The sequence below is a fragment of the Cervus elaphus genome, chromosome X (genome assembly GCF_910594005.1).
Source record: "Cervus elaphus chromosome X, mCerEla1.1, whole genome shotgun sequence".
NCBI classification, from domain to species: domain Eukaryota; kingdom Metazoa; phylum Chordata; class Mammalia; order Artiodactyla; family Cervidae; genus Cervus; species Cervus elaphus.
In genome coordinates, this window is record NC_057848.1 from 127,117,900 (window position 1) to 128,243,602 (window position 1,125,703).

The window sequence follows — 1,125,703 nt, forward strand, 5'->3', positions numbered from 1 at the left end:
CACTGCAGACAGTGACTGCAGGCAAGAAATTAAAAGACACTTGATCCTTGAAAGAAAATCTATGACAAACCTAGACAGCATATTAAAAAGCAGAGATAGCTCTTTGTCAACAAAGGTCCATAGAATCAAAACTATGGTTTTTCCAGTAGTCATGTGAGAGTTGGGCCATATAGAAGTCTGACTGCCGAAGAATTAATTGTGGTCTTGGAGAAGAATCTTGAGAGTCCCTTGGACAGCAAGGAGACCAAACCACTCAATTCTAAAGGGAATAAATCCTGAATATTCATTGAAAGGACTGATGCTGAAGCTGAAGCTCCAGTAGTTTAACCACCTGATGAGAAGAGCTTAATTGGAAAAGACCCTGATTCTGGGAAAGATCGAGGAAAGTAGGTGAAGGGGGTGACAGAGGATGAGATGGTTGGATGGCATCACTGACTCAATGGACATGAGTTTGAGCAAACTCCGGGAGATAGTGGTGGACAGGGAAGCCTGTTATGCTACAGCCCACAAGGTCACAAAGAGTTGGACAGGACTTATTGACTAAACAACAGCAACTCCCCTGGAAGGTATCTGCAAAATAGCTTAAATATATTGTTGTGTGTATCTATTGATGGGGAAATAGGACCTGGCCCCAAGGCTGCTCTTGGCTGTTTCTCCTTTGTTTCACATACCCTCCCTTCCATAATTAACAGCTGCTTGAATCTGCCCATTGGAATTCAGGGGAGGTCATGGAGGCTTAATGAAGGCTATTTTCTATAATCAAAGAAATGGGGGTTACAGAAAGATTTTATGCTCAGGAGCCCCACAGGGCCCTCCACAGTATCAACATGTTTTCCCTTCACTGCATCCTTGCACATACTCACCTCAAACTCTCACATGCACTCTCACTCACATACTGATATACTCAAAGCATACATGATCTCCCATAGGCACATCTAGTCCACTCTTCAACACATATTCCCCCATAGTCTTGCTCCCAACACTTTGATACAAATGCTTTCTCTCAGACACCACAATCTCCATCCATTCACATGTATTCCACATACAAACATATCCACTACAGACTCCTATAATTTCACTAGCCTATGAAAAGTGGGTGAATGTTCTATATTGACTTCAATCTTTTCCTTATCATTTGATTTTTTCCAATGAACATGTATTTCTTCTATAATTAAAAATACATGGCATGGCCAAAGTAACTCAAAATAAGTTGAACTCCTAGAGTAGCATTTCAGGACCTGTAAGATATGGCACCCAGCTAGATTTAAAAATCTGTATACAAAAAACCCCAAGTCTATATCCTTCACATATATATATATATATATAATCTTACTTGATCCTAACAACACCTCCTGGAGATAGGCAGGGCAGGAATCACTTCCCCCAAGATCAATCTCAAACTCTCTGATCCTGGAGCTTCTCTGGTGTCTCAGTGGTAAGGAATCTAACTGCCAACGCAGGAGACACAGTTTCAGTCCCTGATCTGGTAGGATCCCACGTGCCATGGAGCAACTAGGCCCATGTGCCACAACTATTGAGCCTGTGCTCTAGAGCTCAGAAGGTGCAACTACTGAGCCCATGTACTGCAACTATTGAAGCCTGTGTGCCCTAGAGCGTGTGCTCCACAACAAGAGAAGCCACTGCAATGAGAAACCCATGCACCACAAATGGTTAGTAGCTCCTACTCATGGCAACTAGAGAAAAAGCCCATGCAAAAATGAAGACCTAATGCAGCCATAAATAAATAAATAAATAATCAAACTCCCTGATCATATTGAAACAGGAGGGAAGCAGGCAGGGCACAGCATTTAAAAGAATGATAATAGCCATTGGACATAACAAAGACTACTTAGAACCAACTGGGCCCAAGATGGCAGAAGATTTGACTTCCATTAGACCCTGAGCCTCATTATATGCTCAGTGTAATACATTAGTGGCTTCCCTGGTGGCTCAGACAGTAAAGAATCCACCTGCAATGCGGAAGTCCTGGGTCTGATCCCTGGATTGGGAAGATCTCCTGGAGGAGAGCATGGCAACCCTCTCCAGTATTCTTGCCTGGAGAATCCCCATGGACAGAGGAGCCTGGTGGGCTACAGTCCATGGGGTCGCAAAGGGTTGGACACGACTGAGCAACTAAGCACAGCACAATGCACTAGTACACTAAATGACACCCACCAGCACCTTGACAGCTCTGAGGCCAACCATAAAAAGCCAAAAATTGGGTGGTGGCACAACTCCTGGAAATTTTCGCCCCTTTCTCCAAAATAATTGGGATAAAAATAATAATCCTGTTCATTAGCCTATGAAATTTCTGCTGCTGCTAAGTCGCTTCAGTCATGTCCGACTCTGTGCGACCCCACAGATGGCAGCCCACCAGGCTCCCCCGTTCCTGGGATTCTCCAGGCAAGAACACTGGAGTGGGGTGCCATTGCCTTCTCTGAGCCTATGAAATTACTCAGCCCATAAAAACAAACTACACCATACTGAGAAGCCCTCCCTCTCTCTTTCTTTCTCTCTCATGTGCTCATGTACATATACCCTTCAGAGATACCCCACACTCTGTCTGTGGAGTGTGTTTCTCTTAAAATCTCTCTTGCCTTCTGAGAAGGCCCACACTCTCTCTGTGAAGTGTGCTGTTTTCTAAATAAATATACTTCTTACCTATCACTTCATCTCCAAATTATTTCCAGACTAAGCAAGTACCTTAAATTCACCTACAGCACTATGATTCCAATTCTTTATCCACTTCTCCTCCTTCACCATGCTTTCCCACTACTTATTCTTTAATTTGTGGAATTTAATTCTCAATTTTATCCATTATTTAAGGTCTACTTAAAATACCACTTCTTTCATGAAACCTCTGACTTTCAGTCACAAAACTGATCTTTCTGTTTTTTGGGTTTTTTTTTTTTTTTTTTTTTTTTTGGCATTCCTTTGGCCTCTTTTATGGCACTTATATTCTATCTTGAATTCTAATAATTGAATTCTAGTTATGTAGGAAGCAAGGCCCAGAAAGGTTAAATGACTTCCCAAGAACACATTGTTAATAAGAGGCAAAGGCTTAAGTGGAAAGGGTACTTATCTCATTGAGGGGCAGGGACAGGGATTCCATCTGATCTTTTTATTTTCTTAGTGCTCAGCTCAAAATTTGGCACATATAATACGCTCAGCATATGCTTTTTGACTGAATGAAAAAGAAAGAGAGAGAGGTTTAAGAGGATAGGAAAACTTATTTCTGGAATGAACTTGACATTAGGCCTTCTGTGCCTGTTTCTCTAGCATTATGTCAGGCTCCAGGGAGAGAACTGGCAGACAGAAGAACACTTGGCAAAGGATCATGAACCAGACCACATCAAGGCATCCCCGTTATAATAAAATTCAGCAAGTCAAAGAGAAGGAGGCAGTGAAGCAAAATGGAGGAGGTTCTGAAAGAAGTGGAAGGGCCCAGAAGGACCTGAGAATGATGGAAAAACAGAAAGAAACCTGAAGTGCAGACAGCCTGAAACAGGCCAGGATAGGGAAAGGGGGATCAAAAGTAGGGAAGGGCAAAGGCTCAGTTAGATTCACATTAGAGCTTAAGTGTTCCATGACAGGCTTGAAAAGGAGGGCACCAGGTGAGGCACCTTGCTGGCACTCAAGACAGTGCAGAAATCAACGTTTTCAGTTGCTCAAAGTGAGAGGAAAGAGAATCAGGGCAAGGACAAAAGAGTGAACTTCCCAGTGTCTTGGACCCTGGCTAGGTCAATGCAAACAACTCAGGCCTGTCTGGTACCCTGCAGCAGCTGGAGCCAAGAGGTAACTAGCAAGGACACAGAGGACATTTAGCCCAAATAGTGAAAGGCTTGAGACAGGCTCAGAGGACATGGTCAACTGTCAATTATTCTTGTTCTAACAATCAGTGGATTATTCCAGAAAGTTTTTTTGTTGTTTGCTTTTAATTCAAACCTAGTTTTAATCATTCTACACCCCATCTCCTTCCTCCTCCTATCATCTCTGCTAGGTAGCCAACATCCCTGGGGAGTCTAATTGTGACTCCTTCTGGGTCAGGGAGCCCTTGTCACATCTGAATTGGCACCAGGGTTCTCAGAGAAGAAGCCTTGGAGCACCTGACCCAAGGCCTGCATCATCTACTTATCAAGAATCTGACATGGAAATAAGATGAATGAGCCAGGTAATGGCTGGGACCTAAGGCTCTGAGTAGAGTAACCCTAGGTATGGGGTGGGATAAGAGCACAGAAAGAAAAGGGAAGGGAACGCTAAGTTATTGAGTTCCTATCAGATGCCACACATACATTTTCTATTTTCAAGTTTTCCTCACAAACCACCCTAAAATTCAGTGTGTGTTAACCACTTTTTACAGACAAAGAAACTGAGACTTAGAGGAGGAAGTGATTTCAGCCAAGGTAATATAGCATTTAAATGGGAAGTGAATTTTTTTTTTATTAGTTGGAGGCTAATTACAATATTGTAGTGCTATTTGCCATACATTGACATGAATCAGCCATGGATTTACATGTGTACTCCATCCTGAACCCCCCTCCCACCTCCCTCCCCATCCCATCCCTCTGGGTCATCCTAGTGCACCAGCCCTGAGCACTTATCTCATGCATCCAACCTGGACTGGCGATCTGTTTCACACTTGATAATATACATGTTTCGATGCTGTTCTCTCAGATCATCCCACCCTCGCCTTCTCCCATAGAGTCCAAAAGTCTGTTCTATACATCTGTGTCTCTTTGTCTGTCTTGCATATAGGGTTATCATTCCCATCTTTCTAAATTCCATATATATATGTGTGTGTGTGTGTGTGTGTGTGTGTGTGTGTGTGTGTGTGTTAGTATACTGTATTGATGTTTATCTTTCTGGCTTACTTCACTTTGTATAATGGGCTCTAGTTTCATCTATCTCATTAGAACTGATTCAAATGTATTCTTTTTAATGGGAAGTGAATTCTAAACCCAAGTTTCTCTGAGTTTCAAGTTAATGTTCTTGCCAGTATATTTGCTGTCTCTGAAAGGACTTTGAAATTACAGAGAAATCTCTCTTCAATCAATTCACCAGCCAATTTCTACTATTTCTTTTTTTTTTCTGCCTTTTCTTTTTTTCTCCTTATTTTCCCAACCTTTAAATTTTTCCATTTACTTTTTTCCCCCTTCTTGCCTGCCTTCCATATGTCTTCTTTCCTCTCTTATTTTACATTTACATTCATTTCTTACTATGGCCAAGCCTGCTATAAGAACTCTGGAGATCAAGCAGCTCATATACCCTGCTCTCCAGAAGTTCCTAGTGTAGTGCCCACAGATATATTTTCACATGTTCAAAGAATCACGTGAGATAGAAATATATATCAGTATAGCATAGTGAAAAGAGAATGTGAGATGGAAATCTGTGAACTGGGGTCTCTGTCCCTGCTTTATTATTTACATGATGACCTTGGGAAAATAACTTAACTCTCTTCAGCTTATCTAGAAATCCTTATCTAGAAAATAAAACAGTCTTTATGCTTCAGAAGGGGGCTGTAATATAACAGATGTCAAAGTCCTTTGTAATCCAAGTAGTTCCATCATGTTATAAGGTCTGGCTTTATATATATATATATATATGTATATGTATATGTATATATATATATATATATATGTCTTTCCTGCTCTTCCTTTCTTCCTAACCTCCCTTGAAACAAAAAGGACTTAGGACAGCCATTCACACAACACATTAAGTGGCCTTACTCAACATACAATACATATACAGAAATAAACGCATGCAGACATTGTGCACACAGTATTTATACACAAGTGTTAATACTCATATAAACATACATACCTACCTATATGTTCACCACTCCTGCTTATGTGTTCCACCTCTCACAATGTTAATAGATATTTGCATTTATTCTGCACATTCATTGCTATCCTGCACTCTACTTGACAAGTCACCTCCTGCCAAGCAGAGAACTTGATAATTGTATCATTCTACCTCAGTTTTTAATGAGCTGTCTCCACTAAGTGTTAAATTTTTTAAATTAATTAATTTATTTTAATTGGAAAATAATTACTTGACAATACTGTGATGGTTTTCTGCCATACATCAACATGAATCGGCCACAGGTATACATATGTGTCCCCTCCATCCTGAAACCCTTCCCACACCCTCCCGTACCCCATCCCTCTGGGTTGTCCCAGAACACCAGCTTTTGGTGTCCCATTTCACGCATTGAACTCACACTGGTCATCTATTTTATATATGGTAATGTACATGTTTCAGTGCTATTCTCTCAAATTGTCCCACCCTCGCTTTCTCCCATTGAGTACAACTAAGTGTTAAATTAAGTCTACATGTTTCCTTGAATCTCTTACTAGAATCCTAACACTAGATACTCCTCATTATCCTCTTGTTCCTCCCTACTCCAGGCACAAAGGAGAAAAGTACCACCTAGGGTTCATTAAGCCTATACTTGAGCATAGGACTGAAGTGTGAAAGAATTTCAATCTAAAATGGAACCAGAGGATATGAAATGGAGAATCTCATGCATGTGCTCTGAGAAGAACAGATTTAAGAATGAGGAGACCAATTCCCCATAAATGCATGATTTACAGAAAACTGATTCTAGTCTCCTGACCAGTGAACATCTATCAAGAATCTCTCACCATCCTCAAGCCAATGAATTTAACTGCTTCGACTCTGGCTGGACTTTTCTCTCTTTGCATTTCTTGCCCTTAAATGCAGCCCAGCCCAAACCCTCAATGGTCTCATGTGTAGCTTACTACAGCATGCATTTATCAAATTGATTCCTTTACTATTCCTGAGTAAATTCTATTTTAGGTAATTCAAGCTTGCCTCAGTTTACCCCTTTATTTGGGTTGACAGAAGCAACTTCTAGAATCTTTTCCATTTCTTCTTCTACCTCACTCACCATCAGAAAAGGCCTCAGAAACTTTCATAGTTGCATTTCCATGAAACTGGGCCTTGCAGAGCCTCAGTCATGGGGAATGGGATAATCTGTCTCTAACTCTGTGAGTGTATTCCACAAGCAGCCAGGGCAAAGCCCAAACTCTACAGGGCTCTGAATCTTAGAAAGAACTGGTCAGACTTTCACACAATCAACCTTTCTGAACCCTGCCTCATTTCTTTAATTATGTAGCAAGTTTTAATCAGTCATTCCTAACCAAGGTCAGGTCAGTTAGCTAATTAGAGAATTATTTTATTTGGAGAGATTGTTAGGTGGTTAGTCAACTAGCCAATGTTGATTGCTTGGTTTATGGGTGAATTAATTAGGCTAACAAATCAGATGTTAGCACCAGTCAGTTAATTGAACATTATATTCCAACTCGTTGAAGGGGAGCACTTTCAATACACCATCTCAAAATATGCCTGTTTGGCAATAAGAATTATTTTGAGAGAGGGTGGTCACAAGATTACAGAGGAATAGGATAGGGAGACCACTTTCTCCCCCACAAATTCATCAAAAGATCATTTGGATGCTGAGCAACTTCCACAAAACAATTTCTGAACGCTGGCAGAGGACAGAAAGGCAGCCCAACCTCTTCAAAAGGAGGTAGGACAAAATATAAAAAAGAAAAACAGTGATAAAAGATTTAGAGATGGAGACCTGTCCTGGGGAGGAAGTCGGGAAAGAGGAGAAGTTTCCACACAGTAGAAAACCCTCTCACAGGTGTGTCTGTGGGGAGTTTTGGAATCAAAGAGGGCAACATAGCCAGGAGGGAAGAAAAAAAAAAAAAACACAGAATATGCGTGTAACCACAAATACAAGCAGAGATAGAGAAATGGTCTAGACGCTGGCATCCACCACCAACGAGTGGGGGCTGGGCATGGAGGTAAGCACTGCATCATCAGTCCTTAGGCTAAGGATCAAGCCTGAATGCCCCGAGGACAATATGAGGGAACTAATGTGAGATGGCAACCCAAACCGTGACATTACCAGAGAGACAAAGAGGAAAAAAAATCCTTTCCTGCAAAAGGCTCCAAAGCCACACAGTGACCCCTGGTGCACTTACATAACAAAGAATTGAGGGAATACCAAAGGAGAGCAAGCCAGCTTCCTTATGGACCCTTCCTCTCCAGAGGCAGAAAGGCAGGTGTGCGACAGCCAGGGCTGGAAGGCAAGGGGCTGTTGCAATCTCGGCCCCAGAGATCGCATCTTTCACCAAACTGTGAGCAGGTTTCCAGTTGCTAACCAGGTCTTCCTGGGATTCTGGATGGTTGACATCTACCAGGAGTGTCACAGCCTGAGATTATCTCCCCAGAGGGGACACATGGTATACCTGGGACTGTGCTCTCACAGCGCACCCGTGAAACCGAGTGACCTGGACCAGGGAGGCTATTAAGATGCATGTCCCACCTTGGACGGTGAGCTTGCCAAGCACCTGGTTGCCTGAGCTGCTCAGAACTGGGAAGGGCACAAAATGCACAGCCCATTTGGGTCTGTGCCCTTGTGGAGCACCTGGGAACTTGAGTGGCTTAGACTTGAGAAGTGCACAAAAGGTAAGGTGCACTTGGAACAGTGCTCTTGCAGAGCAGTCTGTAGCCAGAGCAGTGTAGACCCGGGAAGGACACATCACCTTGGGCTGTGGCAAAACCAGTATGGCCCATCCACTGTAAGCACTCCCCACACACCCCAGAGGGATTTGTTTGCAGTGTTCATCCCCACCCCCACACAACACAAATGAACAAGTGAGCCCAAATCAGTGGCCACTACCGCCCCCTTATGTCAGGGCAGCAATTAGACACTGAAGAGACTTGCAAACAGAGGCAGCCAAAATAAACAAATAAGGGGGAACTGGTTTGGAAATTACAGGTGCAACGGATTAAAACCCTGCATTTAAGACTGGAGATTGTATTTGAGGGGCAACTATAGACCTTGAGAACAAGTATAAGCTGGAACAAGGGACTATCTGACACTGACCTGATCCCACACAGCCCACAACAGCTCCAGAGAAATCCCTAGATATATTTTTTACCATTATCATTTTTAAATGTTTTAAATAGTTCTTTATTACTACTTTAACTTTCTTTTTTAAATTTATTTTTTATTGAAGGATAATTGCCTTACAGAATTTTCTGTCAAACCTCAACATGAATCAGCCATAGGTATACATATATCCCTTCCCTTTCGAAACTCCCTCCCATCTCCCTCCCCATCCCACCCCTCTAGGTTGATACAAAGCCTGTGTTTGAGTTTCCTAAGCCATACAGCAAATTCCTATTGGCTATCTACTTAACATATGGTAATATAAGTTTCCATGTTACTCTGTCCATACATCTCACCCTCTCCTCCCCTCTCCCCATGTCCATAAGTATATTCCCTATGTCTGTTTCTCCACTGTTGCCCTGTAAATAAGTTCTTCAGTACCATTTTGCTATATTCCATATATGTGTTAGAATATGGTGTTTATCTTTCCCTTTCTCACTTCACTTTGTATAATAGGTTCTAGGTTCATCCACCTCATTAGAACTGACTCAAATGCATTCCTTTTAATGGCTGAGTAATATTCCATTGTGTATATATACCACAACTTCTTTATCCATTCAGCTGTCAGTGAACATCTATGTTGTTTCCACCTTCTAGCTATTGTAAATAGTGCTGTGATGAACAATGGGATACATGTGTCTCTTTCAATTTTGGTTTCCTCAGGGTATATGTCTAGTTGTGGGATTGCTGGGTCATATGGTGGTTTTATTCCTAGTTTTTAAAGGAATCTCAATACCGTCTTCCATAATGGCTGTATCAATTTACATTCCCACCAACAGTGCAGGAATGTTCCCTTTTCTTCACACCCTTTCCAGCATTTATTGTGTGTAGACTTTTTGATGAGGGCCATTCTGACCAGTGTGAGGTGATATCTCATTGTAGTTTTGATTTGCATTCCTCTAATAATGAGCGATATTGAGCATCTTTACATGTGTTTGTTAGCCATCTGTATGTCTTCTTTGGAGAAACATCTGCTTAGGTCTTTTCCCCACTTTTTGATTGGGTTGTTTGTTTTCCTGGTATTGAGTTGTATTAGGTGCTTGTATATTTTGGATATTAATCCTTTGTGAGCTGTTTCCATTGCTATTATTTTCTCCCATTCCGAGGGTTGTATTTTCACCTTGCTTATAGTTTCCTTTACTGTGCAAAAGCTTTTAAGCTTACTGTCTTACTCTCTTGTTTTTTTGATGATCCAGTGGAAGTTGGCAATTTGATCTCTGGTTCCTCTGCCTTTACTAAAACCAGTTTGAACATTGGAACATTCGTCTCCTTAGGTAAGTTTTGGTTGCAATAGTGAATGGGATTGATTCCTTAATTGCTCTTTCTGATTTTTCATGGTTAGTATATAGAAATGCAAGTGATTTCTGTGTATTGATTTTGTATCCTGCAACGTCACTAACTTCATTGATTAGTTGTAGCAATTTTCTGATATTATCTTTAGGGTTTTCTATGTATAGTATCAGGACTTCCCTTGTGGCTCAGATGGTAAAATATCTGCCTACAATGCGGGAGACCTGGGTTCGATCCCATGTCATCTGCAAACAGTGAGAGCTTTACTTCTTTTCTGATCTGGATTCCTTTTATTTCTTTTTCTTCTCTGATTGCTGTAGCTAGGACTTCCAGAACTATGTTGAAATATAGTGGCAAAAGTGGACAGCCTTGTCTTGTTCCTGATCTTAGGGGGAATGCTTTCAGTTTTTCACCATTGAGAATAATGTTTGCTGTAGGCTTGTCATATATGGCCTTCACAATGTTGAGGTAGGTTCCTTCTATGTCCATTTTTTGAAGAGTTTTAATGATAAATGGGTGCTGAATTTTGTCAGACTTTTTTTGCATCTGTTGAGATGATCATATGGTTTTTATCTTTCAATTTGTTAATATGGTGTATCACATTGATTGATTTCCATATATTGAAAAATTCTTGCATCCCTAGAATAAACCCAACTTGATCATGGTGTATGAGCTTTTTCATGTGTTGCTAAATTCTGTTTGCTAAAATTTTGTTGATGATTTTTTCATCTATGTTGATCAGTGATATCGGCCTGTAGTTTTCTTTTTTATGTTGTCTTTCTCTGGTTTTGGTATCAGGGTGATAGTAGCCTCGTAGAATGAGTTTGGAAGTGTCCCTTCCTCTGCAATTTTTTTAAAGAGTTTTAGAAGGATAGACACTAGCTATTCTCTAAATGTTGGATAGAATTCTGCTGTGAAGCCATCTGGTCCTGGGCTTTTGTTTTTTGGGGAGATTTTTATCACAGCTTCAATTTCAGTGCTTGTAATTGGGTTGTTCATAATTTCTATTTCTTCCTGGTTCAGTCTTGGAAGATTGAACTTTTCTAAGAATCTGTCCATTTCTTGGGTAATCCATTTTATTGCCATATAGTTGTTCATAATAGTCCCTTATAATCCATTGCAGTTTTGCATTGGCTGTTGCAACCTCTCCTTTTTCATTTCTAAATTTTTTGATTTTATTCTTCTCTCTTTTTCTGGATGAGTCTGGCTAAGGTTTTGTCGAGTTTGTTTATCTTCTCAAAGAACCAGCTTTTAGTTTTATTAATCATTGGTGTTGTTTCTTTCATTTCTTTTTCATTTATTTCTGCTTGGATCTTTATGATTTCTTTCTTTCTACTAATTTTGCATTTTTTTTCTTCTTTTTCTAGTTGCCTTAGGTGTGAAGTTAGGTTGTCTATTTGATGTTTTCCTTGTTTCTTGAGGTAGGATTGTATTGTTGTAAACTTCCCTATTATAACTGCTTTTGTTGCTTCCCATAGGCTTCATTGTCATTTGTTTCTAGAATTTTTTTATTTCCCTTTTTATTTCTTCAGTAACTTCTTGGTTATTTAGAAATGTGTCATTTAATCTGCATGTGTTTGCTTTTCTTACATTTTTTTTCCTTGTAATTGATATCTAGTCTCATAGTGTTGTGGTCAGAGAAGATGCTTGATACGATGTCAGTTTTCTTAAATTTACTTGGGTTTGATTTGTGACCCACAATGTGGTCTATCCTGGAGAATGTTCCATGTGCACTTGAGAAGAAGGTGTAGTGTTCTGCATTTGGATGAAATGTCCTAAAGTTATCCTTGAGATCCATCTCATCTAATGTATCATTTAAGACTTGTGTTTCCTTATTAATTTTCTGTTCTGATGATCTGTCTATTGATGTGAGTCAGGTGTTAAAGTCTCCTACTATGACTGTGTTACTGTCAATTTCTCCTTTTATGTCTGTTAGCCTTTGTCTTATGTATTGAGGTGCTGCTATGTTGGGTGCATAGATATTTACAATTGTTATGTCTTCCTCTTGGATTGATCCCTTGATCATTATGTAGTGTTCTTCCTTATCTTTTGCAATCTTCTTTATTTTAAGGTCAATTTTGTATGATATGAGGATTGCTACTCCAGCTTTCTTTTGCTTCCCATTTGCATGAAATATATTTTTACATCCTCTCCCTTTCAGTCTATATGTGTCTTGAGGTCTGAAGTGGGTTTCTTTTAGAGAGCATATATATGGGCCTTGTTTTTGTATCCATTCAGCAAGTCTGTGTCTTTTGGATGGAACATTTAATCCATTTACATTTAAAGTATTTTTTTTCATTTATTTTTATTAGTCAGAAGCTAATTACTTTACAATATTGTAGTGGTTTTTGCCATACATTGACATGAATCAGCCATGGATTTACATATGTTCCCCATCCTGAACCCCCCTCTCACCTCCCTCCCCATCCCATCCCTCTGGGTCATTCCAGTGCACCAGCCCTGAGCACTTGTCTCATGCATCCAACCTGGACTGGCGATCTGTTTCACACTTGATAATATACATGCTTCGATGCTGTTCTATCAGATCATCCCACCCTCACCTTCTCCCATAGAGTCCAAAAAGTCTGTTCTATACATGTGTGTCTCTTTTTCTGTCTTGCATATAGGGTTATTTATATTTATATATATGTTCCTTTGCCATTTTCTAATTGTTTTCTAATTGTTTTGTAGATCTTTTTTCTTCTTTTGTATTTCTTCACTATATAAGTCCGTTTAACATTTGTTGCAAAGCTGGTTTTGTGGTACTGAATTCTCTTAACTTTTGCTTGTCTGAAAAACTTTTTATTTCTCCATCAATTTTGAATGAGATCCTTGCTTGGTACAGTAATCTTAGTTGTAGATTTTTCCCTTTCAGTACTTTAAATATGTCCTGCCATTCCCTTCTGGCCTGCAGAGTTTTTGCTGAAAGATCAGCTGCTAAATGTTTGGAGTTTCCCCTGTATGTTACTTGTTGCTTCTCCCTTGCTGCTGATAATATTCTTTATTTGTGTTTAGTCTTTGTTAGTTTGTTTAATAAGTGTCTTGGCGTGTTTCTCTTTGGATTTACCCTGTATGGGACTCTGTGCTTCTTGGACTTGATTGGTTATTTCCTTTTCCATGTTGGGGAAATTTTCAACTATAAGCTCTTCAGAAATTTTCTCATACCCTTTCTTTTTCTCTTCTTCTTCTGGGACCCCTATAATTCGAATGTTGGTGCATTTGATATGGTTCTAGAAGTCTCTGAGACTGTTGAAAGGTTGTTGTTGAACCACAAAAGACACCGGAATTCTTGGCCTCTGGAGGAGAAGAATTCAATCTGGGGCCAGAGATGAGGCTTGATCGCTCAGAACTTTTGTGTAACAAAGTTATATTAAGGTATAAAGGAGATAGAGAAAGCATCTGACATAGGCATCAGAAGGGGGCAGAAGGAACACCCGCCTGCTAGTTTTTAGCTGGATGTTATACAGTTACTAGCAGTCTGTTAATGAAAGAAAGGAAAGTCTTAAAACTCAGAGAATGACACCAGGCCCCTCATCCATAAGATGTATTTGGGGATAATCTTGGCACCAGTCGAGTCATCCTGGGCCAATAAACGATTGATTTGAATCCTGTAGAAAGACATATTCAGGTAATCTGTCTTGCTATGAGATTATAATACAAATAGTTTTGTTTACATAGATTCAGGGAACAGTGTCTGACTATAACAAACGGGTTTGTCAAGTCGGTTCTGAGCCATTAGGCGGAACCGACTTGAAGGCAGAGTCTGGGGTGAATGCATAGTACATTAACGTAGCGTAAGACAAACATTTCCATAAGAAAAATGCATTGGTTAACTCAGTTCAGTTCATTTCAGTCACTCAGTCGTATCCGACTCTTTGTGAGCCCATGAACCACAGCACTCCAGGCCTCCCTGTCCATCACCAACTCCCAGAGTACACCCAAACCCATGTCCATAGAGTTGGTGATGCCATCCAACCATCCCATCCTCTGTTGTCCCCTTCTCCTTTGGCCCTCGATCTTTCCCAGAATCAGGGTCTTTTCAAATGAGTCAGCTCTTCGCATCAGGTGGCCAAAGTATTGGAGTTTCAGCTTCAACATCAGTCCCACCAATGAACACCCAGGACTGATCTCCTTTAGGATGGACTGGTTGGATCTCCTCGCACTCCAAGGGACTCTCAAGAGTCTTCTCCAACACCACAGTTCAAAAGTATAAATTCTTCGGCACTCAGTTTTCTTTATAGTCCAACTCTCACATCCATACATGACTACTGGAAAAACCATAGACTTGACTAGATGGACCTTTGTTGGCAAAGTAATATCTCTGCTTTTCAATATGCTGTCTAGGTTGGTCATAAATTTCCTTCCAAGGAGTAAGTGTCTTTTAATTTCATGGCTGCAATCACCATCTGCAGTGATTTTGGAGCCCAGAAAAATAAAGTCAGCCACTGTTTCCATGGTTTCCCCATCTATTTGTCATGAAGTGATAGGACCGGATGCCATGATCTTAGTTTTCTGAATGTTGAGCTTTAAGCCAACATTTTCACTCTCCTCTTTCACTTTCATCAAGAGGCTCTTTAGTTCTTCTTCACTTTCTGCCATAAGGGTGGTGTCATCTGCATATCTGAGCTTATTGATATTTTTCCCAGCAATCTTGATTCCAGCTTGTGCTTCCTCCAGCCCAGTGTTTCTCATGATGTACTCTGCATATAAGTTAAATAAGCAGGGTGACAATATACAACCTTGACGTGCTCCTTTTCCTATTTGGAACCAGTCTGTTGTTCCATGTCCAGTTCTAAGTGTTGCTTCCTGACCTGCATACAGGTTTCTCAAGAGGCAGGTCAGGTGGTCTGGTATTTTCATCTCTTTCAGAATTTTCCAGTTTATCATGATCCACACAGTCAAAGGCTTTGTCATAGTCAATAAAGTTAACTCAAGATTCGAGAAAAGTTAAGTTCAGCTGGAACCAGGTGTCATCATTGCAACACAGTATTTTAAGAGAAACCTCTTAAAATTTGTATAGAGAAGGGAAAAAAAGTCACTAGTTTGTTTCCTCCTGCTGCTTAAGAGAAAGATAAAAATGTCTGACACTTGCAGCCTATTTCCTCCATTTGGAGACCCCTGGCCTTCCTGCCTGTTACCCTCTCACTGTCCTCAGCTCTTTTCATTCTTTTTACTTTATTCCTCTCTTCAGAAGTTATTTCCAAAATTTTATCTTCCAGCTCACTGTTTCATTCATCTCCTTCAGATATTCTGGTATTGATTTCTTCTAGAGTGTTTTTAATTTCAGTAATTGTGTTGTTTGTCTCTTTATGCTTATTCTTTAATTCTTCTATGTCTTTGTTAATTGATTCTTGCATTTTCTCTATTTTGTTTTCAATGTTTTTGATCTTTACTATCATTTTTCTGAATTCTTTTTCAGGTAATTTTCCTATTTCTTTTTCATTTATTTGGACTTCTGTGTTTGTAGTTTATTCCTTCACTTGTGCAGTATTTCTCTGTCTTTTCATTTTTTTTAAAGTTGTTGTGTCTGAGGTCTCCTTTTCCCAGGCTTCAAGGCAAGTTGAATTCTTTCCCTGAAGAAGGTTTAATTATTTCTTACTTTTGTTTTCTGCCCTCCTAAGGATGGTTCAGTGGTTTGTGTAGGCTTTGTTTAGGGTGAGACTTGTGCTGAGTTTTTGTTTCTTTGTTTGTTTTTCCTCTGATTGGCACAGCTGAGTGAGGTGGTAATCTTGTCTGCTCATGATTGGGTTTGTATTTTTGTTTTGTTTGTTGTTTAGATGAGGCATCCTGCACAGGGTGCAACTAGTGGTTGGGTAATGCAGGGTGTTGTATTCAAGTGGTTTCCTTTGTGTGAGTTCTCAATATTTGATTCTGCCTAGGGTTAGTTCTCTGGTAGTCTAGGGTCTTGGAGTCAGTGTTCCCACTCCAAAGCTCAGGGTTTGATCTCTGTTCAGGAATGAAGATTCCACAAGTGGTTTGTTATGTCATTAAGGGAGAGTAAAACAAATATCCAAAAATGAGAAACCAAAGATGAACCACAGACAAATGGCAGTTACAAAATCAGGCAAATATTAATTAAAATAATGGAATATACACATATACATATACACCCATGAACAAAGTGAAAACAGTCCAACAAAAATAAAGTACAGTAGATTGATCTGGAGAACAAAAGAAATCAAAAATTATATTTACCACTTAAGAACAAAACTAATTTAAGCACAAACTGGGGGAAAAAAAAAAAACAACTAAAGCAGGTGCCAAGTGGGGAATAAAGCAATGAAAACAAATCTAACAAATACGTTGAGAGGAAAGTAAAGAAAATAAAGAAAGAATAGATATGCAAATTTAAATAGAGGTAGGTGAAGAAGATTTATACACATTAATGATTAACTGCAAGGGGAAAAGAATAGTAGGAAAGGCAAACGAAGGAATAGATGTAGAAAAATATAATAGGTTTGAAAAACTAAATATTAAAAAATACAAATTAAATATTAAAATTATAAAAAAGAGAAAAGAGAAAAAAAAAACTGAAGAAGAAAGAAAAAAGGGGAAAAAAAGGATAACTCCACAGAACTGCAAAAGTCCAATGTAGAGGCAGAGGTTTATAACAACAATAGAAAGTGTGACTGAATATACACATCTACATATACACCCATAAGCAAAATCAGAACAGTCCAATGAAAATTAAGTACAGTAGATTGACCCAGTGGACAAAGGAAACCAAAAATTATGTCTACCACAACAAAACTAATTAAAGCACAAACTGGAAAACAGAACTAAAGTAAGGTGCCAATTAGGGAATAAAGCAATGAAAATAAAACTAAAAATGTGTTGAGAGGAAAAGAGAGAAAGAAAAGAAAGAAGGAATAGATATGCAAAGTTAAATAGAGGTAGATAAAGAAGATTAACTTTACGTTAATACATAAAATACATTAAAGATTAACTGCAAGGGGAAAAGCACAATAGGAAATATAAGCAAAAGAATAAATGTAGAAAAATAATGATAGGTTTAAAAAATTAAAAAGAAAAAAAGAGAAAAGAAAAAAAAAGAGATGAAAACTCCACAGAACTGCAAAAACCGAATGTAGAGGCAGATGTTTATGACAACAATGAAAAATTTGACTGAGGAAAAAGAAAAAAAAAAGTTCAAAAGCTTAATTTGATTTCTTAGTGCCAATAAAATCGACAACTACAACAGAGTGGGGGAGGGGATCCAAAAGAATCTACAGAACAAGTAAGAACAAGTACAGAACAAGGGTGTGGAGAAAAGGGAACCCTCTTACACTGTTGGTGGGAATGCAAACTAGTACAGCCACTATGGAGAACAGTGTGGAGATTCCTTAAAAAACTGGAAATAGAACTGCCATATGACCTAGCAATCCCACTGCTGGGCATACACACCAAGGAAAACAGAATTGAAAGAGTCACATGTACCCCAATGTTCATTGCAGCACTGTTTACAATAGCTAGGACATGAAATCAACCTAGACGTCCATTGGCAGATGAGTGGATGTGGAAGTTGTGGCACATATCCACAATGGAATATTACTGAGCTATTAAAAAGAATACATTAGAGTCCATTCTAATGAGGTGAATGGAACTGGAGCCTATTATGCAGAGTAAAGTAAGTCAGAAAGAGAAACACCAATACAGTATATTAATGCATATATATGGAATTTAGAAAGATGGTAATAACGACCCTATAGGCAAGACAGCTAAAGAGACACAGATACAAATAACAGACTTTTGGACTATGTGGGAGAAAGTGAGGGTGGGACGGTATGAGAGAATAGCATTGAAACATGTCTATTAACATATGTAAAATAGATGACCAGTGCAAGTTCGATACATGAAGCAGGGCACTATAAGTTGGTGCTCTGGGACAACCCAGAGGGATGCGGTGGGAATGGAGTTGGGAGGGGGGTTCAGGATGAGGGGACACCTGTACACTGTGGCTGATTCATGTCGATGTATGGCAAAATTCACCACAATATTGTAAAGTAATTAGCCTCCAATTAAAATAAATTAATTAATTAAAAAAATAATTATTTTGAGAAAATGCAGATATAGGAGAAGTTCTGAAAACAGAATAGAAGGTACTCTTTTATTAGGATAACTTATATTAGAAAGAAGGGCTCAACTAGGAAGAACACTATTATCAGTGATAACTTTTTCATCTGAAAGACTTACATGGCAGGGCAACTTTTTTTTTTTTTTTTTTTTTTTTTTAGGGTACATGTAGTCTTCTCACCTTCCTGTGAATTGTTTTCCTCCCCTTTGATGCCTCAGACCCTATCCTTCTCAGTTTAGTATAAAATCCTCAGTTGCCTGGCTGCCTTTTGGGTCTTGTATTTTTGTGGGACCCTGTATGTATATAATTAATTTTTTTCCTGTTACACTGTATTATAGAAATTTATTAGATCAGCCACAGAACCTTAAAGGGGGAAGAAACGGGAAAAAAATGGAAAAAAATTCTCCTTTATATCATCAGTCTGTGCTATCAGTTGGTTTCAGTTAGTTTATTGTTCAGTTCCTAGTGAGGACTGCGTAGTTCAAATTAGTCCAAGCCAGACAATTGGAATGGTCAGTTTTGTTAGAGTTAGTTACTCAAGCCATCAAGATGAGGGGTTAGTTAGAGGGTCAATGCAAAGAGTTCTTCAAGTCAATAAGATGAGTTGTAAGTCAGTGAGATTGTGAGTCATTTATTCAGTTAGTCATCTCAGCTGGGGATTTCTCACCTGTGTATTGGGTGGTGTGATATTTGGTCTTCCTCTCCATTTCTAGCACAGAGCTACTAAAAGTCTTGGGATTTCCTAAGCAAAAAGTGATAAAGCTGTCCTGATATTCATGACAAATCCCTTTCAAATATACTTGAGTTTATTCTAATGAGGTGACTTCTGGAAAGTTCCTAAGGATGGAGCTGATTGCTAGAGGAACCAACCCTGTAATTAGAGGGCTGGAACTTTCAGTTCGACCCCCTTGACCTTCAGGATGGCGATGGACTCAATTGGCGAACAATCAATGATTTAATCAGCCATGCCTGTGTATTGAAACTTCCACGAAACCCCAAAAGGATGTAGTTTGGAGAGCTTCCAGGTACTTGAACATATGGAGATTATTTCAGGATAGTGATGCACTCTGAGAGCATCACACCTATTCCCACAAATCTTGCCCTATACATCTCTTCCACTTGGCTGTTCCTGAATTACTCTCTTTTACAATAAACCAGCAATATAGTAAAATGTTTCTCTGTGTTCAGCGAGCCACTTTAACAAATTTATTGAGCCTGAGGAGGGAGTCCTGGGAACCTCTGATCTAAAACTAATGGGTCAGAAGCACAGATGACAACCTGGATTTGCAATTGGCATTTGAAGTGGGGAGCAATGGCAGTCTTGTAGGACTGAACTCTTAGTCTGATCTGATGCTATCTGTAGGTAGATAGTGTCATAATTTAGTTGAATTGTAAAACATCCAGCTGGGGTTGAAGAATTGCTTGATGATATGGGAAAAAAGCACACATCATAGGTGGGTTTACACCCCAAACAATCTTGTTGCTCCAGGATCCATGATAGTGGCAGTGCAAGAAACCTCTGGAAATAGGAGGCCAGAAGACCTTGGTTTCAAGTCCCTGTTTTGCCACTTACTAGTTAGACAGTCTTGGGAAAGTCACTTTATTTCTCTGAGCTCTTACTGAACTCAGGTTCAGCTGATCATAACTCAAAAACCAATAATTGAGAGGCAAGTGTCAGTAGAAAGTAAAGATGCTTTAGTTATAAGAGCTGGCAATCTGAGGAGAAGGTGAACTCATGCCCCATGATCAACTCCAAAGATTCTGCTCAACTGACAGGTTTTAGAGGAAAAAGAGGAAAGAATCTCAGTGAATTATCAAGGCAGGTGGTTGGATTCTGCACCATTCTCCATTGAATGCTGACAGGTTGACTCTTTTTTTAGATGCTATCTTGCACATGTGATCTGCCTGCAGGATTGCTAAAAGGGCAATTGAGGGTGGAGAGCTAGTCATTACTTGACTATTTAATTATTTATTCTTCCTTCTTTTAATCTAGGGAAAGAATTAACAGGTTAGGCAAGGCATGGCATGCATTCAGAAGAGGTTAAATTACCTAGTGATCTCATTCCTATAATTAGGTTCTTTTAAGGTTGGAGAGGAACAGAAATGAGCAAATAGGAAAGGGACAAAAGAGCTGCTTTCAATTTCCTACTGTCAAACATCATTCCATTTCTATGGGATTAGGAGTAAAAGTCCATCTCTTGTAACTGCTTCATACTGAGATAGGATGTTGAAATCTTGGAGTGGAAGATGACATGGGTTTGAGGTGTTTATTCACTGATACTTTTAGTTGCCTGGTTACGTAGGGAAGAGCAAGCTACAGTTATTTTTGATGCTCTAAAGATATAGTTTATTATGATCAGTAATGTTAACCCCATTCTCTAGAGGCCAGTTCTTGAAATTGTGCTAGGCACAGACTCAGTACTGCTCAAGATGAAGTAGTTTATGTCATGGCTGCATGTCATAACTGCATCATGAAGTTAGCTTTTTTCCTCTGGTGGCAATTTAGTATCTGTAAAACAGCTCAGGAATGTGCATCAGACACTGAGTCTATGACTCTATTGCTTTAATCATTAACTGCTTCAGCCTGCTCTTTTATGACTCAGGGAGGCCAAAGAGACTTCAGCTTTTCTACAAACAAGTGGCAGGGGACATAGAGGAACTTTTGTACATAGAGGGGCTTTTGGGCAAAAGGGTTCTGCTTGGTTCCAGAGCCTCTGTCCCCTCCTTGTAAATTTGGTAGAATAACATCTTTATCCACTACTTCAAAATGTCATTGTGAAGGACAAATAACATAATGGATTGGAGCGTGATTTGTCCATGGCCATTTGCTATAAATCAGTAAGAGTAATCAGTATTATCACTGAAAAAGTATTGACCAGTTAAAAGAACAGGCCATAAATTCGTCCCTACTCCCTAACTGCAGCAAAATGCTTAATGGTTCCATACTCCTTTGGAACTCCCCTCTCTTTTCCAACCATTCAGTGATACTCCAGTTCTGACCATGGATGTCTAACCAAAATCATTCTTTACTTATCCACAAAAATTTCCCTATCCTCCTCCATACCTATTTTGGTGAATGCCATCACCAGCCACTAAATTAGTCAAAGGAGATGTTGCAAAATCACCTTCAGTATAAGATAATATTAAGGAATTATTGTTAAGTTTATTAAATGTAATTAAATGAATGACTGTTATGGAAATATTCATGTTAGAAACATAATGATATACTTACTGGTGAAATGACAAGACACTTGGGATTTTCTTTAAAATGTTCCTGCCCCCAAAAGAGAGAATAAATTATGTAAATGAGGCTGTCAAAATGTTGATAATTGTTAAAGTTGGGTGATGGGAACATGGGATTCATTATACTGTAGTTTTTAATTTGCTTGTGTGTGTGAACTTTTCAATAATAGAAAGTAAAAAAAAGTCATTCTCACCATCTTCCTTCCCTTCATTCCCACATCTAATTGGTTGTGGTAGGCTGAATATTTCCCCCTTCTCACAAAGATGTCCACGTCCCAATCCTTGGAAACTGTGTTGCAAAAGGAATTTTTTGGGGAGATTATTATTCTAGATTATCCAGGTGGCCTTAATGTAATCATAAGTGTTCTTATGAGAAGGATGCAGGAGGATAGAGTGAGGGAAAGATTGGAAGATTCTGCATGCTGGTTTTGAACATGGTGGAAGGATCCAGAAGACATGGAATCCAGGCAGCCTCTTGAAGCTGAAAAAGATAAGGAAACAAATTCTTCCCTGAATCATACTGAAGGAATGCAGTCATGGCAATATCTTGATTTCAGAATTTTGTTCTCCAGAACAGTAAAGGAATAAATTTGTGTTGTTTTGAACTGAAGGAGAGCAGAATAGGCCACCCCAAAATTTGCCACTTTGGCATGTGGGTTATTTTGAGCCAAAAGCAATCAAGGCTCTGCAGATTCAGGAAAAACTTTTTACATCCCCCTTAACTTTCTAAAATAATTTAGATATGGGGGACTGTATTAGGAAGTGAGCTATTATCAGAGATACCTTTTTGTATCTGATTTACCTGAATGCAGGGCAAACATCTGATTATCTAACATCTGCTCTTCTCATCCTCCTGTGAATTGCCTTCCTTCCCTTTGAAGCCCAGGTCCCTGTCTGTTCCTTAGCTCGGGATAGTAAATAAGTCTTAGGTGCCTGACTGCCTTTGAAGCTCATATTTTTGTGGGGTTCCCATACATAAGTAGGGAATTAAATTTGCTTTAATTTTGATAATCTTTTTATCACAAGGGAATTTTCAGCAAAGAACCTAGAAGGTTAGAAGGAAAACTATATTTCCTCCCATACAGAATCACTGTTTGCAGTAATTTAAACAGCAATAGGAAACTAATACATTGGTAGTTTTTTATGTTTTGCTTTCTGAATACTTTTCTGATCTTTCCAACTTCTCCCCTCCTCTCTGTCTCTACTGACAATGTACTGGGCCAGGCAGTTTTCACCTTCTGATCCATTTTTCTTCTTCCTCTCTTTCTAGTGCAGTTTCCTTTACTGCTATCAGACTTCATTTTGGGAAACCTTTTATTTGATCATGTAACAACTTTTGCTTAAAAACTATCAATGACTCCTCACTAGGAGGATGTCAAATTCACATCAGCCTAGCCTAGAATTACCTGACTAGTCTCATCTTCCACCACACCTGTCCTCTAGCTACCAGACATGAGACTTCAGCCACAATCAGGCACTCCACATTCACCAGGTACACATGCCACTCAGGCCTCAGAACGTTGACACCAGCTTTCCCCTCAGACTTGTTTTCCCATCCTTACACTTTCATCCACTGGGCCAACTTGTGCTCATCATTCTAGATCTGGTTCAAGTATCATTCCTCCTGAGAAACCATTGTAATCAGCCTTACTTCCACAACCATTGGAGTTCTTGGTCCTTTCTACTGCTTCCACAGGCCCCTGTATTTCCCATGATCACACCATTTAATCACATTGCAGTGAAGTTCCCTACTTGTTTACCTTACTATGACTGTGTCAACTCCCTGAAGTTAAGGATTGTTGTGTGATTCATTCCTGGTCCCCAGGTTCTGACATAGCACTTAATGCTTTTAAGTCTCAGTAAATGTTTGCTGAACAACCTTTAAATAAATAAATATTATTGCGTCTTCACAGTCCTGGTCTGGGATTATAAAACCTACTTACGAGGTACAGGGGACCTCTTCTATGTAAACAAGGCCATTAGAGTAATAAAGCTTGCTGATTCAGAGTGAGTCTATGTTAGGGTGAATGCACATTAGGCAGAAAATTGAGTCCTAGAGCAAGTAAACGTCTGCAATGCAGGAGACCTGAGTTCAATCCCTTGGTCAGAAGATTCTCTGGAGAAGGGAATAGCAACACACTCTAGTATTCTTGTCTAGAGAATTCCAGGTCAAACCCCAGGATTTCTGGCTGTTTAATCTCCTTCAAGCTAGAGGAATGGGAAGAGATAGAGTAGAGAAGGGAAATGGGGAAAAGAACAAGATACTCAGTGGCCATTCTGAAAGTAAAACATAGTGCAGGAGACGAGGTGGCCTGCCAGTGCTGAGAGGATGTCCTGGCAGTGTGAAGCCATGTGGCCATAGCAGAGGAGCAGGGTGCAGCCCTTCTGGGGCTCTGTGGGGACAGGCTCTAGTGAAGGGATCAATGCACACTCAGGCTTATGGCCATAGCGCTCGATATGCTGATGACAAGAGAGCCGGCACTCCCTCTCCTATTGCCCCTCCCCCTCCCCAATTTTTCCATAAACCTGTCCAGGGAGTGCTGTGGAGCTCACACCGAAAGGAAAGTTGGGTCACAAGTAAGAGTTAGCAAGTGAAAATTCAATTTCTATGAGTGCTTAGCAGACTTAACTTCCTCACACATGAAGAAGGTCAAGGATCTCAGACCTATATGTCTGTCTGTAAGAGGAGGCAGTTCACAGACACACGGAAACTGTGCATTTCCCAAGCATGTCTCAGAACTCACTACCTGCACAGGCATTTTTACCTTCTAAGTGAGAGCTATGACTGCACACCAAACTCTCTTTCCCTCATGAGCAGCAAGGAGGCCATTGCAAAGACTCTATTGGGATACAACTAGATGGTGGGTTGAGAGAACTCAAGCCTTTCCAATCCACAACTAACTTAATGGCAGCCCCCTTTGTGAACAGCCCCAGGACAGGCCTGAGTGAAGATGGGAGGTGGGGACTTGAGGGAGGACAGGGTCTTGTCCCCAGAACTCAGTCATCCACAAACACTCCTCTCCCTGGGAATAGCACATGCTATGGATCCACTTTGTTGTTCAGTCACAAAGTCATGTAACTCTTTCTATCCCATGCACTGCAGCATCCAGGCTTCCCTGTCCTTCACTATCTCCTGAATTTTGCTCAAACTCATGTCCATTGAGTTGGTGATACTATCCAACCATCTCATTCTCTGTCACTCCCTTCTCCTCGAGCTCTCAGTCCTTCCCAGCATCAGAGTCTTTTTCAGTGAATTGACTCGTCGCATCAGGTGGCCAAAGTATTGGCGCTTCAGCTTCAGCATCAGTTCTTCCAATGAATATTTAGAGTTGATTTCCTTTAGGATTGACTGATTTGATCTCCTTGCTGTCCAAGAAACTCTGAAGAGTCTTCTCCAGCACAATTCGAAAGCACAAATTCTTTGGCACTCAGACTTCTTTATGGTCCAACTCTCACATCCACACATGACTAATGGAAGAACCATAGCTTTGACTCTGCCTGCAAAGTGATGTCTCTGCTTTTTAATACACTGCCTAGGTTTTTCATAGCTTTTCTTCCAAGGAGCAAGTGTCTTTTAATTTCATGGCTGCCATCACTGTCCACAGTGATTTTGGAGACCAAGAAAATAAAATCTGTCACAATTCCACTTCATTCTCTTCTGTTTGCCATGAAGTGATGGGACCAGATGCCATGATCTTCATTTTTTGATTGAGTTATAAGCCAGCTTTTTCATTCTCCTCTTTTATCTTCATTAAGAGGTTTTTAGTTCCTCTTCATCTTCTGCCATTATAGTGGTATCATTTGCATACCTGAGGTTGCTGATATTTCTTCTGGCAATCTTGATTCCAGCAATCTTGATTCCAGCTTGTGATTCATCCATCCCTGCATTTGAATGATGTACTCTGCATATAAGTTAAATAGGCAGGATACAATATATAGCCTTGATATTACCTGATGTACTCCTTTCCCAATTTTGAGCCAATCCGTTGTTCCATGTCCAGTTCTAACTTCTGCTTCTTGATCTGCATACAGGCTTCTCAGGAAACAGGTAAGGTGGTCTGGTATTCCCATCTCTTTAAGAATTTTCCACAGTTTGTTGTGATCCACATAGTAAAGTGTGAATCCACTTAGGTCACCTTGTTTAGAATGTTGCTGCCAAATTCTTCTAGCAGAACACAGGCCAGATCCAGATATCAAGAAGCTGCCAGTCCTACAGTGTGGACAATGCCCTGGATGTTGAGCAGGAAAGGAACAAAATGAGAGCATGGGGAAGAGTTAACTTCTAGCTTTCTCTCCCTCCATGGCTCACACAGTGGAACAAGAGGCAACCAGCTTGTGTTTGGGACCCACGTATACCCAATGGTTTGACTTCAGGTAAATCATTTTGACTAGGAGCCTCTGTTTCCTCAGTTATAAAATAGGACCGAAGTTCCTTTGCCTAGGGCAGTTGTGAAATAAACTGGTATGTGAGAAAATGCTTTGTAAACAGCTAAAGTAGTGTGCATATATGAAAATTATGATTTACTTAAATATCCACAGGTTTATTGTTATTGTACAAGAGGACAAGTGAAGCTGTCTGAAGACCTGGCTATATGAAGCTGAACAGAGGGCTTTTTCATGGGAGTGAGGGACCTAGGTAGGGGAGGCTGTCTTTGCTAGAGGGTTAGGTCAGGAGGAGAGGAAGGAAGATTTGGTTAAACTATGTTTCTAGGATTGAAGAGACCTGGCTTGGGGGAAACTCCACACTGCAGTTGACAGGGAACCCTGACCCGCCTAGGCCCCTGTATACTGTGGGGTTCCTTAGTCTTGCCTTTTATTCTCCCAGGTCTTTAAAGGGGGCCAGGAGTGAATCCTCAGGAGACCTTTGCTCAGGAAGCAGTTCTTCCTCCTTCCCGGGCCTCCTGGACTCAGCCGCCTTCCCAAGGTTTCTTGCTTGAACCTGCCACTGATCCATTGTCTTTCTAGGTGACGTTGAAGTGCATAGCACAGGAGTTAAAAGAGTTGGCTCTGGAGTCAATCTGCTTGATTTGAAACCCATAACCCATAGCAAGTTGACACTTGCTAACTCTGTCATCTTGGGAATGCAGTCTGTCTTCTTTGAGCCTTGTTTCTTCCCATTTGTAAAATGGTTGTAAGTATAGTCCTTACCTCACAGAGTTGTTATAAGAAATAAATGGTGGTTTATATAGTAATACCTAACTTCTTAAGTGTCAGGCACTATGCTCGGCATTTCTTATTTTTCTCAAGTTACAAATTAAAGAAGTCAAAGCACAGAAAGATTGAGCCACTTGCCCAAGGTCACACAACTAACAAGTGGCAGAGCTGGATTCCAATCTAAACCATCTAGTTCCGGAGCCCAAGATCTTGCCTGCTCTGCTGATTTGGTGAATACCCAGTGTTAAATAAATGATGGTTATTACTATTGCTCTTAACAATCACAATTATTTCTGAAAGGACAGAATTTCAGAGGAAACAACAACAGTGACAAAATTTTCATGTCCATCAGAGATCTTGTGGAGCAATCCTTTCATTTTACAGAGGAGGAAATTGAGCACTAATGAAAGGTTGTTGCTGAGCTCTGAAAGACTCTGGGATTCTGGGCCTCTGGAGAAGAGGAATTCAATCCAGGGCCAGTGACAAGTCTTGATCACTCAGAGCTTTTGTATAATAAAATTTTATTAAAGTATAAAAGAGATAGAGAAAGCTTCTGACATAGGTATCAGAAGGGGGCAGAAAGAGTCCCTCCCCCACCCCCTGCTAGTCTTTAGCCAGATGTTATATAGCTACTAGCAGGCTGCTAACTAGACAAAGGAAATGTCTCAGAACTCAGAGACTGGCACAAGGCCCCTCACCCACAACATGCATTTTGAGATAAGATTGGCAAAATGCGAGTTGTCCCAGGCCATAAAATGATTGACATGAATATTGAAGAAAGGCAGGTTTCCAAACAAATACATAGTCTCATTAACATAGCTTGAGAACATTTGCATGAGTTAAGTTAGATTCAGTCACTCAGTGGTGTCCAAATCTTTGTGATCCCATGGACTGCAGCACGCCAGGCTTCCCTGTCCATCACCAACACCCAGAGCTTACTCACACTCATGTACATCGAGTTGGTTATGCCATCCACCCATCTCATCTTCTGTCGTGCTGAAGTATTGATGCTGAGTGCTGAAGAATTGACACTTTTGAACTGTGGTGTCGGAGAAGACTGTTGAGAGTCCCTTGGACTGAAAGGAGATCCAACCAGTCCATCCTAAAGGAGATCAGTCCTGGGTGTTCATTGGAAGGACTGATGCTGAAGCTGAAACTCCAATACTTTGGCCACCTCATGTGAAGAGTTGACTCATTGGAAAAGACCCTGACGCTGGGAGGGATTGGGGGCAGCAGGAGAAGGGGACGACAGAGGATGAGATGGCTGGATGGCACCACTGACTCGATGGACATGAGTTTGAGTGGACTCTGGGAGTTGGTGATGGACAGGGAGGCCTGGCGTTGCAATTCAGGGGGTCACAAAGAGTCGGGCATGACTGAGCAACTGAACTGACTAACTGTGGTCCATGTGATCATTTTGATTACTTTTCTGTGACTGTGGCTTTCATTCTGTTTGCCCCCTGATGGATAAGGATAAGAGGGTTAGGGAAGCTTCCTGATGGAGAGACTGGCTGAGGGGGAAACTGTGTCTTGTTCTGATGGGTGGGGCCATGTTCAGTAAATCTTTAATCCAGTTTTCTGTTGATGGGTGGGGCTGTGTTCCCTCCCAGTTGTTTGACCTGTAGTCAAACTATAGTGGAGGTAATGAAGATAATCGTGATCTCCTTCAAAATGTCACATGTATGCATTGCCACACTCAGTGACCCCAACACTGCACCAGGCCACCACTGATCCATGCCCCTGCCAGCGACCCCTGGACACTCACAGGCGAGTCTGGGTCAGTCTCTTGTAGGGTCACTGCTCCTTTCTTCTGGGTCCTGGTGTGCACAACATTTTGTTTGTGTCCTCCAAGAGTCTCTTTCCCCAGCCCTGTGTAAGCTCTGGTGGCTCTATGGTGGGGTTAATGGTGACTTCCACCAAGAGGGCTTATTCCATTCCCAGGTCTGCTGCACCCAGAGCCCCTGCCCCTGCGGCAGGCCACTGCTGACCCATACCTCCTCAAGAGACACTCAAACAGAGTTCTGGCTCAGTCTCTGTGGGGTCTCTGGGTCCTGGTATGCACAAGGTTTTGTTTGTGCCCTCCAAGAGTCTGTTTCCCCAGTCATGTGTAAATTCTAGCATTTCCATAAGAAAAATGCGTTGGTTAGTTCAAGGTTTGAGAAAAGTTAAGTTCAGTTGGAACCAGCTATTGTCATGGCAAGAGAGAATGTTAAAGGAAACCTTCTTTAATTTTGCATATAGAAGGGAAAAAATCTTGACACTTGTAGTTTGTTTCCTCCTGTTGCTTAAGAGAGAGATAAAAAAAAAATATCTGACACTTGCAGTCTGTCTCCTCCATTTGGAGAACCTTAGCCTTCCTGCTTGTTACCCTCTCACTGGTAAGGCAGAGTGCCCTAGTGATTCAGACGGTACAGAGCCTGCCTGCAATGCAGGAGACCCTGGGCTCGATCATTGGGTCAAGAAGATCCCCTGGAGAAGGGAATGGCAACCCACTCCAGTATTCTTGCGTGGAAAATCCAATGAATGGAGGAGCCTGGCAGGCCCCAATTTATGAGATTGCAAAGAGTTGCACGTGACTGAGCAACTAACACACTCACTCAAGGCAGAGTGCATATATCTTCCCCAAAGATATGCATCAACTGAGGGAAGAGCTAGGATCCATCCCTGTTCTGTTGACTCCAAAACCCAAGCTCTATGTACCCTCTCAGGTCTTTTCCTCCAACCCTCAAGCCCAGAAGCCACTGATAGAGCATAAAGAGGGGGGTGTAGATATGTTCCAAAAGGTACAGCAGAGGCTGGGGTCCCCCAGACCATCCCCCAGTACTCATTTCCCTCTGGAATGCCTATTGAGGACACATCTTCAGCAGGTGCTGATGTGCTCCTGTACTGGGTAGACATTATCTGACACACTCAGGGTAATTCCATAGCACATACAAAGGCTATCCTAAAAAGATACAAGAACTGTTACATGAGCCATGGGGGGTGAGGGAGAAGGAGAGAGGTGGGAGAGAAGGTGGGCAGGACAGGATACCAGCAGACATAGAGGGATTTCAAGGTTCCTAGAGACTTGTTGAATGAGTCACTCTACAAATAAGTTCCCACAACCAGCAAAATACCAGCCCTCTTTAGTTGTTCAGCCCAGTACCACACACAAAGACATCTTGTAGACAGGTACTACTCTGACTGAGGATGCACTGAATGCACAACACTAGTCTCAGTCCTCAGAGGAGATGCCCCAAAGATTTAAAAGCACAGCCACAGATCCAATTATGAGGGGGTCATGAAGAATCCCATGGGAAACACACTGAACCTAGTACCATAAGCCCATGCTTTGCTCGTCCATCCCTGACCTCTGCACCATGGACACACCTGGACCTAAGGCAAACTATCTAACCTATCTGGGTCATGGATACCTTATCTGTAAAAGAGGCTGATGATTATCTTCCTCCTAGGGCTAGTTCAGTTCAGTTCAGTTCAGTTGCTCAGTTGTGTCTGACTCTGCAACCCCATGGACTGCAGCACGTAAGGCTTCCCTGTCCATCACCAACTCCTGAAGCTTACTCAAACACATGTCCATCGAGTCAGTGATGCCATCCAACCATTTCATCCTCTGCCATCCCCTTCTCCCATCTTCAATCTTTCCCAGCATCAGGGTCATTTCCAATGAGTCAGTTCTTGGAATCAGGTGGCCAAAGTATTGGAGTTACAGCTTCAGCATCAGTCCTTCCAATGAATATTCAGGACTGATTTCCTTTAGGATGGACTGATTGGATCTCCTTGCTGTCCAAGGGACTCTCAAGAGTCTTCTCCAACACCGCAGTTCAAAAGCATCAATTCACTGGTGCTCAGCTTTCTTTATAGTCCAACTGTCACATCCATACATGACTACTGGATAAACCATAGCTTTGAATAGATGGACCTTTGTTGACAAAGTAATGTCTCTGCTTATTAATAAGCTGTCTAGGATGATCATAACTTTTCTTCCAGAAACAAGTGTCTTTTAAGTTCATGGCTGCAGTCATCATCTACAGTGATTTTGGAGGCCCTGAAAATAAAGTATCTCACTGTTTCCATGGTTTCCCCATCTATTTGTCATGAAGTGATGGGACTGGATGCCATGATATTAGTTTACTGAATGTTGAGTTTCAAGCCAACTTTTTCACTCTCCTCTTTCACTTTCATGAAGAGGTTCTTTAGATATTCTTCGCATTCTGCCATAAGGGGTGTGTCATCTGCATATTTGAGCTTATTAATATTTCTCCCGGCAATCTTGATTCCAACTTGTGCTTCATCCAGCCCAGTATTTCTCATGATGTACTCTGCATACAAGTTAAATAAGCAGGGTGACAATATACAGCCTTGACCTATTCCTTTCTCGATTTGGGACCAGTCTCTTGTTCCATGTCCAGTTCTAACTGTTGTTTCTTGACCTGCATACGGATTTCTCAGGAGGCAGGTCAGGTGGTCTGGTATTCCCATCTCTTGAGGAATTGTCCACAGTTTGTTGTGATCCACATAGTCAAAGGCTTTAGCATATTCAATAAAGCAGAAGTAGATGCTTTTCTGGAACTCTCTTGCTTTTTCTATGCTACAATGGATGTTGGCAATTTAATCTCTGGTTCCTCTGCCTTTTCTAAATCCATCTTGAACATCTGGACGTTCACAGTTCACGTACTGTTGAAGGCTGGCTTGGAGAATTTTGAGCATTTCTTTACTAGTGTGTGAGATGAGTGCAATTGTACAGTAGTTTGTGCATTCTTTGGCATTGCCTTTCTTTGGGATTGGAATAAAAACTGACCTTTTCCAGTCCTGTGGCCACTGCTAAGTTTTCCAAATTTGCTGACATATTGAGTGCAGCACTTTCACAGCATCATCTTTTAGGATTTGAAATAGCTCAACTGGAATTCCATCACATCCACTAGCTTTGTTCATAGTGATGCTTCCTAAAGGCCACTTGACTTCACATTCCAGGATGTCTGGCTCTAGGTGAGTGATCAAACCATGGTGGTTATCTGGGTCATGGAGATCTTTTTTGTATAGTTCTTCTGTGTCTTCTTGCCTAGAGCTGGAGGGAGGATTAAAACAGATAATACCTACAAAAACCTTTAAAAATTATAAAGTTATCTATAAATCCAAAGACAATGCTGGTGAAACATGGAAGTCTCAGGTTTTTTAAAAAAATGAAGTCTGTTTCCTAAAGAAGTAGTATCAACCTTGCCTCCAAGCTTGGACTTCCCAGTGGGAAGCAGGGTGGTAAAAAGCAAGCAATATGTGAACTAGCTGTTCTGGTCTGCCCAGAGGCAGCATTTTTAATGCTAAAACTGGGAAAATCCTGGGGAAACTAGGACAACCTGGTCACCTTATAAAGAACACTGGCCTGAAAGTCAGGAAGAAGAAAGGAATATTTGCATTCTTACTGTGTTCTGGGTACAGTTTAGGCTTTTTTTTTTTTTTTTTTTTTTGTATTCAAATGCCAGCCACTTACCTTGGACAAGTCTCTGGGCTTCAGGTATGATAAGGCCTCTGAAGTCCATCCCAATTTTAACATTCTGGGAATCCTTTCCTTCATCTAAGGCCTGAGGAGGTAAATGAGCAGACTAGAGCCAGATGAATATGGCTGTGACTCCCCAACCTCTACCCTGGATGCATCCCACTGTCTCTGCTGCCCTCCATTACACTTCTCTAGTAGAGCTGTATTCATACTTGAACTCCTGCTGGAATTCTGTTATCTGGATTTTCTCTGTGAACATCTACAGAGACATTTCATCAATCTGAGAAAGCATGCTTAGATTTCAGGAATCAAGGCAGGCTAAGGAGGGCCTCACAGGTGTGTAGGTCAGCTTCTTGCAGTAGAGAGTAGGGATGGAAGCTGGGGCTGACATATAGTGGGAAGGAAGCCGATTTGGAGTCCTGGCTTAGCTTAACTGGGAGCAGCTTCAAAGGCCCTGATTTTAGGGCGGAGATTAAAATGCCAGGACTGGGAAGCTAAGAGGAGAGGTGGAATAGAGTTTCAGTTATCTCAGGAACACAGACAGGCCTGCCCCAGGCACAGGAGACAGAGATAACCTGAAGCATCCCAGAATCCCTCCCCAATTTCCCAAAGGCTTTGGGGGAAGCTCTCTTTATCCCAAAGTTTACTGGTCCAGGACCAGCTAGCTGAACCTTCCCTGGAGTGAATCCCTCTCCTCAGGCTCTCCAAGGAAATGGCCTCAAGAACCTCTGGGCATTTTTTTTTTTATTATGCTCCCTGTGGGCTGGCAGATCTAAGGCCCTACCTGTCTCAGCTCCCTGTCCACCATCATCCCCACTCCCTAATCTAAGTTCCAAGGGTGAAGAGTAGAGTAAAGAGGGGGCATTGCTGGGCAATTTGCCTGGGAAATTTACACACTTAGGAGTAAGAATGAAAATTTAGGCTTTTTTCCCCCCATCAGGAACTGAACCCAGGGCTATAGCAATGAAAGAACCAAGTCCTAATTGCTGGACTGCCAGGGAACTCCTGCAATTTGAGCTTTCCAGGGGAGGGCTGGGCTTAGGGAGTGAGAGATAGGCAGTGAGCTAGAAACCCTGGGCCAGAGACTAGGTCCTGCCATTTGCTTATTGGCTGTGTAGACTTAGGCAAATCCCTTATACTTCTCTGAGTCTCAATTGCTTCCCCAGTAAAATAGGAGGAATGACAATCTATTAGCTTGACAATGATGTGAGCAACAAAGGTGTAGTAGACATGGATTTTGTAAACTATCAAGGTCGCTACATATGTTTGCCATTTATTTACTTCTCCCTTCTAAGTCAATGAAAGTGAAAGTCACTCAGTCCTGTCTGACTCTTTGTGACCCCATGGAATATACAGTACAGGGAGTTCTCCAGGTCAGAATACTGGAGTCGGTAGCCTTTTCCCTTCTCCAGTGGATCTTCCCACCCCAGGAAATGAACCAGGGTCTCCTTTGCATTGCAGGTGGATTCTTTACCAACTGAGCTATCAGGGAAGCCCCCTGGAGAAGGAAATGGCAACCCACTCCAGTATTCTTGCCTGGAAAATTCCATGAATGGAGGAGCCTTCTAAGCTACAGTCCATGAGGTCACCAAGAGTAGGACATGACTGAGCGACTTCACTTTCACTTTCTTAGTCAATTGAATAGAACACATTGATTGAGTGCCCACTAAGTGCCAGGCACTGTAGGAACTACAAAGATGAATAAAACAGAATCCCTTGAAGATACCCAAAGGCCAACATTCTGTTAAGGAGTGCAACTATGGTTATTTTCCCTTCTTTCTCCATTTTCTACATTTTTCCTATAATATGGTTATTTTAATAAATAAATGATAAGCTAATATTGGTTGAATATCTACTAGGTGCCAAGACTATGCTGGGCACATTCCATACATTATCTTAATTGATCCTTGTGGCAACTCAAATCCCTGATAAGATTGTACAAAGATTAAATAAGATTTCTATAAATCTCCTATATCATTTTACAAATACAGATACTGGGCTCAAGTGGTTAAGCCACTTGATACAGCCAATAAACAAGTGGTAGAGCCAGAGTCTGAAATCAGCCAGACCTACCAGATTCTAAAGCTGATCTTCCAAAGCCAAACTCACTCTCCAGGAGTAACCATTCTAACAGGGTAAGTGAAATATACAACACATTGTATTCTAAGACTGACTATGTTAACTGTGAGGGAAAAAAGGTACAAATTTTTGTGCTGACAAAGAGGAACAAGAAGCAAAGTCAAATGGGATGAGTGTGGCAAAAAAAAAAAAAATGGAAAAAGAAAAAACAATGAAAGGGGAAAAAAATTCAAAACAGCTTGGAATCAACCCTTTTACTAGAATCATCTAGGATTCTGAGCATCTGATGGTAGCCTCAGGATAGAGGTAGGTCCTTAACAACCAGAAAGAGCTTGAAGGATAAGTCATTGGTATCTGGTGGATCATTCAATTGTTAATGTATTTAAATACTCTCTAAGCACCTGCTCTGCTATGGGTTTAACACTGTTGTTGTTGTTCAGTCACTCAGTCAGGTCCAACTCTTTGTGACCCCCATGAACTGCAGCACATAAGGTTTCCCTGTCCTTTACTATCTCCCAGAGTTTACTCAAATTCACGTCCATTGAGTCAATGATGCCATTCAACATTCTCGTCCTCTGTGCCCGCTTCTCCTCCTGTCCCTGATCTTTCCCAGCATCAAGGTCTTTTCCAATCAGTTGGCTCTTTGCATCACGTGGCCAAAGTATAGGAGCTTCAGCTTCAGCGTCAGTCCTTCCAATGGATATTCAGGGTTGATTTCCTTTAGGATTGACTGGTTTGATCTCCTTGCAGTCCAAGGGATTCTCAACATTTTGAAAGCATCAGTTCTTCACCACCCAGCCTTCTTTATGCTCTAACTCTCACATCCATACACAACTACTGAAAAAACCATAGCTTTGACTATATGGACCTTTGTTGGCAAAGTGATGTCTCTGCTTTTTAATATGCTGTCTAGGTTTGTCAGAGCTTTTCTTCCAAGGAGCAAGCATCTTTTAATTTCATGGCTGCAGTCACCATCCCCAGGGACTTTGGAGCCCAAGGAAATAAAGTCTGTCACTGTTTCCATATTTTCCCCATCTATTTGCCATGAAGTGATGCAACCAGGTGCCATGATCTTAATTCTTTGAATGTTGAATTTTAAGCCAGCTTTTTCACTCTCCTCTTTCACCTTCATTAAGAGTCTCTTTGGTTCCTCTTCATTTTCTGCCATTAGGATAGTGCCATCTGAATATCTGTGGTTGTTGATATTTGTCCCAGCAGTCTTGATTCCAGCTTGTGATTCATCCATCCTGGCATTTCACATGATGTACTCTGCATAGAAGTTAAATAAGCAGGGTAATAATATACAGCTTAGGTGTATTCAGTTCCCAATTTTGAGCCAGTCCATTGTTCCATGTCTAGTTGTAACCATTGCTTCTTGACCTGCATGCAGGTTTCTTGGGAGGCAGGTAAGGTGGTCTGGTATTTCCATCTCTTTAAGATGTTTGGGAGTCCCTGAGGAGATAGGGGTCTGGAATTCTCAAGGAGGAGGAAAGGAAAAACTTTTTTCCTCTATATTCCTTAGTCTTAGCCACATAAAACATCTTTTTTCTCTCTCTCTTTAAGCCTGGAACTGATGATTACACAACAAAGAACTCAGTTTAAACTCTGTACTAGGGATTATATAGCAACAATATATCCTGCCTGAGGACAGTTTCTCATTCCTGAAAACATTCTGACTAATCCTGATATCTTAGAATGTATATTAGAATAGGTATGGGTATGGCACAAGACCTCTTAGAAGAGGTCACCATTAATCCCACCATAGAGCCACCAGAACTTACACAGGAATGAGAAATAGACTCTTGGAGGGCACAAACAGAAACTTGTGTGCACCAGGACCCAGGAGAAAGGAGCAGTGACCCCACAAGAGACTGACCCATATTTGCCTATGTGTCCAGTAGTCTCCAGTGAAAGTGTGGGTTGGTGGTGGCCTGCTGCAGGGTTGGGGACACTGAGTGCAGCAGTACATGCATGGAATCTTTAGAAGGAGGTCGCCATTATCTTCATTGCCTCCACCATAGTTTGACCCCAGGTAAATAGCAGGGAGGGAACATGGCTTCACCCATCAACAGAAAACTGGATTAAGATTTACTAAGCATGGCCCTACCCATCAGAACAAGACTGAGTTTCCCCCTCAGTCAGTCTCTCCCATCAGTAAGCTTACATAAGCCTCTTATCCTTCTCCATCAGAGGGCAGACAGACTGAAAACCACAATCACAGAAAACTAACCAATCTAATCACATGGACCACAGCCTTGTCTAATTCAATGAAACTATGAGCCATGCCATATAGGGCCACCCAAGACGGATGGGTCATGGTGGAGAGTTCCGATGAAATGTGGTCTGCTGGAGAAGGGAATGGCAAACCACTTCAGTATTCTTGCCTTAAGAACTCGATTAACAGTATGAAAAGGCAAAAAAAATAGGACACTGAAAGATGAACTCCCCAGGTAGGTAGGTGCTCAATATGCTACTGGACAAGAGTGGATAAATAACTCTAGAAAGAATGCAGAGACAGACCCAAAGCAAAAACAACACCCAACTGTGGATGTGACAGGTGATGGAAGCAAGGTCCGATGCTGTAAAGAGCAATATTGCATAGGAACCTGGAATGTTAGGTCCATGAATCAAGGCAAATTGGAAGTGGTCAAACAGGAGATGGCAAGAGTGAACATTGACATTTTAGGAATCAGTGAACTAAAATGGAGGGGAATGGGTGAATTTAACTCAGATGACCCTTATATCTACTACTGTGGGCAAGAATCCCTTAGAAGAAATGGATTAGCCATCATAGTAAACAAAAGAGTCTGAAATGCAGTACTTGGGTGAAATCTCAAAAATGACAGAATGATCTCTGTTCGTTTCCAAGGTAAGCCATTCAACATCATGGTAATCCAAGTCTATTCCCCAACCAGTAATGCTGAAGAAGGTGAAGTTGAACAGTTCTATGAAGATCTACAAGACCTTCAAGAACTAACACCCATAAAAGATGTCCTTTTCATTATAGGGTACTGGAATACAAAAGTAGGAAGTCAAGAAACACCTGGAATAACAGGTAAATTTGGCCTTGGGGTACAGAATGAACAAGGGCAATGACTAATAGAGTTTTGCAAAGAGAATGCACTGGTCATAGCAAACACCCTCCTCCAACAACACAAGACGCTACACACAGACATCACCAGGTGGTCAACACCAAAATCAGATCAATTATATTCTTTGCAGCCAAAGATGGAGAAGCTCTATACAGTCAACAAAATCAAGACTGGGAGCTGACTATGGCTCAGATCATGAACTCCTTATTGCCAAATTCAGACTGAAATTGAAGAAAGTAGGGAAACCACTAGACCATTCAGACATAACCTAAATCAAACCCCTTACAATTATATAGTGGAAGTGAGAAATAGATTTAAGGGACTAGATCAGATAGACAGACTGCTTGATGAACTGTGGATGGAGATTCATGACATTGCACAGGAGACAGGGATCAAGACCATCCCCAAGAAAAAGAAATCCAAAAAAGCAAAATGGCTGTCTGAGAAGGCCTTACAAATAGCTGTGAAAAGAAGAGAAGTGAAAAGCAAAGGAGAAAAGGAAAGATAAACCCATTTGAATGCAGAGTTCCAAAGAATAGTAAGGAGACATAAGAAAGCCTTTCTCGCAAGTGCTCGGGCCTGGTGCACTGGGAAGACCCAGAGGAATCGGGTGGAGAGGGAGGTGGGAGGGGGGATCGGGATGGGGAATACGTGTAAATCTATGGCTGATTCATATCAATGTATGACAAAACCCACTGAAATGTTGTGAAGTAATTAGCCTCCAACTAATAAAATAAATAAATAAATAAATGAAAATAAAATTAAATTAAAAAAAAAAAAAAAAGAAAGCCTTTCTCGGTGATCAGTGCAAAGAAATAGAGGAAAACAATAGAATGTGAAAGTCTAGAGATCTCTTCTAGAAAACTAGAGATACCAAGGGAATATTTCATGCAAAGATGGGCACAATAAAAGACAGAAACTGTGTGGACCTGACAGAAGCAGAAGACAAGAAGGGGTGGCAAGAATACACATAAAAACTGCACAAAAAAGATTTTCACGACCCAGATATTCACGATGGTGTGATCAGTTACCTGGAGCCAGACATCCTGGAATGTGAAGTCAGGTGGGCCTTAGGAAGCATCACTATGAACAAAGCTAGTGGAGGTGATGGAATTCCAGTTGAGCTATTTCAAATCCTGAAAGATGATGCTGTGAAAGTGCTGCACTCAATACGCCAGCAATTTGGAAAACTCAACAGTGGCCACAGGACTGGAAAAGGTCAGTTTTCATTCCAATCCCAAAGAAAGGCAATGCCAAAAAATGCTCTAATTACCACGCAATTGCACTCATCTCACATGCTAGTAAAGTAATGCTCAAAATATTCCAAGTCAACCTTCAACAATATGTGATCTGTGAACTTCCAGATGTTCAAGCTGAATTTAGAAAAGGCAGAGGAAGCAGAGATCAAATTGCCAACATCTGTTGGATCATTGAAAAAGCAAGAGAGTTCCAGAAAAACGTCTTTCTCTGCTTTATTGACTATGCTAAAGCCTTTGACTATGTGGATCACAAAAATCTGTGGAAAGTTCTTAAAGAGATGGGAATATCAGACCACCTGACTGCCCCTTGAGAAACCTTTATGCAAATAAGGAAGCAACAGTTAGAACTGGACATGGAACAACAGGCTGGTTCCAAATTGGGAAAGGAGTATGTCAAGGATGTATATTGCCACCCTGCTTATTTAACTTATATGCAGAGAACATCATGCGAAATTCTGGTCTGGATGAAGCACAAGCTGGAAGCAAGATTTCTTGGAGAAATGCCAATAAGCTCAGATACACAGATGACACCACCCTTATGGCAGAGAGTGAAGAAGAACTAAAGAGCCTCTTGATGAAAGTGAAAGAGGAGAATGAAAAAGTTGGCTTAAAGGTCAACATTCAGAAAACTAAGACCATGGTATCTGGTCCCATCACTTCATTGCAAATAGATGGGGAAACAGTAGCTGACTTTCTGTTTCTGGGCTCCAAAATCACTACAGGTGGTGACTGCAGCCATGGAATTCAAAGAAGCTTACTCCTTGGTAGAAAAGTTATGACCAAACTAGGCAGCATATTAAAAAGCAGAGACATTACTTTGCCAACAGAGGTCCATCTAGTCAAGGCTATGGTTTTTCCAGTATTCATGTATTGATGTCAGAGTTGTACTATAAAGAAAGCTGAGCACTGAAAAATTGATACTTTTAAACTGGAGTGTTGGAGAAGAGTCCCTTGGACAGCAAGGAGATCCAACCAGTCCATCCTAAAGGAAATCAGTCCTGAATATTCATTGGAAGGACTGATGATGAAGCTGTAACTCCAATACTTTGGCTACCTGATTCCAAGAACTGACTCATTGGAAAAGACGCTGATACTGGGAAAGATTGAAGGTAGGAGGAGAAGGGGATTACAATGGGTGAGATTGTTGGATGGCATCACTGACTCAATGGACAAGAGTTTGAGTAAGCTCCAGGAATTGGTGATGCACAGGGAGGCCTGGCATGCTGCAGACCATAGAGTTGCAAAGAGTTGGACATGACTGAGCGACTGAACTGCACTGAACTGAAGAATGTATATTATGGGAGTGGGTCTGGTAGGCTCTTTCTATTGTTAATTCTAATCCTGTTATCCTAAAATGTAAATTGTGGGAGTGGGTCTGGTAAAATTTTTACAACTTTGAGACATTCGTTTGATTTATTGTAATAACTAATTTAAAAAGTATATAATTCTCTTGCTATAGACTGACAAGTGGGGCACTCTCCATCCCGCTTCTGATGTCTATGTCAGAAGCTTTCTCTGTACCTTTTCATACTTTAATAAAACTCTGCTATACAAAAGCTCTTGAGTGATCAAGCCTGGCCCCTGGTCCCAAAGTTGAATCTTCTCCTTCAGAGATCACGAATTCGACATTGTTCACCATAAGCTATCATACGGGGGGCTCGTCCGGTATCTTTAGGACAGGGTATGAACACTCAGAGCTCCAGCTTCTCTGCTTTCACAGTATACACCTTTTCTGCTTTACTTTACTAACTCTTTAGTGTGCTTGTGTGAATGAATGACACGTCCTGTATGAAGTAAGTGATGAACCCTGCTCTGTGGCTTCACAGTGCCTCGTAATGACTGAAGGCAGCCCCCAAAAGGGGAGACTTTTCAGGGATTTATACCAACCTGCCAATGCCAAGAGACACCCAAGGTCCCTGTGAGGGGAGCAACCAGAAGTGGGAGAAGCATGTGGACCAAACTTTCCTTTCTCAGTCATCTTTTCCTGGTCTCTTTGACCATTTCATCATTGTGTGGGAAATTAGAATTACTAACCTAATCTGTCGGATCATAGACTTTAAATGGACTTGTAATTCATGCTGTTACTATGTACTTTTACTTAGACTCCAAGCTTGATAGTCTTGGGAACCTAGACTTGCTAGGAACGTGTTTAGGAACTAAGTGGAACTAGTGAGTCCTTGTTGTAGCTGTGCCTCCAAACTATATGGATGGAAGTGCTGCTAGTGAGCATGAGGTTTGTAAGAACGTAGGTCAGGAATCCCAGTTTGGGAGTACAGTGGGCTTCTTCCTTTTGTAGTACTAGCTCTTAGTGGACTAAATAAAGCTCTCTAATGGCTTACTTATGTGACAATGATCCATCACTTCTACTGTGGTCAGGACTGTACTCAGGAATGTGAATGGGCATATGGAAGACTGATGCTTCCCCTGGTAGTACTAGCTTGGGAAACATTCCAGGAAACTACTCTGGCAAATCAAACAAAGTTGTGGTGGTATGGAACTAGAAATCAATTCGGGATGCCATCAGGTCTACCCCTGGTGCATCTCCACCCTGCCTTGGTGGTAGAACCATGAAGGACAAGTAAGGTGTCTGTGTCAGTAAGGGACAGACTAAGTCCAGCCAGGGAAGGGAAGCTTTGGTGGAAAGTCTGTCTACACTCCCATCTAGAACAGGGAGGGATGCCTCCGATGGAAGGAAGCAAAGGTGCTGGTTACTGCTTTTTTTCTCTCTTACAGATGGGAGCTACTCAAAGTTCCAGACTCGCACACTTGGATTGTGTGTCCTGAAAAACTGGGATAAGCTTGACCCCTGGAGTTTAAAGAAGACACACCTGACTTTCTTTTGCAAATCTGCATGGCCACAATATCCACTGGAGGGTGGCAGACAATGGCTGGTTGAAGGGTCTCTTAATTACAATACTGTTTTACAACTAGACCAATTCTGTATAAGACAATGGAAATGGGTAGAAGCGCCATATGTGTTGCTCTTTTCTTTCTGCAGGATATGCCAGACTTACATCCTAAGGGTACGGATTTGGGTGTAAAGCCTTCAGCTCCTTCCTGTCCTCTTACTCTGCCTCTGTCTCTGAACCCAGAGATCACAACTGAGCAAGCTCAGGATCAAGGAATCCTTTCAGGAAGGGTTGCCTCAGTCTCAATAGAAGTTCAAACAACCCCAGTTCCAATGCAGCCTCAGACTACTTTGGTTTCAATAGGAACTCAGACAGTCAAAGTAGAGGAGGCACAGACAACCAAAACTAAGGATGAGACAGAGGACAAGAAAGAGGATGTGGATGAAAAAAAGCAGGTTTCTCTAATCTATCCCTGGGAACATATGTGAAGGATAGCTAGAGGGGCTGAGGAACAGCCACACAACTTACCGCCTCTTCAGGAGCCCCCCACTGGGAAAAAATAACCAATCCATAAAAATCCATAAGCCCTTCTCTTACCCAGAGGTACAACAGATAAAGAGAGATCTGGGAGACTATCTAGAAGATCCAGAAAAGTACATAGAAGCCTTTATGGGACTAACTTTACTTTATGAGCTTACTTGGAGAGATGTAATGCATGTCTTGGGACAGAGGCTGACTCCTGACTAGACAGCTTGAGTTTGGGGGGAAGCTACTGCTTTTGGAGATGAATGGTTTGAGTGTGAGGCAAGGGGAAAGAGGGAACATGAAATAGCTCTTCTCCCTATGGGGAGTCAAGTGGTTCCCATAGCAGAGCCAGATTGGGATTGTAACAAAGAGAAAGGGAAATGGGAGGAGACCCATTTCGTCAATTGCATTATTGAAGGGCTTAAGAAAGCTCAAACTAAGCCTCTAAATTATGCTAAGTTGGCTGACATAGAACAAGGAGAGAAGGAAAATCCTGGCAGATTCCTAGAGAGACTTCGGGAAGCCCTTCGAAAGTTCACTAATATTTCTCCTGAGAGTGCAGAGGGAGAGACGATCCTAAAAGATAAATTTTTCAGTCAGTCAGCTCCAGATATCTACCATAAGTTAGAAAAACAGGCGTTCAGACAGCATCAGTCTTTAGAAAAACAGTTTCAGTTGACTCAGATAGTATATTACAGTAGAGAATATGAGGAGGAAAATAAGAGGCAAGTAAGAACCAGGCAAAAGACTGAAGCCCCAACAATGGCTGTTAGACCTGCTCTGAAACAGCCTGAGGAAAAATGCCCAGAGGAACCCAGGTGAAAAGGGATGGACTTGCTACTACTGTGGAAAGGAGGGGCATCTCAAGTGCAGCTGCTCTCAGGCATCTAAGCTTCCCCTGGCTTCCTGTCCAGTTTGTAAAGGACCACATTGGAGGAGAGACTGCCCCAGAGGTGTGGGCCCTAGAGGTCGGGCTCTCAGGACAATCAGGACTGAAGGTGCCCAGGGGTCTCCACACAAGCTCCCATCCTAATAACACCTGAGGAACTCTGGGTATTAGGAGAGGTGGGGGCCCAAGCAGTCAATTTTCTTTTGGACACTGAGACAACTTTCTCTGTGCTCTCTGAAGCCCCTGCTCCATTTTCCTTCTGATCCACTACTGTAATAGGACTGTCAGGATGAGCTAAACACTATTATTTCAGTCATCCTTTAAGCTACAACTGGGACTCTGTGATGTTTTCTCATGAATTTCTGATTGTGCCAGAATCTCCCTCATCCCTCTGGGGATGGATATACTGAGGAAGCTCCAGGCCTCTGTTTTCCTGAATATGAAGCCTGCTCTTTCTCTCCCATTAATTGAACAAAATGTAAATCCTAAAGTGTGGGCTAATGGAAAAATGGTGGGTCAGCACAAAATGCTGTTCTTGTCATTATCAAGCTGAAAGACCCTCACCTATTTCCACATCAAAAGCAGTACCCACTAAAGCCTGAGGCTAATGAAGGGTTAAAACCCATCATTGAGAATTTAAAGGAGCAGGGGCTATTAATTCCCTGTAATAGGCCATGTGATACTTCTATTTTGGGTGTGAAAAGTCAAATGATGAATGGAGACTAGTTCAAGTTTTATAAATAATAAATGAGGCTGTGGTTCCTTTACACACCATGGTGCCTAATCCTTAAACTTTATTGTTTGAAATTCCTGCACGGGAAAAAATATTTCTCAGTAATTGATTTAAAAGATGCCTTCTATTTTGTACCTTTGGCAGAGGAAAGTCAGTTTCTATTTCCCTTTGAGGATCCTACTCAGCCAGCTTCTCAGTTAACCTGGACAGTTTTGCCACAGGGATTTCGTGACAGCTTCCGCCTATTTGGGCAAAGTTTGACACAGGATCTTCAAAATTTTAATAGCTCCGAGGCAGTGGTACTACAACACAATATGTAGATGATATTCTACTCTGTGCTGAGACAGAGGAAGCTTGCTCACAAGCCTCAGATTTCTTAAACTTTCTGGCAGGCTGCGGTTATAAAGCATCAAGGGAAAAGGCTCAGCTTTGTCAACAATCTGTTAAATATTTGGGCCTAATCATATCAGAAGGGACTAAGGTCATAGGCCCCAAGAGAATTAAGTCTGTACTAAATCATCCCCTAACTATGACTTTCAGACAATTGAGAGGATTTGGGGGAATCACAGGCTACTGCTGCTTTTGGATTCTGGGTTATGGGGAACTTGCCCGGCCTTTATATAAACTTATAACTGAACCTCAGCAGTCCCAAAGGCCAAAGGCTCAAAGGCTTTTATGTCTCTTCAGACTGCTCTCCTGCAAGCTCCTGCTTTGAGCTTGCCCACAGGGTCAGAATTTAATGTGTTTGTCATTGAAAGAAAAGGTATGGCCTTGAGAGATTCGATACAACCCCGAGGGCCTCACCAGAAAACTATAGCTTACCTGAGCAGAGAATTAGATGTAGTGTCACGTGGGTGGCCACATTGTCTAAGAGTGATTGCAGTGACTGCTTTATTAACACCTGAAGCCCTTAAAATAATTAATGGGCAAAATCTTACTGTACTGACTTCTCATGATGTGAGTGGAATCTTAAAATCTTAGGTTAATACTTGGATGACAACTTCTTAAATATCAGTCATTGGTGTTAGAAGGACTAAGCTTAAAAATTTGTGGAAACTTAAATACTGCCACTTTCCTTCCTGAAAAGGAAGATGAAACACCTGGTCATGATTGTTCCCAATTTCTAACTTTAAACTATGCAGCCAAGGAAGAGCCAATGAATACCCCATTAGACAATTCTGACATGGCTATCTTTACAGATGGCAGTTCTTTTGTTTGAGATGGGAAGCGGAAAGCAGGTTATGCTGTGGTTACATCTGAACAGGTTTTAGAGGTAAAGTCTCTCCCCCGCCCCACCCCGGTACAAGTGCCCAATTGCCAGAACTTGTTGTTTTGACCCGAGCCCTAGAGTTAAGCAAAGGGCAGTGAGTAAATATCTACACTGATTCTAAGTACACTGTTTGACTTTACATGCTCATGCTGCAATATGGAAAGAGAGACAATTTAAAACAGGAACAGGAGAACCTATTGAACATTTCAGAGATTGAGACTTTTAACTGCTGTATATTGTCCTAAAGAAGTAGCTGTTCTACATTGCAAAGGGCACAGCAGTAAAAAAGAGAAAAGTAGGAGAAAAGTAGCCAAGGGAAATCAGTTGGCTGATTCCCAAGCCAGAAAAAAACAGTGCTTCATGAACTCCCTCTCTTACAAACACCCTTAGTCTGGACAGCTCCTGCTAAACAGGAAAAAACACAATATGCTGAAGAATTAGAAAGATACGAGAAAAGAGGAGGAAAAATCACTGATAAAGATTGGTTACAGTCTGAAGATGGACAATTAATAATTCCTGAAAATGTTCAGTAGAAAATTCTTAAGGGTTTACACCAGAGTTTTCATTTATGTGTTGAGAGCACTTACCAGATGGGCCTGATAATCTATGCGGGCCTGCTTCTGCTGACCCCAAAAGTCCTGAGTCTGCCGTTTGACCCTGAAAACAATGCCTTCACGCCCTGGGCTCATTCTTACACTGCATTCCACAATTGGTCTAATTGCTGGGTCTTTGGAGCACTCCCCTCTTCACCAGTTGAAGGCTTCCCATGGCGGATTTCTCCATCTCAAGAAAAAGACTTTCTTCAACTCTGTGACATATATATCAGATATGAGTAGTAATGGTACTCAGTTTACTAAACACATGGACAAGATGATTCAGGCTATGGATTCTCCTGAAGCCTCAGTCACCTTACTTTGGGAAACGTTAACTAGCTCCCCATGGAGGAAAACTATCTTAATAATAATAATTCTAATTGTTCTGTTTTTACTGTTTGCTCCCTGCATCTGTAACTGTGTAACTGGATTTCTTTCTAACTGTCTGAAAGCTTTTAAGTTACAAATGGTTGTCCAGGCTCCTAAGAGTGCCAGACTCCTCCAAATATTATTTGGGGGCCCTAGATCAGAGACCCTTAGTATGAGGGTTAGGACAATATGTTGCCTCAACAATTTAGGGACGACACCCTTCAACAGCAGGAAGTAGTTATGGAATGAAAATAACTCCCCTTTTCCCTTGGCACCATAATTCTCCTAAAAGAAAGGGGGGTTTTGCATATAGGGTTATCATTACCATCTTTCTAAATTCCATATATATGTGTTAGTATACTGTATTTGGACTCCGTGGGAGAAGGCGAGGGTGCGATGTTTCGAGAGAACAGCATCAAAACATATATATTATCTAGGGTGAAACAGATCACCAGCCCAGGCTGGATGCATGAGACAAGTGCTCAGGCCTGGTGCACTGGGAAGACCCAGAGGGATCGGGTAGAGAGGGAGGTGGGAGGGGGGATCGGGATGGGGAATACATGTAAATCCATGGCTGATTCATGTCAATGTATGACAAAAACCACTACAATATTGTAAAGTAATTAGCCTCCAACTAATAAAAATAAATGGAAAAAAAAGGGGGGGGGGATGAGAGAATTCCTAGGCAGGCTGATAAGAAGCCCAGGAGTCCCCAAGGAAAGAGGGGTCTGGAATTCTCAAAGAGGAGGAAAGGACAAACTTTTAAAATTTTTTTCTCTACATTCCTTAGTCTTAGTCACATAAAACGTTGTTTGTTTGTTTGTTTGTTTCTTTAAGCCTGGAACTGATGATTACACAACAAACAACTCAATTTAAACTCTGTACTAGGGATTATTTAACAACAATGCATCCTGCTTGAGGACAGTTTCTCCTTCCTACAAACCTTCTGACTAATGCTGATATCTTAGAATGTATATTATGGGAGTGAGTCTGGTGAAGTGAAGTGAAGTGAAGTGAAGTGAAGTGAAGTCACTCAGTCGTGTCCGGCTCTTTGCGACCCTAAGGACTGTAGCCTACCAGGATGCTCTGTCCATGGGATTCTCCAGGCAAGAATACTGGATTGGGTTGCCATTTCCTTCTCCAGGGGATCTTCCCAACCCAGGGATCGAACCCAGGTCTCCCACATTGCGGGTCTCTAGGATCTTTCTATTGTTAAGTTCCAATCCTATTATACTAAAATGTAAATTGTGGGAGTGGTTCTGATAAAAGTTTTACAACCTTGAGACATTCTTTTGATTTATTGTAATAACTAATTTAAAAAGTATACAATTCCCTTGATAAAGACTAGTAAGTGGGGCACTCTCCATCCTCCTTCTGATGTCTATGTCAGAAGCTTTCTCTGTCCCTTTTCATACTTTAATAAAACTCTGCTATACAAAAGCTCTTGAGTGATCAAGCTTGGTCTGACATAATTCACCATAAGCTATCAAGATCCCACAAGCCATGTAGTGTGGCCAAAAAACAAAAACAAAAAACAGCAGTGCTAATAAATCCTGACCTTTGATCAAAATATATTCATGGAAAGAATTGAGCAGCTTAGATTCTACTGTAGGTACTAGGGGCAAATGCAAGTCTGTTTTCAAGTTGCTAAGGCTAGAGTGAGGATAGTTCTTTAGGACATCAAAGTGAAGGCAAGAAGAGTAGAAGAGACAGACAGCATACTTTCCAGCAATTAACAGAGAAAGCCCCAGACTTCCCAAAAGAAAATTCCCCATCCCAGAAAAGAAAGCTTTCTTCCAAAAGGCCTGGCAAGAGCTTATGATGTGAGACCATTAAGCAGACTTTTCCAGGGGCAGAACTTTATTTCGGTAGAAGTTTGGGTAGAGTGTTGAGGATTCCTGGGAAATGATGGTGCACTGAGGAAATGTAAGTCCTAGAATGGCACAGTGGATTTGCTATCTCTTTCCTCCTGTTACCCCATTCACCTCTCCTACCCCACCTCCTCCTACTCAAGGATAATGTCCCAAGAGAAGCCAAGACAGTCTTACAGATTCTTCTTCCTGCCCCACCTCCAATTCCTTATTATGATCTCTTTGCCTATGTAGATGATTTTCCTGATGAAGAGTATATCCTGAGGAGGTTCGTTCAAGTCCACTTCATGCTGAAGGTTTTGGGCTTGATATGTTCAGAATCATATGTCCAGACTCTCATGATCAAGTTCCTGACTGCATCTTGGGCCAAGCACTCAGAGATAATAGACCCCAGAGTGAAGTAGAAGGGAGTCTGGATCATCCCACTGGGTTTTTGGAAGTCCTGAAACCATTTCACCTCATTTGCCCAAATGCCTGTGTCTATCCCATCCTACTGTACTGAGTCTTGGTTACCTATCCAAGGAAATAAAGATATTACTTTTACAAAAACTATAATGAGCAGAAACCTCAAGTAAATGGAGTCAGGAGAACAGAAGAGGGAGTTCTCACACCCTATGACATAGCAGAGCCCAACAGGCAGAAGACTCTCTCTCCTTGCCCAGCAAGAGTTCAGCCAATGAGAGCCAGTCACAACCCAGCCAATGAATAATGATGGACTGCTTATTTACTACAGCCTTCCCAATTTCCTTTCTCCCTCTATAAAAGAGTTCTCACCATTTTTTTTGCTGTAGACTTGCATGTGGCTCACCATAGCTGTAGATCCCAAGTTGCAATTCTTTGCTGATCTGGAATAAACTTTTTTTTTTTTTTTTTTTTGCTGGAGAAATAACTGGCAGTCTATTTGTTTTGAATCGACATATTTGCCACAGGTCTGTTTGCCAGGACTGAGCAATATGTGCAAAGCACCCAACACAATGCCTGGCATAGTATATACTGGTGGTGACTTTTTAAACTAGAGTGACAATCTGATTTGCCCAAGACTTTTCTGGTTTTAGCACTCAAAGTCTCACATTGTGAGAAACTCCCTGAGTTCTGACAGTCTGCAATAGTTGGTCACCCTATTTTCAATCCTCTCTTCTCAACACTCCAAAGGAAAGTACAGTGTAACCATCAACATTTTCATATGTTTGACTCACAAACCAATCTACTTCTGTATTTCTCTAATCAAAATTCTAAAATTTTGTAAAAAAGAATACATAGATTGAACAATGTGCTTCTAATGTCCATTCCTCTTAATAACTCTGTGTTCTAGGACAGTGCTTCTCAACTAAGGTGATTTTACTCACAGGGGATATTTGACATGTCTTCAGACATTTCATGTTGTCACAACCTGAGAGGAGAAGAATGAAAAGTGACATCTAGTGGGTGAAGGCCAGAGATGCTGCTAAACACTCCACAATGCACAACTCCAACAATAAATTAAAAAGGATTCCCTGATAACTCCATTGGTAAAGAATTCGCCTGCAATGGAGGAGACCCCAGTTCTATTCCTGGGTCTGGAAAATCCACTGGAGAAGGGATAGGCTACACACTTCAGCATTCTTGGGCTTCCCTTGTGGCTCAGCTGGTAAAGAATCTGCCTGCAATGCGGGAGACCTGAGTTCGATCCCTCAGTTGGGAAGATCCCCTGGAGAAGGGAAAGACTACCCACTCCAGTATTCTGGCCTAGAGAATTTCATGGACTGTATAGTCCATGGGGTCACAAAGAGTCGGACACAACAAACAATAAATTATTTCAGTCAAAATGTTAATGGTGCTGAGGTTGAGAAACCCTGGTCTAGTGGACATTATTAACTCAATAGTACTATAAATGAAGTCTCTCAAGCTGAGTAAGAGAAGTAGCTCAAGGTCAAAATGTTGTGAACTGGTACATACAGTATCAAAACTCAGACTGGTTGACTCTGAATCCAGTTCTTTTGTTACAATATTGCAACACTTCTAAAAAATGTTTTGTTTCTCACCTCATTTGGGTTTATCACATTCCTGGCATGATAAGACACAACCCTTGTTAGAGATGAGAAGGCAGAGTCTCCAAAACTCAGATTGTTAGCTTTTCAATCAAGTTTAGCTTGTACCCTGAAGCCTGCCCCTTTCCTCCCTTCCTCCACCACCCCCCTACACGACATAGAATATGATGGATATAAAATATGTGAGAATTTGGTCACTGACTGGGGCCCTTGAGAGGCTTACTGCTGCTGCTGCTCCTGCCGTTTCAGTCATGTCCAACTCTGTGGGATCCCATAGACGGTAGCCCACCAGGCTCCCCCATCCCTGGAATTCTCCAGGCAAGAACACTGGAGTGGGTTGCTATTTCCTTCTCCAATGCACGAAAGTAAAAAGTGAAAGTGAAGTCCCTCAGTCATGTCCAACTCTCAGTGACCACATGGACTGCAGCCTACCAGGCTTCACCGTCCATGGGATTTTTCCAGGCAAGAGTACTGGAGTGGGTTTCCAGTTCCTTCTCCACTTGAGAGTTAACGCTGGTGACCAGGGTCGTGGTGCAGAGGGAAGACTGAAAAGTCCATCCTTGCCACAATAGTAATCAGTTATGGGGAAGCAGCAAACCCATCCCTCCAGCCTCTTAGCATGTTCAAGAATGCCTCCAGTCACTGATTCCAAAACCAGTTCTCAAGAAAGGTCACACCTTGCACTGCTGAGCTTATAGATGTGGCTTATTGATATAATCTAGCCCAAATCTCTCATTTTATAGAGAGAAAAAAATGAAGTCCTTAGAAAGGTCTGACTCACTATTTTGAAGGGGAAGAGGACAGGAATATTACGGTGCCCTGCCACCTAGTGCAGAGTTTATGTCACTACATTCTCTGGAATCAGGCTTGAAGGCAAGCAGGCCCTTCTACCCAATCAAAAAATGGGCCAAAGAACTAAACAGACATTTCTCCAAAGAAGACATACAGATGGCTAACAAACACATGAAAAGATGCTCAACATCACTCATTATTAGAGAAATGCAAATCAAAACCACAATGAGGTACCATTACACACCAGTCAGGATGGCTGCTATCCAAAAGTCTACAAGCAATAAATGCTGGAGAGGGTGTGGAGAAAAGGGAACCCTCTTACACTGTTGGTGGGAATGCAAACTAGTACAGCCGCTATGGAAAACAGTGTGGAGATTTCTTAAAAAACTGGAAATAGAACTGCCATATGACCCAGCAATCCCACTTCTGGGCATACACCCTGAGGAAACCAGATCTGAAAGAGACACGTGCACCCCAATGTTCATCGCAGCACTGTTTATAATAGCCAGGACATGGAAGCAACCTAGATGCCCATCAGCAGATGAATGGATAAGGAAGCTGTGGTACATATACACCATGGAATATTACTCAGCCATTAAAAAGAATTCCTTTGAATCAGTCCTAATGAGATGGATGAAACTGGAGCCCCTTATACAGAGTGAAGTAAGCCAGAAAGATAAAGAACATTACAGCATACTAACACATATATATGGAATTTAGAAAGATGGTAACGATAACCGTATATGCAAAACAGAAAAAGAGACACAGAAATACAGAACAGACTTTTGAACTCTGTGGGAGAATGTGAGGGTGGGATGTTTCAAAAGAACAGCATGTATACTATCTATGGTGAAACAGATCACCAGCCCAGGTGGGATGCATGAGACAAGTGCTCGGGCCTGGTGCACTGGGAAGACCCAGAGGAATCGGGTGGAGAGGGAGGTGGGAGGGGGGATCGGGATGGGGAATACGTGTAAATCTATGGCTGATTCATATCAATGTATGACCAAAATAAATAAATAAATAAATAAAAATAAAAAATAAAAATAAAAAAAAAAAGAAAAAGTGCTAAGTGTAAGTCAGTGTAATACCTCTCACCTTTGTGTCCTTAATTCTCACCCAGTAGGCTCTCTTAATAAACTGGAATTTGAGGATCCTGAGGTAGATGTTAGGGTGTAGAGATGGAGGAATACTAAAAATGAAGGGGGCTGTAGATCTTTCCCCTGCCCTTTTTGACATTTCTTTTACACTGTGGTCCTGGACTGCTGACTCTTTCATCTCAATCCTGTCTCCTGGCCTTACTACGTAGCTTTCATTCTCATGTTGCCCTTAACCTTGGTCAATTTGTCCTTTTTTAAAGCTTCTAAATATCAAAACAAAGGATTAACCTTAAATATAACATTTTCTACATTGTAGCTAGCCAGTACACATATGTCTATTACCTGCCAGGCCCCAACAAGCATCTGAATTTGGGACTTCACTCTACTCTGAGCCTTTATTCCCTAAGTTGCTCAGTCAAATTGAGTATCCCAGCCATGTATTTCTTTCTCACAGAGAAAACACCTAGTTTTCTCTATACTAGTATTTCCTGAAAGATAGTCTCTAAATCAACAAAGTCACCACTATCTGAGATTAGTTAGAAGTGAAAAAAAAGGGCCCTACCCCAGATCTATAGAATCAGTCTCTGAAGTTGAAGCCCAATAATCTTGGTTTTAATCAGCAGCCCAAATAATTATGCTATGTGCTGAACTATGAGAATTTTTACCCAGTACCCCTAAGTTAGTCTTACAAAGCAGCAGAATGGGATCATTTTAGGGGTACAAAGAAGTATGGCCACTGAGATCAGTTAAGCTTTGTACAACTCCAGAGGCTACCCATTATGTAGATGTGAATGGTGCCATACAGAGTTGTACGGTGCAGACCTGATAGTAAGGATACTATTCCTCTTCCTGCCACTGAAAGAAGTTAACAAATGAAAAGCCAAGAACAGAACACCACATCTATTAGTCCTCAGAGTGATGTTCTAAAGCTAGTTCATAGAGGCTAGAGCCAATTGTGTACATCTCTTTCCAGTTCTGCACTTAGTGACCTTACATTGGTAGCTTGAAATAGGCTATGATGAAAGTATTTAAATCACAGAAATCAGCAAACAGCAAAATTCAGGGTTAAACATTTTTGTTTGTTTGTTTGTTTTTTACTTTTTTATTTTTATTTTTTTCCATTTATTTTTATTAGTTGGAGGCTAATTATTTTACAATATTGTAGTGGTTTTTGCCATACATTGACATGAATCAGCCATGGATTTACATGTGATAAAGATCATCTTTACCTCTCCTAGCAGGGTCTCCAGGTATAGCCATGTGAGTTTTGTACCACAATGCCACCTCTGCAGCAAATCTATACAAGAATATTGCTGTGTTATAATTTTTAGCTGCAAAATGTTGGTAACAAAGTGAATGCCCAGATATAGGGAATGGTTGAAGAAATTACAGTCCATTCCCAACAGAGATTATTATGCAATTAAAAAGACATATTTGTAGCTGTACCAGATGACTTGAGGAGGCTTTAATGAGGTATTGTTGAAGGTAATATGAAGAAAAGTCTTTATGACATAGTCCTATTTTGGAAAACAAATGATATTTGATTTTGTGCAGGGAAAGACATATAATAGCATATCAACATGGATTATGGGAATGATAGGAAGGAGAATTCTCATGAAAAAGATTGTTCCAACAAGTGCTCGGGCCTGGTGCACTGGGAAGACCCAGAGGAATCGGGTGGAGAGGGAGGTGGGAGGGGGGATTGGGATGGGGAATACGTGTAAATCTATGGCTGATTCATATCAATGTATGACAAAACCCACTGAAATGTTGTGAAGTAACTAGCCTCCAACTAATAAAAAAATAAATAAAAAAAAAAGAAAAAGATTGTTCCAAATATCTCCAATATGTATATGCTCAGATTTACATAGCTAATGACAGTTTATATATTCCATAAATATAAACATATTTAGAAGAATATAATTAAAACAATATAAAACTGGGAGGTGGTGAGGTGATAGTGGGGCTTTCCAGGTGGCTCTAGTGGTAAAGAATCCATCTGCTAATGCAGGAGACATAAGAGATCTGGTTCGATCCCTGGGTTGGGAAGATCCCTTGGAGAAGGGCATGACAACCCACTCCAGTATTCTTGCATGGAAAATCCCATGGACAGAGTAGTTTGGCAGACTACAGTCCATAGGGTTGCAAAGAGTTGGGACATGATTGAAGTGACGTAGCATGCATGCAGGAGGTGATACCAGGCAGGGCATAGTGTAAAGAATCCATCTGGTGTCACATTCCCCTAAATGGAGCAGTCACCTAACCCTGGTCAGTAGAGGATCAGGATTTGACAATTCTTGTGCCTGATGACCAACAACTAAGGTCTGGTTTTCCAACCTAATATATAGTTCAACTGCTGAGCAACATACAGAACAGATGGGTCATTTAACAGATGTAAAATGAGACAAAGTGATCAACTAGAAACCAGCTATGATATTTTGACTCTAACAGCACAAGCCCAGCCCAAACAGGTGCTTTACTCACTTCACTCACTCCTCATACTTCTTCTATGCCCTTAGGATGTCAGAAATTCTTCCACCAGGGTAACTAAAGAAACTTGTGTCTGGAGCTTTGGAGCAACTTTCATTATATTCTCCCTACAGTAACTGTGCAGCCGTGTTTCAGACCCTTAGAATAGGCTCTTTTTATCATATCTGTGTGGTAAAATTCATTTTAAAATTATTTAAGAAATTTGCAAAGACAGACAAAAGTAACAATAATTATCAACGTATAATCAATCTTGTTGCATCTATATCCTCAACTCTTACTCACCTCTTTTATAATTTTTCACAGCTTTATTGGGGTATAATTTTCATAGAATAAATTGCAAATATTTAAATTGCAAAATTTGATGAGTTTTGGTATATGTATACACTCATGAAACCATGGCCACAATAAATATAATGAACATGTTAATGAGCCCCAAAATTAGATTAGTGGTTTTTTAACTGCAGGTTGCAACCCAATAGTCATTAGTGGAATCACTTCTGGGATGATCGATGAGAGACAATTCTGGATAGCACTGGGTCCTCATTTCCTTTCCTTTTATCAGTAGCTTAGCTGAGAGCTGGCTGTGCTGTACTGAGCCAGTTGCAGAAGACAAGGCCTTTGTTAATGTCAGCATTCCTGACACACTAGGCTTTTCTGAAGGGGTTCTCAGTATGCTGACCTTGATCCTGGGCATGTACACTCCCTAGGATTGTTCCCAATCTGGGAGATGGTTGATACATTTCTTGTTACTTAGAGAAACTAGGTGTCACCTTAGCTCCCCTTCCCAGTGTGGAGGCAGAGCTTGTGTTCTTTGGGACTGCCCACAGTGACACATTCAACATACAGTTCAAGCAGATCCTTCTTTGCTGGAACTTCAGCCTTGGGGTACACACAACATCCGTGACTAGCCTGTGCCATGGAACGAGGAGAGTTTGGGAGACTGTGTGTGCTCTACTACTTCTTGGCTTGCTTGTAAGTTTTTCCCCAATAAACCCCTTGTTGGTCTGTATCCTACAGCATATGGAAAGCTAGTCCCCCAAATATTACCTATACAACCTATTGATAAGACCAAATTGAGTTTATTTCTTACTGGGATGAAGGAGGACCCCGATTCTGCAAAGTTTCAGTGGAGGTGTCTCAGAGGGAAGGAAGGCAAGGTTAGAACTAAAGAACTGAAAGTTTAGTTTGAGGTAGGTCTTTCAATACAGAGATTTGATTAGAATTAGGTAAGGTTTATAATATAATAACCAAAGATTGGTAGAAATAGCAAGAAAAGGATTTTTGAGGTGAAGGGTTTAAAGAATCTTAGGGCATTTCAAAATCTGTTGTATTCCATTAGGGACTTCATTGTTGGGATTTTCAGGATGTTCCTGTAATGAACCATTTGCCGAGGCAGAGGGGAGTCCTGGAAAATAAAGTTATGCTAATGAAGACAGCAGACTAGCAAGATCATGTATAGACAGTAAGCTGTGGTTTTAGTTCTCAATGTTGACAGGCTAAGTATGGAAATAAAAGGTTTTGGTTCTCAGGTATTTGTGGTATATGCTTATGACCCCTTTATATGACAGTGATGACCAGCATTTTTCAAAACATGAGGCTCAATAAACTACAGTTGAATTGTATCTAGTAAGGATGAGAACTGCTTTGCAGAAATTTGGTATCAGTTATACATGTGTATGTGTGAAATGAGTCATGAAATGAAATGTGTCTCTTACAATAGGTCTGGGTCCAGAAATATTAGAAAGCTACTGCCTTAGAGAAATTCCTGAACGGGATGATCCCCTCTGTCAGCCAGTTTGCATTGCTCCCATTTAACTTTTCATGCTAATAGTAGAAGAGCATCTATTTTTACTAGGGAGAAATACATCATCTAAAAATTGGAACAGAGGCCCTGTCCAGGCAGATTAAATGTTGAGTAGGAAATTTGAATCTATAAGGCTGTCCACCATTTTGGCAGAGAGCTGAAAGAAGTCAAGTTGCTACTGCAGTACAAAGATGGAGGCTAGACACAAATAAGAGCTTCCTATGAGAACTGTTGCTTCCCAGGTGGTGACAGTGGTAAAGAACCCTCCTACCAATGCAGGAGACATAAGAGATGTGGGTTCAATCCCTGAGTTAGGAAGATTCCCTGGAGGAGGGCATGGCAACCCATTCCAGTATTCTTGCCTAGAGAATCCCAATGGATAGAGGAGCCTGGTGGGCTACAGTCCATAGGGTCACAGAGTCAGACACGACTGAAGCGACTTAGCACTGTGAGAATTATTACGATTTAAAACCAATCCTTAAGCAGGTATAGGCTCCCATCTGACTGAGATACAATCTATATAATCAGGTGACTGGATAAGATAAACTATGGGGGTTCCCTTCAGTAGGAAGATATTATGATTCTAGAGAGAGCCTTACAATAGAAGCAGGCAGTTAACCTGAGATGTTTTCTCTGATTGTTACTTCCCAACACCCAATTCTGAGTATTATTGGATACAACAGTAAATGTAACACAGTTAGTCTGTGTTACTGAAGGGCTGCCATTCTCAAGTGAGTTATCTACTTCTCTGAGGAAATTCTACTACTTTATGGCTTTAAAAGACTGGAAATTTTGGAAAGGACATTAGCCCCCCTCACACCCCGCCCTGAAATTCATCAGAAGTTTCCAATCCATTGGATAAGGCACTATTATTTCCATTTAAAAGGCATATTCTTTGTGTCAGAAGTTTAACCTTTCAATTTGTTTGTCCGACTTTTCAAAAAAAGGCTTGGGTTAAAAACAACATTTGAGAAAAACTACAATACTACCTTAGTAGCAGTTGATGTGGTTTATTCAGGAATTCATTCAGCAAACAAGGATTAAGCTGATTGGAGTCCTGGATTTCCCCACTTCTGAAGCTTTCATGGTCTGAAGCAGATCTGTAAACAGGTACATTATAGCCCATGTCTGATTTTATGGGAAGCCTGGGCTTCAGAGCCATATATACCTGGGAAGGAATTGCATTCTCTACTTTCTTTTTAATTTTTTTTTTTAAATTGAAGAATAATTGCTTTACAGAATTTTGTTGTTTTCTGCCAAATATCAGCATGAATCAGTCATAGGTCTACATATGCACCCTCCCTCTTGAACCTCCCTCCCATTTCCCTCCCTATCCCACCCCTCTAGGTTGTTACAGAATCCCTGTTTAGGTTCCCTGAGGCATATATATAGCAAATTCCCATTGGTTATCTATTTCACATATAGTGAAGTTTCCATGTTACTCTCTTCATACATCTCACCCTCTCCTTCCTCCCCCTCCCCCACCCTGGGTCCTTAACTTACATTCTTTTAAAAAAAATATTTATCTTTTAATTTAAGGATAAGTGCTTTACAGAATTTGGTTGTTTTCTGTCAAGCCTCAACATGAATCAGCCATAGGTTTACATATCCGCTCCCTTTTGAACCTCTCTCCCATCTCCCTCCCCCTCTAGGTTGATACAGAGCCCCTGTTTGAGTTTCCTGAGACATACAGCAAGTTCCCATTGGCTATCTATTTTATATATGGTAATGCAAGTTTCCATGTTACTCTCTCCATACATCTTACTCTCTCCTTCCTCCCCTCCCCACCCCATGTCCATAACCTACTTTCTTAATGGTACCACCTTAGGCCATGCAGCTGAGTTTTGGTTTTCTTATCTGCAAACTGATTAGAATAAAACCAACTTCATAGAATTGTGAGGACTATGTGAAAGATAAAAAGAAAATGACAATTAAGGAGATGATTTTATTCAGGCTATATAGACATAAGAAGGCTTAAAGAAAAGAAAGTAAATTTAGAGTTTTATAGAGGCAAGTAAAAAAAGGAGTCACTACAAGTCTATGAGACCATGAGAAAGTATGAAGAGGGTCTGATCTCAGAATATGCCAGGTCACTGTGTTACAATTATCATCTTTTTTTAGAACAAGAAAGAGCAAGCTTTTCTCAACTGTGGCTGCTTTCTTGGAGCTCAGGGATCAGATAAAGTTTAATGTTATCAAGCACTTAGCATAGGGCCTGGCCCATGGTAAGCATCCACAAGCATTTCTTTGCTTTTTTTCCTCCACTAGAAGAATGTACAAAGTAGTGTGGTGGTTCAAAGATGGGCTTAATGGATTTGCTTGCTTCAGAGAACTAGATTTGACGAAGTATGTTGAATTTTAAAGAATAAATAGTGGTTTGCCAAAAAGATGGAAGAAAGAAAAATATTCTAGATAGTGTAGTGCTAATGCAATAGACAAAGGCATAGAGGCTTACAGGAGCTTTGCCTATTCAGAGACCAGTTATTTCTTCAATGTGGTATAAGGAGTAACTGGATATAAGGTAGGTTAGAATCAAATTGTAAAAACCCTTCAAAAGTCATTTAATGCTCACTGTTTCGGGAAAATAGTCCAGGAATTTATAATTATAACAAGATTAAGTTCCAGTTTATGAGAACCCCTTCCCTGCTGTGTAAGGGATGGAGGCAGGGAGACCAGTTATGAAGGTAGTACTTGACCCAGAGAGGATCAAGGCCTGAACTAGAGCAATGACCATGAGGATGTCTAGGAGAGGACTGAATTTAAAAAATAGTAGGGAAGATTCCTTGAAGCAGGGCATGCAACCCACTCCAGTCTTCTTGCCTGGTGGGCTACAGTTCATGGGGTTGCAAAGAATCAGATGCAACTGAAGCGATTTAGCATGCATGCACACAAGTGAAATTTACTGAACAGATTATGTAATTGTGGGGAAGGTCAGCATGGAGATGAGGAAGTGTAATAGTGGAGAATGATACTGTTAAAAGCAGTATAAGCTAAAATGCCAAGTGTTTACAATGTGCTGAGCACAATTCTAAGGGCTTTACACATCTCTTTTAATCCACATAAGCATCCTATGAAGTAAGTGTTCTTTTTCCCTCCATTTTTAAATGAAGAAAATGAGGCATATAGAAGTTAAATAACTTGCTCAAGCAAGAATTCAAGCCAAAGTTGTTTAAGGCAGAGATTTAAGTTTGGATGGCTGTGTGAATACTGTCACCATATAGGATTGAAGAATAGTGGATGGGGAAAGACATATAGGGAAAATATTTTAGTTTTGGAGTGGTTGATATTGAGTGCAATGATTAAATGGGTCTGGAGCTCCAGAGAAAGATTAGGATCAGAGCTGGAAACATAAAGGGCATCAACCTATAGGTAGGTGCTCAGTAGGGGACTTAGGACTTCCTTCTGTGAGTGGGATACACAAAAGTGAAGGTAGGTAGAGGAAGGGAAATGGTGAAACATATAAGGGGAAGCAGTAGCTTCAAGACGAATTGGATCCACTTTAAGATTTTTACAATGACTTAGACTTGGACAGTGCTCATTAAAGTCCACTGGTACAGTTAGAGGTGTCCTGCAGCATCAAATGTCTAGGGATTTTTAGGATTCTTTTTTAAAATTTATTCATTTAATTGGATAATAATTACTTTAAAATATTGTGATGGCTTTTTGCCACACATCAATATGAATCAGCCATAGGCATGCATGTGTCCTCTCCATCCTGAATGGGTTTCCCTTTGGCTCAGCTGGTAAAGAATCTGCCTGCAGTACAGGAGACCTGGGTTCAATCCCTGGGTTGGGAAGATCCCCTGGAGAAGGGAAAGGCTACCCACTCCAGTATTCTGGCCTGGAAAATTCCACGGACTATACAGTCCATGGGGTTGCAAAGAGTTGGACATGACTGAGACACTTTCACTTCACTTCACTTTCTATCCTGAATATCCCTCCCACCTTCCACCCCAGGCCATTCCTCCAGGTTGTCACAGAGTACCAGTTTTGAGTGCCCTGTGTCATACATTAAAGTTGCACTGGTTATCTATTTTACATATAGTAAATGTATATGTTTCAACGTTATTCTCTTAAATCATCCCACCCTCTCCTTTCACTGAGTCCAAAAATTTGTTCTTTATGTCTATGTCTCCTTTGCTGCCCTGCATGTAGGATAGTTGGTACCATCTTTATAGATTTGTATATGCTTTAATATGTGATATTTGTCTTTCTCTTTCTGACTTACTTCACTATGTATAATAGGCTGGCCATCATAAAAAAAAAAAAAATCTACAAACAATAAATGCTAGAGAGGGTGTGGAGAAAAGGGAACCCTCTTACACTGTTGGTGGGAATGGAAACTGATACAACCACTATGGAGAACAGTATGGAAATTACTTAAAAAACTAGGAATAAGACTACCATATGACCCAACAATCCCACTACTGGGCATATATCCTGAAGAAACCAGAATTGAACAAGAAAAAACATGTACCCCAGTGTTCATTGCAGCACTATTTACAATAGCTAGTAAAAGGTTGTTGCTGACCCACAAAAAGATGCTTGGGATTCTTGGCCTCCAGAAGAGAAGAATCCAATCTGGGGCCAGAGACAAGGCTTGATCACTCAGAGCTTTTGTGCAACAGAGTTTTAGAGAAAGCTTCTGACATAGACATCAGAAGGGGGCAGAAAGAGTACCCCCTTGCTAGTGTTAGCAATGGAGTTATATACGTTTTAATTAGTTATTACAATGAATCAAAAGAATGTCTCAAGTTTGTGAAAATTTTACCAGACCTACTTCCACAATTTACATTTTAGGATAACAAGATTAGAATTTAACAACAGAAAGATCCTCCAGACCCACTCCCATAATATACATTCTAAAATATCAGGATTAGTCAGAAGGTTTTCAAGAAGGAGAAACTGTACTCCAGCCAGATACATTGTTGTATAATCCCTAGTACAGAGTTTAAACTGAGTTGTGTAATTGACTAAGACTAAGAAATGCAGAGGAAAAAAACGTTTGTCCTTTTCTCCCCCTTGAGAATTCCAGACCCCCAATCTCCACTTTGAGAGCCCCAGACCCCTTTCTCCTCCTTGGGGGTCCTGAACTTATCAAGCTGCCTAGGAATTGACTCACTCATTCCCCCCTTTTCTTTTAGGAGAATTATGTTGCCTAGGGAAAAGGGCATCGTTCTCATTCCATAACTTTTTCAGAGCTGATAAGGGGCATTGTCCGTAAATTGGTGAGGCAACATATCCTCCTAATCCTCAAATTGATGGTTTCTGATCCAGGAGCCCAAAGTAATAGTTGGAGGAGGCTGTGGTACTCCTAGAAGCTTAGAGAACCATTTGTAACTTAAAAGCCTTCATGCGACTAGAAACCAATCCAATTACACAGTTACAGATGCAGGGAGCAAATAGCAAAAAGAGAACAATCAGAATTATTGTAATTAAGATAGTTTTTCACCATGGGGAACTAGTTAATGTATCCCAAAGTGAGGCAATTGAGGCTTCAGGAGTATCCATAGCCTCAATCATCTTGTTCATATGTTTAGTAAAATGAGTAATATTAGTGCTCATTATCAGGTATATATGTACAGCATTGGGTATGAATAATGGCACAAGTTCCTCCTTGTGCAGCTGTCAGAATATCTAAAGCCAATCTGTTTTGTAAAACCACCTTTCTAATTTGTATTTGTTCAGCATTAAGAGCTGAAACAGCTTTTTGAGAATCTTGTAATGCTTGTTGAGTAAAATTAGCAAAGTATCCACTTGTAGCATAACATCTATAGTTCCCAGAGAGGGAACAAACACTGCAGCAAAATAATCATACCAGTGAAATATAGACCTTACCCACCGAGTTTTAAGGTGGGGCAAATTAGCAGGCTTTTTTGGAAGCTCTGAAAATATAAAGCTGTGAGTAAAAGCAAGACCTAGGGTGCATCTCCCTATCTAACCAGGGAGAAACCATGTCCATAGGTAAGAGCCATATATCCAATAGTTCCTGTTTGGAGCAAGCCAGCGTGACTGAGATATCCAGTCCCAATCAGTGTCTGGTCAGGCAAAGGGAGGACCTGAATTGGGGTTGGAAAACATGGGAATGATTACATTGCATATTGCCTGAGGCAAAAATCCCAACCATTTCCAACCATTATAATTAAGTTGTTGGATAACTTCTGGGGATGGCTCTATTTGTTCCCAGCATATAGGGGCAGTAGATATTAGATGTCCTTTTTCAGGGGTTAGCCATATAACCTCATCCCATATTTGATAAACGTCAGGTAAAAAAAAAAAAAAATAGATCTAAACCCACTTACCTTATGTGTAGTGAAATAGTCATGAAACTGAGACAACGTATAATCAAAATTAAAAGTCATGCTATGTCCATAGTTAAAGTACAAAGTGTTGCACCAGTCTATCTTAGGGTTGTTAGATGTCATCAGTTTAAAAAGAGGCATCACATACGATTGCTGTTGAAGGTATTCGTAGACTTGGAGAAAGTCTTTTCCTTGAAGTGGAGATGTCCACCACAGGAAGCCTTCCACTGGTGAAGAGGGGAGCGCTCCGCAGACCCAGCAGTTAGACCGATTGTGGAATGCAGTGTAGGAGTGAGCCCAGGACAGGAAGGCATTGTCTTGAGGATCAAATGGCAGACTCAGGATTTTTGGAGTCAGCAGAAGTAGGCTCACATAGATTATCAGACCCATCTGAAAAGTACAAAGTCAGAGCAAAGAAAGTAAAGACATATAATGAAGCCACTTAGTTCTGATCAGGGTGCCACCTCTTAACCCGAGAGTGATGTACCCACAAACCAATTCCTGGCACTTCGATAGCTGTGGGAGAAGAAAGAATAACCTGGTAATGGCCTTCCCAGAGGGGTTCAAGGGGTTGGTCCCCAGATCCCAATGTCTTTATGAGGACCTCAGTTCCTGGCTCAAGTAGAGGCTTGCTTGACTCAGAGGCTGGGTCAGGAGTCGTCTCCTGGAGTTCAGTTAATGCCTGTTGATAAGCTGAGAGCTGAGTTTCATAATTAGCTAACTCCAAGGCTTCAGGGTCTATAACAGTGTCTGTGCATAAGAAAGGCCTTCCATAAATACATTCAAAGGGGGACAGTCCCTCCTTTTCGGGGGCAGTCCGAGCCCTCATTAAAGCTATGGGTAGAACTTGTCTTGAGTCTCTTGAGTTAAATTGCACAGATGTCTTTTGTTAATGTCATTAGCCTTTTCAACCTTTCCTGAGGACTGGGGTCTCCAGGAACACTGTAACTGATATTCTATTCCTAGAGCTTTAGATATCCCCTGAGTTACAGCAGCTTTAAAGGCGCAGCCATTGTCACTCTGAAGGCTCTGCGGCAGCCCAAACCTGGGGATAATTTCATGGATTAAAATCTTTATAACCTCCTCAGCCTGTTCACCATGACAGGGAAAAGCCTCAATCTATCTAGTAAAAGTATCCACCCAAACTTGTAAGCAAGAATATCCATTAGCTTTTGACATATGAGTAACATCAATTTCACAGTCCTCTTCAGGATACTTTCCACTTCATTGTAATCCAGATTTTGTTAGCTTTTCAGTCTTTAGGTTATTTTTCTGATAAACCTCACATCTTTTTATAATGTTTTTTAAAGTTTTTATTACATTTTTACCTTCAAACAAATGAGAAGCCATCTGGTAAGTACTTTCTACACCTAAATGAAAACTCTGGTGTAAACCCTTAAGAATTTTCCATTGAGCATTTTCAGGAATTATTAATTGCCCATCCTCGGACTGTAACCATCCTTTATCAGTAATCTTTGCTCCTCTTTTCTCATATCTTTCTAATTCTTCCTCAGTATATTGTGGTTTTTCCTGTTCCACAGGACCTGTGCAGATCAAAGGCATCGGTAGTGAGGAGGTTTCATAAAGTGCCACCTTTCTGGCTTGACAGCCAGCCAGCTGATTACCTTCAGCTACTTTACTCCTATCCCTGTTGTGCCCTTTGCAATACATAACAGCTACTTCTTTAGGATAATATATAGCAGTTAAAAGTCTCTCAATCTCTGAAATGCTTAATAGGTTCTCCTGTTGCTGTTTTAAACTGTCTTTCTTTTCATATTTCAGCATGAACATGTAAAGTCAAATAAGCATGCTTAGAATCAGTGTAGATATTTACTCGCTGCCCGTTGCTTAACTCTAGTGCTTGGGTGAGAGCCACAAGCTCTGCTAACTGAGCATTGGTTCCCTGGGGGAGAGATTTTGCTTCCAAAACCTGTTCAGCATTCACCAAGGCATAACCTGCTTTACACTTTCCATCTTGAACAAAAGAACTGCCATCTGTAAATATTTCCATGTCAGGATTATCTAATGGGGTATCCATTAGATCTTCCCGAGCTGCATAGTTTAAAGTTAGAAACTGGGAACAATCGTGATCAGGTGTTTCATTTTCCTTCTCAGGAAGGAAAGTGGCAGGATTTAAATTTCCAGAAACTTTAAGCTTAGTTATTGGTCCTTCTAAGAACAATGACTGATATTTAAGAAGCCTACTGTCTGTCATCTAAGTATTAACCATAGACTTTGAGATTCCACTCACATCATGAGAAGTTGGTACAGTAAGATTTCATCCATTAATTATTTTTAAAGCTTCAGGTGTTAATAAAGCCATTGCCCCAATTACTCTTAGACAGTGGGGCCACCTGTGTGAAATTACATCTAATTCTCTGTTTAGATAAGCAATAGGTTGCTGGTGAGGCCCTCAGGGTTGTGTCAAAACTCCCAAGGCCATATCCTTTCTTTCAGTGACAAACAAATTGAATTCTGACACTGTGGGCAAGTTCAAAGCGGGATCTTGTAGGAAAGCAGCCTGAAGAACCTTAAAAGCCTTTTGAGTATCTGGAGACCAAACCAGTTGGTCAGTTTGGGCCTGCTGAGTCTCAGTTATAAGTTTATATAAAGGTCGGGCAAGTTCCCCATTACCCAGAATCCAAATGTGACAGTAGCCTGTGATTCCCCAAAATTCTCTTAATTGTCTTAAAGTCATAGTTAGGGGATGATTTAGTATAGGCTTAATTATCTACAGGCCTATGGCCCTAGTCCCTTCTGTTATGATTAGGCCCAGATATCTAACAGATTGTTGACAAAGCTGAGCCTTTTCTCTTGATGCTTTATAACCGCATCTTGCCAGAAAGTTTAAGAAATCTTCTGAAGCTCATGAACAAGCTTCCTCTGTCTCAGCACAGAGCTGAATATCATCTACATATTGTAGTACCACTGCTTCAGAGCTATTAAAGTTTTGTAGATCCCGTGACAAACCTTGTCCAAATAAGTGAGGGCTGTCACAAAATCTCTGGGGCAAAACTGTCCAGGTTAACTGAGAAGCTGGCTGCATAGGGTCTTCAAAGGCAAATAGAAATTGACTTTCCTCTGCCAAAGGCACTGAATAGAAGACATCTTTTAAATCAATTACTGAGAAATATTTGGCTCATTCAGGAATTTCAGACAATAAAGTATAAGGATTAGGCACTGGGGTGTAAAGGAACTACAGCCTTATTTATTATTCATAAATCTTGAACTAGTCTCCATTTACCATTTGATTTCTTTATACTCAAAATAGGAGTGTTGCATGGACTTTTACAGGGAATTAACAGCCCCTGCTCCTTTAAATTCTCAATGATGGGTTTTAACCCTTCCTTAACCTCAGGTTTCAGTGGATACTGCTTCTTATGTGGAAATAAGTGTGGGCCTTTGAGCTTGACAACTAAAGGAATAACATTTTGTGTTCAACCCACAGATTTTCCATCAGCCCATACTCTAGGATTTACATTTTGTTCAATTAAAGGGAGAGAAAGGTAAGGCTCCATATTCATGAAAACAGAGGCATGGGCCTTGATCAGTATATCCCTCCCCAAAGGGGTGAGGGAGACTCTGGCACGATTAGAAAGTCGTGTGAAAATAGCACAGAATCTCAGTTACAACTTAAAGAATAAATGAAATAATACCTTTTGGCTCATTCAGACAGTCCCATTACAGAAGCGGATGAGGAAGAAAGTGGGCCAGGGGCTTCAGTAAGCACAGAGAAAGTCACCCCAGTGTATAAAATGAAATCGACAGATTGCCACCCCCCTCAGTTATTAATACCCGGGGTTCCTCAGGTGTAATTAGGATGGGAGCTTGTGTGTGGACCCTCAGGCACCTTCAGTCCTGATTGTCTTGAGAGTCTGACCCCTGAAACCTACACCTCTGGGGGCAGTCTCTCCTCCAGTGTGGTCCCTTGCAGACCGGACATGGAGCTGGGGGCGGCCTAGAGACCTGACGGCAATCCTGCTTGAGGTGCCCTTCCTTTCCACAGTAATAGCAAGCCCATCCCTTTTCAGCTGGGTCCCTCTGGGCATTTTTCTCAGGCTGTTTCAGAATGGTTCTTACAGCCATTATGAGGGCTTCCACCTGTTCCTTTGTCCTTTTTTGCCTTTCTTTCTTTTACCCATATTCCCTAATATAATACACTGTCTGAGCCGGTTGTAACAGATTATCTAAGGACTGATTTGGTCCATATGCCCGTTTTAATAACTTATGGCAGGTATCTGGAGCCGACCGAGTGAGAAATCTATCTTTTAAGATCACTCTTCCCTCTTCACTTTCAGGGTCAATCTCAGTGAATCTGCAAAGGGCTTCTCTCGGTCTATCTAGGAATTTACCAGGAGCTTCCTTCTCCTCCTGTTCTATGTTTGCCAATTTGGCATAGTTTTAAAGGCTTAGCACACGCTTGCCTGAGTACTTAAAGAATACATCTGACAAAATGACTCTGATGCCATCTTCCTTTAGCTGTGTTATAGTCCCAGTCTGGTTTCCTGTCCTCCATCTCATCTTGTATTTCACCCTTAGTTTGTGCTGTCTGAGCTTCTCTTACTTCGATGGTCTGAGTTTCTACTGAAACCAGAGTAGTCTGAGGTTGTACTGAGACAGGAGTTGTTTGGACCTCTACTTGGGCAGTTTGAATCTCAGTTTGAGTTTTTATTGAGACCAAGGCAACCCTTCTTGTGGGGGTTCTCTGACTTTCAGTTTGCTCAGTTTGGAGCCCCGGGTACGGGGGCAAAGTAGGACTGGAGGGAGCTGAAGGTTTCACACCCAAATCTATACCCTTAGGACATAAGTCTGGCGTATTTCACAGAGAGAAAAAGGGTAACACATATGCTACTTCTACCCATTTCCCTTGTTTTCTACAGAACTGGTTTAATTGTAAAACAGTATTGTAATTAAGAGACCCTCCAACCGGCCACTGTTCACCGTCCTCCAATGGGTACTGCGGCCATGTAGTATCACTTAGGAAGACCAGGTGTGTCTTCTTTAAGCCCTGGGGATCAAATATATCCCAATTTTTCAGGATACAGTTCAAAGGAGTGAGGCTGAAATTGTTAGCTCCCATCTGTAAGAGAAAAAAAAAACGACCAGCTCCATCTTTCTACCGGAGGCGTCCCTCCCTGGTCTAGATGGGGGTGTAGACAGACTTTACACCAAAGCTTTCCTTCCCTGGTCAGACTTAGTCTGTCCCTTACTGATGCAGGTGCCATACTCGTCCCTCCCGGTTCTACCACCGAGACAGGGTGGAGAGGCACCAGGGGTATACCTGATGGCATCCCAGACTGATATCCAGCTCCTCACCATTAAAACCTTGCTTGCCTCTGATGCCACCCAGGGTGCAACCAGAGTAACCTTCCAGAATGCCTCCCAAGCTAAGACCACTGGGGGAAACATTCATCACCAGAGTGCCTGTGCATGACCCTGAGTATATTCCTGACCATGATAAGACTGTTAGGAACATAAAACTGAGATGTTCCTTCCAAGCATCAGCACACCAGTATAAGCGATAGCAAAAGAGATGGTGAAGGGCTCGCCAGTGAAGAAAAATTGATAGGGCCAGTCCTTCCAGTTCATTCCCACAGATTCCATAGAAAGACTATCTAAGGAGTTTGGGACCAAAGCCATTGGAAAGCCTCCTCTGGTCCACGGAGAGCCAGCATTACCAAAGGGGAAAAAAAAAAGACCCATTGCAGTTCAAATCTGAGTAACCTTTAACCTCAGAGATGCTCTTGGAGCTTGAGCTCCATCTAACTTCTAACTTTGGATTCCTAGCAAGGCTAGATGTTTCCTAACTACCAATCCAAGTTTGGGACCTAAGTAAGAGTACACAGTAACAGCATAGATCACAAGTCCCTTGAAAGCCTATGATCCAACAGATTAGGTTAGTAGTAATTGAAGAAAGTAGGGGAAACCACTAGACCATTCAGGTATGACCTAAATCAATTCCCTTATGACTATACAGTGGAAGTGAGAAATAGAATTAAGGGACTAGATCTGATAGACAGAGTCTCTGATGAACTATGGACAGAGGTTTGTGACATTGTACAGGAGATAGGGATAAAGACCATCCCCATGGAAAAGAAATGCAAAAAGGCAAATAGTTGTCTGAGGAGGCCTTATAAATAGCCGTGAAAAGAAGACAAGAGAAAAGCAAAGGAGAAAAGGAAAAATATTCCCATTTGAATGCTGCGTTCCAAAGAATAGCAAGGAGAGATAAGAAAGCCTTCCTCAGCAATCACTGCAAAGAAATAGAGGAAAACAACAGAATGGGAAAGACGAGATCTCTTCAAGAAAATTAGAGATATCAAGGGAACATTTCATGCAAAGATGGGTTTGATAAAGGACAGAAATGGTATGGACCTAACAAAAGCAGAAGATAGTAAGAAGAGGTGAAAAGAATACACAGAAGGACTGTACAAAAAAGATCTTCACGACCCAGATAATTACGATGGTGTGATCACTCACCTAGAGCCAGACATCCTGGAATGTGAAGTCAGGTGGGCCTTAGAAAGCATCACTACGAACAAAGCCAGTGGAGGTGATGGAATTCCAGTTGAGCTATTTCAAATCCTAAAAGATGATGCTGTGAAAGTGTTGCACTCAATATGTCAGCAAATTTGGAAAACTCAGGAGTGGCCACAGGACTGAAAAAAGTCAGTTTTCATTCCAATCCCAAAGAAAGGCGATGCCAAAGAATGCTCAAACTACCGCACAATTGCACTCATCTCACACGCTAGTTAAGTAATGCTCACAATTATCCAAGCCAGGCTTCAGCAATACATGAACCGAGAACTTCCAGATGTTCAAGCTGGTTTTAGAAAAGGCAGAGGAACCAGAGATCAAATGGCCAACATCTGATGGATCATCAAAAAAGCAAGAGAGTTCCAGAAAAACATCTATTTCTGCTTTATTGACTATGCCAAAGCCTCTGACTGTGTGGATCACAATAAACTGTGGAAAATTCTGAAGGAGATGGGAATACCAGACCACCTGACATGCCTCTTGAGAAACCTGTATGCAGGTCAGGAAGCAACACTTAGAACTGGACATGGAGCAACAGACTGGTTCCAAATAGGAAAAGGAGTACGTCAAGGCTGTATATTGTCACCTGGCTTATTTAACTTCTATGCAGAGTACATCATGAGAAATGCTGGGCTGGAAGAAGCACAAGCTGGAATCAAGATTGCTGGGAGAAATATCAATAAGCTTAGATATGCAGATGACATCACCCTTATGGCAGAAAGTGAAGAGGAACTAAAAAGCCTCTTGATGAAAGTGAAAGAGGAGAGTGAAAAAGTTGGCTTAAATTTCAACATTCAGGAAACTAAGATTGTGGCATCTAGTCCCATCACTTCATGGGAAATAGATGAGGAAACAGTGAAAGCAGTGTCAGACTTTTTTTTTGGGGGGCTCCAAAATCACTGCAGATGGTGACTGCAGCCATGAAATTAAAAGACGCTTACTCCTTGGAAGGAAAGTTATGACCAACCTAGATAGCATATTAAAAAGCAGAGACATTACATTGTCAACAAAGGTCCATCTACTCAAGGCTATGGTTTTTCCAGTGGTCAAGTATGGATGTGAGAGTTGGACTGTGAAGAAAGCTGAGTGCCAGAAAATTGATGCTTTTGAACTGTGGTGTTGGAGAAGACTCTTGAGTCCCTTGGAGTGCGAGAAGATCCAACCAGTCCATCCTAAAGGAGATCAGTCCTGGGTGTTCATTGGAAGGACTGACGTTGAAGCTGAAACTCCAACACTTTGGCCACCTCATGCGAAGAGTTGACTCATTGGAAAATATCCTGATGATGGGAGGGATTGGGGGCAGGAGGAGAAGGGGACAACAGAAGATGAGATGGCTGGATGGCATTACTGACTTGACGGACATGAGTTTGAGTAAACTCCGGAAGTTGGTGATGGACAGGGAGGCCTGGCATGCTGCGATTCATGGGGTCACAAAGAATCAGACACGACGGAGTGACTGAACTAAACTGAACTGGCTGAATTCCCAAGAAGTTATGAAATGGTCAAAGAGACCAGAAACTTTGAACAAGAAAGGACAGTTTGGTCCGCACGTTTTGCCCATTTTCTGGTCAGTCCCTGAAGGAGATATTGGCTTTGGCAGGTCTGTATAAACCCCTGACAGGTTTCTGCCATAAGCCGTATGAGGTCACCGTGGAACCACAGAGCAGGGCATTTCACTTTTTTCGCACAGGGCACATCATTCATTCACACAAGTGCACCATAGAGTTAGTAAAGTACAGCAGAAATCATGTTCACTAGAACAAAGAACTGGAGCTCCAAGCATCCATACCTTGTCCTGAAGAATCTCAGACGGGCCCCCAATATGAAAGGTTGTTGTTGACCCATGAAAAGATGCTGAAATTCTTGGCCTCTGGAAGATAAGAATTCAATCTGGGGCCAGAGATGAGGCTTGATCGCTCAGAGCTTTTTTACAATAGTGTTTTATTAAAGTATAAAAGGCATAGAGAAAGCTTCTGACATAGACATTGGAAGGGGGCAAAAAGAATACCCCCTTGCTAGTGTTGGCAATGGAGTTATATAAATTTTAATTAGTTATTACAATGAATCAAGAGTGTCTCAAGTTTGTGAAAATTTTACCAGATCTACTCCCAAAATTTACATTTTAGGATAACAAGATCGTAATTTAACAACAGAAATATCCTCCAGACCCACTCCCATAAAATACATTCTAAGATGTTAGGATTAGTCAGAAGGTTTTCAGGAAGGAGAAACTGTCCTTCAGGCAGATACATTGTTGTTGTATAATCCCTAGTATAGAGTTTAAACTGAGTTGTGTAATTGACTAAGACTAAGGAATGCAGAGTAAAAAAAGTTTGTCCTTTTCTCCCCCTTGAGAATTCCAGACCCTCAATCTCTACTTCGAGAGCCCCAGACCCCTTTCTCCTCCTTGGGGGCCCTGAACTTCTTATTAATCTGCCTAGGAATTGACTCTGTCTCTAGGACATGGAAGCAACCTAGATGTCCATCAGCAGATGAATGGATAAGAAAGTTGTGGGACATATACACAATGGAATATTACTCAGCTATAAAAAAGAACACATTTGAGTCAGCTCTAATGAGGTGAATGAACCTATATTCTTAGGATTATTGAGCCAGGATAGATTCCATAGTGCTTGTGGTAGGCTGAATCCCCTCCCCCACCCAAAGAAATCCACCTCCTAATCCCGGATACCTGTGAATATTACTTTATATGGTAAAATAAATGAAAGAATGCTATTTTACATAGTAAAATAAAACTTAAAAATAAATTTAATTGCAGATATAATTAAAGATCTTAAAATGGGGATATTACCCTGGATTATCCAGATGGGCCCTAAATTTAATCAGATGCAGTAGAGCGAAGTAGAGAGAGATCTTACACACATCGAGAAAAGGTCAAGTGAAGACAAAGCAGAGACATTTGAAGATGCTTCTCTTGAAGACTGAAGTGATGTGGCTATAAAGCCCAGGAATGCCAGCAGCCTCCAGAAGCTGGAAAACACAGGCATGGATTTTCCCACAGAGCAGCCAGTGGGACTATCATCCTCCCAGCATCTTCATTTCAGCCAAGTAATATCGACTTCTGACTTCCAGAACTGTGAGATAATTTCTGTTGTTTTAAGCCACCAAGTTTGTGGAAGATTGTTATAGCAGTCACAGGAAACTAATACAGTGCCTCCTCAAAGCTATCACTACTTAACAGACTTAATCCAGTAATTTCTAGTTCTCAATAGGTCTCAGGCCTCATTTTCCATATACTAGACACGGTGCTCGTCTTAAGTTCTTTGGCCAAGTTTTCTTGGAACACATCGTTTTTCAGGTTCATGGAGAAGGAATGGGGAATGATAGGGCCCTTTACCTGAAACATACTATAGAGTACCCCATGAACTATACAGTAAATAGAATTCTCCAGGCCAGAATACTAGAGTGGGTAGCCTTGCCCTTCTCCAGGGCATCTTCCAAACCCAGGGATCAAACCCAGGTCTCCCACATTGTAGGCAAACTCTTTACCAGCTGAGCCACCAGAGAAGCCCTACCTGAAAAGCACTATCCAAAAATTACGTCTCAACTACCAAAATGTTCATGAATGAGTTCTGCAGACCTGGCAGCTCTTCTGACTGGATTAGATCTTAAGGAGTCATATAAGCCATCTACCCATCTTTGCCTGCACACAGCTAAGATCCTGAACATGGCAAAGGTATCTGGTTTCTGGAAGATGCTTGGGCTGCTCAGAACAGAGTAATTATCATTCAAGAACTATGGGCAGACTAGATCTTAGGAGAAGCTGGCTGGAGAAAGAAGCACATAGAAAATGGATTGGAATTTATTGCTATAAAGTGAAAAATAATTATTCCCAGCAATGCTGCTGGTATGTTAGCAACAGTTCTCTCTCAAGTGTTAGATTAGGAAATAAGTTCTGTGAAAAAAGATTAGAACAGAGTCTTGAACACATTTTAACCATCCTGTAAAATTCAACCCTGAATATTCATTGGAAGGACTGTTGCTGAAGCTCCAAAACTTTGGCCACCTAATGGGAAGAGCCAATTCATTGGAAAACACCCTGATGCTGGAAAGATAGAAGGCCAAAGGAGAAGAGGGCAGCATAGGATGAGACAGTTCGTTACACTGCATAACAGGACTCAATGGACATGAATTTGAGCAAAATCTGGGAGATAGTGGAGAACAGAGAAGACTGGTATGCTACAGTCCATGGGGTTACAGAGTTGGACACGACTCAGTGACTGAACAACAACAACAAAATTAGAAGGGCTTCATAATATTGCTTTCCCCTCCAGAATGCCGGAATCCCAAGGAACTGTGCAGAAAAACTAAGTATACCTTTGTGGATGTGGTAACCAACACAGCAGTGGAATGCTGGCAGAGTAAATCCAATTTTTGGCTACAGAAAAGAAACTAGAAATTACCCAGTCTAAACTCCTCAGTATACAGATGTGAAAACCCAACAGATTTTTAACCCAATTTTAGATATTTAGATACTAGATGCTATTTGCTGTGCAGTCTTGCTTTACTGTCCACAGTGTTTTACTGGGTCAGGTGCTGATTCATGGCAATAAAAACAGAAGTGCATTTCCAATACACTGAACGACCATAATCCCGCCGCCGCCCGCCAAGGAGCTCAAACTAAAATTCCTCCTGCCGTCCAGACACGTCTCGCCGCCGCCCGCCAAGGAGCTCAAACTAAAATTCCTCCTGCCGTCCAGACACGTCCTGCAGCCGCCCGCCAAGGAGCTCAAACTAAAATTCCTCCGGCCGTCCAGACACGTCCCGCAGCCGCCCGCCAAGGAGCTCAAACTAAAATTCCTCCGGCCGTCCAGACGCGTCCCGCTGGGTATGGGACAGAAGCCTGTTAGCAACCAGGAAATAAGCGGAACGTTGAGGCTGAACGTTTGCTGTTAGGACGTTTACTACGACGAAAGAACACTTCCGGTTGCCTTTCCCTCAGCTTGTGGTTTGGGCAGCCTTTAGCTCTCGCGTTTTGATTTGCTACGCTAACGCTGGGAGGCGGGCTTACGTCGGGGTCACGCTCTCCCATTGGCTGCTGGTACGGCGGCGGTTTGGAGTGAGGGTAGCACGTTGAGATGGAGGCTGATCAAGAGATGGAGGCTGATCTTCAGTGCGGCGGCACAGGGCCTGAGGCCGATGTTGAGCCCGTTGAGCCCGATGTTGAGCCCGATGTCCGGTCGGAATCCGAGATTGAGCCAGGTCTGGGTCCCCGGGGAATGGATCTTGTGTGGAGTGCGTGGTGCGGGAAGTGCGTCAAAGAGAAAGGGTCGTCGCCACTCTGGGCCCAGCGCATCGTGGTCGCCTGGCTCAGCAGGGCCGAGTGGGATCAGGTGATGGTGTATCTGTTCAGTGACGACTATAAATTGCAGCGGTACGCGCTGAACCGCATCACGGTGTGGAGGAGCAGGTAAGGCGGTTGGCTTAGCCCTCCTGCCTGCGTGCTTGTGGCACTTCACTTCTTCCTCTATAGGGTTTCTTAAGGCCTTACTATCTAGTCTTCTCCTAAATGCTTAATGGTTCCCCCACGCGTGGTTTGGGCATTGCTTGTCTCAGTGTGCCTGGGGGAAAAGTCGCAGCAAAGCTCTTGCACTAATCCCATTTGCGGAAAGAAACGGGTGTGCCTCAACAGCCCTTTTGTCAAATCTGAGCTTTAACCCTTACCTTCTCTCATCTTGGGCTGGGTACTGAAGGAACTGCTGTAGCTGAGCCAGGCAGGGCTTAAGGAGTAGCACTCTAGGGTGGATTTCTATTCAAATTAGGGTGGTGGGAGCTTGCCTGAAAAATCCATGTTTGAATGGGGTGCTTCAGTCTAGTTGGTAAGATTTAGTTGGGAGCAGACAAGGGACTAGTGTCTCCAGAATAAGGTGTTTTTTTTTTCCCCCTAGCTGAATGAGTTGAGGGTGAAAGGGGTGTGTCCACACTTAACTGTTGATTGGTTGTGTAGCAGTTAGGCATCCTGTATACTGTTGGATCCCAGGGACATTACCTACCCACCCCACCCCCATCTTCCCAGCTTCTTGATTTGTGTCTGTTAACACACTCTTTAGCCAGTAAATGATAACCTACAGAAAGCTAGATTCTGAGGTGGAGGGTGGGCCAGTGTAAAGGACCTTTATGATGGTGCTGGACTGTGGCCCTTTAGGTTAGGCAACGAACTCCCCCTGGCAGTGGCTTCTACTGCTGACCTGGTACGCTGTAAGCTCATGGATGTAACTGGTGGCTTGGGCACTGATGAACTTAGACTGCTCTATGGCATGGCATTGGTCAGGTAAGACCTACATGGGTAGGGGTGTGTGGGGGGTGGTTTTGAGGGTGGGGGGCATGGGGCTTGCACGATAAGCCAAGTTTGGCTTTGGGTGCTCCCTGAAGCAAAATGCCTTGTGTGTCCTTGTGTATGGGTCACCCTGTGATTGCTTAACTTGACAGCTTTTGGTAACCCCCTGTTAACACACATTCCTCTTTTTTCCTGAGAGCCTTCTCTCCTCCATTTTTCTTCCCCTCTCTTTGGAATATAGGGTGAGGGTGATTTAGACCAAATGGTCTCTTTGGGTCTCTTCCAGCCTTTACAGTTCGATTTATTTTCTCCCTTTTACTCTTACCTAGAGGAACCTTTCTGAATGCTTCGATGTTCTTGACCATAATTTAATGTGGTTTTTCTAATCCTACCCTTGTCTACACCTTTATCCCATTCTGTTCATGAACACTGAAAGGTTGCTGAGTTGTGGAAACCAAGATGTGGGCCAGGAGTTCCTGATTTACAGAGTGGCTCAGAGTGGGTCTAGCTGCCTCATGTACATCAAGAAAAAGGTTGCCTCTGAGTTTTCATCTGTCACAATTTTTGCTTAGCTCATACTGTTTCCCTTGTTTGCCTTAAGGTCGTCCTTAGCTCTTCTTACCTTATCCATTGTTTAACTGTGCTCCCCATATCGTTTGATGTAGTCATTTGTTCTAGCATTTATAACATATTATGTTCTAGCATAATATGTTATATTATGTCATGGTTATTTATCCTAGACTGAACTCTTCAAGGCCAGAGCAGTGTCTTATTCATCTGTATGGCTTCAGTATAGGGCAGACTCTCAGTAATGTTGGACTGGATGGTACCATTCCTGCTCTGGCTGACACCAACCATAAGAACAGGACAGAACAGTCATTGGAAAGGTTGTGGAAATGCAAGGTGTCAGAAACTCAGCAAGGTGTTTTGAAGCCCCACTGGTTTGAATAAAGCAGTTACTTGGGCTCTGCCACTTATTTCTCCCCCAAACTCAGGTTTGTGAACCTTATCTCGGAGAGGAAGACAAAGTTTGCCAAGCTCCCTCTCAAATTCCTGGCTCAGGAGGTGTGTATGATAAAGTGGCCTTGCTCAATTCTCTCTCCTCAGAAGGGCTCACTAAATGGGGCATTTAGTGGGTACAGTCAGACTAGCTTATCCCACCACTGTCAGCCAAGCCCAGCAAGAACCCCAGAGCCTCAGTTTTTAGCTTGAAAGAAGCAGACTTGCTTCCTTGCTCATGGCTGCTGTCTTCAGTGGGCTTGGTCTGCCCAGCTTGCTGGGAATGGCCCAGGTGAAGTTGAGGCACCCCAGTACACCACTGGGTGGGGACAGGAAAGAGGTGGCAGTTAAAGTGCCTGCCCTCTGGCTGTTGACAGTCTGAAGGAGGAGACAAATCCAGCGAAGCAGTGTGAAATTGTAAGACATTCCTGCTTTGAGTGAGTATATGAGGTGTGTAGAGACCCAGATGGCAGACAGGTTCTCAACCATCAAGAGAAGCTTCCTGGAGGAAGTCTGGGAGGGAAGGAGGAAGGAAAGGAGAAAGAGAAGGGTAAAGGGTACCCTGGGAGAGGAACTGGTACTGGCAGGGCAAAAGGAGGCTGAAGAAGGTGATTATTAATGCTCATTCACAGGAATCTTCTTCATTGGAGGAGGGTAGTTGGTGGTTGGGGGAGGCAAGTATCTTCTGATTTTCAGGATCACCTCCACAGAGGCTAAAGAGAATCAGGAGATCTGGTTTCTAATTTTGGCTTTGCCACTAAGACCAGAACCTCCTCTTAGGACCTCCGTTTCTCTATCTGTAAAATGGGGAGAAGCCAGGCTAATTCATCTCTGTGGCCCTTTCTGCTTTAATATTTTCTAATTTCTGCGCGCACACCCTCCTCCACAATCAGGTGAACATTCCGGATTGGATTGTTGAACTTCGCCATGAGTTAACCCACAAGAAAATGCCCCATATAAATGACTGCCGTAGGGGTGAGTCCCCAGGGAGTATACATATCACAGTTAAGCCCAGAAGCCTGGGCTGGGTGGCACTGTGGGGAGAAAGAGAGGGAGGAGGGTCTTCACCTGGGGTCAGAGCTGAGACTAGGGTGAGGCAAGTGAAGCATTCACCTTGGACACAAACTTTAAGGGGATGTCAAAAGCTTAGTCAGTAATCAAGTAACATTTTAATATAGAAAAACTTACGATGATCATAATATCAAACATGAATAAAGATAGGATTAATAATACTGATTTCTTCTTTTGCTTTAAGCTCCAATATAGTGTAGCAAGGCACTCTTCTGATCCTGTTTTGTTGTCTCAATTACTGAGTTTTTTGGCATCCTGTTAAGTTTTGTGCCTGAGGAGGGGAATGGGGAGTGGGTTGAGAGGTGTGAGCCATCAAATATCATGAGTCCAGGAGTTCTTTGGACACCCCGTTCCAACTAAGAACCCCTGATTCAGCCTAACCCCTTCATGTTGGGGAAACAGATCTAGAAAAGGGAAGAGACCTGATTGGCTAAGGCTTTGTAACTAGCTAGTGGGGCTGGGTCTCTATTCTTCCACTTGCTAGCCCCATTCCATTTTTGGCGTCCCATCTTCAAGTCTGGTATTAGTTTTTTTCTAGGAAATGTGCTGGTGAGTGGGAGGAAGCAAACAACAGGGGGATAACCCAGAGCAAGAGGGGCTGTTTCTGGATATGTGAGATTTGTGTCTTCTTGGAGCCAAGCCTCTTTCCCTGGGGCTTTCCCATAATGTTTGCAAGATGAGACTGGGGGCCTGCTGAGGAGCTGCTTGCCTGTGACTGTTACTATGGCACTACTTTCCTTCCTCCCCTCCTTTAGGCTGTTACTTTGTCCTGGATTGGCTCCAGAACACCTATTGGTGCCGCCAAATGGAGAATAGCCTGAGAGAGACCTGGGAGTTGGAGGAGGAGAGGGAAGAGACAGATGAAGAAGACCAAAAGGAAGATAAGAAAATTGTTGTTGATGACATCAAAGAACAGAATCCAGAGCCTAAGGATGAGGAGAAAGGTGTAGAGCTGAATGTCAAGGCTGATGGAGACCGCGAAGGCAACAAAGACAGCAAAGAGGTTGATCTGCTTTTACAAAAGGCTCAGAGACATAAACAGTTGTATGGTAGGTGTCTGGTGCAGAAAGGGGCTCGTGAGCTTGGAAGACTCAGGCTTATGATTGACTCTGGTTATTTCGCTGGCTTGGTATTTCCTTTGGGGTTGTGGTGAGGCTTAGCTTAAAAAAAAATTACTGTCAAAAAGCATCTTCATTGAGCCCTGTGAAGCAAGAGAGCCAAGAATTCTCGTTCGCATTTTACAACTCAGGAAATGAGGTGAGGGGGCTCAAAATTCCATCAGGAGTAGAACACAGGGTTGGCTGCTCTATCTGTTACCCTATTCTGTTTTCAGAAAGAGCCCGAGAACTGCTGGTATCCTATGAAGAGGAGCAGTTTAAGGTAAGAACGTGCCCTTGACTTGGCCTGTTTTCACCTTCCCTAGCCATTTCTTCCTTCTTGCCAGCTACTTGAGAGAAGTCCTGAGAAGGAAATTGAAACAAAAGTGGCAAAGCTTGAGGGAACTTCTTAGAAGTGGGGAGGCGGGGAGTAGGAACCAGACAAGAGGAGCAGAGTCCGGTTGGCTGATCTTCCACATCAATAGAAGGGAGCAGATGATGGAAGTTTGTGGATAATTGGCCCTACTGGGTGGTAGGGAACAACCAGGTGTATGTGGTTGCACAGACCTACTGTATTGCAGCTGATCAGCAAATGGCATCCAAGAGCCTTCCTAGATCAGGTGAGCTTATGGGTGCTATTTTAGCAGGAAGGGAGGTAGCTTACAAACCATTCAGCTCAACCCTTCCTTTTCACAGATGAAGAAATTGAAGCCATGGATGAGTGAAGGGACTGGCCCAAGGTCACATATACAGTTAGTGATAAAACCAGGACAAGAACCTGGGTCTCCTGATTCACTTTCTTCCATAACTCATTGCTTCCTCTCACCCCTTAGTCCAAGGTTCTCTGCCCAACTCCCAACGAAATGCCCCCATTGGATATCTGTATATTGGATTATCTGGTTATTGGGAGCTGCAGGGAATTTGGGGGGTGGGGAGGGAGGAAGAGGAAGAAGAGAAAATCTGGAGCTTGAGGGTCAGGATATTTTTAGTTGCAGAGCCAATAGGGACATTGTGAGCTCACCCTGGCATACTCTGCTATATTCCGCGAAGGGAAGTGCTGAGAGGTCCTATGAGAAGGAATCCTGGAGGGATGGGGGAGGGTTACCTGGTTGAACTAGCCTTCTGATGGGACCCTCTTTGCTGGCAGGTGCTGGAGAAATATAGGCATTTACCTCAGGCCATTAAAGCGTGGAATAACCTGTCCCCACCTGTAGAATGCATCCTGGCAGAGCTCAAGGGCATTACATTCGAGAACAGGTGTGTAACTAGGTAATCAGGGGCTGCTACTCTTCTAGGGTAGAGTGTAGCAGCCTTCCTGAAATTGATTTTCATATTCCAGCTTGCTAGCCTCTGCTGTAGGAAATTCTGGGGTAATCCTGATCCCCCACGGGTGACCCTGTATTTCGCATGATCCACTTTCGCAAGCCCTGCAAGCTACCAGGTGTGGTTTGCCTACTCTGAGTCACTGGACTGGCTACAGGCAGTAATGTTTACTGTCGTGCATCCCCTGGCCAGCTTTGTTTCTCTGTGTCCAGTGGTACATGAAACTCTTGGCAACTAGGAAGAGCCCTGAATCTTTTGCTTTTTCACTGCCTATCTCTTAATCTGAGTTTGAGGTAAAAGATATATGGTAGGCACTGCTGATCTCTTAAACTGCTATGAGAGGATATCAGCATCCCTTGGATAGTTGTGGTTGAGGGGACAGAGGAGGGGCCTTCCCAAGGCCTGGATCCTTGAAAGATTACGTTCCCACTGACCCACCCATTATGGCCATGAGCCTTATTTCCCCCCCAAAGTAGTACTCAGTTCAACCAGAGCAGACAGTGTCTATCCATTCTTCTCCTCCCTGGTTACCTAAATTCAGCTGGAAAGGGCTTTGGGAAGAGGTTGGAAAGAATCTGGGATGAAGCTGACAGTATAGGAAGGTGGTGTAGGTGACAGAGTGGGCCTGGGTAGCAGGCAGTACCTGCAGTGCAGATTAGGGTTGTTCCTGATGTACTTTATTCCTAGGACACTAATAGTTCAGATGGTGTTTTTATCAGTGTCTGCCTAGCCTAGGCTTCTTAGCTGTACCCATCAGGAAAGAGGTGAGTGGTGACTACCTCAGTAGCTGGGAAAACTATCATTGTGCTATACAGTAGTGTCTGCCTGATCATGCTGAGGAGGCAACTGGTTGACTGTTTTAAGTGCTATTCCTGGATATTGACCTGAGGAGACAGGAGATGTATAGGACAACTCTTTCCTCCTTGAGCCTGAGCATGACAGCCGTCTAGACGTTGAGACATCTTGAGAGCTCTTGTTCCCCTTCGGCCCAGTCAGCTAGGAGAGACTCCCTTAGGGAACTTCTAGCTTCGGAGGAGACAGCTGACACTGATTTTGGTTTGAGCTAGATGGGAATGAGAGATTACCCCTATTGCTTAGGCTTTAACCTCTGTAACTTAGTTCTGGGTTCTTGCAGGCTATAGGAATGAGAATAATATTTGATCCATCAATGGAGTCCCTAAAGTTTCTGCTTCTAAGATTTGAATGAAGGCAACCAGGGAGAAAGGGAGGGGTAGGAGACTGGACAACTGTAAAGAGAAAAGACTGAGCAGGACCTTGACCCTATGACCACAGGCATTTAACTCCTTTGTGGGCCTGGGACTTTCCTTCATCTGTGCTTTCGGGCTTGTTCAGCTACTGTTGCCCTTGTTATGGGCCTCAGATTAGTATGTGCTTGGTAGATGCTTGTTCAAAACCCTCTGATCCCAGTTTTTGGCTCAGCCCTTGACCCAAGAGGCAGGGGCCTGAAAGCCAACTGTCAGCTGCCTTCCTTTTTTCCCATGCTGGTTTGGCCTTTGAGTCGAGGCATTGGCAGCCTTGGGAGTGGGTAGGGGAGTAGAAGGGGCTCTTCTGCCTGCTTCAGTTTACTTAATTTAGTGTCCTCTTGCTCCAGGGAGGCTGTGCTAGATGCTTTTCTGGATGACGGCTTTCTCATCCCCACATTTGAACAGTTGGCAGCTTTGCAGATAGAATATGAAGGTAGGGTCCTGGAGACTCCCTACAGCCTTAGGGTATGGGTATCCTGGACAAGAACACCAGGGGTGGGCTGGGTGGCCCTGGAAGGGGGGTAAGGGCTGTTTCCTGCCATTCCACAGCTACTGGAAGCCCCTCCTGGCAGAGCAGAATGTAGCCCCACTGAAAAGTACTTGTTGGTTTGGGCTATTCTTAGGTGGCCTGGAATTGGGTGGGGTGAGATAGGGTGGATTGGGATTGGGGTGGGGGTCTTAATGCCATTATTTTGCTATATTAATTGTGATTTAGCCACTTGATAGAGAGCTAGAACAACAGAACTGGAAGGGCCTTGTAAGGTCATGTAGTGCAACATCCTCATGTTACAGATGGGCAGACTGAGGTCCAGAGAGGGGAAGGTACTGATCCAAAGTCACACAGTGAGTTATTGACAGAGCTGAAGCTAGAACCAGAGCTGTCTTTCTTTTGTACTCTGTTTTGAGTCAGTTGTTGTTTGCCAGATACTAACTGGTTTCTCTCCCTGCTGTTCTGCTCTCATGTTTCTTTTTGCTCTGCGGTGGCAACTCTGTTATTATTGGTGGGGCCCCCTCTTCTTCTCCCTCTCTCTGCTTGATTTCTTCCCTTCCTTCTCTCTCTCCCTGTTCTCTCCTTCTTCTTCTTTCCTCCCTTCTTCCCTCTCTGCTTCCCCCTTTCCTGTCAATGGATGTTTCTCACAAACCAGAAAACGTGGACTTGGATGACGTCCTGGTGCCAAAGCCGTTCTCTCAATTCTGGCAGCCCCTGCTTAGGGGCCTGCACTCCCAGACCTTCACGCAGGCCCTGTTGGAGAGGATGTTCTCTGAGCTGCCAGCCTTGGGGAACACTGGGATTCGGCCCACCTACATCCTCAGATGGACCACTGAACTGATTGTGGCTAACACCAAAACTGGTGAGGAAGACTAGTCCTAGCCCCAGGGCTTAATGCAGCCCAGGCAAGAGCATCTGCTACTGTTCTCATACTGAATAGCACCGGGCAGATACATCCCGTGTTAAAGGCTAAACCTTTAAGGTCAGCCCAAGAGGGCCCTGCAGCAGCAGGGACAAATCTCCCTTCACCTTTTTCTTCTCAGAGCCAAGTAAACTGGGCTGGGGCCAAGGGTTCTGAATGCTTTGAGCAATGGGGAGGTTTAGAATGTCCTCATTGAAGGAATGTTGAAGTCTGGGGGGACAGAGAGGGACAGCTAAACTTTTTAGATGCAAGATTGGGTGGGGGGCTTTCTCTTTCCTTCTTCTCAGGCCTTGTCTTCTTTCTCAGGACGGAATGCCCGCCGGTTTTCTGCCAGCCAGTGGGAAGCAAGAAAGAACTGGAGGCTCTTCAACTGCTCTGCCTCCCTTGACTGGCCCCAGGTGGTTGAGTCCTGTTTGGGCTCACCTTGCTGGGCCAGCCCCCAACTCCTTCAGCTGTAAGTCTTTTGAATACCATCCAGTAAGAGGGTGAGACGCTGCAGGCCTCAGGGCCACAGGCCTAGAATGGTAGAGTTGGTTGAGCCCTTACAAAGACCCCCCTCCTTGCAAAGATCTACCCTCCAGATGAGAGAGTTATTCTGAGTCCCAGAGAGGGAAGGGGTAGGATATATTCTTGCTTAAGATCACAGAGATTAAGAAGTGGCTGAACTGAGTCCAGTATGAAAGTGGATAAGACACCCCCCTACAGTGCTTAGCACAGTGGCCTGTACAGAGTAAGTGCACAATAAATGGTAGCTGCTGTTGATTATTGAACCCATTTTGCTGACTCTATGCCCAGTGGTGTCTCTATTATCTTCCCAAAATGTACCTCTCATAGGTGCTTAACAACCTTCAGTGGCTTGTTATTGCTTTCCTAATGAAGACTAGGTTTCTTAGCCTGACATTCAAAGATCTCTCTGCTTCTGCCCCAATCTATTGTGATAATCATACCTCCTTGACTCCCCTTTGCCCAGTCCGCTCTGAGTGCTATGATCAAAATGAATATTGCACTGGTTCTGTAGATATCTGTGGTTGTCTCCCTTTCCTTTTTTCTGTCATTTCCTGACCCCACACCACTCCCCTCATACTCATGGAAGGCTTTAGGACCCAATTCTCTTCCTGCTTTTTGGAGCAGTATTTGTTTCATTTGAGTGATCCATCTGACACTGCAGTTCCTCAACTTCAGTGACCTTCATCCTCCACTACACTGAGCAACTCATTTCCATTACTCAAAGCTGTTCCACCTCTGAAAGCTTACATCCCAGCATCCCACTTTGTGACTACCACCTCTTGTCTACCACCTCTTGTCCTACCAGTTCTCACCCTTGCACCCCATAGCATCTGTTCTTTGCCTGCATCCAGACCTCTATCCCTCCATTTCTTACCTGCCTCAATCTTGCTTCTCTTCAGTCCTGTCTTTGGTTGATCACTTCAGTCACCCATCATCAGCACCCTCCACTCTGTCCATCCTTTGGCATATCTGACTTACAAACTGCCAAGGAAGGAATTGATCCTTCCCAGTCTGCTTCTCCCACTCCTCAGCCCAGGTAGCTGAGCTCTGCTGGAGAAAACCACATAGCCCTGCGGATTGCTGCCACTGCAGAGGTATGATTTTTGATCTCAGGCCAGGTCTCAGTTTGGCTTGTCTGAGCTTTTACTTGTTTCCTGCCCACTTTCTCTCCTGTTTCCTGACTGTTCTAAACCCTTACTAGTCACCTCAAACCCCTCCCCCATTTTACCCTAGCTCCCTTGAGCACATGGAGGCCTCTGGCAGAGCCCCCATGACCTGAGGTCCAGACCTTATGAGCTGATCTCTGGCTATGCTCAGCATTGTCGCCAGTCTCAAGGTGAGGTGGCCTTACCCAACCTCAAAGCCTACTCCTCCACCTGTTCTTTGGAGCTACCTCTGCCAGCATCACTGGGGCCTCACCCCAGCCTCTCCCTTGCTCTACTGGCTCTTGCTAACTGTGAACAGTGTCTGAATTTTTCTTATCTTAAAACAGCAATCATAACAACACAAACGAAATCTCCTTTGACACTGCATCCCTCTATTGGGTTATCAGCAACTTAATCACTCCTTTCTCTCCTGTCAAAACATCCCAGAAAAGTAGTGTGTATTCAGCAGTCTCAATTTCCTCACTACTTTCTTATGCCTCAACCTGCTGCAATCTGGCATTCACCCCTAGAGCTGCTTTGACCTAATTACCAAATCCAGTGGGCCCTTGTCCATTGCCTGTCTGCCGCATTGATACTGTTTGCTACTCCTTCCTTGAAATGCCTGTGCTTTTTTTTTTTAAAAAGAAAAACTATTTCCTGTGAAGTACCAAGGCTCAAATCTCTTTATCTAACTCAGGCCTTTCCCCAGAAATTCAACCTTCTGTATTTGACTGCATGCCAGATATTTCCCTTTGGATGGCCTCTAAGTACCTTACTGTGACTGAAAGAGCATTAGTTGTCTTACTCCCCACTCCAGCCCCAAAGTGATCTTCCTCCTCTGCTCCCTAGCTCACTTGGTGGCAGCACTATCTACCCTGTCATTTTGATTCTCTCAGGTGTTTTCAAATCTGAGATTTTTCTCTTGTCATGTCTATTTCTCCTAGTGTCTCCTTCCCTCTATCAGACTAAGCTTTTCAAGGGCAAGGGCTCTGCATTAGCCACCTGTGCCCCAGCACACTTGCAAGTCCAGTCTCCAAACAAACCTCAGCAAATATTGTTGAACTAAATTATACTCTGCTATCATTGCCAACAGTGCTCTCTTTGGTGGGAGTTGAGGAATAAATGAAGTGGGAGTCTGGACGCTTAGACCGTTTTAGCCCTCCTTATCCTCTCCCCATGGAGTCATAAAGTCTTTCTTGAATCCTAATGCCATTTGTGTCACAGTTGTATCTTATAAGTAACTTAAAAGAGAAAAAAGTAGCCTTGTTGACAGAGTCATTGAGGGCAAGACCTCCAGGAGATGGAACTGAACCAAACAGCTAAATCTCCAGATTTGTCTGCTATAGACTGAAAATGATACAAGTGGGTGGGAAACTGGGAGGAGAACCAGAAACTCCTAGAGACATTTGAGTAATTCTAGCAAGAGAAAAAATAAAGGAAATTTCAAAGTTCTGAAGGAATATGGCATGTGTATGTAATGGGAGCGGGAATGAAAAGAGCGGCATGGAGAGGTTTGGATAGATGGCCTTTAAAGTACTTTCCAGTCCTAAGTGCCTGCAGAGTGGAAGCTGCTGGTCTTGGAGAAGTCTGCACCACAGAGATCTTCTCCCAACCCAAGCATACCAGAGGGATGCGACACATGCCAAGCAGTAATAGCGGCTCACTTGGGTATGGTTTCTTGTACACAGATCCTGCCTTACCTAGATAATCAGTGAGTTGAGTCCTAATCACACCATTACACAGGTTGGGAAATGGGATTTCCTCAGATATTATGCTGCAAGTCAGTAGTAAGTCTTCAGGCCAGATCTGGGACCAGAATCCAGATATACTGTCCTTCCTCCTATGTTCTATATACAGTGTTCCATTAGATTGCACATATAGAACATGACTTTTGTTTTCCCCATAGGAAAAATAAAATATACCATTGGCAGTTAAGTGTCAGACAAGTATGCTGTGTTTGTAGGAGCTTTTTCATTTGACACAGCAATCTTTTGGAGTCAGAGATATTGCAGACACTGAATTTAATAGATAAGAAAGACACTGAGGCTCTAAGTAGAGTGAAGTGACTTATCTAAAAGTCATACAATTTGTTGATGGTGGGACAAGGATTTGGGCCCAGGTCTTATGAGTCCAGAGTTCACCTTATTTCCACCAGTGTGATCTGTGACCTTCTCAGTCCCTAGATGTGACCAGGCAAACCTGAGGAAGGAGATGGATTTTAAGATTATTATCACCCCTATACCTCAGTGGTCAGACTAGACAGCTTAAGAGGGTAATAATAAACAGTAGTTATATGGTGTCTTGCCAAGATCAAGTGCCTAAGAATATTTATTATTAATCGCACTAATGGACTGCAATGAGAGGGAAGAAAATTTCTCTCTGGCTCTGCTTCTTAGTAAGGCTGGAAGCTTTTTAGAGAGCTTCCCCCACCAGCCAGCCAATATCAATTCAATTTGAGCCAGTGCCATCTTAGAATATGAAATTACCCCTGCAGAGAGGGTCTCCCAGTCTCCCAGTGGAGTCACTAGCTCCCAGCCCTGTCCCCAGCAGCCAGTGACCAGCAACCACACCTATGTGGCCAGTCTGCCTATGGGCTCCAGAGAGAAAACAGTCCACTGAGCACATGGCCCTTCCTTCCATGAACAACCTGCAATTCAAACTCGATACACTTAGAAGGAAACTATCCATCTGCATTTTTCCCATGCCTCCAGCAGTGATCAGGTGTGTGCTGGGTGCCTGGTTCTCTGTGAGGCTCTGCAAGGGATACTCACCCTGTACCTCCCCAGGAACTCTCCTTCCCAGTGGCTTTGTATCTGTTGGTAGTTTAGTTGTTAGCACTGTCCTTTGTGTGCACGATGTCATCATCTTTAACTTTCCTTTGCCTGCCCCCTACCATTTGGTTACCAAGCCCTGCTGTCTGTCTGTTCTGCACAGCTTCTCTCTCTCTCTGTCTCCACTGCCAGTGCCCTGTGTCAGTCCTCACTGACTCCCTGGTCTCCCTGACTTCAGGCTGCCCCACCCAGGCCATCCTCCACACGGTCACCCTGGCGATCTTCAGAAAAGCGGCCTTCACCTGTGCTCAGAAACATCCAATGACCCCCTCTACCCAACATACACACACCCTAACCTTTGCAGGCTTCTGTTGCTCCCACAGCTCCTCAGCAAAGCTCTACTCCTTGAGCCAGGCTAGTCTCACTGCATACACACAGCCCTGTGTGCTTGCTCTTGTCTCTGCACAAAGCCCTCCCTTGATCTCTCCTGCCCACCTTGTGCTCTCTGCCTCCCCCCAGCTCTTGTAGTGCCTGAGTCTGCAGTGCTCATCTGGCCTCCCTCCCACACCCTGCTTTGTCTTGTCAGCTGCCGCTTTTCTTCCATTCCAGGCTGGGCTGTAGTTGTTCCCAGAAAGGAATCACACTTTGTTTTCCATGAGGAAGGAGCACCACATACTTCCAGTGTATCTTTGGAGCTCAGGATAGATTGCCTAGCTAAAGAAAGGGATCTACCGTTTTCATGTCCAGCCCTGCAGGCATGTTGGCTCATTTCTATATTTATATAGCATTTTAGTATTATTAATAGCTATCATTTATTGCTTGCTCACTTTGGGCCAGGCACTCTATGTGAGCTATGCTATTTACTTCATTCAACAACCCTTTAAGTTAGGTACCATTATTGTCCTCATTTTACTGAGAATGGAAGTGAACCACAGAGATGAATTATAGAGCTTGTTTAGGGTCCATGGTCCTGTGTTCTGTTTGCTCTTCTGAACTGCCTTTCAGGAGAGGTCTGGAAGCTCCGAGACCAAATTCAAACTGGAATTTGGTATGAAGTGACTTGAGATTCTGAATCTTTCTTACTCCATTCCTCCCTTTTCTTAGCATCTTCAAAGCCATGGGGCAGTTCCTGCCAGACGAGGAGCAGGAGAAGCTGCTACGCATCTGTTCCATTTATACCCAGAGTGGAGAAAACCCGGTGCAGGAAGGTTCAGAGGCTTCCCCCATTGGGAAGTCTCCATACACAGTGGACAACCTGTATTTGATCCTCAAACCAGGAGGCTCAAGCTCTGGGCCTGAAGGAGAAGCCCAGCCACAGGAGGAGCAGGGCAGCCTGAATGATGTCAAGGAAAATGAGAAGGAGAACAAAGAAGCCGTGGAAGACCAGGTAGAAGAGGATGAAGAAGAGGAAGATGAAAATCATCACCAGAAGTGGGAAGAAGAGGAGGAAGATGATGGTGACGATGACAACAATGACGCTGATGAAGATGAGGAGGAAGACAGAATGGAGGTGGTACCTCTCTCTACAGAGGAAGAGTCCCCCACTGCCGAGAATGCCAGGCTCCTAGCCCAGAAAAGAGGAGCTTTGCAGGATTCTGCATGGCAAGTTAGCTCAGGTAAGAAGCCTGTTAACCACTTCTCCCCACATCTATCTTCCCTCTCTGGCTGGCTCTTGAAGCTTCCCTTCATCCTCAAGAAAGGATGGAAAGTAGCAGGAAGTAGCCAGCATGAGGCAGCCTGGTATGTGGATGACAGCTGGTTTCCCTCCCCCTTAGGATGGAACATGTGAGCATCAGGGACCTTAGCACTGTCATGTTGCCGGCTGCCGCATGCAGAGAGCGCATTCAGAGGAGTTGGTGTAGATGTAGGCACTGGGCAGCAAAGCAGAAAGTGACAAGTTGGGGGTGGATATACGTGTGATTCTGTGTGTGTGTTTTGCATGCAGTGATTAGGTGCAGGGAGCCGAAGTATAGTGCTGTCTGTGTATAAGTGAATGTATATGGACATGTGGAGGCTGAGTGGTGATAGGACAGGATTTTGCTGTATGTATGAGAAAGAAGGAACCCAGAGGTATTCAGTTAGACGAAGTGGAAATGAGATCAGAAAGGGGAGAATAAGGAACAGGTCAGATTTTTGGTGAGCATACAAGTTAGTGAGACAAAGCCAGTGGGGAGCAGGGGACTTGGATGATAGGTAGGGGGAACATGAATCTGCTCCTGAGGGTGGTGAATGTCCTCGTTTGGGTTGGGGAGCAGGGACCTTAAGGCAGGGGGATGCCAAAGGAATGAAAAGTCTGAGGTGTGCACATAGGCATGTGTGTATGTGTATACACTTGAGGCAGGGATAAATGTTAGGCATAGCCTGTGTGATGGAGCCTGGGGGAGGGAGGGAAGGAAAACAGCTGGGATTGGGTGTGGTGTGGGGTAGACATGGTAGATTATAGAGGGAGAGAGGGAGGCAGTGAAGAAACTTAGGGTAAAAATGAAGTCTTTGCTGTTACATGGAGGGAAGGGCTGGGGCCCTGAGTGCTAGGGACCAGGGAACATGTTTATGTTTGCATGTATGCACATGGGTATGTGCCTGCATGTGCTGGACACACCAAGGCACAGTGACAGAGAACTGTCTTAGGATAGGGAGGACTGTGCTTGAAAATATCTAAAGGGAAGGGCAGTGACTGAGGAGAGTGTGTGTGTGTGTGTGTGTGTGTGTGAGAGAGAGAGAGAGAGAGCACGAAGTAGGGGGAGGGAGGGAGAGAGAGTAAGGGTTGTAAAAAGAGAAGTTGTGAAGTGGGCTGTAGGTGCATCTGTGCATACATGGTCATATATGTTTTTGTAAAAGGAGACAGGGTTGCCAAGACCCATGGGGACTAGGAGGCATATGTATGTGGGAGAGAAATGGAAGCAATAAGGGGGAGAGTGATATGGAAAGGCCTGAGAACAGGCAGTGAGACAGCATCCATAGATGGCCTGTGTGGTCTGTGCTATCACTGGGGGGACATGTACAAGAATATAAGGCTAGAGGGGCAGGGGCAATGATGTAGACAGAATTGGGAGCATTAGTGATGGGGAGGGAAGGAGGATGGTCAGGTCAGTGACAGACATGGAGGGAGTGGTCCCTGTGTACAGAGGTATCTTTGTATCCATAGGGCAGTGTAGTCACAAATTCCTTCTTGTAGGAGAACCAGGGGTTAGGGGATGGGCAGGCAGAGGTACATCCCTTCCTGAGGGAGTTTTTGAGTAACATAAAAGTTTGTAGTCCTGGGTTGATACTTTCCAGAATGCCAGGGGAGAATTCTTTGGGTACCAGGGAGATGCAAGAGGCCAGAAACTGGATCTGTTTGGAAGAGCTCACCAGTGAAGGCTTTGCTTGCAAACATTGAATGCACTAGTGTAAGGATGGGGAAGGGATTTTTTTTTAGGGGGGATTTAATATAATACTGTGTGGAAGGTACTTAAAATGATAGGACGTAATAGGTGGAGAGTGCCTGACATCATCCATTCCTAAGTGTGGGGGGCTGGGTCAGTGGCTGGTGGTGGTGGTGTTGTGAACGGGGAAAGGCTAGGACTTTGAAATCTTTCCCTCTCCCCCTCACTGTTGCTTCCTCTGTATGTGTATATACATATGTGGGGATGCAGGGACATTAAGATTTCTGGTTTGTGTATGAGAGGCAGAGAGTAAAACTGGAAACATTGAGTGGAGGGTTAGGCTGTGTGCTTATGTATGTATATTTAGGCGTCTATAGGGCGTGGGATATGCAGTGAAACAGCCCTTCCTTAGAGAAGGGATGTTCTTTGTGTATGCATCTGGGGGCAATAGGACCTTGCAGTGGGGAGGGAGAGCATTACACCTCTGAGAGAATATTCACCTTGAGGTAGTATGTGGGCCTGTATATGTATCTTACATGTGTCTCTCAAGGCAAGGCCACTAAGAAATGGTGTGGCTCTCAGACATACTGAGGGGACATATGTATGTAGGCTCTCTAAGTTATTCAGATATACAGAGATATCTGGTTTTGAGGAGGAGATGCAGTGGGAATTCTGTTTGTGTAGGGACATGTTTGGGGAAATGGAAGAAGAGCAGAGAGGAACAAAAATGTCTATAATTGTGTACATGGTATGCAGGGGGTGGGCTGTGGTGAGGGTGCTGCTTGTGAACGCACAGAACAGCCATGAAGAGTGTATGGGGTACTGTGGAAGAGATAGGAAGCACTAAGGTGGAGAAAAGTTCATGAGAAATGATGCGTAAAGGAGTGGGGTTGGAGTTACACACAGAACCTGTGCTATGTGGGGAAGTAAAGTGGGTAGATGGACAGGATAGGTGGGCTTGTGCACCCATTGGAGAACTAGCTCATCAGCCCTTTCCTGCCTCCTCCTTTTGCTCCACAGAAGATGTGCGATGGGGCACTTTCCCCTTAGGTCGAATGCCAGGTCAGACCGAGGACCCAGCAGAGCTTATGCTGGAGAATTATGACACCATGTATCTTTTGGACCAGCCTGTGTTAGAGCAGCGGCTGGAACCCCCAGCATGCAAGACTGGGTGAGTGCCCATGGCAGCAGGATTTCTCACCCCTTTCTTTGCCTCCTGCAGGAGGGAGGAAGGGAGGGAGGATAGAATATAGAATGGGGTGGATGGGGGAGGTAACTGTCCCCAGTCAGCGTCTAAATGAATGAAATATAAGCTCCAGTCCCTGGCTGGGCCCTTGCCAAGACTCCCAGCCCCTAGTGTGGAGGGCCAGTGAGGCAGCTCCACATAAAACTGGCTTGGCATCCCTCTCAGAAGTGTCTGGTTTGTGTGTGCATACGTGTATGTGTGTGTGTGTTTGTATGTATGTGTGTGTCTGTATTTTGGGAAGGGTCCATAGCTTTCAACAGATTCTCTAAAGGGATCCACTACTCCTAAAAAGTCAAGAACACCCGGGTGCTCTAATTCAACTCTTCATGTTCCTCAGGTGAAAACTGAGGCGCAGAAAAGGGTAGGGATTTGAGCAAAGGTGCACAGAGTAATCAGTAGGCCTCCCTGCACTGTCCAGGCATCTTTGTAGCAAGGCCTATGCAGGGCTCCATGCTGTCCCTCGAAACTCACCTCTGGATCACAAGTGTAGGAGCCCTTGGGTCATCAGGGAGCCAGGAACCAAGCAACCCTTGCTGAGGGGTTCTGCTGGTAACACAAAGAAGCCCATCAAGAGGGCCTGTACATTCTGGAATGCGGGGCTTTTGTGACCAGGACAATCCTGTGAGTACAAGACAGAGACCTCTGTGGGCCCCTGAAACAATCTGTCCCTGTGCCACCTGCCCACTTCATAGATGAACCCCTCTTCCTCTAGACATTCAGAGAGTGGGCTATGGAACCCAGGGACCCCAGCAGCATGCCAGGCCCAAGGCAGTGTTGTGGACTCTGTTGTAGGTCGGGGCAGCAGGCCTCTTGGAGAGTAGAGGAAGCAGCTGGGGAAGCCAGGTGGTCTGTAGTTGGGAGTGGGTCCCATATGTCTTGCGAGAGAGACCTCCTCTCCTTTGGGTAAGGCTGTCTTGATGAACATCAAGTTATCAAGGGTGAAGTGTAGGTAGGTAGAACTATTAAATCCAGGAGGCCCAGTCCTACATCCCTTGTAGTAGGGAGAATTCTTTAGCTGGGGCTGGCATGCCCACTCCTGCTCCTTGTCTCAGCTCTACTCTGACTTATCTGTGTGATCTTGAACAAGTCCCTTCTCATCTCTGAGCCTCAGTTCCCTTGTCTGTGAGATGGTGAGTGATGGGAGGGGATGAGGCTAGATCATCTCTAAGGGTTTTTCAGCTACATTAGTGTAACCATGGATCTGCCTGAGAGGAAGGATGATGGCTTTGTTCTTAACTTTCACCCTCATCTACCTGAAATGACTTGACCTGCAGGAAGAAGGGGAAGCAAAGAGTATTCTGAGCAGGGTCAGGGAAGGGGAAAGCAGTCTTCTCCTTAGGGTAACTTTGCAATCCTAGGATGGGAGCTGGGCCAAGCCCTGCAGCCTATACCTGGCCATGGGCCCCTTAATGAGCTATTGGAGTGGGAGGGACCCAGCCCACTGTCCTCTGAGCCCCCAAGATCTAGCACCTTAGAAGAAAGCCTTTTAAGGCAGCCACTTTCAATACCTCCCTGGGAGTAAGGTGGTGTGGTCTCCCTTTCCTACTTCAACCCAAATAGCTCTACTTTAATCTGATTTATGTACTGGGGTTCTAGATAAAGTTTCATTTGAAAAGTTCTATTCCTTTCCCTCTTCCTTCAGCTGAGGGGAAGGCAGAGCCACCCCTGGGGCCCATCTTGAAGTGGTTTCTCAGATATATTCCAGTTCCTTTGTAAAGCCAGGCAAGAGGGGAGGTCCTTCCCATAGACACACACATCAAGCACCCTTAACCCCTCCAGAGCCTAAAACTGCCTCCTTCCCTGACTGACCACTCTTCTCCCCTCTCTCTGTAGCACCCTAGGCCTGAGCTGCAGCAGTGGCAGCAATGACAGTGGCAACTTGAACCAACTTCTCTGGAGCCAGGATGAGCTTCATATGCTCAAAGCTGGCGTACAGCTCTTCTGATGACTGCCCTGGTATAGGTGTTCATTAAGTGTTAGTGGGGCAATAGCCTACCCTCCTTTGCCTCCCCCAGTGTACCTACCTAATGCTCCAGAAAACAACCTGGGAGATAGCCTGCATCAACCATATCAGCTCAGCTTTCCATCATAGTAGAATTTTGAAAATATGTTGTTTTGTTTTATTTTGAAAAACAATAAACAGGCCACTGTTGTTTTGATGTTTGTGAGATCCAGGGTTGTGTGCTTCTCCCTTTATTCTGGGGGATCCTGAGAAGATGGGATCATAACAGCAGAAGTGGGTCTACTGCCCTTTTTAAGCCTTTTTTCTGACTCAAACCATTTTTACTCCCTTCACTCAAATGTAATGTGGGGCCAGCTCACTTAGAAGCATCAGACCTCGGAAGAGACAGTGGTCATAAATCCCAGCCAGCATCAGGGGAATCAGCTCAGAACCTCCCTGACAGCTGGAAGATCCAGGTCTTCCTGTTGCTACCCAGCATGCTTCTGACCCATTTCCCTGCCTTCCCTCACTGGGCACCAAACATTTGAAAGCCAAAGAGAAATCTTCCTTTGTCACTTTTCTGCTCCTTTTGCCTTGAAAAGATAAAATGGACCTCCCTGTGGTGGACACTGGAGCAGAGAAATGTCCTAGAGACTGACCCAGAACTTTTCTGTGGTCACCCAGTTCTTTCAGACCCTCAGTGCCTACCCTGTCAGCCCTGAGCAGTCAAAAGACAGGGATGAATAAATTATGTTCTCACCCCTCAGAGCCCTCTGCCCAGTGAAAAAGAACAAAATCCACCAATTATGATAACCTGATACCTTTGTTAAGTGTCTTAAGAAAGCCCTGATGTACACGAGTTCTTTGTTTTTCTTGGGTGATATTTCCAGGGTGTGGTTGGCTGAAGGTAAGATTGACTATAATATCCCCCACCCCTACTCAGGAGAGTGATAGCTGGCTGAAAGAGTGGGCACCTGTGGGGCCAGGTTGGGCCTACACAGGCAAAACAAGGGACAGAACCAGGACGTATTCCAGCCAAGATGCTCTCTCTGTAAATGACTGAGCCAAGGAATGATGAAGAGGAGAAGGCATATGCTATAAAATGCTAAGCAGGAATTGAATGGAAGTGTCCTGTCAGAGACCAGTCAAGGTTTTAAACTTGAGTTAAGATACTAGGGAGTTCACTAGAGGATATCCTGAATATCTTTGTGGGTATGTGTATGTAATCATTTTTCTAGAGCTAGTTCACAGATTTAATCAGATTATTGAAGGGATCCGTGAGCCCAACAGCCCCGAATCCAGGTTAAGATTTCCTGTGCTGTGTGACCCAACCATCAGGCATGGGCAGAGCAGTCTGCATGGGTTAATGCATGGATAAGTTTCCTCCAGCTCTTCCCTCTCCTGTGAAATGCTGTCTTAGCAGCCAAAAATGTCAGAAGAGAGCCCTCAAGGAGCATCTAGGCCACATCTTGTCAAGGGATTTGCAAATATATATTCTGGAACACAGCCTCAGCATCTGCTCTGTGGGAAGATGGCTGCTGCAAACCCTTGGTTCCTCTCCAGAGCTCTAAAGCACCCTGGATTTTTATTGTGTATGTATTGGTATCATATATAAAATTTCTATTTTTTCAAAATGGGCTTTGATATTAAACAAAAGTTTGGAAATCTAGTCCCCTAATTTAATACATTGAGACATTAATTCAGAGAAAAAGGATAGGGGTTTGCCCAAGGACACAGGTTAACAGTTTGGTGTAGATCCGAGTTTTTGGTAATACCAGTACCACCTGGGTAATTGTTGTTTAGTTACTAAGTTGTGTCTGACTGTGACCCCCTGGACTGCTGCACACCAGGCTTCTGTATCTCCCAGCGTTTGCTCAAACTCATGTCCATTGGGTTGGTAATGCCATCCAACAATCTCATCCTCTGTTGGCCCCTTCTGCCTTCAGTCTTTCCCAGCATCAAGGTCTTTTCCAATGAGTTGGCTTTCTGCATCAGGTGGTCAAAGTATTGGAGCTTCAGTTTCAGCATCAGTCCTTCCAATGAATATTCAGGATTGATTTCCTTAATGATTGACTGGCTTGATCTCCTTTCTGTCCAAGGGACTCTCAAGAGTCTTCTCCAATAACACAGTTCAAAATCATCAATTCTTCGGTGCTCAGCCTTCTTTATGGTCCAGCTCATATCCAAATATGATGGCTGGAAAAATCATAGCTTTGACTATAAAGACCTTTATCAACAGGGTGATGTCTCTGCTTTTTTAAAATGCTGTTTATGTTTGTCATAGCTTTTCTTCCAAGGAGCAAGCCTCTTTTAATGTAATGGCCGCATTCATTGTCCCCAGTGATTTTGGAACCCAAGAAAATACTCTGTCACTGTTTCCATAGTTTGCCCATCTATTTACCATGAAGTAATGGGATCAGATGCCATGATCTTTGTTTTTTGAATGTTGAGTTTTAAGCCAGTTTTATCACTCTCCTCTTTCACATTCATCAAGAGGCTCTTTAGTTCCTCCTCACTTTCTGCCATAAGGGTGGTGTCATCTGCATATCTGAGGTTGTTGATATTCCTCCTGGTAGTCATGAATCCAGCTTGTGATTGATTCATCCAGCCTGGCATTTCGCATGATGTACTCTGCATAGAAGTTAAACAAGTAGGGTGACAATAGATAGCCGTGATGTACTTCTTTCCCAATTTGGAACAATTCCGTTGTTCCATGTCTAGTTCTAACTGTTGCTTCTTGGCCTACATATAGGTTTCTCAGGAGACAGGTTAGGTGGTCTAGTATTCCCATCTCTTTAAGAATTGTCCACCGTTTGTTGTCATCCACACAGTCAAAGGGTTTAGTATAGTCAATGAAGCAGATGTTTTTCTGGAATTCTCTTGCTTTTTCTATGATCCAACAGATGTGGGCAATTTGATCTCTGGTTGCTCTACCTTTTCTAAATGCAGCTTCATGTACTGTTCTCAGTTCTCAGTTCATGTACTGTTAAAGTCTAGCTTGAAGGATTTTGAGCATTACCTTGCTAGCATGTGAAATGAGCTCAATTGAACAGTAGTTTGAACATTCTTTGGCATTGCCCTTCTTTGAGATTGGAATGAAAGCTGACCTTTTACAGTCCTGTGGCCACTGCTGAGTTTTCCACATTTGCTGAAATACTGAGTGTAGCACTTTAACAACATTATCTTTTAGGGTTTGAAATAGCTCATCTGGAATTCCATCACCTCCACTAGCTTTGTTTATAGTAATGCTTCCTAAGGCCCACTTGACTTCACACTCCAGGATGTCTAGCTCTTGGTGAGTTGACCACACCATCAAGGTTATCCAGGTCATTAAGATCTTTTTTTTGTACAGTTCTTATGTGTATTCTTGCCACCTCTTCTTAATGTCTTCTGCTTCTGTTAGGTCCTTGCCATTTCTCTCCTATATTGTGCCCATCTTTGCATGAAACATTTCTTTGGTATCTCCAATTTTCTTGAAGTCTCTAATCTTCCCCATTTTATTGTTTTCCTCTATTTCTTTGCATTGTTCATTTAAGAAGCCTTTCTTATCTCTCCTTGCTGTTCTTTGGAGTTCTACATTCAGTTGGATATATCTTTCTCTTTCTCCTTTGCCTTTTGAGTCTCTTCTTTTCTCAGTTATTTGTAAGGCCTCCTCAGACAGCCATTTTGCCTTCTTGCATTTCTCTTTCTTTGAGATGGTTTTGTTCACCACCTCCTGTACAATGTTACAAACCTCCCTCCGTAGTTCTTCAGGCACTCTATCAGATCTAATCCCTTGAATCTATTTGTCACTTCCATTGTATAATCGTAAGGGATTTGATTTAGGTCATACCTGAATGGTCTATTGGTTTTCTGTACTTTCTTCAATCTACATCTGAATTTTGCAATAAGAAGTTCATAATCTGAGCCATAATTGGCTCCACATCTCGTTTTTTCTGACTATATAGAGCTTCTTCATCTTCAGCTGCAAAGAACAGAATCAATCTGATTTCAGTATTGACCATCTGGTGATGTCCATGTGTATAGTCATCTCTTGTGTTGTTGGAAGAGGGTGTTTGCTATGACCAGTGTGTTCTCTTGACAAAACTCTGTTAGCCTTTGCCCTGCTTCATTTTGTGCTCCAAGGCCAAACTTGCCTGTTATTACAGGTATCTCTTGTCTTCCTACTTTGTATTCCAATCCCCTGTGATGAAAAGGACATCTTTTTTTGGTGTTAGTACTTGTTAGACATAGAAATTACTGAACCTCACTCCAGATCTACATCTGAATGGTTGACAGTGGCCAGCAATCTGGTTTAACAAGCCCTTCAGATATTTCTGAAGCACACTAAAGTCTGAGTTGCTCTGGTGTAGAGGAAGAAGCTACCCAAAAATATAGGTTCCAGGCATTGGAAGAAAAGAGCTGTGATGAACCTAGACAGTGAATTAAAAAGCAGAGACATTGCTTTGCTGACAAAGGTCCATATAGTCGAAGTTATGGTTTTTCAAGTAGTCATCTATAGATGTGAGAGTTGGACCATAAAGAAGACTGAGCACTGAAGAATTGCTGCCAACCCTGAATATTCTTTGGAAGGACTGATGCTGAAGTTGAAGCTCCAATACTTCGGCCATCTGTTGCAAAGAGCCAACTCATTGGAAAAAACCCTGATGCTAGGAACAATTGAGGGCTGGATGAGAAGGTGGTGACAGAGGATGAGATTGTTGGATGGCATCACCAACTCGATGGACATGAATTTGAGCAAACTCTGGGAGATAGTGAAGTACAAGGAAACCAGGTGTGCTGTAGTCCATGGGGTTGCAGAGTTGGACACATCTGCGTGACTGAACAACACACTCTACCACTTAATGAGAACAACCCTGGGCAAATCATGCCACAGTTTCTTCATTTGTCAAAGGAAGATATTTGCCTCATGGGGTTGTAAAGATCAAAAAGATCATAGATATGAAGTTTCTCTTCAAGCTTTGTATGTGTGATTTCTGTGGATTCATGCCAGGGTTGGTAGCCTTGAACTCAGGACTCAAGTCTTCATATAACCCAGGAAAAAGTGCTCTTCCGTAGCCCTCAAAGACTGACCTAAAGACGAGAAGTAGGTTATTGAAGCCCATTTCTGATCCAGGTCCATGGAGAGTAAGAACTAAGGGTCATTTTTGGTTGGAGTCCTCCTGAAACCTGAGATTTCTGAAGCCAGGTTCATGGAAGAGCAGACACCACTGTGATAAAGGGCTCACTGGCTTGAGAGCAGTGAGGCCTGGGGTTCCAGTTTTGGCCCTTTTCAGCCTCAATCAAATCTCTTCAGTTCTTGGTGCCTCAGTTCTCATACCTGTACCCTGATGGAGTCCATGCAGCTGAACACTCCCCACAGTCCCCATGTGACTTCTCTATGAACTATAGGGTTATCTAGGCTGCTTCTGGTTCTGATATTCTGGCTAAGGTTCAGCAGATGATGTCTTTGTGGACCTGAGGCTATTCAGTGGGGAAACAGTAGGTGTTTTAGAGAAATAAGCCTGAGCCCTTATCCCTCCACCAAGTTCTAACCCACCAATTTGAGGCCTGGTCCAGCCCAGCCCTGTTGGAAAAGCCAATTGATTTGCACTTATAGCTGTGTTAGTATTAAAAAAAAAAAAAATAGAGGGCATATATTTACTGTGAGGACTTCCCTGGTGGCTCAGTGGTAAAAAATCTGCTTGCCAATGCAGGAGACGCAGGTTCACCCCCTGGGTCGGGAAGATCCCCTGGAGAAGGAAATGGCAACGCATTCCAGTATTGTTGCCTGGAGAATCCCATGGACAGAGGAGCCTGGCAGGCTACAGTCCATGGGGTCGCAAAAGAGTCAGATATGACTTAGTGACTAAACAAAGACAATGTTTACTGTGACAGAAGTCAGATGAACTCATTTGGGGAGATCCCTCCTCTTATTCCTTATCTCAAGATGCAAATCCAAGGACAGAAATCTAAATTTTTAGGAGCTGAGTGTATTTGTAGGTGTGGTATGGCTTTTGTTAGTGATATTTGTAAAGAAACAGAGCCATTAGTGGTTAGTAAACAAAAAGTTTATGCAGTAATTAAATGTAGTTACAGTTCATTGTTGTCAAGGATACAGCATTTTCCATCATGATTATAAGTGAAACAAATTAAAATCTCATGAAGTAGTCAGCACATTCATGCTAGTGAGAACATATTGCAAAGCATTGCACATGCATTTCAGGTGTAGACAAAACTGGGAACAGGATATATTTTCACTCACCTCTGGTTAGCTTTGTGCACTTTGTCATTAAGACTTACATTATGTTTGGGTCAAACAAAGAACCCAAAGATATTTTATAAAAGCTTACAGCCATTATACAGTATCACTTAATCCCACAAATGGGTAAAGCAAACTTCTATAGCTCAATGATACACAAACCAGTACTAAAAGTAGTCAATCTGCCTATGTATATAGCTAGCTACACTATGATAGATATGGAATATGCTGAGTCTTTTGGCATCAACTATTTAGACAAGCAAGTTCCCAAAATATACTGGTTTGATTTCCAATGAGAACTAAGTGTAGTGCCATTTTAGCTGCAGATTATGCACACCTCAGTGTCAGGCCTGAGGAGAAACCAACTAGGGGAAGGTAGAGAAGGGTTGGAAGGACACCTGAGCAGGGCTCTTTGGACAACTTGACATTACTTTCCCTGTGCAGCTCCAGACCTGGTTCCCAGAGTTAAACAAAGTGTATTGAAATTGTTGGCCCTCAAAAAGGGTGTTTTATACAAAGTCCCATACTTAAAGCATACATAAAACAGTAACTGAGTGCCTCTCAAAATGAGCTCTTCTATATAAGAAGAAAACCTAGTGCCAAGAGTTAATGGATGTAAGTGTTTGAATTACTGTATAAAGATAATTTATTCTAAAATAGAAAAAATGGATTTAGAAGTATTCTCCTGGAAACTAGGAGAGAGAGAGTATATATATATATATTTCATTACTTAGAAGAAAAGTTTTGTATACCATTTCCATAAGGCATGTGTCACCCCCCCCCTTCCATTTCTTGCACCTTAAGAGAGCATGCAATGGCTGTATGTTACCTTTGAAAAGGCTCCTTTTCCTTTGAGCCATCTTACAGAAATGGTGCCCTGGATTGACTGTGCCACTCCAGAGTCACACTTCTTCAGGTTGAAATAAAAATAACAATAAAACAAACAACAAAGTCACCAAAAGAAAAAAAAAATCTCAAAATCTACAAAATCTAAGGCCTGAACAAGCACAGACTTGCTATGAGTCCAGAAACTCAGTGAAATAATTAAAATTACAAAGCACCTCTTGCAAAATATACTTCTTGAAAACCACACAAAACACTGTGCAGTAACCCCTACTTAGTACTTGGAGGTAAGTATCCTGAAGAACACACACTTATCCCCAGGATGGAAGCTTGATTTCATTATCAAGGAAGCCAAAGGGGTTTCGATGTTTCTTTGTATTTGCTGTTTTATAATTGCAGACAAAATGGAACAGTCAAGAAGTGTGCAGACCTCAATATAAACAAGCTCAATTTATGCATTCATAGTTGTACAGCTCCATTTATAGGTTCTTACAGATGAACAACTCACACTGACAATTTTGTACACAAAATTTCTTTTGCAAGGACATATTAAATTTAATCGGCTAAAGAGAAACTTATGCCATATAGTGCTTGAAACTATGCACAATATCTTGCACATAGTAATCAAGAGGCCTTGAAAAATTGTCTTTGTCTATAAACTACTGCCCTTTGTAAATAAAAGCTCCCTCATGATCCTGGGCTACTCCCTTGTGACACACAGTGCCACAAACATCATAATGAAAAGTCAGTACCAAACCTAGTTTAAGATGAGTTTTGTACATTTGTTTCTATACAGTCAGGAGAAAAAGAGATACAATTTGTATCAACAGAAGGTCATTTCTGGTTATTTGAGGCATTGCTCCTAGCTGCTTTGATTCATACACATTTTATGAGAAGAATGACAATTGTTTTTAGGAAATAAATACATATGCTGCCTTAAAAAAAATTTCCTGTATTGGGAGGAGCTTAGAATTTTTTTTGAGTGCTGAACATAAACATGTTCCAGATGAACTGCAGCTGAGAAGATTAATCTTGTGCTTCCCTGTACAGTGTGCAGCTAGTGGATACTGTGGTACCATTGATGGTTTTTGTAGGAAGTTGAACTAACTGGCACAAAGGCAGTAGAGTCATCTAAGATTGTCACGTACCCTGACTTAGACATGGGACAGATTTAGAAGGTCCAAGAAGTTGAAGATATGAAATGGTGTTTGTGTGAAACAGCAAGCACTTCACTCTATGGACCTACCTGGGAGAAAATACTTTTACTCCTCAGTATGCTGGGAGATAGAAAGATCAAAGGGTAGGAGATGAATGTGAACTATGGTAAACTGAAGAGAAACACCAAGAGGAAGTTTTGATCAACCAGGACAGAGACAGAAAGCCAGAAAGCAGCATGCAAGCCGTTATCAAACCACCAGAAATAACCCTGACTACAGTCTCACATTCGGAGTGTTTCACAGTAAGAAACATTTATAGGCAGTGTCACACCTTCTCATGAAGAAACAAAAGGCCAAGACCAGGCCTTCTCAACTTTCATGAAAAAAACTACCATAGAAATTAGCAAGTTCCAGCTCAAGAAATAGTGAGCTGGTCATGGTTCAAAATGTTGCAATATACAATGGATTCAAAAAGGGGTTTATTTAGTGCAGCTGTTTAAAAAAACAAAAACAATAAACGCCTCTTCTAGAGGCATTTAGCTACAAAGGTTCCCACCCTGAGCGAGATACAAGTTGCCCATATAGTGCTGTCAACCCAAAGTCGTGCCTTCCTTAGTAATCCATTTAAGAATTACCTAACGTCAAGTGCACCCTCTGCATGCATTTGAAGTATGTAACTGAGCCAGTTATTAGCAAAGATGTAGTATCCCCTTTTGGAAGCTTTTTCCACCTAGAAAATCCCCTGATTGTGTTTCCTAAAGTTCTGCTCCACCAATGATCAACCTTATTGCCCAAAGGTTAGATGGCAGGAGAAAGTGGATTACATGACGGTGCACTGTCCTTCAATGCATTTCATCCTGTGATGCTGAATACTGCATAGGTCAGAAGTCCAAAGAGCATCCATTGGACCCCCCCTTGAATGCAGTTTTTTATGTTCATCATTTAATGCCGAATGAGTTTGGCCATCTCTCCTGGGATTAAGGGAAGCAAATTCTGGTAGTAAATCCCTTGGTCCTGGTCCAACTCTTCTGTGCTTGTCTAGCACACGCAACTACTATGCTTGGAACTTGAGAGTATCAACTTGGAACTATCCATCACCTCTTCTGCAGAAGAAGGCTTCAATCTGATCCCTAATTTACTAAGGTGAAGAGACTTAAAAGTGAAGAACTCTCAATAAATGTTGAGAAGTAAAAAGTGCAAAGGAAATAGAACCAGTTTGCTCTGGTGCCTAAGAAAGCAATATTCAAATATTGGGATGTAGTTTCACTTTCAAAACTAGTTGAAACTATGAAATATGATGTAAAATCATCAAGTCAGATTTGTGATCTATACAGCTGTAGACTAAGGACTGTGCAAAGTCTGTCTTTTTATCACCACTATACAAAAGGTTATATAGAGATACACATACACACACACCTCAAACTAAATACATACAGTCATACATGCAATATAATTGCTAACAATAAGTTTGAAATGTAGCTCTAGAAACTTCAATGTGACCCTACATCTCAGTTAATAAATGTATTGAATGGTCAGATATCCATGCAATAAAGTATATGTTTACTTTTAAATAGGTTTACATATTCTTATTAAAAATCCTAAATGGTTAATTCAACATATGGATTGATCCTGATACTCTTGCTCTCTGAATTAGGTATGTCATTAATACTTCATAATATAGAATGTGTGACTAAGAAAACAGTTGGTAATGGTATCCCTTGGGTTCTCTTGCATTTAGGCCTTTCCCCTGGGTTTTGTCCTCCATTACCTGCATGGTGCAGTGCAAAAGGGTATAGGACTTGGAGTCAGAGGACTTGGGTGTGAGTCTTGACTTGGTCACTTGCTATCAGTGTGACTTCAGCAAGTTACTTTTAAACTCACTGAGCTTCAGTTTCCTTGTCTAGAGAACAAGACATTAGTAAGACTTTCCTCACAGGGTTGTTATGCACTTCAATAACATAAACAGTCTGTAACTTGTAAAGTGTAACACAAAACTATTAGTTACTGTTATCATAGTATTAGTGCATTATTAGTATTCATATTTATATAAAGAAATAAGTCCTATGTCATGTCAACGTGCAGCCCTAAGCTTAGAAACAATCAAGGCTGCTAGTTGCTGGGCATCTGCTGTGTGGGGATTCTTCTCCATCACTGCAAGAACAATGTTTGAAGGGAAAATATTGCAGAGGTTCTTGTAGGTCTGATACTGGTGCTCTGGGATCATTTGCTCCCTGGAATCATTGCACATTCCAACCCAAGGATTCATCCAAAGCTGCTCCATCTTTTCAGGTACACTCCGTACCATGACTGGCTCATAGCATGGTTGCATGAGGCTGTTACTCAGGGGATAGGAGTGGTAGCCATAAGAGTCAGTTGCACAGGGCAGTGGGTCCCAGCTGGCATGCTGTTCCCGACACAGAGGAGGACGTCTTTGCCTCATGGGATTGTTCTCATATAGGCGAGAATCAGAAATGCTGTCCATCCGAGTCATCACCAGGGCACGTCCTGGCTGGGGGGTTGCCCCAGGATGGATATTGGGAGGCATGGGATAGTCTCCAGGACAGCTGGAGCGTGCTCCAGTTGTTGGGTGCTGGGCATGCAGAACTAAGTGGGAGACTGATTGCTTGTGGGGGGCCTGCTTAGAGTCTTCTGGGCCATAGCTCTGCACTCGCGTTAAGGCTTCGTGGTAACCATGAGGAAAAGGCTGAAGATGGTTCTGAGATGCTGAGCGATGCAGCTTCAAACTGCCTTCAGGATGAGTATCAGCTACAGCCAAGTACAGGTTGTTGTAAGAGGAATAGTTGTCGTTCCTGGTATGGCTCATACGATTGTCAGGACAGAGGTTGGGATTCCGGGCATACAACCCCCGGTCTGCTTCAGCCATGTAGTACTCTCGATTATGCATGCTGTTGATGTTCAGTTTGGAGAAGTCGCCTAACACTGAATAGTAGCTGTGGTCCCCTAAGGGCTCAAACTTTGGGTATTGCTCAGCATAGCTAATAGGGGTCCCATGGCTATTGGTAACCAGGATGGGTGGATACTGCATGCTGGTCATGTGCTCCAATGAGGACTTCTGGTGGGAGAAATGAGAGGATCCTGGCACTGGGCTGCTGGCTGAACGGGTGTTGAGGGCACCCACTGCATGGCTTTTGGGGGGTGGGATTGTGGGGACACTTAAAGCAGTCACAAGTGAGGGGACAGAGCTGGCCTCAGGCTTACGGGCAATGGACAGCCATTCCTCAGGCTCCACAGCCACGGACCGGATGCTGGGATCCGATTGACGCTTGGGGGTCACGCGTTTGACTTCTGAGGTTATGTCACCTTTGGCACTAGACAGCCCTGTGCCACACTTGGCCAGGGTGCCTTCACTCATGGTTTTTACTGTGGACAGTTTGGCACTGATGCGGAGCTCATCAGCCACCGAACGCTGCGGTTGGTTGGCCCGCTCCGGATGGTAGTATTTGCACTTGTGGCCGTAGGTGCATTTTTTGCCTGAAAAATAATGCCCTGGGGTAAGACTCTCTCATAGTGGTGCAGCTCTCTGTGCCAGAGGCTGTTTTAACAATCTGGTCACTCAGGTTAGAGTTTTACTTTTGGGATATAGGACAGAAAATTAACTGTTCTTAAAGACGGGAGACAGACAACACCATGGTGGCATCACACACTGTGAGCAGAGAGGGAAGAAGTGGAAACCTAGGAAGGAAACTGCAGTGTGAAAGGTAAGAGTTGTCACTGAACAGCCTTCATTTTCCTGAAGTTCACAACTTTGTCTAGGCATAGCCTGCATGCTGAGGCAGTGTAGAGCAGTAGCAGGCAGGGTGGTTCAGTGCAAAGAGCAGTGGCCTGGAGGCTGGTCAGATCTGAGCTTTAATTCCAGCTATGTCAGTTACTAGCCATGTGACCTTGCTAAGTGATTTTTATTTTCTGTGCCTCATTTTCCTATTCTGTAAACAAGGTTTATAATAATGCCTTTATTATAAGGTCATTGTGAGGATTAAATGAAGATAGTAAACATGAAATACTCTATGATATGAATAAATGATAGTTGAGAACAAACACCTAGATGTCTTATAAATAAATGATTATTCAAAAACAGTGAACATTCACATTTGCCTCAGACAAGGCAGCATATGTCTTACTGTTAGGCTCACAAACTTTGTGTCACAGGGACTTGGGTAAGATCATGAAAGCACTCTAGAAAACTATATTTATTTATTTATTTTATTTTAAATCAATTTATTTATTTTAATTGGAGACTAATTACTTTACAATATTGTAGTGGTTTTTGCCATACATTGACATGAATCAGTCATGGGTATAGAAAACTATATTTAAAATAGGAAATGAAGATAAAGTTTGGAAGCAAAATGGAAAATGCAGATTGGAAGAAAAGGGTAATATTGACAGAGGGCGCAGTCACCTGCCTGAAAGACACATCCTTCTTGGGGCCAAACGCAGTTTATCATTGCCCTTTCTTCTTCCACAGATCAAGTAAGTTTCTGCACTTCCCTGCCCCCAACAACACTGCTCAGGACAGAGACAGTTAGAACACATGAATCATTTTAACTAGTGACAATTATTTTTTCCTTCAATTCTTGTTACCTCTTTCTCAAGAAATTTCTAGGATGGTTCTTTAAATGCCTAATTGAAAATATATGAAGACACAGACTTTAACTTACAGAGAGTGGACAAACCAGGATTTTCCCTTTGAAAGGGAAACCTTGAAGAGAAAAATATTCAGACTTCTTCAGTTTTGCACATAGGTACTCACCATAAGGACATGGTTGCTTCTTGTGTTCAGGAACAACAGGTCTCTTTCTTAAGAAGTTTTCAAGGCTTGGTCCATGACGTCCTAAAGGATCATCTGGAGGCATAAATCTGAAAGCAAGCAAGCGAGAGGTAAACTATCCCTTATCAGGAGTTCAGGCCTTCATTACATGTTGCTTATACTATTGCCATAGCCTTCTAATAGCCCTTTCTGCTGCAAGTCTATCTTCTGCTAAGTCAGCAGTTCTTCCCTCTGTTTCCACTTGAACACAAGAAAGGAATGATTTTTCCCATACATCATTCTTCTGTGGATTATAAGTTTCAACCACACTGACATGTCTGCCAGTTCCCCCAACGTGCAACCCATTTTCACATCTTTATAGCTTTATTCATGATGTTCTCTTCAACTATAATGCCCAGAAGCCCTCTTTCCTCTGTCTGTAAACTTCATCTCAAATGTTATTTCCTCTGTGAGACTTTTTCATATCATTTCACATAGACAAAGCAATTAAAAAATGCTAACCATAGAGTTTATCCCAACACATTGTGGAAATCTCTTTTCTAAGTACACTTTGAGCTTCTTAAGGGTGAGTCTTGTTACTTATTCAGCCTTTTATTCCCATGGCAACCAGCATAATGCACAATATACAGTGAGTGTTCAGTAAATGTTTATTGAAATGAAATTAAATCTATCCTTAGTGGTAATTTGGATTTAGGCTATTCAGACCCTATAGGAAAGAAACGTACTTGTCATTCACAAAAGAATACATCAGCAAACGCTCTTCTATAAACTTCTTCCATTCTGGCTTTTCAACTTGAAGATCTCGGTAGTTATCATTGGATACAATGATGCCATCAGAATCAAAAGCCAGTTTGACTATGAACCGGTCATCATAGCAAACAACTCTCCTGCCCTGGACCCTTCGGGAAGGTGTGAAGACAAGAATCTTTTCCTTCTCCAGTTTACGTAGGATATCTTGATCTGTTGAAATATGGATTATATGCCACAGAATAGAAATCGTCTTTGGAAATTAACAGCGTTATTCCCATATTAAAAAATATAAAAGTTGGTACTAGATTAATATATTATTTGCTCTTAGAGAGAATGTGGCCACTATTCCTGGCTATGGCACCAATTTGGACTGTGATTTTAGCCAAGTTGCTTTCCGCTTTCCACTCCAGTTTTCTTTCTGATAAAATAAAGGAAATAGATTAAATGACATCTAAGTTTTTAAAAACCAGCATGAAGAGTAAGAAATAACATTGATATCCTAACATTTTTGAGGTTTATTTTGCCCTTTGGCTGCAGCACCAAGTTTGGTTGCTGAAGAAACCAGGGAAGTATGATGAGGATGTGTCTGCCAGGACGAGAATAATGTATCTTTCTTAGGGACTAACATTTTTGCCTTCTGCCTGAAGGAAAGCCACAACTAAGGAAAAATATTAAGTGGTAGCATATGAGTACTAACCCCCTTTCCTTTTAGCCTCTTTATTAATGAAGAAAGAAGTTTGAGTAGGGCCAGGATCCACTCTCAAGACTGAGGCTGAGAGCCTGTTCAGCAGTTGGCAGACAACCCCATGACACTGAACCTTCAGTCATTCACTGAACCTTCTCATTTTGTACATAAGGCAAGACCTGATACTCAGAGAATTGGGGTATTGATGCTCTCAAATGCCGTTAAGAGCTAGCTTTATATACTATTATAAGTGAATGTAGTGATCCTCCTGCCAATAGGGCCACATCATAACTTTTGTGGACTTTAGGCACTTTTGCCTTCATGGGTCTTTTCTTCTGTAAAGAAATGTTAAGTTTATACTTTACAATTATGTTGGTATAAATATAAATAATCCAGTTAGGTACATTATTATATATTTATTGTTATATTCAATTTTACCCTCTGATGTTGAAAAGCTTATAAAATTAAACGATTTACATGGGATCCTAAAAGTATATATTATGAACCCTAGGCACTCGGCCTACTGTGCTTCATGGATAAATTAGCTCTGAATGCCATGGGACTTTTCTCTTTTTCTATTCTAACCCCTAATTTGCAAATCCCACAATAACTTATCTGCTACAGGATGAGATCCATTGTCTATGGTGGTTTCTTTAGTATTTTGGAAAACTCAGTCATGTTCGTAACCAGATTCATCTCCCTTTTTGTCTGAAGCTTATGGTCAAATAGAAACAAACACTCTTTTTTTCAACTGTGTGCTTTATTTTTTGCTTGAAATTGAAATCTCTATTTAACTGCTCTGTGCCACAGCACAAAAGATTATTTGGATAAGGAAAAATCTGCTTTAAAATACACTTAATAAAAAACATTTTAAGTGTACTTAATAGATTTAGAAAAGTACTTATCTAATTTAGGAGCATTGGGCTCTCCCCAAACTATCTTGCCAGCTTTGCTTCTGGATGAGAAGAAATGTTTTAATTTAATTAGTACCTGTAATTGGTGCATCAGGGCGGGATTGCTCCTTTCTCCATGCAGGCACAAATACAGTAATATCTTTATGGCCTTTATCTAGGAACCAATCCACAGCAAGTTGTATTCCTCTGCAGGAGAACTCTTCTTTATTCCCATGGCTTCAGGAAGATAGGGAATGAGAGTAGAGAGGATTGATAACAAGTAACAAAGAAATACTCCAAATAGGCTTTTTCTTAGTGTGAAGACATTAACAACAGATATATTACTTTTTGAAGATGCCAAAAATGTATTTTTTTTAGAGAATAAATAAAATTATTTTAAAAATTCCAGTATTACAAATATTGCCGTTATCATTACACATTCATTCAAGGCCACAGATGGTTAATAACAACTCTCACATTATAGCAGCCCTAGTGGCTATTTCCTATCATTATTTCCATTTTCTCTCATCTCTTTCTGTTTCTATTACCATCTCCTTTTCAAAGACTCTGATAGTTATCAGATGATAAAAGAGGTGTCACCAGAGGTTTGGATAAAGTTTATAGATAATTAGTTGTAAGTGAATTTTAAATACATATAATAAACTTAAAAAAATAACATTTATAGCAAAAAAGATACACTGAAATGTTGACTGAAAATAGTTATCATAATTAATTAAATATGATTTGCCAATAAAAATTACAGTCTTGAAAATTTTAAGATGTGGGAAATGCTCACAATATAATGCTAAAAGAGAAAAGAAAGGATTTGGACAACATATAATGTAATCCAAATTTTATAGAAGAAAGTCTATGTATGGTATTTTCCCCTCATTTGGTTTCATGATGCACATTTTCATTTAATAACTGTTCAAAGACATTAAATGGAAAACTCCAGAAATAAGCAATTCATAAGTTTTAAATTATGCACCATTCTGAGTAGAGTAATGAAATCTGGTGCCATCCCATTCCATCCTGCCTGAGGTGAATCATCCCTTTGTCCAGCATACCCCACCCATAAGTCACTTATCTCTTGTTATCAGGTTGACTGTTTCAGTATCACAGGGCTTGAGTTCAAGTAACTCATTTTATTTAATAATGGTTCCAAAGCACAAAAATAGTGGTGCTGGCAATTTGGATATGCTGAAAAAACTGTAAAGTGAAAAGGTGAAAGTTCTTAATTAAGGAAAGAAAAAAAAGCTCGTATGCTGAGGTTGCTAGGATCTACTGTAAGAATGAATCTTCACGAAATTGTGAAGAAAGAGAAAGATGCTGTAAAGAACAATATGGCATAGGAACCTGGAATGTTAAGTCCATGAATCAAAGTAAACTGGAAGTGGTCAAACAGGAGAAGGCAAGAGGCACCATAACTGCCTCCTAGGAAACCTGTATGAAGCAACAGTTAGAACCGGACATGGAACAATGGACTGGTCCAAATTGGGAAAGGAGTACATCAAGGCTGTATATTTTCACACTCCTTATTTAACTTACATGCAGAGTACATCATGAAAATTGCCTGGCTTGATAAAGCTCAAGCTGGAATCAAGATTGCCAGGAGAAATATCAGTAACCTCAGATATGCAGATGATACCACCCTAATGGCAGAAAGTGCAGAGGAACTAAAGAGCCTCTTGATGAAGGTGAAAGAGGAGAGTGAAAAGGCTGGCTTAAAACTCAACATTCAAAAAACTAATATCACGTTATCCAGTCCCATCACTAGCATTGCAAATAGATGGGGGAAAATGGCAACAATGACAGACTATTTTCTTGGTCTCCAAAATTACTGTGAATAAGGACTGCAGCCATAAAATTAAAAGATGCTTGCTCCTTGGAAAAAAAAGCAGTGACAAACCTAGACAGTGTATTGAAAAGCAGAGGCATCTCTTTGCAAAAAAAAGCCCATATGGTGAAAGCTATGTTTTTTCTATTGATCATGTATGAGATAGACAGTTGGACCATAAAGAAGCTTGAGCACCAAAGAATTGATGCTTTCAAACTGTGGTGCTGGAGAAGACTCTTGAGAGTCCCTTGGGCAGCATTGAGACCAAACCAGTCAATTCTAAAGGAAATCAACCTTGAATATTCACTGTAAGGACTGATGCTGAAGCTGAAGCTCCAGTACTTTGACCACCTGATGTTAAGAGTCGACTCATTGGACAAGACCCTGATGCTTGGAAAGATTCAAGGCAGGAAGAGAAGGAGACAACAGAAGATTAGATAGTTGGATGGCATCATCAATTCAATGAACACGAATTTGATCAAGTTCCAGGAGATAGTGAAGGGTAGGGAAGCCTGGGGATGCTGCAGTCCATTGGGTTGTAAAGAGTTGGATATGACTGAGGGACTGAGCAACAACAATGACGACAACAACAACAAGAAATTGAAGCTATAATCAGAACTAAAAAAGGCTGCTAGCACTGACTCTGCCTCTCCCTCTACTCTTTCCATATATCCTCTTCTATTTGAACTGCCTAGATCAGACACTTTTTTCTCTTCCAACCCTTCTCCCTCCTGCTGCTTCCCTTTTCCCAGAAAAGGAAGATAAAAAAATCAGAAATGATTATAGCTCCCTTAAGGAGAAATCTATTACAGGGAGAAATGAATCGTCCTTGTTGCTTTCCTATACATCCAGGATGCAAACAGAACTTCGAGCCTTAGCCAAGAAATTTCCCAGTCCAACTCAGAATGCATTGGGATTTGCTGAAAATTTTGAATTAACCATCTGGACTTAAAAGTCCAGGTTTTCAGATCCATATTAGCTAATACAGCTGTTAGTTTCTGAAAGCAAAGCAAGGGGATGAATAGAAAAAGCAGGATGGAAATGACCCTTAATGGAATTTTGGTCGCATAGTCAAGAGGCTTGTACTGAAGGAATTAACTTAGAAATTACTCAAACCTATCCCAGAACTTTCTCCAAAAACCATAAATTGGACAAAGGTTCAACAATGCTAGTGAAGATCGAATGAATCAATCCAGACTATTATGGGAGACTGGGAAAGAAACTTTTGAGCAATATTTGGACTTGACACCTGAATCATTCTCTAATCACCAAAATGATCCTTTGCTTAACTCTGCTTTACAAATCAAACAATTCTAAATACAAGAGAAATTAACCTAAATGTATTTCAGGTTCACATGAACTGGGAACTATTCAGTATTAAATACTTGGTATTAATATTTGTTTGTTCATCTAATTAATGTAGACATGTCTGAGTCATTAATATTAAGCATAGCATTTTCATTGTGCCTAGGTTTAATATAAGTTATATCTGTTACAAGTTTGTCAGCAAGGAAATTAACTTGAGTGAAGAAACTTTTAAGGAAAGAACATGTAAATGAGATAGGAGCTTTTAGATAAATTCTATTAAGAATAAAATATACTTTAGGAATGTCTGTCTAAAATAGTCTTTCCAGATTTGGGTAACTTTAATTTCTAGGTTTGTGCTAAACTAAGTGATGGAAGTTTATTGAATAGCTAGGTCATTTCCAAATAATATAAGATCCCATAACATTAATTACAGAACACCACCTTCCTCTTACAGAGAAACTAAAGAGATTTTGGACTATTAATGAATAATGTTTGGTGTCATCTTGAGATATTCTCTATAAGAAAGTAAATGTTTTTAGAAATTATCATTGGTATTTACATTCACCAATCTACAGAATGCTAATACAAAGGACAGTTCATGGTTGCTTAAGGAAAGTAGGATGAGTGTTTACAGTAAAGAAGTGTGAGGAATGAAATTGCATTTTGTTAAGGGAAAAGGAAGTAGGTCTGACAGGTGTCTATTTCTGAATGGGAAAATAAAATTATGAATACAGAAAGTGTAACAAGGTTTGTGGAAAGTGGACCATGAGAAATGAGTTTTGTGTATGGTCAAGACTGACTCAGTTTAAAATCAATTTAATTAAGTAAATAAATTTAAAAGTAAGTTTCTGTAAAACTTGAATTTGACTTTTCTCTTGGCTAAGAGGACAAGCTTTCTTCAGATATTGAACTGCCTTTGATAAAAGATTTTTAACTGTCTTTACCTCATAAATGATCTGTTCTGTATTTGCCTTTGAAATCTTTTATTGTTACTTTGGCTAAGTGAATAACTATTGTTTCATAGTGACCTATGATCCTATCTGAGTATTTTAAACCCTTTTGATATTTATTGAGAAAGCTTCCTAAATAAAATTCTAATGAAACAATTTTGACCTCTAGCTAACTTTGGGATGCTTCAAGGGCCCCTGAAACATCCCAAGGAGAGATATTCAGCTAATTAGGTCCATTTGATATGTTGGATTACATGGGACAGATTGTCTGATGAGTAATAAATCTCCTCAGGTTATGTTGTGTGGTAAATATTACTAATATGGATATCCTATAAATTATATGGAGTTCCTAAAATTCTGATATGTCCTGGGAAAATGTTATCAGCCATAATTCTAGATACTATCTTAAAGTGTCATCACAGCAGTAACCAAATTTCTTTGTTAATGCATTGTAATAAGATTTTAAGCATTCCTTCTTAAATCTTTTGTCATTGTAGACAGTTATGGTTTTATTTTCCTGCTTTTGCAAAAATGTTTCCTCTTCAAGAAGATTTATAGAAAAGACTTTTGGGTTTCTGACTTTTCAACCATAATTCTAAACTGGGAAGGAAATTAAAAGATTCTATTGGGAAACCTGACTGCTTCCTAAAAGATTAACAAAGTGACTGAATGAATGAGTGAATATGCTTGTAACTTTTATGGTTTCTAGCTGAAAAATGACTGATTTGAATCTGTATTTTCCATGTGTAAGGAATCCCTTCCCCTCTAGTTATGATTTAGAGTAATTTAGTGAAATTATAGTTTCATAAGCAAAATTGAAACATTCGCCTTTTCTATTAGATTCCCCCCCAGAGATTGGAAACTCTTAGGTTTCCAGTAGCTTTATCAGATAAACCAGGAAGGCTGTCTCACTAACAGGTACAGAAATCTCAGGGAATTTTGGAGACTTTGAGAAGGGAGAAATTCACCTAGATCTGTTAGGCAAAATCTGTGATGTGCCTTTAGTGTGACTTTCCTAACCCTGAGATGTTTTTTAGAAGTTCAGTTTGAGACTCTTTATAAAAGTTTCAGCAAAACAAAAAAGTCTATGATGTTTATATAAGTCATCAAGCCAAATTTATTGAAACCAGACTTATTTTTCAAGCAAACTAGTTTAGTTTGGTTATATTTGGTAAAAATGAGGGTAATTTTAAGGAGAAAAAGATGTTTCAGTGAATGCTAAATGCATTTGTTAATGGAGGGCTGTATCTACTAACACTCACTTCCTGGATAGTTCTTTGCTGTTATGCTACATAAATGTAAAATTTAATTGAATTGTTAAAGGACACTCTAAGTTTTTTTTTTTTTTTTTTTCTGAAGCTTAGCTCAGTAATCTTTGGATGAAGATCAGATGCCCCATGATCTGAAACAAGGAAATTGTGTATTATATACTAGAAAAGACATAATTTAAATGGCTGTCTCCAACCTGGATGGAAGGACATTTTTATCAAGTACTCTTAACTAGCTCAAGCTCAGGGAAATTGAAGGGAAATTGACTCTTGGATCAATTTCCAGTTTCAAAGGGCCCTACACTGAGAAGACAGCTGATTTCAAACTCACTTTACAATGACACTCAAATAGAGGAGGAGCTACACTCACACCAGGACAAGAAGAAGATGACATCAGAAGTAGACAGCATGCCAAAGATGCTGGACCTGAGTCGTATGATCACTTATAACATTTTCTTGACTTCTTGGACTTTTGCATATAAATCAAATGTTTTCTATCATGGACACGATCCTATGCTAATTTTAAAAATCAGTCCAATTGTTGGGTTTGTGGCCATTTATCCGTGTCTAATACCTCTAGATTATCTTAATGTATTTCTCCACTCCAAGGCTCTAATTGGATGACCCTGAGGAAGTTTATTTTAGAAGAAGGAGAATTCAGTCCTGTTCTGCCTACTCATGATACTGCTAGATGGACCTGGCCAATTAATAATACCTGCTTTGACCCTGGCCATAGATTTAAATTTTCTTTTAGGGTCACTCAAGCTCAATCAGAATGATGAGCTAAGTCTCAATCAAAAACTGTAAACTCTCATCTATTAAAAGGAAAGCTCCCACCATTATGGGGTGAATCTATATGGTTAACATTAGGCTATAGTCATTTAAGTTTAAGAGTTCATTTATGTTGGGAACAATTAAATCATACTAAGGATGGTCAAACTAGTAACATTAGGAAGCTAGGCTGGATGCCTTATGAACAATGCCTATGTATTAGTCCCATTAGCATGGAATGATTAGCATGGAACTGACTGGATCAGACCAGAGATTCACTGGGTTGTACCTAATGGAACTCAGTGGATTTGTAGTACTAATTTCTGGCCTTGGCTTCCACCCAGATGGATAAGAAAGTGTATCCTGGGATTCCCATGGACTCAAGGTCACATATGTAACAAATTAGAGGTGACCCCAGCTAATCTACAATTGGTGTGAGCGCAATGGGTCAAGAGATCTCTATTCCACTTGTATGATTATTGGCAGCTATTTTTGTGCTTTCAATAGGATTGGAGGATATAATTGGCCATATCGAAGTCTTAACAACTTTCACTCAACAAACTAAATGATAGTAACCAGGCTATTAACCTATTGAATTCTGAGGTCTCTATGATGGAAAAAGCAGTGCTATAAAACTGCATGACATCCTTATAGTATCTCAGGGAGGTGCCTGTGCCATAATTCAAGCTGAATGCTATGTTTTCATACCTAATGATTCCTCTAATATAAAACATTTGAGAAACCATATGAAAAACCAGATTTCTGTCTTAAGTGACCCATTCCCTAGTCTTGGCAATGTTTTCAAAAACTGGTTTGGTGTGGAAAGCTCTTGTCTGAAATATTTACTTATAACTCCATTAATGTTACAATTTGTATTTTGCCTATTTTACAGGATTGTTTTTCCTTGCAATTACCAACTATGGAACAAAAATAATGACTAGGTGGCTTGCAGCAGTTGATCAAATATATAGTTCTGTATGTTATCAATGATTGTAAGAGTGTAACTCTAGATATCAAAAGATGCAATAAAAAGGAACATTTTCCTGGACCATAACTAGAAGACAGGTGTCCAGAGATCTTTGGCAATTAAGACATAGTCCAGTAATACCACACTGAGTGGCCTATTAACCAAATCTTCTCCATAACTAAGAATGAGCCTTAGCACTGTGGGATGAAATGGTCATGAAATGCCTCCCAAAGTATGGTCGAATTTATTACCATGAGCAGAGCCTGTCAACTACAAATTGGCACTTGCCAAGGGCATTTGCAATCTGCCTTTACAGAAATTGAATCCTGTGCTGCTGCAGCTGTTGACCTTTGACACACACACTGAAGGGAGTTTAGGGTGGAGAATGAGGTACTTTGTGGTCCAGGGAGACTTTTGGAACAAGTCTTTAGATAGATAGATATTTTCAGGAATTGATTTCATGATCCCAACCCTTGCATCTCTTCATATCTAGAAAGCACTAAATCCCTTCATGGTGACATCAGCTCCTCATAATTAGCAGAAAAACTTTTGTAAAATCAGTGTTTGATTGCACTGAAATTCACCAAAATCATATATATTGACCACCAAAATCATATATATTGACCTTCCCCCACTACTTCTTTGGAGCAACTTCTCAGAGCTATCTGAGGTGCCATCTCCTTGGCTGAAATCCTCAATTTGCCCCAAATAAAACTTAACTCGTGATTCTCACATTGTGCATCATTTTTTTTTTTTTTTTTAGTTGGCAGGAAAATGTATTTAACTGCCAAACAACTATGAGGTAGCCTTAGAAACAGCTACCCCAATTTCTTCTAAAAAAAATGAACAAAGAGTAAATCGGGGAAGCCCAAGGCTCCTAAAGGGTTATTATTGGATGAATCCCATATAAAACAGACATGTAGGGAAGATACTCAGCTGTGATTTTTCCCACTGCTATAATGTTAATAAGTATAACATGAACTCAGGAAAGTCATCAGAATTGCCATTACAGGAGAGATTTTGAGGAAGGGAATGGGATTTCATTTCACTTGACTCTGCAGTGTTACAAACAGTCTAAGACCAGAAATAAATGCAAGAATAACCATATCTGTTGGATACCCAATAGCTATTATATTTTATCCTATCAAATTCTTTGTTTAAAAGATCCTTTCATTACTATAAAACTAATACATACTTATAAAACATAGAAAATGCAAAAAATATAAAGGAAAGAACTCTTGCATAATCCAACCATTTTACTACTACCGAGAGACAAACACTGTTGATGTTTTAATGCATCTATATTATAATACTATTTTTAATTCATATTTTAATTAAAAGATAGTTGATTTACAGAATTTTGTTGTTTTCTGTTAAACCTCAAATGAATCAGTCATAGGTATACATATGTCCCCTCCCTTTTGAACCTCCCTCGCATCTCCCTCCCTATCCCACTCCCCTAGGTTGATACAGAGCCCCTGTTTGAGTTTCCTGAGACATACAGCAAATTCCCATTGGCTATCTATTTTACATATGGTAATATATATTTCCATGTTACTCTCGATATACATTTCACCCTCTCCTCACCTTTTCCTGTCTCCATAAGTCTGTTCTCTATGTCTGTATCTACACTGCTGCCCTGAAAATAAATTCTTCAGTACTCTCTTTCTAGATTCCATATATATGTGTTTGTATACAATATTTATCTTTCTCTTTCTGACTTACTTCACTCTGTATAGTAGGATCTAGGTTAATTCACCTCATTAGAACTGACTCAAATGTGTTTCTTTTTATGGCTGAGTAATATTCCATTGTGTATATGTACCACAACTTCTTTATCCATTCATCTGTCAATGGACATTTAGGTTGCTTCCATGTTCTAGCTATTGTAAATAGTGCTGCAGTGAACACTGGGGTACAGGTGTTTTTTTCAGTTGATTTCCTCAGGGTATTTGCCTAGGGGTGGAATAGCTGGGTAATATAGTGGTTTGATTCCTAGTTTTTCAAGGAATCTCCATACCATCTTCCATAGTGGCTATATTAATTTACATTCCCACCAACAGAGCAAGAGGGTTCCCTTTCTACACACCCTCTCCAGCATTTATTGCTTGTAGGTTTTTTGATGATGGCCATTCTGACCAGTGTGAGATGATATCTCATTGTAGTTTTGATTTGCATTTCTCTAACAATAAGTGATGTTGAGCATCTTATCATGTTTTTGCTAGCCATCTGTATGTCTTCTTTGGAGAAACGTCTGCTTAGGTCTTTCCCCCACTTTTTGACTGGATTATTTGTTTTTCTGGTATTGAGCTGTATGAACTGCTTGTATATTTTAGAAATTAATCCTTTGTCAGTTGTTTCACTTGCTATTATTTTCTCCCATTCTGAGGGTTGTCTTTTCACTTTGATTATAGTTATCTTTGCTGTGCAAAAGCTTTTAAGTTTAATTAGGTCCCACTTGTTTACTTTTTAAAAAAATTTCCATTACTCTAGAAGGTGGGTTATAGAGTATCTTGCTTTGATTTATGCCATCGAGTGCTCTGCCAATGTTTTCCTACAATAGTTTTATAGTTTCTGGACTTACATTTAGGTATTTAATCCATTTTGAGTTTATCTTTATGTATGGTGTCAGGAAGTGTTCTAATTTCATTCTTTTACATGTAGCTGTCCAGTTTTCCCAGCACCATTTATTGAACAGGCTGTCTTTGCCCCATTGTATATTCTTGCCTCCTTTGTCAAAAATAAGGTGCCCATACGTGCATGGGATTATTTTGGGCTTTCAATCTTGTTCAATTTGTCTATATTTCTGTCTTTATGCCAGTACCATACTGTTTTGATGACTGTAGCTTTGTAGTATAATCTGAAGTCAGGAAGGTTGATTCCTCCAGCTCCATTCTTCTTTCTCAAGACTGCTTTGGCTATTTGGGGTCTTTGAGTTTCCATATGAATTGTGAATTTTTTTGTTCTAGTGTTGTGAAAAATAACATTTGTAATTTGATGGGGATTGCGTTGAATCTCTAGATTGTATTTGGTACTATAGTCATTTTCACAACATTGATTCTTCCTACCCAAGAACATGGAATATCTTTCCATCTGTTTATGTCACCTTGGTTTCTTTCATTAGTGTCATAATTTTCTGTATACAGTTATTTTGTCTACTTAGGTAGGTTTATTCCTAGATATTTGTTTCTTTTTGTTGCAATGGTGAATGGAATTGATTCCTTACTTGTTTTTCTAATTTTGCATTGTTAGTATATAGGAATGCAAGTGATTTCTGTGTATTGATTTTGCATCCTGTAACTTTGCTAAATTCACTGATTAGCTCTAGTTCTTCTGATAGTACCTTCAGAGTTTTCTTTGTATAGTATCATGTGATCTGCAAACAGTGAGAGCTTTACTTCTTTTCTGATCTGGATTCCTTTTATTTCTTTTTCTACTCTGATTGCTGTATCTAGGAATTCCAAAACTATTTTGAATAATAGCAGTGAGAGTTGACACTCTTATCTTGTTCCTGATCTTAGGGGGGATGCTTTCAGTTTTTCACCATTGAGACTAATGTTTGCTGTGGTCTTATCATATATGGACTTAACTATGTTGAGGTAGTTTCCTTCTATGCCCATTTTTGGAAGAGTTTTAATCATAAATGGGTGCTGAATTTTGTCAAAGGCATTTTCTGCATCTATTATGATTATCATATGGTTTTTATCTTACAATTTGTTAATACGGTTTATCACATTGATTGGCTTGCATATATTGAAGAATCCTTGCATCCCTGGAATAAACCCAACTTGATAATGATGTATGAGCTTTTGATAGTGTTGTTGAATTCTACTTGGTACAATTTTGTTGAGGATTTTCGCATCTATGTTCATCAGTGATATTGGCCTGTAGTTTTGTTTTTTATTTATTTATTTTTGTGTTTTTCTGGTTTTGGTAAACAGGTGATGGTGGCCTCATAGAATGAATTTGGAAGTGTTCCTTCCTCTGAAGTTCCTTGAAAGAGTTTTAGAAGGATAGGCATTAGCTCTTCTCTAAATGTTGGATAGAATTCTCCTTTGAAGCTATCTGGTCCTGGGCTTTTGCTTTTGGGATATTTTTGATCACATTTTCAATATCAGTGCTTGTGATTGGGTTGTTCATAATTTCTATTTCTTCCTGGCTCACTCTTGGAAGATTGAACTTTTCTAAGAATCTGTCCATTTTTTCCAGGTTATCCATTTTATTGCTATATAGTCATTCATAATTGTCTCATAACCCTTTGCATTTATGCACTGTCTATTGTAACGTCTCCTTTTCATTTCTAATTTTGTTGATTTGATTCTTTTCTCTTTTTTTTCTTCATGAGACTGACTAAGGGTTTGTCAATTTTGTTTATCTTCACAAAGATCCAGCTTTTAGTTTTATTAATCTGTACTATTTTTTTTCATTTCTTTTTTATTTATTTCTGCTTGGATTTTTATGATTTCTTTCCTTCTGCTAATTTTTTTTTGGTTCTTGTTCCAGTTGTTTTAGGTGTAAAGTTAGGTGTTCTATTCAATGTTTTTCTTGTTTCTTGAGGTAGGATTGTATTACTGTAAACTTCTCTCTTAGAATTGCCTTTGCTGCATCCCATAGATTTTGAGTTGTCATGTTTTCATTGTCATTTGTTTTTAAAATATTTTTATTTCCCTTTTGATTTCTTCAGTAACCTGTTTGTTATTTAGAAACATGTTGCTTAATCTCCATGTGCTTGTGCTTTTTACAGTTTTTTTTCTTGTAATTGATATCTAGTCTCACAGTGTTGTGCTCAGAAAAGATGCTGATAACAATTTCAATTTTCTTAAATTTACCGAGAAATTTCTTAAATTAAATTTACAATTTTCTTAAATTTTCAATTTTCTTATATTTACTTAAATTTACATAAATTTCTTAAATTTGCTGTAGTTTGATTTATGACCCAAGATGTGGTCTATCCTGGAGAATGTTCCATGTGCACTTGAGAAAGGTGTATTCTTCTGTATTTGGATGGAATGTCCTGAAGATATCAATGAGATCCATCTCATCTGATGCATCATTTAAGACTTGTGTTTCATTACAGATTTTCTGTTTTGATGATCTGTTCATTGGTGTAAGTGGGGTGGTAAAGTCTCCTACTATTATTGTTTTACTGTCAATTTCTCCTTTTATGTCTGTTAGTGTTTGTCTGATTATATATTGAGGCACCCCTATTTTGAGTGCTTAGATATTAACATTTGTTATATCTTCCTCTTGGATTGATCCCTTGATCATTATGTAGTGTTCTTCCTTATCTCTTGTAACATTCTCTATTTTAATGTCTACTTTGTTTGATATGAGGGTTGCTACTCCAACTTTCTTTTGCTTTCCATTTGCATGGAATATATTTTTCCATCCTCTCACTTCCAATCTATATGTGTCTTTAAGTCTGAAGTGGGTTTTTTTGTAGAAAGCATATATATGGATCTTGTTTTTGTATCTATTCAGCCAGTCTGTGTCTTTTGCTTGGAGCATTTAATGCATTTACATTTAAAGTAATCATATATATATATATATATATATATATATATATATATATATATAACTCTATATCTATATCTATATCTATCTATCTATATCTATGTTCCTATTGCCATTTTCTTAATTGTTTGGGGTTGATTTCATAGATCTTTTCCTTCTCTTGTATTTCTTGACTATATAAGTCCCCTTAACATTTGTTGTAAAGCTGGTTTGGTGGTACTGAAGTCTCTTAACTTTTGCTTGTCTGAAAAGCTTTTTGTTTCTCCATTAATTCTGAATGAGATCCTTGCCAGGTAGAGTAATCTTGGTTGTTGACTTTTCCCTTTCAGTACTTTAAATATATCCTGCCATTCCCTTCTGGCCTGCAGTATTTCTGCTGAAAGATCCACTGTTAAGTGTATGGGGCTTCCCCTGTATGTTACTTGTTGCTTTTCTCTTGCTGATTTTAATATTCTTTCTTTGTATTTAATCTTAATTAGTTGTATTAGTATGTGTCTTAGCATGTTTCTCTTTGGGCTTATTCTGTATGGGACTCTTTGCACCTCTTGGACTTGATTGACTATTTCCTTTTCCATGTTGGGAGGATTTTCAAGTATAGTCTCTTCAAAAATTTTCTCATACCTGTTCTTTTTTCTCTTCTTCTTCTGGGACCCCTATAATTCATATGTTGGTCTGTGTAATATTGTTGCAGAGGTCTCTGAGACTATCCTCAGTTCCTTCCATTCTTTTTACTTTATTCTTCTCTTAAGTAGTTATTTCCACCATTTTATCTTCCAGCTCACAGATATTCTGCTATTGATTCATTCTAGAGTATTTTCAGTTTCAGTAATTGTGTTGTTTGTCTCTGTATGCTTATTCTTTAATTCTTGCATTTTCTCCATTCTGTTTTCAAGGCTTTTGTTCAGCTTCACTATCATTATTCTGAATTATTTTCCAGGTAGTTTGTCTATTTCCTCTTCATTTATTTGGACTTGTGTATATAGTTTGTTCCTTCATTTGTGCAGTATTTCTCTGCCTTTTCATTATTTTTTTTTAACTTATTGTGTTTGAAGTCTCCTTTTCCCAGGCTTCAAAGCTGAATTCTTTCTTCCTTTTTTTTTTTTTTTTTGTTAATCTGGAAATATCATTTTGACTTTATTTCTGAAAGGCAGTTTTATAGGACAGAAGATTGTTAATTGACAATTTTTTATCATCTTTCTGACCCCCACTGTTTCTCATGAGAAGGCAGCTATTAATTTTATTGGGATTCCAGTCTAAGTGACTGGTTGTTTCTTCTTTTTGCTGCTTTTATAATAGATTTTCTCTTTGTTTTTCTGCATTTTATAATGATGTGCCTGAGTATGAACCTTTTTGTTCATACAAAAAGATATCCATATCCTTGTTGGAGTTCATCAAGCTCTTTGGATGTATAGATTAATGTTTCTTATCAAATTTGGGATATTTTCAGCTATTATTTATTCCATTTTTTTCCTTGCTCTTTTCTCTTTCTTCTCTCCTTCTAGTACTCCCATTACACCTATGTCAGTAGCCCTAGTGGTACCATTCTCTGAGGTGCTGTCCATTTTTCTTCATTTTTTTATTCTTTTTTTTTTCTGTATTGCATGGCCTCCTGTCAATCCATCTTTGAGTTCATTAGTTTCTTTAGCCAGTGCAAACCAACTGCTGAGCCCCTCTAATGAATTTTTTTCATTTTGGTTACTGTAGTTTTTATTGTACTTTAGAATTTCTATTTGGCTCTCTTTTACAGGTTCCAAATTGATAATTTCTTTATTCTCTCAATGTGATGAGAAGCTGTCACCATGGCTTCCTTTACTTCATTAAGCATAGTTTCCTTTGGTTATTTGAACATCTTTACAACAGCTGCTTTGAGGTTTTTTCTGTTAAATTCAACACCTGAGTCCTCTCACAAGCAGTTTCTGTTACCAGTGACCTGCACCCCTACCTACCCCCACTTAAGGCGTCTGCCTAGGTTTTGGGCTTACAGAATTGCTGACTCACTGCTCTATTGTCGCAAACAATGCTACCGGGCATAAATTGTTTCATAGTCTGATGCAGTTCAGTGTGGGCAGTGGCAGTTTTTTCAGCTAGTCTTTGAGGTTTGTTCTGACTTCAGGAAGGCTTTTCTTAGCTCTTTCCTAGGTTCTCTTTTGTGAAACTGGCCTATGGTTTAACATTTTGCTTACTAAAAGGGTCTACCAGCCTTCTTTCATTTGCTTACTTTAAAGATTTCCATTGTTTTTGAGTATCCTGAAACTTGAACTTCCCCACACTCTGTTTCAAATAAAATCAGTTCCTGTGGAAAGAGCTTTGAAGCTCTCTGTTCTTATGGACTGTCTCTTCGCCTAGGCAAAATCTCTGAGCCACTGCTCCAAGGGCTGAGGGCAGGCAGTAGCTCTGGTCTCCTTGGCCTGCCTCTCCCAGTGTGGAACTTCTGACCAGCAAGCAAGAGCGAGTGAGGGCACCTGGGGCCCTAGTGTTCTAGGCCTGCACCCCTGCAGTGGCGTTTTCATTCTGTCAGTAGGAGCTGGGTGAAGGAAGGGAGCTCCTGACCTCTTGGCTGCACTTACCAGGAATCCAGCCTCTGTAACTTGACAATGGAGGGGGTGAGAAATGCTGGCAGCCTACCCTCCTGGTCAAACATGGTATCCTTTCATGGGAGATGAAAGAAGAGGAAGTCTGTCTTCTTGGCCACACCAGTTGAGAGTAGAGATATTGTAATGCTGAGTTGAGGGCATCAGGGTAGGAGTAGGTCATGACTCGGCTGCCATGTTGGTTGTTTTTACCATGTGTGAGCAGATTTTCTTGAATAAATCTTTCTTCATTTGGTACATACCTTCTCCGGCTGGAGTCCCCAGCTGGGGGCAGAGTGAGGTAGTCTTGAGGAGGGCGGAGCACCAGGCAGGTATTCCAGGAGGAGCCACACAGGCACTCAGTTTCGCAACTGCGCCGCCCCCGCAGGCCGCCCCGCGGGGCCGGCTGGGGCGCTGGGGACGCGGCGGCGGCCGGAGCCTAGCGGCCGCCCAGCGCCGGTCCCCGGCCGCGCAGCCCCGCGCGCCCCGCACCGGCGGGAGGCCCCGGCTTCGCGGCGCTCCCTCTCCGCGCACCTCCGGCCCGGCGCTAGGTGAGCGCGGACGCCCCGGGCGGGGGTGCCGGGCTGTGCCAGCGCTCGGGCAGCCGCGGCGCCGCCGGCGGGAGCTGCTCCCAGCGCCGCGCAGATGGCCGCGAGCGGGCGGGCCGGTGAGGATCGGCGAGCTGCTGGGCGCCGGGCGCGGAGCGGGGCGCCGGACGAGCGCGGGCGGCGGACTCCTCTTTCTTCCTTTTGATTTCTGCCCCCATAAAGGTTGGTTCAGTGGTTTCTGTAAGCTTCACGTAAGGTGAGACTTGTGCTGAGTTTTTTTTTTTTTTTCCCCCTATGATAGGCTGAGTGAGGTGGTAATCCTGTCTGCTGATGATTTGGTTTGTATTTTTGTCTTGTTTTTTTGTTTTGATGAGGCGTCCTGCACAGGGTGCTCCTGCCAGTTGGATAATGACAGGTCTTGTATAAAAGTGGTTGCCTTTGTGGGAGTTCTCACTATTTGATACTTCCTAGGGTTAGGTGTCCTCTTGTAGTCTAGGGTGTTGGAGTCAGCGCTCCCATTGCAACGTCTAAGGACTTCATCTCTGGCCAGGAACAGGGATCCCACAGATGGTTTATTATGGCATTAGATGGGGTTAATACAAGTACCCAGAAATGAGAAAACCAAAGATGAACTCCAGACAAATTGCAGTTGCAAAATTAGGTAAATAATCATTAAAATAATGGAATATACACACATATATACATAAAACCCATAAGCAAATTCAAACAGTCCAACAAAAATAAATATTGACATGGCGAACAAAGGAAATCAAAAATTATATCCACAAGTTAAGAACAAAACTAACTAAAGCACAAATTAGAAAACAAAATTAAAGCAAGGTGCCAACTGGGGAATAAAACAATGAAAACAAAAGCAATAAATATGGTGAGAAAAAGATAAGAAAGAATAGAAATGCAAAATTAAATAGAGGTAGACAAAGAAGACATATATGATAAAGATTAGCTTCAATGCAAAAAAAAAAAAAAAAGCAGGAAAAGCGAACAAAGGAATAAATGTAGAAAAAATAATAAGTTTAAAAATTTAGCATTTAAAATTAAAAAAAAAAAAGAGAAGGAAAAAAAAAAAACAGGAAGAAAAAAAGAAGAAAAAAAAAAAAGAAAAGGAAAGGAAAACTCCACAGAACTGCAAAAAGTCACCCTAGAGGCAGAGGTAGAGAGGGAGGTGGGAGGGGGGATCGGGATGGGAAATACATGTAAATCCATGGCTGATTCATGTCAATGTATGACAAAAACCACTACAATATTGTAAAGTAATTAGCCTCCAACAAATAAAAATTAATGGGAAAAAACTTAAAAGCATAATTAGATTTCATAGTGCTATTAAAATTGACAACTACAACAGAGGATACAAAAGTGAAAAAAAAAAAAAAAAAAGAAAGAAAAAATCCAAAAGAAACTACAGAGCAAGTCAACATATACGAACAACACATGTTTCTCTTGAGTCTCTGCTGTCAGCGTCCTTTCCCTCACTGGGAATCACAGTCCACCTCGCCTCCCTAGGATGCCCTCCATCACTGCCCTGGTCTCTGGACCTGCTGTGGGGTCCAGACTCAAATCTGGTCCTACTCCTGTGTGTTCTTATCTCCAATATCCACACGTATCAGAACAAGTGCTTTTTCTTTTGTGGGAGCTCTCAAGGTCCTTTTATATATTCTTTAGACACAGAGTCTGCCTATTTGATCGTGTGGATTTAATATGCAGCTTGTACAGCCAGTGGGAAGATTTTGGGTCTTCTTCCTTAGCCACACTGCCCCTGGGTTTCAATTGTGGTTTTATTTCCACCTCTGCAAAAGGTTCACCCACTGGGATTTGCTCCTGAGGCTGGCTGGAGGACTTGAGTCTGCCCTAGTGAGGGCCAGGAGTGGAGGTGGTGCAACTCCTTTGGTTGCAGGGCTCTGGTGGCACCAGGTACTCAGGGGAGTTTGTGGCTAGAGCAGCAGAAAATACAGTGCTCTAGAAGGGTATGGCAACCCATTCCAGTATTCTTGCCTGGAGAACCCTACTGACAAAGAAGCTTGGCAGTCCACAGGGTTGGGCATGACCGAAGTGACTTTGCGTGCACAGATGCAAGACTTTTTTTTTTTTTTTTTATGGTCTGTGGCAACTCTGCCCTAGTGAGTGTTGAGCATGAAGGTGGTGCAACTGTTTGGGTTACAGGTACCCTGAAGTCTTCAAGTGTGCAGGGTCACAGACTGCTTCAGCTACAGGAGTTATGTCCCTATCAGAGTCTTTTTTCGAGCCTCTGGTATCTGGTGATCAGAAGGCCTTTTTGGCTAGTCTTTCTCCATAGCTCTGCTTATTCAGGCACTTTGAGGGCTCCCTTGCCTGAGGTTCTTCTCTGTTGTTTGGCACGTCAGGCACATAGAGGGCCCGCCACACCCTCCCCCCCACCCCTGGGTGGGGTCCTACTCTGTAGATCGTCCATCAGGCACTTAAAGCGGCACCCTAGGTGGGGTCCTACTCTGTTGTTCCACGTACCAGGCACTTGATGGGCCAGACTTTATATTGTTCAGCTGAGGATGCTGGCATGTGGGGAGAGAGAGGCTATGGTGATGGCTCCAACACTGTGCATGACTCAGCAGGACTGCCTTGCTTCCATGGCTGCCTGACTTTCCTCCGCAGGCATTTCCCACCACAGTCTCCTCCCTCACATCCCCTCGATCCATCTCTCCACAGTCAACAGCAGCCCTTCTTCTGGGATTGCTCCACAATACCTGTGCTCCAGCTCCCAGCCACTAAAGCTTCTAGGGGACCTGCATCCCTGTCCCGGGTACCTATGGCTGTGGCAAGGACTGTCTGATTCTCATTCCATTTAGGCTGCCACAGATCAGCTGCTTCACTCTCAGCCTTAAATGTTTCTCCTCTGATCCAGAAATTGTCCTGATATGGGAATCAGACCCCTAGTTCAGTTGCCCCACTCACCAAGGGCAGGTCTAGACCTACTAACACTCTTGTTTTCCCCCCTACTTCCTTCATCCTACAGAGATTTGCATGGTTCTCTTCCACTGGTCAGGTACTCCTGTTTTCTCTCAGCTGGTGTTCTGCCTATAATACTAATTTTTTTTTTAACATAGCGAGAATAGTTGTGTTAAGAAAAAGTGTAAAACACCTATAATATTCCATTGAGAATATATTAAAATCACACCATTGGAGTATCCCATGTTGTTGTTTATTGGCTAAGTCGTGTCTAACTCTTTTGTGACCCCTTGGATTGTAGCCCACCAGACTCCTCTGTTCATGAGATTTCCCAGAAAAGTATACTGGAGTGGGTTACCATTTCTTTCTCCTGGAGCATCCCACAAATCACACCAAATGCCCAATAGATGTTTCAAGGTGGCAATGCAGTCCTACAAAAGGGCCTAGTATGCATAGTTCAGGGCTCAGTGAATCTTTAAGGAATAAATAAATGAAAAATGGTAACTTTGTTAGTCAGACAAGGGAAGAGATGCTAACAAGGACACAGTTGGCAATTAGAAAAAAAAATCATGTGACCCATTATGCACTATTTTAACATGTTCCTAAAAATAAGGTTGAGTGCTGATTTGTTTGCTTTATTTAAATTAAGGTGAGGTAGCTTTAATGTAGCAAATCAGCTACTACAAATTGCAAAATTTCATCCTCTGGGACTTCCCTGATAGTCCAGTGGTTAAGACTTCGCTTTCCAATGCGGGGGGTGTGGACTCAATCCTTGGTAGGCAAGTTAAGATCTTACAAGCCTCATGGCCAAATAATCAGAACATAAACAATAGAAGTAATATTGTAATAAATTCAATAACGACTTTAAAAAATAGTCCACATTAAAAAAAAATCTTTAAAAAAAGAAGTTCATCTTCCTATCAGCATGACAGTTTAGTACCAGCACTGACTAGATGTGTTGAAACTAATTACCTTGGTAATTAATCTCTTCATTATTCCTTACAAAGCAAAATACCCATAAAGTATCCTTTATAATCAGTAATCCTTTAACATAACTCCAAAGACAAGGCAGATCTTATATCACCATGAAGTCAAAGTTCTCAAAGAAGTTATGGGATCTTCTCATCCTCACCTCCAAAGCACAGAACACTTAAAGTTAAGGGAAGATCTTGGAAAATAGGTCCAATCTAAAGTATTTTGGGTCGTCTGATCTGGTAAAAAACTGATTTTAGCAGATTCATACCTCTTCCTCTCCAAGAATTACTCCAGTTTATGCCTAATGAGGGGGGAAGCAAAGATACCTTTGGTCCTTTGAACACAGAAATCACCCTCTGCTTTTCACTGCCCACTGCATTATTCTGATTACCAGAATATTGTGCAAAGATTATTAAACTTTCTTGTTACTATGCTTCTAGTTTTCCCTCATTAAACAGGGGGCAACATCTAGCCTTCTTTATACAATGTATTATGATGTTATAATTTTTAAATATATCTGAAAATGGGAGAAGCAAGATGGAAAAGAGGACATTGAGCCCCCCCCCCCCCCAAACAGAGTAAAAATACATCTACTTGTGGTGTTACTCTCACTGAAAACTGGAGGTTGGAGAAGTTCTGGGATATTCTCATCCTCACCTCCAAAGCACAAAGCAGAAAGTCTCTTCTACAACCAAGGCTGTCAAGAAAGATCCACAAGGAGTCAAGTAAGGAGGAGAAATGATCATGTTGGGACATACACCACTAGCAGGGGATACAGAAGAGGAGGGGGATGTCATAAGCTTGGAGATACTCCCTATGGAGTGAGAGATTCTAGCCACATGTTTGGCACCACAGGCCTGGGATCTGACACTGGGAAGATGAGTTCCCTCATCTGGTTTGAAAATCAGTGGGATCTACTATAGGGGCTATGAGAAACTGAAACTTTATCATGAAGAGTATTCACACACCCTTCTTTACCCCCAGGAACATGGCAAAGAAAGCATATTAAAAACAGCCTGGGACTCTGGTATATTTCTCACAACTGCCCTAGGGTGCACTCCAGCTCTCAAAGGGCTACTGTTCCAGCTCCACTTGCTCTGGTTCTGCTCTCCACTAGGGTGGAGGTGCTGTTGCTAGGGGACAATGCACACTTAGAGGGAATGGTACCAGCTTGAACCAATCTTTAGGGCTTCTATTCCAGCACCCTGGACCTCAGACCCATGTCCAATAAGGTGGTGACCACCATTAAGCATAGGAGAAGGCCCAGCTCATGTCTGCCTCTGTCTCTAGCCTCTCCATATTCAACCTTACCTCCAACTAAGGTGGTAACTGTCAGAACACCCAGGGGAAGATGTGACCTGTGCTCATTTCAGATCCAGCTCTTCCACCAAAGCCACTGGGCATACACAGACTGCATAGGGACACTCCCACACAAGGACAGCTCTTCAAAATCAGAGTACTAACAATTTCACTTAATTCTGTAGAAAGAAATTTAAACAAAATGAAAAGATAAAGTAATATGTTTCAAATGAAAGACAAGAACCCTGCCCTCCCCCCAAATCCTAACAAAACAAAGATAAATAACTTGCCAGATAAAAAGTACAAAGCATTAGTAATAAGAATGCTAAATGAACTTGGAAAAAGAATAGATAAGCTCAGTGAAAATTTTAACAAAGAATTAGAAAATATAAAAAAGAACTGTAGCTTTGTAGTATTGTCTGATGTCTGGGAAGGTTATGTTTCTTACTTAGTTTTTGTTTTTGTTTTTATGGTTCCATTATTTTGCAAAAGTTTTACTTCTGTTTTAAGTTTGAAGAATTCTTTAACAAAATAAACTGCTTTTTACACACAATTTCAATTTTTAATAGAAAATGATTTGACTTAATCTCAATATTAAGTCTGTCTTTGGTATCAGGATGCTGGTGGCTTCATAGAATGTTTTTGGAACTGTTCCCTTCTCTTCAATTTTTGGAAGAGATTGAGAAGAATCTATATAAGTTCTTCTGGGTGTGTTAGATAGAATTTGACTCTGAGGCCCTCTGGTCCTGAATCTTTGTTTGAAGAAAGTTTTGTTTCATTAAATATTTTGCTTCACATCTAGTGATCAGTGTGTTCAAATTATATATTTTTTATTCATTTTGAGGAGGTGTATGTTTCTACACCTAACATTCCAGGTTCCTATGCAATATTGCTGTTTACAGCATCGGACCTTGCATCTATCACCAGTCCCATCCACAACTGGGTACTGTTTTTGCTTTGGCTCCATCCCGTCATTCTTTCTGCAGTTATTTCTCCACTCATCTCCAGTAGCATATTGGGCACCTACTAACCTGGGGAGATTCTCTTTCAGTATCCTATCATGTTGCATGGACCTAACATTCACAAATAGCTGTGAAACAAAGAGAAGCTAAAAGCAAAGGAGAAAAGGAAAGATATTCCCATTTGAATGCAGAGTTCCAAAGAATAGCCAGGAGAGATAAGAAAGCCTTCCTCAGCAGTCAGTGCAAAGAAATAGAGGGAAACAACAGAATGGGAAAGACTAGAGATCTCTTCAAGAAAGTTAGAGATATCAAGGGAACATTTCATGCAAAAATGGGCTCAATAAAGGACAGAAATGGTATGGACCTAACAGAAACAGAAGATATTAAGAATAGGTGGCAAGAATACACAGAAGAACTGTACAAAAAAGTTCTTCATGACCCAGATAATCACAATGGTGTGATCACTCACCTAGAGCCAGACATCCTGGAATGGGAAGTCAAATGGGCCTTAGGAAGCATCACTACAAAGCTAGTGGAGGTGATGGAATTCCAGTTGAGCTATTTCAAATCCTGAAAGATGATGCTGTGAAAGTGCTGCACTCAATATGCCAGCACATTTGGAAAACTCAGCGGCGGCCACAGGACTGGAAAAGGCCCGTTTTCATTCCAATCCCTAAGAAAGGCAATCCCAAAGAATGCTCAAACTACTGCACAATTGCACTCATCTCACATGCTACTAAAGTAATGCTCAAAATTATCCAAGCCAGGCTTCAGCAATACATGAACCGAGAACTTCCAGATGTTCAAGCTGGTTTTAGAAAAGGCAGAGGAACCAGAGATCAAATTGCCAACATCTGACGGATCCTCGAAAAAGCAAGAGAGTTCCAGAAAAACATCTATTTCTGCTTTATTGACTATGCCAAGCCTTCGACTGTGTGGATCACAATAAACTGTGGAAAATTCTGAAGGAGATGGGAATACCAGACCACCTGACATGCCTCTTGAGAAACCTGTATGCAGGTCAGGAAGCAACACTTAGAACTGGACATGGAGCAACAGACTGGTTCCAAATAGGAAAAGGGGTATGTCAATGCTGTATACTGTTACCCTGCTTATTTAACTTATATGCAGGATACATCATGAGAAATGCTGGGCTGGAAGAAGCACAAGCTGGAATCAAGATTGCCGGGAGAAATGTCAATAACCTCAGATATGCTGATGACACCACCCTTATGGCAGAGAGTGAAGAGGAACTAAAAAGCCTCTTGATGAAAGTGAAAAAGGAGAGTGAAAAAATTGGCTTAAAGCTCAACATTCAGAAAACTAAGATCATGGCATCTGGTCTCATCACTTCATGGGAAATAGATGGGGAGACAGTGGAAACAATGTCAGACTTTATTTTTTTGGTCTCCAAAATCACTGCAGATGGTGACTGCAGCCATGAAATTAAAAGACGCTTACTCCTTGGAGGGAAAGTTATGACCAACCTAGATAGCATATTAAAAAGCAGAGACATTACTTTGCCAACAAAGGTCCGTCTGGTCAAGGCTATGGTTTTTCCAGTTGTCATGTATGGATGTGAGAGTTGGACTGTGAAGAAAGCTGAGCGCTGAAAAATTGATGCTTTTGAACTGTGGTGTTGGAAAAGACTCGTGAGTGTGCCTTGGACTGCAGGGAGATCCAGCCAGTCAATCCTAAAGGAAATCAGTCCTGAATATTCATTGGAAGGACTGATGCTGAAGCTGAAGACCCTGATGCTGGGAGGGATTGTGGGCAGGAGGAGAAGGGGACGACAGAGGATAAGATGGCTGGATGGCATCATCGACACGATGGACATGAGTTTGAGTAAACTCCGGGAGTTTGTGATGCACAGGGAAGCCTGGTGTGCTGCGATTCATGGGGTCGCAAAGAATTGGACACGACCGAGTGACTGAACTGAATTGATGTTTCTACACTGGGAGCTGACTGTGGCTCAAATCATGAACTCCTTATTGCAAAATTCAGACTTAAATTGAAGAAAGTAGGGAAAACCACTAGACCATTCAGGTATAACCTAAATCGAATCCCTTACAGATTATACAGTGGAAGTGACAAATAGATTCAAGGGATAAGATTTGATAGACAGAGTACCTGAAGAACTATAGACAGAGGTTTATGACATGGTACAGGAGGCAGTGATCAAGAGCATCCCCAAGAAAAAGAAATGCAAAAATGCAAAATGGTTGCTGAGGAGGCCTTACAAATAGCTGAGTAAATAAGAGGAAACTAAAGGCAAAGGAGAAAAGGAAAGATATAACCATTTGAATGCAGAGTTCCAAAGAATAGCAAGGAGAGATTATGAAAGCCTTCCTAAGTGATCAAGGCAAAGAAATAGAGAAAAACAATAGAATGGGAAACACCAGAGATCTCTTCAAGAAAATTAGAGATACCAAGGGAATATTTCATGCAAAGATAGGCACAATAAAGGACAGAAATGATATGGACCTAATAGAAGCAGGAGAAATTAAGAAGCAGTGTCAAGAAAACACAGAAGAACTACACACAAAAAGATCTTAATGACCCAGATAACCACGATAGTGTGATCACTCAACTAGAGCCAGACATTCTGGAGTATGAAGTGAAGTGGGCCTTAGGAAGCATCACTACGAACAAAGCTAGTGGAGGTGATGGAATTCCAGCTGAATTATTTCAACTCCTAAAAGATGATGTTGTGAAAGTGCTGCACTCAATATGTCAGCAAATTTGGAAAACTTAGCAGTGGCCACAGGACTGGAAAAGGTCAATTTTCATTCCAATCCCAAAGAAAGGCAATGCCAAAGAATGTTCAAACTATTACATAATCGCACTCATCTCACATGCTAGCAAAGTGATTCTCAAAATTCTCCAAGGTAGACTTCAACAGTACATTAACTGAGAACTTCCAGATGATCTAGCTGGATTTAGAGAAGACAGAGGAACCAGAGATTACAAAGCTACAGTAATCGAAACAGGTGGTATTGGTACAAAAACAGGCATACAGATCAATGGATCTGAATCAAAAGCCCAGAAATAAACCCACACAGTATGGTCAATTAATCTTAGACAAAGGAGGCAAGAATATAAAATGGAAAAAGTCAGATTCTTCAGCAAGTGGTGCTTGAAAAGTTGGGCAGCTGCATGTAAGTCAATGAATTTAGAACACACACTCACCGTGCACAAAAACAAACTCAAAATGGATTAAAGACCAAAACATAGACATGACACCTTAAAACTCCTAGGAGAGAGCACAGAGAAAACATTGTCTGACATGAATCACATCAAAGTTTTCTTATGTCCGTCTCCCAAGGCAATAGAAATAAAAACAAAAATAAACAAGTAGGACCTAATCAAGCTTACAAGGTTTTGCAGAGCAAACCATAAAAAATCTTAAAAGGCAATCTGTGGAATGGCAGATAATATTTGCAAATGATGCCACAGACAAGAGCTTAATCTCTAAAATATATAAACAACTCATGCAATTCAACGGCAAAACCCCAAACAATCTAGTTGAAAAAATGGGCAGAAGACTTTAATAGACATTTCTCCAAAGAAGACACACAGATGGCCAATAGGCACATGAAACTATACTTAATATTATTAATTATTAGAGAAATGCAATCAAAACTACAATAAGGTACCACATCACACAAGTCAGAATGGCTATCATTAAAATTCTACAAATAACAATTTCTGAAGAAGGTGTGGAGAAAAGGGAACACTCCTACACTGTTGGTGGGAACATAAGTTGGTACAGCCACTGTGGAAAACAGTATGGAGGTTCCTCAGAAAGGTAAAAACAGAATTACCATATGATTCAGCAATCCCACTCCTGGAAATATACCAAGACAAATCTATAATTCAAAAAGACACATGTGAATACCAGCACTATTCACAATAGCCAAAACATGGAAATAACCTACATGTCCATTGACAGATGAATGGATAAAGACATGGTACATATATACAATGGAACAGTACTCAGTCATAAAAACAATGAAATAATGCCATTTTCAGCAACATGGATGCGAGTAGAGATTATCATACTAAATAAGTCATAAAAAGAAAGATAAATACCATGTGATATCACTTACATGTGGAATCCAAAATGTAGCACAAATGAACCCATCTACAAAAACAGAAACAGACTCATAGACATAGAGAACAGACTTGTGGTTTCCAAGGGGAAAATGGGGAGGGAGAGGGATGGACTGGGAGTTTGGGATTGATAGCTGCAAATTATATTTAGAATGGATGAACAAGAAGGTCCTAGTGTATAGCACAAGGAACTATAATCACTATCCTGAGATAAACCATGATGGGTAAGAATATAAAACCACAATGCACATATGTGTGTAACTGAATCACTGCTGTACAGCAGAGATTGGCACAACATTGTAAATAAACTATATTTCAAAAAGATTTCTTAAAGATAAACTATTTTTGCATTTTGGAGAGAACATCTACATGATTGTACTTTTTCCCTTTAATTCCTTGCTTGGTTCAATTAATATAATTTGAATTAAGATTTTTAATAAGAAAAAAGAACTGGTCAGAGCTGAAGAATACAATAACTGAAATGAAAAACACACTAGAAGGAACTAACAGCAGACTAAGTGATACAAACAAATGCATAAGTGAGCTAGAAGATAGAATAATAGAAACCTCCCAATCAGAACAGTAAAAAGAAAAAAAAAATTAAAAATGAGAATAGTTAAAGTGGTCTATGAGACAACATCAACCATAGTAGCATTCACATAAGTGTCCCGGAAGGAGAAGAGAGAAAGAAGTAGAGAATGTAGTTGATGAAGTTATGGTTGAAAAATTCCAGAAGAGATTTCCTGGTACAGGAAGAATAGTAATCGCAAACATGAACTCAAAGAGGCACATTATGATTAAAATGACAAAAGTTAAAAACAAAGAAAAAAATTTAAAGGCAGCTAGAGAAAAACAAGAATCACATATAATAGAACTCCTGCGAAGCTATCAATTGATGTTTCTACAGAAATTTTGCTGGTCATAACGGACTGACATGATATATTTAAAGTGCTGAAAGGAGAAAACCTACAACTTATGATACTATACCCAGAAAATTTATTCAGAATTGAAGGAGAGGAAAAGCACTTCTCAGACAAAAGCTGAAAGAGTTCATCAATTCTCAACTGACCCTACAGGAAGTATTAGAAGGTATTCTCTAAGTAGAAAAGAAAATGTTACCAGAAGTAAGAATTTATAGGAAAGAAAAAAATCCCACTAGCAAAAGCTAATATATAGTAGATGTGGTGGATCAACCACTTACACGAACAAATATGAGATTAAAAGACACTAAAATAAATCACTAAATAAATTAAAATCACCAAAATAAACAGTTAAGGGGTAGACATGAAGATATAAAATAAGACATAAAAACACAAAACGTGGGGGAAGAGTGTATAAAATGTTGTTTCTTAAGCATGTATTTGAACTTAAGTGACTATCAGTTTAGAATAAGTACAGGAAGGAGAGGGTGGAATGAAATGAGAGAGTAGCATTGACATATCTGGTGGCTCAGAGAGTAAAGAATCTGACTCCAATGCAGGAGACCTAGGTTCGATTCCTGGGTTGGGAAGATCCTCTGGAGAAGGAAATGGCAACCCACTCCAGTACTCTTGCCTGGAAAATCCTGTGGATAGAGAAGCCTGGCGGGCTACAGTACATGGGGTTGCAAAGATTCGGACGTGACTGAGTGACTAACATACACATATATGCTACCATGCAGTATATATAAAATAGATAGCAGATTGGCAGCTGCTGTATAGCACAAGGAGCTCATCTGAGTGTTCTGTGATGACCTAGAGGAGTGGAATGGGGAGAGGTGGGAGGGAGGCTCAAGACCCAGGGGATGTATATATACATAGAGCTGTTTCACATTGCTGTACATCAGAAACTAACACAACATTGTAAAACAATTATACTCTATTTAAAAAATGATAATGGGATGGGGAGGGTGGTCCTAAGATGGTGGAGGAATAGGATGGGGGGGGATCACCTTCTCCCCCACAAATTCATCAAAAGATCATTTGAATGCTGAGCAACTTCCAGAAAACAACTTCTGAATGCTGGCGGAGGACACCAGGGACCCAAAAAGGCAGGCCATTCTCTTCAAAAGGAGGTAAGACCAAATATAAAAGGTAAAAAGAGAAGCAAGAGTTAGGAATGGAGACCCATCCCTGGAAGTGAGTCGTGGAAGAGGAGAAATTTCCAAATACCAGGAAACCCTCTCACTGGCACGTCTGTGGGGAGTTTTGGAATCTCAGAGGGCAACATAACCAGGAGGGGGGGATTATGCGCCTAACAGCACCTCCCAGTGGGGAAGTAGCCCAGATGCTCATGTCCCCCAACAGTGAGCAGGGGCTGAACAGGGAGGTGCAGGCTGCATGCTTAGGGTAAGGACCAGGCCTGAATGCCCTGAGGACAATCTGAGGGAGCTAACATGAGATTGGAACACAAACTGTGGGACAGCCAGAGAAAGAGAAGAGAGAGAGAGAGAGAACTTTCCCGTGAAAAAAAAACTCTAACCTAAGGCACTGCCAGGCCTTCTCACAAAGGATTGAGAGAATACCAGAGGAGAGCTAGCCAGCTGCAGACTGGCCCATCCCCTGCTGGAGGCAGAGAGGCAGGTTGGTGGCAGCCAGAGACAGAAGGCGAGGGGCAATCTCATTCCCAGAGATGGCATCCTCCATCAAACCATGAGCAGGCTCCCAGTTGCTAAATGAGTCTTCCTGGGATCCTGGACGGTTGACATCTGCCAGGACAGTTGTAGTCAGAGATTAGCTCCCCAGAGGAGACACACGGCACACCTGAGATGATACTCTTGCTGCACACCCAGGAAACCGAGGGGCTGGGACCGTGGAGGTGATGAGATGCACCGCCTTCCTGGGAGAGTGTGCTCACCAAGAACCTGGTTGCCTGAGCTGCTCAGACTAGGAAAAGGCAAAAAACACAGACCCAACCGAGTCTGTGTCTTTGTGGAGTACATGAGAACCTGAACCTGAGCAGCTTAGACCTGGGAAGTGCATGCAACCCAGGGCCTGCTTTAGACAGTTCTACTGCAGAGCAACCTGGAGCCTGAGCAGTGTAGACCAGGAAAGCACACACACCATGAGCAGGGGCAAACCCAGTGTGGCCCAGACACTGCGAGGACTCCCCACACATGCCAGGGGTATTTGTTTGCAGTTTCCTCCCTCCACACAACACAAATGAAAAAGTAAGCCTAAATAAGTGATCACCTTTGTCCCCTTGCATCAGGGCAGAAATTAGACACTGAAGAGACTTGCAAGCAGAGGAAGCCAAAATAAACAAAGAAGAGGCAACAACTTTGGAAGTGACATGGGCAACAGATTAAAACCCTGTAGTTAGCATTGACTACATTGGAAGGGGCCTACAGACCTTGAAAAGAAGTATAAGCTGGAACAAGGAACTATCTGAATCTGAACTTATCCCACATTGCCCTCAACAGCTCCAGAGAAATTCCTAGATATATTTTATTATTATCATTTTTTAATTTTTAACTTTTTAATTTTTAAGTTCTTTATTATGCCTTTAATTTTCATTTTTATAACCTACTATTAACTTGCAAAAAAGGCCTTATTTTTAAAGCAAATTTCATATATATATATATATATGAAATTTTATATATATATATATATATATAATTTTTGTGATTTTGCTTTGTTTTTTTTAATATTGTATTTTTGAGAGTCTCACCTCTACTCTAGATTTTTATTCTTTGCATTTTAATATTTGTTATCAATTTTGAACCTTTAAGAATCCAATCTTCAGTACCCATTTCATTACCTCTCTGAATGTTCCAGACGGTGGAGAGTACATAGGGAATGGATTACTGGCTAGATTGCTCTCTCCCCTTTTGATTCCCCCTCTTCTCCTCCTGGTCATCTCTATCTCATTCCTCCCACTTCTCTTCTCCATGTAACTCTGTGAACCTCTCTGGGTGTCCCTCACTGTGGAGAATCATTTTACCATTAACCTAGATGTTTTATCATCAGTGCTGTATGGATGGAGACCTCTTGAGGCTACTCTAAGAATAAGACTGAAAGCCAGAGGCAGGAGGCTTAAATCCAAAACGTGAGAACACCAGAAAACTCCCAACTCCAGAGAACATTAATCAAAAAGAGCTTATCCAAAAGCCTCCACACCTACACTGAAACCAAGCTCCACCCAAGAGCCAACAATTTCAGAGAAAGATATACCATGCTAACTCTCCAATAATGCAGGAACATAATCCTGAGCATTAAAATACAGATGGCCAAAAGTCACGCCAACCCCACAGACACTTCTAAACTCACTACTGGACACTTAATTGCACTTCAGAGAGATGATATCCAGCTCCAGAACACCAACGCAAGCTTGCCTAACAAGGAAACCTTGACAAGCCATTCGTCTGACCCCACCTACAGGGAGGAACCTCCACAATAAAGAGGAACCACAAACTTCCAGCTTACAGAAATGCCACCCCAAACAGAGCTATCTAAACAAGATGAAAAGGCAGAGAAATATTCAGCAGATAAAGGAACAAGATAAATGCCCTCCAAACCAAACAAAAAAAGGAGGAGATGGAGAGTCTACCTGAAAAAAAAAATCAGAATAATGATAATAAAAATGATCCAAAATCTTGAAAACAAAATGGAGTTGCAGATAAATAGCCTGGAGACAAGGATTGAGAAGATGCAAGAAATGTTTAACCAGGATCAAGAAGAAACAAAAAAAGAGTCAATCAATTATGAATAATGCAATAACTGAGATCAAAAGTGCTCTGGAGGGACCCAAGAGTAGAATAATTGAGACAGAAGATAGGATAAGTGAAGTGGAAGATACAATGGTGGAAATAAATGAAGCAGAGAGGAAAAAAGAAAAAAGAAAAAAGACTTTAAAGAAATGAGGATAAACCCAGAGACCTCTGGGACAATGTTAAATGCCCTAACATTCGAATCATAGGAGTCCCAGAAGAAGAAGAAGACAACATTTAAGGCCACGAGAAAATACTTGAGGAGATAGTAGTGGAAAACTTCCCTAAAATGGGGAAGGAAATAGCAACTCAAGTCCAAAAAGCCCAGAGAGTCCCAAACGGGATAAACCCAAGGCAAAACACCCCAAGACACATATTAATCAAATTAAAAACAAAGAACATATATTAAAAGCAGCAAGCTAAATGCAACAAATAACACATCAGGGGATTCTCATAAGGATAACAGTTGATGTTTCAATAGAAACTATTCAGGCCAGAAGGGAATGGCAGGCCATACTTAAATTGATGAAAGAGAAAAACCTACAACCCAGATTACTGTACCCAGCAAAGATCTCATTCAAATATGAAGGAGAAATCAAAAGCTTTACAGACAAGCAAAAGCCGAGAGAATTCAGCACCACCAAACCAGCTCTTCAACAAATGCTAAAAGATTTTCTCTAGACAGGAAATACAGGAAAGGTGTAGAAACTCGAACCAAAAACAACAAAGTAAATGGCAATGGGGTCATACTTATCAATAATTACCTGAAATGTAAATGGGTTGAATGCCCCAACCAAAAGACAAAGACTGACTGAATGGATACAAAAACAAGACGCCTATACATGCTGTCTACAAGGGACCCACTTCAAAACAAGTGACACATACAGACTGAAAGTGATGGGCTGGAAAAATAGATTTCACGCAAAAGGAGATCAAAAGAAAGCAGGAGTGGCAATACTCATATCAGATAAAATAGACTTTGAAATAAAGGACATGAAAACAGACAAAAAAGACATTACACAATGATCAAAGAATCAATCTAAGAAAATATAACAATTATAAGTTTATATGCACCCAACATAGGAGCACTGTAATATGTAAGGCAAATGCTAACAAGTATGAAAGAGGAAATTAACAGTAACAAAATAATAGTGGGACACTTTAATACACCACTCACACCTATGGATAGAGCAACTAAACAAAATTAGCAAGGAAACACAAACCTTAAATGGTACAATGGACCAGTTTGACCTAATTGATATCTATAGGACATTTAACCCTCAAAGAATGAATTTCACCTTTATCTCAAGTGCACACGGAACCTTCTCCAGGATATATCATATCCTGGGCCATAAATCAAACCTTGGTAAATTCAAAAAATCAAAATCATTTCAGTCCTCTCTTCTGATTACAATGCGGTAAGATTAGATGCCAACTACAGGAAAAAAAAAAAAAAACTATTAAAAATGCAAAGATATGGAGGCTAAACAACATGCTTCTCAGTAACCAACAAATCACAGAAGAAATAAAAAAAGATCAAAATATGCATAGAAATGAATGAAAATGAAAACATAAAACCCCAAAACTTACAGTATTCAGTAAAAGCAGTGCTAAGGGGAAGGTTCATAGCAATAAAAGATTACTTCAAGAAACAAGAGACAATCAAATAAATAACCTAACTCTATACCAAAAGCAACTAAAAAAGGAAGAAATGAAGAACTCCAGGGTTAGTAGAAGGAAAGAAATCCTAAAAATTAGGGCAGAAATAAATGAAAAAGAAACAAAGGCAACCACAGCAAAAACCAACAAAGCTAAAAGCTGGTTCTTTGAGAAGATAAATAGACAAATCATTAGCCAGACTCATCAAGAATAAAGGAAGAAGAATCAAACCAAGAAAATTAGAAATGAAAATGGAGAAATCACATCAGACAACACAGAAATACAAAGGATCAAAAGAGAGTACTATCTGCAACTATATGCCAATAAAATGGACAACTTGGAAAGAATGGACAAATTCTTAGAAAAGTATAACTTTCCAAAACTGAACCAGGAAGAAATAGAAAATCTTAACAGACACATCACAAGCACAGAAATTGAAACCGTAGTCAGAAATCTTTCAACAAACAAAAGCTCAGGACCAGATGGCTTCACAGCTAAATTCTACCAAAAATTTAGAGAAGAGCTAACACCTATCCTATTCAAACTTTTCCAGAAAATTTCAGAGGAAGGTAAACGTCCAAACTCATTCTATGAGGCCACCATCACCCTAATACCAAAACCAGACAAAGATGCCATAAAAAAAGAAAACTAAAGGCCAATATTGCTGATGAACATAGATGCAAAAATCCTTAATAAAATTCTAGCAAACAGAATCCAACAACATATTAAAAAAATCATATACCATGACCAAGTGGGCTTTATCCCAGGAATGCAAGGATTCTTCAATATCTGCAAATCAATCAATGTAATGCACCACATTAACAAATTGAAAGGTAAAAACCATATGATTATCTCAATAGATGCAGAAAAAGCCTTTGGCAAATTTCAACATCCATTTATGATAAAAACCCTCCAGAAAGCAGGCACAGAGGGAACATACCTCAACATAATAAAAACCATATATGAAAAAAAAAAAATACGTGATTAACTCAGAGCAGACAATATCCTCAATGGTGAAAAATTGAAACCATTTCCCCTAAAGTCAGGAACAAGACAAGGAAGCCCACTCTCACCACTACTATTCAACATAGTTTTGGAAGTTTTAGCCACAGCAATCAGAGAAGAAAAAGAAATAAAAGGAGTCCAGATTGGAAAGGAAGAAGTAAAACTCTCACTGTTTGCGGATGACATGATCCTCTATATAGAAAATCCTAAGACATCACCAGAAAACTACTAGAGCTAATCAATGAATATAGTAAAGTTGCAGGATATAAAATCAATACACAGGAATCCCTTGCAATCCTATACACTAACAATGAGAAAACAGAAAGAGAAATGAAGGAAACAATACCATTCACCATTGCAACGCAAATAATAAAATACTTAGGATTAAGCCTACCTAAAGAAACAAAAGACCTATATACAGAAAACTATAAAACACTGATGAAAGATATCAAAGATGACACAAATGGATGGAGAAATATGCCTTGTTCATGGATCAGAAGGATCACTATAGTGAAAATTATCACACTACCCAAAGCAACCTATAGATTCAATGCAATCCCTATCAAGCTACCAATGGTATTTTTCAGAGAACTAGAACAAATAATTTCACAATTTGTATGGAAACACAAAAAACCTCAAAAAGCCAAAGCAATCTTGAGAAAGGAGAATGTAACTGCAGGAATCAACCTGCCTGACTTAAGACCACAGTACAAAGCTACAATTATCAAGGCAGCATGCTAGGCACAAAGACAGAAATATAGATCAACTGAACAATATAGAAAGTCCAGAGATAAATCCATGCACCTATGGACACCTTATCTTTGACAAAGGAGGTAAGAATATACAATGGATAAAAGACAATCTCTTTTAACAATGGTGCTGGGAAAGCTGGCCAACCACTTGTAAAATAATGAAATTAGAACACTTTCTAACACCAAACACAAAAATAAACTCAAAACAGATTAAAGATTTAAACGTAAGACCAGAAATTATAAATCTCCTAGAGGAAAACCTAGACAAAACACTCTCTTACATAAATGACAGCAGGGTCCTCTATGACCTACCACACAGAGTAATGGAAATAAAAGCAAAAATAAACAAATGAGACCTAATTAAATGTAAAAGCTTTTGCACAATGAAGGAAACTATAAGCAAGGTGAAAAGCAGCCTTCAGAATGGGAGAAAATAATAGCAAATGAAGCAACAGACAAATAATTAATCTCAAAAATATACAAGCAGTACATGTAGCTCAATTCCAGAAAAATAAAAGACCCAATCAAAAAATGGGCCAAAGAACTAAACAGATATTTCTTCAAAGAAGACATATAGCTGGCAAACATATGAAAAGATGCTCAACATCACTCATTATCAGAAAAATGCAAATCAAACCCACAATGAGGTACCATCTCAAGCCGGCCAGAATGGCTGGAGGGTGTGGAGAAAAGGGAACCCTCTTACACTGTTGGTGGGAATGCAAACTTGTATAGCCACTATGGAAAACAGTGTGGAGATTCCTTAAAAATCTGGAAATAGAACTGCTGTATGACCCAGAAATTCCACTGGTGGGCTCACACACTGAGGAAACCAGAATTGAAAGAGACAAGTGAACCCCAATATTCACTGTAGCACTGTTTACAATAGCCAGAACATGGAAGCAAACTAGATGTCCATTGGCAGATGAATGGAAAAGAAAGCTGTGGTACATATGCACAATGGCATATTACTCAGCCATTAAAAAGAATGCATTTGAATCAATTCTAATGAGGTGGATGAAGCTGAAGTCTATTATACAGAGTGAAATAAGTCAGAAAGAAAAACACCAATACAGTATACTAACACATATATATAGTATTTAGAAAGATGGTAATGATGACTCTATATGCGAGACAGCAAAAGAGATACAGATGTAAAGAAGAGACTTTTGGACTCCGTTGGAGAAGGTAAGGGTGGGAAGATTTCAGAGAATAACACTGAAACAAGTATATTATCACATGTGAAATAGAGTGCCAGTCCAGGTTTGATGCATGAGACAGGGTTCTCAGGGCTGGTGCACTGGGATGACCCTGAGGGATGGGATGGGGAGGGAGGTGGGAAGGGAGTTCAGGATGGTGAACAGATGTACATGCATGGCTGATTCATATCAGTGCATGGCAAAAATCATTGTAAAATTATTTTAAAGTAATTGTAAAGTAATTAGCCTCCAATTAAAATAAATAAATTATTTTAAAGTAAAAAAGTGATTATAAAAATAATATTAAAAATATAATTATGTATAAAAGCAAGTACATATAGTTACAGGTCAATATATACAAACCCCATGGTAACTTCAAAGCAAAAGTTTACAATAGATACACAAAAATCTAGAAAGGAACCCAAGGATACAACTAAAAAATCATTAAACTACAAGAAGACAGGAATAGAGAAGAACTATAGAAATAACCAGAAAACAAGTAACAATATGGCAATAAGTACATACCTATGTATAATCACTTTAAATGTCAATGGATTAATGCTCTAAATCAAAAGATACTATATGTACAAAACATTAAATTCTCTAGAAAACAAAATACTAGAACTAATAAATATATACAATAATGTTACAGGATACAAATATTAATATAAAAAATCTGTTGAATTTCTAAACACTAGCAATGAACCTAGAGAAAGTGAAATTAAGAAAACAATCTCACTCACCATCTCATCAAAAAGAATAAAATAGAGATAAGGCTACTTAAATCCACCAGATAAAGCTACCAGGTATAACCTAGATCAAATCCCTTATGACTATACAGTGGAAGTGAGAAATAGATTTAAGGGACCAGATCTGATACACAGAGTGTCTGATGAACTATGGAAGTAGGTTCATGACATTGTACAGCAGACAGGCATCAAGACCATCCCCAAGAAAAAGAAATGAAAAAACACAAAATGACTGTCTGAGGAGGCCTTACAAATAGCTGTAAAAAGAAGGGAAGCAAAAAGCACAGGAGAAAAGAAAGATATACCCATTTGAATACAGAGTTCCAAAGAATAGCAAGAAGAGATGAGAAAGACTTCCTCAGAGATCAATGCAAAGAAAAAGAGGAAAACAATAGAATGGGAAAGACTAGAGATCTCTTCAAGAAAATCAGAGATACCAAGGGAATATTTCGTGCAAAGATGGGCTCAATAAAGGACAGAAAAGGTATGAACCTAACAGAAGCAGAAGATATTAAGAATAGGTGGCAAAATACACAGAAGAACCATACAAAAAAAAAGATCTTCATGACCCAGATAATCATGATTGTGTGATCACTCACACTCACCTAGAGCAAGACATCCTGGAATGTGAAGTCAAGTGGGCCTCAGGAAGCATCACTACGAACAAAGCTAGTGGAGGTGATGGAATTCCAGTTGAGCTATTTCAAATCCTGAAAGATGATGCTGTGAAAGTGCTGCACTCAATATGCCAGCACATTGGGAAAACGGAGTAGTGGACACAGGACTGGAAAATGTGAGTTTTCATTCCAATCCCAAAGAAAGGCAATCTCAAAGAATGCTCAAACTACCACACAAGTGCACTCATCTCACACGCTACTAAAGTAATGCTCAAAATTCTCCAAGCCAGGCTTCAGCAATACGTGATCCGTGAACTTCCAGATGTTCAAGCTGGTTTTAGAAGAGGCAGAGGAACCAGAGATCAAATTGCCAACATCTGACGGATCCTCGAAAAAACAAGAGAGTTCCAGAAAAACATCTATTTCTGCTTTATTGACTATGCCAAAGCCTTTGACTGTCTGGATCACAATAAACTGTGGAAAATTCTGAAAGAGATGGGCATACCAGACCACCTGACCTGCCTCTTGAGAAACCTGTATGCAGGTCAGGAAGCAACAGTTAGAACTGGACATGGAAAAACAGACTGGTTCCAAATAGGAAAAGGAGTACGTCAAGGCTGTGTATTGTCCCCCTGCTTATTTAACTTCCCTGGGTCAGGAAGATCCCTGGGTTGAGAATACTCTCAAATATTGAGAAAACTCTGGTATTTTTGCCTGAAAAACCAAGATATTGGCAAGGCTGTGTTCTTTCTGCAGGCTGCAGAGAAGAATACATCCCTTAACTTCTTCAGTTTCTAGAGGCTGCTCACATTCCTTGGCTCACGGTCTCTTTCTCACACCTCTCCAACTTCTTGTTTCTGTCATCAAATCACCTACTATTCATTCTGATCCTGTTGCCTCCCTCCCTCTTGTAAGGCCCCTCGAGGTTACATTGAGCCCACCATAAAATACAGGATAATTTCCCCCATCCCAAGGTCACTAGCTTAATCATATTTGCAAAGTTCCTTTTTATCATGTAAGAAAATATATTATCAGATTCCAAGGATTAGGATGTGGACATCATTAGGGGACTATTATTCAGTTTACCATGTTACTTCAGCTCAGAGACAATCATTGGGATGAGAAAAGTCAGAATGGTACTTGCGATTGTAATACAACTTGAAGGGTATAGAGATAAGGAGGTGATCACCCCTAGACTGGAAAATGACATAAACCCATGTAGTGGGGGTAGGAATCATCACAATTTACATGGAGATTGTTAAAGAGAGTAATATAAATTCAGTACGCATGAGATACAATCAAGTGGGAGGAGGAAAAGATCAAATCACAAAGTCAAGCAAAAGGATCCACATTTGAGATAGGCTTGAAAATTTTGAATTACTGAAAGTTCCCAAGTAAACTCCCAAGTGACATTATAAAAGTACTATTTTCAGGATGATTTGTTTAGCCAAGTAGAGGTGGGAGAGGGGACCTCAAGAGGAACAAATGCTGATTGGTTATATCTCCTCTGAAGTATCACTGGTGTCTAAGGTGCTTTCAGAACACCTGAAAACAAGAAGGCAACAATTTCAAAGGCAATATAAAAGGCCAGTCAGGATCATTTTAACATCTGTCCATCAAGAGGAGCACAAATCACAGACAACTAAGGGCCTCCCATATTGTAAAGGAAGCTAATTTCTATGAGGTCAAGGCAGTTTTAAAGAAAGAGAAAGAAAATATACCAGTCTTACCTCATTGCCACATTACTTCCATCTATGACAATTGGCCTCAAATTGTCACTGTTGTCTATTTCATCTTCAAGAGACAGCTCAGGGCTTGTGATCTCTCTGGAGCTGGGCCCCCGAGGCCCTAACAGACTCAAGTTGACTTGCCCTTCCAAATCACCTTTGTTCCCAAGTCTGACAAGCTCTGCCAATACATCATTAATAAGCGATTCTGGACCCAGTTTATTCAGCACTGATTGAATCTGTTCCTCTGCGTAACCCAACTTTAAAGCAAAATCCATCTTGGTTTGGTATTCTTTTTCCAAGTCAAGCTTCCCATCATGTAGAATGCTGCTCTGGGAGAAGCTTGGATGATCTAGGCAGGGTGATCTACATAGCTGGCGGTGTGGCTTAGAAAGGATCTCCTTTTTATTCAATTGAACATCTCCCAGTTGGCAACTATTGTCATTGTTGCTGTTTTTAAGGCTCATTTGCTCAGGATCACTCTCAGAGCCCAGCCACTCTTCAGAATCAGCATTGCCCTGCTCTGTATTCTCTTGCTTAGACTGCTGCTTCTCTTCCCTGGAGGCACTCTTCTTCATTTTTGGTGTTTCCACTGCAGCGGTGGCTGTCATCCCGTTCAGTAGGCAGTCTAAGGTCTAATCAGCTTTTTTTTTTCTTTTTAGCCTGCTTGGAATTCATGTACATTGGCATTCCTTTGCATAAAATGTGGTGGCAGTGGTGGCACACGAGTTTGCCTGTTTGGTTTGTTATGTTTAGATGTTACCAGTTCCTACAAATAAACACACATATCATAATCATGTTTAGTAAACTTATGGAAAATTATTTTAGAATATGGTGCTTTCTTCCTAAGAAACTACAGACTGTCTGATATATTTTTCTGCTTAAAATGATTGGACTCAAAATAATATCAAATGTTTTTTCAGATCACAACAATATGAGACTATAAAATCAACTACAAGAAAAACAACTAAAAGAAGAAAACAAATATGTGGAGTCTAAACAGCATGCTACTAAACAACCAATGGGTCATTGAATAAATCAAAGATAAAATTTTAAAAAAGTATCTTGGGATAAAAATGTAAACACAATGACACAGAAATCTATTGGGCTGCAGGAAAGTAGTTCTAAGAGGGAAGTTTATAGTGATTCAAGCCTACCTCAGGAAACAAGAAAAGTCTCAAATAAACCAACCTAAGTTAAAGGAACTAGAAAAAGAAAAACAAACAAAACCCAGAGTTAGTAGAAGGAAATAAATAATAAAGATTAAAGCAGAAATAAATGAAATATAGACTAAAAAGCAAGAGAAAAGATTAATGAAAGTTAAGAGCTGGTTTTTTGAAAAGATATACAAAATTGAAAAACTGTTAGCCAGAACTAATCAAACAGAGGGTTTCCCCGGTGGCTCAGATGGTAAAGAATCTGCCTACAATGTGGAAGACCCAGGTTCGATTCCTGGGTCAGCAAGATCCCCTGGCAAAGGAACTAGCTACCCACTCAGTATTCTCACCTAGAGAATCACATGGACAGAGGAGCCTGTTGGGCTAGAGTACATGGGGTCTCAAAGAGCTGGACACGACTGAGTGACTAACAGACACATCAAAAAGAGAGAGGGCCTAGATAAATAAAATCAGAAATGGAAAGAAAAATTTACAACTGACAGCCCAGAAATACAAAGAATTATAAGAAAATTACTATAAAAAACTATATACTCCAAAAATGGACAGCCTAAAAGAAATGGATATTCTTAGAAATACGGTCTCCCAAGACTAATCAGGAAGAAATAGATAAAAATACAAACAAACCAATTGCCAGGAATGAAACTGAATCTGTAATTTAAAACTTCCCAACAAACAAAAGTCTAACACCAGATGGCTTCACAGATAAATTCTACCAAACATTTTAAAAAGAGCTACTGCCTCTCCTCCTCAGACTATTCCAAAAATTGAAGAGAAGAAAATGCTTTCAATGCTGCTTTCAAGCCAGTATTACCCTGATTAAAAAAAAAATTAGACAAAGATAATCTAAAAAATAAAATTGCAGGCAAACATCACTGATAAACATAAATGCAAAAACACTCAACAAAGTATTACCAAACTAAATTCAACAGTAAGTTAGAAGGTTCACATACCATGATTCAGTAGTATTTATCAAAGGATGCAAAGATCTTTCAATATCTGCAAATCATTGTGATTCACCACATTAACAAATTGAATAAAATCATATGGTCACTTCAATTGATGCAGAAAAAGCTTTTGACAAAATTTAGCATCTGTTTATAATAAAGCCTCTCCAGAAAGTGGGAATAGAAGTAACATGCCTAAACATAATAAAGGCCTTATATGCCCCTACAACCAACAATATACTTAACTGTGAAATGCAGAAAACACTTTGTCTAAGATCAGGAACAAGATAAATTTCCCCACTCTCACTGCCTTTATTCAACAGAGTATTCAAAGTTCTAATCACAACAATTATACAAGAAAAAGAAATGAAAGTAATCCAAATTATAAAGAAAGAAGTCAAACTTCTTGCAGATGACATGATACTATATACAGAAACCCTAAAGACTCCACCAAAACAAACAAACAAAAAACAACTATTATATCTAATAAATGAATTCACTAAAGTTATAGGATACAAAATTAATATACAGAAATCTGTAGTTTTTCTATTCAATAAAAAACATACATCAGAAAGAAAAATTAACAATCCCACTTATAATTGCATCAAACAGAATCAAATACCTAGGTATAAATTTAACTGGGGTGGTGAAAAGCCTGTACTCTAAACAGGATAAGTCATTGACAAAAGAAATTGAAGAATACACAAACAAATGGAAGATACACCTTGCTCATGGATTAGAATAATTAATATTGTTAAAACATCCATATTACACAAAGTGATCTACAGATTCAATGCAATCTCCATCAAAGCATCAATGACAGTTTTCACAGGACTAGAACAAATAATTCTAAAGTTTATATAGAACCATGAAAGGCACTGGATAGCCAAAGCAATTTTGAGTAAAAAAAATGCTGGAGGTATCACACTCCTTTACTTAAAACTTTACTACAAAGCTATAGTAATTAAACCAGCATGTAACTTGGTACAAAAAGACACATAAATCAATGGGAGAGAGCCCCCAAGTAAGCCAATGCCTATAGGATCAATTAATTTATGACTAAGGAGGCAAGAATATACAATGGAGAAAAGAGAGCTTCTTCAGTAAATGGTGTTGGGGAGGAGAGAGTGGGATGAATTGAGAAGGCAGCACTGACATATATACAATACTAAGTGCAAAATAGATAGCAAGTGGGAAGCAGTTGTATAGCACAGGGAACTCAGCTCAGTGCTTTGTGATGACCTAGAGGGCTGGGATTGGGGCAAGGCAGAGGGAGGCTCAAGAGGGAGGAGATATAGGTATACTTATAGCTGATTCATATTGTTGTGTAGGAGAAACCAACACAACATGGTAAAGCAACTATACTCCAATTAAAAATAAATTTAAAAAATGGTGTTGGGAAAAATTGAATACCTGTATGTAAAAGAATCAAGCTGGACTAAATTCTTATACTACATATAAAAATAAATTCAAAATGGATTAAAGATAAAAGTGTAAGACCTGAAACCATAGAACACTTAAAAGAAAACATAGGCAGTATGTTCTTTGCCATCAATCTTAGCAACATTTTTTGTGTGTGTCCTTACAATCCTGCAACAAAAGGACAAAAAATAAACAAATGAGACTACATCAGACTAAAAGGTGCTTATATAGTAAAGGAAATTATCAACGAAAGAAAAGCAACCTACTAAATAGGATAAGATATTTGAAAATAAAGTGTTCGATAAAGGTTTAGTATCCAAAATATATAAATAACTCATACAACTCAATAACAAAAAAAATCCCAAACTTTCTGATCAAATAATGATCAGAGGACCTGAGTAGACATTTCTCCAAAGAAGACATACAGATGGCCAATCTCTGATACATGAAAAGATGCTTAACTTCATTAATCATCAGCAAAATGCATCAAAACAATATAACTTCCCACTTGTCAGAATGGCTATCATTGAACAGACAACACATAACAAGTGTTGGTGAGGATGTGGAGAAAAGGTAACCCTCCTGCACTATTGGTGTGGATGTAAATTGTTACAGGCAATATGGAAAATAGCATGCAGGTTCTTCAAAAAATTAAAAATAAAACTACCAGTATTCCCACATGTGGATATAAAGTAAGCAAAAACACAAACTCAAAAAGATATATGCACTCCTATGTTCATTTCAGCATTATTTACAGTAACCAAGATATGAAATAAATTTAAGTATCCATCAATAGATGAATTGATAAAAATATCTGGGAAATATATATATACACACACATAAACAATGGAATATTATTCAGCTACAAAAAAGAAAGAAATCTTGCCTTTTGAGACAACATGAATGGACCGAGAAGGTATTAGGTTTTGTTTGTTTTGCCTTGCAGTGCAGCCTGTGGGATCTTAGTTCCCCAACCAGGAATCAAACCTGGGCCCTTGGCAGTGAAAACACAGAATTATAACTACTGTACCTCCAGGGAATTCCCTAGAGGGTATTAAGTGAAATAAGTCAGACAGAGAAAGACAAATACTGTAAATTTCACTTATATGTGGAATCTAAAAAACAAATTAATAAACATAATAAAACAGAAACAGAATTATAGATCAGAGAGCAAACTGGTGTTTGCTGCTTGGGGTGGGGTTGTGGGAGTGAGGGGTTAGGTGAAATAGGTGAAGTAGATTAAGAATTATTATTTGTTATCATTTATTGGATTTATTATTCCAACAATAAAATAAATAAATCACAGAGATCTAATATACAGCATAAGGAATATAACTAATAATAATGTAATAATTTTGTATGGTGTCAAATGGTTACTAGGCTTTTTAGGGTGATCATTTTGTAATGTATTTAGATATCAGATCAGTATGCTGTAAACCTGAAACTAATAATATTGCACATCACCTATATTTCAATAAAAAAATGTTTCCACTCACCTTATGTAAAAAAATATAGCCTCTAGAAATCCAAAGTGCTATCCATTGTGCTACAGAGACTCCTAAGAATCTCTATTTCTCTTCTAATTCTAGACACAAAGTTTTCAATGATGGTCATAGTGCTTTAATTCCTCCCCTCTCCAACAAAAATCATAGCCAAATTTAACTGCTTATCACAAAAACTAGAAGGAAGAGAAACATGGCATTTCAACAGGGTAGAGAAATATATACATCTTTCAAAAAACTTTTTCTTCCTTTATGTCAGGTAGTGTTAGCTGCTCAGTCATATCTGACTCTGCGACCCCATGGACTGTAGCTTGACAGGCTCCTCTGTCCATGGGATTCTCCAAGCAAGAGTTCTGGAGTGGACTGCCATTCCCTTCTCACGAGGATCTTCCTGACCCAGGAATCGAGCTCGGGTTTCCTGCATTGCCTCTTTACTGTTTGAGCTACAGGGAAGTCCGTGTCAGGTAAAATTTCCAAATATCACACGATATTCTTCTTGTTGGGCTTCCCTGGTAGCTCAGACAGTAAAGAATCTGCCTGCAATGCAGGAGATCTGGGTTCCATCCCTGGGTCTGGAAGATCCCCTAGAGAAGGGAATGGAAACCCCCTCCAATATTCCTGCCTGGAGAATTCTGTGACAGAAGAGCCTGGTGGGCTACAGTCCATGGGGTCACAAAGAGTTGGACATGACTGACTAACACACACACACACACACACACATTCTTACTAAACCTGAGCTTCACTCCTCAACAGGACAACTTCTCTAGCATTACATTTTTTTTTTTTTTTTTTTTTTGCAAAATATCAGGGTCCCTATCTACTGGAAACAATAGAAAATCACTAAAATTGTTTTCAAGCAATTGAAGCTGGTTATGAGGGTCACAAATAGAGATGTGTGCTCCAGTTAAGGAAAAAGTTGTGTGCATACTCATGAATTGTATCTGTACCCTCTTTTATCTATTGCAATTGTGTTTATTATATTGTAAAAAATATAACTAAGTTGATAAAATCAACTCAGTTTGCATGAGAAACTAAAATATCTTAAAATATCATTAATTATAGATTAAGGTCAAGGGACAATTTTATTTCTAAACTTCTTTCAGCTACATCATCTGTGCCCTCAGGTTTGAGTTGTAACCTGGTCAAGGTGTTTCACTTTCCTCGAGCCTCAGTTTCTTCAAATATGAATTGAGGATATGGATAGTTACTTCACAGAACAAGGATTGCATCAAATGAGTAAGGAAAGTGCTTAGAAAAGTGAACATAACATAGTAGGTTCTCAGTATATGTAAAGAGCCAACAGACACCACCAGGAGTTTGGTTTTAAAAAAGGAAAGAAGATACTGACAGTGAGGCAAGACTATATAGACCTGTGAGCACTGAAAAGCTCTTCAGATAGTAGCTGTGCTCACTAATTTAAATCAGACTATCTGTAACTGGTGTACTAGGATTTTCCAGTAACATCTCAATACTGCTCATATAAACAAGAAGAAAAAGTCACCAGCAGCTTTATCTAAGAATAATATGGATAACTGCATACCTTAGTAGAGTCACATTTGGAAACAACATATGCACACAGAATTGGCATCTCAGAACTGACATTTAGGCAGCATATAGTGACTTCTCTAAAGATTATATTACCACTCATTTCTTCTAATTTTTTGCTTAGTATAGATGCATAGACATCCATTTCACTGTTACATCTCCATTCATCTACTGTTATGAATTTTAAAGCTTATTTGCTTTATAAGTTCCATGTTTGCTACTGACTTACTCTCTTGAAAATAATTTCTAGTGCACATGGGTAACTGAAAAAATTTCCCCTGAATTTATTCAAAGATCCAAAGAAATTTAAAAGCAACAGTTTATACAACTAAATGTATATTTTTCCTGGCCAATGAAAGGTATCTGTAAAAGATAAATTAGACTGCTGTTAGCTAGCAGATCAAATGTCTAGTTTTTATTGTGAGTTTCCTACTCAATAATCTAAGGTAGAAGAGAAATAAATGATGTGGTAGACATAAACTTTGATTACCTTTTAAAACCTGAAGCAACTTTTTAAGAGAAATACTGGTTATCTGTCCTAAAACCCATGTAGGTATATAAGTGTCATGTGATTTCTGTGTTTATTTTGTCTTACAATGCAAACTTCTTAAGGCAAAGTTGACAGGCACTGTGATAAGCCACAGGTCTAGAAGGAGAGATCAGAACTGATCCTGCCCTCAAAGAACTCTTAAACTAATTTTAAAAATAGCTGTAAGTGGCTCTAGGAAATGCTGAAACACAATTCTATAGAGGGAGATCATCTCAAATATAGTCCAGGTTGGGACACTTTTGAGAATGAAGAAGCATCCCTGATAATTATTTCCGGACAATAGGCATGAACTGAAGATGTCCCAGGCAAACAGAGATGTATTTTGGTCCTTCAAGTTACTTGAAAATTTTCACTGATATACAGAAGAAGGAATGTTCAATTTTATCAGTAGGATGGGAGATAGGGATGGTGGTTAAAGGGATAATGAAGAATTCAAGAAAGATATAATACTTGGAGTAATTTTCAGACTAATTAATTAACTAGCATCTATTTTAGTGTTGACTATGTGCCAGGAGGCATGTTACCTGCTGGGGTGTAAAGACAGACAAGAATTCTGATTTTATGATGCTTATAGTGGTGCTGGTGGGAGTGGAGATAGACAATAATTGGATAATTACATAGTTCATAATTACAAACTGTAACAAGTGATTAACTGTTAAAAAGTATAGGGGAACATGAGTTTTAAAGGAAAGTGTGACAATTTACTGAGCAGGGAAAAACTTTTACTTGTGTCTCCTGCATTGCAGGCAGACTCTTTACCACTGAGCCACCAGTGGGGTGGGGGAGAAACTTAAACTTATAAACATATGAAGATTAATGTGATAATATGCCTTAATTAATGGCTCGTGCTTAACATTACTGGTGAAGATGGCTAAAGGAAAATAGTTACTTTTGTTGAAAAAGCGAGGTGATGGGGGAGAAAGAGGATGTTCCAGCTGCTATTTACAACAGGTTTTTAAATGAGTTTTTATCTTTCATTATTATTTATGGAAAAATATCACAGATACTGACATTGGAAAAATCACATTAATCAGAAGAAATTACAGGACTGGATGTAATTTGTTTTAAAAAGTTAAGAGCTTTTAATAAACAAATGATTGCAAAGTTGCATTTGAATCTAAAAAAGGAGAGAAACAAATGCAGGCAAAAACTTTCAAGGTTGACGAGGGATTTCTACCAAGGGAAAAAATCTCAACCTTACCATTCAGCCGGCTCACTCCATTTCTTCGTACATTACTCCCCCAGCCTTTTATTATGAAATACAATTCATTCATTTTGCATTTGCAACAGAGTAAATTTCCAATATCAATGAGGTTCCGATATAAACTCCACTTCATCTTTTACAAAATATGCCAAACAATACCCTGTATGGAGACAGAAATATCTGGCCATGTCTACTGAGCCAAAATCATTGGAAATGTTCAAAAAAGTCCAATAGTCATGTAAAACAGAGTCATCAAGCAGTACCCAAGTCAAGAAGAGAAGAGTAAATTCTCAATTATCTATATGTGCCTAAGCACCTTTATTATTTGTGGAGTTGTTAAATCTCAAGTTGTGATCTGAGAAGATGTGGTTTGAGAGGAACTTAGGAATACCTAATGAGAGTGTTAGTAGCCTTGGTAGGGAGCTCCAGAGGTCCCAAAGCAGCAGGAGGAAATAAAACTGCAAGGGACAGACTTTTTCTTTTTTCCATTTTCTTTTAAAATTCTTTGTTGTCTGGTTCCACCTGGACTTAACTTTATCTAAAACCTTGGGCTAACCAATGCTTTTTCTCATGGAAATGTCTTCCTTAAGCTATGTTAATGAACTATGTATTTGCTTGGAAATCTGCCTTCCTTCAAGATTCATGTGAATTATTTTAGTTCCTGAGATGACTCACCTTATGCCAATGCTATCTCAAAATGCATATTTTGGGTGAGGGACCTGGTGCAACTCTCTGTTTTGAGACATTTCCTTTCTCTTATTAGCAACTTTCTAAAAAGTATATAACTCCCTGGTAAAAACTAGCAAGGGGGCGCTCTTTCTGTCTCCTTCTGATGTCTATGTCATAAGCTTTCTCTGTTTCTTTTATACTTTAATAAAACTTTATTTTACACAAAAAGCTCTGAGTGATCAAGCTTCATCACTAGCCCCAGATCGAACTCTCTTCTGAAGACCAAGAATCCTGACATTGTTTATGGCTCGTAGCAGCAACCTTTCATCTTGGGGGTCTCATCCAGGATTCTTCAAGACAAGGTAAAGATGCTCAGAGCTCTAGTTCTTTGTTCTCCTAGTAAACACGTTTTTTTGCTTTACTAACTCTACAGTGTGCCTGTGTGTGTGATTGATTGAAAGAGATGCACAACAAGTGTGAAGCAAGAGTTGTGTCCTAATCTGTGGTTCTGCGTTGACGTCATATGGCTTATGGCAAAAACCCTGTCAGGGGATGATACCAACATGGTAATGTCAAGAGGCACCCAACATCTCCTCTGGGGGAGTGGCCAGAGATGGACAAAGGGTGTGGACTAAACTCTCCTTTCTCATTCAAATTTTCTGGTCTCTTTGACCATTTCACAACTGCCTGGGAATTAGAACTACTAACCTAATCTGTCAGATGGTAGACTTTCAAGGGACTTGCAATCCATGCTGCTACTATGTACTTTTACTTAGACTCCAAGTATGGAAGCACCTAGCCTTGTTGGAGCCAAAAATTATAAGAGTATGATCAGAAATGAGGAGGAACTCTAGCTCCAAGAACATCTTTAGGGCTAGAGGTCTTTCTCTTGATTGCCTGCCTCAGGGGCCAATGACGTGAAAGTGAGTCATTATCATGGCTGTGCCTCTGATCTATGTGGATAGAAGCACTGCTGGTGACCATGAGGTTTTTGAGGACACGGATTATGAATTCCAGGATCTAGTCAGATTTAAGTGCAATGGGCTTCTTCTTTTGGTAGCACTAGCTCTTACTGGACCAGAGGAAACTCTCTGGTGACTTTTGTCTCAACTCCTTAGATATTATTTCTGTGGAATCTGAGGCAATGAATTGGACGGATTTGCCTTAATAGTTTGAGGACAAAAATCACATTTCTAACTGGCCAGCCCTTCATGACCCCTTTTGCTACACTCAGAAGGGACATCTTGGTCGTTGTTCATCCCTTTATGACTCACCACTTCTACTGTGGTCAGGACTGTACTCATGAATGTGCACAGCACACGGAAGATGGATACTTCCCCTAGTAGTGAAAGGTTGTTGCTGAACTACAAAAGACAATGGGATTCTTGGCCTCTGGAGCAGAAGAATTAAACCTGGGTTCAGTGACAAGGCTTGATCATTCAGAGCTTTTGTATAATAAAGTTTTATTAAAGTATAAGAGAGATAGAGAAAGCTTATGACATAGACATCAGAAGGGGGCAGAAAGAGTACCCCTCTGCTAGTCTTTAGCTGGATGTTATATAGCTACTAGCAGTCTACTAATTAAAGAAAGAAAATATCTCAAAACTCAGAGAATGGCATCAGGCCCCTCACCCACAACATGCATTTTGAGATAACATTGGCACCAGGTGAGTCATCCTGGGCCATAAAACGATTGACATCCATCTTGAAGAAAGACAGATTTCCATACAAATATATAGTTTCATTAGCATAGATTAGGAGAACAATGAATGAGTATGACATACCGTTTTGTCAAGTCAGTTTTGAGCCTTTAGGTGGAACTGACTCTAAGACAGAGTCTAGGGTAAATGCAGAGTACATTAACATAGTTTAAGGCAAACATTTCCATAAGAAAAATGCATTGGTTAGCTCAAGGTTTGAGAAAAGTTCGGTTCAGGTGGAGCCAGGTGTCATTATGGCAATATAGAATTTTAAGAGAAACCTCTTTTTAAATTTGTGTAGAGAAGGGGAAAAATATAACACTATTTTGTTTCCTCCTGCCGCTTAAGAGAGAGAAAAACTGTCTGATACTTGCAGTCTATTTCCCTCGTTTGGAGACCCCTGGCCTTCCTGCCTATTACTCTCTCAGTAGTCCTAGCTTGGGATGCATTTAGGAAGGCTACTCTGTTGCACTCCGGGTGGCATCAGAGGAAGAGCAGAAATCAGACAAAGGTCTTAATGGTGAGGAACTGGACGTCAGTCTGGGATGCTATCAGGTCTACCCATGCTGCATCTCCACCCTGCCTTGGTGGTAGAACCGGGAGGGATGTGTAAGACACCTGTGTCAGTAAGGGACAGACTAAGTCCAACCAGGGAAGGAAAGCTTTGGTGGAAAGTCTGTCTCCACTTCCATCTAGAGCAGGGAGGGACGCCTCTGGTAGAAAAAAGCCACAGCTGAAGATGCTGCTTTTTTCTCCTTTAAAAATGGGAGCTAACAGTTCCAGAACCACCCCCTTTAAAGTGTATTTTTAAAAAAAAAAATCTGGGACAAGTTTGATCCCCAGAGTTTAAAAAAGACATGCTGGATCTTCTGTGAATGGCCAAAGTGTTCTTTGGAAGACGGAGAATGCTGGCTTGTTGAAGGGTCTCTTAATTATAATATTGTTTCACAGTTATACTGGTTCTATGGAAAACAGGAAAAATGGGTAGAAGTACCATATGTGTTGCTCTTTGTCTCTCTGCAAGACATGCCAGACTTATGTCCTAAGGGTACAGATTTGGGTGTGAAACCTTCAGCTCCCTCCTGTCCTCTTACTTTGCCCTGGTATCCAGGGCTCCCAACTGAACAGGCTGAGAGTCATTACGCCCTTCCAGGAGGGGTTGCCTCAGTCTCAGTAGAAATTCAAATAGTTCCAATTATGGTCGAGACTATATATATGGAAGCCTTTGTGGGACAAACTTTACTTTATGACCTTACTTGACGAGATGTAATGTATGTCTTAGGACAGATGCTAATTCCTGACTCAAAAACTTGAGTTTTGGGTAAAAGCTGTTGCCTATGGAGATGAATGGCTTGGTAATGAATCAGCAGAAAAGGGAGAGGGTGAGATAGCTGTCTTCCCTACTGGAAATCAGACAGTCCCCACAACAGAGTCAGACAGGGACTATAACAGGGCTAAAGGAAGATGGGGACCGGAATCACTTTGTCAGATGTGTTCTTGAGGGACTCAAGCACTCGCTTAGTGCACACTCGTGCACTAAGACTTTAAACTATGCCAAGTTGGCAAACAGAACAAGAGAGAAGGATACTCCTGGTAAATTATGGGAAGCTCTCTACAAATTACTGATGTTGATCCCTAAAAGGCAGAGGGAGGAATGATCTTAAAAGGTAGATTTCTCACTTATTCAACTCCAGATATCTGCTGTAAGCTAGTAAAACAGGTGTACAGACCAAATCAGTCTTAGATAACCTGTGCAACTGACTCAGTTTATTATGGCAGGGAGGAGGAGGAGAAGAGGCAGAAAAAGACCGGGAAAGACTGAAACTCTAACAATGCCTTTCAGATCTGCTCTGAAACAGCTAGGGAAAAACTCCCAGAGGACCCACGTGAAAGCAGATGGACTTGCTGTTACTGTGGAAATAAGGGGCACCCCAAGCAGGATTACTCTCAGGTGTCTAAGCTGCCACTAGTTCCATGTCCAGTCTGCAAAGGACCACATTAGAGAGGAGGCTGTCCTCCAAGGTATAGGCCTCAGGGGTCTGACTCTCAAGACAATCAGAACTGAAGGTGCCCAGGGGTCCCCACTCAAGCTCCCATCCTAATTACACCTGAGGAACCCTGGGTATTGATAATTGTGGGGGCCGATCAGTCAATTTCTTTTTAGACATCAGGACAACTTACTCTATTCTTACTGAAGCCCCTGGCCCACTTTCTCCCCGACCCGTTTCTGTAATGGGACTGTCTGGATGAGCCAAACGTTATTATTTCAGTTACCCTCTAAGCTGCAACTGAGACTCTGCTATTTTCACATGAGTTTCTCATTGTGCCAGAGTCTCCCTCACCCGTATGGGGAGGGATATACTGAACAAGGTCCATGCCTCTGTTTTCATGAATAAGGATTCCATTCTGTCTCTCCCATTAATTGAAAAAAATGTAAAACCTAGAGTGTGGGCTGATGGAAAAACTGTGGGTTAAGCACAAAATACTATTCTTGTCACTATCAAACTCAAAGACCCTCACCTGCTTCCACATCAAAAACAGTATCCACTGAAACTGAGGTTAAGGGAGGGTTAAAACCCACCATTGAGAATTTAAAGAATCAGAGGCAACTAATTCCCTGTAACACTCCATGCAACACTCTTATTTTGGGTATAAAAAAAGTCAAATGATAAATGGAGACTACTTCAAGCTTTGTGAATAATAAATCAGGCTGTGGTTCCTTTACACCCCATGGTGCCTAATCTTTATACTCCGTTTTCTGAAATTCTTGAACTAGCCAAATATTTTTCAGTCATTGATTTGAAAAATGCTTTCTTTTCTAGAAGGGACGAGGTCCATAGGCGTCAAGAGAATTAAACCTATAATAAATCATCCCCTACCTATGACTTTAAGACAATTGAGATTTTGAGGCATCACAGGCTATTGTCACATTTAGATTATGGGTTATGGGGAACTTGCCTGGAACCTTTATAGAAACTTATAACTGAAACTCAACAAGCCCAAACCGAAAAGCTGGTTTGGTCTCCAGAGACTCAAAAGGCTTTTAAGGCTCTTCAAACTGCTCTCTTGCAGGCTCCAGCTTTGAGCTTGCCCACAGGATCAGAGTTTAGTTTCTTTGTTACTGGGAAAAGGAAAAAAAGTCTATGGCCACATTGCTTAAGGGTAATTGCTATTATTGTTTTGGTAATGCCTAAAGCTCTTAAGATTACTAATGGGCAATATCTTATTGTACTGACTTCTCATGATGTGAGTGAAATCTTAAACTGTAAAGTTAATGTTTGGATGACAGATAGTTGGCTTCTGAAGTCATTGCTGTCAGAAGGATTGATAACTAAGCTTAAATTTTGTGGAAACTTAAATCCTGCCACTTTCCTTCCTGAGAAAGAAAATGAAATACCCTATTACAACTGTTTCCAATTTCTAAATTTAAACTATGCAGCTCAGGAAGATTTAATGGATGCCCCATTAGACAATTCTGACATGGAAATATTTACGGATGGCAATTCCTTTGTTCAGGATGGGAAATGGAGGAAAGGTTATGCCATGGTGACAACTAGACAGGTTTCAGAAACAGGCTCTCCCCATGGGAATGAGTGTTCAACTAATGGAGTTTGTGATTCTGACCCAAATTCTAGAGATAAGCAAAAGGCATTGAGCAAATACACTGATTCTAAGTACGCTTATTTGACTTTACATGATCATGCTACACTATGAAAAGAAAGACAGTTTAAAACAGCAACAGGAGAACCTATTAAGCATTTCAAAATTTCAGAAAGATTGAAAGACTTTTGAAGGCTGTATATTTCCCTTAAGAAATGGCTGTTATATATTGCAAAGGGCACAGGAGGGCCAGGAGTAAAGCAGCCGAGGGTAATCAGCTGAATGACTGCCAAGTCAGAAAAGAGGCACTTTACTAAAAACTCCCTTCACTACAGATGCCCTTGGTCTGGACAGTTCCTGTTCAACAGGAAAAACCACAATATACTGAGGAAAATGAAAGCAATATTTAAAAAAGGAGCAAAGATTACTGATAAAGGGTGATTACAGTCTGAGAAGAGTTATTTAATAATTCCTGAAAATGCTCAATCAACGAAAAATTCTTTAAGGCTTACACGAGTTTTCCTAAAGCCGTGGAATTAACTATGTAACTCAACTTTTAGCTTTTCAGTGGGTACCTTACAAGAACTCAGGGCGGTAACTCCTGACCCAGCCTCTGAGTCAAACAAACTGCTGTTTGACCCAGGAATCAAGATCCTGATAAAGACACTGTGATCTGTGGGACAATATCTCGAGCCCCTCTGGGAAATCCCTCACCAGGATATTCTTTCTTCTCCCATAGCTGTCAACGTGCCAGAAATTGATTTGTGAGTACATCCTGATCTAAACTAAGTGATGCCATTTTATGTCTTTATTCTCTATGCTTTTACTTTTTCAATTTTCAGATGGGCCTGATAATCTATGAAGGCCTTCTGCTGACTCCAAAAATCCTAAGTCTGCTATTTGACTCTCAAGACAATGCTTTCCTGTCCTGGGCCCATTCCCAAGCCACATTCCACAATTAGGTCTAATTGCTGGGTCTGCAGAGTGCTCCCCTTCTTCATCAATGGAAGGCTTCCCATGGTGCGCATCTCCACTTCAGGAAAAGGACATTCTCCCAGTCTGTGACTACCTTCACCAACAACAATCATATGTGATGCATCTTATGGATCTGATGGCATCTAACAATCACCCTTATGGCAGAAAGTGAAGAGGAACTAAAAATCCTCTTGATTAAAGTGAGAGAGGAGAGTGAAAAAGTTGGCTTAAAGCTCAACATTCAGAAAACTAAGATCATGGCATCTGGTCCCATCACCTCATGGGAAATAGATGGGGAGACAGTGGAAACAGTGTCAGACTTTATTTTTGGGGGCTCCAAAATCACTGCAGATGGTGACTGCAGCCATGAAATTAAAAGACGCTTACTCTTTGGAAGGAAAGTTATGACCAACCTAGATAGCATATTAAAAAGCAGAGACATTACTTTGCCAACAAAGGTCCATCTAGTCAAGGCTATGTTTTTTCCAGTTGTCAGGTATGGATGTGAGAGTTGGACTGTGAAGAAAGCTGAGCACCAAAAAATTGATGCTTTTGAACTGTGGTGTTGGAGAAGACTCTTGAGAGTCCCTTGGACTAGAAGGAGATCCAACCAGTCCATCCTGAAGGAGATAAGTCCTGGGTGTTCGTTGGAAGGACTGATGCTGAAGCTGAAACTCCAGTACTTTGGCCACCTCATGAGAAGAGTTTACTCATTGGAAAAGACCCTGATGCTGGGAGGGATTGGGGACAAGAGGAGAAGGGGACAACAGAGGATGAGATGGCTGGATGGCATCACTGACTCAATGGGCATGCGTTTGAGTAAACTCCGGGAGTTTGTGATGGACAGGGAGGCCTGGCGTGCTGCGATTCATGGGGTTGCAAAGAGGCGGACACAACTGAGTGACTGAACTGAACTGAACTGAACTGAACAATCCTAAGATGGACTGGTGTAACACTTTCTACCTTAACTATCAACATAATGTGACTTTTAACTTTGCTGATTTTTCTGTTCTTGCTGTTTGCTCCCTACATCTGTAACTGTGTAGCTGGATTTGTTTCTAACTACATGAAGGCTTTTAAGTTACAAACGTTGTTCAGGCTCCTACAAGTGCATGGCCTCTTCCAAATACTACTTGGGGCCCATTAATAGAGACCCTCAATATGAGGGCTAGGGGAATATGTTGCCTCAACAATTTAAGGACGACACCCCTTACCATCTCAGAAGCAGTCATGGAATGAGAATGTCACCCCTTTCCCTTGGCAACATAATTCTAAAAGAAAATGGAGGAATAAGAGTGTTAATAGCCTTGGTAGGGAGGCCAGAGGTCCCCAAGAAGCAGTAGGAAATAAAGCTGCAAGGGACAGACTTTTTTTTTAATTTTAAAATAGTGTGTTGTCATGATGACACCTGGTTCTGCCTGAACTTAGCTTTATCTCAAACCTTTGACTAACTAATGTTTTTTTTTTTTTTTTCCTCATGGAAATGTCTTCCTTAAGCTATGTCAATGAAGTATGCATTTGCTTGGAAATCTGCCTTTCTTCAAGATTCATGTGAATTGTTTTATGGCCTGAGATGACTCACCTTATGCCAATGCTATTTCAAAATGCATCTTGTGGGTGAGGGGCCTGGTGCAACTCTCTCAGTTTTGAGGCATTTCCTTTTGAGAGAGCAACAGGCAGAAAGGACAGGGGTCTCCAAAAGGAGGAAATAGACTGCAAGTGTCAGACATTTTTATCTCTTTGTTAAGTGGCAGGAGGAAACAAACTAGTGTTATATTTTGTCCCCTTCTCTATACAAATCTAAAAAGAGATTTCTCTTAAAATACTGTGTTGCAATGATGACACCTGGTTCCACCTGAACTTAACTTTTCTCAAACTTTGAGTTAACCAATGCAATTTTCTTATGGAAATGTTTGTCTTAAACTATGTTAGTGTACTATGCATTTATCCCAAACTCTGTCTTCAGGTCGGTTCTGCTTAAAGGCTCAGAAATGACTTGACAAACCAGGATGTTATACTCAAACATTGTTCCCCTAATCTATGTAAACAAAACTGTTTGGTAATCTGCCTTTCTACAAGATTCAAGTCGATCATTTTATGGCCCGGGATGACTCGCCTGGTGCCAAGATTATCCCAAAATACATTTTGTGGGTGAGGGGCCTGGTGCCATTATCTGAGTTTTGAGACATTCCTTTCTTTCATTAACAGACTGCTAGTAACTATATAACATCCAGCTAAAAACTAGCAGGCGGGTATTCTTTCTGCCCCCTTCTGATGTCTATGTCAGAAGTTTTCGCTATGTCCTTTATACTTTAGCAAAACTTTATTACACAAAAGCTCTGAGCGATCAAGTCTCATCTCTGACCCCAGATTGAATTCTTCTCCTCTGGAGGCCAAGAATCCCAGTGTGTTTCATGGTTCAGCAACAAACTTTCACTTTCTCTTATTAGCAGCTTGCTAATAGATATATAACTCCTTGGTAAAAACTAGCAAGAGGAGCACTCTTTCCGTCCCCTTCTGATGTCTATGTCATAAGTTTTTTTGTTTGTTTGTTTGTTTCTTTTATAATTTAATAAAACCTTATTACACAAAAAACTCTGAGTGATCAAGCTTCATCACTAGCCCCAGATCGAATCCCTCTCTCCTGGAGACCAAGAATCCCAGCATTGTTCATGGCTCATAGCAGCAACCTTTCATCTTGGAGTCCCATCCAGGATTCGTCAAGACAAGGTTAAGATGCTCAGAGAAGAGTATGGCAATTCCTTAAAAAACAAAACAAAACAAACAAACAACAACAAAAAAAAAAAACTATGAATAAAACTAATGTGTGTGAGTGTTCAATCACTCAGTTGTATCTGTCTCTTCATTAACCTATAGACTGTAGCCCTCCAGGCTCCTCTGTCCATGTGATTTCCTAGGCAAGAATACTGGAGTGGGCTGCCATTTCCTTCTCAAGGAGATCTTTCCAACCCAGGGATCAAGCCCACATCTCCTGCTTTGGCAGGCTGATTCTTTACCACTGAAGCACCAGAGAAGCCCCAAAATGGAATATTTTGCTAAGTTGCTTCAGTTGTGTCTGACTCTTTCTGACCCTATGAACCGCAGCCCACCAGGGTCCTCTCTCCATAGGATTCTCCAGACAAGAATACTAGAGTGCATTGCCATTCCCTTCTCCAGGGGATTTTCCTGACCCAGGGATAGAACCGAATCCCTTACAACTGCACTGAAGGCAGATTCTTTACCACTGGGCTACCAGGGAAGCCCCAAAATAGAATATTACTCAGCCACAAAAAGAACTAATGTGAGTCAGTTGAACTGAGGTGGATGAACTCAAGCCTGTTTACAGATTAAGTAAGTCAGAATGAGAAAAACAAATCATATTAACTCATGTATCTGGGATATAGAAAAATGGTACTGGTGAACTTATTGGCAGGGCAAGAATCAAGATGCAGGTGTAGAGAATGTACTTATGGACACAGTGGGGAAGGAGGGTGTGGGATGAGTTCAGAGAATAGCACTGACATATATACACTACCATGTGTAAAATAGATAGCTAGTGGGAAGCTTCTGTATAACATAGGGAGCCCAGCTCCCTGCTCTGTGGAATATGGAGGTGGGAGGGGGGCTCAAGAGCGAGGGCTGTTATGTATATCTATATGTGTGTGTATAGATAGATAGATATAGTTATGAATACACACACACACACACACACATATAGTTGTGACTGATTTGCATTGTCCAGCACATTGTAAAGCTATTATCTCCAATTTAAAGCAATAAATAATTTTTTAAAAGTACCTAGGAATAAATCTTTCTGACAGTAGGGGGTGGTCCCAAGATGGCAGAGGAATAGGATGGGGAAACCACTTTCTCCCCCACAAATTAATCAAAAGATCATTTCAGTGTTGAGCAACTTCCACAAACAACTTCTGAACACTGGCGGAGGACACCAGGCACCCAGAAAGGTGCCCAATCTCTTCAAGAGGAGGTAGGGCAAATTATAAAAGACAAAAAACTGAGACAAAAGTTTAGGGATGGAAACCTGTCCTGGGGAGGGAGTCAGGAAGGAAGAGAAGTCTCCACACAGTAGGAAACTCTCCCACAGACATGTCTGTGGGGAGTTTTGGAGTCTCAGAGGGCAACATAACCAGGAGGAAAGAAAACAAGACAAAGAACACAGAATCAATGCCTAACTGCAACTGCCAGTGGAGAAGTGGCCCAGATGTTCATGTCCACCACCAGCAAGTGAGGCTTGGCAGAGAGGCATGGGTTACATCATAGGTCCTTAAGGTACGGACTGGGCTGAATGCCCTGAGGACAATCTGAGGGAGCTAATATGAGAGAGCCACCCAAACCGTGGCATCGCCAGAGAGACATAAAAAGACGTCTCCCAAGAGAGGCTCTATCGCCAAATGGTGACCCCTGGTGTGCTCACAGAACAAGGGATTGAGCAAATACCAAAGGAGAGCCCTCCCTCCCCAGAGGCAGAGAGGCAGGCATGTGACAGCCAGAGCCAGAAGACAAAGGGCTGCTGCAATCTTGGCCCCAGAGACTGCATCTTACACCAAACTGTTAGTAGGGTCCCAGTTGCTAACCTCCTCTTTCTGAGCACCTTGACGGTTGACATCGGCCAGGATTGTCACAACCTGAGATCAGCTCCCAAGAGGAGACACAGGGCACACTTGGGATTCTGCTCTCTCAGTACACCTGGGAAACCAAGCGGTGGGGACTGGGCAGGTGAATAGACACATGGCTCACCTGGGAGAGTGTGCTCACAAAGCATCTGGTTGCCTGGGCTGCTCAGATCTGGGAAGGGTGCAAAAGGCACAGCCCATCTGGGTCTGTGTCCCTGTGGAGCACCCAAGAACCTGGGTGGCATAGACCTGGGAAGTGCATGAAATGCAGGGCCCACTTGGAACAGTGCCCTTGCAGGGCACCCTGGAGACTAAGCAGTGTAGATCTGGGAAGAACACACTGTCTTGGGCTATGGCAAACCCAGTGTGGTCCATCCACTGTGAGCACTCTCCCCACACATGCCAGCAGTATTTGCTTGCAGTGTACCTCCCTCCCCACCACACAACTGAACAAGTGAGCCTAAACAAGTGGTCACCTTTGCTCCATTGTATCAGGGCAGAAATTAGACACTGAAGAGACTTGCAAACAGAGGAAGCCAAAATAAACAAATAAGGGGGAAGCATTGGAGTAACAGGTGCAACAGATTAAAACCTTGCATTTAATACTGGAGACATTTGAGGGCACCTATAGACCTTGAGAACAAGCACATGCTGGAACAGGGACTATCTGACACTGAAATAACTCCCACACTGCCCACAACAGCACCAGAGAAATTCCCAGATATATTTTTACTATTATCATTTTAAAATATTTTTTAATTTAGTTTTTTATTGTTCCTTTAACTTTCATTTTTATAGCCTACTATTACCTTTCCATAAAACCCTATTTTCTTAAAAAAAAAACAAAAACAAAAACAAAAAACAACTAAATACCATATATTTTTTTTAAATTTATTTATTTATTTATTTTTTTAATACCATATATTTTTAAAATTATTGTGATTGATTATGCTTTGTATTTATTATAATGTTTTTTGAGAGTCTAACTTCTATTCTACGTGTCTAACATTTGCTTTTTGATATTTGTTATCAATTTTGTACCTCTAAGAATCTAATATTCAGTATTCATTATCACTTAGGGATTAGAGTACTGGCTAGATTGTGCTCTCCCCTTTTGACTCTCCCTCTTCTCTTCCAGGTAACGTCTATCTATTTCCTCCTTCTTCTCTATGTAACTCTGTGAATCTCTCTGGGTGTTTCAGGCTGTGGAGAGCACTTAGGGATTTTATTACTGGCTAGGTTGCTCTCTCCCCTTTTGACTTACCTTTTTATCCTCCTGGTCACTTCTATCTCCCTTCTCCCTCTTCTTTTATCTATATAATTCTGTGAAGCTCTCTGGGTGTCCTTGGCTGTGGAGAATTGTTTCACAAATAAACCTAGGGCTTTTATCTTCTATGCTGTATGGATGGAGAAGTATTGAGGCTACTATAAGAGAAGGACCAAAAGCCAGAGTGAGGAAGCTTAACACCAGGACTCAGAACATCAAAGAACTCTGGACTCCAGGGAACATTAAAAGATAAGAGCTCATCCAAAAGTTGCCATACCTACACTGAAACCAAGCTCAACCCAAAGAGTCAACAAGATCCAGTGCAAGACACACCACAATAATTCTCTAGCAAAACAGGAACACAACCCTGAACATAAAAAAGACAGGCTGCCCAACACCATGATAAACCCACAGACACCCCAAGACTCACTACTGGGCACTTCATTGCACTCCAGAGAGAAGAGATCCAGTTCCACACACCAGAACACAGACACAAGCTCCTGAAACCAGGAAACCTTGACAAGCCATTAGTCCAAACCCCACCCAAAGGGAGCAGACTCCACAATTAAGAGGAACCATGAACTTCCTGTATGCAGAAAGGGCACCCCAAACACGGGAATCTAAACAAAATGAAAAAGCATAGAACTATTCAGCTGATGAAGGAATATAATAAAAGCTCACCAAACCAAACCAAAGATAGGGAGTCTACCTGAAAAAGAATTCAGAATGATGATAGTAAAGATGATTCAAAATCTTGAAAACAAAATGGAGTTACAGATAAATAAACTAGAGACAAGGATTGAGAAGATGCAACAAATGTTTAACAAGGACCTATATGAAATAAAGAAGAGTCAATCAATAGTGAACAATGCAATAACTGAGATGAAAAGCACTCTGGAGGGAGCAAACAGTAGAATAACTGAGGCAGAAGAGAGGATAAGTGAGTTGGAAGATGAAATTGTGGAAATAAATGAAGTAGAAAGGAGAAAAGAAAAAAGAATGGAATGAAATGAGGACAGCCTCAGAGACTTCTGGGACAATGCCATCAATTCATGGCAAATAGATGGTAAACTATGAAAACAGTGACAGACTTTATTTTCTTGGGCTCCAAAATAAGTAGATGGTGACTGCTGCCATAAAATTAAAAGAAACTTGCTCCTTGGAAGAAAAGCTATGACAAACCTAGACAGTATATAAAAAACAGAGACTTGGAGGCAGAAGAAGATGGTGAAGGGGTAAGATGGGGAGATCACCAGCCTTCCCACAAATATATCAAAAACTCATCAAACTCCTGCAAAGCAACCTCTAGGTGACAACAGAAGACCCCCAGCCTCCAGGGGGACAGACTAAGCTCCCTAAAATGAGGTAGGAGAGATGATGGATACATACAAAAGGAAAAGATGATGAACTTCTGGGCAGGAGCATGTGCACCAAGGAAGGGAAGGAGTTCTTAAACAGGGGGAGTTCTGGTGCACAGGGAAGCTCCCTCACAGGCGGGCCCAAGGGGGCGCTGTGGAGTCTCAGCAAACCGGACAAAAGAGGGACTTAGTTCAGTCGCTCAGTCGTGTCCAAATCTTTGCAACCCCATGAATCACAGCACACCAGGCCTCCCTGTCCATCACCAACTCCCAGAGTTTACTCAAACTCATGTCCATGGAGTTGGTGATGCCATCCAACCATCTCATTCTCTGTCGTCCCCTTCTCCTCCTGCCCCCAATCCCTCCCAGCATCATAGGCTTTTCCAATGAGTCAGTTCTTCGCTCAGGTATCCAAAGTATTGGAGCTTCAGTTTTAGCATCAGTCCTTCCAATGAACACCCAGGACTGATCTCCTTTAGGATGGAGTGGTTGGGTCTCCTTGCAGTCCAAGGAACTCTCAAGAGTCTTCTCCAACACCACAGTTCAAAAGCATCAATTCTTTGGCGCTCAGCTTCCTTCACAGTCCAACTCTCACATCCATACATGACAACTGGAAAAACCATAGCCTTGACTAGATGGATCTTTGTTGGAAAAGGAATGTCTCTGTTTTTCAATATGCTATCTAGGTTGGTCAAAGAAGGCAGAAAGCAGAGAAAGCTGCACTTCTCAGCACATTAACAGCTCTCAGACTGTGGCCCCAACCAGACAGCAGCCTAGGGGAACCAAGAATGAGTAGGCATACAATCCTAGCCAGCACACACAACACTTGCAGTACAGAGGGCGGGTCCATGTGGCCTTGTGTGGCATGGAATACAAACCCCAGGAACACACACAACCCTTGTGGCACAAAGTGGGGCCTGGGGTGCTGAGAGTGGGGAGGCGTACAAACTTGAGTAGTGCACACAACCTTCGTGGCACAGCTGAAAGTAGAACACATAAGCCCTGCGACAAAGAGGGCAGGCAGTGAGACGAAACAAGTGCACACAAACCCCTTGATACAAAGGGTGAGCTCAGGTGGCTGAGAAAAGCCCACACAAGTCTCTGCAATGCAGAGGACACAGAAAAGATCCACCAAAGCCCCTACCTAGCAAGCTTTGGCCAGCAGTGCAGGTTAGGACAGGGTAACAGAAACAGTGGCAATTATCAGAGAAACAAGTAGGGGGCTGGCAGCAGTGAAGATATGCTGAGAGGGCCACTTTGAAGTGGCTGCGGAAATAGATGCATCTAACACTGCCAAACCCAAAGGACTGCCCAAAGGCATACTGAACCCATAGGCACACCAAAACCTACTACTGGACGCTGCACTGCCCTTCAGAAAGATGAGATCCAGCTCCATCAACCAGAACACAGGCACAAGCTTCCCCAACCAGGAAAATATCACAGAACACTAACCAACCCAAGTGACAGGGGCAGCCTCCATCCACAACCAAGAAGTATGACCTGGAGAACCTTTTTTTTTTTTTTTTCCTTACAAATCACACTGTTTATTTCCCCTACATATTTTCACTTTCACATTAGACTTTTGTGGTGCTATGGAGTTTTCCTCTCTGTTTTGCTTGTTAAAAAAATCATTTTAAGATTGTTTTTTTCTTTTTTTCTTATAAATCACACTGTTTATTCCCCCTACATATTTCTACCTTCACATTAGCCTTGTGTGGTGCTATGGAGTTTTCCTCTTCATTTTGCTTGTTTAAAAAATCATTTTAAGATTTTTTATTTTTTTTTCTTATAAATCACACTGTTTGTTCCCCCTACATATTTCCACCTTCCTATTAGGCTTTTGTGGTGCTGTGGAGTTTTCCTTTGTATTTCTTTTGGTTTCCCTTGTTCATCAAGCCAATCTCCTGTACCCTTTTCTTTTGAACACTTTGGTTATAACTGTATGTGTGGAAGTGTGTGTATATGTCCCATTATTTCTGTAATTACTTCTTGATTTCCTTGATTTCCTCCCACTAGAACACAGGAAAAATCACCCTTAACAAAAAATCAACATGAACCACCCAATCATTTCCTTCCAAGGTCAAAAACCAAAAGGAAGAAGGAATACAACCATAAAGTCTGGGAAAAGGAGACCTCAAGTGGAGCAAGTTAGAAAAAAAATGATGAAAAGACAGAGAAATAGAGCACAAATGAAAGAGTGAGGTAGAAACTTGCCAGACCAAATAAATGAAGAGGAAATAAACAATCTACCTGAAAGAGAATTCAGAATAGTGATAGTAAGGGTGCTCCAAAGAATTGAAAATAGAATGGAGAAAATGTAAGAAACATTTAACTCAGTAGTACAGTCACCAAGGACATAGAAGAAATAAATAACAACCAAACAGAGATGAATAACATAATTACTGAAGTTAAAAATACTCTAGAAGGAACCAATAGCAAAATAACTAAGGGAGAGGAAAAGATAAGTGAGCTGGAGGAAAGGATGGTGGAAATAACTGCTGAAGAGCAGAATAAAGGGAAAGGAATGAAAAGAACTGAGGATAGTCTTAGGCCTTTGGGACAAAATTAAACACACCAACATTCGAGTTATAGGGGTCCCAAAGGAAAAAAAAGAAAGGCACTGAGACAATATTTGAAGAAATTATAGTTGAAAACTCCCTTAACATGGAAAAGGAAATAGTCAATCAAGTCCAAGAAGCACAGAGAGTCCTTTGCAGGATAAACCCAAGGAGAAACACATTGAGACACATATTAATCAAGCTAACAGAGATAAAACACAAAGAAAGAATACTAAAAACAGCAAGGGAAAAGCAACAAGTAACATACAAGGGAAAACCCATAACGATTAACAATGGATCTTTCAGCAGAAATTCTGCAGGCCAGAAGAGAATTGCAGGATATATTTAAAGTACTGAAAAAGAAAAAATCTACAACCAAGATTACTAGACCTGTCAAAAATCTCATTTAAAATTGATAGAGAAATCAAAAGCTTTACAGACAAGCAGAAGATAATTCAGCACCACCAAACCAGCCTTGCAACTAATACTAAAGGAACTTAAATAACCAGTAAACACAAGAGAAAGGAAAGACCTACACAACAAACCCAGATAATCAAGAAAATACCAACAGGAACATACATATCAATAATTACCTTAAATGTAAATTGATTAAATGTACCAACCAAAAGATACAGACTGACTGAATGGATACAAATGTGACTGATAGTCACATTAAGAAGTGCTAAGGATTAGGACTTGCAACCTATGAATTTTGGGGAACAATGTAACTCTTAACAAATGGCTAGTTTGAGATACTTTTTTCTGTTCAATTCTGTTCAATTTTCTGTTTTTCTGTTCAATTCAATGTCTGATTGCTCTTACTGGCAGTTTATGTTTCTTGATTTTTTAGGGGAGTGTGTGGATCATATTTTTCTTTGTACGCCTCATAATCTTTTTTGGCATCTGGGCATTTCAGATAATATAATATAGCAATTCTGGATAATGATTCCTTCTCCAGGAGCTTTCATTATTTCCTTGTTTATTGACTGGCTGGATTATTTTAGTGAAGTCTATCCACACCCCATTCCCAGTATCAAGCCTCCGATATTATTCTTCAGGTAGGCACATCTTTGGTACATCTATAGTCATCCTGGGATGCCAGTGGTACTGGCAGGGTTCTCTTCTCCTCTTTCCCTGACAACATACCCAGTGGTTAGACTCCATTAGTTGCTGGCTGATTGTCCTATTGTTTTCAACAGTGCACTGAGGTATAAACTATTTTATAAAATAAGCCAATCAAATTGTAGCTCATTTGATCTAGCAGTGTCTGAGGTCAGTGTTCGACATTTGTTCTCAAGCTAGCAGGTCTCATTATAGCTGTCTTACTCCCTGTTTTCCTCCTATGAGGTTTCTGGCCTACAATTCGGCCTAATTTTTCATTAGATCTACACATTTCCTTCCAGTTGATTTTCACCAGCTTCTACTTTTGTTGAGGTTACCCTCAGGATTAAACTTCTCATTCTGTTGCAAATATAATTAGCTCTTTCAGGAAAAGATTGCAAGCTATTTATGTTATGACCAATCTCTTTGCCAGGGCTGTGGAACTGGAGATGGGAAAAAAGGGCAAATGTCTTTATGAATGGCATTCTTACTCTAGTAGCTGAGTGCTCAGTGGTGGTGAGGCAGGAGACTGAGGTCTTTTTGGCTTGCTTCGAATGGCTATGAGAACCCCAATATTATTAGTGCCCTGTGTCCAATGAAAAACTTCTCTTCCATGAGTGGAATAGGGCAGAAGAAGGGAGCTCCTTTCTTTTTTATTGTACTTGCTTAAGACTTAACCTCAACAATGAGTAGCTGAGGGAAGTGTGGGAAGCAGAGCTCCTGCTTTGTCTATGAGGAGAGCCCTCTGGCTGGAAACTGGGGGAGAGGGCGTCCTGTGTTCTTGGTTGCAGCAATTTGGAGTAATCTCTGCTTCAATGAGCTGGGAGAAGAAAGGGAGAGAGGAGTCTTGAATGAAATACCACAGAAACTCTCGTGTTTCTTAATATATTTTAACAGATTTTCTTGAATAAATATTTCTTGATTTGCTGCTTGCACTTAGGACCATTTCCAGAAGCTTTAAATGGTTGTTTTCAAAATGTTTTTACCAGTTTCACTGAGAAGGTGAACAGAGCTGCTCATGCTATTAGGCTGGGGCTTATTTCCTTAATATTCAATCTTGTTTCCCATTTATTAAAGTGGTTATTTTCTTATATATCTTGAGACTATGCTAAAGTGTCTAGTAGAACTCCTTCATCATCTATCCTTTTACACCTTAACAACAAAATACATCTGATGAACTTGCTTTATAATGAAAAATTATGCATTTCAACTGCAAGAGATAACTTTTGAAACAAAACACTTGGACTTAATATTGATTACATTTTCCTTGTGAGTGTTAGGAGCTGTCCTCCTTATTTTTAATTAATTTATTTTAATTGAATGATAATTAATTACAATATTGTAATGGTTTTTGCCATACAAATACATGAATTGGCCATAGCTAAACATGTGTCCCCACCATCCTGAATCCCCATCCTGACTCCCTCCCTACCCTATCCCTCTATGTTGTTACAGAACACCGGCTTTGTGTGCCCTGTTTCATGCAACAAACTCTCACTGATCATCCATTTTACATATGATAATGTATATGTTTCAATGCTATTATGTCAAATTATCCCACTCTATCCCTCATCCAAGGTAAGGAGCAGCAGCTGTGCTTTGCTGGAGCAGCTGTGAAGAGATGCCCCACGTCCAAGGTAAGAGAAACCCAAGTAATATGGTAGGTGTTGCAAGAGGTCATCAGAGAGCAGACACACTAAAACCATGATCACAGAAAACTAACCAATCTGATCACAGGACCACAGTCTTGTCTAACTCAATGAAACTAAGCCATGCCATGTGGGGCCACCCAAGACGGTCAGGTCTGGTGGGCAGGTCTGACAGAATGTGGTTCACTGGAGAAGGGAATGGCAAACCACTTCAGAATTCTTGCCTTGAGAACCCCATGAACAGTAGGAAAAGGCAAATTGATAGGATACTGAAAGAGGAACTCCCCAGGTCAGTAGGTGCCCAATAAGCTACTGGAGATCAGTGGAGAAATAACTCCAGAAAGAATGAAGGGATGGAGCCAAAGCAAAAACAATACCCAGTTGTGGATGGGACTGGTGATAGAAGCAAGGTCTGATACTGTAAAGAGCAATATTGCATAGGAACCTGGAATGTTAGGTCCATGAATCAAGGCAAATTGGAAGTGGTCAAACAGGAGATGGCAAGAGTGAATGTTGACATTCTAGGAATCAGCGAACTAAGATGGACCGGAATGCGTGAATTTAACTCAGATGACCATTATATCTACTACTGTGGGCAGGAATCCCTTAGAAGAAATGGAGTAGCCATCATACTCAACAAAAGAGTCAGAAATGCAGCACTTGGATGCAATCTCAAAAACGACAGAATGATCTCTGTTCGTTTCCAAGGCAAACCATTCAATATCACGGTAATCCAAGCTTGTGCCCCAACCGGTAATGCTGAAGAAGCTGAGGTTGAACGGTTCTATGAAGACCTATAAGACCTTTTATAGCTAACACCCAAAAAAGATGTCCTTCTCATTATAGGGGACTGGAATGCAAAAGTAGGAATTCAAGAAACACCTGGAGTAACAGGCAAATTTGGCCTTGGAGTATGGAATGAAGCAGGGCAAAGGCTAATAGAGTTTTGCCAAGAGAATGCACTGGTCATACCAAACACCCTCTTCCAACAACACATGAGAAGATTCTACATATGGACCTCACCAGATGGCCAACACCAAAATCAGATTGATTATATTATTTGCAGCCAAAGATCGAGAAGCTCTATACAGTTAGCAAAAACAAGACCTGGAGGTGACTGTGGCTCAGATCATGAACTCCTTATTGCCAAATTCAGACTTAAACTGAAGAAAGTAGGGATAACCACTAGACCATTCAGGTATAACCTAAGTCAAATCCCTTATGACTATATAGTGGAATTGAGAAATAGATTTAAGGGACTAGATCTGATAGACAGAGAGCCTGATGAACTATGGATGGAGGTTCGTGACATTGTACAGGAGACAGGGATCAAGACCATCCCCATGGAATAGAAATGCAAAAAGGCAAAATGGTTGTCTGAGGAGGCCTTACAAATAGCTGTGAAATGAAGAGAAGCGAAAAGCAAAGGAGAAAAGGAAAGATATTCCCATTTGAATGCAAAGTTTCAAAGAATAGGTAAGAGAGATAAGACAGCCTTCCTCAGTGATCAATGCAAAGAAATAGAGGAAAACAACAGAATGGGAAAGACTAGAGATCTCTTCAAGAAAATTAGAGATACCAAGGGAACATTTCAGGCAAAGACGAGTTTGATAAAGGGCAGAAATGGTATGGACCTAAGAGAAGCAGAAGATATTAAGAAGAGATGGCAAGAATACACAGAAGAACTATACAAAAAAAGATCTTCACGACCCAGATAATCACAATGGTGTGATCACTTACCTAGAGCCAGACATCCTGGAATGTGAAGTCAGGTGGGCCTTAGAAAGCATCACTACAAACAAAGCTAGTGGAGGTGATGGAATTCCAGTTGAGCTATTTCAAATCTTGAAAGATGATGCTGTGAAAGTGCTGCACTCAATATGCCAGCACATTTGGAAAACTCAGCAGTGGCCACAGGACTAGAAAAGGTCCGTTTTCATTCCAATCCCTAAGAAAGGCAATCCCAAAGAATGCTCAAACTACCGCACCATTACACTCATCTCACATGCTAGTAAAGTAATGCTCAAAATTATCCAAGCCAGGCTTCAGCAATATGTGAACCGTGAACTTCCAGATGTTTAAGTTGGTTTTAGAAAAAGCAGAGGAACCAGAGATCAAATTGCCAATATCCGCTGGATCATTGAAAAAGCAAGAGAGTTCCAGAAAAACATCTATTTCTGCTTTATTGACTATGCAAAAGCTTTTGACTGTGTGGATCACAATAAACTGTGGAAAATTCTGAATGAGATGGGAATACCAGACCACCTGACCTGCCTCTTGAGAAACCTGTATGCAGGTCAGGAAGCAACACTTAGAACTGGACATGGAACAACAGACTGGTTCCACATAGGAAAAGGAGTACGTCAAGGCTGTATATTGTCACCCTGCTTATTTAACTTCTATGCAGAGTACATCATGAGAAACACTGGGCTGGAAGAAGCACAAGCTGGAATCAAGATGGCTGGGAGAAATATCAATAACCTCAGTTATGCAGATGACACCACCCTTATGGCAGAAAGTGAAGAGGAATTAAAAAGCCTCTTGATGAAAGTGAAAGAGGAGAGTGAAAAAGCTGGCTTAAAGTTCGACATTCAGAAAACTAAGATCATGGCATCTGGTCCCATCACTTCATGGGAAATAGATGGGGAAACAGTGGAAACAATGTCAGACTTTATTTTTGGGGGGCTCCAAAATTACTGCAGATGGTGATTTTAGCCATGAAATTAAAAGACGCTTACTCCTTGGAAGGAAAGCTGTGATCAACTTTGATAGCATATTAAAAAGCAGAGACATTACTTTGCCAACAAAGGTCTGTCTGGTCAAGGCTATGGTTTTTCCAGTGGACATGTATGGATGTGAGAGTTTGACTGTGAGGAAAGCTGAGCATTGAAAAATCGATGGTTTTGAACTGTGGTGTTGGAGAAGACTCTTGAGAGTCCCTTGGACTGCAAGGAGATCCAAACAGTCCATCCTAAAGGAGATCAGTCCTGGGTGTTCACTGGAAGGACTAATGCCGAAGCTGAAACTCCAGTACTTTGGCCACCTCATGCGGAGTGTTGACTCATTGGAAAAAACCCTGATGCTTGGAGGGATTGAGGGCAGGAGGAGAAGGGGACGACAGAGGATAAGATGGCTGGATGACATCACCGACTCTATAGGCATGGGTTTGAGTAAACTCTGGGAGCTGGTGATGGACAGGGAAGCCTGGCGTGCTGCGATTCATGGGGTCTCAAAGAGTTGGAAACGACTGAGTGACTGAACTGAACTGAACTGAACCTCTCTTCCCGTGAGTCTAAATTTCTGTTCCTTATGTCTGGGCCTCCTTTGCTGCCCTGTACATAGGATCATTGGTACCATAATTATAGATACCATATATATGCATTAATATGAATTATTTGTCTTTCTCTTTCTGACTTAGTTCACTCTGTATAATAGGCTCCAGGTTCGTCCACCACATTAGAACTGACTCAAATGCTTCCTTCTTATAGCTGACTAATATTCCACTGTGTACATGTTTCATAACTTCCTTATCCGTTCATCGACCAGTATACATCTAGGTTGTTTCCATGTACTAGTTATTGAAAATAGTGCTACATGAACATTGGGATACATGTGTCTCTTTCAATTCTGGCTTCCTTGGGGAATATACCCAGCAGTGGGATTGGTAGGTCTTATGGCAGTTCTATTCCCAGATTTTTAGGGAATCTCCACAATGTTCGCCACTCTGGCTGTACCAGTTTGCATTCCCACCAACAGTGTAAGAGAGTTCCCTTTTCTCCACACCCTTTCCAGCATTTATTGCTTGTAGACTTTTTCATGATGGCCATTTTGACTGGTGTGAGATGATACCTCATTGTGGTTTTGATTTGTAATTTTCTAATAATGTGTGATGTTGAACATCTTTTCATGTGTTTATTAGCCATCTGTATATACTCTTTGGAGAACTATTGTTTAGGCTTTTTTGTCTATTTTTTGATTGGTTTGTTCATTTTTCTGGTTTTGAGCTGCATGGGCTATTTGTATATTTTGGAGATTAATTCTTTGTCAGTTATTTGCTATCATTTTCTCAAATTCTGAGGGTTTTTCACTTTGATTATAGTTTGCTTTGTTGTGCAAAACTTTTAAGTTTAATTAGGTCTCATTTGTTTATTTTTGTTTTTATTTCCATTATGCTGGGAAGTGAGTCATAAAGGATCTTCCTGTGATTTATGTGCTCTGCCTATGATTATTTCTAAGAGTTTTATAGTTTTTGGTCTTGCATTAAGGTCTTTCAACCATTTTGAGTTTATTTTTGTGTATGGTGTTAAAAAGTGTTCTTATTTCATTCTTTTACATGTAGTTGACCAGTTTTCCCAGCATCACTTGTTGAAGAGACTGTCTTCTCCAGTGTATATTTCTGCCTCCTTTGTCAAAGATAAGGTGTCTGTAGGTGTGCGGATTTACCTCTGGACTTGCTCATAGTTGTCTTTTATGATCTTTTGTATTTCTGTGTTGTCTGTTAATATTTTTCCATCTTCATTTTTAAATTTATTGATTTGAGACTTCTTCCTTTTTTACCTTATGTGTCAAGCATGGTTTGTCTATCTTGTTTATCTTCTCAAAGAACCAGCTTTTAGTTTTAGTGACCTTTGCTGTTTTCACCCTTATTCTTTTTTCATTTATTTCTGCTCTTATTTTTATGATTTTTTTCCTCCTGCTAACTTTGGAGATTTTTGTTCTTGTTGTTGTTGTTATTCTTTTTCTAGTTGATTTAGGTGTAAAGTTCTTTATTTGATATTTCTCTTGTTTCTTGAGGTAGGCTTATATCACTATGAACTTTCCTCTTAGCCCTGCTTTTATGGAATCCTATAGATTTTGGGTTGTTATGCTTTCATTATCATTTGTTTCTATGCATATTTTGATTCCTTTTTTGATTTCTTCATTTATGTATTGGTTATTCAGAAGTATGTTGTTTAGCCTCCATGAGTTTATGGTTTTTAAATTTTTTTCCTGTTCAGTTCAGTCTCTCAGTCATGTCCAGCTCTTTGCAACCCCATGTACTGCAGCACGTCAGGCTTCCCTGTCAATCACTAACTACAGGAGCTTGCTCAAACCCATGTCCATTCAGTCAGTGATGCTATCCAACCATCTCATCTTCTCCTCCTGCCTTCAGTCTTTTCCAGCATCAGGATCTTTTCTAATGAGTCAGTTCTTCATATCAAGTGGACAAATTATTGGAGCTTCAGCTTCAACATCAGTCCTTCCAATGAATATTCAGGACTGATTTCCTTTAGGATGGACTGGATTGATCTCCTTGCAGTCCAAGGGACTCTCAAGAGTCTTCTCCAGGACCACAGTTCAAAAGCATCAATTCTTCAGTGCTCAGCTTTCTTTATAGTCCAACTATCACATCCATACATGACTACTGGAAAAACCATAGCTTTTACTAGACAGACCTTTGTTGGCAAAGTAATGTCTCTGCTTTTTAATATGCTGTCTAGGTTGGTCGTAGCTTTTCCTCCAAGGACCAAGCCTCTTTTAATTTCATGGCTGCAGTCACCATCTGTAGTGATTTTGAAACCCAAGAAAAGAAAGTCTCTCACTATTTCATTTGCTGATCTATTTGTTATGAAGTTATGGGACCAGACCATGATAAAAGTTTTTTGAATGTTGAGCTTTAAGCTAGCTTTTTCACTCTTCTCTTTCACTTTCATTAAGTGGTTCTTTAGTTCCTCTTTACTTTCTGCCGTAAGAGTGGTGTCATCTGCATATCTGAGGTTATTGGTGTTTCTCCCAACAATCTCGATTCTAGCTTGTGCTTCATCCAGCCCAGCATTCACATGAGGTACTCTGCCCAAAATTTAAATTAGCAGGGTGACAATATGCAGCCTTGACGTTGTCCTTTCTCAATTTGGAACCAATGCAGTGTCCATGTACATTTCTAACTGTTCTTTTTTAGCCTGCATATAGATTTCTCAGGAGGCAGGTAAGGTGGTCTGGTATTCCCATCTCTTTAAGAGTTCTCCACAGTTTGTTGTGATCCACACAGTCAAAGGCTTTGGTGTAGTCAGTAAAGCAGAAGTAGATATATTTCTGGAATTCTCTTGCTTAGTTGATATCTAATTTTGCAACATTTTTTCCTGTAGTTAATATCTAATCTTATTGTGATCATAAAAGATGCTGAAATGATTTCATTTTTTAAAATTTACTAAGGGTTTCTTGATTTATTGTTCAGGGTGTGATCTGTCCTAGAGAATGTTCCATGTCCACTTGAGAGAAAAGGTGAAATCCATTGCTTTTGGGTGAAATGCCCTGTAGATATCAATTAGGTCCAATTGGTCTAAGGTATCATTTAAAGCTCTTTTCTCCTTGTTAATTTTCTGTCTGTATGATCTGTCCATTGGTGTTAGTGGCATATTAATGTCCCCCACTTTTATTATGTTACTGTCAATTTCCCCTTTAATAGCTGTTAGCAATTGCCTTACATATTCATGTGATCCTATGTTGCATGCATATATATATTTAATTGTTGTGCCTTGAATTGATTCCTTGATCGTTATGCAGTGTCCTTCTTTGTCTTTTATAATGGTCTTTATTTTAAAGTTTATTTTATCTGATATAAATATCGCTATTCCCACTTTTTTTTTGGTCTCCATTTGCATGAAATATCTTTATCCAGTCCCTGTCTTTCTGTCTGTATGTGTCCCTAGGTTGAAGGTTGGTCTCTTATAGACAGCATATATGGGTCTTGATTTTGTATCCATTTGGTCAGTCTTTGTCTTTTGGTTGGAGCATTTAACTCACTTACATTGAAGGTGATTATTGATAAGGATGACCCTGTTACCATTTACTTTATTGTTTGGGGTTGTTTTTATAAACCTTTTCTGTGTTTCCTTTCTAGAGAAGTTCCTTTAGCATTTATTGAAGAGCTGGTTTGGTGGTGCTGAATTTTATTAGATTTTGCTTGTCTGTAAAGCTTTTGATTTGTCCTTCCAATCTGAATGAGATCCTTGGTGAGTCACCTAATCTTGGTTGTAGACTTTTCCCTTTCATCACTTTAAGTGTACCCTGCCATTCCCTTCTAGCCTGCAGAATTTCTGTTGAATGATCAGCTGTAATCCTTATGGGGATCCTCTTGTATTTTATTTGTTGCTTTCCTCTTGCTGTTTTTGATGTTTGCTTTTTGTGCTTAATTTTTGTTAGTTTGATTAACGTCTCATGGTGTGTTTCTCCTTGTGTTTATCTTCTATGGACACTCTTGACTTCTTGGAACTGTGTGGCTATTTCCTTCCCCGTTTTAGGGAAGGTTTTCTCTATTATCTCCTCAAATATTTTCTCACGCCTTTGCTTTTGCCTTCTGATATGTCTATGATTTGAATGTTGGGGTGGTTAACATTGTCCCAGATGTCTCTGAGGCTGTCCTCATTTCTTGTTATTCTCTTTTCTTTATTCTGCTCTGCTTCTTTTATTTCCACCATTCTATCTACCAGCTCATTTATCCATTCTTCTGCCTCAGTTCCTCATTGTTAGTTACCTCCAGAGTATTTTTAATCTCAGTTATTGCATTGTTCATTGCTGATTGACTGTGGGTGGAGTTGGACTGTTGGCTTGTGAAGGTTTCCTGGTTGGAGGAACTTGTTTTGTGTTCTGGTGGATGGAGCTCGATCTCATCTCTCTGGATGGTAGTGAAGTGTTCAGTAGTGAGTTTTGGGGTGTCTGTGGGTCTGTTATGGTTTTGAGTAGACTCTCTGTTAATGGCAGGATTGTGTTCCAGTTTTTCTGAGGTATTAGCATAGGGTATCTTGCACTGGAGCTTTCTGGCTCTTGGGTGGTGCTTGATCTCAGTGTAGGTATGGAGGCTTTTGAGTGGGTTCTCGTATATTAATGTTCCCTGGGATCAGGAGTTCTATGATGGTCCAACATTCAGAAGTTGAGCCTCCTGCCTCTGGGTTTTGGTCCTGATTTCTTATAGTATTGGTAAGGCTTCCCTGTCCAAACAGCACAGAGGACAGAACCCCTAGATTACTGGTGAAACAACTCTCCAGAACCAGGAACACCCAAAGAGATCCACAGACTTATATAGAGAAAAGAAGAGGGAGAAAGGAAAAAGAGATTACCAGGAGGAAAAAAAGGAGAGTCAAAAGGGAAAAGAACAATCAAGCTAATACTAAAATCCCTAAGTGAAAATGGATACTCAAAATTAGACTCTTAAAGATACAAAATAAATAACACAAGATCAAGAAACAAAAACTTAAAAAACTGGAATAAAAATTAGACTCTCAAAATTGCAATATAAAAAATAAAATTTAACACAAAATTTAAAATATGGAATTTATTTTAAAGATACATTTTTTAAAGAAAGGCAAAAGTAGGCAATAAAAAATAAAAGTTAAAGGAGTAATAAAGAACTGTATTAGAGCAGTATGATGGAAAAAAGGAAAAGCAGAGGGGGGAAAAGGAAAAAAAAGAGAAAGAAAAAATGATAATAAAAATTAAAACAAATTAATAATAATAATTTTTGTATAAACTAAAAAATATTTTTTTATAGTAGGTATGGGGCTATATACAGTGGTAGTGAGATGAATGCTCTTATAATTCTTCTGTTTTCCTGATCCAGTTGAGTTTCCTATTCAGAAGGTCCTCCAATATATCTAGCAATGTCTCTGGAGCTGTTGTGGGCAGTGTAGAATCAGTTCAGTGTCAGAGATCCCCTTGTTCAAGTTTGTACTTGTTCTCAATGTCTGCAGTTGCCCCTCAAATGCACAGTCTCAGTTTAACTGCAGGATTTTACCCTATTGAACCTGCCACTTCTGGGGTGGCTGCCCCTTCTTTTCTTTGCTTAGGTTCACCTCCTCTGCTTGCAAGTCTCTCTTCAGTGTCTGATTTACACCCTGACAGGAGGGGAATGAAAGTAGCCACTTATTTGTTCTCATTTGCTCAGTTGTGGTGTTGAGAGGGAGGGACACTGAATACAAATTTTGTTGGTGTGTGTGGGGAGCTTGCACAGTAGATCTGGACCACAAGAGGGTTGCCATAGCCCAAGGTGGTTTGCACATCTCAGGTCCTAGCCACTTGGGTTCCTGGGTGTGACATGAGATCACAGTTCCAGGTGGGCTGTGTGTCTCCTCAGGGGAGCTGGTCTCAATCTGTGACACTCCCAGCAGATCTGAGGCATCCAGGATCCCAGGAAGATGTAGGTAGTGACTGGCAGCCTACTCACCGCTTGGCAGGAGGGTGCAGTCTCTGGGGCCAAGATTTCAACAGCCCCTTACTTTCCACCTCTGGCTGTTGCATACCTGCCTCTCTGCTTCCAGGGAGGGCCATAAACGGCAGCCAGTTTGTCCTCCCGTGATGTTTGCTAGGGCAAGATCCTTTGTTCTGTGAGTGAGCCAGGGGTCAGAGTGTGGCATTAGACCCTTCCCACATGAATGGTTCTTTGTTTCTCTTTGTTTCTCTGGTGATCCAATGGTTTGGACTTGCTCTGTCTGTGCTATGTCAAATTAGTCTCCTCAGAGTGTCCTCATGAGATTCAACCCTGGTCCTTTCCCTAAGGACTGATGACACAGCCTGCACCTCTGCACCTAACCCTGACTGGCTGTAGGCAGGGATGAGTAGGTGAGCAGCTTCTTGGCTGATAATTGCTGTTCAGCACCATTTCTGTGGGGCATTTTTTCAGTTATGCTCCCCTCTTATGTTCCTAAGTTCCCCACTGACCTAACCTATGAGAGGATTTCCTATTGTGTGGAAACTTCTCCTTCACGACCCCCTCCTCAGGATGGATTTCTGTCCCAAAATCCTTTTTCTCCCTTTTCATCTTTATCCTTTGTCCTACCTCATTTCAAAGAGACTGGTTTGCCTTTTCAAGTATCTGGAGTCCTCCATCAGTGTTCAGAAATTGTTTTGTGGATGTTGCTCCACATGCAGATGATCTTTTGATGTATTTGTGGGGGAGAAAGTGGTCTCCCTGTCCTATTCCTTTGCCATCTTGGGAGCGTCCCCACCCCATCCTCATTTTTAATAACAAAAATATCAATAGAATTGTAGAAAGCTTCAAAGCAGGCTTTGCCCTTAAGGATTATCTAGTTAGGATCAGTAGAAGATTAGAATCCAGATTTTTAGATGCTTAGCCTTGTGCTCTTTGTGGGTAAACATAATATATTTCAAACAACAGTGTAGAAATTGTGCACACTTCAAAATTTATTAAACATTTGTATCTATGCTATGTGATCTTCACAATGACCCAGGAATGGGATCTAGGCAGTATACTATTATTTTCATTTCACAGATGAGGAAACTGTAATTTAAATCTCCAATCAGTTCAGTTCAGTCAGTCATGTCCGACTCTTTGCAACCCCATGGACTGCAGCACGCCAGCCCTCCCTGTCCACACCACCAACTCCTAGAGTTTACACAAACTCATGTCCATTGAGTCACTGATGCCATCCAACCATCTCATCCTCTGTCATCCCCTTCTCCTCCTGCCTTCACTCTTTCCCAGCATCAGGGTCTTTTCAAATGAGTCAGTTCTTCACATCAGGTGGCCAAAGTATTAGAGTTTCAGCTCCAGCATCAGTCCTTACAAAGAATATTCAGGACTGATTTTCTTTAAGATGGACTGGTTTGATCTTGCAGTCCAAGGGACTCTCAAGAGTCTTTTCCAACACCACAGTTCAAAATCATCAGTTCTTCAACGCTCAGCTTTCTTTGTTGTCCAACTCTCACATCCATACATGACTACTGGAAAAACCATATCTTTGACTAGATGGACTTTTGTTGGCAAAATAATGTCTCTGCTTTTTAATATGCTGTCTAGGTTGGTCATAACTTTCCTTCCAATACAGAGGTAAAGTAAGTTACATGGTTATATGACTCAAATATCCTGTTGTTTCCATCATACCAGGCTTCAAATGAGGTGCCCAAATTGGAACAAAAGCCCTCAACCTTGAGACTAAGAGTCTTACATTTCTATTACTAGTATTGACACTAAATCAGAGCCATGAACTAAACTCGGAAATTTGACACTTGGGACAAGATTTTTTGACCATGTTCTCACCAAGACCCTGCCACTTATGACCTGATGCTTACCTCTTCTTTTTTCCATCCCTCCTCCAATTGACATTCCATATTTTTCTATGTCTCTTTTGTTACATAAAAGTAGAGTCATTGAGGTAGTTCCATTCTTGGGAGATTTGTATCAAGTCATAAAGCATACACTTGGTTTCTTGGTGATTCCCTACTGGAGCCACCTCACTGGTGCCCAAGACCTTTGTCTGCTTAGAGAACCAAAATATTAAAATATGCCATCTTGGAACTCAACGTGTTTTCTTGGAAACAGATTAAAACAACTATGTAAATATACTGCAAAGGAAGAAAGTAGTTTGACTTTAATATGTTCAGTATGTTTCTTACTGTTATCACATCTTGCTATAGAAGCAAATCCTAATGCACAGTTTCTTGAAATGCTTTAAAAAACAACTGAAAATGCTGGATAAAAAATAACTTAGCTTTTCACATATACATGAATCTTTTTCTTTCCTTAACTCAATATTTGCATTATTTTGATTCATATAAACCCTGATTCAAATTTTGAATCTGACACTTGCTACCTGTGTGACCTGTAGCTTTAGGCTCCTCATCTGCAAATGGGAATAATAAAACTTACATGAGTGTTCTTATGAGAAGAAAATGAGATTTCTATGAAGGAATTAGCACTTTGACTAGAACACTATAGACATTCAGTAGATGTTCTTTTTCTTCCTTTTTACATAATCATAGTGAAGCAATTAGGAAGCCTGAAGCTAAGAACAATTCTATCTACTTTATAGTATTAATTTTATGTAGGAAACATTCAGAAAAGACAGATCAGTGAGAAGATTTCAGTGATCAGGGAAGTCTTCCTGAGGACAGTGAAATTTGAAAATCTCTTTAATGGATAGCCCAGTGTATCTCAAAATCTTCCATTAGAGCACTGAGATTCTGAACAATGGGCCAGGGTGCTCCACTATTTAGCCAAAATAATAGTAATAATTTCTCAATTTTCAAAACAGTTAATATTCTCTCAATTTGAAATTTCCCTTCTGCACATTTCCTTACTTCTTTGACACTTGCTACAGCTTTTCTAAATTAAATACAGAATAGGATAGTAATGAGTTTAGCAGAATCATATAGTTAGCTATTTTATGTTTAATAAAGCTATTTTGTGATATTCTATAGAGATAATTATGATTTAAAGGTGCTCTGCTGTCTGAAGACATTTGAGATTCACTCTGATGGGTGAAAAAGATGAAGCAATGGGGAATAATGTAAAGACAGCAAAAAAAAAAAAAAAAAAAAGTGTTCCATGGTACAGTAAGCAGACCCACCTGAGTGGACAGTATGTGTTCTGGATTAATAGAAAATAATAGGCAACAATAAGAGATAGTAATATCCTGAGTATAGTAATTTACAATTTGCAGTTAGCACATATCTGAACTTACCGTCATTAAAAATTTGTGAAATAAAGAGGGCAGGTAATAATGTTACCATCAGTAATGATGGTCTCTAATAATTGAGCTCTTGCTGTTTACCAGACATCATTGTTAAATGCTTTGCATATATCATCCCTAATGTTCACAATAACCCTGTGATATAGGTGCTATTATCTAATTTCACAGTTGAGTAAACTAAGGCTCAGAAAGTGTAAATAATTTGCCAAGATCATATACTTAGAAAAGAACATATGCTTAAATTGGAATCTTAGGTCTGATTCCAGCTCCACTAGACTATCATAATAGTATGAAAATAAGAGAGGAAAAAAGTAAAAAGGCAGAGTGTGGTAACAAGTGGAAGATATTATAGTTTATGTACAACCACCCTAAAGTTGGATTGTCCAGAAACTAAAATAATTTTTGAAGTCCATTTTATAAAAATAACTTCAGCTCTGTCAATCATGAATATCAAAAGACTCTTTTTTGGGGGGACCCAACTGCCAGACTAAAGTATTTTGGGGGCACCAGCTTCACATCAGAACTCAAGATTTGGAGTCATCTATATTGTAGCTCAGTTGGTAAAGAATCTGCCTGCAGTGCAGGAGACCTGGGTTCGATCCCTGGGTTGGGAAGATCCTTTGGAGAAGGAAATGGTGATCAACTTCAGTAACCTTGCCTGGAAAATCTCATGGACAGAGGAGCCTGGTGGGCTACAGTCCATGGGGTCACAAAGAGACGGGCACGACTGAGTGAATAACACTTACAACACTAACATATATAACTCCAAGGTAGCTCAACTGGTAAAGAATCTGCCTGCAAGGCAGGAGACCCCGGTTTGATTCCTGGGTTGGGAATATCCCCTGGAGAAGGGATAGGCTACCGACTCCAGATTTCTTGGGCTTCCCGGGTGGCTCAGATGGTAAAGAATCCTCCTGCAATGCGGGAGACCCGGGTTTGGTCTCTGGGTTGGGAAGATCCCCTGGAGGAGGGCATGGAAACCCACTCCAGTACTCTTCCCTGGAGAGTTTCCCAAGGACAGAGGAGCCTGGTGGACTACAGTTCATGGAGTCTCAGAGTCGGACACAACTGAGCAACTAAGCTTAGCATAGCATCCAATTCCAAATGAGAAGCAAAAATCTAGATTAACATCCTTTACCATTTATTTACTTTTCCTCCTTGTGGAAATGCCTGCAACTAACACAAGCTCCCTTTGTGGGAACATTTAAAGTAATCCACAAAGTGAAGCATAAGGAGTTTCCATAACTGGCTCTTTACCAAGGCACTTTCCTTACACAAGGAGAGGTTCAAAGATTGCCAAAACCAGGGATCAGCACAAGAGCCTGCCTCAGAGGCTCACTCTCTCTTGAAAGGATGAAACATTCAAGATGCTCATTCAAAATGAATGATTGGTTTCACTTGTGGGAGAAGGCTTGGGTTGCCAATCAATACTCTTCAGTGAGGAGACAAATGCTGACACTAGAGCTGAGACTAGAGAAAGGGCAGCATCTGTTTTAGCCCCAAAGAGGATGATGTGATCTGTCATCGAATTTTGACCTTCATGGCAGGGAAGCTTTGCCACCCCTTTCCTCCTGAAGGTATACTTAAAACACAGAAGGATAGAGTAAAATCTCTCTGAGAAGCCGGCAAAGATGACACTGAGTCTAGAAATGAAAACTCGTAGAATTTTATTCATAGGAGAGTTCCTCCATTCTGTACTTAAAACCAACTAGCTCATATTGTATAATTAAAACAAATCATTTATTAAATTTATAAATAAGCATACTTGAAAAACGTTTTAAAGAAAATTGTATCTTTTGCCTTTTTATACTGTTCAAGGGGTTCTCGTGGAAAGAATATTGGATTGATTTGCCTTTCCTTCTCCAGTGGACCACGTTTTTGTCAGAACTCTCCACTATGCCCCATCTGTCTTGGGTGGCCCCGGCACGGCATGGCTTATAGCTCCATTGAGTTATGCAAGCCCCTGTAGCATATGTAGTCAAAGCTATTGTTTTTCTGGGAGTCATGTATGGATGTGAGAGTTGGACCGACCATGAAGAAAACTGAGCGCCCAAGAATTGATGCTTTTGAATTGCGGTGTTGGAGAAGACTCTTGAGAGTCCCTTGGACTGAAGGAAGATCAAATCAAATCAGTCAATCCTAAAGGAAATCAACCCTGAATATTCATTGGAAGGACTGTTGCCAAAGCTGAAGTTCCAAAACTTTGGCCACCAATGCAAATAGCCAACTCATTAGAAAAAACCCTGATGCTGGGAAAAACAGAAGGCAAAAGGAGAAGGGGACAGCAGAGGATGAAATGGTTAGATAGCATCAACAACTCAATGGACATGAATTTAAGCAAATTCTAGGAGACAGTGAAGGACAGGGATGCCTGGCATGTTACAGTCCATGGGGTCGCAAAGAGTCAGACATGACTTAGCAACTGAACAACAACAAAATATCTTTTGCAAAAACAAGCAAGACATAGTATTTTTATTTATAGAAAAATTCTAGGTTAAAGTATTCAGAAACAAAGTAAAATAAGAGCACTTATAAAGCACCTAGTAGATAAGGTTCTAGGGCCTTACTACTCAAACGTGGCCTATCAGTCAACAGTATAGGTTTCACCTGGGAGCTCATTAAAATTCTGAACCCTAGACCTATTAAATCAGAATATGCATTTTAAGAAAATCCCGAAGGTTGAGAAGTACTGGCTTAGGATAGGGAAATATTTGTCTAAGTGTGTCTTTTGATTATTTTCATCAGAATAATCTATGTTATTGGTTAAAATATTAAGGCTCTTGGGCTATACCTCAGACCTCCTAAAGCATATGTCTCAAAGTGGGACCTGGAGTGTGCATTATTAACAAGTGTAGTAGGGCAGTAAATCTTAAACTTAATTACTTGGAAGGCCTGTTAAAAAGCAGATTGCTTTTTCTGTTTTGCATATAGGGTTATCGTTATCAAGGGTGAAACAGATCACCAGCCCAGGTTGGATGCATGAGACAAGTGCTCAGGGCTGGTGCACTGGGAAGACCCAGAGGGATTGGGTGGAGAGGGAGGTGGGGAGGGGTGGATCGGGATGGGGAATACATGTAAATCCATGGCTGATTCATGTCAATGTATGGCAAAAACCACTACAATATTGTAAAGTAATTAGCCTCCAACTAATAAAAATAAATGGAAAAAAACAAAAAACAGATTGCTGCAATCTATCCCAGAGTTGTCTGATTCACTAAGTCTAGAGTGGGTCCAGAGAGTTTTTATTTCTAACTTGTTTCTCAGTGATGCTGATGCTACTGGTCCAAGGACCACAATGGGAGAACCACTGCTTGAACATAATTTTAACAAGTTTAGTTATCTGGCCTTCCCATCTAGATTAGCAGGAACAATTACAAGGGGAGTAGTCAGAGGTATTATACCCACAGCGACAAAAAGCAGCATCTGACAGGTTGAGAATGAGGGGAAAATAGTAACTGTAAAAAAGAGATATAAGAAATAAACAAACATATTTTTCTAAGTGTTAATGCCAAAAACTTTATGTGTCTCACTCCCATCCCTCTTCCATGACTACCAGTATCCTGTTTCTGGAGGTTATTACATCTTATATAATAGCAATATAAGATGTTCATTAATAATGACCCTTAGTTATTGAGAAGATGCTTAATTCTGTTTGGTTTATCATGTAAGCAGATATAGAATTATATAATATGTTTTAGAAATATTTCCATCTAGGATCAACTTTTAAACACTAATGCTTAAATTGTCTAATAAGTTTACTTCTGAAAACCACTCTAAAATAATGCAAGATAAATGAGGATTATATAACACTGGAGTTCAGGCAATCCCAAGGCAATAATGACAATATCTAACATTTAAAAAGCAAATTAATTTTCTTCATGTAATACTCACAATGTTGAGGAACATTATCATCATTTCTTAGAGGATGACTATCTAAACTAAGATTCAGTTATGTGAATCAAATTGTCAAGATCATACAGATAGTTAACTGGTTAAGTTCAGTCACTCTGTCATGTCCAACTCTTTGTGACCCCATGGAGTGTCGCATGACAGGTTTCTCTGTCCATCACCAACTCCAGTTAACTGGTTATGGGACTACATTTCAACTATGTCTATCTGGTTATTTCTCTATGATATTCTGTTTTATAGGGGAAAAAGGCTCAGACTGAGAAACTGGATATGTAAACAGTTCTCTTGGGTTTCTACAGGCCATATTTCTCATAGAGCTTCCTGTAAGAGAGGTATTCAAACTTTATTAGCATTCACAGTTTCTTTCATTTACACAAACCACAAGAACTCCCTTAATGCTTTTGTGTGCCATAACTTAAAACATTCTGTTTCTTTCTCCTTTACCACTTTACTGGAGCCACTTCTACCTCTTCTTACACTTAATATTTCTTGCCCCAGGTTCCACTTCTTCTGTGAAATCACAGAGGGTCTACTGGGAGATAAGAGAGACAATCAGGGACAGAGAGAAAGAAAGCCTTTATGGCCTGTGTAGCTATTCCCCTGTTTATCCAGTGCTTGGGCTGATCTTCAAACTTCTCACAGCCTTGCCATGCTCCAGTGGTAAGTGTCTCAAATGCTGAGGCTGGTCCTCTGGAATGCAAATGTTCATTTATTTTTCCAAGAATTCATGCCCCGCTATTCACACATATGTACACATTCAGTTGTCCTGAGAAGGTTAAGTGAATGGAATGCTTTAGAGTAGCATTAAGGGAGTTCTTTTGCTTTAAAGTAGCAGCTCTTTTATTTTCTGTTTCTTGTAGTTGTTGGAAGTTGGTATTTTTTAAAACCCCCGAAAGAAAAGTGTGCTTGCTTCATTCAGGGTGGGCAACTGAGAAGAAGGATTATTTTCTTCCATAGTGAGTATCAAAAGAAAGAAACTGGGAAAAATAAGAGGAACAGAGGTTTTATGTGCACCAGACCTAGACAATATTCTTACCACTGCTACTTATAGATGCCTTATGGCTTAGAACACATAGAATTTCTTCTATCTAATTTATAAGATGGAGTAATAACCTCTATCAATCTCACCTCACAGAATGGTTTTGACAGTCTGATGGGATAATAAATATGAAAGTACTCTGGAAAATATAAAACACTGTATGGATACAAATGTTGCTTGCTAAACAATTCTGCATTACTGGCATTTCACATGTTTGTATGTAATTGCTGTTATTACTAATAGTTGGGTTTTATAGTACTATTCATTTATTCAAAATGCTTTTATTGAACACTTGCTTTATTATAGGTATTATACTAGGAACTGGAAGTACAGAAATAGACCAGATACAAATATTATCCTGGGGATGTGGATCTAGGGAGGTATATTTATGGTTTATTAGATTTTGGTGGTGGGAGGGTAGTGACTACTCTGGGAACTCAACCACCACTTTTTGCCAATAATTTAGAAATTACCTTTATTATTATGTATATATGTGGAGTCATATCAGAAAAATTGCTGAAGTAGGCAGCTCCAAACTCCTATTCCCCTATAGGAACACTGAAAAATAGGTAGTAACAGTCCCAACTTTGTCAGAACTCTGGAAAATAGTCAAATGTTTTCAGCAACCAAGAAAATGTGGAATAAAGAAAAGAATCAAGTTAAAAATTGAAGAAAAGATTTATAATGTTTTTATTCACCTTTCTCCACCCACTCCCAGATCAGCTGTGGTCTTGAAGATGACAACCTATACTCCCAGTGTGGGGCCCTGGTCCCTGACTGCAGAAAGAGCAGACAAAATCTCATTCACAAATTATTGTGTTAGACTGATCTAACTTGCCTGAAGTTTACCTGAAAGAGTAATTTGAAACTCAGAGAGGAAAAGTGGCAGGCATAATTTGAAAATGTTCTAAGAATGGATGAAAAATATGCAGTCGTCAAAGTCAAAATATTAGAGGCCAGCCCATCTAGCATCCACTTCCACTACCATACAAGTGCAGGTGGAAGACCATCTCTCCCAGAAATGGGCACACCTTCCCAAAACCTGGCCAGACCTGTGTGGTGCACTACATGGGGATACTTGAAGTTGGGAAGCAATTCAATTCCTCTTGGGACAGAAACAAGACCTTCAAGTTTGTGCTGTGCAAGGAAGAGGTGATCCCAGGCTGGGAAGAAGAGATTTTCCAGATGAACGTGGGTCAGAGAGCCAAGCTGACTATATTCCCAGACCATGCCTATGGTGCCACTGTGCACCTAGGCATCATGCCACCAGATGCCACTCTTGTCTAAAACTGGAATGACAGGAATGATCTTCTCCCTGAGCTCACCATTCTTAGATGTGCAATGGAAGGATCTGGCACCTCTAGATGTGCACAACAAGTCTGTATGGAGCTTTCTGATGTTCCACTACACTCTTTGTATAAACACCTTCCCTGACTGAATGTGTCCTGTCACCAGCTTTGCTCTTTCCCTTTCTCCTTGTATGCGTGTTGACACAAACTATATGCCATAAGCCTCAAGTTACTAACTTTAGTTGGTTTTTGTTTTGGGGTGAAGATAGAGTTTCAGTCCTTTGGATCTAGGTTTCCAGTTAAGTGTTAGTTAAGTATTAACAGCACAAGTAATGAGTTAAAATTAGAATAGGAATTGTTGAGGGTGTGTGCAAGAATATATTATTTTATTTTGGATTAAAGTTTTATTTATTAAAAATTCTTGCTGCCATGCCACAAAGCCATAGTAGATTTGAGGTGCTTTTGAGGGCTGAATTATTCTCTAAGTTGAGTGATGTCCTCAGGTTGAATTAAAAGCTGTATTCAAAACTAAGTGAGAAAAGGGAGAATATTTGTCTAGACTGTCCCACCCCACACTCCCCTTAAACCCTCTGCCTTTTGAAAGCAGATCACTTTCACTGAGATGTTGGACACCACAGGTTTGATTCACTTATAAGTGTCAATGGAGGTGCTCTCAGAGAATGGAGGCTAGTGGATATAATCCTAATGCTCTCCCTCTGCCTCACTTACTGGTATCTTCCAGAAAGGAAATTATACCCTAGTCCAGTGCCCTAATTTTCTAGGTTGCTGCCAGGAGACACCTCTACATCACTTGTTTCTGGTGCCTATGGGGCTTACAACTGAGGTTCTCACAGGATTGTAACCAAATTTGAAAATATTCTTAAAAAGCAAGCTCAGTCTTATTGTGAAAGAGGCCTATTAGTTTACCATCATAGCTGCAGCCCAAGGGCCAGTTTTCTAATTAAACACACATGTAAAGGCTGAATGTAAACCTTTCCTGAGACTTTGAAAGGAGGAACTGTCTTCATGCCATCTCTCTTCCTTAATCCTGATGGTGGTCGTGGGATCTTGGTTTCCTAGGTCCCACTGGACTGTAACGATCAAAGAGACAATCATGAGCAGGCTACCACACCCAGGCAACTGCACATACAGCCTCAAGAGAAGCCACCACAATGAGAAACCCAAGTACTGCAACTAGAGAGTAGCTGCTACTTTCCACAACTGGAGAAAGCCCATGCACATCAATGAAGATCCAACACTAAAAAAACCTCCTCAAAACCTCCCAAAATATGTATAAAGGAGAGAACACTTCCAAACTCATCTTTTTTGAGGCCAGCATCACCCTGAAACAAAACCAGATGATAACATCACAGAAAAAAGTTACAGGCCAATATCCCTGATAAACAGAATAAATTCCTCAACAAAATACTACCAAACTGATATCATCAGTACATTAAAAGTATAATACACCACGATCAAGTGGGATTTAGCTCAGGAATGCTAGGAGAGTTCAACCTATGTGAACCATCAAATCAAGCAATGTGATATACCACATTAACAAATTGAAGAAGAAAAAGCATATGACCATCTCAGCAGATGCAGAAAAAACTTTCTACAAAATTTGGCATCCATTTATAATTAAAAAAAATTAAACAAAGTGGGTGTTGAGGGGCGAACTTCAGCATAATAAAGGCCATATATGTCATACGACTCAACAGTGAAAAACTGAAAGCTTTTCCTCTTAGAAATATGACACAGATGTTTCTCTTGCCTCTTTTATTCAGTGTAGTATTTGAAGTACTAGTCAGGGCAATTAGGAAAGAAACGATATAAAAGATATACAAATTGGAAATTAAAAAGAAAAATTATCAATACTTATAGATGACATCATAATATTTATATACAGAAAAACTAAAACCAGCACAAAATCCTGCCATAATTTGTACATGAATTCACTGAAGTTGTGAGATACAAAATCAATATTCAAAACCCTGTTATGTTAACAAAAAGGTGTGTGGTTTCATCTCTGGGCTTTCTATCTTGCTCCATTGGTCTATATTTCTGTTTTTGTGCCAGGAGCATGCTGTCTTGATGACTGTAGTTTTGTAGTATAGCATGAAGTCAAGAAGGTTGATTCCTCCAATTCCATTTCTTTTCAATACTGCTTTGGCTATTTGGGATCTTTTCTGTTTACATACACATTATGAAATTTGTTCTAGTTTTGTGAAAAATACTATTTTAGTATAATAGGGATCACATTGAATCTATAGATTGCTTTGGGTAATATAGTAATCTTTACTATATTGGTTATTCCAATCCAAGAAGACAGTATATCTTTCCATCTGTTTATGTCATCTTTAATTTCTTTCATCAGTGTCTTATACTTTCCTGTGTACAGGTTTATTGTCTCTCATATTAGTTGCTCAGCTGAGGCTGACTCTTTGCGACCTCATGGACTATAGCCCATTGGGCTCCTCTGTCCATGAATTTTACAGACAAGAATACTGGGGTGGGTTGCCATTCCCTTCTCCAGGGGATCTTCCTGACCCAGGATCAAACCCAGGTCTCTCACATTGCAGGCAGATTCTTTACCATCTGAGCCAACAGGGAAGCCACTTTATGTAAATTTATTCCTAAATATTTTAATCTTTTTCTTGCAATGGTGAATGGAATTGCTTCCTTAATTCACTTTCTGATTTTTCATTGTTAATGTATAAGAATGCGAAAGGATTTTGTGTATTAATTTTATATTCTTCAACTTTACTGTATTCATTAAGTAGCTCTAGTAATTTTCTGATGGCATCTTTAGGGTTGTCTATCTAAAGAAACATGCCATCTGCAAAAAGTGAGAGGTTCACTTCTTCTTTTCCAATTTGAATTCCTTTTATTTCTTTATCTTCTCATTGCTGTGGGTAGGACTTCTAAAACTGTGGAACAAGGTAGAAAGCTCAGAGATAAATCCACACACCTATAGGCACCTTATCTTTGACAAAGGAAGCAAAAATATACAACGGAGAAATACAGTCTCTTGAACAAGTGGTGCTGGAAAAACTGGTCAACTAAAAGTAAACAAAAAAATGAAGTTAGAGCACTTCCTAACACCATACAAAAAATAAACTCAAAAAGGATTAAAAACCTAAATGCAAGACCAGAAACTATAAAACTCTTAGAGAAAAACATAGGCAGAATACTCTGTGACATAAATTACAGCAAGATCATCTATGACCCAATTCTTAGGATAATGGGAAAAAATTAATTTAAAAAAAGGGACCTAATTAAATGTAAAAGCTTTTGAACAATGAAGGAAACTATAAGCAAGCTGAAACCCTCAAAGACAACCCTCAAAATGGAAGAAAATCAAAGAATTAATCTCCAAAATATACAAGTAACTCAGCAGCTCAATACCAGAAAAATCAAACAACCCAATCTCAAACTGGGAAGAAGACCTAAACAGACATTTCTCAAAGAAAGCATATGGATGGCTAATAAACACAAGAAAAGATGCTCAGCATTGCTCATTATTAGAGAAATGCAAATCTAAACCGCAATGAGGCATCATCTCACACCAGTCAGAATGGCTATCCTCAAAAAATCTACAAACAATAAATGCTGGAGAGGGTGTGGAGAAAGGGGAACATTGTTGGTGGGAATGCAAATTGATACAATCACTACGGAGAACAGTAAGGGGATTCCTTAAAAAAAAAAAACAAACAAACAACTAGGAATAAAACTACCATATGACCCAGTAATCCCACTACTGGGCATATTACCCCGAGGAAATCAGAATTGAAAAAAACACATGTACCCCATTATTCATTGCAGCACTATTTACAGTAGCTAGGACATGGAAACAACCTAGATGTCCATCAACAGATGAATGGATAAGGAAGTTGTGGTACACATACACAATGGGATATTGTTCAGCTATAAAAAGGAACACATTTGAGTCAGTTCTAATAAGGTGGTTGAATGTATAGCCTATTATACAGAGTGAAGTAAGTCAGAAAGAGAAAGTCTAACATCATATATTAGCACATATATATGGAATCTAGAAAGATAGTACTAGCAATCCTACATTCAGAGCAGCAAATGAGAAAAGAATAGACCTTGGGACACAGTGGTAGAAGGAGAGAGTGGGGTGATTTGAGGCAACAGTGTTGAAACATATATATTACCATATGTAAAATGGATAACCAGTGGGAATCTGATGTATGATGCAGAGATCCTGAAGCCAGTACTCTGAAAACCTGGAAGGATGGGTTGGGGATAGAGGTGGGTGGAAGTTCAATATGGAGAGGACACATGTATGCCCATGGCCAATTCATGTTGATGTATATCAGAGGCCATCACAATAGTATAAAGCGATTATCCTCCAATTAAAATAAATAGATAAATTTAAAAAAACTGTCATGTTTCCATATACTCATAAAAAATTGAGTAATTCTATTTATAATTACATCAAGAAGAATAAAGTACTGAGGAATAAATTTTACCAACAAGTTGAGAAACATACACACGAAAACTTCAAGACATTGATAAAAGAAATTGAACAAAACATAAGTAAATGGAATAATATAACATGGGTGGATTCAAGAGTTAGTATGGACATGCTTCTAAAATGTCCATACTACCCAAAGCAATCTACAGATTCAACAAAATTTGTATCAAATTTCCAAAATTCTACTTGGTAGAAGTAGATCAAGCAATCCTAAAATTTGTATGGAACCTCAAAGACCCTGAATAACAAAAGTAATTTTGAGAAAGAAGGATAAAGATGGAGGGATCACATTTCTTGATTTTAAATTATATTACAAAATTACAATAATCAAAATAGTGTAGTATTAGTACAAAAACAGACATATAGATAAATGGAACAAAATCGAGAGCTGAGAAACAAACACATATAAGGTCTATTAACCTGTTTCAAAGGAGCCAAGAATATACAATGGGGAATGAGTTTCTTTAATAAACTGTGCTGAGGATACTGGACAGCCATATGCAAAAGTATGAAATTGGGTCACTATCTTACTATCTTATACCATTCATGAAAATTAACTCAAAGTAGGTTAACAATTTGAATGTAAGTCCTGAAGTCACAAAACTTCTAGAAGAAAAAATAGGCTGCAAATTCCTTGAAACCAGTCGTGAGAATCATCTTTGGATTTGACATCAAAAACAAAGGCAATAAAAACAAAAATAATCAAGTGGTACTAAACCAAACTTAAACCTTTCTGCACAGCAAAGAAAATCATCAACAAAATTTAAGAGCAACCTAGGGAAAATATTTGCAAATTGTATAACTGATAATGGGATAATACAAATCAATAGCAAACCCCACAACAATCTGACTGAAAAATTGGCAAGGATCTGAATAGACCTTTTTTTTTTTTTTTTTTTTAAATACAAGGAAGACATAGAAAAGATCAATGGGTATATGAAAAGATACTCAACATTATTATCATCAGAGGAATGCAAATCAAAACCACAATGAGAAATCACCTCACATCTTTTGGAATTTTTTATTGTTATTGTTTGCTCAGTCATGTCCAATTCTTTGCAACCTCATGGACTGCAGCATTCCAGGCCTCTCTATCCTTCACTACCTCTGAGAAGTTGCTCAAACTCATGTCCATTGAGTCGATGATGCCATCCAAACATATCATCCTCTGTGCCCCTCTTCTCTTCGTGCTGTCAATCTTCACTGGCATCAGGGACTTTCACAGTGAGTCAGGTCTTCGCAGTATTGGAGCTTCAACTTAGCATCAGTCCATCCAATGGATATTCAGGGTTAGTTTCCTTTAGGATTGACTGGCTTGATCTCCTTGCAGTCCAAGAGATTCTCAAGAGTCTTTTCCAGCGCCACAATTTAAAAGCGTCAATTCTTCCATGCTCAGCCTTCTTTATGGTCCAATTCTCACATTCATACATGACTGCTGAGAAAAGCCTAGCTTTGATTACACAGGCCTTTGTTGGTAAAGTGATGTCTCTGCTTTTATTTATTTTTTTTTTAATTTTTTTATTAGTTGGAGGCTAATTACTTCACAACATTTCAGTGGGTTTTGTCATACATTGATATGAATCAGCCATAGATTTACACTTATTCCCCATCCCGATCCCCCCTCCCACCTCCCTCTCCACCCGATTCCTCTGGGTCTTCCCAGTGTACCAGGCTCGAGCACTTGTCTCATGTATCCCACCTGGGCTGGTGATCTGTTTCACCATAGATAGTATACATGCTGTTCTTTTGAAATATCCCACCCTCACCTTCTCCCACAGAGTTCAAAAGTCTGTTCTGTACTTCTGTGTCTCTTTTTCTGTTTTGCATATAGGGTTATCGTCACCATCTTTCTAAATTCCATATATATGCGTTAGTATGCTGTAATGTTCTTTATCTTTCTGGCTTACTTCACTCTGTATAAGGGGCTCCAGTTTCATCCATCTCATTAGGACTGCTTCAAATGAATTCTTTTTGACGGCTGAGTAATATTCCACGGTGTATGTGTACCACAGCTTCCTTATCCATTCATCTGCTGATGGGCATCTAGGTTGCTTCCATGTCCTGGCTATTATAAACAGTGCTGCGATGAACATTGGGGTGCACGTGTCTCTTTCAGATCTGGTTTCCTCAGTGTGTATGCCCAGAAGTGGGATTGCTGGGTCATATGGCAGTTCTATTTCCAGTTTTTTAAGGAATCTCCACACTGTTTTCCATAGTGGCTGTACTAGTTTGCATTCCCACCAACAGTGTAAGAGGGTTCCCTTTTCTCCACAGCCTCTCCAGCATTTATTGCTTGTAGACTTTTGGATAGCAGCCATCCTGACTGGTGTGTAATGGTACCTCATTGTGGTTTTGATTTGCATTTCTCTAATAATGAGTGATGTTGAGCACCTTTTCATGTGTTTGTTAGCCATCTGTATGTCTTCTTTGGAGAAATGTCTGTTTAGTTCTCTGGCCCATTTTTTGATTGGGTCATTTATTTTTCTGGAATTGAGCTGCAGGAGTTGCTTGTATATTTTTGAGATTAATCCTTAGTCTGTTTCTTCATTTGCTATTATTTTCTCCCAATCTGACGGCTGTCTTTTCACCTTACTTATAGTTTCCTTTGTAGTGCAAAAGCTTTTAAGTTTCATTAGATCCCATTTGTTTAGTTTTGCTTTTATTTCCAATATTCTGGGAGGTGGGTCATAGAGGATCTTGCTGTGATTTATGTCGGAGAGTGTTTTGCCTCAAGCTACCAACGGTATTTTTCACAGAACTAGACCAAAGAATTTCACAATTTGTATGGAAATACAAAAAACCTCGAATAGCCAAAGTAATCTTGAGAAAGAAGAATGGAACTGGAGGAATCAACCTGCCTGACTTCAGACTCTACTACAAAGCCACAGTCATTAAGACAGTGTGGTACTGGCACAAAGACAGAAATATAGACCAATGGAACAGAATAGAAAGCCCAGAGATAAATCCACGAACCTATGGACACCTTATCTTTGACAAAGGAGGCAAGGATATACAATGGAAAAAAGACAACCTCTTTAACAAGTGGTGCTGGGAAAACTGGTCAACCACTTGCAAAAGAATGAAACTAGAACACTTTCTAACACCATACACAAAAATAAACTCAAAATGGATTAAAGATCTAAATGTAAGACCAGAAACTATAAAACTCCTAGAGGAGAACATAGATGTCTCTGCTTTTAAATTAGATGTCTAGGTTTGTCATAGCTTTCCCTACAAGGATTAATCGTCTTTCAATTTCATGGCTGAAGTCACTGTCTACAGTGATTTTGGAGCCCAAGAAAATAAAGTCTGTCACTGTTTCCTTTGTTTCCCCATCTATTTTCCATGAAGTTATGGGACTGGATGCTATGATCTTAGCTTTTTGAATATTGAGTTTTAAGCCAGTTTCTTCACTATCCTTTTCACCATCATAAAGAGGCTCTTTATTTCCTCTTCACTTTCTGCCATTAGAATGTTGTCATCTGCATATCTGAGGTTATTGATATTTTTCCCAGCAATCTTGATTCCAGCTTGTGCTTCACCCAGCTTGACATTTTGCAGATCTACTCTGCATAGAAATTAAATAAACATATAACCTTGATGTACTCCTTTTGCAATTTTGAACCTGTCCATTCTTCCATGTCTGGTTCTAACTGTTGCTTCTTGACCTGCATACAGGTTTCTCAGGAGGCAGATAAGGTGGTATGGTATTCCCATCTCTTGAAGAATTTTCCACATTTTGTTGTGATTCACTCAGTCAAAGGCTTTAACATAGTCAATGAAGCAGAAGTAGATGTTTTTATGGAATTCTCTTGCTTTTTCTATGGTCTAACGGATGTTGGCAATTCGATCTCTGGTTCCTCTGCATTTTCTAAATCCAGCTTGTACATCTGCAAATTCTCAGTTCATGTACTGTTGAAGCCTGGCCTGAAGGATTTTGAGCATTACCTTGCTAGCATGTGAAATGAGTGCAATTGCACAGTACTTTGAACATTCTTTGGCATTGGACTTTGGGATTGGAATGAAAACTGACAGTTTCCTGTCCTGTGGCCACTCTGAGCATTTCACTTTTGCTGGGATATTGAAAGAAATACTTTATCAGCATCATCTTTTGGGATGTTGAAAATAGCTCAGCTGGAATTCCATCACCTCCATTAGCTTTGTTCACAGTGATGCTTTCTAAAGCCCACTTGAATTCATGCTCTAAGATGTCTGGCACTAAGTGAGTGATCATGCCAATGTGGTCATCTGGGTCATTGTGATCTTTTTGTATAATTCTTCTGTGTATTCTTGCCACCTCTTCTTAATATCTTCTGCTTCTGTTAGGTCCATACCTTTTCTGTCCTTTATTATGCCCATCTTTGCATGATGTGTTCCCTTGGTATCTCTAATTTTCTTGACGAGATACCTAGTCTTTCCCATTCTGTTGTGTCCCTCTATTTCTTTGCATTGTTCACTAAGCAGGTCTCTCTGGTAGCTCAGATGGTAAAGAATCTGTCTGCAATGCAGGAGACCCAGGTTTGATTCCAGGGTTGGGAAGATTGCCTGGAGAAGGGCATAGCAACCCACTCCACTATTCTAGCCTGGAGAAATCTATGACAGAGGAGCCTGGGGGTCTACAGTCTATGGGGTCACAAAGTGTTGGACACGACTGAGTGATAACACTGTCACTGTTCACTTAATAAGGTTTTCTTATCTCTTCTTGTTATTCTTTGGAATTCTTTGGAATTGGAATCAATTCAGATTGGTATATATTTATTTTTCTGCTTTGCCTTTTGCCTCTCTTCTTTTCTCAGCTATTTGAAATGCCTAATCAGACAACTATTTTGCCTTTTTGAATTTCTTTTCTTGGGGATAGTTTTGATCACCGCATGCTGTACAGTGTTATGAACCTCCATCCATAGTTCTTCAGGCAATCTGCCTATCAGATCTAGCCCCTTGACTCTATTTGTTGCTTCCACTGTAAGGGATTTGATTTAGATCATACCTGAATGGTCTAGTGGTTTTCCCTACTTTCTTCAACTTAAGTATGAATTTTACAATGAGAAAATCATGATCTGACCAGAGTCAGCTCCTGGTCTTGTTTTTGCTGACTGTATGGAGCTTCTCCATCTTCAGCTACAAATAATAAAATCAATCTGATTTTGGTATTGACAATCTGGTGATGTACATATGTAGAATCATCTCTTGTGTTGTTAGGAGAGGGTGGTTGTTATGACCAGTGCATTCTCTTGGCAAAACTCTGTTAGTCTTTGCCCTGCTTCATTTTGTACTCTAAGGTCAAACCTGCCTGTTACTCCAGGTATCTTTTGACTTCCTATTTTTGTATTCGAATCCCCTATGGTTAAAAGGATATCTTTTATTTGTTGTTGTTAACTTTAGAAGGTCTTGTAGTTCTTCATAGAAGAATTCAACTTCAGTTTCTTTGGCATTAGTGGTTTGGGCATCGACTTGGATTACTGTGATATTAAATGGTTTGCCTTGAAAACAAGCAGAGATCATTCTGTTGTTTTTGAGATTTCACCCAAGTACTGCATTTTGGACTCTTGTTGACTATGAGGGTTACTCTATTTTCTAAGGGATTCTTGCCCACAGTAGTAGATATAATGGTCATTTGAATTAAATTTGCCCATTCTGGTCCAGTTTACTTTTCTGAATCCTGGAACATTCTCCAGGATTGACCACATGCTGGGCCACAGGGGAAGCCGTGTCAAATTTAGACAATCAAAATCATCAGTTCGGTTCAGTCGCTCAGTCATGTCCAACTCTTTGTGACCCTATGGGCTGCAGCACACGAGGCTTCCCTGTCCATCACCAACTCTCGGAGCTTGCTCAAAGTCATGTCCATCGAGTTGGTGATGTCATTCAACCATCTCATACCCTGTCATCCCCTTCTCCTCCTGCCTTCAATCTTTCCCAGCATCAGGGATTTTTCGAATGAATCAGTTCTTTGCATCAGGTGGCCAAAACATTGTTTGCAGCTTCAGCATCAGTCCTTCCAATGGATATTCAGGACTGATATCCTTTAGGATGGACTGGTTTGATCTTCTTGCAGTCCAAGTGACTCTCAATTGTCTTCTCCAACACCACAGTTCAAAAGCATCGATTCTTCAGCACTCAGCTTTCTTTATGGTCTAACTCTCACATCCATACGTGACTACTGGAAAAACCATAGCTTTGACTAGAAATGAACCATTGTTGGCAAAGTAATATCTCTGCATTTTAATATGCTGTCTAGGTTGGTCATAGATTTTCTTCCAAGGAGCAAGTATCTTTTAAATTCATGACTGCAGGCACCGTCTGAAGTGACTTTGGAGCCCAAGAAAATAGTCTGTCACTGTTTCTATTGTTTCCCCATCTATTTGCCATGTAGTGATGGTACCCAATGCCATAATCTTAGCATCACATTAAAATCATATTAAGCATTTTTTCTGACCACAACACTATGAGATCAGAAACATACTCTAAGAAAAATCTCTGAAAAATGAAAAAACCTGGTGGCTAAACAGTATGCTACTAAACAGCCAATGGATCACTGAAGAGATCAGAGGAAATTAAAAAAAAAAAAAACCTAGATACAATAAAAATGAAAGCACAATAGTCCAAAACTGATGGTATGCAGCAAAAGCAGTTCTAAGAGGGAAGTTTATAGTAACACAATCCTTCCTCAAGAAACAAAACTCTCTCAAATAAACAACCTAAGCTTGCATCTAAAGGAACTAGCAAAAGAAGAGCAAAGAAAACCTAAAGTTAGTAGAGGGAAAGAAATAATAAATACCAGAGCAAAATAAATGAAATAGAGACAAAGAAAATAATTTCAATATCAATGAAAGTAAAAATAGCTTCTTTGAAAAGATAAACAAAATTGATAAACCTTTTAACAGACTTATCATGAAATAATAGGGAGAGGATCCAATTCAATACAGTTAGAAATGTAAAAAGAGAAGTTACAACTAACTTCACAGAAATACTGAGGATAATAAGAGACTCCTATGAACAACTGTGTGGCAATGAAAGGGACAACCTAGAAGAAATGGACAAATTCTTAGAAAGGTTCAGTCTGAACCAAGAAGAAAGGGAAAATATACACAGATCAAGCACAAGCACTGAAATTAAAACTGTGATTAAAAGCCTCTCAACAAACAAAAGTCCAGACCCTAATGGCTTCACAGGTGAGTTTTTTAAAAAACATTTAGAAAAGAGTTAACACCAGTCTTTATGAAACCATTCCCAAGAATTGCATAGGAAGGATAACTTCCAAACTCACTTTATAATGCCACCATCACCATGATACCAAAACCAGACAAAGATACCACAAAAATAAAATTATAGGCCAATATCACTGATGAACTTAGATGTAAAAATCCTCAACAAAATACAAGCAATCCATATCCAATAATACATTCAGAAGTTCATACACCATGATTATGTGAGGTTCATTTCAGGGATGCAAGGATTTTCAACATCTACAAATCAGTCAGTATGATATAGCACACCAACAGATTCAAGAATTTAAAAAAAGCATGATTATCTCATTAGATGCAGAAAATGCTTTTGACAAAATTCAGCACCCATTTATGATAAAAACTCGGATTCATGTTTGATGTTTGGAAGAAACCAACACAATTCTTTAAAGCAATTATCCTTCAGTTAAAAAACAAACAAACAAACAACTCTCCAGAGTCTGGGCATAGAGTGTACCTACCTCACCATAGTAAAGGCCATATATGATAAACCTACTGCTAGCATCATACTCAATGGTGAAAGACTGAAAGCATTCCTTCTAAGATCAGGAATAATAAATGAATCTTCATTATCTGCACCCTCACTCAATGTAGTTTTTGAAGCCCTAGCCACAGCAATCAGAGAAGAAAATGGAATAAAGGGAATCCAAATGGAAAAGAAGTTAAACTGTCACTTTTTGGAGATGCCATGATACTATGCATAGAAAATCCTAAAGATGCTAACAGAAAACTACTAGAACTCATCCGTGAATTTAGTAAGATTTCACATTACAAAATTAATACACAGAAATCTGTTGCATTTCTATGCACTAACAATGAAAAAGCCAAAAGAGAAATTCAAGAAACAGTTCCAATTACCATCACATCAAAATGAATGAAATACCTAGGAATAAACCTCCCTAAGGAGACAAAATACCTGTACTCTGAAAACCATAAGATTTTGTTGAAAGAAATTTATAAGGCATAAATAGATGGAAAGACATATCATGTTCACGGATTGGAAGAATCAGTATTATCAAAATGACTATATTACCTAAGACAATCTACAGATTAACTGCAATCCCTATCAAATTACCAACGACATTCTTCACATAACTGGAACAAAAAAACTCACAATTTGTATAGAGATACAAAAGACCCTGAACTGCCAAAGCAATCTTGAGAAAAAACGGACCTGGACGAATCAGGCTCCCTGAGTTCAGACTATACTACAAAGCTACAGTCATCAAAATAGTATGGTCCTGGCACAAAAATAGAAATATACATCAATGAAACAGAATAGAAAATCTGGAAATAAGCCCATGAGCCTATGGTCAATTAATATATGACAAAGCAGGCAAGGCTACACAATGTTGGAAGGACAGTTTATTCAGTAAATGGGGCTGTAAGAATAAGATAGCTATATGTAAAAAATGAAAGTAGATCATGCTTTAACTCCATACAGAAAAAATAAGCTAAAAATGGATTAATGACCTAAATGTGAGACTGGACACTGTAAAACTCCTAGAGCAAAACATAAGCAGAACACTCTGTGACATAAATCAGAGCAATGTTTTATTTTTCTTTTTTGATCCCTCTCACAGAATAATGGAATAAAAATAAAAATAAACAATTGAGACCTACTTAAACTCAAAAGCTTTTGCATAGCAAATGAAAGAAACAAAATGAAAAGACAATCCACAGATTGGGAGAAAATATTTACAAATAATGTGACTGACAAGGGATTACAAAGAGCTTGTGACACTTAATCACACCAAAACAAACAACCCACTCAAAAAAATGTACAGAAGAAATAGACATTTCTTCAAAGGAGACATGCAGATGGCCATTAGGTACATGAAATGATGTTCAACATAGTTAATTACTGGAAAAATGTGAATCAAACCAACAATGAGATATCACCTCACACCAGTCAAAATGGCTATCATAAAAAAAAAAAAAATCCACAAACAATAAATGCTGGATAGGGTGTGGAGAGAACAGAACTCTCTTACACTGTTGACATGTATGTAAATTAGTACAACCATTATGGAGAACAGTATCAGGGTCCCTATAAAAATAAAAAATAGAGCTACCATATGACTCTTCAATCCCACTCTTGGGCATATATCCAGAGAAAAACATGATCTGAAAGGATACATGCACCCCAATGTTCATTGCAGCACTGATTACAATAGCCAAGAGATGCAAGCAACCTAAATTTCCACTGACAGAGGAATTGGTAAAGGTTCGAGTCCAGGTCCACAGCAAGATCCCACATGCTGTGGAGCCACTAGGCCTGTGCTACACAACAAAGAGAACCCACCAGTGAGAAGCCTGCGCACCACAACTAGAGAGTAGCCCTTTCTCCCTGCAACCAAAGAAAGCCTGCACACAGCAAAGAACACCCAGCACAGCCAAAAATAAATAATAAATAAAATTATTAAAAAAAATAAAGGCATCAGCTCCAAAAAATGTACATATATACAATGGAAAATTGCTCAGGCATTAAAAAAAAATGTGATAGTTCCATTTATAGCAACAGAGACAGACCTAGGGAATGTTATACTGAGTGAAGTAAGTTGGACAGAAAAAGAGAAATATCATATGACATTCCTTATATGTGGAATCTAAAAAGAAATGATACAAATGAACTAACTTACATAACAGAAAGAGACTCACAGACTTATAAAATGAAATTATGCTTGCTTTGAGGAAGGAATAATTAGAGAGTTTGGGATGGTAATGTACACACTGCAATATATTTAAAATGGATAACCAATAAAGATTTATTGTATAACACATGGAACTCTACTCAATGTTACGTGGCAGTGTGGATGGGAGGAGGGTTTGAGGGAGAATGGATACATGGCTGAATCCCTTCGTTGTTCATTTGAAACTATCACAACATTGTTAATCCAATATATCCCAATACAAAGAGAAAATTCAAAAGAAAAAATCAAAAAAGAATGAAGAAGAAGGAACACCCCCAAAGATAGGCTATGAAGCTAATGTCACCCTGATACCAAAACAGACAAATACATCCCCCTAAAAGCAAATTGCAATGGCTGATTCATATCAATGTATGACAAAACCCACTGGAAAAAAAATATATAAATAAAAAAAAATTAAAAAAAAAAAAAAAAAAGCAAATTGCAGGCCAATATCTTTGACATATATTGATGCATAAATTCTCAACAAAATATTAACAAACCAAATCCAAGAACACATAAAACAGATCATACACATGACCAAGTGGGATTCATCCCAAGTTTACAAGGATAGTACAACATATGCAAATCAATTACCACATGAACAAAAGACAAAAAACACATGATCATCTTAACAGATGCAGAAAAATTATTTTGCAAAATTAAACATCTGTTTATGATGAAAACTCTTATCAAAGTGGGTATAGAGGAAACATATCTCAACATAATGAGAAGCTATATGTGATAAACCCACAGACAATATAATTCTCAATGGGGAAAAGTTCAAATTCTTTCTGCTAAAATCTGAAAAAAGACATAGATGTTCACTCACACCACTTCTATTCAATATAGTATTGGAACTCCTAGATACAGCAATCAGAAAAGAAAAATTAAATAAAAGGTATCCAAACTGGAAAGGAAGAGGTAAAATTGTCATTATACAGAGATGACATGATACTACATGCAAAAATTCCTATAGACACCACACAAAAACTACTATAACTGAGAAGTGAGTTCAGCAAAGTAGCCAAATACAAGATTAACATAGAAATCTGTTTCATTTATTTGAAATAACAATAAAATATCAGAAAGATAATGTAAAAAATACCTTTTAAAATCATAAATTCAGAAAGATGGTAACAATAACCCTATATGCAAGACAGCAAAAGAGACAGATATGTAGAACAGTTTTCTGGACTCTGTGGGAGAAGGCAAGGGTGGGAAGATCTGAGAGAATAGCATTGAAACATGTATATTATCATATATGAAACAGATCGCCAGTCCAGGTTTGATGCATGAGACAGAGTGCTCAGGACTGGTGCACTGGGATGATCCAGAGGGATGGAATGGGGAGGGAGGTGGGAGGGGTGTTCAGGATGGGGAACACATGTAAAACCTTGGCTGATTCATATCAATGTATGGCAAAAACCACTACAATATTGTAAAGTAATTAGCCTCCAACTAAAATAAATAAATTAAAAATTTAAAAAAAAATCTTTAGAATTAAACCCGACTAGGAAGTGAACGACTTATATGGTGATAACTATAAAACATTATTAATAAAGGAAATTAAAGATGATTTAAAGAAATGGAAAATATCCCACACTTTTGCACTGGAAGAATTAATATTGTCAAAATGACCATAAAACCCAAAGCAATATATAGATTTAACACAATCCTTACCAAATTCCCCATGATATTTTTCACAGAAGTAAAACAAATAATCTTAAATTTTATATGGAATCATAAAATATCCAGAATTGCCAAAGCAATCCTAAGGGGAAAAAGTAGGAGGCACAACCCTCCCAGACTTCAGATAATACTACAAAGCTACAGTAATCAAAATGGCATGGTATTGGAACAAAAACAGGCATATGGATCAATGGGAAAGAATAAAGGGCCCACATCTCTGAAGCTGCTTGGAGAAAGAATCCTTGGTATCCAGGTGCAGCAGGCTGAGCACTGTTTAGTTCAGGATGAGCAGTGATGAGACTATAAGTCTTGGTGAAGAAGGAGTGGGAAAGCCTCGCCCGAGACAGGCAGCCTAGGCCTGGGTGGCCCCCGATGCTGGCAGTGAGGATGCCTAGCTGGAGCCCCAACTTGTCTATCTCTGTCTCCTTTATACTTTAATAAAGCTTTATTACACAAAAGTTCTGAGTGATCAAGCCTCGTCTCTGGCCCCGGATTGAATTCTTCTTCTGAGGCCAAGAATCCTGGCGTCTTTTCATGATTCAGCAACAACCTTTCATCTTGGGGGCTCATCTGGGATTCTTCAGGACAAGGTAAGGATGCTTGGAGCTCTAGTTCTTTGCTCTCCTAGTGAACACATTTTCTGCTGTACTTTACTAACTCTACAGTGTGCTTGTGTGAATGAATGACACACCCTGTGTGAAGCAAGTGAGGAGACTTGCTCTGCGGCTCTGTGGTGACCTCATACGGCTTATGGCAGAAACCTGTCAGGGGTTTATACTGACCTGCTAATGCCAAGAGGCACCCAATGTCTCCTTTGGGGACTGACCAGAAATGGGCAAAGAATGTGGACCAAATTATCCTTTTTCTGTCAAACTTTTCAGTCTCTTTGACCATTTCATAATTCCTTGGGAATTAGAAGTACTAACCTAATCTGTCAGATCATAGACTTTCAAGGAACTTGTGATCTATGCTGTTACTGTGTACTGTACTCAGGTCCCAAACTTGGATTGGTAGTCAAGAAGTGCTTAGCCTCACTAGGAATTGAAAGTTCAGAAACTAGATGGAGGTCTAGCTCCAAGAGCACCTCTGAAGTTAAAGGTTACTCAGATTGGCACTGCAATGGTTTTTTTTTTTTTCCTTTGGCAACGCTAGCTCTTAGTGGACCAAAGGAGGCTTTTATACTGGTGTGGTGATGCTTGGAAGGAACCTCTCAGTTTTATGTTCATATCGGTCTTATTGTGGTCAGGACTTTACTCAGGGTCATGCACAGGCACTTAGGTGACGAATGTTTCCTCCAGCGGTCTTAGCTTAAGAGACATTACAGAAGGTTACTCTAATTGCACCCTGGGTGGCATCAGAGACAAGCAAGGTTTTAATGGTGAAGAGCTGGACATCAGCCAGGGATGCCATCAGGTCTACCCCTGGTGCATCCCCACCCCATCTCCATGGTAGAACTGGGAGGGACAAGTATGGCACCTGTGCTGGTAAGGGACAGACTAAGTCTCACCAGGAAAGAAAAGCTTTGGTGTAAAATCTGTCCACACCCCCATCTAAAGCAGGGGGGGATGCCATAGAAAGATGGCGCTGGTCACTTTTTTTTTCTCTCTTACAGATGGGAGCTAACAATTCCAGCCTCACTCCTTTGAACTGTATCCTGAAAAACTGGGATAGATTTGATCCCCAGAGCTTAAAGAAGACACACCTTGTCTTCCTGTGTGATACTGCATGGCCACAGTATGCATTGGAGTACAGCAAACAGTGGCCGGTTGGAGGGTCTCTTAATTATAACACTGTTTTACAATTAGACCGGTTCTGTAGAAAACAAGGGAAATGGGTAGAAGTAGCATACGTGTTGCCCTTTTTCTCTCTGTGAAATATGCCAGACTTATGTCCTAAGGGTATAGATTTGAGTGTGAGACCTTCAGGTCCCTCCTGTCCTACTTTGCCCCTGTACCCAGGGCTTCAAACTGAGCAAACTGGAAATCAGAGACCCCCCCCACCCCCCAAGAAGGGTTGCTTTTGTCTCAGTAGAAACCCAAACTGAGATTCAAACTGCCCAAGTAGAGGTCCAAACAACACGACCTCAGACTACTCTGGTTTCAATAGAATGTCAGACCATCAAAGTAAGAGATGAGATGGAGGACAGGAGAAAAAGAGATAAGGAAAAGTAGGTTTCTCCAATCTATCCCTGGGATCATATGTGCAGAGCAGCCAGAGAGGTTGAGGAACAGTTACACAAGCTGTTGCCTCTTCATGAAGCACCCACCAGGAGAAATAATCAGTCTATGAGAATTAATAAGCCCTTTTCTTATCAAGAAATACAAAGAATCAAGGAGGATCTGGGAGACTATTTAAAGGACCCAGAAAAATATATTAGAGCTTTTAAAGGTGTTACTCTGCTTTATGACCTTACTAGGAAGGATGTGATGTATATCTTGGGACAAGCGCTGACTCCTGACTCAAAAAATTGAGTTTTGGGAAAAGCGATTGCTTATGGAGATGAATGGCTTGGTAATGAATCAGTAGGGAAGAGGGAGGATGAGATAGCTGCCCTCCCCACTGGGAATCAGCCTACCCCAACTATAGAACCAGACAGGGACTATAACACAGCTAAAGGAAGATGGGATCAGAGTCATTTTGTCAAATGCATTCTTGAAGGGCTCAGGCAAGCACATGCTAAGACTTTAAACTATGCCAAATTGGCAGACATAGAACTGGAAAAGGAAGCTCCTGATAAATTCCTAGATAGACTGAGAGAAGCCCTTCACAGATTCACTGAGATTGATCCCAACAGTGAAGAGGGAATAGTGATCTTAAAAGATAGATTTCTCATTCAGTCGGTTCCAGATATCTGCCGTAAGCTATTAAAATGGGCATATGGACCAAATCAGCCTTTAGATAATCTGTTACAACTGGCTCAGACAGTCTATTATGGTATGGAATATGAGGAAAAGAAAGAAAGGCAGAAAAAGACAAAGGAACAGGCAGAAGCCCTCGCAATGTCTGTAAGAACCATTATTAAACAGCCTGAGAATAATGCCTAGAGGGACCCAGGTAAAAAAGGATGGGCTTGCTATTATTGTGGAAAGCGGGGGGGGGGGGGGGGGGGGAGGGGCACGTCAAGTGGGATTGCCCTCAGGCATCTAAGCTGCCCCCGGCTCCATGTCCGGTCTGCAAGGAACCGCACTGGAGGAGAGACTGCCCCCAGAGGCATAGGTTTCAGGGCTCAGACTCTCAAGACAATGAGGCTGAAGGTGCCCGAGGGTCCCTACACAAGCTCCCATCCAAATTACACCTGAGGAACCCCGGGTATTAATAACTGTGGGGGGCCAAACCATTGATTTCCTTTTAGATACTGAGGCAACTTACTCTGGGCTTACTGAAGCCCCTGGCCCACTTTCTTCCTGATCCACTTCTGTAATGGGACTGTCTGGACTAGCAAAAAAGGTATTACTTCAATTCTTCTGTAAGTTGTAACTGGGACTCTGTCATATTTTTCACACAAGTTTCTGATCATGCCAGAGTCTCCCTCACCCCTTTTGGGGAGGGATATACTGAGCATGGTCCATGCCTCTGTTTTCATGAATATGGAGCCCTCTCTTTCTCTCCCTGTAATTGAACAAAATGTAAATCCTAGAGTGAGGGCTGATGGAAAATCTGGGTTGAGCACAAAATGCTATTCCTGTACTTGTCAAGCTCAAAGGCCTGCACTTATTTCCACATAAGAAGCAGTATCCATTGAAACCTGAGGTTAAGGAAGGGTTAAAACCCATCATCGATAATTTAAAGGAGCAGGGGCTATTAATTCCCTGTTACAGTCCATACATATATTTTAGGTATACATATATACATACATACCTATTTTAGGTATAAAGAAATCAAATGGTAAATGGAGATTAGTTCAAGATTTACAAATAATAAATGAGGCTGTAGTTCCTTTACACTCTGTGGTGCCTAATCCTTATCCTCTATTATCTGAAATTCCTGAACGAGCAAAATATTTCTCAGTAATTGATTTGAAAGATGCCTTCTATTCAGTGCCTTTGGCAGGGGAAAGTCAATTTCTATTTGCCTTTCAGGACCCTATGCAGCCAGCTTCTCAGTTAATGTGGACAGTTTTGTCCCAGGGATTTCATGAGAGTCCTCACTTATTTGGACACATTTTGTCACAGGATCTACAAAACTTTAATAGCTCTGAAGCAGTGGTACTACAATATGTAGATGATATTCTGCTCTGTGCTGAGACAGAGGAAACTTGTTCACGGGCTTCAGAAGATTTCTTAAACTTTCTGGCAGGATGCCATTACAAAGCATCAAGAGAAAAGGCTCAGCTTTGTCAACAATCTGTTAGATATCTGGGCCTAATCATATCAGAAGGAACTAGGGCCATAGGCCCTTAAATAATTAAACCTATAGCAAATCATCTCCTACCTATGACTTTAGGGCAATTGAGAGGATTTGGGGGAAATCACAGGCTACTGTCACATTTGGATTTTGGGTTATGGGGAACTTGCCTGGCCTTTATATAAACTTATAGCAGAGACTCAGCAGGCCCAAACAGACAAAATGGTTTGGTCTCCAGATACTCAAAAGGCTTTTAAGGTTCTTCAGGCTGCTCTCCTGTAAGGACCCGCTTTGAGCTTACCCACAGCTCACTTTGTTTGTCACTGAAAGAAAAAGATATGGCCTTGGGAGTTTTGACACAACCCCGAGGGCCTCACCATGTAATTTCACGTGGGTGGCCCCACTGCCTAAGAGTAATTGGGGCAGTGGCTTTATTAACACTTGAAGCTTTAAAAATAATTAATGGATGAAATCTTACTGTATTGACTTCTCATGATGTCAGTGGAATCTTAAATTCTAAGGTTAATACTTAGATGACAGACAGTAGGCCTCTTAAATATCAGTCATTGTTGTTAGAAGGACCAGTAACTCAGCTTAAAGTTTGTGGAAATTTAAATCCTGCCACTTTCCTTCCTGAGAAGGAAAATGAAACACCTGACCATGATTGTTCCCAATTTCTAACTTTAAGCTATACAGCTCGGGAAGATCTAATGGATACCCCAGTAAACAATCTTGACATGGAAATATTTACAGATGGCAGTTGTTTTGTTCAGGATGGAAAGTGTGAAGCAGGTTATGCCATGGTGAATGCTGAACAGGTTTTGGAAGCAAAATCTCTCCCCCAGGGAACCAGTGCTCAGTTAGCAGAGCTTGTGGCTCTGACCCGAGCTCTATAGTTAAACAAAGGGCAGTGAATAAATATCTACACTGATTCTAAGTATGCTGATTTGACTTTACATGCTCATGCTGCAATATGGAAAAAAAGACAGTTCAAAACAGCAACAGAAGACCCTGAAGCCTTGGAATTAACTAATTACGTAACTCACCTCTCAGTTTTTCAACAGACATTAATGGAACTCCAGGAGACGACTCCTGACCCAGCCTCTGAGTAAAGCAAGCCTCTATTTGAGCCAGGGACCGAGGTCCTCATAAAAACACTGGGATCTGGGGCCCAATCCCTCGAGCCCCTCTGGGAAGGCCCTTACCAGTTTATTCTTTTTTCTCCCACAGCTGTCAAAATGCCAGGAATTGATTCGTGGGTACATCACACTCGAGTTAAGAGGTGGCCCACTGACCAGAACTAAGTGGCGTCATTTTATGTCTTTACTTTCTATGCTCTGACTTTATACTTTTCAGATGGGCCTGATAATCTTTATGAGCCTACATCTGCTGACTCCAAAAATCCTGAGTCTGCCATTTGATCCTCAAGACAATGCTTTCGTGTCCTGGGCTCCACTCCACAATTGTTCTAACTGCTGGGTCTGTGGAGCACTCCCCTCTTCATCAGTGGAAGTCTTCCATGGTGGAAATCTCCACTTCAAGGAAAAGACTTTCTCCAAGTCTGTGAATACTTTCAACAACAATCGTATGTGATGACTCTTCTTAAACTGATGACATCTAACAACCCTAACATGGCCTGAGGCAACACTTTGTAGTTTAACTGTGGACATAACATGACTTTTAATTTTGATTATACATTGTCTCAGTTTAATGACTATTTCACTACACATAAGGTAAATGGGTCTAGATCTAATGGTGTTTTACCTGACATTTATCAAATATGGGATGGGGTTATATGGTTAACTCCTGAAAAAAGTGCATCTAATATCTACTGCCCCTATATGCTGGGAACAAATAGAGCCATCCCCAGAAGTTATCCAACAACTTAATTATAATGATTGGAAACAATTGGGATTTTTGCCTCAGGAAATATGCAATGTAATCATTCCCGTGTTTTCCAACCCCAATTCAAGTCCTCCCTTTCCTGGCCAGGCACTGATTGGGACTGGATATCTCAGTCACACTGGCTTGCTCCAAACAGGATCTATTGGATATGTGGCTCTTACCAGTGGGCATGGCTTCCCCCTGGTTGGATAGGGAGATGCACCCTAGGTCTAGCTTTTACTCATGGCTTTATATTTTCAGAGCTTCCAAAAAAGCCTGCTAATTTACCACACCATAAAACTCGGTGGGCAAGGTCCTTATTTCACTGGTATGATTATTTAGCTGCAGTGTTTGTTCCCTCTCTGGGAACTAGAGATGTTACGCTATGAGTGGATGCTTTGACTAATTTTACTAAACAGGCATTATAAGATTCTCAAAAAGCTAGCTCTTAATGCCGAACAAGCACAAATTAGAAAAGTGGTCTTACAAAACAGATTGGCTTCAGATATTCTGACAGCTGCACAAGGAGGAACTTGTGCCATTATTCATACCCAATGCTGTACATATATACCTGATATGAGCACTAACGTTACTCATTTTACTAAGCATATGAATAAGATGTTTGAGGCTATGGATACTCCTGAAGCCTCAGTTGCTCACTTTGGGATATGTTAACTAGATCGCCATGGTGGAAATCTATCTTAATTAAGCTATCTGATTGTTCTCTTTTTACTGTTTGCTCCCTGCATCTGTAACTGTAAATGGATTTGTTTCTAGTCGCATGAAAGCTTTTAAGTTACAAAAGGTTGTCCAAGCTCCTACAAGTGCCACAGCCTCCTCCAACTATTACTTGGGGCCTGTGGATCAGAAACCCTCAATATGAGGGTTAGGAGAATATGTTGTCTCACCAATTAAGGGACAATGCTCCTTATCACCTCAGAAGGAGTTATGGAATAAGAATGATGCCCTTTTCCCTAGGCAAAGTAATTCTCCTAAAAGAAAAGGGGTCAATGAGAGAGCCAAGTCCTAGGCAGATTGATAAGTTCAGAGTCCCCAAGGAGGAGAAAGGGGTCTGGGAGATTGGGAGTCTGGAATTCTCAAGGAGGAGAAAAGGACAAACGTTTTTTTTTCCCTCTGCATTCCTTCAGTTCAGTCGCTCAGTCGTGTCCGACTCTTTGCGACCCCATGAGTCGCAGCACGCCAGGCCTCCCTGTCCATCACAAACTCCCGGAGTTTACTCAAACTCATGCCCATCGAGTCAGTGATGCCATCCAGCCATCTCATCCTCTGTCGTCCCCTTCTCCTCCTGCCCCCAGTCCCTCCCAGCATCAGGGTCTTTTCCAACTCTTCACATGAGGTGGCCAAAGTATTGGAGTTTCAGCTTCAACATCAATCCTTCCAATGAACACCCAGGACTTATCTCCTTTAGGATGGACTGGTTGGATCTCCTTGCAGTCCAAGGGACTCTCAAGAGTCTTCTCCAACACCACAGTTCAAAAGCATTGATTTTTCGGCACTCAGCTTTCTTCACAGTCCAACTCTCACATCCATACATGACCACTGGAAAAACCATAGCCTTGACCAGACAGACCTTTGTTGGCAAAGTAATATCTCTGCTTTTTAATAAGCTATCTAGGTTGGTCATAACTTTCCTTCCAAGGAGTAAGCATCTTTTAATTTCTTGGCTACAGTCACGATCTGCAGTGATTTTGGAGCCCCCAAAAATAAAGTCTGATACTGTTTCCACTGTCTCCCCATCTATTTCCCATGAGGTGATGGAACCAGATGCCATGATCTTAGTTTTCTGAATGTTGAGCTTTAAGCCAACTTTTTCACTCTTCTCTTTCACTTTCATCAAGAGGCTTTTTAGTTCCTCTTCACTTTCTGCCATAAGGGTGGTGTCATCTGCATATCTCAAGTTATTGATATTTCTCCCGGCTGTCTTAGTTCCAGCTTGTGTTTCTTCCAACCCAGCGTTTCTCATGATGTACTCTGCATAGAAGTTAAATAAGCAGGGTGACAATACACAGCCTTGGCGTACTCCTTTTCCTATTTGGAACCAGTCTGTTGTTCCATGTCCAGTTCTAGCTGTTGCTTCCTGACCTGCATACAGGTTTCTCAAGAGGCAGGTCAGGTGGTCTGGTATTCCAATCTCATTCAGAATTTTCCAGTTTATTGTGATCCACACAGTCAAAGGCTTTGGCATGGTCAATAAAGCAGAAATAGATGTTTTTCTGGAACTATCTTGTTTTTTCGGTGATCCAGTGGATATTGGCAATTTAATCTCTGGTTCCTCTGCCTTTTCTAAGACCAGCTTGAACATCTGGAAGTTCTCAATTCACATATTGCAGAAGCCTGACTTGGAGAATTTTGAACATTACTAGCGTGTGAGATGAGTGCAATTGTGCGGTAGTTAGCATTCTTTGGGATTGCCTTTCTTAGGGATTGGAATGAAAACGGACATTTTCCAGTCCTGTGGCCACTGCTGATTTTTCCAAATTTACTGGCATATTGAGTGCAGCACTTTCACAGCATCATTTTTCAGGATTTGAAATAGCTCAACTGGAATTCCATCACCTCCACTAGCTTTGTTCGTAGTGATGCCTTCTAATGCACACTTGAATTCACATTCCAGGATGTCTGGCTCTAGGTGAGTGATCACACCATTGTGATTATCTGGGTCATGAAGATCTTTTTTGTGCAGTTCTTCTGTGTATTCTTGCCACCTCTTCTTAATATCTTCTGCTTCTGTTAGGTCCATACAATTTCTATCTTTTATTGAGCCTACCTTTGCGTGAAATGTTCCCTTGGTATCTCTAATTTTCTTGAATAGATCTCTAGTCTTTCCCATTCTGTTGTTTTCCTCTATTTCTTTGCATTGATCGCTGAGGAAGTTCTTCTTATCTCTCCTGGCTATTCTCTGGAACTCTGCATTCAAATGGGAATATCTTTCCTTTTCTCCTTTGCTTTTCACTTCTCTTCATTTCACAGCGATTTGTAAGCCCTCCTCAGACAACCATTTTGCCTTTTTGCATTTCTTTTCCATGGAGATGGAAATGATCCCTGTCTCCTGTACAATGTCACAAACCTCTGTCCATAGTTCATCAGGCTCTCTATCAGATCTAGTCCCTTAAATCTATTTCTCATTTCCACTGTATAGTCATAAGGGATTTGATTTAGGTTGTACCTGAATGGTCTAGTGGTTATCCCTACTCTCTTCAGTTTAAGTCTGAAATTGGCAATAAGGAGTTCATGATCTGAGCCACAGTCAGCTCCTGTCTTGTTTTTGCTGACTGTATAGAGCTTCTCCATCTTTGGCTGCAAAGAATATAATCAATCTGATTTCGGTGTTGACCATCTGGTGATGTCCATGTGTAGAGTCTTCTCTTGTGTTGTTGGAAGAGGGTGTTTGGTATGACCAGTGCATTCTCTTGGCAAAACTCTATTAGCCTTTGCCTTGCTTCATTCCATACTCCAAGGCCAAATTTGCCTGTTACTCCAGGTGTTTCTTGACTTCCTACTTTTGCATTCCAGTCCCCTATAATGAAAGGGACATCTTTCTTTTTGGGTGTTAGTTCTAAAAAGTCTTGTAGGTCTTCATAGAACCGTACAACTTCAGCTTCTTCAGCATTACTGATTGGGCATAGGCTTGGATTACCGTGATATTGAATGGTTTGCCTTGGAAATGAACAGAGATCATTCTGTCGTTTTTCAGATTGCATCCAGTACTGCATTTCGGACTCTTTTGTTGACTATGATGGCTACTCCATTTCTTCTAAAGGATTCCTGCCCACAGTAGTAGCTATAATGGTCATCTGAGTTAAATTCACGCATTCCGGTCCATTTTAGTTCGCTGATTCCTAGAATGTCGACTTTCACTCTTGCCATCATTCCTTAGTCTTAGTCAATTACACAACTCTGTTTAAACTCTGTACTAGGGACTATACAACAATGCATCCAGCTGGAGGATGGTTTCTGCTTCCTGAAAACCTTCTAACTAATCCTGATATCTTAGAATGCATATTATGGGAGTGGGTCTGGAGGATCTTTCTATTGTTAAATTCTAATCTTGTTATCCTAAAATGTAAATTGCAGGAGTAGGTCTGGTAAAGTTTTCACAAACTTGAGACATTCTTTGACTCATTGTTATAACTAATTAAAGATATATAACTCCATTGCTAACACTAGCAATGGGGTACTCTTTCTGCCCCTTTCTGATGTCTATGTCAGAAGTTTTCTCTACCCCTTTTATACTTTAATAAAACTCTATTGCACAAAAGCTCTGAGTGATCAAGCCTTGTCACTGACCCTGGATTTAATTCTTCTCTTCCAGAGGCCAAGCATTCTGGCGTCTTTTCGTGGGTTAGCAAAAACCTTTCACTTGCCAAGTTTAAACTCCAGGTCAGTGCCTATCGCCAGAGAGGGGAGATGGAGGTGGCTAAGGCTGCCCAGCATCGTTATCCTCTGGAGACAGGCACCCTCTCCTCCATTCCCTGACTTCAATGGACATGCTGACCACAGGCATCCTGCAGTGTTCTCTGTCTTGCCAAGGTGTGGGGGTGCTTTCTGAGAACAGGAGCAGATGGTTGCACTGAGTAGGGCGTGTGATGCTCCAGGCTTCACTGAGTCCCCAACAGCCTTAGAAAAAAGCCTGAACCTATTGAGGATATCATGTAACATAAATGTATGGTTATATTTGGAAAAAAAATATAGAGGACCAAGAAATAAACCCATGCACCTATGGTCAGTTAATCTTTGACAAAGGAGCCAAGAATATTAAATGTGAAAAAGACAGTCTCTTAAGCAAGTCATGTTGGAAAAATTGGACAGCTACATGTAAATCAGTGAAGTTAGAACACATTCTCACAGCATACACAAAGATACGCTGGAAGTTAGAAAAGGAGCACAGAGGTAAATATGACAAGACACTATAAAGCTTGCAGAAGGGAACATAGGCAAAACATTCTCTGACATAAATCATACCAATGTTTTCTTAGGTCAGTCTCTAAAGGCAATAGAAATAAAAGCAAAAAAAAAAAAAATGGGGAAGCAACAGTTAGAACTGGACATGGAACAACAGACTGGTTCCAAATATGAAAAGGAGTACATCAAGGCTGTATATTGTAATGCTGCTTATTTAACTTATATGCAGAGTACATCATGAGAAATGCTGGGCTGGAAGAAGCACAAGCTGGAATCAAGATTGCCTGGAAAAGTATCAGTAACCTCAGATATGCAGATGACACCACCCTTATGGCAGAAAGTGAAAAAGAACTAAAGAGCCTCTTGGTGAAAGTGAAAGAGGAGAGTTAAAAAGTTGGCTTAAAGCTCAACATTCAGAAAATCAAGGTCATGGCATCCAGTCCCATCACTTCATGCCAAATAGATGGGGAAACAGTGGAAACAGTGGCTGACTTTATTTTTCTGGGCTCCAAAATCACTGCAGATGGTGATTGTAGCCATGAAATGAAAAGATGCTTACTCCTTGGAAGGAAAGTTATGACCAACCTAGTTAGCATATTAAAAAGCAGAGACATTACTTTGCCAACAAAGGTCCGTCTAGTCAAGGCTATGGTTTTTCCAGTGGTCATGTATGGATGTGAGAGTTGGACTATAAAGAAAGCTGAGTGCTGAAGAATTGATGCTTTTGAACTGTGATGTTAGAGAAGACTCTTGAGAGTTCCTTGGACTGCAAGGAGATCCAACCAGTCCATCCTAAAGGAGATAAGTCCTGGGTGTTCATTGGAAGGATTGATGTTGAAGCTGAAACTCCAATACTTTGGCCACCTGATGCAAAGAGCTGACTCATTGGAAAAGACCCTGATGCTGGGAGGGATTGGGGGCAGGAGGAGAAGGGGACGACAGAGGATGAGATGGTTGGATGGCATCACTGACTTGATGAACATGGGTTTGGGTAGACTCTGGGAGTTGGTGATGGACAGGGAGGTCTGGCGTGCTGTGGTTCATGGGGTCACAAAGAATTGGACACGACTGAGCAACTGAACTGAACTGGACTGAATCAAGGTTACAAGCTTTTTTACAGCAAAGAAAACCATAAAACGAAAAGCCAAACTATGGAGTGGGTGCAAATCTTTGCAAATGATGTGACTGACAAACGTTTAATTTCCAAAATATACAAACAGCTCATACAACTCAATAGCGATAACAGAAGAACAACCCAATCAAAAAATGGGCAGAAGACATAAATAAACATTTCTCCAAAGAAGACCTACAGATGGTCAAAATGCACATGAAAAGATACTCAACACTACTTATTATTGCTGCTGCTACTGCTACTGCTAAGTCACTTCAATCGTGTCCGACTCTGTGCGACCCCATAGATGGCAGCCCACCAGGCTCCCCGTCCTTGGGATTCTCCAGGCAAGAACACTGGAGTAGGTTGCCATGTCCTTCTCCAGTGCATGAAAGTGAAAAGTCAAAGTGAAGTCGCTCAGTCGTGTCTGACTCTTAGTGATCCCATGAACTGCAGCCCACCAGGCTCCTCTGTCCATGGGATTTTCCAGGCAAGAGTACTGGAGTGGGGTGCCATTGCCTTCTCCGTACTTATTATTAGAGAAATGCAAATAAAATCGACAGTGAGGTACCATCCCACACCAGTCAGAATGCTCATAATTAAAGTCTACAAATGATAAATGCTGGAGAGGGGGTGGAGAAAATTGAATCCTCCTACACTGTTGGTGGGGTTGTAAGTTAATGCAGACACTATGGAAAATAGTATGGAGATTCCTAAGAAAACTAAAACTAGAATGAGCAATACAATACAATCCATCAATTCTACTCTTGGGCATGTATCTGGGCAAAGCTATAATTCGAAAAAGACAGATGCACTCTTATGTTCATAGCAACACTACTCACAATAGTCAAGACATGGAAATGCACTAAATGTCCATCTGCAGATGAATAGAAAAAGTTGCGGTAGATATATAAAATGGAATAGTACTCAGCCACAAAAAGAATGAAATAATGTCATTTGCAGCAACACAAATGCAACTAGAGAGTATCACACTAAGTGAAGGAAGTCAGAAAGAGGAAGATATCATATGTTGTCACTAATATATGGAATATAAACCACAAAACAAATTAATCTATCTATGAAGCAGAAATAGAATCACAGACATAGAGAACAGACTTGTGTTTGCCATGGGGAAGGAGAGTGAGAGGAGTCAGACTAGGAGTTTTGGGTTAGTAGGTGCAAACTATCACATATAGAAAGAATGGAAACCAAGATCCTACTGTATAGCACAGGGAACTATATTCAATACCCTGAAATAAACCATAATGGAGAAGAATATAACATATATGCATATAAACATGTGTGTGTATAACTGAGTCACTTTGCTATACAGCAGAAATAAATACCACATTGTAAATCAATTTTTAAAAAGTAATCTTAATAATTCAGGGAAACACTTAGACAACATAAATTATTGAATAATTATATTTACTGTCCATATTCACCCAATCCTCTTAATATTAATTTTAAGAAGGAAATGAAAAGAAAATATATGGTAGTCCACCTTCTGCAATAAAAATGTGAAATGAGAAAAAATTGTTTCTATTTTATTACATCAATTTCATCTCAATAAATCATTAAAATATACACACATTATATGCTTGCTATAGAAAAAGTTGAAAAAAGAAAAGCATGTAAAGGAGAAAATAAATGCCACTTGTGTTTTCCCCTTTTAAACATAATTGCTTTGAATGTTTTGGTTCACTATCATTATAATTTTCTTTTCCCTTGGAAACTATGTTTAGAGTTATAAAAGCAATAACTAGCATTACCTTGGTAATTAACCCATGTATACCGAAGACTGCCTTGAAATAATTACCTAGTATAAAATCCAACCTGATTTGAATTAGTGGTACAGTTTTCTCTGAGATGAATTAGCATCCAAGTAGAGATTCACATCCATATTAAATGAGCTGAAGGATGAACTGTACAGTCTTCTCTCTCTTATCTGTGCTTCAGGATAGAATATCTACCCCCAAGAAATCGTTTTTTTTTTTTTTTTTAATTTATGAATTAAAATACCGTGGACACTACTTTTAGGGGCACAATTAATAAACAGTTTTTGGAACTAAAGAGACTGCCTTCCTATCTTCCAGTTTCCATATTTTTGGAAGGTGGTAATTATAAAAATAAGGAAGCCTGTGCATTGTAATACATACAAAACTTCTATTGCAAACAAACTTATTAAAATCTTTAAAAGTAAAAGAAAAGGTGAATTCAAGTAAACATCATATTGATGAAAAGATCTGTAATGCTATTGCTTAACATTAATAGAATTTGGGAGGAAAATGATTATACCAAGATATAGATAAGACCATTTAAGAGACTCCAGATCTTTTTCTTTTTGTTCTTTCCAGGCTTCTTTTTTTAACACAAGGTCTGATGACCTTTGAGGTTCCTCCAAGTTCCAAGATTTTATAATTCTCTAAGTTGGTAAATAGGGAGTTGTCCATCCTTAAAACGCTGTTCTCTCTGTCAGCTCTATCCACACACATCACGTGAATTTCCACTTTCATACTTTAGCAAGCAACAATAATATTTTGCATTGCTTATTGCTCTGTAATTTGCTAAATTCTCTTCATATGCTATCTTATTCAACCTTAGCAATGATACTATGGGGTAGGTGGCATCATCCCTGTTTTAGAAAGAAGGAAATAGACCCAGAGAGAGTTACCCATTCTGTTTTCTCTACTTAGACTATCTATAAGGTCCACCTTTGATATATAACTTTTGTGCAGAAAACACAAGCTGATTAAGATCTAACTTGAATTCACATTATACTTCTCTAAATTCCTATTGTGGTTAAAGTATGTTCTATATATTTTTTTTACTGTAGTGTTACTTGTCTATCTTATCTTGTGTGTTTTGCAAAGAAATGTACAAATTTTGCAATCAGTGGGCTTGAATCTTGACTTTGCCACATTCTAGTTGCATGACTTTGAGCAAATTGCCTAAGTTCTCTGAACCTGAGTCCCTCTATCTGTAAGATGAGAAAAACAATCCTTACCTCACAAGATAGTTTTGCTTATCATATAAGATAATGGATTTAAAAGTATATTTCCATGTCCCCCATGAGGCTATAAGCCCCAGAACAGAAGTACTTTATCTTAAACCTCTGTAGCTTCCCCAACAGAATTGAGTTAATAGTAAATATTTGAAATCTACCTCTCCATGGACTAGAAAGGCTTGGTGTGCATGTGTGGGAAACAGGTGGCTACTTCATAATGCATATAGCTCACATTCCAGTGTCTTTGAGTCTAATTACCAAAAATTCTTTTGACAGATTTGACTAAACTTTTAATATGCTAATTAGTAGATTAATAGCTTCCACATTTACAAACCATCATCAGATAAGTGGAATCTCTTTAATTTTAATGCATTGGCTCCAGGGAAACTACAAATTTTCTGAAATCATTCTTAGCAACGACTTTAGATACTGAAGGGGAGCAGAATACATGACCCTAAGTTATGCTAGGTTTGCATGCGGATTATTTTTTTATTTTTTTTTTATTATTTTTTTTAATTTTTTATTAGTTGGAGGCTAATTACTTCACAACATTTCAGTGGGTTTTGTCATACATTGATACGAATCAGCCACAGATTTACATGTATTCCCCATCCCGATCCCCCCTCCCACCTCCCTCTCCACCCGATTCCTCTGGGTCTTCCCAGTGCACCAGGCCCAAGCACTTGTCTCATGCATCCCACTTGGGCTGGTGACCTGTTTCACCATAGATAGTATACATGCTGTTCTTTTGAAATATCCCACCCTCACATTCTCCCACAAAGTTCAAAAGTCTGTTCTATATTTCTGTGTCTCTTTTTCTGTTTTGCATATAGGATTATCGTTACCATCTTTCTAAATTCCATATATATGTGTTAGTATGCTGTAATGTTTTTTATCTTTCTGGCTTACTTCACTCTGTATAAGGGGCTCCAGTTTCATCCATCTCATTAGAACTGGTTCAAATGAATTCTTTTTAACGGCTGAGTAATATTCCATGGTGTATATGTACCACAGCTTCCTTATCCATTCATCTGCTGATGGGCATCTAGGTTGCTTCCATGTCCTGGCTATTATAAACAGTGCTGCGATGAACATTGGGGTGCACGTGTCTCTTTCAGATCTGGTTTCCTCAGTGTGTATGCCCAGAAGTGGGATTGCTGGGTCATATGGCAGTTCTATTTCCAGTTTTTTAAGAAATCTCCACACTGTTCTCCATAGCGGCTGTACTAGTTTGCATTCCCACCAACAGTGTAAGAGGGTTCCTTTTTCTCCACACCCTCTCCAGCATTTATTGCTTGTAGACTTTTGGATAGCAGCCATCCTGACTGGCGTGTAATGGTACCTCATTGTGGTTTTGATTTGCATTTCTCTAATAATGAGTGATGTTGAGCATCTTTTCATGTGTTTGTTAGCCATCTGTATGTCTTCTTTGGAGAAATGTCTGTTTAGTTCTTTGGCCCATTTTTTCATTGGGTCATTTATTTTTCTGGAATTGAGCTTCAGGAGTTGCTTGTATATTTTTGAGATTAGTCCTTTGTCTGTTTCTTCATTTGCTATTATTTTCTCCCAATCTGAGGGCTGTCTTTTCACCTTACTTATAGTTTCTTTTGTAGTGCAAAAGCTTTTAAGTTTCATTAGGTCCCATTTGTTTAGTTTTGCTTTTATTTCCAATATTCTGGGAGGTGGGTCATAGAGGGTCCTGCTGTGACTTATGTCGGAGAGTGTTTTGCCTATGTTCTCCTCTAGGAGTTTTATAGTTTCTGGTCTTACATTTAGATCTTTAATCCATTTTGAGTTTATTTTTGCGTATGGTGTTATAAAGTGTTCTAGTTTCATCCTTTTACAAGTGGTTGACCAGTTTTCCCAGCACCACTTGTTAAAGAGGTTGTCTTTTTTCCATTGTATATCCTTGCCTCCTTTGTCAAAGATAAGGTGTCCATAGGTTCGTGGATTTATCTCTGGGCTTTCTATTCTGTTCCATTGATCTATATTTCTGTCTTTGTGCCAGTACCATACTGTCTTGATGACTGTGGCTTTGTAGTAGAGTCTGAAGTCAGGCAGGTTGATTCCTCCAGTTCCATTCTTCTTTCTCAGGATTACTTTGGCTATTCGAGGTTTTTTGTATTTCCATACAAATTGTGAAATTATTTGTTCTAGTTCTGTGAAAAATACCGTTGGTAGCTTGATAGGGATTGCATTGAATCTATAGATTGCTTTGGGTAGAATAGCCATTTTGACAATATTGATTCTTCCAATCCATGAACACGGTATGTTTCTCCATCTGTTTGTGTCCTCTTTGATTTCTTTCATCAGTGTTTTATAGTTTTCTATGTATAGGTCTTTTGTTTCTTTAGGTAGATATACTCCTAAGTATTTTATTCTTTTTGTTGCAATGGTGAATGGTATTGTTTCCTTAATTTCTCTTTCTGTTTTTTCAATGTTAGTATATAGGAATGCAAGGGATTTCTGTGTGTTAATTTTATATCCTGCAACTTTACTATATTCATTGATTAGCTCTAGTAATTTTCTGGTAGAGTCTTTAGGGTTTTCTATGTAGAGGATCATGTCATCTGCAAACAGTGAGAGTTTCACTTCTTCTTTTCCTATCTGGATTCCTTTTACTTCTTTTTCTGCTCTGATTGCTGTGGCCAAAACTTCCAAAACTATGTTGAATAATAGTGGTGAGAGTGGGCACCCTTGTCCTGTTCCTGATTTCAGGGGAAATGCTTTCAATTTTTCACCATTGAGGGTGATGCTTGCTGTGGGTTTGTCATATATAGCTTTTATTATGTTGAGGTATGTTCCTTCTATTCCTGCTTTCTGGAGAGTTTTAATCATAAATGAGTGTTGAATTTTGTCAAAGGCTTTCTCTGCATCTATTGAGATAATCATATAGTTTTTATCTTTCAATTTGTTAATGTGGTGTATTACATTGATTGGTTTGCGGATATTGAAGAATCCTTGCATTCCTGGGATAAAGCCCACTTGGTCGTGGTGTATGATTTTTTTAATATGTTGTTGGATTCTGTTTGCTAGAATTTTGTTAAGGATTTTTGCATCTATGTTCATCAGTGATATTGGTCTGTAGTTTTCTTTTTTTGTGGCATCTTTGTGTGGTTTTGGAATTAGGGTGATGGTGGCCTCATAGAATGAGTTTGGAAGCTTACCTTCATCTGCAATTTTCTGGAAGAGTTTGAGTAAGATAGGTGTTAGCTCTTCTCTAAATTTTTGGTAGAATTCAGCTGTGAAGCCATCTGGTCCTGGGCTTTTGTTTGCTGGAAGATTTTTGATTACAGTTTCAATTTCCTTGCTTGTGATGGGTCTGTTAAGATCTTCTATTTCTTCCTGGTTCAGTTTTGGAAAGTTATACTTTTCTAAGAATTTGTCCATTTTTTCCAAGTTGTACATTTTATTGGCATAGAGCTGCTGGTAGTAGTCTCTTATGATCCTTTGGATTTCAGTGTTGTCTGTTGTGATCTCTCCATTTTCATTTCTAATTTTGTTAATTTTGTTCTTCTCTCTTTGCTTCTTAATGAGTCTTGCTATTGGTTTGTCAATTTTGTTTATTTTTTCAAAAAACCAGCTTTTAGCTTTGTTGATTTTTGCTATGGTCTCTTTAGTTTGTTTTGCATTTATTTCTGCCATGATTTTTAAGATTTCTTTCCTTCTGCTAACCCTGGGGTTCTTCATTTCTTCCTTCTCTAATTGCTTTAGGTGTAGAGTTAGGTTATTTATTTGTTTTTTTTCTTGTTTCTTGATATAAGCCTGTAATGCTATGAACCTTCCCCTAAGCACTGCTTTTACAGTGTCCCATAGGTTTTGGGTTGTTGTGTTTTCATTTTCATTCATTTCTATACATATTTTGATTTCTTTTTTAATTTCTTCTATGATTCGTTGGTTATTCAGAAGCGTGTTATTTAGCCTCCATATGTTTGAATTTTTAACATTTTTTTTTCCTGTAATTGAGATCTAATCTTACTGCACTGTGGTCAGAAAAGATGACTGGAATGATTTCAATTTTTTTGAATTTTCCAAGACCAGATTTATGGCCCAGGATGTGATCTATTCTGGAGAAGGTTCCGTGTGCACTTGAGAAAAAGGTGAAGTTGATTGTTTTGGGGTGAAATGTCCTATAGATATCAATTAGGTCTAGCTGGTCCATTGTGTCATTTAAGGTTTGTGTTTCCTTGTTAATTTTCTGTTTAGTTGATCTATCCATAGTTGTGAGTGGGGTATTAAAGTCTCCCACTATTATTGTGTTACTATGCATGTGGATTATTTTGAACTGAAGGCTATCAAGATCCAGCTGACTTAAGAAAAGCTTTTCAGTTCAGTTCAGTCATGTCCAACTCTTTGCGACCTTGTGGACTGCAGCATGCCAGGCTTTCCTGTCCATCACCAGCTCCAGGAACTTACTCAAATTCATGTCCATTGAGTCCGTGATGGCATCCAACCATCTCATTCTCCATCATCACCTTCTCCTCCTGCCTTCAATCTTTCCTAGCATCAGGATCTTTTCCAGTTAGTCAGTTCTTCTTATCAGGGGACCAAAACATTGGAATTTCAGCTTCAGCATCAGTCCTTCCAATGAATATTCAGGACTGATTTCATTTAGGATGAACTGATTGGATCTCCTTGCAGTCCAAGGGACTCTCAAGAGTCTTCTCCATCACCACCATTCAAAAGCATCAATCCTTTGGTGCTCAGCTTTCTTTATAGTCCAACTCTCATATCCATACATGACTACTGGAAAAGCCATAGCTTTGACTACATGGACCTTCGTTGGTAAAGTAATGTCTCTGCTTTTTAACATGCTGTCTAGATTGGTCATAGCTTTTCTTCCAAGGAGCAAGTGTCCTTTAATTTCATGGCCATAGTCACCACCTGCAGTGATTTTGGAGCTCCCAAAATTAAAGTCTCTCACTGTTTCCATTGTTTACCCATCTATTTGCTATGAAGTGATGAAAAGCTTTTACTTGTTCCTTAACTACCTAAAATAATTTAATTAAGAGGCTGTCTCAAAGAAAGAGCTATTGCAAGAGGTAAGTTTTGTTTGTATGTGTAGACAAGTATTGAATTATCAAACATTTATTTTTCTTACTGTCCTGTGAATTACCCTCTTCCCCTTTGAAGCTCTAGGCCCCTGACCCATTCCTTAACTCTGGATGGTATATAAGCCTCAACAGACACACTTCCTTTTGGGTTCTATGTTTTTATGGGACCCTCATGCATATATAACTAAATTTGTTTTTCTCTTGTTAATATGTCTTATATCAATTTAATTACTAGGCCAGTCAATAGAATCAAGAAGTTTATAGGAAATATTCTCCCTGCCCTACAACATAAACTCTCTATTGGTGGCTCTTGTTGTTGCTGTGACATCAATAATAAAGAGTCACTCTACTCATTAACAGAGATAACTTGCTTTAAACTCCTTAAAGCCTGCAATTATATTTATTGTGGGGGAAACTGATGAAAGAAGCATGTAAAAGTTAAAGTAAGGAGTACAATAGTTGCCACAAATGTCTATACTAATGGAGTGAATGTGATAGATGATCCTTAAATAAATGGATATTTTCTTGTATACCATTCTTTATTCTTTCTCTCCCTGTTGCACACCTGAGAGCAAGAGCTCTAAATATTATATTTAAATACCCATTTTGTCTAGTGATCATAAAGTCATTGAATGTGGTTAGCAAATTCAGTTTCAAATGTTAATATTTTTAAAAATATATAAAATGTATAAAATATTTTAATTTTACTATATATAAAACAGTAACCATTTCTTTAAATTAATTGTCTAGATGAGTTTCACTTATTTGAAGCCTAGATAAGATCATCTAGACAGTTTGGGAAGAAAGTACACAAAACCACTAGACCATTCAGACCTAAATCAAATCCCTTAAGATTATACAGTGGAAGTGACAAATAAATTCAAGGGATTATATCTGATAGACAAAGTGCCTGAAGAACTATGCGTGGAGGTTCATGACATTGTACAGGAGACAGTGATCAAGACCATCCAAAAGAAAAATAAATGAAAAAAGGTCAAATGGTTGTCTGAGGAGGCCTTACAAATAGCTGTGAAAAGAAGAGAAGCTAAAGGCAATGAAGAAAAGGAAAGACATACCTATCTGAATGCAGAGTTCCAAAGATTAGGAAGGAGAGATAAGAAAGTTTTCCTCAGGGGCCAATGAAAAGAAATGCAGGGAAACAATAGAATGGGAAAGACTAGAGATTGCTTCAAGAAAATTAGAGATACCAAGGGAACATTTCATCCAAAATGGGCACATTAAAGAACAGAATTGATATGGACCTAACAGAAGTAGAAGATACTAAGAAGTGGTTGCAAGAATACACAGAACTGTACAAAAAAGATCTTCATGGCCCAGATAACCATGATGGGTTGATCACTCACATACAGCCAAAACATCCTGGAATGCAAAGTCAAGTGGGGCTTAGGAAGCACCACTATGAAGAAAGCTAGTGGAGGTGATGTGAATCCAATTGAGCGATTTCAAATCCTAAAAGCTGAGGCGCTGGACTCAACATGCCAGCAAATTTGGAAAACTCAGCAGTGGCCACAGGACTGGAAGAGGTCAGTTTTCATTCCAATCCCAAAGAAAGGCAATGCCAAAGAATCTTCAAACTACCCTACAATTGCATTCATCTCACATGTTAGCAAAGTAATGCTCAAAATTCTCCAAGCCAGGCTTCAACAGTACATAAGCAATGAATCTCCAGATGTTCAAGCTGGTTTTAGAAAAGGCAGAGGAACCAGAGATCAAACTGCCAACATCCATTGGATCATCAAAAAAGCAAGAGAATTCCAGAAAAACATCTACTTCTGCTTTATTGACTATGCCAAAGCCTTTGTGTGGATCACAACAAACTTTGAAAAATTCTTAGAGATGGGAATTGCAGACCACCTTACCTGCCTCCTAAGAAATCTGTATGCAGGTTAAGAAGCAACAGTTAGAACCGGACATGGAACAACAGACTGGTTCCAAATAGGGAAAGGGGTATGTCAAGGATGTATTTGTCACCCTGCTTATTTAACTTATATGCAGAGTACATCAAGCAAAATGCCGGGCTGGATGAAGCACAAGCTGGAATCAAGATTGCTGGGAGAAATATCAGTACCCTCAGATATGCAGGTAACACCACCCTTATGGCAGAAGGCGAAGAAGAACTCAAGAACCTCTTGATAAAAGTGAAAGAAGAGAATGAAAATGCTCACTTAAAGCTCAGCATTAAAAAAGCTAAGACCATGGCATCTGGTCCCATCACGTCATGGCAAACAAATAGCGAAACAAAGGAAAAAGTGACAGACTATTTTTGGGGGGCTCAAAAATCACTGCAGATGGTGCCTGCAGCCATGAAATTAAAAGAAGTTTGCTCCTTGGAAGAAAAGATATGACCAACCTAGACATCAGATTAAAAAGAAGAGACATTACTTTGCTGACAAAGGTCCATGTAGTCAAAGCTGTGGTTTTTCCAGTAGTCATGTAAGGATATGAGAGTTGGACTATAAAGAAAACTGAGTGCCAAAGAATTGATGCTTTTGAACTATGGTGTTGGAGAAGACTCTAGAGAGTCCTTTGGACTGCAAGGAGATCAAACCACTCAATTTTGAGTGAAATCAGTCCTGGATATTCATTGGAAGGACTGATGCTGAAGCTACCCTCCAATACTTTGGTCACCTGATGGGAAGAACTGACTCATTTGAAAAGATCCTGATGCTAGGAATGATTGAAGGCAGGAGGAGAAAGGGATGATGGAGGATGAGATGGCTGGATGGCATCATCACCTCGATGGACATGAGTTTGAGAAAGCTCTGGGAATTGTTGATGGACAGGGAAGTCTGGTGTGCAGCATTCCACGCGATCACAGAGAGTTGGGCATGACTGAGCAACTGAACTGAACTGAGACAGCTTGGTGTAGTGAAAAAAAAAGATTTGACTTAGAGACAGACAGACCAGAGTTGGATTTCTAGATCTATCATATAATAGCTATATGTGTGCTGTGCTCATTTGTTCATTCGTGTTCAGTTCTTTGCAACCCCAGCCTCCTCTGTCCATGGGATCTCCAGACAAGCATATTTGGGTGGGTTGCCATGCCCTCCTCTAATAGCTATCTGATTTTGTGCAAACTTCTGAGACTCATTTTCTGGATTTATTATGTGAGAATAAATCATGAAATGCCATTATTTTGAGGCTCAAAAGTGATGTTATATCTTAAGATACTTTTAAAATGTAAAAGTTTGCATTAATTATACCCCAATAAATCTACTAATGTAATTCAATGTTTATTATAACAATGCAGAAACAGTTTGTGCAATTGTTCTTTTCCTTTTGAGGTATAAAATGGCATCCTAAAATCTATACAATTTCAATATTTTTATCCTAATTAAAAATAGTATCACAGAATGTCAGTGATGAAATAAATTTTAGAGCTAATCTGTTTTGTCACTGTGTAGAGAGGAGCTTTGAATCCATGATGGAAAGGGACTTGCCTTAGGTTATGAAATTAATAGTGAAACCAAAATTGGAATTCTGGTCCCTTTCTTCCAGGCTTTCTACTCGACTAAAATTCATTGCAATGGTGTTTAAGCTTTGTTATGAAACTATTGTCCATCCTCAAATTTCCCTTTATTTCCCTGAATCAAGGTATTTATATGCATTGTTATGCAGGATTCTCCTTGAGGAACGATCACTTTACATGAAGAAGATAACCTAGGAGGCAATTCTTCCATACATCTTTAAACTCTTCCTGCTAGTATATTGGCAACTACCGCATAGATCCCGGACCAATAGGAAGGAAAGTCAAGAAATGTTATCCAGCTGAGGGGCAAGCTATTCTTTCTCAGGGATATTCAAATCTTGGCCTTTTGGGGAGCAACAAAGAGAAAATGTTGCCAACTAGCACAGTGATAAGTGTTCCTTTAGTGTTCATCTGATTCCTTTCCCCCTGGCACTGCCATAGAATTTTATTATCTACAAAGTAGGTTTACATTTATTACATCAAATTATTCTCACAACTACATGAGGTAGTGATTATTATTCCCATATTACAGATGAGAAAATTGAAACTCAGATAGATTAAATGAATTACTCAAAGTTACATGGTAAATAAGAGGCAGAACTTTCAATTCAAATTTTGTCTTCAAATCAAAATATCTTGCCCATATACCATAGTTGTCTATGACTTTGGCATACTTAATGAATTCTGAAAATATTATTAAAGATGCAATTAAAAGTTAATGAATACATGTGGAAAAAGTTCTAAAAGGCTGTAATTTAAAATAGACAAATATTTCCACCTCTCTGAAACTACATAAACTTTTATAAATTATAAAAATAAAAGAGCTTTAAATTCATTAGACTGATCAAGTGTCCAAAAGTATGTGACACAAATCTAGATTCAGTCAGAACGAACTGCACTGTTGCTGTAGCTAAATAAAAATATCTCAGAATGGAAGTCTTAATTTCCACACATAACAGGACATATTTACTCTGGAAAATTTGGTTTCTATTTACATAATCTATGGAAAAAATTTAGAAGAAAAAAGGAAAAAGTCATAGTCACAGCTTTTTCACTACTGAGAATGATTGCTTCTTTCTGTAGTGTTAATTTTCCTTTGGTTGCATATACTTGAATTGCTGAGGCACTTTTTGAACATACTATGTGAAAAACTTTCCTGGAAAACTAAAATTGAGTAGAGATACAATTCTTCATGAGCAAACCATTAAATGATAAAGGCATAGTTTTCTCTTAGATATTTATTCCTATTTAAATTCAGTGTTACATGTCACAAAGACCTGGATCTAAAACACAACCCAGAATTTAATAATTACATGACCTTAGGCAAGTCAAGTAATCTGTTCAAGACTATTTTCTATGTGTAAAGTAGAGATGGTCATAGTATGTACACTGTTAGATTGTTATGAGGATTAAATGAGATAGCATATGTAAAGCTCTTGGTACTTGATAAAGCTCAATAAATGATAGTCCCTTTACTCTTGCTGTGGTCCTGTGATCAAGTTGGCTAGTTTTTTGTGATTATGGTTTTAGTGTGTCTGCCCTCTGATGCCTTCTCCCAACACTTATGGTCTTACTTGAGTTTCTCTTACCTTGGATGTGGGGTATATCTTCACGGCTGCTCCAGCAAAGTGCAGCTGCTGCTCCTTACCTTGGACGAGGGATATCTTCCCACGGTCTTGTCTAACTCAATGAAACTAAACCATGCCATGTGGGGCCACCCAAGACGGTCGGGTCATGGTGGAGAAGTCTGACAGAATGTGGTCCACTGGAGAAGGGAATGGCAAACCACCTCAGTATTCTTGCCTTGAGAACCCCATGAACAGTATGAGAAGGCAAAAAGAAAGGATTCTGAAAGAGAAACTCCCCAGGTCGGTAGGTGCCCAATATGCTACTGGAGATCAGTGGAGAAATAACTCCAGAAAGAATGAAGGGATGGAGCCAAAGCAAAAACAATACCCAGTTGTGGATGGGACTGGTGATAGAAGTAAGGTCTGATGCTGTAAAGAGCAATATTGCATAGGAACCTGGAATGTTAGGTCCATGAATCAAGGCAAATTGGAAGTGGTCAAACAGGAGATGGCAAGAGTGAAAGTCGACATTCTAAGAATCAACCAACTAAAATGGACTGGAATGGGTGAATTTAACTCAGATGACCATTATAGCTACTACTGTGGGCAGGAATCCCTTAGAAGAAATGGAGTAGCCATCATAGTCAACAAAAGAGTCTAAAATGCAGTACTTGGATGCAATCTCAAAAACGACAGAATGATCTCTGTTCATTTCCAAGGCAAACCATTCAATATCACGGTAATCCAAGCCTATGCCCCAACCAGTAATGCTGAAGAGGCCAAAGTTGAATGGTTCTATAAAGACCTACAAGACCTTTTAGAACTAACACCCCAAAAAAGATGTCCTTTTCATTATAGGGGACTGGAATGCAAAAGTAGGAAGTCAAGAAACACCTGGAGTAACAGGCAAATTTGGCCTTGGAGTATGGAATGAAGCAGGGAAAAGTCTAATAGAGTTTTGCCAAGAGAATGCACTGGTCATAGCAAACACCCTCTTCCAACAACACAAGAGAAGACTCTACACATGGATATCACCAGAAGGCCAACACTAAAATCAGATTTGATTATATTCTTTGCAGCTAAAGATGGAGAAGCTCTACACAGTCAGCAAAAACAAGGCCTGGAGCTGACTGTGGCTCAGATCATGAACTCCTTATTGCCAAATTCAGACTTAAACTGAAGAGAGTAGGGATAACCACTAGACCATTCAGGTATAACCTAAATCAAATCCCAAATATATATATATACACACACAGTGGAAGTGAGAAGTAGATTTAAGGGACTAGATCTGATAGACAGAGAGCCTGATGAACTATGGATGGAGGTTCGTGACACTGTACAGGAGACAGGGATCAAGACCATCCCCATGGAATAGAAATGCAAAAAGGCAAAATGGTTGTCTGAGGAGGCCTTACAAATAGCTGTGAAACGAAGAGAAGCAAAAAGCAAGGGAGAAAAGGAAAGATATTCCCATTTGAATGCAGAGTTCCAGAGAACAGCCAGGAGAGATAAGACAGCCTTCCTAAGCGATTAATGCAAAGAAATAGAGGAAAACGACAGAATGGGAAAGACTAGAGATCTTTTCAAGAAAATTAGAGATACCAAGGGAACATTTCATGCAAAGATGGGCTCAATAAAGGACAGAAATGGTATGGACCTAACAGGATCAGAAGATATTAAGAAGAGGTGGCAAGAATACACAGAAGAACTATACCAAAAGATCTTCATGACCCAGATATTCACAATTGTGTGATCACTCACCTAGAGCCAGACATCCTGGAATGTGAAGTCAAGTGGGCCTTAGAAGGCATCACTATGAACAAAGCTAGTGGATGTGATGGAATTCTAGTTGAGCTATTTCAAATCCTGAAAAATGATGCTGTGAAAGTGCTGCACTTTGGAAAGTGCTGCAAATTTGGAAAACTCAGCAGTGGCCAGAGGACTGGAAAATGTCCGTTTTCATTCCAATCCCTAAGAAAGGCAATCCCAAAGAATGCTAACTACCACACAATTGCACTCATCTCACACATTAGTAAAGTAATGCTAAAATTTCTCCAAGCCAGGCATCAGCAATACGTGAGCCGAGAACTTCCAGATGTTCAAGCTGGTTTTAGAAAAGGCAGAGGAACCAGAGATCAAATTGCCAATATCTGCTGGATCATTGAAAAAGCAAGAGAGGCCCAGAAAAACATCTATTTCTGCTTTATTGACCACACCAAAGCCTTCGACTGTGTGGATCACAATAAACTGTGGAGAATTCTGAAGGAGATGGGAATACCAGACCACCTGACTTGCCTCTTGAGAAACCTGTATGCAGATCAGGAAGCAATAGTTAGAACTAGACATGGAACAACAGACTGGTTCAAAATAGGAAAAGGACTACGTCAAGGCTGTGTATTGTCACCCTGCTTATTTAACTTCTATGCAGAGTACATCATAAGAAACGTTGGTTTGGAAGAAGCACAAGCTGGAATCAAGATGGCCGGGAGAAATATCCATAACCTCAGTTATGCAGATGACACTACCCTTATGGCAGAAAGTGAAGAGGAACTAAAGAAAGCTGAGCACCGAGAAATTGATGCTTTTGAACTATCGTGTTGGAGAAGACTCTTGAGAGTCCCTTGGACTGCAAGGAGATCCAACCAGTCCATCCTGAAGGAGATCAGTCCTGGGCGTTCTTTGGAAGTACTGATGCTGAAGCTGAAACTCCAATACTTTGGCCACCTCATGAGAAGAGTTGACTCATTAGAAAAGACCCTGATGCTTGGAGGGATTGGGGGCAGGAGGAGAAGGGGACGACAGAGGATGAGATAGCTGGATGGCATCACCGACTCGATGGGCATGCGTTTGAGTAAACTCCGGGAATTTGTGATGGACAGGGAGGCCTGGTGTGCTGCGATTCATGGGGTCGCAAAGAGTCGGACATGGCTGAGCGACTGAACTGACTGACTAACTGCCTTACTCTCACTCTCTCCTCTTGCTCCCTCCTATGGTGATTTCCTATTGCAAAAGTCTACTTTCTTCAAGCTAAGAAGATAATCCTTTTAGCTGTGTTCTTCAAGTTTTCACTATTGTTTTGATGGCTCAACATTTCCGAAAGGTTAACTTTCTTATAAAATTCATTTCAGCTTCTTATACAGAGCATGATAATATTCTCACTATATTTTTTCCAACACACACACACATACACTCACCCCAACAACAATAAGCACCAAAGTACTCACCTCTTAACATCTTAGACATTTACAATATCTGACACAGATTCTCAGCAAGCTCAATTCTTCTTTGGAAGCATGTAGTCCACATCTGTATTTCTTACTTGTGTGGCTTATCCATTACACCATGGCTTTTATCCTCTGTTGTTGAGGCAGGAATGTCGAGTTCAAAGCCTTAGGAAAGGGAGATTCCAATAGACTTGCATGAGCAGAAGGCAAATCTATGCTGGGAACTCAATAAGTTATCCTCTGAAGCACATTTTACCCTTTTAAATTTCAGTACTATAGTCAGAGCAGCAAGAGATTTGGATCTCAAAGGTTTATAGTTCTTTTCAATAATTGTGCTACTCTGAGGTATAGCACTCTTTTACTCTCATATATATCGACACTCGGAATTTAACACAGGTCTACAGAACTTATCTCATGACTGTGGATAAAGCTCAATCTTTAAAAAAAAAAAAGTAGCTGAATTATATACACACATGTGCACACACATATATTTAAAAAGGAAAATCAGAGCTGAATATTGATTTAAAAAAAAGCTACTTTATCTAGACTTTTCATTGAATAACAGAATGTTTCCAGATAGATCCTATGTACAATTTGCAGGTTAGGTATGACTATATCCTCTTGTTATTAATCCCCAGAAAACAAAATAAGATAATAAATCTTAGAGGATCACAATTTAGAATAAACATTAATTTCCTAATGACTCGACGTATATCAAATTTCTACCTTGAAGAGCTTTCCTATCTTTCAGTTGGCTCACAGTCCAATTAGCACAAAGACACAGATGCAATTTATAAAGTTGACAAAAATAAGAAAAAACACTTGGATAAGGCTAGTTTTGAAACTTCTACCTATTTCCTTCTACCTCACCTCAAAAGAAATGAATAAATAATCTTTTTGGAAAATTTTAAATGCCAAATCATTACACTAATAGCAAATTTAATGTGAAGTGAAAGTTTTAGTTGCTTAGTCATGTCTGACTCTTTGCAACCCCATGGACTATAGCTTGCCAGGCTCCTCTGTCCATGGAATTCTCCAGGCAAGAATACTGGAGTGGGTAGCCATTCCTTTCTCTAGGGGATCTTCCCAACCCAGGGTTCAAACCCAGGTCTCCTGAATTACAGACAGATTCCTTACCATCTGAGCCACCACTTTCTAATTTCAAGTAGGGGCTCCCCTGGTGACTCAGCAGTAAAGAATCCACCTGCCACTGCAGTAGACATGGCTTCTATTCCTGGGTAGGGAAGATCTCCTGGAGAGGGAAATGGCAACCCATTTCAGTATTCTTGCCTAGTAAATCCCAGGGACAGAGGAGCCTGGTGGGCTACAGTCCATGGAGTCACAAAGAGTCAGATACGACTTAGCAACTAAAACAACAAAACAATTTTAAGTAGTTCAAAACATGTTTCCCATCTAAGAGTTAGATCATTAAACCAGGAGCCAAGTATGGTCTGACAAAGTTTTGTGGATATTCTTATCATTATTCTCACTTCCTAACTTTGGGTATTTTCCCATCTCCTGAATATGAGCAGTGTGTGTGTGTGACTATATTTTTCAAACTCCAATTCAGGCCATAAAATGTGATAAATGATGTTTTTGTGTTACTTCTAGGTGCCAGATGCAATCCAGGAGATGTAACTTTGATTTGAAAAACTGAGACTTCCTGGGACACTGTCATGGTTTGGAAGGCTACTAGGAAATAAGCTTTGAAATTTAGAATGTCTTGGAAATTTTGGTTACTGTATGAATAGTCATGAAGTCGTTAGTCATTGACTCAGGCATCTAATAGGTAAAAACAAAATCAATTTAAAGTCAAGATATGAGAAACTGGTAATAATATTTAACCACAAACCATTAGAGAATATATTTAACATTTAATTTGGGCATATATGAATTTCAAGAAAATGGCATGCATTGTAGATTTATTCAAATAGGCCCCAAAACTTCATAAGATATGAAATATGTTCAAGAGTGAGACACTGTTTTTGGATTGCTAACTCTTGTGTGTATTTTCAGGATCTTAGGGTTACTGCAGGCGGTAACCTGATATCACCTATTTGTGGGAAAAAAAATATATATATATATATATATTCTCGTGAGTTGCTGGTGTTTGAGCTGGCCATACCAGCAAATATGTTGTTAGGTGTAGCTCCTTGTTGCCACAGTTATGATGATGAAAGGATCAACCTTGTTTACCCACATTTGCCCCTTCTGATTTTACAGTTTTAATGATTTAGAGATTTAATAATACTACACTTGTGGGTAGCCAAAAAAAAAAAAAAAAGCTCACAGTCTGCCTCTGGAATCTAGAAGGACACTTAGAAGCTTTCATTCTCCTATGCTATTTCCTGAAGACAGGGTGATTTTTATTCATCTCTAAGTCCCCTATCTATTGCCCCATATTGTGGGCAATAGATGCCCCAAAAATATCTGCTAAATAGCTCACAAAATCCCCAAGGAAGAAAGCATTTTCCCCACATTCCAAGCTTTTCTGTTTCTCTTCATCACTGAATAGTAGCTAGATCCTTGAAGTGACTGTCATCTTTTAGGCAACTGAGATAGGAAGCAATGTTTTGAGACACAAGTAATCGTTATTCACACAAAAGTGCAAATGTGGATATGTGTCTTAGAGGAGCTGTTACTCGTCTACTTTCCTGTGTGCCCAGGATGAACAAGATATAAAGCATACTTCCAAGTGCCATCTGTGAAACTCAAGGTCCTTAAAAGAAGCAGTAGTATATTGCAACTTGGCTATTTAAGCTAATTCCTTGTAGTGGGCTAAGAAGCACAACTGGTGACGATTAACTACATATCCCCCTCAGAGTGAAATCTCTCCAGAGTACAGAAGGTGGTAAAGAAGGTTCAGAAAGCATGTCAGTCTTTGCTAGCTTTCCAGAAATCTAATCTTCACAATGGTCTGACTGAAGAGAGAGAGAGAGGCATTGGGAGGGAGACAAAAAGAAAATCAAATCAAAATAAACATGATCAAACAATAGCAAAGAATAAATACATAAACAATAGAATCACAAGAATTTTCCAAGTTCCATGAGTAAGCTAAAGGGCTACATATTAGAACAGATGACCCCCACAAAAAGAAATAAGTCTCTATCAGAAAAAGCAGTCAAATTGTAGACTTGTCTCCTATTTCTTAACCATTTGGAAAGAAGAATCATTTCCCTTTGTACAGCTGATGAGTCAGAAACCAATTTTTTTCCCTTGATGGGGGAAAAAAAACCTTTCCTTTGCTCAAATATATATTTTTACATATGCACGTGTGCTCAGTTGCTTCAGTCATGTTTGACTCTTTGCAACCCTATGGATTGCAGCCCACCAGGCTGCTCTGTCCATGAGATTCTCCAAGCAAGAATACTAGAGTGGGTTGCCATGGCCTTCTCCCAGGGATCTTTCCAACCCAGGGGTTGAACCCATGTCTCATATGTCTCCTGCATTGCAGATGGATTATTTACCATTGGGGAAGTCCTATATACATACATATAGATAGATAGATAGATAGATAGATAGATATCAACATATATTGAGGAACATATCACTGTAATAGACAGTCCATATATAGTAAACCATTAATTTAGGTTAAGCCAGTAAGAGCCAAACAGACCTCTCTAATAAGAGACTGTTAAGTAGTCCAGTGATTGACTTACTTTTGTGTTTTTTCTTAATCTGGAATTATATTTGTGCAGTTTGTTATATGTTCTTACACAAATATTGCTAAACAAAACACAAAGATGAAATATGCACAATTTTGGAGCCCAACTTGCATGAATAAGTAGTAATTATGTTTTCTCCTAAAAATATATATATATGATCCAATTGGAAGACTTTGAGTTTGGCCATGTGAGTGTAACAAATGGACTGGATATTTCAGTGCCTCAAATCTCTTAAGTCCAAAAGTCAAGCAATAGGATTCAAAGACTGAGCATAAATATTGTTGACGTGCTAAAAGTAAACTGTTCTGATGATATAATCACCACCTCTTATCAAACACATATCACTTTCCAAGAATGTCAAAATATCAATTGTTACTTAGCACTTAAAGAGGCTCTCAGGCTATAGCTTTCTTTAATATGCAAAACATTAGAGAAAATAATTTAAATTTTCAGAAAATATATTTTCATAGACTCAATGACAAAAAGAAGTTAAAAAGTGAATAAAAATAAAACACTAAAATTCCAAATATTTTTCACTTGAGTTTTAGATCCAACATATTAAATTTAAAAAGGTAAATATTATTTTCCCCATTACATAAGTTTTTTCCCCATCTATCTGTCATGAAGTGATGGGACCAGATGCCATGATCTTAGTTTTTTGAATGTTGAGTTTTAAGCCAGATTTTTCACTCCCTTCTTTCACCTTCATCAAGAGGCACTTCAGTTCTTCTTTGCTTTCTGCCATTAGGGTGGTGTCATCTGCATATCTGAGGTTATTGATATTTCTCCAGGAAATCTGGATTTCAGCTTGTGGTTCACCAGCCTGATACTTCGCATAATGCTCTCTACATATAAGTTAAATAAGCAGAGTGACAATGTACATCCTTGACGTACTCCTTCCTCAATTTGGAACCAGTCCATTGTTTCATCTCTGGTTCTGACTGTTGCATCTTGATCTGCATACAGATTTCTCAGGAGGTAGGTAAGGTGATCTGGTATTTCCATCTCTTTAAGAATTTTCCACAGTTTGTTGTGATCCACACAGTAAAAGGCTTTAGCATAGTCAATGAAGCAGAACTAGTTTGTTTTCTGAAATTCTTTTCCTTTTCTATGATCCAACGAATGTTGGCAAATTTGATCTCTAGTTCCTCTTCATTTTCTAAATTCAACATATGTGCCAGTTCACATAGTGTTGAAGTCTAGCTTGAAGGATTTTGAGCATTACTTTGGTAGCATGTGAAATGAGTGTAATTTGCATGGTTAGGTTTTCTTTAAAAAAAAAATCATTCTAATTGATATGTAGTAATATTTCATTGTGGTTTTAACTTGAATTTCTCTAATGATTAATGATATTGAACATCTATTCCTTTGCTTATTTGAAACTGCTATTTCTTTTATGGTAAAGTGTCTTTTCATATATTTTACCCTTTTTAAAAATTATTTTTTTAAGTCAAGAATAGATCATACTTTAGTTCAAAGATTTTACAAACCAGTGGTGGGGGGAACTATAAATCTAAAACTATTACTATAGAAAATGGGAGCTCTGTAATACCATCTCAATTTATACATGATGAAATCAAATGATAATAATAATAATAATGAAAGCAAACCAAAGATCCTCAAAAAACCAAAATGGAAAGTACATGAGCAAAGCAACATTTGGTTTGTGCCTAAAAATAGATACACTCCAAAAGATATTCGTAAGTGTTAGGATAAAGGGCACAGTTTGAAATAATTGGAGTTCACTTAGAAATATACCCTTCCTACTACACAATCAGTATATAATCTGAAAGAACTTATTTTTGCTGGTGGACAAAATAAACAATTTTATAAAAATGTAAAACTACACTCAACTCAGAAACATCTAGCTTTTTTCTTAAGGTAGTACATTCTAAAAAATTTAAATACTACTTTGCCTTCATTTATAATTAACTTTTCTCTAATTGACAAAATATTCATTTTATACTTGGATAGTAATATATTTAATTCTTTTAAAGAAAATTCAGCATTTACAAGTAGAAAGCACTCTGTCAGACAACCTTGCACATTATTTCACTTAAAATTCCCAAATCCTGCAAGTAACTCAGTCATTTTTAGTTTAATTACATTTAAACATTCTTTTCACTTTGTCTTGTTTTGATTTCATTTTCATTTTTATAAATTTTAATAATTATTTACCATTTACAGTTATTATAAAACATTGCATATATCCCTCATGCTGAACAGTACTATATTTTCATTGAAAGTATATGCCAATGGTTTATATCAGGCTGATAAATGTATTTAACATTTATATATTATAAAAATTTATATTTATTTACATTTGACATGACAAAACATTCTTACATGTGAACTATATCCAACATTTAGTTTCATAGTTTTTTAAATGATGATTTATTAGCAATAAGAAAATACTGCTATATATACTAAAAAAGTGAAAGTGACAGTGTTAGTCATTCAGTCGTGTCTGACTCTTCGCGACCCCTTTGGCTGCAGTCCACCAGGCTCCTCTGTCCACGGAATTTTCCAGGCAAGAATACTGGAGTGGCTAGCATTCCTTTCTCCAGGGGATCTTCAAAACCCAGAGATCGAATCTGATTCTTCTGCATTGCAGGCAGATTCTTTACCATCTGAACCACCAGGGAAATGAATGTGAAATAAATATGGAATTACAGAGCTTTTAAGGAACAGTTTATTGAGAAATCATTCACACACCATACAATTCATCCATTTAAAGTATAAAATTCAGTGAATTTTAGTATATATTACATAGCTGGGCAACCATTACCACTGTCTAATTTCAAAAAGATTTCAAGAAGAAACCCAATATTCATTAACTGATATTCCCTTTATGATTAAGTTGTGATAATTCCTTATATATTTCATGCCTAAGTTCTTCATAATTTATTTGTGAATATTTTCAGTCAATCTGTGGCTTGTCTTTTCATTCTCATCATAGTGTCTTTTGAAGAGCAGAAGTTCTTAAGTTTAACAAAGCTCAGTTTATCAGTTTTTCTTTTATAGTTGAGCTTTTGCTGGTACTACTTAGAAATCTTTCCTTAGCCCAAAGATTTTATCAAAAGATTTCTCCTTCCTGAAGTCTTATGGTTTTAGAATTTACATTTTCATTTATGGTATAACCAAAAGAGTCAGGGTTCTTTTCTTTAGTTTTTTGTTTTGTTTTGCATATAGATGTTCAATTATTTCAGCAACTTGTGTTGAGGTTTTTTTTCTTTTTTTCCTTAAATATACTTTGCATCTTTATAGAAAAAATCAATAGGAGGGTCTGTTTCTGTACTCTTTAATCTATCCTATTGATTTACTTTCACCATTGATTTACTTTCACTATATTCCTTACTGAAGCTTTATAGTAAGTGTTAAAGTCAGGTAGTAAGTCTCCAGGTTTTTTCAAAAAAGTATTCTTTATGTTTTTATTTACTTATATTTTATTTTTATGTTGTATTTTATTTATACACATGTGTATTTATACACATGAATGTGTATACATATATATATATATAAATATGTATATTTGCATGTATACACATACATATACACATATACGCACACATGCAGCATCTCTTTATTCATCTATTTACGGACATGCAGGTTACTTCTATATCATGGCTGTTGTAAATAATGCTGCAATGAACATAGGAGTATGAGCTTTCAATTTTTTAAAAAATATTTAAATTTTAATTTTTGGCTATACCACTTGGAATGTGGGATCCCAATTCCTTGACCAGGGATTGAGCCCATGCCCCTTGCACTGGAAGTTTGGAGTCTCAACCACTGAACCACCAGGGAATTCCTCACATAATTTTTTTTGAATAGGTGTTTCTTTGAGTATATATTCAGAAGTGAAATTGCTGGATGGTAGTTCTAGCCTTTATTTTTTCAATAAACCATAATGTTTTCTTGCACAAATTTTCATTCCCACCAAGAGGACCCCAGATTTCTTTATTTTCATTTATACATGCATGTGATAGCTTTCTGCATTCCCTCACTTTCAGTCTGTGTATGCCATTAGATGTGGTGAGTCTCTTGTAGGTAGCTTATCTATGGGTCTATGTTTAACTTATTCAGCCTTTCTATGCCTTTTGTATGAAGCATTTAGTCCATTTATATTTAATTATTGATAGGGGATACTTATGCAATTTTCTTAAATCTTTATTGGTTATTTTTGTTGTTCTCTATTCATTTTCTTTTAGTTTCTTTGTTTGTGGTTTGAAAATTTTCTTTGTTAACAAAGTATAGTTAATTTAAAATCTGTTAGTTTCAAGGGTACAGCAAAGAGATTCATATATATGAGAACATAATATATAATGTACTCTCTCTCTATATATATATATGCGCATATATATATATATATATATATATATATATATACATATTCCTTTTCAGATTCCAATATAGGTTATTATAAGATATTGAGTATAGTTCCCTAAGCTACACAGTTCAGCTCAGTTCAGTTGCTCAGTCATGTCCGACTCTTTGCGACTCCATGGACTGCAGCACATTAAGCCTCCCTGTCCATCAACAACTCCCGGGGTTTATTCAAGCTCATGTCCATTGAGTCGATGATGCCATCCAACCATCTCATCCTCTGTCATCGACTTCTCCTGCCTTCAATCTTTCCCAGCATCAGGGTCTTTTCAAATGAGTCAGTTCTTCGCTCAGGTGGGCAAAGTATTGGAGCTCCAACATCAGTCCTTCCAATGAATATTCAGGACTGATTTTCTTTAGGATGGACTGGTTGGATCTCCTTGCAGTCCAAGGGACTCTAAAGAGTCTTTTCCAATAACACAGTTCAAAAGCATCAATTCTTCTATGCTCAGCTTTCTTTATAGTCCAACTCTCACATCCATATATGACTACTGGAAAAACCATAGCCTTGACTAGATGGACCTTTGTTGGCAAAGGAATGTCTCTGTTTTTTAATAAACTGTGTAGGTTGGTCATAACTTTTCTTCCAACTAGCAAGTGTCTTTTAATTTCATGGCTGCAGTCACCATCTGCAGTGATTTTGGAGCCCCCCAAAGTAAAATCTGCCACTATTTTCAGTTTTCCATCTATTTGCCATGAAGTGGTGGGACCAGATGCCATGTTCGTAATTTCCTGAATATTGAGCTTTAACCCAACTTTTTCACTCTCCTCTTTCACTTTCATCAAGAGGCTCTTTAGTTCTTCTTCACTTTCTGCCATAAGGGTGCTGTCATCTGCATATCTACGATTATCGATATTTCTCCCGGCAATCTTGATTCTAGTTTGTGCTTCAACCAGCCCAGCGTTTCTCATGATGTACTTTGCATTTAAGATAAATAAGCAGGGTGATAGTATACAGCCTTGATGTACATCTTTTCCTATTGGGAATCTGTCTGTTGTTCCATGTCCAGTTCTAATTGTTGTTTCTTGACCTGCATACAGATTTCTCAAGAAGCAGGTCAGGTGGTCTGGTATTCCCATCTCTTTCAAAATTTTCCACAGTTTGTGGTGATCCATATAGTCAAAGGCTTTGACATAGACAATAAAGCAGAAATAGATGTTTTTCTGGAACTCTCCTGCTTTTTAGATGATCCAGCGGATGTTGGCAATTTGATCTCTGGTTCCTCTGCCTTTTCCAAAACCAGATTGTACATCTGGAAGTTCATGGCTCACATGTTGATGAAGCCTGGTTGGGAGAATTTTGAGCGTTACTTTACTAGCGTGTGAGATGAGTGCAATTTTGTGGTAGCTTGCACAATCTTTGGCATTGTCTTCCCTTGGGATTGGAATGAAAACTGACATTTTCCAGTCCTATGGTCACTGCTGAGTTTTCCAAATGTGCTGGCATATTGAGTGCAGCACTTTCACAGCATCATCTTTTAGTATTTGAAATAGCTCAACTGGAATTCCATCACTTCCACTGGCTTTATTCGTAGAGATGCTTCCTAGGGCCCACTTGACTTCGCATTCCAGGATGTCTGGCTCTAGGTGAGTGATCACACCATCATGATTATCTGAGTTGTGAAGATCTTTTATTTTTTGTATATTTCTGTGTATTCTTGTTACCTCTTCTTAATATCTTCTGCTTCTGTTAAGTACATACAATTTCTGTCCTTTATTGAGCCCATCTTTGCATGAAATGTTCCCTTGGTATCTCTAGTTTTCTTGAAGAAATGTCTAGTCTTTCCTATTCTATTGTTTTCCTCTATTTCTTTGCACTGATCACTGAAGAAGGCTTTCTTATCTCTCTTTGCTATTCTTTGGAACTCTGTACTCAAATGGGAATATCTTTCCTTTTCTCCTTTGCTTTCTCTTCTCTTCTTTTCACAGCTATTTGTAAGGCTTCCTCAGAGAGCCATTTTGCTTTTTTGCATTTCTTTTTCTTGGGGATGGTCTTGACCCCTGTCTCCTGTACAGTGTCAGGAACCTCTGTCCATAGTTCATTAGGCACTCAGGCTATCAGTTCTAGTCCTTTGAATCTATTCCTCATGTCCACTGTATAATCATAAGGAATTTGATTTAGGTCATACCTGAATGGTCTAGTGGTTTTCCCCACTTCCTTCAATTCAATCTCAATTTGGCAATAAGGATTTAGTAATCTGAGCCACAGTCAGCTCCCAGTCTTATTTTTGCTGACTGACTTGTTTTTTTTTTTTTTTTGCACTTTTGACTCCAAAGAATATAATCAATCTGGTTTCAGTGTTGACCATCTGGTGATGTCCATGTGTAGAGTCTTCTCTTGTGTTGTTGGAAGAAGGTGTTTGCTATGACCAGTGAATTCTCTTGACAAAACTCTATTAGTCGTTGCCCTGCTTCATTTTGTACTCCAAAGCCAAATTTGCCTGTTACTCCAGGTGTTTCTTGACTTCCAACTTTTGCATTCCAGTCCCTTATAATGAAAAGGACATCTTTTTTGGGTGTTAGTTTTATAAGGTCTTGTGGATCTTCATAGAACCGTTCAACTTCAGCTTCTTCAGCATTATTGGTCAGGGCATAGGCTTGGATTACTGTAATACTGAATGGTTTGCCTTGGAAACTAACAGATCATTTTGCTGTTTTTGAGATTGCATCCAAGTACTGCATTTAGGACTCTTCTGTTTACTATGATGGCTACTCCATTTCTTCTAAGGGATCCTTGCACACAGTAGTAGACATAATGGTCATCTGAGTTAAGTTCACCCATTCCAGTCCATTTTAGTTCACTGATTCCTAAAATATTGACCTTCACTCTTGCCATCTCCTGTTCGACCACTTCCAATTTGCCTTGATTCATGGACCTAACATTCCAGGTTCCTATGCAATATTGCTCTTTACAGCATCAGACCTTGGTTCCATCACCAGTCACATCCACAACTGGGTGTTGGTTTTGCTTTGGTTCTGTCTCTTCATTCTTTCTGGAGTTATTTCTCCTCTGATCTCCAGTAGCATATTGGGCACCCACCGACCTGGGGAGTTCATCTTTCAGGGTCATATCTTTTTGCCTTTTCATACTATTCATGCTGTTATCAAGGCAAGAATACTGAAGTGGTTTGCCATTCTCTTCTCCAGTGGACCACATTTTGACCTGTCCGTCTTGGGGGAGCTACACAGTAGGTCCTATTTTATATATGGCAGTGTGTATTTGTATACATATTCAAAACTCCCAACTTATCTCCCCGCTGTTATCTCCTTTGATAACATTAAGCTTTTTTCTATGTCTTTGAATCTATTTCTATTTTATAAATACATTCACTTGTGTCATTTAGATTCCACATATGAGATATCATATAACATTTGTCTTTGTGTGACTTTATTCTGTATGATGATCTCTAGGTCTATCCATGTTGTATCAAATGGCATTATTTCATTCTTTTTTATGGCTGAGTAATATTCCATGTGCATATACATTCTCTTTATCCATTCATCTGTTGATAAATATTTAGGTTGTTTTTATGTAATGGCTATTGTAAATAATGCTGCTGGAGTGCATGTATCTTTTTGAATTATGGTTTTATCTGGATATATGCCCAGGAATGGGATTCTAGGATCTTAAGGTAGCTATATTTTTAGTTTTTTAAGGAACCACCTTACTGTTCGCCATAGTGGATGCACAAATTTATGCTCCCCACAAGAGTGTAGGAGGGTTCCTTTTTCTTCACACCCTATCCAGTATCTATTATTTGTAGACATTTTAATAATGGCCATTCTGACTGGTGTGAGGTGATACTTAATTGTCTTTTTGATTTACATTTCTTTAATACTTTTCTTTATGTCTTGCTTGTGTTCCTCTCTTTCTGGTTTTTGTGTATCTATTGTCACTTTATGATTTGTAGTTACAATGGGGTTCATGCATAACAAGTAAAAATATACATGGCAGAGTTTATTTTTTAAGTTAAAATGCACTCTAACAACTCTGCACTTTTACTCCCCCTTATGTTTTCTGTTTTTGAAATCATATTTTACATGTTTTTTGTTTTGTGCATCCCTCAACTAATTATTATATATACTGTTTAGTCACTAAGTCACGTCTGACTCTTGTGACCCTGTGGACTGTAGCCCACCATTCTCCTCTGTCCATAGAATTTTCCAGGCAAGAATACTGGAGTGGGTTGCCATTTCTTTCTCCAGATTATGTATATAGATGACTTCAATACTTTTGTCTTTTAATCTTCCTACCAGATTTATATGTGACTGATCTACTACATTTACAAATGAGATTTTGCCTTTAATAATTTTTATATTTCTAGTTGTGATCTTTTCTTTTTTTCCCCTTACTTCTGAACTGCCTCCCCACACCCCATGCACACACCATTTTCCCTTTTGGTAACCATGAATTGCTTTTCTGTGCCTGTGAGTCTGTATCTGTTATTGTAAATAAGTTCATTTGTATCATTTATTTAGATTCTATGTAAGTGATGTTATATAGAATTTGTCTTTCTCTAACTTAGTATGATAAACTCTAGGCCCAACCATAGTGTTGCAAATACCAATATTCCATTCTTTTTCATGACTAGTATTTCATTGTATATTCACATCACATCTTCTTTATCCATTCATCTGTTGATGGACACAGGTTGCTTCCATGTCTTGGCTATTTTGTGTAGTGTTGCTATAAATATTGTGGTTCATATATCGTTTTGAATTAGAGTTTTTATCTTTCTCAGATATGCGTCCAAGAGTGGGATTGATTGCTGGGTCATATGGTAACCCTATTTTTAGCTTTTTAAGGAACTCCTCCATACTCTTCTCCATACTGGCTATACCAATTTACATTCCCATCACAGTGCATGGAGGGTTCCCTTTTCTGCACACCCTCTCTAGTACTGATTAAATGTAGACTTTTTAATGATGGCCATTCTGACTGGTGTGAGGTGACAACTCACTGTAGGTTTGATTTGAATTTTTCTAACAATTGGTGACATTGAGCATATTTTCATGTGCCTGTTGGCCATCTGTATACCTTCTTGAAGGGATGCCTAATTAGGTCTTCTGCCTGTTTTGTGATTGGGTTGTGTTTGTTTGTTTTATATTGAACTGTATATATTGTTTGTATGTTTGGAAATTAACCTCTTGTTGGTTGTATCATTTGCAAATATTTTCTTCCAGTTTGTAAGTTGTCTTTTCATTTTGTTTATGGTTTCCTTTGCTGTTTTAAAGCTTGTAAGTTTGATTAGGCCACATTTGTTTAATTTTGCTTTCATTTCTTTTGCCTTGGAAGATTGATATAAGAAAATATTCTTATGATTTATATCAGAGAATATTTACCTATGTCCTCTTCTAGAAGTTTTACGGTGTTATGTCTTATATTTAGTTCATTAGTTTTTTAGATTTTCTAACAGCATGTTGTTGAGTCTACATATAATCATTTTTTCTTGTTTTACTCTATGTAGTTGATTTCTAGTTTCAAACTGTAATGATCAGAAAATATGCTTGAAGTAATTTTTATTACCTTAAATTTGTTGATGCTTTTTTGTTTGTTTGTTTCCTAGTATGTGGTCTATCCTAAATAATTTTCTATGTGAGCTTGAAAAAAGTATATATTCTGGGTTTTTTTGGATGTAGTGTCTCGTAGATATCAAGTAAGTCCAAACTGTTCTATTGTGTTATTTATAATCTTTGTTGCTTTATTGATTTTCTGTCCAGAAGAACTGTTCATTGATGTCAGTGGGGTATTAAAGTCTCCTACTTCCTTTGTATTCCCGTCAATTTTTCCCTTTATGTCTCTTAGAATTGTTTTATGTTTTAAGAGTTCTTATATTGGGTGCATATATGTTAAGGAGTGTAATATCTTATTTTTGTATCAATACCTTTATTATTATATAATGCCTCTTCTTATTCCTGCAAGAATTCCAAGGGATTGAGGTAAGCATGCATGTATATTATCAAACAAGAATCAAAGTGGGAAAATATGAGTCCTCATGGCAAAACCAAATAGATTCTTTTTCTATAATAATACAGGATAGAAGGCAACTAATACTTATTGAGTGCCTACTATTAGGCACTAAGCTAGCCACTTTCCTACATACTATATCTTCTCAAGAATCCTTTGAGATAAGTATTTTTAGCTTCAATTTCAGACGGAGATATATGAGTATTTTAAGTAAGCTAATAATAAAACATATCTTCAAACTGACTTTTAAACACTTGTTCAGTACTTATTTATAGGTGAGACTGAATGCTGTATGGGGAAAAGAAAAGAACTGCTGGCAGCATGTACTTATTTATTTATGTAAATAGATATTGAGTACCTACTAAGTACAGTCCCTGTTTTTATGTAGGATACATACATAGATTAAATTCTGGAACTAAATTACAGTTAACACTTGAACAACATAGATTTGATTATGTGGGTACACTTATACTCTTTTTTATTTTCAAAAATGCATAATATAGAATTAAATGATCCATGGTTGTTTGATGTGGAACCAAGGAAATGGTGGGCCAATAGTTATGTTATATGCTTATTATTATTATTATTTTTTTTTTTTACTGTATTGAAGTTAAGCAACCCTACCTCCCACGTATTACAAGGATCAACTGTACTTTTAATGTTACAGGCACTTCAGATCTGATACCCAAGCTATCAGAACTCCCTTCTCCCTTTACCATACAAACCTGTCCTTTGCAACCCACCACCACCATCAACTAACTTATTAAAGTATTGTTTCCACCTTCTCACACAATGCTCTCTCTGAGAAGAAAATTCCAACAACACAATTGTTTCTGCCTCATTATATTTCTAGTGATTTAGAATGTAATGTTTTTACCATATTTAGCCAATAACTAGTCCAAACATCATTAATTCTCTTCATTTCATAGGTGAAAAAGCTGAGCCTCATAAGGTTAAATAACTTGCCCTTGCTACATAGCTAAATTTTTAAAGCTGAATTAACTGTCTTTGGAAAATAAGTCCTGGGCTCTGTCCAGTACAGCAGAGTTGCTTTTCAATATAAAGTTGCTTTTCAGATATGCTTCTATTCTGTTTAATATGAATATTGCTACCCCTGCTTTCTTATTTCTCTTAGCATGAAATATCTTTTTCAGCCCACTTACTTTCAATTTGTGTTGGTCTTTCACCTTAAAGTCCATCTTTTGTCAGCAACATACTACAGGTTCTCATTTTTTAAAAGAATTTAATCCAATCTGCCTTTATACATATTCCAATAGAGCATCTACTCCATTGATATTTAAAGTAATTATTGATAAGTATATATTTATTACCATTTTAAACCTTATTTTCCAGTTGATTTTGTAGTTCTTCTTTGATCTTTTCATTTTGTTTTTCATTTGTGGTTTGATAGTTTTCTTTCACTTTATGCTTGATTTCCTTTCTTTTTATTTTTATTTTTTGAGTTTGTTATACGTTTTTGATTTATGGTTACCCTGGTTTCAAATATGCTGACCCATGACTGTATCTACTTGCTTTAATCTGATAGTCATAAGTTCAGACACATTCTAAAAGATCTGTATTTTTTCTCCCCTCCTCCACATTTAGTGATTTTGATGTTTTATTTTACATTTCCATGTTTATTCTTTTCCTATTAATTATAGTTTTCATTGCTTTTATAAAAATTTTAATGTTTTTAATCTATGTACTGGCTTACATGATATATTCAAACCTTTTATATATTTGCCTTTCCTTTTGTGTTTTTTTCCTTTTCTATAGATTCTTGTTTCTTTTTATTTAGAGAAAGATTTTCAGTATTTCTTAGATTAAGTTTAGTATTAGTGTATTCTTTTAGTTTTTTCATGTCTGAGAACTTTTTTAAATCTCTTTTTGTATTCTAAATTATAATCTTACTGGGTAGATTGTCCTAGGTTGCAGATTTTTCCCTTTCAGGACTTTGAATATATCATGTCACTCTCTTCTAGTCTGCAAAGTTTTTGCAGAGAAATCAGCTGATACCCTTATGGAGGGGGTTCCATTGTAATTGACTGTTTGTATTTCTATTACTGTCTTTAGAATTTTCTCTTTAAATTTAATATTTTAATTATAATATGTTTTGCTGTGATTTTATTTGGATTCATTTTATTTGGGAACTTCTGTGCTTCCTGTTTCTGAATATCTGTTTTCTTCTTTGGGTTTGGGAGGTTTTTGGCCATAATTTCTTTTTTTTTTTTTTCTTTTTTTTCATAATTTCTTCAAATACATTTTGATATCATTTTCTCTTTCTTTTCTAGCTGGGGACACTATTATATGTAGGTTGGCACAGTTTATACTATCCCATAGATCTCATATGTTGCTTTCATGTTTTTTTCACTTGTCTTTCTGTTTGCTGTTCTAATTGGGTGATTTCCATTATTCTGTCTTCTGGACCACTTATTCCTTCTTCTGCATTATTTTCTGCTCTTTATTGCCTTTTTGTTGTTGTTTAATTGCTAAGTTGTGTCTGACTCTTTTGTGACCCCATGGCCTGTAGCTTGCCAGGTTCCTTTGCCCATGGGATTTTCCAGGCAAGAATGCTAGAGTGGTTTGCCGTTTCCTTCTCCAGGGGATCTTCCCAGCCCAGGGATCAAAGCCACATCCCCTGAATTGGCAGAGGGATTCTTTACCACTGAGCCACCTAGGAAGCCCCTTTATTGCTCTTAGTTTGCTTTTTATCTCAGCAATTGAGTTGTCTAATTTTGATTTGTTCCTCTTTATTGTTTCTACTTCCTTGTTACAGTGATCTGCATTTCTATTGATTGTTGTTGTTCAGTCGCTCAGCCATGTCCAGCTCTTTGTGATCCCATGGACTGCAGCACACCAGGCTTCCCTGTCCTTCACCATCTCCCATAGTTTGCTCAAACTCATTTCCATTGAGTCAGTGATGCCATCCAACCATTTCATCCTCTGCCATCCCCTTCTCCTTCTGCCTTCAATCTTTCCCAGAATCAGGGTCTTTTTCAATGAGTCAGCTCTTCACTTCAGGTAGTCAAAGTATTGGAGTTTCAGCTTCAGCATCAGTCCTGCTGATGAATATTCAGGGTTGACTTCCTTTGGGATTAACTGGTTTCATCTCCTTGCAGTCCAAGGGACTCTCAAGTGTCCCCTCCAGTACCACAAATGTCCGTATAGTAAAAGTATTTCTATTGATAATCTTTCTTAATTCTTTTAGCATTTAGAAGAAAATATTTTATCCCATCATTCCTTCAATGATTTTGGGGGTCTTTCTGAAAACTCAAACTCTCAGTCTCCCCAGACCCAGGGAAGTTGCATGAATTTGTACCAATTTTAAAGCAAGCTTTGACTAATTTCATAGGTTATTTGTTTCACATGTTATCATTAATGCATGTATAGGGATTAGTAAGAATATGAGTCCCACATTTTTATTTGCTATGACTACTTTTTCTAGTCCTAATAACAGGATTCTTTTCCAGAACTATAACTCCTGATAGTCAGCAACAAGTTACAAATAACCTTGAACCTAATTTGCTCAGAAGGAACAGAGGCCAGGAAAAACTGAGTCATCTCTTTATGAAAAGTGCCAATATAATTATTTTTTACTTGCAAAACCCATCAGAAAGGAGCAGGAAACATCATGAACTCAAACCAAGATCAAATGACTATATCCCTAGTTCATTAAACATAAACTCAATCCCCAGCTCCCTGGGAAGTACTTGCAAAGCCTTTCAGGTTAACCACACAGAATCTGGGCTTTTGGTTTGAAAATGACTAGCTTGCAGGACTATAAAGAACAGCTGATGTGAATGATTAAGAAGACAACATTTTAAGGATAGACAACTCATTTTATAAAACTTTATTTTATAAAACTCATTTTATAAAACTCATTTTATAAAACTTTATTTTATAAAACTCATTTTATAAAACTCATTTTATAAAACTTTATTTTATAAAACTCATTTTATAAATCTTAAACATATGAAAGTTTTATGAAATAATAAAGAAACTTCCCTTATACTTAAGTTTAGAAGTATCTGTAATTTTTCTAAATTGCTTTTGAGAAGCTTAAATAACTTTTAGTTAGCTAGTAAGCTAATTCAGGAAAACATATAGACATATTTGAAAAAACAGACTCTAAATTGTATTGTTTATTTCACCTGTAATAAACATGCCTACATTCTATCTTTAGTGGGGAAGAACTTATTAACTGACTGAGAGATATAGTTTATAATATATTTATCATAGATCTTCCATAGGTTTGTATACTTGTACTCAATTGCTGTTCTGAACTAAGAAAATATTTTAGATTGGTAACATACAACTAGATTTGCTGTGGTACATGGTGCTTATTTCCATGTATTCTTTGGTGCAGTGAAATGCTGCAGTTGAAACAGAAAACAGTATCAAAAATGGTATAAATACACTAAGATTTCATTAGATTCAGCTTTGCTAATAAGTACTATTGATAAAAATAATAGAGCTTTCCTCTACTTATTAGTTGGGGGAACAGAAAGAAGATCTTTTAATAAAGAGAAAGCACTATTGTATTCACCAAGGGAGAACAATTAATTTGTTAGGTAACTGTCGGTTAGAAAACTGGGATATAAAAGACAATCCAAGAGGATATGGAAAAATTTATAGTAGAACTTTTTATATTTTTATTTTATTTCATTCTTTGAACAACTCTATCTTTCATGTTTTATGATAACCATGATATACTAGTATGGTAATGCATGTCTACAACTTTTACATAAATAAACATACATATATACATATATAAACATGTATGTGTATTTATAAATATGTATTAGTATTTATATATATACATAAAAGTAAATATTAAGATACATGTTAAACATTTTTTAGAATTTTTATTTAAACTACTCTATTAAAATATCTATGATATATAGAACTGTTCATATTTGTTCCACTATTTGGGGCTTTCCAGGTGGTGCTAGTTGTAAGGAATCTGCCTGCAATGCCAGAGATCTGAATTAATTCCCTGAGTCAGGAAGATTCCCTGGAGGAGGGCATGGCAACCCACTTCAGTACCCTTTCCTGGAGAATCTCCCCGGACAGAGTCTGATGGGCTACAGTTCATAGAGTCTCAAAGAGTCGGACATGATTGAAGTGACTGAGTACACATGCACACATCATACTGTTTGTGGCAACATGGATGAATCTGGAGGACATAATGATGAATGAAATAATCCAGACAGAAAGACAAATGCTGAATGATCTCACTTATATGTGTCCATCTCTCCATTTTTCATTTAGAAAACTGCACATCCTTCAAGTTCCAGTTCAAATGTTCTTTTTTTATCACTCTTTACTCAACTCTATCCAGACAGAGTTAATAACTCCTTCCTCTGTTTTCTCACAGTAATTTTTCCTGTATCTTCTAGACCATATACTATGTTGGGCTGAATGGTCTAGTTGGGATGAATGAATCCAGATATAAAAAGCTGAAAAGAACACTGACCCCACAGAACCTGGACCTTTCCTTCATGCATGCTTGACTGCTAAGTCGCTTCAGTCATGTCCAATTCTTTGCAACCCTATGGACTGTAGCCCGCCAGGCTCCTCTGTCCATGGAGTTCTCCAGGCAAGACTACTTGAGTGGGTTTCCATGCTGTCCTCCAGGAGATCTTCCCAACCCAGGGATCAAAACCCATGTCTCTTGGACCACCTACATTGGAAGGCAGGTTCTTACCACTAGCCCCACCTGGGAAGACTGGCCCTGGTATTAGGAGTGTTTCACTGCAAAACCTTGAGGGAGGCATCAGTAGCAATTATGCTCAACTAACAGGGACCTTGGTTTTTCCCACGCTGTAATGGCCCTACTTTCTGGTTCATAATTATCCTAAGTATTTGAGGACTCTATATTGGTAAATTTACCTGTTGTTGTTCAGTCACTAAGTCATGTCCAAATCTTTGTGACCCCATGGATTGTAGCACAACAGGCTCCTCTGCCTTCCACTATCTCCTGGAGTTAGCTCAAATTCATGTCTATTGAGTTGGTGACACAAATTAACTATCTCATTCTCTGCCACCCCTTTCTCCTTTTGTCTTCAAACTTTGCCAGCATTAGGATCTTGTCCAATGAGTTGGCTCTTTGGATCAAGTGGCCAAAGTATTCCACTTCAGCAACAGTTTTTCCAACAAATATTCAGGGTTGATTTCCTTTAGGATTGACAGGTTTGATCTCCTTGCAGTCTAAGGGATGCTCAAGAGTCTTCTACAATAATGCTGTTTGAAAGCATCAATTCTAAGTGTCTCAGCCTTCTTTATCTTTCAACTCTCACATCCATATATCAGTTTAGTACTGTTCAGTTACTCAGTCGTGTCTGACTGTTTGCAACCCTATGGATTGCAGCAGGCCAGGTTTTCCTGTCCATCATCAACTCCTGGAGCTTGCTCAAACTCATGTCCATCGAGTTGCCATCTCATGATGCCATCCAACCATCTTATCATCTGTCATCCCCTTCTCCTCCTGCTTTTAATCTTACGTTGTATCAAGGTCTTTTCCAAGGAGTCAGTTCGTCACATCAAGTGGCCAAAGAATTGGAACTATAGCCTCACCATCAGTCCTTCCAATAAATATTCAAGACTGATTTCCTTTAGGATTCACTAGTTGGATCTCCTTGTAGTCTAAGGGACTCTCAAGAGTCTTCTTCAGCACCACAGTTCAAAAGCATCAAATTTTTGGCACTCAGGTTTCTTTATAGTCCAACTCTCATATCCGTACATGACTATTGGAAAAAACATAGCTTTGACTAGATGGACCTTTGTCAGCAAAGTAATGTTTCTGCTTTTTAATATGCTGTCTAGATTGGTTAAAGCTTTTCTTCCAAGGAGCAAGTGTCTTTTAAATTCATGACTGCAGTCACCATCTGCAGTGATTCTGCAGCCAAAGAAAATAAAGTCTGTCACAGTTTCCATTGTTTCCCCATCTATTTGCCATGAAGTGATGGGACTGGATGCCATGATTTACGTTTTCAGAATGTTTAGTTTTAAGTCAGCTTTTTCATTCTCCTCTTTCACCTTCATCAAGAGGCTCTTTAGTTCCTCTTCACTGTCTGACATAAGGGTAGTGTCATCTGCATATCTGAGGTTATTTATATTTCTCCTGGAAATCTTGATTCCAACTTGTGCTTTATCCAGTCTGGTATTTCATATGATGTACTCTGCATATAAGTTAAATAAGCAGGGTGACAATATATAGCCTTAACATACTCCTTTCCCAATTTGGAAGCAGTCTGTTGCCCATGCCCAGTTCTAACTGTTGCTTCTTGACCTGCATACAGATTTCTCAGAAGGCAGGTAAAGTGGTCTGGTATTCCCATCTCTTGAAGAATTTTCCAGTTTGTTGGGATCCACACAGTCAAAAGCTTTAGCATAATCAATGAAGCAGAAATAGATGTTTTTCTGGAATTCTCTTGCTTTTTCTGTGATCCAGCAGATGTTGGAAATTTGATCCCTGGTTCCTCTGCCTTTTTTAAAATCCAGTTTGAACATCTGGAAGTTCTCAGTTCACATACTGTTGAAGCCTGGCTTGGAGAATTTTGAGCTTTACTTTGGTAGCATGTGAGAGGAGTGCAATTGTGCAGTAGTTTGAGCATTCTTTGGCATTGCCTTTCTTTGGGATTGGAATGAAAACTGACCTTTTCCAGTCCTGTGGCCACTGCTAATTTTTCCAAATTTGCTGGCATATTGAGTGCAGCACTTTCACAGCATCATCCTTTAAGATTTGAAATAGCTCAACTGGTATTCCATCACCTCCACTAGCTTCATTCATAGTGATGTTTCCTAAAGCCTACTTGACTTCACATTACAGGATGTATGGATCTAGGTAAGTGATCGCACCATCATGGTTTCTGGGTCATTAAGAGCCTTTTTGTATAGTTCTTCTGTGTACTTTTGCCACCTCTTCTTAATATCTTCTGCTTCTGTTAGTTCCATACTGTTTCTGTCCTTTATTGTGCCCATCTTTGCATGAAATGTTCCCTTGGTATCTCTAATTTTCTTGAAGAGATCTCTAGTCTTTCCCATTCTATTGTTCTCTATTTATTTGCATTGTTCACTTAGGAAGTCTTCTTTATCTTCCCTTGCTTTTCTTTGGAACACTGCATTCTGATGGATATATTTTTACTACTCTTCGTGGCCTTTTGCTTCTCTTCTTTCCTCAGCTGTTTGTAAGGCATCCTTAGACAATCATTTGCCTTTTTGAAAATTTCTTTTTCTTGGATACGGTTTTGATTACAATGTTACAAACCTCTGTCCATATTTCTTCAGTCACTCTGTTAGATCTAATCCCTTGAATCTATTTGTCCCCTCCACTGCATAACCATAAGGGATTTAATTTAGTCATACCTGAATGGTTTAGTGGTTTTCCCTACTTTCTTAGTGTAAGTCTGAATTTGGTGATAAGGAGTTCATGATCTGAGCCACAGTTAGCTCCCTGTCTTGTTTTGCTAATTATATAGAGCTTTTCCATCTTCAGCTGCAAAGTATATAATCAATCTGATTTTGGTGTTGACTGTCTGGTGATGTCCATGTGTAGAATCGTCCCTTAGGTTTGTGGAAGGTGTCTTCTATGACCAGTGCATTCTCTTGGCAAAGCTCTGTTAGCCTTTGGCCTGCTCCATTCTGTACTCCAAGGCCAAAATTACCTGTTACTCCATGTATCTGTTGACTTCCTCCTTTTGTGTTCCAGTCCCCTATGATGAAAAGGAAATGCCTTTTTTTTTTTTTTTTTGGTGTTAATTCTAGAAGGTCTTATAGGTCTTCATAGAACCATTCAACTTCAGCTTCTTCAGCATTACTGGTCTGGGCATAGACTTGGATTACTGTGATATTGAATGGTTTGCTTTGGAAATGCACAGAGATCATTCTGTCATTTTTGAGATTTCACCCAAGACTGCCTTTCAGACTATTTTGTTGACTATGGGGGCTACTCCTTTTCTTATAAGGGGTTCTTTCCCACAGTAGTAGATATAATGGTCATCTGAATTAAATTCGCCCATTCAGATCCATTTTAGTTCACTGATTCCTAAAATGCCGATGTTCACTCTTGCCATCTCCTGTTTGGCCACTTCCAACTTATCTTGATTCATGGACTTAACATTCCAGGTTCCTATGCAATAGTATTCTTTACAGCATTGGACTTTATTTCCACCATCAGTCCCATCTGCAACTGGCCATTGTTTTCACTTTGTCTCAGCCTCTTCATTCTTTCCGGTGCTATTTCTCCAGTCTGCTCCAATAGCATTTTGGGCATCTATCATTCTGGTGAGTTCATCTTTCAGTGTCAGATCTTTTTACCTTTTCATACTCTTCATGGAATTCTCAAGGCAAGAATACTGAAGTGGTTTTCCATTCTCTTCTCCAGTGGACCACGTTTTGTCAGAACTCTCCACCAAGACTTCTGTCTTAGATGGCCCTACAAGGCGTGGCTTATAGTTTCATTGAGTTAAACAAGGCTGTGATCCAAGTGATAAGTTTGGTCACTTTTCTGTAACTGTGGTTTCCATTCTGTCTGCCCTCTGAGGGATAAGGATAAGAGGCTTGTGGAAGCTTCCTGATGGGAGGGTGTAGCTGTAGGGGGATCTGGGTCTTGCTTTGATGGATGGGGCCATGCTTAGTAAATATTTAATCCAATTTTACAGGGCTATGTTCCCTCCCTGTAATTTGGCCTGAGGCCAAACTATGGTAGGGTTAATGGCAACCTCTTTCAAAAGGGCTTATGCCAGGACTGTTGTATTCAGTGCCCCTGATCCCATGGCAGGCCTCTGTAGACTCACACCTCCACCAGAGTCTCCTGGTCACTCACAGACAAGTCTGGTTCAGTCTCTTATGGGGTCTCTGAGTCCTAGTACGCACAGAGTTTTGTACATCCATACATGACTACTGGAAAAACCATAGCTTTGACTCTACATACCTCTGTCAGCAAAATGATAGCTCTGCCTTTTAATATGCTGTCTAGGTTTGCCATAGCTTTTCTTCCAAGGAACAAGCATCTTTCAATTTCATGGTTGCAGTCACCATCCACAGTGATTTTGAAGCCCAAGAAAATAAAATATGTCACTGCTTCCACTTTTTCCTCTTCTATTTGCCATGAAGTGATGGGAGAGGTTGCCATGATCTTAGTTTGTTGCTTTTTTTTTTTTTAATGTTGTTTCAAGCCAGCTACTCACTAAAATTTGCCTACTCACTAAAATTTATTTGTAACCCCAACATCAATACTTGCAGCACCTTTGCAGTCATTTTCAGGCATGTGCTGAGCAGCAATAATTTTGAGAAGCTTGATGTGCCTGTTTCCTTCTGAAGTTGAACAAGGAAATGCTCTGCCTTTTTATTCAGTTCCTATACTCTAAGTAAACATGGCCTATATAGTGCCACATTTTGCACATTTTTGTTCTTTTGTGGGTGGTTTTACTACCAAAGCTGTACAAGTATAGTGCTGAAGTGTTGTTTATTGTTTCTCACTGCAAAAATGTTTTAATGTACCTTATGGAGAAAATATGTAAGTTAGATGAGGTTTCTTCAGGCATGCTGTTGGCTGTGAGTGTAATATTGTTGAACAAACTATACATATTAAATAAGGCATCTTAAAAAATATTAAGTAAGATTAGGTATTAATTGGGGGCTGAAAATGCTGTGACTAGAGGCTTGCAGAAACCTAAACCTTTATTTCTTCTAAGATCAATGTTTTAGTATTTACTAATTTGGTGTTCACACTGACTTCATAGAATAGAACTGCTGCAAGTAAAGATTATTGGCTATCTACTATTGAAACAGTTTAGTAGAGTTAATCCAGCCAGCTTGGCTTGACAGCGATTTCTAACATTAAAGGCACATGTTGTGAATGTATTTTCTTGCAATTGTTTTTCAATAGCATGATTTCTCAATGAACAGTCATGTATTTTATATTTTATTTGCTTTGCAATATTTATTGAGGTATAGATGATTTACAATATTATATTAGTTTCAGGTGTGCAACTTAGTATTTCAAAATCTTTGTACATTTTACTGTATTTAAAGTTGGTATAAAATATTGGCTATAATTCCTGTGTTGTACAATATATCTTTGTAATTTATTTTATACATAGGTATTTATAACTCTTAATTCCCTAGTTTGATCTCCTCCTTCCCACTTTCCTCTCTCTGCTGGTAACCACCACTTTGTTCTCTATATCCATGAATCTATTTTTCTTGTATTCATTGCTTATTTTTATTTTTTAGATTCCACATATGTGATAAAATACAGTATTGTCTTTCTATGTCTGACTTAGTTTAATAAGCATAATGCCATCTCGATCCATCCAAATTCTTGAAAATGGCAGAATTTCATGCTTTTATGGCTGAGTAATGTTTCCTTATATATATATATATATATATATATATATATATATATATATCACATATTATTTATCCATTACTATATTGATGGCAGATAAGTTGCTTACATGTCTTGGCTATTGTAAATAATGCCACTATAAACATAGGTGTGCATTTCTCTTTTCAAATTGATGTTTTCATTTTCTTCATATATGTGACCTGCACTGTAATTGCTGGTAGTTCTATCTTTAGTTTTTTGAAGAACTTCCATCCTGTTTTCTATAGTGTCTGCACCAATTTACAGTCCAACTTAAAGGGTATTACAGTATCATATTATCATATTCTGCATAACCTCACCAACACTTGCTATTTGTAGACTTTTTTTTCCTTTTGGCCATGCCACCCAGTCTGTGGGATCTTAGCTTGTAGACCAGGGGTTAAATCTAGGACATGACAGTGAAAGCACTGAGTCCCACCCACTGGGATGCCAGGGAAAATTATCTGATTAGTGATAAGATGCTATTTAATGTGTTTTTTGGTCATATGTGTATCTCCTTTGGAAAAACATCTGTTCAAGTCTTCTGCCTATTTTTTATTTGGTTATTTTTTTATTGTTGTTGAATTGTACAAGCTGCTAATGTGTTTTGGATAATAACATATTTGTCATATCACTTGCAAATATTTTTCCATTAAGTAGATTATCATTTTGTCAAAGTTTTCCTTTGCTGTGCGAAAGCTTTTAAGCTTGAGTAGGAACCGTTTGTTTATTTTTCCTTTTGTTTCTTTGCCTCAGAAGACTGATCCAAAAAATAGTGCTACAATTTATATTAAAGAGTGTTCTGTCTAGGTTCTCTTCACAGATAACCAGTGTTACATTTAGGCCTTTAAAAGATTTTGAGTTTTCTTTTCAATGTGATATAAGGAAATATTCTAATCTCATTCTTTTACATGTAGCTGTCCTGTTTCCTCAGCACCATATATTGAAGAGATTGTCTTTTCTCCATTGTATATTCTTGCCTCCTTTATCATAGATTAATTGGCCATAATTGTGTGGGTTTATTTCTAGACTCTCTATTCTGTTCCATTGATCTATTTGTCTGGTTTTCACCAGTACTATGTTATTTTGGCTTCTCCCAAGAGTAGTTCAGCTGGTAAAGAATCTGCCTGTAATGCAGGAGGCCCCAGTTCAATTCCTGGGTTGGGAATGAATGTATAGCACATACTATTTTAACTACTGTAGCTTTGCAATACAGTCTGAAATAAAGGAGCATCCTACCTCTATCTTTTTTTTTTCTCAAAATTGCTTTGGTTGTTTGGGGCCTTTTGTGGTTCTATAAATTTTAAAGTTATTTGTTCTAGTTCTGTGAAAAATGTCATGGGTATTTTGTTAGGGATTTCATTAAATTTGTAGACCACTGTGGGTAGTATGGACATTTTATGAATAATGTCTTCCAATACATGAACATGGAATATCTTTGCATTTATTTCTATCATCTTCAATCTCCTTTATCAGTGTTTTTAGTTTATAGGTAGATCTTTAATCTCCTTGGTTAACTTTATTCCCATGGCTTTTAATCTTTTTTAATACAATTGTAAATGGCATGACTTTCTTGAATTCTATTTCATTATTAGTTTATAGAAATGCAACACATTTCTGTATATTAATATTATATCCTGCAAATTTACTGAATATATTTATTATTTTTATTTATTTTTTTGTGTGTGGAGACTTTAAGGTTATATATATATATGCACACACACACACACACATATATATATATACACGTATATATATATATATATATATATATATATATATATATATATATATATATATATAAATAGTTTTATGTCATCTGCAAAGAGTGACAGTTTCACTTTTCTCTTCCAATTTGGAGGTTTCTTACTTCTTTTTTTCTGATTACTGTGACTAGGACTTCTTATACTATATTAAATAGAATTGCTGACAATGGGCATCCTTGACTTTTTACAATTTTAGAGGAAAAATTTTCAGCTTTTCATTATTTAGTATGAAGTTAGCTGTGTTCAGTTCAGTTCAGTCTCTCAGATGTGTCTGATTCTTTGTGACCCCATGGACTGCAGCACACCAGGCCTTCCTGTCCATCAACAACTCCCACAGTTTACTCAAACTCATGTCCATTGAGTTGGTGATGCCATTCAACCATCTCATCCTCTGTTGTCCCATTCTCCTCCTGCCTTCAATCTTTCCCAGCATCAGGGTCTTTTCCAATGAGTTAGTTCTTCACATCAGGTGGCCAAAGTATTGGAGTTTCAGCTTCAGCATCAATCCTTCCAATGAATATTCAGGACTTGTTTCCTTTAGGATGGACTGGTTGGATCTCCTTTCAGTCCAAGGGACTCTCAAGAGTCTTTTCCAACACCACAGTTTGAAAGCACAACACTCTGCATATTAGTTAAATAAGCAGGTTGACAATATACAACCTTGAAGTACTCCTTTCCCAATTTTAAATACATCTGTTGTTCCATGTCCAACAGTAACTGTTGTTTCTTGTCTTGAATATAGCTTTCTCAGCAGGCAGGTAAGGTGGTTGGGTATTCCCATCTCTTTAAGAATTTTCCACAGTTTGTTGTGCTTCATACAGTTTAAGGCTTTAGCATAGTCAATGAAATAGAAGTAGAAGCTTTTATGGAGTTACCTTGCTTTTGCTATGATCCAGCAGATGTTGGCAATTTGCTCTCTGGTTGCTTTGCCTTTTGTAAATCCAGCTTGTATATCTAGAAGTTCTTGGTTTATGTATGTTGAAGCCTAGCTTGAAGGATTTTGAGCATAATTCTGTTAGCATGTGAAATGAGTGCAGTTGTGTGGTAATTTGAACATTCTTTGGTATTGCCTTTCCTTGGGATTGGAATGAAAATTGAACTTTTCCAGTCCTGTGGCCACTGCTGAATTTTCCATATTTGCTGGCATATTGAGTGCAACACTTTCACAGCATCATCTTTTAGGATTTGAAATAGCTTAACTGGAATTCCATCACATCCACTAGCTGTGTTCATAATAATTCTTCTGAAGGCCCACTTGGCTTCACAATCCAGGAAGTCTGACCCTGGGTGAGTGACCATACCACCGCCATTATCCAGGCCATTGAGACATTTTCTGTACCATTATTCTGTGTATTCTTGCCACCGCTTCTTAATCTCTTCTGCTTCTGTTAGGTTATTGCTGTTTTTGTCCTTTATTGTGCCCACCTTTGCATGAAATTTTCCCTTGGTATCTCTAATTTTCTTGAAGAGATCTCTAGTCTTTCCCACTCTATTGTTTTCCTCTATTTCTTTGCATTGGTCACTTAAGAAGGCTTTCTTATCACTCCTTGCTCTTCTGTTGATCTCTGCATTCAATTGGGTGTATCTTTCCCTTTCTCCTTTGCCTTTTTCACTTCTCTTCTTTTCTAAGCTATTTGTAAAGTTTCCTCAGACAATCATTTTGCCTTTTTGCATTTCTATTTTCTTGGGGACAGTTTTGGTCACAACCTCCTATACAATGTTATGAACCTCCGTCCAACGTTCTTCAGGGTTTCTGTCTACCAGATCTAATCCCTTAAATCTATTTGTCACTTCCACTGTATAATCATAAGGGACATGATTTAGGCCATACCTGAATGGTTTAGTGGTTTTCTCTATTTTCTTCAATTTGAGCTTGAATTTTGCAATAAGGAGCTGATGATCGGAGCCACAGGCCACTTCAGGTCTTGCTTTTGCTGACTGTATAGAGCTTCTCCATCTTCAGCTGCAAAGAATACAGTCAATCTGATTTCGCTATCAACCATCTGGTGACGTACATGTGTAGAGTGGTCTCTTTTGTTGTTGAAAGAGGGTGTTTGCTATGACCAGTGCATTCTGTTGGCAAAACTCTGTTAGTCTTTGTCCTACTTCATTTTGTCCTTCAAGACCAAATTTGCCTGTTACTCCAGGTACCTCTTGACTTCCATTCCAGTCCCCTATGATGAAAAGGACAACTTTTTTTGGTGTTTGTTCTAGAAGGTGTTGTAGGTCTTTCTAGAACAGGTCAGCATCAGTTTCTGTGGCATCAACAGTTGGGGCATAGACTCGGATTACTGTGATGTTGAACGGCTTGCTTTGGATACAAACTGAGATTATTCTGTCATTTTTTATTGTGCAGCCATGCTTGGTTGCACTTTCTGCATATTGAACTCTTGTTCACTGTGAAGGCTACTGCATTCTTTCTAAGGAATTCTTGCCCACAGTAGTAGATAAAATTGTTATCTGAATTAAATGTACCCATTCCTGTCCACTTTATTTCACTGATTCCTAACATGTTGATGTTTAGTCTTACCATTTCCTGTTTGACCACATCCAATTTACCTTGATCCATGAAGCTAACATTCCAGGTTCCTATTCAGTATTGTTCTTTAAAGCATCAGACTTTACTTTTACCACCAGACAAAATCAAAACCGGTTGCCCTTTCAGCTTTGACTCAGCCTCTTCATTCTCTCTGGAGCTAGTTCTCTGCTCTTCCCCAGGGGCTTATTGGACACCTACTGACCTGGGGTGTTCATCTTTCCATTTCATATCTTTTTGATATAGTATTCATTTAAGATTTTTTGTAGCTCTGTGATATTGGTTATTATTTTTCCTCTTTCTTTCTATTTTGTCTTCTTTGGACCTCTCTCTTTTTGCTTGATGAGTCTGGCTAAAGGCTTATAAATTTTGTTTATATTTTTATTTTTTTTCTTTTTTAATTTTTAAAAATTGATCAATTTATCTTAATTGGAGGTTAATTACTTTATAATACTGTGGTGGTTTTTGTCATACATAGACATGACTCAGCCACAGGTGTACATGTTTTTGAAAAACAAGCTCTTGGTTTCATGGGAATATTTTATTTTTTTTTATTTATTTGTTTATTTTTTGGTATCTATTTCATTTAATTCCTCTCAGATTTGGTCTTTGTTCTTCTTATTCTAATTTATTAGATGGTAGGTTAGGTTGTTTATTTGAGACTGTTCTTTTTTCCTTGAAATAGGCTTGTATCATTATAAACTTCCCTTTTAAAACTACTTTTGCCACATCCCCCAAATCCTGGAAAATTATGTTTTTATTTTTCTTTGTCTTGAGGTCTAATTATATTTCTTCTGTGATTTCTTTATTGACAAATTGGTTTCTCAGTAGTATGTTTTTTATTTGCCACATGTTTGTGTTTTTCTTATTTTCTTCCTGTAATTGATTCTTGTTATTTAGTTGCTGAGTCATGTCTGAATCTTTTGTGACCCCATGGACTGTAGACCACCAGGCCCCTCTATCCATAGGATTTTCCAGGTAAGAATACTGGATTCGGTTTCCATTTCCTTCTCCAGGGGATCTTTCTGACCAAGGGAACGAAGCTCTGTCTCTTACATTGGCAGGAGGCTCGTTTACCTGTAAGCCATGAAGGAAGCCTAGTGATAATTGATTCCTAGTATACTATTGTGTTAGAAAAAAATGTTTGATATAATTTTTATCCTCTGAAATCTGTTGAGACTTGATTTTTGACTGAGCATATGATCTATCTTAGAGAATATTCAATGTACTCTTTTTTTTTCCTTAAAAAGTATTTTACTATCCTTCCCTTTCATAGAAATTTATAATAATTTATTTCATTAGGAGCTCAGTACTGAATGCATACAACAGGAAAGAAAAGTACTGTCTGAAAATTTTAAAAGGAGATACATTATCAAATTCCTTAAATCAGGGGTTGTGTGCTCATATATAAATTCATGAACAGTCGCATTACACAAAAGAAGTCTTATAAACTGCAAAAACACTTTTTGTTTCAATATACCAATCACATGCATTAATTTTTTAGTGTTATCACTTGAAGCACAATTAATTTGTTATTCTACAAATGCCTATATGCTTTTGTTTTGCTATCTTTAACTACTTCAGGGCACTGTGCCAAACATTCATTATATTTTTATCCTCTGTTGTAGAGAGGTGCAGACTGGAGAGGCTGACATTAGTGCAGAAAAAAAAATTGTCAAATATGGTTCATTTTGTTCTGTAATTAAACATAGGACTCCATTTTAAATATCTCGCTACTAGAAATCTATTTATTTGTTTTGTATTTTTTTTTAAATTTTATATTGGAGTATAGTTGACTAACAATGTTTTCTTAGTTCCAGTTATAAAACAAAGTGATTAAGCTATACATATTCATATATCTGGGCTTCCTTGGTAGCTCAGCTGGTAAAGAATCTGTCTGCAATGCAGAAGACCCCTGTTCGATTTCTGGGTCAGGAAGATACTATAGAGAAGGGATAAGTTATCCACTCCAGTATTCCTGGGCTTCCCTGGTGGCTCAGATGGTAAAGAATCTGCCTGCAATGCAGGAGACCTGCATTGATGCAATGCAGAAGACCTGCATTCAATCCCTGAATTGGGGAGATACCCTGGAGGAGGGCATGGCAACCCACTCCAGTATTCTTGCCTGGAGAATATCCGTGGACAGAGGAGCCTGGTGATCTACAGTCCATGGGATCACACAGAGTTGGACAAGACTGATCAACTAAGCACAGCACACAGCACAGCATACATGTATCTACTTTTTTTCAGATTCATTTTCCATTTAGGTTGATATGCAATACTGAGCAGAGTTCCCTGTTCTATATAGTAGGTCTTTTTGGTTGTCATTTTAAATTCAGCAATATATACATGTCCATTACAAACTCCCAATCTATCTGTCCCTACCAATGCTTTACCCTCGGTACCCATAAGTTCGTTCTCTAGGTTTGTGAGTCTATTTCTGTTTTGTAAATAAGTTCATTGGTATCAAGGCTTCTGTTGTGGCTCAGCTGGTAAAGAATCCACCTGCTATGTGGGAATCCTTGGTTCGATCCCTGGGTTGGGAAGATCCCCTGGAGAAGGGAAAGGCTACCCACTCCAGTATTCTTGCCTGGGGAATTCCATGGACTGTATAGTCCATAGGGTCGCAAAGAGTTGGACATGACTGAGTGACTTTCACTCTCATTCATATCATTTTTTTGTAGATTTCTCATTTTAATGATATCATACTATATTTCACTTTCTCTGTCTTACTTCCTTCACTCAGTGTGACAATTTCTAGGTCCATCAATGTTGGTGAAAATGTCATTATTTAATTGCTTTTATGACTGAGTAAGATTCCATCATATTTATGTACAACATGTTCTATATCCATTCTTCTGTTGATGGGCATTTAGGTTACTTTCATGTCTTGACTATTGTAAACAGCACTGATATGAAAACTGAAGTGCATGTATCTTTCCAAATAATTGTTTTCTCTGATGGATGCTCAGGAACAGGACTGCAGAATCATGTTAGCTTTATTTTTAGTTTTTGTTTTTTTTTTTTAAGGAATCTACAAACTGTGCTTCATAGTTGCTGTCCCACCGACAGTATATGAAGGTTCCCTTTTCTTCACACTCTCTTCAGCATGTATTGCTTTCAGACATTTTGATTAAGGCCATTCTGATTGCTGAGAGGTGATAACCATTTTAATTTTGATTCACATTTTTCTAATACTTAGTAATATTAAGCATCTATTCATGTGCTTCATGGCCATCTGTGTGTCTTTTTGGAGAAATATCTAGATTTTCTGCTCATTGTGTGTGTGTGTGTGGGGGGGTAATTGCTACACAATGATGTGGTGATCTCTGCTGTACATCAACACGAATCAGTCATAATTATATATGTATATCCCCTTCCTCTTCAGTCTCCCTCTGAGTCCATCCCTCTGGGTCATCACAGAGTGCCAGACTGGGGTCCCTGTGTTATACAGCGGCTTCCTGCTAGTTATCTATTTAACACATGATAGTGTTAATATGCCAATACTACTTTCTAAATTTCTTCTAGCTTCTACTTCTACTTCCCCAGATATGTCCACAAGTCCATTCTCTACATCTGCATCTCCATTTCTTTTCTGTAAATAAGTTCATCAGTACTATTTTTCTAGATTCCATATATATATTAGTATATGGTATTTGTCTTTCTTTTTCTTACTTCACTCTGCATAACAGTCTCTATGTTCATCCACCTCACTGCAACTGACTCTAATTTGTTCCTTTTTATGACTGAGTAGTATTCCATTGTGTATATGTACCACATCTTTTTCTGTCAATGGACATCTAGGCTGCTGCCATGTCCTGGCTATTGCAAATAGTGCTGCAGTGAACATTTGGATACATGTTTCTTTTTGAATTTTGAATCTCAGGGTATATGACCAGTAGTGAGATTTTTGGGTCATATGATATTTTATTCCTAGTTTGTTAAGGAATCTCCATTCTGTTCTCCATAGTGGCTATACCAATTTTCTGTACTTAGAAAAGTGAAGTGGGGTCCCCTTTTCTCAACATCCTCTCTAACATTTATTATTTGTAGCTTCTTTTTCTTTTAATGCTGACCACTCTGATTGGTGTCAGGTGACACCTCACTGTAGTTTTCATTTGCATTTCTCTGATAATGAGCAATATAGGACATTTTTTCATGTGATTGTTAATCATCTGTATGTCTTCTTTGGAGAAATGTCTGTTTAGGTCATCTTCCCATTTCATGTTCTTTCTTTTTTTAATTAATTTTAATTGGAGGATAATTACTTTATGATATTGTGATGGTTTTTCCCATACATCAATATGAATCAGCCGCAGGTATACATTTCCTGATTGAGTTGTTTGTTTTGATGATATTAAGCTGTATGAGCCACTTGTAAATTTTGGAGATTAGTCCCCTGTCGGCCACATGGTTTGCAAATATTTTCTTCCATATTATGAATTGTCTTTTAATTTTATTTATGGTATCTTTTGCTGTGCAAAAGGTTTTGAGTTTACTTATCTCCAATTTGCTTATTTTTGTTTTTATTTCCATTACTCTGGGAAACAGACTGAAAAAAGTATTGCTGTGAAAGTTTTCTGCCTATGTTTTCCTCTAAGAGTTTTATGCACTCTGGTCTCATATTTAGGTGTTTAATCCAGTTTGAGTGTAATTTCGTGTATGGTATTAAAAAATGTTCTGTGAAAGTTTTCTGCTTATGTTTTCCTCTAAGAGTTTTATGCACTCTGGTCTCATATTTAGGTGTTTAATCCAGTTCGAGTATAATTTCGTGTATGGTATTAAAAAATGTTCTATTTTTAATCTTTACATATAGTTGTCCAATTTTCCCAGGACAATTTATTGAAGAGACTCCTTTCTCCCTTGTATAGTCTTAACCCATTTAATTGACTATAGGTGCATGGATTTATTTCTGATCTTTTCTTTGATTTATATTTTTATTTTTATGCCAGTACCATACTATTTTGAGACAATAGCTTTGAATTATAGCCTGAAGTCAGGGAGCCTAATTCCTTTAGCCCTATTTTTCTTGCTCAAGATTGCTTTTGCTCTTTTGTGTCTGTTGTGTTTCCATACAAGTTTTAAGAATTTTTGTTCTAGTTCTATAAGACATGCCATTGGCAACTTGATAGGGATTGTATTGAATATGTAGACTGGCTGGGTTTATATAGCAATTTTCACAATATTGATTCTTCCAATCTAAGAACATGGAATATTTTCCCACATGGGTCATCTTCTATTTATTTAATAAGCATCTTATAGTTTTTGGAGTACAGGTCTTTTCTCTCATTAGGTAGGTTTATTCCTAGGTATTTTATTGTTTTGCTGCCATGATAAATGGCATTGTTTCCTTAATTTCTTTTCCCAATATATCATTGATAGTATATAAGAATGAAAGCTATTTTTGTGTATTAATTTTGTTACCTGCAACTTTACCAATTTCATTGATGAGCTTTGGTACTTTTCTGGCAGCATCTTAAGCATTTTATATGTATACTTTCATGTCATCTGCAGGAAGTGACATTTTTACTTTTTCTTTTCCAATTTGGATAGCTTTTGATTTTTTTCTTAATCTCTGATTGCTATGGTGAGGATTCCCAAAACAATGTTGAATTAAAGTGGTGAGAGTAGACAGCCTTGTCTTGCCCCTGATCTTAAAGGAAATTCTTTCAAATTTCACCACTGAGTATGAGGTTAGCTGTAGGTTTGTTGTATATGGCCTTTATTATGTTGAAGTATGTTATTTCTTTTTTAAACATTTCATTTGTCTTTCTAGAGAGTTTTTAACCTAAAGGGGTGTTGAATTTTGTAAAAAGCAAAATAAAACAAACTTTTTCCTGCATCTATTGAGATGATCATATGCTTTTTTCTTCAATTGGTTAATGTGGTTCATCACACTGATTATTTGTGGATACTGAAGAATCCTTGCATCTCTGTGATAAATCCCACTTGATTATGGTGTTTGAAACTTTTAATATATTGTTGGATTCAGAGTGCTACTATTTTGTTGAAGATTTTGTGTCTATGTTCATCAGTTATATTGGCCTGTTTTTTTCTTTTTGTTTGCCATACCTGTGTCTGGTTTTGGTATCAGGATGAGTGTGGCATCATAGGATGAGCTTAGGAGTTTTCTTTCCTTTGCAATTGTTTGGATAAACTTCAAGAAGATGGGTACCAGTTCTTCTTTAAATGTTTGCTAAAATTTGCCTGTGGAGCCACCTGTTCCTGGACTTTTGTTAGACGGAAGTTTTTAATCACAATTTCAATTTGAGTACTTGTGATTGGTCTATTCTTATTTTGTATTTCTTCCTGGTTTAACGTTGGGAAATTGTACCATTCTAAAAATTTGTGCATTTCTTCCAAGTTACCCATTTTATCAGCATACAGTTGCTTACAGTAGTTTTTCATGATCCTTTGTATTTCTGGGGTGTCAATTGTATTTTAATTCTAATTTCATTGATTTAAAACCTGTCCTTTTTTTTTCTTGATGAGTCTTGATAAAAGTTTATCAATTTTGTTTATGTTTTCAAAGTAGTATATTTTAGTTTCATTGATTTTGCTATTGTTTTCTTTATCTCTGTTTCATCTATTTTTTTCTCTCATCTTTATGATTTCTTTGCTTCTACTAACTTTGCATTTTGTTCCTTCTTTTTTCTCTAGTTCCTTTTGAGGTAAGGTTAGGTTGTTTATTTGATATTTTTCTTGTTTTCTGTGGTAAGATTGGATTGCTATAAACTTCTCTCTTAGAACTGCTTTTGCTGCATCTCATATGTTTTGAATCATTGTGCTTTTGTTTCCATTTTTCTCTAGTTATTTCTTGATTTCCTCTCTGTTTTCTTCGGTTCTCCATTGGTTGTACAATAGCATATTATTTAGCCTCTTCATTTTAGTGATTTTTAGAGTTGTTTCTTTTAGTTTATTTCTAATCTTATAGCATTCTGGTCAGACAAGATATTGGATATGATTAAATTTTCTTAAATTTACTGAGACTCACTTTGTGGCCCAGAATGTGGACAATCCTGGAGAATGTTCCATGAGCTCATGAGAAGAATATGCATTGTGCTGCTTTGGGAAAGAATGCTCTATAAATATCGATTGAATCAATTTAGTCTAATGTATCATATAATGCCTGTGTTTCCTTATTGATTCTCTTTCTAGATAATCTATCCATTGATGAAAGATATATTAACACCCTCTACTATTACTGTGTTACTGTCGACTTCTCCCTTTATAGTTGTTAGTATTTGCATAATATATTGAGATGCTTTTTTTCTGGGTACACATATATTTACAATTGTTATATCTTCTTCTTGGAAAAATCTCTTTATCAATATGTAGTATTCATCTTTGTCTCTTATTTTAAAGTCTATTTTGTCTTATATGAGTATTGCTTATTCCAACTTCCTTTTGATCTCCATTTGCATGGAATATCTTTTTTCCATACCTTCACTTTCAGTCTGTATGTGTCTCTAGGTCTAAAGTGGATCACTTGTAGACAGAATATTTGGTATTCATTCAATCATTCCATGTCTTTTGGTTGGAGCGTTTAGTTCATTTGCATTTAAAGTAGTTGTTGATATATATGTTTCTATTGCCATTTCTTAATTGTCTTCAGTTTTTGTTTTGTTTTGTTTGTTTGTTTTGTATTTTGATGACCATCTTTTGGGCTTTGTTCCCACTCTGTTAGTTGTGTGACCTGAAGTGACCCAGCACTGGAACCTACAGACTGTTTGGTGGGACTAATGGTGGCCTCTGAGAGGGCTCACACTAATAAGTACATCCCAGAATCTCTACTGCTATTGTCTTTGCCCCTTCAGTAAGTCACAGCTACTCCCCTGCTTCTGCAGGAGCCCCCTGCCCCCAAAATACTAGCAGGTAGGTCTGGCCTAGTCTTCCATGGGGTCACTGCTTGCTTCTCTTGGGTGCTAATGTAGACAAGATTCTGTGTACCCTCCTAGAGTAGAGTCTCTGTTTTTCCCAGTCCCATGGAAATACTATGATCACATACTGTCTTTCAAAGCCAGATTCCCTGGGGATTTCTTCTCTAGCTGCCAGACCGCCAGGCTGGGAAGCCTAATGTGGGGCCCAGAATTTTCAGACCTATGATATAACATCTGTGGAATAATTATCTTCCATTTTGTGGATAACCCAGAACTTTCACTCCTGTTATATAACATCTGTGGTATAATTGCATTTCATGTTGTGGATTTCCCACCTAGTGTGTATGCAATTTGATTTTGTTATGATTGTGCCCCTTCCACCATCTCATTGTGACCTATTGCTTTTATTTGGATATATGGTGCCTTTTTTGGGGGGTGTAGCATCCAATTTTTTTTTTTTTTTTTTGTCGATAATTGTTCAACAGTTAGTTGTGGCTTTGGTGCTCTCACAAGAAGGGGGGTGAGCTCACGTCCTTCCACTCCACCGTCTTGAGCTAATCCAATTAAGCTCTTGTAAAGAATGCATGTGTATGTGTTATTCACTCGGATGTGTCTCAGTCTTTGTGATCCCATGGACTGAAGCCCACTAGGCTCCTCTGTTCATGGAATTCTCCATGCAAGAATACTGGAGTGGGTAGTCACTCCCTTCTCCAGGGGTTATTCCTGGCCCAGGGACTGAACCCAAATCTCCCACATTGCAGTCATATTATTTACCATTGGAACCACTAGGGAAGTCCACAAAGAATGTCTATTTAGCTGTGTTAGAAAAAATGTTTCTAGATGTCCATTATGTCCAACTCTTATATTGTGGCATTAAGACAACTGTTGTATTATAAAATTTCTATATGGAAAGTATTTCCATTGATTCAGTGGGGTGTACATATCCTTGGTTATAATTGCATTGCTAGTTTCTAACTTTATGTCTGTTAGTATTTGTTTTGTATATTTAGGTGTTCCTCCACATTAGCACACTGAAAGATAAAAACCATTATCTCAATAGATGCAGAGAAAGCCTTTGACAAAATCCAACATCAATTTATGATAAAAACTCTTCAGAAAGCAGGCATAGAAGGAACATACTTCAACATAATAAAAGCCATATATGATAAAGCCACAGCAAACATTATCCTCTATGGCAAAAAATTGAAAGCATTTCTTCTAAAGTCAAGAACAAGACAGGGGTGCCAACTCTCACCACTACTATTCAACATAGTTTTTCAAGTTTTAACCACATCAATCAGATAAAAAAAGAAAATAAAAACAATCCAGATTGGAAAAGAAGTAAAACTCTCGTGGTTTGCAGATGACATGATCCTCTACATAGAAAACCCTAAAGATTCCAGCAGAAAATTACTAGAGCTAATCAATGAATATAGTAAAGTTGCAGGATATAAAATTAACATGCAGAAATTCCTTGAACTCCTATACACTAACAGTGAGAAAACAGAAAGATAAATTAAGGAAACAACTCCATTTACCATTGCAACGAAAAGAATAAAATACTTAGGAATAAATTTACCTAAAGAAACAAACTATCTATATATAGAAAACTATAAAACACTGGTGAAAGAAATCAAAGATGACACAACTAGGTGGAGAAATATACCATATTCATGGATCAGAAGAATCAATGTCGTGAAAATAAGCATACTACCCAAAGCAATCTATAGATTCAATACAATCCCTACCAAGCTACCAATGGTACTTTTCACAGAACTAGAACAGATAGTTTCACAATTTGTATGGAAATACAATAAACAATTAATAGCCAAATCAATTGTGAGAAAGAAGAATGGAACTGGAAGAATCAACCTGAAGGGCTTCAGACAATACTACAAAGCTACAGACATCAATAAAGTATGGTTCTGGCACAAAGACAGAAATGAAGATCAATGGAACAAAATAGAAAACCTAGAGATAAATCCATGCAGCTATGGACACCTTATCTTTGCCAAAGTAGGCAAAAATATACAATGGAGAAAAGATAGTCTTTTAACAAGTGGTGCTGGGAAAATTGGTCAACCACTTGAAAAAGAATGAAACTGGAACACTTTCTAACACCATATACAAAAATAAACTCAAAATGGATTAAAGATCTAAATGTAAGACCAGAAACTCTAAAACTCCTAAAGGAAAACTTAGGCAGAATACTCTCTGACATAAATCACAGCAAGATCCTCTATGACCCACCTCCCAGAATAATGGAAATAAAAGCAAAAATAAACAAATGTGACCTAATGAAACTTAAAAGCTTTTGCACAACAAAGGAAAAAAGACAGCCTTCATAATGAGAGAAAATAATAGCAAATGAAGCAGCTGACAAAGAATTAATCTCAAAAATATACAAGCAACTCCTGCAGCTCAATACCAGAAAAATAAATGACCCATTCAAAACACTGGCCAAAGAACTAAATACACATTTCTCCAAAGAAGACATACAGATGGCTAACAAACACATGAAAAGATGCTCAACATCACTCATTATCAGAGAAATGAAAATCAAAACCACAATGAGGTACCACCTCACGCCATTCAGAATGGCTGCTATCCAAAAGTCTACAAACAATAAATGCTGGAGAGGGTGTGGAAACAAAGGGAACTCTCTTACATTCTTGGTGGGAATTCAAACTAATAGAGCCACTATGGAGAACAGTGTGGAGACTCCTTAAAAAAACTGGAAATAGAACTGCGATATGACCCAGCAACCCTACTGCTGCGCATACGCACAGAAGAAACCAGAATTGAGAGACACGTGTACCCTAATGTTAATTGCAGCACTGTTTACAATAACTAAGACATGGAAGCAACCTAGATGTCCATCAGCGGACAAATGGAAAAGAAAGTTGCGGTATATATACACAATGGAATATTACTCAGCTATTAAAAAGAACACATTTTAGTCAGTTCTAATGAGGTGGATGAATCTGGAGCCTATTATACAGGGTGAAGTAAGTCAGAAAGAAAAACACCAATACAGTACATTAACGCATATATGTGGAAATTAGAAAGATGGTAATGATGACCCTTTAAGCAAGACAGAAAAAGAGACACAGATATAAAGAGCAGACTTTTGGACTCTGTGGGAGAAGATGAGCATGGGATGATTTGAGAGAATAGCACTGAATCATGTATATTACCATATGTGAAATAGATGACCAATCCAAGTTTGATGCACGAAACAGGGCACTCAAAGCCAGTCCACTGGGACAACTCAGAGATATAGGATGGGAAGGAAGGTGAGAGGGGCTTTTGGGACAGGGGGACACATGTACACCCATGTCTGATTAATGTCAATGTATGGAAAAAACCACCACAATATTTTAAAGTAATTAGCCTCCAATTAAAATAAATGTTAAAAAAACTTAGGTGTTCCTTTAACAAGTGCGTGAGTATAAATAACATTAATGAGCATAATATATTCTTATATTGATTCTTTATCATTATTTAATGTCCTTCCTTGTCTTATTCTTTAGAAGTTTTTTTGAAGCTATTTTGTACCATATGAGTATTGCTATTCCCACTTTCTAGTTATTTCCATTTTCATTACTCTCTTTTCCCATCCCCTCACTCACAGTCTGTGTGTATCTTTTGCCCTGAATTGAGTCTTTTTAGAGAGCATATTAAAAGATCTTGTTTTATATTTTATCTAATCAGCTATTCTGTCTTTTCATGGAGTATTTAGTTCATTGACATTTATATGGATTACTGACAGGTATGTACTTCTTGCCATTTTGTTATTTGCTTGCTGGTTGTTTTGGTAGTTCCTCTCTGTCCTTTTCTTCTTCTTTATTTCCTTTTTTGTTGTTGTTGTTTGTTTGTTTTATTTTTTTTTCAGTGGCATGCTTGTGTTCTTTCTCTCTTGTTTCTGTATATCTATTGTTAAGTTTTGGATTAGTTGTCACTATGAGGTTCAAATATTTTGACCCATATTTATATCTATGCATTTAAAAAAATGTTCAGTGTATTCTAAAATATCTACATTTCTTACTAAGATTTAAGATTTTGATGTCATACTTTACATCTTCACATTTATCTCTTCAGTCTTAATTTAGTTTTAGTTGATTTTATATTTTTTCTTTCAATCTTCACACTAGCTTTTATAGTGGTTGTCTCATAGCCTTTACTATATATTTTCCTTTACTAGTGGGGTATTTCCCTTCCTGTAGATTTTTATTTCTCATCATAGTGTTCTCTTTTCCATTTAATGAAGACCCTTTAGCATTTCTTTTAGGGTGGATTTGGTATTGAGTGAATACCTTAAAGTTTTGCTTGTCTGAGGAATTTTTAAAATCTCTCCTAATTGTAAATAATAATCTTACTGCATAGAGTATCTGAAGTTTCAGATTTTTCACTATCAGCTCTTAATTATATCATACAACTCCTTCTTGTCTTGCAAAGTTTTTGCAGCAAAATCAGTGTATAGCCTTATGGGTAAATCTTGTATGTGACACTTATTCTCGTGCTCCTTAACACTTCTCTCTTTACCTTTAATTTTTATTTTTCTAAACATTTTAACTGTGATTTGTCTTGGTGTGGATCTGTTTGTGTTCATCTTATTTGGGAATCTCTGTGATACATGCTTTTTTCTGAGAGTACAGTAACTTTCCTGCCATAATTTAATGAAATAAATTTTTGCTCTTTTCTCTCTCTCTTCTCTTTCTGAGATCCTATAATCCAATTGTTGTATGCTTTATGTTGCTCCAGATATCCCTTAATCTGTTCTCATTTTAAACATTATTTACCATTTCAATTGAATTCCAATATTCTATGTTCCAGCTTACTTCAGCTGTCTTCTGTTTCATCTTTATGTTGTCAATTCTTTTCAATTTGTTTTTTCTTTTCTTTTTCTTTTTTTTTTTTTTTTTTTTTTACTTTCAGTTCAGTTCAGTCACTCAGTCGTGTCTGACTCTTTGTGACCCCATGAATCGCAGCATACCAGGCCTCCCTGTCCATCACCAACTCCCAGAATTTACTCAAACTCATGTCCATCGAGTTGGTGATGCCATCCAGCCGTCTAATTCTCTGTCATACCCTTCTCCTCCATCCCTCTATCCCTCCCAGAATCAGGGTCTTTTACAATGAGTCAACTCTTCGCATGAGGTGGCCAAAGTATTGGAGTTTTAGCTTCAGGATCAGTACTTCCAAAGAAAGCCCAGGACTGATCTTCAGGATGGACTGGTTGGATCTCCTTGCAGTCCAAGGGACTCTCAAGAGTCTCCTCCAATGCCACAGTTCAAAAGCATCAATTCTTAGGCGCTCAGGTTTCTTCACAGTCCAACTCTCATATCCATACGTGACCACTGGAAAAATTATAGGCTTGACTAGATGGACCTTTGTGGCAAAGTAATGTCTCTGCTTTTTAATATGCTACCTAGATTGGTCATAACTTTCCTTCCAAGGAGTAAGTGTCTTTTAATTTCATGGCCACAATCACCATCTGCAGTGATACTGGAGCCCCAAAAATTAAAGTGAGCCACTGTTTCCACTGTTTCCCCATTTATTAGCCATGAAGTGATGAGACCAGATGCCATGATCTTAGTTTTCTGAATGCTGAGCTTTAAGCCAACTTTTTCACTCTCCTCTTTCATGTTCATCAAGAAGCTTTTTAGTTCCTCTTCACTTTCTGCCATAAGGGTAGTGTCATCTGCATATCTGAGCTTATTTATATTACTCCCAGCAATCTTGATTGCAGCTTGTGCTTCTTCCATCCCAGCGTTTCTCATGATGTACCTTGCATATAAGTTAAATGAGCAGGGTGACAATATGCAGCCTTGATGTACTCCTTTTCCAATTTGGAACTAGTCTGTTGTTCCACGTCCAGTTTTAACTGTTGCTTCCTGATCTGCATATAGGTTTCTCAAGAGGCAGGTCAGGTGGTCTGGTATTCCCATATCTTCCAGAATTTTCCACAGTTTATTGTGATCCACACAGTCAAAGGCTTTGGTGTGGTCAATAAAGCAGAAATAGATGTTTTTCTGGAACTCTCTTGCTTTTTTGATGATCCAGAAGATGTTGGCAATTTGATCTCTGGTTCCTCTGCCTTTTCTAAAATCACTTTGAACATCTGGAAGTTCACAGATCATGTATTGCTGAAGCCTGGCTTGGAGAATTTTGAGCATTACTTTACTAGCATGAGATGAGAGCAATTGGGTGGTAGTTTGAGCATTCTTTGGCATTGCCTTTCTTAGGGATTGGAATGAAAACTGACCTTGTCCAGTCCTGTGGCCACTGCTCAGTTTTCCAAATTTGCTGACATATTGAGTGCAACACTTTCACAGCATCATCTTTCAGGATTTGGAATAGCTCAACTGGAATTTCATCACTTCCACTAGCTTTGTTTGTAGTGACGCTTTCTAAGGCCCACTTGACTTCACATTCCAGGATGTCTGGCTCTAGGTGAGTGATCACACCATTGTGATTATCTGCATCATGAAGATCTTTTTTGTACAGTTCTCTGTGTATTCTTGCCACCTCTTTCTTAATATCTTCTACTTCTGTTAAGTCCTTACCGTTTCTGTCCTTTATTGAACCCATCTTTGCATGAAATGTTCCCTTGGTATCTCTAGTTGTCTTGAAGAGATCTCTAGGCTTTCCCAATCTCTTGTTTTCCTCTATTTCTCTGCATTGATTGTTGACAAAGGCTTTCTTATCTCTCCTCACTATTCTTTGGAACTCTCCATTCAAATGGGAATATCTTTCCTTTTCTCCTTGTTTTTCTCTTCTCTTCTTTTCACAGCTATTTGTAAGGCCTCCTCAGACAACCATTTTGCTTTTTTGAATTTCTTTTCCATGGGGATGGTCTTAATCCCTGTCTTCTGTACAATATCACAAAGCTCCATCAGGCACTCTGTTCATCACTCTGTTCATCAGGCACTCTGTCTATCAGATCTAGTCCCTTAAATCTATTTCTCACTTCCACTGTAGAATCATAAAGGATTTGATTTAAGTCATAACTGAATGGTCTAGTGGTTTTCTCTACTTTCTTCAATTTAAATCTGAATTTGGCAACAAGGAGTTCATGATCTGAGCCACAGTCACCTCCAGGTCTTGTTTTTGCTGACTGTATAGAGCTTCTCTATCTTTGGCTGCAAAGAATATAATCAATCTGATTTTGGTGTTGACCATCTGGTGATGTCCATGTGTAGAGTTTTCTCTTGTGTTGTTGGAACAGGGTGTTTGCTATGACCAGTGCCTTCTCTTGTTTAGTTATTGTATTTTATGTTCTTTTGTATATTTTCTAGTTCCTTGCTACCATTCTCAGTGTAATTATCTATTCTCTTACCTAATTCAGTTAGCAATCTTATTACAAATGATTTGAATTTTTATCTCGAAAATTATTCATTTCTGTTTCATTAGTTGCCTTTTCAGAGGTTTTCTCTTAGTCTTTCATTTGAGTGAAATTTTTCTGTCTTCTTGTTTTGCTTAACTTTCTCTGTCTTTATGGAATTGGGTGAAACAATTACCTCTTGCAGTCTTGACGTGCTGTCCTTTTGGGTGAGCAAAGTTATACAGTCTGTATAAGCCCAGCAGATTTGATGGTAAACCTGGATCTGAGGTAAGAATGAGAAACATCTCCACGGGATCCTAGTAGTTATTACCATGGTAGAAAATGTGTCAGGAGCTAGAGAGGTTAGGGCTAGAGCTAGGTGTTAGGTGGGGCTTCTACTCTGCTTAGAGACCAGAACTACTATCAGGGGCAGGGGTAGATCTCAAGTTGCTTAAGGAGAAGACTTGAGGTTTGGATCTCAGATGACTAAGCCATGTTGTATTTTCTTCCTCTTCCCAGCATGAAAATTTTGGTGCCCAAGTCCTGGGGTCTACCTCGGGGAATACAAATCCCCCTGTTGTAGAGAGGCCAGAGAGACTAACAGGAGTGCCATGGAAAGTGTGGACTCCAATTCCACATGCTTCACATGCTTGCTTACTCTAAATACAGGGTGGAGAGAGTGGATTTAATCTGTACAAGATGCTAGCTGGTTTTCTGCAACTACCCCTGTATATGCTTCAGCTTGAACCAAGCACCTGCCTACTTCATTAGACAGTGGCACATTGGCGCCACTGGGGACACATGCACCATATATGAATACTTTCAAGCAAGTATACCCCTTCAAGACCACAACAGATTACTTTTTCACTTAATTTATAAAGGCAGAGGAGTTTAAGCAAAATGAGAAGATGGAGCAATTTACTTCAAATAAAACAATGAGAGAAACTCCTTAAAAAACTATTGAAACAAAGATTAGCTTATCAGATAAAGAATTCAAAGCAGTTTTAATATGATTGCTAACTGAATTAAGGAAAAGAGTAGATGAATATAGTGAGAATGTTCACAAGGAAGAAAATATGCAAAATAACATTAAAAAAAAAAAAAAAACAGTAACCGAAGTGAGAAGCAAATGGGAAAGAATTAACAGCAGGCGAGGTGATACAGGTCTAAAAATACAATAACTGAAAATCAATATAAAAATTTAATAAGAGACTAAATGAAGCAGAAGACAGTATCAGTAAATTCAAAGCCTAAGCAGTAGAACTCACCTAGTCAGAGCTGAAAAACAAACAGACAAAAAAAGTAAAAACAGTGATGAAAACATAATGGACTTATGGACCAATATCGAGTGGACCACCATTAATATTATAGGAGTCTCAGAAGAAGATGAGAGACAGAAAGGAGCAAAAAAAACTTGTTTTTTTTTTAAGTAGCTGAAAATGTCCCTAACCCAGAGAATGAAACAGACACACAGATCTAGGAATCTCACAATGTTCCAAATAAAATGCACTGAAAGAGACTCACACCAACACATATTATAAAGTGCCCAAATTTAAAGAAATAGAGAGAATCTTGAAAGCAGCAAGTAAAAACAGCTTGTTACATAAATAGAAAGCTTATAGGACAAATAGCAGGTTCTTTTTAGCAGAAACTTTGCAGGCAAAAAGGGAAGTGTAGTATATATTCAAGTGCTTAAAGAAAACATTTTCTTCCAAGAATATTCTACCCAGCTAAGTTACCAAAAGTGAAAGTCGTTCAGTCGTGTCTGACTCTTTGTGACCCCATGGTCTATACCATCCATGAAATCCTCCATGCCAGAATACTGGTGTGGGTAGCCATTCCCTTCCCCAGGGTAACTTCCCAACCCAGGGATCAAACCCAGGTCTGCAGCATTGCAGGCGGATTCCTAACCAGTTGAGCCACAAGTGAAGCCCAAGAATACTAGAGTGGGTAGCCCATCCCTTTTCCAGTGGATCTTTCTGACCAAGGGATCAAACTGGGGTCTCCTACATTACAAGAAGATTCTATACTAACTGAGCTATCAGGGGAGCCCTCTTCAAATTGAAGAAACTATAAAAACTTTTCCAGCAAACCACAAAGTAAAGGAGTTTATCACCACTAGACCAGCCTTGCAAGAAATGATAGTTCTTTAAGTAGAAACAAAGGAACACTAATTAGTAACAAGATAATAAATGTAAATATAGATGTTACTAATAAATATAGAGAAAACTCAGAATAAGCTAATATTTTTAAGAAAGTGGGTATTTCATTTATAACATGGTGAAGGTTAAAACAAAAGTAGTAAAATCAACAATAACTACAATAATTTGTTAATATATACACAAGGTAAAACATGTAAATTACAACATAAATTGGAAAAAATATGAGGTGGAGTAAAAATGTACAGTATTAGAATACATTCAAACTTAAAAGCTGCTTTCAATTTAGCATTTAGTGTTATAAATATGAAGTTTTTTATACAAGTCTCAACAAATCAAAAACCTATAGTAGATACAGAAAAGGTAAAGAGTGATCTTATCACACCACTACAAAAAATCACCAAAATTGAACCTAGAGGGGTGAGACTAAGTGGGGATTGGAGAAGAGGTTTAAGAGGGAGGAGATATATGTATACCTATGGATAATTCATGTTGACATATTGCAGAAACCAACACAATATTGTAAATTACATGTCCTCCAATTAAAAATAAATTCAGAGGGCGGAGCCAAAATGGCGGAGGAATAGGACAGGGAGACCACTTTCTCCCCTACAAATTCATCGAAAGAACAATTGAACGCAGAGCAAACTTCACAAAACAACTTCTGATCGCTAGCTGAGGTCATCAGGCGCCCAGAAAAGCAGCCCATTGCCTTCGAAAGGAGGTAGGACAAAATATAAAAGATAAAAAGAGAGACAAAAGAGCTAGGGACGGAGATCCGTCCTGGGAAGGGAGTCTTAATAGAGGAAGTTTCCAAACACCAGGAAAACCTCGCACTGGTGGGTCTGGGGGAAGTTTTTGAATCTCAGAGGGCAACCTGACTGGGAGGGGAAAAATAAATAAAACCCACAGATTATGTGCCTAAAAGCAACTCCCAGCAGAAAAGTACCCCAGACGCCCGCATCCGCCACCAGCAAGTGGGGGCGGATCGGAGAGGCGCGGACGGCATTGTTTAGGGTAAGGACTGAGCCTGAGGGCCCTGAGGACAATCAGAGGGAGCTTTTGTGTTACCAACTTAAACTGTGGGACAGCAAAAGAGAGAAAATTAACTGGCTTGAACACACTGCCGGCCATTCACAGAACAAAGGGACTGAGCAAGTCCAGAGGAACTAGCTGGCTGCAGACCAGCCCAGCCCTGCCAGAGGCAGGTGGCAGGGGGTAGGGGAAAGGGGCAGGCTTGGCCCCAAGGATGGCATCATCCCCTACCACACTGCAAACAGGCCTCCAGTTTCTAACCAAAGACTTCCTGAGATTCTGGACGGTTGACATCCACCGGGAGGATCGCGGCTAGACACAGGGTGCACGCACCCGACCGACTGGTCAGGGCGGGGACTGGGGCTGGGGACGCGGAGGGGAGAAGGTGTACCGCACCCGGGGAGAGTACGCCCATCAAGCTCCTGGCTGCCTGAGCTGCTTGAGCTGGGGAAGGCACAAAATGCAGGTGCAGCTGAGTCCACGCTTTTGTGGAACACCGGAGGGCTGGAACCGCGTGCAGCACAGGGCACGCTCCATATAGAGCAGCCGGGAGCCTGAGCAGCGTAGACAGGGAAAACAGCGCCCCCCCTCCCCACAGCGCGATGGAACTAGCAACCTGAACAAGAGACCACCTCCGCCCGCCTGTGACAGGGCGGAAATTAGGCACTGAAGAGACCGGCAAACAGAAGCCAAATAGACAAAGGGAACTGCTTCAGAAGGGACCGGTGCAACAGATTAAAATCCCTGTAGAGAACACTGACTATACCAGAAGGGGCCTATAGATATCGAGAAATGTAAGCTGGAACGAGGAGCTATCTGAAACTGAACCAAACGCACACTGACCGCAACAGCTCCAGAGAAATTCCTAGATATATTTTTACTGTTTTTTTTTAATTAAATTTTTTTTCTTTTCTTTTCTTTTTTATTTTTTCTCTTTTATTTTCTTTTAAAATTCCCTATCACTCCCCCATTACTCCTTAACTTTCATTTTCATAGATTTTTATGATTATTATAATTAGGAAAAAAATTTTTTTCTTTTTTTTAATTTTCTTTTTCTTTTCTTTTTCTTTTTTCTTTTTCTCTTATTTCCTTTTAAAGTCCTCTACTACTCCTCTAATACTTCTTAATTTTCATTTTCATTTCACTATAACCTTGCAAAAAAAAAAAGAGAGAAGCCATATTTTTAAACCAAACTTCATATATATTTCTAAATTTTTTTGTGTTTTTGTTTTTAATATTGTATTTTTAAGAGTCTAACCTCTACTCTAGATTTTTAATCTTTGTTTTTCAGTATGTGATATAAATTTTGGACATTTAAGAATCCAATATGGGAATAAGTGTAAATCTATGGCTGATTCATATCAATGTATGACAAAACCCACTGAAATGTTGTGAAGTAATTAGCCTCCAACTAATAAAAAAATTAAAAAAAAAAAAAAGAATCCAATATTCAGTTCCCATTTTTATTCAGGAGTGTGTTGATTACTCTCTCCCAATCTTGACTCTCCATTTTCTACCTCAGAACACCTCTATTTCCTCCTTTCCCCTTCTCTTCCCAATTCAATTCTGTGAATCTTTGTGGGTGTCTGGGCTACGAAGAACACTTTGGGAACAGATAACTGTGTAGATCTGTCTCTCTCCTCTTGAGTCCCCCTTTTTCTCCTCCTGCTCATCTCTATCTCCCTCCCCCCTCTCCACTTTTTCATGTAACTCTGTGAACCTCTCTGGGTGTCCCTCAAGGGGGAGAATCTTTTCACCATTAACCTAGAAGTTTTATTATCAGTGCTGTTTAGTTGGAGAAGTCTTGAGACTACGGGAAGAATAAAACTGAAATCCAGAGGCAGGAGACTTAAGCCCAAAACCTGAGAACACCAGAAAACTCCTGATTACATGAAACATTAAGTAATAAGAGACCATCCAAAAGCCTCCATACCTACACTAAACCCAACCACCACCCAAGAGCCAGTAAGTTTCAGAGTAAGACATACCATGCAAATTCTCCAGCAACACAGGAACAGAGCCCTGATCATCAACATACAGGCTGCCCAAAGTCACACCTAACACATAGACCCATCTCAAAACTCATTACTAAGCACTCCATTGCACACCAGAGAGAAGAAATCTAGTTCCACGCACCAGAACACCGATGCAAGCTTCCCCAACCAGGAAACCTTGACAAGCCAATTGTCCAACTCAACCCACTGGGTAAAACCTCCACAATAAAAAGGAACCACAGACATCCAGAAGACAGAAAGCCCACTCCAGACACAGCAATCTAAACAAGATGAAAAGTCAGAGAAATACACAACAGGTAAAGGAACATGAAAAACACCCACCAAGTCAAACGAAAGAGGAAGAGATAGGGAATCTACCTGAAAAAGAGTTTAGAATAATGATAATAAAAATGATCCAAAATCTTGAAAACAAAATGGAGTTACAGATAAATAGCCTGGAGACAAAGATTGAAAACATGCAAGAAATGTTTAATAAAGACCTAGAAGAAATAAAAAAGAGTCAATTTAAAAGGAATAATGCAATAAATGAGATCAAAAACACTCTGGAGGGAACCAAGAGTAGAATAACGGAGACAGAAGATAGGATAAGTGAGGTAGAAGATAAAGTGGTGGAAATAAATGAAGCAGAGAGGAAAAAAGAAAAAAGAATCAAAAGAAATGAGGACAACCTCAGGGACATCTGGGACAGTGTGAAATGCCCCAACATTCGAATCACAGGAGTCCCAGAAGAAGAAGACAAAAAGAAAGGCCATGAGAAAATACTCGAGGAGGTAATAGCTGAAAACTTCCCTAAAATGGGGAAGGAAATAGCCACCCAAGTCCAAGAAACCCAGAGAGTCCCAAACAGGATAAACCCAAGGCAAAACACCCCAAGACACATATTAATCAAATTTAAAAAGATCAAACACAAAGAACAAATATTAAAAGCAGAAAGGGAGAAACAACAAATAACACACAAAGGGATTCCCATAAGGATACCAGCTGATCTATCAATAGAAACCCTCCAGGCCAGAAGGGAATGGCAGGACATACTTAAAGTAATGAAAGAGAATAACCTACAACCTAGATTATTGCACGAAGCAAGGATCTCATTCAGATATGAAGGAGAATTCAAAAGCTTTGCAGACAATCAAAAGCTGTGAGAATTCAGCACCACCAAACCAAATGCTTCAACAAATGCTAAAGGATCTGCTCTAGACAGGAAACACAGAAAGGCTATATAAACGTGAACCAAAAACAACAAAGTAAATGGCAACGGGACCACACCTATCAATAATTACCTTAAATGTAGATGGGTTGAATGCCCCAACCAAAAGACAAAGACTGGCTGAATGGATACAAAAACAAGACCCCTATATATGCTGTCTACAAGAGACCCACCTCAAAACAAGAGACACACACAGACTAAAAGTGAAGGGCTGGAAAAAAATATTTCACGCAAACGGAGACCAAAGGAAAGCAGGAGTCGCAATACTCATATCAGATAAAAAAAACTTTCAAATAAAGGATGTGAAAAGAGACAAAGAAGGACACTACATAATGATCAAAGGATCAATCCAAGAAGAAGATATAACAATTATAAATATATATGCACCCAACATAGGAGCACCGCAATATATAAGGCAAACGCTAATAAGTATGAAAAAGGAAATTAATAGTAACACAATAATAGTGGGAGACTTTAATACCCCACTCACAACTATGGATAGATCAACTAAACAGAAAATTAACAAGGAAACACAAACTTTAAATGACACAATGGACCAGCTAGACCTAATTGATATCTATAGGACATTTCACCCCAAAACAATAAACTTCACCTTTTTCTCAAGTGCATACGGAACCTTCTCCAGAATAGATCACATCTGGGCCATAAATCTAGTCTTGGAAAATTCAAAAAAATTGAAATCATTCCAGTCATCTTTTCTGACCACAGTGCAGTAAGAATAGATCTCAATTACAAGAAAAAAAAAATTGTTAAAAATTCGAACATATGGAGGATAAATAACACGCTTCTGAATAACCAACAAATCATAGAAGAAATCAAAAAAGAAATCAAAATATGCATATAAATGAATGAAAATGAAAACACAACAACCCCAAACCTATGGGACACTGTAAAAGCAGTGCTAAGGGGAAGGTTCATAGCATTACAGGCTTACATCAAGAAACAAGAAAAAAGTCAAATAAATAACCTAACTCTACACCTAAAGCAACTAGAGAAGGAAGAAATGAAGAACCCCAGGGTTAGTAGAAGGAAAGAAATCTTTAAAATTACGGCAGAAATAAGTGCAAAAGAAACTAAAGGGACCATAGCAAAAATCAACAAAGCTAAAAGCTGGTTTTTTGAAAAAAATAAACAAAATTGACAAACCATTAGCAAGACTCATTAAGAAACAAAGAAGAACCAAATCAACAAAATTAGAAACGAAAATGGAGAGATCACAACAGACAACACTGAAATACAAAGGATCATAAGAGACTACTACCAGCAGATCTATGCCAATAAAATGGACAACTTGGAAAAAATGGACAAATTCTTAGAAAAGTATAACTTTCCAAAACTGAACCAGGAAGAAATAGAAGATCTTAACAGACCCATCACAGGCAAGGAAATCGAAACTGTAATCAGAAATCTTCCAGTAAACAAAAGCCCAGTACCAGATGGCTTCACAGCTGAATTCTACCAAAAATTTAGAGAAGAGCTAACACCTATCTTACTCAAATTCTTCCAGAAAATTGCAGAAGAAGGTAAACTTCCAAACTCATTCTATGAGGCCACCATCACCCTAATTCCAAAACCAGACAAAGATGCCACAAAAAAAGAAAACTACAGGCCAATATCACTGATGAACATAGATGCAAAAATCCTTAACAAAATTCTAGCAAACAGAATCCAACAACATATTAAAAAAATCATACACCACGACCAAGTGGGCTTTATCCCAGGAATGCAAGGATTCTTCAATATCCGCAAATCAATCAATGTAATACACCACATTAACAAATTGAAAGATAAAAATCATACGATCATCTCAATAGATGCAGAGAAAGCCTTTGACAAAATTCAACACCCATTTATGATTAAAACTCTCCAGAAAGCAGGAATAGAAGGAACATATCTCAACATAATAAAAGCTATATATGACAAACCCATAGCAAACATTACCCTCAATGGTGAAAAATTGAAAGCATTTCCCCTGAAATCAGGAACAAGACAAGGGTGCCCACTCTCACCACTATTATTCAACATAGTTTTGGAAGTTTTGGCCACAGCAATCAGAGCAGAAAAAGAAGTAAAAGGAATTCAGATAGGAAAAGAAGAAGTGAAACTCTCACTGTTTGCAGATGACATGATCCTCTACATAGAAAACCCTAAAGACTCTACCAGAAAATTACTAGAACTAATCAACGAATATAGTAAAGTTCCAGGATATAAAATTAACACACAGAAATCCCTTGCATTCCTATACATTAACAATGAGAAAACAGAAAGAGAAATTAAGGAAACAATACCATTCACCATTGCAACAAAAAGAATAAAATACTTAGGAGTATATCTACCTAAAGAAATGAAAGACCTATACATAGAAAACTATAAAACACTGATGAAAGAAATCAAAGAGGACACAAACAGATGGAGAAACATACCGTGTTCATGGATTGGAAGAATCAATATTGTCAAAATGGCTATTCTACCCAAAGCAATCTATAGATTCAATGCAATCCCTGTCAAGCTACCAACGGTATTTTTCACAGAACTAGACCAAATAACTTCACAATTTGTATGGAAATGCAAAAAACCTCAAATATCCAAAGTAATCTTGAGAAAGAAGAATGGAACTGGAGGAATCAACCTGCCTGACTTTAGGCTCTACTACAAAGCCACATTCATCAAGACAGTATGGTACTGGCACAAAGACAGAAATATAGATCAATGGAACTGAATAGAAAGCCCAGAGATAAATCCACGAACCTATGGACACCTTATCTTTGACAAAGGAGGCAAGGATATACAATGGAAAAAAGACAACCTCTTTAACAAGTGGTACTGGGAAAACTGGTCAACCATTTGTAAAAGAATGAAACTAGAACACTTCCCAACACTATACACAAAAATAAACTCAAAATGGATTAAAGATCTAAATGTAAGACCAGAAACTATAAACTTAAAAGCTTTTGCCTAACAAAGGAAACTATAAGCAAAGTGAAAAGACAGCCCTCAGACTGGGAGAAAATAATAGCAAACAAAGCAACAGACAAACGATTAATCTCAAAAATATACAAGCAACTCCTGAAGCTCAATTCCAGAAAAAATAAGTGACCCAATCAAAAAATGGGCCAAAGAACTAAACAGACATTTCTCCAAAGAAGACATACAGATGGCTAACAAACACATGAAAAGATGCTCAACATCACTCATTATCAGAGAAATGAAAATCAAAACCACAATGAGGTACCATTACACGCCAGTCAGGATGGCTGCTATCCAAAAGTCTACAGGAAATAAATGCTGGAGAGAGTGTGGAGAAAAGGGAACCCTCTTACACTGTTGGTGGGAATGCAAACTAGTACAGCCGCTATGGAGAACAGTGTGGAGATTTCTTAAAAAACTGGAAATAGAACTGCCATATGACCCAGCAATCCCACTTCTGGGCATACACACTGAGGAAACCAGATCTGAAAGAGACTCGTGTACCCCAATGTTCACCACAGCACTGTTTATAATAGCCAGGACATGGAAGCAACCTAGATGCCCATCAGCAGATGAATGGATAAGGAAGCTGTGGTACATATACACCATGGAATAGTACTCAGCCATTAAAAAGAATTCATTTGAATCAGTTCTAATGAGGTGGATGAAACTGGAGCCCCTTATACAGAGTGAAGTAAGCCAGAAAGATAAAGAACATTACAGCATACTAACACATATATATGGAATTTAGAAAGATGGTAACGATAACCCTATATGCAAAACAGTAAAAGAGACACAGAAATACAGAACAGACTTTTGGACTCTGTGGGAGAAGGCGAGGGTGGGATGTTTCGAGAGAACAGCATCGAAACATGTATATTATCTATATTGAAACAGATCACCAACCCAGGTTGGATGCATGAGACAAGTGCTTGGGCCTGGTGCACTGGGAAGACCCAAAGGAATCGAGTGGAGAGGGAGGTGGGAGGGGGGATCAGGATGGGGAATGCATGTAACTCCATGGCTGATTCATGTCAATGTATGACAAAACCCACTTCAATATTGTGAAGTAATTAGCCTCCAACTAATAAAAATAAATGAAAAAAAATTTTTTTAAAATATAAATTCAAAAAACATCAAACATGAAGAGAGGAAAATAAGAAAGAAAGAGATTATAAGAGAACCAGAAAACAACAAAATGGCCATAATTACATATCTTTCAATAATTACTTTACATGTACATGGGTCAAATTCTCCAGTTAAAAGTTACATACTGATTGGTGGATAAAATAAGACCTATTTATATGGTATATAGAAGGGACAAATGTCAGATGTCAGCACACACAGAATGAAAGTTAGCAGATAAAACAAGACATTCCATGCAAACAGAAATAAAAATTTGCTTCGGTAGTTATATTTACATCAGAAAAAATAGACTTTTAGGCAAATATCATAATATGAGTCAAGCAGGTTCATTACATAATGATAAATGGCTCAATCCACCAAGAAGATATAGCATTTGTAAATATTTATACACCTAACCTAGGGGCACCTAAATACATAAAGCAAATATTGATACATGTAAAGGAAGAAATACACAGAAAAGCAATAACATGGTTTTTAAATAGCCCACTTTCATCAATGCATACATCAACCAGAAAGAAAAATCAATGAAGACATTTACCATATATGATGTTAGATAAAATGAACTTAACAGACAAATACAAAACATTCTACCCAAAAGCAACAGAATGTACATTCTTTTCAAGATCCCACAGAACATTATTCAGGATTGACTTCATGTTAGTTCACAAAACAATTCTTAATAAATTTAAAAAGGCTGAGATCATATCAAAAATCTCTATCCAATTAAAATGATTTGAAAATAGAAATTAATTGCAAGAAGAAAATTCGCAAGTATGTGGGAATTAAACAATATGCTACTGAACAACACTGAGTCAACAAAGAAATCAAAATAGAAAAGAAAAAAACAAACCCTTGAGAAAAGTAAAAAATTAAAATACTGAATAAGTAATCTACAGTACAATGTAACTTACAAATCAATGAACTAGGAAGAAAAGAACAAATAAAACTATAGTCAGTAGAAGGAAGCAAACAACAAATGTAAGAGCAGAAATAAAAGAAATACAGATTAACAGAGAACAGAAAAGACTAAAGAAAGTAAGAGATGTTTCTTTGAAAAGGTAAATAAAATTGACACATTGTTCATTAGACTCATCAATAAAAATGTGAGCCAGAGCTAGACAATGCAGTCAATTTAGAGAAAGGACTCTAACTCACCAGACTGAACTCAGAAAAGCAAAAGGCCAATGTTCAACTGGCATGGCCCAGCACCACTTCCTTTCACAGTAGAGGATGTAGAAGACACTATTTTAGCCATCAGTATTTTTGATGTGTGGGACCATTTGAATAAAACTGTACTGAAGAAAAGGGGCACGAGTAATAAAGGTAAGATGGCAGAGTAAAAAGACCTTGAGTTCACCTACTAAGCCATCAATAAAAAAGACTGAAATCTACCAAAAATAAAAAGGATATTCTACGTGCAAAGACATACATAAGCAACCACAAGACAGTAGGAGGGGCACACTCATATTACAATGAAATCCCATACTACCCAGGTGAGTGACTGGAGAATAATTAAATCACAGAATTTCTCACACAGGAGTGAGATCTCTCAGCCTCATGTTGGGCTCCTCAGTCTAGGAATCTGGCATCAGGAGGAGGAACCCCCAGAATATTTGGCTTTGAAGGGTAATGGGGCCTGATTGCAGGAGCAATACAGGGCTGGGGAAAACAGACTCCACTCTTGGAGTGTTCACACAAGTTCTCACATACACCAGGACCCAGAGAAAAAGCAACAACTCCATAGAATCCTGAGTCAGATATACCTTCTGGCCTTGGAATGTCTCCTAGGAATGTAGGGGCTGACTGAGGCTCTCTGTGGGGTCATAAAAATTGGTGGCAGATATAATAGGGATCTACGTAAGCTCCATCTGAAGGCGCAGACATTTTATGTCCTTTGAACTGAGACATGAACCCACAAAACTCCAGTGCTGGAATGCCTCAGGCCCAACAGCAAACACATCAGGAACACGGCCCCATTCATCAACAGAGACACTGCCTAAAAATTTCCTGAGTCCACAGCCACCTCTAGTCATACCTCTTGACACAACTTTGCCCGCAAGAGGGCCAAGATGGAGCTCCACTCACGAGTGGACAGGAACTTGCCCCTCCCATCAAGAGGTCTCCAGACTAATCTCACCCACCAGAGGGCAGACACCAGAAGCAAGAAAACTACGATCCTGTAGCTTATAGAACTGAGTCCACAAACACAGGTTAGAACCTACTCTGGGACCAGCTGGGTCCTTGCCTTTGGGTGATGAGAGTGGGAGTGTATCACTTGGAAACATAAGACGTCCTTTCAGGAGGACACTTCTCCAAGGCCGGGAAACATAATTAAGCTACTAAACATATAACAATATAAATATAAATTTAGACAAAAAGAGATCACAAAAGAACATAATCTAAACCAAGGAACAAGATAAAACTCAGAACAACTAAGTGCCATGGAGACAGGCAATCTACTTGAGATAAAGTTCATAGACATGTTATGTTTATAAATATTATCCAAGAACTTTGAGAAGGACTTCCCTGGTGATGAAGTGGATAAGAATCTGCCTGCCAATGTAGGGGACACAGGTTCAATCCCTGGTCCAGGAAGATTCAACATGCTGCAGAGCAACTAAGCCTGTGTACCACAACTTCTGAGCCTGCACTTTAGAGCCTGTGAGCCACAATTACTGAGACTACATGCTGCAAATGTTGAATTCCATGTGCCCTACAGCCACACACTCAAACTACTGAGTCTGCATTCTATAATTGCTGAAGCCCACAAGCCTAAAACATGTGCTCCACAATAAGAGAAGCCACTAAAATGAGAAACATGTGCCCACAACAAAGAGTAGCTCCCACTTATTGCAACTAGAGAAAAACTGTGCACATCAATAAAGATCCAGTGCAACTGAGAATAAATAAAAAAGAAACTTGAGGAAAGAATGGATATACCGAGAGAAAGATTTACAAGAAGGGATAGAACAAAGGGATCCATTTTAGCAAAGGGATAGAACATATAAAGAACAATCAAACAGAGTTGAAAAACACAATAACTAAAGTGAAAAATAAACTTAGTAGAATAAATAAATGATAGAATAAATAAAGCAGAAGAATCAATCAAAGAGTGAAGGGTTGTGGTGGAAATCATTGACATGGAAAAAAATAAAGAAGAATAAAAAGAATGTCAAACAAAATCAACACTTGCATTCTGGAGTTCCTAGAAGAAAAAGAGGGAGAGAGAATATACCCGAGAAATATTTGAGGACATAATAGCTGAAAACTTTTCTAACATGGGAAAAGAAATGCTTAAGTCCAGGAAGAGCAGAGTCCCATACAGGATTAAACCAAGGAGGAACACACCAAGACAGATAGTAATCAAACTGGCAGAAATAAAAGACAAAGAATAAAATATTAAAATCTGCAAGGGAAAAGCAACAAATAGCATCAAAGTGAATCCTTAGGAGTATATAAGCTGATTTTTTCAGCAGAAACTCTGTAAGCCAGAGGGGGGAAAAAAAAACTGTAAAAATACAAACACGTGATTGCTAAACAATATGCTACTAAACAACCAGTGGATCACTGAAGAAATCAAAAGAATATGAGTAAATATCTAGAGGCAAATGAAAATAAAGCCACCACACTCCAAGCAAAACCAGTTTTAAGAAGGAAGTTTATAGAGATAAAACTTAACTCAGGAAACAAGAACAATTCCAAATAAATCACCTGCCCTTATTCCAAAAGAAACTAGAGAAAGAAGAACAAGGAAAACACAAAGTTAGTAGAAGGAAAGAAAGTATAAATACCAGAGCAGAAATAAATGAAGTAGAGATGAGGAAAACAGCAGAAAAGAGCAATGAAAATAAAAGATGCTTCTTTCAAAACATAAGCAAATTTGACAAAACTTTAGACAGACTCATCAAGAAAAAAATGGAGGGGCCCAAATCAATAAAATTAGAGGTGAAAAAAAGCTACAATTGATACCACAGAAACACAAAGGTGCATAAGAGACTTCTATAAGGAATTATATGGCAATAAAATGACATTTCTTCTTCATCCAGAAGAAATGGATAAATTCTTAGAAAACTATAATTTCCCAAGACAGAAACAGAAAGAAACAGAAAATATGAACATACCAATTTCAAATACTGAAATTAATTAAATCTGTGATTTAAAAAATCCCAGTAAACAAAAGTCCAGGACACAATGGCGTCACAGGCGAATTTTATCAAGCATTTAATGAAAACTTAACATGCATCCTTGTGAAGGTATTCCAAAAAGTTTCAGAGGAACACTTCTGAACTCATAACCGAGGCCACCATTACCCTGATGCCAAAACCAAAGACACCACAAAAAATATGGGCAAATATCATTGATGAGCATAGATTCAAAAGACCTCAACAAAACACTAGCAAGCTGACTCCAACAATTCATAAAAAGGCTCATACACCATGATCAAATGGGATTTATCCCAGGCATGAAAGGATTTTTTAGTAACCACAAATCAGTGTGATACACCACATTTTAAAAAATGAAAGATAGAAACCAAAAGATCATCTCAATAGATACAAAAAAAAAAGACTTTGATAAAATTCAACATCTGCTTATGATAAAATCTCTCCAGAAAATGGGCACAAAGGGATGCTACCTCAACATAATAAAGGTTGAAGAGGGAGGGTATACACCCAGGTATTGAACCCAATTCTCCTGCATTGCAGGAAGATTATTTACTGTCTGAGCCACCAGGGAAGCCCATATATATATATACTGCTATAGATTCATGATGTTGTATGGCAAAAACCAACATGACATTGTAAAGCAAGTATCTTCCAAATAAAATAAAATAATAAAAATAAAGGCCTTATATGAAAAACCCACAGCTACCACCATACTCAATGCTGAAAAAAAATTCCTCTAAGATCAGGAACAATATAAGGATGTCCATTTCCAATACGTTTATTCAACAAAGTTTTGGAAGTCCTAAACACAGCAATCAGAGAAGAGAAAGAAAAAACGGATCCAAATTGGAAAAAAAAGTAATACTGTTACTGTCAACAGATAAGATACTATATATAGAAATCTTAAAGATGCTACCAGAAAACTACTAGAGTTCATCAATGAATTTGATTAAGTTGCAGGATACAAAACTAATACAAAGAAATCTGTTGCATTCCTGTACACTAACAATGAAAGGTCACAAATAAAAATTAAAGAAACAATCCAATCCAATTTACCATGGAATGAAAAAAAAATGTCTAGGAATAAGTCTACCTAAGTACACAGACTTGTACTCTGAAAACTATAAGACACTGAAGAAATAAATCAAAGATGACACAAACGGTTTAAAATATATACCATATTCTTAAGCTGGAAGAATCAATATTGTCAAAATGACTATTTTACCTAAGGCAATCTACATATTCAATGCAATTCCTACAAAATACCCAAGGTTATTTTTCACTGAACTGGAACAAAAAAGTTTACAATTTGTGTGGAAAGACCAAAGACCCTGAATAGACAAAGGAATCTTTTTCAAAAAAAATTATTGAAGTATAATTGATTTACAATCTTGTGTTTGTTTCAGGTGTACAGCAAAGTGACTCAGTTATACATACACATATATCCACTCTTTTTTAGATTGCTTTCCCTTATAAGCCATTACAGGGTATTAAGTAGAGTTCCCTTTGCTATACAGTAGGTCCTTATTAATTATGTTTTATATATTGTAGTGTATATATGTCATTCCAAATCTACCAGTTTATCTCTCACCCCTTCCCCCTGGTAACCATATGTTTTCTACTAAAGCAATATTGATAAAGAAAAATGGAGCTGGAGGAATCAGGCTCCCTGATTTCAGACTATACTACAAAGCTATAGTAATCAAAATGGTATGGTACTGGTACAAAAAAAGAAATATATATCAATGGAGCAGTATACAAAGCCCAGAAATAAATATATGCACCTATGGTCAAGTGAAATTAAACATTCTCCAACACTGTACAGAAAAGTTAACTCAAAAGTATTTAAGACCTAAAAGTAAGATTGAATACTCTAAATCTTCTAGAGGAAAACATAGGCAGGACACCCTTTGACATAAATTGTAGCAATATCTTTTTGGATCTGTCTCCTAGAATAATGGAAATAAAACCAAAAATAAACACAAGAGACATAATGAAGCTTAAAAAGCTTTCACACAACAAAAGAAACCACGAAGAAAAGACAACCTACAGAATGGGAGAAATATTTGCAAAAGATGTGACTGACAAGGTATTTATTAATCTCCAAAATATACAAACAGACCATACACGTCAATATCAAAGGAAACAATCAACTCAACCAAAAATTGGACAGAAGATCTAAATATATACTTCTTCAAAGAAGGCATACAGGTATGTAATATGCACATGATAAGATGCTCAATATGACTAATTATTGGAAGAATGAAAATCAAATCTACTATGAGATATCAACTTATACTGATTAGAATGTTCATCACCAAAATGTCTACAAATAATAAATGCTGGAGGGGGTGTGTAGAAAAAGAAAACCTTCTACATGCTTGGTGGAATATCTGGTATGGAGAAGAGTATGTAGACTCCTTAAAAAACTAAAAACAGAGCTACCATATGACACTGCAATGCCACTCCTGGGATCCAGAGAAACCATATTTTGAAAAGATATATTCACCCCAATAATCACTGAGACATTATTTATGAATATCCAAGACTTGGAAGTAACCTAAATGTCCATTAACAAATAAACGGATAAAGATGATGTTGTATATATATAAATATTGCTCAGCCATAAAAAATTAATTAATGCCATCTACAGCAGCATGGATGGAGCTAAGTGAAGTAAGTCAGACTGAGAAAGAAAAATATGATATTGCTTATATGTGGAATCTAAAAAATGTGCAAATGAACTTATTCATAGAAGAGAAAGAGATGCATAGACATAGAAAACAAACTTATGGTTACCGAAAGAGAAAGGTTGGTAGGGGGACAGAATAAACTAGGAGGTTAAGATTAACATATACACACCACTATATATAAAATATATAAAATAAATAACCAACAAGGACCTACTGTGTAGTACAGGGAACTATGCTCATTTTTCTGTAATAACCTATAAGGGAAGAGAATCTGAAAAATGTGTGTATATATACACATATACATCTGAAAAATGTATACACATTTATATATACATATATATAAATATACACACATATATATGAAAAATGTATATATATATATATATATATATATACATACAACTGAATCACTATGTTGTACACTTGAAACTAACATTATATTGTAAATCAACTATACTAAAATAAAAAATAATTAGTAAACATTTTAAAAAGGAAAAAAGAGAACTTGAATAATTAAAATCAGAAATGAAAAAGAAGATATTACCATATATATCACTGATATAGAAAGAATCTAAGAGACAAATACATGTCAACAAAATGGGCAAATTAAAGAAAATGGATAAATTCCTTGAAATGTGCAACCTATTAATACAAAGACTGAATCATGAATAAAATTTGAACAAGGTAAAAACTAGTAAGAAAATTGAATTACTTATTGAAACACCTGCCCCCCCCCCAGTTCAGAACAATGTGGCTTTACTGATGAATTCTGTCAAATATTTATAGATGAATTTATACCAATCTTTCTACAACTAGTCCAAAAATTTGAAGAGGCAGGAACATTTCTACATTCATTGTAGGAGACCACATTACCCTGGTACCAAAAATATTAAAAGACTCAAAAAAAAAAAAAAAAAAAGAAAGAAAGAAAGAAAAAGAAGATTACAGGCCAAATCTCTGATGAACAAAGATGCAAAAATCCTCAACAAAATATTATGAAAATGAATTTAACATTATACAAAAGAATCACATTTCTTTATCAAGTGAAATTAATTTCATGGATGCAGGCGTGGCTCAATATAAACAAACCAAACAACTTGATAAGATATGTTAACAAAACAAAGGGTAAAAATTATGATCATCTCTATAGACAGAAAAGGCTTTTGACAAAATTCAATATGCAGTCCTGATAAAAACTCTCAACAAAGTTTGTAGAGTGAAGCAATCTCAACATAACAAAGGCCATTTATGATAAACCCACAGCTGCAATCATACTTAACAGTCAAAAGCTGAAGGTTTTTTCTCTAATATCAAGAAAAAGACAAATAGGTCCACTCTTGCCACTTCTATTTAGCATAGCATGGAAAGCTAAGGCAATCAAGCAAGCAAAATAATTGTTGTTGTTGTTCAGTCACCAAGTTGTGTCTGACACTGTGCAACCCCATGCACTGCAGCACACCAGGCTCCCCTGTCCCTCACCATCTCCTGGAGTTTTCCCAAGTTCATAAAAAAGCACCTAACTTGGAAGAGAAGAAGTAAGACTATCACTATTTAAAAGTGACATGGTATTATATATAGATAACCCTAAGGATTTCACTAAAAACTATTACAGCTAAGACATGAATCTATTAAAGTTTCAGGATATAAGATTAATATACAGAACACTTTTGCATTGTACATACTCAGTTGTTTATGAATCTTTGCGACCCTATGAACTGTAGCATGCTAGGCATCTCTGTCCATGGAATGTTTCCAGTCAAGAATACTGCAGTGGGTTGTCACTTCCTACTCCAGGGAATCTTCCCGACCCACGGATTGAACCCACATCTCTTTCACCTACTGCATTGGCCGGCAGACTCTTTACCACTAGCACCACCTGGGAAGTCCCATGCATTACTATATATTAATAATAAACTATCAAGAGGAAAAATCAAGAAAATAATATAATTTACAATTGATTCAAAAATAAAATACCTAGGAATACATTTAACCAAGGAGATGAAAGACCAACATCTATAAACTATGACTTTGGTGAAGGAAATTGAGGATGATATAAATACATAGAAATGTATTCCATAATCCTGGATTGGAAGAATTACTATTGGTAAAATAGCCTTACTACACAGAGCAATCTATGGAATTATTGCAGTCACTTTCAAAATACCTATGACGTTTTTCACAGAAGAATAAAAAATCATTAAAAAATTTTATTGAACCAGAAAAGACCCTGAGCAAAACAGTCTTGAGGGAAGAGAAAAAGATAGAGGTATCAAGCTCCCTGGCTTCAGACTACATTACAAAGCTATAGTAATCAAAACAGTATGGTATTGGTGCAAAAACAGACATATAGATTAATGAAATAGAATAGAGAGCCCACAAACATGGTCAATTAATCGGTGACAAAGGAGGCAAAAATATGCAATGCAGAAAAGACAGCCTCTTCAATAGTTGGTGCTGGGAAAACAGAACAACTCTATGTAAAATAATGAAATTAGAACATTTTCTCACACTATATACAAAAATAAACTCAAAATGGATTGCAGACCTAAATGTAAGACTGGAAATCATAATACTCACAGACAAAAACATTGACAATATGCTCTTTGACAATGATCTTAGCAATTTTTTGAACCTGTCTCCTCAGGCAAAATAATCAAAAGGAAAAAAAAAAAGTAGACAATGGGACCCATCCAAACTCAAAAAAGTTTTTCACAGTGAAAATCTGAATGGGCAAAGATATTTGCAAATGATAGTTTCAATAAGGAGTTAATATCCAAATATCACTTTGCCAACAAAGGTCCATCTGGTCAAGGTTATGGTTTTTCCAGTGGTCATGTATAGATGTGAGAGTTGGACTGTGAAGAAAGCTGAACACCGAAAAATTGATGCTTTTGAACTGTGGTGTTGGAGAAGACTCTTGAGAGTCCCTTGGACTGCAAGGAGATCCAACCAGTCCATCCTAAAAGAGATCAGTCCTGGGTGTTCATTGAAGGACTGATGCTGAAGCTGAAACTTCAATACTTTGGCCACCTCATGCGAAGAGTTGACTCATTGGAAAAGACCCTGATGCTTGGAGGGATTGGGGGCAGGAGGAGAAGGGGACGACAGAGGATGAGATGGCTGGATGGCATCACCAACTCGATGGACATGAGTTTGAGTATACTCCGGGAGTTGTTGATGGACAGGGAGGCCTGGCGTGCTGTGATTCATGGGGTCGCAAAGAGTTGGACACGACTGAGCGACTGAACTGAACTGAACTGAACTGATCCAAACATGTATATATATATATATATATATGGACTCTTAAGCTCAATGTTTAAAAAAAAAATACATCAAGTTTTTAAAAAATGGGCTGAGGACCTGGATAGTTATTTTGTTTTGTTTTGCTTTGTTTTCAAAATTGACATACAGATGGCCAATACACACATGAAAGTATGCTCAAATAACTAATTATCAGAGAAATGCTAATCAATGTCACAATAAGATATCACCTCATACATATTAAGGTGACTATCAAAGTCCACTAGTTACAAGTGTTGGTGAGGATATGGAGAAAAGGGACCCCTTGTGCTCTGCTTATAGGAATGTAAACTGGAGAACTGTAGGGAGCTTTCTTAAAAAAAAAAACAAAACAAAACTGAAAATAGAACTATCATATAATCCAACAACTGGAGGAGGTCATGGCAACCAACTCCAGTATTCCTGCCTGGAGAATACCCATGGACACAGGAGCCTGATGGGCTGCAGTCCAAGAGGTCACAAAAAATTGGACACTACTGAAGCAACTTAGCATGCAGCACTAATGATCTAACTATTCTACTTCAGTGTATTTTTCTGAAGAAAATGAAAATACTAATTCAAAAAGATGTATGTGCTTCAATGTCCATAGCAGTGTTACTTACAATAGCCAAAATATGGGACCAACCTCAGTGCTCATCAACAGATGAATGGATCGGGGATATGTGGTATACATATACAACAGAATATTATATGTGTGAATGGAATATTCCATCACAAAAATAATGAAATTTTGCCACATGCTACAATGTGAGTGGACCTGGAGGGTATTATGCTTTGAAGTCTGACTGAGATAGACACTGAGATAGATAAATGCCTTATGTTTTCACTTATATGTGGAATGTAAAAAATACAACAAGTGAAAGAATATAATAAAACATAAACAGACTCACAGATTCAGAGACAAAACTAGTCATTACCAGAGAGGAGATGGTTCAGGGGAAGGGCAAATTAGCAGAAGGGAATTAAGAGGTACAAATTACTAGGTATACAATAAATGGGTTATAAAGATGAAATGCACATTATAGGGAATATAGTCAACATTTCATAAGTTTAAATGGAGTATATTTTATATATGTAAAAAATACTACATTGTACATTTGAAACTAATATAATATTGTAAGTCAACTATATTACAGTAAAAAGAGAAATGCAAATTCAAAGTAACCAAAATAGATTTTTAACTTCAAAATTGATTATGAATAGACATTGTGCACTTCTGCTAATTTCTATTATATTTCAAGTACCCACTTTCTGATGTTTATCCCAGAATTTGCCATTACTCAGATTGGCTACGTGTTAAAAATCCTAATATTCTGATATTAATATTTATTTATTCTTCTTTTAGACCATAACTTATCTCTCACCACAATTATTTTTTTTTTCAATTTTACAGAGACCCTCAGTTTCTTAGTGCATTTCTCCAAAAGACCTGTTTTACCCATGCATTTTTAAAACGAGACCTTTTCTCATGCTGCGTACTCTACCTAGGATGCTTTATATATGCCTTGTTGCTGTTTAGTTACTAAGTCGTATAAGACTCTTTGACTTCATGGACTATAGCTGGCTGGGCTCCTCTGTTCGCGGGATTTCCCATGCAAGAATACTGGAGTGTGTTGTTATTTCCTTCTCCAGGATATCTTCCCAACCCCAGGATTGAACCCACATCTTGTGTGTTGGCAGGCAGATTCTTTATCCCTGAGCCACCAGGGAAGCCCTACTCATTATTTAAGTCTCAGGTAATATGGACTTTCTCTATGAGAGTTTTATTATCCCTATGAGGTACAGTTAACCATCCTTATTCTGTGATCCTATAGTAGTTTTAAAATATTTCCCTATCACAACTTTAATCTCAGATTTATATGACTTCAAAAATGGTACTCTTTAACCATTATGCAATACTTCATCAAATATGAGGAACATATTTAACTGAATTCCTTATTCTATTTTATATATTTGTTGACTGAATAAAATAATGTATTAATATGTAATTAATAAACATAATAGACTCCTTAATTAGGGAGAAAGTTATCCAAATTAACTAGCTTTGTTACTTTGCATAACTTGTGTACCTTCAAATCTAAAAAGATAATATTTACCTTACAGTGTTGTTGGGAGGATTAGAAAAGATACTGTAAAAAAAAGTCCCCCAAACTAGCAAGCTTTCCCCTTTTTCCATTCCCTGCCTGTCAAAGATGGATATATGTTTATAGCAGGAAGATAATAGAATTTTTATCCCTGTTACTAATAAACCATCAAGAAGTTACCCCAATATCACACAGATTGAGTAAAACAATCAAATTTTAAACACTAATGGGTCAAAAATTAGAGAAACACTAAAGTCAGAGCTAAAATTTCAAGGCTCTGCTGCTGCCAAAGTTTGCCTATTTACAGTGGAACATGTCCTCAGAATACAATATTACATTCCTTTCAGATGGTTGCTGTTGAGCGGAATTTCCCCCTCAGCTTAGTCAATGATAAAAGTGCTAACTCCATGTAAAAATGAACAAATGAATGACTCAGAAAACTTAGATGGCCTCTCACTTATCAGAAAACCCTTGGTTTCAGAGCAATTAAGTAACTTGTTGAATATATTATTAGTTTATATTTGGCAAAGAGAAAATGGGATGGCCTTTCATTTCAAATAAGTCCACTTCCAGCCACAGAATTACTATGATTCTAAAAGATCTAAAAAGAAGCATATAAGAAAAGACAATGGCAGGATAAATAAATCCCATAAAATTTATTAAGGCTAACTAAGCTCTTCAAAGAATCCACCAAGGGAGCAAAGAGGTGGGGTATAATAAATTATATTTAGATAATCAAACCCAGAACTACTTTGCTAGCACGTGAGATGAGTGCAGTTGTGCAATAGTTTGAGCGTTCTTTGGCATTGCCTTTCTTTGGGATTAGAATGGAAACTGATTTTTTCCATTCCAGTGACAAAATGTGGTCCATTGGAGAAGGAAATGACAAACCATTTCAGTATTCTTGCCTTGAGAAACCCATGAACAGTATGATAAGGCAAAAGAAAAAAAAAATGACATTGAAAGATAACTCCCCAGGTCGGTAGGTGCCCAATATGCTACTGGAGAAGTGTGGAGAAATAACGCCAGAAAGAATGAATAGGCTGAGCCAAAGCAAAAACAACACCCAGTTGTGGATGTGACTGATGATGGAAGTAAAGTCCAATGCTGTAAAGAACAATATTGCATAGGAACACGGAATGTTAGGTCCACGAATCAAGGTAAGTTGGAAGTGGTCAAACAGGAGATGGCAAGAGTGAACATTGACATTTTAGGAATCAGTGAAATAAAATGGATTGGAATGGGTGAATTTAATTCAGATGACCATTATATCTACTACTGTGGGCAAGAGTTCCTTAGAAGAAATGGAGTAGTCCTCATAGCCAACAAAAGACCCTATATTGCAGTACTTGTGTGCAATCTCAAAAACGACAGAATGATCTCTGTTCATTTCCCAGACAAGCCACTCAATATCACAGTAATCCAAGTCTATGCCCCAACCACTAATGCTGAAGAAGCTGAAGGTGAATGGTTCTATGAAGAACTATAAGACCTTCTAGAGCTAACACCAAAAAATAGGCCATTTTCATCATAGGGGACTGGAATGCAAAAGGAGGAAGTCAAGAGATACATGGAGTAACAGGCAAGTTTGGCTTGGAGTACAAAATGAAACAGGGCAAAGCTAATAGAATTCTGCCAAGAGAAGTTAGTGGTCATAGCAGGCACCTTCTTCCAACTACACAAGAAACCGCTATACACTGGACGTCACCAGATGGTCAATACTGAAATCAGATTGATTATATTCTTTGTAGCTGAAAAATGGAGACCTATACAGTCAGCAAAAACAAGACCAGGAGCTTACTGTGGCTCACATCATTAATTCCCTATTGCCAAACTCAGACTTAAATTGAAAAAAGTAGGGAAAGCCACTAGGCCATTCAGGCATGACCTAAATCAAATCCCTTATGATTATAGAGTGTAAGCGACAAATAGATTCAAGGGATTAAATCTGATAGATAGAGTGGCTTAAGAACTATGGATGGAGGTTCATAACAGTGTATAGGTGGTGGTGACCAAAATCATCCTCAAGAAGAAGAAATACAAAAATTCAAAATAGTTATCTGAAGAGTCCTTACAAATAACTGAGAAAAGAAGAGAAGCTAAAGGCAAAGAAGAAAAGGAAAGATATATCCAACTGAATGCAGAGTTCCAAAGAATAGCAAGGAGAGATAAGAAAGCCTTCCTCAGTGATCAATGTAAAGAAATAGAGGAAAACAACAGAATGAGAAAGACTAGAGAGGTCTTCAAGAAAATTAGAGATACCATGGGAACATTTCATGCAAACATGGGCACAATAAAAGAGAGAAATGTATGGACCTAACAGAAGCAGAAGATATTAAGAAGAGGTGGCAAGAATACACAGAAGAACTATACCAAAAAAAAAAGAAAAGAAAAGAAAAATCTTAATGACCCAGATAACCACGATAGTGTGATAACTCAACTAGAGCCAGACATCCTGGAGTGCGAAGTCAAGTGGGCCTTAGGAAGCATCACCATGAACAAAGCTAGTGGAGGTGATAGAATTCCTCCTGAGTTACTTCAAATCCTAAAAGACAATGCTGTTAAAGTGCTGCATTCAATATGTCAGCAAATTTGGAAAACTCAGCAGTGGGGACCAGACTGGTAAAGGTCAGTTTTCATTCTAATCTGAAAGAAGGCAATGCCAAAGAATGCTCAAACTGCCACACACTTGCACTCATCTCACATGCTACAAAAGTAAAGCTCAAAATCTTCCAAGTGAGGCTTCAACAGTACGTGAACCAAGAACTTCCAGATGTACAAGCTGGATTTAGAAAAGGTAGAAGAACCAGAGATCAAATTGCCAACATCCACTGGTCATAGGAAAAGCAAGATAATTCCAGAAAAACATCTACTTCTCCTTCATCGACTACCCTGAAACCTTTGTGTGGATCATAACAAACTGTGGAAAATTCTTCAAGAAATGGGAATACTAGTCCACCTTACCTGTCTCTTGAGAAACCTGTATGCGGCTTAGAGAAGCAGCAATTAGAACTGGCCATGGAACAACGGATGGAACCAGAAATGTGTCAAGGAGGTATATTGTACCCTGCTTATTTACCTTATAAGCAGAGTACATAATGCAAAATGCGACACTGGATGAAGCACAAGCTGGAATCAAGATTACCAGGAGAAATATCAATAACCTCAGATATTCGGATGACACCACCCTTATGTCAGAAAGTGAAGAGGAACTAAAGAGCCTCTTAATGAAGTGAACGAGGAGAGTGAAAAAGCTGACTTAAAACTCAACATTCAAAAAACCTAGATCATGACATCTTGTCCTATCACTTCATGGCAAATATACGGGGAAACAATGGAGACAGTGACAGACATTATTTTCTTGGGCTCCAAAATCACTGCAGATGGTGTCTGTAGCCTTGAAATTAAAATAAAGTTTTTAAAAATTAAAAGATTTATTTCCTTGGAAGAAAACCTAGACAGCATATTAAAAAGCAGAGAGATTACTTTGCCAAAAAAGGTCCACACAGTTAAAGCTATGATTTTTCCAGTAGTTATGTATGGATGTTAAACTTGGACCATAAAGAAGGCCGAGTGCCAGAGAATTGATGCTTTTGAATTGTGGTGTTGGAAGACACTCTTGAGAATCCCCTGGACTGCAAGGAGATCAAACCTGTCAATCCTAAAGGAAATCAATCCTGAATATTCATTGGAAGGACTGATGCTGACTGAAGCTCAAGTACTTTGGCCACCTGATGCAAAGAGCTGACTCATTGAAAACGACCCTGATGATGGGAAAGACTGAAGGCAGGAGAAGAAGGGGATGGAAGAGGGCAAGAGGGCTATATGGTATCACCAGCTTAATGGACATAAGTTTGAGGAAGCTCCAGGAGATGGTGAAGGACAGGGAAGTCTGGTATGTTGCAGTGCATGGGGTCCCAAAGAATAGAACAAAACTGAGGACTGAACAACAGCAGCAATTAACTATAGTCACCATACTGTATATGAGACCCTTTGAACTTATTCTTCTTATAACTGAAAGTTTATACTCATTGACTTACATCACTCTATTTCTCCCTTCCCCTGGCTAACGGCAACCACTATTTTATTCTCTATTTCTATAATGTTAGTTTTTCTTTTAAGAGCTGCACATAATTTATATGATAGTATTTGTCTTTCGCTTGGTAAATTATCTCACTTAGCATAGTTCCCTCAAGGTACATCCATTTTGTCAAAAAGGCAAGAATTTATTCCTTCTCAAGCTTGAGTACCACATTTTCTTTTATCCATTTACCTGTCAAAGGAAATTTAGATAGTTTTCATAGTTTTACTATTGGGAATAATATTGCAATGAACATGAGTGTACAGATATACTTTTGAGATAAAGATTTCATTTCCTTTGGATATACACCCAAAAGTGGAATAGCTGGGTTATATGGAAGTTCTATTTTTAGTTATTTTTTTAGTTACTACCATACTGTTTTCTATAATGCAGGTATCAATTTTCAGGCTTGACACACAAGAAGGGGCAAGGGTTACCTTTTCTCCACATCCTTATTAACATCTGTTATGTCTTGTCTTTTTTGTAATAAGTATCTTAGTAGGTGTGAATTGATGTCACTGTGGTTTTGATTTAATTTCCCTGATCATTAGTGATGTTGAGCACCTTTTTATATACCTTTCAGTCATCTGATCATCTCTGGTAAATGTCTACTCAAGTCCTTTGTCTATTTTTAAATTGGAACATTTCCAGTGATCCATCTTTTTTGGCTATTGAGTTGTATGAGTTCTTTATATATTTTGTATATTAATCCCTTATCAGACACATGGCTTGCAAATTTTTCTCCATACTGTAGGTTGCACTTTCAATTTATTAATTTCTTTCTTTGTTGTGCTTTTGATGTTTTATCCAAGAAATCATCACTAAGGATCTCTTTACTGATGTTTTCTTCTGGCAGTTTTATGATTTCAGGTCTTACATTAAATCTTCTATTCAAGTTATTTTTTTATGAGTGGTTTAAGATTGGGGTCCAGTTTATTTTTCTGCATATGGATATCCAGTTTTCTCAGTGTCATTTATTGAAGAGACTATCCACTCCCATTTTGTGTTCTTGGTGCCCTCATAGAAATTATCGACTGTATATATGTGGGTTTATTTCTGGTCTCTTTATTCTGACCCACTGGACTAAATGCCTGGTTTTATGTCAGTACCATTCTGTTTTGATTACTAGCTTCATAATATAGCTTGAAATCAAAAGTTGTGATGTCTACAGCTTTGCTCCTCTTTCTGAAGACTGTACTGGTTATCCAGTGTCTTGTAGTTCCATAAAATGTTAGGATAGTTTCATATTTCTGAGAAAAATGTCATTGGAATTTTTATAGAGATTTCACTAAATCTGTAGATAACTTTAGACAGTATGAACATATTTACTATATTAACTCATCCAATCAAAGAACACAAATATTTTTCCACTTATGCATGTCTTCTTTAATTTCTTTGATCAATATCTTGTAGATTTTAGTGTACAGACTTTTCATCTCCTTAAATTTATTTCTAAATATTTTATTGCTTTGATGCTGTTAATAATATTATTAATTTAATAATAATAGGATTTATTTTTAATTTCTATTTCAGATAGTTCATTGTTAGTGTATAGGAGCACAACTTATTTTTATGTATTGATTTTGTGTCCTTCAACTTTACTAATTTCTTCTATAGCTTTTGGTGGAGTCTTTTGGGTTTTCTGTATGCAGTAGTATATTATCTACAAGCAGAGATAATTTTACTTCTTCTTTTCAAATTTGGATACCTTTTATTTATTTCTCTTGAATAAATGCCTTGGCTTAGAACTTGCAGCACAATGTTAAACAGATATAGATATCTTAAAAAAAGGCTTTTAACTTTTCACTATTGTGTATGATACTAGCTGTAGTTTTGTCATGTATGGACTTTATTGCATTGCAGTACTTTTCCTCTATACCTAACTTGTTGATGGTTTTATTATTAAAAGGTGTTGAATTGTGTCAAATGCTTTTCCTGCCTCCATTGAAATGATCATGGTGGTTTAATCACTAAGCTGTGTCTGACTCTTGGCGACCCCATGGGCTGTAGCCTGCCGGGCCTCTCTGTCTGAGAGATTTTCCAGGCAAGAATACTGGAGTGGGTTGCCATTTCCTTCTCCAGGGGATCTTCCCCACCCAGGGATCAAGCATTGGTTTCCTGAGTTGCAGGAAGATTCTTTACCAATTGAGCTACCATGGAAGTTTATTTGTTTTCTTTTTTTTTTATTGTTCATTCTGTTAACGTGGTATATTACATTCATTGATTTGCATGGTGAATAACCTTGCATGCTAGAGATGAAATCCTACTTGATCATGGTGTGTGATCCATTTAATGCACTCCTGAGCTTGTTTTGCAAGTATTTTTGATGATGTTTGCATCTATTTTCATCAAGGATATTTTTCTATAATTTTTTCTTATAGTGCCCTTGTCTGGTTTCAGTATCAGGTTAATACTGGTCTCATAAAATGAATTTTGAAATGTTCTTCTTCTTAAATATTTTTGGAAGTTTGAGAAGGATTTGCATGGTATTAATAAAAATTCTTTCTTATTTGGTAGAATTCACCAGTGTAGCCAGAGACCGAAACCATACTTTCCCCTCTGAGTTTGAATAACTATTATCAGGTTTAATTTAACAACATTGTAAAATATAGCCTTACTTGGACAAACTGTCAGTGGAAGAAAGTTAGTATTTTTCTAAATAATAGAAAGGGGAGTTTGTGTTTTTTTGTTTGTTTGTTTGTTTTGGTTTTTTTTATGCAGTCACACAGTGGCTGATGCCTGTTTTCAGATACTTATCTCTCCCATTTAGAGATAGGGAACTAGGATATACATAGGTCCTGGACGTATGAAGTTGCCCATTCCAGAGGAATGCACACAAGGATTAATCATTGGCCATATAATCAATAGAGAAACTTTGAAGCCTTCAGGAACGTCGCTCATCCTGGGTATCACAGAGAAAAAAATTGGGCTGCCTGTAGCCACTCCTGATGGGCAATTCTCCTTTTTCCGGCAGGAGCTTGGTTTCCCTTGAAGGATCACGGATATCTTTCTTTACTCCCAGGGACATACATTTTGGGTACATTCAGTCACCAAGGCGACTTTCTCTCATAATATGATCTGGGCCCAGTTTAGGCATTTGCCCAACCCATGCCACCTGGGTTCCATCCAGACCAATAAATTGCTTCTCTGACAAGATGAGCTTCATCTAGGATTAACTCATTAAAGTTTCTAGAAAATAAATTAACATAGGCTTCTCCACCCCAAAAATTAGTCTCTACTAGGACAACATTTTTATCAGCTAGTTCATCAGCTGATATTAGGTGAAAGCTTCAAAAGTTGCAGTTGAGCCCTCGGATTCCAATGCCTCAGTTTCTATACATGACCTATGGGATATCTAATGACTGACAGGCAGAGGAACTCCTAAGGGACTGGCATGAAGGGGAACAAATTAAGAAACAGGAGCAACTGATAGTTTTTGCTCTTGGCAATGCCTTGCAATCTCAGGGACCATCTCAGAGATGAAGAGGATATTCAACATCAGATCGGTGAAATCACAAAAAGGAGTCTATTTCAAATGTGGCAAGCCAGGCCACTGGGCCTGTTCCATCCAAGGGCAAAAATCGAACCTGCCTGGCTCATGTTCATACTGTGGAAAATCAGGCCACTAGAGATGAGAATGCTCCATGTCTAGATCAGGCAAAGGGGTCTCAAAACTCCAAATGGTGGCTACGGATGACTAACGGAGCCCAGGGTCTTTGGGTCCCACAGAAAAACGTACCATCTCAAGAGAAGAGCCCTGGGTAATCCTTGCTGTGGCAAGTTAGAAGATCAATTTTTAAACTAATATGAGAGCCACTTACTCTGTTCTAAACAACTGTGCTCAGATGGTAAAGAGTCCGCTTGCAATGTGGGAGACCTGGGTTTGATCCCTGGGTTGGGAAGATCCCCTGGAGAAGGGGAAGTCTACCCACTCTAGTGTTCTTGCCTAAAGAATTCCATGGACAGAGGAGCCTGGCCTGCTGCAGTCCATGGGGTCATAAAAAGTCGGACACACTGAGTGACTTTCACTTCACTTCACTAAATTGCTAAAGTCTGCCTGGTGATGAGCACTGGTGGAAATCTCCACAATCAGTATTTTACCAAGTCACTTAATTACCAATTTGAACAATATCTGATCTCACATTCTTTCTTGACAGTCCTTAATTATCCCATTTCTTTAATGGGACAAGACTTTATAGAAGCCTTCACAGACACTTCAGTGACTAGGAACAAGCTCTAATTTTTGACTACTCTGGCTAACATCCATAAATTTTCAAGTCTGAAATGGAGACATCCCAGGAAGGGCCTCTCAGGCTAAGCTGATTATTACTAGGTGCAGATTATTAGTCTTTTGCCCACAATATTCCTACTCTGCATGTTATCAAACCCAATGGGGACAAATTGGGGATACCAAGAAGGAATGACCAACTGTTAGACAAGTTGTTGTTGTTATATGCTCTGCATGTAAGTTAAAGAAGCAGGGTGACAATATACAGCCTTGGTATACTTCTGGTTCCCAATTTGGAACCAGTCCATTGTTCCATATCTGGTTTTAACTGTTGCTTCTTAACCTGCATACAGGTTTTGTGGGAGGCAGGTAAGGTGGTCTGGTATGCCCATTGCATTAAGAATTTTCCACTGACAGTTGTGCTTCACACAGACAAAGGCTTCAGCATAGTCAATGTATCAAAAGTAGATATTTTTCTGCAATCCCCTTGCTTTTTCTATGAGCCAACAGGTGTTGACAATTTGATATCTGGTTCCTCTTCCTTTTCTAAATCCAGCTTGTACATCTGGAAGCTCTTGGTTCATGTACTATTGAAGCCTAGCTTGTAAGATTAAGAGCATTATCTTGCTAGCATATGAAATTAGTGCAATTGTATGGTAGTTTGAATGTTCTGTTGCATTGCCCTTCTTTGGGATTGGAATGCAAGCTCATCTTTTCCAGTCCTGTGGCCACTGCTGAGTTTTCCAAGTTTGCAGTCATATTGAGTGCAGCACTTTAGCAGCATTACCTTTTAGGATTTGACATAGCTCAGCTGGAATTTCATCACCTTCACTAGCTTTGTTCATAGTGATGCTTCCTAAGGCCAACTTGATTTGACACTCCATGAATTCTGGCTCTAGGTGCATGACCACAACATCGTGGTTATTTGGGTAATAAGGACCTTTACCCAAGAGGACTTTACTCTGTCCATGCTGGGTTTAAAAAGGACTATTCACTTTTAGCTCACTGCTGCCATTGTGAAATAATTATTTACACTAACCTTTCTCTTCCTCCTTTGGGTATCTGCATTAAGGGAATAGAATGTAATACAATAGTATATCTCTTGAGAATTATTCATGGTTTAACTCTTTGGATCTAACATTTAGGAAATATCTGCTTACTCTGACAATATCCAAAGCTTCAAAGGCAGGCCTCTCCCTCCCCCCCCCCCTCTGGAATACTTTTCCATTAATGACTTTAAATATAGAATTTTTATTTAAAATCTTAGCTTCCCAAGCTACATGGCAATTCCACTGCTATGAAAGATTCTCAGATGCACAAGAAAGGGAAGTACATCTAAGCAACAAAGGCAAGTTCATTCAGTTAAGCACAGTCGCTCAGTCGTGTCTGACTCTTCACCACCCCATGGGCTGCAGCACACCAGGCCTCCCTGTCCATCACCAACTTCCAGAGTTTACTCAAACTCAAGTCCATTGAGTCAGTGATGCCATCCAACCATTACATCCTCTGTCGTCCCCTTCTCCTCCTGCCCTCAATCTTTCTCAGCATCAGGGTCTTTTCAAATGAGTCAGTTCTTTGCAACAGGTGGCCAAAGTATTGGATTTTCAACTTCAGCATCAGACCTTCCAATGAGTATTCAGGACTGATTTCCTTTAGGATGGACAGGTTGGATCTCCTTGCAGTCCAATGGACTCTCAAGAGTCTTCCCCAACACCACAGTTCAAAAGCATCAATTATTTGGCATTCAGATTTCTTTATAGTCCAACTCTCACATCCATATATGGTTACTGGAAAAACCATAGCCTTGACAAGATGGACCTCTATTGGCAAAGTAATGTCTCTGCTTTTTAATATGCTGTCTAGGTTGGTCATAACTTTTCTTCCAAGGAGCAAGCGTCTTTTAATTTCATGGCCGCAGTCACCATTTGCAGTGATTTTGGAACCCCCCAAAATAGTCTGTCACTGTTTCCACTGTTTCCCCATCTATATGGGACCAGATGCTATGATCTTAGTTTTCTGAATGTTGAGTTTTAAGACAAAGCTTTCACTCTCTTCTTTCACTTTCATTAAGAGCCTCTTTAGTTCTTCTTTGCTTTCTGCCATAAAGGTGGTGTCATATGCATATCTGATGCAGTTTCCCAGTTTCCCCATCAATCAGTCTCTCCCATCAGGAAGCTTCCATAAGCCTCTTATCCTTCTCCCTCAGAGGGCAGACAGACTGAAAACTACAATCACAGAAAACTAATCAATCTGATCACATGGACCACTAGCCTTGTCTAACTCAATGAAATTATGAGCCATGCCATGTAGGGCCACCCAAGATGAACAGGTCATGGTGGAGAGTTCTAACAAAACGTGGTCCACTGGAGAAGGGAATGGCAAAACACTTCAGTATTCTTGCCTTGAGAACCTCATGAACAGTATGAAAAGACAAGCTCATATGCTATATCAAAAAGATGGATAGAAGAAGAAAAGGGCATTCCCCCACCTGGCAAACAGTGATGAATGGGCAGGGTTTAGGACCCTCTCTCCTTGGAAAAGTCCAAAGTCTAGGAAGATCACTGGTGGGGGGATGCTTCCAAAGCCTTGGAATTTGGTAAGTGGTAGTTTGCTGTTACCAAAACTGAGAGCAAAAATCACAGGACACCCTGATTTCTGTGCTGTTTTATTTTCTGTTCAGTTTAGGTATAGACACCATAGGAGATGCCCCTTTAGTATCTGAACAGTCTCCTTTAGGATGCATCCTGAAAAATTGAGAAGAGTTCAACTTGATAAGCTAAAATGCAGGAATCTCATCTCTTCCTGCAATATGGTTTGGGTTCAATACAAATTGGAGGACATGACCACTTTGTCCCCAAGTGGCTTTCTAAATCATAATACTATTTTATTACTGGATTTATTTTGCAAGAAACTAGGAAAAATGGACCGAGGTTCCTTGTGTGCAGGTTTTAATTATGCTATACCGAAACCCTTCATTGAAGGACTCTTCAGATTTTTTTTTAATTAAATAAAGAAAAGAGACCAAAACCCTAGATACTGTAGATGACTATTCCAACTCCTCCTTCCATTCCTTAGAATTGACTGTGGCCTTTCCTTTTGTACATAATGCCCTGTTTGTGGAACAATTTGTGATATGTCAACTAGTGGGATGGAACAAGCTATAATATCTAAAATATCACCCACTCCCGAAATAAGAGGCAATTCGCCTCATCCTGGCAAGAACCTGAGCTGCTATTGGTTTGGCATTCCAATGAAAGGGATTGTTTGCATACTCTGAGGCAATACATTGTAACCTGTCAGATACTCTATTTACCCTAGCCAAGACCACAGCAGATGCACTTTCCAGACTTAACATCCCTTAATTCCATAGCTAATCTATTGATGGATAATAGACTGTCCCAGACTATCTCTCAGCTGAGCATGGAGGGATATGTGCAATCATCAGTAAAACATATTGCACCTATATCAATACCCCTGGCCAAATGCAAGATGACGTCTAAAAGACATATGAACAGGACCAACGGTTACACACTTTTGGAAAGAATAACCCCAGAGTAAACTCCATATATACTGTAATCAAAGGGGTATTATGAAACATAACCTGGGCCCTAACCCCTGGTTGGACCTCTGGTTACAATAATACTTTTGCTGATTTTTGTCCCTACATTTTTACAAATCAATTATTTTTTTAATTGGAGGCTAATTACTTTACAATATTGTAGTGGTTTTTGCCATATATTCACATGAATCAGCCATGGGTGTACATGCGTCCCCCATTCTGAACCCCTGTCCCACTTCCCTCCCCATCCCATTCCTCAGGGTTGTCCCAGTGCACCGGTCCTGAGTGCCCTCTTTCATGCATCAAACCTGGGCTGGTGATCTATTTCACATATGGTAATATACATGTTTCAATGACATTCTCTCAAATCATCCCACCCTCGCCTTCTCCCATAGAGTCCAAAAGTCTGTTCTTTATCTCTGTGTCTCTTTTGTTGTCTTGCATATAGGGTCATCATTACCATCTTTCTAAATTCCATATATATGCATTAATATGCTGTATTGGTTTTTCTTTCTGACTTACTTCACCCTGTATAATAGACTCCAGTTTCATTCATCTCATTAGAACTAATTCAAATGCATTCTTTTTAGTAGCTGAGTCATATTCCATTGTGTACATGTACCAGAACTCTCCTATCCATTCATCTGCTGATGAACATCTAGGCTGCTTCCATGTCCTAGTTATTGTAAACAGTGCCGCGATGAACATTGGGGTACACGTGTCTCTTTCAATTTTGGTTTCCTCTGTGTGTATGCCCAGCAGTGGGATTGCTGGGTCATATGGCAGTTCTAGTTCCAGTTTTTTTAAGGAATCTCCACACTGTTCTCCATAGTGGCTGTACTAGTTTTCATTCCCACCAATAGTGTAAGAGGGTTCCTTTTTCTCTACACCCTCTCCAGCATTTATTGCTTGTAGACTTTCGGATAGCAGCCATTCTGACTGACATGAAATGGTACCTCATTGTGGTTTTGATTTGCATTTCTCTGATAACAAGTGATGTTGAGCATCTTTTCATGTGTTTGTTTGCCATCTGTATGTCTTCTTTGGAGAAATGTCTGTTTAGTTCTTTGGCCCATTTTTTTTTTTTAATTTTTTTATTAGTTGGAGGCTAATTACTTCACAACATTTCAGTGGGTTTTGTCATACATTGATATGAATCAGCCATAGATTTACACTTATTCCCCATCCCGATCCCCCCTCCCACCTCCCTCTCCACCCGATTCCTCTGGGTCTTCCCAGTGTACCAGGCCCGAGCACTTGTCTCATGCATCCCACCTGGGCTGGTGATCTGTTTCACCATAGATAGTATACATGCTGTTCTTTTGAAACATCCTACCCTCACCTTCTCCCACAGAGTTCAAAAGTCTGTTCTGTATTTCTGTGTCTCTTTTTCTGTTTTGCATATAGGGTTATCATTACCATCTTTCTAAATTCCATATATATGCGTTAGTATGCTGTAATGTTCTTTATCTTTCTGGCTTACTTCACTCTGTATAAGGGGCTCCAGTTTCATCCATCTCATTAGGACTGGTTCAAATGAATTCTTTTTGACGGCTGAGTAATATTCCATGGTGTATATGTACCACAGCTTCCTTATCCATTCATCTGCTGATGGGCATCTAGGTTGCTTCCATGTCCTGGCTATTATAAACAGTACTGCGATGAACATTGGGGTGCACGTGTCTCTTTCAGATCTGGTTTCCTCAGTGTGTATGCCCAGAAGTGGGATTGCTGGGTCATATGGCAGTTCTATTTCCAGTTTTTTAAGAAATCTCCACACTGTTCTCCATAGCGGCTGTACTAGTTTGCATTCCCACCAACAGTGTAAGAGGGTTCCCTTTTCTCCACAGCCTCTCCAGCATTTATTGCTTGTAGACTTTTGGATAGCAGCCATCCTGACTGGTGTGTAATGGTACCTCATTGTGGTTTTCATTTGCATTTCTCTAATAATGAGTGATGTTGAGCACCTTTTCATGTGTTTGTTAGCCATCTGTATGTCTTCTTTGGAGAAATGTCTGTTTAGTTCTCTGGCCCATTTTTTGATTGGGTCATTTATTTTTCTGGAATTGAGCTTCAGGAGTTGCTTGTATATTTTTGAGATTAATCCTTTGTCTGTTTCTTCACTTGCTATTATTTTCTCCCAATCTGAGGGTTGTCTTTTCACCTTACTTATAGTTTCCTTTGTAATGCAAAAGCTTTTAAGTTTCATTAGATCCCATTTGTTTAGTTTTGCTTTTATTTTCAATATTCTGGGAGGTGGGTCATAGAGGATCTTGCTGTGATTTATGTCGGAGAGTGTTTTGCCTATGTTCCCCTCTAGGAGTTTTATAGTTTCTGGTCTTACATTTAGATCTTTAATCCATTTTGAGTTTATTTTTGTGTATGGTGTTATAAAGTGTTCTAGTTTCATTCTTTTACAAGTGGTTGACCAGTTTTCCCAGCACCACTTGTTAAAGAGGTTGTCTTTTTTCCATTGTATATCCTTGCCTCCTTTGTTGAAGATAAGGTGTCCATAGGTTCGTGGATTTATCTCTGGGCTTTCTATTCTGTTCCATTGGTCTATATTTCTGTCTTTGTGCCAGTACCACACTGTCTTGATGACTGTGGCTTTGTAGTAGAGTCTGAAGTCAGGCAGGTTGATTCCTCCAGTTCCATTCTTCTTTCTCAAGATTACTTTGGCTATTCGAGGTTTTTTGTATTTCCATACAAATTGTGAAATTCTTTGGTCTAGTTCTCTGAAAAATACCATTGTTAGCTTGATAGGGATTGCATTGAATCTATAGATTGCTTTGGGTAGAATAGCCATTTTGACAATATTGATTCTTCCAATCCATGAACACGGTATGTTTCTCCATCTGTTTGTGTCCTCTTTGATTTCTTTCATCAGTGTTTTATAGTTTTCTATGTATAGGTCTTTTGTTTCTTTAGGTAGATATACTCCTAAGTATTTTATTCTTTTTGTTGCAATGGTGAATGGTATTGTTTCCTTAATTTCTCTTTCTGTTTTTTCAATGTTAGTATATAGGAATGCAAGGGATTTCTGTGTGTTAATTTTATATCCTGCAACTTTACTATATTCATTGATTAGTTCTAGTAATTTTCTGGTAGAGTCTTTAGGGTTTTCTATGTAGAGGATCATGTCATCTGCAAACAGTGAGAGTTTCACTTCTTCTTTTCCTATCTGGATTCCTTTTACTTCTTTTTCTGCTCTGATTGCTGTGGCCAAAACTTCCAACACTATGTTGAACAGTAGTGGTGAGAGTGGGCACCCTTGTCTTGTTCCTGATTTCAGGGGAAATGCTTTCAATTTTTCACCATTGAGGGTGATGCTTGCTGTGGGTTTGTCATATATAGCTTTTATTATGTTGAGGTATGTTCCTTCTATTCCTGCTTTTTGGAGAGTTTTAATCATAAATGAGTGTTGAATTTTGTCAAAGGCTTTCTCTGCATCTATTGAGATAATCATATGGTTTTTATCTTTCAATTTGTTAATGTGGTGTATTACATTGATTGATTTGCGGATATTGAAGAATCCTTGCATTCCTGGGATAAAGCCCACTTGGTCGTGGTGTATGATTTTTTTAATATGTTGTTGGATTCTGTTTGCTAGAATTTTGTTAAGGATTTTTGCATCTATGTTCATCAGTGATATTGGCCTGTAGTTTTCTTTTTTTGTGGCATCTTTGTCTGATTTTGGAATTAGGGTGATGGTGGCCTCATAGAATGAGTTTGGAAGTTTACCTTCTTCTGCAATTTTCTGGAAGAGTTTGAGTAAGGTAGGTGTTAGCTCTTCTCTAAATTTTTGGTAGAATTCAGCTGTGAAGCCATCTGGTACTGGGCTTTTATTTGCTGGAAGATTTTTGATTACAGTTTCGATTTCCTTGCCTGTGATGGGTCTGTTAAGATCTTCTATTTCTTCCTGGTTCAGTTTTGGAAAGTTATACTTTTCTAAGAATTTGTCCATTTCATCCAAGTTGTCCATTTTATTGGCATAGATCTGCTGGTAGTAGTCTCTTATGATCCTTTGTATTTCAGTGTTGTCTGTTGTGATCTCTCCATTTTCATTTCTAATTTTGTTAATTTGGTTCTTCTCTCTTTGTTTCTTAATGAGTCTTGCTAATGGTTTGTCAATTTTGTTTATTTTTTAAAAAAAACAGCTTTTAGCTTTGTTGATTTTTGCTATGGTCTCTTTAGTTTCTATTGCATTTATTTCTACCTTAATTTTTAAGATTTCTTTCCTTCTGCTAACCCTGGGGTTCTTCATTTGTTCCTTCTCTAATTGCTTTAGGTGTAGAGTTAGGTTATTTATTTGGCTTTTTTCTTGTTTCTTGATGTAAGCCTGTAATGCTATGAACCTTCCCCTTAGCACTGCTTTTACAGTGTCCCATAGGTTTTGGGTTCTTGTGTTTTCATTTTCATTCATTTCTATACATATTTTGATTTCTTTTTTGATTTCTTCTATGATTTGTTGGTTATTCAGAAGCGTGTTCTTTAGCCTCCAGGTGTTTGAATTTTTAACAATTTTTTTCCTGTAATTGAGATCTAATCTTACTGCACTGTGGTCAGAAAAGATGACTGGAATGATTTCAATTTTTTTGAATTTTCCAAGACTAGATTTATGGCCCAGGATGTGATCTATTCTGGAGAAGGTTCCGTGTGCACTTGAGAAAAAGGTGAAGTTGATTGTTTTGGGGTGAAATGTCCTATAGATATCAATTAGGTCTAGCTGGTCCATTGTGTCAGCCCCTTCCGGCAGCGCCAGCCCGCCCCCGCAGGGCCAGCCCCTCCCCGCAGCGTCAGCCCCTCCCTGCAGCGCCGGCCCCTCCCTGGGGCGCCAGACCCCTCCCGCAGCGCGATGGAACTAGCTACCTGAATAAGAGTCCACCTCCGCCCGCCTGTGTCAGGGCGGAAATGAGGCTCTGAAGAGACCGGCAAACAGAAGCCAAATAAACAAAGGGAACCGCTTCAGAAGGGACTGGTGCAACAGATTAAAATCCCTGTAGAAAACACCGACTTCACCGGAAGGGCCCTGTAGATATCGAGAAGTGTAAGCTGGAATGAGGAGCTATCTGAAACTGAGCTGAACCCACACTGACCGCAACAGCTCCAGAGAAATTCCTAGATATAGTTTTACTTTTTTTTTTCTAAGTAAGGAAAAAAAAATTTTTTTTTTCTTTTTATATTTTTTCTTTTTTATTTTTTCTCTTTTATTTTCCTTTAAAATTCCCTATTACTCCCCCATTACTCCTTAACTTTCATTTTCATAGATTTTTATGATTTTTTTAATTAGGGGGAAAAATTTTTTTTTTCTTTCTTTCTTTTTTTTTGTTTTTTTTTTTTCTTTTTTTTCTTTTTTCTTCTTTTTTTTTCTTTCCGTTTTCTCTTTTATTTTCTATTTTTCTTTTTCTCTTATTTCTTTTAAAGTCCTCTAGAACTCCTCTACTACTCTTAATTTTCATTTTCACTACACTATAACCTTACAAAAAAAAAAAAAGAGAAGCCCTATCTTTAAACTGAAGATTATTCTCTCCCAATCTTGACTCTCTGTTTTCTACCTCAGAACACCTCTATTTCCTCCTTTCCCCTTCTCTTCCCAATCCAATTCTGTGAATCCTTGTAGGTGTCTGAGATACGGAGAACACTCTGGGAACAGACAGCTGCGTAGATCTGTCTCTCTCCTCTTGAGTCCCCGTTTTTCTCCTCCTGCTCATCTCTATCTCCCTTCTCCCTTTTCTCCTGTTCATGTAACTCTGTGAACCTCTCTGGGTGTCCCTAATGGGGGAGAATCTTTTCGCCATTAACCTAGAAGTTTTATTATCAGTGCTGTATAGTTGGAGAAGTCCTGAGACTACAGGAAGAATAAAACTGAAATCCAGAGGCAGGAAATTTAAGCCCAAAACCTGAGAACACCAGAAAACTCCTGACTACATGGAACTTTAAGTAATAAGTGACCGTCCAAAAGCCTCCATACCTACACTGAAACCAACCACCACCCACGAGCCAATAAGTTTTAGAGCAAGACATACCACGCAAATTCTCCAGCAACACAGGAACATAGCCCCGAATGTCAACATACAGGCTGCCCAAGGTCACACCTAACACATAGACCCATCTCAAAACTCATTACTGGGCACTCCATTGCTCTCCAAAGAGAAGAAATCAAGTTCCACGCACCAGTACACTTTGGCCCATTTTTTGATTGGGTCATTTATTTTTCTGGTATTGAGCTACATGAGCTGCTTGTACATTTTTGAGATTAATTGTTTGTCAGTTGTTTCATTCACTATTATTTTCTCCCATTCTGAAGGCTGTCTTTTCACCTTGCTTATAGTTTCCTTCATGCAAAAGCTTTTAAGTTTAATTAGGTCCCATTTGTTTATTTTTGCTTTTATTTCCATTATTCTGGGAGGTGGGCCATAGAGGATACTGCTATTGCTTGTTAATCTTGTTTCCTCCAGGTTGCAACAATTCCAAATGAACCTGATGATCAGGCAGGAACTCTAGCAACTGCATACTGCTAAGATTTATATTGAAATCTCCTTGGGACCTCTTGATCAGGTAGGGAGAGGGTCAGGTAGGGATGTTGGCCTCTGGCCAACTTGAGAAAGTTACAGAAGAATGATACCTTTAGCCCTCAAAGTCCCAAAAGATTTTGGGAATGAACTTTTTCAGGGGGAAATAGAGGCAGGAAAGACAGGGCTGGACCCAAGAACGGCCTCTTCATACATGCTGCTAAGTCAAGTCAGTCGTGTCCGACTCTGTGTGACCCCATAGATGGCAGTCCACCAGGCTCCCATCCCTGGGATTCTCCAGGCAAGAACACTGGAGTGGGTTGCCATGTCCCTCTCCAGTGTATGAAAGTGAAAAGTGAAAGTGAAGTCGCTCTCTTCATACATAGATGCTAGGTAAAAGGCAAAGCTAACCCTTTGTTTTGTACTTAATGAGACCATAAAGCATGGAGGAATGGTGTCAGCAACAATAACACATATTAGACTTTGATTAAACTTTGTGACACCTGAATATGGAACCCTGACCATAAAACCTATAGAGCACAGCCAAGCATGTGCAATAAAAATTCACAGGCTGTGGATGATCACTATATGACCTTCTATGTGTGGCATTTGACTAGTAAGAGATAATTTAAGGGAAAATGGCTCTCAGAACACATGTGTAGTAGTTTCAGAATTCAGGTGTGCAAGAGTGGAAGCTAATATAACCAGGTGCAATTGAGATCCCACCCTGATTCTCTCAACAATGAATATTCTGCCCCTGATCAAAGAAACTTCCATCTATTCAAGGATAAAAAATAAAGAAATTAAAAGAGGGGTCATAAAATCCCTTCGTGGGCTTCTCATTCACAAGATCATCCACATTCTTCTCCAAGTGTGCACTTTCATGCCTCAATAAACTGCTTCTTTGTTTCTCTCTACACCTCAACCTATGTGGTTTTATTCTTTTTTTTTTTTTCTTTGTATTTCTTGGCCAAATTATTTTGGATAAGTAGCACAAGAACTGGGACCTTTAATTTGTCTGTCTGACATCAATGCCATCTGGTTGTGGGCTTTTATTTGTTGGGGAGATTTTTGACTACTATCAGTAGTAGTAATCTCCTTTTTGTTATTGGTTTGTTCAGATTTTCCATTATTCATGACTCAATCTTGGTTGGTTTTATGATTCTAGAAATTTTTAAATTTCTTCTAATTTTTTTTTTAATTTGTTGGTATATAATTATTCATACTTGTCTCTTATGATCCTTTGTATTTCTGTGGTACCAGTGGTAATTTTTCTTTTCTTTTTTTTTGTTATAGTTTTACTAATTTGAGTCTTTTTTTGTTAGTCTAGTTAAATGTACATCTATTTTATCTTTTAAAAAGACCAACTTTTAGTCTTTCTGATTTTTTCTGTTGTCTTTCTAGTCTCTGTTTATGTTTATCCTAGCATTTATTATTTATTTATTTATGCTAATCTTTGAATTTGTCTGTTCTTCCATTTCTAGTAAAGATACACAAGGTTATGTCATTTATTTGTGTTCCTTCTTTTTTTCCCTTAATGTACATATTTATTACTACAAATATAGCACTGCTCACTTAGCACCTCTTAGCACTGTTTTTTTGTATGTATTTAAAATTTTGTTTATCTCAAGATAGTTTTTATTTCTCTTTTGATTTTTTCTTTGATTCATTGGTTGGTCAGAAATGTTAATTTCCACATACTTGTGAATTTTCTAGGTTTTCCTCTGTTACTGATTATACTATTTTATACTATTGTAATTGGAAGAGATACTTGATATGATCTGTTTTCTTACATCAGATAAGAGTTCTTTTGTGAAATAATAATATATAATTTATGCTGAAGAATGTTCTATTTGCACTTGAGAATAAGATGCATTGCTATTGAATAAAACAGTCTCTATATGTACATTAGGTTCATTTCGTATAAAATGCCATTCAAATTCATTATTTCCTTATTGATTTTCTATCTGATGATCAATTCATTGTTCAAAGTGGGGTATGAAGTTCCCTACTATTATTGCTTTGATGTATATTTTTTTCCTTTATAACTGCTAATAGTTGCTTAATGTATTTAAGTGCTCCAATATTGGGTATATACAATTTTATATCATATTGATGAATCAATCCCTTTATCATATATAATGACATTCTTTGTCTCTTGTTATAGCTTTTGACCTAAAGTCTTTTTAGTCTGATATAAATATAGCTACCCCTGCATTTTTCGGTTTCCATTGGCATGAAATATCTCTTTCCACTGCTTCACTTTCAATCTGAGTGTCTGTAAATGTCGACTAAGTCTCTTATAGATGGCATCCAGTTAGGTCTTATATATATTTTTTACCTATTTAGCTACTCTTTTACTTTTAACTGGAGAATTTAAACCATTTACTATTAAAGTAACTATTGATAGGCTAAGGGCATACTATTACCATTTTGTTAATGTTTCCTTATTGTTTTGTAGCTTTTTTGTTCTTTTTAAAAATCTAGTCCCATCTTTCTTTGTGAGTGTATGGCTTTTTGATTGCCATGAGGTTTTCATGAAATATCTTACAGTTATAGCAGTCTATTTTAAGCTTATAACAACTTAACTTGAATTGCATAATAAAAAGTTCTACATATTTACTTGACCCTTCCATTTAACTTTTTTATATTCCAATTTACATTCTTTTATATTGCGTATACATTAAAATATTATAGCTACAGTTATTTTAAACACTTTTCTCTACTAACATATATGTTAGAGTTCAAAGTAATTTACATAACATTTCTGTATTAGAAGTATTTTGCTTTTGACTATATATTTACCTTTAGCAGTAAATTATACACTTTTTTATGTTTTTATATTGCTATTAGTATCCTTTCATTTCAGCCTGAAGAACTCCTTTTAGGAATTCTTGTAAGGTAGGTCTAGTAGTGATTAATTTACTCAAGTCTTGTTTGTTTAGGGAAAAAAATTCTAAAAGATAACTTTTCTAGTTAAAATATTCTTGGTTGGAAGATTTTTTTTTTTTTTTCCTTTGAGCACGTTGTGCATATTATCCCAATTTCTATTAACCTGTCAGGTTTCTCCTGAGAAATCTGCTGGCAACTTTATCAGTGTTCACTGTTATATGATGTTTTTTTCTCTTGCTATTTTAAAATTCTGTTTTTGTATTTAATACCTGAGAGCTTGATTATAATGTATCTACTTGAAGATTTCACTAGTTTGAATTTGTTTGGGAATCTATGATCCTCATGTACCTGTATAGCCATATCTCTCCACACTTTGGGGATGTTTTAAACTATTAATTCTTTAAATATGTTTTCTGTCTCTTTCTCACTCTGTTCTCCTGACAGGACTCTCATAACATGACTGTGGTTTAATTTTATGAGGTCTAATAATTCAAGTAAGCTTTTTTAATTCTTTGTCATTCTTTTAAAAATTATTTAATTTTTGGCCACACTGGGTCTTCCGTGCTGCATGCAGACTTTCTCTAGTTGTGGCCAGTGGGGGGCTACTCTTCATTTCAATGTGAGAACTTTTCATGGGTAGTTTCTCTTGTCACAGAGCACAGGCTCTAGGTTCCTGGGCTTTGGTAGTTGTGGCTTTTGGGCTCTAGAGCATAGGCTCAGTAATTTTGGTGCACTGAGTTCAATTGTCCCATGCATGTAGAATCGTCTCAGACCAGGAATTGAAATCATGCCCCATGCATTCACAGGCGGAACATCTGGGAACCATCAGACAGAACTACCAGTAAAGTCCCTACACTTTGCCATTCGTATTTCTTTTTTTCTCCTCTGATGGTGTAATATCAAGAGATCTGCCTTGAAGCTTGTAGATTTTTTATTCTGATTGATCGAGCCTGATTATGAAACACTCTTTTGCATATTTAATTTTATTCTTTGAGTTTTTGTGGCCCAAAATTCCTTTGCTATGACTCACATCTATCTGTTAAAATTCCTGTTCTCTCCTTATGTTGCTTTCTTCACTTCACTGAGGTGTCTATTTGCATTCTGTTGAATCTAACAGAGCTACCTTGAAATAATTATTTTGTTTTTTTTTAAATAGAAACATAATAAAATCACTGTGTTTCAAGTGTACAGAAAAGTGACTCATTTATATATACATAAAATTTAGCAGGCTAATAATCGTGCTTTGTGAGTACCAAAGTTTAAATGCCCTGTCCAAAAAATGGCATGCAGTATCTTAAGGTTTTTAATCCCATATGGAAAAATTGTGATAGAATTCCACAAAATTCAGACATAAATTGAAGAAAGCAGGGTAAACCACTAGACCATTCAGGTTATGACCGAAATCAAACCTTTTACAATTATACAGTGGAAGTGAGAAAAAGATTTAAGGGACTAGATTTGATAGACAGAGTGCCTGATGAACTATGGACAGAGGTTTGTGAAATTGTACAGGAGACATTGATCAAGACCATCCCCAAGAAAAGGAAATGCAAAAAAACAAAATGTCTGTCTGAGGAGGCTTTACAAGTAGCTGTGAAAAGAAGAGAAGCAAAAAGCAAAAGAGAAAAGGAAAGATATACCTATTTGAATGCAGAGTTCCAAACAACAGCAAGGAGAGATAAGAAAGCCTTCCTCAGTGATCAGTGCAAAGAAATAGAGGAAAACAATAGAATGTGAAAGCCTAGAGATCTCTTCAAGAAAATTAGAGATACCAAGGGAATATTTCGTGCAAAGATAGGCTCAGTAAAGGACAGAAAAGGTATGGACTTAACAGAAGTAGAAGATATTAAGAAGAGGTGGCAATAATACACAGAAGAACTATACAAAAAACATCTTCACGACCCAGATAATCCCAATGGTGTGATCACTCACCTAGAGCCAGATATCCTGGAATGTGAAGTCAAGTGGGCCTTAGGAAACATCACTATGAATGAAGCTAGTGGAGGTGATGGAATACCAGTTAAGCTATTTCAAATCTTAAAAGATGATGATGTGAAAGTACTGCACTCAATATGACAGCAAATTTGGAAAAATTCGCAGTGGCCACAGGGCTGGAAAAGGTCCGTTTTCATTCCAATCCCAAAGAAAGGCAAGGCCAAAGAATGCTCAAACTACTGCACAATTTCACTGATCTCACACTCTAGTAAAGTGATGCTCAAAATTCTCCAAGCCAGGCTTCAACATTACGTGAACTGTGAACTTCCAGATGTTCAAGCTGGTTTTAGAAAATGCAGAGGAACCAGAGATCAAATTGCCAACATCTGCTGGATCATCAAAAAGCAAGAGAGTTTCAGAAAAACATCTATTTCTGCTTTATTGACTATGCCAAAGCCTTTGACTGTGTGAATCACAATAAACTGTGGAAAATTCTGAAAGAGATGGGAATACCAGACCACCTGACCTGCCTCTTGAGAAACCTGTATTCAGGTCAGGAAGCAACAGTTAGAACTGGACATGGAACAACAGACTGGTTCCAAATCAGGAAAGGAGTATGTCAAGGCTTTACATTGTCACTCTGCTTATTTAACTTATATGTGGAGTACATCATGTGAAATGCCAGGCTGGATGAAGCACAAGCTGGAATCAAGATTGGTAGGAGAAATATCAATAACCTCAGATATGCAGATGACACCACCCTTACGGCAGAAAGTGAAGAAGAACTAAAGAGCCTCTTGAAGAAAGTGAAAGAGGAGAGTGAAAATGTTGGCTTAAAGCTCAACATTCAGAAAACTAAGATCGTGGAAGCTGGTCCCATCACTTTATGGTAAATAGATGTGGAACCAATAGAAACAGTGAGAGACTTTATTCTTTGGGACTCAAACATCACTGCATATGGTGACTGCAGGCATGGAATTAAAAGATTCTTGCTCCTTGGAAGAAAAGTTATGATCATTCTAGACAGCATATTAAAAAGCAGAGACATTCCTTTTCCAACAAAGGTCCGTCTAGTCAAGGCTATGGTTTTTCCAGTGGTCATATATGGATGTGAGAGTTGGACTATAAAGAAAGCTGAGTGCCAAAGAACTGGTGTTTTTGAACTGTGGTTTTGGAGAAGACTCTTGAAAGTCCCTTGGACTGCAAGGAGATCCAACTAGTCCATCCTAAAGGGGATCAGTCCTGAGTGTTCATTGGAAAGACTGATGTTGAAGCTGAAACTCCAATACTTTGGCCACCTCATGCGAAGAGCTTACTCATTTGAAAAGACCCTGATGTTGGGAAAGATTGACGGCAAGGAGGAGAAGGGGACGACAGAGGATGTGATGGTTGGATGGCATCACCGACTCAATGGACATGAGTTTGGGTAAACTCTGGGAGTTGGTGATGGATAGGGAGACCTGGCGTGCTGTGGTTCACCGGGTCACAAAAAGTCAGACATTGCTGAGCGACTGAACTGAATTCCCACAAAATAAACCAATGGCACTACATGTTGACAGTAAGTGTGTGTTTGTGTGTGTGTGTGCATGCCTGCGTGTGTGTGTGTGTGTGTGTGTGTATAGTTGTTGTTGTAGTTTTTGTTCTGTTAGTCATTCAGTGGTGTCTGACTCTTTGCAGCTCTATGGGCTGTAGTCCACAAAGCTCCTCTGTCCATGCAATTCTCCAGGCAAAAATACTGGAGTGAGTAGTCTTTCCCTTCTCCAGGGGATTTTCCTGACCCAGAGAGTGAACCTGATTCTCCTGCATTTCTGGCAGATTCTTTACCATCTGAGCCACCAGGGAAGCCCATATTGTGTGTGTGTGTGTGTGTGTGTGTGTGTGTGTGTGTATTAGGACTTGGGTTTATCATCTATGGGACTCTATGTGATTCTCTGTGCTTCCTGGACTTCAGTGAGTGTTAGCTTTCTCATATTAGAAAAATGTAGGCTATTATCCCTTCAAATAATTTTTCAAGCCCTTTCTCTCTCTTCTTCTTCTTCTTCTGAGATACCTGTAATATGTATATTGGTTCTTTTCATGTTGTCCCAGAGGTATCAGAGACTGTGCTCATTTCTTTTCATTCTTTTTTCTTTATCGTGATCCATGGCAGTGGTTTACACCAATCTGTATTCCAGCTCACTTATCTGCTTTTTTGCCTCATTCATTCTGCTATTGTTTTACAGCTAGCATATTTTTCACTTCAGTTATTGTGTTGTTCATCTCTGTTCTTTAAATCTCCTGAATCTCTATTAAATATTTCTTGTACCTTCTTGGTCACTGCCTCCTTTCTTTTTTCTAAGATATCGGATCATCTTTACTATCATTAATTTGAATTATTTTTCAGGTAGATTGCCTATCTCAACCTCACTTAGTTGTTCTTCTGAGGTTTTATCTTCTTCCTTCACCTGGAACCTATTTCTCTGTCATCTCATTTTGTTTAACTTTCCTTGTTTGTGGTCTCAGTTCTGTAGGATGTAGGATCATAGTTCTACTTGCTTCTGGCATCTGCACAATGGTGAGTGAGCTTGATCTAAGGGCTTGTGCATGCCTCCCGGTGAAAACGACTGGTTTCTACCAACTCACTGGTGGGTGCAGCTGGGTCTTGTCATTCTGACTGGCAAGGCTATGACAAGGTGTATCTTTAGGGATGGTTTTGTGCCATGTGTGTTCTGATAAGTGGGGCTTTGTTTACACCCTGTTGGTTGTTTGGCCTGAGGCAACTAGCAGGCTGTCAGGGGGTCCAAGTCTAGTGTCAAAATAGTGATTTGTAGAAGAATTCACACCAATAAACATTGCCTGGGGTCTCTGCCACCAGTGTCACTCCCTTCACAGAGAGCCACAGCCAAACTCCTCCCCCACACCTCCACCCAGGAGATGATCTAAGACCAGCAGGTGTGTTTGGCCAAGGCTCCAATGGAGTCACTACTTCGCCCTAGGTCCCACTGCATGTGAAACCATGTAGCCTCCAAGAACGGAGTCTCTGTTTCCCACAATCTTCTGGGGTTCCAATATTCAAGCCACAGTGGCCTTCAAAGCCAAATTCTCTTGGGGTTCCTCCACCCAATGCCAAACCTTTGGGCTGGGAGACTGACGTGGGGCTCCAAACCCTCACTCTTATGTGAAAATGCATGATACATAGTTATTTTCTAGTTTGTACATTGTCCATATGGTGGCTATGGTATTTTATTATATCCAGAAAACACCCTTCCTACTGTCTTATAGTGACTTCTTTTCCTTTGAACATAGAATATCTTTTTGTAGGTTCCAGCCTTTTTTTAAAATTTTTTTTGGCCAATGCTTGTTCAGCAGTTAGACATAATTTTAGTCTTTTCATTAGAGGAGTTGAACTTGAGACTTTCTGTTCCACTATTTTGTCTTGTTCCCCCAACTAAAGTCTTATCAATTTTATCTTTTTGAAGAAACTGCTTTAGTTTCATATATCTTTTCTAGTATCTTTTTAGTCTCTATTTCACCTATGTCTGCTCTGATCATTATGATTTCTTTCCTTCTACTTTGGCTTTTATTTGTTCTTTTTCTCTAGTTGCTTTGGGAGTAAGCTTAGGGTTTTTTTTTTCTTTTTTTTAAGCTTAGGGTTTTTATTTGTGATTTTTCTTGTTTCTTGAGATACGTTTGTATCACTATAAACTGCCCTCTTAGAATTGCTTTTGTTGTGTCCTGTCAGTTTTGGATCATTGTGTTTTCATTTTCATTTGTCTTTGGTATTTTTCTTACCTCTTTAATTTCTTTAGTGATCCACTGGCTGCTTAGTAGCACATTGTTTGGCCTCCATATGTTTGTGCCTCTCGCAGTTTTTTTTTTTTTTTTTCCCTTGCAGTAGATTTCTAATCTCATAGCATTGCGGTTGGAAAAGATATTTGATATGGTTTCAATTTTCTTAAATATACTGAGGCTTGCTTTGTGGTGTAGCATATATTCTGTCCTGGAGAATTCCACATGAAAAGAATAGGTATTCTGCTTCTTTCAGATGGAATATTTTATTAATAATAATTAAGTTCATATGGTCTAATATTTCATATATGGCATATGTTTCCTTATCAACTTTTTTGTGTGAATTATCTGTCCATCGCTGCAATGGTTTGTTAAAGTTGCCCACTCTTATTGTGTTACTGTCAATTTCTCCATTTATGTCTGTTAACATTTGCCCTGTACGTTGAGGTGTTCCTCTGTTGGGTGCATAAATATTTGCAATTGTTTGATCTTTCTCTTGGATTAAACCCTTGATTATTATGTAATGTTCCTCTTGTTATTGTCTCATAACAATCTTTATTTTATTTTTATTATTTTTTAACAATATTTATTTTAAAGTCTATTTTTTTTTCTTTTATGAGCATTGCTATCCAGCTTTATTTTGATTTCCATGTGCATGAAATATCTTTTTCCATCCCCTCAGTTTCAACCTGTATGTGTCTCTAGATCTTAAGAGGGTCTCTTGTAGACAGTATATATTTATCTATGTCTGGGACCCTCTTAAGATAGATAGATAGATAGATATCTTGCTTGTGTATTTATATATATATATATATATATATATATATATATAGATAGATAGATAGATAGATAGATAGATAGATAGGTATAGATATAGATAAATATATACTGTCTAGAAGAGACCCTCTTAAGATGGCTTGTGTATTTATTCAGCCAATCTAATTTTTTTGGTTACAGCATTTAACTGGTTTACATTTAAGGTAATTACTGATATGTATGTTTTAATTGTCATTTTGTTAATTGTTTTTGTAGGTCTTTTTTTTCTTTCTTTCCTGTTTTGTTCTCTTCTTTTGTGACTTGATGACTTTCTTTAGTTATGTATTTGTATTGTGTTTATATATGTTGTTGATTTTCAGTTTAGAGTTACTATGAGGTTTTTGTATATATGCATGTATATATATGATTTTTAAGTTGCTGAACTCTTAATTTCATATGTATTGCTAGTATTCTGCATTTGTACTCTCCTCCTCTCATTATGATTAGTTCAAATATCATATTTTTATGTGGATGACTTCCTGCCATTACTGTATGTTTGCCTTTACAAATGAGCATTCCCATTTCATGATTATCTTGTTTCCTGTTGTGGCTTTTTCTTTTCCACCTAGAGAATTTCCTTTGGTGTTTGTTGTAAAGCTGGTTTAGTTCCTTTGAATATTTCATGTCTCCAATAAAGTTTTTGGTTTTTCTGTTGAATGTACACAAGAGCCTTGATGGAAAGAGTAGCCTTAGTTGTTGCTTTTCCCCTTTAATCACTTAAATACATCATGCCACTCCCTTCTGGCCAGCAGTTTCTGCTGAAACATCCAGTTTATAATCTTACAGAGGTTCCTTCCTATGTTATTTGCTGCTTTTCCCTGGTTTCTTTTTTAGCAGTTTCTCTTTGTCTTTAATTTCTGTCAGTTTGATTACTATGTGTCTCAGCATGTTTCTACTTGGGTTATTCCTGTATGGGATTCTCTGCACTTCTTGGACTTGGTTCAATGTTTCCTTTCCCATGTTAGGGAAGTTTTCAGCTCTTCTATCTTAAGATATTTTCTTGGGCCTTTTCTCTCTCCCTTCTCCTTCTGGTACCACTATAGCACAATTGTTGGCATGTTTGTCTTTGTTCCAGAAGTCTCTTAAATAGTCTTTGTTAATTTTCTTTTTTTTCCCCTGTATTCTTTTCCATGGCTCTGATTGCCACCACTCTGTCTCCACTTGTCCTTTCTTCTGCTTCATTTATTCTGCTGTCATCTATTTTCATGGCATTTAGTTGTTTAGGGGGTGTGCCTTAGTCCTTCATCTGGAACATATAGTTCTGACATCTCATTTTGTCTAAATTTCTATTTGTACTTTTATGCATGAAGAGGTTTAATTATGTTTCTTGGCTCTGGAGAAGGGGCCTTCTGTAAGGTATATCCTATTTGTCCCAGCAGTATACTCTTTTCTCTTTATCCGTGGGCCAGAGACCTGCTTGTCTCAGTGTAGGTTCTCTCCTGTGTTTGCAGACTCAGATTCTCAGGCTGTGGGGGTCATAGTTTTCTTGCTTCTGGTGTCTGTCCTTCAGTATGTGAGGCTAGCCGAGAGAGTCGTGCAAGCTTTCTAGTGAGAGAGGCTCATGCTTGCCCATGGGTGGGTGGAGCTGGGTATTTGCCTTCTGGTGAGCAGAACTATATGGACATGTAGAGGTGACTGTGGGCTCAGAAAGTCTTTGGGCAACCTATCTGTTGACAGATGGCACTGTGTTCCCATCCTGTTGTTTTTTTTAGCTTGAGGCATAATAACACTAGGGCCTACAGGCTGTTAAGTGGGGCCATGTCCGGTATTAATGATTCAGTGAACATGCTAGCTTTCAGAATAGTACTCACAGACATGTTCACTACCAGTTTTTATGTCTACAAATAGAACCACAACCATTCCTCCTACTGTCTTCCCAGGAGACTCTTCAGGATCAGCACTTAGGTCTGGTTCAGGTTCTTATGAAATCACTGCTTTTCCCTTGGTTCCTGGGGCATGCAAGACCCTATGTGCACCCTCCAAGGGTGGAGTTCCCCCACCCAGTCTTGTACAGCTCCTGTGCTCAAGTCCCACTGGCCTTCAAAGTCAAATGCTTCTGGGCCTCTTCTCCCAATGTCCAGGCCCCAGACTGGGAAAACTGGTGCAGGGCTCAGAACTCTTACTCCTATGGGAGAACTTCTGCAATATAATTGTTCTCCAGATTTTGAGTGTCCCACTGTGGGGCATGGGGTATTGTTACATTGCTACTGTACCCTTTCTACAATCTCCTTGTGGTTTCTTCTTTGTCTTTGAATGTATAATATCTTCTTGGCAGCTTCCAGTATTTTAAATGATGGTTGTTCAGTAGGTAGCTGTGATTTTGGAGTTCTTGTGGGAGAAGATGTGTTCAAGGTCCTTCTACTCTACCATCTTGTCTGGCTACACAGAATGGGGGGGGGCAGATAAAAACAACAACCATGTGCCTCTGGGTGGGGGAATGAAGGTCCAGAAGATGGTTCTCCATTTTATTACTTTAAATATACCATACTACTCCTTTATGGCTTGCAGAGTTTCTGCTTAAAAAATCCACTGATAGCCTTAGGGAAGTTTCTTGTATTTTATTTCTTGCTTTTCTTTGCTCCTCTTAGCATTCTCTCTTTATCTTTAATTGCTTTCATTTTGATTACAATGTGTCTTGATGCTTTCCTCTTTGGATTAACCCTGTATGGGACTCTGTACTTCCTGGACTTGGGGATCTGTTTATTTCCCCTGTTAGGGAGGTTTTCATCTATTATCTTTTCAAATGTTTTCTTGGGCTCTTTCACTCACTATTCTCCTTCTGGGACATAAGAAATTCAAATATTATTGTGCTACATGGTATGCAAGATGCCTTCTAAATTTTCCTAATTTCTTTTTTTTTTTTTTTTTCTGTTTAGCATCAGTGATTTCCACTACTTTGTCTTCCAGGTCACTGATCTATTCTTCTGAATCATTTAGTCTACTATTGATTCTTTCTTGTGTATTTTTCATGTATTGTGTTCTTCATCTCTGTTTTATTGGTCTATATATTTCCTAACTCTCTGTTAAAATACTAACTTTTCATTTTGTGCATCCATTCTTCTCCTGAATTATTTGCTCATCTTTATGATCACTACCCTGAACTCTTTCTCAGGTATATTGCCTGCCTCCACTTCACTTTGTTCTTCTGATCAATTTTGTTCCTTCATATAGAACAAATCCTTCCACCACCTCATTTTTAAAAATAAGTTTCTGATTGTGTTTTTATGTATGTTGTAGGTTAGTTACATTTTCAATCTTGGATATGTGGCCTTCCCTAAGAGGCATCCTATTCATCCCATCAGTGCACTCCCCTGTTTTCATTCAAGCTATTTGCTCCAAGGGCTTCCCCCAGAGGGCTGAATGAGTCTTTCTGTTGTAGATGGCTGATTATTTGTGTTTGGCTGGCCCCTAGTCTGATTGGTCACTAGACCCTGCCTATGTGGATACTGTTGTTTAGCAGGGCCTGGTCATGAGGTGGTGGTTGCAGAATACTTGAGGCCTTTGGGTTAGTTCTGGCTCACTGGTGGGTAGATTCAAGGTACTGAATATTCTGGGGCTGTTGCCCACTCACTAAGAGGTATAGCTAAATCCTGGTGTTAGTGCTGGACTACTGGAAAGCAGCGTTGACTTCTGGAGTTTGGATTCAGGGACCAGGGATCCCATAGCTTGTTTCAGATCATTAGATGGGGAGGGCTGGTTCTTGACACTGTTGGCTATGGTGTCTGAGGTGTCTCAATGGTTGTGCTGGTCTCCTAGTGGGAAGGGCCAGGGACAAGATTTGGTCTGTATTGTATGATTATAGTTTTCTTGCTTCAGGTGTTTGCCCCCTGGTGAGAGAAGGTAGACTAGGGGCTTTTGCTGGCTTTCAGGTGGAGTCACAGTGACTTTCCACTTGTAGGTGGAGCTGGGTCTTGGCCCTCTGGTGGGCTAGGCTGGGCTGTGGATAGGATTGTGTCCAGAGGCAGCTGTGTGTTCTCTAATATTTAGGCAGCCTGAGTTGCTAATGCAGAGGTCTGTGAACCTGCCCAATAACTTGTTTGGCCTGAGGTATCCCAACACTGGAGCCTACAAGCTAGGGTGTAGGCCTGGTCTTGGTGTCAAGCCATTATGTGTTTAAGCAGTTTAGTGTTCTGGAATATGTCTGCCACCAGTGTCTATGTCCCCAGAGTGAGCTGCAACTCACCCCTCTCCAGGAGCCTTTCAAAGGCCAGCATGTAGGTCTGGCCCAGACTTCTATCATGCTTTTGAACTATGCTTTTGAACTATGGTGTTGGAGAAGACTGTTAACAATCCCTTGGACTGCAAGGAGATCCAATCAGTCAATCCTAGAGGAAATCAGTACTGAATATTCATTAGAAAGACTGATGTTAAAGCTGAAACTCCAATATGTTGGCCACCTGATGTGAAGAGTGGACTCATTTGAAAAGACTCTGATGCTGGGAAAGATTGAAGGCAGGAGAAGAAGGGGATGACAGAGGATAAGATGGTTGGATAGCATCACTGACTCAATGGACATGAGTTTGAGTAAACTCTGGGAGTTGGTGATGGACAGGGAGGTCTGGTGTGCTGCAGTCCATGGGGTCGCAAAGAGTTGGACATGACTGAGCAACTGAACTGAACTGAGGCTCCTATCAAATTATTGCTTTTGTCGTGGGTCCTGGTGCATGTAAAATTTGTGTGTGTGTGCCCTTTGAAAATGAAGTTTTGGGAAATGGAAGAAGATAGCAGAAGAGTAAGATGGGGAGATCACCTGCATCCAAAAAATACATAAAAAATTCATCAGAATGTATAACAACTCCTACAGAACAACTTCTGAGCAACAGCAGAAGAACCCAAACTTCCAAAAAGAAAAGTCAATCTCCTTAGAATGAGCTAGGACAAAAGATGAAGACATAAAAAGAGATAAAGAATTTCAGAACGGTGACATGTGCCCCAAGGGAGAAAGGGAGATGTGAAGGAGGAAGTTTCCATGCACTAGGAAACCCCCTCACAGGCAGGGCTAAGTGGGGTTATGGAACCTTAGAGTGCCATGCAACAGTGGGAGTTCAGAGTACAAAACACAGAGAAATTCACCACAGAAATCAATCACTGCTGCTGCAGCTGCCACTACCACTGCTGAATATCCCTAAGCTAATAAGCAGCTTACAAGTCTCAGCCTGGACCAGAGGGTGGGAGCGGGGAACTGAGAGAAGTGGCTAGCAAGACTTGGCCTACATCAAAGGACAGGGGCAGGGTGTTTAAGCTCTGGGAAAAATCCCAGGGAGAAGTTGAGGTCTGGTAGTCTTGATATGCCAAGAGGACTCAACACAGCTGAGAAATTAGGTGTGACTGCTGAGGCAGCAGACAAAACACTGCTTGATGCAGTCCTATCCCCAGGTGGCAGCTACCACCAGGCTGTGATAAGGCACCAGTTACTGCCCACACCTTGCTTGGAGCTTAAACAGCCTGGCTCTTCCTAAGGACCCACAAAATGAGGTCTTTTCCTCTAGGAGAACTCAGACTGTAATAGCATCCAACAGTTCTCTGTTGGCCCAGGCACTGCCCTTACTTTCCAACTGTGGCTGCCATATCCTCCACACTCCCCAGACAAAGAGAGCAAGTGATCCCTAATGAGCCTCAACTTTCATGTCCTTGTGTCTGGATAGGGATCAGACTATGGGCTTTGGGGACAACTTTAAACTTTAGGAGAAAATATAAGTTGGAATAAGGCCATATTTAAGACAAAACTGATGCCACTCTGCCCACAACAGGTCCAGAGACCTTTCTAGAAATATTAGAGGACATTGGTATAAGTCTCACTAGGCTTTTTGGGCCACTGAGTTCTGTCTTCACCAAGAATCTTGGGGACTTGTCTTCTGCACTCTGTGGCTTGTGGGATCTTGGAGCTACAGGATGGATTGAGCCTGAACCCCTGAGGTGTGAGACTCAAGTCCAAGATTTTGATCCACCAGAGAACTGCTGACCCCAGGGAACACTAATAGGCAAGAGCCCTCTGAAAGGCCTCCATCTCAACACCAAAACCAAGCCCAACCAAAGGCCAGCAAGCCCCAGTGCTCATATACCCCATGTCAATTCTTTCAGTAAAACAGGAACACAGTGCTGCGCATTAGCAGACAGGCTACCCAAAGCAATACCAAACCCATAGACATCCCCAAACTCAATAATGGACAAGGCACTGCCCTTCAGAGAGATAAAATCCAGCTCCATCGACCAAAACACAGGCACACCGCTCGCCCCCACTCCCCACCCCCCAACCAGGAAACCTTCACAAGCACTGATCCAAATCCACCCATGGAGAGTGGTGGTGACTCCACAATTAAGAGGAACTATGACATTCCAGTCAGGAGAAAGGAGACTCAAAACACAGTAGACTAAAGGAAATGAAAAGACAGAGAAATATCCAGTAGTTGAAGGAACAAGGTAAAAATCCACCAGACCGAATAAGTGAGGAGGAAATAAGGAGTCTACATGAAGGAGAATTCAGAATAATGACAGCAAAGTTAATCCAAAATTTTGAAAACAAAATGGAAGCATGGATAAATAAACTTGAAGCATAGATCAAGAAGATGCAAGAAATATTTAACAAGGACCTAGAAGAATTAAAGAATAAACAATCAATAATGAACAATGCAATAGTTGAAACTAAAAATATACCAGAGGGAACCAACCATACAGTAACTGAGGCAGAATAACAGATAAGTGAGCAGGAAGATAGAATGGTGGAAATAACTTAAGTAGAGTAGAATGAAGAAAACAAATAAAGAGAAATGAGGACAGCATCTGAGACTTCTAGGAGAACATAAAGTGCTCCAATATATAAATCATAGGTGTCCCAGGAGAAGACAAAAAGAAAGGACATGAGAAAATATTTAAGGAGTTAAAGTTGAAAATGTCCCTAAAATGGGGGAGGAAATAACCACCAAGTCCAGGAATCCCAGAGAGTCCCATACAGGCCAAGCCCAAAAAGAAACATGCCCAGACACATATTAATCAAAGTAACAAAAATTAAACACAAAGAACAAATATTAAAAGCAACAAGGAAAAAACAACAAACATCATACAAGGGGATCCCCATAAGGCTAACAGCTGATCATTCAACAGAAACTGCAGGCCACAAAGGGATGACAGGATATACTTAAAGTGAGGAAAAGGAAAAACCTACAACCAAGGTTACTCTATCCAGCAAGGATCTCATTCAGTCTCATTCAGATTCAAAGGAAAAATCAAAAGCTTTATAAACAAGCAAAAGCTAAGAGAATTCAGCACTGCCAAACCAGTTCTTCAATAAATGCTAAAAGAACTTCTCTAGACAGATACCACAGAAAGGCCTATAAAAACAAACCCCAAACAGTAAAGTAAATGGTAAAAAGATCATGTTTATCAATAATTACCTTAAATGTAAATGGGCTAAATGTTCCAACCCATTCAGATTGGCTGAATGGATACAAAAGCAAGACCCCTACATATGCTGTCTACAAGAGACCCACCTCAAACCTAGGAACACATACAGCCTGAAAGTGAAGGTCTGGAAAATTATATTCCATGCAAACAGAAATCAAAAGAAAGCAGGAGTAGCAATATTCATATCAGATAAAATAGACTTTTAAATAAAGACTGTGACAAGATACAAAGAACACTCCATAATGATCAAAGGATTAATCCAAGAAGAAGACACAGCAGTTATAAATATATATGCACCCAACATAGAAGCACCTCAATATGTAAGGCAAATGCTAATGACGATTAAAGGGAAAATCTACAGTAACAAAATTATAGTGGGAGATTTTAATACCCCACTCACACAAATGGACAGGTCATCCAGACAGAAAATTAATAAAGAAACACAAGTCTTAAACAATACAATGGACAGTTGGACCTAAGATCTACACAGCATATCACCCCAAAACAATAGACTTTATGGTTTTCTCAACTGCACATGGAACATTCTCCAGGATAGATTATATCCTGGGCCACAAATCAAGTCTTGGTGATTTTTTTAATGTAATAATTTCAAGCATCTTTTCTAATCACAGCACTATAAGATTAGATATCAACTATAGACCAAAAAAAAAAAAAAAAAACTATAAAGAACAAACACATGAAGGCTAAACAATATGATTCTAAACAACCAACAGGTCACTGAAGAAAAGAAAAAGGAAATAAAAATATGCCTAGAAACAATGACAATGAAAATGCAACTCAAAATCTATGGTATTCAGTAAAAGCAGTGCTAAGAAGGAAGTGTATAGCAATACAAGCCTATCTCAAGAAACAAGAGAGACATCAAATAAAAAACATATCCTTTAACCTAAAGCAACAAAAGAACAACAAAAGAATCTGAGGCTAGCAGAAGGAAAGAAATCATAAAGGTCAGAGCAGAAATAATCGAAAAAAAAAATGGAGAATATATAAAAATCAGTAAAATGAAAGCCAGTTATTTGAGAAGATGACAAAATTAACAAACCATTGGTTAGACTCATCAAGAATAGAAGGGATAAGACTGAAATAAATAAAATTAAAATTGAAAAAAAAAGTTACAACAGACAACACAGAAATGCAAAGGATCATAAGAGACCATTATCAGCAATTAATGCCAGTAAAATGGGCAACATGGAAGAGATGGAAACATTTTTAGAAAAGTATAACCTTTCACAATGGAACCAGGAAGAAATAGAAAATATGAGCAGACCAATCACAAACACAGAAATCTAAACTGTAATAAAAAATCTTCTGGGGGGTGGTGGAAGAAGATGGTGGAGGAATAGATAGGGAGATGGGCAGTTTCCCCACAAATACATCAAAAACTCATCAAGATACAAAACAACTCCTACAAAGCAACCTCCAGACGACAGCAGAAGATGCCAGGCCTCCATGGGGGCAGGCTAAACTCGCTGGAATGAGGTAGGGGAGAGGATGGAAACATAAAAAGGGAAAAGATGGAGAACCTCTGGAGAGGAGTTTGTGCCCTGAGGGAGGGAAGGAGTCGAGAAGTAGGAAGAGCTCCTGTGCACTGGGAAGCTCCCTCACAGGCGGCCCAAGGGGGAGCTGTGGAATCTCAGAAAGCTGGGCAAAGCAGGGACTTAGTGCCGGGGTCCTTGCCCCAGCAGGATCCAGGGGTACCCTCAGGATGAACGGTGTCGGCGAGAGAGAGACACAGTGAGACAAAGCTCGGGGGCTAAGTCTGAAGTTTATTTTTGCACTGCCCCTTTATACCCTTAATAACATCTTTTTTGGGGGAAGTGCATATTGCTTACACACAGGTCATCTCAAAACATTATAGCAACTCGACCTTCAACAGAAACAGGATGTCACCCACATATTTCTTGTTTACAAGAGTTTTCTTTATCATTTGGCCTTCAGGCCTGTTAACACTTTATGGCTTGCACCTGGTGTGACTTAAGTAACTTCAGTAGCCAATCCTGTTTTTCTTATAGTTAATCTATTTTCTTTCTAATAGGCATCATCTCCATGGGAACTAGATAGGATTACATTTTTACGGAACAGAAATGTGAAGGATTGCAAAAACAGATATAGCACAAAATAGGCTTTTAGTCTAAAAGTTAACTACCTGCAGGAAGTCACCAGCTAATCTCTATCTATTTTCTATTAGGCACATTTGTGGCTATTTTATTTGTGGAGCCTTTCTCACCCCGCAGAGGGACCTATGCTTAATAGTTTCTTTTGTTAGCGTACTGTGCTTAGGATGTTTAGAACAATCATGGGCATTTTTTTGCAATGAGAGCACACATTTATCAAATAAGCCAGAATGCCAGCAAAAGGGTTTGAATTGAAGCATTTCCTTCATCCCTGGCCCCTTCATAGGGTACCAGCGTCCAGGAAATTTATTAATTAGGGTTTTAAGTTGGTCTTTATTCAGTGAAAGAGGAGCAGGAGAACTCTCGGCAGGCAACACAAGAATCTGCAGCAGGGCAAACAAGAACAACAGCAGAAAAGGGGGGAGGATACAGGGTGGGGTAGAAGCTGAGGCTAACCTGGAGGGTCCCTTGTATCCTGAATGGCCTTGTGTATCAGGTTTTTTCCTCATGACCTCATCATGGATGGGATCCTGAATGGCCTTGCATGTCAGGTATCTTCTTCATGACCTCGTCATGGATGGGATCTCGCATAATGGCTCCTGGCAACTTAGAGGGCAGAAAACAGAGAAAGCTGAACTTTTCAGCCCATAAACAACTCATGCATGTGGCTTCGACCAGAGGGAAGACTCAGGGAAACAAGAGAAGCCCACTGAAGTCCTGTGGCTCAGATGGCAGGCCTGGGTTGCCAAGAGAGGCATGATATACAAACCTCTGCAGTGCACACAACCCTCCCTGTGCAGAGGGTGGGCCTGGGTAGCCACAAGAAGAACACACAAGCCCCGAGACATAGAGGGTGGGCCTGGAGAGCTGAGACAAGTGCACACAAGTGATGCAACATAAAGGGCAGGCCTGGAGAGCCAAAACAATTGCACACAAGCCCCGTGACATACAGGGCTAGCTCAGGGGGCTGGAAGAAGCCCACACAAGTCTCCACAACACTTAGGGCATGGTGGGGGAGCCAGAAAAAGACCCACACGAGCCCCTACCTAGCAAGCTTCAGCCAGCAATGCAGGACTGAACAGGAAAACAGAAGCTCTGGCAATGATCCCAGGGACAATTACGGGGCTAGCAGCACTGAAGATATGCTGAGAGAGCTACTTTGAAGTGGCTGCAGAAATAGACATGTCTAACACTGACAAAGCCAGAAAGACTGCCCAAAGACAAACTGAACCCATAGACACTCCAAAACCTACTCCTGGACACTGCACTGCCCTTCAGAGAGATGAGATCCAGCTCCATCAACCAGAACACAGACACCAGTTCCCTCAATGAAGAAAACGTCACAGAACACTGATTTAACCCCATCCACAGGGGCAGACTCCACAATCAAGGAGAAATATGACCTTGATAACTTATTTTTTCTCTTATAAATCACACTGTTTTTTCCCCCTACAAATTTATACCTGCACATTAGCCTTTTGTGGTGCTATGGAGTTTTCCTTTTTGTTTTTCTAGTTAAAATAATTATTTTAAATATTTTTTCACCTTTTTTTTGGTGATTTTAATGATTTTTGTTTTTCATATATTTGACTACTTTTCTTATAGTTATTTACCAGCTACAGCAATTCCTGGAAATACATAAATCTTTTTGACATACATCTATTTATCTTTGTTTTTCTATTTTTTCCTTTTCTCTCTCTTTTTGAATGCTCTTTTTCAACCCTTCCTTTTCTCTTTTCTCTCCCTTCTTTTTTCCCCCTCTCTTTTTCTTCTTGCCCCTTTCCTTCCCTCTTTCTTTTTTCACCATATAAGTTAAATTGATGTACTCTCTTTGCTATATATTCCCCAGCTGGCACTCTCCAGACTGAGCACTGGCTAGCTCTGCTTTTAATTCGTCAATATCGATTTTGGTTTCCCTTCTTCACCAAGTCAATCTCCTCTACTCTTTTCTTTAGAATACTTTGGTTATAACTGTGTGTGTGGAACTGTGTGTATATGTTCTTTTATTTCTGTAATTACCTGCTTGATCTCTTCCCACAAAAACACAGGCACTAGTCACCCCTAAAAAGCAGTCAACACAAACCGCTCAATCGACCTTTCCTTCCAAGGGCAAAAAACAAAAGTAAGAAGGAATATCAACCCTGAAACCTGGGTAAAAGAGATCTCAAGTGGAGCGAGTTAGGGAAAAAAATGATGAAAGACAGAAAATGACAGCACAAACCAAAGAACAAGGTATAAACTCACAAGACCAAATAAATGAACAAGAAATAAGCAACCTATCTGTAAGAGAATTCAGAATAATGATAGGAAAGATGTTCCAAAGATTTGAAAATAGGATGCAGAAAATACAAGGAAAAAAAAAAAAACATTTAATACAATCACCAAAGACATAGAAGCAATAAAGAATAAGCAAACAGATGAATAACAAAATTGGGGAAATTAAAAACACTCCAGAAGGAATTGATAGCAGAATAACTGAGGCAGAAGAATAGTTAAGTGAGCTGGAAATAGAATGATGGAAATAACTGCTGAAGAGCAGAATACAGGAAATAGAATGCAAAGAACTGAGGATAGCCTTAGAGATCTTTGGGAGAATATTAAAATCACCAGTATTTGAGATAAAGGCAAAGGGGAAAGGAATGATATACCCATCTGAATGCAGAGTTTCAAAGAATAGCAAGGAGGTATAAGAAAGCCTTTCTCAGGGATCCAAGCAAAGAAATAGAGGAAAATAATAGAATGGGAAAGACTAGAGATATCTTCAAGAAAATTAGAGACAACAAAGGAATGTTTCATGCAAAGATGGGCACAATAAAGGACAGAAGCACTATGGACCTAATAGAAGCTGAAGAATTTAAGAAGATGTGGCAAGAATACATAGAAAACCTATACAAAAAAAGACCTTCAAGACCCAGATAACCATGATAGGGTGATCACTCACCTAGAGTCATACGTCCTGGAGTGTGAAGTCAAGTGGGCCTTAGGAAGCATCACGACGAACAAAGCTAGTGGAGATTATGGAATTCCAGTTGAGCAGTTTCAAATCCTAAAAGATGATGCTGTGAAAGTGTTGCACTCAATATGCCAGCAAATTTAGAAAACTCAGCAGTGGCCACAGGACTGGAAATGGTCAGTCGTCATTCCAATCCCCAAAAAAAGCAATGCCAAAGAGTGTTCAAACTGCTGCACAATTGCACTCATCTCACACACTGGCAATGTAAGGCTCAAAATTCTCCAAGATCCAGCAGTACGTGAACGATGAGTTTCCAGATGTTCAAGTTGCATTTAGAAAAGGCAGAGGGAACAGAGATCAAATTGCCAACATCCGTTGTATCGCATAAAAAGCAGGAGAATTCCAGGAAAAAAAAAAAAAAAAAAACTACTTCCAGAAAAACGTCTACTTCTGTTTTATTGACTATGCCAAAGCTTTTGTCTGTGTGGATCACAACAAACTGTGGAAAATTCTTCAGGAGATGGGAATACCAGACCACCTTACCTGCCTCCTGAAAAATCTGTATGCAGGTCAAGAAGCAACAGGTAGCAACAGACATGGAACAAAGGACTGGTTGCAAACTGGGAAAGGAGTATGTCAAGGCTGTGTATTGTCTCCCTGCTTATTTAACTTATATACAGAGTACATCATGTGAAACTCTGGGCTGGATGACAAACAAGCTGGAATCAAGATTGCCAGGAGAAATAAGAATAATGTCAGATATGCAGATGACATCACCCTTCCAGCAGAAAGCAAAGAGGAATTAAAGAGCCTCTTGATGAAGATGAGAGAGGAGAGTGTAAAAGCTGGCTTAAATCTCAGCATTCAAAAAACTAAGATCATGACATCCATTCCCATGACTTCATGGCAAATAGAAAAGATGCTCACTCCTTGGAAGAAAAGCCATGACCAACCTATGTCAACATAGTAAAGGCCATATATGATAAGCCCACAACAAACATTATTCTCAGTGATAAAAACCTGAAAATATTCCCTCTATGGTCAGGAACAAGACAAGAGTGGCCAGTCTCACCATGATTATTAAATATAGTTTTGGAAGTCCTAGCTATGGCAATTAGAGAAGAAAAAGAAATAAAAGGAATCCAAATAGGAAAAGAAGAAGCAAAATTCTCACTGTTTTTAGATGACATGATAGTATACATAGAAAATCCAAAAGAATCTCTCAGAAAACTACTAGAGCTAATCAGTGAATTTAGCAAAGCTGTGGGATACAAGGTCAATACACAGAAATCACTTGTATTCCTGTATACTAACAATGAAAAATCAGAAAGAGAGATTAATGAATCAATCCCATTCACCTTTGCAATGAAACAAATAAAATATCTAGGAATAAACATACCTAAGGAAACAAAACAACTGTGCACAGAAAATTATGACACTGATAAAAGAAATCAAATCAAAGATGACATAAACAGATAGAAAGATATTCCGTTTCTTGGGTAGGAAGAATCAACATTGTGAAAATGACTATACTACCAAATGCAATCTACAGATTCAATGTAATCTCTATCAAATTAAAAATGTCATTTTTCACAGAACTAGAACACAAAAACCACAATTCATATAGAAACACAAAAGAACCCAAAAAGCCAAAACAGTGTTAAGAAAGAAGAATGGAGCTGAAGGAATCAACCTTCCTGACTTCAGACTATACTACAAAGTTACAGTCATCAAGACAGTATGGTATTGGCACAAAAAGAGAAATATAGACCAATGGAACAAGATAGAGAGCCCAGAGAAAAACCCACACATCTATGGGTACCTTATTTTTGACAAAGTTGGCAAGAATATGCAATGGGACAAAGATAGCCTCTTCAATAAGTGGTGCTTGGAAAACTGGACAGCTACATGTAAAAGAATGAAATTAGAACACTTCCTAATGCTATACACAAAGATAAAAACTCAAAATGCATTAAAGACCTAAATGTAGAATCAGAAACTATAAAACACTTACAGGCAAACAGGGAGAACTCTTGATGACATAAATCAAAGCAAGATCCTCTATGAGTCGCCACCTAGAGTAATGGAAATAAAAACAAAGGTAAACAAGTGGGACCCAATTAAACTTAAAAGCTTTTGCACAGCAAAGGAGGCTACAAACAAGGTGAAAAGACAACCCTCAGAATGGGATAAAGTAATAGCAAATGAACAACTGACAAATAATTACTTTCCAAAATACACGAGCAGCCCATACAACTCAATACTAGAAAAACAAACAACTCAATCAAAACATAAGGAAAAGACCTAAACAGACATTTCTCCAAAGAAATACTTAGACATGAAAAGATGTTCAACATCACTCATTATTAAAGAAATGCAAATCAAAACTACAATGAGAAGATACTACCTCACACCAGTCAGAATGGCCATCATCAAAAAGTCTACAAACAATAAATGCTGGATAACATGTGGAGAAAAGGGAACCCTCTTGCATTGCTGGTGGGAATGTAAATTGATACACCCACTATGGAAGACAGTATGGAGATTGCTTTAAAAACTAGGAATAAAACCTCCATATGATGCAGCAATCCCAGCATCAGGTATATACCCTGGGAAAATTGAAAGACACATGTATCCCAATGTTCATTGCAGCTCTATTTACAATAGTTAACATGGAAGCAAACTAGATGTCCACCAACACATGAATGGACAAAGACGCCATGGTACATACATACAATGCAATATTACTCAGCCATAAAAAGGAGCACATTTGAGTCAGTTCTGAGGTGAACAAACCTAGAGCCTAGTATACAGAGTGAAGTAAGTCAGAAATATAAATATAAATATTGTATACTAATACATACATATGAAATCTAGAAAGATGGTACTGATGAATTTATTTTCAGGGCTGCAATGGAGAAACAGACAAAGAAAACAAACTTATGGACATGGGGAGAGGGGAGGAGGGGGAGGGGGAGCTGAATGGAAAGAGTAACATGGAAACTTACAATATCATATGTAAAACAGATAGACAATGGGCTTTTGTTATATTACTCAGGGAACTCAAACAGGGGCTCTAGAAGGGTAAGATGGGAAGGCAGGTGGGAGGGAGGTTCAGGAGGGAGGGGGCATGCGTGTACCTATGGCTGATTCTTGTTGATGTTTGACAGAAAACAACAAAATTCTGTAAAGCAATTATCCTTCAATAAATAAGTAAAAATCTTCCAACAAATAAAAGCCCAGAGCCATATGTCTTCACAGATGAATTCTACCAGAAGTTTAGGGAAGAGCTAAAATCTATCCTGCTCAAACTCTTCCAGAAAATTTTACAGAAAGGAAAACTTCCAAGCTCATTCTACTAGGCCACCATCACCCTGATATCAAAGCCAGACAAAGATGCAGCAAAAAATACAATTAGAGGCCAATATCTCTGATGAAAATAAATGCAAAAATCCTCAACAAAATTCTAGCAAACAGAATCCAACAACACTTCTAAAAGATCATACATCATGATCAAATGGGCTTCATCCAAGGTATGCAAGGATTATTCAATATATGCAAAAAATCAACATAATTTTCCATATTAACGAATTGAAAGGTAAACACCACATAATTGCCTCAGTAAATGCAGAGAAAGCCTTTGACAAACTTCAACACCCATTTGTGATAAAAACTCTACAGAAAGTAGACATAGAAGTAACATACCTCAAACATAGTAAAAGCCATATAAAAGCCATATAAGATAAATCCACAGCAAACCTTATCCTCAATAGTATAAAACTGAAAGAATTTCCTTTAAAAAATAGTACACAGAAGTCTCTAGCATTCCTATATACTAACAATGAAAAATCAGAAAGAGAAATTAAGGAAACAATCTCAGTCACCATTGTTACAAGAAGAATAAAATACTTAGGAATAAATTTACTTAAAGAGACAAAAGACCTATATGCAGAAAACAACAAGACACTGATGAAAGAAATCAAAGATGACACAAACAGAGGTAGAGATATACCATATTCTTGGATTGAAAGAATCAATATAATGAAAATGAATATGCTACTGAAAGCAATCTATAGATTCAATGTAATCCATATCGAACTACCAATGGCATTTTTCACAGAACTAGAACAAATGATTTTACAATTTGTATGGAAACACAAAACACCCTGAGTAGCCAAAGCAATCTTGAGAAAGAAGAATGGAACTGGAGGTATCAACCTTCTTGACTTCAGAATATGCTACACAGCTACAGTCATAAAGACAGTATGATACTGCTACAAAAATGTAAATATAGACCAATGGAGCAAGGTAGAAAGCATGGAGATAAATCCATGCACCTATGGGCACCTTATTTTTGACAAAGGAGCCAAAAATATGCAATGGTTAAAAGACAGTCTGTTTAACAAGTGGTGCTGGTAAAATTGGTCAACTATGTGTAAAAGAATGAAATTAAAATACTTCCTAACACCATACACAACAATAAACTCAAAATGGATTAAAGACCTAAGTGTAAAACCAGAAACTATAAAGCTTGGAGGAAAACATAGGCAGTACACACTCTTTGACATAAACCACAGCAAGACCTTCTTTGACCCACCTCCTAGAATAATGGAAATAAAAGCAAAAATAAACAAATTGGACTTAATCAGGCTTAAAAGCTTTTGCACAATACAGGGAACTATAAGCAAGGTGAAAAGATAATCTTCAGAATGGGAGAAATTAATAGCAAATGGATCAACTGAGAAAGAATTAAATCCAAAATATATAAGCAGTACATGCAATTCAAATCAGAGAAACGATCCAATAAAAAAACAAGCAATAAATGCTGGAGACGGTGTGGAGAAAAGGGAACCCTCTTACACTGTTGGTGGGAATACAAGCTAGTACAGTCATTATGGAGAACAGTGTGGAGATTCCTTAAAAAAACTAGAAATAAAACTGCCATATGACCCAGCAATCCCACTGCTGGGCATATACACCGAGGAAACCAGAATTGAAAGAGACACATGTACCCCAATGTTCATTGCAGCACTGTTTATAATAGCCAGGACATGGAAGCAACTTAGATGCCCATCAGCAGACAAATGGATAAGAAAGCTATGGTACATATACAAAATGGAATATTACTCAGCCATTAAAAAGAATGCATTTGAATCAGTTCTAATGAGATGGATGAAACTGGAGCCCATTATACAGAGTGAAGTAAGCCAGAAAGATAAATACCAATACAGTATACTAACAATACACCAGTACTAACACCAATACAGTATACTAACGCATATATATGGAATTTAGAAAGATGGTAACGATAACCCTATATGCAAGACAGAAAAAGAGACAGAGATGTATAGAATAGATTTTGGACTCTGTTGGGAGGAGGCGAGGGTGGGATCATCTGAGAGAATAGCATTGAAACATGTATATTATCAAGTGTGAAACAGATCGCCAGTCCAGGTTGGATGCATGAGACAAGTGCTCAGGGCTGGTGTACTGGGATGACCCAGAGGGATAAGATGGGGAGGGAGGTGGGAGGGGGGTTCAGGATGGGGAACACATGTAAATCCATGACTGATTCATGTCAATGTATAGAAAAAAACCACTAGAATATTGTAAAGTAATTATCCTCCATCTAATAAAAAATAAAGGAAAAAAAAAGTGGGCAGTAGACTTAAACAGATATTTCTCCAAAAGACCTGCAAATGGCTAATAAACACATGAAAAGATGCTCAACATTGCTCATTACTAGAAAAATGCAAATCAAAACCACAATGAGGTATCATCTCACACCGGTCAGAATGGCCATCATCAAAATTCCTACAAACAATACATGCTGGAGAGGGTGTGGAGAAAAGGGAACCCTCTTACACAGTTGGTGGGAATGTAAATTGATACAACCACTTTGGAAAACAATATGGAGATTCCTTTAAAAACTAGGAGGTGGGAGGGGGGATCGGGATGGGGAGTACATGTAAATCCATGGCTGATTCATGTCAATGTATGAAGGGAGCCACTACAATATTGTAGAGTAATTGGCCTCCAACTGATAAAAATAAATGAAAGAAAAAAAAAAAAAAACTAGGAATAAAGCTACATACAATATGACCCAACAATCCCACTACTGGGCATCTACCCTGAGGAAACCAGAATTGAAAAAGACACATGGACCCTACCCCAGGGTTCATTGCAGAACTATTTACAATAGCTAAGATGTGGAAGCAACCTAGATGTCCATCGACAGATGGATGGATAAGGAAGTTGTGGTACATATACACAATGGAATATTACTTAGCTATAAGAAGCAACACATCTGAGTCAGTTCTAATGAGGTGGATGAACATAGAGGTTATTATACAGATTGACATAGGTCAAAAACAGACAAATATTGTATATTAATGCATGAATATGGAATCTAGAATGATAGTAATGGCAGTCCTACTCGCAGGGCAGGAAAAGAGGCACAGACATTTTGGACACAGTAGGGAAAGGAGAGAGTGGGATGATATGAGAAAATACCATTGAAACATATACATTACCATATGTAAAACAGATAGCCAGTGGGAGTTTGTTGTATGATGCAGGGAACCTAAAGCCAGTGCTCTGTGACAGCTTAGATGGGTAGTAGGGGGAGGCAGGCAGAATGGGGATTCGGTGGGGGGGGGGGTCATGTGTACACCTAATGCTGATTTATGTTGATGTATGGCAAAAATCACAGTATTGTAATTATCTTTTAATTAAAAAAATAAAGTATAAAAAAAGGAAAAATAAAAAGTAGAGGCAAAATAATGTTGCTTAGAATTATCTTGGCAACCACTGGAAAATCAATGTTAAATATATGTTCAATAAATGAGAAAACAATTTTAAGAAAACAAATGAAGTTTCTATTTCCACTAGTTCTGTGGGGTTTCTGCAATTACGTTCTGCTGGCCTTCAAAGCTTAATGCTATGGGGTTTTGTCTTCTTATCGCAAGACTGCCAGGCTGGGGAGCTTGACATGGGGCTCAGAACACTCACTTCTATAGCATAACTCCTGATATATCATTATATTCCAGATTGTGGATTGCCGAACTCACAGGTATGAGATTTTTTTATATTGAAAGTCCATCCCCTCCTACCCAACTCTTGGGTTCTTTATTCATGTCTTTAGTTGTAGAAGCTCTTTTCTGATAAATTCCAGGTTTTTTCATCAGTTTTTCTGCGGGTATTTGTGATATGTTGGGTTCTTGAGAGGAAGTGAGTTCAGAGTCTTTCTACTCTGCCATCTTCCAAATTGCTGAAATAATTATTTTGCATTCATTTATAGGTAACTCACAAATCTATATTTCTTTTATGTTAGTTATTGGAAAATTATTGTTTTCCAGTGGTAGCATAATGTTTCCTTCACTTTTAAATTTCTGATGGCTTTGCCTTGGTAACTGCTCATCTGAGGGAATAGTCATCTCTTCCAACCGATTTGGACAATCTTTTGTGGGGAATACTTTCACTTGAGGCTGGCTGAAGTTACTGGTTAGGTGGACTGCAGTGTTTGGGGCACAGAAGCATAGTATCTGTGTAGCTCCAGTCAAAAACTGTGGGAGTCTTCCATGGCCCAAACTGTGGAGGTCCTGTAGTGATAGTGGCAAGTGAGCTATCGGGGTCCTCAGACACAAAGTCTGGTGGGATTCTGTGTTTTCCCATAGGAGTAAGTTTACAGGAAAAACTTTAAGCCAGTGGGGAATGGGGAATCCTCTTGGTGCCAGGTCTGATGAGTTGGCACTCAGAGGAGTGCAATGAGAGTTCTAAGATTGGGGCATACAGAACTTCCATAGTGCCTATGTCCTGGGGCACAAGTACACTTGCTGTGGCAATGGTGCTGATGTCTGAGGTCAGCATGTATGCAGATCACTTGTGGAAGTATAATCTGCATCTTAGGTCTTGCTACAGTGACTTGCACCAAGTTTGGAAAAGAGCAGGGTGTGGATTCTGAGATGACAGGAGAAAGTTGTGGCTTGGGCCCAGGGGACAGGGTGCAGTAGCAGCATGGCCTGGGAACAGTGGGTTAAAATTAAAACTCTGCCCCAAGGATACAGTTCCAGAACAAGAACAACTTGCTCCTATATATAGCCACTAAATCTGCATGTTGGCACCCAAAGGCAGTGTATCAGTAGCCCTTTCCCAGTAACAACAGTTTGAAGTCATGATCTGTAAGTGAGGGTTGGACCTAGAACAGCAGATGTGCATCCCCAGTAAAGACAGATAAAATCTGCAACCTGAGCCCCTGAGAGTAGGTCTCACCACAGTAACATCAGCCTCAGGAAGGAGATGAAACAGTGTGAACTCTGGGGAGTTCCATCAGCTGGGATCAGCATTGGTAATGACTGTGGCAGTCTTCAGTATCAAAGGCTGAAAACATCAATAGTGGTGAGGCTTCCTGGGGTTCCCTTGCACTCCTTTTTCCCATGGAATATCTCCAAAGGGATCCTTCCTGGCACCAAATTGCTCTTGACCGGGGATAATGCAGTTAAAATGCTTCCTATCCTTTTCTATGCGTCTGTTCTGTTTTTAAGCTCAGCAGAAATTTGTTGATTCTTCATTAAAACCCAGAGTTTTCCCACAGGTATTTTAATCAGTTTATAGTTTTTATTGTTTGTATTGTTTTGTTGTTTTTGAGAAGATGAGTGTTAAGAACTCCTAGCCTCCCATCTTACTGATGTCACTGTAGGAGAATTTTTAACCAAGAAAAATTATCTGAATTTCAATAAGAGAACTTTGTGGCCTTTGGACTTACCCTGGACTTATCCCCTGTGACCTAGCTTGGTGTCAGCTTTGAAGAAAACAGAACCCTATGTTCCTGTTATATGTTTCTAGAATGGGGGGGGGGGGTGGGCAGTGCTAGAAAGAAGCTTATTCTCAAAGAATTGTTGTTGTTACTTTTGACCCATCTTTTTTTCTTGCGTGGAAAATCCTATGGACAGAGGAGCCTGGAAGGCTGCAGTCCATAGAGTCACACAGAGTCTAACACTACTGAAGTGACTTAGCATGCATGCACAACTTCTTGAAGCCCAGCTCAAAGGGCTTGCCTTCATTTTGTGTAACTTGGAACCCTACCAAGGCTTAGACAGACACTATCAAACATATCAACAGGGGGTAATTATCTAAAGTATTTAAAGACAAATGTATTAGCTGCTGCATCATGGAAAAAGTACAAAAGCTGAGGCAAACAATATGAAAACAAAAATTCTGTACAGGGTGGGGGATGAAACAATTCATGGAAAAAGGCATTAAAAGCTCCTATATGTTAATGGGGAATATAGAAGACCACAGGAGTATCCAGAGTCAGCTGCCTGCTCAGAAAATTCCTACAAAGGCCCTAAGCTCTTACCAATAGCTGACATTCATCCTCCTAAGTAGCAGGAAGGCAAACTAGGAGGAGGTAAACTAATAGAGAAAGTTCAGACATTGGGCTTGCTAAACAAAAACTTTAAATCAACTACTAAATATGCAAAGAGAACTAAAGAAAATCATTTACAAACTACTAAAATAAACTACAAACTTTTATCTCATTAAATAGAATATATCAATAAAAGTAGTAATTGTAAAAGAAACCAGAAACCCAATTCATGTTGATGTTATGGCAAAAACCATTACAATAATGTAATGTAATTATCCTCTAATTAAATAAATATATTTCAAAAATAAAATAAAACAAGTAACCAGAAACCAACAAAAACTTTGTATAGCAATTATCTTTCTATTAAAAATAAATTTAAAAAGAAAATTAAAAAACAAGCTTGATTTTTTTTTTTTATAGAAAGAAAGCACAAAGAAAGTATGGCACTAAAAAATAACTGTAATATAAAAATCAGTAGAGAGGTTCCATAGAATATTAGAGCTTGGCAACAAACAGGGCAGAGAGAGTTCTGCATTGGTGGCTGCCACCTTGTATGCATTTATGCTCTGTCACTTAAGTTGTGTCTGACTCTTTGGAACCCCATGGACCATAGTCTTCCAGGCTCCTCTGTCCATGGGATTTTCCCAGCAAGAGTACAGGAGTGAGTTGCCATGCCCTCCTCCAGGGATCTTCCCAACCTAGGGGTTGAACTCACATCTCCCACTCTGCAGGAGGAACATATACAGCTGAGCCATTGGCTAAGCCCCAGTTGCCACCTTGCAACACTCCTCAATCAGATAGGGGAACACCACAGCCTGGATCAATGCATGCTACAGACTGGCACAGGAACTAGGGCAGCTGGGTGCTGGGAAACTTGAGAAAAGGTAATCTAGAAGCAACAGTTAGAAATGGACATGGAACAACAGACTGGTTCCAAATAGGAAAAGGAGTACGTTAAGGCTATATATTGTCACCCTGCTTATTTAACTTCTGTGCAGTGTACATCATGAGAAACGCTGGGCTGAAAGAAGCACAAGCTAGAATTAAGATTGCTGGGAGAAATATCAATAACCTCAGATATGCTGATGACACCACCCTTATGGCAGAAAGTGAAGAGGAACTAAAAAGCCTCTTGATGAAAGTGAAAGAGGAGAGATAAAGTTGGCTTAAAGCTCAACATTCAGAAAACTAAGATCATGGCATCTGGTCCCATCACCTCATGGGAAATAGATGGGGAGACAGTGGAAACAGTGTCAGACTTTATTTTTTGGGAGCTCCAAATCACTGCAAATGGTGACTGCAGCCATGAAATTAAAAGACACTTACTCCTTGGGAGGAAAGTTATGACCAACCTAGATAGCATATTAAAAAGCAGAGACATTACTTTGCCAACAAAGGTCTGTCTGGTCAAGGCTATGGTTTTTCCAGTGGTCATGTATGGATGTGAGAGTTGGATTATGAAGAAAGCTGAGCGCCGAAAAATTGATTATTTTGAACTGTGGTGTTGGAGAAGACTCTTGAGAGTCCCTTGGACTGCAAGGAGATCCAACCAGTCCATCCTAAAGGAGATAAGTCCTGGGTGTTCATTGGAAGGAGTGATGCTGAAGCTGAAACTCCAATACTTTGGCCACCTCATGTGAAGAGTTGACTCATTGGAAAAGACACTGATGATGGGAGGGATTGGGGGCAGAAGGAGAAAGGGACAACAGAGGATTAGATGGCTGGATGGCATCACTGACTCGATGGGCTTGAATTTGAATGAACTCCGGGAGTTTGTGATGGACAGGGAGGCCTGGCATGTTGCGATTCATGCGGTCACAAAGAGTCGGACACGGCTGAGCGACTGAACTGAACTGAACTGAACTGAACTGAGTGATGTGGAGAGAATTAGCAATCTTGCGGAGTGGTCCTGGTAAGGCAGGGGGGACAACTGTCAGCGCATCTGAAGACAGTGCCACAGAAGAAACAGAGATCTCTGACTTCAGCAAAACTGCTCAAGCCCCACAACCAACATGCTATAATTTCCACACCCTACTGAGTAAATACTCAAGTGCCACCCACATGACACCACAGCTTCCTGCTTAATCTGTGGCATACAGGTTCTGAGGGAAGACTTGATCTAGGGAAACACAGGAATCTGGGAATCCTGAGCTATGGTCCAGCAATCAATGCTGGCATTAGCTCAATAAGCACCATAGAAGCAGCCCAGATCTCAGACAGCAGTGAAACCTGAGGTCAACTGGCAGAAGTTCAATCCCTGCCACCACAATGCTCTGAATACCCACCTAGCAAACTCTCTAGTTGTACCAACTGCATGCCACAATCTTATACCAGATCTGGAATAACCAGAATAGGAGGAGGGACACAGCCTTTGGCTACACTTGAGTGAAAACATGGAGACCTACAGAGGCAAAGCATCAGACCTCTGTGAGTCCACAAATGTCACTTATATCACACTTCCCTCTTTAGGGCATAGCATGCATGCAGAGGGAACAGAACCTCCTCAAGCATGACACTTGGGGTTTCTTCTACAACAAGTAGGGAAACCCCACCCCTGAGAGTGTGGCAACAGTCATGGAACAAAGGGGAAGTCCTGCCTCACACCCTACATGGACTTTAGACCCTTCAACAACAACCACACTCCCTATCAAGGTGTACTGGTCAGCGCATTCTGAGGAAAGACATGGCTGAAATTAACATTAAAATCAGTCTTCAAACAAAGATACTGGACACATGCAGTCTACATAAAGACACTCCCACTTAAAAACATGCCTTAAAGAACACAATAGATAACGGTTTCATCTAAATTCATTGAGACAGAGAAAGTTGAGTAAGATGAAAAGGCAGAGGAATGAATCCCAATTAATAAAGCAAGAGAAAAATCCGAGAGAATAAATTATGAAACAGACATTGTCAGTCTATGACACATTGAGTTCCAAACAGAGGTAATAAAAATGTTAACTGAATTAAAGAAAATTACCAGTATAAACACAGATCATTGTAACAAAACATTCTTAACTATGAAGACAATCTAATCAAAAATAGATAATTCAATTTCTGAGATAAAAGGTAATCTAGAAGCAATGAAGAGCTGATCAAAAGACACAGAAGAATGAATAATTGATCAGATGGAAAATTGAAAATCATGCAATCAAAACAGCAGACAGAAAAACAAATGAAAAATGTGAAAGCAAGATACAAAATCTATGGGATAATATAAAATGTTGTGAAGGAGAAGAGAGAGAGAAGGGAATTAAAAGCATATTTGAAGAAATCATGGCTGAAAACTTTCCAAACCAAAGTCCTGAGGTAATAGATATCCAGGGTTAGGAACCACAGAGGGTCTCAAATGAAATTAACCCAAACAGTTCCACACAAAGGCATATTATACTTAAATTGGCAAAAAGTTGATGGTAAAGAGAATATTTTAAATGCAGCAAAAGAAATGCAGAGTTATATGCAAGGGGACCACTATAAGACTCTCATCTGACTCCTCTAAAGAAACTTTGCAGGGCAGAAGGGTGTATCATGATATATTCAAAATCCTGAAAGGGGAAACCCTACAACCTAGGATAGTCTACCCAGCAAAATTATCATTTAGGATAGAAGGAGAGAGAAACAATTTATCAGGCATGCAAAAACTGAAAGGATCCATCAGTAATAAACCTTCCCTAAAATAAATGTTGAAGGGTTTTTCTAAATTGAAAATTAGCTAGAATCTATAGAAAGGGAAAACCCCAATAGGAAATCAAATATATAGTAAGGCTTGAAGATCACCTAAACAAGTCAGTAAACAGATTAAAATCAACAGCAAAAATTGTGGGAGGGATTTTAACAATAAGAAACAGCAAAAGCATAAGCATGAAAGTGTAAAATAGAATATAAAACATAAAATTTAAGGTTGTCATTGTTCAGTTGCTAAATCGTGTCTGATCCCATGGACTGCAGCATGCCAGCCTCCCCTGTCCTTCACTATCTCCCAAAGTTTGCTCAAATTCATGTCCATTGAGTCAGTGATGCTATCTAACCATCTCATCCTCTGCTGCCTCCTCATTTTGCCTTCAATCTTTCCCAGCGTCAGAATCTTTTCCAGTGAGTCAACTCTTCAGGTGGTCAAAGTACTGGAGTTTCAGCTTCAACATCAGTCCTTCAAATGAATATTCAGGACTGATTTTGTTTAGTATTGACTGGTTTGATCTCTTCGAAGTACAACAAACTCTAAACAGTCTTCTTCAGCACCACAATTCAAAAGCAATTCCTCTGTGTTCAGCTAACTTTATGAACCAATTCTCACATTTGTATGTGACTACTGGAAAAACTGTATCTTTGATTATATGGACCTTTGTTGGCAAAGTGATGTCTCTACTTTTTAATACACGATCTAGGTTTGTCACAGCTTTCCTTCCAAGGAGGAAGCATCTTTCAATTTCATTCCTGTAGTCATCTTCTGCAGGAATTTTGAAGTCAAATAAAATCTGTCACTGCTTTCACTTTTACTCCTTTTATTTGTCATGAAGAGATGGGGCTGAATGTCATGATCTTAGATTTTCTAATGTTAAGATTTAAGTCAGCTACAGGAGAATTTAAAAGCCCATTCACATAACTGGACAAATCATCCAAACAGAAAATGAATAATGAAATGCAAGATTTAAATGACACATTGGACCAGATGCCCTAATCAATATCTATAGGATATTCCATCCCGAAACAGTAGAATAAACATTTTTTTCCTCATATGAACATGGAAAATTCTCCAGGATAGATCACAGACTGGGTCACAAATCAAGCCTTGGTAAATTTAAGAAAATTGAAATTTTATTAAGCATTTTTTCTGACCCCAATGGTATAAGATTAGATAAGAATTACAGTAAGAATCACTAGAGAAGGGAATGGCAAACCACTTCAGTATTTTTGCCTTGAGAGCCCCGTTAAGAGTATGAACAGGCAAAAAGATAGGACACTGAAAGATGAACTCCCCAAGACGGTAGGCCCCCAATATGTTACTGGAGATCAGTGGAGAAGTAACTCCAGAAAGAAGGAAGAGATGGAGCCAAAGCAAAAACAACACACAGTTGTGGATGTGACTGGTGATGGAAGTAAAGTTTGATGCTGTAAAGAACAATATTGCATACGGTCCATGAATCAAGGCAAATTGGAAGAGGTCAAACAGGAAATGGCAAGAGTGAACATTGCCATTTTAGGAATCAGCAAACTAAAATGGACTGGAATGAGTGAATTAAACTTAGACGACCATTATATCTACTACTGTGGGTGAGAATTCCTTAGAAGAAATGGAGTAACCATCATAGTCAACAAAAGAATCAGAAATGCAGTACTTGGATGCAATCTCAAAAACAGCAGAATGATCTCTGTTTGTTTCCAAGGCAAATCATTCAATATCACAGTAATTCAAGTCTATGCCCCAACAGGTAATGCTGAAGTTGAACGGTTCTATGAAGACCTGCAAGACCTTTTAGAACTAACACCTAAAAAAGATGTTCTTTTCATTACAGACGACTGGAATTCAAAAGTAGGAAGTCAAGAAATACCTAGAGTAGCAGGCAAATTTCACTTTGGAATACAGAATGAAACAGGTCAAAGGGTAATAGAGCTTTCCCAAGAGAATGCATTTGTCATAGCAAACAACCCCTTCCAATAACAGAATAGAAGGCATTACATACGGACATCACCAGATGGTCAACACTGAAATCAGATTGCTTATATTCTATTGAAGCCAAAGATGGAGAAGCTTTATACAATCAGCAAAAACAAGACTGAGAACTGACTGTGGCTCAGATCATGAACTCCTTATTGCAAAATTCAGACCTAAACTGAATAAATTAGGGAAAACCACTAGACAATTCAGTTATGACCTAAATCAAATCTCTTATGATTATACAGTGGAAGAGGGAAATAGATTCAAGGGATTAGATCTGATAGAGTGAAGAATTATGGATGGAGGTTCATGCAATTGTACAAGGAGCAGGGATCAAGACCATTCCCAAGGGAAAAAAAATGCAAAAAGGTAAACTGGTTGTCTGAGAAGGCCTTACAAAGAGCTGTGAAAAGAAGAGAAATGAAAGGCAAACACGAAAATGAAAGATACACCCATTTGAATGCAGAGTTCTAAAGAATAGCAAGGAGAGATAAGAAAGCCTTCTTCACTGATCAGTGCAAAGAAATTGAGGAAAACAATAGAATGGGAAAGAATAGAGATCTCAAGAAAATTAGAGACACCAAGTGAATATTTCATGCAAAGATGGGCACAATAAAGGGCAGAAATGGTAAGGATCCAACAGAAGCAGAAGTTATTAAGAAGAGGTGGTAAGAATATACAGAAGAACTATACAAAAAAGATCCTCAAGACCCAGATAATCATGATTGTATGATCACTCACCTAAAGCCAGACATCCTGGAATGTGAAGTCAAGTGGGCCTTAGGAAGCAGCACTATGAACAAAGGAAGTGGAGCAGATTGAATTCCAGTTGAGCTATTTCAAATCCTAAAAGACGCTGTAAAAGTGCTGCCCTCAATATGCCAGCCAATTTGGAAAACCCAGCAATGCCCACAGGACTGGAAATGGTCAGTTTTCATTCCAATCCCAAAGAAAGGCAATGTCAAAGAATGCTCAAACGACCCCACAATTGCACTCATCTCCCACATTACCAAAGTAATACTCCAAATTCTTCAAGCCAGGCTTCATCAGAAAGTGAATTGTGAAATTCCAGATGTTCCAGCTGGATTTAGAAGCGGCAGAAGAACCAGAGATCAAATTTCCAACATCCGTTGTATCATCAAAAAAGCAAGAGTTCCAGAAAAACATCTACTTCTGCTTTATTGACTATGCCAAAGCCTTTGACTGTGTGACTCATAACAAACTGTGGAAAATTTTTCAATAGATGGGAATTCCCAAAAACTTTACCTGCCTCCTGAGAAATCTGTATGCAGGTTAAGAAGCAACAGTTAGAACCAGAAATGGAACAACAGACTGGTTCCATATTGGGAAAGGAGTACACCAAGCCTATATATTGTCACCCTGCTTATTTAATTTATATGCAGAGCACATCATAAGAAACGCTGGGCTGGAAGAAGCACAAGCTGGAATCAAGATTGCCAGGAGAAATATCAACAACCTCAGATATGCAGATGACACTGCCCTTATGGAAGAAAGTGAAGAAGAACTAAAGAGCCTCTTGATGAAAGTGAAAAAGGAGAGTGAAAAAGTTGGCTTAAAACTCAACATTCAGAAAACTAAGATCATGGAATCTGGCTCCATCACTTCATGGCAAATAGATGGGGAAACATTGGAAATAGTGACAGACTTTATTTTGGGGGACTCTAAAATCAGTACAGAAGGTGACTGCATGAAATTACAGACGCTTGCTCGTTGAAGAAAAGTTGTGACCAACCTAGACAGCATATTAAAAAGTAGAGACATTACTTTGCTGACAAAGGTCGATCTAGTCAAAGCTGTGGTTTTTCCAGTAGTCATGTATGGATGTGAGAGTTGGACTATAAAGAAAGCTGAGTGCTGAAGAGCTGATGTTTTTGAACTGTGGTGTTGGAGAAGACTCTTGAGAGTCCCTTGGACTGCAAGGAGATTCAACCAGTCCATCCTAAACAAAATCGACCCTGAAAATTCACTGGAAGTATTGATGCTGAAGCTGAAACTCCAATACTTTGGCCACCTGATGCGAAAAACTAACTCATTTGAAAAGACCCTGTTGCTTGGAAAGATTGAAGGTGGGAGATGGGCCGACAGTGAATGAGGTGGTTGGATGGTATCACTGACTCAATGGACATGAGTTTGAGTAAACTCTAGGAGTTGGTGATTGACAGGGAGGACCGGCATGCTGCAGTCCATGGGATTGCAAAGAGACAGACATGACTGAGCAACTGAACTGAACGAACTGAAGAGGAAGAAATCTTAAAAACACAAACACATGGAGACTAAACAATACAATTCTAAATAACAAGTGATCATTGAAATAATAAAACAGGAAACAAAAAAATCTAGAAACAGATTACAGTGAAAACAAGACAACTCACAATCTGTGGGATGTTGTTAAAACAGTTCTAAGAGGTGGGTTTGTTGCAATAAAAGCCTCCTCAAAAAATAAGAAAAAACATAAAATAAACAACTTAACTTTAGACCTAAAGCAACTAGGAAAATAAGAGCAAAAGAACCTACAAAGTTTTTAGGAAGAAAGAAATCATAAAGATTAGAGCGGAGATAAATGTAGTGGACACAAAGAAAATAATATCAAAGATCAATGATGTTAAAATGTGGTCTTTGAGAGTATAAACAATATTCACAAACCATTAGCCTGTTTTAGCAAGAAAAAATACAGGAAAAGACTCAAGCCAATAAAATTACAAATAAAAAAGTAGAAGTTACAACAGATAATGCAGAAATACAAAGGGTCATAAGAGACTACTATGAGTTACTATATGTCAATAAAATGGACAACCTGGAAGAAATAGACAAATTCTTAGAAAATTATAACTTTCTAAGATTGAACCAGGAAGAAATAGAAAATAGAATATGACCAATCCAAGAACTGAAATCAAAACTTTGATAAAAAAAAATTGTCCAATGAACAAAAGCCTAGGGCCAGATGACTTTACAGGTGAATTTTTTTCAAGTGTTTAGAGAAGTGCTGATGACAATCTTGCTAAAACTCTTGCAAAAAGTTTCAGAGGGAGGAAATCTTCCAGACTTATTCTACGAGCCCAAAATCACCCTGATAACAAAATCAGACAAAGAGATAATATAAAAAATAAAATTACAGGCCAATATCACAGTTGAACATAGATACAAAAATCCTCAACAAAATTCTAGCAAGCAAAATCCAACTACACATTAAAAGGATCATACTACATGATCAAGTGATGTTTATCCTTGGGATGCAACAATTATTCAATATACACAAAGCAATCCATGTTAAGAAATTGAAAGATAAAAAACATAATCATTGCAATATATGAAGAGAAAGTGTTCAACACAATTCAACACCTATTTATGATTAAAAAAAAAAAAAAAACCTCCAGAAAATTGGCATAGAAGAAACCAACCTCAACATAATTCGGGTCATATCCAAGCACACAGCAAACATTATTGTGAGAAATTGAAAACATTTCCTTTAAGATGAGAAGAAAGACAAGTGTTCCCACTCTCGCCAGTATTATTCATATAGTTTTGGAAGTCCTAGTTTTGGCTAGAAAGAAAAAGAAGAAAAATAAATAAAAGGAATTGAGATTGGAAAAGAAGAAATAAAACTCTCACTGGATGACATGATACCATACATTGGAAAGCCTAAATATGCCACCAGCAAATCATGAGAGCTAATCAGTGAATTTAGTAATGTTGCAGGATATAAAATTGATACACAGAAAGCTCTGGCATTCCAATATACTAACCATAAAAAATCAGAAAAAGAAATTAAGGAAGCAATCTCATTCAGCATTGCAATAAAAGCAATAAAATATCTACGAATAAAGCTACCTAAAGAGACAAAAGACTTGTATGCAGAAAACTATAAGACACTGTTGAATGAAAAAGACGATATGAACAGATGGAGAAATATACCATAACCTTGAATTGGAAGAATCAATATTCTGAAAATGACTATTTCACCCAAAGCAATCTACAGATTCAATGCAATCCCTATCAAATTACCAATGACATTTTTAACAGAACTAGAACCAAAAAATTACAGTTTGTTCAGCTCAGTCACCAAGTCATGTCTGACTCTTTGCAACCCATGAACTGCAGCATGCCAGGCTTCCCTGTCCATCACCAACTCTCAGAGCTTGCTCAAACTCATGTCCATCAAGTCAGCGATTCCATCTAACCATCTAATCCTCTGTCGTCCCCTTCTCCTCCTGCCTTCAATCTTTCCCAGTATCAGGGTCTTTTCCGGTGAGTCGGTTCTTTGCATCAGGTAGCCAGAGTATTGGAGTTTCAGCTTCTGCCTCAGTCCTTCCAATGAATATTCAGGACTGATTTCCTTTAGGGTCTACTGGTTTGATCTCCTTGCAATCCAAGGGACTCTCAAGAGTCTGCTCCAACACCACAGTTCAAAAGCATCAATTCCATCAATTTCCATACAATTTGTGTTTCCAAGAAAGACCCCTAGAAGTCAAAGCCATCTGCTGCTGCTGCTGCTGCTGTTAAGTTGCTTCAGTTGTGTCCAACTCTGTGCTACCCCATGGACAGCAGCCCACCAGTCTCCTCTGTCCACGGGATTCTCTATGCAAGAATACTGGAGTGGGTTGCCATTTCTTTCTCCACAAAGCCACTAGGGAAAGAAAAACATAGCTGGAGGAATCAAATTTCCTGACTTCAGACTATATTACAAAGCTATAGTCATCAAAACAATATGGTACTGACACAAGAACAGAAATAATGACAAAAGGCAGAAGATAAAAAGCCTAGAGATAAGCTCACACACCTATGGGCACCTTATCTTTGGTTTAGGAGGCAAGGATATACAATGGAGACAAGATAACCTCTTCAATAAGCAGTGCTGGGAAAACTGGAGAGCTACATGTAAACAGTGAAACTAGAACATTTCCTAGCATTATACACAAAAATAAACTCAAAATGGATTAAAGACATAAATGTGAGGCCAGAAACTAGAAAGCTCTTACAGAAAAACATAGGCAGTAAATCTTTCACATAAATCATTGCAAGATCCTTTTGGCCCACCTCCTATAGTAAAAGAAATAAAAACAAAAAGGAACAAATGGTATTTAATTAAAATCAAAGCTTTTGCAAGGCAAGGTAAACAATAAACTAGATTAAAAGACAGCCCTCAAAATAGGAGAAAATAATTGCAAAGTAAACTATTGACAAAAGATTAGCATTCAAAATGTATAGGCAGGTCATACAGTTCAACATCAGAAAAAATAACCCAGTAAAAAATGAACAGAAGACCAAAATAGACAGTTATCCAAAGAAGATATACAGATGGCCAATAAACACATAGAAAAATGCTCAACATCACTAATTATTAGAAAAACGTAAATCAAAACCACAATGAGGTATCACCACATACCAGTCAGAATCACCATCATAACAATAATCTACAAACAATAAATACTGGAGAGGATGTGCCGAAAACTGAATCCTCCTGTTATGTTGGTAGGAAGCTAAACTGATACAACCATTATGGAGAATATTATGGAGATTTTCCTTATTAAAAAACTGGGAATACATCTGTTATATTACCCAGCACTGGGATAAAACCACAATTCTAAAAAAACATATGCACCCCAAGATTCATTGTAGCACTGTCTACATTAGCCATGACCTGAAAGTAACCTAGATGTCCACCAACAGATGAATGGATAAAATAAATTTGGTATATATATATGCAATGGACTATTACTCAGGCATAAAAAGGAATGAATTTGAGTCAGTGATAGTGAGGTGGTTGAGCCAAAGCCTATTATACAGTGTGAAGTAAGAAAGAGAAAAACAAATATCATATATTAATGCATATATATGGAATCAAGAAAAATGGTACTGAAGAATCTATTTGTAGGGAAGCAAAGGAGACACAGATGTAGAGAACAGACTTGTGGACACTGTAGGGTGAAGGACAAAGTAGTATTGACATATATAGTCTATCTTGTGTAAGATAGATAGCTGGTGGGAAGTTGCTATATAACACAGAGAACCCATCGTGTTACTCTGTGATGACTTAGAGGGATGGGATGGGGGAGGGGAGGGAGGCTCAAGAGGGAGGGGATATATGTATAATTATGGCTGATGCTCATTGTTGTATGCCAGAAACCAACACAATGTTATAAAATTATTTTCTCCAACTAAAAAATAAACTAAAAAAATTACAATTACATGTTAATCAAATAAAGTTAAATACAAAATCTTAAAAAAATAAAGATGAGTGAAGATGATGTACAAATGGCCAATTGGCACATGAAAAGATGTTCAGTGTAACTAATCATTAGGGAAAGGCAAATGAAAACTACAATATTATACATGTTCACACCTAGTAGGATGGCTATTATCAAGCAGAAAAGAGAAAAGAAGAAACTAACAAATGTTGGTGAGAAGTGGATAAATTGCAATCTTTGTGCATTACTGGTAGGGATGAGAAATCGTATGTTTTGGAAAATGGTATGGCAATTCCTCACCAAAAATTAAATAAAGAATTTCTATGTTATTTAACACTATTCATGATGGCCAAGATGCAGATGAAATCCAAGTCTCCATCAACAGAGGAATGAATAAACCAAATGTGATATATACATACAATGGAATATTATTCAGCATTAAAAAGGAATGAAATCATGGATTGACGTCAACACATTCCTGTTATAAGAGTTTTGAGTGTTCCTCTTCTGCCAGAAACATCAACTTGAACAACTAACCACACATAGAAATACTTTCAAAAGAATTAAAATTTCAGATGAGAAATCACAGCATCTGGGTGGAATACAAAAAGAAGAAAAGACACATTAAAAAGGCGTAGGAATGACAGCTTTACATTACTGCCATGCACCTCACCTGAGATACAAAAATAACTGAAGTATCCATCGACAGATGAATGGATAGATAATTGGTATATATATATTTATATATTGGTGTGTGTATATATATATATAATGGAAAGCTTTTCAGCCATAAGAAAGAAGGAAATACTGCTTTTTGCATTTGGGATAACATGAATGACCCCTTCATGGATCACAGCCTTGTCATGATGAAGGGGCTTTTGTAACTCAATGGAACTATGAGTCATCCCATGCAGGGCTATCCAATATGGATGAGTCATGGTGAAGAGTTCTGATAAAATAAAAGAATTTAAAAAAAAAAAAGATCCACTGGAGATGGAAGTGGGAACCCATTCCAGTATTCTTGTCTGGAGAAAGCCATGGACAGTATTAAAAAAACAAAAAGATTTACAGCAGAAGATGAGCTTTCCAGGTTGGAAGGTGCCAATATGTTACTGAGGAAGAGCAGGGGGCAATTATTAATAGCTCCAGTAAGAACAAAGTGGCTGGGCCAAATGGAAATGAGGTTCAGCTATAGATGTATCTGGTAATGAAAGTGAGTTTGATGCTGTAAAGAACAGTAAAGCAGAGTAACCTGGAATGTTAGGTCCATGAACGTTAGGTCTATGAAACTACATGATAAAGCAGGATATGGCAAGATTGAACATTGACAACTTAGGAATCAGTGGACGGAAAAGGGCTAATTTAATTCAGATGAAAAATATACCTAGTACTGAGGACAAGAATTCCTTAAAAGAAACTAAGTATGCCTCATAGAGTTCAAATGCAGTACTTGGGTGTAATCTCAAAAAAGACAAAATTATCTCAGTTCATTTCCAAGGAAAACCATTCAGGATCACCAAGTAACCCAAGTCTATGCCCCAAACAATAATGCCAAAGAAGCTGCGGTTGAGTAATTCTATGAAGACCTACAAGATTTACTAGAACAAATAACAACAACAACAAAAAAAAGATTTCCTTTTCATCTTAGGATACTGGAATGCAAAAGTAGGAAGTCAAGCAATACCTGGAGTAACAAGAGATACCTGGAGGCAAGTTTGGTTTTGGAGTATAAAATGAAATAGGGCAAAAGCTAACAGAGTTTGTCAAGAGAATCCACTGATCATATCATACACCTTTGTGCAACAAAACAGGAGATAACTCTACACAGGGCCATCATCAGATGGTCAATGCCAAAATCAGAATGCTTATATTCTTTGCAGCCAAAAATGGAGAAACTCTATATAGTCAGTGAAAACAAAGCCTGGAACAGACTGTGATTCCTTATAGGAAAATTTAGGCTTAAATTGAAGAAAGTAGAGAAAATCAGTAGGCCACTGAACTATAATCTAAATCAAATTACTTATGAATATACAATGGGGGTGACACATAGATTCAAAGGATATTAAAAAGCAGAGACATCACTTTGTGGACAAATGTCCATATAATCGAAGTTACAGCTTATCCAGTAATCAGGTATGGGTGTGAGATTTTTTTCATAAATAAAGCTGAGCACCTTAGAATTGATGCTTTTCAATAAGGGTGCTGCAGAAGACTTTTTTTTTTTTTCATTTATTTTTATTACTTGGAGGCTAATTACTTTACAATATTGTAGTGGATTTTTGCCATACATTGACATGAATCTGCCATGGATATACATGTATTCCCCATCCCAATCCCCCCTCCCACCTCCCTCTCTACCCGATCCCTCTGGGTCTTCCCAGTGCACCAGGCCGGAGCACTTGTCTCATGCATCCCACCTGTGCTGGTGATCTGTTTCACTATAGATAATATACATGTTTCGATGCTGTTCTCTTGAAACATCCCACCCTCGCCTTCTCCCACAGAGTCCAAAAGTCTGTTCTGTACATCTGTGTCTCTTTTTCTGTTTTGCATATAGGGTTATCATTACCATCTTTCTAAATTCCATATATATGTGTTAGTATGCTGTAATGTTCTTTATCTTTCTGGCTTCACTCTGTATAATAGGCTCCAGTTTCATCCATCTCATTAGAACTGATTCAAATGAATTCTTTTTAATAGCTGAGTAATATTCCATGGTGTATATGTACCACAGCTTCTTTATCCATTCGTCTGCTGATGGGCATCTAGGTTGCTTCCATGTCCCGGCTATTATAAACAGTGCTGCGATGAACATTGGGGTGCACGTGTCTCTTTCAGATCTGGTTTCCTCAGTGTGTATGCCCAGAAGTGGGATTGCTGGGTCATATGGCAGTTCTAGTTCCAGGTTTTTAAGAAATCTCCACACTGTTCTCCATAGCGGCTGTACTAGTTTGCATTCCCACCAACAGTGTAAGAGGGTTCCCTTTTCTCCACACCCTCTCCAGCATTTAGTGCTTGTAGACTTTTGGATAGCAGCCATCCTGACTGGCGTGTAATGGTACCTCATTGTGGTTTTGATTTGCATTTCTCTGATGATGAGTGATGTTGAGCATTTTTTCATGTGTTTATTAGCCATCTGTATGTCTTCTTTGGAGAAATGTCTGTTTAGTTCTTTGGCCCATTTTTTGATTGGGTCATTTATTTTTCTGGAATTGAGCTACAGGAGTTGCTTGCATATTTTTTAGATTAATCCTTTGTCTGTTGCTTCATTTGCTGTTATTTTCTCCCAATCTGAGGGCTGTCTTTTCACCTTGCTTATAGTTTCCTTTGTTGTGCAAAAGCACAATGAACAGAGATCATTCTGTCGTATTTGAGATTGCATCCAAGTACTGCATTTCGGACTCTTTTGTTGACTATGATGGCTACTCCATTTCTTCTAAGGGATTGCTGCCTACAGTAGTAGATATAATGGTCATCTGAGTTAAATTCACCCATTCCAGTCCATTTTAGTTTGCTGATTCCTAGAATGTTGACATTCACTCTTGCCATCTCCTGTTTGACCACTTCCAATTTGCCTTGATTCATGGACGTAACGTTCTAGGTTCCTATGCAATATTGCTCTTTACAGCATCAGACCTTGCTTCTATCACCAGTCCCATACACAACTGGGTATTGTTTTTGCTTTGGCTCCATCCCTTCATTCTTTCTGGAGTTATTTCTCCACTGATCTCCAGTAACATACTGGGCACATACTGACCTTGGGAATTCCTCTTTCAGTATCCTCTCATTTTGCCTTCTCATACTGTTCATGGGGTTCTCAAGGCAAGAATACTGAAGTGGTTTGCCATTCCCTTCTCCAGTCGACCACATTCTGTCAGACCTCTCCACTGTGACTCAACCATCTTGGGTGGCCCTACACAGTGTGGCTTAGTTTCATTGAGTTAGACAAGACTGTGGTTCTGTGATCAGATTGGCTAGTTTTCTTTGATTATGGTTTTAGTGTGTCTGCCCTCTGATGCCCTCTCGCAACACCTACCGTCTTACTTGGGTTTCTCTTACCTTGGGCGTGGGATATCTCTTCACAGCTGCTCCAGCAAAGCGCAGCTGCTGCTCCTTACCTTGGACGAGGGGTATGTTCTCAAGGCAGCCCCTCCTGACCTTGAACGTGGAGTAGCCGATATCCAAAAGACACATGAAATGATGCTAAGTGTTGCTAATCATTAGAGAAATGCAAATAAAAAACTACAGTGAGATATCACCTCAGATCAGCCAGTCATATTGCCCATCATCAAGTCTACAAATAATAAATGCTGGAGAGAGTGTGGGGAAATAGAAATCCTCCTACTCTGTTAATGGGAATGTATTAATAAATTGTTATAGCTAGTATGGAGAACAGTATGTAGGTTCCTTCAAAAACTGAAAAGAGCCAACATAAGATCCTGCAATCACACTCCTAGGCATATGTCTGGACAAAATGATAATTTGAAAATATACATGTACCCCCAATATTCATTGCAGCACTATTTACAACATCTGAGACACACGGGAAATTTATATGTCCATCAACTGAAAAATGGATAAAGGAGATGTGGTATCAATATATACAAAATGGAATATCACTCAGTCATAAAAAAGAATGAAATAATGTCATCTGCAGCAACATAGATGGACTTAGAGGTTATCATATGAAATGAAGTAACTCAGACAAAACAAATATGATATGATATGATATCACTTGTATATGGAATCTAAAGATGATACAAATGAACTTATATTTAAAAAGTGATATAGAGACTTACAAGATGGCAGAGGACTAAGATTGGGCGATCACCTTCAAACCCACAAATATCATCAAAAATACTCTTACAAAACACCTTCTGAACACTGGCAGAAGATGCCAGACTTCCAAAAAGAGAAACTAATCACCTCAGAATGAGGCAGGGCAAAAGATAAAGAAAAAGAAAGTAGACAAAGGATTTTGCAATGGACACTTTCACCCTGGGGAGGGAGTTTTGAAGGAGGAAAGGTTTCCACACACTCAGAAACCCCCTCACAGGCAGGGTCAGGGTGGGGGGAACTACAAAACCTCAGAGAGGAACACAGCAACAGGTACTTGGAAGGCAAAATGGAGAGAATTCACCAGAGAGGTCATTGTCAAACAGCACTTTCCAGCCAAGAAATGGCTTTCATGCCCATGAACAGTGAGGCCTGGGTGCTGAGGCTCAGGCTTGGTGTGTGGGGTTGGACCGTAGGGAGAGGCCTGGGATTGACTGCCATGAAGATACTCTGAGAGAGCTAGTACAACACAGCTGAGGGAGTCCAGGGAAATGACTGGGTCTCCCAGAGAGGCAAGAGATCATTGCCACAAGGACCGTCTAACTTCGAGCACTTGCAGACAGTGGCTGTGCTCCCTGGTGACTGCCAAAGCCAGCAGGAGTGCCAGTGGCAGAATTAGACACGGCTGCAGTTTGTGATCACAGTGAGGGAAATGTAAGTCAGGGAGAGTGCCTGAGACAGCAGTTAAAATGCCACCACTGTGGTCCTGACTGCAGAGGTGGCAGTCCCCACCAAGCTGTGACTGCCCAAGCCTTACTGGGAGCCTAAGCAGCTTGACTCTTCCTAGAAACCCAAGACAAGGGGCCAATTCCTCTTGGATAGCACATGATTCCTTTCAGACTGTAGCAACATCCTGAAGGTCTCTACCATTGCAGGCACTCCCTGGTACTTCCTAATTTTGGCTAACATAACTCACCCTCTTCCCAGCCCAATGGAGCACGTGAGCCCTAATAAACATCATCTCTTATCTCCTCTTGTCTGGGTGAGGAACAGACATCAGAAGGCAGTCTACAAGCAAAGGCAGGCCCAAAACCAAAGCAGAACACTATGGGCTCTGTGGCCAAAGAAGAGGAAGGAAATGAACTCTTTCAGGTACAGGTACAATAGATTTGTTATTGTTCAGTCACTGGGTCGTGTCCAAATCTTTGCAACCCAATGGACTGAAGCACACCTGCCCTCCCTGTCCTTTATGATCTCCTTGAGTTCATGTCCATTGAGTCAATGATGCTATCCAACCATCTCATCCTCTGTCGTCCCCTTCTCCTCCTGCCTTCAATCTTTCCCAACATCAGGGTCTTTTCCAATGAGTCGGCTCTTTGCATCAGGTGGCCAAGGTATTGGAGCTTCGGCATCAATCCTTCCAATGAATATTCAGTGTTGATTTCCTTTAGAGTTGATGGGTTTGATCCTAGTTCCTTTTAATTGTGAAATCTCCTTCAAAAGGGTGGGTTGGGCCAGTGCCTGTGAAGGTTTCCTGGTTGGAGGAACTTGTTCCTGTGTTCTGGTAGATGGAATTGGATTTTTTTTTCTCACTGAAGTAGTGTGTTTTGGGGTATCTGTGAGTTTGGTATGGCTTTGGGAAGCCTATCTGATAATGAAGAGGACTGTGTTCCTAAATTACTGAAGGTGTTGCATGAGGTGCCAGGCACTGGAGCTTGCTCGCCTTTGGGTAGAGCCTGATCTTAGTGTTGAGATGGAGGACTTTGAGAGAACTCTTGTCAATTAATTCTCCAGGTGTTGGGAGTTTTTCGATTGTCAAAAGTCCTAGAATCATGTCTCCCACCTTGAAGGTTCAGGCCCAATTCCTTGCTGTAACACCAAGACTTTACAGGACACACAGCACAAGAAACAAACCCCAAGGCTAATGGTGGAGGAAACAGTCCAGAACACCCAAAGAAACTCACACACAAAGAGTAAAGAAGAGATGAAAAAGTTTTAAAAAAGGATAAAAACAGGGTCAAAAAAGAGAGAGCACTCAAGCCAGGAAACAAACCTATAGGTGAAAATTAACACTAAAAACTGGACTAGCAAAAATACAAAATCAAGAACATGGACAAAATGCAACAAAACTAAAGAGTACTGTAAAAATAGGAAAAAATAAAATGAAATGTATTCCTCTGTAGTGTACAGCATGATGAATATAATTAACACTGCCGTATGTTTTATATGAAAGTTAAGAGAGTAAATTCTAAGCATTCTCATCAAAAGGAAAATACTTTTATTTTTTACTTATATGAGATAATGGATTTTCACTAATCTTGTGATAATTATTGCATGAGTTATGTATGTCAAATCATTAAGTGTATACCTTAAGCGTAACTGTTCTATATGTTAACCATATCCCTCAAAAAAAAAAAAAAAAAACTGGAAGAAAAAATAACATTCACTGTATTTCAGTAGTATTACAAAACCAATGATACTCTTATACTGGTAGCTGATACCAAGAGCAAAGCACTATTTTTTTCCTTTTAAAATGCTTTTTTAGGATAAAAATCTCTTCTAAAGTTGTGGATTACTTCATTGAAGAAAATAGGTGTGATTTAACAGCACACTGCAATACCAATTACATTTTGTTCTAAAGAACGTATGTGTTTCATGTGTAAACATAAAAGGCAACACAATAATAATGAGGCACTTTGTTCTCATAGGCATATAAGGTCTTAGGTAATGACTGCATGTATCAGTATATATCATGGCATTTGCTTTGTAGTTGGCATGTAGAAAATATGGATTGTTAGAAAAATAATGTTTTTATTTCCTGAAATAGTTATTAATTAAAAAAAAACTATATTAACATTTTCAAAGCAGCTTATAAGTCAAATTTAGAGGGCATTATCTAGAATTTAATATCAAGAAAACTAACAGATACAGAAATTAATGTCACATTCTCTTTCATTTCTGATAATCATTTCTCTGTTTTTCTTTTGGTATATACCAAATAAAGCTATGTCTTTTCATTCATTTATTCAGGATCCATCCACTAAGCACTTATTTCATCCTATATGTTAACTATTAGGGAAACAGAGATGAGTACGAACCAAGTCTATCTTGCAACATTTTTTTCTTTCTCCTTTCTTCCTTAGTAATATTTTTTTTATTTCATGCCCTTAACAGCGATCTACATGTGAAGACATTCACTAGCTCTGATATTTTTCACAAGTCTCAGGATGATTTCAATCCTTCATTTCCAACATGTACCTCCTCAAAATGGAATTCATCATATATTACACTATATATTTTTTAATTTAAAAAATTGTAGTAAAACATACAACTTTAACAATTTTAGCTATATATTAATAGTTCAGTGGTATCATTGTTCAGTAGCTAAGTCATGTTTGACTCTTTGCAACACTGTGGACTGCAGCACGCCAGGACTCCCTGTCCTTCACTATCTCCCAGAGTTTGCTCAAACTCATATCCACTGAGTCGGTGATATCATCCAACCATCTCATCCTCTGTCACCTCTTTCTCCTCCTACCCTCAGTCTTTCCTAGCATCAGGGTCATTTCCAATGAGTCGACTCTTTGGTGGCCAAAGTATCAGAGCTTCATCATCAGTACTTCCAATGAATATTCAGGATTGATTTCCTGTAGAATTGACTGGTTTGATCTCTTTGCTGTACAAGAGACTCTCAAGAGTCTTCTCCAACACTACAGTTTGAAAGCATCAGTTCTTTGGTGCTTAGCCTTCCTTATGGCCTAACTCTCACATCCATACATGACTACTGGAAAAACCATAGATTTGATTATACAGACCTTTGTTGGCAAAGTGATGCCAAGGTTTGCCATAGCCTTCCTTCTAAGAAGCAAGCATCTTCTAATTTCATGGCTCCAATCACTATCTGCAGTGATTTGGGAGCCCAAGAAGAGGAAATCTGTCTCTGTTTCCATTTTTCCCCTTCTATTTGCCATGAAGTGATCTTAGTTTTTTGGATGTTGAGTTTTAAGCCAGTTGTTTTCTCTCTCTTCCTTCCCTATCATCAAGAGGTTCTTTAGTTCCTCTCAGTTTCTGCCATTAAAGTGGTATCATCTGCATATCTGAGGTTGTTGATATTTCTCCCAGCAATCTCGATTCCAGCTTGTAACTCATCCAGTTCAGCATTTCAGATGATGTAATCTGCATACAAGTTAAATAAACAGGGTGACAACGTACAACCTTGTCATGCTCCTTTCCCACTTTTTGAACCAGTCTGATGTTCCATGTAAGGTTATAACTGTTGCTTCTTGATCACATACAGATTTCTCAGGAAACAGGTAAGATGATCTTGTATTCCCATCACTTTAAGAATTTTCCAGTTTGCTGTGATCCAAGGAAATGGCAACCCACTCCAGTATTCTTGCCTAGAGAATCCTGTGGACAGAGGAGCCTGTCCATGGTTCCTGGCTACTGTTCATGGGGTCTCATAGAGTCGGACACGACTGAAGCGACTTAGCATGCATGCATGCATTGGAGAAGGAAATGGCGACACGCTCCAGTATTCTTGCCTGGAGAATCCTAGAGACAGAGGAGCCTGGTGGGCTGCCATCTATGGGGTCGCATAAAGTCGGACACGACTGAAGTGGCTTAGAAGCAGCAGCAGCAATACAGTCAAAAGCTTTAGCACGGCCAATGAAACAGAAGTAGATATTTTTCTGGAATTCCCTTTGTTTTTCTATGATCCAATGAAAGTTGGCAATTTGATTTTTGGTTCATGGCACAAGCCCCTTTGGTGTGGCAAGGCAGTGATCTATGAAGGGGAATATTATAGCTACTCTAGCATTATTTTGGTTATGATTTGCACAGAATATGTTTGTCCACTCTTTAAATTTCCATTTATTTATGTCTTAGAATCTAAAGTGACGTTCTTGTAAACAGGATACAATTGGATCATAATTTATTCATTCTATCAATCTGAGCCATTTAACTTGTGACTTTGATTCATTGCTATTTAAAGTAACTATTTACACCCAATAATTCAGTCATTTTACTCTGTTTCCTAAATCTTTAATAACTTTACTCCTCAATTTTTCTATTACTTCCTTGTTTTCTGCTTAATTATTTTTCAAGTGTGCTTGCTTTATTCCTTTATTTTTAGTTTTTTATGTATTTTGACCATTTCTTAGAGTTTGCCCCCAAATTAAAAATAACATCTTAACATTATAAATATGTACCTTTAATTAGTGTTTTTTATTTTTTCTGGAATTATTTTTTAGTGGAGTTGCAAGTAGTTCTGTTGTTAGTTTTTAAGGAGATTCCATAATTTTTATTTTCCATAGAGACTGCATCAATTTACATTCCCAACAAGAGTGTACAAGGGTTCCATTTTCCTACAGTCCTCTCCAGTATTTATGATTTGTGAACTTTTTGATGATTGACATTCTGACTGATGTGAAGTGATATCTCATTGAGTTTTGATTTGTATTTCTCTAATAATAAGTGATGTTGATCATCTTTACATGTACATGTTGGATATCTGTATGTCTTCTTTGGAGAAATGTCTATTTAGGTCTTCTGTCCATTTTTGATTGGGTTGTTTTGTTCTCTGATATTGGCCTGTATGAGCTATTGGTATAATTTATATATTAATTCTTTGTTGATTGAATAATTTGCGAATATTTGCTTCCATTCCATAGGTTGTCTTTTTGTTGTTGTTGTTTGTTTATGGTTTTCTCTGTTGTGCAAATGCTTTCAAGTTAAATTAGGCCCCATTTATTTATTTTTGCTTTTATTTCCACTACTCTAGAAGGCAGATTTAAATAAAAAAAAAAAAAAGAAGAAGAAGAAAGCATTCCTTCCATTTATGTCAAAATGTGTTCTGCCTGTTTTCCTCTAGAAGTTTTATAGGCTCCAGTCTTACATTTATATCTCTAATGCATACCAAGTTTATTTTTATGTATGGTATTAGAGAATGTTCTGATTTCATTCTTTAACATATGACTGTCTAGTTTTTCCAATATCACATGCTGAAAAGACAGCGTTTTCCCTTGTATATTGCTTCATTTGTTGCAGATTAATTAACAAACCTGTATGAGTTTTTATTTTATTTTATTATTATTTTCTTTTCCCCCTGTGCTCTCTATCCTGTTCCATTAGTTTAGGTGAAAATATCACACACTCTTGGTAACTGTAGCTTTGTTGTAAATTATGATGTCTGGGAGAATTTTAGTTCCAATTTTCATCTTTTTTTTTTTTCCACCCCTCAGGATTTCTTTGACAACTCAGGTCTCTTGTGGTCCCATATAATTCTTAAGAATTTTTTCCAATGCTGTGAAAAATGTCCTCAGTATTTTTATATGGTTTGAATTAAATCTGTAGGTTTCTTTGGATAATATATCCATTTAAATAATATTGATTCTTTCAACCCAAGAGTATAGATTTTTTTTCATTTCTATGAGTCATCTTCAATTTCTTTTATCAATGCTTGTGATTTTCAGTGTATAGTATATACACCTCCTTAGTTCATTTCATGTATATTTTATTTATCAGTTTATTTTATATATTTATATATAAGTTTATATATGTATATATAAATTTATTTCATAAACTTTATCCATATATAAGTTTACATATAACTTATATATTTATATATAAGTTTATTTATATATTTATTTTATGATTATTTCATGTATATTTTTATGTGATTTAGAAATTTTTTTTAAATTTCCCTTTCTGATAATTCATTATTAATGTATACAAACACAACACACAATTTTTGTATATTAATCTTATATCCTGAAACCTTGTTGTGTTCATTTATTCATTCTAATAGTATTCTGGTAGAAACATTAAGGTTTCTATACAGAGTATCATGTCATCTGCAAATAGTGAAATTTTTACCTCTTGTCTTACAGTTTGAGCCATTTTATTTCTTATTCTTCTTTGATTGCTGTGGCTGGGACTTCCAATACTTTGTTAAATGAAAACAGTGAACGTGAATGTCTTTGCCTTGTTCCTGAATTCAATGAGAAGTCTTTCAGCATTTCACCATTGATTATTGAGTTGGTTATGGGGGCTTATTGCATGTTCCCTTGATTACTTTGATATATTCCATTTATAACCAGTTGAGAGAGAGTTTTTATTGTGAATGGAGGTTGAATTTTCTCAAATTTTTTTCTGCATCTATTGGGATGATCATGTGGTTTTCATCCTTCTTTTTGTTACTGTGATATATCACATTGATTTATGGATATTGTACAATGCTTGCATCACTTGGATAAATCCCACTTATTCATGGTGTATGATCCTTTTTATATATTGCTGAATGTAGTTTGCCAATATTTGCTTGAGGATTTTTGCATTTATATTCTTCAGAGATATTAGCTTGCAAACTTTTTTTTTTGCAGTGTCTTTGTCTGATTTTGTTATCAGGATGATGATGGATCCATAGAATGCCTTTAAGTATGTTCCTTCCACTTCAGTTTTTTGGATTGGATTAGTATGAGAATGATATGCATGAGTTCTCCTTAATATGTTTGGTAGTATTCCCCTGTGGAGCCATTTCATCCTGGAATTTAATTTCCAGAAAGTTTAATTTTGACTAGAGATGTTATTTCACTTCTAATGATCAGTCTGTTCAAATTATCTATTGCTTTTTGAAGGCTGTAAGATTCTAGAAATTTGTTCATTTCTCTAGGTTGCCCAATTTGTTGTCACATAAAAGTTCTTAACATTTTTCTATGATTTTTTTTTTGCATTGCTGTCGTATTAGTGGTTATTTCTCCTTTTCCATTTCTTATTTTGTTTATTTTGGACACTTGTCCTTGGAAGGGATCTGGATTTGGACAGAATGATTTGTCAATTTTATCTTTTCTTTAAAAGAAAGCTCTTAGAAGATGGCAGAGAAGTAAGACAGGGGTATCACTTTCCTCTCCACAAATACATCAAAAATACATCTGCATGTGGAACTGAGAGGACAACAGGTAGGAAGGCCAGAGGTCCCCAAGCAGCAGGAGGAAATAAACTACAAGTGGCAGACGTTTTTTTCCTTCTCTACACAGAATTAAAAGAGGCTTCTTGTAGTTCTATGTTGACGACACCTGGTTCTGTCTTGAGGTAACCAATGTGGTTTTCTTATGGAAATGCTTTTCTTGAGCTACACTAATGAACCTATGTATTTCTTTGGAATGTGCCTCTCTTCAAAATGGTTCCACCTAAGACTAACTTTTTGTTCTTTTCTCAAACATTTGGGTTGATAATGGCTCAACAAACCAGTATTCATATCAATTGTTTTATATCAGGGGGATGACACACCTCATGCCATCATATCTCAAAAATGCATATTGTGGGAGAGGGGCCTGGTGAAACTCCCTCAGCTTTGAGGTGTCTCTCTTATCTGATTAATAGTTCTCTAACAAACATAAAGCACCTTGCTAAGAACTAGTAAGAGGGCAGTCTTTCTGTCCCCTTCTGATGTCTATGTCAGAAGCTTTCCCTATCTCTATTATACTTTAATACAATTTTGCTACACAAAACTCCAAGTGGTCAAGCCTCATCTCTGGCCCCAGATCAAATCCCTCTCCTCCAGAGGCCATGAATCCCTGTGTAACACACAGCTTGCAGCAGCAACCTTTCATCTCAGGGGGCTCATCTGGGATCTTCAAGACAAGGTAAGGATGCTTGGCGCTCTAGTTCTTTGCTCTCCTAGTAAACACATTTCTGCTGTACTTTACTAACTCTATTGTGTGCCTGTCTATGTGAAAACAGCATGAATGAGATGTGGAATTGGCCACGAAGCAATCACTGAGCCATGCTCTACAATTTTGTGATGCCTCATAATGACTTAAGGCAGACAATGCCAAGAGGCACCCAATGTCCCTGCAAGGGGAGCGGCCAAAAATAGGCAAAGCATGTGGACTGAACTTTTCTTTCTTGGTCACTTTTCCTGGTCTCTTTGACCATTTCATAATTGCCTGAGGAATTAGAACTAATAACCAAGACTGTCGGATCAGACTTTCAAGGGACTTGCGATCCATGCTGTTGGTTGTTTTATCATGCACTGCAGACAAGAGCACGTTCAGTAGCTAGGTGGCGCTCTAGCTTTAAGAATGTCTCTCAGGCTAGAAGTCACTCTCTAAACTGCCTGCCTCAGTGGCTAGCGACATGAAAGTGAGTCTTTATCACAGCTGAGCCTCCAATCTATGTGGATAGGAGCACTGCTGGTGACCATGAGGTTTTTGAGGACATAGATTGGGAATCCCAGGATCTGGTCAGATTGGAAGTGCAATGGGCTTCTTCCTTCAGTAATGCTAGCTCTTAGTGGGCCAGAGGTGGCTTTGGAAGCATTGGCCCTAATAGCTTGAGGAAAAAAATCACTTTTCCCTCACGGCCAGACCTTCACCACCTATTTTGCTATCACATATACTGGTGTGGTGATACTCAAAAGGAACACCTTGGGCTTTATGTTTGTCCTTTTGTGATTTACCCATTCTATTGTGGTCAGGAATATACTCAGGACTGTACACAGGCATGCAGCAGATGGATGTTTTCTCTGGAAGTCTTAGCTTGGGAGGAATTCTGGAAGGCTACTCTGTTGCACCCCAGGTGGCATCAGAGGAGGAGCAGAAATCAGACAAAATGTTTAATGTTGAGAAACTGGACATCAATCTGATATGCCACCAGGTCTACCCCTGGTGCATCTCCACCTTACTTTGGTGGTAGAATTGGGAGGGAGAGTAGTGGGATACCTGCGTCAGTAAGGGACAAGTTAACTCTGGCCAGGGAAGGAAGCTTAGGTGGAAGACCTATCTCCACCACCATCTAAAGCAGGAAGAGATGCCTCTGGTAGAAAAGGCCACTGGACGCTGCTTTTCTCTCTTACAGATGGAAGCTAACAATTTCAGCCTCACTGCCTTGAACTGCATCCTGAAAAATTGGGATAAATTCAACCCCCAGAGCTTAAAGAAGACATGCTTGATCTTCCTATGTGATACTGCATGCCCAAGGTATCCATTGGAGGATGGTGAACAGTGGACAGTTGGAGGGTCTCATAATTATAATACTGTCTTACAATTAGATTGGTTCTGCAGAATGCAAGGGAAATGACTAGAAGTAACATATGTGTTGCCTTTTATTTCTCTCTGTGAGACATGCCAGATTTATATACTAAGGATATACATTTGGGTGTGAAACCTTCAGCTCCCTCCTTTCCTCCTACTTTGCCCCCCATATCCAGGGTTTCCAGCTGAGCAAACTGAAATACAGGGCACCCCTCAAGAGAGGGTTTCCTCAGTCTTGTTAGAAAATCAAACTGAAATTCAAACTGCTCCAGTCTCAGAAGTCAAAACTCCAGTCTCAATACGACCTCAGACTACTTTGTTTTCAATTAAAATTCAGACAGTCGAAGTAAGAGAAGCTCAGACAGCTAAAACTAAGGATGAAATACAGGATGAGACAGAGGACAGGAGACAAAGAGATAAGGAAAAACAGGCTTCTCCAATCTATCCCTGGGAACATATGCAAAGTGCAGCCAGAGAGGTTGAGGAACAGCCACACAAGCTGTTGCCTCTCCATGAAGCAACTAACAAGAAAAATAATCAATCTATGAGAGTTAATAAGCCCTTTTCTTATCAAGAAATACAAAGAATCAAGGAAGGTCTAGGAGACTATTTGGAGGACCCAGAAAATATATTAGAGCCTTTAAGTGTGTTAATCTGCTGTGTGACCTTACTTGGAAGGATGAGATGTATATCCTGGGGAAGACACTAACTCCTGACTCAGAAATTCGAGTTTTGGAGAAAGCTATTGCCTATGGAGATGAATGGCTTGGTAATTAGCAGCAGGAAACAGGGAAGATGAGATAGCCACCCTTCCTACTGAGAAACAGGCTGTCCCAACTAAAGGACCAGACTGGAACTATAACACGGCTAAAGGAAGGTGGGATCAGAGTCATTTTGTCAGATGTATTCTTGAAGGACTCAGGCGAGCATGTGCTAAGACTTTAAACTATGCCAAACTGGCAACCATAGAACAGGAAGAGAAGGAAGTACCTGGTAAATTCCTACGTAGACTGTGAGAAGCCCTTCGCAGATTCACTGAGATTGATCCTGAAAGTGAAGAGGGGAGATTGATCTTAAAGAATAGATTTCCCACTCAGTGGGGAACAGATATCCACCGTAAGCTACTAAAACAGGCATATGGACCAAATCCGTCTTTAGATAATTTGTTGCAACTAGATCAGACAGTTCATTATCAGAACCATTTTGAGAGAGCCTGAGAAAAGTGCCCAGAGGAACCCAGGTGGAAGGGATGGATTTGCTATTACTGTGGAAAGGAGAGGCACCGCAAGTGGGATTGTCCTTCTAAGCTACCCCTGGGTCCAGGTCCAGTTTTCAAAGGACTGCACTGGAGGATAGACTGCACCCAGAGGCATAGGCCCCAGGAGTTGGGCTCTCAGGACAATCAGGACTGAAGCTGCCCGGGGATCCCCATACAAGTTCCTATCCTAATTACTCCTGAGGAATGACAGATATTAACAATGGGGGGCCAGTCAGTCGATTTCCTTTTGGACACTGGGGTAACTTACTCTGTGCTTACTGAAGCCTGTGGTCCACTTTCTTCCCGATCCACTACTGTAATGGGACTGTCTGGATGAGCTAAACATTATTGTTGCAGTTGTCCTCTAAGCTGCAGCTGGGACTCTGTGCTGTTTTCACATGAGTTTCTGATCATGCCAGAGTCTCCCCCACCCCTTTTGGGGAGGTATATACTGAGCAAGCTGCATGCCTCTGTTTTCATGAATATTCTCTTTCTCTCCCATTGGTTGAACAAAATATAAATCCTAGAGTGTGGGCTAATGTAAAAACTAGGTTGAACACAAAATGCTATTCCTGTTGATGTCAGGCTCAAAGACCCACACATATTTCCACATCAAAAGTAATATCCTCTAAAATCCGAGGTTAAGGAAGTGTTAAAACCTATCATTGAAAATTTAAAGAAGCAGGGGCAATTAATTCCCTGTAACAGTTCATGCAACACTCCTATTTGGGGTGTGAAAAAGTCAAATGATAAATGTAGACTAGCTCAAGATTTATGAATAATAAATGAGGCTGTGGTCACTTTACATCCTGTGGTGCCTAATCTTTATCCTCTATTGTCTGAAATTCCTAAACCAGCCAAATAATTTTCAGTAATTGATTTAAATGATGCTTTCTAGTCTATACCATTGGTGGAGGAAAGCAAAATTTTATTTGCCTTTGAAGATCCTACCCAGCCAGCTTCTCAGTTAACCTGAAGAGTTTTATTCAGACAGAGTTTGTCATGGGATCTACAAAATTTTAATAACCCCGAGGCAATAGTGTTACAATAAATAGATGATATTCTTCTCTGTGCTGAGGCAGAGAAAGCTTGCTCACAAGCCTCAGAAGACTTTGTAAACTTTTTGGCTGGCTATGGTTATAAGGCATCAAGGGAAAAGGCTCAGCTTTGTCAACAGTCTGTTAAATATCTGGGCCTAGTCATATCCAAAGAGACAAGGGCCATAGGCCCCAAGAGAATTAAGCCTATACTAAATCATCCCCTACTTATGTAGCTCAGCTGATAAAGAATCTGCCTGCAATGTGGGAGACCTGGGTTCAATCCATGGGTTGGAAAGATCCCCTGGAAAAGGGAATGGCTGCCCACTCCAGTATTCTGGCCTGGATAATTCTGTGGACTATAGAATTCCATGAACTGAGTGACCTTCACTTTCACCTATGACTTTAAGATAATTGAGAGGATTATCTTAAAGCTACTGCCACATTTGGATTCTAAGTTATGGAGAACTTGCCCAGCCTTTATATATTCTTGTAACTGAAATTCAACAAGCCCAAACTGACAAGCTTGTTTGGTGTCCAGATACTCAAAGGGCTTTTAAGTTTCTTCAAACTGCTCTCCTGCAAGCTCCTGTTTTGAGCTTGCCCACAGGGTCAAAGTTTAATTTGTTTGTCACTGAAAGAAAAGGCATGGCCTTGGGAGTTATGACACAGCCCCAAGGGCCTCACTAGAAACCTAAAGGATACCTGAATAGAGAATTAGACATAGTGGCACTTTGTCTAAAAGTAATTCCTGATATTGCTTTACTAGTGCCTGAAGCTCTTAAGTTCATTAATGGGTGAAATCTTACTGTTACTGACTTCTCGTGATGTAAGTGGAATCTTAAACTCTAAAGTTAATATTTGGATGACAGACAGTTGGCTTCTTAAATATCAGTCATTGTTGTTAGAAGAACAAATAACTAAGCTTAAAGTTTGTGGCAACTTTCAGATTTCCAATACATATTATGGAAACTCTGGGAGTTGATTCCTGACCCAGCCTCTGAGTCAAAAGAGCTGCTATTTGAGCCGAGAACCAAGGACCTGATAAAGACATTGGGATCTGGGGTCAATCTCTCAAGCCCCTCTGGGAAGGCCCTTACCAGGTTATTCTTTCTTCTCTCACAGCTGTCAAGGTGCCAGGAATTGATTAATAGGTGTATCCTGACCCAGTCATTTTATGGTTTTATTCTCTATGCTTTTACTTTTTTACTTTTCAGATGGGCCTGAAAATCTATGTGGGCTTGCTGTTGCTGACTCCCAAAATCCTGAGTCTGTCATTTGACTCACATGACAATGCCTTCCTATCCTGGGCTCATTCCTAAGCCACATTCCACAGTCAGTCTAATTGCTGGGTCTGTGGAACATGCTCCTCCTCATCAGTGGAAAGCTTCCCATCATAGGTGTCTCCACTTCAGGGAAAGGACTTTTTCCAAGTCTGTGACTATCTTTGACAACAGCAATTAAATATGATGCCTCTTCTTAATTTGATGGCATTTAACAATCCTAAAATGGACTGGTGTAACACTTTGTACCTTAACTATGGACATGATGAGACTTTTAACTTTGATTATACTTTGTCTTTGTTTAATGACTATTTTGCTGCACATAAGAAGACAAACGGATCTAGATCTGATGGTCTTTTACCCAATGTTTGTCAAATATGAGATGAGGTCATATGGCTAACTACTGAAAAGGGATTCCTAATGTCCAGTTCCCCCACATGCTGGGAACACATAGAGCCATTCCCAGAAGTTAGCCCACAACTCAATTATAACGACTGGAAACAACTGAGATTTTTGCCTAAAGAAATATTCAGTGCAATTGTTCCTGTGTTCTCTAACCCCAGTTCAGGTCCTCCTTTTGCCTGGCCAGGCACTGATTGGGGCTGGATTCCTCAGTCACACTGGCTTGCTCCAAACAGGACCTATCGGATATGTGGCTCTTACCTATGGGCGTCACTTCCCCTGACTGGATAGGGAGTACATCCTAGGTCTAGTTTTTACTCATGGCTTCATATTTTCAGAGCTTCCAGAGATGCCTGCTATCTTGCCTCATCTTAGAGCTCATTGGACCAGGTCTGTATTTCACTGGTATGACTATTTGGCTGCAATTTTTTTTCCCTCTCTGGGAGCTACAGATGTTATGCTACAAGTTGATGTTCTGACTAACTACTCAACAGGCTTTACAAGATTCTCAAAAAACTATTTCAGGCCTTAATTCAAATCAGAACAAATACAAATTAGAAAGGTGGTCTTACAAAACAGATTGGCTTTAGATATTCTGACAGCTGCACAAGGAGGAACTCGTGCCATTATTCATAACCAATGCTGTACATATATACCTGATATGAGCACTAATGTTACTCACTTTACTAGGCACATGAACAAGATGACTCAAGCTATGGATACTCCTGAAGTCTCAGTCACTTCACTTTGGGATATGTTAACTAGTTCTCCACTGTAGAAAACTATCTTAATTGTAATAATTCTGATTGTTCTACTTTTGCTGTTTGCTCCCTACATCTACAACTGTGTGTGTGGATTTGTTTCTAGCTACATAAAGCTTTTAAGGTACAAATGGTTGTCCAAATTCCTACGAGTGCCACAGTTTCTTCCAACCACTACTTGGGACCTCTGGATCATAGACCACTCAATATGAGGGTTAGGAGAATATGTTGCCTCACCAATTTAGGGACAATGCCCCTCATCAGTTTGGAGGCAGTTATGGAATGAAAATGCTGCCCCTTTCGCTGGGCAACATAATTCTCCTAAAAGAAAAGGGGGAATGAGAGGATAACAGGCAGGAAGGCCCGAGGTCCCCAAGTGGCAGAAGGAAATAAATCGCAAATGGCAGACTTTTTTTTTCCCTTCTCTACACAAAATCAAAAGAGGCTTGTATTAATTCTATGTTGATGACACCTGGTTCTACCTTGAGGTAACCAGTGTGTTTTTCTTATGGAAATACTTTTCTTAAGCTATGTTAATGAATCTATGTATTTGCTTTGGAATCTGCTTTGCTTCAAAATGGTTCCACCTAAGCCTAACTTTTTGTTCTTTTCTCAAACCTTGGGTTGATAATGGCTCAACAAACCAGTATTCAGGTCAATTGTTTTATGCCCAGGGGATGACACACCTCATGCCACCCTAACTCAAAAATTCATATTGTGGGAAAGGGGCCTGATTAAACACCCTCAGCCTTGAGGTGTCTCTCTTATGGGATTAATAGCTTTCTAACAGAAAAAAAGCACTCACTAAAATCTAGCAAGGGGGCACTCTTTCTGTCCCCTTCTGATTTCTATGTCAGAAGCTTTTCCTATCTCTATTATACCTAAATAAAATTTTGCTACACAAAAGCTCCAAGTGGTCAAGCCTCATCTCTGGCCCCAGATCGAATACCTCTCCTCCAGAGGCCACGAATCCTGACCTAATACATGGCTCTCAGCATCAGCCTTTCAGAACAACTTCTACAGAACACCTTCTGAACACTGGCATATGTGTTAAGTCACTTCAGTCGTGTCTGACTCTTTGTGACCCTATGGACTGTAGCCCTCCAGGCTCCTTTGTCCATGGGATTCTCCAGGCAAGAATACTGGAGTGGGTTGCTGTGCCCTCCTTCAGGGGATCTTCCTGGCCAAGGGATTGAACCCATGTCTCCTGTGGCTCTGGCATTGCAGGCAGATTCTTTACTGCTGAGCCACCTGGGAAGCCTCCTGAATACTGGCAGAAGACCCCAGACTTCCAAAAATGGAAGCTAATCTCTACAAAATAGAGTATGGCAAAGGATATAAGAAAAGAGACATGAAGGAAGAAGTTTCCACAAGCTTAGAAACCCCCTCACATGGGGACAAGGGAGCTATGGAACCTCAGAGGGAAATGAAGCAAGGGGTGCTCAGAAGGCAAAAAGGAGAGAACTGGCCACATGGATCATTGCTGACCAACACTCCCCAGTTGACACGCTGGGAAGGCAACATGTCCAAGGCAGCAAGAGGGGCTGGGTGCTGAAGCTCATGTTTTGGGAGCTGGATTCCAGGAAGAGGACTGGGGTTGACATATATGAAGATACTATGATGGGACTAGTATAACACAGCTGAGAGAGTCCAGGGAAAAGCCTGGGACCACCAGAGAGGCAAAAAAATTATTGCCATAGGAGCAGTATAACTCCATTCACTCATAGACTTCAGGACCCCACTTTCATGAGTGCCATAGGTGGGATGAGCTGCGGCTGTGGAATGTGAACCCAGAGGTATTTAAAAAAAAAAAAAGGCAAAGCCAGTGTGAGTACTACAGACTGGACTACCCACAAATTCAGTTTTCAATCCCAAGGTGGGGTCAGTGTGGGCCACTTGGCTGCCACCAGTGCTGATGAGGGTGACAGAGGAAGAGGTCAGGAGGCTGCTGCAGTCCCAATCCCAGGGGTTTTGGCTGCTGCCAAGTGTTAAGCAGGCACAGGTCACTGTCCACACATTCTTAAGAGCCTGTGTAGCTTGTCTCTGCCAATGGAACCACAGCCTGGGACAGAATCCCCAGGGGAGGCCCACAACCCTTCTCAGACTGTGGCAAATTTTCACAGCCCTTGCCTGTAGAGGCCACTCACCACACACCCCAAATGTGCCTGCCATACCCCTCTCTCTCCCCAGCCCAACTGAGCAAGTGAGCCCTAATAAGCTCCTACTTTTGTCTGGGTGGGGAACAGATATCAGAGGGTAGCCTAAAACATAGACAGGTCCACAACCAAAGCTGAGGACCAGGGGCTATGTGACCAAAGAAGTGGAAGGGAATTCACTCCTGTAGTTGCAGGTACAGCAGATTGAATCTCCACAATTAGCCTGAGATTGTGGACTTTGTAGGCCATTGTGGACTTTGGAAGCAAGTATAAGCTGGAGTAAGGCCAGATCTGAGTCTGAGCTGACTGCACAATGCCCACAGCAGGCCCAGAGACCTTTTTAGAAATATCAGAGGGCTTCCTGAGTAGGCAGATTTACTGGTGTTCACTGTGTGGCAAGGGCAATGGAAGACACAGGAGGACATTTTTATTATTACTACTCTACCCCTGCTTCTCTCTCTCTCTGTAGACACAGGAGGACATTTTTCTTATTACTACTCTACCCCTGCTTCTCTCTCTCTCTCTGTGCACACACACACACACACACATAGTCTTTTATCTTTTCATATTGTTTTATTGTTCCTTATTATTCCTTTAACATTTTTAACTCACTTCATCCTTTTTTAAAAGCTTTATTCTATTTTTTCCTACTTTTACAATACTCTTTTATATTGCATTTTTCCCATGATTTTACTTCTGTATTTTTGCTACATAAGTTTTTAGTATTCATTTTCACATACAGGTTCATCTATTAGCTTCATTACTGTCTTCTTTTTTGGTCCTTGCTTTTTATTTTATTTCTCCTTTCTTTCCTCTTCTTTTCTCATTGTAAGTGTGTGAGTTTCTTAGGGTGTTCTTGTCTGTTGAATGGTGCTTACACCAATTGTCTGCCCATTCTTTTTTTTTTTTTTTTTGGACATTTGTTTGACTTCCTCTTTTTCCTTTTCTCTGTTTCTTTCTTTTTCTGTTCTGTGCTGTTTGGCTTATGAAATCTTGGTGCTATGTTAAGGGGTCAGACCAGAACCTCTCTGGTGGGAAATCTGAGTCCAGAATGTTGGACCAACCAAGAGCACCTGGCCCCATGGAACAATAATTAGTGAGAGCTCTCCCAAAGGCCTACATCTGAACACAAAGACCTGGTCCACTCAAAGGCCAGCAAGCTCTAGCACCAGATGTCTCTCACCAAATCATCAGCAAAAAAGGAATAAACACTACCCATTAGCAGATAGGCTGCCCAAAGCTATCTCAAGCCCACAAACAACCCAAAAACACACCAGTGGATGCAGCACTGCCTTTTCAGAGAGCCAAGATCCAGCTCGACCCACAAGAAGATAGGCAGCAGTCCTCCCAATCAGGAAATCTTCACAAGACATTGGTATATCCCCATCCACTGGGAGCAGAATCCAAAAATAAAAGGAACTATGACCTGGCAAGCTTCAGAAAGGAGACTTCAAACAGTAAATCAAACTACATGAAAAGACAGAGAAACAGACAGCAGATAAAGGAACATGGCAAAAACCTACAAGACCAAACAAACAAAGAAGAGTCAATCTACCTGAAAAAGTATTCAGAGTAATGATAGTAAAGGTAATCCAAAATCTTGGAAATAAAATGTAAGCAAGATGAATAGAATGGAGGCATAGATCAAGAATATACAAGAAATTTTTAACAGAGACCTATAAAAAGTAAAGAATAGACAATCAGCAATGAACAACATGGGCTCCACTGGTGGCTTAGTGATAAAGAATCTGTTTGAAATGCAGGAGATGCAGGTTTGATCCCTGGAACAGGAAGATCACCTGAAGAAAGAAATGACAATGCACTTCAGTAGTCTTGCCTGAGAAATTCCATGGACAGAGGACCCTTGTGGGTTAAAGCCCATGGGGTCACAAAGAATCAGACAAAACTGAGCGACAGAGTGCACACACACAATGAACAAAGCAATAACAAAGATAAAAACACACTAGAGGGAACCAATAGCAGAAAAACTGAGGCAGAAGGACGGCTAAGTGAGCTGGAAGATAGAATGGTGAAAATAAATAAAGCAGGGGAGAATAAAGAAAAACAGTGAAAATAACTGAGGACAGACTCATAGCCCTCTGGGACTTCATTAAAGCTCACTGACATTCAAATTATAGTGATCCCAAAAGAAGAGAAAAAGAAAGGGTATGAGAAAATATTTGAGGAGATTATAGTCATAAACTTCCCTAGCATCCCAAGTTCAGGAAGCCCAGAGAGTCCCATACAGGATAAATCTAAAGAGAAACACACCGAGACACATATTAAGCAAACCAATGAAAATTAAACATAAAGAAATAATCTTACCAACAGTTAAGAGGGTTCCCTTTTCTCCACACCCTCTCCAGCATTTATTGCTTGTAGACTTTTGGATAGCAGCCATCCTGACTGGCGTGTAATGGTACCTCATTGTGGTTTTGATTTGCATTTCTCTGATAATGAGTGATGTTGAGCATCTTTTCATATGTTTGTTAGCCATCAGCAGTCCCACTTCTGGGCATACACACTGAGGAAACCAGATCTGAAAGAGACACGTGCACCCCAATGTTCATCACAGCACTGTTTATAATAGCCAGGACATGGAAGCAACCTAGATGCCCATCAGCAGATGAATGGATAAGGAAGCTGTGGTACATATACACCATGGAATATTACTCAGCCATTAAAAGGAATTCACTTGAACCAGTTCTAATGAGATGGATGAACCTGGAGCCCATTATACAGAGTGAAGTAAGCCAGAAAGATAAAGAACATTACAGCATACTAACACATATATATATGGAATTTAGAAAGATGGTAACGACAACCCTATATGCAAAACAGAAATAGAGACACAGAAGTACAGAACAGACTTTTGAACTCTGTGGGAGAAGGTGAGGGTGGGATGTTTCGAAAGAACAGCATGTATATTATCTATAGTGAAACAGATCACCAGCCCAGGTGGGATGCATGAGACAAGTGCTCGGGCCTGGTGCACTGGGAAGACCCAGAGGAATCGGGTGGAGAGGGAGGTGGGAGGGGGGATCGGGATGGGGAATACGTGTAAATCTATGGCTGATTCATATCAATGTATGACAAAACCTACTGAAAAAATAAATAAATAAATAAAGGAAAAAAAAATTAAAAAAAAGAAATAATCTTAAAAGCCACAAGGGAAAAGCAACAAATAACATATAAGGGGATCCCCATAAGGATAACAGATAATCTTTCAACAGAAACTCTTCAGACCAGAAGGGAGTAGCAGGATATACTTAAAGTGATAAAAGGAAAATATTTACAACCAAGATTACTTTCCCAGTTAGGATATCATTCATATTCAATAGCAAAATCACAAGATTTACAGATAAGCAAAAGTTAAGAGAGTTCAGCATAGCCAAATCAGTCATATAACAAATGCTAAAGGAATTCTTTAGACAGGAAACACAAGAGAAAGTAAAGACCTACAAAAACAAAGCCAAAACAATAAAGTAAATCTTTATACAGTAATACATATCCAAAAGACAGACTAGTCCCATGGATACAAAACCAAGATCCCTATAAATGCTGTTTACAAGAGGCCAAATTCAGGCCTAGAGATACATACAGACTGAAGATGAATGGATGGAAAAGGTCTTCCATGGAAGCAGAAATCAAAAGAAAGCAGAAATAGCAACACTCATATCAGATAAAATAGACTTTAAAACAAAGACCATTGCAAGAGAGAAGGAATGATCATAATGATCAAGGGATCAATCCAAGGAAGATATATCAATTATAAATATATATGCACCCAATCTTGAAGCAACCTCAATACATAAGGCAAATTCTAACAACTATTAAATGGGAAAACAACAGCAACCAAATAATAATGGGGAACTTTAACATCCCACTCACACTGGTGGGCATATCATCTGGACAGAAAAGTAATAGGAGACATAAGCTTTAAATGACGCATTGAACAAGATAGACCTAATTGTTATCAATAGTGCATTTCAACTAAAAATAGGAGATTTCACTTTTTTGTCAAGTGGACATGGAACATTCTCCAGGATATATCATATCTTTGGTGACATATCAAGTCTTGGTAAATTTTATATATATATATTCCAAACACCAGGAAACCCTCTCACCAGCGAGTCTGTGGGGAGTGTTAGATTCTCAGAGGGCAACATAACCGGGAGGAAGAAAAAAAAGAAAAAAAACAGAAGATGCACCTAACCGAAACTCCCAGTGGAGAGGTAGCCCATATGTTTGCATCCACCAAGAGTGAGCGAGGGCTGAACAGGGAGGCGCACGTTGCATGCTTAGAGTAAGGACCAGGCCTGAATGCCCTGAGGACAATATGAAGGAGATAACATGAGATAGCAACCCACACTGTAGGATAGCCAGAGAGAGGGAAAAAAGAGAGAGAGAGAAAACTTTCCCACACAAAGCTCTAACCTAAGGTGCAGCCTGGCCTGCTCACAGAACAAAGGATTGAGCAAATACCAGAGGAGAGGTAGCCGGCTGCAGACGGGCCCATCCCCCACTGGACACAGACAGGCAGGCGGGCAACAACCAGAACCAGAAAGCAAGGGGGAATCTCAGTCCCAGAGATGGCATATTCCACCAAATTGTGAGCAGGCTCCCATTTGCTAACCAAGTCTTCCTGGGATCCTGGGCAGTTGACATCTGCCAGGAGGGTCACAGCCAGAGATCAGCTCCCCAGAGGAGACACACAGGACACTTGAGAAGGTGCTCTTGTGGCTCACCCAAGAAACTGAATGGCTGGGACTGGGGAGGTGTTTAAGATGCACAGCCCACATGGGACAGTGCGCTCACCAAGCACCTGGCCACCTGAGTTGCTCAGACCTGGGAAGGGCACAAAATGCATCCCCAACTGAGTCTGTGCCTTTGTGAAGTACCCAAGAACCTGAACCTGAGTAGCTTAGACCTGGGAAGTGCATGAAATCCAGGGCCCACCTGGACAGTTCCCCTGCAGAGCAACCTGGAGCCTGAGCAGTGTAGACTGGGAAAGCACATGTGCCATGAGCTGGGGCAAACTCAGTGTGGTACATACACTGTGAGCACTCCCCACACATGCCAGTGATATTTGTTTGCAGTGTTCCTCCCTCCCCACAGCACAACTGAACAAGTGAGCCTAAATAAGTGATTACCTTTGCCCCCTTGTGTCAGGGTGGAAATTAGAAACAAAAGAGACTTGCAAACAGAGGAAGCCAAAATAAAGAAAGAAGAGGGAACCACTTTGGAAGTGACAGATGCAACAGATTAAAACTCTGTCGTTAGCATTGACTAAGCATTAGAAGGGCCTTATAGACGTCGAGAAGAAGTATAAGCTGAAACAAGGAACTATCTGAAACTGAATTGACCCCACAATGCCCTCAAAAGCTCCAGAGAAACTCCTAGATATATTTTCCTATTATCATTTAATTTTTTTATTTTTAAGTTCTTTATTATTCCTTTAATTTTCATTTTTATAACCTACTATTAGCTTGCAAAAAAAAGACAATATTTTTGAAGAAAATTTCATATATATATATATATATATATATATATATATCATATATATATATAATTTTAATGAATTTTTCTGTATTTTCAATATTGACTTTTGAGAGTCTAACATCTACTCTAGATTTTTAATCTTTGCTTTTTGCTATTTGTTATCAATTTTGTACCTTTAAGAAACTAATCTTCAGTACCCAATTTTACTTAGAGTGTGATTACTGGCTTGATTGCTCTCTTCCCTTTTGACTCTACTTTTTCTCCCCCAGGTCACCTCTATCTCTTCCCACCAAGATCTCTTCTTTACATAATTTTGTGAATCTCTTTGGGTGTGCAGGGCTGTGGAGAACACTTAGGGAACTGATTACTGGCTGGATTGATCTCTCCCCTTTGACTCCCCCTTTTCTTCTCCTGGTCACCTCTAATCTCCTTCCTCCCTCTTCTCTTCTCTATGTTACACCATGAACCCCCCTGAGTGTTCCAGACTGTGGAGAGCACATAGGGAATTGATTACTGGCTAGATTGTTATCCCCCTTTGTGATTCGCCCTCTTCTCCTCCTGGTTACCGCTATCTCCCTCCTCCCTCTTCTCTTCTCCATGTAACTCTGTGAACCTCTCTGGGTGTCCCTCACTGTGGAGAATTTTTTCACCATTAACCTAGATGTTTTATCATTGGACCTGCATGGATGGAGAAGTCTTGAGGCTACTGTAAGAATAAGATTGAAAGCCAGAGGCAGGAGGCTTAAATTCAAAACTTGAGAACACCAGAAAACTGACTCCAGGGAACATTAATCAACAAGAGCTCAACCAAAAGCCTCCATACCTACACTGAAACCAAGCTCCACCCAAGAGCCAACAAGTTTCAGAACAAGATATACCAAGCTAATCCTCCAGCAACACAGGAGCATAAAGCTGAGCATTAAAATACAGGTGGCCAAAAGTCACGGCAAACCCATAGACACCTCAAAACTCACTAATGGACACTTTATTGAATTCCAGAGAGAAGAGATCCAGCTCCACCCACCAGCACACCAATGCAAGCTTCCCTAACCAGGAAACCTTGACAAGCCACTCATCCAACCCCACTCAAAGGGAGGAACCTCCTTAATAAAGAGGAACCAGAAACTTCCAGCCTACAGAAAGGCCACCCCAAACACAGCAACCTAAACAAAATGAAAAGGCACAGAAATATACAGCAAGTAAGGGAACATGACAAATGCCCATGAAACCAAACAAAAGAGGAGGAGATAGGGAGTCTACCTGAGGAAGAATTCTGAATAGCGATAGTAAAGATGATCAAAAATCTTGAAAATAAAATGGAGTTACAGATGAATAGACTGGCGACAAGGATTGAAAAGATGCAAGAAATGTTTAACAAGGACCTAGAACAAATAAAAATGAGTCAATCAATAATGAATAATGCAATAACTGAGATCAAAGGCACTCTGGAGGGAACCAACTGCCGAAAAACTGAGGCTGAAGATGGGATAAGTGAGCTGGAAGATAGAATAGTGGAAATAAATGAAGAAGAGAGGAAAAAAAGAAAACAGGATTAAAAGAAATGAGGACAACCTCAGAGACCTCTGGGGCAATGTCAAACACCAGAATATTCGAATCATAGCAGTGCCAGAAGAAGAAGACAAAAAGAAAGGCCATGAGAAAATACTTGAGGAGATAATAGTTGAAAATTTCCCTAAAATGGATGAGGAAATAGCCACCCAAATCCGAGAAACTGAGAGTCCTAAACAGGATAAACCCAAAGCGAAGCACCCCAAGACACATATTAATCAAATTAATGAAGATCAAACACGATGAGCAAATATTAAAAGCAGCAAGGAAAAAGCAACAAATAACACACCAGGGGATTCCCATAAGGAGTTATCAGCTGTTAAGCTGATCTTTCAATAGAAAAGCTTCCGACCAGAAGGGAATGGCAGGACATACTTAAAGTGATGAAACAGAAAAACCTACAACCCAGATTACTATACCCAGCATGGATCTCATTCAAATATGAAGGAGAAATCAAAACCTTTACAGACAAGCAAAAGCTTAGAGAATTCAGCACCACCAAACCAGCTCTCCAACAAATGCAAAAGGATCTTCTCTAGACAGGAAACACAGAAAAGGTTCACAAACTCAAACCCAAAACACCAAAGTAAATGGCAACAGGATCATACTTATCAATAGTTACCTTAAATGTAAATAGGTTGAATACCCCAAGCAAAAGACAAAGACTGGCTGAATGGGTACAAAAACAAGACGCCTATATATGTTGTCTACAAGAGACCCACCTCAAAACAAAGGACACATACAGACTGAAAGTGAAGGGCTGGAAAAAGACATTTCATGCAAATGGAGACCAAAAGAAAGCAGGGGTAGCAATACTCATATCAGATAAAACAGACTTTGAAATAAAGGCCATGGAAAGAGACAAAGAAGGACACTACATAATGATCAAAGGATCAATCCAAGAAGAAGATATAACAATTGTAAATATATATGCACCCAACATAGGAGCACCTCAATACATAAGGCAAATACTAACAAGTTTGAACGGGGAAATGAACAATAATGCAATAATAGTGGGAGACTTTAATATCCCACTCACATGTATGGATAGATCAACCAAGCAGAAAATTAGCAAGGAAACAAACTTTAAATCATACAATGGACCAGTTAGACCTAACTGATAACTATAGTACACTTCACTCCAAAACAATGAATTTCACCTTTTTCTCAAGTGCACACAGAACATTCTCCAGGATAGATCACATCTTGAGCCATAAATATATCCTTGGTAAATTCAAAAGAAAACAAAATCATTTCACGCATCTTTTCTGACCACAATGTGGCAAGATTAGATGTCAGCTACAGGAAAAAAAAAAAAAAAATTAAAAATACAAACATACGGATGCTAAGCAACACGCTTCTGAATAACCAGCAAATCACAGAAGAAATTAAAAAAAAAAAGAAATCTAAATATGCATAGAAACTAATGAAATGAAAATATGACAAAACAAACCCTATGGGATTCAGTAAGAGCAGTGCTAAGGGGAAGGTTCATAGAAATACATGCTTACCTCAAGAAACAAGAGAAAAATCAAATAAATAACCTAACTTTCCACCTAAAGCAACTAGAAAAAGAAGACATGAAGAACCCCAGGGTTAGTAGAAGGAAAGAAATCATAAAAAAATAGTGTAGAAATAATTGAAAAAAAAATAAAGGAGACTATAGCAAAAATCAACAAAACTAAAACTAAAAGCTTGTTCTTTGAAAAGATAAATAAAATAACCAAACCATTAGCCAGACTCATCAAGGAAAAAAGGGAGAAGAATCAAATCAACAAAATTAGAAATGAAAATGGAGAAATGACAACAGCCAACACAGAAATGCAACGGATCATAAGAGACTACTATCAGCAACTATATGCCAATAAAATTGACAACTTGGAAGAAATGGACAAATTCTTATAAAAGTATAACCTTCCCAAATGGAACCAGGAAGAAATAGAAAATTTTAACAGACCCATACAAGCATGGAAATCGAAACTGTAATCAAAATTCCTCCAACAAACAAAAACCCATAACAAGAAGGCTTCACAGGTGAATTCTACCAAAACTTTAGAGAAGAGCTAACACCTATCCTACTCAAACTGTTCCAGAAATTTGCAGAGGAAGATATACTTACAAACTTATTCTATGAGGCCACGATCACCCTAATACCAAAACCAGATAAAGATGCCACAAAAAAAGAAAACTACAGCCCAATATCACTGATGAACATAGATTCAACACCCCCCCCCAAATTCTAGCAAACAGAATCCTACAATATATTAAAAAGATCATACAATCATGACCAAATGGGCTTTATCCCATGGGTTCAAGGATTCTTCAGTATTCACAAATCAATCAATGTGATAAACCACATCAACAAATTGAAAGACAAAAACCATAGGATTACGTCAATAGATGCAGAGAAAGCTTTTAACAAAATTCAACATCCATTTATGGTAAAAACCCTCCAGAAGGTAGGCATAAAAAGAACATACCTCAAGATAATAAAAGCCATATATGATAAACCCATAGCAAACACTCCTTAATGGTGAAAAATTGAAAGACAAGGGTGTCCACTCTCACCACTACTATGCAACATAGTTTTGGAAGTTTTAGCCACAGTATTCAGAGAAGAAAAAGAAATGAAAGGAATCCACATTGGAAAAGAAATAAAACTCCCACTGTTCACAGATGACAAGACCCTCTATATAAAAAAAACCCTAAAGACACCACCAGAAAATTGCTAGAGCTAGTCAATGAACATAGTAAATTTGCAGGATATAAAATTAAGACACAGAGATCCCTTGCATTCCTATATACTAACAATGAGAAAACAAACAGAAATTAAGGAAACAATTTCATTCACCATTGCAATGAAAAGAATAAAATACTTAGGGATAAATCTACTTAAAGAAATAAAAGATATATATATATATATATATATATATATATCACTGATGAAATAAATCAAAGATGACACAAATAGTTGGAGAAATATACCATGTTCATGGATCAGAAGAATCAATATAGTGAAAATGATTATACTACACAAAAAAAACCTATTGATTCAATGCAATCCCTATCAAGCTACCAATGGTACTTTTCACAGAACTAGAACAAATAATTTCACAATTTGTATGGAAGTGCAGAAAACCTTGAATAGCCAAAACAAGCTTGAGAAAGAAGAATGGAACTGGAGGAATCAACTTGCCTGACTTCAGACTATACTGTAAAGCTACTGTCATCAAGACAATATGGTACTTGCACAAAGACCAAAATATAGATCAATGGAGAAAAAAAAAAAAATAGTCCAGAGATAAATCCATGAAGCCATGGACACCTTATCTTTGACAAAGGAGGCAAGAATATACAATTGAGAAGAGACAACCTCTTTAACAAGTGCTGCTGGGAAAACTGGTCAACCACTTGTAAAATAATGAAACTAGAACACTTTCTAACACCACACACAAAAACACACTCAAAATGATTATAGATCTAAATGTAAGACCAGAAATTATAAAACTCATAGAGGAAAACATGGGCAGAACACTCTCTGACATAAATCACAGCAGGATCCTCTAAGACCCAACTGCCAGAGTAATGGAAATAAAAACAAAAATAAACAAATGGACCTAATTAGACTTAAAAACTTTTGCACAACGAAGGAAACTATAAGCAAGGTGAAAAGACAGCCTTCAAAACGGGAGAAAATAATAGCAAACAAAGCAACTGACAAAGCATTAATCTCAAAAATATACAAGCGGCTCATGCAGCTCAATTCAAGAAAAATAAACGACCCAATCAAAAAATGGGCCAAAGAAGTAAACAGACATCTCTCCAAAGAAGACATATGGATGGCTAACAAACACGTGAAAAGATGCTCAACACCACTCATCATCAGAGAAAAGCAAATCAAAATCACAATGTGGTACCTTCTCATGCTGGTCAGAATGGCTGTTATCAAAAAGTCTACAAACAATAAATGCTGGAGAGTGTGTGAAGGAAAGGGAATCCTCTTACACTGTTGGTGGGAATGCAATCTAGTACAGCCAGTATGGAGAACACTGTGGAGATACCTTAAATACTGGAAGTAGAACTGCCATACGACCCAGCAATCACACTGCTGGGCGTACACACCAAGGAAATGAGAACTGAAAGAAACACGTGTATCCCAGTGTTCATCACAACACTGCTTACGATAGCTCAGACATGGAGGCAACATAGGTATCCATTTGTAGATGAATGGATAAAAAAGTTGTGATGCATATACACAATGGAATATTACTCAGCTACTAAAAAGAATGCATTTGAATCAGTTCTAATGAGGTGGATAGAACTGGAGCCTATTATCCAGAGTGAAGTAAGTAAGAAAGAAAAACACCAATACAGCATATTATGTATTAAATTGCACACATATGCAATTTAAAAAGATGGTAACGATGACCCTATATGCGAGACCACAAAAGAGACACAGATGTAAAGAAGAGACTTTTGGGCTCTGTGGGAGAAGGTGAGATGGAATGATTTGAGAGGATAGCATTGAAACATATATATTATCATATGTGAAATGGATCGCCAGTCCAGGTTTGATGCATGAGACAGGGTGCTCAAGGCCAGTGCACTGGGATGACCCTGAGTGATGGGATGGGGAGGGAAGTGGGAGCAGGGTTTTGGATGGGGAGCCCACGTACACCCATGGCTGATGCATGTCAACATATGGCAAAAACCACTATGATATTGTAAAGTAATTAGCCTCCAATTAAATTAATTAATTAATTAAAATAAATCAATCACCTTAGCTGGTGAAACATAAATGAGATTATTTCATGTATAGCTAGGTAGATATGTCTTATTAAAAGAAAAATCTGTAAAAGGTGACTATTTTGTTTGTTCTCTGTAGGCATTAGAATCATGACTTCATTACTTAGCTTAAATTTCAATAATAATGTATATTATCATATGTAAAATTAGATAGCCAGTGAATATTTGCTGTGACTCAGGAAGCTCAAGTTCAGTGTTCTATGACCACCCAGAGGGGTGGGATAGGGTGGGAAGTATGGCGGAGGATCATGAGGGAGCAGACCTACATATACCAGTGAGTGACTCATGTTGATATGTGGCAGAAATCAACACAATATTGTAAGGCAATTATCCTCCAATTAAAAATATATAAATTTTAAAAATGAACTTGTATTAAACATTTTTTTCTGACCATAACACTGTAAGATTAGATATCAGCTAAAGGGGAAAACCTGTAAAAAACAAACACAGGGAAGGTAAACAATACACTTCTGAATAACCAAAAGGTCACCAAGGAAATCAAAGAGGAAATTAGAAAATAATAAAAACAAATGAAAATAAAAACATGACAGTTAAAAGCCTATATGATGCAGTAAAAGCAGTGCTAAGAGACAAGTTTATAGCAATACAAGCCTACCTGAAAAAAAAATCAAATAAATACCCTCACATTACACCTAAATCAACTAAAAAAAAATAATCCAAAATAAGTAGAAGGAAAGAAATCATAAAAATCAGAGCAAAAATAAGTTAAAAAAGAAATGAAGGAAACAATAGCAAAGATCAATAAAGCTAAAAGCTGGTTCATTAAGAAAATAAGCAAAATTGACAAACCATTAGCCAGACTCTTTAAGAAAATAAAGGGGGGGAGAAGATTCAAATCAATAAAATTACAAATGAAAACAAAGTTACAGCATACAATGCAGAAATACAAAGGATTAAAAGAGACTATTATGAGAAACTGTATGGCAATAAAATAGACAACCTAGAAACAATGGAGAAATTCTAAGAAACTGACAACCTTCTAAGACTGAAGGAAGGGCTAGAAAATACGAAAAGGTCAATGACAACTATTGCAATGGAAACTGATTAAAAAAAAAAAAAAAAAAAAAAACCATCCAAAAAACAAAAGTCCAGGCCCAGAAGGTTTCACAGGCAAATTCTACTAAATGTTTAGAGAAGAAGCAAAAGGTATCTTGCTCAAATTCTTCCAGAAAATTTCAGAGGAAGTAGAACTCCTAAACTCATTCTATGAGGCCATCATCACACTGATAAAAGAAACCCAAAGCAGGGATAAAAAGACACCACCAAACAAGCAAAATTAAAGGCAAATATCATTAATTAACATAGGTGCAAAAAATCCTCACAAACTTCTGGAAAATAGAATCAAGCAGCACATTAAAAAGTATCATACAACATGATTAATTGGGGTTTATCCCAGGCATACAAGGATTCTTCAATATGTGCAAACCAACCCATGTTATATACCATATTAATAAACTGAAAGATAAAAACTGTATGATCATTTCAATAGATGCAGAGAAAGCTTTCAACTAAATTCAACACACATTCATGATAAAACTTTAGAAAGTAGGCATAGAAAGACTATAAAAAAGGCCATATATAACAAACCCACTGAAAATATTCTCAATAATGAAAATATTCTCAGTAATGAAAAACTCCACTGAGTATTTCCGCTGTGATGGGGGACAATACAAGAGTGCCCACTCTCATCACTATTATTTAATATAGTTTTGGAAGTTCTAGCTATGGCAATCAGAGAAGAAAAAGAAATAAATGGAACCCAGCTTGGAAAAGAAGAAGTAAAGCTCTCACTCTTTGCTGATGACATGAAACTCTACATAGAAAGCCTGAAACATGCCACTAAAAAGTTACTAGAGTTAATCAATGAATGTAGTATAATATCCAGATATAAAATTAATATGCATTCTTATACATTAACAATGAAAAAAATGGAAAGAGAAATTAAGGGGAAAAATGCTATTCACCTAGCAACAAAAAGAATAAAATACTTAAGCATAAACCTACAGAAAGAGACAAAGCTTCTCAAGTGCCTCAGGGCTAAATGGTCCACCTGCCGATTCAGGAGATGCAGGTTAGATCCCTGGGTCAGGAAGATCCCCAGGAGGAGGAAATGAAAAACCACTCTACTATTCATGCCTGGAAATTTGATTGGTAGAGGAACCTGGTGGGCTACAGTCCATGGGATTGAAAAGAGTCTGACATGACTGAGAAAACAAGCATACATGCAAATATATATATATATATATGCAGGAAAATATGACACTGATGAACTAAATCAAAGAGGACACAAACAAATGAAGAGATATGTAATGTTCTTGAGATGGTCAAATCAATAATCTGAAAATGATTATATTATCCAAAGCAATCTACAGATTCAATGTAATCCCTATCAAATTAATAATGGTATTTTCACAGAACTATAATAAAATATTTCACAATTTTTATGGGAACACAAAAGACCTTGAATAGCCAAATCAATCTTGAGAAAGAAAAATGGGGCTGGATGAATCAATCTTCCTGACTTTAGACTATACTACACAGATACAGACATCAAAACAGTATGGTACTGGCACAAAATAGTAATATGGACTAATGGCATAATACAGAAAGCACATTGCATAGGAGCCTGGAATGTTAGGTCCATGAAGCAAGGCAAATTGGAAGTGGTCAAACAGGAGATGGCAAGAGTGAACATTGACATTCTAAGAATCAGTGAACTAAGATGGACTGGAATGCGTGAACTTAACTCAGATGACCATTATACCTACTACTGTGGGCAGGGATCCCTTAGAAAAAATGGAGTAGTCATCATAGTCAACAAAAGAGTCTGAAATGCAGTACTTGGATGCAATCACAAAAATGACAGAATGATCTCTGTTTGTTTCCAAGGCAAACCATTCAATATCACAGTAATCCAAGTCTATGACCCGACCAGTAATGCTGAAGAAACTGAAGTTAAATGGTTCTATGAAGACCTACAAGACCTTTTAGAAATAACACCCCGAAAGATATAACATTCATTGTAGGGGACTGGAATGCAAAAGTAGGAAATCAAGAAATACCTGGAGTAACAGCGAAATTTGGCCTTGGAGTACAGAATAAAGCAGGGCAAAGGCTAATAGAATTTTGCCAAGAGAACACACTGATCATAGTGAACACCCTCTTCCAACAACACGAGAGAAGACTCTACACATGGACATCACCAGATGGTCAACACCGAAATCAGATTGATGCTGGGAGGGATTGGAGGCAGGAGGAGAAGGGGACGAAAGAGGATGAGACGGTTAGATGGCATCATCAACTCAATGGACATGAGTTTGGGTAAACTCCGGGAGTTGGTGATGGACAGGGAGGCCAGGAGTCCTGTGGTTCATGGGGTCGCAAAGAGTCGGACACGACTGAACGACTGAACTGAACTGAAACCCACACACTTATGGGCAACCTATCTTTGATAAAAGAGGCAAGAATACAGAGTGGAGATGAGACAGTCTCTTCAATGAGGGTTGCTGGGAAAGCTGGCCTGCTACATGTAGACGAAAGAAACTAGAACGTTCCCTAACACCATGCACAAATATAAACTAAAAAAGGATCAGAGGCTTAAATGTAAGGCTAGAAACTGTAAGACTCTTAGAGGAAAACATAGGCAGTACAATCTTTGACATAAACCACAGAAAGATCCTCTTTGACTCACCTCCAAAAGTAATGGAAATAAAAACAAAAATGAACAAATGGGACATAAATAAACTTTCTGGGATTGTGGTTTTCATTCTGTCTGCACTCTGAGGAATAAGGATAAGATGCTTATGGAAGTTTCCTGATGGGAGAGACTGACTGTGGGGGAAACTGGGTCTTATTCTGATGCTCAGTAAATCTGCAATCCAATTTTCTGTTGATGGGTGTGACTGTGTTCCCTCCCTATTGTTTGACCTGAGACCAAACTATGGTGGAAGTAATGAAGAAAATGGCGACCTCCTTCAAAAGGTCTCATGCATGCACTGCCGCACTCAGTGCCCCTAACACTGCAGCAGGCCACTACCGACCCACACCTCTGCCAGGGACTCTTGGACACTCACAGGCATGTTTAGGTCAATCTCTTGTGGAGTGACTGCTCCTTTCTCCTGGGTTCTGGTGCACACAGGGTTTTATTTGTGCCCTCCAAGAGTCTGTTTATCCAGTCCTGTGTAAGTACCGGTGGGGTTAATGGAGACTTCCTCCAAGAGGGCTTCTGTCACATCCAGGTCTGCTGCACCCAAAGCCCCTGCCTCAGCAGCAGGCCACTGCTGACCTATACCTCCACAGGGGATACTCAAACACTCAAAGGCAGATCAGGTTCAGTCTCTGTGGGGTCTCCTGGTGTGCACAAGGTTTTGTTTGATCCTTTCAAGAATCTCTGGCGGGTAAAAGGTTTGATTCTAGATGCAATTTCGCCCCTCCTATCATCTTTCTTGGGCTTCTCCTGTGCCCTTTGGCATGGGGTATTTTTTTTTTTTTTTGAGATCCAACATTCTCCTGTCAATGGTTGTTCAGCAGCGAGTTGTAATTTTGGAGTTCTTACAGAAGATGAGCAGACATTTTTCTACTCTTCCATCATATCGCCTTCACTTTACACATCTGGGATCATGGAGGATGTTCCCCAGCAGTTGACACATTTCCAGCAGCCAAGTCTTCCAGAGAGATGTCCTAGTGTTGATTCTGTTTGGCTGGGGAGTAGGAAGACTATCAAGAGCTAGATAAGTCAAGAGTGCCACTGAGACCTGGGCCTTGAGGAGACAACATGTGGTGACTGGCGCCCTTTCCACTTTGCTGAAGCAGTGTGGGGGCTGGTTAGGTGCAGTGTGCATGCCCGTACCTCCAGAGGCCAACAGGGGCTCAGCTGGTAATGGAGTTGCACTACAAGAGGAGCCCACACCTGGCAAAGTCACTTATTTTGCGGAGCTCAAAAATCACTGCAGATGGTGACTGCAGCCAGGAAATTAAAAGATGCTTGCACCTTGGAAGAAAAGCTATGACCAACCTACACAACATATTAAAAAGCATAGACATTACTTTGCTGACAAAGGTATGTCTAGCCAAAGCTATGGTTTTTCCAGTAGTCATGTATGGATGTGAGAACTGGACTATTAAAAAAGCTGAGCACCAAAGAACTGATGTTTTTGAACTTGTGGTGTTGGAGAAGACTTTTGAGAGTCAAGAGATCAAGCCAGTACATCCTGAAGGAAATCAGTCCTGAATATTCATTGGAAAGACTGATGCTGAAGCTGAAATTCCAATATTTTGGCCCCCTGATAGGAAGTCAAGAAACACCTGAAGTAACAGGCAAATTTGGCGTTGGAGTACATAATGAAGTAGGGCAAATGCTAATAGAGTTTTGACAAGAGAATGCACTGGTCATAGCAAACACCCTCCTCCAACAACACAAGAGAATACTCTACACATGGACATCACCAGATGGTCAACACCAAAATCAGATTGACTATATTCTTTGCAGCCAAAGATGGAGAAGCTCTATACAGTCAGCAAAAACAAGACAGGAGCTGACTGTGGCTCAGATCATGAACTCCTTATTGCCAAATTCAGACTTAAATTGAAGAAAGTAGAGAAAACCACTAGACCATTCAGTTATGACTTAAATCAAATCCTTTCTGATTATACAGTGGAAGTGAGAAATAGATTTAAGGGACTAGATCTGATAGACAGAGTGCCTGATGAATTCTTGAGAAACCTATATACAGGTCAGGAAGCAACAGTTAGAAATGGACATGGAACAACAGACTGGTTCCAAATAGGAAAAGGAGTACGTCAAGGCTGTATATTGTTACCCTGCTTATTTAACTTATATGCAAAGTACATCATGAGAAATGTTGGTCTGAAGGAAGCACAAGCTGGAATCAAGATTGCTGGGAGAAATATCAATAACCCCAGATATGCAGATTGTACGACCCTTATGGCAGAAAGTGAAGAGGAACTAAAAAACCTAATTGATGAAAGTGAAAGAGGAGAGTGAAAAAGTTGGCTTAAAGCTCAGCATTCAGAAAACTAAGATCATGGCATCTGGTCCCATCACTTCATGGGAAATACATGGGGAAACAGTGGAAACCGTGTCAGACTTTATTTTTGGGGGCTCCAAAATCACTGCAGGCAATGGCACCCCACTCCAGTACTCTTGCCTGGAAAATCTCACTGATGGAGGAGCCTGGTAGGCTGCAGTCCATGGGGTCGCTAAGAGTCGGACATGACTGAGTGACTTCATTTTCATTTTCACTTTCATGCATTGGAGAAGGAAATGGCAGCCCACTCCAGTATTCTTGCCTGGAGAATCCCAGGGATGGGGGAGGCTGGTGGGCTACCGTCTATGGGGTCTCACAGAGTCGGACACAACTGAAGTGACTTAGCAGTAGTAGCAGGAAAATCACTGCAGATGGTGATTGTAGCCATGAAATTAAAAGACGCTTACTCCTCGGAAGGAAAGTTATTACCAAACTAGACAGCATATTAAAAAGCAGAGACACTACTTTGCCAACAAAGGTCCATCTAGTCAAGGCTATGGTTTTTCCAGTGGTCATGTATGGATGTGAGAGTTGGACTGTAAGGAAAGCTGAGCACTGAAGAATTGATGCTTTTGAACTGTGATGTTGGAGAAGACTCTTGAGAGTCACTTGGACTGCAAGGAGATCCAACCAGTCTATCCTAAAGGAGATCAGTCCTGGGTGTTCATTGGGAGGATTGATGCTGAAGCTGAAACTCCAATACTTTGGCCATCTCATGCAAAGAGTTGACTCACTGGAAAAGACCCTGATGCTGGGACGGATTGGGGGCAGGAGGAGAAGGGTTTGACAGTGGATGAGATGGCTGGATGGCATCGCCGACTCTATGGACATGAGTTTGGGTAAACTCTGGGAGTTGGTGATGGACAGGGAGGCCTGGTGTGCTGAGATTCATGGGGTCGCAAAGAGTCGGACATGACTGAGTGACTCAACTGAACTGAACTTATAGGAAGAACTGACTAATTGGAAATGACTCTGATGCTGTGAAAGACTGAAGGCAGGAGGAGAAGGGGACAAAAGAGGATGAATTCGTTGGTTGGCATCACCAGCTCGATGGACATGAGTTTGAGCAAGCTCTGGGAGTTGGTGATGGACAGGGAAGCCTGCCGTGCTGCAGTCCATGGGGTCGCAAAGAGTCAGGCACAACTGAACTAAACTGAAATAAACTTACAGGTTTTGCATGGCAAAGAAACAATACAAAAGATTCAAAGACAGCCATAAGATTGGAAGATAATAATTGTAAATGAAGCAACTTGCAAAAGATTAGTATCCAAAATATATAAGAAGCACATGCAGCTCAATATTAGAAAAATAGAGTGCAATCCAAAAAAAGGCAGAAGAAGTAAACAGACATTTCTCCAAGGAAGACATAGAGATGTCCAATAAGCACATGGAAAGTTGTTCAACCTCACAAATTGTTGGAAAAATGCAAATCAAAACTACAATAAGGTATCACATCTCACCATTCAGAATGGATAAATCTACAAACAATAAATCCTGGAGAGGATGTGGAGAAAAGGGAACACTCCTGCACTGTGCATGGGAATGCAAACTGATACAGCCATTATGGAGAAAAGTATGATTCCTTTAAAAACTAGGAGTAATCTATCATATGAACCAGCAATCACACAACTGGGCATATACCCTGAGGAAATCCCAATGACACATGTAACCCTGATATTCTTTGCAGCACTATTTAAAATAGCTAGGACGTGGAAGCAACCAAGATGCATGTTGTCAGATGAATGGATAAAGAAGATGTGGTACATATATACAATGGAATATTACTCAGACATAAAAAGGAATGGAGTTAAGTCAATTGTAGTGAGTTGGATGAACCTAGAGCCTGCTATTCAGAGTGAAGTAAGTCAGAAAGAGAAAAATAAATATAGTATAGTAACACATATATTTGTAATCTAGAAAAATGATAGTGATGAACCTATTTACAGGGAAAGATTGGAGACTCAGAATGAGAAAACAGACCTGTGGACCTAGTAGGGGAAGGGGAGGTTGGGTCCAAAATAAAGTAACATTGACATATGTACACTATCATGTGTAAAATAGAAAGATGGTGGGAAGTTTCTGTACAATACAGGGAGGCCAGCCTGATGCTCTGTGATGATCTAGAGGGAGGAAATGTGTGAAGTGGATGGGGGCCTGCAAGGGAGGGTATATATGTATACTTATTGTTGATTCATGCTATTAATAGAAACAAGCACAATATTTTAAAATGAACTTCCTCCAATTAAAAAATGAATTTAAAAATTAAAAGCTTTTATCTTCCTTGATATTTTTATTGCTTTATTTTGGCTTCATTTTATTTATATTTTCTCTGATTTTTCTGCATTTTCTTCTGTTGACTTTACTGCTTTGCTTTTTCATCTCTTTCTAATTATTTTAAACGTGGTAAGTTAAGCTGTTTACTTGGATGTTACTTATTTCTTGAGCAAGACCTGTGCACTCTGAACATCCCTCTAATAACTGCTTTTGCTGCCACCATAGATTTTATAACATATTTTCATTTAGTTCATCTTCAGGTATTTTCTGATTTCTTCTTTGATTTCATTGTTATACACTGGTTTTGCAGTGGCATATTTTTAGTGTCCACATGTTTGTTCTTTCCCAAATTTATTTCTGTTACTGTTGTTCAGTCATTCAGCTGTGTCTGAATCTGTGTGACACCATGGACTGCAGCACACCAGACTTCCCTGTCCTTCACTATCTCCTGGAGTTTGCTCCAACTCAAGTCCACTGAGTCAGTGATGCCATCCAACCATCTCATCCTCTGCTGTCCCATTCTCATTCTGCTCTCAATCTTTCCTGGCATCAAAATCTTTTCCAGTGAGTTGGCTATTCACATCAGATGGCCAAAGCATTGAAACTTCAGCTTCAGCATCAGTCCTTCCAACGAATATTCAGGGTTGATTTCTTTCAGAATTGACTGGTTTGATCTCCTTGCTATCCAAGGGACTCTCAAGAGTCTTCTCCAGCACCACAGTTCAAAAATATCAATTCTTCAGTGCTCAGCCTTCTTTATTGTCCAATTCTCACATTCCTACATGACTACAGAAAAAAACATAGATTTGACTATACACACTTCATGGGCAAAGTGATGTCTCTGCTTTTTAATATGCTCTCTAGGTTTTTCATAGTTTTACTTCCAAGAAGCAAACATCTTTTAATTTGACGACTGCAGTCACCATCCACAGTGATTTTTGAGCCCAAGAAAATAAAGTGTTCTAATTTCATTTTTTTGTAGTCAGAACTTATGTGTGATATAACTTCTATCCTCATGAGTTTGTAGAGGCTTGTTTTACAACCCATTATGCTCTCTGTTCTGGAGAAAGTTCCATGTGCACTTGAGAAGAGTGTGTGTTCTTCTTTTTATGGATGCTGTGTCTTGACTTAATATCAATTAAATCCATCTGCTCTAATATGTCATTTAGGACTTCTGTTATCTTACCAATTTTTTACCTGGATGATATGTCCACTGATGTCCGTGGGGGTACAAAAACCTCCTACTATTATTGCCTTATTGTAAATTTCTCTCTTTATGTTTGTTAGCATGTGATTTATGTATTTAGGTGCTTCTCTATTGGATTTGTGTATGTTAACAAATGTAATATCCTCTTTTTTTCTTATTGATCCTTTCAACATTATATAATATCCTTATTTGTCTTTCATTATATCATTTGCTTTAAAGTCTATTTTATCTGATATGAATATTGATATCTCACTTTCTTATTTTCATTTGCATCATATATCATTTTCCATCCCCTCACTTTCAGTCTGTGTGTTTTTCACTCTGAAATAAATCTCTTCTAGGCATATTATTGGATCTTCCAATCCAATTATCCAACTAGATTGGCTAATTGGATAAGTGGCTTCCTTATCCAATTAGCCACCCTATATCCACTCCAGTATTCTTGCCTGGAGAACCCCCTGGACAGAGGAGACTGGCAGGGTACAGTACATAGGGTTGTAGAGTCAGACACGACTGAAGCAATTTAGCATGCACACACATCTTTTGATGTAGCAGTTAGTTCATGGACATTTAAGATGATTACTGATAGTTATGAATTTATTTTCATTTTGGTACTTGCTTTCTAATTTATTTTTGCAGTTCTTTTCTATTCTTTTAGTTTCTTCCTATGTAGTTTGCTAATTTTCTTGAGTGGAATGCTTGTGACCCTTTCTCTCTTGTTTGTGTGTATCTGTTGTAGTTTTTTGATTTGTAGTTACTATGGAGTTTATGTGTGTTTACCTGTAGCTATGTCTACTTGTTTTAAACTGATAATCAACATCAGTCATGTTCTCAATGACCTCCATTTTTTTACTCCTATCCACTACATTTTGTGTTTTTCATGTTCTAGTTTTATACCTTCACGCTTATGCTTTTATTGTTTCTTTTAAATATAATCTCTCCTACAATTTTTTGTTGTTGTTGTTTTTAATCTATTTACTAACTTTTTAAAATGAACTTCAAGTCTTACTATATATTTGGCTTTCCTATTGGGATTTTCCCTCTCTATTCGTTCTAGTTGATTTTCAACTTAGAGAAGGCCCTTCAACATTTCTTTTAGGGAAGGTTTATTATTAATGAATTATTTTAGTTTCTGCTTCTCTGAGAAATTGTTTTTATCTCAACAAAACTGATAATTTTGTTGGGTAGAATATCCTAGGTTCAGCGTTTCCCCTTTTAGGACTTTGAATATATCATGACATGACCTTCTCTCCTATTAAGTTTCTGTAGAGAAATCAGCTGATAGAATTATAGAGGCCCCCTTGAATATGACTCTTTGCATTTCTCTTGTTGCATTTAAAGTATACTCTTTACCTTCATTTTTTGCCATTTTAAGTATAATATGTCTTGCCATGGGTCTGTTTGGGTTAATTATGTTTGGGACCCTCTGTGTTCCCTATCCCTGGATATCTATTTCCTCAGGACTTTGGTTTGGGAAGGTTTCAGCCATGATTTCATCAAATAAGTCTTTAATTCCCTTCTCTCTCTCTTCTTCTGGAACATTTTACATGATCCCATAGATCTTGTATCTTGCTTTCAGGTGTCTTTTTTTTTTTTTTTTAATTTGTTTTTCTGTCTGCTGTTTTGATTGCATGAGTTTATTTTTTCTCTTTCTGAGCACTTACTCCTTCTTTTGTGTCTTTTACTCAGCTATTCAGTGTTTCTAGATCATCTTTTATCTCAGAAATTGAATTATCTATTTTTGATTTGGTCATCTTTATATTTAACAATGTCTTGTTACAATGATCTGAGTTTATATTGGTAATCTTCCTAATTTAGTTAATAGTTTTATTACCTTTTTTTGGAACCCAGTGTCTCATAGACAGACAATATCTGTTTCATAATTTAGTCTCAGGTTTTTTCTCTTACTCTTTTAATTGGGATTCAATCAATTTTAATTTAATTTCAAATTTAATCAAATTTAATTTAATATAATTTAATTAATTTTAATTTAATTTTAATTCAAATCAAATTTAATTTAATTTCAATTCAATTTTATTTTACTCAACATTTTTGTCTCAAATTTAGGTGAAAAGTGAGTCTTTTGCAGTCTTGAAGGTGTGCATTTATCTGGGAGTGTCCTTAAGACTAGAGATCTCTTCAAGAAAATTAGAGATACCAAGGGAACATTTCATGCAAAAATGGGCTCAATAAAGGACAGAAATGGTATGGACTTAACAGAAACAGAAGATATTAAGAAGAGGTGGCAAGAATACACAGAAGAACTGTACAAAAAGGATCTTCATGACCCAGATAATCACAATGGTGTGATCACTCACCTAGAGTCAGACATCCTGGAATGTGAAGTCAAGTGGGCCTTAGAAAGCATCACTACGAACAAAGCTAGTGGAGGTGATGGAATTCCAGTTGAGCTATTTCAAATCCTGAAAGATGATGCTGTGAAAGTGCTGCACTCAATATGCCAGCAAATTTGGAAAACTCAGCAGTGGCCACAGGACTGGAAAAGGTCAGTTTTCATTCCAATCCCTAAGAAAGGCAATCCCAAAGAATGCTCAAACTACCGCACAATTGCACTCATCTCACATGCTAGTAAAGTAATGCTCCAAATTCTCCAAGCCAGGCAAGAGAGTTCCAGAGAAACATCTATTTCTGCTTTATTGACTAGGCCAAAGCCTTTGACTGTGTGGATCACAATAAACTGTGGAAAATTCTGAAGGAGATGGGAATACCAGACCACCTGACCTGCCTCTTGAGAAACCTGTATGCAGGTCAGGAAGCAACAGTTAGAACTGGACATGGAATAACAGACTGGTTCCAAATAAGAAAAGGAGTACGTCAAGGCTATATATTCGCACCCTGCTTATTTAACTTATATGCAGAGTACATCATGAGAAATGCTGGGCTGGAAGAAGCAGAAGCTGGAATTAAGATTGCCGGGAGAAATACCAATAACCTCAGATATGCAGATGACACCACCCTTATGGCAGAAAGTGAAGAGGAACTAAAAAGCCTCTTGATGAAAGTGAAAGAGGAGAGTGAAAAAGTTGGCTTAAAGCTCAACATTCAGAAAACTAAGATCATGGCATCTGGTCCCATCACTTCATGGGAAATAGATGGGGAGACAGTGGAAACAGTGTCAGACTTTATTTTTGTGGGCTCCAAAATCATTGCAGATGGTGACTGCAGCCATGACATTAAAAGACACTTACTCCTTGGAAGGAAAGTTATGACCAACCTAGATAGCATATTAAAAAGCAGAGACATTACTTTTCCAACAAAGGTCCGTCTAGTCAAGGCTATGGTTTTTCCAGTGGTCATGCATGGATGTGAGAGTTGGATGGTGAAGAAAGCTGAGAGCGAAAGAATTGATGCTTTTGAACTGTGGTGTTGGAGAAGACTCTTGAGAGTCCCTTGGACTGTAAGGAGATCCAATCAGTCCATCCTGAAGATCAGTCCTGAGTGTTCATTGGAAGGATTGATGCTGAAGCTGAAACTCCAATACTTTGGCCACCTCATGCTAAGAGTTGACTCACTGAAAAAGACCCTGATGCTGGGAGGGGTTGGGGGCAGGAGGAGAAGGGGATGACAGAAGATGAGATGGCTGGATGGCATCACCGACTCGATGGGCATGAGTTTGAGTAAACTCTGGGAGTTCGTGATGGACGGGGAGGTCTGGTGTGCTGCGATTCATGGGGTTGCAAAGAGTCGGACAGGACTGAGCGACTGAACTGAATTGAACTGAACTGAGCTGTCCTTATGTCTACCACATGTGTCCAGTGTCTTTGTGGCAAAACTGGTTTTGATGTGGACCCCAGCTATGTCTTTCCTCAGGATATGTTGGCCACTATCACCTTGGCAGTGAGTATAGCTGGTGTTGAAGGATGCAAAGTCTGTGCAGAGTGTTAGGCAGGACTTCCTCTTTACTCCATAGATGTTGCCACTTTCTCAGGGTTGGGTTCTGCTCCCTACTTACTGTAGCAGAAACACTGAGGGTCATGCTTGAGCTGACTCTCTCTCCTCTTAGTGTGTTTTCTGTCTCTAAGAGTGAACTGCTGATGTAAGTGTGGCTTATGCACTCACAGAGGTCTGATGCATTGCCTGTATATGTGTTTGTATCTCCACTCCAAGATGTAGTTCAAGGTTGTATCACTCCTGGTCCGGTCACCTCTGATCTAGTGCAAGCTTGTGGCATGGTAGGTGTAGGATTGCAGCCTTTGCTAGGCTGGGGCTTGGATTCAGGGCATTGTGGTGCAAGTAATTGAAGTGGCTACAGTGCTGTCTGAGATCTGGGCTGCTTCTGTGGTGTTGATGGAGTCAGTGCCGACTGGCTGCTTTCACTCCACCTGAACCACATCCCAAGACTCCAGCCATCCCTCTGTCCCTAGATCAGATCTCTTTGCAGGATCTGTCTTCCCTAGGCCCATCACCAACCTGTGGCTTGTGGGTAGGTGGAACCAGAGCATTTTTTCAAATGGGAGCTGTGAGCAAGGTGTGGAGGTCATTAGTGATTCTTGAGGTACCACTTGAGTAATTGCCAACATTGGTCACCACTGATCCATTTGATCACACATTAGGTTTCTGGACTGTCTATGTGTAGCTAGGCCAAATGTTTTTCCAGGGCTTGTGTAGCACAGGTCCCATGCCAAGCTGCAGTGTGGAATAAGCAGGCCTGAGATATTCATTCCTCTTAGATTGGAGAGTGAGGTGAGGTGTCAGTCACTAGTACAAAGTTGTCTCTGCCCTAGTTATTGTCAAGCCAGCACCCTCATATTATAGAAGTGGAATTTAGCCTTCTCCATCACTTATATCTGTTCGAGCAATTCTTCTGGCAGCTAAGGTGTTTGTATCTTTTGCATAGTACCCCAGTCTGGGCCATGTAGTCTTTGGCTCCACCTGGTCACTCTCTAACGATCTGCCTTTGCATACTTTCTCTTCCTTTCAGATCCTTTCCAAGAGCAGAAATCCCAATCCTATGTCTTTTTTCCTTCCTACCTAGTTACATGGAAATCTTTCTTGCAGCTTTGATTGTATAGGAGTTTTGCCATTTTCATTTTTCCCCATGATAATTGTTCCACATATAGATGTAATTTTGATATGTTCATGGGAGGGAGGTGCAGTTCATACTCTCCTACTTCACCATCTTTTTTTTTTCCATTTATTTTTATTAGTTGTAGGCTAATTACTTTACAATATTGAAGTGGGTTTTGTCATACATTGACATGAATCAACCATGGAGTTACATGTATTCCCCATCCCGATCCCCCCTCCCACCTCCCTCTCCACCCGATTCCTCTGGGTCTTTCCAGTGCACCAGGCCTGAGCACTTGTCCCATGCATCCAACCTGGGCTGGTGATCTGTTTCACTATAGATAATATACATGTTTCGATGCTGTTCTTTCAAAACATCCCACCCTCGCCTTCTCCCACAGAGTCCAAAAGTCTGTTCTGTACATCTGTGTCTTGATATGACATCCTCTTGTTAGATCCCCAGGCTGGGAAATCTGTTGCGTGTCCTAGAACTTTCTTACAGTGTGAGAAATTATTTCATATAATCATTCTGCAGTTTGTGGGTTGTCTGCTTGGAGGTTTTATAGTGGGATTAATGGCAACCTCTTCCAAGAGGGTTTATGCCACACACTGTGTGACCCAGGTCTGCTGCACCCATAGCCCCTGCCCCTGTGGCAGACCACTGTTGACCCATACCTCTGCAGGAGACACTCAAAGGCAGGTCTGGCTTAATCTCTGTGGTGTCTCTGGGTCCTGGTGCACACAAGGTTTTGTTTGAGCCCTCTGAGCATCTCTGGCGGGTATGGGGCTTGATTCTAAACAGGATTTTGGCACTCCTACTGTCTTTCTTGGGCTTCTCCTCTGGACTTGGATGTGGGGTATCTTTTTTTGGCGGGATTCAACATTCACCAGTTGATGGTTGTTCAGCAACAAGTTGTAATTTTAGAGTTCTCGAAGGAGAAGATGATTACACGTCCTTCTACTCCACCATCTTGTGTAGTCTTGTAGTCTATAAGGAATTGTAGGTCTTCATAGAACTGTTCAACTTCAGCATCTTCAGCATTCTGGTAGGGGTATAGACTTGGATTACTGTGATATTGAATGGTTTGCTTTGGAAATGAACCACGATCATTCTATCGTTTTTGAGAGTGCACCCAAGTACTGTGTTTCAGACTCTTTTGTTGACTATGAGGGCTACTCCATTTCTTCTAAGGGATTCTTGTCCACAGTAGTAGATATAATGATCATCTGAGTTAAATTCATCCATCCTGGTCCATTTTAGTTCACTGATTCTTAAAATTTTGAGGTTCACTCTTGTCATCTCCTGTTTGACCACTTTCAATTTACCTTGATTCACAGACCTAACATTCCAGGTTCCTATGCAGCATTGTTCTTTACAGCATTGGACTTTACTTCCATCACCAGTCACATCCACAACTGAACATTGTTTATGCTTTGGCTCCATCTCTTCTTTCTTTCTGGAGTTATTACTCAACTCTTCTCCAGTAACACATTGGACACCTATCGATCTGGGGAGTTCATCATTCAGTGTCATATATTTTTTTACCCCTTCATACTGTTCATGGGGTTCTCAAGGCAAGAATACTGATGTGGTTTGTCATTGTCCAGTGGACCACGTTTTGTCAGAACTCTCCACCATGACCTGTCCATCTTGGGTGGCCCTACACAGCATGGCTCATAGTTTCATTGAGTTAGACAAGGCTGTGGTCCTGTGATCAATTTGATTAGTTTACTGTGATTGTGGTTTTCACCCTGTCTCCCCTCTGAAGGTTAAGAATAAGAGGCTAATGGACGCTTCCTGATGGGAGAGACTGACTGTGGGGGAAACTGGGTCTTGTTCCAATGGGCAGGGCCATGCTCAGTAAACCTTTAATTAATGTTTAATTGATGGGCGGGGCTGTGCTCCCAACCTTTTGTTTGAGACCTTTTTTTTTTGTTTATTTTGAGACCTTTTTGTTTGAGACCAAAGTATAGTGGAGGTAATGAAGATAATGGCGACATCCTTCAAAAGGTCCCCTGCAGGAATTGCCGCACACAGTGCCCCTGATCCTGCAACAGGCCACCACCAAAGCGTGCCTCTGCTGGAGACTACTGGACATTCACAGACAAGTCTGTAAGAGAAGGAAGTCAAGAGATACATGGAGTAACAGGCAGATTTGTCTTGGAGTACAAAATGAAACAGGACAAAGGCTAACGGAGTTTTTTTCAAGAGAACACAATGGTCATAGCCAACACCCTCTTTCAACAACATAAGAGAAAACACTACACATCGACATCACCAGATACTCAATACTGAAGTCAGATTGATTATATTCTTTGCAGCTAAAGATGGAGAAGCTCTATAGACTCACCAAAAACAAGACTGGGAGCTGACTGTGACTCAGATCATGAACTCCTTATTGCAAAATTCAGAGTTAACTTGAAGAAAGTAGGGAAAACCACTAGACCATTCATGTATGACCTAAATTAAATCCTTAATGATTATACAGTGGAAATGACAAATGGATTCAAGGGATTAGACCTGATAGACAGAGTACCTGGAGAACTATGCACAGAGGTTCATGAGATTGTACAGGAGGCAGTAATCAAGACCATCCCCAAGAAAAAGAAATGCAAAAAGGTCAAATGGTTGCTTGAGGAGGCCTTACAAATAGCTGAGAAAAGAAGAGAAGTTAAAGGCAAAGGAGAAAAGGAAAGATATACCTATTTAAATGCAGAGTTCCAAAGAATATCAAGGAGAGATAAGGAAGCCTTCCTCAGTGATCAATGCAAAGAAATAGAGGAAAACAATAGAATGTGAAAAACTAGAGATCTCAAAATAAATCAGAAAAAAAAAACACCAATACAGTATATTAATGCATTTTATGACATTTAGGAAGATGGTAACGATGCCCCTATATGTAAGACAACAAAAGAGACACAGATGCAAAGAACAGACTTTGGGTCTCTGTGGGAGAAAGCGAGGGTGGGATGATTTGAGAGAATAGCATTGAACCATATATATTACTATATGTGAAATAGATCGCCAGTCCACATTCAATGCACAAGACAGGGCACTAAGGGCCAGTGTACTGGGATGATCCTGAGAGATGGGATGTGGAGGGAAGTGGGAGGGGGATTCAGCATGGGGGACACATGTACACTCATGACTGATTCATGTCAACGTATGGCAAAAAAACACTACAATATTGTAATGCAATTAATCTCCAATTAAAATAAATTTTTTAAAAAGAAAGAAAATTAGAGATACCAAGGGAACATTACATGCAAGTTCAGTTCAGTCGCTCAGTCATGTCCGACTCATGCGAACCCATGAACCACAGCACGCCAGGACTTCCTATCCATAACCAACTCCCAGAGTTCACCCAAACCCATGTCCATTGAGTCGGTGATGCCATCCAACCCATTTCATGCAAAGATGGGCATAATAAAGGACAGAAGAAGTATGGACCTGATAGAAACAGGATAGATTAAGAAGATGTGTCAAGAATATACAGAAGAACTATACAAAAAAAGATCTTCATGACCCAGATAACCACAATGGTGTGATCACTCACCTGACATCCTGGACTGTGAAGTCAAGTGGGCCTTAGGAAGCATCACTATGAACAAAGCTAGTTGAGGTGATGGAATTCCAGTTGAGTTATTTCAAATCCTAAAAGATGATGCAGTGAAAGTGTTGCACTCAATATGCCAGCAAATTTGGAAAACTGAGCAGTGGCCACAGGCCTGGAAAAGGTCAGTTTTCATTCCAATTCCAAAGAAAGGCAATGCCAAAGTATGTTCAAACTATGACACAATTGCCCTCCTCTCACAGATTACCAAAGTAATGCTCCAAATTCTCCAAGCCAGACTTCAATAGTATGTAAACCAAGAACTTCCAGATATTTAAGCTGCATTTAGAAAAGGGATAAGAACCAGAGATGAAATTGTCAACATCCTTTGGATCATTGAAAAAGCAAGAGAGCTCCAGATAAAACATATACTTTTGCTTTATCAACTACGACAAAGCCTTTTACTGTGTGGATGACAACAGACTGTGGAAAACTCCTAAAGAGATGGGAATACCAGACCACCTTACCTGCCTCCTGAGAAGTCTGTATGCAGGTCAAGAAGAAACAGTTAGAACCAGACATGTAAAAGCAAACTGGTTCCAAATTGGGAAAGGAGTACATCAAGGATGATATTGTCACTGCTTATTTAAATTATATGCAGAGTATGCCATGCTAAATGCTGGGCTGGATGAAGCACAAGCTCAAATCAATCAATATTGCCAAGAGAAATATCAATAACCTCAGATATGCAGATGGCACCACCCTTATGGCAGGAAGTGAAGAAGAACTAAAGAGTCTCTTGATGAAAGTGAAAGATGAGAGTGAAAAAGTTGGCTTAAATCTCAACATTCAAAGAACTCAGATCATAGCATACAGTCCCATCACTTCATGGCAAATAGATGGGGAAACAATGGAAATAGTGAAAGACTTTATTTTGGGGGGGCTCCAAAATCACTGTAGACGATGACTGCAGCCAGGAAATTAAAAGACGCTTGCTCCTTGGAAGAAAAGCTACGAGAAACTTAGACAGCATATTAAAAAGCAGAGACATTACTTTACTGTCAAAGGTCCATCTGGTCAAAGCTATGGTTTTTCCAGTAGTCACATATGAATGTGAGAGTTGGACTATAAAGAAAGCTGAGCACCGAAGGATTGATGGTTTTGAACTGTGGTGTTGGAGATGACTCTTGAGAGTCCCTTAGACTGCAAGGAGATCAAGCCAGTCAATCCTAAAAGAAATTAGTTCTGAATATACATTGGAAGGACTAATACTGAAGCTGAAACTCCAATACCTTGGCCACGTGATTTGAAGAACTCACTCACTGGAAAAGACCCTAATGCTGGGAAAGATTGAAGGCAGGAGGAGAGGGGACAACAGAAGATGAGATGGTTGGATGGCATCACCAACTTGATGGACATAAGTTTGAGCAACCTCCAGGTGTTGGTGTCAGACAGAAAAGCCTGGTGTGCTGCAGTCCATGGCATCACAAAGAGTCGGACACCACTGAGCAACTAAACTGACCTGATGGTATTTCTATTTTTAGTTTTTTTTCTGAGGAAACTCCATGTTGTCTTACCTAATGGGTACTCCAGTTAATATTCCCACCAGCATGGTTCTAGAGTTCCCTTTTCTCCACATCCTTGTCAACATTTGTTAACCGTGGCCTTTGCCTGGCCTTTGTTTTTTCTTTGATCTTTATTATTTCCTTATCTCTGCTGGCTTTGGCTTTTTGTTGTTGTTATTATTATTATGATTCTTTTCTTAATTCTTCTGCTCCTTCTTCATTTCCTAATTCCTTTTATTAGAGCTGTTACTAATTCAACTAAGCTTGAAATTCATGCATACTCTAAATACACAAAGCATGAACTTTATCATGTTTGGAAATCTTTGTAATTCCTATACCTGAAAATCTACTTCTTTCTTCAGCTTCAGGAAGTTTCATGCATAGCTTCATCAAATAAACTTTTACTTCTTTCTCTCTTCTTCTACGACACCTGTCATGAGAATGTTAGTAAGCTTGGTGTCCTGTTAGAAGTCTTTAAATCTATCGTTTAAAAAATGTATATATTTTTTCTTTTTCTGTTCTGACTGTGTGTTTTCCACTATTGTATCTTCCAGATTATTTATACAATCTCTATAAATGAGCTTTTGTGTCACCTAGACTGCTAATTCATTATAGTGTGTTTCTCATTTAAGTTATTCTTCACTTCTGTGTGTGTGTGTGTGTGTTGTAGATTCTTCTTAAAATTCTCATTGAGTTCATCTATTTTTTCCCCAAGTTCAGTTAGTATATGTATTACTAATGCTTTGAACTCTATCAGGTAAACTATCTCTGTTTCAATAGTGTTTTGTTGTTGTTGTTGCTTTTCAGTTTTTTTTTTTTTTTTCTTGTTCATCTTTTTTTTGCCACACTTCATGGTTTGTGGGATCTCCCCTGACCAGGAATAAACCTGACCCATGGCAGTGAAAGTGCTGAGTGCTAACCACTAGCCCATCAGGGTACCCTTCCTTGTTCTTTCATTTGGAACCAAACCCCTTGTCTTCTCATTGTATTCAGCTTTCTCTGCCTCTATGAAATTAGATTAAACATTTACCTATCTCAATCTTCAAAGAGTGTCTTTGAGTGGGAGTTTCTCTATGAAGTCTGCATGTGTCCAGCGCCTTTGGCAGGAGAGCTGGTTCCAAAGAAAGCACAGGTCACATTCCTCCTTGAGGTGTGCTGGCAGCTACCCCCTTGGTAGGAGGTAGGTTGAAAATGAAAGAGTTGCAACCAGACCCAAATGTGATCTGGGACATAGATGCTAAATGTCTGTCACTGTCTTATCAGGGTTGAGGCCCTGATAAGGCCCTTATCAGGGTTGGGCCTCAAAGTACTGGATCAGAAGTCAGGAGGGTTAGGTCTGGACTGGTTTTATTCCTTCTAAGTGTGTTCTCTACCCCAGGCAAGGGCACTTCTTCTCTATTGGGCAGTAGTGCTGGAGTAAAAGGGGCTCAAGTGCAAATCTGTTCTGAATTAGGGTGCATTCTTGGATAGTTCCAGCAAGCCATTTAGAGCCCTAGGTAATTTACAATCTTCTGACTCTGTGTGTTCACTAGCAACAACTGCCTTCATCCCATTTAGAGGTAGGGCTGTGTCTGAGCTTGCTCTGCTTCCTCCTAGCACTTTCACCCCTCCTCAGCAATGGCACATTCACCCCAGTAGAGGGCATAACCAAAGGAAGAGGGACTGGAGGACATACCCAGTGCAGGTCAAGAGCTGAAATGGTCCCAGCAGGCTAGTCAATCTCAGGTAGCTCCTTATCTGCTGATTCGGAATGTTTACTGGCAATGGCTGTCATTTCCGTGTTCAGAGGCGGGGCCAAGTCTGAGCCAGCTTTGTTCCCTTCAGTGCAAAGTCTCCTGGGCAATGGCAGCCTTTGCCCTACTAGAGAGCTGAATTGGAGCAAGAGGGTCTGGAGCAGGTACTTGGTATAAGTTAGGGTGTATACTGGAATGGTCCTGTGAAACCAGCCACAGGCCCAGGCCATTTTAAATCTGCTTCCCCTACTTTCTTCTTGGGAATAAGCAAGCTTGTGTATGTTCTGTTCATGAGCAGACTCTCAGTTTTTCACAACCCTTTAGTAAGTCCTACTGGTTTGCAAACAAGCTAAGGGGACTGGTCTGCCCAGTGTCAGGCCCCAAGGCTGTGAAGCCCATTATGTGTCTCAAACCTCTAACTCCTCAGGGAGCATTCCCAAGCCTGAGATTTCCCCTTCTCTTCTGCATTCCCTGCCAGGAGCACAGGTCCTAACCTGATCATCTTTTCCTTTCCTACCCGAGTCCTTGTGAATCATTCTTTACAAAGCTGGTTATAGAATAGCTTTTCTGTCAGCCTCCAACTTGTTTTCAGTGAGAGTTTCCCCACGTTTAGATGTATTTTTGATGTGTTTGGGGAGAGGTGAGCTCAGCATCCTCCTACTCCATCATCTTGATCTCCATTTAGAAAGTGGATATTCTAGCACCTCTTTAAGAGGTGTTGGCTGATAGTCTCTTTACTGTGTGTGCCTCCAATGTTCCTGGTGTCTTGCTGTTTCCAGTGTCACTGCTGTTATTGTTGAATTTTCTGCCTTGGACACAAGGATAGCAAGTGTTCTGCATCCAGGATGTCCTGTCTCACAACTCCACAGCTCAGGGTGAGGGGGATGATTGAGGGAGAGCCAGAATCATGGGTGTCTTTGCCATGTCTTGCATCATCAGGTTCATGGGTTCCACTGCTGTGATGGGGGTAGGGGAGTAGATTCATGGGCACCTCTTTATCTAGATAGACATGACTGCATGCCCAACTGCTGCTGCTGTCCAGTTCTTGGTGGCCATAGGTTATGCTGCAGCTGGGAGATGGGAGGTGTGCTTGCCACTCTGTCTATCCTGTGCTGTTACTGGAATCTCTGGCCTGTGGGCTCAGCTACCACAGCCAGGGATCCAAGATCACAGGTACTATCTCTGCTATCTCCTTTGGTTCCACCGCCTATATGTGTTCCTGTACACTCACCTTTAAATGCACAGTTGTGGGAAATTCCCCAGATTCCTTGTGTGTGGGGAAGAGACATCTTTGCTAGTTGTAGATTGAGGGGGAGGAAAATGGAGTGTCTCACGCTTCCATGATGCCAATGCCACTCTTTTTGTAAATAGTCTTCATCTTTAGTCAATAATGGCTTACCTTGTGGCTCAGCTGGTAAAGAATCTACTGGCAATGCAAGAGACCTGGGTTGGGAAGAACCCCTGGAGAAGCGAAAGGCTACCCACTCTGGTATTCTGGCCTGGAGAATTCCGTGGACTGTATAGTCCATGGGGTCACAAAGAGACAGACACAACTGAGTGACTTTCACTTTAGTCAATAATGCTTTTATGCTATTTGGAAAGAGTTATATTTTCAGGTCTTAATTTTAACTTTGTTAGGAAGAGCTGGAGAAGTATTTTGTCTATAATTAATTTTCACCATGACTGAGGCAACACCATTTTGACTTTTCTAAAGATTGTGTTGTATGCACAAGGAATTCCACTCTAGCTGGGGAAAAATGAAAACTTCCATGAACTGTGTATTTAAAATACCTAGACAGTGTATTAAAATGTGGAGACATTACTTTGCCTACAAAGTTCCATATTAGTCAAAGCTATGTTTTTGTTTTTTTTTTTTTCCAGTAGTCCTGTACAGATGTGAGAGCTGGACAATAAGAAAGGGTGAGAGCCAAAATTTATGTCTTCTAACTGTGGTGATGGAGAAGACTCTTGAGAGTCCCCTGGACTGCAGGATTAAGCCAGTCAATCCTAAAGGAAATTAACTCTGAATATTCATTGGAAGGACTGATGCTGAAACTGAAGCTCCAAAACTTTGGCCACCTGATGCAAAGAGCCGACTCAATGGAAAAGACCTTGATGCTGGGAAAGATTGAAGGCAGGAGGAGAAGCAGACGACAGAGGATGGATGACATTGAAGGGGACGACAGAGGACAGAGGTTTGATGGCATCACCGACTCAAAGAACATGAGTTTGAGCAAATCCCGGGAGATGGTGAAGGACAGGCAAGCCTGGTATGCTGCAGTCCATGAGATCATGATGAGACATGACTGAGAGAATAAACAACAACAACATGAACTGTGTAAACTACAATCCCAATTTTATCCTTTTAGGTAGTTCTTTTCATAATCTTGCATAGTTTTCTCTGTCTCTTGCACTGATCAGTACTCAGCTAAACACTTAACATGAAACTTCTTCAGACCCTTGTAGTTCTTTAGAAATTCAGCTTATGTTACCTATTCTCCATTTCCAACAGAACCCACAGAATCAATGATGTCACAACTGCAAGAGCCTATAAAGGCCACCTTATTCAGCATTAATATTTTTCAGATAGGAAAATTAAGTCACTGAGATGTTAGACTCAAGTATTTTTTAGTCTCTGGCAGACTTAGAAGTCTTTTGTAAGATTTTGTAAGTCTTAGTACAGTGTTGTATTAACTAATTTCTGCTATGCTTCATTCAAGATATCTCTAAAATTTGTCTTTTTTCACATTCAAATTGAAAACTTTCTTTAAAGTCAAGTCAAATGTGTATTTGAAAGCAGAGGAAGTCAAGATTTCACAAAAGAAGTTCTACTGAATAGCTTTTGCAGGATGGGTAAAAAATCACGCAGGCAGATGTATAGAAGAGTATGGGAGAATCCTTGCAGGGGCAACTATTCACAATCATTGTGGATTGAAACTCTACAGTGAATTCTGGGGAACTATAAGCCCCATGATATGGACAGAGGAATGACTATGATAAAAAAGTTCAACTTTTATTCTGTAGGAAATGATTCACTGAATTATGAAAATAAATAAGATTTTATTTTAGATACATCACTCTGGAATCAGTATGAAGGAAAGATTAAAGAGTATGGAAAAGCTGTGGAGAGTTTAGATCCAGAATAGTTAGATGCCTATTCTAATCATCCAAGCAAGAAATACAGAGAACCCAAATTAAAACAATAAAAAAAAGTATATCAATGGGAAGTTTTAAAAAAGAGATGGATACCTGTATCTATGTATCTATATATCTCTCTGTACCTTGACGAGTAGATTCTCAGCTCTCATGACCAAGTAAATGTGAAGTTTGAGAAGAGAAACTGTGATGTGATGGTTATGATTCTCAGATATCTGATTCTTTTTGGAAATTTGATAAATGATTATCCCATTAATTAAGAAAAAGAGTTAAGAGAATGAATCATTTTGGAAACGAAATATGAATTCAGCATTAAATATCCTCAATTTAAAGAATCAAATGAATTTTAGATTAAAAATATAGGTTGAGAGTTGACTGAATTAATTTCATGCAGGAAAGATGATCAAGATGTAGGCACAGCTAATTTTATTATGTTTGCTTTATTGTACTTTACAGATACTGCTGTTTTGTTTTTTTTTTCTATTTTTTTTTTTTTTTAACAACGCAGCATGACATTTGTGGCAAACCTGCATTGAGCAAGTCTATTGATACCATTCTCCCAACAGCATTTATTTATTTCATGTCTGTATCACATTTTAATAATTCTCACAATATTTCAAACTTTTTCATTATTATTTAATTTGTTATGGTGATCTGTGATCAGCCATCTTTGATGTTATTACTTTGACTCACTGAAGGCTCAGGTGGTTGCTAACATCTTTTAACAGTATTTTTAATTGCACTCTTAAACTACATTATTATGCATTGGGAAACAAAAAAAATCATGTGACTCACTTTATTGCAATATTTACTTTATTGTGATGGTTTGTAACTAAACCCAAACTATTTCTGAGGTATGACTGTATATAAATTTTGGATCTATTAGTATGCAATTTATAGTAGAAAATGTGAATGTGAGTTAAAACACTCATATTATTAAAATGAAAGAATAAAGTCAAGAAGAGTACCTTGGAGAAAAATGACTTTTATGGGTGGATGGAGAATAAAGACCTAAAAAAAATATCAAGTGTAGGTGACTCCTAAGAATAAAGTACTCAAAAGCTAAGTAAAAAAGTTTTGTGTGTTTTATTATTATTTTCTCTATTGCAAGGTGATGTTTCTTTTTTTTTTTTTAATTGGATGATAATTTCTGTACAATATCGTGTTGGTTTCTGCCATACAACAATGTGAATCAGCCATAAGCATATATATGTCACCTCCCTCTTGAAACACCTTCCTATCCCCAATGCCATTCCACCCCTCTACGTTGTCACAGAGTACCAGATTGAGCTGCCTCTGTTATACAGCAATTTTCCATTAGCTATTTTACATATGGTAATGTACATGTTTCAATGCTACTGTTTCAATTCGTCCCACCCTCTCCTTCCTTCACTGTGTCCACAAGTCTGTTCTCTAGGTAGGTGATTCTATTCATCAAATAGGTTCATCGGTACCATTTTTCTAGGCTCCAGGTTCATCCACCTAACTAGAACTTACTCAAATTCATTCATTTTTATGACTGAGTAATAGTCCATTGTATATATGTACCAAAACTTCTTTATCCATTTATCTGTCAATGGACATCTAGGTTGCTTTCACATCCAGGGTATTGCAAATAGTGTTGCAATGAATATTAGGGTACACGTGTCTTTTTTTTTTTCTTTTCAATTATGGTTTTCTCAGGGTATATGCCCAGTAGTGGTATTGCTAGGTTATATGGGAGTTTTAGTCCTAGCTTTTTTTTTTCTTTTTTAAGGAATCTCCATACTGTTCTCTGGACTTCCCAGGTGGCACTAGAGGGAAAGAACCCAACTGCCAGTGCAGGAGACATAAGAGACATGGTTTAGTCCCTGGGTGGTTTGGGAAGATCTGGTGGAGGAGGGCATGGCAATCCACTCTAGTATTCTCCCCTGGAGTATAAAGAGCCTGGTGGGCTACAGTCCATAGAGTCGCAAAGAGGCACGACTGAAGTGACTTAGAATGCATATAATGTTCTCCATAGTGGCTGTATCAATTTACATTCCCACCAAAAGTACAAGAGGTTTCCCTTTTCTCCACACCCTCTCCAGCAATTATTGTTTGTAGATTTCTTGATGATGGCCATTCTGATTGGTGTGAGGTGATACCTCATTGTAGTTTTGATTTCCATTTCTCTAATAATGAGCGATGTTGAACATCTTTTCATGTGTCTGTTGGCCATTTGTATGTCTTCTTTGGAGAACTGTCTGTTTAGGTTTTCCGTTCATTTTTTTTATTAAGTTGCTTTTCTGCTATTGAGCTGCGTGAGCTGCTTTTATATTTTAAAGATTAATCCTTTGTCAGTTGTTTCATTTGCAATTGCATTTTCTTCCATTCTGAGGGTTTTTTTTTAATCTTGTTTATAGTTTCCTTTGTTATGTAGAAGCTTTTAAGCTTAATTAGGCCCCATTTGTTCATTTTTGCTTTTAATTTCATTACTTTAGGAGGTGGGTCATAGGGGATCTTGCTGTGATTTATGTCAGAGTTTTCTGCCAGTGTTTTCCTCTATTTTTTTTTTTTTATAGTTTCTGGCCTTACATTTAGGTCTTTAATCCTTTTTGAGTTTATTTTTGTACATGATGTTAAGAAATATTCTCATTTCATTATTTTACATGTAGCTGTCCAGTTTTTCCAGTACCATTTATTGAAAAGGCTATCTTTTCTCCACTGTATATCTTTGCCTCCTTTGTCAAAGATAAGGTGCCCATAGGTGTGTGGGTTTATCTCTGGGCTTTCTATCTTGTTACATTGATCTATATTTCTGTTTTTGTACCAGTACCATATTATCGTGATTCCTGTGACTTTGTAGTATAGTCTAAATTCAGGAAGGTTGATTCCTTCAGCTTCATTTTTCTTTTTCAATATTGCCTTGACGATTCAGGGTCTTTTGTGCTTTCATATTGTGAGATTTTTTTGTCCTATTTCTGTGAAAAATGCCATTGGTAATTTGATAGGGATTGTGTTATTTCTGTAGATTGTTTCAGGTAATATATTCATTTTCACCATATTGATTCTTCCAAATGCAAGAAAATTGTATTTCTCTCCATTTCTGTCATCTTTGATTTCTTTCATGATTGTCTTATAGTTTTCTTTATAGTTTTTTTTTTTTTTTTTTTTTGTCTCCTTTGGTAGGCTTATTCCTAGGTATTTCATGTTTTGTTGTTGCTGTTGAAATGGTGAGTGGAATTGATTCCTTAATTTATCTTTCTGATTTTTTGTCATTAGTGTATAAAAGTGCAAGGGATTTCTGTGTATTGGTTTTGTATCCTGTGTCTTTAGTACATTCATTGATTAAAAGCTAAGGAAAGATTTTAAAGAAAAGGTCAACAGTACAAAATACATAGAAAACACAACCAGAGAGATAATCTTATCCAAATCTAACACTGGGTTAGGTACAAGGCAGGAGACTAAGTTGCTTTTTAAAATAACAAAATAAAATATGGTGTCTTGTTTCTAATACACATTACTATTCTGAATTTGTCATCACATGAAGAAACATGCTACTGATATTGTTGTGGCAAGCCATTTAATAGTAAAATTACTGTAGAGATAAGGTCCTATGTCAGTTTGCTAAGTATTATAGCTTAATGCTTCCTTTAAATCCACTTTTAATTACATCACTGTACAACTAAAGACAAAGGTAGGCAGAGATGGGGAGAAAATTGAAAATTTAAAAGAAACCCAGAAGATGGGGAGCACATGCAAATCCATGGCTGATTCATGTCAATGTATGGCAAAAACCACTACAATATTTTAAAATAATTAGCCTCCAACTAATAAAAATAAATGAAAAATATTAATAAAAATTAAAAAAATAAAAGAAACCCAGAAAGCAAACAATAATTAGGCAGTCGTGAGACCTGACATATCAAAATTCACTATAAATGTAAATTAATTGAATTAATAATCAAAAGATACAGACTGACAAGATGGATAAAAAGACAGGATTCATCTTAGTGCTGCCCACAAGAGACTCTTCAGCTCTAAAGACATACACTCTAAAGTTCATACTTAAAGTGAAGAACAGTAAGTACCCTACATTCGAACAAGTTCTGTTATGAAAGTATGCTCATGACTCCAATTTGTTCATAAGTCTAAGAAAGTTATCCTAGGCACCCAACTAACACAATTGGCTATATAGTACTATACAGTAATAAGTTAATAATACTTTCCACACAAATAATACAAAAATAAAAGAACATTTCTTTAATCTTATGGTATAGTAATACCTTGAAAATTACACTAGTACAGTACAGAAGCTGGCCTACAGAGGCTGGCATCTACTAAACATGCAAGAAGAGCTACTGACTAGAAGAGGGAGAGGAAGTGGAGGATGGTATAGTTGAAAGATTGACAGCAATAGGAGATGCAGGGCAAGTTATAATTTCACTTATGCCTGATGGTGATGATACACATTCTGGTTGCTTGCTGGATTCAATTCTATCTACCCTCTTCAAAAAATGATACAGTGGTGTCTTGGTATTAGTTCTTTTTTCTCATCATAGGTGACATGGTAACACTGGATTATATTCTGAACAGCTGCTGTAACTTTAACATACCATTCTATGTTCAAGTACTGTGCCTCAAAAACTAACAATGCTTCCTCAAATAAAGAAAATACCCTTGCCATTTCCTGCATCATGAATCTCTTGTTTTTAAGTTATTACATCTTCTTCTTGTCTCTCTTTTTCCTTTCTCTGAGCCTCCAATGTCATCAGGTCTTCATGAGTAAACTTCATATATTGCACACCAAAGAGTTCAGTGAAGTTGTCCTCTTGCAGATCTAGCTCCAGATTCTCACTGAGGGTCACTAAGTTGCTGAAAACCTCTTTGGGTTCCTTATCCACAGTCACAAATTTCAAAACTGTGTGCAAGGATTCTTCTAAACCTATTCATGGTGATGGCCATTACATCATGCCAAGCAAAGTCAATGTCTTTCATGACTTTGTAGAGGTTATTGTTCCAAAATTTTTGCAACATTGTTTCTAACTCATCACTCACTTTTACTGCTTGATGAAAAGTGTGATGTAAATAACATTTCTTGAATATCGCATAACTCCTTGGTCTATAGGTTGGATGAGCAATGTAGTGTTCAGATTCACTACTTTGATGTTGGGATGAACGTCGTCAATGAATGGGTGGGGTGGGGTGGGGTTGCCTGGAGTATTGTCAAGCAGCAAAAGAATGTTGAATGGGATGTCCTTCTCCAAGCAGTATTTCTCTACCTCTGGCATAAAGTGGTGGAAAAACCAGTCCTGGAAAATGTTCAGTGTAACCCAGGCTTTGGGGTTACTCTTCCACATAACAGAAAGAGAGACTTTGGTTATATTTTAAAGGGCTTCTTTGAGTGATTAACTAAGAGAAGCTTCAGCTTCATATTGTCAGAAGCACTGTTACCAAACAAAAGAGTTAGCCTATCCTTTGCTGATTTATAGCCTGGCATCAACTTTCCTCCTTACTGATGTAACTTCAGTCTGGCATACTCTCCCAGTACAGGCCTGTCTCATCCACATTAAAAATTTGCCCAGCTTAATATTCGCCTTCATCAATAATTTCTCAAATGATTTCAGGAAATCCCAGACAGCAAAGACATTTAAAGTGTTCACATTATTCAGTTGGAATAATGTTGTATATATTCGGGATTACTTTGTGTTCACAAAGGTCATATGGTAAAGTGTATACATATTGTTAAAAATCTCATACTTTTCTCCAGAGTTTGTATTATTTTACATTCCCACCAGCAAGGTATGAGCAATGCATTGCCTTTACATTTCTTTCAGAATTTGTTTTTAATACTATATTTGACTTTAGCTATTCTGATAAGTGTATAGGGATATCACACTATGGTTCTAATTTGCATTTCTATGATGGCTACTGATGACTATATTTTCTTTTCTTTTCTTTTTTTTCATTCACATTGTAATTTTTTTCACTCTGGGTTTTCTTTTTTTTTCATTTATTTTTATTAGTTGGAGGCTAATTACTTTACAATATCCTAGTGGTTTTTACCATACATTGACATGAATCTGGTGACACATCAGATTTACATGTGTTCCCCATCCTGATCCCCCCCTCCCACCTCCCTCCCCATCCCATCCCTCGGGGTCTTCCCAGTGCGTCAGCCCTGAGCACTTGTCTCATGCATCCAACCTGGGCTGGCGATCTGTTTCACACTTGATAATATACTTGTTCCAATGCTATTCTGTCAGATCATCCCACCCTCACATTCTCCCAGAGTCCAAAAGTCTGTTCTATACATGTGTCTCTTTTTCTGTCTTGCATATAGGGTTATCATTATCATCTTTTTAAAATTCCATATATATGCTTTAGTATACTGTCTTGGTGTTTATCTTTCTGGCTTACTTCACTCTGTATAATGGGCTACAGTTTCATCCATCTCATTAGAACTGATTCAAATATATTCTTTTTAATGGCTGAGTAATATTTCATTGTGTATATGTACCATATTTTCATGGGTTTGTTGCCATCCATATATATCCTCTTTTGTGAAATGTTTGTTCATATCTTTTTCACTTTTTAAACTGAATAATTGTTTATTGTGCAATTTTGAGAGTTCTTTATATATACTGTATACAAGTACTTTGTTATCCTATTCTCTAGTTTGTTTATCATTTTAACAGAGTACGTCAAAAATCAGAAGTTTTAAATTGTTATGAAGCCCAATTTTTCCTTTTATGAGTTGTGTTTTTCTTGTCAGTTTAAAAACTCTGCTAGCTCTATGTCATAAATATTTTCTCTTCTGTTTCAGAAGTTTTATGCTTAAATCTATGATCTATTTTGAATTAAATTTTGTATAAGGTTTGAGGTTTAAAGGTCAACTTCAATGCTCCCTCCCTTCCTCCCTTTTTTCTTTCTTTTCTTATCCTTTCCTTCTTCCCCCCTGTGGTTGTTCAATGGCTCACTGACAATTGTTAATAGACTACCTTCTTCCATTGAACTGCTATTATAGATTTCTCAAAAGTCCTCTGTCAGTACCACATTTTCTTGTTTATTATAACTATGCAATGAACTATAGCATCAGGGAGAGTTATTCCTTTCATATTCATTTTCTTAGATTGATCCCTTGATCATTATGTAGTGTCCTTTTTGTCTTTTGTAACAATCTTTATTTTAAAGTCCATTTTGTTTAAGTATAATTACTCCTGCTTTCTTCAGACTTCCATTTGCTTGGCATGCTTTTTTCCATCCACTCACTTTCATCTGTGTATGTCTTTAGATCTGAAGTGAGTCTCTTGTAGGCAGCATATCTACAGGTCTTGTTTTTGTGTCAATTTAGTCACAGTATGTATTTTGATTGGAGCATTTATTCCTTTTACACTTAAGGTAATTAGTGACATATATGTTCTTTCTGACTTAGTAACTGAACACACACACATACTCTTGCTGAGATCTTTTTAGTTGTGTTGGGGTTGTTTTGTAGGTCTTTTTTCCCTTCCTCATCTTTTGTTCTCACCTCTCGTAATTTGATGACTGTCTTTACTATCATGTTTGGACATCTTTTACTTTTTGTATATATGTTATAGATTTATGGCTTCTAGTTACCATGAGGCTTTAATATAGCACCCTTTATATAAGTGTGACTATTTTAATTTGCTCATCTCTTAATTTCAAATATGTTTTTACAATTCTGAATTTGTACTCTCCTCCATGAATGATTGTTGTTGTCGTTCAGTTACTAAGTAATGTCCAACTCTTTGCAACCTCATGGATTGTAGCGTGCCAGGCTCCTCTGTCCTCCACTATCTCTCAAAGTTTGCTCAAATTCATGTCCATTGAGTCAGTGATGCTGAGATCTAACAATCTCATCCTCTGTCACGCCCATCTTTTACCTTCAATATTTCCTAGTGTCAAGATCTTTTCCAATGAGTCAGCTCTTTGAATCATGTGGCCAAAGTATTGGAGATTCAGCTTCAGCATCAGTCCTTCCAATGAATAGCCAGGGTTTATGCCCTTTGAGGAGGGCATGGAAAACCATTCCAGTATTCTTGCCTGGAGAATTCCACCGACAGAAGAGCCTGGTGGGCTACAGTCCATAGGATTGCAAAGAGTCAGACATGACTGAGTGACTAACGGTATTTCCTTTAGGATTGACTAGTTTGATCTCCTTGCTGTCCAAGAGACTCTCATGATTCTACTACAGCACAATTCAAAAGCATCAATTTTAAGGTGCTCAGCCTTCATAATGGTTGAACTCTCACATCCATACATGGCTACTGGAATAGCTAATTTTGACTATATAGGCCTTTGCTGGCAAAGTGATGTCTCTGCTTTTTAATTGGCTGTCTAGGTTTGTCATAGCTTTTCTTCCAAGGAGCAACTGTCTTCTAATTTCATGGATTCAGTCACCATCCACAGTGATTTTGATGCCCAAGAAAATAAAATGTCACTGATTTCACTTTTTCCTCTTCTATCTGACACGAAGTGATGGGACCAGATGCCAGGACCTTAGTTTTTTCTTTTTTTTCACTTTTTCAAGCCAGATTTCCACTCTCCTCCTTCACCCTCATCAAGAGGTTCTTTAGTTCCTCTTCACTTTCTTCCATTAGAGTGGTATCATCTAATGATGATCTAATGATGAATGGTCTATTGGTTTTCCCTACTTTCTTCAATTTAAGTCTGAATTTTACAATAAGAAGTTCATGATCTGAGCCATAGTCATCTCCCAGTCTTGTTTTTGCTGATTATGTAGAGATTCTCCATCTTTGGCTGCAAAGAATATAATCTATCTGATTTTGGTATTGACCATCTGGTGATGTCCATGTGTACAGTCATCTCTTCTGTTGTTGGAAGAGGGTGTTTGCTATGACCAGGGCATTCTCCTGGCAAAATTCTGTAAGCCTTTCCCTGCTTCATTTTGTACTCCAAGGCCAAACTTGCCCATTACTGAAGGTATCTCTTGACTTCCTACTTTTGCATTTCAGCCCCCTATGATGAAAAGGACATCTTTTTTGGTGTTTGTTCTGAAAGGCTGTAGCTCTCCATGGACCTGTTCAACTTCAGCTTCTTTGGCATTAGTGGTTGGTGCATAGACTTGGATTACTGTGATGTTGAATGGTTTGTCTTGGAAATGAACCGAGAACATGCTTTTTTGAGATTGTACCCAAGTACTGCATTTTAGACTCTTTTGTTGACTATGAGGGCTACTCTATTTCTTCTAAGGGATTCTTGTCCACAGTAGTAGATACAAAGATCATTTGAATTAAATTTGCCCATTCCCATCCACTTTAGTTCACTGATTCCTATAATGTTGGTGTTCATGATTGCCATCTCCTGTTTGACCAGTTACGATTTACCTTGATACATGCACCTAACATTCCAGGTTCCTATGCAATATTATTCTTTACAGAATTGGACTTTACATTCACCGCCAGACACATCCACAACCCAGCCTCATTTCTGCTTTGGCTCCAACTCTTCATTCTTTCTGGAGCTATTTCTCTGCTCTTCTCCACTAGTATTTTGATACCTACTGACCTGGGTGCTTATCTTCCAGCATCCTGTCTTTTTGCCTTTTCATACTGTTCATGGGGTTCTCAAGGCAAGGATGCTGAAATCGTTTGTCATTCCCTTCTTTTGCCCTGATTCCCAGAGCCTGTGGGATTTTGGGTGTGCTCTTTAAAAGTGAAGTATTTATTTACCTCAGTCCTATGGGATTCCCAAAATTAAGCCCTGCTGGCTTTCAAAGCCAAATGCTCTGGAGGCTCATTTTCCTGATGCAGGAACCCCAGGGTGGGGAGCCAGTTGTTAGGTTCAGAACTCTTATTCCAATGGTCTCCCTCTGCAATGCAATTATTCTCCAGGTGTGTGTGTATATTGCCCACCTGGGGTATGTGATTTGATTATATCATGAGCCCATCCCTCCTACTAATCTCACTGTGGTTCATTCTTTATGTCTTTGTGTGTGTCAAGTTGCTTCAGTCATGTCTGACTCTTTCTGACCCTATGGACTGCCTGCCAGGGGCCTCTTTCCATGGGATTCTCCAGACAAGAATACTGGAGTGGGTTACCATGCCATCCTCCAGGGGATCTTTTTGATCCAGGGATTGAACCCAGGTCTGTGGCTCCTGCATTGCTGGTGGATTCCTTATTGGTGAGCCACCAGGGAAGCCCTTGCTTTGTATCTTTAGCTGTATATTTTTTTCCAGTAAGTCCTGGTCTTTTTCATCAATGATTGTTCTGCAAATAGAGGTGATTTTGGTGTTCCTGTGACAGGAGCTGAGCTTTAGAACTTTCTATTCCATTATCTTGGCTGATCTCCATATAATTTTCTTTGAAAATTATTTTACTTATTCTGGTATATTTATTTTTCATATACATTTAAAAATAAGATTGTGTCTATAAAAATCCTTTCTATTTTTTTTCATTTGTTCTACATACACATTTTAAAAGAACTGACATATTGAGTATGCTTTTTTTAAATCTATCAACACAGCATCAGCTTTCTTTTGTTTGGGTCTTCACTGAAGTTTTCCTGAGCATTTCCAACACGTTTACCTTGGACATATTTTCTTGGATTTATCACCAAGTGTTTTTTAGAGTTAACTTAAATTGTACTGTGCTTTTAATTTTAGTTTCCACATGCTTGATTTTACTATATAGAGATGTGCTGATATTTGTGTGTTGATATGGAACAATGGAACATTGATTAATAAACTTAGTTGATTTAGGAAGGTATATTTTTGTAGATTTCTTGTGAATTTAGAAGTGACTACCATGTCATCTGCAGAAAGGAACATTATAATTTCTCATTTTACAGTCCATAAACTTTTGCTTTTTGGTGTTTTTTTTTTGTTTGTTTGTTTGTTTTTTGTCTTACTGCATCGGTTAAAAATTCTACTAATATAATATATTAAGTAATAGTCATGCAAACAGACACACTTGTCTTGTTTCTGATATTAAGGGGAAAGCATGCAGTCTTTCACCATTATGTGCAAAGTTAGCTGAGGGAATTCTGTAGACACTCTTTATAAAGTTGAGGAAGTTTCCATTTTTTTATAATGTACTGGTGTTTTTTATTGTAAATCATTGTTGGATTTACTTACATGATTTTTCTGTCAATTGATATAATCATACTTGTTCTTTAGCCTGTTGATATGGCAGATTACACTACTTTTGTTACCACTTTATTAATTCCCTGGTTGTCCAGTGGTTAAGACTTAGCACTTTCACTGCTATGGGTCCAATTTTGATCCCTGGTCAAGGAACTAAGATCCTGCAAGCCACACGGTGTACCCTCCACAGAAAACAAACAAACAAAAAATGATGATTGGGAACTCCCTGGCTAGGAGTCCATGTGTGCTAGCCACATGGTATAGCCCGAAAAATAAAAGAAAATAATTTTACAGCTTTATTGAAATACAATTGACATATAAACTTGTATAAGCTTAAAATGTACAATGTGCTGATTTTACACACACACACACACACACACACACACACACATATGGTTTCAAGAGCTATAGATTTTTTTTTCATTTATTTTTATTAGTTGGAGGCTAATTACTTTACAATATTGTAGTGGTTTTTGCCATACATTGACATGAATCAGCCATGGATTTACATGTGTTCCGTGTCTGATCCCACCTCCTGCCTCCCTCCCTATCCCATCCTTCTGGGTCTTCCCAGTGCACCAGCCCTGAGCACTAGTCTCATGCATCCAACCTGGGTTGGCAATCTGTTTCACCCTTGATAGTATACTTGTTTCAATGCTATTCTCTCAGAACATCCCACCCTCACCTTCTCCCACAGAGTCCAAAAGTCTGTTCTGTACATCTGTGTCCCTTTTTCTGTTTTGCATATAGGGTTACCATTACCATCTTTTTAAATTCCATATATATGTGTTAGTATACTGTATTGGTGTTTATCTTTCTGACTTACTTCACTCTGTATAATGGGCTCCAGTTTCATCCATCTCATTAGAACTGATTCAAATGAATTCTTTTTCATGGCTGAGTAATATTCCATTGTGTATATGTACCACAGCTTCCTTATCCATTCGTCTGCTGATGGGCATCTAGGTTGCTTCCATGTCCTGGCAATTATAAACAGTGCTGTGATGAACATTAGGGTGTACGTGTCTCTTTCAGATCTGGTTTCCTCGGTGTGTATGCCCAGGAGTGGGAGCAGGATTGCTGGGTCATATGGCAGTTCTATTTCCAGTTTATTAAGGAGTCTCCATACTGTTCTCCATAGTGGCTGTACTAGTTTGCATTCCCACACATATATTATAAAATGATTATCATTGAGCCATTCAGTTCAGTTCAATTCAGTCACTCAGTCGTGTCCGACTCTTTGTGACTCCATGAATTGCAGCACGCCAGACCTCCCTGTCCATCACAAATTCCCGGAGTTTACTCAAATTCATGCCCATCGAGTCAGTGATGCCATCCAGCCATCTCATCCTCTGTCGTCCCCTTCTCCTCCTGCCCCCAATCCCTCCCAGCATCACGGTCTTTTCCAACGAGTCAATTCTTCACATGAGGTGGCCAAAGTATTGGAGTTTCAGCTTCAGCATCAGTCCTTCCAATGAACACCCAGGACTGATCTCCTTTAGGATGGACTGGTTGGATCTCCTTGCAGTTGACATCTATTCTCACACATAGTTACCACTTCACATTATTTCTTTAATGTTTCATAGAATTCAATGCAAAACCATTTGGTGATGGGGTTTTGTACTGGAGGTTTTTGATTGCTAATTGAGTCACCTTACTCCATATTGATCTGTTCAGACTTTCTATTTCCTCATGATTTAGTCTTGGTTAGTTACATGCTTTGGGGAATTTATCATTTCTTCTAGGTTACCCAGTTTGGACATATTATTCATTGTTGATTCTTATAATCTTTTGTGTCAGTGCTAATGTTTCCATTCTTAATTTCTGAGTATTTGTTTAAGTGGTGTTTTTCTTCTTATTCTTGCTAAAATTTTGTCAACTCTGTTTATCTTCAAAAGTCAAGTAGTAGATATGTTGATCTTTAATGTAGTGTTTCTGGTCTATATTTCACTTATTTCTGCTTTTTATTTTATCCATTCTTATGCTAAATTTGTGATTTAGCATTTTCTCCTTTACTATTACCTTGGGGAGTAATGTTAGGTTGAGATTTTTTTCTTATTGTAAACATTTGTCATAATAAACTACCAAATTAGAACTAATTTTCAAACATCCATATATTTTGGTATGTTGTGCTTACAATTTCATTTAAGATGTTTCTTTCTATTTAAAATTATAGTTGATTTGAAATATCATATTACTTTCAGGTGTACAACATAGTGATTCAATATTTTTAATTAATTTATTTCAATTAGAGGACAATCACTTCACAACACTGTGGTGGATCAGCCATGGATCCATATGCATCCCCCTATCCTGAACCCCCATCCACCTCCCTCCCCACCCCATCCCTCTGGGTTGTCCCAGAACACCAGCTTTGAGTGTTCTGCTATATGTATCAAACTTGTACTGGTCATCTATTTTACATTTTTATAGATTAAACTCTATTTAAAATTATTATAAAATACTGGCTATTTACAATAGATCCTTGAAGTTTACTAATCTTACACATGATATTTTGTACATCTTAATCTATACCTATCCCACCCTTCCAATCTTCCTTCTCACCAATGACAACCTCTAGTTTGCTCTATATAATTGTTTCTGTTTTGTTATATTCAATTGTTTGTTTTATAGATTAGACATATAAATGATAATAGAGTATTTATTTAACTTTCTCTATCTGAGTCACTCCACTAAGCAGACTACACTCAAGGTTCATTCATATGATTGCAATGGAAAATTTTCATTCTTTCTGTGGCTAAGTAATAATCTTCTGTGTGTATGTGTGTATGATCTTCTTTATCTATCCACTTGTTCATGGACACTTAGGTTGCCTCTGTATCTTGGTTATGATAAGTAATGATGCTATGAACACTGGGGTGCATATATCTTTTTGAATTAGTGTTTTCATTTTGTTAAGATACATACCCAGGAGTGAAATTGCTGGATTATATGGTAATTTTAATTTTACTTTTTTGAAACCTTCATATATTTTCCATTGTGAATGCAAAAATAAACATTCTCATCAAGTGTGTTAGGGCTCCTTTTTCTACACATCCACACTAACATTTTTTTATTTATAGACTTTTGATGATAATTTTCACAGGTGTAAGATGATATCTCTTTCTGTTTTTTTCCCAGTTTTATTTATTTATTTACTTTGCAATATTGTATTGGTTTTGCCATACATTGACATGAGTCCACCATGGGTACATGGGTTTCCCATCCTGTACCCCCTTCCCACCTCCCTCCCCACCCTACCCCTCTGGGTCATCCCAGTGCACCAGCCCCAAGCACCCTGTATCATGCATCAAACCTGGACTGGAAATTCATTTCACATATGACAACTTACACATTTCAATGCCATTCTCCCATATCATCCCACCCTCGCCCTCTCCCACAGAGTCCAAAAGACTGTTCTATACATCTGTATCTCTTTTGCTGTCTCACATACAGGGTTATCATTACTATCTTTCTAAATTCCATATATATGCATTAGTATACTGTATTGATGTTTTTCTTTCTGGCTTACTTCACTCTTTATAACTGGGTTTGATTTGTGTTTCTTTCATGATTTGTAATGTTGGGTATTTTTTCATGTGATGCTAGCTATCTATATGCTTCCTTACAAAAAAGAATGACCATTCAGATCTGTCCACTTTTTTTGAAGGATTTTTAAATGTTGCATTGTATGAGCTCTTTATGTATTTTGGATAATAACCCTTCTCTATCATATAATTTGAAAGTATTTTCTCCCATTCAGTAGGTTGCTTTTTTGTTTCATTTTGCTGTGCAAAATCTTTTAGGTTTAAGAGGTCCCATTTGTTTTACTTTTGTTTCCTTTGCCTGAGGACACAGATCCCTCCACCTATATATATATATATATATATATATATATAGAGAGAGAGAGAGAGAGAGAGAGTTACAATTTCTGTCAGAGTGTTCTGCCTATGTTTTCTTTCAGGACTTTTCTGGTTTCTATAATAGACATTTCAGTCTTTAATCATTTTGGATTTATTTTTTGTATATGATACAGAAATGTTCTAATTTCATTGTTTTAATTGTAGCTGTAAAGTTTTCCCTACAACGCATAATGAAGAGACTTTCTTTTCCCCATTGTATATTTTTGCCTCCTTTTTCATAGATTATTTGGGCATAAGTGCATAAGTTCATTTCTGGACTCTCCATTCTGTTACATTGATCTATGTGTCTGTATATGTGCCACTACTATTTTGATTATTCCAGATTCATAGTATAGCTTGAAGGCAGGGAGCATGTTACCTCCAGCTTTGTTCATTTTTATCAAGCTTTGGCTATTTGGAGCTTCTTGTGGTTCCATATAAACTTCAGGTTATTTTTTTCTTCTAGTTCAGTGAAAAATATCATAGATATTTTGGTTTGGATTACATTATATTTGCATATTGCTTTGGGAAGTATGGGTATTTTTAACAATATTATTCCTTCCAGTACATGAACATGGGGTAACTTTTCATTTACTTATATCATCTTCAATTTATTTCATCAATGTTTTACCGTTTGAATCGCTCAGTCGTGCCTGACTCTTTGCAACTTCATGGATTGTAGCCTGTCAGTTTCCTCTATCCGTGAGTTCTCCAGGCAAGAATACTGGAGTGGGTAGCCATTCTCTTCTCCAAGAGATCTTCCCAACCCAGAAATTGAACCAGAGTCTCCCTCATTGAAAGCAGATTCTTTACCATCTGAGCCACCAGGGAAGACTAGAGGTCTTTTACTTTCATACTTAAGTTCTATTTTTATTTTTTTTGGTCTCTATTTTACTTATTTTCTTTCTGATCTTTATTATTTCTTTCCTCTGGTGACTTTGAGAATTATTTGTTTCTATCTTTCTAATTACTTTAGATGAGAGGTTATATTCTTTTTTTTTTTTTAACAGTTTAATCATTAGCTTTATTTTATTTTTTTAACATTTTTTTTCCATTTATTTTTATTAGTTGGAGGCTAATTACTTTACAACATTGTAGTGGTTTTTGTCATACAATGACATGAATCAGCCATGGATTTATATGTATTCCCCATCCTGATCCCCCCTCCCACCTCCCTCTCCACCCGATTCCTCTGGGTCTTCCCAGTGCACCAGGCCTGAGCACTTGTCTCATGCATCCAGCCTGGGCTGGTGATCTGTTTCACCCTAGATAAGAAACAGGTTAGATTCTTTATTTGTGAGTTTTCTTGTTTCTTGAGGCAGGCCTGTATTGCTCTAAACTTCCCTTTTAGAACAGATTTTGCTGAATTCCATAGATTTTTGAATGTTGCATTTTTATTTTTATTTGTCTCAAGATATTTTCTTTCTGATTTATTCTTTGATTTCCTCATTGACCCATTGTTATTATTGTATGTGTGTTTTGTTTTTTTTTCTGGTTTTGGGTTTTTGTTGTTTTTACATCTCCACATGCGTTGGTTTTTCCCATTTTTCCTCCTGTAATTGATATATTAGTTTCACCACATTGTGGTGGATAAAATGCTTATATCCTCTTAAGTCTAATATGTGATGACAGTCATATGATGTAAGGTGAAAGATGTAAGGTGAAAACTCATTGTGGTTTTGATTTGCATTTCTCTGATGATTAGTGATTTTGGGCTTTTGTTCATGTGCCGGTTGAACACCAGCATATCTCTTAAAGTTAAATACCCATTCAAGTTTTCTGCTCATTTTTAAATTGGGTATCTTCTTTGATATTGAGTTGTATGAGATGTTTACAAATTTTGGATATTTCTCATATCACTTTCAAATATTTTCTACCATTTTGTAGGTTTTCTGTTAATTTTGTTAATGATGTCCTTTGCCATGTAAGTTTAATTTTCATTTCTTTAATTTTGAGTGAAGTTGAGCATTTCTTCCCCATCATTTTCCTGTTGATCTACTTTACTGATTTTCTTTCGATTTAAATTTTATTCAAGTATAGTTGATTTACAATGTTCTTTTAATTTCAGATGTCCAACAAAGTGTTCCAGCTATATATAGACATATATTCATTCTTTTTCAGATTATTTTCTTATATGGGCTATTCCAGAATATTGAGTAGAGTTCCCTGTACCATACCTGTTCCCTGTACCATAGGTCCTTGTTGATTATCTATCATGTATGTAGTAGTGTGTGTATGTTAATCCCAAGCTCCTGAATTATCCTTTCCCCCACATTTCATCCTTGGCGACCATAAGTTTACTTTCTATACCTGTAAGTCTGTTTCAGTTTTGTAAGTAATTTCATTTGTATCATTACAAAAATTAGATTACATATAGGAGTGATATAATATGACATTTTCTCTCTTTGACTTACTTCACTGCAGAGGGTGAGATGGTTATATCGCATCACTGACTCAATGGACATGAATTTGAGCAAACTCTGGGAGATAGTGGAGGACAGAGGAGCCTAACATGCTGCAGTCCATGGGGTCACAAAGAATTGAACATGACTTAGAGACTGAACAACAATAGCAACAACAATGGTAATCTCTAGGTTTATTCATGTTGCTACAAATAGCATTATTTCATTATTTTCTTTGGATTAATAGTATTCCCTTGTATATATGTACCACATGTTCTGTATCCATTCATCTGTTGATGGGCATTTAGCTTGCTTCCATGACTTGGCTATTGTAAATACTGCTGCAGTGAACACTGAGGTGCATATATCTTTTCAAATTAGTTTTCTCCACATATATGCCCAGGAATGGGACTGCTGGATCATATGATAGTTCTAATTTTAATTTTGTAAGGAATCTCCATACTGTTCTCCACAGTGCTTGCACCAATTTACATCCTTGCCTTTCTTTTAATGTGGTGTATCACTTGATGGATTTGCAGATATTGAACCACTGTTGCATCCATGGGATAAATACCATTTGAACATGGGATCTGATCTATTTTTATGTATGTTGAATTTAGTTTGGTAATATTTTGAGGATTCTTGCATATATTTCCTCCAAGTTATTGGCCCATAATTTTTGTAATGTCTTTGTCTTATTGTTATATCAGGGTGATGGTGGCTTCAGAGAATGAATTTAGAAGTGTTGAATCCTCTTCTTTTTTGGAATAGTTTGAGGATAAGTGTTAGTTTTCTTATATATGTTTGGGAGAAATTCCCTATGAAGCCATCTAATCCTGGACTTTTGTGTGTGTGTGTGTGTGTGTGTGGTTTTCAAATTGTAAATTCAATTTCATTACTAGTGATCAGTCTGTTCAGATTGTCTGTCTATTTCTAATTCAGTCTTTGAAAGTTTAATATTTCTAGGAATTTGTCCATTTCTTTAGGTTGGAATTTGTTGACATATAACTTTGCATAGTGTTCTATGATTTGTTTTGTGTCTCTATGATGACAATAGTTATTTCTCCTCTTTTTTTGTATTTGGCTTATTTGTCTTTAATCTTTTCTTCTTGGTGAGCCTTGTTAAAGATACATCAATTGTGTTTATTTTTACAAGAACAAGTACTTGGTTGGATCTTTTCTATTGTTTTGTTAGTTTCTATTTATTTATTTCCTCTATGATCTTTATTGCATTTATCACTATAAACTTTCCTCATAAAACTGCCTTTGCCACATCCATAGATTTTGGAAAGTTATGTTCACATTTTCATTTACCTCAAAATATTTTCTGATTTCCTCTTTGATTTTGTCATTGACCTATTGGTTATATAAATATCATATGGTTTAGTCTAAATGTGTTTGTATTTCCCCCATTTTTATGTTTGTAATTGATTTCTAGCTTCAGGTCATTGTGTTTTGGACTTTTTTTTTCTTCTTAAATGTGTTAGACTTGTTTTATGGCCTAGCATGTGACCTACCCTGAGGAATGTTCCATGTATACTTGCAACGAATTTGTATTTTGCTGTTTTTAGATAGCATGTTCTTGAGATACTTATTAAGTTGAACTATTTATTGTGTCATTTAAGACCTCTGTTACCTTATTGAATTTCTGTCTGTATGACCTGTCCATTGATTTAAGTGGGGGTGTTAAAGACCCATAATATTCTTGAATTGTTGTCAGTTTCTCCCTTTTTGACTGTTAATATTTACTTTATATATTTCATTACTTCTGTATTGGGTGCATATGTTAATGGGTGTAATATCCTCTTTTGGAATTGACCTCTTTATCATTATATGATGTCTTTCCTTGTCTCTTGATACACATTTTGTTTTAGAGTTTACTTTACATGATATAATTATCCCTCCCCCAACTTTCCTGTCATTCCCATTTGCATGAAATATTTTGTCCATCCTCTCACTTTCAGAGTGAGACTTTATTTCTAAAGTGAGTGTCTTGTAAGTACCACATACATGTGTCTTATTTTTTAAATACAGCCCTCCCATGTCTTTTAATCGAGTCCATTATTTAGATCCTTGATATTTAAAGTAAATATTAACTGATAGGTATGTACTTAAGGTTTAGTTGCTCAGTCGTGTCCAACTCTTGTGACCGCATGGACTGTAGCCCACCAGGGTCCTCATTCTCTAGTCAAGAATACTGGAGTGGGTTGCCATTACCTTCTCCAAAGTATGTACTTGCTACCATTTTATTACTTGTTCTCTGTTGTTTTTTTTTTTTAATAGGTCTTCCCTATTCTTTTTTACACGTATTTCTTTCTTTTCTTGTAATTTGATAATTTTATTTAGCCATGTGCTTTTGTTCCTTCCTCTTGATTTTGTGTATCTGCTGTAGTTTTTTGATTTGTGGTTACCACAGGGTTCATATATGTTGAATGGTAATGAAACCTATTTGTTTCTAAACAAGTGATCATTTATGTTCAAACACATTCTAAACCACCTGTATTTTTTACTCCTTTCCCCCATGCTTTTTCTTTTTGGGGGCATATTTTACATCATCATGTTTATTCCTTTACTGATTGTTGTGGTTATATTAATAAGTTTTTGCCTTTTAATCTTCATACTAGCTTATTTTTTTCATTGATCCACAATCTTAACTATATATTTGCCTTTACTATATATATATATATATATATATATATAGTATATATATATAATTTTTTTTTTACTGTCCTATAAATACTTCTTGTTATAGCCTTTTCTCTTCCACATAGGAAAGGCCCTATAGCATTACATTTAGGGTCTCATTAGTATTCATGAAGTCTTTCAGTTTTTCCTTGTCTTAGAAATTTCTTATTCTCTCTTCTCTTCTACACTTGATCTTAGCCAAAAGGCCGAGAAGTGATCTTCTCTCTTCTATTCTAAATGATCATCTTGTTGGGTAGAGTACCCCAGGTCTTAGGCTTTTCTTCTTATAGCTTTTAACATATATCAGGTCATTTACTTCTGACTTGAAAAATCTGGCAGAAGATCACACTCTTTTCCTCTCTAACTGCCTTTAGAATTATGTCTTTATCTTTAACTTTGCATTTAAATTTTTATATATCAATGTGACTGTTTGCATTCATCTTTTATTTTTTTTTTATTTATTTTTTTTTTTTGCATTCATCTTTTAAATGGTTTTCTTTGGTATACAATTGATTTAAAACTTTTAAAACTTAATTTATTTATTTTAATTGGAGGCTAATTACATTACAGTATTGTGGTGGTTTTTGCTGTACATTGACAGGAATCAGCCACAGGTGTACATATGTTTCCCCTTCCTGAAACCCCCTCCCACCTCCCCCCGCCATTCTTCTGGGTTGTCCCAGTACACTGGCTTTGAGTGTCCTATTTTATGCATCAAATTCGGACTGATCATCTATTTAACATATGGTAATATACATGTTTCAATGCTATTCTCTCAAATCATCCCACCCTCGCCTTCTCCCAAGGAGTCCAAAAGTCTGTTCTTTACATCTGTGTCTCTTTTGTTAGCTCGTATGTTGGGTCGTTGTTACCATGTTTCTAATTTCCATATATATGTGTTAATATACTGTATTGGTGTTTTTCTTTCTGACTCACTTCACTCTGTATAATAGGCCCTAGGTTCATCCACCTCATTAAAACTGACACAAATGTGTTCCTTTTTATGGCTGAGCAATATACCATTGTGTATATGCACCAGAACTTTCTTATCCATGCATCTACCGATGGACATCTAGGTTGCTTCCATATCCTAGCTATTGTAAGCAGTGCTGCAATGAACATTGGGGTACACTTGTCTCTTTCAATTCTGGTTTTCTTGGTATGTATGCCCTGCAGTGGGATTTCTGAGCCATATGGCAGTTCTGTTTCCAGTTTAAAGGAATCTCCACACTGTTCTTCATAGTGGCTGTACTAGTTTGCCTTCCCACCAGGAGTGTAAGAGAGTTCCCTTTTCTCCACTTCACCTCCAGCATTTGACCTGTGGTGTTGGAAAAGACTCTTGGGAGTCCTTTGGACTGCAAGGAGATCCAATAAGTCAATCCTAAAGGAAATCGGTCCTGAATATTCTTTGGAAGGACTGGTACTGAAGCTAAAACTCCAATACTTTGGCCATCCGAGGTGAAGAACTGACTCATTTGAAAAGACCCTGATGCTGGGAAAGATTGAAGATGGGAGGAGAAGGGGACAAAATAGTATGAGTTTGTTGGATGGCATCACTGACTAGATAGACATGCATTTGAGTAAGCTCTGGGAGTTAGTGATGGATTGGGAAGTCTGGCATGCTGCAGTCAATGGGGTTGCAAAGAGTTGGAGATGACTGAGCACCTGAATGGAACTGATTCTGATGGCATGAGATGGTACCTCATTGCAGTCATTTTCATCTGCTATTACTTTCTCCCATTCTGAAGGCTGTCTTTTCAACTTGCTTATAGTTTCCTTTGTTGTGCAAAAGCTTTTAAGTTTAATTAGGTTCCATTTGTTTATTTTTGCTTTTATTTCCATTAGTCTGGGAGGTGGGTCATAGAGGATCCTCCTGTGATTTATGTCAGAGAGTGTTCTGCCAATGTTTTCCTCTAGGAGTTTTATAGTTTCTGGTCTTACATTTAGATCTATAACCCATGTTGAGTATGTTTTTGTGTATGCTGTTAAGAAAGTGTTCTAGTTTCATTCTTTTACAGGTGGTTGACCAGTTTTCCCAGCACCACTTGTTAAAGAGATTGTCTTTCTACATTGCATACTCTTGCCTTCTTTGTCAAAGATAAGGTGACCATAGATGTATGAATTAAACTCTGGGCTTTCTATTTTGTTCCATTGATCTATATTTCTGTCTTTGTGCCAGTACCATACTATCGTCTTGATGATTGTAGCTTTGTGGTATAGTCTAAAGTCAGGCAGGTCTATTTCTCAAGTTCCATTCTTCTTTCTCAAGATTGCTTTGGATATTTGAGGTTTCTTGTGGTTCCATACAAATTGTGAAATTATTTGTTCTAATTTTGTGAAAAATACCATTGACAGCTTGATAAGGATGGCAATAAATAAAATAGACAAACCATTAACCAGACTCAACAATAAAATGTAGAAGAATTAAATCAATAAATGTAGAAATGAAAATGGAGAAATCACAACAGACAATGCAGAAATAAGAAACTACTATCAGCAATAATATGCCAATAAAATGGAAAACTTGGAAAAAATCGATGAATTCTTAGGAAAGTATAACCTTTCAAAACTGACCCAGGAAGAAATAGAAAATCTTAACAGACCCATCCCAAGCATGGAAATCGAAACTGTAATTAGAAATCTTCCAACAAACAAAAGCCCAGGACCAGAAGGCTTCACAGTTGAATTCTACCAAATATTTAGAGAAGAGCTAACACCTATCCGACTCAAACTCTTCCAGCTAATTGCAGAGGAAGGTAAACTCCCAACCTCATTCTATGAGACCACAACCACCCTAATACCAAAATCAGACAAAGACACCACAAAAAAGAAAACTACAGGCCAATATCACTGATGAACATAGATGCAAAAATCCTTAGGAAAATTCTAGCAAAGAGAATCCAACAACATGTTAAAAAGGTCATACATCATGACCAAAGGGGCTTTATCCCAAGGATGCAAGGATTCTTCAATATTTCCAATCAAACAATGTGATACACCACATTAACAAATTGAAAGATAAAAACCATATGATTATCTCAATAGATGCAGAGAAAGCCTTTGAGAAAAATCAACACTCATTTATAATAAAAACTCTCCAGAAAGCTGGCATAAAAGGAACATACCTCAACATAAAAAATCCATCTACAATAAACCCACAGCAAGTATTAACCTCAATGGAAAAAAAACTGAAAACATTTCCTCTAAAGCCAGGAACAAGACACTCTCACCACTACTATTCAATATAATTTTGGACATTTTAGCTACAGCAATCAGAGAAGAAAAAGAAACAAAAGGAATACAGATTGGAAAAGAATAAGTAAAACTCTCACTGTTTGCAGATGACCTGATCCTCTACATAGAAAACTCTAAAGAAAACACCAGAAAATTACTAAGCAATGAGTACAGTAATGTTGCAGGATATAAAATTAATACACAGAAATCCCTTGCATTCCTATACACTATGAGAAAGCAGAAAGAGAAATTAAGGAAACAATCCCATTCACCATTGAAATGAAAATGATAAAATACTTAGGAATGAATTTACCTAAAGAAAAAAAGAGCTATATATTGAAAACTATAAAACACTAATGAAAGAAATCAAAGGTGACACAAATAGATGGAGAAATATATCATATTCATGGATCAAAAGAATCAATATATTGAAAATTAGTATACTACCCAAAGCAATCTATAGATTTAATGATTTAAAACTTTTTATTGGAGTATAGTTAATTTGTGTTAGTTCAGGTATTCAGCAAGGTGATTCAGTTTTATAAACATATATATAGCCCATAGCCAGCCAGGCTCCTCTGTCCATGGGATTCTCCAGGCAAGAATTCTAGAGTGAGTTGCCATGACCTTCTTCCACACTCTTACACCTCCTGCGTTGGCAGGTTGTTTCTTTACCATTAGCACCACATGGGAAGCCATATATAATTTTTTATCCTTTTAGTTTCTTTACGTGTAGTTTGATTATTTTATTTCATTTTGTGATTTTGTTCCTTTCTCTCATTTTTGTGTATCTACTCTAATTTTTTTTATTTGTGGTTACCATATATATATATTCATTATATATATATATTCATTATATATATTCATTATACATATATTCATTATATATATACATATATATTTCATTATTTTTAAGAATTTTTTATTTATATTTTATATTTTATACATTTTTTATTTTTATTATATATCATATATTTATATTTTATATAAAATATATTTTATATATTTTATATTTTGTTATTGTTTTCATTATTTTTAAGAATTCATTATTTTTAAGAATCTTTTCTCACATAGGTTACCACAGAATATTGTATACTGTTCCTTGTGCTATATGGCTACCAAAGGGGACATGTGGAGGGGAGAGACAAATCAGTAGTTTGGAATGAACTACTGTATAAAGATAACCAACAAGGACCTACTACTTATGTTCATCTTTTTGGGAACTCTCTGTGCTTTTTGTATCTTTATAATCTGTTTCCTTCTTCAGGCTTCAGAGGTTTCCAGCCATAACTTCATTAATATATTTTCAGTTCCCTTCTCTCTCTCTTCTCCTTTTTGTACCCTTATAATGTGAATCTTGGTACACCTTTCAAGTGTATTCATTTTTAAATTTTGTTTTCCTTTTGCTCTTCTGATTTTGTGATTTGCATTATTTTGTCTTCCAGATCACTTATGCATTCTTATGTATTTCTGAACCTGATATTAATTCCTTCAGTAAGCTTTTCATTTCAGTTAATGTATTCCTCAGTCTGACTTATTCTTTTTTATATTTTCTAGTTCCTTGTTAACATTCTCATTGTTCATCTTAGTTTCCCTAATTCATTTAGCATTATTATTATCAATGATTTGAATTATTTGCCTTGTTAATTGTTTCTTTTTCTTTCTTTAATTTTTTCCCCTCCAGGGGTCTTCTCTTGCTGTTTCAATTTTGACAAATTCTTCTGTCAATTCATTTTGTTTTACTGTATGAAATTATGTGAAACAGTTACCCATGGTAGTCTTGAAGAGGTGATTTTATGTCGGGGCATCCATACACATTCTGAATGTGCCCAATGGCTATGGTGGAAGAACTGGATTTGATGTGAATATGAGTCATGCCTTTCCTTAAAATGTGCTGGAAGCTGTCACCTTGTTAGCAGGCTGGAGTTGGAGGGACTAGGGTCAGAGCCAGGTGTGAGCTAGAGATTCCCCTCTGCTTAGTGACTTTCACCACCATATCAGGTCCTATCAGCAGTTCCCAACTTGCTGGAGCAGCATTAATGAGGTTTAAGTCCAATCCACCTCATTTTCCTTTCAGTGTTGTACTCTTCCTCCTCCCAACCCCTGCATGTTCAGCCCCAGACTGGAACAGTGCCAGAGTAGGAGCAGCCAATATGGATTTTCAGTAAGGGTCAGGTTGCAAGGTGTGACAGTCTGGTCACTGTCAGAAATTTGAATTGTCCCTGATGGGCTTCCTGTGCAGTCATGAGTAATGGCTGTCTCCTAACTTTCCAGTCATTGCTTAGGGTTTGAGCCACCAAAGTGTCACATACTCGGTTTTTTCCTCAGTTGTGGCCACTCATGCTCCAGTGTAGAACTGCAATGTGAGGCAAATGGTGCTGGAATGTTCGTTCAGCTCAGGCTGGAGTACATGCTGGAGCAGTTCTGAGAAACAAGTGAGGCAGTCCTGTGGTTTTCAATCTGCCCTTTCCACTCTGCTTTGGAAGCAAGAAAGAAGTGTGTACTTTTCACAAGCAGAATCCAAACTTCCACTGACTCCTTGTCATTCCAACCAACCCTCCAATCAGCCAAGGGGTTTGTCTTCTCTTTGCTGGGCCCTAGGGCTTCTGTATTCACTCCCCAGGTCCCAACCTGATCGCTTCTCTTCCTCTATACCCAAACCCACATGTATCTTTTTTTTTCTAAATGAATGTATTTGTTTTAATTAGAGTCTAATTACTTTACAATATTGTAGTGGTTTTTGCCATACATTGACATGAATCAGCCATGGGTGTATATGTGTTCCCCATACTGAACCCCCCTCCCACTTCCCTCACCATCCCATCCCTCAGGGTCATCCCAGTGCACTGGTCCTGAGTGCCCTGTCTCATCCAGTGAACCTGGGCTGATGATCTGTTTCACATATGGTAATATACGTGTTTCAATGCTATTATCTGAAATCATCCCACCCTCTTCTTACAACCTTGATTGTACAGGAGTCTTTCTGCTAGTCTCCAGTTAGTTTTAGTCAGACTTGTTCCACATGTAGGTATATTTTTGATGTGTTTGTGAGGGAAAGTGAGTTCCATATCCTTCTAATCCACTGTCTTGATTTGAGTCCTCACTATAGCTATGTTTTAACATTTTTATTTTTTTTTTACTTTTAATACTAGAGCTTAGTAGTTAATATATCATCATATCACATATTTCAACACATTAAAGTATTTTGAAACTAACTATATTCTTATCTTTACTGTTGTGTTTTACATTTTCATGTTTCATGTTACTAATTAGTGCCCCTATGTTTCAGCTTGAAGAACTCCATTCAGCATTTCTTATTAGGCAGGTTTAGTGGTGATAAATTCCCTCAGCTTTTATTTAGTCAGAAATGTTTACCTTGATTTCATTCTGAGGGTATACTTTGCCAGGTAAAGTATTCTTATTTGGCTGTTTCATTCTTTCAATATTTTGAATGTATCATCCAATTTTCTCCTGACCTGCAAGGTTCTGATAAAAATATACCGTTAGCCTTCTGAGAGTTTCCCTTATGTGAGAGTATTTTCTCTCTTGCTGCATTTAAATTTTCTCTCTTTGACTTCAGATAGTTTTATTATATATTTTGGAGAAAAACATTTTGAATTGAAAATTTGGTGTGACACATTAGTTTCATAAATTTGGATGTCCAAATGTCTCCCCACATTTGGAAAATTCTAAACCATTATCTCTTTCAATAACCTTTGTATTCCTTTCTCGTGGTCTCCTTTTGAGACTTCAGTGATGTGTATATTATTTTTTTTCTGGTGGTGTTCAATAAATTCTGTTCACTTTCTTCTTTTATTTTATTCTTTTTTCTTTGCTTTTCTGTATGGAAAATTTCAACTTATCTGCCTTCTAGATCACTTATTCTTATGTGTGATAAAGTCTGCTACTGAAACTCTCTATTAAATTCCTCATTTCTTCTGTATTCTTCAGCTCCAAAATTCTGATAGGTTCTTTTTTATGTTTTCTGTCTCTGTGTTGAACATATAATTTCATTTTTATTGCTTTTCTGATATCATTAAAATTTTAATCTATGTTCTCTTCTAGTTCTCTGAGCAGCATCTTTAGAACAATTATTTTGAATCTTTGCTGTGAAATTCCTGTAACTCAAATTCTTTGGGGAAAGTTACTTGAATTTAACTGGATTATTTTGATAGAGTCATGTTTCCCTGTTTGTTCATGATCTCAAAAGCCTTGCATAGGTATCTGCACATTTGACAATAAGTTAACCTTTCCAGACTTTATGGAATGATGTTGGTAAGATAAGCTTCTAACCTGTGGGTGGGGGCACACTGGAGTGTAATATCACTATGGGTCTAGTGGTGCAAGAAGCTAAGTGTGGGAGCATATGACAACACTGCCTTTGGGTTCTTTGATATCACTTCTGCTCCACAGCATTGACAATTGTGCCATCCTTGGCACAGTTGGGGGAGGGAGTCTGTATGTTGTTAGCTTCAAGGGCTGTTGGGGTATTCAGGTGTGCACATACTCATTTGGAGGATTAGTAGACGGATTTGGATGCAGACATATATATACTGATGGGGGATAGAGCAGACAACAAGGGCTGGGGTCAACTACATGCTCACTGGTAGATTCAGAGGCCCTGGTATTGGTGTGCTCTCCCATGGCCTTACACTTCTCTCAGTTGTGCACACTGTAATGGTTAGTCACTTGGGGCAGGCTGGAGGCATGCAGGTACACATGTGTAGGAGCTATCTACAGATTGGAGTGGTGGTGTAAGCCAATGACAGTAGGCAGGAACTGATCAAGTCCCAATAATGGGCGTGGGGGCACTGACTATCTATTTGCTCCCCTGTAGCTATACACTCTTTTCTGAGTGTGTACTCTGAAGTAGAAAAGTAGAGTTTGATGATAAACATCAGGTCAGTTGTGTGCAAGTGTATACCTGGAGGGGCTGGCATAGTGGTGGATATTAGCTGGCATGTTCAATGTTTGAAGCTCCAGAAGCCTGAGTTGGCTGTTGGCATGGCTAGTGGGCTCCAACATGGGTGGTGAAGAACTTAGGCATGTGGCATCAGTGAAAGTGAATACCTGTCAGGCAAAAGCTGGCAAAATTTGAAGCAGCTCTGAAGCAGCTCTGCTGCCTGTTGACTTTGTCAATGGCAAAATTTGCTGAGCTTTTCTGCAGAGCAGATCTTTTTAAGCCAGGATTGTATTTGTTCTATGTCTGCTAATAAGCACCCTTGCTTTTCTTCCTTATTTCTAGTCAGCTCTGTAGTCTCAGCTTTGTTCTGATGGGGAGAAACCAAAGCAAGCTTAGTGCCATGCTCAGAAATGCAGAAGTTGGTCACTCATCCTTCTCTTTCTTTCTTGGTGAGAGGAACATTTTCTAGCTTAGAAGTTCCTTTTTGACACTAAATAAAGCTGGCTTTGGGAATGGGATGATGGAGACACAATGAAGCTATCATTTTTCTCTCCTTGTACAATTTTCTGAGTGTTTTTTGTTGTTGCTGTTGTTCCACTGGATTGCTAAAATTGCAGAAGTGGATTGTATTGGTCTCCCAGAGATGATTTTGTTAATGAATCATTGTTCAGTCTTCAATCTTTGTTGGAGTGGGGGTGGGTTGGTGGGAGGCTCAGTTCTCCAACATTGCAGCTTTGTCTCCTACTTTGTATAAAATAATTGTCATTTGGATATTGAGCCAGTGTTGAATACCTGAAATGAATTCCACTTGATGGCGTATTATATCCATACCAACTGGAACTCATTTGCTCAAGTTTTAAATTTCACAACATCTAATTTCACAACATCCATCAGTGTATACTTTTCTTTTTCTCTTTATTACTTTCTTTGTATACTTTCAAAATCAGGGTAATGTTGAACTTATTAGATGAGTTTGGCAGTGTTTCTTCGTTTTCTATTTTTAAGAGTGTTGAATTGGTGTGAATTATTCTTTAAATGATTGGTAAGAAATCATTTGCATTTACATATTTCTGTATCTGCAAATTTCTTAACTCTTGATTTCACATTGACTTTATTAGTTTTAACATTCATGCAATTGGCATTTATTTCTTCCTAATTGAATTATAGTTTGACTGAGACTTCGGATTTTGAGATATCAGTTCATTTCTTCTAAGTTGTCTAATTTGTGACTGTAGAATTATTATGCTGTTATTATCCTTTTGATTCTGTTTCTTTCCCCAAATTGGTCATTTGTTTTTCTCTTTTATCTTTGTCAGTTTTGGTAGGGAGTTATGAATTTTACTGATTTTTTTCATACATTGAAAATGCTCTTTATTGGTTATACATTCAACACTTAGAAGTATTTACATGGCAGGAATACTTTAAGTAATTACTAACCTATTTTTTTTCATGGGTTTTCTCTATTGTCTATCTGTTTTCAATTTTATTGATTTCAGAAGTGAAGTCTCATTTATGGAGTTGAGAGCTTCCTTATTTTCTAATGTATACATTTAATGCTATAAATTTCCCTCTTATCATTGCTTTAAATATATACCACAGATTTTGACGTAGTGTATTTTTCATTTACTTCTATATATTTTTAATCCTTTAATTCTTCCTCTTTGATTCATGGATCACTTAGAAATGTGTTCATTTATTCCCAAGAGTTTGGCATTATCTTTATTTTCATTTTAAAATGATATAAAATATTTTAAGTGATTCTTAACTTCCTTTGCTCTTACATAGCATATTTGACAATTTATAACTTAACTTAAAAATAGCTACTTAAATTTAATCCATGTGAATAAATTGAAATGAGTATATATTTTAATACATATAGTTAATGATAAATAGAAGAAAAGAAAGGGGATGGAGAAGCAATATAGCACAGACAATACATAGAATGGCGCATATAAGTCACAAATATAAAGTTTTATCTTTGCCATCAGATAATTTGGTGAGACTTTTAAAACGTCTGGGCTTTGGTTTACTAATTATCAGATAAACATAATGCCTGCCATATACACCCCAAATGTAAGGGTAAGGTGAATAGATGTAGCAATACTTGAAAAATTAAGACATTATATAAATGTATGGTATTTTTATGCATATTTGGCCACAAAGTCCAGTTTAGAAGTCTACTGGAGTTAATCAGCTTCTTATTGGATGAAGAAAGTGGCACAGTGACAATCACAGAGAAGTGTAAACAGAGCTTCAGGAAATGCTTAGCTTTCCAAAGTCATACAAGGCATTGAAAAGCTCTAATGCATGGCTGGAAAATTCTACATTAATATAAGCACTTGAAAGCTATTGGAGTAAAAGAGATACTATAAAGATGCTAAGAATACATAATGAGAAAAGGGTGCTTTATCCAATAAGTGGTGTTGAAAAAACTAGATGTCCATAAAAATGAATGAAACTAGACTCTTATCTCACTCCATACCAACTCAAAATGGATTAAGGACTTAAATATAAGAGCTGAAACTGTAGAATTTTTAGAAGAAAACAAAAGAAAATCTTCAATATATTGGTATTGGTGATGATTCATTGGCTATGACACCAAAAGCACAAGTAACAATAACAACAAAAAAATAGACAAGTGAGAATATATTAATCTACAAAAATTCAGAAAAGCAAAGGAAAAAATAAAATAAAAAGTCAAACTATGGAATGAGAGAAAACATTTGTAAAGCATCTCTCTACAAAGAGTTCTTATATTACCATATGCAAAATAGATGGCCAGTGCAAGTTCAATGCATGAATCAGGGCACCCAAAGTCAGTGCTCTGGGAAAACCCAGAAGGATAGGATGGGGAGGGAAGGGGGAGGGGGGTTCAGGATGGGAGGACATATGTATACCTGTTGATATGTGGCATCTATGTTGATGTATGTCAGAAAACATCACAATATTATAAGGTAATTACTCTCCAATTAAAAATAAATAATTTAATTTAAAAAGTGCTTGATAAGCTTCATTAAGGCTTGAGTTGTAATGCTGCTGGCCATGATCAATTAAGTGTAAATAAATCAATAATATATATTAAACAAAGAAGTCTTTAAGCAAAATCACATACAACATAAAGTTGTTTTTTTGTAAAGTTGTAAAACTTTTTTTTCCTTTATTTTTATTAGCTGGAGGCTAATTACTTTACAATATTGTAATGGTTTTTGCCATACATTGACATGAATCAGCCATGGATTTACAACATAAGGTTTTATATTGACTGATTGACAAAAATGTTGTGGCCAGAGGCTTGCAAGAACCTAACATTATATTTTCAGTATTCACTAAATTGCTGTCTATTCTGATTTTATAGAATATTAGTACAAAAAATTGACTATATTTAATGATGAAAGACTGTTTTTCCTCTAATATCAGGAACAAAGCAAAGTCATCTGTTTTCACCTTGCTATTCAACAAAGCTAGAACTAGAAATTCTAGTCAGCACAGTAAGACAAGAAAATAAATTAAAGGACACACATATTGGAAAGGAAGAAATTAAACTTGGAGATGGAGATCAATATGACAGGGTAAGAAAATGTGGAACTCATTTCCCCCCATAAACATATCAAAAATACATCTACATGTGGAAATATTCTATTGAAAACTAACTGGAAACTGGTAGAAGGATTCCTGTACAACCAATACTGTAAAAAAAAAAAAAAGAAAAAGATATGTAATTGGGTAGGAAGGGAAGAAGAGTGATTGGACTGGGACCTGTGCCCCTGGGAGGGGACTTAGAAAAAAAGGGAGATTACATGAGCAAACATTCACCCTAGGGAGTGAGTGGTTCAAGCCACAGATTCGGTGCCCCAGTCCTGGGGTCTTATGAGGAGGAGACAAGGCCCTGGACTGACTGGAGGAATGCTGAGACAGATAGAAAGGATGCAAAAGCCTGGACTTCACTCTTGAAGAGTGAGAACAGTGGCTTGTCCTGGGCCAGGAGGATAGAAATTTGCATTAGTGGAGGCTGTGTTTCCCATGACCATCTTGCTGTCCCAGCCCAAACCAGTGGGACTGGCTGAACTCCAGCCCCACTCATTCAATGCCACAGTATATCACTGGATCTTGAGTGACCAGTACTGGGGAAAAACCTTGACAATGGGACACAAAGTAACCCGGACCTGGGGCAGAATTTTGGTTTGCTGACAGCAGCCACTGTTGGCACTGATTCAAGTGGTGCCACAGAAAAATCCCAGATTTCTGATGGCAGCTGTTCTGTCACAGCTCACACCCTGATACAACAGAGAAAGCACATAGGTCCTGTCTTACTTATGGTTCCATACTGGAAAGGAGTGACATTGTCTAAAGACAGTGATCAGTTGTAAGAGGCAAAAAGGTCTTGATCCCATGCAGGGCAGAGAAGTTTGCTCTAGTGGCTCTTGGGTTTCCCATGGCTGACTTTCTATGTGCCCCAGCTCAAGCCAAATGAACACTCTGGCCCTGCTTAGTCCACATCATAGCACATCATTGGACCGGGGGGCCAGGGCTGGGGAAAAAACTGTGGGCTGTGTCTAAGCAGAACTGCAGACACCTACACAGCCAGTGCACCAGACATCTGCATACACACAGGCCCCACATGTTTTAGCACTTTCCTCCTCTGTGACAAAGGTCCTGATGAGGGAAGAAGGGAAAACACACACTTAAAGGTAGCAGAGCTATTGTAACCAAGAACTAGGGGAAATAAACTGATGTAAGAACAGATGATTTTATCAAGGAATGAGAAAATATGAAAAAGATGCAGTCTAAAAAAACACATGAGAAGGAATGAAGAGCAGATTAAGTGATAGATAAAAATGCATAACCAATCTAGAAGAATAGTAGAAATCACCTAATCAAAGCAGTAGAAAGAAAAACACAACTAGGAAAAAAAAAAAAAAAAAGCAACTGGAAAGATCTCTGAAATAACATGAAGTGCTCCAATATTCACGTTATTGGAGTTCCAGAACAGAGAGGTGGGTCAAAAAACTATTTGAAAAATTTATGACTGAAACCTCCAAACCTAAAGAAGAACACAGATATCCAGGAACAGTAATAAAGAGAGCCCCAAACAAGATGAACCCAAACAGCCCCACACCAAGACATATCATAATTAAAATGACAAAATGTTAATTATGTGTATTGTGGTAGCAGTATACATATGAAAAAAAAATCAGATACTAAAACAAAGTTTATAATGAAGCAAAAATAAGGTGATTATTTGATGATACAAGAATCAATAAAAAAGGCTGAAACATGCATAACCATATGCATGTGTGTGTTTATATATAATTATACACGTGTGTGTGTGTGTGTATATATATATTATATATACATATATATATATATATATATATATATAATTATATCAAGCACTTTTTACAAACACAACAGTATGAAACTAGAAATCAGCTACAGAAATAAAAAAAAACAGGATAGGAACAAACATATGGAGATTAAATGGCATGAAACTAAAAATCTAATGGATCAATCAAGGAATCAAGAGGAAAATTAGAAGATACTTTGAGACAAATGACAATGGAAACACAACACTCCAAAATCTATGAGATGCAACAAAAGCTGTTCTATGAGTGGTTTATACCAACACAAGCTTTCCTCAGGAAACAAAAACAAAAAGACTTCAAATAAACTACCTAATCTACCTGCTAAAAAAATTAGAAAAAATAAAAACAAAGCCCAAGTAAATAGAAAGGGAGAAATAATAAGGATCAGAAAGGATCAATAGAGATGAAAAGGATAATAGGAGGATAAAAAGGAGATCAAAGGATAATAGAGATCAAAAAATAGAAAACAAAAACAAACAAACTTGACTCACAATGAAGAAAAGAGAGGACCCAAATAAACAAAATAAGAAGTGAAAGAGGAGAAATAATGAACAGCTATTACAGAGATACAAAAAAACTATAAGAGAATATTATGAATACCTTCATACCAACAAATAAGACGACCTAAAAGAAATGGACAAATTTCTGGAAATATACAGCTTGCAAAGACTGGGTTAAGAAGAAACCAATCATTTGAATAGATTGACCACAAGTATGGAAATAGAATATCTAATAAATAGTTTCCCAGCACAGAAAAGTCCAGGACTGGATGGCTTCACAGGGGATTTCTACCAAACATATAAAGAAGAAGTAATGCCTAACCTTCACAAACTATTCCAAAAAACTGAAGAGGACAGAAAAATCCCAAAATCATTCTACAAGGCTACCATTACCTGAATACCCAAACCAAAGGCAATATTAAAAAAAAAAATAGCAGGTAAATATATCTGATAAATATAGATGCAAAATTCCTCAGCAAAATTTTAGCAAACTGAGTCCAAGAATACATAAAAAGTATCATACCATGATCAAACTGAATATGTTCCAAGGTCACAGGGATAGTTCAGTTCTTGCAAATCAATAAATGTGATGTACTACCTTAATGAAAGGAAAGATAAAAACCACATGATAATCTCAAGAGACACAGAAAAAGCATTTGACAAAATTCAACATCCATTCATGATAAAATCTCTTACCATAGTGGGTACAGAAGGAATATATCTCAATATAATAAAGGCCATTCATGACAAACCAACAGCTAACATTTTACACAACAGTGAAAAGCTGAAAATTTTCCCCTTAAATTTAGAAACAAGACCAGCATGCCTACTCTCACCACTTCTATTTAACATAGTATTGGAGGTCCTAGTCACAGCAATCAGTCAAGAAAAAGAAATAAATGGCATCCAAATTGGAAGAGAAGAATCAGTAACTATTTACAAATGACATGATGCATTATGTAGGAAATCTTGAAGTTTCCACACACAATCATTACAACTAATAAATGAACTCAGTAAAGTTGCAAGATACAAGATTCATACATAGAAAACTATTACTTTCTATATGCTATTAATGAAATAGCAGAAAGAAAATGTTTTTAAAAATCCCATTTAATATCACAACAGAACAAAATATCTGTGAATTAACTTAACCAAGAAGGTAAAAGACCTATACTCTGAAAACTATAAACTATTCATAAAGGAAATTGAAGGTGATACAAAGTAGTTGAAGGATGTCCTTGTATTAGAAGAATTAATATTGTTAAAATGGCTATACTACCCAAAGCAAATCTACATATGCAATGCAATCCCTATGAAAATACCCATGACATTATTCACAGAACTAGAATAGTGGAAAGTTCGGACAAAACATGATCGACTAGAGAAGGGAATGGCAAACCACTTCAGTATTCTTGTCTCAAGAAGCCCATGAACAGTATGAAAAGGCAAAAAGATCTGACACTGAAAGATGAACTCCCCAGGTCGGTAGGCATCCAATATGCTACTGGAGAAGAGAAGAGAAATAACTCCAAAAAGAATGAAGAGACAGAGCCAAAGCAAAAACAGCACCCACTTGTGGATATGACTCGTGATGGAAGTAAAGTCTGATGCCATAAAGAACAATATTGCATAGGAATCTGGAATGTTAGGTCCATGAATCAAGGTAAATAAAAGTGGTCAAACAGGAGGTGGCAAGAGTGAACATTGACATTTTTGGAATCAGTGAACTAAAATGGACTGGAATGGGTGAATTTAATTCAGATGACCAGCCTACTAATATCTACTAATGTGGTTAAGGCTCCCTTAGAAGAAATGGAGTAGCCCTCATAGTCAACAAAAGAGTCTGAAATGCAGTCCTTGGGTGCAATATAAAAAATGACAGAACGATCTCTGTTCGTTTCCAAGGCAAACCACTCCATATCACAGTAATCCAAGTCTATGCCCCAACTACTAATGCCAAAGAAGCTGAGGTTGAGTGGCTCTATGAAGACCTACAAGACCTAGAAATAATGTGAAAAAAAGATGTCCTTTTCATCAGAGGGGACTGAAATGCAGAGATAGGAAGTCAAGAGATACCTGGAGTAACAGGCCAGTTTGGCCTTGGCATACAAAATGAAGCAGGGAAAAGTCAAACAGAATTTTGTGAAGAGAACTCACTGGTCATAGCAAACACCCTCTTCCAACAACACAAGAGATGACCCTACACATGCACATCACCAGCTGGTCAATACCAAAATCAGATTGATTATATTCTTTTCAGCCAAAGATGGAGAATCTCTATACAGTCAGCAAAAGCAAGACTGGGAGCTGACTATGGCTGATATCATGAGGTCCTTATTGCAAAATTCAGACTTACATTGAAGAAAGTAGGGAAAACCACTAGACCATTCAGTTATCTAAATCAAATCCCTTATGATTATACAGTGGAAATAACAAATAGATTCAAGGGATTCGATCTGATAGGCAGAGTGTCTGAAGAACTATGGAATGAGGTCCATGACATTGTACAGGAGGCAGTGATCAAAATCATCTCCCAAAAAAGAAAGGCAAAAAGGCACAATAATTGTCTGAAGAGGCCTTACAAAGAGTTGAGGAAAAATATACCCATCTGAATGCACAGTTCCAAAGTATAGCAAGGAGAGATAAAAAGAACTTCCTCAGTGGTCACTGCAAAGAAATAGAGGAAAACTAGCAATGGGAATGGGGAAGACTAGCCATCTCTTCAAGAAGAATAGAGATACCAAGGGAACATTGCATGCAAAGATGAGCACAATAAAGAACAGAAATGATATGGATCTAACAGAAGCAGGAAATATTAAGAAGATGTGGCAAGAAAACACAGAAGAACTATACAAAAAATATCTTAATTACCCAGATATCCCCAATGGTGTGATCATTCACCTAGAGTCAGACATCCTGGAACACAAAGCTAAGTAGGTCCTAGGAAGCATCATTATGAACAAATATAGTGGAGGTAATGGAATTCCCGTTGAGTCATTTCAAATCCCACAATTGCATGCACCTCACACTCTACCAAAGTAATGCTGAAAATTCCCCGAGTGAGAATTTAACAGTACATGAACCAAGAACTTCCAGATGTTCAAGCTGGATTTAGAAAAGACAGAGACCAGGGATCAAATTGCCAGCATCTGCTGGATTATAGAAAAAGCAAAAGAGTTCCAGAAAAAACATCTACTTCAGCTTTACTGACTATGCCAAAGCCTTTGACTCTGTGGATGATAAGTGAATGTGGAAAATTCTTAGAGGTGGATACACCAAACCACCTGACCTGCCTCCTGAGAAATCTGTATGTAGGTCGTGAAACAACAGTTAGAATCAGACATGGGACAATAGACTGACTCCAAATTGGGAAAGGAGCGACTTAAGGCTGTATATCGGCACGCTGCTTATTTAACTTATGTGCAGAGTATATCATGCGAAATTCCAGGCCTGATGAAGCACAAGCTGGAATCAAGATTGCCAGAAGAAATAGCAATAACCTCAGATATGCAGAAGACAGCAGCCTTATGGCAGAATGGGAAGAGGAACTAAAGAGCCTCATGATCAAAGTTTAAGAGCGGAAAAGTTGTTTTAAAACTCAACATTCAAAAAACTAAGATCATGACATCTGGTCCCATCACTTCATGGAAAATAGATGGAGAAACAATGGAAACAGTGATAGACTTTATTTTTTATTTTTTTAGTTTTCTGAATGTTGAGTTTTTTTTTTTCCCATTTAGTTTTATTAGTTGGAGGCTAATTACTTTACAATATTGTAGTGGCTTTTGCCTTTATTTTCATGGACTTCAAAATCACTGCAGATGGTGACTCCAGCCATGAAATTAAAAGACGATTATTCCTTGGAAGAAAAGCTATGACAAACCTAGACAGCATATCAAAAAGCAGACATTATTTTGCTGACATAGGTCCATCTAGTGAAAGCTATGGTTTTTCCAGTAGTCATGTATGAATGTGAGAGTTGGACTATAAAGAAAGCTGAAAAAAGAAAGAAAGAAAGAAAGAAAACTGAGTGCCAAAGAACTGATGCTTTTGAACTGTTGTGTTTGAGAAGACTCTTGAGAGTCCCTTGTACTGCAAGGAGATCAAACCAGTCCATCCTAAAGGAAATCAGTACTGAATTTTCATTGGAAGGACTGATGCTGAAGCTGAAACTCCAATTCTTTGGCCACCTGATGCAAAGAACTGACTCATTGGGAAATAACCTGATGCTGGGAAAGATTGAAGTCAGGAGGAGAAGGGGATGACAGAAGATGAAATAGTATGGCATGACTGACTCGAAGGACATGAGTTTGAGCAAGCTCCAGGAGTTGGTGATGGACAGGGAAGCCTGGAGTGCTGCAGCCCATGGGGTTGCAAAGAGATGAACACAACTGAGCTACTGAACTGAACTGAACTGAACTGAACTGAGAACAAATCATCTTAAAATTTATATGAAACCACAAAAGATTGAGAATATTCAATGCTATCTTGGAAAGAAAAAAAAAAAAGATGAAAGCTGGAATTATCACTTTCCCTAAATTCAGAATATATCACAAAGCTACAGTAATAAAAAAAAAAAAAAAAAAGCATGGTAATGGCACAAAAATAGAATAGACCAATGGAACAAAATAGAGAAACCAGAAATAAACACAAGTACCTATGGCCAATTAATCTATGCTAGGTGTGCCAAGAATACACAGGGGAAAATAGACATTCTCTTCAAGAAGTTGTCCTAGAGAAAATTAGACAGCTAAATATAAAGCAATGAGGTTAGAACATTACCTGACATGAAATACAAAATAAACTCAAAATGGATTAAATAGTTAAAAGTAAAACCTGAGGGAGGAGCCAAGATGGCGGAGGAGTAGGACAGGGAGACCACTTTCTCTCCTACAAATTCATCAAAAGAATAACTGAATGCAGAGCAAACCTCACAAAACAACTTCTGATCGCTAGCTGAGGTCATCAGGCGCCCAGAAAAGCAGACCATTGTCTTCGAAAGCAGGTAGGACAAAATATAAAAGATAAAAAGTGAGACAAAAGAGCTAAGGACGGAGACCCGTCCCGGGAAGGGAGTCTTAGGCGGCCTTGCTTGGGCTAGGGTCCGGGCCTGAGTGCCCTGAGGACAATCGGAGGGAACTTCTGTGAGGTGCCAACTTGAACTGTGGGAGACCAAAAGAGAGAAAATTAACCTGCCGGAACACACTGCCGGCCGTTCACAGAACAAAGGGACGGAGAAAGTCCCAAGAAGAGGTGGCAGGCTGCGGACCCGCCCAGCCCCGCCGGAGGCAGGAGGCAGGGGGGAGGGGAAGGTCGCGGCGAGACACAGGGCGCAGGCACCCGACCGGCGCGGGCGGGGACTGGGGCTGGGGACGCAGAGGGCGGAAGGCGCGCGCACCCGACTGGCGCCAGCGGAAACTGAGACTGGGTCCGCGGAAGGGAGTGAGTGCGCCACACCTGGGGATAGTGCGCCCATCAAGCCCCTCGCTGCCTGGACCGCTCTGACGGGGAAGGCACAGAGAGCAGGCGCAGCTTTTCCTTCCGCGCTTTTGTGTAACACCAAAGGGCTGGAACCTAGCGCAGCGCGGGGCGCGCTCCATATAGAACAGCCGGGAGCCTGAGCAGCGCAGACGGAGAAAGCAGCGTCAGCCCATCCCGGCAGCGCCAGCCCGCCCCCGCAGGGCCAGCCCCTCCCCGGAGCGTCAGCCCCGCCCCGCAGCGCCAGCCCATCCCCGCAGCGTCAGCCCCTCCCAGCAGCGCAACGGAACTAGCTAACTGAATAAGAGTCCACCTCCGCCCGCCTGTGTCAGGGCGGAAATGAGGCTCTGAAGAGACCGGCAAACAGAAGCCAAATAAACAAAGGGAACCGCTTCAGAAGGGACTGGTGCAACAGATTAAAATCCCTGTAGAAAACACCGACTTCACGGAAGGGCCCTGTAGATATCGAGAAGTGTAAGCTGGAACGAGGAGCTATCTGAAACTGAGCCGAACCCACACTGACCGCAACAGCTCCAGAGAAACTCCTAGATATATTTTTACTTTTTTTTTTTCTAAGTAAGGAAAAAAAAAAAAAATTTTTTTTCTTTTTATATTTTTTCTTTTTTATTTTTTCTCTTTTATTTTCCTTTAAAATTCCCTATTACTCCCCCATTACTCCTTAACTTTCATTTTCATAGATTTTTACGATTTTTTTAATTAGGGGGAAAAAATTTTTTTTTTTCTTCTTTCTTTCTTTTTTTTTTTGTTTTTTTTTCTTTTTTTTCTTTTTCTTCTTTTTTCTTCTTTTTTTTCCTTTCCGTTTTCTCTTTTATTTTCTATTTTTCTTTTTCTCTTATTTCTTTTAAAGTCCTCTAGAACTCCTCTACTACTCTTCATTTTCATTTTCACTACACTATAACCTTACCAAAAAAAAAAAAAAAAAGAGAAGCCCTATCTTTAAACCGAAGATTATTCTCTCCCAATCTTGACTCTCTGTTTTCTACCTCAGAACACCTCTATTTCCTCCTTTCCCCTTCTCTTCCCAATCCAATTCTGTGAATCCTTGTAGGTGTCTGCGATACGGAGAACACTCTGGGAACAGACAGCTGCGTAGATCTGTCTCTCTCCTCTTGAGTCCCCGTTTTTCTCCTCCTGCTCATCTCTATCTCCATCCTCCCTTTTCTCCTGTTCATGTAACTCTGTGAACCTCTCTGGGTGTCCCTAACAGGGGAGAATCTTTTCGCCATTAACCTAGAAGTTTTATTATCAGTGCTGTATAGTTGGAGAAGTCCTGAGACTACAGGAAGAATAAAACTGAAATCCAGAGGCAGGAAACTTAATCCCAAAACCTGAGAACACCAGAAAACTCCTGACTACATGGAACTTTAAGCAATAAGTGACCGTCCAAAAGCCTCCATACCTACACTGAAACCAACCACCACCCAAGAGCCAGTAAGTTTTAGAGCAAGACATACCACGCAAATTCTCCAGCAACACAGAAACATAGCCCCGAATGTCAACATACAGGCTGCCCAAGGTGACACCTAACACATAGACCCATCTCAAAACTCATTACTGGGCACTCCATTGCTCTCCAAAAAGACGAAATCAAGTTCCACGCACCAGTACACTGACGCAAGCTTCCCTAACCGGGAAACCTTGACAAGCCAATCGTCTAACCCCACCCACTGGGTAAATCCTCCACAATAAAAAGGAACCACAGACCTCCAGAATACAGAAAGTCCACTCCAGACACAGCAATCTAAGCAAGATGAAAAGGCAAAGAAATACCCAACAGGTAAAGGAACATGAAAAATGCCCACCAAGTCAAACAAAAGAGGAGGAGATAGGGAACCTACCTGAAAAAGAATTTAGAATAATGATAATAAAAATGATCCAAAATCTTGAAAACAAAATGGAGTTACAGATAAATAGCCTGGAGACAAAGATTGAAAAGACACAAGAATTGTTTAATAAAGACCTAGAAGAAATAAAAAAGAGTCAATTAAAAATGAACAATGCAATGAATGAGATCAAAAACACTCTGGAGGGAACCAAGAGTAGAATAATGGAGACAGAAGATAGGATAAGTGAGGTAGAAGATAAAATGCTAGAAATAAATGAAGCAGAGAGGAAAAAAGAAAAAAGGATCAAAAGAAATGAGGACAACCTCAGGGACCTCTGGGACACTGTGAAACGCCCCAACATTCGAATCATAGGAGTTCCAGAAGAAGAAGACAAAAAGAAAGGCCATGAGAAAATACTCGAGGAGATAATAGCTGAAAACTTCCCTAAAATGGGGAAGGAAATAGCCACTCAAGTCCAAGAAACCCAGAGAGTCCCAAACAGGATAAACCCAAGGCGAAACACCCCAAGACACATATTAATCAAACTAACAAAGATCAAACACAAAGAACAAATATTAAAAGCAGCAAGGGAAAAACAACAAATAACACACAAAGGGATTCCCATAAGGATACCAGCTGATCTATCAATAGAAACCCTCCAGGCCAGAAGGGAATGGCAGGACGTCCTGAAAGTAATGAAAGAGAATAACCTACAACCTAGATTACTGTATCCAGCAAGGATCTCATTCAGATATGAAGGAGAACTCAAAAGCTTTACAGATAAGCAAAAGCTGAGAGAATTCAGCAGCACCAAACCAGCTCTTCAACAAATGCTAAAGGATCTTCTCTAGACAGGAAATGCAGAAAGGTTGTATAAATGTGAACCCAAAACAACAAAGTAAGTGGCAACGGGACCACACCTATCAATAATTACCTTAAATGTAAATGGGTTGAATGCCCCAACCAAAAGACAAAGATTGGCTGACTGGATACAAAAACAAGACCCCCATATATGCTGTCTACAAGAGACCCACCTCAAAACAAGAGACACATACAGACTAAAAGTGAAGGGCTGGAAAAAAATATTTCATGCAAATGGAGACCAAAAGAAAGCAGGAGTCGCAATACTCATATCAGATAAAATAGACTTTCAAATAAAAGCTGTGAAAAGAGACAAAGAAGGACACTACATAATGATCAAAGGATCAATCCAAGAAGAAGATATAACAATTATAAATATATATGCACCCAACATAGGAGCACCGCAATATGTACGGCAAACACTAACGAGTATGAAAGAGGAAATTAATAGTAACACAATAATAGTGGGAGACTTTAATACCACACTCACAACTATGGATAGATCAACTAAACAGAAAATTAACAAGGAAACACAAACTTTAAATGACACAATGGACCAGCTAGACCTAATTGATATCTATAGGACATTTCACCCCAAAACAATCAACTACACCTTTTTCTCAAGTGCACGCGGAACCTTCTCCAGAAGAGATCACATCCTGGGCCATAAATCTAGTCTTGGAACATTCAAAAAAATTGAAATCATTCCAGTCATCTTTTCTGACCACAGTGCAGTAAGATTAGATCTCAATTACAGGAAAAAAAAATTGTTAAAAATTCAAACACCTGGAGGCTAAATAACACGCTTCTGAATAACCAACAAATCATAGAAGAAATCAAAAAAGAAATCAAAATATGTATAGAAATGAATGAAAATGAAAACACAACAACCCAAAACCTATGGGACACTGTAAAAGCAGTGCTAAGGGGAAGGTTCATAGCATTACAGGCTTACATCAAGAAACAAGAAAAAAGCCAAATAAATAACCTAACTCTACACCTAAAGCAATTAGAGAAGGAAGAAATGAGGAACCCCAGGGTTAGCAGAAGGAAAGAAATCTTAAAAATTAAGGCAGAAATAAATGCAATAGAAACTAAAGAGACCATAGCAAAAATCAACAAAGCTAAAAGCTGGTTTTTTGAAAAAATAAACAAAATTGACAAACCATTAGCAAGACTCATTAAGAAACAAAGAGAGAAGAACCAAATTAACAAAATTAGAAATGAAAATGGAGAGATCACAACAGACAACACTGAAATACAAAGGATCATAAGAGACTACTACCAGCAGCTCTATGCCAATAAAATGGACAACTTGGATGAAATGGACAAATTCTTAGAAAAGTATAACTTTCCAAAACTGAACCAGGAAGAAATAGAAGATCTTAACAGACCCATCACAGGCAAGGAAATCGAAACTGTAATAAAAAATCTTCGAGCAAACAAAAGCCCAGGACCAGATGGCTTCACAGCTGAATTCTACCAAAAATTTAGAGAAGAGCTAACACCTACCTTACTCAAACTCTTCCAGAAAATTGCAGAAGAAGGTAAACTTCCAAACTCATTCTATGAGGCCACCATCACCCTAATTCCAAAACCTGACAAAGATGCCACAAAAAAAGAAAACTACAGGCCAATATCACTGATGAACATAGATGCAAAAATCCTTAACAAAATTCTAGCTAACAGAATCCAACAACATATTAAAAAAATCATACACCACGACCAAGTGGGCTTTATCCCAGGAATGCAAGGATTCTTCAATATCCGCAAATCAATCAATGTAATACACCACATTAACAAATTGAAAGATAAAAACCATATGATTATCTCAATAGATGCAGAGAAAGCCTTTGACAAAATTCAACACTCATTTATGATTAAAACTCTCCAAAAAGCAGGAATAGAAGGAACATACCTCAACATAATAAAAGCTATATATGACAAACCCACAGCAAGCATCACCCTCAATGGTGAAAAATTGAAAGCATTTCCCCTGAAATCAGGAACAAGACAAGGGTGCCCACTCTCACCACTACTGTTCAACATAGTGTTGGAAGTTTTGGCCACAGCAATCAGAGCAGAAAAAGAAGTAAAAGGAATCCAGATAGGAAAAGAAGAAGTGAAACTCTCACTGTTTGCAGATGACATGATCCTCTATATAGAAAACCCTAAAGACTCTACCAGAAAATTACTAGAGCTAATCAATGAATATAGTAAAGTTGCAGGATATAAAATTAACACACAGAAATCCCTTGCATTCCTATATACTAACAATGAAAAAACAGAAAGAGAAATTAAGGAAACAATACCATTCACCATTGCAACAAAAAGAATAAAATACTTAGGAGTATATCTACCTAAAGAAACAAAAGACCTATACATAGAAAACTATAAAACACTGATGAAAGAAATCAAAGAGGACACAAACAGATGGAGAAACATACCGTGTTCATGGATTGGAAGAATCAATTTTGTCAAAATGGCTATTCTACCCAAAGCAATCTATAGATTCAATGCAATCCCTATCAAGCTACCAACGGTATTTTTCACAGAACTAGACCAAATAATTTCACAATTTGTATGGAAATACAAAAAACCTCGAATAGCCAAAGTAATCTTGAGAAAGAAGAATGGAACTGGAGGAATCAACCTGCCTGACTTCAGACTCTACTACAAAGCCACAGTCATCAAGACAGTGTGGTACTGGCACAAAGACAGAAATATAGACCAATGGAACAGAATAGAAAGCCCAGAGATAAATCCACGAACCTATGGACACCTTATCTTTGACAAAGGAGGCAAGGATATACAATGGAAAAAAGACAACCTCTTTAACAAGTGGTGCTGGGAAAACTGGTCAACCACTTGGAAAAGAATGAAACTACAACACTTTCTAACACCATACACAAAAATAAACTCAAAATGGATTAAAGATCTAAATGTAAGACCAGAAACTATAAAACTCCTAGAGGAGAACATAGGCAAAACACTCTCCGACATAAATCACAGCAAGATCCTCTATGACCCACCTCTGAGAATATTGGAAATAAAAGCAAAACTAAACAAATGGGATCTAATGAAACTTAAAAGCTTTTGCACTACAAAAGAAACTATAAGTAAGGTGAAAAGACAGCCGTCAGATTGGGAGAAAATAATAGCAAATGAAGAAACAGACAAAGGATTAATCTCAAAAATATACAAGCAACTCCTGCAGCTCAATTCCAGAAAAATAAATGACCCAATCAAAAAATGGGCCAGAGAACTAAACAGACATTTCTCCAAAGAAGACATACAGATGGCTAACAAACACATGAAAAGATGCTCAACATCACTCATTATTAGAGAAATGCAAATCAAAACCACAATGAGGTACCATTACACACCAGTCAGGATGGCTGCTATCCAAAAGTCTACAAGCAATAAATGCTGGAGAGGCTGTGGAGAAAAGGGAACCCTCTTACACTGTTGGTGGGAATGCAAACTAGTACAGCCACTATGGAAAACAGTGTGGAGATTCCTTAAGAAACTGGAAATAGAACTGCCATATGACCCAGCAATACCACTTCTGGGCATACACACTGAGGAAACCAGATCTGAAAGAGACACGTGCACCCCAATGTTCATCGCAGCACTGTTTATAATAGCCAGGACATGGAAGCAACCTAGATGCCCATCAGCAGATGAATGGATAAGGAAGCTGTGGTACATATACACCATGGAATTTTACTCAGCCGTCAAAAAGAATTCATTTGAACCAGTCCTAATGAGATGGATGAAACTGGAGCCCCTTATACAGAGTGAAGTAAGCCAGAAAGATAAAGAACATTACAGCATACTAACGCATATATATATGGAATTTAGAAAGATGGTAACGATAACCCTATATGCAAAACAGAAAAAGAGACACAGAAATACAGAACAGACTTTTGAACTCTGTGGGAGAAGGTGAGGGTGGGATGTTTCAAAAGAACAGCATGTATTAACTATCTATGGTGAAACAGATCACCAGCCCAGGTGGGATGCATGAGACAAGTGCTTGGGCCTGGTGCACTGGGAAGACCCAGAGGAATCGGGTGGAGAGGGAGATGGGAGGGGGGATCGGGATGGGGAATAAGTGTAAATCTATGGCTGATTCATATCAATGTATGACAAAACCCACTGAAATGTTGTGAAGTAATTAGCCTCCAACTAATAAAAAAATTAAAAAAAAAAAAGAAGTAAATTAGAAAAAAAAAAAAAAAGTAAAACCTGAAATAATAAAACTCCTAGAAGAGAACATAAGCAGAATATTGGAGTGGGATTCCAATATTTTTTTACACATACCTCCTAAGGAAAAAGAAATAAAAGCAAAATAAACAAATGGGACATAATTAAATTTAAGCTTTTGTACAACAACAACAGCAACAACAATAAGAACAGAGACAAATGAAAAGACAATCTATGGAATGGGAGGAATTATTTGCAAATTTTGTGACTGAAAAAGAGTTAATATCCAAAATATTTAAACAACTCATAAAAATCAATAACAAGCAAGCAAAATACCAAGCAACCCGATCAAAAATTAGGCAGAAGATCCAAATAGAGCTTTTTTGTTTTTTGTTTTTTTTTTTTGGTTTTTTCCCAAAGAAGTCATACAGAGCTAATGGTCACATAAAAAAGATGTTCAACATTGCTACTATGAGAGACATGCTAATTAAACTACAATGAGATATCATCTTATACCTGTCAGAATAGTATCACCAAAAATTCTACAATAAAAATTGTAGATAAGTATTTGGAGAAAGAAATGGAATCCCACTCCAATATTCTTGGCTGAAAAATTTCATGGACAAAGGAGCCTGGCAGACTACAGTCCGTGAGGTCACAGAGAGTCATATATGGCTGAGTGACTAACACAAACATATCTGGAGAAAAGAGAACCCTTTTATACTATTGATGAGAATGTAACTTCGTGCAGCCACTATGGGAAACAGAATGGAGGTTCCTCAAAAACCGAAGTACAGAAATTCCATATAATTCAGCATTTCCACTCCTGGATATATATCCAGAAAAAAATGAAAACACTAATATTTTGAAAAGACATGCACTCCAAGTTCATAGCAGCATCTGTATTGTGGCCAGACAAAGAAAGCACCTCAAATACCCATGGACAGCAAATTCAAAATATATATATATATATGATTATATATGTACAATGGAATATTACTTAGACAAAAAAAGACATTGATTCTCCCATTTGCAGCAATGTGGATGAACCTAGAAAATATAATTAGTTAGACAGTGAAAAGTGTTAGTCATGCAGTCATAGCCAGCTCTTTGCAACCCGATGGACTGTAGCCCACCAGGCTCTTCTGTCCATGGAATTCTCCAGGCAAGAATACTGGAGTGGGTAGCCAGCCATTCCCTTCTCTGGGGGATCTTTCCAACCCAGCAATTGAACCCAGGTCTCCTGCATTGCAGATAGATTCATTACCATCTGAGTCATCAGGGAAGACAGTGAAAGAAAAATACGATATGACATTACATATATGTGACATGAGGCTCTGAAGAGACCGGCAAACAGAAGCGAAATAAACAAAGGGAACCGCTTCAGAAGGGACCGGTGCAACAGATTAAAATCCCTGTAGAAAACACCAACTACACTGGAAGGGGCCTGAAGATATCGAGAAGTGTAAGCTGGAATGAGGAGCTATCTGAAACTGAGCCAAACCCACACTGACCACAACCGCTCCAGAGAAATTCCTAGATATATTTTTACTTTTTTTCTTTTTTTAAGTAAGAAAAAAAATTTTTTTATTTTTAATTTTTTAAAATTTTTTTCTCTTTTATTTTCCTTTAAAATTCCCTATTACTCCCCCATTACTCCTTAACTTTCATTTTCATAGATTTTTATGATTTTTTTAATTAGGGAAAAAAATTTTTTTCTTCTTTCTTTCTTTTCTTTTCTTGTTTTTTTTTCTTTTTCTCTTCTATTTTCTATTTTTCTTTTTATCTTATTTCTTTTAAAGTCCTCTAGTACTCCTCTACTACTCCTTAATTTTCATTTTCAATACACTATAACCTTACAAAAAAAAAAAAGAAGAGAAGCCCTATTTTTAAACCGAACTTCATATATATTTCTAAAATTTTTTGTGTGTGTTTTGGTTTTTGTTTTTAATATAGTATTTTTAAGAGTCTAACCACTACTCTAGATTTTTAATGTTTGTTTTTCAGTATATGATATAAATTGTGAACATTTAAGAATCCAATATTCAGTTCTCATTTTTATTCAGGAGTGTGTTGATTATTCTCTCCCAATCTTGACTCTCTGTTTTCTACCTCAGAACACCTCTATTTCCTCCTTTCCCCTTCTCTTCCCAATCCAATTCTGTGAATCTTTGTGGGTGTTTGGGCTACGGAGAACATTCTGGGAACAGACAACTGTGTAGATCTGTCTCTCTCCTCTTGAGCCCCCCTTTTTCTCCTCCTGCTCATCTCTATCTCCCTCCTCCCTCTCCTCTTCTTCATGTAACTCTGTGAACCTCTCTGGGTGTCCCTCACGGGGGAGAATCTTTTCACCATTAACCTAGAAGTTTTATTATCAGTGCTGTATAGTTGAAGAAGTCCTGAGATTACAGGAAGAATAAAACTGAAATCCAAAGGCGGGAGACTTAAGCCCAAAACCTGAGAACACCAGAAAACTCCTGACTACATGGAACTTTAAGTAATAAATGAACATCCAAAAGCCTCCATGCCTACACTGAAACCAACCACCACCCAAGAGCCAATAAGTTTTAGAGCAAGACATACCACGCAAATTCTCCAGCAATGCAGGAACATAGCCCTGAACGTCAACATACAGGCTGCCCAAGGTCACACCTAACACATAGACCCACCTCAAAACTCATTACTGGGCACTCCATTGCTCTCCAAAGAGAAGAAATCAAGTTCCACGCACCAGAACACTGACGCAAGCTTCCCTAACCAGGAAACCTTGACAAGCCAATCGTCTAACCCCACCCACTGGGTAAAACCTCCACAATAAAAAGGAACCACAGACATCCAGAAGACAGAAAGCCCACTCCAGACACAGCAATCTAAGCAAGATGAAAAGGCAGAGAAATACCCAACAGGTAAAGGAACATGAAAAATGCCCACCAAGTCAAACAAAAGAGGAGGAGATAGGGAATCTACCTGAAAAATAATTTAGAATAATGATAATAACAATGATCCAAAATCTTGAAAACAAAATGGAGTTACAGATAAATAGCCTGGAGACAAAGATTGAAAAGATGCAAGAAGTGTTTAATAAAGACCTAGAAGAAATAAAAAAGAGTCAATTAAAAAGGAATAATGCAATAAATGAGATCAAAAACACTCTGGAGGGAACCAAGAGTAGAATAATGGAGACAGAAGATAGGATAAGTGAGGTAGAAGATAAAATGCTAGAAATAAATGAAGCAGAGAGGAAAAAAGAAAAAAGGATCAAAAGAAATGAGGACAACCTCAGGGACCTCTGGGACAATGTGAAATGCCCCAACATTCGAATCATAGGAGTCACAGAAGAAGACAAAAAGAAAGGCCATGAGAAAATACTCGAGGCGATAATAGCTGAAAACTTCCCTAAAATGGGGAAGGAAATAGCCACCCAAGTCCAAGAAACCCAGAGAGTCCCAAACAGGATAAACCCAAGGCGAAACACCCCAAGACAAATATTAATCAAATTAACAAAGATCAAACACAAAGAACAAATACTAAAAGCAGCAAGGGAGAAACAACAAATAACACACAAAGGGATTCCCATAAGGATAACAGCTGATCTATCAATAGAAACCCTCCAGGCCAGAAGGGAATGGCAGCACATACTGAAAATAATGAAAGAGAATAACCTACAACCTAGATTACTGTACCCAGCAAGGATCTCATTCAGATATGAAGGAGATTTCAAAAGCTTTACAGACAAGCAAAAGCTGAGAGAATTCAGCACCACCAAACCAGCTCTTCAAGAAATGCTAAAGGATCTTCTCTAGACAGGAAATGCAGAAAGGCTGTATAAACGTGAACCCAAAACAACAAAGTAAATGGCAACGGGACCACACCTATCAATAATTACCTTAAATGTAAATAGGTTGAATGCCCCAACCAAAAGACAAAGATTGGCTGAATGGATACAAAAACAAGACCCCTATGTATGCTGTCTACAAGAGACTCACCTCAAAACAAGAGACACATACAGACTAAAAGTGAAGGGCTGGAAAAAATATTTCACGCAAACGGAGACCAAAAGAAAGCAGGAGTTGGAATACTCATATCAGATAAAATAGACTTTCAAATAAAGGATGTGAAAAGAGACAAAGAAGGACACTACATAATGATCAAAGGATCTATCCAAGAAGAAGATATAACAATTATGAATATATATGCACCCAACATAGGAGCACCACAGTATGTATGGCAAACACTAACGAGTATGAAAGAGGAAATTAATAGTAACACAATAATAGTGGGAGACTTTAATACCACACTCACAACTATGGATAGATCAACTAAACAGAAAATTAACAAGGAAACACAAACCTTAAATGACAAAATGGACCAGCTAGACCTAATTGATATCTATAGGACATTTCACCCCAAAACAATAAACTTCACCTTTTTCTCAAGTGCACGCGGAACCTTCTCCAGAAGAGATCACATCCTGGGCCATAAATCTGGTCTTGGAAAATTCAAAAAAATTGAAATCATTCCAGTCATCTTTTCTGACCACAGTGCAGTAAGATTAGATCTCAATTACAGGAAAAAAAAATTGTTAAAAATTCAAACACCTGGAGGCTAAATAACACGCTTCTGAATAACCAACAAATCATAGAAGAAATCAAAAAAGAAATCAAAATATGTATAGAAATGAATGAAAATGAAAACAGAACAACTCCAAACCTATGGGACACTGTAAAAGCAGTGCTAAGGGGAAGGTTCATAGCATTACAGGCTTACATCAAGAAACAAGAAAAAAGCCAAATAAATAACCTAACTCTACACCTAAAGCAATTAGAGAAGGAACAAATGAAGAACCCCAGGGTTAGCAGAAGGAAAGAAATCTTAAACATTAGGGCAGAAATAAATGCAAAAGAAACTAAAGAGACCATAGCAAAAATCAACAAAGCTAAAAGCTGGTTTTTTGAAAAAATAAACAAAATTGACAAACCATTAGCAAGACTCATTAAGAAACAAAGAGAGAAGAACCAAATTAACAAAATTAGAAATGAAAATGGAGAGATCACAACAGACAACACTGAAATACAAAGGATCATAAGAGACTACTACCAGCAGCTCTATGCCAATAAAATGGACAACTTGGATGAAATGGACAAATTCTTAGAAAAGTATAACTTTCCAAAACTGAACCAGGAAGAAATAGAAGATCTTAACAGACCCATCACAGGCAAGGAAATCGAAACTGTAATAAAAAATCTTCGAGCAAACAAAAGCCCAGGACCAGATGGCTTCACAGCTGAATTCTACCAAAAATTTAGAGAAGAGCTAACACCTACCTTACTCAAACTCTTCCAGAAAATTGCAGAAGAAGGTAAACTTCCAAACTCATTCTATGAGGCCACCATCACCCTAATTCCAAAACCTGACAAAGATGCCACAAAAAAAGAAAACTACAGGCCAATATCACTGATGAACATAGATGCAAAACTCCTTAACAAAATTCTAGCTAACAGAATCCAACAACATATTAAAAAAATCATACACCACGACCAAGTGGGCTTTATCCCAGGAATGCAAGGATTCTTTAATATCTGCAAATCAATCAATGTAATACACCACATTAACAAATTGAAAGATAAAAACCATATGGTTATCTCAGTAGATGCAGAGAAAGCCTTTGACAAAATTCAACACTCATTTATGATTAAAACTCTCCAGAAAGCAGGAATAGAAGGAACATACCTCAACATAATAAAAGCTATATATGACAAACCCACAGCAAGCATCACCCTCAAAGGTGAAAAATTGAACGCATTTCCCCTGAAATCAGGAACAAGACAAGGGTGCCCACTCTCACCACTACTATTCAACATAGTGTTGGAAGTTTTGGCCACAGCAATCAGAGCAGAAAAAGAAGTAAAAGGAATACAGATAGGAAAAGAAGAAGTGAAACTCTCGCTGTTTGCAGATGACATGATCCTCTACATAGAAAACCCTAAAGACTCTTCCAGAAAATTATTACAGCTAATCAATGAATATAGTAAAGTTGCAGGATATAAAATTAACACACAGAAATCCCTTGCATTCCCATACACTAACAATGAAAAAACAGAAAGAGAAATTAAGGAAACAATACCATTCACCATTGCAACAAAAAGAATAAAATACTTAGGAGTATATCTACCTAAAGAAATGAAAGACCTATACATAGAAGACTATAAAACACTGATGAAAGAAATCAAAGAGGACACAAACAGATGGAGAAACATACCGTGTTCATGGATTGGAAGAATCAATTTTGTCAAAATGGCTATTCTACCCAAAGCAAACTATAGATTCAATGCAATCCCTAGCAAGCTACCAACGGTATTTCTCACAGAACTTGAACAAATAATTTCACAATTTGTATGGAAATACAAAAAACCTCGAATAGCCAAAGTAATCTTGAGAAAGAAGAATGGAACTGGAGGAATCAACCTGCCTGACTTCAGACTCTACTACAAAGCCACAGTCATCAAGACAGTATGGTACTGGCACAAAGAAGAAATATAGATCAATGGAACAGAATAGAAAGCCCAGAGATAAATCCACGAACCTATGGACACCTTATCTTTGACAAAGGAGGCAAGGATATACAATGGAAAAAAGACAACCTCTTTAACAAGTGGTACTGGGAAAACTGGTCAACCACTTGTAAAAGAATGAAACTAGAACACTTTATAATGCCATACACAAAAATAAACTCAAAATGGATTAAAGATCTAAACTTAAGGCCAGAAACTATAAAACTCCTAGAGGAGAACATAGGCAAAACCCTCTCCGACATAAACCACAGCAGGATCTTCTATGACCCACCTTCCAGAATATTGGAAATAAAAGCAAAACTAAACAAATGGGACCTAATGAAACTTAAAAGCTTTTGCACTACAAAGGAAACTATAAGTAAGGTGAAAAGACAGCCGTCAGATTGGGAGAAAATAATAGCAAATGAAGAAACAGACAAAGGACTAATCTCAAAAATATACAAGCAACTCCTGAAGCTCAATTCCAGAAAAATAAATGACCCAATGAAAAAATGGGCCAAAGAACTAAACAGACATTTCTCCAAAGAAGACATACAGATGGCTAACAAACACATGAAAAGATGCTCAACATCACTCATTATTAGAGAAATGCAAATCAAAACCACAATGAGGTACCACTTCACACCAGTCAGAATGACTGCTATCCAAAAGTCTACAAGCAATAAATGCTGGAGAGGCTGTGGAGAAAAGGGAACCCTCTTACACTGTTGGTGGGAATGCAAACTAGTACAGCCGCTATGGAGAACAGTGTGGAGATTTCTTAGAAAACTAGAAATAGAACTGCCATATGACCCAGCAATCCCACTTCTGGGCATACACACTGAGGAAACCAGATCTGAAAGAGACACGTGCACCCCAATGTTCATCACAACACTGTTTATAATAGCCAGGACATGGAAGTAACCTAGATGCCCATCAGCAGATGAATGGATAAGGAAGCTGTGGTACATATACACCATGGAATATTACTCAGCCATTAAAAAGAATTCATTTGAATCAGTTCTAATGAGATGGATGAACCTGGAGCCCATTATACAAAGTGAAGTAAGCCAGAAAGATAAAGAACATTACAGCATGCTAACACATATATATGGAATTTAGAAAGATGGTAATGATAACCCTATATGCATAACAGAAAAAGAGACACAGAGATACAGAACAGACTTTTGAACTCTGTGGGAGAAGGTGAGGGTGGGATGTTTTGAAAGAACAGCATTTATATTATCTATGGTGAAACAGATCACCAGCCCAGGTGGCATGCATGAGACAAGTGCTCAGGACTGGTGCACTGGGAAGACCCAGAGGAATCAGGTGGAGAGGGAGTTGGGAGGGGGGATTGGGATGGGGAATACGTGTAACTCTATGGCTGATTCATATCAATGTATGACAAAACCCACTGAAATGTTGTGAAGTAATTAGCCTCCAACTAATAAAAAAAATAAAAATAAATAAAATAAAAAAATAAAATAAAATAATACAAATGAGTACATATTCAAAACAGAAACAGACTTATAGATATAGAATATAAGCAATTGTTTGCTAAAGAGGAGAGGGAAGGTGATGAGGATAAATTGGTTGTATGGAATTAAGAGATTAAAAACAACTATATTTAAAATAGATTAGCAATAAGGATTTATTGTGTAGCACAGGGAACTATATGAAATATCTTGTTAACTTTAAAGAACTGTAATCTACAAAAATACTCAATCCCTATGCTTTACTCGAATGGAAACAGTGAGAGACTTTATTTTCTTGGGCTCAAAAATCACTTCAGATGGTGACTGCAGCCATGAAATTAAAAGAGGCTTGCTCCTTGGAAGAAAAGCTATGACAAACCTAGACAGCATATCAAAAAGCAGAAACATTACTTTGCTGACATAGGCCCTTCTAGTCAAAGCCTTGATTTTTCCAATAGTCATGCATGAATATGAGAGTTGGACTATAAAAAAAAAGCTGGACACTGAAGAATTGATACTTTTGAACTGTGGTGTTCAAGAAGACTCTTGAGACTACAAGGAGATCAAACCTGTCAGTCCTAAAGGAAATCAGTCCTGAATGCCCATTGGAAGGACTGATGGCGAAGCTCCAATACTTTGGCCACCTGATGCAAACAACTGACTCATTGGAAAAGACCCTGATGCTGAGAAAGATTGAAGGCAGCAGGACAAGGGGAAGACAGGATGAGATGGTTGGATGGCATGACCAACTGGATGAGCATGAGTTTGAGCAAGCTCCAGGAGTTGGTCATGTACAGGGAAGTCTGGCGTGGTGCAGTCCATGGGGTCACAAAGAGTTGGACACAACTGAGTGACTGAACTGAACTGAACTGATGCTTTACTCCTAGAACTAATGTAATATTATAAAGCAATTTTACTTCATTAAAAAAGAAATGAAACTCCCTATTTGAAGGTTGTTTACACAAAATGTCAAAGTATATACAAAATATTCTAGAACTAATAAATAAGTTCAGCAAGATTTCAAGGTATAAGATCAACATACAGAATTATTTGTTTATTATATCTAGTAATGAATACATGGAAAATGAAATTTTAAATGTGATATTGTTTACAATTGTTTCCAAAACTAATAAAACATGTATAAGATATGCTGAAAACTACAAAACACTGATAAAAGCTATCCATGGAGATCTAAATAAATATTAATAGACAATACCAAATGTACTCATGGATTGGAACACTCAATGTAGTAAATATGTCAATTCTACACAAGTTGATATACAAGTTACATGCAGTTACTATCAAAATCCCAGCAAAGGTTTCCATAAATATAAAGATTATTTTTAAATGGGTATGAGAAAACAATGGAGCTAGAATAGCTAAAATAATTTTGAAAGGAAGAATAGAGTAAGAGAAATCATTCTGTTTTTAAGAGGTATTACATAGCCTCAGCAATCAAGATTAAGTGGTACTTGCACAGGGATAGACAAATAGATCAAGGGAATCATAGAACCCAGAAATGGTCCCATAAGTTTTGGCCTAATTAGAGATATATTTTTTGTTTATTTGTTTGTTTGTTTTTAACAAATGGTGCTGGAAAAATTGGTTATTCTTTAACAACAACAACAACAACAAAATAGATGAACCTCCAAATAAACCTCATGCTTTATTTTAAAAAATGAGCTCAAAATGAATAATAATTCAAATGGCAGAAAAAAATCAATTGTAGATTTATATATAAAATTATGACTCTTTTCCAAGACCACACAGGAGATTATATTCAAGATCTATCTAGGTTTTCATGAAAGATTATTAGATATGATATCAGAAGTAAGAATCATAGAAAAAATATCAGTAACTTGATTTTCATAAAATAAAAACCTTTTTTTTTCTTCAAAGAAGAAAGGACAAGCTACAAACCTGAGAAAATATTGGTAAATCATGTGGTCTAACAAAAGACATATCTTGAATAAACAAAAACTCCTAAAATTCATCAGGAGAAAATCAAACAATTTAGTAAGAAAATGGGAAAAGACATGAGCAGACCTTTTGAAGAAGCAATGTGGATGGCAAACAAGTATATGAAACAATGTTCAACATCATTAGCCATTGCTGCTGTTGTTGCTAAGCCTCTTCAGTCCTGTCTGACTCTGTGCGACCCCATAGACGGCAGCCCACCAGGCTCCACCATCCCTGGGATTCTCCAGGCAAGAACACTGGGGTGGGCTGCCATTTCCTTCTCTAATGCATGAAAGTGAAAAGTGAAAGTGAAGTCACTCAGTCATGTCTGACTCTTCGCGACCCCATGGACTGCAGCCCACCAGGATCCTCTGCCCATGGGATTTTCCAGGCCAGAGTACTGGAGTGGTTTGCCATTGCCTTCTCTGGAACTGAACAATCAGTTCAGTCCAGTTCAGTTCAGTCGCTCAGTCGCAGCACGCCAGGCTTCCCTGTTCCTCACCAGCTCCTGGAGTTTACACAAACTCATGTCCATCAAGTCAGTGATGCCATCCAGCCATCTCATCCTCTGTTGTCCCCTTCTCCTCCTGCCCTCAATCCCTCCCAGCATCAGGGTATTTTCCAATGAGTCAACTCTTCACATGAAATGGCCAAAGTATTAGAGTTTCAGTTTCAGCATCAGTCCTTCCAATGAACACCCAGGACTGATCTCCTTTAGGATGGACTGGTTGGATCTCCTTGCAGTCCAAGGAACTCTCAAGAGTCTTCTCCAACACCACAGTTCAAAAGCATCAATTTTACGGTGCTCAGCTTTCTTCACAGTCCAACTCTCATATCCATACATGACCACTGGAAAAACCATAGCCTTGACTAGACGGACCTTTGTTGGCAAAGTAACTGAAGAATAGCCCCAAACTAAATATAACCAAACTATCCTATGTTAGGTACACCAGACTGAAGTATATCTGTATTATAGAATGTTACTCAGTAAGAAGAAAAGAAAGAAAGTGAAGTTGCTCAGTTGTGTCTGACTCTGCAACCCCATGGACTACAGCCTTCCAGGCTCCTCTGTCCATGGGATTTTCCAGGCAGGAATATTGGAGTGGATTACCACTTCCTTCTCCAGGGGATCTTCCCAACCCAGGGATCGAACCTAATTCTCCCACACTGTAGGCAGATTCTTTACCACCTGGACCACCAGAAGAAGGGTTAAGTTATTGGTACACAGAAAAACTTGGATGAATCTCAAGAGCATTATGATGAATTTTTAAAAATCAGAAAAGATCACATACTATATGATATATTTTATAAAATATGGTATTAGTAAAAATTATAGAAATGTAAAACATTTGATAGGCATGGTAAAAGAGCAAGAGGAAAAAAAAGAGCAGGAGTGTGGGGAAGTTGTCACTATAAAAGGATAGCAAGAGGGGGATGTTTCTGGTCATCTAATAGTTGTATATCTTGATTATGGTTTTAGGCACATGTATCCACATGTATGACAAAACAATACAAATTTATATACATATTTTATGCCAATATTAATTTCTCTATTGGCATTATACTGTAATTAGGTAACATGTAATCAATAAACAAAGTGAAGGGTACCTATGATCCCTCTATACTATCTTTCCAACTTCTTGTGACTCTAAAGTCAATTCAAAAGAAAAAGTTTAAAAGTAGAGCAAAGTAATCATTTTGTTAGTAGACCAAATAAATTATCAGAAAAATCAAACTCATATCTTTTTATTCTTCACAGTACCTAAAAGAATGTTTTGTACCTAGACAGTAAATGTCAGTACTGTGGTCAATAAATGTTTTCTTGATTAAATGAAAATAGAAAGTGACAGAAACCCTTAGTAAAAGATAAATATTCTGCAGACATTATATTTATTGGGAAATCCCTTTGTGATTGTCATGGAAGACCAAGTGAAACAAAAGTTAGTATGAAATTTAGAATAGCAGTTTTTCTCTAATCTTCTGATTTGTTCTTTTACTTAAGGGCAAACAAAAAATATGAAATAAGTACTTTCAAAGTGGTGTGAATGGGGTGATGTCAACAAGGTGGTTGACTAAGAAAAGAAAATCCAGACCCTTGTTCCCCCACAGAGGCACTAAATTAACAAAAATATAAGAACTGAACTACCTTTGTGATAACTCTAGAAACCAGTCAAGAACCTTCAGCACACAAGCAAATGCAATAACCTGCACCAAAAGGGTATAAAATTTACAGCATTTTGCTACCTGTGCCACTCCCCCTACCCAGTTCAGCAGTGCATAATTGGGAGTAAGCTTCCTAGTTCATGGATCACTCTTTTTTTTTTTTTTAAATTTATTTATGTATTTTAATTGGAGGCTAATTACTTTACAGTATTGTGGTGATTTTTGCCATACATCGGTTTGAATCAGCCATGGGTGTACACGTGTCCTCCTATCCTGAACCTCCCCCACCTCCCTCCCCACCGCATCTCTCTGGGTTGCCCCAGAGCACCAGCTTTGAGTGCTCTGCTTCATGAATCGAATGTCCACTGGTCATCTATTTTACATATGGTAATATATATGTCTCAATACTATTCTCTCAAATCATCTCACCCTCACCTTCTCTCATATAGTCCAGAAGTCTGTTATTTGTATCTGTTTCTCTTTTGCTGTCTTGAATATAGGTTTGTCGCTATTGTCTTTCTAAATTCCATATATACGTGTTAATATACTGTATTAGTGTTTCTCTTTCTGACTTACTTCACTCTGTATAATAGGCTCCAGTTTCATCCACCTCATCAGAACGGACTCAAATGCATTCTTTTTAAAGCTGAGTAATATTCCATTGTGTATATGTACCACAACTTCCTTATCCATTTGTCTGCTGATGGACATCTAGGTTGCTTCCATGTCCTAGCTATTGTAAAGAGTGCTATAATGAACACTGGGGCACATGTGTCTCTTTGAATTCTGGTTTCCTCAGTGTGTATGCCCAGCAGTGGGATTGCTGGATTGTATGGCAGCTCTATTTCCAGTTTTTTAAGGAATCTCCACACTGTTTTCTATAGTGGCTGTACTAGTTTGCATTCCCACCAACAGTGTAAGAGGGTTCCCGCTCCAGCATTTATTGTTTGTAGACTTTGTGATGGCAGCATGGATCACTCTTGAGATGTAAAGAGTAGAACTTGTGTTCAAATTTCTGGCTTGCCTGTGGCTTCCTGAAGGTCTATTTTATCTTCTGACTGAATGGGAACACTAGTGAGATCAGCAGCATTGTTTGAATACCAGGGTAAAGACTGATGGAAACAAAAGTAAACATGGGGGCATATTACAGCAACGATAAGCCTGAAGTTCAGCAGGTAGGTGTCAGACGAGCAACAGATACAGGCAAAGAAATACAATAGAAACTTAAACCAAAACCTCCTGAGAAGAAGTAGGGGTGAGACTCTCACGGAAATTAAGAAAGATAAAAGAAATTGTATACAATGTAACAAAAATCTATGTACAAGTACAATGGGGACATATCCCTAGAAAAGGTTGGAGAGATTCCAGAATCTCTAGGTGGGCTGACTTCAGAAAGTCTTTACTTGTACAAAACCAATCTGTAAAGGATGGGAAAGGTGGAGGTTTTTAAAAATGCCAAAATCTCAACAAAAGATTACAAGGTAAAGAGAGAGATCAAAAGAATGCAATTAATCTCCAGAAACTGATCCTAAAGAACAACAAATCTCTGATTTACCTGATAAAGAATTTAAAAGAGCCATCTTAAAAATGCTTAATGAGCTAGAAGAATGCTGATAGAAAGCTAAATGAAATGAGGAGAATGATACATGAACAAAATAAGAATATCAACAAAGAGAAATGAAAAAAAAAGGAAACAGAATTCTGGAGCTAAAAATATAATAATTGAATTGAAATTTTATTTGGAATTCAAAAGAAGGTTTGCTTAGTCAGAAGAAAGAATCAGTCAACTTGAAGAAAGGTTACTTAATATTAATTCAGAAGCAAGGGAAAAAAATAAAAACAGAATGAAGAACTGCGAAAGAGCCTAAGGAACATATATGAAATCATCAAGAGGACTGATACATTCAGTATGGGAGTCCCAGGAGGAGAAGAGAGCGCAAAAGGAGCACAGGGTTTGTTTGAAGCAATAATGCACAAGAATGTCCCAAACTCAAGGAAAGAAATGCACATAAGAATTCAGTAAGTTCAACAAACTCCAACCAGTATCAACTAAAGGAGACTCACACCAAGACACACAATCAAACTGTCAAAAGTCAAAACCAAACAGAGAATTTTGAAAGCAGCAAGGGAAAAGCAATTTGCCACATAAAAGGGGGCATCTCTCTAAGATTTTCAGAGGATTTATCAGGAGAAGTCTTGCAGTCCAGAAGTCAATGAAATGATATATTCAAAGGGCGAAAAAAAAAAATGCTGACCCAAAATACCATATTTGGCAAAGCTGTCCTTCAAAAATGAAGGATAAATGAAGGATTTCCAAGAAAAATAAAAGTTAGACATGCAATAGAAAAAATGATAAAAGGAGTCCTTCACATTGAAAGGAAATGACACTAGCCAGCTACATGAAGCCATATGAAAATATAATGTTCTCCAGTAAAAGTAAATACATGACAAACATAAATACCTATATTATTATAATTTGGTATATAATTATACTTTAAATTATTTTACATAATTTAAAGACAAAGGCACAAAAATACATATATTAGTGGATATAAATTTACATAACTATTTGAATATATAAAATATAATTTTAATTGTATTTTTAACCTGGAGGATAATTACAATATTGTGATGGTTTCTGTAATTTTTTACATGACTAAAATAAGGGAAAGAGCTTTAAAGGAGTAGAATTTTGTATGTAGGTGAAGTAAACTTGATACCACTTTCAAAAAGATTGTTATAATTTTAAGATATTTTACATAACCTATATGGTAACTGCACAGAAATTATCTATAAAATATACACACTAAAAATGAGAAGAAATGGATTAAAACAGACAAAATATATACAGAAAAATATTAACTAAGCGGCAATAGTAAGCCCTTCCCTATCAAAACTTAAATATAAATGAATTAAACTCCCCGATCAAAACACACAGATTAACTGGATGGATAAAAACAAGATCCAAAATATGCTGCTAACAAGAGACTCACTTTAGTTCTAAGGATATATATCAACTGATGGTGAAATAGATATTCCACACAATTTGTAAATAAAAGAGAGCAGAGGTGGCTAAACGAATAGCAGATAAAATAGATTTTTAAGTAAAAAATTGTTACAAGAAAGATATATAATGATAAAAGGTTCTTTTCACCAATAATGTTTAATCTTAAAAATATATGCACCAAACATTACAGTGCCTGAATATATAAAACAAACAGTAGTAATTAAATTCATACAGAAAGAAACTAGAGTGATGGTTGCCTAGGGCTATAGGGATGTATCAATAAATGTGATACATTTATTATTAAATGTGATACTTAGACAAAAAATTACAATCATATGATCATCTAAATAGATGCAGAAAAAGAATTTGACAAAATTCAATACATTTTCATGATAAATATTCTTAACAATTTATGCATAGATGGAATGTACCACAACATAATAAAGGCTGTGTGTGACAAGATCAGAAGTAAGATCATATTCAAGTATTCCAACTTTTTGGCCAGGATCAAAAACAAGATGACAGTGTCCACTCTCACTACTTGCATTTGACTTAGTAGTGAAGTCTTAGCTAGAGCAATTAGAGATAAAAGGCATCTTTAATGTAAAGGGTTAAGTAAAATTGTGTCCGTTGTCAGATGGCATGTCCTTATACATGGAAAACTTGAAAGATTCCATCTAGAAACTATTAGAACTTATCAATGAATTTGGTAAAGTCGCAGAACAGAGAATCAATATACAAAATTCAATTGTGTCTCCATAATCTAATAACAAACTACCTAAAAATGAAATTGGGACTTCCCTGCTGGTGGTCCAGTGGTTAAGACTTTGTGCTTCCACTGCAGAGGGCATGGGTTCGATCCCTGGTCAGAAACTATGTTATGGTGTGGCCAATAAATAAATAAGTATAAAGAGAGAAACCATATGGCTAGAAAAAGTTAAAATATAAATGAAATTAGGAAACAATCACATTTACCAATGCAACACTCAACTCAGTTGCTTGCTTACGTCAGTGACCATTGACTGATGAATGGATAAAGATTATATATATGTATACATGTATATATATGTATATAAAGATTATATATATGTATATAAAAATTATATATATATGTATACATATATATGTATATATATAACATATAATAACAATATATATTGATGATATATAATAATAATGTGCATTATATATCATACAATATATTATATATGTATATATATACATAGTCACATGTATGAATATATGTGGAAAACTACTCAGTCATAAAAAATTAAATATTGCTATCTGCAACAGCATGGATGTACTAAGTGAAATTGGTCAAAGAAGGAGAAATACCATAGGATTTCACTTGTAGGAGGAATCTGAAAAACAAAACAATTGAACAAACAGGAACAGAATCATGAACACAAAGAACAAACAGGTGGTCACCAGATGGAGAAGCTGAAGGATGAATGAGGCAGGTGAAGGAAATTAAGAGGTACAAACTACTTCCAGTAACAAAATAAGTCAGTTACAGATATAATGTACACTGTGGGAGAAATATAGTTAATAACAATGATATATCTTTGTATGGTGACAGATGGTAACTAGACAGTGTGGTGGTGATAATCATTTTATAATGTATGTAAATATCAAATGCACTATGTTGTGCACCAAAAATTAACATAGTGTTGCACGTCAACTGTACTTCAAAAAAAACCTAACAAACAAACTCAGAGAAAAATAGTTATTTGTGGTTACCAGAGGCAGGGGAAGGGGTGGAGGAAATTTAACTAAGATAGCCCAATGGTCAATAGATGCAGAGAAAGCCTTTGACAAAATTCAACATCCACTTATGATAAAAAAAAAAAACCCTCCAGAAAGCAGGAATAGAAGGAACATACCTCAACATAATAAAAGCTATATATGACAGTCAGTTCAGTCGCTCAGTCATGTCCGACTCTTTGTGACCCCATGAATCACAGCACGCCAGGCCTCCCTGTCCATCACCAACTCCCGGAGTTTACACAAACCATCGAGTAGGTGATGCCATCCAGCCATCTCATCCTCTGTCGACCCCTCCTCCTCCTGCCCCCAATCCCTCCTAGCATCGGGGTATTTTCCAATTAGACAATTCTTCACATGAGGTGGTCAAAGTATTGGAGTTTCAGCTTCAGTATCAGTCCTTCCAATGAACACCCAGCACTTATCTCCTTTAGGATGGACTGGTTGGATCTCCTTGCAGTCCAAGGGACTCTCAAGAGTCTTCTCTAACACCACAGTTCAAAAGCATCAATTTTTTGGCGCTTAGCTTTCCTCACAGTCCAACTCTCACATCCATACATGACCACTGGCAAACCCTCAGCAAACATCCTCAATGGTGAAAAACTGAAAGCATTTCCCCTAAAGTCAAGAACAAGACAAGAGTGCCCACTCTCACCACTACCATTCAATATAGTTTTGGAAGTTTTGGCCACAGAAATCAGAGCAGAAAAAGAAATAAAAGGAATTCAGATTGGAAAAGAAGAAATAAAACTCTCACTGTTTGCAGATGACATGATCTTCTACATAGAAAACCTTAAAGACGCCATGAGAAAATTACTAGAGCTAATTAATGAATATAGTAGAGTTGCAGAATATAAAATTAACACACAGAAATCCCTTGAATTACTATATGCTAACAATGAGAAAACAGAAAGAGAAATTAAGGAAACAATTCCATTCACCATTGCAACAAAAAGAATAAAATACTTAGGAAAATATCTACCTAAAGAAACAAAAGACCTATATGTAGAGAACTATAAAACACAGGTGAAAGAAATCAAAGAGGACACAAATAGATGGAGAAATATACCATGTTTCTGGGTTGGAAGAATCAATATAGTGAAAATGAGTATACGAACCAAAGCAATCTATAGATTCAATGCAATCCCTAGCAAGCTACCAACGGTATTTTTCATAGAACTAGAACAAATAATTTCAAAATTTGTATAGAAATACAAAATACCTGGAAAAGTCAAAGCGATCTTGATAAAGAAGAATGGAACTGGAGGAATCAACCTGCCTGACTTCAGGCTATACTACAAAGCCACAGTCATGAAGACAGTGTGGTACTGACACAAAAACAAATATAGATCAATGGAACAGAATAGAAAGCCCAGAGATAAATCCATGCACCTATGGACACCTTATCTTTGACAAAGGAGGCAAGAATATGCAATGGAGAAAAGACAACCTTTTTAAAAAGTGGTGCTGGGAAAACTGGTCAACCACTTGTAAAAGAATGAAACTAGAACACTTTCTAACACCATACACAAAAATAAACTCAAAATGGATTAAAGATCTAAATGTAAGACCAGAAACTATAAAACTCCTAGAGAAAAACATAGGCAAAACCCTCTCCAACATAAACCACAGCAGGATCCTCTATGACCCACCTTCCAGAATATTGGAAATAAAAGCAAAATAAACAAATGGGACCTAATTAAACCTAAAAGCTTCTGCACAACAAAGGAAACTATAAGCAAGGTGAAAAGACAGCCTTCAGAATGGGAGACAATAGTAGCAAATGAAGCAATGGACAAAGAATTAATCTCAAAAATATACAAGCAACTCCTGCAGCTCAATTCCAGAAAAATAAATGAATGACCCAATCAAAAAATGGGCCACATTATACAGAGTGAAGTAAGCCAGAAAGATAAGGATCATTACAGCATACTAACACATATATATGGAATTTAGAAAGATGGTAATGATAACCCTATATGCAAAACAGAAAAAGAGACAGAGATGTACAGAATAGACTTTTGGACTCTGTGGGAGAAGGCGAGGGTGGGATGTTTCGAGAGAACAGCATGTATAGTATCTATGGTGAAACAGACCACCGGCCCAGGTGGGATGCATGAGACAGGTGCTCGGGCCAGGTGCACTGGGAGGACCCAGGGGAATCGGGTTGGGGGGGGAGGTGGGAGGGGGGATCGGGATGGGGAATACATGTAACTCCATGGCTGATTCATGTCAATGTATGACAAAACCCACTGTAATGTTGCAAAGTAATTAGCCTCCAACTAATAAAAATAATTGAAAAAAAAAATGGGCCAAAGAACTAAACAGACATTTCTCCAAAGAAGACATACAGATGGCTAACAAACACATGAAAAGATGCTCATCATCACTCATTAGCAGAACAAATCAAAGCCACAATGAGGTACCATTACACGCCAGTCAGAATGGCTGCTATCCGAAAGTCAACAAACAGTAAGTGCTGGAGAAGGTGTGGAGAAAAGGGAACCCTCTTACACTGTTGGTGGGAATGCAAACTAGTACAGCCACTATGGAGAACAATGTGGAGATTCCTTCAAAAACTGGAGATAGAACTGCCATATGACCCAGCAATTCTGCTGGCAGGCATACACACTGAGGAAACCAGAATTGAAAGAGATGCCTATTGTACAGAGTGAAGCAAGCCAGAAAGAAAAACACCAGTACAGTATACTAACACATATATATTGAATTTAGGAAGATGGTAAGGATAATCCTGTATACGAGACAGCAAAAGAGAAAGAGATATATTGAACAGTCTTTTGGACTCTGTGGGAGATGTTGAGGGCAGGATGATATGGGAGAATGGCATTGAAACATGTAAATTATCATATGTGAAATGAATTTCCAGCCCAGGTTCAATGCATGATACAGGATGCTCGGGGCTTGTGCACTGGGATAACCCAGAGGGATGGGATGCGGAGGGAGGTGGGAGGGGATGCAGGATGGGGAGCACATGTACACTCATGGCAGATTCAAGTCAATGTATTGCAAAACCAATACAATGTTCTAAAGTAAAATAAATAAATTTATTAATTAAAAAATAAGATAGCTGAAAGGAACAAACTTACAGTTTTAAGAAAAATAAGTATTAGGGATAAAACTTACATGATTAATATATTGCACTCAGTCAGTCAGTCTGTTTAGTCACTCAGTCCTCTGCGACTCTTTGCGACTCCATGGACTACTGCACGTCGGTCCTCCCTGTCCACCAACAACTCCCAGAGTTTACACAAACTAATGTCCATTGAGTCAGTAATGCCATCAAACCATCTCATCCTCTGTCGTCCCCTTCTGCTCCTGCCTTCAATATTTCCTAGGATCAGGGTCTTTTCAAATGAGTCAGTTCTTTGCATCAGGTAGTCAAAGTATTGGAGTTTCAGCCTCAGCATCAGTCCTTCCAAAGAATATTCAGGACTGATTTCCATTAGGATGGACTGGTTGGATCTTCTTGCAGTCCAAGGGACTCTCTAGAATCTTCTCCAACATCACCGTTCAAAAGTATCAATTCTTCAGCACTCAGCTTGATTTATAGTTCAACTCTCACATCCATACATGACCACTGGAAAAACCATAACTTTGACCAGATGGACCTTTGTTGGCAAAGTAATGTCTCTGCTTTTTAATATGCTGTCTAGATTGGCCATAACTTGTCTTCCAAGGAGCAAGTGTCTTTATTTTCATGGCTTCAGTCACCGTCTGTAGTGATTTTGGATTGCCCCAAAATAAAGTCTGTCACTGTTTCCATTGTCTCCCCATTGATTTTCTATGAAGTGATGGGACCAGATGCCACAATTTTTTTCTGAATGTTTTCTGAATGTTGAGTTTTAAGCCAACTTTTTCACTCTCCTCTTTTACTTTCATCAAGAGACTCTAATTTTTATTTTCTGCCATAAGGGTGTTTTTATCTTCATATCTGAGGTTATTGATATTTCTCCCAGCAATCTTGATTCCAGCTTGTGCTTCATCCAGCCCACAATTTCTCATGATGTACTCTACATATAAGTTAGATAAGCAGGGTGACAAGATACCGCCTTGACCTACTCCATTCCTAATTTGGAACTAGTCTGTTGTCCATGTCTGGTTCTAATTGTTGCTTCCTGACCTGCATACAGATTTCTCAAGAGGCAGGTCAGGTGGTCTGGTATTCTCTTCTCTTTAGGAATTTTCCACAGTTTGTTGTGATCCACACAGTCAAAGGCTTTGGGATAGTCAATAAAGCAGAAGTAAATGTTTTCCTGGAACTCTATTGCTTTTTCAATGATCCAACAGATGTTGAAAATTTGATCTGTGGTTCCTCTGCCTTTTCTAAAACCAGGTTGAACATCTGGAAGTTCATGGTTCATGTACTGTTGAAGCCTGACTTAGAGAATTTTGAGCATTACTTTGCTAGCGTGTGAGATGAGTGGGACTGTGCAGTAGTTTGAACATTCTTTGACATTGCCTTTCTTTGGGACTGGAATGAAAACTGACCTTTACCAGTCTTGTGGCCACTGCTGAGTTTTCCAAATTTGCTGGCATATTGAATGCAGCACTTTCACAGCATCATTTTTCAGCATTTGAAATAGCTCAACTGGAATTCTATCACCTCCACTAGCTTTGCTCTTAGTGATGCTTCCTAAGGCCCACTTGACTTCACACTCCAGGATGTCTGGCTCTAGGTGAGTGATCACACCATCGTGATTACCTGGGTCATGAAGATCTTTCTGTATAGTTCTTCTGTGTACTCTTGACACCTCTTCTTAATATATTCTGCTTCTGTTAGGTCCAAACCATTTATGTACTTTATTGTGCCCATCTTTGCATGAAATATTCCCTTGGTATCTCTAATTTTCTTGAAGAGATCTCTAGTTTTTCCCATTCTATTGTTTTCCTCTATTTCCTTGCACTGATCACTGAGGAAGGCTTTCTTATCTCTCTCTGATTCTCTTTGGAACTCTGCATTCAAATGGGTATATCCTTCCTTTTATCCTTTTTCTTTTGCTTCTCTTCTTTTCACAGCTATTTGTAAGGCCTCCTCAGACAACCATTTTGCTTTTTTGCATTCCTTTTTCTTAGGCATGTTTCTGATCCTTGCCTCCTGTACAATGTCATGATCCTCTGTCCATAGTTCTTCAGGCACTCTGTCTATCAGAACTAAGCCCTTGAATCTATTTCTTAGTTCCACTGTATAACCATAAAGCATTGACAATATTAATAGTGGTGTATGTTTTATATGAAAGTTGTTAAGAGTGTAAATCCCAAGAGTTTTCACCATAAGGAAAAATATCTTATTTTTATCTATATGAGATGGTGGATGCTCATTAAACTTATTGTGGTAATAATTTTATGATGTAAGCCAAATCATTAGGCTATGCACCTTAAACTTACACAGTGATGTATGTCAGTTATATTTCAATAAACCTGGAAGAGAAAACTCAGGTCGCTTATTAAACATAAGCAATGGACAATTAGAATTTGAAATTTAAAACAAGACATCATTTATACTACCACTAAAAAATGAAATGCCAAGGTATAAATCTAACAGTGTATGTACAAAATACATATAAAAGAGAACTACAAAACTGATGAAAGAAATCAAAGATCTAAATAAGTGGATTTATATTCCATGTTCATAGATACAGCAAAAGCCCTTTCAAAATCTCCACAAGATATTTGTGAGTATCAAGAAACTTTTCTAAAGTTAAGGTAAAAGACAATGAAAAGTCAATAAAATATTGAAGGAGAAGAACAATATTAGAAGATTGATACTACTTGACTTTAAGATTTAGTATGAGGGTATAGTAATCAAGATAGTTTTATATTGGCAAAAATAAATAGATCAAAGTAACAGAATAGAGACCCAAAAATAGACTTACAAAAACATAGTGAACTGGTCTTTGACACAGGAACAAAAGGTATTCAGTGGTAGTATAAAAACTGGACCTCACCTGAAAAACATTAATCTAGACACATACTTCACATCTTTCACAAAATTAACTTAAAATGAATCATAGACTTAGATGCAAAATGCAAACTACAATACTCCTATCAGGCAAAAAATCTAGGTGATCTTTGGTTTGGTGATAAATTTTTAGATACAACAACAAAAGCATAATCTATCAAAGACAAAATTGGTAGATTGGACTTCATTAAAATGAATAACATTTACTCTGTGAAAGCTACTGTTAAGAGAATGAAAAGACAAGTCACAGACTGATAGAAAACTTTTGCAAAATGCATGTCTAATGAAGGACCAATATCTTCAAATAACTAGCAAATACAAATAATGCTAGGCTTCCCAGGTGGCACTCATGGTAAAGAACCTGCCTCCCAATGCTGGAGACATAAGAGATGGAGTTTAATCCCTGGTTTGGGAAAATCCCCTGGAAGAGGAATTGGTAACCCACTCCAGTATTCTTGACTGAAGAATCCCATAGACAGAGGAGACTGACAGGCTACAGTCCATGGGGTTGCAAAGAGTTGGACATGACTGAATCAACTTAGCGTGCTCAAATAACACTAAAATTTAACAATAAGAAAAAAAATCACAAAGTGAACAAAGTTCTGAGCAGACTCACCAAAGAAGCTATACAAATGACAAATAGTTATATGAAAAAATATTCAACATCATATGCCATTAGGAAATTGTGAATTAAAACCATGAGATAGTATTACACATTTAGTAAAATGATAAAATTCAAAACACTGATAATATGAAATGCTGGTGAGGATGTGGAGCATAAGCCCTTACCTTCATTGTTGATAGGTATGCAAAATGTTATAGCCACTTTGGAAGACAGTTTCTCACAAAATTGAACACACTCTTTCAAATGATCCAGGAATTGTCCTCCTTGGTATTTATCCAAATGAGTTGAAAACACATGTTCATGCGAAAACATGCACAGAAATGTCTCTAGCAAATGTATTTGTAACTGTGAAAATTTGGAAGCTATTAGGGTGTTTTTCAATAGGTGAAAGGCTAAGCAAACTGTGATACATCTGCACAGTGGAACACTATTTGAAATGAGCCATCAAACCTTTGAAAGACATGTAGAAGCCTTAAATGCATGTTGCAAGGTGAAAGAAGTCAATCTGAAATGCTTACATACTGTACCATGCCAACTTTATGGCAATCTGGAAAAAGCAAATCTATGGAGATAGTAAAAAGATCAGTGGTAGCCAGAGGCTCAGTGGAAGGGGGGAAGAGAAGATGAGACCAGGGGATGTTTAAAGCAGTGAAACTATTCCATACGATATTGTAATGGTGGATACACACCATTATGCATATGCCAAAACCCACAGGATATACAACACAGAGTGAACACTTTGAATTATGAACTTTGCTACTATATGAAATTTAGCTAATAATAATGTATTACTGTTGGTTCATCAATTATAACAAATGTACCACACTAAGGGAAGATGTTAATAATAGGAGGAAATGTATGGACAGGAAGAAGGAAGAATAAGGGCAACCTCTGTACCAAAAAAGGAACTAAGAAAAGTATAGTGGGTGTTCAAGACAAGGTGAATGACATGTTCAAGTGTACAGTCTTTATTCTGGGTACAGGAGGATTCAAGTTTTCCCCTAGTGGCTCAGAGGTAAAGAATCCGCCTGCCAATACCAGATATGTGGGTTCTATCCCTGGGTCAGGAAGATTCCCTGGAGAAGGAAATGGCAACCCACTCCAGTATTTTTACCTGAGAAATCTCATGGGCAGAGTCTAGTCCATGGCTACAGTCCATGGGATCACAAAGATGAGAGAGATTAGAAATGAAGCTTGAGGCCAGATTGTGGAAGGCCTTTAACTTGAGAAAAGGGAATTTGAGCTTTATTTTGTAGGTGTTAGGGATTTAAAATATAATTTGTCATTATAAGTTTCTTCTATGAGGATAGTGTCCTTTTGAAATTGTAAATTATTTAATTCAGACTATATTCCATACACTATCAAATGGATCAATAAAATACATAAACACAATATTACATGCAAAAAATACTTAAAATAAGTTTACTAGGAAACTATTTTTCCTAAGCCTAAGAATAAAGCTCTACTTATATCATCTGTGAACTCAAAATTTCTCAGTGAACTGGCTGTGAGCAATTCCTATTTTTAAATGCAACAAAATCATCAATCATTTTTGCTTCTGCTTGTAGCAACCTTGTTTAACTTTTCCATATGTTGTACAATGGTAAAAGTTAAATCAATTTAGATGTTTTATTTTACAATACTCTACTCATTCCTCAATACAATATGCAATGACCTTCCAGGTTAGCCTCAGTTTACCACAAGACATTCCTCAGACATTTCATGACATTTTAATAACTTTAAACAGAGTTCCTTAAGATTAAGCTTTGCCCATTCCTTCATGTTCTCCATTTCCACTCCAGGATTTTGCTTGGCCCAGCTTAGGTTGCATGCTCAATACTAAACTAATCACCAGCCAAGCAAATGGAGTACTCTAATCAGATGTTTGCGCCAAGTATCTGCTCTTTCAGCATGGAGAAAAGTGGGACGGGTTCTATCAAAGTCATATGGAAGACTCCAGGAGACTGAAAAAGGATGGTGGGGGAGTAAGACAGGGAGATCACCTGCTTCCCCACAAATAAATAAAAAATTGATCAGAATATAGTACAACTCCTACAGAACAACTTCTATATGACAGCAGAAGACCACAAACCACCAAAAAGGCAAGCCAATCTCCTTAGAACAAGGTAGGGCAAAAGACAAAGATATAAAAAAAAAAAAAGACAAAGAATTTCAGGACAGGAGCTTGGGCCACAAGGGAGGGAGGGAGTTGGAAAGGAGGAAAAGTTTCTAAGTAGTAGAAAATTTCCCCCCACACACACACCCCACAGGCCAGACCAAGGGGGAGCTACAGAACCTCAGAGTGCCATGCAATAGCAGGGACTCAGAGGGCAAAGCACAGAGAAAATTCACCACAGAAATCAATGCAGCTGCCAAACAGCATTTCTCAGCCCACAAGCAGCTCACAAGCCTCAGCCCTGACCAGAGGGTGGGGGTGAGGAGTCAAGAGAAGCAGCATACAAGCCTTCCCAAGCAGAGGTTGTGGGGCGGGGTGCCAAGGCTCTAGCAAAGATCCCAGGGTGAGGTCAGGGCTGGCAGCCATGAGGATATGCTGAGAGGGCTACTGCAACACAGCTGTGGAATTAGATATGGGTGCCACTGCCAAAGCTTGGGAAGGTGACTGAGGCAGTGGACAAAAGCACCACTAATGTGATCCTGACCCCAGTGATGGCAGCTACCACCACGCTGTGAGCAGATACAGGTTACTGCCTGCAACTTTCTGGGAGCTTAAACAGCTTGGCTCTTCCTAGGGACCCGTGAATTGGGCCTTTTTTTCTTCTGGGAGAATTCACAAACTGCTTCAGACTGCAACAGCATCCAACAGGCCTCTATTGCCCCATGTACTCCCCGATACATCACAGTTGTTGCTGCCATATCCCTCATGTCCAGACAGGGAACAGACTATGGACTTTAGGGGCAACTGTTAACTTATTTTTAATTCATTTATTTCAATTGGAGGCTAATTACTTTACAATATTGTAGTGGTTTTTGCCATACATTGACACTCTTAACTTTAGAAACAAATACAAGCTGGAATAAGGCCATATCTGAGAATGAACTGACCCAATGCCACCTAGAACATGTCCAGAGACATTCATAGAAATATTAGAAGACATTGGTATAAGTCTCGCTGGGTGTTTTTGGTTGTTGAGTGTTGCCTTCACCAAGAGCCTTGGGGGCTTGCCTTTTGCACTTTGCGGTTTGTGAGGTCTTGGAGCTACAGTAGAGAATGAGCCTGAACCCCTGACATGGGAGACTCAAGCCCAAGACTATGATCCACCAGAGAACTGTTGACCTGGAACATTAATAGGCAAGAGCCCTCCAAAAGACCTCCATCTCAACACCAAAACCAAGCCCACCCAAAGGCCAGGAAGACCCAGTGCCTAGATGTCCCATGCCAATCCTTCAAGAAAACAGAAACACAATGCTGCACATTAGCAGACAGGTTGTCCAAAGCCATACTGAACCCATAGACACCCCAAAACTCACTACTGGACACATTGGCCCGTCAGAGAGACAAGATCCACATCCACTGACCAGAACACACAGGCACAAGCACCACCCCCACCCCCAACCAGGAAACCATCACAAGGCACTGTTCCAAACCCAGCCACAGGGGAGATTCCTCAATTAGGAGGAACTGCAACATTGAGAACTTTTCTTAGATCATACTTTTTTACCTCCTTTATATACTTCTATCCCTACATTGGCCTTTTTGCAGTGCTGCGGGGCTATATTATTTATTTTTTGATTTCCAAAAAGTATTTTTTTTCTTTGCTTGGCTCTTGTTCTTTTCCTGCTGGAAGCACCCAGTGCAGGACACTTCACCCAAACAACAAGACAAGAACACAAACTCAATCATCAGCAGTCAGGATTCTTACAAACATCCCAAAATATAGCACCTCATGCAGTCTTACCCTTCAGAAAAAAAAGAAACTCACCTCATCACACCATAATGCAGGCACAAGTCATCCTCAACACAAAGCCAACACAAATCACTGTACCAACCCTATCCACCGAGGGCAGAAACCAAAAGGAAGAAGGAATATGACCCTAAAGCTTGGGAAAAGGAGACCTCAAACACAGTAAGTTAGAAAAAGTGAAAAGATGGAGAAATACTGTGCAAATGAAAGAAAAATGTACAAGCTCACAAGAACAAATAAATGGAGAGGAAATAAGCAAACTACCTGAAAAAGAATTCAGAGTGACGATCTTAAAGATGATTCAAAACCTCAAAAACAGAATGGAGAAAATAGAAGAATCAATGAACACATTTAACAAGGACATAGAAGAAATAAAGAGTAAACAAACAGAGATGAACAACAAAGTTACTGAAATTAGAAACACTCTAGAAGGAATCAATACCAGAATAACTGAGGCAGAAGTACAGATAAGTGAGCTGGAAGATAGAACGATGGAAATAATTGCTGAACAGCTGAATAAAAGACAAAGAATGAAAAGAATTGAGGATAGTCTCAGAGACTTCTAGGACAATATTAAATGCACCAACATTTGAATTATAGGAATCCCAGAGGAAGAAGAGATAAAGAAAGAGTCTGAGAAAATTTCTGAAGAGATTACAGTCTAAAATGTCCCCAACATGGGAAAAGAAATAGTCAACCAAGTCCAAGAAGTACAGAGAGTCTCATACAGGATAAACGCAAGGAGAAACACACTGAGACACATACTAATCAAACTAACAAAGATTAAACAAAGAATATTAAGAGCAGCAAGGGAAAGCAAAATTTACATACAAAGGAAATCCCATAAGATTAACAGTTGATTTTTCAGCAGAAACTCTGAATGCAAGGAGGGAATGGCAGGTTATACTTAAAGTATTGAAAGGAAAAAAAATCTACAATCAAGATTATTCAAACTGGCAAGGAGCTCACTCAAAATTGATAGAGAAATCAAATGCTTTACATACAAGCAAAAGTTAAGAGAATGTACCATTACCAAAATCACTTCAGATGGTGATTGCAGCCATGAAATTAAAAGATGCTTACTCCTTGGAAGGAAAGTTATGACCAACCAAGACAGCATACTAAAAAACAGAGACATTAGTTTGCCAACAAAGGTCCATCTCGTCAAAATTATGGTTTTTCCAGTGGTCATGTATGGATGTGAGAGTTGGACTATAAAGAAAGCTGAGTGCTGAAGAACTGATGCTTTTGAACTGTGGTGTTGGAGAAGACTCTTGAGAGTCCCTCAGACTTCAAGGAGATCCAACCAGTCCATCCTAAAAGAGATCAGTCCTGGGTGTTCATTGGAAGGACTGATGTTGAAGCTGAAACTCCAATACTTTGGCCACCTGATGCGAAAAGCTAACTCATTTGAAAGGACCCTGATGCTGGGAAAGATTGAGGGCAGGAGGAGAAGGGGACAACAGAGGATGAGATGGTTGGATGGCATCACCAACTCAATGGACATGGGTTTGGGTGGACTCCGGGAGTTGGTGATGGACAGGGAGGTCTGGTGTGCTGTGGTTCATGGGGTCACAAAGAGTCAGACACGACTGACTGACTGAACTGAACTGAACCATTACCATACCAGCTTTACAACAAAAGTTAAAGGGGCTTCTATAGTCAGGAAACACAAGAGAAGGAAAAGACCTACAAAAACAAACCCAAAACAATTAAGAAAGTGTCAATAGGAACATATATATCAATAATTAGTTTAAATGTAAATGGATTAAATGCTTCAACCAAAAGACACAGACTGGCTGAATGGATACAAAAATATACCCATATATTTACTGTGTACAACAGTACCATTTCAGACTGAGAGACACATACAAACTGAAAGTGGGAGGATGGAAAAAAGATATTCTATGCAAGTGGAAACCAAAAGAAAGCTGGAGTGACAGATCTCATATCAGACAAAATAGACCATAAAATAAAGAATATTACAAGAGATAAGGACAGTACATAATGTTCAAGGTATCAATTGAAGAAGAAGAAATAGTAATTGTTAATATTTATGCACTCAACATAGGAGCACCTGAATACATAAGGCAAACACTAACAAGACATAAAAGGGGAAATTGACAGCAAAACAATAATAGCTGGGGACTTTAACACCCCACTTACACCAATGGACAGATCGTCAAAACAGAAAATTAATAAGGAAACTCAAGCTTTAAATGAGACATTGGATCCAGATGGACCTAATTAATATCTTCAGGACATTCCATCAAAACTCAGAAGAATACACTTTCTTCTCAAGTTCACCTGGAACATTCTCCAGGACAGACCACATCTTGGGTCACAAAGAAAGCATCAGTAAATTGAAGAAAATTGAAATCATATCAAGAATCTTTTCTGACCACAACACTATGAGACTAGGTAAAAATTACACAGGAAAAAACTGTAAAAAACAGAAACACATTGAGATTAAACAATATATTTCTAAATAACAAACAGGTTATGGAAGAAATAAAAAGAGAAATCAAAAAGCTTCTAGAAACAAACAAAAATGGAAACATGACCCAAAACATATAGGATGCACTAAAAGTAGTTCTAACAGGGGAGTTTATAGCAATACAATCCTACCTTAAGAAACAATAAAAATATCAAATAAAGAACCTAACTTTATACCTAAAACAACTGGAAAAGAAGAACAAAACCCTCCCAAAGTTAGTAGAAGGAAAAAATCATAAAGATTGGAGCAGAAAGAAATGAAAAACAACTGAAGGAAACAATAGTTAAGATTAATAAAAGCTAAAAGCTGTTTTTTAAGAAGATAAACTAAATTGACAAACCATTAGCCAGACTCATCAAGAAGAAAAGGGAGAAGAATCAAATAAAAAAAAAATTAGACATGAAAAAAGAGATGTTACAGCAGACAATGCAGAAACAAAGGATCATAAGAGACTATTATGAACAGCTATATGCCAATAAAATGGGCATCCTTAATAAATGGATAGATTCTTGGGAAAGTTCAACCTTCTAAAACTGAACCAGGAAGAAATACAACTATGAACAAGCCACTTACAAGCACTAAAATAGAAACTGTGATCAAAAATATCCCAGAAAAAAAAAAAAAAGCTCAGAGCCAGATGACTCTACAGGTGAATTCTATCAAGCATTTAGAGACGAGTTAATGCCTATCCTTCTGAAAATCGTTCAAAAAATTGCAGATGAAAGAATACTTCCAAAGTCATTATATGAGGCCACCACCACCCTGAAACCAAAACCGGACAAAAACATCACAAAAAAGGAAATTATAAGCCAATGTCGCTGATGAAAATTGATGCAAAAATCCTCAATAACATTCTAGCAAACAAAATTTAAAAACACATGAAAAAGATAATACATCATGATCAAGTTGGGTTATCTCAGGGATGCAAGGACTCTTCAAAATGTGCAAATCTATATGACACACATATTAACAAGTTGAAGGATAAAAGCCATATGATAATTTCAATAGATACAGGAAAAATTTCAAAAAAATTCAGCACACCTTTATAATAAAAACTTCTCAAAAATGGGCTTAGAAGGAATCTACCTCAATAAAATAAAGGTCACATACAACAAACTCACAAACAGTATCCTCATCAATGAAAAATTGAAAGCATTCCCTCTAGGATAAGAAACAAGACAAATATGCTGACTCTTGGCACTAATATGCAATGCTGTTTTGGAAGTCCTAGCTATGATAAACAGAGAAGAAAAGAAATAAAAAGAATCCAGATTGGAAAAGAGGAAATAAAACTCTCACTGTTTACAGATGACATATTATACATAGAAAACCCTAAAGACACTATCTCCAAGTTACTAGAGGTAATCAGTAAATTTAGTAAAGTTGCAGGATACAAAATTTATTCACAGAAATCACTTGTATTTTTATGCACTAACAATGAAAAAATAGAAAGAGAAATTAAGGAATCAATATCATTTGCCATTGCAACAAAAAGCTTAAAATACCTAGAAATAAATCTACCTATGGAAATGAAAGCTTTTTATACAAAAACTATAAGACATGGATGAAAGATGATGTAAACAGATGAAGAGATATTCTAATTCCATGCACCTGGATTGGAAGAATCAATATTGTGAAGATGACTAAAATGACAAAATGTAATCTACATATTCAGTGAAATTCCTATCAAATCATTGGTGCTATTCTTCACAGAACTAGAAGAAAAAAAAGTCACAATTTGTATGGAATAGCCAAAACAATCTTGAGAAAGAATGGAGCTGGAGGAATCAACTTTCTGACTTCAGACAATACCACAAAGCTGCAGTCATCAAGACAGTATGATACTGGCACAAAAACAGAAATATAGACCATTGGAACAAGATAGAAAACCCAGATATAAACCTACACACTTATGGGCACCTTATCTTTGACAATGCAGGCAGGAATATACAATGGGGAAATGATAGACTTTTCAGTAAGTGGTACTGGGAAAACTGGACAGGTACGTGTAAAAGAATGAATTTAAAACACTTCCTCACACCATACACAAAGATAAACTCACAATAGATTAAAGACCTAAATGTGAGACCAGAAACTAAAAAACTCGTAGAGGAAAACATAGGCAGACACTCTCTGACATAAAGAACAGCAAGATCCTCTATGATCCACCTCCCAGAGTAATTAAAATAAAAATGAAAGTAAAAAATGGGACCTAATTAAAATTAAAAGCTTTTGCAGAGCAAAGGAAACTATAAATAAGGTGAAAAGATAACCCTCAGAATTGGAGAAAATAATAGCAAATGAAACAACTGTCAAAGTATTAATTTCAAAAATATACAGCAAACTCATTCAGTTCCATACCAGAAAAACAAACAACCCAATCAAAACAAAAAGTGAGCAAATGATCTAAACAGACATTCCTCCAAAGAACACATACAGATGGCTAATAAACACATGAAAAAATGTTCAACACCACTCATAATTAGAGAAATGAAAATCAAAACTACAATGAGATATCACCTTGCACTGGTCAGAATTGCCATCATCAAAAAATCCACAAACAATAGATGATGCAGAGTGTGTGGATGAAAGGGAACAAAATGCACTATTGGTGGGAATTTAACTAGATACAGCCACTATGGAAGAGAGTATAGAGACTCTTTAAAAAAAAAAACGGGAATAAAAGAAGTCTATAAGCACTAAATGTTGGAGAGGGTGTGGAGAAAAGGGAACCCTCTTACACTGTTGGTGGGAATGCAAACTAGTACTGCCACTATGGAGAACAGTGTGGAGATTTCTTAAAAAACTGGAAATAGAACTGCCATATGACCCAGCAATCCCACTTCTGGGCATACACACTGAGGAAACCAGATCTGAAAGAGACATGTGCACCCCAATGTTCATCGCAGCACTGTTTATAATAGCCAGGACATGGAAGCAACCTAGATGCCCATCAGCAGATGAATGGATAAGGAAGCTGTGGTACATATACACCATGGAATATTACTCGGCCATTAAAAAGAATTCATTTGAATCAGTTCTAATGAGATGGATGAACCTGGAGCCCATTATACAAAGTGAAGTAAGCCAAAAAGATAAAGACCAATACAGTATACTAACACATATATATGGAATTTAGAAAGATGGTAATGATAACCCTATATGCAAAACAAAAAGAGACACAGATGTACAGAATAGACTTTTGGACTCTGTGGAAGAAGGTGAGGGTGGGATGTTTAGAGAGAACAGCATTGAAACATGTATATTATCAAGGGTGAAACAGATCACCAGCCCAGGTTGGATGCATGAGATGAGTGCTCGCGCTTAGTGCACTGGGAAGACCCAGAGGGACTGGGTGGAGAGGGCAGTGGGAGGGGGGATTGGGATGGGGAATACATGTAAATCCATGGCAGATTCATGTCAATGTATGGCAAAAACCACTACAATATTGTAAAGTAATTAGCCTCCAACTAATAAAAATAAATGGAAAAAAATACCATGTGATCCAGCAATCTCACTACTAGGAATATATCCTGAGAAAACCAAAACTGAAAAAGACACATGTACCTCAATGTCCACTGCAGTATCATTTACAATAGCTAGGACATGGAAGCAACCTAGATATCCATTGACATATGAATGGATAAAGAAGCTGTGGTACATATACACAATGGAAAAAAAAAAATTCATCCAAAAAAGGAAAACATTTAAGTCAGTTCTAATGAGGTGGATGAACCTAGAGCTTATTATACATAAAGTAAGTCAGAAAGAGTAAAACAGATAACATATCAGTTCAATTCAGTTCAGTACAGTCCATCAGTTGTGTCCGATTCTCTGTGACTCCATGGTATATGGCACGCCAGGCTTCCCTGTCCTTCAAATCTCCCAGAGTTTGCTCAAACTCATGTTCTTTGAGTCAGTGATGCCATTCAACCTTCTCCTCGTCTGTCACCTTCTTCTCATGCCATCAATCTTTCCCAGCATCTGGGTCTTTTCCAGTGAGTTGGCCCTTTGCATCAGTTGGCCAAAGTTTTGGAGTTTCAGCTTTGGCATCTGCTCTTCCAATGAATATTAAGGGTTGACTTCCTTTAAGATTGACTGGTATGATCCCCTTGCAGTCCAAGTGATTTTCAAGACTCTTTATCTCCACAGTAAAAAAAAAAAAAAAAAAAGTCAGTTCTTCTGCACTCAGCCTTTTTTATGGCCCAGCTCTCACATCCGTACATGACTATTGGAAAAACCACAGCTTTAACTACAGAGACCTTTGTCAGCAAAGTGATGACTCTGTTTCCTAATACACTCTCTACGTTCATCATAGCTTTTCTTCCTAAGGAGAAAGCGTCTTTTAATTTCATAGCTGTAGTCACCATCTGCAGTGATTTTGGAGCCCAAGAAAATAAAGTCTGTCACTGTTTCCATTTTCCCCATCTATTTGCTATGATGTGATGGGATGAGATGCCATGATGTTAGTTTTTTGAATGTTGAGTTTAAGCCAGCTTTTTCACTCTCCTCTTTCACCTTCATCAAGAGGCTCTTTAGGTTTTCTTTGCTCTCTGCCATGAGGGTGGTATCATCTGCATATCTGAGGTTATGCTGGCAATCTTGATTCTAGCTTGTGGTTACAAAAGCATTTTGCATGAAGTAGTCTGCATATAAGTCAAATAAGCAGGGTGGCAATGTACAGCCTTTACATTCTTCATTCCCAATTTTGAACCAGTCTGCTGTTCTATGTTGGGTTCTAACTGTTGCTTCTTGACCTGCACACAGGTTTTTCAGGGGTCAGGTAAGGTGGTCTGGTATTTCCATCTCTTTAAGAATTTTCCACAGTTTGTTGTGATCCACAAAATCAAAGGCTGTAGTGTAGTCAATCAAGCGGAAGTAGATGTTTTTCTGGAATCCCCTTGCTGTCTCTATGACCAAGCAGAGGTTGGCAATTAGATCTGTGGTTTCCCTGCCTTTTCTAAGTCAAGCTCGAACATATGCAAATTCTCAGTCCATGTACTTTGAAGCCCAGCTTGAAGGATTCTGAACATTACCTTGTTGGCATTTTGAAGTGAGCCACAATTGTTTGGTAGTTTGGACATTCTTGGCATCATGCTTTTTTGGGATTGGATTAAAAGCTGAACTTTCCCAGTCCTGTGGCCACTAATGACTTTTGTAGATTAGCTGGCATATTGAGTGAAGCACTTTAACAGTATTATCTTTTCAGTTCAGTTCACTCGCTCAGCTGTGTCTGACTCTGAGACTCCATGGACTGCAGCACACCAGGCTTCCCTATCAATCACCAATTCCTGGAACTTGCTCAAATTCATGTCCATCGAGTCAGTGATGCCATTCAACCATCTCATCCTCTGTCATCCCCTTCTCCTCCTGCCTTCAAACTTTCTCAGCTTAGGGTCTTTTCTAATGAGTCAGCCCTTCACACTCAGTTCAGCTCAGTTCAGTCACTCAGTGGTGTCCGACTCTTTGTGACCACATGAATCGCAGCATGCCAAGCCTCCCTGTCCATCACCAACTCCTGGAGTTTACTCAAACTCATGCTCATCGAGTCAGTGATGCCATCAAGCCATCTCATCCTCTGTCGTCCCCTTCTCCTCCTGCCCCCAATCCCTCCCAGTGTCAGGGTCTTTTCCAATGAGTCAAATCTTCTCATGAGGTGTCCAAAGTACTAGAGTTTCAGCTTCAACCTCATTCCTTCCAATGAACACCCAGGACTGATCTCCTTTAGGATGGACTGGTTGGATCTACTTGCAGTCCAAGGGATTCTCGAGAGTCTTCTCCAACACCACAGTTCAAAAGCATCCATTTTTTGGCGCTCAGCTTTCTTCACAGTCCAACTCTCAAATCCATACATGACCACTGGAAAAACCATAGCCTTGACCAGACGGACCTTTGTTGGCAAAGTAATGTCTCTGCTTTTTAATATACTATCTAGGTTGGTCATAACTTTCCTTCCAAGGAGTAAGCGTCTTTTAATTTCATGGCTGCTGTCACCATCTGCAGTGATTTTGGAGCCCCCCCCCCCCCAAAAAAAAAAAACAAAAAACAAAAAACGTCTGACACTGTTTCCACTGTCTCCCCATCTATTTGCCATGAGGTGATGGGACCAGATGCCATGATCTTAGTTTTCTGAATGGTGAGCCTTAAGCCAACTTTTTCACTCTTCTTTCATTTCATCAAGAGTCTTTTTAGTTCCTCTTCACTTTCTGCCGTAAGGGTGGTGTCATCTGCATATCTGAGGTTATTGATATTTCTCCCGGCCATCTTGATTCCAGCTTGTGCTTCTTCCAGCCCAGCGTTTCTCATGATGTATTCTGCATATAAGTTAAATAAGCAGGGTGACAATACACAGCCTTAACGTACTCCTTTTCCTATTTGGAACCAGTCTGTTGTTCCATGTCCAGTTCTAACTGTTGCTTCCTGACCTGCATACAGGTTTCTCAAGAGGCAGGTCAGGTGGTCTGGTATTCCCATCTCTTTCAGAATTTTCCACAGCTTATTGTGATCCACAGAGTACATCATGCAAAATGCCAGGCTGGATGAATCACAAACTTGAGTCAAGATTGCCAGGAGAAATGTCAACCGCCTCAAATATGCAGATGATACCAGTCTAATGACAGAAAACAAAGAGGAAATAAAAGCCTCTTGATGAAGGTGAAATAGGAGAATGAGAACGCTGGCTTAAAACTCAACATTTTTAAAAGAATGATCATGGCATCCAGTCCATCATTTCATGGCAAATAGATGGGGGAAAATGGAAACAGTGAGAAACTTAATTTTCTTGGGCTCCAACATCACTGCAGATGGTGACTGCAGCCAAAAAAATAAAAGAAACTTGCTCCTTGGAAGAAAAGCTATGACAAAGGTAGGCAATGTATTACAAAGCAGAGACATCACTTTGCTGACAAAGGTCTGTATAGTTGAAGCAATGATTTTCCAGTAGTTATATAGAGATGTGAGAATTGGACCATAAAGAAGGTTGAGCACTGAAGAATTGATGTTTTTGAACTGTGGTGCTGGAGAAGACTCTTGAGAGTCCTTTGGACAGCAAAGAGATCAAACCAGTCAATCCTAAAGGAAATCAACCCTAAATATTCATTGAAGGAACTGATGCTGAAGCTGAAGCTCCAATACTTTGACCACTTAATGTGAAGAGCTGACTCTTTGGAAAAGATCCTGATGCTGGGAAAGATTGACAGCAGGAGAAGGGGTCGACTGAGGATGAGATGTTTGGATGGCATCACTAACTCAATGGTTATGAATTTGAGCAAACTCTGGGAGATAGTGAAGGACAGGGAATCCTGACATGTGACAGTCCATGGGGTTTCAGAGCCAGACATGACATAGAGGCTGAACAACAACAAGATGTTGTTGTAAATAGAAACATTCATTCTTTTATGGCTGAGTAATATTCCATTGGTTTCTCTGTGTGTGTGCATGCACATGAGAGAGAGAGAGAGAGAGAGAGATCACATATTCTTTATCTATCTGTCAATAGATTGGCATTTATGCTGCTTCCCTATCTTGGCTATTATAAATAATGCCAGTGTACACAGTGTACACAGAGGTACATATATCTTTCCAATTAGTGTCTTCCTCTTCCTCAGGTAAATACCCAAGAGTGTTTCTTGAGTAATCGCCATACTGTTTTCCATACTGGTTGCACCAGTTTACATTTCCACTAACAATGCACAAGAGTTCTCTTTTTTCCACACCCCCATCAGCACTTATTATTTGTTGCCTTTTGTATAATAGCTATTCTGACATGTGTGAGGTGACATCTCATTGTGTTTTTGATTTGCATTTCCCTGATGATCAGTGATCTTGAGTATCTTTTCCTGTGCCTGTTGGATATCTGTATGTCTTCCTAGAAAAATGTTTATTCCAGTCCTCTTCCTATTTTTAAATTGGGTTGTCCTTTTAAAATTTTGAGTTGTATGAATTGTTTGTATATTTTGGATATTAACCCCTTACTGGATATATCATTCACTGACATTTCTCCCGTTCAGTAGGTAGCCTTTTCATTCTGTTCAGTGCTTCCTTTGCTGTGTAAAAGATTTTTAATTTGGTGCAGTGCCATCTGTTTATTCATGCTTTTGCTTACCTTACCTAAGAATATATATCCAGAAAAAAATTTCTAAGAATACTGTCAAAGATCATACTGCCTATATTTTCCTCTAGAAGTTTTATGACTGTAGGTCTTACATTTAAGTCTTTAATATAACTTTTAGTGTATTTTTCAGTTCAGTTACTGTGTTCTTCAGCTCTGTGATGTCTCTTTAGTACTTTCTTACATTTTTAGTTCTTTGTTGAAATTCTCAATGTGTCCATTCATTCTTCTCCCTAGTTCAGAGAGGATCTTTATGGCCATTACTTTCAACTCTTTACCAGATAAATTACTTACCTATGCATCAGTGAGAGTTTTGCCTGGGGTTTGATCTTGTTCTTTTATTTGACATGTATCCCTCTGTTTCTTCATTTTGCTTGACTATCTGTGTTTAATTTTAGGTATTTGGTGAAACAGGCACTTCTCCCAGTTTTGAAGCAGTAGTTTCATGTAAATGATTATTGTTCAATCTTGTCCTCAGTTTTGGTTGTCTCTGGAAACTTTGTATTGTTCTGAGCAGTCAGATTTATTTTTGACAGGTCACAGTCGTTGAGACTATGCCAAAACCTGTCAGGGTTCCACATGGAAGAATCTCAGTAAGCACCTAGTTTCAGGCTGATTGGAAGCTAGACCTTCAAACAAGAGCTTTTAAAGGATGCAAATACATACAGTGGGACTGTAATTGTAAACTCTACTGGCCTCTATGCCAGGCTATCTGGATGACAGTTGCAAAAAATGGGGCTCCAGATGAATGTTTAAACTCCTTTCTGGGATGTACTGTTGAGTTGTAGCAAGGCCAAGGGAGAGTACAAGGATGGTATTTCCTGGTCTCTATTCCCTAATAGCACCTCTGTAGCATCTAGGTGAGTGGTAAACTTGAAGCCAATCCCTCAGGCTGAAGCTCTAGGAAAAATAAATAGGCTTTTTTTCACAGGAAAATAGGATGTGTTTCAATATGCTATATGTGCCATGCAAGTGATAACCTACCAGGAACTGTCTCTTTGTTTCAGTCCCATGAGGCCCAGAAATACAAGGCCCTGGCCATCAGTGTCAGACATTAAGAGGATATTATCTGTGTGGACTATATGTACTCAACAACATTAGCAGCACAGTGGGAGAGCACAGGTGCTGGATGTGCCTGCAGGCTTTAATGGGGATATGAGAGAACATGGGGTCAAGTCTTGTCTGCATGCACTAGCAAGGCAGAGAGAGCATACAAATGGGATCCACCAGTGCCTTAATGCCAAGACAGAGTCCCAATAGGCCCTTGCCCCTTTGCCAGATGCTTTAAGATTAGAAATAAATCTCTTTCCCATATGGTCTAGGTGCTTTTCAAACTGTTGTTTCTGTGCTGGGTCTTCAGTGAGTGTGTCTGCACATAAGCTTTTTAGAGGAGGAATCTCCATTCCTTACAGCCCTTTGGGTCTCCTAGATATAAGCTGCATTGATTTTCAAAGCCAGAAATTTAAAATGTGTATTTCTATGGTGCAGGTCCCAAGGGTTGCAGTGCCAAATGTGGGAAACAAACTCCTCATTCAAGAGGGAGATGTTTCATATTTGTGAGTCTCCTCCTGATTGTGCATTTCTGTGCCAATGATGGCATTTTGGGCAAGATCACATCTCTACCTTTTTTTTTTTTTTTAATGCATCTGTCTTGATGTTGTTATTTTATCTTTTGCTGTGGAGGGTCTGTTTGGTTAGATTTCAGAGGGAATTGTTCCTTATTTAGATGTAGATTTGGTATATCCATGGGGGAGATAAGTTCAGGATTTTCCTATATTACCATCTTGAATCCCAAGCCTATATGTTTTTAACTTAAAATCTACTCCCAAATATTTAAATATTTTTAATTTTAAAATAAATATAACATCTAAAAATGGGAGATGATCCTAGTTCAAACAAATTTTATATTTGGAAATAAAAGTAATTGGGTCCTGACTCATTATTTTACAATTTTTCCTGGTGTGACAGGAAAATTTTTAGTTATCCAGAATTGTATTGCCGAGTGCTTTACTGTGTATGAAACACAGAGTAAATATGCTTACTTCTAGATTATCTATTTATCATTATTCTATCTCTTAACAAGAGAAATTCATAATGAAGAAATATTCGACTATTGGGTTGGCCAAAAAGTTCATTTGTCTTTTTCTGTAAGATGTTATGGAAAAACCCAAACGAACTTTCTGGCTGACTCAATAATATCCAAGTTAGAAATAGCAAATTTTAAGCACAAATAACTGTTTTCTCATACATTTGATTTTGTAATATTGTGTGTTTAAAATGCTAACTGTTTTTTGTTTGTTTGTTTGTTTCCATAGAGCCCAAACAATTCTTGGCTATAGAAACAAATATTAGCATCTCAACTTAAAATCTAAATGAATGATTTGCTTCTCTTTCAAAGAGGTATTATTAAGACTTTTCTATTTGAAAATACTACTTAAAACTGTTCAGTTAAGTTCAGTTGCTCAGTCTTGTCTGACTCTGTGACCCCATGAAGTGCAGCACGCCAGGCCTCCCTCTCCATCACAAGCTCCCAGAGTTTACTCAAACTCATGTCCAATGAGTCGGAGATGCCATCCAACCATCTTTTCCACTGTCTCCCGTTCTCTTCCTGCCTTCAAACCTTCCCAGCATCAGGGTTTTTTCAAATGAGTCAGCTCTTCGCATCAGGTGGCCAAAGAATTGGAGTTTCAGCTTCAGCATCAATCCTTCCAATGAATATTCAGGACTGATTTCCTTTAGTGTGGACTGGCTTGATCTCCTTGCAGTCCACAGGACTCTCAAAAGTCTTCTCCAACACCACAGTTCAAAAGCATCAATTCTTCGGTGGTCAATATTCTTTATGGTCCAATACTCACATTTATACATGACTGCTGGAAAAACCATAGTTTTGCCTTTGTTAGCAAAGTAATGTCTCTGCTTTTTATTATGCTGTCTAGGTTAGTCATAGTTTTTCTTTCAAGGAGCAAGCGTCTTTTAATTTCATGGCTGGAGTCACCATTTGCAGTGATTTTGAAGCCCAAAGAAACAAATTCTATTACTGTTTCCCCATCTATTTGACATGAAGTGATGGGGCCAGATGCCATGATCTTAGCTTTCTGAATGTTGAGCTTTTTTTTTTTGAATGTTGAGCTTTAAGTCAACTTTTTCACTCTCCTCTTTCACTTTCATCAAGAGGATCTTTAGTTCTTCTTTGCTTTCTGCCATCAGGGTGGCGTCATCTGCATATCTGAGGTCATTAATATTTCTCCCAGCCATCCTAATTCCAGCTTATGCTTCATTCAGCCCAGTGTTTCTCATGATGTATTCTGCACATAAGTTAAATAAGCAGGGTGACAATATACAGCCTTGACGTACTCCTTTCCCAATTTGGAACCAGTCCATTGTTCCATGTGCATTTCTAACTGTTGCTTCCTGACCTGCATACAGATTTCTCAACAGGCAGGTCAGGAGGTCTGGTATTCCAATGTCTTTCAGAATTTTCCACAGTTTGTTGTGATCCACACAGTCAAAGGCTTTGGCATAGTCAATAAAGCAGAAATATATGTTTTTCTGGAACTCTGTCATTTTTGGATGATCCAACGGATGTCAGCAATTTGATCTCTGGTTCCTCTGCCTTTTCTAAATCGAGGTTGATCACCTGGAAGTTCACGTACTATTGAAGCCTAGCTTGGAGAATTTTGAGCATTACTTTCCTAGCGTGTGAGATGAGTGAAATTGTACAGTAGTTTGAGCATTCTTTGGCATTACCTTTCTTTGGGATTGGAATGGCAAATGACCTTTTCAGTATTGTGGCCACTGCTGAGTTTTCTAAAATTGCTGACACATTGAGTGCAGCACTTTCACAGCATCATCTTTCAGGATTTGAAATAGCTCAACTGGAATTCCATCACCTCCACTAGCTTTGTTCGTAGTGATGCTTTCTAAGGCCCACTTGACTTCACATTCCAGGATGTCTGGCTGTAGGTGAGTGATCACACCATCATGATTATCTGGGTCATGAAGATCTTTTTTGTACAGTTCTTCTGTGTATTCTTGCACCTCTTTTTAACATCTTCTGCTTCTGTTAGGTCCAAACCATTTCTGTCCTTTATTGAGCCTATCTTTGCATGAAATGTTCCCTGGTATCTCTAACTTTCTTGAAGATATCTCTAGTCTTTCCCATTCTGTTGTTTTCCTCTATTTCTTTGCACTAATCACTGAGGAAGGCTATCTTATCTCTCCTTGCTATTCTTTGGAATTCTGCATTCAAATGGGTATATCTTTCCTTTTCACCTTTTCTTTTCACTTATCTTTTTTTCACAGCTATTTATAAGGCCTCCACAGACAGCCATTTTTCTTTTTTGTATTTCTTTTTCTTGGGGCAGTCTTGATCCCTGCCTCCTGTACAATGTTACAAACCTCCATCCATAGTTTTTCAGGCACTCTGTCTATAAGATCTAATCCCTTGAATCTATTTGTCATTTCCACTGTATAATTGTAAGGGATTTGATTTAGGTCATACCTGAATAGTCTAGTGGTTTTCCCTACTTTCTTCAATTTAAGTCTGAATCTTGCAATAAGGAGCTCATGATCTGAGCCACAGTCAACTCCCAATCTTCTTTTTGCTGACTGTGTAGAGCTTTTCCACCTTTGGCTGCAAAAAATATAATCAATCTGATTTTGGTGTTGACCATCTGGTGATGTCCATGTGTAGAGTCTTCTCTTGTGTTGTTGGAAGAGGATATTTGCTATGACCAGTGAGTTCTCTTGCCAAACATCTATTAGCCTTTGCCCTGCTTCATTCTGTACTCCATGGCCAAATTTGCCTGTTACTCCAGGTGTTTCTTGATCTCCTACTTTTGCATTCCAGTCCCCTATAATGAAAAGAACATCTTTTGGGGGTATTATTTCTAGAAGGTCTTGTACGTCTTCATAGAACCATTCAAATTCAGCTTCTTCAGGTGATAGTGAATGGTTTGCCTTGGAAACCAACAGAGATCATTCTGTCATTTTTGAGATTGGATTCAAGCATGTCAAAGAAAATATTATTTAAAAGTGTATATGGCTTGTTTACATTATTGAGGACTTCTAAATACATCTGTAATACATATTAGTAGGAAGTATAAGCAAATTAATTTGTGCTAAATTTAGAATAGTATTTAAATGGAAATAATATTTAACAATATAAAGTTGTTTTATTGAGCTATATTGGCTTAAAATGTGTTTTATAGTAGCATTTTCTTTTTTGGATGAACTGGTAAATTTCATATCTGAAGCTCTCAAATAATAAGCTTTATTTTTCATAATAGGTCTTCCCAAGTGGCACTAGTGGTAAAGAACCTGCTCCCAATGCACAAAGCATGAGAGATACAGGTTCAGTCCCCGGGTTGGGGATATCCTCTGTAGGAGATCATGACAATCCTCTCCAGTATTCTTGCCTGGAGAATCCCATTGAACAGAACAGCCTGGAGACCTATGATCCATAGGGCCACAGTCAGACATGACTGGAGTGACTTAGCACTCTTGCACATTTCATACTATCACACAATATTAAGGCTTCCCTGGTGGCTCAGATGGTAAAGAATCTGCCCATGGTGCAGGAGACACAAGTTCGATCCCTGAGTCGGGAAGATCCCTTGGAGAAGGAAATGGCAACCCACGCCAATATTCTTGCCTGGAGAATTCCATGGACAGAGGAGCCTGGTGGGCTACAGTCCATGGGATCACAAGGAGTCAGACATGACTGAGCAACACACACACAAAAAATAAAGATACAATGCTCTATGCATCTAGTAACAAACCTCACCTCCCACCACAGTGTCAACAGACACAGTGCAGGGAGCCATAACTCCTACACCTTCCTAGCAGTTGGGAAGAGACCCTAACCTATCTTTGGTATCAACAGAGGCTGAGAATGTAACCTGGACTTCCACCTTCATCTAGATGTAATTAGGTACTTCTTCCCCCTTAGTCGCTAAAGTAATGTTAGAGAAAGTCAGTTAAAATAGAAGGTCAACTAAAATTCAATGTCTCAGATCATAATGAAAATATGTCAAGGCTACATTTGAAAATCACTCATCATAACAAGACCAGAAATTTACCAACCAGAATGAAAAACTAATCAGTACAGGACAGGAGCAAAAAGACAGGGAAGTTAGACTAATTTAACAATTATTTTAAAGCAAATATGGAGGAGCCAAGATGGCGGAGGAATCGGACGGGGAGACCACTTTCTCTCCTACAAATTCATCGAAAGAATAACTGAACGCAGAGCAAACTTCACAAAACAACTTCTGATCACTAGCTGAGGTCATCAGGCACCCAGAAAAGCAACCCATTGTCTTCGAAAGGAGGTAGGACAAAATATAAAAGATAAAAAGAGAGACAAAAGAGCTAAGGATGGAGATCCCTCCCAGGAAGGGACTCTCAATAGAGGAAGTTTCCAAACACCAGGAAACCCTCGCACTGGCGGGCCTGGGGGAAGTTTTTGAATCTCGGAGGGCAACCTGACTGGGAGGGGAACAATAAATAAAACTCACAGATTATGTGCCTAAAAGCAACTCCCAGCAGAAAAGTACCCCAGACGTCCGCATCCGTCACCAGCAAGTAGGGGCGGATCGGAGAGGCGCGGACGGCATTGTTTAGGGTAAGGACTGAGCCTGAGGGCCCTGAGGACAATCGGAGGGAGCTTGTGTGATTTACCAACTTAAACTGTGGGACAGCAAAAGAGAGAGAGAAAATTAACTGGCCCGAACACACTGCCGGCCGTTTGCAGAACAAAGGGACCGAGCAAGTCCAGAGAAGAGCTCGCAGGCTGCAGACCGACTCAGCCCTGCGGGAGGCTGGAGGCAGGGGGGAGGGGAAAGGGGCAGGCTCGGCCCCAAGGACCGCATCCCCTACCGCACTGCAAACAGGCCCCCAGTTTCTAATCAAAGGCCTCCTGAGATTCTGGACGGTCAACATCTGCCGGGAGGGTCTTGGCAAGACACAGGGCTCAGGCACCAGACCAGCGTGGGCAGGGACTGGGGCTGGGACCGCGCAGGGGAGAAGGCACGCTGCACCCAGGGAGAGTGTGCCTGTCAAGCTTCTGGCTGCCTAAGCCGCTCCGACGGGGTAGGCACAAAAAGCAGGTGCAGCTTTTTGTTCCGCGTTTTTGTGGAACACCGGAGGGCTGGAACAACACGCAGCACAGGGCACGCTCCATATAGAACAGCTGGGAGCCTGATCAGCGTAGACGGAGAAAGCAGCGCCAGCCCCTCCCCGCAGCGCGACAGAACTAGCTACCTGAATGAGTCCACCTCCGCCTGCCTGTGTCAGGGCAGTAATTAGGCACTGAAGAGACCGGCAAACAGAAGCCAAATAAACAAAGGGAACCTCTTCAGAAGGGACCAGTGCAACAGATTAAAATCCCTGTAGGTAACACCGACTACACCCAAAGGGGCCAGTAGATAACGAGAAGTGTAAGCTGGAACGAGGAGCTACCTGAAACTGAACTGAACCCATACTGACCGCAACAGCTCCAGAGAAATTCCTAGATATGTTTTTACTTTTTTCTTTTTAAGTAAAAAAAAAAAAAATTTTTTTCTTTTTTATTTTTCTCTTTTATTTTATTTTAAAATTCCCTATTACTCCCCCATTACTCCTTAACTTTCATTTTCATAGATTTTTATGACTTTTTGAAATAGGAAAAAATTTTTTTCTTGTGTTTTTTTTTCTTTTTTTCCTGTTTCTCTTCTATTTTCTATTTTTCTTTTTCCCTTATTTCCTTTTAAAGTCTTCTATTACTCCTCTACTGCTCCTTAATTTTCACTTTCATTACACTATAACCTTACAAAAAAAAAAAGAGAGAAGCCCTATTTTTAAACCGAACTTCATATATATTTCTAAAAATTTTTTGTGTCTGTGTTTTTGTTTTTAATATACTATTTTTAAGAGTCTAACCTCTACTCTAGATTTTTAATCTTTGTTTTTCAGTATATGATATAAATTGTGGACATTTAAGAATCCAATATTCAGTTCCCATTTTTATTCAGGAGTGTGTTGATTACTCTCTCCCAATCTTGACTCTCCATTTTCTCCCTCAAAACACCTCTATTTCCTCCTTTCCCCTTCTCTTCCCAATCCAATTCTGTGAATCTTTGTGGGAGTCTGGGCTACGGAGAACACTCTGGGAACAGACAACTGCATAGATCTGTCTCTCTCCTCTTGAGCCCCGCTTTTTCTCCTTCTGTTCATCTCTATCTCCCTCCTCCCTCTCCTCTTCTTCATGTAACTCTGTGAACCTCTCTGGGTGTCCCTCACGGGGGAGAATCTTTCGCATTAACCTAGAAGTTTTATTATCAGTGCTGTATAGTCGGAGAAGTCTTGAGACTACAGGAAGAATAAAACTGAAATCCAAAGGCAGGAGACTTAAGCCCAAAACCTGAGAACACCAGAAAACTCCTGACTACATGGAACTTTAAGTAATAAGAGACCGTCCAAAAGCCTCCATACCTACACTGAAACCAACCACCACCCAAGAGCCAATAAGTTTTAAACAAGCAAGACATGCCACGCAAATTCTTCAGCAACACAGAAACATAGCCCTGATCATCAACATACAGGCTGCCCAAGGTCACACCTAACACATAGACCCATCTCAAAACTCATTACTGGGCACCCCATTACACTCCAGAGAGAAGAAATCAAGTTCCACACACCAGAACACCAACACAAGCTTCCCTAACCAGGAAACCTTGACAAGCCAATCGTCCAACCCCACCCACTGGGTAAAACCTCCACAATAAAAAGGAACCACAGACATCCAGAAGACAGAAAGCCCACTCCAGACACAGCAATCTAAGCAAGATGAAAAGGCAGAGAAATACCCAACAGGTAAAGGAACATGAAAAATGCCCACCAAGTCAAACAAAAGAGGAGGAGATAGGGAATCTACCTGAAAAAGGATTTAGAATAATGATAATAACAATGATCCAAAATCTTGAAAACAAAATGGAGTTACAGATAAATAGCCTGGAGACAAAGATTGAGAAGATGCAAGAAGTGTTTAATAAAGATCTAGAAGAAATAAAAAAAAAGAGTCAATTAAAAATAAATAATGCAATAAATGAGATCAAAAACACTCTGGAGGGAACCAAGAGTAGAATAATGGAGACAGAAGATAGGATAAGAGAGGTACAAGATAAAATGGTGGAAATAAATGAAGCAGAGAGGAAAAAAGAAAAAGGAATCAAAAGAAATGAGGACAACCTCAGGGACCTCTGTGACAATGTGAAACGCACCAACATTTGAATCATAGGAGTCCCAGAAGAAGAAGACAAAAAGAAAGGCCATGGGAAAATACTCAAGGAGATAATAGCTGAAAACTTCCCTAAAATGGGGAAGGAAATAGCCACCCAAGTCCAAGAAACCCAGAGAGTCCCAAACAGGATAAACCCAAGACAAAACACCCCAAGACACATATTAATCAAATTAACAAAGATCAAACACAAAGAACAAATATTAAAAGCAGCAAGGTAGAAACAACAAATAACACACAAAGGGATTCCCATAAGGATAACAGCTGATCTATCAATAGAAACCATCCAGGCCAGAAGGGAATGGCAGCACATACTTAAGGTAATGAAAGAGAATAACCTACAACCTAGATTACTGTACCCAGCAAGGATCTCATTCAGATATGAAGGAGAATTCAAAAGCTTTACAGACAAGCAAAAGCTGAGAGAATTCAGCACCACCAAACGAGCTCTTCAAGAAATGCTAAAGGATCTTCTCTAGATAGGAAACACAGAAAGGTTGTATAAATGTGAACCCAAAATAGCAAAGTAAATGGCAACGGGACCACACCTATCAATAATTACCTTAAATGTAAATGGGTTGAATGCCCCAACCAAAAGACAAAGACTGGCTGAATGGATACAAAAACAAGATCCCTATATAAGCTGTCTACAAGAGACCCACCTCAAAACAAGAGACACATACAGACTAAAAGTGAAGGGCTGGAAAAAATATTTCACGCAAATGGAGACCAAAAGAAAGCAGGAGTTGGAATACTCATATCAGATAAAAAAGACTTTCAAATAAAGGATGTGAAAAGAGACAAAGAAGGACACTACATAATGATCAAAGGATCAATCCAAGAAGAGGATATAACAATTATAAATATATATGCACCCAACATAGGAGCACCGCAATATGTATGGCAAACGCTAACGAGTATAAAAGAGGAAATTAATAGTAACACAATAATAGTGGGAGACTTTAATACCACACTCACAACTATGGATAGATCAACTAAACAGAAAATTAACAAGGAAACACAAACCTTAAATGACAAAATGGACCAGCTAGACCTAATTGATATCTATAGGACATTTCACCCCAAAACAATCAACTTCACCTTTTTCTCAAGTGCACGCGGAACCTTCTCCAGAAGAGATCACATCCTGGGCCATAAATCTGGTCTTGGAAAATTCAAAAAAATTGAAATCATTCCAGTCATCTTTTCTGACCACAGTGCAGTAAGATTAGATCTCAATTACAGGAAAAAAATTGTTAAAAATTCAAACATATGGAGGCTAAATAACATGCTTCTGAATAACCAACAAATCATAGAAGAAATCAAATAAGAAATCAAAATATGTATAAAAATGAATGAAAATGAAAACACAACAATCCAAAACCTATGGGACACGGTAAAAGCAGTGCTAAGGGGACAGTTCATAGCATTACAGGCTTACATCAAGAAACAAGAAAAAAGCAAAATAAAAAACCTAACTCTACACCTAAAGCAATTAGAGAAGGAAGAAATTAAGAACCCCAGGTTTAGTAGAAGGAAAGAAATCTTAAACATTAGGGCAGAAATAAACGCAAAAGAAACTAAAGAGACCATAGCAAAAATCTACAAAGCTAAAAGCTGGTTTTTTGAAAAAATAAACAAAATTGACAAACCTTTAGCCAGACTCATTAAGAAACAAAGAGAGAAGAACCAAATTAACAAAATTACAAATGAAAATGAAGAGATCACAACAGACAACACTGAAACACAAAGGATCATAAGAGACTACTACCAGCAGCTCTATGCCAATAAAATGGACAACTTGGATGAAATGGACAAATTCTTAGAAAAGTATAACTTTCCAAAACTGAACCAGGAAGAAACAGAAGATCTTAACAGAGCCATCACAAGCAAGGAAATCAAAACTGTAATCAGAAATCTTCCAGCAAACAAAAGCCCAGGACCAGATGGCTTCACAGCTGAATTCTACCAAAAATTTAGAGAAGAGCTAACACCTATCCTACTCAAACTCTTCCAGAAAATTGCAGATGAAGGTAAACTTCCAAACTCATTCTATGAGGCCACCATCACCCTAATTCCAAAACCACACAAAATGCCACAAAAAAAGAAAACTACAGGCCAATATCACTGATGAACATAGATGCAAAAATCCTTAACAAAATTCTAGCTAACAGAATCCAACAACATATTAAAAAAATCATACACCATGACCAAGTGGGCTTTATCCCAGGAATGCAAGGATTCTTTAATATCCGCAAATCAATCAATGTAATAAACCACATTAACAAATTGAAAGATAAAAACCATATGATTATCTCAATAGATGCAGAGAAAGCCTTTGACAAAATTCAACACTCATTTATGATTAAAACTCTCCAGAAAGCAGGAATAGAAGGAACATACCTCAACATAATAAAAGCTATATATGACAAACCCACAGCAAGCATCACCCTCAAAGGTGAAAAATTGAACGCATTTCCCCTGAAATCAGGAACAAGACAAGGGTACCCACTCTCACCACTACTATTCAACATAGTGTTGGAAGTTTTGGCCACAGCAATCAGAGCAGAAAAAGAAGTAAAAGGAATACAGATAGGAAAAGAAGAAGTGAAACTCTCGCTGTTTGCAGATGACATGATCCTCTACATAGAAAACCCTAAAGACTCTTCCAGAAAATTATTACAGCTAATCAATGAATATAGTAAAGTTGCAGGATATAAAATTAACACACAGAAATCCCTTGCATTCCTATACACTAACAATGAAAAAACAGAAAGAGAAATTAAGGAAACAATACCATTCACCATTGCAACAAAAAGAATAAAATACTTAGGAGTATATCTACCTAAAGAAATGAAAGACCTATACATAGAAAACTATAAAACACTGATGAAAGAAATCAAAGAGGACACAAACAGATGGAGAAACATACCATGTTCATGGATTGGAAGAATCAATATTGTCAAAATGGCTATTCTACCCAAAGCAAACTATAGATTCAATGCAATCCCTAGCAAGCTACCAACAGTATTTATCACAGAACTAGAACAAATAATTCCACAATTTGTATGGAAATGCAAAAAACCTCGAATAGCCAAAGTAATCTTGAGAAAGAAGAATGGAACTGGAGGAATCAACCTGCCTGACTTCAGACTCTACTACAAAGCCACAGTCATCAAGACAGTATGGTACTGGCACAAAGACAGAAATATAGATCAATGGAACAGAATTGAAAGCCCAGAGATAAATCCACGAACCTATGGACACCTTATCTTTGACAAAGGAGGCAAGGATATACAATGGAAAAAAGACAACCTCTTTAACAAGTGGTGCTGGGAAAACTGGTCAACCACTTGGAAAAGAATGAAACTAGAACACTTTCTAACACCATACACAAAAATAAGCTCAAAATGGATTAAAGATCTAAATGTAAGACCAGAAACTATAAAACTCCTAGAGGAGAACATAGGAAAAACACTCTCCGACATAAATCACAGCACGATCCTCTATGACCCACCTCCCAGAATATTGGAAATAAAAGCAAAAATAAACAAATGGGACGTAATGAAAAAAAAAAAATTGTTTACACTGACTACATATAAGATGACTGGCTATAAAAAACTTTTGGATTGGATTAAATAAATTTTATATAATAAAATATTAATCCAAACTCTGTTGGATAAATAAAATATTATTAGTATAAAGTTAAAAAAAAAAAAAACAAATCGGACCTAATGAAACTTAAAAGCTTTTGCACAACAAAAGAAACTGTAAGTAAGGTGAAAAGACAGCCCTCAGATTGGGAGAAAATAATAGCAAATGAAGCAACAGACAAAGGACTAATCTCAAAAATATACAAGCAACTCCTGAAGCTCAATTCCAGAAAAATAAATGACCCAATCAAAAAATGCGCCAAAGAACTAAACAGACATTTCTCCAAAGAAGACATACAGATGGCTAACAAATACATGACAAGATGCTCAACATCACTCATTATCAGAGAAATGCAAATCAAAACCACAATGAGGTACCATTACACGCCAGTCAGGATGGCTGCTATCCAAAAGTCTACAAGCAATAAATGCTGGAGAGGCTGTGGAGAAAAGGGAACCCTCTTACACTGTTGGTGGGAATGCAAACTAGTACAGCCGCTATGGAGAACAGTGTGGAGATTTCTTAAAAAACTGGAAATAGAACTGCCATATGACCCAGCAATCCCACTTCTGGGCATACACACTGAGGAAACCAGATCTGAAAGAGACACAATGCCCCAATGTTCATTGCAGCACTGTTTATAATAGCCAGGACATGGAAGCAACCTAGATGCCCATCAGCAGATGAATGGATAAGGAAGCTGTGGTACATATACACCATGGAATATTACTCAGCCATTAAAAAGAATTCATTTGAACCAGTCCTAATGAGATGGATGAAGCTGGAGCCCATTATACAGAGTTAAGTAAGCCAGAAAGATAAAGAACATTACAGCATACTAACACATATATATGGAATTTAGAAAGATGGTAATGATAACCCTATATGCAAAACAGAAATAGAGACACAGAGATACAGAACAGACTTTTGAACTCTGTGGGAGAAGGTGAGGGTGGGATGTTTCGAAAGAACAGCATGTATATTATCTATAGTGAAACAGATCACCAGCCCAGGTGGGATGCATGAGACAAGTGCTCGGGCCTGGTGCACTGGGAAGACCCAGAGGAATCGGGTGGAGAGGGAGGTGGGGGGGGGGATCGGGATGGGGAACACATGTAACTCCATGGCTGATTCATGTCAATGTATGACAAAACCCACTGCAATGTTGTGAAGTAATTAGCCTCCAACTAATAAAAACAAATGAAAAAAATGAAAAATAAAAAAAAATTAAATTAAGTTAAAAAAATGTCTTTTAAAATAATAAAGCAGATATGATAGAAATGCTTCAGTGAACAATTATGAAGACACTTGAAAAAAAGTTGAAATAGACAGCTGCAATAAAGAAATACAAAGTTTCAGGAAAAATATAGAAAATACAAAGAAACAAATGGAAAACTTAGAACTGAAAAATAACTGAAATAAATAGCTCACTGAACCTCTGCCATGCCCTTCCTTCAAAGAACCTAGGCTCTCGCATGGACCTTTGCCTGTTCCGTTATCCACTGTCCCCCCAGCCCACATGGCCTGCTTTCCATGCACCAGTGCCACCAGGGTCTGTGTCTTGTTGAACCAATCAGACCCACTCAGTGGCTTGCATGCCCACTGTGGCAAGTGGGGCCTGGATCCTGAGGCTCAGGCTTCAAAGGTCAGATCCAAGGGAGAGGACTGGGGTTGGTTACAGTGAAGATACACTGAGGTGACTAGTATGACACAGCCGTGGGAATCCAGGGAAAAGCCTGTGCCACCCAGAGAGGCAAGAGATCATTGCCATGGGGAATCCTAACTCCCTGTGCTCACAGATTTCAGGACCCCTGCCTTCATGAATGCCATTGATGGGATGAGCAACAGCTATGAGCTGCCGGACCCTAGAGGTAAAGATGCCCAGCCGAAGCCATCATCAATGCCAGCAGGAAGGCCAGGGCTAGGACTAGACATGACTGCAGTTTGCAGTTCCAGAGTGGGGAATGCAAACTCATTGTCCATTGCCAAATCCAAGGCAAGTGCCAGAGACAGTGGAAAAAATTCCACTGCTGTGGTCCTGACCCTGGAAGTAGAGGCTGCCACCAAACCATGAGCTGGCACAACTTCCTGCCCATACTTTCCTGGGAGCCTATGCAGCATGTCTCTTCCTAGGGACCCATGATCCAAGGTCATTTCCTCTGAAAGAGGGCACGACCTCCCTCAGATTGTAGCAATATTCATAAGGTCTGTATTGCTGCAGGCACTCCCTGGTACGTCCCAACTGTGGCTTCCTTATCCCTCCCTCTTCCCAAGGGTATTGACACCAGAGGGAAGCAGAAGCAGGCCCCCAAACCAAAGCAGAACACCAGGGGTTGTGTGAGCAGAGAAGAAAGGAATGTACTCTTGGAGCCACAGGTGCAGTGCATTAAACCTCTGCAATTAGCCTGAGACTAGACTTGGGGAGTGGAGAAGGCAATGGTACCCCACTCCAGTACTCTTACCTGGAAAATCCCATGGACGGAGGAGCCTGGAAGGCTGTGGTCCATGGGGTCGCACAGAGTCGTACATGACTGAAGTGACTTAGCAGCAGCAGCAGACTTTGGGAGCAAGTACAAGCTGGAGTAAGGCCAGATCTGAGGTTGAGCTGACCCTACAGCACCCACAGCAGGTTCAGAGACCTTCCAAGAAGTATTGGATGACATCCTGAGTAGGCAGATGGGCAGGTGCTCCCTGAGTGTAGAGGTCAATGGAGGACTAAAGAGGACATTCTTATTACTACCACTCTCTCTCTATATATATATGTATCTCTCTTTGTTATTTTCTTTTCTGTATTATTCTAATATCATTCTTTATTATTCCTTTAATTTTTATTTGTATATTACTTTTTCATTTTTTAAAAAAATCCTATTTTACAATAAAGATCATATTTTATTCTTATTTTTACAGTGTTATTTAGTTATATTGCATATTTTTCATATTTTTGATTTTGTATTTTTGTTATTCTAGCTTTTAGTATTCATTTTCACTTATGGGCAGGTTTGTTGGCTTGATTTCTCTCTTCTTTTTTGATTCCTGTTTTATTTTTTTCTATTTTCTCTGTTTTTTCTCTTGTAAGGGTGTACATATCTTCAGGTGTTCTGGACCATTGAGTATTGTTTTCATCATTATTCTTCAGGTTTTGTCTTCTGTGCTGTGTGGCCTGTGAAGTATTTGTGCCACAGTAAGGGGTTGAGCCTGAACACCCAAGGAGGGAGACCTGAGTCCAGGACTTTGGATCACCAGAGGACTCCCAACTCCATAGAACATTAATTGATGTGAGCTCTCCCAAAGGCCTCCATCTGCACACTAAGACAAGGCCCCACCCAAAGGCCAGCAAGATCTAGTGACAGACACTTCATGTCAAACCTTCAGCGAAAGAGGCTTACCCATTAGCAGAAGGCTGGCCAAAGCAATACCAAACATATAGAAACCCTAAAACACACTACTGAACACAGAACTGCCCTTCAGTGAGGTAAGATCCAGCTCCAAACACCAAAATATAGGCACAAGTTCTTCCAACCAGGAAATCTTCACAAGACACTGGCCCAACCCCACCCATGGGAGGCAACCACACAAATAAGAGGAACTACAACCTTCCAGGCAGCAGAAAGAAGACCCCAAACAGAGAAAATTAAACAAATAGAAATGAGAGAAACGTGCAGCAGATGAAGGAACATGGTAAAAACCCACAATACCAAGCAAATGAGGAGGAAATAGGCAATGTACCTGAAAAATAATTAAATCTTGGAAATAAAATAGAGACACAGATCAAGAAGATACAAGAAATGTTTAACAAGAATCTAGAAGAAATAGGAACCCTTCATAGACCACTGCCTTGTCATGGTTAATGGGGCTTAAATACTTCAATGAAGCCATGAGCCATGCCATGCAGGGCCACACAAGATGGACAGGTCATAGTGGAAAGTTCTGACAAAATGTGATCCACTGGAGGAGGGAATGGCAAACTACCCCAGCATATTTGACATGAAAAACCCATGAACTGTATAAAAAGGTAAAATGATATGACACCGAAAGATGAGTCCCTCACGTTGGAAGGTGTCCAATATGCTGCTGGGGAAGAGCAGAGGGCAACTATGAATTGCTCCAGAAAGGGTGAAGTGACCGGGCCAAAGCAAAAATGACACTCAGTTGTGGATGTGTCTGGTGATAAAAGTAAAACCAGATGGTGTAAAAAACAGTTAAGTTCAGTTCAGTTGCTCAGTCACGTCTGGCTCTTTACACCATGCCCAGGCTTCCCTGTCCATAACCAAATCCTGAAGCTTGATCAGACTCATGTCCATCGAGTCGGTGATGCCATCAAACCATCTCATCCTCCATTGTCCCTTTCTCCTCCAACCCTCAATCTTTCCCAGCCTCGGGGTTTTTTTCAAATAAGTCAGTTATTCACATTGGGTGGCCAAAGCATTGGAGCTTCAACATCAGTCCTTCCAATGAATAATCAGGACCGATTTCCTTTAGGATAGACTGGTTTGATCTCCTTGCTGTCCAAGGGAGTCTCAAGAGTCTTCTCCAGCACCACAGTTCAAAACCATAAATTTTTCAGTGCTCAGCTTTTCTTTATGGTCCAACTCTCACATCCATACATGACTACTCGAAAAACCATGGCTTTGACTAGACGGACCTTTGTTGCCAAAGTAATGTCTCTGCTTTTTAATATACTGCCTAGGTTGCTCATAGCTTTTCTTCCAAGGAACAAGTGTATTTTATTTCATGGCTGCAGTCACCATCTGCAGTGATTTTGGAGCCCAAGAAAATGAAGTCTGTCACTGTTTCCATTGTTTCTCCATCTATTTGCCATAAAGTGATGGGACCACATGACACGATCTTCATTTATTGAATGATAAGTTTTACCCCAGCTTTTTCACTCTCCTCTTTCACATTTATCAAGAGCATCTTTAATTCCTCTTCACTTTCTAACAAAAGGGTGGTGTCATCTGCATAACTGAGGTTATTGATATTTCTTCCAGCAATCTTGATTATAGTTTGTGCTTCATCCAGCCTGGAATTTTTCATAATGCACTCTGCATATAAGTTAAATAAACAGGCTGACAATATACAGCCTTGAGGTACTCCATTCCCGATTTGAAACTAGTCTGCTCTTCCATGTCTGGTTATGACTGTTGCTTCTTGACCTGTATACAGATGTCTCAGGAGGCAGGCAAGGTGGTCTGGTATTCCAATCTCTTTAAGAATTTATTTTTTGGTTGTTATTATCCAGAGTCAAAGGCTTTAGCATAATCAATGAAGCAGAAGTAAATGTTTTTCTGAAAATTTCTTGCTTTTTCTCTGATCCAACTGATGTTGGCAATTTGATCTCTGGTTCCTCTACATTTTCTGAACCAGCTGGAACATCTGGAAGTTCGACATTCACATACTGTTGAAGCCTAGCTTGGAGAACTTGGAGCATTACTTTGCTAGCATGTGGGATGAGTGCAATTGTGTGGTAGTTTGAACATTCTTTGGCATTGCCTTTCTTTGTAATGAAAGCTAACCTTTTCCAGTCCTGTGGACACAGCTGAGTTTTCAAAATTTTCTGGCATATTGACAGCATCATCTTTTAGATTTGAAATAGCTCAGCTGGAATTCCATCACCTCCACTAGCTTTGTTCACTGTGATGCTTCCTAAGGCCAATTTGACTTCGTATTGCAGGATGTCTGGCTCTAGGTGAGTGAGCATACCATTGTGGCTATCTATGTCATTAAGATCATTTTTGTTTATTTTTCTGTGTATATTTGCCACTTATTGTTAGTATCTTCTGCTTCCGTTAGGTCCGTATCATTTCTGTCCTTTATTGTGCTCATCTTTGCATGAAATGTCCTTTGGTATCTCTAATTTTCTTGAAGAGATCTCCATCTTTCCCATTCTATTGTCTTCCTCTATTTCTTTGCATTGATCACCGAGGAAGGCTTTCTTATCTCTCCTTGCTATTTTTTTGAACTCTGAATTCAGACGGGTATATCTTTCCTTTTCTCATTTGCCTTCAGCTTATCTTATTTTCTCCGCTCTTTGTAAGGCCTCCCCAGACAACCATGTTGCCTTTTTTCATTTCTTTTTTGGGGGATGGTTTTGATCACAGTCTCCTGTACAATGTTATGAACCTCCATCCATAGTTCTTCAATCACTCTATCAGATCTAATCACTTGAATCTATTTGTCACTTCCACTATATAATTGTAAGGAATTTGATTTAGGTCATATCTGAATGGTCTATTAGTTTTCCTTATTTTCTTTTTTCCCCCTTATTTTCTTAATGTAAGTCTAAATTTTGCAATAGGGAGTTCATTATCTGAGCCATAGTCAGCTCCCTGTCTTGTTTTTGCTGACTGTATAGAGCTTCTCCATCTTCAGCTCCAACGAATATAATCAGTCTGATTTTGGCATTGACCACCTTGTGATGTCCATGTGTAGAGTCGTCTCTTGTGTTGTTGCAAGAGGGTGTTTACTATCACCAGTGTGTTCTCTTGGCAAAACTCTGTTAACCTTTGCCTTGCTTCATTTTGTACTCCAAGGCCAAAATTTCCTTTTACTCAAAGTATCTCTTGGCTTCCTACTTTTGCATTCCAACCCCCTATGATGAAAAGGAGATATTTTTTGGTGTTCTAAAAGACATTGTAGGTCTTCATAGATCCATTCAACTTCATCTTTTTTGGCATTAGTGGTTAGGGCATAGACTTGGATTACTGTGATACTGAATGGATTGCCTTGGAAACAGACATCATTCTGTCATTTTTGAGATTGCACCCAAGTACTGCTTGTCAGACTCTTTTGTTAACTATGAGGGGTACTCCATTTCTGCTAAGGGATTCTTGCCCACAGCAGTAGATGTAATGGTCATCTGAATTAAATTTGCCCATCTGGTCCATTTTAGTTCACTGATTTCTAAAATGTCGACGTACACTCTTGTCATCTCCTGTAAAGAACAAATAGATCCATAAATAAAGATAAATTGGAGGTGGTCAAACAGGAGATGGCAAGAATAAACATTGACATTTTAGGAATCAGTGAACTAAAACTGACAGGAATGGGTGAATTTAATTCAGATGGCCATTATAAATACTACTGTGGGCAGGAATCCCAAAAAAGAAAGAGGTAGCCCTCATAATCAACAAAATAGTCTGAAATACAACCTATAAATCAACAGAATGAACTTGGTTACTTTCCGAGGCAAATCATTCAACATCACAGTAATTCAAGTCTATGCCCCAACCACCAATGCTGAAGAAGCTGAAGTTGATCAGTTCTGTGAAAACCTATAAGACCTCTTAGAAGTAAAACTGAAAAAACAAATGTCCCTTTCATCATAGGGGATTGGAATGCAAAAGTAGGAAGTAAAGAGATACTTGGAGTAACAGGCAAGTTTGGCCTTGCAATACAAAATTAAGCAGAGAAAATGCAAACAGAATTCTGCTAAGAGAATGCATTGGTCATAGTAAAAGGCTTTTTCAACAACACAAGAGACAACTTTACACACGGATATCACCAAACGTTCAATACCAAAATCACACTGATTCCATTCATTGCAGCCGAAGTTGAAGAAGCTGCATACAGTCAGCAAAAAGAAGACCTGGAGCCAACTGTGGCTCAGATCATCAGCTTCTCATAGCAAAATCCAAACTTAAACTAAAGAAAGTGGGGAAAACCACTAAGCCAGTCAGGTATGACTTAAATCAAATCCCCTATGAATATAGGGAAGTGACAAATAGATTTGAAGGATTAGATCTGATAGAGAGAGTGCCTTAATAACTATGGATGGAAGTTTGTAATATTGCACAGAAGGAAGCAGACAAAACCATCCCAAAGAAAAGCAAGAAAGCAAAGTGATTGTGTTAGGAGGCTTTACAAATATCTGAGAAAAGAGGAGAAGAGAAGAGCAAGGAAGAAAAGGAAAGGTACAGCCAACTAAATGCAGAGTTCCAGAGAAGAACAAAGAGAGAAAAGAAGGTCTTCTTCAATCAACAGTGCAAATAAATAAAGAAAACTAACAGAACAGGAAAGACTAGTGATCTCAAGAAAATTGGAATTATCAAAGGAACATTTCATCCAAAGATGGGCACAATAAAGGACAGAAACAGTAAAGACATAATAGAAGCAGAAGACATCAAGAAGAGATGGAAAGACTACACAGAAGAAACATACAAAAAGATCTTAATGATCTGAACAACCATGATGATGTCATTCATCCAGAGCCAGACATTCTGGAGTGTGAAGTCAAGTGGGCTTTAGAAAGTACTGCTGTGCATAAGGCTAGTAGTTATGATGGAATTCCAGCAGAGTGATTGAAAATCCTGAAAGATGATTCTATCAAAGTGCTGCACTCATTATGTCAGCAAATTTGTGGAACCCAGCATTGCCCACAGAAATGGAAATCCTAATTCCAAAGAAAGGCAGTACTATAGGATGTTTAAACCACCAGGCAATTGCACTCATCTCCCATGCTAGTAAGGTTATCCTCAAAATCCTGCATGCTAGGCTTCAGAATTATGTGAACTGAGATCTTCCAGATTTTCAAACAGGATTTGGAAAAGACAGAGGAATCAGGGGTCAAATTGCCAATATTCACTGGATCATAGAGAATGCAAGGTAATTCCAGAAAAACATCTATGTCTGTTTCATTGACCACACTAAAGCCTCTGATTGTGTGAATCGTAACAAACTGTGGAAAGCTCTTAAAGAGTTGGGAATGTGAGCTCATCTTACCTCTCTCCTGAGAAACATATATGAGGGTCAAGAAGCAACAGTCAGAACCTTGTATGGAACAAGTGACTGATTCAGGATTGAGAACAGATTATGACAAGGTTTTTTACTGTCACCCGGTTTCACTTGTACGCACAGCACATCATGCAAAATGCTAGGCTGCATGAATTACAAGCTGGAATCAAGATTGCCAGGAGAAATATCAACAACCTCAAATATGCAGATAATACCATTCTAGTGGCAGGAAGCGAAGAGGAACTAAAGAACCTCTTCATGGTGGAGGGGGAGAGTGAAAAAAGCTGGCTTAAAACACAATATTAAAAACAAACAAACAAACAAAAAAAAAACTAAGATTGTGGCATCCAGTTCCATCCCTTCATGGCAAGTAGAAGGGGAAAATGTATAAGCAGTGAGAGATTTCCTCTTCTTGGGATCTAAAATCACTGTGGATGGTGACTGCAGCCATGAAATTAGAAGATTGCTTCTTGGAAGGAAAACTATGACAAGCCTAGACAATGTGTTAAAAACCAAAGACATCACTTTGCCAACAAAGGTCCGTATAGTCAAGGCTATTGTCTTTGGAGTAGTCATGTGCAGATGTGAGAGCTGTACCATAAAAAAGTCAGAATGCTGAAGAATTGATGCTTTTGAACTGTGGTGCTGGGGAGGACTCTGGAGAGTCCCTTGGACTGCAAGGAGATTGAACTAATCAATCTCAAAGGAAATTGATCCTGAATACTCATTGAAAGCACTGATGCCAAAGCTGATGATCCAATAATTTGGCCACCTAATGTGAACAGCTGATTCACTGGAAAAACTCTAATGCTGGGAAAGATTGAAGGCAGAAGGAGATAAGGGCAAAAGAGGATGAGATGGTTTGGTGGCATCACCTATTCAATGGACATGAACTTGGGCAAACTCCAGGAGTTGTTGAGGGCAGAAAAGCCTGGTGTGCTGCAATCCATGGGGTCATGAGGAGTCAGACACAATTTGGTGACTGAACAACAACAATATAAAAAATAAAGAAAAGACATTCAGCAATGAACAATGCAATAACTGAGGTGAAAAATACACTAGAGGGAAACAATAGCTGAATAACTGAGGCAGAATTACAAAAAAGTGAGCCTGAAGATAGAATGGTGGAAATAATGGAAAGAAAGCAGAATTAAAAAAAAAGAAAGAAAGAAAGAAAGAAAGAAAATAGAAAGAAATGAGGACACACTCAGAGAGTTCTGTGACAACATTAAGTACAAGAACATTTGTATTACAGGGTTCCCAGAAGAAGAAAAGAAAAAGAAAAGGTACGAGAAAATATTTGTGGGGAATATTAGTAAAAAAGAACCCTAACATGGGAAATGAGATACACACCCAAGTCCAGGAATCCCAGAATCCCACACAGGATAAACCCAAAGAGAAGCATGCCACTACACATATAATCAACCTAATGAAAATAAAACACAAAGACAAAAATATTAAAAGCAGTAAGGGAAAAGGAAACTATAGCATACAATGGGATCCCCATAAGGTTCACAGCTGATCTTTAAACAGAAACACTGCAGACCATGAAGGACTAGCAGGATATACATAAAGTGATGAAAGCAAAAAACCTACAACCAAGATTATTCTATCCAGCAAGAATCTCATTCAGACTTGAAGGAGAAATCAAAAGCCTTACAGATAAGCAAAAGTTAAGAGAATTCAGGACCACCAACCAGCTTCACGACAAATGCTGAATGAACTTCTCTAGACTGGAAACATAAGAAAAAGAAAATGCCTACAAAAGCAAACTCAAAAAACTAAAATAAAAAATAAATGAAATTGCAATAGAACAATATATAGCAATAATTACCTTAAATGTAAATGTATTTAATGCTCCAACCAAAAGACACAGACTGGTAAAATGGATACAAAAACAGTACCCCCAATATATGCTTTCTATAAGGGATCCACTTCAGACCTAGGAACACTTACAGACTGAAAGAGAGGGGCTGGAAAAAAATATTCCATGAAAATGGAAATCAAAAGAAAGCAGGACTAGCAATACTAATATCAGATAAGATTGACTTTAAAACAAAGACCATTACATGAGAAAAGGAAGGATAATACATCATGATAAATTGATCAATTCAAGAAGAAGATATAACAGTTATAAATATAAATACACCCAATAAACAACCTTAATACATAAACAAATCCTAGCAACTATAAAAAGGAAATAAAAAGGAACATAATAATAGTGGGGGACATTGATATCTGACTCACACAAATGGACAGATCATCTAGAGAGAAAATTCATAAGGAAACACAATTATTAAATGATACATTGGACCAGTCAGATCTAAATGATATCTACAGGGCATTTCATCTATTTAACATTTTTGTCAAGTGCACAAGGAAAATTCTCCAGGATAGAACACATCTTGGGTCACAAGTGAAGCCTTTGCAGATTAAAAAAAAAAAAATGAAATCATTTTAAGCATCTTTTCTGACCACAGCACTATAATATTAGATATCAACTGCAGGGAAAATAAAACTTTAAAAAACAGAAATAGTGTAGGCAAACAAATATTCTTCTGAATAACCAACAGATCATTATGGAAATCAAAATATACCTAGAAATAAATGAGAATGAAAACACGCAAATTCAAAACCTATGTGTGTGTGTCTGCCTGCTCAATCATGTCCAACTCTTTGTAATCCCATGTACTGTAGCCGGTCAAGCTCCTCTCTCCATGGAATTTTCCAGGCAAGAGTACTGTAGGGGACTGACATTGGACACTCCAGGGAATCCTCCCAACCCAGGTATCAAAACCACATCTTTTGCATTTCCTGAACTGGCAGGCAGATTCGTTACCACTGTGTCATCCAAAGCCTTTGAGATGCAGTAAAAGCATTGCTAAAAGGGAAATTTATAGCAAAACAAGAGAAACATCACATAAACAACACAACCTTACACCAAAAGCAATTAGAAAAAGAACAAAAAATTTCAAACTTTGTAGAAGGAAAGAAATCACAAAGAACAGAGCTGAAATTAATTAAAAGGAAATGAAGGGAAAATAGCAAAGATCAGTAAAAACTGAAACCTGGTTCTTAGAGAAGATAAACGAAATTAACAAACCATTAGCAGGACTCATCAAGAAAAAAAGGGATAAGATACAAAGCTATAAAATTACAAGTGAAAAAGGAGAAGTTACAACAGACAATGCAGAAATACAAAAAGTTCATAAGAGACAACTACAAGCAACAATATGCCAGGAAAATGGAAAACCTGCAAGAAACGGGCAAATTCTTAGAAAAGTATAACCTTCAAAAACTGAACCAGGAAGAAATAGAAAATATGAACACAATCACAAGCACGGAAATCAAAACTATAATAAAAAATCTTCAACAACAACAAAAGCCCAGGGCAAGATGGCTTCATGGTGAATTCTACCAAAAGTTTAGAGAACAGCGAACACCTATTCTGCTGACTCTTCCAGAAAATTGCAGAGGAAGGAAAAGTCCCAAACTCATTCTATGAGGCCACCATCACTCTGATACTAAATATAAAAGTACCACAAAAAATAAAAATTACAGGACAATATCACTTATGAACATAGATACACTCCATTTTCTAAAACACCTGGTCCTTCATATAATCAATTTTTCTTCTATCCCTGATGTCACCATAAACAACACCCAAATTTCTTTTTATGTCAGCTACAGAGTTAAATTTTCATAGCCAGGTTTCCCAGTGACTTGTTTTTACCTTTCTCTGATGCTTGCCCAATAAGGCAAAGATACCTATGCAAGCCATATTACATATGCACCTGCATATTATTATGATTATCTAAATCAGATCTGGCCCCAATTACAAAACTATCTCTGTAGCATGCACCTTTGCAAGAAATTTAGAACAACTTTTATTTCAAGATAGAATATTTACATCCTGAATGTATTTATACTGAAAACTTAACTGACCCCAGGCTTAAATGGGCACGTGTGGCAATCCCTGTAAGTGGATCCATTAAAATTCTACTTTAGAAAAAGTAGTTGGTGCCCTGTCACAATTTATCTTTAGTGGTTGACATTCTCCTCGCATCTATGAATGCCTAGATGGCTTACACATAACTGGACAGTTTCTTTAGGTTATCTAGTTGTACCTTTAACTGTTCACAACCAAACTGAGACACATCTCCCCTGAATCTATATCATCAAGTTAGGACTTAGGAAGCATTTATGATTCAGGCTTCACTTCCTTTGGCAGACCCCTACATCCCTGGTTAAGAGTGAGCATGAGTACAGCTATGGTCAGAAACCTCTCTAACCATTGGAAACATCACCAACACTACTGCTAAGGCCATAGTGGCCCCCCAAAAAATCCCTAGACTCTCTAGCTAAAGTTTCCCTTGTCAATAAAATAGTTCTCAATTATCTCTTAGCTGAACAAGGAAGTGTCTGTGCTATAGTCAACACATTTGTTGTACTTGAATCAACACTTCTGGGGGAGTAGAGGTACAATTATCTAGAATATGAGAACAAATTCATTGGTTACAAGTCCAAACTGACTCACCTTAGAACTGTCATTTATTCAACTTGTTACCAACAGGATTGAGTGCATAGTTTAGATGTATACTATAGTTTAGTCTTTCTATCTGCCATTCTATTTTGTGTTGCAATTTTTATAGTATACAGCTGCTGTCTATCTAGCATCTGTAAAAATAACAAAACTGAAAATACTTGTCCAGTGCTTCAAACTGATATTGAACACTCATAACCTTGACAAGATCTTCCTGCCTTGACCCTCCACTTAGCCCCCAAATAAAGAAGGCATTCAAATTTGGCCTTTGGAATTAAACACTAACCCCCAAAGCTTCTCTCACCCTGAAGAAAGGTGTCTAATTATACTATGGTGAAGAAAAATAAACAGAATGGATGATCAGTCAAAAGGTGAAGTCCATGCAGAAGAAACACCTAGCAATATATCAGATGATCAGCACCTTGTAATGAGCATGTGATTTAAAAAAGGGAAAGTATAGAAACAAATTAAAATGGAGTCACTTATGTCAGGAACAGACAGGAGGTGGTCAACACAAGCTGATAAAGGAAAATTAACCTAACCTTACAGAAATTCACAGCTTTCTCAGAAATCAGCAGAATACACTGGCTAATTCCCAAACATCAAGTCTATTCTTTCTTCCTTAGGTTCGCTGAGTCAGCTATCTTAATCTAATATACAGAGTTTGGTTTTTGAAATTTCTTTTTGTTCAAATGAGGTCAATGAAATTCACTTGCCATCCTCTCCTCCATGGGACAAGATACCTGAAGACATTCCTCATCAGCTCAAAGAGACATGTATCCCATATAAAAATGTTCGGAAAAAGAAGGAAAGAAAGAAAGAAGGAAGGAAATAAAGAAACAAAGAAGGAAAGAAGAGGAAAACAATGCCTGAAGACATGGTTGATCAGCTATGCTTTCTGTAAAACATCTTGATCAAGAGAAGGAAATATGAAAGGATTTCAATCTAAAATGGACCTGGAAGATATGAAATGGAAAAATCTCACACATGCATCCTAAGAAGAACAGAACCTAAGGACTGATAGACTGCTTTCCATAAATGCCTAACTTACAGAAGCCCAAGACTTACCTCCTGACCAATGAGTATCTGTTCAGAATCTCTCCCCATCCTCAAGCCAACAAACTTACTGCTTAGACTTTGGCTGGAATTCCCCCTCTTTACAATTTTTGCCCATAAATACAGTCAACTTCAACCCCTCAATGAACTTCACTTGTACCTTCCTATAGCATATGGTTCCTGAATTGCAATGTCTCTGATATTCCTGAACAAACTAAATGTCTGGCAATGTGAGCTTGTCTTGCTTTACTTCTTTATTTAAGTTGAAACTATAAATATCCCAAATTCAACAAAAGTTATAAAACAACAGATTCAAGAATCTGAGGGAGACCCAAATAGCATAAACCCAAATTATTCCGTGACAAGACACATCATAATTAAACTTGTAAAAATTAAGACAAATAAAATATCTTGAAAGCAAAGGAAAAACAGTTTTTTACTTATAAGGAAAAAAATTAAAATAATGGCATAATTCTCATCAGAAATGATAAAAGTCAAAAGGAAATGAAATATATTTCAAGTGCTTAAAGAAAAAAAAATCAACAAAAACCATTTGAGGTGAAAATATTCTTCAGTAATGAAAAGAAAATAAAAATATTCTTAAATGAAGGAAGATTAAAGGACTATATCCTAGGCAGACTTACTCTAGATGAATAAATAAAGGAAGTTCTCTAAACAGAAAGGAAATAGTAAGAAGAGGAAACCTGGAATTTCAGGAAGGAAGAAAGAAAACTAAGGAAAAAATCAGTAATAAATTAAATGTCTCTTCTATTGATTTTTCTAAATTATGTTTGATGTTTTAAGCGAAACCATAACACTTCCTGATGTTCTTTTAAATGTATGCAGAAGAAATACTTAAGAAAACTATATATGTGAGACTTAAATAGTTGTTAGGGTTTCCACACTTCATCAGATTTAATAAAATGATGACCACAGTAGACTATTGCAATATATAACATATATACCATTATATGTAATGTTACATGTTATATACTATTATATATATTATATATAACATGTTATATGTTGGATACATGTTATACAACTATATAGTGGTTATCCTAATGTGTGTGTGTGTATCAACATACCACTAAAATCAGCATAAAAGATATCCTCAAAAACACTATAAATCAAAAGAATTCTAAAAATGTTTAAGTAACCAACAGGAAGGAGAGAAAGCAGAAAAAGAGAAAAAGGAAACATAATATACAGAAAACAATAAAATGGCAAGATTAAAAGTTCTAACATACCCATAACTACATTAAATGCATTAAATGTAAATGGCATAAATATATCAATTTAAAAAAGGGATTATTGAAGTGGATTAAAAAATTATGACCTGGAGTGATGTCAACCTCACAGCTAAGTGAGATGTTCCCTTTGTTTTTCCCATTCAATCTACAACCAGTAAAATTTTTAAAAAATGATGCCTATGTCCAAAACACCAGGACACTGTTTAATTCCATATATCTGCATCTCTAAAGTGCTTCCCAGGTGGTGCTAGTGGTAAAGAACCCACTTGCCAATGCAGGAGATGTGAGAGACAAGGGTTCAATTAATTTTGGGGTCAGAAAGATTCCCTGGAGAAGAAAATGGCAACTCACTCCAGTATTCTTACCTGGAGAACCCCATGGACAGAGGAGCCTGGTAGGCTACACTCCATAGGGTCACAAAGAGTCAGACATGAGTGAAGTGACTAAGTATGTACGCACCTCTAAAGGTAGGTGGACTTGAACACATAGAGGAGACAGAACCAGCATGTTAGAAGCAGCAATGTCTATAATCCCAACCCCATTGCTACAGCAGCTGAGCCATAGTCCCAGAGAACACAGTAGCATCAGGGGAGTCATCACACATGACTCAAGCCTTCCAAACACAGCAGCAGCCTCAGCCACAAATAATTGGACAGTAGTGGTGGGAGGGCCTGTGACCCTCATTCCTCCAGCTGCAGAGGTACTCATGACTCCAACCCCCCCGCCACACACACACACACACACACTACCCCTTGTCCACAGCAGTACAGCCCATGAACCCAGTGACACCAGTCAGGGGTCCAGGCACCCCCAGCTTCCCTCCTTCTCCAATGGTGACAGAACCTGCAACTCAGGAGATCCCAGATACTACAGAAATATCTACTGTCCCAATGGTCCAAGTGACAATGCCAGTGACATTGGCAACAGCAAGGTATCAACAACCTAGAGGCAAAAGCAGTTGTTGACACTTGTGATAGAAATGGTGGAGGATGCAAACTGCTTACTCAAAGTATAATCAGAGACAGCACAGGTAAGAGAAACCAAAAACTTGTGCTATATCACCACCTACTGGAAAACAAAAAAATGCCTCTAATTTCTAACCCACTGAATCAGTCCTCTGTGTGTGTGTGTGTGTGTGTGTGTGTGTTAGTTGCTCAGTTGTGTCTGACCCTGTGCAACCCCATGGACTGTAGCCCATCAGTCTCCTCTGTCCATGGAATTCTCCAGGCAAGAATACTGGAGTGGGTTGCCATTCCCGTCTTGATGAATCAGTCATGCTCCTGCCCATGTTCAGTGGCTCAGTCCTGTCAGAATTTTTGTGATGCTACGGACTGCAGTCCACCAGGCTCCTCTGTCCAATGGGATTCTCCAGGCAAGAATAGTAGAATCACTAGAATAAAGTAAAAGGGGAAAAAAGCTTTATGTAAAGAAGGTATTTGGGCTTCCCAGTTGGCACAGTAGTAAAGAAGACAGAGTAGGAGATACAAGAGACTGGGTTTGATTCCTGCATCAAGAAAATCCCCTGGAGTAGGAATTGGCAACCTACTCCAGTATTCTTGCCTGGAAAATTCCATGGACAGAGGAGACTAGCGAGCTACAATACATAGCATCTCAAAAGAGTCAGAGAAGACTGAGCATGCGGGCAAAGAAAGTGTGTGTAGAACAACTCACCAAGCACCATAAAGAATCATAGTAACAAATTAACATAGTAACAAAAGAAACAGTAAACAAAACAATTTCTGAAATTAAAAATACTCTAGAAGGAATCAATAACAGAATAACGAATCAGTGAGCTGGAAGCTAAAATGATGGAAATAACTTCTGAAGAGCAGAATAAAGAATGAAAAGAACTGAGGATAGTCTCAGAGACCTCTGAGACAAGAAGAAGAAAAGAAGAAAGGGTATGAGCAAATTTTTCAAGAGATTAGAGTTGAAAATTTTCCCAACATGGAAAAGGAAATAATCAATTAAGGCCAAGGGGCACAAAGAGTCCCATACAGGATAAACCCAAGGAGAAACATGCCAAGACACACACTAATCAAACTAACAAAGACTAAACACAAAGAAAGAATATTAAAAGCAGCAAGGGAAAAGCAACATGTAACATACAAGGGAAACCCCATACGTTTAACAGCTGATCTTTCAGCAGAAACTCAAAAGACCAGAAGGGAATGGCAGGATATATTTAAAGTACTGAAACGGAAAAACCTACAACCAAGATTACCATATCTGGCAAGGATCTCATTCAAAACTGATGGAGAAATTAAAAGCTTTTCAGACAAGCAAAAGTGAAGAGAATTCAGTACCACCAAACCAGCTTTACAACAAATATTAAAGGGACTTAAACACAAGAGAGGAAAGATCTACAAAATCAACCCCAAACAATTAAGAAAATGTCAATAGAAACATATATATCAATAATTACTTTAAAGGTAAACGGATTAAATGCTCCAGCCAAAAGACAAAGACTGTCTGAATGGATACAAAAACAAGATCTTTATATATGCTGTCTGCAAGAAACCCACTTCAGACCACAAGATACAGACTTTTGACACTTAAAGTCAGAGGATGGAAAAATACATTCCATGCAAATGGGAAGCAAAAGAAACCTGAAGTAGCAATCCTCATATAAGACAAAATAGGCCTTAAAATAAAGAATGTTACAAGAGATAAGAAAGGACAATACAAAATTCTCAAGGGATCAATCCAAGAGGAAGACATAACAATTGTAACTATCTATGCTCTGAACATAGGAGTACCTCAATACATAAGACAAACACTAACAGACATAAAAGGAGAAATTGACAGTAACAAAATAATAGTAGGAGACTTTAATACTTCAATCATACCAGTGGAGAGATCACCAAAACAGAAAATTAATGAGGAAACACAAGTCATAAATGATACAGTAGATGAGATGGATCTCATCAATATCTTCAGGACATTCCATCCAAATGCAGAAGAGTACACCTTCTTCTCTAGGGCACATGGAATATTCTACAGGATAGACCACATCTTGGGTCACAAACCAAACCTCAGTAAATTTAAGAAAATTGAAATCATATAAAGCATCTTCTCCAGCCACAATGCTATGAAACTAGATAACAATTACAAGAAAGAAAAAAAAAACTGTAAAAGGCACATGGAGATTAAACTATAAAAGACACATGGGGGTTAAACAGTACGTTTCTAAATAACCAACAGGTTACTGAAAAAATCAAAAGGGAAATAAAAAAGTTTCTAGAAACAAATGACAATGAAAACATGATAACTCAAAACCTATGGGATGCAGCAAAAGCAATACTAAGAGGGAAGTTTATAGCAATACAATCCTACCTCAAGAAACAAGAAAAATATTGAATAGACATCTATTCTAAAATAACTGGAAAAAGAAGGAAAAAAAATAGTAGAAGGAAAGACATCATAAAGAACAGAGCAGAAATAAATGAAAGAGAAATGAAAGAAACAATAGAAAATATTAATAAAACTAAAAGCTGGTTCTTTGAGAAGATAAACAAAATTGACAAACCTTTAGCCAGACTCATCAAGAAAAAAAAAAAAGAGAGAGAGAGAAGAATCAAATCAACAAAATTAGAATTGAAAAAGGAGAGGTTACAACAGACAATGCAGAAATACAAAGGATTATAAGATAATATTATGGACAACTATATGGCAATAAAATGGATAACCTGGAAGAAATGGAAACGTTCTTAGAAAAGTTCAATCTTCCACGACTGAACCAGAAAGAAATAGAAATTATAAATAATCCAATTACAAGCACTGAAATTGAAGCTGTGATCAAAAATCTTCCAAAAAACAAAAGCCCAGGACCAGATGGCTTCAGAGGATAATTCTATCAAACATTTAGAGAAGAGCCAGGGCCTATCCTTCTAAAAATCTTTCAATTTTTTTTCAGAGGAAGGAACACTTCCAAACTCATTCTACTAGGCCACCATCACCCTGATACCAAAACCAGACAAAGACAACACAGAAAAAAGAAAACTACAGGCCAATATAATTGATGAACATAGATGCAAAAATACTCAGCATAATTTTAGCAAACCGAATTCAGCAACACATCAAAAAGCTCATACACCATGAGCAAGTTGGGTTTATTCCAAGGATGCAAGGATTCTTCAATATACCAAATCAATCATTGTGATATACCATATTAAAAATTGAAAGATAAAAACCATATGATAATCTCAATAGATGTAGGAAAAGTCTTTGAAAAAAATCAGCACCCATTTATGAATAAACTCTTCAAAAAATGGGCATAACATGAACCTACCTAAACATAGTAAATGCCATATATGATAAGCCTACAGCAAACATTATTCTCAATGGTGAAATACTGAAAGAATTCCCCTAAGATCAGGAACAAGACAAGGGTGTCCACTTTCACCACTGCTATTCAACATAGTGCTGTCAGTCCTGCTATAGAAATCAGAGAAGAAAAAGAAATAAAAGGAATCCAGATCCTAAAAGAGGAAGTAAAACTCTCACTGTTTTCAGATGACATGATACTTAACATAGAAAACCCTAAAGATACTATCAGAAAATTACTAGAGCCAGTCAGTGAATTTAACAAAGTCATAGGATACAAAATTAATACACAGAAATCACTTGCACTTCTATATACTAACAATGCAAAATCAGCAAGAGAAATTAAGGAATCAATCCCTTTCACCATTGAAACAAAAAGAATTAAATATCTAGGAATAAACTTACTTAAGGAGATGAAAGAACTGTACACAGAAAATTATAAGACACTCCTGAAAGAAATCAAAGATGACATAAACAGACGGAGAGATATTCCATGTTCCTGGGTAGGAAGAATCAATATTGTGAAAGTGACTATACTACCAAATGCAATCTACAGACTCAGTGTGATCTCTATCAAATTACAAATGACATTTTTCACAGAACTAGAACAAAAATTTTGCAATTCATATGGAAACACAAAAGACCCCGAATAGACAAAGCAGTCTTGAGAAAGAAGAATGGAGCTGGAGAAATCAACCTTCCTGACTTCAGATTATACTACAAAGCTACAGTCACCAAGACAGTATGGTACTGGCACAAAAACAGAAATATAGACCAATGGAACAAGACAGAAAGCCCAGAAAAAAAAACCTATGCACCTATTTCTACCTTATTTTCAACAAAGGAGGCAAGAATACACAATGGGGCAAAGACAACATCTTCAATAAATGGTGCTGGGAAAACTGGAAAGCTACATGTAAAAGAATGAAATTAGAACACTTCCTAACACCATACACAAAGATAAACTCAAAATGGATTAAAGACCTAAATGTAAAGACCAGGACAACATAGGCAGGACAATAGACTACATAAATCAAAGCAGATCTTCTAGGACCCACCTCCTAGAGTAATGGAAATAAAAACAAAAGTAAACAAATAGGATGTGATTAAACTTAAATGCTTTTGCACAGCAAAGGAAACTATACACAAGGTGAAAAGGCAAACCTCAGAATGGGAGACAATAATACCAAATGAAACAACTGACAAAGAATTAATCTCCAAACTATATAAGCAGCACATGCAGCTCAATACCAGAAAGAAAAAGAAAAAAAAACAATCAAAAAAATGGAGAAAAGAACTAAACAAACATTTCTCCAAAGAAGACATACAGATGGCAAACAAACACATGGAAAGATGCTCAACATTGCTCATTATTAGAGAAATGCAAATCAAAACTACAATGAGATATCAGCTCACATTGGTCAGAATGGCCATTATCAAAAAGTTTACAGACTTTTGGACTCTGTGGGAGAAGGTGAGGGTGGGATGTTTCGAGAGAACAGCATCGAAACATGTATACTATCTATGGTGAAACAGATCACCAGCCCAGGTTGGATGCATGAGACAAGTGCTTGGGCCTGGTGTACTGGGAAGACCCAGAGGGATCGGGTAGAGAGGGAGGTGGGAGGGGGGATTGGGATGGGGAATACATGTAACTACATGGCTGATTCATGTCAATGTATGACAAAACCCACTACAATATTGTAAAGTAATTAGCCTCCTACTAATAAAAATAAATGAAAAAACAAACAAAAAAATAAATGCATACAGTAAATTACATATGATAATAGAGAAAACCAATTAAATATAAAAAAAAAAAGAAAAAAATGTTTACAGACAATAAATGTTGGAGAGGCTGTGGAGAAAAGGGAATGCTCTCAAACTGTTGGTAGGAATGTAAATTGATACAGCCACTATGAAGATGGTATGGAGATTCCTTCAAAAACTAGGAATAAACCTACCATATGACCCAGAAGTCCCACTCCTAGGCATATAACCTGAGGAAGCCAAAATTGAAAAAGACACGTATCCCATTGTTCATTGCAGCACTATTTACAATAGCTAGAACATGGAAGCAACCTAGATGTCCATCGACAGATGAATGGATAAAGAAGTTGTGGTACATATACACAATAGATATTACTCATCCATAAAAAGGAACATAGTTGAGTCAGTTCTAATGAGGTGGATGAACCAGAACTTATTATACAGAGTGAAGTATGTCAGAAAGAGAAAGATAAATATTGTATACTAACAACCTAGAAAATATGGTATCTAGAAAAATGGTACTGAAGAATTTGTTTACAAAGCAGCAATGGAGAAACTGACATAGAGAATAGACTTATGGACATGGAGAGAGGGGAGTAGAGGGTTAGATGTATGGAAAGAGTAACATGGAAACTTACATTACCGTATGTAAAATAGATAGCCAACGGGAATTCGCTGTATGGCTCAGGAAACTCAAACAGGGGCTCTGTATCAACCTAGAGGGGTGAGATGGGAAGGGAGATGGGAGGGAGTTTCAAAAGGGAGGGGATATATGTATACCTATGGCTTATCCATGTTGAGCTTTGACAGAAAACAACAAAATTCTATAAAGCAATTATCCTTCAATTAAAAATAAATAAATTTTAAAAAATTAATGATCCAAAAAAAAATCATAATAATGCTGCATCACAAAGGAAAATGATAGTTCTCCAGAAACAGTCACAGTGAGAGACACAATTTCTAGGTAGGTTGATAAGATGTCTGGGGTCCCCAAGGAGGAGAAAGGGATTTGGGGCTTTTGAAGAAGAGATAGGGGTCTGAAGTTCTCAAGGAGGAAAGAAAAAAGTTTTGTTTTGTTTTCTACATTCCTTAGCAGGGATTATATTACAGCAATGTATCTTGCTTGAGGACCAAGCAAGATACATTGAAAATCTTCTGACTTGAAAATCTTCTGACTGATCCTGTTATCTTAAAATGTGTATTATGGGAGTGGGTCTGGCAAGAGCTTTCTATTAGTTCTAATCCTGTTATCTTAAAATGTATATTGTGGGAATGGGTCTAGTAAGATCTTTACAACCTTGAGACATTCTTTTGATGTATTGTAATAACCAATTTAAAAAGCATGTAACTCCCTTGCTAAGACTAGCGAGTGGGGTACTCTCCACCCCCCCCCCCCGCTTATGTCTATGTCAGAAGCTTCCTCTGTCCCTTTTTATACTTTAATAAAACTCTGCTAATGAATAAAAGTTTACCGAATTTTTTTTTTTTTTTTAAAAAGCAAAAAGCTCTTGAGTGATCAAGCCTGGTCCCTGGTCTCAAAGCTAAATCTTCTTCAGACAACATGAATCTGACATCATTCACTATAAGCTATCATCTTGGAGGCTCATCCAGGATCTTCAGGACAGGGCAATAAACACTAAGAGCTCTAGCCTCTCTGCTGTCTCAGTATACACATTTTCTGCTTTACTTTACTCTCTCCAGTCTGCTTGTGTGAATGAAAGACATGCCCTGTGCAAAGCAAATGATGAGCCCTGCTCTGAGGTTTCATGGTGCCTTGTAATGACCGAAGGCAGCCCCAAGAGGGGGGCCTTATTGAGAGTTTATACGGACCTGCCAATACCAAGAGACATCCAAGGTCCCTGCGAGGGGAGCGGCCAGAAATGGGTGAAGCATGTGTACCGAACTATCCTTTCTTAGTCATCTTTGCCTGGTCTCTTTGACCATTTCATAATTGCGTGGGGAATTAGAATACTAACTTAATCTGTCAGATCACAGACTTTCAAGGGACTTGTGATCCATGCTGTTCAGTTCAGTTCAGTTCAGTCGCTCAGTCGTTTCCAACTGTTTGTGACTCCATGAATCGCAGCACGCCAGGCCTCCCTGTCCATCACCAACTCCCGGAGTCAACCCAAACCTATGCCCATCGAGTTGGTGATGCCATCCAGCCATCTCATCCTCTGTCAGCCCCTTCTCATCCTGCCCCCAATCCCTGCCAGCATCAGGATCTTTTCCAATGAATCAACTTTTCACATGAGGTGGCCAAAATATTGGAGTTTCAGCTTCAGCATCAGTCCTTCCAATGAACACCCAGGACTGATCTCCTTTAGGATGGACTGGTTGGATCTCCTTGCAGTCCAAGGGACTCTCAAGAGTCTCATCCAACACCACAGTTCAAAAGCATCAATTTTTTTGGTATTCAGCTTTCTTCACAGTCCAACTCTCAAATCCATACATGACCACTGGAAAAACCATAGCCTTGATCAGACAGACCTTTGTTGGCAAAGTAATGTCTCTGCTTTTTAATATGCTATCTAGGTTGGTCATAACTTTCCTTCCAAGGAGTAAGCGTCTTTTAATTTCATGGCTGCTGTCACCATCTGCAGTGATTTTGGAGCCCCAAAAAATAAAGTCTGACACTGTTTCCACTGTCTCCCCATCTATTTCCCATGAGGTGATGGGACCAGATACCATTATCTTAGTTTTCTGAATGTTAAGCTTTAAGCCAACTTCTTCACTGTCATCTTTCACTTTCATCAAGACGCTTCTTAGTTCTTCTTCACTTTCTGCCATAAGGGCGGTGTCATCTGCATATCCATGCTATTACTATGTACTTTCACTTAGACTCCAAGTATGGAAGCACCTAGCCTTGCTAGGAGCTGAAAGTTACAAGAGCACATTTGGGAGAGAGGCAGAGCTCTAGATCTAGAAACATCTCTCTTAGCTGCCTGGCTCAGGGGCCAGCGACCTGAAAGTGAGTCTTTTTCATGGTTGTACCTCCCATCTATATGGATAGAAGTGCTGCTGAATGACCATGAGCTTTCTGAGGACACAGATCAGGAATTGCAGGATGTGGATAGATGGCAATTACAATATGCTTCTTCCTTTGGTAGCACTATCTCTTAATGGACCAGAGGGGGCTCTCTGGTAGCTTTTGTCTCAACTCCTTAGATAGTCTATCCTGTGGAATCTGTGGAAATGAACTGGAAGGATTGGTCTTAGTAGCTCGAGGACAAAAATCACTCTTTCCTCACTGGCCAACCCTCCATGACCTTTTTTTGCTATACTGGTGTGGTGACACTCAGAAGGGACATCTTGGTTGCTGTTCATCCCTTTATGACTCAGCATTTCTACTGTGGTTTGGGTTTCCCTGGTGGCTCAGCTGGTAAAAAATCCGTCTGCAATGTGGTAGACCTGGGTTTGATCCCTGGGTTGGGAAGATCACCTGGAGAAGGGAAAGGCTATCCACTCCAGTGTTCTGGCCTAGAGAATTCCATGGACTGTATAGTCCACAGGGTTGCAAAGGATCGGACATGACTGAGCAATTTTCACTTTCACTTTCAGGACTATACTCAGGAAAGTACACAGGCACATGTAAGAGGGATGCTTCCCCGAGTAATCCTAACTTGGGAAACATTCCAGGAAAGTTACTGTGCTCCACCCCAGGTAGCATCAGAGGAAAAAGGCAAATCAAACAAAGGTCTTGTTGGTATGAAACTAAATCAATTTTAGATGCCATCAGGTCTACCCCTGGTGCATCTCCACCCCACCTCATTGGTAGAACCAGGAGGGACAAGTAAGACACCTAAGTCAGTAAGGGACAGACTAAGCCCAACCAGGGAAGGAAAGTTTGTCTACACTCCCATCTAGAGCAGGGAGGGATGCCTCCGATGGAAAAGAAGCCGCGGCTGTGGATGCCACTTTTTTTCTCTCTTACAGATAGGAGTTAACAGTTCCAGAACCACTCCTTTAAAACGTATTTTAATAAACTGGGATAGGTTTGATCTCCCAAATTTAAAAAAGACATGCCTGATCTTCTGTGATACTGAATGGTCATGGTATCCTTTGGAAGACAAGGAATACTGGCTTGTTGAAGGGTCTCAATTATAATACTGTTTTACAATTAGACCAGTTCTGTAGAAACAAGAGAAATGGGTAGAAGTGACATATGTATTGCTCTTTATCTCTCTGCGAGGCATGCCAGACCTGTGTCCTAAGGATACAGATTTGGCTGTAAAGCCTTCAGTTCCCTCCTGTCCTCTTACTCTGCCTCTGCCTCTGTATCTGTGGCAAAAAACTGAACAGGCTGAGGGTCAAGGAACCCCACCAGGAAGGGTTGCCTCAGTCTCAATAGAAGTTTAAACAGCCCCAGTTCCAATGCAGCCCCACTTTGATTTCAATAGGAACTCAGACAGCCAAAGTAGAGGAGGTGCAGACAACCAAAACTAAGGGTAAACACAAGATAGAGAAGAGAATGAGACAGAGGATGAGAAAGAGGATGAGGATGAGAAAAAGCAGGCTTCTCTAATTTATCCCCAGGGACATATATGAAAGGTAGCTAGAGGGGCTAAGGAATAGACACACAATTTACTGCCTCTTCAGGAGGCCCCCACTGGGAAAAATAACCAATCTATAAAAATCCATAAGCCCTTTTCTTACCCAGTGGTAAGAGAGATCTGGGAGGCTATTTAGAGGACCAAAAAGTACATAGAAGCCTTTACAGGGCTAATTTTACTTTATGAGCTTACTTGGAGAGATGTAATACATGTCTTGGGACAGATGCTGACTCCTGACTCAAAAACTCGAGTTTTGGGGAAAGCTACTACTTTTGGAGATGAATGGCTTGAACGTGAGACAAGGGGAGAGAGGGAACATGGAATAGCCATTTCCTCTCTACTGGGAGCCAAACAGTTCCCATAACAGAGCCACTTTGCTGGATGTATTCTTGGGCTCAAGCAAGCGCATGCTGAGACCTAAGACTATGCTAAGTTGGCTGACATAGAACAGGGAGAGAAGGAAACTCCTGGTAAATTCTTAGATAGACTACAGGAAGCTCTCTACAAGTTTACTGACATTGATCTCAAAATTACAGAGGGAGAAATGACCTTATAAGATAGATTTCTCACTCACTCAGCTCCAGATATCCACCATAAGTTGTGAAAACAGGCATTTGGACCAAATGAGTCTTTAGAAAAACTGTTGTAGCTGGCTCAGATGGTATATTATGGTAGAGACTATGAGGAGGAAAATAGGAGGGAAAAAAAAGAACTAGGCAAAAGACTGAAGCCCCAACAAAGGCTGTTAGATCCACTCTGAAACAGCCTGAGAAAAATATCCAGAGGGACCCAGGTGAAAACGAATGGACTTGTTATTAGTGTGAAAAGGAGGGACATCTCAAGCAGAATTGCCTTCAGGCATCTAAGCTGCTCCTGGCTTCATGTCTGGTCTACAAACGACCATACTGGAGAAGAGATTGCCCTCCAAGGTGTAGGCCCCAGGGGTCAGACTCTAGACAATTGGGACTGAAGGTGCCCAGGGGTCCCCACACAATCTCCCATCCTAATAACACTGAGGAACCCCAGGAACCCTCAGCAAAACACTACTATTGTTTTGCTAATGCCTAAAGCTCATAAGTTTACTAATGGGCAAAATCTTACTGTACTGACTGATGTAAGTGGGATCTTAAACACTAAAGTTCAGAATGACAATGGTTCTGTCTTTAAAGCTACTGTAACTCAAGGGGTATCAAAAGTTCTAGGAATAGAATATCACTGTTCCTGGAGACCCAAATCCTCAGGAAAGTTGAAAAGGCTAATGACATTAATAAGAGGCATCTGCATAAGCTATCTCAGGAAACACAAGACAGTTGGTTTAAAGTTTTACCCATAGCTTTAATGAGGGCTTGAACTGCCCCTAAAAAAAGGGGCTGTCTCTATGGCAGACTGTTTTTGTGCATAGACATTGTCATAGATCCTGAAGCCTTAGAATTAACTATGTGACTCAACTATCAGCTTTTCAACAAACATTACGAGAACTTCAGGAGGTGACCCCTGACCCAGCCTCCATAATCGGTCTAATTGCTGGGTCTGCTGTGCACTCCCCTCTTCATCAGTTGAAGGCTTCCATGGTGGGTTTCTCCATTTCAAGGAAAAGACTTTCTTCAACTCTGTCAATATCTTCACCAACAATAATCACGTGTGATGCCTCTCTAATCTGATGACATCTAGCAATCCTAAAATGAATTGGTGTAACACTTCGTACCTTAACTATGGACATAATGTGACTTTTAATATTGATTATGTTTTAACTTGGTTTAATGTCTATTTTGCCTTACATCTGCAATTGTATAATGCAGTTTGTTTCTAAACTTCTGAAAGCTTTTAAGTGGCAAGTGGTTGTCCAAGCTCCTATGAGTGCCACAGCCTCCTCCAGCGATTATGTAAAGTTCAGGGTCCTGGATCAGAGACCCTCAATATGAGGGTTAGAATAATATGTTGCCTCAATAATTTAAGGACGATGCCCCTCAACAGCAGGAAGTAGTTATGGAACAAAAATGACACCCCTTTCTCCTGGCAATATAATTCTCCTAAAAGAAAAAAAAGGGGGGGGGGGGGGGAGGATGGATGAGAGAGTCCATTTCTAGGTAGGTGGATAAGAAGTCTGGGGTCCTAGAGGAGGAGAAAGGGTTTGGGGCTTTCAAAGAGGAGATAAGGGTATGGAGTTCTCAAGGAGGAAATGACTTTTTTTTTCCTCTATGTTCCTTGGTAAGGATTATATAACAACAATGTATCCTGCTTGAGGAGAGTTTCTCCTTCTTGAAACCTTCTGACTAATCCTGTTATCTTAAAATGTATATTATGGGAGTGGGTCTGGTAAGATACTTCTATTTTTAGTTCTAATCCTATCATCTTAAAATGTAAATTCTAGGAGTGGGTCTAGTAAGATCTTTACAACCTTGAGACATTTTTTTGATTTATTGTAATAACCAATTTAAAAAGTATATGACTTCCTTGCTAAGTCTAGTGAAGGGGGCACTCCTAACCCCCTTCTGATGTCTATGTCAGAAGCTTTCTCCACCCCTTTTTATACTTTAATAAAACTCTGCTACATAAAAGCTCTTGAGTGATCAAGCCTGGTCCCTGGTCCCAAAGCTAAATCTTCTTTGGAGATCATGAATCTGACATTGTTCTTGGTAAGTTATCAACAAAATATGATGATCCAACTTTCATAATTTAAAATAGCTGTCATTAAGAAATTTGATGGCTCTACTTTTGGCATGGAAGGGATCCCCACAGTAGTTTCAGACAGTGAGGGCACTGCCATGGCCCAGGGAGCCACAGCCATGCTGCCTCTGCCTTCCATCTCCCCTCCTGCCCTCACCCCGGAACCCAAAGTGAATGAGGAGAGCCTGCTGCTCCTGCCCAAGACAGTGGCTTCAGGCTGCTCAGACTCCCAGTTCACTGTTTGAGCTGCAGCCTGGGTGCAGCCCAGGCTGCTTGAGGGGATGCTTAAAGGATGACGATGAGGAATTGAAAGAGGATGAGGACCTCGAGAAGGAAGAACAGGAGGGAGAGATGAATCACTTCTTGCTGAAGCTGAAGTGGGGCCAATCAGACTCTCAGAAGGAGGAGGAGCACCTGATTAATCTCTCTGAGCCAGCCCCGTACATCTTGTGTTCCATTTGCAAAGGTTACTTAATAAATGCAATTACCATTACAAAATGTCTTCATACATTTTGTAAAAGCTGCATTAAAGATACTTTTGCTATAGCAACAGATGTCCAAAATGCAACATAGTAGTACACTAGACACAACCGCTTTACCACATAAGGTTGGATTAAGGGTTACAAGACATAGTGTACAAATTAGTGATCAATCTAAGAGAAAAAAGCAAATGCATGATTTCTATAAAGAAAGGGGTCTAGAAGTACCTAAAGCTGCTGTTCCACAGCCAGTCCCTTCAAGCAAAAGAAAAACTTAAAAATTCTTAGAATCAATATTTGCTATTCCACTTGAACTTGATGTCTTTATTACTAGAGTTTATTGGTGTTGATGAAGGCACGGGAAACTTTAAGACACTGGAAAAGAAGTTTGTCTGAATTTCATGAGAAGCAATTATTGGACATGTAGAAAAATTCCTCAGAAGAAAAATGGGTCTTGATTCATCTTGTCAGGTAGATATCATCTGTGGTGATCACTTGTTAGAGTGTATCAAACTCTAAAGGAAACATAACATGTAATAGGTGATGCAGCAATGCAGGATGGCCTGCTGATCCTTCATTATGGATTTGTGGTTTCTCTTTTGAAAATTACTTGGAAGATTCTAATGGTATTATGAGGAGGAAAACAAAATAAGGACACTTCTGCAGGATTGCATTCTCACCAAAGATTTTCACGAAACATGTAATTGCTATCACTCTGTGCTGTTTGAGACATAACTGGTCTATTTTCAGCACCAATAATCATGGGATTTATAAGTACAACTTGGAATGATAGAATGCATTTGTTTTACTAGAGACTACATGTGAAAAGCTTCCATAGTTCATGGGGAAAATTTGTAAAGCATTGAATTTTTATGATTTCAGATACTTTGACATTGATTTTGTTTCCTAATAGTTGAGGTAAATCAGTTACTGTTTCTGTCTTCATTGAGCCACACGCCTTTCAAGTTGGTTCAGATTCTGCTCTCTGCAATGGCATCAGTTGTGCAGTCATCCTTTTGGAAAATAACTGCTTTTGAACTGAAAATTTAAAGCCAGTCTTTGTTAAATTACAGGATGTACCTCTTAAAAAACACCAAAATTATGGGTCACTTTTGTATGTGCCATCATATTTTGAATTTGTTCTAAATGGGATGAATTATAATTCTCCTGTGTAGAGTTTACAGCCTGTACCAGAAGCCTTCAGTGTAATGATGACATCTTTAATGTATCTTACAAAAGGTGCCTCTTTGCAACAATATTTGTAATTTTTTGAATGTTAGTTTGATTAACATTCATTTTGCATACATAGTATGATTGGCCGTACCTAAGGGTATTGCTTTTGAAAATAATTTAAAAATTTGAGTGAATTCGAGAAGATTACAGAATAATTTATTATTTATTTACAGAATACTTTATTACTCAATTGCAGAATTCATTATTTCCTCAGTAAATCGGTTTAATGTAATTTTCCTATTACTTTGTCACCAGGATAAAGAACATGGGTATTTGAGAGCTCAATCACTTGCATGCAAAGATTTAAATTTTAAAGATTATTTTGCCTAAAATTAGCATTGTGATTGATGCTTTCTAAAAGAAATAATTTGTTGACCTTATTTCACTGCAAAATTTCCAAATCTGCATTAAAAAAAATGGAGAAAGATTGGCAGTTGTTTTATAAAGTATTTCTGAATTTTGTATAAATCTCTTCTAACCTTTAATACAATTTTAATAAAAATTTCTTTTAACCTAAAAGTAAAAATAACTTCAATGAACTCACTGAGTTTAGGATTAAAGTTAATGAATAGAAATAATACTTCATCAAAGAGTTGGGAACTTTAAGAAGGAATCAAACAAGTTCTGAACCTGAAGAACTCAATAAATGAGATAAAGAATGCATTGGAAAGCACTGGGAAAAAAGCAGACATGAAAGGAAAAAATTACTGAGTTCTGATAGAGATATTTAGAAATGATACAGGTAGTAAGAAAATAGAATATTTTTTTCTTTAAAAAGGATATTCTACAAGAGCTATATGAATCACAGAGGAAGGGCAACAATAAGGTAATAAATATTCCAGAAGAAGAAAAAAGGGAGAAAGGAACAGAAGGCTTATTTAAAGAAACAATACCTGAGAACTTCCCAAACCTGGGAAGGAACTGGATACATAAGTCCATGAAGCTAAGAGAAGACCTATAATTAGGCCTTCGATGCAAAAAGAAAAAAAAAAAAACTTTCTCAAGAAACATTATATTGCAAAGGGTCAATATAATTCTATACACACACACACACACACACACACACACACACACATATATATATATATATATATATATATACAAGGAAGCCAGGGGGAGAAAAAGTATGGCAAACTACAAAGAAAATCCCATTAGGTTATAAATAGATTTCTTAGCAGAAACTCTACAAGCTAGGATAGAGTGGAATGGCACTCTCAAAATACTGAAAGAGAAAACCATCAGCAAAGAATACTCAATCAAGCAAAGTTACCATTCAGATATAAAAGAGAAATAAAGGCATCCTCAGACAAACAAAAGCTGGGAGAGCTCATCAACACTAGAATTTAATTATAAGAAATGTTGAAAGAAGTTCCTCCACGAGAAACAAAAATGAAAATTACAGAAAACTTTGAGTAAGATGATAAACAGACATAAACACAAAAATGCAACTCTGTATCCAAATATTTTGTTAACTTACTATAGCATAAAGATGAAAAGGGGGGGAAGCAGAAAAAATGACTATAGCTACTTCAATTTGGCAAAAAAAAAAAAAAAAAACAAATAAAGGATAATTTGAGATAACAAAAACATAAAATTGAAAGATTAGGATAGAACTCATGGAGGCAAATAAAGAAAAAGATGCTATCAGTCAAAAAAGGACTATGGAGGAGGCGTCCTAAGATGGCGGAGGAAGAGGACAGGGAGACCACTTTCTCCCCCACAAATTAATCAAAATAGCATTTGAACGCTGAGCAACTTCGACAAAACAACTTCAGAACCCTGGCAGAGGACACCAGGCACCCAGAAAGGCAGCCCATTCTCTTCAAAAGGAGGTAGGACAAAATATAAAAGACAAAAAGAGAGACAAAAGAGTTAGGGACAGAGCCCAGTCCTAAGGAGGGAGTCATGAAGGAGAAGTTTCCAAATAGCAAGAAATCCTCTCACTGGCAGGTCTGTGGGGAGTTTTGGAATCTCAGAGGGCAACATAAACCAGGAGGAAGAAAAAAAAAAAAAAAAAAACAGAATATGCGCCTAACCACAACATCCAGTGTAAATGTAGCTCAGATGCTCCTGTCTGCCACCAGAGAGCAGGGCCTGAGCAGGGAGGCGCAGATTGCCTGCTTAGAGTAAGGAATGGGCCTGAATGCCCTGAGGACAATCTGAGGGAGCTAATGAGAGACAGCAGCCCAAACTGTGGGATAGCCAGAGAGAGAGAAAAAACTTTTCCGTGAAATGCTCCAACATAAAGGTGCAGCCTGGCTCACTCACAGAAGAAAGGATTGAGCCAATACCAAAGGGGAGCTAGCCAGCTGGGGACTGGCCCATCCCCATGCCGAAGATAGAGAGGCAGGCAGAGCTGGAAGGCAAGGGGCAATCATGGCCCTGGAGATGAGTCCTCCACCAAACTGTGAGCAGGCTCCCAGTTGCTAGTCAAGTCTTCCTGGGATCCTAGACGGTTGACATCTGCCAGGAGGGTCCCAGCCAGAGGTCAGGTCCCCAGAAAAGACACCTGAAGGCACACCTGAGTCAGTGCTCTTGTGGTGCACCTGGGAAACCGAGGGGCCGGGACTGGGGAGGTGACTAAGATGCACAGCCCACCTGGGACAGTATGCTCACTAAGCACCTGGTTGTCTGAGTTCCTCGGACCTGGGAAGGGCACAAAACTCATGCCCAACCGAGTCTGTGCCTTTGTGGAATACCCAAGAACCTGAACCTGGGCAGCTTAGACCGGGTAAGACCACAAAACCCAGGGCCCACCTTGGACAGTTCCTCTGCAGAGCAACCTGGAACCTGAGCAGTGTAGATTGGGAAAGCACACACTGCCGTGAGCTGAGGCAAACAGATGTGGTCCATACACTGCAAGCACTCCCCACACGTGCCAGTGATATTTGTTTGCAGTGTTTCTCTCTCCCCACAGCACAACTGAACAAGTGAGTCTAAATAAAAGACCATCTTCACCCCCTCATGTCAGGGCAAAAATTAGACGTTGAAGAGACTTGGAAACAGAGGAAGCCAAAATAAAGAAAGAAGAGGGAACCACTCTGGAAGTGACAGGTGCAACAGATTAAAACCCTGTAGTTAGCATTGACTAAGCATTGGAAGGGGCCTACAGACCTTGAGAAGAAGTATAAGCTGGAACAAGGAGCTATCTGAAACTGAACTGAACCCACACTGCCCTCAACAGCTCCAGAGAAATTTCTAGATATATTTTTAATATTATCATTTTTTAATCTTTTTCATTTTTTTATTTTAAGTTCTTTATTACTCCTTTAATTTTCATTTTTATAGTAAATATTACTCAGCCATTAAAAAGAATACATTTGAATGAGTTCTAATGAGGTGGATGAAACTGGAGCCTATTATACAGAGTGAAGTAAGCCAGAAAGAAAAACACCAATACAGTATACTAATGCATATATGTGGAATTTAGAAAGATGGCAATGATAACCCTATGTGCAAGACAGCAAAAGAGACACAGATGTATAGAATAGTCTTTTGGACTCTGTGGGAGAGGGCGAGGGTGGGATGATTTGAGAGAATAGCATTGAAACATGTATATTATCATATGTGAAACAGATCACCAGTCTAGGTCCAATGCATGAGACAAGGTGCTCAGGGCTGGTGCATTGGGATGACCCAGAGGGACAAGATGGGGAGGGAAGGGGGTAGGGGCTCAGCATGGGGAACACATGTACACCCATGGCTGACTCATGTCAATGTATGGCAAAAACCACCACACTATTGTAAAGTAATTAGCCTCCAATTAAAATAAATAAATTAATTTAAAAAATGGCAGGATGACATTCTCATTTATCAATAATCTCACTAAATGTAAATGAATTGAGTTGACCAATCAAAAGACACAGAGTGGCTGGATGGATTAAAAAGCAAGACAACTATATATTACATCTGGAAGAATCATCTCAGCTCTAAAGAGAAACAGGCTAAAAAAGAAGGGATGGAAGAATCTAGTCCAATTGAAAGGCAAACAAAGAACGTGGGTCTAATCATACTCATAGACTTAAAACCAAAAAAAAAAAAAAAAAAGCAAGAAGTACAGACAGTATAAAATGATAAAAGAGAGAATTCATCAAGAAGATCTAACATTTATTAATATATATGTACCTTACACAGAAGAGATACTGTGTTATTGAAGGGTGTATTGAAGGTTATAAGAAGGGTGTTATTGGAACAACCTCTTCCAATAACACAGGAGAGAACTGTACACATGGACTTCATCAGCTGTTCAATACCGAAATTAGATTGATTGTATTCTTTAAAGCTGAAGATGGAGAAGTTCTATAAAGTCAGCAAAAATAATAATAATAATAATAATAAAGACTGGGAGCCAAATGTGACTCAGATCATGACCTCCCTATTGCAAAATCCAGACTTAAATTGAATAAAGTAGGAAAAACAACTAGACCATTCAGGTATGTCTTAAATCAAATCCTTTACAATTATGCAGTGCAAGTGACAAATAGACTCAAGGGATTGGAACTCATAGACAGAGTGCTGAAGAACTATGGGTGGAGGCTCATGGCATTGTACAGGAGGCAGTGATCAAGATCATCCCTAAGAAAAAGAAATGCAAAAGGCAAACTGGTTGTCTGAGGAGGCCTTACATATAGCTGAGAAAAGAAGAGAAGCAAAAGGCAAATGAGAAAAGGAAAAATATACTCATCTGAATGCAGAGTTCCAAAGACTAGCAAGGAGAGATAAGAAAGCCTTCCTCAGTGATCAATGCAAAGAAACAGAGGAAAATAATAGAATGGGAAAGACTACAGATCTCAAGAAGATTAGAGATACCAAGAGAACATTGCATGCAGAGATGGACACAATAAAGGACATCTGTTAGGTATGGACCTAACAGAAGCAGAAGATATTAAGAAGAGGTGACAAGAATACACAGAACTATACAAAAAAAAAAAAAAAAAGATATTAATGACCCAGATGACCAGTGTTGGTGTGATCACTCACCTAGTGCCAGACATTCTAGAATGCAAAGTTAAGTGGGCCTTAGGAAGCATCATTATGAACAAATCTAGTGAAAAGGATGGAATTCCAGCTGAGCTAGTTCAAATCCTAAAAGTGCTGTGAAAGTGCTGCAGCAACATGCCAGCAAATTTGGAAAACTCAGCAGTGGCCACAAGACTAGACAAGGTCAGTTTTCATTCCAATCCCAAAGAAAGGCAATGCCAAAAAATGTTCAAATTACCACACAATTGCACTCACCTCACATGCTAACAAAATAATGCTCAAAGTTCTCCAAGCAAAGCTTCAACAGTACGTGTACCGAGAAATTTAAGGTGTTCAAGCTGGATTTAGAAAAGGCAGAGGAACCAGAGATCAAATTGCCAACATCTGGTGGGTCATGGAAAAAACAAGAGAGTTCCAGAAAAATGTCTGCTTATGCTTTATTGACTATGTCAAAGCCTTAGACTGTGTGAATCACAGCAAACCATGGAAAATTCTTAAAGAGATGAGAATATCAGACCACCATACTTGCCTCCTGAGAAATCTGTAGGCAGGTCAAAAAGGAAAAGTTAGAATTGTACATGGAACAATGGGCTGGTTCCAAATTGAGAAAGGAGTACATCATGGCTATATACTGTCACCCTGCTTATTTAACTTATATGCAGAGTGCCTCATGAGAAATGTTGGGCTGGATGAAGCACAAGCTGGAATCAAGATTGCTGGGGGAAATATCAATAACCTCAGATATGCAGATGACATCACTCTTATGGCAGAAAGTGAAGAGAAACTAAAGAGCCTCTTGATGAAAATCAAAAAAGAGAGTGAAAAAACTGGCTTAAAAATCAGCATCCAAAAAATTCAGATCATGGTATCTGGTGCCATCACTTCATGGCAAACATATGCGGAAACAATCGAAACAGTGACAAACTTTATTTTCTTGGGCTCCAAAAATCACTGCAGATGATGACTGCAGTCATGAAATTAAAAGATGCTTGCTCCTTGGAAGAAAACATATGACCAAGATAGACAGCATATTAAAAAGCAGAGACATTACTTTGCCAACAAAGGTCTGTCTAGTCAAAGACTACTGTTTTTTCCAATAGTCATGTATGGATGTGAGAGTTGGATGATAAAGAAAGCTGAGCACGAAAGAATTGATGGTTTTGAACTGTGGTGTTGGAGAAGATTCTTAAGAGTCCCTTGGACTGCAAGGAGATGAAACTAGTCAATCCAAAAGGAAATCAGTCCTGAATACTCATTGAAAGATTTGATGCTGAAGCTGAAGCTACAAAACTTTTTCCAAGAACTGAGTCATTGGAAAAGACCTTGATGCTGAGACAGATTGAAAGCAGGAAGAGAAAGAGTCAACAGAGGTTTAGATGGTTGGATGGCATCACTGACTCGATGGATATGAGTTTCAGCAAGCTCCAGTAGTTAGTGATGGACAGGGAAGCCTGGCATGCCCCAGTCCACGGGGTCTCAAAGAGTCAGACACGACTGAGTGAGTGAATTGACTGAACACAGAAGCAACAAAATATATTAAGCATTTATTAACAGACCCCAAAGGAGAAATTGATAACAACACAATAATAGTAGGGTACTTTAACACCCTTTTTGCATCATCCAGGCAGAAATTTAATAAGGAAACAATGACCTTAAATTACACATTAAGCCAGATGTATTTGAGAGATCAGAATAAAACATTTCATCCACATGTAGCAGAATATTCTTCTCAAATGAACATGGGTCTTTCTCAAGGATATACCATATATTGGGACTCAAAACAAGTCTCATTATATTTAGAAAATTAAAATCATATCAATCATTTCCAATCCCAGTGGTATGAAACTAGAAATCAGCTACAAGAAGAAATCTGGAAAAGGCATAAAAATGTGGAGACGGACCAATAGGCTACTGAACAACTAATGGGTCATGCAAAATATCAAAAGAGAAATAAAAAAAAAATCTGAAGACAAATGAAAATTAAAATACATTATATAAAATCCATGGTACTAAGAATGGAATACATAGTAATACAAGCCTACCTCAGGAAATAAAGGGAATATATAGTAATAAAAGCCTACCTCAAGAAATAAAAAGAAAAAAAAACTTAAATACACAATTTAACCTTGCATCTAAAGGAAATAGAAAAATAAACAAAGTCCTAAGTCAGTAGAAGGAACAAAATGGAAACAAAGAATATTGCCTGTCATTTCCATAAACAAAGAATGTCACCCATCTTTCCAGTTCTACAAGGATAAAGCCATTAGCCCACCAACAGTGCATTCTGAAAGAAATTTGGGATGAAGAAGAAACAGGAAGTATTCTGTATTTGGATTCCAGTTCTAGATAGTTAGCATACTTATCTAAGAAATAATTTCAGTGTATCCAGGTTCTTGCATCTTTCCAGACATAGAAAAGCACTAAAATCATTAATTTGAGACGTTTGCTCTTTGTGATTAGCAGTAATCTTTTGAGGTTTGTCTATATTTTTGTCCCAGCAAGAGTCCTACGTATCTTGTCTCCTGCCTTACCTCTTCAGAGCAGTTCCACAGAGACATCTGACAGGTGGTCTCCTGGACTGCCATCCTCAATAAGTTCCCTGAATAAAACTTAACTCACAACTGTGCATTTTTCTTCTGTTAGTTTTGGTGACCACCAAGGAAACCAGAGTAGATGTCACTTCTTTGCCTAAACATATAAGAATCCAGAACTCTGGTACCAGCAGAGGCCCCTTGGAGCCATCTGCCTCTTTAGTGAGTCCAGGTGCATCTAGGTAATTCTCTCCTGGGTCTTGGAAGTGGATGATTCTAAGTGGTTGGCAAACTCATAGCTGTGAGTAGTAGATTCTCCTTGCTGAGAGGCACTGGGGAGATTTTGCTCAGTTGAAAGGCACTAAATGGGTTACCTTAGTTGAGAGACACTGGGATGATTCTACTCAATTGAAAGACAGTGAGTAGGTTTGGACTGGGTGATTAGGTAGGAGGCTGGCCTGTTGAACTGACTACTTTAATAGGACTTATTACCATACAGTGAAAACATCACATGAGAGTTTTCTACTCTGAAGATGATAACTCCTCCTGGTCAGCAATAGCTTTCTCAGGCAACTGAGAAACCTGCAAGAGTGGTGGAGGCAAGTCTTCACACAGTGTAGCAGTCCCATAAGGAAATCCACTTATTTAACTGAAAACTTGCTCATACAAGGACCATATATGAGAGCTAGCCACTTATTTTCCAGGCATCCATAGCAGTTTTAGACACCTGGAGGGAGAAACTTATACACGTGAAAGAACTGAAATGACACTAGGTGACACCTAGAGGAGTTAAGCTCACAAACAGCCCATTAGCTCACAATCATCACTAGTGTTTTTATGTTGACAAATAGATCCCAGAATGGGAAATGCTTTCAAAACAAAAAGGAATGACAAATTTCTAACCTCCAACTAACATCCCAGCCAAGTTCATGTATGGCATTTATACTTGCAAATACATAATTGGGGAAATCAATCTCCAAGAAAGGCAATGCCAAAGCGTCTTTAAACTACAGGACAATTTCCCTCATTTCACATGCAAACAAGTTAATGCTCAAAATCCTTCAGGCTAGGCTCCAGCAGTACATGAACTGAGAACTTCTAGATACACAAGCTGGATAAAATTAATATACAGAAATCCCTTGCATTCCTATACACTAACAATGAGAAAACAGAAAGAGAAATTAAGGAAACAATCCCATTCACCATTGCAACAAAAAGATTAAAATACTTAGGAATAAATTTATCTAAAAAAAAAAAGACTTATGTATAGAAAACTATAAAACACTGATGAAAGCAATCAAAGATGACACAAATATATGGAGAGATATAACATGTTCATGGATCAGAAGAATCAATATAGTGAAAATGAGTATACGACCCCCAAAGCAATCTATAGATTCAATGCAATCCATAACAAGCTACCAATGGTATTTTTTCACAAAACTAGAACAAATAACTTCACAATTTGTGTAGAAACACACACACATACACACCAAAAAAAAAAAAAAACTCGAATAGCCAAAGCAATCTTGAGAAAGAAGAATCAAACTGGAGGAATCAACTTGCCTGACTTAAGGCTCTACTACAAAGCTACAGTCATGAAGACAGTATGGTACTGGCACAAAGACAGAAATATAGATCAGTGGAACAAAATAGAAAGCCCAGAAATGAGTACACAGACATATGTATACCTTATCTTTGACAAAGGAGGCAAAAATATACAATGGAGAAATACAATCTCTTTAAGAAGTGGTGCTGGGTAAACTGGTCAACCACCTGTAACAGAAAGAAACTAGAACACTTTCTAACACCATACACAAAAACAGACTCAAAATGGATTAAAGATCTAAATGCAAGACGAGAAACTACAAAACTCCTAGAGGAAAACATAGGCAAAACACTCTCTGACATAAATCACAGCAGGATCCTCTATAACCCACCTCCCAGAGTAATGGAAATAAAAGCAAAAATAAACAAATGGGGCCTAATTAAACTTAAAAACTTTTGCACAACGAAGGAAACTGTAAGCAAGGTGAAAAGACAGCCTTCAAAATGGGAGAAAATAATAGCAAATGAAACAACTGACAAAGAATTAATCTCCAAAACATACAAGCAGCTCATGCAGCAGCAATACCAGTAAAATAAACAACCAAATCAAAAAAATGGGCCAAAGAACTAAACAGACATTTCTCCAAAGAAGACATACAGATGGCTAACAAACACATGAAAAGATGCTCAACATCACTCATTACCAGAGAAATGCAAATCAAAACCACAATGAGGTACCATCACACGCTGGTCATAATGACTGCTATCCAAAAGTCTGCAAACAACAAATGCTGGAGAAGGTGCAGAGAAAAGGGAACCCCCTTACACTGTTGGTGGGAATGCAAACTAGTACAGCCACTATGGAGAACAGTGTGGAGATTCCTTAAAAACCTGTAAATAGAACTGCCATATGACCCACCAATCCCACTGCTGGGCATACACACCAAGAAAAACAGAATTGAAAGAGACACAGTTATCCTAATGTTCATTGCAGCACTGTTTATACTAGCTAGAACATGGAAGCAACCTAGATGCCCATCAGCAGACGAATGGATAAGAAAGCTGTGGTACATATACATAATGGAATATTACTCAACTATTAAAAAAAAAAAAACACGTTTGAGCCAGTTCTAATGAGGTGGATGAAACTGGAGCCTATTATAGAGTGAAGTCAGTCAGAAAGAAGAACACCAATACAGTATATTAGCACATATATATGGAATTTAGAATGATGGTAACATCAATCCTATGGGCAAGACAGCAAAAGAGACACAGATATAAAGAACAGACTTTTGGACTCTTTTGGAGAAGGCAAGGACAGGATGATTTGAGTGAATAGCACTGAAACCTATATATGTGAAATAGATGACTGGGCAAGACAGCAAAAGAGACACAGATATAAAGAACAGACTTTTGGACTCTTTTGGAGAAGGCAAGGACAGGATGATTTGAGTGAATAGCATTGAAACCTATATATGTGAAATAGATGACTAGTCCAAGTTCAATGCATGAAACAGGGCACTCAAAGCCAGTGCACTGGGACGACCCAGAGGGATGGGATGGGAAGGGAGGTGGGAGGGGGTTTTGGGATGGGGGAACACATGTATACCCATGGCTGATTCACGTCAATGTATGGCGAAAAAAAAAATATTGTAATTAGCCTCCAATTAAAATTAATTAGGAAAAAAAAAAGAAAAGAAATGGTAGAGGAACCAGAATTGTCAACATCCACTGGATCATAGAAAAAGCAAGGGAACTGAAAAAAAAAAATTCACTTCTACTTCATTGACTATGCTAAAGCCTTGGTTATGCTACATCATAAAGGCTATATAAAGGATTTTGTTATGCTAAAGCCTTCTGACTATGGTTTATCATTGGATATTTAACACAGTTTTCTGTGCTATAGCGTAGAACCTTGTTGCTTATCCATTCTATCTATAAAAGCTTACATTTGCTGACCCCAAATAACCACTCCATCCCACTCCCAAACCCCCCCTCCCTTGGCAACTACCAGTCTAGTCTTTATCTTTGTCCATGATTCTATATTTGTTTCACAGATATGCTCATTTGTGTCATATTTTAGGTTGCACGTATAAATGATATCATATGGTATTTGTCTTTCTCTTTCTGACTTACTTCACATAGTATGATAATCTCTAAGTCCATCCATGTTGCTGCAAATGGCATTATTTCATTTTTTTTTTTTTATGGTGCTTCAGTCCATGTGGTCATAAAAATCATACACAACTGGGCGATTGAACAATAAGTATTCCATTGTATTTATGTACTACTTCATCATTATCTATTCATCTATCAATGGAAATTTATCCTGTTTCCATGTCTTGGCTATTGCTAATAGTTCTGCTCTGAATATTAGGGTGCGTGTATCTTTTCAGTTAGAGTTTTCTCTGTATATATGCTCAGGAGTGAGATTGCCAGATCATATGGTAGCTCAAATTTTAGTTTCTTTAAGGGAACTCCACAGTGGCTGCACCAATTTACATCCCCACAAACAGTGCCCCCTTTTCTACACACACTCTTGAGCATCTGTTATTTGTAGAATTTTTAATGATGGCCATTCTGACTGGTGAGAGGTGATCCCCCATTGTAGTTTTGATCTGCATTTCTCCAATAATTAGCAATGTTGAGCATCTTTTCATATGTCTATCAGCCATCTGTGTTTTCTTTGGAGAAAAGTCTAGGTCTTATGTCCATTTCTGGATAGGGTTGTTTGTTTCCTTGGTGTTGAGTTGTGTGAACTGTTTGTATATTTTGGAAATTGAGCCCTTGTCAGTTGCATCATTTGTAAATCCTTTTTCCCATTCTGTAGGTTGTCTTGTTGTTATGTTTATGGTTTCCTTTGTTGTGCAAAAGCTTATAAGTTTGATTAGGTCTCATTTGCTTTTTTGTTGTTGTTTTTTATTTATTTTGCCTTTGGAAACTGACCAAAAAAACATTGGTATGAATTATGTCAGAGGATATTTTGCCTATGTTCTCTTCTAGGAGTTTTATGGTGGCATGTCTTATGTTTAGGTCTTTAAGCCATTTCGAGTTTACTTCTGTGTATGGTGAGAGACTGTGTTCTAACTTCATTGATTTACATGGGGCTATCCAATTTTCCCAACACCACTTGTTGAAGAGATTTTTTCCCCATTGTATATGCTTGCCTCCTTTGTTGATGATTAGTTGACCTTCGGTGTGTGGGTTGATTTCTGGGCTCTCAGTTTTGTTCCATTGATCCATATGTCTGTTTCCTGGGCTCTCTCTTCTGTTTCATTGATCCATATGTTTGTTTTTGATTACTTTAGCTTTGCAGTATTTTTGATGTCTGGGAGGGTTATGTGTCCTGCTTTGTTCTTTTTCTTCAGGAGGGCTTTGTTAATTCTGGGCCTTTTATGGTTCTATATGATGGTTAGGATTATTTATTCTAGTTCTGTGAAAAACGCCATGAGTAATTTGATAGAGATTACATTAAATCTGTAGATTGCTTTGGGTAGTATAGCCATTTTAACAGTATAAATTCTTCCAATTCAGGAGCATGGGATATGTACTTTTTAAAATTTATTTAGTTTTATTTGGAAGATAATTAAAATATTGTGTTGGCTTCTGCCATATATCAACATGAATCAGCCATAGGTATACATATGGCCCCCTCCCTCTTGAATTTCCCTCTCACCTCGCACCCCATTCCACCAATCTAGGTTGTCAGAGAGCATTGAATTTGAGTCATCTTCAACTTATTTTATTAATGTTTTATAGTTCTCAGTATATAATTCTTTCACCCATTTGGTCAGGCTTATTCCTAAGTTTTCTATTTAGGGAAGTGCAAATTTAAAAGCTTTTTGCTTTTTGTTTTGTTTTGTTTTTTACATTCCTTTTCTGATATTTCATTGTTGGTGTAAAGAAATGCAAGTGATTTCTGTATGTTAATCTTATATCCTGCTATCTTGCTGAATTTATTTATCAGTTCTGTTAGTATTGTGTGGAGTCCTTAGGATTTTTCTATATATATACTATCATATCATCTGCATATATTGACAATTTTACCTCTTCCCTTCCAATTTGGATAATTTTTATTTATTTTTCTCGTCTCATCACTGTGGCTAGGACTTCCAATACTATGTTGGATAGAAGAGGCAAGAGTAGGCATTCTTGTCTTGTTCCAGATTTTAGCATGAAGATTTTAGGCATTGCATCATTATTATATTGGCAGTGGGTTTGTCATAAATAGCTTTCCTTATCTTGATATATATTCCCTCTATACTCACTTTGGTAAGAGCTTTTATCATGAATAGATGTTGAATTTTGTCTAATGCTTTTTCTGTATCTATTGAGAGGTTTGCGTGGTTTTGTCTTTTGTTTATGTAGTATGCCACATTAATTGATTTGTGTTTATTGATCCATTCTTGTGAACTTTGGATGAGTCCCATTTGGTTATGGTGCATGACCCTTTTCATGTGATGTTGGACTTGAATTTCCAATATTTTGTGAATTTTGGCACCTATATTTATCTAATATATTGCCCTGTAATTGTGTGTGTATGTGTGTGGTATCTTCTGGTTTTGGTATCAGGGTGATGGCTGCTTCACAGAATGTCTCTGGGAGTGTTCTCTTCTCTTCAGTTTTTTGGAAGAGTTTGAGGATTGCTCTAATTTATTCTTTGTATGTTTTATAAAACTCACCTGTGAAGCCATCTGGTCATGTACTTTTATTTGTAGGGAGCTTTTAAATTATAGATTCTATTTCACTTTTAGTGATCAGTCTGTTCAAATTATATTATTCCTTCTTGATCCAATCTTTGTGGACTGTATGTTTCTAGAACTTTGTTCATTTTGTCTAGGTTATCAAATTTGTTGGCATATAATTATTCATAGTAGTTTCTTGTTTTTTTTTCTTCCTGTGGTATTAGTTGTTATGTCTTTTTTTCCATTCATTTTATTTGGGTCTTCTCCCTTTTTTTCTTGGTGAGACTTGGCAGAAGTTTGTCAATCTTGTTTATTTTTTATTTTTTTTTTATTTTTTATTTTTATTAGTTGGAGGCTAATTACTTTACAATATTGTGGTAGTTTTTGCCATACATTGACATGAATCAGCCATGGGTTTACATGTGTTCCCCATCCCGATCCCCCCTCCCACCTCCCGTTCCACCCGATCCCTCTGGGTCTTCCCAGTGCACTAGGCCCGAGCACTTGTCTCATGCATCCAACCTGGGCTGGTGATCTGTTTCACCCTTGATAATATACATGTTTCAGTGCTGTTCTTTCTAAACATCCCACCCTCGCCTTCTCCCACAGAGTCCCAAAGTCTGTTCTGTCCATCTGTGTCTCTTTTTTTGTTTTGCATATAGGGTTCTTGTTACCATCTTTTTAAATTCCATATATATGTGTTAGTATACTGATTTGGTCTTTATCTTCCTGGCTTATGTCACTCTATAGTGGGATCCAGTTTCATCCATCTCATTAGAACTGATTCAAATGAATTATTTTTAATGGCTGAGTAATATTCCCTAGTGTATATGTACCACAGCAAGAACCAGCTCTTTCCTAATTTTAATAATTTTTCCTTTTGATTTTTTAATCTCATTTATTTCGTGTATGACCTCTATTATTTCCTTCCTTCTACTGATTTTGGGTATTGTATGTTCTCTTTTCTAATTCTTGTAAGATGTAGGGTAGGTTGTTTATTTAAGATTTTTCTTGTTTTTTGTTGTTGTTGTTTGTTTTTTTAGGAATGTCTATATCACTATGAAATTCCCTCTAAAACAGCTTTTGTTGTATCCCATTGATTTTGTAGAGTTGTGTTTTTATTGTCATTTGTCTTAAAATATTTTTAAAATTCCTATTTGATTTCATCTTTGACCCATTGGTTTTTTAGTAGAAAGTTGCTTAATCTTCATGTAATCTTTGTTTTTCTACTTATTTTTCTGTGGTTAATTTCCAGGTGCATGCTGTTGTGGTCAGAAAAGATGCTTGATATAATTTCTATACTCTTACTTTTTTTTTGTTCCCTCAGTTCAGTTCAGTTCAGTCGCTCAGTCGTGTCCCAACTCTTTGTGACCCCATGAATCACAGCATGCCAGGCCTCCCTGTCCATCACCAAATTCTGGAGTTTACTCAAACTCATGCCCATCAAGTCGGTGATGCCATCCAGCCATCTCATTCTCTGTCGTCCCCTTTTCCTCCTGCCCCCAATCCCTCCCAGCATCAGGGTCTTTTCCAATGAGTCAACTCTTCACATGAGTTGGCCAAAAAATTGGAGTTTCAGCTTCAGCATCAGTCCTTCCAATGAACACCCAGGACTGATCTCCTTCAGGATGGACTGGTTGACTCTCCTTGCAGTCCAAGGGACTCTCAAGAGCCTTCTCCAACACCACAGTTCAAAAGCATCAATTTTTCAGCACTCAGCTTTCCTCACAGTCCAACTCTCAGATTCATACATGACCACTGGAAAAACCATAGCCTTGACCAGGCGGACCTTTGTTGGCAAAGTAATGTCTCTGCTTTTTAATATGCTATCTAGGTTGGTCATAACTTTCCTTCCAAGGAGTAAGTGTCTTTTAATTTCATGGCTGCCATCACCATCTGCAGTGACCTTGGAGCCCCCCCTGCAAAAAATGTCTGACACTGTTTCCATTGTCTCCCCATCTATTTCCCATGAAGTGAAGGGACCAAATGCCATGATCTTAGTTTTCTGAATGTTGAGCTTTAAGCCAACTTTTTCACTCTCCTCTTTCACTTTCATCAAGAGGCTTTTTAGTTCATCTTCACTTTCTGCCATAAGGGTGGTGTCATCTGCATATCTGAGGTTATTGATATTTCTCCCGGCAATCTTGATTCCAGCTTGTGCTTCTTCCAGCCCAGGGTTTCTCATATAAGTTAAATAAGCAGGGTGAGTTTGTTCCCTAGTATGTGGTCAATCCTAGAGGATGTTCATTTGCACTTGAAAAGAATGTACATTCTGTGGGTTTTCTTTTGGGGGGGAGGGAGATAATAATGTCTTGAAAGTATCAATTAAGCCTAACTGTTCTATTGTATCACCTGTAGCCTTATTCATCCTGTTTAGAAGATCTGTCCATTGATATGAGTGGAGTGTTAAATTCTCCTACTATTATTGTATTTCTGTCAATGTCCCTCCTTATGTCTGTTACTATTTGTTTTATGCATTTGCGTCTTCCTATATTAGGTGCATATATATTAATTATATATATATTTCAGTGGGCATGAGTTTAAGTAAACTCCAAGAGTTGGTTATGGACAGGGAGGTCTGGCATGCTGCAGCCCATGGGGTTGCAGAGTCGGACATGACTGAGCAACTGAACTGACTGATATTCACAAATGTAAAATCCCCTTCTTTTATGTATCCTTTTATTATTATTATTATTATTATTATCCTTTTTTATCTTTCTCTTGATCTTTTAGTTGGGAGTGGTTCCTCTGCTTTTCCATTTTACTTATATTCTCTTATTCTGTGACTTTAGGAGAAATAATTATCTACTGTGGCCTTGGAAGGCTATTGATATGTGGGGGCATCTTTGTGTAGGTTTAATATATTTGGAGTGAGGACTGTTTTTAGTATGGACACTTGTCACCTCTTTCCTCAGTGTGTGTTAGTTGTTATCCCCTTGACAGGAGGTGTGCAGATATGGCAGCTGTTTCCTGGTCCTGAGGTTCTCAGAGGCAGGGGTGGCTCAGGCACAACCCTGAAGGTGGTTCCTGACCTTTTCTGGAGACTGTGAGGGTGGTGATGGCATCTTGGAACCACTCTTGGTGTCTGAGTGGGCAGTAGAGGGGTGGGTCATGAATACTCCTGTGCTCCAGGAGGGATGCATCAGGGATTCACAAACACTCAAGGCATCTGGGTGGGTAGTGGTGGCAGCTTGAGACACCCCCCCCCCCACTGGAGCCTGTGCAGGCAGTGTCCGGTCCTCTGTGAGTGCACTCACTTGGAAAAAGTCTACAATCAAGAGTCTCTCCTGTCTCTTCATGCAATCTCCAAACAGTGGTGACTAGCCTGTAAGTAACCCAGGCTTCCTCCATGTACACCCTCAGTTGTGGTCATAATGGATTCCAGCAACCTCTACACTGAGGCTGTTTCCACACAGCCAAATCCAGTCCTCTTCCCAGTTGTGATCTCCGAACTCTGAGTTCCAGCACCAGACCCTGCCCACAGTGGTGGTAGCGTATTTCAGGCTGGGGAGTGCAGGGCAGTGGCACTGACTGTTCTGTTCTTCCTCTGGTCTTGCTGCCACAAATCAGCTGCTGCATTCTCCTTTCATGCTCTGAAGCTCCCCTTCTGTCCTAGCTGATCTCCCCACCAGTGAAGGGCCTTCCAGGATTCAAGAACCTTTTATTCTCTCACAGCTCCTTCCTAGGGGCACAGGTTCTGTCCTGATTTTTTTTCTTTTTTGCCTACACAGTTATATGAAGATTTTCTTGCCCTTTCAGCAATCTGAGGTCTTCTGACAGTGTTCAGTAGATACCTCATGAGAACTGTTCTACATATAGATGTATTTTTCATGTATCTAGGGGAGAAGGTGAGCTTCACATCCTACTAGTCTGCTGTCTTGTTTACTCTGATGGTATATTTAAATGGGCCTTATATAAGATAGTTACCTCTCTTTTGCCTAATTATATTGTGTGATAGACATTATGTCTCCCTGGGGAATCTTTCTCCTGCCTGGTATTACAAGACAGGGCATATAAATCTGCCCCTCAGGCAATAATAATTAAACATACACAAAGAAGCCAACAGGTTACCCAAACCCACACAGTATAAAATAAAAACTGGGAGCTAATATTCAGAGGCTAATACAGTCAATAATGGAGATTTTTTTGCCCCTATGGTAAATTGCTCTGGGTTTAACTTGTAAACTCAGAAAGAGGGCCTTTGTTGAATGCCTTATGCAAACTTTTGAAGGCATAAATTAAACTTTAAAATTCTAAAACATAGAATTCTTGATTTCCATTTTAGCTGAATATCTCACTGATATAAAAAGGTAAATTAAACACAATGTATGGCAAATCAATCTTTGATATCATTTTGGTAGCTGATTAGTTTTGGAGGTAATTAAAAGTAACTGTTTTTGTCTTGCATATATCTACAATTAGAAATATAAATATAGCCCACAATGACCCGAGATTAAGCCTAATTAGCTCAATCAAGTAGAATCTGAAACCAAAAAAAAAAAAAAAACGGGAGAAACTTTTTTAAAACTTCTGGAAAAGCTCTTTCATCCAAAATCTAATTCATAGCCTTCATAAGGATTTAAGGACAAACACAAATATCAAATCTTTCCAACTAATAGTAAAAAACTTCAGTCATCTGAGCAAATAAATTTGTCTTATTACAATTATTATTTATAAACAAGAAAGTTTATATTGTAACACCTAATGCATGATTAAATTCTAAAATAAAGCCATGAAATCTCTAGTTATGTCTATGCATATGTATTCCTATGTATAAATTATACATCAAGCTTTCCAGGTGGCACAGTATGCAGGAGATACAGGTTCAATCCCTGGGTCAGAAAGATCCCCTGGAGTAGGAAATGGCAACCCATTCCAATCTTCTTGTCTGAAAAATTCTATGGACAGAGGAGCCGACTTGGCACACACACACACACACACACACACACACACACACACACACAAACATTATACATATGACGTTTCTACTTTCAGATAGTATTAACAAAATTAAAATTTTAAAAGAGCTCTATTTAATTGACCTTAAAGTAAATGCTTACACATTAAATATTATAAATAAAATAGAAAATAATACAAATGAACTGCAGATTCACATTATCTGAGAAATAGTCAATATCAATGCTTGGTATTGTTTTGTTGGTTTAATAAATACAGATGTCTTAATTTTATTGCATTTAGGTTTACTAGAAGACAAATAATGTCATATTATCACTAAGAAAATTTGTTAGGAAGAAAAAAACCTTGGAATGACGGCTCATTTGCCTAATGTCTGAATTTTTTTTTTCCTGTCTGAAAAATTTTCACAGGTAATATAAACATGATTGTTGGAAACAAGTAAGTTAAGTAGATTTAAATGGAATAAAATTTTTTCAGTTCAGTTCAGTTGCTCAGTCATGTCCAACTCTTTGCGACCCCATGAGCCACAGCATGCCAGGCCTCCCTGTCCATCACCAACTCCTGGAGCCCACCCAAATCCATGCCCATTGAGTCAGTGATGCCATCCAACCATCTCATCCTCTGTCGTCCCCTTCTCCTCCTGCCCCCAGTCCCTCCCAGCATCAGGGTCTTTTCAAATGAGTCATCCCTTCAGAGCAGGTGGCCACAGTATTGGAGTTTCAGCTTCAACATCAGTCCTTCCAATGAACACCCAGGGCTGATCTCCTTTAGGTTGGACTGGCTGGATCACCTTGCAGTCCAAGGGACTCTCAAGAGTCTTCTCCAACACCACAGTTCAAAAGCATCAATTCTTTGGCGCTCAGCTTTCTTTATACTCCAACTCTCACATCCATACATGACCACTGGAAAAACCATAGCCTGACTAGATGGACACTTGTTGGCAAAGAAATGTCTCTGCTTTTTAATATGTTGTCTAGTTTGGTCATAACTTTCCTTCCAAGGAGTAAGCGTCTTTTAATTTCATGGCTGCAGTTGCCATCTGGAGTGATTTTGGAGCCAAAAAAATAAATAAATTCAGCCACTGTTTCCACTGTTTCCCCATATATTTGCTATGAAGTGGTTTGACTGGATGCCATGATCTTAGTATTTTGAATGTTGAGCTTTAAGCTAACTTTGTCACTCTCCTCTTTCATTAAGAGGCTCTTTAGTTCTTCTTCACTTTCTGCCGTAAGGGTGGAGTCATCTGTATATCTGAAGTTATTGATATTTCTCCCGGCAATCTTGACTCCAGCTTGTGCTTCCTCCAGCCCAGCGTTTCTCATGATGTACTCTGCATATAAGTTAAATAAGCAGGGTGACAATATACAGCCTTGATGTACTCCTTTTCCTATTTGGAACCAGTCTGTCGTTTCATGTCCAGTTCTAACTGTTGCTCTCTGACCTGCATACAGATTTCTCAAGAGGCAGGTCAGGTGGTCTGGTATGCCCATCTCTTGCAGAATTTTCCACAGTTTATTATGATCCACACAGTCAAAGGCTTTGGCATAGTCAATAAAACAGAAATACATGTTTTTCCAAACTCTCTTGTTTTTTCAATGATTCGGCGGATGTTGGCAATTTGATCTCTGGTTCCTCTGCCTTTTCTAAAACCAGCTTGAACATCTGGAAGTTCACAGATCACATATTGCTGAAGCCTGGCTTGGAGAATTTTGAGCATTACTTTACTAGCATGTGAGATGAGTGCAATTGTGCAGTAGTTTGAGCATTCTTTGGCATTGCTTTTCTTTGGAACTGGAATGACCACTGACCTTTTCCAGTCCTGTGGCCACTGCTGCATTGTCCAAATTTGCTGGCATATTGAGTGAAGCACTTTCACAGCATCATCTTTCAGGATTTGAAATAGTTCAACTGGAATTCCATCACCTCCACTAGCTTTGCTCATAGTGATGCTTCCTAAGGCCCATTTGACTTCACACTCCAGGATGCTGGCTCTAGGTGAGTGATCACACCATTGTGATTATCTGGGTCGTGAAGATCTTTTTTGTACAGTTCTTCTGTGTATTTGTGCCACCTCTTCTTAATATCTTCTGCTTCTCTTAGGTCCATACAATTTCTGTCCTTTATTGAGCTCATCTTTGCATGAAATGTTCCCTTGCTATCTCTAATTTTCTTGAAGAGATCTCTAGTCTTTCCTATTCTGTTGTTTTCCTCTATTTCTTTGCATGAATCAATGAGCAAGGCTTTCTTATCTCGCCCTGCTATTCTTTGGAACTCTGCATTCAAATGGCTATTATTTCCTTTTCCCCTTTACTTTTTGCTTCCCTTCTTTTCACAAATATTTGTAAGGCCTCCTCAGACAGCCATTTTGCTTTTCTGCATTTCTTTATCTTGGGGATGGTCTTGATCCCTGTCTCCTGTACATTGTCATGAACCTCCATCCATAGTTCATCAGGCACTCTGTCTATCAGACCTAGTCCCTTAAACCTATTTCTCACTTCCATTGTAAAATCAGAAGGGATATGATTTAGGTCATACCTGAATGGTCTAGTGGTTTTCTCTACTTCAATTTCAGTCTGAATTTGGCAATAAGGAGTTCATGATCTGAGCCACAGTCAGCTCCCAGTCTTGTTTTCACTGACTATATAGAGCTTCTCCATCTTTGGCTGCAAAGAATATAATCAGTCTGATTTTGGTGTCGACCTTCTGGTGATATCCATGTGTAGAGTCTTCTCTTGTGTTGTTGGAAGAGTGTTTGCTATGACCAGTGCGTTCTCTTGGCAGAAATCTATTAGCCTTTGCCCTGCTTCATTCCGTCCTCCAAGGCCAAATTTGCCTGTTACTCCAGGTGTTTCTTGGCTTCCTGCTTTTGCATTCCAGTCCCCTAAAATGAAAAGGACATCTTTTTGTGGTGTTAGTTCTAGAAGGTCTTGTAGGTCTTCATAGAACTGTTCAACTTCAGCTTCTTCAGTGTTACTGGTTGGGGCATAGACTTGGATTACTGTGATACTGAATGGTTTGCCTTGGAAAGGAACAGAGATCATTCTGTCATTTTTGAGATTGCATCCAAGTACTGTATTTTGGACTCTTTTTTTTTTTTTTTTTTTTTACTATCATGGCTACTCCATTTCTTCTAAGGGATTCCTGCCCACCACTGCTGTTGCTGCTAAGTCACTTCAGTGGTGTCCGACTCTATGCAACCCAATAGATGGCAGCCCACCAGGATCCCCCATCCCTGGGATTTTCCAGGCAAGAACACTGGAATGGGTTGCCATTTCCTTCTCCAATGCACGAAATTAAAAAGTGAAATTGAAGTCGCTCAGTCGTGTCCTACTCTTAGCGACCCCATGAACTGAAGCCCACTAGGCTCCTCCATCCATGGGATTTCCCAGGCAAGAATACTGGAGTGGTTCCTGCCCAGAGTCGTAGATATAATGGTCATCTGAGTTAAATTCCCCCATTCCAGTCCATCTTAGTTTGCTGATTACTAGAATGTCAATGTTCACTCTTGTCATCTCCTGTTTGATCACTTCCAATTTGCCTTGATTCATGGACCTAACATTGAATAACTATGCTTTATGCTACGTCTACTTAAAAATAGTTTCTCCACATTTTTTGTAACTTGAAACTTTAGAGTTTTGCAAAGTTAGATGACTGAAATTTATTAAATAGCTAGATCATTCCCAAATTAAATATGATTCTGAAACATTAATTACTGAACAAAGCACTCCTTTTATGGATAAACTAAAAATACTTAAAACTAAGAATAAAAATTTGGGGAGTCACACTCAAAATTTTTCTATAAAAAGCATGCTTTTATAAATACTATTTATATGTTTGACAGTCTATAGAACATTAACATAAAATCTCATAATTGCTTACTTCTCACTTTTCACTAGAAATTAAAGTTTTTAAAGTTAAGGTTTCTCTTGACATATATAACAAAACTACTAAAATCAATAAGGCAAACGTCTTTGTATAAAAGGAGAAAGGTATAAAGAATAGAAATGCATTTTGTTGAGTGAAAAGAAAGCAATTTTTTCCCAGAGAGAGAGAAAGAAAGAAAAGAAAAGAAAAAATTTGAAAGCAAAAAAAAAGTTATAGAAAATTTGTGGGAAAAGAACCATGAAAAAAGAGTTTCTTCGTGGTCATGACTGGTTAAGATTAAGATAAATTTAATTGAGTAAATAAATCTTAAAATTAAAAGTAAGCTGGTGCAAAACTAGAATTTAATTAATTCTCTTTTGTTAAGAGAACAAAGTTTTCTTGGAATATTGATCTGCTTTTGATAACATTGAAAGCTTTCTTTATGTTTAAATAATGTTGTAACTCTCTTTATTTGTCTTTAAAATATTTTATTGTCACTTTGGCTGAGTGAGTAAATAACACCTAACAGTGATATATGATCCTATTTGACCAAGTGTCTTAAAACCTTTTGATATCTTAATAATATTCCCCAAGTTAATTTCTAACTGAAGTTCTTTTGACCTCTAGCTAACTTTGGAGTGCTTCAAAGGGCCCTGAAATATTCCAAAGTGAGATACTATAATGATTCTGTTTGTTTGGCATCTTAAATATTGACAAGTAGTATTACTAAATCTTCTTTGGTTATATTTCTTGGGTAAGTGTCATTAAAACATATTCCAAAAATTATATGGAATTTCTGAAAATCAGGTATGTTCTGGTATAATATCAGTCATAACTCTATCATCTTAAAATGTTGTATCTCACAATAACTGACAAGTTTCTTTGACAATTTCACTCTAATCAGATTTTTAACCATGCCATTTTAGGTTTTTTCTCATTTACAATCATTTAATTCTGAACACTTTACAGCATGAAGATCTTCATGAAGATCCATTAAAAGGATTTTCTGACAAATATGCTTCTGATGACTTTTAGATCATATCACTGAGATTATATCACTAAATTGGGTAAGAAATTACAAAGCTCTAAAGGAAAACCTAATGGCTTCATTCAGATCAACAGTTATTAATTACCATGGGAATGAAAGAGCTGATAAACATGATTTATAATTTTATTACTTTTTGTATAAAATATTACTGTTTTTTACATTTGTTTTCCAGAACCCCTTTCCTCTTATGATAAATATGACCCACATGAAAAATAAGATTTCTGCCCTAAGTGATCAACTTCCTAGTCTTGGTGACCTTTGAGGGAGTTCGTTTGGTTCTAGAAAGTGATGGCATAAACTCCTGTTTATGATTTTATTAATGTTAATAGCTGTATTACTTATACTCTATTTTATAAGATTGTTGTCTCTTGCATTACCCAATGTGTAACCAATCTTCTAACAAAATTAATGATGGCTAAATATTTTAATACAATTTATCACATAAATAGCTCTATATAAAATAAATTGTAGTAGTGCAACTCTAGATATAGGGAGGAGTAACAAGGAAAAAACATTTCTTGAATTGTAATAGATTAGTAACACAGATTATCCCAGAGAATTTGGTTCTTAACATGGCCTAACCCAGATATGGGCTTCCCTCATGGCTCAGATGGTAAAGCATTTTCCAGCAATGCAGGAGACCACGGTTCAGTCCCTGGGTTGGGAAGATGCCCTGAAGAAGGCAATGGCTACCCACTCTAGTATTCTTGCCTGGAGAATTCCATGAACACAAGAGCCTGGCGTGCTGCAGTCCATGGGGTCACAAAGAGCTGGACACAACTGAGCGAATGAACTGAGCACAAAATAAACTGATTATAAGAGGAAGTTATAAACAGTTGTATGCTAACAAATTGGACAACCTAGAAATGGACAAGGTCTTGGAATTATACAACCTGAATCATGAAGAAACCGAAACTCTGAATAAACCAAGTACTAGTTAAGATATTAAAATAGTAATCAAAACCTCTCCCAAAACAAAAGCCCAGAACCAGGCACCATCAGAGATGAATTCTTCTAAATATTCAGAGATTTAATATCTATCATCCTGAAACTTCTAAAAAATTGGAGAGGAAAGAATGCTTCTTTTTTTTCCCCAATTACTTTTATTAGTTGGAGGCTAACTACTTTACAATATTATAGTGGTTTTTGCCATACATTGACATGAATCAGCCATTGCAGGATATAAAATTAACACACAGAAATCCCTTGCATTCCTATACACTAACAATTAGAAAACAGAAAGAGAAATTAAGGAAACAATAACATTCACCATTGCAACAAAAAGAATAAAATACTTAGGAGTATATCTACCTAAAGAAACAAAAGACCTATACATAGAAAACTACAAAACACTGATGAAAGAAATCAAAGAGGACACAAACAGATGGAGAAATATACCGTGTTCATGCATTGGAAGAATCAATATTGTCAAAATGGCTATACTACCCAAAGCAATCTATAGATTCAGTGCAATCCCTATCAAGCTACCAATGGTATTCTTCACAGAACTAGAACAAATAATTTCACCATTTGTATGGAAATCCAAAAACTTCGAATAGCCAAAGCAATCTTGAGAAAGAAGAATGGAGCTGGAGGAATCAACCTGCCTCACTTCAGGCTTTACTACAAAGCCACAGTCATCAAGACAGTATGGTACTGGCACAAAGAGAGAAATATAGATCAATGGAACAGAATTGAAAGCCCAGAGATAAATCCACGTACCTATGGACACCTTATCTTCGACAAAGGAGGCAAGAATATACAATGGAGAAAAGACAACCTCTTTAACAAGTGTTGCTGGGAAAACTGGTCAACCACTTGTAAAAGAATGAAACTAGAACACTTTCTAACACCATACACAAGAATAAACTAGAAATGGGTTAAATATCTAAACTTAAGGCCAGAAACTATAAAACTCCTAGAGGAGAACATAGGCAAAACACTCTCCGACATAAATCACAGCAAGATCCTCTATGACCCACCTCCCAGAATATTGGAAATAAAAGCAAAAATAAACAAATGGGACCTAATGAAACTTAAAAGCTTTTGCACAACAAAGGAAACTATAAGCAAGGTGAAAAGACAGCCTTCAGAATGGGAGAAAATAATAGCAAATGAAGAAACAGACAAAGGATTAATCTCAAAATATACAAGCAACTCCTGCAGTTCAATTCCAGAAAAATAAATGACCCAATCAAAAAATGGGCCAAAGAACTAAACAGACATTTCTCCAAAGAAGACATACAGATGGCTAACAAACATATGAAAAGATGCTCAACGTCATTCATTATCAGAGAAATGCAAATCAAAACCTCAATGAGGTACCATTACACGCCAGTCAGAATGGCTGCTATCCAAGTTTACAGATGGCTAACAAACATATGAAAAGATGCTCAACATCATTCATTATCAGAGAAATGCAAATCAAAACCTCAATGAGGTACCATTACACGCCAGTCAGAATGGCTGCTATCCAAAAGTCTACAAGCAAAAAAAAAAAAAAAAAAAAGTCTACAAGCAATAAATACCGGAGAGGGTGTGGATGAAAGAATGCTTCTTAACTCACTTTATGAGGCCCACATTACATTAATATCAAAATCAAAGACAGCAGACAAAAAAAGAAAAATAAAATTACCAGCCAATATCCCAGGTTAACATAGATGCAAAATTCTTTAAAAATATATTATCTCAGGGCTGGTGCACTAGGATGACCCAGAGGGATGGGATGGGGAGGGAGGTGGGAGGGGGGTTCAGGATGGGGAACACATGTAAATCCATGGCTGATTCATATCAATGTATGGCAAAACCCACTACAATATTGTAGAGTAATTAGCCTCCAACTAATATAAATAAATGAAAAAATATATATTATCAAATTAAATACAATATATCATAAGTATTATATAGCATAATCAAGTTAAAATTAGTCCAGGGTTGCAAGAATGGTTTAAGGGAGCAAATCAATCAACATAATGCAAAATTTTCACAAAATGAAGGACAGAAAATATTAGATTATCTCTAGCAGAAAATGAAATAAACAATACTATTTACAGTTGCAACAAAAAGAATAAAATATGTAGGAATAAATTTAACCTAGGTAGTGAGAGACATACACTGAAAACTATAAGGCATAGTTGAATGGAACTGAAGGAGACACAACAACATAAAAAGTTAATTCATGCTCACAGATTGGAAGAATTAACATTGTAAAAATGTCCATATTATGCAATATAATCTATAGATTCAGTGAAATTGCTATCAAAATTTAAAGGTTATTTTTCACAGAAAAAGAACCAAAAATTCTATTTTTTTTTAACCCCAAAAGACCTCAAACAGCCAAAGAAATCTGGAGAAAAAAAGAACACATCTGGAATTATCACCCTCAATGATTTCAAACTACATTACAAAGCTATAGTAATCAAATCAGTATGGTATTGGTAGATATGGAATAGAACAGAGTCCATAAATAAACCTACAGATGTAATGGACAATTAAATTATGACAAAAGAGCAAAGACTATACAATGAAAAAAAGTATAGTTTCTTCAATAAATGGTGCTAGGAAAACTGGATGGTCACATGCAAAAAAATGAAATTACACTGCTATCTCACACCATACATAAAAATAATTCAAATTAATTAGACTTAAAATAAGGCCTGAAATGATAAAAATCCTAGAAGAAAACCTGCCATATAATCTTTTATACTGGCCGTAGCAATATCTTTCTGAATATGTCTCCTCAGGCAAAGGAAATAATAAATAAATAAATAGCATGACATCAAACTAAAAAGATTTTGCCAAGTGACAGAAAATATCAACAAAAGGAAAAATCTTCCTACTAAAGAGGAGAGAATATTTGCAAACGATTTATCCAAAAATGGGTAAGTATCCAAATATACAAGCTCAGTTCAGTTGCTCAGTCGTGTCTGACTCTTTCCAACCCCATAGACTGTAGCATGCCAGACCTCCCTGCCCATCACCAACTCACAGAGTTTACTCAAACTCATGTCCATTGAGTGGGTGGTGCCATCCAACCATCTCGTCCTCTGTCCCCTCTCCTCCCACCTGCAATATTTCCCAGCATCAGTGTATTTTCCAATGAGTCAGTTCTTCATGTCAGGTGGCCAAAATATTGGAGCCTCAGCTTCAGCATCAGTTCCTCCAATGAATATTCAGGACTTATTTCCATTAGGATGGACTGGTTGAATATCCATGCTTTCCAAGGGACTGTCAAGAGTCTTCTCCAATGCCACAATTAAAAAACATCAGTTCTTTGGTGCTCAGCTTTCTTGATAGTCCAACTCCTACATCCATGCATGACTAATGGAAGAACCATAGCATTGACTAGATGGACCGTTGTTGGCAAAATAATGTCTCTATGTCTCTGCTTTTTAATATGATGTCTAGGTTGGTCATAACTTTTCTTCCAAGGAACAAGTGTGTGTTTTGTTTTGTTTTGTTTTGTTTTTAATTTCATGGATGCAGTCACCATCTGCAGTGATTTTGGAGCCCAAAAAAAAAAAAAAACAGTCTGTCACTGTTTCCATTGTTTCCCCATTTATTTGTCATGAAGTGATGTGGCCAGATGCCATGATCTTGTTTTCTGAATGTTGAGTTTTAAGCCAACTTTTTCACTCTCCTCTTTCACTTTCATCAAGGGGCTCTTTAGTTCTTCTTCACTTTTGGCCATAAGTGTGGTGTCATCTGCATATCTAAGGTTATTGATATTTGTTGCAGTAATCTTGACTCCAGCTTGTGCTTCATCCAGCCCAGCATTTCACATGATGTAATCTGCATATAAGTTAAATAAGCAGGGTGACAATATGCAGCCTTGATATACTCTTTTCCTGATTTGGAACCAGTCTGTTGTTCCATGTCCAGTTCTAATTGTTACTTCTTGACCTGAATATATATTTGTCAGGAGGCAGGTCAGGTGGTCTGGTATTCCCATCTCTTTAAGAAATTTCCACAGTTTGTTGTGCTCCACATGTCAAAGTTTTCGGCATAGTCAATAAAGCAGAAATACATGTTTTTCTGGGCTTCTCTCATTTTTTCAATGATCCAACGGATGTTGGCAATTTGATCTCTGGTTCCTCTGCCTTTTTAAAATCCAGTTTAAACATCTGGAAGCTCATGGTTTATGTACTGTTGAAGCCTGCCTTGGAGAATTTTGAGCATTACTTTGCAAGCTTGTGAGATGAGTGTGATTGTGCAGTAGTTTGAGTATTCTTTGGCATTGCCTTTCTTTGGGATTGGAATGAAAACTGACCTTTTCCAGTCCTGTGGCCACTGCTGAGTTTTCCAAATTTGCTGGCATATTGAGTGCAGCACTTTCTCAGCATCATCTTTCACGATTTGAAATAGCTCAACTGGAATTCCATGACCTCCACTAGCATTGTCATACTGATGCTTCCTAAGATCCACTTGACTTTGCATTCCAGCTAGATGAGTGATCACACCATCATGATTATCTGGGTCTTGAAGATCTTTTTTGTATAGTTCTTCTGTGTATTCTTGTCACCTCTTCTTAATATCTTCTGTTTCTCTTAGGTCCAAACCGTTTCTGTCCTTTATTGTGCCCATCTTTGCATGAAATGTTCCCTTGGTATCCCTAATTTTCTTGAAGAGATCTCTAGTCTTTCCCATTGTATTGTTTCCCTCTATTTCTTTGCATTGATCACTGAAGAAGGCTTTTTTATCTCTCCTTGCTATTCTTTGGAACTCTGCATTCAAATGGGTATATCTTTTGTTTTCTCCTTTGCCTTTTGATTCTCTTCTTTTCACAGCTATGGGTAAGCCCTTCCATGTCAAAAGACAACCATTTTGGCTCTTTGCATTTATTTTTCTTGGGGATGGTCTTGATCACTGCCTCCTGTACAATGTCACGAACCTCCACCCATGGTTCATCAGGCACTCTATCAGATCTAATCCCTTGAATCTATTTGTCACTTCCACCGTAAAATTGTAAGGGATTTGATTTAGATCATACCTGAATGGTCTAGTGGCTTTCCATACTTTCTTCAATTTACGTCTGAATTTGGCAATAAGGAGTTCATGATCTGAGCCACAGTCAGCTCCCATTCTTGTTTCTGACTTTATAGAGCTTCTCCATCTTTGGCTGCAAAGAATATAATCAATCTGATTTCATCCTTGACCATCTGGTGATGTCCATGCGTAGAGTCTTCTCTTGTGTTGTTCGAAGAGTGTGCTTGCAGTGACCAGTGCATTCTCTTGGCAAAACTCTATTAGCCTTTGCTCTGCTTCATTCTGTACTGCAAGGCCAAATTTGCCTGTTACTCCACGTATCTCTTCACTTCCTACTTTTGTATTCCAGCCCCCTGTAAGGAAAGGGACTTTTTTGGGGTGCTAGTTCTAGAATACCTTCTAGAACTAACAACCATAATACACACACACACACACACACACACACACACACACACACACACACATACACATATATATATAATCCATATAGATAAACACCAAAAGAAAACAAAAGAAAAACCAGACAAACCAATTTAAAATGGGCAGAGCAGTTGAAAAACAGGTACACAAAGAAGAGATACAGGTGGTCAATAGGCACATGAAAAGATGCCTAACACCAAAAAATGCAAGTCATAAGATATCACCTTATACTTCTCAAAATGTCTGTCAACCTATCAACCAAAAGCCAACAAATAACTAGTGATGGCAAGGTTGCAGGAAAAAGGAACTCTCGTGAACTACTGGTGGGAATGTAAATTGGTTCAACCATTGTGGAAAACATTATGGAGACTCCTCAATAAACTAAGAAAGAATTACTATTTATAGCTATCCCACTTATGTGTTTTATCTAAAGAATGCTGCTGCTGCTGCTAAGTCACTTCAGTCATGTCTGACTCTGTGCGACCCCATAGACGGCAGCCCACCAGGCTCCCCCGTCCCTGGGATTCTCCAGGCAAGAACAATGGAGTGGCTTGCCATTTCCTTCTCCAATGTGTGAAAGTGAAAAGTGAAAGTGAAGTCGCTCAGTCCTGTCCGACTCTTAGCGACTCCATGGACCACAGCCTACCAGGCTCCTCCATCCATGGGATTTTCCAGGCAAGAGTACTGGAGTGGGGTGCCACTGCCTTCTCTGCTAAAGAATATGAGAACACAATTTCTAAAAGATACACTCAACCTTATGTTCATTGCAGTATTATTTACAATAACCAAGATATGGAAACAACCTAAGTAGAATAAAATGTTGTAAACCTGAAGCTCATGTAATGCTCTAAATCAATGCTCCTTCAATAAAAAATAAATTTAAAATAATATTGCCCAAATATCTAGGGTCTTCAAGAAAATCACTTCAAATATAGTTAGTTAAAAGTAAAAGTATGGAAAAAATGATACTACATGGAAACAGTACTGAAAGGAAAGCTGGAGTGTCTGTGATATCAGATGAAGTAGACATCAGAGCAAAGAAAATATCAGAGGCAAAAAGGAAAATAATGTAGTTATAGCAAGACACAGCAACCTTAAATATCAAAAATATAAATGCACCAAAAAATTGAGCTTCTAAATATGTGGAGACTTCTCTGATGGTCGAGTAGTTAAGAATGTGTATTACAATTCAGAGGACACAGGTTCAATCTCTGATCAGAGAACTAAGATTCCACATGTGGTAGAGCAACTAAGCCTGCACACCACAACTACTGAAACCCAGGTGTTCTGGAACCCTTGAGTCACAACTAGAGAGTCTATGAGTTGAAACAGAAGATCCTGCATGTCCCAACTAAGACCTGACACAGACAAATAAATAAAATATATATTTTTTTTAATTATTAGTTGGTGGACAGGGAAGCCTAGTGTGCTGCTGTCCATGAGGTCGCAAAGAGTTGGACATGACTGAGTGACTGAACTGAACTGAACTGAAATACATGAAGGAAACACTATGAGATCTGAAATGAGAAATGGACAAATCTACAATTACAGTTCGAAAGTTCAACAGTCCTCTTGCAACCAATGAGACAGAAAACAAGGATATAGAAGGATGCAAAAAAAAAAAATCTATCAATGAATAGAAATTAATCACATGTATTTAGAACAGTACACTCAAAAACAGAAGACTGCACATTCTTTTGAGATGCCTACAAAACATGTCAAGGTAGACCATATCTTAGTTCAAAGACAAACTTCAAACTGTTTAAGAGAACTGAAATAATATGAACTGTGTTTACCAATCACAATGAAATCAAACTAGAAAGCAATAATAAAAAGATAACAAAAGACTATATAAACAATTAAACATTAAGTGATAAACTTACTCAACATTCATGGGCCAAAAATAAATCTCAAGGGAAATGAAAAATACATTGAACTGAATGAAAATAAATATATATCAATAAAATTAATGACACAGAACTAACACAAGGCTGAGGTGGAAATTTATAGCACTGACTATATCCTTTAGAAAAATAGAAACATAGAATTCTATTTGACATAAGTTATACCAATATTTTTTTAATCTGTCTCCTAAGGCAAAGGAAATAAAAGCAAAAATAAATAAATGGGTCCTAATTAAAATTAAAAGTTTTTGCACAGCAAAGTAAAGTACCAACAAAACAATAAGACAACCTACTGAATTGGAGAAAATATTTTCAAATGACATGGCTGATTGGGGCTTAATATTAAAAATATCCAAACAGCTCATAAAACTCAACATCAAAAAACAACCTGATTTATTTATTTATTTATTTATTTATTTTTATTTTTTATTTTTTTTATTAGTTGGAGGCTAATTACTTCACAACATTTCAGTGAACAACCTGATTTAAAAATGACCTGAAGACATAGACATTTTTACAATAGAACATGCAAATAGCCAACAGGCACATAATATGATGCTACACATTGCTAATCATCATGAAAATGTTTGACTTATTCATGTCGATGTATAGCAAAAACCACCACAATATTGTAAAGTAATTAGCCTCCAATGAAAATAAATAAATGACTTTAAAAACACAATAAGTTATCATCTCACACTTCTCAGAAAGGCTATCATAAAAAAGAACAAAAACAACGAATTTTAGTGAGGATGTGAAGAAAATGGAACCTCATACACCACTGGTGGATGTTTGAGTTGATGCAGCCACTGTAGAAATCACCATGGTGTTTTCTCAAAAAAACTAAAAGTTGAATCACCATATAACTCAGAAATTCAATTGGGTATGCATTGCCAAAACAAAAAGCACTAATTTGAAAAGATGCATGCCCCCTAATGTTCATAGCAGCATTATTTACAATGGCCAAGATACAGAAGCAACCTAAATGTCCATCAATACATTCTGAAATACTACTTAGCTGTTAAAAAAAAATGAAAATTTTGCCATTTACAAAACCATTGATGAAGGGTACTGTATGTTATCATGTACATGTGGAGTCTGAAAATTTAGTGAATATAACAAAAGAAGCAGTGTCACAGACAGAGAGAAGAAAATGTGTCTACCAGGGGGAAGAGAGAAGGGGAGGGGGTAAGATAGGGGTAAGGGATTAAGAGGGATAAACTATTGTGTACAAAAAAAAGCTAAAAGAATGTGCTGTACAAAACAAAGAATATAGCCATTATTTTGTAATAACAAGGAATATAACCTCTAAAAATAGTGAATCTCTGTGTTGAACAATGTAACATATAACAGCCTGAGACTGTGGACTTTAGGGGAAACTATAGACTCTGAGCGCAAATTCAAGTTGCACCAAAGAAAGATCTGAGTCTGAGCTGACCCCACAATGTCCACAACAGTTCCAGAGACCTTCCTAGATATACTGGAGGACTTTCTGAATAGGCATATTGACTGTAGCTGAAAAAAAGAGGACTCACTTGGACATTTCCCCTCACTACCACTCTACTTGTTGTTAAGTTGATTCAGTCGTGTCGGAATCTTTGTGACGTCATGGACTGCAGCACACCAGGCTTCCCTGTCCTTTAGTATCTCCTGGAGTTTACTGAAACTCATCTCCATTGAGTTAGTGATGTAATCCAACCATCTAATCCTCTGTTGTCCACTTCTCCTGCCTTCAATCTTTCCCAGCATGAGGGTATTTTCCATTGAGTCAGCTCTTTGCATCAGGAGGCCAAAGTATTGGAGCTTCAGCCTCAACATCAGTCCTTCCAATGAATATTAATGGTTAATTTCTTTTAGAATTGCCTGGTTTGATCTCCTTGCAGTCCACCGGACTCTCAAGAGTCTTCTCCAACACCACAGTTAAAAAGCATCAATTCTTTGGCACTCAGCCTTCTTTATAGTCCAGTTCTCACATCCTTACATGACTACTGGGAAAACCATAGCTTTGACTATATGGACTGTTGTTGCAATGTGATGTCTTTGATTTTTAATATGCTTCTTAGGTTTGTCATTGCTTTTCTTCCAAGTAGCAAGCATTCTCAATTTCATACCTGAAGTCACCATCCACAATGATTTTGGAGCCCAAGAAAATAAAGTCTAATTGTTTCCATTGTTTCCCCATAAATTAGCCATGAAGTGATGGGACCAGATTCCATGATCTTAGTCTTTTGAATGTTCAAGTTTTAAACCAGAGTTTTAACTCTCCTCTTTCAACTTCATCAAGAGGTTCTTTAGAGCCTCTTTGCTTTCTGCCATTAAGTTGTCATCATCTACATATCTGAGGTTATGGATATTTTTCCTGGCAAACTTAATTCATGCTTGGGTCTCATCAGGCCTGGCATTTGGCATGATGTACTCTGCATAGAAAACTAAGATCATGGCATCTTGTCCCATCACTTCATGGCAAATAAATGGGGAAACAATGGAAACAGTGACAGACTTAATTTTCTTTGCCTCGAAAATCACTGCAGCAGGTGACTGCAGCCATGAAATTAAAAGACACATTCTTCTTGGAAGAAAAGTTATGACCAACTTAGACAGCATATTAAAAAGCAGAGACATTACTTTGTCAACAGAAGTCTGTCTAGTCAAAGCTATGGTTTTTCCAGTAGTCATGTATGCATGTGTGAGTTGGACTATAAAGAATACTGAGCACTGAAGAACTGATGCTTTTGAACTGTGGTGTTGGAGAAGACTCTTAAGAGTCCCTTGGACAGCAAGGAGATCCAACCAGTCCATCCTAAAGGGAATCAGCCCTGAATATTCATTAGAAGAACTGATGCTGAAGCTGAAACTCCAATACTTTGGCCACTGATGAAAAGAGCTGACTCACTGGAAAAGACCTTGATGCTGGGAAAGATTGAAGGTGGGAGGAGAAGGGGACGACAGAGGATGAGATGATTGGATGGCATCACTGACTCAATGGACATGAGTTTGAGTAAGCTCTGGGAGTTGGTGATGGACAGGGAAGCCTGGAGTGCTGCAGTCCATGGGGTCACAAAAAGTCGGGCACGACTGAGCAACTGAACTGAACTGAACTGAACTCTGCATAGAAGTTAAATAAGCAGGGTAACAATGGCACTCCACTCCAGTACTCTTGCCTGGAAAATCCCATGGACGGAGGAGCCTGGTAGGCTGCAGTCCATGGGGTCGCTGAGTCGGACATGACTGAGCAACTTCACTTTCACTTTACACTTTCATGCATTGGAGAAGGAAATGGCAACCCACTCCAGTATTCTTGCCTGGAGAATCCCAGGGACAGCGGAGCCTGGTGGGCTGCCATCTATGGGGTCGTACAGAGTCGGACACGACTGATGCGATGCAGCAGCAGCAGCAACAATATACAGCCTTGACATACTCCTTTTCCAATTTTCAACCAGTCCATTGTCCCAGGTCTGGTTCTGTTGCTTCTTGACCTGCATACAGGCATCTCAGGAGGCAGGTAAGATTATCTGGCATTCGCATCTCTTTAAGAATTTTCCAGTTTGTTGTGATCTGTCAACACAGTCAAAGGCTTCAGCACAGTAAATGAAGCAGAAGCAGATGTTTTTCTGGAATTCCCTTGATTTTTCTATGAGCCAACAGATATTGGAAATTAGATTCCTGGTTCCTCTACCTTTTCTAAATCCAGCTTGTACATCTGGAAGTTGTCGGTTCACATATTGTTGAAGCCTAGCTTGAAGGATTTTGAGCGTTACCTTGTTAACATGTGAAATGTGTGCAACTGTGTCAGAGTTTGAGCATTCTTTGCCATTGCCCTTCTTTGGGATTGGAATGAAAACTGACATGTATTAGCCCTGTAGCCACTGCCAAGTATCCCAATTTTGCTGGCATATTGAGTGCAGGACTTTCACAGCATCATCTTTTAGGGTTTGAAATAGCTCAGCTAGAATTCCATCACCTCTACCTGCTTTGTTCATAGTGATGCTTCGTAAGGCCCACTTGACTTTGCACTGCAGGATGTCTGACTCTAGGTAAGTGATCACACCAGCACGCTTATCCATGTGATTAAGATCTTTTTGTACTGTTCTTCTGTATACTCTTGCCACCTCTTCTTAATATCTCCTGCTTCTGTTAGGTCCATACTATTTCTAGACTTTATTGTGCCCATCTTTGTATGCAATGTTCCCTTGGTATCTTTAATTTTCTTTTTTTTTATTTAATGTTTTTATTTCTCTTTTAGAAAATATTAGATATTATGAAAAACATTATACTGTTCACTATAGTTACACATTCTTATTTGCTTTATATGTTATAAGCATACTGAAGCAGATAAAATTCACTTAAGTAAATTAGACATATTCCAGAACTCTGACATTTACTTTTCTAAGTCAGGACAAAAGAAAACATATTAGCTTTTTCTAAGAAATCAGTATCATACAGCAAACTAAACTAGTATATACTGAGAGTCTCTTGGACTGCAAGGAGATCCAACCAGTCCATCCTAAAGGAGATCAGTCCTGAATATTCATTGGAAGGACTGATGCTGAAGCTGAAGCTCCAATACTTTGGACACCTGATGTGAAGAAGTGACTCATTTGAAAAGACCCTGATGCTGGGAAAGATTGAAGGTGGGAGGAGAAGGGGACGACAGAGGATGAGATGGTTGGATGGCATCACCAATTCAGTGGACATGAGTTTGAGTAAACTGTGGAAGTTGGTGATGGACAGGGATGCCTAGCATGGTGCAGTCCATGGGGTTGCAGAGTCAGACATGGCAGAGCAACTGAAGTGAACTGAATTGAACTGAACACCTGCCATTTTTCAGACTTTAATTTTAGGTTACAGCTAAAATAATTTTTATCTCATTTTATGAAAGAACAGAGGCTGCAACATACAAATCCTGTTCATAATCATATTGGCCATTTAAAAATAAAAAAATATACCTTTAATCAAGAAAATTCTACTCACCCTGCTCGGGGAAAAAAAAAAAACTACCAATAAGTTACTTTACAATACTTTAAATGTAGTTGGAATTTACAATAACTAGAGTTCACTGTATCTTCTTTTATTGCTTAATGCTTCTCTTTTAATTTTAAAGTAACAGATTATCTTCCCCCAACCCGGAAAAAATCCAGATCCAGCATTACAAAACAAGCGGTCTTCAGAACATATTTTGTTTAGCAGCCAGAATGATTCTTAACCTTTGGAAGTGTTAATATCTTCATGCAGTACTTATCTGCTCAAGAAGACCACAATAGTTCCCCACACTGTTGCCTGCTGAACACATAACACTGATATCCTGTTGTTATGTTATGGAACCCAGCTGTTGTTGTTTATTTATTCACTCGTGTCCAACTTGGCAACACCACAGACTATATAGCCCACCAGGCTCCTCTGTCCATGGAATTTTCCAGGCAAGATTACTGGAGTGGGTTGCCATTTCCTATTACAGGGGATCTTCCTGACCCAGGGATCAAACATGTGTCTCCACATCTCCTGCATGGCAGGTGGATTCTTTACCACTGAGCCACTGGGGAAGCTCATAAAACCCAGTATTTACTTAGAAGAATTAGTTACATTCATGGAGAAAAAAATCAAACTGCACATAAACTTGATATAAAATATTATGTTACTTCTTATTTGAGAAAAACAGATCAAACCAAAAAGGTCTCATTATCATAAAACCCCTTACATAACAAATTATCACACACATTTGTACATATGGGTGTACTATCTTCTTAAAATATTTTTATAAATAACCTAAAGTCTGATTTGGCAAGTCATTCAACTGAAAACTGATTTTATTATACAGTTTTGACTCAACAGTAGTTTTCAAGTTTATATATATATATAAAACATAAAAATTCCCAAACATTTAAAACAAATATTCTCAAATATTTGAGGAAAGATGAAATTAATATGGCTAATAAAATAACAAGTAACAAAGATTTTCCCTAATCCTAGAGAATGAAGCAAAAAGAGAGACCTTATAAGACAAATTGGAGAAGAAGAATTTGAAGTAAATTTGGCCATGGGCCCTTTTACATTGCTACTCCTTCAATTTGCACGAGTAAAAGAATAAGAGAAGCTAGTAACTATTTCTCAGTGAAAAAGGCTGCAAGGAAAGCAAAGCAGCTGAGTAGTGATGGAGAAAGTACAACAAAGAAGATAAAAATTTATAGTTAAGATAATCAAGAAATGATGTCACAACTATTCTGAAGTTGAGAAATAGCAAGGAATAATCAATGAAATAGGAAAGCAATAATCTGCTGAATGTTTTTAAGTTATATACAAATAAAAGACATTTTTATTAAAGCAAGCATCTTAGCTGCACTTTGATGGAGTTATACAAAAATGTCACAGCATCAACCTAAAGGGGTGGGATGGAGAGGGATGGGAGGAGGTTCCAGAGGGAAGGGATATATGCATGAGTGAAGTGAGTGAAGGTCAATCAGTCGTGCCGACTCTTTGCAACCCCATGGACTATACACTCCGTGGAATTCTCGAGGCTAGAATACTGGAGCATGTAGCCTTTCCCTTCTCCAGGGGATCTTCCCAACCCAGGGATCGAACCCAGATCTCCTGCATTGCAGGTGGGTTGTTAACCAGCTGAGCCACAAGGGAAGCCCAGATATATGCATATCTATGGCTGATTCATGTTGTTATATTGCAGAAACCAACACAACATTGTAAAGCAATTATCCTCCAATTAAAAATATTTTTTTTTAAAGTCACAGGATTAATCCCATCAATAGCCATGTTACTACAATCAAGTTATTTATAAACATTAATTAAATTTGCTATCACCATCACCACATTATTGCAATATCAAAGAGACCAAGTTATTTCACTTCTTCATTAAAAATTACATTGATATGGTTACTGAAAGTTTTCAGTAATAAGGAGAAAAAAATTGTTAACAATTTCAACACAGAATAGAATGTGCAGAATCTTATATTTAATAAAAATATCACCAATCAGGGTACCATCTTGGTCTATAAATGACATTCTCCACAAAGAACTTGCAAGTGTTTTTAAAACACCATGAAGGGGAAATCAGTTAAAGTTTCTCTCTGACACATTTTTTTAAAACCTATTAGTAACTTTGCCATAAAACCGATTTAAGGTAGTTGTGTTTTTTCAGAAACACTGAGAATAATCCAGTATTTAGTATTAATACTCAAATCAGCACACTGACATAATAGCAACATTTTATACACTAGCTGCAATTTTCAGTAGCTGTGTTCACCAACTGTGTAACAGAATTGTAGTGTTCTCCTAAACCATATGCATGTCTCATATAAACAAGTATTAATAGGTCTTCTGGATATTCTTCACCAACTACAAGAGGAGGAGAATCTGCCTGTATCATCTCTATTGGTGTTCATGAAATGTGAGACAGGGCCCTTAGCTCAAGTTGACCCCCACCCCTCATGAAGCTGTGTTTACAATATCATTACAGTACTTTCCAAATTTGTCTGGAGTATACATAGCTCCCATATTAGGATTTGTTGAAAATGGCAGAAAGTCTTCCACATGACTTTGCATATAGTTAGCAGTTTGACATCTTAAGGCAGCCACAGTCAGAATGCAGTTCTGTTCTTTCAGTTAATCTTCAATGGCTGTATACATACAGTGGCCATCAGATGGAATCAATTTAATTTCCAACTGTCTAGCTGCCAATATTTGAGCACGTTTTTCACTTTCTACATGTCTAACTCTGGTTAAGTTTTCAGTTTCAGCTTTGGCTATCCTTTCTTCCCACTCCTTTTCCAGTTAGCTTTTTTGTCTTTACTCTCTTTAGAAGTCAACTTCAACTGATCCAGCTCCTCTCTATGTTTCTGTTCCATTTCTGCTTCTAACTTAGCAACATCTTCTGTAAGTTACTTCCTCCTCTTTTTGTCATTCCTGGGAAGAGCATTCTTCATACCTTGTATTGGCTTGCAACTCCTTCTTTTTGCAATGCCTTCTCACCAGCTGCTCCTCTTCATCAAGCTCCTCGGTCAAGACTGCCTCCATAATGACAAGGTCTATCCTTAATTTTCTTAAAGACATCTCAAGTCTTTCCCATTCTATTGTTTTCTTCTGTGTCTTTGCACTGTTCACATAGGAAGGCTTTCTTATCTCTCCTTGCTATTCTTTGGAACTCTACACTTAGATGGGTATATCTTTCCTTTTCTTCTTTGCCTTTCACTTTTCTTTTCTCAGCTATTTGTAAGGCCTCCTCAGACAACCATTTTGCCTTTGGGCATTTTTTCCTTGGTGATGGCTTTGCCTACTATTGCCTCCTGTGCAATAGTAGCTTCCCTGATAGCTCAGTTGGTAAAGAATCTGCCTGCAATGCAGGAGACCCCAGTTTGATTCCTGGGTTGGGAAGATCTGCTGAAGGAGGGATAGGCTACCCACTCCAGTATTCTTGGGCTTCCCTTGAGGCTCAGCTGGTAAAGAATCCACCTGTAATGCAGGAGACCTGGGTTTGACCCCTGGGTTGGGAAGATCCCCTGGAGAAGGGAAAAGCTATGCACTCTAGTAATCTAGCCTGGAGAATTCCATTGACTGTATAGTCCATGGAGTCACAAAGAATCAGACACGACTGGGTGACTTTCACTTTCACTTCCTGTACAGTATTATGAATCTCTACCCATAGTTCTTCAGTCACTCTGTCTATCAGATCTAATCCATTAAATCTATTTGTCACTACCACTGTATCATCTTAAGGGACTTGATATAGGTCATACTTGAATGGCCTAGTGGTTTTCCCGACTTTCTTTGATCTAAGTCTGAATTTTGCAATAAAGGAGTTCATGATCTGAGCCATAGTCAGCTCCCAGTCTTGTTTTCTTGTTTCTGCTGACTGATGGAGCCTCTCCATCTCTGGCTGCAAAGAATATAATTAATCTGATTTAGGTATTGACCATATGGTGATGTCCATGTGTAGAGTCATGTCTTATGTTTCTGGAAGTGGTTATTTACTATGACTGGTGTGTTCTCTCGATAAACCTCTGTTAATGTTTGCCCTGCTTGGTTTTGTATCCAAGGCCTAATTTGCCTGTTGCTCGAGGTATCTTTTGAGTTCCTACTTTTCCATTCCAGTCCCCTATGATGCAATGGACATCGTTTTTTTTTTTTGGTCTTGGTTCTGAAAGGTCTTGTAGGTATTCATAGAACCATTCAACTTCAGGTTTTTTGGCATTCGTGGTTGGGGCATAGGTTTGAATTACTGTGATAATGAATGGTTTGCTTTGGGAAAAGAACAGAGATCATTCTGGCATTTTTATAATTGCACCCAAGTACTGCATTTTGGACTGCACATTGACTAGGAGGGCTACTCCATGTCTTATAAGGCATTCTTGCCCACAGTAGTAGATATAGTGAATGGTCTTTTGAATTAAATTCACCCATTCCCATGATTTTAGTTCACTGATTCCTAAAATGCCAGTGTTCACCCTTGCCATCTCCTATTTGATGACTTCCAATTTACATTGATTCATGAACCTTGGAAGAAAAGTTATGACCAACCTAGACAGCTTATTAAAAACCAAAGACATTACTTTGCCAACAAAGGTCTGTCTAGTCAAAGCTATGGATTTTCCAGTAGTCATGTATGGATGCGAGAGTTGGACTATAAAGAAAGCTGAGTGCCGAAGAATTGATGCTTTTGAACTGTGGTGTTGGAGAAGACTCTTGAGAGTCCCTTGGAATGCAAGAAGACCCAATTAGTCAATCCTAAAGGAAATCAGTCCTGAATATTCATTGGAAGGACTGATGCTGAAGCTGAAACTCCAATCCTTTGGCCACCTGATGTGAAGAACTGACTCATTGGAAAAGACCCTGATGCTGGGAAAGATTGAAGGTGGGAGGAGAAGGGGATGACAGAGGATGAGATGGTTGGATGGCATCACCAACTCGATGGACATGAGTTTGGGTAAGCTACGGGAGTTGGTGATAGACAGGGAAGCCTGGTGTGCTGCAGTCCATGGGGTCGCAAAGAGCTGGACACGACTGAGCTACAGAATTGAACTGAACTGATGGACCTAACATTCCAGGCTCCTATGCAATATTGTTCTTTGCAGCATCAGACTTTACTTTCACTGTCAGAAATATCCACAACTGGGCATTGTTTCTGTTTTGCTTCAGCCTCTTCATTCCTTTTGGAGTTATTTCTCCACTCTTCTCCAGTAGCATTTTGGGAACCTACTGACCTAGGGAATTCATCTTTCAGTATCATATCTTCTTGCCTTTTCACATTGTTCATGGGGTTCTCAAGGCAAGAATACTGAAGTCGTTGGCCATTTCCTTCTCCAGTGGACCACCTTTTGTCAGAACTCTCCACCATGACACGTCCATCATAGACAGCCCTACACAGCATGACTCATAGTTTCATTAAGTTAGACAAGGCAATGTTATCAGTTTGATTCTGTATATATCTGACTCCTTATTTCCATCCCCCCCTGATATTGGCCTAATGTGACTCTATTGCTCCTTTAATTTTTAGTTTTTGTAAACTACTTTTTTCCTCTTAAAAAAATCTTATTTTTAAATAGGCTCTATTATTTTAATTTTTCTTCTTGTGCTTTGTTTTTGATTTTGTATTTTTGAGGGTCTAATTTTGAATATCCATTTTCACTTAGGCATTTGGTTGTTGGCCTAATTGCTCTCTTTTCTTTTACCTTTGTTTTTCTTTTTCTTCTATTTTGCCTCCCCTTTCCTCCATATAAGTCTGTGAGTCTCTTTGGGTGGTCTTGCCTGTTTAGTATTGTTTCACCATTAGTCTAGCGGGTTTGTCTTCTGTGCTGTGGGGCCTGTGACATCTTGGTGCTACAGTAAGGGATCAGGCCTGAACCGCAGAGGCAGGAAACTAGACTCTAGGACTTTGGACCTCCAGAGAACTACTGAAGTCATAGAACATTAACAGGCGGGAGACCTCACAAAGCCCCCTATCTCAACACTAAGACCAAACCCAACACAAAAGCAAGCAACATCCAGTGTCACATACCCAATGCCATTTCTTCAGCAAACCAGGAAAACAACACTGCACATTAGCAGACAGGCTGCCGAAAGCCATACCAAATTCATAGACACTCTAAAACACACTACTGGACATGGCACTGCCCATCAGAGTGACAAGATCCAACACCAGAGCACAGGAACAGTCCCCATAACTAGGAAAACTTCACAAGGCACTGGTTCAACCCCACTCATGAGGGAAGCAGACTCCACAAATAAGATTACAATCTTTCAGCACAATTGAAGTTTTTCAGCCTGCAGAAAGGAGATCCCAAAACACACACACACAAAATTAAACAAAATGAAAAGATAGAGAACCATGCAGCATATGAAGAAATATGGTAAAAATCCAGAAGACCAAACAAATGAAGAGAAAATAGACAGTCTACCTAAAAAAGAATTCAGAGTAATGATAGTAAAGATGATCCAGAATTTTGAAAATAAAATGAATGCACAGATAAATAGACTGGAGGCACAGAACAATAATATGCAAAAAAAATTTTGAACGGGAACATAGAGGAAATAAAGAATAAACAATCAACAATGAGCAACACAATAAGAGATTTAAATACACTGGGGGGAACCAACAGCAGAGTAATTGAGGCAGAAGAATTGATAAGTGAGCTGGAAGGTAGAAGAGTGGAAATAACTGAAGCAGAACACAAGAAAGAAAAAAAAAAGTTATGAGCACAGTCTCAGAGACTTCTGAGACCACATAAGTATAACAATATTCAAATCATAGGAGCCCCTGAAGAAGAAGACAAAAGGAAATGGCATGAGAAAATACTTAAGGAGATTATAGTGGAAAACTGTCCTAAAAAAATGAAAAAGGAAATAGTCACCCAAGTCCAGGAAGACCAGAGAATCCCACACAGGATAAACTCAAGGAAAAACACACCAAGACACATATTAATCAAACTAAAAAGTAAACACACAGAACAAATATTAAAGGCAGCAAGGCAAAAGGAAAAAATAACTTATAAGGGATTCCTATAAGGTTAACAGTTGATCTTTCAACAGAAACTCTGAAGAACCCAAGAGAATGGCACTCTCTACTTAAAGTGATGCAAGGGAAACAACCTACAACCAAAAATGCTCTATCCAGCAAGGATCTTAATCAGATTTGAAAGAAAAATCAAAAGCATTACAGACAGACAAAAGTTAACAGAATTCAGCACTACCAAGCCAGATCTACAACAAATCCTAAAGGAACTTCTCTAGACAGGAAACACAAAAAGAAAAGCCCTACAAAAACAAACTCAAAACAATCAAGGAAATGGTAACAGGATCATGTGTGCATGCATACAAAGTTGCTTCAGTCATGTCCGACTCTTTGCAACCTTATGGACTGTAGACTGCCAGTTCAATTCAGTTCAGTTCAGTCGCCCAGCTATTCTGACTCTTTGCAACTCCATGAACCGAAGCACAACAGGCCTCCCTGTCCATCATCAACTCCCAGAGTTCACCCAAACCCATGTCCATTGAGTCGGTGATGCCATCCAACCATCTCATCCTCTGTTGTCCCCTTCTCCTCCTGCCCTCAATCTTTCCCAGCATCAGGGTCTTTTCAAATGAGTCAGCTCTTCGCATCAGGTGGCCAAAGTATTGGAGTATCAGCTTCAACATCAGTCCTTCAAGTGAACACCCAGGACTAATCTCCTTTAGGATGGACTGGTTGGATCTCCTTGCAGTCCAAGGGACTCTCAAGAGTCTTCTCCAATACCACAGTTCAAAAGCATCAATTCTTAGGTGCTCAGTTTTCTTTATAGTCCAACTCTCACATCCATACATGACCACTGGAAAAACCATAGCCTTGACTAGACTAACCTTTGCTGGCAAGGTAATGTCTCTGCTTTTTAATATGCTGTCTAGGTTGGTCGTAACTTTCCTTCCAAGGAGAAAGCATCTTTTAATTTCATGGCTTCAATCACCATCTGCAGTGATTTCGGAGCCAAAAGAATAAAGTCAGCCACTGTTTCCCCATCTATTTGCCATGAAGTGATGTGACCGGATCCCATGATCTTAGTTTTCTGAATACCGAGCTTTAAGCCAACTTTTTCACTCTCCTCTTTCACTTTCATCAAGAGGCTCTTTAGTTCCTCTTCACTTTCTGCCATAAGGGTGGTGTCATCTGCATATCTGAGGTTATTGATATTTGATATTGATATCAATCAATATTGATACTGATATTTCTCCTGGTCATCTTGATTCCAGTTTGTGCTTCTTCCAGCCCAGCGTTTCTCATGATGTACTCTGCATGTAGGTTAAATAAGCAGGGTGACAATACACAGCCTTGATGTACTCCTTTTCCTATTTGGAACCAGTCTGTCGTTCCATGTCCAGTTCTAACTGTTGCTTCCTGACCTGCATACAGGTTTCTCAAGAGGCGGGTCAGGTGGTCTGGCCTTCCCATCTCTTTCAGAATTTTCCACAGTTTATTGTGATCCACACAGTCAAAGGCTTTGGCATAGTCAATAAAACAGAAATAGATGTTTTTCTGGAACTCTCTCACTTTTTGGATGATCTAACGGATGTTGGCAATTTGATCTCTGGTTCCTCTGCCTTTTCTAAAACCAGCTTGAACATCTGGAAGTTCACGGTTCACGTATTGCTGAAGCCTGGCTTGGAGAATTTTGAGCATTACTTTACTAGCATGTGAGATGAGTGCAATTGTGTGGTAGTTTGAGCATTCTTTGGCATTTCCTTTCTTTGGGATTGGAATGAAAAGTGATCTTTTCCAGTCCTGTGGCCATTGCTGAGTTTTCTAAATTTGCTGGCATATTGAGTGCAGCACTTTCATAGCGTCATCTTTCAGGATTTGAAATAGCTCAACTGGTATTCCATCACCTCCACTAGCTTTGTTCGTCATGATACTTCCTAAGGACCACTTGACTTCACATTCCAAGATGTCTGGCTCTAGGTGAGTGATCACACCATCGTGATTATCTGGGTCGTGAAGATCTTTTTTGTACACAGTTCTTCTGTGTATTCTTGCCACCTCTTCTGTAAATGGAATTCTCCTGGCAAGAATATTGGAGTGGATTGCCATGGTCTCCTCCAGGTGATCTTCCTGATTCAGGGATCAAACCAGTGTCTGTTACGTCTCTCGCACTGGCAAGTGTGTTCTTTACCACTAGCACCACCTGGGAAGCCCAATAAGACCATGCGTATCAACATTTACCTTTAATGTAAATGAACTGAATGCTCCAAATAAAAGACATAGATTGACTCAACAAATGCAAACACAAAACTTTTACACACTGTCTACAAGAGAATCACTTCAGACTTAGGGACACGTACAGGCTGCAAATGAGAGGCTGGAAAAAGTTATTCCATGCAAATAGAAACCAAAAGAAAGTGTGAGAGGTAATACTCATATCAGATAAAATAGACTTGAATATAAACACCATTACAAGAGACAAAGAACGACACTACATAATGATCAAGGGATCAAAGAGGAAAATATAACTATTATATATGCATCCAACATGAGGGCACCTCAATACATAAGTCAAATGCTAAAAACTGTAAAAGGGGAAATTGACAGTAACACAATAATAGTGAGGGACTCTAATACTCCACTTACACCAATGGACTGATCATCTAGACAGAAGACTAATAAGGATGCACAGATTTTGAATGATATATTGGAACAGTTGGACCTAATTGATATCTACAGGGCATCTAATCCAAAAACAATAGATTTGACTTTTTTCTCAAGTGCACATGAAATATTCTCCAGGAGAGATCACATCTTAGGCCACAAATCAAGGATAGCATATTAAAAAAAAAAAAAAAAACTGAAATCATTCCAAGCAAGTTTTCTGACTACATTTTAGGATTAGATATCAACTACAGGGAAAAAACTATAAAAAACATGAACATATGGAGGCTATACAATACTCTTCTTAATGACCAACAGATCAATGAAGAAATAAAAAAAAAATAAAAAGAAAAATAGGCCTAGAAAAAAATAACAATGAAACATGACAACTCAAAACCTATGGGATACAGTGAAATCAGTGTTAAGAGTGAAGTTTATAGAAACACAAGTCTACCTCAAGAAATAAATACGTGTTTGTATGGTAAGTCACCTCAGGCATGTCCAACTCTTTGTAACCCTATAGTCTGCCAGGCTCCTCTGTCTGTGAGATTACCCAGGCAAGAATTTTAGAGTGGGTTGCCATTTCCTGCTCCAGGGAGTCTTCCCAATGCAGGGATTGAACCCACATCTCTTATGTCTCCTACATTGCCAGTGGGTTCTTTACCACTAGCGACACCTGAGAAGCTCCAAAAAATAAGACAGACATGAAATAAACAACCTAACTTTACACCTAAAGCAAGTAGATAAGAAGTACAAAAATCTCTAAAGTTAGTGGAAGAAAAGCAATCACAAAGACCAGAGCAGAAATAAATGAAAGAGATGATAGCAAAGATCAATAAAACTAAAAGTTTATTTTTGAGAAGATTTTTTTAAAAAAGACAAATTATTAGCCAGACTCATCAATAAAAAAGGGAGAAGACTCAAGTCAATAAAATTAGAAATGAAAAAGGAGAATTTACAACAGACAACACAGAAAAACAAAAGGATCATAAGAAACTATGATGAGCAACTACATGCCAATAAAATGGATAACCTGGAAGAAACCGAAAAATTCTTAGAAAAGTATAACCCTCCAAAATTGAGCCAGGAAGAAGTAGAAAATAGGAAGAGGCCAATCACAAACATGGATATCAAAACAATAATCAAAATTCTTCCAACAAATAAAATTCCAGTGTCAGAAGGTTTCACAGGCTAATTATACCAGAAGGTTAGAGAAGAGCTAACACCTATCCTACAAAAACTCTCAAACAAAATCACAGAGGAATGAAAACTCCCAAACTCATTCTATGAGGCCACCATCACCCTGATATTAAAACAGACAAAGATGCCACAAATAAAGAAAAGTACAGGCCAATACCACTAATGAACACAGATGCGAAAATGCTCAACAAAATTCTAGCAAACATAATTAAAAAACACATTACAAAGATCTTACATCATGATCAAGTGGACTTTATTGCATGGATGCAAGGACTCTTCAACATATGCAAATCAATCAACGTGATACACCATATTAACCAATTGAAAGATACAATCCATATGATCATCTCAATAGATGAAGAGAAAGCCTTTGACAAAATTCAAAATCCATTTATGATAAAAACTCCTGCAAGTAGGCATAGAAGGAACATTTGCTGTTGCTCAATCACTAAGTCATGTGCAACTCTTTGCAACCCCATGAACTGCAGCATGTCATGCTTCCCTATCCACTGTATCCCTGAGTTTGTTCAAACTCATGTCCATTGAGTCAGTGATGCCATCCAACCATCTCATCCTCTGTCGTCCCCTTCTTCTCTTGCCCTCAATCGTTTCCAGCATCAAGGTATTTTCCAATGAATCAGCTCTTTGCATCAGGTGGCCAAAGTATTGGAGCTACAGTTCCAGCATCATCCCTTCCAATGAATATTCAGGGTTGATTTCCTTTAGGATTCACTAGTTTGACCTTGCTGTCCAAGGGACTCAAGATTCTTCTGCACCACAGTTCTAAAGCATCAATTTTTCAGAACTACGCCTTCTTTATGGTCCAAATCTCACATCCATACATGACTACAGTGAAAACCAAAGTTTTGACTATACAGACCTTTGTCAGCAAAGTGATGTTTCTGCTTTTTAATATGCTGTCTAGGTTTCTCATCGCTTTTCTTCCAAGGAGCAAGCGTCTTTTAATTTCATGGCTCCAGTCACCATCCACAGTGATTTTGGAGCCCAAGAAAATAAAATCTGTCACTGTTTCCACTTTTTCCCCATCTATTTGCCATGAAGTGATGGGACCAGATGCAATGATTTTTGCTTTTTGAATGTTGATTTTAAGCCAGCTTTTTCACCCTCCTTTTTTACCTTCATCAAAGGCTCTTCAGTTTCTCTTCACTTTCTGTCATTAAAGTGGTATCATTTGCATATCTGAGGTTGTTATTTCTCTCAGTAGTCTTGATTCCAGCTTGTGCTTCATCCAGGCCCTCATTTTGCGTGATGTACTCTGCATAGAAGTTTAAGAAGCAGGGTGACAATATATAGCCTTGACATACTCCTTTCCCAATTTTCAATCAGTCTATTGTTCCACGTCCGGTTCTAACTGTTGCTTCTTGACCTTCGTATAGGTTTCTCAGGAGGCAGGTAAGGTGGTCTGGTATTTCCATTTCTTTCAGAATTTTCCACAGTTTATTATGATCCACACAGTCAAAAGTTTTAGGGCAGTCAATAAAGCAGAAGCATATGCTTTCCTGGAATTCCCTCGCCTTTTCTATCATCCAACAGATGTCGGAAGTGAGCTCTGGTTCCTCTGCCTTTTCTAAATCCAGCTTGTACATCTGGAAGTTCTCAGTTCACATACTGTTGAAGTCTAGCTTGAAGGATTTTGAGCATAACCTTGCTAGCATATTAAATAAGCACACCAAAAAAAAGATATCCTATGTCCAAGCACAAAGGAGAAGCTGCAATGAGATGGTAGGAGCGAAGCAATCCTGTTAAATCAAACCTCATAGCTGCCAGAGACTCTTAGAGAGCACAAACAAAACCTTGTGCTTACCAAGAGCCAGGAAAAGGAGCAGTAACTCCAATAAGAGACTGAGCCACACCTGCCTGTGACCCAACTCCTACAATGGGCATATACCCTGAGGAAACCATAATTGAGAAAGACACATGTACCCCAGTGTTCATTGCAGAAATATTTACAATATTTTGGACATGGAAACAATTTAAAATGTCCATCAACAGTTGAATGTTCTTTATTAAGAAGTTGTGGTACATATACACAATGGAATATTAGTTATAAAAATGAACACATTTGATTCAGTTCTAATGAGGTTGATGAATGAAAAGCCTTTTGTACGGAGTGAAGAAAGTCAGAAAGAGAAAGACTAATGTTGTATATTAATATGTATATGGAATCTAGCATGTATATGGAATGTAGAAAGATGGTATTCATGATTCTATTTGATGGGCAGCAAAGGAGATACAGATACAAAAGACAGGCTTTATGGACTTGGTGGTGGAAGGAGAGGGTGGGATAATTTGAGAGAGTAGCAATGAAACATATACATATGTAAAATAGCTGGTGCTCTGACAACCTAGCTGGTGCTCTGACAACCTAGAGGAGTGGGTTAGGGAGGGAGGTTGGAGGAGGTCCAAGAGGGAGCAGATACATGTATACCTATGGCTGATTCATGTTGATGTATGGCAGAAAACATCATAATATCATAAAGCAATTATCCTCCATTATAAATAAAATAAAATTTTAAAAACAGAAGACTGACATAAACAAAATTAAGAGAAAGAAGAGACATTACATGTGATGCAACAGAAAAAATTTAGATTATTATGAAAATTTATACACTAAAAATTAGATAACCTGGTAGAAATTGGTATATTCCTAGTTATATACTCTAATTACTAAATCATGAAGAAATGAAAAACTTAAACATATTCATAAGTAGTATGGAGTTTGAATAAGTAATGAAATACTCCCAATAAAGAAAACCACAGGACCAGATGGTTTCACTTGTGAATTCTGCCACATATTTAAAAAAAAATGCAATCCTTCTTAAACTCGTTCAAAAAATTAAATAGCAGGGAACATTTACAAATTTATTTTATAAAGCCAGAATTATTTTGATATTAAAGGCTAAAACTACAAGTCATTATCTCTGAAGAATATAGGTGCAAAAATCCCCAACAAAATAATAGCAAACTGAATCCAACCACACGTTAAAAGGAGCATATACTATGATAAATAAGATTTATCTTTGGGATGCAAGGATCATTTCATATAGTAAAATAAATTGATATGATAAACATACCAAAAGAATGAAGGATAAAAATCACATAATCTCAATAGATAAAAAAATAGATTGATAATATTCAACACACTTTCAGGACAGAAATTCTCAGCAAACTAGATAGAAGGAAAACAACTCAACATAATAAAAGCCATCTAACCCCATTGATCATCTAACATTGAAAAATATAAACTTTTCTTCTAAATTCAGGAATAAGGTAAGGATATTCACTCTTGCTACCTCTAACATTTCACTGGATAGCTTAGCAATAAGGAAGGAAAAGAAATGAAAGGTATTGGAAAGAAAGAAGAAGAATTGTCCTTATTTGCATATGATATAATCATATATGTAAAAATAAGACTCCATTAAAAAAACTGTTAGAAGTAGTCAGCTACTTCAATAAACTTGCAGGATAAAAAATTCAGCATGTGAAAGTCAATTGTTTTTCTATACACTAACTACAAAGTATCTGAAAAAGGAATTTAGGAAAACAACCCATTTAAAATAGCACCAAAAGCTATGAATGCTTAGGAATAATCTTAACTAAGGAGTAAAAGATATCTGTGCTGAAAAAAAATTTTTTTAAGTTGATGAAAGAAATTTAAGACACAAGCAAGTGGAATCACATCCCATAATTACATGCAAGAAGACCAAATATTGTTAAAACGTATGTCAAATTTCCAATGGATCTTTTTTTAACAGAAACGGAAAAAAACAATTCTACAGTTTATATAGAACTATGAAAGACCACAGATAGCTAAATCAATCCTGAGAAAGAACAAAGGTGAAAGCAATACACTTTCTGATTTCAAAATATATTAGGATAGTGACATTATTAAGATGGTGACATAATCATTCATTTCACTCTGTTTCACAAGAAGACGAACTAGCAACTATCTATTAAAAAAAAGACACTATTTTTAAATCCAAGAACATGGTGGTGACAATGAAGTACTCCTTCAGGTCTCAGAATCTGAAAAAGACCACATTAGAAAGGTAAGAGGAATGGCTACATGCTTACCACACTGCACCTCTTCCAGTCAAGAGGGTCCCCCTACAAGAGAACCCAAGGTAAACATCCTGCTCCACCATTATTATAGGATGGTTTCCAGCAGTCCCACTTGGGTCTCATCTTACAGAGATCAGAAGAGGATTCTGTAGGGCTTGACCATAAAGATCAGATTGGAACAGACAAACGGCTTGCAGAAACCTGCACTGGGATCATGGCAGAATGAGTTCCTCCCCACAGCAGCACTCAAGTAGAGATACTAACCAGTTTCTTTCCCTACAAAATTAAGCAGGGCAAAGGCTTACAGAGTTTTGCCAAGAGAATGCACTGGTCATAGCAAACACTGTCTTCCAAGAAAAGAGATGACTCTACACATGGACATCACCATATGGTCAATACCAAAATCAGAGTGATTATATCCTTTGCAGCCAAAGATGGAGAAGTCAGCAAAAACAAGAATGGGAGTTGACTGTGACTCAGATCATGAACTCCTTATTGCCAAATTCAGACATAAATTGAAGTAACTAGGTAAAGCCACTAGACCATTCAGGTATGATCTAAATCAAATTCCTTACAAAGATACAGCGGAAGTGGCAAATAGATTCAAGGGATTAAATCTGATAGACAGACTGCCTGAAGAACTATGGATGGAGGCTTGTGACATTGTATAGGAGGCAGTGATCAAGACCATCCCCAAGAAAGGTAAATGCAAAAAGGCAAAATGGTTGTCTGAAGAGGTCTTATGAATAGCTGTGAAAAGAAGAGAAGCTAAAGGCAAAGGAGAAAAGGAAAGATGTACCCATCTGAAAGCAGAGTTTCAACGAATAGCATGGGGAAATATGAAAGCCTTCCTCAGTGATCAATGTGAAGAAATACAGGAAAACAATACAATGGGAAAAACTAGAGATCTCTTCAAGAAAATTAGAGATACCAAGGATACATTTCATACAGAAATGGTCAAAATAAAGGCCAGAAGTGGTGTGGACCTAACAGAAGCAAAATATATTAAGAAGTAATATATTCTTAATACACAGTAGACCTATAGTTCTATAATCTATAGTTCTATAGTCTGTAAAGTAATACACAGAAGAACTATACAAAAATGATCTTAATGACCCAAGTAACCACAAAGGTATGATCACTCACCTAGAGCCAGATATTCTAGAAAGGAAAGTCAAGTGGGCCTACAAACAAAGCTAGTGGAGGTGATGGAATTCCAGATAAGCTATTTCAAATCCCAAAAGATGTTGTGAAAGTGCTGCACTCAATATGCCAGCAAATTTGGAAAATTCAGCAATGGCCACAGGACTGGAAAAGGTCAGTTTTCATTTCAATCCCAAAGAAAGGCAATGCCAAAGAATGTTCAAACTACCATATAATTGCACTCATCTTACACACTAGCATAGTGATGCTCAAAATTCTCCAAGCTAGGTATCAACAGTGTATGAACTGAGAACATCCAGATGTTCAAGCTGGATTTAGAAAGGCAAAGGAACCAGAGATCAAATTGCCAACATTTTTTGAGTTATAGAAAAAGCAAGAGAATTCCAGAAAAGCATCTACTTCTGCTTTATTGACTATTCCAAAGTTTTGACTGTGTGGATCACAACAAACTGTGGAAAATTCTTAAAGAGATGGGAATACCAGACCACCTTACCTGCCTCCTGAGAAATCTGTATGCAGGTGAAGAAGTAACCTTAGAAGTAAGTAAGTTAGAAGCAGACATGGAACAATGGACTGGTTCCAAATTGGGAAAGGAGTACGTCAAGGCTGTATATTGTCACCCTGCTTATTTAACTTTTATGCAGAGTACATCATTTGAAATGCCAGGCTGGATGAAGCACAAGCTGGAATCAAGATTGCCAGGAGAAATATCAGTAACCTCAGATATAGATGGCATCACCCTTATGGCAGAACACTAAGAGGAACTGAAGAGCCTCTTGATGAAAGTGAAAGAGGAGAGAGAAAAAGCTGGCTTGAAACTCAACAATCAGAAAACTAAGAACATGGCATCCAGTCTCATCACTTCATGCCAAATAGATGGGGAAACAATTGAAAGAATGAGAGACTTTACTTTCTTGGGCTCCAAAATCACCATAGATGGTGACTGCAGACATAAAATTAAAAGACACTTGCTACTTGGAAAAAAAATCTATGAGCAACCTAGACAGCATATGAAAAGCAGAGACATTACTTTCCCAACAAAGGTCTGTCTAGTCAAGCTATGGTTTTTCCAGTAGTCATGTTTGGATGTGAGAACTGGACCATAAAGAAATCCGAGTGCCAAAGAACTGATACTTTTGAACTGTGGTGTTGGAGAAGACTCTTGAGAGTCCTTTGGATGGCTAGAAGATAAAATCTGTCAATCATAAAGGAAGTCAGCCCTGAATATTCATGGGAAGGACTGATGCTGAAGCTGAAGCTCCAATACTTTGGCCACTTGATGCGAAGAACTGACTCATTGGAAAAGACCTTGATGCTGTGAAAGACTGAAAGCAGGAGGAAAGGGAGATGACAGAGGATGAGATGGTTGGATGGCATCACTGATTCGATGGACATGAGTTTGAGCAAGCTCCAGGAGTTGGTGATAGGCAGAGAAGCCTGGTGTGCTGCAGTCCATGGGGCTGCAAAGAGTTGGAAACGATTGAGCAACTGAAATGAACTGAATCCCATATTCTGCAACATGGATGAACCTAAATATTATTATGCTAAATGAAGTGAGCAATATATAGAGAGACAAATATCATGTGCTATCACTTATATATGGAGTCTAAAAAAAATGATACCAATGAACTTATATGCAAGATAGAAACAGACCCACAGACATAGAAAACAGACTTGTGGTTTACCAAAGGGGAAGTGAGAGGAGGATAAATTTGGAGTTTGGGATTAACATAAACACTATTACATATAAAACAGATATCCCCCACTTATCTCCTGCATAGCAAAAGAAACTATACTCAATATTTTGAAATAACCAACAAGGGAAAATAATCTGAAAAATATAGATATACAGGTATGTATAACTAATTCAGTTTGTTGTACACCTGAAACTCACAAAAAATTGTACTTCAATGAAAATTAATTTTTAAAAAACCACAATGAGATATTGCCCCAAACCTGATACAAAGGCTATTATAAAAAAGAAAATAGACAACAAATGCTAATGAGGATGTGGAGAAAAGTGAATCCTAGTTCACTGTTGGTAGGAATATAAATTTGTACAGTCACTATGAAAAACAGTATTCCTCAAAAAAACCACGTTCCTCAAAAAATTAAAAATACAACTACCATATGATCCAGCAATTCCACTTCTGGGAATATATCAATAGGAAACAAAATGACTAATTGAAAAATATATATGCATTCCAATGTTCATAGTAGCATTATTTACAACTGCCAAAGGACGGAAACAACCTAAGTGCCCATCAACCAATGAATAAAGAAGCTGTAATATAAACTGGATGGTGTTTTGCTTAGTGAAGTAAGTCAGACAGACAAAGCCAAATACTGTATGTTTTCACTTACATCTTGAATCTAAAAAATAAAAAGAATGAAGATAATAAAATAGGAAGAGATTCATAGATACACTGAACATTTAAACTAGTGGTTATTATTAAGGAGGGGGATGGGGAGGGGCAAAATGTAGAAGAAGATTAAAAGGTAAAAGTACTAGATAAAAAATAAATAAGTTACAAGGATGTAATGTATAGCACAGGAAGTATAGCTAATATTTTATAACTTTGAAAGTGAAAGTCGCTCAGTCATGTCCAACTCTTTGCAACCCCATGGACTATACAGTCCATGGAATTCTCTAGGCCAGAATAATGGAGCAGGTAGCCTTTCCCTTCTCCAGGGGATCTTTCCAATCCAGGGATTGAACCCAGTTCTCCTGCATTGCAGGTTAATGGAGTATAATCTATAAAAATGTAGAATTACTAGGCTGAAGCTAATATAGCATTGTAAATCAACTATAACTCAATTAAAAATAAATAAAATAAGATGGTTTGAATTTTTTAAAGGACTTGATTTGGGGACAGGTGAATATACAAATGTAAAAGAATGCAATTGAGCCCTTCTCTTATATCATATACAAAATCATGTATACAGATTAAGAAAAAAATCATAAAATGAAAAAAATTAATCATAAAATGGATTAAAGAGTGAAATATAAAACTAGAAACTTTAAAATTCCTCAATGAAAACAGGGGATGGGGGACTTTCAAGGTGGTGAAGGAGTAACACAGGGAAATCACCTCCACCCACCCACCCCCACAAATACATCAAAAATACATCTACATATAAAACAACTCTTACAGAACACCTCCTGAACTCTGGCAGAACACTGTAGACTTCCAAAAAGGCAAATCAATCTCCTCAGAATGAGGTGGAGTAAAACATAAAGATAAAAGAGACAAAAGATTTGGGGATGGGGATCTGTGCCCTGGGGAGGGAGTTGTGAATGAAGAAAAGTCTCTGCATGCTCTCAGAAACCCTTTCATGGATGGGAACAGGAAGGAGCTTCAGAACCTCAGAGGGGGAACATGGCAACAGGTGCTCAGAAGGCAAAGCAGAGAGAAATCACCACAGAGATCATTGACAGACAGCACTTGCCAGCCGAGAAGCAGCTTGCGCACCTGCCATGGCTAGTGGGGGTGGGGTGCAAAGGCTCAGGCTTTGGGGGTCCTGGGGTTGGCTGCCATGAAGATACTCTGAGGGGATGAGTGTAACACAGCTGAAGGAGTCCAGGGAAAAGACTGGGCCTCCCAGAGAGGCAAGAGATCATTGTTACAGGAACCCTCTAACTCTGAGTTCTTGCAGACCACAGGAACCTTCCCTTCAAGAACGTCAGAGGTGGGACAAGCAGTGGCTGCAAACTGCCCGACCCCAGAGGTAAATATGCCTGGCCACCGCCAGAGGTGGCATGAATGCCAAAGGTGAAAACAGATGTGACTGCAGTTTACAATCCAGGAGGGAGAAATGCAAGCTGACTTGGCACTATCAAAGGGCGAGTACCTGAGGCAGGGAACAAAACACCACTGCTGTGGTCTTGATGCCAGAGGTAGCAGCTGTCACCAAACCAAGAGCAGGCACAGGTTATTTTCCTTGGAGCATACGCAGCTTGGCTATGCTGAGGGAAACATGACCTCTGGCCACTCCCCCTGGGAGAGCACACTACTTGCATCAGAGTGTAGCAAATTCCTGCAGGTTTCAGCCGCAGGGGCACTCCCCAAACACCCCAATTATGGCTGCCATACCTCTCCCTTTCCGAAGCCCAACTGAACAAGTGAAGTGAAAGTCACTCAGTCGTGTTCAACTCTGCAACACTGTGGACTGTATTATAGAGTTCATGGAATTCTCTAGGCCAGAATAGTAGAGTGGGTAGCCTTTCCCTTCTCCAAGGAATCTTCCCAACCCAGGGATCGAACCCAAGTCTCCCACACTGCAGGAGGATTCTTTACCAGCTGAGCCACAAGGGAAGCCCAAGAATACTGGAGTGGGTAGCCTTTCCCTTCTCCAAGGAATCTTCCTAACCCAGGAATCGAACCAGGGTCTCCTGCATTGCAGGCGGATTCTTTACCAACTGAACAAGTGAGCCCCAATAAGCTGCTAGAGTCACCCGCTCTGGTCTTTGGGGAACAGACACCACAGGGCAGCTTACAAGTAGAGGTGGGCCCAAAACCAAATCGGAGCACCAGGGTCTGTGTAAGCAAAGAAGAGGAAGGGAATTCGCACCTGTAGCCACAGATGCAGCAGATTAAGTCCCCCAAATTAGCCTGAGAGTGTGGACTTTGGGAGCAACTGTGGACTTGAAAGCAAGTACAAGCTGAAGTAAGGCTAGATAGGGTAGCTGGCTGCAAACTGTCTGACCCCAGAGGTAAATATGCCTGGTGACCACCAAAGGCAGCATGAGCACCAGAGGTGAAAACAGAGGCAACTGCAGTTTACAATCCAAGAGCGAGAAATGCAAACTGACTTGACACTGCCAAAAAAAAGTGCAAGCTGACCCTATAGCACATATAGCATGTCCATAGACCTTCCTAGAAATATTGGAGGACTTCCAGAGTAGGCAGATTAGCTGGTGCTCACTGTGTGAGAAGACAATAGAGGACTCAGGAGGACATTCTACTTACTATCACTGTGTATATGTATATGTATATACATATGTACCTATGTATGTATGTGTATATATATGTATTATATATATATATATATAGTTTCTCTTTTTATGTTATTTTTCTTCATATTGTTCTAATGTTGTTCTTTATTATTCCTTTAATTTTTTTTTTTTAACTTTGCTGTTGTTGTTTAGTCATTAAATTGTGTCCAACTCTTTTGTGACTCCATGGACTGTAGCCTGTCAGGCTCCTCTGTCCATGGGATCTCCAGGCAAGAATAGTGGAGTGTGTGGCCATTTCTTTCTCCAGAGGATTTTCCCAACCCAGGGATTGAATCCAGGTCTCTTGCATGGCAGGTGGACTCTTTACCACTGAGTCATCAGGGGATCCCAATATAACTTACTGTTTTTTAAATAAATTAATTTTATTTTTTCCTATCTTAATAGTACCCTTTATTTATATTGAATATTTTCCATGTTTTTCATTTTTGTGGTTTTGCTAGTCTAATTTTTAGTGTTCATTTTCACCTATAGGTTGGTTAGTTGGCTTGATTGCTTCTCTGGTTTCTCAGCTGGTAAAGAATCCATATGCAATGCAGTAGGCCCCAGTTTGATTCCTGGGTTGGAAAGATCTGCTGGAGGAGGGATAGGCTACCCACTCCAGTATTCTTGGGCTTCCCTGGTGGCTCAGCTGGTAAAGAATCTGCCTGCACTGTTGGAGACCTGGGTTTGATCCCTGGGTTGGGAAGATCCCCAGAGAAGGAAAGTCTATCCAATCCAGTATTCTGGTCTGGAGAATTCCATGGACTGTATGGGGTCACAAAGACATGACTGAGTGACTTTGACTTTCACTTATTGGCTTGATTGCTCTCTTCCTTTGATTCCTGTTTTTATTCTTATTTTCTCTTTATTCAACACTTTTCATCAGTGTGTGAGTTTCTTTGGGTGTTCTTGGCTGTTGAATGTTGATTTCAGCATCTGTCTTGAGGTTTTGTCTTCTGTGCTGTGACTTGTGGAGTCTTGGTGCTACAGTAAGCCTGAATCTCCGAGGTGGGAGACCCGAGGCTAGGACTTTGCCTCACCAGAGAACTCCCGACCCAATGGAGCATTAATCGGTCAGAGCTCTCAAAGGCCTTCATCTCAACACTAAGGCCAGTCCCCACCCAAAGGCCAGTAGGCTCCAGTGCCAGATGCCTCAAGGCAAACCTTCATTAAAAGAGGAACACAACCCTGCCCATTAGTAGAGACAGACTGTCCAAATCCAAAGTCAATAGAAACTCCCAAAACACATTACTGAATACAGCATTGCCCTTCAGAGAGACAAGATACAGCTTCATTCACAAGAACACAGACATAAGTGCCCCCAACCAGGAAACCTTCACAAGGCACTGGTCCAACCCCACCCACAGAGGGAAGATTCCACAATTAAGAGGAACTACGACCTTCTAGCCTACATAAAGAAAACCCCCAAAACAGTAAATTAAACAAAATGAAAAGACAGATAAACATGCAGCAGATGAAGCAACATGGTAAAACTCCACAAGACCAAACAAATGAAGTGGAACCAGGCAGTCCACCAGAAAAAGAATTCAGAGTAATGATAGTAAAAATGATCCAAAATCTAGAAAATAAAATGGAGGCACATATAAATAGAATGGAGGCATGGATTAAGAATATACAAGAAATGTTTAACAAAGAACTAGAAGAAATAAACAATCAGCAATAAACAACACAATAACTGAGATTAGAAATACACTAAAAGGAACCAATAGCAGATACCTGAGGCAGAATGATGGGTAAGTGAGCTGGAAGATGGAATGGTGGAAATAACTGAAGCAGAACAGAAGAAAGGAAAAATAAAATAAAAGAAATGAGAACAGTCTCAGAGAGTGCTGGGACAACATTAATTGCATCAACATTCAAATTATAGGGGTCCCAAAAGAAAAAGAGAAAAAGAAAGGGTATGAGAAAATATTTGAAGAGATTATAGTCAAAAATCTCCCTAATATTTGAAAGGTAATAGCCACTCAAGTCCAGGAAGTTCAGAGCATCCCATACATGATAAATACAAAGAGAAATACACCAAGACACATATTAATCAAACTAATGAAAATTAAACACAAAGAAAAAAATATTAACAGTTGCAAGGGAAAAGCAACGAATAACATACAAGAGGATCCCCATAAGGCTAACAGCTGATTTTTCAACAGAAACTCTGCAGGCCAGGAGGGAGTGGCAGCATATACTTAAAGTGATAAAGTGAAAACACCTTGCAACCATGGTTACTCTACCCAGAAAGGATTGAGAGGGTAACAGGCAGGAAGGCCAGGGGTCTCCGAATGGAGGAAATAGGCTAAAAGTGTCAGACATTTTTTCTCTCTCTCTTAAGTGGCAGGAGGAAACAAACTAGTGTTATATTTTTTCCCTTCTCTACACACATTTAAAAAGAGGTTTCTCTTAAAATTCTGTGTTGCCATAATGACACCTGCTTCCACCTGAATTTAACTTTTCTCAAACCTTGAGCTAACCAATGCATTTTTTTCTTATGGAAATATTTGTCTTAAACTAAGTTAATGTAATATGTATTTATATGGAAATCTGCTTTTCTTCAAGATTCATGTCAATCATTTTATGGCCCAGGATGACTCACCTGGTGCAAATGTTATCTCAAAATGCATGTTGTGACTGAGGAGCCTGGTGCCATTCTCTGAGTTTTGAGATATTTCCTTTCTTTAATTAGTAGACTGCTAGAGTCCCTTGGACTGCAAGGAGATCCAACCAGTCAATCCAAAAGGAGATCAGTCCTGGATGTTCATTGGAAGCACTGATGCTGAAGCTGAAACTTCAGTACTTTGGCCACCTCATGCGAAGAGTTGACTCATTGGAAAAGACCCTGATGCTGGGAGGGATGATGCTGGCATCATCAACTCGATGGGCATGAGTTTGAGGAGACTCTGGGAGTTGGTGGTGGACAGGGAGGTCTGGCGTGCTGCAATTCATGGGGCTGAAAAGAATTGGACACGACTGAGCGATTGAACTGAGTAGCTATATAACATCTGGCTAAAGACTAGCAGGGGGGCATTCTCTGTGCCCCCTTCTAATGTCTATGTCAGAAGCTTTCTCTATCTCTTTTACAATTTAATAAAACTTTATTACACAAAAGTTCTGAGCGATCAAGCCTCTTCTCCTCCTCCAGAGGCCAAGAATCCAGTCGTCTTTCGTGGTTTAGCAATAACCTTTCATCTTGGGGTCTTGTCCAGGATTCTTCAGGACAAGATAAGGATGCTTAGAACTCTAGTTCTTTGTTCTACCAAACACATTTTCTGCTGTACTTTACTAACTCTACAGAGTGCTTGTGTGAATGAATGACACACCCTGCGAGAAGCAAGGGAGGAGACTTGCTCTGCAGTTCTGCGGTGACCTCATACGGCTTATGGAAGAAACCTGTTGGGGGATTATACCAACCTGCCAATGCCAAGAGGCGCCCAAAGTCTCCTTCAGGGAGCAGCCAGAAATGGGCAAAGCATGTGGACTGAACTCTCCTTTCTCGGTCAAACTTTCTGGTCTCTTTGACCATTTCAGAACTTTCTGGGAATTAGAACTACTAGCCTAATCTGTTAGATCATAGACTTTCAAGGGACTTGTGGTCTATGCTGTTACTGTTTACTGTTACTTAGGTACCAAACTCGGATTGGTAGTCAGGAAGTGCCTAGCCTCACTAGGAGTCAAAAGTTTGGAAGCCACATGGGGCTCTAGCTCCAAGGGCATCTCTGAGGTTAAAGGTTACTCAGGTTGGAAGTGCAATGGGCTTCTTCCTTTGGTAACGCTAGCTCTTAGTGGACCAGAGGAGGCTTTCCAGTGACTTTTGTCCAAACTCCTTAGACATTCTTTCTGTGGAATCTGTGGGAATGAATGGAAGGACTGGCCCTAATAACTCAAGGAAAAAATCACTTTTTCCTCTCTGGCCAGCCCTTCACCATCTCTTTTGCTATTGCTTATTCTGGTGTGGTGAAGCTTGCAAGGAAAATCTTGGTTTTATGTTCATGCCAATCTTACTGTGGTCAGGAATATACTCAGGGTCATGCACAGGCACTCAGGTAACGAATGTTTCCCCCAGTGGTCTTAGCTTGGGAGGCATTCTGGAAGGTTACTCTGATTGCACCCCGGATGGCATCAGAGGCCAGCAAGGTTTTCATGGTGAGGAGCTGGACATCAGTCTGGGATGCCATCAAGTCTATCCCTGGTGCATCTCCACCTTACCTTGGTGATAGAACCAGGAGGGATGAGTATGGTGCCTACGTCAGTAAGGGACAGACTAAGTCCGACCAGGGAAGGAAAGCTTTGGTGTAAATTCTGTCTACACCCCCATTTAGAGCAGGGAGGGACACCTCTGGTAGAAAGATGGTGCTGGTCACTTTTTTCCTCTCTTACAGATGGGAGCTAACAATTCCAGTCTCACTCCTTTGAACTGTATCCTGAAAAACTGGGATAGATTTGACCCCCAGAGCTTAAAGTAGACACACGTGACTTTCCTGTGTGATACTGCATGGCCATGGTATCCATTGGAGGATGGCGAATGGTGGCCAGTTGGAGTGTCTCTTAATTATAATATTCTTTTACAAGTAAACTGGTTCTGTAGAAAACAAGGGAAATGGGTAGAAGTAGCATACATATGTTGCCCTTTTTCTCTCTGCGAGATATGCCAGACTTATGTCCTAAGGGTACAGATTTGGGTATAAAACCTTCAGCTCCCTCCTGTCCTACTTTGCCCCCATACCTGGGGCTCCAAACTGAGAAAACTCAAAGTCTTCCCCCCTCCAAGGAAGGGTTGCCTTGGTCTCAGTAAAAACCCCAAACTGAGATTCAGACTGCCCACATAGAGGTCCAAACAACCTCTGTCTCAGTACAACCTCAGACTACTCTGGTTTCAATAGGAACTCAGACAATCGAAGTAAGAGAAGCTAGACAGCAAAAAACTAAGGGTGAAATGCAGGATGAGATGGAGGACAGGAGACAAAGAGATAAAGAAAAGCAGGTTTCTCCAATCTTCCCTGGGATCATATGCACAGGGCAGCCAGAGAGGCTGAGGAACATCCACACAAGCTGTTGTCTCTTCATGAAGCACCCACCAGGAGAAATAATCAGTCTATGAGAGTTAATAAGCCTTTATCTTATCAAGAAATACAAAGAATCAAGGAGGATCTGGGAGACTATTTAGAGGACCCAGGAAAAATATATTAGAGCTTTTAAAGGTGTTACTCTGCTTTATGACCTTACTTGGAAGGATGTGATGTATATCTTGGGACAAAAGCTGACTCCCGACTCAAAAACTCGAGTTTTGAGGAAAGCAGTTGCCTATGGAAGATGAGTGGCTTGGTAATGAATCAGTAGGGAAGAGGGAGGATGAGATAGCCAGCCTCCCCACTGGGAATCAGGCAGCCCCAACTATAGAACCAGATTGGGACTATAACACGGCTAAAGGAAGATGGGATCAGAGTCATTTTGTCAGATGTATTCTTGAAGGACTCAAGCAAGTACATGCTAAGACTTTAAACTATGTCAAATTGGAAAACATAGAACAGGAAGAGAAGGAAACTCCTGGTAAATTCCTAGACAGACTGAGAGAAACCCTTCGCAGATTCACTGAGATTGATCCAGAAAGTGAAGCGGGGAGAGTGATCTTAAAGGATATATTTCTCACTCAATCGGCTCCAGATGTGTGCTGTAAGCTATTAAAACAGGCATATGGACCAAATCAGTCTTTAGATAATCTGTTGCAACTGGCTCAGACAGTCTATTATGGTAGGGAATATGAAGAAAAGAAAGTAAGGCAGAAAAAGACAAAGGAAAAGGGGGAAGCCCTTGTAACTGCTGTCAGAACTGTTCTTAAACAGCCTGAGAACAATCACCAGAGGGAACCAGGTGAAAAGGGATGGGCGTGCTATTACTGTGGAAAGGAGGGGCATTCTCTATGCCCCCTTCTGATTTCTATGTCAGAAGCTTTCTCTATCTCTTTTATACTTTAATAAAACTTTATTACACAAAAGCGCTGAGCGATCAAGCCTCATCACTGGCCCCAGATTGAATTCTTCTTCTCCAGAGGCCAAGAATACCAGCGTCTTTCATGGTTCAGCAACAACATTTAAGGATCTCATTCAGATTCGAAGAAGAAACCCAAAATTTTTAGAGATAAACAAAAGGTAAGAGAATTCAGTACCACCAAAACAGCTTTAAAACAAATGCTAAAGGAACTTCTCTAGACAGGAAAAACATGAGAAAGAAAAGGTCTACAGAAACAAACCCAAAACAACAAAATAAATGGTAATAGGATCATGCATATATGCTCAGTTGCTAAGTCATGTCAAACTCCTTGCAACTCCATGGATTGCAACCCACCAGGCTCCCTGTCCATGGGATTTTCCAGGCAAACATACCGTAGTAGTTTGTCATTTCTTTCTCCAGGGGATCTTCCTGATCCAGGGATCGAACTGGCATCTCTTGCATCTCCTGCATTAGCAGGCAGGTTCTTTATCTCATACATATCAATAATTGCCTTAAATGTAAATGGATTAAGCTCCAACCAAAATACACAGATTGGATCAGTGGATACAAAAAAATACCCCTATAAATACTGTGTACAAGAGACCCACTTCTGATGTAGGGACACATACAGACAGAAAGTGAGGGGCTGGAAAAGATATTCAATAAATGGAAATCAAAAGAAAGCAGAACTAGCAAAACTCATATCAGATAATATACATTTTAAAATAAAGACCATTACAAGAGACAAGGAAGAACACTACATAATGATCAAGGGATCAATCCAAGAAGAAGATATAATAATTATAAATGTATGTGCACCCAATATTGGACTAACTCAATACATAAGGCAAACAGTAACAACTATTAAATGGGAAATCAACCATAACACAATAATAGTGGGGGATGTTAATAACCCACTCACACCAATGGGCAGATCATCCAGACAAAAAATTAACAAGGAAACAGAAGTTTTAAATGAGATGCCAGACCAGATGGACCTAATTGATATCTACTGGGCATTTCATAGAAAAAAGATAGATTTCACATTTTTCTTAAGTGCACGTAGAACATTCTCCAGGATATATCACATTATGGGTCACAAATTAAGCTTTGGTAAAATTTTAAAATATTGAATTCAGAGAGGACAAAATGGCAGAGGAGTAGGTGGCTGTTAAGTCCACCTCTCTTTAAAAATGCATCAGGGATACACCTTCAGGCACAGAAGATCTCGCATAACACTAGCTGAGAGTGGGCAGGAGTCTCTGACCACCAGAAAGGGACATAGATCCATGGAAACTCGGTAGGATGAGGAATGAGAGGAAAAAGAGAACAGCAAGCAGGACTGGACCTGCACATGGGGGTTTGGGGAACTGAGGCACGAGTCAGATGCCCACATCGAGGCAATTGTTTGGAACAGTGGAGAAGAATTTGAGGCTGTTGGAGAGTGTGGCAGCTGATCTGTGACAGTCTGAATGGAATGAGAACCAAGCAGACAAACCTTGCCACAGCCCTATGTACCCTGGACAGGGATGCAAGTCCCCTGGAATATGTGGCGGCTGGGAACTGGAGTGTAGAGTTTGGACAGCAATCCCAGGGCAAGGTCTGCTGCTGACTACAGGGAGAGAGCCTGAGAGGATGTGATGAAGAAGATCCTGGTGGGAAATGCTTTTGGAGGGAAGTAGAGGCCAGGGAGGCAAGGAGATAATGCTGAGTCATATGCAGGGTGTGTAGCCATCACTGTATCCTCTTCCTCCCCACACACAAGCACCAGCAGTTGATCAATAAAGACCCGAGAGAGGGTGGACATTTAAGTGCCTGACATGCTGAGCAATAGAGAAGGACCACAGCCAGGGGGGCCCTTTAAGTGCTTGACACACCCGGTAACAGAGAAGAACCAGTCAAAGAGGCCCTTTAACATCAGCCAGAGGCTAGAGAAAGACTAATACTGCCACAGCTCCTGTGGCTGAGATGGCCAGTGTCCCTACAGACTTGACACCACCAGGGCCCCTGTGATCCAAGCAGCTGCACCACCTCCATGTTCAATTCTTACTGGGTCAGGGCTGCTAGACACTAGAAAAAGCCCTAATAGTGCCATATCACCTGTGCCAAAGGCTGCTGGCTCCCCTGCATACTTGGCATTGCCAGGGTCCCTGTGACCTAAGCAGCTGTGCCACATCCACACTTGATCTTCACTGGGGCAGAGCTGCCAGAGACTAAGGCAAAGACACTAAGAGCATTATATCTCCTACTTGCCTGGCTGCAGGTGCCCCTGTATACCTGGCACTGCCTGGGTCCCTGTGACCCAAGCAGCTGTGCCACCTCCACACCTGATACTCACAAGGGCAGGCCCAAATCCTCCAGGGAAGCCTCAGAAGCAAACTCCTGTGGATGACCCACATGTAGATGTAGAGAAAACAACACAGATGAACCCCAAGAGCTGTGTGGCTAAGGAAGAGGATTGAAAGCCTTCCCACCAGCTGTACAAGCTGCAGGTTAAATCTACATGATTAACTAAGCAGACTCTGTGTCTATGGAATATATAAAAGGATAGTGAGAGTTCCCATAAAAGAAAACATACTAGCTCTGGCAGCTGTGGAGTTTAGAGACAAGAACATGCAGGAGTAGGACCAGATTAGAGTCTGAGCTGTCCCCAAAACATGTCCAGAGATCAGTCAAGTATTGGAGGGCATTCTAGGGATGGGTAAATGGACTGTGACTCAGTGAGGGGAAGGACACTTACAGCTGATATCTGAGAAAAAAATGTTACCATTATTATTATTATATTTTGATTTGTTCTATAGTTGGTTCTGGATCTTTTTCTTCTGTTTTCCCCCTCAGTTGCTGACATTGCTGATTTTACTATTATTAACACTAAGCTTTATAGAAAAGTTTTTTAACTGAACTCTTTATTTCCTTTATATATTCCTACCTCTACATTGGCCTTTTGCAGTTTGGTGGGGTAATTTTTAATCTTTTTATTTTTTTTTAATTTTTTCTTGTTTTCTTTATTTGATTGTTTTTCTTATTGTTCTGTGCCTGCTGTAGCTATTCTTTTAACATATATAAATCTTTTTATATATTTGTATTTAATTTTGCTTTTCTATATATTTTCTAGTTTCTCTTCTCCCTTTTCTTTCTTTTCCTCACCATGTTTCTTTGTTTGTTTTGTTTTCTTTGCTTTATTCTCCAGTTGGTGCTCTGTTTTGGTTTTATTTTCTCCTTTGCATTTCAGTAAGTTTTGTCTCTATTTGGATAATATTTTTGGTATCATTTGCTCACCAGGTCACTCTCTTGTACTTTCTTTTCTTTGGACTGTTTTGGGTTTTGTGTATGTGTGAGTGTGTGTGTATGTTCCATTGTTTTATTTATTATTTGTCTGATTTTGTATTTACCATTTGTCTGGGTTTGTCTTTTGTTTCTTATGTGTTGTTTGTTTGCTCTTGTGTGTTTATTTTAATCCCCTTTGTGCATGCATGCATATGTGCTAAGTCACTTCATTCTTGTTTGACTCTTTGAGACCCTACGGACTGTAGCCTGCCAGGTTCCCCTGTCCATGGGATTCTCCAGGCAAGCCTACTGGAGTGGGTTGCCATGACCTCTTCCAGGGTATCTTCCCAACTCAGGAAATGAATCCACGTGTCTTACATCTCCTGCATTGCTAGGCCGGTTCTTTACCACTATGGTCATCTGAGAAGCCCTTAATCCCCTTTATTGTCATAAAAAATGACATGTGAAATCTCAGTCCTCCAGCCAGCAATCCAGCCTGATCTTTGGAGTGGGGGTGCAAAACCCAGGACCCTAGACTACCAGAGAACTCATAACCCCAGGGAGTATTAATTAGTCAGTGCTCCCATGAAGGCCTCCACCTGTATATAAGACCCAGCATCACCCAATTGCCAGAAGCACACAATACAGGATGTGCCACCCAAACAGCAAGCAAGGAAACAACAACAACAAACAATAATCATCAGCAGACAGGATTATTACAGACACCTCAAAATATACCACCTCGTACAGCCCTACCCATCAGAGATGGGGAAAAAAAAAACTGACCTTCTCTCACAAGAATGCAGGCACAAGTCACTCCCAACCCAAGCCTATACAAACCACTAGACCAACCTTATCCACCAAGGGCAGAAAACTAAAGGAAGAAGGAGTACAACCCTAGAGCCTTAGAAATTGAGATATCAAGTACAGTAAGTCAGAAAAATTGAAAAGACAGAAATAGTATGCAAATGAAGAAAGAAGGTAGAAACTCACGAGATCAAATAAATAAAGAGGAAATAGCAAATTACCTGAAAAAGAATTCAAGGTAATGATAGTAAAGATTATCAGAAACCCCAGAAATAAAGTTGAGAAAATGTAAGAATAAAATATAAATTTAATAAGGACTTGAAGACATAAAGGATAAACAAACAGAGACAAACAACATAATTACTGAAATTAAAAACATTCAGGATTCTAGAAGGAATCAATATCAGAATAACTGAGGTATATGAATGGATAAGTGAGCTGGAAGATAGAATGGTGGGAATTACTGCTAAAAAGCAGAATAAAGGGAAAAAAATGAAAAATATTGAAGATAATAAGGAAAGACAAGCCTTAAATGACATATTAGACCAGTGAACCTAATTGATATCTTCATAACATTCCATCCAAATGCAGAAGAATACACTACCTTCTCAAGTGAAAAACACAGACACATGGATATTAAACAATACCCAAAACAACAAACAAGTTACTTAAGGAATAAAAAGAGAAACTAAAGAATTCCTAGAAACAAATAGCAACAAAAAATGAGGACCTATGGAATGCAGCAAAAGCAATTCTAAGAGTTAAGACTATATCAATATAATCCTACCTCAAGAAACAGGAAAAATACCAAATAGACAACCTAACTTAAACAACTTTAAAACAACTGGAAAAAGGACAAAAATCCCCCAAAGTTAGTAGAAGGAAATAAATCATAAAGATCAAGGCAGAAATAAATGAAAAATAACTGAAGGAAACAATAGTAAAGATTAATAAAAATTAAAAGCTGGTTCTTTGAGAAAATGAAAAAAAAAAAAAAAAAAGTCAGACCATTAGCCAGACTCATCAAGAAAACAAGGAGGAAGAATCAAAACAACAAAATTAGAAATGAAAAAGGAGAGGTTACAACAGATAACAGAGAACTAAAAAGTATCATAAGAGAATAGTAGAGGCAACTATAGGCTAGTAAAATGGACAACATTAAGAAATGAATCAATTCTTAGAAAAGTTCAACCTTCCAAGACTGAAACAGGAAGAAGTAGAAATTATGAACAAGCCAATTAGAAGCATTAAAATCAAAAGTGTGATCAAAAATATCCCCCCAAAAACAAAATCCCAGGGCTAAATGACTTCACAGATAATATTTTATCAAACATTTAGAGAATAGTTAATGCATATCCTTCTGAAACTCTCAAAAAATTGCAGAGGAAGGAACACACTCAAAGTCATTCTATGATGCAAAATCACCCTGATAACAAAACCAGACAAAGACATTACAAAAAAAGAAAATCACAGGTAGATATCTCTGATGAATCCAGATGCAAAAATTCTCAACAAAATTCTAGCAAACGACACTCAACAATACATTAAAAGGATCATACACCATGATCAAGTTGGATGTATCATAATTTCTTCAATATAGCAAATCAATTAAGGTGATACACCATATTAACAAACTGAAACATAAAATCCATATGATAATCTCAACAGATGCAGAAAAGGCTTTTGATAAAATTAAGCATGCATTTATAATAAAAACTCTTCAAAAAATGGGCATAGAAGGAACCTACCTCAACATAATAAAGGCTATATACAACAAACCCAAAGCAAACATTATTCTCAATGGCAAAATATTGAAACCATTCCCTCAGAGATCAGGAACAAGACAAGGGTGCCCACTCTCATCACTGTTATTCAACATAGTTTTGGAAGTCCTAGCTATGGCAATCAGAGAAGAAAAAGAAATAAAAGAAATCTAGATTGGGAAAAAAAAGGAAAAAAAGAAAAAAAAAAGAAATCTAGATTGGAAAAGAAGTAAAACCATCACTGTTTACAAACACCATGATGCCATACATAAAAAACCCTAAAGATACTATCAAAAAAATATAGTGAATTACTAGTAAATTCAGCTAATCAGTGGATTTCATAAAGTCACAGGTTACAAAATCAATACACAGAACACTTGCATTCTTATACACTATCAATGAAAAATAAGAAAGAGAAATTAAGGAGTCAATCCCATTTACCACTGCAACATAAAGAATAAAATACCTAAGAATAAACATACCTAAGGAAACAAGGGGCTTCCCTTGTGACTCAGATGCTTAAGAATCCCACCCACAATGTGGGAGACCAGGGTTCAATCCCTGGGCTGGGAAGATCCCCTGGAAGAGGGCATGGCAACCCACTCCAGTAGGCTTGCCTGGAAAATCTCCATGGACAGTGGGGCCTGGTGAGCTACAGTCCATGGGGTCACACAGAGTCAGACATGACTGAGTGACTAAGCAAAAGGAGACAAAAGAGTTTATACAGAAAACTATAAGACGCTGACGAAAGAAATCAAAGACAATATAAACAGATGGAGAGATAGTTCATATTCCTGGGTTGAAAGAAACAATATTGTGAAAATGACTATACTGCCAATTTCAATCTACAGACTCAATACAATCCCTATCAAATTATCAATGACATTTTTCACAGAACTAGAACAAAAAAAAAAAATTCAATTCATTGGAAACTCAAAAGACCCCGAATAGCCAAAGCACTCTTGAGAAAGAAGAATGGAGCTGGAGAAATAAATCATCTGACTTCAGACTGTACTACAAAGCTACAGTCACCAAGACAGTATGGTATTGGCACAAAAAGCAGCAGAAATATAGATCAGCAGAGCAAGGTGGAATGCCTAGAGATAAACTAACATGCCTACAGGCCCCTTATCTTTGACAAAGGAAACGAGAATATACAATGGGGAAAAGACAGTCTCTTCAATAAGTGATGCTGGTAAAACTGGACAGCTACATGTAAAAGAATGAAATTAGAGCACTTCCTAACATGGTACACAAAAATAAATTCAAAATGGATTAAAGCCCTAAATATAAGTCCAAGAAGTATAAAACTGTCAGAGGAAAACACAGGCAGAACACCAATAATATAAGTCACAGCAAGATGCTCTATGGCTCACCTCCCAGAGTAATGGAAATAAAAACAAAACAAACAAAAAAAAAATAAACAAGGAGGACCTAATTAAACTTAAAAGTTTTTGCACAGCAAAGGAAACTATAAACAAAGTGAAAAGACAATCTTCAAAATGGGAGAAAATAATGGCAAATGGAAAAACTGACAAAGGATTAATTTCCAAAATATACCACGCAGCTCATTCAACTCCATACCAGAAAAACAAGCAATCCAATCAAAAAGTGGGCAAAAGACCTAAACAGACATTTCTCCAAAGGAGACATAAAGATGACTAATAAACTCATGAAAAGATGCTCAACACCATACATTATTATAGAAATGTAAATCAAAGTTACAATGAAATATCACCTCCCCCAGACACAATGGCCATTGTCAAAAAAATCTACAAACAGTAAATGCTGGAGAGGGTGTGAAGGAAAGGGAATCCTCTTGCACTGTTGGTGGGAATGTAAATTGATACAGCCACTATAGAAGACAGTATGGAGATTCCTTTCAAAACTAGGAATAAAACTACCATACGACCCAGCAATCCCACTACTAGGCATATACCCTGAAGAAATAATTGAAAAAGACACTGCATCACTCTTTACAATAGCTATGACATGGAAGTAAAATAGACATCCATTGACAGATGAATGGATAAAGAAGCTGTGGTACATTTATACATGGGATATTAGCCATAAAAAGGAATACATTTGAGTCAGTTCTAATGAGGTGGCTGATCCCAGAACCTAATATACAGGGTGAAGTTAGTCAGAAAGAAAAACACAAATACTGTAATATTATTGCATACAGAAGGAATCTAAAAAGATGGTATGGATGAACCTACTTGTAGAGCAGTAATGAAGATGCATGTGTAGAAAACAGACTTAGAGACATGGAGTGAGGAGGAAGGAGAGGGTGGGATGAATGGAGAGAGTAGCATATAAATATACACAATAACATATATAAAATACATAGCCATGAGAATTTGATGTATGACTCAGAGAAGTCATATTGGGGCTCTGTAACGACCTAGGGGGTGAAATAACATGGGAGGTGGGGGGGGGGGGGGACTGAAGAGGGAGGGAATATATGCATACTAATGGCTGATTCATGTTGATGTATAGCAGAAACCAGTACAATATTGTAAAGAAATTACCCTCCACTTTAAAATAAACAATTTTTTAAAAAAATAATAATAAAAATTGAATTCATTTCAAGCATCTTTTCTGACCATAACTGTGTAAGATTAGATATCAACTAAGTAAAAGAACTGTAAAAAAAATGCAAACACATGTATGCTAAACAATACACTTCAGAATAACCAACAGATCACTGAAGAAATCAAAGAGGAAATCAAACAGTACCTAGAAACAAAAAACAATGAAAACACAGGAATTCAAAAATGATGGGTTGCAGTAAAAGCAGTGCTAAGAGGGAAGTTTATGGAAATACACAGCTACTTCAAGAACCAACAGTAAACATCAAATAAACAACCTAAACTTACACCTAAAGAGACTTTACTAAAGAAAGAACAAAAAACCCCAAATTTAGAAGGAAAGAAATCATGAATATCAGAGTAGAAATAAATTAAAAAGAAATGAGGGTGGTGATAGAAAAGATAAATAAAAATAAAAGCTAATTCTTGAGAAGATAAAATTGACAAACCATCAGCCAGACTCGTCAAGAGAAAAGGGGAGAAGACTCGAATCAATAAAATTAGAAATGAAAAAGGACAAATACAAAGGATCATAAAAGACTACAACAAACAACTATATGTCTACAAAGTGTACAACCTGAATGAAATTGATAAATTCTTAGAAAACTATAAATTTGGGGGCTTATATAGGGGCTAAACAGTAAAGCCTTAGGAAGCATCACTACAAACAAAGCTAATGGAGGTGATGGAATTCCAGTTGAGCTATTTCAAATCCTGAAAGATGATGCTGTGAAAGTGGTGCACTCAATATGCCAGCAAATTTGGACAACTCAGCAGTGGCCACAGGACTGGAAAAGGTCAGTTTTCATTCCAATCCCAAAGAAACGCAATTACAAAGAATGCTCAAATTACCACACAATTGCACTCATCTTACACACTAGTAAAGTAGTGCTTAAAATTCTCCAAGCCAGGCCTCAGTAATATGTGAACCGTGAACTTCCAGATGTTCAAGTTGGTTTTAGAAAAGGCATAGGAACCAGAGATCAAATTGCCAACATCTGCTGGATCATCAAAAAAGCAAGAGAGTTCCAGAAAAACATGTATTTCTGCTTTATTGACTAGGCCAAAGCCTTTGACTGTGTGGATCACAATAAACTGTGGAAAATTCTGAAAGAGATGGGAATACCAGACCACCTGACCTGCCTCTTGAGAAACCTGTATGCAGGTCAGGAAGCAACAGTTAGAACTGGACATGGAACAACAGACTGGTTCCAAATAGGAAAAGGAATACATCAAGGCTGTATATTGTCACCCTGCTTATTTAACTTTTTAAACAAATTTTAACTTATTTAACAAAAGGAGAAAGTAGCAGTGACAATATACATTAACATGTGTAAAATATATAGCTGGTGAGAAGTTGCCATATAACACAGTAAGCCCAGCCTGCCACTCTGTGATGTCTTAGAGGGGGATATGGGGGAGAGAGAGAGGCTCAAGATGGAGAGGTTATATGAATAATTATGGCTGATTTGCACTCTTGTTCAGCAGAAATGAACACAAAATTATCAATTTTCCTCCACTTAAATAGTAAATTCAAAAAAATCATAGAGGAAATGCTTCATGACATTGGTCTTGGCAATAACTTTTGGGGACATGATACAAAAATCACATGTGACAACAAAAAAAATAGACAAGAGAGATTACATCAAGCTAAAAATATTATGCAGAGGAAAGTAAACAATCAACACTGAAAAAAGCAACCTTTGGAATGAATGACTAACAGTCGTGTCTGACTTTTGGCAACACCATAGATTGTAGCCCGCTAGGCTCCTCTGTAAATAGAATTATCCATGCAAGAATACTGGAGTGGGTTGTCATTCCCTTCTCCAGGGGATCTTCCCCATCCAGGGATCAAACCCAGCTCTGCATTGCAGGAAGAATCTTTACCATCTGTTGCCACCAGGGAAGCAAGTATTTTCAAACCATGTATCTGATGAAGGGCTAATCTCCAAAATATATAATGATCTTCTATAGCTCAATAAAAAACCCACAGTTCACCAAATTCTAAAGGGGCCAAGGGGAGGCGGTCCTAAGATGGTGGAGGAGTAGGACAGGGAGACTACTTTCTCCCCTACAAATTCATTGAAAGATCATTTGAACTCTGAGCAAATTGCACAAAACAAATTCTGAATGCTGGCAGAGGACACCAGGCATCCAGAAAGGCAGCCCATTCTCTTCAAAAGGAGGTAGCACAAAATATAAAAAAATGAAAAGAGAAACAAAAGAGTTAGGGATGGAGACCCACCCTGGGGGAGGTGGGGCTCGTGAAGGAGGATAAGCTTCCAAACACCAGGAAACCCTTGCACCATGGGGTCTGTGGAGAGTTTTGAAATCTCAGAGGGCAACATAACCAGGAGGGGAAAAAATCCACAGATTATGCACCTAACCCCAACTCCCAGCAGAGAAGTAGCCCACATGCTCACATCCACCAGCAGCGAGTGGGAGCTGAACAGGGAGGCATGGGCTGCATGCTTAGAGTAAGGACTGGACCTGAATGCCCTGAGGACAATCTGAGGGAGCTAACGTGAGATAGCAACCCAAACTGTGGGATAACCAGAGAGGGAAAGAAAGGGGGGGGGGGGGAGAGAGAGAGAGAGAACTTACCTATGAAAAGCTATAAGGCACAACCTGGGCCACTAACAGAACAAAGGACCTAGTGAATCCCAGAGGAGAGCTAGCCGGCTGCGTACCGGCCCCTACCACCGCAGGAGGCAGAGAGGCAGCTGGGCGACATCCAGAACTGGAAGGCGGGGGAATCTCAGTCCCAGAGATGGCAACCTCCACCAAACTGCAAGCAGGCTCCCAGTTGCTAACCAAGTCTTCCTGAGATCCTGGAAGGTTGACATCCACCAGGAGGTTTGCAGTCAGAGATCAGCTCCCCAGAGAACACACACAGCACACCTGAGATGGTGCTACCGCTATGCACCCAGGAAACCAAAAGGATGGGTCTGGGGAGGTGATAAGACGCACTGCTCACTTGGGGGGAGTGTGCTCACCAAGCACATGGTCAGACCTGGGAAGGGCACAAAACGCAGACCCAACCGAGTCTGTGCCATTGTGTAGTACCCAAGAATCTGAACCTGAGTGGCTTAGGCACGGGAAATGCACAAAACCCAGGGCCTGCTTAGGACAGTTCCCTGGCAGAGCAACCTGGAGCCAGAGCAGTGTAGACTGGGAAAGCACACATGCTGAGAGAGAGGGCAAACCCAGTGTGGCCCAGACACTGCGAGCACTCCCCACACATGCCAGTGATATTTGTTTGCAGTGTTCCTCCCTCCCCACAGCACAAATGAACAAGTGAGCCTAAAGAAGTGACCACCTTCACCCCCTTGTGTCAGGGTGGAAATTAGATACTGAAGATACTTGCAAACAGAGGAAGCCAAAACAAACAAAGAAGATGGAACTGCTCTGTAAGTGACAGGTGCAACATATTAAAACCCTGTAGTTAGCACTGACTATATTGGAAGGAGTCTATAGACTTGAGAAGAAGTATAAGCTGGAACAAGGAACTATCTGAAACTGAACTGACCCCACACTGCCATCAACAGCTCCAAGAAATTCCTAGATATATTTGATTGTTATCATTTTAATTTTTTTAATTTTAAGTTCTTTATTAATCCTTTAATTTTCAATTTGATAACGTACTATTACCTTGCAAAAAAAAGAATACTTTAAAGAAAATTTCATATATTTGTATTTATAATTGTATGTGATTATGTTTTGTTTTTTTAATATTGCATTTTTGAGAATTTGACCTCTACCCTAGATTTTTAATCTTTGCATTTTAGTATTTGTTATAAATTTTGTACCTTTAAGAATCTAATCGTCAGTACCCATTTTTACTTAGGAGTGTGACTATTGACTTGATTGCTCCCACCCTACTTTGGCTCTCCTTTTTTCTCCCCCAGGTCACCTCTATCTTCTCCCTCCCTCTTCTCTACTCTACCCAACTCTGTGAATCTCTTTGGGTGCTCCGGGGTGCAAAGAACACTTAGAGAACTGATTATTGGCTATATCTTTCTCTCTCCTTTTACCTCCCCCTTTTCTCCTCCTGGTCACCTCTATCTCCTTCCTCCCTCTTCTCTTCTCTATGTAACTCCGTGAGCCTCTCTGAGTATTCCAGATTGTGGATAGCACATAAGGAATTGATTACTGGCTACACTGCTCTCTCCCCTTTTGATTCTCCCTCTTCTCCTCCTAGTCACCTCTATCTCGCTCCTCTCTCTTGTCTCCATGTAACTCTGCGAACCTCTTTGGGTATCCCTCACTTTGGAGAATCTTTTCACCATTACTCTAGACGTTTTATCATCTGTGCTGTATAGATGGAGAAGTCTTGAGGCTACTGTAAGAATAAGACTGAAAGCCAGAGGCAGGAGGCATAAATCCAAAACTTGAAAACACCAGAAAACCCCTGACTCCAGGAAACATTAATTGACAAGAGCTCATCCAAAAGCCTCCATACCAACACTGAAACAAAGCTCCACCAAAGAGCCAACAAGTTTCAGAGCAAGACATACCATGATAATTCTCCAACAACCCAGGAACATAACCCTGGGCATTAAAATACAGGCGGGCAAAAGTCACACCAAACCTATAGACACATCAAAACATACTACTGGACACTTCATTGCACTTCACAGAGAAGAGATCCAGCTCCACCCACCAGAACACCAGTGCAAGCTTCCCTAAACAGGAAACCTTGGCAAGCCCTCATCCAATACCACCCACATGGAGGAACCTCCACAATAAAGAGGAACCACAAACTTCCAGTCTACAGAAAAGCCACCACAAACCAAGCAATCCAAATAAGATGAAAAGGCAGAGAAATATTCACCGGGTAAAGGAACATGATAAATGCCCACCAAACCAAACAAAAGAGAAGGAAATAGGGACTCTACCAGAAAAATAATTCAGAATAATGATAGCAAAAATGATCCAAAATCTTGAAAACAAAATAGAGTTACTGATAAATAGTCTAGAGACAAGGATTGAGAAAATGCAAGAAATGTTCAACAAGGACGTAGAAGTAATAAAAAAGAGTCAATCAATAATGAATAATGCAATAACTGAGATAAAAAAAAAAAACACATGCTGCATGGAACCAACAGAGTAACTGAGACAGAAGATAGGATAAATGAGGTGGAAGATAGAATGGCGGGAAAATATGAAGCAGAGAGATTTAAAGAATTAAAAGAAATGAGGACAACCTCAGAAACCTCTGGAACAATGTCAAATGCCCCAACATTAGAATCATAGGAGTCCCAGAAAAAGAAGACAAAAAAAAAAAAGGCCATGAGAAAATACTTGAGTTCAAATAGTGGAAAGCTTCTCTAAAATGGGGAAGGAAATAGCCACCCAAGTCCAAGAAACCCAGAGAGTCCCAAACAGGATAAACCCAAGGCAAAACACCCCCAGACACATGTTAATCAAATTAACAAAGACCAAACACAAAGAACAAATATTAAAAGCAGCAGGGGAAAACCAAAAATCACACACGAGGGGATTCCCATAAGGACAACAGCTGATCTTTCAATAGAAACTCTTCAGGCCAGAAGGAAATGGCAGAACATACTTAAAGTGATGAAAGAGAAAAATCTACAACCCAGATTACTGGACCCAGCAAAGATCTCATTCAAATATGAAGGAGAAATCAAAAGCTTTACAGACAAGCAAAAGCCGAGAGAATTCAGCACCACTAAACAAACTCTTCAACAAATGCTAAAGGATCTTTCTTTTCTAGACAGGAAACACAGAAAAAGGTGTATAAACTTGAACCCAAAACAACAAAGTAAATGGCAATGGAACAATACCTATCAATAATTACCTTAAATGTAAATGGGTTGAATGCCCCAACCAAGAGACAAAGACTGGCTGAACGGATACAAAACAAGACCCCTATATATGCTATCTATCAGAGACCCACTTCAAAACAAGGGACACATAGAGACTGAAAGTGAAGGGCTGGAAAAAGATATTTCACACAAATGGAGACCAAAAGAAAGCAGGAGTCGCAATACTCATATCAGATAAAATAGACTTTGAAATAAAGGCCATGAAAAGAGATAAATAAGGATACTTCATAAGGATCAAAGGATCACTCCACGAAGAAGATATAACAATTAAAAATATATATGTACCCAACATAGGAGCACTGCAATATGTAAAGCAAATGCTAAGAAGTATGAATGGGGAAATGACCAATAACACAATAATAGTGGGAGACTTTAATACCTCACTTACACCTATGGATAGATCAACTAAACAGGAACTTATCAAGGAAACACAAACTTTAATTGATACAGTGGACCAGTTAGACATAATTGATATCTATAGGACATTTCACCACAAAACAAAGAATTTCACAGTTTTTCTCAAGTGAACTTGGAAACTTCTCCAGGATAGATCACATTCTGGGCCATAAATCTAGCCTTGGTAAATTAAAAACATTGAAATCATTTCAACCATATTTTCTGATCACAATGCAGTAAGATTAGATGCCAACTACAGGGGGGAAAAAACTAGAAAATACAAATTTATGGAGGCTAAACAACATGTTTCTGAATAACCAACATATCAAAGAAAAAATCAAAAAATAAATCAAAATATGCACAGAAACCAAAGAAAATGAAAACACAACAACCCAAAACCTATGGGATTCAGTAAAAGCAGGGCTAAGGGGAAGGTTTATAGCAATACAAGCTTACCTTAAGAAACAACAGAAAAATAAAATAAATAAGCTACCTCTACATCTATAGCAGCTAGAAAAGGAAGAAATGAAGAACTCCTGGGTTAGTAGAAGGAAAGAAAACATAAAAATTAGGGCAGAAATAAATGAAAAAGAAACAAAGGAGACCATAGCAAAAAATCAACAAAGCTAAAAGCTGGTTCTTTGAGAAGATAAATAAAATTGACAAACCATTAGCCAGACTCATAAGAAACAAAGGGAGAAGAATCAAATCAACAAAATTAGAAATGAAAATGGAGAAATCACAACAGACAAAACAGAAATACAAAGGACATAAGAGACTACTATCAGCAACTATACGCCAATAAAATGGACAACTTGGGAGAAATTAACTAATACTTAGAAAAGTATAACTTTCCAAAACTAAACCAGGAGGAAATAGAAAATCATAACAGACACATCATCAGCATGGATATCGAAACTGTAATCAGAAATCTTCCAAGAAACAAAAGCCCAGGACCAGATGCCTTCACAGCTAAATTCTACCAAAAAAAATGTAGAGAAGAGCTAACACCTATCCTACTCAAACTCTTCCAGAAAATTGCAGAGAAAGGTAAACTTCCAAACTCATCCTATGAGGATATCATCACCCTAATACCAAAACCAGACAAAGATGCCACAAAAATGAAAACTATAAGCCAATATTACTGATGAATATAGATGCAAAAATCCTTAAAAAAAATTCTATCAAACAGAATCCAACAACATATTGAAAAGATCATACATCATGACCAAGTGAGCTTTATCCCAGGGATGCAAGGATTCATCAATATCTGCAAATCAATCAATGTGATACACTACATTAACAAATTGAAAGATAAAAACAATATGATTATCTCAATAGATGCAGAGAAAGCCTTTGAAAAATTTCAACATCTATTTATGATAAAGACCGTCCAGAAAGCAGACCTAGAAAGACATACCTCAACATAATAAAAGCCATATATGATAAACCCATGGAAAACACTATCCTCAATGGTGAAAAATTGAAAGCATTTCCCTTAAAGTCAGGAACAAGACAAGGATGCCTGTTCTAACCACTACTATTCAAGAGTTTTCAAAGTTTTAGCCACAGCAATCAGAGCAGAAAAAGAAATAAAAAGAATTCAGATTGCAAAAGAAGTAAAACTCTCATTGTTCTAAGATCCTCTACATAGAAAACCCTAAAGACTCAACCAGAAAATTACTAGAGCTAATGAATGAATACAGTAAAGTTGCAAGATATAAAGTTAACACAGAGAAATCCCTTGCATTCCTATACACTAACAATGAGAAAACAGAAAGAGAAATTAAGGGAACAGTTCCATTCACCATTGCAATGAAAAGAATAAAATACTTAGGAATAAATCTATGTAAAGAAAAAAAAATATATATATAAAAACTACAAAACACTCAGGCAAGAAATCAAAGAGGACACAAAGAGAAATATACCATGTTCATGGATCGGAAGAGTCAATATAGTGAAAATGGTTATACCCAAAGCAATCTATAGATTCAATGCAATCCCTATCAAGCTACCAATGGTATTTTTCAGAGACCTAGAACAAATAATTTCACAATTTGTATGGAAATACAGAAAACCTTGAATAGCCAAAGCAATCTTGAGAAAGAAGATTGGAACTGGAGGAATCAACCTGCTTTACTTCAGACTATACTACAAAGCTACAGTCATCAAGACAGTATGGTCCTGGCACAAAGACAGAAATATAGATCAATGGGACAAAATAGAAAGCCCAGAGATAAATCCACGCACCTATTGACACCTTATCTTTGACAAAGGAGGCAAGAATATACAATGGAGAAAAGACAATCTCTTTAACAAGTGGTGCTGGTAAAACTGGTCAACCACTTGTAAAAGAATGAAACTAGAACACTTTCTAACACCATACACAAAAATAAACTCAAAATGGATTAAAGACCTAAACATAAGACCAGAAACTATAAAACTCCTAGAGGAAAACATAGGCAAAAATGGCCAAGTGAGAGTCAATGGCCAAGAGAATGTCCACATTCTCTGACATAAATCACAGCAGGATCCACTATGACCCCCCTTCCAGAGTAATGGAAATAAAAGCAAAAATAAACAAATGGGACCTAATTAAACTTAAAAGCTTTTGCACAATGAAGGAAATTATAAGCAAGGTGAAAAGACAGCCTTCAGAATGGGAGTAAGGAATAGCGAACAGAGCAACTGACAAAGAATTAATCTCAAAAATATACAAGCATCACCTACAGCTCAATTCCAGAAAAATAAACTACCCAATCAAAAACTGGGCCAAAGAACTAAACAGACATTTCTCCAAAGAAGACATACAGATGGTTAACAAACACAGGAAAAGATGCTCAACATCACTCATTATCAGAGAAATGCAAATCAAAACCACAATGAGGTACCATCTCACACCAGTCAGAATGACTGCTATCCAAAAGTCTACAAACAACAAATGCTGGAGAGGGTGTGGAGAAAAGGGAACCCTCTTACACTGTTGGTGGGAATGCAAACTAGTACAGCCACTATGGAGAACAGTGTGGAGATTCCTTAAAGAAATGGAAATAGAACTACCATATGACCCAGCAATCCCACTGTTGGGCATACACACCGAGGAAACCAGAATTGAAATTGGTACATATACACAATGGAATATTACTCAGCCATTAAAAAGAATACATTTGAATCAGTTCAAATGAGGTGAATGAAACTGTAGCCTATTATACAGAGTGAAGTAAGCCAGAAAGAAAAACACTAATACAGTATATTAACACATATATATGGAATTTAGAAAGATGGTAATGATAACCCTAAATGCGAGACAGCAAAAGAGACACAGATGTATAGAACAGTCTTTTGGACTCTGTGGGAGAAGGCGAGGGTGGGATGATCTGAGAGAACAGCATTGAAACATGTATATTATCATATATGAAACAGATCACCAGTCCAGGTTTGATGCATGAGACAGGGTGTTCACAGCTGGTGCACTGGGATGACCTAGAGGGATGGGATGGGGAGGGAGGTGGGAAGGGTGTTCAGCATGGGGAACACCTGTAAACCCATGGCTGATTCACACCAATGTATGGAAAAAACCACTACTGTATTGTAAAGTAATTAGTTTTCAACTAAAAAAAAATCATCAATTCTTCCGTGCTCAGCCTTCTTTATGGTCCAACTCTCACATCCACACATGACTACTGGAAATAGCATAACTTTGACTATACATACAAACCTTTGTTGGCAAAGTGATATCTCTGCATTTTGCTTTATCATGTGCCATCTAGGTTCGTCATAGCTTTTCTTTCACAGAATAAGCCTCTTTTAATTTCATGGTTGTAGTAACTGTCCACAGTTGTTTTGGAGCCCAAGACGACAAAATCTGTCACTGCTTCCACTCTTTTCCCTTCTTTTTGTCATGAAGTGATGGAACTGGATGCCATGATCCTAGCTTTTTGAATGCTGAGTTTTAAGCCAGCTTTTTCACTCTTCTCTTTCACCCTCATCAAGAGGCTGTTTAGTTCTCCAATTCTGCTGCTAAAGTGGTATCTTCTGCATATCTGAGGTCGTTGATAAAAACAATGATTGCCTGCTAAAATAGAAGATTTGAAAAGGATCAAGAGACCCCTAAAATAGTAACTAAAATGCCCAAGATGCAATAAAAATCACTCTTCATACTAAGAAAAACAACAACAAAAAAGAAAACCCACAAATACAATTCGAATGAAAACACTCACACACACACACACAATTAACTGACACCATTACAGTTATCTGACAACAGTTTCAAGGTTGCTACGATAAAAATGCCCCAAAAGACAATTTAGAATTATCCTGAAAAAATCAGAAATTTAACCATAGAAAAAGGACTTGTTTTTAAAAGAACCAAATGGAAAATATGGAACTGAAAAAATGGTCAAAAATTGTTTAAATTGCTATATGGATGCAGTACTAGAGTAGAGACAAGAGAGAACTGAATCAGTAAAACTGAAGACAGATCACAGTCTTCAACTGACCCAGTCTGAACAAAGAGAAAAAAACAGAGTGGGGGAAAAAAGGAAAAAGCAATGGCTCAGAGATCAGTAGAACAATAACAACAACAACAAAAAAAAGATTTATATCACTTGAACTCCAGATGGAGATGAAAAAGAATTTGGAGCTGCAAAGGTATTTGATGAGGAAAGAAAAACAGAGGGAAAAAACAGAAAACAAATAATAAAATTAGAGACTGGTTATGTCAACAAGATGGTGGAACAGGAAACCCCAGACTCTCCTTCTCAGAGAAGCACTGATACAAAAATACAAAGATAATTACCCTTTGTGAGAAATCCACAAACCGTTTAAAGTTTCCTGCACCTAACTGAGTGTGAAACCAGTTGCATCAAACCCATCAAAGTACTAAAAGTAATAAAATGTGTGGCTCTCATTGACCATAGTCCTCACTGTCTCAGGGTAGTGCACTTGGGAAAAAGTTCCCAGCTTTTGGCTTCTTCCTAGGGAGGGAAAGAAGGCAGAAACACATGTCTAATGTTCAGACTTTTCACTGAACTTCTCAGGGAACCGGTCTCTTTCTTGCCTGAATCTGGGTACTGGTAGGAATACACATCATATTGGGGGATACTGAGAACAAGGGCTAAGTTTGAAGTAGTATGTATTTACTTGTCATAGTCCCTCCACCTACCCAGTTCAACACAGAATAAGGGGAAAAAACCCCAAATTCCTAGCTTCTCCATGAGGAGGAAAAGATTTGGAGCATGCACCCAACATTCAGGATTTGAAGGGGCTGGTTACTAGCTCACCTGTCTCAGAATGCTGAGAGGACCTGGCATACTCTAGATGGCTGCAGGCCTCTGAGAACAAAGGATAACTGGAAGTTTTGCTGCTATTCCAGAGGCACACAGTATAGCAAACAGGTTGATACAGCTCAGAGGTTCTCCCTCGTGGAGGGGAGAGGGAGAGAGATGATTAGAGCACATAATACTCTGGCTTTTGGGGACAAGGGGATGCTGCCCAAGGAACTGATTTCTGTCTCACCAGACTCAGAATATTGACAGGATATACAAGACTGGGGCCAATGAGAACAAAAGAGAGCTGGACAGCTTACTGCAGCTCTACAAGACCTTCAGAGAGTACCACAGGTAGACATTAGAGGGAGGAAGAAATCATTAACTCCTGAAAAATAAGCAAGCAAACATCTCTAAAATAGGGACTTTAAAAGATGAGAGAAAATATTTTCACAGAAAATATTTGAGAGACTACCAGAATCTCTAGCTGGGATGACTGATAAAAATATTTTACTGTATAAAGTGAGTAGGTAAAGAAGAGGTGGCTGTTTTGTCAAACGTGCATATCCCAATACAAAACTTATAAGGGCACATGAAGAAACAGCAGAACACAGCCCAATAAAATGAAAAAAAACTCCAGAAACCGACCCAAAAGAAAAATATTTATATGAATTACCTGACAAGGAATTCAAAATAACTATCATAAAGAGGTTTAATATGCTCAGGAAATGATGAATAAATAAAATTAGAATACCATCAAAGAGAAAAAATAAAAATGAACTAAACAGAAACTTTGGAACTGAAAAATATAATACCTGAACAAAAAATTCACTAGAGGTGTTAATGATCACACTTCATCAGTCAGAAGAAAAAAACAGTAAACCAAAGAAAAGTCACTTAAAATTAACCAGAGAATCATAAAGAAAAAAGTGTGAGGAAAGCCTAAGTGACTTATATAAAAACATCAAACAAATTCGAATATGCATGATGGGAATCCCAGACAGAGAAGAGGGAGAGAAAAGGACAGAAAACTTATTTAAAGAAAGAATGACAAATTTCTCAAACCTAAGGAAGAAAATGGACATCTACATTCAGAAGACCAGTAAAGTTCAGTTCAGTCGCTCAGTCATGTTTGACTCTTTGCAACCGCATAGACTGCAGCGCACCAGGCCTCCCAGTCCATCACCAACTCCCAGAGGTTACTAAAACTCATGTATATTGAGTCAGTGATGCCATACAACCATCTCATCCTCTGTTGTCCCCTTCTCCTCTCACCTTCAATCTTCCCCAGCATCAGGGTCTTTTCCAAAGCGTGAGCTCTTTGCATCAGGTGGCCAAAGTATTGGAGTTTCAGCTTCAACATCAGTCCTTCCAATGAATATTCAGGACTGGCTTCCTTTAGGATAGACGGGTTGGATCTCCTTGCAGTCAAAGGGACATGCAAGAGTCTTCTTCAACACCACAGGTCAAAAGCATCAATTCTTCGATGCTCAGCTTTCTTTATAGTCCAACTCTCATATCCATACATGACTACTGGAAAAACAATAGCCTTGACTGGATGGACTTTTGTTGGCAAAGTAATGTCTCTGCTTTTTAAAATGCTGTCTAGCGGGCATGGTGCCTTCCGCAGGAACCTGAGGAGTCGCGTGTCCTCCAGCTGCCCGGGGCTCTCGTGTCCAAGGCCCTGCTGTAGAGTCCATGGAGTGGCCAGACCCCAGTGCTCCTCCAGTCGTCCTGGGGCGCATCCTGCCTCTCACCCCTCCTAGCTGCCAGACTGTTTACCTCCCAGAAGGCTTGGGCTTGAAGTTACACTGAAGTGAAGGTGTTTGAGAAAAAAAAAAAAAATTAAAAAAAACTCATCATTTCCAAGGACGGCTTAATTATGGTGCCTTTTCCTTTCACATCCTTCTGTCTGTCCCCTAGGGTGAACTTCCAGCATTAAATATACACTTCAAATATATTGGGGGCTTCCCTGGTGACTCAGATGGTACCCAGCTGCAATGCAGGAGACCTGGGTTCAATCCTTGGGTCGGGAAGATCTGGAGAAGGAAATGGCAACCCACTCCAGTATTCTTGCCTTGGAGAACCCCCATGGATAGAGGAGCCTTGGCAGGCCACCATCCACGGAGTTGCAAAGAGTCAGACTCGACTGAGTGCCTGATGCTCAAACATGTCGTCCGTGGCTATAGTTGTAAACCACGTCGCATGCTGGCAGAGCAGAACTCCCCGTGACCTGACCACAAGCCCGGGACCTCTCTGACCGTAAAGCAGCGGCCAGTGGCATCACTCCTGAGCGCTGTCGCCTGCAGGGTAACCACGGCTGATGAGAGTGTGGACATGGTCTGTGCTGAGCAGAGGCGGAGACGGTGCTATGCCCCTCCAGGGGTTTTCAGCCAGGGTTCCTGGAGCAGCAGCGCAGCGTCCCCCGGGGAACCCGCTAGCGCTTCAGGGACTTGGGCCCCCCCAGGCCTTGGACACGCGGGGTGGGGCCTCGCAGGTCACTGGGACACGGGCTGAAGTCTGAGAACTGTGGGCTTTAGCCACTCCAGTGTGACTGATTTTCTACATCAGATTCCTAGTTTGGTGAGGTTTTAAATTTAAGTCTTATTTTTATCCAAAATGATTGCCAGACTTTCACTAAGCTTGAGAAGGAAAAGCTCACTGTAAAATGTGTGTGGCCCGGCCCAGAGCTGTCAGACGAGAAGTTCTGTGCTTAAGCAGGTTTTCAGTGTGTGTGTCTTTTCTCGATGGTATGAAGAATTCATTTAGGCTTGACTGTTTTTAAACACCATAATGAATGTATAATTTATGTTAAAAGTGTGAACCCTTTGTTACAGGGAAAAGTAATTTTATGATTGGTTACCTCTTGTCCCATCAACTCCAGCTATTACTGTTGCATTAGTCCCACCCCTGCTGTTTGCTCAGAGCCTTTAAAGTTCTGTATTTAATTCTTATGATAAATGAGTCACCATGATCCCATGGAATTAGGTCTTTTCAAAACTAAAACTCTCTCGAGTCAGAAGATAATCAGCTGTTCAGAACGATGCTCTGGATGGCCAGCATTCCGAGAATGTATTCAGATTGAAACTCTGCCTACCGCCTTTTTCCCTTTTACACATTAAACAGGTTGAGAACCAAAAAAATAAATAAAATAAATAAATAAATAACATGCTGTCTAGGTCGGTCATAACTTTGCTTTCAAGGAGTAAGCATCTTATAATTTCATGGATGCAGTCAATATCTTCAGTGATTTTGGAGCCCCCCCCCCAAATGAAATCTGCCACTGTTTCCACTGTTTCCCCATCTATTTGCCATGAAGTGATGGGACCAGATGCCATGATCTTAGTTTTCTGAATGTTGAGCTTTAAGCCAACATTTTCACTCTCCTCTTTCACTTTCATCAAGAGGCTCTTTAGTTCCTCTTCACTTTCTGCCACAAAGGTGGTACCATCTGCATATCAGAGGTTATTGATATTTCTCCCAGCAATCTTGATTACAGCTTGTGCTTCCTCCAGCCTGGCGTTTCTCATGATGTACTCTGCATATAAGTTAAATAAGCAGGGTGACAATATACAGCCTTGACGTACTCCTTTCCCGATTTGGAACCAGTCTGTTGTCCCATGTCCAGTTCTAACTGTTTCTTTTTGACCTGCATATAGATTTCTAAATAGGCATGTCAGGTGGTCTAGTATCCCCATCACTTTCAGAATTTTCCACAGTTTGTTCTGATCCACACAGTCAAAGACTTTGACATAGTCAATAATGCAGAAATGGATGTCTAAGCAGAAATGGATGTCTTTTGGGAACTCGCTTGCTTTTTCGATGATCCAATGGATGTTGGCAATTTGATCTCAAGTTCCTCTGCCTTTACTAAATTCAGCTTGAATATTTGTACGTTCACGGTTCATGTACTGTTGAAGCCTGGCTTGGAGAATTTTGGGCATTACTTTCCTAGCGTGTGAGATGAGTGCAACTGGGCAGTAGTTTGAGCATTCTTTGGCATTGCCTTTCTTTGGGATTGGAATGAAAACTGACCTTTTCACGTCCTGTGGCCACTGCTGAGTTCTCCAAAAGTGCTGACATATTGAATGCAGCACTTTCACAGCATCATTTTTCAGGATTAAGAAATAACTCAACTGGAATTCCATCACCTCCACTAGCTTTGCTCATTATGATGCTTCCTAAGGTCCACTTAACTTCACATTCCAGGATGTCTGGCTCTAGGTGAGTGATCACACCATCGTGATTATCTGGGTCATGAAGATCTCTTTTGTACAGTTCTCCTGTGTATTCTTGCCACCTCAGTTTAATATCTTCTGCTTCTGTTAGGTCCATACCATTGCTGTCCTTTATTCAGCCCATCTTCTCATGAAATGTTCCCTTGGTATCTCTAATTTTCTTGAAGCGATCTCTAGTCTTTCCCATTCTATTGTTTTCCTCTATTTCTTTGCATTGATCACTGAGGAAGGCTTTCTTATTGCTCCTTGCTATTCATTGGAACTCTGCATTCAAATGGGGATATCTTTCCTTTTCTCCTTTGCTTTTCTCTTCTTTTCACAGCTGTTTGTAAGGCCTCCTCAGATAGCCATTTTGCTTTTTTGCATTTCTTTTCCATGGGGATGGTCTTGATCCCTGTCTCCTGTACAGTGTCACGAACCTCCATCCATAGTTCATCAGGCAGTCTGTCTATCAGATCTAGTCCCTTAAATCTATTTCTCACTTCCACTGTATAATCGTAAGGGATTTGATATAGGTCATACCTGAATGGTCTAGTGGTTTTCCCCATTTTCTTACATTTAAGTCTGAATTTGGCACTAAGGAGTTCATGATCTGAGCCACAGTCAGCTCCCGGTCTTGTTTTTGCTGACTGTATAGAGCTTCTCCATCTTTGGCTGCAAAGAATATAATCAGTCTGATTTCAGTGTTGACCATCTGGTGATGTCCATGTGTAGAGTCTTCTCTTGTGTTGGTGGAAGAGGGTGTTTGCTATGACCAGTGTGTTCTCTTGGCAAAACTCTATTAGCCTTTGCCCTGCTTGATTCTGTACTCCATGTCCAAATTTGCCTGTTATTCCAGGTGTTTCTTGACTTCCTACTTTTGCATTCTAGTCCCCTATAATGAAAAGGACACATTTTTGGAGTGTTAGTTCTAAAAGGTCTTGTAGGTCCTCATAGAAGTGTTCAACTTCAGCTTCTTCTTCTGTGATATTGAATGGTTTGCCTTGGAAACGAACAGAGATCATTCTGTCATTTTTGAAATTGCCTCCAAGCACTGCATTTCAGACTCGCTTTTTGACTATGATGGCTATTCCATTTCTTCTAAGTAATTCTTGCCCACAATAGTAGATATAATGGTTATCTGAGTTAGATTTATCCATTTCAGTCCATTTTAGTTCACTGATTCCTAAAATGTCGACATTCACTCCTGCTATTTCCTGTTTGACCACATCCAATTTGCCTTGATTCATGGACCTAACATTCCAGGTTCCTATGCAACATTGTCCTTTACAGCATCAGACTTGGCTTCCATCAACAGTCACATTCAAAACTGGGTGTTGTTTTTGCTTTGGTTTTGTTTCTTCATTCTTTCTGAAGTTATATTTCCTCTGATTTCCAGTAGCATCAGAAGCCCAGTGAATTCCACTTATGATAAACAAAGTAATCTACCCTGAGACACACAATAATCAAATTGACAAATATCAAAAAGAAAAAATATTTTTGAAATCTTCAAGATAAAAGAGACTTAGCCAAAGGGAATTCTTATAAAACTATCAGTGGATTTGTCAGCACAAATCTTGCTGAACAAGAGGGAGAAGGATGATATATTCAAAGTGCTGAAAGGGAAAATCTGCCAAATAAGAATATTATTTTTGGAAAAATGGTCCTCAAAAATGGAAGGATAAAGACTTGCCTGGGAGGAAGGGGAACTAAGATGGTGGAGGAGTAAGACAGGGAGACCACTTTCTCCCCCACAAATTCATCAAAAGAACATTTGAACGCTAAGCAAACTCCACAAAACAACCTCTGAATGCTCGCAGAGGACATCAGGCATCCAGAAATGAAGCCCGTTGTCTTTGAAAGGAAGTAGGACAAAAGATAAAAGATAAAAATGAGACAAAAGAGTTAGGGACAGAGATCCATCCTGGGAAAGGAGTCTTAACAGATGAAGTTTCCAAACACCAGGAAACCCTCTCACTGGCGGGTTTGGGGGAAATTTTCAAATCTCGGAGGGCAACCTAACTGGGAGAAAAAATAAATAAATAAAATCCACAGATTACATGCCTAAAGGCAACTCCCAGGAGAAAAGTACCCCAGACACTCACATCTGCCACCAGCAAGTGGGGGCTGAACGGAGAGGAGTGGGCAGCATTGCTTAGGGTAAGGACCAGGCCTGAATGACCTGAAGGCTACTGGAAGATTAAGAATGAAAACCAAAGGCAGGAGGCTTAAGCCCAATATCTGAGAACACCAGAGAACTCATGACTCCAGGGAACATAGTCCTGAGCACCAATATACAGCCTGCCCAAAGTCACATCAAACCCATAGACATCTCAAAACTCACTACTGGACACTCCATTGCACTCCAGAGAGAAGAAATCCAGCTCCACCAACCAGAACACCGATGCAAGCTTCCCGAACCAGGAAACCTTGACAAGCCAATCGTCCAACCACCCACTGGGAGGAAACTCCACAATAAAGAGAAACCACAAACTACCAGAATAGAGAAAGGCCACACCAAACACAGCAATCTAAATAAGATGAAAAGAAAAATAAATAAATAAATAAGATGATAAGGCAGATAAATGCTCAGCAGGTAAAGGAACATGAAAAATGTCCATAAAACCAAACAAAATAGGAGGAGATAGGGAATCTACCTGAAAAATAATTTAGAATAATGATAATAAAAATGATCCAAAATCTTGAAAAGAAAATGGAGTTACAGATAAATAGCCTGGAGACAAGGATTGAGAAGATGCAAGAAATGTTTAACAAGGACCTAGAACAAATAAAAAAGAGTCAATTAATAATGAATAATGCAATACATGAGATCAGAAACACTCTGGAGGAAACCAACAGTAGAATAATGGAGGCAGAAGATAGGATTAGTGAGGTAGAAGATAGAATGGTGGAAATAAATGAAGCAGAGAGGAAAAAAGAAAAAATTCAAAAGGAATGAGGACAACCTCAGGGACCACTGGGACAATCTGAAACGCCCCAACATTCGAATCACAGGAGTCCCAGAAGAAGAAGAAAAAAAGAAAGGCCATGAGAAAATACTTGAGGAGATAATAGCTGAAAACTTCCCTAAAATGGGGAAGGAAATAGTCACACAACTACAAGAAATCAAGAGAGTCCAAAACAGGATAAACCCAAGGCAAAACACCCCAAGACACATATTAATCAAATTAACAAAGATCAAACACAAAGAACAAATATTAAAAGCAGCAAGGGAAAAACAGCAAATAACACACCAGGGGATTCCCAGAAGGATAACAGCTGATCTTTCAATAGAAACTCTTCAGGCCAGAAGGGAATTGGAGGACATACTTAAAGTGATGAAAGAGAATAACCCACAACCCAGATTACTGTACCCAGCAAGGACATCATACAGATATGAAGGAGAATTCAAAAGCTTTACAGACAAGCAAAAGCCGAGAGAATTCATTACCATGAAACCAGCTCTTCAACAAATGCTAAAGGATCTTCTCTAGACAGGAAATGCAGAAAGGTTGTATAAATGCAAACCTAAAACAACAAAGTAAATGGCAATGGGACAATACTTATCAATAATTACCTTAAATGTATATGGGTTGAATGCCCCAACCAAGAGACAAAGACTGGCTGAATGGATACAAAAACAAGGCCCCTATATATGCTGTCTACAAGAGACCCACCTCAAAACAAGGGACACATAAAACTGAAAGTGAAGGGCTGGAAAAAAATATTTCATGCAAACAGAGACCAAAAGAAAGCAGGAGTCACAATACTCATATCAGATAAAACAGACTTTGAAATAAAGGTTGTGAAAAGAGACAAAGAAGGATACTACATAATGATAAAAGGATCAATCCAAGAAGAAATATATATGCACCCAACATAGGAGCACCACAATATGTAAGGCAAATGCTAACGAGTATGAAAGGGGAAATTGACAATAACACAATAATAGTGGGAGACTTTAATACCCCACTAACACCTATGGATAGATCAACTAAACAGAAAATTAACAAGGAAACACAAATTTTAAATGACACAATGGACCAGCTAGACCTAATTTATATCTATAGGACATTTCACCCCCAAAACAATCAATTTCACCTTTTTCCCCAGTGCACGTGGAACATTATCCAGAATAGATCACAGCCTGGGCCATAAATCTAGCCTTGGTAAATTCAAAAAAATTGAAATCACGCCAGTCTTCTTTTCTGACCACAATGCAATAAGACTAGATCTCAAATAGAGGGAAAAAAACTATTAAAAATTCCAACACAGAGAGGCTCAATAACACGCTTCTGAATAACCAACAAATCATAGAAGAAATTAAAAAAAATCAAAATATGCATAGAAATGAATGAAAATGAAAACACAACAACCCAAAACATATGGGACACTGTAAAAGCAGTGCTAAGGGGTTCATGGCAATACAGGCTTATCTCAAGAAACAAGAAAAAAGTCAAATAAATAACCTAATTTACACCTAAAGCAACTAGAGAAGGAAGAAATGAAGAACCCCAGGGTTAGTAGAAGGAAAGAAATCTTAAAGATTAGGGCAGAAATAAATGCAAAAGAAACAAAAGAGATCATAGCAAAAATCAACAAAGCTAAAAGCTGGTTTTTTGAAAAGATAAATAAAATTGACAGACCATTAGCCAGACTCATCAAGAAACAATGGGAGAAGAATCATATCAACAAAATTAGAAATGAAAATGGAGAGATCACAACAGACAGCCCAGAAATACAAAGGATCATAAGAGATTACTACCAGCAGCTATACACCAATAAAATGGACAACTTGGAAGAAATGGACAAATTCTTAGAAAAGTATAACTTTCCAAAACTGAATCAGAAAGAAACAGAAGATCTTAACAGACCCATCACAAGCACGGAAATTGAAACTGTAATCAGAAATCTTTCAGCAAACAAAAGCCCAGGACCAGATGGCTTCACAGCTGAATTCTACCAAAAATTGAGAGAAGTGCTAACACCTGTCCTACTCAAATTCTTCAAGAAAATCGCAGAAGGTAAAATTCCAAACTCATCCTATGAGGCCACCATCACCTTAATACCAAAACCAGACAAAGACGCCACAAAAAAAAAAAAAAAAAAAAAAAAAAAAACTACAGGCCAATATCACTGATGAACATAGAAGCAAAAATCCTTAACAAAATTCTAGCAAACAGAATCCAACAACATATTAAAAAGATCATACATCAAGACCAAGGGGGCTTTATCCCAGGAATGCAAGAATTCTTTAATATCTGCAAATCAATCAATGTAATACACCACATTAACAAATTAAAAGATAAAAACTATATGATTATCTCAATAGATGCAGAAAAAGCCTTTGACAAAATTCAACATCCATTTATGATAAAAACTCTCCAGAAAGCAGGCATAGAAGGAACATACCTCAACATAGTAAAAGCTATATTATATATGACAAACCCACAGCAAACATTATCCTCAATGGTGAAAAATTGAAAGCATTTCCCCTTAAGTCAGGAACAAGGCAAGGGTGCCCACTCTCACCGCTACTGTTCAACATAGTTTTGGAGGTTTTGGCCACAGCAATCAGAGCAGAAAAAGAAATAAAGGGAATTGAGATAGGAAAAGAAGAATTAAAACTATCACTGTTTGCAGATGACATGATCCTCTACACAGAAAACCCTAAAGACTCCACCAGAAAATTACTAGAGCTAATTAATGAATATAGTAAAGTTGCAGAATATAAAAATAACACACAGAAATCGCTTTCATTCCTATACAGTAACAATGAGAAAACAAAGAGAAATTAAGGAAACAATTCCATTAACCATTGCAACAAAAAGAATAAAATAATTAGGAATGTATCTACCTAAAGAAACAAAAGACCTATATATAGAAAACTATAAAACACTGATGAAAGAAAGCAAAGAGGACACAAATAGATGGAGAAATATACCGTGTTCATGGATTGGAAGAGTCAGTATTGTGAAAATGAGTATACTACCCAAAGCAATCTATAGATTCAATGCAATCCCTATCAGGCTACCAATGGTATTTTTCATAGAACTAGAACAAATGATTTCACAATTTATATGGAAATACAAAAAACCTGGAATAGCCAAAGTAATCTTGAGAAAGAAGAATGGAACTGGAGGAATCAACCTGCCTGACTTCAGGCTCTACTATAAAGCTACAGTCATCAAGACAGTATGGTACTGGCACAAAGACAGAAATATAGATCAATGGAACAGAATAGAAAGCCCAGAGATAAATCCACATACCTATGGACACCTTATCTTTCACAAAGGAGGCAAGAAGGTACAATGGAGAAAAGGCAAACTCTTTAACAAGTGGTGCTGGTAAAACTGGTCAACCACTTGTAAAAGAATGAAACTAGAAAACTTTATAACACCATACACAAAAATAAACTCAAAATGGATTAAAGACCTAAATGTAAGACCAGAAACTATAAAACTCCAAGAGGAAAACATAGGCAAAACACTCTCCAACATAAATCACAGCAGGATCCTCTATGACCCACCTCCCAGAATATTGGAAATAAAAGCAAAAATAAACAAATGGAAACTAATGAAACTTAAAAGCTTTTGCACAGCAAAGGAAACTATGAACAAGGTGAAAAGACATCCCTCAGAATGGGAGAAAATAAAAGCAAACAAAGCAACAGACAAAGGATTAATCTCAAAAATATACAAGCAACTCCTGCAGCTCAATTCTGGAAAAATAAATGACCCAATCAAAAAAATGGGCCAAAGAACTAAACAGACATTTCTCCAAAGACATGCAGATGGCTAACAAACACATGAAAAGATGCTCAACATCACTCATTATTAGAGAAATGCAAATCAAAACCACAATGTGGTACCATTTCATGCCAGTCAGAATGGCTGCTATCCAAAAGACTACAAGCAGTAAATGCTGGAGAGGGTGTGGAGAAAAGGGAACCCTCTTACACTGTTGGTGGGAATGCAAACTAGTACAGCCACTATGGAGATCAGTGTGGAGATTCCTTAAAAAACTGGAAATAGAACTGCCATATGACCCAGCAATCCCACTCCTGGGCATACACACCAAGGAGACCAGAATTGAAAGAGACACGTGTACCCCAATGTTCACTGCAGCACTGTTTATGATAGCCAGGACATGGAAGCAACCTAGATGTCCATCAGCAGATGAATGGATAAGAAAGCTGTGGTACATATATGCAATAGAATATTACTCAGCCATTAAAAAGAATACATTTGAATCAGTTCTAATGAGGTGGATGAAACTGGAGCCCATTATACAGAGTGAAGTAAGCCAGAAAGTAAAACACCAATACAGTATACTAACGCATATATATGAAATTTAGAAAGATGGTAATGATAACCCTATATGCAAGACAGAAAAAGAGACACAGATGTATAGAACAGACTTTTGGACCCTGTGGGAGAAGACGAGGGTGGGATGATCTGGGAGAATAGCATTGAAATATGTATATTATCAAGTGTGAAACAGATTGCCAGTCCAGGTTTGATGCTTGAGACAAGTGCTCAGGGCTGGTGCACTAAGATGACCCAGAGGGATGGGATGGGGAGTGAGGTTGGGTGGGTGGTTCAGGATGGGGAACACATGTAAATCCATGTCTGATTCATATCAATGTATGACAAAAACCACTACAGTATTGTAAAGTAATTAGCCTTCAACCAATATAAATAGATCAAAAATAAAATAAAATAAGAAAAAAAAAGACTTTCTTGGATAAACAAAAGCTGAGGGATTTCATTACCACTATACTTGCCTTAGAATAAACAAAAGGAATCCTTCAATATGAAACATAAGGATGATAGAAAGCATCATGAAAGCATAAATTTCACTGTAAGGGTAAATATATAAACAAAACAGAATATTATACACTAATGGTGGCATATAAATCACTTAACTCTGGTATAGAAGCTAAAACACCAAAGTATAAATATATCATTATTATAAAATGTGCTAATGGATACAGAATACAAACTATGTAATTTGTGACATTAATAACATGAAGTGTGGGGGGAGAAGAAGTAAAAAAAAAAATGAAGTTCTGTATGTAATTGAAATCATTATGGACATGAAATAGATTGTCAGAACTATAAGGTATTTTAAATAATTCCCATGTAAATCACAAAAAAAACTATAAAAATACACAAAAAAATGGAAAAGAATGAAAGCATGTTGCTACAATAATCAAGGAAGCACAAAGAAAGATAGCAAGAGGAAAAGACGGACAAAAGTGCTACAAACTGAACAGAAAACAATCAATAAAATGGCAATTGTAATTTCTTCCCCATTAACAACTACATTAAATATATATGGATTTAACTCTCCAATCAAAATAATATAGTGACTTAATGCATTTTAAAAAAAAAACAAAATCTAATATATACTATCCACAAAAGACTCATTTTTATTTTTTATTAGAATATAGTTGCTTCACAATGTTGTGTTAGTTTCTGCTGTACAGCAATGTGAATCAGCTTATACATACATACATATATATGTATATATGTATATATATATTCTCTCCTATTTGGATATCCTTCCCATTTAAGTCATCACAGAACATGGAGTAGTTTCCTATGCTATACAGTCAGTTCTCATTACTTACGTATTTTATACATAGTAGATCATGGCATCCGGTCGCATCACTTCATGGCAAATAGATGAGGAAACAGTGGAAACAGTGACTGACTTTATTTTTCTGGGCTCCAAAATCACTGTGGACAGTGATTGCAGCCATGAAATTAAAAGACGCTTGCTCCTTGGAAGGAAAGTTATGACCAACCTAGACAACATATTAAAAAAGCAGAGACATTACTTTGCCAACAAAGGTCTGTCTGGTCAAGGCTATGCTTTTTCCAGTGGTCATATATGGATGTGAGATTTGGACTGTGAAGAAAGCTGAGCACCTAAGAATTGATTATTTTGAACTGTGGTGTTGGAGAAGACTCTTGAGAGTCCCTTGGACTGCAAAGAAATTCAACCAGTCCATCCTAAAGGAGATCAGTTCTGGGTGTTCATTGGAGGGACTGATGTTGAAGCTGAAACTCCAATATTTTGGCCACCTGATGTGAAGAGCTCACTTATTTGAAAGACCCTGATGCTGGGAAAGATTGAGGACAGGAGGAGAAGGGGACGACAGAGGATAGATGGTTAGATGGCATCACTGACACAATGGACATGGGTTTGGGTGGACTCCAGGAGTTGGTGATGGACAGGTAGACCTGGCATGCTGCATTTCATGGGGTCACAAAGAGTCAGACATGACTGAGTGACTCAACTGAACTTAAATGAATGTGTGTGTGTGTGTGGGGGGGGTATCCCAATCTCCCAATTCATCCTACCCCTGTTTGTGCCTTAGTATCTGTACATTTGTTCTCTATGTCTGTGTCTCTATTTCTGCTTTGCAAGTAAGTTCATCTGTACCATTTTTCTAGATTCCACATATGTGTATGGTGTGTATGTTAGTTGCTCAGTCATGTATACATTAATATATATATTAATATATACATAGCTATTTTTCGCTTTCTGATTTAGTTTCTAGGTCCATCCACATCTCTGAAAATGGCACAATTTTGTGCTTTCTTATGGCTAATATTCCATCGAATATATGTAGCACATCTTCTTTCTCCATTCCTATGTTGATGGACATTTTGTTTACTTCCATATCTTGGCTATTGCAAACAATGTTGCAATGAACATTGGGGGACATGTATCTTTTTAAGTTATGTTTTTTTCTGGGTAAATTCCCAGAAGTGGGATTGCTGGATCATATGATAGTTTTATTTTTAGGTTTTAAAGGAACCTACATATTGTTCTCAATAGTGTCTGTACCGATGTAAACTCTCACCAGTAGTGTAGGAGTGTTCCTTTTTCTCCACATCCTCTCCAGGATTTACTGTTTGCAGGTTTTGTTTTTTGTTTTTTTTTTTTTTCTTCATGATGACCATTCCGACTGATGTGAGCTAATATTTCATTAGTTTTGATTTGCATTTCTATAATAATTAGGGACGTTGAGCATCTTTTTATGCATTTGTGTCTTCTTTGGATAAATGTTTATTTAGGGCTTCTGCCCATTTTTTTAATTGGGTTGTTTTTTTTTTTTTCAATATTGAGCTTCATGAGCTGTTCATATATTTTGAAGATCAATCCCTTGTCAGTTGTGTTGTTTGCAAATATTTTTTTGCATTCTAAGGGTTGTCTTTTCGTCTTGTTTATGGTTTCTTTAACTGTGCAAAATCTTATAAGTTTAATTAGGTCTCCCTTGTTTATTTTTGTTTTTGTTGTCACTACTCTAGGAGATGGATCAAAAAAGACATTGCTGAGATTTATATCAAAGAGTGTTCTGCCTATGTTTTCCTTATCAGTTTTATAGTATCTAGCCTTACAATAGGTCTTTAATCCATTTTGAGTTTATTTTTGCTAATGGTGTTGGGGAGTGTTCTAATTTCCTTCTTTTACCTAGAGCTGTCCAGTTTTCCCAGCACAACTTATTGAAGAAACTTTCTTTTCTCCATGGTATAGTCTTGCCTCCTTTGTCATAGATTAGGTGACCATAGGTGCATGGGTTTATCTCTGGGTTTTCTATCCAGTTCCATTGCTCTATATTTCTGTTTTTTGAACTAGCACCATACTGTCTTGATGACTGTAGATTTGTAGTATATAAGAGATTAATTTTATATTTAAGGTTATATATAGACTGAAAGTTAAAGAATGAAAAATTATATTCCATCCAAATGGAATAGAACAAAAGGAGTAGAGGTAGCCATATTTGTAGCAAACAAAACAGACTTTAAGTTCAAAATTTTCATAAGAGACAAAGAGGGATATTTATAATGATAAAAGGATCAGTTCAACAGAAAAAATATGAGTATGAATATATATGGACTCAAAATCAGAGCACCCAAATATGTTAAACAAATGCTGACAGAACTAAAAGGAGATTAATTCTTTGTCAGTTGTTGTTTGCCATAATTTTCTCCCATTCTGAGGGCTGTCTTTTCACCTTGCTTATAGTTTCCTTCTATGTCCTTCTATGTCTAATATTCTATGGAGTGTATCATCAATCAAGAAATCATTATTGTTTACTTGTAAATCCATGGCTGATTCATGTCAATGTATGACAGAAACCACTACAATATTGTAAAGTAATTAGCCTCCAACTAATAAAAATAAATGAAAAAAAAAAAGAAATCATTATTGTAAACCAACTAAAAAGTAGTCCTTAAGATCCATCTCTTCCTAAATGGTCTAGGACAAGTGTCATTACTCATTATTGACACTTACAAATCATAGTGGGGTACATATGGAGAGGTATTTTTATAAAATCAAAATACACTTGAAATAGGAAAAGATTAATCCAAGTAAATAATATGCAAGGAGAAAGGAATTATCTGTTATTAATAACATAAATAATTCATGACTATAGCTATTCTCTATGCTATTGTTGTTCAGTCACTAAGTCGTGTACAACTGTTTGTGACCACATGAACTGCAGCATGCCAGGGTCCCCTGTCCTTCACTTTCTCCCAGAATTTGCTCAGATATATGTCCATTGAGTCAGCGATGCTATCACTATCTAAACATCTCATCTTCTGCTGCCCCTTTCTCCTTTTGCCTTCAAACTTTATTAGGTAATCAATCACTGTTTTTCATAATTGAAAACACCTGAATTAGTATAAACATGAAAATATGAATTTGTAGTGCTATAAATAAGATTAAATGGATATGGCTTTGTTAAAGACATAATTGATTATTGGAGGTGAAATCTGAATTTTAATCACTTTTAACACACACGAATATCTTTTAAATTCAATATTGATTCATTATAGAAGCCTTGATTAAACATTTGTTGAACACTACAAAAAAAAATCTAAAAGGAGTAATAGACATCAACACAACAATAGTAGGATTTTTCAATACTAATGAATAGAACATCCATACATAAGATCAACAGGAAACAGAGAATATGAACAACACCATAGGCCACTTTAGAACACTGTGGACCTGTCAGAGATAATATTCACATGGAATATCATCTGAGGTAAATCATATATTAAGTGACAAAACACATCTTAATAAGTTTAAGACTGAAAACATATCAGGTATCTATTCTTTCCAAAATGGAATGAAACTAGAGAAGAATAACAGAAAGAAAACTGAAAAATTCACAAATACATAAACATCATCTACCCAAAAAAGATGTCTTTTTCATTATAGGGGACTAGAATGCAAAAGTAGGAAGTCAAGAAACATGTGAAGTAACAGGAAATTTGGCGTTGGAGTACAGAAGAAAGCAGGGCAAAGGCTAATAGAGTTTTGCCAAGAGAATGCATGGGTCATAGAAAACACCCTCTTCCACCAACACAAGAGAAGACTCTACACATGGACATCACCAGATGGCCAACACCAAAATCAGACTGATTATATTATTTGCAGCCAAAGATGAAAAGCTCTATACAGTCAACAAAACAAGACCGAGAGGTGACTGTGGCTCAGATCATGAACTCCTTATTGCCAAATTCAGACTTAAATGTAAGAAAATGGGGAAAACCACTAGACCATTCAGGTATGACCTATATCAAATCCCTTATGATTATACAGTAGAAGTGAGAAATAGATTTAAGGGACTAGATCTGATAGATAGACTGCCTGAACTATGAACTATGGATGGAGGTTCGTGACATTGTACAGGAGACAGGGATCAAGACCATCCCCATGGAAAAGAAATGCAAAAAAGCAAAATGGCTATCTGAGGAGGCCTTACAAACAGCTGTGAAAAGAAGAGAAAAGCAAAGGAGAAAAGGAAAGATATCCCCATTTGAATGCAGAGTTCCAATGAATAGCAAGGAGCGATAAGAAAGCCTTCCTCAGTGATCAATGCAAAGAAATAGAGGAAAACAATAGAATGGGAAAGACTAGAGATCGCTTCAAGAAAATTAGAGATACCAAGGGAACATTTCATGAGAAGATGGGCTGAATAAAGGACAGCAATGGTATGGACCTAACAGAAGCAGAAGATATTAAACTGAGGTGGCAAGAATACACAGGAGAACTGTACAAAAGAGATCTTCATGACCCAGATAATCACGATGGTGTGATCACTCACCTAGAGCCAGACATCCTGGAATGTGAAGTTAAGTGGACCTTAGGAAGCATCACTATGAGCAAAGCTAGTGGAGGTGATGGAATTCCTTGAGCTATTTTAAATCCTGAAAAATGATGCTGTGAAAGTGCTGCACTCAATATGCAAGCACATTTTGAACAACCAGCAATGGCCACAGGACATGAAAAGGTCAGTTTTCATTCCAATCCGAAAGAAAGGTAATGCCAAAGAATGTTTAAACTACTGCAAAATTTCACTCATCTCACACGCTAGTAAAGTAATGCTCAAAATTCTCCAAGCCAGGCTTCATCAATACATGAACCGTGAACTTCCAGATGTTCAAGCTGAATTTAGTAAAGGCAGAGGAACCAGAGATCAAATTGCCAACATCTGCTGGATCATCTAAAAAGCAGGAGAGTTCCAGAAAAACATCTATTTCTGCATTATTGACTATGCCACGCCTTCAACTGTGTGGATCAGGACAAATTGTGGAAAATTCTGAAAGAGATGGGAATAGCAGAACACGTGACCTGACTCTTAGAAACCTATATGTAGGTCAGGAAGCAACAGTTAGAACTGGACATGGAACAACAGATTGGTTCCAAATAGGAAAAGGAGTACATCAAGGCTGTATATTGTAACCCTGCTTATTTAACTGATACACAGAATACATCATGAGATATGTTGGTATGGAAGAAGCACAAGCTAGAATCAAGATTGCCAGGAGAAATATCAATAACCTCAAATAAGCAGATGACACCACCCTTATGGCAGAAAGCAAAGAACTAAAGAGCCCCTTGATGAATGTGAAAGAGGAGAGTGAAAAAGTTTGCTTAAAGCTCAACATTCAAAAAACTAAGATCATGGCATCCAGTCCCATCACTTCATGGCAAATAGATGGGGAAACAGTGGAAACAGTGGCTGACTTCATTTTTCTGGGCTCCAAAACCACTGCAGATGGTGACTGCAGCCATGAAATTAAAAGACACTTACTCCTCAGAAGGAAAGTTATGACCAGCCTAGACAATATATTAAAAAGCAGAGACGTTACTTTGTCAACAAAAGTCCGTCTAGTCAAGGCTATGGTTTTTCCAGTAGTCATGTATGGATGTGAGAGTTGAACTATAAAGAAAGCTGAGTGCCTAAGAATTGATGTTTTTGAACTGTGGTGTTGGAGAAGACTCTTGAGAGTCCCTTGGACTGCAGGGAGATCCAACCAGTCCATCCTAAAGGAGATCAGTCCTCGGTGTACATTTGAGGGACTGATGTTGAAGCCAAAACTCCAATACTTGGGCCACCTGATGTGAAGAGCTGCCTCATTTGAAAAGACCCTGATGCTGGGAAAGATTGAGGGCAGGAGGAGAAGGGGACAACAGAGGATGAGATGGTTGGATGGCATCATTGACTCAAAGGACATGAGTTTGGGTAAACTCTGGGGGTTGGTGATAGACAGCGAGCCCTGGAGTGCTGCAGGTCATGAGGTCGCAAAGAGTCAGACACGACTGAGCGACTGAACTGAACTGACCAACCAGCACATTGTTCTTTTTTTTTTTTTTTTTAGAGTTATTTTTTTTTTCATTTATTTTTATTAGTTGGAGGCTAATTACTTCACAACATTGCAGTGGGTTTTGTCATACATTGACATGAATCAGCCATGGAGTTACATGTATTCCCCATCCCGATCCCACCTCCCACCTCCCTCTCCACCCGATCCCTCTGGGACTTCCCAATGCACCAGGCCCGAGCACTTGTCTCATGCATCCAACCTGGAGTGGTGATCTGTTTTACCCTAGATAATATACATGTTTCAATGCTGTTCTTTCAAAACATTCCACCCTCACCTTCTCCCACAGAGTCCAAAAGTCTGTTCTATACATCTGTGTCTCTTTTTCTGTTTTCCATATAGGGTTATCATTACCATCTTTCTAAATTCCATATATATGCGTTAGTATACTGTAATGGTCTTTATCTTTCTGGCTTACTTCACTCTGTATGATGGGCTCCAGTTTCATCCATCTCATTAGAACTGATTCAAATGAATTCTTTTTAACGGCTGAGTAATAGTCCATGGTGTATATGTACCACAGCTTCCTTATCCATTCATCTGCCGATGGGCATCTAGGTTGCTTCCATGTCCTGGCTATTATAAACAGTGCTGTGATGAACACTGGGGTGCACGTGTCTCTTTCAGATCTGGTTTCCTCAGTGTGTATGCCCAGAAGTGGCATTGCTGGGTCAAATGGCAGTTCTATTTCCATGTTTTTAAGAAATCTCCACACTGTTCTCCATAGCGGCTGTACTGGTTTGAATCCCCATCAACAGTGTAAGAGGGTTCCCTTTTCTCCACACCCTCTCCAGCATTTATTGCTTGTAGACTTTTGGATAGCAGCCATCCTGACTGGCGTGTAATGGTACCTCATTGTGGTTTTGATTTGCATTTCTCTGATAATGAGTGATGTTGAGCATCTTTTCATGTGTTTGTTAGCCATCTGTTTGTCTTCTTTGGAGAAATGTCTGTTTAGTTCTTTGGCCCATTTTTTCATTGGGTCATTTATTTTTCTGGAATTGAGCTTCAGGAGTTGCTTGTATATTTTGAGATTAATCCTTTGTCTGTTGCTTTGTTTGCTATTATTTTCTCCCAATCTGAGGGCAGTCTTTTCACCTTACTTATAGTTTCCTTTGTTGTGCAAAAGCTTTTAAGTTTCATTAGGTCCCATTTGTTTATTTTTGCTTTTATTTCCATTATTCTGGGAGGTGGGTCATAGAGGATCCTGCTGTGATTTATGTTGGAGAGTGTTTTTCCTATGTTCTCCTCTAGGAGTTTTATAGTTTCTGGTCTTACATTTAGATCTTTAATCCATTTTGAGTTTATTTTTGTGTATGGCCTGAGAAAGTGTTCTAGTTTCATTATTTTACAAGTAGTTGACCAGTTTTCCCAGCACCACTTGTTAAAGAGGTTGTCTTTTTTCCCTTGTATATCCTTGCCTCGTTTCTCAAAGATAAGGTGTCCGTAGGTATGTGGATTTATCTCTGGGCTTTCTATTCTGTTCCATTGATCTATATTTCTTCTTTGTGCCAGTACCATACTGTCTTGATGACTGTGGCTTTGTAGTAGAGCCTGAAATCAGGCAGGTTGATTCCTCCAGTTCCATTCTTCTTTCTCAAGTTTACTTTGGCTATTCAAGGTTTTTTGTATTTCCATACAAATTAAGAAATTATTTGTTCTAGTTCTGTGAAAAATACCATTCAACCAGCACATTCTTGAACAATCGAAATGTCAAAGAGCAAGTGAAAGGGGAAATTAGAGCATGATGTGCTGTAAGACATTCTTCTTTTTAATTCCTCTTTCTGACAATGAATTAGACGTCTCTTGATGAACAAAAGAGTTGTGGAATATAACACCATATACCAATGGACTTGGGAGAAGTCTGTGTATCTGGTAATAGGCAGACTGACCTCAGTACAGGCTTTGGAACCTGCAGAGCCAGTAAACAGCAAACATGCCCAAATTCCTCTCACCATATTTAGGAAAAAACAGATTCCCCACTCACAAGAGAGAATTTGCAGAAGTCCATCCTTCCTGAGGGGAGATTCCAGCATAGCACTAGGCAGAAAGAAAGTTCCCCACACCAAGGATATACCTCATGGGATTGATTTAACTGGCTGCAGGTATTTCTCCTTCAGGGTAAAAGGAGAGCAGTGAGTGAGTGGCTGTCCCAGTTGTGTGAGTTCCGGCTGGTGAAACATTTTATCCAGGAGCACCCAAAGTACTGAGCTGAGGCTGAGGGGAGGAAGGATACTGGGAAATAGGTATATAAGAATTTCCAAGGGCATTAAAGGGATTGAGCTCAGCAGGAATTCTACCCATGGGCCTCTGAGAATACCATGTCCAGAGATCTCTCTTCTGGATCTGCAGCCACCTCAACACCCTGATTGCTAAACCCATAGCTCCTCTCACTCTGAGGCCAGATGCTGTGTGTGCCTCTCTGTGTGGCACATGATAGAGAGCTCCAGTAGACAAGGGAAAGTACACAGAAAACAAGCTCAAAACTATGGGCAAGGGAGAGAAAAAAAAACCTGAGCTATAGTGCCACTTTCTGGAAAATAAAAGAGGTTTCCAGTAATCAGCCTGTTGACTTGTAAGAGCCAGAGAAGACATAAAGCTTAAGAATTGTGCCAGAAGAGGGAACAAGAAGAGTGGTGCAGGGGTACAGATACAACAGTATGGGTTTTTGGCAATGAAAACACAAGACAGACAAAATACCACCATCAAACAGATACCCCACACTGAAGGTAACTAGTAAAGATTTAAGAAGATATATTCTACTTCAAATGCAAAAGCAGCAATGCAAAATTATAAGGAATGTGAAAAACCAAAGAAATATATCATCACAAAAGGAAAATAATAATTCCCCAACAACAGACCTCAAAAGCATGATATTTTTCAATCTAGTTGATAAAGAATTCAATATTGAAATTTTGAGGAAACTCAGTGAGCTACAAGAAAACTGAGAAAGATGATTCAACAAGATCATGAAAAAACACTTGATCAAGATGAGATTTTTTTTTTTACCAATGAACTAGGAATCATATTAAAGAACCAAATAGAAATTCTGCCACTGAAGTACACAGTAAATGAAACTAAAAACACAATAGAGAGCATCTGCAGTACGGTAGAGAAAATGAAAGATTGAATAAGAGAGTTAGAGGACAGGACTTTTCAAATAACCCAGTTTTGCTGTTGCTGATCAGTTGCTCAGTTATGTCTGACTCTTTGCGACCCATGGACTGCAACTTGCCAGGTTTCCCTGTCCTTTACCATCTCCCGGAGCTTGCTCAAACTCATGTCCTTTGAGTCGGTGATGTCATCCAACCATCTTGTCCTCTGTCATCTCCTTCTCCTCCTGCCTTCAATCTTTCCTAGTATCAGGGTCTTTTCTAACGAGTCAGCTCTTTGCATCAGGTGGCCAAAGTACTGAAATTTCAGCTTGAGCATCATTCCTTCCAATGAATATTCAGGATTGATTTCCTTTAGGATTAACTGGCTTGATCTCCTTGCAGTCCAAGGGACTCTCAAGAATCTTCTCCAACACCACAGTTCAAAAGCATCAATTCTTCAGTGCTCAGTCTTCTTTATGGTCCACCTCTCACATCTATATATGACTACTGGAAAAACCATAGCTTTGACTAGACAGACCTTTGTCAGCCAAGTAATATGTGTGCCTTTTAATATACTGCTTTTAATACACTGTCTTTTAATACACTTTCAATACATTGCCTGCCATAGCTTTTCTTCCAAGGAGAAAGTGTCTTTTAATTTCATGGTCACATCACAATCTGCAGTGATTTTGGAGCCCCCAAAATAAAGTCAGTCACTGTTTCCACTGTTACCCCATCCATTTGCCATGAAGTGATGGGACTGGATGCCATGATTTTAGTTTTCTGAATGTTGAGTTTTAAGCCAGCTTTTTTCATTCTTCTTTCACTTTCAACAAGAGACTCTTTAGTTCTTATTCACTTTCTGCCATTAAAATGGTTTCATCTGCATATCTCAGGTTGTTGACATCTCTCCTGGAAATCTTGATTCCAGTTTGTGATTCATCCAGCCCAGCATTTCTCATAATGTACTCGGCATATCAGTTAAATAAGCAGGGTGACAATATACAACTTTGACATATCTTTCCCAATTTGGGACCAGTCTGTTCTTCCATGTCCAGTTCTAACTGCTGCTCTTGACCTGCATACAGGTTTCTCAGGAGGCAGGTAAGGTGATTTGGTGTTCCCATCTCTTTAAGAATTTTCCACAGTTCATTGTTTGCCAGTTATAGGTGAACAAAGGAAAAAAAAAAAGAATGAAAAAGACCAAATAAATCCTACTTGGTTCATTGAATTCCAATAAAAGAACAAGTATTAGAATAATCAAGAAGTGTAAGAAGTGAGGAAGAAGGGAGCACAATATATGTTTAAAGATATAATAGTTGAAAACTTCCCAAACCTTGGGAGAACTGGACACCCAAACGCATAAAATGAATACAGGCATGCCTCATTTTATTGTGCTTCACTTTACAGCTCTTCATCTTTGCTATGTATTATAAAAACTGAAGTTCTGTGACAATCCTGCATTGAGCAGGTCTATTGGCGCCACTTTCCCAGCAACATTTGCTCACTTTGTTTCTCTGTGCCACATTTTTTTACCAAAATTTTTTACTAAAATATCACATTTTGATAATTCTTGCAACTTTTCAAAATTTTCATGATTATTATATTTGTTATGGTGATCTGTGATCAGGGATTTTTGATGTTACTATTGTAATTGTTCTGGATCACCACAAACTGTACGCATATAAGGCAGAGAACTTAACTGATAACTGTTAAGCGTGTTCTGACTGCTTTACCATGCAGCCATTCCCTCATTGTTCTTCCTTTCCTCAGGCCTCCCTATTCCTTGAGATATATCAATATTTAAATCAGGAAAATTAATAACCCTGCAATGACCTCTAAGTGAAAGGAAGACTCACACACCTCTCACTATAAATCAAAAGCTAGAAACGATTAAGATTAGTGAAGAAGGCATGTTGAAAACTGAGATAGGCCAAAACCTAGGCCTTTTTGTGTCAAACAGCTAGCCAACTTGTGAATGTGAAGGAAAAATTCTTGAGGCAAATTAAAAGTGTTACTCCACTGAACACATGAACAATAAGTGAAATAGCCTTATTGTTGATATGGGAAATAAATTCCTAAGTCAAAGCCTAACCAGAGCAACACCCTAACTCCCTGCAATTCTAAGAATGCTGAGAGAGATAAGGAAGCCACAGAAGAAAATTTTGAAGCTTACAGAGGTTGGTTCATGAAGTTTAAGGAAAGAAGTCATCTACATAACATCGAAATACAAGGTTAAGCAGCAAGTGCTGATGTAGAAGCTGCAGCAAGTTATCCAGAAGGTCTAGTTAAGCTACTTAATAAAAGTAACAGATTTTCAATACAGACCAAAATAACCCCTATATTCAGTTCAGTTCAGATCAGTCACTCAGTCGTGTCTGACTCTTTGCAACGTCACGAATGGCAGTACGCCAGGCCTCCCTGTCCATCACAAACTCCTGAAGTTTACTCAAACTCAGGCCCATCGAGTTGGTGATGCCATCCAGCCATCTCATTCTCTGTCGTCCCCTTCTCCTCCTGCCCTCAATCTTTCCCAGCATCAGGGTTTTTCCAATGAGTCAACTCTTCGCATGAGGTGGCCAAAGTACTGGAGTTTCAGCATCAGCATCAGTCCTTCCAATGAACACCCAGGACTTATCTCCTTCAGGATGGACTGGTTGGATCTCCTTGCAGTTCAAGGGACTCTCAAGAGTCTTCTCCAACACCACAGTTCAAAAGCATCAATTTTTCATCACTCAGCTTTCTTCACAGTCCAACTCTCACATCCATACATGACCACTGGAAAGACCATAGCCTTGACGAGACGGACCTTTGTTGGCAAAGTAACGTCTCTGCTTTTTAATATGCTATCTAGGTTGGTCATAAATTTCCTTCCAAGGAGTAAGTGTCTTTTAATTTCATGGCTGCAGTCACCATCTGCAGTGATTTTGGAGCCAAAAAAAAAAAAAAAAAAAGTCTGACACTGTTTCCACTGTCTCCCCATCTATTTCCCATGAGGTGATGGGACCAGAGGCCATGATCTTAGTTTTCTGAATGTTGAGCTTTAAGTCAACTTTTTCACTCTCCTCTTTCACTTTCATCAAGAGGCTTTTTAGTTCCTCTTCACTTTCTGCCATAAGGGTGGTGTCAATTGCATATGTGAGGTTATTGATATTTCTCCCGGCGATCTTAATTCCAGCCTGGGCTTCTTCCAACCCAGCATTTCTCATGATGTACTCTGCATATAAGTTAAATAAGCAGGGTGACAATATACAGCCTTGACATACTCCTTTTCCTATTTGGAACCAGTCTGTTGTTCCATGTCCAGTTCTAACTGTTGCTTCCTGACCTGCATACAGGTTTCTCAAGAGGCGGGTCAGGTGGTCTGGCCTTCCCATCTCCTTCAGAATTTTCCACAGTTTATTGTGATCCACACAGTCAAAGGCTTTGGCATAGTCAATAAAACAGAAATAGATGTTTTTCTGGAACTCTCTTGCTTTTTCAATGATCCAGCGGAAGTTGGCAATTTGATCTCTGGTTCCTCTGCCTTTTCTAAAATGAGCTTGAACATCTGGAAGTTCACATATTGCTGAAGCCTGGCTTGGAGAATTTTGAGCATTAATTTACTACTGTGTGAGATGAGTGCAATTGTGTGATAGTTTGAGCATTCTTTGGGATTGCCTTTCTTAGGGATTGGAATGGAAACTGACCTTTTCCAGTCCTGTGGCCACTGCTGAGTTTTCCAAATTTGTTGGCATATTGAGTGCAGCACTTTCACAGCATCATCTTTCAGGATTTGAAATAGCTCAACTGGAATTCCATCACATCCACTAGCTTTGTTCATAGTGATGCTTTCTAAGGCCCAGTTGACTTCACATTCCAGGATGTCTGGCTCTAGGTGAGTGATCACACCATTGTGATTATCTGGGTCATGAACCCCTATATTAGAAACTGTCATCTAGGACTTTCATAGCTTGATAGGAAAAGTCAATGTCTGATGTCAAAGATGCAAAGAATAAGGACTTCCTTGCTGATCTAGTGGCTAAGACTGCATGTTCCCAATGCAGAGGACCCAGTTTCCATCCTTGGTCAGGGAACTAGATCCCACATGCTGCAACTAAAGGTCTTGTGTGCCACAACTAAGATTCAGCACAGCCAAAATTTTTAAAAGTGAAAATAATAAATATTTTAAACATTAAAAAAATAATTCAAACAACAGGCTGACTATTGTTATTGCATAATATTGCTGATGACTTTAAGTTGAAGCCATTCCAAAAATTTCTAGTGCCCTTAAGAATTATGCTAAATCTACTTGGCCAGTACTTTATAAAGGGAACAACAAAGTCAGGATGACAGCACATCAGTTCAGCATTATTTACTAAATACTTTTAGACCAATGTTAAGACACAGTAATTGGAAAAAAAAAAAAAAAGACTCCTTTCAAAATATTACTACTCACTGACAATGCACCTGGTCACCCAAGAGACCTGCTGGAGATGTACAATTAGATTAATGTTGTTTTCATGTCTGCTAAAATACAATATCTGTTTTGCATCCCATGGTTTAAGAAGCAATTTCAACTTTCAAATTTTTTACCTAAGAAATATATTTCATAAGTTTATAGCTAACATAGTGATTCATCTGATGGAACTAAGGAACGTCAACTGAAAACCCTCTGGAAAGGATTCACCATTCTAAGTATCATTAAGAACATCCATGATTTATGGGAAGAGGTCAAATATCAACTTTAGCAGGAGTTTGGAAGATGTTGATTCCAACCCTCATGGATAACTTTGAGGGGTTTGAGATTTCAGTGCATGAAGTAACTGCAGCTATAATGGAAATAGAACTAGGAATGGAAGTGGAGCTTGAAGATGTGACTGAATTACTGCAATCTCATTGTAAAACTTTAATGGATGAGGAGTTACTTCTTATGAATAAGCAAAGAAAATGTTTTTTGGAGATAGATTATATTCCTGGTAAAGATGTTGTGATGACTGTTGAAATGACCAAAAAAAAAAAAAAATAGAATATTACATAAACTTAGTTGGTAAAGAAGAGACAGGGTTTGAGAGGATTGAGTCCAATTCTGAAAGAAGTTATATTGTGGGTAATAATGGTACCAAACAGCTTTGCATGCTACAAAGAAATTTTCATGAAAGAGTCAACCAATGTGGCAAACTTCACTATTATTTTACTTTAGAAACTACCAAAGTCACTCCAAACAGCAGCAACCACCACCAGGAGAAAGAAACAATATAAGTATAAAATAACCAGAAAACAACTAATAAGATGGAATTAATGAAGTCCTCACATATCACTAATAACTCTAAATGTAAATGGATTAAATTTACCAATCAAAAGCCACAGAGTAGTTGGATGAATGGGTCAATTCATCAATAATATAATAATTTTAAATAAATATGTACATAATATTGAAACACCTAAATATATTAAGCAAATACTAACAAATCTGAAGGGAAGTAAGAAAACAGTAAAATAATATTAATGGACTTCAATACTCCACTGTCAACAATGAATAGATCATTCAGACAGAAAATCCACAAGAAAATGATGGACTTGAATTATACATTAAACCAAATGGACCTAACAGACATTTATAGAACATACCATCCTACAAAAGCAGAATACATTTTCTTCTCAAATGCACACAAAACGTTCTCTAGGATACTACTATTATATGACACAGAATAAGTCTCAGAAAACTTAAGATGGGAATCATACCAAATACCTATTCTGACTGTATGGTATGAAACTAGAAAAAGACAGTAAGAGAAAAACTAGATCTACAAATATGCAGAAATTAAAACACACTTCCGAACAACCAATGGGTCAAAGAAGGAATAAAAAAAATTAAAACAAAAATATCTCAAAACAAATGAAAATGTAACTACAACACACCAAACCTATGTGATGCTACAAAAGCAGTTTTGAGAGAAAGGTTTACTGTGATAAATGCCTGCATTAATAGAAAGATCACAAATAAATGCCCTAGGGGATTCCTTGGCAGTCCAGTGGTTAGGACTCTGCACTCTCACTGCCAAGGGCCTGTGTTCCATCCCTGGTTGGAGAACTAATATATACCTAATACATGTGTTGTAGCTGAAAACAAACAAACTATATACCTCAAGAGACTATACAAAGAAATAGCTAAGCTCAAAGTTAGCAAAATATTAGAGCAGATATAAATGAAACAGACCTGAAAAACAATAAGAAAAAAAAAACAATGCAATGACACGGCTATTTTTTGAAAAAAAAAATCATTGACCTTTAGCTAAATTAATAAAAAAAGAAGATTCAAATAAATAAAATAAAAAATGAAAGAGGAGATTTTCAACTGATATTACAGAAATACACAGGATCATAAGAGACTACTATGAACAGTATATGCCAAAGCTTGGAGAAGTTATAAGAAATGGATAAATTTTCCAAAATATACAGCCTACTAAGACTGACTCAGGAAGAAATAGAAAAGATAAGCAGACCAATAATGAGTAGGACACTGAATCAGTACTCAAAAACCTCCAAACATGGAAAACCCCAGGACCAAATGGCTTCATGAATGAATTCTACTAAACATTAAAATAAAAATTAATATCAATCCTCCTTATACCCTTTCAAAAACCAAAGCTGAAGAAACACTTTTAAATTCATTTTATAAGGCCAGCATTACTCTAATACCAAAGTCAGATTAGGACTCTTCAAGAAAACTATAGACCAATATCTCTAATGAATACAGATACAAAAATTCTCAACAAAATATCAGGAAACTGATCTCAACAATACATTAAAAGGATTATATATCATAACCAAGTGGGATTTATCCATGGAATGCAAGGATGGTTCAGTTAGGCAAATCAATAAATGTGATACACCATATTAACAGAAAAAATAAAATTATTTGATTATCTTGAAAGAGCAGAAAAAAGCACCTGCTGAATTATAATACCTATTTTTAATTAAAACCTTCAATGAGCTGAATATAGAAGGAACATACTTTTATAGAATAAAGGTCATATGATAAACCCACAGGTAACACTACACTAAATGGTGAAAAATTAAAAATTTTTCATTTAAGATCAGGAAAAAGCCAAGGATGCCCACTCAAATCACTCTTACTCAATATACTACTGTTAGTCCTCCCTATAAGACAATTAGACAAGACAAAAATAAATGTAAAGGTGGGGGGTTGGTTCAAGATGGTGGAGTAGAAGGACGTGCACTGATTTTCTCCTGCAAGAACACTGAAAACAAAACTATCTACTGCAAAAAAAAAAAAAAAAAAAACTATCTACTGAGCAACCATCATCAGGAGAATACTGGATCCCACCAAAAAAGATATCCCATGTCCAAAAACAAAGGAGAAGAAGCAAAAAGATGGTAGGAGGAGTGCAACCACAAAAAATAAAATCTCATATCCACCAGGTGGCAACCCACAAACTGGATAACAATACCAAAGAAGTCTTCCCACTGTTGTAAAGGTACTGAGCCCTACATCAGGCCTCCCAGCCTGGGGATCCAGCAAAGGGACTAGGAATCCCCAGAGAATTTGACTTTGATGGCCAGTGGGATTTGACTACAGGACTTCTACAATACTGGGAGAAACAGAGACTCCACTCTTTTTAGAGGGCACAAACAAAATCTTGTGTGTACCAGGACCCAAGGAAAATGATCAGTGACCCCACAGAAAACTGAACCAGACCTACCTGCCAGTGTTAGAGGGTCTCCTGCAGAGGTGTGGGTCAGCAGTGGCTTGCCATGTGGATGGGGGCACTGGCAGCAGCAGTCCTGGGAGGTGCTCCTTGGCATGAGCCCTCTTGGAGGTCAACATTAACCCTACCATAGAGTCTCTAGACTCCAGGGCTAGGTGGCCTCAGGCCAAACAACTAACAGAGAAGGAGAACAGCCCCACCCACCAGCAGACAATCAGATTACAGTTTATTGGACAGGGCTATGGCCACCAGAATAAGACCCAATTTTCCCCACTGCCAACTCCTTATACAAGCCTCTTAGCTGCATCCACTACAGGGCAGACAGAGGAAGCAAGAAGAACTACAACCCCACAGCTGTAGCCACCAAAACAAAAACCACATCACATAAAGTTAATCTAAATGAAAAGGCAGATAATTGTGTCCCAGATGAAGGGAAAAAGATAAAACCCCAGAGAAACAAATAAATGAAGTGGAGATAGGCAACCATCCAGAAAAATAATTCATAATAATGATAGTGAAGATGTTCCAGAATCTTGGAAAAAGAATGGAAGAGATGCAAGAAATGTTTACCAAAGACATAGAGGAAATAAAGAATAAGCACACAGATGAACAATATACTAGAAGGAATCAATAGCAGACTAACTGAGGCAGAAGAACAGATAAGTGACCTGGAAGACAGAATGGTGGGAATCACTGCTGAAAAACAAAATATAGAAAAAAGATTGAAAAACATGAAGACTGCCTAAGAGACTTCTGGGACAACATTAAATGCACCAACATTCACATTATTGGTGTCCCAGAAGAAGAAACAGGGAGAGGACCAGAGAAAACATTTGAAAAGATAATAACTGGAAACTTCCCTAACATGGGAAAAGAAATAGTCAGCCAAATTCAGGAAAAACAGATACTCTCAGGCAGGATAAACTCAAAGAGGAATCACTTAGACACACAGTAATCAAACTGACAAAAATTAAAGACAAAGATAAAATAGTAAAAGCAACAAGGGAAAAACAACAAATAACATACACACAAATTCCCATAAGGTTATCAGCTGATTTCTCCACAGAAACTCTACAAGCCAGAATAAAATGGCACAATATATTTAAAATGATGAAAGGGAAGAATTTACAACCAAGAATACTCTACCCAGCAATACTCTCCTTCAGATTTAATGGAGAAATAAAAAGCTTTCCAGGCAAGTAAAAGTTAAGAGAATTCAGCACCACCAAATCATCTTTACAACAAGTGCTAAAGGAACTTCTCTAGGCAAGAAACACAAGAGAAAAGACCTACCCAAAAAAGCCCAAAACAATTAAGAAAATGGTAATAGGATCATGAAAAGTGATTGTTTGGGGTTTACAATATAATATAATATAATATATTATAATATAATATAATATAATATAATATAATATAATATAATATAATATAATATAATATAATATAATATAATATAATATAATATAATATAATATATATAATAAAACATGAATTTTTGCTTAGCTGAAAAATTTATGATATTTTGATTCTACTTGTTTGACTAAGTATGAATAGAATGCTAGATTTCTAATTTATATTCACTCAAAATTTTGATATAATTCCATGATATTCTCGCATCTACTATTACTGCTAAAATTCTAAAAAACCTATTACTTTAATGACTTTAAAAAAATTGAATGAGACTTGAAACCTCTAATCTAGATCCAAGAATATAAAGAAACATTATGTTGCTTAAAAAATAAGAACAGGAAAATAACATGTGATACAATATTACTAACTAAAGTACAGATTTTGTTCAAATTTCACAAAATTTTATGCTAGTGTCCATTTTTGTTTTCATGCTTTTTTCAATATTCCACATTGTATTTATTTGCATTGAGAAGTTTCAGATGCAAGGAACAAATTCTGATAAATTTTCTTTACATTTTTATTCTGTTACAAATATTTTCTAATTTTCCTTGTTATGGCTTCTTAGATACACTTATCATTTAAAAGTGTGTATTTAATGTCAAAATACATGGGGTTTTAAAAGCATCCTTTGTATTAATTTCTCATTTTGATATTAATTTCTCATTTGAATACTTTCCTCCCTGCATTCACCCTCTGTATTTTCAGTCTTTTAACTTTATTGAGGCTTTCAACGGCTAAGTCTAAGATCTCTCTTGGTAAGTATCACACTGCATTTGTAAATATGAGGGTTATTTTCAAATATCTTCTGATATTGATTTCTAACATAACTCCACAGTTATAAGAGTACAGATTCTGTATGATTTCAATAACCTGAGACCATGAAATTTTTGCACTTTGTGTTATGTCCCTGGATATGTTCCAGTGTCTCCTGGTTTACAGGTTATGGGAATTTAAATAGAATCTGTATCCTGCTGTTGTGTGAAAATTGTATAAACTGTAATTATGTTGAATTGGTTCATAGTGCTTTTCAGATCTACTATATCATTTTTCCTTGTAGCTCAGTTGGTAAAGAATCTGCCTGCAATGCAGAAGATTAGTGTTTGATTCCTGGGCTGGGGAGATCCTCTGGAGAAGGAAATGGCAACCCACTCCAGTATTCTTGCCTGGAGAATCCCATGGACAGAGGAGCCTGGCCAGCTACATACAACCCATGGGGTTGCAAAGTGTCGGACATGACTTAATGACTAAACCACCACCACCATATCATTTTACTTTTCTGTCTATTCATTCTTTTTATTTTTGAAAGTTTGATATTAAAACTCCAACTAAAAATCTTAAATTATCTACATAAATACAATTGTAGTATATACTGGAACTATATATGACCAACCTAGACAGCATATTAAAAAGCAGAGACATTACTTTGTCAACAAAGGTCTGTCTAGTCAAGGTTATGGTTTTTCCAGTGGTCATGTATGGATGTGAGAGTTGGACTATAAAGAAAGCTGAGTGCCAAAGAACTGATGCTTTTGAACTGTGGTGTTGAAGAAGACTCTTGAGAGTCCCTTGGACTGCAAGGAGATCCAACCAGTCCATCCTAAAGGAGATCAGTCCTGGGTGTTCATTGATAGGACTGATTTTGAAGCTGAAACTCCAATACTTTGGCCACCTGATGCAGAGAGCTGAATCATTGGAAAAGACCCTGATGCTGGGAAAGATTGAGGGCAGGAGGAGAAGGGGACGATGAGATGGTTGGATGGCATCACCGACTCAGTGGACATGGGTTTGGATGAACTCTGGGAGTTGGTGATGGACAGAGAGGCCTGGTGTCCTGCAGTTCATGGGATCGCAAAGAGTCAAACACGACTGAGCGAATGAACTGAACTGATACGTAACCTTGTTCTGTATTTGCCAAGTGTCCTATCAATGTGTTGTAATATTTTTATAATTTAAAAAACAAAAAAGAGAGAAAATAAAGGGAATCTAAATTAGAAAAAAAAGGAAAATTATGATTTTCTGCAGATGATATGATCCCACACTTAGAAAAATTCTAAAGAGTCAGCCATAAAATTTTTGGACCTAATCAACAAATTCAGTAAAGTTGCAGGATATGAAATCAACATATAAAATCAGTTTCATTTCTATACACTAACAACAAAACATCTGAAAAAAAGATAACCCATTTACAACATTATCAAAAGCAGTGAAATACAGTTTGCCCTTGAACAACATGGGGTTGTGGTACTGATGCCCTGTGCAGCCAAAAGTCTGCATATAGCTTATAGGTGTATGTCCTCCATGTATGTTGTTCCTCTGTAACCCCATGTTCCACCTCCATGGATTCAACCAATTGTGGATTATGTTGTACTGTAGTATTTATTACTGAAAAAATTCATGTATGTGGATCTGCACAGTTCAAACTCATGTTTTTCAAGGGTCAACTGTCTTTAGGAAACATACGTACAATGAAAACTATAAGACCTTAATGAAAGGATTGAAAAAGACAGAAACAAATGGAAAGATATATATCCTGTGTTCATGGATTGGAAGAATTAAGAGTGTTAAAATGCTCAAGTATCCAAGGCCATCTGTAGATTAAATAGAATCTCTATCAAAATTCCAATGACATTTTTTTACAGAAATAGAAAAAATAATCATAACATTTTTGTGGAACCACAAAAGACTCCAAATAGCCAAAACAATCATAAGAAAAAAGAACAAAGATGAAATAATCACACTTCCTAATTTCAAACTATACTACAATGTTACAGTAATCAAAATGGTATGAGACTGGCACAGCACAAGACACACACAGCAACACAATAGAATTGAGAGCCCAGAAATAAACACATATATGGTCAAGCAATATTTGACACAGGTTCAAAAACACTCAATGAAGAAAGTATGGTCAGCAAATTATATTAGGAAAATTGAATAATCAGATGCAGGAAAATTAAATTGGGCCCCTATCTTATACCACTCATAAAAATAAAACTTGAAATAGGATAAAAAATTAAACATAAGACCTGATACCCTGAAACTCTTAGAAGAAAACATAGGGAAGAAACTCCTTAATATTGGACTGGGCAGTGATTTTGGTATGACACTAAAAGCACAAGCAATAAAAACAGATATCAACAAGTAGAACTACAGCATATTTTAAAACTACACAGGAAAAGTAACAATTTAAAAAATGAAAAGGCAACCTATGGAATGGGAGGAAATATTTGCAAAACATATACCAAAGCATGAATAAATGAAACAAACAATAGAAAATATTGTTTGTTCTTTTGAAATGAAAATACAATTTTAAAACCTTCAGCCAGAGTAACTAAGGAAAATAGAAGAATAAAATTTTTTAAAAAAGAAAATATAGAGGACATATTACAACCAAAGCTGATGTCACATAAATTAAAACTATAGGAGATCATAGATAGATGGTGAGAAGTTGCTATATAACACAGGGAGCCCAGAATGGCGCTCTGTGATGATCTACAGGGGTGGGATGGGGGAAGGCGAGGGAAGCTCAAGAGAGAGGGGATACAAGTGTAATTATGGATGATTCAGTTATTGCACAGCAGACACCAACACACTATTGTGAAGTTGTAAAGGGACTCCTGAAAGTCCCTTGGACAGCAAGGAGATCAAACCAGTCAATCTTAAGGGCAATCAACCCTGAATACTCATTGGAAGGACTGATGCTGAAGCTGAAACTTCAGTATTTTGGTCATCTGATGCAAACAGCCAACTCACTGAAAAAACCCTGATGCTGGGAAAGATTGAGGGCAGAGGAGAAGAGGGCGTCAGAGGATGGCATGGCTGGATGGTATCACCGATGCAATGGACATGAACTTGGGCAAACTTTGGAAGACGGTGAAGGACAGGGAGGCCTGGTATGCTGCAGTCCATGGAGCTGCAAAGAGTCAGACATGACTGGGCAACTGAACAACAAACAATGGCTGATCCAGTTGTTGTATGCAGAAATCAACACAATATTATGAAGCAATTACCTTTCAATTAAAAATAAATAAATTTAAAAAAAACACAAAAAAGAGATCATAAAGGACTACTAAGAACAATTACATGCCAACAATCTTGATAACCTGGAAGAACTGGATAAATTACTAAAAAGAAAAAATACAGCCTACCGAGACTAAATCAGGAATAAACTGATAATCTGAACAGACCTATAACTAGTAAGGAGATTAAATGAGTAATCAAAAAATGTTCCAACAACAACTTCCATCTGAAATTATTTAAAATATATATACATACATACATATATATATATATATATATATATATATATATATTTACATGTATATGGCACTTCCCTGATGTTTCAGTGATAAAGAATCCACCTGCCAAGGTAGGAGACGTGGGTTCGATCCCTGCGCCAGGAAGATCCCCTGAAGAAAGAAATGGCAACCCACTCCAGGTTTTTTTTGCCTAGGAAATTCCATGGGGGGCTACAGTCTGTGGGGTCACAAAAGAGTTGGAAATGACTTAGCAACTAAACAACAACAACAACAATACATGTATATACACATTATTACATTGGTCTCCTTGCTGTTTCCTGAACATGTCAAGCAAGCTCCCACATCAGCCTTTTCACATTCTGCTCTCTGTCTAAAATGCTCTTCTTGAAATTCACATGCCCTCCTTCATTGAAGTCTCTGCTCAATATCACCTCATCAAAGGTTTCCTGATCAGTGTTGTTTATTTATTAATCCCCTTTTTGCCTTGGTTCATCAGCCTCACAGCCCTTATTACTCTGACATTATACATTATTTATTTATTTATTCACTGCCTAGAATTCAAACTCCATTGAGAGCAGGAACTTTGTTCTGTTCACCATTGTATCCCCAATGCCTAAAACATGACTGAGCACATGAAAGATGTTCAATAAATAAACATTAAATGAATGAATAGAGCAAAAGGGGAAAAAAGATCCAGTTTATGGTCTAGATTTCCCAGTAGACAAAATATCATATTTATATGACTGTTTCTGATTAATAACACTAAACCACATAGCCCATTTATTTGCCCTTCAAAATCACCCTCTGTTTTTATGCTTCTTTTAAAAAGTTAGCTTATAAAGAAAAGGATGTAACCCATGGACTTTTGGTGTCTTCTGCTTCACTGAAATGACAAGGGAGTATTATTTTGATTTTCCCCTATATTTACTTTGCTTAGACAAAATAGTAATCAAATATTACCTTATATTGTAAGCATTTTTAAAGCATATTAAAATTTTATTAGATACTCTGGTTACATGGCTGGTAGCATTTAGGAAAAAACTATTAATAGAAACCAAAAATTTAGGATTCAGTCATAACTTCTCATGTGACCTTCAATAATTTTAAAAAATCATCTCTGGACCTCAAATTTATTCTCCTTAATATGGAGAGGCTAGATTATATGATATCTTGTTCTATGAATGAAGTTAAGCATATGGCAAATGTTCTTTATACCTGATTATACTGCATGGTAGATACCATTTGATAATCAGTTCAGCCCACAACCTGCCTTGCTGTAGGAAATTTATGTCCTTTCACAGGGTGGGGGCCTAATAGCCATGTGTATACCTCATAATCTTGCCCCTCCTAGTAGTAGATAATCAAATTCTGGGTTGACATCTGGTCCAAACTGGGTCAGTCAGAACTGGGAATTAGAATTCAGAAATGCTAGTAAATCTCTGCTGATTGCCTACATTTAAAATATGTAAACTTGGAAGCTCTAGGATAATCCCTATTTGGCTAGGTGCTGAGGGAGTGAGAAGAATAAAGCCTATAAATTGAAAGAAACTAAGATAAACTGGAGACCCTTTGGTTCCAGGGATGGGGAAGGAGAAAAGAAGGTGGAAAACTCCCATGGCCATTGTCAGCTTTTCATTCCTAGTTATTCTCTCTCATGTGCTTGGGCTATACTTTTTGCCCTTGAGTTCCATGAGAACCTCTTATATCCTTAATATAAATTATTGTTTTGTTTTCACTTAGTGTGCAGCAGATCTTTGTTAGTTGCAAACAAAAATCCTTAATCAAGACAGACACAACTGGATCAGTGGTCAACAAACAAAATTTTGCACAACTTAAAGCTCTAGACATGTTATGCAAAGCATCCTTGCCCCAGTTTTATTATATACTTGAATTAATCCTTAGTTAATTAGAAAAATCATTAACCAAGATATTTTATTCAATAGCTTTTAGTTAACTAAAGTCTCTGGGACTGCCTGGATTAGAAACATTCATTAATGGAAATACAACATTTACCTTCCAAAAATCAAATGGTTTTATTTTTTTTTCTAAGCTTCTGCCCCTTTTTGTTATTGAAAACTATTAATCATTAAAGATATTTCACTAATTCTTATTCTGCATTGAATGTCTTGTTATGTTTGCATAGAATACTCTGTCTCTCTTCCTTTCATCCATAATGGCAAAGGGGGTGGGAGACGAGAGTTCTAATTAATTCAAAAATTCCAGAGAGCTAATTTTTTTTTAATTCTAGTTGATCCAATGAACTCTGTGTTATTGCTTCCTTTGCTCTTTTCTCCTAAAATCTAAGATCCATAAGTGAAGAGCAATGAATTACACAATAGAGACAAACCATCATTACTGTAAAAGACATTGAAGCAGAGAATTAGCTTTTTTCCCTTCCCCAAAAGACTCAATAGTAAATAAGAACCCTCTAACAAGTCCATTATTAGGGAGTTGCTCAGTCTTGGTTCACTTTGACATTCATTCCAGCTTCTTGTTGGAAGGATTTCATTTCTGAATGCAAAATATGCTGTTTTTTACAGCTTATTGCATCATAACCTAAACAGAACAAATCGGTATCAATTCACATGTATGCATTTATGATTATTAATTCAGAACTGGTGAGGGAGTTCCTGAAGTTTTACTATTTTCAGAGTTATTACAATGCCATTAGCATATCAAAACTACTCAGTGTAACTTTTAATAAACACTACTTTCTTACTCGGATGGATTAATTAGAACTTATAAAATCACAGAATTTACATTCAAATAATACTGCTACTGCAGTTTTTAAAACATCTGAAGCCAGTTCACTGTAACTATTACTCTAATTTTATTTAAACTGTTAACTGAGATTCAATTCCCTTTTCTTTAAAGAGTCGAATGCAATTAATATCCTAACTCTTACATATTCAATAGAGAACTTAGAAGGCATTTTTAAATACATAAAATCTAGATGTTCCAACATTTATCCATCTCAGCACTTATTTGAATTAAATATAAATGTTTTAATAGCCAGTACAAAAAACCAAAAAACTGCTATTTCCTAATCTCTGATAGGACTCTGGCTGATTCTCCATGGAGTAAACACTCTTAAAAATATATTTTTAGCATGACTACTATAGCCAGACTATAACAAATTTTGACTGGAGTTCTGAATTAAGGAAATTTTGTTTTATTGTAATTGAGACTCCAGTGATTCAGAATTTGTCATAATTCAGAAAAGGGCTGAGACTAACTCAACCTTAATATTATTTAAGAAGAGTAGTAAGCAAATAAATAGTGTAAACAAGATAGAGAAGATATAAAATTACTTAAAAAAAGTGCTTCCAACCACATTTAAATACTTTATGAATATCTCATAACATATAATTCACTGATATACTAGCTACAAACCACTCCCATCTATTTAGTAAAGCAAAATTCCTAAGGGTAATACTTTGTTTAACTTAGTTTTAGTTACTATGTGCACAAGTTACACACAACTGCATAGCTGCAGTTCATAAAAATATTCTAAATTTCAAAACTTCAACCATTTTAGGACTACTCTTATTACAAATTAAGAAAATTTTGAAACATAGAAAATCTAGTACTCATTTGTTATACCCTTACTTCTTCCCTTATGGAATCACAGAAATGTGTACCAATATTGTAGCAATAATAATACAACCCATAACTAAGTCTATTGATGATAAGCAAAAACAACCCAGATTATAATGATAGCCTTGAAAGTACACAGGAAAAGTAACAGAAAAGCCTGTGTGCACATTTAGAGTTTAAACTCAATAACAATTAAATGAATTAGTATGTGATATATGCCTAGCCCTGCAAAGAGCAAACAGTAACTAATAAGTGATGAGATTAGCTTATGTATGACTTGTGGTATCAAACTTATTACTTGTGTCACACCTGATTATGTCAACTAGGTTTCAATTTGAAAGAAAAATAAAAGTAGCTCCAAATGGATGATAAGAAATGTCACAAAATGTAAAAGGAATGCTTTGAATTTCTCAGTTGAAAGATACTGCATAAACATAAAATCTAGCAATAAGACAGAATGGAAAAATAGAGAAGATATACCTTTTTATTCTAAATTTTAAAAAAATCTATAAGATTAAAATGCAATGTTTAGATTATAAAAATGCAGTGAAGAACTTGGAATCATCATCTGAATGAAAGGATCCATAATTTTTATCTAGAAGTAACTAACTTCTGACTTTTTCCTTCATACAATAAAGGAAATCATTTTTGAAGTAAAAATACAGATAATTCAAAAGTTGCCTGAGTTAGAAACAGTATTTTAAAATAACTTGGGCTAGTCTTCTTGGTGCTCTTTCCAGTCAAATCATTCAGTTTCAAATACAGTTTATCTGACATGGATCCAGCCTTTGAGACTATGACAAAAAATCTTTCCTAAATAACTTTTTAAAAATATAACTGTATTTTTTAAAACTCACTTAGGAGCTAAAAAAGTAGCTCATAATTGACAATGAAAACAACCAATATCCACAATGGTTAGGAAAAGTGGAAATGAGGTACAGAAAGTGAACATAATAAGGAGACATAATTCAGGACTCTGAAAGGTTATGAAGATACTAATATCATACAAAATAGTTTAATGAAGATTGTTAGAATACATCCATTTTCCTCATTATTAATCATATCAAAATCAATTTCAGGTTTTCAGTTAACCTTTACTGCATTTTAAAATTGCTACAAAAATCTTATCTTTCAGTAACAAAGTTTCACCACCAAATTCCTGAGGTATGTTAAGAAAAGAGGAATGAATTAATAACGTGGAATCTTTTGGGTGCCAACAGTTCAAAGAGAGTTAACAATTCATAATATAAGATATGATACTAAAATAATGATAACTATATGTGAGACAGTTCCTGTGAATATTAGTTTACATCTCATATATGAAGATTTTCTTTTATTTCGTTTGTAGGTACCACACTTCAAGAAGAAACTCTAATCTTCACTCTTCTTCCTATACTGAATTGGTTGTGGGTATTTTTCACTTTGTGTAAAAGGTTATGTTCCAGAAAATATGCTCCAAAATTAAATTGTTGAGTAAAAGCCATTTTCCCATAAGCTTCCACAATAAAATATAGTGATGTACTCAGCTGGGACATTTTTCAATCCATTGACATAATAAAGATCATACTTAAGAATAATGATAGCACTTTAAAAACTATATATTTAAAGACAATTATAACTTATGGATACACCATTGGTACTCAGTGCTCTACCTTCAGACTCAGTAGCAGAGTGATAAAAATACCAAGACTTATCTATTATACAGTAACAAAACTAACAGTTCCATACCCTATCTGACATACAGCTACCACTGATATTTAGCAATACAACTAAGATATGTACCTGCCTTAAACCACCATAGTACTTAGAACTTAGCATATGAAGTAATTCTAACTTTCTCAACAGTTTCTCTATCATTTAGATTAACCAGTTCTCTTTCCAAAGATCTTCCCTTTTGATACCAGCATAAGCAGCTAAGAACAGAAATGTGAAATAATGCTTAGCAAAGGAGACCCCAATGCCTTCTGAAAATATTTTGCTATCTACTAACTTGTGAAGAGGAACTAAAGAGCATCTTGATGAAAGTGAAAGAGGAGAGTGAAAAAGTTGACTTAAAGCTCAACATTCAGAAAACTAAGATCATGCATCTGGTCCCATCACTTCATGGGAAATAGATGGGGAAACAGTGGAAACAGTGTCACATTTTATTTTTGGGGGCTCCAAAATCACTGCAGTTGGTGACTGCAGCCATAAAATGAAAAGATGCTTACTCCTTGGAAGGAAAGTTATGACCAACCTAGACAGCATATTAAAAAGCAGAGATATTACTTTGCCAACAAACGTCTGTCTAGTCAAGGCTATGGTTTTTCCAGTGGTCGTGTATGGATGTGAGAGTTGGACTGTGAAGAAAGCTGAGCACTGAAAAATTGATGCTTTTGAACTGTGGTGTTGGAGAAGACTCTTGAGATTCCCTTGGACTGCAAGGAGATCCAACCAGTCCATCCTAAAGGAGATCAGTCCTGGGTGTTCATTGGAAGGACTGATGCTGAAGCTGAAACTCCAATAGTTTCGCCACCTCATGCGAACTGTTGACTCATTGGAAAAGACCCTGATGCTGGGAGGGATTGGGGGCAGGAGGAGAATGGGACGACAGAGGATGAGATGGCTGGATGGCATCACCAACTCAATGGACAAGAGTTTGAGTAAACTCCAGGAGTTGGTGATGGACAGGGAGGCCTGGTATGCTGCGGTTCATGGGGTCACAAAGAGTCAGACACGACTGAGCAACTGAACTGAACTAGTTAATGTCCAACAATGATCAGTATTCATTGACTGTGTCTGTGTGGGCCATTCTGTTCTCTAATAACTATTTAGAAGTCATAAACTATTGTTTATCTAACTAACAGCTGACATCTTAAGCAGAGGGTCCTCAAAAAAATTATATTTGTTGAAATTATTAGATACTTAAAGTAGGGTTTATCAGTAATAACTATAATCAGAGAAAACTATTACTGGCAGCCAAAAGATACCAAATGAAAGATATATGATGTTATATCGAAGCTCCTTGGAAGGCAAGCTATGACAAATCTAGACAGCATATTAAAAAGCAGAGATATCACTTTGCTGACATAGGTCTACATAGTCAAAGCTATGACTTTTCCAGTAGTCAAGTATAGATGTGAGAGTTGGACCATGAAGAAGGCTGAGCACCAAAAAATTGATGCTTTTGAATTGCAATGCTGGAGAAGACTCTTGAGAGTCCCTTGGACTACAAGGAGATCAAACCAGCCCTAGAGGAAACCAACCCTAAATATTCATTGGAGGGACTGAACTGAAGCTGAAGCTCCAATACTTTGGCCACCTGATGTGAAGAGCTGACTCATTGGAAAAGACCCTGATGCAAAGGCAAAAGGAGAAGGAGGTGGCAGAATATGAGATGGTTAGACAGCATCACAGGCTCAATGGACATGAATTTGAGCAAACCTGAGAGACAGTGGAGGACAGAGGAGCCTGACATGCTATAGTCCATGTGGTCACAAAGACTGAACACCAACAGCACAGAAGCCTCAAAAAATGCCAAGTTTGCATATATTTTTCCTTAGAGCAAATCCATGAATTAACTTGAAAATTCTTTGTATTTGGAATTCTAATATGCAAGTTTCTGTTTGTGGGGTGCATACTTCTTTCTTGATGTAACAATTACACTATGCTATCTTGTTTTATACACACACACACACACACACACACACACACACACACACACACACCCCTATAGACATCAACTTACAATGGTTGACAAAAACCCAGAAGACTAGTCATGTAACTGAGTCTCAACACAGCAGACAGTTGTTAGAAAAGCACTATAAGTGTTGCAGAGGTTTATATTTGGAGTTTAAACACTGATGTTAGTCACTGATTGGAGCTTCCCTGGTGGCTCAGATGGAAAAAAAAAAAATCTGCCTGCAATGCAGGAGACACAGATTCAAGTCCTGGGTTGGGAAGATTCCCTGGAGAAGGAAATGGCAACCCACCCCAGTATTCTTGCTGGGAAAATCCCATGGACAGGGGTGCCTTGCAGACTACAGTTCATGGGGTTGCAAAGAGTCAGCCATGATTGAACAACTAACACACACTAGTCACCGATTATTAATGACATCATTTTAAAACTTTGACAGACATCAATTTGCAGAACTCTGACATATTCCCCTTGTTTTTAGAAAACAGTAGAAATAGTAGTGTTAATGAGCTGTACTAAAAACTAAGCTATCGTGTTTTAGTGGACCAAAATTTATGTTGTTTATAGAATTTCCCCCAATTTACTTTATTACTAATCTGAAGTTGACTAATCAGATCAATCTTGTACAAAAACACTTATATTTTAACAGTCTTAGGAGACAGTGAAAAGTTTGCCCCAGGAAATAGGATTATGTTAAGTCTGACTTCTATAGTGTGTACATTTGAAAAACTATTGACATTTAATTTAATAAAGGTATGTAATTTGACATAAAACTATGCCCACTACAACGTAGTTGATTGCCACTGACAATCCCCTTCTCCACCTTTAAGGTTTATCCAGGAGAATAATTTGCACAGATTTGAAAATCAAATGTCTTAGCTCATGCTGTGCTGAACTCCCCCTTCCAACAGTCTATACTTCTAATAAAACAAATCAAGACTTTCTCTATAATGCCTTCTCAGACAAACACTGGACAAACACTGGTCACCAAAGATCTTCTCTTACTCTTAATCCTTTTAGTTCTTATTCTGTACTATTCTATGCTCCATTTGTTGACCATGATACCTCATGTATATATTTTCTTTCCCCAATGGGTAAGCAATTTATCTCCCAGAACCTGTTTCTGTTCTGTTCTCCACAGTACCTAGTATAGTAATTGGCACTCATAGAAAAGAAAAACTTGTTAAAAGTCAATTAAAAAAAAAAACAAACCTCATTCTAGAGTTCACTGGTCAAAAGCCTGGCAAAATGACCTATTACTATTATTTTATAACGTGGCTACAACAACATAGATAGATAGATGCTCTTGAGTATGTGGTGCCTTCATAGCCATACTCATTACAATAGAATTTTAAGTTAGATTCAAATTACTGCCTGTTTCTAATAGTAGGTGACAATGAACAGCAAGTATCCACATGGTACATTATTGTTTCAAATAATTCAGATTGAATTCATCAAGAACTTTTCCAAAACAAAAATATTTCTAACTTTGGCATCTATTAATAGCGCTGAGAAGCACATCAGTTTGCCAATTCATGCATAAAACAAACAACACTAGCTGAGGTCCAAGATTATTTTGCAGTGTTACTCAGAATTACATCCTGCTTTAACCCCTACCCAAGAGAACTTCAAACAACATGAAAGCTTCCAAAGAAAAGCATTTTACCCAAAACTACTGGAGATGTCAGTCTTTACTGATTCACTAAAGTTACCTAATCACAAATGACATCTATATCCTTTAAAAAAAAAAAAAAAAAAAGTCTTTTATTTTAAAAGATTTTACCCAAAACTAAGTTTAGCATTTTTATTATAACACTTCTTTTTCAAATAAAAGAAACCTGAAATGGCTTAAAAATCAGCAGGGAGGGAAGAGAGCCAAATAAAAGAAGGAACCCATCATTCATTGTCTGCAAACAGAAGTACCTTATAATAAAAATTACTAGTTAATCTAAATTCGGTCTGCTTTTGAAAGGGGTCAACTGAGAACTGTAATTTTTTTTTCAACCATTTGCTCCTAAAGAAACAACTTCGCTGCTCAAAGATAATATTGATTTTTTTTTAAGTACCTACAACTTTAGATCCTCATCTAATCACTTGGTCCAAAATATCACTTCAGGTTACTCATAACAATGTTTTTTGGAGTAACAACTCTCAACCACAGGCTACCTCAAGAAGAACAGATATATCATAATACAACCTCACTTTTATTAGGGACATTTTAGGTTTCTTCATCATACTTATTTGTATATAAATACATCATTCTGGATAAAGAGTAGTTAGTTTGTAAAGCTTGTTTGCCCTGTTATCAGTCACTCTTCGCCTCCTTTTTTCAAGTTTGATGCCACTCTGGAAGTCAAATGGAGTATGTGTTTGCTAGTTTGTTTTATTAGTATTATTTAATATGAGTATTGTCTTCCTAACTTGTACACATCAGAAGCCAGAAGCCAGGCGCAAGGCTTTTAAAGGCTCTCACCTCAAAAGTAGCAAGAAAACTGAAAAGTAAGGGGTCATGCCAGCTGCCTGTTCAAGCCTTGAGGCATGGAGCCATAGCAGCCTGAGAATTGGCTCTAGAGAAGCCTGCGGTTAGACAGCCTCCTGAGAGCAAGAGCGAGGGAAAGTGGCAAGCATAGCACTGGAAACGTCTGTCCCCGAATTAGGGACCAGGCTGCATGATTGTACGTAGATTTATCAGCATCCATGGCATCTAAGAAGCAAAGCCAGGCCTTAAGCACCGACCTCTCGTTCCTGGACGCCCGGGTTTAAACCAGAAAGTGATGCTTTTTAGAAGGAAAACTACCTCGAAGGGAATAGGTAACCGCGAGCAGATATGTAACAGAGACATCAGAAGCGTATGCAGGAGAAAGCAGCGCTTCAGTCTCTTCCCGGGGCCCCGGAGGCCAGAAAGGCGCCCCAGCACCGGGCGAGTGCGGTGCCACTACTCACCCCTACTCTCCTACGGTCCCCGTCGTCGCCCAGCTCGACACAGCCCCTGCAGGGGGAGCCCCTCCCCCGCCCGCCGCCAGGGGTGGGCTCAGCGGGCTAGAGGAGGCGGCGGCGCAGGTGTCCGTGAGCCGGAGCGAGAGACGTGCCCCAAGAGGAACTGGGTTCAAGGGAGGCAGCCTGGTGCCTTGCACTCCCCGGCGCTGACAACTTCACCACCATCGACGTGGAGGGGTGAGGGGAGGCAGTGGGGGGAGGCCCTCGCCCAGCGGCCCGGACCCCCCCCGCGGTACTAGGCCCGAGCTCGGGCGGGACCGCTGCCCCGCGCCCCCTCAGGGACGCGATCCCAAGGCCTGATTCCCGTCCCTCAGCCCTGGCGGCCACAGAGCAGCAGCGGCTCCCTCTCGGGGCCGCGGTCGCAGCGGCATCCTCGTGCTCCTCCTTCTCTGGCGCTGCTGCCTACACACACAGCCGCTGCACCCCAATGCTGTCGCCTAGCAACCCGCGCATGCGCCCCGCCTCCGCCATCGACCGCCGTCACTGCTGGCGCCGCTTTCGGAGCTCAGTCTGCGACCCAGAAAAGTACGCAAAAGCACGTTTCCTAGGGCCCAGAGAGAGCGATGTCAAAGTAGAGTGGGAGAAGTAAATGGCATCCTACTCCAGTATTCTTACCTAGAGAATCCCGTGGCCAGAGGAGCCTGCTGGGCTGCTGTCCATGGGGTCACACAGAGTCGGACACGACTGAAGCGACTTAGCATGCATGGATGCATTGGAAAAGGAAATGGCAACCCACTCCAGTATTCTTCCCTGGAGTATCCCAGGGACAGAGGAGCCTGGTGGGCTGCCGTCTATGGGGTCGCACGGAGTAGGACACGACTGTAGTGACTTAGCAGCAGGAGCAGCAAGGTAGGGGTGAAGTGGAGAGAGGTGCAGAATGCTCTGCAAATCTAAAAAGGCTGGAGGATCTAGGTTATGACCGTCTCCTGGCCCCTCCACAGGCACATTGATGGTTGAGACTGACAGTCCTGAGAATCTCCTAACTTATTCTTCAGAAGCGATTCTTGCAATCCGATCCTTCACAAGGGCTTCCGGAGGAATTTTCTAAATAGCTTCTCTGACCATGTCACTCATCTGCATAACTGCAATGATTAACGGACAGTCTGCTGAATAGGCCCTGACTGTTCTTGACCACTGTATTAGCATCCTCTCTGGTCTCCCTGCCTTTAGATTTGTCTTTCTGAAATCTGTTCTCATATTTCTACCAGATTGATTTTTGTAAAACATAAATCTACTCTCACTTCCCTCTGGTTTAGAGAATGAATGGGCTTTGAAGTTAGAGCCAGTATTTAAATTATGCCGTACCCACTGAGTAGATATATTTTCTTGAGCTATGGTGCTTAACTTCTCTGATTATGTTTCCTCATGGAGATAATTATAGCACCTATAGACTAGTTTTTTTAGGATTAAATGAGAGAGTACATATAACATACTTAATATACATAACTTACTCTGGCACAGAGTAAGCATTCATTAAAAATTATAGCTATTTTTCAGTAGGTCTTGTTGCCTATAATAAAATACAAACTCCCTAGCTTAGCATTCAAAGTCTTCTAAGATCTTGTCTCCATTTTTCTAGCCCTAGCTACTTTTCAATCCGTCCTGGGCACCCAGCAACAGACAAGTACTTCTTGAGATATACCTAGATCAATGAAGTACTTGGATATATTTCCTCAAGGTTCATTTGGGGAAGAATTCTGTGTAAACTCCCCAATTAGTTCACATGTTCAATTACATGTGAACATGTAAGTATCAGTGGTCGTTCCCAAATCACACATGTTAATATATTTACACTGAGAATTGACATGTAGGTAGTGACTATTTACAAAAATTGTATGTTTTTCTGGGGGCTTATTTACTTGATCTTTTTGAAATTAGGCTTAGAGATTCTATAAGGTGTAATGAAAAAATGTCACCAATTTTGAACTTAATACAGTACATAAACATATTTACCAACAACCTGTGCCCTTCTGGGTGTTTAATAAAAGTTTTAAACATTTTAGGAAGTGTAAAAAAGGGTGTGGGGTGGCTTCCCTGATGGCTTACTGGTAAAGAATTCTTCTGCAATGCCAGAGTTGCAGGAGATGCAAGTTCGATCCCTGAGTCAGGAAGATCCCCTGGAGGCGGGCATGGCAACCTCCAATATTTTTGCCTGGAGAATCCCATGAACAGAGGACTGGTGGGCTACAGTGCATAGACTCAGACATGACTGAAATGACTTAGCACGCACCATAGATGCACATGTGTAAGAAGTTTGAGAAACACCAGAATTGCTAATGAAACATTAGTGTAATCTCAAACGGAATATAAAACTAAAATGAAACTTTATGGGGACCAGACAGCCAGAAACTATTGAAGAAATAGAAGAACAAGTAGAAAGATGCAAAAGGGAAAATCACTCTGATACTAATTAAATGGAAGTACTAGATGGAAATAATCAACAAACTAACCAACAGGGAAGATCATAACATAGAGAATATTTATTACAACTGTGAATATGGCAGTGGGCTTGGATGAAGTTCTCTCACAGATCATACCTTTCCTTTTGTATGATACAGAAATGCCCTTCAGTTTCAAAAGAAGACAACTGTTTAGCATTCAGCCTTTTGCAAGGGCCATCAACAGCTCACAGGAATAGACTTCTAAGAGAACTTGCTTGGATCTTCTAAAATCTGTATTTAGTTACATAAAATCTTTATTCCCTATTTACTTATTGAACTTATAACATTCTATAACACACATTTATTATGTTTATAGTGAAACAGAGGAATAAATAATCACCTTTAGTTTTCCCATATACTTCTAGATATAGAACTGCGTCACTGGTTCACTTACACTCTTTCAATACTTTTCCTAGGGATTCAATATAAAATCTGAGCTCCTTTGCACACAGCAGTGTATCTGCCTCTATTATGGTGATGAAGTTAAAACTCCTATCAACAAAGAGAGATCTATCCACATCAATATGGAAAAAATAAAACATTTATTATTAAGTGCAAAACAGTACGTGCATAAGGGTAAACTTTAAGAGACTGCAAAGTCAGGATAAAGTTCCACACAACTTATAATAAAGCAAATACAAAGTTTACTTGGAAATTGAGGCAATTATTTGTTTAGTTAATTTACTTCCTCCAAAGGAATAATAAAACTTCCATTATCTCCCCAAAAGACACCTTGAATCTTCCAGAAAAGCAAATGGTTACACCTGGAGATGGACTCCCATGCTAACTCTGTCTTTACACTTCCAAAGGGGATATGGCTCATGACCTTGGAAACATGTCTACATTATAAAACTGGAGACAGACATTTTAGTTCTGGAAAGGGACATTCCAAAAGTTAGATAGAAGATTCAGGTTCACTATGTCTCCTCAAAAGACACTCTAAGAAGTGAAGGGAAGGAAAATTATCTTTTTGTCCTTTACTCACCTTTATTTACCTTTCCAATTCAATGAGTTCCTCAAAAACAGAACTCCATGTTGGTACAGTAGATGGCACCCAGAAGACCATGGAGAAGTTTTTCTTAAATGAGAAAGTCACAAAAAAGATAACATTGTTGTAGGTGTTGATGAGTGAGAAAGAGTTTGCCAGAAGGGGACAAAAATAGTCCATGCAAAGGAAAAAGTATATTCAAAGGTCCAGAGAATGTGAAAATGTACGGTATGTTCAGTTTGACTTACACATACTATGTATCTATATTTAGGAGATGAGCACCATAAGGCTGTAATGGAGTTGAGTATAGGGAAGTTGGATATAGACTGTGAAATGCCTCTAATGCCATGTCAAAGAATTTAGAAAAGGTCTATATCTGATGGTTAAAATAGGGTAATGTTCTAATACTTGTTAAGGGGTCTGGCATAAATATTAGATAGCACTGAAACCCCAAAGAGCTTATAATCTAACGGATGCAACAAGGCAAAGTAGCAATTAACATAAATGAAATACCGTAAGTTGACAGAAGTATTTTAGGGGAATAGATTTGGAATAGACTTTGGATAAAGTTTCTGAGAAAGCGCGTTGGAGACTAAATCTTGACCTATAACATAAGGTGTCTCCTTTATTGGAACTCCAAATACCTGTGTACCCATATACTATAGTTCTACCCCCCACCTCTGTTCTGTTTACGTTCCAGATTTTCTGAAGAAAATCACCCTGACCTTTTAGTGTAAATTGATATTGCACAGACTTAGTTTTTTATCTCACTACTTGGCACCACTTGGCAATCCTTTAATATTTTCTTGGTCAGTCCCTCTCCAATTTTCCTCAGCTGTCATTCTAAACTCTAAACATTCTCCACTGTAACTGACAAACTTCACCCACCCATCAAACCCACCACCCAACTTATTACTTCATCACCTACATTCCTTACAAAAATGGAAGCTATTAGGTGTTTTTCTCACCTAAAACCTGCATCTGCTCCCATATTGTACTTCAGTTGCTTCAGCTTCACATAGACTGTGTAAAACTACATCTTCCATCTGAGCTCCCGAACCTTGTCTTACCCAGCTCCTCAGAGACCTTGTTTATCACTGTTTCTGTCCGTATTATCTTAGATATCCCCCTCTCTAACATTCTCCTCAACCTATAAACATACTCAAGATTCTTCCATCCTTAAAAGAAACACTTTCCCTTTATCCTGGAGCTTCCTCTCGTTTCCTTGAAGTGTCTCCTTTATCTTATTACCTTTCCTTATGACACAGAGGTCTCAAAGGTGGTCATCTACAGTTACTGTCTCTATTCCTTCACTTCCTATTCACCTTTAAACCATTGATGTCACCTATAGGTTTCTACTGAAACCTCTTTTTATAAGTATAACAATTACCCATAAGTTTCTCTGTGCCATGGGCACTTTCTTTTGGACCTCACCATTACATCGATAGTGTTGTCTATTTTGATTTGTTTGAAATTATCTATTCACTTGACTTCCAAAGACACACTGTTCTTTTCCTTCCTCTTTAGCTTTCTCACTTTTGTAATCTGCATGGATTTTTCTTTTTCTACCTATCTCTTAAATGTTTATGTTCTTATATGGTTATGTCCATGGCCTATTTCTTTTGTTCTACTCTCCACATTCTAATATTATTCATGGATGACTTTCAAATCTGTAATGTTAGTTCAGACATCTCTCCTGATCTAACTGTCTACTAGATATTATCACCTTGATGACCCCCAAACAATTCATTTTGTCCACAACTGAATTCATCCTCTTCCAATGCTAAATATTCTTCATCCTTGTTAAGGGAGATTCCCCCCCCTCAAAAAAAAAAAAACTCACCACAGAGAGACCCTATTATTACAACATAATAATTCTATCTTCCTGCAGAAACAAATGAAATGACTAGTTTATGGCCATTTTATGTGAGCTATGTCAAGATAGCTCTATGTTTTCCTGAAAATAGATTGCATATATATACCAAGGAATAATATGTTGTGTCACTCAAAAGGAAGTTCCGTGAGGACAGGGATTTTTGTCTGTTTTGTTCACTGCTGTATCTCTAGTGCTTAGAATAGTACCTGGGACATAGTAAGACCTCAATAAATAAAGGAATGCACGTATCCTCTGCTTAAAGAACTTTCATTTAGGAATACTGCTAGACTGTAGCAGAATACATATGTCCATAGATTATGGATGAATGTATTCTTTTTGTATCTGAAATAAGATGAAAGGAAATTACAGCTGCATTTCACCCAGATTTCTGCCCATGGGAAATAAAGAGAAAGGATCAGGAAGGATAAAAACATGCATCTATTACCTGGAACAGCCAACTGGCAGTTCGCTCTTCCAGGAGCTCAGATATCTGCTATTGACAAAACTCCTCTGAGGTTTGCCTCCAGTTCCAGAGTGAACAATGCCAGCTCACCTCCAAGAAGATTGGAAGGATTGTGGGTCTTGTCTAGATCTTGTTTGGCATTATATTCAATGGTGAATAAAGAACATGTGAAACCCTTCGCCTTGTCTTCTGAATCAGAAACTTAGAAGTTAGACTGTCTTTTTTATCCCCCTACTTCCACCACATCTAATTAATAAACCCTGTCAATTCTACCTCCTAAATATCTCTGATATTCATCTCTCCTTTATACTTGCACTGCCACCAGTTTTGCCTTAATTTAGGCCCTGTCCTCTTTTTAGGACTATTTCAACAACTTTCTAATTGGGCTCCTTGCCTTCTCCAAACCATCTTCCACACTGCTTCTTGAATGAGTTATCTAAAATGCAAACCTTACAAAATTCCTCCTTGCTTAAAATATTGCAAACTTATCCCTAGTGTCTATTGAATACACTCCAAGCTACATAGTTCTTTATAATCTATCTCTTCTCCAGCCTTATTTTCTACTATTCTATGCATTCCATTCCATGCACAGGAATATACTACTTGCAATTCTCCTTTGATAAATATCCTCTTCCTTCTGGGAGCTTCTCTTCCCACCAGTTTATCTTAGTGTTACTATAGAGTTTCAGATTATATGACCCCTTAGCCACAGTTGACCAATCAAGTTCTGTCATATTCCTTCCTCAGAAAATTGAAATCAAGCCTAAGAGATTTCTACCCACTCTGGCTGCTTTATTATGCTGAGTAGTATATACAGCAGAGCTGTTGGCAGCAGCAATTTTTATGCCGTATGGTCTGTGAAAAAGAAAAACCTGGTCTGCTATGATAGATGGAAAAGATACACAGAGAGATTCAGAGATGAGAAAGGGGAGAATTTAGATAGCAGTTGAGTCCCTGGACTCCAGCTTACTCCTTTAAGCCCACCTGCCTTATTGTTCTTGGGTTCCCTATGACACTCTATCTTCATGTTAAATTGTTTTTGTTGCTCAAGATAGTTAGAATTGAATTTCTCTTCCTTGCAAAAAAAATAATACTCTATCGTATCAAGCTACTAAACATTACTATGTCTTTGATTTTTCTTTTTCCCTTTAACTAAAAAATTGTTGCTCTTCCCATGTCTATTTTATCTGAATAATTCGTATTTTAGTAGAGACAATAGCACTCAGACCCTTCACCTATACTGGAAAGATACCTTCCTTTCTACCCTGGCTTTTCTTCACTCCTCCCCAAGGAAAGGGAATACTGATAAGTCAGATTGCATGACCATGATTAGGTCAGATTTAGTAGTAAGTTGTATCATTATCTACAAATAAGTCCCATGGCTATGTATGGCCCTTCCTTTTCTGTTCCTCCACTGTCTCTGTTGTAGGTATTGTTAGAAAGCCAGAGCCTACGTTCCAGAAATCTGTCTGTCTGTCCCTCTCTTTATCTCTCTCTCCATCTAATAATATCAGCATTAATTCAGATTTCTGTGCCTTGTGACTACCCAGAGAACACTAACATTTGGATTTGAGATTAGGAACAGGAGTGTCATTAGAGAACCTCACTTAGGATTTAAGTGAGCCACACTTCAACCACATTTCTCCATCATGTTCTACCAGGGAATAATTTGTGCAGCCCCTTATATTTAGTCACAACAGTTGTAGCTGGTATTAGGAGGAAAAGAGATTATATCCTGAAGTAGGAGATCCTTTGTGGAATGTAGATCGAAGAGACAGCTGCACTGCTGCTGAAGCTAGATTAGAAGGCAGAGTTCCACATGGAGAAAGGAAAGTTCTCCTTATGACCAGCCAGGAAAGGACTCTAGACAGAATTTTGGTGCACATGCTTTTAGTCATTGACTGGAGGGACAGTATCTTGCTCTCTTCCTTCCCACCCCCTTGTCTCTCACTTGGAATTGAGCAACGGACTAGGTCTCCAAAAGAGGTTACATCGTGCTGTGGCAAGAAAATTTGGATGGTAGAAGAAAAATTTTGTTTCTGTTTAGGTAACCAAAGTGTTATTGTTGTTGTTTAGTCACTTAGTCATGTCCAACTGTTTTGCAATCCCATAGACTGTAGCCCACAAGGCTCCTCTGTCTATGGAATTCTCCAGGCAAGAATACTGGAGTGGGTTGCCATTTGCTTCTCCAGGGTAGCTTCCCAACCCAGGGATCAAACATGCACCTCCTGCGTTGGCAGGTGGATTCTGTACCACTGAGCCACCAGGAAAGCCCAAAAGGCCTAGTTAACCAAAGTGTGGAGAATTAGAATACTGAGGGAAAACAATACTTCCATAGGTCCATATTTAATAAGTGCCAATAGTCACAGCAAAGAGCCAATAAATATTTGAGAGGCTTTTAGAAAATAAATATGGAAGCTGACTTGATCTTTTGACAGGCAGTTTCTCAATTGAATTTTTTTTTAATTGGTGGAACATTGCTTTACAGTTTTGTGCTGGTTTCTGCTATTGTTGTTGTTGTTCAGTTACCCAGTCATGTCCGACTCTTCGCAACCCCATGAACTGCAGTATGCCAGGCCTCACTGTTCCTCACCTTCTCCTGTTTCATGTCCATTGAAACAGTGATGCCATCCAGACATCTCATCCTCTGACTGGTTTCTGCCATACAACGATGCAAATCAGTCATAATTATATATATATATATGTCTGGTTGAGCCTCCTTCCCCTATCCCCATTGCACCCTTCTATGTCATCACAGAGCACCAGACTGGGTTTTCTGTGTTATTTAGCAACTTCCCACTAACTATCTTTGGGCTTCCCTTGTGGCTCAGCTGGTAAAGAATCCACCTGCAATGCGGGAGACCTGGGTTCCATCCCTGGGTTGGGAAGATCCCCTGGAGAAGGGAAAGGTTACCCACTCCAGTATTCTGGCCTGAAGAATTCCATGGACTGTATGTCAATGGGGTCACAAAGAGTCAGACACAACTGAGTGATTTTCACTTTCACTATCTTATTACATGATAGTGTGTGTGTGTATGTGTGTGTGTGTGTGTGTGTGTGTATGTATGTTACTTTTTCAATTCATCCCACCCTAACCTACCCTCACTGTGTCCACAAGTCTGTTCTCTACTAGATTCATCAGTACCATTTTTCTAGTTTCCATATATATGCATTAACGTATGATACTTATTTTTCTCTTTATGACTTATTCACTTTGTATAACAGGCTCTAGGTTCATTCACCTCACTATAACTGACTCAAATTCATTCTTTTTACGGGTAATATTCCATTGTATAAATGTACCACAACTTCTTTATCCATTCATCTGCTGATGGACCTCTAGGTTGCTTCCATGTCTTGGCTATCATAAATAGTGCTGCAATGAACATTGTGTTACACATATCTTTCAGAACAGTCATTTTCTCAGGGTATATGCCAAGTAGTGGGATAGCTGGGTCATATGGAAGATTTATTCCAAGTTTTTAAAGGAATTTCCATACTGTTTTCCATAATGGCTGTATCAGTTTACTTTCCTACCAACAGTGTAGGAGGGTTCCGCTTTCTCCACATCATCTCCAGCATTTATTATTTGTAGGTTTTTGATGATGACCATTCTGACTGGTTTGAGGTGATACCTCATTGTAGTTTTTATTTGCTTTTCTCTAATAATGAGCAATGTTGAGCATCTTCTAATGTGTTTATTGGCTATCTGTATGTCTTCTTTGGAAAATTGTCTGTTTAGGTCTTCTGCCCATTTTTTTATTGTGTTGTTTGTTTTTCTGATACTAAGCTATATGAACTGCTTATATATTTTGGAGATTTAATCATGTTTGAGTTATGTCATTTGCAAATATTTTCTCTCATTCTGAGGGATATCTTTTCATACTGTTTATAGTTTCATTTGCTGTGCAAAGCTTTTATGTTTAATTATATCCCACTTGTTCATTTTTATTTTTATTTTCATTAATCTAAGAGGTGGATCAGAGAGAATCTTGCTGTGATTTATGTCAGAGTGTACTGCCTATGCTTTCCTCTAAGAGCTTTATAGTATCTGGCCTTACATTTAAGTCTTTAATCCATTTTTAGTTTTTGTGTTTGGTGTTAGGAAGTGTTCTAATTTAGTTATTTTACATGTAGCTCTCCAGTTTTACCAGAACCACTTACTGAAGAGGCTGTCTTTAGTCCACTGTATATTCTTGCCTCTTTTGTCAAAGATAACTTGCCCATAGGTGTGTGGGTTTATCTCTGACTTTTCTACTTTGTTCCATTGATCTATATTGCTGCTATTGTGTCAGTACCATACTGTCTTGATGATTGTAGCTTTGTGGTATAATCTGAAGTCAGGAAGACTGATTACTCCAACTCCATTTTTCTTTCTCAAGATTGCTTTGGCTATTCAGGGTATTTTGTGTTTCCATAAAGATTGTGAAATTTTTTGTTCTAGTGAAAAATGCCACTGGTAATTTTATAGGTATTTCAATGAATCTATAGATTGCTTCAGGTAGTATAGGCATTTTCACAATATTGATTCTTCAAATCAAAGAACAGGGTATATCTCTCCATCTGTTTGTGTCATCTTTGATTTCTTTCATCAGTGTATATAGTTTTCTGCATACAGGTTTTTTGTCTCTTTAAGTAGGTTTATTCCTAGGTATTTTATTCTTTTTGTTGCAATAGTGAATGGGATTGTTTTCTTAATTTCTATTTCTGATTTTTTATTGTTTCTGCATAGGAACGCAAGGGATTTCTGTGTATTACATTTATATACCATGAGTTTACTAAATTTATTGATTAGCTCTAGTAGTTTTTTGGTGGTGTTTTAGGGTTTTCTATGAATAGTATCATATCATCTTCAAACAGTGAGGGTTTTACTTCTTTTCCAATCTGGATTCCTTTTATTTCTTTTTCTTCTCTGATTGCTGTGACTAGGACTCCCAAAATTATATTGAACAATAATGGTGATATTGGGAACCTTTGTCATGTTCCTGATCTTAAAGGAAATAATTTCAGTTTTTCATCATTGAGAATAATGTTTGCTGTAGGTTTGCCACGTATGGTGTTTATTATGTTGAAGTAGTTTCCTTCTATACAAATTTTCTGGAAAGTTTTTCTTTTTTTTTATCATAAGTGGGTGTTGAATTTTGTCAAATATTTCTCTGTATCTATTGAGGTAATCATATGGTTTTTATCTTTCTATTTATTAATATTGTGTATCACATTGATTTACTAGTGTATATTGAAGAATCCTTGCATATCTGGGATAAACCCCACTTGGTTATTGTGTATAATTTTAATGTGTTTTTGGATTGCTTATTAGTATATTGTTGAGGATTTTTGCATTTATGTTCATTAGTTATATTAGCCTGAAATTTTCTCTCAGTTGAATTTTGTGTAATAGATTATAGACACTGCACAGATAGTACAAATTACAGGCATACAGGTGAAGTTAAAACCAAGATTATGGCTTTTTTCTATTCCTTTTCTAACATTGTTCCATAAGCATTAAGGCTGCTAGAAGCAATATGTGAAATATTTTTTCTTAGGACTGTCATAAGCACTGGTCTTACATTTTATAAGTTTGGGACAGAAACTTGAAAAAAGAGTGACCATGGGAGGCATGGAGTTGTATCAGTACAACTTCGGAAGTGTTAGAAGAGTTACAACCCCAGTGAAATGGAGCCAATTCTGTAGCTACTGAAAAATACTAAGCTCCACCCCATAGGGCTTCCATGGTGGCTGACATTAAAGAATCTGCCTGCAATGCAGGAGACACAGGTTTGATACCTGGGTTGGGAAGATCCTCTGGAGGAGGGAATGGCTACCCACTTCAGTATTCTTGCCTGGAGACTTCCATGCACAGAGGAGTCTGGTAGGCTACATACAGTCCATGTGTTCGCAAAGAGTCAGACACCACTGAGCAACTAACACATTCACTTTTAAAACACCACCCAGGCAACTGAGTGTACCTACTGTGGCTGAGATAAAAAAAAAAAAAAAAACAAAATCAGAAATTGGAGATAAAATAATTTTTTACTTTAATTTATTTGCGAGTTTAATTTCTATATACAAAATAAACAAGTTTCCATATGTGACTTTATATTTGTGGAAACAATCTTTGAGAAAATTCATATTGTTCAAATGTAAGACATTATATTGCTGGGCTAGTGTTTCATTATCTGGACTATTGATACCATGTAGTATTACTCATTGAACCAGATTGGACCATTGTAGATAAGCATAATTTGAGATGTAAAGTAAAATATTAGATAAATTTCTGGGTTGCTGTGCAGCTGTGGTAGGGAAGGTAAATAAAAAATAACAAATATCTTGGAGATGGTATTACAAAAGAAATAGTAGAACTTATGATATTCTATGGATTTTCTCCCACAAAAGGTGACTACCACCATAGATGACCATCATCTTGACTGTTAAGGCCAAAGGGTTAAGAAAGAATAAAAATGTAGAGGAGTATAAAGGGAGAAGAGCTCTCAGTCCCTCTCCTCACATTGGAAATCTCGCTAACAGATGGTTTCCACATGCTTTCCTACTCTTCTTTTTTCTTCCTAAACACAAGGGATCAGATGTCAAGACACTTTGTGGGGCCCATTTTCTTGTGAACTGAGGAATTGGAGTCACTAAAGACCAGGCAGGTGAACATGGCATTGCTCTCAGCTGCTCCTCCTTCCATTCCTCTGGGATCATCAAAGTTCTTTCTCTCCACCTTGGGTTCCTGCCATGGAAGTTATAAAATGGTGGTAATATGTTTATTCATACCAAGTTGGGGATGTAGCAACCTCTTTCAGGCTTCAAATTTCTGTCACTCGTGCACTTCAAATCAGGTTTATAAGAACTTTGTATCGGACATATAAGACCCAGGCCTAATTGATAATAATAACATGGTGCTCTGTTTACCTTTTTTTATTTGTTCTGTCTTAAGGGAACAATTAAAGGCGAAGTGTTAGTCAAAATTAAGGCACTTTGAGGTAGTTTAGCCAATACCAACAAAATCTCTTCATGCCCCCAGTATGAATCATCTTCTAACTTTTTTTCATCAGATGCCTATGGGATTGTTTACTAGAAAACTCTCACTAGGAATTCTGATCCACTTATCCTGTTCCTCTACTCCACCATCTACATTAAGAGAGAATAAGATGTAAAGGAGTATAAAGGAGGAAGAGCTCTTGGTCCCTCTCCTCATGACTACCCCCCATGACTACAATAAGAGTTGCTATATTATTACATTGTTGCCATAACTCTTAACCATAGTTGATCAGACCAGGGGTGAAGACTTTATTTCAGATGGACTTTTTCCTTGGTCTTTTTTGAGGAGAAATGGCAGCACCAACTCCATCTGTGTCTTTTATTAGAATTTTAAAAAAGCTTTCCTGGGATCCTTGCAGGCTGATTCCCCCTTATGATCACTGACCAAACCTGGATGCATTGGCTACTCTGGTTTTAAGGAAGCCAGAAAGTAAATGTTTTGCCGAGGAGCTTCTCATATTGCCTCCCAGAACAAATTTAGGGGTCTGTTGGCAGGGAAAAAAGTGGGAAATCAATATTGGGGAAATAGTTAACAAGGTCCACCACACTAATACATTTATGTACAGATTTAATACAAAAACAAATATAAATATAACTGCCTTTGCAAGGAAAGTGATCCATTTTAAAGGGAGGCTTTACTTTTATTCAGCATAGTTTTGGAAGTCCTAGCCATGGCTATCAGAGAAGAAAAAGAAATAAAAGGGATCCAAATTGGAAAAGAAGTAAAATTGTCACTGTTTGCAGGTTACATGATACTATACATAGAAAATCCTAAAAATGCTACCAGAAAACTACAAGAGCTCACCAATGAATTTGGTGAAGTTGCAGGATACAAATTATTACACAAAAATCTCTTGCATTCCTATATACTAAGAACAAAATATCGGAAAGGAAAATTAAGGAAACAATCCCATTTATCACTGCATCAAGAAGAATAAAATATGTAGACATAAATCTACCTAAGGAAACAAAAGACCTGTACTCAGGAAAATATAAAATACTGATGAAACCAACAAAAGGTGACACAAACAGATGGAGATAGACCATGTTGTTGAGTTAGAAGAATCAATATTATTAAATGAATATATTACCCAGAGCAATCCACAGATTCAATACAAATCTTATCAAATTACCAATGGCATTTTTCACAGAATTAGAACAAAATTTGATGATTTGTATGAAAATACAAACACCCCAAATAGCTCAAGCAATCTTGAGAAATTTAAACAGGTCTAGAGGAATTCATTGCCATGCCTTCAGACTATACTAAAAAGCTATAGTCATCAAAACAGTATGGCACTAGCACAAAAAGAAAATTATTGATCAATGAGACAGGATAGAAAGTCCAGAGATAAACCAATGCAGTTATGGTCACCTAATCTATAACAAAGCAGGCAAGAATACACAACAGAGAAAAGACAGTCTCTTCAATAAGTGGTGCTGGGAAAACTAAGCTACATGTAAAAGAATGAAATTAGAATACTCCATAACCATACACAAAAATAAACTCAAAATGGATTAAAAGCCTAAATGTAAGGCCAGATACTATAAAACTCTTAAAGCAAAAGATATGTAGAACACTCTCTGACATAAAATGCAACAAGATCTTTTTAATCCAGTTCTTACAGTAATTAAAAATAAAAATAAATAAATCAGACTGGATTAAACTTAAAAGCAAAGGAAACCATAAACAAGTTGAAAAGACAACCCTCAGAATAGGAGCAAATATTTACAAAGAATCCAACAAGGGATTAATCTCCAAAATATACCAACAGCTTATGCTGCTCAATATCAAAAATCCAAACAACTGAATTAAAAAAAAATGGGCAGAAGATCCAAATAGATATTTCTCTAAGAAGACATATAGATGGTTACAAACACATGAAAATATGCTCAACATCACTAATTATTAGAGAAATGCAAATCACTGTTTATAACAGCCAGGACATGGAAGCAACCTAGATGCCCATCAGCAGATGAATGGATAAGGAAGCTGTGGTACATATACACCATGGAATATTACTCAGCCGTCAAAAAGAATTCATTTGAACCAGTCCTAATGAGATGGATGAAACTGGAGCCCCTTATACAGAGTGAAGTAAGCCAGAAAGATAAAGAACATTACAGCATACTAACACATATATATGGAATTTAGAAAGATGGTAACGATAACCCTATATGCAAAACAGAAAAAGAGACACAGAAGTACAGAACAGACTTTTGAACTCTGTGGGAGAAGGTGAGGGTGGGATGTTTCAAAAGAACAGCATGTATACTATCTATGGTGAAACAGATCACCAGCCCAGGTGGGATGCATGAGACAAGTGCTCGGGCCTGGTACACTGGGAAGACCCAGAGGAATCGGGTGGAGAGGGAGGTGGGAGGGGGGATCGGGATGGGGAATAAGTGTAAATCTATGGCTGATTCATATCAATGTATGACAAAACCCACTGCAATGTTGTGAAGTAATTAGCCTCCAACTAATAAAAAAATTAAAAAAAAAACAAAACTACAATGAAGTATCACCTCACACCAATCAGACTGACCTTCATCAAAAAATCTACAAACAATAAATACTAGAGAGGGTGTGTTGAAAAGTGAACCTTCCTACACTGTTGGGGGGAATGCAAACTGGTAGAGCCACTATGGAGAACAGTATGGAAGTTCCTTAACAAACTGAAAATAGATCTACTATATGATCCTGCAATCCCACTCCTGAGCATATATCCGGGGCGGGGGGGAACATAATTCAAAAAGATGCATGCACCCCAATGTTCATTGCAGTACTATTCACAATAGTCAGGACATGGAAGAAATCTAAATGTCTATAAACAGAGGAATGAATAAGGAAGATGTGATTAGTTTATGAAATAGAATATTACTAATCCATTGAAAAGAATGAAATAATGTCATTTGAAGCAACATGGATGGACTTAGAGATTCTCGTACTTAGTGAAGTAAATCAGACAAAGACAAATATCATATGATATCACTTATATGTGGAATCTAAAAAGGCTACAAATGAACTTATCTACAAAACCAAAGTAGAGTTACATATGTAGAAAATAAATTTATTGCTACCAGAGGTTAAGCGAAGGAGGAGGGATAAATCGGAGATTGAGATTGATGTGTTCACACTACTATATATAAAATAAATACTAATAAGGACCTACTGTATAACAAAAGGAAGTCTACTCAACACTCTGTAATGGCCCATGTGGAAAAAAGAATCTAAAAAAGAGTGGATATATGTCTTTATAAAACAGATTCACTTTGCTGTACACCTGAAACTAACACAATATTGTAAATCAGGCTCTTTGTTTAGCTGCATATCTTTTATGGGTTGGGGTTGGCAAGCTAGTAAGGAAAAGCCAGAGGGACAGATGTGCTCTGCATAATAGAGGAGGAAGTGTTTGGAACTAAGGGAGCAGTCTGGGAGGGAGAGGGATACAAGATGATATGAGAAGAGGAAAAAGAAGATGGCTGAAAGCCACATGTTCTGTGTTCTGAGCTTTCCCTGTTACCTCCAAATTTTTAATGAAGTCTAGAACTCATGAAAGGATTTTTGTTGATGGGTTTCTTGTGAAAACTAATGAAGGGTTGAGCTCTGTGTGTAAATTGTATTTGAGTAAAACACAGACAGCATGTGTAGATACAGTTGCTATAGGCCAGAGCCTGAGGAAAGCAAGAACATGTAAACCCCACACAGGTGATCACAGAAATCATGGGGAGAATCAGGAGTTCATATATCATGGAACAACAGAGGCAAAAAACAATTTTTCCAAAATCTCTGCAAAATAAAGCAGGCCCAGCCAACATCTGTGTTGTATATATTCCTTGTCTCCATTAAGTAGTGAACTCCTTGAGGATTGAAATAACATTTTATTCATCATTGTGTCCTAGGATTTAGCCAGATGCCTGATACATAGTATATAGTCTCTAAATTCTTACTGAATTAAATTGAATTGACCTGCCCTATATTGTAATTCTCAATATAATTATCTTACTCCTTTAGTAAATTGGAATCTCTATGATGAGTGTGTTTGATTCACCTTTTCATTAAATAAGTGGCCGTGAACATAGTAGGCGCTAAAAGATACATTTTCAGAGCTCTGCCTTCATGGAGAGGGATAAAGTTTTTGGCAATATGAGTCCCATTCCTAGTGTGGTCTATAATACACGCCTTGATTTCTTGGCAGCTTGTTTCTCTTAAGCCAGTATGAAAATGAATTTCAAACAATATTAATTGATGGCAAGGAAAGGTAACACATGCACATGCTATGTGGCAGAAGGAAACTGGTTTGGAATTTTAATTTGCCATCAATGATCCACAAAGAGTCTAGCAGACAATCAAGGGATGGCAGTATATAGTCATCACTCACAATTAGAAACTATAGTTCATTTATTGTAAGTATAACTGGGTGTATAATTAACACTGGAGTGATATGCACTGTAATGTTGACTGAAAATCTTTACAAAGTGAAATTATGGGTGATTTTTTCTTCTTTATCCTTTTATGCAATTTATAAACTGCCAGATATGTTCATAAATGCTCTCTAAAATAAATTCAGTTTATTTTTGTCCAGAAGAATAGAATTAACATTCATTGAATGCCTATTATGTGTTGATCACTATACCAGGCACGTTATAAATATTACATCATTTAATCCTTGGTAATGCCTTATTTGGCCAAATTTATGGATGATGTAACTGAGTTCCAATATATAGTCAGAAAGTTCAAGTGTAAAGATTTAAACTCAAGTTTTGTCTGGAGAGTTTGGTGAAACATGGATTGCTAGGCCTCAACCCCAGAGTTCCCGATTAAGCAGATTTAGAGTGAGACTAAGAGTTTGCATTCTGTTTTCAGGTTATGTGATCCTCGGGGATCATACCATGGAAACTATTGTTCCAGAGAATTAAACTATTGTGAAAACCTTAAGTCATATAATCTTGAGCTTTTAAATTAGTGGATAAAAGCACAGGGGTGTGCCACAAATGAATGACAGGTATGCAGAGATACTTAACCACTTTTACCCTCAAGATGATTGATTAACTAGTAACCTTTGACCACATTCTTGTTTATACCCAATATACCATAAATGTAAAAAAGAGTCAGAAAGCACTGATCTGGTACAACTACTCATATGATGTCTGAATCCTTCCCACAAAATCTCTAATAGATGGTCATGTAACTCTTGGTTGAATACCACAGCTGGGGAAGGGAAAGTAGATGAGAAAATATTTGAATCATTAGTTGGTATTCCATGGCAGAAAACTTGATATTCTAGAGATGTCCATCATTTCCTTCCTGTATTTTTTTTTTTTTTGCTATACAAATTGCCTTCCAAATCTAGCAACTTGAAACAGCTCACATGTATTATCTCACAGTTTCCGTAGGTCAGGAATCCAGGCACCGCTTAACTGGGCCTACCACTTCAGGGTTTCTCACAGGCAATTATCAAAGTTTTAGCTAGGCTGTAGCCATCTCAAGGTTGGACTGAAGTGGGGGTGCCCTATTTCCTTGTGTTACCCAGATATTGCTCTCAGTTACTTGCTACATGAGCTTTTTCAGCATGACAGCATGTTTCATCAAAGCTGCAATCTAAGAAGTCAATAGTGCCTGCTAGCAGGATATAAGTGACAATCTTCTATAATCTAATACTGAAAAATACATTTCATGATTCTGACCATATTCCATTCTTCAGAAGCAAATTTACTTACTTGGACAAGCCCCTCAAAAGGAGGGGAGTACACAAGAAACTGGATACCAGGAGGCAGGGATCATTGAGGGTCCTCTTAGAAGTCTACCTACTACATAGACCCTTCTATATTCCCTCTTTAATCCCTAGCCACAGCCGGAACAAACTGGCCATTCTCACTATGTTTCCTTATTTCCCTGGCTTGTACAATGGTTTAGATTAGGCCGAACAGAGATTTGGTTGCATACTTCAGGGAGCTGAGCTAGCAGGACATAGTAGCAGAGATTTAGCTGCTATATAGTATCCATTTTCATACTCTTCTTTGCTAGCAGAACTGAGATTTTATTCAGTGCAATAATGTGCCTGGCTCACTTTCCAAGTCTCTTTCATAGCTAGGGGTGGGTATAAGACTTAGTTCTGGCCAATAAAATGTAAGGACAACTTTGATAAGCATTTTTGGGGGTGCTTTGCTTTCCTGATGAAGAGAGGCAAAAATAGCACTTTCTTCTTCCTTTTTCCCACTTTTCTAGCCATGATTATGGCTAAGATGGCTGGCACTCAAGCCACAGCTATCCTGCAAACATGTGAGGAAGATCACTGAAATTTTGGCTCTAATAAATCCCTACATCTACATTTGTTAGATGAAAAAAAATCATTTGTTTAAATCACTATAGTTGGATTTCCTATTTGTATGTGTGTGAGTCACTCAGTTGTATCTGATTCCTAGAGACCCAATGGACTATAGCCTACCAGGCTCCTATGTCCATGGAATTCTCCAGGTGAGAATACTGGAGTGGGTAGCCATTCCCTTCTCCAGGGAATCTTCCCAACATAGGGAGTGAACCTAGGTCTTCTGCATTGCAGGCAGATTCTTTACTGCCTGAACTACTAGAGAAGCCCAGATTTCTTGCTTATTGCTGCTAAAATCATGTCTACCTGGTACAGTCAGTCATGTAGACTGAAGGACTGAAACTTTCACTTTTGAATAGCTACTATCAGTTATGAAAAATTGATGATCAGCTCTGATAAATAATAGGAAGCTGATTTGCAAGAGGAAGTAGAATTTTTGAGCAGATATTTTCAGAGAATGGGCCACACTTGAGTTTCCACAGTTGGGTTCCACAAGATTCTCTACTCTCTCATTACAATAACCTCTCTTTACTTGAGTTAACTTCTGTAACTGGCGACCAGATATATCTTTACATGAGCACTTATTATTTAAAAAATACAGGACTGATTTTTCTTGTTGTATGGCAGAAATAAACACAACACTATAAAGCAATTTTTCTCCAATTAAAAAATAAATTTAAAAAAGGAGGAGACTGAAAGATTGCAATTAATCTAGTGAACTATATGGCTTCTATAGCTCTAGTGCCACCTATACTGGAGTGTACCGCAGGGCCACCACTTACAGGCCTTTCAAAGATGGCATATTTTATCTCTTGCCTCTCAAAAATGGCGTATTTTATCCCCTGCATCTGATTCACACTAGCCCCAGTTACTGACCCAACAGGGAATTCTTTAGCCACCATAGAATATGCAGGCCCTTGATGCCCATTTTTAGATCTCAATTTGTGTTGCTGATCTGTAGGGGTATCACTTTTTTTTTTTTTTTTTTAACTGAAGGATGATTGCTTTACAGAATTTTGTTGTTTTCTGCCAAACCGCAACATGAATCAGCCATAGGTATACATGTATCACCTAGTGAAGGACAGGGAAGCCTGACATGATGCTGTCCATGCAGTCATGAAGAGTCAGACACCGCATAGTGACTGAACAACAATGAAGCAGTGAAAGTATTCTCACAGATTCAGTTTATGATTGTCAGAACAAGGCCATAAACTGAATCCTGTGAGAATACTTTCACTGCTTCATTGTTATTCAATCACTATGTCATATCTGACTCTTCCTGACTACATGGACAGCAGCATGCCAGGCTTCCCTGTCCTTCACTATTTCCCAGAGTTTGCTTAACTCATGTCCATTGAGTTGGTGATGTCATCCAATGATCTGGTCCTCTGTCACCCCCTTCTCCTCTTGCTCTCAATCTTTCCCAGCATCAGGGTCTTTTCCAATGAGTTGGCTCTTTGCATCAGGTGGCCAAAGTATTGGAACTTCAGCATCAGTCCTTTCAAAAAATATTCAGGGTTGATTTCCTTTAGGATTGACTGATTTGATTTCCTTGCTGTCCGAGAGCTTCTAAAGAGTCTTTTCCAGCACCATAATTCAAAAGCATCAATTCTTCAGTGCTCAGCTTTCCTTATGGTCCAAATCTCACATCTGTACACGACTGCCAGAAAAACCATAGCTTTGACTATACAGACCTTTATTGACAAAGTGATGTATCTGGTTTTCAATATGTAGTCTAGGTTTGTCATAGCTTTTCTTCCAAGGAGCAAGAGTCTTTAAATTTCCTGACTGTAGTCACAGTCCACAGTGATTTTGGAGCCCAGGAAAATAAAGGACAGTGTTGTAGACACGCATTCCAGGAAACAAACTCACTCAGAAGGACAATGCAGATAGTGGAGTGCAGTTTATTACACCGGCAGACCCAAGGCAGAGTCTCCTCTTAGCCAACGACCCCGACCAGCATTTGTGAAAATCTTTTATACCCCATGTGTACATGTCCGAACCCACCACCCCAAATTCCTTGAGACTTACATAAACTAAGGAAGGGTAAATACAATCCCAGTAACCCCATCACTCATGTGCCATGTGCTCAGACAGTTAAACAATTAGCCAATAATCAATAAGCATGAGGTTACACTCTGACAGGTACAGAAAACTTTATGGCTAATTCATGTCTGGAAGAAGGGGTGATTAGTGTATGTGTTCTCTTAGGCGATGAGTAACCTGGATAAGATCTTCAAGATCCCCCTGTCCAGAGGGGGTCTTATCCTTCTGTTGTCATTTCCATAGACACTAAACACAGAGTTCAGAGTCCATTGGAGAGGTGGCTGAGCATGATCAGCATGAACATGCCTAAGATGGATTCCAGGCCCTATGAATTCCTTCTTCAACAGAAATGGCAAGGACCTAAAAGAAGCAGAAGAGATTAAGAAGAAGTGGCAAGAATACAAAGAGCAGAATAAAAAAGGCCTTAATGACCCAGATAATCATGATGGTATGTTCACTCACCAAAAGCCAGACATCCTGGAGTGTGAAGTCAAGTGGGCCTTAAGAAGCATGACTATGAACAAAGCTAGTGGATGTGGTGGAATTCCAGCTGTCCAGCTGAGTTATTTCAAATCCTAAAAGATGGTGCTGTTAAAATGCTGCACTCAATATGCCAGTGAATTTGTAAAATTCAGCAATGGCCAGGACAGGAAAAGGTCATTTTTCATTCTAATCCTGAAGAAGGGTGAGAGGGTAACAGGCAGGAAGGCCAGGGGTCTCCATAGGGAGGAAATAGGCTGCAAGTGTCAGACATTTTTATCTCTTTTAAGTGGCAGGAGGAAACAAACTAGTGATATTTTTTTCCCCTTCTCTATACAAATTTAAAAAGATTTCTCTTAAAATACTGTTGCCTTAATGACACCTGGTTTCACCTGAAGTTAACTATTCTCAAACCTTGAGTTAACCAACGCATTTTTCTTATGGAAATGTCTGTCTTAAGCTATGTTAATGTACTATGCATTTACCCCAGACTCTGTCTTCAAGTCGGTTCCACCTAATGGCTCAGAACCTACTTAACAAACCATTATGTTATACCCAGACATTGTTCCCCTAATCTATGTAAATGAAACTATTTGTATGGTAATCTGCCCTTCTACAAGATTCAAGTCAATTGTTTTATGGCCCAGGATGATTCATCTGGTGCCAAGATTATCCCAAAATACATCTTACGGATGAGGGCCCTGGTGCCATACTGAGTTTTAAGACATACCTTTCATTAGCAGACTGCTAGTGACTATATAACATCCAGCTAAAGACTAGCAGGGGGGTACTCTTTCTGCCCCCTTCTGATGTCTATCTCAGAAGCTTTCTCTATCTCCTTTATACTTGAATAAAACTTTATTACACAAAAGCTCTGAGGGATCAACCTCGTTTCTGGCCCTGGATTGAATCTTCTCCTCCAGAGGCCAAGAATCCCAGAGTCTTTTCATGGTTCAGCAACAACCTTTCAAGGGAAATGCCAAAAAATATTCAAACTGCTGTACAATTGTGTTCATTTTCACATGCTAGCAAGGTAATGCTCAAAATCTTTTAAGCTGATCTTTAACAGTACATGAACCAAGAACTTCCAGATGTACATGCTGGATTTAGAAAAGACAGAGGAACCAGAGATCAAATTGCCAACATCCGTTGGCAATACAATGTGTCCATTGTATCCATTTGAGTAAACTCCAGGATTTGCCAATGGACAGGGAGACCTGGCATGCTGCAGTCCACGGGGTCACAAAGAGTTGGACATGACTGAATGACTGAACTGAACTGAAGTGAAATAATAAGACAGCAAGGTCAGGAGCAGCAACCGAGAGGAGCTACCCCACGTCCAAGGTAAGGAGCAGCACCTGTGTTTTGCTGGAGCAGCCATGAAGAGATACCCCACGTCCAAGGTAAGAGAAACCCAAGTAAGATGGTAGGCACTGAGAGAGGGCATCAGAAGGCAGACAGACTGAAACCACAATCACAGACAACTAGCCAATCTGATCACATGGACCACAGCCTTGTCTAACTCAACAAAACTAAGCCATGCCATGTGGGGCCACCCAAGATGCACGGGTCATGGTGGAGAGGACTAACAGAATGTGGTCCACTGGAGAAGGGAATGGCAGACCACTTCACTATTCTTGCCTTGAGAACCCCATGAACAGTATGAAAAGGCAAAAAGGTAGGACACTAAAAGATGAACTCCCAAGGTCGCTAGGTGCCCAACATGCTACTGGAGAGCAGTGGAGAAATAACTCCAGAAAGAATGAAAGGATGGAGCCAAAGAGAAAACAACACCCAGTTGTGGATGTGACTGGTGATAGAAGCAGGGTGTGATGCTGTAAAGAATAATATTGCATAGAAACCTGGAATGTTAGGTCCATGAATCAAGGCAAATTTGAAGTGGTAAAACAGGAGATGGCAAGAGTGAATGTCAACATTCTAGGAATCAATGAACTAAGATGGACTGGAATGGGGGAATTTAACTCAGAGGACCATTATATCTACTACTGTGGGCAGGAATCCCTTAGAAGAAATGGAGTAGCCATCATGGTCAACAAAAGAGTCTGAAATGCAGTACTTGGATGCAATCTCAAAAATGACAGAATGATCTCTGTTCCTTTCCAAGGCAAACCTTTCAATACCACAGTAATCTAAGTCTATACCCTGACCAGTAATGCTAAAGAAGCTGGAGTTGAATGGTTCTATGAAGACCTACAAGACCTTTCAGAACTAACAACCAAAAAAGATGTCCTTTCATTATAGGGGAATGGAATGCAAAAGTAGGAAGTCAAGAAACACCTAAAATAACAGGCAAATTTGGCCTTGGAATACAGAATGAAGCAGGGCAAAGGCTAATAGAGTTTTGCCAAGAGAATGTACTAGTCATAGCAAACACCCTCTTCCAACAACACAAGAAAAGAAACTACACATGAACATCACTAGATGATCAACACCAAAATCAGATTGATTATATTCTTTGCAGCCAAAGATATAGAAGCTCTATACAGTCAGCAAAAACAAGAATGGGAGCTGACTGTGGCTCAGATCATTAATTCCTTATTGCCAAATTCAGACTTATATCAAAAAAAGTGTGGAAAACAACTATACCATTCAGGTATGACCTAAATCAAATCCCTTATGATTATACACTGGAAGTGAGAAATAGATTTAAGGGACTAGATCTGACAGACAGAGTACCTGATGAACTATGGACGGAGGTTCGTGACATTGTACAGAAGACACACATCAAGACATCCCCAAGAAAAAGAAATGAAAAAAGGAAAATGGCTGTCTGTGGAGGCCTTACAAGTAGCTGTGAAAAGAAGAGAAGTGAAAATCAAAGGAGAAAAGGAAAGATAATCCCATTTGAATGCAGAGATCCAAAGAATAGCAAGGAGAGATAAAAATGCCTTCCTCGGTGATCCATGCAAAGAAAAAGAGGAAACAATAGAATGGGAAAGACTAGAGATCTCTTCAAGAAAATTTGAGATACCAAGGGAACATTTCATGCAAAGATGGGCTCGATAAAGGCAGAAATGGTAGGGACCTAACACAAGCAGAAGATATTAAGAAGAGGTGGCACAAATACACAGAAGAACTGTACAAAAAAGATCTTCATGACCCAGATAATCACGATGGTGTGATCACTCACCTAGAGCCAGACATCCTGGAATGGGAATTCAAGTGGCCTTAGGAAGCATCATTATGAACAAAGCTAGTGGAGGCGATGGAATTCCAGTTGAGCTATTTCAAATCCTGAAAGATGATGCTGTGAAGGTGCTGCACTCAATATGCCAGCAAATTTAGAAAACTCAGCAGTGGCCACAGGACTGGAAAAGGTCAGTTTTCATTCAAATCCGAAAGGAAGGCAATGGCAAAGAATGCTCAAACTACCACCCAATTGCACTCATCTCACATGCTAATAAAGTAATGCTCAAAATTCTCCAAGCCAGGCTTCAGCAATATGTGAACCATAAACTTCCAGATGTTCAAACTGGTTTTAGAAAAGACAGAGGAACCAGATATCAAGTTGCAAACATCCGTTGGATCATAAAAAAGTAACAGAGTTCCAGAAAAACTTCTATTTCTGCTTTATTGACTATGCCAAAGGCCTTAACTGTGTGACTCACAATACACTGTGGAAAACTCTGAAAGAGATGGGAATACCAGATCACCTGACCTGCCTCTTGCGAAACCTGTATGCAGGTCAGGAAGAACAGTTAGAACCGGACACAGAACAACTAACTGGTTCCAAATAGGAAAAAGGGTGCGTCGAGGCTGTATATTGTCACCCTGCTTATTTAACTTATATGCAGAGTACATCATGAGAAATGCTGGGCTGGAAGCACAACCTGGAATCAAGATTGCTGGGAGAAATATCAATAACCTCAGATATGCAGATGATACCGCCCTTATGGCAGAAAGTGAAGAAGAACTAAAGAGCCTCTTGATGAAACTGAAAGAGGAGAGTGAAAAAGTTGGCCTAAACTCAACATTCAGAATACTAAGATTATGGCATCCGGTCCCATTACTTCATGGCAAATAGATGGGGAAGCATTGGAAACAGTGGCTGGCTTTATTTTTTAGGGCTCCAAAATCGCTGCATATGGTAATTGCAGCCATGAAATTAAACGACGCTTACTCCTTGTAGGAACCTTGCGGGATTGAGTTTGCTGTGGCCGTGAAGTGGAAGAATCTCGCATAAAAACCTGGGTGCTTCCAACTTTCCTTCTCAGATCAATTCACCCCTTTCTTTCTACCTGCCCTCAGACACCTTAGACTCAGCACACCCTACACTGACTTCGTCTGTGGATATTTTCACCTCCATCTAGAATCCTGTCGTTCAGCATCTACTCTCCATGCATGCTCCTTCCCAGGTGGCTCAGATGGTAAAAGTGTCTGCCTAGAATGGGGGAGACCTGGTCTTGATCCCTGGGTGGGGAACATCCCCTGGAGAAGGAAATGGCAACCGACTCCAGTACTCTTGCCTGGAAAATCACATGGATGGAGAAGCCTGGTAGGATAGAATTCATGGGGTCACAAAGGGGCAGACAAGACTGAGCAAATTCAATTTCACTTTCACTACTCCTTTGAAGGAAAGTTATGACCAAGCTAGACAGCATATTAAAAAGTAGAGATATTACTTTGTCAACAAAGGTACGTCTAGTCATGGCTATGGTTTTTCCAGTAGTCATGTATGGATGTGAGAGTTGGACTATAAAGAAAGCTGAGCATTGAGAAATTGATGCTTTTGAACTGTGGTGTTGGAGAACACTCTTGAGAGTCCCCTGGACTGCAAGGAGATCCGACCAGTCCATCCTAAAGGAGATCAGTCCTCGGTGTTCATTGGAGGGACTGATTTTGAAGCTGAAACTCCAATACTTTGGCTACCTGATGCAAAGAGCTGACTCATTTGAAAAGACCCTGATGCTGGGAAAGATTGAGGGCAGGAGGAGAAGGGGACGACAGAGGATGAGATGGTTGGATGACTCACCTTCTCAGTGGACATGAGTTTGTGTGAACCCTGGGAGTTCATTATGGACAGGGAGGCCTGGCGTGCTGCGTTTCATGGGGTCACAACGAGTCGGACAAGACAGCGACTGAATTGAATTGAATAAGACAACCAATTCCAGGGTAGAGATCAACAGAACCAGGAGAAGTAAAGTAAATTTAGATAGGATCAAAAGAGAAACTAAGGGTTTATACTAATTCTTGAGTTATTGGCACTTGGAAGTTGATACAGACATTTTATGGTTGTTTTCTATATTAACATAGTTTGAAAGTGAAAGTTCTATTTGCTCAGTTGTTTCTGACTCTTTGTGACCCCACGCACTGTAGGTTAATGGATAGTAAACATTTATTTTGTTCTTATTCAAATGTATGAGTTCAATAATTCTCAATATATTCCATTGTTATCTTCACAAATTCTGGAATTAAATGTGGCCCCCTCCAGCATTTCCCTACCTTGGGTGTTTAATGTCAAGAGCTATGAAGGAGGCGGGGCTTCCCAGGTAGAAACAATGGAAAATAACCCTCCTGCCAATGCAGAAGACACAAGAGACATGGGTTTGATCCCTGGGTTGGGAATATTATCTGGAGAATGAAATGGCAACCCACTCCATCATTCTTGCCTGGGAAATCCATGGACAGAGGAGTCTGGTGGGCTACAGTTCATGGGGGTGCAAAGAGTCAGACACAACTGAAGCAACTTCACACAGCAGAGGAAGGAAAACTCCAAAACTCATTCCACAAGGCCACCATCACCCTGAAACCACAACCACACAAAGATGACACAAAAAGAAAGTAAAATTAAAGGCCAATAACTCTGATGAACATAGATGCAAAAATGCTCAATGAAATCCTAGCAAACAGAATTCAACAGCACACAAAAATGATCATTTATCATGATCAAGTAGGCTTTATCTGAAGGATGCAAGGATTCTTCAGTATATGCAAATCAATCAATGTGATACACCATATTAACAAATTGAAAGACAAAACCATATGAGCATCTCAATAGATGCAGAGAAGGTTTCTGAAAAATTCAACACCCATTATGATAAAAACTTCAAAAAGTAAGCATAAAAAGAGCATAAATCAACATAATAAAGGCAATTAATGACAAACACACAGAAAACATTATTCTCAATGAGGAAAAAATGCAAGCATTTCCTAAGAACAGAAACAAGACAAGGCTGCCCATTCTCACCACCACTATTCAATGTAGTTTTGGAAGTCTTATTCACAGCAATCAGAGAAGAAAAAATATATAAGAAATCCAGTTTGGAAAAGAAGTAAAACTCACTGTTTGCTGATGACATAATATTATCCATGTGCTGTGCTTTGCCTACTCACTCAGTTATGTCTGACTCTTTGCGACCTCATGGACTGTAGCCCGCCAGGCACATCTGTCTATGGGGATTCTCCAGGCAAGAATACTAAAGTGGGTTGCCATGCCCTCCTCCAGGAGATCTTCCCAACTCATGGATCGAACCAGGGTCTCCCACACTGCAGGCAGATTCTTTACCACCTAGCCACCAAGAAAGAGCAAAAATACCGGACTGGGTAGCCTATCTCTTCTCCAGGGGATCTTCCTGACTCAGGAATCGAACAAGGGTCTCCTGCATTGCAGGCAGATTCTTTACCAGCTGAGCTACCAGGGAAGCCCAATACTATACATGGAAAATGTTCTGCCCATAGTCCGAGTCCCCGGTCGGGAAAGAAGACTCCTCGAAACAATGCAACTTGCAATAGGGGAATTTATTACTGACTCGAGCCAGGGCCTCCCGCCCTCACCAAGTGTGTGAGGATGAAAGGCCCCGAGCCCCAGTTTTCTCGGGTATTTATTAGGTCAAAAAAAGCAGCAGGTAGTTGGCGCAAGCGGATTGGTTACACAGTTGCAAGGTAATTTTTGTTGGCCCAACGTGGGGCTTTCAGCTTTCCCCTGATAGGTTCCCTTTTTTCTTGCTAGGCATATGTTGATTGGCTGGCTCCAGGAGGCCTGATAATTATGTTACCCCGGGAAACCAGGCCTACTCCTAATCTAGGCTGCCTGTCATGGCGTTAGCCGTGACAGCCTCACAGAAAACCCTAAAGATGTCACCAGAAAATTACTAGAGCTAATCAATGAGTGTAGTAAAATCACAGGATGTAAAATTGATACACAGAAATCATTTGAATTCGTACATACTAACAATGAAAAATCAGAAAGAGAAATTAAAGAAAGAATCACATTCATCATTGCAACAGAAAAAATAAAATACTAGGAATAAACTTACCTAAAGAGACAAAAGACCTGTATGCAGAAAACTATAAAATGCTGATGAAAGTAATCAAAGACAACATAAATAGATGGAGAGTTATACCATGTTCCTGAATTGGAAGAATCAGTATTGTGAAAATGACTATAGTACCCAAGGCAATCTACAGATTCAGTGTAATCCCTATCAAGCTACCAATATTATTTTTCCACCGAACTAGAATAAAAAATTCACAATTTCTATGGAAACACACGGCTCAGATGGTAAAGAATCTGTGTACAGTGCAGGAGACCTGAGTTTGATCCTAGGGTCAGGAAGATTCCTTGGAGAAGAGAATGCCCACCCACTCCAGTATTCTCGCCTGGAGAATACCCTGGACAGATGAGCTGGTGGGTTCCAGTCCATGAGATTGCAAAGAGTCAGACATGATTGTGTGACTAACACTTAACACAAAAGACCCTGAATAGCAACAGAAATCTTAAGAAAGGAGAATGGAGCTGGAGGAATCAACATTCCTGACTTCAGACAATACTATAAAGCTACAGTAATCAAGATAGTGTGTTACTGGCACAAAAAGAGAAATATAAACCAATGGAACAAGATAGAGAGCCCAGAGCAAAACCTATGCAGCTCTGGGCACCTTAACTTTGACAAAGGTGGAGAGAATATACAATGGTGAAAAGACAGCCTCTTCAACAAGCAGACAGCTACATGTAAAAGAATGAAACCAGACAGGGGAATTGTGGTTCTTTATAGCTACATGTAAAACAATGAAATCAGAACACCACTTAATACCATACACAAAAATAAACTCAAAATGGGTTAAAGATTTAGATATAAAGCCAGAAAATATAAAGCTCATAAGGATAACATAGGCAGCACACTCACTGACATAAATCATAGCAATATCTTCTATGACCAACTTCCTAGAGTAATGGAAATGAAAACAAAAATAAGCAAGTGGGACCTAATTAAACTTAAAAGGTTTTGCACAGCAAAGGAAACTAAACAAAGTGAAAAGACAATTCTTGCAATGAGAGAAAATAGTAGCAAATGAAACAATTGACAAAGGATTAATCTCCAAAATATACAAATAGTTCATACAGTTCAATACCAGAAAAACAAAAAGTGGGCAGAAGACCTAAACAGACATTTCTCCAAAGAAGACATACAGATAGCTAATAAACACATAAAAAGTTGTTCAACGTTGCTCATTATTAGAAAAATGTAAGTAAAAACTACAATGAAGTATCACCTCACACCAGTCAGAAGGGCCATCATCAAAAAAATCTAAAGACAATAAACACTGGGGAGGTTGTGGAGAAAATAGAACTCTCTTGCATTGTTGAAGGGAATGTAGTTTATACAGCCACTATGGATAATAGCATGGATATTCCTTAAAAACTAGGATGAAACTACCATATGACCCAACAATCCCACTACTGTGGACATACACCCTGAGGAAACCATAATTGAAGAAGACACATGTACCTCAATGTTCATCACAGCACTACAATAGCTTGGACATGAAAGCAACCTAGATGCCCATCCACAGATGATTGGATAAAGAAGTTTTGGTATATATATACAATAGAATATTACTTAACCATAAAAGGAGTGCATTTGAGTCAATTCTGATGAGATGGATGAACCTAGAGCCTATTTTACAGAGTGAAGTAAGTCAGAAGGAGACAAACAAATACTGTATCTAACAGATATATATGGAATCTAGAAAGATGGTATTGATGAACCTATTTGCAGAGCAGAAATGAAGATGCAGACATAGGGAACAGACTGGTGGTCACACTGAAGGAAGGAAAGTGAGGGACGAATTGAAAGAGTAACACTGAAACATATATATTACCGTATGTAAAGTAGAGAGCCAGTGGGAATTTGCTGTATGATGCAGGGAGCTCAAACCCGATACTCTGTGACAACTTAGAGGGCTGGGAGTTGGGATGGAGATTCAAATGGATGGGACATATGTATTCCTATGGCTTAATCATTTTGATAAATGGCAGAAGCTAACACAATATTGTAAAGCAATCATCCTCCAATTAAAAATATAGCAAAGAAGGAATTGTAAATCAGAAAAACATATCAATAATCTCAATTGAAACATTGCTTGAAAATACCTAGCAGAATTCAGGTAGGCAGATGCAAATTATTTGCTAGTCACCCACAATTCTCATCTACAAAAGGCAATCTTGGTTAAGGCTTCAATTACTCTCCCCTATCTCCCATTATATGAATTATTAGGCAGTTTAGTTAGAAGGATGAAGAACATACAAGTTTCTGGAAGAGTGTGAAAATGTGATCATTTATCTCTGCCCCTAACTCACTGGTTGACCCCAGGCGGATCTATTAACATTTCTGCTCTTTAATTTTTCCATGTGCAATATGTGGGACCCTTCCAATTCTGACATCCTATGGTTATCTTCCCGTCTTTCCTGTCTCAGTGAATAGCACTACACTATTACATAGGCTAAATATCCAAGAATCATTTTAGATGTCCCTGTCTTTACCTTAGTACCTCCTCATCCCACCCATGTCCTATTCATATCAGTTTATGAATCCAATAATATGTTTACCATCAGTCTATTTTTTCATACCCACTATTATACTCCAATCCATGTCACCATCATCTATTTCCTGGATACTTGTAATAATCTCCTGACTGGTTTTCATGCCTCCATTGTTGTCCCAGTACAACTTATTTTCATATCAGTCAAAATGATCCTTAAAAACTTGATAATTTTACTCCCCAGTTTGTGTGTCGTATGCTCAGTGGCTCTATGGTGGGGCTAATGGTGACCTCCTCCAAGAGGGCTTATGCCACCTTCTGTCTAGTCAAAGCTCTGGTTTTTCCAGTAGTCATGTATGCATGTGAGTATTGGACCATAAAGAAAGCTGAGCACCAAAGAATTGAGGCTTTTAAACTGTGGTGTTGAAGAAGTCTCTTGTCAAACCAGTCAGCCATAAAGGAAATCAATCCTGAGTATTCACTGGAAAGACTGATGCTAAAGCTGAAACTCCAACACTTTGGCCACCTGATGTAAGGAATTGACTCATTGGAAAAGACCCTGATGCTGGGAAAGACTGAAGGCGGGAGGAGAAGGTGACCACAGAGAATGAGATGGTTGGATGTCATCACAGCTCGATGCACATGAGTTTGAACAAGCTCTGGGAGTTGGTGATGGACAGGGAACCCTGGTGTGCTGCAGTCCATGGGGTCACAAAGAGTCAGACACGACTGAGTGACTCAACTGAAAAACCACTACAATATTGTAAAGTAATCAGCTTTCAACTAATAAAAATAAATTAAAAAAAGAATAGTAATATAACCAGATTTTTCACTAGTAATAAGAACGCTCTAAGGCCAAAATAACTTTTAACTTTTAAACTGTCTCTAAACAAAGTATGGAAACAGTAGAGCTTTTATTTTGCTTTTGTTTTTGTTTTGTTTTGTTTTCCCCACACTACACAGAAATGAGAGTTCTTAGTCTGTTTCTGGCCAATCTGTTAATTTATTAGGATAGTTGTCTTTCATTTGCTTTCCAGTAGGCATAGTAAATTTAGTTGAAGAGCAAGCACATCTGTAAGCTACAACTTGATTACATCTTTTTTTCTAGCTGTTTTGCATTTTTTCTTTTACCATGTTTTAGTTTCTGCATGTATAATTAAATAAGAAGCAAAACTGTAAAATTGTAACATTTCACATGGAAATGCTGCCCGATCTTCACCAGCTTCAGAAATCTGACCTTTGCCGATGCTGCAATAAAGTGTTGTAATTTTTTAAAAAAATTGAATAAAAGAGTAAACCTAAAATGTTATTTAAAAAAAACTCTCAACTGCTGCCTATCATAATTAGAATAAAAATCCATACTCCTCACTATGATTTACAAAATACCACTTGTCTTTGCCTACCTCCTCAATACACTACTGTTCCCCTCAATCAGCCAAGTTCCTGACTACTTTCTGTCATAGGCCAAGCATGCTCCTGCTTTAGAACCACTTTACTGGTTCCCTCTGCCCGGAACACTTTGTCCAGATAACCGTGTGACTGACTACTTCTCAGGTCTCTACTTCAGTGTCATCTCTGAAAAGAACCCTTTTCTGATCAATCTGTGTTCAACATTTCTCCTTCTACCACCACTCTATTCCCTTATCTTCTTTTTTAAAATGTTATTTATTTTTTTAAAATTGTTATTGGAGTATAACTGATTTACAATGTTGTGTTTCAGATGTACAGCAAAGTGAAAGTGTTATACAAATACATATATTAACTTGTTTTAGATTCTTTCCCCATATAGGTCATTACAAAGTACTGAACAGAGTTCTTTGTGCTATATATTAGGTCTTTATTAGTTATCTATTTTATATATAGAAGTGTGAACATTTCAATCCCAGTCTTTCAATTTCTCCTCCCCCCGTTACCTCCTGGTAACTATAAGTTTATTTTCTACATCTGCAACTCTATTTTGGTTTTGTAGATAAGCTCATTTGTAGCTTTTTTTTTTTTTTTTAGATTCCACATATCAGTTATATCATATGATAATTGTCTTTGTCTGACTCACATCACTCACTATGAGAATCTCTAGGTCCATCCATGTTGCTGATAATGGCATTATTTTGTTCTTTTTATGGCAGAGTAATATTACATGGTATATATGTACCACATCTTCTTTATCCATTCCTCTGTTAATGGACATTTAGGTTTCTTCTGTGGCTATTGTGACTAGTGCTGCAATTAACATTGGGGTGCATGTAAACTTTTGAATTATGGTTTTCTCTGGATATGTACCCAGGAGATGGGTTGCTGGAACATATGGTAGCTCTATTTTCAGACTTTTAAGGAACCTCCATTCTGTTCAGTTTTTTTAAGGAACCTCCATACTACAGTGATTGTGCCAGTTTGCATTCCCACCAACAGTATGGAAGGGTTCACTTTCCTCCATTATCTTCTTTTAATTTATCAGTCTTATCTTTACCTAAAATCACCATATGTATTTCCATTATTATTGTCTAGCAGCTCCCACTGTAAAGCAAGCTTCATGAGAAGAGCAGTAGAACATAGTGGTTAAGAGCATGACTTCTGGAGCCAGACTGTCTAAATTCAAATCCCAGTTCTGCTACCTATTAGTTGAGTGATTCTGGGGAACATAACTTCTCTGTGCCTCAGCTTCCTCTTCTATAACATGGGGGCAGTAATAGTAATATTGGTAGGGTGACTGAAATGACTAACTGAATTAATATATGCAAAGCACTATATCTCTAGTACCTAGAAGAATGTCTAGTAAATAGCAGATGCCTAAGAAGTACTTGGGCTTCCCAGGTAGCGCTAGTGGTGAAGAAACTCTCTGCCAATACAGGAGACATAAGAGATGCCAGTTCAATCCTTGGGTCAGGAAGATCCTCTGGAGAAAGAAATGGCAATCCACTCTAGTATTCTTGCCTGGGAAATGCCATGGACAGAGAAGCCTTGTGGGCTTCAGTCCAGTGGGTTGCAGAGTGAGACACAACTGAAGCGACTTAGCATGCAGGCAAGACATACTTCACGACTGATTGAATGAAGGAATCCTTGATGCCTCTTGTTCCTTCTCTCCTTTCCTGTCTAGCTTCCCCTCAGGACTCTTCCTTCGGGAAGTTTTCCCTGACTGTTCCCTTTCCTACTTGCTAGGACCAAGTTGGTCCTTTGATTTTGTGTGCTCACAGAACTGAGACTTCTTTCAATCACTAATTGCTATATATAACTGCACACTTAAGTGTGTGTATGATCTTTGTAATAACTAGTCTTTTTAACTGCAAACTTGGTGAGGGAAGGGCCTATGTCTGTCATATCTGCTATGGGATTTCTGCTGCCTAGCATCATACTTGGCACAAAACTTACACAATAGATATTTCTTGACTAAATGACTCATTTTTCTCTTAGAAATGTTATGAAACATGACTTGAGAAACTGAATATTTTGCAGCACTTTTCTTGTTAATTTTATTGGAGTATAATTTGTTTTTTACAATATTGTACTAGCTTCTTCTGTTCAGCAAAGTGAATCAGTTATACATATACATAGAGACCCTCTTTTTCAGATTTTCTTTCCCACTTAGATCACCACAGAGCATTGATTAGAGTTTTCTGTGCTATAAGGTAGGTTCACATTAGCTATCTATTTATACATAGAACAAACAATATATGTCAATCCCAATATCCCAATTCATCTCACCTCCCTTCCCCCTAAACAACCATAAGTATTTCTCTATGTCTGCATCTCTATTTCTGTTTTTCAAATAAGTTCATCTGAACCATTTTTTCTACGTTCCACATATAAGTGATATTATGCAGTATTTATTTTGCTTTTTCTGACTTTATTCACTCTGTAGGAAAAGACAGTGAAGTTGCTCAGTCGTGTCCAACTCTTTGAAATCCCATGGACTATAGCCTACAAGGCTTCTCTGTCCATGGGATTTTCCAGGCAAGAATACTGGAGTCGGTTGCCATTTCCTTCTCCAGGAGATCTTACCAACCTGGGGATTGAACTCAGGTCTCCCGCATTGTAGGCAGATGCTTTACCATCTGAGCTACCAGGGAAGTCTCCAGGTATATTCACATCTCTGCAAATGGCATTATTTTATTCCATTTTATGGCTGAGTTATATTTCATCATGTACATGTACCACGTCATCTTTATCCATTCCTATGTTGATGGACGTTTAGGTTGATTCTATGTCCTGGATATTGTAAATGGTGCTGCAATGAACACTGGGGAGCATGTATCTTTTCAAATTACGGTTTTCACAGGGTATATACCAAAGAGTGAGATTGCAGGGTTACATGATAATTCAATTTTTATTTTATAAGGAACCTCCATACTGTTCTGCATGTTGGCTACACCAATTTACATATCCATCAACAGTAGGAGGGTTCACTTTCCTCTAAATCTTCCCTAGCATTTATTGTTTGTAGATTTTTTTTCATTTATTTTTATTAGTTGGAGGCTAATTACTTTACAGTATTGTAGTGGATTTTGCCATACATTGACATGAATCAGCCATGGATTTACATGTGTTCCCCATCCCATCCCTCTGGATCTTCCCTGTGCACCAGCCCTGAGCACTTGTTTCATGCATCCAACTTGGGCTGGCGATTTGTTTCAAACTTGATATTATACATGTTTCAATGCTAGTCTCTCAGATCATCCCACCCTCGCCTTCTCCCACAGAGTCGAAAAATCTGTTCTATACATCTGTGTCTCTTTTTCTGTCCTGCATATAAGGCTATCATTACCATCTTTTTAAATTCCATATATATGCGTTAGTATACTGTAATGGTCTTTATCTTTCTGGCTTACTTCACTCTGTATAATGGGTTCCAGTTTCATCCATCTCATTAGAAATGATTCAAATGTATTCTTTTTAACGGCTGAGTAATATTCCACTGTGTATATGTACCATAGCTTTCTTATCCATTCGTCTGCTGATGAACATCTAGGTTGCTTCCATGTCCTGGCTATTATAAACAGTGCTGCGATGAACATTGGGGTACATGTGTCTCCCTCAGATCTGGTTTCCTTGGTGCACATGCCCAGGAGTGGGATTGCTGGGTCATATGGCAGTTCTAGTTCCAGTTTTTTAAGGAATCTCCACACTGTTCTCCATAGTTGCTGTACTATTTTGCATTCCCACCAACAGTGTAAGAGGGTTCTCTTTCCTCCACACCCTCTCCAGCATTTATTGCTTGTAGACTTTTGGATAACAGCCATTCTGACTGGTGTGTAATGGTACCTCATTGTGGTTTTGATTTGCATTTCTCTGATAATGAGTGATGTTGAGCATTTTTTCATGTGTTTGTTAGCCATCTGTATGTCTTCTCTGGAGAAATGTCTGTTTAGTTCTTTGGCCCATTTTTTGATTGGATCATTTATTTTTCTGGAATTGAGCTTCTGGAGTTGCTTGTCTATTGTTGAGATTAATCCTTTGTCTGTTGCTTCATTTGCTATTATTTTCTCCTATTCTGAAGGCTGTCATTTCACCTTGATATACATCACATTAACAAATTGAAAGATAAAATCCATATGATTATCTCAATAGATGCAGAAAAAGCCTTTGACAAAATTGAACATCCATTTATGATTTAAAAAAAAAAAAAAAAAAAAGCTCTCCAGAAAGCAGGAATAGAAGGAACATGCCTCAACACAATAAAAGCTATATATGACAAACCCACAGCAAACATTATTCTCAATGGTGAAAAATTGAAAGCATTTCCCCTAAAGTCAGGAACAAGACAAGGGTGCCCCCTCTCACCACTACTACTCAACATAGTTTTGGAAGTGTTGGCCACAGCAATCAGAGCAGAAAAAGAAGTAAAAGGAATCCAGATAGGAAAAGAAGAAGTGAAACTGTTGCTGTTTGCAGATGAAATGATCCTATACATAGAAAACCCTAAAGACTCTACCAGAAAATTACTAGAGCTAATCAATGAATATAGTAAAGTTGCAGGATATAAAATTAACACACAGAAATCCCTTGCATTCCTATACAGTAACAATGAGAAAACAGAAAGAGAAATTAAGGAAACAATACCATTCACCACTGCAACAAAAAGAATAAAAAACTTAGGTGTATATCTACCTAAAGAAACTATCTACCTATAGAAAACTATAAAACACTGATGAAAGAAATCAAAGAGGACACAAATAGATGGAGAAATATACCATATTCATGGATTGGAAGAATCAAATTGTGAAAAATGAGTATACTAACCAAAGCAATCTATGGATTCAATGCAATCCCTATCAAGCTACCAATGGTATTCTTCACAGAACTAGAACAGATAATTTCACAATTTGTATGGAAATACAAAAAAACTCAAATAGCCAAAGCAATCTTGAGAAAGAAGAATGGAACTGGAGGAATCAACCTGCCTGACTTCAGACTCTACTACAAAACCACTGTCATCAAGACAGTATGGTCCTGGCACAAAGACAGAAATATAAATCAATGGAAAAAAATAGAAAGCCCAGAGATAAATCCATGTACCTATGGACACCTTATCTTTGGCAAAGGAGGCAACAATATACAATGGAATAAAGACAACCTCTTTAACAAGTGGTGCTGGGAAAACTGGTCAACCACTTGTAAAAGAATGAAACTAGAACATTTTCTAACACCATATATAAAAAGAAACTAGAAATGGATTAAAGATCTAAACTTAAGACCAGAAACTATAAAACTCCTAGAGGAGAACATAGGCAAAACACTCTCCGATATAAATCACAGTAAGATCCTCTATGACTCACCTCCCAGAATATTGGAAATAAAAGCAAAAATAAACAAATTGGACCTAATTAAACTTAAAAGCTTTTGTTTGTAGATTTTTTTTAAATGATGGCCATTCTGACCGGTGTACAGCGATAGCTCATTGTAGTTTGATTAGCATTTATCTAATATTTAGTTACCCCACTGTGGATCACAACATTTTCATGGCACTGGGGCTTGTGTAATGCAGTGAAGCTATGGGCCATGCTATGCAGGGCCACCTAAGACAGATGGGTAATAGTGAAGAGTTCTGACAAATCATGGAGAAGGTTCAGTGGAGAAGGAAATGGAAAACTACTCCAGTAGTATTGCCTGGAGAATCCCATGGATAGTATGAAAAGGCAAAATACAGGACACTAGAAGATGAATTTCACAGGTTGGAAGGTGTCCAATATGCTACTGGGGAAGAGTGAAGGGCAATTACTAATAGCTTCAATAAGAATGCAATGCATGGGCCAAAGTGGGACCAACACTCAGCTATGGATGTGTCTGGTGGTGATCAGTGCTGTAAAGAACAATGTTGCATAGGAACCTGGAATGTTAGGTCCATGAATCAGGGTAATCTGGACGTGGTCAAGTTTAGGAGATGGCAAGATTGACCATCAGTATCTTAGGAATTGGTGAACTAAAATGGATGGGCAGGAGTGAATTTAATTCAAATGACCATTATATCTACTACAGTGGGAAAGAATCCATTAAAAGAAATGGATTAGACCTCATAATCAACAAAAGACTCTGAAATGCAGTACTAGGGTGCAATCTCAAACACAATATAGTGATCCCAGTTTGTTTCCAAGGCAAACCTTTCGACATCACAGTAATCCAAGTCTATGCCCCAACCACTAATGCCAAAGAAGCTAAAGTTTACAGGTTCTATGAAGACCTAAAATACCTTCTAGAATGAACACCAAAAAAAATAAAAAATAAAAAGTTCTTTTCATTATAGGGGATTGGAATGCAAAAGTAGGAATTCAAGAGATACCTGAAGTAACAGGCAAGTTTGGCCTTAGAGAATAAAATGAAGCAGAGCAAAGGCTACCAGAGTTTGCAAACACCCTTTTCCAGTAACACAAGAGATGACTCTACACTTGAACATCACCAGATGGTCAATACCAAAATCAGATATATTATGTTCTTTGCCCTCTTCATGGATCACAGCCTTATCATGATAAAGGGCCTACACAACTCAGTGAAGCTATAAGGCATGCTAAGCAGGGCCACCCAAAATGGATGGCTCATAGGGAAGAGTTCAGACAAAATGAGATCCACTGGAGAAGGGAATGACAAACTACTCCAGTATTCTTGCCTGGATAACCCCATGAACAGTGTGAAAAGACAAAAAGATAGGGCACCAGAAAATGAGCCTCCCAGGTCACAAGGTGCCCAATATACTCCTGAGAAGAGCTCCAGAAAGAATTAAGAGGCTGGGCCAAAACGGAAATTATGATCAGTTGCAGATATGCCTGGTGGTAAAAGTAAAATCTGATGCTGTAAAGAACAATATTGCATGAGAACCTGGAATGTTAGGTCTATGAATCAAAGTAAATTGGACGTAGACAAACAGGAGATGGTAAGAGTGAACACTGACATTTTAGGAATCACTAAAGTAAAATGAACCAGAATAGGGCTTCCCAGTTGGTGCTAGTGGTAAAGAACTGGCCTGCAAATGCAGGAGATATAAGAAACACGAGTTCAATCCCTGAGTTGGGAAGATCCCCTGGAGGAGGGCATGGCAACCCACTCCAGTATTCTTGCCTGGAGAATCCCAAGGACAGAGGAGCCTGGCGGGTAAGAGTCCACAGGGTCACAAAGAGTTGGACATGACTGAAGAGACTTAGTGACAGGCAAATTTAATTCAGATGATCATTATATCTACTACTGTGGGAAAGAAAAACTTGGAAGAAATGAATAGTTCTCATAGTCAAAAAACGAGTCTGAAATGCAGTATTTGTGTGCAATCTAAAAAACAACAGAATGCTCTCGGTTCATTTACAAGGAAAACCATTCAACACCACAGAAATCCAAGTCTGTGCCCCAGCCACTAATGCTGAAAATCTGAAGTTGAATGGTTCTATGAAAATGTACAAGACCTTCTAGAACTGACACCAGAAAGAGGTCACTTTCATCATAGGGAGTTGGAATGCAAAAGTAGAAAGTCAAGATGTATCTGGAGTAACAGGCAAGTTTGGCCTTGGAGTACAAAATGAAGCAGGGCAAATGCTAACAGATTTTTGCCAAGAGAACTCACTGGTGATAGCAAACACTCTTTTCCAACAACACAAGACACAACTCCAGACATGGACATCACCAGATGGTCAATATCAAAATTAGATTGATTACATTCTTTGCAGCTGAAGATGGAGAAGCTCTATCCAGACAGTAAAAACAAAACTGAGAGTTGAATGTAGCTCAGATTGTAAGTTCCTTATTGCAAAATTCAGGCTTAAATTGAAGAAACTAGTGGAAATCACTAGAAAATTCAGGTATGACCTAAATCAAATCCCTTATGATTATACAGTGGAGGTTACAAATAGATTCAAGGGATTAGATCTGATAGAGTGCCTGAAGAACTATGGATGGAGGTTCCTAACACTGTACAGGAGGTGGTGACCAAAACCATTCCAAAGAAAAAGAAATGCAAGAAGGCAAAGTAATGGTCTGAGGATCCTTTACAAATAGCTTAGAAAAGAAGTGAAAGGCAAGGCAGAAAGGGAAAGATATACGCAATTGAATGCTTCCAGAGAATAACAAGGAGAGATTTTTTTTTAAAGCCTTCTTAAGTGAACAATGCAAATAAATAGAGTAAAACAACAGAATGGGAAAGACTAGAGATCTCTTCAAGAAAAGTGGAGATACCAAGGGAACATTTCATGCAAGGATGGGCATGATAAACGATAGAACTGGCAAGTAAGTACCTAACAGAAGCAGAACAGATTAAGAAGAGAGGGCAAGAATACACAGAACTACACAAAAAAGTCTTAATGGCCCAGATAACCATGATGGTGTGGTCACTCACCTAGAGGAGAGAAATCCTGGAGTGTGAAGTCAAGTGGGCCTTAGGAAGCATCACTATAAAACAAAGCTAGGGGAAGTGATGAAATTCCAGCTAAGCTATTTCAATCCTAAAAGATGGTGGTGTTAAAGTGCTGCACTCAATATGTCAGCAAATTTGGAAAACTCAGCAGTGGCCACAGGACTGGAAAAGGTCCATTTTCATCCCAATCCCCAAAAAAAGGCAATGCAAAAGAATGTTCAAATTACCATACAATTGAGCTCATTTTACATGCTAGGAAGGTAATGCTCAAAATCCTTCAAGCTAAGCATCAACAGTACATGAACTGAGAACTCCCAGATGTTCAAACTGGGTTTAGAAAAGGTATAGGAAACAGAAATCAAATTGCCAACATTTGTTGAATCATAGAGAAAGCAAAGGGATTCCAGAAAAACGTCTACTTCTATTTCACTGACTATGCTAAAGCTTTTGACTATGTGGAAACTGAGGAAACTGAGGAAAAATTTTAAAGAGATGGGAATACCAGATCACCTCACCTGCCTCCTGAAAAAAATGGAGGTCAAGGAACAACAGTTAGAACTGGACATGGAACAATGGACTAGTTCAAAATTGGGGAAAGACATCAAAGCTGTATATTGTCACCCTGCTTATTTAAATTAAATGCAGAGTACGTCAAGCAAAATGCTGGGCTGGAGGAATCACAAGCTGGAATCCAGATTACTGGGAGATATATCAAGAATCTCAGATATGCAGATGATACCACTCTAATGGCAGTAAGCGAAGAAAACTAAAGAGCCTCTTGATGAGAGTGAAAGAGGAGAGTGAAAAAGCTGGCTTAAAACTCAGCATTCAAAAAACCAAGACCATGGCATCCAGTCCCATCACTTCATGGCAATTAGAAGGAGAAAAAGTGAAAGCAGTGACAGAGTTTATTTTCTTGTGCTCCAAAATCACTGCAGATGGTGACTGCAGCTATGGAATTAAAAGACGCTTGCTCCTTGGAAGGAAAGCTGTGACAAACCTAGACAGTGTGTTAAAAAGCAGAGAGATTACTTTGCTGACAAATGTCCATATAGTTAAAGCTATGGTTTTTCCAGTAGTCATGTATGCATCTGAAAGTTCGACCATAGTGAAGTCTGACTGTGGAAGAATTAATATTTTGGAATTGGGCTGCTGAAGAAGACTTTTGAGAGTCCCTTGGACTGCAAGGAGATCAAAACAGTCAATCCAAACGAAGTCAACTGAATATTCATTGGAAGGGTTGTTTCTGAAGCTGAAGCTCCAGTACTTTGGCCACCTGATACACAGAGCCGACTCTTTGGAAAGACCCTGATAATGAGAAGGACTGAGGGCAGGAGGAGAAGGGGACGATAGAGGATGAGATGGTTGGATGGCATCAGTGACTCAATGGATATGAGTTTGAGCAAACTCTGGGGGATAGTGAAGGACAGAGGAGCCTGACATGCCCATGGGGTTGCAAAGAGTTGGACACAACTTAGGGACCAAACAACAACAACTATAATTCGTGAAATTGAGCATCCTTTCATGTGCTTTTTAACTATTTGTATGTCTTCTTTAGATAAATGGTTATTTATGTCTTCCACCCATTTTTTTTTTCATTCAGTTGTGTGTATTTTGAAATTGAGCTGCATGAACTGTTTCTATATTTTGCAGATTAATCCCTTGTCAGTTGCTTCATTTGTAAATATTTTCTTCCATTGTGAGGTTTGTCTTTTTGTTTTGTTTGTGGCTTTTTTTTTGCTGTGCAAAATCTTTTAAGTTTATTTAGAGTCTATTTGTTTATTTTTGTTTTTATGTTCATTACTCTATGAGGTGGATCAAAAAAGATTTTGCTATGATTTCTGTCTATATTTCCCTCTAAGAATTTTATAGTGTCCAGTATTACATTTAGGTCTGTAATCCATTTTTATTTTATTTTTGTGTATCATGTAAGAGTGTTTTCTAATTTCATTCTTTTACATGTAGCTGTCCAGTTTTCACAGCACGACTTATTGAAGAGACTGTGTTTTCTCCATTGTATATCCTTGCCTCCTTTGTCAGATATTAAGTGACCATAAGTGCATGGGTTTATCTCTGGACTTTCTATCCTGTCTCATTGGTATGTTTCTGCTTTTGTGCCAGTACCATACTGCCTTGATTACTGTAGCTTGGTAGTATAGTCTGAAGCCAGGGAGCCTGATTTCTCCACATCTGTTTTTCTTTCTCAAGTTGCTTCTGGGGCTTCCCTGGTGGCTCAGTGGTAAATAATCCACCTGCCAATGCAGGAGACATGAATTTGATCTCTGGTCTGAGAATATCCTGCATGCCTTGCAGCAACAAAGCCAGTGCACCAAAACTACTGAGCCTATACCCTAGAACTCAGGAGTAACAATTACTGAGCCCATGTGCCAGGACTACTGAAACCCGCACCCCCTAGAGCCTATGCTCCCATGCTCCACAACAAAAGAAGCCACTGCAATGAGAAGCCTGTTCACTGCAACTAGAGAAAAGCTGGCATAGAAAAAGCCAGCACAGCCAAAAAAAAGATTGCTTTGTCTATGGCTATTCAGGGTCTTTGTGTTTCCACACAGATTGTAAAAATTTTCGCTCTAATTCTGTGAAAATGTCATTAGTAATTTGATGGAGACTGAACTGAATCTATAAACTGCTTTGGGTAGTATCAGTTCAGTTCAGTTCAGTTGCTCAGTCATGTCCGACTCTTTGTGACCCCATGAATCACAGCAAGCCAGGGCTCCCTGTCCATCACCAACTCCTGGAGTTTACTCAAACTCCTGTCCATCGAGTTGGTGATGCCACCCAGCCATCTCATCCTCTGTCGTACCCTTCTCCTCCTGCCCCCAATCCCTCCCAGCATCAGGGTCTTTTCCAATGAGTCAACTCTTCGCATAAGATGGCCAAAGTATTGGAGTTTCAGCTTCAGCATCAGTCCTTCCAATGAACACCCAGGACTGATAGCCATTTTCAAAATATTGATTCTTCCAATCCAAGAACATGGTATGTCTCTCCATCTGTTTGTGTTGTCTTTGATTTATTTCATCAGTATCCTATAGTTTTCTAAGTACATGCCTTTTAGGCAGGCTTATTCTAAGGCATTTTATTCTTTTTGGTGTGATAGTAAATGGAATTGTTTCTTTAATTTCTCTTTCTGATCTTTCATTATTGGTGTATAGGAATGAAAGAGATTTCTTTGTATTAATTTTGTATCCCACAACTTTGCCAAATTCATTGATAAGATCTAGTCGTTTCTGGTGGTCTTTCTCAGATTTTCTCTGTATGTGGTGTGCTTAGTTGCTCAGTTGTGTCCAAATCTTTGTGACTCCATGTACTGTAGCCCACCAGGCTCCTCTGTCCTTGGGATTCTCCAGGCAAGATTACTGGAGTGGGTTGCCATGCCCTCCTTCAGGGGAATCTTCCCAACCCAGGGATCAAATCCAGGTCTCCCGCATTGCAGGCAGATTCTTTACCATCTGAGCCACCAGAGAAGCCTTTTCTATGCAACATTTTCTATGAATGTTTCTATGTTTGTTTCTATGAAGCATTCTATGTAATGTTTTCTATGAAAACATGTAGTTTTCGTGTAAGCCGCAGTCACAGTCACAGTTTTACTTCTTTTCCAACTTGGACTCCTTTTATTTCTTTTTCTTCTCTGATTGCCATGACTCAGACATCCAAAACTATGGTGAACAATAGTGGCAAGAATAGACATGCTTGTATTCTTCCTGATCTTAGAGGGAATGGTTTCAGTTTTTCACCATTGAGAATGATGTTTGCTGTGTGTTTTGTCATATATGGCTTTTATTATGTTGAGTTAGTTTCCCTCTATGCCCACTTTCTGGAAAGTTTTTATCATAAATGTGTGTTCAGTTCAGTTCAGTCACTCAGTCGTGTCCTACTCTTTGCGACCCCATGAGCTGCAGCACGCCAGGCCTCCCTGTCCATCACCAAATCCCGGAGTCTACCCAAACCCATGTCCATTGAGTTGGTGATGCCATCCAACCATCTCATCCTCTGTCGTCCCCTTCTCCTCCTGCCCTCAATCTTTCCCAGCATCAGGGTCTTTTCAAATGAATCAGCTCTTCGCATCAGGTGGCCACAGTATTGGAGTTTCAGCTTCAGCATCAGTCCTTCCAATGAACACCCAGGACTGATCTCCTTTCAGTCCAAGGGACTCTCAAGAGTCTTCTCCAACACCATAGATCAAAAGCAACAATTCTTCAGCACTCAGCTTTCTTTATAGTTCAACTCTCACATCCATACATGACTACAGGAAAAACCATAGTCTTGACTAGACAGACGTTTGTTGGCAAAGTAATGTCTCTGCTTTTTAATATGCTGTCTACGTTGGTCATAACTTTTCTTCCAAGCAGTAAGTGTCTTTTAATTTCATGGCTGCAATCACCATCTGCAGTGATTTTGGCACCCAAAAAAATAAAGTCAGTCACTGTTTCCACTGATTCCCCATCTATTTGCCATGAAGTGATGGGACCGGATGCCATGATCTTAGTTTTCCGAATGTTGAGCTTTAAGCCAACTTTTTCACTCTCTTCTTTCACTTTCATCAAGAGGCTCTTTAGTTCTTCTTCTCTTTCTGTCATAAGGGTGGTGTCATCTGCATATCTGAGGTTATTGATATTTAACTTATATGCAGAGTACATAATGAGAAATGCTGGGCTGGAGGAAGCACAAGCTGCAATCAAGATTGCTGGGAGAAATGAGTGTTGAATTTTGTCAAAAGATTTTTCTGCATCTATTGAGATGATGCTTCCCTAATAGCTCAGTTGGTAAAGAATCCACCTGCAATGGAGGAGACCACGGTTCGATTCCTGGGTTGGGAAGATATGCTGGAGAAGGGATACACTACCCACTCCAGTATCCTTGGGCTTCCCTTGTGGCTCAGCTGGTAAAGAATCCACCTGTAATGGAGGAGACCCAGGTTCCATCCCTGGGTTGGGAAGGTCCCCTGGAGAAGGGAAAGGCTACCCACCCAAGTATTCTGGTCTGGAGAATTCCATGGACTGTATAGTCCATGGAGTCACAGAGAGTTGGACACAACTGAGCGATTTTCACTTATATTTATTGAGATGACTATATGGTTTTTATTCTTCAGCTCATTAATATGGTGTATCACATTGACTAATTCATGTATATTGAAGAATTCTTATATCCCTGTGATAAATATCTTGATCATGGTGTATTATTCTTTTAATATGTTGTTATATTTTGTTTGCTAGTATTTTGTTGAGGATTTTTACATCTATGTTCATCAGTGATATTGGCCTATAATTTTCTTTTTTGTCATATCTTTGTGTGGTTTTGGTATCAGGGTGATGATGGCCTCATAGAATGAGCTTCAGTGTTCCTCCCTCTGCAATTTTTTTTTGCAGCAGTTTTTGAAAATTAATTCAGATTGAGAGCTGTTGTTGTACCTCTGCCTCCTCTCTTAGTTCAGTTCATTACTGAAACAAAGGGAAAGATGTATGAATTCAAACATTCTGGCCTCCACTCTTTAAATCTTGATCTGTTCCCTGAAAATATCAGGTTAAGAAGAAACTGGCTGACTTCCCCTTTGCTAATTCCTTGCATTTTAATAATATTCATCCCAACATATCCTGCCTCCTTACCTGTTTCTTAGCAATAAGGACAAGGTTGATCCTGATAGGACTATGGCATTTATTTCTACTACCTCAAATCAATCAATATTTTCTAAGAAAATAACACATTATAACTCACTTCTAGCACAGCTCTAAAATATTCTCTCACCCATTAAAGAGCTTTCTAATCAACTGAGGGTAATTGAACAGTAATTGAACACTTCTTACTATAAGGCTACCAGACTGTCTTGAAGATACTGTGTTAAGTGCTACTTCAGGAGATAGAGCAGAAAATAAAGTTTCTTTCTATTGCTTTCTCTTTAACATTTTCCTTCCTCTCACAGCTAGCTTGGTCATAGCATTCAGCAAGGAGCAGGTGAGACACCTGTTAATAAAGAGGTTAAGAAACCAAGACAAATCCATGATAGCTACAACACTTATGAGCCCTTTCCTTAGTTGGATACCTTAACTATTACAAATAGCACAAAGCTTCCTCTAAGCTCCAAGTGCTCAAGCCCCCTTTACCTGGATTAGCTGTCATCTTCCTTTGATGTCCTTGGGTTGCAAAGATGGAACATATTTGGTCCTCTGCAGGCTCCCTGTATTGGAGTGTACTATCTAGCTGAAGTAACAGAGCCATTTGGATTCCGTGGGGGCGCAGCAGCTTGATGAAGCCAGTGTGGGACTATGGAAAGAGCACAAGTCCCTGAGTCAAGGCTTATGTTTCTGTGTCAGATGGGATGGGTTATCTCCCGTCCTGGTTCCTTATTTGTGAAATAGGGTTTTGGTGAGGCTTGAAAGAAACTGGCCAAATTTCTTTGAAAATCATATTGTAAAGGCATTAACACATTAATTGAAACAGATACAAAGCCACATCTAGACCCTTACCAGATGTGTGAAAATAGCATGAGATAACAATTCTAGAAGGAAGTGGATGACAGAAGGAGAGAAATATTTTAAAACCTCAGAGGCCACTCCTAAATAACTTCCCCGACACCCCTATAAACACCCTCCATTTCTCTTCAAATCAAAGTTAATTTATAAAGCGATTTTTTACTTAAATATATACATTTAAGATCCAATTTTACTTTTGTTTTTCATATTTTTTCATAGATATTCCAAAGCCCCCTGGTTCAACCTGTGGCTTTGGCCAAGCCAGTTTTCCGGAGTCAGTTTTTTTCCCTTGTAAAAAGGGATAAATCTACTCATCACCTTCACAGTGATTGAGAGGATGAAATGAGGGAATATACATGCAGCTCTTAGCACAGTATCAGATATATTCCAGGAACTTGCATGACCTTGTTCCCTTCCCCCTCCTCTTATAGAACAGGGTTGCAGCCTTGGCTTTGGACTCTAAGGTACAGTAGCTCAGACACACAGTCTTTGTGAGCAACCAGCTTAATAGTCTTCAGATGCTTTCTAGTGACACTACAAGACAGGGATCCTCAAGCCCACCAGGAAATTTTTAGGCTGGATACCAGGGAGAATTTCCTGGTTGTAAAGTTATTATGTCTAGGATCCACAGAAGATCAGGGCTTCAATTCTTTCTCTAGAGAACTCTTAAACTCAGTATGGATATCCAGAATGTCCTGAGACTCATGTCCCACTATTCTCCAGCTCCCCAAAATAGCAAGCCTTGTATTTAGCACCATCTGGGAATGATCTCATTGAGTACTCACAACAAGCCTTTGAGGTATGGCTTCATAGGTCCATTTTTCAGATGAGGAAATTGAGGCCCAGAAAAAGAAAGGGCAAGATCAATTGGAAAGAACTCCAACTTACTTTTAGTTGGAAGTGAGTCAAAGTCCTTTATTTGTCCAAAACCCAACTCTCTGGGCCTGTCCATGCTCTCTGAACAACTATCTCTTCTTGCATGCTCTCATCCCCCCCAAATCATTCACCTCTTTGCTTCTAGCATCACTTCCCTAAGACATCCCTCCAACTTTACCACTCCTGTGCTTTGAAACATAAAATAACTTGGAATTATTTAGCACACTTAATAAATGAGTGACATATACGTGCCCATAATATTAAATCCAAACTCAAGTTTGGATTTAAAGGCATTTCACAACCTGGTTCCAACCTGGCTTTTCCAGGTACATCTCCCCATTTCTCTTTCCCTCCTCTGCACTCCATATATTAACCTTGCACTTCAGACACCTTGGCCTACTTGCTCTTTCCTTTCTGTATGTGTTGTGCCCTGTCCTGGAAAGTCAGTCTTCCTCAATGGACTGGAAAATTCTCAGTTACCTTTTGAGACCTATTTACATCTTCTCTGCTCAGATTACACTTTATCCGTTTCTGTATTACGACAGCACAGTGCACTTTAATTAATGGGTTACTTTTCATACTCTCCTGCTCCTCAAAGGCAAGGACTTGCTTTTATTTATCATTGCCTCACCCCGGTGCCACCCCCAGTATCCACCCAGTACTGTCCCCAGTACCTCCTTTGTTGACTGGCAAAGTCTGAACTCAGTAACCAGAATGGATGGAGGGCAGGAAGGAAGGAGGTCACCCCCTCCCCATCCTTCAAATTTAGCAGCTGCTCCCTTCTTCCTTCGCCTCTTCTTCACCTCCACTCCATCTCCATCTGAATGCCAAAGTCACTAGTTCCCAGACGGCTGCCAAAACACTCAATCTCTCAGAAGCAATGTCACCTGCAGAGTTTCTCTCCAGCCCCAGTGCCCACTAATGAGCGACTCCTGGCAAGCTTTTGTTGGTGTGAGGGGCCCCCGCGGGATGTGAGTATGTCTCTCATCTGTTCAGTTGCCTTCTGTGGTATTTCTTCCTCATTTTTTTCCGCGCACCGCCCAAACAAATATCACTATTGTTTTGTACTCCTGGCAAACTTTGACACAATTATCGGTGACAAATTGACTTAAAGTGCGGCTGCAGGAAGAGAAACAGGAATGCCTCGCTTGGCCTTCTGGGAGTTGTAGTCCTGCAGGCCCCCGGGCTGCCTGGCTGGTCCTGGAGCTGTGGACTACAGCTCCCAGGCCTTCTCCACGTCCCTACCGCACAGGCTCAGAGCCTCCTGCCGAGAGGAGGTGGTTACATTGTGTCTATTGTATCCCTGGGTTTGTGTGTTTGTGTATTTCTCAGGACGTGAAGTTGAGAGTGAAAAGCATGGCAGATGAGCAGGAAATCATGTGCAAATTGGAAAGCATTAAAGAGATCAGGTAAGTGCAACATTGCAGTGCCCCCCAAGTCCCCCTCCGTAGCTCCACAAATCCCTCACTACCGGAGAGGGCTATTACCTACGGAAAGTATCTATTGTTGGGCTACTTGCGGAGAGGGACGGGAAAGGATCCCATTCACTATGGAATTCAAGGATGGGAAAGAGGCAGGGGAGAGTCAGAACTGAAACTAGCAGAGAGAGGCAGAGAAACAGACTGACCGAGAAGGATCTCTTGTCAGATGTGTTTGAGAAAGCCAGATTGAGACCCACAGTGTGTGTGGGGGTGGTGGTGGCAGTGTGTGTGTGTGTGTGTGTGTGTGTGTGTGGAGGGGGTGGCGGTGGTGTTGGTCCCAAGACAGCTTTGTTCTTCTTGGGTCAGAGTTAGGGGAATGGCATTCTTGGACCCATTATTCTTTAAAGTGTTGATTGGCTCCAAGGTGTATTTGGCTCCTTGCTCTTTATGAATCTAGATTCTTTTCAGTCTTCTGTTCAACTTCAGGACCTCGAGCTCGGGTGAGCCTTTTAAGAGCAGAGTCTAACGCATCAGGGGCTGGGGGCAGCAGCTGGGGACTGCCAGCTGGGGATAAGGAGGAATCTTATGCAAGGCCCGGACTGAGAGGACAGAGAGCACTCGCTCCTGTGTATTTTTTGCTTTCATTCACCGCTTTCCTCCTCTTTTACCAGGTGCTCAGGGAGGGGAGAGGGGTGGGAGTGGTGGAGACTGGGGAGGCAGTTACCACCTACTGGCAGTTGCTCTCAAGACCCAGAGGTGATGGGCTGACGGGCTGGTTGGCAAAGTGGGTGTTGCCTACATCCCCTCCCCCTTCTCTCCAGGAGTGGCATTGGCTACAGGATAATACTGTCCTTGCTCAGAACATAATAACTTTGGTTAAGTGAACTGCCTGGGCCAACACTAGGCCTTCCTTCCTCTGCTCTTCTCTGCCAAGACCCCTTGTCCCCCACCTACCCATCTCTGCCTCGGCTTCCACCCTTCTTCTGAGGGTGCCCTGAATCGGGCAGTCTCTCTTTAGTGTTTTTTAGAAACCTGAAGAAAAATGGGGGAGAATATCAAGTGTGTCCCTTTAAGAAATAAGGCTTTGATCAAGAGATTTAACCCTTGGAGTGATGCCTTAGATGAGATTCACATGTGTTGGTGGTGGTGGGGAAGTGCTTTGGCTTTTTCTGTCCTTTGCAGGGATTATATCTCTACCTCTTCTGGAGAGTAAAAGGAAGGGAACTATTATTTACCAAGCTGATTGACCTACTATTGCTCATTCTGCAAGAATCCTGACAACTTCCTACACTTCCTTTACAACTGGGAAAATGGAAGCTCAGAAAATTTAAGTAACTTTTCCAGATCCAAACCATTTGAAAATACCAGATTTTGACAGAAATCCAGTCCATTTGTGTGCAGAGGCTCTGGGCTTCCCACTCTATCCCATGGAGGGTCTGGTAAAAGTTAGAGAGGCGGCATGTGTTGCACTTTCTTTTCTGCAAAAGGATCAGGATATAGGGAGTAAGACACCTTGGTGCAGGAAAAGGTCAACTGTCATAATAACAATGCAGTTAATAAGAAACTTTTGCCTGCAAGTGAAGAGCCTAGACTTATTTTTAACAGACTTTAAAGGAATCCTACCCAACCCCAAGAGAAGGAACAGTTGGAAGCAAGGAGAAGTGACCCATCTTAGTAGAGACCAAATGGAGGGGCATGACTTCCACCCTCACCAGTGGTAAACCTGGCATTCCTACCACTACTAGCTGGGATAGGATCCTAGGAGGCCCATAGAGAGGCCAGAACTCTCATCCCCAACCAGCAATAGCAAAGAGCCTCTCCTCAACTTGGTCAATCAGAGACCCAGTGGATAACTTGGACTTATGCTGCCCCTCTTCCCTGCAAAAGTAGCATGTCAGAGAAGGCCTGCAAAAACCAAGTATTAAAAGAGATCCAGAGTGTCCAAATTTAATTGAAAAAAATCATTTGACATACCAAGATTATCAATTTCAGTGGCAAGATAAAGTAAACAGATGCTAGGATTGAGATGGCACAGAGGTCAGAATTATCCAATAAGGATTTTAAAGTAGCCATCATAAAAATGCTTCAGGGAGCATATGCATCACACTTGCAATAAATGATAAAATAGACAATCTCAGCATTTAAATATAAAGTCTTAACAAAGAAATGTAAAGTGCAAAGAAAACCAATGGAAGTTTGAAAACTGGAAAAAAAAAAAAAGACTTAAAAACTCAATGAAGAAGCTCAACAGCAAGATGGAGAAGACAGGAAAGAATCAGACAACTTAAACATAAAACAATAGAAATAACACAATCTGAACAACAGAGGGAAATTAAATGCTAAAAAAAGGAAGAAAGAAAGAAAAGAAGGAATTGAACAGAGCCAGAACCTCCAGACCTGTGGCATTATAACGAAGGATCTAACATTCATGTCAATAGAATCTCAGAGAAGAGAAATAAAGCAGGGCCAGAAAAGTACCTGAAGTAGTGGCTTAAAACTTCCCAAATTGAGCAAAGGACGTAAACATCCAGATCCAAGAAACTAAGCAAATATCAATTAGGAAAGACCCGAAGAAATTCATACCAAGACACATTCAACTTTCTGAAAACAAAAGCACAGAAAAGATCTAGGAAGCAGTCAAAGAATTAACATTTTACCTATACCTGTCTACTAAAAAAAAATGCACAACATGAGAGTTAAGAGGTAAGTTTTATTTGGGGAAATATGACCTCACCCCAGGAATCAGCACCTCAGATAGCTCTGAGAAACTGCTCCAAAGAGGTAGGGGGAAAAGACAGTATACATGTGATTTTGGTAAAGGGGGGAGTACATGCAATCAAGCACATATTTTTTGTAGAAAGTTTTTGCTGGTCTCATGAAGCTTTTGCTAGTCATGAGAAACAATTGTTCACCATGAAGGAGTTTGGGGCTTTTCTAAATATGAGGAGATACAAGAATTGAGCTCATAAATCAGTTTCTGAGAGTATCTATCTAAAGACCCGTCCTGCCAGTTTCCTAGAATACAAAATGCCTCATTTCTGCTCTCTATCCTGAACTCCTTCAGAGGGTGTCGGAGGTTAGCAGCTGCAGCAACACATGATTTAATCCTTGTAGAGGTAGATGGCAAGCACCCACAGCAAGGGCCAATTTGTGGCTGGCAGGGCCCCTTCATGGTTATAAATTCAGCCATACTTGGGGAGGCATTTCATGACTATTTTGTCCCACATTGCTAGGAAGGCTCATTCTCAGGTCTCAAGAAGATTTTTCAGGCAGGCCACTCAATGTGCTGTAACTGGACTAGGTTTTATCAACAGTAATCAAAGGTCTCTGGACTAACTTGTCTTAGTTATGCTGTTACAGTCCCGGAAAATTTGCCCTTTTTGTATCTTCCCATATATAGAGCTACATTATTATAATGGTTGATCACATACAGAATATTTGATCAACTGCTTCAATTTACTTAGTCATCATTATTTTCATTGGAGGTTCAGTCACACATTTGGTCAAACAAGAAGCAATAATCTTGTAGAACAGGCAAAGTACAAAAAACATAACTAGCAATACTATTAAAGTCATAAGTAAGAAGCCAGTAACTTCCATTAGGTGCAGCCCCCTATATCCTCAGATCTTCTGACTTTTTTTTTTTTTTAGCTCTTCTGACTTATTCTTATCCTGTACCAACCTTTATCTTTCAGGGAAATTATATATTTTCACTGTCCATATGGCTCCCAATCCAATTTCCTAGTGTCCCTAGGCTGCTTATTCTTAGCATAATTTAATTGTTCTCAAGATAAAGCAGGGTGGGGGAGATTGCTTAAATTTTAAATGACCACAATCTGGTGTTAGCCACATAAATCCATCCCATAATTGTGGGAAATTTTATTCCTTGGCTGAATTTTTGCTTGTTGCTCTGATTGAGCTTGAGTAATGACCAGGGTCAGAGCAGGCATTATTAATTGGCCAGTAGAGAAGATCCCACTGAGCAATATCAAAAGTAGCCTGAACAGGACAGAAATAAAGTTTTTTAAGGGTCATCCAATCAGAGCCTTGGAGTGAAGAAATCCACCAAGGTAATCTGGAAGTACTAGACACAGGTAATTGGCCACAGTGCAACAATTGGATTGACCTTTAAAATTAGCATAGGATTGTGTCCATGGTAGAAAAACATTTGATTTATATGCAGAGGTCTAAGAAATCAAGAAAACATTATAAATGATCATATGAATCAGGTCTAGCATCTTGGGTAAGCTGTCTACTTTTGATGTCTTTTTCTCATCCTGGTGAGTGTCCTGTGTTTGAACATTGTTTTAAGGTGAATTTGAGTTCAGCAGTCCTCTCTATAGAACAGTCTGGTGTAGGGGCCTTTAGAAGTGAGAATTAATCCAATAGTCAATTTCCCTTCAGTTTTCACTGTGCATTAGCTAGTTAAAAGTACCTGATAAAAAGTCCTTTCGTCCAGGTTGGAGAGAGTCCTTTAAATTGTGTCTTTTCCAGTATGCAGGTAGTGGGGCAGCTGATCTTCATCCAAAGATTACTGCTCTCCATCCTGAAGTCCTTCAGGGGATGTTGTAGGTCAGTCGCTGCAGCAGCACATGATTCAATCATTGTAGAGGTAGATGGCAACCTTCAGGGGGGAAAAAAGGAAAAGAAAGTCAGCAGATTCCTCATCAGAAAGTGATGAGGCCCTAGCAGGAAGTAGCACATTTTTCAAGTGCTGAAGGAAAAAGAATCATCAACCAAGAATCCTATGTTCAGTGATGATAACCTTCAGGAATAAAGGGATAATCAAGACATTCTTAGATGAAAGGAAATAGGGAATTTATCAGTAGGATGTCTATCTTATAAGCATGACTAAAGTAAATCTTAAAACAGAAAAGAAATGGTAAAAGGAGGAAACTTGGAAGAAAGAACAGAATAGACTAAAACCTGGGTAAATACAACAGAATTTCTTTTCCTCTTGAGTTGTATGAATCTTGTTTGATGATTGGATCATAATTTATTACACTGTCTCATGTTGTTCTAAATGTGTGTAGAGGAAATATTTAAGACATTTATATTATGAACAGGGAGTATAAAGGAATATAAAAAGGAGGTAAAATTTCATCTTATTGATCCATTCATCTGTTGATGGACACTAAGGTTTCTTCCATATCTTGGTTATTGTAAATTATGATGCAATGAACATAGGGGTGCATATATCTTTTCAAATTAGTGTTTTCATTTTCTTTAGATTATATACACAGGAGTGGAATTCCTGAATCATATGGTAGTTCTATTTTTAGCTTTTTGAGGATATAAATTCTGTATGTTGTCTATTATATGTGGATTCTAAAAAATAAAACAAACTAATGAACATAGCAAAATATAGAAACAGACTCGCAAATATAGAGAACAAATTAGTGGTTACCAGTAGGAGAGGAAAGTGGGGGAAGGGAAAGATAAGGGGTAGGGGAATAAGAGACATAAAATACTATGTATAAAATAAATATGATACATAGATTGTAAAACACAGAGAATTATAGCCAATATTTTATCATAGCTTCAAATGGTATATAATATATAAAATATTGAATCAGTATTTTGTATACCTGAACCTAATATAATATTGCAAATCAACTCTAACTAAAAAAAAATTATAGATACATTAAATGGAATTAAAAAAAATGTTCAAGTCACCCACAGAAATGCAGAACAAAGCAAAGAGAAAAACTAAAAACAGAGAGAAAAAACAGGTTAAAAAAAGATAGAATGGCAGATTTAGCCTTAACATATCAATAATTATGTTGAATATAAATGGTCTAAATGAAGCAATTAAATGACATGATGAACTATATGAAAAAGGGTCAATTCACAAAGAAGACATAATTCTAGATATGTATGTACCAAAAGTGTTTTAAATTAACCTGTTTTTGACAATTTTACAGTAATATGCAAAGGTTATATCACTTGGTTTAATAATTTAAAATGGGGAAAGTGCTACAAATACATAGTTGATGTTCACATATGGACAGGTAAAACATGTATTATAAGTGGAGAGAAGGAATGATAGAAGGAACTGGAGAAAAGAACCAACATTGTTTGAATACCTACTAGTTTTAAAACTCTTGGCTCATTTAATACTCAATCTTGCTAATGGGAATCTGTGGTATGAATTATTATCCCCACTTTACAGAAAGGATACTAAGGCTCAGGGAAGTTAAGTAACCTGTCTATGGTCACACAACTAGGAAAGGAAGAGAGAATATATCCTCCTATTCACTTGGCATATGAATTTCAACAAATGCTGATAATCTGATTAACCATTATTCATAATTCTTCATCTGCTCTAATCCTAAATCTCCTAAAGTTATAAATAAAGCAGCCTTTTTTTTTGATAAAAAGAAAATACTTTTGCTTCTTTGCTGAAGTAGTAGTGATAAGGATGAAAAGTAAAAGTGTTAGTCACTCAGTTATGTCCAACTCTGTGACCCCATGGACTGTAGCCCACCAGACTCCTCTGTCCATGGAATTCTCCAGACAAGGATATTGGAGTGGGTTGCCATTTCCTTCTCCAGGGGATTTCGCGATCCAGGGATGGAACCCAGGTCTCCTGTATTGCAGGCAGATTCTTTACCATCTGAACCACCACAGAAGCCCAGTGATGAAGATAATACCACCCAAAATCTGATTAAGTCAAGCTGAGAGCCAGACACTCCTCCAGGCACAGTCACATAAATATACACAATAGTACTCACACACATATTTGTAGTCACACACACAAACACATTCCCACACACTGATGGCAGAATTTGAAATGGGAAATATCACCACAGACCATTCCCCACTAATGCTTCTGACACCATGCTCACAGCCCTGTCTTTCCTTTTAATCTAAACCACACTTAAACATTATGTTCCAGATCTCAGCCCCCCAAATCCCACACTGGTCTATTTTGCCCATCAATTCCTTGGGCTTCCAAGTGGTGATGAAGGAGCATGTGGATATGTGGAAAGGGGAAGAGAAGAATAGGACAAAAGAGGGGAGATGGAAAACAAGGAAGGAGAGGAGAAGAAGCTACGAGGCAAAGAATGTGAGTGCAGCCACCACTAGAGCAACCAGGGCCCTTCACCAGCTCCCCAAATGCATACTAATATCTCCTTAACATGCACACGCCACCCATACACACACATTGCAGACACCATGCCCCAATTGCACACATATCCATACACAATAAGCTTTCTTCACTTAAGAAGGGAAAAAAAACTTATTTTGGAAGTAAATATTGTAGTGTTAAGTAGATCCTCTTGAATCTAAGTTCCTGCCCTGGGTCTTCTTTTTTTCTCTCTCTACACATTTTCATGAGTTACCTCTTGTACTCCTATGGCTTCAAATAGTATCTCCAAATCTCCAATTTCTACCGCCTATCTTCTTTCCAAATTTCAGCCTGATATATCACACAGTCTACTGGGCTTGTCCACCGGCTTTTCCACAGACACAGCTGAAGTTGACCAACTCTTGAGACTTTGTCTATTCCTGCCCCAATCCAGCTCCTCCCACTAAACCCCTTGTTTAATGCTATCACTCTCCTGCACAGTTATCTGAGAGTGAAACCTGAATGTTGATGCTGGTTACCCTTTCTTTTTTATAACTCACTTTTGACTAGTTAGCAAGTCCCACCATTTCTACCTTCAACATCTGGCTCAGATTCTTACCCTACTCTCCATCTCCACACTCACTGTCCTGTTTTAGTCATTCATCATGACCAGCTTGGATAATTACAGTGTTATACCCATTTCCACTTACAGAACTGCTTCTATTGCATCTATCTTCATTCTGCCCCTGATTTTTTTTTCCCATTTATTTTTATTAGTTGGGGATAATTACTTTACAATATTGTAGTGGTTTTTGTCATACATTGACATGAATCAGCCATGGATTTACATATATTCCCCATCCCGATCCCCCCTCCCACCTCCCTCTCCACCCGATTCCTCTCGGTCTTCCCAGTGCACCAGGCCCGAGCACTTGTCTCATGCATCCAGCCTGGACTGGTGATCTGTTTCACCCTAGATAATATACATGTTTCGATACTGTTCTCTCGAAACATCCCACCCTCGCCTTCTCCCACAGAGTCCAAAAGTCTGTTCTGTACATCTGTGTCTCTTTTTCTGTTTTGCATATAGGGTTATCGTTACCATCTTTCTAAATTCCATATATATGCGTTAGTATACTGTATTGGTCTTTATCTTTCTGGCTTACTTCACTCTGTATAATGGGCTCCAGTTTCATCCATCTCATTAGAACTGATTCAAATGAATTCTTTTTAATGGCTGAGTAATATTCCATGGTGTATATGTACCACAGCTTCCTTATCCATTCGTCTGCTGATGGGCATCTAGGTTGCTTCCATGTCCTAGCTATTATAAACAGTGTTGTGATGAACATTGGGGTGCACGTGTCTCTTTCAGATCTGGTTTCCTTGGTGTGTATGCCCAGGAGTGGGATTGCTGGGTCATATGGCAGTTCTATTTCCAGTTTTTTAAGAAATCTCCACACTGTTCTCCATAGCGGCTCTACTAGTTTGCATTCCCACCAACAGTGTAAGAGGGTTCCCTTTTCTCCACACCCTCTCCAGCATTTATTGCTTGTAGACTTTTGGATAGCAGCCATCCTGACTGGTGTGTAATGGTACCTCATTGTGGTTTTGATGTACATTTCTCTGATAATGAGTGATGTTGAGCATTTTTTCATGTGTTTGTTAGCCATCTGTATGTCTTCTTTGATTTTTAATTCCATCCAACTGCTGTGAGAACTATCTTCCTAAAGCACTGGAGTTGCTATGTTATTTTTCAAACACATTCACTGGTTCCCCGTTGTCTGTAGCAGTATTTTTCAAAACACAGATTATGAACCATTTGTCATGAAATGAATTAGTTGCTAGAAGCACTTGTGAAAAAATGAGAAAGTATCAGTATACATTGCATAAGAAATAGTAGATATTTTCTGTGGAAAATTTGTTTCAGCTTTTGATCGGTGTTTGTGTTTATTGGGTTACAATATAAGATTCATTTCTCAGTGTAAATAATTTCTTACTGCATGTCCATAGACATTTGTCTGTAATTGTTACTGTAGTATTCATGCCTCTATCCCCAAGAAGTCTGGCCCAGACCCACCTTTCCAATCTTATCTACTACCACTCATTTTCATTCACCTTATTCTTTATTCACACAGACATTCCTCACTGTTTCATACATTTCCATTATTCCAGGCCTTTGCTAATGTGGATCCATCATTCTTAATGCCCTTCCCTTATTCTAAGCCAGTAAATCCTACTTATTCTTCAAGGAAGACCCAAAACAAACACCACCTTCTTGTCCAAATCCTTCTCAATTTTCCCTAGTACAAATGAATCACTACCCCTTTGGGCTTCCATGGGGAGATTTATTATAGATCTCAAGTTATTCTGCTGCTAAGTCACTTCAGTCATGTCCGACTCTGTGTGACCCCATACACGTCAGCCCACCAGGCTCCCCTGTCCCTGGGATTCTCCAGGCAAGAACACTGGAGTGGGTTACCATTTCCTTCTCCAATGCGTGAAAATGAAAAGTGAAAGTGAAGTCGCTCAGTCATGTCCGACTCTTAGCGACCCCATGGACCGCAGCCTACCAGGCTCCTCCATCCATGGGATTTTCCAGGCAAGAGTACTGGAGCGGGGTGCCATTGCCTTCTCCCAAGTTATTCTACCTTACAGTAAAATTTTGAATTGATATGTATTCCTGTGCCTGCCTCCCTTTCTCCTGTCTTCCCTTCCTTCCCTCCGTCATTGCTATGGCAGCTTCAGCAGGCTTCACTGTCACCTGGCTTGAAAGCTAACTCATTTTCAGCCCCAGTGCTCACTTAACAATACATCATGGAACAGCTAGGAACTCTGGGACTAAGGGATAAGCAAGTTAAGCCAATTTTCACTACAGGAGAGAGAATGCACAGGAATTGACATTTGGTGTTGAGCTATTAGAAAGTCTTCAAGATGAATTTTTCTAAGAATACTACTTTTCCAACAGTAGCTGCTTTCCCAGATAAGCAAATAGATATCAAATGGAAGAACACTCAATACTTAGGCAGTGTTTTCATTAGACTAGAATAGGCTTCATGCTGGCTCCTTTTTGTGTATGTTGTTGTTGTTCATTCAGTGATATTTACCAAGCGTCTATTCTGGGCCATACCCAGGGCTGAGATAGTCTCTGAAGACCACTAAGATGAATTAGATGTGTTCTAAAGAATCTTAGAATTAAGGTGAATAGTTCTGATCTCTCCCCTGAATTCTATAGTCACATATCCAGCTTCCCACTTAAGCAACCCCACAGGATATATCACTGGCATCTCAAATAGACCCTAACAGAACTCTAAACTTTATCCCCATCCTCACCCCCAAACAGTCTCCCTTTCTAGTCTCCTCCATCAGTAGTAAGTAACCCCCCATCACTAAATCTGGAATTATTCTTCCCTCTCTAACTCTGTGGCAAGGAGCCAAATACACCTTGGAGCCAATCAACACTAACACAGTGGTTATCAAACCTGGAGAGTGTTTGAAACCTAGGTTGCTGGATCATATCTCCAGAATCTCTGATTCAGTAGAAGCCCTGAGAATCTGCATTTCTAGCAAGTTCCCAAGCAATGCTGTTGCTGCATTGCAAGGGAACATACTTGGGAAAACCACTGTGCTAATTAGACCTGTTGGGTTATACCTATATAACTCTGCATATGTCCACTTCCCACCATTCCCTTATCTCATCAATAAATCAGCAGTTTTCCATCCATCTCTGCTAGCCAGGGTCTTCTCTTGGTCTGCCCATCCTCAAGTCTTACAGGTCTCAGCTTTCCTACTCTGCTTGTTGAGTGAGTCTTGGGGCTAAGTCACCTCTCAAGCTGGGTGACAGATGAACCTGGCCTATTTGTCCCAGGAGTGGATCATCCATTGCTCTAGAACATCTCCTGCTCTCTACCCTTCCTTCTTGACATTAATAAGCAAAGAACCATTGAAAGAAGTTAGCCAAACTGAATATTTTTCTCTTGGCCTAGGACTCTGTTGCAAGAGGCTGTGACCTAGAGAGGTCAGGAATCTTGGTTCAACATTTAAGTGAGACTGTAGCACTAGTGATTGTGAGAAACCCTAAGAATGTATTTTTGGAATTTCTTGTGATACTATGGACATGGCAGCTGCACCTTTTCCTCTTGGGAGGACTTCATTAGGAAATTTTCCACATAAAGTCCAGTCTTTAATGACTTGGATGCTTTCCTCACTTGTAGGGCCAAACATTCAACAGATTCCATCTCATGGAGTCATCCAACAACTCTGTGCAAGGCTACACTGAGTCTTGCTTCTCATGAAGATAGACCTTCCAAGAGGTTCCATAATGTGCCCTATTTCACCCTTAAAATTGGTGACTGATTTATCCAGAACAGGATTCACCCCACTGGCTTTCTTTTCATGGCTTGAAATATATCATGGGGAACGTTCCTGGGCATGATGGAAAGGTCATTAGGCTAAGCACACTGAATTTTCCACTTCCTGGCTCTGTGATGTTGGGCAGGTCACTGAACTTCATGCATAGATGCATGCCTGTTCAGTCACTCAGTTGTGTCCAACTCTTCGCAGCTTCAACTGCAGCCCTCCAGACTCCTCTGTCCATGGAATTTTCCAGGCAAGATTACCAGAGTGGGTTGCCATTTCCTACTCCAGGGAATCTTCCTGACCCAGGGATCAAGCCCATGTCTCCTGCATTACCTACATTGGCAGGTGGATTCTTTACCACTGAGCAACCTGGGAAGCCACTGTACTTTTCTCAGCCTCAAATTCTTCACCTGTAAAAATGAAGGTAAACATACCTATTTCTGTGGTTGTGATGAGGATTAAATTAGATAGACTATTAAGTGCCTATCACAGTTGCTAGAACACAATAGATACCAATAGATAGATAGGTAGATAGATAGATAATAACTATTTTTATTAAATAAAACCATTCTCAACACCGAATTCCTTCCCAGTTCCTGGAGCTTATAGATTCTTAATAGATGTTAACTGAATGAATTAAAACCCCTCACCCACAGTAATATCTTTCTTTCTCTGAGACTACTGAAATTACAATAAGTACCTTGGACATACAACCTTCTTGTTTCATTTGCATTCATTGCGTCACTCCAAATGTGTAATTGTTGAGCCCTGCTCATGGCCAAAGCAGTGTGATAGATGACATGAGGTTTACAGAGAAATATGGTATAGTGTCAGTTTCTAGAAGGCTCTTGTTGTTGTTCAGTCACCAAGTCATGCCTGACACCTCGCAACCCCATGCACTGTAGCACACCAGACTTCCCTGTCCCTCACCACCTCCCAGAGTTTGCCCAAGTTCATGTTCATTGCATTGATGATGTCATCCAGCCATCTCATCTTCTGTTGCCCTCTTCTCCTTCTGCCTTCAATCTTTCCAAGCATCAGGGTCTTTTCCAATGAGTCAGTTCTTTGCATCAGATGGCCAAAGTATTGGAGCTTCAGCATCAGCATCAGTCCTTCCAATGAATATTCAGGGTTGATTTCCTTTAAAATTGATCCCCTTGTAGTCCAAGGGATTCTCAAGAGTCTTCTCCAGCACCACAATTTGAAAGCATCAGTTCTTTGGCATTCTGCCTTCTTTATAGTCCAGCTCTCCCAACCATACATGACTACTGGAAAGACCGTAGACTTGACTATATGGACATTTGTTGGCAAAGTGATGTCTTTGCATTTTAAAACACTGTCTAGTTTTGTCATAGTTTTCCTGCCAAGGAGCAATCATCCAATTTCACAGCTGCAGTCACCATCTGCGATGATTTTAGAGCCCAAGAAGCGGAAATCTGTCACTGCTTCCACCTTTTCCCCTTCTATTTGCCATAAAGTGTTGGGGCCAGATGCCATGATCTTAGTTTTTCGGGGTTTTTTCATATTGCATTTTAAGCTGGCTTTTTCATTCTCCTCCTTCATCCTCATCAAGAGGTTCTTTAGTTCCTCTTGGCTTTCTGCTGTTAGAGTGGTATCATCCACATATCTGAGGTTGTTGATATTTCTCCTGGCCATCTTGATTCCAGCTTGTAACTCATGACCTTTTGCTTAAATTTAATCTTAGCTCAGTTGTTGGATAGAGCCAGGAAGGCTGGGCATTAGATCTTAAGCCTGAATGGTGTGGTAAATGCAATCAAACACAAGGGTAACAAGTCCTCGTTTCTTTCTTTCTTTTTTCTTTTTTTTTTTTTTCATCATTAACCCACTTCTCACTCCCCCTGGGTACCTCAGTTGTGCAAATTCATGTAAAAATCTGTTTCCTCTATAGAAGCCTTTACACAAGTCATTCATTCTCCTGGGAAAACAGGAGCAGAGGAGTAGAAACAGCTTAGAATTTGGGTTCAGATAGTGCTGAATGTTTCGACTTAATTCTGGGTACAGTAAGAAGTCATTGGGGGATATATATTTAACAGCTCTATTGATCTGTGATTTACATACCATAGAAACCATCCATTTTAAGTGTATAATTTTAAGTGTACAATTCAGTGACTTTTAGTCAATTTACAGAGTTGTGCAACTATCACCACAATACAATTTTAGAGCATTCCCAGAATCCCCTAAAGATCCCTTTATGTCCAATTTCAGTCCATCTCTATTCCCACCCTCAGGCCCAGGCAATTAATAATATACTTTTTGTCTCTATATATTTGCCTTTTCAGGACATTGCACATAATTTAAAACATTGTTTTTTTTAGGCTCATGTACATTGTACCATGTATCAGTATTTCTTTATTTTTTATTGGCAAACAGTATTCCATTGTATGGCTATACTGTGTTTTGCTTATTCTTTCATCAGTTCATGAACATTGGGGTTGTTTCCACCTTTTGGCTCTTATGAATGCTGCTCTGATATTTTGCATATAAGCCTTTGTGTGGAAATGTGCTTTCATTTTTCCTGGTTAGATTCCTAGCATGAAATTTCTGGGTCTTTTTTTTTTATAACTTTTTAAGATAATGAAAAGCTGTTCGGGCTCTAAAATTATGGTGGATGGTGACTGTAGCCATGAAATTAAAAGGTGCTTGCTCCTTGGAAGAAAAGCTATAACAAACCTAGACAGTGTATTAAAAAGCAGACACATCACATTACCTGCAAAGGTCTGTATAGTCAAAGCTATGCTTTTTCCAATAGTCATGTACGGATGTGAGAGCTGGACAATAAAAAAGGCTGAGTGCTGAAGAATTGATGCCCTTGAACTGTAACATTGGAGAATACTCTTGAGAGTCCCTTGGACAGCAAGATCAAACCAGTCAATCCTAAAGGAAATCAACCCTGAGTATTCACTGGAAGGACTGATGTTGAAACTGAAGCTCCAGTACTTAGGCCACTTGATACAAAGAGCTGACTCATTGGAAAAGACCCTGATGCTGGCGAAGATTGAAGGCAGGAGAAGGGGACGACAGAGGACAAGATGTCTGAATGGCGTCACTGAGTCAATGGACATGAGTTTGAAAAAATTCTGGGAGATGGTGAAGGACAGGGAAGCCTGGCATGCTGCAGTCCATGGGGGTCACAGAGTCAGACACAGAGTGGCTGAACAACAAAAAAGCTGTTTCCCAAAGTGGTTGTGCGAATTTCCATCCCTAGAAGCAGGATGTGAAGGTTACAATTTCTAATCTTGTTGAGCATACTCTTCATGCATTTATATTCCACCCATCTATCTTCTCTGGTGAAGTGTCTATTGAACCATTTTGCCATTTTTCAGTTTAACCTTTAACCCATTTTTCAGTTGGGTTATTTGTTTACTTACTGTGAGTCTTGTGTATTCTTTGCTTTCATCAGATACATGTCTTCCAAAAATGTTCTCCCAGTCTGCAGTTTGTTTTTTCATCCTCTTAAGAGTGTCTTTTGAATTGCAGAAGTTTGTAAAGTTGGTAAAGTTGTGATTTTTGTATCATATAAAAGAAATCTTTGCCTAAGCCAATGTCACAAAGGTTTTCTTCCAGGAATTTTAGGTTTTACATATAGGCCTACAATCCATTTTCACTTAATTTCTGTGTGTGATGCAAAGTATAGTTTGAAGACCTTTGCTTGTTTGTCTTTGCATGTAGATATCCAGTTGTTTCTGGACCATTTGGTGAGAAAGTGATTTTTTCTCCACAGAACTGCCTTTGTATCATCATTAAAAACAGTTGCCCATATATTTGTGGGTTTATTTCAGGACTCTATTCTGCTCCACAGGTCTACTTTTGTAACTTTATGCCTATACTTCACCTGTTTTGAAAACTTCAGCTTCAACATAATTCTTGAATTAAGGCAGTGTAAGTTCTCCAACTTTGCTATTCTTGAGTTGTTTTGGCTACTCTAGGCCCTTTGCATTTCTGTTTAAGTTTTAGATTCCACTTCTCAATTTCTACAAAAAAATGCCTGCACTGAGACTTTGGTAGCATTGCCAAGATACCACATTGTGTTTAGACAGCTTTCTTTTGAATAGTGTTAGCATGGTGTATCTTCTTCTCCTCTTTGTTTGTTTATTTATATTTAAAATAGGATTCTTATGGGCAGTCCACAGTTTGGTTTGTTTACCTGTTTTTTTTCCAATCTGATGATATCCTTTTTAATTGAGGGTATTTAGACCATTTATATTTAACATGTTTGTTGATATGGTTAGAATGAGATCTACCACCTTGTTGTTTTCCATTTATCTTATCTGGCTTTTGTTCCCTTTTCCCTCCCTTTCTGTCTTCTTTTGAATTAAGGATTTTTTTTATATCTGTTTTTCTGACTTTTAAGCTATTTTCTGTTTTTTCTTAAATTGCTTTAGTAGTTTACTTGTCACAGTTTATCTTCAAGTGATCTCATACTGCTGCAGATATAGTGTAAAAAAACACAAAGTTGTATTTTTGTTTCTCCCTTTCTGGTCTCTGTGCTTTTACATTGATGCACTTCTTGGTTTAAACTGTTGATTATCTTTTTAAATTAATTTGAATAACAAAAATAATCATTATATTTTTTTCAAGTTCAGTGCTCAATATTCTTCTGCTATTATTGTACTTCTGTTTGAAGGACATCTTTCAACATTTATCATAGAGAAGCTTTGCTAATGATATAGCAGCTCAGGTATTCTATGTCTTAAAAAGTTTTAATTTCTGCTTTGTTTTTAAAAGTTATTTTCAGTGTGTAAAAAATTGTATATTGGCAGAGTTTTTTTTTTCCCAGTACTTTAAAAATAATATGCCATCTTGCTTCTATCATTCATTTCCCTGTGGCTAACATGCCTTTTTTTCCCTCAAGCTGCTGTGAAGTTTTTCTGTTTATCACTGGTTATGAGCAATTCCACTGTGTTATGACATGGTGTAGTTTTTCTCCTGCTTCCTATGCTCGAGATTTTTTGAACATTTTGGATTGGTGTGTGTGTTGTTTTCATTAAATTTGAAATATTTTTGGTTATTAATTCTTTAAATATTTTTCTTTTCTCCCTACTTCCTGATCTCTAGTTACACGTACTTTTAGCCACTTGAAGTTGCCCCACAGTTTGCTGATGTTGTTTGTTTTTTTAATCTTTTTTCCTCCTATATATTTCATTTGTGAAACTTTCTATTGGTATGCCTTCACATTCATTGATATTTTCTGCTTTATTGTCTAAATTGGCTAATGTAGTTTTTATTGCAGTCATTGTAGTTTTCATATTTAAATATCTTATTTTTATATTTGAAATTTTTTCACCTTTCTCTCATCTCTACTTAATGTGGCTAGTATTTCTTCAAGCTTTGTGAATATGTGAAATATGTTTATAATAACTATTAGTATTCTTGGCTACTAATTCTATCAACCGTGTTATTTCTTGGTCAGTTTAACTTATTATTCTCAACATTATGAACTGCATTATTCATGCTTTAATGCACACCTGGAAAAGTTTGGTTAGATATCAGACATTTAGAAATTTACTTTGTCTCTGCATTTACTTGCATTCCTATAAATATTCTTGAGATTTATTCTGGCATGTCATTAAAACATTTGGAATCAGTTTTATCCTCCCAGGCCTTGCTTTTCAGCTTAGTTAAGTGGGACCATAGCAGCATTTAGGGCTGCCCAGGTGGCACTATTGGTAAAGAACCCACCTGGCAATTCAGGTAACATAAGACATGTGAGTTCAATCCCTGGATCCGGAAGATCTCCTGGAGGAGGGCATGGCAACCCACTCCAGTATTCTTACCTGGATAATCCCATGGACAGAGGAGCCTGGCGGGCTTCAGTCCTTGGGGTTGCAAAGATTCCACATGACTGGTGTGACTTAGCATGCACGCACACATAGCAGCATTTAGTGTAGAGCTCTTTTTCCTCAGAAGTGATACAGAACTTATATTTGTGTTCTAATGTTTTATAAATTGTGAATTTTTTCTACCTTGGTTGTTTGGAACAGGCACTGTTCTCAGGCCTTTGTGGGCTCTGATCACTGCTTCCTCTAATCTTTGAGGTAGTTGTTTCCTTGTCTTCAGATAGTTTCCTTACACACACATGCTGATCAGTATTTAAGTGAGAACTTGAGGGGGAATCCTCTGAAAATTGTAACCATTCTCTATCTACACAAGTTTTCCCTCTCCAGTACTCTTTCCTGCAAACTCCAGATGACTTGACATCCCCAGACTCATAACTTCATTTCGTCTGTTGAGGGAGATGATCAAGCTCTGTCTGAGTTCCCTGTCTCTGCCTTGCAGATTAGAGGATTTCTCTAGGCAGTAGAACATATTTTATACTAAAAAAAAAAAAAAAAAAAAACAAAACTAAAGTCAGAATGTGTCTTAAATACAATTCTACTTTATAACTGCTGTTGACCAAGAGAGAATTGTGTTATTGTCCATGCATAAACACATGTGAATTTGACCATGGCTGTTCACATTATCATCCCTTCATATAATTGAATGATGTGTATGATTATGACTGTATGTTGAGTTTAACTGCCATTAAAGTATCTTCAAAAAGATTTTATCATGGTTTTTCCTTGAAATAAAAAGTTACTGTATATGAGAAATGAATCAGACTGGAAAAGTCTGATTTAAATATTTTTTAAAATCAGTCTACCAGAGCTCTTTCAACAACTATTAAATGAACATTAAAATTAAAAGCAAGCATTTTGTTGTAATATAATCAGTAGCATTTCTCTCTTAGTAGTCCATAAGATAATGTGTACCTTATGTCCAATGGCATCTTAGAATCAGTTAAATACAGTAGCCAATTAACCAGGATATATATTAGTAAAGCTAGTCCAATGTGGTTCCAGATTAACAGTGGTTAAAATAATACAGAAATTCATTCATTTCTTTCTCACATTATCAGCCTTGGAACAAGCTGGCTGTGTTTTGTGTGGTTATTCCATGTTGGGGACTCAGGCTCTTTTTATCTTGTTGCATCACCATGTACAGGGTGTAGCCCTCACCTACTTGGTTGAAGATGGCTTGATGTTGTGTATACATATTAGGCAGCGGGAAGAGGGCAAAGGGGAAGTGAATGGCATGCTCCTTCCCCTTAGGGTCATAGCCTAGATGTTGCACATATTGCATGTGTGTTCATCCCATTGGCCAGAACACTGTCACGTGGCCAGAAAAAGCTACAAAGGAGAGACAGAAATATAGCCCTTAGTCCAGGTGTCACATACCCAGATGATAATAAGAGGTTCTATTATTATGGAGGGAGGGAAAGATGAATTTGGTGGGCCAGGGAGCATTTGTGTTCTGTGTGGCCCTAGGGTTTCAAATTGTTGGAACTGCCTATAGAAGGAATGGATTGTCTAGAGAAATGGTGAGAGATCTGTGACTAAGTTGTTCAAGAAAGGCCTAACTGAACACTTGAAGTGATATATTATAGAAAGCACTTAAGCAGTGGTTGGAAAAGGGACACCAAATGCCTTTGAAGGTCCTTCCCAGCCCGGGGCTTCACATGTGCTCAGGTTCTACCCACACTGGTCTTCGAATCCTACTTGCTGTATGTGAGTCACTTAGCTGCTGTCTGTGCCAAGTGTTTGACTTCACTGCAGTTGCCCAAATATATACCGAGGGGCATTATCGACTCGATGGACATGAGTTTCAGCAAGCACCGGGAGTTGGTGGTGGACAGGGGAGCCTGGCATGCTGCAGTCCATGCAGTCGCAAAGAGTCGGACACGACTGAGTGACTGAACTGAAGTGAACTAAACTGATACAGAGAACTTCAGATAAATTTCTGTTTGACCCCCAGAGATCAGGGATGGGGCGTGGAGGTGGGCAGAGCACAGTAATTTGGTTAATCAGCTCTTAATTATATCTTGGTGGTGGTGGGATAGAGCTGCTAGCTGAGTCGGGCAGAGATTGAGAGAGAAAGGAGACTAGCTCAGGGTGTATTCTGTTACAGATCTCCAACCAAGCTTCCCCACTGCTCCTCCTTTCTGAGTGCAAGCACAGGTACAGGTGCCCTTATGCACTACTATAAGGAGTGTGAACTGGTGTAGACATCATGCACAGCAAATTGGCACTGCTTAGATAAAATAAGAATATACCTTAACTGTGCATCATATTTCCCATTCCTTGGATAGAGTTTCTCCCCCCCCCCACCAAATTTACATAGACAAGTACAAGAATATTCATCAAAGTATTGCTTGTGCAGGGGGCAACTGGAAGCAAAGTGAGAGTCTATCCTTGGAAGAGTAGACAGATAAAATGTGGTAGGTGGCCACATTAGAAGTAAAGAATCCTGGATCTTAACATCAGAGTGCCATGTGAAACCTATATGGTATCATTAGTCTATACTGTGTGTGTGTGTGTGAGAGAGAGAGAGAGAATTAGTCAGCTTAGTCTGCCACAAAGAAACAAAGGCTATTCTGAGTGTCTTAAATAGCAAACCTTTATTCTCTCTCAATTCTGGAGGCTAGAAATTCATAATACCAGAAATTTTGATTTGGAATAAGGGCTCTCTTCCTTTCCTTGTAAATGGCTACTTCTTCCCTGTGTCCTCATACACTCATTCCTCTGGTCTTGCATGGAGATAGAAAGAGCTCATGTGTCCCTATCTCCACTTATAAGGATGTCAATACTACCAGACTAGGGCCCTACTCTGATGACCTCATTTAACTTTATACTTCCCTAAAAGTTCTCTCTCCAAATATTTTGGAGGTTAACCTTATACTTCCCTAAAATTTCTCTCAAAGTACCTGAAAGTACTTTGGGCTTTAGGGCTTGAACATACATATATCAAGGGGCTCAATACATTTCATAACATTCTTCCCTATGACTTACCGAATGCATGTCCTTCTCACATGCAAAATCCATTCATCCCTTCCCAACAGCCCCAAATGTCTTAATGCATTCCAGCACACATGCCCAGTCAAAAGACTCATCTATATATCATCTAATTTAGGGTTCAATGAGACTTGAGATCTGATTCATCCAAAGGGCAAAATTCCTCTCCAGCTGTGAAATCAGACAAATGATCTGCTTCCCAAATATAATGGTAGGACAGGCATAGGAAAAACATTCCCTTTTGAAAAGAGAGAAATCAGAAAGAAGAGAGGAATGATAGATCTCAAGAAAGTGCAAAACCTAACAAGACAAATTTCTTTATATTTTTCAGGCTGGAGAATAATCTTTGGCTGGATGCCTTGGGCAGTATCACCCCCACCCTCACAGCATTTTGCTGTCACTTTTCTCCTGAGGCACTAGTCAGAGGCAGCTGGCCCACTGAAACTGAGAAGGCAACAGCCTTCCCTCCAGGGTCTGTTAGGTCTGGATCCAATGGTGGGAATTGCAGCCCTGATGATCTCTAAATCAGCTTTGGTGCCATTCTTTACTTGAAGGATGAAGCATGTTTGCAGCTAAATAACTCTATTGACCTGCCTTGTAGATTCCAAACTCTTCCCTTTACCTCATCGTCTCTCTGCTCCCCTGGTCCACACTGACAGTGTCTCTGCTTGCATAATCCTATCTCTATTCCTGACTTCTGCTGAGATACCTAATTAAAATCATGAGTAATCTCCTTAGGGAGTGGTTTTCTAGGCACATCCTTGGTGATCTCTCCAGAACATGCTTTATATTTTTGACAATGTGGATAGAATGAGAATTTTTCAAATATTCAAGTTCTGATTCCTCTTGTTTAATGATTCTTTTGATTTATCTCTCTCCTCTTGCATTTCACTATAAGCAGCAGCTCTTCACATGCACACTTTGCCTAAAAATCTCCTCAACTAAATATCTAATTTCATTGAGCACAGTTACTACTTTCACAAAACATTAGAGCAAATTTCAGCCAAATCCTCTGCCACTTTATAATAAGGATGAACTTTTCTCCAGTTTATAACCGTCACTTAAAGGCAATATAGGCTTTTTCTAGCATATACCTCAAAACTCTCCCAGCTTCTACTCATCACCTAGTTCCAAACCCACTTCTACATTTTTAGATTTTTATTAAAGTAGTACCCCACTTCATGGTACTGAAATCTGTTGTTAACCTGCTTGGTCTTCCAAGACAAAATGTCACAGACTGGGTGTCTTTAACAGCAGACATTTGTTTTCTCATAGTTCTGGAGGCTAGAAGTCCATGGTCAAAGTGCCAGCAAATTTACTTTCTTGTGAGGACTCTCTTCCTGTCTTATAGTCAGCTGCGTTTTTGCTATGTCTCCACATAGTCTCTCTCCTGTGCATGTAGAGAGAGAGAAAGCAGAGATGTCTCTTCCTCTTCTTATAAGGGCATCACTCCAATAGGATTAGGGTCCCACATTTATGACTACATTTAACCTTAATTATCTCTCTAAACCACTCCCTCTAAACTTGACCCACATTTGGGATTAGGGCTGCAATGTACAGATTTTGGAAGAACAAGATTTAGTCCATAACACTCACAACATCTAGAGATCTCTATAGATAAATAGGCTGATAGATTTTATCTTTCCCTCTCCTTTTCTCCCCTCTGTTGTTCACTGCTTAGTCACTAAGTCATGTCTGACTCTTCAACTTAGACTGCAGCACACCAGGCTTCTCTGTCCCTCACTATCTCCCAGAGTTTGCTCAAACTCATGTCCATTGAGTCAGTGATGCTATCCAACCATCTCATCCTCTGTCATCCCCCTCTCTTCCTGCCCTCAACCTTCCCCAGCAACAGAGCCTTTTCCAGTGAGTTGCCTCTTTGGATCAGGTGGCCAAAATATTGGAGCATCAGCTTCAGCATCAGACATTCCAGTGATTATTCAGGGTTGGTTTCCTTTAGGATTGACTGGTTAGATTTCCTTTCAGACCAAGGGACTCTCAAGAATCTTCTGCAGCACCACTATTCAAAAGCATCAATTTCTCAGACTTCTTTTTGGTCCAACTCTCATATTCATACATGAATAATGGAAAACCAAAGCTTTGACTATTCGAAAGTTTGTCAACAAACAGTTGTCTCTGCTTTTTAATATGTCATCTAGGCTCGTCATAGAGTTTTTTCCAAGGAGCAAGCATTTTTTTTTTTTTTTAATTTGTGGCTGCAGTCACTGTCTGCAGTGATTTTGGCACCCAAGAAAATAAAATTTGTCACTATTTCCACATTTTCCCAAACTATTTACCATGAAGGGATGGGACCAGATGCCATGATCTTTGTTTTTTGAATGTTGAAATCTAAGCCAGCTTTTTCACTCTCCTCTTTCACCCTCATCAAGAGGCTCTTTAGTTATTCTTTGCTTTTTGCCATTAGAGTGGTATCATCTGCATATTTAAGGTTGTTGATATTTCTCTGGGCAATCTGATCCAGCACAGCATTTTGCATGATGTACTCTCCATAGAAGTTAAATAAGCAGGGTGATGATACACAGTCTAGAAATACTCCTTTCCTAATTTTGAACCAGTCCTGTTGTCCAGTTCTAACTGTTGCTTTTTGTCCTGCATACAAATTTCTCAGCAGACAGGTTAGGTGGTCTGGTATTCCCATCTCTTTAAGAATATTCCACATTTTTTTTGTGATTCTCACAGTCAAGGATGTGGTCCAGGCTTCAGCAGCACATGAACTGTGAACTTTCAGATGATCAACCTGGATTTAGAAAAGGCAGAGGAACCAGAGATCAAAATTGCAAAATCCATTGGCTCATAGGAAAAGCAACATAGTTCAAGAAAAACATCTACTTCTGCTTTATTGAATATGTCAAAGCCTTTGTCTGTGTAGATCACAACAAACTGTGGAAAATTCTTCAAGGATGGGAATAACAGACCACCTTGCCCACCTCCTGAGAAATCTGTATGCAGGTCAAGGAGCAACAGTTAAAACTGGACATGGAACAACAGACTGGTTCCAAATAGGAAAAGTACGTCAAGGCTTTATATTGTCACCCTGCTTATTTAGCTTATATACAGAGTACATCATATGAAATGCCAGGCTGGATGAAGCACAAGCTGGAATCAAGATTGCCTGGAGAAATTTCAATAACCTCAGATACGCAGATGACACCACCTTTATGGCAGAAAAGGAAGAAGAATAAAGAGCCTCTTAGTGAAAGTGAAGGAGAACAGTTAAAAAGCTGGCTTAAAACTCAACATTCAAAAAACTCAGATCATGGCATCCAGTCACATCATCTCATGGCAAATAGATGGGGAAACAATGGAAACAGTGACAGACTTTATTTTGGGGGGGTCCAAAATCACTGCAGATGGTGACTGCAGCTATGAAATTAAGAGACATTTGCTCCTTGGAAGAAAGCTATGACAGACCTTGATAGCACATTAAAAACAAGAAACATTACTTTGCTGACAAAGGTCCATCTAGTCAAAGCTGTGGTTTTTCCAGTAGTCATATATGGACAAGAGAGTTGGACTATAAAGAAAGCTGAGTGCTGAAGAATTGATGCTTTTGAACTGTGGTGTTGGATAAGACTCTTGAGAGTCCCTTGGACTGCAAGGAGATCAAACAAATCAATCCTAAAGGAAATCAGTCCCGAATACTCATTGGAAGGACTGATGCTGAAGCTGCCTGATATGATGAGCTGCCTGATATGAAGAGCTGGCTGATATGATGAGCTGCCTGATATGAAGAGCTGACTTATTTGAAAGATGCTGATGCTAGGAAAGATGGAAAGCAGGAGGAGAAGGGGATGACAGAAGACGAGATGGTTGGATGGCATCACCGACTCAATGGACATGAGTTTGAGCAAGCTTTGGTGGTTGGTGATGGACAGGGAAGCCTGGCGTGCTGCAGTGCATGGGGTCACAAGGAGTCAGACACACCTGAGAGACTAAACTGAACTGAACACAGTCAAAGGCTTTAGCGTAGTCAATGAAGCAGAAATAGGTATTTTTTGGAATTCCCTTGCTTTCTCTATGATCCAGTCCTATTTGATTTCTGGTTCCTCTTCCTTTTCTAAATCCAGCTTGTATATCTGGAAATTCTTGGTTCCTGTACTGTTGAAGTCTAGCTTAAAGGATTTTGAATATTACTTTGCTAGCATGTGAAATGAGCACAAATGTATGATAGTATGAATATTCTTTTACATTTCCTTTCTTTGGGATTGGAATGAAAACTCACCGTTCCCATTCCTGTGTCCACTACTGAGTTTTCCATATTTGCTGGCATATTGAGTGCAGCACTTTCTCAGCATCATCTTTAGGATTTGAAATAGTTCAACTGGAATTCCATCACTTCCACTAGCTTTGTTCATAGTGATGCTTCCTAAGGCCCACTTGACTTCACACTCCAGGGATGTCTGGCTCTAGGTGAGTGACAACACCACTGTGTTTATCTGGGTCATTAAGACCTTTCTTGTATAGTTTTCTGTGTATTCTTGCTGCTGCTTCTTAATCTCCTATGTTTCTGTTAGGTACTTGACATTTCTATCCTTTATTGTGCCCATTTTTGCATGAAATGTTCGCTTTGTAACTCCAATTTTCTTGAAGATATCTCTAGTGTTTCCCATTCTATTGTTTTCTTCTGTTTCTTTGATTGTTCACTTAAGGCTTTCTTATCTCTCTTTGCTTTTCTCTGGAACTCTATATTCAGCTGTTGTTTTGTTTGTTTGTTTGTTTTGCCTTTTTTTCTTTGCCTTTTAGCTCCTCATCTTTTCTCAGCTACTAGTATAACCTCCTCAGACAACTACTTTGTTCAAAGAGGGTGTTTGCTATGACCAGTGTGTTTTCTTGGCAAAATTCTGTTAGCCTTTGCCATACTTCATTTTGGATCCACGACCAAACTTGCCTGTTATTCCAGGTACCTCTTGATTTCCTACTTTTTTTTTTTTCATTTATTTTTATTAGTTGGAGGCTAATTACTTCACAACATTGCAGTGGGTTTTGTCATACGTTGACATGAATCAGCCATGGAGTTACATGTATTCCCCATCCCGATCCCCCCTCCCACCTCCCTCTCCACCCGATTCCTCTGGGACTTCCCAGTGCACCAGGCCCAAGCACTTGTCTCATGCATCGCACCTGGGCTGGTGATCTCTTTCACCATAGATAATATACATGCTGTTCTCTCAAAACATCCCACCCTCGCCTTCTCCCACAGAGTCCAAAAGTCTGTTCTGTACATCTGTGTCTCTTTTTCTGTTTTGCATATAGGGTTATCATTACTATCTTTCTAAATTCCATATATATGCGTTAGTATACTGTAATGATCTTTATCTCTCTGGCTTACTTCACTCTGTATAATGGGCTCCAGTTTCATCCATCTCATTAGAACTGATTCAAATGAATTCTTTTTAATGGCTGAGTAATAGTCCATGGTGTATATGTACCACAGCTTCCTTATCCATTCATCTGCTGATGGGCATCTAGGTTGCTTCCATGTCCTGGCTATTATAAACAGTGCTGCGATGAACATTGGGGTGCACGTGTCTCTTTCAGATCTGGTTTCCTCAGTGTGTATGCCCAGAAGTGGGATTGCTGGGTCATATGGCAGTTCTATTTCCAGTTTTTTTAAGAAATCTCCACACTGTTCTCCATAGCGGCTGTACTAGTTTGCATTCCCACCAACAGTGTAAGAGGGTTCCCTTTTCTCCACACCTTCTCCAGCATTTATTGCTTGTAGACTTTTGGATAGCAGCCATCCTGACTGGCGTGTAATGGTACCTCATTGTGGTTTTGATTTGCATTTCTCTGATAATGAGTGATGTTGAGCATCTTTTCATGTGTTTGTTAGCCATCTGCATGTCTTCTTTGGAGAAATGTCTGTTTAGTTCTTTGGCCCATTTTAGGATTGGGTTGTTTATTTTTCTGGAATTGAGCTGCATGTACTGCTTGTATAATTTTGAGATTAATCCTTTGTCAGTTGCTTCATTTGCTATTATTTTCTCCCATTCTGAAAGATGTATTTTCACCTTGCTTATAGTTTCTTTTGTTGTGCAAAAGCTTTAAAGTTGAATTAGGTCCCATTTGTTTATTTTTGCCTTTATTTCCATTACTCTGGGAGGTGGGTCATAGAGGATCCTGCTGTGATTCATGTCAGAGAGTGTTTTGTCTATGTTTTCCTGTAGGAGTTTTATAGTTTCTGGTCTTACATTTAGATCTTTAATCCATTTTGAGTTTATTTTTGTGTATGGTGTTAGAAAGTGTTCTACCTTCATTCTTTTACAAGTGGTTGACCACTTTTCCCAGCACCACTTGTTAAAGAGATTGTCGTTTCTCCATTGCATACTCTTGCCTCCTTTGTCAAAGATAAGGTGTCTGTAAGTGTGTGGCTTTATCTCTGGGCTTTCTATTCTGTTCCATTGATCTATATTTCTTTGTGCCAGTACCATACTGTCTTGATGACTGTAGCTTTGTAGTAGAGTCTGAAGTCAGGCAGCTTGATTCCTCCAGGTTCATTTTTCTTCCTCAAGATTACTTTGGCTATTTGAGGTTTTTTGTATTTCCATACAAATCATGAAATTATTTGTTCTAATTCTGTGAAAAATACAGTTGGTAGCTTGATAGGGATTGCATTGAATCTATAGATTGCTTTGGGTAGTATACTCATTTTCACTGTATTGATTCTTCCAATCCATGAACACGGTATGTTTCTCCATCTATTTGTGTCCTCTTTGGTTTCTTTCATCAGTGTTTTATAGTTTTCTTTATATAGGTCCTTTGTTTCTGTAGGTAGATTTATTCCTGAGTATTTTATTCTTTTCGTTGCAATGGTGAATGGAATTGTTTCCTTAATTTCTCTTTCTGTTTTCTCATTGTTAGTTTATAGGAATGCAAGGGATTTCTGTGTGTTAATTTTATATCCTGCAACTTTACTATTTTCATTGATTAGCTCTAGTAATGTTCTGGTGGATTCTGTAGGGTTTTCTATATAGAGGATCATGTCATCTGCAAACAGCAAGAGTTTCACTTCTTCTTTTCCTATCTGGATTCCTTTTACTTCTTTTTCTGCTCTGATTGCTGTGAATAAAACTTCCAACACTATGTTGAATAGTAGTGGTTAGAGTGGGCACCCTTGTCTTGTTCCTGATTTCAGGGGAAATGCTTTCAATTTTTCACCATTGAGGATAATGTTTGCTCTGGGTTTGTCATATATAGCTTTTATTATATTGAGGTAGGTTCCTTCTATTCCTGCTTTCTGTAGGGTTTTTATCATAAATGAGTGTTGAATTTTGTCAAAGATTTCTGCTGCATCTATTGAGACAATCATATGTTTTTTTATCTTTCAATTTGTTAATGTGGTCTATTACATTGATTGATGTGCATACATTAAAGAATCCTTACATCCCTGGGATAAAGCCCACTTGGACATGATGTATGATCTTTTAATATGTTGTTGCATTCTGTTTCCTAGGATTTTGTTAAGGATTTTTGTATCTATGTTCATCAGTGATATTGGCCTGTAATTTTCTTTTTTTGTGGCATCTTTGTCTGGTTTTGGTATTAGGGTAATGTTGGTCTCATAGAATGAGTTTGGATCTTTACCTTCCTCTGCAATTTTCTGGAAGAGTTTGAGTGGGATAGGTGTTAACTCTTTTTTAAATTTTTAGTAGAATTCAACCGTGAAGCCGTCTCGTCCTGGGCTTCTGTTTGTTGGAAGATTTCTGATTACAGTTTCAATTTCCGTGCTTGTGATGGGTCTGTTAAGATTTTCTCTTTCTTCCTGGTTGAGTTTTGGAAAGTTATACTTTTCTAAGAATTCATCCATTTCTTCCAAGTTGTCCATTTTATTGGCATATAGTTGCTGATAGTAGCCTCTTATGATCCTTTGTATTTCTCTGTTGTCTTTTGTGATTTCTCCATTTTCATTTCTAATTTTCTTGGTTTGATTCTTCTCCCTTTGTTTCTTGATGAGTCTGGCTAATGGTTTGTCAATTTTATGTATCTTCTCAAAGAACCAGCTTTTACCTTTGTTGATTTTTGCTATGGTCTCCTTTGTTTTTGTTTTTGTTTGTTTGTTTTGTTTTGTTTTCATTTACTCCTGCCCTAATTTTTTTATGATTTCTTTCCTTCTACTATCCCTGGGGTTCTTCATTTCTTCCTTTTCTAGTTGCTTTTGGTGTAGACTTAGATTATTTTTTTGACTTTTATCTTATTTCTTGAGGTAAGTCTGTATTGCTATGATCCTTCCCCTTAGCACTGCTTTTACAGTGTCCCATAGGTTTTGGGTTATTGTGTTGTCATTTTCATTCGTTTCTATGCATATTTTTATTTATTTATTTTTATTTCTTCTGTGATTTGTTTGTTATTCAGAGGCGTGTTGTTTAGCCTCCATATGGTTGTATTTTTACTAGTCCCCCCCCCCCCCCCCATAGTTGACATCTAATCTTGCCGCATTGTGATCAGAAAAGAGGCTTGGAATGGTTTCAGTTTTCTTGAATTTACCAAGGCTATATTTATGGCCCAGGATGTGGTGTATCCTGGAGAAGGTTCCATGTGCACTTGAGAAAAAGGTGAAATTCATTGTTTTGTGGTGAAATGTCCTATAGATATCAATTAGGACTAACCTGTCCATTGTATCATTTAAAGTTTGCATTTCCTTGCTAATTTTCTGTTTAGTTGATCTATCCATAGATGTGAGTGGGGTATTAAAGTCTCCCACTTTAATTTCCCTTTTCATACTTGTGTTACTGTTAATTTCCCTTTTCATACTTGTTAGCATTTGCCTTACTTATTGTGGTGCTCCTATGTTGGGTGCATATATATTTATAATTCTTATATCTTCTTCTTGGATTGATCCTTTTATCATTATGTAGTATCCTTCTTTGTCTCTTTTCAAGGCCAGTATTTCAAAGTTTGTTTTATCTTGTGTTTGTTGATTTGGGTTCAAGTTTATACACCTTTTCTCTGTTTCCTGTCTAGAGGAGATCCTTTAGCATTTGCTGAAGAGCTGGTTTGGCGGTGCTGAATTCTCTGAGCTTTTTCTTGTCTGTAAAGCTTTTAATTTCTCCTTCATATTTGAATGAGATCCTTGCTGGGTACAGTAATCTGGGTTGTAGGTTTTTCTCTTTCATCACTTTAAGTATGTCCTGCCATTCCCTTCTGGCCTGAAGAGTTAATATTGAAAGATCAGCTGTTATCCTTATGGGAATTCCCTGGTGTGTTGTTGCCTTTTGCTTGCTGCTTTTAATATTTGTTCTTTGTGTTTGATCTTTGTTAATTTGATTAATATGTGTCTTGTGGTGTTTCACCTTGGGTTTATCCTGTTTGGGACTCTCTCTGGGTTTGTTGGGCTTGGGTGGCTATTTCCTTCCCCATTTTATGGAATTTTCCACTATTATCAACTCAAGTATTTTTTCATTGCCTTTCTTTTTGTCTTCTTCTTCTGGGACTCCTATACTTCAAATGTTGGTGCGTTTGACATTGTCCCAGAGATCTCTGAGATTGTCCTCATTTCTTTTAATTATTTTTCTTTTTTCCTCTCTGCTTCATTTATTTCCAACATTCTATCTTCCACCTCACTTATCCTATCTTCTGCCTCAGTTATTCTACTGTTGGTTCCCTCCAGAGTGCTTTTGATCTCAGTTATTGCATTATTCATTATTGATTGACTCTTTTTTTTTTAATTTCTTCTAGGTCCTTGTTTAACATTTCTTGCATCTTCTCAATCTTTGTCTCCAGATTATTTATCTGTGACTCCATTTTGTCTTCAAGATTTTGGATCATTTTTACTATCATTATTCTGAATTCTTTTTCAGGTAGACTCCCCATCTCTGCCTCTTTTGTTTGGTTTGGTGGGCATTTATCATGTTCCTTTACCTGATGAATATTTCTCTGCCTTTTCATCTTGTTTAGATTGATGTGTTTTGGGGTGGGCTTTCTGTATGCTGGAAGTTTGTGGTTCCTCTTTATTGTGGAGGTTACTCCCTGTGGGTGCAGTTGGATGAGTGCCTTGTCAAGGTTTCCTGTTTAGGGAAGCTTGTGTCAGTGTTCTGGTGGGTGAAGCTGGATCTCTTCTCTCTGGAGTGCAATGAAGTGTCCAGTAATGAGTTTTGTGGTATCTATGGGTTTGGTGTGACTTTGGGCAGGCTCTATATTAATGCTCAGGTTTATGTTCCTGTGTTACTAGAGAATTAGCATGGTATGTCTTGCTCTGGAACTTGTTGGCTCTTGGGTAGAGCTTTGTTTCAGTGTTGGTATGGAGGCTTTTGGATGAGCTCTTGTTGATTAATGTTCCCTATATTCAAGAGTTTTATGGTGTTCTCAAGTTTTGGATTTAAGCCTCCTGCCTCTGGTTTTCAGTCATATTCTTACAGTAGACTCAAGATTTCTCCATCCATACAGCACCAATGATAAAACATCTAGGTTAATTGAGAAAAGATTCTCCACAATGAGGGACACCCAGAGAGGTTCTCTGAATTACATGGAGAAGAGAAGAGGAAGGAGGGAGATAGAGGTGACCAGGAGGAGAAGAGGGGGCGTCTAAAAGGGAGAGAGCAATCTAGGCAGTAATCAATTCCCTATGTGCTCTCCACAGCCTGGAGCACCCAGAGAGGTTCACAGAGTTACATAGAGACGAGAAGAGGGAGGAAGGAGATAGAGGTGACCAAGAGGAGAAGACAGGGAATCAAAAGGAGAGAGACACATCTAGCCAGTAATCAGTTCTCTAAGTGTTCTCCACAGCTCAGAATACCGAAAGAGATTCACACTGTTGGGTAGAGAAGAGAAGATGGAGGGAAGAGATAGAGGTGACATTCATCTAGCTGCAGGGCTCATCCTAACAGCTTCAAGCCAGCTGGGCAGATGAGAACTTGGCGTTCCCTCTTCTCACATCATGTATATCAGAGGTCCCTAAGTGCCAGATCCCAGGCCTGCACAGAGCTCACATACGTGTCTTGTTCAACACCAATCAGGCACGATAGTAACCGTCTACACAAGTTGTCTCTCAACAGAAGGTCCTGATACGGTGCAGACAAGCTGCTGCCAGACCAGAAGAACTTGGGAGGGCCCGATCTTATGTTGAGTTTTAAGACAGCTTTTTCACTTTCCTCTTTCACCTTCATACGGAGATCTTTAGTTCCTCTTCGCTTTCTGCCATAAGGGGGGGTGTCATCTGCATATCTAAGGTTATTGATATTTCTCCCAGCAATCTCAGTTCCATTCAAGCCAGCATTTTGCATGATGTACTCTCAATATAAGTTAAATAAGCAGGGTTACAATATACAGCCTTGACACACTCCTCTCCTAATTTGGAAGCAGTCCATTGTTCCATATCTGGTTCTAACTGTTTCTTCTTGACCTGCATACAGTTTTCTCAGGAGGCAAGTAAGATGGTCTGGTATTCCCATCTCTTGAAGAATTCTCCACAGTTTGTTGTGATTCACACAGTCAAAGGCTTTAGTGTAGTCAATGAAGCAAAAGTAGATGCTTTTTCTGGAATTCTCTTGCTTTCTATAATCCAATGGATGTTGGCAGTTTGGTCTTGGTTCCTCTGCCTTTTCTAAATTCAGCTTGAACATCTGGAAGTTCTTGGTTCACATACTGTTGAAGCCTCACTTGGAGAATTTTGCACGTTACTTTGCTAGTGTGTGAAGAGGTACATTAGATAATGGCAAAAGTGTCAATCTACCAGGAAGACCTAGCAGTCCTAAATGGGTATACACCAACAATAGAACTGTAAAATATGTGAGACAAATCTGTTAGAACCAAAGGAGGAGAGAGACAAAGCCACAGTTATAGCTGGAGTCTTTAACATACGTCTCTCACTTGACAGAACTAGACAGAAAATCAGCAAGGGTATAGAGCTCTACAATATCATCAATGACAGGATCTAATTAACATTTATAGAACACTCCACTCAACAACAGGATATGCATACTTTTCAAGTGTTCATGGAACATATACCAATATAGATAGATGATATTCTGAGATATAAAAAACTTAACAAATTTAAAGAATGGAAATACAGAGTGTTTTCTCTGACATTAATAAATTCAAAATAGAAATTAGGAAAAAAGTACCAGGAAAATCTATAAATATTTGAATTACATAAAAAACACTTCTAAAATAATGCATGTTTCAAAGATGAAGTTTCAAGGGAACTAAAAATACACAGAACTGAGCAAAAATGAAAATGAAACATATCAAAATGTGTGGGATCCCTCAAAAGCAGTGATGAGAGGGAAATTTGAGCCCCAAATACTTACATTAGAACAGAGGAAATACTTCTAATTAATAATCTTAGCTCCCACCTCAAGTAACTAGAAAAGAAGAGCAAAACAAACCTACGGCAGGCAGAAAATAGGAAATAATACAAATAAAAGCAGATATAAATGATTCAAAACAGGAAGAAAACAATAGGGAAATCAATTAAACAGAAAGCTGATCATTTGAAAAATATGTAAAATTGAAAAACCTCTAGCAACACTAACAAACGTAAAAGATAGAAGACACAAATTATGGACATCAGGAATGAAACAGAAGATATCACTACTAAACCCACAGACTTCAAAAGAATAGCAAGGGAATACTCTGAACAACTCTAGTTGTGTAAATTAAACAAGTTACATGAAATGGGCCAATTCTCAAAAAAAAAAAAAAAAAACCACTACCATAACTCATCCAATATAGAATAGATAATTTGAATAACTCTGAAACTATTTAGAAAATTAATTTTTTAAATTAATTTTTAAACTCCCCAAACCAGAACTTCCATGCCCATTTGCTTTCACTGGAGAATTCTACCAAATGGTTAAACATAATTAATCTCAACTCTTAACAGTCTCTCCAGAAAGCAGAATTGGAAAGAACACATTTCCATTTATTTTGTCTTAATTTTTATGTCTTAATTTTATGTCTTTTACGTCTTAATTTTATGTCTTAATGTCCTGATACCAATTTCAGGTAAAGAGAGTACATGGAAATTACAAACTAAAATCTCTCATGATTATAGATGTAAAAATCATCATCAAAGTATTAACAAATAGAATTCAACTATACATAAAAAGAATTGACCCCATGACCAAAAGAGATTTATTCTAGAGATGCAAGGCTAGTTTGTTATTCAAAAATCAATCAATGTTACATATCATATTAAAAGGCTAAGGAAGAAAAATATCATGATTATGTCCAGAAATACAGATAAAACACTTGACATAATTAAGCAAATATGTATGATAAAATCTCTTAAAAAACTATGAGTGGGGATGGGAGTACTTTCTCAACTTGATAAAAATACATCTGTGAATAGCCTTTGGCTAGCTAACATTACAATTGTGAAAGAATGAATGCTGTCCCACTTAGATCATGAGCAAAGAAAAGATGTCTACTCTCAGCACTGCTATTCAATATAGCTCTAGATGTTAGACAAGAAAGTAAATAAAAGGTATACAAGATGGAAAGAGAAATAAAACTGTTCTTGTTTTCAGATAACATGATTTGTCATGTAAGAAATCCTGATAAGTCGAAAACAAAACAAACTCCTACATCTAATATGTGAGTCAACAAGACTGCAGAATTGAGATAAGCATTATAAATAGCAATATGCATGTGGAAACTATAATTACAAAGTATGAAACCACTTACAAGCATTCAGAAGCATGAAATACCTAAGTGTGACAAAGTTTTAACAAAAAATATATAACACTCTTTGCTGAAAGCTACAAAGTGTTAATAAAAGAAATCAAAGGAGATCTGAATAGAAGGACACTGTATCCAGGGTTAATAAGATGAGTCAATATAATGAAGACACCAACCCTCCCAAATCAATATACAAATTTAACAAAATTCCCATCAAAATCCCAGAAAGATTTTTGGTAGATATAGACAAAATTATTCTAAAATTTATATGGCAAGGCAAAAGAACTAGAATAGCCAAAAGAATCTTGAGATATAAAAATAAAGTGGTAGAAATCACACTTCCTGATTTCAAAATGTATTACATAGTTACAGTGATTAAAACTGGGTGATATCAACAAAGGGACAGACATATAGATAATTGGAACAAAATTGAGAAGCCAGAAATTGACCCATAGAAGTATAGCCAAGTGATTTTTGACAGAGGTGAAAAAGTAATCCAACAAAGGAAGGACAGTCTTTACAACAAAGCCATTGCATATCCATAAGCAAGATAGACCACTACTAAGAGGTAACTATAGTACCATCAAAGGCTGCAATAATACAGCTGTCCCTTCACTAAAGGATGGGCCAGGCTCCATGCCCCCCCAACCCCAAGAAAATAACTTTAGAAATAGCAGTAAATAACTGCTTCCCTCTCATAACAGGGAGTCAGCCCTTTTGCTCCTTAGTTGGGGTCTGCAGTCCTTGGCATTTCTTGCCACAGTGGACAATAGAAAAAGGCTCCAAACACCTTGGACTGTGGCTACCCTGGGCCTCATACCCAAAGGATAAAGTTGCCATTTTGCTGGTGACAGTCCTCCTCCCCAAGGAGAGAAAATACCATGGTGCTTTGAGGAAGCCTTTGTGCCTTTGATTTTCCAGTTCCAAGCAACACTTTAACTGTGACCCCACCAGGTGAAAACCTTTGGTTTATTTTTATTTAATCTGAGATTTCAGTGTATTCTGCCCAGCAACTTGGGGTTGTCTATAAGCAATATTGGACATAGGTGGAAGACATGGATAGAGGAGGGAGGATTAGATAAAACGTACTCACCCAAGCAGGGAAAGGTATACTATGTTGATTTATACAAAGTGTCAGTGAGAGAGACCTCTAACCCCTGATGATTTCTCACCCCTGATTTTAGTACTAATTGCTAGTATCTTAACTGAATAGATTACAAATTAGGAAGGCTTGAGCTAGTCCTATAAAATGCCATTATTCTTATGCTAATGATTATTATTATAATCTTAGCAAGTGGTAATATACCTTGCTGCCTATGCTAGTACATGTGCACACATGCATACACATACATTATACATACATTGTACCCATTGTAGGCTCTTTATAACAAAGTTTAAACCACTATGGTAAAGGAGATAGCCATAAGAGAAGAGATGGGCAGTGTGGGCAGGGAGAGATACTATTTGTTGACTGCCCACCATGTGCCATATGCTCTGCTTGGGGACTTTTCCTGTCTTAGCTCATTTAACTCTTACCACACAACCTGTGAAAGGTAAGTGCTATTATTGTTCCTGTTTTACTTTTGAGGAGACCAGGGTTGAGATAAGTGAAATGAGATAATCAGATTATGTCAGTCCTGCTGCTTAACATTCTATAACAATTGCCCCTTTTCTGGAAGATAAGTGTACTAACTCCTTATCTCAGTCCCCAGGCTGTATTCTGGCAACTTCCCTACCTTCATCTCAGACACCTTCTCCCCCTATACACACAGCTCTAGCAGTAGATGTTCCAGCCACACTGACCTTTTTTCAGTTCCTCTAATGTGTCATATCCTTTTCAGTTCTAGGGCCATTGCTAATAGTATTCTCTCTGCCTGATATGCTCTACTCAGTTTCTATCTGCTACTAACCAGCAACCTCCTACACATTCTCCAGGTTTTAGCTTAGATGTCACATTCTCAGGTTCTCAGGGGAGCTTCCCCTGACTGCCCCCTTGACTATGGTGCCCCTCAAAAATGTTAGAACCCTTTGGTGTGTCCTTCCATTGCAATCTGCATCTCATCCATGTTATTCATGACTTTGTTTTACACGTGTTCAGGGTCTATTTTCCTCATGAGAAGAAGCTTCTTGTCCACAGACTGTCCTGTTCTCTGCTCTATCTCTTCAGCTAGTACAGTGGCTGGCATGTGATAGATGTTCCATAACAACTTGTTGAATGAATGTATCATTAAGCCCTCTATAATTGGTACATAATCAGTGCACAATGAATACAATTGAACTATAAATATAGTTGTTATTCTTATTGTCTAAGGGCAAATAGCTAGTCAGAGGCAGAATCAGGAATTATTCTCTATCTGAATCTAAAGCCAATGTTCCTTTCATAATATGGTTCTGCACAAATGGATTCTAGGCCCAGCACTGCCACATACTGGCTGTATGAATCAGAGTGAGGCCCTGTATCACTCTGAATCTGTTATCCCTTTTGTAAATTGAGGTAGGGATAAGTGAAATTTAGACTGCTCTATATATCATCTCAGTTCAGTTCAGTCACTCAGTCATGTCCGACACTTTGCGACCCAATGGACTACAGCACGCCAAGCTTCCCTGTCCGTCACCAGCTCCTGGAGTTTGCTCAAACATGTTTCTCAAGTCGGTGATGACATCCAACCATCTCATCTTCTGTGGTCCCCCTTTCCTCCTGCCTTCAATCTTTCCCAGCATCAGGGGATTTTCCAATGAGTCAGTTCTTCGTATCAGGTGGCCAGAATGTTGTAGCTTCAGCTTCCGTTCTTCCAATGAACATTCAAGATTGATTTCCTTTAGGATTGACTGGTTTGATCTCCTTGAAGTCCAAGGGACTCTCAAGAGTCTTCTCCAATACTAAAGTTCAAAAGCATCAATTCTTTGGCATTCAGCTTTCTTTATGGACCAAATCTCACATCCATATGTGACTACTGGAAAAACCATAGCTTTGACTAGACGGACCTTTGTTGACACTCTGCTTTTTAATATGCAGCCTAGGTTTGTCATAGCTTTTCTTCCAAGGAGCAAGCATCTTTTAATCTCATGGCTGCAGTCATCATCTGCAGTGATTTTGGAGCCCAAGAAAATAAAGTCTGTTACTGTTTCCATTGTTTCCTAATCTATTGCCATGAAGTGTTGCGACCAGATGCCATGATCTTCATGTTTTGAATGTTGAGTTTTTGTTTTTGTTTTTTTTTTACTGATAAAGGCAAACTGATAATTTATTTATTTTTTTTTCAACTTTTTTTTTTTTTTTTACTTTTTTTTTTTTTAATTTTTTTATTAGTTGGAGGCTAATTACTTCACAACATTTCAGTGGGTTTTGTCATACATTGATATGAATCAGCCATAGATTTACACGTATTCCCCATCCCGATCCCCCCTCCCACCTCCCTCTCCACCTGATTCCTCTGGGTCTTCCCAGTGCACCAGGCCCGAGCACTTGTCTCATGCATCCCACCTGGGCTGGTGATCTGTTTCACCATAAATAGTATACATGCTGTTCTTTTGAAATATCCCACCCTCACATTCTCCCACAGAGTTCAAAAGTCTGTTCTGTATTTCTGTGTCTCTTTTTCTGTTTTGCATATAGGGTTATCGTTACCATCTTTCTAAATTCCATATATATGTGTTAGTATGCTGTAATGTTCTTTATCTTTCTGGCTTACTTCACTCTGTATAAGGGGCTCCAGTTTCATCCATCTTATTAGGACTGATTCAAATGAATTCTTTTTAACGGCTGAGTAATAGTCCATGGTGTATATGTACCACAGCTTCCTTATCCATTCATCTGCTGATGGGCATCTAGGTTGCTTCCATGTCCTGGCTATTATAAACAGTGCTGCGATGAACATTGGGGTGCACGTGTCTCTTTCAGATCTGGTTTCCTCAGTGTGTATGCCCAGAAGTGGGATTGCTGGGTCATATGGCAGTTCTATTTCCAGTTATTTAAGAAATCTCCACACTGTTTTCCATAGCGGCTGTACTAGTTTGCATTCCCACCAACAGTGTAAGAGGGTTCCCTTTTCTCCACACCCTCTCCAGCATTTATTGCTTGTAGACTTTTGGATAGCAGCCATTCTGACTGGCATGAAATAGTAACTCATTGTGGTTTTGATTTGCATTTCTCTAATAATGAGTGATGTTGAGCATCTTTTCATGTGTTTGTTAGCCATCTGTATGTCTTCTTTGGAGAAATGTCTGTTTAGTTCTTTGGCCCATTTTTTGATTGGGTCATTTATTTTTCTGGAATTGAGCTGCAGGAGTTGCTTGTATATTTTTGAGATTAATCCTTTGTCTGTTTCTTCATTTGCTATTATTTTCTCCCAATCTGAGGGCTGTCTTTTCACCTTACTTATAGTTTCCTTTAAGCCAACTTTTTCACTCTCCTCTTTCACTTTCATCAGGAGGCTCTTTAGTTCCTCTTTGCTTTTTGATAAAAGGGTGGAGTCATCTGCATATCTGAGGTTATTGATATTTCTCCCAGCAGTCTTGATTTCAGCTTGTGCTTCCTCAGTCTGGTATTTTGCGTGATGTACTCTGCATATAACTTAAATAAGCAGAGTGAATATACAGCCTTGATGTACTCCTTTCCCAATTTGGAAGCAGTTCATTGCTTCATATCTGGTTTTAACTGTTGCTTCTTGACCTGCATACAGGTTTCTCAGGAGGCAAGAAAGGTGGTCTGGTATTTCCATCTCTTAAAGAATATTCCAGTTTGTTGTGATCCACATACTCAAAGACTTCAGTGTAGTCAATGAAGCAAAAGTAAATTGTTTTTTCCGGAATTCTCTTGCTTTTTCTATGATCCAATGGATATTGGCTATTTGATCTCTGGTTCCTCTGCCTTTTATAAATCTGGCTCGTACATCTGGAAATACTTGGTTCACATACTGTTGAAGTCTTGCTTGGAGAATTTTGAGCATTACTTTGCTAGCATGTGAGATGATTGCATTTGTGCAGTAGTTTTAACATTCTTTGGCATTGCCTTTCTTTGGGATTGGAATGAAAACTGACCTTTTACAGTCCTGTGGAAACTGCTGAGTTTTCCAAATTTTCTGGCATATTGAGTGCAGCACTTTCTCAGCATCCTCTTTTAGGATTTGAAATGGCTCAGCTGGAATTCCATCACCTCCACTGTCTTTGTTCATAGTGATGCTTCCTAAGGCCCACTTAACTTCAGACTCCAGGATGTCTGGCTCTAGGTGAGTGATCATACCATCGTGGTTATCTGGGTCATTAAGATATTTCTTGTATAGTTTTCTGTGTGTTCTTGCCACCTCTTCTTAATATCTTCTGCTTCTGTTAGGTCCATACCATTGCTGTCCTTTATTCAGCCTATCTTCCCATGAAATGTTCCCTTGGTATCTCTAATTTTCTAGAAGAGATCTCCAGTCTTTCCCATTCTGTTGTTTTCCTCTATTTCTTTGCATTGATCACTGAGGAAGCCTTACTTTATCTCTCTGTGTGCTATACTTTGGAACTCTGTATTCAGATGGATATATCTTTCTTTTTCTCCTTTGCCTTTTGCTTCTCTTCTTTCTTTTTTTTTTGTCAATTTGTAGGGCCTTCTCAGACAACCATTTTGCCTTTTTGCATTTCTCTTTCTTGGGGATGGTTTTAACCACAGCCTTCTGTAAAATGTTACAAACTTCCATCCATAGGTTTTCAGGCACTCTGTCTATCAAATCTTATCCATGGAATCTATGTGTCACTTCCACTGTATAATCATAAGATATTTGATTTAGGCCATTCCTGAATGATGTAGTGGTTTTCCCTACTTTCTTCAATTTAATTCTGAATTTTGCAATAAGGAATTCATGATCTGAGTCATAGTCAGCACCTGGTCTTGTTTTTGCTGACTGTATAGAGTTCCTCCATCTTTGGATGCAAAGAACGTAATCAATCTGATTTGGGTGTTGACCATCTGGGGATGTCCATGTGTGCTATTGTCTCCTGTATTGTTGGAAGAAGGTGTTTGCTATGACCAGTGTGTTCTCTTGTCCAAACTCTGTTAGCTTCTGTCCTGCTTCATTTTGTACTCCAAGGCTAAACTGCCTTTGGTTGAGTCTCTCCTGCAGAGGCATGGATCAGCAGTGGCCACCATGGGGACAGGGGCTCTGGCTGCAACAAACCTAGGAGGTTCTGCGTGTGGCATAACTCTTCTTGAAAAAGGTTGCCTTAACCCCATCATAGAGCCATCAAGCAGATGACCCACAAACTGGAGAACAATTATATCAAAGAAGTTATCACACTGTTGCAAAAGATGTAGGGCCCACAACAGATTCCCCAACCTGGATTTCTGGCAAAGCGACTGAGAATCTAGGGAGCCCTGAGTAATCTAGAGGAAGAGAATAGAAGTTTAGATGTGAGGGGCTCTGAATAGTGGATTAATTGACCAGTAAAAACCATTATCATCCCTCTGTAAGGCAGTTGAGCAGATATCCCAAGAACACTCAATATGTTTATTATGCCCTTAAGCCTGGTAACTCCCATCAGGCTGTGTGGAGTAGTGGGTGGCATTAGAGAGCCCTGAGTTCAAATGCCAACATCCCATTTACTAGCTCTCTTGTCTTGGGCAACTTACCATCCCAAATCCCCAATTTCCTTTTTTACAAACGGAATAATAATACCCATCCTTTTAAGCTTTCCTAAGGTAAAAGCAATATAATAACTTGAAAAGAAATTTTTGAATACTGAAAGAAAAAAATTCTCCTATCATCAGTTACCCACCTAATATAATTCTTTCTGTGGTTCTGTGCCATTGAGGGTCACTTTTTGAGCCAGGAGCCACAGGCAGTGTTAATAAAGGAGAGAGAATGAAGACAGGAACAGGCTGAGGTCAGAGGCCAGGGTGTGGATCAAGAATAACCATGGGATGGATGAACTGAGGCAGACGAGAAAGCCAGCTAGAGAGGTAGAATAAAGGAGATACCTAATCTGAGTAATAGATAATAGTTAGACAGAACCTGAGAACCAGAAAGTAGAGAGCAAGTTGGAGGACAACAGTGTGCCCTAGAGTGGCTTCCTTCCAAAATTTTAAGGCTCTTTCACTTAGGCAGGCTTCAGTGGTCCCAAAGAGCCTTGAAACTGTACTCTTGCCAATTTTGTTTAGTCACATGCATGTGTATTTTGAAATTTCATCTTAGTGTATATACCTTTTTGTTTTTTACCGAGTATCTTCAACATTTTCTGTGTCACAAGTCTTCATAATGATTCCTTTTAGTGTCTGCCAAATAGTCCAATTTCACTTGTACCCAGAAAACATACCCATGTGTATTAACTTTTTGCTTCCTTAACTTATTTCCTTAGAATAAAGTGGGATCACTAAGCACGATGATATGCAACTGTGAATTAACAACCAGAAATAGGCTTTATTTTTCTAAGGAAAGAAATAAACTGCAGTTCGTCCCATCTCCTGCCTCTTCTGGAACTGATGAGGAGACCCTATAGAGTTATGTGCTCCAATATGAGAGCCATTATTCCCATGTGACTGTTAAAACTTAATTTTAATTGATTAATTAAAATTAAACAAAATTCAAAATTCAATTCCTCACTTGCATTAGCCATAGTTTGAATGCTCAGTATCTACATGAAACAGAAGACATTAAGAAGATGTGGCAAGAATACACAGGAGAATGATACAAAAAAGATCTTAATGACCCAGATAACCATGATGGTGTGATCACTTACCTAAAGCCAGACAACATGAGGTATGAAGTCAAGTGGGCCTTAGGAAGCGTTACTACAAAAAAAAAAAAAAAAAAAAAAAAAGCTAGTGGATGTTATGGAATTCCAGCTGGGCTATTTCAAATCCTAAAAGATGATGCTGAGAAAGTGCTGCACTCAATATGCCAGCAAATTTGGAAAACTCAGCAGTGGCCACAGGACTGGAAAAGGTCAGTTTTCATTCCAATCCCAAAGAAAGGCAATGCCAAAGAATGTTCAAGCTACTGCACAATTGCACTCATTTCACATGCTAGCAAAGCAATGTTCAAAACCCTCAAGCCAGGATTCAACAGTACGTCAATCAAGAACTTCCAGATGTGCAAGCTGAACTTAGAAAAGGCAGAGGAACCAGAGATTAACTTACCAACATCTGATGGACCATAGAAAAAGCAAGGGAATTCCAGAAAAAAAAAAAATCTACCATTGCTTCATTGACTACGCTAAAGCCTTTGACTGTGTAGATCACAAGAAATTGTGGAAAATCCTTAAAGGGATGGGAATACCAGGCCACCTAACCTGCCTCCTGAGAAGCCTGTGTGAGGAGAAGAGACAACACTTAGAACTGGACATGGAACAATGGACTGGTTCCAGATTGGGAAAGGAGTAGGTCAAGGCTGTATGTTGTCACCCTGCTTATTTAACTTATATGCAGATTATGTCATGGGAGATGCCAGGCTGGATGAAGCTCAAGCTGAAATCAAGATTGCCAGAAGAAATATCAATAACCTCAGATATGCAGATGACACCACCCTAATGGCAGAAAGCAAAGAAGAACTAAAGAGCCTCTTGATGAAAGTGAAAGAGGAAAATGAAAAAGCTGGCTAAAAACTCGACATTCATAAAACTAAGATCATGGCATCTGGCACTCCATGGCATATAGAAGGGGGAAAAGTGGAAGCAGTGGCAGGTTTTATTTACTTGGGCTCCAAAATCATTGTGGATGGTGACTGGAGCCATGAAATTAAATGACACTTGTCTTTTAGAATGAAAGCTATGACAAACCTAGTCAGTATATTAAAAAGCAGAGACATTACGTTGCCAGCAAATATCCATATAGTCAAAGCTATGGTTTTCCAGTAGTCATGTATGGATGTGAGATTTGGAGTATAAAGAAAGCTGAGCACTGAAGAATTGATGCTTTTGAACTGTGGTGGTGGAGAAGACTCTTGAGAGTCCCTTTGACTGCAAGGAGATCAAACCAGTCAATCCTAAAGGAAATCAACCTTGAATATTCATTGCAGGGACTGATGGTGAAGCTGAAGCTCCAATATTTTGGCCACCTAATGCGATCTTACTCATTGGAAAATACCCTGATGCTGGTAAAGATTGAAGGCAGAAGGAGAAGGGGATGACAGAGGATGAGATGGTTGGATGGCATCACCAATTCAATAGACATGAGTGAGCAATCTCTGGGAACTAGTGAAGGAGATGGAAACCTGGCATGCTGCAGTCCATTGGGTCATAAGATGTCAGACACGGCTGAGGGACTGAACAATAACAAATCTACATGTGCCTGGTGGCTACTGTATTATAAAGCATAGGTACAGAAGATTTCCTTCATTATAGAAAATGTATTGGGTAGTGCTTATCTAGAGTTATTTTGTTTTGTTTTGTTTTTTCTGGATGTTGTGATATGAGACTTCCCTGTTCATTGGGACTGTTTAGCATTTCTGTCTCATGTCCACTAAATGCTAGTGGTACTCTCCCTTGAATCAATCTAACAGCTAAAGCCTGCCCCACATTTGCAAATGCTCCATCAAGGAACTCAATTACCCACATTTGAGACTCACTGAGCTTTTATGTTAGAAGAATCCCCTACCTTTGTGGGCATATCTTCACGTTGTTTCTGCCTAAAGAGAGGGAAACTTAGAAAGATGACTTAACAAGATAGCCCTGGCTCAGGGTCTAACTCTGTACTCCATTCCCTCTTTCCTTCCTCCTCCTGCTGATCTGTTTCCTCCATTTGGGGGACTGCAGGAACAAGACCCTACAGATGGAAAAGATCAAAACCCGTTTGAAGGCTGAGTTTGAGGCCCTTGAATCAGAGGAGAGGCACCTGAAGGAATACAAGCAGGAGATGGACCTCCTGCTACAGGAGAAGATGGCCCATGTGGAGGAACTCCGACTCATCCACGCTGATATCAATGTGGTATGTAGCTGGCTGCCTGAAGCCTGTTTCTGGGCACTTTGAGGAGGAATAGACTGTAGTGAGTGTTGTGACCTCTCCTCAAGATGTGACTGTGGCCAACTTAGAGGAGTAGACATCAGGCTGTGGTGAAATGGAAGAATCTAGGAGTTCTGAGATCCAGCCCTGGTTCTGTCACTGATTGACTGTGTATCACTTGGACAAGTTCCTTCTCTCTGGGCCTCATTTTCCCTCTCTGTGCCATGAGAGGGATTCAGTCACTTCTGAGGTCTTACTCAGCTCTGATGTGCTCTGATTCTGGGAGTCTGGGAGTTGAGAGCTAACCTTGGGGAAAAGCAGAGCAGGCAGATACCTCTGGTGGTGGGATTGGTGGGCGGGAGGACTGAGCAGGCAATTGCCTCTGGGGTTTAACTTAAATTTAGGGCTCCGAAGCTTTCAACTAGGCCAAACAAATCATCTTTGCCAGCCTACAAAGCTGGGGCTCCCTCATTTGAGTCTCTCTTTTGGAGAGACTCTTAGAATGTGGAGAATGAACTGCCTGCTAAGGTGATAGGTTTCCCACTTTTTAGAGTTATTAAAGCACAGTCTGAATGATCACCTGTCTGGGCAATGGTATTGGTGATTCCTTCACCAGGAGGGAGATTCGAGGTGCTGATCTGTAAGGCTCTTTCCAACTCTTAGAGCCTATAATAATGAGAAATAGTTTTGTTTTGTTTTTAAATTACATTTGAAGGAGCTAAGTTCCCATTCTTGGGAAACTCATTTCTCTGGCAATATTTATTTCCTGATATTGCCAGGCCTAGGATCTTAAAGGAAATATGAATGCAATTTGGATAATAGTTACTTGGGATTTTCTGTGTCACAAGATCACAGGATATGAGGGTCTTATTAAGAGTTGGCAGTTCTGCTACCAGCTAACCAAGGATAGAGAAAAACCAAGATATGAGTCACAAAGGGACTGAAAATCTGGACCAGTGGATCTCAAACTTGAACATGCCTCATAAGTCACCTAGAGGTCCTATTAAAACACAGATTGTTGGACTCCACCCCAGAATCTCTGATTGCTTATATCTGGGGTGGTACCTGAGAACTTGCATTCCTAATGAGTTCCCAGCTGATGCTGCTTATCTGGTAACTGCATTTTGGGAAACACTGATCTAGGAGAAGGGCCACTGGCCTGGGAGACAGAAGCCCTGGGGCTTTCTCTAGATTTTGTTCCTAAGAAACATTTCTCTGAGGTAGTTCCTTCTCTCTGAGTCTCAATTCTCTGACCTGTAAAATGGTGGTAGTGTGTGTACTTCATGAGTTCTAAGGACCATCCCACCTTTAAGGTTCTATATTTGAATAATAATTACCATTTGTTGAGCTTTTGGGGGCTTCCCTGGTGGCTCAGCAGCAAAGAATCTGCCTGCCAATGCAGGAGGTGTGGGTATGATCCCTGGGTCAGGAAGATCCTCTGGAGAAGGAAATGACAACCCACTCCATTATTTTTGCCTGGGAAATCCCATGGACAGAGGAGCCTGGTGGGATATAGTCCATAGGGTAGCAATGAGTTGGACACGACGTAGCAACTAAAGAACAACAAACAAAACTGAGCCTTTACTCTGTGATAGCCCCTATACTGAGCGTTTATATTAATTCAGTCATTGAATCTTCACCAACATTATATGAGATAGGTACTGTTATTATCACCATTACATAGATGAAGAAACTGAATTTTGACAAGAGTCACAAAGAATATGTGGTGGATTCAGAAGTTGATCATAGATTGGTCTGGCTCTGGAGCCTGTGATTTTAACCACTCAGCTGTAGAGCCTCACTGAGAATCTTGGAGTTTTTTCTGTGTGCCTACCTCACTCTGTGTTCCAGATGGAAAACACTATCAAACAGTCTGAGAATGACCTAAACAAGCTGCTAGAGTCTACCCGGCGGCTACATGATGAGTATAAGCCACTGAAGGAACATGTGGATGCCCTGCGCATGACTCTGGGCCTGCAGAGGCTCCCTGACCTATGTGAAGAGGAGGAGAAGCTCTCCTTGGAGTAAGCTGCCTGCCTCCTGTCCCTGCAACACACACACACACACACACACACACACACACACACACACATGTGCACACACACACACACACGTATGTACATATACACACATAAAGCCTGTCATAGCCCCAGGCCAGTCAGTGGCTGACTTATTGCATGACCTTGGGTAAGTCTCTGTGTTGGGCTGTTAGATGATTAGACTAGAATTACTAGATGGTTTTCAAAGTTCTTTGTGCAGTTTTGAGAATATAGGACTATGTCTATGACTTTATGTGTCTGTGTGTCTGTGACTTTTAAGAGGACACTTCCCAAGTCAAGGCCTAAAAGATGTGTCCAGAAACCTTTGAAAATACAGAAGGGTGAGCTTTCATGGCCTCCAGAGACTAGCTTAGAACTTTGTCTTAAGATTCAGAGTTAAGAATTAGGCTTACTTTAAAGAGACACAGAGTTCAGTTCAGTAGAAGGAAGCAAACTTCCTTAAGGTAGAGCAGGTTGCCTGTGGAAGTGATGAGCTTCTTATTCCTACAGGTATGTCAGCAGAGGCCTGAGGACACTTAATAGGAATACTGCAGAGGAACTTGGGATGGAGGGTAGGCAAATGCCCTTCGAGAACTTAGAGAGCCCTGGGATTTCTAGATTTTCCTGAGTCTGTCAGAGCCAAGGAGCAGGAAGATTACCTTTCCCAACAGACAGTGGGCCTAGTATGCATGGAGAAGAACCTTGTGCTGGAGAGGGTGCAGGAACTTTCTACAGCGAGCCACAGCCCAACCCTCTTTATTCTGTAGCATGGAGTCCTTAAGAGGGATAAGATTATCCTTGCTTTCAGAATGATCCAGCTAGTGTCTCTTTTCTCCAAAGTTACTTTGAGAAACAGAAAGCAGAGTGGCAGACAGAGCCTCAGGAGCCCCCGATCCCTGAATCCTTGGCCGCCGCAGCCGCTGCCGCCCAACAACTCCAAGTGGCTAGGAAGCAGGACACTCGGCAGACAGCCACCTTCAGGCAGCAGCCCCCACCTATGAAGGTGAGTGAGCTGTGTATTGACTGTGGAGGAAGCAAGGTATCCTCAAGCAGCCCCACAGAAGATTGGGTCTGGTGCTTTGGTCTTATTTGGGGTCTTCCTAAAACAGCTTTTGTTTGGGACACAGAAGAAAAGGTCGTGTATGCTAGAGGAGATCCACTGGTCTCACCTTGTATTCCCAGAAGAGTTAGAATACAGGAATGTTGGTGGGCTCTGCTAAAGTATAATTTTCAAAAATCTAGAAACATGACTCAGAAAATATATAGTGAGTGTATATCATTAACGAGGGAACAAGCACCATTACAAATCTATTCCAAAAGCATTAGAGGAGCAAATGATTATATAGTCAGGAAAGGAAAGGAATGCTGAAATAAGTTTGCAATGTTAAATCCAGAAATGGTTAATGTCCTATAGAGCAATAAAACTGTAATCTTTGTGATTACCTTTTCTTTGGAACACACATAATTTGAATCTCTACTGGGCAAAAACTATTTGTGGTTTGCCAACATTAAGTCATAGAATCTGGACCCTGATCAATAGTAAATAATCAAATAGTATAGTATGTAATGGAAAAGTATTTATACTCAATGGAACAGAATAGAGAGCCCAGAAGTAAACCCACATACCTACATTCAATGTCTTCAACAAGGAGGAAAGACTACACAATGGAGAAAAGACAGTCTCTTCAGCAAGTGGTGCTGGGAAAGCTGGACAGCTACAGGTAAAAGAATGAAATTAAGACACTCCCTCACACCACACACAAAAGTAAACTCAAAATGACTTAAAGACTTACATATAAGGCATGATACCATACAACTCCTAGATGAGAAGATAAGCAAAAAATTCTCTGACATAAGTCATACCATTGTTTTCTTAGGTCAGTCTCCCAAGGCAATAGAAGTAAAAGCAAAAATAAACAAATGGGATCTAATCACACTTACAAGCTTTTGCACCACAAAAGAAACCACAAACAGAAATGAAAAGTCAAAATATGAACTGAAAGGAAATATCTGCAAATGATGGGACAAACAAAGGCTTAATACTCAAAATATAAAAATAGCTCACACAATCAATAACAAAACAAGCAATCCCATCAAAAAATGGGCAGAAGACCTCAATAGACATTTCTCCAAAGAAAATATACAGATGGCTAATAGGCACATGAAAAGATGCTCAACATCACTAATTATTAGGGAAATGCAAATAAAAACTACAATGAGGCATCACCACACACTGGCCAGAATGGCCATCATTAAAAATTCTACAAGAGTTCTGCTGACCACTGCCAACGACAGACCCTCTAATCATCTGTTGCAATCCAAGGAGGCCTGTCCATGTGGCAGGCAATATCAAGGTTCCACTGAGTCAGAGATCTCCATTGTGTTCTTGCACACTGGCTTTTGGAACTCAAGTAAAGGTCCTTTCATTTCAGGTGAAATTCCTCTTGGTAGATTGGGCCTAGGCTAGTCTTCGGAGAGAGATCAAGCCCTGAGCTTTTGGAGTGGGAGCATTGACTCGAAGACCCTAGACTACCAGAGAACTAACACGAGGGAGTATCAAATAGTGAGAACTCACACAAAGGAAATCACTTGAATACAATACCAAGCATCACCCAACCAGCAATAGCACCCTATGCAGGATGCCTCATTTAAACAACTAACAAAACAAAAATACAAACCCAATTATCAGTAGACAGGATTACCACCTCACTCAGCCTTGTCCACCACAGGAAAAAAATACAAACAAACAAAAATTCAGCACCAATATCTACCTATATGAAGCATACACAAACCACTGGACCAACCTTCGGAGGACAGAAACAAAAAGGAATAAAGAATTCAACCTCAAAGCCTGGGAAAAGGAGACCTCAAACACAATAAGTTAAAAAAAAAATAATGAAAAGGCAGAGAAATACTACACAAACTAAGGAACAAACTAGAAACACAGAAGTCCAAATAAATGAAGAGGAAATAGGCAAACTACCTGAAATATAATTCAGGATAATGGTAGTAAAGATGATCAAAAACCTTGAAAACAGAATGGAGAAAATTCAAGAATCAATAAAGACCTAGAAGAATTAAAGAATAAACACACAGAGACAAACAGCACTACTACTGAAATTAAAAATACTCTAGAAGGAATCAATAGCAGAATATCTGAATCAGAAGAACAAATCGGTGAGCTGGAAGACAAAATGGTAGAAATTACTTCTGAAAAGCAGAATAAAGTAAAAATAATGAAAAGAACTAAGGATAGTCTCAGAGATTTCTGGGACAATATCAAATGCACCAACATTCGAATTATAGGGATTCCAGAAGAAGAAAGGGTATTACAAAATTTTTGAAGAGATTATAGTTGAAAATTTACCCAACATAGAAAAGAAAATAGTCAATCAAGTCCAAGAGGCACAAAGAGTCCCATACAGGATAAACCCAAGGAGAAACATGCCAAGACACATAGTAATCAAACTAAAAAAGACTAAACACATGGAAAGAATATTAAATGCAGCAAGGGAGTAGCAACAAGTAACATACAAGGGAAACCCCATATGCTTAACAGCTGGTCTTTCAACAGAAACTCTGCAGGCCAGAAGGGAATGGCAGGATATATTTAAAGTATTGAAAGGGAAAAATCTACAACAAAGATTATAGTACCTGGCAAGGATCTCATTCAAAATTGATGGAGAGGCTCCAGGCTGCAGCACTAGTAGGCTTGGCTGGGAAGAGCTGATCTTCTCCCTCCCAGGCAGATCTCCCACATTACAGACATATTCTTTACAAGTTGAGCCACCAGGGAAGCCCAAGAATACTGGAGTGGTTAGCCTATCCCTTCTCCAGCAGATCTTCCTGACCCAGGAATCGAACCAGGGTCTCCGGCATTGCAGGCTGATTCTTTTCCAGCTGTGCTACCAAGGGAGCCCCAAAGGTTGGATTATATAGTCTCTATTGCTCTATTTTCAAGTTCACTAATCTTCCCTTTGTCATCTCCATTGTGCTATGGATCCCATCCAGGGGAAATCCTTAGATAGCGGAGGAATAGGATGGGGAGATCACTTTATCCCCCACAAAATCATCAAAAGATCATATGAATCCTGAGCAAATTCCACAAAACCACTTCTGAACGCTCACAAAGGACAACAGGCACACAGAAAGGTAGCCCGTTCTCTTTGAAAGGAGATGATTTTATCATCAGTGCTGTATGGATGGAGAAGTCTAGAGACTACTCTAAGAATAACACTGAAAGCCAGAGGCAGGAGGCTTAAATCTGGAGCTTGAGAACACCAGAAAACTCCTGATTCCAGGGAATGTTAATCAACAAGAGCTCATCCAAAAGCCTCATACTTACACTGGAACCAAGCTACACCCAAGAGCCAACAAGTTTCAGAGCAAGACATACCAAGCTAATTCTCCAACAATCCAGGAACATAACACTCAGTATTAAAATACAGGCAGCCAAAAGTCACACCAAACCCATAGACATATCAAAACTCACTACTGGACACTTCATTGCACTCCAGAGAGAAGAGATTCAGCTCCACCCACCAGAACATGAACACAGGCTCCCCTAGCCAAGAAACCTTGGCAAGCCACTCATCAAACCCCACTCACAGGGAGTAACCTCCACAATAAAGAGGAACCACAGAATTCCAGCATATAGAAAAGCCACCCCAAACACAGCAATCTAAACAAGATAAAAAGACAGAGAAATATTCAGCAGGTAAAGGAACATGACAAATGCCCAACAAACCAAACAAAAGAGGAGGAGATGGGGAGTCTACCTGAAAAAGAATTCAGAATAATAATAGTAAAAATTATCTAAAATGGTCAAAACAAAATGGAGTTACAGATAAATAGCCTGGAAACAAGGATTTAGAAGATACAAGAAATGTTTAATAAGGACCTAGAAGAAATAAGAGTCAATAAATAATGAATAATGCAATAACTGACATTAAAGGCACTCTGGAGGGAAACAACAGTAGAATAATTAAAGCAGAAGATAGGATAAGTGAGGTGGAAGATAGAATGGTGGAAATAAATAAAGTAGAGAGGAAAAAAGAAAAAAGAATTAAAAGAAATGATGACAACCTCAGATTTCTGGGACAAGGTTAAACGTCCCAACATTTGAATCATAGCATTCCCAGAAGAAGACAAAAAGAAAGGCCATGACTTGAGGAGATAATAGTTGAAAACTTCCCTAAAATGGGGAAGCAAGAAGCCACCCAAGCCCAAGAAACCCAGAGAGTGCCAAACAGGATAAACCTAAGGTGAAACACCACAAGACACTTATTAATAAAATTAACAAAGTTCAAGCACAAACAGCAACTATTAAAACAGCAAGGGAAAAGCAACAAATAACACACCAGGGGATTCCCATAAGGGTAACAACTGATCTTTAAATATAAACTCTTCAGGCCAGAAGGGAATGGCAGGACATACTTAAAGTGATGAAAGAGAATAACCTACAACACAGATTACTGTACCCAGCAAGGATTTCATTCAAATATGAAGGAGAAATCAAAAGCTTTACAGACAAGAAAAAGCTCAGAGAATTCAGCACCACCAAACCAGCTCTTCAGCAAATGCTAAAGGATCTTCTCTAGACAGGAAACACAGAAAAGGTGTATAAACTCGAACCCAAAACAACAAAGTAAATGGCAGGAGATTATACTTATCAATGATTACCTTAAATGTAAATGGGTTGAATGCCCCAACCAAAAGGCAAAGACTGGCTGAATAGATACAAAAACAAGACCCCTATATATGCTGTCTACAAGAGACCCACCTCAAAACAAGGGACACATACAGACTGAAAGTGAAGGGCTGGAAAAAGATATTTCACACAAACGGAGACCAAAAGAAAGCAGGAGTAGCAATACTCATATCAGATAAAATAGACTTTGAAATAAAGGCCATGAAAAGAGACAAAGAGGGACACTACATAATGATAGAAGGATCAATCCAAGAAGATATAGCAATTATAACTATATATGCACCCAACATACGAGCACCACAATATGTAAGGCAAATGCTAACAAGTATGAAAGGGGAAATTAACAGTAACACAATAGTAGTGGAAGACTTTAATACCCCACTCACACGTATGGATAGATCAACTAAACAAAAATTAGCAAGGAAACACAAACTTTAAATGATACAATGAACCACTTAGACCTAACTGATATCTATAGGAAATTTCAACCCCAAACAATGGATTTCACCTTTTTCTCAAGTGCATACGGAACATTCTCCAGGATTGATCACATCCTGGGCCATAAACCTAGTCTTGGTAAATTCAAAAAAACTGAATTCATTTCCAGCCTCTTTTCTGATCACAATGTGGCAAGATTAGATGTCAATTACAGGGGAGAAAACTATTTAAAATACAAACATACAGAGGCTAAAAAACATGCTTCTGAATAACCAACAAATCACAGAAGAAATCAAAAAAGAAATCAAAATATGCATAGAAATGCACAAATGAAAATGAAAACATGACAACTCAAAACCTATGGGATTCAGTAAAAGCAATGCTAAGGGGAAGGTTCATAGCAATACAGGCTTACCTCAAGAAGCAAGATAAAAAATCATTTAAATAACCTAACTCTACACCCAAATCAACTAGGGAAAGAAGAAATGAAGAACCCCAGTGTTAGTAGAAAGAAAGAAAGAAATGAAAATTAAGGCAGAAGTAAATGAAAAAGAAACAAAAGAGACCATAGTAAAAATCAACAAAGGTAAAAGCAGGTTCTCTGAGAAGATAAATAAAATTGACAAACCATTAGCCAGACTCATCAAGAAAAAAGGAAGAAGTGTCAAAGCAACAAAATTAGAAATGAAAATGGAGAGATCACAACAGACAATATAGAAATGCAACGGATCATAAGAGACCACTATCAGCAGCTATATGCCAATAAAATGGACAACTTGGATGAAATGGACAAATTCTTAGAAAAGTGTAACTTTCCAAAACTGAACCAGTAAGAAATATAAAATCTTAACACATCCATCACAACCACGGAAACCAAAACTGTAATCAGAAATCTTCCAACAAACAAAAGCCCAGGACCAGATGGCTTCACAGCTGAATTCTTCCAAAATTTTAGAGAAGAACTAACACCTATCCTACTCAAACTCTTCCAGAAAATTGCAGAGGAAGGTAAACTTTGAAACTCATTCTATGAGGCCACCATCACCCTAATACCAAAACCAGACAAAGATGCCACCAAAAAAAAAAAAGAAAGAAAGAAAAAGGAAAACTACAGGCCAATATCACTGATGAACATAGATGCAAAAGTACTTAACAAAATTCTAGCAAACAGTATCCAACAAAATATTAAAAAGATCATGCATCATGGCCAAGTGGGTTTCATCCCAGGGATGCAAGGATTCTTCAATATTCGCAAGTCAATCAATGTGAAACACAACATTAACAAATTGAATGATAAAAAACCATATGATTATATCAATAGATGCAGAGAAAGCCTTTGGCAAAATTCAATATCCATTTATGATAAAAAGAAAAAACCCTCTAGAAAGCAGGAATAGAAGGAACATACCTCAACATAATAAAAGCCATATGTGATAAACCCAAAGCAAACATTATCCTCAATTGTGAAAATTTAAAACCATTTCCCCAAAAGTCAGGAACAAGACAAGGGTGCGCACTCTCACCACTACTATTCAACATAGTTTTGGAAGTTTTAGCCACAGCAATCAGAGAAGAAAAAGACATAAAAGGAATCCAGATTAGAAAAGAAGAAGTAAAACTCTCACTGGTTTGCAGTTGATCCTCTACATAGAAACCCCTAAAGACTCCACAAGAGAATTACTAGAGCTAATCAAAGAATATAGTAAAGGTGCAGGATATAAAATTAACACACGTAAATCCCTTGCATTCCTATACACTAACAATGAGAAAACAGAAAGAGAAATTAAGGAAACAATTCCACTCACCATTGCAACCAAAAGAATAAAATACCTAAGAATAAATCTACCTAAAGAAACAAAAGACCTATATATATAAAACTATAAAACACTGATGAAAGAAATCAAAGAGGACACAAATAGATGGAGAAATATACCATGCTCATGGATTGGAAGAGTCAATATAGTGAAAATGAGTATACTAACCAAAGCAATCTATAGATTCAGTGGAATCTCTGTCAAGCTACCAACTATTTTTCAGAGAACTGGAACAAACAATTTCACCATTTGTATGGAAATACAAAAAAACCTCGAATACCCAAAGCAATCTTGAGAGAGAAGAATGGAACTGGAGGAATCAACCTGCCTGACTTCAGACTATACTACAAAGCTACAGTCATCAAGACAGTATGGTACTGGCACAAAGACAGAAATATAGATCAATGGAACAAAATAGAAAGCCCAGAGATAAATCCACACACCTATGGACACCTTATCTTTGACAAAGGAGGCAAGAATATACAATGGAGAAATGACAATCTCTTTAACAAGTGGTGGTGGGAAAATTGGTCAACCACTTGTAAAAGAATGAAACTAGAACACTCTCTAACACCATACACAAAAATGAACTCAAAGTGGATTAAAGATCTAAATGTAAGACCAGAAACTATAAAACTCCTACAGGAAAACATAGGCAAAACACTCTCTGACATAAACCACAGCAGGATCCTCTATGAGTAATGGAAATAAAAGCAAAAATATACAAGTGGGACCTAATTAAACTTAAAGGCTTTTGCACAATGAAGGAAACTATAAGCAAGGTGAAAAGACAGCCGTCAGAATGGGAGAAAGTAATAGCAAACAAAGCAACTGACACAGAACTAACCTCAAAAATATACAAGCATCTCATGCAGCTCAATTCCAGAAAAAATAAATGACCCAATCAAAAGATGGGCCAAAGAACTAAACAGACAGTTCTCCAAATAAGAAATACAGATGGCTAGCAAACATATGAAAAGTTGCTCGACATCACTCATTATCAGAGAAATCTCCCTGATTTCTCATCTCTCGCCAGTCAGAATGGCTGCTATCAAAAAGTCTACAAACAATAAATGCTGGAGAGGGTGTGAAGAAAAGCAAACCCTCTTACACTGTTGGTGATTCAAACTAGTACAGCCACTATGGAGAACAGTGTGGAGATTCCTTAAGAAACTAGAAGTAGAACTGCCATACGACCCAGCAGTCCCATTGCTGGGCATACACACTGGGGAAACCAGAATTGAAGGAGGCACATGTCCCACAATGTTCATCACAGCCTTGTTTTCAACAGTCAGGACACGGAAGCTACCTAGATGTCCATCGGCAGACAAATGGATAAGAAAGCTGTGGTACATATACACAATGGAATATTACTCAGCTATTAAAAAAGAACACATTTGAATCAGTTCTAATGACGTGGATGAAACTGGAGCCTATTATACAGTATAGTGAAATAAGTCAGAAAGAAAAACACCAATACAGTATATTAACGCATATATATGGAATTTAGAAAGATGGTAATGATGACCCTCTATGCGAGAGCAGAAGAGACTCAGATGTAAAGAACAGTCTTTTGGACTCTGTGGGAGAAGGCGAGGGTGGGTTGATTTCAGAGAATAGCACTGAAACATGTATATTATCATATGTGAAATAGATCACCAGTCCAGGTTTGATGCATGAGACAGGGTACTCAGGGCTGGTGCATTGGGATGCCTGAGGGATTGGATGGGGACAGAAATGGGAGGGAGTTTAGGATGGGGAACAAGTGAACATCCATGGCTGATTCATGTCAATGTGTGGCAAAACCCACACCATATTTTAAAGTAATTTCCCTCCAATTAAAATAAATTAATTAATTTTTAAAAATTGATGAAGAAATAAAAAGGTTTTCAGACAAGCAAAAGTTATGAAAATTCAGTACCGCCAAACCAGGTTTGCAACAAATGTTAAAGGGAATTATATAGTCAAGAAATATACGAGAAGAAGGCACATCTACAAAATCGACCCCAAACAATTAAGAAAATGTCAATAGGAACATATATATATATATATATATATATATATATCTCAATAATTACTTTAAATAGATTAAATGCTTCAACTAAAGACACAGACTGGCTGAGTGGATAAAAAAACAAGACCCATATATATACTATCTACAGGAAACCCACTTGAGACCTAAAGTCACATATAGACTGAAAGTGAGATGATGGAAAAGTATATTTCATGCAAATGGGAAGCAAAAGAAAGCTGAAGTAGCAATCCTCATATCAGACAAAATAGACCTTAAAATAAAGAAGATTACAAGAATTAAGGAGGGACACTACATAATGATCAAGGGATCAATCCAAAAGGAAGGCAAAACATTTGTAAATATCTATGCATCCAAAATAAGAACACCTCAATACATAAAAATTAAACACTAACAGACATAAAAGGAGAAATTGACAGTGACACAATAATAGTAGGAGACTTTAACACCCCACTCACATCAATGGACAGCTCATGAAAACAGAAAATTAATAAGGAAACTCAAGTCTTATATGATACATTAGATGAGATAGATCTCATTGATATCTTCAGGACATTCCATCCAAATCCAAAAGAATACAACTTTTTCTCAAGTGCACATGGAACATTCCCCAGGATAGACCACATCTTGAGTCACAAATCAAGCCTCAGTAAATAAGAAAATTGAAATCATATTAAGCATCTTCTCTGACCCCAATGCTATGAGACTGGATATCAATGACAAGGAAAAAAAAAACTGTAAGAAACACAAACACATGGAGATTAAACAACACTTTTCTAAATAGCCAACAGTTTACTGAAGAAATCAAAAGGGAAATAAAAAAAATTATAGGAGCAAATGACAGTTAAAATACACAATTCAAAACCCATGGGATGCAGCAAAAGCTGTTCTAAGAGGGAAGTTTATAGCAATACAATCCTACCTCAAGAAACAAACAAACAAACAAAAACATTGAATAGACAATGTAACTCTACACCTAAAACAACTGGAAAAAAAAAAAAAAGAAAAAACATTAATAGAAGGAAAGAAATCATAAAGATCTAAGTGGAAATAAATGAAAAATAAATGAAACAATAGTAAAGATTAATAAAACTAAAGCTGGTTCTTTGAGAAGAAAAACAAAATTGACAAGCCCTTAGCCAGACTCATCAAGAAAAAAGAGAGAAGAATCAAATCAACAAAATTAGAGTTGAAAAAGGGGAAGTTACAATATACCATGCAGAAATACAAAGAATAATAAGAGACTATTATGAACTACTATATGGCAATAAAATGGATACCCTGGAAGAAATTGCACAGATTCCTAGAAAAGTTCAATCTTCCAAGACTGATCCAGGAAGAAATAGAAATTATGAATAACCCAATTATGAGCACTGAAAATGAAGCTGTGATTTAAAAAAAAAAAAATCTCCCAGAAAATAAAAGCCCAGGACCAGATGGCTTCACAGGGGACTTCTATCAAACATTTAGAGAAGAGCTAATGCCTATCCTAACGATGTTTCAAAAAATTGCAGAGGAAGGAACACTTCCAAACTCATTGTATGAGGCCAGCATCACCCTGATACCAAATCCAGACAAAGACAACACAAAAAAAGAAAACTACAGACCAATATCACTCATGAACATAGATGCAAGAATCCTCAACAAAATGTTAGCAAACAGAATTCAGCAGCACATCAAAAAATTCAAACACCATGATCAAGTTGGGTTTATTCCTGACATGTAAGGATTCGTCAATATATGTAAATCAAACTGTGATACACTATATTAACAAATTGAAAAATAAAAACCATATGATAATCTCAATAGATGAAGAAAAAGCCTTTGACAAAATTCAGCACCTATTTGTGATTAAAACTCCTCAAAAACTGGGCATAGAAGGAACCGACCTCAACACAATAAAGGCCATTTATGATAAGCCTACAGCATACATTATTCTCTATGGTGAACAATGGAAAGCATTCCCCCTAATATCAGGAACAAGACAAGGGTGTTCACTCCACCACTATTATTCAACATAGTTCTGGAGGATATAGATACAGCAATCAGAGAAGAAAAAGAAATAAAAGGAATCCAGATGAGAAAGGAATAAAACTTTCACTGTATGCAGATGACATGATACTGTACCTAGAAAACCCTAAGGATAGTATTAGAAAATTACTAGAGCTAATCAGTGAATTTAGCAAAGTTGCAGGATGCAAAATCAGTACACAGAAATCACTTGCATTTCTATATACTAACAGTGGAAAAATCAGAAAGAGAAACTAAGGAATCAATCCCATCCATCATTGCAACAAAAAGAATTATATATCTAGGAATAAGCTTATCTAAGGAGAAAAAAGAACTGTACACAAAAAAATTAAAAGACACTGACTGGAGAAGGGAATGGCAAACCACTTCAGTATTCTTGCCTTGGGAACCCCATGAACAGTATGAGAAGGCAAAATGATAGGATACTGAAAGAGAAACTCCCCAGGTCAGTAGGTGCCCAATATGCTACTGGAGAGCAGTGGAGAAATAACTCCAGAAAGAATGAAGGGATGGAGCCAAAGCAAAAACAATACCCAGTTGTGGATGGGACTGGTGATAGAAGCAACGTCCGATGCTGTAAAGAGCAATATTGCATAGGAACTTGGAATGTTAGGTCCATGAATCAAGGCAAATTGGAAGTGGTCAAACAGGAGATGGCAAGAGTAAACGTTGACATTCTAGGAATCAGTGAACTAAAATGGACTGGAATGGGTAAATTTAACTCAGATGACCATTATATCTACTACTTTGGGCAGGAATCCCTTAGAAGAAATGGAGTAGCTATCATAGTCAACAGAAGAGTCCGAAATGCAGTACTTGGATGCAATCTCAAAAAAGACAGAATGATCTCTGTCCGTTTCCAAAGCAAACCATTCAATATCACGGTAATCCAAGCCTATGCCCCAACCAGTAACGCTGAAGAAGGTGAAGTTGAAGGGTTCAATGAAGACCTACAAGACCTTTTAGAACTAACACCCAAAAAAGATGTCCTTTTCATTATAGGGGACTGGAATGCAAAAGTAGGAAGTCAAGAAACACCTGGAGTAACAGACAAATTTGGCCTTGGAGTACGGAATGAAGCAGGGCAAAGGCTAATAGATTTCTGCCAAGAGAACGCAGTGGTCATAGCAAAGACCCTCTTCCAACAACACAAGAGAAGACTCTACACATGGACATCACCAGATGGCCAACACTGAAATCAGATTGATTATATTCTTTGCAGCCAAAGATGGAGAAGCTCTATACGCTCAGCAAAAACAAGACCAGGAGCTGACTGTGGCTCAGATCATGAACTCCTTATTGCCAAATTCAGACTTAAACTGAAGAGAGTAGGGATAACCACTAGACCATTCAGGTATGACCTAAATCAAATCCCTTATGAACATACAGTGGAAGTGAGAAATAGATTTAAGGGACTAGATCTGTTAGAGAGCCTGATGAACTATGGATGAAGGTTCGTGACATTGTACAGGAGACAGGGATCAAGATCATCTCCATGGAAAAGAAATGCAAAAAGGCAAAATGGTTGTCTGAGGAGGCCTTACAAATAGCTGTGAAAAGAAGAGAAGCAAAAAGCAAAGCAGAAAAGGAAAGATATTCCCATTTGAGTGCAGAGTTCCCAAGAATAGTCAGTAGAGATAAGAAAGCCTTCCTCTGTTATCAATGCAAAGAAATAGAGGAAAACAACAGAATGGGAAAGGCTAGAGAGCTCTTCAAGAAAATTAGAGCTACCAAGGGAACATTTCATGCAAAAATGGGCTCAATAAAGGACAGAAATGGTATGGACTTAACAGAAGCAGAAGATATTAAGAAGAGGTGGCAAGAATACACAGGAGAACTGTACAAAAAAGATCTTCATGACCCAGATAATCACAATGGTGTGATCACTCACCTAGAGCCAGACATCCTGGAATGTGAAGTCAAGTGGGCCTTAGAAAGCATCACTACGAACAAAATTAGTGGAGGTGATGGAATTCCAGTTGAACTATTTCAAATCCTGAAAGATGATGCTGTGAAAGTGCTGCACTCAATATGCCAGCACACTTGGAAAACTCAGCAGTGGTCACAGGACTGGAAAAGGTCCGTTTTCATTCCAATCCCTAAGAAAGGCAATCCCAAAGAATGCTCAAACTACTGCACAATTGCACTCATCTCACAAGCTAGTAAGGTAATGTACAAAATTCTCCAAGCCAGCTTCAGCAATACGTGAACTGAGAACTTCCAGATGTTCAAGCTGGTTTTAGAAAAGGCAGAGGAACCAGAGATCAAATTGCCAATATCCACTGGATCATCGAGAAAGCAAGAGAGTTCCAGAAAAACATCTATTTCTGCTTTATTGACTACACCAAAACCTTTGACTGTGTGGATCACAATAAACTGTGGAAAATTCTGAAGGAGATGGGAATACCAGACCACCTGACCCGCCTCTTGAGAAACCTGTATGCAGGTCAGGAAGCAACAGTTAGAACTGGACATGGAGCAACAGACTGGTTCCAAATAGGAAAAGGAGTACGTTAAGGCTGTATATTGTCACCCTGCTTATTTAACTTATATGCAGGGTACATCATGAGAAACACTGGGCTGGAAGAAGCACAAGCTGGAATTAAGATTGCCGGGAGAAATATCAATAACCTCAGATATGCAGATGACACCACCCTTATGGCAGAAAGTGAAGAGGAACTCAAGAGCCTCTTGATGAAAGTGAAAGAGGAGAGTGAAAATGTTGGCTTAAAGCTCAACATTCAGAAAACTAAGATCATGGCCTCTGGTCCCATCACCTCATGGGAAATAGATGGGGAGACAGTGGAAACAGTGTCAGACTTTATTTTTGTGGGCTCCAAAATCACTGCAGATGGTGACGCCAACCATGAAATTAAAAGACACTTACTCCTTGGAAAGAAAGTTATGACCAACCTATATAGCATATTAAAAAGCAGAGACATTACTTTGCCAACAAAGGTCTGTCTGGTCAAGGCTATGGTTTTTCCAGTGGTCATGTATGGATGTGAGAGTTGGACTGTGAAGAAATCTGAGTGCCGAAAAATTGATGCTTTTGTACTGTGGTATTGGAGAAGACTCTTGCGAGTCCCTTGGACTGCAAGGAGATCCAACCAGTCCATCCTGAAGGAGATAAGTCCTGGGTGTTCATTGGAAGAATTGATGCTGAGGCTGAAACTCCAATACTTTGGCCACCTCATGTGAAGAGTTGACTCATTGGAAAAGACTGTGATGCTAGGAGAGATTGGGGGCAGGAGGAGAAGGGGACAACAGAGGATGAGATGGCTTGATGGCATCACTGACTCGATGGGCATGAGTTTGAGTAAACTATGGGAGTTTGTGATGGACAGGGAGGCCTGGCGTGCTGCGATTCATGGGGTCGCAAAGAGTCGGACATGACTGAGCAACTGAACTGAACTGAACTGAATGAAAGAAATCAAAGATGACATAAACAGAGAGATTTCCCATGTTCCTGGGTAGGAAGAATCAATATTGTGAAAATGACTATACTACCAAATACAATCTACAGATTTATTGTGACCCCTCTCAAATGACCAGTGGCATTTTTCACAGAACTAGAACAAAATATTTCACAATTCATATGGAAACACAAAAGACCTGAAATAGCCAAATCCGTCTTAAGAAAGAAGAATGGAGTTGGGGGAATCAACCTTCCTGACTTCAGATTATACTACAAAGCTATGGTCATCAAGACAGTATGGTACTGGCACAAAAACAGAAATATAGACCAATGTAATAAGATTGAAAGCCCAGAAATAAACCCATGCACCTTTGGGTACCTTATTTTTGACAAAGAAAGCAAGAAAACACAATGGGGCAAAGATAACCCCTTCAATAAATGATGCTGGGACAACTGGACAGCTACATGTAAAAGAATTAAATTGGAACACTTCCTAACACCATACACAAAGATAAACTCAAAATGGATTAAAGACCTAAATGTAAGACCAGAAACTATAAAACGCCTAGAGGAAAACATAAGCAAAACACTCTCTGACATAAATCAGGCCAAGATACTCTATGAACCACCTCTTCAGTTCGGTTCAGTTCAGTCACTCAGTCGTGTCCAATTCATTGATACCCCATGAACCGCAGCACACCAGGCCTCCTTTTCCATCACCAACTCCTGGAGTCCACCCAAACCCATGTCCATTGTGTCGGTGATGCCATTTAACCATCTCATCCTCTGTCGTCCCCTTCTCCTCCTGCCCTCAATCTTTCCCAGCATCAGGGTCTTTTCAAATGAGTCAGCTGTTTGCATCAGGTGGCCAAAGTATTTGAGTTTCAGCTTCAACATCAGTACCTCCAATGAACACCCAGGACTGATCTCCTTTAGGATGGACTGGTTGGGTCTCCTTGCAGTCCAAGGGACTCTCAAGAGTCGTCTCCAACACCACAGTTCAAAAGCATCAATTCCTCAACGCTCAGTTTTCTTTATAGTCCAACTCTCACATCCATACATGACTACTGGAAAAACCATAGCCTTGCCTAGATGTACATTTGTTGGCAAAGTAATGTCTCTGCTTTTTAATATGCTATCTAGGTTGGTCATAACTTTCCTTCCAAGGAGCAAGCATCTTTTAATTTCATGGCTGCAGTCACAATCTGCAGTGATTTTGGAACCCCAAAAAATAAAGTCAACCACTGTTTCCACTGTTTTCCCATCTATTTGCCATGAAGTGATGGGACCAGAGGCCATGATCTTAGTTTTCTGAATGTTGAGCTTTAAGCCAACATTTTCACTCTCCTCTTTCACTTTCATCAAGAGGCTCTTGAGTTCTTCAATTTCTGCCATAAGGGTGGTGTCATATGAATATCTGAGGTTATTGATATTTCTCCCAGCAATCTTGATTCCAGCTTGTGCTTCCTCCAGCCCAGCATTTCTCATGATGTACTCTGCATATAAGTTAAATAAGCAGGGTGACAATATACAGCCTTGACATACTCTTTTTCCTATTTGGAACCAGTCTGTTGTTCCATGTCCATTTCTAACTGTTGCTTCCTGACCTGCATGCAGGTTTCTCAAGAGGTTCCATTACTCTAAGAACCACCTCTTAGAGTAACAGAAAGAAAAACAAAAGTAAACAAGTGGGACCTGATTAAACTTAAAATCTTTTGCACAGCAAAGGAAACTATAAGCAAGGTGAAAAGACAGCCCTCAGAATCGGAGAAAATAATAGCAAATTAAACAACTGACGAAGGATTAATTTCCAAAATATACAAGCAACTCATACAACTGAATGCCAGAAAAACAAACAACCCAATCAAAATGTGGAAAAAAGGCCTAAACAGACATTTCTCCAAAGAGGACATACTGATGGCTAACAAACACATGAAAAGATGCTCAACATCGCTCATTATTATCAAAATGCAAATCGAAACTACAGTGAGATATCACCTCACACCAGTCAGAATAGCCATCATCAAAAAGTCTACAAACAATAAATGCTGGAGAGGATGTGGAGAAAAGGGAATGCTCTTGCACTGTTGGTGGGAATGTAAATTGATACAGGCACTATGGAAGATGGTATGGAGACTCCTTTAAAAATTAGGAATAAAACCACCATATGACCCAGCAATGCCACTCCTAGGCATATACCCTGATGAAACCAAAATTGGAAAAGACACATGTATACCATTGTTCATTGCAGCACTATTTGCAGTACCTAGAACATGGAAGCAACCTAGATGTCCATCAACAGATGAATGGATAAATAAGTTGTGGTACATATACACAATACCCAGCCATAAAAATGTACACATTTGAGTCAGTTCTGATGAGGTGGATGAACCTAGAACCTATTATACAGAGTGAAGTGTGTCAGAAAGAGAAAGATAAATTCCGTATTCTAACATATATATATATGGAATCTAGAAAAAATGGCACTGAAGAATTTATTTTCAGGGCAACAATGGAGAAACAGACATAGAGAATAGACTTATGGACTTGGGGAGAGGGGAGGAGAGAGTGAGATGTATGGAAAGAGTTACATGGAAACTTACATTACCATATGTAAAATAGATAGCCAATGGGAATTTTCTGTATGTCTCAGGAAAGTCAAACATGGGCTCTTTATCAATCTAGAGCTGTGTGATGGGGCGGGAGATGGGAAGAAAGTTCAACCCACTCCAGTATTCTTGCCTGGAGAATCCCATGTACGGAGGAGCATGGTGGGCTACAGTCCACAGGGTTGCAATGAGTTGGACATGACTGAGCGACTTAACTAACTTAACTATGGCTGATTCATGTTGAGGTTTGACAGAAAACAAAATTCTGTAAAGCAGTTATCCTTCAATAAAAAAATAAATAAATAAAAAAGATTCTACAGATAGCAAATGCTCAAGAGTGTGTGGAGAAAAGGGAACCCTCCTGAAATATTGGTGGGAATGTAAATTGGCACAGCCTCTATGTAGACCAGTATGGAAATTCCTTAAAAAACTAAAATTTGAGTTACCATATTATACTGCAATATGACTCCTGGGCATATATCCAGAGAAAACTCTAATTCGAAAAGATGCATGCACTACAATGTTAATGGCAATACTATTTACAATAGCTAAGACATGAAAGCAACCTAGATGTCCATTGACAGATGAATGGATAAAGAAGATGTGGTATATGTATACAATGGAATACTATCAGCCAGAAGTAATGCTACTTGGACTTCAAGGAGATCAAACCAGTCAATCCTAAAGGAAATAAGTCCGGAATATTCATTGGAAGGGCTGATCCTGAAGCTGAAACTCCAATCCTTTGGCCACCTGATACAAAGAACTGACTCATTGGAAAAGACCCTGATACCAGGAAAGATTCAAGTCAGGAAGAAAAGGGGGGCGACAGAGGATGAAATGGTTGGGTAGTATCACTGACTCAATGGACATGAGTTTGAGCAAGCTCCAGGAGTTGGTGATGGACAGGGAAGTCTGGCATGCTGCAGTCCATGGGATCGCTGAGAGTTGGACACGACTGAGCAACTGAGCTGAACTGAACTTAATGCTACTTGCAGCAACATGGATGGACATAGAGATTAACATACTAAGTGAAGTCAGACAAATACCACATGATATCACTTTTATCTGGAATCTAAAATATGATAACAAATAAACTTACTTTTAAACAGAAACAGACTTGTAGACATAGAAAACAAAATCATGGTTACCAAAGTGGAAAGGGGATGGGGCAGGGATAAATTAAGAGTTTTAGATTAGCAGACACAAACTACTGTATATAAAATAGGTAAACAACAAAGTCCTACCACATAGCACAGGGAACTATATCTAGTATCCTGTAATAAACCATAATGTAAAATAACATGAAATGTATATATATATACATACACACATGTATGATGTACATGTATATGTGTATATATATATACCACATATAACCAAAATATATACCAAAATTTTGTTGTACACCAAAAGTTAACACAACATTACAAATCAACTATACTTCATTAAAAAAAAAAAAAAGTAGTAAATAGTCAAAGCGAGCAAGGGTCAGCAAACCAGAACCCACAAGCCAAGTGTGACCTGTTCCCTGTTTTGGTAAATAAAATTTTATTGGCCCCACACATGCCTGTTTGTTTATGTATTGTCTTTATCTTCCTTTATATGAAACAGTTAGAACTGAGTAGTTGCAATTAAAACCATGTGACCTGAAAAGAAGGCCTAAAATATTTATTATCTTGACCTTTACAAAAAAGTTTACTGTTACCTCTCCTAGAGAATTAAATAATCTTTGAGTGGGCCTGATAAACCATGCTCCAGTATAATGCTTAATGGGTATGCAATTCACATTTTGCCTTATTGCCAAGTTTTGAATATTCTTCCTAAATACCCCTCTTTGAATCTCACTCCCTTATATCCATTACATCCCTTACATCCAGCACAGATCTCCCTACTTGGGTCTCACTCATTGATTTCTGCTCCTTCCTAACAGGAAATCACAACTGCTTTTGGAGCCCCTGGAGATCAGGATGAACCATGGCCTGGAAGAATCTGACCACTAACTTTCTTTGTCTTGTGTCTCCCACCAGGCCTGCCTGTCATGTCATCAGCAGATTCACCGGAATGCACCTATATGCCCTCTGTGCAAAGCCAAGAGTCGGTCCAGGAATCCCAAAAAGCCAAAACGGAAGCAAGATGAATGAAGAGAGGGAGAACACTTAGAGCTCTGCCGCTCATAACCCCTCCCCTTGACCAGAGTGATTGATGTCTCCATGTGAAAGAACCCTTCCCCACCTCTATTTAATGTGATAGAAGCACAACCCCCCTCTCACTTTGCTTTTATTTCTTTCTGCTGTCAGAGTTTCTGGTTTAGGAAGAGACGTTTTTCAGGTGCTAATGACAGTTGTGTCTGCAGTTCCCTTCTCTCTCACCCACACTTTAACCCCTGTCCTTGTTAGAAGACAAGGGAAGGGCAGAAGTCCCAGATGTGATTCTCTGTCTCTTGTTTCTGAGGCCTAGTGCCTAAGGCCTGAGGGCTGAGTAGTCACATATCTTGTTTCAGGTGAAAGTTCCAGTGTTCCCCCTCCCTGTACTTTTACCTTAGGCTACAAAGGGACAATATTCTTTTTTCTGGACTTTCCAGTAGGTTCGGTGCGTACATCTCCCCCACTCCCACACTCATCTCATCCTCAAGGCCCAGAGGTAGCTTGGACAAGCTCTCCTTTTTGTATTAATTTGGGAGGCCTAACTGTTTTATTAGAGTTTACCACCCCATTGCCCCCTACCCTGACAGTTTCCCAGATATACTAAAGTTCTCAGGTACCAGGCTATGTGTCTGAGGACCCTAAAATCTGTGGACTTTTCCCCAATAATAACCCTAGCTTTTGAAAATTAGTAGTAGATGTTCCCCACAGTGAAATCAAGGAGCCAGACCTACTCTGCAAGTCCTGCTAATTCATTTCCTACGTCGTTGGTCTGAGGGCTTTGCTATAGGGGCTGTGTTAGGCTGGAGAGACTCCGGGATGACATTTGTGTTACTTTTTGTTCAAAACCATTACTCTAACACTTTACTCAAATGGTGTATCTTAGAGTTCAAAGTAATGGGTTGTGATTCAAGTGAATGCCAGTCACTTTACCATGCAGGTAGGTGAGACCTCTACTTCAGTCATCTCTCCCTCTCTTGGGTCAGCTCTCTTCTCTAAGGCAACTTCAGCTCAGGTCAACTTTTGGCGACTCCCTTTCCGGTGAATTGTGCAGGTGATTTTCCCTCTGAGAAGAAAAGATTCCAGTTTCCCCTAACCCCTACAGCTCTTCCTCTCAAACTTAAGGGATGGGATGGGGACTGACTGAAAGAATGTTGGCTTCAGGTATCAGGCCCTGGCTGGGGAGGGGAGGATATTTTTCCTTCCTTTCTTAACTGTATTTTTAAGTTACCACAGTGTCTGTGTGTTCATAATATATAGAAGTTTCCTCTGCTCTTTGAAAGTAAGAGCATTATGTCTGTACAAATTCTTTTAAATAAACATTTGTTCATTGGAATAAATGCTGACTCAGTGCTTACTAGTGCCAGGTAATAGAAAAGATGTAATGGCCTTTCCCCTTCTGGGTAGCTCTTCTTCACTCTTTTTTATTCCACCCTATAAGTAAGAAAATCAGGAACATCACTACATAATAATTTACCCTATTTTTATAATAATTTCCATTTATTCAGAGCCTACTCTGTGTCAGGTCTTTATGTAAGATGCTTTGTATAAATGATTGTATTTTATTTTCAAAACAACATTCAAGCTAAGTATTCTTATTGCCATTTTCCAAAAATGTAAACTGAAGCTCAGAGAAGTAACCTGTACAGAGTTAAACAGACAGCTAGTAAGAGAAATTTCAGGATTTGAACTCAGATTTGTCTGGTTCCATAGTCCATTTTTTCCCCTACTTTTTCTCCATGGTCATTTTTTAAAGCTTTTCTCCCTTTTGGGATGGCTTTACCACAGGAGTAGTTGAAATAACTCTGAACTAGAAGTCAGAGACTACAAATTCAATGACTGATGCAGGAGTATAAAGGCCTGGTCCCCTATGGAGATATAATAGGGAACACCTCTGAACGGCCATCCCAGCTTCAGAGCTCCCCATAGGTGGACTGTGGTTTCCATTAAGACCGAGTTGGTAGCTCAGCTGGTAAAGAATCTGCCTGTAATGTGTGAGACCTGGGTTTGATTCCTCGGTTGGGAAGATCCCCTGGAGGAGGGCATGGCAACCCACTCCAGTATTCTTGCCAGGAGAATCCCCATGGACAGAGGAGCCTGGCGGGCTACAGTCCATGGGGTCACAAAGAGTCAGACATGACTGAGAAACTAGGCACACACACAGCAGTTCAATAGCTCCTTCTGTCAAATCCTGCCTCCTTCTCTTCCCCTTTCTTCTATAAGTGTTGATCCCATGGGCGCCCTAGTTAATATTCTGTACATTAAGCTATACCAGTGCCTTCCAGAAACCCAACCGTTGACAGAAATTTCTGTGGTTTCAGTGTTGTCACCTGGAAAAATGGAAAAAATAATAGTACATATTTCTGGCATTGTTGAGAGCAATGCCAGGCATGGAGTAAGCACTCAATGCCAGGTATATAGCAAGTACTTCTTCCCCTTGCACCTCTGGCATCAGGTAGGTTGGATGACCACACAAAAAATAATATTTGGGATTTCCCTGGTGGTCCAGTTAGTGTCTGCCTGTCAATTCAGGAGACATGAATTCAATCCCTGGTCCAGACAGATTCCACATGCTGTGGTGCAACTAAGTCCGTGCGCCACGACTACTGAAGCCCAGGCACCCTAGAGCCTGTGCTCTGCGACAAGAGAAGCCCCTGCAATGAGAAGCCCACAAACCAAAACTAGAGAGTAACCCTGCTTTCCACAATTAGAGAAAGCCCATGCACAGCAGCAAAGTCCCAGTGCAGTCAAAAATAAATAAATAAGAGTAATTTAAAAGAAAAAAAGAAATACCACTTGCCTTAGCTGACATCACCATCTCAGATTTTGTTCAGCTACAAGCCAGCTTTTGAAGTGACTTAAACTCACTCTGTGCAAATGGAGGACACCTGGCTGTGTGACTTGAAGTACACCTTAACCTATATTGGCCTGAGTAGGTCCCTGTAAAGTATAGAAGTGGTTATTGCTCTGCATCTTTGGCACACTGGAGGTCAAATCTGTCAATTCAGTTGTAGCACAAATAGTCAGGCCAGCCATTTCCCAGGGAACACTTCTGAATGAGAAGGGAACAATCAAATGTTGAGCACCTATATCGTCCAGCCACTGGGTTGGGTGCTACTATTTCATTTAATTTTTCTAGCTCATCTATCTATTGTTGCAAAGCAATCAACCCAAAAACTTAGCAATTTAAAATAGCCATCATCTGTTTGCTTGTGATTCAGCAATTGGAGCGGGACTTGCTGTGAATAGTTTATTCCTATTCCATGTGGTGTTACCTCGGACAGCTTGGCTGGGGCTGAAGGAACAAAGATGTATGCCCCCTCATATCTGGTACCTCAGTTGCAGTGGCTGAAACAGCTGTGGGCTGCCTGGGCCTCCCAATTCCCTTTGTAGTATTTTATCCTCTTTTCTTTCTTCATTGGACCACCCTTTCCAGGTAGAACAGTGGGGCTTTTTTTTTAACGTGGCAGCAGTCTTCCCAGAGAGTGAGAACCAAAGCTGCAAGGTCTTTTGTTGCATAAAGCCAGAAATCATACAGCAAAACTGCTGCTGTACTCTACTGGTCAAAGCAAGTCACAGAACCAACCCAGATTTAAGGAGTGGGGAAAAGAGAGTCTACCTCCTGATAGGAGGAGCTGCATTCATGTCATAGATGGGAGGAATTGTTGTTCATATTTGCAGAAAACTTACCACATCATCCAACAACAACCTTACATTATGTGTGTCCATTTTTACAGATGATAAAACTGAGGCTCAAAAAAAAGGGGGAAAGTAGTTGCCCAACAAACAACTAGGACGGGACAAAGCCAAAAGGCAAACCTAGGTCGCTCTGCCTTTAAAGCCTGTGTTTCTTCTACCTAAAAGCAGTTATTTAGGTAGGTCTGAGACCTGGTTAGAGGAGACTAAAGAAAGGAAGAGAAGGAACAAAATACAGTAAAATACAAAGACGATGTGGGTGAAGGAGAGAGAAGGAAGAGGAAAAGAGTAAGAAATTATTTGTTATACTGGTAAAATGCTTTATACTTAAAACACCTTCTTCAACATTCTCATTTAATTCTCACATTAATTGCCCTGTACTATTAGGAGAGTATGTAGTATTACATTTTATAGATGAGACCCAGAGAGGGGAACTGACTCACCCGAGGTCATTTAGCAAGTTAAGAGCAAAGCCACAACTAGAACCCAGGCCTTCCAACCTGGAAGTAACCTGATTTGGGGCCCTCTTTACATGTTTGACACAATGAGGATGAATTGTATACATGCTTCGTGCCAGATGGGTTGCTTTTACACTGAGGATAGGTGCTCATTCCGCAGGAGAAGGCCAGGCAATTTTAGCAATTCTGCACTTAAAAGTTTATTTCACTGTTAATATTATGCCCTCAGCTTTCCCATAGTAATTATCAGCATCTTTGCAATGATCAACATCTCCCAGGGTGAACTCTGGAAAGTTTGTTAACTCAAGACTAGGTGCCCTTAGATTAGATACTTAACCTCTCTGGGCCTCCAATATCTCATGTAGTAGTCCTATCCTCATGGCATTGTTGTGAAGAATAAATGAGCTAATAATATATGTAAAGTGCTTAGAACAGAACTTGAGAAGCACTCAGTAAATGATGAGGAATAAAATTATAATGATTATGACTGGCTTCCTGAGAGGCCAAAGATGACAACGATGAGGAGGAGGAGGAGGAGGAAGATGGGTAAGAGGAGGGGGAGGAGGAAGAGGAAAGGAAAGAAGAGAAGGGGAAGGAAAGGGGAGGAGAAGGGAGGGAGAGAAAGGGAAGAGGAGACAAGGCACAGTAGGAAAGGGATTATCCCCATGTAGGGTTTCCCACAGAGGGAAAACTGATAGCTGAGAGTCATGGTTCCTTTCCCGGCGCTTGATGAGATTCCAAGGTTCTGTTGCCACTTGACACTGAGTCTATTTCATGGTTGTAAAAAGACAGAGGCCCCTCATGGGAACTAGGCAGAAGCCCCTCCTTTCACCACATTATTTTCTGCTATCACTGAGGAGGGAAGACCATCCTTAAACAATAATTCCCTATAAGGAGTCTAGGCTCAGGTACACTTCAGTGATTTCTGTACTGTGCAGTACAGGCAAATGACACTGACCCAGGAGCCAATTGTTCCTGAGTTCAAATCCCCAATCCTTTATTTATTAGCAGTGCATTCTTGAACAAATTTTCCAACCTCCAGTTTCTTCATCTGTAAACTGGAGACAATACCTACTGTATGAGGTTGCAGTGAGAGGCAAGGGTCACCATTTACAGTATGTCCATAATTTACTGGACACTATGGGAGGCAGCATAGTGTAGTGGCTAAGAGCATGGACACCAAAGTCAGAGAGTCTGGATTCAGCTCTTGCAAAGCCATTTGCTGACTGTGTGACTTTTTCAGTGAACTCATTAACTTCTTGAAACCTCATAATTACAATGGAGGTAATAATATAATTTTCCTTATTGGATTGTTCCTAGGATTAGATAAGACAATGTTTATGAGTTGCACATAGAAAGCATTATCTGAGTGTTTCATAAAGTAAACAAATCAAATCTTCCTACCAACACTCAGTGTCATCAGCTTAGAGATAAAAAATTTAAGCTGGTAGAAGTCAAGTGCCTTCAAATTTGGGTCTGTCTGACTGCATTAAACCATAAAAATGTTTGGAAGAGTGTACTGATGTCTACAATTTATTTTGAATTGCATTGAAACTTAGCATATTGGTGGACGGATAGAAGAATAGATATATGATAAAATAAGTCCAGTAAAATGCTAATTGTAGGATTTAGGTAGGGGGCATAGGGTGTTACCTGTAAAATTTCCAGTGTCTGCAATTTTTTTCATAATAAAATATTGGGACAATGAAACATCTACCTGGTAATGTCACTTCTCTGCCTAAAAGCCTTGGTTTCTTCCCTAGCATTTCCACTGCATAATTTGACCTCTTGAATCATCAGCATAGCTCTCACTGAGCCCGCTACCTATACCGAATTGGCAGACCACCAGGTAGAACAGATGACAATGCAGAGAGAGAGAGAGAGCTTTGCACTTCTACTTAGGGTGACCAACTTGTCCTAATTTTCCCATGGCTGTTCTGGTTTTATTTATTTATTTATTTATTTTTGTTCTGGTTTTAAAACTGAATGTCCTACCTCCTGGTAAATCCCTCAGTTCAGTTCAGTCACTCAGTCATGTCCGACTTTTTGTGACCTCATGGACTGCAGTATGCTAGACTTCCTTGTCCATCACCAACTGCCAGAGCTTGCACAAACTCATGTCCATCGAGTCTGTGATGCCATCCAACCATCTCATCCTCTATCAGCCCTTCTCCTCCTGCCTTCAATCTTTCCCAGCATCAGGGTCTTTTCAAAGAGTCATTTCTTCTCATCAGGTGGTCACAGTATTGGAATTTCAGCTTCAGCATCAGTCCTTCCAATGACTATTTAGCACTGCTTTCCTTTAGGATTGACTGATTTGATCTCCTTGCAGTTCAAGGGACTCTCAAGAGTCTTCAACACCACAGTTAAAAAGCATCAATTCTTTGGCGTTCAACTTTCTTTATGGTCCAACTCTTACATCCATACATGACTACAGGAAAAACCAAAGCTTTGACTAGACAGGTCTGTGTTGGTGAAGTAATGACTCTGTTTTTAATATGCTGTCTAGGTTGGTCATAGCTTTTCTCCCAAGGAGCAAGCATCTTTTAATTTCATGGCTGCAGTCACCATCTGCAGTGATTTTGGAGCCCAAGAAAATAAAGTCTGTCACTCTTTCCATTGTTTCCCCATCTATTTGCCATGAAGTGATGGGACCAGATGCAATGATCTTAGTTTTCTGAATGTTGAGTTTTAAGCCAGCTTTTTCACTCTCCTCTTTCACTTTCATCAAGAGGCTCTTTAGTTTATCTTCAATTTCTGCCATAAGGGTGGTGATGAAAAGGACATCTTTTTTTTTTTTTTTTTGGTGTTAGTTCTAGAAGCTCTTGTATGTCTTCATAGAACTGTTCAACTTCAGCTTCTTCAGCATTAGTGGTTGGGGCATAGACTTGGATTACTGTGATATTTCCTGATCTGTAATAAATGAACACAGATCAGGAAATTCCTCAGACCTAGGCAAGATGGGATGGTTAGTCACCCTATTGCACCTTTGTGCCCAGCTGTGCTATGAGCCGTCTTTCTTTCTGGTAGTGCTAAGGGAATCTGTCATCTATTGTTTCTAATTCACAGCATGCTCAGTGGTTCTGGGAAGTTTCAGATCTGGCCCTGACCCACTTACTCTGCCATATGGGCAGAAGCTGCTCCCACTGCTGGTGATGTGGTGCACCTGTTACAGAACCTTCCATCACATTGCTTTGCACACTCAGGGCAGCAGCAGTTATGCCTCCACCCTTCTCCTCCATACATCACCTTAATCCTAGCTTTCTGGGCTTGAAATTCCATAACGCTGACAACTCCAAGAGCCTGAGACACTGCTTTTGACCTCTGAGTCCTACAGTCCTACCCTGACTCCAGACATTCTTTCACATCCTGAACAAGTAACCACGTTTCTCACCAGGAGATGTCTGTGTTCCATCCAGAAAGCAGAGGGGATGTGTCCACAGCAGGCAGGTGGTTATATTCACCCAAAAGTTGCAAGGTATAGATGTCCACACATGGAAGCACCAGGAAAAAGTGAAGAGGCAGCCTAGGGGTCCCAAGAATATAAATGTGCTCCCAAGAGAAAAGCCTACAGAGAAGTGCATTCCTTCTGCCTAATGCTATTCTGGCAGGGCACCACATCCCTTTTAAAAAGTATGGCTTGCCACTACCCTGAACAGCTCTGCTTTTGGCCTGATGCCTTCTAATATATATCCCTCTGTGACACATGCACTGGGGTGAAGACAGACCTGAAAGAGTCACAGTATAATAGCTTCTCTTTATTGAGTGAGCATTTACTATGGTCTAGGCATTGAACTATGTGCTTCACATAGTGCTCACATTTAACCTTCACAGGAGTCCTAAAAGATATGTGTTATTATTATTCCCACATTAAAAAACCTGAGGCACCAAGTGGTTAAATTTCTTACCCAAGGTTATGCAGTAAGTTGCAGAGCTGGGACTCAAACCTAAGAAATCAAGCACCAAAATTCAAGTGAATAACTAGTCTCCCAATGAGATCCACCATCTGGTTTTCAGTGTACGAGCTCCTGGACATAATCATCATGAACTGACTGACATGAGTGTTCTCCTAAAGCCACAGCAGGATTGGGCGATGGTACAATGAAAAGTGTTGTCCTGTGCCATCTTCATCGCTGTCTTTCTAGCCTATAAACCACAACCTGGGAATAATCAGAGCGTAGCAAGAGAGTACATCAGCTATTATACTTCTTGCTTACAGTAAGCTTAGATTCACCATCACTGAATAATTGGCTTGCTGTTCTCCATTCTGCCCCAATGGTGGCATTTACTCCTGCTACTACCCCAGCCCTCAGCACATCACCAGCAGCCCTCAGCCACCTGCATGAGCAGCACAGCTTCAGAAATTTCTATAGGACCCACTGGAGTTTACAGAAGAATAATGTGAAGCCAATATTCATCCCTGAGCATGAGAGAAGATAATCTCCATACAGAGGTCATCTTTATACCCTTGCCCTTACAAAAATCTGGAACCAGTTACTAGGAAAACTAAGCCCATGACATTCTGTTTCCAGTTACCAACATCTATGAAGATTCACTTCTCTGTTACTGACATGCTCCACCTGGCCTGCCTGGACCACATTTCCCATCTTCCTGCCCTGTGTCCAGCCCCAGCTAGTTGAGATGGAGAGCTGGAGAGCAGAATGGAGGAAGTCTGAACTTCCACTAGCATGATAGTCAACCCCAGTTTCTGGTGCAGTAAAAGGTTAGGGGATAGATAAAAGGTTGTAAAAAAATCATCTTCCATCTAAGGAATACCCATGAACTCATTAGATTCCTTCACCAATAAAGTCTAGGGCCAACCCTTATCAGAGAATAGCATGTATGTGTTGGAGATTAGGGATATTCCATCTTTGCTCTAGCCACTTGAGTCAACTAGAGAAATGCCCAAACTAGGCACACCATGCTTCATAGATGCCTCAAGGCTGTTTATGACAAGCTTCTGAGGCACCCCCTTCCTTGTTCCTGACATATATTTTCTCCAGTTACCTCCTTTTGCAATACACACTCTTTTTTTTTTAAGGTTACACATTCAGCCGTCCCGTATTTATTTTATCTTTTTAATTTATTTATTTTAATTGGAGGTGAATTACTTCAATATTGTAGTGGGTTTTGCCATGGATGTACATGTGTTCCCCATCCTGACCCCCCTCCCACCTCCATCCCCATCCCATCCCTCAGGGTCATCCCAGTGCACGAGCCCTGAGCATTTTATCTCATGCATCAAACCTGGACTGGTGATCTGATTCACATATGATAATATACATGTTTCAGTGCTATTCTCTGAAATCATCCCACCCTCACCTTCTCCCACAGAATCCAATAGACTGTTCTATACGTCTGTGTCTCTTTTGTTGTCTTGCATATAGGGTCATTATTACCATCTTTCTAAATTCCACATGTATGTGTTAGTATACTGTACTGGTGTTTCTCGTTCTGACTTACTTCACTCTGTATAATAGGCTCCACTTTCATCCACCTCATTGGAACTGATTCAAATGTGTTCTTTTTAATGGCTGAGTAATATCCCTTTTTGTATATATACCACAACTTTCTTATCCATTCATCTGCTGATGGACATCTAGGTTGCTTCCATGTCCTGGCTATTATAAACAGTGCTACAATGAACATTGAGGTACACGTGTCTCTTTCAATTCTGGTTTCCTTGGTGCACATGCCCAGCAGTGGGATTGCTGGGTCATATGGCAGTTCTAGTTCCAGTTTTTTAAGGAATCTCCACACTGTTCTCCAAAGTGGCTGTACTAGTTTGCATTCCTATCAACAATGTAAGAAGGTTCCCTTTTCTCCACACCCTCTCCAGCATTTATTGTTTGTAGACTTTTAGATAGCAGCCATTCTGACTGGCATGAGATGGTACCTCAATGAGGTTTGATTTGCATTTCTCTAATAATGAGTGATGCTGAGCATCTTTTCTTGTGTTTGTTAGCCATCTGTATGTCTTCTTTGAAGAAACGTCTGTTTAGTTCTTGGACCCATTTTTTGATTGGGTCATTTATTTTTCTGGAATTGAGCTGCAGGAGTTGCTTGTATATTTTTGAGGTTAATCCTTTGTTGCTTCATTTGCTATTATTGTCTCCCATTCTGAAGGCTGTCCTTTCACCTTGCTTATAGTTTCCTTCGTTGTGCAAAAGGTTTTAATTTTATTTAGGTCCCATTTGTTTATTTTTGCTTTTATTTCCATTACTCTGGGAGATGGGTCATAGAGGGTCCTGCTGTGGTTTATGTCACAGAGTGTTTTGCCTATGTTTTCCTCTAGGAGTTTTATAGTTTCTGGTCTTACATTTAGATGGTTAATCCATTTTGAGTTTATTTTTGTGTATGGTGTTAGAGAGTGTTCTAGTTTCATTTTTTTTACAAGCGGTTGACCACTTTTCTCAGCACCACTTGTTAAAGAGATTGTCTTTTTTCCATTGTATATTCTTGCCTTCTTTGTCAAAGGTAAGGTGTCCATAGGTGCGTGGATTTATCTCTGGGCTTCCTATTTTGTTCCATTAATCTATATTTCTCTCTTTGTGCCAGTACCATACTGTCTTGATGGCTGTAGCTTTGTACTATAGCCAAAAGTCAGGCAGCTTGATGACTCCAAGTCCATTCTTCTTTCAAAAGAGTGTTATGGCTATTTGAGGTTTATTGTATTTCCACACACATTTTGAAATTATTTGTTCTAGTTCTCTGAAAAAAATACCATTGGTAGCTTAATAGGGATTGCATTGAATCTATACTTTGCTTTAGGTAGTATACTCATTTTCACTATATTCATCCTTCCAATCCATGGACACGGTATATTTCTTCATCTATTTGTGTCCTCTTTGATTTCTTTCACCAGTGTTTTATAGTTTTCTATCTATAGGTCTTTTGTTTCTTTAGGTAGATATATCCCTAAATATTTTATTCTTTTTGTTGCAATGGTGAATGGAACTGTTTCCTTAATTTCTCTTTCTGTTTTCTCAATGTTAGTGTATAGGAAAACAAGGGATTTTTGTGTGTTAATTTATATCCTGCAACTTTACTATATTCATTGATTAGCTCTAGTAATTTTCTGGTGACTTCTTTAGGGTTTTCTATGTAGAGGATCATGTCATCTGCAAACACTGAGTTATAATTCTTCTTTTACAATTTGGATTACGTTTATTCCTTTTTCTTCTATGATTGCTGTAGCCAAAACTTCCAAAACTTTGTTCAATAGTAGTGGTGAGCATGGGCACCCTTGTCTTGTTCCTGACATTAGAGGAAATGCTTTCGATTTTTCACCATTGAGGATAATGTTTGCTGTGGGTTTATCATATATAGCTTTTATTATGTTGAGGAATGTTCCTTCTTTGCCTGCCTTCTGGAGGATTTTTATCATAAATGGATGCTGAATTTTGTCAAAGGCTTTTTCTGCATCTATTGAGATAATCATTTGGTTTTTATCTTTCAATTTGTTAATGTGGTCTATTACATTGATTGATTTGCAGATATTGAAGAATTCTTGCATCCCTGGGATAAGGCCCACTTTGTCATGATGTATGATCTTTTTAATATGTTGTTGGATTCTGTTTGCTAGAATTTTGTTAAGGATTTTTGCATCTATGTTCATCAGTGATATTGGCCTGTAGTTTTCTTGTCTTTTCTTTTTTTTTTTTTTTTTTTGTGGCATCTTTGTCTGGTTTTGTAATTAGGCTGATGGTGGCCTCATAGAATGAGTTTGGAAGTTTAGCTTCCTCTGCAATTTTCTGGAAGAGGTTGAGTAGGATAGGTGTTCACTCTCCTCTCAATTTTTGGTAGAATTCAGCCGTGAAGCCATCTTGTCCTGGGCTTTAGTTTGCTGGAAGATTTCTGATTACAGTTTCGATTTCTGTGCTTGTGATGGGTCTGTTAAGATTCTATTTCTTCCTGGTTGAGTTTTGGAAAGTTATACTTTTCTAAGAATTTGTCCATTTTTTCCAAGTTGTCCATTTTATTGGCATATAGTTTGCTGATAGTAGTCTTTTATGATCCTTTGTATTTCTCTGTTGTCTGTTGTGATTTCTCCATTTTCATTTCTAATTTTCTTTTTTTGATTCTTCTCCCTTTGTTTCTTGATGAGTCTGGCTAATGGTTTGTCAATTTTATTTATCTGCTCAAAGAACCAGTTTTTACATTTGTTGATTTTTGCTATGGTCTCTTTTGCTTCTTTTGCATTTACTTCTGCCCTAATTTTTATAGTTCCTTTCCTTCTACTAGCCCTGAGGTTCTTCATTTCTTCCTTTTCTAGTTGGAGAGGAAGGTTATTTATTTGACTTTTTTTCTTGTTTCTTGAGGTAAGCCTGTATTGCTATGAACCTTTCCCTTAGCACTGCTTTTACACTGCTTTTACCCATAGGTTTTGGCTTGTTGTGTTTTTGTTTTCACTTGTTTCTATGCATACTTTGATTTCTTTTTTGATTTCTTCTGTGATCTGTTGGTTATTCAGAAGCGTGTTGTTTAGCCTCCATATGTTGGAATTTTTAATATTTTTTTTCCTGTAATTGACATCTAATCTTACTGCGTCGTGATCTGAAAAGAAGCTTGGAATGATTTCAATTTTTTTTTAACTTACCAAGACTAGATTTATGGCCCAGGATGTGATCTATCCTGGAGAAGGTTCCATGTGCACTTGAGAAAAAGGTGAAATTCATTGTTTGGGGGTGAAATGTCCTATAGATATCAATTAGGTCTAACTGGTCCATTGTATCATTTAAAATTTGTGTTTCCTTGCTAATTTTCTCTTTAGTTCATCTATCCATACGTGTGTTCTGTTCAGTTCAGTTCAGTCCCTCAGTCGTGTCTGACTCTGCAACCCCATGAATCACAGCACGCCAGACCTCCCTGTCTGTCACCAACTCCCGGAGTCTATCCAAACCCATGTCCATTGAGGTGGTGATACCATCCAGTCATTTTATCCTTTGTTGTCCCCTTCTCCTCCTGCCCCCAATCCTTCCCAGCATTAGGGTCTTTTCCAATGAGTCTACACTTCGCATGAGGTGGCCAAAATATTGGAGTTTCAGCTTCAATATCAGTCCTTCCAATAAACACCCAGGACTGATCTCCTTTAGGATGGACTGGTTGGATCTTCTTGCATTCCAAGGGACTCTCAAGTGTCTTCTCCAACACCACAGTTCAAAAGCATCAATTCTTCAGCGCTCAGCTTTCTTCACAGTCCAACTCTCACATCCATCTATGACTACTGGAAAAACCATAGCCTTGACTAGACGGACCTTTGTGGGCAAAGTAATATCTCTGTTTTTAAATATGCTATCTAGGTTGGTCATACATTTCCTTTCAAGGAGTAAGCGTCTTTTTTTTTTTTTTTTTTTCATGGCTGCAATCACCATCTGCATCCATACGTGTGAGTGGGCTATTAATGTCTCCCACTATTATTGTGTTATTGTTAATTTCCCCTTTCATACTTGTTAGCATTTGCCTTACATATTGCAGTGCTCCTATATTGGGTACATATATATTTATAATTGTTATATCTTTTTCTTGGAGTGATCCTTTGATCATTATGTAGTGTCATTCTTTGCCTCTTTTCACAGCGTTTTCTTCAAAGTCTATTTTATTTGATATGAGTATTGCTACTCCTGCTTTCTTTTGGTCTCCATTTGAGTGAGATATCTATTTCCAGCCCTTCACGTTCAGTCTGTATGTGTCCCTTGTTTTGAGGTGGATCTCTTGTAGATAGCATATATAGGGGTCTTGTTTTTGTATCCATTCAGCCAGTCTTTGTCTTTTGGTTGGGGCATTCAACCCATTTACATTTAAGGCAATCATTGATAAGTATGAGCCCATTGACATTTGCTTTTTATTTTGGGTTCGAGTTTATACACCTTTTCTGTGTTTCCTGTCTAGAGAAGATCTTTTAGCATTTGTTGAAGAGCTGATTTGATGGTGTTGAATTCTCTCAGCTTTTGCTTGTCTGTAAAGCTTTTGATTTCTCCTTCATATTTGAATGAGAGCCTTGCTGGGTACAGTAATCTGGGTTGTAGGTTTTTCTCTTTCATCACTTTAAGTATGTCCTGCCATTCCCTTCTGGCCTGAAGAGTTTCTATTGAAAGATCAGCTATTATCTTTATGGGAATCCCCTGGTGTGTTATTTGTTGTTTTTCCCTTGCTTCTTTTAACATTTGTTCTTTGTGTTTAATGTTTGTTAATATGATTAATTTGGGTTTTGGGGTGTTTCGCCTTGTGTTTATCCTGTTTTGGACTCTCTGGGTTTCTGGGACTTGGGTGACTATTTCCTTCCCCATTTTAGGGAAGTTTTCAACTGTTATCTCCTCAAGTATTTTCTCATGCCCTTTCTTTTTGTCTTCTTCTTCTGGGACTCCTATGATTTGAATGTTGAGACTTTTGCCATTGTCCCAGATGTCTCTGAAGTTGTTCATTTCTTTTAATTCATTTTCTTTTTTTCTCTCTGCTTCCTTCTATCTTCTACCTCACTTATCCTATCTTCTGCCTCCAGTTATTCTACAGTTGGTTATTCTACTGTTGGTTCTCTCCAGAGTGTTTTTTATCTCAGTTATTGCATTATTCATTATATATTGATTCTTTTTCATTTCTTCTCGGTCCTTGTTAAACATTTCTTGCATCTTCTCAATCCTTGTCTCCAGGCTATTTATCTGTAACTCCATTTTGTTTTCAACAATTTGGATCATTTTTGCTATCACTATTCTGAATTCTTTTTCAGATAGACTCCCCATCTCCTCCTCTTTTATTTGGTTTGGTGGACATTTATCATGTTCCTTTACCTGCTGAGTATTTCTCTGCCTTTTCATCTTATTTAGATTGCTGTGTTTGGGGTGGCCTTTCTGTATTTTGGCAGTTTGTGGTTCCTCTTTATTTTGGAGTTTCCTCCCTATGGTTGGGGTTGGACAGGTAGCTTGTCAAGGTTTCCTGGTTAGGGAAGCTTGCATCGGTGTTCTAGTGGGTGGAGCTGAATTTCTCAACTCTGGAGTGCAATAAAGTGTCCATTAGTGAATTTTGAGATGTCCATGGGTTTGGCGTGACTTTGGGCAGCCTGTATATTAGAGCTCAGGGCTATGTTGCTGTGTTGCTGGAGAATTTGCATGGTATGTCTTGTTCTGGAACTTGTTGGATCTTGGGTGGAGCTTGGTTTCAGAGTAGGTATGGAAGCTTTTGGTTGAGCTCTTATCGGTTCATGTTCCCTGGAGTCAGGAGTTCTCTGGTGTTCTCAGGTTTTGGACTTACGCATCCTGCCTCTGGTTTTCAGTCTTATTCTTTAAAGTAGCCTCAAGACTTCTCCATCCATACTGCTCCAATGATAAAACATCTATGTGAATGGAGAAAAGATTCTCCACAATGAGGGACACCCAGAAACGTTTGCTGTGTTACATGGAGAAGAGAAGAGCGAGGAGCCAGATAGAGGTGACCAGGAGGAGAAGAGGGGGAATCAAAAGGGGAGAGAGCAATCTAGCCAGTATTCAATTCCCTATGTGTTCTCCACAGCCTGGAACACCCAGAGAGGTTCACAGATTTACACAGAGAAAAGAAGAGGGAGGAAGGAGATAGAGGTGACCAGGAGGAGAAGAGTGAGGGTCAAAAGGAGAGAGACAGATCTAGCCAGTAGTCAGTTCCCTAAGTCTTCTCCACAGCCCAGAATACGCAAAGAGATCACAGAGTTGGGTAGAGAAAAGAAGGGGGAGGGAGAAGATAGAGGTGACCTAGGGGAGTAAAAGGAGAGTCAAAAGGGGAAAAGGGCAATCAAGCCAGTAATCACACTCCTAAGTAAAAACGGGTACTGGAGGTTGGATTCTTTAAGGTTCAAATTGATTTTAAAAAATACCAAAAAGCAAAGATTAAAAATCTAGAGTAGAGGTTAGACTCTCAAAAATAGAATATTAAAAAAATAAACAAAACAAATCACAAAGGTTGTAAAAAATTTATATATGAAGTTTGCTTTAAAAATAGGGTCTTTTTTTTTTTTTTTTCCAGCAATACCACTCCTGGGCATACACACCGAGGAAACTAGATCTGAAAGAGACACGTGCACCCCAGTGTTCATTGCAGCACTGTTTATAATTGCCAGGACATGGAAGCAACCTAGATGTCCATCAGCAGACGAATGGATAAGGAAGCTATGGTGCATATACACAATGGAATATTACTCAGCCATTAAAAAGAATTCATTTGAATCAGTTCTAATGAGGTGGATGAAACTGGAGCCCATTATACAGAGTGAAGTAAGCCAGAAAGATAAAGAACAATACAGTATACTAATGCATATATATGGAATTTAAAAAGATGGTAATGATAACCCAATATGCAAAACAGAAAAAGAGACACAGATGTACAGAACAGACTTTGGGACTCTGTGGGAGAAGGTGAGGGTGGGATGTTCTGAGAGAATAGCATTGAAACAAGTATACTATCAAGGGTGAAACAGACCACCAGCGCAGGTTGGATGCATGAGACGAGTCTTCAGGGCTGGTGCACTGGGAAGACCCAGAGGGATGGGATGGGGAGGGAGGCGGGAGGGGGAATCAGGATGGGGAACACATGTAAATCCATGGCTGATTCATGTCAATGTATGGCAAAAACCACTACAATATTGTAAAGTAATTAGCCTCCAACTAATAAAAATAAATGAAAAAATAGGGTCTTTTTTTGAAAGGTAACATGTTATAAATATTAAAATTAAAGGAGTAATAGAGGACTTAAAAATTAAAAAAAATAAAAATTAAAAAATATTTAATGATAATAGTGGAAATATATCTAAGAATTTCTCTGGAGCTGTTGAGGGCAGTGTGGGGCCAGTTCAGCTTCAGATAGTTCCTTGTTCCTGCTTATACTTCTCAAGATCTTTAGGCCCCTTCCAATGTAGCTGGTGCTAACTACAGGGTTTTAATCTGTTGCACCTGTCACTTCCAAAGTGGTTCCCTCTGTTTATTTTGGCTTCTTCTGTTTGCAAGTCTCTTCTGTGTCTAATTTCTGCCCTGACACAAGGGGGCGAGTGTGGTCATTTATTTAAGCTCACTTGTTCAGTCGTGCTGTGGGGAGGAACACTGCAAACAAATATCACTGGCCTGTGTGGGGAGTGTTTGCATTGTCTCAGCCACAGTGTGTTTGCCCCCACTCACAGCGTGTGTGCTTTCCCAATCTACACTGCTCAGGCTCTAGTTTGCTCTGCCGGGAACTGTCTGAGGCGGGCCCTGGTTTGTATGCACTTCCCAGGTCTAAGCCACTCAGGTCAGGTTCTCAAGTACTCCACAAAGGCTCAGACTCAGTTGGGCCTGCATTTTGTGCCCTTCCCAGGTCTGAGTAGCTCAGGCGACCAGGTACTTGAGGAGCATACTCTCCTTAGATGCAGTGCATCTTATCACCTCCCCTGTCCCAGCCGCTCGGTTTCCCCTGTGCACCATCTCAGGTGTTCCATGTGTCTCTTCTGGGAAGTTGATCTCTGGCTGCAACCCTCCCGGTGGATGTCATCCATCCAGGGGCCCAGGAAGACTTGGTTGGCAACTGGGAGCCTGCTCACACTTTGGTGGAGGATGCCATCTCTGGGGCTGAGTTTGCCCTTTTCAGGCTCTGGCTGCTGCCTGCCTGCCTCCCTGCCTCTGGCAGGGAATGGGCCGGTGGACTGCTGGCTAGCTCTCCTCTGGTATTCGCTCAGTCCTTTGTTCTGTGAGCAGGCACGGCAGTGCCTTACATTAGGGCTTTTCACCGGAAAGTTCTCTCTCTCTCTTTTCTCTCTTCCTCTCTGGCTATCCCACAGTTTAGCTTGCTCTCTCACGTTAGCTCCCTCAGATTGCCCTCAGGGCATTCAGTCGCAGTCTTTACCCTAAGCAATGCAGCCCGCACCTCCCTGTTCAGCCCCCGCTTGCTGGTGGTGGATGCGAGCGTCTTGGCTACTTCTCCGCTGGGAATTGCCATTAGGCATGTCATCTGTGGGTTTTATTTATTTATTTTTCCTCCCAGTTGTGTTGCCCTCTGAGATTTGAAAACTCCCCACAGACCCGCCAGTGAGAAGGTTTCCTGGTGTTTGGAAGCTTCTCCTCTTTTAGACTCCCTCCCTGGAACGGATCTCTGTCCCTAACTCTTTTGTCTCTCTTTTTATCTTCTATGTTTTGTCCTACCTCCTTTCAAAGACAACAGGCTGCCTTTCTGGGTGCCTGGTGTCCTCTGCCAGCGTCCAAAAGTTATTTTGTGGAATTTTCTGTGTTCAAATGTTCTTTCAATGAATTTGTGGGGGAGAAAGTGGTCTCCCTGTCCTATTCCTCCACCATCTTAGGACCACCCCCTGCAATACACACTCTTGACCTTGATTATACCTCTGGTCCTTCTTGAGTCTTGGCATTTGGGGTAATTGAGCAATACTGGTACCTTAGCTCATCCATTGGCATGCTGTCTTGGGGCTTTATGCTCTTGTCAACTTCCAATTCCAAGATCTGTCCATATCCAAAAGATGTGGACATCTGAAGTGTTATAACCTCTGAAACATTATAACCTTATGGTTCCATATCCCCTTTCTGCCCTTCACACCTCCACCATGTTTCCCAGTCTCCATCCTCTTTCCCTCAGTTGCTCCTGCTGACTTATTCTGGGACCCCAAAAATACTTCAGGCCCGGGGCCCTCTTCTGGTCCATTTACCCCATCCTGCCTTCTTCCTCCAGCCTGGATCTCCTTGTCCATTCCTTCAGCATTTCATTGGCCAATACCTTCAGCTCTCCTTGTCCCCATCCTTTCTCCATCTTATCTGTGCTGTGCTTAGTCGTTCAATTGTGTCTGACTATTTGCAACCCCATGGACTGTAGCCCACCAAGCTCCTCTATCTATAGCGATTTTCCAGGCAAGAATACTGAAGTGGGTTGCCATTCCCTCCTCTAGGGGATCTTCCCAATTCAGGGATCAAACTCAGCTCTCCTGCATTGCAGGCGGATTCTTTACCATCTGAGCCACCAGGGAAACCCATCTTATCTGAAGGACCTCAAATCAAGGATCATTGCTCATGTTGTCCCAGGCAGCCAAGTGCTGCTGGGAACAACTCCCAGCCCTATGTAGCCTAGTCCTGCTTAGCATTCATGGGGGCCTAGCCTCATCGGGGCCTTTAGCATCGTGCATTTAGACCCTGGTCACTATCCTTTCCTGTTCCGTTAATAAAGAGGAGTGAGGGCTGCCACCTAGAGGCTACACGGGTGCTCAGAATTGCGTGTGTTATGGCAGCATGAGTAGAGGACAGGGGCGGTTTACAGCTGTGCTTTGAGTTGTGCTAACTCGCTTTGGTCATGTCTGACTCTTTGTGACCCTATGGACCATAGCCTGCCAGGCTCCTCTGTCCACAGAATTCTCCAGGCGAGAATACAGGATTCAGCACAACAAAGGAAACTATAAGCAAGGTGAAAAGACAGCCTTCAGAATGGGAGAAAATAATAGCAAACAAAGCAACTGACAAAGAATTAATCTCAAAAATATACAAGCAACCCCTGCAGCTCAATTCCAGAAAAATAAACGACCCAATCAAAAAGTGGGCCAAAGAACTAAACTGACATTTCTCCAAAGAAGACATACAGATGGCTAGCAAACACAGAAAAATTGCTCAGCATCACTCATTATCAGAAAAATGCAAATCAAAACCACAATGAGGTACCACTTCACACCAGTCAGAATGACTGCTATCCAAAAGTCTACAAGCAATAAATGCTGGAGATGGTGTGGAGAAAAGGGAACCCTCTTACACTGTTGGTGGGAATGCAAACTAGTACAGCCACTATGGAGAACAGTGTGGAGATTCCTTAAAAAACTGGAACTAGAACTGCCATATGACCCAGTAATCCCACTGCTGGGCATGTGCACCAAGGAAACCAGAATTGAAAGAGACACGTGTACCCCAATGTTCATTGCAGCACTGTTTATAATAGCCAGGACATGGAAGCAACCTAGATGTCCATCAGCAGACAAATGGATAAGAAAGCTGTGGTACATATACCCAATGGAATATTACTCAGCCATTTAAAAGAATACATTTGAATCAGTTCTAATGAGATGGATGAAACTGGAGCCTATTGTACAGAGTGAAGTAAGCCAGAAATAAAAACACCAATACAGTATACTAACACATATATATGGAATTTAGAAAGATGGTCACGATTACCCTGTATGTGAGGCAGCAAAAGAGACACAGATGTATAGAACAGTCTTTTGGACTCTGTGGGAGAGGGCGAGGATGGGATGATATGGGAGAATGGCATTGACACATGTGAATTATCATATGTGAAACGAATCTTCAGTCCAGGTCTGATGCGTGATACAGGGTGCTCGGGGCTCGTGCACTGTGATAACCCAGAGGGATGGGATGGGGAGGGAGATGGGAGCGGGATTCAGGATGGGAAACACATGTACACCCATGGCAGATTCATGTCAATGTATGGCAAAACCAATACAATATTGTAAAGAAAATTTAAAAAATAAATAAAACTGAAAAAATAAAAAGAATACTGGAGTGGGTTGTGTGCCGTCCTCCAGGGGATCTTTCCAACCCAAGGATTGAACAGTCTTTACAGTCTGAACCACCAGGGAAGCCCAGTTTACAGTTAGACGGGTTCAAATTTGAATCTTGCATCTTCCACTTATTGGTTGTTTGATCTTCGGCAAGTCAATAATCTCTCTTAAGCCTCATTTTATTCTTTGTAAAGTGTCGAAAATAATTTTGTACATAATCTACCTAAGGGCTTAGAGAAATACTTGGCAGATGGTAGGTGCTTAATAAATGGTGGCTGTTTAATAAATAAATAAATAGTGAACTGGGCAGCATGCTGATTGGCAATACATCTTAATCCCAAGTCTGGTTGCTTAGTAGGAAGAAGCTGCTGACCAAGTTGTTACCCTGGTAGGGACTGTTTCAGGACCTGTGATGGGCTTGAGCCTTCAGGTGGGCACATGAGGGGCTTAGTTTGGGAAGACATGGGTGGAGGACCCAAGGTTGTAGAGTCTGGATTCAGACAGTTCTGAAATTTTTGTGACTTGGAGCAAGTCACCTTACCTTTCTGAGCCTGTTTGCTCATGTGTAAAATAGGGGTAATATTATTGCTTAGTACACCTTCCAGGACTTTGGGGAGGATAAAATGGCATAATGGATGGTAAAGTGGTTTTATAAATTATAACAAATTCTACTCATGTTAGTTGCACAGATGCATGTGTGTGTGTGTTCTCTCACAAGTGTTATCTATGTTCTTGAACCCTGATTGAGAAGGTGGCAAGAAGCAACATTAGGGTGACCTCCTTAGGATGTCATTCTGAGGAAGAACAAACCACAAGATTAGCAAGGGTCCAGTCCAGTTAACCTGACTCCTTTTTTTTCCCATTCTTGAGCAGTTTAAGGTGAAAGACTTGAAGCTTTTTTCTAAGATTGAGGCTATCCTATGAGCTAAATATTGAACCATCTAAAAAGCTGATTATATGAGTTCTGCCTCAGTGACCTTTTGAAGATTCATCTAGCCCCAGGACCTGGTGGTATAATGAACTTCAAATCAGAATTATAGTCTCATCTCTGCCCCTAACTTCCTGTATGATCTTGTGTGGGTTTCAGCTTCTCTCTGGGCTTCAATATTCCTAGGAGTTAGACAAGATTTGTGGTTTCCAAATGCTGGTCCATGGATTGAATGCCTCAGATCACCTGAGAAAGGAGGACCACTCAATGATTATAAAGTAGCTACACTGATGAGTTGAACATGAATCTGATCAAGTCTCTAAATATAATTACCAGATTACAGGATATACAAGCACTAGAGGAACATGTTAAATGACGCCACAGGAATGAAATCAACTAAATTCAGAATGTAGGAGATTTGGTAAGATAAATGTAGTTTCACCAAGAAATAAATAGAAAAAGAGAAAAGAGAGTAAGAGAAGGAATTAGTTTTCAATTCTCTGTTTTAACAAATTACTACAAACTTGATGGATTAAAACAATACAAATTTATTATCTTATGGTTCTGTAAATCAAAGGTTCAACACGGGTATCCCTGGGGCAAAACAAAAGTGTTGGCAGAGTTTTTTTTTTTTTTTTTTTCCTTTCTGGAGGCTCTAGGATATAATCCATTTCCTTGTCCTTTCCAGCTTCTATGACTGTCCATATTTCTTGGTTTATGGCCCCCGTCCTCTATCTTCAAAGCCAACAATCCTGAATCTCTGATATTCTTCTGTACTCACATCAGGTGATTGCTTTTAAACTGCTCTGAGAGTCCCCAGATGGTTCTATTGTGTCCTCAAGTATAGCCCTCAAGATGATGGTGATGGCTAAGAAGGTAGTACCCAAGGCTGTCACTCATTTCAACCAAGTAATTCTTTTAATTATGGTTTTTGGTTCCATTTGATTGCCTTTGAGTGGAAAAACAGTTTTAGAAAGATCTTGAGAAGGAACAAGAGTTGGTCTCTGTCTGAGTGGCTGGGAAATCCTCAGAGGCTGGACATCCTTGTGGAGAGCAAAATGCCTGTGGTTTTGGCAAGTTGGAGAGTGGAGTGGAGGCAGGGGTAAAAATGCCTTATTTTCCTGAAGGTATCCACCAAAATCAAGATGATTTCAAGGTAGGAGAAAGAAGGTAGACTGGTAGATTTAATTTTTTAAAGTATCAAAATACATGCCAGTAAGACTTTTGTCAGCATATTGGTAACCACAGGTAGGATTTCTCCATCAAAGAAGTTAATTCTTTCCCCAGTAGTAGCTGCAGTTGTGTAGAGAAATAGGCAACATTCAGAAGTTTTTAACTGACATAATAGGTGTGTTACCACTTAAACATTTGCCAGATCTGTGGAAGAGACTGTGGGTGGATTTGAAAGGTTATTAATAATGTCAATTCTAAGTGTTCACTGATTAAGACCAAACAACTGAATAAAAGTGAAAAAGAGTCCACCAGCCAGTCGTGTGTTCAACTTCCCAAAGAAACAGCCAGAGGCTTGGTGACACTAAATGAGGGTGTGTCTTTCTTTTGAAGTCTCCCTCTGTTGGTGGAGGCCTTATTAATTAGGAAACAAAAGAGGTGGCTCTCTGGGTCTGGCCTCTTTATCAACGTAACTCCTGGTCCTGAAGTCATAACCTGCCTTACCTATTGTGTGTGTTGGAGGAGAGGGTGATGGGGGCTGCTTTACTATCTGTCTCCTATGGTGGAGGTTGGTCTTTGCTATCTTTAATGATTGACACATATACTTGTGACTGCTGATTCAGAATACTAATCACATACTGTTTGATAGGAAAACAGAGGACTTAGAAGTAAGTTTGGGGCTTCACAGCCGGCAGAAGGACTGTTCGCTCAATTCAATAGGCAAAGAAGATACTGGAGGAGTTAGAGAGGAAGGAATAGAGTATAAAGAGTGCAAGGCTTATAAGACTCAGAGAATTCTAACTTCTCCTCTTAGTAACTGATCATCCTTGGGCAACTTTATTCATTCATTCTCTCATCCATTCAACAAACACTAACTGGGCACCTACTAAAGTGTCAGGTACTGTGCTAGGGGTAGTTAAATAAACAACCCCGCAGTTTTACCACAGTTCAGCCCAATAAACAACAGATAGTGTTAAGTACCCACTTCATGCCAAATTATGTCCTTGTTGCTGAGGATGGAACAAGACCGAGTTTCAATCCATAAGGAGCTGACATCCTAGTGAAGAGGGACAGGCAAGGGAGAAGACACATGATAAACATGAAGCAAATAAATAAATAATAAAACTAACACTTGGGTTAAGTAATGTTCTGAGGGAATGAATGGGATGACATATTAGAGAGTAAAATCTGAAAAAGGAGTGGCTACCTAACAGAGTGGTCAGGGAAACTTTCTCAGCTGAAACCTAAAGAAAGAATTTTTTAAGAGGAAGCCAATTACTCAGAGAAGCAGGAGAAGAGCATTTCAGGAAGAATAACAGTTAGTACAAAGGCCTTGGGATGAGAAGAGGGTTAGGCTGTTAGAGAAAAGGGGTAGGTGGGCAGAATGGAGTGTTGCCAGAAGAGAGAGTGAAGATAGAGAAGGGATTCCTTCTGATCTAATTTCCTTGTCTGTAAATTAAAGATAATAATAGCAATAGCCATTCATTTCTCTAACCTAAGGTCCTAGTACAGAACTTGACTGTAAGCTTGGTGAATTTATTGCATAATAGATAAGTCAAAGTCAGGACTGAATGGCAAGACCTACTTAAAAGTGTCTCATAGAATCTTAGGAAGCCCTGTATCTGATGCTGGCTGAGTTTGAAGATGCCCCAAGCTTTGGTAATCAGATTATAAACTTACAGAATTCACTGAGATTGGCTGACTTTAGTAATTTGCATTCCTCCTTTAATTTATTCCTTGTCCATCCACATGATACAACTCAATTAAGCCCCATTTAAAGACTGTGTGTGCGTGTGTGTGTGTGTGTGTGTGTGTGTGTGTGTGTGTGTGTGTGTGCTCAGTCGCACAGTCTGACTCTTTGTAACCCCCATGGGCTGTAGCCCACCAGACTCCTCTGCCCATAGAATTTTCTGTGCAAGAATACTGGAGTGTGTTTCCATTACCTCCTTCAGGGGATTTTCCTGACCCAGGGATTGAACCTGCATGTCTTGAGTCTCCCAAGCCCCATTTAAAGCCATGTGCTTAAAAAAAGAAAGGGGGAGAAGAGGTCATACTAAGTATGTGGAAAAAAGAAAAGATAAAGAAATGATTCAAATTGTCCAGGGACCTGAGCATTCTTCATCTCAGGACAAGTGGCCTGTGGCAGGTCTGGTATGAAGGCCTCCTTTTGGACCAGAGCTCAGATACAGACCTTCATGTTGCTTATCCTAGAGAAAGCCAAGGAAGTGAGAGTGAGTCTCAAGGCATCACTCCAATCTGTGTCCAGGTCATTTTAAAGCATTTAAACTCCACCCCAGATCTTGTTCATCAGAACAAAACTAGACTCTCTCTGGTATCTTGCTCACAATATAGGGACACCAGAGTCAGAGACTAGTCTCTACTGCCTTTTCATAGTTTATTTTTTTCCCTTCCTCTCCCTTTTCATAGTTTTTGCTCCCTTTTCTATCCAATTTCAAAAGACTTGCCCTCTTAAGACCCAGGAAAAAGACAAGAGGAATTAATTATTATTTATCATTGACTCAATATTGGCTTACTTACTTTTTCTTACCTATCTTACCTTACTAGATCAATAAACGAAAATTAGAACTAGGTCTAGCTGAGTCTTGCTGCCCAGGACAAAGTTATCATTTGAGTCATGTTTCATACTGAGAAAAAAAAAAGAAAAAAAAAAAAAAAAAAAAAACACTTCCAGGAGGAAAAGAGAAGATGGTGGAGGAATAGAATGGGGAGACCAATTTCTCCCCCACAAATTCATCAAAATATCTTTTGAATACTTAGCAACTTCCACAAAACAACTTCTGAACGCTGGCAGAAAGGCACCCAGAAAGGCATCACATTCTCTTTGAAAGGAAGTGAGACAAAATATAAAAGACAAAAAGGGAGACAAAAAAGTTAGGGACAGAGAGCCATCCCAGGGAGCAAGTCGTGAAGGAGGAGAAGTTCCCAAACACCAGGAAACCTCTCACTGGCGGGTCTGTGGGGAGTTTTGGAATCTCAGAGGGCAACATAACTGGGAGGGAGATTAAAAACAACAACAAAAAACAGAATACTAGTCTAACCGCAACTCCCAGCAAGAAGTAGCCCACACGCTCATGTCAGCCACCAGTGAGTGTGGGCTGAACAGGGAGGTTCAGGTCGCATGCTTAGGGTAAGGGCCAGGCCTGAATGCCCTGAGGACAATCTGAGGGAGCTAACGAGAGATAGCAACCCAAATTGTGGGATAACCAGAGAGAGAAAAAAAGAGAGAGAGAGAGAGAGCTTCCCCGTGAAAAGCTCTAACCTAAGAACCTCCTAACCTGCTCACAGAACAAAGGATTTAGCAAATACCAAAGGAGAGCTAGCCAGCTATGGACTGGCCCATCCCCCTGCCAGAGGCAGAGAGGCAGGTAGGTGACAGCTAGAGCCTGAAAGCAAGTGACTTAGCAGCAGCAGTAGCTTGCAGTAGTCATTTATGATCCTCGGAGTTTCTGCATTGTCTGATGTAACTTTTCCTTTTTCATTTCTAATTTTATTGATTTGAGTCTTCTCTATTATTTCTTAATGAGTCTGGCTAATGGTTTTCCAATTTTGTTTATCTTCTTAAAGAACCAGCTTTTACTTTTATTCATCTTTGTTCTTGTCCTCTTTCTTTTTTCATTTATTTCTTCTCTGATCTTTATGATTTCTTTCCTTTTACTAACTTTTTGGGGGTTTTGTTCTTCTTTGTAGTTGCTATAGGTGTGGGGATGGGTTGTTTATTTGATGTTTCTCTTGTTTATTGAGGTAGGCTCATATTGCTATAAACGTCCCTCTTAGCACCACTTTTTCTGCATCCCATAACTTTCTAGTTGCTATGCTTTCATCATCATTTCATTGTTAACAAACTGTGGAAAATTTCTAAAGAGATGGGAATACCAGACCACCTTACCTGCCCCCTGAGAAAACTGTATGCAAATCAAGAAGCAACAATTAGAACCAGACATAGAATAACAGGGGCTCTGTAACAATTTAGAGAGGCGGGGTGCGGAGGGACATGAGAAGGAGGTTCAGGAGGGAGGGTACATGGCTGATTCTTGTTAATATTTGACAGAAAGCAACAAAATTCTGTAAAGCAATTATCCTTCAATTAAAAAATAAGTTTAAAAAACACACAAATGAAGATATGGTATATACATACACACACACACACACACACACACACACACATACATACATACATACAAAATGGAATATTATTTGGTCATAAAAAATAAAATCTGGCCATTTGCAAGAACATGAACAAATCTGGCCCTGGGGTTCTATCGGGAGGTTTTCTATTAGTTTTTGAGTTCCAAGCTTCTGATTGGTCTGTTCATATTTTATCTTTCTCTCGGTTCAGTTTGGAAAGGTGTACTTTTCTAAGAATTTACTTTTTCAGAAGTAGAGAATGATGATGATAACAATGATGAATATGGTGTAGAGTGCACTAAATAGCCAACATTGTAAGAGCACTTAGAAGCAGCAATGTGGGCTTGGAAGATTTTTTTTAAGCAATGTGCAAGCCATTTTTTTTTTTTTAATTTTTTTATTAGTTGGAGGCTAATTACTTCACAACATTTCAGTGGGTTTTGTCATACATTGATATGAATCAGCCATAGATTTACACTTATTCCCCATCCCGATCCCCCCTCCCACCTCCCTCTTCACCCGACTCCTCTGGGTCTTCCCAGTGCACCAGGCCCGAGCACTTGTCTCATGCATCCCACCTGGGCTGGTGATCTGTTTCACCATAGATAGTATACATGCTGTTCTTTTGAAACATCCCACCCTCACATTCTCCCACAGAGTTCAAAAGTCTGTTCTGTATTTCTGTGTCTCTTTTTCTGTTTTGCATATAGGGTTATCGTTACCATCTTTCTAAATTCCATATATATGTGTTAGTATGCTGTAATGTTCTTTATCTTTCTGGCTTACTTCACTCTGTATAATGGGCTCCAGTTTCATCCATCTCATTAGGACTGATTCAAATGAATTCTTTTTGACAGCTGAGTAATATTCCATGGTGTATATGTACCACAGCTTCCTTATCCATTCATCTGCTGATGGGCATCTAGGTTGCTTCCATGTCCTGGCTATTATAAACAGTGCTGCAATGAACATTGGGGTGCACGTGTCTCTTTCAGATCTGGTTTCCTCAGTGTGTATGCCCAGAAGTGGGATTGCTGGGTCATATGGCAGTTCTATTTCCAGTTTTTTAAGGAATCTCCACACTGTTTTCCATAGTGGCTGTACTAGTTTGCATTCCCACCAACAGTGTAAGAGGGTTCCCTTTTCTCCACATCCTCTCCAGCATTTATTGCTTGTAGTCTTTTGGATAGCAGCCATCCTGACTGGCGTGTAATGGTACCTCATTGTGGTTTTGATTTGCATTTCTCTAATAATGAGTGATGTTGAGCACCTTTTCATGTGTTTGTTAGCCATCTGTATGTCTTCTTTGGAGAAATGTCTGTTTAGTTCTTTGGCCCATTTTTTGATTGGGTCATTTATTTTTCTGGAATTGAGCTTCAGGAGTTGCTTGTATATTTTTGAGATTAATCCTTTGTCTGTTTCTTCATTTGCTATTATTTTCTCCCAATCTGACGGCTGTCTTTTCACCTTACTTATAGTTTCCTTTGTAGTGCAAAAGCTTTTAAGTTTCATTAGATCCCATTTGTTTAGTTTTGCTTTTATTTCCAATATTCTGGGAGGTGGGTCATAGAGGATCTTGCTGTGATTTATGTCAGAGAGTGTTTTGCCTATGTTCTCCTCTAGGAGTTTTATAGTTTCTGGTCTTACATTTAGATCTTTAATCCATTTTGAGTTTATTTTTGTGTATGGTGTTAGAAAGTGTTCTACTTTCATTCTTTTACAAGTGGTTGACCAGTTTTCCCAGCACCACTTGTTAAAGAGGTTGTCTTTTTTCCATTGTATATCCTTGCCTCCTTTGTCAAAGATAAGGTGTCCATAGGTTCGTGGATTTATCTCTGGGCTTTCTATTCTGTTCCATTGATCTATATTTCTGTCTTTGTGCCAGTACCATACTGTCTTGATGACTGTGGCTTTGTAGTAGAGTCTGAAGTCAGGCAGGTTGATTCCTCCAGTTCCATTCTTCTTTCTCAAGATTACTTTGGCTATTCGAGGTTTTTTGTATTTCCATACAAATTGTGAAATTCTTTGGTCTAGTTCTGTGAAAAATACCGTTGGTAGCTTGATAGGGATTGCATTGAATCTATAGATTGCTTTGGGTAGAATAGCCATTTTGACAATATTGATTCTTCCAATCCATGAACACGGTATGTTTCTCCATCTGTTTGTGTCCTCTTTGATTTCTTTCATCAGTGTTTTATAGTTTTCTATGTATAGGTCTTTTGTTTCTTTAGGTAGATATACTCCTAAGTATTTTATTCTTTTTGTTGCAATGGTGAATGGTATTTTTTCCTTAATTTCTCTTTCTGTTTTTTCATTGTTAGTATATAGGAATGCAAGGGATTTCTGTGTGTTAATTTTATATCCTGCAACTTTACTATATTCATTGATTAGTTCTAGTAATTTTCTGGTAGAGTCTTTAGGGTTTTCTATGTAGAGGATCATGTCATCTGCAAACAGTGAGAGTTTCACTTCTTCTTTTCCTATCTGGATTCCTTTTACTTATTTTTCTGCTCCGATTGCTGTGGCCAAAACGTCCAACACTATGTTGAACAGTAGTGGTGACAGTGGGCACCCTTGTCTTGTTCCTGATTTCAGGGGGAATGGCAAGCCATTTTTTATACATAGCATGCAATTCTTTCAGACTACCTGGATGATAGCCATTTGACAAACAACAGATGTCTTTGATGGCAATAATTTGTCCCAGCTGTAACAACTGAGTGTGAAACTTTTTGGGGCATCTAAAATCAGGCTTGCAGGCAGGTTCAGAGCAATATAAGAGCCTGAAAAATATTTTCTATATTTTTCAGTCTACTAGTGCCCCTGTAGTGACCTTTCTGAGTGAAAGTTGGTGTTTCTTTTTGAGATAAAGTTAATCCAATATGCTTACATCTTGCTTTCATAAATGAATACTATTCATTTCTGCCAGGTGCTTCTTAGTTTTCATAGTTTCCCTAAAGAGCTAAAGGCCTCCTACCCTGAACCTAGTCTGCCTCTCCCACTCACTTTGATACACCATACTTTCCAGCCAGCCACCCTAGACAAACTTCTCTTGCCCATCCAAACATTTCTGCCACTTTTTCTCCTCAGTGCTTTTGTTCAAGCTGTCCTCACTACCTGAAATTCCCTTCCCTTTGCTTCTTCTCACCTTTGACAGTTCTGCACATCTCCATAAACACAATTCAGATCTCACCTTCTCCCAAATTGTTCTGAAATTATTCCATTCTATATTAAGTTCTCTCACCTCTGACATTGCATTGAGGACCATAGACCTTCATTATAGTAACTACCACATTCTACCTCAGGAGAGTTACTTGTGAGTGAATTTGACTCTATATCCAACACCCTCTCTCTTCTTAGTATAGCCTAACACAGGATCTGCAGCACATTAGTCCCTTGTAAATGTTTGTTCACTTACTCTTTCAACAAATATTTATTGAGAACCTCTTATGTCTGAGGCACTGTGCTAGTTTTACTGGGGATATAACAATAATAACAGTCAAATATCTATGTCATCACAGTACCTATATTCTATTATGCAATATAGAAGATAAATAAAGAAGTAAGTATATCCTATGTTAGTAATAAGTGGTATTTTAAAAGTAAAACATGGTAAGAGGGATAGAGTTACAAGAATAGGAGAGACAGGGAAAACCTCAGAGAAAACGTGACATTTTATTAAAAATCTTAAGAAAAATAAGAAAGTTCTTATTTCTTATTTCTCCAGAAAGGGATATCTGGAGAAAGAGTTCTTTATATTATAGAAACAGCATGTGCAAATGTCCTGAAGTAGGAACATGAAAGGAGGACAGTATTAGGAGACAAGGTCAGAGAAGTAGTGGGAAGCCAAATCACATAAGCGCTATTGACCTAAATTGAGTTTAAAAATAAATCAAGAAAGGTGAGTACAGGAGACTGATGGAATATAAGCAGAGTATGTTGAATGAATTCTGGACCCATAGCCAGTTTTGACTCCAGATCTTACCTTGCACAGGGCTTTCACCTTCTAAGCTTAGCCCTTCCATTTGCTCCTTAGTCTTCAGGTATATAGCCTACTCCATAGCTACTTAGCGCCTCTGTCTCAAGTTGAATCAGGGGCTCTGACTAAATTAAGCACAGCTACAATTCAACACTAAAACAGACTCTGAGAGCTGCTTGAGGCAGGAAATCCTCTGAGTTCTGTTTTCTAAACTGAACCAGAGACTCAGAGAAGATTTCCAAAACTGAGAGGTTGTTTGGCTTGCTCTTCATTTAATCACTCAAAGTCTGGGTCACTTTTGGTCTGTGAAAAGAACAGAATGCTTTCTCCTCAAATAGGTTTCCAAGAAGGAAGGTGCTTATAGCTCTCTCTCTTTGGGGACCAGGTAAAAAGGAGAATGAAGCCCTGTTTTGTGGAGGGCATTTTGTGGGAAAGAGCAGAGGAAAGAGAATTCAGTCTTGCAGTGTTCTAGGGTGTTACACTGAAGGAAGTAGTGAGGAGGAGGAGGAAGAAAAACACAGACCGCAAGCAGAAATGTGACTATTTTTATTACTGGCCTGCAGTAGTAGAGGTTGTTTAGTCACAGGAAACTGAACAGCAGATCTTTATGATGGGTGGAACCCCATTAGACATTAGATCTTCCTGCTACAGACTCAGTGCCAGTAACTCTCTTGAGGAGAGAGAAATTCAGAGCTTAAACTTTGTACTCCTCATGGCCTCCTGGAAGTGGCAAGTAGGATAAAGTTATGTTTGCTGCATTCCCTGACTGGCTGAAACTTAGATGGGAAGTAGTGGGCTAGTTAGTGGTGATATTCATCCAAGGAAGACCTGGCCTCAGGATTTATCCTGGTGTGAGTTACTTCAGGCAGAATATGTTAAGGAGGATAAAGAATGGGTTGCAAACTGGTGATAGCTATTTGTATGTCTTCAAGTTATGATTGTTTTGCCAGCATCATTTTTAAAAAAATAGTAACATGATGACTTTTACATGGGTTATGAACTCTCAAGTCCAAAAAACTCTCTTGCCTTATACTGAGAGGCAGTATGTACCATGGTTAAGAAGACTAGAGCTCTAGGATTAAACCTCTTGTTTCTGTAACCTAGATCTGCCACTCACTAGCTTTCTTTAACTTTCCCAATCTGCATACCAAGAGGACAAATGGAATATTTCCTGCTGTATCAGTAGACAATGATGTCATAGTCATCAATAATTGCCACCTGCCATCATGAGCTGGTGAGCCTGAGAAAACTCAGAAAGGAAAAGTCTGCCATCTAGCAGCCATCAGATTGCAGTCACTCCCTATGGCAGGCCCCAAGGAAACTCAGGATGTGGAAAAACAAGATACTTGTGGAGGCCTATACCAAGGTCACAGGAGCAAGGCCTTGTACCAAGGTCACAGATGAGGAGTCCCACACCAAGGTCATCTCTGGAACTGACTGAGCACCATAGCAACTATTGCCATGAGCTCCCCTCCCCACCCTGATCTAAACCGCCCAGCTCCCTTACCCAATATTAGGTAACAATACCCATCCTATTACTCACTCTATAGCACCCTAACCAATCACCTAATGCCAAACTTCCAGAGGGAATTTTCCTTGTCTTAAGACTATAAAAATTGGCTACTAGGCTTCTGGTTCAAGATGCTAGAATAGAAGGATGTGTGCTCATCTCCTGCAAGAGCACCAAAATCACAAATAGCTGTTGAACAACCATCAACAAAAGGATGCTGGAGCCCACCAAAAAAGATACCCTATGGCCAAAGACAAAGAAGAAGCCACAATGAGATGGTAGGAGGGGTGCAAACACAATACAATTAAATTCCATACCTGCCACATGGGTGACCCACAATCTGGAGAATAATAATACCAAAAAAGTTCTCCCACTGTTGTGAAGGTTCTGAGCCTCATCTCAGTCTTCCGAGCCTGGGGATCAGGCAAAGGGACTGGGAATCCCTAGGGAACCTGACTTTGAAGGCTAGTGGGATTTGATTACAGGACTTCTACAGGACTGGAGGAAACAGAGACTCCAGTCTTGGAGGACACAACAAAATCCTGTGTTTGCCAAAATCCAGGTGAAACCCAGTGACCCGACAGGAGACTGAGCCAGACCTACCTGCTAGTGTTGGAGGGTCTCCTGTGGAGGTGTGGGTTGACAGTGTCTCACCATTGGGACTGGGGCACTGGCAGCAGCAGTCCTGCAAGGGGCCCTTTGGTATAAGTCCTCTGGAGGTCACCATTTAACCCTGCTATAGAACCCATAGACAGCAGGCAGGGTCGCCTCAGGCCAAACAAATAACAAGGAGGGAGCTCAACCCCACCCATCAGCAGATAATTGTATTAAGGCTTTATTGAGAACAGACCTGCCTACCAGAGCAAGACCCAGTTTTTCCCACCACCAGTCCCTCCCATCAGGAAGTTTATACAAGCCTCTTAAATTTATACAACCTCACCCCCAGGAGGCAGACAGAATAAAAAAGAAGACCCACAATCCCACAGTGGCTAGAACCAAAACCACATCACCGAATGCTAATCATGATGAAAAAGCAGAGGATTTTTTTCCCAGAAGAAGGGACAAGATCAGTTCAGTTCAGTCGCTCAGTCGTGTCTGACTCTTTGCAACCCCATGAATCGCAGCACGCCAGGCTTCCCTGTTCATCACCAACTCCCAGAGCTTCCTCAAACTCATGTCCACCGAGTCAGTGATTTCATCCAACCAGTTCATCCTCTGTCATCTGGGTGGATACAAAAATAGGACCAGTATATATGCTTTCTACAGGAGACCCACATCAGACCTAGGGATACTTACAGAATGAAAGTAAAGGGATGGGAGAAGATATTCCATGCAAATGGAAATCAAAAGAAATCTGGAGTAGCAGTACTCCTACGAGACAAAATAGACTTTAAAACAGAGTATTATAAGAGACAAAGAAAGGTACTACATAATGATCAAGGGTTCAATCCAAGAAGATATAACAACTATAAATATATATGCCCTCAACATATGAGCACCTCAATATGTAAGGCAAATACTAACAACCATAAAGAGAGAAACTGACAGTAACAGAATAATAGTAGTGGACTTTAACACTGCACTTTCATCAACGGACAGATCATCCAAACAGATAATTAATAAGGAAACAAGGCCTTAAATGCCTCTTTAGATGAATTGGTCTTAATTGATATTTATAGAGTATTCCGTTAAAAAGCAGCAGACTACACAATCTTCTCAAGTGCACTCCGGACACTCTCCAGGATTAACCATGTGCTGGGCGAACCTTGGTAAATTTAAGAGAATTGAAATCATATCAAGCATCTTTTCTGATCACAACGCTATGAGATTATAAACAAACTGCAAGAAAAACTCTAAAAAAACATAAACACGTGGCTAAACAATATGCTACAAAACAACCAATGGATCACTGAAGAAGTCAAAGAGGAAATTAAAAAATACCTACAGGCAAATGAAAACAAGATCACAATGGTTGAAAACGTATTGGATGCAGCAAAAGAAGTTCGAAGAGGGAAGTACATAGCAATACAATCTTACCTCAAGAAACAAGAAAACTCTCAAATAAACAACCTAACCTTACACTTTCAACTACTAGAGAAAGAAGAACAAACAAACCTAAAGTTAATGAACAGAAAGAAATCATAGAGATCAGAGCAGAAAGAAATGAAATAGAGACAAAGAAAGCAAACACAAAGATCAATGATACTAAAAGCTGCTTCTTTGAAAAGATAGACATAATTGATAAACCTTTAGCCAGATTCATCAAGAAAAAAAGGGAGAGGACTCAAATCAATAAAATTAGAAATTAAAAAGGAAAAGATACAATGGACACCATAGAAATATAAAAGATCATAAGAGACTACTGTGAACGAATATATGCCACTATTGGACATTAATGGACAACCTGGAAGAAATGGACAAATTCTTAGAAAGGTATGATCTCCCTAGACTGAACCAGGAAGAAATAGAAAATATGACCAGAGCAATCACAAGCACTGAAATTGAAACTTTGATTACAAACCTCCCAACAAACAAAAGTCCTCGACATGATGGCTTCATAGGCAAATTTTATCAAACATTTAGAGAAGAGTTAACTCCAATCATTCTGAAACTGTTCCAAAAAATTGCAGGGGAAGGAAAACTTTGATACTCATTTTATGAAGCCAACATCACCCAGATACCCAAAACCAGACAAAGGTACCACAAAAAAAGAAAATTGCAGGCCAATATTACTAATGAACATAGACACAAAAATCTTCAACAAAATACTAGCAATCTGCATCCAACAATACATTAAAAAGATCATACACCATGATCAAGTGGGATTCATCCAAGTGATGTGAGGATTTTTCAACATCCACAAATCAATCAATGTGATACATCACATTAACAAATGGAAGAATAGAAACCATATGATCATTTCAATGGAGGCAGAAAAAGGTTTTGACAAAATTCAGCACTCATTTATTATGAAAACACTACAGAAAGTGGGCATGGAGGTGAAATATCTCAACACCAGTTTAGTTCATTTCAGTCACTCAGTCATGTCTGACTCTTTACAACCCCATGGACTGCAGCACACCAGGCCTCCCTGTCCATCACCAACTCCCAGAGTTTACTCAAACTCATGTCCATTGAGTCGGTGATGCCATCCAACCATCTCATCCTCTGTCATCCCCTTCTCCTCCCACCTCAATCTTTCCCAGCATCAGGGTCTTTTCAAATGAGAAAGATCTTAGCATCAGGTGGCCAAAGTATTGAAGTTTCAGCTTCAGCACCAGTCCTTCCAATGAATATTCAGGACTGATTTCCTTTAGGATGGACTGGTTGGATCTCCTTGCTGTCCAAGGGACTCTCAAGAGTCTTCTCCAACACCACAGTTCAAAAGCATCAATTCTTTGGCACCTCGGCATAATAAAGGCTATATATGACAAACCACAATTGAATCATAATTAATTGTGAAAAGCTGAAATTATCTCCTCTAACATCAGGAACAAGACAAGGATGTTCACTATCTCCACTTTTATTCAACATAATTTTGGAATTCCCAACTACAGCAATCAAAGGAGACAAAGAAGTAAAGGGAATCCAAGTTGGAAAATAAGTTTAACTGTCACTATTTGCATATGATATGATACCATGCATAGAAGATCCTAAAGGTGCCACCAGAAAACTACTAGAACTCATCCATGAATTTGCTAAAATTTCAGGTTACAAAAGTAATACACAGTAATATGTTTCATTTCTATACACTAAAAATTAAATATCATAAAGAGAAATTCAAGAAATAATTTCATTTTCCATCCCATCAAAAGGAATAAAACACCTAGGAAAAAACCTACTTAAGGAGACTAAAGACCTGTACTCCAAAAATTTTAAGATGATGATGAAAGAAATCAAAGAAGACATAAACAGATGGAAAGATATTCCATGTTCATAGACTGGATAAATCAATATTGTCAAAATGACTATACTACCCAAGGCAATCTACAGATTGAATGGAATCCCTATCAAATTACCAATGGCATTTTTCACAGAACTAGAACAAAGAATCTCAAATTTTGTATGGAGACATAAAAGAATCTGAGTAGCCAAAGTAATCTTGAGAAAGAAAAATGGAGCTGGATGAATCAGGCTCCCTGATCTAGACCACATACTATGGTCATCAAAATAGCATTGTCCTGGCACAAAAATAGAAATATAAATCAATGGAACAGAATAGAAACCCAGAATAAGCCCATGCATCTATGGTCAATCAATCTATGACAAAGAGGCAAGACTCCACAATGTTGGAAAGAAAGTCTCTTCAATAAATGGTGCTGGGAAAACTGGACAATGACATGTAAAAAATGAGATTAGATCATTCTTTAACATTATACACAAAAATAAGCTCAAGATGAATTAAAGACCTATTGTGAGCTGGAAACTGTAAAACTCCTATAGGAAAACAGGCAGAACACTCTCTGACATAAATCACAGCAACATCTTTTTCGATCCACCTCCCAGAATCATGGAAATAAAAGCAAAAATAAACAAGTGTGACCTACTTAAATGCAAATATTTTTAAACAACAAAGGAAACAATAAATAAAATGGAAAGACAGTCCACAGATAGGGAGAGAATACTTGCAAATGATGTGACCAATAAGGTATTATTTCCCAAAATTCACAGTTTATGATGATTTAACAGCATCAAAGAAACAACTCAGCCAAATAAATGGGCAGAAGACCTAAACAATTTCTCCAAAGAAGACATACAGATGGCCAATATTCACATGGAAATATGTTCAACATTGTTAATTATTAGAGAAATGCAAGTCAAACCTATAATGAGATATCACCTCACACCAGCCAGAATGGCCATCATCAAAAAATCCACCAAGAACAAATGCTGGAGAGGGTGTGGAGAGAAGGGAACCCTCCTACACTGTTGGTAGGAATGTAAATTCATACAGCTACTATGGAGAACAGTATGAAGGTTCCTTTAAAAACTAAAAACAGAGCTACCATATGACCCTACAATCCCACTCCTGGGCATATATCTGGAGAAAAACATGACCCAAAAGGATACATGCACACCAATGTTCACTGCAGCACTGTTTATCATAGCCAAGACATGGAAGACATGGAAGGAACCTAGATGTCTGTTGACAGTGGAATGGATAAAGAAGATGTGGTACACACACACACACACACACACACACACACACACACACACACACACACACACACACACACACACATATACACTCAGCCATTAAAAAGAGTGAAATAATGTCATTTTCAGCAACATGGATGGGCCTAGAGAGTGTCATAATGAGTAAGTCAGTCAGATAAAGAAGGAGAAATATCATATGACATCCTCTATATGTGGAATCTGAAAAGAAATGATACAAATAAACTTATGAAACAGAAAGAGACTCACAGATTTATAAAACAAACTTATGGTTGCCAGAGGGAAGAGACACTTAGGGAGTTTGAGAGCATCATGTGCACACTACTATATTTAAAACAGACAACCAACAAGGATTTATTGTGTAATACATGGAACTCTGCCCAGTGTTATGTGCCAGCCTGGGAGGGGGAGAATGGACACTTGTATATATATGGCTGAGTACCTTCACTGTTCACCTGAAACTATCACAACATTGTTAATAGGCTATATCCCAATACAAAATAAAAAGTTAAAAAGAAAAAAAAAATTCTGACAAAAGTCCAGGAACAGATGGCTTCATGGGGGAATTCTACGAAACATATAAAGAAGAGTTAATATTTATCCTCCCCAAATTATTCCAAAAAAATTGAAAGAGGAGGGGATTTCCCAAATTTATTCTACAAGACTACCATTACCCTGAAACCAAAATCAGAGAAAAACACTACAAAAAAAAAAAAAGAAAGAAAGAAAAGAAAGAAAAGAAAAAGAAAATTACAGGCCAACATCTCTGGTAAATATAGATGTAAATATCCTCAATAAAATATGGCAAATCTGTACATCTGTGTCTCTTTTTCTGTTTTGCATATAGGGTTATCATTACCATCTTTTTAAATTCCATATATATGCATTAGTATACTGTATTGGTTTTTATCTTTCTGGCTTACTTCACTCTGTAAAATGGGCTCCAGTTTCATCCACCTCATTAGAACTGATTCAAATGAATTCTTTTTAATGGCTGAGTAGTATTTCATTGTATATATGTACCATAGCTTCCTTATCCATTCGTCTGCTGATGGGCATCTAGCTTGCTTCCATGTCCTGGCTATTATAAACAGTGCTGCGATGAACATTGGGATGCAAGTGTCTCTTTCAGATCCGGTTTCCTCAGTGTGTATGCCCAGCAGTGGTATTGCTAGGTCATATGGCAGTTCTAGTTCCAGTTTTTTAAGGAATCTCCACACTGTTCTTCATAGTGGCTGTACTAGTTTGCATTCCCACCAACAGTGTAAGAGGGTTCCCTTTTCTCCACACCCTCTCCAGCATTTATTGCTTGTAGACTTTTGGATAGTAGCCATCCTGACTGGCATGTAATGGTACCTCATTGTGGTTTTGATTTGCATTTTTCTGATAATGGGTGATGTTGAACATCTTTTCATGTGTTTGTTAGCCATCTGTATGTCTTCTTTGGAGAAATGTCTGTTTAGTTCTTTGGCCCATTTTTTGATTGGGTCATTTATTTTTCTGGAATTGAGCTGCAGGAGACTTTTGGACTCTGTGGGAGAAGGCGAGGGTGGGATGTTCTGAGAGAATAGCATTGAAACAAGTATACTATCAAAGGTGAAACAGATCACCAGCCCAGGTTGGATGCATGAGACAAGTCTTCAGGGCTGGTGCACTGGGAAGACGCAGAGGGATGGAATGGGGAGGGAGGCGGGAGGGGGAATCAGGATGGGGAACACATGTAAATCCATGGCTGATTCATGTCAATGTATGGCAAAAACCACTACAATATTGTAAAGTAATTAGCCTCCAACTAATAAAAATAAATGAAAAAAATAAAATAAAAAAGTAAAATATAGCAAATCAAATTTAATGACATGTAAAAAGAGCCATACACCATGACCAAGTGGGATATATTCCAGGGATGCAAAGATGGTTCACTATCTGTATATCAGTTAATGAAATACACCACATTAACAAAACAAAGAATAAAATCACATGATCATCTCAATATATTAAATAAAAAAAAGATTTGACCAAATTCAACATCAACTCATAATAAAAACTCTCATCAAATTCGATATAGAAGGAACATAAGAAAGACCATTTAGGACAAAAGCACAGCTACCATCATATTCAATGATGAAAACCTGAAAGCTTTTCCTTTAAAATCAGGAGCAAGACAAGGATCCTCACTCTCGTCACTTCTATTTAACATAGTACTAGGAGTCCTTGCATTGGAGAAGGAAATGACAACCCATTCCAGTGTTCTTGCCTGGAGAATCCCAGGGACGGGGGAGCCTGGTGGGCTGCTGTCTATGGGGTTGCACAGAGTCAGACACGACTGAAGTGACTTAACAGCAGCAGGAGTCCTTGCCACAGCAATCAGACAAGGAAAAGAAATAAAAGGCATCCAAATTGCAAGGAAAGAAGTAAAGCTGTCATTATTTGCAAATGACATAATACTACATATAAAAAAATGTTAAAGTCTCCACCGAAAAAACTATTAGAACTAATAAATGAATTTGGTAAATTTGCAAGGTACAATATTAATGTACAGAAATTTGTTTCTTTTCTGTACACTATACAATAATGAACTATCAGAAAGAGAAAGCAAAAAAAAATTCCCATCCCATTTAAAATAGCATCAAATTTTTGGCAGAAACCAATACAATATTATAAAGTAATTATCTTTCAATTAAAAATAAAAATTAAAAAAATGAAACAGCATCAAATAGAATAAAAAATCTAGGAATAAACTTAACCATGGAGGTGAACAATTTATACTCTGAAACTATGAGACAATGATGAACAAAATTGAAGATGATACAAAGAAATGTTAAAATATTCCATGTTCATGAATGAGGAAAATTAATTTCGGTGAAATGGTGATGCCACCCAAGAAATCTACAGATTTAATGCAATTTCTATCAAAATACCCATGACATTCTTGCAGAACTACAACAAATAGTCCTACAGTATGTATGGAACCACAAAAGACCCCAACTAGCCAAAGAAATATTAAGAATAAAGAACAAAGATGGAACTATCATGCCCCTTGACCAGACTATACTACAAAGTAATCAAAACAGTATATTGGCACAAAGACAGATAAATAGATCAATGGATCAGATTAGAGAACCTAGAAGTAAACTCATATGCATCTGGTCGTCTGATACAACAAAGGAGGCAAGAATGTACAGTGGGAAAAAGACAGTCTCTTCAATAAGTGTTGCTGGGAAAACTGGACAGCTATGTTTAAAAGAATGAAATTAGAACATTCTATAACATCATGTACAAAAATAAAATCAAAATGGATTAAAGACCTAAATGTAAGATTACAAACCATAAAACTCCTAGAAGAAAAGTCAGTACATTCTTTAATATAATTCTTAGTAACAATTTTTTCTGGAGACAGTTGTCTCCTCAGGTGCTATCACTGAATGTTCACTTTCTCTCATGTCCCACACCCAATCTGTCATCAAATTCTGCTTGCTTTACTTTCAAAACATATCATGTACCTCTATGTCTATAGCAGCACTATTCACAATAGCCAAGATATGGAAACAACCTGAATGTCCATCAACAGATGAATGGATAAAGAAATGTGAATTGTATACATACACACACATATATAGCCATAAAAAATGAAATAATGCCACTTGTAGCAACATGAATGGACCTAGAGATTATCATATTAAGTAAAATAAGTCAAACAAAGACAGAATCATATCATATCACTCATACGTGGATCTAAAACACTGACACAAATGAACTTATTTGCAAAACAGAAATAGACTCAAAAATATAGAAAACAAACTTATGGTTACCAAAGAGGATAGCAGGAGGGTGGAGATAAATTAGGAGTTTGGGATTAACATATATACACCAATATATATAAAACCGGTAAACAACAAGGACCTACTGTATAGCACAAGGAACTATACTTAATATCTTGTAATAATCTATAATGGAAGAGAATCTGATAAGGAATATATTTACATATATATATATATACATGTATATATATATATATATATATGAATTACTTTGCTGTACACTTGAAACTAACTCAACATTTTAAATTAACTATACCACAATTAAAAAAAAAATACCCAGAATCTGACTCCTAATTTCCATCTTCCCTCCTACCACTCTACTTTGCAATTACCATCTCTCTGCAATGCACTTGGATGTTGCAGTAGCCCTATGACTGCTCTCTCTCTTCCTCCTTTGCCCTCTTACAATCTATTCTCAATATAGTAGCCAGAGTGCTCTCATTAAAACACAACCAGGTCATTTCAACCATCTGCTGAAAATTCTCCAAAAGTTCCCCAATTAATTCAGCATAAAATCTAAATTCCTCTGGGCATACACACTGAGGAAACCAGATCTGAAAGAGACACGTGCACCCCAATGTTCATCGCAGCACTGTTTATAATAGCCAGGACATGGAAGCAACCTAGATGCCCATCAGCAGATGAATGGATAAGGAAGCTGTGGTACATATACACCATGGAATATTACTCAGCCATTAAAAAGAATTCATTTGAACCAGTCCTAATGAGATGGATGAAGCTGGAGCCCATTATACAGAGTGAAGTAAGCCAGAAAGATAAAGAACATTACAGCATACTAACACATATATATGGAATTTAGAAAGGTGATAACGATAACCCTATATGCAAAACAGAAAAAGAGACACAGAAATACAGAACAGACTTTTGAACTCTGTGGGAGAATGTGAGGGTGGGATATTTCAAAAGAACAGCACGTATACTATCTATGGTGAAACAGATCACCAGCCCAGGTGGGATGCATGAGACAAGTGCTCCGGCCTGGTGCACTGGGAAGACCCAGAGGAATCGGGTGGAGAGGGAGGTGGGAGGGGGGATCGGGATTGGGAATACATATAAATCCATGGCTGATTCATATCAATGTATGACAAAACCCACTGGGAAAAAAAAAAAAATCTAAATTCCTACAAGGCCTTATAAGATCTAACCCACATAACTTTTCTCACCTCAACTCATACAATTCCCTTCCCCTCCTTGCTCATTTTACTCCAACCTTCACCCCAGGTTCAAACATAGCAATTCTGCTTTTACCTCATAGGTTTTGCCTTTACCCCAAGATAATCACATGACTTGCTTCCTTACCTCTTTTGGGTCTTTTCTTTACATTGTCTATGGGTAAGGTACTTGCTGTGGTCTGAATGTTTGTGTCCTCCCAAAATTCGTTGAAATCCTAACCCTGCAAATGTGATGATATTAGTAAGTGGGACCTTTGGGAGGTGATTAGGCTCATTGGAACCTCATGAATCGGATTGTTGTTCCTATAAAAGAGATCCCACAGAGCTACCTAGGTCCTTCCACCATATGAGGACACAGCGAAAAGGTACTGGCTATGAAGCAGGAAAATGGTCCTTATCAAAACACAACATCCTGGTGCCTTGATCTTGGACTTTCCAGACTCCAGAACTGTAAGAAATAAATTTCTGCTGTTTATAAGCTATCTAGTTTGTGGTATTTTCCTATATTTGCCTGAATAAAACTAAGACAGCACTCTTTATCTTATTTAAAATCGTAAAGCTTCCCTATTTTGCTCCACCATTTCCTGTTTCATTCTCTGCTTTCCTTTTTTTCTTTCTTGGCTCTTATCTCCATCTAGTATACTGTGTATTTTACTTAATTTTGTGTAATAGCTGTCTCCCATATTAGAATGTAAGCTCCATGAGAGCAGGGAGTTTTCCCTATTTTATTTACAATTGTATTGTCAGTGCTTACAATAGTGCCTAAACAGAAGTGAACAGTCAATAAATATTTGAATGAATTAATGAATGTACTCTTTAATACCACTTACTATATTGCATTATCATTTATCTGTTCACAGTAAACACATAGTAGACACTAAATAAATATTTGCTGAATGAATGGCAAAAGCCTTCTATAAACTGTAAGACACTCAGTGCTCTATCATTAGGAAATAATTGCCCTCTTCCCCGCTAGACCACAAATATGAAGCTGTTTACTGCTGTTCCTAAGAACTGCCTCTACCCTTTCCATAGGAGGCAACATTTTATTCTCAACCCACCCCCATCCTGACCATCTCCAAATAAGTTAAAGCTTCTGTTCTAACTAGCATCTCAGACCCAAAGTTTCTTGTCTCTGTTGTCAATTGCATGGGAGCTCAGTCTGCTTCCCATACCTCCAAGTACTTGCCTGAAGACAGGTATCTCTAACTTAAACGCCACACACATATCCCCACACCTGATCTGATATTTAAAGCACTTTATATTTTCCAAAGCACTTTGTGTCCATTTTTAAATTTGATCTCCACACTAATCCTGCAAGTATCAACATCTCCATTTTTTTAGGTGAGAAACCAGAGGACCATAAAGTGATTAGCTAAGAATATATAACTAATAAATGATAGTTCAGGGCTGGGAATCAGATTCTTTGAATTCAGTTCTTTTCACCCCATTATAAATGCCTGTACAAAATATCAAACAAGAAAACATATCAAACATGAATAAATGAATATACTGCATGTAGAACTTCTAGTTAGCAGAGAGAACGCACATTGCATATAACAATGAATAAGGACAGCACTCATTGGAGTTCTTCCACTTAATTCCTACACCATTAATTGTGTATACCATTCAGTTGGCATGGACCTCACCCTATTCAAGAAATATAATAATCACATAAAGCCTCAAAACCAGAGCTAAAGATTTCCCACAGTGAGACACTCTGCTGCCCAGAAGCAAAGGAAATGTGATAAGTGCTGGGGAGATGAAGGACAAAGAGGACTCAGCAACCTTCCTTCATTCTCCACTAAGTTAAACTGCAGGAAACCAAGGAAGTGGCTTGGCTGGAAAATTAACCTTTATTCATTCATTATGTCTGTCATTTATTAATCATCCAGGAGGTTGTATACTCATTGAGAACTTCCTAGTGCAAAAGCCTGCTAATAGGGATTACAACCAAATAGTCATCTCTAGGGGACCTTGAAGGCCAATAAGGTAAAGAAAACATAACACGTGCATAGTAAGGACTGAAAGCTGAAAGAGTTAAGTGTTACGAGAGAGGTGCAAAGCACAAAGTGAGTGATTCCAAGTCAGGAGGAAACATCTCCAAACCTGGGGAATAAGAAATATCCTTATAGAAATGGGCCTGGTGGCTGGGTCTAGACAAATAAGTTGGGCACTGGTTTGCGATTGTTAGAGAAGGGGAGGGCAAGTAGTAGTGAATTCTGAGAACCCGTTCAGGAAATTGTGAAGCATGTGATGAAAACAATGAGTTATTCAGTGTGACTGGACTGCAGAGTACAAGAAAGGATAAGTGGGCATCAAGGTGGCAGATGAAGGTTAAGGATAGCTTCAGAATTCACTGTGAGTACCCAAAACAGGAAGGGCACACAGGGTGGAGAGAGGAAATGAATCCTCATAGCAAGGCTTAAGTTTCTCTGTACTGACCCTGAGCTCTCATGTAGCCTTCCGGTAATAGAATAGTCCAAATGAATTTTTCTCTTCATTCAGTTGTACCTTACTTGTACAAGGCACACTCAGTTTCTAGGGAAAGACTTCACCATGGCAACAGGCAAGCATGGTCTTGTACCACAGTGAAGTGCTTCTTTCTGGCTCAAATGGGCAGGATCTCTGCTAGGTGGCCACCATGTAGGTTCCCTTCCTCTTCCCAGCTTACCACCCTGGTCCTCAGTCAGTCATACATCCAATTCAGTTTCTTGTTCAATTGGAATCTGAATACTTTAGCTTACCCTCTAATGAAAGATTTGCTTGGGCCTTTCTAATTGGCAAGGACATTTTCCTCAATGGCCCTAATTTCTGAACATGTCTTTATGTTTTGGCGATTCAAGCTGTAAAGAATAATGTAGAAGGCACAATTATCTTAAGAATTTTCCTTCTTTACCCTCCATCTCACCTCTCTTTCTTTCCCTTCAGGGGTATGTATTAAACCACATCGAGGCTCTATCCAAGATGAAGGTTCTACTGAAGCCACTTTCACATTTAATTTTTTTCCCCTGGTTTATTGCCTTACCACAGTTTCAAGCTCTTTTCTTAACAGAAGCCAATGTGAAAAAACCCAAGGGGGTTTAGTTAACCAAGAGCTCAGTGTGAGTCAGAAGTATAACGTGGCTGCCAAGATAAAAGTTACAGCAATTTCATTAAAAAGAGAGGATCCAAAAGGAGGGCGATGAGACTATTTGCTCTGCTTTGCTGTTCTACCCCAGAAGACAGCATCTACTGTCTCACCACCATTTTTTAGAATGCTGCAAGTGAGAAGGGAAAGGAGCATTGTCCTGGGAGGCTGCAACCACATGGGTCTCCTGATAGTTCCTCAAAAGAACAGGCACACTCCTGCCTCAGGGCCTTTGAATGGTTCTTCTCTCTACCTGCAGCACTTCCCCTAGTTCTTGACATCACTTAATGCCTCACTTCATTAGGCCCCTGTACAGATATCACCTCTCCTGAGAAGCTGCCCCTGATCTCCCATTTAAAACAGTCCTTCCCATCACTCTCTACCTCTCTTTTTACTGCTTTGTTGCATGACACTTATCATCTCCTGACACATATTCTGTTTCTTCCATTAGAATATAAGCTCCATGAATACAGGGTTATTGTGTACTTTGTTTACTGCTGTGTTTCGAACACATACCAGGAACTCAATACATATTTGTACAAACAAACTTTTTCACGCCATCTACCTCATTGTATTGCAACTAATTTTTTTCATTCGTCTTGTCCCCACTAGAATTTTATTTAAGAAACTTTTCTCTAATTTTTGACATTTTTATTAATTACCTAGCCAATACTTGGCATGAAGAGTGTTGGATGGATGGATGAATGTGCTGGAAAGGATATTGTAGAGAGGTTTCAAAAACTGGATGAGGATGGCCTAGACCCACATTGCCAAATACAGTAGCCACTAGATACTTATGATTACTGAGCATTTGAAATTAAGCTTGTTTGAATTGAGATGTTACAAATGTAAAATGCACACCAGATTTTGTTTAGTTGCTAAGTTGTGTCTGATTCTTTTGCAACCCCAAGGACTAAAGCCTGCCAGCCTCTTCTGTCCATGGGATTTTCCAGGCAAGAATACTGGAGTGGGTTGCCATTTCCTTCTCCAGGGGATCCTCCCGACCCAGGGATCAAACTCGCTTCTCCTGCTTGGCAGGTGGGTGCTTTACCACTGAGCCACCAGGGAACCTATGCACACCAGATTTTGAAGCTTTGGCATGAAAACATGTAAAATATCTCATCAATAATATTTTTATTGATTATATGTTTAAATAATAATATTTTGGATATACTGGGTTAAATAAAATACATTCTACATTCTTAAAATTGAATTCAACTGTATCATTTTTTCCTTTTTAAGGTAACTATTAAAATAAGTTACATACATGACTAACATTATATCTGTATTGAATAGAACAGATCTTTTACAACCTCCATGTTTAAACTTCGACCTTTATAGGCTTGTGAAGGTGTATATGGCGGGTTTTGAAGTTGTTCCCTGAAATTGACAGAGAAGAAGTCTCTCCATAATCACTGCTCCTGGCAGTAGGGTCAAATGAGTGATAGTCACTCAATCATGTCCAACCCTTTGTGACCTCATAGACTGTAGCCTGCCAAGCTCTTCTGTTCATGGAATTCTCCAGGCAAGAAGTGCTGTGGTTTATTATTCAATCTCATCTTTCTCATTCCTGTCTTCTTTCACACCAGCTTGTTCAGAGTAGCTAGCAACAAGCCAGATGGAATGGTTAGCACTTTTTACCTCCTTTCTTAGCTTCTGCCCTCCCATGTTTTCCCTGATGGTGACTGTTGGGGTCCTTTAATGGACCGGAACCTTGTGGTGCGGAGTCGACGATAAGAAAGTGAAAGAGAGAAAGAGAGAGAGAGAGAGACAAAAAGACCCGGGGACCTAGGCTCTGATGGAGCAAAGGTGCTTTAATGATTTTTCTATGAATATATATAGGCTGTAGTACAAGAAACTTCTTTCGGGAATGATAGAGATCAGAAAACCAAATGTACAGCAACTGTTACCACAAGGTCAGGAGACAATCCATATCTCAAGAAAGGGGAAGGAGATTAAGCTGTTTTGTCCTAAGGAGAATGTTTACTAAAGGAGACTCATGCTTGCCTCACACAATGACCTCAGTCCCTGGGAGCAGCGTGCTGTTCCGCTTGAAGAGGGACAAAGGACTCATGAGAGATAGCATGTAGGAATCCTCCCGTCAAACATTCCCTGACAGTGACAACAATGAACATATAAATAGTCCGAAGGTGAGCCACAAATTGGAAGAATAAAATCTGCCCACAAACACCCTGGATCATCCACATGCAGCAGAATCCCCACTTTGAAAAATCTCTCTTTTCCTGATAATTGATTTTATCCATATAGCCAACTCCCCTGGCAAAGCCCCATGATGGGTTACCCCAGAAGGGGAATAGAGAAATAGAAGGTAAACCATCTGTCATTTTTTTGCAGATTATAATAAAGTTGGGAAACAAAACTAGTGTGTGTGTGAAAAGTTAAACAAGATTACGGGACAATCATCCAAGAAATACTGGGCAGAGTAAGATTAAGTACATATGAATTATCCATAGCGTTAGTATTCTAGTAATTCAAATTAGGGTCTGCCCTAAAGGTTGATGCAGGCAAAGAAAGATTCCTTGAGGAGGTAGTACTTGTGCTGAATTTTGAAGGATATATGTGATTATTACAAAATCATAGATTTCCAGAGCTTATAGGACCCTTAGAGACATAGTACATTCCTCATTGTACAGATTAGGAAACTGAGGTACAAAGAGAGAAAGATAGAAAAAAAGTTGGGAGTGCAACCAAGATTTTCTAGTTCCCAGTCCAGTACTCTTCCCTCCAAGTGCTGAGATGGGAGAGATGGTGTTCTAGGTGTAAAAAAGGTGCAGAAACTCAAATGCTTGACTACTCACTCCCCAATCTGCTCCTCTCCTAACAAGCGTACACACACACACACACACACACACACACCTCCAAACCTGATCTGGAATTTCCCTTTATTTTCTTCAAGACTGTTAATCTGGAAGGTGAATCAGATAACATTGATTTCGAATTCCAGGTCAAACATCAAGGCCTTTTTATTTACTTAGAAATGGGCCATATGTTGATGAATGGCCTCTTTGATGTAACCCGCCATCTCAAAAGCCTTGAGGTTCAGAGGCCCTCCTTCTGTTCCTTTTTGTCCCATCACCACAAGGTATACAGACTCGATCTGAACTACTGTCACTGCTTGGCTGCCCCGACTCTGGCCTTTGGTGCGGAGATCCATGGTGTTGTTGCCCTCAGTGTATAGGTTGTCCCGGATCAATAAACATTTGGTCCCTGCAAGGGTGATTCCCTGAAGAAACAACTTCTCTCTCCCTTCTCTCATCAGCAAGATCTGAATTTCTTCCTGGGTCAGTTGGAACAGGTTGCCTTCAGGATAAGAAGCCAACAACCAAGGTGGGGAATTGCTTATTATCGCCGCATCACAGCACATCCCAGTCTGTAGGAAGAGGGTGATGCAGTCTTGCCAGACTTCTTCACTGATATCCCCTATGCACTGCATGATTCAGGTAAGCTGTCTCTAAAAGATGAATAAAGTGATTTCTGGCAAGTAGGTCTTCAAAAGAAGTTTGTTGGTAGTTGGCTCAAGATGACTGATAAGCTGAGACTGAAATAAACTAAAAATACAGTCTGTTTTTGATGGCCTCTCCCAGCAGCAAAGTGGAGGAGGTCTTGATGACTTGTGTGAAGTTATGCCCCAACTGCCCTCTGTTGTGACTTATCAAGCTATCTTTGGAGCAGGAGTGAGGTCACAAAGGTTCTGTGACTTGTTAAACAGTCATAATTCACCACTTCATGGGTGACCTTTGGCAGTAGCTTTCTGTGGTTGTATCTCCAGCTAGTGAGATATTGGGGCAAAGCACATCTACTTACTTCCCTAGGATACCATGGGAGAAACACCAATCCCAAACATCAGAAAATCCCTCAATGTAGAGCATAACTGAGTAATATTTCAGTTGGAGGTTTGGATATAAAGCAGGACAGGTGAGATTTAGTGTCGCAACTAGTATTCAGATGTTGGCTAATCTGAGACCTGAGTTCTAGGTACAAAGTCAAAAAACCCACAGCCGCATTGGCTTACAACTCTTTTTGGATGAACATAATAGCCTCCTAATGATTTCCTGTCTTTAGATTCTTTCCATCTACTTGTTTATTCTCTGGTCCACACCAGCTGTGAGTCTAGAGTAATTCGTTTTCATCTAGTCATTCACCAAGCATTTATCAAGCATTCACTATTTGCCAAGTACTTTTCTAAGCACTGGGTTATAGCAGTGAACAGAGAAAAATCTCACAGAGCTGACATCATAATGACAGAAGACAAAAAAATAATAGATGGTAATAGAATCCCTTTCACAGAAATTTTTTTTATGAATCTAATACTTTTTCCTTCCACATTTTCCTTCTTAGTCCCAGATGCTATCTACTCCTGTGGGGGTCCAACCTGACATGTGATTATTCTGAAACCTTTGACAAATCACCATCTCTAAATTTCCTCTGAAATGACACTAACTTGCCTTAAGTAGGGACTGTTAGGAGGAATGGCTAAAGTTAATGGAGAGAAAATTTGGGGTAGTTTAGAAAATTCACTTATTCAACAAATATTTATTGAATACCTACTGTGTTCCAGGTCTGTTCCAGACTTTGGAGATCTAGCAGTGAACAAAAAGTCCCTGGCCTCATGAAGCTGACATCCTAGAGGGGGCGACAAATAACTGACAAGGACATTTATAGTATATCAGCTGGTGTTCATAATTATTAATATAAAGAAAAAAAGGTTAAGACAATAGAGAATTCTGGGGAAGAAGTAGTGGTGGTTTTATTTGATATGGGGTGCTCAAGTAGGATTCTCTGACATTGTGAATTTGATCAGAGACACGACAGAGATGAGAGGGTGAACATATGGATATCTGGGGGAAGAGCATTCTAAGCAGAGGGAACAGCAAGTGCTTCTGAGGCAGGAAAATGTATGGTATATTTGAGAAACAACAAGAAGATCAATATAACATAAAGAGAGAAAGAAAAGGGTGATAGAAGATATAGTCAGAGAGGGACTAGGCTTAGATCACATGTAGGCTTATTTTAAGCCACGTAAAGATTTGGATTTTACTCTGAAATGGAGAGCCACTGGTAGGTTTCAAGCAAAGGAGTGACATCACTATAGATTCTAGAGTCTGGAAGATGTCATACTGAGGATAGATTCTAGGGGAACCAGGGCCAAAACATGGCGACCAAACCATGTCAATAATTCAGGCAAGATAGAGGTTTCAGCTAGAATACAAGGCCTAGAGAGATGACATGATTTGCCCAAGGTCACACAGCAAGTTAGTAGCAGACCTGAGAGTAAAATCCAGGTTTTTCAACTCCCAGACTGTTCTTTTTGCCATCAAAAGCCTGATTCAGAGAACACTACAGAGTAGCTGCACCTCATCTGAGAGGTGGTCCAGTGGGTCTCTGGTCCTTTTCCCACATCTTTGATGACAAAGTTATGAGGCTACTCTAATAGTCCAGGCTTTAACTAGGTTGATGGCAGTAGACCCCCCCTGGTTAAGAGGAGTGAAAGGAAAATATAAACCATCTCAAAAATATTCTATAGTGACTTGCCCAAGGTCTCACAGGAAGCTCTTCAGAAACTCAGTCATCACCACAGAGTAGTCTATGTTTTCTCTGGTGCCATCTCTGTTAACATTAAAGAATAGTGGAATGATACTGGTACTCAGAATCCTTACAGCATCATGGGATGTGAGAAGGGTGCCAGCACTTGAGTCTGGGACTTAAGAATTCCTGGGCCAAACCTGAAGTCTGAACTAGGACAATCTGTTGTTGCTGTTTTTACTCTTAAGAAAATGGAAGCAGTCCTAGGAATATTTGTGAGCCTAATGTCACTGTTCTGTCTCCTGTCTACAATCCTAGTAGCTTTGCCCTTAATATGAAAAAAGCTCCCAATCACTGGATTTTATTTAAACCAAGTGTTCTTAGAGAGCTAGAAAATATATTTAGCAGTTTCTCTTCCCAAATGGCACAGTGGTAAATAATCTGCCTGCCAAAGCAGGAGCTCCAAGAGACTCTGGTTCCATCCCTGGGCAGAGAAGATCATTTGGAGTGAAAAATAGCAAACCACTCCAGTATTCTTGCCTGGAGAATCCCATGGGCAGAGGAGCCTGGTGGGTTATAATCCAATGGGTTGCTAAGAGTCGGATGTGACTGAGCACACACCCCTACCAAAAGAATGGCGTTTTGACAGGATCGCCCAAAGAAAAGGGCATTGCCAGGAAGCAAGATGGCGTTAGCGGCCAAAGGCGAAGTGTCGCGAGAGAAGCCTCCGCGAGGATCAGGTGACGAGAGCTTGCAGCAAGAGAGGGAGGGCGGGGGCTAGAACCAGGGTTGGGCAAGAAGGCTGCTAGAACCGTGGTGGCGGCAGCAGCCTGAGTTGCACTAAGGCTTTGGGGTGTGGGGAACCGCGGTCATGGACCATATCACGGTGCCCAAGGTAAGGAGAAGAAATCGGCGAGGCTGGGAGTCGGGAATTCCCGCTCCATGCTTATCCGCAAGCCCAGGTACACCCTCTCAACCCTTAGGGTGCTCTTTGACGCCCTCTTCCGCGCAGGACCGGAGTAGTATTCCTCGGTTCACACCCCGTTTCACCCAATCTGAACTTTCTTCTCCTTGGGAGCTGCCTGCAGGCGGCTGCGGCGCGCAAAGGAGAGATGGTTCTGTACCAACCGTTCTCTCACTTGACGCCGCCTCCGCGCTGGGTCCCTCTCTGTTCTGTCTCCTCCGACCCCAGCTCCTCCTGGCTCCGCAGCGGTTACCTCATACACCCCTTTACTCCAGCCTTTTATACAGACTTGCTGCACTTGTAACAGCCTTTCTTGAATACCCTGCGTGGCATTGCCTCCCAGAGGGTTACTTCCTTTATCTAGAGTTTCCCTGCCCTCCTCTTGACTCCGGTCCGCCTCTTGACTTCTGCCCCAAGGGTTGCTCAGACCATCATTCCAGCTCCCCAGCTTGCGTGTGTGGATTTGGGGGCAAAAACATCTGTCCAGCCTCAAGCTGGGCTATAGAAAAGAGGTGTAACAGAGTGGACCTGGTTCTGCTCATCCAGGAAGAAAAACCGTAGAGGTGACATTGCTAGGCCAGTTGGTGTCTGCGTACAGCTGACCCTAGTTAGAGCCTCTTCTACGTCTTTTCTTTCCAGACACTACTCTTTATTTCCCCAACTCCAGCCTCTTTCTTTTCTAATTCACTTCCTTCCTGTCAGTTTTCTTTCTACTATCAGGCTCAGAACAGGGAAGGGTTACAACTAGTTTGTGCTTAATTTTTTCTATCGCTCGTAGGAGATATGGCCCAGGCTAATTTAAATCCACATCAAACATAAGGATTACTAACTGTGAAGAGGCAAAAAGGTAGTTTATTTGGGGCCTTAGAATTGCAATTCAGGGATCACAGAAAGTCTAGAAGAAACCAGAATAGTGTCCCACAAGGGGAAAATGGCTAGGGTTTTTTTACAGGAAGAGGGAAGTCAATGCAGGGTTATGCAAGTTGTTTACCAACAATTTGGATTGGAGGGTAAAATTATTCTATACATAAGATTGAGTTATGGAATGCATCTCAGTCATTACTAGGGACAGTTGTGTTTTCTTAGGAAGATGAAGTCTAGTTCTTAACATCAATCTTAGCTTTTAGCAACTCAGCAACTATTCAGCAGTTTTAATTTAGAGTGTTCAGCAAAAGTCCAGCATTGGTAGCAAACACAGAGGTCTTCAGGTCATGTCTTCGTCATTCATGACATAGTTATTTTCACATTTCCCCCTTTTGCCCATGCCTTTTCCTGAAGAAAACATCATTGGAGCAATTCTTATTCCCATATAGCCAGAATTTGTTGTGTGCTCCAGGTCCATCATGTCCTTTAGAGGGTGGTTTGTGAATGAATCAGTGGATACATTGGAAAATTCACTGGAAGCAACATGATGTTGTGCTGCCTCAAGTATACCGATTTGGATGAGTATCAGCTGAGCAGTAGAATGGTTAAGTATAGAAGTAATCAATTTAAGCAAACACTTTATCACTATAAAGAACCTGACAGCAGTTATTAAGAGTAATAACCCAGTTTGCAAAACAGTTTTGAACCAAGATCCAATGTTTGAGGGTAACCAACTAAACAAACCAAACATTAGGGAAGTATTAAGACTATCAGAATGAAGTCAAGTGACCTTGTTTTGTAAGGTTCCAATTTGAGTTTCTACTACACCAGAGGCATTTATCCAGGTACAATAGGTGGTATTTAAGATGACACAGACATTTCCAAGTTCTGCTAGAAGGTAACCCAAAGAAAAACTTTAATCTAACACAATATGAGCAAGCAAATTCAGGGAGTCTTTTTGGGCACTTAATGTTTTAGCTGTGGCATTAGCTGTGTCTGCTGTGATAGCAGAGAGGTTTTGAATAATTTTGTCAGTGGCGCCAACTCCCCGTGTGGTTTAAATAAATCTTGGGAACCTTTGAAATCCCTCAGAAGGGGTTTCTTGGCAGAGGCAGAAAGTAGACTGTATGTGCCATTTGGTAATTTATGAAAAATTTAACAGTCAAATGAACTATTAAAAGTCCTGGGGCATTAGAACCTGGTGTTAGGGCATTGAGGCAGGATATGCTCTAGGTGGCGACCTTCCAACCACAAATACATAGATGGAGGGCTTCCCCAGTGGCTCAAATGGTAAAATGTCTGCCTGCAATGCGGGAGACCTGGGTCCGATTCCTGGGTTGGGAGGATTCCCTGGAGAAGGCAGTGGCAACCCACTCCAGTACTCTTGCCTGGAAAATTCCATGGATGGAGGAGCCTGGTAGGCTACAGTCCATGGGGTCACAAAGAGTTGGACATGATTGAGCAACTTCACTGGAGCACAGAGAAAGGAGATGTCAAAGGAGAAATTCAACCATGGGCTGGTTATATATGAGCAGCCTAGAAGCCTTCCTTGTTGGAATGTATGGGGGTTATCATGAGAATATATTTTGTTGTTGAACAGTGAAATAAAAGTGGGTGTTTGGAAGTTGGATCTCTTGTTTCTGGATATCCACAGGGCCTAATTGGAACACATATTCCTAAGGAACTGTTTGGGGGGTGGGGTATCTGGTTCTAAACAAGGAAAACAAGGAAAGGGAACTGTGGATTCAAGTAGATGAGTTCTGAATAACATATGGTAGAGAGTTACCAGTAAGATTAGAGATAGCCAAAGCAAGGGGATCCCAATATTCAGCAAATGATTAGGGTGCTGATGGCATATCCAACAGTTTGTTAGATTTCCTCCAGTGGCTAGACTTTTGGAAATGCATTACTTAGGCATTTACAAAATGCATTTCCAAATAAGGCATTACTTTCCCAGGTATAGAGAGTCCAGATGGATATTAAGAGAGCTAATAATATAACTCTAGCAAAAATTATCCCAGGAAAAGTAAGCCATTTTAATATAAAGAGGACTAAGGGTAACTCATGGCCTTGGTGAGTGAAAGGATCCCAAGTGAAATAGAGTAATTAAATGGCCAAGAATTGGAGCCACAGGCTTATTCCCAGCAGAGTTAATATAAGATAGAATTACCATTCATGGAGGATGCCTACTCTATGTAGTAGGGCAAAGTGCATTAATAAAATTGTAGCTTCAACAAGGAGTCCCAAAGATTCAATTGTCCAGTCCTTTATAGTCAAAATTGAAGAACCAAAGGACCAGGGTCACTTCCTCTAAATGTTCATTTCTGGCCATAAACCTATTCATGAAAAATTTCGCTCCTTGACAATATGTCTATAAGAAGGAGAAGCAAGTTGATGGATCATCAATTATTACGTAATGAAGGAGATGTAACAACTGTATGATGGTAGCAATTAGAACAAGGTTAACTTGAGGGATTTCATTGATGGGGATCAAGGAGAGTACCCTTGTCCAAGGGAAAAGGGATGTCTTGGGAAAGCCATCCGCATTAGGGGTCATTTGCCTCACTTCTGGGTCAGTTTTAATGAGACTGACAATAATGTAAAAGATCCCCCTTTACTAGAAGGGGATTATATAGTCCTAAGTCAAGAATCATGGATTTTTCAATAACTTTTTCAAATGGTGACAGTTTGTGTTTTCCAGAGGGTATAGATATTAAGTTTAATAGAACTATGTGTAGCAATTTAGGCCAAGGAAGGCCTATAGCCACAGAGATTTTTGCCAGTTGAGTTTTGATTACGTCTTTGTTTCTTTCTGCTGGACCAGAAGATTGAGGGTGATAGTTACAGAGGAAATGTAGTAGAGGCCAGATTTTACAAATAGCGTTTAGAATTTGTACAATGAAATGAGCACCGTTATCACTATGTAATTCCAGGGGAATTCCCTCAGTAGGAATAATCCTTTTCAACAGTGTTTTGGCTACTGTAAGGGGAGTTACTCATCTGCAAGGAGAAGCTTCCACCCAATGGGATTACATGCATACTATCATCAGAACATATTTGCATCCCTGAAAGGGAGATAGGTAAAATCCACTTGCCAGATTTCAAAAGGACCAGGAAGCAAAGGAAAGTGGCTGTGAGAAGTATGAATAGGTATTTCTGGGTTCTACTTAGGACAGATCTGACACCTCTGACATATTTCAGCCATTACTTTGGGAGAAGGTTTCCAAAAGTATTGTTTTTCCCAGGCTGTCATTTTATCGGTTCCCACAATGAGTAATGTATTAATTTTAGTGTAGTTTCTTGAGTGACTTCACAAAGAGTAGAGTGGCGATTTAGCATATACCAAAGCCCAGTATGTTGATCAAATGTGCATCACTCAGAAACTCATCTCTGTTCCTTAGATGGGCAGCAGGTGTCCTCCCAAGTATGGAGCTTGAATCTTGTAATGCTGCTGCCTTATCAGCTCTATTGGCCTGTCAATTCCCCTTTCCTTCTTCAGTGTTGTCTTTGGAATGTCTCCAGACTTAATAATTGCCAGTTATAGCAGCTAAAACAAAGGGCCCATTTATTTTTATGGGAGTATAATTGCTTTACAATATTATGTTAGTTTCTGCTGCACAATGAAGTGAATCAACTGTATTTATACCTATATCCTCTCCCTCTTGGACCTTCCTCCCACCCCCACCCCCCCATTCCACCAATCTAGGTTATCACAGAGCACTGAGCTGAACTCTCTTTGCTACACTGCAGGTTCCCACTAGCTATCGATTTTGCACATGGTAGTACATTTATGTCAAACCTAATCTTCCAAATTATCCCAGCCTCACCTTTCTGCCTGTGTCCACATGTCCATTCCCTACATCTGCTTCTTTATTCCTGCCCTGGACCTAAGTTTATTGGTGCAATTTCTCTAGATTCCACATACATGTGTTAATATATGACACTTTTTCTCTTTCTGACTTACTGCACTCTGTATGACAGAATCTAGGTTCATCCACATCTCTACAAATGACCCAATTTTATTCCTTTTTATGGCGGACTAATATTCCAATGTGGATATGTATCACATCTTCTTTATTCATTTATCTATTGATGGGCACTTAGATTGTTTCCATGTCCTGACTGCTGTAAATAGAGCTGCAATGAACACTGGGGTATGTGTGTCTTTTTGAATTATGGTTTTTCTCAGGGTATATCCCCAGTAGTGGATTTGCTAGGTTGTATGGTAGTTCTATGTTTAGTTTTTTAAGGAACCTCCATACTGTTCTCCATAGAGGCTGTATCAGTTTACATTCTCACCTACAGTGCAAGAGGATTCCCTTTTCTCCTCACCATTTCCAGCATTTGCTGTTTGTAGATTTTTTGATGACGACTGTTCTGGCTGGTGTGACATAAAACCTCAGGGTAGTTTAGTTATATATATATATATATGTGTGTGTGTGTGTGTGTGTGTGTGTATTTTTGGTTGTACTGGGTTTTCATTGCTGCATGCAGACTTTCTCTAGTTGTAGTGAATGGGGGCTACTCTTTGTTGTGGTGTACGGGCTTCTCATTGCAGTGGCTTCTCTTGTGGAACACAGACTCTAGGCACACGGACTTAAGTAGTTGCAGTACGTGGGCTCAGTAGTTGTGGCTTTTGGGCTCTACAGTGGGAGTTCAATAGTTGTGGTACATGGCCTTTAGGTGCTTCATGGCATGTGGAATTCTTCTGTGGCAGGGATCGAACTGATGTCCTCTGCATTAGCAGCTGGTTTCCCATCCACTGTACCAACAGGGAAGTCTCTCATTGTAGTTTTGATTTGCATTTCTCTAATAATTTGTGATGTCGAATATCTTTTCATTTGCTTCTAGGCCATCTGTATGTCATCTTAGGAGAAATGTCTATTTGTGTCTTCTGCCCATTTTTTCATTGGGCTGTTTTTTGTTTTTTTTTTTTTTTTTTTTGACATTGAGCTGCATGAGTTATTTGTATATTTTAGAAGTTAATTCTTTATCCATTGTTTTGTTTGCAAATATATTTTCCGATCCTGAGGGTTGTCTTCTCATCTTCTTTATGGTTTCCTAGGCTGTGCAAAAGATATTAATTAGGTCCCATTTGCTTATTTTTTGTTTTTCTTTTTTGAAGGTTTTAAATTTATGTATTTTAATTGGAAGATAATTACTTTGCAATATTGTGATGGCTCTAGTCTAGGAGATGAGTCAAAAAAAAAAATCTTGCTGTGATTTATGTCAGAGTTTTTTCCTATGTTTTCCTCTAAGTGTTTTATAGTGTTCACCATATATTTAGATCTTTAAACCATTTTATGTTTATTTTTATGTACAGTGCTAGGTAGTGTTCTAATTTCATTCTTTTACATGTAGCTAGCCAGTTTTCCCAGCACTGAATAGACTGTCTTTTCTCCTTTGTATGTTCTTGCCTCCTTTGTCATAGATTAGATGGCCATAGATGTGTGAGTTTATCTATGAGCTTTCTGTCCTGTACCACTGATCTACATTTCTGTTTTTGTGCCAAAACCATACTGTCTTGATTACTACAGCTTTATAGTATAGTCTGAAGTCAGGGAGCATAATTCCTCTAGCTCCGTTTTTCTTTCTCAAGATTGTTTAATAGTGGCTTTTGTGTTTTCATACAAATTGTATTTTTTTTTAATTCTATGAAAAATGCCTTTGGTAATTTGATAGAGATCTCATTGAATCTGTAGATTGCTTTGGGCAGTTTTGAATCTATATATTGCTTTGGGCAGTATAGTCACTTTCAAATATTGCTTCTTCCCATCCAAGAACATGGTGTATCTCTTCATCTGTTTGTGTTATCTTTGATTTCTTTCATTGGTGTTTTATAGTTTTGAGTACAGGTGTTTTGGCTCATTAGGTAGGTTTATTCCTAGGGGTTGTTTCCTTAATTTCCCTTTCTGATCTTTCATTGTTAGTCTATAGGAAGGCAAGAGATCTCTATGCATTAATTTTGTATCCTGCAACTTTTCCAAATTCATTGATTAACTCTAGTAGTTTTCTGGTGACATCTTTAAGCTTTTCTATGCATAGTATCATGTCATCTACAAACAGTGACAGTTTGACTTCTTTTCCAATTTGGATTCATTTGTTTTTCTTCTCTGATTGCCATGGTTAGGGCTTCCAAAACTATGTTGAATAATAGTGATGAGAGTGCATATCCTTGTCTTGTTCCTGATCTTAGAGGAAATGCTTTCAGTTTTTCAGCTTTGAGAATGATGTTTACTGTGTTTGTCATATATGGTCATTATTACGTGGAGGCAGATTCCCTCTATGCTCAATTTCTAGAAAGTTTTATCATAAATGGGTGTTGAATTTGTTAAAAGCTTTTTCTGCATCTATTGGGATCATCATATGGTTTCTGTTCTTTAATTTGTTAATATAGTGTATCACATGGATTAATTTGCATATATGGAAAAATCTTTTCATCCCTGGGATAAATCTCACTTGATCATGTTGTATGATCTTTTTAATGTGTTGTTGGATTCTGTTTGTTATTATTTAGTTGAGGATTTTTAGCATCTATATTTATCAGTGATATTGGTCTGTAACTTTCTTTCTTTGTGATGTCTTTTTCTGGTTTTGGTATCAGGGTGATGGTGGCCTTGTAGAATGAGTTTGGGAGTTTTCCTCCTTCTGTAATTATTTGGAAGAGTTTGAGAGGTTAGATGTTATTTCTTCTCTAAATGTTTGATAGAATTTGCTTGTTAAGTCCTCTGGTTCTGGGCTTCTGTTTGTTGGAAGATTTTAAATTACACTTTCAATTTCGTTATGTTTTATTGGTTTGTTTATATCTTCTAATTTTTCCTGATTCAGTCTCTGGCAGTTGTACCTTTCTTAGAATTTGTTCATTTCTTCCAGGTTGTCCATTTTGTTGTCATTTAGTTGCTTATGAATAGTATCTTATGATCCTTAGTATTTCTGTGGTTTCAGTTGTAACTTCTTTTTCATTTCTAATTTTACTGATTTGAATTCTCCCCCCTTCTTGATGATTCTGTGTCAAGTTTTATTAACTTTATCTTAAAGAATCAGCTTTTAGTTTTATTCATCTTTGCTATTATCTTTATTTCTATTTCACTTATTTCTGCTATGATCTTTATGACTTCTTTCCTTCTACTAATTTTGGAGTATTTTTGTTGTTCTTCTTTCTCTAGTGGCTTCAAATGTAAGGTTAATATTGTATATATGATGTTTTACTTGTTTTTTGGGGTGAGATTAAATTGCTATAAACTTCCCTCTTAGAACTGCTTTTGCTGCATCCCATAGGTTTTGGGTTGTCATGTTTTCATTATCATTTGTTTTAATGTATTTTTAATTTTCTCTGATTTTTTTAGTGATCTCTTGGATATTCAGCAGCACAGTGTTACAAACTTCCATGTGTCTGTATTTTCTTCAGTTTTTTCCCCCTGTGATTGATTTCTAATTTCATAGCATTGTGGTTAGAAAAGAGTCTTGATACAATTTCAATTTTCTTAAATTTTCTAAGGCTTGGTTTTTGACCTATGATATGATCTATCCTGGAGAATGTTCCATGGGCACTTGAGAAGAAAGTGTATTCTTCTGCTTTTGGGTGGATTGTCCTATAAATATCAATTAAATTTTTCTGGTCCATTGTGTCATTTAAAGCTTCTGTTTTCTTATTAATTTTATGTCTGGATGATCTGTCCATTGGGGTGGTAAATTCCCCCACTATTATCATGTTACTGTCAATTTCCCCTTTTACAACTGTTAGCATTTTCCTTGTGTATTGAGGTGCTCCTATGTTGGGTGCATAAATATTTATAATTATTATGTCTTCTTAGATTGATCCCTTGATCATTATGTAGTGTCCTTCCTTATTTGTTGTGATAGTCTTTATTTTAAAGTGTATTTTAACTGATAAGAGAATTGCTACTTCAGATTTCTTTTGATTTACATGGAGTATCTTTTTCCATCCTCTCACATTTTGTCTGTATGTATTCCTAGATCTGAAGTGGGTCTCTTGTAGACAGCTACACACTATATATATAGTATCCATTCAGCCAGTCTTTGTCTTTTCATTGGAGCATTTAATCCATTTACATTTAAGGTAGTTATTGATATGTAAATTTCTATTACCGTTTTTATAACTGTTCTGGGTTTGTTTTTGTAGGTTGTTTTCTTCTCTTTTGCTTCCTGTTTATGGAAATTTCTTTAGCATTTGTTGTGAATCTGATCTGGTGGTGCCGAATTCTCATAGCTTTTGCTTCTCTGTAATGCTTTTGATTTCTCTGTTGAATCTGAATGAGATCCTTGTTGGGTAGAATAATCTTGATTGTAAGTTTTTCTGTTTCATCACTTTAAATATATCCTGCCACTCCCTTCTGGCCTGCAGAGTTTCTGCTGAGAAATCAGTTAACCTTATGGGGATTCCTTTGTATGTTATTATTATTATTATTTTTTTTTTTTTTTTGCTTTTCCTGTGTTGCTTTTAACATTTTTTTCTTTGTATTTAGTTTTTGTTAGTTTGATTATGTTTCTTCTTGTGTTTCTCCTAGGGTTTATCCTGTGCGGGACTCTCTGCTCTTTCTGTATTTGGGAGGGTATTTTCTTTCCCATGTTAGGGAATGTTTTGGCGATAAACACTTCAAATATTTTCTCGATCCTTTCTCTTTCTTGTCTTCTTCTGGGACCCCTATAATTTGAATGTTGGTGTGTTTAATGTTGTCGCACAGATGTCTGTGAGACTGTCTTCAATTTTCTTCATTCTTTTTTCTTTATTTTGCTCCTTGGCAGTTTTTACCACTATTCTATCTTTCAGTTCACTTATTCATTCTTCTGCTTCAATTAAGCTGCTATTGATTCCTTCTAGTGATTTTTTGCATTTCAGCTACTGGGTTGTTTGCCTTCCCAGGTAGCTCAGTGGTAAAACATCTGCCTGTCAGTGCAGGAACTGCAGGGGCTTCAGGTTTGATCCCTTGGTCAGGAAGATCCCCTGCAGAAGGAAATGACAATCCACTCCAGTATTCTTGCTTGGCAAAATCCCATGAACAGAGGAGCCTGGCAGGCTACAGTCCATGGGGTCACAAAGAGTCAGACATGACTGAGTGACTGAGCTTGCCCACATTGAGTTGTTTATCACTGCTTGTTTGTTCTTTAGTTCTTCTTGGCTCTTGTTAAACATTTGTTGAATTTTCTTGATCTGTTGCCTCCATTCTATTTCTGAGATTATGGATCACCATCAATCATCATTCTGAATTCTTTTTCAGGTAGGTTGCATATTTCCTCTACATTTATTTGGTCTTATAGGTTTTTACCTTGTTCCTTCGTCTGTAACCTATATTTTGTTGTCTCATTTTGTTGTTGTTGTTGTTGTTTGCTTTTTGATGGATAGGGCTGTGTTCCTGTCTTACTGGTTTGGCCTGAGACATTTAGCATTAGAGTTTTCAGGTGGTTGCATAGAGCCAGGTCTCAGTGCTGAGATGAGGACCTCCAGGAGAACTCATGGTAATTAATAATCCCTGGGGTCTGAGGTTCTCAATTCGTCCAGTGGCTTGAAGTCAGTTCTCCCACCACAGGAGCTTAGGCCTGACTCTTGGCCTGGAAACCAAGATTCCACAAGCTATGCAGTGCAGAAGAAAAAGAGCCAATCAGTAACAAAGAATAAAAAACATAATTAGAAAATAAAAATATATATATGAGAAGAAAAATATAAATGAAACAGCAACAAGCACACAGCAACAATAAATAAATAATTTTTTAAAAGGGCCAGAAAAGGCCTTGATTGTGGGGTGGTGCTTATGCAGGAGTGGAGTCTGGGCCTGGGGACCGGGGCTTAGGGAGTTGTCTAGGTTCAGAACCAGTGCTGCAGGAAAAGGCCCTATGGTGGCTTTTAGGGGTGTGGCTTAGTCTCAACACAGTTGGAGGGGGCCTTAGAGGGTAGAGGTTTAGGCCAGGGACCCCAGCAGACTTGCTTGGGCCCGAGCAGGCAGGGAAAATACTGGCTGCTCCCCTCTAATCCCCGCAAAGGCTTTCCTAGTCCCTGCTGATCCCATCAGTATGCATGGGTCACTGTCAGTGTGGGAGCCCCTCCCCTCTGCCAGGCACCCCTTAAAGGCACTCTTCTGTCTCTCTTCTAGTTTTTTTACCCCATTACCCCCTTGAATCCTTAGATGTGGGGTATCTCCTCTTGGCCACTCACCACTCCAGCACCGTGCAGCCACCAAGGTCAGGAGCAGGGACCATGAGGAGATACCCCATATCCAAAGTCAGGAGTGAGGGCCGTGAAGAGATACCCCATGTCCAAGGTCAGAGAAACTCCAGTAAGACAGTAGTTGCTGAGAGAGGGCATCAGAGGGCAGACAGAAATTACAGTCACAGAAAACTAACCAATCTAATCACATGGACCACAGCCTTGTCTAATTCAATGAAACTGTGAGCCATGCCATGTAGGGCCATCCAAGATAGACGGGTCATGATGGAGAGTTCAGACAAAATGTGGTCCACTGGAGAAGGGAATGGCAAACCACTTCAGTATTCTGGCCTTGAGAACCTCATGAGTAGTATGAAAAGGCAAAAAGATAGGACACTGAAAGATGAACTCCCCAGGTCAGTAGGTGCTCAACATGCTACTGGAGATCAGTGGAGAAATAATTCCAGAAAGAAGGGAGTGACAGGGCCAAAGCAAAGACAACATCCTGTTGTGGGTGTGGCTGGTGATGGAACCAAGGTCCAATGCTGTAAAGAGCAATATTGCATAGGAACCTGGAATTTTAGGCCCATGAATCAAGGCAAATTGGAAGTGGTCAAACAGGAGATGTCAAGAGTGAATGTCGACATTCTAGGAATCAGCGAACTAAAATGGACTGGAAAGGGTGAATTTAACTCAGATGACCATCATATCTACTACTGTGGGCAAGAATCCCTTAGAAGAAGTGGAGTAGCCATCATAGTCAACAAAAGAGTCTGACATGCAGTACTTGGATGCAATCTCAGGAATGACAGAATGATCTCTGTTCATTTCCAAGGCAAACCATTCAATGTCACAGTAATCCAAGTCTATGCCCCGACCAGTAATGCTGAAGAAGCTGAAGTTGAATGTTTCTATGAACACCTACAAGACCTTTTAGAACTAATATCCACAATAGATATCCTTTTCATTATAGGGAATGGGAATGCAAAAGTAGGAAGTCAAGAAACACCTGGAGTAACAGGCAAATTTGGCCTTGGAGTACGGAATGAAGCAGGGCAAAGGCTCATAGAGTTTTACCAAGAGAATGCACTGGTCATAGCAAACACCCTCTTCCAACAACACAAGAGAAGACTCTACACATGGTCATCACCAGATGGTCAACACCAAAATCTGATTGATTATATTCTTTAGAGCCAAAGAAGGAGAAGCTTTATAGAGTCAGCAAAAGCAAGACCAGGAGCTGACTATGGCTCAGATCATGAACTCCTTATTGTCAAATTCAGACTTAAATTGAAGAAAGTAGGGAAAGCCACTAGACCATTCAGGTATGACTTAAATCAAATCCCTTACGATTATACAGTGGAAGTGGGAAAAATATTTAAGGGACTAGATCTGATAGAGTGCCTGATGAACTATGGATGGAGGTTCGTGACATTGTACAGGGGACAGGGATCAAAACCATACCCAAGAAAAAGAAATGCAAAAAAGCAAAATGGCTGTGTGAGGAGGCCTTACAAATAGCTGTGAAAAGAAGAGAAGCCAAAAGCAAAGGAGAAAAGGAAAGATGTACTTATTTGAATGCAGAGTTCCAAAGAATAGCAAGGAAAGATAAGAAAGCCTTCCTCAGTGATCAGTGCTAAGAAATCGAGGAAAACAATAGAATGGGAAGGACTAGAGATCTCTTCAAGAAAGTTAGAGATACCAAGGGAACATTTCATGCAAAGATGGGCTCGATAAAGGACAGAAATGGTATGGACCTAACAGCAGCAGAAGATATTAAAAAGAGGTGGCAAGAATACACAGAACTGTACAAAAAAAAGATCTTCACGACCCAGATCATCATGATGGTGTGATCACTCCCCTAGAGCCAGACTTCCTGGAATGTGAATTCAGGTGGGCCTTAGAAAGCATCACTATGAACAAAGCTAGTGGAGGTGATGGAATTCCAGTTGAGCTATTTCAAATTCTAAAAGATGATGCTGTGAAAGTGCTGCACTCAGTATGCCAGCACACTTGGAAAACTCAGCAGTGGTCACAGGACTGGAAAAGGTCAGTTTTCATTCCAATCCCAAAGAAAGGCAATGCCAAAGAATGTTAAAATTGCCACACAACTGCACTTATCTCACACGCTAGTAAAGCAATGCTCACAATTCTCCAAGCCAGGCTTCAGCAATACACTAACTGTGAACTTCCAGATGTTCAAGCTGGTTTTAGAAAAGGCAGAGGAGCCAGAAATCAGATTGCCAACATCTGCTGGATCATCGAAAAAGCAAGAGAGTTCCAGAAAAACATCTATTTCTGCTTTATTGACTATGCCAAAGCCTTTGCCTGTGTGGATCACAATAAACTGTGGAAAATTCCAAAAGAGATGGGAATACCAGACCACCTGACCTGCCTCTTGAGAAATCTGTTATGCAGGTCAGGAAGCAACAGTTAGAACTGGACATGGAACAACAGACTTGTTCCAAATAAGGAAGGGAGTATGTCAAGGCTGTATATTTTCACCTTGCTTATTTAACTTATATTCAGAATGCATCATGAAAAATGCTGGGCTTTATGAAGCACAAGCTGGAATCAAGATTTCCAGGAGAAATATCAGTAACCTCAGATATGCAGATGACACCACCCTTAGGGCAGAAAGTGAAGAAGAACTAAAGAGCCTATTGATGAAAGTGAAAGAGGAGAGTGAAAAAGTTGGCTTAAAGCTTAACATTCAGAAAACTAAGATCATGGCATGCGGTCCCATCACTTCATGGCAAATAGATGGGGAAACAGTGGAAACAGTGGCTGACTTTATTTTGGGGGCTCCAAAATCACTGCACATGGTGATCGCAGCCATGAAAGTAAAAGATGCTTACTCCTGGAAGTAACGTTATGGCCAACCTAGACAGCATATTAAAAAGCAGAGACATTACTTTGCCAACAAAGGTCTGTCTAGTCAAGGCTATGATTTTTCCAGTAGTCATGTATGGATGTGAGAGTTGGGCTGTAAAGAAAGCTGAGTGCCGAAGAATTGATGCTTTTGAACTGTGGTGTTGGAGAAGACTCTTGAGAGTCCTTTGGACTGCAAGGAGATCCATCCAGTCTGTCCTAAGGGAGATCAGTCCTGAGTGTTCATTGGAAGGACTGATGCTGAACCTCCAATATTTTGGCCCCCTCATAGGAAGAACTGACTAATTGGAGAAGACCCTGATGGTGTCTGTTACAACCTGATGGACTCCCGGAGTTGGTGATGGACAGGGAGGCCTGGTATGCTGCAGTCCAAGGGGTTGCAAAGAGTCGGACACAACTGAGTAACTGAATTGAACTCTCGCCTTGCCTCCAGGACCCTTGCAGCTGGAGGGGGCTCAGAAGTTGGAGGTTCAGGTTCTCCTGTTGTTCTAGTGGGCAGGGAAAATAATAGCCATTCCCCGTCCCTCCCCTGTCTCTGGAACGTCTCAGTCCCTGCTGATCCCCTCATTGTGGGTGGGCATGGGAACCCCTCTGCTCCCTTAGCCACTCCTGAGGGACACTGGTCCCATCTCTTCTCTACTTTTTCTCCCCTGCTCCCTCCCTCCTATGCCCCCAGGACCTATGTAGCCGGAGAAGGCCTCGGAAGCATAGGTTCATGCCTGCGTCCCAGCCTGCACTCTGGTGCCTGAGTAGTTCCCTTTTGATCCAGTGATCCCCCGAAGGTCTCTTCCTGACCCTGCTGATTCTCTTGCCATGAGTTGGCCCCTCTGAACATGGGAACCCCTTCCCTCTCTCAGCCACCTTTCAGGGTCACCAGTTCTATCTGGCTTCCACTTCTCCTCCCTCCTACCTTTCCCCTACACCCTCCCCAATTGTTTGAGGGTTCCTCACATCTCCTTAGATGTCTGAGGTTCCTGGCCAGTGCCTGATAGGTGCCCTAGTTGTGAGGTGATACAAACTCTGTGTCCTCCTACTCAACCAGTTTCTTCTGCCCTCTGAACGGGGCATTTTTAATTTAATATCCCCCTAAGGTCAAGAAATCTGTTTCCAAAGCATTCAAAAATTTTGAGCAACTGCAGAAGCATACTTGCTCTCAGTGTAAATGTTAATACATTTGCCAATGGCCAAAGTGCAGGTATGAGTGAGTGCATACAGTTCAGTGTGCTAGGCTGAAGAATCAAAAGGCAGAGCATTGGATTCTGTTCAAGAGAAGGGAGTAGTGATATCATGTCAAGCTTTCAGATGTCCATCATTTCATAGGTAGAAGCCATCAGGAAACCAGTAAATGTTAGGGCTGTCTAAAGGTGCTTCTTATAAATCTGGGTGTGGACCTAGTATATTCACATTATTTTTCAAGAAATCTCTAGAACTTTTTTTTTTTCTGCAACACTGAAACTTTATTTACCAAACACTAATTTCCCCTCCTGCTTCCCTGGTGGCTCAGATAGTAAAGAATCTGCCTGCTAATGCAGGAGATACAGGTTTGATCCCTGGGTCTGGAAGATCCCCTGGAGAAGGGAATGGCTACCCACTCCAATACTATTGCCTGGAGAATTCCATGGACAGAGAAACCTGGGGGGCTACAGTCCATGGGTTTGCAAAGAGTCAGACACTACTGAGTGACTAACACTTATAGTACTTTACTGTTTACAAAGTGCTTTCCAAGACACCCCTACCTGCTCTTAAAAATCTATATGAAGCTTTCCTAAAAGCAGATAACTTTTGGCTTGACTTCCAAGAAGCTGAAAACCAAATTTAGTGTTCAGTCATATTAACTACATTAGCCCTTGTATGTAGCATTAGTGCTTCCTCCTCCTTTTCATGGCTTTGATTTTTTGTTCTGATAACCTGATTGTAGATTTGTCTTTTATTATAAACCACCTCAAATTAATTTAGGAATGAGGCAAGGTCAAAATAAATCAATATAAAACTGGTAAAGTGTTTTTCTTTATCAAGGAAATGTATTTCTAGAGATGAGGGTCATACTCCTCTTCCGGTTCTCAGAAGTCTAAATTCAGTTGGCTTTGCTTTGATCCTTTCAATCAAGGAAAGTATAATGTAGTGGGAGAAAACTTGGACAGAGCCAAGGTTGAATTCCAGATATATTTTTTCTTAACTCTGAAAATGAAAGTCGCTCAGTCGTGTCCGACTCTTTGTGACCCTGTGGACTATAGCCTACGAGGCCCCTCCGTCCATGGGATTCTCCAGGCAAGAATACTGGAGTGGGTTGCCATTTCCTTCTCCATCAACTCTGAGTTCTTGGCCAAATCACTCAAAAAATATGGGTCTCAGTTTCCTCATTTGTAAAATGGAGATGATATCTACATCTTGGGACTATGATGAAGATTAAGATAAGTTATGATAAGAGACTGGCAGAAATTAAATGTTCTATGACTATGTATTCCCTTCTCTGTCAGAGATATAGTTTCCCAGGTGGCACTAATGGTAAAGAACTGGCTTGCTAAAGAAATGTGGGTTCAACCTCTGGGTCAGGAAGATCCCCTGGAGGAAGGCATGGCAACCCACTCCAGTATCGTTGCCTGGAGAATCCCATGGACAGAGGAGCCTGGCAGGCTCTGTGGTCCATAGGGTTGCAAAGAGTTGGACACGACTGAAGTGACTTAGCAGCATATATCATATCTATGTCTCCATCTCTCTCTCTCTCTCTGTCTCTCTCTCTGTCTCTCTCTCTCTCTCTCTCTATATATATATATATATATATATACATATATATATACACATATATATACACACACACACATACATATGTGTGTGTGTGTATATATATATGTCAGTCCTGGAAGGTCTCAAAAAAACAGCCTATCTCAAAAAGGAGTATTTTCCTGAGCATCCTGAGTACCAAGGCTTTTGGTACTTAGAGTAAAGAGAAGGGCTACCCAGGAAGCCCTTGTGGCAGTGGTCTGATATTTTATAGGAAATGGAATTTTTTTTTTTTTTTCACTACCAGAACCTCCTCCTTTGATCTCACTTTGGAAAACCACAGCTAAGCTGTCATTCCTAGAAACCATTGGACTTTATTTTAGAGTTGTCTTTTTAGAACTTATTTTTTGGTTTTGTGGTGCAATAATATTTAAGTGCTTTAGAAAGAGTTTTTGATAATCTCCGAGGACATTTTAATTAGTTGAGAAGCCCATACAGGAGAGGGAGTCAGGAGACCTGGTCTGATATTGACATGTGTAACCTTAGGTTTCATTTTCCTTGTGGATTAAACAATAATATATAACCTTTATTGAGCAATTACTATGTGCCAAGCACTATTCTAAGTGCTTTATGTAAATATTGCATATTTATATACTAATTTAAGACACACAACTTTAGCTATTATTATCCTCATTTCAAAAATAAAGAAATCAGGACCCAGAAAGCTTAAGCAACTTGTTGAGGGTCAGAAATGAAGCAGTATGTGACTCAAAAGCTTGTGCTCTTAACCCCTACAGTATACTGCTTCAATAAAATGAGCAGATTGGATTATACCAGCATTTCCTAAACTTTGTTCCTAATGACTACTAGTCCCACAAGATAAGTTGTTTAAAAAAAAAAAAAGATTCTAAGGTAAAATATGTTGGCACTACAAACACTGGAGATTGCTAATGTTGTTAAAGTCTCTGAGAAACCCCGCAGTAAAGAAACCTACTTATAAAGCAGTATTTCCCTAACCTGACCACAGAACTCTGTGTGTGTATGTGTGTGTGTATATGTGCGTGTGTGTATGCGTGCACACCTATTAACAGCCTGTGGAATGAGGGTTTATAGAATATGTTTTGAGAAATACTGGTGTTAATCTGGAAGATTCATTCTAACTCTTAAGTGCTTCCAGCACTTAATGATAGGTATGTGGACTGTAAAATGCAGTATCAATTTTTTTTAATTGGAGGGTTGATAAAAATTAGGGGGTGATGAGACATAAATTCAAGGCTAGTTTGTGTTATATTTTTAACACTTGCTTTAAATGACCTTGCATATCTTGACACAAAGGACTTCATTTGCCCTCCACTTTTTCCTTTCCTCCTTCCTACTGTTACGTATTTTCTCACTTAATACTTAAAATAAGAGACCTTAATCAGAGGTGCTTGTTGTGAAAGTAGGAGAAAGTTTTTTAATATATGCAGAGTTCAGCAATTGTTTTCATGATGAATATTCTTTGTTGTCAGAACTGATGCCACATGGAGTAGGGCTTATATGGAACATGGGCTGTTAGATATCATCATGCTATTGGTCCTCCTGGAGCCAGATATCCTATCTTTTATTTTTTCAGTATTTCCAATTTATTATCAATAATTGTGGCAAACAAGGATAATGAATAGATTCAGAGACCTCTGAAGTGCACCTGATTTCCTTCCTCCCTTCCTGGAAGGGAAAGGGGAGAAAAACATGGTTTATGGCCCATAGCTTTTCTAAGAGCAGTGATCTATGTCTGCATGTTCTGTCTATAGTCCTGGTATGCAAAACTAACAAAGCAGCTGGGTGGCCTTACTGGGAATTAGAGTCTCTGTAGTACTTAGTGGTGGTCATCTTAATCTCCCTTTCCTTTCTCTCTCTCTCTCTCTCTACTCTTCATCTCCTCCCTTCTTTCTCTCTCCTTTTTCCTTTTTCTCCCCCTCCTCTTTTTCTCTTTCCCCCTTCTTTCCTTACCCTCCTGTCATGTCTTTTAAGTCTCTTCCCTGCATCTCTTTTTCTTTCTCTCTTTCCCCTGCTCTACACACCAACACACACACACACACACACACACACACACACACAGTGGGACCCCAGGTTTCTGTTGGAAAAAAGCACATCAGGCAGAGACACTCTTACTACACTCTTAGAACCAGAGGTATCTCTGGTGCCCATGAATGGAGAAAGGGGTCAGTCTGAGTAATTTCAGGTCTAAAAGTTCCCATCTGCCAATAGACACAGGTTCCCTGCAGTGTGAAGCTCTATAGGAAGTTCACATTAACAATTTCAATACCAACAGTTTCCCTCTTCTCTGAGGCACTTAATAACCTTCACACATGGACATTGTAGCTTTTTTGGTAGATAGTGCCCTGGGCCTTCACCTGAACTCCTTTTGAGTGACCTATTTTCCACCTGGTTGAACATCCTTCCATCCAAAGTTGCCTGTCCTGGGACAGGTAGAAGAGCACTAAAGATACTTTATAGTTTCAATTTCTACTCCTCATCCTCTGCCATTATTTTCCTGAGGTGTGACTTCTTTTCCTGAGTGGGAGAGAATGAGCTCCTCTTCCAACTAGCACTGATGTCTTCTATTAACCTAATCACAATATAGTTCCTTCTAGCAGCAGCAAGCCTACTTCCTTTTAACTCTCAATTAGCTGAAACAATTACATGTTTTTACCAAACTGTTCCCTGTCACTTCTCTGGCTCTCCTCCCCTGCTAAACTTTGTTTCCTGGAAGTAATTAAAACCTTCTGCCATTGCCATAGCTACTGCTGCTGGAACCACTATAGCCACCTCAGTTTCATGGTTTGGCAAAGTATTGGTCTTTACCACCACAGGGGCCAGAACCTCTGCCTTCAAGGTTTCTTCCTATCATAGGTCCAAAATTTGAATATTGATTGTTGTAATTGGCAAAATCATGGCTTCTGCCACTTCCAAAATTGCTTCCATTATTATCAAACCCATTATAACCATCACCACATCTACTATATCCACCACCACCATGACTGCCACCAAAGCCACCTCGACCACTGAAGTTTCCTCCACAAGCAAAGTTTTCATTCCCACCAAAACCATTTCCTCCACCACCACCAAAGTTTCTAGAACCACTTCAACCTCTGGCTGGATGAAACACTAGCTATCTCTTGCTTAGGGTTTTCCTTACATCACAGTTGTGACCATTCACAGTGTGGTATTTCTGAATGACAGTCTTGTCTATAGAGTCATGGTCATCAGAGACTACAAAAGCAAAGCCTCTCTTTTGACCACTGCCTTGGTTGTTTTGATTTTGATCACCTCAGTTTTCCCATACTGTTCAGAATAATCTCTTAGGTGATGTTCTTCAGTGTCTTCTTTAATGTCACCAGAAAAAATCTTCTTCACAGTCAAGTGGGCACCAGGTCTTTGAGAATCTTCCCCTGAGATGGCCCTCTTTGGTTTCACAACTCTTCCATCAACCTTGTGTGGCCTTGCATTCATGGTTGCATCCATCTCCTCCACAGTGGCATATGTGACAAACCCAAAGCTTCTGGAGCACTTGGTGTTTGAATCCCTCATTACCACATAGTTTGTGAGCATTCCCCATTGCTCAAAATGACTCCTTAGACTCATTGGTTGTTTCAAAGTTCAAACCTCCCATGAAGAGCTACTGCAGCTCTTTGGGAGACTCACTTAGACATTACAGCAGTGGAGGGGGAAGTCTTCAACGATGCTTACTTGGTGGAGTCCATGGGCAGAAAGGCCCATGTAATCTTTAGAGTCAGTTTGTTGATATGTATACAATAACTTGCTGGGATTTTGATTGGAATTGCATTGAATGTATAGATCGAGTTGGGAAGAACTGATATTTTGATAATACTGAGTCTTCATGTCCTTGTGCATGGAATATCACTCAATTTATCTAGATTTATTTTTAATCAGAAGTTTGTAGTTTTCAGAATATCTTGTAAATATTTTGTTAGATTTTATACCTAAGTAGTTTTGGTGCTACTGTACATTATATTGTGTTTTGAATTTCAAGTTCCAATTGTTCGTTGACAACATGTAAGAAATCTACTTTTGTATATTAGCCTTGTATGCTGAAACTTAAGTATAATTGCTAATTAGCTCCTGGAGTTTCTATTTTGTGTATGTTGATACTTCCATATTTTCTACATAGATAATCATGTGTTCTACAAAGACAGCTTTATTTATTCCTGTATATATTCATACCTTTTCATTTATGACTTATTTCATTAACTAAGACTGCCAATGCACTGTTGAGAGCAGACATACTTGCCTGGTTCCCAATCTTAGCAAGAAAAATCTAGTTTCTAAGTATGATCTTAGCTGTAGGGTTTTTGCCAGTGTTCTTTATCAAATTGTGAAAATTACCATCTCTTCCTAGCTTGTTGACAATTTTTATCCTGGATAGGTGCTGGATTTTGTTAAATGCTTTTTCTTCATCTATTGCTATGATCCTGTGTTTTTTTCATCTTTAGTTCATTACTGTGGTGAATTACATTAATTGATTTTCAAATGTTGAACCAGCCTTGTATATCTGGTACAAATTTCATTTGAACATGGTATATGAGTTTTTTAATACAGTATACTGTTGGATTTCATTTGCTAATTGTAATGGGTTGAATTCTGTCCCCCAAAATTTAAGTATGTTGAGGTCCTAAACTCTAGTACTTCAGATTGTGACTTATTTGGAGATAGGGTCCTGACAGAAGTAATCAATTTAAAATGTGGTCATTAGTATAGGCATTGCCATTAGAATAGGCAAACTAATAATAATAATTTTTGTTGTTGAGGATTTTCCTTCTGTGTTTGTCAGAGATATCAGTCTATACTTTGCCTTTCTTCTTCCTCCTCCTCTTCTTCTTTTTATTTTAAGAATATTTGATATAAGATATATCCTCTTAACACATTTTTAAAGTACATAGTACATCATTGTTAATTATGGACACAGTATTGTGCAGTAGAATATTTCCTTTTTTGTAATGTCTTTTCCAGTTTTTCTCTTACGGTAATATGGCCTCATAGAATGAATTAGGAAACAGTTCTCCTGATTATATTTTCTGGAAGAGATTGTAGAGAATTGTTGTAATTTCATGTTTAAATGTTTGATAGGATTTACCAGTAACCCCCCATCTGGTCCCGATGCTTTCTGTTTTGGAAAATTATTAATTACAAATACAATTTCTTTAATAGATATAGGTCTACTCAGATCATCTATTTCTCCTTGGATGAATTTTGGTAGATTATGTCTTTCAAGGTATTGGTTCATTTCATCTAGGTTATCAAATTTGTGGGCATAGGATTATTCATATTTATTTATTGTATTTTTAATGTCTGGTAGTGGTGGCTCCTTTTCTATTTCTGATATTAGTAATTTGTGTTTTTTTCTGTTTTCTACTTAGTTAACCTAGCTAGATATTTAACAGTTTTCATAGATCTTTTCATAGAACCAGCTTTCTCTGTTACTTGCCTATTTGTCATTTCATTGATGCTTATTTTTATTATTTCTTCTTCTGCTTACTTTGGATTTAATTTGCTCTTCTTTTTCTAGTTTCCTAAATTTAGAAGTATATTATATAATCTCAGTGTATTTTGAGATTTTCCAGTTGTCTTTCTATGGTTGATTTCTCATTGAATTCATTGTGTTCTGAGAGCATACTTTGTATGAATTCTGTTCTCAGTTCATTAAGGTGTGCTTTATGGCACAGAATGTGATCTGTCTTGATGCATGTTCCTTGTGACCATGTGAAAAAAATGTATTTAGCTCTCATTGGATGAAATATTAAATAGATATCAATTAGATCTAATTGATTGGTGGTACTGTTAAATTCAACAATGTCCTTACTGACTTTCTGCCTAATGGATTTATCAATTGAGGGGTGTTGAAATCTCCAGTTATAATAGGGGATTCATTTATTTCTCCTTGCAATTCTATCCATTTTTGGCTCATGTATTTTGATGCTATGTTTTCAGTATACACATTAAGGATTGTTGTGTCTTCTTGGAGAATTAACCCTTTTATCTCTAAGTAATACCTTTCTTAACAACACTGATAATTTTCCTTGCTCTGAAGTCTTGCTTTATCTTCTATTAATATAGCTGTTCCAACTTTCTTTTGATTAGTGTTAACATGGCCTATCTTTCTCCTTCCTTTTTCTTTTAATGTATATGTATCTTGATCTTTAAAGTAGCCTTCTTATAGTCTTTTTTTATGCACTCTGAAAATAATTTTTCATTAATGTATTTAGACCATTGATTTTAAAGTGATTATTGATATAGACGGGTTAATGTTTATCAATTTAATACTGTTTATTAATATCAATATATGTTTATTAATATTTATTAATGTTTTTATTCATTACCCTTGATCTTTGGGTTTTTTTTGCCTTCTCACTTTAACTGAGAATTATATGTAATTCTAGTCATTTTTTTCTCTCAGCATAAGCATACTTTTCTCATTTTTCAGTGGTCATCTTTGAATTTGTACTATAAATTTGCAAGTAGCCCAATAATACTATACCATTTCATGGGTACTGTAAGCACCTTTTAACAGATTATTACCAATTTCTGCCTTCTGTCCCTTATAACATTGTTGTCATTCATTTCACATATCCATAAGTTATAATCACCAAAATATTATTCCTATTATTATTTTGAACAAACTATTAACTGTTAGCTCATTAAAAATTAAAAAAAAATCATTTATCCCTTATCTAACATTCTTCCTTTATGATCAAGTTTCTGGCCTGTATCATTTATCCTTCTATCTGAAAAGTTTTTAATATTTCTTTCATGAGAAGTTTACTGGTAACAAATTCCCTTATTTTTTGTTTGTTTGAAAAAAAGTCCTTATGTCTCCATATTTGAAGAATAATTTCCCTAGAATACAGACTTCTAGGTTGGCATTTTTTCTTTCAATACTAAATATTTTACTCCACTATCTTTTTGTTTTCATCGTTGCTGAAGAGAATTCCAGTGTAATTCTTATTCTCTTTCCTCTGTACATAGTGTTTTTTTCCTCCTCTGGCTTCTTTCAAGATTCTTTGGTGTTTATCATGCCTGCTGTTTTCTGGATCTGATTTAGATTCTATTATTAATTTTGTGGAAATTCTTAGTCATTATTGGGTCACATATTTCATTTATTCCTTTCTCTTTTCCTTCTCCTTCTGGTATTCTCATTACATATGTGTTATATCTCTTCTAATTATCCCACTTGAATATTCTTTTTCATTTCTTTATCTCTTTTCACTTCAGTTATAGAAGTTTCCTTTGACATTTTGTTAGGTTTGCTTACTCTTCTCTTGGCTGTTTCTAATCTATTGATGAGCCCATCAAAGGCATTTTTCATTTCTGTTACAGTGTTTTAAGATTTCTAGCATTTCCTTTTGACTCTCCCTTGGAGTTTCTATCTCTCTGCTTACATTACCCATCTGTTCTTACATGTTGTCCACTACGCCATGAGAACCCTTAGAATATTAATTATAGTTATTTAAAATTCTTCTGATAATTCCAAGATTTCTGACATCTGAGTCTGGTTCTGATGCTTGCTCTGTCTCTTTAAACTGTGTAGGTATTTTTTTTTAAAGTATGTTTTAATTGAAAGCCAGGCATGATGTACTAAAAGGAATAATGTTTCGCATGGAGGTTTCTGCTTCTGGTCTTCTGTTTGAATAAGTTGTGATTCTCTGTGTTCATTTTTGTCTCCAGTTTGGGGATAGCAGTTTGTCCTGTGGTGCCAGTTTTCTGATGAATCTAAGAAGAGTTGCTGATTTCCAGTTTGTCCAGCTTTTTTCTTTATGTTAGGGTAACAGTGATGTCTTCCAAGCTCCTTACATGCTCATCTAAGAACTGAATTTCATGAAGTCTCCATTCTTTTTTTAATCTATAATCATGATTTTACACCAGTTAACCCACCAAAAGTATTCAACAAGGTCACCGATGGCCTCTGAGATCTTGATACATTATTAGTATTCTCTTCCATGTCTTCATTATTCTTTTTTTATCCTTTTTTTCTGGCCTGGAATCATGCTCATGTCTCCATTATATAAGACCCTTTTTTAGCAAAGGTAAACTACTTCTTTCTTTCCTAACAAAGTTCTCAAAAGAGTAGTTTATGCTCACTCTCTGGAGATAGCTTTATCTGTCAGGAAATTTTCAGTTAAGTTTTCACTCTGACTCCTTCACTGAAAGTTCATTTGCTAAAGTCAACAATGACTTAACTCATTGCTGTGTCATATGGACATATTTAATTCTTAGGCTCTTGAGCCTACTCTCCATTCCTTTGGCTTCCAAGAGACCTCTCTCTCTCTCTCTCTTTTTTTTTTTTTTCCTTGTACTTCAGACCACTGCTTCTGTTTCTTTTGCTGAACACTCTTTGTCTGCCCTATACATATTGTAGTCCCCTTGGAGTTCCATCTTTGGCCATCTTTCATGTCATTCTATATATATTTCCTTGGTGATCCCATCTTCTCCCATGATTTTAAATCAACATGAAGTAACAATTCCAAATGATTTTCTCCAGACCAAATAACTTCTGATTTCCAGATCTGGATATATATTCCATAATTGGCCATCTTCAACTGGATATCTTACAAGTATATTACACTCTGAATGTCTCAAAATATACTTAATATTATTTTCTGTCTCTGATGGTTGCAATTTTAGTGATAACACCATCACCCACCATCCACCCAGTCACCAAGCCTGAAAGGCATCTTAGAGTCCTCCTTATCCTTTATGACCCATGTTTCATCAGTCATCAACCCCCTTTTTTCCTTCTAAATACGCTTCTGATATATCCTCTCCTGTATATAACTATTGCTGCTCTTGTGTTCAGATAGTCATCTTTTCTCACATGAATTGCTAGCTGTAAGAGCCTTGCATCTGATCTGATTTCTACATTGCTGCCAGGATGAGCTTTCAAAAACACAAATATGACCACATTGATCTTTAGTGCAAACGCCTTATGTACCTCAAGTTTCCTTAAGGAGTTAACAGATTTCTTCACCTGGCATACAGGAATCTTTTAGATCTAGTCCCTGCCTGCTCTCTAGCCTACTTCCTGACTCCTCCACTCCCACTGTAGATTGGCTCCTTGTTTCAGAGTATTCCCAATTGTACTTGGAATGTTGTTCCTTTCTCTACTCCCTGCTGAATCCCTTCTTGTCTTTCAAAACTTAAGCATACTGATTGAGGCTTATGTATTGACTCTTCTATAAAAAAGTCTCCCTTTGTTGCCTTCCATCTCCTAGACAAAGATCACTCCCTTTACTGTAGCAATTGTATATATTTTATACATAAGGATATAGCTACGCACACCAAACTAGCTTTTTCTTCCCCGTTTTACATGTGTAATTTTTCTATTAAGATTGAACACTTTGAGGGTAAAGAGCATGCTTAGGCATCTTGAATTCCATAACGCTTGGTACAGTGCCTGGCATATATTAGATGCTCAATAAATATTTGTCAAATGGATAGATAAATGCAGGGTTTCTGCCTTATTTCCCCAGAAAAGCCTAACTCCATAATTTGAAAGTAGTAGGTGCTTAAGAAATGTTGAGTGAAGGAACCTTTGAATATTTGGTTCTAGTTGTCTCCCAGGGGTATCTGTCTGAAACTGGGAACTCTGATTGCTCCAGGCTCTAGTCATGCCTCTGTTTTGGCATTTATCATAGGCTATCTTGCGTTAGAGTAAGTTGGGTCCATGTTTGGGTATTCTTTTTTTTCCCCATTTGTTTATATTAGTTGGAGGCTAATTACTTTACAATACTGTAGTGTTTTTTGCCATACATTGATATGAATCAGCCATGGATTTACATGTGTTCCCCATGCTGAACCCCGCTCCCACCTCCCTCCCCATCCCATCCCTCTGGGTCATCCTAATGCACCAGCCCTGAGCACTTGTCTCATGCATCAAACCTGGACTGGCGATCTGTTTCACACTGGATAATAGACATGTTTTGATGCTGTTCATCCCACTCTCGCCTTTTCCCACAGAGTCCAAAAGTCTATTCTATACATCTGTGTCTCTTTTTCTGTCTTCCATTTAGGGTTATCATTACCATCTTTTTAAATTCCATATATATGCATTAGTATACTGTATTGGTGTTTATCTTTCTTGCTTACTTCAGTCTGTATAATGGGCTCCAGTTTCATCCACCTCATTAGAACTGATTCAAATGTATTCTTTTTAATGGCTGAGTAATATTCCGTCAGGTATATGTACCACAGCTTTCCTATCCATTCATCTGCTGATGGGCATCTAGGTTGCTTCCATGTCCTGGCTATTATAAACAGTGCTGCAGTAAACATTGGGGTACACATGTCTCTTTCAATTCTGGTTTCCTCGGTGTGTATGCCCAGAAGTGGGATTGCTGGGTCATATGGCTGTTTGATTTCCAGTTTTTTTTTTTTTTTTTTTTTAAGGAATCTCCACACTGTTCTCCATAGTGGCTGTACTAGTTTGTATTCCCACCAGCAGTGTAAGAAGGTTCCCTTTTCTCCACACCCTCTCAGCATTTATTGCTTGTAGACTTTTGGATAGCAGCCATTCTGACTGGCATGAAATAGTAACTCATTGTGGTTTTGATTTGCATTTCTCTAATAATGAATGATGTTGAGCATCTTTTCATGTGTTTGTTAGCCATCTGCATGTCTTCTTTGGAGAAATGTCTGTTTAGTTCTTGGACCCATTTTTTGATTGGGTCATTTATTTTTCTGGAATTGAGCTTCAAGAGTTGCTTGTATATTTTTGAGATTAATTCTTTGTTTGTTGCTTCATTTGCTATTATTTTCTCCCATTCTGAAGGCTGTCTTTTCACCTTGCTTATAGTTTCCTTTGTTGTGCTAAAGCTTTTAGGTTTAATTAGGTCCCATTTGTTTATTTTTGCTTTTATTTCCATTATTCTGGAAGATGCGTCATAGAGGATCTTGCTGTGACTTATGTCAGAGAGTGTTTTTCCTATGTTTTCCTGTAGGAGTTTAATAGTTTCCGGTCTTACATTTAGGTCTTTAATCCATTTTGAGTTTATTTTTGTGTATGGTGTTAGAAAGTGTTCTACTTTCATTCTTTTACAAGTGGTTGACCAGTTTTCCCAGCACCACTTGTTAAGAGGTTGTCTTTTCTCCATTGTATATTCTTACCTCCTTTCTCGAAGATAAGGTGTCCATAGGTATGTGGATTTATCTCTGGGCTTTCTATTCTGTTCCATTGATCTATGTTTCTGTCTTTGTGCCAGTACCATACTGTCTTGATGACATGTGGCTTTGTAGTAGAGCCTGAAGTCAGGCAGGTTGATTCCTCCAGTTCCATTCTTCTTTCTCAAGATTGCTTTGGCTATTTGAGGTTTTTTTGTATTTCCATACAAATTGTGAAATTATTTTTTCTAGTTCTATGAAAAATACCGTTGGTAGCTTGATAGGGATTGCATTGAATCTATAGATTGCTTTGGGTAGTATAGTCATTTTGACAATATTGATTCTTCCAATCCATGAACACGGTATATTTCTCCATCTATTTGTGTCCTCTTTGATTTCTTTCATCAGTGTTTTATAGTTTTCTATATATAGGGCTTTTGTTTCTTTAGGTAGATATATTCCTAAGTATTTTATTCTTTTCGTTGCAATGGTGAATGGTATTTTTTCCTTAATTTCTATTTCTGTTTTCTCATTGTTAGTGTATAGGAATGCAAGGGATTTCTGTGTCTTTATTTTATATCCTGCAACTTTACTATATTCGTTGATTAGCTCTAGTAATTTTCTGGTGACTTCTTTAGGGTTTTCTATGTAGAGGATCATGTCATCTGCAAACAGTGAGAGTTTTGCTTCTTTTCCTATCTGCATTCCTTTTATTTCTTTTTCTGCTCTGATTTCTGTGGCCAACACTTCCAAAACTATGTTGAATAGTAGTGGTGAGAGTGGGCACCCTTGCCTTGTTCCTGACTTTAGGGGAAATGCTTTCAATTTTACACCATTGAGGATAATGTTTGCTGTGGGTTTGTCATATATAGCTTTTATTGAGGTATGTTCCTTCTATTCCTGCTTTCTGGAGAGTTTTTATCATAAATGCATGCTGAATTTTGTCAAATGCTTTTTCTGCATCTATTGAGATAATCATATGGTTTTTATCTTTCAATTTGTTAATGTGGTGTATTACATTGTTTGATTTGCGGATATTAAAGAATCCTTGCATTCCTGTAAAGCCCATTTGGTCCTGATGTATGATCTTTTTAATATGTTGTTGGATTCTGTTTGCTAGAATTTTGTTAAGGGTGTTTGCATCTATGTTCATCTGTGATATTGGTCTGTAGTTTTTTTTTTTTTTTTTTTTTTTTTTTTTTTTTTGTGGCATCTTTGTCTGGTTTTGGTTTTAGGGTGATGGTGGCCTCATAGAATGAGTTTGGAAGTTTACCTTTGTATGCAATTTTCTGGAAGAGTTTGAGTAAGATAGGTGTTAGCTCTTCTCTAAATTTTTGGTAGAATTCAGCTGTGAAGCCATCTGGTCCTGGGCTTTTGTTTGCTGGAAGATTTCTGATTACAGTTTTGATTTCCGTGCTTGTGATGGGTCTGTTAAGATCTTCTATTTCTTCCTGGTTCAGTTTTGGAAAGTTATACTTTTCTAAGAATTTGTCCATTTCTTCCAAGTTGTCCATTTTATTGGCATGTAGCTGCTGGTAGTAGTCTCTTATGATCCTTTGTATTTCTGTATTGTCTGTTGTGATCTCTCCATTTTCATTTCTAATTTTGTTGACTTGATTCTTCGCCCTTTGTTTCTTCATGAGTCTGGCTAATGGTTTGTCAATTTTATTTATCCTTTCAAAAAACCAGCTTTTAGCTTTGTTAATTTTTGGTATAGTCTCTTTAGTTTCTATTGAATTTATTTCTGCCCTAATTTTTAAGATTTCTTTCCTTCTATTAACCCTGGGGTTCTCCATTTCTTCCTTCTCTAGTTGCTTTAGGTGTAGAGTTAGATTATTTATTTGACTTTTTTCTTGTTTCTTGAGGTAAGAATGCATTGCTATGAACCTTCCCCTTAGCACTGCTTTTACAGTGTCCCATAGGTTTTGGGTTGTTGTGTTTTCATTCGTTTCTATGCATATTTTGATTTCTTCTATGATTTGTTGGTTATGCAGAAGCGTGTTATTTAGCCTCCATATGTTGGCATTTTTAATGGTTTTTTTTTTTCCTGTAATTGAGATCTAGTCTTACTGCATTGTGATCAGAAAAGATGACTGGCATGCTTTCAATTTTTTTGAATTTATCACAGCTAGATTTATGGCCCAGGATGTGATCTATTCTGGAGAAGGTTCCATGTGCACTTGAGAAAAAGGTGAAATTGATTGTTTTGGGGTGAAATGTCCTATAGTCATCAGTTAGGTCTAGCTGGTCCATTGTGCCATGTAAACTTGGAGTTTTCTTGTTAATTTTCTGTTTAGTTGATCTATCCATAGGTGTGAGTAAAGTCTCCCACTATTGTTGTGTTATTGTTAATTTCCCCTTTCATACTTGTTAGCAATTGCCTTACATATTGCGGTGCTTCTATATTGGGTGCATATATATTTATGATGGTTATACCTTCTTCTTGGATTGATCCTTTGATCATTATGTAGTGTCCTTCTTTGTCTCTTTTCACAGCCTTTATTTTAAAGTCTATTTTATCTGATATGATATTGTGACTCCTGCTTTCTTTTGGACTCTGTTTGCGTGAAACATTTTTTTTCAGCCCTTCACTTTCTGTCTGTATGTGTCCCTTGTTTTGAGGTGGGTCTCTTGTAGACAACATATATATGGTCTTATTTTTGTATCCATTCAGCCAGTCTTTGTCTTTTGGTTGGGGCATTCAACCCATTTACATTTAAGGTAATCATTGATAAGTATGGTCCCGTTGCCATTTACACCCTTTCTTTGTTTCCTGTCTAGAGAAGATCCTTTAGCATTTGTTGAATAGCTGGTTTGGTGGTGCTGGATTCTCTCAGCTTTTGTTTGTCTGTAAAGCTTTTGAATTCTCCTTTATATCTGAATGAGATCCTTGCTGGGTACAGTAATCTGGGTTGTAGGTTATTCTTTTTCATTACTTTAAGTATGTCCTGCCATTCCCTTCTGGCCTGAAGAGTTTCTGTTGAAAGATCAGCTGTTATCCTTATGGGAATCCGCTTGTGTGTTATTTGTTGCTTTTCCCTTTCTGCTTTTAATATTTGTTCTTTGTGTTTGATCTTTGTTAATTTGATTAATATGTGTCTTGGGGTGTTTTGCCTTGGGTTTATCCTGTTTGGAACTCTCTGGGTTTCTTGGACTTGTGTGACTATTTCCTTCCCCATTTTAGGGAAATTTTCAACTATTATCTCCTCAAATATTTTCTCATGCCTTTTCTTTTTGTCTTCTTCTTCTGGGACTCCTATGATTCGAATGTTGTGGCATTTCACATTGTCCCAGAGGTCCCTGAATTTGTCCTCAGTTCTTTTGGTTCTTTTTTCTTTTTTCTCTCTGCTTCATTTATTTCCACCATTCTATTTTCTACCTCACTTATCCTATCTTCTGCTTCCGTTATTCTACTGTTGGTTCCCTCCAGTGTTTTTTATCTCATTTATTGCATTATTCATTATTAATTGACTGTTTTTTTATTTCTTCTAGGTCCTTGTTATGCATTTCTTGCATCTTCTCAATCTTTGTCTCCAGGCTATTTATCTGTAACTCCATTTTGATTTCAAGATTTTGAATCATTTTTATTATCATTATTCGGAATATTTTTCAGGTAGATTGCCTATCTCCTCCTCTTTTGTTTGGTTTGGTGGGCATTTATCATGTTCCTTTACCTGTTGAGTATTTCTCTGCTTTTCATCTTATTTAGGTTGCTGTGTTTGTGGTGTCCTTTCTGTATTCTGGTAGTTTGTGGTTCCTCTTTATTGTGGAGGTTCCTCCCAGTGGGTGGGGTTAGACAATTGGCTTGTCCAGGTTTCCTGGTTAGGGAAGCTTGCATTGGTGTTCTGGTGGGTGGAGCTGGGTTTCTTCTCTTTGGAGTACAATGGAATGTCCAGTGGTGAGTTTTGAGATGGGTCTGTGGGTTTGGTGTGACTTTGGGCAGCCTGTATATTGACACTCAGGGCTATGTTCCTGCATTGCTGGTATTTGTGTGGTATGTCTTGTCCTGGAACTTATTGGCTCTTGGGTGGTGGTTAGTTTCAGTGTAGGTATGGAGGCTTTTGGATGATCTCTTATTAATTAATGATCCCTGGAGTCATGAGTTCCCTGGTGTCTTCAGGTTTTGGGCTTAAGCCTCCTGCCTCTGGTTTTCAGTCTTATTCTTCCAGTAGCCTCAAGACTTTCCATTCATACAGCACTGATAATAAAACTTCTAGGTTAATTCTGAAAAGATTCTCCACAGTGAGGGCCATGCAGAGAGGTTCACAGAGTTACATGAAGAAGAGGATAGAAAGGAAGGAGATAGAGGTGAGCAGGAGGAGGAAAAGGGGGACTCAAGAGGAGAGAGACAGATCTAGGCAGTACTCTGTTTCCTAAGTGTTCTCCACAGCCCAGAACACCCACAGAGATTCACAGAATTGGACTGAGAAGAGAAGGGGGAGGGAGGGAGGAAATAGAGCTGACCTGGGGGAGAAAAAGGAGAATCAAAAGGGGGAGAGAGTAATCAATCCAGTAATCACACTTCTTAGTAAAAATGGGTACTGTAGATTGGATGCTTAAATGTACAAAATTGATTTCAAATACTAAAGAACAAAGATAAAAAATCTAGAGTAGAGGTTAGACTCTTAAAAATATCTTATTAGAAAATTAAAAAAATACAAAAATACAAGTAATATATATGAAGTTTGCTTTAAAAATAGGGTCCTTTTTTTTTCTCACAATGTTATCAGTTCAGTTCAGTCGTTCAGTCGTGTCTGACTCTTTGCGAATCCATGAATTGCAGCATGCCAGGCTTCCTTGTCCATCATAAACTCCCGGAGTTTATTCAAACTCAGGCCCATCGAGTTGGTGATGCCATCCAGCCATCTCATCCTCTGTCGTCCCCTTCTCCTCCTGCCCACAATCTCTCCCAGCATCACAGTCTTTTCCAACGAGTCAACTCTTCGTATGAGGTGGCCAAAGTATTGGAGTTTCAGCTTCAGCATCAGTCCTTCCAGTGTATACCCAGGACTGATCTCCTTTAGGATGGACTGGTTGGATCTCCTTGCAGTCCAAGGGACTCTCAAGAGTCTTCTTCTTCAAAAGCATCAATTTTTCAGCGCTCAGCTTTCTTCACAGTCCAACTCTCACATCCATACATGACCACTGGAAAAACCATAGCCTTGACCAGACAGACCTTTGTTGGCAAAGTAATGTCTCTGCTTTTTAATATGCTATCTAGGTTGGTCATAACTTTCCTTCCAAGGAGTAAGCATCTTTTAACTTCATGGCTGCAGTCACCATCTGCAGTGATTTTGGAGCCCAAAGAAATAAAGTCTGACACTTTTTCCACTGTCTCCCCATCTATTTCCCATGAGGTGATGGGACCAGATGCCATGATCTTAGTTTCTGAATGTTAAGCTTTAACCCAACTTTTTTAATCTCCTCTTTCATTTTCATCAAGAGGCTTTTTAGTTTCTCTTCACTCTCTGCCATAAGGGTGGTGTCATCTGCATATCTGAGGTTACTGATATTTCTCCCAGCAATCTTGATTCCAGCTTGAACTTCTTCCAGCCCAGCGTTTCTCATGATGTACTCTGCATATAAGTTAAACAAGCAGGGTGACAATATACAGCCTTGATGTAATCCTTTTCCTATTTGGAACCAGTCTGTTTTTCCATCTCCAGTTCTAACTGTTGCTTCCTGACCTGCATACAGGTTTCTCAAGAGGCAGGTCAGGTGGTCTGCCTTTCCCATCTCCTTCAGAATTTTTCACCCTTTATTGTGATCCACACAGTTGAATGCTTTGGCGTAGTGAATAAAGCAGACATAGATGTTTTTCTGGAACTCTCTTGCTTTTTCGATGATCCAGTGGATATTGGCAATTTGATCTCTGGTTCTTCTGCCTTTTCTAAAACCAGCTTGAGCATCTGGAAGTTCTTGGTTCCCGTATTGCTGAAGCCTGGCTTGGAGAATTTTGAGCATTACCTTACTAGCGCCTGAGATGAGTGCAATTGTGCGGTAGTTTGAGCATTCTTTGGGATTGCCTTTCTTAGGGGTGGAATGAAAACTGAACTTTTCCAGTCCTGTGGCCACTGCTGAGTTTTCCAAATTTGCTGGCAAATTGAGTGCAGCACTTTCACAGCATCATCTTTCGGTATTTGAAATATCTCAACTGGAATTCCATCACATCCACTAGCTTTGTTCGTAGTGATGCTTTCTAAGGCCCACTTGACTTCACATTCCAGGACGTCTGGCTCTAGGTGAGTGATCACATCATTGTGATTATCTGGGTCGTGAAGATCTTTTTTTTACAGTTCTTCTGTGTATTCTTGCCACCTCTTCTTAATGTCTTCTGCTTCTGTTATAGCTTTTAATGTTATGGTGGGTTATAAAATCAAAATTAAAGGAGTAAAGAGGACTTAAAAAAAGAAGAAAAAAGTTTTTTTAATTAAAATAATAATAATAGTAGTAAAAATATATCTAGGAATTTCTCTGGAGCTGTTGTGGGCAGTGTGGGTTAAGTTCAGTTTCAGACAGTTCCTTGTTCCAGCTTATGCTTCTCAATATCTATAGGCCCCTTCCAGTGTAGTCAGTGTTAACTACAGGGATTTTAATCTGTTGAACCTGTGACTTCTGAAGCAGTTCCCTTTGTTTATTTGGCTTCTGTTTGCAGGTCTCTTCAGTGTCTAATTTCTGCCCTGACACAAGGGGGCAGAGATGGTCTCTTCTTTAGGTTCACTTGTTCAGTCATGCTGTAGGGAGGGAGGAATAGTGCAAACAAATATCACTGGCATGTGTGGGGAGTACTTGCAGTGTTTCGACCACACTGGGTTTGCCCCTGCTCACAGCGTGTGTGCTTTCCCTGTCTACACTGCTCAGGCTTCAGGTTGCTCTACAGGGAGCGGGCCCTGAATTGCGTGCATTTCCCAAGTCTAAGCTGTTCAGGTTCAGGTTCTCGGGTACTCCACAAAAGCGCAGACTTGATTGGGCCTGTGTTTGTGCCTTTCCCTGGTCCGAGCAGCTCAGGCAAGCAGGTTCTTGATGAGCACACCCTCTTCAGGTTCAGCATGACTTATCCCCTCCCCGGTCCCAGCCTCAGTTCCTGGGTGCGCCTGGTGTGGTGTGCCTTGTGTCTCTTCTGGGGAGCTGATCACTGGCTGCGACCCTCCCGGCGGATGTCAACCATCCAGAATCTCAGGAAGTCTTTGGTTAGAACCTGGAAGCCTCTTTACAGTTTGGTAGGGGATGCCCTCTCTGGGGCCGAGTTTTCCCCTTTCTGGCTCTGGCTGGTGCCCGCCTCCCCCTTGCCTCCGGTGGGTGATGGGCCAGTCCGCAGCCGGCTAGCTCTTCTCTGGTATTGCTCAGTCCTTTGTTCTGTGAATGGGCCGTGCTTTAGGTTAGGGCCTTTTGCAGGTTAATTCTCTCTCTCTCTCTCTTGCTATCCCACAGTTTAGGTTGCTATCTCACGTTAGCTCCCTCAGATTGCCCTCAGGACATTCAGGCCCCGTCCTTACCCTAAACAATGCCGCCTGCTCCTCTCCTTTCAGCCTCCACTTGAAGGTGGCGGATGCAAGCGTCTGGGGTACTTTTCTGATGGGAGTTGCCTTTAGGCGTGTAATCTGTGGGTTTTGTTTATTTATTTTTCTCCCGGTTAGGTTGCCCTCCGAGATTTGAAAACTTCCCCCAGCCCCACTGGTGAGAGGGTTTCCTGGTGTTTGGAAACTTCCTCTATTAAGACTCCCTTCCCAGGACAGATCTCCATCCCTAACTCTTTTGTCTCTCTTTTTATCTTTTATATTTTGTTCTATCTCCTTTTGAAGACAATGGGCTGCTTTTCTGGCTGCCTGATGTCCTCTGCCAGCGTTCAGACGTTGTTTTGTGGAGTTTGCTCAGCGTTCAAATTTTCTTTTGATGAATTTGTAGGGGAGAAAGTGGTCTCCCCATCCTATTCCTCCACCATCTTAGCTCTCACCCCTGTTTGTATATTCTTAAGAAATTATAAATTCCTGGGGGTTCAGGGCCATATACATTCTTCTTCTACTTTCCCATAACATGCTTAGCAGAGGATCTGATACATAGTAGGTATTCAGTAAAAGATTATTGAATTAAATCTAGCTTTAGTTGTTTGTATTTTCTCTGGTATGTGACTCTGCGATACAGTGGGTCTCAAGATACCTGGGATGCAGTGAGTCTCAAGGAAACTTAGCTTCTTTCCTTGGGCCCATGGCTGTACCATCTTCCCAACAGATCCCAGTAGATCAGCAGTCTTCAAAATTAGTTACATTGGCAAGAAGTTTCCCATGGCACTTGCCTTGTCTCTCCTAATCTATCCTTGCCAAAAAAGAATGGACTACACTTTGGCTTGGTTATCTCTGTTTCTTCCCTTAGCCTCCATGTTTTTACCACAGTTTCAGTACCCTTTATTTTCTGTTTTAGAGAGAAGGCCATACGGGTAGGAGGTCTTCAGTTTCCTTCCCTTCTCCAACCATATTCAGTGCTATTGTGTGAGTATTTGTGTCCCCCCAAAGTTTATAAGTTGGGGTCCTGATCTACCCAAGGTGATGGTGTTGGGAGTTGGGATCTTTGGGAGATGATTAGGTCATGAGAGTGGAGCCCTATTGATTGGGATTAGTGCCCTTATAAAAGAAGCCTTAGAGGGATTCCTCACCCCTTCTACCATGTGAAGATACAAGAAGAAGTTGGTGACCTGGACGAGGTCTCTCTCCTGACCATATTTTTAGCACTTTGATCTTGAACTTTTCAGCCTCCAAAACTGTGAGAAATCAATTTCTGCAGTTTATAAGCTACACTGTCTTTGGTATTTTGTTATAGCAGTCTGAATGGACTAAGACTGTTACTTTCTTCTCTCCAACCAAACTCAGTTAGTTCATCTGTGGCAGTATAGGGTAGTGGTTAAGAGTGTGGGTTCTTGATTTCTTGAAGTTCCTTGCCACTTATCTGTTCAGTCATAGAAAAGTTTAGATAATCTCTTTGAGCCCAGTTTCCACATATATGAAGTGGAGCTAACAATAACACCTATCTTATAGGGTTATTATGAGGATTAAATAAGATAACGTACGTAGAGTATAACACAGTACTTAGCATCTTTTCTCTCTTTGTTTCCTCTGTTGGGTTGGAACATATCCCCTAGATAGCTGTTGCTAGGGTCAGTGGATTGGTTGGCCAAGACTCTGGGAATTGTTGTGGCTGGCAGTGAAATATATCCTGTTCCTTTAGATTTATGTATATGCATTTTAATTTGTTATAAAAATATTAAGCCCTTGAACACTTGGCCATTTATTCCACAGAAATGGAAAATTATTTTCATTCAGAAACTTGTCCATGAATGTTCTTTATTTGTAATAGCCCCAAACTGGAAACTACCCACATGTCCTTCAGTGAATGAGTGGTTAGACATATTTTGGTGCATCCATACAATTGGAATACTGCTCATCAATACAAAGAAACACAGTATTAATATATGCAAAACTTGGATGGATATTAAGCAAATTATGTTGAGTGAGTAGAACCAATCTCAAATGTTATACCATGAATAATTCTCTATTTCCAGAACTATTTTTCTTTTCAAAATAACATTGGGGGGTGAGAACAGATTGGATTACTGTTTGCCAAGAGTTAAGGATAGGTAGATGGAGAAGGGTGGTTGTGACTATAATAGAATTGCATGAGGGCATCTTGTGTTTTAACTTGATTGTGGTGGTAGTTATATAAAGCTATACATGTGATAGAATTGCATACAGCTACACATACAGTGTATAATTATAGAACATGTACATGCTATATATGAATCAGTCAGTCAGTTCAGTCGCTCAGTCGTGTCTGAGTCTGTGACCCCATGAATCGCAGCACACCAGGCCTCCCTGTCCATCACCAACTCCCGGAATTTACTCAAACTAAAGTTCATCAAGTCAGTGATGCCATCCAGCCATCTCATCCTCTGTCATCCTCTTCTCCTCCTGCCCCCAATCTCTCCCAGCATTAGGGACTTATCCAATGAGTCAATGCTTCGCATGAGGTGGCCAAAGTATTGGAGTTTCAGCTTCAGCATCAGTCCTTCCAATGAACACCCAGGACTGATCTCCTTTAGGATGGACTGGTTGGATCTCCTTATAGTCCAAGGGACTCTCAAATGTCTTCTCCAACACCACAGTTCAAAAGCATCAATTCTTCAGTGCTCAGTTTTCTTCACAGTACAACTCTCACATCCATGCAGGACCACTGGAAAAACCATAGCCTTGACTGGATGGACCTTTGCTGGCAAAGTAATGTCTCTGCTTTTTAATATGTTGTCTAGGTTGGTCATAACTTTCCTTCTAAGGAGTAAGCATCTTTTAACTTCATGGCTGCAGTCACCATCTGCAGTGATTTTGGAGCCCAAAAATATAGTCTGACACTGTTTCCACTGTTTCCCTATCTATTTCCCATGAGGTGATGGGACCAGAGGCCATGATCTTAGTTTTATGAATGTTGAGCTTTAAGCCAACTTTTTCACTCTCCTCTTTCACTTTCATCAAGAGGCTTTTTAGTTTCTCTTCACTCTCTGCCATAAGGGTGGTGTCATCCGCATATTTGAGGTTATTGATATTTCTCCTAGCAATCTTGATTCCAGCTTGTGCTTCTTCCAGCCCGTGCTTCTTCCAGCCCAGCGTTTCTCATGATGTACTCTGCATATAAGTTAAATAAGCAGGGTGACAATATACAACCTTGACGTTCTCCTTTTCCTATTTGGAACCAGTTTGTTGTTCCATGTCCAGTTCTAACTGTTGTTTCCTGACCTGCATACAGATTTCTCAAGAGGCAGGTCAGGTGGTCTGGTATTCCCATCTCTTGCAGAATTCTCCACAGTTTATTGTGATCCACACAGGCAAAGGCTTTGGCATAGTCAATAATGCAGAAATAGATGTTTTTCTGGAACTCTCTTGCTTTTTGATGATCCAGCGGATGTTGGCAATTTGATCTCTGGTTCCTCTGCCTTTTCTAAAACCAGCTTGAACATCTGGAAGTTCTCGGTTCATGTATTGCTGAAGCCTGGCTTGGAGAATTTTGCGTGTTACTTTACTAGCGTGTGAGATGAGTGGAATTGTGCGGTAGTTTGAGCATTCTTTGGGATTGCCTTTCTTTGAGATGGGAACTGACCTTTTCCAGTCCTGTGACCTCTGCTGAGTTTTCCAAATTTGCTGGCATATTGAGTGCAGCACATTTATACCTGGTTCCATCTGGATATGGTCTCGATTGCAGCAATGCCAGTTTCCTAGAGTGATGTTGTACTGTAGTGATTACAAGATGTTAAATTGACAGAGACTGGGTGAAAGGTTCATGGAAACTTTGTAACAATGAGAATAATGGACCACAGGACTATGGGATCATACTTATATATGATCTTGATAACGTTTCCATATTGCTTTCTAAAAGTGATACAGCATTGCAATCAGCAATTCATAATTATACTAGTTTTACCACCATCTTGCCAGCATAAGGTTTTTTGCGAGTTTCATTAGTGCAAAATTGTGGCTCCATGTCACTTTAAATTATCACATCTGTCATTACTAGTGAGGGCTTCCCTGGTGGCTCAGTGATGAACCTGCCAGTGCAGGAGATGCAAGTTTGATCCCTGGGTCGGGAAGATCTGGAGATGGAAATGTCAAGACACTCCAGTATTCTTGCCTGGGAAATACCATGGACAGCATGGTGTTGCAAACGAGTCGATGTAACTTGGCGACTAAATAATGACAACATTATTAGTGAAATTGAACTGTTCAAGTTTTTATTTCCCCTTGTGTGAGTTGTCTGTTCATATTCTTTTTCTTCTGTTTCTGTGAAGGTTGTTATGCTTTTCTTATAAATGCCAAGGTGTTATTTATATTTTACAAGAAAGTATAATAATGAGAATATCTGTGATATCAATAATTATGATATTCTTCTTATTAAAACACAGAATTATAAGAAAAATGATCAAGTACCCAGTAGATAAATGGCAATACTGTTCATAAATGTCTCTAGGAAAAGAGATGATACCATTTCTCTGTCATCCCTTTTAGCCATATATATTTTTTCTGCATGGTAATTTTTCACAAGACAAAACATGGCAATGGCAAACCCCTTCAGTATTCTTGCCTTAGAACCTCATGAACAGTATGAAAAATCAAAGATATGACACCGGAAGATGAATTCCCCAGGTCAGTAGGTGCCCAGTATGCTACTGGAGAAGAGTGGAGAAATAACTCCAGAAAGAATGAAGAGATGAAGCCAAAGCAAAAACAAAGCCCAGTTGTGCATGTGACTGGTGATGGAAGTAAAGTCCAATGCTGTGAAGAACAATACTGGATAGGAACCTGGAGTGTTAGGTCCATGAATCAAGGTAAATTGGAAGTGGTGAAACAGGAATAGCAAGAGTGAAATTGACTTTTTAGGAATCAGTGAACTAAAATGGACTGGAATGGACGAATTTAATTCAGACGACCATTATATCTCCTACTGTGGGCAAGAATCCCATGGAAGAAATGGAGTAGCCCTCATAGTCAATAGAAGAGTCCAAAATGCAGTACTTGGTTGCAGTATCAAAAATGACACAATGACCTCTGTTTGCTTCCAAGGCAAACTATTCAGTATCACAGTAATCCAAGTCTATGCCACAACCAGTAATCCTGAAGAAGCAGAAGTTGAATGGTTCTGTGAAGACCTTCTAGAACTAACACCAAGAAAGATGTCCTTTTCATCATAGGGGACTGGAATGCAAAAGTAGGAAGTCAGGAGAAACTTGGAGTAACAGGCAAATTTGGTCTTGTAGTACAAAATGAAGCAGGGCAAATGCTAACAGAGTTTTGCCAAGAGAATGCACTAGTCAGAGCAAATAGTCTCTTCCCCACGAGAGAAGACTGTACATGTGGACATCACAAGATGGGCAATACAGAAATCAGATCTCTGTACAGTCAGCAAAAACAAGACCTGGAGCTGCCTGTGGCTCAGATCATGAACTCCTTATTGCCAAATTCAGACTTAAGGTGAAGAAAGTAGGGAAAACCACTAGACCATTCAGGTATGACCTAAATCAAATCCCTTACAATTATACAGTGGAAGGGACAAATTCAAGGTATTAGATCTGATAGAAAGAGTGCCTGAAGAACTATGGAAGAAGCTTCATGACATTGTACAGGAGGCAGTGATCAAGACCATCCCCAAGAAAAAGAAATGCAAAAAGGCAAAATGGTTGTCTGAGGAGGCCTTACAAATAGATGAGAAAAGAAGAGAAGCTAAAGGCAAAGGAGAAAAGGAAATATATACCCATTGAAATGCAGAGTTCCAAAGAATAGCATGGAGAGATAAGAAAACCTTCCTCAGTGATCAATGCGAAGAAATAGAGGAAAATGGGAGAGATAGATTTCCCAACAGAATGGGAAAGACTAGAGATATCTTCAAGGAAATTAGAGATAGCAAGGAACATTTCATGCAAACATGGGCACAAAAAAGGAATGAATTGGTATGGATCTAACAGAAGCAGAAGATATTAAGAAAAGGTGGCAAGAATACACAGAAGTAAACAGAAAAGATCTTCATGACCCAGATAATCACAATGGTGTAATCACTCACCTAGAGCCAGACATCCTGGAATGTGAAATCAAGTGGGCCTTAGGAAGCATCACTACAAACAACGCTAGTGGAGGTGATGAAATTCCAGTTGAGCTATTTCAACTCCTAAAAGATGATGCTGTGAAAGTGCTGCACTCAATATGCCAGCAAACTTGGAAAACTCAGCAGTGGACACAGGACTAGAAAACATCAGTTTTCATCCCAATTCCAAAGAAACACAATGCCAAAGAATGTTCAACTTACCACACAAATGCACTCATCTCACACACTAGCAAAGTAATCTCAAAATTCTCCAAGCCAGACTTCAACAGTACATGAACCCTGAACTTCCAGATGTTCAAGCTGGTTTTAGAAAAGGCAGCGGAACCAGAGATCAAATTGCCAACATCAGAAAAGCAAGAGAGTTCCAGAAAAACATCTACTTCTGCTTCATTGACTAGGCCAAAGCCTTTGACTGTGTGGGTCACAGCAAACTGTGGAAAATTATTAAAGAGATGGGAATACCAGACCACCTTACCTGCCTCCTGAAAAATCTGTATGTAGGTCAAGAAGCGACAGTTAGAACCAAACATGGAACAACAGACTGGTTCCAAATTAGCAAGGAGTACCTCAAGGATGTATATTGTCCCCCTGCTTAATTAACTTATATGCAGAGTACATAATGTAAAATCCTGGGCTGGATGAAGCACAAGCTGGAATCAAGATTGCTGGGAGAAACATCAATAACCTCAGATAAGCAGGTGACCCCACCCCTATGGCAGAAAGCGAAGAACTAAAGAATCTCTTGATGAAAGTGAAAGAGCAGAGTGAAAAAGTTGGCTTCAAAGTCAACATGCAAAATACTAAGATGATGGCATCTGGTCATATCACTTCATGGCAAAGAAATGGGGAAACAATGGAAATGGTGTCAAACTTTATTGTTTTTGGCTCCAAAATCACTGCAGATGGTGAATGCAGCCATGAAATTAAAAGACACTTGCTCCTTGGAAGAAAAGCTATGACCAACCTTGACAGCATATTAAAAGCAGAGACATTACTTTGCCGACAAAGGTCCATCTAGTCAAAGCTGTGGTTTTTTTTGAGTAGTCATGTATGAATGTGAGAGTTGGACTGTAAAGAAAGCTGAGCATCAAAGAATTGATGCTTTTGAACTGTGGTGTTGGAGACGACTCTTGAGAGTCCCTTGGACTGCAAGGAGATCCAACCAGTCCCTCCTAAAGGAAATCTGAATATCCATTGCAAGGACTGATGCTGAAGCTGAAACTCCAATACTTTGGCCACCTGATGTGAAGAACTGACTCATTTGAAAAGACTCTGATGCTGGAAAAAATTGAAGGAAAGAGGAGAAGGGGACCACAGAGGATGAGATGATTGGATGGCATCACTGATTTGATGGACATGAGTTTGAGCAAGATCTCAGAGCTGGTGATGGACAGGGAAGCCTAGCAGCTGCAGTCCATGGGATCACATAGGGTCAGACATGACTGAGTAACTGAACTGAAATGAATTTTTCACATTGGTCCAATTTTGGCTAATGCCACCTGGATGTGACCATGAGAATATGTGAAATTCAATTAAAATCAGATTGGAAATCAAGATGGCGAAGGAGTAGGTGGACATGGAGTACATCTTTCTTCATGAATGTATCAGGAATAAATCTACGTATGCAACAGTTCTCACAGAACAATGGCTGAGTACTAGCAGAAGTCCTTGGTCACCAGACAGGACTATGAGGATCTATGAATGACTGGGTAGGATGAAAGAAAGAAGGAATAAGGTGGATGAGAACAAACAGGAGCAGACCTGCCCCCAGGGGTGGAGGAGCTCAAGCAGGGTAGAGACTCTCACATCCAGGGAAATTGGCTGAGACAAATGGAAGCATTTGAGCCTGTCAGAGGAGGGTGAAACAGCTGATCTGTGATAGTCTGAATAGAGTGACAACCACACAGAAAACTCATGCCTGTGTACCTTGGACTGTATGTGGGTCCACTGGTGTGCACGGGTGCTGGGAACTGGAGCATAGAGATTGGAGAACAATCCCAGGGTAAGGACCGCTGTTGACGGTGGGGATTTGGCTTGAGGGAAAGTGAGAAGGAAATCTGCAACAGGAGATAATCTCCCTATGGAGACAAACTGGGCGGTCATGGAAGCAGAACACTATTGTTGAGTCACATGAAACAGATGGAGCCACCTCTTCAGCCTCTCTCTCCCTATACTGAAGCACTGATAGCTGCACAGTAGAGAAGGACCTTCCAGGGCAGCCATTTGAGCACCTGCTTCCAGAGGCTAGAAAAGGCTCCTAATAGAACCATATGTCCTGCAGCTGTGGCCAATGGCTTCCTCACACAACTGGCACCACCAGGGTCATCACAATCCAAGCAGCTGTGACACCTCCATACCCTATCCTCCCTGGGGCAAACCCAAATCTTTCAGAGCAGCCTCAGGAGCAGCTCCTGTGGATGACCCCAGTGCAGAGATAGCGATAAAGCCACAACTGAGCTCCAGGGGCAAAGTGACTAATGAAGCATATAAAATCCATCCATGGAATGTAAAAGGACAATTAGTGTTCCTACAAAAGAAACCGCTCCAGCTCTGGCAGACATGGAGCTTGGAGAGAAGCACAGGCAGAAGTAGGATCAGATTAGGGTCTGAACTGTCCCCACAGGGCCCACTGCAGGTCCAGAGACCAGCCCTCCACAGCATTGTAAGGCCTTGTAGGGAGGTGGAGATGGGTTGCGGTTCACAGCAGAGGCACGGGCAGTGACAGCTGAAATCTTAGGAAAACATTTATTATTTTTTATGTTTCGGTTCACTCTCTTGATTGTTTTGCTTGTTTTTTTTTTCTTCCCCTTTTAATCTCTTCTTTCTCTTTTTGCAGTTGTTATTATTATTATCTCTATTAAGGCTTTTGGGATTTTGTAAATCATACTTTTTGTTTCTTTTATATATTTCTACTACTTTGGCTTTCTGCTATTCTGTGTCTTTTTTAAAACATATATAGATCTCTTGTTTCTATACCTCTGTTTTAACTTTGCTTTTCTAGTTTTTGTTTGTTTGTTTGTTTTGTTTTTACCATTTTTGGCTGTTTCCCATTTTCTTGGCTTTATTCCTCTGTTGGTGCTCTGCTTTTGTTTTGCATTCTGTTTTGTGTTTCAGTTAGTTTTGTTTTTAATTGGTTGATTTCATTTTTTATTTCTTTTGTTGATTGAATTGCTCTCTTGTGGTTTGTTTTCTTTCATCTCTTTTAGTTTCTTGTGCATGTGTATTTGTTTTTGTTTCTCTTTCAGTGATACTGCTTTTACCATTTGTGTTTTATGATTTTTATTGTTTGCTTTTTTAAAGTCCCTTTTATTATTATGACAAATGGCTTGTTTGGGGTCTTGGTTCTGCAACCAGAAATTGGCCCTGAACCTCTTGGATGGAGAGCTGAGTCCAGGAAGTTAGATCATCAGAAAAGTTCTGACCGCAGGGAGTATTAATTGATGAGAAATCCTATGAATGCCTCCATCTGAATCCAAGATCAGCACCACCCAAGTGCATGTAGCACCCAGCACTAGATACCTCACCCAATTGACCAGCAAGACAGGAACACAAAACCAATCATCAGCATACAGACAATCCATAGTTACCACAAAGCACATCACCTCAATGATCCTGCCCATCAGAGAAAAAAGCTCACCTCCATGCATCAGAAGGAAGGCACAAGCCCCTCTCAACATAGAGCCTGTGCAAGCCACTAAACAAACCTCACCCACCAGGGGCAGAGAACAGAAGCAAGAAGAACTGTGATACTGCAGCCTAGGGATAGGAGACCCTGAATATAATAACTCAGACAAAATGAAAAGACAGAAATATTGTGAGGCTGAAGGAACAAGACCAAATAAATGAAGAGGAACTAGGCAAGCTACCTGAAAAAGAATTCAGAGTAATGATAGTTCAGTTCAGTTCAGTTCAGTCGTGTCCGACTCTTTGCTACCCCATGAATCACAGCACGCCAGGCCTCCCTGTCCATCACCAACTCCCGGAGCTTACTCAGACTCATGTCCATCGAGTAAGTAATGCCATCCAGCCATCTCATCCTCTGTCGTCCCCTTCTTCTCCTGCCCCCAATCTCTCCCAGCATCAGGGACTTATCCAATGAGTCAATGCTTCGCATGAGGTGGCCAAAGTATTGGAGTTTCAGCTTCAGCATCAGTCCTTCCAATGAACACCCAGGACTGATCTCCTTTAGGATGGACTGGTTGGATCTCCTTGCAGTCCAAGGGACTCTCAAGAGTCGTCTCCAACACCAGAGTATAAAAGCATCAATTTTTCGGCCCTCAGCTTTCTTCATAGTCCAACTCTCACATCCATGCATGACCACTGGAAAACCCATAGCCTTGACTAGACAGACCTTTGTTGGCAAAGTAATGTCTCTGCTTTTTAATATGCTATCTAGGTTGGTCATAACTTTCCTCCCAAGGAGTAAGCATCTTTTAATTTCATGGCTGAAATCACCATCTGCAGTGATTTCGGAGCCCAAAGAAATAAAGTCTGACACTGTTTCCACTGTTTCCCTATCTATTTCCCATGAAGTGATGGGATCAGAGGCCATGATCTTAGTTTTTTGAATGTTGAGCTTTAAGCCAACATTTTCACTCTCCTCTTTCACTTTCATCAAGAGGCTTTTTAGTTCCTCTTCACTTTCTGCCATAAGGGTGGTGTCATCTGCATATCTGAGGTTATTGGTATTTCTCCTGGCAATCTTTTTTCCAGCTTTTGCTTCTTCCAGCCCAGCATTTCTCATGATGTACTCTGCATATAAGTTAAATAAGCAGGGTGACAATATACAGCCTTGAGGTACTCCTTTTCCTATTTGGAACCAGTCTGTTGTTCCATCTCCAGTTCTAACTGTTGCTTCCTGACCTGCATACAGTTTTCTCAAGAGGCAGGTCAGGTGGTCTGGTATGCCCATCTCTTTCAGAATTTTCCACAGTTTATTGTGATCCACACAGTCAAAGGCTTTGGTATAGTCAATAAAGCAGAAATAGATGTTTTTCTGGAACAATCTTGCTTTTTTGATGATTCAGCGGACGTTGGCAATTTGATCTCTGGTTCTTCTACCTTTTCTAAAACCAGCTTGAACATCTGGAAGTTCACGGTTCACATATTGCTGAAGCCTGGCTTGGAGAATTTTGAGTGTTACTTTACTAGCGTGTGAGATGAGTGCAATTGTGCGGTAGTTTTAGCATTCTTTGGGATTGCCTTTCTTTGAGATGGGAATGAAAACTGACCTTTTCCAGTCCTGTGACCACTGCTGAGTTTTCCAAATTTGCTGGCATATTGAGTGCAGCACCTTCACAGCATCATCTTTCAGGATTTGAAATAGTTCAGCTGGAATTCCATCACCTCCACTAGCTTTGTTCATAGTGATGCTTCCTAAGGCCCACTTGACTTCCCATTCCAGGATATCTGGCTCTAGGTGAGTGATCACACCATTGTGATTATCTGGGTCGTGAAGATCTTTTCTGTACAGTTCTTCTTTGTATTCTTGCCACCTCTTCTTAATATCTTCTGCTTCTGTTAGGTCCATACCATTTCTGTCCTTTATAGAACCCATCTTTGCATGGAATGTTCCCTTGGTATCTATAATTTCCTGAAGAGATCTCTAGTCTTTCCCATTCTGTTGTTTTCCTCTATTTCTTTGCATTGATCATTGACAAAGGCTTTCTTATCTCTCCTTGCTATTCTTTGGAACTCTGCATTCAAATGGGAATATCTTTCCTTTTCTCCTTCGCTTTTTGCTTCTCTTCTTTTCACAGCTATTTTCACAGCTACCTACCCCGGTCAGTAGGTGCCCAATATGCTACTGGAGATCAGTGGAGAAAAAACTCCAGAAAGAATGAATGGATGGAGCCAAAGCAAAAATAATACCCAGTTGTGGATGTGACTGGTGATAGAAGCAACATCCAGTGCTGTAAAGAGCAATATTGCATAGGAACCTGGAATGTTAGGTCCATGAATCAAGGCAAATTGGAAGTGGTCAAACAGGAGATGGCAAGAGTGAATGTCGACATTCTAAGAATCAACCAACTAAAATGGACTGGGATGGGTGAATTTAACTCGGATGACCATTATATCTACTACTTTGGGCAGGAATCCCTTAGAAGAAATGGAGTAGCCATCGTGGTCAACAAAAGAGTTCTAAATGCAGTACTTGGATGCAATCTCAAAAACAACAGAATGATCTCTGTTCATTTCCAAGGCAAATCATTCAATAGCACAGTAATCCAAGTCTATGCCGCTACCAGTAATGCTGAAGAAGCTGAAATTGAATGGTTCTATGAAGACCTACAAGACTTTTTAGAACTAACACCCAATAAAGATGTCCTTTTCATTATAGGGGACTGGAATGCAAAAGTAGGAAGTCAAGAAATACCTGGAGTAACCGGCAAATTTGGCCTTGGAGTATGGAATGAAGCAGGGCAAAGGCTCATAGAGTTTTGCCAAGAGAACTCACTGGTCATTGCAAGCACCATCTTCCAACAACACAAGAGAAGACTCTACAGATGGACATCACCAGATGGCTAACACTGAAATCAGATTGATTATATTCTTTGCAGACAAAGATGGAGAAGTTCTATACAGTCAGTGAAAACAAGACTGGGAGCTGACTGTGTCTCAGATCATGAACTCCTTATTGCCAAATTCAGACTTAAATTGAAGAAAGTAGGGGAAACCACTAGATTATTCAGGTATGACCTAAATCAAATCCCTTATGACTATACAGTGAGAGTGAGAAATAGATTTAAGTTACTAGATCTGATAGACAGAGTGCCTGATGAACTATGGACAGAGGTTCGTGACATTGTACAGGAGACAGGGATCAAGACCGTCCCCATGGAAAAGAAATGCAAAAAGGCAAAATGGTTGTGTGAGGAGGCCTTACAAATAACTGTAATGATAGTAAATATATCTAAAACCTCAAAAATAGAATGGGGGAAATGCAAGAATCAATTAACACATTTAAAAATGACCTAGAAGAAATAATGAAAAAACTAACAGAGGTGAACAACACAGTTACTGAAATTAGAAATACTCTAGAAGGAATCAATAGCAGATAGCTGAGGTAGAAGAACTGATAAGTGAGCTAGATGATAGAATTGTGAAAATAACTGCTGAAGAGCAGAATAAAGAAAAAATGAATGAGAAGAATTGAGGACAGTCTCAGACCTGTGGGACAGTATTAAATGTACCAACATTAAAGTTATAAGCGTCTCAGAAGAACAGAAAGAGAAAGGATCTGGAAAATCTTTCAAGAGATTATACGTGAAAACTTCCCTAACATGGGAAAGGTAAAAGTCAATCAAATGCGAGAAGCACAGAGAGTCTGATATAGGATAAACCCAAGCAGAAACATGCCCAGGCACATATTGAAGAAACTAACAAAATTTAAACACAAATAAAAAAATTTAAAAGCAGTAAGGAAAATGCAGCAAATTATGTACAAGTGAATCCCCATAAGGTTAACAGCTGATTTTTCAGCAGAAACTCTACAGGCCAGAAGGGAGTGGCAGAATATATTTAAAGTAATGAAAGGGAAAAACCTAAACAAGATTACTCTACACAGCAAGGATCTCATTCAAAATTGATGGAGAAATAAAAAGCTTTACAGACAAGCAAGAGTTAACTGAATTCCTCACCACCAAACCAGCTTTACAACAAGTGTTAAAGGGGCTTCTCTAGGCAAGAAACAGAAGAGAAAGAAAAGACCTACAAAAACAACCCAGAAAAATTAAGAAAATGCCAATAGGAACATATATGTAAATAGTTAATTTAAATGTAAATGGATTAAATACTATGAGCAATTATATGCCAATAAAATGGAAAACTGGGAAGAAATAGACATATTCTTAGAAAAGTACAACATTCCAAGACTGAAACAGGAAGAAATAGAAAATAAGAATAGACCAATCACAAGCATTGAAATAAAAACTGTGATGAAAATTTTTCCAAGGAACAAATCCTAGGGACAGATAATTTCATAGGTGAATTCTATCAAGTATTTAGAGAAGAGCTAACACCTATCCTTCTCAAACTCTTCAAAAAATTTGCAGAGAGAGGGACAACCCGAAAGTCATTCTACAAGACCTCCGTCATTCTGATAACAAAATCAAAGATATCACACAAAAAAAGAAAATTACAGGCCAGTGTAACTGATAGACACTGATGCAAAACTCCTCCACAAAATACTTTCAAACAAAATCAAACAGCAAATTAAAAGGATCATACACCATGATCAAGTGGCGTTTATCCTAGGGATGCAAGGATTCTTCAATATACACAAATCAGTCAATGTTACACCATATTAATAGATTGAAATATAAAACCCATATGATCATCTCAATAGATGCAGAAAAATCTTTTGACAAAATTCAACACCCATTTATGATGAAAACTCTAGAAAATGGGCATAGAAGGAACCAACCTAAATCTAATGTACACCGTATAAGACAAAACCACAGCAACCATTATTCTGAACGTTTAACAACTGAAACCATTTCTTCTAAGATCATGAACAAGACAAAGGTGCTCTCTCTTGCCACTGTTATTTAATGTAGTTCTGGAATTCTTAGCCAGGGTAATCAGAGAAGAAAAATAAGTTAAAAATCCAGATTGAAAAAGAAGAAGTGAAACTTTAACTGTTTGCAGATGACATGGTAGTATACGTAGAAAACTCTAAAAATGCCACTCAAAAATTACTAGAGCTAATCAATGAATTAAGTAAAGTCCAAGGATTCAAAACTAATACACAGAAATCCCTTGCATTCCTATACACTAACAATGAAAAATCAGAAAGAGAAATTAAGGAAACAATTCCATTCATCATTGCAACAAAAATAATAAAACACCTAGAAATGAAACTACTTAAAGAGACAAAAGGTCTATATGCATAAAACTATAAGACACTGATAAAAGAAATCAAGGATAACATAAACAGATAGAGAGATATACCATGTTCTTGGACTGAATGAATCAATATTGTGAAAATGACCATACTAATCAAAGTAATATATAGGTTGATTGCAATCTTTATCAAATTACCAATGGCATTTTTCATAGAACAAAAGAAAATACAATTTATATGAAAACACAAATATCCCTGAATAACCAAAGCAATCTTGAGAAAGAAAAACAGGTGGAAGAATCAAACTTCCTGAGTTCAGTCTAGATAGAAAGCTCAGAGATAAACCCATGCACCTATGGGCACCTTGTCTTTGGCAAAGGAGGCAAGAGTATACAATGGAGAAAAGATAGTCTCTTCCATAAGTAGTGCTGGGAAAATTGGAGAGCTACACTATGGTGTTGGAAAAGACTCGTGAGAGTCCCTTGGACTGCAAGGAGATCCAACCAGTCCATCCTAAAGGAGATCAGTCCTGGGTGTTCATTGTCAGGACTGATGCTGAAGCTGATACTCCAATACTTTGGCCACCTCATGCGAAGCGTTGACTCATTGGAAAAGACCCTGATGCTGGAAAGGATTGGGGGCAGGAGGAGAAGGGCACGACAGAGGATGAGATGACTAGATGGCATCACCGACTCGATGGATATGAGTTTGAGTGAATTCCGGGAGTTGGTGATGGACAGGGAGGCCTGGTGTGCTGCGATTCATGGGGTCGCAAAGAGTTGGACACAACTGAGCGACTGAACTGGACTGAACTGAACATGTAAACGAATTAAATTAGAACACTTCCTAATACTATACACAAAAAGAAAGTCAAAATAGATTAAAGAGCTATATGTAAAGCTAGACACTCCAAAACTTTTAGAGGAAAACATAGGCAGAACATTCTTTGATATAAGTTGCAGCAAGATCCTCTTTGACCCACCACCTGTGCTGTGCTGTGCTTAGTTGCTCAGTCATGTCCGACTCTGTGCCTGCCAGGCACCTCTGTCCATGGGGATTCTCTAGGCAAGATTACTGGAGTGGGTTGCCATGCACTCCTCCAAGTGATATTCCCAACCCAGGAAGCAAACCCAGGTCTATTGCATTGCAGGATTCTTTACCATCTGAGCCACCATGGAAGTCCAGCCCACCTCCTAGAGTAATGGAAATAAAAACAAAAATAATCAAATGTACAGCACAGGAAACCATAAACAAGATAAGATAACCTTCAGAATGGGATAAAGTAATTGTAGATGAATCAACTGAGAGAGGATTAATCTCTAAAATGTACAAGCAGCTCATGCAGCTCAATATCAGAAAATCTACCCAATCAAAAAATGGGCAGAAGACCTAAACAGACATTTCTTCAAAGAGGCCTTACAGATGGCTGACAAACACATGAAAAGATGCTCAACATTGCTCACTATTAGAGAAATCCAAATCAAAGTACAGTGAGATGTCACCTCACACTGGTCAGAATTGTCATCATCAAAAAATCTACAAATAAATTCTGGAGAGGATGTGGGGAAAAGGGGACACTCTTTCACTGTTGATAGTTATGTAAAGTGATACAGCCACTATGGCAAACAATATGAGATCCGTTAATAATTAGGAATAAATCTACCTTATGACCCAGCAATCCAGTGGGCATATACACTGAGAAAACCATAATTCAAAAAGACGCGTGTACCCCAGTGTATGAACAGCATAAATAGCAGCACTATTTATAATAGCTAGAACAGATGTGATAGTTGTACCATAAAGAAGGCTGAGTGTCAAAGAATTGATGCTTTCAAACTGTGGTGCTGGAGAAGACTCTTGAGAGTCCATTGGACAACAAAGAGATCAAACCAGTCAATCCTAAAGGAAATCATCCCTGAATATTCATTGAAAGGACTGATGCTAAAGCTGAAGCTCTAATACTTTGACCCCCTGATGTGAAGAGCTGACTCATTGGAAAAGACCCTGATCCTGGGAAAGACTGAGGGCAAGAGGAGAAGGGGTGACTGAGGATGAGATGTTTGGTTGACATAATTGACTCAATGGACATGAATTTGAGCAAACTCTGGGAGACAATGAAGTGTTGACAGGGAAGCCTGGTATGCTGCAGTGCATGGGGTCACAAAGAGTTGGACATGACTGCATGACTGAAGAAGAATAATAAGAACATGAAAGAGAGCTAATGTCCATTGACCGATGAATGGATAAAGAAGTCGTGGTGCACATATACAATGGAATATTGCTTGGCCATAAAAAGGTTAGAATTTGGGACACTTATACTGAGGTGGATGAGCCTAGAGCCTCTTACACAGAGTGAAGTAAGTTAGAAAGAGAAAATCAAATATTGTTTATTAACCCATATACATGGAATCTAGAAAAATTGTACTGATGAACCTATTTGCAGAGCAGGACTAGAGAAACAGATATAGAGAACAGAGTTGACACAGCAGGGGAAGGAGAAGCTGGGATTAATTGGGAGAGTAACATTGAATGTGTATACTACCATGTGTAAAATAGATAACTAGTGGGAAGTAGATGTATAGCACAGGGAACTCAGTTCAGTACTCTGTGATGACCTAGAGAGGTAGGATAGGGAGATTCGAGGGAGGCTTAAGAGGGAGGGGATATATGTATATGTAGCGCTTATTCATGTTGCTGTACAACAGAAACCAACACAGCTTTGTAAAGCAGTTATCCTCCAGTTAAACATAAATTAAAAAAAGAAAAAAGAGCTTTGGGCTAGGAATTTTATGTTTTGATGTGATCTCAGGCATTTCTCCTTTTATCCCATTGTAAATGAAAGCCACAATGCCTAAGGATGTAGAGGTACAGATGTTAAAAACTAGTTCAACCATGAGTGTGGATGAATTAAAGAGGCCAACATTATAGAATACCTTTTAAATGTCTAAGATTATTTCCCATAATTTTAAAAAGGAAATGTGGTTTTTTATTTGTCTCTGTTTTTCAACCTCATATATATAGAATTGAGTTCATCACATGTACCTCACTCATGGTGTGTTACCATCATTGATCAATGCCAGGCCATCTTTCATTTATCATCGTACCTTGGAGATACTGTTCCAGAGCACAGCAATGAAATGAGTATCACAATAAAACAAGTCACATTTATCTTTTTTTGTTTCTCAGTGCATGTAAAATTTTGTTTATACTATGTTTTAGTCTACTAAGTGTGTGATAAAGCATTTTATCTAATAAAACAATGTATATACCTTAATTTAAATATACTTTATTATTTAAGGGCTTCCCTGATACCTCAGTTGGTAAGGAATCGCCTGCAATGCAGGAGACCCTGATTCGATTCCTGGATCAGGAAGATCTGCTGGAGAAGGGAGAGGCTATCCACTCCAATATTCTTGGGCTTCCCTTGTGGCTCAGCGGGTAAAAAATCTGCCTGCAATGTGGGAGACCTGGATTTGATCCCTGGGTTGAGAAGATCCCCTGGAGAAGGGAGGGGCTACCCACTCCAGTATTCTGGCCTGGAGAGTGCTGTGGTCTGTATAGTCCATGGGGTTACAAAGAGTCGTATATGACTCAGCGACTTTCACTTTCACTTTATTATTTAAAAATTGCTAGACATCATCTGAGCCTTCAGCAATTCGTAGTTTTCTTGCCTTGATGGTGGTTACTGACTGATCAGGGTTACTAAGGGCTTTGGTAATTTCCTAAAATAAGACAACAATGAAATTTGCCACACTGACTCTTTCTTTCATGAACAATTTCTTTGTAGCATACAGTGCTATTTGATAGCATTTTATACACTTTAGAACTTCTTTCACAAGTAGAGCCAACCCTCTCAAATCCTGCTGCTGCTTAATCAGTTGTTTATGTAATACTCTAAATCCTTTGCTGTAATTTCAAGAATCTTCACAGCTCCTTCACTAAGAGTCATTTCCATCTCCAGAAACCACATTTTTTGCTCATCCATAAGATGCATCTCTTCCTTTGTTAAAGTTTTATTGTGAGATTGCAGCAATTTAGTCAAATTTTGGGGGATAATTTTTCTCTTTTATTGAAGAATAGTTAATTTGCAATGTTGTGTTAGTTTCAAGCATATTTCAAAGTGATTCAGTTACACACACACATATGTACACTCTTTTTCAAATTCTTTTACACTGTAAGTTATTACAAGATATTGAGTATAGTTCCATATGCTATACAGCGGGTTCTTCTTGTTTACCTATTTTATATATAATGGTGTATATATGTTAATGCCAAACTCCTAATTTGTCTCTCCTCCTCTCCCACTATCCCATTATCCCTTTTGGTAATAATAAGTTTGTTTTCTATTTCTGAGTCGATTTCTATTTTGAAAATACATTCATTTGTATCATACAAGTGATATTATGTAATATGTGTCTTTCTCTGACTTACTTCAATTAATACAATAATTCAGTCACATCTTTAGCCCCCACTTCTATTTCTGGTGTTCTTGATATTTCCATCACATCTGCAGTTACTGAAGTCTTGATCCCCTTAAAGTCATTCATGATGATTAACTTCCAAACTCCTGATAATGTTGATATTTTGTTCTCTTCCCATGAATCATGAATGTCCTTAGTGGTACCTAGAATGGTGTATCCTTTCCAGAAGGATTTCCACTTACTTTGAACATATCCATCAGAACAATCACTATCTATGGCAGCTATAGCCTTACAAAATATATCTCTTAAATAATAAGCTCTAAAAATCTGAATGATTTCTTGATATATGGGCTGCAGAGGGGATGTTGTGTTAGCAGACTTAAAACAACATGAATCATGTACATATTCATCGGAGTTCTTGGTTGCCTGGGTGCAATTTTAGTGAGTAATAATATATTTTTGAGACTTTTTTATTAAACAGCAAAGCATAACTACAACACAATTTTAAATGTTTGAAAATTATGTCACAGAGTTGAAGAATGTTTATGTATGACTATTATATATTCATACAGCTAAAGCCATAAAATCTTACACCAATAAAAACATAAGATTATTCCATCATTAGCTTAAAATTTAATAACCATAAACTATATTAGTGGATCTCTTTTCCTATTTAGCATTTTAACATTACTTCTGATACTGGTTTCCTTATCTAATGGAATCTACAAAGTAAATTAACAAACAAACAAACAATGAACTGTTAACTGACTAAAACGCTGTAAACCAGTAGTTGTGTTTACAGAAAATTCTGGCAGTAGTGTGATAAAATACTGAGGAAGCATCAATTAGTATACATGTAAAATTCTCCCATTTTTGTTCATGATTTTGATACTAATATACTCTTAAGGGACTTTGCCAAGTTGATCTGCTAATTATTAAACCTGAGACCAAACTTTATTTTCTTCCAAGTGTGGTTTATATAAGGCTAGCCAAACTTAATCCATTTTCTTATATAGTCCCCCCACAATCTAATCTGTGCTAGGGATAACAGAAATCTTGAGTAAAAACATTTGGAGTTGGTTACAGGAACTTACCAAGTACTTTTCCCAGCCTATTTATATTTTTCTGCAAAATTTTATACTTCAAAGAAACAAACAACCAGAGCTCATCTTTTTAGATACCACGTAGGTTATTTTGTGCAAAGGAAGTTTTTAACAACAAATCTTCCCAATATGATAATTCAAAGAAAAATCTTCATTTTTAGAGTCTCCATTTTCAATTGATTAAAGAGAAACCAACTATCCTATCTTACTACTAAACATAACAAATAAGCCCTAAATAAGAAAGTATTTTATTTTGGTTAATTTTCAGCAATTAGAAGTTTTGGTTCCTCTCCTAGATGAGTAACTACTGAAATTACTTTTTACAAATGTGAAACCATTTTTTTCCTTAGAGGAAGGAAAACGGGAAGAAAGCAAACAGAGAAGAGGCACACAATGGTGGACAGGGTACAGAAAGGTGTGCATTCAGTATGATTTTGGTCACTTTGTTGCAACAAGGTTTTTATTTTCTTGTGTGTCTATGTCTATCGTAAAAGAGAAAGCTAAACCTATAAATAAAAGCAAATTTGATATAACATTCATTTTCAAGTATCATAAATTTATGCATTTCTAATTGTAAAGTCTCTACAATACATTTGCATGTTTTCATAGACTAACATAATACACAAACTCATAGAAGTCTTCTGTTATGCTTTTAATTTTGCCCAGATCTGACATGTTTATAAATACTCAGTGAAGCCACAAATGATAGTCCTATAACTTTTGGAATCTATCCAAGTTTTAAAGGAAAAAAGATCAGCAGCAATTCCATAGAGACATAATGGATATCAATCCCTTACTTTCTTTTGCTTTTTCTTTCAGTTGTTTGAAAAACACTAGAATCTGTCATGAGGTTTTCTATATATTGTCTAAGAACTGGATTTTCTGATTTTAGCTTCAGATTTTCTTCCCTAACTGCATCTACTCTTGCAGAGAGGTCTTCAAGTGTGTGGGGGAAACTCAACCCTTGATTAATAAGTAATGTTTTTTCCTCTAATTCCACCTAATTTTCAGCATCAACTGCATCTATGTCAGCATTCATCATCTTAAGTAACAAATTTTCAGGTCTTGGATACAGAATTCTTTTTTTTTTTTTTTTTTTCTGCCGGCGCTCTGCCCGGCGGGGCTGATACAGAATTCTTGATGAGTGGTCTGCCGTTTGAGGTGCTGGCAGGGGGAGGAATTAGGAGGACACCTCAGGCCTGGACATTTGGAATAACTGGCACCTGAGCAATAATATTTTGAAAGGAATCTTTTTCTGAATAGTAGGTCTCAACAGTGGGTTTAAAATATTCGGTGAACTATGTTGTAAACGGATGGGGTATTGTCCAGGTTTTTTGTTCCATTTATAGAGCACAGAGTATACATAGTATAATGCTTAAAGGCCCTAGGATTTTTGGAATTTAAATGAACATTGACTTCAATTTAAAAATACAAGCTGCATTAGGTCCTAACAAGAGAGTCAATATGTCCTTTGAAATCTGAATCCAGGCACTGACTTCTTTCTAGCTCTGAAGGTGCTAGATAGCATCATCTTCCAAAATAAGGTTGTTTCATCTACACTGAAGATTTATCGTTTAGTGTAGCCTTTACTTATTATTTTAGCTAGGTCTTCTGGATAATTTGTTGTATCTTCTATTAATACATTTACAATTGCTGCTTTACCTTGTACTTTTATGTTGTAGAGAACAAATTTGGAAAACTCAGCAGTGGCCACAGGACTGGAAAAGGTCAGTGTTCATTCCAGTCCCAAAGAAAGACATTGCTAAGGAGTGCTCAAACTACCACAAAATTGCACTCATCTCACATGCTAGTAAAGTAATGCTCAAAATTCTCCAAGCCAGGCTTCAACAGTACATGAACCATGACTTCCAGATATTCAAGCTGAATTTAGAAAAATCAGAGGAACCAGAGATCAAATTGCCAACGTCTGTTGGATCATAGAAAAAGCAAGAGAGTTGCAGAAAAACATCTATTTCTGCTTTATTGGCTATGCCAAAGCCTTTGACTATGTAGATCACGAAAAACTGTGGAAAATTCTTCAAGAGATGGGAATACCAGACCACCTGACCTGCCTCTTGAGAAGTCTGTATGCAGGTCAGGAAGCAACAGTTAGAATTGGACATGGAACAGCAGCCTTGTTCCAAATCAGGGAAGGAGTATGTCAAGGCTGTATCTTGTCACCCTGCTTATTTAACTTATATGCACAGTACATCATGAGAAACACTGGGCTGGATGAAGCACAGGCTGGAATAGAGATTTCTAGAAGAAATATGCAGATGACATGCATATCAGATATGCAGATGACACCACCCTTATGGCAGAAAGCAAAGAATAACTAAAGAGGCTCTTGATGAAAGTGAAAGAGGAGAGTGAAAAAGTTGGCTTAAAACTGAATATTCAGAAAACTAAGATCATGGCATCTGATCCCATCTCTTCATGGCAAATAGATGGGGAAACAGTGACAGGCTTTGTTTTGGGCTCCAAAATCACTGCAGATGGTGACTGCAGCCATGAAATTAAAAGACACTTACTCCTTGAAAGAAAAGTTATGACCAAACTAGACAGCATATTAAAAAGCAGAGACATTACTTTGCCAACAAAGGTCCATCTAGTCAAGACTATGGTTTTTCCAGTAGTCTTGTATGGATGTGAGAGTTGGACAATAAAGAAAGCTGAGCACCGAAGAATTGATGCTTTTGAACTGTGGTGTTGGAGACGACTCTTGAGAGTCCCTTGGACAGCAAGGAGATCCAACCAGTCCATCCTAAAGGAAATCAGTCCTGAATATTCATTGGAAGGACTTATACTGAAGCTGAAGCTCCAAGACTTCGGCCACCTGATGTGAAGAGCTGACTTATTTGAAAATACCCTGATGCTGGGAAAGATTGAAGGCAGGAGGAGAAGGGGATGCCAGAGAATGAGATGGTTGGATGGCATCAGCGACTCTATGGACATGAGTTTGAGTAAACTCCAAGAGTTGGTGATGGACAGGGAGGCCTGGCATGCTGCAGTCCATGGGGTCACAAAGAGTCGGACATGAGTGAGTGACTGAACTGAACAGAAATAAACTGGTGGCTTCTTTCCTTAGACCTCATGAATCAACCTTTGCTAGCCTCACTCTTCTGCAGCTTCCTCTCTCAGCCTTTGAAGAATTGAAGAGAGTTCGAGTCTTTCCCTGGATTGTGCTTTGGTTTTAGGGAATGTTGTGGCTGGCTTGATCTTCTATCTAGAGTTCTCAAACATTCTCCATATTAGCAATAAGACTGTTTATCTTTATTATCATTCCTGTGACTACTGGAATAACACTCAATTTCCTTCAAGAACTTTTTCCTTCAGTTTATAACTTGGCTAACTGGTTGACCCAAGAGGCTTAGCTTTTGGCCTATCGCAGCTTTTGATGTAACTTTCTCATTAAGCTTGGACAGATATTCGTGGCATTGTACAGGAGGCAATGATCAAGACCATCCACAAGGGAAAAAAATTCAAAAAGGAAAAACGGTTGTCTAAGGAGGCCTTACAAATAGCTGAGAAAAGACGAGAAGTTAAAGGCAAAGGAGAAAAGGAAAGATATACCCATCTGAATGCAGGATTATAAAGAATATCAAGGAGAGATAAGAAAGCCTTCCTCAGTGATCAATGCAAAGAAATAGAGGAAAACAACAGAATGGGAAAGACTAGAGATCTCTTCAAGAAAATTAAGAGATACAAGGGAATATTTCATGCAAAAATGGCACAATAAAGGACAGAAACAGCATGGACCTAACAGAAGCAGAAGATATTAAGAAGAGGTGGCAAGAATACACAGAAGAACTGTGTGAAAAAGATCTTCACAACCCAGATAGCCACAATGGTGTGATCACTCACCTAGAGCCAGACATCCTTGAATGCAAAGTCAAGTGGGCCTTAGGAAGCTTCACTACGGACAAAGCTAGTGGAGGTGATGGGATTCCAGCTGAGCTATTTCAAGTCCTAACAGATCATGCTGTGAAAGTGTTGCACTCAATATACCAGTGAATTTGGAAAGCTCAGCAGTTTCCACAGGAGTGGAAAAGGTCAGTTTTCATTCTAATCCCAAAGAAAGGCAATGCCAAAGAATGTTCAAACTATAGCACAGTTGCACTCATCTCACATGCTAGCAAAGTAATCTCAAAATTCTCCAAGCCAGGCTTCAGCAGCACATGAACCAAGAACTTCCAGATGTTCAAGCTGGATTTAGAAAAGGCAGAGGAACCAGAGAGCAAATTGCCAACATCCGTTGGAGCATAGAAAAAGCAAGAGAGTTCCAGAAAAACATGTACTTCTCTTTTATTGACTTTGACTGTGTGGATCACGAAAAACTGTGGAAAATTCTTAAAGAGATGGGAATACCAAAGCACCTTACCTCCCTCCTGAAAAATCTGTATGCAGGTCAAGAAGCAATAGTTAGAACTGGACATGGGACAACAGATTGGTTGCAAATTGGAAAAGGAGTACATCAAGGCTGTATACTGTTCCCCTGCTTATTTAACTTAGATGCAGGGTACGTCATGTGAAATGCCAGGCTGGATGAAGCACAAGCTGGAATCACGACTGCCAGGAGAAATATCAATAACTTCACAGATGACACCACCCTTATGGCAGAAAGTGAAGAAGAACTGAAGAGCCTCTTGATGAAAGTGAAAGAAGAGAATGAAAAAGCTGGCTTAAAACTCAATATATAAAAACTAAGGTCATGGAATGTGGTACCATCACTTCACGGCAAATAGATGGGGAAACAATGGAAAAAGTGACAGACTTTACATTCTTGGATCCCAAAATCACTTCAGATGGTGACTGCAGTCATGAAGTTAAAAAAAGCTTTCTCCTTGGAAGAAAACTTATGACCAACCTAGACAGCATATTAAAAAGCAGAAACATTACTTTCTGACAAAAGTGCATCTAGTCAAAGCTATGGTTTTTCCAGTAGTCATGTATGGATATGAGAGTTGGAGTATAAAGAAAGCTGAGCACCAAATAATTGATGGTTTTGAACTGTGGTGTTGGAGAAGTCTCTTGATAGTCTCTTGGATTGCAAGGAGATCCAACCAGTCCGTCCTAAAGGAAATCAATCCTGAATATTCACTGGGTGGACTGATGCTGAAGCTGAAACTCCAATACTTTGGCCACCTGATGCGAAGAACTGACTAATTTGAAAAGACCCTCATGATGGGAAAGACTGAAGGGAGGAGAAGGGGATGACAGAGGATGAGTTGGTTGGATGGCATCACTGACTCGATGGATATGAGTTTGAGCAAGCTCCAGCAGTTGGTGATGGACAGGGAAGCCTGACGTGCTGTGGTCCATACGGTTGCAAAGAGTCGGACAAGACTGAGCAACTGAACTCAACTGAATATTTGAATATATCCTTCAAAACATGATGGAATTGCATGAATTTGTATTTATGTAACTAGTGATATCTTCAGTATTTCAATCTGTTTCTTATTTTTTCACTAAGCCGTGTATTTTTTGGATCTATTCTTGTTGCTATGTTTACCTCTAACCTATTGCTCCTTTTCTTGTTCACATATTAACTTGTGTCCTACTCTTTGGGACTCCATGAACTGTAGTATGCTAGGCTCCTCTGTCCTCCACTGTCTCCTGGAGTTTGCTCAAATTCATGTCCATTGAGTCAGTGATGCTATCTAAGGACCTCATCCTCTGCCATCCCCTTCTCCTTTTGCCTTCTGTGTTTCCCACCATCATTCTTTTCCAATGAGTTGACTCTTCGCATCAGGTGGCCAAAGTATTGGAGCTTCAACTGCATGAACAATCCTTCCAATGAATATTTAGGTTTTTTCTTTAGGATTGACTGGTTTGATTTCCTTGCTGTCCAGGAGACTCTCAAGAGTCTTCTTCAGCACCACAAGCAGAAGGCATCAATTCTTTGGTGCTCAGCTTTCTCTGTGGACCAACTCTCACATACATACATGACTACTGGAAAAGCCATAGCTTTGATTATATGGACCTTGGTTGGCAAAGTGATATCTCTGCTTTTTAACATCCTGTGTGGGTTTGTCATAGATTTCCATCCAAGGAGCAAGAGTCTTTTAATTTCATGGCTGCAGTCACTGTCCACAGGGATTTTGGAGCCCAAGAAAAGAAAATCTGTCTGCTTCCACATTTTCCTCTTCTATTTGGCGTGAAGAGATGGGACCAGATGCTATGATCTTAGTTTTTTGAATGTTGTGTTTTAAGCCAGCTTTTTCACTCTCCTCTTTCACCCCCATCAAGAGTCTCTTTAGTTCCTCTTCACTTTTTGCCATTAGAATGGTATCATCTGCATATCTGAGGTTATTGATATTTCTTCCGGCAATCTTGATTTCAGCTTGTGATTCATCCAGCCAAGCATTTTGCACAGATGAACTCTACTTAAGTTAAATAAGCAGGGTGATGATATACAGCCTCGACATACTCCTTTCCCAATTTGGAACCAGTCCATGTCCGGTTCTAACTGTTGCTTCTTCACCCTCATCCAGTTTTCTCAGGAGACAGGTAATGTGGTCTGGTACTCCCATCTCTTTTAGAATTTTCCAGTTTGTTTTCATCCACACAAAGGCCTTAGTCTAGTCAATGAAGCAGAATTTTCTCTGGAACTCTTTTGCTTTCTCCATGATTCAGTGAATAATGGCAATTTGATTTCTGGTTCCTCTGCCCTTCAAAACCCAGCTTGTACATCTGGAAGTTCTTGGTTCATGTACTGCTGAAGCCTAGCTAGAAAGATTTTGAACAAAACCTTGCTAGGATATGAAATGAGTGCAATTGTACAGTAGTTTGAACATTCTTTCACATTGTCCTTCTTTGGGATTTGAATGAAAAATAACCTTTTCCAATGCTGTGGCCACTGCTGAGTTTTCCAAATTTGTGGCATATTGAGTGCAGCACTTTAACATCATCATATTTTAAGATTTGAAATAGCTCAGCTAGAATTCCATCATCTCCATTAACTTTGTTTGTAGTAATACTTCCTATGGCTTACTTGTCTTCACATTTCAGGATGTCTGGCTCTAGTTGAATGACCACACTATTGCAGTTATCTGGGTCATCAAGACCTTTCTTGTACAATTCTCATGTATATTCTTGCCACCTCTTAACCTCTTCTGCTTCTGTTAGGTCCTTACTGTTTCTGCCCTTTATCGTGCCCATCCTTGCAAGAATTTTCCCTTGATATCACTAATTTTATTGAAGAAATCTCTAGTCTTTCCCATTCTATTGTTTTCCTCTGTTTCTTTGTGTTGTTCATATAAGAAGGCCTTCTTATCTCTCCTTGCTATCCTCTGGAACTGTGCATTCAGTTGAGTATATCTTTCCCTTTCTCCCTTGTCTTTCACTTATCTTCTTTTCTCAGCTAATCGTAAAGCCTTCTCAGACAAACATTTTGCCTTGAATTTCTTTTCCTAGGGGATGATTTTGGTCACTGCCTCTTGGTGCAGTTTTACCAACCTTCGTCCATAATTCCTCAGACACTCCGTCTACCAGATCTAATTCCTTGATTCTATTTGTCACCTCTACTGTGTAGTCATAAGGAATTTGATTTAGGTCATACCTGAATGGCCTAGTTTTCCCTACTTTCTTCAATTTAAGCCTGAATTATGCAATAAGGAACTCATGATCTGAGCCACAGTCAGCTCCAGGTCTTGTTTTTGCTGACTGTATAGAAGAAGTTCTGCATCTTTGGCTGCAAAGAACATAATGTGATTTTGGTATTGACTTTCTGGTTACATCCATGTGTAGAGTCATCTCTGTGTTATTGGAACAGAGTGTTTGCTATAACCAGTGTGTTCTCTTAGCAAAACTCTATTATCCTTTGCCCTGCTTCATTTTGTATGCCAAGGCCAAACTTGCCTGTTTTGCAAGTATCTCTTGACCTCCTACTTTTGCATTCCAATAACCTATGATGAAAATGATATATTCTTTGATGTTCTAAAAAGTGTTGTAGGTCTTCATAGAGCTAGTCAACTTTAGCTTCTTCGGCATTAGTGGTTGTATTAGTGATGTTGAATGGTTTGCTTTGGATATGAACCAAGATTATTCTGTCATTTCTGAGATTGCACCCAAGTACTGCATTTCAGAGTCTTTTGTTGATTATGAGGGCTATTCCATTTCTTCCAAAGGATTCTTGCCCACAGCAGTAGATAAAATGGTCATCTGAATTAAATCCACCCATTGCTTCTAATACCTGCTTAATGCTGCACTACATCTTGAATTATCTATTCTCCCTGTGATGAAAAGATTGCACCCAAGTACTGCATTTCAGACTCTTTTGTTGACCATGAGGGCTACTCCACTTCTTCCAAAGGATTCTTGCCCACAGAAGTAGATATAATGGTCATCTGAATTAAATCCACCCATTGCTTCTAATACCTGCTTAATTCCACAGTACATTTTGAATTATCTATTCTCCCTGTGATGAAAATGTTCTGTATTGTATGTGTCCTCTTTAGGACCTATATGAAAACTTCTTTGGGTTCGTTTTCAGGAATAGAATATCTGGATCATGGAGTGTACTTTGTTACTTTTAATTATGTAGTACCAGATTGATCTCCGGAGTGATCTCAATCTGTCTATACCCTGTCACCCCCTGACAGTTGTAACAGATGAGGGTTGTTTTATCCCCAACACCCTACTGACATGTGGCATTTTCTAGCCTTCCAGTTTTTTCCTGTCTTACAGACTTAAAGAAATATCTTGTAGTTTTAATTTTCACTTATGTAATTACCAGTATTTTGAGTGTCTCTTCATGGTTCTATGCCTATTGGATTTCCTATTCTGTAACTTGTCTGTTCTTATATTTTTGCCCACTTTTCTATTAGAGCTTCTGTCTTTTTTTCATTGAATTACAGGAGTCCCTTATATAGTCTAGATAATGATCTATTGTTAGTTTTATACATTTTATATATTTTCTCCCATTCTGTTATTGATTGATTTTTCAAGTCTTTTCCTGTCTCTCGATCTGACATATTTTGCATTTTCTAGTAACTTTATAGTTTTTATTCTTACGTATAGATATATCTAGATTACACTTTTGCATATGGTAATACATAGGGATCTAGTTTTATTTTTCTTCATGTATTGATACAGTTTTCCCCACACATTTGCTAAGTACTTATATCTTTTGTTCATAATTAGTAGTGCCACGTTTATCCTATATGAAGTGCCCATTCATACACAAGTTTCCCTTTCAACTGTGAGCCTTTATCAATGATCTATTTGTATAGTTTTTTACTAGTACTTCAAGCTTTCTTTTTTTTTACCCTATGGCTTTGGGTATATCTTAATATCTAGTAGAGCAGATCTTCCTTTCTTCACTCTTCTCTTTTAAGATTTATTTAGCTATTTATGGGGTTATAGTCTTCTATTTAAATTTAGAATAAATGTATGGAAAATCCATTTTGAAATTTAACTGAAATTGCATTGAATTTATAGATTAATTTGGACAATAATTTCCATCTTTATAAAATTAAGTTGCCCCATCCAAGAGAATGGATGCCTCTTCATTTCTTTAAGTTGTCTTCAATTTCCTATATTAGAGTTTTAAAGTTTTCTCTGTAAAAGTATCATATATGCTTGATTGGGCTAATTCCTGGATTCTACATGGTGTTGTTGCCACTGTGAATGGTGTCTTATTTATGGTCATTGCTTGTATAGAGAAACATTTGAGTTTTGTAGATTGACATTTTATCTAGAAACCTTGCTGAATTCTAATAGTTTGCTGATTCTTTTTTTTTTTTTCTTTGTAGAAGATCTCCCATTATCATTTTGTTGGGAAGGTTGTCTTTCAGTAAATGGTGCCAGATGCAGTGTTTGACTTTCAGTCCTTGTATTTCTTACTTTCCCCCCTCTTTTTTTGTTATTGTATTGACTAGGATATTTAACGGAGAAGGCAATGGCAACCCACTCCAGTACTCTTGCCTGGAAAATCCCATGGACAGAGGAGCCTGGTAGGCTACAGTCCATGGGGTCGCAAAGAATCGGACACAACTGAGTGACTTCACTTTCCCTTTTCACTTTCATGCACTGGAGAAGGAAATGTCCTTGCCTGGAGAATCCCAGGGACGGCGGAGCCTTGTGGGCTGCCGTCTATGGGATCGCACAGAGTCAGACACGATTGAAGTGACTTAGCAGCAGCCGCAGCAGGATATTTAAAAGAGTCAGCAGATGAATGGATAAGGAAGCTGTGGTACATATACACCATGGAATTTTACTCAGCCGTCAAAAAGAATTCATTTGAACCAGTCCTAATGAGATGGATGAAACTGGAGCCCCTTATACAGAGTGAAGTAAGCCAGAAAGATAAAGAACATTACAGCATACTAACACATATATATGGAATTTAGAAAGATGGTAACGATAACCCTATATGCAAAACAGAAAAAGAGACACAGAAATACAGAACAGACTTTTGAACTCTGTGGGAGAAGGTGAGGGTGGGATGTTTCAAAAGAACAGCATGTATACTATCTATGGTGAAACAGATCACCAGCCCAGGTGGGATGCACGAGACAAGTGCTCCAGCCTGGTGCACTGGGAAGACCCAGAGGAATCGGGTGGAGAGGGAGATGGGAGGGGGGATCGGGATGGGGAATAAGTGTAAATCTATGGCTGATTCATATCAATGTATGACAAAACCCACTGAAATGTTGTGAAGCAATTAGCCTCCAACTAATAAAAAAATTAAAAAAAAAAAAAAAGAGTAGCAGTGATAGATAGGTCCACTTTATTCTTGTTTGTGATTTTTAAGTAATGCATTTAGTTTCTCCATTACACATGACATTCTTTGTAGGCTTTTAATATATAATCTTTACCAAGTTGTGGATGTTTACTTCTGTTCCTAATTCACTAAGGATTAGCATCATAAATAAAAGTGAACTCAAAAGGGTTTTTCTCTATCAGTTGAGATAAATCATTTGATTTTTCTCTTTTAATTTATTCATGTGATGTATTCCTTTGAAGTTTTTCAGTGTTGAACTCTCTTTGCTTTCTTGAGTTAAATTTACCTGATCAAATGAATATATTTTTGAAAATATATTGTTGATTCACTAAATAATTTTTTTTTAAATTATTATTATTTTTTTTTTATTTTTTTTTTCCAGTGGGTTTTGTCATACATTGATATGAATCAGCCATGGATTTACATGTATTCCCAATCCCTATCCCCCCTCCCACCTCCCTCTCCACCCGATTCCTCTGGGTCTTCCCAGTGCACCAGGTCGGAGCACTTGTCTCATGCATCCCACCTGGGCTGGTGATCTGTTTCACCATAGATAGTATACATGCTGTTCTTTTGAAATATCCCACCCTCACATTCTCCCACAAAGTTCAAAAGTCTGTTCTGTATTTCTGTGTCTCTTTTTCTGTTTTGCATATAGGGTTATCGTTATCACCTTTCTAAATTCACTAAATAATTTTATTTGAATTTTTTTCTATATTTCATAAGTGAAATGGTATAAATTTTCATCTCTTATAGTTGTCTGTTTGGTTTTAGAATCAAGATTATGCTAGCCTCATAAATAAAATAGACTGTCATTCTTTTTCTAACACTGGAATCAATTGTATAAGATAGTTTGTTTCATGGAAGTTTGGTAGATTTAACTATCAAATCCCTTTGGACCTGAGGGATTTTCCTTGGAATTTTTTCATTTCATGTAGGTTTTTCAATGTATTAGCATATTGTTCATAATACTCTCATTTAAAGAAATTTGTTACATTGTTTTTCCTTTTACATTCTGTATTTTGTGTATTTGCCTCTTCCCATTTTTTTTTCCTGATCAGTCTTCTCAAAGATCTATTAACCTTTTTAAAGAATTAAATTCTAATTTTGTTCATCTTTTCTGTTGTTTATTTTTTGGTGTGTATGTGGGGGGTGATTATCTGCTTTTTAATTTCTGTGATTTGTCTTTTTTCTCTGTTCTTTTGCTTTCTTCATTGTATTGGATGATTAACTAGTTTATTAATATTTCTTGTTTCATAATAAGTGTACTTAAAGCTGTACATTTCCTTCTTAGTTCTGCTTCAACTGTGTCCCACAATTTTTCATTTGTTGTGTTTTATTATTTTTCAATTTTACATATTTATTAATTCATTTATGGTTTGCTTTTAACCCAAGGCTAATTTAATAATATGGTATTTTGTTTCCTAATATATGCTAACTTTGTCTATTATTCTGTTATTAATTTCTAATGTCATTGTATCATGGTTTAAGAATGCAGACTGTGATATCAAAGCTTTGGAATTTATTGAGTCTTCCTTTACAGACATTGTCATGATGTCTTTTTATAAGTGTTCTATTATTTGTCTTGAATGATTTTATGTTCTTTATTTGTTGGATATAGAGTTCTCTGTATATCTAATAACCTGAAATTTGTAGTTGTACTGTAAAGTATTCTGTATCGCTATTCATCTTTGTTTTTTGTTTTTGTATGTTTAATCTATCAATTCCTAACTAAAGTGTTAAAACAGCCAAGTGTTTCCTTTGTCTCTGCAATTCTGCTATAAGCAAGTACATGATGCAAGATGTATTTTGTCCTGTTGTTCTTTGTCTCTTAATTCTGTTTTGTCAGATTTTAAGAATGCTACTCAAGCTTTGTTCATATTTGTCTAGTATATCTTTCCCATCTTTTTATTTTCAACTTGTTTACATCTCTTTATTTTAGGTATATATCTTTTAGACTGAGTATTTTTGAGTATTTGTTTTAATTCAGTCTACAAGTCTGTCTTTCAATTAATAAGTTTAATTTGTGTATATTTGTTGTAATTTCTCTTGTATTAGGACTTATTTCTGGCATTTAATTTTATAATTCCCAAAAACCATTTTGGTTTTTTTTTTTTCTTTCTACTTTCCATTGGGATAAATCAACTTTCTCCTGCTTTTTAGAAAGTTATGTATTCTATTTTCTTGCATTTTAATGTAAGATCTTAAACTTAAGATCTAATCTCATGTTATTTACCCCTATTGATTTTTCCATACACAATAACTGCCACTTCCCTCCAATAAGATTAGTACCTTGTCCATGTCCTATTTATCTTCTACACACATCTACCCCATCATAGTAACATCATCTAGAATTTTAATCCTTCTTAGAATCCATGTTTCCCTCTCACTTTTATAGTTACTTCGTGGTTGATTTAGGAAAAAGAAACACAGATCATACTAGTTTGCTACCTTGACAGAAACTAGAAAAACTCAAAGTTTTGTAGTAAATTAAGACCATTTGTCTTACTTTGAATTACCCCACTTTAATCACAGATGGTGAGTTGGTAACTTAATCAGCATTTTTCTCCACCCCACCCTTATAACAGGTAGAAAATGTGAAATTACTGGATCGTTATATAGGTAAGAAACCAGCTAATGGAAGTCTGTATCTTACTGCAACCCACCTGATCTATGTAGAAGCTTCTGGTGCAGCCCGAAAAGAGACATGGGTATGTATGTTCATAAGAAGAAATATCAAAGAGTGTTGAAGAATTTTGTATACATGCTTTCTCACAAGGTAGTTTTTTGAAATTTCAGTTAACAGTTAAACTGCTGTAAAACCTTTTCTTCAAAGACTCTATTCTGGGTGGGTCTTTTCATAAATTGAATCATGATTTCTCTTCCCTCAAGTTGTTGACTATAGTCATTTTAAACTATATGAGACTTTTCCTCAATATTTTTAGGTAAAGTGGTCTCCACTTATTTTCAAGATGCCTACTTGGTAAGCATCCTGAAGTAATTTAAAACCTTGCTACACATAAAATGTGGTTCAACAACTAAGAACATCTGTATTACCTGGGAGCTTGTTAAAAATGCAGAATCTCAGGCCTAAGATTTCAAATTTCTAGAATGCTCTCAGGTGATGCTGGTGGCCCATGGACTGTATTTTGGGTATCAATAATATAGACCAGCTGTCTGACCTAAGACAGAGTGGTGTGTGTGTGTACATTGTTACAACTTTAAATAATATCTTGTAATTAGTTTAGCACTGCTAACATTACTTTACATTACTTTATGCCTTACTTATCCTAAAGTATCATCATTTAATCTTAATCATTAGCTAGAGTTAAGCTTAGACCTCTGTAACAAGTAAAACATGCTTCTGGTATATGGCATAGCACAGCAATTAAGACTAGAGCTAGTGTGTTCAGGGTGAAATCCCAGCTTCAGCTTCAACATTTACTACCTTTGTAACCTTGGGCAAGTTACTTAACTTCTCTGAGGCTCACTTCCCTCATCTGTAAAATAAAGGAAATGATAATGCCTGGTTATAGGAATAAAAAAGTTAATGTTGTACCTAAAATCATGTCTGGCACATGATAGAGACTATTATATAAGTATAATATGAATTAAACAGACTATACATTTTTAAAAAGTATTTTAATACTTCCTTTTTAAAAATACCATAACTTTCCCCATATGACATTATATCTTGTTCATGTTGGTATGATGAAAGGATTGAGAAAAGAAGAATCAGGAAAGTTGGTTTTAGCTAGACTCAGTTGTACACTAACTGGCTATATGAACTTGGGCAAGTGACTCTTGCTTTCTGGGCTTCAGTTTCCTCATCTGTAACATGAGGTGGTTAGATTATATAATTAGTAAGGACTCTTTAATTTCTAATAGTTTGGGAACTAGTTCTTTAGTACTGTGTCATGAGCCTTTCCCCTTTCTACCTGCATTTACAGACAGCATACATCTCCAAATTTGTTTCTACTGGGTATTATTTCAAATCTAATGGACTAGATCGGAAAGGGAGAACTTATGTTAACTTTCTATATGTCAAAGGAGGCATATTTACCCAGTTAGTACTGTTAATGAAGCTCTTTCCGGCCTTAGTCTGTTTTACTTTCTGCCTCTTTCTAAGTCACCAGTTTTTTGCCTGGCACCTGTTCTCAATGATCAGTGTTTTACTGCTCAAACATAGATCTACAATATTGATCAGGAGGGCTTTGATTTTCTTGAAATTTGATATATTAATTCCTGTTACATTATCAGTAGCTTTTTGGCCCTTCAAAACTGCCATAACAGGAATTAAGTTTGACAAAATAGTTAAGACAGACATTAAGATGGAAAATTCCTTCTTGGAACATGTGAATAGTCTTGCATCTACCCCATTCTTAGATGATGGATATGATTAAAAGATTTCCTGAAAGAGATTTCTTTTCAAAATAAATGGGAGCTGGGGCATAGACTGTATGAGATGGAAGAAAAGAAAATACAATGATGATAGGAAGGCCATTCCAGGTACAGGTCAGGAAGTCCAGAAAATGAAAAGAGTACACTTAGACTTTAATGGCAGGAAACATCAGAGACACAGATAGGAGGAGAACATCAAAGACTAAAAATGTAAAGCCATGATTCCATGGCATTTTGAAATTATAAAGAGAGACTTGCAATATTTGTATAGAGTTTCTTGTACCAGTTCCTTTTCCACACATTTCTTTTTTGCTGCATTAGCGTGAGCAGGGATGATGAAACTAAAGATTTAATAATCCTTCATATTTTTTTTTTAAATCAGAGTTATGAACCTGTACTCCCATGGGAAATAGCTTTCTTAACTACAGTACAGTGCTTATGTATAGTTATTTTAGTCCTTAGTCTTATAGTTTCTACTTATTCCCTGAGTCACTTAGGTAAAAATTTCCTTCATTTCTTCTTTACTGTCACTAGAGTCTAAGATGTGGAAGAGAAATTTTCCTTGTAATATTTCTAGTTACATTTTAATTCCAGGACTAGAGTTTTTAGAATTTCTAGAGAAATAACCCTAAACAAAGTTAGACTGCCATGGTTCAAATTCTGTCTGTGCTACTTTTTGGCTGAATGTCCTTTGATGAAGAATTCACTTTTCAAAGCTTTGGTTTCTGCATTCCTGAAATGGGATTATTATACCTTAAAGCATTGTTACAGGGGTTAAATAGTTAATGATCATGGACCACTTCATGAGCAATAAAGCAAAATACCAATTGTTAATCATTTTAACTAGTAATTTGATAGAACAAAAGGAAGTTCGATTTTCCTCTGTGAAAATCATTTTACTATGATTTTTAAATTCCACCAGTCTAGTGGACTATAGTCCATGGAATTGCAAAGAGTCAGACTCGACTCTCTGCATGGGCACGACTCTCTGCACAGACACAGTCGGACGTGACAACCCAGAGACTAAACAACAACAGTAGTTCTTGAAGCCATCTGTTCTGAGCCAAATTCACCACAATTGCCCCATAAATCTCTTAACCTTACTTACATCCCTAAGGAGAGAGAAGTTTTATAATACCATAATTTGCTTTTCATTGAAAGTGTGAAAGTGATAGTGTTAGTCGCTTGGTTGTGTCCAACTCTTTGCAACACACAGACTGTAGCCCACCAGGCTCCTCTCTCCATAGAATTCTCCAGGCAAGAATACTGGAGTGGATAGCCATTCCCGTCTCCAGGGGATCTTCCCAACGCAGGGAATGAACCCAGGTCTCCTGCATTGCAGGCAGATTTTTTTTTTTTTTTACCACTATTTACTTCTGTTTGAGAGAAACCCAGTTTTGCCTTACAATGGATGGTTATAGGCTGTAGATATGACCGCATCTCTGGTTATGCTGTTACCATTACTGAGAGTCAAGCACACTGATAGTGATAGATCTAGTGCCTGTCTGCGATCTTTGTTGTTGTTGATGTTCTTTTCTGTTTTGTAGATTGCACTGCATCATATTGCCACTGTGGAGAAATTGCCTGTCACTAGCCTGGGTTGCCCCCTGATCCTCCGCTGCAAGAATTTCCGGGTGGCCCACTTTGTTTTAGAATCTGATGTTGTGTGCCATGAGATTTATATTTCACTGCTAAAGCTTTCTCAACCAGGTAGTTATGAAAGTATTTTTATCTGTTTTAGATAATTTTTAATTATCCACCCCTCCACCAGAACAGCATAATGGAAGGATCATGGGCTATGGAGTTCAATAGACCTAAATAAGTTTGAATCTGGGCTCTGTCTCTTACAGTTCCATGGTATTTGGGCAAGATGCATAACCTTTGAAGTCAGCTTCCTCAGTTGTAAAAATAGTGATAGTATAAGCTCCCCATGATGGTTGTTTCATGCATTTTCATTCTGTACTTGGTATATTGTAGATGTTTGACAGGTGTTACGTCCTTCTCTTTCTTTCATCTTAAGTATCAACTTGTAAATTTTTCCACAGTTCAGGAAGTAAGACTGTTTTGGAGCAAATTTTTTTTGTTGTTGTCTTCCAAGCTTTATGTTTTGCCTGTTGTTCCTACCCCTACCTTTGGTTCCAACTAGCAAACTATGAAATTTATCAGAGTCCTTAATGCAGTTATCCCTACTTCCTCTGACCTGACCTTCTCATCTTCCAACCCAACTCCAGGTGGCTAACCCATAAGCTTCCTCTGGTTTTAGTTTGTGGACTAAAGTCCTAGTTTCTGGATTAGAATTATATTCCTCTCACATTTTCTTCTACCTGTGGCCTAGAATAATTTCTTAGAATTTGCTGGTATTCTATTGACAGAGGCTATCTGTTAGCTGGCCCAGTATTTGTAAAAGGTTCTAGAAGACATCCATCTCTGGAAAAGTTATTGCCACAGTTCAGTTCAGTCACTCAGTCGTGTCCGACTCTTTGGGACCCCATGAACCGCAGCATGCCAGGCCTCCCTTTCCATCACCAACAACCGGAGTTCACCCAAACCCATGTCTATTGAGTCGGTGATACCATCCAACCATCTCATCCTCTGTCGTACCCTTCTCCTCCTGCCCTCAATCTTTCCCAGCATCAGGGTCTTTTCAAATGAGTCAGCTCTTCACATCAGGTGGCCAAAGTATTGGAGTTTCAGCTTCAGGATCAGTCCTTCCAATGAACACCCATGACTGATCTTCTGTAGGATGGACTGTTTGGATCCTCTTGCTGTCCAAGGGACTCTCAAGAGTCTTCTCCAACACCATAGTTCGAAAGCAGCAATTCTTCGGCACTCAGCTTTCTTTATAGTCCAACTCACATCCATACATGACTACAGGAAAAATCATAGCCTTGAATAGACGGACCTTTGTTGACAAAGTAATGTCTCTGCTTTTTTAATATGCTGTCTAGGTTAGTCATAACTTTCCTTCCAAGGAGTAAGAGTCTTTTAATTTCATGGCTACAGTCACCATCTGCAGTGATTTTGGAGGCCCCAAAAATAAAGTCAGCCACTGTTTCCACTGTTGCCCCATCTATTTGCCATGAAGTGATGGGACCGTATGCTATAATCTTAGTTTTCTGAATGTTGAGCTTTAAGCCAACTTTTTCACTCTCCTCTTTCACTTTATTAAGAGGCTCTTTAGTTCTTCTTCGCTTTCTGCCATAAGGGTGGTGTCATCTGCATACCTGAGGTTTTTAATATTTCTCCTGGCAATCTTATTTCCACCTTGTGCTTCATCCAGCCCAGCATTTCTCATGATGTATTCTACATATAAGTTAAATAAGCAGGGTTACAATATACAGCCTTGATGTACTCCTTTTCCTATTTGGAACCAGTCTGTTGTTCCATGTCCAGTTCTAACTGTTGCTTCCTGACCTGCATACAGATTTCTCAAGAGGCAGGTCAGGTGGTCTGGTATGCCCATCTCTTGCAGAATTTCCCACAGTTTATTGTGATCCACACAGGCAAAGGCTTTGGCATAGTCAATAAAGCAGAAATAGATGTTTTTCTGGAACACTCTTGTTTTTTCAATGATCCAGCAGATGTTGGAAATTTGATCTCTGGTTCCTCTGCCTTTTCTAAAGCCAGCTTGAATATCTGGAAGTTCACTGTTCATGTATTGCTGAAACCTATGTGAGAATTGGAGAATTTTAAGCATTACTTTACTAGCGTGTGAGATGAGTGCAATTGTGCGGTAGTTTGAGCATTCTTTGGGGTTGCCTTTCTTTGGGACTGGAATGAAAACTGACCTTTTCCAGTCCTGTGACCACTGCTGAGTTTCCAAATTTTCTGGCATATTGAGTGCAGCACCTTCACAGCATCATCTTTCAGGGTTTGAAATAGCTAAGCTGGAATTCCATCACCTCCACTAGCTTTGTTCATAGTGATGCTTCCTAAGGCCCACTTGACTTCCCATTCCAGGATGTCTGGCTCTAGGTGAGTGATCACACCATCATGATTATTTGGGTCATGAAGATCTTTTTTGTACAGTTCTCTGTGTATTCTTGCCACCTCTTCTTAATATGTTCTGCTTTTGTTAGATCCATACCATTTCTGTCCTTTATTGAGCCCATCTTTGCATGAAATGTTCCCTTGGTATCTCTTATTTTCTTGAAGAGACCTCTAGTCTTTCCCATTCTATTGTTTATCTCTATTTCTTTGCACTGATTGCTGAGGAAGGCTTTCTTATCTTTCCTTGCTGTTCTTTGGAACTTTGCATTCAGATGGGTATATCTTTCCTTTTCTCCTTTGCTTTTCACTTCTCTTCTTTTCACACCTATTTGTAAGGCTTCCTCAGACAGCCATTTTGCCTTTTTGCATTTCTTTTTCTTGGGGATTGTCTTGATCCTTGTGTCCTGTATAGTGTCATGAGCCTCCATCCATAGTTCATCAGGCACTCTGTCTATCAGATCTAGTCCCTTACATCTATTTCTCACATCCACTGTATAGTTGTCAGGGATTTGATTTGCGTCATACCTGAATGATTTAGTGGTTTTCTCTGCTTTCTTCAATTTCAGTCTGAATTTGGCAATAAGGAGTTCATGATCTGAGCCACAGCCAGCTCCCAATCTTGTTTTTGCTGACTGTATAGAGCTTCTTCATCTTTGGCTGCAAAAAATGTAATCAATCTGATTTCGATGTTGGCCATCTGGTGATGTCCATGTGTAGAGCCTTCTCTTGTGTTGTTGGAAGAGGGTGTTTGCTATGACCAGTGTGGTCTTTTGGCAAAACTCTATTAATCTTCCCCGCTTCATTCTTTACTCCAAGGCCAAATTTGCCTGTTTCTCCGGGTGTTTCTTGACTTCCTACTTTCTCATTCCAGTCCCCTATAATGAAAAGGACATATTTTTCGGGTGTTAGTTCTAAAAGGTCTTGAAGGTCTTCATAGAACCATTGAACTTCAGTTTCTTCAGTGTTACTGGTCAGGGAATAGACTTGCATTAGCATGATATTGAATGGCTTGCCTTGGAAACAAACAGAGATCATTCTGTCATTTAGTTCGCTGATTCCTAGAATGTCAACCTTCACTCTTGCCATCTCCTGTTTGAACACTTCCAATTTGCCTTGATTCGTGGACCTAACATTCCAGGTTCCTATGCAGTATTGCTCTTTACAGTATTAGACCTTGCTTCTATCACCAGTCACGTCCACAGCTGGGTGTTGTTTTTGTTCTGGCTCCATCCCTTCATTCTTTCTGGAGTTATTTCTCCACTGATCTCTAGTAACATATTGGGCACCTACTGACCTGAGGAGTTCATCTTTCAGTGTCCTATCTTTTTGCCTTTTCATACTGTTCATGGGGTTCTCAAGGCAAGAACACTGATGTGGTTTGCCATTCCCTTCTCCAGTTGACCACATTCTGTCAGACCTCTCCACCATGACCCGTCCGTCTTGGGTGGCCCCACATAGCATGGCTTAGTTTCACTGAGTTACAGAAGGCTGTGGTCCATATGCTCAGTTTGGCTAGTTGTCTGTGATTATGATTTCAGTCTGTCTGCCCTCTGATGCCCTCTCTCAGCACCTACCGTCTTACTTGGGTTTCTGTTTTATTGCCACATAATCAATTTATTGCCACATAAAATGATCAAATGAGGTATTGACTATATGTTGAATCTTGTGGAAGGGGGAAGTGGGGTTGACAAGAAGAAGAGATGGCCGTTTATCAGCCAGAAGCAGGTACTGACCTCACTAACAAAATGTAAGAACACTGCTAATGTTTTGCAATATGTCACAACAAGTACTGCAGTTAGGACATTGAAGATCAGTTAAAAATTTTGGTAAGGACCACTTTCTCAGCATGTGAGTTCAGTCCATTATCCAGCACTTTACAGAAAACCAGGCAGAATGTTCCTGCTTTGTATTGGGATCATATAAATATTTTTAAAAGAAGACTCTGAAGCATTATTTCAGTTCTTATTCCTTGTACACAAATAAAGGCAACCTTGTACACAAATTATTGTCCTTTTCCGGGGCTAATGACAAATACTCCCTTAGGAAGAATAAAATCTAGCCTTTATTGCATTATTTGGTGTTATGTTTCATTCATTATTACTTTATTCCAATGCCTATATTTCTTCTATAGAATTACCTGAAGATCTGTATGCTTTTTCATATAATCCCAAATTCTCAAAAGACATGAGGGAAAATGGATGGAAGCTGATTGACCAAACATCAGACTTTGGACGTATGGGAATTCCTAACAGGTACTGGACCATAACAGATGCCAACAGAAACTATGAGGTAATTTTGTTACTGTTTTCTTTTGGTTCACTTAATTGAAACAGAAGTATTTCAGCAAGCAAAGTTTTGAAAAGGGAAAAAACCACCCATTATCTCTCCTTTTCATTCAACATTCAGCCATTCAACAAGATTTTTATTAAATAACTAGTGCATTTAAAACACCAAGTCAGAGTTCTCATAGTCTAAAGCATAGGGTGCTATGGGAGCATAGATGAAGAATATGGAAGTCAAACTGGAATGCCAGTAAGAGCCTTCAGCTTTGGGGAATAGCCTAGAGAAGGGATTCTATCTTAACTTATACAGGGAGAGAAGGAAAGAGGTCAGTAAGTGAACTCAGATCACGGATAAATTGAAGAATTTGAATGTTATCCTGAGGACCACAACCACAACAGTCTTTTAACTTGGAAATGTCTGTAAGTATATTTGTATTTTATTTTATTTTTTTCATTTATTTTTATTAGTTTGAGGTTAATTACTTTACAGTATTTTAGTGGTTTTTGACATACATTCACATGAATCAACCGTGGATCTACATGTGTTCCCCATCCTGAACCCCCCTCCCGCCTCCCTCCCCATCCCATCCCTCTGGGTCTTCCCAGTGCACCAGCCCTGAGCACTTGTCTCATGCGTCCAACCTGGGCTGGTGATCTGTTTCACCCTTGATAGTATGCTTGTTTCAATGCTATTCTCTCAGAACATCCCACCCTCACCTTCTCCCACAGAGTCCCAAAGTCTGTTCTGTACATCTGTGTCTCTTTTTCTGTTTTACATATAGGGTTATCGTTACCATCTTTTTAAATTCCATATATATCCATTAGTATACTGCATTGGTCTTTATCTTTCTGGCTTACTTCACTCTGTATAATGGGCTCCAGTTTCATTCGTCTGTGGTATATATTTGTATTTTAGAAAGATTACTTTGATATTGGTATGAAGAATTGGTTTGCTGGAGTTAAGAATGCAGGAGAGTGATATGAGAAGTGATGAGAACCTGAACTAAGGCAATAACTATGGATGGAGAGGAGGAGATAGTTTTAACAGATATTTAGTTAGTAGAAGTTAAAGAACCTGGTGACACATTAATGTGGCGGGGAGAAAGAGGGAGAAGTTTAGTAGGCATCCCAGGTTTCCTGGTTTATGGCTTAGGTGACCCAAGTGGGTATGGATATGTTAGCAAGATAAAGATCACAAGAAGAGGATCAGAAAGCATTTTTAGTTTTAGACATGAGTTTAAGGTGATTAAGAAAATCAGGTATTTGATATCAAGCATTTGAGTCTAGATCTCCAGAAAGATTTCTGGGCCAAATATAGAAGCTCTCATGTGTATTAATTCACTAGGAGGACCTGGCATATAGTCACTTGAGACTGTGATTTATTACAGTGAAAATATAGAAAGCAAAATCAACAAAGGGAAAAGGAGTAAAGTCTGGGGAAAACCAGACAAAAGTTGAAGCTTTTGCCCTTTCCCAGTGGAGTCACATAGGGCATGTTTCAACTCCTCTAGCAATGTGACATATGCAGAATGTTTCTACCTATAATGTTAGTTACTCTTAAAGTACATTTTGTTCTTATATATCTCAATATTTTCATTTCTAGAAAATAATAGCATACTTGGAAGAGCTTTTTACATCAAGGATATTTTTGTTCTTATTTTTGAGGAATCAGTGATTCTAGCTGATAAATAATGGGCAACTAATGCTTGAGTGATTGCCATTCCAACCTGTTGCTGCTAGCAGGTAAAAAAAATGTAAGAAGATTAAGTTTAAAAAATTGAGTTTGTTTTCTTTTAGATATGCAATACCTACCCTCCTGAAATAGTGGTTCCTAAATCTGTTACATTGGGAACGGTGGTTGGAAGTTCGAAGTTCAGAAGTAAAGAACGTGTGCCTGTGCTCTCCTACCTCTACAAAGAGAACAATGTGAGTTGACAAAACTTCTCTGATGAGAACTAAACTTGGCTGTAGAAGACCTGCATTTAAGTCACAGTACTGTCACTTACTAGCTTTATGACCTCAAGCATGTTACTTCTCTGAACTTTAGTACTTTAGAGTGGCTTTAAGTGGGTCACATCAGGAAAAATATATGTGTACTTTGTAAATTTTAAAGTGCTATGCAGATGTTAAGTGGCATTTGTAGTGTGTTCATTTACTCTTTCCTGCTCTGCCAGCTCCTGTGTGATGGTAAGTAACTGTTAAATGAAAGGGAACAGTCATATGGAAGGATATTTGTAGATTGTTGTCTCTCACTATAACACAGATTTCCTTATTCTTTCTCACTATTTTTCATATAATTTAGGGTCTTATGGGAAAGCACTTGACTCCTCTGAGTCCCCTTCCATAAGAAGGGATAATAGTTCTTTCCTCTTGTGGTCTCTCTGAGATCTGGAATTAGACAAATAGTCAAGTTCTCAGGTATTCAAGTGCTAAAGAGTACAGTAATATAAGTGGTTGTGTGTGTCAGACTGTTGAAGTAAGCAGACTATATAACACCACCACCAAAATGAATGCAGTTCATTAACTGATCATTATTAGATGTACCTGCTACATAGCTGTGCTGTTTTCATATTGAAATGGCTTTAAACAAACCAGTACTATGATTTGGCATTTGACTCCTGAAATGAGTGAATTCTGTTCTCTTAAGAAACTCTAGATGTTTGTTCTATCTTGAATTCTTAAGTGAGCCTCTGGTATGTGGGTGATATCACTGGGACTATAAAAAGCAAGACAATTTAAGAAAAATACTATCCTAATACATATTAAAAATAGATAAAATTTTATTAAAACACTCAAGATGTGATTTTCTTGTAGTCTGGGTTTGCCAAGACTGGGTTGGGAATCTTAGCCATGTAGAAGAAAGAAAAGACTATCTGAGCGACAGTTTGTAGCAATACAGCCCACATTCTGGAGTGGGGAGGGAGGCAGGAAGCTGAGCTCAGTGTTACTGAAATGCTGAATTTCAGGGCTGCATTTTTTTTTTATTTCACTATCCTGAGTTGGCTCATCCTCTTCTACTCCTTGAACATGGGAACAAGGAGGATTTTTGACCACCTGTAAATATGATCACTCAACTGACACATTTTTCTTTACAGGCTGCCATTTGCCGCTGTAGCCAGCCTCTGTCTGGATTTTATACTCGTTGCATAGATGATGAGCTCCTGCTAGAGGCTATTCGCCAGACAAATCCAAGGAGCCAGTTCTTGTATGTTGTAGACACAAGACCAAAGGTATCTATGTATCAAAAACCTCACTAATACTTCTGTTTTACTCATGCTGCAGTGCCCCTCCTCATGTAGTGAGCTTTGCAGTGTTAATGGGAAAGTTGGATTTGTGCATATGGGCTTGTTGTTGTTCAGTCCCTAAGTCATTTCTGACTCTTTGTGACCCCATGGACTGCAACACGCCAAGCTAACCTGTCCTTCACTATCTTCTGGAGTTTGCTAAAACTCGGGTCCATTGAGTCAATGATGCCATCCAACTATCTTACCCTTTGTCTCTCCCTTTTCCTCCTGCCCTCAATCTTTCCCAGCATCAGGGTCTTTTCCAATAAGTCAGCTCTTTGCATCACGTGGCCAAAGTATTGGGGCTTCAGCATCAATCCTTCCAATGAATATTTAGGGTTGATTTCCTTTAGGATTGACTGGTTTGATCTCCTTGCTGCCCAAGGGACTCTCAAGAGTGTTCTCCAGAAGCACAGTTTGAAAGCATCACTTCTTTGGTACTCAGCCTTCCTTATGGTCCAGCTGTTACATCTGTACATGACTACTGGAAAAACCATAGTGTTGACTGTATGGACTTTTATCAACAAAGTGATGTCTCTGCTTTTTAACATGCCATCTAGGTTTGTCATAGCTTTTCTTCCAAGAAGCAAGTGTCTTTTAATTTCACGGCTGTAGTCACAGTCTGCAATGATGTTGAAGTCCAAGAATATAAAATCTGCCACTGTCTCCACTTTTTTTGTACCATCTATTTGCCATGAAGTTGGTAGCTTATGCTGAATGATGTCAGATTTGTGATCTCCAAAGAAGATTTAGCTTTGGAACCAGGGACCAGGCTTGATCACTCAAGAATTTTTGTGTAGCAGAGTTTTATTGAAGTATAAAAAAGGACAGAGAAAGCTTCTGACATAGACATCAGAAAGGGTCCCTAACTAGTCTTAGCAAGAAAGCTATATACTTTTTAATTTGTTATTGCAATAAATCAAAAGAATATCTTAAGGTTGTAAAGATCTTACTAGACCCATTCCCACAATTTACATTTTAAAATGACAGGATTAGAATTAACAATAGAAAGATTTTACCAGACCCACTCCCATAATATACATTTTAAGATAATAGGATTAGTCAGAAGGTTGTCAAGAAGGAGAAACATGTCCTCAAGCAGGATACATTGTTGTTATATAATCCTTACTAAGACTAAGGAATGTAGAAAAAAAGTTTGTCCTTTCCTCCTTCTTGAGAATTCCAGACCCCATCTCCTCTTTGAGAGCTCCAGACCCCTTGTTCCTCTTCAGGGACGACAGACTTCTTATCAACCTACCTAAAAATTGATTCTCTCATTCCCCCCTTTTCTTTTAGGAGAATTGTGTTGCCAAGGGAAAGGGGCATCATTTTCATTCCACAACTACTTCCTGCTTTTGAGGGGTGTCGTCCCTAAATTGTGGAGGCAACATATTCTCCTAACCCTCACATTGAGTGTCTCTGATCCAGGGGCCCCAAGTAATAGTTGGAGGAGGCTGTGGCACTTGTAGGAGCCTGGACAACTATTTGTAACTTAAAAGTTTTCAGACGGTTAGAAACAGATCCCATTATACATTTACAGATGTTAGGCAAAATAGTCATTAAATCAAGTTAAAACATACTCAATATTAAAAGTTACATTATGTCCATAGTTAAGGTACAATATGTTATCAGTCCATCTTAGGCTTGTTAGATGTAATCAGATAAAGAAGAGGCATCACATATGATTGTTGTTGGTGAAGGTATTTGCAGACTTGAAGAAAATCCTTTCCTTGAATGAGAGAAACTAACCATGTTAAGCCTTCAGTTTATGAGGAGGGGAGTGCTCCACAGACACAGCAGTTAGAACAATTGTGGAGACTGGGTCAGGGGTCACCTCCCGGAGTTCTTGTAATGTCTCTTGAAAAGCTGAAAGCTGAGTCACATACTTAATTCTAAGGCTTTAGGATCTATGACAATATCTGTGTGCAAAAACAGTCTGTCATTGGGGGATAGTTCAAACCCTCATTGGCTTCCGTGGTGGCTCAGGTGGTAAAGCATCTGCCTGCAATGCAGGAGACCTGGGTTCGATCCCTGGATCGGGAAGATCCCCTGGAGAAGGCAATGACAACCCACTCCAGTACTCTTGCTTGGAAAATTCCATGGATGGAGGAGCCTGGTGGGCTACAGTTCATGGGTTCGCAAAGAGTTGGACATGACTGAGTGACTTCCCTTTCCCTTCCCTTCAAGCCCTCATTAAAGGCTGGGCAATTTCCCCATAACCCGGTCTCCAAATGTGACAATAGCCTGTAGTGCCCAAGAATCCTCTCAGTTGTCTTAAAGTCATAGGCAGAGGATGGTATAGTATAGGTTTAACTCTAGAAAGCATCCTTCAAATCAATGACTGAAAAATATTTGGCTCATTCAGGGATTTCAGACAATAAAGTATAAGGATTAGGCACTTATTATTCATAAATCTTGAACTAGTCTCCATTTATCATTTGACTTTGTCACACCCAAAATAGGAATGTTGCATGGACTATTGCAAGTAATGAATAGCCCCCGTTCCTTTAAATTTTCAATGATGGGTTTTAACTCTTCCTGAACCTCAGGCTTTAATGGATACTGCTTTTGATGTGGAAATAAGTGAGGGTCTTTGAGCTTGATAAGGAAAGGAACAACATTTTGTGCTCAACCCACAATTTTTCCATCAGCCCATACTTTAGGATTTACATTTTCTTCAGTTAAAAGAGTGAGTTCCATATTCATGAAAACAGAGGCCTGGACTTTGTTCAGTATATCCCTCCCCAGAAGGGCTGAGGGAGACTGTGGCATGATCAGAAATTCATGAGAAAACAGCAGAGTCCCAGTTGCAGCTTAAAGGAAGACTGAAATAATAGCGTTTGGCTCATCCTGACAGTCCCATTACAGTAGTGGATTGGGAGGAAAGTGGACCAGGGGCTTCAGTGAGTACTGAGAAAGTTGCTTCAGTGTCTAAAAGAAAATCGACCGATTGGCCCGCCGTAGTTATTAATACCTGGGGTTCCTCAGGTGTTATTAGGATGGGAGCTTGTGTGGGGACCCCAAGCACCTTCAGTCCTGATTGTCTTGAGAGTTTGACCCCCTGGGGCCTATACCTCAGAGGTCAGTCTCTTCTCCAGTATGGTCCTTTGCAGACTGAACATGGAACTGGGGCAGCTTAGATGCCTGAGGGCAACTTCACATGAGATGCCCCTCCTTTCCACAGTAATAACAAGCCCATCCCTTTTCACCTGGGTTCCTCGGGGCATTTTTCTCTTCAGGCTGATTCATAGAAGTTTTCACAGCCATCACTAGAGCCTGGGCCTTTCCTTTGGTTCTTTTCTGTTGTCGTTTCTCCTCCTCATATTCTCTACTGTAATATACCATCTGAGCCAGCTGTAACAGTTTTTCTAAAGACTTATTTGGTCCAAATGCCTGTTTTTGTAACTTATGGTGAATATCTGGAGCTGACTGAGTGAGAAATCTATCTTTTAAGATCATTCCTCCTCTGCCCTTTTGGGATCAACATCAGTAAACTTACAGAGAGTCTCTTGTAGCCTATCTAGGAATTTACCATGAGTTTCTGTCTCCCCCTGTTCTATGTAAACCAACTTAGCATAGTTTAAGGTCAGCATAGTTTAAAATCTTAGTGAACACTCACTTTAGTCCTTCAAGAATGCATCTGACAAAGTGGCTCAGTTATGGAAATTGCTCGGCTTCCAACAGAAAGGAGAGCTATTTCATGTTCCCCCTTTCCCTTGCCTTCAAGCCATTTATCTCTAAAAGTAGTAGCTTCCCTAAAACTTTAGTTTTTTAGTCAGGGTTCAGCGTCTGTCCTAAGACATGTATTATATCTCGCCAAGTAAGCTCATAAGGTGAAGTTAGTCCTGTAAAGGCTTCTATGGAATTTTCTGGATCCTCTAGATAGTCTTGACTGCAATTGGTACCATTTGAATTTCTGCTGAGACTGAGGCAACCCTTCCTAGAAGGGTGCCCTGACTCTCAGCCTGTTCAGTTGGGAGCCCCAGATACAGGGGCAAAGTTAACAGGACAGGAGGGAGCTGAAGGTTTCACACCCAAATCTGTACTCTTAGGACACAAGTCTGGCATGTCTCACAGAGAGATAAAGAGCAACACATATGTCACTTATACCCATTTCTCTTGTTCTCTACAGAACTGACTAATTGTAAAACAGTATTATAATTGAGATCCTTCAACAGGCCAGCGTACCATCTTCCAAAGGATACCATGGCCATTCAGTATCACAGAAGAAGATCAGGCGTGTCTTTTTTAAATTCTGGGGATCAAACTTATCCCAGTGTTTTTTTAAATACATTTTAAAGGAGTGTTTTTGGAACTGCTAGCTCCCATCTGTAAGAGGGAAAAAAAAGTGGCATCCACAGCCTTGGCTTCTTCCACTGGAGGCATCCCTCCCTGCTCTAGATGGGGGTGTGGACAATCTTGCCACTGAAGCTTTCCTTCCCTGGTCGGACTTAGTCTGCCCCTTACTGACACAGGCATCGTACTCATCCCTCTTGGTTCTACCACCGAGGTAGGGTGGAAATGCATCAGGTGTAGACCTGATGGCATCCCAAATTGATTTCTAGTTCTGTACCACCAAGACCTTTGTCTGATTTACCTTTTTTCCACTGATGCCACCTGGGGTGGAGCAGTGTAGCTTTCCCAGAGTAACTAGGACTGCTTGGGGAAGCATCTGTCTTCCACGTGCCTGTGCACATTTCTGAGGACAGTCCTGACCACAGTAAAAGTGGGGAGTTATTGCTACATCAGTATATGTGATGGCAAAAGAGGTAGTAGATGGTGGCCAGTGAGGAAAAAGTGATTTTTGTCCTCGAATTACTAGGGCCAATCCTTCCAGTTCATTTCCACAGGCTCCTCAAAAGAAATATCTAAGGAGTTGAGACAGAAGGCAGTGGAGCACTTTCTCTGGTCTGCTAAAAGCTAGCATTACCAAAGGAAGAAGCCCATTGCAATTCCAATCATACCAGATCCTGCAATTCCAGATCTGTGTCCTCAAAAACCTCATGGTCACCAGCCGTGCTTCTATCCAAATAGATGCAAGACACAGCTGTGACACAGACTCACTTTCAGGTCATTGGCCCCTGAGGCAGGCAGCCAAGAGAGTGCCCTCTAGCCTGAGAGACATTCCTGGAGCTAGAGTTCTGCCTTGCTCCCAAACATGCTTTGGTAACTCTCGGATCCTAGCAGGGCTAAGCGCTTCCATACTGTAACTTATAGTTCCTAGCAAGGCTAGGTGCTTCCATACAATGGGTCTAAGTAAAAGTACACAGTAACAGCATGGATCATAAGTCCCTTGTAAGTCTTTAATTTGGCAGATTACATTCAGTTCAGTTCAGTTCAATTCATTTCAGTCGCTCAGTCTTGTGTCTTTGTGACCCAATGAACCGCAGCACACCAGGCCTCCCTGTCTATCACCAACACCTGGAGTACACCCAAACCCACGTCCACTGAGTCGGTGATGCCATCCAACCATCTCAACCTTTGTTGTCCACTTCTCTTCCTGCCCTCAATCTTTCCCAGCATCAGGGTCTTTTCCAATGAGTCAGCTCTTTGCATCGGCTGGTGAAAGTATTGGAGTTTCAGCTTCAACATCAATCCTTCCAATGAACACCCAGGACTGGTCTCCTTTAGGATGGACTGGTTTGATCTCCTTGCAGTCCAAGGGACTCTCAAGAGTCTTCTCCAACACCACAGTTCAAAAGCATCAATTTTTTGGCACTCAGCTTTCTTTATAGTCCAACTGTCACATCCATACATGACCACTGGAAAAACCATAGCCTTGACTAGACAGACCTTTGTTGGCAAAGTAATGTCTCTGCTTTTTAATATGCTATCTAGGTTAGTCATAACTTTCCTTCCAAGGAGTAAGCGTCTTTGAATTTCATGGCTGCAATCACCATCTGCAGTGATTTTGGAGGTCCCAAAAATAAAGTCAACCACTGTTTCCACTGTTTCCCCATTTGCCATGAAGTGATGGGACCGGATGCCATGATCTTAGTTTTCTGAACATTGAGCTTTAAGCCAACTTTTTCACTCTCCTCTTTCACTTTCATCAATAGGCTCTTTAGTTCTTCTTCACTTTCTGCCATAAGGGTGGTGTCATCTGCATGTCTGAGGTTTTTGATATTTCTCCTGGCAATCTTGATTCTACCTTGTGCTTCCTCCAGCCCAGCGTTTCTCATGATGTACTCTGCATATAAGTTAAATAAGTAGGGTGACAATATACAGCCTTGACATACTCCTTTTCCTATTTGGAACCAGTCTGTTGTTCCATGTCCAGATCTAGCTGTTGCTTCCTGACCTGCATATAGATTTCTCAAGAGGCAGGTCAGGTGGTCTGGTATGCCCATCTCTTGCAGAATTTCCCACAGTTTATTGTGATCCACACAGGCAAAGGCTTTGGCATAGTCAATAAAGCAGAAATAGATGTTTTTCTGGAACTCTCTTGTTTTTTCAATGATCCAGCAGATGTTGGAAATTTAATCTCTGGTTCCTCTGCCTTTTCTAAAACCAGCTTGAACATCTGGAAGTTCACAGTTCACATATTGCTGAAGCCTGGCTTGGAGAATTTTAAGCATTACTTTACTAGCGTGTGAGATGAGTGCAGTTGTGCAGTAGTTTATGCATTCTTTGGGGTTGCCTTTCTTTGGGATTGGAATGAAAACTGACCTTTTCCAGTCCTGTGACCACTGCTGAGTTTTCCAAATTTTCTGGCATATTGAGTGCAGCACCTTCACAGCATCATCTTTCAGGGTTTGAAATAGCTCAGCTGGAATTCCATCACCTCCACTAGCTTTGTTCATAGTGATGCTTCTTAAGGCCCACTTGACTCCCCATTCCGGGATGTCTGGCTCTAGGTGAGTGATCACACCATCATGATTATTTGGGTCATGAAGATCTTTTTTGTACAGTTCTCTGTGTATTCTTGCCGCCTCTTCTTAATATGTTCTGCTTTTGTTAGATCCATACCATTTCTGTCCTTTATTGAGCCCATCTTTGCATGAAATGTTCCCTTGGTATCTCTTATTTTCTTGAAGAGACCTCTAGTCTTTCCCATTCTATTGTTTATCTCTATTTCTTTGCACTGATTGCTGAGGAAGGCTTTCTTATCTTTCCTTGCTGTTCTTTGGAACTTTGCATTCAGATGGGTATATCTTTCCTTTTCTCCTTTGCTTTTCACTTCTCTTCTTTTCACACCTATTTGTAAGGCTTCCTCAGACAGCCATTTTGCCTTTTTGCATTTCTTTTTCTTGGGGATTGTCTTGATCTTTGTGTCCTGTATAGTGTCATGAGCCTCCATCCATAGTTCATCAGGCACTCTGTCTATCAGATCTAGTCCCTTACATCTATTTCTCACATCCACTGTATAGTTGTCAGGGATTTGATTTGCGTCATACCTGAATGATTTAGTGGTTTTCTCTGCTTTCTTCAATTTCAGTCTGAATTTGGCAATAAGGAGTTCATGATCTGAGCCACAGCCAGCTCCCAATCTTGTTTTTGCTGACTGTATAGAGCTTCTTCATCTTTGGCTGCAAAAAATGTAATCAATCTGATTTCGATGTTGGCCATCTGGTGATGTCCATGTGTAGAGTCTTCTATTGTGTTGGAAGAGGGTGTTTGCTATGACCAGTGCATTCTCTTGGCAGAAATCTATTAGCCTTTGCCCTGATTCATGCTATACTCCAAGAGAAAATTTGCCTGTTTCTCCGGGTGTTTCTTGACTTCCTACTTTCTCATTCCAGTCCCCTATAATGAAAAGGACATATTTTTCGGGTGTTAGTTCTAAAAGGTCTTGTAGGTCTTCATAGAACTGTTCAACTTCAGTTTCTTCAGCGTTACTGGTCGGGGCATAGACTTGGATTACCGTGATATTGAATGGTTTGCCTTGGAAATGAACAGATATCATTCTGTTGTTTTTGAGATTGCATCCAAGTACTGCATTTTGGACTCTTTTTGACTATGATGGCTTCTCCATTTCTTCTAAAGGATTCCTGCCTTAGAGGGAATCTTTCTTCTAAGGGATTCCTGTAGCAGAGCTGTTCTGGATTCCCTTACCCTGCTGCTCTCCACCCGTGTCCTCTTTTCCAATAAAATATCTTGCTTTGTCATCATGTGTGTCTCCTCGGGGCCGTGTGGGGTCACCCAAGTTGGATGGGTCATGGTGGAGAGGTCTGTCGGAATGTTGTCTGTCCACTGGAAAAGGGAATGGCATACTACTTCAGTATTCTTGCCTTGAGAACCCCATGAACAGTATGAAAAGGCAAAAATATAGGACACTGAAAGATGAACTCCCCAGCTCTGTAGGTGCCCAATATGCTACTAGAGATCAGTGGAGAAATAACTTCAGAAAGAATGAGGGGATAGAGCCAAAGCAAAAACACACCCAGTTGTGGATGGGACTGGTGATAGAAGCAAGTTTCGATGCTGTAAAGAGCAATATTGCATAGGAACCTGGAATGTTAGGTCCCTGAATCAAGGCAAATTGTAAGTGGTCAAACAGGAGATGACAAGAGTCAACATCAACATTCTAGGAACCAGATTAGGTTAGTAGTTCTAATTCCCCATGCAATTACAAAATGGTCAAAGAGACCAGGAAAAGGTGACTGAGAAAGGAAATTTCGGTCCACACGCTTTGCCCATTTTTGGCTGCTCCCCTCGCAGGGACATTGGGAGTCTCTTGGCATTGGCAGGTCAGTATAAACCTCTGACAAGGTGCCCCTTTCTGGGGCTGCCTTCAGTGATTATGAGGCACCAGGGCTCATCACTTGCTTTGCACAGGGCGTGTCATTCATTCCCACAGGCACACCCTAGAGTTAGTGAAGTAAAGAAAACATGTATACTGAGAAAACAGGGCTAGAGCTGAGTGTTCTTACCTTGTCCTGAAGATCCCAGATGAAGATGAGCCCCGAAGATAAAAGCTTACAGTGAACTATGTCAAATTTGTCATCTCTAAAGAAGAAGATTTAGCTTCGGGACCAGGGACCAGGCTTGATCACTCATGAGCTTTTGTGTAACAGAGTTTTAATAAAGTATAAAAAGGGACAGAGAAAGCTTCTGACATAGACATCAGAAGGGGGACAGAGAGGGCCCCCCTCGCTAGTCTTAGCAAAGGGAACTATATACTTTTTAATTGGTTATTGCAATAAATCAAAAGAATATCTTAAGGTTGTAAAGATCTTACTAGACCCATTCCCACAGCTTACATGTTAAGATGACAGGATTAGAATTAACAATAGAAAGATTTTACCAGACCCACTCCCATAATATACATTTTAAGATAACAGGAATAGTCAAAAGGTTCTCAAGAAGGAGAAACATGTCCTCAAGCAGGATACATTGTTGTTATATAATCCTTACTAAGACTAAGGAATGTAGAAAAAAGTTTGTCCTTTCCTCCTCCTTGAGAATTCCAGACCCCTATCTCTTCTTTGAGAGCCCCAGACCCCTTGCTCCTCTTCGGGGACCACAGACTTCTTATCAACCTACCTAGGAATTGACTCTCTCATTTCCCCTCCCCTTTTCTTTTAGGAGAATTGTGTTGCCAAGGGAAAGGGGCATTATTTTCATTCCATAACTACTTCCTGCTTTTGAGGGGTGTCATCTCTAAATTGTGGAGGCAACATATTCTTCATGTGGAGAACCATTTGGAAACTCTTTTTATTATAGCCTTCACTGTCAAGCAAGTCTGTGAGAAGGTACTTTGAACAACTTAGTCTTACCAGTCTGTGAGTGTTGCAGAAAGGAGGATCCTCTGGTCCACCTAAACTCTCTGCATTAATTCCTTGACCTTCAGCATTTTGTCTGGCTCTAATAAGGGACTGTAGATGAATTGTGTCCCACTAGGCAAGTAAAGGACAAATTTGTTATTCTTGTTCAGATGCTAAGTCATTTCTGACTCTTTGCAACCCCATGAACTACAGTACACCAGGCTTCTCTGTTAATCACTATCTCCCTGAGTTTACTCAAACTCATGTCGAGTCAGTGATGCCATCCAACCATCACATCCTCCATCCCCCCTTCTGCTCTTGCCCTCATTTTTCCCAGCATAAGGGTCTTTTCCAGTAAGTCAGGTCTTTGAATCAGGTGGCCAAAATAGTGGAACTTCAGCTTCAGCATATCCTTCCACTGAATATTCAGAGTTGATTTCCTTTAGATTGACTGGTTTGATCTCCTTGCTATCCAAAGGACACTCAAGAGTCTTCTCCAACACCACAGTTTGAACGTGTCAATTCTATGGCAGTCACCCTTCTTAATGGTTCAACTCTCATATCCATACATGACTACTGGAAAAACCATAGCTTTGACTATATATGGAACTTTGTCAGCAAAGTGATATTTCCATCTTAATACACTATTTAGGTTTTTCATAGCCATTCTTCCAAGGAGCAAGTGTCGTTTAATATCATGGCTGATGTCACTGTCCACATTGATTTTGGAGTCAAAAAAAATAAGTCTGTCAGTATTTCCATTGTTTCCCTATCTATTTGCCATGAAGTGATGGGACTGGATGCCATGATCTTCATTTTTTGAATGTTGAGTTTTAAGCCAGCTTTTTTACTCTCCTCTTTCACTTTCATCAAGAGGCTCTTTAGTTTCCCTTCACTTTCTGCAATTAAAGTAGTATCATCTGCATATCTGAGGTTGTTGACATTTCTCCCCACAATCTTGATTCCAACTTGTGCTTCATCCAGCTCAGCATTTTGCATGATATACTCTGCATATAAGTTAAATAAGCAGGGGGTGACAGTATACAGCCTTGACATACTCCTTTCCCAATTTGGAGCCAGCCTGTTGTTCCATGTCTGGTTCTAACTGTTGCTTCTTCACCTGCATACAGGTTTCTCAGGAGGCAGGTAAGGTGGTTTGGTATTCCCATCTCTGTAAGAATATTCCACAGTTTGTTGTGATCCACACAAATACTTTAACATAGTCAATGAAGCAGAAGTAGATGTGTTTTTATGGGGGGGATTGCCTTGGTTTTTCTATGATCCAGACTATGTTGGCAATTTGATCCCTCATTCTTCTGCCTTTTCTAAATTCAGCTTGTACATCTGAAAGTTCTCAGTTTACATTTTCCATAGCCTAGTTTGAAGGATTTTGAGGATAATCTTGCTGGCATGTGAAGTGAGTGCAATTGTGCAGTAATTTGAACATTCTTTAGCATTGCCTTTCTTTGGGATTGTAATGAAAACTGACCTTTCCCAGTCCTGTGATCACTGCTGACTTTTACAAATTTGCTGGCCTAAAGAGTATAGCACTTTATCAGCATCATCTTTTAAGATTTGAAATAGCTCAACCTGAATTCCACCACCTCCATTAGCTATGTTCGCAGTAATGCTTCTTAAAGTCCACTTGACTTCACACTCCAGGATGTCTGGCTCTAGGTGAGTGACCACACCATCATGGTTAACTGGGTCATTAAGAACTTTTCTGTACAGTTCTGTGTATTCTTGCCACCTTTTCTTACTCTCTTCTGCTTCTGTTAGGTCCTCGCCATTTTTATCCTTTATTGTGCCTATCTTTGTTTGAAAAGTTCCCTTCTCCAGTTTTTTTTTTTTTTTTAAGAGATCTGTAGTCTTTCCCATTCTATTGTTTTCCTCTTATTTATTTGCATTGGTCACTTAAGAAGGCTTTCTTATCTCTCCTTGCTATTCTCTGAAACTGTGCATTCAGTTGGGTATATCTTTCCCTTTCTCCATTGCTTTTTGTTTCTCTTCTTTTCTCAGCTATTTGTAAGGCCTCCTCAGACAACAACTTTGCCTTCTTAAATTTCTTTTTCTTGGGGATGATTTTGGGTCATCACTTTCTGTACAATGCTATGAATCTCTGTCCATAATTCTTCAGGCACTCTGTCTACCAGATCTAGTCCCTTGAATCTCTTTATCACCTCCAGCTTATAATCTTAAGGGATTTGATTTAGGTCATATCTGAATGGCCTTGTGTTTTTCCCTACTTTCTTCAATTTGAGCCTGAATTTTGCAATAAGAAGCTTATGATCTGAGCCACAGTCAATTCCAGATCTCTTTTTTTTTTCTGACTGTATTGAGCTTTTCCATCTTTGGCTGGAAAGAATATAATCATTCTGATTTCTGTACAGACCATCTGGTAATGCCCGTGTGTAGAATCTTCTCTTGTGTTGTTGAAAGTGTGTGTCTGCTATGATCAGTGCATTTTTCTTGGCAAAACTCTTTGCCTTGATTTGCTTTTGCCTTTGTCTTGCTTCATTTTGTACTCCAAGGCCAAAGTTGCCTGTTATTCCAGGTATCTTTTGGCTTCCTACTTTTGTATTCCAGTCACCTATGATGAAAAGGACATATTTTCTGGTGTTAGTTCTAGGAGTTCTTGTAGGTCTTCATGGAGTCATTCAACTTCAGCTTCTTCAGCATTAGAGGGTGAGGCATAGACTTGGATTACTGTGATGTTGAATGGTTTGCCTTGGAAACTATCCAAGATCATTCTATCATTTTTGAGATTTCAACCAAGTACTGCATTTCACTCTTTTGTTGACTATGTGGGCTACTCCATTCCTTCTGTGGAACTCTTTCCCACAGTATTAGATATAATGGTCATCTGAATTAAATTCTCTGATTTCTGTCCATTTTAGTTCACTGATTCCTAAAATATCAATGTTAATTTTTGCCATTTCATGTTTGACCACATCCAGTTTACCTTGCTTCATGGACCTAACATTCCAGGCTCCTGTGCAATATTGTTCTTTACAGCATCTGACTTTACTTTCACCACCAGATACAACCATAACTGGACGTCATTTCCACTTTGGCTCACACTCTTCATTCTTTCTGTAGCTATATCTCTGCTCTACCCCAGTATAATACTGGGCACCTACTGACCTGAGGGGTTCCTTTTCAGTGTCATATCTTTTTGCCTTCTCATACTGTCCATGGGGTTCTCAAGGCAAGAATACTAAGTAGTGTGCCATTCCATTCTCAAGTGGACCATATTTTGTTAGCCCTAACTGGCAGGAATATGCCCTTCAGCCACTCAACATAGCTCAATGACATGCCTGGTGCCCAGGCTTTCCTACTGCTGCTTCTCGTTGAGCGTTTGAACCTTCACTGCCTGTTGGCTATCAGTCAAGGACAGATTGTCATCTTATGTATCATTTAGCATTTGTGTCTCCGTATTAATTTTCTGTTTTGATGATCTGTCCATTGGTGTGAGTGGGGTGTTAAAGTCTCCTACTATTACTGTGTTACTGTCAGTTTCTCCTTCTCTGTCTGTTAGTGATTTTCTTATGTATTGAGATGTTCCTATGTTGGGTGCATAGATATTTATAATTGTTATGTCTTCCTCTTGGATTGATCCCCTGATTATTATGTAGTGTCCTTCCTTATCTCTTGTAATAATCTTTATTTTAAGGTTTATTTTGTCTGATATGTGGATTGCTACTCCAGCTTTCTTTTGCTTTCCATTTTCATGGAATATAGTTTACCATCCTCTCACTTTCAGTCTATATGTGTCTTTAGGTCTGAAGTGGGTGTCTTGTAGACAACATGTATATGGGTCTTGTTTTTGTATCCATTCATCCAATCTGTGTCTTTTGGTTGGGACATTTAATCCGTTTGCATTTAAAGTAATTATTGATATCTATGTTCCTATTGCCATTTTCCTAATTTTGGGGGGTCGATTTTGTAGATCTTTTTCTTCTCTTGTATTTCTTGAACATTTGTTGTAAAGCTGGTTTGGTGGTACTGAGTTCTCTTAACTTTTGCTTGTCTGAAAACCTTTTGATTTCTCCATCAATTCTGAATGAGATCCATGCCGGGTAGAATAATCTTGCTTGTAGATTTTTGCTTTCAGTACTTTAATTATATCTTGCCATTCCCTTCCTGCAGAGTTTGTGCTGAAAGATCAGCTGTTAAATGTAAGGGATTTCCCTTGTATTTTACTTGGTACTTTTCCCTTGCTGCTTTTAGTATTTTTCCTTTATGTTTAATCTTTTTTAGTTTTATTAGTATGTGTCTTGGTGTGTTTCTCCTTGGTTTTATCCTGCATAGACTCTTTGAGCCTCTTGGACTTGGTTGACTATTTCCTTTTCCATGTTGGGGAAATTTTCAACTATAATCTCTTCAAAAAATTTCCCATACCTTTTATTTTTCTCTTCTTCTTCTGGGACCTTTATAATTTGATTGTTGGTGTGTTTGACATTGTCCCAGAGTTCTCTGAGACTATCCCCAGTTATTTTCATTCTTTTTACTTTATTCTTCTCTTCAGAAGTTATTTTCACCATTTTATCTTCCGGCTTACTGATTCATTCTTCTGCTTCAGCTGTTCTGCTATTGATTCCTTCTAGACTATTTTTACTTTCAGTAATAGTGTTGTTTGTCTCTGTTTTTTTTTTCTTTCACTGTTTAATTCTTCTAGGTCTTTGTTAATTGATTCTTGCATTTTCTGGATTCTGTTTTCAAGGTTTTTGATCATCTTTACTATCATTATTCTGAACTCTTTTTCAAGTAGTTTGCCTATTTCCTCTTCACTTATTTGAACTCTTGTGTTTCTAGTTTGTTCCTTCATTTGTGCAGTGTTTCTCTGCCTTTTCATTATTTTTTTTTAAACTTACTGTGTTTGAGGTCTCTTTTTCCCAGGCTTCAAGGTTGAATTCTTTCCTCCTTTTGGTTTCTGCCCCCTAAGGTTGGTATTGTGGTTTGTGTAAGCTTCATATAGGGTGAGGTTTATGCTGAATTTTTGCCTGTTTGTTTTTACTCTCATGGGAAAGACTGAGTGAGGTGGTAACCCTGTCTGTTGATGATTGGGTTTGTATTTTTGTTTTATTTGTTGTTTAGATGAGGCATCCTGCACAGGTGGTTGGGTGATGCCTGGTCTTGTATTCAAGTGATTTCCTTTGTGGGAGTTCTCACTATTTGACACTCCCTAGGGTTAATTCTCTGGTAGTCTAGGGTCTTGGAGTCAGTGTTCCCACTCCAAAGACTCAGGGCTTGATCTCTGGTCAGGAACGAAGATTCCACAAGTGGTTTGTTATGACAATAAGTGAAATTAAAACATAACCTAAAACAAGAAACCAAAGATGAACCTCAGACAAATAGCTGTTAGAAAATCAGGTAAATATGATTGAAGTTATGGAATATACACACATACATATACATCCATAAGCAAAATCAAAACTGTCCAACAAAATAAAGTACGATAGATTGACCTAGCAAACAAAGGAAACTAAAAATTATATCTACCTGTTAAGAACAAGGCTAACTAAAGCACAAACTAGAAAACAAAACTAAAGCAAGGTGCCAAGTGTGGTATAAAGCAATGAAAACAAAAGTAACAAATATATTGAGAGGAAAGGAAGGAAAGAAAAGGGAAGTATAAATATTTAAAGCTAAATAGAGACAGATAAAGAAGATTTATGTAAATTAAAGTTTAACTGCAAGGGGAAGAGAACAGTAGGAAAAGCATACAAAGGAATAAGTGTAGAAAAAATAATAATAGGTTTAAAAATTAAAATTAAAAATGGAGAAAAGAAAAAAGATATCAAAAAGGAAGAGGATAGAATAAAGAAAAAAAAAGAAAATTCCACAGAACTGCAAAATCTCAAAATAGAGTCAGAGGTTTATAACAACAATAAAAAGTGTGACTGCAAAAAAAAAAAAAAAACAAAACAAAAACTCAAAAGCTTAATTAGCTTTAATAGTTTCAATAAAATTGACAACTACAACAGAAGGGGGCAAAAAGGAAATGGAAAAGAAAATCCAAAATTAACAATAGAATAAGTCAAAACATAAGCATAGTAAATGTTTTTCTTTAGTCACTGCTGTCAGGATCGTTTCCCATGCTGGGAATCACAGTCCACCTCACCTTCCGAGGATGCCCTCTGATAATGTGCTGGTCTCTGGACCTGCTGTGGGGACACCTCAGATTCTAATCTGGTCCTTCACCTGTGTGATTTTGCCTCCAGTGTCCACAGCTCTGAGAACTAGTGCATTTTGTTTTGTGGGAGCCCTCAATGTCCTTTTATATATTCCACAGAAAGTTTGCCTAGTTGATCATGGGGATTCAATCTGCAGCTTGGACAGCTGGTGAGAAGGTTTTGGTTCTTCTTCCTCAGCCACACTGCCCCTGGGTTTCTATTGTGGTTTTATTTCCACCTCTGTGTGTGGGTCGTCCATTGAAGTTTTTGCTCCTGAGACTGTCCTGGAGGACTTGGGTCTGCCCCAGTGAGGGCTAGGTGCGGAGGTGTTGTAGCTGCTTGGGTCGCAGTGATTCTGGCAGCGCCAGGTCCTCAGGGGAGTTAGCTGCTAGGGCAGCAGGAAATATAGTGCTCTAGAAGGGTAAGGCACCAGTATTGGCCAATACACTCCAGTATTCTTGCTTGAAGAACCCCCTGACAGAGAAGCCTGGCAGGCCACAGCCCACAGGGTTGCAAAGAGTTGGACACAACTGAAGCGACCCTGCATACAAGTGGCAGCTCTACCCCAGTGAGGGTTGAGTGTGAAGGTGGCACAGCTGTTTAGGTCACTGGGATCCTGGCGGTGCCAAGTGTGCAGGGACACGGACTGCCTCAGCCGGTGGAGTTATGGCCCTTTCAGGGTCTTTTTTCGAGCCTCTGGTAGCTGGCGATCAGAAGGCCTCTTTGGCTAGTCTTTCTCTGTAGCTCTGCTTGTTCAGGCATTTAGAGGGCTCCCTTGCCTGGGGTCCTTCTCTGTTGTTCAGTGCATCAGCTACATAGAGGGGCCACCCTGGCTGGGGTCCTACTCTGTAGATCAGCACTTCAGGTGCTTAAAGGGGCACCCTGGGGGTGGTCCTACTCTGTAGTTCAGTGTATCAGGTGCTTGATGGGCCAGTCTCTCTATTGTTCAGCTGCTGGTGCTCGCTTGTGGGGAGAGAGATGCTATGGTGATGGCTCCATCCCCTACATGTGACTCAGCAGTATTGCCTTACTTCCATGGCTGCCTCACTTACCTCCACAGGCATTTCCCACTGCAATCTCCTTCCTCATGTCCCCTCGGTCCATGTCTCTGCAGTCAACAGCAGCCCTTGCCATAGGATTGCTCCACAATCCCTAAGGTCCAGCTCCCAGCCGCTGCACCTTCTAGGGTACCTGTGTCCCTGTTCAGAGTATGTAAGGCTGCAGCAAGGACTGTCTGATTCTCATTCCATTTAGGCTGCCACAGATTAGCTGTTTCACTCACAGCCTTAAATGTTTCTCCTCCAACTCAGACAATTACCCTGTTGTGGGGATCAGACCCCTGCTTCAGTTCCCCCACCTGCCAAGGACAGGTCCAGTCCTAGTAACACTCCTGTTTTCCCCCTAGTTCCTTCATACTACCGAGTTTTGCTTGGTTCTATATATTCTTTTCCACTGGTCAGGAACTTCTGTCCACTCTCAGCTGGTGTCCTCCATGCATTTTTGTATCTGAAGGTTTATTCCTGATGCATCTGTGGAGGGAGATGTACTCCACGTCCACCTACTCCTCCGCCATCTTTCAGGTTCCCTTTTCTTAAAGTCTTTTCTTTTCACACACAGCCACAGAACAAAATAATTTTGCTTATAATTTGATATGTGGAATGTGGCTGACTAGGTGGTTTCATTGCTAACTAGTGATTGCTAGGTCAGTGATTTAGATTGAAGCCTAAGCCAGGGGTTGTGACTGCAGAATTAGGCATGTGCTTGAAACCACACTGTGGCTTTAGGCAGATGTTGTCAGAGAGATCGCAAAAATGGACAAACATCCATCCTTTTTCTTTTCTCAGGAGAGAAAAGGTACATCCAACTAAATGCAAAGTTCCAGAGATTAACAAAGAAAGACAAGAAGGTGTTCTTCATTGAACAATGCACAAAAGTAGAGGAAAACTACAGAAGGGGAAAGACTAGAGATCTCTTCAGGAGAACTGGAAATGTCAGTGGAACACTTTGCCCCAAAGATGGCCACAATAAAGGACAGAATGTGTAGAGACCTATAGTAGAAGCAGAAGAGATCAAGAACACTTTCCCCCCTTCTATTTGAAGTAATGGGGCTGGATGCCATGATATTAGTTTTTTTAAATATCTAGTTTTAAAGTGATTCTTTCACTCTCCTCCTTTACCCTCATCACAAGGCTCTTTAGTTTCTCTTTTCTTTCTGCCATTAGAGCGATGTCATCCACATATCTGAGGTTGTTGATGTTTCCCCCGCCTATCTTGATTCCAGCTTGTAACTCATCTAGCCTGGCATTTCTCATGATGTGCTCAGCAATATATGTTAAACTAACAGGGTGACGGCAGACAGCCCTGTTGAACTCCCACTTCAGTCTTGAACCAATCAGTTGTTCCATACAGGGTTCTAACTGTTGCTTCTTGACCTGCATACAGGTTTCTCGGGAGACAGGTAAGATGGTCTTGTATTCTTTAAGAATACAACATGGTCTGGTATACTTAAAGACAGGTAAGGTGGTCTGGTATACTTTAAGAGCTTTTCACAGTTTGTTAGGATCCACACAGTCAAAGGCTTTAGCATGGTCAATGAAACAGAAGTAGATGTTTCTCTGGAATTCTCTTGCCTTCTCTATGATCCAGTGACTGTTGGCAGTTTGATCTCTGGTTCCTCTGCCTTTTCTAAACCCAACTTGGACAGCTGGAAGTTCTTGGTTCACATAATGCTGAAGCCTAGCATGCATGATTTTAAGCATGACCTTATTAGAATGAGAGATGAGTGCAATCGTCTGATGGTTGGAACATTCTTTAGTACTACCTTTCTTGGGAATTAGGATGAGGATTGACCTTTTCCAGTCCTGTGGCCACTGCTAGGTCTTCCAGATCTGCTGACATAATGAGTGCGACACCTTTATGGCGTTATTCTTTAGGGTTTTGAATAGCTCTACTGGAATTCCATCACATCCACTAGCTTTATTAACAGCAGTGCTTCCTGAGGCCCATTTGACTTCATGTGAACTCCAGAATGTCTGTCTCTGGGTGACTGACCACAAAATCGTAGAAATCTGATTAATTAAGATCTTTTTTGTACAGTTCTTCTGTGTATTCTTTCCATCTCTTCTTGATCACTTCAGCATCTACTAGTTCTCTACCATTTCTGTCCTTTATTGTGCCCATCTTTGGGCAAAATATTCCCTTGATATTTCATGAAGGGATCTAGTCTTTCCCCTTCTGTTGTTTTCCTCTATTTTTATGCATTGTTCATTGAAAAAGCTCTTCTTGTCTCTCCTTGCTATTCTTTGGAACTCTGTGTTTAGTTGGATGTGCCTTTCCCTTTCTCCCTTGCTTTTCACTTCTCTTCTTTCTTCAGCTATTTGTAAAGCCTTCTCAGATAACCACTTTGCTTTCTTGGTTTTCTTTTTCTTTGGGATAGTTTTATTCACTGCCTCCTGTACAGTATTACAGACCTCTGTCCATAGTTCTTCAGGCACACTATTTACTAGATCTAATCCCTTGAATCTATTCTTCACCTCCACTCCATATTCATAGGGAATGTGATTAAAGTCATACCTGGCTGGCCTATTGCTTTCCCCCTCTTTCTTTAATTTAGGCCTGATTTTTGCTGTGATCTAAGCTGATGATCTAAGCCACAGTCAACTCCAGTACTTGTTTTTGCTGACTGTGTACAGCTTTTCCACTTTCAGCTACAAAGGATATAATTAATTTGATTTCAGTATTGACCATTTGGTTATGTCCATGAGTAAAGTCGTCTCTTGTGTTGTCAAAAGAGGGTGTTTGCTATGACCAGTGCAGTCTCTTTTCATAATTCAATTACTCTTACCATGCTTCATTTTGTTATCCAAGGCCAAACTTGCCTGTTACTCCAGGCATCTCTTGACTTCCTACTTTTGGATTCCAATCCCCAGTAATGAATAGAACTTTTTTTTTTTTTTTTGGTGTTAGTTCTAGGAGGTCTTCTAGGTCTTCATAGAACTGTTCAACTTAAGCTTCTTCAGCATCGGTGGTAGGGGCATAGACTTGAATTACTGTGATGTTGAATGACTTGTCTTGGAAACAAACTGAGATCATTCTGCCATTTTTGAGGTTGCCCCCAAGTACTGCATTTCGGATTCTTTTGTTGATTTTGAGGGCTACTCCATTTCTTCTATGGGATTCTTGATCATAGTAATAGATACAATGTTCATCTGAGTTAAATTTGCCCATTCCCGGCTATGTTAGTTCACTGATTCCTAAGATGTCAATGTCCATTACTTCATGGCAGGTAGAAGGGGAAAAGGTGGAAGCAGTGACAAGTTTCCTTTTCTTGGGGTCTAAAATCCCTGTGGATTGTTACTGCAGCCATGGAATCAGAAGACGATTGCTTCTTGGCAGGAAAGTGATGACAAACCTAGACAGTGTGTTAAAAAGCAGAGACATCACTCTGTCAACAAACGTCCGTATAGTCAAGGCTATGATCTTCCTAGTGGTCAGGTACAGTTGTGAGAGCTAGACCCTAAAGAAGGCAGAGTGCTAAAGAATTGATGCCTCCAAACTCTGGTGCTGAAGACTCCTGAGAGTCTCTTGGCCAGCAAGGTGATCAAACCAGTCAATCTTGACAGAAATCAACCCTGAATACTCATTGGAAGGACTGATGCTGAAGCTTAAGCTCCAGTGTTTTGATCATCTGATGCAAGCAGTCGACTCATTGGAAAAGTTCCTGATGCTGGGAAGGATTGAAGGCAGAAGGATAAGAGGGCATCAGAGGATGAGATGGCTGGATGGCATCACCGATGCAATGGACATGAACTTTGGCAAACTCTGGGAGATAGTGAGGAATAAGGGAGGCCTGGCATAGTAAAGAGTGGGACATGACTGGGCAACTGAACAAAAACAACCATCCTTCAATTTCTCAGAAGTTTGGTGTCTTGCTTCAACTAAAACTGCATTTGACATTCAGGGATTAGAAAGAGTTTAATCAAATCTGTGTCTTTCACCATTATTAATCTTAAAATGGTAAAGAGAAGTATGAAGCTTTTGAAAAACTAAAGAATTGGTGCCCTTTGTCCAAATGAAAGATCGAAAAATCACTCTTTTTTTTTAAGTGTATTTTATTTATTTATTTTGTTGTACCAAGTCTTAGTTGAAGCATGTAGGACCTTCGACCTTTGTTGATACATGTGGAATCCTTAGTGTCTGTGTGTGTGTGTGTGTGTGTATGTGCGCGTCCTCAGTCATGTCCGACTCTTTCTGACCCCCTGGACTGTAGCCTGTCAGGCTCCTCAGTCCATAGGATTTTCCAGGCAAGAATACTGGAGTGGGTTGCCATTTCCTTCTCCAGGAATCTTTAGTTGTGGCATGCAAATTATTAGTTGTGTCATGTGGAATCTAGTTCCTTGATCTGGGATTGAATCTGGGCCCCCTGCTCTGGAAGCATGGAGTCTTAGCCACTGGAACACCAGGGGAGTTCCTCAAAAGTCCTTTTTAATAGGTCCATTTTTCCTCTCTCAGAGGACATACGAATATCTAGCAACACTCCTCTTCTGGATGGCTAGATCTATACTTTTATTAGAAACACTATTGTGGTAACAAAGTTCCATCCTTATGAGTTGATCAAATCTGGGTTCAGACCTTGCCTTCAGTTTTTATCCGTATGATTCTGGTTGAAAGTGGTTCACCTCTCTGAACTCATCTTCTTATGGGGATAATAAAAGTACCTATCTTTAGTGGCTTTTGTTGAGGATTAAATGAGATAATATATGTGAAGGATCTAGCACAGTATGTAGTATACACATACTAGGGGTTCAGCAAATATTATATATTCTTTCCTACTTGAACATTAGGCTGCTAATGCGTAGCAGTTTCTCAGATATGCCAGACCTATTTCCAGAGAGTGTATTAGTGGTATGATGTAGCTAGCTATCTGTAGTGACTGGCCTTTTTGCTGCTGCCCAAACTGGGGTAGGGACTACTATAATTATTGTTTAATTTGTGAATGCATCCATCAATCTTAATAAACTTTCTTGTTACTAGGTGGTTGTTGCTTACACCTCCTGAGGTGTCCCTTTGATGTTTGTCATTAATTTAATGAAAGCTCAGTGACATTGTGTGATAAGAAATCAGAATTACCATCGTTTTTCCGTTTAACGAATATCTTGCATTCTAAGTAGAATATGTTAACTTGTAGAATTTCTTCCTGCATGTGTTAATGTGAATAGTTTGTGTTTTGGAGGTTTCAATGGCATTCTTAAATTCTTATTACTACAGAAACTACACCCTATCCATATACATGCTCCTCCTACCTTCTGAATGCACAGTAATGGGAGATTAGAAAATAGGCCCAGACAACATTAGTAAGATGGTCATCATCATAAAAGGTATTTTGGCTGCTTTCTAGTTTTTCAATTAATGTCTCCTCTCTGCGAGTTTCATTTACTCACTACCCCACCCAACATTCTTCATATGACCTACAAGTATTCTGATTATAACAGCTGAATATAGTGTTAAAATGGCCCTTGGTAGCTCCTTTTCAATTTTATCAATGAGTGAAAGTCATGTATCTCATGAAGTCATGTTTTAGACATTTTTCTACAGTAGTTCTTTATAATTAATTGGCCCTGAAGTTCTTAGACTTCTTTCAAGAGCTTCTCAGTTATAAATACTTTTGAACTTCTCAATTATAAAGATTTTTTTCTCAATATAAAGCCTTTTCAGCTGAGAAAACATTCAATGCCACTGAAACCTCAAAAACACAAACTATTCACATTAACACATGCAGGAAAAAAAATCTATAAGTTAACATATTCTACTTAGAATGTTGTTTGTGATAGGAAACTCAAAATTATTATTTTAGTTCTTCAGATCAGACATCCTCATAGCTGTCATATCCTTCAATCAATCTCTTAGGCTGGGTTTTAATAATAAAATAAAAATACTAAATAAAATAAATAAATAAAATTTTAAAAATAAAAATAAATAAAAATACTAAGTAAAATAAATTAAAAAAAAAATACTTGGTGGGCATTTTTCATGTTCCTTTACCTGTTGGGCCTTTTCATCTTGTTTAGATTGCTGTGTCTGGAGTGGGCTTTCTGTATTCTGGTGGTCTGTGGTTCCTCTTTATTGTGGAGGTTTCACCCAGTGGGTGGGGTAGGGTGATTGGCTGTCAAGGTTTCCTGGTTAGGGAAGCTTGCGTCGGTGTTCTGGTGCATGGAACTGGATTTCTTCTCTCTGGAGTGCAATGGAGTGTCCAGTAGTGAGTTTTGAGATGGGTCTATGTGTTAGGTGTGACTTTGGGCAGCCTGTATGTTGACGCTGAGGGCTATTTTCCTGCGTTGCTGGAGAATTTGTGTGGTATGTCTTGCTCTGGAACTTATTGGCTCTTGGGTGGTGGTTGGTTTCAGTGTAGGTATGGAGGCTTTTCGATGGTCTCTTATTACTTAATGTTCCCTGTAGTCAGGAGTTTTCTGGTGTTCTCAGGTTTTGGGCTTAATTCTCCTGCCTCTGGGTTTCAGTCTTATTCTTCCAGTAGCCTCAAGACTTCTCCAACTATACAGCACTGATAATAAAACTTCTAGGTTAATGGTGAAAAGATTCTCCACCGTGAGGGACACCCAGAGAGATTCACAGAGTTACATGAAGAAGAGGAGAGGGAAGAGGGAGATAGAGATGAGCAGGAGGAGATAAAGGGGGACTCAAGAGGAGAGAGACAGATCTACACAGTTCTCTGTTCCCAAAGTTCTCCGTAGCCCAGACACCCACAGAGATTCACAGAATTGGATTGGGAAGAGAAGGGGGAGGAAAGAAATAGAGGTGATCTGAGGGAGAAAATGGAGAGTCAAAAGTGGGAGAGAGTAATCAACACACTCCTGAGTAAAAATGGGTACTGAATATTGGATTCTTAAATGTCCAAAATTGATATCAAATCCTGAAAAACAAAGATTAAAAATCTAGAGTAGAGGTTAGACTCTTAAAAATACAATATTAAAAACAAAAACACACAAAAAAATTTAGAAATATATATGAAGTTCGATTTAAAAATAGGGCCTCTTCTTTTTTTTTTCCCCAAGGTTATAGTGAAATGAAAATGAAAATTAAGGAGTAATAGAGGACTTTAAAAGAAAATAAGAGAAAAAAAGAAAAAAAGAAAAAAAATTCTATTTAAAAAAATCCTAAAAATATATGAAAATGAAAGTTAAGGAGTAATGGAGGAGTAATAGGGAATTTTAAAGTAAAAGAGAAAAAATTAAAAAAAAAAAAGAAAAGAAAAAAAATTAAGGAAAAATATATCTAGGAATTTCTCTGGAGCTGTTGCGGTCAGTGTGGGTTCGGTTCAGTTTCAGATAGCTCCTCGTTCCAGCTCACACTTCTCAATATCTATAGGCCCCTTCCGGTGCAGTCGGTGTTAACTACAGGGATTTTAATCTGTTGCACCAGTCACTTCTGAAGCGGTTCCCTTTGTTTATTTGGCTTCTGTTTGCAGGTCTCTTCAGTGTCTGATTTCCGCCCTGACACAGTGGGCAGAGGTGGTCTCTTGTTTAGGTTCGCTTGTTCAGTTGTGCTGCGGGGAGGGAGGGGCACTGCAGACAAATATCACTGGCCTGTGTGGGGAGCACTCGCAGTGTTCCGGCCACACTGGGTTTGCCCCCGCTCGTGGAGTGTGTGGGGAGCACTCACAGTGTTAAAATAAATTAAAAAAAATAAATAAAATAAATAAGAAATAAAAATACTAAATAAAATAAAAATACTAAAAATACCTTATCTTTCCCTGTACTATTCTGTTACTAAAATACCTTATCTAAATGCCAATGAAATTCTCTTCATTCCAGAATATGCTGTATCTGATCTGACTTATTTTTAAGTGGATAAGATTTAAAACTGTTTAGAATGAAGCATTGAGATTGACAAACCATGTTCTTTCATCATCTGCTCTATCTGTTCTTATGTTCTCAATATTGCAGTTAAATGCCTTGGCTAACCGAGCAGCTGGGAAGGGGTATGAAAATGAAGACAACTATGCCAATATTCGCTTCAGGTTCATGAGCATTGAGAACATCCATGTCATGCGGAGCAGCCTGCAGAAACTCTTGGAAGGTACAGGGATTTCACCTGGGCTAGGCCAGAGTCTAAACAGATCGCATAATTGTGTAAGCAAAAAGTATGTCTGATTTTGGGGTGAAATATAAAAGCAACCAGGAGAGCAGAATCAATAGGTGATAAGATTTTTGACTATATTACGAATCCAGTTTGCATAGATAGTATTGAATTATAGCAGTGTTGGTCTGACAAAGGAACTACAATATTTAGTTTCATAACTCTGTGGAGTCCATCTGGGTTTAGTTGCTATGGAAATAATGTATCTGTATAAAATTATAGAGACTGCTATGTAGAGGTGGGTAGATCAACACAAATATAAGTGAATTTGGGATTTATTTCATATTCCTCATTTAATCTGCTGTAAAGAGTCAGTCCAGTTTCATCACTGTGCTGATAAAGGGGGTGAATTTAGACTTCAAAGGAATAAAGCTGCTATCAAGCAATTGTTCATCTGTCATAGCTGCAAACTAACTGGGATCAGAATGGGGGCTAGGTGAGATCAGGGCCTCACAGGAGTCTTGAGTCTAGAACATTTCTCCCAAAGCCACTATCCAGGAATCCATGATGTGATATGTCATCTCAGGCACACATTAGGGAAAACCTGCCCTCCTTAAGTGAAGTCCCTGTTCTTCTTTTCCTCAATTTTTACTTATACTGTCTTCCAGGACCTCTCCTTCTCATGACCCTTATCAGATCCTGCCTCCTCAGTCTGCAGCCCTTTTAGGGTATTAGGATTCCTCTTCCTTAGGTCTCTTCCTCCTTTCTTTTTTGTCCCAGAATATTGTATAGTAGAAGAGAACCTTTTGCAGATTTTTTTTGAGGCAAAAGATTGCCCTCTGTTGGATAACCAGTGCAAAATGCATGAAAATTAAAATAATTTTTTTCAATTGTTGAGACAGCACAGAACTGCAAGGGAGTAGGTGGTGATATGGAAGTCGAGACAGATGTTAAGGGCTACAGAGTTAGGATGAGTAGGAGGAGTTAGAATGGGGATCAAATGTATTTTCTAATAGCAGGAGATATGAGTATTTTTCTGTGGATACTAACTCAGTCTTCTGTCTCTCTTCTTTAGAGATTTCTGTGGTGTTGGGGGTGGATTCTATGGACTTGAGAAAGCAGAAAACCAAACTAGGAGATATGGTAGACTCTAGTCCTAGTACTGTCCCTGATTCACTGTGTGATTTCCAACTAATTATTTAACCTTTCTGTGCCTCAGCTTCCTCATTTACGAAATGGGGATCCACTTTGTCCCCTTTCTTGTTGAATAAACTGAGATAATTGTGAATTTCAATCTCTGCTTCCTTTTCTACCTTAGTTTGTGAATTGAAAACTCCAACAATGAGTGAATTTCTTAGCGGCCTGGAGAGCTCAGGGTGGTTGAGACACATTAAAGCTATTATGGATGCTGGAATTTTCATTGCAAAGGTAATAATCAGGACTTTAAAGAACTTGCACTGACATAATTATGGGATCTCTTAAAGTAGCAGTTTATCATGGAAAGAATATAAGAAAAAGACACCTGGTTTTTAGATTGAGGTCTGCCACTAATTTACTCTGTGCCCTTGGCAAGTCTCTTTCCTTCTCTAAATATCATCCTCTGTAAAGCAAGGTGGTTAGACTAGAATATAATGACATAACTTTTTTGGGGCGTGGGTACTGAACTCTTTGACAATATGATTGACCCTCTCCCCTGGAAAAATGTACATATGGCTATGCATACAGAAAACAGACCTTAATTTCAGAGAGTATACAGACCTCAGATCTCTGGTTAAAAAACTCTTAAATAATATCTCATGGTCCTTCCAACTCAAATACTCTGATGTATCTTTGTGTTGATTCTAAGGTACCAAGTGGAAGTAAGACTGGGTATAAAATAAATGCAGTTTGGTTCTATGGGTTTTCAGAGCTCTGAGTATAAAGCTGAGCTTTCTGATGTCTTTGTATAGGTCTGCCTCTGAATACAGTCTAAGTAGACTTCATCACTCATTTATGCTGAGTCACTTACTTTCTGATCTTCAGAACCCTGGCTTCTGTATCATTTATTAGGTGATGTTAAAAAAAAAAAGAAGAAATTTGGAATGTACGTTTTCTCATTTTGAAATTTTGTTTATATATTCCTACACAAGAACTTCCTCTCTTCACCTCACCCCAATTATTTGGTAGAAGTGAAGAAAAGGAGAGAATCACTTTTACCACTCTTCTGCCATTTTCTCAGTTGAAGATGAGATTTATAGCCTCTGCCTTAAAAGGTTTTTAAGAGTGTGTGTATTTAACTATCTTAAATATCTAGCCCTAATGTTTTTCAATTTCCTAATCCTATTGCCTACATTTTTCATTATAATATATTATTAGTGCTTACTGTGTGACTCCCCTAGGTCATTTCAAACCCATTATTCTAGCCATTCTTTATACTGTTCCTTTTTTGCATGTCCTATACCCATACATTTGTATTTCCTTTCTGAAACTGACTTCATGAGACCAAAGAGAGTGAGAATGGAGAAGAGGAATAGATTTGATAGGTAGTACAACCTCATAAACATTTGTGAATTAAAATAAATTGATGAAAAAAAATAGGCCCGCGTTTGTACAATTATCCTGTGCTTCCCATCTCCATGAACACCTATATATCCCCAGCTTGAAAAAGTCAGCCTTGAATTTTCTCTGTTCCCCTCCATCTGGTAATTGCCTCATCCTGTCAGCTATCCTCAAGTGTTTCTCAAATCTATCCTTTCTTTCCAGCCTCTGCCTTAAGTACTATATCTTTCTGACTGGTTTACTTGTCTCTAGTAATTGCTCCCCAGTTTGGCCACCAAATTGATTCTAAAGTCATCTTTCTTGAGCAAATATGATAATGTCACTTTAAACTCAAAATCCTCCAATGACTCCCCATTGCCCACAAGACCCTGGCAATCATGAAATCTTGTTGTTCTCAAAAACACTATAGTGTCCCTCCCTCTCTCTTTGTCTCTCATTATCTTTATTTATTTTTCTCATTATAAAAGTTATACCTGTACATTGTAGAAGAAGTAAACAGTTCAGAAGTATATAACATAAAATGTGTATATTCCCTGTAGTTTGCCCCCACAATATATACATCACTGTTAATAGTTTAATGTATGCCTCTAGATCAGCACTATTTGAACTTCCTGTGTTGATGGCTTCCCTTGTGGCTTAGAAGATAAAGAATCTGCCTGCATTACAGGAGACCTGGGTTTGATCCCTGGGTTGAGAAGATCCCCTGGAGCAGGAAATGGCAACCCACTCCAGTATTCTTGCCTGGAAAATTCCATGGACAGAGGAGCCTAGAGTCATAAAGAGTCAGACATGACTGAGTGAGAGGGTGCTGCCCGATTCATGTGATATTGGAAATGTTCTGGATCTGTACTAATACAATAGCCACTAGCCACATGTGGCAGTTGTATACTTGAAATGTGGCTAGTGAGAGTAAGGAATTTAAAACTTTATTCAATTTTGATCAGTTTAAATTTAAATAGACACTTGTGGCTAGTGACTACCATATGGCACAGTACAGGTCTAGATTTTCAGCATATATAATTATATATAGGGCTTCCCTGATATCTCACTTGGTAAAGAATTATAACTATATATATATATTGCTATTATTACTACTTTGTAAAAGTAAGATTATGTTGTGCATATTTTTCTGCAACTAACTTTTTATACTTAATATATGATAAATATTTTCTAGGTCAGTTCAATCAGTACTACCTCATTTTTTTCAGTGACTATATAATATTCTATTAAGTGAATATTTGAATTTCATTTATTAGGTGATGTTAAAAAAAGAAGAAATTTGGAGTGTACATTTTCTCATTTTGAAATGTTGTTTATACTTTCCTACATGAGAACATGCTCTCTTCACCCCACCCCTATTATTTGGTAGAAGTGAAGAAAGGAGAGAATCACTTTTCACCTCTCTTCTGCCATTTTCTCAGTTGGAGGTGAGATTTATAGCCTCTGGCTTAAAATATTGGTCCCTGTTAATGGACAATTCAGTTATTTGCATTTTTTACAAATGCAGACATTGTTGTATCAAATAGCCTTGAACATATTTCTTTATATGTGTCGGCATTCTTAAAAGTGGATTTTCAGTTGAAGAGTATGAATATTTCAGACTTTACTAGATGTGGCCAGATTGCCCTTCAACTAGGTTACACCAGTTTCCATTCCCACCAACAATGCCTCTTTCTCTACATAGCCAGCAATGGTTATCATCAGTCTTTTTAATCTTTGCTAATTTGATAGGTGATGCATTTTATGTCTTGTTTTGATTTGCACTTCTTTAATCATTGGTGAAATTAAACATCTTTTCCTGTCTACCAGTGACTTTTCACTCCATGTCAAGCCCTAAGGAAAGAGTGTAGCTGCTATTAGGCCTCTGATACTACATGAGGTGTTTGGTTAACTGGGAAGTTTAAAAGGTTGAGAACTTTTTTCCAGATTTCTGTAATTCTTGTCTTGCAACCTAACTATTTTTCTAGGAATATCATTTTTTTGTACAGTCTATTACAGAGGTTACTCATTTTCCCACACCCCTGAACCTCACAGTCCATGGCAGGTTCAATATTCCCCTTGCTTTTTACAAAACTTGTTCCTCCTTTTAGGTCTGATTCAATTAGCTATTCTGCTCTATACCTCTCCTAGTGGCTCTCTTTTCTCCCATAAGTACTTTGGAAACCATTTTATGTAGGTGACTTCCTCTCCATCCTGATTCTTCCTCTCAATCCCGGGAGATTTGAATGTCCATGTACAAACCTATAAAACACTCAGCACTGATATAGTTCTTTGAACTTTTATACCTCAGTTCTCATACTTTTACTCCAGCTAACCTGGTTTTTCTGTCCCATGAAGACCTCTGCACTTTTAACTCAATTTTTTTTCCACCTTTTCCTACTTTCTTCCCTATGAGGCCAAGACCTAGTGGTGGTGTAGCACCTCATCAATTCCACCTTGCCTCTTTATCCTTCCATTCTACCTACCCTGCTAATCTCATTCATTCTCTGCTTTCTCTGCTTTTATATCCTGACTACTAAACAATGCTACAAAGGAATAAATCCCATAGCCATGTTAATTTGTATTAAGTTTATGGTGCATAATATTGGTTGGATCCCAGCCCTGTTCCACCAAGCAGATATTTCTAATACATATTTTACTTTCAAGCTGGCTATAACACTGTTACTTTCCTCTCTATAAGCACATATTCAGACTTGTCTTCATCTTTATAGAAAAATAAAGGTAGTCTCTCATCTTCCCACACAACTATTTTTTGCTCCTTCCTTGCTATCTTAGAGGAAATGGTGCCTCATACCTGTATTCTTAATTCCATCCCCTTCTTCTTCAAGGAAACTTTTACCCCTATATTTTCGTTTTCCCACCTCTCTTACATTTTTAACCTTTTCCTTCACTGGCTTCATCCCTCAGAAATATGCTCAACACTTTTTTTTTGGCGGGGAGGCTACACTGGGTCTTTGATGCTGTGAGGATTTTCTCTAGTTGCAGTGAAAGGGGACTACTCTCTAGTTGCAGTTCATGGGCTTCTCATTGTGGTGACTTATCTTGTGCAGAACAGGCTCTAGGGCTTCAGTAGTTGTGAAACACAGGCTTTGTTGCCCCACAGCATGTGGAATCTTCCCAGACCAGGGATTGAACCCATGTCCTTTGCATTGGCAGGTGGATTCTTAACCACTCGGCCACCAGGGAAGTCAACTCAATACTTTCTTATTCCTAAGAAAAGAATTTTTCTTATCCTCTTCTATTTACTGTTCTCTTTCCTCTTGCTTAGAGCTTTCTTGAAAGTAATTGACCTTCCTTATTCGCACTTGCTCACATCCCTTCACTCTTCAGTTGACTATAATCCAGTTTCCTTCCATACCATTAGTACTCTTCTTGCTGAGGTCTCTAATGACCCCTAACTTGTCGATCTCAAGGTTACTCTTTAACCTTTGTTCTATTTTCACCACTCTGCTGCATTTGGCATTGTTATCCCCATTCTCTTTGAACCATTTTTGTAGTCCTGGCCTTAATCCAACTACTATTTCCTGGTTCTTTTTCTACCTTTCAGGCTTTTTCACAAGCTGACTCCTTTAATAGCTCTTTTCTTCCTCTACTTTCCCCATAAAAGTTACTGCTTTCTAAGGTCTTTCCTTTTCTCACTGTGGTCTCTGCGTGGGCAGCACCAGCCATGCAGTTTCCACTTACGATCTCTATTCATATTGTGGTCACATCTATACTCTGGCTCAGTTTCCTCGTTCTCCTGAACTCTAGACCCACATATACAGTTGTCCACTGAATGCCCCATTGGACATCCCCCAACTACCTCAGACTCTCCATGGCCTCAAATGAAATCTTATCTACTCTGAACACTAACTAAAACTTGTTTCTTCCTCTGTGTTTAGTTCAGGCTAATGGTATTGTCATCCACTTAGTTATTACTAAATGACACATTTAAGAGTCATTTTTGACTTTTCCCTCTCCTTCATCCCACATCTGTTCTCTCAATATGTCCTATTAAAATTTTATTCTTAACATCCCTCTTATCCTTTTCAGCCCCACTGCTACCGCCTTTATTCAGGTGCATATTGCCTTTCACAATTTTAGTGGCTTTTTGACTGATCTTTCTAAATCCAAACTTGTGTCCTCTTATTCTCCTTATTGTCACCAGAGTGAGTACATCTGATCATGGCACTTCCCTGCTTTTAACACTCCAGCGACTCCCTATTGCCACCAGATAAAGTGCACACTTGTCAATCTGAACCTTGCCCTCCTGGCCAGACTTGTCTCTCCTCACACTCTCACTTCTAGTGTAGCCTCAACCACTAGGCTAGTTAATAATTCCTCACCTATGCCATGCCTCCTTGCCTTTGTAAATATTGTCAGATTATGCCCCCTGCCTGGAATATCCATTCCTCCTGGTCTATCTGACAAATGTCTACTCATCTGACAAGGCCCACTTTAGTTGCCTCGTCTTCTTTAGTTATTATGTGCCTTTGTTGTATCTGGTGTTAACTTTCATTGTTTTAGTTATCATTGGTTTGTAGTCATTCATTTAAATGTTTGTCTTTTTTGTATCCCCAGTGCACACTATAATGCATCTTGTATAGTCACTCGGTAGTTATTGGCTAGGTGAGTAGATGAATGAATGAGTGAATAAATGCCCTTCTTTTTCCTCACCTGAGAAAATCCTACATTTTCTTCAAGGTTCAAGCTTCCCTGGATCCTACAAAAGGCTACATTACCCTATAGCATCAGTTTTTCCACTGCATTGTGTTTATTTACCTTTGGTAATCCTGAATAGTTTGCTCATTGAAGGCAGAAACTGAGTCTCATCTTTGTATCTCTAATCCTTAGCATATACATGACATAGAGGGATACATAATTAAGTGCTAGAATGAATAAGCGAATGCTCAATAGCTCCCATTGCCAAAATTGCTCAGGTTGAGTAACTGCCCATATTTTTACATGATTCTGATTATATAGAAACTTACCTAAGACAGGCAAACCTCTCCACCTTAAGTTAGAAGTATTTATATTAGTAAGACTAAATGGCTAAAGATTCCGAAGCAAATTACTGTCAGGTCTGGGACTGAGATGCAGAACTGTCCTGTTTTTGAGCATGAATTCTTCCTCTTGCCCACTCCTCTCTCTAATAATTGATCCATGCCTTCTTTGGAAGTTTTATAAATGTAGATCTTTTGTTTTTCTTTTTACCCATATCATGTGTTGGTTTTGATTTTCTTTTCCTATTAGGTAAGCTCACCTTCTGTTACATTTCTTTATTTTCTTTTTCATTCCCCATGTGTGCATGCTCAGTTGTGTCTTGCTCTTCACAACCCTATGGACTATAGCCTATCAGGCTTCTCTGATTCTCCAGGCAATCCTATGGACAGAGAATAGTGGAGTGGGTTGCCATTTCCTTTTCCAGGGTCATTCCTTATATAGGATACCCACATTATGAGAAGAAATTAATGTAGCCCAGTTAAGACCAAGTTCTCTGCTGTATTGATGGTAACTGTATATAATTAACCCGGCATGCTATGTAAAAGTTGTTTATGCTACTTTTTGCCTCTTGTCTTTACAGGCAGTGAAGGTAGAAAAGACCAATGTCTTAGTCCATTGTTCTGATGGGTGGGACCGTACAGCACAGGTCTGCTCTGTGGCCAGCATCCTGTTAGATCCATTTTACAGGACATTCAAAGGACTCATGGTAAGAGAGCAGTGATTGGATTTTACCTTGCACAAGGGGCAATTATGAATAGATCAAATATAACTTTCAACCAACTTGTTTTCTATAAGAAAGAGGTCTACAAAAACAGCTCTGTTTTTCAGTTTAGCTTCTTTCCACTAAAGTAGGCATTTACAGTCTACATACTTTCCACTGCACACTCAACATGGTTTCTTACCCATCAGAACATAAGTTGGATATAATAGGCTGTTTGGTGTAAGGTAAAGGAAAGACTCAAAAAGTTAACAAAGTTGAATGGATGATTATTAAATAAGCAAACTGATGGGCTCATCATCTTCAGTGTCAGCTGTCTTGATGTCAGACACATGATTGTTTTCTGGTGCTGAATCAAACACTTTTTACTTTGTCTTTCTATGAAACAGAACTTACAGTAGGAGTTTATCCTCATTTTTCTTTTGGAAGTGCTTTATTTTTTTTAATGGTTGAAATGCATTTATACCAAGATTTGTTCTTGGTACAAACTCAAATACTGCTTTTGGATTCCTGTTTCTTCATAGGTGGAATTTAATAAGTTTATCAAGATTTAGTTATGACTCATATGTCCTGTCACACATTATGTAAAAGCCAAAGAAAATGTGACACTGAGTACAAATCCAGAATTATTTCTCCTGAGAGCTTTGAAATTTGAAGACAGCCTTTATAGTCCTTTAAAGGAAATCCAAATTAATTATTTATCATTTGGGAAATTAACTTTATGATTATTCAACACAAATTTGTACAAAGTTCACTTCAGCAAAGTGTTTTGATACTTTATAGGTATGATTAATTAATTTTATGATTTTTCTAATGCAAAGTTTTCTTTTTCTATAAAAATGAAGATCCTGATAGAGAAGGAATGGATATGCATGGGCCACAAGTTCTCCCAAAGGTAAAAATATCCTCATTTTAAAGGTAGAGGCTAAGGAGAATTCAGTAGGGTGAGATTTATCAAAACCCTGATATGTTCTTGTGTAAGAAGGAAGAATAAGTTGAACATGGCATAAATCTCTTTTCATCAAGAAACACATACTCCATGCACAATGCTAGGGAACTAGGGACACAGGTGTAACTAGACTATTATATCTGCCTTCAAAGTGAAACAAATGATTATATCCAATCATTAAATATTTCAAGGAAGAATAGACATCACAGGCCACAGAAGAAAAAGAGCTTAACTGTGTTTGAAGAACACAAGACAGGCTTCCAGGAATAGGCAATATTTAAGGATGAATTTTAGGGACTGAATAGGAGTTTGCTAGAGAGAACAGTGAGCATTCAGGTAGAGGGAGTAATATCTAATGCAATGCAACTTTTAATCTTTTATAATAAAAAAAAGGCATTTGCACATTTCTGTTCTTTGGTAAGAGGTGGGTGCAAGGACTTATATTTATTTAGTGATCTAATGCTGCTATAAGTCAGACAGCCTCACTGAGACTTTGTGTGTTATGAGAATAAAAGATGTTTACCAAATACCTAACAATATGCTGTAAACTATGTGAGACACTGAACTGATAACAAAGGCACATAAAATATGAGTTTTACCCTCAAAGAAGTTGCTATTCAAGTCTTAGTATCCCACATTGGTGTGTATCCATTTAATTTCTTTGATTACCACTCTCTAGCTATTTGGGTCCATCTATTCTTCTTTTATCAACAAACTTTGGTCCAGGCAATATGCCAGATTTTGAGGGGACTGTATTGGACCAGATGTGTTTGCTGTCCCTTCTTTTATAGAAAATAAAATTAGTGACGACAGCATAGTATGATATGGGCTTCCCAGGTAGCACTAGTGGTAAAGCATCTGCCAGCCAATGCAGGAGATGTAAAAGATAAGGTTTTGGTCCCTGGGTTGGGAAGATCTCCTGGAGGAGGGGATGGCAACCACTCCAGTATTCTTGCCTGGAGAATCCCATGGACAGAGGAGCCTAGTGGGCTATAGTTCATATGGTCACAAAGAGTCAGACACGACTGAAGCGACTTAACACACACACATAGTATGATAACTGCTACAAGGGAACCTTATCCATTCTGGGCAAAGGAAACTTCCTAGAACTGGTGGTATTTTAGAACATTAAGAAGATGAGGTTGATCTATTTTTAGGTTTTGAGACATCTCTGTGCTATTTTTCACTCTGGTTGCACCATTTTATATTACCACAAACAACTAGGATGGTTCCCTTTTCTCCATATCCTTGGTTAGTATTTATTGTGTTTCTTTTTGAGTTTCTTTTTGGGTATATATCTGAGAAAAAACAAAACAAAAACATTAATTTAGAAACATACAATGCACCCCCATGTTCATAGCAGCATTATTTACAGTTGCCAAGGTGTGGAAGCAACCTAAGTGTCCATCAATAGATGAATGGATAATATATATACATTATATATATACACACACACACACACACACACACACACAGTGGAATACTACTCAGCCATAAAAAGGAGTGAAACTTTGTCATTTGCAGCATCATGGATGGACTTTGGAGGGCATTACGCTAACTGAAATTAGTCATACAGAGAAATACAAATATGTATGATATCACTTGTATGTGGAATCTAAAAAGCACAACAAACTAGTGAATATAACAAAAAACTAGCAGACTCACAGATATAGAGAACAAAGTAGTGGTTAGGAAGAAACTAGGGAAGGGGGTAAAGAGAGGAGTAAAACAGGGGTAGGAAATTTTTAAGAGGGTTATGAAATTATATGAAATCATGTGTCTGAAACTGGTGAAAATTATAAAGCACTATAGATTTAAAGAATCTTTCATGCAAACAAAGTTTTAAAAAATAAGATTGAAGATTTGTGCAAAACAAAACTACAATAAGATATCACCTCACACCAGTCAGAATGGCCATCATCAAAAAATCTACAAACAATAAATGCTGGGGAGGATGTGGAGGAAAGGGAACCCTCTTGCAAAGTTGCTAGGAAAGTAATTTGATACAATCACTATAGAAGACATTATGGAGATTCCTTAAAAAAACTAGGAATAAAACTACCATATGACCCAGCAATCCCACTACTAAGCATATACCCTGAGGAAACCAAAATTGAAAAAAGTCATATGTACCCCAATATTCATTGCAGCACTATTTATTTTTTTTCATTGTTGCTCTCATTCTTTTTTTTTTCAATTTTTTTATTGTAGTGGTTTTTGCCATACATTGACATGAATCAGCCATGGATCTACATGTGTTCCCCATCCCGATCCCCCCTCCCACCTCCCTCTCCATCCCATCCCTCTGGGTCTTCTCAGTGCACCAGCCCTGAGCACTTGTCTCATGCATCCAACCTGGGCTGGTGATCTGTTTCACCCTTGATAGTATACTTGTTTCAATGCCATTCTCTCTGAACATCCCACGCTCGCCTTTTCACACAGAGTCTAAAAGTCTGTTCTGTACATCTGTGTCTCTTTTTCTGTTTTGCATATAGGGTTATCGTTACCATCTTTTTAAATTCCATATATATGTGTTAGTATACTGTATTGGTCTTTATCTTTCTGGCTTACTTCACTCTGTATAATGGGCTCCAGTTTCATCCATCTCATTAGAACTCATTTAAATGAATTCTTTTTTATGGCTGAGTAATATTCTGTAGTGTATATGCACCATAGCTTCCTTATCCATTCATCTGCTGATGGGCATCTAGGTTGCTTCCATGTCCTGGCTATTATAAACAGTGCTGTGATGAACATTGGGGTACATGTGTCTCTTTCAGATCTGGTTTCCTTGGTGTGTATGCCCAGAAGTGGGATTGCTGGGTCATATGGCAATTCTATTTCCAGTTTTTTAAGGAATCTCCACACTGTTCTCCATAGTGGCTGTGCTATTTTGCATTCCCACCAACAGTGTAAGAGGGTTCCCTTTTCTCCACACCCTCTCCAGCACTTATTGCTTGTAGACTTTTGGATAGCAGCCATTCTGACTGGTGTGTAATGGTACCTCATTGTGGTTTTGATTTTCATTGCAGCACTATTTACAATAGGTAGGATATAGAGCAACCTAGATGTCCATTGAGAGATGAGTGGATAAAGAAGCTGTGGTGTATATATACAATGGAATATTAGTCATAAAACAGAACATATTTGAGTCAGTTCTAATGAGGTGGATGAACCTAGAGCCTATTATACAGAGTTAAGTCAGTCAGAAAGAGAAAAAAACAAATGTCATATATTATCACATATATATGGAATCTAGAAAGATGGTACTGATGAACCTATTTGCAAGGAAGAAAAAGAAATGCAGACGTAGAGAACAGACTTATGGACATTGGGTGGGGGGAAGGAGAGGGTGGGATGAAACTAGAGAGTAACATGGAAACATATATACTACCATATGTAAAATAGATCAGTTCAGTTGCTCAGTCGTGTCCGATTCTTTGTGACCCCATGGATAGCCAATAGGAATTTAAAGTAGATAGCCAATGGGAATTAGCTATATGGCTCAGAGAACTCAGATTGGGGGTCTGTAACAACCTAGAGTAGTAGGATCGGGTAGGAGGTGGCAGGGAGGTTCAAGAAGGAGGGGGCATATGTATACTCATGGCTGATCCATATTGATGTATGGCAGAAGCCCAATACAATACTGTAAAGCAGTTGTTATTCAATTAAAAATAAATAAATTTTAAAGAAGATTAAAGATTTGAAAGAAATAGTGGGTGTTTTATAGAATGACTCCTTAGGAGAAAAAAGGGATAAAAACTTCCTTCCAAATGAAAGCATTTAGCTTGAGGTATAACCAAGAACCACCCTTACAGCAGAAAGCAAAGAGGAACTAAAGATCCTCTTGATGAAAGTGAAAGAGGACAGTGAAAAAGCTGTCTTAAAACTCAGCATGTGAAAAACTAAGACGATGGCATCTGGTCCCATCACTTCATGGCAAATAGATGGAGAAAGAATGGAAACAGTGAGAGACCTTATTTTCTTGGGCTCCAAAATCACTGCAGATGGTGACTGAATCCAGGAAATTTAAAGATGCTTGCTCCTTTAAGAAGAAAATTAAGTCCTTGCTCCATAGAAGAAAATCTATGACCAACCTAAACAGCATATTAAAAAGCAGATACATTACTTTGCTGACAAAGGTCCATCTAGTCAAAGATATGGTTTTTCCAGTAGCCATGTATGGATGTGAGAGTTGGACTATAAAGAAAGCTGAGTGCCAAAGAATTGATGCTTTTGAACTGTGGTGTTGGAGAAGACTCTTGAGAGTCCCTTGGACTGCAAAGAGATCCAACCAGTCCAACCTAAAGGAAATCAGTCCTGAATATTTATTGGAAGGACTGATGGTGAAGCTGAAACTCCAATACTTTGGCCACCTGATGTGAACTGACTAATTGGAAAAGACCCTGATGCTGGGAAATATTGAAGGCAGGAGGAGAAGGGGACGACAGAGGATGAGATGGTTGGATGGCATCACCCACTCAATGGACATGAGTTTGAGCAAGTTGGTGATGGACAGGGAAGCCTGGCATGCTGCGGTTTATGTGGTCACAAAGAGTTGGACATGATTGAGCAACTGAACTGAACTGATAATTAAGAACACCTCTTCAGTGGAGACTACATGGAAGGACAGGTGGAGAAGGAATTAAGTTTGTAAATGTCAAAGGCAGAAGTTAGATACTTTTACTTGATGGCCTTCCTCTTTTTCATTAATACTGTAGACATCAATGTGAAATGTGTCAGGGTTACAGAAGATAGCTTAAAATTTGCAAGAGCTGTAAGGGTTAATGGGAAAACTGTGTTAAGGATATACATAAAGGTTGCTGCTGCTGCTGTTTAGTTGCTTCGATCGTGTCCAACTCTGTGCGACCCTCTGGACTGCAGCCCGCCAGGCTCCTCTGTCTATGATGCTTCTGTCTATGGGGATTCTCCAGGCAAGAATACTGGAGTGGATTGCCATGTCCTCCTCCAGGGGATCTTCCCAACCCAGGGATTGTACCCAGGTCTCCCGCATTGCAAGCCAATTCTTTACTGTTTGAGCCACCAGGGAAGCCAAAGCATACTGGAGTGGGTAGCCTATACCTTCTCCAAGGGATCTTCCCAACCCAGGAATTGAACCTGGGTCTTCTGCATTGCAGGTGGATTCTTTACCAGCTGAGCTATCAGTGAAGCCCATTAATAAAAGTTACTTGGGAGCAATTAAGTTCCAGCTGAGTATGGAGACTTAAGTTCTCAATTTGCCTGGTTTTAAATTTTTCTCAAGCAGCATTCATCAGTCAGGATGTGGAAGTAGAGAACGTAGCTTTGTTTGTTCCTCAGTGGTTGGATTTTGAAGGAACATAATGACAAAAAAGACCAGAAAGTTGAAGAAAATGGGGAAAGAATAGTTGATGGGAGCAGATCTAGAATATAGGGTGGTAAGGAAGCTGGGAGGAATCTGGCAAGTAGAGAGGTCCAAAGATGAGGGCTGGATGAGGTAAGATGAGCAGCTTTTGGAAATATAATATGTGGTGACCAGAGCAGGCTATTGAGATTAAGGTTTCAAAGTGGAGGAAGCACCTTTAGCTAACATCAGGAAACATGGATGTCATGGATACACAAGCCTGATGTGAAGTAGATGCAAAGATCAGTGAAGTACATTAGTTAGTTAAAGAGTCTAAGCCATTGTAGGTTATCTGCATCTACTCCAAAGATCAGTACTTAACAACTGGAGTCAGATTCTTCAGAAAATGTAGAGAAGTGACCCAAATATTGTAGAAGACAACACTGAGGAAAATGAATGAGCATGACCCATAATGGAAGTATTTTTAAGAGAGCAAACGGAATAGTTGAATGCAGTGGTAATGACGAGAAAATTGATCCCACTTCAGCTTTCTTTTAGGATTATGATACATGAAGAGTGAATGATGAGCCTTCTCCATTTTATTTGGGCCCCAAGAAGTAGTGTCCTTGGTGAGGTAGATTTCAATTATATCAAAAGGTAGAACATCCAGTGTAGAAGCTAAGGACGCCATGTATGTTTACAGTGGATTAGGGCTTCTAGTGGATGGTAGAGTTGGGAAAGAGCATCATGGGAGAGAAAACATTAAACAGTTCTGGGATGAGATTTTTTTCATTCATTTTCACACCAGGCACTATCCAGTAAACAACATAGATATGATCTTTGATCACATGGAGCTAAATGTAGCTGTTAAATTAATTGAAATTAAATATAATTGAAAATTCAGTTCCTTAGTCATACTAGCCACATTTAAAGTGCTTAATAATGACTGCCATATTGGACAGCACAAATATGGAACATTTCAATCATTGTAGAAAGTTCTATTGTAGAGGATGTAAAAGGAAATAGAATAGATGACCAAAGGGTTTATGATCTGGATAATAGTGAAAGTTGCTGGTGGCTAAGAGGTCCACTGGGCTTAATGAACTTTGAGATTCTAAGTGGTATTTTGGCATTACGTATTTCCTTACCAATTCCAACACAGAAACAGAAAGCGACCTTGCTATAGCCTGTTCCAAACAGTGTAATCCCTGATGTTAATCATTGTCTTTCTTTACCTTTACTTGTATCTCTTAGGTGTGGCCACCTGGATGGGGACTCTAAAGAAGTATCCCCTATTTTCACACAGTTCCTAGACTGTATCTGGCAATTAATGGAACAATTTCCATGTGCCTTTGAGTTTAATGAAAATTTCCTGCTGGAAATTCATGACCATGTTTTCTCCTGCCAGTTTGGGAACTTCCTTGGAAACTGCCAGAAGGATCGAGATGATCTGAGGTGAATTCAGTTTGTGAGAAAACACTGAATAGGGAGAGGAGATCAGTGTAAATTTACCAGTCACCCTGAATTTGGGACAGCAGTTCACAAAAGGGGAGGAGAGGACAACTATAAAAATAATTTTTGAAGCATAAAACACTTGGTATTTGTATGGGTAGTCCTCAAAACCTTAGATTCTTTATCTGTGAAATAGGGATAATAATAACCTATTTTTCAGATCTATCATGAGGAACCAATAAAGCAATGGATGTGCAAAGATTTTATAAGGAATGAGTGTGTGAGTAGGCATTAGCTACTGTCCTTTATCATTTGTGTCTAAGATCACTAAATAGCAGGTCATAGGCCAAGTCTGGCTTAACAGGCATATTCTGTTTCATCTGTAGAGTATTTTTTAAACTATTAATTAGTAGTCAGCATTTAAATATCTTAATATTTCACATAAAAATCCAGTTGTTTTAGGATTTTTTCCTCAATCAAAAAGCCACTGTGGCAAGATATTCTGCAAAATCAGGAACTCTGGCAGTACTGGACCTGCATTTTCTAATGGCAATAATCATCTGGAGATGAATAATAGCCTGCTCCATTTGAATGAAGCAAGCTCACACTTGTTTGCCACAATTCTCACTACTCTCTGTAGTTTATTCTCAGCTCACTTCGTATGTTACTTCCCCAGCTCCTATAGGCACTTGAATTGGTACCAGACATAAACTCTAACATCCTTGCAATGTATAAAATGTAAATAATTTTTGAAGTTGACAAGACATAGTTTCTGGGAATAGCATTCTCCTTGTTTTAGAGTCAGAGAAAAAGAATAAAGAGGGGAAGTGACTGTCTCACAGTCCATTCTTGTTTCGTAGTTGTTAGCTGAGTAGCAATTAGCTCAAGTTCTCAGGCCCTGATATGATATATCCTGGATAAGTCTCTAATTCTGTTTTCTTGTCAACACTGAGAACCGTGGTGAATCTTCCTGCTTCAAAATCTGTAGTTACTTAGTAGCTTCTGTGCCCATTTCTATTTCATTTTGCAATGAGAACTTTCTTACCCTCTTCCCAAATGCTTATAAACACATTTGTTCTATCTCTGACCTGCTTTTCTAGCACTAAAATCAGAGATCTTTTCTGTATACTTTTTCTCCACCCTCTTAAAATGAGGCTAATATATCCTCAACCCATTCCTCACACAAATCTGAATCTCCATGTAAAAGTATGAAAGTTGAAAATTTTAACATATGCTTTAATAGTGGTTATATAAAACGAGCAGACATATCATTCATCCATGAAAGAAAAGACATGGACTCTAGAATCAGAGAGACCTGGTTTCAGATTTTGGCTCTGTCACCTACTAGCTGTGTGACTTTTTGCAAATTAATTTTTGTCTCATTTTCTCATTATTATTTTGGGAATAAAATAACTCACAAGGTTTTATTATATAATTTAATAGGGTATTTTAAGTAGAGTCTGGGACAGTGTTTGACACATAGTAAATACTCAACAAATACTACTTACCTTACCTCTGCAAGATTTTTTTTCTTTTTTCAACCAACAACAAATGAGAAAGATGCATATACAGTTCCTTTGGCCTCATTGGAATGATCTGAGAATTCTAAAAGTTACAAGACTACAATTTTTATGTCATATACCCCATATCACTTCTCTTTGTTGTCCTCCTAGAGCCTTTTTTGACACTGTATGAGCAAATGAACTTCCCATGCATGGATACACAGCAGCTTTCACTGGAGACAATGAATTCCATGCTTTTTTGTGTTAACTAAGTCGCTTCCCAGGGACTCAGCTAAGGGATAAGAAGAATCAGTCTTTTAATATAAATATCACAGTACTGTTCACCTAGGATAACTCATAAATATTTGCTAATATAAATTGCTAAATTGTCTTTCACTGTCTTATACCTTCTGAGTGGAGGAGAAGCTGGCTTGAAATAAAATATAGAAAAGCCAGAAATTCACCTCTTGTCTGTTAATTTACCAGATTTTTTTTAAGTAATTCTAGATTTTTTAAAAACTGGAAAGGTTATTCATAGAATCCAAGATTTGGAAGAGACTGTAAAGATCACATTATACAAATGAGAAAGTAGGCCCAGAAAGGGCTAGGGACATCGCTAAGATTACATCACTACTCTGAGGCAGAGAAAGTATCTTTACATATATACTCGGCATGTTTCTCTTCAATGTGGAATTCTTTCTAATCTCTTTAAAAACGGATAAGTTGAAGCCCAGATAATTTGTTACTCTATCATTCTTCATTACAATTTATTTTCGTTTTCCTTGTATCATATCCTAGCCCTCTGTCTTAAGTTAGGTTACTTGTTAATAGAATTTAGATGATTGTCAAGTTCAGCAGATCTATTGATGTTACTTGCTTGCTGCTTTTAATTTTTTGGCTTGTTTTTCTTTTCTTACAGAATATATGAGAAAACCCATTCAGTGTGGCCTTTCTTGGTTCAGAGGAAACCAGACTTCAGGAACCCTCTCTATAAAGGCTTCACTGTGTATGGGGTACTCAATCCTAGTACTGTGCCGTACAACATTCAGTAAGTTCCTAAGCTGTTCATCCTTTCTTACAGCAAGCCCCAAGGCCTCAGCTTCTTTGCCTCTCCTTGTATAGCTGACATCATCTACATAACCCAGGCTATGGAGTAGGACATTCTCTCCCAGATTACCCATTCCTTGCTGCCTCTGAAAGCAAGACCACACTCCCATTGGTTTTCATGGCTTTGTAGTTACTTGCTTAGGGAAATAAACAAGAAACAATAGTTTATTTATAGTAGTACAACCAGTCAAGATGTAGATTGTTTCATTCCTTTTAGTCTTTTCTTACATATTTTTCTTCTTTCTTATCCTTTTCCCCAACAAAGAGAAGGAAAAACAGAGAAAGAGAATGTGCTGATATAGTTTGTTCTACTTTCCCCACAAAGTGTTAAGTACAGGGTGCCATGCTCACTGACCACAATTCAATGAGTACAAGACAGAACTGAATGCATTTATTAAATCTAATGGTTTATTTTGTATATTCTGTAGGATTTTATATATGTAAGGTCATGTCATTTCTGAATAGATATTGTTTTAATTATTCCTTTCCAATTTGGATGCCTTTTATTTTCTTGCCTATTGCCTTATGTAGAACTTCCAGTGCTGAATAGAAGTAGTGAAAGTGAGCATGCTTATACTGTTCCTTATCTTAGGAGGAAATCTTTCAGTCTTTCTGCATTGAGTATGTTATAGTTTTGTTTTGTTTTAAAAATGACCTTTATCATGTTTAGGACATTCTATTCTGTTCCTAGTTTGCTGAGTGCTTTTATGATGAAACTGTTTTAGATTATATCAAATGTTTTTTTTCTGAATCACATTGAGATGCAGGTGATTATGTATTATTTTCTCCTTAATTTTATTTTTTGTTTGTTTTTGTTTGGCCACACTGCATGGCTTGAGGGATCTCTGTTCCCTGACCAGGGATTGAACCCAGACCATGGTAGTGAAAGCTCAGAATCCAGGGCATTAGGCCAGAGAACTCCCTCTCATTAATTTTGTTAATGTGGTGTGTAGCACTGATTTTCACATGTTGAATCAGCCGTGCTTTCCTAGGGTGAATCCCACTTGGTCATGGTATATAATCCTCTTAATATGCTGCTGCATTTGGTTTCCTAGTATATTGTTGAGGATTTTTGCATCTATATTCATAAAGCATATTAATCTACAGTTTTGTTTTCTTATAATGTCCTGGTCTGTCTTTGATATCAAGGTTATAGTGACCACATAGAATGAGCTGAGAGTGTTCCATTCTCTTTAACATTTGGAATAGTTTGAAAAGGATTATTGTTAATTCTTCAATGTTTAGTATAAGTCACCAGTGAAGCCATCTGTTCCTGAATTTTTCTTTGTTGGGAATTTTTTGATTGCTGAATCAGAAACTGTTATAGATCTGTTCAAATTTTTTATTTCTTGAGTCATTTTTGGAAGTTTGTGTGTTTCTAAAAGTTTTTCCATTTCATCTAATTTGTGGGCATGCAATTGTTCATGACTTTCTCTAGTATTTTTCTTTATTGCTATAACTTCAGTAGTAACATCCCTAACTTAATTTATGATTTTAGTAATTTGAGACTTTCCTCTTTTATTTTTTGAGGCCAAAAATACCTTCGTTTAATGTCAAAAGCATCTTGTACATAAACTGGATAATATATTAAATGATGTATTTCGGTTACTTTTGGGAGTTTGAGGGGCATTTTTCCAGTTTTATTGTGATATAATTGACATATAACATGGTGTAAGTTTAAGGTATATAATGTGATGATCTGATACATGTAAATATTGTGAAATGCTCACCACAACAAGATCAGTTAGCACATCCTCTACTCATACAGTTACCATTTTGCTGTTTGCTGTTATGGCGAGAACATTAAAGCTCTACAATCATAGCAAAATATGGAATGATTCACAAATTTGCATGCTATTATTTTACACCTGTCATGCTAACCCCTGTATCATTCCAATTGTATTATATATGCTGCCAAAATGAGCACCCTGTCATTGTTTTTAATCAGTTTAACTTAATGTTTTATTGAATTTATTAATCTTTTCAAAGAACCAACTTTAGTTTTGTTGATTTTATATATTTTATAATCTCTATTTCATTTATCTCTGTTTTAATCTTTATTATTTCTTCCCTTATGCTAACTTTGGGTTTAATTTGCCCTCCCTTTTTAGCTTCATAAGGTGTAAGATTAAGTGGTTCTTTTTTAATGAATGCATTTACAGTTATAAATTTCCTTTTTAGCAGTTCTTTCTCTGTATCCCATAAGTTTTGGTATATTGTATTTTTGTTTATATCAATCCCAAAGTACTTTTTAATTTGAATTTCAGATAGTTCAGTTCAGTCGCTCAGTCGTGTCTGACTCTTTGCGACCCCATGGACTGCAGCAGGCCAGGCCTCCCTGTCCATCACCAACTCCCAGAGTTTATTCAAACTCAGATAAACAAACAATAATTTGCCTAAAGAGCTTAGATCCTTTAATGCACTTAAAGACAGTTCTTAAATGTATACACAAATGGGTTAAAAGTTACAGTTAAAAATTAAAAATAAGAAATAATGAATTGGGGCATTCAAGGCACAGCCTTTCTCTCCTCCCTTAGTGTCATCTTCACCCAGGTGAGACTCCCTGAACATCCATTTCCCCATGCAGGTTCCAAGAAGCAGTCAGTTAAATCACTTTATTCCATAAAAGTCTACAGAATAGATTCTAAGGAAGGGGATATGTGGGTTGAAAGGAATGTATGTATTTAATTTGTTATAGGTAGTGCCAGATTGAGCCTGACCCTCTTGTGGGGTAGAAGCACTGCTTCTCCCTTTCTCTCTGCAGGCAGAGCTTGACTTCCCAGCCCAATCCCTCTATCTACTTCCTTCAAGAAACAGCTCTGTCCTTTTTCCTGACCCTTTTCATCAACAATGTAAGGTTCTAACCAGTGCTGTGATGAGCTATATCGGAGCCTGTTGCAATGGGCCTATATATGTGCTTACCGTCTCTTACTACCCTGTTCTCTGTATCTTTGTGTTTATCTTTTTTGTTTGTTTTTCTTTTTATTCCGCATATGAGTGAAATCATATGTCTTTCTCCATCTGACTTATTTCACTTAGCATAAAACCCTTAATATCCATCCATGTTGTCACTAATGGCAAGATTTTGCCTTTTTATGGCTGAGTAGTATCCTGTTGTATATATATGTATTGTGTGTGTATTTGTGTGTGTGTGTGTATATATATATATTTTTTTTTTTTTCTATTCTTTATCCATCCGTCAGTGAGCAGTTGGGTTGTTTCTATGCCTAGGCTATTGTAAATAAATCTGCAACATACATAGGGGTGATGTGTATCTTTTCAAAGTATTATTTTTGCATTCTTCATACGAATACCCAAAAGTAGAATAGCTGGATTATATAGTATTTCTTTCTTAACTTTTTGATGTATCTCCATACTGTTTTCCATAGTGGCTGCATCAAATTACATTCCAATCAGCAGTGCACAAGAGTTCACTTTTCTCTATACCCTTTCCAACACTTGTTTCCTGCTTTTGATACTAGCCATTCTTATGGGTGTGAGGTGATATATTGGGGTTTTGATTTGCACTTCCCTAATAATTAGTGATGTTGAACTTCTTTTCATGTGCCTGTTGGCTATCTGTATGTCTTCTTTGGAAAAATGTCTGTTCAGATCCTCTGCCAATTTAAAAAAAAAAAAAATCAGGGTGTTTATTTTGTTGTTGCTGAGTTATATGAGTTCTTTATATATTTTACATATTAACCCCATATCATATATTTGCAAATGACTTGTCCCATTTGGTAAGTTGTCCTTTCATTTTGCTGATGATTTCCTTTACTGTACAGAAGCTTTTTAGTTTGATGTAGTCCCATTTGTTTATTTTTGCTTTTGTTTTCCTTGCCTGAGGAGAAAGATATTGCTAAGACCAATGTCAAAGAGCATACTGCCTATGTTTTCTTCTAGGGGTTTTATAATTTCAGGTCTTATACTCCAGGATTTGATCCATTTTAAGTTGAATTTTGTGTCTGCTTATGGGTTAATGGTCTAGTTTCTTTTTTTTTTTTCTACATGTGGATTGTCCAGTTTTCCTAATGCCATTTTTTGAGGAGACTACCTTCCTCCATAGTATGTTCTTTGCTCTTTTATCATAAATTAATTGTCCATATGTGCATGAGGTTATTTTTGTGCCCTCAATTCTGTTTCATTGTTCTATGTATCTGTTTTTCTGCCAATGCTGTGATGTTTCTGATACTGTAGCTTTGTGGTATGCTTTGAAATCAGGGAGGGGGATACTTTCACTTTGTTCTTTTTCCTCAGAATTTATTTTGCTATTTAAGTGAAAAGTGAAAGTGTTAGTTGCTTGTTTGTGTCTGACTCTTTGTGACCCCATGGGCTGCAGCCAACCAGACTCTTCTCTCCATAGAATTCTCCAGGCAAGAATACTGGTGTGGGTAGACATAACCTTCTCTGAGAATATTCCCAACCCTGGGATTGAACCTGGGTCTCCTGTATTGTAAGCAGATTCTTTACCATCTGAGCCACCAGGGAAGCCCAGGATGCACATAGATTTTAGGATGTTTTGTTTTATTTGTGTGACAGATGTCATCAGGATTTTGATAGGGATTGCATTGAATCAGTAGATTGATTTGGTAATATGGACACTTTAGTAATGTTAATTCTAATCCACAGCCATGGAATGTCTTTCCATTTCTTTGTGTTTTGTTAAGTTTCTTTCAACAGTGTCATAGATTTTAGCTAACTGGTCATTCATTTCCTTAGTTAAATTTATCCCTAGGTATTCTTTCTGTTGTGATTATAAATAGGATTATTTTCTTTTTAATTTCTCTTTCTGCTTGTCTGTTGATAAGGTGTAGAAACTCAAGAGATTTTGCATATGAATTTTGTACCCTGCAACTTTATTCATTTACTATTTCTAATAGCTTTTTTTGGTGGAGGCATTAAGGTTTTCTATAAATAAATTGTGTCATCCACAAGTAGTTACAGTTTTACTTCTTATTTTCCAATTTGGATGCCTTTTATTTCTTTTTCTTTTGTAATTGCTCTGACTAGGACTTTTCATGTTGAATAAGACTGGCAAGAGTGGGCATCCTTGTCTTGTTCCTAATCTTAGAGGTATAGCTTTCAGTTTTTCTTTGTTGAATATGATGTTAGCTGTGGACTTGTCATATATGACTTTTATAATGTTGAGGTATATTTATTCTATACCCATTTTATTGAGAGTTTTTATCATAAATGAGTGTTGAATATTGTCAAATGCCTTTTGTGTACCTATTGAGATGATCATACAATTTTTATTCTTAATTTTGTTGATGTGGTATATCTCATTGGTTGATTTGTGAATGTTGAACCATCCTTGCATCCCTGGAATAAATCCCACTTGGTCACATTGTATCCTTTTAATGTATTGTTGTATATGTTTTGTTAATATTTTGTTGACAACTTTTGTGTCTATGTTCATTAGAGATACTGACCTATACAATTCTTTTTTTGCATTACTCTTGTCTGGTTTTGGTATTAGGTAATATTGAGCTCATAAAATGTGTTAGCAAGCATTCCCTCCTCTTCAATTTGACAAGGGTGGACATTAACTCAACTTTTAATGTTAGGTAAAATTCACCTGTGAAGGGATCTGGTTCTCAATTTTTTTTTCTTGGGGTGAGTTTTTTTATTACATTTCAGTCTCTTTACTAATGATCGGTCTATTCATATTTTCCATTTCTTCATGATTCACTCTTGGACAGTTGTATAATTCTAAAAATTTATCTGCTTTTAGGTTATCTAATTTGTTGCTGTATAGCTGTTCATAGTATTGTTTTATAATTATTTGTATTTCTGTGGTATCCATTGTAATTTCTTCTCTTTTATTTTTTATTTTATTTAGCTGAGCCTTCTCTACTTTTTCTCTTAATGAGTTAAGCTAAATGTTGGTCAATTTTGTTTATCTTTTCAAAAAACCAGCTCCTAGTTTCATTCATATTTTTCTATTAGCTGTTTCATCTCTATTTCCTCTATTTCTAATCTGGTCTTTATTATTTCCTCACTTCCACTAACTCTTAGCTTTGTTTGTTGTTCATTTTATAGTTCTTTTATGGTTATGTTGTTTTTTGAGATTTTTCTTGTATCCTGAGGTAGGCCTGAATTGCTATAAACTTCCCTCCTCATACTGCTTTTGCTGCCTCCCATAAATATTGGTATGTCAGGTTTTCATTTTCATTTGTCTTCCTGTATGTTTTAATTTTGGAGCTTCTCAAGTGGTGCTAGTGGTAAAGACCCCACCTGCCAATGTAAGAGACATAAGAAACATGGATTTGATCTCTGGGTTGGGAAGATCTCTGGAGGAGAGCCTGGCAACCTACTCCAGTATTCTTGCCTGGAGAATCCCATGGACTAGCAGGCTACAGTCCACAGGGTCACCAAGAGTCAGACACGAGTGAAGCAACTTAACACACCCACATGCACGTGTTCTTATTTTATCTTTAATTTCTTCATTGACCCAATAGTTGTTTAGTAGCATGTTTTTTAGTCTCCAAGTAGTTGTAATTTTTTCCAGCTTATTTCTTGTAGCTGATTTCTAATATATATGCCACTGTGTTCAGAAAAAAGACTTGATATGATTTCAATCTTCTGAAATTTATTGAGACTTTTTTGTGTGTATCCTAGCATAGGATCTATCACTGAGAATGTTCCATGTACACTTGATAAGAATGTATATTCTGCTGTATTTTTAAGAAGTAGTCAATACCAACCTATCAAATCTACATGCTCTAATGTTTTCTTTAAGGCAGCTGTTTCCTTGAAGACTTTCTGCCTGGATGATTTGTCCATTGATGTAACAGGGTGTTAACATGTGCTACACTTACTGTGTTGCTTTTAATGTACCCCTTCAATTCTGTCAATAATTCCTTTATATATATTTGTCACTCCTTAACATGGTTCATATATATTAATACTTTTTATATCTTCTTGATGAATTATACCTTTTATCATTTATAATGTCCATCTTTGTCTCTTGTTAACTTTTTTGGCATAGTCTGTTTGTCTGATATGGTATGGCTACATCTACTTTTTTTTGACTGCCATTTACTTCACTTTGAGCCTAGGTTTGTCTTTAGAGCTGAGGTAAGTCTCCTAGAAGCAGCATATAGTTGAGTCTTATTTTTTTTCCCTTTATTTATCCAATCACTCTGTGTCTTTTGATTGCTAAATTCAACAAATTTTTATTTAGAGTGATTATTGCTATCAAGTACTCAGAACTGCCATGTAAACTTTTGTTTCTGATTGATCTATATCTCTGTTGTTTCTTTTTCCTTGTGTTTCTATCTGCTATTTAAATTTGGTGGCTTTCTGTGATGTTTTTCTCAGTTACCTCTTTCTTGTTTCGTGCTCTACTTTAGATTTGTATATGGTAGTTACCATAAAGTTTATACAAAGACTCTCTTAAAGTAGTTTTTTCCTTCTGATAACATCTTACCTTAATTTTTCTAAACCATAAAGTTTATACAAAGTATTTCTTAAAGTATGCTTTTTTTTTCTTCTGATAACATCTTATCTTAATTTTTCTATACAATTTCCATCCCTTTTCTCTTTCCTTTATATATTTCTGTTGTCTCAAATTATCCTTTTTTATGTTGTGAGTTTGTTACTAAGTGGAAGTAGCTATAGTTAGTTTTGCTTCTTTTTTGATTTAAATTTTATAATTAAGTTTTAAACAACCTATTCTAATATACAGTTGTCATTTTCTGATTCTGTTTATCACCTTATTCAACATTTTCTGTACCTTTGCCTTTTTCTGTCTGGTAGAAGAGCTCCTTTTAAACATTTCTTGTAAGGCAGTTCTAGTGCTGATGAACTTCCTCAGCTTTTGTTATTTGGGGAAAACCTTCAAACCTTCATCTTTCATATGTAATATCTTTGCTGAATAAAGTATTCTTGGGTTATAGTTTTTAATCTTTCAGTATTTTTAGGATGACATTCCATTCCCTCCTGGCTGGCAGAGAAATCTAATAGAATAATGGAGGTTCTTTTGTAGGTTACCATCTATTTTTCCCCTGGCTGCCTTTGAAATTTTTTCCTTGTCATTAACTTTTGACAGTTTTAATATAATATTTCTTGGAGAAGGTCTTTATTCATCAAGGTAATTAGCTAATTAGGTATTCTCTTGGTTTCATGGACATGCATATCTAATTCATTATCCAGGTTTTAAAAGTTCTCAGCTATTACTTCTTCAAATGAACTCTTCATTCCCTTTCCTTCTCTTGTCCTTCTCGGATAGCTCTCATGCAATTTCTTCATTTTTTGATATCTTTTTTGTCTGTCCTCTTCTACTTGTGTTATTTCTAGATTGTTATCTTCAAGCTCAAGAAATTTCTCTTCCATATGATCAACTCTGTTTTCCAGTGGTTTCTAATGTGTTCTTCATCCCACTTATTGTGGTCTTTAGTTTTAGAATTACTGTTTGGTTCTTTTTGGGGGTTTTAAACTGCTTGGTAATATATTCCTTCTGTTATTTAATTTTATTTCTCATCTCATTGAACTGCTTTTCTGAGTTTTGTTATAGATTATTGAATTTTTTCATGAGCTATATTTCAAATTTTCTATCATTTTGATCACAGTATTCCATGAAATATTTTTCACTGAGGTATAGTTGATGCACAATATTTTATTATCTAAGTTTCAGGTATACAATTTGGTGATACAATTTTAAGGTTATATTCCATTGGTAGTTAATATAAATATTAGCCATATTCCCTATGTTATATAATATATTTTTGTAACATATATTTTATACATAGTAGTTTGTTCCTTTTCATCCCCTACCCCTAATTTGCCATGGCCCTCTTCCCTATCCCCAGCAATAACCACTAGTTTATTCTCTATATCCGTGAGTCAGTTTCTTTCATTTATATTAACTTGTCTATTTTATGTTTTAGATTCCTTATGTAAGTGATAACATATTGTGTTTCTCTTTCTCTGGATAACTTATTTCACATAGCCTAGTACTTTCCAAGTCCATCCGTGTTATTGCAGATAGCAAAATTTCAAAATTTTTATGGGTATTATTCCATTGTATATGTATATACCACATCTTCTTTATTCATTCATGGACACTTGGGTTGCTTCCATATCTTGGCAGTTGTAAGTAATACTGCCATGAACACTGGAGTGCATTTAGTTTTTTGAATTAGTGTTTTCATTTTCTTCAGTTATACGACATATAACCCAGCAATTCTACTGTGAAATTGCTGGGTTATATTGTAGTTTTATTTTTGAGAAACCTCCATACTGTTTTCCATGATTACTGTACTAGTTTACATTCCCACCAACACTATACAAGAGTTTATCTCCACATCCTTAATTGTGTTCTTTTTGCATTCTGACATCTTTTGACCCTTCTGACAGGTGTGAGGTGATATCTCATTGTGGTTTCCATTTTCATTTTACTGATAACTGAGGATGCTGAGTGTCTTTTCATGTCCCTGTTGGTCACCTGCATTTCCTCTTTGGATAAATGTCTATCTAGTTTTTCTGCCCATTTTTTAGTCCGTATGTTGTTTTGTTTTGTTTTGTTTTTTTGATGTTGAGCTGTATGAGATATTTATGTATTTTGGATACTAACTCATTACCATTCATGTCATTTGCAAATATTTTCTCCTATTCAGTGGGTTGTCTTTTTGTTTTGTCAATTGATTCCTTTGCTGTGCAAATGCTTTTAAGTTTTATTAGGCCCTATTTACATATTTTGCTTTTATTTCCTTTGCTTCAAGAGACAATTCCAAAAAAAAAAAAATTACTGCTACTATTTATTTCAAAGTGTTCTTTCTTCTTGTGTTTTCTTCTAAGAGTTTTTTTGGTTTGTAGACTTACATGGAGGTCTTTAATCCATCTAGAGTATATTTTTATATATGGTGTTAGAGAGTATTCTAATTTCATTGTTTTACATGTAGCAGTCCAGTTTTACCAGCATCATTTATGGAAGAGACTATCTTTTCTATGTTGTATATTCCTGCTTCCTTTGTGATAGGTTAATTGACCATAGTTGCATGGGTTTATTATTGGACTTCTATTCTGTTCTGTTGATCTGTGTGTCTGTCTTTGTGACAGTACCATACTGTTTTGATTTGCATTGTATTCAGTAGTATAATTTGATGTCAGAGAACATGATTCCTCTTGCTCTGTTCTTCTTTGCAAAGATTGTTTAACCTATTTTTGGTTTTTCTTTTTTTCCATAGAACCTTTAAAATGTTTGTTCTAGTTCTATTAAAAATTCTCCTTTTTTGACAGGGATTGCATTGACTCTGTAGATTGTGTTGGGATGTATGGTCATTTCAATAATATTAGCTTTTCCAATCTGTATACTGAGTTATATACCATCTATACCAACTTTGATGAGAGTTTTTATCATGAATCAAAACTGAATCTTGCCAAAAGCTTTTTCTACATCTATGGTGTTGATCACATGGTTTTTATTGTTCAATTTGTAAATGTGATATATCACATTGATTGATTTGCAGACATCAAAAAATCTTTCCGTTCCCAAGATAAATCCCATTTGATCATGTGTGTGATTTTTTGATGTATTGTTGGATAAGTTTTTCTAATATTTTGTTGAGGATTCTGGCATCTATGTTCATCGGTGATATTGGCTTGTAATTTTCTTTTTTGTGTTGTCTTGTCTGCTTTTTTGTATCAGGATGATGCTGGCCTTATAGACTGAAGCATTGCTTTCTCAGCAATGTTTTGGAATAATTTAAAAGGATATGTTAACTCTTCTCTAAATGTTTGGTAGAATTCACCCATTAGGCTGTATAGTTCTTTGGTTTCAGTTTCCAGTTTTATAGTTTATATTTCAGTTCCAGGTTATAATTTCCAGTTTTCTTGAGAGTATTTTTATTATTAATTTGATTATATTACTTATAATTGGTGTGTTCATACTTTCTATTTCTTCCTGGTTCAGTCTTAGGAGATAGTACATGTCTAGGAATTTTTCCTTTTCTTCTAAGTTGTCCATTTTATTAGTGTGTAATTGTTCATGGTAGACTGTTAAGATCCTTTGTATTTCTCTGATGTCAGTTGCAAATTCTTTCTTCTCATTTTTGATTTTATTTATTTTGGCCCTTTCTCTTTTTTTATGATGAATCTGGCTAAATATTTATGAGTTTTATTTATCTTTTCCAAGAACCATCTCTTATTTGATTTTTATTTTAGTCTCCATATCATTTATTTCTGCCCTGATATTTATTTCTTTCCTTCTACCAACTTTGGGTTTTGTTTGCACTTTTTTTATAGTTCCTTTAGGTATAAAGTTAGATTATTTGAATTTATTATTGTTTGCTGAGGTCAGCTTGTTTCACTACAAATGTCCCCCTCAGAACTGCTTTTGCTGTGTCTCATTGATTATGGACCATTGTATTTTTGTTTTTATTTGTTTCCTGGTATTTTTTGAATTCCTCTATGAGTTCTTCAGTGATGCATTGGTTGTTTAGTACCATATGTTTAGCCTCCATGTGTTCTTTTTTTTTTTTTCCAGGTATTTTTCAGTTGCTAGTCTCACAACTTGTGTGCTTGGAAAAGATACTTGATAAGTTTTCAAATTGTGTCAATTTACTGATGCTTCATTTGTGGCCTAGTATGAGATCTACTCTTAGAATGTTCCATGTGACCTTAAAAAAATGTGTATTGTGTTGTTTTGGCTTGGACCATTTTATATAACATATATATATCTCAAGTCTATTTGGTCTAATGTGTCATTTAAGGCCAAAGTTTCCTGGTTGCTTTTCTACCCGAATGACCTTTCCATTGATATTAGAGAGGTATTATCAGTTCAGTTCAGTTCAGTAACTGAATCGTGTCCGACTCCTTGAGATCCCATGGACTTCAGCACGTTAGGCCTCCCTGTCCATCACCAACCCTGGAGCTTACTCAAACTCATGTCCATTGAGTTGGTGATGCCATCCAACCATCTCGTCCTCTGTTGTCCCCTTCCCCTCCCACCTTCAATCTTTCCCACCATCAAGGTATTTTCCAATGAGTCAGTTCTTCACACCAGGTGGCCAAAGTATTGGAATTTCAGCTTCAGTATCAGTCCTTGCAATGAATATTCAGCACTGATTTCCTTTAGAATTGACTGGTTGTATCTCTTTCCAGTCCAATGGACTCTTGAGTCTTCTCCAACACCACAGTTCAAAAGCATCAGTTCTTTGGCACTCAGCTTTCTTTATAGTCCAACTCTCACATCCATACATGACAAGTGGAAAAACCGTAGTTTTGACCAGATGGACCATTGTTGGCAAAGTAATGTCTCTGCTTTTTAATATGATGTCTAGGTTGGTCATAGGTTTTTTTCCCAAGGAGCAAGCATCTTTTAAGTTCATGGCTGCAGTCACCATATGCAGTGATTTTGGTGCTCAAAAAATAAAGTCTCTTACTGTTTCCATTGTTTCTTCATCTATTTGCCATGAAGTGATGGGACTGGATGCCATGATCTTAGTTTTCTGAATGTTGAATGTTAAGCCAACTTTTTCACTCTCCTCTTTCACTTTCAAGAGGCTCTTTAGTTGTTCTTCACTTTCTGCCATAAGGGTGGTGTCATTTGCGTATCTGAAGTTATTGATCATTCTCCTGGCCATCTTAATTCCAGCTTGTGCTTTATCCAGCCTGGCATTTTGCATGATGTACTCTGCATATAAGTTAAATAAGTAGGATGACAATATATGACCTTGATGTACTTCGTTCCCACTTTGGAACCGGTCTGTTGGTCCATGTCCAGGTCTAACTGTTGCTTCTTGACCAGCACACAAATTTCTCAGGAGTCATGTAAGGTGGTTTGGTGTAACCATCTCTTTAAGAATTTTCCACAGTTTGTTGTGATCCACACAGTCACAGTCTTTGGTGTAGTCAATAAAGCAGTAGTAGATGTTTCTCTGGAGCTCTCTTGCTTTTTTGATGATTCAACAAAGGTTGGAAATTTGATCTCTGGTTTCTCTGCCTTTTCTAAATCCAGCTTGAACACCTGAAAGTTCATGGTTCACATACTGTTGAAGCCTGGCTTGGAGAATTTTGAGTATTACTTTACTAGCATGTGAGATGAGTGCAATTATGTGGTAGTTTGAACATTCTTTGACATTGCCTTTCTTTGGGATTGGAATGAAAACTGACCTTTTCCATTCCTGTGGCCACTGCTGAGTTTTTCAAATTTGCTGGCATATTGAGTGCAGCACTTTCCCAGCATCATCTTTTCAGATTTGAAATAGCTCAACTGGAATTCCATCACCTCCGCTAGCTTTGTTCATAGTGATGCTTCCTAAGGCCCAGTTGACTTCACATTCCAGGATGTCTGGCTCTAGGTGAGTGATCACACCATCATGGTTATCTGTGTCATGAAGACCTTTTTTGTATAGTTCTTCTGGGTATTCTTGCCACCTCTTCTTCTGCTTCTGCTAGATTCATACCATTTCCATCCTTTATCATGCCCATCTCTGCATGAAATGTTCCCTTGGTATCTCTAATTTTCTTGAAGGGATCTGCTATTATTGTGTTACTGCTAATTTCTCCCTGTATATCTTAATATTTTCTTTAGGTATTTAGATGCTCTTATGTTGAGTACATAGATATTTACAACTGATGTAACTTTGGTCTCTTGGTTCTTATGTAATGTTCTTTTCTTTTGTAACAGTCTTTATTTTAAAGTCTTATTTGTCTGATACATATATATGTGTGTATATATTGTATATATATATATACTTTATTTTAAATTTTATTTGTCTGATACATATGTGTGTGTGTGTGTGTGTGTGTGTGTGTGTGTATTCCCTGTTGGCTCAGATGGTAAAGAATCTCTCTGCAGTGCAGGAAACCTGGGTTCAATTACTGGGTCAGGAAGACCCCCCAGGGAAGGGAACGATGACTGCCCACCGCAATATTCTTGCTTAGAGAATCCCATGGACAGAAGAGCCTGGTGGGCCGCAGTCCATTGGGTCACAAAGAGTCAGACACAACTGAGCAACTTAGTGCGTGTATATATATATATATAATTACTAACCTTTGCCACTTAAATTACAGTGTAACAGTAGCTTTCTCTTTGAGTTAACCTTATATGGGACTCTGTGCTTCCTGGATCTTGATATCTCTTTCATTTCTCAGGTGAGGGAAATTTTTAGCTATTATGTCTTCAGATATGTTCTCATCTCCTTTATCTCTCTTCTCCTTCTGAGAACCCTGTAATGTGAATATTAGTGCATTTGATATGTCCCAGAGATCTCTAAACTGTCCTTATTTTATTTCATTCTTTTTTTTTTTTTCCTTTTTCTCTTCAGGAAAACTAATTTTCACTACTCTATCATCCAGCTCACTGATCTGTTCCTCTCTATCTTTTAGTCCTCTATTTATTTCTTCTATTGTATTTTCATTTCAGTTATTCTATTTCTTATTTCCAGTTGTTGTTTATATTTTCATACTCTTTGTTAAAACTTCTAACTTCCTACTTTGTGCATCCATTCATCTCCCGAGTACTTTGATCATCTTTTAGATCACTATCCTGAACTCTTTGTCAGGTAAATTGCCTATTTCCACTTTACTTTGTTCTTCTAGTGTTTTGTTTTGTTCCTTTGTTTGGAACATGTTCCTCTCTTACCTCATTTTTCCTAAGTTTCTGGTTTTATTTTCATGTATCTAGTAGGTTGATTATGTTCCAAGCCTTAAAGTAGTGGCCTTAAATAAGTCTGAAATAGAAAAACAAATATCGTATATTAACACATTTATAGAATCTAGAAAAGTGATACTGATGAACCTATCTGTAGGTTCAGCAATAGAGATGAACCTATCCGTAGGGCAGCAATAGAGACACAGACATAGAGAACAGACTTGTGGACACTGTGGGGGAAGGGGAGGGTGAGATGATTTGAGAGAGTAGCATTGAAACTCATATACATTACCATATGTAAAATAGATAATTGGTGGGAATTTGCTGTATGACACAGGGAGCACAACACAGTGCTCTGTGACAATCTAGAGGGATGGGATGGGGTGGGAGATGAGAGGAGGTTCAAGAGTGTGGGGGACATGTATATCTGTCTGATTCATGTTGATGTATGGCAGAAACCAAGACATCATCATAAAGCAATTATCCCCCAATTAAAAATGAATAAATTTTTAAAATAATATTTAAATTGATAATAAAAAAAGAAGTGGCCCTTTTAAGGAAATGTCCTAATACATCCTGCAGCAAACTCCTTGCTCATAAACCAAGATATATGCTCTAAGGCTTCCTGCTATGTTGGGCTTTGTGGGTCTGTCTTTTGTGTTATGCTGATTATACGGGCAGTCTGATAAATTTTGTTGGCCCCCAGTCTGGTTGGTTGCTACATCTTACCTTATAATGAGGTTGCTAGCTGCTGGTTGATAGGACTTGATTGACTGTGGTCACAAGATTGACTGTGGAAAGCTGGGGTTCTCTGGTGCAAGTGCTTAGTCACTGGTAGATAGAGTAAAGTTCAGGAGAACACAGGGCTTTTGCCTGCTTGCTGGTGAGTGAAGCCAGGTCCTGGGTCTAGTGCTGGTCCACTTGCATGCAATGTTGTGGCCTAGAGACTGGTTATAAGTCCTAGGTATCCCAGAGCTGGTGTTGGATCACTGGTGCTTGGTGGCCTGTTCATGACACAGCTCACTGTACATTCTGAAGTATCCTAAAGTTTCTATTGACCTCCTGGTTGGTGTGGCCAAGGCCCAGCTGATTCTAGTGCAGAATCTAGCCTGCTAGTGGGTAGGCTATGTCGACCAGATGCATAGCTGCTATTTTCTCATGGCTAGTGTCTGTCTGCTGGGGGTTATGCTGATCCCAAGGCTAGAGCAGGTTCACTGGTGTTGCGTTTCCAGGACCCAGCTCATCATAACATGGAGTCTGGCTTGCTGGTGGGCAGGTTGGGTGCACAAATTGCAGGACTGTGGTTTTCTTGTGTTTAGTGTCTGCCCCCAGCAGGTGCAGCTGGTCCAAACTACAGTAGACTCCATGGAAGGCCTTGTCCTTCAGAGAATTCTGGAAGATTTTGGGATTCTGGGGCTAGTTCCTGCCAACTGGTGAGTGGAGCTGAGTCCTAGGCCCTCTGGTAGGAATGGCCATTTCCAGAGACACTTGGGGACTCAAAGGGTCTTAAGGATGCTTGTCTGCTGGTGGGTGGGGCTGTGTCCTTACATAGTTAGTTGCTTGATTCGAGGTATTCCAGTACTGCAACCTATAGTCCCTTGGGCCAGAATGGGGCTAGATCCTGGGGCTCATAAGATACAGGGAAAATTCAACATTGCCACCACTATTGTCTACCTAGTAAAACAAACTGCCAATGATGGCAGCTTCCAGTGCCTGTTTCCCTCAGGTGAGCTAAAGTTTGCTCAGTGTCTGGTACACTCTCCAAGTCTCTGTTTACCAGCCCTCTGACACTCTTGAGAGTAAGCCCCACTGACTGTCAAAGTCAATTGCTCTGGGCCCTTGTCTTACAGGTACAGAACCCCCATGATTGAGAGCCCAATGTCAGGCTCAGACATCTCACTAATTTAGGAGAGCCTCTACAACTGTAATTATTCTGTTTGTGGACCATCAACATGGATATTTGACTATACTGAGACTTGCCTGTACTGAGAACAGTTACTCCTACCCATATGGTTTTGATTCCTTCTTCATATCTTTCATTGTAGAAATTTTTCTGGTAGGTACCAGGTTTTTTCATCAGTGATTTTTTTTTTCTATAAATAGTTGTGATTTTGGTGTTGCTGTGAGAGGAGATTAGCTTAAGGTCTTTCTATTCTGCTATCACTGCCAATTTTAACTATTCCATGACTTTTAAGTTTGATTTCTGGTGAATTATCATTTTCTTTTTGTGATACAGTGTTACTGTGGTTTTTCTTGGGATATGATGAGTTGTTTATCTAGTAGTGCATGTGAAGTCAGAAAAGACTTTCCTCTTTAGGTAAAACTATTATTATTATTATTATTTTTTACTTTATTCTGGAGTGTAGCTGATTTACAGTATTGCAATAGTTTTTTTTCTTAATAATTCATAAATTTTACTTTTTTTTTTTTCATTTATTATTATTAGTTGGAGGCTAATCACTTTACAATACCACAGTGGGTCTTGTCATACATTGACATGAATCAACCATGGATTTACATGTATTCCCCATCCCGATCCCCCCTCCCACCTCCCTCTCCACCCGATCCCTCTGGGTCTTCCCAGTGCACCAGGCCCGAGCACTTGTCTTATGCATCCAACCTGGGCTGGTGATCTGTTTCACTATAGATAATATACATGTTTTGATGCTGTTCTCTCGAAACATCCCACCCTCGCCTTCTCCCACAGAGTCCAAAAGTCTGTTCTGTACATCTGTGTCTCTTTTTCTGTTTTTGCATTAGTTTTGAGTGTAGAGCAATGTGATTTAGTTGTATATATTCATATATCTATTTCTCAGATTCTTTTCCCACATAGATTATTACAGATTATTGAGTATGTGCTATATAGTAGCTCCTCGTTGATTTTCTGTAGTAGTGACTACGTGTTAATTCCAGCTTCCTTATTTATCACTCCCCCACATTTGGTAACCATAAGTTTGTTTACTAAGTCTGCGATTCTCTTTCTGTTTTATAAGTAAATTAATTTCTATCATTTTTAGATTACACAAATAAGAGATATCATGTAATATTTGTCTTGTCTGACATACATCACTTAGTAGGATAATTTCTAAGTACATGCATGTTGCTGTAAATGGCATTATTTCATTATTTTAAATAACAGAGTAATATTCCATTGTATATATGTACAACATCTTCTTTATCCAATCATCTGTCAGTAGACATTTAGGCTGCTTCCGTGTATTTGCTAAGTGCTACAGTGAACACTGATGCTGATGCTAGGAGGGATTGGGGGCAGGAGGAGAAGGGGACGACAGAAGATGAGATGGCTGGATGGCATTACCGACTCGATGGGCATGAGTTTGAGTAAACTCCGGGAGTTGGTGATGGACACGGAGGCCTGGCGTGCTGCAATTCATGGGGTCGCAAAGAGTTGGACACAGTTGAGTGACTGAACTGAACTGAACAGTGAACACTGGGATGTGTGTATCTTTCTGAATTATGGTTTTCTCCAAATATATGCAGAGGAGTGGGATACTGGATCATATAGTAGTTCTAGTTTTAATTTTTTTCTTAACATATATATATTTTATTGAGGTATAGTTGACTTATAATGTTTCAGGTGCATGGCCAGGTGATTCAGTTATACATATACACACATTAATTTTGAAATTATTTTCCATTATAGGTTATTACAAGATTTTGACTATAGTTCCCTATGTTATCCAGTAAACCTTCATTGCTTGTTGCATATATGTATGTATGTATGTGTGTTTGTGTGTGTGTGTGTATAAAATTAGAAAAATATTCATACTAAGCCAAAAGAATGGAATCAAAATGTTATAATTTTTTTAGTAGACAAAAATGTCTGTTTTCTAAAATATATATTATACATATTAGTTATACATATGTATACAAAAGCTTTTCTACTGTGCTTGATAAAGTCTTCAGAAAGAACATTAAAAGAAAAAGAAGAGATGGAGAAATTGGAAAATATAAGCTAACTTAAATGGGGGAACTAAATATGAAATAGAAAAAGTGGAACAAACTAGGTAAAAGTAAAAGATCATCATAGGGTCCCATTATTTTTATTTTATTTATTTATTTTTAATTTATGTATTTATTTCAATTGGAGGCTAATTACAATATTGTAGTGGTTTTTGCCATACATTGACAAAAATCAGACATGGGTTTACGTGTGTTTCCCATGCTGAACTTCCCCATCCCATCCCTCAGGGTCATTCCAGTCCACTGGCCCTGAGCACCCTGTCTCATGCATCGAACCTGGACTGATGATCTATTTCACATATGGTAATATACACGTTTCAATGCTATTCTCTTAGATCATCCCACCCTCACCTTCTCCCACAGAGTCCAAAAGTCTGTTCTTTTCATCTATGACTCTTGCTGTCTCGCATATAGGGTCATCGTTACCATCTTTCTAAATTCCACATATATGCATTGATATACTATATTGGTGTTTTTCTTTCTGACTTACTTCACTCTGTATATTAGGCTCCAGTTCCATCCACCTCATTAGAACTGATTCAAATGCATTCTTTTTAATACCTGAGTAATGTTCCGTGGTGTATACGTACCACAGCTTTCCTATCCATTCGTCTGCCGATGGGCATCAATGTTGCTTCCATGTCCAGGCTCTTGTATACAGTGCCGCGATGAACATTGGGGTACACGTGTCTCTTTCAATTCTGGTTTCCTCACAGTGCGTGCCCAGCAGTAGGATTGCCGGGTCGTATGGCAGTTCTATTCCCAGTTTCTTTAGGAATCTCCACATGGTTCTCCATAGTGGCTGCATGAGTCTGCATTCCCACCAACAGTGTAAGAGGGTTCTCTTTTCTCTGCACCCTCTCCAGCATTTATTGTTTGTAGACTTTATGATAGCAGCCATTCTGACTAGCGTGAGATGATACCTCATTGTAGTTTTTATTTGAATTTCTCTGATAATGAGTGATATTGAGAATCTTTTCATGTGTTTGTTAGCCATCTTATGTCTTCTTTGGAGAAATGTCTGTTTAGTTCTTTGGCCCACTTTTTGATTGGGTTGTTTATTTTTCTGGAATTGAGCTGCAGGAGCTGCTTGTATATTTTTGAGATTAATTCTTTGTCAGTTGCTTCATTTGCTAATATTTTCTCCCATTCTAAAGTCTGTCTTTTCACCTTGGTTAAACTTTCATTCACTGTACAAAAGCTTTTAAGTTTAATTAAATCCCATTTGTTTATTTTTGCTTTTATTTCCATTAATCTGGGAGGTGGGTCATAGAGGATCCTGCTATGATTTATGTCAGAGAGTGTTTTGCCTATGTTTTCCTCTAGGAGTTTTATAGTTTCTAGTCTTACATTTAGATCTTTAATCCATTTCTAGTTTATTTTTGTATATGGTGTTAGAAAGTGTTCTACTTTTATTCTTTTACAAGGGCTTAACCAGTTTTCCCAGCACCACTTGTTAAAGAGATTGTCTTTTCTCCATTGTATATTCTTACCTCCTTGTCAAAGATAAGGTGTCCATAGGTGTATGGATTTACCTCTGGGCTTTCTATTTTGTTCCACTGATCTATATTTCTGTCTTTATGCCAGTACCATACTGTCTTGATGACAGTAGCTTTGTAGTATAGTCTGAAATCAGGCAGGTTGATTCCTCCAGTTCCATTCTTCTTTCCCAAAATTGCTTTGGCTATTCGAGGTTTTTTGTATTTCCATACAAATTATGAAATTATTTGTTCTACTTCTCTGAAAAACACCGTTGGTAGCTTGTTAGAGATTGCATTGAATCTATAGATTGCTTTGGGCAGTATACTCATTTTCACTATATTGATACTTCTGATCCATAAACATGGTATATTTCTCCATCTATTTGTGTCATCTTTGATTTATTTCATCAGTTTTTTATAGTTTTCTATATATAGGTCTTTTGTTTCTTTAGGTAGATTTATTCCTAAGTATTTTATTCTTTTCGTTGCAGTGGAGAATGGAATTGTTTCCTTAATTTCTCTTTCTGTTTTCTTATTGTTAGTGTATAGGAATGCAAGGGATTTCTGTGTGTGAATTTTATATCCTGCAACTTTACTACATTCATTGATTAGCTCTAGTAATTTTCTGGTGGAGTTTTTAGGGTTTTCTATGTAGAGGATCATGTCATCTGCAAACAGTGAGAGTTTTATTTCTTCTTTTCCAATCTGGATTCCTTTTATTTCTTTTTCGTTTCTGGTTGTTGTGGCTAAAACTTCCAAAACTATGTTGAATAGTACTGGTGAGAGTGGGCACCCTTGTCTTGTTCCTGACTTTAAGGGAAATGATTTCAATTTTTCACCATTGAGGATAAAGTTTGCTGTGGGTTTAACATATATGGCTTTTGTCATGTTGAGGTATGTTCCTTCTATGCCTGCTTTCTGGAGGGTTTTTATCATAAATGGATGTTGAATTTTGTCAAATGCTTTCTCTGCATCTATTAAGCTAATCATATGGATTTTATCTTTCAGTTTATTAATGTGGTGTATCAACCAGTTGATTTCTGAATATTGAAGAATACTTGCATCCCTGGGATAAAGTGCAATTAGTCATGATGTATGATCTTTTTCATATGTTGTTGGATTCTGTTTGCTAGACTTTGGTTAAGGATTTTTGCATCTATGTTCATCAGTGATATTGGCCTGCAGTTTTCTTTTTTGTGGCATCATTTTATAGTTTTGGTATTAGGGTGATGGTGGACTCATAGAATGAGTTTGGAAGTTTACCTTCCTATGCAATTTTCTGGAAGAGTTTGAGTAGAATAGGTGTTAGCTTTTCTCTCGTCTCAATTTTTGGTAGAATTCAGCTGTGAAGCCATCTGGTCCTGGGCTTTTGTTTGTTGAAAGATTTTTTATTACAGTTTCGATTTCTGTGCTTGTGATCAGTCTGTTAAGATTTTTCTGTTTCTTCCTGGTTCAGTTTTGGAAGATTATGCTTTTCTAAGAATTTGTCCATTTCTTCGCAGTTGTCTGTTTTATGACATGTAGTTGCTGATAATAGTCTCTTATGATCCTTTGTATTTCTGTGTTGTCTGCTGTGATTTCTCCATTTTCACTTCTAATTTTGTTGATTTGATTCATCTCCCTTTGTTTGTTGATGAGTCTGGCTAATAGTTTGTCTATTTTATTTATCTGCTCAAAGAACCAGTTTCAGCTTGTTGATTTTTGCTATGATCTCTTTTGTTTCTTTTGCATTTATTTCTGCCCTAAGTTTTAAGATTTCTTTCCTTCTACTAAACCTGGAGTTCTTCATTTCTTCCTTCTCTAGTTGCTTTAGGTGTAGAGTAAGGTTATTTATTTGACTTTTTTCTTGTTTCTTGAGATAAGCCTGTATGCTATGAACCTTCCCCTTAGTACTAGTTTCACAGTATCCCATGGGTTTTGGGTTGTTGTGTTCTCATTTTCATTCATTTCTATGCATATTTTGATTACTTTTTTTTATTTCTTCTGTGATTTTGGTTATTCAGCAGAGTGTTGTTCAGCCTCCATATGTTGGAATTTTTAATAGTTTTTCTACTGTAATTGACATCTAATCTTACTGTATTGTGGTCAGTAAAGATGCTTGGAATGATTTCAGTTTTTTTTTTTTTTAATTTACCAAAGCTAGATTTATGGCCCAGGATGTGATCTATCCTTGAGAAGGTTCCATGTGCACTTGAGAAATTGGTGAAATTCATTGTTTTGGGGTGAAATGTCCTATAGATATCAATTAGGTCTAACTGGTCTATTGTATCATTTAAAGTTTGTGTTTCCTTGTTGATTTTCTGTTTAGTTGATCTGTCCATAGGTGTGAGTGGGGTATTAAAGTCTCCCACTATTATTGTGTTATTGTTAATTTCCCCTTTCATACTTGTTAGCATTTGCCTTACATATTACGGTGCTCCTATGTTGGGTGCATATAGATTTATAATTGTTATATCTTCTCCTTGGATTGATCCTTTGATCATTATGTAGTGTCCTTCTTTGTCTCTTTTCACAGCCTTTATTTTAAAGTTTATTTTATCTGATATGAGTATGGCTACTAATCCTTTATTTTGGTCTCTGTATTTGTGTGGGATATCTTTTTCCAGCCTTTGACTTTCGGTCTGTATGTGTCCCTCATTTTGAGGCGGATCTCTTGTAGACAGCATATATAGGGGTCTTGTTTTTGTATCCATTCAGCCAGTCTTTGTCTTTTGGTTGGGGCATTCAACCCTTTTACATTTAAGTATGATCCCATTTCCATTTACTTTGTTGTTTCGGATTCAAGTTTATACACCCTTTCTGTGTTTCCTGTCTAGAGAAGATCCTTTAGCATTTATTGAAGAGCTGGTTTGGTGATGCTGAATTCTCTCAGCTTTTGCTTGTCTGTAAAGCTTTTGATTTCTCCTTCATATTTGAATGAGATCCTTGCTGGGTACAGTAATCTGGATTGTAGATTATTCTCTTTCATCACTTTAAGTATGTCCTGCCATTCCCTTCTGGCCTGAAGAGTTTCTATTGATAGATCAGCTGTTATCCTTATGGGAATCCGCTTGTGTGTTATTTGTTGCTTTTCCCTTTCTGCTTTTAATATTTGTTCTTTGTGTTTGATCTTTGTTAATTTGATTAATATGTGTCTTGGGGTGTTTCGCCTTGGGTTTATCCTGTTTGGAACTCTCTGGGTTTCTTGGACTTGGGTGACTATTTCCTCACCCATTTTAGGGAATTTTTCAACTATTATCTCCTCGAGTATTTTCTCATGGCCTTTCTTTTTGTCTTCTTCTTCCGCGACTCCTATGATTCGAATGTTGGGGCGTTTCACATTGTCCCAGACGTCTCTGAGGTTGTCCTCATTTCTTTTAATTCTTTTTTTCTTTTTTCCCATCTGCTTCATTTATTTTTACCATTTTATCTTCTACCTCACTTATCCTATCTTCTGCCTCCATTATTCTACTGTTGGTTCCCTCCAGAGTGTTTTTTGCCTCATTTATTGCATTATTCATTATATATTGATTCTTTTTTATTTCTTCTAGGTCCTTTCTAAACATTTCTTGCATCTTCTCAATCCTTGTCTCCAGGCTATTTATCTGTAATTCCATTTTGTTTTCAAGATTTTGGATCATTTTCACTATCATTATTCTGAATTCTTTTTCAGGTAGATTCCCTACCTCTTCCTCTTTTGTTTGGTTTGATGGACATTTATCCTGTTCCTTTACCTTCTGAGTATTTCTCTGCTTTTTCATCTTGATTTAGATTTCTTTGTTTGGGTGGCCTTTCCATATTCTGGTAGTTTGTGGTTCCCCTTTATTGTGGAGGTTCCTCACTGTGGTTGGGTTTGAATGGGTGGCTAGTGAAGGTTTCCCAGTCAGGGAAGCTTGTGTTGGTGTTCTGGTGGGTGGAGCTGTATTTCTTCTCTCTGGAGTACAATGAAGTGTCTAGTAGTGAGTTTTGAGATATCAGTGGGTTTGGTGTGACTTTGGGTAATCTGTATATTGAAGTTCAGGGCTATGTTCCTGTGTTGCTGGAGAATTTGCATAGTATGTCTTGCTCTGGAACTTGTTGGCTCTTGGGGGGTGGTTGGTTTCAGTGTACATATGGAGGCTTTTGAATGAGCTCTTATCGATTAATGTTCCCTGAAGTCAGGAGTTCTCTGGTGTTCCTGGGTTTTGAACTTAAGCCTCCTGCCTTTGGATTTCAATCTTATTCTTACAGTAGCCTCAAGACTCCTCCATCTATACAGCACCAATGTTAAAACATCTACGTTAATGATGAAAAGTTTCTCCACAGTGAGGGACACCCAGAGAGATTCACAGAGTTACATGGAGAAGAGAAGAGGGAGGAGAGACATAGAGGTGACCAGGAGAAGAAGGGGAATCAAAAGGAGAGAGACAGATCCAGCCAGTAATCTGTTCCCTAAGTGTTCTCCTCAGCCCAGAACACACAAAGAGATTCACAGAGTTGGATAGAGAATAGAAGGGTGAGGGATGAGATAGAGGTGACCTGGTGGAGAAAAAGGAGATTCAAAAGGGGGAGAGAGCAGTCAAGCCAGTAATCACACTCCCAAGTAAAAATGGGTACTGAAGACTGGGTTCTTAAAGGTACAAAGTTGATAACAAATACCAAAAAGCAAAGATTAAAAATCTGGAGTAGAGTTTTGACTCTCAAAAATACAATGTTAAAAAAAGAAAACAAAGTCACAAAATGCATTTTGCTTTAAAAATAGGGTTTTTTTGCAATGTAATAGATTATAAAAATAAAAATTAAAGGAGTGATAGAGGACTTAAAATAAAAATACTTTTAAAAATTAAAAAAATTATAATAGTAAAAATATATCTAGGAATTTCTCTGGAGCTGTTTCGAACAGTGTGGGGTCAGTTCAGTTTCAGATAGTTCCTTGATCTGGCTTATACTTCTCAAGATCTATAGGCCCCTTCCTATGTAGTCGGTGCTAACTACAGGGTTTTAATCTGTTGCACCTGTCACTTCCAAAGAGTTTCCCTCTGTTTATTTTACCTTCTTCTGTTTGCTGGTCTCTTCAGTGTTTAATTTCCGCCCTGACACAAGGGGGCAAATGTGGTCACTTATTTAGGCTCACTTGTTCAGTGTGCTGTGGGGAGGGAGGAACACTGCAAACAAATATCACTGGCCTGTGTGGGGAGTGCTCTCAGTATTTCAGGTGCACTGGGGTTTGCCCCCGCTCTTGGCATGGTCTACACTTCTGAGGCTCTAGGTTGCTCTGCCAGGAACTGTCTGAGGTGGGCCCTGGGTTATGTGCACTTTCCAGGTCTAAGCCACTCAGGTTCAGGTTCTCGAGTACTCCACAAAGGCGCAGACTCGGTTGGGCCTGCGTTTTGTGCCCTTCCCAGGTCCGGTCAGTTCAGGTGACCAGGTGCTTGGTGAGCGCAGTCACCCCCAGTTGGGCAGTGCATCTTATCGCCTCCCCCATCCCAGCCACTTGGTTTTCTGGGCGTACAATGGCACGCCTTCTCAGGTGTGCTGTGTGTCTCTTCTGGGGAGATGATCTCTGGCTGTGACCCTCCCGGCAGATGTCAACCATCCAGAATCCCAAGAACTCTTGCTTAGCAATGAAGTCTGCTTACAGTTTGGTAGAGGATGCCTCTCAGGGCCATGATTGCCCCTTTCCAGCTCTGGCTGCCCCCCACATGCTTGTCTCTGGCAGGGAATGGGCCGATCCACAGCCTGCTAGCTCTCCTCTGGTCCTTAGTTCTGTGAGAAGGCCTGGCAGTGCCTCAGGTTAGGGCTTTTCATGGGATGGTTCTCTCTCTCTCTCTCTCTCTCTCTCTCTCTCTCTCTCTCTCTCTCTCTCTCTTTTCTCTCTCTCTGGCTATCCCACAGTTTGGATGGCTATCTCAAGTTAGTTCCCTCAGATTGGCCTCAGGGCATTTGGGACCGGTCCTTACCCTAAGCAATGCAGCCCGCACATCCCTGTTCAGCCCCCACTTGCTGGTGAGGGCTGCGAGTGCTGGGAGTTGCCATTAGGCACGTAATCTGTGGGTTTTAATTATTTATTTGTTTTTCCTCCCAGTTATGTTGCCTTCTGAGATTCCAAGATTCCCCACAGAACCACCAATGAGAGTGTTTCCTGGTGTTTGGAAACTTGTCCTCTTTTAAGGCTCCCTTCCTGGGATGGATCTCCATCCCTACCTCTTTTGTCTCTCTTTTTATCTTTTATATTTTGTCCTACCTCCTTACGAAGACAATGGACTGCCTTTCTGGGTGCCTGATGTCCTCTGCCAGCATTCAGGAGTTGTTTTGTGGAATTTGCTCAGCATCAAATGTTCTTTTGATGAATTTGTGGGGGAGAACAAATTCAGTGGTCTTCCTGTCCTATTCCTCCACCATCTTCCATGACTAAATTTGAGTAATGTGGTTTTCATTTTAACCTCTGTAGGACTGTTTCTTCTTGCTTCTTATGTCTGCCTTCTGATGGAATAGGCTAAGAGGCTTGTGTAAGCTACCTGATGGGAAGGACTGGTGGTGGGAAAAACTAGGTCTTGCTCTGATGGGTAGGGACTTTCTCAGTAAAGCTTGAAACCATTTATCTACCAATGGGTGGAGTTGTGCTCCCTCCCTGGTAGTTGTTTGTCCTGAGGCAACACAGCCCTGTGTCAGGCTCTATGGTAGGGTTGACAGCAACCTCCAAGAGGGCTTATACCAAAAGGGCTCACTCCAAGGGAAACCATCCCAGGCTGCTGCTGCCAGTGCCCATATCTCTGTAGTGAGCCCTTACTGACCCATGCCTCCACAGGAGGCTCTCCAACAGTAGCCAGTAGTTTTGATTCAGTCTCCTGTGGGGTCACTGCTCCATTCCTCTGGGTCTTGGTGTGTGTAAGATTTTGTTTGTGCCCTCCAAGACAGGAGTCTCTGTTTCCCCCAGTCCTGTGTAAGTCCTATAATCAAATCCCACTGGCCTTCAAGGTCAGATTCCCTGGGGATTCCCAGACCCTTTGTTGGATCCCCAGGCTGAGAAGCCTGATGTGGAGTTCAGATTCTTCACAACAATGGGGGAACTTCTTTGGTATTATAGTTCAACAGTTTGTGGGTCATCCACCCAGTGAATATGGGATTTTATTTTATTGTCATTGTGCACCTCTTAATGTCTCACTGCAGCTTCTTCTTTGTCTTTGGATGTAGGGTATCTTTTTTTTTTTTTTTTTTTTTTGGTGGGTCTCAGCATCCTCCTGTCAGTGGTTGTTCAACAGCTTGCTGTGATTTTGGTGCTCTTGCAGGAGGACATGAGTGCACATCCTTCTACTCTACAATCTTGAAACAGAGGCCCCTATTTTTAATTTTTTGAGAACCTCTATACTGTTCTCCACAGTGGCTGTACCAATTGACATTCCCACCAACAGTGTAAGAGGGTTCCTTTTCTCCAGACCTTCTCCAGCATTTTTATTGTTTGTACTCTTTTTGTAGAGAGCTATTCTGGCTAGTGTGAGGTGAATGCCTCATTGTCGTTTTTTTTCCTTTTGGAAGATAGTTGCTTTACATTATTATGGTGCTCTCTACCATGCATCAACATGAGTCTGTCATAATTATATATATATGTGTGTGTGTGTGTGTGTGTGTGTGTGTGTATCCCCCCTCCCTCTTGAGCCTCACCTCCCTCTTCTTTGTAGTTTTGATTTGCATTTCTCTAATAATTAGTGATGTTGAGCTTTTTTTTTTGATGTGTTTTTTACCATCTATCTGTCTTCTTCAAAGAAATGTCTATTGAGATCTTCCAACCATTTTTTATTGGATTGTTTGTTTTTGTAACATAGAGCCACATGAACAGATGGCCAATAAACACATGAAAAGATGCTCACCATCACTCATTATTAGAGAAATGCAAATCAAACGTACAATGAGGTATCACCTCACACCAGTCAGAATGGCCATCAGCAACAACAACAGCAAAAAATCTACAGACAATAAATACTGGAGAGGATGTGAAGAAAAGGGAATCCTCTTGCACTGTTGGTGGGAATCAAACTGATATAGTCAATATGGAGAACAGTATGGAGATTCCTTAAAAAAGTAAAAATAAAACTAACCTATGACCTAACAATCCTACTACTGAGCATAGATACCTTGAGAAAACCACAACTGAAAAGACCCATGTACTCCAGTATTCATTGCAGCAGTATTTACAGTAGCCAGGACATGGATGCAATCTAAATTTCCATCCACAGATGAATGGATAAAGAAGTTGTGTACATATATATAATGGAACATTACTCAGTCATAAAAGGGAATGATTTGAGTCAGTTACAATGAGGTGAGTGAACCTAGAGCCCATTATATAGAGTGACATGTCAGAAAGATAAAAATATCATATGTTAGCACATGTATGTGGAATCTAGGGGACTTCCCAGGTGGCGCTAGTGGTAAAGAACCTGCCTGCCAATGCAGGAGACATAAGAGATGTGGTTTCAGTCCCTGGGTTGAGAAGATCCCCTGGAGGAGGGCATGGCAACACACTCCAGTATTCTCGCCTGGAGAATCCTCACAGACAGAGGAGCCTGGTGGAATACAATCCATAGGGATGCAAACAGTCAGAGACAACTGAAGGGACTGAGCACGCATGCATGGAATCTAGAAAAATAGTACTGATGAACCTATTTGCAGGGAAGGAATGGAGATGCAGACATAGAGAATGACTTGTGGGAATAGTGGGAGGAGAGGGTAGGCAAATTGAAAAAGTAGCATTGACATATATACATTATCATGTGTTAAATAGCTAGTGGGAAGCTGTTATAAAACACAGGGAGCCCAACCTGGCATTCTGTGACGACCTAGAGGAGTGGGATGGGAGGTGGGAGAGAGGCTCAAGAGGGATGAGATGTATAAATAATCATGGCTGATTCATGTTGTTATACTGCAGAAATCAATACAACATTGTAAAGCATTTATCTTAAAATTAAAAAAAGCAACAAAGAGCTTCATGAGCTCTTCATATATTTTGGAAATTAATTTCTTGTCAGGTACTTCATTTGCAAATATTTTCTCCCATCCTAGGGGTTGACTTTTCATTTTGTTTATGATTTCCTTTTCTGTGCAAAAGCATTTGACAAGGCATATTTGTTTATTATTGTTTTTGTTTTCATTACTCTTAGAGGAAGATCCCAAAAGATATTGATGCAATTTATATCAAAGAGTGTTCTGCCTGTGTTTTTGTCTAAGCGGCTTATATTGTTTGGTCTTATATTTATGTCTTTAATCCATTTTGAGTTTATTTTTGTGTATAGTGTTAGAAAATACTCTGGTTTCATTATTTTACATGCCGTGTCAGTATTTTCAGCACCACTTATTGAAGAGAGGATATTCTTGCTACCTTTATCAGAGATGAATTGATTATAGTTGTGTGGCCTTATTTCTGGACTTGTCTATCCTGTTTAATTTTTCTGTTTTGTGCCAGTACCATACTGTTTTGATGACTAACTTTTTGGTATACCCTGAAATTGGGATTCCAGATACAACCAGTTCCATTTTTCTTTCTCAAGACTGCTTTGACTATGCAGGTTCTTCTGTGTTTCCATACAATTTCAAAAAATTTTATACTAAATCTGCTAAAATTGACATTGGTAATTTGATAAGAATTGCACTGAATCTGTAGATTGCATTAGATAGTATAGTCATTTTAACAGTATTGATTTTCTCAGTCAAAGGGTATGGTGTATCTTTTCATCTATTGGTGTCATCTTCAGGTTTTTCATCATTGTCTTATAGTGTTCCTGGAAAAGGCAATGGCAACCCACTCCAGTACTCTTGCCTGGAAAATCCCATGGATGGAGGAGCCTGGTAGGCTGCAGTCCATGGGGTTGCAAAGAGTCGGACACGACTGAGTGACTTCATTTTCACTTTTCATTTTCATGCATTGGAGAAGGACATGGCAACCCACTCCAGTGTTCTTGCCTGGAGAATCCCAGGGACGGCGGAGCCTGGTGGGCTGCCATCTATGGGATCACACAGAGTCAGACATGACTGAAGCGACTTAGCAGCAGCAGCTTGTAGTGTTCACAACACAAGTGTTTTGCCACTTTTGTTGAAACACTGTTCAGTCACTAAGTCATTTCTGACTCTTTGTTACCCCATAGACTACAGCACACCAGGCTTCCTTGTACTTCACTGTCTCCCAGAGTTTGCTCAGACTCATGTCCATTGAGTCAGTGATGCCATCAAACCATCTCATCCTCTGGCACCCCCTTTCCTTCTGCCCCCAATTCCCAGCATCAGGGTTTTTTCTGATGAGTCAGCTCTTCGCATCAGGTGGCCAAAATATTGGAGTTTCAGCTACAGCATCAGTCCTTCCAATGAATATTCAATGTTGATTTCCTAAAAGAACAACTGGTTTGATTTCCTTACTACCCAGTGGACTCTCAAGAATCTTCTCAGGCACTACATTTTTAAAGCATCAGTTCTCTGCTCTCAACCTTCTTTGTGGTCCAGCTCTCACATCCGTACATGACTACTGGAAAAACCATAGCTTTGACTTTACAGAACTTTGTTGGCAAAGTGATGTCTGTACTTTTCAATATGCTGTTTAGGTTTTTCATAGCTTTTCTTCCAAGGAGCAAGCATCTTTTTATTTCATGGGTGCAGTCACTGTATGCAGTGATTTTGGAGCCCAAGAAAATAAAATCTGTCACTGTTTCCACTTTTTCTACATCTGTTTGCCATGACCTGTTGGGACTAGATGCCATGATCTTAGTTTTATGAATGTGGAGTTTTAACCCAGCTTTTTTTCACTCTCCTCTTTCACCTTCATCAAGAGACTCTTTACTTCTTTTCTCTCTGGCATTATAGTGGTTATCTTCTGCATATCTGAGGTTGTTGATATTTCTCCTAGCAATCTTTATTCCAGCTTGTGATTCATCCACCCTAGCTTTTCACATGATGTACTCTGCATATAACTAAAGTAAGCAGGGTGACAATATACCGTCTTGATATACTTCTTTCCCAAATTTGAACCAGTTTTTCCATGGAAGGATCTAACTGGTGCTTCTTTACCCTCATACAGGTCTCTCAGGAGACAAATAAGGTGATCTGATATTTCCATCTCTTTAGGAATTTTCCACAGTTTGTAGTGATCTACACAGTCAAAGGCGTTAGCATAATCATGAAGAATAATTAGATGTTTTGTTTTGTTTTGTTTTTTTTCTGGAATTCCCTTGCTTTTTCTATGATCCAATGGGTGTTGGCAATTTGATCTCTGATTGCTCTACCTTTTATAAATCAACTTGTATATCTGGAAGCTCTCAGTTCACATACTCCTGAAATATAGTTTGAAGGATTTTGAGCATTACCTTGCCAACATGTGAAATGAGCACAATTGTATGGTAGTTTGAACATTCTGTGGCATTGCCCATTTTTGCCATTGGAATAAAAACTGAGTTTTTCCAGTCCTGTGGCCACTGCTGAGTTTTCCATATTTGCTGGCATATAGAGTGCAACACTTTAACAGCATTATCTTTTAGGATTTGAAATATCTCAGCTGGAATTCCATCACATTGACTAGCTTTATTCATAAAACACTTCCTAAGACGCACTTGACTTCACACTCTAGAATGTCTGGCTCTAGATGAGTGGCCACATCATCATGGTTATCTGGGTCACTAAGACCTTTCTTGTATAGTGCCTCTCTGTATGTTTGCCACCTCTTCTTAATCTCTTCTCCTTCTGTCAGCTCCTTGCAATTTCTTTCCTTTATTGTGCCCATCTTTGCATGAAATATTCCCTTGATATCTCCAAGAGATCTCTAGTCTTTCCAATTCTATTCTTTCCCTCTATTTCTTTGCATTATTCACTTAAGAAGGCTTTCTTATCTCTCCTTGCTTTACTTTGGAACTCTGCATCCAGTTGGATGTATCTTTCCCCTTTTCCTTTGCCTTTCACTTCTATTCATTCCTCTGCAACTTGTAAGGCATTCTCAGACAACCATTTGCCTTTTTCCATTTCTTTTCTTTGTGATGACTTTGATCACTGTCTCCTGTACCATAATCCATGTAGCTGAACCTCAATCCATAGTTTTTCAGGCACTCGATCAGATGTAATCCCTTGAATCTATTCCTCACGTCTACTGTATAATCATAAGCGATTTGATTAGATCATACATGAATTTTGCAATAAGGAGCTCATAATCTGAGCCACAGTCAGCTCCCAGTCTTGTTTTTGCTGACGGTATAGAGCTTCTCCGTATTCAGCTGCAAAGAATATAATCACTCTGATTTCGGTATTGACCATCTGGTGATGTCCATGTGTAGAGCTGTCTTGTGTTTTGTTTTTTTTTAAACCTTAAATTGTCAATGAGGTTGACTTAATTATCATTTTTTCATTTATTTTTGTTAGTTGGAGGCTAATTACTTTTCAATATTGTAGTGGTTTTTGCCATACATTGACATGAATCAGCCATGGAATTCCATGTGTTCCCCATCCTGAACCCTCCTTCCCTCCCCATCCCATCCCTCTGGGTCATCCCAGTGCACCAGCCCTGAGCACTTGTCTCATGCATCCAACCTGGACTGGCGATCTGTTTCACACTGGATAATATACATGTTTTGATGCTGTTCTCTCAGATCATCCCACCCTCGCCTTTTCCCATAGAGTCGAAAAGTCTGTTCTATACATCTGTATCTCTTTTTCTGTCATGCATATAGGGTTATCATTACCATCTTTCTAAATTCCATATATATGAATTAGTATACTGTACTGGTGTTTATCTTTCTGGCTTACTTCACTCTATATAATGGGCTCCAGTTTTATCCATATCATTAGAACTGATTCAAATGTATTCTTTTTAATGGCTGAGTAATATTCCATTGTGTATATGTACCATAGCTTTCTTATCCATTCGTCTGCTGATGGGCATCTAGGTTGCTTCCATGTCCGGGCTATTATAAACAGTGCTGTGATAAACATTGGGGTACACGTGTCTCTTTCAGATCTGGTTTCCTCGGTGTGTATGCCCAAGAGTGGGATTGCTGGGTCATATGGCAATTCTATTTCCAGTTTTTTAACGAATCTCCACACTGTTCTCCATAGTGGCTGTACTACTTTGCATTCCCACCAACAGTGTAAGAGGGTTCCCTTTTCTCCACACCCTCTCCAGCATTTATTGCTTGTAGACTTTTGGATAGCAGCCATTCTGACTGGCGTGTAATGGTACCTCATTGTGGTTTTGGTTTGCATTTCTCTGATGATGAGTGATGTTGAGCATCTTTTCATGTGTTTGTTAGCCATCTGTATGTCTTCTTTGGAGAAATGTCTCTTTAGTTCTCTGGCCCATTTTTTGATTGGGTCATTTATTTTTCTGGAATTGAACTGCAGGAGCTGCTTGTATATTTTTGAGATTAATCCTTTGTCTGTTTCTTCATTTGCTATTATTTTCTCCCATTCTGAAGGCTGTCTTTTCACCTTGCTTATAGTTTCCTTTGTTTTGCAAAAGCTTTTAATTTTAATTAGGTCCCATTTGTTTATTTTTGCTTTTATTTCCAATATTCTGGGAGGTGGGTCATAGAGGATCTTGCTGTAATTTATGGCAGAGAGTGTTTTGCCTATGTTCTCCTCTAGGAATTTTATAGTTTCTGGTCTTACATTTAGATCTTTAATCCATTTTGAGTTTATTTTTGTGTATGGTGTTAGAAAGTGTTCTAGTTTCATTCTTTTACAAGTGATTGACCAGTTTTCCCAGCAACACTTGTTAAAGAGGTTATCTTTTTTCCATTGTATATTCTTGCCTCCTTTGTCGAAAATAAGGTGTCCCTAGGTACGTGGATTTATCTCTGGGCTTTCTATTCTGATCTATATTTCTGTCTTTGTGCCAGTACCATACTGTCTTGATGACTGTGGCTTTGTAATAGAGCCTGAAGTGAGGCAGGTTGATTCATCCAGTTCCATTCTTCTTAAGATTGCTTTGGCTATTCGAGATTTTTGGATTTCCATACAAATGGTGAAATTATTTGTTCTAGTTCTGTGAAGAATACCGTTGGTAGCTTGATAGGGATTGCATTGAATCTATAGATTGCTTTGGGTAGTATACTCATTTTCAAAATATTGATTCTTCCAACCCATGCACACGGTATATTTCTCCATCCATTTGTGTCCTCTTTGATTTCTTTCATCAGTGTTTTATAGTTTTCTATGTTTAGGTCTTTTGTTTCTTTAAGTAGATATACACCTAAGTATTTTATTCTTTTTTTTTTTTTTTTGCAATGGTGAATGGTATTGTTTCCTTAATTTCCCTTTCTGTTTTCTCATTGTTAGTGTACAGGAATGCAAGGGAATTCTGTGTGTGAATTTTATATCCTGCAACTTTACTATATTCATTGATTAGCTCTATTAATTTTCTGGTAGAGTCTTTAGGGTTTTCTATGTAGAGGATCATGTCATCTGCAAACAGTGAGAGTTTCACTTCTTCTTTTACTATCTGGATTCCTTTTATTTCTTTCTCTTCTGTGACTGCTGTGGCCAACACTTCCAAAACTATGTTGAATAGTAGTGGTGAGAGTGGTCACCCTTGTCTTGTTTCTGATTTTAGGGGAAATCTTTTCAATTTTTCACCGTTGGGGATAATGTTTGCTGTGGGTTTGTCATATATGGCTTTTATTATGTTGAGGTATGTTTGTTCTATTCCTGCTTTCTGGAGATTTTTTATCATAAATGGATGTTGAATTTTGTCAAAGGCTTTTTCTCCATCTATTGAGATAATCATATGATTTTTATCTTTCAATTTGTTAATGTGGTGTATTACTTTGATTGATTTGCAGATATTAAAGAATCCTTGCATTCCTGGGATAAAGTCCACTTGGTCATGATGCATGGTCTTTTTAATATGTTGTTGGATTCTGTTTGCTAGAATTTTGTTAAGGATTTTTGCATCTATGTTCAACAGTGATAATTGGCCTGTAGGTTTTTTTTGTGTGTGTGGCATCTTTGTCTGGTTTTGTAATTAGGGTGATGGTGGCCTCATAGCGTGAGTTTGGAAGTTTACCTTCTTCAGCAATTTTCTAGAAGAGTTTGAGTGAGATAGGTGTTAGCTCTTCTCTCAATTTTTGGTGGGATTCAGGTGTGAATCCATCTGGTCCTGGGCTTTTGTTTGCTGAAAGGTTTCTGATTACAGTTTCGAATTCCGTGCTTGTGATGGGTCTGTTAAGATCTTCTATTTCTTCCTGGTTCAGTTTTGGAAAGTTATACTTTTCTAAGAATTTCTCCATTTCATCCAAGTTGTCCGTTTTATTGGCATAGAGCTGCTGGTAGTAGTCTCTTATGATCCTTTGTATTTCAGTCTTGTCTGTTGTGATCTCTCCATTTTCATTTCTAATTTTGTTGAATTGGTTCTTCTCACTTTGTTTCTTAGTGAGTCTGGCTAACGGTTTGTCAATTTCGTTTATCTTTTCAAAAAAACAGGTTTAGTTTTGTTGGTTTTTGCTATGGTCTCTTCTTTTTTTTTTTTTTTTGCATTTGTTTCTGCCTTAAGTTTTAAGATTTCTTTCCTTCTATTAGCCCTGTGGTTCTTCATCTCTTCCTTCTCTAGTTGCTTTAGGTGTAGAGCTAGGTTATTTATTTGACTTTTTTCTTGTTTCTTGAGGTAAGCCTGTATTGCTATGAACCTTCCCCTTAGCACTGCTTTTACAGTGTCCCATAGGTTTTGGGTTGTTGTGTTTTCATTCGTTTCTATGCATATTTTGATTTCTTTTTTGATTTCTTCTATGATTTGTCAGTTATTCAGAAGCATGTTATTTAGCCTCCATATGTTGGAATTTTTAATAGTTTTTTTCCTGTAATTGAGATCTAATCTTAGTGTATTGTGGTCAGAAAAGATGACTGGAATGATTTCACTGTTTTTGAATTTACCAAGGCTAGATTTATGGCCCAGGATGTGATCTATTCTGGAGAAGGTTCCGTGTGCACTTGAGAAAAAGGTGAAATTGATTGTTTGGGGGTGAAATGTCCTATAGATATCAATTAGTTCTAGCTGGTCCATTGTGAAATTTAAAGTTTGTGTTTCCTTGTTAATTTTCTGTTTAGTTGATCTATCCATAGGTGTGAGTGGGTTATTAAAGTCTCCCACTATTATTGTGTTATTGTTAATTTCCCCCTTTCATACTTGTTAGCATTTGCCTTACATATTGCAGTGCTCCTATGCTGGGTGCATATAGATTTATAATTATTATATCGTCTTCTTGGATTGACCTTTGATCATTATGTAGTGTCCTTCTTTGTCTCTTTTCACAGCCTTTATTTTAAAGTTTATTTTATCTGATATGAGTATGGCTACTAATCCTTTATTTTGGTCTCTGTATTTGTGTGGGATATCTTTTTCCAGCCTTTGACTTTCGGTCTGTATGTGTCCCTCATTTTGAGGTGGATCTCTTGTAGACAGCATATATAGGGGTCTTGTTTTTGTATCCATTCAGCCGGTCTTTGTCTTTTGGTTGGGGCATTCAACCCTTTTACATTTAAGTATGATCCCATTTCCATTTACTTTGTTGTTTTGGGTTCACGTTTCTACACCCTTTCTATGTTTCCTGTCTAGAGAAGATCCTTTAGCATTTATTGAAGAGCTGGTTTGGTGATGCTGAATTCTCTCAGCTTTTGCTTGTCTGTAAAGCTTTTGAATTCTCCTTCATATCTGAATGAGATCCTTGCTGGGTACAGTAATCTGGGTTGTGGGTTTTTCTCTTTCATCACTTTAAGTATGTCCTGCCATTCCCTTCTGGCCTGAAGAGTTTCTATTGATAGATCAGCTGTTATCCTTATGGGAATCCCTTTGTGTTATTTGTTGCTTTTCCCTTGCTGCTTTTAATATTTGTTCTTTGTGTTTGATCTTTGTTAATTTGATTAATATGTGTCTTGGGGTGTTTCGCCTTGAGTTTATTCTGTTTGGGACTCTCTGGGTTTCTTGGACCTGTGTGACTATTTCCTTCTCCGTTTTAGGGAAGTTTTTAGCTATTATCTCCTCGAGTATTTTCTCATGGCCTTTCTCTTTGTCTTCTTCTTCTGGAACTCCTATGATTCGAATGTTGTGGCATTTCACATTGTCCCAGAGGTCCCTGAGGTTGTCCTCATTTCTTTTAATTCTTTTTTCTTTTTTCCTCTCTGCTTCATTTATTTCCACCATTTTATCTTCTACCTCACTTATCCTATCTTCTGCCTCCGTTATTCTACTGTTGGTTCCCTCCAGAGTGTTTTTGATCTCATTTATTGCATTATTCATTTTTAATTGACTCTTCTTTATTTCTTCAGGGTCCTTGTTTAACATTTATTGCATCTTCTCAATCCTTGTGTCCAGGATATTTATCTGTAACTCTATTTTGTTTTCAAATTTTGGATCATTTTTATTATCATTATTCTAAATGCTTTTTCAGGTAGATTCCCTGTCTCCTCCTCTTTCGTTTGGCTTGGTGGGCATTTTTCATGTTCCTTTACCTGCTGGGTATTTCTCTGCCTTTTCTTCTTGTTTACATTGCTGTGTTTGCGGTGGCCTTTCTGTATTCTGGTGGTCTGTGGTTCCTTTTTTTTGTGGAGGTTTCTCCCAGTGGGTGGGGTTGGACGATTGGCGTTTCAAGGTTTCCTGGTTAGGGAAGCTTGCATTGGTGTTCTGGTGGGTGGAGCTGGATTTATTCTCTCTTGAGTGCAATGGAATGTCCAGTGGTGAGTTTTGAGATGGGTCTATATGTTAGGTGTGACTTTGGGTAGCCTGTATGTTGACACTCAGGGCTATGTTCCTGCGTTGCTGGAGAATTTGCATGGTATGTCTTGCTCTGGAACTTATTGGCTCTTGGGTGCTGGTTCGTTTCAGTGTAGGTATGGAGGCTTTTGGATGATCTTTTATTACTTAATGTTCCCTGTAGTCAGGAGTTCTCTGGTGTTCTCAGGTTTTGGGCTTAAGTCTCCTGCCTCTGGATTTCAGTCTTATTCTTCAATTAGCCTCAAGACTTCTCCAACTATACAGCACTGATAATAAAACTTCTAGGTTAATGGTGAAAAGATTCTCCACAGTGAGGACACCCAGAGAGGTTCACAGAGTTACACAAAGAAGAGGAGAGGGAGGAAGGAGATAGATATGAGCAGGAGCAGATAAAGTTGGACTCAAGAGGAGAGAGACAGATCTACACAGTACTCTGTTCCCTAAGTGTTCTCCGTAGCCCAGAACACCCACAGAGATTCACAGAATTAGGTTGAGAAGAGAAGGGGGAGGGAGGAAATAGACGTAATCTGGGGGAGAAAAAGGAGAATCAAAAGGGGGAGAGAGTAATCATCACACTCCTGAGTAAAAATGGGTACTGAAGATTGGATTCTTAAACGTCCAAAAGTGATATCAAATCCTGAAAAACAAAGATTAAAAATCTAGAGTAGAGGTTAGACTCTTAAAAATACAATATTAAAAACAAAAACACAAAAATTTAAGAAATATATATGAATTTCTCTTTAAAATAGGGTCTTTTTTTTTGCAAGGTTATAATGAAATGAAAATGAAAATTGAGGAGTAATAGCAGAATTATAGAGGACTTTAAAAGAAAATAAAAGAAAAAATTAAAGAAAAAGAATTTTAATTAAAACAATAGTAAAAATATATGAAAATGAAAATTAAGGAGTAATAGAGGAGTAATAGAGGACTTTAAAAGGAAATAAAAGAAAAAATAAATTAAAAAAAGAAATAGTAAAAATTCATCTACGAATTTTTTTGTAGCTGTTGTGGGCAGTGTGGGTTTGGTTCAGTTTCAGATAGCTTCTTGTTCCAGCTTACACTTCTCAATATCTGTAGGCCCCTTCTGGTGTAGTTGGTGTTAACTATAGGGATTTTAATCTGTTGCACCTGTCACTTCTGTTTATTTGGCTTGTTTGCAGGTCTCTTCAGTGTCTAATTTCCGCCCTGACACAAGTGGGCAGAGGTGGTCTCTTGTTTAGGTTTGCATGTTCAGTCATACTTTGGGGAGGGAGGGGCACTGCAAACAAATATCACTGGCATGTGTGGGGAGTACTCACAGTGTTCCGGCCACACTGGGTTTGCCCCCGCTCGCGGCATGTGTGCTTTCCCCGTCTACACTTCTCAGGCTCCAGGTTGCTCTACAGGGAGCGGGCCCTGAGTTGCATGCACTTCCCAGGCCTAAGCCGCTGAGGTTCCAGTTTTCAGGTACTCCACAAAAGCGCAAACTCTGTTGGGCCTGCGTTTTGTGCCTTCCCTGTCTGAGCAGCTCAGGCAGCCAGGAGCTAGACGAGTGCACTGTCTCTGGGTGCAGTGCGCCTTATCCCCTCCAGGGTCCCAGCCTCATTTTGTGCACGTCCCAGTCCACTGCGCCTTATGTTTCTTCTGGGGAGCTGATCTCTGGCTGCGACCCTCCCGGGGGATGTCAACCATCCAGAATCTCAGGAAGTCTTTGGTTAGAAACTGGAAGCCTGTTTACAGTTTGGTAGGGGATGCCGTCTCTGGGGCCGAGTTTTCCCCTTTCCCCTGCCCCCTGCCTTCTGCCTCCTGCGGGGGATGGACCAGTCCACAGCCAGCTAACTCTTCTCTGGAATTGCTCAGTCCTTCCTTTGTTCTGCAAACAGGCCAGCAGTGTCTTCGGTTAGGGCTTTTCGTAGGTTAATTTTCTCTCCCTCTCTTGCTATCCCAAGTTTAAGTTGCTATCTCACGTTAGCTCCCTCCGATTGCCCTCAGGGCATTCAGGCTCAGTCCTTACCCTAAGCAATGCCGCCTGTTCCTCTCCGTTCAGCCCCCACTTGCTGGTGGTGGATGCGAGCTTCTGGGGTACTTTTCTGCTGGGAGTTGCTTTTAGGCATGTAATCTGTGGGTTTTATTTATTTTTTTTCCTGGTTAGGTTGCCCTCCAAGATTCGAAAACTTCCCCCAGACCCGCCAGTTAGAGGGTTTCCTGGTGTTTGGAAACTTCCTCTTAAGACTCCCTTCCTGGGACGGGTCTCTGTCCCTAACTCTTTTGTCTCGCTTTTTATGTTTTATATTTTGTTCTACCTCCTTTCGAAGACAATGGGCTGCTTTTCTGGGTGCCTGATGTCCTCTGCTAGCGATCAGAAGTTGTTTTGTGGAGTTTGCTCAGCATTCAAATGTTTTTTCGATGAATTGTAGGGGAGAAAGTGGTCTCCCCGTCCTATTCCTCCTCCATCTTAGCTCCTCCTTCCTCTTCTGTTGTTAAAGAGGGTGTTTTCTATCACCCATGTGTTCTCTTGACAAAACTCTGTTAGTCTTTAGCCTGCTTCACTTCATACTCCAGGGCTAAACTTGCCTGGTACTCCAGGTTCCTCTTGACTTCCTACTTTTGTTTTCTAGTCCCCTGTGATGAAAAAGTCATCTTTTTTGGTGTTATTTCTATAAGATCTTGTAGGTCTTCATAAAACCATTTAACTTCAGTTTCATTGGCATTAGTGGTTGGAGCATATACTTGGATTACTGTGATATTGAATGCTTTGCCTTGGAAGAGAACCGAGATCATTCATTTTTGAGACTGCACCCAAATATTGTATTTCAGAATCTTTTGTTGACTATGAGGGCTACTGCATTTCTTCTGAGGGATTCTTGCCAACAGTACTAGAAGTCATGGTTCAGTTCAGTTCAGTCACTCAGTTGAGTCCGACTCTTTGTGACCCCATGAATTGCAGCATGCCAGGCCCCCCTGTCCATCACCAACTCCCGGAGTTTACTCAAACTCATGTCCATGAAGTCGGTGATGCCATCCAGCCATCTCATTGTCTGTCGTCCCCTTCTTCTCCTGCCCTCAATCCGTCCCAGCATCAGGGTCTTTTCCAATGAGTCAAATCTTCGCATGAGGTGGCCAAAGTATTGGAGTTTCAGCTTCAGCATCAGTCCTTCCAATGAACACCCAGGACTGATCTCCTCTAGGATGGACTGGTTGGATCTCCTTGCAGTCCAAGAGTCTTCTCCAACACCACAGTTCAAAAGCATCAATTCTTTGGCACTCAGCTTTCTTCACAGTCCAACTCTCACATCCATACATGACCACTGGAAAAACCATAGCCTTGACTAGACGGACCTTTGTTGGCAAAGTAATGTCTCTGCTTTTTAATATGCTGTCTAGTTTGCTCATAATTTTCCTTCCAAGGAGTAAGCGTCTTTTAATTTCATGGCTGCAGTCACCATATGCAGTGATTTTGGAGCCCCAAAAAATAAAGTCTGACACTGTTTCCACTGTTTCCCCATCTATTTCCCATGAAGTGATGGGACCAGATGCCATGATCTTAGAAGTCATTGTTATCTTAATTAAATTCACCCGTTCCCATCCATTTTGGTTCACTGATTCCCAACATGTTGATGTTCAATCTTTACATCTCCTGCTTGTCCCCATCCAGTTTATCTTGATTCATGGACCTAACATTCCAGGTTTCTATGCAGTGTTGTTCTTTTCAGCACTGGACTTTCCTTTCACCAAAAGACACATTCACAACTGTGTTGTTTCTGCTTTGGCCCAGTCTCTTCATTCTTTCTGGAATTATTCCTCAGCTCTTCCCAAGTAGCATATTGGACACCTACTGACCTGGGTGGCTCATCTTCCAGTGTCATATCTTTTTGCTTTATCATGCTGTTTATGGGGTTCTCTAGGCAGGTTGGTTCATTTGTAGGTGTTTTTATTGCTTTGGATATGATGGTAAATGGGATTATTTCATTACTTTCTCTTTGTTAAGTGTATAGGAATGCAAGTGATTTCAGTGTATTAATTTTGTATCCTGCTACTTTACCAAATTCATTGATAAGCTCTGTTGGGGTCCTTTAATGGACTGGAACCTGGTGGTCCAGAGTCGACAATAAGAAAGTGAAAGAGAGCAAGAGAGAGAGAAAAAGAGAGAGAGAGAGAACAAAAGAAAGAAAGAAAAGACACGGGGACCCAAGCTCTGATGGAGCAAAGGTATTTTATTAGCAGAAATGCAGGCTTATATATCTTTAGTAAGATGATTACTTAGCTATTACACAGGATGAAATTTTGTCAATAGTCACAGTATGGATAGTCTAATACATACAAGGTCGCTGACGCAGAAAAGAGTCACTGAAGGGAGTTACTGAAAGGAATCCAAGCAGATACCATTTCTCATGATCTCAGTCCTGAGAGCTGCATGCAGCTCCTCTTGTTCCCAGAATAGGAACTGATAAGGAACAGAGGATTTATGAGAAATAGAAAACAGCATGCAGGAATCCTCCTGTTAAATGTTCCCTGACAGAGCTCTTATAGTTTTGTGGTAGCAGCTTTAAGATTTTCTATTATAATATCATGTCATCTTCAATCAGTGGTAGTTGTACTTCTTTTCCATTTTTGATTCCTTTTATTTCTTTTTATTCTCTGATTTCTGTGGCTAGGACTTACAAAAGTGTGTTGAATAAAAATGGTAAGATTGAAATCCTTATCTTGTTCCTGATCATTGAGAAAATGCTTTTAACTTTTCACCTTTGAATATGATGTTAGCTATGAGTTTTCTTATATGGCTTTTATTATGTTGAATTAGGTTCCTTCTATACCCACTTTCTGGAGAATTTTTTATCATAAATGGGTGTTGAATTCTGTCAAAAGCTTTTTCAGCATCTATTGAGATGATCATATGGTTTTTATTCCTCAACTTTTTTTTTTTTTTTTTTTTTTATTCCTCAACTTTTGATGTGGTGATTTGGTACATCACACTGATTGATTTGTGGATATTGAAGAATCCTTGCATCCCTGGGATTGATTCCACTTGATCATGGTGCCTGATCATTTTACTGTATTATTATATTCACGTTCCTAGCATTTTCTTGAGGAGTTTTGTGTCCATGTGCTTCAGTAACAATTCCCTGTAATTTTCTTTTTCTGTACTATCATTGTCTGCTTTTAGTGTCAGGATGATGGTAGCCTCATAGGAAGAGACTGAAAATGTTCCTACATCTGTATCTTCTTTGGAAAGAGTTTCAGAGGGTTAGGTGTGAACTCTTCTCTAAATGTTTACTAGAATTTGCCTCTGAAGTCACCTAGTCCTCGAGTTTTAAATCACAGATTCAATTTCGGTGTTTGTAATTGATCTCTTCATATTTTCTGCTTCATTCTTGGGAGACTTTAGTGTTCTGAGATTTTGTCCATTTCTTCTAGGTTGTCTTTTATTGGCGTGTAGTTACCTATAGTAGTCTTTTGTGACTCTTTGTATTTCTGTTGTGTCAGTTGTAACTTCTTTTTCATTTCTAATTTTATTGATTTGTGTCCTCTCCCTTTTTTTTTTTTTTTTTTGATGAGTCTGGCTAAAGGTTGATCAGTTTTGCTTATCTTTTCAAATTGCCAGCTTTTACTTTCATTGTTCTTTTCTATTTTTTTTTCATCTATGTTTGATTTATTTCTGCTCTAATCTTTATGATTTTGTTGCCTGGAGTAAAGTTGTGTTGCTATAAACTTACCTCTTAGAATTGCTTAACTGTGTCCCATGTGTTTTGAATCACTGTGTTTTAATCACCATCTGTCTCTAGGTATTGGGTTGGCCAGAAATTTCATTTGGGTTTTTCCATTACATGTTACCAAAAACCCAAATGAACTTTTTGCCCAATCCTGTATTTTTTTTTTAATTTCCTGTTTGACTTCTTCAATGATCCAGGTTATTTAGTAACATATTTTCCAACCTCCATGTGTTTTTGTCTCTTATGCTGTATTTTTCTCTAATTGATTTATAATAAAAAAAATGCTTGATACAGTCTCAATTTTCCTAAATTTACTGAGATTTGCTCTGTGGCACATCATGTGATCTATCCCGCAGAATGTTTGATATGTGCTTGAGAAGAATGTGTATTCTGTTGCTTTTGGATAGAATCCTCTATTAAATATCAATTAAGTCTATCCTCTCTAATGTGTCATTTGAGACCTATTTTTTCTTACTGATTTTTTCTCCTAATGATCTGTCTATTGATGTAACTGAGGTGTTAAAGTCCCCCACTTTTATTGTGTTATTGTTTCTCCTTTTATGACTTTTAGCATCTGCCTTATATATTGAAGCACTCCTATGTTGGGAGCACCTTTATTTACAATTGTTATATCTTATTCTCTGATTGATCCTTTGATCATTATGTAGTTTCCTTCTTTGTCTCTTGTAACAGTCTTGTTTTAAAGTCTATTTTGCCTTATATGACTACTGCTGCTCCAGCTTTCTTTTTATTTCCATTAGCCCAAAATAGCTTCTCTGTCCCCTCACATTCAGTCTGATTGTATCCCTAGGTCTGCAGTGGGTCGCTTGTAGACAGAATACAGTTCTTGTTTTTGTATCTCTTCAGTCAGTCTATGATTTTTGTTTGGAGCATGTAATCCATTTACATATGTATTTAATCCATATAAATATGGATAAAGTAGTTATCAATATGCATATACTTATTATCAATAACCTCAGATATGCAGATGACACCACCCTTATGGCAGAAAGTGAAGAGGAACTAAAAAGCCTCTTGATGAAAGTCAAAAAGGAGAGTGAAAAAGTTGGCTTAAAGCTTAACATTCAGAAAACTAACATCATGGCATCTGGTTCCATCACCTCAGGGGAAATAGATGGGGAAACAGTGGAAACAGTGTCAGACTTTATTTTTGGGGGCTCCAAAATCACTGCATATGGTGATTGCAGCCATGAAATTAAAAGACGCTTACTCCTTGGAAGGAAAATTATGAGCAAACTAGATAGCATATTAAAATGAAGAGACATTACTTTGCCAACAAAGGTCCGTCTAGTCAAGGCTATGGTTTTTCCAGTGGTCATGTATGGATGTGAGAGTTGGACTGTGAAGAAAGCTGAGTGCCAAAGAATTGATGCTTTTGAACTGTGGTGTTGGAGAAGACTCTTGGACTGCAAGGAGATCCAACCAGTCCATCCTAGAGGAGATAAGTCCTGGGTGTTCATTGGAAGGACTGATGCTGAAGCTGAAACTCCAGTACTTTGGCCGCCTCATGTGAAGAGTTGACTCATTGGAAAGGACCCTGATGCTGGGAGGGATTGGGGGCAGGAGGAGAAGGGGCTGACAGAGGATGAGATGGCTGGATGGCATCACCAACTCGATGGACATGAGTTTGAGTAAACTCCGGGAGTTGGTGATGGACAGGGAGGCCTGGCATGCTGCAATTCATGGGGTCGCAAAGAGTTGGACACGGCTGAGCAACTGAACTGAACTGATTGCCATTTTATTAACTCTTTTGGATTTTTATAGGTTTTTCTTTCATCTTCTTTTATTTTTTTCTCTTGTATTTTGAGGACTACCTTTAGTGTTGTGTTTGGATGGCTTCTGCTTTCATTTTTTGTGTATGTATTTTAGATTTTTGGTTTGTTGTTACCCTGAGGTTTTTATATAGCAGATCATATACATACATACATACATACATACATATATACATATATATACATACATATATACATATATATATATGATTGTTATAAGTTGCTGGTCTCTAAATTTCAGATGCATTTTTAATATTCTGCATTTGTATTCTTCTCATGATTACTGATTTAGATAACATTTTCAGCTGTGGATAATGTCCTACCTTTATTATATGTTTGCCATTACTGGTGAGCTTTCCCATTTGTGATTTTCTTGTTTCTTGTTGTGGCCTTTATTTTTATGCCTAGTGAAGTTCCTCCAGCATTTCTTTTGAACCTGGTTTGATGGTACTGAATTCTCTTAGCTTTTGCTTATCTGCGAAGTTTATGATTTCTCCATCAAATCTGAATGAGAGCCTTGCTTGACAGTTTTATTGGTTGTAGAGTTTTGCCTTCCATTACTTGAAATATATCATTTTACTCTTTTCTGACCTGCAGGATTTCTGCTGAAAAATCCACAGATAACCTTATGGGGATTCCTTTGTACGTTATTTGTTACTTTCCTCTTGTTGCTTTTAATATTTTCTCTTGGTGTTTAATTTTTGTCAGTTTGAAAAATATGTGTCTTGGCATGATCCTCCTTGGGTTTATCCTGTACACGACTCCCTGTGCTTCCTGGACTTGAATATTTCCTTTCCCCTGTTCGGGAAGTTCTGGCTATAATCTCTTTAAATATTTTCTCAGGCCCTTTCTCTCTCTCTTCTTTATCTAGGACCCAAATGTTGGTGTATTTAATGTTGTCCCAGATGTCTCTGATACTGTTCTCACTTGTTTTCATTCTTTTTTTCTTTATTCTATTTTGTGGCACTGGTTTCCACCCCTGTCTCCCAGCTCACTTTATTTGTTCTGCCTCAGTTATTCTGCTACTGATTCCTTCTAGTGTGTTTTTCATTTCAGTTACTTTACTTTTCAGCTTTGTTTGTTTATCCTTTAAATCTTTTATGTATTTTTAAACATTTCTTGTATCTTTTTTTTCCATTTTTTTTTTATTAGCTGGAGGCTAATCACTTTACAATATTGTAGTGGTTTCTGCCATACATTGACATGAATCAGCCATGGATTTACATGTGTTCCCAATCCTGATCCCCCCCCCCCCCGCCTCCCTCACCATCCCATCCCTCTGGGTCATCCCAGTGCACCAGCCCAAGCACTTATCTCATGCATCCAACCTGGACTAGCGATCTGTTTCACACTTGACAATATACATGTTTTGATGCTTTTCTCTCAGATCATCCCACTCTCACCTTCTCCCATAGAGTCCAAAAGTCTGTTCTGTACATCTGTGTCTCTTTTTCTATCTTGCTTATAGGGTTATCATTACCATCTTTCTAAATTCCATATATATGCATTAGTATACTGTATTGGTCTTTATCTTTCTGGCTTACTTTACTCTGTATAATAGGTTCCAGTTTTATCAATATCATTAGAACTGATTCAAATGTTTTCTTTTTAATGGCTGAGTAATATTCCATTCTGTATATGTACCAAAGCTTTCTTATCCATTCGTCTGCTGATGGGCATCTAGGTTGTTTCCATGCCCTGGCTATTATAAACAGTGCTGCGATGAACATTGGGGTACACGTGTCTCTTTCAGATCTGGTTTCCTCAGTGTGTATGCCCAAGAGTGGGATTGCTGGGTCATATGGCAGTTCTATTTCCAGCTTTTTAAGGAATCTCCACACTCTTCTCCACAGTGGCTGTACTAGTTTGCATTCCCACCAGCAGTGTAAGAGAGTTCCCTTTTCTCCACACCCTCTCCAGCATTTATTGCTTGTAGACAAGTAGCAAGATAAAAATCCATAAAAACTAAATGAAGTGCAGACAGGAAATCTACCAGAAAAAGAATTCTTAGTAATGATAGTAAGTTTGTTCCAAGAATATTCTTGTATCTTCTTGATCTGTTTCTCCATTATTTTCTTGAGATCTTGGAACATCTTTACTATCATTACTAAGAATTATTTTTCAGGTAGATTTCCTGTCTCCACTTCACTTAGTTTTTCTGCATTTTTATCTTGCTCCTTGTTTTGGACTGCATTTGTCTCCTACCTTATTTTGTTTAGATTTCTGTGTTTGTAATCTCCATTCCACAGCTTGCTGGGTTCTAGTCTTCTTGCTTCTGGTGTCTGCCCCCTGATAAGTGAGCTTGGTCTAAGGGCTTGTGTAGGCTTCCTGGTATGAAGAACTTGTGTCTGCTCAGTATTGGGTGGAGCTGAGTCTTTTCCTTCTGTTGGGCAGGGTCCTGTTGAAGGGTGTGTTTAGAGGTGGCTGTGATCTCAATATGACTTTCAACAGCCTGACTGCTGATGTGTCAGGCGGCATTCTTGCCCTGCTGTTTGATTGGCCTGAGGCATTCCAGCACTGAAGCCTGAAGGTTCTTAGAATAGGCCAAGTCTCTGTGGCTAAATGGCAACCTCTGAGAGAGCCAACTCCAGCCAATATTCCCTAGGACCTCTGCACTAGTGTCTTTGCCCTCACAGTGAACTACAGCCAACCCTCATACCCCCCAGGAAACCCTCCATGACCTGCTGGGAGGTCTAGCCCAGGCTTCTGTGTAACTTCTGGAGTCGCTGCCTTGTGCTGGGTCAAGTGCACGTGAAATCTTTTGTGCTTCCCCCACAAGTAGAGCCTCTGTTTCCGCCAATCCTGTGGATCTCCTGCAGTCAACTCATTTTACTTCAAAGCCAAATGCTCTAGGGGATCCTCTGCCAAACGCCATACCCTCAGGCTGGGGATCCTGTTGTGGGTTTCAAAATTCTCAGTTCTGTGGGAGAACCTCAGTGATACAATGATTTTTCAGTTTGTGGGTCGCCCACCCAGCAGGTATGGGATTTGATTAAATCGTGAATGTTCCCCTCCTAGCATCTCATTTTCTTTATATCACTTGTTTGTCTTTAGATGTAAAATATCTTTTTGGTAGGTTACAGTCTTTTTTGTTGATGGTTATTCATCATTTAGTAGTGATTTTGATTTTTTCATAAGAGGATGTGAGCTTAAGAACATCTACTCTGCCATCTAGTCCAGAATCTGTTACAGGGTTCAAGGAAACAATGTTCAAAGTGATCAACAAGTTTCATTTCTCCTGAAGTTAGGGCACACCCATGATGATTGTTATTGATCAGTCACTAAGTCATGTCTGACTCTTTAAACCACATGGATGCTGCACACCAGGCTCCCCTGTTCTTCACTATCTTCCAGAGTTTGCTCAAATTCATGTCCATTGAGAGGGTAATGCCATCCAACCTTCTCATCCTCTGCTGTCCCCTTTTCCTTTTGCCTTCATTCTTCCCTGACATCAGGTCTTTTCCCATGTGTCAACTCTGTGCATCAGGCAGCCAAAGTATTGGAGCTTCAGCTTTAGCATCAATCCTTCCGATGAATATTCAGGGTTGATTTCCTTATGGATTGACTGGCCTGAACTCCTTGCAGTCCAGAGGATTCTCAAGTCTTCTCCAGCACCACAATTTGAAAGTATCAATTCTTCAGTGCTCAGTCTTCTTTATGGTCCAGCTCTCACATCCCTACATGACTCCTAGAAAAACCATACCTTTGACTATATGGACATTTGTCAGCAAAATGATGTCTCTGCTTTTTGTTACAACGTCTGGATTTGTCATAGCTTTCCTTACAAAGAGCAAGTGTCTTTTAATTTGTGCTTCTGGAGCCCAAGAAAATAAATATGTCACTGTTTCCACTTTTCCCCTTTTTATTTGCCATGAAGTGATGGGACCAGATGACATGATTTTAATGTTTCAAATGCTGAGTTTTAAGCTAGCTTTTAACTCTCTGCTTTCATACTCATCAAGAAACTCTTTAGTTCTTCTTCACTTTCTGCCATTAGAGTGGTATCATCAGTTGTAGAATCAACAGTATTGATTCTAGCTTGGGATTCATCCAGCCTGGCATTTCACATGATGTACTCTGCATAAAATTTAAATAAGCAGGGGGACAATATACAGCCTTGATATAATTTTTTCCCAATTCTGAACCAGTCAGTTGTTCCATGTCCAGTTCTAACTGTTGCATCTTGAGTTGCATCTAGGTTTCTCAGGAGACAGATAAGGTGGTCTGGTATTACAATCTCTTTAAGTATTTTCCACATTTTGTTGTGATCAACACAGTCAAAGGCTTTAGCATAGTCAATGAAGCAGAAGTAGATGTGTTTCCAGGATTGCTTTCTCTATGATCCAGCAGATGTTGGCAATTTGATCCTGGTTCATCTTCCTTTTCTAAGTCCAGCTTGTACATCTGGAAGTTCTTGGTTCATATACTACTGAAGCCTAGCTTGAAGGATATTCAGCATAAATTTACTAGCATGTGAAATGAGTGCAGTTGTACAGTAGTTTAAACATTCTTTGGGAGAGCAGAGGGCAATTACTAATAATTCCAGAAGGAATGAAGTAGCTGGGAAAAAGCAGAAACAACACTCAGTTGTGGATGTGTCTGAGGGTGAAAGTAAAGTCTGATGCCGCAAAGAACAATATTGCATAAGAACCTGGAATGTTAGGTCCATGAATTAAGGTAAATTGGATGTGGTCAAGCAGGAAATTTAAAAATTGAACATCTTAGGAATCAGTGAACTTAAATGAATGGGAATGGGCGAATTTAATTCAGATGACCATTATATCTGCTACAGTGGGCAAGAATACCTTAGAAAAAATGGGGTAGCCCTCATAGTCAACAAAAGATTCCAAAATGCAGTATTTGGGTGCAGTCTCGAAAATGACAGATTGATCTCAGTTTATTACCAAGGCAAACCATTCAATATCACAGTAATCCAAGCATATGCCCCAACCACTAATGCTGAAGAAGTTGAAGTTGACTGTTTTATGAAGATCTACAACACCTTCTAGAAGGAACACCAAAAGCCAAAAAACAAATAGGGGGTTGGAATGCAAAATTAGGAAGTCAAGAGATAATGGGAGTAACAGGTAAGTTTGTCCTTGGAATACAAAATGAAGCAGGATAAAAGCTAACAGAGTTTTGTCAAGAGAACACACTGGTCATGACAAACATCCTTTTCCAACAACAGAAGAAATGACTCTACACATTGACATCACCAGATGATCGATACTGAAATCAGATTGATAATATGCTTTGCAGCCGAAGATGGAGAAACTATATACAGTTATCAAAAGAAAAACAAACAAACAAACAAACAAAAAAAACCCTGCAGCTGTCTGTGGCTCAGATCATGAGCTCCTTATTAGAAAATTCAGGCTTAATTTGAAGAAAGTAGGGAAAACCACTAGGCCACTCATGTATGACCTAAATCAATCCCTTATGATTATACAGTGGAGGTGACAAATCGATTCAAGGGATTAGATCTGATAGAAAGTACCTGAAGAACTATGGATGGAGATTCTTAACACTGTATAGGAAAGAGTGACCAAAATCACCCCATGATGTCTAGTAAAGTTTTTATATCTTTATTCTGAGCTGTCTCTTGGTATTTTTGAGAGTAAGAACTCTCAACTATCCGTCATCTCTACTAGAGATGTTGCTGAGTGCTTTCTTTCCAGGCACTTGTGCCTCTGGGTTCAGTTCAGTTGCTCAGTCATGTCTGACTCTTTGCAATCCCCTGGACTGTAGCACACCAGGTTTCTCTGTCCTTCACCATCTCCCAGAGTTTGCTCAAATTCATGTCCATTAAGTCATTGATGCCATCCGACCATCTCATCTTTTGTTGCCCTCTTCTACTCTTGCCCTCAGTCTTTCCCAGCATCAGGCTCTTTTCCAGTCAGTCGGCTCTTTGCAGCATGTGGCCAAAGTATTGGAGCTTCAGCTTCAGCATCAGTCCTTTCAGTGAATATTCAGGGTTGATTTCCTTTAGGATTGACTGGTCTGATCCCCTTGCTATCAAAATGACTCTCAAGACTCTTCTCCAACACCACAGTTCAAAATTATCAACTATTTGGTGCTCAGCCTTCTTTATGGTCCAACTTTCACATGTGTACATGACTCCTGGAAAAACCATAGCTTTGATTATACAGACGTTTGTTTGCAAAGTGACATATCTGCTTTTTAATATGCTGTCTAGGATTGTCATAACAATCGTCTTTTTATTTCGTGGCTGCAGTCATTGTCTGTAGTGATTTCGGAACCCCCCAGAAAATAAGCTGTCATTGCTTTTACTTTCTCCCACCTCTTTGCCTTGAAGTAATGGGACCAGATGCCATGAGTTTATTTTTTTGACTGTTGAGTTTTAAGCCAGCTTTTTCACTGTCTGCTTTCACCCACATCAAGAGCCTTAGTTCCTCTTCATTTTCTGCCATTAGAGTGGTATTACTGCATAAATGAGGTTTCTCCAGGCAATCTTGATTTCAGCTTGTGATTCATGCAGCCCAGCATTTCATATGATGTACTCTGCATGTAAGTTAAATTAGCAGCATAACAATATACAGTTTAATATATTTTGACTTAATGTCAATTTAAATTTATTAGTATAGTGCCACCAGCTCTCTTTTGTTTACTCTTTGCATGGAATATCTTTTTCTGTTCATTCAGTTTTTTCAAATTAAATCAAAATTTAAAGTGAAAATAGCTTGTAGCCACAAATTTTTATCCTTTTTGCAAAGTTTTGTATTGTGATTAGACAGTTTATTCCATTTATATTTAAAATAATCACTGATAAAAATTATTTTACTGATTGTCTGAGGAGCCCTTTACAAACAGCAGAGAAGAGAGGTAAAAGGCAAAGAAAAGGAAAGGTATACCCATCTGAATGCAGAGATCCAAAGAATACCAAGGAGGGATAAGAAAGCTTTCTTAAGTGAACGATGCTGAGAAATAGAGGAAAACGACAGAATGGGAAAGACTAGATATCTTTTCAAGAAAATTAGAGACACCAAGGGAACATTTCATGCCAACGTGGGCACAGTAAAGGACAGAAACTGTATGGACCAAACAGAAGCAGAAGAGATTAAGAACAAGTGGCAAGAATACACTGAAGGACTATAGAGAAAAGATCTTAATGACTCAGATAATCATGATATTGTGATCACTGACCTAGAACCAGACATCCTGCAATTCAAAGTCGAGTGGGCCTTAGGAATCATTACTACAAACAAAAGTAGTGGAGGTGATAGAATTCCAGCTGAAGTGAAGTGAAGTGAAAGTTGCTCAGTCGTGTCTGACTGTGCAACTATACAGTCCATGGAATTCTCCAGGCCAGAATTCTGGAGTGGGTAGCCTTTTCCTTCTCCAGGGGATCTTCCCAACTCAGACCTCCCACATTGCACGCAGATTCTTTGCCAGCTGAGCCACAAGGGAAGCCCAAGAATACTGGAGTGAGTAGCGTATCCCTTCTCCAGGGGATCTTCCTGACCCAGGAATCGAACTGGGGTCTCTTGCATTGCGGGCGGATTCTTTACCAACTGAGCTATGAGGGAAGCCTGGAAATTCAGCTGAACTATTTCAAATCCTAAAAGACAATGCTGTTAAAGTGCTACACTCAATATGCCAGCAAATTGGAAAACTCAGTAGTGGCCACAGGGCTGGAAAAGGTCAGTTTTCATTCCAATCCCAAAGAAGGGCAATGCCAAAGAATGTTAAATCTAACACACAGTTGCACTCATTTCACATGCTAGCCAGGTCATGCTCAAAGTCCTTCAAGCTGTGCATCAACATTATGTGAACTGAGAACTACCAGATGTATAACTAGATTTAGAAAAGACAGAGGAAACAGAGATCTAATTGCTAATATCTGTTGGATCATAGAAAAAGCAAGGGAATTCCAGAGAAACATCTCAGTTCAGTTTAGCTCAGTCGCTTAGTCATGTCCTACTCTTTGAGACCCAATGAACCGCAGCACACCAGGCTTCCCTGTCCATCACCAACTCCCAGAGCCTACTCAAACTCATGTCTATGGAGTTTGTGATGCCATCCAACCATCCCATCCTCTGTCATCCCCTTCTCCTCCTGCCTTCAATCTTTCCCAGAATCAGGATCTTTTCCAATGACTCAGTTCTTTGAATCAGGTGGCCAAAGTACTGTACTTTCAGCTTTAGCATCAGTCCTTCCAATGAATATTTAGGACTGATTTCGTTTAGGATGGACTGGTTGGACCTCCTTGTAGTCCAAGGGACTCTCAGGAGTCTTCTCCAATACCAGAGGTCAAAAGTATATATTCTTCGGTGCTCAGCTTTCTTTATAGCCCAACTCTCACATCCATACATGACTACTGGAAAAACCATAGCTTTGACCAGATTGACCTTTGTTGGCAAAGTGGTGTCTCTGCTTTCTAATATACTATCTAGGTGTGTCATAGCTTTTCTTCCAAGGAGCGAGCAAGCATCTTTTAATTTCATGGCTGGAGTCACCATATGCAGTGATTTTGGAGCCCGAAAAAATAAGGTCTGTCACTGTTTCCATTGTTTCCCCATCGATTTGCCATGAAGTGATGGGACAGGATGCCATGATCTTAGTTTTCTGAATGTTGAGTTTTAAGCCAACTTTTTCACTCTTCTCTTTCACTTCGTCAAGAGGCTTTTTAGTTCTTCTTCGCTTTCTGCCATAAGGGTGGTGTCATCTGCATATCTGAGGTTATTGATATTTCTTCTGGTAATCTTGATTCCAGCTTGTGCTTCATCCAGCCTTGCATTTCTCATGATGTTATCTGCATATAAGTTAAATAAGCAGAGTGACAATGTACAGCGTTGACTTACTCCTTTCCCGATTTGGAGCCAGTCTATTGTTCCATGTCCGGTTGTAACTCTTGCTTTTTGACCTGCATACAGATATCTCAGGAGGCAGGCCAGGTGGCCTGGTATTCCCATCTCTTTAAGGATTTTCCACACTTTGTGATGATCCACACAGTCAAAGGGTTTGGCATAGTCAATGAAGAAGAAGTAGGTGTTTTTCTGGAACTCTCTTGCTTTTTTGATAATCCAACAGATGTTGGCAATTTGATCTCTGGTTCCTCTGTCTTTTCTAAATTCAGCTGGAACATCCGGAAGTTCAGGGTTCATGTACTGTTGAAGCCTGGCTTGGAGAATTTTGAGCATTACTTTGCTAGCTTGTGAAATGAGTGCAATTGTGCAGTAGTTTAAGCATTCTTAGGCATTGTTTTCTTTGAGATTAGAATGAAAACTGACATTTTCCAGTCCTGTCACCACTGCTGAGTTTTCCAAATTTGTTGGCATATTGAGTGCAGCACTTTCACAGCATCATCTTCCAGGATTTGAAATAGCTCAACTGGAATACCATCACCTCCACTAGCTTTGTTCATAGTGATGCTTCCTAAGGCCCATTTGACTTCGAATTCCAGGATGTCTGCCTCTAGGTGAGTAATCACACCATTGTGGTTATCTCTGTCATGAAGATCTTGTTCAAAACATCTACTTCTGCTGTATTGACTATGCTAAAGCCTTTGACTGTGTGGATCACAACAAACTGGAAATTCTTAAAAAGATGGAATACCAGACCACCTTACCTGCCTCTTTAGAAACCTATAGGCAGGTAAAGAAGCAAAATTTACAGCCTTACATGGAACAACAGAGTGCTTCAAAATTGGGAAAGGAGTACGTCTAGTCTGTATATTGTTACCCTGTTATTTGACTTTTATTCAGAGTCCTGCTGGCTCCTCTGGTGACTCGATGGTTAAAAAATCTGCCTGTGATACAGGAAACCCAGTTTCTGTCCCTGGGTTGAGAACATCCCCTGAAGAAGGGAATGGCTACCCACTCCAGTATTCTTGCCTGGAGAATTCCATGGACAGAGGAGCCTGGTGAGCTACAGTCCATGGCATCACAAAGAGTTGGACATGACTAAGTGAAAAAGCAAGAGAGTTCCAGAAAAACATCTATTTCTGCTTTATTGACTATGCCAAAGCCTTCGACTGTGTAGATCACAATAAACTGTGGAAAATTCTGAAAGAGATGGGAATACCAGAGCACCTGACCTGCCTCTTGAGAAACCTATACGAAGGTCAAGAAGCAACAGTTAGAACTGGACATGGAACAACAGACTGGTTCCAAATAGGAAAAGGAGTACGTCAAGGCTGTATATTGTCACCCTGCTTATTTAACTTATATGCAGAGTACATCATGAGAAACGCTGGGCTGGAAGAAGCACAAGCTGGAATCAAGATTGCCAGGAGAAATATCAATAACCTCAGATATGCAGATGACTCCACCCTTATGGCAGAGAGTGAAGAGGAACTAAAAAGCCTCTTGATGAAAGTCAAAAAGGAGAGTGAAAAAGTTGGCTTAAAGCTTAACATTCAGAAAACTAAGATCATGGCATCTGGTCCCATCACCTCATGGGAAATAGATGGGGAGACAGTGGAAACAGTGTCAGACTTTATTTTTTGGGGCTCCAAAATCACTGCAGATGGTGATTGCAGCCATGAAATTAAAAGACGCTTACTCCTTGGAAGGAAAGTTATGACCAACCTAGATAGCATATTAAGAAGCAGAGACATTACTTTGCCAACAAAGGTCCATCTGGTCAGGGCTATGGTTTTTCCAGTGGTCATGTATGGATGTGAGAGTTGGACTGTGAAGAAAGCTGAGGACCAAAAAATTGATGCTTTTGAACTGTGGTGTTGGAGAAGACTCTTGAGAGTCCCTTGGACTGCAAGGAGATCCAACCAGTCCATCCTAAAGGAGATAAGTCCTGGGTGTTCATTGGAAGGACTGATGCTGAAGCTGAAACTCCAATACTTTGGCCACCTCATGTGAAGAGTTGACTCATTGGAAAAGACCCTGATGCTGGGAGGGATTGGGGGCAGGAGGAGAAGGGGCTGACAGAGGATGAGATGGCTGGATGGCATCACCAACTCAATGGATATGAGTTTGAATAAACTCCGGGAGTTGGTGATGGACAGAGGGGCCTGGCGTGCTGCGGTTCATGGGGTCGCAAAGAGTTGGACACGACTGAGCGACTGAACTGAACTGACTGAACTGAAGTGATTAACTCCCTTTGGAATGCTGTTGCTGCTTAGTCACTTCAGTTGTGTCCAACTCTGTGTGACGATATAGACTGTAGCCCGCCAGCCTCTTTGTACATGAGATTCTCTAGGCAAGAATACTGCAGTGGGTTGCGATGCCCTCCTCCAAGAGATCTTCCTGACCCAGGGATCAAACCCAGTTCTACTGAAGTACAGGCAGATTCTTTACCACTGAGTTACCAGGGAACTCCCTGTATACAGAGTATATCATGTGAAATGGCAGGCTGGATGAAGCTCAAGCTGGAATCAAGATTTCTGGGAGAGATAGCAACAACCTCAGATATGCATTTGATACCACCGTAATGGCAGAAAGGGAGGAGGAACTAAAGAGTCTCACATTAAGGTGAATGAGGAGAGTGGAAAAGCTGGCTTAAAACTCAACATTCAAAAAACTAAGATCATAGCATCCTGTCCCATCACTTTGTGGGAAATAGATGGGGAAAAAATTAAAACAGTGACAGGTTTTATTTTCTTGGACTCCAAAATCACTGTGGATGATGACTGCAGGCATGAAATTAAAAGACACTTTCTCCTTGGAAGAAAAACTGTGAAAAACCTAGGCAAAGTATTAAAAAGCAGAGACATTACTTTGTCAACAAAGATCTGTAGAGTCAAAGTTATGGTTTTTCCTGCAGTTATGTACAGATGTGAGAGTTGAACCATAGGAAGGCTGAGTGCTGAAGAATTGATGCCTTCTAACTGTGATTCTGGAGAAGACTCTTGAAAGCCCCTTGGACAGCAAGGAGATCAAACCAGTCAATCCTAAAGGAGATCAACCCTGAATATTCATTGGAAGGACTGATGCTGAAGCTGAAGTTCCAAAACTTTGGCTACTTGATGAAAAGAGCTGACTCATTGGAAAAGTCCTTGATGCTGGGAAAGTTTGAGGGCAGGAGGAGGAGGGGGCAGCAGAGGTTGACATGGTTGGATGGCATCATTGACTCAATGGACATGAGTTTGAGGACTCCAGGAGATAGTGAAGGACAGGGTAGCCTGATGTTCTGTAGTCCGTCACGTCACAAAGAGAGGGATACAAATGAGTGACTGAACAACAACTGATAAAAAGGACTTCGACTTTTTTCTTTTCTTTTTATATACCCCTTTTTTGTTCCTCAATTTCTCCATTACTATTTTCTTATATTGATTTTTATGCATATCATTTTGTTCCCTTCCTCTTTCCTTTTCTGTATATATTTTTGTTATTCTCTTAGCATTAACTTTGGCAATTGCAAATAACATCTTAAATTCATAAAAATCCAGTTTTACTTCATGCCAACTTTGCTTCAATAGTGTATAAAATCTCTGCTTATATAGCACTTTATTCCCCTCTTTAAGGTATTGTCACAAATTACAACCTGTACGTTGTGTATCCATTAACAAAGACATAATTATGTTTTTTTTTAAAAGTATTTAAGGAAAAAAAAGCAGAATTATGTACCAAAAACACAGTAATGTTTACTTTTATATTTCTCTGACTAGTTGCATTTATTGGCATTCTTTATTTTTTTGTATGGCTTTCAATTACTATATAGTGTATTAACTTCAGCCTGAAGTTTACCTTACAACTCTTCTTATAGCACAAGATTACTAATGGTTAACTCCTTTAGCTCTACTTTATCAAGAAATATCTTTATTTCTCCTTAATTTTAGAAAGATATGCCAGATATATAATTCTTGGTTGACAGGATTTTTTTCTTTTAGCACTTAAAGTAATGGTTGATATATATGATCCTATTACCATTTTCTTAATTTTTGGGGGTTTATTTTCTGTAGATCTTTTTCTTTTCTTGTGTTTCCTGCCTAGAGAAATTCCTTTAGCATTTGTTGTAAAGCTGGTTTGGTGGTGCTAAATTCTCTTAACTTTTGCTTGTCTGGAAAGCTTTTGATTTCTCCATCAAATCTGAATGAAAGTCTTACTGGGTAGAGTATTCTTGGTTGTCGGTTCTTCCCTTTCATCACTTTAAATATATCATGCCATTCTCTTCTGGCTTGTAGAGTTTCTGTTGAGAAATCAGCTGATAGCCTGATGGGAGTTCCCTTGTATGTTATTTGTCATTTTTCCCTTGTTGCTTTTAATATTTTATCTGTCTTTAATTTTTGTTGGTTTGATTTTTATGTGTCTTAGTGTGTTTCTCCTTGGGTTTATTCTGCCTAGGACTCTCTGTTCTTCCTGGATGTAATTCACTATTTCCTTTCCCATGTTAGGGAATTTTTCAGCTATTATCTCTTTAACTATTTTCTCAGGTTCTTTATCTCTCTCTTCTCCTTCTGGGACCCCCTATAATGTGAATGTTGATGCATTTAATGTTGTCCCAGAGGTCTCTTAGGCTGTCCTCATATCTTTTCGTTCTTTTTTTTTTAAATATTCTGTTATGTGGCAGTGATTTCCAGCATTCTGTCCTCCAGATCATTTATCCATGCTTCTGCTTCAGTTATTCTGCTATTGATTCCTTCTAGTGTATTATTCATCTCTGTTCTTTAGTTCTTCTAGGTCTTTGGTAAACATTTCTTGCAAGGGGTGCATATATGTCTTTGAAATAGTGAGTTTATTTCTTTCCGGTATATACACAAAAGTGGAGTTGTTGGATCTGATAGTTTTATTTTTAATTTTTTGGGCAACTTCCGTACTGTTTTCCATAGTGGTCCAACTCATCTACCAACAATGCACAATTGTTCCTTTTTATCCACATCCTTGCAACACTTGTTATTTCTTGTCTTGTTGATAATAGTGATTCTAATGTGTAAGGTGATAGTTTACTGTGGATTTAACTTGAATTTCCCTGGTGATTAGTGACACTGAACATCTTTTCATGTGCCTGTACCTCACCCAAAGATATCTTCTTTGGAAAAGCGCCTATTCAGATCCTCTGCCCATTTTTATATGGGTTCTTTGTTTTTTGTTGGTGGCTTGAGTTACATGAGTTCTTTATGTATTTTGGATATTAATCCCTTATCAAATTTATGATTTGAAAATATTTTCTTTCAGTGGGTGTGTTACCTTTTCATTCTATTGATGATTTATTGGGCTGTGCAGACACTTTTTAATTTGATGTAGTCCCATTTTATTTTTGCTTTCATTGCCTTTGCTTTTGATGTCAAAAGGGTTCAAACTTCTGGGGCTCATGAATCCAGATGTCCATTTCTCTCAATAAATTTGGTAAGTTTCAGTCTTCATTACTTTCAATATATTTTCTCTCATTTTATCCTTTTCTTCTTCCTCGGTTCCCATAATGCATTTTTTTTTTGATTAGTCCCATAAATCCATTGCAATCTCTTCACACTTTTTAATTCTTCTTTTTTTTCTTTTTGCCCCTCTGCCTGGATTTATCTTTGTCTTCCTTGATACTTTTTTTATTCTTAGTTGAGTCCGCTATTGAAGCTCTATTGAATTCTTCAGTTCACACATTGTACTTTTCAACTCTCAGTTCAGTTGTCACTCAGTTGTGTCCAACTCATTGCAGCCGCATGAACTGCAGCACACCAGCCTTCCCTGACCATCACCAACTGGTAAACATTGCTCAAACACTTGTGCATCTAGTTGGTGATGCCATCCAACCATCTCGTCCTCTGTCATCCTGTTCTCCTCATGCCTTCAATCTTTCCCAGCATCAGAATCCTTTCCAATGAGTCAGTTCTTTGCAACAGGTGGCCAAATATTGGAGTTTCAGCTTCAGCGTCAGCCCTTCCAATGATTATCCAGGACTGATTTCCTTGAGAATTGACTGGTTAGATTTCTTTGCAGTCCAAAGGACTCACAAGAGTATTCTCCAACACCACAGTTCGAAAGCATCAATTCTTCAGCACTCAGCTTTCTTTATAGTCCAACTCTCACATCCATACATGACTACTGGAAAAACCATAGCTTTGACCAGACGGACCTTTGTCGGCAAAGTAATGTCTCTGCTTTTTAATATGCTGGCTAGGTTGGTCATAACTTTTCTTCCAAGGAGCAAGCGTCACAATCTGCAGTGACTTTGGAGCCCCAAAGAATAAAATCTCTCACTGTTTCCATTGCTTCCCCATCCATTTGCCATAAAGTGATGGCACTGGATGCCATGATCTTAGTTTCCTGAGTGCTGCATTTTAAGCCTACTTTTTCACACTCACTTTCATCAAGAGGCTCTTTAGTTTTTTTTTTTTTCCCTTTCTGCCATAAGGATGGTGTCATCTGTGTTTCTGAGGTTATTGATATTTCTCCTGGCAATTGTGATTCCATCTTGTGCTTCATCCAGCCTGGTATTTTGCATGATGTATTCTGCATATAAGTTAAATAAGCAGGGTAACAATATACAACCTTCATGTACTCCTTTCCTGATTTGGAACCAGTCTGTAGTTCCATGTCCAGTTCTAACTGTTGCTTCTTGACCTGCATACAGATTTCTCAAGAGAGGTGGTCTGGTATTCCCATCTCTTGAATTTTCCACAGTTTTTTTGTGATTCACACAGTCAAAGAGTTTGGCATAGTCAATAAAGTAGAAATAGGTGTTTTTCCGGAACTCTCTTGCTTTTTTATAGTCCAACACATGTTAGGAATTTGATCTCTGGTTCCTCTGCCTTTTCTAAATCCAGCTTGAACATCAGGAAGTTCACGGTTCACGTACTGTTGAAGCCTGGCTTGGAAAATTTTGAGCATTACTTTGCTAGTGTGTGAGATGAGTGCAATTGGGTGGTAGTTTGAACATTCTTTGGCACAACCTTTCTTTGGGATTGGAATGCAAACTGACATTTTCCAGTCCTGTGGCCACTGCTGAATTTTCCAAATTTCCTGGCATGTTGAGTGCAGCACTTTCACAGCATCATCTTTTAGGATTTGAACTAGATCAACTGGAATTCCATCACCTCCACTAGCTTTGTTCATAGTGATGCTTCCTAAAGCCCACTTGATTGAACATTCCAGGATGTCTGGCTCTAGGTGAGTAATCACACCATCGTGGTTATCTGGGTCATGAAGATATTTTTGTATAGTTCTTCTGGGTATTCTTGCCACCTCTTCTTAATATCTTCTACTTCTGTTAGGTCCTTACCATTTCTGTTCTTTATTGAGCCTATCTTTGCATGAAATGTTTCCTTGGTATCTCTAATTTTTTTAAGAGATCTCTAGTCTTTCCCATTCTATTGTTTTCCTTGATTTCTTTGCAGTGATCACTGAGGAAGGCTTTCTTATCTCTCCTTGCTCTTCTTTGGAACTCTGCATTCAAATGGGTTTATCTTTCCTTTTATCCTTTGCCTTTAGCTTCTCTTTCTTTTCTCAGCTATTTGTAAGGCCTCATCAGACAGACATTTTGCCTTTCTGCATTTCTTTTTCTTGGGGATGGTCTTTATCACTGCCTCCTGTACATTGTCACTAACCTTCATCCATAGTTCTTCAGGCACTCTATCAGATCTAATCCCTTGAATCTGTTTGCCACTTTCACTGTATAATTGTAAGGGATTTTATTTAGGTCATACCTGGGTGGTCTAGTGGTTTTCCTTACTTTCTTCAATTTAAGTCTGAATTTGGCAATAAGGAGTTCATGATCCGAGCTACAGTCAGCTCCCAGTCTTGTTTTGCTGACTGTATAGAGCTTCTCCATCTTTGGCTGCAAAGAATATATAATCAGTCTGATTTAGGTATTGACCATATGGTGATGTCCATGTGTAAAGTCGTCTCTTGTGTTGTTGGAAGGAGGTGTTTGCTATGACCAGTGAGTTCTCTTGGCAAAACTCTGTTACACTTTGCCCTGCTTTTGTACTCCAAGGCTTAACTTGGCTGTTACTCCAGGTATCTCTTGACTTCCTACTTTTGCATTCCAGTCCCCTGTGATGAAAAGGACATCTTTTTTGGGTGTTAGTTCTAAAAGGTCTTGTAGATCTTCATAGAACCATTCAACTTCTGCTTCTTTGGGATTAGTGTTTGGGGCATAGACTTGGATTTCTGTGATATTGAATGGTTTGCCTTGGAAACAAACAGAGATCATTCTGCCGTTTTTGAGACTGCACCCAAGTACTACATTTCAGACTCTCTTGTTGACTATGAGGGCTACTCCATTTCTTCTAAGGTGTTCTTGCCCACAGTAGTAGATACAATGGTCATCTGAGTTAAATTCCCCCATTCCCTCCATTTTAGTTCACTGATTCCTAAAATGTTGATGCTTACTCTTGCTATCTCCTGTTTGACCACTTCCAATTTACCTTGATTCATGGATCTAACATTCCAGGTTCCTATGCAGTATTATTCTTAGCAGCATCAGACTTTACTTACATCACCAGTTGCATCCACAACTGGGCATCCTTTTTGCTTTGGCTCCATCTCTTCATTCTTTCTAGAGTCCTTTCTCCACTCTTTCCAGTAGCATATTGGGTACCTACTGACCTGGGAGTTCATCTTTCAGTGCCATATTTTTTTGCCTTTTCATAATGTTCATGGGGTTCTCAAGGCAAGAATGCTGAAGTGGTTTGCCATTGCCCTCTCCAGTGGACCTCATTTTGTTAGAACTCTCCACCATGATCCATCTCTCTTGGTTGGCCCTACATGGCATGGATCATAGTTTCATTGAGTTAGACAAGGCTGTGGTCCATGTGATCAGTTTAGTTAGTTTTCTGTAATTATGGTTTTCATTTTGTCTGCCCTCTGAGGGATAAGGATAAGAGACTTATGGAATCTTCCTGATGGGAGAGACTGACTGTGTGGGAAACTGGGTCTTATTCTGATGAGCAGGGCCATGCTCAGTAAATCTTTAATCCAATTTCTGTTGATGGGTGGGGCTGTGTTCCCTCCCTGTTGTTTGACCTGAGACCAAACTATGGGGGAGGTAATGGCGCCCTCCTTCATAAGGCCCTTTGCAGGCACTGCCACACTCAGTGGCCCTGACCCTGCAGCAGACCATTGCTGACCCACACCTCCACCGGAGACTCCTGGACATTGATGGGCAAGTTTGGGTCAGTCTTTTGTGTGGTGACTGCTCCTTTCTCCTGGGTCCTGGTGCACACAAGGTTTGGTTTGTGCCCTCTAAGAGTCTGTTTCCCCAGTCCTGTATAAGTTTTGACAGCTCAGTGGTGGAGTTAATGGCGACCTCCTCCAAGAGGGCTTATGCCACACCCAGCTCTGCTGTACCCAGAGCCACTGCTGACCAGTACCTCTGCAGGAGACCCTCAGATACTCAAAGGCAGGTCTTGCTCAGTCTCTGTAGGGTCTCCTGGTGTGCACAAGGTTTTGTTTGAGCCCTCTGAGTGTCTCTGGTGGGTATGGGGTTTGATTGTAAATGTGATTTTGCCCCTCCTCTAGTTATGCTTTTTTTTAATCATTTATTTTTCTTTGTTAAATTTTTCATTGTGTTCATGGATTTTTATGTTCCTGTTTTTATTTAGCTCTCTGTGTGTTCTTATTGTTCACTGAAAATTTTAGAGGATTATTCTGAGTACTTTACCAGACATTTCACAGATCTCTATTTATTTAGAATCAGTTAGTAGAACTTTGTTACTTTCATTTGGTAGTGTCATGTTTACCTGATTCTTCATGATCCTTGATTCCTTTTGTAGGTATCTATACATTTGAGTAAGCAGTCTCCTCTCCCAGACTTCACAGATTCTCTTGAACAAGGATATTCCTTCAGTTATCAGCATACCTTGAGGTTCTGGATGGCTCAGCTGATAGCATCCTTTGGCATATAGGGCTTCCCACTGGGTTCTCTATTAGGGTGAAGCCACTGCCTGAACTCTGAGAGTGGCGGGTGCACTACTAACTTGGCTTCATGGTTGCATGAGATTACTGGCTGGGCTTCATGTTCAAGCAGGGTTGATATTTGGGCTTCCTGTTCAGGGGCCCTGCTGATTATGTTCCTCAGTAATGTGGGGGCATTAGATGGGTTCTGCAGTCACCTCTGTTCAGGCAGGGTCACTGGGCTATGTTCCCTTTTAGTGTGATACCACTGGTTGAATTATTCAACTAAGCAGGGGTATGGGTTTTGCTCCACAATCAGTCCTGGTTGGGTAGAGATTTAGGCTGTGATGCCCAAGTATACAGAGCTGCTGGCTGGACTCTGTTTAAGTGGGGCCACAGGCCAGACTTCAGTGTTGAACAGGTATTCAGGCAGTGATATGTAAACAAGCTGAGATTCAGACTGTGCTCCAGAGTAGAACGGGCCATATGCTGGGTTTAGTAATCAGGTATGTTGCTATTCAGATGTACAAACTGGGTTTAGAAAAGGCAAAGGAACCAGAGATCAAACTGCCAACATTTGTTGGATCATAGAGAAAGCAATGAAATTACAGAAAAAAACGTCTACTTCTGCTTCATTGTCTGTGTGAAAGCTTTTGACCATGTGGATCACAACAAACTGTGGAAAATTCTTAAGAGCTGGGAATACCAGATCACTGTCTGTCTCCTGAGAAACCTGTATGCAGGTCAAGAAACAACAATTAGAACTGGACATAGAACAACTGACTGGTTCAAAATCGGGAAAGGAGTACGTCAAGGCTGTATATTGTCACCCTGTTTATTTAACTTATATGCAGAGCACATCATTTGGAGTGTGGGGCTGGATGAATCAAAAGCTGGATTCAAGATGGCTGGGAGAAATATCAACAACCTCAGATATGCAGATAATATTACTCTAATGACAGAAATGTGAAGAGGAATTAAAGAGCCTTTTGATGAATGGAAAGAGGGGAGAGAAAAGGCTGGCTTAAAACTCAGCATTCAAAAAACTAAGATCATGGCATCTGGACCTGTTACTTTGTGACAAATATTTGGGAAAAAAGTGAAAGTAGTGACAGATTTTATTTTCTTGGGCTCCAAAATCACTTGCAGACAGTGACTGGAGCCATGAAATTAAAAGACACTTGCTCCTTTGAAGGAAAGCTATGACATACCTAGACAGTGTATTAAAAAGCAGAGACATCACTTTGCTGACAAAGGTCCGTCTAGTCAAAGCTATAGTTTTTCCAGTAGTCTTGTATGGGTGTGAGAGCTGGACCATAAGAAGGCTGAGCACCGAAGAATTAATGCTTCTGAGTTGTAGTGCTGGAGAAGACTCTTGAGAGTCCCTTGGACTGCAAAGAGATCAAACCAGTTAATTGTAAAGGAAATCAACCCTGAAAATTCATTAGAAAAACTGATGCTAAAGCTGAAACTCCAATATGTTGGCTACCTGATGCCAAGAGCCAACTCATGGGAAAAAGCCCTCATGCTGGCAAACACTGAGGGCAGGAGGAGAAGGGAGTGACAGAGGATGAGATGGTTGGATGGCATAATCGACTCAATGGACATGAGTTTGAGCAAACTCCAGGAGATAGTGAATGTCAGGGAAGCCTGGCATACTGCAGTCTATGGAGTTGCAAAGAGTCAGACATGACTTAGTGACTGAACAGCAACATCCTGCTGTTCAACATGTTTTCTGGTTGGGGCCTTGGCTCAGGAGGGGACTCCAGCTGTATGCCACAGGTAGGAGGGGCTACGTATTGTGTTTTGCAATTGAGCAGGGTTACTGGTTAAGCTCCCTCATGAGGTAAGGCTGCAGGCCATGCTCTATGATAGGGTGACATGACTGGCTGGGCTTCCTGGTTGAGCATAGCTATTGGCTGACCTCTGTTGCCTGTAGACTAGGCTCCGTCACCTGGTGGTACCATAGGCTGGATTCTGAGACTGTCCATGGTTACTGATAAGCTTCCCTGGTTATGCAAGGCAGAATCTATACAATTTGGCAAGACTGCTGTCTTGGTTCCCTGCCCAAGTATTGCTTTAGGATGGACTCTGAGGCTTTCTGGATTCTCTAGTTAGGCTTCCTGGTCGGGAGGGACTAGTGGCTATATTCAGCAGCACACAGAGCTTTGAATTTGGTTCCCTACACAGGTGGAGCTACAGAATGAAATTAATGGCTGATTTGGCTTTCTAGTATCAGAACCAGGTAGATCCACCCACTTATCTCCCCAGCCAGATAGAGCCACTGGCTCAGCTCTGCCGATGGATAGAACTACTGGCTGAACTGCAGTAAACATGACTGAGGATGGGCTACAGGACTGCTGCAGTTCTCTAGTTAGGTTTAGGTGTTTATAACATGATGTCAAACAAACAAGTATGTTTTCCACCTTACATTCAGCACCTGGGTCAGCTAAATTGGTCAAGGTCTTAGCCCACCACTGTCCATTTACCTATGTGAGATAAGCCTCTCAATTTTGTTGTTGAGTATCAGTGGTTAGGGGAATAGGTGCATCTTGATAAGTGAGGTTTATGCGTGAGCTGGGCTAGGGAAAAGTTAATATGTTGTGTGCACTAAAGTTAGGTTGCTAGAAGCAACCTCATAATGTGGTGAAATTTGCCATCTTATTTATTTCTGTGGCTAAACCTATATGAAGTTTGGGTTTTGTGGGCAACTGTATATTCCTCCTTTTTTATATTGGTATACTTTGGTGTTTTGGTTTCTTGCCAGTTACAATGGCAAACAACATTATGTTTCCACAATTGTGAGAGAAGCTTCACAGGGGCACTCAGAAGTTTTTTTTTTTAAGTTATTAATTTATTAATAAGACAACAAATTAGGTCCTAAATTATGGGACATTGCAACATGGGATCCTCATAGGTGGGCACATTATTTCAAAACTAGACATCAATTGTATTGTACACTTTAGCCTATTTCTGTCTCTGTTTATCACAACATTGCTATGTTTCAGTGCAGGACCAGCTGCTCCATTGCTTGTGTTCTAGGGAAAATCTCTCTAGGACAGGCATTTTTATAGCTTTAATAACCTCATAGTGGACCCTTGGGAGTAGTGGTGTAACCAAACCAACAAATTTCTTCCCATGCTAACTTTGCTGCTAGGTTTCTTTCTCATAATCATTTCTATCTCCTCAAAGGTAGGTTGTATATGTTTTTTAGGACCCCCTAAAAACATTTAGGGGGTTTTTAGACTTTGGGTCTTAATTTCCCTCGAGTATTTTCCAAATCCTTCTAACAGTGACCTTTGTAGGCCCAGCAGATTTTGTAACAGCCATAAACACATAGATATCAATTTGATTGGGGATTCCCATGTAGAGAGTGGTTAGATTTTTATATGGAATCAAGTATGATTTTTATAAGAATTATCTTTTCAATGATACACAAGAGCTATGGCTATTTACTATGGGCAGAGAGCATTGCATCTGTGTTATATAAAATTTGCAGTTGGTCCTGTGAGGTTAGATTAGGGAATTCCCAAGCTGATTATGCATGCATGTATGCTCAGTTGCTTCAGTTGTGTCTAATTCTGCAACTCTATGAACTGTAGCCCACCAGGCTCCTCTGTCCTTAGAATTCTCCAGGTAAAAATACTGGAATGAGTTGCCATGCCCTCCTCCAGGGGATCTTCCTGACCCAGGAATCGAACCCACATCTCCTGTGTCTCCTGCATTGCAGGTGGATTCTTTACTGCTGAGCCACCAGGGAAACCCCAAGCTGATAATACTCCCCATTTATTTATTTATTTATTATTATTTTTATCCCCAGTTTTTTAGATATGCCTTGACTTAGGCAATGTTATATACTATACATTGCCTTCCATTTAATATATTAATTAGTGGTCAAAGAAGAAGTTTGTGGTAAGGATCCCTTGGTCATATGGTTAGTACAGTTTCTCTCTGCTTCAATAAATGAGACTCATAATGGAGGGGGAGAGAGAATATTATAATTAATGTTATAGTAAAAATGGGCTATGGCCCTATAATGTAATGTAAGATTGTACATTATTGGCAGGTTTTTACATTCTCATCCTGCCAAGGAATAATAAAAACTATAATTTTATCTCTGTAATCCCACAGAGTTTGTTGGTATTGACTCTGCATTACAGCATTTTTTATTTGATTACACCAATCTTGAGCATACTGATTGTAATATTAGGTACATACTATTTCTAGGAATTCCTTAAATAAAACCCAACAGGTCGTGACCTGCTGCTCTGTTCGATGGCCTTAATAATAGTGGGATTCATCTGATTTGAAGTAAAAGTTAGCACATAGGGCTTACAAGTCATTTATGAGTCACAAGTGATATTTTAAAGTTGGCTTAGTCAGAATGTGTTTAATTAATAGTAGTAGACTAGACTTGAGGAGGAGGGTTAACCTCAGTATTGATGTTTGTGATCATGTTAGAGGGATTGACTGACCCAGATAGTCAATAACATGGTCTCTGTTGTCCTCAGTCTGACCCATGTTGTGTGTTTCCACCGGTATGTATGTGGCATGCTGTTTCCAGACATACTTTGTCAACCATGGAATGTATGGTTCAGGGTTAGGTGATCAATGTGTAGTTGACACTGGTGATAGTAGGAGTGGCACAGCAACAGAGTAGGGATTAAAGTTAGATGTTACCTGCAGCCAGCACTAAGGATTACGATTGCACACTGGGTATCACCCAAATGGTATTAATCAGTCCAGGGTTGATTAGTTCTAACCTCTTAGATGTTGGAAGTAAGTTCTGGTTTGTTCCACAGTGCTTTTAGTGGACAGAATATGAAGTCACGTCTCCAGACAATGGTAGGTGGTTTGCTTAGCTTACATTGAGTCATGAGTGAACACAAGCTGAGGATGGTCCCAGAATCAATGGTTCAAGTTAGGTCCTTGTCATGACTGATGGGGAAGTAACTAGGCTCTGGATTTTTCTATGAGGGAGAAGAGAAGGGTGAAAGACAGGGAAGATATTACTTTGCTGTAGATAGCAATATCAGGGCTCCCAAGTCCAAGAAAAGTGGTAATTGGGTTGTATCTGGTGTGAGTGTATATGCCAGCAAGGGTTACAGCATCTCTGTTGGTGTTCCCTTCATTTGTTGAAGATGTCAACATGGTGTAGTTATGCCATAAGGGTGTGGGGGTGGGTTAATGTAATCAAGACTATATGCAGTAGTTTTGGCCACTTGGAGGACCATTATCCTCTAAGATCTCTCAGGAGCCCTTATTTTTTTTTTTTCCAGTGGGTTTTGTCATACATTGATATGAATCAGCCATGGATTTACATGTATTCCCAATCCCGATCCCCCCTCCCACCTCCCTCTCCACCCGATTCCTCTGGGTCTTCCCAGTGCACCAGGCCGGAGCACTTGTCTCATGCATCCCACCTGGGCTGGTGATCTGTTTCACCATAGATAGTATACATGCTGTTCTTTTGAAATATCCCACCCTCACATTCTCCCACAGAGTTCAAAAGTCTGTTCTGTATTTCTGTGTCTCTTTTTCTGTTTTGCATATAGGGTTATCGTTATCACCTTTCTAAATTCCATATATATGTGTTAGTATGCTGTAATGTTCTTTATCTTTCTGGCTTACTTCACTCTGTATAATGGGCTCCAGCTTCATCCATCTCATTAGGACTGGTTCAAATGAATTCTTTTTAATGGCTGAGTAATATTCCATGGTGTATATGTACCACAGCTTCCTTATCCATTCATCTGCTGATGGGCATCTAGGTTGCTTCCATGTCCTGGCTATTATAAACAGTGCTGCGATGAACATTGGGGTGCACGTGTCTCTTTCAGATCTGGTTTCCTCAGTGTGTATGCCCAGAAGTGGGATTGCTGGGTCATATGGCAGTTCTATTTCCAGTTTTTTAAGAAATCTCCACACTTTTCCATAGCGGCTGTACTAGTTTGCATTCCCACCAGCAGTGTAAGAGGGTTCCCTTTTCTCCACACCCTCTCCAGCATTTATTGCTTGTAGACTTTTGGATAGCAGCCATCCTGACTGGCGTGTAATGGTACCTCATTGTGGTTTTGATTTGCATTTCTCTAATAATGAGTGATGTTGAGCATCTTTTCATGTGTTTGTTAGCCATCTGTATGTCTTCTTTGGAGAAATGTCTCTTTAGTTCTTTGGCCCACTTTTTGATTGGGTCTTTTATTTTTCTGGAATTGAGCTGCAGGAGTTGCTTGTATATTTTTGAGATTAATCCTTTGTCTGTTTCTTCATTTGTTATTATTTTCTCCCAATCTGAGGGCTGTCTTTTCACCTTACTTATAGTTTCCTTTGTAGTGCAAAAGCTTTTAAGTTTCATTAGGTCCTATTTGTTTAGTTTTGCTTTTATTTCCAATATTCTGGGAGGTGGGTCATAGAGGATCTTGCTGTGATTTATGTCGGAGAGTGTTTTGCCTATGTTCTCCTCTAGGAGTTTTATAGTTTCTGGTCTTACATTTAGATCTTTAATCCATTTTGAGTTTATTTTTGTGTATGGTGTTCGAAAGTGTTCTAGTTTCATTCTTTTACAAGTGGTTGACCAATTGCAGAGGAAGGTAAACTTCCAAACTCATTCTATGAGGCCACCATCACCCTAATTCCAAAACCAGACAAAGATGCCACAAAAAAAGAAAACTACAGGCCAATATCACTGATGAACATAGATGCAAAACTCCTTAACAAAATTCTAGCAAACAGAATCCAACAACATATTAAAAAAATCATACACCATGACCAAGTGGGCTTTATCCCAGGAATGCAAGGATTCTTTAATATCCACAAATCAATCAATGTAATACACCACATTAACAAATTGAAAGATAAAAACCATATGATTATCTCAATAGATGCAGAGAAAGCCTTTGACAAAATTCAACACTCATTTATGATTAAAACTCTCCAAAAAGCAGGAATAGAAGGAACATACCTCAACATAATAAAAGCTATATATGACAAACCCACAGCAAGCATCACCCTCAATGGTGAAAAATTGAAGGCATTTCCCCTGAAATCAGGAACAAGACAAGGGTGCCCACTCTCACCACTGCTATTCAACATAGTGTTGGAAGTTCTGGCCACAGCAATCAGAGCAGAAAAAGAAGTAAAAGGAATCCAGATAGGAAAAGAAGAAGTGAAACTCTCACTGTTTGCAGATGACATGATCCTCTATATAGAAAACCCTAAAGACTCTACCAGAAAATTACTAGAGCTAATCAATGAATATAGTAAAGTTGCAGGATATAAAATTAACACACAGAAATCCCTTGCATTCCTATATACTAACAATGAAAAAACAGAAAGAGAAATTAAGGAAACAATACCATTCACCATTGCAACAAAAAGAATAAAATACTTAGGAGTATATCTACCTAAAGAAACAAAAGACCTATACATAGAAAACTATAAAACACTGATGAAAGAAATCAAAGAGGACACAAACAGATGGAGAAACATACCGTGTTCATGGATTGGAAGAATCAATATTGTCAAAATGGCTATTCTACCCAAAGCAGTCTATAGATTCAATGCAATCCCTATCAAGCTACCAACGGTATTTTTCACAGAACTAGACCAAAGAATTTCACAATTTGTATGGAAATACAAAAAAACCTCGAATAGCCAAAGTAATCTTGAGAAAGAAGAATGGAACTGGAGGAATCAACCTGCCTGACTTCAGACTCTACTACAAAGCCACAGTCATCAAGACAGTATGGTACTGGCACAAAGACAGAAATATAGATCAATGGAACAGAATAGAAAACCCAGAGATAAATCCACGAACCTATGGACACCTTATCTTCAACAAAGGAGGCAAGGATATACAATGGAAAAAAGACAACCTCTTTAACAAGTGGTGCTGGGAAAACAGGAGCCCTTATTTTAAAAGCTCACTATTTCCTTCTGTGATATCTGCTGTCATAGGACAGTGGGGTAGGTGAAAAACCCAAGCAATATTATTTTGTAATGCCCGCTGTTACATTCACTTTATGATGAACTGGGTGCCTTGAACTGACTATGTAACTATGGCACACCCAAAGACTGTAAAAGTTGTTTTACAGTCTCATAACATTAGCATTTTATCTTTGCATAGGGAAGCCAATAGAAGGCCTCTGTAGGTATCCATCATTGTTTACACATACATAATGGCTCTGTCTGCTACATGGAGAGGCCCAGTGAAATTGGTTTGCCAGTTCTGATGTGGCCATTACTATAAATTTCTCCTCCCATGCCACAGGCCCAGAGTCTAGATTTCTGGTATGTGGTACAATCCCTAATAGCTTTGTGTAAATGTTTCTCTGCTGGTTTGACTCCTCTATTAACAATCTATTTTTGCAACCCCATGATACCCAAGTGCCTTGACTGACTTCTGGTATGCTTACAAATGGAAGTAGTAGGATGGCTCCTCCCAAAGTTTTGGGGACTGTCCCTTCTTTAAGTGGTTACCTGAATTGCTGCTTTGATTAGTTAATCAGCTTCAGCATTATATTGTGCCCCGTCTGTGTTTTGTTTGATATGAGCCAAGGTATGATGCATAAATAAATATCTTCAGAGTGGTAGCCAATGTGGTGATTTTTAGAACTCTTTACCCCCAAATGTTTCAGCCTGTGTTTTCCAGCCTTGATCAAGTAGTTAGCACACAAGCCATCAACCAGGGATCAGTGAAAATATAAACCTTAGGAAAATGTCTGTCAAGGGCATGCTATATTGCTAGAAGTACTGCATATTGCTTAGCCAATTGGATACTTTTGTCTATCCCTGTTTGGAAATCAGAGTGTTTAAAAAGGGTGAATTTTATGCATTGAACTGTCTGGCCACCTTATGCTCTATGCTCAATCCATCAGCAAAGAAATACTATTGCTTTTCTTTTTACATGAGTGCTGATGATTCCCACTTAATTCCTTGCTTAGCAAAAGTCAGAGACATTTCTTGGGGTTTTGACAAGTTAACCTCAGTGGCAAGGTTTGTGACAGTTGTTTCTTCATGGAATTATGACACTCCAGTAGAACTGGGTTTAGCCTAATCTTGCAGATAACATTTCTGTTTTAATTAGTAAACCTCTATTGCTGATCCAGTTTTGCAGGGAACTTTTTCCATTACTCAGGTCATAATAGGAATATTGGTCTATAAGTCAAAGCCTCTGCTCTAGTAAGAACTTCATTTTGATAAATGCCTAATACACCACTAGGAGTTTCCTCTCGTGGTGAATACTTATGGGCTTAGTTTGGGACTTTGCTTACCCTAAAGATCATGGATAGACATTTATCTGTCTGGTCAAGAGCATCCATGAAGCAAAATCACAGGTGTCAAGAAACTTCCAATTTTGAGTTCTACCCTGCTAGTTTATCTAGTACTTATTATTGTTCAGATCCACACTGAGAAGTAGATATTCACAGGTGACATGATAGCTGGGGACCAGCAAATATTGGTGATAAGAAATGTATTAAAGCCAGAATCCAAACATTCCTATCAAATATTTGACATTCTTTACCAGTATGGGAGATTGAAGTGCTAGGAGTTTGTATTTTACTAGGTTGGGAAATAGTTTACCCTTCTGAATTCCAAATGTAGTCCCAAAATGTCAACAGATTGGAAGAGGTTTTATGCCTTATGCAGGGCATTTGCACATCCCCTGTCTGTGACATGTTTGCTCACAGTTGTGATGGCCTATAAAACAGAGTCTTGGTCAGGTTCAATGAGGAGGATGTCATCAATATAATGGCAGAGCCAAGTTTCTAGTGGGATGTGCAGCAGAGATCTAGGTCCTGTCTGCAAAGCACATGTACTATTACAAGATTATTTACATATCCCATAGGCAACCAAGGAAAGATACCTTCGACCCTGAAAGGTGAAGATGAATTGTTACTCTCCTGCAATATTTTTAATGAACAGAACATATTAGTCAAGTCTGTTACTTCAAACTGTTTATCTATATTTCTTTGAATGTTAAGGTGAAGATATCTGGTAGGGATGCTCTAAAAAAAGGAACAGCCTTGTTCAACTCTCTATAGTCTATAATTAGCCTCCACTTATCAGTAGTGGCTTTATAGCACAGGTCATACCAGGGAATTGAAAGGTGAGATAGGAGGAATCAATACCCATTCTTTAAGTCAAGCCATAATCCTTCAGTGCCTTGTCTTAGCTGATACTGTCTCATAGGTAAGGGATCGATAACTGGTTTTTACCATGCAGTGCCCACCAATAGCATAAAAGCCTTAAGTTTGTTCAATGAAATACTTGCTAACTGAAGAGCTCCATTCCAGTAATGGATAGAGGGATAGTCTTGGCAGAAGGGACAGAAGTTACAACCAAACAAACTTTTTTTTTGCAGAACTGGGTGAATTTCAATAGATAAGTGGGTAATTATTACTTTAATCATTCCTCTTCCCAAGCTGATCACCTCCTGTGTTGGGAGGAGAGTTGAGGGGTCCTTTTAAAACATGAGTGATTTCTGGGATAAGGGAGGTTTGAAAAACCATGTCCAACAGAGCCAGCCAGTGGTGGTTAGATTTTGAAATACAAAACTATAGTTTTGTTTGTTTGTTTGTTTTTTAATTTTTAACATTATATTGTACTATAGTTGATTGACAATGTTATGTTAGTTTCAAATGTACAGCAAAGTGATTCAGTTATATACATATCTATTCTTTTTCAAATTATTTTCCTATTTAAGTTATTACAGAATATTAAGCAGAATTCCCTCTGCTATACAGTAGGTCTTGTTGGTTATCTATTCTAAATATAGGAGTGTGTATGTCAATCCCAAACATCCAATCTATCCCTCCCACCCCCACCCTTCATTCCTGGTAGCCAAAACTTCATTTTCTATGTCTGCAAGTCTCTTTTTGTTTTGTAAATAAGTTTATTTGTATCTTTTTGTTTTGATTGCACAAATAAGTGATATTATATGATATTTGTCTTTCTCTCTCTGACTTACTCCACTTAGTATAATAATCTGCAGACCCACCCATGTTGCCAAAAACAGCATATTTCATGCTATTTAATGGCTGAGTCTCCATTGTACATATGTACCACATCTCACTATACCCATTCATCTGTAGATGGACATTTAGGTTGCTTCCATGTCTTGGCTATTGTAAACAGTGCTGCAGCGAACATTGGGGTGCATGTATCATTTTGAACCATGGTTTTCTCTGGATATATGCCCAGGAGTGGGATTGCTGGATCACATGGTAGCTCCATGTTTAGTTTTTTAAAGAACTTTCATGCTATTCTCTGTAGTGGCTCTACCAGTTTGTACAGTTTGTACCAGTTTGTAGGAGGGTTACCTTTTCTCTACACCATCTCCAGCATTTACTGTTTGAAGACTCTTTGATAATGGCTATTCTGATTGTTGTGAGGTGACATCTCATTGTAGTTTTGATTTGCATTTCTCGGTGGCTCAGTGGTAAAGAATCCACCTGCAATGCAAGAGACTTGCAGGGTTCAATCCTTAGGTCAGGAAGATCCCCTGAAGATGGCAACCAACTCCACTAATCTTACCTGAGAAATCCCGTGGACAGAATTGCCTGGCAGGCTACAATCCATTGGCTTACAAGAGAGTCATGCACAACTTCACAGCTAGACAACAACAACAACAATAATTAGCAATGCCAAACATCTTTTCTTGTGCCTCTTGGCTATATGTATGTCTTCTTTGGCAAAATGTCTATTTAAGTGTTCTCTCCATTTTTCAATTGGGTCATTTTTTTTTTTCAAACTTATTCTATGAGGCCACCATCAACCTGATACCAAAACAAAACAAGGATACCAAAGGAAAAAAAATTACAGGTGAGTATCACTGTTGAACATGGATGTAACAGTCTTCAACAAAATACCAGCAAACTGAATTCAACAATTTATTGAAAGGATCATACACCATGATCAAATGGGAGTTTTCCTAGGGATGCAAAGAATTTTCAATATTCACAGACTAATCAGTGTCATACACTACGTTAACAAATTAAAGAATAAAAACCACATGATCATCTTCTGCAATATGTGCAGAAGAAAACTTTTGACAAAATTCAACATGCATTTATGATGAAAATACACCAGAAAGTGGGCATAGAGAGAACCTACTTCAGCATAGTAGTGTATGTGTGTGTACTCAGGTGTGTCTGACTCTTTGTGAACTCCATGGACTACTTCAGCATAATAAACCCATATATGACAAATGTAGAGCTAACATCATACTCAACCGTGAAAGACTGAATGCATTTTCTCTAAGATCAGGAACAAGAAAATAATGTCCACTGTTATCACTTTTATTCAGGATAGTTTTAAAAGTCCTACTATGGGAATCAGAGAAGAAAAAGAAATTAAAGGAATCCAAGTTAGAAAAGAAGTAAAGCTGTCACTGTTTGTAGATGACATGATACATACATAGAAAATCCTGAGTTCAGTTCAGTCACTCAGTCGTGTCCGACTCTTTGCAACATCATGGACTGCAGCATGCTAGGCCTCCCTGTCCATGACCAACTCCCAGAGTTTCCTCAAATTCATGTCAATCGCATCGGTGATGCCATCCAACCATCTCATCCTCTGTCATCACCTTGTCCTCCCACCTTCAATCTTTCCTAGCATCAGGGTTTTTTCAAATGAGTCATTCTTCGCATCAGGTGGCCAAAGTACTGGAGTTTCAGCTTCAGCATCAGTCCTTCCAATGAATATTCAGGACTGATTTCCTTTAGGATGGACTGGGTGGATCTCCTTGCTGTCCAAGGGACTCTCAAGAGTCTTCTCCAAAACCACAGTTCAAAAGCATCAATTCTTAGGCGCTCAGATTTCTTTATAGTCCAACTCTCACATCCATACATGCCTACTGGAAAAACCATAGCCTTGACTATTGGACTTTTGTCGACAAAGTAATGTCTCTGCTTTTTAATATGCTGTCTAGGTTGGTCATCACTTTCCTTCCAAGGAGTAAACATCTTTTAATTTCATGACTGCAGTCACCATCTGCAGTGATTTTGGAGCCTAAGAAAATAAAATCTGTCACTATTTCCCATCTATTTGCCATAAAGTGATGGGACCAGATACCATGATCTTAGTTTTCTGAATGTTGAGTGTTAAGCCAACTTTTTCACTCTCCTCTTTCACTTTCCTCAAGAGGCTCTTTAGTTATTCTTCGCTTTCTGCCATAAGGGTGGTGTCATCTGCATATATGATGTTATCGATATCTCTCCTGGCAATCTTGATTCCAGTTTGTGCTTCATCCAGTCCAACATTTGTCATGATGTACTCTGCATATAAGTTAAATAAGCAGGGTGAAAATATACAGCCTTGACGTACTCCTTTCTCGATTTGGAACAAGTCATTTGTTCCATGTCCAATTCTAACTGTTGCTTCTTGACCTGCATATAGGTTTCTCAGGAGGCAGATCAGATGGTCTGGTATTCCCATGTCTTTAATAATTTACCATAGTTTGTTGTGATCCACACAAAAGGCTTTGGCATAGTCAATAAAGCAGAAGTAGACTTTTTTTCTGGAATTCTCTTGCTTTTTTGATGATCCAACGGATGTTGGCAATTTGATCTCTGGTTCCTCTGCCTTTTCAAAACCCAGCTTGAACATCTGTAAGTTCTCTGTTCACATACTGTTGAAGCCTGGGTTGGATAAACTTGAGCATTACTTTGCTAGTGTGAGATGAGGGCAATTATGTGGTAGTTTGAACATTCATTGGCATTACCTTTCTTTGTGATTAGAATGAAAACGGACCTTTTTCAGTCCAGTGGAAACTGCTGAGTTTTCCAAATTTCCTGCCATGTTGAGTACAGCACTTTCACAGCATCATCTTTTAGGATTTGAAATACCTCAGTGGGAATTCCATCAGCTCCATTAGCTTTGTTTGTAGTGATGCTTCCTAAGGACCACTTGTATTGAACATTCCAGGGGTCTGGCTCTAGGTGAGTGATCACACCATCATGCTTATCTGGGTCATGAAGATCTTTTCTTTTTAGTTCTTCTGTGTATTCTTGCTGCCTGTTCTTAATATCTTCTTCATCTGTTGGGTCCATGCTATTTCTGTCCTTTATTATGCCCATCTTTGCATGTAAAGCTCCTTTGGTATCTCTGATTTTCTTGAGGAGATCTCTAGTCTTTCCCATTCTATTGTTTTCCTCGATTTCTTTGCAGTGATCACTGAGGAAGGCTTTCTTATCTCTCCTTGCTCTTCTTTGGAACTCTGCATTCAAATGGGTATATCTTTCCATTTCTCCTTTGCCTTTAGCTTCTCTTTCTTTTCTCAGCTATTTGTAAGGCCTCATCAGACAACCATTTTTCCTTTTTGCATTTCTTTTTCTTGGGATGGTGTTTATCACTGCCTCCTGTACAATGTCACCATCCTCCATCCATAGTTCTTCAGGCACTGTGTCTATCAGATCTAATCCCTTGAATCTATTTCTCACTTCCACTTTATAACTGTAAGGGATTTGATTTAGGTCATACCTGAATGGTCTAGTAGTTTTCCCTACTTTCTTCAATTTAAGTCTGTATTTGGCAATAAGGAGTTCATGATCTGAGCCAGAGTCAGCTCCTGGTCTTGTTTTTGCTGACTGTATTAAAGCTTCTCCATGTTTGGCTGCAAAGAATATAATCAATCTGATTTAGGTATTGACCATCTGGTGATGTCCATGTGTAGAGTTTCCTCTTGTGTTGTTGGAAGAGGGTGTTTCTATGACCAGTCCGTTCTCTTGGCAAAACTCTATTAGCATTTGCCCTGCTTCATTCTGTACTCCAAGGCAAAATTTGCCTGTTACTGCAGATATCTCTTGTATTCCTACTTTTGCATCCCAGTCCCCTATAATGAAAAGGACATATTTTGAGAGTGTTATTTCTAGAAGGCCTTGTAGGTCTTCATAGAGCTGTTCAACTTCAGCTTCTTCAGCATTACTGGCTGGGGCATAGACTTGGATTACTGTGATATTGAATGGTTTGCCTTGGAATGAACAGAAATAATTCTGTCGTTTTTGAGATTGCTTCCAAGTACTGCATGTCAGACTCTTATGTTGACTATGATGGCTTCTCCATTTCTTCTAAGGGATTCTTGCCCACAGTAGTAGATATTAATGGTCATCTGAGTTATATTCACCCATTCCAGTCCATTTTATTTCAGTGATCCCTAAAATGTTGATGTTCACTCTTGCCTTCTCCTGTTTGACCATTTCCAATTTGCCTTGATTCATGGACCTAAAATTCCAGGTTCCTATGCAATATTGCTCTTTATAGCATTGGACCTTACTTCCATCACTAGTCACATCCACAACTGGGTGTTGTTTTAGCTTTGGTCCCATCTCTTCATTCTTCCTGTAGTTATTTCTCCACTGATCTCCAGTAGCATATTGGGCACCTACCAACCTGGGGTGTTCATCTTTCAGTGTCCTACCTTTTTGCCTTTTCATACTATTCATGGGGTTCTCAAGGCAAGACTAGTGAAGTGGTTTGTCATTCCATTTTCCAGTGGACGACATTTTGTCAGAACTCTCCACCATGACCCGTCCGTCTTGTGTGGCCCACACGGCATGGCTCATAGTTTCATTGATTTAAACAAAGCTGTGGTCCATGTGATCAGATTGGTTGGTGTTCTGTGATTGTGGTTTTCAGTCTTTGGGATTTTTTTAGAAAATCCTAACAATGCTACCAAAAGACTACTAGAGCTCATGAATGAATTTGGTAAAGATATAGGTTACAAAATTAATATACAGAAATCTGTTACATTTCTGTAAACTAAAAATGGAAGAACAGAAAGAGAAATTAAGGAAACAATCCCATTTACCATCACATCATAAAGAAAAAACAATACCTATGGAATAAAAAACCTTTACTCCAAAACCTAAGATGCTCATGAAAGAAATAGACTTCCCTGATGTTTCAGAAGGGAATCTATCTTCAATGCAGGAGACCTGGGTTGGGAAGATCCAGTGGAGAAAGAAATGCAAACCACTTCACTATTCTTGCCTGGAGAATTCCATGGAGAGAGGAGCCTGGCAGGCTACAATCCATGGGATCACAAAGAAAGAAAAAGAAGGTGACACAACCAGATGGAAATATACACCATGTTCTTAGACTCAATCAATACTATCAAAATGACTGTACTACCCAAGGCAATCTACAGATTCAGTGCAATCTCGATCAAATTACCAATGGCATTTTTCACAGGACTAGAATAAGAAACTTTAAAATTTGTATGGACACACAAAAGACCCCGAATAGCCAAAAAAAAAAATCTTGAGAAGAAAAACAGAACTGGAGGAATCAGGCTCCCTGACTTCAGACTATACCCCAAAGCTACAGTAATCAAAATGATATGGTACTGGCAAAAAAAAAAAAAAGAAAGAAAAGAAATATAAGTCAACGGAACAGGATAGAAAGTACAGAAATAAACCCACCTACCTATGGTCAGTTAATCTTTGACAAAAAGAGGCAAGAATATACAATGGAGAAAAGACCATCTCTTCAATAAGTGGTGCTGGGGAAACTGGACAGCTATATATAAAGAGTGAAATTAGAATATTTTCTAACACCATACACAAAATGAAACTCTAAATGGATTAAAGACCTAAATGTAATACTGTATACTATAAAGCATAAACAGAACCATCTCTGTCATAAATTTGAAGCACTACCTTTTGCCATCAGTCTCCTAGAGTAGTGAAAATAAACACAAAAATAAACAAAATGGATCTAATTAAGCTCAAAAGCTTTTGCCTAGCAAAGGAAACAATAAATAATATGAAAAGACAACCCAGAGGATGAGAGAAAATATTTGCAAATGATGCAACCAATGAGGGGTTAATCTGCAAAATTTACAAACAGCTCAAGCAGCTCAATACCAAAAAATAAAATTAAATTAAAATTAAAAAAAAAAAAACTATAGTTAAGATGGCAAAGGGTGATTTTCCACTAGAAGGGGCCAGCTCCTACAGCCACCCCTTCTGTGACTGCCAGATCACTATATGGAGGTTGGTGCCTGCTACTGGAGGAGATCAGAGGTAATCTTTGCAAGGGTAGCTATTTTGAAGGTGATGCCTGTTGTGGATTGTAATCTAACCCTAGTAAATATTGTAATTGCTCCACCAATTTACCAGAGAATATCCAATTTGGATTTCTCTTGTTTCTTAGGATCCAATATAACCACTCTTGTTCATCTCATACTTCACACTTAAGCAAGGACCTGGTTATAATTGGTTTGTATAGTGTAGAGGAAAGAGACATCCCTATTGATAGCAATTTTAATTTAGGCCAAATAGGGTATTGTTTGTATAATTAACAAGTGATGCTTGACTCTGAGTTTCTCTTTCATGTGTTTCTATTAAATGTAGTGCAGCTGTGACCTCTTCAATTGTTTTAACATTAGCTGTTATGGCTCATAAAGAGAACTGAACTTATACTTAACAGAGAAGAGGGTATGGCAACCCACTCCAGTATTCTTCCCTGGAGAATCCCATGGACAGAGGAACCTGGTGGGCTAAAGTCCATAGGGTCACAAAGAGTCAGACACGACTGAAGCAACTGAGCATGCACATGTGCACACATAACAGAAGCCCTCCTGACAAACAACTAGATAGACTCAAGATATAATTAAGTCACTTCTGGACTTGCAAAGTCATCATACTACATGCCATGGTGCATCCATCTATTGCTTAATAAGTCCACTCCAACATCCCAGCTGACAGAGGACATATTTGGCCTCAGGTAGTATTTTCCATTGACAGTCTGCCTAGGCCTTTATCAGTCCTAATATAGAATGGTCAACCCTATAAGCCATAAAAATTCACATCAAAAGGAATATGTGGACTGGAGTCCAAAGCTTTCTCTATTGGTCAGTCCAACCTTTCACACTAATTGTATAGGATCCTTTATTAGGCACACCATTTTTCCATTCTGAGCAACCAACTGCTTTAATTTAGCACCCATAAGGTGAATTTTATTCCTCCCCAGATCTATTCTATATGGCCAGGCAGCCTCTTTTTTACTTGGCTCCAGGGTTAGTTCTTCAAGAAGAGACTAGGACTCAGGGGCACTGAGTACAACAGTCTGTTTACCCTGCCATTACCCCTACCATACTTTGGCCTCAGACCAAACAACGGGGTGGGGGGGGGGGGAGCGGGGAGACACAACCCCATCCATCAACAGAAAGTTGGATTAAAGATTTAATGAGCATGCTCCTGCCCATCAGAAAAAGACCCGTTCAGTTCAGTTCATTAGCTCAGTCGTGTCCAACTCTTTGCGACCCCAAGAACCACAGCAAGCCAGGCCTCTCTGTCCATCACCAACTGCCAGAGTCTACCCAAACCCATGTCCATCGAGTCAGTGATGCCATCCAACCATCTCATCCTCCATCATCCCCTTCTCCTCCTGTCCTCAATCCTTCCCAGCATCAGGGTCTTTTCCAATGAGTCAACTCTTCGCATGAGGTGGCCAAAGTATTGGAGTTTCAGTTTCAGGATCAGTCCTTCCAATGAACACTCAGGACCGATCTCCTTTATGATGGACTGGTTGGATCTACTTGCAATCCAAGGGACTCTCAAGAGTCTTCTCCAATACCAAAGTTCAACAGCATCAATTCTTTGGTGCTCAGCTTTCTTTATAGTCCAACTCTCACATCCATACATGACTACTGGAAAAGCCATAGCCTTGACGAGACGGACCTTTGTTGGCAAAGTAATGTCTCTGCTTTTTAATATGCTGTCTAGGTTGGTCATAACTTTCCTTCCAAGGAGTAAGCATCTTTTAATTTCATGGCTGCAATCACCATCAGCAGTGATTTTGGAGCCCCCAAAAATAAAGTCAGGCACTGTTTCCACTGTTTCCCCATCTATTTGTCATGAAGTGATGGGACTGGATGTCCATCTGGATCTTAGTTTTCTGAATGTTGAGCTTTAAGCCAACTTTTTCACTCTCCTCGTTCACTTTGATCACGAGGCTCTTTAGTTCTTCTCTTTCTGCCATAAAGATGGTATCATCTGCGTATCTGAGGTTATTGATATTTCTCCCAGCAATCTTGATTCCAGCTTGTGCTTCCTCCATCCCAGCGTTTCTCATGATGTACTCCGCATGTAAGTTAAATAAGCAGGGTGACATTATACAGCCTTGACAAACTCCTTTTCCTATTTGGAACCAGTCTGTTTGTCCATGTCCAGTTCTAACTGCTGCTTCTTGACCTGCATACAGGTTTCTCAAGAGGCAGGTCAGGTGGTCTGGTATTCCCATCTCCTTCAGAATTTTCCACAGTTTATTGATCCACAGCCAAAGGCTTTGGCATAATCAATAAAGCAGAAATCGATGTTTTTCTGAAACTCTCTTGCTTTTTTGATGATCCAGCAGATGTTGGCAATTTGATCTCTTGTTCCTCTGCCTTTTCTAAATCCAGCTTCCCTACAATCAGTCTCTCCCATCAGGAAGCTTCAACAGCCTCTTATCCTTATCCATCAAAGAGCAGACACAATGAAAACCACTATCATAGAAAATTGACCAAACTGATCACGTGGATCACAGCCTTCTCTAACTTAATGAAACTATGAGCCATGCCATGTAGGGCTACCAAAGATGGATGGGTCATGGTGGAGAGTTCTGACAAAACGTGCTCCACTGGAGAAGGGAATGGCAAACCACTTCAGTATTCTTGCATTGAGAACCCCCTGAACAGTGTGAAAAGGAAAAAGATAGGACACTGAAATAAGAACTGCCCAGGTCTGTAGGTGCTCAATGTGGTACTGGAGAAGAGTGGACAAATGACTCCAGAAAGAATGAAGAGACAGAGCCAAAGAGAAAACAATACCCAGTTATCAGTGTGACTGATGATGGAAGTAAACTCCGATGCCATAAACAGCAATATTGCATAGGAACCTGGAATGTTACGTCCTTATGAATCAAGGCAAATTGGAAGTGGTCAAACAGGAGATGACAAGAGTGAACATTGACAATTTAGGAATCAGTAAACTAAAATGGATTGGAATGGGTGAATTTAATTCAGATGACCATTATATCTACTACAGTGGGCAAGAATCCCTTAGAAGAAATGGAGTAGCCCTCATAGTCAACAAAAGAGTCTGACATGCAGTATTTTGGGTGCAATCTCAAAAATGACAGAATGATCTCTGTTTTTTTCCAAGGCAAACCAATCAGTATCATAGAAATCTGAGTCTATTTCCCAACCAGTAATGCCAAATAATCTGAAGTTCAATAGTTCTATGATGACCTATGAGATCTTCTAGAACTAACACCAAAAAAAAAAAAGGTCCTTTTCATCATAGTGGACTGGAATGCAAAAGTAGGAAGTCAAGAGATACCTGGAGTAACAGGCAAGTGTGGCCTTACAGTAAAAAATGAAGCAGGGCAAAGGCTAACAGAATTTTGTGAAGAGAACACACTGGTCATAGCAAACACAGTCTTCCAACAACACAAGAAGTGACTCTACGCATGGACATCACCAAATAGTCAATACCTAAATCAGATTGATATATTCTTTGCAGCTGAAGATGGAGAACCTCTATACAGTCAGCAAAAACAAGACCGGGAGCTGACTGTGGCTCAGATCATGAACTCCTTACTGCCAAATTCAGACTTAAATTGAAGAAAGTAGGGAACAGCACTAGACCATTCTGGTATGACCTAAATCAAATCCGCTACAATTATGCAGGGAAAGTAACAGATTCAAGGGATAAGATCTAATAGACAGAGTACCTGAAGAACTATGGATGAAGGTTCAAAACAATGTACAGAAGGCAGTGATGAAGACTATCTCCAAGAAAAAGAAGTGCAGAAAGGAAAAATGGTTGTTTGACGAGGCCTTACATATAGCTGAGAAAAGAAGAGATGGTAAAGGCAAGAGAGAAAAGGAAAGATATACCCATTTGAATGAAGAGTTTCAAAGAATAGCAAGGGGAGATAAGAAAGCCTTCCTCAGGGATCAGTGCAAAGAAATCGAGGAAAACAATAGAATGGGAAAGACTAGAGATCTCTTAAAAAATTAGAGATACCAAGGTAACATTTCATGCAAACATAGGCACAATAAAAGACAGAAATGATATGGACCTAACAGAATCAGAAGATATTAAGAAGAGGTGGCAAGAATACACAGGAGAACTTTACAAAAAAGATCTTCATGACCCAGATAACCACAATGGTGTAATCACTCACCTAGAGCCAGACATACTGGAATGTTCAAGTCAAGTGGGCCTTAGGAAGCGTCACTACGAGCAAAGCTAGTGGAGGTGATGGAATTCCAGTAGAGCTATTTCAAATCTTAAAATATGATGCTGTTAAAGTGCTGCACTCAATATGCCAGCAAATTTGGAAAACTCAGCAGTGGCCACAGGACTGGAAATGGTCAGTTTGCATCCAATATGAAAGATAGGTAATGCCAAAGAATGTTCAAACTACCATACAATTGAACTCATCTCACATGCTAGCAAAGTAATGCTCCAAATTTTCCAAGCCAGGCTTCAACAGTACATGGACTGAGAACTTCCAGATGTTCAAGCTGGATTTAAAAAAGGCAGAGTAACCAGAGATCACATTGCCAACATCAGGTTTGATCATAGAAAAAGCAAGAGGGTTCCAGAAAGACATCTACTTCTGCTTTATTGACTATGCCAAAGCGTTGATTGTGTGGATCACAGCAAACTGTGTAAAATTCTTTAAGAGATGGGAATAACAGATCACCTGACCTGCCTCCTGAGAAATCTGTATGCAGGTCAAGAAGCAACAGTTAGAACTGGACAGGGAACAGCAGACTTGTTCCAAATCAGGAAAGGAGTACACCAAGTCTGTATGTTATCACCCTGCTTATTTAACTTATATGCAGAGTACATCATGTGAAATGCCAGGCTGGATGAAGCACAAACTGGAATCAAGATTGCTGGGAGAAATATCAATAACCTCAGATATACAGATGATACCATTCTTATAGCAGACAATTGAAGAGGCGCTAAAGAGGCCCTTGATGAAAGTGAAAGGTGAGAGTGAAAAGGCTGGCTAAAAATTCAGCATTCAAAAAACAAAGATCATGGCATCTGGTCCTATCATTTCATGGCAAATAGATGGGGAAACAATGGAAACAGTGACAGATATTAATTTCTTGGGCTCTGAAATCACTGCAGATGGTGAATGCAGCCACGAAATTATAAGAAGCCGCTCTTTTGAAGAAAAGCTATGACAAACGTAGACAGCATATTAAAAAGCAGAGACATTACTTTGCCAACAAAGGTCCATCTAGTCAATGCTGTTTTAGTACTCTTGTATGGATGTGAGAGTTGGACCATAAAGAAAGCTGAACACCAAAGAATCGATGCTTTTGAACTGTGGTGTTGGAGAAGACTCCTGAGCGTCGCTTGGACTTCAAGGAGATCCAACCAGTCCATCCTAAAGGAAACGTGTCCTGAATATTCATTGGAAGGACTGCTGCTGAAGCTGAAGCTCCAATAATTTGGCCTCCTGATGCAAAGAATGGACTCACTGGAATAGACCCTGATGCTGGGAAAGATTGAACGCAGGAGAAGGGAACAACAAAGGATGAGATGGTTGGATGGCATCACCAACTCGATGGACATGAGTTTGAGCAAGCACTGGGAGTTGGTGATGGACAGGGAAGCCTGGCTTTCTGTAGTCCATGGTGTCGCAAAGAGTCATATGCTACTGAACGACTCAACTGACCTGAGGCCTCGGGAAAAGAGATGACATATCTCTTTATCCAGCTGAGATTTGGCCCCTCCTTTTTGGCCCTCCCCTTTTGCTACTTCAATATCTCTTATGTTTGCAATCCGTTACCAGGAAAACAGGGTAAGTTATCCTCATCACTATCATGATGATACTGTGTTGCCTTTCCCTCTAGTGGAAACTTCATAGGGTCCTACCTTCCATTTCATCTCCCCCAGAAGTTTAATCTTCTACCTCATCTTTAGGCAGTGTTCTGGTGAGAAGCACCCTCTGCAGAACTCAACACATAGCTAGTTGAGCTCAGACGCACCTGTTCAGTTACTGTACAGAAATTCATCTTATTTATGGCTTGCAGATGCTGAGTGCACTTTCTCAGGGTATGCAAAGCAAGTAGGCATTAAATAACTAAAAACTGCTTATTTGGGCTATGTAGAAAATGACTGGATGGGTAAAATTTTGAGTTTGGCGCTGATGGGCTTTTCAGCTAACAGGTCCCAGCCTTCTGTGAAGAAGTAAATAATATAGAGCCATATGCAGAGGCCTTTTTTTAGCTCATTTATATAACAGCAATCTATAATAGTATAATCACTGTGGTAGTCAGTTTTTCAGTTTCCTAAAAAGCTAAACATGCAACTACCATTTGATCTAACAATTGCACTAATTGCACTTCTGGACATATATCCCAAATAAATGTAAAATTTTGTTCACAGGAAACCTATACACTAGTGTTTAGCCAAAAACTGAGAACAACCCAAGTTTCCCTCAATAAGTAAATTGTTCATATGTAAACAAACTGGTACATCAATGCCAGTGATTATTACTCAGCAATAAAGAATGAACTATTGATACATGCAACACCCTGCAGAGAATTGTAATGAAATTTTAAAGCTAATCTCAAAATATTACATACTTTATGCTTCCATTTATATAAATTTTTTGAAAGGCAAAATTAATAGTTAATGGTTAAGATAATGATTACCAAGGGTTAAGGACAGGGTTGAGGGATAGAAGGTTCAGAGCTGTGTGTGGCTATAAAAGTACAGTAGAAATATTCCTTATAAAGGAATTGTTATCTTGAATATATCATATTTGCCTAGTTGTGATATTATACTACAGTTATCCATTGAGGAAACTGGATACAGCTTTTTGGGGATTACTCTTTACTATTCCTTTTTACAATTGTAGTAAAATACACATAGCACAAAATTTATGATCTTAACCATTTTTAGGGGCTTCCCAGGTAGCACTAGTTGTAAAGAAGCCAGCTGCCAGTGCAGGCGACATAAGAGATGCAAGTTTGATCCCTATGTCAGGAAGATACTCTGGAGAAGGAAATGGCAACTCACTCCAGTATTGATGCCTGGAGAATCCCATAGACAGAGGAGCCTGGTGGTCTACCAACCATGGGGTCGCACAGAGTCAGACACAACTAAAGTGACTTAGCACAATGATCATTTTTAAGTGTACACTTTAGTAATGTTAAGTATATCTGAATTGTTCAGTCTCCAGAAATTTTTCATGTTAGGAAACTGAATCTGCACCCATTAAGTTTTCTATTTCCCTCACTCCATCCCCTGACAACTACCATTCTACTTTCTATCTCTATGAATCTGAACACTCTAGATACCTCATGAGTGGAACCATATATTATATGTTCTTTCATGCCTGGTTGATTTCACTTAGTATGATGTCCTCAAGGTTCATCCATGTAAAACTTCTGTCAGAATTTTCATTCTCTTTCAAGGCTGAGTAATATTTCATTGATTGCATATCACATTTTGTTTATCCATTCACCTGTATATAAACAACTGTATAACTTCTACCTTTTGGTTTTTGAAATTAATCCTGCTATGAACATTGGCATAAAAGTATTTTTGAGGCCCTATTTTCAAATTCTTTTGAATATATACTGAAAAGTAGAATTAATGGATCATATGGTAAATCTGTTTTTAATTATTTTGAGGAATAACCATTGTGTTTTCCATAGAAGCTATACCACGACACAAATAGTTCCAATTTCTCCACATTTTTACCAATTGTTTCTCTGTTTGCTTGTTTTGAAATTCTAGCCATTCTAACGGGTACGAGATGATATGTCATGGTTTTAGTTTCCATTTACCTAATGAGTTGGTGTGGTTCAGTCACTAAGTCATGTCCAACTCTTTGCAACTCCATGGATTGCACCATGCCAGGCTTCCCTGTCTTTCACTATTTCCTGAACTTTCCTCAAACTCAAGTCCATTGAGTCGGTGATGCCATCCAACCATTTTATCTGGTTGCCCCCTTTTCCTCCTGCCCTCAGTCTTTCCCAGCGTCAGGGTCTTTTCCAATGAGTCAGCTCTTTGCATCAGGTGGCCAAAGTATTGGAGTTCCAACTTCAGCATCAGTCCTTCCACTGAATATTCAGGGTTGATTTCACTTAGGATTGACTGGTATGATCTCCTTGCAGTCCAAGGGACTCTCAAGAGTCTTCTCCAACACCACAGTTCAAAAGCATCAATTTTTTGGCACTCAGCTTTCTCTATGGTCCAACTCTCACAAACATACATGACTACTGGAAAAACCATAGCTTTGACTGTAGGGACCTTTGTCAGCAGTGATGTCTCTGCTTTTTAATACACTGTCTAGGTTTGTCATAGCTTTCCTTCCAAGGAGCAAATGTCTTTTAATTTCGTGGCTGCAGTCACCATCTGCAATGATTTTGGAGCCCAAGAAAATAAAGTCTGCCACTGTTTCCATTGTTTCCCCATCTATTTGGCCACAAAGTGATGGGACTGGATGCCATGATCTTAGTTTTTTGAGTGTTGAGGTTTTTTTTGTTTTTTTTTTTTGTTTTTTTGTTTTTTTGTTTTTTTTGAGTGTTGAGTTTTAAGCCAGTTTTCTCACTCTCTTCGTTCACCCTCACCAAGAGGCTCTTTAGTTCCTCTTCACTTCCTGCTGTTAGAGTGGTATCATCTGCATATCTGAGGCTGTTGATATTTCTCCCAGACATCTTGATTTCAGCTTGTATTTCATACAAACCAGCATTTCACATGTTGTACTCTGCATATAAGTTAAATAAGCAGGGTGATAATATATAGCCTTGACGTGTTCCTTTCCCGATTTTGAACCAGTCTGTAGTTCCATGTCCAGTTCTAACTGTTGCTTCTTGACCTGCATACAGATTTCTCAGGAGACAGGTAAGGTGATCTGGTATTCCTGTCTCTTTAAGAATTTTCCACAGTTTGTTGTGATCCATTCAGTCAAAGGCTTTCACTTAGTCAATGAAGCAGAAGTAGATGTTTTTCTGGAATTCCCTCGCTTTTTCTTTGATCCAGTGGATGCTGGCAATTTGATTTCTGGTTCCTTTGCCTTTTCTAAATCCAACTTGTACATCTGAAAGTTCTTTGTTCACGTACTGCTGAAGCCTAGCTTGAAGGATTTTGAACATTACCCTGATAGCATGTGATACCCTAATGATTAGTGATGATATCTTTGTATGCTTATTGTCCGTATGTATCTCTTATTTGGAAAAATTGTCTATTCAGGTCCTTTTTTTAACTGGAGTATAGTTGGTTTACAGTGTTGTATTGGTTTCAAGTATACAGCATAGTGGTTCAGTTATGCATACTCATATAATTTTTTTTCTTTTTCAGATTCTTCCCTCATATAGGTTATTATAGAATATTGATTAGAGTTTCCTGTGCTGCACAGTAGGTTGTTGTTGGTTATCTATTTTATATATAGTTGTGTATGTATGTTAATCCCAGGATCGTAATTTATCCCTCCCCCTACATGATTCCCCTTTGGTAACCATTGGTTTGTTTTTGAAATCTGTGAGATCTGTGAGTTCATTTTAGTTGCCCAGTTGTGTCCAACTCTTTGCCAACCCCATAGGCTGTAGCCCAATGCCAGGGTTCTGCAGCCCAACAACACTGGAGTGGGTTGCCATTTTCTTATCCAGGGGTTCTTCCCAACCCAGGGATTGAACCTGGGGTTCCTGCATTACAGGAAGTTTCTTTACTTTCTGAGCCACCTGGGAAGCCCCTGAGTGATTTCATATGATATTTGTCTTTGTCTGAGTTCACTTAATATGATAATCTTTAGGTCCATGCCATGTTGCTGCAAGTGGCATCATTTTTTCTTTTTATGGCTGAGTAATATCCCATTGTATATATGTACCATGTCTTTATCCATTCCTCTGTCAATATTTGCTTCCATGTCTTGACTTTTGTAAATAGTGCTGCAATGAACATTGCTGTGCATGTATCTTTTTGAATTGTGTTTTTCTCTGATATATATATATGTGTGTGTGTGTGTGTGTGTGTGTGTGTGTGTGTGTGTGTGTGTATGGAGTAGGGAGTAGGATTGCTGAATCATATGGTACATCTGTATTTAATTTTTTCATGAACCTCCATACTGGCCTCCATACTGGTTGTTCCAATTTATCAGTACATTCCATCAATGCTGTAGGAGGGTACCCTTTCTTCCCACTCGCTCTATCATTAGTTGTTTGTAGACTTTTTAATGATGGCCATTCTGACCAGTGTGAGGAGATACTTCGTTGTAGTTTTGATTGGCATTTCTCTGACAATTAGTGATGTTGAGCATTTTTTCACGTACTTTTTGTATGTGTCTTCTTTGAAAAAATGTCTATTTAGATCTTCTGTTCATTTTTTAATTGGGTTGTTTGTTTTTGTGACATAGAACTGCATGAGCTCTTTGTATATTTTGGAGATTAATCCCTTGTCAGTCACAAATATTTCTTCCCATTCTGTATGTTGCCTTTTCATTTTGTTTATGGTTTCCTTTGCTGTACAAAGGCTTTAATTAGTACAAAGTTTAATTAGTCCCATATTTTAAATTTTTGTTTTCATCTTCATCACTCTAGGAGGTAAATTAAAAAATACTGCTTTGATATTCTGGTTCCTGCCCAGTGGTGTGGAGAGCTGGGTCTTGTCTCTCTGATTTGCAGGGCTGTGCTCAGGAAGACTTTAAGCTACTTCTCTGCTGATGGGTGGGCCTGTATTCTTGCCCTGTTGGTTGTTTGGCCTGAGGCATTCTAGCACTGTAGCCTACAGGCTGTTTGGTGAAGCTAATGTCCAGGAGGGCTCATGCCAATGAGTTCTACCCAGAACTGCTGCTGCCAGTGTCTTTGTCCCCAGAGTGAGCCACAGCCACCCCTGCCTCCGCAGGAGATCCTCTAATATTAGCAGGTATGTCTGGCCCAGTCACTTATATGGTCACTACCTTTTTTCTCCTGTGTCCTGGTACACACAAGAACACTTGTGCACCCTCCGAGAGTGGAGTTTGTTTCCACCAGTCCTGTGGAATTCCTTGATCAAATCCCAGTGGCCCTCAGAGTCAGATCTTCTGGGGGATTCTCCCAGTGCCAGACCATCAGACTGGGAAGTCTGATGTTGGGCTCAGAAATTTCACTCCTGTGAAAGAACTTCTGTACTATAATTGTTTAGCAGTTTGTGGGTTGCCCACCCAGCAGGAATGGGATTTGATTTTATTGTGATTGCACCCCTCCTACCATCTCCTTGTGACTTCTTTGTCTTTGGATGTAGGGTATCTTTTTTTTTGATAGGTTGTAATGTTTGTTTGTTTGTTGTTGTTGTTGCTGGTTGTTTAGCAATTAGTTGTGATTTTGGTGTTCTCATAAAAAGGTGTGAGCTCATCTCCTTCTGTTCCACCATCTTGAGCTAATCTCATGTCAGATTGTTCTACCTATGTTTTTCTCTAATTTTATAGTATCTGGCCTTAAACTTAGGTCTTTGATCCACTTTGAGTTTAATTTTTGTGTGTGGTGTTAGATAATGTTCTCATTCCATTCTTTTAAATGTAGCTGTCCAATTTTCACAGCACCACTCTTTGAAGTGGCTGTCTTTTCTCCATTGTATATTCTTGCTTCCTTTGTCAAAGACATGTTGACCATAGGTGTGTGGATTTATCTCTGGGCTTTCTATCCTGTCCCACTGATCAATATTTCTGTTTTTGTGCCAGTATGATCCATACTGTCTTGATTACTGTAGCTTCATAGTATAGTCTGAAGTCAGGGAGCCTGATTCCTCCAGCTCTGTTTATTTCAGGATTGCTTTGGCTATTTGGGATCTTTTATGTTTACATACAAATCTTAAAAATTTGTTGTAGTTCTCTGAAAAATGACATTGGTAATTTGATAGGGATTGTTTTGAATCTGTAGATTGCCTTGGGTAGTATAGTCATTTTTACAGTTTTGATTCCTCCAGTCCAAGAACATGACATATCTATCCATCTGTCTGTGTCATCTTCAATTTCTTTCATCGTTGTCTTATAGTTTTCAGAGTACAGATTCTTTTCTGTAAGTAGATTTGCCCCCAGGTATTTCATTCGTTTTGATGTGATGTTAAATGTAATTGTTTCCTTAATTTCTCTTTCTGATCTTTCATTGTTGGTGTATATGAATGGAAGAGACTTCTGTGTATTAATTTTGTATCCTACAACTTTACCAGATTCATGTTTGCCTTTACCACTGAGCCTTCCCATTTGCAATTTTATTGTCTTAGTTGTGGACTTTTCATTTCTTCCTAAAGAAGTTCCTTTAGCATCTGTTGTAAGGTTTTTTTGGTGATGCTGAATTCTCTTAGCTTTGATTGCCTGCAAAGGTTTTGATTTCTCTGTCAAATCTGAATAATAGCCTTGCCAGGTAGAATATTCTTGGTTGGAAGTTTTTCCCTTTCATCACTTTATATATATCATACCACAAGCTTCTGGCCTGCAGTTTCTACTGAAAAATCAGCTGTATATATTTATGTTGTCTGTTGCTTTTCCCTTGTTGCTTTCAATATTTTTGTTTGTTTGTTTTTAATTTCTGTCAGTTTGATTAATATGTGTCTCAGCATGTTCTTCCTTGTGTTTATCCTGTATGGTACTCTGTACTTCCTGGACTTGAGTGAGTGTTTCTTTTCTCATGGTAGAGAAGTTTTTGGCTATTATCTATTCAAATGTTTTCTAAGACTCTTTCTCTTTCTTCTCCTTCTAGGACTCCTATAATGTAAATATTGGTGCTTTTAACATTGTCCCAAAGGTCTCTGAGACTGTTCTCATTTGTTTTCATTCTTTTTTCTTTATTCTGTTTCATGGCAGTGATTTCCCCCACTCTGTTTTCTAGCTCATTCATTAGTTCTTCTGCCTCATTTATTCTGCCACTGATTCCTTCTAGTGTATTTTTTTCATCCCAGTAATTGTATTATTTATCTCTGTTTGTTAAATCTTGTAGCTCTTTCTTAAATATTTCTTGTCTCTTCTCAGTCTACCTCCATTCATTTTCCAAGATTTTGAAACACTTTTACTATCATTACTCTGAATTCTTTTAGGTAGATTGTCTACCTCCACCTGACTTAGATGTTTTTCTGCAGTTTTATCTTGTTCCTTCATCTGGAACATACTTCTCTGCCATCTCATTTTGCCTGATTTTCTGTGTTTGTGGTTTCCTTTCTGTATGCTTGCAGGACTATAGCCCTTCATTCTTCTAGTGTCTGCTCTTTGGTGGATGAGGTTGATCCTGGGGCTTGTGCCTGCCCACTAGTGGCTGGAGCTGGGTCTTATTCTTTGGGGTAGGCAGGGTATGTCAAGGGGTGTGTGTTAGAGGTGGCTATGAGCTCAGTACAACTTTAGGCAGCTTGTCTTCAGCAGAGATCTTTCTGCTAAGAACTTTACTTTTAAATTATGAGCATGTCCTGTGTTTTTAATGTTATCATAGTTACCTTACTTTTGAGATCTGCCTACCTACCAAGCTAATATTTTCTTGACATGAACAAAACATAAATAATCTATTTCTTTAGCTAAACTAACCCACTTTTTTTTTCTTTTTGTTTATTCAAGGTTCTGGTGTGGGATGTATAACCGCTTTGACAAAGGGTTGCAGCCCAAGCAGAGTATGCTAGAGAGCCTCCTGGAAATTAAGAAGCAGAGATCAATGCTGGAGGCAGATGTGCACAAACTAGAAAAGGTGAAAAGTTGAATCTCAAAAAGAGAATCTCTTACACCTTCTGAGTAGTCCTAACTCACTTGGAATTGATTTGGTACTTGTGAGAAGCAACCTGGCTGGCTTGTTATCCTCTCTGCTTTCCAAGCATCCTGTGTCTATAAAGCTCTGATGCACAGCTCTTCTTTTTTTTTTTTTTTAACCTCCCATATCAAGTGGTAAATATCACAGTCAGCTAGTTAAGCCAGTTTGTTCCCTTTTTGGATCTGGATGGAATTAGGAGGAGGAACAAGAGAGAATTTCATGGAAATAATGGAGGTATTTGTTATCCATAAAGAAAATAAGTATAACTTCTTGGGTGTACTAAGGAGAACAATGACATTGCTATTTCCAACAAGGAAAACCTTTTAAAAAATCTGATTTCCTTCCCATGCAGATGATAAACTCTGTTCATTGAATGGTTCTTTTGCTTTAGAATATGATTATGTGTTGATTTCCTTTATGATACCAGCAAAACCAAAGTCACACAGTTGTTTTTAATTAGAGTTGAACAAGTCAACAGGGATTTCTTTTTAAAAAAAATGGAAAATGCTGAACTGCTTCTGGAATCCAGAGGTCCCTAGGGTATGTTTGAAGTAAAGGGGAGGGACACTTCTTAGAAAAGAATTCTTAGAAAGGGTATGCTGCTTAGGAACTGGGCGTGAACCTCCTTTCCATCAGATAAGGCATAGCATTTCTGCTGCTCCCTGTAAGTAAACAAATATCCTTTTATTATTAAAATAAATGTATTGTGGTTGCATCAGATCCTAAACTTTTGAATGTCCTCTTGAAAAGCAACAGTCAGTTACTTAGTTCCATTAAAAAAAAAAAAAAGATGAAGACAAGTGAGGGAAAGGAAGAAAACTGAAGTATGACTTAAAATCAGGAAACAAAGGAAACAAGCAGCCCCAGGAAAGAAGCCATAGGCAGAACTGAGAAGTAAGGAACCTTTCTCCTGCCTCCTCTTTTACCTATTAGCAACCTCCTCCACAGGGTCTCCAGAGCAGGTCCTCTATTATAAACCTAGCCCTTTTACTTATTCCTGTCTAATTCCTAAGAGAATCAGATTCATTCTGTTAACAGACAGAATCATATCAACTCTCTGATTCTAAAGTTAAAAAGTAAGTAAGGCTTCCTTTTAAAATAACCAATACGATATTTTAAAGCAGTTATCCTCCAATTTAAAAAGAAGAAAAAGGAAAAAAGACAATAACTATTATTAACATTCCTTTTTTAATACAAAGATATAAAAAGCAGCCCATATTATATACAGATACCCTGTTGATGTTTTTTAAAAGGCAGTACAAGTATAAAGTTATAATATGCACAATACAAAAACATACAAAATGAAATGTTGAAAAAACTCTCCCAGCCACCTATACAGTCAGTTTCTTTCTCCAAGTGTTATCACTGTATGCATGTGTGTGTGTGTGTGTGTGTGTGTATGTATGATTTTGTGACTTCCAGGAAAATAAGAATGGTATGCTTATCCCTAAGGCAGGAGCTCTTAACTGGAGTCCATAAACCCTAGATGTCCACAGATGACCTTTAAGGGATCTGTGAAACCCCTGAAATTATCCCTAAAAACTGTTTGTATGCCATCTCATTTACTCACTTGTGCCTGCATGTGATTTTCTGAGAAGAAGTTTCATCCTTTTCTCCAGATTTTCAAAGGTGTCTGTGACCTCCTGAGAAAGCTAAGAATCACTGTTGTAAAATATCAGTGAATCATTGTGTTATCCCTGAAAGTGAAAATATCCATTGGAGACAGCATGAAGTAGTAGACAGGTCATAGACTTTGGCATTAAGGAGAGGCGGGGTCAGATCCCAGCTCTGCCACTTCATAAATGTGTGAATTTGGGTGAACTTACTTAAATTCTCTGAACCTCAGTTTCCTCATCTGTAAAATATAGCTAATACTTAACTAATAGGACTTTACCATAAAATGAAATACTATAGTGGTTGGCACATGGAAGTAATCAATGAATGTTAGTGATCCTTTCCCTTGCCCTCCCTGTTCTCAGTAATAAAATTGCATTTATCAGAAAAGGGAACTTTTATAGATACAAGACCTTTGAGGATATTTAGTGGTAGGGCTTTTAAAGCACTGTGTTAAGTGATGAATAAAAGATGCTTGAAGATAAGGAGGGGGCAAAAAGTCATTGGCTACCATATAAGTCACAGCTGACATGATCCCTATATGTCAGTGTGATATTTGCCTAGTTTTACTCCAGTTTCTAATTCTTTTCAACCATTCCTTGCCCCCATGACAGAAACTGAAAGCCCATGATGAGCCACCAGAAGAAGTCTGTACATGTTCTCAATTAGGGCATTTATTATCTCAGCACCTGGGAACTCCTTTGACAAATTCTGTCTGTTTTATGGGTATCGATGGAGACCTGAATACCTTGATGGAGAACGGCACTCTTTCTAGAGAAGGAGGCCCTCTAGTTCAGATGGGTCAAGTAAAAAGTCAGTGCACAGACCTCCACCATGACTATTATGGGATCATGGGCAACCTTAGGGCCATAAACATTTCTAGGGATGTGGGCTTCTCTGGAGACAAAGGCATCTCTGGGGTCTTGGGCATCTCTAACAACATGGGCACCACTGAGGCTATGGGCTTCTATGAAGACATCAGCATCTCTGAGACCATGAGCTTCTCTGGGAACATGGGCATCTCTGAAGACATAGGGCTCTCTAAGGCCAGCAACAAGACAGGCTTCTCTAAGCAACAGTGAGCTATCCATCTGTTTCCATTGTTAGTTATACCTACCACACCCACAATGATGCTTGTCTCAAAAAAGGCTGTGCTGCTTTTCTAACTGGATTAAATGGCTGAGGCTTAAGATTCTAGAAGGGGATTTAGGGCCTTAACTAGTTAAGCAATCAGTACATGCACGTCAGGAATTCCCTGGTGGCTCAGTGGTAATGAACCCACATGCCAATGCAGGAGATGTGGGTTCGATCCCTGGATTGGGAAGATCCTCTGGAGAAGGAAATGGCAACCCACTCCAGTATTCTTGCCTGAGAAATCCCATGGACAAAGGAACCTGATGGGCTCCAGAACATAGGGTCGCAAGAGTCAGACATGACTTAGCAACTAAACAACAAGAACAAACAACATATGCATGTCAAGCAGCCTAAAATATAGGCAAGAGAAAGAATACGTTATAGTTCTAGAATGGGATTTAGCTTTAAAAATATAATATCTTGCTTTTCAGCTGAGATATTAGATTGGTTCCATTATTCCATTTCCCTTAAAGGTCAGTCTCCCTTACTTTTCCACCCTTACTATTCTAGCAGGAGAACAAGTAGAAATACTGTCACAGTGAAGAATTAAGATCCTGTTGAAGGGATGGTGTGCAAAGGTAACTGAATTGCAGAATGACTTGTGCAAAATTTTACTTAAAGATATATATAGTCATACAATGTAAGCTCACGTTATTGCCAGTAGAGACCCCCAACATTTGCCTGAGAAATAAATCAAAATGGTACATTGGTACTTGGTGGTTTAGAACATACAAGGAAAATTTTCCCAATTCGCTCCCTAGCCAGGTCTTATAATACTCACTTAGCCAACTCCCTTTTTTATAGATGGCCCATCAATAAACTTGAATCCACTACATTCTAAAATGATCTATTCCAAAACAGTGGGGTCTGAATTAATAATGTTGATCAATAGCATTTTCAACATCAGTTCAGGAGACAACTGAAAATCTTAGTGCTTTAGACCCTGGCTTATACATGGCATATGTGCCCACCTAAGTTTTCCTAAAACAGGACTCTTCTTAGGTCTTTTTTTTTTTTTTTTGGCCATACCACATGGCCTGTGGGATCTTAGTTCTCTGTGCATGGATCAAACCCATTCCCTCTGCAGTGGAATCATGGAATCTTAATCATTGGACTGCCAGGGAAGTCCCTCTTCTTAGGCATTTTTATAAAGATCAGTGGTTTTACTTCCCTAGACATCACATCAGTTTGTGGATTTTTAGACATAATTGGCACTACTTTTAAAATCTGGTAGGCTTAACACCTTGTACTAATACAGACTTTTGAAAAAAGTCTGTTCTTAAGGCATGTCCAGCTACTCCAGGGGAAGGGGAAACTAAACTTTCCCCGATTTGGGGTTGATACACTTGCTGTACACTTTCCTATTGGATATACAGTCATAGTTTACCCATTTCCACATGTTGGGGTAGGATAAGCCTTGCATAGTTTGGGTCATGCAATATATTGTCAGCATTTTCAGAATTTCCTTTGGCAGTAGAATCCATATCTTCACCCAGGATGTCTATTTTGTATACCATGTATCTGGTTTAAGCTAAAAAAAAAAAAAACAAAAAAACCTTAGATTCTTAGTGAAAGAGCCATCTCTGTTACTATCACATCCATTTGTAAATACAGACATCTCTAAAGGATCACCTCATTAGTTACTCTATAAGAAAGGTAGGCCTTTTAATCGAAGTGTTAGAAGTAGCAGAGAAGAGGCAGCATAGTTCCTTGATTTCTTACCCCTAGCTAAAATTTGGACCAAAAAATAGTCCTATTTAGAAGAAGAACTCTAAGTCATTTTGGTTGTCTTTTTTATATGTAATTAGGAGCCATTTTTCTACTTACCTCTTCTTGGTAGCTGTTTTAATTCTGTGTTTTTAAAGAACTAGTTCATATGTGTCTTTTCCACTTAAAAATAGGAACTGCTTTTCTACTTACCTCTTCTTGATAGTTGCCTTCTTCCTATAATGTTAAAACATCAATGTGATTTCCTATTGTATCTTCTCTGATGCCCCTCTTTCCACTATTTGATCTTTGACTTATGTGCTTAGTTGCTCAGTCATATCTGACTGTTTGCGACCCCATGGACTGCTGCCTGCCAGGCTCCTCTGTCCATGGGGATTCTCCAGGCAAGAATACTAGAGTGGGTTGCCATGCCCTCTTCCAGGGGACCTTCCCAACTCAGGGATCGAACCTAGGTCTCCTGCATTGCAGGCAAATTCTTTACCGACTGAGCTACCAGGGAAGCCCAGGGATCTTTGGTTTATATAACATAAACCATCAGATGTTGCCAGTTGTCATTTGACTTGTTACTTCTTGACAAAAATGGGATTTGTGCAAGTCATTTTGATCTGGAAGCCCCATTTAACTCTGGCTCTGTGAAGGAGGATGTCAAAGACAATGACAATAAGGAAGATGTCAAAGACAATGACAATACCAATCATCTGCCACAAGTGAGTTTATTCTGGATTTTGCTTTGTAACAAAGACTTTCTCCCACATCTCAATCTGAATTTTATAGTCCATTAGCTAGCATGATATTTCCAATAGTGTGTTAAGAGTTTTCTAGAGAAAAGAAAACGGCAAATGACTTTTGCAAATCCTATATAAGTTAAAGTCTCATATTTATTTCTACAGACCTGTACAAGAGTGTGCATAGTACCAAACTTTATTTCTTAGATCCAAAACAAAATTAATCATTAGTGACAAGTTCTTTTCAATACAATTCTAAACTGAGAAGTGGTGAAGAAAAACACAGTGTTTCCAGTCAACTTGTTTGGTGTTTATGTTTATTCCCTAACATGTCCTATATTACCTGTATATAACATATATGGAATTTGAAAATCTGAGGAAGGAAAAATGTTCAGTAGAATCCAAATATTTATGCGCTGGTAAAAACCCAGTAGCTATCTGTAGTCAAGAGCCTAGCAATAGAGGGGAGAGTCCTGAAGGAAAGTTACTGAGTATACTAGAAAAGATCATCTATTAATGGCTTTCATTTCATATCCTCATATAGTATCTATGCTGTTAAAGAAATGTGACTCCCTCCGCTACTGCCCTACCCTTCCAATTCCCTGAGCAGAAAATTCCATTCTCGTGTGACTGCCCCATTTAAATAGGAAGGCATTTAACCACCTGCCACTGTCTTATGCATGAACCTGACATCTGCCTGTTTCCTATACAGTTTTCACAGGTCTGGGGTCACTGCCTATCTTTTCCAAGCCTGAGGCAGTCTTTGTGCCTGGGAGTGTGGCCATTCTCAGATTTTACATGAACACCTTTTTTAAAAGTTCATTAATTATTAGTTTATAGAATAACAGATCCTTCATGGTAATAAGTAAAACAATCCTAAATAACAAACCTAAGTAACAGTTAATAGTCCAAGTTTTTAAAGAAAAAATTTAAGGCTGAGGTTTGCTGTATGACAGAAAGCATGAAGATTTATTTAGCACTAATTTGGCAAGACTAGAAAGCTTATGGTACATGTATTAGGCACAGGTATCTTTTGGAAAGTCACCCTAGAAACTGTGTTCAATTACTACCAAGATAGTTGTCATGCCTGTCAACATGCATCAACATATTTTTTCTGAGACACACCTCAAACTTCACTGAAAGTAAAATCTTTCCTTGAACACTTCCAACAAGAAGGAATCAGAGTCTTTTTAAGAGATGTTTTCAAATAAAAATTGTAAATATTTAAGCTTGGCCTGAATTTAGCAGAAAGAGAAGTTTAATAACTATATCAGATTTTTGTTACATAGTGATTTTTATTAACACATAACACCTTTTCTTGATGCTATTAAGCGTTGATGTACCACTGGGAAATCTTTCTATGAGAACATTTTATAAAGTGGCTTTTTAAAAAAACAGGTGTGTGGGAAAAGGTAAAGTTTTCTCAAAAGGGGAATATTATATTTTGAGATTGGTTTCTTCCTAGGAAGATTGTTCTCATTTTCTCTCTGTCTCCAAAGTAAATGATTTAATGATGTCTGTTGTACCAAATCGTTCCCCCACCCTCAGGCCTCTCCTTCCCAGAATTCCATGTATGATACAGGCAGATATGATTATAACCAAATCTGGTTACTTTCTTCTAAGTGCCAAATCTAGACCTGACATTTTATATAGACATTTCAAAACAAAAATTAGAAATGAATTAAGCCTTAATTTTTTTCCTATGAGGTTACTTTTTTTAATATAATGTAAAAAGATGACAATTATTAGATGAAACCAAACAGGAAAAGGATAAGGGAAAAGATTTGGGGTCGTAAAGGACTCTTAGTTTGTTGCCCTTTTGGAGGAAGTTCTGTTTTCACAGCATTTGATGGCAGCAGTAGAAGCTTTTTCAAGGCAGAAAAAAAAAAAAAAAAAAGGATTTTCAAGCCATATGGAACATGTCTTCTCTGATTCCCTGGCTATGAGACTTGACAGTCTTCGCCTTCCCCTTAAATGGGAAGTATTGATTTTATCACCAGTCACAGCAGCCCGTGTCTCCTTTCGATGTCAGTGCAAGTAGACGTGTATTACATGCTCTGTGATTGTAACTTGTCTTCACAAAAGGCAAGTACTCTTTGAAAGCTATCTAATTTAGGCCCATGTGTCTTGCTGGGGCTAAAAAAAGAAAATTTCAGAAGTTGGCCTGCATGAAACCAACAGCTTCTATGTTAAATCTGGTGCCCTGCTCCTTGGCATTTTCTAAAGCTTTGGGGGTTACCTAAAAGCCTCTTTCTCTTCCAAAGCTTTGTTGCCTTTCAACCATTTTCATGACTTTGTACTCTGACTCTTTAGAGAGCTGTACACTAGCCCTTACAGAATACGAGCTGTGGAGAAGGTAAGAGAAAAGAAGGAGGAAAGAGAAGGTACAGAAATACATCTGGCCAGTTAATCAAAAGGAGCATATGGCAGTCCAGGATGACCAGAATGACAATTAATTAAGATTGAATATGCTCTAATAAGGTCCAAATTAGATCCTATTTTCCAGTTAGTATTATGGCTAACATATTTTCTTTTAAGGTTATATTTTACACTGGTAGAATTTTTTTTTTTCCTTTAGAATGCTCTGTGTATTTTCTGTGTTGACAATTTTCACTTCTAGGTTATGTGGTCCTGAATTTTCTTTTCTTTTAAAGGGTAAAGGGTGGTAGGTGGTATCCTCTCCCATCAATATGCCTCCAAGGCTTATGTGTCCTGAGTTCCTTCTTTGCCTCTTTGTAGATAAACCACCTTTTGACACCCCTCTCCCTGGGTCAGATGAGACTATATGCACCAAAGTCACTAGGTGATCACTGTTCAAAGACTCACGTCTCTGACCCCACCTCACATGCAGTTGGCCATACCAGTTCACATAAAGTCTTTCTATGTCTCCACATCACATTTGCTGACAGGGTTGTTTCCGTATTTTGCAAATGTCAATAAGAATGCAGAGCATGTATCCTAATTTCTTCCCCCTAGTTTTGAAATAGAGCATGTCCTATATTCTAGTTAACAGTATATCAGGCTTAGGAACAGGTAACAAATTCAGTCTTTTTAAAATGTAACTCAGAGTTTGTATATGTGTATATGTTTACTGTAACTTTAGTAGCATCTTGTTGAACAGGTTATTTGGGCATTCATTCAGATGAAGAGAATTTATCCAAGAATAAAAATCTGCTTTAATGCTAGACCTCTAACTATGGGGCTTCCCTGGTGGCTCAAAGGTAAAGAATCCTCCTGCAATGCAGGAGCCACAGGAAATTCAGGTTCAATCCTTGGGTCAGGAAGATCCCCTGGAGGAGGGCACAGCAACCCACTCCAGTATTCTTTCCTGGAGAATCCCGTGGACAGATGAGCCTGGCGGGATACAGTTCATAGGGTTGCAAAGAGTTGGACTTGACTGAAGCCTGCATGCATGTACTCTAACTTTGATATTGTCCAGCTGAGTACCATAGGACTTTAGGACATGTTAAGCCAGACATACAAACCAAAGAGATGGTGAAGCAACTGTCCTTTTCTCTGTATCAATCAGGCATCTTTAAAAGTACTATTCAAATATATGATCACTGTTACCTGTAGTGTGATAATATTAGCCATATACCTGCATGAATGTCATGCAACTGATATATAAATCAGAACCCAGGCTGTGTAGGTTCTTTGAAAACCTGACTTTTCATTAGCCCCAGGTTTACAGAATGACTATCACAGCAGCTCAAGTCTGAACTTTATAAGGTACAACAGTGTATATGATTGATTTTAAACTTCCTATTGTGTGTTATCTTGAACCTGTCATACCAGTGGGGTATGGGTGTGTGATGCTGTAAAAATATTCACTGTTATTTGTTTAGTCCAGTGTCAAATTGTTCACTGGCCCCATTTTGCACTTGTGTCCAATTTGAAGATATTTTGTTGATAACAGTTTTTTGACCTAGAATTTCAAAGCTTCAATTTTTTATGTGTGTGAGGTTACCATGTAATAGTTACAAATTAGAGGAAAAGTGGCATACCTTCAAAAAAGAAATGTACACTGACCTAGCCTTAATGGATGAACCTCATTATAAAGACAAAATCTGCAGGTAGGTTAAATATTGATGTTAAAATAAGACAAGTATCAGAGAGGATGCCTGGCTCTGAACAGACTATGGAGTGCAGAGTCTAGCTAGCTTTAATGAGCTGGGAGAGCAAGACTGACACCCATTTAACTCACAAACCATACTGTCTGACAACACATTTTGTTCATTCACATATACCCTTTTCCCCTCTATTGGAATCCTCAACCTCTTTTCTGATATAACATACCCTCTTCCCTGAGGTGACCTGTTCAAATGGATAATTTCATCTATCTGGCAGGATTTTTTACCAACAGATTCTCTAAGCATAATTTGATCTCTCAATCAGGGTATGACATGGAATATAACTTTGTACTTGGAATTTATCCACTGTATAGTCCCATGATAACTTATTGCATTAGTTGCAGCTGAGGAACTTACTATGTTTTCTTATTTGCAAAATACTAATAATCTCTTTCCTGTGAGTTTCACACTATGATTCTGGAAAGCAAGGGAAGTTGTAACTGCAAAAGCATTTTGTAAATTTGGAGTTGTTTTCATATATAAATTGGCAAATCCTGTCAAACTGAACCACATAGAAGCTATTGCATAGAAGCAAGGAACCAAATAATCAAGAATTGGCAATGTCAATTCTTTAAGGGGAAAATGTCACTTGGGTATATGTGAGTCACAGCACATTTGAAAGGCTTCTTCATTTCTCTAGGCCTCTGTTGCCTTGTGTTTAAAACAAATGATTTGAACTAGATGATTTCTAGGGAAAGATATTAAATACCTATTGAATGACTCATTGTGTCAGGCCTTGAGGTAGGAGCTTTAAATGTATTTCATGTGGCTTAAATAACTGAAATCCTGTGTAAGACACCAAGCGAGTATGTAGGCTATTTGGAACCCAAGGCCGCCTTAAAATTTTGTCTCTCTTCAGAATTTGGTACTCTAAAATCCTGTTTATTGGACTTCTGGCACAGACAAGATGTTGTAGACTCATTTATCACTGCTCCTGCCAATTAAGTACAACTTTTAAACCCTGTGAATAACACAAGAGCCAACCAAAGGAAGACTCTGAAAGGTGGTAAGAGAACTTGTTTGGGACTCCAGGACTGGAGCAACAACCCAAAAGAAGAAGGCAGTCCGACTTAGCTATTTCCTGACCTCTAACTTAAGAATAGAAGGGCAGCCCAGGGAGGCTCATTTCTCCCCCAGATTGAAAAAGAGTCCCTCTGACAGGTGAGCATGGCAGCATCAGCAAGAGGGACTGATTAAGACCCTATCCCCCACTAATAATAATAAACTAGGTGAAGGGCATTCCATCCCTGCCTTTCCCACTGAGAGACACTGTAGTAGCCAGGAGGTATCAACAAGAGATGCCTTGCCACAACAAGTGCTCATCCCAGGAAGCTCCTCCATTTCCACAGGCAGGGAGAACACTGTAAAAATAAAGGACCAGCCAGGGAAGCCTCTTTGTCCTTGAAGACCTGAAATTTCCATTCCCTACTGAGAGACACAGGGCAACAGGCCTGGGGAAAGCCCTTCCACCCTCTGAGCTAACACAAGCAGAAAGCAGTGGTAGCACTCATTATACCAGATAAGTCAGGTAGAAAAAAGCACTACAAAGGCTCTGAAGCCTAAACTTCCATTGTAACCACAGCTGACAAAAGTGGGCCAGAATCAGCATGCTAAAATTAAGGTGACTGCCTTCTAAAAAAGATTTAAATAGGACCCAGAGTCTCCTAACATACTAAACTGAAATGTTCAGGATACAACAGAAAGTCACTCATAATACCAAGCCAGGAAAATCACAATTTGAATAAGGAAAGATAAACAGCTGACATCAACACTGAAATGAATCAGATTATCTGAAAAGGGTTTTAAAACTGTCATCATAGGTACTATTAAAAAGGCAAAGAAGTTATTTTGAAGCAAAAGGAAACATGAATATATAAAAAAATAATATAACAGAGGATAAAATTAGTGAACTTAAGGACAAGTTAATATAATTTACCCATTCTGAAAAACATTTAAAAATGGCTTTAAAAATAAATAAGCAGAGCCTCAGGGGCCTGTGTAACATTTTTTTTTTTCAATGAAGACTTTCAAAAATTATTTTTAATTTAAAAAATGAAATGACTTCTCAGAGAACTAGAGAATTTCAAGCTCTATAACTTCTGTGGCTTCAGGGAGAAAGTGAGTGAAGTCGCTCAGTCGTGTCTGTCTCTTTGCCACCCCGTGGACTGTAGCCTACCAGGCTCCTCCAGCCATGGGATTCTCCAGGCAAGAGTACTGGAGTGGGTTGCCATTTCCTTCTCCACTGTGTAACATTTTTTAAGCCAGCATTCATATCTTTGGAATCAGAGAAAGGAAATAGAAAGAGAATTGCACTGAAAGAGTACATGAAGCAATAATGGCTGAAAACTTCCCAAATTTGGTGAAAAGTGCAAACCTAAGGATTTCAACTGAGCAAACCCCAAATAGAATAAACCCAAAGAAATCCATGCCAGGACACATAATAATTAAACTTCTAAAAACTAAAGACAAAAAATATTGAGAACAGCCAGAGCAAAATGATACATTATCTGTAGGAGCTACCAGTTCAAGTGAAAGTATATTTTTTATATGAAGCTGTGGAAGCCAGAAAAGAGTTGATATTTTTTCAACTACTGAAAGGAAAAAAAAATTGCCAGCTGGAAATGCTGTACTCATTGAAACTATCCTTCAGGAATGCATAGGAAAAAGACATCCTCAGATGAAGGCAAACTAAAAGAATTTGTTGGACCTACTCTTAAATGAAGCTCTTCAACAGAAAGAAGAAATGAACAACATGCAAGAACAGATGGGTAATTTAAGTTGATAGATGGGAACTCTGAGGAAGAATGAAAAATAAGTGTTGGAAATGAAGCATAATGTAATAGAAACGAAGAATGCCTTTGATTTGGCTCATCAACAGATTGGACACAACCAAGGAAAGAATCAGTGACTTGAAAAAACATCAATAGAATCCTCCAAAACTGAAATCCCAAGATATTTTAAAAATGGAAATTACAAAACAGAATAACCAAGAATTGTGAAACAGTTACATAATGTATAACATGGGTGTAAGGGGAATATAGAAGAAGAAGAAAGACAAGAAAGAAAAAGGGAGGAAGAAAGAAAAGGAGGGAGGGAAGGAGAAAGACAAGCAATATTTGAAGCAATAATGACTAAGAATTTCTGAAAATTAATGATAGACACCAACCCACAGACCCAGGAAGCTCATAGAATACCAAAAAGAATAAATACCAGGAAAGTCTACACATATGTAAATCATATTTAAAATGCAGAAGATCAAAGACAAATTCTTGAAAGGAACCAGAGAGGCAGAATTGCTATACCTATAACAAAGCAAGGGTAAGAGTTATATCAAACTTCTTTTCAAAATCTTGCAAGCACAGACAGACTAGAATAAAATAGTTAAAGCATTAAAAGGAGAAAATAACCAATCTAAAATTTTGTACCAGTGAAATTATTCTTCCAATGTGAAGAAGATAAAAGCTTAAAGTAAGATGATAGACTAGGAAGATCCAAATCCTCATTCGCCCATAGGAGCATTTTTTAAAACAACTAGAGAGTAATAAAATGACTTTATAAGGTTTCTGGAAATCACATAACTGTAACATCCAAGCAAATGCCCAACCAAGAAAAAGCCCCATTCAAAAAGCTAGAAAAATTTGTGATGTTTTTACTCATCCTTGACCTACTCCCTCCCTAGCATGGTGTGGATGGAGGGAAGCGGTGGCCCAGTCCCCAGTTACTCCTTCAAACCAGAGAAAGCAGAGTGGAGTTAATTTGCAATGTTGTGACCTTCCTGGGGGCTGCAGGAAGGATTGGTCTCTGTGTTGTTGAAAATGGATCTCAGATACCAGGCTAGGGAAAACCATGTGAAACAGTGAGCACAGTTCATGAAAGCCACAGAAAGACTACAGAGCCACAGATAATGGAGGCAAGAAAATACTGGTAGAGGAATACAATATAAAAGCAAAGACCTTGAGAAATTGGGATGTTAATTCTTAGGGAAGTTATTATATTTATAAGCAGCTATTTGTTAGCATAACACCTGACCTACAAGAAATACTAGATAGAGGTCCTTCAAGTTGAAGTGAAAGAATTCTTGAAAGGAGTTCAAAGTCATACAAAAAATAAAGTTCTCCATTGAAGGTAAATATGTAGATAAATGTAAAAACCAGTATTACTGTGATTAGGTTTAAAACTCAGCTTTTCATTTTCTACACTATTTAAAAGAGAAATGCCTAAAGAATAATTGGAAATCTATGTCAGTTGGTTACATTGTATAAAGATGTAGCTTGTGACAGCACTAACATAAAGTAAGGGAGGCAGAGATGTAAAGGGTAGTTTCCATAGGCAGTTGAAGTTAAGGTGGTAACAATTTAAAATTGATTGTTATAACTTTAAGATGGTTTTGTTATCACCATGGTAACCACAAAGAAAATATAGACGATATACAGGAGGCAATGAGAAACGAATCAAAATGTGTCACTACAAAAAAAACCCAACTGAACACAAAGGAAGGCAGTAATGGAGAAAGTGAGGTTCACTAAGGGCATAAGACGTGGAAAACAATAAAATTGAAATAGCAAGCTTTTCACCAATAGCAATTACTTTACATGTAAATGAATTAAACTCCCCAATAGAAAGATATATATTGACAAAATGGATTTTAAAAAAAAAACAGAATCTATTTGTATGCTATCAGCTAGGGACCCAACTTAGATCCAAGGGCATGCATAGATTGAAAAATGTTGGAAAATGTGTTCCATGCAAATAGTAACCAAGAGAGGAGGGGTGGCTATACTAACGTCAGACAAAATAGACTTTAACATAAAAACTGTTATGAAAGGCAAAGAAGGACAGTATATAATACTAAACGGGTCAATTCATTAGAAAGATATAACAACCCAAAGCTACCAGAAATAACAATAGTTCAACATACTAAAATCAATCAAGGTAGTATACCACATTTATGTTACAGAATACAAGTCTGTGTTCCCAATGTTGAGTGGGGCCAAACAATACCAAAATGTCAGAGTTTGGAGCAGAAAGTTTTATTGAAGGGCCGTGCAAGGAAACTGGTAACTCATGCCTTAAAAATCCTGAACTCTCTAAGGCTTTCAGAAAAGCACTTTTAGAGGCAAGGTGAGGGAACAATGTAGTTAGTTGTTGCAGACTCCTTGGTGTAGGCTTCTTTGTTCTTGCAGCTATCCAGGTAGGTCAGCCCATGGTCAGGTCACAATATTCCTGTAACCCTCCAACAAGACAAACTATTTTCAAGCTATAGGCAACATTCTTTTAGAAAAGGTGCAGAGTCAGCATAACTTAGCACAGGCAACAGAGGATAAAGATTAAAGTAAATGTATGGCAAAAACCACTACAATATTGTAATTAGCCTCCAATTAAAATAAATAATTTTAAAAAAAAGATTAAAGTAAGGTTAAAGTAAAAGGAAAGTATCAGGGGTAAAAGTAAAGTAAATAAAGTATCAGGGCTTCCCTGATGTCTCAGTTGGTAAAGAAAACGCAGGAGACCCCAGTTTGATTCCTTAGTCAGGAAGATCCGCTGGGGAAGGAATAAGCTACCCACTCCAGAATTCTAGGCCTTCCCTTTGGCTAAGCTGGTAAAGAATCCACCTGCAATGAGGGTAGACCTGGGTTCAATCCTGGGTTGGGAAGATCCCCTGGAGAAAGGAAAAGCTACTCACTCCAGTATTCTGGAGTGGAGAATTACATGGACTGTATAGTCCATGGGGTTGCAAAGAGGAAGACACGACTGAGCAACTCTCACACAAAGTAAAAGGAACAGGTCTAATAAGTAGTCAGATTTGCTCTTCCGTGTTACATTAATAGAATGAAGGAGAAAATCATATGATCTTTTCAATTCATGAAGAAAAAAACATTTTTTTAATTAACACTATTCCATGATTTTAAAAAGCCCGAAAACATCTCACTAAACTGGGAATAGAAGGAAACTATCTCAACACAATAAAGGCCATATATGGAAAATCCAGCACTAACACCACACTCAATGGTGAAATATTTTTCTCTAAAGTGAGCAACAAGAGAGTAGTGACTGCTTACACCATTTCCTACTCAGCATTGTACTGGAGTTTTAACCAGAGAAATTGGCAAGAAAAAATATATATATATAAGGGATACAAATTGGAAAGGAAGAGGCAAAATATGTTTGAAGACATAAATATTTAAAATAAATAAAATATATAATATAGTGTTAGGACTGATAAGTGAGTCTAACAAGATTGCAGGATACAAAATCAACATGCAAAAAATTATTTGCACTTCTATGTGCTAATAATGAGCAATTTGAAAAGGAAATTAAGAAATCAATTCCATTTACAAAGCCATATATAATAATAAAATACCTGGGAGGAAATTTAATGAAGGAGGTCAAAGAAATGTACACTGAAACCACAAAAGGATGCTGAAAGAAATAAGACACAAATGGAAAGACATTAATATTCATGGGCTGTAAGAACTAATTTTGTTAAGTGTCAATACTACCCAAAGTAATCCACAAGTTCAATGCAACCCCTATCAAAATTGTAGAGGCATTTTTTTGGCAGAAAGAGAAAATTCCATCCAAAAATTCATATGGAATTTTGAGTATTCCCAGAGAGACAAAAATACCTTGAAAAACAAAGCTCAAAACCTCACACTTCCCTGATTTCATTGCATATAGAAAGCTACAGTAATCAAAACAATGTGGGACTTGTATAGGGAAGTACACTAATGGAATAAAATGTCAAGAAGTAAACTCTCATGTTGTTCAGTTGCTGAGTCATGTCTGACTCTGTGACCCCATGGACTGCAGCATGCCAGGTTTCCCTGTCCTTCACTATCTCCTGTAGTTTGCTCAGATTCATGTCCATTGAGTTGGTGATGCTATCTAACCATCTTATCCTCTGCCACCCTCTTCTCCTTTTGCCCTCGATCTTTCCCAGCATCAGGGTCTTTTCCAATGAGTCACCTCTACATAAGGTGGCTAACACATCGGAGCTATATTCAGGGTTGATTTCCTTTAGTATTTATTGATTTGATCTCCTTGCTGTTCAACGGACTCTCAAGAGTCTTCTCCAGCACCACAGTTCAAAAGAATCAATTCTTTGGCTCTCAGCCTTTTTCATGATCCAGCCCTCACATCTGTACACGACTACTGGAAGAACCATAGCTTTGACTATATGGACCTTTGTCAGCAAAGTGATATCTCTGCTTTTTAATATGCTGTCTAGATTTGCCATAGATTTTCTTCCAAAGAACAAGTATCTTTTAATTTCATGACTGCAGTCACCATCTGCAGTGATTTTGGATCCCAAGAAAATACTATCTGCTACTGTTTTTATTTTTTTCCCATCTATTTGCCAGAAAGTGATGGGACCAGATGCCATGATCTTGTTTTTAATTAATTATTTTAATTGGAGGTTAATTACTTTACAATAGTGTGATGGGTTTTGTCATACATCAACATGATCCAGCCACGGGTGTACATATGTGTTTCTTTTTTTTTTTTTAATGTCGAGTTTTAAGCCAGCTTTTTCACTCTCCTCTTTCACCCACATCAAGAGGCTCTTTAGTTCCTCTTCACTTTTCTGCCATTAGAATGATATCATTTGCATACCTGAGGTTGTTGTTATTCCTCCCAGCCATCTTGATTCCAGCTCATGCTTCATCCAGCCCAGCATTTCACATGATGTACTCTGCATATAAGTTAAATAAACTAGGTGACAATATATGGCCTTGATGTACTCCTTTCCCAATTTTGAACCAGTCAGTTGTTCCAGGTCTGGTTCTAACAGTTTCTTGAACTGCATGCAGATTTCTCGAAGACAGGTAAGGTAGTCTGATACTCCCATCCCTTTTAGAATTTTCTACAGTTTGTTGTGATCCACACAGTCAAAGGCTTCAGTGTGATCAATGAAGGAGAAGCAGATGTTGTTGTTGTTTTTTTCTGGCATTCCCTTGCTTACTCTATGATCCAATGAGGTTTACAATTTGATCTCCGGTTCCTCTGCCTTTCCTAAACCCAGCTTGTACATCTGGAAGTTCTCGGTTCTCAACTGGGCCAAAGCAGAAACTCTCATATGTATGATCAAATGATTCTCGATAGAAGCACTAAGATCATTCAACAGAGAAAGGATGAAAGGATGTCTTTTCACAAATGATGTTGGTAAAATTATATCCACATACCAAAGAATCAAATTGGAAATTATAGGGGAAAGTTTCATGATATTTGATATATCAATTATTTCTTGTATATGTCATTAGAAGTAGAGACAACAAAAGGAAAAATAACTGTATAAATGGATTTCACCAAAATAAAAAACTTTGTCTATAAAAAACTATTACTGAGAATGAAATGAGAGAAAATATTTGTGAACCATATATCTGATAAGGGATTAGTACTTAAACACAAAAACAACAAAATGTCCCTGATTAAAAATGGGCAAAGTACTTAAACAGACATGACTCTAAAGAAGATATACAAATGACAATAAGTACATGAAAGGTGTTCAATGTCACTAATCATCAGGGAAATGCAAATCAAAACCACAATGATATACCATTTCACACCTGTCAAAAGGGCTATTACCAAAAAGACCAGAGGTAATAACTGCTGGCAAGGATGTAAAGAAAGGGAACCCTGGCGCACAACTGGTGGGAATGTAAATTAGTAGAGCCACTAATAAAAACTGTATGGTTTCTAACCATAAAAGGCCCTTGATTTTAAAAAAATGTATGGTTACTCAAAAGATTAAAAGCAAAACTACCATATGATCCAATAATTTCACTTCTAAGTGTATATCCAAAGGATACAAAATCATTGTCTCAAAGAGGCATCTGTACTCTCATGTTCAGCAGCATTATTCACAATAGCCAAGACATGGAGACAACCTAAGTGTTCTATGCTGCGCTTAGTTGAACAGTTCTGTCTGACTCTTTTGAGACCCCAGGGACTATAGCCCACCATGCTCCTCTGTCCATGGGGATTCTCCAGGCAAGAATACTGAAGTGGGTTACCATGCCCTCCTCCAGGGGATCTTCCCAAACCAGGGATCGAACCTAGGTCTCCCACATTTCAGGCAGACTCTTTTTCCATCTCAGCCAACAGACAAATAGGTAAAGAAAACATTTTAGATATAGATACATAATAGTATTCAGCCATTAAAAAGAAAGAAAGCCTGCCAACTGTGACAACATAGATGGACCTTGAGGGCACTATCCTAAGTGAAATATCAGACAAAGACATACTGAATGATCTCACATACATGTGGAATCTAAAAACATTCAACTCATAGAAACATAAAACTCGCAGAAACAGTAGAATGGTGGTTGCCTAAGGTATAAGGGAAATTGGGAGATATTGGTCAAAGTGTACAAACTTTCAGTGACAAAATTAATAAGTTCGGGGGATCTAAGGTACAGAATGGTAAATACAGTTAACAATACTATATTCTATACTTGAAAGTTTCTATGAGAGTTTTTTCTCACCATAACAACAAAATGATAAGTATAGGAGTTAAAAGGTGTTTTAACTAACCTTATTTTCATAGATAGTCTACATTATATATGTGTATCAAATCATCACATTGTATACCTTAATTTACATAATGTTACATGTCAGTTATATCACAAAAAAGCTGAAAAAATAAATTAAAAACTAGAAGTTAAAAAAGTATACTCTCAGACCACAATAGAATTATGCCACAAATTGATCATCAAAATGTAGCCATAAAAGTCTCATATATAAGGAGATTAAACAATAAATTTCTAAACAACACATGGGGCAGGGAAGAAGCCTGAAAAGAAATTTTAAATGTTTGAAAGTGAAAATTAAAAATACAAGTTATCAAAATCCAGGGAATGCAGTGAAAGTAATGCATTGAGAGAAATTATAGTGTTAAGTTAGAAAAAAAAAGAAAGAGCTAAAGTAACTAATATAAGATTCCACATTAGGAAACTAGAAAAAAAAAAAAAAAGAGCAAGTTAAACCAAAAGAAGGAGAAAAAAATAGAGCAGACATTGAGGAAAATTATAAAGATCAAATAAGACAGAAATTCAATAAAGAAAATAACAAAACCAAAAGCTTGTTCTTTGCAAAGTTTACTAAAATTGCTAAGCCTCTAGCCAAGTTAACTATGTGAAGAAGAAAGAAGATATAAATTATTATTTGGACAATAAAAGGGTAATAAGAGAATATTATGAACAACTCTGTGTCCACAGATTTGATAACCAAATGAAACAGACCAATTGCTTGAAAGACAAAATCAACAAAAATTCACACAAGAAGAAATAGACAATCTGAATGGGCCTATACCTATTAATGAATTGAATCAAGAAATAATGAAACAGAATAGAGAGCCTAGAAATAAGCCATAATTAAATAAAGCATAATTATATGTTCAATTAATCTACAAGAAAGGATACAATTGGGAAAAGACAGTCTCTTCAATAAATGGTACTGAAAAAACTAGACTGCTACATGCAAAAGAATGAAGCAGGACCACTTCATTACACCATATACAGAAATAAACTAAAAATGAACTAAAGACTTAAATAAACCTCCTACAATAAAACAGGCAATATGCTTTGACATTGGTTTTAGCAATATTTTTTGGACATGTCTTTTCAGGCAAGGGCAACAAAAGAAAAAGTAAACAAATGAGACTAAAAACTAAAATGCCTACTTTTTTTTTTTTTTTTGCAGGTACAAAGTTTATTATTAGAGACAGAGCACAACAAGTGGGAGGGCATATAGAGAAATGCTTTGTTTAGTTAAGATAGAAGCAAGGCAGAGATACACACCAGGAGAGAAAGGTAAAATGCCTTTTACAGTGAAAAAAGCTATCAACACAAAAAGGCAACCTACTGAATAGGAGAAGACACTTGTAAACAATATAACCAATAAGGGGTTGATATCAAAAATATATAAAAATTTATACAACTCAATATCAAAATACCAACAACCCTATTAAAAATTGCAGTAGTGATGAATAGACTCTTTTTTCCCCAGGGAAAGCATACAAATGGCCAATGGGCACATGAAAATATGCTCAACATCACTAATCATCAGGGGAGTACAAATCAAAACCACAAAAAATACCACACCTCACTCCTGTCAGAATGGCTATTATGAAAAAAACAAGAAACAGTTGTTGGCGAGCATGTAGAAAAAAGAGAACACTCATACACTGTTGGTGGGAATGTAAATTGGTACACCAAGTATGGAAAACAGTATGGATAATCCTCAAGAAACTAAAAATAGAACTACTATCTAATCCACAATTCTACTTCTGAGTACTTATTTGAAGAAACAAAATTAATTCAAATAGATATATGTACCCCTGTATTCATTGCAATACTACTTACAATAGCCAAGATATGGAAGCCACCTAAGTGCCCATCGATAGACAAATAGATAAAAAAGAGGTAGTATATATTTAAAAATGGAATATTACTCATCCATAAAAAAGAATGAAATCTTGCCATTTGCAACAATGTTGATGGAGAGAAATGTCAGAGAAAGATGAATATTATGATTTCACTTACATGTTTTGTAATCTATGAAAGAAAACAAATGAACTAACAAAGTAAAACAGAAACAGACTCATAGGTATGAAGAACAAATTGGTGGTTGCCAGAGGGGAGGTGTGTTGGGGGATGGGCAAATAGATAAAGGGGATTAAAAGATAAAAACTTTCAGCTATAAAAAAAGTCATGAGACTGTAAAGTACAGTATAGGGAATATAGTTAATGATATTGTAATAACTCTGGTGACAGATGGTAACTAGATCTTTCATGGTGATCATTTTATAATTTATAAAAATAGTGAATCACTATTCTACACTTGAAACTCATGTAACATTGTATGTCAATTATAATTTCTAAAAAATTAACAACCTTACAAAGCAAATCACTAGTCTTAGATGGGTTCACTGATGGATTCTATCAGACAATTAAGGGGAAAAATTATACCTATTATCTACAGTTTCTTCCAAAAATTGAAACAGAGGGAATACTTCTTATCTTACTCTATGAGGGGTTTACCATAGGTGGCACCAGTGGTAAAGAATCTGCCTGCCATGCAGGAGATGCAGGAGACGCGGATTTGATCCCTGGGTCGGGAAGATCCCCTGGAGTAGGAAATGACAAGCCACTTCAGTATTCTTTTCTAGAAAATTCTGTGTACAGAGGAGCCTGGCAGGCTATATAGTCCATGGGGTCGCAAAGAGTTGGACACGGCTAATCATGCACGTGCGCGCACACACACACACACACACACACACACACACACACACACACGATGAGGCCAGCATTATACTAATACCAAATCTAGACAAAAAAACTTCATAGGAAAACTACAAATCAATATTTATCATGAACATAGCTGCAAAATCCCTCAACAAAATATTAGCAAATCAAACCAAACAGTGTTTAAAAAGAATAATGCAACATTTAACAAGTGGAATGACCACAAGTTTGGTTCAACATTTGAAAATCAATTAATGTACTTCATCATAGCAACACACTGATAAATAAAAATCACATCATCATTTCAATAGATGCAGAATAAACATTTGCGATATCAAACACTAATTTATGATTTAAAAAAAAAAAACATTGAAATGGGAGTGCAGGGAAACTTCCTCACTTTGATAAACAACATCTGAGAAGCCTGCAGCAAACATCATACCTAATGGTAAGAACCTCAAAGCATTCCTATGAAGGAATTCCTACGAAGGAATCAATATCAATAGATATTGATTAGCAAGAATGCAAGGATAACTCTTGTTACTACTCCTTTTCTACATCATACTGGAAGTCCTAGCTAAGAAAAGAAAATAAAAGGTATAAAGATTCAGAAGGGAGATATAAAACTGTCTATGTACTAGATGACATTATTGCATATAGAAAGTCCAAAATAATGGATGGAACAACTTCTGGAACTAATAAGCAATTATAGCAAGCTTTCAGGACACAAGGTTAATATATAAAAGCCAACCATTTTCCTATATACCAGCAATGAATAAGAAGAATTTAGAAATTCAAAACACAATACCATTCACATTAGCAACAAAAAATACATAGGGACAGGTTTATCAAAATATATGCAAGATCTACTTGAAGAAAACTACAAAACCTTGATGTATGAAATCAAAGAAGAAGGAAATAAATGGAGAGATAGTGCTTGTTAACGGATAGAAGACAAAATGTTGTCAAGTTTTCAGTTCTCCAACTTGATCTATAGATTCAATGCAATCTCAATCAAAATCTCAGGAAGTTTTTTTGTGACTATCAACAAACTGATTATAAAGTTATTATAAAGTTCATATAGAGGGGCAAAAGATCCATAATAACTGACACAATATTGAAAGAGAACAACAACAGAGGGCTGACACTACTCAACTTCAAGACTTACTATAAAGCTATAGTAACCAAGAAAGTGTATTATTGGTAAATAATAGACAAATAGATCGATGGAAAGCTTAGAAGTAGATCCATGTAAATATAATCAACTGATCTTTGACAAAGTAGTAAAGGCAACACTATGAAGCAAAGCTAGTCTTTTCAACAAATGGTGCTGAAACAACTGGATATCCACATGTAAAAAAAATGAATCTAGACAAAGACCTCACACTTTGACAGAAATTAAAGATGGATCACAGACATATATGTAAAATGGAAAACTATAAAATTACTGGAATATAACCTAAAAGAAAACCTCGATGATCTTGGGCATGGCAATGACTTTTTAGGTACAACACCAAAGGCAGGATCTAGGAAAAAAATTATTGATAAGCTGAATTTAATTTTTTTAAGTCTGATAGGCAAAAGACACTAGTAAAAGAATGAGAAGCCAAAGACTTGGAGAAAATTTTTACAAAAGAGACATCTGCACAGCAGAAAATAATACAACACTGTAAAGCAACCATACTCCAATAAAAAATTTAAAAGATACCTATGATAAAAGACTGCTATAGAAATTACAAAAAGAACTCTTAAAAGTCAACAATAAGAAAACAAACAACCCAATTAAAAAATGTGACAAACATTGTAACAGACACCTCGCCACAGAAGGTATACAACTGGCAAATATGCATATAAAAAGATGCTTATGTCATATTAATCAGGGAAATGCAAAATAAAACAATAAGACACTACTGCACACCTATTAGAATGGCCAAAACCATGAATATTGACAACACCAAATGCTGAGAAGGGTCTGGAATAATAGGAACTATTGTTCATTGCTAGTAGGAATGCAAAATGGTACAGCCACTTTGGAAGACACTTTGGCAGTTTCTTACAAAGCTAAATATAATTTTACCATACAATCCCATCAATCAAACTCTGGAATTTACCCAAAGGAACTGATAATTTATATTCCCTCAGATGGGTTTCCATGGTTGCTCAGACAATAAAGAATCCATCTGCAATGCAGGAGACATGGGTTCGATCCCTTGGTCAGGAAGATCCCCTGGAGAAGAGAATGGCTCCCCACTCCAGTATTCTTGCCTGGAGAATTCCATGGACAGAGGAGCCTGGTGGGCTACAGTCTATGGGGTCACAAAGTGTTGGACACAACTGAGTGACTAACACATTTCAGTACTTTTCTTTTGCACAAAACCTGCATACAGATATTTCTAGCAGCCTTATTTATAATCTCCCAAACTTAAAAGTCACCAAAATATTCTTCAATAGATGAACTTACAAATAAACTGTGGAACATCCAGACATTGGAAAATTCTTCAGCACTGAAAAGAATGAGATATTAAGTAATATAAAGACATATAGGAACTGTAAAAACAAAAACAAAACCATAGAACCCTCAATTAAATAGAGTTGGGAGAGAGAAGGAGGAGCTCTCATGCCCTATGAGGATAGCAGAGCCCAATAGAAAGATGGACTTCTTTCCTGGCAAGAACTCTGACAAAGAAAAGTCATGAATTCTGTTTACTATAGCCCTCCCAACTTTCTTTTCCTCTCTATAAAAGTGTTCTTTCCTTGCTGTGGGAGGAATTCAACATGACTCACCATGGTTACTGACTCCAAATTGCAATTCTCTGCTAATATTGAATAGACTAATTTTTGCTTGAGAGATATCTGATACTCTACTTGTTTTAGGTCAACAGAATCTTAAATTCACATTACTAACTGCGAGAAGCCAATCTGAAAATGCTACATTCTAAAAAAGGCAAAACTATGGAGACAATAAAAACATCAGTGTTGCCTGAGCTTGGGTAGGGGTAGGATGAATAGGTGGAGCACAGAGGATTTTTGAGGAAATGAGAATACTCTGAATAATACTATAATGATGGCTACATATCATTCAGTTCAGTTCAGTTCAGTCACTCAGTCGTGTCCGACTCTTTGCGGCCCTATGAATCACAGCACGCCAGGCCTCCCTGTCCGTCACAAACTCCCAGAGGTTACTCAAACTCATGTCCATCAAGTCGGTGATGCCATCCAGCCATCTCATCCTCCGTCGTCCCCTTTTCCTCCTGCCCCCAATCCCTCCCAGCATCAGGGTCTTTTCCAATGAGTCAACTCTTCGCATGAGGTGGTCAAAGTATTGGAGTTTCGGCTTCAGCATCAGTCCTTCCAATGAACACTCAGGACTGATCTCCTTTAGGATGGACTGGTTGAATCTCCTTGCAGTCCAAGGGACTCTCAAGAGTCTTCTCCAACACCACAGTTAGATATAAATATTTGACCCAATCATAGAACATACAACACGGAGGATGAACCCTCATGCAAGCTATGAACTTAGGGTCATTATGATGTATCAATGTAAGTTCATCGGGTGTTATAAATAGCCCACTCTGGTAGGGGATGTTGATAATGGGGAAGACTATTTGTGAATAGGGACAGAGTATTTGGGAAATCTATGTACCATCCTCTCAATTTTGCTATGAACATAAGACTTCTCAAAAATATAAAGTTTTTTCTTTTCTTTTTTAAGTGAGTAAGATGGTAACACACGGACATCACCAGATGGTCAACACCAAAATCAGATTGATTATATTCTTTGCAGCCAAAGATGGAGAAGCTCTATACAGTCAGCTAAAACAAGACCAGGAGCTGACTGTGGCTCAGATCATGAATTCCTTATGGCCAAATTCAGACTGAAATTGAAGAAAGTGGAGTAGACCACTAGACCATTGAGGTATGACCTAAATCAAATCCCTTATGACTATACAGTGGAAGTGAGAAATAGATTTAAGGAACTGGATCTGATAGACAGAGTGCCTGATGAACTATGGATGGAGGCTCATGACATTGTACAGGAGACAGGAATCAAGACCATCCCCAAGAAAAAGAAATGCAAAAAAGCAAAATGGCTGTCTGAAGAGGCCTTACAGATAGCTGAGAAAAAAAGGGAAGCAAAAAACAAAGGAAAAAAGGAAAGATATACCCATTTGAATGCAGAGTTCCAAAGAATAGCAAGGGGAGATAAGAAAGCCTTCCTCAGCAATCAGTGCAAATAAATAGAGGAAAACAATAGAATGGGAAAGACTAGAGATCTCTTCAAAAAAATTAGAGATACCAAGGGAACATTTCATGCAAAGATGGGCTCAATAAAGGACAGAAATGGTAGGGACCTAACAAAAGCAGAAGATATTAAGAGGTGGCAAGAATACACAGAAGAACTATACAAAAAAGATCTTCATGACCCAGATAATCACGATGGTGTGATCACTCACCTAGAGCCAGACATCCTGGAATGTGAAGTCAGGTGGCCCTTAGTAAGCATCACTATGAACAAAGCTAGTGAATGTGATGGAATTCCAGTTGACCTATTTCAAATCCTGAAAGATGATGCTGTGAAAGTGCTGCACTCAATATGCCAGCAAATTTGGAAAACCCAGCAGTGGCCACAGGACTGGAAAAGGTCCGTTTTCATTCCAATCCCTAAGAAAGGCAATCCCAAAGAATGCTCAAACTACCACACAGTTGCACTCATCCCACACGCTAGTAAAGTAATGCTTAAAATTCTCCAAGCCAGGCTTCAGCAATACATGAACAGTGAACTTCCAGATGTTCAAGCTGGTTTTAGAAAAGGCAGAGGAACCAGAGATTAAATTTCCAACATCCGCTAGATAATCAAAAAATCAAGAGAGTTCCAGAAAAACATCTATTTCTGCTTTATTGACTATGCCAAAGCCTTTGGCTGTATGGATCACAGTAAACTAGAAAATTCTGAAAGAGATGGGCATACCAGACCACCTGACCTGCCTCTTGAGAAATCTGTATGCAGGTCATGAAGCAACAGTTAGAACTGGACATGGAACAACAGACTGGTTCCAAATAGGAAAAGGAGTACGTCAAGGCTGTATATTGTCACCCTGCTTATTTAACTTATATGCAGAGTACATCATGAGAAACACTGGGCTGGAGGAAGCACAAGCTGGAATCAAGATTGCCAGGAGAAATATCAAAAACCTCAGATATGCAGATGACACCACCCTTATGGCAGAAAGTGAAGAAGAACTAAAGAGCCTCTTGAGGAAAGTGAAAGAGGAGAGTGAAAAAGTTGGCTTAAAACTCAACATTCAGAAAACTAAGATCATGGCATCTGGTCCCATCACTTCATGGCAAATAGATGTGGAAACAGTGGCTGACTATTTTTCTGGGCTCCAAAATCACTGTGGATGGTGATTGCAGCCATGAAATTCAAAGACGCTTACTCCTTGGATGGAAAGTTATGATCAATTTAGACAGCATATTAAAAAGCAGAGACATTACTTTGCCAACGAAAGTCCATCTAGCCAAGGCTATGGTTTTTCTATTAGTCAGGTATGGATGTGAGAGTTGGACTATAAAGAAAGCTGAGCTCCGAAGAATTGATGGTTTTGAACTGTGGTATTGGAGAAGACTCTTGAGAGTCCCTTGGACTGCAAGGAGATCCAACCAGTCCATCCTAAAGGAGATCAGTTCTGGGTGTTCATTGGAAGGACTGATATTGAAGCTGAAACTCCAATACTTTGGCCACCTGATGCAGAGAGCTGAATCATTGGAAAAGACCCTGATGCTGGGAAAGATTGAGGGCAGAAGGAGAAGGGGACGACAGAGGATGAGATGGTTGGATGGCATCACCGACTCTATGAACATGGGTTTGGGTGGATGCTGGGAGTTGTTGATGGACAGGGATGCCTGGCGTTCATGGGGTCGCAAAGAGTCAGACACGACTGAGCAACTGAACTGAACTGAACTGAAGATGGCAAGTAAATATCTATAATAAAATGATTGATTAGTTTTAAAATGAAATGCTACAAAAAACTTCACCCTTAATATCATGACAATTTAGAGAAACCTGCCCTTCAAAACCCACCAACTACCAAAACTTTAATAAAAATTAAATAACTGATATGAATAGTTCTGTATCCATTAAAGAAATGCAATTCATTATGTAAAAACTCCTCTCCCCAAAAAAATCTCTGGGCCCAGATCATTTCACTGGAGAATTCTACCAAACATTTAAGAAATTAACACCAGTCTTGTGAATTTACACAATTTCTTCCAAAAATGGAAGAAAGAAGATTTATAAAGTCATTTTATGAGGTCAGTATTACCCTGATACCAAAATCAAAAAGAGAAAGAAAAAAGAAATCTACAAACCATTATTTTTCATCAACCTAAGCATAAAATTCCTTACCAAAATATTAGGAAACGTAACCCTGTGCATGCTAAGTTGCTTCAGTTGTGTCCAAGTCTCTGAAACCCTCTATGAAATGTAGCCCACCAGGCTCCTCTGTCCATGGGATTCTCCAGGCAAGAATACTGGAGTGGGTTGCCATGCCCTCCTCCAGGAACCTAACCCCACGATGCACTAAAAATTATTTACCATTTCCAAGTGGAATTTATTTCAAAGATGAAAGTGATTCAGCATTTCAAAATCAATGATGGTAATCCACCATATAAACAGGTTAAAGAAGAAAACTTATATGACCACATCAATTGATGTAGAAAAAGTATTTAAGAAAATCCAACATACATTCCTGATATAAACACTGAGTAAGCTATGAATAGAAGGGAAGTTCGTGAACCTAGACGAAGGGCATCTATTTAAAAAACCTATAGTTAACATCATACCTAGTATAAAAGACTAAATGTTTCCCGACAAGACTAGGAAAAAGCAAAGATGTTCACTCTCATCACTCTTTGTCAATATATTTCTGGAAGTTCTAATCACTACATAAGACAAGAAGAGGAAATAAGGCATACAGATTGGAAAGGAAGAAATAAAGTTGTCCCTATTTGCAGATGACATGATTGACTACATAGAAAATCAAAAGGAATATACCAAAAACAAAAACACTGAAACTAGTAAATTCAGCACTGTGGCAGGATATAAAATCAAAACACACACACACACACATACATCATATTTCTATATGAACACATAGAAACCAAAATTAAAACCCAATGTAATTTACAATGTATCCAAAGAAATTGAAATACTTAGGTATACACTTAATAAAATATGTACATGGTACATACACTGAAAACTACAAAATGTGATGAAAGAAATTAAGGACTTAAATAAATGTAAAAACATAACATATGTAGAAAAGACAAATAGCATACAATATCACTTATTTGTGGAATCTAAAGAAAGGATACAAAGGAACTTATCTACAAAACAGAAATAGTTACTGATGTAGAAAACTAGTGTATGGTTACCAGGGAGGAAGGAGGGATAGGGATAAATTGGGAGACTGGGATTGACATATACACACTACTATATATAAAAATAAATAACAATAAGGACCGGGCTACCCAGTACTCTGTAATGGCCTATATGGGAAAAGAATCTAAAATGGAGTGGATATATGTTTAAGTATAACTGATTCACTTTGCTATACACCTGAAACTACCACAACAGTGTAAGTCAACTATACTCCAATAATTAAAAAAAAAAAAAATACCATGGGTTCAACACAGTAAAGCAGTCAATTCTCCTGAAATTATTATGTAGACTTAACACAGTTTCTACCAAAGTCTCAGCAATTTTTTGTAGACATAGGCAAGCTTATTCTAAAAGGTATTGATAATTAAAAGCTTCAGGTTCTAATATAGCTAAAACAATCCTGACATGGAAGAGTAAAATGGGAGTAATCACTTTAGGGTTAAGGTTAGGGTAATCACTTTATTCATAAATCCTATGATGTAACTGGAGTGATAAAGACCTGTGCATAGATGTTCATAGAATGTTTTTCCTTAATAGCCAAATAACTACATACAATCTAGATGTCTTTCACTGGGTCAATGGTTAAACAAATCATGGTACATACATACCACAGAAACAAACAATGCAGGCAACAACTTGGATGACTCCCAAGGGTATGCTGGGTGGAAAAAAGCTACTTTCAAAGGGTACAGTTTCACTTATATAATTTTGAAATGTCAAAATTATAGAAATGGAAAAGAGATTAGAGATTGCTAGGTTAAGAACCAAGGAGGGAGAGTGGGAAAGAAATAGATATAGCTATAAAAAGGAAATCTGAGATATCCTTATTGTGCTAGAACTATTCTGTATACTGTCTGTATATTCTGTATGTTGGGGTGGTATACAAAGAACCTACTATGTGATAAAATTGTACAGAAGTAAACAAACACTGAGACACACATGACTACAGGTAAGCTTGGGAAATCTGAATAAGATAGGTGAGTCAATGTCAACATTCTACTTAAGGCACTGCATTGTCTTACAAAATTCTACCATTGGAGGAAATAGTAAAGTCTACAGGGGATCTCTGTATGTCAATATGCAATTATCTCCAAAATTTTCTATTTAAAAAATCCTACTATTTTTTTTTCAAGAATAATACTGCATCATAAATAGCTTGTTTGTTGGCTGCTAATCAGGTTTGCATGAGACCTCGGGTAATAAACAGCTACAGGCCACTGCCTCAAACTAAGCTGAAGGAGATATGCTTTTTCATGTTTCCAATGGTCAGTCATTGATCACACTGGGACACACTTGACACTTTCCTAAGGAGTTATCTGACCTCCTGTGAACTCCCTGGTGCTGTTAAAGTGTAAGCAGGCTGCACAACCACTTCATGAATTGGCAGACAAGACTTGGAAAGGGATTAGATAGATCTTGAAATAAATAGTTGATGGAACTGAGCTGTTTCCACAGAGATAAGATGATATCTGGGATCAGATCCCCAGAGGGCTGTTTTGGGACAAACAAAGTGACTGTGTTGTCTGATGTTCTAATAGTAAGTGAAAATTGGATCAACAGTTGACCTCAGGAGTGTTTTATAGATGCAGATAGAGGCTTGGCAGAAAGAAGGACCAACTGAACTGTCCAATAATGAGATGTGCTACTTTTGGATGTGTTCTATTTTTGGACGCATAGAGTGTTCTATTTTTGGACGCATTTAAGCAGAAGTCATTGAACATCTCAGAAATGTGGACATTTCCTTTCAATATGCAGATTCTAATACCAAAGTAATCATGTAAAACACAGCTGCTGGTATTTAATTGCAACACATCTCTTGTTCCCTCACTGGCTTTTCTTTTTCCCTGACTGGAACCTTCTCTTTTGTGATAATTGGAAGGGGAAAAAAGTACTCTGAGGTCTTGGAATCAATGTTCTATATAGACTGCAATCTCTGCAGGAAAATTCAAGTTATTGTTTTTGGTGGCATGTAGGGACACAAAACCCTGCAATTACTCCCTGGACTAATCTGAGAGATTGATATGGACACAAGATAACCATTGTTGCATTATGAGAAATACCAATTGTTTTCATGTCTGTTTTTCCTAATAAACTGTGAACTCTTTCAAGGATACCATATTTTACATTTTTTTAAAGTTCTTCCTACATCTAGAACCTTACACATAGTGGCTTCTCAATAGTTTCTCCATAAAGTGTTTCTCAGGCATGATCAGATGGTTTGTGGTGTAGTTTGTATAACAAACGCTAGGCTGGCATTTCTTCCCAGGAGGAAGAAGGTGCTCGCTTCCACTTGCTTTTTTTGGGTGATATCTAAGGTAGATAATGTGACTATTTCTAAAAATATCTCTCTACCATTTCCTTCATTTAATGCCAACCAGAGAGCTAAAACAATACTTTAAAGATCTGAGCTTTTGACAGAGTTCCTAGTGCTGGACACATGAATCTGGTTCGATGTCTTAGATGTGAAAAGGGTGGAAATGCTGTGGATATTTTCTTTAAGCTGAGTCTGGTGGGTTGGTGGACAGGGGAGGCATTTATAAATTGATCAGGGCCAGCTGAGTGACTTAGCACACATAGGGCCTTCTAAACTTTGGAAAACCTTGTTGATGTATGTTCCAGTGTGGCATTCTCTGCTTCCCACCATCCTCCTCACTCTTGGGAGTAGGGGTATTGGGGTGGAGGAAGGAGAGGGCAATGTGTTGTTGGTCATTCAAAAAAGGAAATAGGAAATCCAAAGAGGCTAAGTTAGGAAGAGGAAAAGAAGAGGCCTGGGACCAGAGGAAGGTGTGCTAAGGAAAACTGGGCCTTCTCTGGCCCCTTGGTGAAAGGATAGGAACACCCACAGCCAGGAGTCTGGCCTTGTAGCCTATTTGAATGGTGGGGAGGGGTACCCTGGGACACACTAGGAGCCTAAGTCTCAGCACAGCCAGACACCTGTCAGTCAGTCCTTCCAAGACTTCCCCATGGATGGCCCTGCTCTCAAAGGGATCTCTCCCAGAATGGCATTAGTAAGATAACACGGCCTTCAGAGCGAGGTGGAGGCGGGGTGGAGGGTAGCCTAAAATTAGCCCTCTGGATCTATTCAGCCAGACTGCAGGCAGTGTTATTAACAGTGGAAACTGGGGGCTCTGCCTGCTCCAGCCCCTGGGGCAGTAGGGGGCTCCCCTTGGAGGGGCCACCAAGGCCCAGTGCTTCGCAGAGGTGTAGGGGCAGTCTGGTGAGTACCTGGAGCCTAGAATATGACGATGCTATCAGGAACAAGTGAACTCTTAGGGCTGCCGGGTGGTGAACCTATGATCACCACCCTTTGTAGTCTTTCCACTGGGTCTGGTTTCTGGCGGTGCTTGGGAGGTCAGTGAGGAAACCTCACAGAGAGAAGGACAGGTTCCTGCTGTGTTTGTCCCAGGAAAGTATGTCTGCCAGGGCTCTGGGATTCAAATGGGCCTACTTCTTCAGGGAAATTGCTTCAGTTATGCAATACAGGAAAAGGGAAGGTTTGTCTTTGTGTCCTTGTTTAGCATTTGTGAGTATGTGTGGATGCAGAAGGGTAGGTTCAAGGACAGAAAGGCAGAGCTCCTCAATGTGGAGGGGAGGGGAAAACGAGCGTTAAAAATAGTCTATTAATGCTTGGCAGACTATTCTGGGGCCTACTGAAACCAGCCACTCTCCCAAAGGAGTTCTTAACCTAGATTCACAGACACCCCCACAAGAGGGCCTTAGATAGAATGCAAAGAGTCCAAAAATACAGATGATATGAACAAACACTTTTATTTCCCCTTAATCTAACTGAAATTTACTGCTTCCTTCAAGGATGAATGCAGGCAGCAAATAGCAATCATATTACTAGTTCCTGTAACTTGGTCACCAGAAGAAATCATAGATATTTCCTTTCATATTACAGTTGTGACAGAGATCTAGAAATGCCATTTGTGCTCATTATAACTTAGAAATTATTAGTAGAGCTTGTTATTTAATGTGTTAATAAAGAACTTTTATTACTATATCATGCAATTTTTAAAATATTTTCATAGCTATTTTTCAATATAATTGGTTTCCTTTAATTCTATGTATCTTATGGATGGAGGGACACATATGCCTGTGGCCGATTCATGTTGATGTATGGCAAAAACCATCACAATATTGTAAAGTAATTATCCTCCAATTAAAATAGATTAATTAATCTAAAAAGAAAGAAAAAATTAAAAATCATTCTGAGATGGGGCCAGAGACTTAATAAGATTGTCACAGGGGCTGATGTCACCAAAAAAGAGTTTAAAACCCCTGCACTTTGGGGATCAGGAGAAGGATCCTTGCACAGAATGTCCCCACATAATAACTCTGATTAATAAACAATAGTACGGTGAGGTTAGACAATAGATGACTTAGATTTTCTTACCCTATCTAATGAGGTGAGGTACAATTCACTCAAGTACCCAGGGCTGCTGGGGTTTATGTCTTGTTCTCCCTCTGGAGGCTCATTATATTGGCCCTGCTGTAGGCTCATAATATGACCTTGGTAAGATCTTCAGCATTTCCCTTCATACTCCCTTTCCTCTTCATTTCTCTGAACATCACTCCCCCAAGAGTAAGATAGTAATATTGTAAAATAGTAAGATTTATTTTATTTAATGATTTTGTAAAGAAGTTACAAATCATATGATTAAGGTCCTGGAATCCAGCATGACCCTCAAACCTGAGGATTCTTGGAGCTACAATACAACTGCTTGAGGCAAGGAGGAGGGATATGTGTTTGCTTTTCAGGTGGTAATAGAAAGTACAGGATGGGGTGTAGGGAAACCTGGATTCTATTCCATCTCTAAATTGAAGTTATGGAGCTTTAACCTCTGGAGGAAGCAGTAGTCATAGAAATTGAAGACCTAAGTAGTAATAATAATCATAGTGAAAATGGTTACTGAGTACTACATTCAAGTGGTATTGTAAATATTTAAGATGTATTAACTCATTTAATCCTAACAATAGTCCTCTGAGACAGATACTACTATTACTCTATCTTTACAGATGAAGGAATAGACATAGAGAGATTAAATGACCTGCCCTAGGTCACAGAGCTACTAGTGGTAGAGATGAGATTGAAACAGAATCCTAGACCATGTTTTACTACTTCCATATATGTACTCCCAATCTGCAGTGGGGACAAAACAGATCCACACAGAAGGAGTTGTGATACAGTGTGATGACTGCTCTAGTGCTATAAGAGCCAAGACTCAAGGAAGTAACCCATCAGAGGAAGAAGGAAAGCATGTGAAAGAAGGAAGCATGATATATATTAAGAGCCATAATTTCTCCTCCCTTATCGATGGATTTTGGAGTATAAGTAGAGAAGTGGTAGAAAGTGAGGCTGGAGATTTGGGCCAAGGTTTTCTCATGAAGGACCTGTAAGCTTGGCAAGGCATCTGGGCTATACTCTGAAAGAAAAGGGAGTCATTAAAGGATTTAAAATAGAGGATTGGCACAGACAAGGTTTATATTTTTAAGTGATCACTTTAGCAACAATAAGAAGAAATTATTGAAAAAGTAAACTAGCTAGGAGACTACAGTAAGAGTTGATGCAAAAGATGATAGAGGCCTAGATAAAGTACTGGCAATGAGTATGAGCCTGAGAGGGGTAGCCTATAGAGGTCTCTAGGAAGTAAAATCCATATGATTTGGTAATCAGTTAGATGGGGATGGGAGAAAGAAATAAAGAGGCCTGACATTAGTCTTGGGTATTTGGTTTGGTTGACCAGTTGGATGATGAGGAACTGAGATGTGGATCTAGTTTGGTGATGGTGATGGTAGTAGTAATGGTGTGATAGTGCTGATTTTGAAGTACCTGAAAGAATTCTATAAATACATACCTTTGCTGAAGAGAGAGCTGGGGTACTTGGAGTAGTGGGCTTGAAATCATCCTGATAAAGGTGAAAGCTATAGCTCTAGAAGGAGAGAACACGGAGGACAGAACTATTTCAGGGGAGAACAGAGTGGGGGAAATCAGAAGAGTGTGCTGGCCAGGAAGCTAAGAGAAGACTACATAGGAAGAAGTGGTCAGATGTTCCAGGAGAGTCAGAAAAGGAAATATCTGATAAATAGCCAGTAGATTTAACCACAAGGATGACTTTTAAAGAACTATTCAGTGTATGATTAAGGGTGGATGGAGCCACTGCAGAGGGTGGAAAAGTGACTTGGAGGTGAAGAAGAAAAGAAAGGTAGCTAGAGTAGGACAAAGGACCATAGAAGTGTTTTGTTTCCAAAGATGACTGAGGGAGAGGAACCAGTGGAGAGACTGAAGGCACAGAGGAAGCTCACCTTTGAAGATCTAACATGTGGTAGCTCAGTTTCTCTTGGGGCTTCCCTGGTCGCTCACCCAATAAAGAATTCTCCTGCAATGCAGGAGACTTGGATTTGATCCCTGAGTCAGGAAGATCCCCTGGAGAAGGAAATGGCTACCGATGCCAGTATTCTTGCCTGGAGAATCCTGTGGACAGAGAAGCCTAGTGGCTACAATCCATGGGGTTGCAAAGAATCAGACATGACTGAATGACTAAGCATACGTGCACACACACTCTTTCTCTTAACAGTTCCATGAGGCAGGGACAATTATTTCTGTCTTATAAATGAGGAAACTGAATCCCAAAGAAGGGAAGACACTTGCCCAAAGGTTACTCAGATAGAATATAGGGGTGCTGAGTTGCAAACTTAGATCTGTCTGATTTCTAAAATCCTGTTATAATTGCACCCCAAAAATGGATAAATAATAAATATATGGAGTTGATGCTGATGCATAGGGAGAGCTAAAGTTGAGGGAGACCCATCCACCCACCTCACAAATCATTCTATGAAGTGTGTATTCGAGGTACCAGGCTAACAAAGAGGGGTCGAGGTCGATGGTGAATATAAGGAGGTGTGTGGCCTTGAGCCCAGGGCTGCAGGGTATGGGAGAGGATGAAGACTCTACTTCTGAAAAACCTACCAGCTTATCCTGATGACATTACAAACTGAGGTGGGTGACTTTGACTTTGGAGTATTACAAACAGGACAAGAAAGGTCAAAGCATTAGCTTGAGTCAGTCACTGGGCGATGAGTAATTTTGTAGAGCCTGGGGGTAATGAGACAAGAGCTGAGGGTTGAGGCAAGGCTCCAGGCTGGGTAGAGCAGAGAGGATGGGAAAAGGCTTGACTCAGAGAGATGGGAAAGATTGAAGTCAGGAGGAGAAGGGGGCAACAGAGGATGAGATGGTTGGGTGGCATCACCAACTCAATATACATGAGTTTGAGCAAAACTTGGGAGATAGTGAAAGACAGGGAAACCTGGCATGCTATAGTCTATGGGGTTGCAAAGAGTTGGACACGACTTAGTAACTAAAAAAAACAACAGCAGAGAGATGGAGAAGCCATAGTTTCCAAAGAGTTGCTGGCAATCAAAGGTGCTCCTGGATTGGAGTGGTCCTGGTGGAAAATCTAGTTGTCAACAGAGAGAAGGACTTGCCCTGGAAACCTCAACTATTTCTTACTATCTCTTTAAGTTTATTTTACTTGAAGTGTATTTCTTATAATGTCATTTCTTTATTTAATCAGTGAATGCCATTCACCATCCATTTCCTGAGCAACTCTGTTGCCTGAAGCATGGGACCTGAGTCTGCGTGGACATCACTTATGAGGGGCTATTAAGAGGTTGAAAAGTAAAAGTGAAAGTTAGTCACACAGTTGTGTCTGACTCTTTGTGATCCCATGGATTGTAGCCTGCCAGCTTCCTCTGTCCATAGAATTCTCCAGGCAAGAGTACTAGAGTGGGTTGTCATTTCCTTCTCCAGGGGATTTCCCAATCCAGGGATCAAACCCAGGTCTCCTGCACTGCAGGCAGATCTTTACCATCTGAGCCACTAGGGAAGCTTGTGAAGTTGTTGAATCTCATCTAAAAGGCTGAGAGGTAGAATTGAGGGCCTGCCCCCATAAGACTGATGTCAGAATGCTCAGGGATGACCGCTTGACACCACAAAGCACCATTCTGTTGGCCTAGCAACTGCCAGACCAGAACCAACTCATTAGCCCACACATTCTGAATTAAGATTCATCTATCAACTTCCTAGCCATGATGTAGACTCTGCCGGGAGTGGAGGAATAATAAGATGGATACAGGAGTCCTCACCTTGGAGTTTACACACTGATGAAGCACAGATAAGTGGAAATAAGATGTGAAAGTTCATAGCTAAAGCCTAGTTGTAATCCTTTAGAATCCCTGAGAAGGGGCAGAGATTAGGGAAGGCTTCCCAGAAGTAGGAGTTTGAAGAGTAGGCAGAACAACATATGCAAAGGTACCAGGCTGTGAAATGACCTGATCTATTTTTGCAGCCATCTCTAGGGTCTGAAATAAGATGGAGTAGGAGTTAGAAGCAGGGGGCCAATGAGGGAGGAGCCTGATAGTGAAGGATGGGGGAGCAAGCATCCAGGCTTTCGATGGCAGCCCTCAGTCTCCTGTTTTTGTCACCCACAGATCTGGCATATCCTCCTGCTCATAATGAGAATAGTTTTGCTCCAATCAGCCAAGGTGAAAACCTCATGGACATCACCAAGATCTTCTCCCTCCTGCAGCCTGATGAGGAGGAGGATACCGACACAGGAGAGAAGCAGGCTCTCAATCAAGCAGTGTACAACAATGATTCCTATACTTTGGACCAGCTTTTGTGCCAGGAGCGTTACAAAAGATTTATCAACAGTAGGAGTGGCTGGGGTGTCCCTGGGACACCCTTGCGCTTGGCTGCTGCTTATGGCCACCTTAGCTGCCTGCAGGTCCTCCTGGCACATGGTGCTGATGTTGACAGCTTAGACGTCAAGGCACAGACACCACTTTTTACCGCCGTCAGTCATGGTCATCTGGACTGCGTGCGTGTGCTTTTGGAAGCTGGTGCCTGTCCTGGTGGTAGCATCTACAACAACTGCTCTCCTGTGCTCACAGCTGCCCGTGATGGTGCTGTTACCATCCTGCAGGAGCTCCTGGGTCATGGTGCAGAGGTCAATGTCAAGGCAAAACTACCAGTCTGGGCATCGAACATAGCTTCATGTTCTGGCCCCCTCTATTTGGCTGCAGTCTATGGTCACCTTGATTGTTTCCGCCTACTTTTGCTCCATGGGGCAGACCCTGACTACAACTGTACTGACCAGCACCTGTTGGCTCGAATCCCACGGCCCCGCACCCTCCTCGAAATCTGCCTCCACCATAATTGTGCGCCAGAGTACATCCGGCTGTTAATTGATTTTGGTGCTAACATCTACCTTCCATCTCTCTCCCTGGACCTGAACTCGCAATATGATAAAAGCACTGCATTGCTGGTACAGGCCCGAGGTGAGTGTCAAGCAGACCAGCTCTAATAGGTCTCCTGGCTTGGATGTCCCAGGGACACAAATCACCCCCTAAGTTAATATTTCTGGGGTGAATTGGAGAAAACACTATTGTCTCCCCTTTCTTGGGGCCCTAGTAGAAAAGAGGTTACAGATTCCTTTTTAGGAGAAGGTTCACTGAGATGAGGTAAGGTTTGCACAATCCCAATTTGTGGTTCTGGCTCTGCCAATGACAGTTTTGTGGCCTTGAACATGCCTTCTCTAGGCTTCAGTGTGTCCCCATTGGTACCATGCATTTTAGGGCAGGGAGGGGGACATTTCTTAGAAGGGAGAGAGCAGTTAGGGCTGCAGTAGCCAGGGCAGGATGGATGTAGGCTTGGGTGGGAGAACCACACTGAGAATTGCTTCTCAAAACCTGTTTTTCCTTACTGTAGCCACTCCACGGTCACTGCTATCACAGGCTCGTTTAGTTATCCGCAGATCCCTGTGCCACACCAGCCAGCCACAAGCCATCGACCAGCTGGATATTCCCCCCATGTTGATTAGCTACCTCAAACACCAACTGTAATCTTGCAGCCTCCCCAGAAACCTACAATGCCTCCAAGAAATCACCTGGGGATCCAGGTAGCTGGAGGGAACTACAGCTCTATGCACTCACCCAAAGCTGCTCTCCTGTATTATCCTCCACAATAAAATCCTCAGAAAATAAATCCTAGGGGCTGTTGTGTCTGGTGTGTGTTAGGTTGGGGGGGGCACAGAGTTCACTTGGGGAAGGTGTCTAGTTGGTCATGGGAAAGAATTATACTGATCTGGCATTCAACAGGCATAGGAGCCTGACTTCTGAAAGATAAAACTAACCCAGTGGCCTATACCTCCCCACCAAGATCCTTGAGACAATTGGCACTGTAATGTCCTAGCAGCAAGGTCCTGAATAAATCAGGTAAGTATAAGGGTAGCATCATCTTGTTCAGCCCTGGGTCTCCATTGAATCTTTGGCTGCTACTGTTACTGAACCAAACTTGGGTCCACAACCAATCTATTGACACCAGGTTGTGGTGAATGAAAGCCACCTTTTCAGGGGCTGTTGCCTGTCAAGACTGGCTCGACAAGCAGGGTTTCCAAAAGTGTGATGTGGCAAGAGAATGAGAAACAAGGCACAAGAATTCACAGAAAAGCAAGGATCAAGGGACCAGGGGGCCAAGACCACTCCAAAGTGAAGGTGCCGAAACTGAATCTAAGCCAGCTTTATTATACTTTCAGCCATGAATGAAAGAATATGCAGGGAGTTAAACTATAACTCATGTGGCCTTCAAGGCCAAAGAACAAAATGATCATTAACCATTGAGTAATTAAGAAACAGTAATCAATAACAAATCAGTAACTAATATTCTTATCTATAGATTTTCCACCAGATATGTAAAACATGTGACTCTGAGACACCAGTTGAGAAACAGTCTGGGGTTGGTTTTCCAACCCAGGATCATATCTTGTTTTCAAGATTATGAAGTGTTCCCTCTGGACTTGTTCTAAGAGTCTCATGCCTTATAGCATCCAGTTTATCAATAATTATAAATTTATTTTGTGGCCCTTACCGGGGCCTGCTTTTCTTTTATTCTTCCTGTCTCCTGCAGTTGCCAAACACCTTTGAGTCAAATGGCCAAGGAGTCTCCCATTCACTCACCTTGAATCATAGGCTGCATTATCACTAGTCTATTATATAGTCAAGATCTAGCTAGGAACACAAATTACCAAATATTTATGACAACAGATTTAACATGGAAAATGGTTACATAGGTGATAGGCAGAGAATCTAAAAAGGACAGGAAGTTATAGATTAGTGAAAGCAGGAGTCTAACACCATCCTTAGGCTAAAGGGGTGAGGGAAGAGATATGTCCAGAGGCTAGGGACTTGGGTCACTTGATGGAAAGTGAAATCACGGGTCTATCATGGGTATCCAAACAAGAGGAAAGGAAGAAACACCCTCTCCTTTACATCATTCTTGCCCATCAGTCTGCTTCCAGTGTTTCACTGGAGTAAACTACAGGTCAAATAATATTAGAGCGTGGGAAACACAACCTAGAGGGGTCAGCCCCTCTTGCAACATCTGGCAGAGCAGGGCAAGGTGGAAAATGGACAGTGGAAGGAGGTTGTATGACCTGAGCCAGGAATTGGATCACACAGCAGAATTGGAAGTATACTGATAGCAGAAGCCATAGAAGAGACACAGCAGAAATGCCACCAAAGGCACAAAAGGTAGAGCCTAAGTACCCTGACATCCCCACATTTCTTACCTTCCCATCAGTGCCTTCCACTGGTTGAACCCAACCAGAAGATGATTGACAAGGAAGCCTGGGAAATGCAGCCTGCAGTGTTCAGTCAACCTATGATGTGGAGAATAACAGGGGAAGGAGGCAAATGGGGCCTGGACCAGCACAAATAGCCACCCAAATCCAGATCTAGGCACCTTCAATTTTGCTAAATCTTCATCCTTTCACAGTACCTTCTTTTATATCTCCTGCACAACTGTGGGTGAAGATATGGATGAGCAGTTAGAGAGATACAAGGTGAAGGCATAGAGGATGCAAGCCCAGATAATAGCTATGTGGGAAGTACTTTTGATGTTTAGAGCTTTTCCTCAGAGCTGTCTTGACAGACCCACCCCCCACACCCCTACATAATTATCTCCTATCATGCAGAACAGGAGGAAGGGAATGGGGTCGAAAATTACTTGCCTCTCCTTCTTCTTACTGCCTGCACACTCCCCTAGCTCCTAGTGCTTGAGAACCTTTAGAAAGGAAGGCAAGAAAACTGGCCATCTATCCCCATGGTCCTGCCCCATGCAGCTTCCAGACTTTCAAATGCATAAGGCATTTTGGAGGACAGTGCAACTGTTTATGTCCAAGAAACAAGAGAAGTAAAGGACTGGAATATATTATAAACAGACTTCAGGGCAGAGAGCCACAGGTATCTTTTATCTTTCTTTCAATCTGGGTTCCTGATGGGTGTTATCTGGGACCCCACTCCTTGTTCTGTTCCCCATCCCCTTAGTCAAGGTTTAGGAGATTTGGAGTCAAGTTCAGCAGCCCCATCTATTGGGTTGGCCACAAAATTCATTTGGGTTTTTCTGTAAGGTATTATGGAAAAACCTGGATGAATTTTTTTGGCCAACCCAATACTTTATGACCCAGGGAAAATACACCCTTCAAATGGGGCCTGCCCAGAGTAGCCTCTCCTGTGCCACCTAGAATACAGATTCCCTGCTTGACCTTTGAAAATGTGTGGATACTCTTGGCATGCCAGAAGACTTGCATTTGATGAGGATGTAGGAGCACAGCAAATCCTAGACAGAGAGGAAAGGCTGAAACTCTTTGCCCTATTTCCAAGATAATCAGATTGAGAACCTTTCAAAGTTAAGTGCCCATGTTATTGGTAGCTCAGCACTCCAGGTCTCTGAGCTATTGTTCTTCTACTGGCCTGTGCTTCTATGGACAGAAACAACTTTAAGGCCTGGTACCTTGGTCTCTTTCCCATCCAGACAACAGACCAGGAGTTAAAATGGATCATCTCAAATTCTGATGATGAATCTTCTGAGGCAACTTTCCCTAGGAGATATGAGGAGAAGGTGCCTGGAATGAAAGCTCACTCCTGCCTTTAGTCTCTTGTTGGTACTGCCCCTAGATGTTAATCTAGCTTCCTTCATATCCCCATTACAACCAGCAGTTTCCATGTACTTTGTTTTCCCAGTTAGATCTTGACTATAAGCTAGACTAGTGGGAATGCAGCTTCCAAGAAAGCCAAATTATAACCCTTCTCTCCCTCTCTCCTCCTAACATTTATTTTACTTTCTTCTCTCCCTATGTCCTACCCTCCCTTCTATACTGGAATTGCCATGAGCCTAGGGCTGGCTCTGCTCTGCACATGACACTAACAAGTCTGCATTCTTTCCTGTAATAGGAAAATTATTTCACTTTATTCAGAAAGGTGGCTACCAAAGACAAGATCCAAATTGCAAATGGTCCACTGTCTGCAGAAACCAGAGAGTTATCCTTCAGGTACTAATTTGAGGGAAAGGATAATGGAAGAGGTGGTGTTTGATCTTGGCCTTGAACGGTGGAAAATGTTGTAATTGGTAGAGAGCAAAAAAAAAAAAAAAGGTATTAGTCGGGTAAACTCAGTGAGCAAAGTCATTGTTGCTGTTAAGTCACTCAGTCATGTCTTTATGACACAATGGACTATAGCATGCCAGGCTCCCCTGGCTTTCACCATCTCCAGGAGTGTGCTCAAACTCATGTCCATTGAATCAGTGATAGCATCCAACCATCTCATCCTCTGTCATTCACTTCTCCTCCTGTCTTCAATCTTTCTCATCTTCAGGGTCTTTTCCAGTGAGTTGGCTCTTCGCATCAGGTGGTCAAAGTACTGGAGCTTCAGCATCAGCATCAGTTCCTCCAATGAAAACTCAGGATTGATTTCCTATAGGATTGACGGGTTTGATCTCCATGCATTCCAAGGGACTCTCAAGAGTCGTCTCCAACACCACAGTTCAAAAGCATCAGTTCTTTGGCCTTCAACTTTCTTTATAAACCAACTCTTACATCCATACAATACTTCTGAAAAAAACATAGCTTTGACTAGATGGACCATTGTCAGAAAAGAAATATCTGTGCTTTTTAATACAGTGTCTAGGTTTGTCATAGCTTTTCATCCAAGGAGCAAGTGTCTTTTAATTTCATGGCTTCAGTCACCATTGGCAGTGATTTTTAGAGCCCAAGAAAATAAAGTCTGTCAATGTTTCCATTGTTTCCCCATCTGTTTGCCATGAAGTGATGGGCCCGGATGCCATAATCTTAGTTGTTTGAATGTTGAGATTTAAACCAGCTTTTTCACTCATTCACCTTTATCAAGAGCCTCTTTAGTTCCTCTTCACTATCTGTCATAAAGGTGGTGTCATCTGCATATCTGAAGTTATTGATATTTCTCCTGGCAATCTTGATTCCAGCTTGTGCTTCATCCAGCCAAACATTTCGCATGATGTACTCTGCATGTAAGTTAAATAAGCAGGGTGACAATATACAGCCTTGACTACTCCATTCAAAATTTGGAACAAATCTGTTGTTCCATGTCTGGTTCTAACTGTTGCTTCTTGACCTGCATACGGGTTTCGCAGGAGGCAGGTAAGGTGGTCTGGTATTCGCATCACTAAGATTTTTTCACAGTTTGTTGGGATCCACACACTCAAAGGCTTTAGCATAGTCAATGAACCAGAACCAAATGTTTTTTTTTTTTTTTTTTTTTCTGAAATTCCCTTGCCTTTTATATGTTCCAATGGATGTTGGCAATTTGATTTCTGGTTCCTCTGCCTTTCCTAAATCCAGCTTGAACATCTGGAAGCTCATGGTTCACATACTGTGAAGCCTACCTTGGAGAATTTTGAGCATTATTTTGCTAGCATGTGAAATGAGTGCTCAACATTCAGAAAACTAAGATCATGGCATCTGGTTGCATCACTTCATGGCAAATAGATGGGGAAACAGTGGAAACAGTGGCTGATTTTATTTTTCTGGGCTCCAAAATTACTGTGGATGGTGATTGCAGCCATGAAATTAAAAGACGTTTACTCCTTGGAAGGAAAATTATGACCAACCTAGACAGCATATTAAAAAGCAGAGACATTATTTTGCCAACAAAGGTCCATCTAGTCAAGACTATGGTTTTTCCAGTAGTCATGTATGGATCTGAGAGTTGGACTATAAAGAAAGCTGAGCACTGAAGAATTGATGCTTTTGAACTGTGGTGTTGGAGAAGACCCTTGAGAGTCCCTTGGACTGCAAGGGGATCCAACCAGTCCATCCTAAAGGAGATCAGTCCTGGGTGTTCATTGAAGGGACTGATGTTGAAACTGAAACTCCAATCATTTGGCCACCTGATACGGAGAACTGACTCATTTAAATGGACCCTGATGCTGGGAAAGATTGAGGGCAGGAGGAGAAGGGGACGACAGAGGATGAGATGGTTGGAGGGCATCACCGACACAATGGACATGGGTTTGGGTGGACTCTGGGAGTTGGTGATGGACAGGGAGGCCTGGCGTGCTGCAGTTCATGGGGTCACAAAGAGTCGAACATGACTGAGCAACTGAACTAAACTGAACTGAACTGAGTGCAATGATGTGGATATTTGAACAATCTTTGACATTGCCCTTCTTTGGGATTGGAATAAAAACTGACCTTTTCCAGTCCTGTGGTCACTGCTGAGTATTCCATGTTTGCTGGCATATTGAGTGCAGCACTTTAACAGCATTATCTTTTAGGACTTGAAGTAGCTCAGCTGGAATTCCATTACCTCTGCTAGATGTTTATAGTGATGCTTCCTAAGGCCCACTTGACTCCCCACTCCAACATGTCTGATTGTAGGTGAGTGATCACACCATTGTGGTCATCTAGGTCATTAAGATCTTTCTTTGTATAACTCTTCTGTGTATTTTATCACATCTTCTTAGTATCCTCTGCTTCTGTTAGGTCCATACCATTTCTCTCCTTTATTGTGCCCATCTTTGCAAGAAATGTTCCCTTGGTATATCTAGTTTTCTTGAAGAGATCTCTAGTCTTTCTCCTGTTTCTTTGCAATATTCATTTAGGAAGGTTTTCTTATCTCTCCTTGCTATTCTTTGGAACTCTGCATTCAGATGGGTATATGTTTCCTTTTCTCCTTTGCCTTTCACTTCTCTTCTTTTCTCAGCTCTTTGTAAGGCCTCATCAGACAACCGTTTTGCCTTTCTGCATTTCTTTTTCTTGGGGTTGGTTTTGATCACCACCTCCTGTACAATGTTACAAACCTCCGTCCATAGTTCTTCAGGCACTCTGTCTATCAGATCTAATCCCTTAAATCTATTTCTCACTTCCACTGTATAGTCATAAGGGATTTTATTTAGGTCATACCTGAATGGTCTAGTGGTTTCCCCTACTTTCCTCAATTTAAGTCTGAATTTTGCAATAAGGAGTTTATGATCTGAGCCACAGTCAGCTCCCAGTCTTGTTTTTGCTGACTGTATAGAGCTTCTCCGTCTTCAGCTGCAAAGAATAGAATTTGATTTTGATATTGACCATCTGATAATATCCATGTGTAGAGTCATCTCTTGTGCTGTGGAAGAGGGTGTTTGCTATGACCAGTGCATTCTCTTGGCAAAACTCTGTTAGCCTTTGCCCTGTTTCATTTTGTACTCCAAAGCCAACTTGCCTGTCACTCCAGGTATCTCTTGATTTCCCACATTCCAGACCCCTATGATGAAAAGGACATCTTTTTTTGATGTTGGTTCTAGAAGGTGTTTAGGTCTTCATAGAACTGTTCAACTTAAGTTTCTTTGTCATTAGTTGTTGGGGCATAGACTTGGATTACTGTGATATTGAATGGTTTGCCTTGGAATCAAACCGAGATTATTTTGTCATTTTGAGATTGCATCCAAGTACTGCATTTTGGATTTTTTTTGTTGACTATGAGGGCTACTCCATTTCTTCTAAGGGATTCTTGACCACAGTAGTAGATATAATGGTGATCTGAATTAAACTCGCCCATTCTGGTCCATTTTAGTTCACTGATTCCTAAAATGTCAATGTTCACTCTTGCCGTCTCCTGTTTGGCCAGTTCCAATTTACCTTGATTCATGAACCTAGCATTCCAGGTTTCTATGCAGTATTATTCTTACAGCATCGGAATTTACATTCACCACCAGACACATCCACAATTGGGCGTTGTTTCCACTTTGGCTCTGTCTCTTCATTCCTTCTGGAACTATTTTCTGCTCTTCTGCAGTAGCGTATTGGTCACCTAACAACCTGGGAAGTTCATTTTTCAGTGTCACATATTTTTACCTTTTCATACTGTTCACCAAAATCACAACTAGCTCCTGAACAACCATAGACAGAATGTTGGACCCCACAAAAGAAGGATATTCCACATCCAAGGACAAAGGAGAAGCCCCAACAAGTTGGTAGCAGGGGCACAACATATTTAAAATCAAATTTCATACCCACCAGAGATGCTCAGAGGGCACAAACAAAACCTCGTGCACACCAGGACCCAGAGAAAGGAGCAGTGACCTCCACAAGAGACTGAGCCAGACCTGCCTTTGAGTGTTTGACTGTGTCCTGTGGAGGAATGGGCCAGCAGTGCCCTGCCACGGGGACAGGGGCTCTGGCTGCAATAGTCCTGTGAGGCGCAGTGTGTGGCGTAAGTCCTCTTGGAGGAGGTTGCCATTAGCTCTACACTTAGAGCTGCTGAACAGATGACCCACAAACTGGAGAACAATTATAGCAAAGAAGTTCTTGCACAGTTGCAAAAGTTCTAGGGCCCACAACAGATTTCCCAAACTGGGGATTCGGCAGAGGGACTGAGAACCCCCAGGGAATTTGAAGGCCAGTGGCACTTGATTACAGAAATTCCACAGGACTGAGAAACAGATTCTTGGAGGGAACAAACAAAACCTTATGTGCACCAGGACCCAGGAGAAAGGTGCAGTGACTCCACAAGAGACTGAACCAGACTTGCCTGTGAATGTCCAAGAGTCTCTGGCGGAGACATGGGTCGACAGTGGCCTGCTGAGAAGTCAGGGACACTGACTACAACAGTCCTCAGAGCTGCAGCGTGCTGGCATAAGTCCTTTTCCAATCCAAAGAAAGGCAATGCCAAAGAATGTTCAAACATTGGCATAATTGCACTCATTTCAAATGCTAGAAAAGTCATGCTCAAAATCCTGTAAGCAAGGCTTCAACAATACATGAACCAAGAACTTCCAGATGTATAAGCTGGATTTAGAAAAGGCAGAGAAACCAGAGACCAAATTGCCAACATCAGTTGGATCATAAAAAAGCAAGGGAATTTCAGAAAAACATAAAATTCTGCTTCATTGACTATACTGAAGTCTTTGAGTGTGTGGATCCCAACAAACTATGGACAATTCTTAATGATGGGAATACCAGACCACCTTACCTGCCTCCTGAGAAACCTGTATGCAGGTCAGTAAGCAATACTTAGAACCACACATGAAACAATGGACTGGTTCAAAATTGGGAAAGGAGTACATCAAGGTTGTATATTCTCACCCTGCTTATTTAACTTACATGCAGAGTACATCATATGAAATGCTGGGCTGGATGAAGCACAAGCTGGAATCAAGATTGCCAGGAGAAATATCAGTAACCTCAAATATGCAGATAACACCACCCTTATGGCAGAAAGTGAGGAGGAACTAAAGAGCCTCTTGATGAAAGTGAAAGAGAAGACTGAAAAAGCTGGCTTAAAACTCAATATTCAAAAAACTAAGATTCTGGCATCCAGTCCCATCATTTCATGGCAAATAGATGGGTAAACAATGGAAACAGTGACAGACTTTATTTTCTTGGGCTCCAAAATCACTGCAGATGGTGACTGCAGTCATGAAATTAAAAGATGCTTGCTCCTTGGAAGAAAAGCTATGACAAACCTAGACAGTGTATTAAAAAGCAGAGGTGTCACTTTTCTGGCAAAGGTCCATATAGTCAAAGCTATGGTTTTTCCAGTAGTCATGTGTGGATGTGAAAGTTGGACCATAGGGGAGGCTGAGCACCGAAGAATTGATGCTTTTGAACTGTGGTGTTGGAGAAGACTCTTGAGAGTCCCTTGGATTGCAGGGAGATCAAACCAGCCAATCCTGAAGGAAATCAACCCTGAATATTCATTGGAAGGACTGACGCTGAAGCTGAAACTCCAATGCTTTGGCCACCTGATGCAAAGAGCCAACTCATTGGAAAAGACCCTGATGTTGGAAAAGATTGAAGGCAGGAGGAGACGGGGATGACAGAGGATGAGATGATTGGATGCATTACTGACTCAAAGGACATGAGTTTGAGCAAGCTCTAGGAGATGGTGAGGGACAGGGAATCATTGCGTTCTGCACTCCATGGGGTTGCAAAGAGTCAGACATGACTGAGCAACTGAACTGAACTGAAAACACAGAGTCAGCCATAGAATTTGTTGTTGTTTAGTTGCTAGTAACTATAGTTACTAGTTGCTAGTAAGCAATAAATGTAGTTTGAAAATTCTTTGGCATTGCCCTTCTTTGGACTGGAATGTAAACTGACCTTTCCAGTGCTGTGGCCACTGCTGAGTTTTCCGAATTTTCTGGCATATTGAGTGCAGGACTTTAACAGCATCATCTTTCAGGATTTGAAATAGCTTAGTTGGAATTCAATCACCTCCAGTAGCTTTGTTTGTAGTGATGCTTCCTAAGGCCCACTTGACTTCACACTCAAGGATGTCTGGCTCTAGGTGAGTGACCACACCATCATGGTTATCCCAGTCATTAAGAACTTTCTTGTAGAATTTTTTGTGTGTATTCTTGACACCTTGTCTTAATCTCTTCTGCTTCTCTCAGGTCCTTGCAGTTTCTGCCACAGAGTAGATCTGAATGAATATTTTTTTGCATGAAAGAATGGGAGATTCTCTGGGGTCAAACCGTAATGTTCCAGGAATGTCACATTTGCAAGCACGCAATATGGCTAGAATGGAGGTTCTGCATTTCTAGGTGAAGCCTAGTAACAGGTGGTAAAATGGAAGGAAGATGGTGTTGTGAGGGTCAAGGAGGTGAAGATACTGCAGCTGAAGGCACTGGAGGGGTCACTTGAGCAGATACTGCCATCAGTCCATGCTCCACCTTTCTACTGAGAGGAGGCATCTTGTGCTGGCAGTAGACTGGCAAAGTAGGAGCTAGCAAGTAGACTAGTGTCTGGAAGCTAACGTCATCTGTGACTAGCTCAGATGGTACCAGGATGAAACAGATGGTTGTTCATCTTGCATCTCATCAAGATGTCTTAAAAAATAAGAAGATGGCTTATACATGGAAGAACAGGGTTTCCCTGTGGCTAGAACAATGAAGCCCCTTTAGGGTTTGGAAAATACCAGCAAAAATAGAGAAGTGAGAAGAGCTCTGCTCCTCCAAAGGCCCAGCCACATTTCCTTGCCTTTGCTGCATCACTCCTGAGTGCCAACTCTATCATGAGGGCCAGGGCTGAGGCCTCTGACAACTAAGGGTTTGCCACCATTCTCAGTAAGAGAGAGCCCTGTACACACACTGCCCAGGCCTATGATATGAAATCAGGGCTTGACCCCCTCTTCCCCAATGCTCCTACTCATACATGAGGCAGAACATGGTATCATATGAAAATCCCTGTCTTGGGCAACAAGAAACCTCATGGGTTCTAGTTCTGGCTCTATCATTGACTCACTGTATGGCCTTTGGCATGTTTCTTCCCTTCTCTGGGGCTTAGTTTCCACATCTGTAGAAAAATTGTTCTGCCTACCTCAGAGTTATTCTAGAAGTAAATGAAATTATAAATGTGCAAATGTTTTATAAGCAGTCAAATGCTCTGGGCCCATAAGATAGTGCATAAATTAATGCTGCCAGAAAAATCCCAAGCATATATGGTCAATTAATTTATGACAAAACACCCAAGATATACAATGAGGAAAGGACAGTCTCTCTTTAACAGATGGTGTTGGGAAAACTGGATAGACACATGCAACAAAAAATTAAACTGGACCACTATTTTATACTATACAAAAAATTAACTCACAGTGGATTAAAGCCTTGAACATAAGACCTGAATCCATAAAGCTCCTAAAAGAAATCACAGGTGATAAGCTCCTTGACGTCAGTCTTAGTTTTGGATTTGACAATAAAAGCAAGGGCAACAAAAGCAAAAGTAAACAAGTGGGATTACACCAAACTGAAAAACTTCTGCACAGCAAAGGAAACTATTAACAAAATGAAAAAGTAACTTACCAAATGGGAGGAGATACTTGCAAACAATATATCCTATAAGGAGTTAATATAAAATATAAAGAGAACCCATACAACTCAACATCAAAAGAAACAAATAGCCTGATTAAAAAATGGGTAGAGTACATAAATCAACCTTTGTTTTGAAGAAGATACAGATGTCCAACAGGTACATGAAAAAGTGTCCAATATCACTAATCATCAGGGAAATGCAAATTAAAACCACAGTGAGATATGACCTCACCCCTGTTAAAATGGCTATTATCAAAAAGATAAGAAATAACAAGTGCTGGCAAGGATGTGGAAAAAATGGAACCCTTGTGAACAGTTGGGAATGTAAATGTAAAAGCCACTATGTAAAACAGTATGGAGTTGCCTCAAAATTAAAAATAGAACTACCATATGATCCAGCAATCCTGCTTATGTGTATTTATCCAAAGAAAACGAAGATACTATATATGTGCAAACTCATGTTCACTGCAGCATTATTTACAATTAGCCAAGATATGTAAGCAACCGAAGTGTTCATCAGTGAATGAATGGGTAAAGAAAATGTGATACACACACATGCACACACTGGCATATTATTTTGACATAGAAAATAGTGAAATTTTTTCATTTGCAACAACATGGATGGACCTGGAGGGCATTATGCCAAGTGAACAAGTCAGACAGAGAAAGACAAATAGTATATGATTTCACTTATATATGATTTCACTTATATATGAAATCTATTTTTTTTTAGATGAGCTTATAGGCACAGAGAAGAGATTGGTGGCTGCCAGAGGCAGGGATTGGAAGTGGACAAAATGAATGAAGGATGTCAAAAAGTACAAACTTCCAGTTATAAAATAAATAATTCATTGAGATATACAACATGGTGAATATGCTCAGTACTGTATTGCCTGTCTGAAAGTTGTAAGAGAGTAGATCTAAAAATTTCTCATCACAAGAAAAAAAAATTGTAACTATGTATGGTGACAGATGTTAACTAGATTTGTGTTGATTTTTTCACAATATACACAAATATCAAATCATTATGCTATATACTTGGAATTAATACAATTTTCTATGTCAATTTTATTTTAATAAAAAATGTAATTATTCCAGATTTGCCCTAGGAAATCAGGAAATATGTTCTCTATACATTCAGTAAATCATTCCCATGAGTATGCATGCCCCATTCTAAGGACCAAAATCTTCAACATCAAAAGACCCAGGATTTTCAGGGCCCTCTCCAGTCTAGTCCCCTGCCTAGCTCTTGTTGACACATCCTGAATTCAAACCAGACTCAATTGGTTACCCCAATTACTCTGATTTTCCCCACTTCTATGCCTTTGCTCACATCTTTTTACATTTTCATACTGTTCATGGGTTTCTCAAGGCAAGAATGCTGAAGTGGTTTGCTATTTTCTCCTCCAGAGAACCATGTTTCTCAGAACTCTCCACCATGACCTATCCATTTTGGGTGGCCCTACACGGCATGGCTTCGGTGGTGGCTCAGATGGTAAAGTGTCTGCTTGCAATGTGGGAACTCAGGTTCAATCCCTGGGTTGGGAAGATCCCCTGAAGAAGGAAATGGCAACCCACTCCAGTACTCTTGCCTGGAAAATTCCATGGACTGAGAATCCTGGTAGGCTACAGTCCATGGGGTCACAAAGAGTTGGACACAACTGAGTGACTTCACTTTCACACGGCATGACTCATGGTTTCACTGAGTTAAACAAGGCTGTGATCCATGTGATCTGTTTGGTTAGTTTTCTGTGATTATGGTTTTCATTCTGTCTGCCCTCTGATGGATGATGATAAGAGGCTAGGAGGGACTGGCTGTGGGGAAAACTGAGTCTTTCTCTGGTGGGCAAAGCTATGCTCAGTAAATCTCTAATCCATTTTTTGCTGATGGGTATGTCAGTGTTCCCTCCCTGTAATTTGGCCTGGTAGAGGAAACAGTAATAATAACATCACTGTGGTTATCTGGGTCATTAAGATCTTTTTTGTATAGTTCTTCTGTGTATTCTTCCCACCTCTTCTTAATATCTTCTGCTTCTGTTATGTCCATACCATTTCTCTCCTTTATTGATTTCATCTTTGCATGAAATGTTCCTTTGGTATCTAGTTTTCTTGAAGAGATTTCTAGTCTTTTCCTTTCTATTGTTTTCCTCTATTTCTTTGCATTGTCCACTTAGGAAGTTTCTGTATTTTAGACACCATATTATCCCCTACCTTCTCTCTATTTGCTCCTCTCCCCTGTCTTCACTTCCTTCCTTGACTATATTTTACCCTGTGTTCATTCAATAATTTCAATCTCTCACCTAGTAACACACAAACTTTGGATCAAGCCATTGTCTTCTTCTAATCCTGGTTTGATATACACTATAGAAGAAATTTTAAAAGGCCTTTATCTACTTGCACATTCTCTGCAGTAACTACTTCAAACTTTGTCCAATAATAGCAGGTTTTCTCGCATCTCCCCAGCTACCTCTCACTTGAGGGACTTTGCCTCCCACTTACCAGAGCAGGTAGAGGTCATAGATGTGGTATCATCAACTTTCCATAACAACACATTCTATTGCATCTACACATCCTTCCCTCTTGTCTCAGTCTTCCTTCCAAGCCAAGTGCACCTCCAGGGGCTCTGGATCCCATCCCCAACCCCATCCAGGGCCTCACATTAATAAATTTTCCTGTTTCCTATATTCTCACCTTGATTGGTTTTTCCTCCTCAGCTTGTAAGCAAGCTCATACTCTTTCATCTTATAAAAACAAACCTGAAACTCAGGGACCCCTTTAGCTACTCTTTGCAGTCACACTTCTAGAGCAAGGAAACTGCATACAGTCTCCCTTTTCTTTCAGACCAAACTCTTGACATTCCATTGCAGTCTGGCATACACCCTTACCCCTGCTCCAAACTGGCCTTGCCCACATCACCAGTTACTACTCAGATCCATATCCAATGGCATCCTTTCTACTTTTATCTTCCTGTGCCTCTGGGCAGCATCTGACAAATACATTGTTGGTAATACCATCTTTTATATGGTTTCTGGGAGAGTCAGATCTCCTGGCTCTGGTCTCATTTTGCCAGTCCCTCCCTCTCACGGTTTTGTAAGCTCCTATTCCTTACTCTTCTCTCACACCCTTCATCATCAAATCTGGCCAGTTCTATTTTCCAAATGCATCTAAAACTCAATTACTTCTCAGCATGTCTACTGCTTCTCCCCTGGTCTGAGCCACCATTACCTCTCAACTGGATCCTTGTAGGGGCCTCCATTTGGTCTCACTGCTTCCTTCCTTGACACTACAATTCCCTAGCCATTTTACTAAGACCATGTCAACTTCTCAGCTCAAAATCTGCAAAGCTTAGTCTTTAAATAATGTACAAAGTCATATGCCATCTGCCTCCCATGTCCTCTCTGACCCCCTCTTCTATCACTTTTCCCCACACTCACTCTGCTCTAACTATACTGGCTTCCTTGTTGTTCCTACCTTAGGATCTTTTTAGTTGTTCCTTCTGCCTGGACTGTTTCTCTTCCACATATTCTCATAGTTTGCTCCCTCAGTTCCCTCGGATCTTTGCTTGACTTTCACCTTTTCAATAAGTGCTACCTCAACTGCCCTATTTAAAGCAGTATTCTCCCACCAATACTCCTTGTACCCCTTTCCTGCTCTATTTTGCTTCATGTCATTTATTGCCATCTGACATACAATATACTTTACTTATGTATTTTGTTACTTGTCTGTCAGCCCTCATGGAGCTTCCATTAGCATGATGAGAAATAGACAATAACTTAGAGGGGTGGGATGGGGTGGGAGGTGGGAGGGAGGTTCAAGAGGGAAGGGCCATACATATACTTATGGCTGATTCATGTCGATATATGGCAGAAGTCAGCAAAATATTGTAAAGTAATGATCCCCCAATTAAAAATAAATAATTTTAAAAAGACAATAAAAATAATATACCAGGAAGTAATAAATTCTATGGGTAAGAATAAAAGGACAATTAAAGGATTGGAGAATGAAGGAGGTAGGAATGGGGATTTTCTATTTTATATTTCAAGTATCCAGGGAAAGTTTCACTAATAAGGTGACACTTGAAAGATATCTGAAGAAAATGAGGCACAAACTATGTCAGTATTCAGAGGACAAACATTAGGGGCACTCCGAACAGCAAGTGCAAAATTCCCAGAAGGGGAACTTTAAAACAAGTCAAACTCAGACAGTCCTAAACAGAATCATTACATCCTCTAATCCTATTCCTATATTCTTCAGTTTAGCAGACGGCAACCTCATCAAGTGCCTTGCCCAAGTCAGATACTGCAGGGCATTAGTCAGATTGGCTGTGTGCCTCCTCCACTACACTGGCTGCCCTGAGGCTATAAACTGTGTCTAGTTTATCACCATAGATGTGGCACCAAACACATGGTCTGGTGCAGATGAGAGTGACATCACATCTCAATGATGGCCGTTGGCAATTAAGCTCAATATTAGACCTGAAGATGCCTTGTTTGACTATGTTCAGCAAACACATGATTAGCACTAAGTCTGTGCTAAACTCTCTTTTGGGCAGAGAGGGTATAAATATGAAAGAGACCCCCTTCTCTGGGAAACTTGGTGTGTCTGTGCTCAATCAAAAAGAATCTCTGGGTGGGAGAGATAAGATGGTGGAGAAGGACCCTAAGTTCATGCCCTCTAATGAGCACACCAAAATCACAACTAACTGCTGAACAACCATCTATAAAAAAGACTGGGACCTACAAAGAAAAGACATTCTACATCCAAAGACATAAAAAGAAACCCAATGAGACAGAAAGAGGGGCACACTTGTGATATAATTAATTCCCCAGGTGGGCAACCCACAAACTAGATAACAATTATATCACAGAAGTTCTCCCACAGGAGTGAGAGTTCAGAGACCCATATCAGGCTCCCCACCCTGGGGGTTTGGCATTGGGGGGAGGGGCCCCTAGAGCATCTGGCTTTGAAGGCCAGGAGAGGTTGAGTGCAGGAGCTCCACAGAACTGGGGGAAATACAGACTCCACTCTTGGAGAGAGTGCACACAAGGTCTAGTGCTCACCAGGACCCAGGGCAAAATCAGTGACGTCATAGGAGCCGGGACCAGACTTACCTGTGTGTTTTGGAGAGTCTCCAGCTGAGGCAGGGGTAAGCTGTGGCTCACTGTCAGATAAG

At 38.9% G+C, this 1,125,703-nt stretch overlaps 6 protein-coding genes, 2 long non-coding RNA genes and 3 pseudogenes across 23 annotated transcripts; 4 read left to right on the forward strand and 7 right to left on the reverse strand.

The window, feature by feature from the left end:
• The first annotated feature begins 73,873 nt into the window (after positions 1-73,873).
• On the forward strand, positions 73,874-93,477 carry LAS1L (LAS1 like ribosome biogenesis factor). Of its 11 annotated transcripts, none has more exons than XM_043895045.1 (15): positions 73,874-74,250; positions 74,986-75,111; positions 76,113-76,182; positions 77,010-77,091; positions 77,943-78,236; positions 78,521-78,567; positions 79,432-79,541; positions 81,220-81,305; positions 81,665-81,715; positions 82,018-82,224; positions 82,591-82,738; positions 87,812-88,323; positions 91,093-91,243; positions 91,737-91,939; positions 93,152-93,288. In XM_043895045.1, exons 1-14 carry the CDS (start codon positions 73,919-73,921, stop codon positions 91,924-91,926), a joined length of 2,406 nt encoding a protein of 801 aa, XP_043750980.1. In that variant the 5' UTR covers positions 73,874-73,918; the 3' UTR covers positions 91,927-91,939; positions 93,152-93,288. The 11 variants fall into 11 exon arrangements, with proteins under 11 accessions (XP_043750980.1, XP_043750981.1, XP_043750986.1 ...); XM_043895046.1 differs by having other exon boundaries at positions 91,096-91,243; XM_043895051.1 differs by lacking the exon at positions 91,737-91,939 and having other exon boundaries at positions 91,096-91,243; positions 93,152-93,477.
• Positions 93,478-103,572: 10,095 nt separating this feature from the next.
• Positions 103,573-683,671, reverse strand: ZC3H12B (zinc finger CCCH-type containing 12B). Of its 2 annotated transcripts, XM_043895044.1 has the most exons (8): positions 683,242-683,671; positions 348,302-348,362; positions 238,319-238,483; positions 147,036-147,801; positions 108,716-108,855; positions 107,016-107,250; positions 106,273-106,379; positions 103,573-104,993 (listed from the first exon to the last, which is right to left on the reverse strand). In XM_043895044.1, exons 4-8 carry the CDS (start codon positions 147,641-147,643, stop codon positions 103,573-103,575), a joined length of 2,511 nt encoding a protein of 836 aa, XP_043750979.1. In that variant the 5' UTR covers positions 147,644-147,801; positions 238,319-238,483; positions 348,302-348,362; positions 683,242-683,671. The 2 variants fall into 2 exon arrangements, with proteins under 2 accessions (XP_043750979.1, XP_043750978.1); XM_043895043.1 differs by lacking the exon at positions 348,302-348,362.
• Positions 552,096-553,156, forward strand: LOC122690483 (annotated as a pseudogene).
• On the reverse strand, positions 592,772-593,740 carry LOC122689003 (annotated as a pseudogene).
• A 20,765-nt stretch (positions 683,672-704,436) lies between the features above and the next one.
• Positions 704,437-733,038, reverse strand: LOC122689758. 2 transcript variants are annotated; one of them, XR_006339914.1, is made up of 3 exons: positions 732,601-733,038; positions 730,682-730,841; positions 704,437-704,839 (listed from the first exon to the last, which is right to left on the reverse strand). It is a non-coding gene; the product is annotated as an uncharacterized LOC122689758 (long non-coding RNA). The 2 variants fall into 2 exon arrangements; XR_006339915.1 differs by lacking the exon at positions 704,437-704,839 and adding an exon at positions 705,006-705,054.
• Positions 733,039-733,155: 117 nt separating this feature from the next.
• On the forward strand, positions 733,156-800,756 carry ZC4H2 (zinc finger C4H2-type containing). 2 transcript variants are annotated; one of them, XM_043896903.1, is made up of 5 exons: positions 733,162-733,335; positions 776,995-777,166; positions 779,033-779,205; positions 780,061-780,223; positions 799,303-800,756. In XM_043896903.1, exons 1-5 carry the CDS (start codon positions 733,283-733,285, stop codon positions 799,414-799,416), a joined length of 675 nt encoding a protein of 224 aa, XP_043752838.1. In that variant the 5' UTR covers positions 733,162-733,282; the 3' UTR covers positions 799,417-800,756. The 2 variants fall into 2 exon arrangements, with proteins under 2 accessions (XP_043752839.1, XP_043752838.1); XM_043896904.1 differs by lacking the exon at positions 780,061-780,223 and having other exon boundaries at positions 733,156-733,335.
• Positions 800,757-848,070: 47,314 nt separating this feature from the next.
• LOC122689239 (profilin-2-like) lies at positions 848,071-848,802 on the reverse strand. Its single transcript, XM_043895486.1, has one exon. The coding sequence runs from the start codon at positions 848,563-848,565 to the stop codon at positions 848,104-848,106; it is 462 nt and encodes a 153-aa protein (XP_043751421.1). The 5' UTR covers positions 848,566-848,802; the 3' UTR covers positions 848,071-848,103.
• Positions 848,803-851,420: 2,618 nt separating this feature from the next.
• On the forward strand, positions 851,421-1,108,333 carry MTMR8 (myotubularin related protein 8). Of its 3 annotated transcripts, XM_043895249.1 has the most exons (15): positions 851,468-851,550; positions 887,831-887,898; positions 920,728-920,850; positions 924,088-924,250; positions 928,662-928,819; positions 930,610-930,738; positions 931,908-932,042; positions 956,940-957,072; positions 958,391-958,500; positions 965,174-965,299; positions 966,157-966,206; positions 972,838-973,038; positions 975,457-975,585; positions 1,070,167-1,070,293; positions 1,107,861-1,108,333. In XM_043895249.1, the coding sequence occupies exons 5-15, from the start codon at positions 928,715-928,717 to the stop codon at positions 1,108,191-1,108,193; spliced, it is 1,578 nt and encodes a 525-aa protein (XP_043751184.1). In that variant the 5' UTR covers positions 851,468-851,550; positions 887,831-887,898; positions 920,728-920,850; positions 924,088-924,250; positions 928,662-928,714; the 3' UTR covers positions 1,108,194-1,108,333. The 3 variants fall into 3 exon arrangements, with proteins under 3 accessions (XP_043751183.1, XP_043751185.1, XP_043751184.1); XM_043895248.1 differs by lacking the exon at positions 887,831-887,898 and having other exon boundaries at positions 851,421-851,550; XM_043895250.1 differs by lacking the exons at positions 887,831-887,898; positions 1,107,861-1,108,333 and adding an exon at positions 1,072,582-1,073,208 and having other exon boundaries at positions 851,421-851,550.
• Positions 871,017-871,931, reverse strand: LOC122689104 (annotated as a pseudogene).
• On the reverse strand, positions 908,207-908,455 carry LOC122689105 (short coiled-coil protein B-like). Its single transcript, XM_043895252.1, has 2 exons — positions 908,435-908,455; positions 908,207-908,350 (listed from the first exon to the last, which is right to left on the reverse strand). The coding sequence occupies exons 1-2, from the start codon at positions 908,453-908,455 to the stop codon at positions 908,207-908,209; spliced, it is 165 nt and encodes a 54-aa protein (XP_043751187.1).
• LOC122689106 lies at positions 1,087,337-1,114,145 on the reverse strand. Its single transcript, XR_006339722.1, has 3 exons — positions 1,114,110-1,114,145; positions 1,110,780-1,110,782; positions 1,087,337-1,087,732 (listed from the first exon to the last, which is right to left on the reverse strand). It is a non-coding gene; the product is annotated as an uncharacterized LOC122689106 (long non-coding RNA).
• Between the last annotated feature and the right edge of the window lie 11,558 nt (positions 1,114,146-1,125,703).

Coding starts and splice junctions, on each gene's coding strand:
- MTMR8 (XM_043895250.1), top strand. CDS start 851,527: ATGGACCATATCACGGTGCCCAAG. Junction 958,501..965,173: donor CTGGAATTTTCATTGCAAAG/GTAATAATCAGG, acceptor TTGTCTTTACAG/GCAGTGAAGGTAGAAAAGAC. Junction 973,039..975,456: donor AAGGATCGAGATGATCTGAG/GTGAATTCAGTT, acceptor CTTTTCTTACAG/AATATATGAGAAAACCCATT.
- ZC3H12B (XM_043895043.1), bottom strand. CDS start 147,643: ATGACAGCCACCGCTGCAGTGGAAACACCAAAAATGAAGAAGAGTGCC. Junction 106,380..107,015: donor TATTCTTTTGTGAATGACAA/GTACGTTTCTTT, acceptor GCTTGCTTTCAG/ATTTATGCCTCCAGATGATC. Junction 104,994..106,272: donor GAAGCAACCATGTCCTTATG/GTGAGTACCTAT, acceptor ATTATTTTTCAG/GCAAAAAATGCACCTACGGC.
- LAS1L (XM_043895045.1), top strand. CDS start 73,919: ATGGAGGCTGATCAAGAGATGGAGGCTGATCTTCAGTGCGGCGGCACA. Junction 81,716..82,017: donor TACTGATCCAAAGTCACACA/GTGAGTTATTGA, acceptor CTCACAAACCAG/AAAACGTGGACTTGGATGAC. Junction 88,324..91,092: donor TGCATGGCAAGTTAGCTCAG/GTAAGAAGCCTG, acceptor TTTGCTCCACAG/AAGATGTGCGATGGGGCACT.
- LOC122689105 (XM_043895252.1), bottom strand. CDS start 908,455: ATGATGAATGCTGACATAGAT. Junction 908,351..908,434: donor TGATGAATGCTGACATAGAT/GCAGTTGATGCT, acceptor CACACACTTGAA/GACCTCTCTGCAAGAGTAGA.
- LOC122689239 (XM_043895486.1), bottom strand. CDS start 848,565: ATGCAGTGCATAGGGGATATCAGTGAAGAAGTCTGGCAAGACTGCATC.
- ZC4H2 (XM_043896903.1), top strand. CDS start 733,283: ATGGCAGATGAGCAGGAAATCATGTGCAAATTGGAAAGCATTAAAGAG. Junction 777,167..779,032: donor TCCACGCTGATATCAATGTG/GTATGTAGCTGG, acceptor TCTGTGTTCCAG/ATGGAAAACACTATCAAACA. Junction 780,224..799,302: donor AGCAGCCCCCACCTATGAAG/GTGAGTGAGCTG, acceptor GTCTCCCACCAG/GCCTGCCTGTCATGTCATCA.